The sequence below is a fragment of the Lutra lutra genome, chromosome 14, assembly GCF_902655055.1.
Source record: "Lutra lutra chromosome 14, mLutLut1.2, whole genome shotgun sequence".
Lineage (NCBI taxonomy): Eukaryota > Metazoa > Chordata > Mammalia > Carnivora > Mustelidae > Lutra > Lutra lutra.
This window is the reverse complement of record NC_062291.1, coordinates 9,575,457-10,728,889: the sequence shown is the minus strand read 5'-3', so window position 1 is coordinate 10,728,889 and position 1,153,433 is coordinate 9,575,457. Positions and strand designations below refer to the sequence as shown.

At 40.1% G+C, this 1,153,433-nt stretch overlaps 2 protein-coding genes, 2 long non-coding RNA genes, 1 other non-coding gene and 1 pseudogene across 12 annotated transcripts; 3 read left to right on the top strand and 3 right to left on the bottom strand.

Annotated features, from left to right (window-relative positions):
• Positions 1–231,041: 231,041 nt before the first annotated feature.
• Positions 231,042–234,888, top strand: LOC125084886 (uncharacterized). The gene is made up of 3 exons (XR_007122726.1): positions 231,042–231,117; positions 232,729–232,795; positions 234,680–234,888. It is a non-coding gene; the product is annotated as an uncharacterized LOC125084886 (long non-coding RNA).
• A 23,346-nt stretch (positions 234,889–258,234) lies between these two features.
• On the top strand, positions 258,235–269,121 carry ZP4 (zona pellucida glycoprotein 4). The gene is made up of 11 exons (XM_047703189.1): positions 258,235–258,406; positions 258,650–258,940; positions 259,915–260,064; positions 260,990–261,177; positions 261,726–261,823; positions 262,637–262,767; positions 262,952–263,141; positions 263,218–263,365; positions 263,668–263,746; positions 264,774–264,890; positions 269,069–269,121. The coding sequence occupies exons 1-11, from the start codon at positions 258,235–258,237 to the stop codon at positions 269,119–269,121; spliced, it is 1,617 nt and encodes a 538-aa protein (XP_047559145.1).
• A 54,856-nt stretch (positions 269,122–323,977) lies between these two features.
• RYR2 (ryanodine receptor 2) lies at positions 323,978–1,062,424 on the bottom strand. Of its 8 annotated transcripts, XM_047702071.1 has the most exons (106): positions 1,062,251–1,062,424; positions 859,768–859,887; positions 786,435–786,539; positions 763,698–763,718; positions 755,498–755,512; positions 741,348–741,422; positions 737,496–737,574; positions 734,309–734,421; positions 726,609–726,708; positions 725,796–725,892; positions 705,181–705,255; positions 699,488–699,644; positions 686,217–686,381; positions 680,763–680,884; positions 676,424–676,607; positions 673,726–673,861; positions 661,637–661,732; positions 643,535–643,653; positions 643,067–643,200; positions 641,314–641,555; positions 636,426–636,618; positions 634,500–634,716; positions 632,629–632,733; positions 629,381–629,484; positions 622,841–622,924; positions 601,773–601,932; positions 598,646–598,793; positions 585,341–585,549; positions 583,108–583,282; positions 557,681–557,889; positions 556,889–557,241; positions 555,230–555,344; positions 553,063–553,223; positions 551,087–551,246; positions 550,392–550,478; positions 545,864–546,090; positions 542,261–543,065; positions 539,981–540,181; positions 532,567–532,672; positions 526,839–526,982; positions 524,859–525,132; positions 519,167–519,281; positions 517,620–517,752; positions 517,312–517,415; positions 513,245–513,380; positions 512,290–512,476; positions 510,558–510,663; positions 508,387–508,507; positions 503,759–503,928; positions 502,370–502,590; positions 500,929–501,019; positions 498,608–498,748; positions 496,776–496,939; positions 494,494–494,572; positions 492,159–492,248; positions 491,218–491,355; positions 489,221–489,298; positions 487,355–487,430; positions 483,608–483,731; positions 483,007–483,122; positions 478,891–478,955; positions 477,963–478,084; positions 471,797–471,846; positions 461,142–461,202; positions 459,703–459,941; positions 458,128–458,209; positions 452,603–452,733; positions 449,198–449,518; positions 447,503–447,743; positions 446,992–447,079; positions 444,381–444,473; positions 437,089–437,259; positions 435,405–435,464; positions 432,441–432,575; positions 429,454–429,489; positions 428,589–428,701; positions 425,700–425,796; positions 423,754–423,857; positions 422,168–422,219; positions 416,458–416,511; positions 415,186–415,209; positions 402,885–402,984; positions 400,929–401,008; positions 397,998–398,074; positions 397,133–397,206; positions 386,944–387,024; positions 386,108–386,196; positions 384,467–384,595; positions 372,149–372,253; positions 369,509–369,590; positions 365,964–367,261; positions 365,141–365,208; positions 363,519–363,666; positions 360,182–360,268; positions 359,348–359,566; positions 357,766–357,896; positions 356,416–356,458; positions 353,530–353,663; positions 349,801–349,861; positions 343,519–343,665; positions 341,645–341,779; positions 330,496–330,652; positions 328,947–329,011; positions 327,148–327,248; positions 326,128–326,179; positions 323,978–325,402 (listed from the first exon to the last, which is right to left on the bottom strand). In XM_047702071.1, the coding sequence occupies exons 1-106, from the start codon at positions 1,062,296–1,062,298 to the stop codon at positions 325,307–325,309; spliced, it is 14,928 nt and encodes a 4,975-aa protein (XP_047558027.1). In that variant the 5' UTR covers positions 1,062,299–1,062,424; the 3' UTR covers positions 323,978–325,306. The 8 variants fall into 8 exon arrangements, with proteins under 8 accessions (XP_047558027.1, XP_047558029.1, XP_047558031.1 ...); XM_047702073.1 differs by lacking the exon at positions 415,186–415,209; XM_047702075.1 differs by lacking the exon at positions 429,454–429,489.
• LOC125085369 (small nucleolar RNA SNORA2/SNORA34 family) lies at positions 895,957–896,090 on the bottom strand. The gene has a single exon (XR_007122894.1). It is a non-coding gene; the product is annotated as a small nucleolar RNA SNORA2/SNORA34 family (small nucleolar RNA).
• On the top strand, positions 990,964–991,136 carry LOC125085304 (uncharacterized; annotated as a pseudogene).
• A 60,208-nt stretch (positions 1,062,425–1,122,632) lies between the features above and the next one.
• On the bottom strand, positions 1,122,633–1,145,399 carry LOC125084347 (uncharacterized). Its single transcript, XR_007122612.1, has 4 exons — positions 1,145,329–1,145,399; positions 1,132,698–1,132,706; positions 1,124,418–1,124,420; positions 1,122,633–1,122,644 (listed from the first exon to the last, which is right to left on the bottom strand). It is a non-coding gene; the product is annotated as an uncharacterized LOC125084347 (long non-coding RNA).
• Between the last annotated feature and the right edge of the window lie 8,034 nt (positions 1,145,400–1,153,433).

Genomic DNA, 1,153,433 nt, shown 5'->3' with positions numbered 1-1,153,433 from the left:
CGCTGGAACTAAAAATACATTATATGTTTATAAAAATTTTTTAAAAATTAATTTAAAAAATTTATGGAGATCATTAATTTTGAGGCTATCTTCTTTATAAAGTATTTAGAACTGTAATTTTCTGTATCATACCATTTTATACCTTTCCTATTGAGATAAACAGCTTTCATAGTCATTCAATTCTAAATAATGATTAAATTTATATTTTTATTTCTTCGTAGACCCATGTATTAGGAGGTTTTATTTTTGTTTCAAAATATTCAGGGTTTTTAAAGCAACTTTTTTATTATTTAATTCTAAATTGATGGTCTTGATACCAAAGATCTTGATCTGCATGAGATCTATGTTTTTAAATGTACTGTGAATTTTTTTTAAGTCCCAATAATCAATTTCTATAAATGTTCAATGTGTGATTAAATAAGTGTGTATTCTTTCATTGCTGGATGCATAAATCTCTTTTATGTTATTTTAATTCTATTTAAAACACATGGTCCATCTGTTCTAATATGTCTGCTTCTGTTCAAATCTGTAATCCTGCAGACTTCTTTTTTTTTTTTTTTAATGATTTTGCTCCACCAATGTCTTTGTGAGCTATTTTATCCCAGAAGGAGAAGTGTACCTCTTGGATGGGGAGTAATTTATTCTGCTTTTTTATCAAATGAGTCTCTGTAGCAAAGCGACCAGCAATTTTAAATTACTTTAAATATATTAAAAGAGATAAGGGAATTTGAAACAAGAAAATAGAACAGAACCTAGCCACTCTCTCAAGAATTTTGCAAGCCAGAAGGATGGGCCATGTTCTGTGGGCAGGAAACAGGTAAGCCCAAAGGTATGTCCGTTCCTAAGTACGGCTGAGCCCTATCTATCTACAGAGAACCACAGTCAATTACTCACCCTCGCTACAAACAATTCTCAGGTCTGATTCTCACCCCTATCCTAGGGCATCATGATAAAATACAGATTCCACTTTAGGAGGCCTGGATGGGGCAAGATTGCACATCTCTAACAACCTCCCAAATGATTTTATGCTGCTAATCCTAGACAACACTTCAAATACTAGGCTAGATTAAAGTTCTTCCTTTGTTAAAATTGGCAGAGCAAATCCTTCTCATCAGGAAAATGAGAGGGAAACCACATTAGAGCAGGTAAGAAAGGCTGAGACACAATCTGTCCATAAATTCCACCTCCACTGCAGTAACCCACCATTGGGGAAAACTCAAAACCCAGAGGTCCTCCCTGAGGAGCAAAGCATTCCTCCCACATTGGGTGCCCCAACATTAAGACCAGCACCTGAGATGAACCCCCCAAATGTCTTGGCTTTGAAGAGCAATGGTGCTCACGCCACAAGATCTGCAAGGCTATGACAAACTGAGGGATCACTCTTAAACTATTGTAAACAACAAGCAATCCTAAAATTTGTATGAAAACATAAATGACCCCATGTGCCAAAGCAATCTTGAGAAAGAAGAACAAAGCTAGAGACATTACACTCCCTGATTTCATACTATGTTACAAAGCTATAGTATGATATTGGCATAAACACACACAAGGATCAATGGAATAGAACAGAAAGCCTAGAAATAAACCCACACACATATGATCAATTCATTTACAACAAAGGAGCCAAGGATAGACAATGGGGAAATGACAGTCTCTTCAGTAAATGGTGTTAGAAAAACCCACATGCAAAAGAATGAAACTAAGCCACTATCTCACACCATTTACTAATGTTAATTTAAAATGGATTAAAGACTTGAACGTACGACCCCACACCATAAAGTCCTGGGAGAAAATATGGTTTAATTCTGCTGTGGTCCAAGGACACATTTTATATACCTTCAATTCTTATCAATCTATTGAGACATTTATGTCCCAAAATATGATTCTATATCAGTAAACACTCCTATGACCGCTTGAAAAGAATATACATTGCAGCAGGTGCGTGATGCAGTCGTTTAAGTGTCTGACTCTTTTTCAGCTCAGGTCATGATTTCAGGGTCATGAGATGGAGCCCCACATTGGGTTTCATGCTTAGCACAGAGTCTGCTTGAGACTCTCTCCCCCTCTCTCTCTGCCTCTCCCACCCATGCTCTCTCTCTCTCTAAAATAAGTAAATCTAAGAAAGGAAGGAAGGAAGGAAAGGAAAAGAGAAGAGAAGAGAAGAGAAGAGAAGAGAAGAGAAGAGAAGAGAAGAGAAGAGAAGAGAAGGGAAGGAAAGGGAGGGAAGGAGGGAGGGGCGCCTGAGTGGCTCAGTTAGTTAAGTGTCTGCCTTCAGCTCAGGTCATGATCCTGGTATCCTGGGATCCAGCCCTGTATCAAGATCCACACACAGCAGGGAATCTGTTTGTCTCTCTCCTCCCAACTTGTGCTCTCTGTCACTATCTCTGTCTTTCTCTCTCAAATAAACAAAATATAAAAGAAAAGAATACGAATTCTAAGGTTTTCACTATTTTGATGGAAAGTATTGTTGTCTTCTCTGCCAGTTCCCAGACCACAGGCTGATAGAAAACTAGTAGATATTTAAAAATCTTCCTTAGTTACAAAGCTGTGATAATCTGACATCAGGTTATTAAGACTGAGTATATGCTCCAACTAGGTTTGGGATCTACTGTTGCAATATACCTTTCTTATCCAATCTGATGCAAGAAACAAGGTGAGGTAGAAGGATAAGTGACCTTGGCCTATTGATATTCCCTTTAATTTTATATAGAATACAAATTGGCTAATGGTGGATGAACATAAATAAACAGAACGACTGTGTTTTCTGCGGTTGATCACTAAGCATGAGCAGTGATTTTAAAAAAGATGAAAATTTCAAGTCTTTTACAGTTGACACTGCACTGCCTTCTTTTGTCAACTGCACAGGATTTTTGTGAATCTGAAGAATTTTCTCCCAAGCTTATTTAAAGACCAAAATTTCTATGCAACCTCCTCATCTGAAGAGTTATGTTTAAAAGATGCTTCATATAACAAATTCTAGGTAGCTAGCTAAGCAAACCCTACTTCATTTTACGAGAGAGTTGCTTTGACACTGAGCCATCAGGGCAATAACCAAAAGCAATACAGTTTCTGGCTTCTGAAACTATAAAATTAGCTAGGTAATGACATACTTTTCAGCTGATTAATTTTTTTTTTCTAGCTGGGACATCTGCTGTCATTTGAAAACTGTCCAGTATGAATATCTGAAGCAGATGGGAACAGCATGGAAGATGTCAGATTGGCTTGTGGCTCTAAGTAATGTTTGCTTCTTTTGGATAAACCTTTCTACAGAAAGGCATTGCTATTTATTCTCAGTTTTAGCCTTAGGTGATGGTCAGCAATCACAGGTGAGAAGAGGCTTGGCATTCTGGGAGAAGAGCGGCCTGCCACAAAACAGAGTTTCCAGGGTGCTGCTTAACATTGCTTTGACACTCACATGTCGTGTGATTAAACACTCGGTGAGATCCTGGGGTTGCCAGCTGGACATGATTTGACACTCTTATTAATCTTGAGAAATGTTCCCATTTTCATCCAATTAGAAAAGTTTTGGAAAAGCCCTCATGCCATGTGTCTCTGTTGCTTCCAGCAGATCATGCCAGTTGGCAGTTTTCTTTTCATTACCTGGACCGAGTGCTTCAGAATAACTCCTATTTGTTTTAACTTCATGGGTAAAGTCTGTGAAGGGAAAGTGGAAGCTGCCTATGATGGGCACCTGAGAAATGTCAGAAATCTTTAAAGATCTCCAGATTCCCTCTAGCCACAATATGGCATTTGTCCTTTTGTGATTGGTTTCCCCTTGAAGCCTGGCCATGAGCCTCAATTTCTGGCATCTGGGTTGTTAGTACATGACTTTGCCAATGTCGTGGTCATTAACTGGGCTCTATGGCAGGGGAACAAGAGGATGGAGCTCTTGAGCCTAAAAATTCAGTCCTTCAAGAACAAAATTTATAGGGAGTACACATGATGATCTGGACTTTTTCTAGGTGCCCATGCACCAGTGATTAAAAGAGAATGCCTGGTCTTCAAACCCTCACAGAATACTGGGCCATCAGACATGCAAAAAATAATTAAATGTAGCATGATCATATGCATTTCTATAAGTAATCATGAAGGAAAATAGGGTAGAATCTGGAAAAACAAGCTTTTAACTGAGTCTTTAAGGATCAGAGTTGTTCCAGCTACAAAAGTGAGCTAGCATTATTCCAGGAAGGAACAAATATATGCAAGTATCAAAATGCATTTATAGGCATTAGACGTGTATCTAATGAATGAATACACAGACAAGGGACATTCAAGGTCAGGGCTGCCCAAGCACTGTGGTCTCAGAACACCTTTACACTCTTTTTTTTTTTTTTAAGATTTATTTATTTACTTGACAGACAGAGATCACAAGTAGGCAGAGAGGCAGGCAGAGAGAGAGGAAGGGAAGCAGGCTCCCTGCTGAGCAGAGAGACCGATGCAGTGCTTGATCTCAAGATCCTGGGATCATGACCTGAGCCGAAGGCAGAGGCTTAACCCATTGAGCCACCCAGGCACCCCAGAACACCTTTACACTCTAAATGTTACTGAGAATCCCAAAGAGCTTCTTGTATGTAGGCTTTATCTATCTGTACTCACGATACTTAAAATTCAAACTGAGATATTTAAAAAATGTTTATGTATTTTTGAATTTAAAAAGACACATAACATGCTAACATAAATATTTCATGAAAATAATTTTATTTCTAAACAATAAAACAACAGTAAGAAGGGTGGCTATTATTTTATATTCTTGAAAATTTCTTTAATTTCTGGGTTACTAGGTCACCATTACATTTTTTTTCTTTTTTAATTTTTTTTATTAACATATAATATATTATTTCCCCCAGGGGCACAGGTGTGTGAATCATCAGGCTTACACACTTCACAGCACTCACCATAGCACATACCCTCCCCAATGTCCATAATCCAACCACCCTCTCCCTACCCCCTTCCCCCCGACCCGGCAACCCTCAGTTTGTTTTGTGAGATTAAGAGTCTCTTATGGTTTGTCTCCCTCCCAGTTTTTATATCTACTTCCCCATTCAACCAATTGCACTATGGTGTTTTGCTTAAAGTATATGAAAAAAAATTTGGCTTTGCACAGATAGGTAACTGGAAAGAGAAAGAGATTTTTATTTTTTAATTTTTAAAAAATATTTATTTATTTGAGAGAGAGAGAGAGAGAACATGTGAGAGTGGGGCACAGGGGACAGAGGGAGAGGGAGAGAGAATCTCAAGCAGATTCCCCACTGAGCATGGAGCTAAAAGCTGGACTTGATCTTACATCCCTGAGATCATGACCTGAGTCAAAATGAAGAGTCAGAAACTCAAATGCACCACTCAGGCACCCCAAGAATGAGATTTTTAATAGCCTTTAGAGATAATTGTACATATTCTTCTTTAAGACTATACAACAATTCTACAAGTGGCACTTTCTTAAAGGTTTGTTGCCATGAGAAATCTGAAACTGTACTAACAGACTTCATACTTGGTTACATTAAAATCCGCTGATACATCTTGCACTGAGAATGACCCTCTTACCCATGGATGAGTTTGTTACAGCATACATCGGTGATCTGGAAAATATTGGTTCAATAAGTCACATAGATCTTCTAAGTGTTGTCACATTTTATTATACAATACTAAAAATCACATCCACTAATATTACCACTAATCTCATCATGATGGTCTTCTAACATTGAGAAGCTGTCACATTCACAGTGCTGGATAAAAGTTTTCCAGAATTCCAATTTTTGCTGGAAAGCTTGGATTTTTATCAGTTATGTCCTTAAGGCAATAAGCCAAATCTGAATACCTATAGTCTGTCAGTTATTCTTCCAACAAAAAGCATGTTCCAGAAAATAAGAGAAAGTTGCAACTCAATCCTACAAGTGTTTTTTCCCCAAGAAAACCACTGTACTTGAGTATGCAGCAGAAATACTCACTGTGTACTTCCTATTTCATCATCTAGAAAGTTGAAAAAGCATGACTCAAGAGCCAAGATTTAATAAAATTTGTAATTTTTGCTGCTTCATCAAGAACATTCTGACATGAAACTAGCTAACTCCTTTTTTTTTTAATTTAATTCTTTTTTCTCTTTTACCCCCTGCAAGTGTGTGGAGGAAAAGAACACAATTGTTCCTTGTGAAGTTTGGTGCTCTTGCCCTGATTTGCGCTCAGGCACCTTAAGTTTTAACCACCATTTTTTTCGAACCATCAGTACAAATGCCAACACAATAAAAAGAGCAAATAATTCTCAGTTTTGATCTTGAGCTTAAAGGGTCTTGGGTACCATATTTTGGGAACTGCTATTCTGTGTAAAATTATGAAGTAGATAGGAGAACGAAAACAGAGGAAAAAAAATAAAATGTACTGAGCAACCACTATGCATTAGGGACTAAAACATATTGGGGTTCATTTGGTTAAAAACGATCAAGAGGCACCTGGGTGGCTCAGTTGGTTAAGCGTCTGTCTTTGACTCCAGTCATGATCCCAGGGTCCTGGCACTGAGTCCCCTATTGGATTCCTTGCTCAGTGGGGAGTCTGCTTATCCCTCTCCCTCTACCTCTGCCCCTCCCCCACACTCATGTGCATGTGCTCACACACACACTCTCTCTCAAATAAATGAATAAATTTTTTTTAAAAAAAAGAGTGCCCTTAAAAAATGATCAAAAAATGAAAGCAGCTAAACAAAACTAAAACTGACAAATTAGCTAAGACAAAAAGAAATTGTATTGCTTTACATAAACAAACAGATCAGGCTAGGGAAGTCACAAGAATTCAAGAACAATCAAAATTGAAAACACACGCATCGTCAGGCCACTCCATCTCTCATCCTGGCCTTGTGGTGATGGCTTTATTCTCTGACCAATTCTTCCCATGAAGTTGGGACCCTGGCTGCCGGCAAGTACTGGCTCATCTTTCTAACTCTGTCATCACATAGAAAGAGACAGTGTTCCATTACCAGTTCTAATGTGAAAAATTTCAAGCAAAGACTGCATAATCTTGGGTAATATGCCATCTTTATGGCTAGGATTGGGGTGGAAGAGGTAGAGATGGGAATATTTTCTGGGATTGGCAGAACCCACTAGAATCTTCTGTTTGAACTAGGGAGAGGAATGGTTCCACAAAAGTGATAGGAGTTGTTGCTTTCAGGAGAAAAGAGATGTTCTTGGCAAAATAAGGATACCCATTACTACGTAGATGATGATGTGGGAAACAAAGACAGAAGAAAAATTACTAAGTATCCTTACTACTTACAGCCTATTGACAAGTCCTTGAAACAGGCAGAGTGACATTCTTCCAGGGACTCAACTGTCTCGAAGCTGATATTTTGCTAAGGGCAAAAGGCAATCTTAGCCCAACCCCTAGGACCATGTAAGTCTACTCTGACATATAAAAATACCTTTGGAAACTTCCTTGAGCTCTACTCCCCCAAGATACATGTTGGCAGTCATCCCCCAAGCATATGACCCACTGATATACATCGGAAGGGTCTCATGACAGTTTTTATTGAACAGTAATAAATGACCTTTCCTATCCATAGCTAGTCCCCTCAGGATCCTGGAAACCTTGTCCAAAATATCTGGGAGGTTTACACCATCCCTAACCCCCTCCCAACTTGAAAGTATAGAATGTGCCACTCCTCATGACCCCAGTGAAGCTCTTTCTGCCCATGGGTCCTGTTCCTGTGCTTTAATAAAACCACCTTTCTGCACCAAAGACATCTCAAGAACTCTTTCTTGGTTGCCAGCTTCGAACCCTAATGTCTTTCCTACATTAAATGATAAAGAGATTAGAACTCGATAAATATAGGGACAGATGTTATTAGTCCCTCAAAATACATTGTTAATCAGCCAAATTGTATTAGCCATTTTTTTTTTTAAATGAGGAGCCTAATGGTCAAAAGGTTTAAGTAACTTTCCAGCATCACAAAACTGTTAATTTGGGGAGCTGAATCTGAATGCCTCATCCTGAAGCTTCTAAAATCAACCTTGTCATCTGCTTTCCACAGAGAATAGGGGAATAGATGTGGATGAGTCAAAGGATAAATCCAGCCGTGAAGTGCAGAATATCTGACTTTTTTCAACAGACTGACTTACTACTGCTTTCTTAGCTAAATATTAATATTTAAAAATTTACTGATAACTTGACAGTGAACAATGATGAATTCATCTGGAAATGCATGATTAGATATATGGTATAAACTTTCTATGCTAGCTTATCCAGGAGGAGTTGCTATAATGTCAAATTGTGCCACACTGATGATGACTATTGGTTGAGAACTTAAATGTACGAAGAGCTCCATATGAAGGACTTCATACACATCGTGATAACTTAATCCTTTCACCAGTCCCAATAACCAGATAACGATCACAACTACCCTTTCCTGGGTGAGGAAGTGGGACTTTATGAGCAGTTAATATACCGCCCACCCTCCCTATCACCCACCCACACACACTATGAGTCAGGATAGGCTAGGTTACACTCAGCCGAAAAGTGTCATGGCTTAAACACCTTGTTCTTCTTTCCACTTCCAGTTTACTGCAGGGGGAAAGTGGTGCACTGCTCATTATAGTTCCTCAGGGACCTACAAGGATGAAGCAGCCAATACCTAAGAGGGACACAGAGTTCTGCAGAGTTTCCCTGGTAACTAAGTGCTCCCAATGAGAAGTGACACAGACTCTTGAATGTGCAACTCCAGAGCCAGGACAGATCAGGGCCCCTCCCTACCCCAACAGGCATAGAAAAAAATAAAGCCATGTGCTTGGAAGTACAAGAATCAAGAATACTTGACAAATATACAAAACACCAGAGGTATCTCATATCTCTTCTCATCTGCCTGAAATTATGTCTGGAATCTCAATGTTCATGTCTTCAACTGAAGGCGTTATTGCTATAAGAGAAATGTTAATGAGTTCTTAACAGCCATTCTTTTTAACCTTTAGTTTATGACATTTGCTGAAGTAGGAATAGAAGTACCTCAACAATACTCATCCCAGTCTAAACTGAAGGTTATTTTAGAGTGAAATTATATATCTTTAAGCACAGTCTTTGGTAAATAATGGAGGACTCCATAAACTGGTTACACTAATGGTTATAGTTTATCACAGCTAAAGGATATTGGTTAATGTCAGTCACAGGAAGAGGAACATGGGGCAGAGTCCAGGAAAATTCTGAATGTGGAATGTCCAGTTGTCCTGTCAGAGTGGAGTCATAGGCAGCATTATTTTTCTAGCATCATTGAGTGACAATGATCATGATACCAACTAAGTAAGCTTCACCCAGGTCTTGGTGTCCAGAGACTTTATTGGGGCTCCATTACTTAGGCATGGTTGACTATCCCCATGATTCAGCTCCATCTCCAGCCCCTCTAAAGGTCAAGTTGAAACTGTGACCCAAAGCCCCTATACCACATCACATTCCTAGACTACCTGGTATGGCCAAGCCCCACTCTCAATCATAATTGTAACACTCATCAAGGAACGACATTCCAAATGTTTAGAGATTACCTAACAGTGATCAAAGGCAAAAGCCAAAGCTCTCCATGGATAAAATTAAAGTCTTTACTATACACAGGCACACACACACACACACACACACACACACACACATACAAAGAAAGCTGTACCCAAATCTGTCATGTTGAAACCCATTCATAAGTCATACATTGTCGCCTGGCAGGAAAAAAAATTGAACAAAAGAAAAATGCTATTTATTATAGCCTCTGACAATAACTTCTATAAATACTACTTTTTATTGGGAGGATTTTGTAAAGAAACAATTATTCCAATATTTTAAATAACACATCTTGCAATCCATCCATAAAGTAAAAAATAATACTAGTATCCTTAAAATAAATGAGTTTAATTATGAGTTTTTGCTATTTTAAAGGAGCTAGAAAACTAAGCTTTACATACTCTCCTTTTTTTTGGCCTAATTAATTCATTCTCTGGAGGTCTGAATTCACTCTGAAGTTTAGGGCATGTCACTGCTGATGAATAAATTAATGATCTAGAGGAATCAAAATCAAAATTAGTATGGAATTAGTATCCTACTGCTCACTATCTTTAGGGAAAACTAAACTTATTAGGAGATCTGTTGATGAGGAACCAACTCTGACATAAATTTGTTTTTTTTTTTAGACACCTCTTGTATAACATTGTCATTAACCCCATGATATGTCAAAAGCATAATATCTGGGCCCTTACCAAATAATTATTATATGATCACTTTGATATTCATGTTCTTTAAGAAATAAAATCTTGACACAAAGGAGAGTCTAAGCTGTGAAACTGCACTGATTACCCTTTAAATTCATTTTATTTATGTTCACCTTGTGGAGAGTCTTAGAGAGGTGGGAAGCTGTTACATTTTAATGCAGCTCATGTTAGGGACTCTAAGGAAAGAATATTCATCTAAATGGGCTTCAGATAATAGTGATGGAAAGAGCCAGTGTAATAGGGAAGTCCTCATTCAGAAATAGTCAACACTGGGGCACCTGGGTGGCTCAGTGGGTTAAGCCTCTGCTTTCGGCTCAGGTCATGATCCCGGGGTCCTGGGATCGAGCCCCGCATCGGGCACTCTGCTCAGCAGGGAGCCTGCTTCCCTTCCTCTCTCTCTGCCTGCCTCTCTGCCTACTTGTGATCTTTCTCTGTCAAATAAATAAATAAAAATCTTAAAAAAAAAAAAAAGAAAGAATCAACACTTAGTCAAAATTTATATTGTCCATAGCTCTTTGGAATTTTATTATTATTGTTATTATTATTAATCACCCTAGAAGAGTATCATACCAAAAGGACGTCCCAGGGGAAAAAAAAAGAAAAGAAAAGAAAGCAGACTTGAAGAAAGGGCTATCATGGGTCAACAAAAAACTTAAATGTAAATGTTATTACAACCTGTTTCCCATCTGTCTTTCTTTCACTTTCTCCAACTCCTTTTTTAATATGTGTTCCTTATTAAAATTAAAGAAATGTTCATTTTCCATTGATTTCTTCTAAGGGTTATAAACAGGATATCCCAAAGTTGAGTTGACAGAATTACTTGAGAAAGATGAGAAAGACCGTTTAAAGTATCCAGGAATCATGTGCTTCTAGGATCAGGTGGTGAACGACACCCCCAATAATCACAAAGCAGAGGAGGTTAGCAAATTATAATCTAACACTGTAACCTGAGGCTTTATTATGTTTAAAACAAAAATCAAACAATATGCTTGCATTTCCAGCAAACCTGTTGTTGGAAATTTTGTCAACTTCAATATTTCAAATCTTTTGCATAATGTAAATAAAATATAAAGTCAATCCTTTTAGAATGTAGTGCCTAGGAAAGGTTTGCTCTTCTAAAGTGGTAGGATTTGTTTATTTTCCCAGATAAGAAAACTCTCCAGCAAGTCAAGTTTTTCTGTGTTAGTTACCAGGAAGCTTAGACCTAAAAATGTGCCATTAGGGATCTCTTGGTGGTAGTTTCTTTCCCTAAGGGGAAATGTGGCCTCCAGCAACATAAGGAAATCCACACCCTTCAGATTTTAATCTGAAAATAGGTTCCGGAGTCAGGAAGAGAAGGATGACTAGACGTTGCTGACTTCATCTTATTACCGCTGCTATTTCCTTGGTTCACCACGCTTGAGCCTGGGCATGTTGGATATTTCAGTTAGAATTAACTAGATGCTCAGAAAGAACAAAGAGAAAATAAAACATCATAGCAATTTCTCTTACAATGTGCTTGTTTCAGCTTCTACCAAAATCTATTGGCTCCTAAGGTCTTCGGACCCCTCTCCCTTGGGGAAGCCTCTTCCAAGAAGAAGATAATCCCTCACTTGGACCCCCATTTCGTGGTGAAATTTAGCGTGTCCTGGTGTTTATGTTATTACATTTTTCCTCTCCATATTTTCTTGACTTCAGTCCTCATGTTTAACTTCCATATGTGTGTTCATATTGTAAATGGTTTCAAATTACTTCTCAAAGTAAAGAGAGGCTAAAAGACAAGTAAATCAACACATAAATTGAGAGCTGGGCTAATTTATAATGCTAATGAATGCTTCCTGAGGGACTGAAGCCCTAGTTTTGGATCAGATTGGCAGAGCATGTAAATACCTTATGGGTTGCAAAATTCCACAGGCTCTAGGAAATTTGGTAGAAAAGAGGGAACCATTTACAGTCCTTCTCCATATTAAAGAATGTAAAATTGTTTTTGCGTCTCTGCGAAATAGCAATTTCAGTGTTTCTTGCTTTCCCTAATTATGACACATATTTACCGTCTGTTATAACCAGTTTTCTTGTTTTAGGTCATCTGTTTTCAAGCAGACAAAGGGAGATAGGACACACTATTAGAAAAGTGAGTCATACATGTAAATCATTCTGGTGGGGGGAAAGCGGGAGGTTTTATACTGAGACTCATGCAATGCAGCTGAAAAAAAAATATTCTATATCTCCACCATTTTTCAATATATAATAGTACTACTTCATTTTAATAACCTCCTCTGGTCCTATTTTCTCCTTGAAAAAAGCTGGGTGAGAGCATGGCATTGCTTAGTGGGAGATATCCTGTTTCTCATTGTATTAGACAATCACTACATGGTAAACTGAATGGAAAAGCAGCAAGGAGATAGACAAGGCTATAAGCTCATCTATTCCTATAGAATGTGAACCTCGCATTTGGTGTGATGCGAAAAAACAACCATCTCCTGATGTTTATTATATCAGGACTGTATTAGACCTCTGGACTGTTACTGCCATAATGGGTTATACGTTTTGTTTCAGCTTCAGTTACTTCGCTGATACATCATTATTTGCTACAAACACCGCATTTTCCAAAAAGAGGGAGAAAAGGGGGTGGGGATTAATAAATAAGTCCCATTCCCCTAATCAAGAAAAAGTGAGAATGCAGGACACCGGGAAGAATGGTCCTCAATTCCACTGTCTTCGGTGTGATTCTCTATAGAAGTGCTTAAAAGATACCATCTGAAAAGGAATAAAATGTTAAATATGTGTGTGTGTTTGTTTTACAGACTGTTATCAAAACAAATTCAATTAAAATTTTAAGATTTACATATATATATATAGTACAGGTCATATTTAATATATGAGTTCTGTCAAATCTGAATTTCCTCAATGTGTGTCACTTTAAAACTATATATGGGTTTGTGTGTAGGCCTGTATGTATTTATTTATATATAGAAACAGGTATGTGGATATATATGTATACATCCAACTACATGTATATGTATATGTGCATAGTGTATCCACCTGCACACATAGATGCAAACACACATACATACAACTACAATGCCTGATTGCATCTGAGAACCATAAACACTGGCCTTCACTAAATTCACTCAAACATTTACTCATTCACTCATCCAACAACCAATTTACTCAGCAAATATTTATTAAGTTTTTGTGTAAGCCATTAAGCTCATTGATGGATTTTAAAATGATTAAGACTAAGGGTTGCCCCAAAATAGGTTAGAATGCATTAAAGGAGCTCGGACAATTTACAAGCAATGATTATGAATGTGAGAATAATTAAGAACCCGCTGACTATACTGTTCTTTCAAATAAATGGAATTTAGAAAATTATCATGGAGGATATGGCACCCAAACTAGGTCTTAAGCAAGTACAGTTCCAAAGGTTACATGAAAATTAGAGCATTTAATTAGAGTGACAAGAAATGCAAAGAGATAGGAAAGAAATTTTAGTTGAACTTCAGAGTCCTCACATTTTGTACAACATCAACTTTATTTTTCGGAACCATTATGATGAAGCTGGAAGAGGCAATTAGATTCAGATGGTGGAGGATCCTAAATGTATGACCAAAAGGCTCAGTCGTCAATTAATAAGCAGAAGGGAGTCAGGGAAGTCTTCGGATCACTAAGTATAGCCAACAGCTGGCTTTGCTAGCTTTATCCAATGACAGCATGAGCCACAGACTGCTGTAAGAAGCCATCTAACAGTGAGCTTGGGTTGAAGGTCACGTGAAAGTGATAATAAGTTGGATAATGGTAGTGCTGAAAAGCCAAGGTCAGGCAGCCTGTGCGTGTGTGCACCAGTGCTGAACACACCCTGGCAATGTGTCTAGCATGGGGTTACCGTTACAAAGAACAGATTGCTTCTTTGATATTAGAGGTTTAAGAGAAATAAAAATTAAATTCCTTCTCAGATTCATGCCTGGGCAACTGAGAATATAGTAATGCCATTAGCAGATATTATACGGAGAAATCAAGAAGAGCACAGTTATAGAGATAGGAGAGAAGTTCTGGATTTGAGGATGGAAATTTTATTTACTTAGAAGTTCCTTTGGCTTTCTTAAAGATTTCTAGGAAGGGCACAATACCTCTTCTATGGATGAAAACTCCTATTTTCCCCTTGATGTGCTTCTCTCAACAATTCTTACCTTCACTCTGAAATTGCTGATAATTGGATCTAATTCACTTAAACTTGCTGTCTACTACTTTAAGTGTTTCCTGCCGGTTCCTTCACTGAAACCCCCAGGAAGCTCAAGTGGATGAATGTTTTATATTTTCACAAGAGGCAAGTCACTTAAAAGGATGATAAAACCAGACAGCTGGGAGAGGCCCAGAGCTGATTTCCTCCCTATCTCACCCCATTTCACAGTTGGCCCTTCTCTTACTATTTTTCCAGTAGTTTTCTTCCCTGTCATGCTGCACTGAATCAATCTACTACTAGATTGTGTAGTACTCTATCCACACTTAGACCAAGAAGAAGTGATTTGTTTTGCTTCTGTGGTAAAGAGCTAACAGTCTCTACTGCACCAGCAAATGATTATTTACATGCCTACATTTAGGTTACTTGTTGCAGCTTGTAAATAAATAAGAAACTTGCTCCAGCCCATGTAAATCTGTGTGTATATATTTCACGTGGCCCTGGACACATAAAGACATTCAGCAAATCTATTCTGATAAAATTTTTAAGAATTTAGGTCAGACTCTGGCTTCCAAAATCTTAAGGAAAAAAGAGCTTTCGAGTCTGGTCTTCAGAAACCTTATTCCCCATAGTCTCACCCCCATGCACCCCATCAACTGTCACACTACCTACTGTTCCTCGCAGAACTGCCTAAAGTCTTCTACTCCACAGAGGTCTCTAAAGTACCAGAACTGTTGAAAACAAAACCAAGACATCTCTAATTGGAAAGGGTCATTCAAGTCTACCCTGCTTCTTACTCTTCCCTTTGAGTTAGTTCCAGGTATCCTGGAGGTCTTAGTGAAGATTTAGGGACTGGAAATTAGCTTAGGGGGACTATCACATCTCAGCATTTATCCTCTGTCTAGCCTAACTGAATCGCTTGTCTCTTTATGCGCTTTTAGTTGTTTCTCCTGCCTGCTGTAACAAATTACCACCAACGTGGTGGCTTAAAACAACAGAAATTTATTCTCTCACATTTCTGGAAGACAGAAGTTTGAAATAAGTACCACTAGACAAAAATTAAAGTGTTGGCAGTGCTGCACTCTTTCCAGAAGCTCTAGGAGAAAATCTGTTCCTCATTTCTTCCAGTTCTAATGGCTTCCAGGATTACTTGTTTTATGACACATCATTTCAATCTTACAATCTCTTTGCTCTGACTTCACATAACCTTCTTTTCTTCTGTAGTCAGATCTCTCTCTGCTTCTCTGTTATGAGGACACTAACAATGGCATTTAGGACCCACCCAGGTAATCTAAGATAATCTCCCCATGTCAAGAGCCTTATCTTAACTGCATTTGCATAGACATTTTTCTAAACAGGATGACATTTACCTTCCATGGATTAGGCATTGATATTTTAAGGGGATCATTTTTCAGCCTACCAGAGTTTAGTATCTGGCTTCCAAAGATTCACATCCATTTCCCATGCAAGATGCATTCACCCTATCCCAGCATCCCTCAAAGTCATCAACTCAAGTCTAAAAGCACATCCAGTTGTCATCAGCTCCAAAGTCTCAAATGCCATCTAAATTATTAAACCAAGGATAGGTGAAAGACTGGGTATGATCCATCATGGGGTATTTTTCTGCATCTATGGACCCTTGAAGCCAGAAAAAAAGTTTTCCCATTCCAAAAATGCAATAGTGGAACGCGTATATAGTACAACAGAGCAATTCCCATTCCAAAAGGGAGAAAATGGAAGGCAGAAAGGAGTCATCAATTCCAGGTAATTTCAAAATCGAGTAAGGAAAGTTCCATAATGTTTCAAATCTTAGGAAAATCCTCTGTGGCTCACAGTGCTGCCCTCTCCATCAACAGCTCCGCCATCTGGGCTCAAGGCTTTGCCCTCAGAGTCAGTTTTCCTTTTCTTGAAGTGTGGCACTTGTCTTGTCAGTCACTCCCTCTGCCTCTACCTTCACATGAGCTTCTCTTATTCTGTCTGTAAAATCTAGCCCGCCTCTCTCTTCTAAGGACACTTGAGATGGCATTAGGGCCCATCCAAAATCCAAAGGAATTTCCCCATCTCAAGATCTTTAATTATTCATATGTGGAAAGAACCTTTTTTCCAATAAAGTAACATTTACAGATTCCAGGGATTAGGATCTGATATCTTTGGGAGTTTCATTTCCAGTCTACTACATATATACCTAATGTTGAATTCTTAATTTAGAGAAATGTGAACACAAAATGCTGGGGGTAGACTAGTTGGCATATTAAACATGTGCTATGTTTGCTAATCAAAATGTCTTCCATGCCTCCATTTTCATCTCTCCAGAGACTGGATGGAGAGTAAGAAATCTGTCTTCTTTCTCCTTTTTGCTTTTATGTCATAAAAATGAAAAACAGATAATAGTGAGAATTTCACATAGAATCAAATTATATTGGAGATTAACTTTAGTTCTACTTGAGCATTTACTCAAAAGAGTTGAGGGTCTGATTAAAGGTAAATGCCATAAGTAAGACATTTGCTCTCTGGTATAATTCACCTATTATACTCTCACATACTGGTTGGTTTTCATTATTCAGCTGAGAATCAGACTCCTACAGTCAAAAGCTTCCCTGAGATTTTTTCTTTTTTTTTTTTTTTTTTTTTAAATTTATTTGACAGAGAGAAATCACAAGTAGGCAGAGAGGCAGGCAGAGAGAGAGGAGGAAGCAGGCTCCCTGCTGAGCAGAAAGCCCGAATGTGGGGTTCGAACCCAGGACCTGGGATCATGACCCGAGCCGAAGGCAGCGGCTTAACCCACTGAGCCACCCAGGCGCCCCCATCCCTGAGATTTTTTATTCTAATTCCTTTATAAGCGAAAAAATGGGTCCAGAAGGGGTAAGTTTCTTGCCAAAGTCAAAAAGTCAGTTAGCCTGCAGAATTACTCTATTCTTCTTTTTTCCTCCTTTTAAGCATCCTGACCTTTCAGATCTATTGCTATGATTGTTTTCCTTATTATTTCACACAGTTGCAGTGTACCATTCTAATTATTGCTGATTAGAAAAGACTAGATTTTGCCCTCTAAATCCTCTATTCATATTTTGACATAGAATAATAACTCCCCCAGAATCCACTTCAAATATGGGGGGCAATGTAGACAGAGAAAATAAGGAAAAAGGAAAGAGTAATGTAAAGGAAGTCACTACCACAAGAAACAAATACCTGGCTGGTGGGCCACAATTACCTCTTTAATAAGCATAAATTTTATTTATTTATTTAGTTTAGTTTAGTTTTAAGTTTTTATTTCAACTACAGTTATTTAATTTATAGAATAATAACAGTTTCAGGAGTAGAATTTAGCAACTCGTCACTTACATATAACCCCCGTGCTCATTACAAGTACCCTCCTAATGCCCACCACCCAACTAGTCCATCCCACACTCACCTCCCTTCATCAACCCTCAGTCCGTTGTCTATCACTAAAAGTCCATTTTATGACTCTGTTTTTCCCCCATGTCCATCTGTTTCATTTCTTAAATTCCACATATAAGTGAAATCATATGGTATTTGTCTTTTTTCTGATCGACTTATTTCAAATAAGCCTAAATATTAAAGTAATGTTTAAGTAAAGAGATAAAATGACAAGTAACTCAACTTTGAAAACTAAAAAAGAGCTTAAAATATTACCTAGCATAGAAAATATAATGCCAAGTGAAATAAGTCAGTCAGAGAAAGACAAATGCTATATGATTTCACTCATATGTGGTATTTAAGAAACAAATGAACAAAAGGAAAAATGAGAGAGACAAACCAAGAAACAGACTCTTAACTACAGAGAACAAACTGATGGTCTCCAGAGGGGTGGTGGGGGTGATGGGTGAAATAGGTGATGGGGATTAAGGAGTGCACTTGTCCTGATGAGCATAGGGTAATGTATGGAATTGCTGAACCACTATATTTATACCTGAAACCAATATAGCACTGTACATTAACTGGCATTAAAATTAAAACTTTAGGGACGCCTGGGTGGCTCAGTTGGTTGAGCAGCTGCCTTCAGCTCAGGTCATGATTGCAGCGTCCTGGGATCAAGTCCCACATTGGGCTCCTTGCTTGGCAGGGAGCCTGCTTCTCCCTCTGCCTCTGCCTGCCACTCTGTCTGCCTGTGCTTGTTCTTGCTCCTCTCTCCTGACAAATAAATAAATAAAATCTTAAAAAAAAAAAATTAAAACTTTAAAAAAATAAAATAACACTCTTTAAAATCCTTTTTGTAAGCGCTTATGGAATTAAATATTTACTTATTCCATAGTTGTAATTTATTTGCATAAAACTTGGACAGAAGCATTACCTGAGGATTTCTTTGGAAAGTATTAAAGAGAATTAAGTATATATCAAATACAAAGACATAACAATCCACAACATCGTTTATCTCCTTCCCTGTTGCTTACATGCTAGCAACCTATTCAAGCATCAGAAACACTAATCAATTCAACTCAGCAGTTAAAACAAATTGAAATTATCAGCATGACTCTGGAAAATAAGTGAATGAATGATATGCCAAATTTTCTGTCTATGTGACTATGTAAGCTTTCCAAGAAAAGCAGCTCTAAACCTGGTGTGTGGCAGAGAATTTCTAAACTCGGGCTCTACATTTATTTCTGATTGTATAGTTGTTTTGTCAATTCTACAGGATTTATTTTACATTTTGGACACACCTTTATTAAATGACAAACTATTTATGGTTTCAGGCCATGAAACTGAACTTGTATATTCCCAAAGAAATAGATAGCATGAAGTCTGAAATTGTGGTAAGTGACTTTAGGCTACCTTTCCATATAGAAGGTGACAGAAACGCCACATTGGATGGGAAAGGAGAAGAGGGGGAAAGAGACGCAATTTTTGAATACCTAATATATTCTGTGCCAAGGACCATATTACATATTTATTTTATCTATATGACTACCCCCTTCTCTGTCTGCTTTCGACTCCATCAATGGAATGAACATTAGGATGTCTTCTTCTAGTCCAGCTTTTCCCACTGTAGCAGTGAGATCTGAGCACTTGAGACTTCAGTTTCTTCCTCTTGTGTGGGATTTGGACTGGGCCATTGGTAAGTCTCCTTCAGCATATATAACCTGAGTTCTTCCACCTAATAGCGGGCCCCAGCAGTTGTCCCTACTACGTCAGTCAATTCCTGCCCCAAATTAGGGAATTACAGTGTATCCATTCCTGCAAAGATGGGGCTCAGAATTATAAACCTGAATTAGAGGATTATTACTATTCAGGAGTAGCTCCTCCTAAGACACATTTTGAAAAAGATACTTTCTGTGAACTTTGTTAAATTGCTTTGGGACCCACAAGCAGACAGAACATAGCATAATTTGTATGGTGGTGATGCAGTTATTGACGCTATTATTGTATGTTCTTATCTACCATTTATTTTCTCTAAGGAAAATGCATCTGAGATACTAATAACATTATAAACAATCATGAACTAGTTATAAAAATAAAATATTACACCCAAGAATGGCAGAATACTTATTATTTTCAAGTGCACATGGAACATTTACCAAAATTCATGTACTGGGGTATGAATAATTATCTGTATGATTTCAGTCATACAGAATATGGTTTCAATTATATATGATGTAATTAAGCTGGACATAGGCAACAATAAGTCATAAGAAAATTCTGATGTTTGGAAATTAGACATCTATTTGTGTATATTTTATGAGTGAAAGATAAATCACGGAGTGATTTCAATATGACAAAACTTGTATAATGTAGCTGTCTACTCTATAATGAGAATATTTATAGCTTGAAATGTACATAATAGAAACATGAAAAGAAGTATAGGCAATGATTCAAGCATGCATTTTAAGAAGCAAGAATGTAGATCAAAGAAATAACAGATATAAAAGCAGATATCAATGATGGAAAAAAAGAAACAATAGAGAAAATCAACATAACCTAAAGGTAGTTCTTTGAAAAGACTGAAAAGGTAGATAAACCCCTGGCAAGAAAAAAAAAAAAGAAAAAAGAAAAATCACCATTATCAGAAATGAAATCATTCTGGACCATACAGGCAGAAAAAGAATAACAGGTTATTATAAATGTAGTTAACCCAAGTTTGAAAATGTGATATAATAAGCAAAGCATAATAAATCTGACACAAGGGGAATAGAAAATGTAAGTGCATGTGTTTCCGTTAATTAAATGCATATATAATTAAAAACTTTCTCTCACACACACACAAAAATCGAAACTCAGAAAGATGCACTAGATTTTGACCATTTTTTAAAAGATTTTATTTATTTATTTGGGACAGAGAGAGAGCACTAGCAGGGATGAGAGGCAGAGGGAGAAGCAGACTCCTGGCTGAGCAGGGAGCCCAATGTGAGGTTCAGTCCCAGGACCCTGGGGTCATGACCCAAGCCAAAAGCAGGTGCTTAATAAACTGAGACACCCAGACACCCCAGATTTTGACCAATTTGACAAAATCTCTTCCAGGGAATATAAAAAGTAAAAATACTAACTTGTTTTAGGAAACCAAGGAAACCTTGATTCCAAAATTTGACAAAAATGGGGCGCCTGGGTGGCTCAGTCTGTTAAGCGACTGCCTTCGGCTGGGGTCGTGGTCCCGGGGTCCTGGGATCGAGCCCCACATTGCACTTCCTGTTCAGCGGGGAGTCTGCTTCTCCCTCTGGCTACTGCTCTGCCTACTTGTAATCTCTATCTGTCAAATAAATAAATAAATTTTAAAAATTTTGACAAAAATATTAGAAAAAAGAATGATTATAGGCCAATCTCTCTCAGAAACAGCAAGGCAAAAATCCTAAACAAAATATTTGCAAATAGAATCCAATAATATATATAAAAAGGATAACATATCATCTCAAAAGGAGACTTATTCTGGGTTATTTTTATATGAAATCATTAGACAATATATTTGCGACATTTATTCACTAAAGCTAAAAATCTTATTTCTTACAGCATTGCTATTTTGCTATAAGAAAATTTTTATCAAATCCAGAAAGGGAAAAATATAAAATTTAACACATTTTTTAATATAAGCCCTTAACAAACTAGGAATAGATTAAACAAATTTCCTTAAACTAAAAAATGTATCTACAACACATAAAGCAAATTTCATATTTAATGTTATAGAACATTCCTTCAGATATCAGGAACAAGACAGAGTCCCACTATTAATACTTCTAATCAACATTAAATGAGAACCCCTACACATTTCAATAAGAAAATAAAAGTAGAAGAGTAAATGGATTGTAGAAAAGACTTGAGCTCTAAAGTGTTTTATATGTAGAAACCCCCAGAAATCATAGAGGTAAACAATAGACATAATAAATAGTTTTAGCACAATCACATGATATAACCAATGAATAAAAATCAACTGAATTTCCAAATACTAACAATAAACAAAAATTAATTTTTTAAGTTATATAATTGACAATAGAATCAAAAACATCAAATACTTAAGAACATTCTAAAGTAGCATGCAACAGAACTCTGTATGCAAAACTAGAAAAATTTAAAGTTTCAAATAAATGAGGGGCTCTTCTATATATATGGATTAGATTTAATATTGCACAAATATTGATTTTGCCCAAACTGATTTGATAACTTCTCAATTAAAAATTCTGGCAAGTTTTTAAATAGAAATTAACAAGATCATTCCAAAACTCTTACAAGAATTCAAAGGGCCAAACACAGCCAAGGAAACACTGAAAAAGAACATATTCAGAGGATTTACAATATCAGATATCAGGAATAACTGAAAGCTATAGAAATTAATAAGGTAAGATTTTAAACAACTTTACATGATTTGAGTACCTTAGAACAAACCAAACCGTATATGCACACCTGATTTATGATAAAAGTGATAATTCCAATGTGTGAGTACAGGAGTTTATATTCAATAAATGGAGCTGAGTCATTTGGATATTAATTGGATATTAATTTGATTAATTAATTGGATGTTAATTGGATATAAGGTGGAATTTTTAAAATTGATTCCTTAACTCATACCACAATCAAAAGTCAATTTCCTATAACTGTTAACCTAAATGTAAAAGGCAAAATATATGCTTCAGCAAGAAGGCATTAGGAAATATTTTCATGACCTTGGGATAGGTACAATGTCTTAAACATACCAAAAAAAAGCATTACTAAATTAATCTTATAACCTAAATAAACCTAAAAAATTAATCTATATATAAAATTAATAACCTCTGTTTATAAAAAAAAAAACAATAGAGAGAAAAGACAAGTCACTGACTGGTAAACAGTATTTGCTGTCTACCTACTTTACTAAAGATTCATATCCTGAATATATATTTTTTTAATTTAGTAAGAATGACAAGTACACAAAATATTTGAATTGACATTGTTTTTAAGAGAACGTGTGTATCCCCAAGGAGGAGAAAGGGGCAGAGGGAGAGAGAGAGAATCTCAAGCAGTCTCCAAACTCAATGAAGAGCCTGTTCCAGGGCTCAATCTCACAACGCTAAGATCATGACCTGAGACCATGACCTGATCAAGAGTCAGATGCTCAACTGGCTGAGCACCAGGTGCCCCATGAACTGACAACTTTTACAATATATACTCAAATATCCAGTAAAGATATAAAAAGATGCTTAATCTCATCAGTCACCAGAAAAAATGCATATAAAAGCATGACTTACAACTAAACGCACATCAAAATGATTAAAATTAGGTCAATTTTAATAATACCACGTCTTAGCCAGGGTGATGAAACACTGACAGACTGGTGGCAGGAGTTTATATTGTAACCTGGGAAATAGGACTCATAATACATCAACCCTAAAATGCAGCAATTCCACCCTCAGGGCCAGGGAATAAGTACACCTAGAAATGCATAAATGCGAACACCCAAAGTCAAGTGCATAAATATCTTAGTAGCGGTTTTCATGATTCCAAACTGGAAATAACCCAAACACACATCAGTAGTAAAATGGCCAAATAAATTGTCTAGAATACACTATACCAAGGAAAATGAACAAATTCTTGCTGTAGGTAATGATGCAGATGATTCCTGCAAACATAATTTTGAGTGAAGGAAGCCTTACACAAAAGATTCCTATTCTGTGATTTTAAATGGAAACAAGAGCAGGAAGAATGAATCTCTAGTGCAATGTTCTACTTCTTGATCTTTATTATGGCTACATCAGTGTGTCACCAGGTAAAAAATCATCTATCTGTCATACTTATGACTTGTGAATTTTGTTTATACATGTTATACTTTAAAAACTGAGTTTTTATATAGAGCTGAATAGCTAGCCCATAAAGTAACTCAATGGAAGAGACTACCAACCCATAAGATATGACTCGCCAAAAGGATGAAATTCTACATGATCGTAAGATGGCATCATCACACAAATACACCCATAAAAAGTGTTAATGAGATGTCATGTCATTTATAATATACATGGAGGTAGACATTTGGAGGTGTGTTTTGCTTGAGAATTAAAGAAATCTAAGTATTATTAACTCGAAAATCAATAATATATACTGTACTGTACTAAGACCCCTCTGAATCTTAATCTCAAACCCTAGTAAAAGGAATCTGCTTTCCCTGTGATTTCACGGCTTGTAGAAGTGAAAATGACCTTGGGGGACAACTCAACCTGGTGTGGTCTCTGTCCATAGATCATTAAGGACTGGACTCATTGTGGTCCAGTAACAAATTTGGTGACAGATGGGATAGCTGTCCTTCTGAGGGTCTGCCCTCCAGTCCCCTGGTTTCTAGTGGTCAGAGTAGAGGGTACCTGGGCTAGCCCGTTCAAGCTATTCTGGCAGGAGTGGGCTCCTCCAGGTAGTCTCCCTTCTTGGCACCTGGGCTGCCAGATTGGCATTGTAGCCTACTGGGAGACCCAGCACCACACCGACCTTTTGCTCAGAGGATCTCCCAAGGGAGGTATATGACACCCATCCCACCAAATGGCTGTTAAGTTGTTACCACTTTGGTTCATCTCACAAGGTCTGGGCAAGGTGGCAAAACAGTCAGAAGCAGGGCCCTTCAGTAAATACTATGGGGGACTGAATGCTCATTAGAGTGGAACCTGGATACACCCAGGGATTGGAAGAGCATGCAACTCGGCCATTCAGGGGCTTGGTTGCTCTATCCCAGTGAAATGGGGGCAATCAGACAGTGATGAGTCTAGGGAGAAATGTCTGTTCCACCTGGTCAGCATTTGGTTTGGATATCTGGTCTGTTGGGGATACCTGAAATAGCTGTCCTGCTTTCAGGAGACTGTTTGAATCTCTACCTTGTCGGCTTGACCTTTGTGTACCTTGTCGTTTCCTTCTTTTCTCTATAGAAGTGGGATCCTGAGACCAAAAAGTGTCAAGTGGTCATTAATATCTATTTCTTATCTCAAAATGCTCCAGATATCCACAGAGGACTTCAAACACTGGCTATAGGTCCTGACATTAATTCTGCTCAGCTAATACAGGTAAACTTTAGGGTGTGGTGGAGAACAGAAGAGAGGACGAGATAATGGAAAGGCAAGCTGTCCTTCTGGCAGTAGCTCTTTAGTCCATAGGAGGCAACCCAGGGGAAGAAAGGACGACATTGTGGGTGAATTTCCCTGGCCCCCACTCAAGGACCAAAAGACCTTTTAAAAGATAAGCATCTAGAAAAGCACCTGTGCTCAAAATCTACCCTGCAGCTTCTGTAAGGCTACTTGTCAAGAATAAATGCAAATCGGAGGGGGAGACAAACCAAGAGAGACTGTGGACTCTGAGAAACAAACTGAGGGTGTTGGAAGGGAGGAGGGTGCGGGGTTGGGTGAGCCTGGTGGTGGGTATTACGGAGGACACGTATTGCGTGGAGCACTGGGTGTGGTGCATAAACGATTTTGGAACACTGAAAAAATTTTTAATTAAAAAAAAGAATAAATGCAAATCTCAACTAAAAGGCTTTTGTTTGTGTCAGCCTCCATCTGGTAATTTCAACCTCGGGATGGTATTGCTGAAATTATATCATAAAAGAACTCTATTTAATAGGTTTGAAGCAAGCACTTGCAAGGATTGGACAATCTAAAACTCAAAGATCAAAAAATAAAATTTAAAAAAACCCACAAAGATCAGAATTAACCCAAATGTTTTTTAAATTAAAATGACCTGGGATAATCCCTGGTATGTTCAAGTTTGTCGAACACTGGCATGTCTTTGGGAATTATCAACATTAAATAAAATACAGATAATCAACTTCTATTCAATCTCAATTCATGGTGTACCTATTACAAACTTGTGAGCAAAAGTGACAAGATGGTAGTTGATTTTGTCTGGGTAGTTGTTAAGAACAAGTACACTGAATAGATAAAAAGGTCTATAGGTGAATTTATAAACAGCTTCCAAAATGTGTGGTGACCTAAAACTTTAAGGTTTTGCTGGGTTGGACAATAAAACAGGTTGAATTCATATTTAAGTGAATTACTGAATTACTGATAACTAAACATAGGTTTATTTACTTTTATCTCATTACAGAAAAACTAAAGATAAATTTGGGTCTGTTAGTAAATATGTTTCATGCTTTATTGAAAATGTACTGGGGTGCCTGGGTGGCTCAGTGGGTTAAGCCTCTGCCTTCGCTCAGGTTGTGATCTCAGGGTCCTGGCATTGAGCCCCGCGTCAGGCTCTCTCCTCAGCAGGGAGCCTGCTTCCCCACCCCCTCTCTCTGCCTGCCTCTCTGCCTACTTGTGATTTCTCTCTGTCAAATAAATAAATAAAATATTTTTTTAAAAAAGAGAAAAAAAAGAAAAAGAAAATGGTACTATTGAGGGGCACCTGGGTGTCTAGGAGACAATGAGATCTTCCATAAGATAGGAAAATAGCAATGTGTCAGCTAGCCTCACTAAAGACCAACAAGCAATTGTGTGGGTTTGGGGGGATTGTCTGGATTTTGCCACATCTGGATTCCTAACTTTGGGTTAATTGCAAATCCCTTTATAATAAGCTTCAGGGATGGACCCAAGAGCGACCTGTTTGAGTGGGATAAAGCATGTGATCAAGTCTACTCTAGTCACAAAGATCTAGAAAGTGAAACCCCATCCAATGAAGAGGTCTGGAGAGATAGGTTTACATTTCAGATGGATGGCGAAGGCGGGGTAGGGGTAGTGAGTATGGTGAAGGGGTAGAATTCTAGATGTATTTTGAACATAGAACTGATAATATCTGCTGAAAACAAGTTAAAAGACTAGGCCTAGTTTAAAAAGCAATCCCTTAAAAGCATCCTAGAGCCAACAGATAGTAAAGACTTACCAAGCCAAGATCAGGGAAAGGCATAAGGCTCAGAAGGAAAAACTGGAGGCACCCTGTCCTAGAAGTGACTGCAGATACTAGAACAGGCAGCTGAGAGGTACAGGGAATCTCTGAACTGGGATATTATCAGGGTCAGAGTCATGTGCTGTCAAGAATGGGCACCACTGCCCGCTCCAAACTGGTATTCTGGAAGGACAGAACAGGCTAACAGAACCCTGAAAAAGACCCTCACAAAATTGTGCCAAGAAACACAGGAAATTGGTTAGAACTATTATCAGTAATTCTCAACCAGGATAAGAGCTGCTCCAAAGAATAAACTAAAATTTAGCCCCTTCAAAATGGCTTATGGGAGGCATTTTCCTAAAGGCTCTGACTCCCTTCTCGTTGCCAGATCTGAAAGTTTGTTTGGCTACTAATCATATATATATATATTAATCATACAATTATCATATACTATCTGCAAGTAATGGAGGCACTCAACAAGTACAGGAACTTTTGCCTTCCTGCCTACTGAAATCGGGCTTCCCCCATATAAACCTGGGGGATTGAGTGAACCACAAATCTTAGGAAAGTGGTTCACCATGAGATCGACTAAGTGGAAAGGGCCCCACCTAATACCCTTAACCACACATTCTTCTCTAAAAGTAGAGAGAGCTGGGCCATGGACCCACCATCCTGGGCTGAAAAAGGCACTTAGACCAGAAACTCCGGAAGAAGTGCAGCCAGCGCCAGATAACAAACACAACTGTGAGCCACTCACTGACCTAGAGATTCTGTTCCAGCGGCACTCAAAGACGGGCAGGGGTACTTAGATTTGTCCGGTAACAATTTCAGTCTATTTAACACTAGCTCTGCTTTCTGGTTTCTTCAGTCTTATTGTTTGCTGCACCTGGGTTAAATCGTTTTCTCTGTGACGGTTCAGTATTGAATTCCACAGCTCACTGTTTGTACAGGGTAGAGTCTACGTGGCAGAATGGATAGTTTTCTGGTCCTCACCAGGTTCTGGAGGCAGGGTACAAAGATTTAGCCCTTCATATCTTAAAATGAACACTTTGCTGAGAGTAGTTTGTGTCATAGGGATGACAAAAGCTGTGGCACACTAAAGCACCACTGGGAGCTACAATCCCTAGTGAACACAGGTGATAGGTAGTATCAGAGCAGGGTGCATGGGAGGAAAAGCTGTTGGATGTGTCGTCAGCACCCACAGATCAAAAAGGGATTGTGTATATATCCTCTGGTCCAGAATGACCTTACACTAGACTGACCATGGACTACTTGTCAATAGAAGAAGTTATTGTCTGAACATTAGTTAATATTTCATGTCATACCTGGATTGATACCTCAGGTGCAGTAAAAGTACATATTAAGGAAATCTTAATCAGGCAGCTTGGCTGCATACCTTTAGCCAAAGAGGAGGACCTCCCGGTGAGGTCTGGCATGCTATCAAAAGGGCACTACATACATCATGTGGTTTCTCACCTTTCTGGGGCCACTGATAATCCTGCTACTCTTACTCCTTTTTGGACTTCATGCTTTTAACTGTTTGGTCCAACTTGTGACCAAGTGCACAGAGACCACAGAATTACGGATGGTAGTAACACAAGGGCACAAACAGCTCGGGGCTAAACCTCGGGACACACAAACATGGCTCAGCCTAGCTGGGAAGCATTTCTGCTCCTCTGCTGACCCCCAAGACAACAGCCATGTCCAGCAGGAAGTAGCTGCAGAAGACAGACCTTCACCCCATGAGGTGTGAAGGAATGAGGAGGAAGAATAAAACCAGAGGATGGGTTTTGTCACCAGCCTGACATCCCTGAACTCCGAACTGATCCCCCAACTCAGGAGACACCTAGAAGCTTGTGCTTAACCGTCAATCTTACCTTTTAGAAACGTACTAAGGAAGAAACTGCTGAAACAGAATGAAACAGTGGAGGAAGACACCCGAGCAGATGAATCATAACGTGCCTCAGCCTCATTGTAATATTAAACCCCCCCTTAAATATGCATCCCAAGCCCTAATACAAGGAGCCTGCTCTCCCTTGTTCAAGGAGTTATAGCTTGGGAACTTATTCCCCACAATATCCTTATTGGAACAGATAACTATGACTATGTGAGGCAACTCCACCTGGTGTGGTCTCTGTGTCTAACTCACCAAGGAGCAGACCCACTCTGGTCTGGTAACAAAACAGTCCAGATATCGACCAGGAAAAGGTGAAATACAAGGTAACTAATTTGGAAACAGTATAGACAAACTGATAATGTCTAGTGTACTATTATCCCTTAAAATCACCATCTAACGCTTTCTACGTATATACATTCTGACTTTGCAAAAGGAGACAAAGTATTATTTTATTGATTCTGCATATCAATGAAAACTGTGGAATGAGGGGAATAGAGGCAAATTTTGCCACCATGAAAATCTTTGCCCCTAGACATGACAAGCGATGTGAAATAGTACATAGTTTCACCTTTTTTAAAACATGCATTTTTTTAGTGGATCTGTTTAAAATATGAAACTACGCATAATAATTTCCCCTGACATTTAATTTTTTAAAGACTTTAGCTACTTTCTGCAAGTTGCATTATTTGAAGCATGAAACAAATTCACTTGAGTTTTATAATATTAAAAAATTAGAGCTTAGCTAGAACTAATTTTAAAGATTTTTTTTTTAAATTTGACAGAGAGAGAGCACAAGTAGGCAAAGAGGCAGGCAGAGGTTGTGGGGGGGGAGAAGGCTCCCTGCTGAGCAGAGAGCCCAATGCGGGGCTCCATTCCAGGACCCTGAGATCATGACCTGAGCTGAAGGCTTAGGCTTAACCCATTGAGCAACCCAGGGGCCCCTAGAACTAATTTTATTACAAGATGAAAACATAACTAATAAATAGCAAAAACATAAAAGATTTTAATAATTAAGCCACAAGTCTATATCAGTTGCATGGTAGTGAATTCAGTAGGCATTGTCTATATTTGAATATTTGAGTTTCAAAAAATATGATTGCTTAAATTTCATTGTTTTTACTAAAGAAATTAATGAATTTTTAGCAAAACACAAATTGTTTTATTAGAAAGAAAATTTTTTTACATTATGGAAAATCAGGATTCTGCATTATAACTTAAAGATAATCATTCTTCCTCATTTATTTTACCCAAAAAAAACAAATTACAAAGATACCTTATAGATATGCTCTTTTTTTAAAAGATTTTATTTATTTATTTGACAGAGAGAGAGAGAGAGATCACAAGTAGGCAGAGAAGCAGGCAGAGAAAGAGTGGGAAGCAGGCTCCCTGCTGAGCAGAGAGCCTGATGCGGGGCTCAATCCCAGGACCCTGGAATCATGACCTAAGCCGAAGGCAGAGGCTTAACCCACTGAGCCACCCAGGTGCCCCATAGATAGGCTCTTAATTTAAAAACAATCTGCCAGGCGTTTATTCTGGTTGAGTTCATTTGTGCTACATCAGTGAGGCTAGTGATCAAAACAACAAATGTTAAAAATAGGATGCATCATTTTAATTTAAGTGTTCTTTGAGCTGTGCGACAAACAGCCCCGAGTGTGCGCCCCATATTTGCATCCTGTATCATCATCCTCTTATTGAGTGTGAGTGGGACCTGTGACTTGCTTCTAACCAATACAGTTTGCCAAAGTATTGGAATATTGTTATGATTCGGTTATGCTTTATATCAAAGGTGATGAGATGTCACCCTCATGATTATACTTTTATATATAGTTGACTAGACTCCTGCGCTGGCCATGAAAGAGGAATCTGCCTCACTGAGAGGACCCAGGGAACAAAGCCACATGGCAAGGTGCTATGGAAGGTCTCTGCTGCCCAAAATCTTCCCCTTGGCCAACAACTAGCAAAAGAAAACAAACACAAAAATGGAGACAGAAGAGGGGACTTTAGTCCCACAGCCACAGGAGACAAATCCTGCCAAAAATTGGAATGAGATGAAGAGTGGACATTTGCCCAGCTGAGACCGCAGCCTCAACTGACCTGTCAATAGTAGCTGAGTGAAAAACTCACCCAGAGAGCCTCACTAAGCTTTGCCAGACTCCTCACCTACAATCGTTAAGTGAGGCAATAAATGTAAGTGTGTTTTAAGCTGATAAAGAGGCAATTTGTGATACAGCAGTGGGGAATGAATACAAACCCTAATTGTAGTGAGTTTTTATATCACTTTTAGGAGAATTGACATTTTCAGATATTGTCTTCTCACGTATGAATTTGGCATATATTTCTGTTAGTTCTTACTGTTTAATATTATTCAGCAAGAACTTACTAATGTGTATATGTTTTATATGTTATATATTTCTTCACTGAGGCTTTTATATTTTTGTTAATTTGATTTTTTAATTATATTATGATTGTTAGACTATTATGGAAAAATATTTTCATAATTTTAGTTCCAGGTGAATTGGTATTCTCGGTGAACAGAGAAAAGTTATTTAATATGTGTACTTATCTTGCATCCAGGTATCTTATCAAATTCCTTTACTAAATCTACTTGATTTTTAATAGTGTCTTCTGGATTTTTAAAGACACAACCATTTCATCAACAAAAAGTGATAATTTTATTCATTCTTTTGTAGTATTTTTTCTCTTCTATTTGATGTCTTTTGTATTCACCCAGAAATCTACCCAGTGTCTTCCAACAATGATCTTACAGTATAACCTTTTCTGAATTCACTTTCCGTTCTTTCAGTTTTCTCTGTTTTATTTTGTTACAGTAGGAGGACTGGTTTATTTCTCCAGGCAGTCTTTGTTTCTGTGTTATATCGTTATTCCTGGTGATGACTTTAAATGTAAGAAGATTTTTTCAAAGTGTGTACAAACCATGTAATATTTCTGGAATCAAAGTTATATTAGAGTATGACATTCCCTTTCCAATGGAGGTTATATATAATACGTGAATGTTGAATATAATACATAATATGGGATGGACACGCTTAGATGAAACCAGTGAATCTGGGAACAAAGATAATTTTGTTTCAAAATCCCAAACAGGAAAGTACTATGAGAACAGAAAATACTAATTTTGAATGATCAAATGTATTAAACTGGTGATGGTTCAGTGGTAGGCAACAGTATAGTGTCTGATGTGAAATCTAGTCAACTAATGACATAAAATCCATTAATGTGTTTACATATTTTTAAAGCACAGCCAACTTTCTGAAAAAATTCTTTTTCAGAATAAAATATCATTTTCTATTATAAAAGTCACAAAGTAGACATTTAACAGACAAAGATAAACCAAAAAACAAAAACACAATTTAAGGGACGCCTGGGTAGCTCAGTTGGTTAAGCGGCTGCCTTCGGCTCAGGTCATGATCCCAGCATCCTGGGATCTAGTCCCACATTGGGCTCCTTGCTCGGCAGGGAGCCTGCTTCTCTCTCTGCCTCTGCCTGCCACTCTGTCTGCCTGTGCTCGCTCACTCTCTCTCTGACAAATAAATAAATAAAATCTTTAAAAAAAAAAGTATCCAGTGCTAATTTATAAACAAACAAACAAAAAAACCCACAATTTAAATTTGCACTACTGGGGCGCCTGGGTGGCTGGGGCGCCTGGGTGGCTCAGTGGGTTAAAGCCTCTGCCTTTGGCTCAGGTCATAATCTCAGGGTCCTGGGATCAAGCCCCTCGTCAGGCTCTCTGCTTAACAAGGAGACTGCTTCCCTTCCTCTCTCTCTGCCAGCCTCTCTGCCTACTTGTGATCTCTGTCTGTCAAATAAATAAATAACATCTTTAAAATAAATAAATAAATAAATAAATAATTTTGTGCTACTTATACCAAAACAAGTATAAACCGTTTGACCACTAAGGGCTTTTAAAAAGCAACAAATTAAATGATTAATAATACTCTGGGGAGGAGGGGTGGAGAACAAAAGCTAGAACTATAAGAGCTTCTCAATGAAGCCCAAGGAAACCACTAGACAATGTAAAAAAATGAAAAAGAAAAATGAAAGAATACAGGCAGCCTCCATTTCAAGGGGTTCAAGCCTCCCTCTTAAATAAAGAAGAACTCTGAGACCTGCTTTGAGAAGAATGTAAGTAATCTACTTAAGGCATATTCCTAGGGACACTGGGTTTGAGAAAAGAAGCAGAACAGAACTGGAGGCGTTAGCCCACTCTGCTCTGGAGAAAAGCTTTTCTTGCTTTAAGTGAAAATGGGAGAAACCAGACCATGGACTAACTTCTACACCATTCAGGGTTATGGCATATTGAGGAAATTTCCACACATCTACAGAGAGCACACACCTTCCAAATGACCTTTTTTTTTTTATTGTTATCATTGTATTCCCAGTGCCTTACACAGCACTCAGCACCTAGCATTCATTGAATTGAATTAAATAAATTAGAGTTAAATGAATTAAGGGCCAGATTGTGTTCCATTACTTCAGGAAGTCTAGAAATAAAGAAGCACTGTCCCGGCACTCAACATACCTCAAAACACCTTCCTAGATTTGGTAACTTTTCCTCCATAAGAACAAAGTAAGCTTAAAATGGAACCACTCTTGAGAGCGGAATGACAACAACCTAAGTTTAAGTCTTGAAGTAAATGTTTTCTTTAAAAAGATTTGCCCCAAAGGAGAAAAATCAAGAAAAAAAATTATCAGTTAAGTGTGTTGAGATGAAGACTAATCAAAAAGGAGACATTTTATATAAAATGAAGATGAGGAGATTAAAGATTAAAATCCTCAGGTCTCCAAACAAAACTCAGACACCTTTTCTCTCAAGATAATTCCTTTGTGCTTTAAAAATCCATCGGAAAGTAAGTAAATATCAAAACATCAAGACTTCCATTTTTATTTATCTATTAAAACAATGCCACCTGGAAGCATAAGTACAGAACACTTGGTTTAAAGACTCTTAAACCAAGAAAACGTAGAGGAAATAGGAAATAATGAGAACATACACACGCACACACATACATGCCCCTAATATTTCAAAATACCATATCATCATATGACATGATATGACATATCATATCCTTAGATGAGTCCCTATTTAGAGGAAGACAGATCAAGGTGATCCCAAAACGAACCAACAGACCAGGCATCAGCACAACAGACCCAGGTTTCCCACGAGCACGATACCGTGCCCGGACCACCAACTACAACAGTTCCCGCTCTCGATTCTACAGTGGTTTTAACAGCAGGCCCCGGGGGCGCGTCTACAGGGGCCGGGCTAGAGCAACATCATGGTATTCCCCTTACAAAAAAAAAAAGTGTGTATTAGGAGGAGAGAGAGGAAAAAAAAGAGGAAAGAAGGAAAAAAAAAGAATTAAAAAAAGAAAAACAGAAGATGACCTTGATGGAAAAAAATATATATATTAAAAAAAAAAAAAAAGATATACTGTGGAAGGGGGGAGAATCCCATAACTAACTGCTGAGGAGGGACCTGCTTTGGGGAGTAGGGGAAGGCCCAGGGAGTGGGGCAGGGGGCTGCTCATTCACTCTGGGGATTCGCCATGGACACGTCTCAACTGCGCAAGCTGTTCCCCTTGTTTCCCTGTCCCACTTCACCCCCTTGGGGGCTGCTCAAGGGTAGGTGGGCATGGGTGGTAGGAGAGGTTTTTACCCAGGGCTCTGGAAGGACACCAAACTGTTCTGCTTGTTAGCTTCCCTCCGTCTTCTCCCTTTCACAGTCCCTCCACCTGCTCTTGTCCTGCCAGGTCTGCCACCCACCCCACCCCTCTTGTCCGGCTCCCTGCCCCTCCAGAATGCCTGGTGATCTCTTTTGTTTCCTTTTGTGTTTCTTTTTCTGTTTTGAGTGTCTTTCTTTGCAGGTTTCTGTAGCCGAAAGATCTCCGTTCCGCTCCCAGCGGTCCAGTGTAAATTCTCCTACCCCTTGGGGAAATGCACTACCTTGTTTTGGGGGATTTGGGGGCTTTTTTTTTGTTTTTCAGTTTTTTGTTTTGTTTTGTTTTGTTTTCCTTTGCCTTTTTTTCCCTTTTATTTGGAGGGAATGGGAGGAAGTGGGAACAGGGAGGTGGGAGGTGGATTTTGTTTATTTTTTTAGCTCATTTCCAGGGGGTGGGAGGTTTTTTTTTTTAATATGTGTCATGAATAAAGTTGTTTTTGAAAATAAAAATTTGTTTGGCCTTAAAAAAAAAAATGACAGTATGCAAGTCATTTGGAGACCAATTTTGCTGGTGGTTAGGGGACAGAGAACAAGACAGAAGTGGCATGAAGAATGTATTTGTGGTCCTGAGGAAGTTAGGATGATGTTCATGTAACTTAAAAAAAAAAAATTGGCAATAAAAGGCAGTGAGAGAAGGTTGAAGGAGTAGAGGTTATTGATAATCATATCAATAATGAGAATGTTTGGTAAGCTGATGGGGGTGGCATTTCTTATAAGATACAAGGATGAGGTTTCATATTGTGGGTTACTGACATACAGAGAGAGTATCAGAGCGGCAAAACTGTTTCAGCGTCATTCTTTAAACTTGAAAATTTAACTGTTATAACAGACCATGTGCCAAAAACAACCAAGTTGCCTGTGGGAGCTGGAGAAGGCTTAACACAAAGGTCACACTTGATGTGATTCTTGAAAAATGTTATACTAGCCCTCCTTGACTACAATATTTTGACATCAGACATCTAGAAAAATCAGGACTGATCACTCAAAAGAGTCATTCATTTTTATAGATATACACATATATGTATGTACATATGTACATATACATACACACAAATATATGTATATGTATATAGCCCAAAGACAAAAATTATATTTCACTTATTTGACAAGATACTTATTTTTTAAATTTTTTAAAAAGGTTTTATTTATTCACTTGAGAGCACAAGAGAGAGCATGCGTGGAGGCAGCAGCAGAGGGCAGGGGGCTGAGGCAGAAGGAAAGGGAGAAACAGGTTTCCCGCTAAACAGGGAGCCCAATGCTGGGCTCGATCCAGGATCCTGGGATCACAACCTGAGCCAAAGGCAGATGCTAAACTGCCTGAGCCACCCAGGCGTCCCTGACAAGATAGTTTAATCATTCTAGGTAAAACACCTTGTATGATTATATTTATTATCTTTGCCTTACTTGTCATACCTTCCCTAAAAAGTTCAAATGAAAAAAATCATAATGAAAAGGAAAAATCAATGATATAGTCCAATTTACATCATACTCATTTTCAATCATTTATCAGGATACGTATTGCCAACCATTAAAAGAGAAAGTGAGGGATTTTAAAATTTTCCATAATTTATGTGTGTACAGACACCTATTTGAATTGGGCACTGCCAAACCTGAAGTGGGTTAGGAGTCTTCTACCAGCCAGAGATAGGGGAGGTTTTTGCAGAGAGGAGGTAGAAGCAGTGCAAAGCAATTTTTGGTTGTCTGCAGCTTAAACAGTTGACTTAATTGAGAAAGCCTGGTTGGCTGTTGTGATTGGTTGTTCTTATGTTTCATTTCTCACAGATTCAAGTGCACTCACTCTGGCTTAATTCTAGTTTGCTCACGTAATCTACCAAGGCATCAGAACCATCTCCACTCTAATGACCTCTTGTTTAGTTACTTTGACATTTCTCACCCCTGATCCCACATTTAATAACTCGGCTGACAAAAATTGGCATTCATGTTTTTAATCAGGAGGGCTCAATGTTCAATTCAAATCTTCTAAAAGCTCATATCCGGAAGAGCTATAAACAGTGCTCCTTTATGTAGGCTGGAGGATTGGGTTCAGAAGTAAGCCCTGTCTAATTGCCATAAAGCAAATCACTAGTATACTCCCACCATTTCCATTGGGAAACAAAGTCAAATGAAAAAATGCGATTCAGGAATGTGGTGGTATTTATATTATCTCTCTAGAAATTACAGTAAATGTTGAGGCAGAATATTAAGGAAACGCATTATTCCAGTACCACTGGTTTAGCGGAAATGTCCCTGACTCCACTGGAAAAAATCTGCCTAAAATACATGAGCAAAAATACGAATTTTCTAGTGCCTCTAGTTTGCAAGCTCCTTGAAGGCAGCGATCTTGTCTTACTGATCTGTCTAATCGCAAAGATATTTTGCAGTCAATATGGGACCGAAGGGATATAGAATGTCTTAGGGAAGTTTTCTAAACATCCTTTCACTACCAATTCTTTACATGTTAAAGTGAAGGAGCACATTCACTGCACAGTGAGTGCCTTAAGGCAGAACTGTATACTATTAACATTTGATTCTCTAGCACACTGCTAGGTGTATATATAGCTTATCATTAAATAGATGAGTAAATGGATGAATGAAAATGTGTGGACTTCAAGAGGTCTTCCTCAAAAGTATAAATGAAACAAGATGGGATCCGGAGGGAGACAAACAATAAGAGACTCTTAATCTCACAAAACAAACAGAGGGTTGCCAGGTGAAGGTGGGTAGGGAGAGGGTGTTTGGGTTACAGATATTGGGGAAGGTATGTGTTATGGTGAGTGCTGTGAAGTGTGTAAACCTGGCGATTCACAGACTGTACCCCTGGGGCTAATAATACATTATATGTTAATTAAAAACATTTTTAAAAAAGAAGTCTTCCTCAAACTTTTTTTTTGGTATTTATTTAAAAATCTGACAATAGGAGGAGGAGTCAAGATGGCGGAGAAGTAGCAGGCTGAGACTACTTCAGGTAGCGGGAGATCAGCTAGATAGCTTATCTAAAGATTGCAAACACCTACAAATCCAACGGGAGATCGAAGAGAAGAAGAACAGCAACTCTAGAAACAGAAAATCGACCACTTTCTACAAGGTAGGACTGGCGGAGAAGTGAATCCAAAGCGACGGGAAGATAGACCGCGGGGGGAGGGGCTGGCTCCTGGCAAGCGGCGGAGCAATGGAGCACAAAATCAGGACTTTTAAAAGTCTGTTCTGCTGAGGGACATCGCTCCAGAGGCTTAACCGCAGTGAAGCCCACGCAGGGTCAGCGTGGCCTCAGGTCCCACAGGGTCACAGAAGGATCGGGGGTGTCTGAGTGTCGCAAAGCTTACAGGTATTAGAACGGGGAAGCCGGCTACAGAGACAGAGCCGAGGAGTGAGCTCTAAGCCCGGGGTTACCTTGAACCGGTCACAGGCTCGGTCAGCTCGGAGCGCGGCCGGAGGCCAGGCTGACGGGAGTCATTGGGCGCTGTCCTCTGAGGGCGCACTGAGGAGTAGGGCCCCGGGCTCTCGGCTCCTCTGGGCCGGAGACTGGGAGGCCGCCATCTTCATTCCCGCCCTCCGGAACTCTACGGAAGGCGCTCGGGGAACAAAAGCTCCCGAAAGCAAACCCGAGCGGATGACTCAGCCCAGCCCCTGGTAAGGGCGGTGCAACTCCGCCTGGGGCAAAGACACTTGAGAATCACTACAACAGGCCCCTCCCGCAGAAGATCAACGAGAAACCCAGCCAGGACCGAGTTCACCTACCAAGGAGTGCAATTTCAATAACAAGGAGAGCAGCGGAATTCCAGAGAAGGAGAAAGCAAAGCACGGAACTCATGGCTTTCTCCCCATGATTCTTTAGCCTTGCAGTTAATTTAATTTTTTTTCTTTTTCAATTTTTTTTCTCTTCTTCTAAATTTTTTTAACTTTTACCCATTTCTTTTTTAACGTTTTTTAACTAGTTTATCTAATATATATATATTTTTTTTTCCTTTTTATATTTTTTCTTTATTGGTTTTCTTTTTTTAATTGTTCCTTCTTTTTTTCTTTTTTCCTTTTTGAACATTTTTATCCCCTTTCTCCCCCCTCACGATTTGGGATCTCTTCTGATTTGGCTAAAGCATATTTTCCTGGGGTTGTTGCCACCCTTTTAGTATTTTACTTGATCCTTCATATACTCTTATCTGGACAAAATGACAAGGCGGAAATATTCACCACAAAAAAAAGAACAAGAGGCAGTACCAAAGGCAAGGGACCTAATCAATACAGACATTGGTAATATGTCAGATCTAGAGTTCAGAATGACGATTCTCAAGGTTCTAGCCGGGCTCGAAAAAGGCATGGAAGATATTAGAGAAACCCTCTCGGGAGATATAAAAGCCCTTTCTGGAGAAATAAAAGAACTAAAATCTAACCAAGTTGAAATAAAAAAAGCTATTAAGAGGTGCAATCAAAAATGGAGGCTCTCACTGCTAGGATAAATGAGGCAGAAGAAAGAATTAGCGATATAGAAGACCAAATGACAGAGAATAAAGAAACTGAGCAAAAGAGGGACAAACAGCTACTGGACCATGAGGGGAGAATTCAAGAGATAAGTGACACCATAAGATGAAAGAACATTAGAATAATTGGGATTCCAGAAGAAGAAGAAAGAGAGAGGGGAGCAGAAGGTATATTGGAGAGAATTATTGGAGAGAATTTCCCCAATATGGCAAAGGGAATAAGCATCAAAATCCAGGAGGTTCAGAGAACCCCCCTCAAAATCAATAAGAATAGGTCCACACCCCATCACCTAATAGTAAAATTGACAAGTCTTAGTGACAAAGAGAAAATCCTGAAAGCAGCCAGGGAAAAGAAGTCTGTAACATACAATGGTAAAAATATTAGATTGGCAGCAGACTTATCCACAGAGACCTGGCAGGCCAGAAAGAGCTGGCATGATATATTCAGAGCACTAAAGGAGAAAAACATGCAGCCAAGAATACTATATCCAGCTAGGCTATCATTGAAAATAGAAGGAGAGATAAAAAGCTTCCAGGACAAACAAAAACTGAAAGAATTTGCAAACACCAAACCAGCTCTACAGGAAATATTGAAAGGGGTCCTCTAAGCAAAGAGAGACCCTAAAAGTAGTAGATCAGAAAGGAACAGAAACAATATACAATAACAGTCACCTTACAGGCAATACAATGGCACTAAATTCATATCTCTCAATACTTACCCTGAATGTTAATGGGCTAAATGCCCCAATCAAAAGACACAGGGTATCAGAATGGATAAAAAAACAAAACCCATCTATATGTTGCCTACAAGAAACTCATCTTAAACCTGAAGACACCTCCAGATTTAAAGTGAGGGGGTGGAAAAGAATTTACCATGCTAATGGACATCAGAAGAAAGCAGGAGTGGCAATCCTTATATCAGATCAATTAGATTTTAAGCCAAAGACTATAATAAGAGATGAGGAAGGACACTATATCATACTCAAAGGATCTGTCCAACAAGAAGATCTAACAACTTTAAATATCTATGCCCCTAACGTGGGAGCAGCCAACTATATAAACCAATTAATAACAAAATCAAAGAAACACATAACCAATAATACAATAATAGTAGGGGACTTTAACACTCCCCTCACTGAAATGGACAGATCATCCAAGCAAAAGATCTACAAGGAAATAAAGGCCTTGAAAGACACACTGGACCAGATGGACATCACAGACATATTTAGAACATTTCATCCCAAAGCAACAGAATACACATTCTTCTCTAGTGCACATGGTACATTCTCCAGAATAGATCACATCCTCGGTCCTAAATCAGGTCTCAACCGGTATCAAAAAATTGGGATCATTCCCTGCATATTTTCAGACCACAATGCTCTGAAGCTAGAACTCAATCACAAGAGGAAATTTGGAAAGAACCCAAATACATGGAGACTAAACAGCATCCATCTAAAGAATGAATGGGTCAACCAGGAAATTAAAGAAGAATTGAAAAAAATCATGGAAACAAATGATAATGAAAACACAAAGGTTCAAAATCTGTGGGACACAACAAAGGCAGTCCTGAGAGGAAAATATATAGTGGTACAAGCCTTTTTCAAGAAACAAGAAAGGTCTCAGGTACACAACCTAACCCTACACCTAAAGGAGCTGGAGAAAGAACAAGAAAGAAAGCCTAAACCCAGCAGGAGAAGAGAAATCATAAAGATCAGAGCAAAAATCAATGAAATAGAAACCAAAAAGACAATAGAACAAATCAATGAAACTAGGAGCTGGTTCTTTGAAAGAATTAATAAGATTGCGGGCGCCTGGGTGGCTCAGTGGGTTAAGCCGCTGTCTTCGGCTCAGGTCATGATCTCAGGGTCCTGGGATCGAGTCCCGCATCGGGCTCTTTGCTCAGCAGGGAGCCTGCTTCCCTCTCTCCCTCTCTGCCTGCCTCTTTGTCTACTTGTGATCTCTCTCTGTCAAATAAATAAATAAAATCTTTAAAAAAAAACAATTATAAATAAATTGTTTAATCATTTTGTCTCGTCAACTATAAAATTCAGATTCCTAAAGAGGAGGATTGAATATCAGTATGATTATTTCTCTAGTAGTTTCTTCATGATGTATTGCCTTTGGAGATTGTTTTAGTACATACAGTAATAATAAAATATTTGTATAGTAATAATATTGTCTTCCAATGTTCAGAATGCCCTTGCATACATTTCTGTGTCACTTAATACAAACAACCCTATGAATTACTTCATATAATACTCTTGCTATGCCCATTTTGCACAGAGGAGAGAGAGGACCAGAAAGTCGGACAGCTTGCCCAAGACAAGAGGATGTGAGCCTGGGCACCCAGCTCCAAACTTGGGTGCATTTTTCCCTAACAGAACCATGTGACTCTTAAAAACAAGGATAATCGAGAGCAAAATCATCAGCAGCTGATTTGAATGTATTTTTTCTACTTGAAATGGTATAGACAGAATTTGTATTCTTGTCTTTAGAATGTATAGGATAACTGAATCAGGCTAGATATTCCCTCCCCTTTCCATGATAATTCTGATGGAACACACAATGCATCATAATGTATACAAGTAATCTCCAAGTCCAAATGGAGTATTTCAAGACTTATTTCATTTTCTTTGTATTTTTTCCTTCCATCCCCCCTCAATTTTAATCTGCTTTTAGAGGGTCGGTCAGGGTGTATGTTTATTAAGGTGGTAATTTAAATGACAATATATTAGATGGATCAAACTTCAGAGGCTGGAAAATATCTCCTGGAAAATAGGACTGGAGAAAGATGGTTACTTAGTTTTTTTCAAAAATGTTTTTACCAACTTTCTAGATCAGAGATTCGCCTTATGTGTTTAACATTTTATAAACATTGGTTTTTCAGAATAGTTCTTTACTATTTTAAACGAGGTCCATGGATTTTAATATGAGCTGACCAAAAAAACCTACAAATAATATTTAAGCTAAAAGTCTAAAAGTATGAACTGTGCTTGTCTTATGTATATAATTGTTATTTTTAGTATTTGTTACCTAAAGCAATATTTATTACAGTTTTTCTGATTCATTTTATTGCTCTTGAATTCTTTCACCAACACACAACGCTTTTTTATCACATTTAAGGTACCCAAGCTTCTGAGAAGGCGGAACGAAATCAAGTGATTGGAGGCAGCTGAAGAAGGGCCAAGAAATACTCGTCTAGAAATGATAATGTAAATTTCCAATTATAATATACACATAAATTCTAGAAAGTCGAATCTGGACACAGTTGAGAGGCCATTATTTTTTCAGAGTAAAGGGTAGTCTTTTGGATTGTTATTCGGTGGTTCACTTTCCACATTCCACTAGGCATTGATGTACCTTCTGCACTGCCTGACCTCTGGTAACTTCTATCACTGGGCAAAGAGGAAGTAAGGTGATTAATATTCATGAACACCAAGGCAAAGCTAGAAAAGCTGAGGAATAGTGCAATGCATTCATCTGTAACATTTCTCAAAGTAAACCATGGCATAAAATGAATTTCTTTAAGCATGAAACTAGATGCCTATTCCAAATAGATCTCTCATTGCATTAGGCTCCCATACCAGCAAAGATTTATCTGAAGTAATGTTTTCTGCATCGAATCATATTGCGTAAATTCTTAATTGATTCCGGTTTACCTATTTCTATGAATAAGTATGTTCCATGAAGCCTTAAATAGTTTGAATTTTGATAAATCATAACATCTTTCTAGAATTCTCTGACTCTCGTAATAATATACAGCAGACAGACACTGTGTAAAAGTACCTATGGAATGGTCTTTATAAAGAATCATGGTAAGTACATGATGACTTGCATCTGTATTCTCATAATTTGATATTTTCAAGTCAGGTGCAGCTGTTAAAATCATAGAACTTATTTGTTTAATGAAAATCTTCCGGAAGATTTTTTCTTCATGTGCTGAAATAAGAGAGCAAAAAAACTGGAAGGAAAACAAATACTGAAGGAAAATTTCTGTTCAAAAATTATTTAAAGTTGCATTACATGAAAATAGAATTACTTCTGAAGCGCAGCAGATGAGAAAAACAATTAAACCCAGGAATCTGAAGACAAAAATGACTTGAAGAAAAACACAAGTTTTTCTCTTATGGTTTTTAAGATGACTAGTGGGAAAACAGCTGTTAAGAAACACAGAATGCTAATTATAATGTTTAGCTAAGAGGAATGATTATCAGCAAAGTAAACAAAAAGAAGAAGAAGAAGAAGAAAGAAAAAAAGGAGGGGGGAATTATATTCAATTATCCATTGAATCACACAGTGTTGGCATTCAACAGAATCCATTTTATCTTATTCAGAGCAATCAAAGAGGTAAACAGAAAAAAAATTCTTCAAGAGCTTGCAAACATACAGAATTAGAAAACAAACAGTGGGAGCTCAGCTGCTGGCTTGAACAGAGGTAGGTTGCAGAGACAATGAAGATATGCGGATATGCAGAATACCTCTGCTCTGCCTTGTGTTTCCTCCTTGTTCTTTTAAGGTTTGGGGCAGAATAAAAGCCAGAACTTCCAGAAATTTTATAAAAACACATGAGAAAAAGCCCATTGAACATATTTTCATTGGGCTAATTATTATCTCTACGCCTATAGAGTTCATCATTAAAGACACTATTTTGCTTGGGATGTTAGCCCCAAGGACAAGCATTGATGATCTCAAAACTTGAAATATATAGCTGTTGCCTGGTAAAAGCAGAGACCAAATCTCTCTATCTCCTAAACTCCATTTATTTAGAGGTGGAAAAAAGCCACTTTCAGTATGTACCTACACACAGAGTACACAGATTTATGTTTGGGTCCTAATTCCCTTGAAAAAGAAAAGTGGTCCCTATAACAGCCTGCTTCCCACAGTCTTCAAAAGACATTATGAATATTAAACATTCCTATGTTCCCATTTCTTCCACCCAATTCTAGAATTTTTTTTTTTTCAACTTCTCAGGTAAGCAATCACTCTTGCAATTTTTTTTCTTTATAAAAAGGAAAAGGGCAAAATAGGTTGGTGACACCAAATGTGCTTTAATGGCCAAACCTGGGTAGCACAGGAGCTCTGGTTCTTTAAACTCCATTCCTACAGACATTACCAAATGGCCCCAACCCTCCGTCACATGGAATCCTAAAACAGATTTGCAGCCTTACATGGTGAAGAGGTTAAAATGTCCCTGAGCATCTAAATACACTAGAAATCTCCTATTTCTAAAAGCTTTAAAAAAAAAAAAGGAATGTTCTACTCTCCTTCATGATAACTCAGTCCAGAAATGAGCAGAATTCATCCAAAACAAAAAGTTTCTTTTATATCTAACCTCGATCATGTATAGTGCATTTTAATTCAACTAACACATATTGAATGCCTGCCGTGGGTTAAGCATTTGAACTAGGATGCAATGGTGTACAAAGATTAACAATGCAGGACCCTCAGTCTCGAGGATATATGGAAAGCATGGAAATAATGGTAGCTGCCATTAATCCAACACCATGTCAACCCGTCGTCCACTTTACAGCAAAACAGAAAAATCTTCGTGAGCCCTAGTAAAATTCAAACCCCGCCCTAAGCCTGGTACACACAACCTAGGCTCCCTGCCGCTGAAGTATTCCGAAAAGTATTCTGAGAGGAGAGGCTGAGACATGAGAAACTGAGAATGTAAAGACATTGGAATTATTGCTGGGAAACACAGCATTTTATTCAGGGGATTGCTGCTGCTGTCAGGGACATTTTCAAATGCAGCCTCAGGTGTCAACAATGACAAATGGTCTATATTGTTAGTTTGGGTTATAGAGCCAACAGGAAAACTCTGAACATTAGTCAAACCTTTGCCTCAACCAAAGCTCTTCAATATCCTCACCAGACATGGTAGGACATACACCACGGCAGTAATTACTCTCTGGGTCTGCCTAAAGTTTTATTTCCTACCCCACTCTTAAATGCCTTTGACATGTGGGTCACAACATCTGGGATAAAATTAGTCATGACATTCTTGAGGCAGCATATTCATTGACATTCTACTTCATTCCTTAATTACCCATGGAGAATGGGGGAAAGGCAAGTGCATAGCCAGTTGTATTATGAAATCTACAAGTATAACATATTCCTTTTCCTGCTCTAAACAACTAGGAAATATTCAGAGAATTTTCAAAGTACACCGAAGTATATGTGCAAAGATTGAACTCAAAAATATTTATCTGTTTATCTCAGCACTCAGCACTATGCCTGATTCAATAAGCTTCTGTTAAACAAATGAACCTTCCAAACTATAACTCTTTACTGCTTTATAGAAGAACTTTTTACTCTTTCAGTTTATTTACGGCAAAACTTAACATAAATTCAGAAAATTTACATCATCTTCATGATGACTCTGAAACATCCTACCGTGTTTCTAATTCTTTCATGAAATGCTATATTTCACTCAAAATGACTTCAGTGCATTTTATCATATTATCATGCTTTAAAAACCATTAACTAAGCATGGTCACTGTCACCTAGCCAGAAGGAAGAGTATCCCCACAATTTAATTACAGGTATATTAGTTTCTTAGAGCTGCTGTAAAATACCACCACAAACTTGGTGGCTTCAAACAACAGAAATTTATTTCCTGCAGTTCTGAGGGCTCAAAGTACAACATCAAGTTATTGGTGGGGCCATGGTCCCTCTGGGGACTCTGAAGGACAATCCATATCATGGATTTAGGGTCCACTCAAGTCCAGGGGGACCTCTTCTTAAGTTGATTACATCGCAGAGACCTCATTTGACCCTAAAGACTTACTGTGACTATAAGGTCACATTCACACATTGTCATTAGACATCGGATGTGAATTTGGGGGGATACCTATTCAACTCAGTATCTCAGATAAAGAGGAGGTTAGTGTACTCGGGTTAGTATCGCCACTCTAATGTCAACAGAGGATTACTTATTAATTATTGACTTATTTATCTAGTAATGAATTTGTTTATTAATACAAAGACTATGTCTGAGTTGAAGAAACTAGGTAGAAACATGCTGGTCTATAGAATGGGCAATTATAGTCTTTAATGATAGCTGAACTTTATCAAAGGAATTGTGCAAAGGGTTGGTTAAAAATCAATAGACAGCTTTATCCCATCATAGGCAACCACCCGATCACAATTCTGCGATATGAATAGCTCTGAGTAATAAATACTCTTTACCAATGATTGCAGATAAGCAAATATCTAGGTAAACATTTTTTTTTTCCCTTGAGGGTTTCATATGCTCTTTTTTGAATGAGTACCTAGTAGACCCCTCCCAGTTTCTCCTCTTATTTCTCATGCCACCATTTTGCTTTTCTCTTATTCCTCCCAAAGAGTCAGATATATCACGGGAGCAAAAATTTGAGTTTGTAAGAAGAAAACCATCTCTGCATATGTTCTTTGTGAAAGTACTAGTTTCTTTACATTGTGGTTCCCGCTGGCTAAAGCACATTTCCCCCCAAATAATGGGGTGGCTCACCTTCTCCCTTCATTCTGGTCTCTGCTCACATATGGCTTCCTCGCAGAGAGTGCCCTGACCACCTTTTCTAAAGTGGCTATCCCTCTCCAATACACTCTAAATTTATCTTATTTCTTTCCTTCAAATCATTTATCCTAACCTGATGATACATTTTATTTGTAAGGTTTGTTCATTGTCTACTGATCCCACCAGAATATAAACTCCGTAAAGGCCATGACTTTGTCTATATAGTTTGTTGCCGTGTTGCTTAGCTAACAATAGTAGTAGCCTGACCCCGGCAGATGCTGGATAAATGCTGATGGACTAAATAAGTGAATGATGCAAAATACACTGTATCTCTGGGAAAAAAAAACAACCTATACTACCAAGTGATCTAAAAAATAAATACAAACAAATGTGTGACTTAGGGTAATTCTTACTTCCTAAAATGGGTCAGATTTTCATCGGTTGCCAGGGATACATCAACAAATGGGAAGAACTGCTTTCCTCATGATGAGTTCAAAAGCACTTATGGATATATATTACCAATTTATAAATTAGCCAATTATTCATTAAGATTTCTGCTGTCTACTGGAAATTTTTTTTAATTAATTATTTTTTTAAATTTTAGGATACAATTGAGCCAAACATTTTAGTAGATAGACCAGCTGTAATAACTTATAATAATTACATGTTTAAATGACAATACATGACTACACATTATATAATTTATGGAATTCATGCAAAATACTTCTTTCCATAACAATATTGTCTGGACATGGGTTTTAGGGCATCAGTTCATCACATTATTTCTGCTCTCTCTGAGTTTGCAGCCAATTGAGAAAACACACAGGATGCCTCTGTTTTCTACTATCTCCTCACTGACGGGTAACACATAACCACAGAATCTTAGTGACCTACACAAGAAACATTTATCTGTGTTCACAAGTCTGTGGGGTGGCCAAAAGCTCTGCTTAACTTGGCTGGGCTCACCCATATAGCCAAGGCTAGCTGACTGGTCAGTCGGACGGAAGTGAGCTGGTTTAGGGTGCCCTCCACTGGGCCAAATCCTATTCCCCAGCAGCCCAGTCTGGGCTCACTTTTATCGCACAGTGAGGGTTCACAGAGAACAAAGATAACAGGGCATATTTTCACTTCTACTGCATTCTGCTAACCTAGGCAAGTCACAAAACCAGCCTACATCCAGGGAGTGGGAAAATAGACTTCACCTCTTGAGGGGAAGAGATGCAATGTTACATTGCAAGGACATGGATAGAGGGACAGGCAGAGAATTAGGTCATTTTTTTATTCAAATCACCACATTCAGACTGTACACCCTTTACAATCAGGCAGATCTAGTAAGAGTCAGAAGAAAAGACAAAGCTGATGCTGCTTATTCCCTCCTCGAATGACGAGTGAGTGAGAAACAGAAAGAAAAGCATGCTACCATCGCTGAAGCCATTCCACAAAGTTCCTGAGGCCAGGAGGAAAGATGATCTCTCACATGTATGTCTGCATGACATCACCACTCTGACCAATTTAACCCAAAATGAAATGAAAGAGTAAAGGTAAAAGTAGTATGGTATGCAGTTTAAAAAAAAATGCTGACTGTATCTTTCAAATGTTTTGCTGACATTTTATCAATTGAGCAGTCTTGTTTGCTTTTCCATATATATATATATATATATATATATATATATATATATATATTTATTTTTATATTTATATATTTATTTATTTGAAAGAGAGAGTGAGCACAAGTTGGGGGGCAGGGCAGAGGGAGAGGGAGAGAGAGAAGCAGACTCGCTGCTGAGCAGGGAGCCTCATGTGGGGCTAGATCCCAGGACCCTGAGATCATGACCTAAGCTGAAAGCAGATGCTCAACCAGGTGCCCTCCAGTGATAACTTTTTAATTGTTTTCAGATTTAATAGAACTTTTTTTTTTAAGATTTTATTTATTTATTTGACAGAGAGAGAGAGGGCATGAGCAGGGGGAGAGGCAGATGGAGAGGAAAAGGTAGACTTCCCCACTGATCAGGGAGCCTGATGTGGGGATCCATCCCAGGACCCTGGATCATGACCTGAGCCAAAGGCAACACCTAACTGACTGAGCCACCCAGGCACCTTAGTCTTTCTTTTAACAAATGATTATGGAGTGCCTATTGTGTGTTAGCTGCCCAGACATAGTACAAAAACACAAGTAACGTTATGTTTGCTTTTCTTCGAAAGACCAACCTGAAAGCTGGGGAAACAGAGGCAAACAGATAACTGCATTAGTGTCCTGGTGGTGGGGAGTACAAGTGGCTAAGAGACAGAGAAGAAGCACAAAGCCCCAGGCCTGAAAAAAACAGGGGCTGCCTTTTGAAGGAGTTGATACAAATGCTAAGCCTTAAATGTTTAATATTTGAGAATGTGACTATAGCTTGGGGCATTGTGAGCAGAGGGGAACCAGAGGAGCAAATGCTCAGAGAGAGAAAGTGCCATAGGCTGGCATGGAGTATGTTAGGGCACCAGCGATGAAGTTAGACACAAAAGAGGCTGGATGTTGTCTCGTATATAATTTTTTTAGAGGCCTCATTATCAAATTAGTAAACCTGTTAAATGTTCTGCAAATTCCTGCACTATTCCTGCAATTCGGCTGTGACTCAATGATTCACTTGCAGGAAGTGACGAGCCTGCAAGAGGGGGGCCAGGTTCCCGAGCAGTCACTAATCTCTGTAAAGTGAAATCAGAAAGGAACAGTGGTTGCATGATCTATATCATTAACACAAGGATGGATCAAAGCCCTGAAAAATAACCCAGTAAACACATTGTTGGCGGAGATGTGCCTGGTAAGATTATATAGAGTCATAATACTAAGTAAGCTCCCTATTAGCAAGGTTTTCCTAACCACATAACGTTTTCTTAACATTGGTCCTTAGGTTGTCTAAGTTTGCTTTTGGTTTATCATGTAGCAATGTATCCCAGCATGGTATTTTAAGAATGTTCTTTCGTTTTTTTCCCTTATTGAACAACACAGATTCTAAACGAATGCCTTAGATCAACGATGGTCCTTAATGTCCCCAGCTCAGGTATTACTCCGGCTGGCACTCCAACAGGTGAGGCTTCTGAAAGAAGCAATTACAATATTGACCCCCTCTGGCAAGTGGGAGCTGATGCCTAGCATTTTCATGTTCATTTGCTAGAGCCAATGTTTTGTTTTTCCAAAGCAGCTGTCTTTTCAAACTTGAAAGCCCTTTGATAACTGAAGTTCTATTGTTGCAGGGGGGAAAAAAAAGAAGAGAGATAAGAGCACAAAAAAAATCAAATCATGGATTTTCACCTCTCCTAACCTTTCATCTTGGGCCTGAGAAACAATTTTATCAAATGGCTTCTGCAGGTATCCTTCTGAGATGAGATTAAGTGCAGAGAGGTGCCAGGTAATTATTTTTCCCCACACCTGCTTTCTCTCGGTCTGACTCAGACACCTGCACATGTTTTTGGAAAATGAAAATTAATTCAGAGAAAGGCACTTCTAAAGACCCTGGTTCCTAATAAAGGATTTTCAACTGCGAGATGAAAAGTCATTTGATTTTCCTTTTGAGATGCCTGATTTCTGGTCCCCCAAAGGGGATATATAATCCTTCCATCAGGGAACTCCAATCTCTAAAGAGAGCACTGCAGATATGAAAATCCACATGAAATTATGCCTGAAACGGCCTCTTTTCATTAAATGTTGCGTTTTTCTTTACTCACTTGACCCTTCCAAATGTTTCTTCCTCTTCTAAAGGGGACACCAATAAGCACTTGGTTCTATTATTTCACAGTTTTCGTGAGCAATAACCAGCCCTATTTTACATTTGCAGCTCAGCTCAACAAAGCAATGTAAGACTTCTCTAAAGGTCAGAGGGAATGACGTCTGCACAACATCTCCCTGTGACCCCCTGTGCACACACACCAGCTGCGCCTGAACAATATGCCTTGAAGGCTGCTACTGGCTCTCACCCTATGGCTCTCAGTGAATTTTCCTAACACAGAAATCAACGTCTACACAACAAAAATGATTCTGCTCCTCCCAAACGACTGAGAGCTTCTAATGAAAAGAAGCCGCCTGTTCAAGAGGACAAAGAAGGACCCAGCTGATGCACAAGCGTCAGTGGAGAGAGTATCATTGATTTGAGTCCCATTTTGAATTTTCAGTAAAATGCATCCTATACATGATTTTTGTGAATCAAAATTGTAATTTTTGTAATGGAAATTGCCAGGGGGGCAGTGTGGCAGTGCCTACCCCTGCCATATCAAAGACATTTGTTTCACATCAGATTTCTTCAGCATTTGTTGGGCTGAGAGAAGATAATGGGGAGGGAAAGAACCCATTGGCCTCCCTCCGTAGGCGTGGTCTTTGGTTTCTTTTTGCCTCTGCTAATATTCTCAATCTGATAGTTTATACCGAGTTATTCTGTTTTCTAGAAGGAATCCACTGGATTCAGCTCTAAGAATGAAAAGAGAATAGATACATACAGATTCATGTTGCAGGGAGACAGGTTGACAAAGAAGGTGTGGGTTACCAAGGGAGGCAACCTGAACTTACAGGGTGAACTTTTTTTTTTACTATGAGTGTGTTTTTACCATACAACTAATTGTATGGATACAACTAATTGTAACCGTAACACAAAGAGCTATGCCTTTTTGTGTTGCCCACATCAGTCAACATAGCACTTTGTATTTAGTGAGTAATCAATATTTGACTTTGAATAAGAATGGTGTTCCATGTAGTTTTTAAGAATTATTGTAAATATTTAGGAAAACACCGATTTCCCCTGTCAATGCAAGATTAAATAGATTGAAGCAAATGTATTTCCACTGTAAACAAATCAGTAAACACTAAAGCATGTCTTAGAGTCACGAGAAATGACCTACAGATTAATGCCATACTTGAGTCAAATACACTGATGACAAATACTAATTTCTTCAACTTAATGGGTTAAAAGTCCTCAGAGTCTTGGTGCATAATCCATATAACCATGGCTGCCTCAGAAAGATGCTGTAGATGGGAGTAGTCAAGACCTACTGACAGGTAGCTCTTCATGAAATTATCTGAGAAGTCCAGAACAAAGATGGGGGATATTTGTGAGACTTTGGCCCATAGGAGCCACTTGCCAAGCATGGGTACCCTCTAGCACCACCAAAGGTGGGTGATGTGGAGGGCACCCAGCTGCTCTGAGTGAGATGCCCCCAAGAGAAGGTTCAAAAATTATGAGGAGGGTAATCAAACCCTCCAGGCAGGACAAACAGGAATTCAGAACCAGAGTTGTGGATTTGCACATGCAAACAAAATCTGGCCTCCCTGGCAGTACCCTAGAAAAGTCAGAAGCTAAATGCTGACAGTGAGCCTTGTGCCCACTCAGAAGAGGGAGGCCTGACGTCAATACAGACACAGTCTCGCCACTCCCCCTGAGAGCATGTACCTTGAGGCGAATGTGTTCCTTTGTGCAAGACACAGAAAAATCATTAACAATCTGAATGGGGGTTGGTTTGAGATGAGGGGGTGAGCTAAATGAAAGTGTAAGGAGGAACCCAGCAAGATGAAAAGGTTGGGAGGAGCTGGAATGTGAGGCATCCCAGCCCATGGCAGATGGGAAAAGCTACCAGAAAACACAAAACACACTTTAGAAGTTGCAGTGTCATGAGGTAGAAGCAGAGCTGAAGATTTTCCTTGGTCCTTCCTGATAGAGTGTGGGAGTTTAAGAGGAAAAACTCTCCCATGTTTCCCCTCTACTACAACTCTACACTTCTGTTCATCAAACATGTAGCAGTATGTCCACACTAAGAAATTTTCAACTCTTCAGCACTCACTGGGTATCAACAAATGTACCTCGGTTATGACACTACTTACCTGGAGTTAGCACAGATTCCACAGGTTAAAGGCTCAGTGGCACAGGACTGACCTCTCTTCCCTGCTCCCCACCCTCAACTCTGATTTCAAGCCTAGGTTGTCACTTGTTGTTTCTGACCAAACTATATAAATCAGAGGTTGCCACAACCCCCTCCTTAGGTTTGATGATTTGCTAGAATGGCTCAAAGAACTTAATTTTGTTGCTATTGTCAACTTATTACAAAAGGATATAACTCAGGAATAGCCAGATGGGAGAGATGCATAGGGCAAGGTTTGGGGAAGGGTTTGGAGGCTTGGAGCTTCCCTGCCCTCTCTGGGTGCACCACCCTCCCGGCACCTCAATGTGTTCATCATGCTGGAAGCTCTCTGAGTCCCACACTTTAGGGATTTTTAGAGAGGCTTCATTACATAGGCATGATTGATTAATTTATTGGTTATCAATGACTAAACTCAATCTCCAGCCCCCTCTTACCTCCCCAGAATTTGGGGGCTGAAAATGCCAACTATCTAATCCCCTGGTTGGTTCCCAGGGAAGCCAGCCTCCATCCAAAGTCCTCTCATTAACATAAACACAGGTGTGGTTGATAGGGATTTGTTACAAACAACAAAAGGAATCTTTACCTCTCTTATCATTTAGGAAATTCTAAGAGTTCTGGGAGCTCTGTGCCAGGACCAGGAGTGAAGACCAAATATGTATTTCTTATTATAAGTCATAACATCACAGAGTTGGAGTCCAAGATGTCCCCCGACGACCCTACCTCCTGGTATTCATGCCCTTGCCTTATCTGCTGTCCTTGACTATGACTGGGACTTGTGATTTCCTTCCAACCAATGGAATATTTAAAAGTGATGGATGTCCCTTCCATGATTAGATAACACAAAACTACCATCTCTGTCTGCTAGCAGACTCTCTATTGCCCTCTTGGCTTGCATGGTTTAATGAAGCAAGAGGTCATGTTGGAGAGGACATGTGGCAAGAAATTATTGGTAGCTTATGGCCAAAGAAATCGAGGAACAAGGACCCCATTGCAACAACTGAAAACAACAAATCCCACCAAATACCAGGTGATTGTGGAAGCAGGCCTTTCCCCAATGGGGCTCTTCAGATGAGGCCTCAGGTATGGCTGACATCTTGACTGCAGTTCTGTGGGAGACCCAGAACAGAAGATCCAGATAAACCTTGTCTGGACTCCTGACCTATAGACCATGAGATAATAAGTGTATGTTGTTTTAGGTCTCTGAGTTTTTGGTAATTTGTTACATAGCAGTGGATAATTAATAGAATCCCTATGCCTTGGTGGGTGCCACAGCCTTCAGTATATGAGAGGTACCCATAATGGAAGTGGTCCGAAAATTATCTGGTTATGTCTCTGAGGAGGCGGTCCCTTGATACTCAGGAAATAGTGTGGTAATTAATATTATGTGTCAACATGACAGGATCACAGGGTGCCCAGATATTAAATACTATTTCTGGGTGTGTCTCTGAGGGTGTTTCTAGATGAGATTAATACTGGAATCATTACATAAAGCAGATTGCCTTCCCCAGTATGGATGGACTTTATCCAATCCATTGAAGACCAGAATAGAAGACTAAGTGAGAAAGAATTCTTTCTGCCTGACTGTCTCTGAACTAGGATATCAGTCTTATCCTGATTACAGACTCAGATTAGACTGAAATTACATCATCAGCTCTTCTGAGTTCCTTTTGACAACTGCAGATCTTGGACTTCTCAGGCTTTATAATTATATGAGCCAATACTTGATAGTAAATCTCTTTATATTCTATATATGTATAATCTTTTAAATGCCCTTCCTGCAGCAAAGGAAATTGCCCTTCTCATTTGTCCCTCACCCAAAGCCATAATCTCAAGAGAATTCTACCTGTAAGTAATTATAGTTTTCATCTGAGAAGAGAGTAACATTAGAGAAAAGAACTTCACTGAAGTTCACTACCGGTCGAAGGTACCCCTTGGAACTCATGAAACATCATAAAAGACTAGATTCCTTTTGATGAGGACTGGAGGGGATGTAGTAAGGAAAGCTGAGATCCTCCTTCTGTCTTTCATCACTCCCATCCCCAGAGCCCCAAACCCACACCCTACTACATTTATTTTGGTCCCTCTATAAATGATAAACAAATATAAATGTGTATTTTTATACTAACTGTAGCTATGGCATTACATTTTAATTTATTACATAGTATTCCATTTTTTGGACAGAAGTAGTGGTAAGGGTTTGGATGTTTATTTTCGATATTGAAATTAGAAACTGAGAAGCATCTAAAAATGCCAGTTTAAATAACACATCCTCTGAAGTCTATAACTTGAGACCTATTTTTTTCCACGGTCTTAAAAATGCTTTCCCAACATTAACTTTAGGCAAACTGACATCACCTCTATTAATATAATCATATTCCCATTTGAAAGATGTAGAAAGAGTCACACAGAAAAATGTAAGAGGGAACCCAAGGTCACAGACTTCTGTGCCTGGAATATAAAATCTTTAAGAGTCGGGCATTTGGGATGTTTTCTTTTTCCCACTTGACAAGAATTAGTCATGCAAGTGACAGCCTAGGAGCGCTATCATTTGCAAGAATCCCTTCCTTGCCTTCTCCAAGCATTTTGCATAGTCATTTACATAGAGGCCCATGAATTATACATCAGTAGCATCTCTTTGTATCCTTCATGCACCTACACTTCAAATAGGTGTGCGATCTTGAACTCATAATTTTGATTTTTCCATCTGTCTTATCCTTGATTTCTGGCAAACACCGTTCCTGCTACAGACACAGGACCCCTTGCCACAGCCCTAAGAAGTTAGAGGGAGAGAAAATCCTGCCGCTTCCTTGTTAATGTTTTGTCTTCAAATTAAAGAGCACTCTGACTTCTGGTTATGGCTGAGGAAGGAGGTCAGCAAATCCTCTCCCCCAAGAGCAACTATAAAGCTGAGAAAAATTAACAGAAGCACCATTTTGGTGCTGCAGAAATGGACCAAAGACATACAGTAATCTGAAAAGAGCTTATGCTCGAGAACTGCTGGACTTCAGGTGAGATTAGTGGAAGGCTCTGGCATTCATGTCTACAGTCTCCCACCAAGCCCCCCCTTAGTTAGCATGGAGGTTCAGCCAGAGTTGAACAGACCACTGGGACCAGCGGCTTTGCTGCACTGGTCAACAGGGCCTCACCCAACAGAAGAAGATGCCTATGCTGGGCATCTTCTACCATCTGTGAAAGTGATAGTCTTGATGGTAGGTAGGAAAAAAGAGCCAATGACTCCGTTATCTTGATGTTTCAGTTATAGCTGGGGTAGGTCTATTCCTGGATAAAGCAGCCTACATAGCAGAGACCAAAAGGGAACCAAGGTGTCCACATTTTTCTGGTTTACCGTAAGATTACACAAATGTAAAGAAGAAACAAAAGAACCCAAAAGAAAGTAAAAGCTGGGCATGCTTGAAAATAGACTGAACTTTGAAAGCACTCCCTTGCCCACACATAAATCTACTGGCAGAGGACAGAAGCCTTCCCGGCTTGAGCTACCTGAACACAACCTCTGCCTAATCACTGGCCGACAACCAGCTATCCAGACATGGGGCGACCCTTAGGAAGTCAGGGTTAAAAATAAATAAAACAACTTGGTAGAAAATCAGCAAAGATCCAGATGACTTAAACCACATAACTGACATATATCGAACACTTAATCCAATGACTACATGATGAAAAATTTTTTCTAGAATATACCACATACCAGGTCATGAAACAATAAATTTCAAATAATTTAAATCATATAAAGTATGTTTTCCAGTAACAACAGAACTAAATTAGAAATCAACAACAGATGAACTAATAACTCACTAAAGGTTTGGAATATAAACAGTAGTCTTCTAGATAACCCATGGGTCCAAAAAAAAAATTATGAAATGAAGTTAAAGCAGTGATTAAATGAAAATTTTTAACTTTAAAAGCCTACTTCAGAAAATGAAGGTATTTTTGCTTGCTTTAAGATTTTATTTAGAGAGAAAGAGCTCACACCAGTAGGGGGAAGAGCAGATGGAGAGGGACAAGCAGACTCTGTGCTGAGCGTGGAACCTGATGTGGGGCTCGATCTCACGACCCCAAGATCATGACCTGCGATATGGGACAAGCTCCATATAAAGCCATTGATTTATGGAAATAGTAAGAATAACTTTATGCAAACAAATGGACAATTTAGAAGAAACACAAAAATTCATTTAAAATGAATAAAATACTCATTATAATGAATTATTATAAAATAATAAAATATTCATTAAAATGAATAAAATAAACACAGGGCACCTGCGTGGCTCAGTGGGTTAAAGCCTCTGCCTTCGACTCAGATCGTGATCCCAGGGTCCTGGGATGGAGCCCCGCATCAGGCTCTCTGCTCAGCAGGGACCCTGCTTCCTTTCTCCTCTCTCTCTGCCTGCCTCTTTGCCTATCTGTGATCGCTATCTGTCAAATTAAAAAAAAAAAAAAGAAAACCTTTAAAAAAAGACACAAATTACCAAAATAAACTCAGGAATAAATAGAATAGACTTTTAACAATTAAAGGTTTTAATTTAGTAACTAAAATTTAGTTTTTAATTTAGTAACTAAAGTTTTTAATTTAGTAACTAAAGTAACTAATTTAGTAACTAAAAATCTTCCCACAAAGAAAAGTCCAGGCCCCGATGGCTTCACTAGCAAATTCTATCAAACATGTAAGTAAGAAACAATACCAATAACTCACAAACTCTTTTAGAAAGCAGAAGAAGAAGGAATATTTTCATACTCAATATATAAACCTAGTATTATCCTGATAGCAAAGCTAGATAAAACATAACAAATAAACCAAGGATGACTATCACTCATGACATTTATAAATACCCTTAATAAAATATTAGCACGCATAAATCAGTAAAACCAAAAAGGATCATATACCATGACTTAGTGGGATTTATCCCATAAATATAAAACTGGCTTAACATGTAAAAATCAACTAATGCAATACACAGAAAATAAATACAAAAGGGACAAAAGCAATGATCATCTGACTAGATGCAGAAAACTCATTTTTAAAAATCTAACACAGGGGAGACTGGGTGGTTCAGATGGTTGAGCATCCAACTCTTGGTTTCTGCTCAGGTCATGATCTCGCGGTCATGAGACTGAGCACTGTGTCAGGCTCTGCACTTAGCAAGAAGTCAGCTTCAGATTCTTTCCCTTTTACTCTTCCTCTAGTTCTGCTCCACCTCCCCCACACCCCCCCATCAAATCAATAAATTCTGAATAAGTAAATAAAATAAATAATAAAAATCTAACATCACTGATGACTTTTTTAAAAAACTCTCAAAAATCAGGAATAGAAGGTAACTTCTTTAACCATAGGTAACTTCATACTAAATAGTAAGAGACTGAATGCTCTCTCCCAAGGCAATAATAAGGTAATGACTTCTTGTTATTTCCATTCCACTTTGTACTGGAATGTATAACCATTACAATAAGAAAAAAAATTAAAGTCATCTAGATTGAAAAGAAAGATGTAAAACTGGTTTTATGCACAGATAACATAATCCTAATGTAGAAAACACCAAGGAATCCATAAAAACCAATTGATCTAATAAATGAGTTTTGCAAGCTCACAGGATACAAGATAAATACACTAAAATATTGTATCTCTATACACTAGCATCTCAAACATCCAAAACTAATTCAAGAAAAAATTTTATTCACACTAGGACCAAAAATAATAAAGTCGTTAAATAAATTTAACAAAATGATTGTAGGATTTGTTCACTGAAAAGCACAAAATTTTGCTGAAATAATTAAGGAAACTCACAGTGAAAGAGGGGACATTCCATGTTTATGGATTGGAAGACTCATATTGTTAATATAGCAATTCTCTACAAATTGATCCATAAATTCAACACAATCCCCATCAAAATTCAACATCACTTTTTTAGAGGAATTGACAAGTTGATACAACAATTTAAAAGAAAATTCAAAGGACCTACTACAGCTAGAACAATTTTGAAAAAGAAAAAAAATCAGAGACCTTTATCTGATCTCAAATCTTACTTCAATGCTACAGTAATGAAGACAATGTCATTATTGGTACCACGAGAGGCACAGACAACAGAATTGATAGTTCTCTATATTCGTGTTGGTTAATTTATATTTAACAATGGTGTGAAGATAATGCAATGGGGGAAACAGTCTTTTCAACAAATGGTGTTGAGATGATTGGATATCCACATGTAAAAATATTTAACTCACACACACAGAGAATGATAATAGTAACAACTCAAAATGGATCACAGATTTAAATGTATGAATGAAACTACACAAGCTTTGGAAGAAACAGAGAAAATCTTTGCGACCTTGGGTTAAGCAAAGACACAGAACTAAAAGCATGACCTAGAAAGGAAAATGCTGATAACCTGGAGTTCATAAAAATCAAAACCTATTGCACTTCAAAAGATGTCATTTAAAAAATAGAAATACAAGCCACAGGCTGGAGGAAAATGTCTGCAAATCATATATTGATTGATAAAAGGCTTGTATCCTTGTTATATATAAATAACAATAAGATTACTGGATTGTAGCAAATGTTGTCTCCTAATGGGCACAAAAGGCAAGGGATGGGTTTTCAAGATATATTTGTAACACAGAATTGATATGACGTGGCAACGGATTACAGAGTTATCAAGGATGAGGAGGGAATCAGGGTGATTATCAAGTTTCTGTGTGTGGAAACTCTATTTGCCCATAGTGCCCATGCATCATGATTAAGGATTAAGAAGAATGGGGAAATGAGAAGTTTAGTTGGTGTCAAAGCAGGCATGTCTAGAGTCAGATGGATATAAGGAAATAAAAGTCAGGAGAAAGTCCTCCTGGAGAAAAAAACACATAATATAATATATGGACACTGGATTATTGAAATGGAAAAACATCAATGGAAAGGGTACACCAAGAAGGCAGAGAACAAATCCAATGAAGAACCAAATTTAATGCTTAGCAACCCAGCTTTTCTCACCTTGTATCTGTGTATTAGGAGCAAGATAATGCTCTGAACTTCAGGTTACTTATGTCTAAAATGAGTGTGATAAAGAAGGAAGGGAAATAAACTGTAACTTTTGCTGTAATGCCTAGCATAGTCTTCTAACCTCGGAAGGCTTTTGTCTACAGGAAGACTATGACCATCAAAGGCATTCCACCCTTTATGGCAGATCTCTCAGAGGCTAATACAATCCTTGATTACTTTAAGATGTGGGTCATCAATCAAAAACTATTGAATCTATAATCATTCCAAAGCATCTACTGAGTGTTTACAGTGGGCCAGGAGCCAGTTTTCATGTCATATGGCAAGATCACAATCTCCACATTTGAAAATTTATATTAGGAGGTGAAAAAGAATCAATGTTCTTGGAAAACCAGCAAGAATAAGTGCTAATTGGGGCACCTGGGTGGCTCAGTGGGTTAAAGCTTCTGCCTTCCGCTCAGGTCATGATCTCAGGGTCCTGGGACCACATCGGGCGCTCTGCTCAGTGGGAAGTCTGCTTCCTCCTCTCTCTCTGCCTGCCTTTCTGCCTACTTATGATCTCTCTGTCAAATAAATAAATAAGATCTTAAAGAAAAAAAAAAGAGTAAGTGCTAAGAAGAAACTCCCACTACTTAGACTGAGATCCAAACCTCCTCTTTATCAAAAATTTCTCCTTAAAGAAGGACATCACCCATTTAAAAATCATTTATCCCGGGCGCCTGGGTGGCTCAGTGGGTTAAGCCACTGCCTTCGGCTCAGGTCATGGTCTTGGGGTCCTGGAATCGAGTCCCACATCGGGCTCTCTGCTCAGCGGAGAGCCTGCTTCCTCCTCTCTCTCTCTCTGCCTGCCTCTCTGACTACTTGTGATCTTTCTCTGTCAAATAAATAAATTAAAAAATAAATAAATAAAAAATAAAATAAAATAAAAAATAAAAATCATTTATCCCATGGAAGGATGGGCAAATTGAATAATTCATAGTCCAGGAAACACACAAGCATAAGCAGGAGACCATTTTTTGATGTCAAAATCTCACTTTCTATGAAGCATAATCACTGGTATAAGAAAAGTTCATCTAACAATATGAGAATAATGAATCTCTAATTATTGACTAAAAACACATGTCTCTGGAAGCTTTGTTTGCAAAGGGCTATCAAACAATTTTATAAAAGATTTATTTTTCCTCCTAAAATAATAATTTGTTCGTTTGGTCTTCACATAAATACCCCAAGTTCATCATGGAAAAATTATAGAAGATGATCAAAGCAACAATACTGTCCAGCCATCCAAAAAACTTCAGTTCGGTAAGCCACTATTTTGGTGATAGTGCTGGATGTGGGCTATGTATATGTGTTTTTACAGACTGATCCTGCTATTACCGATTAGGAATATATCATAGAGATCTTACAATCTTTACATGTAAAAACACACAATCTGCATAATTACTTAAATAACTATATAACAACCCAATCTACGTATCTAGTGTTTCAACGTACAAACGTCCTAGAATTCATTTAGTCTATTTCATAGTACTAGACTATTGGTTATTCTCCCCAAATAACTATTTAGTTATTAATGGCCTGAAGTGTGTGGGTATTTTTTATGTATATTTGTATGTATATTTATGTATATTTTATGTATATTTGTTAAACTGTCCTCCATACAAACTGTAACATCTTACGTTTCCACCCAACAACAAGCAGGAGAAATCTGCTATTCATACCTTCACCAGCATTATTGTTTTAAAAATTATTACAAGTAATTTATGAGAAAATAATGGTACAAAATAAGCATGCAAATATGTAGAAAAACGGTAATATTAATTCACTGTAAAATATAGTTGATTCTTTATAAAATCACATTAAACAGAAGAGAAAAGCTATATATACAATTCTATAGTAATTTGCATGCAACCTTATAACAGTAATTTGCATCCATGTAATTCACTTTCCTGTGAGTAACATCAATTCTCCTTCAGGATTATGTCAAACAAACATGCTTTCCATGAGTCACAAGTGAAAACAGAATTGTTTACAAGATCGAACTTTCTCAAGTGTACTATTAAAATATCAATCAAATTCTTAGATTTTTACTGCTAAAGGGTACATTATTTTAAGAACAAAAGAGGTTTGTAGACTGGCACAAACACATAAAACAATCTACAACTTTATGAAGAAAAATGGTATTTCGTTGGTTTTAACAACTGTAGCTTGGCATGAAAAGTGCACAAAGCCTATTCAAATGTAGCAGATAATGAGAAAGTCTTCCAGGGTGAATCTTGTTTTAATAATGTTGGGGGCTCTCTTTAAAAATAAATTATTTTGCACTAACCTTTATCATTTAATTGTGACAACTGAATCGACATTTGATCTAAGTCATGCTTTAAAAGAATTTTATAGATTTGAAAATAAATCATTATATTTATAGAAGGACATATTGATTATGGCAGCATTTCCAAAATATGTTCCCCACATTCTGACTGACAGCTTCACTCTTCTTTGGTCATTTTCTTCTTGGCTGGTGCAAACCCTGGTGATGTGAGCTGGTCCTGTGACTGCCTCCCAGCATGTTGCAAGGGTAGGAGGCCCAGCTGCTAAATGGTGGAAGAGGACCACTTGTGGGCACCACTGGGTCCCGGGGACAGCTGGGAGCTTGGTCTGCCTCAATAGCACCAGGGTCAGCTTGCTCCTGCCTCCCTCAGTTCTTATGTAAGCTGAGAGCAGCCTCCTCTACCTCTCTCTGCTCGCCATCTGGGATTTCTGGGCTGTTTGTTTTGCTGCTTCCCTGACTTCTGTTTCATTAGGGAATTGTAGTGATAAGACAGTGCAGAAATTCTCATCTTGGCTCAGTCTCCAACTGACTTCACTAATTTAAAAACACATAAGGTGCTTACTGCATGTCAGGCACTGATCTAAATGCTTCACTAATATTAACTCATTTAATCTCCATACAACCCTATGAAATGCATGCTCCTTATCAGCCCCACACTATGAATGGGAAAACTGAAGCACAGAGAAGTTCAGTAACTCGCTAGTGATTGCTAGTGGTAGTACAGGGCTGCGTCAGGATTTGCACTCCAGTGCTTTTAGCTATGGTGCTTTTTGCTGGTTGATACTAATGTTTTTCCACATCATACTCTCTTCCTAAGGTCTGCTCACATGGCCCCATTGTGTATTCTGCGGGAACTAAATGCTCTGCCAATTTTTAAAAAGTTAGAGAACTATTCCTTTTCTTCCAAAAACATTTAATCTCCTAATTGAGCAGTTCAATCTCAACCTGTTCAGGAAATGGAGCTTTGTTAAAAAAAAACAATCTGAAGGGTTTGAAGAGGTGGGGGGGTGGGAGGTTGGGGGAACCAGGTGGTGGGTATTAGAGAGGGCACGGATTGCATGGAGCACTGGGTGTGGTTCAAAAACAATGAATACTGTTATGCTGAAAATAAATTTTAAAAATGATAAAAAAAAATTCTTTTATCTTTCTTTCCTTTCTTTCTTCTTTTCTTCCTACCATCGATGTGCTTTAAGGTTGACATAGTCATGTGTAATTCCCTTCCCTGAGCCATATTTCCTTTGTTTCTTCTAAAACAAGCAATGGTTGGGGTGTCTAGGTGGATCAGTTGGTGAAGCGTCTGCCTTTGGCTCAGGTCATGATCCCAGGGTCCTTGGATGGAGTCCTGCGTCGGGGTCCCTGCTCAGCAGGCAGCCTGCTTCTCCCTACCCCCCACCCCTTGTGCTCTCTCTCTCTCTGTCAAATAAATAAATCTTTTTTAAAAATTAAAAAAAATAAGCAATGAAAAAGACATTTTAAGTGATGTAAGAATGAGATGAATCAAAAAGATTTTTCTATTGCCCCTTTATTCTCTACCTTAGATAATGTTGAAAATAGATTCACATGATACTACAAAGATTTCAGCTCTCTGCTTATCTTCTTTTGGATTTTGAAGTGAATGTATATCTGAAAACCCCACTCTTGGCATGCCAGGAAAGTTGCCTATGGCTGGGTAACTGCTTCAGAGCAAGAAGGTGCTGCCCGAATGTTTTACTTTACTTGACGGAGAGTGCTGTCTGGACAACACAGATAGGTGGTATTGCCTTAGTGATTGGGGCTCAGGCAGCAGGTGGCAAGCAGCACAGGAATCAATGTTGGAGGCTCAAAAAAATGGTGGTCTGTGTTCTGTATTGTCAGACAGTAAAATTATCATCCATGGTACCATGGAAGATTATATGCCATAGTCCCTACTCTACTCCTGGCTGTGTTTGGCTAAGCCTTTTGAGAAAAAGTTAAGTTCAGGGAAGATTAGACAAGTTATACTCAGATGTAACATAGAATAAGAGTCCAGAATTTTGGATATTTAAAGGTTTGGAAAAGCCAACTGCTCTGAATTTCACAGTAAAAGATAGGATTTTAAAAGACTTTCAGAGGCAAAGACCTGGTGTAGAGCCTGGCTAAACTCAAGCAAAGACTGGATTAAGGATGTAGACCTTCTGTTCAGGCCTAATAGCCTTGGGGTAGCCACTGTTAGGTTTAGGGAAGAAGTAAAGGCAAGAAAACAGACAACAAAAAGGAGAGGTGGGAGATAAAAGAAAGAGGAAGGAAGGGAAAGCAGAAGACAGAGATGGAGGGAGGCGAGCCAGTTAGAAGGCTGGGTTTAGAAAATGACATAGCTGTGCTTATTAAGAATGTAACTGTCTAGAAGGGAATATATAAGAAGCCTTCTAAGTTTGCTCAGGAAATTCCATTTTAAAGGAACACTGGACCAAAACAAAACAAAACAAAAACAAAAACTTAAGACTATTCAAGAGCTAAAATATCCCATGGGCTCCAACCTTCCACAAATGGTAAATAAACTCCAAAACCTATGCAGTCCCTAAGAGGGGACACATGCCAATGCCCAGATGTGGTGGCCAGAAGACAACCGGCAAGATAAAACTTCACTCCACCCCCCAGGGCAAAGGCAGCAGCCAGGGCAAAACAACCAACCAGACAATAAGACAAGGAAGGAAGGAAGAGAAGAAGAAAGGGAGGGAGGGAGGAAGGGAGGGAGGAAGGGAGGGAAGAAAGAAAGAAAGTGTTTCTCCCTAAGAACTGAACCAGTAACCAGTAAGAACAATGTTCCCAAGACCCAAAAAGACCCATCTCTTGGATTCACAGGATTCCAGGAGTGCTGGGGACCACTGCATCTTTAGAATGAGAGTTTTTATTTATTATTATTTTTTTATTTATTATATTTATTTATTATTATTTATTTTTAATAAATAATATTTTTATTATTTTAATATTTTATAAAAATATTTTATAATTTAATATTAATATAAATTAATATTATTTATTATTATTATTATTTATTATATTTATTAATTATTATTATTATTATGAGAATATTTATCCTATACATGTGTTACCCACTATTGAAAGGATTTGAGGTGCAGAAGAGGGAATACTAGTATCTTAATTTTTTGGTTTTGTACACTCATAAAGGAGTCACATCTGTTATCTGAAGAAGCGGTCTCTGCTGTACATAGACATTGATCTGAATAAAGTTATTGATGACAGTCTACTTTGTCTTTTTTTCTTTTTTTTTAAAGATTTTATTTATTTGAGAGAGAGAGAAAATGAGGAAGAGCTGAGCAGGGAGCCCAATGTGGGATTTGATTCCAGGACTCTGGGATCATGACCCAAGTCAAAAGCAGATGCTTAAGGGACTGAGCCACCCAGGTGCCCTCTAGTTTGTCTCTCCTAAAGAGATGTTGTTGATTGTGTGGGAAGAATGAGAGATTTGGTCATTAGAAGGGCAAATGATGGCAGCACTTGGTTAAAAGTTTAAGAAACCTATTTCCTCTTCTTCAGAGCATGGTTCTACAGTCAGGCTACACGTTCAGCTTGGCTTGCAAATGGGATCACTGTGGGACTAGAGTCTAGCTAGCGGTGTGGGAGCAGAAGAGCTGGGCGCGCATCTGGATCTGGTTCATTAAAATCCTCTGTTCTTCATCCGCAGCAACCATAGAGGCCATGTGATAATGACAAAGAAACCTGCAAAGAGCAGAGCTTCCCTGCTGCTCCAACCACGTACACTGGATGAAAACTTGAGAAAACGGTAAACATTGCATTACTTTCTATTGTTAAGTCTCCGAGATATGTGAGGTGTTTGCTACTACACTTAGGCTACAGATACATGTACTAATATGGAAATTAGTCAGTGTTCAGAATCCCAAAGAGCAAGCAAGCATTGTATGTTCCCTTTGTTCTAATAAATGTACTTATTTTTCTAAAAGAGTTACAAACAGATCTTAGTATGAATTTAAGAACAAAGACAACAGTAACAATTTGCATCTGTTTTCTGCCCAAATTGCGGGTGAGGGGGATCACTTGTATAAAGAGTACTGGGATCATAAATGTTTCTGCCAGGGCACTACATCTAATGAATGTATTACACCATGACTGAGGGACCAGAGTAGTGTTCTTCTCATTCCCAGATTAGACTGATGCACTGGAAATAAGAAAGAACCACCTCAATACCTTCATCTAGTGCCCTTGTGCTGGTCACAGGCATATACATCACTTAATAATGTGATTTATCACCCGCACAACTGGATAAGTCTTCTGACGAACAGAACATTACTGTTTTGTAGAATAGAATAGAAATAGTTTTCTATTTCAGACTTAGAGGACGTTTTTCTCATGTGAGATTTTACAAATACCTAATCGCTTTTCTCTAATAAAGATACATGTTACATAAAAATAATACTTTAATATGATCTATATTGTTACATTTATATTTATTTAACAATAATATACTTGGAAGCGTTTAGAAGACATTTTTTTCCCAATAGTCCCGTTTCAAGAAAATTTTAGCCAAGAAGATAAGTGAAAATAAAAAGTCTTATTCTCATGAAATAGATCTGATTATTTCCACAGAAAATTAGAATGGGCGAATGTTAGAGATAATGTCTGCTGATCAAAATGACACACATACAGAATAAATATAATGAAAACGTAGCTAATAAAAAGCTGTCTATTTAAAGATAAATAATGTCAAGATGAAAATTTAAGCATCAAATGTTATTTAATGGTTTCTTAATAGTTTGGTGTGGTTTGGTATTGCCATGTAGACAAGATAATTGTGATGAAGTTCTAGAACCTAGGTGAGGTTCGGTGGGCTGAGGTCTGGAGCCGAAGACCAAGAAAGAATTCTTGAGACATCTTTGGTGCAAAATGGTGGTTTATTAAAGCACGGGGACAGGACCCTTGGGCTGGAAGAGGTGCTGCCCCAGGTTGTGAGAGATGGCATGTTATGTACCCTGCTGTTGGGGGAAGGTGAGGGGAAGGGAGGTTTTAACGGAACTTTCATATGCTAAAGAGGGCCTACAAGGTGCTGCAATACCGGAGGCCTTGAGGCTTGATCAATGTTGTCTTTTGGCAAGCCATTCACATTTCTGCTATCAAGAGTCTTTGTTAGTGAGATTTGGGTTTAGAAGAAATTTAACTTTATTTAGGGCTTGAGGAACTGAGTTATTTGCCTCTGGAAATTATGCTATTGATAAGGTAACTTCTTTGTTTGTAGATCTCTAGGACATTTGTAAACCAAGGGAGACTCTGTCTTGCAGGATTGTGATCTCTGCACGTTAACTATTTGTTTCTTGTTTATGGCAGTCAGGGGTGCCTGAGAAATGTCACACACATTACTGAGGGGAGTGGGTGGAGAGGGGGTGCAAGGTGCCAGCTTTTGCTTTGTCTTCAGACAGCTCCTACTCCCTCATCAATTGGAAGACTGAATTTTCATGTGGATGTTCTGATTCTAACATACCAGACCACTGGTTAAGTGTCACTTTCAGCCCTTCAAATGTAAGCAATAATTCAGACAGAATAAAATGTTTCTTAATCTAGAATGAGTAATAAATTATTAATCTCAGCATGAATAATTTATATCAGAAAACTCAGATACTCAGAGTATTTCCAACTCCGGCACATTTGAAAGGGAGGTAGAATTTTTCAATCCCAGAGATCTACATAAATTATTTTTTCAAGGACAAATACATTTTCCAGAATGTTTCAGATCAACATGAGCCATTGAGGTTGATTTCATATTTAAATTTATACCTTGCACCTGGTCTCATTCTACTTCCACTTCCTAATCACTACACTAGAACAATATCTTTTTCAAGATATTGACAATGCTGTGGATATTTTGGGAATGGTGGCTTAGGGAGGAATCAGTGAAGACAATTATTCTATCTTCGTGAATTTACAGCTTAACATTTCAAGTTGACATGTTAGCATATAATCCTGTAAATGTAATTAATGCAATAGCTCTACAATCAGAAATCTTTTATCAAAAGCTGAACCTTTTGATTTGTTAATATCTTTCTTAACTCCTTTTCCATTTTTACATATTATACCTTTCCAATTAAAGTTTAAATAAGGGTTCAAACGTTGCCCTTAGATATTCATTCACAAAATTGACCTGATTATCTGAGGGCAAAGATTAGCACATTACTTCCTGAGAGAATTACACATGTTAATTGAGGGTAGATATTAGCCCTTGATAGTAATGGAAGTTATTCATGCTCATTGTGCATATAATTTCATCATTTGCAAGTCTTGTATTAGTGCATAGAAACAAAATGCTGAGAAGCCCTGTTTTTCAACTTAAATATTCGTGTTTAGTTGAACCTGCCCTATAAAGCCAGTTTTTAAATCTGATTATTCTGTGGCTCCTCCCTTCCCTATTCTCTGTGACCTTGCTCTCCCTAGTTAGTTATTTTTACCCTAGTAAGTATTCATAACCCTTTGACTACCATCTGATTGCCCTGGCTGGTATAAAAGGAAGTGCACACAAATAAATTGTAAAGAAAGAAGGAAGGAAGGAAGGAAAGAAGGAAACAGGAAAGTAGATACAGTATAATTTTGCTAAATTAATGTGCTTTATTTCTGTATTGAAGTTTTCTTTTAAGATTTTATTTATTTTATTTTAGAGAGAGAAAGCAAACATGAGAGAGGTGAGGAGCAGAGGGAGAAGGAGAATCTCAAGCAGACTCTGCCCTGAGCGATCACACAACTGTGAGATCACGACCTGAACCCAGAGTTATCCGCTTAACTGACTGAACCATCTAGGTGCCCCCTGGGTTGAAATTTAGAACCATTTTTGTATCTAAATTCTTTTGGAATTCCACCAAGACCTGGGCATCACAATACCTGTTTGCAGACTAGGGCTGACTAATGTGAAGAATGTGATAGTTTAACACTATATCTTACAATTACAATGTTGAAAGGGATAAAATATGAATAGGGGCACAGAATATGTAGAGAAAGTAGAATTCATAACCAAAGTTAAAAGTCAGAAATTCTGAGACCTATAGCTTATTTTATTCATTCACCTGATTCTGAGACTGGAAGTGCTTTATTATCCTATGATCAGATTAACAGTCTGAGATCACATAACTTCTGAAATTCATGTGCTAACTCAAAAAAAATATGTGACTTCCCTTCCAAAGGTAGCTCTCCCTGATGACATAAGCAGAGCATGTAGGAACATGGGCAAAGCACTCAAATGCCAGCTGAGTGATAAGCTGAGAAATTCACTCAGATCACCTGTACTTACCAGTGTCATTCATTAGATGTTGCTAAGCTGAGCTCATTAGCTATGTTTGGAAACAGCTTCTATTACACAGCCATGCTATCATTTTTTAAGGACCATATTACTAGTAAAAAGAGGGGGTTATTGATAAGGGGTCCCCTACATAAATAATACATAATAGGTCACACTATCTCAACGTAAGAGAATAAAGTAAATAGCACAAGAGTTCTTTGACCCATTTCACTAAAATGGACTCATTTCACTAAAGCAACCCCCTGCCCCGATATATATTAGTTTATTTTACCTTTTTTTTTTTTTTTTCCCCAACAAGCTAAACCGTACTGTTTGTCTTTGTCATAATACTAACCCCTTCTAGAAGCAAGAACTGTTTCTTAGTTTGGGCAACAATTGTAACTGCATTATAGAGCTCTTTGTATTCCCTCCTTTGCCTCAGCGCAGCTACCAGCTGCTGGGATGGCTCCCTAGAGGGTTGGTGAGAGACAGACACACTGGGGAACATGTATTCAATTTATAAAAATCAACTCTATTTCAGTTTGAATGAGGAAGGGAAGGGTCCAGTGCAAAGACAGGAAGACTAAGCCAGGCTTGAAAAAATACATGTCCTTCCAGACTGAACAATGACTTTTTTTTTTTTTTAAGTAGGTTCCACACCTAGTGTGGAGCCCAACATGGCTTGAACTCCCCACCCTGAGATCAAGACCTGAGCTGAGATCAAGAGTCAGCTGCTTGACTGAACATCTACCCAGGCACCCCTGAACAGTGACAATATATCTGTAAAGGCATTAGTGGTCTGAAATAGTAAAGCATCATTCATTAAAATCTAGAGTACTAACTACTTAATGGTCTTTTTTTTTTTTTTTTTTTTTAAGATTTATTTCTTTATTTGAGGGAGAGAGCATGCTATGCATGGGAAGAGGGAAAGGGAGAAAGAGAATCCTTAAACAGACTGTCCACTGAGCACAGAGCCCAACTTGGGGCTTGATCCCAGGGCCCTGGGATCATGACCTGAGCTGGAATCAAGAGTTGAATGCTTAAGTTGAATGCTTAATCGATTAAGCCATCCAGGTGCCCAAATGGGACTTTTTTTTTTTTTTTAAAGGAAAAATGTTTAGACCTATTTAGGTTGCACTCTCTAGTCACTTTTGTAAATTCTATGAGCGCTTTCTGAGACAAAGAATATCTGGGGCATCTGAGCAGTGTTGCTCCTGGGGGATATGCCATAAAGCCAAGTTCTGATAGCACAGTCTTCCTCCTAACTGCCAGATAGCCTTGGCCAAAGTACTCAGCATCTCCTACATGGCAGTTTGCTCCTCTACGATGTAGGGCATCCTGATATGTCGCTCAGTGTAATGGCTAAGGGTAAAAGGAGTTAATGAGTATAAGAGCATTTTGAAAAGGATAAATCACCTTCTTAATAAAAGTGAAAATTTTCAATGCAGCCTATTTGTCCCTGCTTTACAAATGACTCTGTTTTGAATGTTAACTGTTTTGCTAAAAACATTACCTAGAAATGCACCTGTTAATCAAGAGCTCCTAAATATATTCAGATACATCTACATCTGTATTTACATTTATCCATGAAGCAACTCTTGTATATATAGAATTATCTTAATTCTGCACATATAACCTACACTCTACAGTACATATCTAAGTGACACAAAATTCCTAAATTTTGTTCAGGTCTGCACATCTACCCCTAACCATCACTGGACATTTAATCAAGGCATTTCTATATTTGGGAATTGAGGCAGGAGGAATGTAGCTAGGACTCTAGAGCACCAAGTTCACTTCCCCCATGGGTGCAAAATACGCACAGACCAAAGAGTTAAGTTTCAAGCAGGTGGTTAAAAAAAAACCAAATGAATTTCAAATTTATTAATAGGAGGTGATAAGTAGACAGTCAGGTTTAGGAACTGAAGTAATGTACAGAAATCTACATTCCAAAAAAATGAACTTTAAGAGTTTAAGATCAACACTGTAAATCCAGAAATAAACAGAACATAATAGCATTCATAAAATAAGATACCATATTCCATCAAATCGCAGATGCCATTGTTTATAAAAGAAAATAAACCAAACAAACAAAACTGATTTCAGAGAGCTACAAATTGAAAAAATGTTTTACATGCTGTGTTAGAGTTTCTGAAATATAGTATATGATTGAGAAACAGAAATGTCTCTGACCAACAGAATCATTATTTAGAAATATTTTACCTTTCTCCAGCTTTCTTGAGATACAACTGACATGTGATATTATGTAAGTTGAAAGTGTCCAAGGTGCTAATTTGCTACACTTGGATATTGAAAAATGATTAACACCATAACATTAGCTAACATCTCTATTACCTAATTATCTTCCCTGTTTTGCGGTGAGAACATTTATAATCTGCTTTCCCAGCAACTTCCAAGTATATAATACAGTATTATTAACTGTAATCACCCTAGTGTACATTAGATCCCCAGAACATATTCACCTAACTAGAAGTCAATGCCCTGTGGCTAACATCTCCCAATTTAGAAGCACTTTACCTGATTTCAAGTCCAGGAAAGCTAGCTGGCTCTCTGGGTCCCTGGTGGGAGGTGCGTTGAGATTCAGCTATGTGGAATAGGCAGTAGAAATAAATAAAAGTGCAGGTCTTGAAATATTGGTCAAAGTTGAATCAATCTAGGGATGTGAAGGAATAAAGCACTCCCTCCATAATGGTATTTGAAGGAATCATGGAAAATAATTGGCTTTCATGCTCTAGAAGGTCACTGTGAACTAAGGTAATGAAGGTTCTCATATTGGTCAGACATTGGTATTTCCTTTCCTGAAATACATTCACTTAAAATGTTTAGTTTCAAAGAATCATCAATCTAGTACTTTTTCTTCAGAGAGCAGACCAACAATGTGGCATGGGAGTAAAATGAGGCAAGTTGATAGTGTTGATGAATTTTCTTGCAGGACCCCAATCTATCATCTTTTGTCACCAAGTTGTGATGTGAACTTTAAAATCAAAGTATAGATTTATTTACTTGTGTTCACATCCATCTTTACGGATCTCTTTCCAAAAAGTGCCTAAGAATTCATAGGTAAGCCTTCCTGCTCAAAAATCTCTTCCTGGCTGTCCACTTCCCATCATGAGACTCACTTCTTTTATAAAAGTGATGCTAGTCATCATTTTCTGTGTTAAAGGGAGCCCAGAGAACACAGGTTTCATACGTACTGGGATAGAATCTTAGAGTGACAGAGATGGAACCCATTTATAGTTCCTGAAAAACAAACAAACAAACAAAACACCATTCAATCATTTTGCTTTGAGTTTGAAAGAGCCTTGCAAAAATGTCATTTTTCCAGGTAGGCAAGCCATTTCCATGAACTCTACCTGATGGTTCCTCTAGGATTGTTGTTAGCTAGGAAAGAATAAGATGTATAGAAGTGGAACCCAAGGGGCGCCTGGGTGGCTCAGTGGGTTAAGCCTCTGCCTCAGCTTAGGTCATGATCGCAGGGACCTGGGATAGAGCCCTGCATTGGGCTCTCTGCTCAGCAGGGAGCCTGCTTCCCACTCTCTGCCTGCTGCTCTGCCTACTTGTGATCTCTGTCTGTCAAATAAATAAATAAAACCTTTTAAAAAAAAAGGAAAAAGAAAAAGAAAAGAAATGGAATGCAAGAAAACAGATCTTGACAAGTCAGGGAGTTTGTTCAGAGGACTTGAAAACCAATGCATAAGGTCCAACAGCATCAAAAACAACTTTCTTCATTGTTGGGCATAAAGTTGTTGGTTCACAAACTGTCTCCCACACACAAAGAGCAAGGAGAGATGAGACGAGAAGCAGACCTCTCCAGATCCGTAGGTAGCACGTTTGATATTCAAGGGAATTTGGAGAGTAGACCTCCACACCTGCCTTCTAGAAGCCTTTTTATAGATGTTTAGTCAGCTCTGTTATCCAGATGATCTCCATAACATGTCACTTTCTCAAGGCTGTCCTTGGATCAGCTCCCACTGTGGGAATGGGGGTAAAAAGCACATTTCAAGGACAGGGGAGGGGTGAGGAGCCTTCCACTGGGTCAACTGCAGGTCATGTCCTTTCCAATTACCTCCTCCAACAAAATCAAATATTAACATTTATCTGCAGCATCAATTGGAATAATGATTTAGCACTTAATTTAGCTCATGATTTTCAATGATAGTAGGTAAATAGTTACTGATTTTAAATATCATCTCTTGGTATTTTGTAGGCCAGTTCTGAAAACTGAAATGATATTAAAATAGTAAGATGGCAACTGGGGCACCTGGGTGGCTCAGTTAATTAAGCATCCGACTCTTGGTTTTGGTTCACGACATGAGTTCAGGGTCTTGAGATGGAGCCCTGAATTGGGCTCTGTGCTCAGCACGGAGTCTGCTTAAGATTGTCTCTCCCTCTTCCTCTGCCCCTCCCCACCCATGCTTCTTTCTCTCTCTCTCTCTCAAATAAATAAATAAATCTTTAAAAAAATAGTAAGATGGCAACTGTCAAAATCTCATAAAAAAAAGGAAATTAAATAAAATGCTCTTGTTCTGAAGAATAATTTAATTCTGAAATGCTCATTAGCATTATTTTTGTTCTTTCCAAGTTAAGCCATGGTTATGTATAAATTTTGAATTTTTTCCTGAAGAGAAGCAGAATACATCACCTCAAAATATGCCATTTTGACAAACTGATTATTTTGAACTGAAGTTGTGTGTGGAATAATCTCTCACATGAAAACTACCCTCCCTGTGCCAGAAGAGGAGAGGGCATCCTTATCACCAGAAATAGGAAATTCAGGACCAGGGAGTACATATGAACAAACCTTGTTACTTCACTAATTTACTATGCAAAGCCCAAACTCCTTTGTGCTGTCAATTCTTCACAAATTTACTGTTTCTCTGTCTAAAATTTATGAAAGTTTCCTATTTTGGTCACATATTTGAGTCTAATATTTATAAAATTTTCCTATTTTGGTCACATAGTTGAGTCTAATGTTTTTGATAGGGCATCTGTATGTACAAAATTCAATTTAGTTTTCTCCTACTAATCTGTTGTATGGAAGAAAATATTCTTCCTCTGCCTTTCAAGTTCTTCCAGCTGGACCAAAAATTAAATTTACATGGCACATTAACAGGAGGAAAAAACCCAAAAGTTTATTATGTGTGCACAGAGGCCCAATAATGAAATTGAGGCCTAAAAAATGACCAAGTCAGGTAGTTTTTATTCTTCCTAGACAAAGATTATAAATTTGTGAGGAATTGACAGGATTAAAAAAAAAGGACAGATTTTTGAGACCTTTTATTAATAAGGAATTCTAAGTGGAATCTGGGCTGAGGGAGCAGATTAGTAAAGAAGTAAAAAGGTTTGTTTCCATAACTCATAGCTTTCTTGGCTTTAAAGTTTCTCTTTCTGGCGATAAGGATGTCTTTCTACCTCTTAGGGCAGAGAGGGCCCCATCCACATGGTAGGTTTATTTCATGCTTTCAGAGAGACAGGGGAGGGTCCGAGTGTCCTCGTACAGGCTATTTCCCAAGAAGCTTCAATTCAAAATAATCAATATGCCCTTGTGGTACGCTCTGGGTAGCCTGCCCTTTGCCCTGATACTGTCTTCGTCAATTTAGTTATTAGACCATCCCAAGAACCTAGCAGGAAAGAATAGAAAAGTTTTTTGTGATTTCTGAAAATCCTAAGGGATCTTTAAACTAGACTAGAAATAATTAATTTTTAAATGAAAAAAAAAAGCATTACTTAAAATCTTTTATATTCAACAGATTTTTACTTTATTCTGTAATATTTCTAAATATAATTTCAGTATATTAGTACCTCTGATAAAGGTCTCTTTGATTGTAAATGTAAAGGCGGGGTCATATGATCTACCTCCCCTTTAGGTCTTTCAGTCCACTTGCATTCAGAACTTGGCAACTACTCTCTGTCTCTATGTCTTTTTGCAATACTTCCCTCCCTATCCTCACATTAACTGGAGATGTGCCCCTAAATAGGAAAACAGAGTGTTTGGTGCCCCCCACACAGCTGAGCCACATGATACAGCACTTGAAACTCAAGTCTGATCACTTATTGAGTGTGAAAATGCTTTTAACTTTTAATGGTTTGAAAAGGCTACATTTTTCTCTCTGAATTGAATGTATTTTTAGAAATATTAATGTATTTACTCAAAAGAACTGCCTTCCTCCGTCATTCATGCAACAACTCTTTATTGAATTCCTGCTGTGTGCCAGGAATATAAGGCAGTGAAAAAAAAAATCAGGTATGGTTGCTGCCATCTTGGACCCAAATTCCGTCTTATCAACGTTTGGCTTCTGGTTCATGCCCTGCCTTTCATTTCTCCCTCTGGAATTCCCACCACACAGGCTTTTACTCAAACAACCATCCTGTGCTTGCTTGCATGATTTCTAAGTTGGAACAACTTTCTTAGATGATTTCTAGCCTCCATCCTTGCCTTTCAGAATTTCAAAGACTTATATAAGTGATTTTAATTAACATGCTCAGGAGTCCCCACATTCTTACCATGACCCGAGATGTTATTTCTCTAGCATCAGGAATGTGTTGCAATAATCTTGGATACCGTTTGGTCCTTGCTCTGTTGCAAAAGGAAATCTCATTTCACAGTTCCCGTAAGAGGCTTCCAATTTTTGTTTTATGAGAAATTATTATGAAGTATCTTTCAGAGTTTTTCAAGATGAACTTCGGTTTTCAAATTAACAATTTCCCTCAGAACACAGTGGCTTTGTTAAAATTTTAGGTTGGTTACTTTAAAATAGACCTACTCCTGTCAAAATGCAGTGAGAGGCAAAGAATAGCATTGAAGTGGGAAAGAGAGTGTTTTATAGTGACAGCTTCCCTGTTCTTCAGTGTTTTAGCAGAAATAATTAAATTGAGACTCAAGCCTACTTTATTGAGGCATATTTTTATAAAACTCACTCACAAAATTATCCCAGACCCAAAGGCCTTGTTCTAGGGAAGTAAATGCCTCCTGAGGTATGATTTGGTTGGAAAAACAAAACTCCACACTGGACTGCTAATAAATGAAATATTTTTATCTCTCTCATTCATCAAGGCAAAAGTACTGAAAAAATGGGCCTTGTGAGATAAGTACATTTAAAAGTAACATGATGTGTTGGAAATAAAAGTGGGCCAAGAATCAGAGTGATGGATATTAATGCCAGCTCTGCCACGATAAATTTTCGACCTTGGATAATTTGCTTAATTTCTCTGAGCACAGAGTTCCTACTGTCTTTAATTCCTACTTCTTATGCAAATTCTTTTGAAAGGCATCCTTGGGTCATTGTTCATCCTCGATCCAGTCACTTAGGGCCAGGAGAAAGAGGGGTCACCTGGTTCAATCAAGTTGACCTATGCCCACCCCATTTGCAAGGGCCACAGGAGCATTTATGAGGTAGCAAGGGAAGATTGGGAAGGACCAAGCATATCTATCCTACTAAGCAAGATGCCTGCCAAGTGTCACCAAGTCCTTTAGGAATAGAATATAAAAATATAGATTCTTAGTACAGGAATCCTCTATTTTGAAAAAAAAAATAACTATTTAAATTCTGTTTTTATTTTCTGTAATGGGGGGGGGTCTCCCCTTATCAGTTACTGAAGACCTGTTTGGGAGAAGTTAACTTATGACCACCATGTTTAACTGGAGCCAGGAGAGTGGTTTCGAACCGGTAGTTACCCCTGGGGTTGGGTGCAGGTAAAGGAGGAATTATAATGAAGAACCCCAGTTCTGAAATACATTTGGACTTCCTCAGAGCTTCTGTCCCACCCTAAAGGTGGTCCTTAGGAAGATAATCTCTACTAAAATTTTGAATGTTGTGCTTCCAATAGCTTCCCCCACCTCCTGTCCCTTGATACTCTTCAGAAATTTGCATACTAATCACTTTTTAAAAACATTTCTTTTCAGTGTTCCAGAATTCATTGTTTATGCACCACACCCAGTGCTCCATGCAATAAGTGTCCTCTATTAATAGCCACCACTAGGCCATTAATATGTAAATATGTTCATTGGGAAGAGTGAGCTCTTAGGTGCTATCAGGTAATAACCTCAAATCCTTATCAGCTTGTCAGATTTGCCAGCAGAAGGTGATGTTCCCAGGGAAGAGAGAGTGGGACAGGTACGTTTTGGTGGTAGAAAGGAAGGTGGAGCCCAGAGCATGAAGCATGAAGCTGGGAGGCCTCCTTAGCTGATAGCGTGTACACTGGGTGCCATGAGAAAGAACAGATCAGAGGAGCCAAGGAGAAAAAATAGAGAGGAAAAAATAAGGCTGTAACTAGAGCTAGAGGGACAGTCCTAAGACATTTATTCCAAATGTCTGTTTGAAAGCAATCCCTTAATAATGAAGAGTAATAGCTTTATGTTCAAATGAGGGCTGCACCATGGTGTGGAACTCAGAGTGGGTGCAGCTGAGGATTTGTTCCCATCTTCCCCAGAGATGGTTGTCCCATCTGGGGTTCCCCTGAGCACCTGGTCACCATAAGCAATGGAAACATGCCTTTCAAGTTGATAAACTTCAACACTGTTATCTGTCAACACTTTTCCCCCAAAAAATTGCTAGGGAATTTACAAAAGCAAAACTTAATGGGTTAAAGTCAGTGGTTGGAAGTCTACATGTTAGCAAGCTCACAGGCAGCAAGGCATTGTTGGTGAGCACAGGAGCTATTTATCAGATAAGAACACAGTTTTCAAATTTGGCTCAGGATTAGCTTTGGACCTTCATAACTAAACCCAGGGAAGATCACCTCTTTAAATTTGTGAGAACAAGGTTATTTTTAACAGAAAAAGAATTAGCTCTTCAACCATTCCCTGGCCTCAAAGAACACTACAGCCAAGTTTACCTTGATAAGCAAAGAGTGAAGACTGCCTTACTAAGCTGTCATTACTTATGAGGTAAGTAGAATGACTTCAACCAAAGTGGGCCTCTCTTGCTGCCAGGCAAGAGCGAGGCAGAGTCTCCCATGCTGCTCTCATGGTCTTCCCAGTTAAAAGGTTTTATATCTTGAGGCACCTGGGTGGCTCAATCAGTTAAGAATCTGCCTTTGGCTCAAGTCATGATCTTGGGGTACTGGGCTCCCTGCTCAGTGGGGAGTTTGCTTCTCCCTCTCCCTCTGCTCCTTCCCACAACTCATGCTCTCTCCCTCTCAAATAAATAAAATCTTAAAATAAAAGTTGTCTATCTTTAACTTACTTAAAGTGAGCAAAAAAAGATCCTCTGTCCTCCTTAAATATCAATATTTTGATATAAGTCTTTCATTTCATTTTGTTTTGAGGGGATTTATACTTTCTGCAACAAGAGTAGAAGGTAACATTTCCAATGCTCTCAAGGTTTGAGTCACAGTTATACTGAGCACACAGTGATTAAAAGCGCACATTTTAGAGTGCAATGCTTACATTCAAGTCCCCACTCCACCACCTCCTAGATGTATGACTCCATCTACATTAACCTCCACTGTAGTAAACTCTGCTAACCTCTCATGAGCTAGGATATGAGCAGCATGCACTGAGAACCATGCCTGGGTGGGTAGTAAGCTCTTATTACTGTTGGCATGTTTCATGTACTACGTCTTTTATTCTTCACAGAACCCTTATTGAAAGATCCCAAGTAGCCTTCTGAAATTGTTACAATTAAAATCCTTGTTTTATAGCTGAAGAAACAGGGCTTAAGAAGATTAAACCCAGGATTGCAGAGCTAAGAAGTAATAGAGGGGAAAACAATTGTAGGTTAGTCTGGCTCCTAAGACACAAGCCAGGTGTGTCCCAGCCCATATAGTCAATGCTAGCCATTCCTCCAAGACGTGTTGGCTATCTTAACAGTGTTTCTGAGAGACTAGATTGCCAACAGAGACAAGTGGAGCATAAATAACAAAAGGAAACCAACAAACAAAATAGTGAATTGAAGCCCTATACATTCACTAACTTGGGGCTTGTGGGGGGCGTTTTGAAGTCTACCAGCCTGCTAAACAAAAGAAAAGCTGAAGAAGCCAGAGTATGCACTGCTGGAAGGACACAAGATGTAGTCACTACTCCTGAGTAGATGATGATCTAGTTAGGAAGACTAAACATTATACTCAACATGCAAAATAATCATATAATCACCAGTGGGATGCATAATGCATGATCAGCCTAATCCAGCGCTACTCAAGCCAGAATTTTAGAGCAAATGATGAACATGGGCTCTTAAAAAAATGACATGAGTCATATGGTTCAGATATTAAATGTTATGGAGTTTAGAGTTAGGGAGAGAATGACATTATTGTAGAGCAAGAATTTGAATTGAGTCTCAAAAGAAGAGTCTTGGGTAAATGGTCAGTGATTGAAAGACATTCTAAAAAAGGTGGGAGGAAGCATGACTGATGCCATGGGGTCAGGAGCAAGTGGCGTATGTCTGGGATGGGAAAGGAGAGAAAGGGAGAGGAAGAAAGGAAGGAAGGGAAGAACAAGAGAAAGAAAAAAAGAAAGGGGGAAGGAAGGAAGGAAAAGAAAGAAAGAAAGAAAGAAAGAAAGAAAGAAAGAAAGAAAGAAAGAAAAGAAAAAAGAAAGAAAAGAAAAGAAAAGAAATGAAAAGAAAAGAAAAAAGAAAAGAAGAGGGAAGGAAGGAAGGAAGGAGGCTGGCTCATTCAAGAAGGTAAGGGATAGAGCTGTTATCTATGTGATAAAGCTTACAAAGAGTTTTCACAAATGATCAGTTACTACCTAACTCTACAGTAGAAATGTTTGGGTATTAGTATTTCTATTCAAAAAATAATCTGAAAGTTGAACATGTACACAGGTCTGCCTTCAATTAGTGTTATAGACTCTTGTTTTATTACATCATCCATTCCCTGCAATACATAGGGTATAGAATTAGACTTTTCAAAGTCAGAAAAAGAATGAAAAGAGCATTACAGAGTCAGATGCAGTGCTCATACATCACATGGAAAAGCGTCTGATACACTCAGGATGTTACTATAGGGTTCTACTTAGAAAGCTCTGTCTTCCCCTCTCTCTCTCTCTCTCCCCTCTCTCCCCCCCAACCCTGTCTCTGCAACATCTATCCATCTATCTCCATATATAAGTTGTCTACCTGAAAGTCACCTCTTAGTCTTCTTACTTTAAGTTTATTCCCTTTATCTCAAAAATGAGCTTTGTTAAAAAAAAAAAAATTCAGAACAGAATGAATTTGACTAATCGCTATGGTCCCTTTTCAATGTCTTCCCCTCCCACCTCTTAAATTTTTAACTTGAGCTATATGCTAGTGGAGAATCTTTGAAGATTCATTTTTATGAAAATACTTTTCAGAAACTGAGATGATAGGATTTCAAAAACACTCCCCTCCCACTCATAGGAGCCCACACAATAGAGAGAAATGAAGCTTATTACTTAGAAAGATTCTGGTATAAGGTAGACAATTTCACAGATTTTTAAATTTTCCTCAGGATCAGAGTCCAAATAATTTGTCCATCATGGTTTATGCCGGAAGGTAAAATGCTGCTTCACATCAGTATTTCCTGTGGAGGCTCATATGTATGTGTTTTTAAGGACTAAGGTCATTGGGACTGGGAAACTCTGGCTTATAAGAAAGTCAGATAAAGCCAGAATTTTTTAATATTAATATTGACAACAGTAAATGTTTGTTGATGACATATAATTAGTGAGGCCCTGTGCTCTGTGCTTTAAATGCATTTTTTTATCTTTGCAAGATCCCTGTGTGGTAGGATTTTTTTTCTGCTGTTTTATATGCTGGCTTAGAGGGTGTAAGCAACATGCCCAAGACCATCCAAAATATTAGGCGGCAGAACAAAAATCCACCATAAATGCCTCTAAAAAGTAAAAATGCAAGATGTACACAGTCTCGTTTCATGTTCAAGCACTATACATTTCCTAACTAGTGGATTCTATAACAACACCAAACCTCCTAATTATGAAATAATAACACTGATTGCATAATAAATGGTGGCTTTTCTGAAAAAGATGCTATCAGGAAAGGGAGATAGATACGGGGTCCACTTCTAGGGTCAAGCTGAAGGGTCTGAGGCATGCTTGAGGAAAGTAGATCAAGTCCTAGAGTGGAGAGATCAAGCAGACTGAAGCAAATCCCAAAGAGCCAACAAGACAAAGACTACGGAGGGGACACAAGTGAGAAAACCAGCATGGGGTCACAAGGGGGCAGAGTCCTAACAATAGAGTCGAAAAGAAAGCCCAAAAGCCTGCATGGGGAAGGGAGCATAGGTAGGACTTAAGACACTAATGATGTATAAAAATGGAAAACAGGGAGAGTAAGGGTGCGTGATGCATTCAGAGAGTGAGATTAAAAGTGATGGAGAAGCAGGGTGCCTGGGTGGCTCGGTCAGTTGAGCGTCTGACTCTTGGTTTCAGCTCAGGTCATGATCCTTGGGTCTTGAGATGGAGCCTCTGCACTCAGGGGGTAGTCCACTTGAATTTCTCTCTCTTTCTCTCTCAAAATAAATAAATAAATCTTAAATAGGAAAAAAAAAAGTGATGGGGAAGCAAGGTGTTTTCTGAATCTACAGCCTGCTACAATGCAGGGCTTTAGCAAAACCCCTTGATAAAGGGCTGGTTTGCTGATGTGGGAGATACAAGAAGCCCCAGACCGGAGCCAAGCAGGTTAGGGTGGCTGTGAGCCTCGGGGGCCTTGGAAGCCACAGGGATTCACATCCCAGCTCTGCCTTTCACGAACTACATCTCATGCAATCTTCCATTATCCTCCTCTGTAGAAATCACCACGTCAACAGATACAATCATAAGGTTCCATGTGGATTAAATGGCTTGTTTACTGTAAATAATGGATTTCATGCAGTGCCTAATATAGAGTAAGCCCTCAAGAAAAGCTATTATCAGGATACAAAAATATTTATAGAGTTCCTGTTTAAGGAGCAGGCCATTTGCAGGGATGATCATTTTACCTGTAATAGTTTATCTAAATATGTGAATTCCTCCAAGCAAGAAGAAAAGGAGAGATGAGATGAAATAAAGCCGAAAAGAAAAAAAAAAGGTGCAATTAAGAACCATGTCCAATAGTCCCAATATTGCTAAAATCTCTGCCAAGCACCTGGCAGGAGGGCGTCCTATCCCCCAGGGTAATGTAGTGCAGGGAAGCAGGGGCGCAGTGCAGCCAGGGGTACTGAGTCTCTCTAACCTCATCTGTCTCCTTCCATCGCATCACACAGAAACAAACGTGCACCTTCATCACAAATCATCACAAACGTCACTCCAGACTTGCAAAATTTTGAGTGTCATCGCAGGGGAACTCAACCCAGGGTCCCATCCCCAGCCACTCAGGTCTCAGATCACTTGTCCCTTTGCTTCTGCCCTTCTCCGACCGCCTCATTCCTGCCCATGCCCTGGCCTGTTGCCTTGGTGTCTTTTCTAGCCCGACCCTTCCTGATAGTCCCCTGTGCCACTCTGCCATGGAAACCTGACACTTCCCGCCCTGGGGTTACTGTGGCTTATTTAAGCTACTGCTGATGGGTGTTGCCACCAGCAAAGGCAGCCTCTCTGGAAGGAGGAGTACGAGACTGGGGAAAACCCTTTGTGGGTATTTCCATTGTATCAGTGCTAGGCAGATCTAAACAACTATGGTGCTATTGTATTTTTTTCTTTTATTTCTATATTACTATGGAGGCATTACTATTCTTATGGTTCACTAGAAGGGAAAGAGAGAAATTCCAGAAATACTCTTTTTTTATTTTTATTTTTTAAGATTTCATTTATTTATTTGTCGGAGAGAGAGCAGAAGCAGGGGGAGCAACTGGCAGAGGGAGAAGCAGGCTCCCCACTGACCAAGGAACCTTATGCAGGACTCAGTCCCAGCACCATGGGATCATGACCTGAGCCAAAGGCAGACACTTAACCAACTGAGCCACCCAAGCATCCCCAGAAATATTCTTCTCCTTTAAAAAAGATTTTATTTATTTATTTGGGAGAGAGAGAGAGAGAAAGAACATGAGCAGGGGGAGGGGCAGACAGAGAAGCCAAATCCCTGCTGAGCAGGGAGCCTGGCCCACCCCCACCCCACCAACGTGGGGCCTGATTCTAGGGTCCTGGGATCATGACCTGAGCCAAAGCAGACACTTAACCAAGTGAGCTACCCAGGCGCCCCCAGAAATAGTCTAATTCAGCTAATAATTACTTTGTATCAGTCACTGTTCATAACACCTTTCTGCCCCCTTAACCATTCATCCTCCCACTAAATCTGGGCACCTTAGCATCCTCTAGGATGAAAGACTTGCCCAAGGCCACGCAGCCAGTGGTAGAGTTTGAACTGAACTGTATCTCCCGATTCTTTGTTCTGGCTGGTTCCTTATGTTGCCAAACAGTATCTTCTCTACACAGATGGGTTTTTTTAAGATCTCTGCTCTGACAAAAGACAAGTGTGCTCCACCTCTCTCCAGGGAATTGCCATTCTATGAAAGCGCAAAGTAACTAGAGCTGGAGTTTGGGTTGTCTGGGACTGTAGTCTGTAACACTGTTTTTTATTTTGTGTAAAGTTCCCGAAGGAAAGAGAAAATACTTTCACTTTGCATTCAGTACGAGTGACCCAGGAGACCAACTCTCCAGGATCCATAGCTGTCAGAAAACGAAACAAAATGCCTTTCTTTGCAAAATAAGCACTGACGTTGGATGTTCTGAGAAGTTCACGCTGCAGTCAGCAGTCACATTGCTTCACCAGGTTCAGCCAAAGTCAATAGGCTTTTATTCCCAGAATATCTTAGCCCAAAGACACAGCATCCTTTCTGAGACAGCCTTGGAAAGCTGACTGCTTACCTGCAGCTGCTCCTTCCGGACTATAAAGCAACTTTTCTGCAACAGCAGAAGCAACTAGGCAAGTAAATTTTAAATGGTGGCTGCTTTAGAAAAACGTCACTGTGAATTTAGGATCCTTGATTATCAATTTATTTATGGAAAATCAGGAGTAATACCATGTAAGCCCTCTCAATATATTCTATGTAAAATAGAAATTAAGAATACTTAGTACTTAAATACTTAAAAATTCTATTTTAGCATTAAAAATACTATTTTTATTATTTGCAAAAAATAAAAGTAAACAAACAAAAATAATGTTGCAGTCTGGTCTAATTGTAAATCTATGCTACAACAGTTCACATTTGATTTCAGACTATGTTATCATATTCTCTGCTTTCTTCCTTGAGGGTGAGAGTATTTATTTCTCTTCTTTATAGCTTTCCCCTCACACTGTTGGGCAATAGGGGTGTTTAATAAACAAGTTGACTCAAGATTCTGATCTTCAGTTCCTTAATTGCTAAAAGTAAAGACAGCTATTTCCTTCTGACCTTAGAAGTTTGCTGTCTCTGTCTCTCTTAGCCCAAAAGACTACAGTTACATTTTGCTCTAAGTAAGATACAACACTGGATCAGTGCCCTACCCCCATCCCATCCTGGGGTTCCTGAACACTTAGGCTTCGGTTGACCCTGAAATGGTGACCAAATATTGTGTAGATGTGCTTATGTGCAGCTTTCTCAGTGTCCTTAGCTTTTATTAATTCCCAAAAGACTGTGGATGCAAGACAGAATACTCTGTGAGCCTTAGAACTTCCTTTAGAGGTTTTTTTTTTCCTGTCCTCCAATTTGTGATATTCTATATTGCAGTGATTTTATTACCCATGGTCCATTTTCTAAGTGTACCCTGGACTATAGAGCGGTCAAAGGACAAACACTGCTCAGTGTCAGCACACAATCTTCATTCTGGAATCTTGTTAAGTCAGTTAAGAATGACTAGTCACTGTTTTTGAAGAAGTAGATGTTCTGAAATTGACCCACATGGAAAATGGTACCCAGTCATCTCTCTAAAAACTTTAGGATTGATTTAAATATGACTCCTCCTTTTCCCCCACGTTATGATTTCTTTCTAGTGGCCACGACCTTCCTGAAATTATCAAGGTACCCAAAACCAATCAGGTTTGTGTAATCTTAATATGTGCTAATGATGTTGTCAGCACACACACCAAAGAAGTAAGCTTTCCACCATCAGGCATGTACTAAAGCTTCTGCTCACACATAAACAACTGTTCCAACTATCTCCGTGAAGACTCCTAAGAACACTTGCAAGAAAAAAAAAAAAAAAAGGAACCCATATGTATGATCTTTGCCCCTTATTTGGAGAACTATGCCTTCATGGGTCTCATCCAGGGATTCCAAAAAGTTCACAGAATTGACAAACTATCATTTAAAATCTTCCTTCTGGGCCAAGTGTCCTAAGTTCCTGATGCTAGATAAACTGCTCTGACTACAGTATCTTCCATGAGGATAAGCAGAGTTATGTAGATCTGTGTGTACTACATGATAATCTTTGGATATGTTGGGTTAAATTAAATACACTATTAAAATTGATTTTGCCTGTTTCTATTGACTTTTGGTGTTACGTGGTTAGCACAGAGCATAAATGTACACACTATAGGACTCACATTACATTTTTATTGGTTTGTAGAAATTACACTGCTCTAGGCCCTAAACGGCGAGATGGGGAAGGTAGATCCATGGAGCTCTTTCTAGACCCCATCCTCGACACAAATAGGAAATGAAAATCATGCTGGGATAAAAGGGAAATGACAACTGTCAGTAAGAACGCAGATGTTAGAAAGCAAATTGGAAGAGGATTATAAAACAAGCTAATGCAATGCAATGGAGAAAAAAGAACTCTCCCACTAAGGCCCCAATCCCTCAGCAATCTAAATGTAATACAGGGAACATGTATTTTTGGAAGAAAACATGAGTGAATTTCTCTACAGCCTGAGAGTGGAAGAAGGTTTTCTAATGATAACAGAAACTCCAGATATGGAAAAAAAAAAAAAAAGGAGGGAAAAATATTGATAAATTTACTATATAAAAAGTTTTAAGTACTTTATTTTGGCTAAAATATTTTTAAAAAGGACATAAGCAAGGTCAAAAGCCAAATGACAAATTGGAAGAAAATACTTGCAACACATATAACAGGTAAATGACTCATATCCTACTGCACAAAGAATGATACTTCAAAAATTAAGAAAACAGAGACCACAAAATCTAGAGAAAATTGGGAAACAGACTAAAACATTAAACAAAAACGATGTAAAAATACCTATGAGAAGGTGTTCGAACTCTTACAGAGTAATAGAAATGCAAATTAAAACTATAGTGCGATTCTCATCATCAGACTGACAAAAATTCAAAATCCCAACGATACCGTCTGCTGTCAAAGAGAGGAGAAGCACACGTTGTCACGCCTTGCTTGTGGGACTACAACCCAACACAACACAGCCTCTGTGACAAGAATTTGTCAACATGGAACAGAACTATGCTCACATTTACCCTTGGATGCTTATTTATTAGAAACTCCAACTGATCCAGATGGGGCCCGGGGGAACTCATTTGGGCTCACCTCTGGGTCTTCCTGACGTTCTTCCCTCACTCTCAGGGCACTTTCTTACTTTCTGTCACAAGATATCCAAATTATTTCAAATCTTCCCTGCTCCAAGCCCAAAGTCAGGCATTTCCCCAAGGAAACCTGGTTCTTCCTCTAAGAATTTGCACTGAAATTATATTTCCAACAATACAGAAATACCTGAGCAATAGGCGATTCACTGCAGCATTCTCTGTAATTATAAAATACTGGAAACTGCCTAAAGGGGAAAAAATGACAGTTAGAATACTGTGCACCTGTGAAAAAAGAGTAAGAAACATCTTCATGAAATGATGAGATGATGAGAGTGATTTCCAGGATATATAGGATATCATTGCGGTAACCAGAGCTAAGCGATCTTTGTTAGATGCTCTTATTAAATATGACTCACAGCCTGAAGAAAATGAAAGGGAAAATAAGAAAACATTCGTGGGTGGCGCCTAGATGGCTCAGTTGTTAAGCATCTACCTTTAGCTCACGTCATGATCCCAGAGTCCTGGGATTGGCCAGGGTCCTGGGATCAAGGTCCCATGTCGAGCTCCCTGCTCAGCGGGAAGCCTGCTTCTCCTTCTCCCACTCTCCCTGCTTGTGTTCCCTCTCTTGCTGTACTTCTCTTGCTCTAAAAATAAATAAATAAATAAATAAATAAATGCACACATAGTCTTTTTCTTTTTCACTTTTCAAAAGAAATGCAGATAAACTAGAAAATAATGCAATTGGTTTAATCTATGGTATTGGGGATAAAAAGAAAGTAGTATAAAGTCTGGAAAATGGAGAAATCCTTTTCTAAGTGCATTTTTTGGTGTGGTTTTGCTTTTTTGAATCATATTTATGTTCAACATATAAAAATAATATTAGGTCAACAAGAATGGGTGGAACTCATAACGAGATGCATTATTTCAAAGAAATAAATGACTACCCTTAGGGAAGAACCACAGATTCAATCGAAGTAACTTCTGGACATTGTGTTTTGACTCTATCTACCCTCATCTAAAGAGGAATAAAGAGCTGCAAACAAATCTTGATTGGTTTTTTTATGTTCTGGAGTAGTGTAGGAATGACAGTTCTGAAACAGTTTTGTGTGTACTAGAAGACTGAGTAAATGTATTAATGTCATTGAAAGTCAAGGTTTCACTGTGGAAGAAAAGCAGCCACACTTAGGGAAAAGGATTAGGTGAGCAAGTACACTTCCTAGTTCACAGTTCTGTGTGTGTGTGTGTGTGTGTGTGTGTGTGTGTGTGTGTGTATGTTTCTAACTGTTCTTTGTAAGGTACTAGAAGCGAAGAGTATAGTGCAGACCCTGGTTTCCAAATATCATTCTTCCTTTTTTTTTTTTTAAGATTTTATTTATTTAATCTGTCAGAGAGCGAAAGAGAGTGGCAGGCAGAGGGAGAAGCAGGCTCCCTACCAAGCAGGAAGCCCAGTGTGGGACTCGATCCCAGGACGCTGACATCATGACCTGAGCTGAAGGCAGATGCTTAACTGACTGAGCCACTCAGGCATCCCTCTAAGTATCATTCTTAATGAAAAAGAACCAGCATCCTCAGGAAACATTTTTCCCTGATTACAGGGCTGGTTCAAAGAAGGTGTAAGAAAAGAATGGAATATCTTATGCCACAAATTTAAAAAGTGCTCCCAAATTGAAAGAAATATGTCAAAAAGATACAGAAACAAGCTTGAGGCTCTTGCTGGCCAAATGTAGGGCAATTTGATCAACAAAATAAATGAGGACATTAAGAACTTATAAAATGATGATCCATGAGTCTATACTGATGATACAGATTATAGACAGACAGACAGATATATAGATGATAGATACAACAGGAAAGCTCTCCTTTGCTCTAGTATATCAACTTAGAAAAAAGATTAATGGATCAAAAAATCCCCATTTGCAACTGTCATGGTTAAAACTGATTTGAGCAAGCATCATCAATAGGTGGGAGGGTAGTTGTGATCAGAAACAGAATATTATATAATCTCAAAATAGTTCCTTGCAATACACATATTAATTACAGAAAGAAGAAGAATAATGATGTCATGGGGAAATAGCACAAAATCTTAACCATATGTTCAGAATTACCATCTCTAACAAGGGCCACATGAAAACCATGATTCTCCAGATGTGACACCCAGTAGGGCCCAATGTCACCCATGCAGGATTCTAGGCAAACACGGACAGACCATTGAATCGTGAGGGTACTTTGTAGAATCTCAGATAGAGGGACACAACTTTGTCGGATTTTTCACAAATACCCATAACATGAGAACCAAAGGAAAACTGATTAATTGTTCTAGATTAAATGGTATTAAGCATAAATGACAACCGAATGCAATACATGATCCCAGGCAAAGAAAAAAAAAGTACTATGAAGGACATAATTGGGACAATTGATGAAAATAAAATATTGACAAATCAGAATATGGACTGTAGATTGAAGTTTTGCATCAGTGTTAAAGTTCGTGAGTTTAATAGCTAAACTATGGAGATGTAAGAGAATATTCTTCTTCTTCTTCAATACACACTGAAATTGTGGGGTAAAGTGATATGATCCAAGCAACCTACTTTTAAATGATTGAAAAAATAAAAATATGTTTTTATAGAGGGAGAAAGATAAAGCAAGTGTGACAAGATATTAAAAATTAGTGAAACTGGGTAGAGTATACAGGGTACTTTGTACTACTCTTGCAATTTTTTTTTTGAAGCTTGAAATTTTTTCTAAACTAAAAAAAAAAATGTTTTTAAAGTATCTCTTAAATAGGTTTGTCAGATCAAACAGAAACAAACTATGTTCATTTCCCAGATAGACCCCAAGTGTTCCAGGCATGATTTCAAAAATAAATGGCCATACAAACTATCTGGTGAGGGACAGATTAGCTAATCTGGGAGATCTCTGTGACCAGTCTTCCAAACAGACTCAGCATAAGTGCCCTGAAGTAACTGAGAAGAGGAAGAAACAGCAGCTCAACTGATTGGTACACAGATCTTATATAAGGAGATGGTCACCTCAACTGATACCTGATTGGCCAGATGATACCAAGGACTAAGTGCACCTTCATCTCTCCCCACCTCACCCCTACTTCCAGCACTTAGTCCATACCTGGTGAAACAGAGATCTCCTGAAACTTAAAATCCAGATTAGAACCCAATCTAAGGAGATTAAAGTCAGGCATCTGGCCCAAATGGGGGCCACAAGATGAAAATGAAGTAGAATATTAAATTAAAAGCATCTAAAAAAACTCCTGAGATTTGGACTTGGTAAAATGTATTACTTACACTTAACATATAACAGCTACCTCTCAAGTTGACTCTGTAAAAACACACATTTTAGTATCCTGTGTGTTTTTTTATCTAGAGAAAATCAGCATTAAAAAATTTATCTCTTCGGGGCACCTGGGTGGCTCAGTGGGTTAAGCCTCTGCCTTCGGCTCAGGTCATGGTCTCAGGGTCCTGGGATCAAGCCCCACATCGGGCTCTCTGCTCAGCAGAGAGCCTGCTTCCCTTCCTCTCTCTCTCTGCCTGCCTCTCTGCCTACTTGTGATCTCTGTCTGTCAAATAACTAAATAAAATCTTTAAAAAAAAAAAATTTATCTCTTCAAAAGAGGAAACTAGGTCTAATTCTGAAATTAGATCTAAAACATCAGTATATATCAAAACATGTCCACCCTGACAACAACCAAAAAGTGATTCAGCTCACAGTTTACTTCAGCTGTTTTGATGCAAAAAAAGAACTATAAGAAAACACCCACGGCTTGCGATGTGCTATTGACTGAACTTCTCATTGCCACAGTCCAGTGGTGCCACATGCTGCCTCCTATGAATGGAATTTCTATTTTCTCTGCTTCTCAGAATGATCTAAAAGCCAAGAAATTTCCTATAAGATGGTGTAAACAACCACAGTGAGATGTATTTATCTCCTATGGGGTCTGTTTCTCTGGAGAACCCTAATACACATGGGAACGCAGTTTGAAAAGTTCAACCAGTCTGACAGGTAGGGCCCCCTGTTTCAGAAGTTGCAACCCCTTATTTGTGGCCTTACACACTTCTGTGATTTGTGCAGAAGAGCTAGCTTTCTGTGTCTAGCTGACGGAGGTCACTGTGCCTTATGCCATGTTCTAGAACCCTGTGCTCCACCTAGAATCAACTGCTGAGTTACATTAGGAAAGGAAAACCTTGAATATTCTCTATTTTTGCCTCTAATTTCTTGGATTATGCATTAGCCCAAGAGAATTTACGTCCATTGGAAGAAGTCATTGAGAGGACATGACCACCAGCTGACCTATGAGTTGGAGCCAAGCAATCAGAGGCTCCTCACCTGCTCTCCTGTCCTTGGAATACATACAGTCTGCTCTCCCTTCTCAGAGCCAGAGCTGATTCAAGGGTGCCGCCTTGAGACCGCCTGGAATGCATGATTGAGCTCAGTGAAGGCCTTTGTATAAAGTTCTAAGGTTTTGGAGTGTGGATATGGAATCGGCTCAGGTTGCAGCCACCCAGGACAAGCCTCCTATGTAAGTTCTCTTGCTTATTAAAACTGCCACTCCACTCAGTCTGGAGTGATCTGCCTCTTTCTTTGGTCTCTCCTTGCCCTCTGTCTATGAGGACTGGTCTGCACAAGATCACCTTGTAAAATTATTTGAACTTACACAGTAACGTTCCCTTCAAGATAGGAAAATGGCAGAACACCACATAATGGTGGAAAGAGCTACAGAGTCTGAGCAGCATAGTTTTAACACCGACCTCCTCCACTTACCAGCTATGCGAACTTGGAAAAACTCTCTAATTCAGCTTCATTGTCTTCACATGCATGATAGTGACAAATATGTCATGCCTTTCATGCAACTGCTGCAAAAATTGAATGGAATAACTAAGGCAAAAAGCCTGGCCTACAAAAGAAATAAAATTAACTTTCATTCTTTTTCCTTTTTCCATTGTAGCTTGGGTCATGTTTGAGGTAACTTCCTTGTCTTTAGAGATAGTTCATAGTCACATTTTTGAATTAAATTTTAACAGCATCTTAAGTTTGAAAATTTTAAATAAAAGAAAGCTGCCTAACAGGGTATTTTTGCCAGTGTTATTGTTTCTTGGCATACTACACTTCTGTACTGGATGCAAATTAGAAAGAATTTCGTTTTTTTTTTTTTCTTTCCCTCTACTTGTCATTAAGAGATTTTATGTTTATTGTTCCAATGTGATGCAGGTTTCAGTGGTGAACCAAGTTCAGTGAAGACTGTTTTTAATTTTCTTAGTGTATAAAACAATGGGCTCCCTTTGTATTATTAATGTTGAAATGAATTACTTGTGTTATCCTCTCCTTTACCTCCTCTTGGATCTTGGCTGGAATCAATGTGAAAAAAATTTTTTTATGAAGAGACTACATTTTATGGGGGAGAAATATAAAAAAGAGTTCACTGAATTAAAAAAACCTATAGGAGATGAATCCGTAGTTGAGTTTTTGTGCCACAGGGAAGCGATAGTGGGGTAGGTTCTCAATGGCCATGCATAATGAGGAATTATTCTTTCTCATATAATGGAATATAATTATATCCTTCACCAAATTTATCAAAGTGATGGTCTCATTTTAAATCTGTATTATTTGATCAATGCACACAGATATTCCCATTTTCCATTCTTTGCCCGATAAAAATGCCTTAGGACTTCCCGCCCCCCAAGATATTTGTGTGGAGGGGTGCTCTAAGACTGCACTTCATTATTACTGAAGCCTGGCCAGCTAGAAAGAAATGCAACTTTTATTTTTAAATGACCAGCATTTGCTTCCAAGAGTATAAGGGTGAAAATTGGATTTTACAGGGTTGGGTGTAGACTCTCCTATTCTGGGAAGGACCGCTTGGCAGAGCCTCCAGATCACTGAGAAGTAAGTCAACTGTTTAATTACTGTCCACGGGGAATCCCAAGCACTTGTGAATTAATCCAAATGCAAATGTTGTGACTTGAACAGAAGTATTCTGATTAAGTATGCAAAATTATGTAAATGACCCAATAAGGGCTTGGATGGATTTCTGCAGAAAATGCATTTGTATGTTAAGGTATTTTCAGTTCATTTCCATTCATGAGGACCAGAGAGAGAAGAGAGGGAAGAAATGAAAGGGATGGGCCTCTCTGAATAGGAACAGGTCCCAGCAACTGGGTGACACAGAGTAAGTAAGAAGCAGGGCTACAAGATTTTAGGGGTGTCTGACGTCCAAAGGAGCAACTCTCACTAATTATGTAGTTAATTCTCTAATGGTAGGCCCTAATTTCATTCAGTCTGCCTTGATCTAGCTCTGATGTGGAAATAAAACAAGGACCTCTATCTTCCTGCAAGAGACGGAGACCAAGGTAAAGTGACCCTGTGAGTATAAGTTTCCTCTTTCTTGTGAAAAAATAGTAGTAGTAGGCAATAGAGGGTTATTAGGGCAGCTCCATCTGGGGCCTAGGCTGCTTCATCTTTCTGCCATCCCTAGTTTTTGGCTTCTATTCAAGTTTGCCCCACAAGCACAGAATGTTGCTAACATTCCAGGCATCACCTCTGCATTCCAAAAAGAGGAAAGTCTCCCAGGTAAGTCAGTTGTCTTTGCATACTTCCCCACAAGTCTTATCCAAGGACTTTTCTACTTATATCTCATTGCCACCTCTACGTAGGAGTATGGAGTGGAGGAGTTAAGAAATGTAATATTCTAGCTGGATACATTGTTTTCCCAAATAAATTAGTTTTCTGTTAAAAAGAAAGAAAGGGAATGTCTACTGGGTAGGTAACAGTTTCTTCCTGGGTTGTGCCCATTCCTCCCAGCATAGAGGAATAGATAGAAGCTTCAGATAGTCTTGGAACTCATGAAGCAGAGAGGACAGACAGAGTGTTTTCCAAGAAGCTATCAAGACCCCAGACTTCCCCCAGTCCATTTAGGTGAAAGCAGAAGAAAGAAAAATGGGAAAACCAATCAGGCATCCCTTTCCACAGCCCTAAGAAGCTCAGGACATCTTAATGTTTCCTATGGAAGGGAGCACACAATGGCTATAAGTTTTGAATGCCCCCTCCCTGCTACACACCATTTCCTACCACATCAGAGTTACTGCTCCAAGTGACTTGGCACCCAACTCTACTACTGGGCTGTGTTTAATCTGGGGCTCAGAAAAATGCCACATGTGGGTACTTTGAGAAATCTCACATTGTTCACCACAGGCAGTGGACTCAAATCTCAGTCACAAATTCAGGGGTACAAGAAATCTAACTTTCTTCCTCTTTTTTTACCACCAACTCCATTCTGTCAGACAAGAAAAACATGATTACAATCCCTGCATGTTCCACAAGTCCAACTCAAGAGCCAACATAGAGACAGTATTTACAGTAATATGTGCCAAGCACTTTAATTAGGGTGATCAAAATATGCTAATAAGGACCAGGGAAAAGCATTGGACCCATCTTTGGAAGGACAGGAGGGTTCATACTCACCATGAATTTTCTTTTACATTTAATCTTCAATACTTCTTTTACCTCTAAGTGTCCAAATCTATGACCTAACAGTCCTCAGGGCATGAGGATTTTAGAAACTTGAAACAAATTCTTTATCTTTCTTCAGTTGAGTCATTTTTTCTTAGTTGAGTTGCATTACTTAAGAAAAGGTTAACATCATGGGGCACCTGGGGGCCTCAGTCGGTTAAGTGTCCGTCTCTTGATTTTGGCTCCGGTCATGATCTCAGATCATGGGATTGAGCCCTCTATCGGGCTAATCCCTACCACTGGCCAACTGTGTGACTTTAAGTCACTCAACTCCTCTGTGGTCAAATTTCCTCATGTATGAAATCAGGGCAATAGTAGTACCCCCGTCATAGGGATGGGTTATCATGAGTAAATAAATTTGTATCTTTAGAATAGTGCCTGCAATAGAGTATTATCCATATATTTGCTATCTATTATTAAATTTCATTGAAGATAATAGATTTCACTGATTCTTACTATTTCTCTGCCTCTAGAAGCATGCTAGGAAGTGGCTGGTTATAAACTATGTGCATTATTTTCTTGGCCAGCCTCTTTCAGAGTCTATGGCATAGATTTGTTCAAGACACCTTAATGTTAAATGGACTTAGTATAAGAATATTCAGGGAAGTGAGGAAACCTTCTTGTAAGTTGGGCTTGCTGGTGTTACGCATCACAGGAAAATCAGTCAGGATATAGCCAGAGCCAGGAGCCCACACACCCTGCTCCCGACCAGAGTCGCTCCTCCATCACCATGACCCAGCCTATCCCTGTGTGTCCTCTCCTAGCAGACCTGCAGCTACAACAGCTTCAACCTCACTGTGCTGAACTGCTATGTGCTCTTGGGTCTCATATTCCAAATCCCAAGGAAAGGAGACCTGACGTAGATCATCAGTCTCTTTCCAACAGAGAGCATACTGCTGGAAGGTTTCCCACACCAAACATCCCGTGCTTTATGCTTTATCTTAGCATGCCTGTGCAACGGTGGGTCCAAGTCCCGCATCAGGACAGTGGTAGCAAATGTACCCAGGTCATGTCTCAGACCCCAGCAGATTTTTGAGGAAAGAAACCATTCTATGGTAGCTATTATGAGAAGGAACCTATGTAATTGGTAGGCACATGAGATACTGTTGTTCCCATGTACTGCTAAGAGAAGTTGTGTTTTTTTTTTTCTTAATATTGGGTTTTATTTTTTGCCTATTTGTTCATCTGTTTCAATTAAAAATCTCAAATCTTTATGCCCAAACTTTGAAGGCCTATAAGGAACTTATAGTGTATCACCTACTTTCTATAGGCTTAAAATTATCCTCAAAGGTTGTTTTTTTTTTTTTTCTTTTTTTTTTTTTTTTTGGTCAAGGGAAAAGAGGTCTTTTCTTTCTGGAGTGAAAATCACTACTTATCCTAAGAACATTCATCTTAAAGTGACAGGGGTTGAAAAATATAACATTACTTGCCTTTCAGCTGTTCAAAAACTGGAACATTTTTAACATACTGGGGCTATAAAAATGCCTTTGCTTTTACTCCTAAATCTTGACCAGGAAAAATAAAAAAAATCCTAGGACTTAATAGACCCGGAGAGATTGTGTCAAAATATGAAACTTCTTTTCCGCCTGTTGTAAAATTAACTTTACATAACTTATTCTTGTTACTATTCTTAGAAACCCAAACAGCAGGGACTGAAACCCTCACCACCCCTGCTATCCTACCCACAAGACCAAAAGTTGGGCTTCCTCCAATAAGAGATGTTGGCACTATGCATCTAGAAATCTGCCCAAAGGATGCACAAATAACAAATATTGATTTTCTGAGGATTTCCAGTCATGGTACAAAAGAAACGAAGGACTCTGATTCTAAAATTCATTTACCTGTCTGAAGAGGGTTTGCCTTTGGATTAGTCAAGACTGCTACTTGCAAGTGCCAGAGCCAAGTCAACTGAAATACTGCTTTCACAAACAGGAATGTGATGGAAGGAAACTGGGTTATAACTGACAGAATAGTGTGGCCTCAATGAGGAGATGGACGGCTGTCTCAGGGTGGCTGAAACCAGTGACTTACAGGTCATAAGGATGCTTTCCACATCTTCATTTCCATCCCCACACATCTCATCCCGTGAAAAAACAGACTCTCCTACTCCCACGAAGTGTTCCTGGGGCAGTTGCCCAACATGAGCCAATGAGCTGTAGGCAAAATCAGGACAGGCATCTGCTTCTGGGCCAGTCCACTGTAGCTGGGGAATGAAGACTCAGAAGAAGATAAACCGAAGAGAGAACACATTTCCCAGAGAAGACAAGGTTTCCAGACGAAGACAATACACTGATCAGACCACAGATTTCTGCTCCAAATTAAAAAATAAAAGACCATGAATCTCAATGTGAAAACAATTTGACTCTGGATGGAAATGATTGACTACAATTAGGAAGAAGAATTTTCTCTCTACCTGGTGATACTGTAAGCATTTCTCCTTTGGGTTGCCAAGAACTAAGTGATACCCACTGACAAAACAAACATGAAAAATACATCATTAACATTAGCTAATAAATTTTAGTATTTTCTTCTGACTGAATAAAAAATGATGCCCAAAACTGACACTACAGTAGTTTTAAAATATTAACAAAATATTCAAATCCCTACCCAAAAATGGTCCTCTTGCATTTCTCAGGAATCTTCATCAGCTTAAGCAGTTACTTAAAAGATGCCTGAATTCATCCTACAGTTTACAGTCATATCAGGATTTTAATCTTTATTTTGCCCATCCCCACAATCCATATCCACTCCTTTGGAGTTAGAACCGGAAAAGTGTTTCTCAGGGGCTTTCCTTCTTTCCAAGAAACAAGTGTTAGGTTCTTCTCAAAAAAGAAGAAGAAGAAGAAGAAGGAGGAGGAGGAGGAGGAGGAGGAGGAGGAGGAGGGGGAGGGGGAGGAGGAGGAGGAGGAGGAGGAGGAGGAGGAGGAGGAGGAGGAGGAGGAGGAGGAGGAGGAGGAGGAGGAGGAGGAGGAGAAGAAGAAAGAAGAAGAAAGAAGAAAGAAGAAAGAAGAAAGAAGAAGAAGAAGAAGAAGAAGAAGAAGAAGAAGAAGAAGAAAATTTGTTAGGGTTTTAATCCTTATAATAACACACAGCATAGGGCTGCCTGGGTAGCTCAGTGGGTTAAAGCCTCTGCCTTCAGCTCAGTTCATGATCTCAGGGTCCTGGGATTGAACCCCGCATCGGGCTCTCTGCTCAGCAGGGAGCCTGCTTCCTCCTCTCTCTCTGCCTGCCTCTCTGCCTACTTGTGATCTCTGTCTGTCAGATAAATAAAATCTTTAAAAAACAAAAACAAAAGCAAAAAAACACCACACAGCATAAAAGCATAACAATGGAAGAGAAATCAATACCCTAATTATAAAAAAGCAAGATACTGCATAAAATTCAGTCCATAATGACAAGTTTTAACCTTAAATAGATAAAATTTCCACCTCTTGCATTTCAAATAGGTTTAATCTAACTCAGTTTTCATATATTGCTGCATTATTTTGTTGTTTGGAAAAAGGTAGAGAGAAATGTTTTTTATTATGGTAAAATATGCATAATATAAAATGTACCATTTTAATCATTTTTAAGTGTACAATTCAGTGATATTAAGCCTTTCACACTGTTGTACAACCATTCTGTCATCAATCCCCAGGAAGAGAAAGAAACCTCACATTTAGAAAAATTTCACCCTTTACCAAAAAACACCTTTTTCCACTATTATAGTTATTGAGAGGAAATATTAAGTTCTGGTCCCAAATATTTTAAGGCCAGGTCCAGAGAGGGTGTCCCTTCTCCTCTGTTCCAAAGTGCTTTTGGCACCGAGACCAAAAACCATTCGGGTCAGACCACTGTCCAGCCCCATCTCTATACCGGAACTCACAGTGCTTACCTCTTAAAATCTCTGAATATTTTAAGGGAAACATGCATGCACTCCCTTTTCACCAATACATGACAGTTAATTACAATTTTATGTTGGACCTGACAAGTGGCACGTGGAGCAGGTTTTCACACGAAATCTTGATGGGAAAAGAAATGAAGCAAAGGCATCAGTTATAAGGATAGATTATGCCCTCTTCACGCGGACAGAATGAACTTCTGAATCCTGAGTGGCAGTCAGTGCAGGACCACGAGGAATAACAAAGAGATAATTGATCCATCTTTCCTCTGCATTTTAAAACACACATAATTGTTTCCTGCTTGACTGGATTTAGCAATCTCCCCTGTCAAGTAAATGTCCGAGCTGTCTTTTAGAAATTAAACTGAAGAAATTAACATTCCTCCAAGCTTTTAGTACAACATATTTTACACTCAATAGCCCACAGATTCAACCTGCTTGGGTGATGACAATGTCTTGGCTGAAGGTGCTAACTGAAAATAATATATTATAATTGTTATCATGCCAAAACTCTAAAAGCCGTTGTGTGTGAACCCACTGCAGTTTGTCTGATAATCTTTATGAAAATGGTGTACTGTTTTGCCATCCTGACCTCTAGTCCCTGATACAACAGATTAATGTTCAGAATCACAAAAATAATTACAGAGATTACAGCTGAGTGAGATGGGAGAAAAAAGAAGGAATATTTTCTATGCTTGCTTTCTGGCTGGAGGTTTGCATCATTAATTTTAAGACAAAATGTTGGCTCCAGCTAAAGATGTGTGTACCCAAATACTGATTATAATCAGGATTTTAAAATTCTGGCATCATCCCAATTACTTTTGTTACTTTCACAATACAGGAGGTAAAGCTGTTATAGGCTTTGCTTTCAAGGAGGTGAATTTACAGAAACAACTGCAAACAGTCACATGATTATGCATGGATTTCCCCAGGAACACAGCACCCTATACAGAGAAGAGTACTCAGAAAATCCCCAGTTTTGTTTAAAGCTTGGGAGTTTCCTCTTTGTTACTACTAAGATATATTGGTTAGGATTACACACCCATTAGAACTGCTAAGGAAGTATAGAATATTGGAATCACAAGGATCCTGCAGGTCATCCCCTAGCCCCTCATTTACTGGTGGGGAAACTGGGAGCTCAAGGTGAAGGTGACCTGCCAAGGTGATACCTCAGAGAGATTCAGAATGAATGGGGCTCTTTGTTGTTGTTGTTGAGAGAGAGAGCACGTGCAAGTGCAGGGGGAGGAGCAGAGGGAGAGAATCTGGAGCAGACTCCTCACTGACTTTGGAGCCTGATGTGGGTCTTGATCTCAAGACCCTGAGATCATGACCTGAGCCAACACTGAGAGTGAGACGGTTAACACACTGAGCCACCCCGGGGTTCCCGAATGGAGCTCCTAACAACCCCCGCACCAACAGGTCATCCCCTTGATTTCCCCAATCTGCCCTGTCCCCTGTCAACTCCAAGGATCCAGGTGGGGTACGTGCGAAACAAGGTGTCCAGCCTGGAGGTGAAGATAAGCTACCCTTGGCAGCCAGATTCGCTGATTACAACCCATTATCCTGCCCTGATTGCGAGGCAATGTGGGACTACGTAGAGACCTGAACGGTGGGTCTGATGGCGAAAGTGAGCATTGCTTAGTTTCACTAGTCTCAGGTTCAGATAGACACATAGATAGATGATAGATAGTAACAGTTGGATAGATGGTAGATAGATAGGTAGATGGATAGATAGGTGGATGGATAGATAGATAGATAGATAGATAGATAGATAGATATAGACAGATGAAACACAGAGTGAGAGAGAACACCCTGGGTTCTGTGAAAACTAAATGAGAACATATATCAAGATCTTAGCACGGTGCTGAGAATCTTCTTTTCCTGCCCTGGGATTCTCCAGACAAACAGGCATGGACAATGAACTCTAGAATTACATGCAGGCAAAGTTTCAGAAGTGAGGGGAGAGTGTCCCACCCACCCCACCCACCACTGCACCCTTTAATTAGTGAGGAATGGAGCCATGTGGATGGACGAATGATCCCCCTTCCATCCCTCCAGCAGACACTTCATGGAGGCGTCCTAGAGGTCTCGAGGAGACATCAGAGCCGACAAACTCAGCAACAAGCCCTTACGTTGGCTCTTCCCGACCCATCCTTACTCTCCCCAATCCCTCACACCTATTCCTTGGTCTCAGTTGTTGCCCAAATAAACCACCTGTACCCATATCCTTGTCCCAGGCTCCGTTCTCTGGGAAACCCAAATGAAGGCAGTCATTTATAGCTAGCTGTGCAGTCTGGAGAGAATGACTCACAGTCTCTGGAATTCTCTTTCTCCCTCTCACAGCATTAAAAATAAGACAATCCACAGGCATGTTGAAAGAGCCCAAGAAGGTGACTCTGGGGAAGGGCCTAACCCGGGACCAGCCCTTCCAGGGGGATGTCACCTTGATTATGCCATTCCTGCGTGTGCTCAGGCCACACCTGGGAGTCATCCTTGAGTTGGCTCCTTCTCTTGGACCCCACACCCAGTTCTGCGGCAAAGCCTTGTCTCCACATTCGGAATCTCTCCACCCGCTGCCCCTTCTCTCCATCACCGGGACTTCCACCCTGGTCTAAGACGTCATCATCCTTGCCCACATCACTGCAACAGCTCCAGACTGGCTTCCCGGTTGCTGCCCCTGCTTCCCTGAAGTCTCGTTTTGTGTTCTTCAGGGCGGCAGCTACATGTGAGCCTATGCCAGATCCTTTTAACTCCTCTATCCCAAACCTTCCTCTGAGAGCTTTCCACCCCTTTCAAAATATAAGCTGAAGTCTTTCCAAGGGCAGGCAAGGCCTCATGGGAACTGGCTCCCCACCACCTAAGGCTGGCCACTGTCTTCCTCCTTCATTCTGTGCTGCCACAGGGGCTTCATCGCAGCCTCCAGAAGCACCTTTCAGACAATCCCCTGTGTACAAACTACTGCCCCCTGCAGACCCACACAGCTCACTCACTCTCGGCATCTAATCCTCTGCCCAATAGCACCCATCAAAGGGTTTTATTCTGGTCACCTCTTAGAAAACAACACACACCCTTAGGGGTCCCTGGGGGGTTCAGCCAGTTAAGCATCTGCCTTCCTGCCTTTGGCTCAGGTCCTGATATCAGGGTCTCAGGATTGAGCCCTGCCTGGGGCTTCCTGCTCAGCAGAGAATCTGCTTTTCCCTCTCCCTCTGCTCCTTTTTCATGCTTTTTTCCTCTCTCTCTCTCTCTCAAATAAATAAAATCTTTTCTTTTAAAGTTTTATTTATTTATTTATTTGAGAGAGAGAGAGAGAGAGAGACAGTGAGAGAGAGCATGAGTGAGGAGAAGGTCAGAGGGAGAAGCAGACTCCCCGTGGAGCTGGGAGCCTGATGCGGGACTCGATCCCAGGACTCCAGGATCATGACCTGAGCCGAAGGCAGTCGCTTAACCAACTGAGCCACCCAGGCACCCTCAAATAAATAAAATCTTTAAACACACACACACATACACACACCCTGACCTAGCAAACTCCCTTACCTGTTATCATCTATTTGCTAAAGAAAAATTGCACCAAACAAAATGAGCAATCAGAAGTTCATTTTATTCTGAGACGATTTCTAGAGATAGGAGAGAGAACACAGACCAAGTCTAGATGGCATCTCCTCAGAAACAGAGGTCAGGAGAGTTTCTTAGAGCTGGGTCGGGGAGATCTGAGGCCATCTGTATTTGCTAATTGGCTTCACCCAGAGGAAAAGTAAAACTTCCACTTTGCAACAGCAGGTGGGTTTTACAAGCTGGAGCAAGGCGGCCACCCCGGTGAAGCTTCTGTCCCACAGAGACTGAGATTTAGGGGTACTGTCTGCCTGGACAATCTCATTTCGAAGGATGGCTCTCAGGTCCTTGAGAAAGGAAGTTGTGGCTAGTAAAACAGGCAAGAGGCTGGTTAAAGATTTATACAACTCAAAGAGACAGTGTATAATTTACAATTATACACTTTGAAAAGTCAATGCTCCAAAACAAAGGAGGTCAGGGGCCCAGCGTCTGGAAGAAGCCTGTTTAAAGTTTAACCAAACGTAGGGAATTAACACTCCCTTCACTGGCTACCTTGGGCACATCACCACTTCACACTGTATCACCCACTTGCTCATTTGTCCCCTCTCTCTTCTCACTAGAACCTATGCTCCAGGAGAGCTGGGATTTGGTCTGCTTTGTTGACTGCTCTACCTCAGCCCTTAGAAGAGCCTTTAGAAAAGCATGGAGCATATAGTATTTGCTCAATTAATAGCAAATGCACAGCATTCTAGAATGTTGCAAACTTTACTTTTAGAATTAAATCATTTTCTTCTGAATTGTTTCAGTGGCCTTATTCATGGTACCACGTATTTTATTCAACTTTTATGCTACAGAATTATTTTGAGGTCATGCTTCCTGAGAACGACTTAAAATTTCTTCTTGGGTCATCACTCAGAGCCCTTCTGTAGGTGTGTGTAATATATGTATATTGATACAGGTAAATGTGTGTACATATATGTATGTACACACAAAAATTCAGTATGTGCAATATATATAAAATATATATATAAATATATATATAAATATAATATATATAATATATAATATATATTATATATATAAATATAATATATAAATATATATATAAATACTCACATATATATTATATATATTATTAGTATATAATATATATATAAATATAATATATAAATATATATATATATAAAAATACTCACATATATTGGATTTTCATTCCTAAGCACATTCATTTGAACAGGGTTTCAGTACAATTTACATACTAATTTTTTTTTCTTATTCATACACATTTACTACCTAATTCGATCCTCTATCCTCTCTTGGCTTCTCACTATCTGGAAGACACTCAAGAAACGGTTTGAAATAGTTTAAAAAACACCAGGTCTGAGAAGGAAGGATCCTCCCATAGAGCCAAAAGTAGACCAGAATGGTGGGCTCTGGCAGAGGGCTCACTCCATCTTGATGGTGCCCTGCCCTGGGGGCTTCCCTCTTGCCACCCCAGCCCACCCCCAAGCTGCTACAAAGAAGACCCAGCTGGTCCAGAGCAGGAAGGGGCAGGTGAACCTGGAGGGTCTCTCAAGCAGAGGATGGCCACCCTCAGTGAGAAGGTGCAGCTGATTAAGGACTATTGAAATAAAGTGTCATCATCATCTTTACTGAGATCTATCTGCACCCCATCCGGAATCCTTGGGTACTGAGTAGCCAATGCTACTAACACAGAGGAATGTCCTGCATCTAAAAGTAGGAGATTACTCCCAGTATGTAGCTGAAGTTGCATGTGGTGATGATGAAAAACAAATGACAGATAATTCCTAAGAAATTTACCAATAGGCATTTGATACAAGTCAGAAAGAGAAGCCACCCACACACCATTCTGCCTGGGGCTGTATTTTACTAGGACCTCCTTAATAACCCAGAGCTTACCTATACATGGACTAAAACAGCCTTCTAGGAGGCCTTCAGAAAACTTATACACCAAAGGATGTCATGACAAACAGCACCCTCCTCATGTAGTCTCTTAGAGACAACCCCGACAGCAGACAGAGCAGGAGAAGAATGTGACAAAGCAGAACGGGCAGAAGACTAAATGTAGGGGTGTAAGGGGCATCCTTCTCCTCCTCCAGAAACCTTTCCATACCTCTCCATGTCTTATTCCATGTGGCTCTCCTATGGTGAAGAAGCCCATTCAGTCTATGGCCATATCACCCTGAATGCGCCCGATCTCGTCTGATCTCAGAAGCTAAGCAGGGTCGGGCCTGGTTAGTACTTGGATGGGAAAAAGCCCATTCAGGCGTACGGAATTGATGTGTAAACAGACTTTCCATTCTGCAAGCTTGGGGAAACTCTATTCCTTGATTAATGTTTGTCTTGTCCTTCCTGGTGTGCAGTTACTGCTCTAGAAGAGTATTAGTGGCTTCAATTCATATAGACACAAATAACATCCAAACGTTTCATGTACGGGACTAAAAGTGCATCTGGTATTGAAGTATCATCTGAACCAGTTGGCAAGTAGCTGTGTTTTATACTGTCTTATATTGCTGTCAAGGTCTGGAAAGACAGTTAATTACATTCAAAGAGTGGTCTATAGAACTTCGCAATTTCTACATTCACTTCTTTCCTCTTCTTCAAGACTTCCCTTCAGTAAACAACTTTCCTGTGCTTTTCATGATTTTTTTTTAGTAGGAACCCAGAAGCATTAGATTGAATGGAAAAGCAGCTGACCTTCCTAGCCCGGGAGTCACAAACTGAGAAGCCTCCTGTGTATTAAGGAGGTCTTGTCTGTCTGTGACAACAGGGAGTCTCCTTAGTCACTCCTCACTGGCTGCAGTCAAAGCGGACAACCCGTCTTTGTCATTCTGGTGTCGGTATTCGCTTTACCATGCGAAAGAATTAACATGGTGCTACCAGAATACAAGCCTTGCTTTCGGCAAATGAAAGCCACGTCATTCCCTAAGACACTAGAAATGGGAAATAAGGCACACATGTCCACCTCTGAAACTTCAGTGCTTTTCCCTGCAGATGTGTACACCTGTGAGGGAGCATCTGGTTTGTCCAGCAATGGCCTTGTGGAGGGCTGGACCACTACTGCCTGTGGTTTATCATTCCCTGTCGTCTCCTTAAAGAGCCCTATGAAAACGTGATGCCCTGTGTAACAGCAGAGTTACATAAAATAAACTTACATTTTATAAACCGTTTGCTATGCCTTTGTAAAAAGGGCATGTGGGTATTTCAAGGGACAGATGAATTTACTACTTTCTGAAATTTACTAATAGTTTTGTTTTTTGTAAGGCATCGCAGGACACCCTTATTTCTTCACTGTGATACATTTGTATAGGGATGCCTGAAAATGTATAGAATTGAACTACATTTACTACAGTAAGTGGTTTATGGAAGATTTGTTTCCTGCTTTCGGGGAACAGAGTGGGGTCTGACTGTCCTTGCCCCTGCTGTTTCTTAAGTAACTTTTATTGCCCAAGTGGCCCCTGCACTCATCACTCCCTTTCTGGTATCTGGTATCTTCAATGTAAGATTATCCCTATCAATGTATCTCATGTTAGACAGAAGGAAGATTAAAAAAAAAAAAAGAATTGTTAATATATATGCAAATATATTCACAGCAAAGGGAAGGAAGAAGTATTCATACTGCTCTAGGCCTTGTTTCTGAAACCAGGCGTATGGTCATAGTATTTATAAAGTTATTGCTTTTCTCCTACCATTCCATGTTCCCTTGCTGCCAGCAGAAACTCTAGCTGGTCCTTGTCCCTCGCAGAGTAGGATGACTAAAACCTTCACTCCCGGGGGGCCTGTGTCCTTAGTTGTCATGGCTGCCACAGGACAAGGGAGTCCTCTGAAGCATGCCAGTGAACTCCCGCATTTCAGAGACTCCTCCCTGTCCCCACTGTGCCGTCTGTTCCCCTGGGTCCCTTCAACTGTAATGACCAGTTATCTCAGCCACGTCCACCATCCCCTTCATCACCTGTAGTTTCTGAAGTGAGAACGATTTCGTCCTACATCCTTTTCCGGGGATTTCTGGGATTAATTGATTTATTAAATATTCAATTAATAACCTGACCTCATTCTATATTTGACCTTATATATATTGAAAAAGTTAACACTTTCAATATAGAACTATACATTACATATTATATATAAGTATACATATAATTATATATCAGTTATCATGTACTGTTTCTTAACTATATTCTGAATTCTCTAGGTTATGTCTTCTTTTTTCCTTTCAACCAGATTGATTATAAATTCCATAAGGTTTTCTGCCTCTTTATTTCCCAGAGAGATACTTTCATTAACAATTTTTCTTGAGAAGTCTTAGGAAAGTCAATAGAATTCTCTTCTGGAATATGCTGCATTCAAAGTGCTAAATTTTAGGAAGAAAACCTGATACAAATATTTCAATCTTGATCACCTCTGAATTATTCATCCCTGGTAGATATTTTGCTCCCTGGAAGATCTGCCTGTGTCTTAGCAACCTAAGCTAACAGAGCCTTATTGAAGGAAAAGTAATCTGAAAGCACGTCATGGGTGGCAAAAATAAATAAATGCTAGATTTTTCTACTCTAGGCAATATAAATACAAAATTTTCCTATTATCTTCTCCACTGATTCCAGTCTTTAAAAGGTGGCTGTAAACCTACTAGTATATTCCAGATACTGTCTCAACATTCTTGTGACTAAGTAAGAATGGTCAAATGAAAAACATATATACACAGATAAAAGGAAATTTCAGGTTTAACAGTTGTCCAGAAATTCTCTTGTCCCAAGGTTCTCCAGGCCAAGAGCCATGTCTTACTGGTCTCTGTAATTCCGTTGTTTCATATGGAATCTGACACAAAGAAGGCACTCTATTATGAATGGAATCAATGTTGTGGTTGTGATTATTATTACTTTGCAGACTGAAGGTGGTGAGTGTTGCGTGTTGGTAAAAGGACACCATGTCATCTCAAGTGTTTGCCTTCACTGGGAAGTCCTTCTATTGCTATCTCAGTTTGGGGTCCCCGGAGAAACAGACTGCCAGAGAAAAATCAGGTGCAGGAGTTGTAATGGGGCAGGTGCTCAGGATATACGTACACCTGGGGGAGTAGAGATGGGGCAGAGGAGGAAGCTGAACTGGGCTGCCTGGCGTCCACAGAGACCTCAGCAGATCCATCCCGCAGTAAACTCTGGGCTGGGAAGGCCCCTCCCAGTTGCTCTTCCCTGAGGCCTGGGGACCTGGCCCTCAAGGACCAGGCATTTTGATGCAGGCGGATCCAGGGAGGGGCACCTCACTGGGGACAGGCAGCTCCCTCTAGCCAAGGCAAGGCCTCAAGAGGAAGGCCTGAGAGACTCTGAGCAACTGGGTTTTAACCATTCGGGTATTGGGTACTTTCTCCCTGAATACTGTTAGTAAGATTGGAATAAAGTATTCATTGTGATTTCAATAATCTCCCAGCCACAGGGAAACCAGTGTCTTTGCCCTGAAGGGGAATAAGGACAGGGCACTACATCTGCCAGCACGTTTTCTACATGAATTTTCGAAACAATTTCCTCCCCTGGTTTTCATTTTGTGCGGTTGGAGCTTGCAAGTATGTAGCCTGTGTTTTAAACTTTTCTAAACAAGCTGACGTCTGGTTTCCAGTTATTTTAATTCTGAGCTGTACGTGGACACGCTAATAAGGTAAACATACTCTTTAGATGTCATAAATGACAAATGTTAGCCAGAATTTTTAGTGAATTGGAAAATGTAACAGCACGTCCAGAATATCGGTGTATCTGCAAATGACAAAACTTATTTCTCAAGAAAAAGCTCAATGTTAGACTCACATATTTCCCTTACATGCTTCCCTTTCCCTCTCAGTAATGACTGATGGAGGATTATTTGTCGTTTCTTTTATGTGACGGAGACAGGAAGACAAGAGCAAAGGAGCAAAGACAATGAGTATATAGCACCTCCCTGTGAACTGTTCAGTAAACTGTAGAACCCCACGGGGCATGTTGGGAATCTTGCAATTCATCTCATTCTGCAAAGACTACATTCATGTGTTATTACAGAACTTTCTTTCTTCCTTTTTCTCCCATCTTCCCTCTTTCCCTCTCTCATCCTTTCTCCCCTCTGTTCTTTCTTATGACCTCAGATATGAAAGTTATAATAAAACCGATTCCTCAAGTCACTGCAGATAATCTCCGTGCATTCATGCAAGATGTGCTCCTTGCCTGAGAATATTTTTTGTCATTCATTGTTCATTTATTCATGTCTCCCAAACCTCCCTGAGAGGTACATGCCTCATATATTTAATAGGTATAAATAAATTTGTAAAATATGCGGACTTGGTATATATATTTGATTTATGCACATTTTACTATAGATCTCATTCTGATTTTTTTCTCACTCAGCACCATTTTCTGGGATGTAGGCTCTCCTCCCTACTACCACACACAATTCTGCAACTGTTTTCTTTATGGATGTGTGTGAGCGGGTCCTTGGGGACATATACCTAGAGGAGGGGTGGGTGGATTGCGGCACTTCTGCCCCCAGCTAGACCATTCCATGCTGCCTTCAGAGTGTACAACAGGTGTTCATTGATCAGATGGGTCACAACTTACAATTTCAGTCAAAACTTTGAGACCCAGAGTACACACACACACACCAGGCAAGATGTGCCTTCAAAAGATAGTGATGTCAGTGCACATAAGCCTGCCATTTTCAGAAAGAGCTAGATTTAGTTCTTAAAAAAACAAAACAAGGGGCTCCTGGGTGGCTCAGTGGGTTAAGCCACTGCCTTTGCCATCCCGAGGTCATGATCTCGGGATCCTGGGATGGAGCCCCGCATTGGGCACTCTGCTTCCCTTTCTCTCTCTGCCTGTCTCTCTGCTTACTTGCGATCTTTCTTTCTGTCAAATAAATAAATAAAATCTTAAAAAAAAAAAAAAAACAAGTGTTTGACTTCTGTTAAAAGTGGAGACATTTTCCCATCAAGGTGAACTTAATTTTCGTTTAAATTAATTTTAATTTAAACTCAATTTAAATATCTTCATCTCTTCCACATGGTTGAACAAACAGGAAACCACCATAACTAGAAGCAGGAACCTCTTTCAATCAGCCCCAGGCACTCAGCAAAAAGATGTCTGTTGGGGCGCCTGGGTGGCTCAGTGGGTTAAAGCCTCTGCCTTTGGTTCGGATCATGATCCTGGGGTCCAAGGATCGAGCCCCGCGTCAGGCTCTCTGCTCTGCAGGGAGCCTGCTTCCCCACTTCTCTCTCTCTGTGTCTGCCTCTCTGCCTACTTGTGATCGCTGTCAAGTGAATAAATAAAATCTTAAAAAAAAAGTCTGTTTTCCCACTGCAGCCACCTTTTCTCTCTATCTGTTCTCCTTCACAGTAGTTGTCCTGGAAGTTTTTTATGGTTCTAAACTATCTCTTCCACAACGTCACACCACCTTCACTCCTGGAAGAACTAGATACCTGAGTCTAGGCAGTTCACATACATATCATCTTCCTTAAACCTCGTTTTATTCTCAAATTCATGAGCTGCCTATTTGCAGCTGGGTAATATTTTCCCCATCTACTAAAATGAGATTAGACTAGAAGAATGCCAAGGGATACCCTAATTCAAAAGTTCTAGGGGTGCCTGGGTGGCTCAGTCGGGTAAGTGTCTGCCTTTGGCTCAGGTCATGATCCCAGGGTCATGGAATTGAGCCCTGAGTAGGGCTTGCTGCTCAGCAGGGAGCCTGCTCTTCCCTCTCCCTCTGCTGCTCCCCCTGTGTTCTCTGGCTCTCTTGCTCTCAAATAAATAAATAAAATTTAGAAAAATTCTATAATTTCACACATTTTTAAATAATTAGTGCTTTCTCTCTATTAAGTCACTAGTTTTGTTGCAAAAGTGTCACTTCATTTCACTGTATCCAGTAGGCCTATTCTTTTCTACAGAGGAAAAGCAAGAGAGCTGAAAAGTCACACAGTTTTCTTTATGGTATGGTCCTGTAGTTCTCACATTTAGAACATATTTGAATTGGGGCTTTGCAGAGATATAAAAATTATCTCTTATGAAGGATATAAATATATATATGCTGAACACTAGTTTCTCTTACAGCAAAGAATAAATCCATGCAAATAAAGACTGACACACTTTTCCTTATTATTATATAACCAAACCTCCACCGTGAACTAGAGAAAAATCTCTATTATAATGAACACATTCTGATACAGTAAAGGGGCAATTTTTTCTTAAATAATTTATTATATATAAAAACAAAACAAGCCTTCCTAGTGGAGGTGATATAGGGAAAAATTCCATGGACCATGGTATAGAGGAATAAATCCCTCATTGCACAAAGAATTAAGCTGGGGAGAAACCATCTTCTGGAATTATTTTTATTTATGCTAAGGAACATAAGTGAAAATGTTTAAAGCCATTAAGTTTTGTTGAAATGATGGAAAGTATCTTGGTTAAGATCAAACTCCAGGGAGACTCTTTTTTTTTTTTTTTTAAGCATTTATTTATTTGACAGAGATCACAAGTAGGCAGAGAGGCAGGCAGAGAGAGAGGAAGAAGCAGGCTCTTCACGAAGCAGAGAGCCTGATGCGGGGCTCGATCCCAGGACCCTGGGACCATGACCTGAGCCGAAGGCAGAGGCTCTAACCCACTGAGCCACCCAGGCGCCCCTCCAGGGAGACTCTTAATAATTGGGTATTTTATCTGTGAATGCTTACTGCCAGTGAGATTTCAATAAAGTGTTCATTGCAATTTAACAATAAAGACATATTTCAGTTTACAGTGCCAATATCACAGCCAAGGAAGTAGGGCAGGGATAAACTGATTTCCAGAGAATCTAGAACCTTGCAGTGTTGTAATGCAATTCAACAAACATTTCTTTAAAGCCTACCAGGTTGCGAGCATATCATTCACTCAGCAAAGATACTGAGAGGCTGCCACAGAGAATACTTTGCGCTAAGTGCTTTCGGAATATGAAGAGAAATGAACTTTTAAGGTTTTGGAGGGGTTTGGGTTTGTTTTGTTTTTAGATTTTATTTATTTACTTATTTATTTATCTAGAGAGCATGCAAGTGAGTTGCGGGGGGTCAGAGGGAGAGAGAGAAATCATCTTCAGCACACTCTCCACTGAGCGCGCAGCCCCACTCCCACCTCCATCCCATGACCCTGAGATCAAAACCTGAGCAGAAATCCAGAGTCTGACACAGGGGTGCCTGTGTGGCTCAGCTGGTTGGGCATCTGACTTCAGCTCAGGGGCTCTATTTATCTCTCTGTTCCTCCCCTCACTTGTGCACTCTCTCTCATAAATGAATAAAATCTTAAAAAAAAAAAAGTCTGACGCTTAACCAACTGAGCCACCCAGACACCCTGAAAACTTTATTGCTTCAGAGTATTTTCAACCATTTTATAGGAGGAAATAAGTAGAAAATAGTTCAGTGACAAAATACACGTATGCATCCATATATATGCTGGGTTCTCTAGATCGTTTTTAAGCACTAATAATTTTTTTTAAAGATTTTATTTATTTGACAGAGAGAGAGGCAGCAAGAGAGGGAACACAAGCAGATGGAGAGGAAGAGGGAGAAGCAGGCTCCCCGCCAAGCAGGGAGCCCGTTGCGGGGCTCGATCCCAGGATTTGGGATTATGACCTGAGCTGAAGGCAGATGCCAAGCAACTGAGCCACCCAGGTGCCCCATTTTTTTTTAAATGTATAGGAAACTTGCCTTAAATGAATGTATATTATAATATTGAACATACAGGAAATTATTAATGACATTAAGTATGTGCAACTCATTGGATTAATGGCAGGATTATAGACATAGTATGGATTGACTTACTTCCTTTCCTGATAATGTTTCCCTTTCACTTTATCTCTGCAGTCATTTCCTTGTTTATTTTCCCAGAGTGCTTACTAGGTTTTGAAGAAAGGGAGAAGTTCTCGGGAAGGAATGGGAAGAAGCAAAAACTTTGTTATAATGGCCCAGGAAAGATGAAGCCTGTCAAACAGAGCAGCACTCATGCCATCCCCAGGGGACATACAGGTGGCACCAATATTTACTCCGTAAGAGCAGGGATCATGGGTGTGTCTTTGTTGCAACCAGTCATGTTGTAGACTAGCTGATTAACAATATTGTTTGTTAATATTAATATTGTATGCATACATTTCTATTCTGGATTTACTGGAATTGCTATCTATCCATCTATCTATATCTATATCTCTATCTATATATAGATATCTAGGTATATATATTTTGTAAGTAGGCTCCATAATCAGCTTGGAGCCCAATGCAGGGCTTGAACTCAAGACTGTGAGATCAAGACCAGAGCTGAGATCAAGAGTCAGATGCATAGTCTATTGGGCCACCCAGGCATCCTGGAATTACTATAATTTCTTGAATGAAATATTAAGAATTCAAACTCCCATCTGGATATTAAAATAAAGATTAATAGACTGACTAGTTTTTCTCTTTTATTCACCCAGCATTTAATACTCTTAGCATTAAAATTAGATCCTTTTTTATAGTTCAGATGAAATAATCAGATGCCTTCACAGAAATGAAGAAAATGGTCTTTTATCCATTTTGAGTTTATCTTTTTGTATCCTAGAGGAGAACATAGGCAGTAACCTCTTCGATATCAGCCACAGCAACTTCTTTCAAGATATATCTCCAAAGGCAAAGGAGAAACAAAAGTGAAAATGAACTTTTGGGACTTCATCAAGATCAAAAGCTTCTGCATAGCAAAGGAAACAGTCAACAAAACAAAGAGGCAACCCACGGAATGGGAGAAGATATTTGCAAATGACAGTACAGACAAAAGGTTGATATCCAGGATCTATAAAGAACTCCTCAAACTCAACACACACAAAACAGACAATCATATAAAAAAATGGGCAGAAGATATGGACAGACACTTCTCCAATGACACATAGCTATCAGACACATGAAAAAATGTTCATCATCACTAGCCATCAGGGAGATTCAAATTAAAACTATATTGAGATACCACCTTATACCAGTTAGAATGGCCAAGATTAGCAAGACAGGAAACAACATGTGCTGGAGAGGATGTGGAGAAGGGGGAACCCTCTTACTCTGTTGGTGGGAATGCAAGCTGGTGCAGCCACTTTGGAAAACAGTGTGGAGATTCCTTAAGAAATTAAAAATAGAGCTTCCCTATGACCCTGCAATTGCACTACTGGGTATTTACCCCAAAGATACAGATGTAGTGAAAAGAAGGGCCATCTGTACCCCAATGTTTGTAGCAGCAATGGCTACGGTCACCAAACTATGGAAAGAACCAAGATGCCCTTCAATGGACGAATGGATAAGGAAGATGTGGTCCATATACACTATGGAGTATTATGCCTCCATCAGGAAGGATGAATACCCAACTTTTGTATCAACATGGACGGGACTGGAAGAGATTATGCTGAGTGAAATAAGTCAAGCAGAGAGAGTCAATTATCATATGGTTTCACTTATTTGTGGAGCATAACAAATAGCATGGAGGACAAGGGGAGATGGAGAAGATAAGGGAGTTGAGGGAAATTGGAAGGTGAGGTGAACCATGAGAGACTATGGACTCTGAAAAATAATCTGAGGGTTTTGAAGGGGTTGGGGGTGAGAGGTTGGGGGAACCAGGTGGTGGGTACTAGAGAGGGCATGGATTGCATGGAGCACTGGGTGTGGTGCAAAAACAATGAATACTGTTACGCTGAAAAGAAATAAAAAAATTTTTAAAAATGGAAAAAAAAAAAAGAAATGAAGAAAATGTACATAAGAATGACTTTTGCTCTCGGTATAAAATACTCCAGTGGTTGGGGACCTGGGTGGCTCAGTAGGTTAAGTGTCTGCCTTTGGCTTAGCTCATGATCCCAGAGTCCTGGGATTGTGCCCCATGTCGGGCTCCTTGCTCAGCAGGGAGTCTGCTTCTCCTTCTGGGCCCCCTTTTCCCCTGCCTGTGCTTGCTCTCTCTCTCTCTTTCTGAAATATATAAATAAAATCTTTTTAAAAAAAGTGTAAAAAGGCCTTTAAAAAACATATTCTACTGGACAAAAAAATAAGAAAGGTTTAGTGTATTTTGTTAATAAACTAATTTTCTTCAATTTATCAATGCTAAATCATACCATGACCAGAAAGTTCATATTGATCAAAGGAATTTTCCAGGAAATACTAGTGCGTGAACAATTCCTTGTATAGAAAAATAATCAGTACTCATTAAATGACATTATGAGATTTCTCTGTTTTATGAGGATGGTGGCTAAAATCATATGTATGATGATAAGTTTTTAGGAATGGGATATATATAATTTGATAAGTAATTTTAAAAGAATTTAAACTTTTCAAGTAAGTATATGTTATTTTTTAAAAGTATATAGGGACCCATAGGCTTTTTTTTCTCTCAGAAAAAAAGTAAAATAGTCGTTTAAAACTATTCAGAATTTTCTATTATGGTTTTGGTTAATTATTACACTTCCCATTGGAATAGGGACTTACTTTCATATAACATTCCTAATTAGTTCCTGTGAGCAAAGGACTCAAGTGTGTTTTTTCATTGTAACGCAACTCAGGAGCAGGGACTCTCAGGAGGGTATTAGGAAGTTTTATATTATTTTTGTTTTCATTGTCAACTGTATTTGCTTAGTATACACAGAATGTGTTGCCCCTATTCTTATGATATTTGTTCTATACATTTTGCACACACAGAATTCTTTATGGCCACGAACCTGGATAGTAGACAGAGCCCAGGTGAGTCTCACTTGGGTCTCACAAGCCCTTAGTGACATGTTAGGGGGAACATGGCAGAGGGTCCGTGTACCTGTGCAGAAGGTGGGGAGATAAAGTTCTTCCCCAGTACTAACTACTCCTGTCTCGGGGTTATTATGACCATTGTCTCTCCTATCCTATGTTTAAATAGTTCTTGGAACACACTGACAAAGGAAAAGCAAAATGCCCTGTCAGAGTTTCCTAGGTGCTAATTTTATTAATGTCCTAGGGCTGCTATCACAAATTACCACAAGTGGGTGGCTTAAGAACCAGAAATACAATGTCTAACAGTTCTAGAGTCTAGAGGCTCACATCAAGAGTTTGCCGGGACCATTCTCCCATTGAAACGTATAGAGAAATATCCAACTTTGCCTTTTCTATCCTGTGATATTTGCTGCCAATCCTAGATGGATATTTATAGAAGTATCATCACTCCAATCTCGACTTTGTCACCCAATGGATATCTTCTCCCAGTGTGGCTCTCCTCTTCTTATTAGGACAATGATGATATTAGATTAAGGACATACCCTACTCCATTATAACCTCATCTTAACCAATAGTATCTGCTTTTACTCTATTTCCAAGTCAGATCACATTCTGAGCTACAATTCAGGGAACATAATTCAACCTGTAACACTCATCAGACTCATTCCCTCTTCTTCCTCACATAGCTACACTAGAGTTTCTAGCCTCCACAGCAGACAGAGACATCCATAGAAGCCATTCTGGCTGATAGGATGAGAGCAGAAATCAATTATGATACTTCTGGCCCAGCTATAGGAACTACCATGCAGTCCTCTGATGCCTTTCTTTCTCTACGTCACCTATATCCAATGGGAGAGGCCGCTAAACATGGTAGAGCCATTGCCTGGAAGAACCTTGAACCTCACATGACTGCAGAATGCAGAATGCCACTCGCCCTGATCCACACTGGATTGTGTCATGAGCAAAAAATAAACCTTTATGGCTGAAGCCACAGAGATTTTGAGTTATCCCACTGTGCCCAAAACAGGCACCCCCAGCTTCATTCAACTATAAAATCATCATAATATAAACATTGTTAATTAAACATGGCCTGGTTTGGAATATGGCACAAAAATAGAGAAATTAAACATTCTTTTTCTGTTCTATGTAGTCTTCACATTTTTATATGACTTCTCTTCCTTTTTGATCTACATCTATAAGCTTCATCACTTCCATTATCAGAGGGAATCTTTATCAAATGGTCGTACTTTTTGTTATTATTACCATCCTTTAGCAAATCCTCCTCCTTTCAGAAGGAAGAGGTGGAAAAAGAAGGACAAATCTCAGAGGTATAGGAATGTGTACATTTCCTAATGTCAGATCCATATCCTAATGTGTAAGAGCCAAGCCTATGGTCAACCATGAGAATGGCTTCCCCTCAAGGGAGAAGCTATAGAAGATCTGCCTGACCCTTGGGGTTGTCTCCAGGGCTATAGTTCTATGTGTGTACCTCCTGGGACGAGTGAGATGAGAGTTCAATATTGGCTTAGAAGTTCTTCAGCTATAGGTTAGGAGAAGATGATAATTAAGTTAATCTGAAGGCTATATTGTCAACTAGTCTTAAAGTTCAATTCATACTCTATTTCCTTCTTAAAGCATACCTAGCTGTGTTAGTTAACATAATTCACCAAAAATGACTATAAACACAAGACAATCCAAGCACCAGATGTTTCCAAAATTAAAAAAACTATTAACTCCTGACGTTAAGTTCCTACAAATGAAAATTCAAATATGGAAGTTTCATTTTGTTTTTACAAAATGAAGAGGGAAATATCCCTAAGCAAAATAACTTACCCATTGAAGAAATTAAATTCCCCCCAAAATTAAAGTTATAAAATTTTCTCTGGCCAATTTCTCTATTTCTTCATGTGAGCCCAAACATCCTTAGTCGAATGCCTGGCTGATTTGCTTTCCTGCTTTATCACACTCAGCAGCCCATGCCATCTTCTGCTGGAAGTGATGTAGCTTTTTCAGAATCCAATTCCAAACCTCTCATGTATCTTGTATTTGCAAAATTTCAGAATCCAAAGGACACATAGAGCTTTCAAGTACAAGCTCCAATTTCATAGCCTTTATAAAACACCAGCAACTCCACTGGTAGCCTGCCCAACAGCTGTTAACTCCTTCCTTCTTGTTGGCACGTCCCTGACTTTGTTCCAGTGTCCAGCCTTCCCTGTGAAGCCAAGTGCTTTAGGGGACATGAATCCCAACCATTCATACCTGCCCCACTGTGTATTATCATGTCTGTATGTGACACCTGATTCTGAACCAGCCAACTTGCAACCACGAGGGGAGCCAATCATAACACTGATAATGGTTTTATCACTAAAGGTTCATTCAGAGAAGCAAAACTGATATGAGCTATACAGAATAAGGAACTTATAGTAGGGATTCAATCATCCACAATTCTAGGAGAGGCTAGGGGAGAAAACTATCCAGAAGGGAATGGTTAAGGGATCATTGAAAAGTAAGTGAAGAAGTGCTTGCAAGAGGTCTGTTTCCTTTGCACCTGGTCATGGGTATGAAGTCAGTGCAGGTTAACAGGGTAGGTAGTTAAGAAGAAAAGCTCAGTCAGCTAAGCATCTGCCTTTGGCTAAGGTCCTGATTTCATGATCCTGGAATAGAGCCCCACATCACATCCGGGGCCCCCTGCTCAGCCGGGAATCTGCTTACTCATGTCCCTCTGCCTCTCCTCCCCCATTCCTGCTCTCTCTCTTTCTCAAATAAATAAATAAAATATTAAAAAATAAAAATAAAAAAGATGAAAAGCTGAATGTGAAGAGAGGCTAATCAAAGACACAGCGGGATTGATGAAAACAAATTAAAATCTGTCTCTAACAGCACCGAATCCTGAGGCTGCACGCAGGTAACCTATAGAAGATGGTACCCATCACCAAATAGCCATACACATCTACCCAGAGACTCAGAAAAGCTGAAGAAGGAGACGATTCGTGCTGGAGAAGCTGCTGACTTACCTGCTTCCCTTCCCCTGAGGACTCGGGTCAGCAGATCAGAGACAACAGGTGGGATCAACCACAGCACATTCCCAGCCAAGTGGTTGCTGCCTCACCTTTCACTTGCAAAACTATAGAGGGAAGGGAATTCCCAGAAATACACTCTCAGCTTTGCTATATCATAGTACAAATCCACCACATTGGGAAACAGAAAGACGGAGGGAATTGGGGCTCTTGGTTACATCACTGAGCTGCTGTATACACCGACTTTGAGAACTATCCTGTCAGATGTCTTATTTCTGAGAAAACGTATATTTTTAAGAGACAGTGTCTGTCTCTCTGTTGAGTTGTGGTCTTTTAGTTCTAGCCAAAATTATCCTGATAAACCCATATTCCTCATAATCTAGAGACACAAACACCATAGAGAAATTTAGTGTTATCTGGAAGAACAAGGAAAAATAATGAAAGAGAAATGACTCTCACATATATCACTAGCTATCAACCACTCTATCAATGTTTGCTTTAAAATCTGACTTGGAATTGAAATGGAAAGAACCTCCCATTAGGAAATTGTGATTAAAATTTCCTATATCTGGGGCGCCTGGGTGGCTCAGTGGGTTAAGCCGCTGCCTTCGGCTCAGGTCATGATCCCAGGTCCTGGGTTCGAGCCCCACATCGGGCTTTCTGCTCAGCAGGGAGCCTGCTTCCTCCTCTCTCTCTGCCTGCCTCTCTGCCTACTTGTGACTTCTCTCTGTCAAATAAATAAATAAAATCTTTAAAAAAAAAATTTCCTATATCTTTGGGGGGGGATATCCTCCTGTACATGGTTTCTCCTTTGTCAGAGGGTGGCATTCAACATGCCCCTGCCTTTTGAAATGCAAGTGACTATAACTGCTAAATAGAAGAAGCCAGGTCACCAGAGTGACCCTGTGTTTATCACGGGACACAGCACACATATTCAAGTTACTTTTATTTCTGTGTCACCTTGACCCATGGCTCTCTAGTGTCACAAAACTGTATGGTTCAGAAGTCTACTTGAAAAGCTCTACTGTGAGAAGAGTAGCCCACTTCCTACAGCCCAGCCCTTTCTTGTGTGTTTATGTCCCAACCAGAACCCTAACAAAGGCATATTTACCCTGCAGTCCAAGCCTCTTGCTCTGGTTTCTGTAAACCTACGAAGGCTGTGTCCTAAGAGAATGTTCTCTTTGGTCCTCATGTTTGACCCTGCGGGAGAGTCACCTTCAACACACGCCTGCCATGAAGCACAGGACTTGATGCTTCAGAGGCTGGTCCCTTCTGGGGCTCAGTGCAGGGTGTTGTGTCCTCTGAAGTGTGCTCTTGTCCTGCTTCCCCTTCATCTTTTAATTTTCCAGGCTTTGGGTAATGTGGGCCATTTTAGTAATGGCAGAAACCTACACTGATGTTATTTTTCTCTATTCATGGGAGATCCCTCTGGTATCTACCTCTCTCATCCCTATATTCCCTTTAAGAGATCAGCCAAGGACCTCTTCCAACTCTACCGCAAATAAGGCCCATCTCTTCCAGTTAGGAGCATACCAGTTGCTCCTTTCTGTTTGTCAATATTCTTATTGCCTGTAAGGGTAAGACACCCTTTCTTCCTGAAATTCTGTGTTTCCTCTAAAGCTCTTTTCTTACATTAAACACCAAAGCTCTCTCAGTTTCTTACAGTAAAATTTCTTTCTGCCTAAGAGTGAATTTGATTTCAAGAGCCAAACTGAGCCAGCCACTTAGTTGGGTCATTTCAATCTCATTGGCCCTTAATTTTACAATAATTTTATTGAGATTTTTTTTCCTAAGATGAAAAATGCCTAATGGAATAAATGCCCCTATTTTTCATTATCCATAAATTGATGAAATATTTTAACCACTGCAAAGAACTTGATGTATGACTCTATATTCCAAAGCACAATTGGCATCTAACCCAAGTTCAAAACATAGAGGGGAGAAGGAGAAACATGACAATGCAGGGAATGCTTTAGGCTTGGATACAGTTCACAACGAAGTAAGGAGGAGCCTACTTTGTTACAGTCGATCTAGGAGAACAAATCAATACCTTAATCCACTTCTTTTTTTTTAAGATTTTATTTATTTATTTGAGAGAGAGAGAGAGAATAACCATGAGCGGGGGGGAGGGGCTGAAGGAAAGGGAGAAGCAGGCTCCCTGTTGAGCAGGGAGCCTTACCTCACAGGGTTCAATCCCAGCACCCCTGGATCATGACCGGAGCTGAAAGCAGATGCTTAACTGACTGAGCCACCCAGCACACCATCCACTTCGTGTTTTAAGGGAAGGAGGCTTCTCCAGCTTTAACAAAGCCATTTTCCCTTTCCATGTGTGATTCTGTCAACACAAAATATACTTAACCACAATCAAATATCCCCAGTACAGTTTCCCTGATTATCAAATCAAATGCATCCTTAGCCAATACCAGATACGTGATCACTCATTATAAGATTTCAGACAACTTAATTATCATATGGTTTCACTTATTTGTGGAGCATAACAAATAGCATGGAGGACAAGGGGAGATGGAGAGGAGAAGGGAGTTGAGGGAAATTGGAAGGGGAGGTGAACCATGAGAGACTATGGACTCTGAAAAACGATCTGAGAATTTTGAAGGGGTGGGGGGTGGGAGGTTGGGGGCACCAGGTGGTGGGTATTGTAGAGGGCACAGATTGCATGGAGCACTGGGTGTGGTGCAAAAATAATGAATACTGTTATGCTGAAAAAATAAAAAATTAAAATTAAAAAAAAAAAAGATTTCAGACAACTTATCTAGACACCAAATATAAACCCCTTTCTACTTAGAGCAGCTTCAGTCACACATAGGATTGCATACTAAAACACTGGAGGCCTCTGCCAGTCGACCAGAAACACTCATCTCTGCCAACTGTAAATCTTTTCTCCAGATGCTACAGCCCCCTAATATATTAAACACCAGATTAGGGTTATACTGAGTAGGACACTGCAGGCATCTCTGTCTTTCATGTCGCTACCACCCCAAATAAAAGCATATTAAAAGCTAAGGTGGGTTTATTGGATTTACCTAGAAAGCCCTGCCACATCCATGGACCTTTAAGCTGTGCAAATAATTCCCAGTCCTCCTTTCAGAATTTTATTAGAAATTTTTTTTATCTTGATACTTTATTATTTTTTAACATATATTATATTATTTATTTCAGGGTACAGGTCTGTGATTCATCAGTCCCACACAGCACACAGCACTCACCACAACACACACCCTCACATCCATCATTCAGCCACCTCATCCCTCCCACCCTCCTCTAGAGATGTTTTTATCTGTAGGACTCCATATCTTCACCAAGTGGAGTCAAATGGAGATACCACCACCCCACCACCCAGAGCTCATCCAGCCATTGAGAAGGTTCCTCTCCATTCTCTTGACACTTGGAGACTCTCCCACATTTTTTTTAATTTGGGGATTCCTGAGATTTATCTCCTAATGTCAATTTTGCCTGCCCCTGTCAACTACCATAGGAAAGATCCATTTCCAAATTGGGAGTGTGAGGATCTCAGTAGATCACTCTCTTACAAAAACTATGAAAATGCTGGGAAAACAACTAAAATGAACCATTTCAGAATCTGAAAATTAGTCAAACCCACAGAAAAACAAAATTATGTATGCAAGAGAAACCACTGACCCTCAGTAAGATCATGGGGTCTGCGACATTTTCACATGTGATTACTCCCTTCACTCCTCTTTGTGCTGTCCAGTGGCTCAGCAGCCTCATGAAAACCCAGTGGTCTCACAGATAGCAGAGAGCTGACCACTCCTGGAGCTCTAAGAAAAGCTGAAGTTCAGTGTCTTGTCCAACCTTCCAGACCTAGAAAATCTCTGTTCCTAGGAAACTTGGCTATTTGATTTAACTCAGAACCCAGCTCAGCAGAAATACAAAGTCCCTACCTCCATGGTGTTCACAGAGCAACTGGAATCTACTGACAACATCACAGATGCTTTTGGCTGGGATGTCATTTGGTGCAAACAAGAGCCAGGCCGTGAATTTACAAGGATATCCTAGAAAATAAAAAGAGCAGAAGGAACTTGAAGAAGCTCCAATATACTCCTGCGGACCTGAAGGCTGTTTCCATTATGCAGGCTGTGTGAATACCCAGGAAAGGCTGTAGTCACCCCTTGGCAGGCTTAAAAGTCCTGTCAAACCAGGTAGTGAGAGCTAAAACTGTCTTGTGAACTGCTTGAAATTTGAAGGTTTGCTTTCTCATATGGAACACCTTCAGATATGCTGGGAGAAACACGGGCAAGGCATTTAAGGAAATCTGCCAATCACTGGCTGATAGCAACATAACTGAACTCTCTGATGACCCCTACGAAGCCAGGCATGAAGATAAATACAAGAATTAAAAAAAAAAAAATAATGGAGAATGCATGCTATATATTGTACTACAAAAAATACAGAATCCACAGAATTAGTTTAGGGAGGTCCATAAAGAAATAAGCAGCAACAATAAAATTAAGAAAAACAAACAGCCAGCAAACAAAAACAAACTCTGGGGGAAGGCAAGGGGGATTCGCTGATAACAGAGTTGTTGCAACTTCCTATCTAAAATGTCCGGGTTTCAACAAGAAATCACGAGGCATGCACAGAACTCTGCAGTTGAAAACTACCATAAGTGAACTAATTCACTAGAGGGAAGAAGAATGGGGAGTGAGCACTAAGGGGTCCTGGATGTCTTTTGGGTGATAAAAGTGTTCTCAAATTAGATTGTGTTAGTGATTATACCATTCTGTGAATACAGGGTAGGACAAACCACTGAACTCTGTATTTTAAACGGGTAAGTGTTGTGATGAGTGATTTATATCTCAACAGTTATTTAAAAATCACCATAAAAAAAATAATAAAATAAATAAATAAATAAAAATCACCATAGAAAGCCCAGCACTCTGGAGCACCTGGGTTGCTCAGTTGGTTAAGCATCTGACTCTTGATTTCAGCTCAGGTCATAATCTCAGGGTCATGAGATTAAGCCCCATGTCAGACTCCAAGCTGGACATGGACCCTGCTTAAGATTCTCCCTCTCCCTGGGGCGCCTGGGTGGCTCAGTGGGTTAAGCCGCTGCCTTCAGCTCAGGTCATGATCTCAGGGTCCTGGGATCGAGTCCCGCATCGGGCTCTCTGCTCAGCAAGAAGCCTGCTTCCCTCTTTCTCTCTCTCTGCCTGCCTCTCCGTCTACTTGTGATCTCTCTCTCTGTCAAATAAATAAATAAAAAATCTAAAAAAAAAAAAAGAAAAAGAAAAAAACACGAAGATTCTCCCTCTCCCTCTGCCCCTTGCAGTCTCTGTCTACTTCTCTCTCTTAAAAAAGGAAGGAAGGGAGGGAGGGAAGGAAGAAGGGAGGGGTGGGGGAGAAAGGGAGAAGCCCAGCACTCCAAATTCATAATTCATTTCTTACATTATGCTCACCTTCCAACTGTATTCTTGACTTATTTTACCCCATAGTCCATCCCTCCTGTTCACTAGAAACTCCCTCATTGTGCCTCTGGAATTAGACGTAGGTGATCACAAAACCTGCTTTCTCTTCATCTTCTGCTCTCAACATTCCTGTCAATGTTCTTGCTCTAGTTAAAACCTGGCTCTCCCTGAAGACACTGCTTCCCTGCAACTTTTTCAAATGGTTGTTATTTTATCCCACATGTTTCACACTTTGGGACATGCAGGTGTCTTATTCATTTTCTTAAGTAGTTGAACAAAGAATTTTTTTAAACAGTATTACTGAAAGACTATTTCAACACACGGGACTGCTGCTAACATTTATAAGGCCTGCAGATGGATACAAGTGTGAGGGCTCCAGCTTGAAGCCAGCTTCCCACTCCAAGCTCCACCCCACAGTGTGAGAGACCTTATGTACAAATGTGTACACACCACTGCTGCACATCTAATCACAGTCTGCCTCCTGGTCCCCAGCCCCTTGGGACCAAGCATGGTCTCTACTTAGGAGGCTAGCTTCAGGTATAGGCTGATCCAGGCCCGCCCTAGTAGCTATATTCGAGATAATTTGGGCATGGACTTGAAGTGTTCCATGCATAGTCTAGAAGGGATCTGCCAGTTCTGAGAGGCTTGTCCTTCTTGCCCCATGGAATTCATACTCCAAGGAGATGGGCATGGCAGGAAGAGGGCCTACTCTGAGCCTGGAAAAATGTATGACTCAAAAACTGGGGCCTCACTTTTCTGAGTCTGAGGATGACACTGTCATTATATTACCATATGCATAAAATACATTTAAAACCAACCCTATACACTGACTTGTTTTGAAAGTGAAATTTCCTTCATCTTTGAAGTAACCAATGTTACATATGGGACTAGAGTAAAGACTAACTCAAAACCACTCTTCTTAAGCATTCCTTAAACTGTTCTTTTGAAACATGTAATTTTTGGAAAAAGATAGGAATCAATAGTTCACCACAAAAAGATATAAAACTAGCCCTCAAATATTTAAATAAAAAGGCTCAAAGTTGCTCATAATTAGAGAAATAATACATTAATACAATACTGAGATACCATTTCTTACCTACTAGTTTGGAAAAATTTACAAGTATGATAAAACATTCCACCGGACATTCTATAAAGAAGCAGGCATTCACCTTTCAATCTGTCAATCCTGGTTCTAAGAATCAATTCCTGAAGCTATACCTCCAACCGTATCAAAATATATGAACATATTTATTCATTGCAGTGTTGTTTGTAACTGCAAAATGGTGGGAACAACCTAAATGTCCACATGTAGGAGAGCAATTGAATCCAGTACAGCCCATCCCATGATGGAATACTATACACTTGTGAGAAAAGAATGAGGAAGATCTTTATGAATTGATACAGAATGATTCTGTGACATACTGTCAGGTAAAAAAAGCCAAGTCCAAAATATTACAGACTGCAGGCTATCCTTCAAGTGAGAAACAAATTGATATGAGCCCATAAACATGGATCTGTTCATTTATGCGAAGAGATACAGGAAGGATAAACCTGAAACTTCATGAAAAGAGAGGTTAGCAGAGGGTGAGAGCTAAGGGAATAGAAAGAAGGAAGGAATAAGAACAGGTAGTGACAATTCTCAGAACATATATTTTTGTACAGCTCTGACTCTTAGAACCTCACATTTCAGATACTACAAAATAGGTGAACAATTAAAACCAGCCAGAATGTTGGTATTCCCAAGTGAAATATCAGCAATAACGAATAAGCCTAAGTAAATGAATATTTTAATCACACTAAAGGGAGTGAGAGAGAAAAAGAAGTAACCTAAGTAACTTTAGAAAACAATATTTTGATTAGATATTATGAGGCTATAGACAAAAACAAGTCTATTCAAAAACTGTAATCTAATTAGAAATTTTGTTTCTCCTAGAGGTATTGGTTAGCAATTCTGAAATCATTTTATGTTTATATTAGGATTAAACCAATAAGTAAGTATATGAAATAATGAAAGCCAAGTTTCTCATGACTAAAGAAACAATGCTGGTGAACATATTTCCTGTAAACAAAGAATAAGGGAAGGCTAGAAATAAACCTGTGGTTTGGGGCTGGAATTAGAGGTATCACTACAGGGAGAACTAGGATATCTGCATAGTATCCAAGTATCTCCCTCAAGATGCTTATTACTTACAAAAGGAAAAGAGAAACTTTATAATAAAGAAATCTAGCAGACACCACTTTAACCAAATGACTCAGGTTAATATCAATGGTAATAGGACATACAGACCTCAGGTGCCCCTGATACGATGTATTAACAGTACAGCGTCATTTCTATGGCATTTGTGACAAAAATGTTTAACCTCAATCAAATTTCAAGACACCAAACAAACACAATTTGAAGGACAGTCTACAAAACAACTGACATTCTGACTTGTTGACGACAACACTCTTTAACAGTGTCAACGTCATGAAAGACAAGAAAAGACTGAGGAACTGTGTCAGACATTGGAAAAGACTAAAGACCAACGACAATGAAATTCAATGTGTTATCCTATACTGGACCCCGGAACAGAAAAAGGATATTAGTGGAAAAACTGGTGAAATTTGAATAAGGTCTATGATTGTGTTTATGCTACTGTATCCATGTTGACTTCCTGGTTTTAATCATTGTGCTACAGTGACATAAGTTATTAATTTGACAGAGAGGGGTAGTTCATGAAGAACAAATGGAAACTTCGCTATAGTTATTTTTAAAATACTATAGATATTATGCCCCCATCAGAAAGGATGAATACCCAACTTCTGTATCAACATGCATGGGACTGGAGGAGATTATGCTGAGTGAAATAAGTCAAGCAGAGAGAGTCAGTTATCATATGGTTTCACTTACTTGTGGAGCATAAGGAATAACACAGAGGACATGGGGAGATGGAGAGGAGAAGTGAGTTGGGAGAAATTGGAGGGGGAGACTAACCATAAGAGACTATGGACTCTGAGAAACAAACTGAGGGTTTTTGAGGGGAAGTGGTTAAGGGGCTGGGTGAGCCTGGTGGTGGGTAATAAGGGGGGCACGTATTGCATGGGGCACTAGGTGTGGTGCATAAACAATGAATTTTGGAACACTGGAAAAAATAGAATAAAATAAAATTTTTTTTTAAAGTTTGAAAATAATAAATGTTTTTTTGAAACTCCTTGTTTCCTTGGAAATCTGTTGGCTGCTTTAAAAAAAAAAACTATTTATTTATTTATTTGGAAGAGAGAGTGAGAGAGAGAGTGCATGAGCAGGGGGAGCAGCAGAGGAAGAGAGAGAAGCAGGATCCCCACTGAACAGGAAGCCTGATGTGGGACTCAATTCCAGGACCCTGAGATTATGACCTGAGCCAATGGTAGATGCTTAACTTACTGAGCCACCCAGGGGCCCCTGCTGGCTGTTTTTTGAATCAGTTTTAAAAGCTAATCTCATCTGAGCTCAGGAGATTTTTAAGATCCATCTCAGAGAACTGGAAATTTCCTAAAATTCTATGAGGGGTAAGGGAGGGGAGCATGTAGCAGCTAAAAAGAGGAGAAACGTGTAAGGAGAAGCAGAATTATCTGCCAAGAGTCTCTGTAATTTGAAGGAGCTAAGGCAACACAGTTCACCCAAATTAATTCACCGCACTGCTGGGAGATTGAAAGTTCATCATTAACTATTAATGTGTTAGCTATAGTAACTAGATACAGGATCTCTGGCTCTCTATGAAAAGGCATAAACAGATGACATGAAGCCATGATCAACTACTAACACTTTACTGTGCATTTATTCATGTTGCTCTTTAACACAAACACTGCACTGCCTAAACTAGAACTCCCCAGGAGTGGGACCCAAGACTTCCATGCCTCAGAAAGAGAACAGAGGGACATCGTTCAAACATCAACTCACTTGAATGCGTTCTGACCTTGTTTGGACTAAGTGGCCTTCCCAGTGATGCCCTCAGCCTCTGGGTCTTCTACACTCTAGTATATAAGGCACTATTAACCCTTTGTTTCCCTGACACCTTGGGTACAGATATTGTTATTCTATATGAAAACTTTTTGTTCCTAGAAACAATGGTGGTACTTAATGTACACAAGATAGTCCGTATTATGTTGTTGAAAGATCAAGGAAAACGTTTCGGCCCATACTTCTACTATTAAACATCCAGTAAAATTTTGTGAAGAGTTGTCTCTTGGTAGTTACTAAAACTGTGAGAGATTTTTTTAAACCATGTTTGTATTCATTACGATTAGTATATTTTTTTAGGCACATTTGTGTGGCTCATCTTCACATATCCATAGCTGATTGTCTAGTAAATAATAAAACCTAGTTACTAGGTCATTACTGCTATATACAGTGATTTATGTATGTATACAACCTAGAATATATTCATACTTTATAGATTTATGAATATATCTACACGTTATAAGATATAACATGATATAAAGAATAAATCTATTTCTCTGTAGCTTATTAGGGATCTTGGCCAATTCAGAAAAGAAATTCCTACTCCACAACTGCACTGACTCAGGTAGGTTTCCCTCGGGTGTCTAGATGAGGAAATATTCACACAGTAGCCACTCCATGGGCAAGCCAGAGATCTTTTATATCATTTGGTGTGGAGGCCTTTTTCACTGAGGAGGATGCCAGGCTCACTCACCAAGCCTTGATTGTATCAAAATATGGAGTCATAAGAGAACTGGCAAATGAGACTAAGGAACAGACACCCAGGGAAGGCATTAGGAAATAGAAACATACAGGAAGAACTTTCTAGAGTCCCTTTGGAAATGGATTTCCTACATTCTACCACAAATACTCACGTATAAATGAAGTTTGTTAGTTTCACAAATCCTCCTCTTTCCCATCAGAATTAGCCGTAAAACCACAAAAATTCAAATGTCTGCATGCTGGCCTTTAGCAAGGAATGGCGTCCTTCTCAGCCACCAGCCGATCTGTCGGCCTTGCTTATCCTGAACTAGGCTAGGCATTACAGAGGCTGCAGAGAACACTGCTGACCACAGAGCAGCAATGAGACTAGGATGCAAACCCATTTTGGAGTTAATTCCACCACAGCCAAGTAATTGGGCAAGAGTTAGAAGAAGCTACAAAAGAAGATGCTCCCAGAGGCGCCTGGGTGGCTTAGTTGGATAAGTGTCTGACATCAGCTCAGGTCATGATCCCTGGGTCCCAGGATTGAGTCCCGCATCAGGCTCCTGGCTCAGTGGGCAGCCTCCTTCTCCCTCTGCCTGCTACTCCCCCCTGCTTGTGCGCTCTCTCTCACCCTGTCTCTCTGACAAATAAAAAAATAAAATCTTTTAAAATATTAATAAAATAGGGGCTGCTTGGGTGGCTCAGTGGGTTAAAGCCTCTGCCTTTGGCTCAGGTCATGATCTCAGGGTCCTGGGATCGAGGCCCACATCGGACTCTCTGCTCAGCAAGGAGCCTGCTTGCCCCCCTCTCTCCCTGCCTGCTTCTCTGCCCACTTGCGATCCCTGTCAAATAAATAAATAAAATCACAAATAAATAAATAAATAAAATCTTAAAAAAGAGAAGCTCTCATTCTCATGTCTAAGCCTCATGCCAACCCTGTCTGAGATCTCCCCCTTACAAAGTTTGTAAGTTTGTTATAATATATATATATATAATATATAATATAAGTTATAATCATCTAGTCCAGTTTCCTTTATTGTCGGCCCTCTTCAATTTCCATCATCCCTTTATCGTTCCACATAATTATTTTATCTATGAATATTTGATGACAGTGTGCAAGAAATCCATTTTTCCAAATTCTTTTTCAAATATACCTCTGAGTGTAATAATTTTAATGGGGTAAGCCTATTTTTAAATATCTCAAAAGTCTATTTTGAGATAAGCCTGTTTTGAATATCTCAAAACCTTGTTATCAATTCAAGTACGCTTATTTATTTATTTGTAATCACAATTTTAGCAAGAAGAGTCTCTTAAAGGTCCTTCTTTTTTTTTTCTCCTGAGCTGTAGTAATTGCAATATCTCTGATTAAGTTTGAAAACTAAAATCAAGTTTTAAATGATTTTGCAACCGCAACTTTATTCCTACCATAAATTATTCTATCCTCTCCTTATAAAGAATAACCGCAAATGCTATTTCCTTATACAGGTAAAGAAATTGTTAGGTATCATATTGCTATTGTGTTTGAAAGAGCTTATTTCCAAAAATGAGATATGTTTTAGAAGGAACATTGGTTTTTGTTAAGAATGTAACAACTTTTTTAGGATGTAGTTAGTGGGACAAAGTCTGTTGTCCTGGGTACAGTGTCCTGTCCTGTGACCACTTTGTACAACACAGAGTAACAAATTCTCAGACAGACAAGGGGTAAGGATCAGGGGTGGGGGATGGGAAGATGGGGGGAGGTAGGCTCTGAAATCAAAGGTCAATTGGACCTAAATACTGACTCCTACAAGCTCTCCGAAAACTGTGAGAAACATACACGTAATCCTGAAGTAGGAGGTAGACTCTATACATACAATAGGGTACTTGGTACAGTTGAGGTGTATCACCAAAGCTGCTTCTCTTCCGCTTTTCACTTGTGTTTGTTAGGAAGAGCGAGAGCTATGACAAATTTTGCTTACTTCTCTCTCAGGATCCCACAACAAAGTTATTCTCAGTTATTTCAGCTGTATTTCTTTAGATAATTGCCCATTTTATAGCCCACTACACCACTCCAGGTCTTTGCATTTACTTGTTAGATGTCAGTTTGGAACTCTGCCACACCTAAAACCTTAATTTCAGAGCTACAAAAAAAAAAAAAAAAAAAAAATTAAGAAGGAAAAAAACAGCACAAAATAAGAAACAAAAAGCAGCATCACTAGAATTCACCTTGAGGAAATACATGATAATGAAAAAGAAACAAGCCAAGAACTTGTGGGAGATGTGGGATTGTCTTCACCCACTGTCAGGAGTTTGGTTACAGAGGACCATACTCCTTTCTTTATGGCTCCAAACTCATCGCTGAACTTTGCAATGGGCAATATTTATATCATCGTGTATCTGCAAATGTTACTTAGATTGAGTCAACTTAGATTCCAGCTGGAGGTAATAGTTGGAATACTTCATCATAGCCATAGGTCAAATGGTCAGGGAGGGAAGCTGGAATTCCACGTACAAGTGGAAGCTATTGTGCGAAGGAGGAATTCCTTCTCTGTTTTGGGGATACCTTAGCCCTCTTTGTAAGGTCTTCCAACTGGTGAAGGCAGGCCCACTTAGATTATCCAGAACCATCTCTTTTAGTTCAAGTCAGCTGATTAGAGATTTTGATTCCATCTGAAAAATCCCATCATAATAAAACCTAGATATTAGTGTTGGACTGAGAAACTGGGGACTGCAGTCTAGCCAAGCTAACACATCAAAACAATCATCACGGTCCACCCCCAATCAACTTCACATCCCCCAAAGTCCACACTAATCAGCCCCCTTCCCACTCTGCCATCACCCCTCACTCTGAAGCAAAAGAGGATTTTCTCAAGTGAACCCAGACGGTGGGGGATTTTAAGTTACTGGTGACCCTGGGAACCTGCCCAGAATCTGCCATTTTCTCAGATCGAGACAGTCAGTCCCATAGTCCCCAAAGTAAAGGCCATGAAAATGGGAAAAAAATAAATAATAAAGTAGCACTTATAATATAGTTCCATGCCCATCCCCTCATTCTGAGGACTGACAGTAAGATGTAGTAAAGGGTAACTTATCTGCCCCATTCGGTTTTATACAAATATATTGGAAAATGACCTTTAATTCTGGAATTTTCTTTTTCTTTTTAAGAATGAGACAGAGGGGGACGCCTGGGTGGCTCAGTTGGTTAAGTGACTGCCTTTGGCTCAGGTCATGATCCTGGAATCATGGGATCGAGTCCCACATCGGGCTCCCAGCTCCACGGGGAGTCTGCTTCTCCCTCTGACCTTCTCCTCACTCATGCTATCTCTCACTGTCTTTCTCTCAAATAAATAAATAAAATATTAAAAAAAAAAAAAAGAATGAGACAGAGGGATGCCTGGGTGACTCAGTCAGTTAAGCATCTGCCTTCAGCTTGGGTCATGATCTCAGGATCTTGGATCAAGCCCCACATTGGGCTCCCTGCTCAGTGGCGAGGATGTTTCTCCCTCTCCCACTGCCCCTCCCCACCAACTGTCGCTCATGCTCTCTCTTTCAAATAAATAAAATCTTTACAAAAAAAGAAAAGAAAAGAATGAGACGGAATACTTTCTTTCAAGAAAATTTCTCTGGTGTTCTGTACCAACCATCATGTGTGTTTGGACTATCCATTGCTCTTTGCTGAAACTGCTCCAGTACCAAGCTGATGGCCAAAAATAACGGCATAACTCAAAGCCAAAGCTTTCAGAAGCTATCTTTCACACTCATCAAAGGAAGTAGCCACTGAGGAGAGGAGGACTTCCATCATTCACCTCCCCTGGGGATACACTTAGTAATACCCTGATGTCCATTTTGCCAGTGGACAGGCTGCCGGACACCACGATTTCATACTGAATATTTCTGGCTGCCCAGTCCTGACCCACGCTACCTCCTGGGATATGTACTGTGGGAGGCCACGGTAAGGCTTGAGACGAGAACCAAACCAGGCCCTGACTTGTGCCTCCTTTAAAGGCTGAATAGCCTAACAAAAGGCTTAGGTCGATAAAGTCGAGTAGCACTGAGAAAGGGTCTGTGCTATGTGTTGCGCGCTCGCCTACATGACTTCCCACATGTTTGCTAGTCAGATAGAGACGATTTGGCCGGGGTTAGAAATTCTTGGCTGGTCCTTGCTGTCCTTGCACAGGCTATAGACTACATCACTGTAAGACTGTGCTGTGCTTACATAAACTATGTCTTGAGTGGCCTTGAAGTTAGTACATCTGGCGCTAGAGGGTCTGCTATTGGTGCTTGGGAAATAGATAATGGGAAAGCTTGAAGGATTTTCTGTGCATGTTACAAACTCTTTAGTAATCAGCTAAAAATACATACTTTCTTATGATTATTTCTGTTAGCTATATAATGCCTTGCTGCCTTGAATAAAATTGGCACTATTGTACATCCTCCTTGGTGCTCCTCCTGCCCCCATCTCTTTGTCTCTTAATTTCTTTTTAGCATCCTCTTACCCTCTTGACCCTGGTCGATTTGTCGCGCCGGCCGCGACAATGTACACCTTGAAAGTGAGGCATGCCTGCCAGTAAGTCAGAGAAACTCCCTCAGCCACTGGCAAAGAAAGGCAGTCAGCCTTTCTGTGCAGCTCTCACAAACTGAAATTTGAACAATGAGGCAGAAAATGAACCATGCGGCTAACTGGGGGCACAGAGGGTCATGGGGAAACCACTGAGAGCCCTCAGTGCAGCCGCTCCATAGCTGAAAAGCCAACACCTGTCATGTAGGCCAGACCCCCTGCAGCTCTATGCAGTCCACGTACTAGGGCTTCAGGGGGCAGCCCAGCATGCTGCACCAAGAGCCCCTACCGGCACCAGCGGGAGCCAGTCTCGCCATCCTTGGAACTCCCTCACACAGAGGTACACCTCCATGATAAAAGAGTAGAAAGATACTGCATCCAATCTCCTAGTCTATCTATCCCCGCAGTGAACCCCTGGGGTTGCTGTCCTCCGCATGGGCACGCTGGAACAGGGAGTCACCTGGAATGATAGTCACTTGATTTACTAAATGCCAGTGATGAAAACATCTCTTTCTTATCACTTAGAAGCCAACTTTTTACTCTCCTGATGTTAAAACTTGCCAGGGTGGTAATTCAGACCCAATTCCTACTTGTAATCACTCTGGTATTTTTGCAAATTTGCTTGGTGAACATGGTGGCAGAGATAGGCCTCTTTGTCTTCACTCAGTCAGCATACCCTGGATCACCTGCTTCCTGTGGAAGGCTGCTTCTCAAGGATGGATACCCTAGGGCAGCTTATATCCCTTCAGTGGGGCCATCTAGTAGCTGCAGCCCTGAAGACCAGGCTAGATTACAGTAGCAGTAAACAGGATTCCCTGGTCTACCCTATCTACAAGTCAGCAGCCAGGAAAGCACTGGGGCGGGATGGAAACGCAGCATGGCACAACTGGGTAGTAGGAGGCGTCTATCCAGGGTGGGCAGATCCTGCCTCTTGAAAGGCCCAGAGACAGCCACAACATCCACCACAACTGTGGCTATCCAAAGGAAGGACCCAGCTTACATAGTCACCACTGGCCTTGGTTGGCTGCATTTTCCGTCATGCCCTATCCCTAACATTTTCCCAAGCTTCCAAAGCTGTCCTCACCAGATGACACAGATAGGAACAACCCCCTTCCTGAGGGGTCATCAGCTCCATAAATGGCTCCTTCACCCTAATAGCTCAGTCCCTACCTCCCCAGCACATTCATTATGTTTTTGTAAGGCCCCACCTAACCCATGTGCATCTATTGATCCGGTTTAATAATGAGAAGTGGGGTCTGTCACCACTATTTTAGTGTTTCCATGATCCCTATTGAAACCACAAGGTCAGGGGCACCTGGGTGACTCATTTGGTTAAGTGTCTGTCATCCCTTTGGGTCATGAGCCCAGGGTCCTGGGATCAAGTCCTGCATCAGGCTCCCTGCTCCACAGGCAGCCTCCTACTTCCTCTCTCTCTCTTTGCCTGCTGCCCCCCTTGCTTGTGCTCTCTCTCTCAAATGAATACATAAAAAAATCTTAAAAAAAAAATAATAATATTGGGTGGGAGATAGGGGTGGGATAGCACCCTCAAAATCTTTCTATTACCATAAAAGAAATTTCTAGCTGCACCACAGCTGCTGTAAAAACCTCATTATTTTCAATTTTGTCTCACACTGTGTCATTGGTCCACTTAAGGATTCCTGTTATTTTTTATATTTATGAGACTTTTTTAGTGAAAAAGAGCATATAATAGAAAAATAAGTTCTTATTTGAATTTTACCCTTGAGGGACATAAGGGAACTTCCTAGGGTGATAAAAATGTGAATATCTTAAAAGAGATACTGGTTTCCACAATAAGTGTAGTTACCATCTGTCACCATACAAGGTTATTACAATATTACGGACTACATTCCCTATGGTGGACTTTTCATCCCTATGACTTATTTTATAATGGAAAGTTTATACCTCTTAATGCCCTTCATCTATTTCACCCGACCCCCACCCCTCCCCCTCTGGCCATCACTGGTTTGTTCTCTGTATTTATAAGTGCTTCCTGTTTCTTGTTTGGTGGTTGGTTTTGTCATGTAGATTAGGTGAGTATTACGTCATGTGTAGAACTGTGGAATCACTACGTTATGCACCTGAAACTAACATAACATATACGACAATAAAGAAAGATCCTGGTTTCACAGATAATGCACATTTAGCAAAACCCAACAAGTTGTACACTTCAGATCTATGCATTTCCAACAACGTGAATGTGCTTAATGCCAAAGAATCATATACCTAAAATTAGTTCCAATGGTACATCTTATGTTATGTATATTTAACTACAATATTAAAAAGATCTGGGCTTTTCACTGTATGTTAAATTTATCTTAAAAGAAGGCTATTTTAAAATTCCATCCTTGTGTTAATTGAACATTCACAGAACATAAGGATTTATATGTCATACGTGCTGCCTCCAAGCCACAAAGTCTAAACTCAGCCTGTGATACTGAGTTTTAGCCTTGGAGAGTGCATTACTTTCCAATTTTATTCAGTCAGGCACCATACTAGTTCCTTGGCACTGTTTTTCAGTGAAGAGTACTTTTGGGAACAACTTTTGATGTTCCTTTCACCACTCCTCCTAAGGATCGTATGGCTGCCCTGAAGCCCAGGCAGCAGATTCTTTCCAGAGCCACTCTCCAGAGACAGGATGGGGGCCCCACAGCATGCTGGGTAATGACTGTGGGCTCAGAAGGAACCAGGGAGCTTTTCAGCTGACAGGTGTGAGGTAACCTGACAGTGAGTTACTGAAAAGCCTGCTGCCATAAAGACTACTCACGGCAGGGCAGTCCCTGGCAAAGACTTTATGGTTTTTGTTTCTCACCTTTGGGGGAAAAAAATCAATCTCTTTTTAAAAATCTGTACAATGAATACAAAAATGCCTTTGTCGGATGAGCACGCTTTCAACAGCAGTTCAAACAGAGCTAAGCCAGCAAGTTAACAGTCTCAGAGTAAAAGAAGAAAGGGAAATGGATCTAGGAAAGAATGTCTTGGCTCTTAAATTCCTTTTCATTCAGATGCAGGGACGGTCGGTCCTGTGAAGCCCTGGATTTCCAGAAGACATTGTTTCTGAAGCCTTTAATTTCATCAACTTTGATAGTGTTGGTCACAGTTTAAAGGAAATCTGTTTTCCTCAATTAACTGGACTGATCAAGACTCCTAAAATAATTCCTTGTGTCTTATACTCAGGACCGGCATCTGGTCTATATATCCTAAAACCGACACCCTTCATTGATACCATATAAAAAATAGAAAAAGAAATCACTTCTGTGGAAAAGTAGGAAATGTACATTAAAAACAAAACAAAACTTCATCCCTTACTTGGGATAAGATAAAGTTGAAACTTCCTGGAAAACACAGAGATGCAGATCACAACAAGAGGGCTACATTTTATAAGACTGAAATGTAGAAGAATCAGTTTCAGATTTAGCACTTAGGACATCTAAAAGCAATACAGAAAACAGGATGGAGCAAAAAGGTCCTGGCAAAACTACATTTGAAAAGACTAAGGGGGTTCAGTTGACTACTCCTTCATACAAATAAATTATATTTATGTATATAATTACATATATGTATTGCAAATTATACAAAATAATGCTGCTGTAACAGATTATTATAGAGCGTTATTTGGCAGAATTTGTAGGGAAGGTCCTGGTTAGATGGTACTTGGAGAATGGCATCGATTTCTGGGACTACAAGTATGTTAAGGATGTGAACAAATGAAAGCCCATCCAGAGGAAAATAGCTAGAATGTTGAAGGCTTTAGAACCAGGTCACATGAGGAACTATTAAAGGCATGAGGCTTCTTTGCTTGATCAAGGAAAGACTCGAGTGCATTTTTTGTTATCTTCATACATCAGGGAAGATACATTATTACATTATATGTGACAATTAAAACACAACTGTCTGACACAAAAGGCTGCATCAGAAGGCCCAAAAGTCCCCTTTAGAAAAGGTGTTCTGACATATAGAAGTCCATTAACTTATGTTGTCTAAAGACTCTTTCTTCCTTTATATAAAAATTAAATGGACAGGGTTTTTGTGGTTTCTGTTTTCCATTTTAAAGATCATATTTATTTATTTGAGAGAGAGAGAGAGAGAGAGAGAGAGAGAATGAGCACAGCAGGACTCATTCCCAGGACCCTGGGATGATGACCTGAGCCGAAGGCAGACCCTTAACCCACTGAGAAACCCACGTGCCCCTCTATTTTCCACTTTATAGGTATAAAATGAATTGTCTCCCCTCTTAAATATTGTTTCTTAATATGTATCAGTCATCATTCTTTCATTGTTTTACTGTATATAATGTTTTTTTTTCCTCTAGGTAATTTTGATTTTCTTTTTATCTCTGGTTTTTAGAAATTTGACTATAATGTAACCTGGTGTGTTTGTCTTTGTATTTATCCTATCTCTGGTTAACTGAGCTTCTTAGGTGTATGAGCTTATTGTTTTCATCAAATTTAGTAATTTTTCAGAAAATTTTTCTTCAACTTTTTTTTCTGCTATAATTTCCTTCTGTCTTTTTTATGCCTGGAACCCTAATAACATGTATGTTAAACATGGTATTTGGTCAACAGTCACTGAGTCTCTGTTTTGGTTTTTTTCCCCCAGTATTTTTTTTTCCTCTCTGTGGTTTAGCTTCAGCGAGTTTCTAACATCTCGTCTTCATGTTAATTTCTTTTATTCCACTGGGTCAGATCTGCCATTAAACCCACTTAGTGAATTTTTTATTTCTAGAATTCCCATTTGTTTACTTTTTATAATTTTAATCTCTCAGCTGGGATCCCATCTGTAGTCACTATACTCGCATTGAGAATCCATACTTTCACTTAAACCCTTGAATATATTTGCAATAGCTATTTTTAAGTCCTTTCTCCTAATTCTCGCATACACAATTTTATTTTTTCATTAGATACTATATATTGTAGGTGCTACATTGTTGAAAGTCTGGATGTTTTCTTCTTCCTTTAAAAAGTATTGTGTTTTCTTCTAGAAGACAGCTCATTACCGATAGAATGGTGTATTTTGTTCAACACTTGGTTTTACACTTTGACAAGGCAGGTCTAGAGTGACCATTATTCTATCAATGATATCCAACAGAAATTTCTATGATGATGGAGATGTATCTTCACTCTTTAATAGTATAGCCACTAGTAACATGTGGCCATTGAGTGTTTTAAAATGTGGCTACTAAGACTGAATAACTATTTTTTGTTTTGTTTCATTTTACTTCATTTAAATTTAAATAACCACCTCTGACTAGAGGTGGTTATTTTGAACCAGACAGCTCTAAGACTTGAGAGTAAATCTACTACTTAGGCATAAACTTTCCGTGGTCTCAAATACATGTTTGGGATATTCAGCATGGTTTCTTTACTCTCACTGCCCTGAATTCTCATGTCCCAAGCATTGCGTGACCTCTTATATCCTGTTTAGCTCACCATCCTCCAGTAACGTTCTCACACCAATCTTCTGGAATTGCATAATACACATGAAATTAGTATTCGGTCTAAAATTCCAAAGGGGGTGCCTGGGTGGCCAGTTAAGCGTCCAAATCTTGATTTCAGCTCATGTCATGAACTCAGGGTCGTGAGACTGAACCCTGTATCGAGCCCTCCATCATGCAGACTGCTTGAGATTCTCTCTCTCCCTCTGCCTCTACTAATGTGCATGCTCTCTCTCTCTCTCTCAAAATAAATAAATGAAATCTTAAGGAAAAAAAGGAAAAAAAGGTTCCAAAGGACACTCATGTGGATTTTTGGAACTTTTACTCTGCAGAGCTCTCCCTTCTATATCTAGCGATCTCAAAAATTCTAGCAACCTGGGAATCCCTGAGCTCCAATCTATTTTTTCCTTATTCAGTGACACCCCTGGTCTCTGCTTAGGTTCTACTGCCCACTGCTGCATTATGGAAACTGCTGCAGACAGAAAGCTGGAGTGAATGTGAATCCCATCTCATGTGTCTCCCTTATCCTCCAAGATGGCAGCCATCAGCCATACTCTGTCTGTTTTTCAGTAACTGTAAGTAACTGCTTCATATATTTTCTCCACTTTTATAATTGTTTACATTGTGAAAGTAAGTATTAAATCTATTACTTCTTCAAGATCTGATCCAGAAATAAAAAGGATTCCTTTCAGGGCACCTGGGTGGCTCAGCTGGTTATGTGTCCAACTCTTGATTTTGGCCCAGGTCATGATCTCAGGGTTGTGAGATTGAGTCCCACATTGTGCTTGCACTGGGCATGGAACCTATTTGGGATTCTCTCTCTCCCTCTCTCTCCACCTGCCCTGGACATGCTCAATCTCTCCCTCCCTCTCTCAAACAAAAACAAACAAACAAACAAACAAAAACAAAAAACAAACCAAAAAATGGATCGCTTTTTTTTTTTTATTTAGGTTTGATTTGATTTTTTTTTATATAAAGCTTTCATGTAACTTCAAAGTTAAAATTATATACCAGGAACATGTACACAAATGTCATTTCCAAACTTGTCCTCTCTGTTCTGTTCCTTCTCATAGCTTAACATGTTAACTTTAGTTTTATACTTCTTTAATATGTAGGTAGGTAAATGGACAGGTGTACTTTCTTGTGTAAAAAGATGCTTTCTATAAATACTCTGCACATTGCTGTCTTTTTTTTTTTTTAAGATTTTAGTTATTTTGACAGAGAAAGAGAACACAAGTAGGAAGAGTAGCAGGCAGAGGGAGAGGGAGAAGGGATCTCCGCTGAGCAGGGAGCCCAACATGGGGCTCTATCACAGGACCCTGGGATCATGACCCGAGCTGAAGGCAGCTGCTTAATAGACTGAGCCAGCCACTGGCCCCCCTGCACATTGCTGTCTTTGCTTAAAAATAGGTCTTAGGAGTGCCTGGGTGGCTCAGTCTATTGGGCATCTATCTGACTCTTGGTTTCAGCTGGGGCCACGATCTCAGGATCGTGATATTTAGCCCCATACTGGCCTCTGTGCACAGCAGGGAGTCTGCTTGTATTTTCTCTTTTCTCCCTCCACCCCTCTTCCCTGCTCTCTCTCTTTCAAAAATAAGTAAATCTTTAAACAAAACAGATCTCAGACATCATTCATTCCCTTTTATTGCTGAATATTTCTCAATTATACAGATATGCCATTTTCTCACTCAACCAATCTGCTTTTGATCAACATTGCAGCCACTTCCAATTCTGTGCTATTAAAACAATGCTTCAGCAGATAGCTATATACATTTGTCATTGCCAGTGTATCACTGAGACAGATTTCAAGAAACGGGATCTGGCGGGGGAGGGAGACTTAAAGGAAAATCTCTTCATTTTGTATCTATATCTCTCTGCAATTATATATGCTATGCACTATGTACTCTGCATAAACCGTGTTGTTACAGTCTCCTAGAAACCATTCTTTCCTGTCCCTGGGTCTTGCTACCAGTTAGTTCCTCCATTGGAAGTCTACTATTCTATCCTCCCCTGAACTTGACTTCACTGAAATGAAGAGAGACATAGCAGCATAAATGGTAGAAATGAGAAAGCAATATGGATGAGGGGAAGGAGGAAATCACATCTCTATAAGCCCAACTGGTAACAAATGAGCTTCAGAATTGGATCAAAATGTAGACAACTGCGAAATTACCCTTGAGGGCAGAAAGAGGAAAGAAAATTTAAAGTAGTTCGTGAAGAAAAACAGCATGTAGAGTTTGATGATTAGCTATTACCTACTTTTTGGGGGGCACTGACTAATGAATCATCAACTAAAATAACAACAAAACAGGTTAAGCATTAGAAATAAATGTCCTTGATCCTATGGGTTTTCTGACATAAATCAATTTATTGGAGAGAGAACACTGAGAGAAACACTGAGAGAAACCTGGTAACACTGAGAGAAAACACTGAGAGAAAACCACCTTTGAAAATCGCATACTGATAATATAATATTGATAATAACTAAAAGAGTGAGGAACCAGCATAGAAATGGACTGAGAGAGCAATGTAACAGATTAGAAAATTCTGAACAAGATGAAAACATATATATATGAATAAGACTATAATAAAGGTACTAATTCAACCACAAATGATTTATCCAAGTAAAATAAATTAGGATGTTTGCAAATATTTAGCTGTTAAAGATATGCACAGTGTACTTCATAGAAGAGCAAAGAAAAAACAAATTTTCCAGCTACTTAAGTATATCTGAAGAATGAAACTGCTAGAATATATCAAAAGCATTACTTTGGAAACATGGTCACTGATACGGAAAATGTTCGTGCTATGCATGTGATTGGGTGAATACAATGGATTATAAAATAGCACTGACAGCAGGTTAGTATTTTGTAAATATATCTGCACCTATATACAGATAAAGTCTTCTAAACATGGGCACAGAACAACATCTGGGAGTTTATACTCTGAAATGTTACCAATCTCTCTTGGTGGTAGAATTATAGTTAATTTTTTTTCTGCTTCTTTGCTTTTTAATTTCAGGATATTAATGAATAATAGTATAAAATGCAGTAATAATACTATTTTAAATGAAATTGACTGCTTCTAGTCTAAGTGCACTGAATAATAATGAACAGTACTAATGTAAATTAGTTATTTGAAATAAAATTGAAATAAAATAAACAACTTCCAATCTTTCCAAGAGGCACAAGAAAGAAGGAAAGGATTCTTTCCTCCCACACTGAGCTTGTTTAGATGGTAAATAGACATGACCTAGCAGATAAAATAGTTTGATCTTGTAAACATCTCTTATTGTAGTTTTTAAAGGTTGTCTTGTTACTCAGAATTATTCACACCATTAAAAGCAAGTTAAAAAGATCAAAACGTTTATCATGGGGTTTCTTCTATGGAAGTTAAAAACTGTAACTGCTGGGGTTATCTGGACACCAGTTTTAATAACTTCATAGTGCCACAAAGACACATGGCAAAATTATAATACACTACTTAGGCAGAAACCTTCTCCTTCTTTTACTAATGTGGAAACAGCGTTAAGTTACTGAAGACTGAGTGACAAAACAAAGATCCTCCATCAGACACACAGACTATTATATCCTGATGATTCTCAAATTTAAGCTGAACAAAGGACTCTAACAAGCTCAGAAAGACCTACAATCCAAACAGTCCCTTCTGGAAGATGAAAAATAAGCTGTAATTGCTGTTTGGTTGAAAACTACATTGAAGGGGACACGGGAAGTCTTTCCAGGGAGGCGAAATAATGTAAATTTTTGCTCTCATTCTATTTCTTTGGTTGCTACTGTCTTATTTGAAGTTTTCATCATAAATTTCAGGCATCATTTGATAGCATTTTGGGATTACAGCTTTCATTTAACCCTTAACTGTGTTGCTGCAAAGCTTGTAAGTTATTGTTACTAAAAAACAGGTGATAACATGGCTCATATAAGTAGGAGGAAGACATTTTCTTTTCTTTTTTTTTTTTTTTAAGATTTTATTTATTTATTTGTCAGACAGAGAGGTCATGAGCAGGGGCAACAGTAGGTCGATGGAGAAGCAGGCTTCCCACTGAGCAAAGGGCCCGATGCGGGACTCGGATCCCAGGACCCCGGGATCATAACTTGAGCGGAAGGCAGATACTGGACTGACTGAGCCACCAGGTGTCCCAGGAAGACATATTTTTGATATTGGTCACTGGGCAAGCTATACTCAGCAACACCTATCTATCAAAAAAAGACCATTCGTTCACTTTACATGTCCATGTGGATGTAAACATTCCTCCAAGTATTTACTCGGATTTTACTGAAAAGTAGCATCTTTACTTCTTGACCACACCTACAGTGCTTCGCTGCACACACTGCCACACTCAACACACACATACACCGTTCTCTTCTAGCTTCATTATTCCTAGGATAGGTAATATTATTTGTCTAGGATTCCTCCTTCCCTCCCTGCCACTGTCATGCTTCTCCCGGATGTCGCATATATCCCCACCTCACTGGCTGAGAAGGGCGGGCCTGAAACAGTAGCTCCCCTTTGCCAGGACCCCAAAAGGAGAGGCAGGTGGAGGACCCCTGGACCCAACCAGCACTTTGGAACCTAGAGTTAAGTCCAGACAAGAAGAAGCTGCTGTGTGGGTCCCTGAGCATAAAAGAAAAATTTGTTGCCATAAACTACCACCAAATTCAGGGGCACCTGGGTGGCTCTGTTGGTTTCACTTATGCCTTCCTCTCAGGTCATGATCCCAGGGTCCTGGGATTGAGCCCCATGTCAGGCTGCCTGCTCAGCAGGGAGCCTGTATCTCCCTTTCCCTCTACCCCACCCCCTGGTTTACACTCTTTCTCAAAGAAATAGATAAAATTTTTAAAAATAATAATAATAACCTTAAACAAAATAAACTACCAAGTTCTGAGCTGGTTTGTTGTGCAACAAAGCTAATTTCTAAGATGATATATTCCCAGAAAAGTATAAGTAGGATACTCCTAGCCGAAGGAATTCTGAGTAGATTAAGGTAATGACATGAAGTCATTAATTCCCAGTGCATTTTCCAAAAATAAACAGTCCTTTTTGGGTGGCTGTCTCATGGCTCTTGTATGAAATAAATATCTAGTCCCCACATCTAAAGAGTTGCAATTATGTGCAAAAAATAAGAAATAAACAAGAAGGAATGGACATATGAATGAAGGAGCAAAATTCAAACACTTTGGCTAGAAAACCATCCGTTCTATGCACACCATCTGGGTGTACTTTTTTTTAAAGATACATCTGTGGGTTTGAGAGATCAAGCAGGGGGAGGGGCAAAGGGACAGAGAGAGAGAGAGAGAATCTCAAGCAGACTCTGTGCTGTATGCAGTGCCCAATGTAGGGCTCAATCCCACGACCCTGAGATCATGACCTGAGTCAGATGTTTAAATGACTGAGCCACCCAGGCACCCCTGTGTACTTTTATTTACATATAAAGATCCAATACATTGATGGATAATAACATGACTGTCCAAGAAGAGTTTATATTCACCACCATCATAACACCGTTATTCTGAAATCCTGGTGCTTGGTCAGATAACCCTCTTCTGTCTTCCATTGCACCTGTGCTCCCCTCCTGCCTGCACTCATACTGCACCATTGCCCTTGTGTTACCTGTTCGTCTCACTAGTCCCTGGAGTCAGGGAAAAGCAGGTTTTCCTCACTCTGTGCTCCAGCTGCAGCACAATCCCAGGCACATTGTAGTGTACAGTAGTAGTAGTAGGCCACTACTTGTTTTTCAGTGAGCTATTTGACTTCCCTTTGAATTGTGATACTAAGCATGGGGTATCATTCATGAAAACATTTCTATTTTTCTTTACCCTCTGATAAAAGTTGTTTTCACTTAAATCAACTGGCCCATGAAATGCAGCAGAACAAAGGGAGGACTAACCTCAAAGGAGAGAAATTAGTTGAGTAAGAAACAGTTAAGCCATATTAACATTTTCTCTTGATTCTTCCTGCCTTCAGTCTAGGGCTCTCTTCTTCCTTTATCTGACCTCCCCATGATACTAGAGCATTGAATAAAACTCACGAGCTGGGAGAGGGAAGAACAGATAAAAAATTGGAAATTGTGGGGCGCCTGGGTGGCTCAGTGGGTTAAGCCACTGCCTTCGGCTCAGGTCATGATCTCAGGGTCCTGGGATCGAGTCCCGCATCGGGCTCTCTGCTCAGCGGGGAGCCTGCTTCCCTCTCTCTCTCTCTGCCTGCCTCTCCGTCTACTTGTGATCTCTCTCTGTCAAATAAATAAATAAAATCTTTAAAAAAAAAATTGGAAATTGATGCTACAGTAAAAACTAACAGTGCAAAACTTAGTCAATGAGAAAAGGAGAACCCTGGAATCTTCAAAAATAATCACAGAATAAATGTGATGAGCTTTGGTAATTCCATTTGCTAATGCAAGGAAAATCAAATTTGAGTTACTTTCAGATGAAGTGGATGGAAGCAAGGACAGGGATTAGCATTCCTCAAAGGAACACAGCTGAAGTACTGGGATACACTCAGAGAGGGAGGTGAGAGCGGAGGAGGGGAAACCTTTGCCACAACTTGGAGTCAATTCTAACACCGAGTTTGGATAAAAGGGAAGCAAGAGACCTCAGACAGAATTCTTCATTTTAGACTCCTTGCCTGTAATGGCACACAGTTAGTGTTGTGAAACATTTTGAGTGTTTTCAACAAGTAAAACATCCGTTAGATGATCAGTTGTGGTCTGAATATGCTGTCAAAGAAAAAGAAATATACATATATATGATATATATATATATATATATATGTGTATATATCTTTATTTTTATATAATAAAATCCAAAATTTGTAAAATTATGTTCATTTTACATAGGAGATAGAAATACAGGAGACAGACTTATTAGAAGTTAGCTAATTAAATATCCAATATATAGGGAGAAAATTAAGAGGCAATAAAACTATCAAAATGTCTTGAATACACGGCAGAAACTACATGAGCTACAAACCATGGCAGCCGGGGACTGGGGCTGCTATCCTCCTGACTTGAACAACAAGGGAAACCTAGCCAGACTATAAATGCCAGGCATCTTTGAACGACCTCTGCCATTTCTCTCCTGGTGCTGTCTCTCGATATTCCCTCTGGCATCAATGTCTAGTTTCCATAATTCTTCACAATATTCAGGGTCAAATGGAATCTAGCCTCATTGCTTGCTGTAAATGACCTTTAAACTGCAGCGACAGGATATGGGTGGTGATGTCACAAATCAAGTAATGAACACCTTCCAAGGTGACTTCTAACATCTACTCTGTGCTCTTGGCCTGGGGTGAGCCTGAAGCCTCCCAAAGACTGATGGGGTCCCACACAGCTACAGGTTTACCAACGCTTCACAGAAACAGAAAGTGGAGTACGTTCACAGAAAACAAAATGGATGTCCGGCTTTGTCACTATGCTCATCGGTGGGACAAAGAAAATCTGTACATCAGAATTTATCATTTGTAAACAATGATACCACCATTGCTACAGGTGAATATGAACTCTACCAGTGACTTAACCTTGGGTCAGCAATCTAACATTTTTGAACCACTGTCATAAATGGGTAACTCACATATTTTCCTCATCGATTTAAGATGTATACCTGAAGAGATGGTTCACCAATGTTTTCCAAACTGGCTCTAAATGCCAGTCCTAAGGGGGAAGGGTTTGGCAGTCTGTCTACCCACAACTGACCCCCTCACCCCCTACTGCTACAATGAGTACTTTCAATGAGTACTAGAGACAGTACACTCCAAGGACTGGGAGCATGAGGTCTGAACCAGCCACGGACAAGTCCCAGAGCTTCTGTTTACTGAAGGGGGCAACACCACACAAAATACCAGACCTCTTTGTCTCATTTCCTCATTTGTAGAAGAGGACACTTATAATTAATGCCACATAAAGTTGTGATAATTATATGAGGTAATGTAAGTAAAGAGCTTATCACTAGCAAGAAGTGTTCATTGTCATGGTTGCTCTTCATGGCACAGTATTTCTGTAACTACCATTACTACTATGGCTGCCACTACTACTTCAACTACTCCTGTTGCCACTAATAAGTCATACTGGGTCTGAGTCTGGACTAAGTCAACTTTCAGAGGGCCCCTGCTCCATGGAACTCATCTAGTATGGAGAGGCAGGCAGACAAATGAGTGCCATAAAGCAGACGCTCTAATCAAATGTTTCCTCACAGTTCCGAGATTTGGAGTACTGAAGCACCCTAGAATATTCAGGAATCATCTGTAGCTCAGGTAGGACTCTAGGGAGCAAGCGATGGGCTGAGGATGGAAGTAGGCCAAATTAGGAAGTGCCATCAACACTGTGTTTAGGAAATAAGGGTCAACATCTCTGTCTTTTGAAAAACTCCCATGTGGAAGGAACTTTCCAGATCTTTTTCTCAGCCTTTTGTAGTACTCAGCACTAAATCAGTTTTATAGAGAGGAAACTGAGGAAGGGGGTAGAGATAGGTGTTAAATGACATGCCCAAAGTTACAGAGCTAGTAAGTAGTAGTGCTGGGGCTTGAGCCCAGAATTCACACTCCCAGTCTCTAGAACCTGCCAGCACATGACAGGTGAGCCATGTGGCTTGGAACATCCTCTGAAACAGTATGGAGAGTGACCTGGAGGGTTACTGGACTTATAACAACAGCCAACCACAGTCATATCATTTTCCCTCAAAGAAGAAAGAGAATTCCTGAAATATTCTTGTCTGTTCCATAAAGCTTGGCTCACTGAGGTCTGAGCATAGCCCCATGCTCCTATAGTACTAGATGAGGTTAGTTTTCTGTGTGAAATTCTTTAAGGCAAACCAAAGGCTGGAAATTCCTGTGGAAGGGAAAACTTGAACAGCAAGTTCTTAGGTTCATGGCTTGGCCAAAGGTCTCTACCTATTACCCATTGTGCGTTTTATACCTGAGAACAGAAAGGAATCAAACTGCAATTATTTGGAAGTTTATCCACATCACTAAGGTCTGGGAAGCTTCTTTCTTCCTTGTCACAAGGGGAAAGAGAGTTCATAAGAAGAGTTTACTTAGTATTAGCCGAACATTGTTACTGGCATTGATGGGTTTTAGCTTACAAAACTGCAGTGGACTAATTTTTCTCACTTCACAAATCTATACTCCGCATCCTGTTCTTCCCGCCCACTTTCAATTGTCATGTAAATGGGGATTTTTTTTCCCCCAGCAGGAGCTGCCCTCCATTTATAAACTGGCTGTGTTTCCCAAGTTCATTTGTAAGTCAATTGCTGAGAACTCAGAATATATTGTCTCAAACTAGCAATTAAGATGATGTTGATTAGGTCCCAGTCCAGCCCACAAGATTTAACCCAGAGTGGTGTGACTAAATCTACTACCTTAGAGCACTTCAGTCCCATAAAACCACCATTCATTCCTATTCCTGGTTCCTCAAGGTAATAGATCCTGTGTGCCTTGGAATATACTCCTCTCTCTGGCAGAGGAAGAGTTAAGAAATTCCTGAACAGTTGTCACTGGTTATCATCCAGCGTTGTACAAAAATAAGTCTCTTTCTAAGTCTACTTAAGAAAAATCCCTCTGGGGTGCCTGGGTGGGTCAGTTTGTTAAGCATCTGCCTTTGGCTGGGGCCACGACCCAAGGTCCTGGGATCAAGCCCTGTGTGGGGTTCCCTGCTCAGCAGGGAGTCTGCTTCTCCCTGTCTCTCTACCTCTCTCCCCGGCTTGTACTCTCTCTCTCAAATAAATAAAATCTTAAAAAAAAAAAATCCCTTTAGAGGTAGCCTAGGTGGCACAATCAGTTAAGCAGGGACTCTTAGTTTCAGCTCCGGTCCGGGGTCCTGAGATCAAGACGTGCGACAGCCTCTGTGGTCAGCACGCAGTAGGCTTAAGCCTCTCTCTTCTGCTCCCTCTGCCTCTCCCTGCCACACACTCTCTCTCTAAAATAAGTAAGTCTTAAAAAAGAAGTCTCTCTCCATTTCTATATATATTCATCTAAGAGAGTGTTCTGCTTTATGTCAAATACCTTTGGGACACTTTTTAGAATTTAATATTCATTTGAATTATTCCCAAAGATTCTAATTTAGTCTCTCTGGAGTGGGGCCTAAGAATCTGCATTGTAAACAAACTCTTCAATGACACCATTTTTTCAATTAAGATATAATTTACGTAGAACAATAACACGCACAGATGTTATATGTTTGGTTTGATGAGTTTTGACAGTTGGTGAAACCACCATTCTAAACAAGATATAGAACATTTTAATTCTCTCAGTAACTTCCTGATACTCTTCTCAGTTCAGTTTTCCCGCATCGAGGAGAGTGGGGAAAACCAGAGATTGGATTTTACTGTTTTAGAACTTCCTATAAATGGAATCATACAATATATTCCATCTTGTGTGTCTCACGATATTTGTGAAAGACATCCATGTAGTAGCATCTATCATTGGTATGTTTCTTTAAAAAAGAAAAAAGATTTTATTTATTTACTTGACAGAGAGGGAGAGTGCACAAGCAGGGGGAGCAGCAGGCAGAGAGAGAGAGAGAGAGAGAGACAGGCTCCCTGCTGAGCAGAGAGCCTTACAAGGGGCTCGATCCCAGGACCCTGAGATCATGACCGCATCTAAAGGTAGACACCCAACTGACTGAGCCACCCAGGCATGCTGGTATGTTTCTTTTTGTAGCTGAGTGAGATTTTGTGGCATGGATGTACTGCCAATTCATTTATTGTTCTCTAGTCATGGACATTTCCAATTTGAGGCTATTGTGAATAAGACTACTATTTGTATTTGTGTATAAGTCTTTTTGTGGACATATGTTTTTCATGTATCTTGGTTTAAACACCTAGGAGTAGAATTGTTGAGTCCTAGGTAGATGCTTTTTTTTTTTTAAACTTTATACTTTCAAATATTTTTCCTAACTAATTACATCATTTTATCCCAATAGTACTAATATACAAGACTGGTCTATATTTTCCCCAATATTCTATATTAGCAGTCTTTTTCATTTTGGCCATTGAAATATGTATAAAATGGTACTTTATTATAGTTTAATTTGTGTTTTCTGATAACCATAATTTGAGTATCTTTGCTCGTATTTATTGTCCACTATATTCTCTTCTTTTGGAAAGTGTCTGTTGAAGACTTCTGCCCATGTTTTTATTAGCTTTTTTGCCTTGTGTGTGTAGGAATTCTAAATATACCTAGATTTGATTATTATGTCATATGTGTGGATTCTGACTATGTCTTCTGGGTCTGGGACTTACTTGTCTATTGATTTTCTTAGTTAAGTCCTTGATCTAATGTGTTGAACGTATTGCAAAAGGTTGTCCATAACGTTCTCTTATTTATCCTTTCTGCATCTATGGTAGTCTTCTCAAAGTCTCTGAAAAGGTTCTATCTCAGTGCCCCTGCCTGTCTCTGGCATTTGGCATCCATACCCACTAAGTGAGGGGTAACAAGAAAGAAATAGTGTGTGCAGGTTCACTTTGTGGCTGCTTTTCCTCAGTATTCTGATTTATCTTGTCAGCCCAAACATATATATTAAAAACTTGTTCAAACTTCTACTGTTTTCTCCCTGCCCCTGTCCATGGTACATTCTTCACATTCCCAGCACTCTGCCAGGCATGAAACGAATAATATGTCTCTTAGTTCCCAGAAGACTTCATAGCTCCCTGGATTTTAGTTCATGTAAGTCCATTTTTATCCTCAGTCCTCTGATGGATTTTCTAAAACTATGATTTTATAGCTTGTTGCTAATCTGGTTTATTATTTTCAGAGCAGAAGCAATAGTCTCTCGTGGCTTCCGACAACCCAGCCAGAAAGGAAGTCTCCCCAGTTCACTGATGCAGATGCCCCATGATCAACACTTGAAAGAGCCTTTCCTATATGTTCTCAATGGGGATATAAAGAATGGCTGGTCCCATTAGGGTGGAGGTTAGGACTCCAGTTGTAAAATTCTCTGGCCCCACGGATATCCATATATCTTGTGAGGGAGTTCTTATTGCTTAGAAAATCTCAACATGGATGTACTACTTTTATTATAGAGTAAAACGGAAAGTTAGGAAGTATATATTGAGAACTTTAAATGCCAGACTTGAAAATAACTGCTTTATCATGAAAAACTCAAGCCCTCATTTCTTCTTTCTCTTAAGAATGAAACTCTAGAATTAGCAATCTTCGGTCTAACTCTTTAACAATAAAAAAGTTTTCCTTTTATTCCATACCAGAACAAACTTTATTCCAGATGGTAATGCCTAAGCTAAGGAAGCAGTACATTTAATGAATTTAAAAATTAAACCAGAGAGATGTGCCTTGACAGTTGAAACAGGAGAATATAATTCTAGATATGTACTTTTACACTAGAAGTTTTATTACTTATTTATAACTAGTATTTACCATGTCAAACTGTTCTATTTTCCAAAGGGAAAAGAAATTTTCTTTTTCTTTTTGGCGTCTTTATTGTTTCAATACTGATGATCTCTGGAGAGATTCATATGATTAATAACTTCTAAATTAATGAGATAGTCAGCATTATATATCATATCTACCACAATTTAAATTAAGGGCTCATGCCTATGAGGTCATAATTCATACCTTATATTTGAAACACACAAATTTCTATTTTTACTCTGCTCTGCAAAGCATACCTTGGTTTCTAAACAGAGTCATAAAACCCAGAGTCAAAATAACACTCTCAGGAAGGCAGACAGGATATCTTCATCTGCACTTCTATGAGGGTACCATACTTCAGAATCTGGTCCCCAACCTCTCATTTCACCACCCTGGATTTTCTTATTGTATCTTCAGGCACTTGATAACTCAGAACTAAATACTCACAGGAACTAAATATACCCCAAAATGGTACATAAAGTGAAAAGCTAATTGGCACTAGACCTATCACTTTTTCATGGTCAGTATTGCTTCAGTTCCTACTCAGGACACCCTGTCCTCAGCAAACCAAGATACCCAAATCCTCAATTATTTCTCATAACTCTGCTCTCTGGTCCTGTCATTCTAACAACAAAGGTATAATGATCTCAAGGGTATGTTTTATCTGAGCTCTGGAAAAGTACAACCATATGCTGACCCCATGAGAGGCAAGGTAAGTTGCTCACTTAGCACAAATGTACTATCTAAAAATGTTTTCCCCTTTTTTCCCAACTCTGACCCATGCATATATTGATTACGTTCCTTGTGACTATGATTCTTCTTTTTCTTAAATATGTTATTATCACTAGTAAAACTCTGTGAAGGGTTATTTTCCTGAGCCTAGGAAACATTTTGTGTTTATTATTAGGTTTGCTCATGATCCAATTAAAATGGGCTTAAACAATGGTTTTAATAGAAAAGTACTTCAATGGGGTGCCTAGGTGGCTCAGTGGGTTAAGCCTCTGCCTTTGGCTCAGGTCATGATCCCAGGGTCCTGGGATCGAGTCCTGCATTGGGCTCTCTGCTCAGCAACGAGCCTGCTTCCTCCTCTCTCTCTGCCTGCCTCTCTGCCTACTTGTTATCTCTGTCTGTCAAATAAATAAATAAATAGTCTTTTTTTTTTAAAAAAAGAAGTATTTCAATACTTATGACAGAGTTTAAATCTGGTGAGGATCCAGGCTCCCACTGTCCTTTTTTGGGTCAATGTCATTGCTTTTGGATCTCAAGTAGACTCTCTTCTTACAGTCCCTGGTGGCTGCCTATCTCCAGGGTCAGCTTTATTCATTCTTATGCACTGGGAAAAGGAAAGTCTCTTTTGATTGATTTCACAGTTAGGGGGGTTGCGGGGGAAGAGTGCCTCAGAGATTGTGTCCTAAAATCTCACTGGCTCTGGGTAGATTATGTGCCTATCTCTGACCCAGCCACTGTGATCTGGGGGTTGTGGTATCTCAATTTTCTGAAGCCAATCAAGATCTAGCCCTGAAAGAAAAAGAAAAAAAGAAGAAGAAATGAAAGAAGAAGGAGAAGGAGGAAAAGGAGAAAAGATCTAGCCCTGGAGCTTGAAGACTACTTCAAGGCCTCTCAAACCACATAATCAAATGGGATTGAGTGAATTCCTCAAGAGAAAATTAGGCAGATGATGGGGAAAGACCCAACAATACCCACTGTGGGCTCCTTAAATAATGAGTTCATTAAATTAACCAAATCTCAGTTTATCTGGGGTCTCCATGATAGTAAGCTACAGGAATTTCTCGAGGGAGGTCAGAGAAACAGGAGTGTGGACATAAAAGCAGCTCCCTATTTAAATATCTCTGCTAAGAGGAAGGTAGAAAATCCATACTTTCAGCTCACATCTGATATTTGATAATGGTTAAGATTTTTTCGAGCTTCAATCAAAATAGGATGAAAGCACAAAATGAAAACTCACAAAAGTCTTCTACATTAGACTGCCAAGTTTGACACAGCAATCACTGTCCCAGAATCATGCCCACAGTGACGAGACTGATGCAGGAGGAGTCTAGCCTTGGGCCACACAACAAGACACATATGACAGTCTAAACCTATGTCAGAGGCATGGGACAAATACAGCCATCCTTCCTGTCACACCCTCTCCATCTCAAGTGGAGTATTTGTTCTCAAGTCCCTTTTGTCCTTTCTCAACAACCAGTGTTGGATGGAGCCATTCCAATTTACTCAACATGACTCAAAGTGACTCACACTGTTGTAATAGTGCAACAATGACCCAAACTGTTCGATAACAACCATTCTCAGAAGACCCCTGGGCGCCTCTGCTATTTTTCTCATCCTTTCTCCAGCAACTACCGTGCTTAATACATCAATAGAAATGAGGATTGAAGTAACTTCAGTCTATTCACAGAACCGATGCCAAGACTCTGGGTCAATATCAATGGACAGTGTGGGACCAAAAAGAAGTAGGAGACACCCCCAAACAAAAGATGGATGCCCAAGTTAGCAGTCCAACTACTCAAAATGAAAACTGTGAATAGAAGTTATCTTTTTAACTAGATGAATGGAAAAAGATAAGAAAGGAGGGAAAAAAGAAGGGAGAAAAAAATATTATCTCCTAAGAAATCTCACTTCTACTTGTTTCAGTTATAGGAATGAAATAAAAATCACCAGCATTTTTCTGAATGACTTATTATTTATATCTAATTATAGGTAGCATGAGAAATGGTCCAAACCTGCATTGTTGCTATTTTATTTGATTAGGACATTCAATCATATTCATCTCTGTTCAGCCATCCTAGCTGGTAACATCCTAGCTGGTAACTTGGGCAAATTCTATAGGCTCACTGCTTTCTATCATACACAGAACACCACAGTTTGAGGGTCGGAAAGAATTTGAAGTGGGAGCTACAAGTAAATACTACATGATCTTAATCTCAGGTTACCAAAAAGCCAAAAATCTCACTCCTACATTGAAGTAGGCATACAAGAAAAACTTAAAAAAATACAGTATAATTATAACACATTTTGTGGACATATTAAAACAAAGATAAAAGTTTTTGGATTTGGGGGTACCTGGGTTGCTCAGTTAGTTAAGGATCTGACTCTCGGTTTCAGCTCAGGTCATGGTCTCAGGGTCAAGAGATCCATCGAGCCCCACACCAGGCTCTGCACTCAGGGCATGGTCTGCTTGAGATTCTCTCCCTCTCCTTCTGTGTCTCCCTGCCACAATGACAAAAAATCTTAAAAAAAAAAAAGTCTTTGGAGATATAGATATAAATATAGATAAATATAGATATATTTATATCTATATCTCCAAAGACTTTTTGTGTATATTATTTATTTTTTTTAAAGATTTTATTTATTTATTTGACAGAGAGAGATCACAAGTAGACGGAGAGGCAGGCAGAGAGAGAGAGAGAGGGAAGCAGGCTCCCTGCTGAGCAGAGAGCCCGACGCGGGACTCGATCCCAGGACCCCGAGATCACGACCTGAGCCAAAGGCAGTGGCTTAACCCACTGAGCCACCCAGGCGCCCCTGTACATATTATTTATTTGTATATATAGTTTTGTATATATTATACATACACACACACACACACACACACACACTTTAATGTGACTTGTAAACAAACTAAATTAGATATAAAACAAACTATCATTGTATACAAGTTTCAAAAACATGGAAGTGTCAAGGCTTCACATTTTGAGATACTTCTATTTTCAGAACTCATTACATTTCAGCTGCAGGAATTATTTATGCCAGCCTATTTAAAAAACTGGCAGTTTACAGTAGAATACTAAAGAGTAAAACAAAGAAATGTTAAGAGTTTGATCATGTGTCTTTGATTATTTGGATATAGGTGGGAATCACTGGATGAGACACAAGATAGAATTAGGAAGGGCCAAACAAGCCCAGAAGGATCTTGTGAAAATACAATAATTGGGGACGAGTCTGTACTGGGTATGTGGAAGTTGTCATGATTTTTAATGTGTGATCAAAATTGTCTAATTGTGAAGTTATGTGAATTTTTAATTGAAAACTAGGTGTTGAGTCTGCTTTCTCTTCATCAGTCTGTTCTAGAAAATACACGGAGTGGCCGGGCTCTGGCACTGGCAAGAGGAGAGCTGGAAGGAACACCGCAACGTCTTGTCATCCTCTGCCACTGACCCCTTAGTTCCGTGTGGTTTAAAAACATCAATAGCTCAAATCATCAGCAACTTTGCAATTTAGAAAAGATGTCTAAACTACAGAAAAGTGGAAAATAGAACAATAAGTTCTCTATCCATCACCTACACTTAGCTATTTTTATCATTTTACATTAATGAGCCTCACTTTCTTACTCTCTGTAAAGAGAGTATATACTTTTTTAAAAAATCAGGATATTTGTCATCTACTATTTTTTTTTATTTCACCAAACTACTAATGGTTAAAAAAAAAAAAGGAATTCATACTTAATTTTTACTCTCCTTTTCTTATCATTCACCTACCTTTACCAAGTTTGGCTCTTTTACCTCAAAGGGTTATTCATCCATTTCTTCCTATTTGCACAACCATTACCCTGGTTCAAGATTCCATTGTTTCTTAACCATGTTACAGCCACAGTCTCCCAACCGACATTCCTGTCTCTGATATTTCCTTCCTCTGACCCAACTCTGTTTGCACAGTTATACCTCTAACAGGCACCAATGTCTCACTGCCTCACCACCTACACAACAGAGCACAGACTCCTTACACATCTTGGAAACTGGCCCCAGTCTTCCTTTCCATTCTCACTGCCTACTTCTTCCCCTTGCAGCAACTTCTTTTAGCCACAGCAACTCCACTGCCATTCGCCCAAGGAACTTTCCATGTTCTCCGTCTCAAATGCCCTCTCCCCTTTGTTCATTCAGCATTCAGAATCTCACTAGCGTCGTCTTCTTTGACTCCACAGGCTGCTGGATTCCTCTTCTAGGTTCCTGAAACATTTTAACTTGTCACATTGCAAGTCACCATTTATTTTCAGATCTGTCTCCTCCCAGAGAGTACATTTCCACCCTTGCCCAATAGCTGGAACATGGGACAGTTTCCCACTGTTTTTCCTAGAGGCACTTAATATTTTGTAATTCTGAATCTTACCAACTTAGGAGGACTGGAAAGAAAATATCTTTAACACTTGAAAGAAAAGACATTAGGCCGTGATTTCATTGGTTTTCTCGGGTTCTACGTATGCTTTAATACCACTTGCTATTGCGTGCTTTCCGAGACTCACAAAGCCATTGCCTAAAGTATTTGGCCACTCACAGAGGTGGAATTTGACCAACAATTAAAGACCAGTTACTGTGCTCCATGTTAATAACAGAGGAGATCCCAAAAGAAGCCCCTCAAAATTAACTAACATATAAGGTCCAAAAATTTAATTTCAGCCAAAAGTGAGAAAAGTAAAGTTTAAGGAACAGAAAGTATAACACTTACAAGGGATGGATTTTTCATAAGCTGCTAATATGGGGACTAGCACCTACATGCTTACATACCTAAACTACGTTACACCATCCCATCTAGCTCTCCATCAGATAACATGGTCTTTTTAATTTTTTATTTTTATTTTGTTATTATTACTAATTTTTTTTACCTGAGCTTTACATTCAGACCTTCAATTTCTTCCTAGGAAAGGTTTAAAACCTAGGGCTACACATGCAAATTAAACGTAGACACAGATTAGTATATTGGTATTACCTGGAAAACGCTAAATATTGGTATTACCTGGAAAACGGCTAAGAATAGCTTCCTTTTGAGATTTTGTAGCGAATATTTTTCCTTCTATTTTTTTTCCCCACACATCTACAGGAAACTTTTCCTCCCACTCCCTCCCCTGTTCTCTATCTTTGGCTTCCTTCTTTGTCTATTATTTCCAAGAGCTTCTGCACTGTCTGCATAAAGCCAACTCTAGCCCACAAGACGTCCAACACGTAACCGTATTGGTTTTGTTAAGGGACAGCAACAGGATGCACCCAACTTCCGGTAAGTAAGAACTTCTGGGATGAGTATTCTTTGGCCTAGATATAGCCTTCTCTCCTTATCACCATCCCTCTAGAAATAGCTAATTATTAAACTTTCACCCCCTGTCCTTAATGCACATAATGCACATACACACGCACACACACCCTAATTTCAACAGAAGTCTCAAGGAATTGCTGACACAGTGCTCTTAGCTGCTACATCCCTGACAACATCAGCATTGATTCTGGCCTTTAGGGTATCCACTATGGATCACAGCACCCATAACCCTTAGTTATTCTGATTATGGAAAATTCTCAGAGTCTAGAGCTGATGTATGAGCACCATAATAAACCTTTTACTTGTCTAGTGTCTGCATCTGTGTGATAGATTGCCACTCAATGGCTGTGTTACTTAGACATTCTGCACTATTTGGGAAAATGTCAAGACAAGTTATCTACATGACTACAAGTTGAATTTGCTGTGTATAGAGACCCACAACCCCATTTAGACAGGTAGAATGCCAGAGAGGCGCTATAGGTCTCACCATAGAAGAGCAGGGTCTCCTGCCCAGTCTTCCAAACCCACAAGGAAAGTGGCTATCCCAGTCCCAGGACTCAGTGAAGAACAAAGCCTGGAGAGAACCCTGTGTTTCTTTTAGTAATTGAAGTCACCACCCTTTCTGTGCCATTCAAGTAAGGATCAAGTGGGCTTGCACCTTCTGCTCCACAATGTAATAAAGTTGCCCCCTATCATTATATTACAGAAACAACCACAACAACTGGATATCCCAGTGACCCATCTACCTCAACTGACACCCTGGAAACTGCTTGCTCACCTAACATTATCAGGACTAGGATCAAATTGCAGCTTGTGTACTTGTATTTTTGTGTGATTTCCTTGCATACATATAAAAATAAATTTTCAGGTTTGCGTGGAGAAAGGAGAAAAAGAGCTGTCAAAAAGCTAAGCTATGCTACTTGATTACTATATCAAAAAGTAATCAATTTGGCTCTGAATCCCTAAGTTGTTGTCTGTGTATAGTTTATATCTTCTTCAAAAACCTAAATTTATTGCCTTATTTCCCTTTTATCACTCTAATCCATTTGCATTCAAGATGCTGAATCAAGTTATTGTGAACATTGGAAAATGGTAATTCGGTTTAACTCAGATTACTTCACTGGAAAGAAACTATATCTTGTCTATCAGGTTGAGAGTGATTTAGGTTTAACGATTATTTTCTCTTTAAATTACATTTTCTACAGAAAATTCTTTGAAACAAATTATCAGGTGGTTTATGGACTATTTCAAAGGCTTGGAAAATCATATTTGGGTAAGGAAGGCAACTTCTGTATCATAAATAACCTACCTTATAATCCTAACTGCCTATTGGTCAGTGACAGTGAGAATATACAGTGTCTATTAAACATCTAGCTTTATTAGTCAGTGAAATGTGGACTTCTCCCTAATGACTAAATCATCTCATTTCTGACTTCTACACTACCAAAATTTAGTCTCCTGCACCAACACAAAGGATATTCTCACTGCTTTGTGTGTTAAAAAAATGATAATAAAATGAGTCCCCTGAGGCAAGTAACTTAAAATATAAAGCTTGGGTTATTAAGAATTACAATCAGGAAAAGATAAAGCCCCACACTAGCCAGCTGGTGGAGAAGCAGAAAACAGAAAAGGACTCTTTAGCTGTACAAAGACAACTGTTCATAGCCCCAGTGTGGTCACAAGGAGAACATGAGACATATCCAGCTTCCAAGTACTCTTCTAAACTGTCACAGGAGAGATAAAGGAAGACAGGGGAACTGTCACAGATTAGAGGAGACAGGAGGGCGGAGCACCCAAATCTAGAAGATAAGCCTCCTGTACCTGTGCTTCCGACTTCACATCCTTGCCAGGCTTCCTACACAATTACAGGGAGGCTCCCATCACCAGAAATCTACATTCCATGATAAGCAAACAAAAACAGCCAATGAGAAATGCCAACAGTCACTCAAATATGCCCAAACATTTGAGGAAAATCAAGACCTGCAAGAGAGGCCCCAATACCGAGGAAAAGAACTAAAAGATTCAGAGTTAACAGAGTAAACAGAAGAAAGCATAAAAATAACATTAATTTGTATTCTCAGGGAAAGTCAAGACACATCTTTATTCAAAAATCCAAAGAGGTTGATATAAAGAAAAAATATTGGTTTTGGAAATTAAATATATGATGGGCAAAATGTTTTAAGAACACAACAGATGAGCTGAATATCAGAACTGACCTACAGAAAGTTTAAATAGACAGCTAAAGTTTAAGGAAAGGTTCTTCCAGAATCTGTGTATTCATATAAATGGCTGAGATCTTTGTCTTGCATGTCTACAGAGAGAGAATAGAGGCATGCTAAATTATTTTTAATATATATATTTTTAAGTTTTATCTTAATTCCAGTTAACATATAACAAGTCTAATATATCTTTATCACCCAGCGCCCAGCACTGTCAAATAAACATAATAAATGACAACTCACATATCAGAGAAACTTAAATAAATGTTTGTGGGACAAACCTGAAATAGAAAGATGTCAAGCACTTTGAAAAGCAATGAAACATAGTGCACGAATTCAAATATATGTGGGATCCACTCTGGTTTTGCTGCTTAGGGGAACTGGGACAACGCCTTGTTTCTCTCAACTCAAATAAAAATTATGCTGGCAATGTGTATATCCTAGAGTTAGCATGAAGATTAAATAACATGAGATTAGCCAGCATAAAACCAGAGTAGCATTATAAAAGTTAAAAAAAAAAAGAACGAAAGAAAGAAATTACAGACAGAATTTAATTTATTTCATTTTTCACAACGTAACAGGAAAAAACCTGGAGATTACAAAATGCACAAATTTTGGGCCAAAAAAAATTGATTTGTTTTCAGAAAATATGCTTTCACGTAGCATGAGGAAAACAGGCTGTTAAATAGAACACCACCTAGGTTACAAGCTGTCTCTATGTTGGATGTAATAACACACACATACACACACTCACACAATTCTAGCAGTCATGACAGTAAAACAAAAACAGAATTAAATAAGGAAAAGGGACATATGGTAGGTATGTGTGCCTAGTTGGAGCACAAGATCTGGGTTTCATTCCAAATCCACATACTATAGCACAAGGTAAACAGATGTATTATTGGAAATCAAAACCTTAATCGTGACTATGTAACGGACTCACTCCTCCAACGATAATGTATTTCCTTCTCTTGACACCTGCAGACAACCTGACATGCATCTTCTTCCATTCCATTTCTCCTGTTCTCCTACTCTCTCAGTACAAGCTGAATCCCCTTGTTAAAAGCTCATCTGCTCTGACACTCTTGACTATTCCTTCCATAATTGGTTTCTAAGATACCAGCTCCTGGTTTTTCTTATACCTTGATCATCTTTTCAAAGGCTATTCTTTTCCCTTTCCTTAATGATTAGGCATTGCCCAAAGTTCTATCTTCAGTTCTCATCATTCCAATCTAAACTTTCCATAGTGTCAACTATCACTTCTAGATACATGACCACCAGTCTGTGTAAACACACAAGTATCCAACCACTGTAGACATCATGTAGAGAAACACTGTTCTATGGGGAACTGGAATTATGTTTTCCTTAGTCATATTTATCTGTAAAAGACAATGTAGCCAAACGATGTAACTTACAAAGGGGCATTGGGAGTGGCAGTGCTCTGGCATAATTAAGAGTCTGATATTCTTGGGGCATCTGGGTGGCTTAGTCAGTAAAGTGTCCGACTCTTGATCTCAGCTCAGGTCTTGATCTCAGGGTCACACGTTCGAGCCCCATGCTGGGCTCCACTCTGGGTGTGGAGCTTACTTTAAAAAAAAAAAAAAGAGTTTGATATATCAATCCTAGGATCTGTGTTTATCTCTGGATATTTACCAAATTGTTTTAAAGTTCTGTTATTTGTTGTTTTACAGTAATGACTGTTTCTAATATATCTTTATCCCCCGCACCACAAACAATCATATAAACACAATAAATGATAGCTCCCATATCATAGACATTTAATAAATGTTTGTGACACAAAACTGAGATGGAAAGGTGCGACCACACTGAAGAACAAGACAACATAGTGTTTGAATGCAGATATACATGGGATCCACTTTGGTTTTGCTGCTTATGGGTATTGGGGCAACACCTTATTTCTCACAACTCAAATAAAAATAATGCAGGACAAATAATCCTAAAATTTGTATGGAACCACAAAAGACCTTGAATAGCTAAAGCAATCATGAAAAAAAAAACTGGAGGGTATTATAATTCCATATGTCAAGTTATATTATAAAGCAGTAGTAATCAAAATAGAATGATACTGGCATAAAAACAGACACATAGATCAATGGCAAAGAATAGATAACCCAGAAATAAACCCACAATCATATGGTCAATTAATCCTTGATAAAGGAGGAATGAATACACAATGGGAAAAAGACAATCTCTTCAATAAATGGTGTTGGGAAAACTGGACAGCCACATGCAAAAGAAAGAAACTGGACCACTTTCTTTCACTACACAAAAATAAACTCAAAATGTGTTAAAGACCTAAATGCAATACCTGAAACCATAAAAATCCTATAAGAGAGCATAGGCAGTTATCCATCTGAGATCAGTTGTAGCAACATTTTTCTATACATGTCTCCTGAGGCAAGGGAAATAATAAAATAAACTATTGAGACTACATCAAAATAAAAAGCTTCTGCAAAGCAAAGGAAACAATAAATAAAACTAAAAGGCAATGTACAGAATGGGAGAAGATATTTGTAAATGACATATTTCATAAATGGTTAGTGTCCAAAATATATAAAAAACTTAGATAGTTCAACCCCACAAAACACAATCCAATTAAAAATGGGCAGAAGACATTAACAGACATTTTCCCAAAGAAGATAACCAGGTGGCCAAAAGAGACATATGAAAAGATGCTCAACATCACTGATAATCAGGGAAATGAAAATCAAAACTATAAGAAGATAGCACCTGTCAGAATGGCTACAATTAAAGACACAAGAAACAAGTGTTGGCGAGGATGTAGAGAAAAAGGAACCCTCTTGCACTGTTCATAGAAATGTAAACTGGTGCAGTCATCGTGATAAACTATACAGAGGTTTCTCCAAAAATTAAAAATAGAACTACCTTATAATCCAGTAATTACACTACTGGATATTTACCCCCAAAATACAAAAACACTAATTCAAAAGAATTCATGTACCTTTATGTTTATTGCAGCATCATTTAAAATAGCTGAACTAGAGAAGCAGCTCAAGTGTCTGTTGATGGATGAATGGATAAAGAAGATGTGATATGTGTGTGTGTGTGTGAATATTAGCCATAATAAAGAATGCAATCTTGCCATTTATAATAACATGGAGCTAGAGAGTATAGTGGTGAGTGAAATATGTCAGAGAAAGACAAATGCCATATGATCTCATGTGTATGTGGAATTTAGGAAACATAACAAATGACCAAAGGAAACAAAAAGAGAGACATTCTTTTTTTTTTTTTTTTGTTTAACAGACTCTTACCTATAGAGAACAAATTGATGGCCACCAGAAGGGAGGGAAGTGGGGAGATGGGGATTAAAGAGTACACTTATCATGATAAGATAACATAAGAGAAGAGAAGATAATAAAATAAAATTCATGATGGCATTGGTATATCTAAGAATTAGCATGAAGATTAAGTAACATGACATTAGGTAACATAAAACCAAATGAAGTAGCATTACCATAAACTCAGTATTACGTGAATTTTACCCTGGATAAAATGATGGTCAAAACCATAAGCAATCATTTTCAGTAAAAAATGAGGAAAGGGGCGCCTGGGTGGCTCAGTGGGTTAAAGCTTCTGCCTTCGGCTCAAGTCATGATCCCAGGGTCCTGGGATCGAGCCCCGAATCAGGCTCTCTGTTTGGCAAGGAGCTTGCTTCCCCCTCTCTCTCTGCCTGCCTCTCTGCCTACTTGTGATCTCTGTCTGTCAAATAAATAAATAAAATCTTTAAAAAAGAAAAAAAAAGAAATGAGGAGAGACAAAACTACTCATAACTACTTTTGATGGTGCAAAACATTGAGTCCACCCTTTGTTTAGGAGAATAAGAATCTTCTATTTCCAGAAATATGGTAGAATAGATATTCTGATAATCCTTCCTGCTGGAAAACATCAAGATGATGGATAATATTTCAACGAGTGTCCTTTAAATACATAGTTCAGCTTCCAAGAATATAAGACACAACTCAGGGACCAAAAATGAAGAGGGAGCTGAAAATCCAGTAGTGAGTTAGCAATGAACCCACAGATGTCCCAGGAGATGTGACAAAGCCAGAAGCCTGATGTGCAGACATTTACCACCACACAACCACTCAGAGCACAGAAGACAAAATCTTGGCCGCACAAATGTTCTAGGGAAGAAATTAGATCTTCACATTAAGTTTTCAATTATTACACCTACAACGAATCAGGGAGTAGAGGAGAAAAAAGTCTTAACTGCCAAAATGACAAGAAATCAAGATCATCTCCATTGAGAACAATGTTTTAGGACATGAAAGAAGTTTCAACAAATTTCAAAGAATCAGTATCTAACAGTTCACATTATCCAGCCAAAAGAAGTTCAACTGGAAATCAACAATTCAGATAAATAACTTACGAGTCATAGAAGAAATTAGAACAGCATTCGAAATACAACTTTTGTCCAAAAAATGTGTTTTCTCATATATATCTTGAAAATTAACCTGCTAATTGTGGCCTCTTTGATCTTACTATAACATATAGTAATATGAGAACTTAGAAATTATGGTAGTATATTATATGAGCATGTTTTTTTCTTTGTAAGCTGAGACATTATTTGTAAGTATGATATTTATGGAAATAAACATAAAATAAGTGAATCAAGGGACACCTGGGTGGTTCAGTCAGTTAACCTTCCAACTCTTGGTTTTAGCTCAGGTCATGATATTAGGGTCATGAGATCAAGCCCACATCAGGCTCTGAGCTCAGCATGGAGTCTGCTTGAGATTCTCTCTCTCCCTCTACCCCTCCCACAATTGTTCTCTCTCTCTCTCTCAAATAAATAAATAAATCTTTTTAAAAAATAAGTGAATCAAAGATATTAATTTTAAAACACAAAACAAATTCCATTGTTCCATATTTACAAAGCCTGTGGCACACAGTAGGTATTCAATACTCAGGTATTTTTATAAAAGGTGACATGACATTATAACAATAAATAAACTTTACCCCCAGTCATTTTTTTACCCTTCTTTATCAAGAATCCTACTGGAAACTAGCATTTTCCATAGCAGCCCATAAACCAGCTTTCATTTTTCATTTGAAATGTAATAGAGTCTACGGCCATACCATCCTGAATGTGCCCGATCTCGTCTGAAATGTAATAGAGTTCCTCAGATGGGGGAACAAGGAGGTGTGCAGACCCACTCCAGACAAAATGAATAGAAATAGCCCCAGTGAAACAAACCAACCATTCGTAGGCCAGTTCATGTCTCTTTCTAAGAATGAAAGGGAAGCCTACTTAGTGTTCTTTTTGCAGTGACATATTTATTTAACCTATTTATGTTTATTTAATGTTTAATCTGAAATGTATCCAGTTACAACTGTAACCTGCTTAAAAAGCCTATCTGATTTGTTGTGGGCGACACTTCTGGTCATTTTAAAACTGGGGAAGAAGTTTCACTATGTCCTTCCAAAGGATGGACTCCTTCTGGCAGTTTTGTTGTTAAAGGGTGAATATTTTGGTGTGGGTAAAAATGTTCACTTTTAAGTGATCTTTAAATAAATGCTCTACCACTGTGTCTTCTCTGTGGACAGTTCATTGTTTAATGGGTATGTGTTCATTGTATGATGCAATGATTTTTGTGAAGCCTAAAATCCTCTGTTTAGCTTCATATTTTATAAACTGTAAGACTGTAGAACTTTTATGTGTATTTTTAAGGCTTGATGATGTGAGGGCAATTAAGTTAAATGGCATATTTTTGTACCTCCTGTACAATCTCACAATTCTACTGATTGATGATGGCATCAAAGTCTGACCAACCATAAATAAAGGTAGTTTTAAATTTGGAAAAAGGAAAAAGAGGAAAGTTTTCATGGTTATTAGATCTTTTTGAGCTTCCCTGAAGAGCTCCTCCTGCCCCTATGGAAAACAGGATGGCAGTTCCTCAAAATACTAAAAATATAATTGCCATATGATCCAGCAATTCCACCTCTGAATTTATTACAGGGCTGGAACAGATGTTTGTATACTCATGTTTGTGGCAGTATTATTCAAGGGGCAAAGGGTAGAAACAAACTGTCCATTAACAGATGAATAAATAAAATGCCATGTACACATATAATGGAATATTACTCAGCCTTAAAAAGGAAGGACATTCTGACATAGGTTACAACATGGATGAATCTTGAGGGCATTATACTAAGGGAAATAAGCCAGTTACAAAAAGACAGATACCGTCTGATTCCACTTGTAATCATGTAATGAAGTACCAAGAAGAGTCAAATTCATAGAGACAAAAAGTAGAATGGTGGTGGCCAGAGGCTGCAGTGACAAGGGAATGGGGAGCTGTTGTTTAATGGGGACAGAGTTTCAGTTTTGCAAGATGAGAAGTGTTCTGGAGATGGACAGTGGTGATGGTCACACCACAATGTGAATGTATTTAATGCCACTGAAACGTACACTTAGAAATGGGTAAGGTGGTAAATTTTACATTATGTGTTTCTTATTATAACTCATAAAAATGGCTCTTCCCTCTTTAAACCATACAATCTGCCCAGCCTCCACTGTTGCCAACTGGTTTCTGCTCCAAGCTAAAGGGAAGTTGAGGCTACTCTTAATTTTGTGAGAATTATTTCTCTTTCTCCTACATTGGCTTTCCCTCCATTATCTAAAGCAAACCCAGCTTTTATGGATGTGTAAGGATTAACGAGATCTGACAGGAATACTGGCAAGAAACCCCATAAGAATGAAACATATGAATCCTTTTCTAAATATAGCATAAATATAGGCTATGCTTCAGCAGTAATAATAGTTAGTATTCGGATGTTAAGAGTGTTTACTTCTACTAAAGCAGGCTCTCATTATCCCACTATGATTTGTTAGGCTTCGTTATAACAGGAGTATTTCTAATATATGGTACAGCCTCACTCACTCACTCACTCACTGCGTAGACTGCCATTTGCATAGCAAAGTGTGATTGCTCAATTGTACAAGTGAGTTCTTGTTTTTTTATGAGAAAAGAAATTGTTTTACCCAACAGAAATGCCTGCAGGGCAACATCACTGCCTATGAGAAGGGAAAGAAATTTGTGTTATTAGTATGATTTCTTCTCCAACATTGATTCTTATTCTGAATTTAATAAGACTTTAAAATGCACATTAAAATACACAGGGCCTATTTGAGCAACTCCAACAAATACATTCTGGACCTTAATCTCATTTTCAGTAGCTCCTCATTAAGCAAGGATAGATGCTAGTGGGCTGCAGAGTGGCGGAAAGGAAGAAATGGGCTTATCCCATGGGTAAGCCACCAGCACACTGACGACTGCAGGGACTCTATTAAAACCATGAGTGCATTTTTCAAAAATAATCTACCCTTCAATTGCTCCAGTCCCTAAAAATAAGAGCAGTAAGCTTCACAGAGATAAGAACTATATGCCACCGACCTCTTTTTTTCCCTCCACAGCATGGAGTGCTGCGTTCACCAATTACTTCAAGGGCTTAAATATTTACAGGGCAATTAGAGTTTTCCACACACTGTTCCAGGCACTGGGAGGTCAAGGGCTAAGACAACAAAACCTGGTTCCCTGGCAATTGCATTTGAATCTGGAACATGCCACATGTTCAATAAATTGGAAAGATTTACGGAAAGGAGAAAACTTTTAATGGCTCTTTGTATCTTTTGGTAATTCAGGACTCACGTCAGTGAGAGATATTCCTTTATCTGTGATACCTATCTTCTGCACAAGCTACAGAACTTTCGTTGCTTCTCTCTGTGGTCTCCTGAAATCAAATGTCATGGACATAAGTGAATCTATGAGTTTGTGTCAACACACACATTCTCTAACACCGTGCCCAGGAAGACGGCCCCGTAGCACAGTGCTCTAAGCTGCTTGGTGAAGTGTCTTTGCTTCCATGTGGGTCTTTTTTTCACTTGTAAACAAGCCCTGTTCCTCTTCTTTCCCCAACTTAGGGAATCCTTCCTTGATGGGCCCTCATCGGTTCCTCTTCACTGACTCTCCACTGACAATGTATTAGATGAACTTCTCGATATTGTGCATGCTAAGTTTCCTTCAAATGTTTCTTTTGAGAAAGATCCTTAAGGAAAAGAAAAAATACTTTCTGTGACTTTTTTAAATGAAACACCATAAAAAAGAGATTCTGAGTTGTTGAAAAGTCATTTCCAAAATTACACTGCATCATTTTACCATTAAACGTGATCTGAGCTGGTTTCAGAAACATGCTAAAAATGTCTCTAGTTGTAAAGGCTGATTATTAGAAATGTATTTCGAGGGGCACCTGGGTGGTTCAGTGGGTTAAAGCCTCTGCCTTCGGCTCAGGTCATGATCCAAGGGTCCTGGGATCGAGCCCCGCATCGGGCTCTCTGCTCAGCAGAGCCTGCTTCCTCCTCTCTCTCTGCCTGCCTCTCTGCCTACTTATGATCTCTGTCAAATAAATAAATAAAATCTTTAAAAAAAAAAAGAAAAATGTATTTCGATGAAAGATGTCTTTCACTGTTCAGGCACATGACCTTTCTTCCTTGATGACTCAAAAAACAATTTTGTGAGATTGAAATAATGAAGATGTTGCTAGGAATGGATATGCTCTTAAAATTCCATTTAACATAATTTTCTTTAATGGTGAATTTGTTTGTTTGTTTCTCTCCCTTCCCAACTAGAAATTGGCAGTTCAGAGTAATGCACATTTAATAAAACAGACTGGTGCTTCTCACAATCTGAAACAATGTCTCAACTGCCTTTTTACAAACAATGTCAAGCTCACTTCATCTCCTATAGCCAAGTTTCTGCACACTCTCTTCTACCAACTGGAGATTAAGCTACGACCATAGATAAAAAGAATACTGCTGGACTGGTAAGATGCTGAAAAATGGCATTTACATTTAGGATTCCATTTCCTTTCAAACTTCAAGAATAAAATTTCTGAATTTTGGAAATGAGATCCACATAACTCAGCCTCCCTGGTCTCCTGGGTTTGAGGTCCACTCTGGGGTTCTTTCAGAAGAAATAAGAAACAGATGAAGCTGTTTCCACAAAGGTTGGACTCTGGACTGAACACTCAGAATTCCTGAGACTGACTTCCTTCTTTCCTTCCTTTCTCTTAAAGATTTGTTTATTTATTTGAGAGACAGAGAGAACATGTAGGAGAGGAGCAGAGGGAGAGAGAGAAAATCTCAAAAAGCCACCCTGCTAAGACTGGAGCCTGACTTGGGGTTTGATCTCAGAACCCTGAGATCATGACCTGAGCTGAAATCAAGAGTCTCAGGATGCTTAACCGACTGAGACCCTCAGGTACCCTTCCCTGAAACATTTTTTAAAAATTCAAATTCTAGGACTTCAATTCCACACTAAGAATAGGAATACCCAAGATGCTCCTGAAGGCACTGCATGTTTATATGCACCTTAGGTGATTTTTATGCACACTGAATTTGAGAGCCAAATGTACTAGAGATGAAGAAATAAGATAAGAAGTAAATCTTAATTTTTTTCCTCTTTCATATTCCAACCAATACGAAGTTATTGCTTCTTAAATATGTTGGCTCTTCTGATCCCTTAGCTGATGGCAATAATTAGTAGCTAAGAACAGAAAAGGTGGAGTAGGGAAGAAAGAAATCACCAGGGAAATGGTTCTCTCTCTCCATCTGCTTCTTTCTCTGCCTCTCTCTCTCTCTCTCTCACACACACACACACACACACACACACACACACACACACACACAATGGACCTTGGCTGCTTCTCTTATTTATTTGGATATTGCTTTTTAACAGAATTAAGTCATGCCAAATCACTGGAAAGGAAATGTTTATAATCTGATACCCAAATAAATAATATCTGAGTCTCTAATTAATACGTGTTTAATGCCTGCTTCTTTAAAAAGATTTGTTTGTTTAAGAGAGAGTGCACGCATAGGGTACAGAGCAGAGGGAGAGGGAGAGAGAGAAAAACCTAAGCAGTACCCATGCTGAACGTGAGCCCAACATAGGGCTCATCTCAGGGCTCAAGCCCTTTACCCCAAGATCATGACCTGAGCCAGAACCAGGAGTCTGATACTCAACTGACTGAGCCACCCAGATGCTCCTAATGCCTGATTCTTAAAGACACTACTACTCACACCCCAACCCATTAATGAGTCAATCAATACATTTAACGGACATAGTAGAAGGATGTCTTAACATAAGCACATAAACATCCTGAGTTAATGACAATGAAAGTAAGTTCTGGTAGAAGCAGAAATGGGAGAGTAACTTCAGAAATGCCTTTAAGGAAGATCTGAAACTTCATGGGAGTTTTCAGCACAAATGGGATTTTCACAGGAAGAAAGGATTAGAGAAGGCATGCCTGAGCGGCGCAGTTGGTTGAGTATTTTACAGATCTGTCTGTTGTTTACTGAAGTCAACATGCAAAGGTGTCTGCTTAGTTCGAAAGTATTAATAGACCAGGTTTCTTACTCCACCCAAGAAAACAATTCTGTAAGATCTCTTGCCAGAAGAAAAATTACTCATTTTCTCCTTCTCTTACCTTCTCTCTACTGTTCTTGGTTATAGATATTTTTCGAGAAAGCATTTATTAAAAGTAACATCCAAATAAAGTTTGCATTTGAGATATCAAGGGGAAAGATGAATGCCTGACACAGAATATGGACTTTTTTTTTTTTTTTCAGAATATGGACTTCTTTTTTTTTTTTTAAGAATTTTTTTTTAAAGATTTTATTTATTTATTTATTAGAAAGAGAGAGAGAGAAAGAGAGAGCACACAAGCAGGCAGCGTGGCAGGCAGAGGCGGAGAAGCAGGCTCCCTGCTGAGCAAGGAGCCTGATGCGGGACTCGATCCCAGAACCCTGGGATCATGACCTGAGCTGAAGGCAGCCGCTTAACCGACTGAGCCACCCAGGCGTCCCCAGAATATGGACTTCTTAACAAACTAATTAATCATACTCATGGGGCCCAGTTCACATATCCACACACCGACTCCTCAAGCCCAAAGGACATTTATTTTTTTTAAAGATTTTTATTTTATTTTATTTTATTTTATTTTATTTTATTTTATTTTATTTGACAGAGAGACAGATCACAAGTAGGCGGAGAGGCAGGCAGAGGGGGCGGGGGAGCAGGCTCCCTGCTGAGCAGAGAGCCCGATGCGATGCGGGGCTCGATCCCAGGACCCTGAGATCATGACCTGAGCCGAAGGCAGAGGCTTAACCCACTGAGCCGCCCAGGCGCCCCAAGCCCAAAGGACATTTAAAATTCACCCTTCAATTCCTGGGTCAAACTTCATCTCCTTTGCAAGTTATTTTGTCATCTGCCATCAGAATCACTGGCCTCACCCCTGCACTTCTTTTTTTTTTTTTTTTTAAGATTTTATTTATTTATTTGACAGAGAGAAATCACAAGTAAGCAGAGAGGCAGGCAGAGAGAGAGGAGGAAGCAGGCTCCCTGCTGAGCAGAAAGCCCGATGTGGGGCTCGAACCCAGGACCTGGGATCATGACCTGAGCCGAAGGCAGCGGCTTAACCCACTGAGCCACCCAGGCGCCCCTCACCCCTGCACTTCTGCAGCACTTTCCACCCTTTCTTACAGCACTGCTTTGAGATTATGCTTCTATTTTTGCACTAAAGTCTAATGACTAGGTTATGAACTTCTCTAGGACTGGGATCTTGACTTAAAAAAAAAAAATGTATGTTGGGGCACCTCGGTGGTTGTCAGTTAAGCATTGGAATCTTGGTTTCAGCTCTGGTCATGATCTCATGGGTAGTGAGATGGAGCCCTGCATTGGGCTTGAGGAATTCTCTGTCTCTGCCCTTCCCGTCACTCATGCACGCACACACACACACTCTCTCTCTCTCCCTCTCTCTCTCAAATAAATCTTTTTTTAAAAAGTATGCCTAAAATGACATATGACAGGTGCTTAACATGTTTGATGAATGAATAAATGGGTGAATGGATGGAGGAATGGATGAAAAATAAAAAAAAAAAAATGATATCCAGGAGACTGCTAGCTAGACCCAGCTCAGTGGGGAGAACACAGTCCTGACGCTGCCTCTATGATCCCCTCTGATCCCACAACCATTCACGTCTCATTGTTCTCTTTTCAGTTCTCATCCTCTTCTGATTCTCTTTCCTCTGGCTCCCAAGTCTCTCTGATGCCGCAATAATTAGAAGTAACAAAAGGCTCCGGCAGTCTGCACTCACTGTATCCACTTCCTGAGTTCCCAGGCAACTGCCAGCAATTCGGTTCTTGTGCACTCTGCCTTTCCACTGAAACCACTCAGACAACCATCACCAGGGACATCCCACCTGTCAAATGGTCATATCAATTCTTATTTCTTAAATTCTGTTTTTTTAAGATTTTATTTATTTATTTGACAGAGAGAGGGAGAGAGAGAGAGAGAGCACAAGCAGGGGGAGCAGCAGCAGGAGAGGGAGAGGGAGAGGGAGAAGCAGGCTCCTCACGAGCAGGGAGCCTGATGTGGGGCTAGGACCCAGGACCCTAGGATCATGACCTGAGCCAAAGCTAGACGCTTAACTGACTGAGCCACCCAGGAGCCTCTTAACTCCTCTGTTTTAAATGAGTAAGTTGAAACTTGGTATAAAATTCTCTCCTCCCTAGACCTCTGTGACATTCCTCCTTATTCTGGACTTGACTGTGCAAGTCTCCTGTCCCTTTCCCCTTTCATTTACTCATTACCTAAAGCTCATGTCCCTGAGGACTTCATGTTTTAGCCCAAAGAATGTCTACTCGATGCTTACCCAGAGTGACAGCTCCTCCTCTCATGGTGGATGCCAGCGACACCTGAAGGATCGTATGACACCCACTCAGGATCAGACTCCCTTATCCTATGACTGTCCATGTGTGTCTTAATTTGGATTCCCCAGAAGCAGGACTTGACATGGAGATTCTTTTTTCTTAAGTTTTTATTTAAATCCCAGCTATTTAACATACAGTGTAATATTAGTTTCTAGTGTACAATTCACTGATTTGATACTTGGTGCTCATCACAAGTGCCCTCCTTAACCCCCATCATCTATTTCCCACCTACCTCCCTTCTGGTAACCATCAGTTTGTTCTCTGTAGTTGAGTCTGTTTCTTGGTTTACTTCTCTCTCTTTTCCCCCATGATCATTTGTTTTGTTTTTAAAATTCCACATATGAGTGAAATCATATGGTATTCGTCCTTCTCTGGTTCACCTATTTCATTGAGCGTAATACCCTCTAGCTCCATCCATGTCATGGCAAGTGGCAAGATTTCACTCTTATTTATGGCTGAGTAGTATTCCATCGTATATGTGTCCCCTCTTCTTTATCCATTCATCAGCTGATGGACACTTGGGCTTTCTCCATCATCTGGCTATTGAGATAATGCTGCTATCAACACCGGGGTGCGTATATCCCTTCAAGTCTGTATTTTTTTTTATATCATCTGAGCAAAAACCTAGCAGTGCAATTGATGGATAAGATAATTCTATTTTTAAATTTTTGAGGAACCTCCATACTGCTTTCCAGAGGGTCTGCCCCAGTCTGCATTCTCACCAACAGTGAGAGGGGGTTCCCCTTTCTCCACATCCTTCCCAATACCTGGAGATTCTTACACAAGGGGTTTAAGGAAAGAATCTCTGCCTCTGCTTTTCCCCCTTTTGTTGAGGGGAGAACAAAAATAAACTTTTTGGATTATGAGTCTAAAGTGCCTACAGAACACCCAGGTTGAAAGAAAAGCAATGGCATAACCTCAAGTCAGTGTCCCAGTTTAAAATACTGAAATGTCCAACTCTAGAAGTTCTGTAAGCCTCATGTTTTAGTGTAGACTATTTTGTTTTTAGTTGAGAGTCTGAACTTTTCAAAATAAAATGTTTTTGATAATACCTCTGTGGTGGTATTACAGTTTTTAAATACTATCAAGGATTTCTGTTCTTGGTATTTCCTTTTACCTCTGGCTCTTTCCCCAGTGCATCTAAGCAACGCACATTCACCAACTCAAAAGATGGATGACAAAACAGAGAGGCCTAAAATCTGGTAAGACACTGTGAGCATAAACAATAGATTTCGGAGAATATCTGATGCATCTGGACAGGGCTTCCATATCCCAAGACTAAAAAAGTCCACAAGTTGGGGCACAGCAGCAGAGAGAATGGAGAGAGGAGAAGCAAGGAGAGCTTAGATCTGACTGGGGTCTGAGAAGGGGCCAACACCTGCTTCTGGAATGTAGGGTTTGGCAGAAATCCTGAAAGCTTTCAGGAATATATGAGCTTATTCCCAAGAGAAATGCTCTGGAAGAAAAATGGCAATGTGGAGAATGTAGGCATCTTAGTCCTAAGATAGCCACACTACATTTCCTGTGCCTCAGTGTGGAGGGAAACAGCATAAGGACAACTAGGTGCCCTGAGGGGGTCCCTGAAGTAGCAGAGATGCTCAGTAGAAGAGGTCTTGTGATTAGGTATAAAGGGTGACACAGATGTGACCCAGGAGAATGGCAGACCTGGGAGGATGGCAGATGTAAAGGAGGTTGCTTGGCCTGACAAAGATAGAGAAAAACCCCCTGCCTCTGATGCCCAGGACACGAGGAGCACCAGAGGAAAGTTCTCCCCTGAACTGACTCTGATCACTGACATGGACAGTCATAATAAAATTTAACTGATTTTTCAATACCAAGACAGTTCTATTCCTTACACAGATCAGGTTGTAGACTGAGATAAGCAACTAATAATTCATCTTATCTGAAAATTTAGCTGGGCCAAGAAGAAAGTATTTGTACCATATTACATTTTTCTAATGTACCAGCAAGAACATTGCACTGAGAAGGGAGCACCAAAGTGTGAGGCCAAGGATGTGAGTTAGTTTGGCTGTGTGTGAGAGGGGTTTGGGGAATGGGGGAGTGTTTGTGTGTGTGTGTGTGTGTGTGTGTGTGAGGGGGAGTGTGTATATGCATGTGTCTGTGTGTGTGAGAGGGAGTGTATTTTTGTGTGTGAGGGGGAGTATGTGTATAAGTGTGTGTATGTGAGAGGGAATATGTGTCTCTGTGAGGGGAGAGTGTGTGTGTGTGCATCTGTGTCAGTGTGTGTATATGTGTGTGTCTGGGTGTGTGAGAGGGAGTGTGTATGTGTGAGAAAGAATATGTGTCTCTATGTGAGGGTATGTGTCTGCATGTAAGGGTAGTGTGTAAATGTGTGTGTCTGTGTGTGTGAGGGGGAGAGTGTATGTGTGAGGGAAAGTGTGTATATGTATCTGTCTGTCGGGGGGAGTGTGTAAATGCATCTGTGTTTGTGAGGGGGAGTGTGTATATGTGTGTGTGCGTGTGAGGGGGAGTGTCTATGTGTGAGAGGGAGTGTGTATATGTGTGTGTCTGTGTGTGAAGAGAGAATGTATGTCTCTATGTGAAGGAGGAGTGTGTGTGTTTCTGTGTATGTGTGAGAAGGAGTGTGTATACGTGTATGTATATGTGTGTGTCTGTGTGTATGAGGGTGAGTGTGTTGGGGCTACATCTTGAGCAAGTACTTCTGGGGCAACTCATTCAGGAGGGAGGAGTTCCAAGCCTCACATAAAATTACCACTCTGTAACAAATCTTTTTTCTTTGGTCACAAAACTAATTAGATGTTAGTATTAGTATTAAATATAAAACTTGTTCCAATAACTATTATAATTTAGCAATTTGAACCAAAACACAGTGTTTAAAATCTAGGTGCATGACAAGACTTTGGCAGCATGTTTAGAAATTACTGATGAATTACTTTTCCTGGGGCAGCCTGGTCCTGAAGGTCATGCCAGGTTTAGGGAGACTCAAGACCATTCTCAAAGGAACACATAAATAGAGCCCAATCACCATTCACCCAGGACAAAATATGGTATTAAGGCTGAGCACTTACTGTTCCCTGAATGGGATGGGAAGGCCCAGATTCCCTCAGGGCCCCCTGGGTCACTTTGACAGTCTCTGTAATACTGCTATAGGCTGTGTAACCTGCCTGGAGGGTGATCACTGTGAAATTTTACTATCCTCATTAGCTAAGGACCCTCTCCTTTCTTCCCTTACAGATTTACAGAAAACACAGAAAGTGGCCTAAAGCTAGTTTGAGTTTCATCTGTAACTTCTGAGGGTGCATTTCTATGTAAAGGTCCAGTTCATTCAGATGGAGAAGAATCTGCTCAGATATAGAAAATTAGGCTTAACCAAACTCACACACAGCATGTGAGTTGAGATGAATCCATGTAATTTGCAATGGCTTAGTTTCCTCATCTGGAAGATGAATAAATGATGATTAGTCAATCCCTTAGGTCCATCTCGGCTCCAGTATTCTATAATCAAGGTTAAGCAGAAGCCTTGATTGGGAGCGGGGGTGGGGAGGTAAGGGGGGGGTGGCCAGGGGCATATATACCTTCCCAGCCCATCTGCTTCCCTAAATATTTTATTCCATCAACATGGCATTCTCCCAGTTAATTCAAATCCCATAGCTGTACTACACTGGAGAGAAATATTCTCTTCCCAAGGCATCAGAAAGCTCCTCTAAATTGGACTTGCTCTTGTTCCCACCTTTTGTGAACTTACGAAAAAGCCAGATTCTTTTAAAATCTAAATATCATGTTGAGTTCCCAGATGCATCTTGTGTGTCATACACATCTGAAATAGAATGCCATGCGTGGCATTCAGCCATTTTAGCATTTGGTTCCAAACCTCTGAGAAAAAAAATTAATCAAAGAATCCTCCATACAGTCCTGTACCTCAGCCTGTCCAGACATGGGGTTGTGTCTCTGGAGAAGGAGATATTTCAGTTTCTCCTCTTAATCCTCGTCAGCCTGTGTTCAGTGTTCTTTAGGAAAGAATGGAGTGCTCTCCACACAGGTTTCAATGACAACCGAAGCCCATCATGTTCCCCACCCTTGGCCTACAGTCTGCAAAGCGGGATCATCCCCCAGGAAGACGTTTCTAGTTCACCCCCTGACATGCCTCACTCACACATAGCTGTCAAGCTGGGCAGGCACTGAGTACCAGTACTCCCCCTCATCTTCCTTCCCTTAGAAAGCTCCTTCTTCCAAATCAGAATCTACATATAGAGACATCCATTTAGTGCTGGGCAAGGTTATATGGAAAAAATTGTATTATTTACCAGAAAACAGCACCCTCGAAGTGGATAATTTGATGTTACTTTAATAAGGGGACTATTTACAAAGAAGGAATCAAGGGTTTGGGGAAAGCATCAAGGTATGAGCCAGTACTATGGAGCTGAGAACAGGGGGAGCCATCACCACCCCCAGGCCTGAAGAGGCAAAAGGGACAAAAAGAGATTGTTGGTTAGAATGAGTGACCTGGGGGCGCCTGGGTGACTCTGGGTTAAAGCCTCTGCCTTCAGCTCGGGTTGTGATCCCGGGATCCTGGGATCAAGCCCCATATTGGGCTCTCTGCTCAGCAGGGAGCCTGCTTCCTCCTCTCTCTCTCTCTCTCTCTCTCTGCCTGCTTCTCTGCCTACTTGTGATCTCTGTCAAATAAATAAATAAATAAAATCTTTAAAAAACAAACAAAAAAAGAATGAGTGACCTGAGGAAGACTGTGACTTTCGGAAGAGGTGCTAAGACCTGGCAGAAGGAAATCAAAGAAGGAAGTGGCTCCCTCTCCTCTCAGCCAGTACATCTTCTGCTGGGGCCCCCATAGCCTAAATGGAACCAGAACTCAGAGGGCAATGGATCAGCCTAAATGGGTAGAGCAGTGTGGGAGGTAGATACGGAGAGTCAAATGGAGAGTGACAGAGGTTACATTAGGTTACAAATGGTGGAAAAGGCAGAGGAAACATGGCTCTTCTATGATGGCTCTGATTCTGAAGTTTTAGCATCCCAATTATGTCGGCTCTGTTGCCTTTTAAACCAGGAAGCAGTGTGTATTCCTTGTCTGTTGCTGCATAACAAATCACCACAAATTCTGCAGTGTCAAGCAACACACATGGACTATATCATAGTCTCCATGGGTCAGCAGTCCAGGGACAGTCCAGCTGGGTTCTCTGCAAGGCAGCAATCAGGCAGTCATCTCGTGCCTCACCTGGGAAACAGTCCACCTGCTTCTCACTCGGGTCGCTGGAGGATTTTGTTTCTTTGAAGCTACAGAACCAAGGGCTGTGGCCTATTGCAGGCTGTACTGGAGATGGCCCTCAGATCCTAGGGCCCATCCACAATTCTTTATCATCCAAAACCCCCAACATGGCTAGTTCCTTCTCCAAAGCAGGCAAGAAAGAGAGAGGCCCTAAAGTGAGTCTGTGAGCAAGAAAATTTTTTCTATTGTACATTGCAGCAACAGACGTGACATCCCTTCACCTTTGCTACACTCTATTGTTTGAAAAAAATTATCAGCCCCACCCACATTCAAGGGGAAGAAATTATACAACGGTGCGAATATCAGGAAGTGGGAATCACTGGGAGTCACTGAAACTCTGTCCACTGCCCAGTAAAAATCAATCAATTTGACCATGATATCATTCTTTTTGCACATGTGGTAAATATAATGAACCTCATTTTACAGGTTTGCTTGCCCATATCTCTAGTGATTACAGACAGCCCACCACAGCCCCAAAGACCTAATGATGTTTATGTCTGTCATCTGACCCAAGCATAGCCAAATCACAGGATGGCCAATAAACCTACCATCTGCGTGGCCAGTCTTTAAAATGTGATTTTTGCCTTTCATGTTACTCTCACAGGAATAGGGAATTGGGAACTAAAGAGATTAAGGCAGTTGGAAATCAAAGGTAAAAGGATGCCAAAGAGCAAGCTGGGACCCTCGTGAGCCAAATACATTCCCAAGGGGAAGGTATACAGAAGTTGAAAAGATGTGGACTACAGTTGAGTTAATATTCAACTGGGAGAAGAAAATGAAAGAGATACCCAGAGGGTAACAGATGGGCCAGGAGGGAAAAGCTGGTTCCTAGGGTTGCCCAAGGGCCTACATTCTCCAGGTTCCAGCTGCACACATCTTTACCAGAAGCACTAATTCTCTCCAGTTAACTGGAGCGATTCTGTTCTTCACAAAAACAATTTCCAACACCTCTTCTCTCCTGGGGCTTGATTTTCTTTCTTCTCTCATTTAACTAAACAATCTTATCTCCCTGTTCAATTTGATGATAACCTCAGGTCTTAACAACAGCAGAGTTGCTATGTTTTTGCCTTGTACAGTTAGCTGACAAGATTGAGTCCCATATTACAATTGTTTTTAGGCCACAGCAGAAAACTATGCAACGTGAACTTCAAGAGACGAACAGCTAAGGAACAGGCAATTAGATGGTATCTCGTTTCTTAAAAAGCTCTGCCAAAGATCTTACATCCCTGAATGTTGATTTTGTCCTGTTCTTGAATATCCTGCAGTTCCTTGAAGTCAGATTTAGTACTAGGAATTCAACGCAGGGACAACCATAGATTGAAAAAATACATAAATTCATTGACTTCTTTTCTACACCTTTGTCATCTACATAAGCATTTTATCATGAAATCGTATCCAGGAGATTATGAAAGTTAATCCTGTTTATTTGTGTCATATAGTATCAAACATTTTTACCAAGATGGTACAACCAATATGCCTTTGATATTAAAGGATAAGATGTTGCAAAAGCCATTTAATATTGCTTTAGACACTGCTCAAAATGACCTTGTATGTCATAGGCCCTTGAGTTCTGTTCTGTTAGTAAGCTCCTTTTCTCCCTAATTTTCAATACAGACAATTTTTTATTGTGATTAATTCTTGGGTTTTGTTTACCAATATTGTACACCAGAGACTGTTTGCCACCTATATTTCTCCTGAACTTAGCTTCTGTTTTTCAAGTTAATATTTTTCATGGGAAGAAGAGTTACAAAGAGATAGTGTAGCAACTTTAAGAAACTCCATTCAAAATATAAATACGATAAACATGAGTTAAAGTTTCTTGTGTGACACTAAATTAAAATTACAAAAGTTCACGGGCACTGGGTTGCTCAGTTGGATTAGCATCCAACTCTTGATTTTAGCTCAGATTGTGATCTCAGAGTCCTGAGTTCTACCCCCTAGTCTAGTCCAGGCTCTGTCCACAGCAGGGAGTGGGCCTGAAGACTTTCTCCCTCTGCCCTTCCCCCACTTGCTCTTTCTCCTAAATAAATCTTAAAAAAAAAAAAAAATAAATGAAATGACAAAAGCTCAAATTATACTTTTTTAATTTTTTTTATTTAATTTCTTTTCAGTGTAACAGATTTCATTGTTGGGGTGCCTGGGTGGCTTAGTGGGTTAAGCCTCTGCCTTCAGCTCAGGTCATGATCTCAGGGTCCTGGGATCAAGCCCTGCAATCGGGCTCTCTGCTCAGCGGGGAGCCTGCTTCCCCCTCTTTCTGCCTGCCTCTCTGCCTACTTGTGATCTCTCTCTCTGTCAAATAAATAAATAAAATATTAAAAAAAACAGATTTCATTGTTTATGCACCACACCCAGTGCTCCATGCAATAAGTGCCCTCTATAATAGCCACCTTAACTATTTAAAAGAACTGGATACAAGTATAACAAAATATTAACAAAGTTGTTTCTAGGAATATAATTATAGATGTTCTTTCTCCTTCTAATCATGCATATATAAATAAGATGCCCCACACTTGCTATTTTTGACAGTTGTACATGTACTGAAACGTCATTGGCCTTACACAAGCCTGAAAGAAAATCATAAATTTTAATTCCTTCTGATTTTCCTCAAAAACATGGACCTAGTCTGGAACTCCTACGTGGTTAGAATCCACTCTTTTATAATCCATTTCATAAAAATTTTATATTGTATTACTACAGAGTTTGATTTAGCCATTCACATTAAATCATATATAATGTTCACAAGATTCCAAGTTAAAGAACATCTTATAAATAATGTTACAAAATATATAGATGCCTGAATTCAGTACATCTACTATATCATAACAGTCAAGGTAAGTGGGAATCCTAAGAGAATTCTGCCTTCATTAGGCTTTTTTTTTTCTGCCTGGGCTTTGCTACTTGCTACATCAATAATTTCAATAAAACCAAAAGCTCAATGTGACTGAATAATATTGAGTGTTTTAGCCTTGTATCACCAGTAAGTTATTGAAAACAAAGAGCCAGCCTTAAATTCATGAAATTAAATTCATTCTTCTTTATCCTTAGCCATTCAGAGCTTTACCCATTGCTATTAGGCATGGTAAGTGTGATCATATTAAATCATTCTAATCTTTCATAAAGAAAGGACAATTAAGATTCTCAATATGATTTCTTATGAGCACATTCAAGTAGTAGAAAGAGAAACAAATGTGTTTGTTTTCCACATCCTGGATAGTTTTCTGATTAATTACTACCTTCTTCATGTGTAATATCTAAAATGATAAAGACTTTTATTGGTGAATAAAAAACATAAACTAAAAGGGATGAAATAAAGATGATTGCTGCTACACAATGAATAATCAATAAATATCTGCAAAAAATGAATAAATGTTTAAGAAGAATATTTTCTGCAAGTAAACTGTAACACTATGGCTACTTCAGATTTTATGTTGAAAGGAGTTCAAATGATTTTAAGATCTAAATAGGTTCTATTTCCCACCAATTATTTTTGTCTCTCCTTTTCCAATGTGTCCTATTACTTGTTCCTCCTCCACATTTCTTCTTATAATGATGGTGTATGTGTTTACAAACAATATTTATTTATTTAATTATGTGTTGTCTGGCTCTTCATTAGAATAAGGATTCATGGGGCTCCTGGGTGGCTCAGTGGATTAAAACCTCTGCCTTCAGCTCAGGTCATGATCCCAGGGTCCTGGGATCGAGTCCCGCGTCGGGCTCTCTGCTCAGCAGGGAGCCTCCTTCTCCATCTCTCTCTGCCTACCTCTCTGCCTACTTGTGATCTCTGTCTGTCCAATAAATAAATAAAATCTTAAAAAAAAAAAAGAATAAGGATTCATTAAGCCATGAATATTGCATGTCTTTCTCATCCTTATAGTCCAGCACCTACGGCAGATCATAACTGCTCAATAAATATCTGTTCTGTCTTTCCCCCCCTTATCAATATACATGTAACTGAGACTCCAAGATGCATGAATCCACGTAGGTTATAATATTATGCAACTCTCAGTTTCTTCACTGAGATCTATTTCTTAAAACTCACTTCATTCACATAGACAATGTACCTTCAACTTTCTCTTTACTCCCTTTTTGCTGGCAATAAGTCCTTTATAACCTATTTGGGACAAGATATAAGGTAGATTATTGTATAACTAGATACACAGGAGGCAAATGATCTTATTCAAAGCTTATGTCCATAAAGAGCTGAATAATCATTTAGTTTCAGCTTGAAGAAGACTGAATGGATTCCAAACCTGTCTGTACATCAAAACTAACTGATGGAAATTTATTTAAGATTATAAAGTGGAGATAAAGTAGGAACAATAAGTTATATATTGTAAGTAACATGTCATGTGTTGTATGCTCTGTTAAATAGAAATAAAGCAAATTTTAACAAGAAGAAAGAAGCAGGAAAAAGTTATTGCTTATCGTATAGACAAGAGAAGGGAGTTAAACATTGTATGAAAGACTTATAAATCATATTAGAAGATGAAATGAAAAGATATGGGACCAGGGGCATTAAAAACCGTATAAGTACAAAGATAATCACTAAAACAAAAATACAAACTCTTCTGAATATGCAAAGAATTCTTAAAATAAAATATCACAGAAAATAAATCACACAAAAAAACATACCAAATATACCATAATATCTCTAGCATAAAATATAAGACAGAACTGAGACAACATGATTCAGTCATATCAATAAATATCAACGGGCAGAACTTAACCTGTTAAAAGAAAAATATTTTCCTTTTGGTTCTCAAAGTAAGATCCAACTACATGTGATGTAAGAGGAACAGGTCCCAAACAAAGATATGCAGAAAAGCTAATACTAAAAGACAGTGCTAAAAAAGTAACAGGGGTATGCAGAGGGTCACAAATATGTCAGTGTGAACGAGCTCCCATTAACCGGTCTGGGACAGTATGAGCAGCAAAATAAGTAATGGTGACAACACAGTATTACACACTGAAGAAAACAAGAAGAAAGAAAGAGAGAGAGAGAGACAGAGAGAGAGGGAGAAAGGAAGGGAGGAAGGGAGAAAGGAAGAGAAAAATATCTTCCTTAGAATGCTAACTAATGTAGAAAGAATGGTGAAATTATAAACTCATTATCAAGCAACCAATAAATAATTATTTTAGACAAGAATCACCAATATTTGCTAAAGGTAGTAAAAAAATTCTACGATAAATAGGACATTTAGACATATCTCTTCACAATGTATTTATTAATCACCAAAGAGAAAAAGTTATTAGTGTACAGTACAGAAACCCAGCAGACTTAACCCTTACCAAGTAAAGTTAGCATTAACTGTGATGAGACAAAAACCATCATGTTCCTTCTGACAGCATCCATATACTGGAAGGACACCACGGCACTTGTATGGTACCCCTGAGTTTTGTTTAATACATAACATGCTTCAGATCATGAGGAAACATCACACACACCCAAAGTGAAGGATGTTCCACAAAATAAATGGCCTGTACTTCTCTCTCTCTCTCTTTTTTTTTTAAAGATTTTATTTATTTATTTATTTGACAGATATCACAAGTAGGCAGAGAGGCAGGCAGAGAGAGAGGGGGAAGCAGGTTCTCTGCTGAGCAGAGAGCCCCATGTGGGGCTTGATCCCAGGACCCTGAGATCGTGACCTGAGCCGAAGGCAGAGGCTTAACCCACTGAGCCACCCAGGCGCCCCTGGTCTGTACTTTTCAAAAATGTTCAGACCATGGAGGTAAGAAAACAATGAGGAATTGTCGCAGAAGAAAGAACAATACAGAGGCACGATGGAGTCAACAAGTGAACATGGGGCCAGAATGAGAATGTCCTTCTTAGGAAACAATGTGAAATACTTAGTGGTAAAGGGGCATTACATCTTGTATGGATCGGGGGGAAAATGTCTAAACGTATGTGTAGAAAGAATTCTCAAAATAACAAAGCAAAAGTGATGAGTTTCTAATATTTGAGGAATTGGGGTGAAGGATATATGGGAATTCTTTGCACTATTTTTAAATTTCTTCTGTAAGTCTAAGATTATTCCAAAATAAAAAAAGAGCCAAAGAGTTACCTTTATAAAAAAAAGCTAAAAATTAAAGACAACTCAAAACAAATGAATGTAATCATATATCTAATGGTTAATAATAGAGAGGTTTTTTAATATCTTATACATAGTGGGATGTTGTGTAGGATTGAAAAGAACGATCCAGAAATTTCAAATTTCACTGGTGTTTTACTAGAGTAAATCTTGTAGAGTTATTGTTAGTAATAATATCTTGTTATTTTGATACTATTCTTTTACATTATGAAAACAAGGAAAATAAGTAATTTGGCTAATGTCAAAAACAAGATTTTCAGCTTAGGCGAAAAGGTACAATTGAGAAATCAAAGAATTTAAATGCTATAATACTCAAATGAAACAAAATTATCAGTATGAGCTTATGATTTCCAAACTATCTCTTTTCTAACTATATTCCAGGAAATGGTACCCAAGCAATGCCACCCCAGCAGCAATGAGCTTCCTTCATGCAGATTTTTCTAGTAACATTCACACTGACAGGATGAACTTTTTCGGATAAAGGGCTGATTTTGTGCCTAAGACGGAAGACCAGAGATGACTTAGGACATCTGAGTGGGTCAGAAGGCAAAGAAACTTTTAATGCTGTGTCAGTGGGACATGGTGTCCAGCCCAAAGATGCGCCCAGGGGCTACTATAATGACAATTTGAACACGAGAAGGAAGAGGAGGATAACACATTGCATCTATGTCCACTCACAAAGGCCAGAAAAATCTACTCTTTCTCTATTCAAAAGCCTATTTATTAAATCAACCCCTCAACCTGAAAATTGGCAATTGAAGGGAAAGAAGAAGGCCGTTATTCAGTAAGAACTGAATTTCAGGATAACCAAAGGCCCCTGATAACCAGCAAAACCTCTTTAAAAGAACTCCAGTTAAATGTCTAAGAAATGATATCATTTTTCATGTTTATGCCTTTGTATTATTTCAATAATACAAAATATTCGTTGATTTATTGAATAGAACTTTACCTAAGTGTGACTGACAAAAAGTCTATATATTTAAGGTGGAAAAAAAAGAAATGGTATCTTTTTTTTTCCCAAATTCTAAGGAAATTACTGATTAAGGCAAAAATTGGTGTTAAAACCTGTAGGCGAATGGTTGATGGGCAATAAGCCCACAGCTTGATTCTGAGAGGAGAGGCAGGAAAAGAAGAAAAGAGAAACTAATGGAATTCAGCTATAATTTGAAAAAGGGATCCTGATGATAAGCCAGTAAAGATAATTCTATTAACATGGCTTAAATGAGGAACTGCTAGCTTTTAGATCTTCATAATTAGGGCTGCATTTCCTTTTGTAAGTTAAATTAACATGAAGTTCTCATCTGTGATTAGAATCCAATTAAAATCCTCCACAGACAATCTTAGGGGGCCACAATTTACTCTCTCATTGTGAAAGCCCAAAAGTCAAACTTTGTCTTTAATCTTCTTCACCTTGAACAACTGGTAGAAACTCGATGCTGGGAAACCTAGAAAGACCTACAATTTTCTGGACAACATAAGTTGATGAGTTGATGATGTTTATTGTGATTCATGTATAGCAAAGCACTGTAACTAATTACCAACTGCAGTTGGCCCTTGAACAATGTGGGGGTTAAAGGCACCAACCCACATGCTGTCAAAAATCCATCCATAACTTTTGAATCCCCCCAAATTTAACTATGAATATCTTACTGTTGACTAAACATCTTCCTGATGAATTACCAATTGATTAACACTTTTTTTGGTATGTTTTATATATTATATACTGTATTCCTACAACAAAGTAAGCTATAGAAAGGGAAATATTACTAAGAAAACCATTAGGGAGAGAAACTACATTTATAATACTGTACTGTATTTACTGAAAAGAATCCAAGTATAAGGGGACCTGTAAACTTCAAACCCATGTTGTTCAAGGGTCAACTGTTCTGTTTTGTCATTGAACAGTGATTGCGTACCAATGACTTTCCAAGAATAAATCAATCCACTTCTGTGATGCAAATGCAGTGAGATAAAAAATTAGTTATCCACACAACTCTTATAGAGGACCCTACGTGTAGGACCCCCCCCCCCCACCTTGGATGGTGAGATGCTGAGGCAGGGACAAAGGAATTTAGCAAATCAGTTCTCACTCAGGAATGCCTGTCCTTCGATCTTATGTTCTTCTAGCAAATCCTATTTATAAGAGCCAGAAAACGAGCATCATTCCCCTACAGGTTCTTGAACTAATGACACCGGAAAAAGAAAAAAAAATTAAATAATTTTCAAACTAGTACCTCCATTATAAAAATGTTGCATTAGTTGGAGTTCCAGATAATTAGCTGTATTTAATGTTAGGAAATGCTTTAAAACAGCTGCAAAATCACTATGTACAGAATTTTGCCACTGATGTCATAATGCATATATTATAAATTTAATATTTACATTTCACTCTTATTGCCTAACTACAATTAATTCCATGCTGTCACATTATTATTAGTGACATTATCTCATCATGTTGGAGCTTTCAGAAAATTTTCCCAATGGTAATATCAGTGAATAGCTTAGCATGAAGATTTTGATATCAATATTCTTTAGTAAGCTAATTTGCATTACTTGATTAGATTTATCCTCAGGATAAAGGCAGAGTTATTTTATGTAGTGCTGTTTCAATGAATTGTACATTTTCCACAAAAACTGATTAGTAACTTTATTATTGAAAAGAAAAAGTCTCAATTTCTAGCAGATTTTACACAGATTCACTCTGTAACCCTGAAAAATCTACAGGTTTGAGTGACATCAGTCCAGTAATATTCTAGATCCAACAACCAGATGCATTTCCCTGAAGAGAACACCATACACTGTTTGCTCATGATTTGTGAGCAGGTAGAAAGAGCAAACAATGAACCATAAGCATGCAGAAAGCCTACTTCCTGGGTAGACTGCCTTCCCAGAAGAAGTCAGCTTGGAGCTGTATATCCCTGGACAGAGAGTGTGTCTCTATACTGTAGGCTCTAGATGTCTGAATGAGAAGAACTTTATTTGGGGTTCATGTACCAACTTTATTCAGCTGCTCTAATTTTCCCAAGGCACATCATTGAATTTAGTAAGATAATGGAGTTCTCCAGTTATTGGTTTACAGAGCAACATGGTGGCCATGTTTCCTCACACTTCTCAGCCTCCCTGGTCTCCACCCCATCTTGACCCAGAGCCTTTCACGATTCCCTGGGCAGCTTTCTCTTTTATTCTATTCCCCATCCTGTGTGTTCTTGGCAGCAGTTTTTTTGCTTTCTCTCTTCCAACAAGCTTCCATCTGCCTCAGCCTTCCAGAACTCATTCACTTCACTACATGGGTCATTCCATTCTTAAATCATTTTATTGTTTACTTAAGAAGGAAGGAGAGTCACAGCTGTTCTTAACCTGACTTTTTTTTTTTTTTCAGTGTTCCAAGATTCATTGTTTATGTACCACACCCAGTGCTCCATGTACTACGTGCCCTCCTTAACACCCACCACCAGGCTCACCTAACCCCCCACTCGTCTCCCCTCCAAAACCCTCAGTTTGTTTCTCAGACTTTTTAAGAGTATGTGTAGGTTTACAACAAAATGGAGAGGAAGGTACAGAGAATTCTCATATACAACCTATCTCAACACATGCATAGTCTCTCCCATTATTAACAGTGTTCACAGAATGGTATTTTTTTTTTTTAAATAAAGGATGAACCTACACTGACATATGATAGTCAACCAAAGTTCATAGTTTGCCTTAGAATTCACTCTTGGTATCGTAATTCTATGGTTTTGGACAAAAGTATATTGACATAAATTCATCATTATGAGGTCATATAGAATATATTTACTACCCTAAAATTCCTCTGTGTTCTGCTGTTCATCTCTCCCCACCATATATAACAATACACACCTGCAACCGCTGAGCTCCCCCACCTTTTTAAAAAGACTTTATCTATTTATTTGAGAGACAGACAGACAGAAATATCACAGCAGTGGAGGGGCGAGGAGGGATAGGGAAAGAGAAAAGCAGACTCCCCAGTGAGCACGCAGCCTAACACCAGCTCTATCCCAAGATTCCAAAATCACCACCTGAGCCTAAGGCAGACACAACCAACTGAGCCACTAAGGCGCCCCCATCGATCTTTTTATTGACTCCATGGTTTTGCCTTTTCCCAGAGAGTCCTACAGTTGGAGTTATACACTGTGAAGCCTTTTCAGATGGGTTTCTTTCATTTAGTAATATGCATTTAAGTTTCCTCCATATCTCTTCATGGCTAGACAGCACGTTTCTTTTAGCACTGAATAATATTCCATTGTGTGCATTTATCACAGTTCATTCACCCATTCCTCTACTAAAGGACATATTCATTGCTTCTAAGATTTAACAATTAAAGCTACTACAAGTGTCCATATGCAGGCTTTTTGCGGATATAAGTTTTCATCTACTTTGTATAAATACCCAGGAGCACAACTGCTAGATCATATGGTAAGAGTTTTTCTTTAAAGACATTGTCACCATATTTCAAAATGGCTGTAACATTTCACATTGCCTCCAGCAATTAAGGAGAGTTCCTGTTGTTCCACATTCTCACCAGGGTGTGATGTTGTCAGTGTTCTAGATTTTGGCCATTCTGATGGTATCTTATTGCCTTAATTTGCATTTCGCTGATGACATAAGATGTCCATATACTTTCCATATACTTATTTGCCATCTCCATATCCTTTTTGGTAAGGTGTCTGTTGAGGTCCTCAGCCCATTTTTCAGCTGATCTGTGTATTCTCTTATTGCTGAGCTTTAAGAATTCTTTATATATTTTGGATAACAATCTTTACCAGGTGTGTCTTTTGCAAATATTTTCTCCCAGGCTATGTCTTCTCTTGATACTCTTTTTTGCAGAGCCATTTTTAATTTTAATGGAGTGCCGCTCAACCCATCTCTCTCTTGTGGATGTGTTTGGTGTTTTATCTAAAAAGGCCTACTTGGGGCACCTGAGTGGCTCAGTGAGTTGGAGCCTCTGCCTTAGGCTCAGGTCATGATCCCAGGGTCCTGGGATTGAGCCCCTCATAGGGCTCTCTGCTTGGCGGGGAGCCTGCTTCCTCCTCTTTCTGCCTGCCTCTGCCTGCTTGTGATTTCTGTCAAATAAATAAATAAAATCTTAAAAATAAAATAAAATAAAATAAAAAGGCCTACTCAATGCATCACATAAATTTTCACTTGTGTTATCTTCTAAGAATTTTATAGTTTTGCCCTTTGTATTTAGAACTATGGTCCATTTTGAGTTAGTTTTTGTGAAGGGTGTGAAGTCTGTCTATGTATTTTTTTCTTCCTGCTTGTGGATATCCAATCATTGTAGTACCATATATTAGGAAGACTGTCTTTTCTCCATTCTATTGCCTCTGTTGTTTTGTCAAAAGAAGTCTTTGACTATATTTATGTGGGTCTATTTCTAGACTCTCTATTCTGTTCCACTGGCATATCTTTTTTTTTTTTTTGCCAATACAAAACTGTCTTAATTAGTTTACAGTAACTGTATAGTAAAACCTGAAGCTCTCGTTTTGTTTTGCCCCTTCAATCTTATGTTGGTTATTTTGGGACTTTTGCCATTCCATAAAAATTTTAGAATCCATTTGTCAATATCCGTAAAGTAATTTGGGGGGGATTTTGATTAGGATTGCAATGTATCAATAGATCAAGTTGGAAAGAACTGGTATCTTGAGAATATTGAGTTTTCCTATTCACAAACATGGAGTGTCTCCCCATTTATTTTTTTTTTAGATTTCTTCCATTAGAGTTTTATTAGTTTTCCTCTTACAGATTTTGTTCATATCTCGTTAGATTTATAATTAAGTACCTCATTTTGGAAGGTTCTAATGTAAATTTTTTTAATCTTAATTCTACATGTTCATTTTTGCTATTTAGGAAGGCAATTGACTTTCATGTATTAATCCTGTATCCTACCACCTTGTTATAATTGCTTATTAATTCCAGAAGTTTTTCAGCATGTCATTTTGAACCAAAGGACTCCTGTCCCTTTTTTCTATCACTCTATTCCTTCCTTTGCCTTCTAGTTTCAATCTTTTCAGTTTCATCGTTTCCTATTATTACCAGTAAAACCAAAATATTTTACTTTTGCCTTATCTAAAACCTTTTACAGTTTTAGGGAAAAAGGGATCAAAATGAACAAAATGTAAATAAAATTACCAAGTTTGGTTTCAGGCTCAATAATTTCATATTAACATTTATTAGTATAAAATAACTGGGGCACCTGGGTGGCTCAGTGGTTTAAGCCTCTGCCTTCAGCTCAGTTCATTATCTCAGGGTCCTAGGATCCTGTCCCGCATCGGGCTCTCTCCTCAGCAGGGAGCCTCCTTCCCCACCTCTCTCTCTCTGCCTACTTGTGATCTCTCTCTGTCAAATAAATCAATAAAATATTTTTTTAAATAAAAAATAAAATAACTAAAGTACTTTCTAGAAAGAAATATACCCTTTTGTGAAAATAAGTGAAAGGCAGAGGGACTGGATGAAGGAAAGAAAAGAGGGTATGATTTTATTATTTTCAAAAATTCCTTTAAAGTTAACTACTTTTGCTACTGCAAAAAGACATATTAAGCATTACACACAGGTTTTTCCCTAAGAAGGTAATGCTGACCTTATGCATTCTATTTTAGAGTGTCCTATCAATGGGTGTACTATTACTAGCTTTCCCTTTTATACTGACCTACTAAAGAACACTTTCAAAAGAAGTTCATTGATTTAAAATACATGATGATCAATTTTATAATTATCTGGGGAAGGAAACAGCACATGTAGCATTCAAGAGAACTTTGTATACACAGTGCTAAGTGAATTGGCATGTTCCGTAGACATGTAACCTACTAGGACTTTCTTCTATCAATTTAAAAAGCTATGCTTTCACAATCAAACGATGAGTCTAAGGAATTTCGTATGCCTTCTAATGCTGGACACAGAGAACGACATCCTCATGATTACAACAGTAAGAAAGGTTTCCATTCTCACCTATGATCTATATAGAGTCAAATCCATCTCTCTGTCTCTTGCTCCTTCTTCTACCCCTCTTTCCTTCATTTTCTCTATCTCATTTTCTCTCTCCCTTCCCACTCTCTGATGTTTTACTCAAATTTAGTTGTAACTGTGAGCACCTGGGTGGCTCAGTCGATTAAGTGACTGACTCTTAGTTTTGGCTCAGGTCATGATCTCAGGGTTCTGAGATCTTGAGGTCAATCCCCACACTCAATGGGGAGTCTGCCTGAGATTCTCCTCTTCCTCTCCCCTCGGCCCTTCCCCTGCTTGCACTCTTACTCTATTTCAAATAAATAAACACATCTTTAAAAATATTTAGTTATGGGACGCCTGGGTGGCTCAGTTGGTTAAGCGGCTGCCTTCAGCTCGGGTCATGATCCCAGAGTCCTGGGATCGACTCCCACATCGGGCTCCTTGCTCGGTGTGAAGCCTGCTTCTCCCTCTGCCTCTGCCTACCACTCTGCCTGCCTGTGCTCATGCTCTCTCTCTCTCCCTCTCTCTAACAAATAAATAAATAAAATCTTTAAAAATATATTTAGTCATAACTGTCCAGTAAAAATGGTGACTCTTTTGATACATGATCTAAGGACAAAGCACATTAAATCTAAAAACATCATTTACCTTTAATATCCGATCCATTTAAGTAATAACTATTGATAAAATATAACCCAAAGTGGGGGCGCCTGGGTGGCTCAGTGGGTTAGGCCACTGCCTTCGGCTCAGGTCATGATCCCAGGTCCTGGGTTCGAGCCCCACATAGGGCTTTCTGCTCAGCAGGAAGCCTGCTTCCTCCTCTCTCTCTGCCTGCCTCTCTGCTTACTTGTGATTTCTCTCTGTCAAATAAATAAATAAAATCTTAAAAAAAAATATATAACCCAAAGTAGCTATAAAGATAAAACTTAGAAGAAAATGTTAGGAGTATATAAAACAGATCTCTATAGTCCAGGTAAAATATAAGTGATACTCCTTATCACCTCTCATGATTCAAGGTCATCAATTAAATGTCTATTTCACATCATCATCGTATTTCTTTTAAGCAAAGTCTAATTCATTTCTCCCCCAACTAATCCTTTCAGTAAGTACAAGAACAGTAATTCAGTCTTTATTCAGTAGTTGGAATTATCTGTGTCTCATGAAGAGAAAACCAGAAAATGTAATTAGACCTCTTATGGACCTCATCCTCTTCCCTTGTTGCTGCTACCATGTGATGTAATTTTGAAAATAAATGATCTTGCATTTTTATTTTTTAACATGGTGTAATGCAATTTAGAATATTTATTAACAATTTTAACACACCACCAGGGCACCTGGATGATGTAGTCAGTTAAGTCTCTGACTCTTGGTTTCCTCTCAGATTCTGATCTCAGGGTTGTGAGACAGAGCTCCACACGGGGCTCCATGCTCAGTGCACAGTCTGCTTGAGATTCTCTCTCCTCTCCCTCTCCTTCTGCCCCTCCTACTTGTGCTCTCACTCTCGCTCTAAAATAAATAAAACTTGAAAAAAATTTTAGTACACTACCTATCCTTCAGTGCTTTATCCTTGTTTATAATTCTAAAATAAATAAAATTTTAAGAAAATGAAATCACCCTGATATCAAAAGATAAAGTATTAAAAGAATTGCCATACAGCCATAATGTGTAATACTATATTTCACATTAAGAGAACTATATATATAGAAAGACAGATGGACAGATCACCATGTACACATACCAAATGTATGTGTGTTTGTGTGTGTGTGTGTGTGTGTGTATGTGTGTATATAAAGATTATCAAGAGGGGTGCCTGGGTGGCTCAGTTGGTTAAGTGTCATGATCTCAGGGTCCTGGGATTAAGTGCATCAGGCTCCCTGCTCACTGGGGAGTCTGCTTCTTCCCCTTTCTCTCCCTCTGCCTCTCCTCCCAGCTTGAGCTCTCTCTCTCTCAAATAAATAAAATCTTTTTTAAAAAAAGATCATCAAGAACAATTGGAAATATTGGATATGGAATCTATAAGCTATATTATTGAGATTGCAAAAGTCCAAAGTTCCAAAAATGGATCCAAAGATTCCAATTTTCCAATGATTATCAACACATACTTCTAAGTAATATAAGTAATTGCAAAATTAGACATGTAGAATGCGACTATGTCAAAATGAAAGAGAAGTAGGAAAAGCAAAAGTGTAACTCTTCTGGTGGGAAGCAGTAACTTAGGACAGACCAGCCTCCTACTGAGAATAAATAGAAAAGCCAGAGTTAAGAATGCAGAGTGAAAAACACATAATGTACAGAGTCCATACGTGTGAAGGCAGTAGGGAGGTGCCAGGACAAGTAGAGAGTTAAGGAAAAATGTGGACAATGGGCAGAGTTGACTCTGTAGCTGCTTCTCCTGCAAAGCAATTGCCAGTTGGGAGCACAGACACAAGGGTCAGAATCAGGGCTTGGCCCCATCAAAGGGTCTATAGTCAGGGAAGCTCTGGCAGAGCTTCTCCCCTTGCCATCTGCCATATCTAGGGGTGAGTGGGGTGGCACAATGGATTCCTTAGCAAAAACCCTTTGAAAAGCAGAATGGGGTTTTCAGTGGTTTCATGAGACCAAGATGAAATTTAGTGGCCCACGGTGGGAAAGGACTCTGGAAAATCCTTCAAGTTCTCAGATGCAAATCCTAGAGAACCAGGGTCAATCAAGTGGGAGACAGAGCCTTACTGAAGCCGTGACCCAGTCCACAACCAGTACAAGAGAGGCCACAGCAAGTCACTCTCAAATACATCTTTCTCTGCGTGTGATTACTTGAGTATTAAGGCAGGTGGATACCTATGATTCTGGGCTAGGGTGTAACAGGATGTTTTCTGGGTTGATTTACCTCCATCAGTAGAACAGTCCACTTCTCTTGCCTCATCACACCACCAGGAGGAAAGAACAACCATCCCTACAGCCTGGGAGTAAATGACCAGATTATCCTCTTTTCCAAATATGCACAAGGCATCTTAGAATGCTAACCCTATCTCAAAAACGTGGTGACCGTGACATGCCTCTAGCTTGCTGAGAGGGATGGGATTTTAGGACAAGACCTTTTGGAGCACCTTCAATGCAATATATGACTTCAGTGTCTGCTCACACTGACAGTCAGAAATAACACTAATTTAGATGAAGATGCCTGTGCACAATGAGAATGCAAAGAGGCTGCGCTTTCCAAAATAAAGGGTCTAGTCCTTAGGGGTGAAATATTGTTATCCTTATTTCATTCAGATGATGAAATTAAGTTTTAGAGAGATGAAGAAAGATGCATAAGATAATACAGCCACTGGTAGGTCTGGGAGTCAAACTCTGGTCTGATTTCAAAATCATACTTTTTCTGTTACAAAACAGCATCTCAGAAAGCTGCCAATATTGTCATCATTGCTTAAAGCATTGGAAATGATAAGAATTTTAGTCACACCCACGTTCAAAACCTAGTACCAAACCTATAAAGCAGGGTGAGTAATTAAGTCTGTGCCTGGAATATAAGTCAGTAAGAGGGAAGTGAAATTTAACACTGAGAACGAAGAGGGACATTTGCAAAGAGGAGGGAGGCTCAGAATGGGGAGGAAGGGTTTGATGTAACATAAATCATTTAGAATAGGCGGCATTATGTTGAGTAACAAATATTCCCCCAAAACTCAGAGGTTTAAAACCACAAAGGTTAATTTTTTTCCTAAATTATAGCTGAGAGTCAGCTTGGGTTTAGTCATCTTTCCAGGGACCAGGAAAATCCAGCAGCCACTACCTCGATATATTCTGGCCACCAAGACAAGGGTTAAGAGAGCTTGAGAACACATTTGCAATATGAACAAACACATCTCCCAAGCACATTCAGTTGGCTAAAATAAGTGCTCTGGACACCTCTAACTGCAAGCATGGGGGCAGGAAGGGGTGGTGGAGTGTGGTCTTCCCAGGAGCCTGCAAGGAGAGAAAGCCAGACTCTCTAGAATATCTGAGAACAGTCCTAATGGTCCCCATATAACAAAAGCTCATTTGAGTATTGCTTTTATTACCACCAAAGTGATCCAAACCACCAAAGGCACCACATACATAATAAGAAGGAAAGTTGTCATTTACTGAGTTCCTAATAAGCAGAAAGAATACCCCTGAGTCCTTTTTTAAAAAGTTCAGTATGATTTTCCCTACATCTCAGAAAGAAACGTGAGATTCTGGAAGTTTCAGTGAAGGTTTCAAGTTCAAGATTGTATACCAAGAACATGCATTTAGCTTCTGTCCCTTCTAAAGTCTTCGAAATGAAAGCAAAGAACAAAAGGGAATACATTTATAATCAGGCCATGAAAAGGAGAGAGAGATTGTGGAAGAGAGATGTGTTGCTGTTTCTCAAACAAAAGAAGAACTGATAAAGCAGAATGGAAGGGAGGGCTCCCGAGAGCCTGAATATTCAGGCATGGAAGTGGGAGTGGAAAGAATGACAGAGCAGCACGATTCATTGGAGATAAATCTAGGGAACAGCTTTGTCAGACCACCCAGAAACCTACCCACCACCATACCTGCAAATCACCTGGCACAGCTGATCACACCCAACTCCTGGGAGCCTGTCTTCTGAAGCAATTGAATGATTATCTAGGGGAGGGCTAGTGTCTCTCTTGTGAGTATCCGTTTCCCTCTCTCCTCTGCTGTGGGGCTGCTCCAGCCCACCTGCCCCTCAGCTCCGTGCTCTCAAGTGGAACCTGCATGTCATGGAAGGGGGCTAGTCCCCTGGAAGGGTGCGGTCGGCTGAGGCTGAGTCTTTCTGTGGCCATCACCACTGTAATAAAATGATAGCTAACATGTTTTATGTGTGGAGGCTGAACAAGCGCTAACCTCGGTTTCTGCCTGATTATGCAACCTCTTGGGATACAGAACATGGAGTCAGTCTGACAAGAGAGCAAAATATTAACTTTATGAATAAAAAAGCAACTGGGAAACCTGAGTTAGGTCTCCAGCACCCATGGGCCTGGCTGTACTACACCCCAGAATCAGGAAGGTCTGCCAACCTGGTTATGGCTGGACCACTCCCTGGGGCCGGCCCTTCTTCCCAGAGAGCAGAGCAAAATGCATGCTCTCTACAGGTTGGCTGGCCCCAAAGAACTAAGAGAAAGGAAGGAGATGAATGAACTATGTATCACTCTCCCTCCTCACAAAGTCACCAATCAGATTCGTCACCAGTCCCCCTTGGGGATAAGACCCCCTGAACGCTATACACGTGGAAACTTCTCCAAATGTAACAAAAACTAGAGAAGAGGCTTCTCCCTGTAACACCTTAACAGTCAGCCTCCAACTAGAGAAACAAAACCATCTGAGCTTCTTATTAACGAGGGCATTTAATACAGGGACTTGGTTTCAGAGGAGACAGATGTGTCCAAAGAGCCAACCAAGGAATAATCTGAAAACAAATTAGCAATCTCGGGAGGTCACTGCCACCCACACAAAGATGAGGTGGTGCTATTGGAACCTGCAGGTCTCCTTACCCAGAAGAATCTGAAAGCACAGATTCATCACCTTTGGGGCTGAAGCCATGGAAAGACAGAACTGTCAAAATTGCACCTGCCTTAGAAAGTGGGGAGGAGAAACACCTGGCTTCTCGCTGGCTTCTCTCTCCAGCTAGAAACCGGCAGACACACAGCTCTGGGAGCACAGACTGAAAAGGGTGACTGAGCCTCAAAGGGAGAGTGAAGATGGGCCTCAGGACAGACAGGTCATGAGTGGGCACAGCACTGATGTTTACTTGCACACTCGGGTCTGTACCGGGCACTAAATGTGCTAAATATTTACACAGATCACCTCATTTAATTCTTACAGCAAGTCTATATGGTATTTACTGCCATGATTCCATTGGATAGGCAAGAAGCTTATCAGACCAAAGAACTAATATAAATAATAAAATGAGTAACAATCAGGGAGAGAAGTTTTGTGGGGTAATCAACAGATAACATTTACAGTTGATGAACGGATACCTAAATGTATAATAATACCACTTAGGATCCTGGAGGAAACCGGAAGAACTAAACAAAGAAGTAGTTAAGAGGATCATCTCTGTGCCACGTGACAAGGATGGGGGCAGGAGATTTTTGCTGTTTTATTTTAGAATTTGCTAAGATATTTAAATTTTTGCCAAATTCCCAAACAAAAGGGGAAAAGAAAGTTAACTGGCAGAGCCAATGTCATAGAACTCTAACGTTCATGTTTTTACATCACATTGCACTGTTTGCACACCAGGATTGACCTGCAAATAATTTCTCTGCCACAGAAACCAGTCCACCTGTGACCCTGTGATACGCTTCCTGGACAATCAGTCCACATGGCTGGAAATCCTGGAGGAAGGGAAAATTGTCTGGGACCTCAAGGGCAAAACAGTGTGCTGCTTTGTGATTCAAAACACAGAACAGCCATCAAGCACTTCATCTACTGAATGTGAAGGATGCTGATTGCTACACAACCAACAGCTACAGTGCGGCAGTGTTAGCACAGACTTTGATAGTTGATTAGTTACTCTGAGTCACTGCTGGCAAAGTTTCCCTGTGATGGGCTTAAATAACTGAGCTTTTCATGTGTGAAGTGTGTACAAGATAAATAAAGTTATCAGGTGTTGTGATTGGTTTTATGGAATATCTCTAGTCAGTGATAAGGCAATTGACATTAATTATTTTATAAACCTGAAAGGTACTCTTTCTTCAGCTCAATGAACACCTGCTGCAACTCAACAACATCTCATTGTAACAGCCGAACACAACATCATCAAAGTGAACTTGACTCCTCCTCCAGGGGCTCATTTAATTACCCCCAGGAAATGGAGACTATACTGCTTAAAATCCTATGTGATCTAGCCTCCCATCTTACAGTTTTCAGCAAAACAGAATTATGACTTCACCTTAATATTTCTTCCTCCCTCAAGCCAGGTGAGGAGGTGGTTCTTTTGTTGGGAGACAGAGTCAAGCATAATAATTCAAGTGGGTCGCAGGAGGAGAGGTGGCCAGTGTTAAGGAGTTGTCTCCCACCTGGGTTGGTCTCAGAGACCGAGAGGCATGGGATGATCCTACCAGTTCTCCTCAAGGACGGAGTAGGAAAAGTGCTCAGAACCTGGAAGCAGGTCTGGCTTCTTGGGCAAGCTACCCACACAATCACACTGGGTCCCGACTCAGATGGACCCTGCGTTTGACATAAATGCCTCTGCTATCAGCAACTTGAAATTCTTACTATCTTTATTAGGGGACTTGCATTTTTGTTCTCACTGGGCTCCACAAATAATGTAGCTGGTCCTGCACTGAGGACAAAGCCAAGACCCTGGGGGCAGGATTGAGGGGGCTACAGGTAGGGATGAAAAAAAGAAGAAGAACAGAAAAAGACAAGACCCCTGGACACCCAAATTAAGGTGAATTTATTTGGACTGAAAGGAGACACAAAAGAAAAAGAAAACTGTTTTGCATTATCTCATGGACGGATATAACTCTATCCCCACAGGCTTGTTTATCCTAATATTAGATCCATAACAGTGGGTGTAGGTTTTCTTAGCTTCTATTAACTAGCCTATCAATTCTTCCTTCAATTGAAGAATTCACATTTGGTCTTCTTTAGGTGATTTTATTATTATCTTACTTCATATTATCTTTTCCTGTTTTTGTTATTTGGTTGCCTGACCTTGTTTGCCAATATATCATTTGACATAATTGGCCTAAATTTATTTGATGTTGTTGGGACAATAATCCACAAGTAACTTAGAATTTCTACCGTATTTTTTTCATTCCATTAATGATTACTTTCTCCAGCACTTAAAATCAGGTACATCAGTCCAGTTCAAAATGATAACATAAGAGGATTCTGAACTCATCTCCTTTTATGGAAACATGGCACCCCTGGTGCAGTAACCCACAACTGGAAGGGAACTCACAACCCTGAGCTTCTCCCTAAAGAGAGAGGGTTTGAATCCCATATCTGATATGCCAACTTTTAAGATCTGTAATTGAGAGATGAGACTCCAAAACACCCAGCTTTGAAAACCAATAGTGCTTCTGTCCACGAGATCCACAATGGTATACTGAAACGAGGAACAGTTCTGTGTGGGGGGTTTTGTTTTTGTTTTTGTTTTAAAGTAGGCTCCAGGCCCAGCATGGAGCCCTACCCAGGGCTTGAACTCATGACCCAAAGATCAAGATCTGAGCTGAGATCAAGAGTCAGACTAACTGACTGAGCCACCCAGGAACCCTAAGAAACAGTTCTTACAGAGTTTCCACAGACTCACCCACAAGGACTCAGCACAGAGGCAGCCAACTGAAAAGCTCCCAATTCTTCTGTGAAAGAGGCCTGCTGACTTATCTTAAAACTTGGGCTTGAGGGGCAGGCATCTAACTGAACACACATGCAGGGGTTTCCCGAGAGACTCTCACACACACAGACATGCACAAGTCCCAAAAACTTTAAAATTATTTCAAGAAAGCAGAAAATTTTGGAACTTTTTGAGCCTATGTCACACTTTAGTTAGACCTTGTTTTGTAGCTGAGAAATCTTGTGGGAGGGCTTAGTTGCCAAGGTGAAAAGGACGCTGGTCTCTGCAAGCCACAGGTTACTTACCAGAACCCTATGCGTGTCCATCAGGAAAGAGAAGGGGAGACAGTTGGGCCTTCTTGGTAACAACCGCTCATGTGACAGCCCCAGAGGGACTTTCACAGCTGCCAACATCAAGGCTCATGGATTCCGTCAAGGAATTAATACTGTCATGAAAAAATATGCTTTATAATTTTTATAGCTTGGCATCCATATCCTTTGACAGACCATCTGCCCTATCCCATTCTCTCCCCTTTTCCCTACACTCTGCTCTCTGTGACACCAGCTGCATTTAGAGACAAATTGAAGAGGAAAATGCAGACAACTGGAGTTTCTGTCTTTCTGTTTGTATGGCAACGTTTCTGAGGTGACTAAGATTTCAGTGATTTTAATGCAGATGAAAGGAAACGGGAATGATTTTATCAGAATGCAGAGAATCTTAGCAGTACTGAGATAGGGAAACAGAAGCATTCCACAAAAACCTGCTCTTTGCTCCTTTTCCTGCTTCTGTTCTTGCTAGAACGTTACCCCCACTTTATACATGCTGCATAAGGCAAATTGTGTATGTCCTCCCCATGAGGGACAAGGAGTCAGTGATTTCTCCAGAATAGAGAAAATCTAAGGAAGGACCAGGTGAGAGCCACCTGAAGAAGTTACCATATGTATATTACAGACCACCAGAGCTAGCCATCGCCACAGCAAGACCCCTGGATCCAAAGAATAACACTCATCTTTGTTCTCATGGCTCCTGGATGCCTGAGGAGACACATACACCAGACCATGACCCTCACTAAAAACCCCAGACCCCACACAAAGACTCCCTCCTTTCCTTTCTAAGTCTCCATCTGTACCTGCACTCTCTCTATACCCTGAATAAGGTGCTCTCACCTCCTGCTGGTTCACATTTGACTTCTATCCTGTGTGCAACCAGAGACCCTCTTGGCTGGTCCTATGGGACCCCCTGATCCTGCAAGCATCTGTATAAACCTCCCACACCAACCCTCACAGGACCCTCCCAGGGAATGCTGTGCCTGGAAGGGGAGTAGAACAATCTAGCTCTGACCTCCCCATCTGTCTCCCACTTCAGGTGAGATTATCAGTTGGCCTGAATTGAAGCAGCAGATATATCTCTTAGGAACTGATTCAAAACCATTTTATTTGATTCAGACTATTGCATTTTTCTAAAACCTGACAAAAGCTGTTTTCTTTTCTTTTTTTTTTTTTTTCTTTTCTTTTTCTGGGGGAAAAGAAAAGCCAATTTAAATTGGGCACTTTTGTGAAAGTGCATTTTCTCAAAAGCAACTTCTCTGATAGGACATGTGGGGAGACGACAGTCCTTGGCCTTCTGGCTGGTGGCAGGTGGGACTCAGGGTAGATGTAGAAGGTTGATAACCTGAGTTTTATCTAATTTAGCTAAGAGTGTTTTTCATAATGTTATTGAACACATGAAAACTGCTGCTATCATGAATTCTTCAGTACTATGAACATATAGGGAATGAAAGAGCTAAAAAAAAATCCAACACACACTTACACACACACACACACACACACACACACAGACACCCCACACACAATAAAAATTCCCTGACAGTTTCCAACTCTGAAAACACATCACATCGCTCAGGGCCTCCTTCTCAATCTGTTTACATTGAACATTGATCACAAGTTCTTTATGTTTCCTGAGGCAGACAAGAGTTTTGTAAATGGATACAGCTTATTTGCTATCCCCAGTGTAATGAATAAAGCATCTCTCATAACCGACTGGCTCAAATAATGATTTGGGGAAGGAAAACAGTGTTTCCAAAGACAAAGATGCAGTCTTCCTGCTGTGTATCGCTCCAAATGGAGGGCTCATCTGTGTTTAAACAGACGGTGGAGCTTCCTCAGCATGCTGATATCCATCTCTCTCTTCCCTAAAGGATCTTAATCTTAGTCTCAGCCTTCCCCTCTCCCCCACCCCAGGAGTCTCCTCAACTCTTCCCTCTCCGGTAACTTGTTTCATTTTTCCTTCTAGATAACATCTACCTCAGCCTATAAAAACTTCCCCGTCTTCAGTGCGTTTCTTCTCATCCTTATTTTCAATCTGCTCACAAGGTGCAGATTGGGGTTCCTTATCCTCTGACTGACCCTCTGCCTACCTTCTATGCTCTGTCTACACTAACACTCCTTTCTCTCCCTGCTCATCTAACACACGCATTTGTTTTATGGGTATGAGGAAAAGACTCAGATAAATGGACTTCAAGGTAGAAAAGCATAATACAAAAAACTACAAGGAAGAACTATATTTTATTTGATTCTCCAAAACCTAGAACCACCACTCGATTAAAATAAGTGCTCGGTGATTTTATATGGTGTCTTTAACAATGGGTTTCTTGTTCAGAGAATGACCTGGCCCATGACAGGCCTGGTTTATAGCTATGTCCCAACATGACCACGAATAGTTTCCCTCTCACTTTCAAAAATGAAGAGTTCCGGGAGACCTGGGTGGCTCAGTCAGTTAAGTGGTGGACTCGATTTTGGTTCAGATCATGGTCTCAGGATCCCGGGATCGAGCCACAAATTAGGGTCTGTGCTCAGTCAGAGGGGAGTCTGCTTGTGGATTCTCCCTCTCCTTCTGCCCCTCTCTCCTCTCTTTCTTTCAGATAAACAAATAAATCTTTTTTAAAAATGAAGAGTGCCCTCTCTGCTATAGGCTTGAACAATAAGTTTTTTGATCACCCTACCTATGAGTGTACCATACATAGTCCCAAAAAGGACCTAAAATCCTTAAAGAGATATGTATTTTATTTCCTGTTGGAACCATTAGAAATATAACAAAAGCATATTTGCTTTATTATAAAGCAAATAAAGGGGAAAATGGAATAATTTTTAAAAATTTGGTTAATCTAAAAATAAGGGGTGCTGGGCTGGCTCGGTAGGTAGAATGTACAACTCTTGATTTTGGAGTTGTGAGTTCGAGCCCCACATTGGATATAGAGATGAGTTAAAAATAAAGTCTTTAAAAATAAATAAATAAATAAATAAATAAAAGTCAAGAAACAATGGGGAAGAAGAATAAAAACAGATGGGACAAATAGAAAAGAAATAATATATAATAGATATAAACCCAAATGCACCAGTATGTTTTTAAATATAAAAGTTTAAGTGCCCCAATTAAAAAGAGTCTCAGACCAGATATTTTTTCAATCCCACCATATGCTGCAAGCAAGAGAGACTCAGAAAGTTTGAAAGCAGAAACAAGCCAGGGGGTATATTATGTGAACACTCACCAAAAGAAAGCTGATATGGACCCTACTAACATTCAGACCTGTGGACTTGAAAGGAAGACACCATAACTTAGGTTAAAAAAGGCACATTACAAAAAAAAGAAAAAAAAGGCACATTTCCTAAAGATAAGAGGTCAATGCTAAATAAAAATGTAACAATCTGAAATTGATACTCACCTAATAACATAGCCTAAAGATATATAAAGTCAAATATATCAAAACTCCAAGAAATGGAAAAAGCCACATTTATAGAGATGTTAACATGACTCTCTCAATGACTGATAACAATAAATCAGAAGGGACACATTAAAAACTGAACAACACAACTGACAACTTGACATGACTGGCAAACACAGGGCAGAATAGCCAATGGGTGTAAAATTCATGCTCTATTAACCTGCACATGGAACATTTGCTGAAACTAGCCACTGACTAGGACTGAAGCAAATCTCAAAAACTTTCAGAATATTGAAATCTCATAGATTATATTTTTCAGCCATAGCAGAAGAAGCTAGGAAACATTAATAAAAAGCTAGAAAATTTCCAAATACTTAGAAAGTAATGATCTCAAATAATCCATGGGTCAAAGGAAAAATCACAATGAAAATGAGAAAATATTTCCAACTAAATGCTAAGGTAAAAAAGACACATATCAAAACTGTGGCCTGCAGCTGAACCCATACTTATGGAAAAGTTGTAACCTTGAATAAATATATTTGCAAGGAAGAAAGACTGAAAAATAATGTACTCATAATCCATCTCAAAAAGCAAGTAAGGACTGTAGAATTAGGAAAACAAGAAAGAAAATAAGTTGAAATGGAAAACAAACATAAAATAGGGAAAAAATCTAAAAGTAGTTTCTTTGAAAGTATTTATAAAATGCATAAACCCCAACAGGACTAATCAAGAAAAAGAGAGAAAGCACCAATAATTAGTATCAGGAATGAGAAGGGGGGCATTAGTAACACCCAAAAGACATTTAAAAAATAAGGAAGAGTGTCTGGGTGGCTCAGTCAGTTAAGCCTGCAATGACTGATTTTGGCTCAGGTTATGATCTCATACTCATGGGGACTGAGCCCCATGTAGGGACTCTGCACTCAGCACAGAGTCTGCTTGAAGCTTCTCTCCCTCTCCCCACTACTCACTCTGTTTCACTCTCTGCATCTCTCTAAAATAAATAAATAAATATTTTTAAAAAATAAGAAAAGGGGACAACTTTTCATTATAGCAGAATTCCATATATGCAGGTAGTGTTCCCATAAAAGGTGGACTTTAATTCCTCTCCTCTTGAGTGTGAGCAGGTCTTAGTGATGCAATTCCAAAGAACATGACAATGTTCTTTCATGACATGACAATGTATGACAATGGAAAGAAGTAATTCTACACTGGAGAAGCCTGGCAGACACAAGGAGATTAGCCCATAATTACAAAAATGATTCACAGATTAACACAAATCTGTTATTTAGCAAAGAGAAGATTCAAAAACCATGCCTGTCCCTTTATGGCAAATATATTTTTGTGGATTATTAATTTGCCTCCCACCAAAAGAGTATTTGCTTTGCTTTAAAGTCCCCACTTCTTTGCTCTTCTTTTTCTTCTATCCCTTAAAATCCTATAGAATGGAAACATAAATATTTGGAAACACAGTATCTGGAAAATGATTGCAGGAGATTACAAAGATGGCCCCATGAGCTTCCCATTCTTCCATATTCTTTTCTTTGCAGTGTGATGTTTGCAGTTTCTCCCATCAAGGATTGGACTGATTGCTCTTCCCCTAAGTCTGGACTTGGTCATTATCTTGCCTCAGCCAATGGGACAATAGGAAATGCAAGCAGAGACTTGGAACTTTGAGATAGCCAAGTGAAAAGTCCAAGGTAGGCTGCAGAAGGATAAGAGTCACTTAGAACAGAGATAAACTGTCTTATCAGAGGTTCTTCCCAGATCAACCAGTCTGCCAAACATCACACATGTGGGTGAGGCCACTGCAGACCACCCAGCCCCCGCTGGGCCAGCCCACACTGGAAGAATCGCTGGAGGAATTCACAGAGTCATGAGAAATAGCAAATGTTCTTTCAAGTCACTAAGTTTTGGGATGCACTGTTATGCACTGGAAGTTAACTGATACAATTATCTTTTCTGCTTTTTATCCCTTCTGAGATAGTCACACCAAAAAAAAAAAAAAAAAAAAAAATCTATGTACTTAATGACCAGATTCCCACTGCCATTACTCTCCAAATCCTGTTAAGGGGTTCTCCACCACACATCTGGAAGTAGAGTGTACCTCAGAATCTAGGCCCAACTTTGACCCTAGTGTTGACATAGCCCTGGGTAATTATGCACATGGCCAACAGTGAGTCCCATCTGCCCCTGATACGGAACTTCTGGTTCTTGAAGCTGCCAGGTTGTGCCCCTGAAATAGTCCATGCTTGAATCCATTTAATTAAATTTCCTAAATATATACCCATGCTAAGAATGGTACCTGAGCGGTAGAGACAAAGGAGAATAAGACAAACTTGCTCTCGAGAAAGTGTAGTGCAGGGGAGACAGGCAAGCCAAGAGGAAACACGACACACTGCCACGTCTAGTAGATAGCACTAGTGAACTGGTACCTCAGTTCTCCCCTAACGCACATTTGCCTCGTTGCCTGAGACTGCCTGGCGTCTCCAAAAACCAGGCTATTATTTCTGTGAAACTGTAGTTTCTGTTTCTCAAGCTGTTCATCTGCCTGCCTGAGTGTTCACCAGTTGCTTGTTCTTCGAGTCTTTAGAGTCACAAATCTCCTCAGGTCCCAGCTTGGATAGAGGCCTTGGATAAGATTAGCCCAGCTGCTCTCCTCATCAAGATGTGATTTGTTGATCTCAGACCCACCTATTGTCACATCCCTGTCAATGCCTCCCCTCTTCTTGTCTCTGCCCCCCTGCTCCACGGTGTGACCACATCAGTATTTATGCAGCCCCATATGTCTTCCTGGACAGGTGGTTATCCCTTTCATGGACAATGCTGATACAGCCCCATCAACTCTCCTCCTGGCCCTACTTGTGCTACTTTGGATTCCCCTCCACTACCTGTTCGGTGCTCTTACTAATTTAGCATGCTTCCTACTATCCTCTGTCCTCCATTCCACCATTTTCCCCTGCTTTTGGTACCATCACTTGTCTCATATGAATCTGATTATAGTAAATGTCCAAACTAGAAAATCTAAACCCAAATGAATTGGGCAGAATAACTGAATCAGTTTACATTGATCAAAATCATCCTTTAGCATGTATTTATAAGAGAATAGACAATTTTAGTTAATACAAGATTTTTAAGTTTTCTAAATAACAAGAAGGTATGGGAGAGTCATCAACATCTCAATGACAAATTCCTTGGAAATATTTTCAAGGATACTAGCAGATAGGAAAGACATGGAATCTGGTTCCATTACTATTGCCTTTTCCCTTAGCAGTGAACCTGTGGAACAAGAGTTATTTAATTCACTGCCTTAGAATCTCCTAATCCTTCCCCTTCTCTAGGAGACCTGATTAAAACAAAGGCAGGAAACAAAGCCCAGACAACCAGCAGAATATCTCCTGCCAGAACAAGCAAACAACAATAATAAAAGGATCCAACAACTGATGAAAACCAGGGCTGTCGTTTAGTCTAAAAACAACCGTGGGTTGACATTGAACCCCTGTGTAGCACTCAGGTTATTCTGCTGGGGATCCCTGTGCCCATGAAACTCCCTCATCAGTCACCCTTAACCTGCATAACCTCGTTTTTTCTCCTAGTAGCATATGTAAGTAAAACTAAACCTTCCCTGAAGGCAAAACTAATGACTAGCCCATTAAAATGACACTGTTTGTCCTAAACAAATAGTGGACGGGGTATCTACAATTCTGCATGAAATGACAGTGATATTTTTTAAATAGCTTGGATGCTAGTAAGATCATGACTGGGCTGTATTTAATAACTCTAAATGTTAAATGTAGTCCAGACTCCCCAGAAACCAATTTAAATTGGCAAGGAAAAAAATGTCAGGGTTAGAAATGACTGGTTTGGGGATATTATGTATAAATTCTGCTGATAGTTGAATAAGAAATTTGCCAGCGCTCAAGCACTGGCTAGACCTGAAGCAAGAGAAGAAATCCATGAAAATATTGTGAAGCTCCTGGCAGAATTGGAAAACGGTAGGGGCAAGACGTGAGTTGGGTTTGTCATGTAAGCCAGAGATGTCAGCTACCCTTGAGGTAACTTCTGAGAGTTGACCTGAATTCAAAACCATTGAAGTCAAAACCACTCACCAGGAATTCCACTTGGGAGTCCATAAGCCGCCCTCCCTCTCTCCCCTCCACACCACGCACATCTGGGCTGGTGGTCACCATCACCAGGTCCACAAGAAATGTTTTAGATGTACTGATAACCTACATTCGCAGGAAGGGATGGAACTAGCCATCTATCTGGCTCCACATCCACCAATTTCTCTTTCTCTTCCAAAACGCATCCTTCCTCTGAAGCCTCAGAAGAGCAACCTCCCAGACCCACGTGCTGATCAACTCTACACACCTCCTGGGGTTCCCTCTCCTACACCAAGTATTCACTGGGGAGATTTTACAAACAGACATAGTTTCTTCTCTAAAATGAGTATTGGTGTTTTTCTTGCTCCGACTGAATTATATTGACTTTCATCTTTGGAGTGTGTTGAAGGGTGCCATTTATCTTCTCAATTTTCTTTTCTCTACTATTGCTGCTGCCGTTGCTGTCTGTAGTAGTACCTTACTTCTCTTACTTAACATTTCAACAGTCTTATTGAGTTTATGATTGATATAAAAGAACTGCACGTATTTAATGTATACAATTTGATGATCTTGGACATAATGCAAGCGCCCAGGATGCCATCATCATAATTAAGGTAATAGATATATCCAGCAGCTCCCAAAGTTTCCTTGTGGCCCTTTGTTTCTTTCTTTGTTTTGTGGCAGGAACACTTACCATGAGATATGTGGTCTGATGTTCTTCCATGATGCTGGGCAGGGGCAGCCCGCAAAGTTCCCATGCCACCATGAATCACAAGGCTGACAACCGATACACACACCACCATTTTGCACCCACAAAGCTGTTCTGTTTTTCCGTTGCAGTACAGTATTCAAGAAATTATATAAAGTAATCAACACTTTATTAAAATACACCTTCTGAGGGTGCGTGGATGGTTCAGTCTGCTGAGTGTCTGACTTTCGATTTCAGCTGGGGTTGGACTCCACACTTGGCATGGAGGCTGCTTGATGTTCTCCTTCTCACTCTCCCTCTCTCACTACCTCTCCCTTGGCTTGCACTCCCTCTCTCTCCAAATTTTTAAACAAGTACACTTTCTGTTAGATGATTTTGCCCAACTGCAGGTTATTATAAGTGTTCTGAGTACATTTAAGGTAGGCTAGGCTTAATCTATGGCATTTGGTAAGTTAGATGTATTAAATGCATTTTTGATTTATGATACTTTGAATTTAAAATGAGTTTCTTGAGATGTAACCCTACCATAAGTCAAGAAAGTCAATCTTGACTATATAGATTTGTAAAAATCTTTTAGACTCATAGGAGCACTTTTGGTTGGAGTTACTATGAATCTGTCAGCCTCCCCATGAGGCCAAAATGACCAAGCCCCAAACTACTTTCTCTAGTAGGGTGCTTCAAATCTTAGTACATAGCTATTGGATCCTTTTTTCTAAACAGGGAAGATGGATAGTGACCAGAATAACTTTTGTTCAAACAGCAACAGTAATAACAGCAGGAGAGATCTATCATGTTTACTGGCAATGTCAACTGTTTGCATTAAGTATAAATGCCCTCTCTTTAAATTGGCCTCATCAGGAAAAATCCTAGAATTTTAAATTGCTTTCCCTTGCCAAGTATAGAAGTTCTGTCCTTTTCTCAGCAAAAATGATGTGTTTTCCTAGATAGCAAAGCATTCTATTATCTCAGGAAGAAGAGAGTCCTGGAGAGGAACGTCGTGAGAACTCCATCAGACATTAGTGAGAAAAAAATTCCCAGAAACTGAGCTTTGAGACTTCCCCCTAAAGGACAGCCATTGAAGAAAAAGAAATTGTATACGCTATTGAAGAAAAGGACCAAACTAGAAATGTGGAACTGGTAAGCATTTTTTTTTCCAGAGCTCAAAAATAGTCACAAGTTCTTGAACGTTTATTTTCCCTCTTATTGCCTCCTTACTGTGTTCAATAATGAAAATCTGATGATGTTATAACCATATTATAGTTACATGCATAGATTTCCTTTACATTATAAGCTTCCTCTTTATAGGGAGAATATCATAGGGGAAAAAAACCACAATGTTGATTCTTGTACTCTGTTTCACAAAGTTTCAAAAAAAATTAGTAAAACTCTCATCAGTAGTCACAATTTCTCTAAGAGCTTCTAAACTCCAAAATCGAGAGGGCTTTTTCTTTCTTAATTTTTTTGAGATACCAGATGATTTTTGCTTTACCACAATTAAAAATCAAACCATCTCCATTAATTTCCATTGACATTTTAAACTTCACATTCTCTGGGGCAACTGGAGGGTTTTTATAATTTTCTCATTTCAAATGCAAGGAATTGGAATTGAGTTTATTAACATTTGAAAATAAGAAACTACTAGTTGTGAACCTCTTTTAAGAAAAAAAAATACAGAGTAGCAACTAAAGTCTTTAAAAATAATGTACTCTACTCTCCCTGGAACATATATAATTTCTTTGAAGTTAAATGCCTAACGAAGCTAACACAGACTAAAAGGCAAACCCTGAGGGCCAAATTAATGTTCTTCCACTTATATCTAAATGCTTACCAGGGAGCCATCCACACAAAAGGAATGACTCAAAACCAGAAGAATTTTGAGAACCAAAGTCATTAATGGTCGCTATTTACATATTTCATATTTCTCACCACAGACATGCACTTTTATATGAAGTAAGCTTTGAGACTAAATGCAAACTCAACTTACCCATTATTTAGATCCATAAGTGATTAGACTAAACTAATCATTTGAATTTTTTTAATTGATTAGCTGTTTTAGTCATTGATCAGACTACAGGGCAAAATACAGGCCATCTTTTCACTTCAAGTCTTCCATCTGATCACAATGGATCTGTCAATTCCTTTTCCCACTCTACATAGTAGGACTAAAATGCAATCTGAATGTCCCCCTGTTCCTTTTGTCTTAAACCCTAGCTATTAAAAATGGAGTAAGGACCTTCCCAGAGGGAAAAGGGCTTAGTTAACAGATTCAACTCAGAGGGGGATTTAGGGAATCAATTACATGCCAACTAGGGTTAATCACTTGTGAATATGCCCCCAGGCTATAATTCCTTTGAGAAAAGAAACCATAACTTATTCCCTTCTGTTTAGTACCTAACACCTGTAAAGACTCAAAGCCTGTTTACAGAACTGAAGGAACAGATTAATGAATGAACAGATGAACAAATGAATTCCTCAATCCTTTCCCCCCGGACATTGGTGAATTGTCCTATGCCTTCAAAGCAGAAGGGTTCAGAAAGACAAGGAAGACTGGAAAGCTATTATGTACTGGACCCTGGAGACTAACTATATACTTGTTTATATATGTTACTTCATAAGGTTCAGAGCTGTTCCATGACATTGACCAAGGTCACACAGAGCTACTACGTGGCAAGGTTGGGGTTTAAAACTTATTCTGTCTGGTAGAAAAGCTAGTAATCCTTTTGCCACCTCAATACCTGTTACTTTATACCTATTCTACAATATGTGGGGAAGGAGAGAATAGTAAGTAAAAGTTTCTCCTCCTAAAGGAGAGGCTGTATTTTGGGAAACTTGCAATTGAAACGTCTTCCAGATGACTTAGGGAAATCAGTAATCTTGGAGAAAGAAAAAGCTGGGTCTGTGGTATATTAAGGAACAGGGGAAGAAAGGTTACAATATTAAGTATTTAGTTCTTTATGACCACTCATTACCTCCGTTGAGGTTCATCAGTGTCTCAGTTCAGCAAATAAATCACCAAGGCCAATCGCTAAGATATCTGCCCCCAATTCAGAAAATACCATGTATTCACCTTCGATCTGGGTCTGGGTCACTACATATACTCCTTCGCATGAAAGATCAGTCCTCCTTGGCACCAGGAAGCCCACATGCTGACGAATGTTGGTGTAGGACATGTACTCTCTCTGACAAGTCTCCTTACCTCAGTTAATGTCCTACAAACAAAAGGTCTTAAGCAAGGTCTTAACATGGGTCCAGTACACTACTATTGGTTCATGCTTTGACTTCAGAGAAAGCACAAAGACCTGAAATTGTAGATTTGATGGCAACAATTGCCATGTATGTGGGTGTGTGCACATTTTTTTTTTTTTTTTTTTGGCAAGAAGTTCTTTAGCTATTATTAGACTCCAAAGTGGTTCAAAACTGAAAAGGTTAGAGATTTCTGGGAGAAAAAATACTCCTCATAATTATAATTCCTACTTTATGTTATATTTCTCTGATGCTAACATGTATATTCTCATTTATATTTTATGACCGGATAAAGCATGCTTTTGCTATCAACTTCCAAAAGTAAAAATTGAAAAAATACATCAGTAGATGGTTAAGTTGTGGCAGTAGAGACACTGGGAACTGCTGAAGTGAAGCTTGCTGGTGGTCGCTGGCAAGAGTTCAGGTCGATGCAAAGCCTGCTATCAGGCATAGTCATAAAGATACCAAGGTCATCGCTATTGAGAAAGCAGGTACCACCTTAGTCCAAACACAGAAGAGTGACATCATGCACTAGCATTAATTACATGGAGATCTGTCGCACCATGGGAATACGGAGCTGAAAGATGAGACACCCCTATTGTCACAAGACAGCCCGGGAAAAGGTGCATGTCATTTCAGGTCCACACATTGCTGCTTTCCTAAAGTGCATCCATCAACTGCTCGCACTCAGCAAAGTGCCTGGAAATCATTAGTACTTGTTATTACTCTGCTCACACGTACCAGGATGTTATGTGATTTCTACATACAAATTGGCAAAATAAACCCTCACTACACCCAAGGAACCAATATGGCGTGTTACATCAAGGGCATAGTGTGAGCGATTCCCTGGATAGATACTGTGAAGTCACAGTCTCATAGTTGCAATAGAGGTGCTGACTTGTATTGTGTCAACAGCTGTATGTTAAAGTCTCTCTAAATAGATAGTGACATGACACAAATAAATTAGCAGCTGTTTGCTGTGCCAATCATCTGAAGCTAATGTGATAAGATGTTGCATATAAAAACTAGAGGGAAAAATAGATTAGGTGTGTTAAAATTTAACTAAGTCTAGTTTGTAGATTATAATAACCTTGTCAAACCATTTGGTGTTTTGAATTGAGTGGTTCCACTGCACAGCCTTCCCAAAGTCTAACACTGAAGCAAGAATGAAGATCAGTGAGCTGTGCTAATTTGTACACAGAATGTTCCCACCGACTCATAAATTTCACATCAGCTATTAAATCTTTTGGTGGTACAAGATGATAATGAGTCAAGGTCAAGGTTTGACCCCACGTGTGCCACTTGGTTTCACCTACGTCTGTGACTAAAGATAAAATGCCCAAGCACCAACAGCCTTTCTGCTGGTGAGCACCAGGGTGCCATATAGGAAAGGACCAATTTCTCACTAATGCTAAGATACGTCAGGGAAGGGGGCTGAGGTCCATATTTTGCACAAGCCAAAACCAGTCACATCTCAAAGCAGGACTACAACTCTGTTCTTTTCCCTGTGCTTGCTGCAGGCTCTCTTGAAGGCAGGACATGGCACCATCTAGACAACTTAGGCCACTTTTGTATTCCTCACAGAGTGTGGAAAGGGGCACAGAGGGCACTAAAAGCTTGGGACTAGTTTGTGGAGTTAGAGTAACATGTCAATATCTGCATTTTAGTAATAATGTTCCTCATTAGAAAAAAGGCAATAATAAAATCTACATCCCATCAGTCTCATATATACATTTATGTATGCATACATATATATGTACACACATACATATACACATATACACAATACAAATATTTCCCTATACATATATGCTAATGTTCCACAAAACAGGATCACACTATATATACTATTACATTAGCTGATATTTTCCCCTTAGTGATAGGTCATAAAAATCGGCTAATTGAAGAAACAGTTCAAAAATATGCTTAATAAGATATTGTATGATGTAATCTGAAACAGGTACCTTCAGCAGAAATTCTTTCTGACCTTTTGAAAACTGAAATCTATAGCACTGCCAAAGGTTTGAGACTTTGGACCAAGCAACAATTCTATCTTGATTTTCCTTCTCAAGGCCTATCCAAACCCCTACGTTTACGGGTAAGAAGCTATAATGCTCCTTTGCTGCCAACTAGTGGTGAATTTTGACCAGTAAATTTTGATCCAGGTTCCCCCTAAAGACAAGGACTGCATATCCTTTGAAAGCCATTGCACCTAGACAAGACCCAGACTTCAGACTACAGGCCACAGCCCTCAGTGGTTGTGAAATCCATTTCATTTTTCAGGGAACCTATAAGAATAGAAAGGAATAGGAAAATAACAAGCACATCACAAAGTAAATACAGGTGCCGGATTATGAAACTCTACTTTAAGTAGAAAACAACCGATCTAGGGAGAGGAGCTTTTAGAAAAGCAGAATTCCAAAGTTCCCCTAAAATCCCTTTGCACTTTAAAAAAAAAAAAAAAAAGGAAAGAAAGAAAGAAAGTTTAATGCATAAATCCATTAAGTCTGGACTCCCTCCAACAGCTTCAGGGCTCCGAGTAGCCGGCCTCCATATTTGTTAAAAACAAACCTTTGACAGATTCTTTACTGCCTGCTGCTGGGTTCTTACAGGAAAAATGAAATGTGTGCAGCCTGACTTATTTTAATCATAAAACTAGGCATGTTTCTGGAATAATGAATCTTCTGATTAAAGACTGCAAAGTTCAAAGACTCGTTTTGGCCGCAGGAAATAAAATGATTTGGAATTAAAGACTAAGGCACTGAAGTGGGTGAAATGCGAAATGGCTCAGCCACGGCTCCAGTCTCTCCCCTTCCACGGAATCTCCACTAGAGGAGATAATCAGGGGAGACAAATGCTACTGGAACCATTCCTCAGTCCTCGCACAGCATCCATAAATTTAGGACACAATAAAAAGAAAGTTTCTGCCTTGACTCCTGATCATTAACAACTTTATGAAACAAGACACTATGATATCCACAAGAGACCACAAAATATACTACTAATTTCACTAACTCAACACAAGCTACATTTCCAAACTGTGATCACCAATTGGCAGGGTTTGAATTGAAAGGCTTAAGAGTTCACTTTGGGAATTAATTGGACAGTTCTCAGTCTGTGTCCTTTAAAATAGTCTATTTCTAGGGGCACCTGGGTGGCTCAGTTGGTTAAGTGACTGCTTTTGGCTCAGGTCATGATCCTGGAGTCATAGGATCGAGTCCCACATCGGGCTCCCTGCTCGGCAGGGAGTCTGCTTCTCCCGCTGACCTCTCCCCTCTCATGCTCTCTCTTTCTCTCTCAAATAAATAAATAAAATCTTTTAAAAAAATAGTCTATTTCTTGCGAATGTCGTGAATGATTACGTATCTGTTCAATGCAAGATCTGCATCCTTCGCAAAGCTTTCCCTGACTCTACTTTTCTTCCCTTTTAACAGTAATAACACACAGTCTGAACCATAATGAGGCATTTAAGTATATACTACAGTGGACTATTCACTATTTAATATGTAATAGTTTCTTTAACCTGGATCCTTATGGGTAAGGACAGAGTTTGGCATATCATAATCCCCAGGTTAACAGAACAATACCAAGTACAAACAGGTCCCTCAACTGGTATAGATTAAATAACAAAACAGAAACTGAGAAGGAAACCAGCATTTATTGATATCCTAAATAGCACTGACAATTGTTCCTACCTTACAAAATGAAGAAAACTGAGCTCGGTAATGTTCAACAACTCATGAATCATTCCCCAAGGTCTCCAGAAACTGGAGATCTTCCTACCATATCAGGGATGGCAAATATGTGCCAGCTGCCTGGCAGATAAGCACAGTGCTCTTCCCTGCCGAAAAAAGACATAACCTCAGAATCCTCCTCAACACAGGGCTCTGGGTAGCTTCAACCAATTGATCACAGTTCATTCAGGAGTTGAAAACAAATTTCAATCCTTGAAATTTAGCATCTTGTCTCCAAGAAAATTTCCATCTCAGTCTATAATCCCTACCCATACCTATTAAAGAGTTTTCTAATAATACATTTTAGAATAAAAATTTTAAATAAACATAAGTAAAATTATAATTTTTACATAATAAATTAGAAAACTCAAAGTCCTAGTTAAAGAATGATGCTTCAAGATGTCCCCTTATCAAGAGTCCAGCTGCCAGTAGGGGCTTCTCTGGGCCTCTAAGCACCTAGGCTCCCTCCTTCATTTACCCTCCCCAACCATCTCTGCTTCACTCTCTCTTCCTGTCTGATATGATAGCACTATCTACATGAACTAAGAGCTAGTTCTAACTGAAATGTGCTGTTAAGTATAAAATACTCTCTAGATTTTGAAGATGTGGTATGAGAGAGAGAGAAAGGAAGAAAGTATCTCATTAATAATGTTTTATGTTGGTCACATAGTAATATCATAATATTTTGGATATAACTGAGTTAAATAAAATATATTGTTGGGACACCTGGCTGGCTAAGTTGGAAGAGCATACAATTCTTGATCTCAGGATTGTGAGTTTGAGCCCCACATTGGGCATAGAGATCACTTTAAAAAAAAAAGATAAAAAAAAATATATATATACATATGTGTGTGTGTGTGTATATATATATATATATATATATATATATATATATATATATAGTTTGCATCCCCACCATGAGTATAAGAGAGTTCCCCTTTCTCTACACCATCAACAACTTCTGTTGTTTCCTGACTTGTTAATTTTAGCCATTCTGATAGGTGTAAGATGGTATCTTGTTGTGGTTTTGATTTGTATTTCCCTGATGCTGAGTGCTGTAGAGCATTTTTTCATGTGTCTGTTGGCCTCTGTATGTCTTCTTTGGAGAAATGTCTATTCATGTCATCTGCCCATTACTTGATTGGATTATTTGTTTTTTGGATGTTGAGTTTGATAAGCTCTTTATACATTTTTGGATACTATGGCTTTGTCTGGTGGGAATACAAATGGTATGGCTACTATGGGAAACAGTATGGAGGTTCCTCAAAAAGTTAAAAATAGAGCTACCCTATGACCCAGAAATTATACTAGTAGGTATTTATCCAAAGGATACAGAGTGATTCCAAGAGGCACATGCACCTTTATAGCAGCAATGACCACAAGAGCCAAACTATAGAAAAAGCTCAGATCTCCAATGATAGCTGAATGGATGAAGAAGATGTGGTATATATACATAGAATGGAATATTACTCAGCCATCAAAAAAGAATGAAATCTTACTATTTGTAACTATGCAGATGGAACCAGAGGGTATTATGCTGAGCAAAATAAGTCAAAGAAAAATACCATATGATTTCACTTATATGTGGAATTTAATAAACAAAAGAACATAGGGGAAGGGACGGAAAAATAAAATAAGACAAAATCAGAGGGAGATAAACTATAAGAGACTCTTTATTTTTTTTTTAAGATTTTATTTATTTATTTGAAAGACAGATCACAAGCAGGCGGAGAGGCAGGCAGAGAGAGAGAGGTGGAAGCAGGCTCCCTGCCAAGCAGAGAACCCAATGTGGGACCCGATCCCAGGACCCAATCCCAGGACCCCAAGACCACGACCCGAGCCGAAGGCAGAGGCTTTAACCCACTGAGCCACCCAGCAGCCCCACTATAAGAGACAATTAACCATAGGAAACAAACCGAGGGTTGCTAGAGGGGAGGTAGGTGGGGGGATGGGGTAACTGAGTGATGGGCATTAAGGAGGGTATGCGATATAATGAACTCTGAGTGTTATATGCAACTGGTGAATCACTAAACTCTACCTCTGAAACTAATAATACACTCTATGTTAATGGATTGATTTTAAATTAAAAAATAAAAAGAAACCTAATTTGTACCTATACTAAAAAAATAAATAAAATAAAATATATACATTGTTAAAATTAGTTAATGTGTTTCTTTTTACTTTTTTGTGGCATGGCTACTGGAAAATTTAAACACAAGTGCAGCTCTTATTCGTGGCTTATTCTATATTTCTATTAGATGGCACTTCCATAAAAGCTTCCATCTTCCATTTTTGATTCTTCTGTCATCCTCCCTTCTGCCCAGCTTCTTACTCCATTTTCACGTCTGGATAGTCCATCTTCCTTAGTTGCTGGCTCCTGGCTACAGTCTGGGTCTGGCTTTCCTGTAGTGGAGCTGCTGTTCCTTCTCTCAGTCGGCCATAGTCTCCCCTCACCAACAACTCTCTACTGCCAATTGTTGCTGAGAAACCTCTGACTCCTCAGCTGGATTTCAGTTCTTCTAGCCAAACCCCGTTACTTGTAGCAACCTTAGTTTCCTAAGAGTTCTTCAGAGATACACATCAAGAGATCAAATTTGGAATGGGAAAGTGGGAAGACCACAAAATTTCTCCCTCTGAATATACCAGAATATACCTTCTGTTGGAATACACCAACTCACAGAATACCATCAGTGGCCGACTGATAAAGCATCAGAAGGAGGTGATTCTTGACGAGGATGGCTTACCGTCAGGTGTGGAAAATGGAAGTGGAAGTGGAACAGTTGAGACCACAATTAGAAACAGCCAGAGCAAGGCAGATGGCTGTTAGGGGTCTAAACAAGAGATTCAGGGCAGGAACTGGCTCTTTGGGAGGCAGAGGGGAACCGTAGGAAGATTCTAAGACAAGAAATTTACCTACAGACTGTCGTAAAAGAGCAAGCCAGTCAGATACAAACCTCATTAGTCAAAAATCCAACCGCCAGGGGGCAGCAGAAAAAAAACTGTCAAATGACCAGTGTTCACAGTTCTGCTCTACTGCCTTATGCTGTCAGTCGTGTCATTAACTTTTGCATCTGAGAATGGCAGACAATGATGCTTATCTTACCTGGGATTGTGTCAGTTATATTAAACACACAGGGAAGAGGGGAAAGTTGCAGAAAGAGAAGGTAATAGAAGGGGCAGTGATCTCTCCCCCAATTTCCCAGATTGGGAAAAATGTGTAGCTACAAGGGGATGTGATACTTAACATAAAAGCACGAAATCAGGTGTATACATTATAAAACAATTTGCAGTTTAGTTGCTTCAAAACAACATAAAAATGCATTTTTAAAAATCGTGAATGAACATTAAAACAAACAAACAAAAACCGGTGATTCCCAATGGAACTTGGAGAACACTGCCTTTGGAAGACTCTCTCTTGACCACACCTACTTCTCCAAAAGTTTAGTCACAGGAATGAAATCATGAGTATGAAAATTTTCTGGAATCTTTGCTCAGGTTACACTAGCCTTCTTGCTTTTCTTCAATCATGGTAAACTTGTCTTGCTGTTCCCTGGCTAAAATGCTTTTCCCCCTGCTCACTTTCCCATTTCTCTTCTGCTCATCAGAACCTCCCCTTCTGCTATGCCCACCAGGAGACCTTTGGAAGTTAAATGAAACATGCAGTCTTAGAAGAGAGCTGAAGCCACTGTGACACCAGTTTTTTGAGAAGGCTGTGTGACAGGAACCAATTTGAGTGGGCCAAGCCATAGTCTCAGGCGTTTCTCTACATCTGTGGGCAATGTTACAGTAAGTCCCTTGTCACAGGCCACACCAGGTAGGGAGAAGAGAACCACTAGGGTAATGTGGGTGCTGACCAGGCATAAAAGCTTCCTGTCCCACAGGAGCCAATAACTCTGATAATAAATTAATGCGCGTATCTTACCGTGTCCCCGAAACCAATACACTTGGCTGTAAGACTCATGGAGTCAGAGAAGCCCAAAGCATGTCACCCCCATCAGATACTGATGCAATCTACCAATACAGCATCATTTGCATCGTAAGTTTGCTTAATAACATAGTTGGTATTTTTTACCCTTACCCAATCACCAGAGAAACAGATCTAGAGCACAGATCTAGATCCTTAGAAGAGATTCTCAGGAAGAAGATTTGATTAGCCATATAAAACAGCAATGCATTCTGTCACTGTAGGTTTTCAACCCTCTTCCTCTGCTTTTACATCTATTTATAACACGTCATTGTTTACTTATGTGTTTGTTGTCTGCTGCCCTCAATATCAGCTCCACTAGAACAAAGTTCTATCTGATATGTTCTCTGCTATACCCAGAGTCAAGAAAAATGTCTGGGATAAAGTAGGCATTTGTTAAATGAATGAATTTGTTAAATGAATCATTTGTTAAATGAATGACACCCAATAGCCAGGATTTTGTGCAAAGAGAAGGAATCCAGGCTATTCCTGGGAGTCTAACCAGCAAGCAATGAGCAGACATGCAAGTGGCAGGCAATCCCTTAGTAACCCATCAGCATACCCAGTGTCCCCTGCCCCCACCCCAGAGTCCTGGTCCCAAGAGCACAGGGGCTCAAAGAAAATAATCGTATTTCTAAAAGTATTGGGGTATCAGGGATTTTGTTACAGAGCAATAATATTGACCTAGTTCCTAGGTCCTAACGAGCTGAAAACAGTAACAACAAAGAGAAAGAACTTAATGGAGCAAGCTAACTACTGGGGCATGAGAATCTTGCCATTGGAAGATTGGCTCCTCACCAAGATGGCTCCATCAACAGTTGGGTAAACTCTACAAGCAGCCTCGGCACAAGAGATCAGATTACAATATCTTCCACCAGGATTTCCCAAAAAGTTCTGTGAGCCATCTAAATACTATTTAGAAAAGCATTCTTCCATGGTAAGTCCCAGGTTAAACACTTTTGTTTATTAAAAGACTTCTGTGAGAATTTACATTGTACATCCCAAAGGGAGAACACAAACCAAGCATTTCACCCAAGTTCTTAAACTGTAGAATCCTTCTTTCACAGAGCAGCTCACTGTCCTTGGCAACAACTTTCATAAATTTATTTTATACTATTTGGTGGAAAATCATATATTGCATATGCCATGAACAGAACTCCCTCAAATGAGGAAGCAGGAACTCAGCTGAGAGCAAAATTAACATACTCAAAACTTTTTTAAAAAGTTTTTTGTTTTTTTTTTCAGATAGTATATACACAGTTAGCAATTTAATAGTCTTTCCCTGAATACCTACCAGTTCCCCCTTGTCCCAGATCTATTCCAGTCTCCACAGAATGGGCCCTTTTATGTCTTCTAATTTTAAGAACAGTGAATGGCCACAAAACCACAGTGCTTATACAACCTGAATAATTTCAAACACTTAAACAGCTAGCTTAATACCTACCTTTGATAATAGGCAATCTAAGAAAATAGCAATTTTATGTTTAATCAGGTACCAAATAGAACATTCTTTTCCTGAAATGTACTAAAAACAAGGAGAAAAGAAAAATCTGAAAATAAATCGGCCAGCCCAATTTGTGACCCAGACCCTGCATCAGTTATTTGAAGTGAGCATCTGGGTATCTAGAGGCCACTCTCTTGTACATGTGGATGGTGTGTGAGGCAGCTGCCCCTCCCCATTTTCTTTCTCCTGGCCTCAGCCAAACACACCCAGGGAGAAAAGGAGGAATTTTGTTTGTCCCCTTCTGACACATGGGAAATTTGCAAAATTTTTCTTAGGCAGAATAATGTGCTACCATGCAGAAAGTGAGCTGCATGCAAAGAAGTCTAAATCAACCCAAAATTATATACTCTTTTATCATTGTGGCCCTCAGATGCTTCCAACAGCCAAATGAAGAGAAATAAAGAGCTTTTTTTTTTTAAATAAGAGAAATTACCAGTAACTGCTTTCCACATAAACTAAGCTAATAGCAAATCAAGAATCTCCCATTTTGCCTAAACATGTGAACAAAGGTTGTGTCCAGCATCAATATTCATCTCTGAAATACTGACATGTTTACATTTCCTATAGTTCTTCACACTTCATGACAAGCAATTTATTATACATAAAAGATTTTTAAATGTGCACTTCTGGCAGAATAATCATCATTTTTTTACAATGAATGACCAAGGAAACATCTTAATTCCAATTCCCATTGAAATGTATTTCACTGCCTCGCTCCTGGCTACAGAACCTCAAAACATTCAAGCAATCTCCGCCCCCATGTCTTACCCCTAGCGGCATAAAGGAAGTTGGGGGGGGGGCTGCTTAAAAACTTGATGTATCCTGCCGCTTTCTGGCAGTCTGCTAACATTTTAAGCAGACCATGAATCATAAAACATATTCAATCCTATCTGTCTCCAAGTTAAAAAAAAAAAAAAAAAAAAAAAGAATCGTTGATTGTAGAAAGCAGAGAACAAAGTTAAAATCATTCTTAAAACAGAAATGGCCTGCTTCCCTGTTCATGTTATGTCATTCCCAAATTTGCAAAAAGGAAAGCCTTCTCTATCCATGTGTCTTCAATGCATGTGGGAACACAGCTATACATGCATAGTAATAACAGGAGAAACACAAAATGCCCATTATGGTATTTGATTGCTATTAAATCAGGGAGCATCAGAAGGTGTCCCTGCATTCCCCTGGGCATCCCTCTATCATTCAGCTCCTGCCTGGTTACCCTACTTGTAGTATGTGTACCCTCCCACTTCTAATCTGATCTCCAACTTCAAATAAAGTTTCAGGTCATTACATTCAAACCAGCCCCTGTTTAGCAGTCTGTAATGCCAAAGTAGATGTGAAGTGCAAAGAAACCCTTCCATTGCTTATGCCCTTGTTCCCAAAGCTTTGCCAGGGCCTAACACAACACAAGAAGAGGACAAGTAAATCCTGGGTGTACTTTATGACCTGGAATCAATGCTGCCCTGCTCCTCCAGACCCCATTGCTGCTGGGGCTCTTTGTGGCCCCACGCCAGGTGCCTATTGTACTGAGACTGATACTATGTATGCTCTTTATAGAGACCACAGGATGGCAAATCCAGTGAAACCAATTTAAGCTAGCTTAAGCAAAAAAAAAAGTTTTATTATGAGGAAAAAAGGGATATTTCATGGATCCACAAAGGAAAAATTCCTCTGGGTCTCAGGCAGTCTGAAACGAGGACCAGCAAAACTCTCAAAGGTCTACATCTGCATTTTTCTCCTTGCTTCTGTCTGCACTCCCGTCCCATTTTCTTTTGGCCACTCGGGTATACTCTGTTTCGCTCCGGTACCTAGGGTAGAATACGGCCACCCCGTATCTCTATGTACTAGCTAGCTGTCAGTCCCAATTCAAATTTCTGAGGAAGAATTGAAATGGCTCAAACTGGGTTGGGTGTCCACTCCAAACCTGAACTGTGTTTTGGGAAGTTGGGTTAAGAGATGCAGAAGCAGGGTCAGAAGGCTGCCCTATAGATCAGTGGTAAAGAGGGGATTCACCTCCCTTTCCCCCTTCAAAAAAAGACAGTTATAACTCATGAACAAGCCAGACACCCAAAAGTCACATGCTCCAATGGGCAATTATGAAATGCAGGGTTTGGATTACTGCTTCAGGGATATTCTGCCTTAAAGAAACATGAAATGTTTCTTTAAACTTTATTAATTTAAAAAATATTTAGTTATTTTGAGAAGTGTGTCTACTATAAAATATCAACATTTAATTTACACTGATTCTATCAGATGAAGCTGACATGACAACTGCTTATGATTTGTAATACTTTTTAAAAGAGAACTCAGTAGCAGAACTTTGATGTGAAAAATTGATCGTATTTTATAACTATATTGCGCACACATGTATACAAGCATACTGTATTTCCCACTTGGTTATGACATCACATGGATATTTTGAGCCCCTCAAATTCATTCTTATGATGGAAAGTTATGGATTGTGAGTTCCTGCAGGCCATGGTCTGGACCCCACCTCAGTCAATAGCTTTGTAAACAGTGTCTGCACTAAGTGTTAGTTTCTCTTTTGGAAAACAGAGTTCATAACTCCCTCAATAGGCTTTTATGAGAATTTTAAAAAGATAAAATATGTAAAATATATCATGCCATTTGGCACATAGTAAGTGCTCAGCTGATATCAATTCTTTTCCTCTAGAATAAAAGGAATATTAGATAAATACAATTTTTAGAAGGGGAAAGGCTCCAAACACTTAAATCAAGAATGGTCATTGTCTTATAAATAAAAACAGATTGAGTCCAAAAGTTGCCTCGGATGGAGTACCAAGGAACGGGCTGGGCAACTCAGGCAGCTGGAGGAGACCACCAGTTTGCCAATATGCCACTCCTCCAACTAACAGTAATGAATAATTTTTTTTGCATAAACCACTTCTTTTCCTTCTGTTACAAATCACTTTCTTAGGATCAAGTTTGGTTTCCTAAAACAGAAAAACTCCAACTAAAAATGGCCTAAATAAGATAATGGTTTATTCCCCATTTCCACTTAAAAAAAAAAAAAATCCTGCATTAGGCATGCGGGCTGGTGGGGCAGCCCCAGGAGGTGACCAGAGACTGCATACCAACCCTCCTTCCTGCTCTACCATCCCCGTACCTGTCTGCCATCTGCAGGAGCCAGAGCATGCTAGGTCCAGGATGGTGGGTGGTGCTCCTGCTGTCACATGGGTCTTCTAAGCCAATGGGAGGAAGTAATAAACAGTGAGCCTGTTCCTTCCTGGACATCCGCACATACTTCTGCTTACATTTCACTGGACAGAACTCATGTATGTGCCACAGTAAACTGTGAGAAGGCTGACAAATTTATCTTAGCTCTCCTCAGGGGAAAAACAGCCTTCTGTTCCTGGGTCCTAGGCAGCAAGGGGATAATGGATGTTGGGGTGCACAAGTTAGCAACTGCCACCATACCAAACTTGTCCAGACTCATCCTAGCATTCCCCCTGCCACTCTCTCTAATCTATCATGCACACAAGTTAATCATCCTAAAAAGCTCTTCCACTTACAGAGTTCAAGATAAGACCAGACATTTCAAATCCACATCCCCTAACTTCCCAAATTCACTTCATTCCTGAGAATATTTAAGAACCACCCCTGCCAAACCATCCAAAAGCTCAGTGTCTTAAGGACCTCAATCGCCCTGTCCCAAGATGCCCCCTCCAGATTTTCACCTTCACCTTTATTAAAACAGGGCTCCAGCCAATCCATCACTCAACATCCACTGAATGCAACTAGGGTTCTTCTACCTCTGAAATCTTTCATTGTTTACACCACGGACCTAGAATTTATTCTCATTCTTGCTCTCATCTCAGGCCACACCCCCTCTACTCCTCCAGTCAAAATATTTACATCCTTTAAAAGCAAAATGAAGTCCCATCTTCTCGTTGAGGCACAGCCTAGAATTCATCAACTAGATATAATTTATCTGAATTGTATAGCCTTCATGTCTCTTCTATTTATTTAATGCTTATGATTAATCTACTCCATTCTCACCTCTCCAAGGCACAGAGCCTTTCTATTCCTTAGGGTTATCATGAAATTTAAATAGTATATTTACCTGTTCCCATATGCTACAGCTTCTAGTCTACACATAGTAAATATGCAACAAACACTTCTTGCCTGGGTTACCTCTACCAGAGTCTCACTTTGTACGACCTTAAACTTTATTTAAGATGCTATTCTGTTTTCCCCCCAAATACTATAAGGCACAAAAAGCTGCTGCTATCCTTTCCTGGGTGATACAGGGTAACCAAGCCTGTAATATTTTAACTTCTGTCCCCATACTATTTCAGGATTTCTCCTGCCAAAGCAGAAAATAAGGTCTCACATGAAGCATATAATTATCATACCTGGAAATCATCAAGGTGCTTTCCTGAAACTTCTATAGCCTAAATATCACTTTTGCAGTACTTTATCCAGTAGTGACTCTTGGGGCAAGAAGAACAGAGATTATATTTGATGCCAGAAGCTATATAAACTACTATGGAAGAGTGATTTTAACCTGATGCTTTTGGAAACACCAACTAGATAAATCAAAGCAAAGGGAACTAGAGAGAAGTTTACTTTGGATGTATCTATGGTTAAACATTCGCTTGGAATGAGTAATTTGTGCTTCTGCAGTCACTTAGAGGGTTCAAGATTAGAACAGTTCAAGATTAGCCCTGTTTCCTAATTTCCTAAACCCACTTCACTCAGCTCCCGAGAAACAACATCCAAAGTGGATCCACTGGCAGTTATTGTACAAGCACAGATTATTTGTTTTGATCCCAATTCCCTGGGAAAAATCACATTCCCTTAGCTTAAATTACCTGTCTAGAAACAATTGAGTTTGGTACATTTTTTCCTGAGCAAGTGAAGAAAAATTTACCATGTCTTTCAGAGATACAGTCTTGGATTTTCAAGAAGTCCAATACTGTATTTTTCAACCTACATTTAATAAATCTGAAAATATTTTACTCTCCTGATTCAAGAATTATATGAAACTAATTTTCTAAAATATTGGATCCTTCATGACCTCCTAAAGTAAATGCTGAAGCATTTTAATGAACTGGCTTTAGAAATCTCAATAGAATAAGTCACAATCATGATCCCACCCTACTCTGTGATCCCAGAGAAACAGAATTTTCTGTCAGCTGAAACAGGGACATGCACTAAATTCTAATCATGTATTGAGAATAAATACTAATGTTTGTGATAAATTCTAATATCTATCAATTATTTTGTAGAGGTCTGATGTGGATAATACTATCATCCCCATTCTGGGTGAAGAGACCAAGGAGCACAAGGTTAAGTGATTTGCTTGCAGTTATGTAAGTAGTAGGTGGTACAGCTGGGATTATGTCTGGCTACCTGGCCTCAGACTTTGTGATCCTCATCATGCTGCTGTTCTATAATGAGTTAAGAAAGTGATTCTCCAGATGTCAACAAAAAACATAGTTCCCCTACCATCAGGGATCAGGTACAACTTAAGATACTCACCCTGTTTCACCTATAGGAGGAAGATAAAAGAAAGAAAAGGTGTAGGGAAAATGCAGTAGGAATTTGGAAGACCAGTAATAATACTTTCCCAGTTTTCACAAACACATGCCAACAGTGTAATAGGTTTATTAGAGAACACTTTATAAATTGGAAATCCCTAGAAACCAATACTTCTGGTCCCACCAGTGTAACAGTAGGTCTAGAAACTTGCATCAACATACATATAAGTTAATCAGGCTGCAGTCTATTTGGTGGGATTACTGAGGATTTTCAGAAAGTTGTCACCTATGTTTTACTTATATTCCTTAACAATGCTGATGACTTGCCAATTAAAAAAAAAAACTTTTATTTCTGTATTTGGTGTATAAAGGACAAAAATAGATGTCATAAAGTAGTGGTCTTCTGGGGTGCCTGGGTGGCTCAGACGGTTAAGCTCTTGCCTTCAACCCAGGTCATGATCCCAGGTTCCTGGGATCAAGGCCCACATCTGGCTCCCTGCTTTGCAGAGAGCCTGCTTCTCCCTCTCCCTCTGCCTGCTGCTCCCTCTCCTTGTGCTCTCTCTCTCCCTGTCAAATAAATAAATAAAACCTTAAAAAAAAAAAAGCGGTCTTCTGAGCAATATTATTTCTTTGCAAGCCAACACAAAATTTTAAAATAAAACACATAATATTTTTTAAAACTATTGAATGCTTGTAAAGATACTTAAGTCAATGTGAAATCACATAGAATTATAAATATATAATGAGAAGGTACAAATTTGGATAATAGGATACAAAGAATAAATATAATTTTTAAAGATTTTATTTGTTTGAGAGAGAGAGGAGAGTTAGAGAGCACAAGCGGGGGAGGGGCAGAGGGAGAAGAAGCAGGCTCCCCATCGAGAAGGGAGCCTTATTTGGGGCTCGAACCCAGGACCCCAGATCCTGACTGGAGCCAATGCAGACACTTAACTGACTGACCCACCCAAGCGCCCCAAATAAACTTAATATTTCAAGTGGGTTTATCATTGAATTTTCATATTAAAGAATACCAGTTGATAACTCCCTAACTGTGGTTACTCTAGTTGTAAGAAAATCTTCTTTACTCTTTCAAAGAACAAAGATTTAGCATTAAGCTAGCTGCTTTTATTAATATAAAATATCACCCAGTAAGTGTTGATCTTAACTAGAGACTAGACATCAACACTGTTATCTTCCAAAAGGTCCATCTTTGGCAAGGTCCACATGGATTCCAGAAACATTATACAAGTCTCAGTTGGTTGAGCCACTGGAGATGGCTGATAAAAGAAGCTGTTCTAACAGCTTGCATTCTCTAGGTAATCTGAGAAACGTCACAGAAAATAACAGGAAACTTTGAAATGATGTAGCAAACTGACGACTGCTATCAGATAACAGCACATTTTAAAAAATCAATTTCAAAGGATTTGCAGAGTGCTCCCACAGCTCCAATCATTCTAAATAATAGATCTAAGCAATTATTATACAAAATTAAAGCTTCTTGAAAAGTTCTAAGTATTTTCTACTTGAAAAATCTTAGAATTTCATTTATAAGGAAAAGCTGAAGAGGTCTTTCTCAGAAAAAAACATAATTTTGGGGGCGCCTGGGTGGCTCAGTGGGTTAAGCCTCTGCCTTCGGCTCAGGTCATGATCTCAGGGTCCTGGGATCGAGTCCCGCATCGGGCTCTCTGCTCAGCAGGGAGCCTGCTCCCCTCTCTCTGTCTCTCTGCCTGCCTCTCTGTCTACTTGTGATCTCTGTCAAATAAATAAATAAAATATTAAAAAAAAACCCATAATTTTGTTATTTAAAATATCTAATGTTAACATGTGAATAACTGATATGAACTTAAGAACTTTCAGGGTCAGGTCAGAGCTCTGAAATCAGATTTGGTTAAAATTTTGACTTTTTCAATCTGTGACTGAGACCTAGGGCATTACTTACTTTGTCTATGTTTAATTTTTGTCAGAAGTGCTACATACTTCACAATGTTATCCTAAGTTTGAAATAAAATGTGCAGCAGGGTTTAGCATAGTGAGTGACATATGGTCAAGGTCTCAATTTTGATGGACTTTTAAAAAATTCAATATATATCCCTTACTGTCCCTCTTTCCTAATGGAAAGAAGGTGGCCACAGTGAATACAGGAACATCAATTCATTCAGTGCAATGTTAAAGCCATTTCTGGTAATATTATAAGAGCTCAGTAAATATTTGTTGATTGGAGAACTGATACTTCATTATTATTTGAAATGTAATATCCTACTACTCTAAAGTTCATGATTTTCATATTCTAAAATGTCTTTCCTTCTTTTATAAAATGTAAGAGGGGCTCTCACTATGGATCCCATGAACATTAAAAGGATAATAGGGGAATATTATGAATAACCTCTGCCTCCCAAGTTTGATAACTTGGATGAAATGGATCAATTCCTTGAAAGATTCAAGCTATCAAAACTCATACAGGAATAAAGAGGTAATGTGAAATTGACCTATATCTATTAAAGAAATTGAATCACTAATTCAATCATCTTCTAAAATAGAAAGGATCAGGGCCAGATGGTTTCCTTGGTGAATTCTACCAAATATTTTAGGAAGAAACAATAACAATTCTCTACAATCTCTTCCAGAAAATAAAAGCAGAATGAATATTTTATTCATTCTATGAGGCCAACATTACCTAATACCAAAAGTAGATAAAAACATTACAAGAAAGGAAAATGACAGACCAATATGTCTTCTGAACATAGATCCAAAACTCCTCAACATAATACTAGCAAATCAAATCCAACAATGTATACAGAGAATTATATACTATGATCAAATGGTAACAATTAATCACATCAACAAGCTAAAAAAAATTTACATTATCATATTAATAGAAGCAGGAAAAGCATTTGACAAAATCTAACACCAATATATGATAGAAAAAAAAAAACTCTCACAGAAAATTTGGAATAGAGGTGAACTTCCTCAACTTGATAAAGCATATCTACAGAAAAATCTATAGCTAATATCATATTTAACAGAGAGAAACTATTTTGTTTTTCCACTAAGATCAGGAAAAAGGCAATGATTTCTCTTCCCATCCCTTGTATTCAACATTGCACTGCAAGTCTTAGTTAATGTAGTAAGAGTAGAAATAAAAGGTATACAGATTGGGAAGGAAGAAATAGAACTGTCTTTGTTCTCAGATGATATAATTGTCTACGTAGAAGATCCCAAAGAATCAACAACAAAACAACAAAAAATTGGAGTAAGTGATCATATCAAGGTGGCAGGATACAACACTAATATACAAAAGTCAATCATTTTTTGTATACCAGCAATGAACAATTGGAATTTGAAATTAAAAATAAATATGCCATTTATATTAGCACCAAAAATTGAAATATTTTAAGCATAAATCTAGCAAAATAGACATAAGATCTATATGAAGATCAGATAACTCAAATAGGGTAGAGACATTTACCCTAACTCAAATAGGGTAGAGACAATAAAGTTCTTCAAGACATTTGAAGAACTTTATTGAGACAATAAAGTTCTTCAAGACATTTGAAGAACTTTATTGAACTTATAGGCAATGTCACACTTTTTATTTTCCTCACAATCCACATTTTAGAACTCAATTCATGCAGAAATCCCTATTTTTAAGGACATCACTATCCCACAATAATGACATGATGCATGTATTTTTAAAAATAGATGTATGTACTTCGATAGCTTCAGATTTCAAATAGAAGATTCCTCTTAGGTAATATCATTGTTTTCCCTGGAGAACAGCCTTGTCCATCAATTTTTCCACTTATGCAGCCACAATTTCCAAGCCACATCTTTGAAACAAACTAATTGACAACTCTAAACTTAGTTTTCCTTATTAAATGGAGATAGTTATAATATCCTCATTGACTTATTGACACTGAAATAAGATAATCTAAATCTCTCAGTTTAGTGCCTTGCACATAGTAAATACTAGCTGTTCTTGACTTGCTTTTCTATCTAATCTTCAAAGTAGAAAGGGAGAGGGAAAAGGAAACAAATTGGCATTCCATCTGTCCCAGCTGCATGGAAATCTCTGGCAGGGTTACCTTTCCACACCTTGACTAACATATATTCATGTAATCTGAAGGCCATCAGCTAAAACAAAGGCTAGAAAAATGAAATACTGAAGATGAAAGTAAACGGATGTTAGCAGATACAAAGATGGATCTTGTCAAAACTACATCTAATTGATTTTTGCCAGGGCAATTGGATAAGAAAAAGAAATAAAAGGCATCCAAATTGGAAAGGAAAAAGTAAAACTATATTTACAGATGGCATAATCTTAAATATTGATAATTCTAAGAAATGGGTTTTGAAAACTACCAGAGAAAATAAGCAAGTTCAGCAAGATTATAGACTATAAGATCAATTTACAAAAATCAATTGAATTTATATAGAATAGCATTGAAAGATCCAAAATACTAAATTAAGAAAAATAATTCCATTTACAAAAATATTCAAAAGAGTGTAATATTTAAGAATAAATTTCATGGTCTGGGAGATTCAACATTGTAAAGATCGTAGTACTCTCCAAATTGACCTATAGATTCAATACAATCTCTGTCAAAGTTTCAGCTTGTTTTTTCATATAAATTGACAAGCTAGTCCTAAAATTCATGCAGAAATGCAAGGGACTCAAGTAGCCAAAACAAACTTGAAAAAGAACAAAGTATGAGAACTCACATTTACTAGTCTGAAACCTTACTATAAAAATCATAATCAAGACCACATGGTACTGGCATAGGGTAGATATATAGATCTATGGAAAAGAATAGAGAGACCAAAATAAAAGTTCACATATGATCAACTAACTTTTGACAAGAGTACCAAGATAATTCTTTTCAATAAAGGGTACTAGGACAACTGGATATTCACATACAAAAGAATGAAGTTGGACTCCTACCTCATTATATACAAAAATTAACTCAACATATGTAGACCTAAATGTAAGAGCTAGAGCTATAAACTACTTAGAAAAAAAACACAGGCATAAATCTGTGACTGTGGATTAGGCAATGATTTTCTAGATAGGACATCAAAAGCACAAGTGACAAAAGAAAGAAATAGAGAGAGAGGATAAGGGAAGGAGGCATGAGGGAGAGAGAGAGGAAAGGGGGCAAGGAAGGAGGAAAGAAGGGAGGAAGGAAGGCCAGAAGGAGGGAGGGGGGGGGGAAGAAAGAAGGGAGGGGGAAGGGAAGGGAAAGAAAAAAAGATAAATCTGACATCATCAATACTGAAAACCTGTTTTGCTTCAAACGACAGCACCAACAAAACAGTGGAAAGAACTTACGAAGTGGGACAAAACATTTTCAAATCACATGTCACATCAGAGACTTATATCTACAATACATTTTAAAAATATCTTACTACCCCACCATAAAAAGACAAATGACACAAGTTTAAAATGGGCAAAAGGCTTGTACAGACATTTCTCCAAGTAAGACATGGAAATGATCAATAAGTCCATGAAAAGACATTCAACATCTTTAGCCATAAGGGAAATGTAAATCAGAACCATAATGAGATACCCCCTCATACTCACGAGGATGGATATAATTAAAAAAAAAATAGACAATTACCAATGCTGGTGAGATGTGAAGACATTGGAACCATCATGCATTGCTGCTGGGGGTGTAAAATGGTATGGCCACCTTAGGAAGTAATGAGTCGCTTACTCAAAATGGAATTTTCGTATGATCCATCGATTCCAGTCTGTAGTGGCTACTTTTAAGCAAGTGATTGGAGATCTCATCTTTGAGGATAGACCTCAAATCAAAGGAATGTTATGAATTCTGACATTAAAATGTCAAAGGTCACTTTTTACAAATGCGCAAAGCATACTCAGCAGAGTCCTTGTAAATACACAGACGCAAACTCTCATGAAACCTTATCAATATCAGCACTAGTGTCAGTTCTAGTTGTTGCTGGTGTTCATTTGCCTCTTCAGTTCATCCAAATATTTGATATCCTCTTATATAATCAATGTCTATTCTGACCCATGTTATAAGACTTGGACCTGCATTTTGTCATTTTAAACAATCATAGGTTTTTAGTTGTGCTATCTTTCTCTTGCCCAGCACAAAGCTCTCCTTTATTGAAGCTGAGTACCTGGACAGGAAAACAACTTTAGTGTAGACACTGAGGGAGGTCTTTGCGGATTTTTTGTTTGTTTGTTTGTTTGAGGGAAGTCTTTGTATTCTGACCTAAACTACCCAGCGGCTCAGCCCTTCCAGTCCAGCTTCTAACATATTTGCTGTTCCCTGGATAGTCAGGGCACTCTCCATTCTGGAAAGTTTCCTCTGCCTGTTATTCCTTCTCATTCCCTTCTTTTCTCTTTCTTTCTCTTTCTGTCTCATTCCCTCTCTCTCTCTTTCTTTCTCCCTCCTTCCCTCCCTGTCTTTTGTTCCATCTTCCTCCACTAATCAGAGTCCTACTATAGCTAACTTAAAAAACAACAGCAAAAACACTAAAGGAACTTTCTCATTCCCTCCATCGTAATGTATGGGTATTTTCTCTGTGTTCCAATTGCATAAAATGCGTAAAAATGGTAAATCTAACATACTGCAGGTTTACCATGTGGCAGGCTCTGGTGCTAAACACGACAGAACATTGGGGAAAGCCACAGAAAAGACATGACTGTCTAATGACCCATGAAGTGGACCCAGGCACCCAGAGATTCCTCTTCTCTTCCCCTGTCCTTGAAATGTGGGTATCTCCTGCCTTTCCCACTCACAGAGGCTGATCCAAGGACACAGCCTTGAGAAAGTGGTGTTGAGAAAACCGACATGTTATTTATGACTGAACCCAGTCAAGAACTCTTTTTACAAACTTTTAAGATTTGGCAGACGGGTATAGGGATCCATTTGTCTTGCTGCCATCCAAGACAAGCCTTATATCTAAGTTCCCTTGCTTATTAAAACTGCCACCTGGACCACCTGCCTCTTTCTTTGGTCTCTGCCTGCCCTTCATGTATAGACGGTAGTTTCAGATTTCACTCCAGCAGTTCCAGAGAGGGCCACAAACCAACACAGAGATCACCTCATTTACTCTTCCCAATATCCCACATAATGGTGGTTTTATTAATCCCAATTTTACAAGTGAGAAAAACAGGTGTGGAAATTTTAGGAAGATACCTGGTCATAAGAGGTAGAGCTGGGATTCAAACCCAGGGAGACTGACTCAAACTAGCCCCGGGCTGTTGATCCCACTGGCCAGAATCCTACCTGTATTCAGGTTACCAGTTTCTGGATGGCCTGTTCTTCTCATTTGACTGTGAATCTGGGGATAAGGGGTGGGAGCAGGGGTGGAAACCACCCTCATATTTCTACTTCTACCTTGCCAGGCCATGCACAATGCCTGGGACATAATGGTGCTCAATTCACATTTATAGAATTAAATTATAATAGTGTTCCCCTGGGAAATTACAATCAACTCAAGATAATGATTCATAATATTTGTCCAGAAATGCCTTGTGGCAAAAAGACCGGATTTCAATGATGCGTTATTCACCCACTCCTTATTACCTAGAATCATCTGCCTTATCAATACCACCCACTCTTGTTCCTTAGTACTCAGAAAGAAGCAATAACTCTGTCCAAGATGAAGAGAGATGAGGATTACAATAACTAGAATCATCATCATTATACATGTCTGTACTCTAAGTGTTTTATACCTGCATTGTTTCATACATACAACAAACCTATAAAGTATGTACTATTATCTCCATTTGAAAGATAAGAAAACTGAGACTCAGGTTAAATAACCTGTCAGAGGTCCCAGACGATCAGTCCCAGCTGTCTCTCTGCAGAACGCAGGCACATGAACAACCTCCCCACTACCACATCACTCACTGATCGTGCACTGGAACAGGGTTTGGTGCATGCATCAGGCCAGAGAGTGAGTGGCTCCCAACCAATGTCTCCTCTGCTCCCCGAAATGTCCTATGGGTCTGAAAAGTCCCACGACATTCTTCAGCCCCAGGCAACACCATTTTATACAAACAACCATCATGTATTTGTAAACACGAGCTAATATTTTGTTTCCTTGGTGGTTTCTCTCTTCGTTTTCTGTTGCTAGCCTCGACATCCCCACAAAACTGCTAGCAGGATAATTCCATTTTGAAGAACCAACTTACAATCCTTTTTTTGGGGTGTCCTAACCCAGAATACAGTCTTTCTGCTCTTCTCACATAAGTTAATGGGATTCCAGCAGTCTGCATTTTAGGCTAAAGTATGCACTCTACAACCGAAGTAGTAGTTCATTGTGTAGTGCCATGTTATGTTGTCTTGTCTCAGCTTATCTTGTGTTACTGCCACAGTAAAAATAGATTTAATGGTGGTGAAAAACATCTTCTGGGTCATTTCAAAGTAATCATTGGAAATTCCCTTTCCAACAACAGAGAGCTGCAAGGTGCTTATGTCAGAGAAAACACAACTCCTTAGTGTCACCTCCGAGCATATGAAGTGCTTCATTTCTTCTTCTTTTTTTTAATTTCTTGTTTTAATCCCAATTTTCTTCCTTGTTGGCATAGTCAGAATGGCATGGACTCATCCTATGTTAACAGGATCAGTTGCCAATATTCCCCAAAAACCTGGAAAAATAAGAAGTCTCTCTGTAACTCTTGCTTTCTGGGGCCTTCCCTCAAACTTTGAAAGAACAGATTCCACTGATACAAACAGAAAGCATTTTTGCAAAGAAAAACATCTTATGGATGTTTGTACAAAATAATCCCAAGAATGAGTTCTTAGAGGGGAGATATCCGAAAGCATTAAATTTGTGACATAAATCCTTTGACCTTTCCATTAATTTGTTTAATAATTAGTTTGGCATTTTTGCTGCTTAATTAAATGGGGGGAAAAATCTGCCCATTGTTTAATCAATTTTAACTAATGTTTACGTATATTTGCAAATCTTACTTGAGCAATTAATATTATAATAAGGATGAGTCTTAAATTAAAGCCTGTTTATCAGGGAAAAATGAGCCCGTGAGAGTGGCATGTTCATTGTTGCCAGTTTCTCTGTTTCCATTAGGATTCTGCAAATGGGCATCATTTATATATTTGGCCTAGTTTTCATTTCCCTGGTAACAAAGCTCCTAAGGACCACAAGGAGGGCTCGCTCAGGCCTCTGAAAATGTGCCTTTGATAAAGAAACAAAGCAACAAGAAACAACTGATCATAGAAATCATATTCATTATTTATATTCTGTCCCTTTGAACTCTCAGTGCTCTACCTCGTTTTCTCTTCCAAATATTTTACAGATGCGTTTCTGACTAAAAGCCAATGAAACTAAATAAGCAGACAAGTAAGGAATGAGACAGAAGCATGGTAAGCAGAAAGAGTTGTTACTCCATTTATTTTTGAACTATAGATTTGGGTAAGGGATGTCGGCATCCAGGGCTAAGCAAAGGCGAGGTGGTGAAGCAGGTGCTTAGGCCCACCTCTCTTAATGTCCACATTCAGGTCCTCACGCCCCCATCTTCCTACCTTCAAGGTCCAGGACCACTTTCCTGCATGCCTGCCTGCATGAGTGCCCACTGGGCCTGATGCCAACTGATAGAACCCTGTAGAGGCTAACTGAGCAAAGGTATTTGGGCTGAGACTTTAACAAGTTGACATTGACATCGACATCTGAAAGTTAGCCTTTAACCCTTAAACCTAAAGGAATCAATCATGTGATGTCAAAGATGGAATTTTCCCCAAAGAATTAATAAGAATTCTATTTTTTCAGAGCCATTTTTACCTGTCATCCCATTTGCTTTTGCAGAATGAAAAAACCCTGTGAGGTACTGAAAAGCAAATAATAATGGCAGTGGTTGTATTCTCTTTTTAAGGGAGGAGGATACTGAGGTTTTCTTGGGGGACAGGCAATGGCTTTCTCAAGGTCATGGGAAAAATGTATTGGCTATTAAGGCGCAAGACAGGTACATCAACTCAGAGCAGTTCCCTTTCCACTTCCAACAAGCGAGGCTGCCCTATGTACTCAGTGCTTCCTGGATCTTACTGTATCTCTGGTGGCCTATGCTATAGACACTGCCCATAACTATCATGGTCTGAACAGCGGAGTACAGCCAGCTCATGAACAGATCTGCTCCCCTGATCTGGGATAGGGGCGTTCTCTCCTCCTCAGCCTCCCCTCCCCTACACCACATTCACACACCTTACAAAAGCCCAGCTCAGAAGGAAGAACAATTTCTCTGATCTTTAATTGAAATTCATCACATCCCCTACTCTGTATGTTTTTCACTGAATTTCTTGAGACGGATTCTTAAGGTTTTAAAATATTGTAAACTTTTTGTGTTTAATTCATATTATTCTTTAATGTCATATAGAAAATAAAACTGTTACTTATAATCTCTCCCAACCAGGGGTAAAAATGGTAGGGCTCCTTGCAAAGGTCTGGCAGGTTCTCAACTTAAGCCCTCATGATCCCCACAGATAAGGGTTAATGAAAGAAAAACTTGTAACGAAAGATCCCCAAATCTTCACGGAAACAGATCTGATGGTGACAAACAACTGATAATACATTTAGAGCCTCTAGAACCATAGTCAACAAAATTATTAAATAGAGGACAGAGAGTGACCATATATGAAACATTAAATAATAAAATAATTAAAATAAAAGTGGAGGAAAGACCAAGAATGAAGAAGCTATAAAAAAATGAATAGGCAGATATAAAAAACAACTAAATATAACTATTAGAAGCAAAATATATTTTTTGAAGTTAAATCACAGTGGAGGAATTAAAAAGTACATTATGCCACAGTCAAGGAAAAAATTGGGAATTAGTGGTAAGACATGGGAAATAGTTATTTAAAAATTGAAGCTCAGAGAGACTGAAGATAAAAATATGAAAGAGGGATTTTAAAAAATATAGAAAAGTAGCATGAGAGAACTGTTATAAAGAATTTGGCTGCCATTTGTCCCCCAGATCCTGGGAGGAAGTCTCTGAATCTTTAGAAGTAACCCAGTGATGGGGATGTCTTTGTTTTTAGGGTGTGCCCTGATAACTCACGCTATCATGGAGGCTGGTGGTGGGCCCCTGGATAGTTCGTGTTAATGTGAGAGTCAGAAGGCGGGTGGCCTCAGCAGAAAGACCCACCATGTTAGGGCAGTGGGGGTTCTGAGCCATGCTTTATCAGCCCGAAATCCAGAGGGGAGGGAGGCTGGAGACTGTGTTCAGTTACACGGTCACTGATTCAATCCATCAGGCTTCAATGATGAAACTGGAGTAACAGTTCCGCAAGCTAAGCTCGGGTAAGCTTCCCTGGCTAATGATACTCTGCGCATATTCTTACCTAACAATGTGCCGGGAAGGTGATACATCCTGACTTCACAAGGAAAGGACACAGAAATTCCACATCTGGGATCCCCTCAGACCTCATCCTGGCTGGTGTTGATTTGTATCCTTTCTGCCATAATGAAACTGTAGTCATTAAGCATAGCTTTTTCCTGAGTTCTAGGAGTCATTCTAGTGAATTATGGAATCTGAGAAGGTAGTGGGAACTTCTGAACTTGCAGCCAGTTGGTTAGAAGTACAGGAGTCCTGGGGACCCCTGAGCTTGTGGCTGGAGTCTGAAGCAAGGACTGACTGTCACCTTCACTTGTGATGTTTGGCCTGTCTCTGGCTTATTGGTCCCAGAAGTCATTGCAATAACATACTTTTAAGCAGAGTCCCAGAAAGGGGGTATGGGGAAACACATGGAAATTGCAACAGTCCATTTGTTTAGAAGGAGCCTATTTGGATGTTAGGAACCACAGATCACAATGCACAGACTCAAGATCAAGGTCTGTCACCCCGGGTGGAAAGACTGCCAGTACGGATACTCAATAAATTAATGAGCCACAGAAATCCAACTCCAAGTTCAGTCAGGCCTCTGGAAGGCCTGCAATGTCAGACAGAGATCCACAAAACAAATTTTTTTCTGAAACTATCCCTGGAGTGATCTGATCCACGGTTTCAGCCCGTGTGGGCTTCACCTCCCTCCACCGCAGCTCTGCCTGCCCACGGTAGTTCTGTTTCTTCCTCCTTCTAGCTCATGGATTCTGCTTCGACATGGGCTCTCCTGACTCCTAGCGGATGTCTGCATTCTCCCTTCCTGTCTGAGTGTCTCTCTCTGAAGTGTTTACACTCGGATTCTGAGTAAGAGGAGATGTGAAGGGCTGTCACTCCACATAGAAGCGATCTCTGACAGACACGACGCTCACAGTAGGTAGGAGTTCTCACAGGCTGCTGGTCTTCCTGAAGCCCAGTCTGTAAAGTACTGACCTCCTTTGGGTCCAGAACTTACCCTCAACCCAGTCAGTTATGCCCATAACTGCTGTTTCATGTGGCATTCAACATATGTACCAGAAATCTCTTCTGGCTTCTCTGTACAGAATTAAGCTGCAGAGTAGGACAAATAGCACAAGTATTTTGGATTTCTCTCTATGGCTTCTACATGTGTGACTCTTGAAGGGTTCCTGGGTTCTGATTCCTTCTTTACTTTGATAAAATATCACTGTGCCAAAGACTTCCATCATAGCCTATACAAGACAGGGACACAGCTCCTTCATTTCACTCAATCTGCTCATCTCTTCAACACTTTCATCAAACCTGCATTAATAGCCTATTGTTCTGGGGTGCCTGGGTGTCTCCGTCAGTTAAGCATCTGATTCTTGGTTCTGGCTCAGGTTGTGATCTCAGGGTCATGAGATCGAGTCCCGCACTCAGCATGGAGTCTGCTTCAGAAGATTCTCTCCCTCTGCCCCTCCCACTTGTGCTCTCTCTCTCTCTCTCTCTAAAATAAATAAATGAATCTTTTAAAAAAAAATGAATATCATTGTCCCACTACTATATGCACCACGTAATTTCAGAACACACTGGTAAGAACATTATAGATTTGCTTTTGACTTGTTACCACTTTAGCATCAGAAAAGCTAAACAACAAGATTGATAGTAATGATATGCTGACTAGCACTTACTACGTGCCAGGCACTACTTAAGGAATTCTATTATAGCTACGAACTCATTTATCTCTTGTAAAAGTCTCCATATAACAAATAATATTATTATCCCCTTTTTGAAGGTAGGGAAACTGAGTTTAAGAGACTGGAGTCATACAGTTAGTTGCTAGAGAGACAGAGCCAGATGGCCTGACCCCTGAGTCTCTGCCCTTGCCCATCATGCTAATAACCACATATTTAGTGGCTATGCATTCAAGATCAGTCAGGAAAACTTGGACTCAAACCTAAGGTTTTTCAATTTTAGTTGTATAGCCTCAGTTTTGTTATCATCTGCAGAGTGGAGCTAATTCTCTCACAGGATTGTCAGAATAATTAAATGAGTTCATACATAAAGAGCGCTTAGCATAGTGCCTAAAAAGTAGTAAGTGGCTACAAGTTGTGGCTCATTAGTACTGTTCTGAGCCCTATTCAGAATGTTAGCCTCAAATCAATATTAAATAAATATCAACTATTGCTTATCTCATGATCACACACTGAAGGCCATACAAACAAAAACAGAAGAGCACAGCGTTCACACTCAGACACAGCTCTCAAGTTCAAAAAAAAAAAGCACAGGTAACTACCCATTGATGAAATGTATGAACTGAACAAAGGGTTGGACAAGTCCATCAATCTGAAGGGGAAACATGGTGATGGAGGAGGGAAGGTGAAGGTTGTGTATGGGCTGGTGTGGGACACACATATGAAGTTAGTACCTCATCCCACTATCCGGGGAAGACTTCAAAAAGAAGTAAGAACTAAGGGAAATTCTGGAGGTGAGGAAGAGGACTGTGCAACTTTTTAGAGAAGGAAAACAAGGAAATTTCCATATTTCCTTGTGAAGGAACAGGGGACTGAATTTCCTGAGTTTCTGCCACTCGATGATTTGCTTACCAAATTGAGCTAACATCATTTCCTGCTTTGTGTCTTCTCAAATTATCAGGATTTCATGAGCCATCTGTTCTTCCAAGCTATCTACTGGTTATCCTAGATGTTTAAAAGCAAAATACATGTTCATCTTCCCTGCCTCCAGCACAGGTCCCAGAATTCAGTATGTGCTCAATAAATGATTATTTGAAGAACCTTGGTGATCACATGTGGTGAAAGCTCTCTCATTCTAACAAGGTTCTACATGCTTAACTATGTATTACACTGTTACTAATTTCAGCACATTTCTACCACCCTCATCTTATTTGATGTAGTCCCAATTGCGAAGATTCATACTTGTTTCTCAGCATTTAAAAAAAAAAAAGCCTCTGGTAGCATGATTAACACAAATTCACACACACATATGACTGAAAGCCCCTCATAAAAGCCTCAAAAAAAAAAAAAAACCCCAAACCAAAACAAAACAAAAAACAAACAAAAACCACCAGAATGTTGGAGAAAAGAACTGGCTCACAGATCTCAGCAAACTAGTTGAAAAGTCTTTATGGAATTATTCTATTGGCCAAGAAGTAATTCTGTAATAACGTGAGTTTGCACAAGGTTAACAAAAGATTTTTTAGCCCCCAATTTAACTTCAGAGCATTCACATTAAGGCAAATGGCCATAGTAGCTTTAAAGTTTTAATATACATATTCTGCATGAATGGAAAATTGTTAAATGAGGAGGAAAAAACTATTCTGATATAATTCCTGCTTCATTTAATTCAGAGTACAAGAAAAACTAACCTTTCTGGATACTTTATTCTTATTCAATGAACAGTTCAACTTTTATTTTTCCCTCAAACATTGGTATTTATAATTACCTTTCTTTATACTTTTAAAAGAAAGACATAATTTTAAGAAAAGCTCAAAATGAGTTATATTTTGTTCATTAACATTGGTCACTCACATTCTTAATATCTCTTATGCCATTGTCAAGTTAATTCCAATTCAGTGGTTTCAGAAAAGAGTTTTTGTTGATAATAACTACTAATCAGCTTTAAGCATATAAAAGTGAAGCAAGTGAAGGCACTTTTTACACACTCATCACCTTATATAATGCAAGTAACTTTTCCAATCTAATTTTTTTACCTTTGTGACAAAATTAATTATACTTGAGGGAAATTCTTATTTTTTGTACTAGACACATTACTTATAGAAACAGACTATTTGGGTTTTTTAAATATTTTTAAAAAGCTGTTACCTATTTATTTGTCAGAGAGAGAACAGGAAAGAGAGAGCACAAGCAGGAGGAGTGGCAGGCAGAGGAAGAAGCGGGCTCCCTGCTGAGCAAGGAGCCTGATGCAGGACTCGATCCCAGAACCCTGAGATCATGACCTGAGCTGAAGGCAGAGCTGAAGACTGGCTGAGCCACCTAGGCATCCCATAGACATAGATTATTATATGCTACAATAATTGGGAGTAAGAAAACACTAATGGTGTGCATGTCTGAGAAAGTTTTACAAAAGGTGCATTTACACTGTTTCTGTTCTAATCATCCAACAAATGGACTCAACTTCGGTGTGGGTTCCAATTTATCCTTCTGATTGGATGCTCATGGTAAACACTTGGCATTCTCCTGGAAACGATACTACCCAATTGATTCATTTAGGAACCAGTACTGCCCAGTTTTGTTTCCTCTCAGTAGATGAAGAGCTTCACCTCCTACTTCAGGAGAATAGAGATCTCAGCTTTCTGATAACAGAGCTATACAGGTTTTGAAAGTGAAACATGTCTGCTTCTCCCTCTTGCTATGCCCCTTCACCAATGTAAGGTCAGTTCCTCAGCTTATGCTCTGGGCCCATTTCCTTTTCCGTTAGCTGGATTCTTCCTTCCACTATCAATGACCTCTTCTTATCCTGCATTTATTCTTTTCTTTCTAGTTAATGATTACATTCCATCAGGTTTTAAACAGTCTTAAGTCTCTTCCATCTTAAAATAAAATTTCTTCTACCTTTACCACTTACTCTTGAAGTCACTGCCCTATCTCTTCTCCTTGACACTGAAATGTCAAGATAATTCTGTGTTAACTCACTATCTCTATTTCTCACCTCTCCAAACTCAATTCTTTTCCATATATCTTTCATGTCTTTCTGTATCAAAACAACTCTCCAGAGGCTGTCAGTGACTGCAATGACAATAAACCCATTAAATTGTTCAGTCTTCATCTCACTTAACCTTTCAAGAAACACCATCAGCCTTCCTTCTTAAAATGTTCTCTTCTACCACCTCTGATGGAACTATACACTTTTAGCTTCTTCTGGCTACTCTCCAATCTCCTTGGTTAATTCATCCTTCTCTGAATACCTTTTAAATAAGAGGGGGCTCCTCCGGAATTAGACATAGGTATGCACTCTGTTTTCACTTTATACCCTTTGTTTAGGTGATCTCATGGCTTCAAACATCAACCAGATGTCAACGAGTTCCAATTTAAGTATGTAACCCAGACCTTTCCTTGGAGTTCCAATGCCAATACACCCAACTGCCTACTCAACATTACCATACAAAGCCCTAAAGGCACATTAAATTCAGCATGTCCCAAACCAAACTTAGGACCTTCCCAAAAACCCAGTCTCCCTCTAGTCTTCCATATCTTAGTGAATGGCAACTAACACCATCAGGCTATGCACATCAGAAACCTAAGAGCCAGTCTTGACACCACGTCCCCTTCTTCCAACTCTGCCAGTTACTACTTACCTAGTTTCCATATTCTTTACTCTGTCTTTACTACTACCACCCTAAACCAAACTACCATCTTATCTTACCTGGACTACAGTTCAAGCTTTCTAACTGGCCCTGCCCATATCCAAAACGGACCTTCAATCTGTTCTTCATACCACAGCCAGAGTGGTGAACAGCCAGTCTCTGGTCTAGCTGCTAAGGCTCAGCTTTTCAAACTGCAATCTGCTTATTCCATTCTCTAGCTCAGAACCTCATAATGGAACTCCCATTGTTCTCATGATAAGGAACAAAATATGTGATGTGTTCTCCAAGGCTCCATGTGATCTAACCCAGACATGTCTTCATAGCACCCTCCTCCTCTCTCTCCACACCAGCCGCCCCAACCTTCTTTAGTATTCTTGGCCAGTCTAATAGCACTCTCCAATTTTTTTCTTCATTTGCCTTTATCATAAGTTTTACGTATTTATTTTTGGAATACTTGATTATCTGTCTTCTCTAAAAAAGTTTATAAAGTTATCCCTCAGCATTTTGCTCATACATAGCTGGCATTCCCCACATATCTACTGGATGAATGTCTGAATTAGGGATGTCAGATTTATGATTAATCAATTAAAACTATGGGATCAGATGAGCTCAGCTAAAATGAAAAGAGAAGTAGATCCAAGAGAGCACCCTGAGAGAGCTGTCATTCATGGGTACCCAAGGAAGAATGTGTAGGGTAGTTAAGGTTGTAGGAAATAAGCCAATCTGGCATATTTTAAGTAGCTCTGGAAAGGTATTTTCTTAGCATAGGTTATCCACCTCCAAATTTTACTTGTTTCTCCTGAATTATTAACAGAACAGAGCATGAAATTTCTCATGGGTATACTTTCATCTTTCCCTGTGAAGTAGACTCGCCTCATAACCTAGGGTGAAAGAAGTACCAACTTCACTTGTTTTGACTGATGTGCAATAGGAAATAATCAAACTTACTCCATTGGTCCCCAAGGCAGGGTTCCCTCAGGAATTGGCAGCAAAGGTGTGTCACAAAGTTTTCAGGCGCAAAGTTTTCACTGTATGAGAGGCTGGTAGGAGTATGAGTAAAGGACCCACTTGGGTGAAGAGACTATGACAAACCTCCTCTGCTTTCTGAAAGTCACATGCCAGTCATCCATCTCCCCTCTCCTAGGAAGGATAACTTAAATCTCTCAATAACAAAGCAGCAAGAAATCCAACAGGAATACTGAACCTCATAAAAAAGATGCCAGATCAAATATAGGGCATTCACTTAAGTTTGGATTTCAGATAAACAACAAATGATTTGTAATGTAAGTATGTCCATGCAACATTTAGTTATACTTTTAAAAGTATTCATTTATTAGAAATTCAAATTTACTGGGTGCGCTGTATATTTATTTGTTGAATCTGATAACCCTAGCCAAAGTCCACTCATTGATTCATTCATTCACTCATTCATTCTTCAAACATATTTGAGCACCAACTGTGAGCCAGTCTCTGTTCTAGTTGCTAAGGCTCAGCAGTGAACAAAATAAATTCCCTCACCAAGCTTTTAGTCCATGATGAAAACCAAACCTAGGTGCTTGAAAAACCTGGCAGGCTTCCCTGACTGAGGAGTGACCCCAACCCACCACTTGGCCCAAGATGTCCCCATCAAAAGATGTAGAATTGGTCTCCCCTAAAGACTCGCAGTTTCCTTGTTAAAATATTCTTTTCTTAGGAGGACAGCCACACCAAAATTTAGACAGGGATTGTCATTGGGGTTGGGAACTTGAATGATTTTCTTTCTTTTCCTACTTCTTTGCATTTTCCACATCTTCTAAATGTGTACATATTACTTATAAAAAATATTATGAATTGTTCTATCAACTCCAGCTGCCATGGGTCATTTCTTAAAGTAATGATTCAAGCCCTGATCTGTACCATTAGCAGCATATCTATTGTCTACCACTGAAATGCCCCTCACCTCCAGAATTGTCCGGGTACTTCAGCAGTTCCAAAACTGGTGGGGGTGAGGGTTGGAGGGAGGGCAGAGATCTCATCACTGAAGCAGGGCTAGCGCCAGAGCCTACTCACCATCCCCTAAAGGTTCTACCCCTGCGGCAGGAGTGTCCTGTGCCCATAGCAACCGCAGGAACTGAGCCTCTAGGGAATGGCCGCCTGCCTAGAGGCTCTCTACAGTAGGGTCACCCTCTCCTTCAATAACCCAGTGTGCACCTGAGGCTGCAGAATTTCAGGTTTGGATCTTCCCATTGCCACACCTAGCCACCTCCCTGTAGACCAACTGGTTTTCTCTTGTGGACTCAGGGCTGGTTCTGATGTGCTCACTCACCTCTCCTCTCACTGGTCCAAAACCACAGCATGCTCCTCTTCTTCTTGGCCACAGCCCTCCCCATACTTCCTAGGGATCTACACTTTGGGGGCTCCCAGACTCTCTTTCTAAATACAAAAATACAAGGAATCAACGTACACTTACTTTTCTACACGGGCAGGGTTACTCCTCAGCAACACTCATCTAAAAGAAGCTTCTTCAATACCCCAGGAACTCCTACCCTTTCCAGGGGAGCTCTGGCAGGGATTCCAGGAGGGCCAACACCCAGGCTGGAGAAATTAACATTTTCCCTCCTGGGGTTCTAAGGCACTTTACTGGATTTTCTTTCAGAAGAGGAAAAAAAAAAAGGTACAAATGTAATTTCTAGTAGGGCATCCCCATGCATCCATAGTGAATACATAAAGCATACTGAGCCCACATCCCACCATTCACCAATGGACTTGATGTGGATTTCTTAAGCTCTTATGTCAGACAAAGCTTTTCTTTTATTACCTTTATCTTACTAGGTAACTCATAGTGGTAAAATCCCTCATTTGGACTAGTTTTTAGAATTAGAAATAAAGCTGAATGGATCAAGGTAATGTGCCCTGAAATAAATTTAATGGAAAACTGTTCATTTTTTAAATAATATTTTATTTCACTGGTCTTGGTATGATCTCCTATGCCTACCAATTCATAACTATTTACATATAATTTAAAAAAAATAGAGGTTGCCTTAAACAGAATTTTCATCATGAGCAAAATTGTTAGGAAGACTTTTCAATTCATACATTACAGGCCACAGCTAACATTTTTACCAGATGAGTCAAAATGATAATTAAATAAAATAAGCTCCAGTCTCACAAGGTCCAAGTCATAGGATTTTAGTGCAGGAAAGATGATCAACAAGGATGCATTTATTTCCCAGCAGAGGAAACTGACACCCAGACAAGCAAATGTACAAGATCCCACAACTAGCTTGTCATGCATTCAGCAATTTGTGAGCTCACAACTCTGACATGAGAACCCTCGAAAGCAAGTCCAAGGATGAAGACACTGTACATGGAATAATCTGCTGGAACTAGGACCCAGGCCAAATTTTTTCCTTCCCTAGAAGACAGGCTGTTGCAATAGCTTCTGCTCCCTTTGGGACGTTTAATTAGAATAGCATTCAATGCCTGGTCGCATTAGTGAATACCCAGCCAATATCCCACACTCTAAGATTTTTACTTACTGTCAAGGGGTCACTTGCACACCCATAGACTAATAACCTCTGTTTGGAAATAAAGAAGGTTTGGAGAATTTTTTCCAAAGTCATACAAGTAACTCTGAATCCAACGGTATTATCAAATCCCCGCATGACTTTGAATGCTTTCTCCCTCATTTCAAGCCTCTGCTAAATTATCTATGCCCCAGAGCATGAAAATGTAGTGCATAAATCAAAAACAGGTGGTTGGTTGTTGTGGGTTTTTTTTTCCCTGGGCTGTTACAGAAATGTCAATTTGCCACATCATTTAGCAGCAGAGAAGAAGGCCACAGATGCGATAGGGGAAGCATGAGCAATCACCCTGATCACTTGGGAAAAAAACTTGGAATTTCTGACCAAAGTGAATTCCTTACAGTTTCAGGGAAAGGTATTATTATTATGTAGATAAAATAGGAGGCTTGAAGAATTACCTCCCCTACCCAGACTGTCTCAGTTTTTATTTTGATAGTATTTATTCCTAATTCTCTCCCGCACACTGACCTCTTCTGGCTATCCACAACACCATCATCATCACTATCATCTTAGTGTTTCCCTTTTAAATTTCTTTTTTTTCTTCCTAATTAACTGATGGCTTCCCAAGCTGAGATAAAATCCAGATTCTTTATCTAACTTGGCAAGCAAGAAAATCCATGTTGTTTTTAATACACAGAGGAAAATGAATACGTATGCACCACCAGAGGACACAACTGGAAGAAGGTATTTGTTTCCACAGAAAAGTCCTTAGACTTAGGTTTAGGAGGGCTGGATTCTGATTCCAGGTCCGACATTCAAATATAAACATCTCAAGATCTAAATTATTCATCCTGTACATTTGCTCCCAACACAAGGCACATGAGGGGAGCTAAAGAGGCATCTCCTGTCAAATTTATCTCCTGGCATGAACCTTCACTGTCTCTCACCTCTACATCCTGTTGATTCCTTGTTCTAGTAAGTGTTCCTTCATGGCTTTAGTCATTGAATTTTCACTGGTTACTACTCATCACATCTAGACTAATCTCTTTCTTTGCCATCTACCCTTTCCTATGAGACCATCCTCAACAAGAACTCAAATTCCACCTCTGGACAGCTTCCATTCCAATGTCATTGGCCTTGCTCTGCTATGAAGTCCTCACTCCTTCTGCTAGTACTACATTTTTCCCTTGGTTATATAATGTCTTGTGTTATTGTTTTAGAATTTATCTGCATTATTTATTTATTGTTTCACTGGGTTTGCCTTGGTTCCCATCTGAGTTCTGAACTCTTACTCTATTTAATCAAAAGTCTTAGTTTCTTGTTCCAATTCTCAACTACTCCTAATGACTCTGAGTAAAACCAACGATATTCCATTTTCTTAGATAAAAATAAGATCTTTAAAATTGCTTCCAATGATATTCCATTTTCTTAGATTAAAAAATAAGATCTTTAAAATTGCTTCCAGCTCTAATAGTACGTAGGTCTGAGATTTTCTTTACTGTTTAAAAATTCAGATTTGTTCCTTTGAGTTTTTTAAATTACTATCATTCCTTTCAATTCCTAGCACAATTATAGCATATCATACAATTGTCCCTTGAACAACACAGGTTTGGGTCCACTTATGCAGGTAGACTTGTTTTTTTATAAGTACAGCACAGTACTGTATATGTATTTTCTCCTAAGATTTTCTTAACATTTTATTTTCTCTAGCTTACTTTATTTAAGAACACTGTAGGAAACATACAAGATATGTATTAATTGTTTATGTTATCAGTAAGGTTTCTGGTCAAAAATAGCCAATAGTTTAGAGGGAATCAAAATTTATACATGGATTTTCAACTTTGGAGGGGGTCAGCACTCCTAATCCCTACATTGCTGAAGGGTCAACTGCAGATGCTAAATCAAGGAGAAAGTTTAAATGAGGCCACTGAGATCATTTCCTGGCTACTCTGTGGAAGTGCTAGGATTCCAAGGGTGGAAATGAAGTGCTCCAATTCCTAAGGCTTTTCCTATTAACCTATGAGTTTCATCAAAATGTTTTCTTTTTCCCCCTTCGAAGTCCCAAACAGGATACTATATACACACAGCTCAGTACTTATTGCAAGAGAAAAGCTCCCTAAAAATCCATCTTCAAAACACGATTTTCAACTGATGAGAAGCAATTCCTTTACCTCCAAAGGCCACAAGTCTTCTGTATTTTTAAATACAGGCATGACCTGTCACACAACAAGCCAACAACATGACACAATTTAAGAAGAAAGAAACGAAATGATCAACAGTTTGAGTTCGCAATTTGGAAAGAGAGGGTGAGATCTGATAATCCTGGCATGTTCCTCGTTTTCTGCTTGAGGAAAAAATAAAGGGTATTTATGGGAACTGTTCTGTGTTATTAAAGTGAGATGATTGCTTCAACCCTTCTAAAATGTCTTATAATATTAATTTTTCACTAATGACATTTTTAATATACTCCATGATAAATCCCTGCCAGAGTCTAGCTCTCACTAGTGTGGGTGCTTGGGGCCGTAATAAGCATGACCCCAGCCTCTTACACAGATTGGAATCATTTATTACCCAATGCCGTAGCCAATTTGCATCTCTGATCCACAAGCAATCTCTCTCCAGCTGTTACCTCAATTTGTCCTTGCAACGATTTTCATCAGTTCTGGAGAAATTTTGTGATAAAGCTGTGCAAAGTATCACTAAGAGTGGGGCGAGGACGGATTGCGTGTCCTTCATCAGAGGACACCAGGTGAGTCTCAGTTTCTAGGGAAGACTCAAAGGGGCAGCCCCCTTGGCCTTCAGAACCTACGGGTCCCCCAGTCAGTGACATCAGCCCAAAAGCTAGTTGTTCATAGGCTCCTGATGAATTTGGAGGAATCTTATTTAAAATTTTATTGGCATCAAGGAAATCAGATGGTTTTGTAAAATGAGGGGTTTGAAGTTTGAGGGAAAATAAAAAAGCAATCTTGACTAGGTATTCTAGCTCAAATTCTGCCACATGAAGGAAGAAAGGAAAAGGAGGAGAGTGAGAAATACATGGAGAAGATGAATATTGGAGGCATTCTCTGCAATACTTGGCACCTTGTCAGAAAGGACAGCCCCCAGACTACATGGCCTGATAAAACCAGGGGCTGGTTGCTCTTAACTGAAATGTATAAAAACATTTGAAATTGGCTTATCCATGATTTTACAGTTTTATTCATTTATTCATTCTTCAAGTATCCATCACCAGATACTGGGCTAGGCATAAGAATCCGTGTGTGATTAACTGTTGTTCAGAAAGCATCTCATCTGTAAATTCCATGGGACCAAGTACATCCTATTTACCACTACACCCCCTGAGTCTAGCATAGTATGTGGCAGGGACTATGCCCAATGCAAGAGAGAACCAGAAAATGAGGACAGGAGAAAAATGAGTTCCATCCCCAGGATCTAGGAAAATATCTGATCCAGAATGTTAGTTATTCACATTCAGTGAATGTTAGTTGTTGTTTTTACATAGAGTGGAATTAACTTTTTTTTTTTTTTTGAGAGATAGAGAAGGAGAGAAAGAGAGACTACATGTACAAGAGAGCCAGGGAGACAGAGGCAGAGAGGGAGAGAGAATCTTAAGCAGGTTCCATACCCAGCCCAGCATGGAGCCTGACTCGGGGCTCAGTCTCACAACTCAGAGATCATGTCCTGAACTGAAACCCAGAGTTGGATGCTACCCAGGCGCCCCATGAATTAACATCATTGATTCCCAGAACATTCACTAAGTCTATGATTTGAGTTATTTGTGTTCAGGTTGGATAAAAAGATCTTTACAGAAAAATTTCATGCTTTCATTAATTATTTGCTTAGAGTGAAATGAACCCAGGTAGCACCTGCTCTTCTCCAAGATATATTTTTGAATATGCTCAAATAGATTTTGGCAAAATCATTTTAACTAGTCCCACTTCCCAGGGAAGGTTGTAAAGAAAGTAAAAAAACAAAAACAAAAACAAAAACGAACTCTGTTTAACTGAATGCAAATAGGACTGCTACTCAGCAGTGTGGAATGCAGGCCAGATGCAAGAGGGTAGGAGGGCATTCAATGGGTTAGTTAAATTTCCTTTAAGACTCATTCCCAGAACATTATCTGTCCATTCTGGAATTACCTATTGAGGCCTTGCTGTGCTGAAGGCACTAAAGTAGAAAGAACACAGCCTACACTCAAAGACCCTGTGGCCGAGAAGGCCCCAGACAGAGGAACTAAAATTAAGATGCACTGAGAAGGGCTGTAGGAGCACAAGGCAGAGAAGTGTCCCAGGATACAGTCCCCAACCTGGCCCGGGGGGCCAGTGGCCAGACAAGAATTTCCAGAGGGGGTGATACCACAGCCAGCTTTTTGAAAGAATAAGATACAATGATGAGGCGCCTGGTGGATCAGTTGCTTGAGCATCCTACTCTCGACTTCAGCTCAGGTCATGATCTCATGGTCCTGGGATTGAGCCCTGTGTTGGGGTCCACACTCAGAGGAGAGATTCTCTCTCCCTCTGCCTCTGCCCCTCCCCTCATTTGTGTTCTCCTTCTCTCTTTCAAGTAAATAAATACATATTTTTTAGATGCAATGCCATAAGTTAAAATAAGCCAAGCAGGAACAAACAAGCAGATAAGGCCAGAGAGGGTATTCCAGAAGAAAAAAACAGCACAGGCCACAGCTCAGGGTGGGAGAGGTCAGAGTAGGTTTGGAAAAACTCAGAGGAATTCCATTTGTCCAGCCACAGGCAGGAAGGAAGCTACCCTGGACCTGTGGGCAGGGGCACAGTTGGGGAGGGCTTGGGGGACATGCCAAGGAGTCTGAATCCTAGCCTGAAGATAACAGGAAGTTTTTACTCACATGCTGAGATAAGCCCCAAAATACACGTTGATGGCAATTATGAAGTAGGCCCTGCAAAACCAGCTTCCCTCAGAAACATTATGCAAATGATTTAAATATTCAGAGTTGAAATAAGTACATACAGACAGACAGACATAAATACTCAGAGTTCATTTGTCTCAAAAATACTGTCCGAGCACATGGGAAAATCATGTGGGGAATTCAAAGAGGAGTATGATACAGCCTTCAAGGACCTTACGCTCCAGGAGGGGAAATAGAATACTGGATCATAATGGTTCCAAGAGGAACACAGAGAGCACTGAAAACCAAATCAAGAGGTAATGACCTCCAGTCTGGGGACCAGGAAATGCCTCACGGAGAAGAGGAGCTGGACTCTGGTCCCACCGCAAGGTACACTACCCCAAGGCCTGCTTCCCAAACTTGAATATGCATCACAACCACCTAGGAGACTTACCCATAAAATACTGGTGCCCACACCAGAGCTTCTGATTCACCAGGTCTGGAGTTAGGCCCCGTACACTCTGATACATCCTCAACTGAAGCATACACTGTTGGTCCAGGGATGAGTCTTTGGAGAACGTTTGCTTAAAGTGAAAGTGGGGAACTGGTCCAACGGAGACGAGATCACAGTCAGCACATGAAGAGGAAACTATGTATGTAAAGGCACCGGCTAGAAAAGCAAGGTTATATCCTCGTTATAAGCTGGGGTAGAATGTAAGAAACCTGAGTATATAAGATAGCGTCAGACACAACATTTGTAAACTCCAATCAACTCCAATCATCTGAGAACAACTGCAAGGACCAAAGTGGTTTTGGCTTCCAAGTGGGCTGCACCTTTCCTCCTAAATTTTCTAACCTTCAGTTGCCCTGGCTCACCAGGTCTGCCCTGCTTTCTAAACCAAAGCAGCCAATTGGTACCAACCAACTCAGCCATGGTATGCATTACTGATCCCTTTCTTCTAAAAAAAAAAAAAAAAAAAAAAAGAACTTTAAGATCCTTTAGTTTATTTTTTTTTATTTTTTTATTTTTTCAGCATAACAATATTCATTATTTTTGCACCACACCCAGTGCTCCATGCAATCCGTGCCCTCTACAATACCTACCACCTGGTGCCCCCAACCTCCCACCCCCCACCACTTCAAAATTCTCAGATCGTTTTTCAGAGTCCATAGTCTCTCATGGTTCACCTCCCCTTCCAATTTCCCTCAACTCCCTTCTCCTCTCCATCTCCCCTTGTCCTCCATGCTATTTGTTATGCTCCACAAATAAGTGAAACCATATGATAATTGACTCTCTCTGCTTGACTTATTTCACTCAGCATAATCTCTTCCAGTCCCGTCCATGTTGCTACAAAACTTGGGTATTCATCCTTTCTTTTTCTTTTTCTTTTTTTTTTTTTTTACAGCTTTATAAACATATATTTTTATCCCCAGGGGTACAGGTCTGCGAATCGCCAGGTTTACACACTTCACAACACTCACCATAGCACATACCCTCCCCAATATCCATAAACCCACCCCCTCTCCCAACCCCCTCCCCCCATCAACCCTCAATTTGTTTTGTGAGATTAAGAGTCACTTATGGTTTGTCTCCCTCCCAATCCCATCTTGTTTCATTTACTCTTCTCCTATCCCCTCAACCCCCCATGTTGCATCTCCTCTCCCTCATATCAGGGAGATCATATGATAGTTGTCTTTCTCCGATTGACTTATTTCGCTAAGCATGATACCCTCTAGTTCCATCCACGTCGTCGCAAACGGCAAGATTTCATTTCTTTTGATGGCTGCATAGTATTCCATTGTGTATATATACCACATCTTCTTTATCCATTCGTCTGTAGATGGACATCTAGGTTCTTTCCATAGTTTGGCTATTGTAGACATTGCTGCTATAAACATTCGGGTGCACGTGCCCCTTCGGATCACTACGTTTGTATCTTTAGGGTAAATACCCAGCAGTGCAATTGCAGGGTCATAGGGTAGTTCTATGTTCAACATTTTGAGGAACCTCCATGCTGTTTTCCAGAGTGGTTGCACCAGCTTGCATTCCCACCAACAGTGTAGGAGGGTTCCCCTTTCTCCGCATCCTCGCCAGCATCTGTCATTTCCTGACTTGTTAATTTTAGCCATTCTGACTGGTGTGAGGTGATATCTCATGGTGGTTTTGATTTGTATTTCCCTGATGCCGAGTGATATGGAGCACTTTTTCATGTGTCTGTTGGCCATCTGGATGTCTTCTTTGCAGAAATGTCTGTTCATGTCCTCTGCCCATTTCTTGATTGGATTATTTGTTCTTTGGGTGTTGAGTTTGCTAAGTTCTTTATAGATTTTGGACACTAGCCCTTTATCTGATATGTCATTTGCAAATATCTTCTCCCATTCTGTCAGTTGTCTTTTGGTTTTGTTCACTGTTTCCTTTGCTGTGCAAAAGCTTTTGATCTTGATAAAATCCCAAAAGTTCATTTTTAAGATCCTTTAGTTTAGAAGGAAAACTTGCAAATTCATTCTATGAGGGCAGCATTACCCTGATACCAAAACCAGATAAAGACACCACAAAAAAAGAGAATTATGGGCCAATATCCCTGACTAACATAGATGCAAAAATCCTCAACAAAATATTACCAGTCAGAATGCAGCAATACATTAAAAAAAAAAATCATTCACCATGATCAAATGGGATTTATTCCTGGACTTCAAAGGATTCACAAATCAATCAACGTGACATATCAGATCAGTAAGAGAAAGGATAAGAACCATATGATCATCTCAGTAGATGCAGAAAAGGCATTTAACAAAGTACAAAACTATTCATGATAAAAACCCTCAACAAAGTACATTTGGAGGGAATATATCTCAATATAATAAAGGCTATTTATGAAAAATTCACAGCTAACATCATCCTTAACAGGGAAAACCTGAAAATTTTCCCCTAAGATTAAGAACAAGACGAGGATGTCCACTCTCACCACTTTTACTCAACATAGAACTAGCAGTCCTAGCCACAACAATCAGACAACAAAAAGAAATAAAAGGCATCCAAATGGTAAGAAGTATAACTTTCACTATTTGCATATGAAAAATACTATATATGTAAAACCCAAAAAGTCCACCAAAAAACTGCTAGAACTGATAACCAAATTCAGTAAAATTCCAGGACACAAAATCAATGTACAGAAATCTGTTGCATTTCTCTACACCAGTAATGAAGCAGCAGAAAGAGAAATTAAGACAACAATCCCATTTACAATAGCACAAAAAGTAATAAAATACCTAGGAATAAACCAAGCCAAAGAGGTAAAAGACCTGTACTCTGAAAACTATAAAACACTGATGGAAGAAATTGAAGATGATACGAAGAAACAGAAAGGCATTCCATGCTCATGGATGTGAAAAACAAGTATTGTTAAAATGTCCATACCGCCCAAAGCAATCTACACATTTAATGCAATCCCTATCAAAATACCAACAGATTTTTCACAGAACTAGAACAAACAACCCTAAAATTCTTATGGAACCACAAAAAAGCCCCAAATTTAGACACAGCAGTCTTGAGGAAAAAAGGAAAAATAAAAACAAACAAAGCTGGAGGCTTCATAAGTCTGGACTTCAAGTAGTATTATGAAGCTGCAGTAGTCAATACAGTATGGTACTGGCACTAAAGAAGACAGATCAATAGAACAGAATAGAAAACCCATAAATGAACCTACAACTGTATGGTCAATAAATCTTTGACAAAACAGGAAAGAATATCCAATGGGAAAAAATTCTCTTCAATAAATGGTGTTAGGAAAACTGATCAGAAACGTGCAAAAGAATGAAACTGGACCACATTCTTTCAGCATACACAAAAATAAATTCAAAATGGATTAAACACCTAATTGTGTGACCTAAAATCACTAAAATTCTAGAGGAGAACACAGATAATGCCCTCCTTGATAGCAGCCACAGCAACTTCTTACTAGCCATGCCTCCTGAGGCAAGGAAAACAAAAGCAAAAATAAACTACTGGGACTACATCAATTAAAAAGCTTTTGCACAGCAAAGGAAACAACAAAACTAAAAGGTAACCTACAGAATGGGAGAAGATATTTGCAAATGACATATCCAGTAAAGGGTTAGTAACTCAACACACAAGAAGTGAAAAACCCAACTAAAAAATGGGCAGAAGATATGAATAGACATTTTTCCAAAAAAGACATCCAGATGGCCAACAGACACATGAAAAGATGCTCAACATCACCAATCATCAGGGAAATGCAAATCAAAACCACAATGAGATAGTACCTTACAGCTACAACATTTTGGACTAAAATCAACAACATAAGACAGCTGGTGTTGTCAAGGATGTGGAGAAAGGGGAACCCTCTTGCACTGCTGGTGGGAATGTAAGCTGGTGCTACCACTCTGGAAAATAGTATGGAGGTTTCCCAAAAAGCTAAAAATGGAACTACCCTATGAACACAAAAATAGTATTTCAAAGGGATACCAGCACGCCAATGCTTACAGCAGCATTATCTATAATAATGAAATTATGGGAACAGCCCAAATGTCTATCGACTGATAAACTGATAAAGAAGAAGTGATAAATAGATGACGGAATATTACTCAATCATAAAAAGAATGAAATCTTGCCATTTGCAACAATGTGGGTGGAGCTAGAGAGTATCACGCTAAGTGAAATAAGTCAGTCAGAGAAAGATGAATACCATATGATTTCATTCATATGTGGAAGTGAGGAAACAAAGGAGCAAAGGGAGAAAAAAGAAAGACAAACCAAGATTCTTAATTATACAGAACTGATGGTTACCAGAGGGGAAGGGGGGTAGTGGGTGAATTAGGTGATAGGGAATAAAGCATCCACTTGTGGTGAGCTCCAGGTGATATATGGAATTGTTGAATCACTGTATTATACACCTCATACAGATAATTACACTATATGTTAACCAACTGAAACTAAAATTTAAAACTTTATGGGACACCTGGGTGGTTCAGTCAGTTAAGCAACCAACTCTTGATTTCAGCTCAGGTCATGATCTCAGGGTCATGAGATTTAGCCCCACAATGGGCTCCATGCTCAGCATGAAGTCTACTTCAGAGTTTTTCTCCCTCTCCCTCTGCCCCTTCCCTCCCTTCCACTCTAAAATAAATAAATAAATAAAAATAGAAACTTTAATAATAAACATTAAAAAAATCCCTTCCATTTTGCCAAAGCAAGGTTGGGAATTTTTTTTTTTAAGATTTTATTTATTTATTTGACAGAGAGAGACACAGCGAGAGAGGAAACACAAGCATAGAGGGCGTGGGAGAGGGAAAAGCAGGCTTCCTGATCTGGGGCTTGATTCCAAGACCCTGGGATCATGACCTGAGCTGAAAGCAGATGCTTAATGACTGAGCCACCTAGGCAGCCAAGTTTGCAAATAAAGGAATTTTAACAAGGAAATAAAAATTATGAAAGTGGAGAAACAAAGGCATTCACATGCACACAGTTCTCATGTCTTCCAAACATAAAGAAAAAAAAAAAAAAGGTCCAAACAAAGATTGGTTTGGCTGATGCAGCTTTACAATGTTTTGCAAGATGTTTTAAGTTGAATTATGCCTAACAAAGACATGTTAAAGATAGGGTCTTATGAGGGTCTTAAGGAGGTAATGAAGTTAAAATCAGATCATTAGTGTGGGCCTTAATCCAATATGAATGGTGCCTTTCCCTGAAGTAGATGAGCATAATTAAGGAGGGAGGGCATCATTTCAATTGACTCCCTATATGAATCAGAAACAGCAACTGTTATCTATAAATCCCTACCCCAAAGTCCTTAATTTCAGCTCTTTTTCTTTCTTTTTTTTTTTTCTGGCAACTTACTCTCCCACCTCTTTATTAAACACCCCTTCCACTTCAAAAGAGAGGAACACCAATATATATATTCTTCCCAAAGTCCAAAAAGCTACTCAGCTAGGTCTACCTGTGGGTAAAAGGGGAAGGATATTTCTCCCTAAAGGTAGCCGTTGGTCCTGGTGGCAAAGAAAGGGGTAGAGTGGAGGGGTCAGACAACCTCAGAGCAGAGTGGGCACTAGGGAGGGGTGTTGTGTGGCCCAGGATGGAGACAGGAAGTCAAAAGGAGAGACCCAGCAAGGGGACTCATCATCTCACAACTGAGTCAGGCTTACATTTCATTCTTGCTTATTGAAAAGAAAAACCACGTAAGTACTTCCAGTAAATTAAGTTTGACATCTTCCTTCAGAAGAGAAGTGTCCTAATTTCCACCGCATGCTGAGAACAGCTGGGTACTACTCCCTCACTGCTCCCTAATTACTGATTGGCACACAAAATGGTCTCATCGCTCCTCTATATTTGGGGGGTAGTTTTGATTATTGCTTTATCAGACTTGAAGAGGGTTTCCTGGGGCTTTGTTTACCCCATACTTCACCCTCCAGTGAAGAGGACACACTCCAGTCATGGCAAGGGAACCACTGTAAATGCCTATCCCAAGGAACAGCCAGAAAGCTTTATAATAACCCTGGTACTATCAAAATGCAACCATCTCTACAGAAATCACTGTGTGTGCCCGCATTCCAAAAAAGGGAACATTAGTAAACTGCATAGTGATACCCTTGTTTTCTAGTTTAAATTGAAATAGTCAAATGTGACTCAGGAAAAATATACCCTAATTGAATAAGGATTCTGGAAATCAGTTTGGCTTGTCCCAGGGGTGGAAACTACCCTGTCCTCCCCTCTTAGAGGGACCCGCAGTGGCAGACCAGTGAAAGAGGAACTGGCAGGATCTTAGTCAAGGTTCTCCATAGAAACAGAAAGATATATATATACACACACACACACACACACACACACACACACACACACACACACATGCTTATATATCTCTCTATAGAGATTTATTATGAGGAATTGGCTCACATATTTATGAAGGGCAATCTTCCCAGCCCACGGATTCAAATGCTAATGCCATCCAAAAATACCTTCTCAGACACACCCAGAAATAATATTTAACCTGGGCACTCCATGCCACGGCCAAGGTGACACATAAAATTAACCACTACAAGCAGTTTAGCCTCCTGTATGAGACTCTCCAGTACTTTGGTACTTGACACAAGGTAGATCCTTAAATATGCCTGTAAAATATGGATCAAAGGAATATTACCTTGATTACAGGGCTTTCAGTAAGTCTCCACAAGTTATGCTGATTTATATTGTGTATGGAATTCCACAAAAATTATTTTTAAGTGATCGAGTGATTCTAACATAAAACAGCATCTACCCTTCCAAATTCAAAGAGCAGAGCATTACTTTTGAGATAATAGGGGGATAGGATATCTTATCAGTTAAACTTGGGGCTCCTCAAGGTGGATCACATGCTATCAGTGCACTTTCTCTCCTGAAATTGAGTGGTGCAGTTGAATGAATATGTCTTCAGAGGATTTAGCACAGGAGTGAGGGAGCATGAGTCACCTAACCCCAGACCCCTGCTGGCAACTGGGAACTCATCCTTCATCCTCTGTGGCATCAGGGGGACTGGTATACACCTGGGTAGACCCAGGTAGCCTGGTATAGCCTGGGTAGACCTCCAGATATCTCCACCCAATTTTGTTTTTTAACTCTGTAAACACACAACCTCCCTAGAGAATGCAATCCCACCAGGATAGGCTGTTCCTCAGACTCCCCACCAATCCAAGGAGGCCACTGCTTGGCACCTGCTTCACCTTTCTGTCTCCAGTAGGTGGACTGGTCTTGTTGACATTCCTGACACTGACAAGTAGCAGTTATGCAGCAAGTTTTGTAACAGACACTGTACACACATCATCTTATTTCATCGAACAATACCTGTTGGTTATACTAATACCTTGCATGTGAGGCAGGTGTTACTATCCCCACTTCACAGATGGAAAAGTTGTACCTCACTGACAGAGGTCACAGGGCTAGGAAGTAATGACTTAGAATTTGTACCCAGCTTCATTCATTGCCAAAATCCAAATAACCACGATGCTACGCTGCCCCCAAGCATTAGCAAAAAGGGCAACTCTCCTTGATCTTTCACTGCTTTAGAGAACAGCGTCCGTAAGTCTAGTGGGGAAACTGGCCTGTAAGCTACTGAGACACAACACACTTCACCTTCTTTCTTATACCTGCAATCACATATAGAGTGACCTGAAGGACAAACAGCTAAAGGTTATGAGTTAAAGCCACATTTTCAAGGGGGGCAGACTTAGGACATGGCCACTAATGAACGCAAATTCATGGATTCATTCTTTACTCAGTGAGCAGGGAGTACACACTGTCTAAGGCATTGAGGATGCAATGAAAAGTAAGTAAAAGGCCCTTAGAATCCAACATGGTAAGTCCCCTGAGAAAGTATATGGGCTGTGTCAGGCCAGTGGCCAAATCCAGTGCAGACAAAAGATATCAGGAAACCACATCCCACCCAGGAAGGCTGAGTCCAGCGTTCCTTCAATGTTTTCTCTTACCACGTGGTTAAATGGGTCATCCAATTTCCCAGGAAGATAGATGCTTATTTGCTCACTTCTAGTAGTTGACAAGAATTAGAGATACCTGTATATACATTCTCAGTGCTTCGGCTAAAACTTTTGCTGACTTGGGATATGTTATTGTATGATAAATACTGGGCTAAATATAATCAGAAGACCATTCTGGGGAAAGACCATGGAAGCCAGTTTTCATGTTCCTGCCTCTCCAGTAAGGAGTATATCCATCCATTCCTCAGACTCTTAGAATATCTCTAGAACCTGCCTGGTCTGATGCTATGGCCCATATAGTGGCCAGAACATGTGAACCATAAACCTTGTATGAAGGAAAACAACAATGTGGAAACCAAGCAAATAAGAAACTCCCACATTTAAAAAAAAAAAAAAAAAAAGAAGAAGAAAGAAAAAGAAACTTGCACATATTTATGAAAATATGTCTAAAACAGAGGTAAGTGATGAGAGATTTTGAAATTTCCTTAAGAGGCCAAATTCCTTTAAGGAATCCATGTTATGATCCACATTTTTACTTATGTCCTATATAGGAGAACAATAGGATAACTATGGCAAATAAAAGCTTTGGAATTTGTCAAGACTCTAGTGGTGAACTCTTAGGACCAGGGAAAGGTTCTAAATCCACTTTTTTTTTTTTTTTAAATCAAGGTTAAATTTCTGTGGAATTTCAAGCCAGGCTCCAATTTTACAATTTTGCAAAGCTTAGAACCATGAAGGTAACGGGGATCCCTAAAGGCCCCAACAGTGTTTACTGAGCACTCTTTGCCTAAGTATTTGGCACACAGTTGGCCTAGAACACCTCACTTAAACCTCAAGAACACTATTAAAGGGAGATATTATTCCCATTTTACAGAAGAGAAAACTGAGTTTCCAAAAGGTTGACTTAGCCAGATTGCAGAGCTCACAGGTGACAGAGTTCACATTCCTACCCGAATGTGCAAAATCCGAGAGTATGGTCTTCTAAAGTCAATAAGCTACTAGAATAAGTGCTACCTTGAGCAACTCCGGGGAAGCCTCTTTTAGCTAAAAGGTACCACATTTTTCCTAAGGTCGGAATTGCCTGGATTGCAATGTTTAAAGTAATGCAGCTGCAGACCATGGCCCAAAGTGAATGAAGCTGGAAGAATCACCCTTCCCAAAGGAGGTCCACCTGCATATCACACACGCGTGCACCTGAAGCCAGTTCCTTTTGTATATAAAGAACCTCACGGAGCATGGGGAGCTCTGGTTCTTGGGAGTTTAGGCAGGTCTTACGGCCAGTGGGGGCTCCTAGCGGCGCTATGTGGATGCTGCAGTCCATCTTGCTCTGTTTACCCTTGTCTCTTGCTTTGAGTGGCCCCCAGAAGCCCGAGGCACCAGATTATCCTGGTGAACTACATTGTGGGCTACGAAGTCTTCAGTTCACCATAAACCTGAGCCAGGAGACAGCAGCTCCTACACTGATAGCCTGGGGTAAGTTTGATGACTCACTCAGCTTAGCCCTCTAGTTTCCCCTCCTAACACTTTCCCCTTTTGGTAAACTCTGCAGCCTCTCCTATAGACTAAATCCTCTAAAATATAACTTCCCTTCCCAGAGTCCCTCCCTCTTCTTGCTGCTGCCCCTTGAGGTCTGACAGCAAAGCGGGCTATCTTTTCCCAGCACTGAGGACTGTGGCCACTGACCCCCTGTGCTTTTCACTCCTGCCTGCCCTCCAGACAACCACGGGCTGCCACACAGGCTGCAGAATGACTCTGGCTGTGGTACCTGGCTAAGGGAGGGCCCAGGCAGCTCCATGGTGCTAGAAGCCTCTTACAGCGGCTGCTATGTCACCGAGTGGGTAAGGACGACCCAATCGCCAGGAATGCTGCGAACCCCTGCACCACCAGCAGGGGTGACTCCCCAGGATCCCCACTATATCATGCTACTTGGAGTTGAAGGAGCAGATGTGACTGGACACAGCACGGTTACAAAGACAAAGCTGCTCAAGTGTCCTGTGGATCCCCCAGGTAAGGGCTGGAAACTCTCAGGGTCTGGGTGGTGCTGAGCTGCCTGGAAGGAGCTCTTGGGCTCTTCTACCCACTCTGTGCCGTGACAGTGACATGAAGGACTGTTCTCCAGCTCCCCTGCACATGAGGTCCTTAAGATAACTACTACTTGAGTGACTAGATTATTCGGTGCCAGGCACCGCAGAGGGCAGAGCACTGTCCCCTCCCCAGTCCTAACCAGTACTGTATGTGCTATTGCTGCCCCTCACTGGGGAGCTCTTGGGGAGCTCCAGAGCTGGGATTCAAACAAGAATTAGCCCAAGACCAGGAGCTCCTCAGTCGACCAGGAGCTCCTCAGTCTTGAGAAGCGCAGGGAAGGAACTAAAGCTATTAAGGATACTTGGCAAATGTTTCCGAGAATCAACTGTGCCCTGAAAATAGGGCTAAGCCCTTTCAGCTGGAGGCTACTTGATCACTTAACTGGGGAATTAGTAGGAAGTGTGACTCAGCTTCAGCAAATCTTGTCTTGTCCTCTGCAAGCCCTACCTTCAAGTCCTAAGGGATTCAAACTTGTAGTTCACTCTTTTCCCCTGCCTTGTACCCAAAATATAATCCAAAGAGGTAGAATGTAGAATCCCAATCCCCATATCAAACCTGCTGTACCAGACCTCACATTTCAAAAAGATCACCCATTAACTCACAGTACAGGAAGATGGAGAAGCACCTCTACAGAAGGAAGAATTCTTTGCTTGAAGGAAAAAGGAGCCTCCTTGCTTCCCCTCATCTTGCTGGTATTCTCTTCTTTCAAAAAGTACTAATTTCAGGGGACTTAATATTTACTTAACTTTCTGAAACTTATTGCTAGCATGTAATACAGACCTACCCTGATCATCTGGACATCCGTGGGAATGTTAATACTTAGTAATGAAAATTTTTTTTTCCTTAAGACCCAACTTTGTTATCTAGCTTATGTTACTCTCCTCTTCAAAATGTAGCCCTAGATGCTCCAAACGCTGACCTGTGTGACTCTGTCCCAGTGTGGGACAGGCTGCAATGCGCTCCTTCACCTATCCGTCAAAGAGACTGTGAGAAGGTTGGTTGCTGCTACAATTTGGAGGCTAATTCCTGTTACTATGGAAACACAGGTGAGTTACTGCATCTCTGAAACCAGCTAAAGAAAAATACCAGTAACTTGCAATTAAATCCAGAGAAGAGTGATCTCCCCTCCTCCCTCCACCCCCAGAAGACAAATGTTAAAGATAAACAGAAGTTAGTGTATAAGCAGAGGGTATCCTAGAATATTGACCCTAACTGATCACTTTCTACAGCCTTGCCTTGTCAATTCTCCTAGAAACCAAATATTCTTTTTTTTTCTTTAAAAGATTTTATCCATTTATTTGACAGAGACTGCAAGAGGGGGAACACTAGCAGAGGGAGTGGGAGAGGGAGAAGCAGGCTTCCCGCCAAGCAGGGAGCCCAATGCAGGTCTCAATCATAGGACCTCGGGATTGTGACCTAACCGGAAGGCAGACGCTTAACCACTGAGCCACCCAGGGGCCCAGAAACCAAATATTCAATGAACTCAAGAAGCTAAGTCTACTTGCAAAAATAACTAGTTGACAGAAATTTAAGACAATCAGCCAGCTTGGAAGTAGGTTAAGTGTCTAGAGACCCCCCCCTTTCAGACTGCTTCCTGTGGGTCCCAAATCCTAGTCTAAGGTTTTCTAATGCAAAACATGTATAATCCATACTCTATTCTAAACTCTGAATACTCACCAGTAGAACAAAGCAAGTACTACTACCCCCATTTTATAAGTGAAGCTAGAGGCAGGAGGGTAGATGCTTTGCTGAAGTTTGCTCAGGAAGCAGTGGAGGCAACACTCAAATCCAGGGGCTCCGTCCAGGCGCTCGTTGAGGGCTTCAGTTAAGCTCTGGATAGCTGAACTTGCACAGAGTCCATCAGTTGGGACTGCCAGCCTCTCAGGGGAGGAATCAAAACTCTCTAAATATCTAGCTGGCTCAAAACAGGAGGTATGGCCCGTTTTCAGCACAGCCACTCTGGTTTTTCAGTGACGTCCCACTGTACCCAAGATGGCCACTTCTCCATTGCCGTATCTCGGAAGGCGACCTCACCCCCGCTGCTCTTAAATTCTGTGCGCTTGGCCTTCAGGAATGACCATGAATGCACCCCTGTGATGGCAACACATACCTTTGCCATCTTCTGGTTTCCATTCAATTCCTGTGGTACCACAAGACGGGTAAGAGCAGTTGACCTTTGGCTCTGTTCCTAGTTCTAGAAGTCAGATAGAAATACCCTAGTGACTGGAGGGAGAGGTGGAATATCTTAGTCATGAAGGAGACAGCCGACTGCGGTGTGGTACGTATGCTGGTCTTTAGGACAGAAGAATATTCACCACTGAAAAAGCCAAAACCACCCCTGGGCGTTCAGCTAAGATCCCAGCTGTGCTCAAGGGCCCAGCACTTCTACCAAGCCCTGGATGGGAAGAACAAGTAATAGGTTCTTCTTGCCACATCGCCCCAGAGAAATAAGCAGGAGGTTGGCTGACATTACCTGGTCCTGTTCCTGGCTGCCTCATTTGAGTACTACAAGCCCTATTGCCTTATCCTGAGGTAAGGTGAAGTGATCATATCCCAAGTTAGTTGTCACCTGCTTCTGCTCTGTTCAAGGAGCAAAAAATGCAGCCTAAAATAGCCTAGCACTGCTAACTCCTAGGTGAGAGCAAGTTCTGAATAAAGTGGCACCTAGCTAACAGGAATGATAATACTTCTTTCCCCATACGTCTAGATCATTGGAGACTGGGTAGTATATGAAAATGAGCTGGTCGCAGCTAGAGATGTGAGAACTTGGAGCCATGGTTCTATCACCCGGGACAGTATTTTCAGGTAAAAGTGTTAGTTAACCTGACCTTGCATAACCAGAATGCCTTCTCTTCCATAAAACAGGAGTTCTGAGCTATGCCCTGAATCCACAAGACCTCTTTTCATGACCGGAGAACCTGTCCCCTGCCTTGGTTGTCCAATCTCAGGGACCATTATTTGACCAAGTCATCCTGAATCACTGCCATCGAACTCCCCCGGACTACTATTTCAGTTACTTGGACCCTCAATTTGGCCTTCTCCCTCCATAGTCTTACTGGGACAGGAAGAATCCCCTCAATGCCCCAGAGAAAATGGCACACTTAAAGCTGCCTCATTGTCTTGTCATGGCTTAAACTTGACATGAATGGAACCTGAAGCACCTGCATGAAATACCTCCTACTTCCCTCTCCAGTGCAAACCCCTCGAATACCCTCAATCCTTCACTCACTATTCCCCAACCTCAGACTGAAGTCCCTTGAAGATTCCCTAGAAGGACAAACTCTGGTCTCCATTCTCTGTTCTGTCTGCTGTTTCTCTCCTTCCTCTTATTTCCATTACTTTTTATCTTCCTTCAAGACCACTCGCTGCAAGTTCTTCCCTGACTACCCTCTCTACAGAAAGCACCGGTTTCTCGCAGTACCACACTGACTGTGATTCTGTCTACCTGTTGGTCTCCCAACTAAGATCTAGCTCCTACGAGCTCAGGAACCACACCCCTTAGGTTTACAAACTTGTCCAGCACCTCGCATGTAATGGTTCCTAAAACCTTTAAAAACTGAAGGGCGGCCTGGCCCATCCTACTACCCACACTAGCTAACAAACCTCTTGGTGTTTTAGGCTTCGCGTCCGCTGCAGCTACTTGATCAGCAGCAGTGCCTCCCAGGTTCATGTCCAGATCTTTACACTCCCACCACCCCTTCCTGAAACACAGGCCGGACCCCTTACTCTGGAACTCAAGATTGCCAAAGGTAAGACCCACTTGGCTGGAGCATCCGGCCTACAGTCTCAAGCCGTAGCTCTTCTCTGGGCATTAAGAGAATAACCCAGTAATAAGACCTGCTGGAGGTATTCGTGTGTATATGCTAGGTCTCAGGCAATACAGAAGTTCCTAATTCTGGTTTCATTGCTTCAACTCCTTTTGGCCTCTTACAGATAACCGCTATGAATCCTACTACACTGCCAGTGACTACCCAGTGGTGAAGCTGCTTCGGGATCCCATTTACGTGGAGGTGTCTATCCGCCACAGAACAGACCCCCACCTGGGTCTGTTCCTCCAGCACTGTTGGGCCACACCCAGCACAAACCCCCTGCATCAGCCCCAGTGGCCCATGCTGGTGAAAGGGTAAGGGGCTCTTTCGCGCACCTGTGCTGGAGTCCCTCAGAGAAGCCTCTCCTCACTGTCGGATATCTTTGCTTAGGTGCCCCTATGCTGGAGACAACTATCAGACGCAGCTGATCCCTGTCCAGAAAGCCCTGGATCCTCCATTTCCATCTCACTACCAGCGTTTCAGCATTTTCACCTTCAGCTTTGTGGACTCAGTGACAAAGAAGGCACTCGGAGGACCGGTACGATGCTTCCCTCTGTGCTCCTCAGCAGGGCTCAGAACCCTCCGACTCAGAACTGTTTCCACATCCTACCACTCTTTAGCCAGGTCTGCTCCTTAATTGTGGGTGTGTATTCCCTCAGCACCATCGCTGGTCCCAATGGCATGAATGACATTTGCCTACTGGACTCCAGTTCTTTAGTGTTATCGTGGTATCTGCTTGGGATGTCAGGATATAGCAACTTTCAACTTCTTCCCGGAGAGTTAAGTTGGAAGAGTTGTGATGTGGTTCTGTACGATGATCTCTATTCTGTTGGCTCCCAGGTGTACCTACACTGTAGTGCGTCCATCTGCCAGCCTGCTGGGACACCATCCTGTACGATAACCTGTCCTGTTGCCAGGAGTGAGTAGCCAAGCTGTCCACACTGGAGGACAGACCTGAAATCCTCTTGAGTCCCTAACTTTCTTTAGCCTATAGGCAAATGAATCCAAGTAAAGAATCTTCTTATTAATGAGTCCACTTTAGGAATTTTTAGGATGCAGTAGGACAGACAAGCTTTCTAGAATTCCAGGCCTCTTAAATATAAGCTATAAATCCTCAAGTCTCAGCCTTAGTCAAAATGTATATGGAAAAAGCTAAGTGAGGAATCAGACTGGCCCAAGACCTACACATGGCTCAGTCTAACAAAACTTTTATCTGACCAGCTCACAAACAGAGCCATTGACACCTGCTTATAGGCCTGTCTAGCAACACGGCCTAAAGATCTATAGTTGGCATATGACTGCAGACAGAGTAGGTGCTCTAGCTGGTCAGACCCAGTCCTCCAATAACGTGTGTGTACTCCTACCTGGTCCACTTTTACCTGTCTAGCTCCTGAATTCATTGGGAATCATGACCCCTAAAGCTTTAAGTCCCTTGTTGGGGTGGGCAGGCCTTGTATAGTTCCACCTCAATAATAGTTATGAAACACTTTATTAAATATTTAGAACCTAACTCTGATGACTTATATTCTATACCTTTCTAAAAGAAATGTCTATGCTTCTGAAAGAAACGGATACCCTTCTAAAACTTTGACTTTTCCAAGGTCCTATAACTGGCAATAGAAATGGGATTCAAACAGCTTTGCTCTGTTACTGTCTTAGTCACCTTTGTAGCTTAGGAAAAGGTCTTGGTATTAAACTATTACTGACCAAATACCTCTTTCACAGAAGAATAGCAGTTTGGGTAAAGTCAAATATCATAATTCTATTATCAAATTCTGGTGAAAACGAGGTAGCAGTGCTAGATACAAAGTCTTGGACCTCTTTGAGTTTCTATTAACACACTTAAGACATGGAACAGAGCTGTGCCCATTGAAGGACCTAACTCTCTCCTTCCCATCCATGTACAAAGAATTCTAACTAATCCCTAGCTCTCCTTTCTCCAACAGGAAGAAGAAACTCCAACATCCATTTTCATAACCATACTGCTAGCATTTCTAGCAAGGGTCCCATGATCCTACTCCAAGCCACTAAGGACTCCTCAGAAAAGCTCCATAAAAAACCAAGTGAGTGGGCAGAGACTTAAGCAGCTATTGGAAGCCCCTTACCTGAACCAATAGTCAAGCCAAAGCTACTTATATATATATCAAGGATATAGAATCACTTGGTCTTGGCATACATTAACCTACCTTTCTACCCCACAGTAGATTCCCAAGCTCTGTGGATGGCAGGCCTTTCTGGGACCTTAATCATTGGAGCCTTGTTAGTGTCCTACTTGGCTATCAGAAAATGGAGATGAATTATTCCAGTTGTGTTAATAAAACCAGACCGAACTATCAGACTGTGCCCAGCTTCTCATTTGAAAGAAAGTAAGTAACCTGCTGTTGTCATCTCCTCTTTCCAGCTTGGGGCAGTATTTTGCATGACAATAGAAAAACAATCCTGATACCCTGGCCTCTCCTTCAGCCCTTGTAATTTCTGAATAGAACACTTCAGTAGATTCATAGTTGGTTGACAAGTTAGGTAGTAAACTAAAAACAGAGAGGGCTACAAGTTAAAGAGGGGTATAAAACAAAACTCTTCCTCAAAATCCATCAAACTAAGGTAGAACTAGCCTAGAGCTAGTCTGGTATCTTATAGACACTGGTTCTCCAACTTCAGTGTACATCAGGATCAAAGGGGGCTGATGAAATTGATTACTGGTCCCACGCCCAGAATTTAAGCAGGTCTGAGCTAAGGCTTAAAAACTTATATTTCTGGGGCGCCTGGGTGGCTCAGTGGGTTAAAGCCTCTGCCTTCAGCTCAGGTCATGATCCCAGGGTCCTGGGATCAAGCCCCGCATCGGGCTCTCTGCTCAGCAGGGAGCCTGCTTCCTCCTCTCTCTCTGCCTGCCTCTCTGACTACTTGTGATCTCTGTCTGTCAAATAATCTTTAAAAAAAAAAAAAAACTTATTTCTAACCATTTCTCAGGTGAGGATGATATTCTAAGCATCACATTGAAAACCAATGTCAAAAACAATGACTAAAAGTATCTGATCATGGATTGGTCAGCTGGAAGTGGTTTGATCAGAAGAGGCTTAGTTTTGAGCCATACCAGCAATTCCCTAGTTTAAGAGTCCTTAAGACTAATAGAAACACGTGGTGACTTAAAGTAAATATTCTGTTCAGCTCTCTAGTAACTAACACTGTTGGTCATATTTTGGTACTCTGTACTCTCATCATGGCGGAGTTCTGTAATTAATCCTGGGGAAATTTTGTTTCCCCATTTATCTTCAGGGAGTAACCTTTAGGTTGCCTTATATTTCAGCAAAGTTAAGGACATTAATCTTGGTACTTAAATACCTGCTTTGTAGGCAAGTCAACTCCACTTCATACTGCTTCTAAGCAGGGAATGAATATTTCCTTACTTAACTGACAGGGACACTATATGCCTTTTATGTGACAGGAACTATCCTAGATGCTTGATAACATAGTTGAGCTTTATGAAAACCTAAAAAGGTAAATGTTCATCCCTGATTTCCAGGATTTGGAACACCTATAAAGCCAAACTTACCCAGTATCACTTAGTCAACTAATGGCAAGACTGGACCATGAATTCAAGTCTGATTTCAGATACTGGGTTTTTAACTCCATATTCTACTGAAAAATACTCAGTTCTTCCATAGGACCAATTTCCAGTGGGACAGAGTTCAGCTTGCTTGTTTGCCTGACACTTGCTTGAGGGAGGCTGCTAAAACAGATGCCTAGAACAAAGGTCTGGGACTAATGACAGACTCCCATTTTTGCTAAAGAGGAAGAACAGTGGTCTTGGATTGCAGTGGTGATAGTGGTTAACTTGTTCAGTAACCAAATAGAACAGTAGGTTACCTGGGCAATCATGAATAGATTTATTAGGTTAAATACAATTAAAATAAATTAGGGGTGCCTGGGTGGCTCAGTGGGTTAAAGCCTCTGCCTTCGGCTCAGGTCATGATCCCAGGGTCCTGGGATCAAGCCCCACATTGGGCTCTCTGCTCAGCGGGGAGCCCTACTCCCCCCACCTCTCTGCCTACTTGTGATCTCTCTCTCTTTAATAAATCTTTAAAAAATTAAAAACTTATATGTAATTTATCACTTCAGTAAAGCAGAATTTGATATTTTTATATCCATGTATATTTGCAGCACATCTCAATTTGCAGGTTAAAAATTGGAAGTACCTTATTTTTAGGTCTAATATCTACAGGTGAAAAAACAGATTCATGTACCCAAATTGTTCCAAACATTATGTTTTCTTATAGCTGAACAAAGTAGGTGTTTCCAAATTTAATTAAAATTCTTTTTTTCTTAATTAAAATTCTTTTTTTTAAGATCTTTATTTATTTGACAGAGCAAGAGAGCACAAGCAGGCACAGCAGCAGAGGGAGAGGGAGAAGCAGGCTTCCCACTGAGCAGGGAGCCCAAAGTGGGGCTCAATCCCAGGACCTTGGGATCATGACCTGAGCCAAAGGGAGTTGCCTAACCAACTCAGCCACCCAGGCATCCCTCTTAATTAAAAATTCTTAAACTACCATACTTCATGTGTCTATAGCCACATCTGATTAGGAGCTACTTCAGCAAGGAGCTACAGCATGAGTGAAGTCACTAAATTCAAATATGTACTAGACATCCTATGTGACAGGCATTATCCTAGCATGGGAAGAAAACCAACATAAACCATGAAAGATGTCCCAGCAATGAGGGCAGACAAATCATGATGGTAAATAAGGGGGGGGCGGGAATCAAGAGAATGATGAGAAGAAATTGCCAAGTCCAGTCCTGCTCTGCCGGTGCATAAAACTAAGTGGATAAGGTCATGAGTTCTTGGCTTATCCCAGTAAAACAAAGCCAGTGTGTCAAGTACTATAGACTCAGTGCTGACTGATCTCAAGCCCAACTTGGGCTTGACACTGAGATCATGACATGAGCCAAAACCAAGAGTTGGATGCTTAACTGACTGAGCCACCCAGGTGTCCCCCACTTTTTTTCTTTTGGAAAGGTGGTAATCTCTATATTTAAACTAGTTCCAATCAAGGAACTAAATCATGGAGCTTAAGCCTTGACCTAGAACCTGCCAGGTTCTCTCCAGCCAGGCTTCTCAGATTGATTATATTAATGCATTGTTAGCCTCCAAAGGGAGCTAAAAACTATTTCCCAAACATATGTGACTGCGGAAACTTTCTTTCAGAAAATCTTACAGGAGTAGAGCTCTATAGAACATATTTCTATATATCTAGGGTGTTTCTGCTTTCCTAACCATGGAATCCTTATTGGAACTTAGACAGCTCAACAGGGAAAAAGGAATATTGCAGGGAGAAATTATTATAGTGTACCTCTGAATAGAAAAGCCGCTGGCTAAATCTACTTACCTTAAAGTTAAATCCTAGCTCTAAAGTGAAATATCAGTTGGGACCATTAACTTGAATAGCTTATTAATACAGTCTCTTAGCTAAATTGGAAACTTTATTATCCCCAGAGGAGATAATTCTTAAACATTCTCAAATTTATACTACTTTTTGGCATTTGTCTAATTTTAAGAGGCTTTTTCTGGTAACTTCTTATAAGCTTATATTGCCACCCAGACTCTTCCCTACCTTCACAATATACTCCAAACTTAATGAAACTGATTTCTAGCTCTTGTATATTTTGGGTTTTTCCTGCATAAAATAATTGCTCATTTTGTTTATTCCTTTGTGTGCCTATCACTAATTTATCTTGCAGAGTCTTCACTCTCTAGGTAGCTCCCTAGGCCTGTTACACAGCTATCAGCCTAAGATTTCCCTTTGATGGCTTCCCTTTCTCTTGGATGAATCTTAGCTCATGTTTCAGTTAGTTACTTAGCTCTGGCACCATATACTTTTTTTTTTTTTAAGATTTTCATTTATTTGGGAGAGAGACAGTGAGCATGAGTGAGGAGAAGGTCAGAGGGAGAAGCAGACTCCCCATGGAGCTGGGAGCCCGATGCGGGACTCGATCCCGGGACTCTGGGATCATGACCTGAGCCGAAGGCAGTCGTCCAACCAACTGAGCCACCCAGGCGTCCCTTTTTTTTTTTAATATCTATTTGAGAAAGAATGGCATAGAAGGCAAACTTTAAGAACCTGGATGCCTGAGAGCATCTTTCTTCTTGCCCCTCCCCCAAGCTAGCTCTGGACAGTTTAGCTAGGTACCAAATTACAGATGAGTGGCCTATTCTCTATTTTGAAGGTATTGCTCTGTTGACCTCCAGGTTATTCTGGAAGGTTATTCCAGCCCATTACTCTGACTTCTGAACTCCTGTAGTTGGCTATTCCATATGCTTTAGAACTTAGAAGGCCAGAGAATGGTGATAGAGAATATTCTATCTGTGATTTGTTGATAGAAAATTTTAATAGAGTACATGACTTATAACTCAAGGAAAAATCCTTGTTTCTGGTTTATCCCCCTTCTGTCTTGTCTTTATCCCCCTAGTTCATTTCCAGATGAAATGTTCTTAAATTGTCTATTTCCTTGATCTGTCTTTTGTTTAGGCACATATTTTGAGATTTAAAAACATTGTATATTCTGACTTTTCAAATACAAATCTGGTTTATCCTGAATTGTCTTCTCAGAGTTTTTTTTTCTTGATAGTATGTCTTCAAGTATCAATCTTGTCCATTCACATGGTATAAAAGCCAACTGGAAGCTCTGTGTAACTGAAGACCAAGAAGCACCAAATTTGACCACAAACTACGAGTGCTCACATTTCTTCCACATTTATATGGATCTACTCATTCAAAGTAGACTGGAAGAGTCTTATACTCCTAAATTCCAGGAATCCCTTGTCCGAGGTCCATCTGTTCACTGCCAGGGTGGAAGAAAGTAAATGGCCTAGTCCTATACAGAAAGATCAGGTGTTTAACAGTTCCTGGGTTTTTTTTTTCGTAACTTCTCTAGTCCTAATATACATACAATGAAGCATATAAGGCGTACCAATGTTGTAGAGACCCTGCTGAATATATTTGTCTAACCACCACCCTAATCAAAAGATAAAACAAATGAAGGAATCCCAGGAAGTTTCTTCATTTTTATTCCTGGTGAACATTTTCTAGAGGTGCTGTCTTATCACCAGAGGTTTGTTTTACTTGTTCTTGAACTTCATGTAAATGGAATCCTACATATACTTCTGTTCAGACTCTTTAGTGTCTGAGATCTACATTACATGTGTCAACTGTTCTTTTATGTACTACATTAAAAATATCAGTTTAGGAGTGCGTGGGTGGCTCAGTCAGTTGACCATTGACTTGAATTTTGGTTCAGGTCATGATCTAAGGGTCATGAGACTGAGGCCCCCATCAGGCTCTATACTCCTCACAATCTGCTCATCCCTTTCCCCATGCTCCTGCACCTGTTTGTGTTCTCTCTCTCTCCCCTCTCCCTCAAACAAGATCATTCAAAAATAGGAGCTTAGGGTACCTGGGTGCTCAGTTAAGTGTCTGCCTTTGGATCAGGTCATGATCCTGGGGTCCTGGGATTGAGTCCTGCATCATGCTCCCTGCTCAGTGAGGAGTCTGCTTTTCCCTCTACCCCCCCCCCCCCGCTCATGATCGCTTTCAAATAAAATGTTTTAATATAAAATATATTAAAAAAAACATTTTTTTTCTTATTGATGGGCATTTGAGTGGTTTCCAGTTTGGAGTTATTAAATACTGGTAACCAGCCTCCCTCCTAGTGTACAACAAACTTGTGCAATCTTTTCCTCTGAACCAAAATGGCCCTGTGACAATAGAACATAGTAAAAGTGATGATGGGCTGGGGCACAGGTTATAAAAGACTGTGCAGCTTCTGCCTTGTCTATGGAGAAGTCAGTTGTCCTGCCACAATAAGGATGCTGAAGCAGCCCTGTGGCAAGGGCCTGAGCCTCTCACCAGCCAACAGCCCTGTGAGTGCCTCCTTGGAAGAGAATCCTCCAGCCCACAGCCTTATTAAAAAGACCTTGCACTGGAACCACCCAGCTGAGCTGGTTCTGAATATCTGTTCTACAACAACCATGAAAAAGAAATTATTACTTTTACAAGACACGTTTCTGGGGTGACTTTAACACACAAGATGTAATTAATATCCCTTTTGTGGAGCTATGTGATCTTGGATGTGAAAGAGTTGAACTGCTCAGTCTTGGGGAAGTGTATACTTCATAAGCAACTGCCAAACTGTTTTCCAAAGTATTTCTCTTTTTACATTCAGGCTAGCTATTAACTATGTAAAAGAGTTCTAATTGCTCTATATCCCTTAAGGCCAGGCACCTATTTTCAGAGGTAAGATCTGCTATAGTCCGGTGTCTGCTCCTCCTCCTTAGGCTGTACCTAGTCCCAGCTACAAGGGTCCCTCCATCATCACTCTGTTTTCTGACACTATGCACCTTGGTATCGGCAGATCCTATTAGATTGCTATGTCCTCAGTGTTAGCAAGCTGGGGAGTTGTTGTTCCCTGTGTCTAATCAGCCCATAAGCAAGGGAGATTTAAAATAAGCCTATGAAATATCTTAGATTCATAATACCTATAAAATTGAGAGATAAAAAGTAACAGTTTCAGTCAAGAAGGATGGAAATCTGCTGGTCATTGACCACTTAGGGACCTAAGTGTTAAGATTCCATCATTCTGTCATATTCCAGAGAAATAAAATTTCCTCTTAGGACAAATCTAAGAAAACCCAAAGCAGTTGGCAGATGATGGGAAATAGTATCTTCATTTGAGCACTATGTATCGAAACTATATTTTTTTTTTTTGGACCTTCAAGTTCAACAAAATTCCCTTTTGTATTGGAAATTAGAGTGATCTATTACAATCACAAACAGAGAACTTAGATGGTCTGAGAACAGGAGAAACAACAGAGAACCAGAAATTGAACCTGATATCACAGTAACCATTCTAAGACATTGTCAGCCCCTGCTGCCCCCACCTTTACCCAAAATATTCAGACCAGGATACTAGCTACATGACTGTTGGTAAAACATTTAACCTCTACAGACTTGACTTTCTAATATCTGAAATAAGGACTAAATTATTTCTATCTTTCTGGATTTAAATTTTTAGCTCTTGGACTTTTCTGAATCTCCTTTGGTCATTTTTGTTGGTCTTGATTCCTGGCTATCCCTTGGAAATTCTACTTCCCTAATTCCTCACTCAGGATTTTCATGCTGTGAGCGGTCAATGTGCTTTTGTCCACACCACAGCACACTTCTGCCTTTTAAGAGCCAAAGCCTTGTTTTTCAATAAAAGTCTGAGCAAGTCTTACTGCAATAGCCATAGGCCAAGGGGAGCAGAAATTAGAAGCCACTCAACAACCTCTTCTCTTCCCACTTCTTCCAACAAGTACTCTTTTATCTTTGATGTTATGGAAGGGACTGAATACCATGACAAAGAGAAATATATCACCTTCCCCAGAACTCCCAATAGCTGAGTTAGGTGACAAGAAATGGCCAAATCCAGTGAAGTCTCCCAAATAGATTGGGAGGGGAGGAAGCAGAGGGCAGTGCTGACTGTAAAAAGATTGATGGTGGTCAAGTAAAGATTTAGGCTTTATAAAGATATAGACAAAATGAAATAGACCAGTCAAGTTTTAACTTTTAATCTCAAAATTAGAGTAAGAGCTGGATTGTAATAGCTGCTGCTGCATGTTTACCGGCTGTTCCTCCCCTGTGCCTGTCTGGTAATTCATCCCCTCATCCGTCCATAAGCAGGGCTCTCTCAGGATGCTGATTTTATTTTCCATGGGTCAAAAATACCTAGGATTTTAGTTTTCAAAGAAGAATCTGTTCTCTTACCCTCATGATTATTTGGCCTTATTGTGTTCTTCAGGATAACCCTAGGGGTGCTGGAAAGGAGGGAGTAAGGAGACAAGCACCAACCTAAGGAGAGAAACCCATTGTCTACCCGTCACTATTTCCTCACAGTGGAAAAGGGCATGCCCAGAAAGTGCCCTGAGACCGACAACATAGCTGTTGGGAGGTCTGATTCCTGTTGCCAGTTGCCTTCACAGCTGGTTGTGCTACCTAGACCTCCTCAAAGTCAGACTCTCATCCTAAATATTCCCTTGTCCTTGTCCGAAACAAAGGGACTAGCACAGCCTGGAAGCTCAGGGAACATTTGCTGAGTGAATCACACCAAACTATGACATAATTTAACCAGATTTAAGGGAGCCTAGAAAATCCACAGAGAATGGCTGAATTTATCCAGAACATAGTCATTCCCTAAGATGGGAATTCCTGACCAGGCTGGCCTTTTAAGACATGGGCACTGTCTACTTCTGTTAGCAACTACCTAACTCCCTGAGTCCTCATGGTTCACAGGAATGGAAAATGCTTCAGGATAACAAAGGATTGTCCCTTTGAACAAACTCCAGTGTCTTAATCTTTTGATGATTAGATAACCCAGACTTTGATATCCTATTAAAACACCCACAACTCACTTTTTCCCTTCAAGAAAAAGTACTTGGCCAAAGCATAAACTTGCCACAAAGAAAAATTACAAATCCAATGGCAACTATAGCCTTTTCTCTTCAGAAACCTAGTTTTTGGTTATCATATAGTTTAATAGCTTTATTGAAACACAGTTCACATTCTATACAATTTAAAATGTATACTTCCATGGTTTTTAGTATATTCAAAGTTGTGCAACCACCACTATACTCCATTTTAGAACATTTTCATCAGCCCCAAAGAAATACCATTAGCAGTCACTCCCCTGTCTCTCCTTTCCTCAGCCCCTGACGTCCACTAATCTAACTGTTTGTCTTTAGAGATTTGTCTATTTGGGAATATCTCACATAAATGAAATCATACAATATATGGCCCTATGGCCCTTTGTGACTGGCTTCTTTCATTAGAGTAACATTTTCAGGGTTGATTTATGCTGTAGCATGTGTCAATACTTCAGTTCTTTTTATGGCTAGATAACATTCTTTGTTTCATTTCCTTGTTGATGGGCATTTGGATTTTCATCTTTGACCATTAGGAATAATACTGCTATGAACATTCGTGTACAAGTTCTTGTGCATATAGACATTTTTATTTCTCTTCGATCTAGACCTAGGAGTAGATTATGGGGATCATATGGTAGCTCTGCGTTTAACATTTTAGGAGCTTCATGAGTGTTTTCCAAAGTGGCTACACCATTTTATAGTCCTACCAGGAGCATACGAGGCCCCCATTTCTCCACATCCTCACCAACATCTATTACCCATCTTTTTGTCTCGTAACTATAAGGCAACATTTGTAAATTATTTTTAAATATAACAAAGCATAAAGACAATGACAGCACCCATAATCCTACCAAAAAAAAAAAAAAAATTAAAGTGTATGATTCTAAAGAATTCAAACTTATACAAAAGCCAAATGAAAAGAACAGAACTCCCACCATCCTCTACCTCCAGTTGCTCTTCCTGAAAGCAATGGTCTTCAAACATATCCTGCATGTCAGTCCTGAAACAAGTTTCACATGCATGTGTGTTTCAGTTTTCACAATGGTGAAAACCCTCCTATACATAGTTGTCACTGTTTTTTCCTATGGTATATGTTAGCTGACTCTTGTCCAAAAGGCCTATAGTCTCCAAAAAATAAGGACATGCTGGCACAGGAAGGCCTGTATGCCTGCCGCTCAGGAGTCCTGAAGGACATCGCAGTATCTGTTCCCTCTGTTTCCTTTCACAGGCCTAATCAAGCACTCTGCATAGAGGAAAACCATTTTCACGAGATCACTTTCCCTTGACCACAGTGGGAAGAAGGCGAGTGTGTTGGCTTTTTTGCTGAGCACTCTAAAGTAAATCCTGGGTGTACGGAAGGCAGAGGCCAGGGTGAGTGGTACTTTTATGTGCTTGCTTTGTATTCTGCATTAGGCTGTTAGATAAGGCTCCATGCTCCTGCTAGTACTTTGCACATTATCTTCCTTGTCTCCTTCAAATGGTTTCTACCTACAAGCATGCTGTTTCTGGCATTTGCTGTTACCCAGGAAGCTGCAGAGACAAGTGATGGGGAAGTGTTCATAAATAAGCCTGTCCGTAATGAAGGCCAGGGAAGAAGCCCTCTGTCAAAGTCACATTTAAATTCGATGAGTCAACCCTTTTTGCAATTACCATACAGACAAGCTTAATATAATCTATTGGAGTGGCCTCCATAAGATGACACCAAAGCCCTGAGACACCTCCGGGATGACTCGGTGCCCTTGGTTTAGGGCCAACTGACTTAATGTTCTGTGTTTCCTGTGAATGAGTCCTTCCCCTCATCTCACCCCACTGTCAACATTATAATTTCCTAAATTCTCATTTTAACCTGTTCGTTCCTTCATTCTCTCTCTCTTTTTCTCTTTCAATATCTCTTACTTCAGAAACCATCTTCTGGCCACAGAAGAAAAATAAAATCTGGAATGTGGTAGCACAATGAAAGTACTCGCCCACTGAGGTCTGATAAACAATATAGTACAATATATTAATGGAGAAGTGGACAGAGCATAAAAACTGTGTGATTTAAATATGACAACTGCAATAAATGTTTATTTCATGTTAACGATGCACTGGGTAAGATTAAAAACAAAATGAGATGCAGAATTAATCATGAGTCCACCCTGATGAACTTATCCAAGTGAAAGGTTACTCTATGAAACAGATGGGAGTTGAAATGAAAATATTAATTTGTACACTTTAACCCCGGAAGCAAATGTTTAGAAAGCATAAAATAACAATTATCATTTTTTAGCATATACAACATGCCAAATACTGTGTAAGCAATTTCCACGGATGATTTTATTTAATGCTCACAATAATCTATGAAGTAGGCAATACCTTAAAACAAAAAGAGAGATTTCTGAGTTTTATAAGCTGGGGCTACATAGAAGAGCATGGTTTATAGTAGATCTGCAATGAATATTTCACGAATGAATGGCGAATTAATGTTGTCCATGGCCTACACCACAGCACCAAGCAGGCTGACCCAGGGATCAACACTCTTCCGGTTCTAAGAGGTTAGGAACTAAAGAAGGAACCAATCAAATCCCCAATTTCGCAGGGTATGCCTGTATATCCCCCCTCAAAAAGCTTTTCGAATTTCTGCTTTATTACTTTCCAGCTTCAATGCAGCTTCAGAAACTGAAACCCAGAGCACTCATTAATCTACTTGGTAATCGAAACTTGGATTTGAATTTTCCCAGTTCCAAAGGGTATGTCCTTTCTACTGTAACACTTCCCTGTAATTCTTCCTCATTCTGATAGTCCTCTTTATTTTCTCCAATTTAATTTGGAAGTATCAAATTGTAGTAATCCATGTAAGCCTTGGCTCCATACCTCTGTTTAGGTGCTTGCACAGAATTTACAAATGGAAGCCGGTGGCCTAGGTGTCTGCACTCCCCACCTTGAGGCTCAGTAAGAGAGCCTTCTCCCATCAGCCCTTCTGTTAGTAGGTGTATTTTGTTCATTAGTGTATTTGGATAGCTACTTCTGCATCCTTATCTCCATCAACAGGCTGTTCAAACAACCTGTGGCTTAAGTCACTAATATGAGATACCTTGACTTTTAATTTATCACAGTTCAACTCCTACCAAGACTTTGAGGATCTCAGTAATTGGTTTCAAAAGTACCTCTTCTTAGGGGTGCCTGAGTGGCTCAGTTCATTGAATGTCCCAATCTTGGTTTTAGCTCAGGTCATGATCTCAGGACCCTGAGATCAAGCCCCATGTCAGGCACAGTGCTCAGTGGGGAGTCTGCTTGTCCCTCTCCCTCTACTCTTCCTCCTGCTCTCCCTCTCTCCCACTCTCTCTCAGAAATAAATAAAATCTTTAAAAAAAAAAAAGTGCCTCTTCTATCAGTTCCCAGCAGGACCTTCAAGACACTCCAAATACACATAACCATCTTCATCTAACTATGCTCCTTGTCCTTCCTGGCCCCTGAGGATTCAGCTGCCTCTGTCAGATCACTTGCTGGGAACTTCACCCATGACCCCGCTCTGACTGCAGCACACTCTTCCTCTCTGCCTTCAAATCCCTGTTCAAAAATGGCTACTCGCAGGAAGCTCCAAAGTTCGCTTTGGGAAGATCAGAAAGTCAGATGACATTCATATACAGAAAATGAAGATTAAATGGATATGTTTAATCAGCTTAGCACAGTGCACATCACCCACAAAAATGGTAGAGATTCATAGTATTGACATCATCACTATATCACCATGGGATGCTTATTAAATATTACACTTTCAGTACAGAAATACAGCTGAACCTAAGAAAATGAGCAAAAGTAATGAGCTCTCCAGGACCCCACTTCCATCCCTCCTTCCTGACAGAACAGTCATTTGAATCTACCTCACCCCACACCTTCATGTTGTTAGGTGAAGCTGACCCCACCCGTGCTTGAGGAAGTGGCCTCGTTGGTTTAAGAGTCATCCCGTCTCCTTTATATATAGTAGCTGGTTCTGGAGAGAACGCATGAACATACCACGGCTCTGAAACTGGAGAATTCCTGCTGAGGGAATTTGGAAAAGAGTCCTCACTCCTAGGGGAGAGCTATCAGGGATACTCTCCTCTTCCTCCAGGTAACTTGTCTGTGCAGCTCTGACAGCTGGCACTGCTGAGGTCTGTGTGCTTTCTCTCTACTTTCACAGGCTTAGCCTAAGGAGACAGAGTGAGGTTAGGGAAAACTACCGGCATTCCTGGGGACATTACTGAGCCATGCAATCAACCTCTCTGTGGACCTGTAGTTATATGTGGTAACAGATGTCCTTTTGGTTTAAGACAAATACCCCTCAAATATACCATAGCTGTTAAATATTTAGACAAGGCAAAAATAGCAAAACCTGCTGAATATTTATAGTATGCTGCCATCCTACAGAAGATCGGATAATCATAGGAGAGCAAACTCTTAACTTATGTACCTAAAGGTCTCTTTTGACTTTATCATGGGAGGATGCCAAAGATTGTTTTGGTTTCCCACCCACCTGGTACTTTCCTTGGTGAGAATGAGGGACATACTCCTTCATGGAAGCCAAAGTAAAATTCATTGTTCAAAGACATTCTCTTAAACATTCTTTCAGTGTGTCTGGGTGGCTCAATTGGTTAATAAATAATAATAATAAATAAAAATAATAAAATCTTGAAAAAAAAAAAACACAACACTCTCTTGTCAGGCACTGTGTGAGGGAGGTACTAAGGATCAAAACTCACAGTCTAGGGAATAACTTACTGAAGTAAATGTAACACAGAGATAGAGACACGGAAGGGTACTTGCAGGGACCACATGCAGGGACCCAAAATGTAAGGGCTTAAAAAGCTGGGGGTTAAACTGGTGAATAACTGGAGTGGGAAAGACAGTGAGGGCTAAGGACTTAGAAGGAGACAAAGGAGGATATTCCAAGCAGAAGAAAAAGCATGATCAATGTCAGAGGGAGGCAACAAACAGCCCGATGTAGCCAACAGATGCCGAAGCATATGATAAAGCTATCAATCTTCAAACACTGTGAAAATGGTTCTAGAATGGTCAAACAGACCAGAGAGCTGAGAGAAAACCATTTATACCAGTGAATTTTGTATATAAAAAAAGGCACCATTTCTAATCATTGCAGAAATGCTGAGGGATTTCACTTTTCACTATATCACTATATATTGTTTGAATTCTTTACAAAATATTTATGTATTACATAGGTTTAATAAAAATAGAAATCCTTTACTCCTTTTCATGACTAAAAGTAGAGGTGTGCATTAAACATTTAGAAACATATAAAATAAAAAGATAGCAAACATTACCCTTGGGTGCATTCTCTTGCAAAATTCTTATGTATTATTTTTCTTTTTACCAAAATAGAATTATAATTCATGTTCTGTGTTTCCCTTCTATGGTCCCCACCCTCGTAGTTGGTTTAAAATATTTCTTTGACATTTCTCCCATTAAGAATAGGGGGTCAGGCTTCCCCTTCCCTTGAATGGGGGTCAGGCTTTGTGACTGGCTTCTAACCAACAGAGTATGTTGGAAAGACAGGGTATGAATTCTGAGGTCATAAAGAAGATATTGCTTCTGTCTTCTGTGCTGCTATTGTACAGCAAAATAAGAATAAGAATAAATACACAAATACATCATGGACATCTCAATGTTAATGTATGTAAGTCTGATTATATTAAATGGTGTGGCAAACCGACCTTAGCCAATCTGTTCATATATAAATCTTAGGTTCTTTTGGTAGATAATAGTAGCCACACAACATTTAGGTAATTGAGAGTTAGCTACTTCCCGCCACAAATGAAAGCAAGGCTCAGCCCAAGTTCATCTCCATACACATACATAGATGGGCAATGTCATCTGTACCATGAGCTAGGTGAAAGCCCAACTCTGTGTTTTTGTTGTTGTTGTTTTTTACCATCCTTGTCATGAGCTAGACCCCAAGACCTGACCTTTACTGCTCACCTACTTGTACCCACTAACCTTTGTGCCACTTTTCCCCGTAACCTCTTCTTTCCACATTAGCTTCTAACTCAGGCAAAGGACCCAAAGGGCATAGCATCCCATATAGTGACTGCTCAGAGGAAGACCAGCCAGACCAGTGTGTGCAAAACCCCTGACTCGTGCCTACACAGATAGACCAGGGAGTGACCCAGAGTGACCCAGTTACCCCTACCTCATTATACTACTAAAATATCCACCCAAGGAAGAGCCTCAGCCTTATTTACATTACATGCAAAGTCCGTACAAGCATCTTAAGGCCCATGTGCAGCCTTATGTGGCTCTACCTATGATGACAAGGCTCCCCTTTCTGAATATTCATTCTAACGCTAAATAAAAAGAACCTATCCACCTTTGCTGGGAACTCCCAGCTTTGGAATTTATTCCCAATGATCTCCTTATTTGGGCAAATAAAGTTTCCTTCGTATTATTTCTGTGACTCACCAAGGAGCAGACTCGTGTTGATTCAGTTAATCTTGAATGAAAGCTTCAGTCCAGCAATACAGAATGTCTTAGAATCCAGACAGCCTGGGCAACCAGAAACCAGAATCCAGACTGAAATGGAGCACTGTTGAAAGGCCAGCTTGAATCAGCTACTGGATTTTTTAGAATCAAGCTTCAATGTTTCACCCCTTTGGGTGTGGGCCACAGGCCTTGCTAAATTCTTCCACCCTCTTCAGGTGAAGTTAGGGGGTATTTGAAATAAGGAATTCAACCCATGATCATAAATACCACTGATTTCACCAATGAGGCCCATCTCTAACAATCATTAGAACAATTAGCTAAGTCTGTGGGGCTGAGGAAGCTATGGGAGCAAGGATCCCTGGCTGTGGTCACACTAAGTGGGGGCTTCCTGATTAGTAGGTTAGCTGACTATCCCTCTAGGGTTCAAATTTCTGAGGGAATAAACTATATCCTGGGAGTAGCTTTTTTTTTTTTTTAAGTTTTTGTTTGTCTGTTTGTTTTTTAAGTGATTGCTACACTCAACACAGGGCTCAAACCCACAACCCACAATCAAGAGTTGCATGCTCCTTGGGGCACCTGGGTGGTTCAGTGGGTTAAAGCCTCTGCCTTCAGCTCAGGTCATGATCCCAGGGTCCTGGGATCCAACCCGCATCGGGCTCTCTGCTCAGCAGGAAGCCTTCTTTTGGTCCTCTCTCTCTCTCTCTGCCTGCCTCTCTGCCTACTTGTGATCTGTCTGTCAAATAAATAAATAAAATCTTTAAAAAAAAAAAAAAGAGTTGCATGCTTCACTGACTTAGCCAGCAGGGCGCCCCTCTGGGGTGTAACGTTTAAAACACTGCCTATGGCAAAATATTTTAAAGCAAGTAATAGACATCGCTGTAAACAATGCCACTGTATTCCAATATATGTCTACACCAGACTTTTTTGAATCATGTTCATTTAATACATATTTATGCCATGGCCCTTTTTTTATATTATAAACAATTCAGAGATGCATGCCCTCTACATATATTTTTCGTGCCCTGTTCTAATTATTCTGTAACTGCAGTATGAGGGGCAGGAGCACCTGGCTCCGGGGGTCTCAAAAAGACCAGGTTCAGCCACCCACCACTGATAAAATCCAAAGGCCGAGATGAGTGGTAGTGACGCAAAATAGGAACTTATTGGGGCATCTGGGTGGCTCAGTCATTAAGCGTCTGCCTTCAGATCAGGTCATGATCCCAGGTCCTGGGATCAAGTCCCACATCGGGCTCGCTGCTCAGCGGGAGGCCTGCTTCTCCCTCTCTCACTCCCCCTACTTCTGCCTCTGTGAAATAAATAAATAAAATCTTTTTTAAAAAAGGGCGGAGTGGGGGTGGACTTCTTTCCATGAGGCCAACACTCGGAATAATGGGAGAAAAAGAAACAAAGTCGAGACCATATTGCAGCTCATAGGCTCCAGGCAGGATTCCTGAGGCACACAGATTATAACTCCTACTGCTCCCTCAAGGAGTTCCTTTAATGTTCTACCACTATAGCTTTGCTCTAGTGTCACTTCACTCTGATAAACATAACCTTCCTCCCCCAAAATACGTTAGCAAGTCATCTGACAAACATATGGCCCACTGACACACATCTGAAGGATCTCATAACTAAGGTTTTACTAGACAACAATAAAAGCAACCTATCCTAAAACAACTAGCCCTCCGAGGTCCCGGAGACCTTGCTTCTAATACGCACCAACTCCTTAGAGACTTTCCCTACCCCTAACCCCCACTAACTAAGAAGTACATAATCAGTAACCCCTCACAATCCCAGCGCAGCTCTTTCTGCCCACGGGTCCTGTCCTCATGCTTTAATAAAAGCACCCTCGGGGGGCGCCTGGGTGGCTCAGTGGGTTAAGCCGCTGCCTTCGGCTCAGGTCATGATCTCAGGGTCCTAGGATCCAGCCCCGCATCGGGCTCTCTGCTCAGCAGGGAGCCTACTTCCTCCCCTCTCTCTGCCTGCCTCTCTGCCTGCTTGTGATCTCTCTCTGTCAAATAAATGAATAAAATCTTTAAAAAAATTAAAAAAAAATAAAAGCACCCTTGACAATGTCTCAAAATTATTTCTTGACTTTTCGCTTGCACCCCACATCAGGAAGACACGGGACTAACGGCTCAAAGACTGTCTCCAGAGTGCTGAAAACACTTCTAGGTTTATATAAGGAGGAGGTGGGACAAAAGTCAATGGGTATGAGACAGAGCCGGGCTGGACTGGGGGTCCCCTCGATCCTGACTGGAACCCCAGAGCTCCCTGACAGAGGAAAGCGTGCCGCGGAGTAACACATCTTGCGGGAACGTGGAAGGCAAGAAGCTTACCATACGGGCCTCCACCACGAAGCCGGGCGAAGACAGAACCAAACCAGTCTGCTCCGAGGTGGACCCCAACGCTGACCCTTTGACAAGCTGTGTCCCACGTTGTAACATAAAAATCGCCCCCCACTGTGGAGATTTAACCAGCTGAGGGGACCCACAAGGTAGGGTCTATCAACTGCGCCTGCGCACAGAACTTCCGGTTCCTGCCGCTACGTACTTAGACGTCACTCCATTCCCGCCTCAGTCTCTTGAGAACTTCTCCTCGCGTTTGTTGAGGCAGTCAGCATGGAGTACTGGCGTCTTTCGCTTCCACTAAAAGGTAAGCTGGGAAGGAAAAATGACTCACCTGGAAAATACCGACTGAGAGCAAAATGGAGGCAATTGATGTTCTCGTTTAGGCCCTTGGGATGAATTTCTCCCAAGTGGAATTGCTGGGTATGTGTGCTGCCTATTTTATAAAAACAAAACAAAACAAAATGTAAGAAAGTTGGGTTTAGATGTTAAATAAAAGAGTACTTTTTAAAAAGATTTATTTAAATATGTGAGACAGCACGCGGCGGCGGGGGAGGAGGGGTAGAGCGAAAGTGAATCTCAGACCGACTTCCTGCTGAACAGGAGCATGATGAGGATGGCGGGGGTTGGGGGGCGCAGTGGCTCATCTCAGAACCCTGAGGTCATGACCTGAGCTGATACCAAGAGCGGGTGGCTCAACCCACAGAGTCACCCAGGGGCTCCCAAAGAAACGGTACTTTAAAAAAAAAAAAAAAGGTACTTTAAAATTAAAGGCGGGTAATAAAATACAAAGCTCCAAACAGAAGTAAAAGGAATCTGTTTTCAGACTGTCAATTCCCAAACTTAAGATATGAGCCCAGATTGCTTCCTTCCCAGTCTGGCTAGAACCCAGGCTCCTCGCGGACTTCCCCCCCTCCCCAGCCTCCCATTCCTGGAGGGACCAAGTACATAGTCCTAGGCGAATTAATGGAATTGTTTAGAATGAGGGTTTTCCTTTCAGCGTGCAATCCTATTATTTCCTTTTCTTTTGCCCTTAAGGGGAGGAATGGGAAATGAAATTTTAATCCTTTCTCCCATCTGCAAGTAAAGGGGACGACATAGTTTCCTGAGGGTGGATGAGCGCAGCAGGAAAAGACCGAACTCCTGGCTCCGGAGTGTCCTACCAAAAAAGGGATTAGCACTCACTTCAGTCAGTGCTCCTCAGGGGAGGCAGTTTAGGTCCAGACAGGAATAATCCAGTTCCAATTTCTGAATTGAAAAAGATTAGACTCTTTAAGTGACCAATTAAATCTTCTTTACATGACTGAAACCAATTTACATAAATATTTCCCACATTCAAACAAAAGGACAACAAACAAACTTCAGTGGAACAGAGGGGGAAAGCAGGCAGTCTCAAGGTTACCTGGGGCAGGATCTGGTACTGAGAGATAAAAGAGTCAAATCCTGGAACCCAGGCTGAGTTCCCATGGGGCAAATGCTTGTTTTATTGTCCTGTTTGAAAGTGCGAGCCAATTACTGCACTGGTTGAATCCATTTCCACTGAGGCAAAGTGAGAGAAGGAAGAAGCTGGCAGTACCGAATGACTCCTAAGCAGGATGGACAGAATGACAAGGACCGCTACCGTAGCATTGTCTTACTGTCTCAGCAGCGCAGGTCTGACCAGCACTGGTAATCGATGGACAGTTGATGACTGGAAGCATGAACGTTTGATAAGCTTGCATCACAGCGCTGATCCCGCAGCAGTTACTCATCAGGGGTCAGTGCCCCTGCTGCACTGTAAACCACCTGATGGGAATTGGGAAACAGGTGCTGTCAGTCTGTTGTAAGTGTCCAAGCACAGCTGCTGGTAAAGCAGCTTCACATAGGTGCTCGCTGACGAATGAGTGGATGCCACCAGGAGAATGCTCGTCATTAGTGATCCAGTTCCCATTGGCGTCTAGGCAGCCTTTAATCAAAATCCGATGTGTTTCAGCATTCATCACTGTAAGCACACCCTCCCTTCAGCAAACAGGAAGGTAAGCAGCCTCCTTCAGCCCAGTCATGTTCAAAACCCAGGAATGGCCTCAAAAGCATCTTGACTTATTTGACAAATAATAAGTGAAAGATAAATGTTTATGAGAAAACAAAATACTAGCACATGTTATTTTATTAAAAGCAATCTTTAATGGGGAAGAGAAGTCACAGTATGGAATCACAACTCCAGTCAAGCAAATGTCCATTAATACAAACACACAAAAAAACGCCACAAGCAATTAGACCAAAATTGCCCTGTTCTGACCCTCTTCTTTGGGTGTTTCCACTCTTGGGTGGTGGCACCAACATGCCTCCATTTCCTAAGACAGAAACCCAGGACTCTGCTATCTGACCCTCTTTATCTGGTTAGTCTCAGTATCCCATTAGTCCTGCCTTGGTTCACAGTCTATCCCTCCTGCCTGCATAACTATCCCTATGGCTGAAGTGGCATTCCCAAAACACAAATTTGATCCCTTCCTCTCCTTTTTAAGTGTTCGTTATTCGTTGCTTACAAAATATGCAACACACCCCTTCTACTACCTCCACTTTGGTCTTAGACTCTGCTCTCCCCTGCCCAGCCAAGCCTTGTCACTGGGATGCCCTGATGACCCCTGTCTCTCCAACATGGCTTTAGTTAATCAGGAACCACCAGAGGCCAGCAGTGCTTTGGAAACAGTCCCAAAACAGTGGCCTTGGCACAGAGGTCAAAACTCCCTCAGTGTGCAGACAAGGCAGTGGCAAAGCAGCTCCCCAGGTGGGTGGGAAGCAGAAGACAGGAGAAAGCATGGATCAGAAATACTTGGATAGGAGTATGATATTTTAGAAAATAGAGGCCCCACATTCATGCAGGTGCAAACGACAACAGATTTGGATTATAACTTATTGTAGGCCCCTTAAGCTGGCCAAGTCTGGAAAAAGTTAAATTAGACTTAAAAGTGATTTAATCATTCTATTTAGTTTTTGCTTTTACTACAAGTAAACAATGATAGGGTTTTTCTTTGATTTTGTTGTTGGCTTTTATTTTTAATAAACTTTCAGAAAAAATTAACACGAAATTTTGTCAGAAACAAGCCATGTGGCCTCACACAGTAGCCTTTCATGGCTTTGTTTTTCTGATGGTTATAACTGACAAGGGGCACCTGGGTGGCTTAGTTGGTTGAGTGCAGGATGCTTGGTTTCTGCTCAGGGCCTGATCTCCCAGCTGTGAGTCTGCTCCACCCTCAGCAGCAAAGTAGGCTTGAGAGCCTCTCCCTCTGCCCCTCCTCCCACTCACACGTGTGCATGTACGCACACGTTCTCTGTCTCAAATAACATAAATCTTTAAAAAAAAAAAATGACAAGATTCAACTTCATGATTCCTCAGTTTCCTTCCAGCTCAGGAATAGTGTGTTTATTTCTGGGATGCATAAGATGTTTGTTTGTTTTTAAAGATTTTATTTATTTATTTGACAGAGATCACAAGTAGGCAGACAGGCAGGCAGAGAGAGAGAGAGAGGAGGAAGCAGGCTTCCCACTGAGCAGAGAGCCAGATGAGGGGCTGGATCCCAGGACCCTGGGATCATGACCTGAGCCGAAGGCAGAGGCTTTAACCCGCTGAGCCACCCAGGCGCCCCAAGATGTTTATCTCTATATTTGACAATTTGTATTAGGATTATCATAATTCCATTAAAAGTAATTTAAAACACAGGCAACAGGATTGCACTCACACTGGCTAATGTTAAGGGGATTTGCCTGGAAAGGAGGAGTGAGGAAGGGAATATCAGGAGAAGCCAGGGACAGAAGCTGAAGTTCACTCAGGCCTCAGGGAAAGGAATGGGAGCTGTCAGGAGCTGGTGCTGCTCTCTGACGTGGCCTCCCCCCTTTCATGGGCTGTGAGCACCCCTCCTGGCTTTTGCTCCTCTGAGCACATAGGCCCCATTGTCCCCTGATGCCTATGACCACCCCCTGCCCCCGCACATTGGCCAGCTGGGATCCCTGTGTCTTCACAGCTCCTAATGCTGACTAGGACCTTGCCAGTGTTGCCGGAAATTTATGTTCAGTTCCCCAGAGCCAGTTCACTTTCTATTTCCCAATTCCAAACCCCACACAGAGAAATAGGATTGGAGCAGCTCATCTTTGGAATCAGACCTCGCTAGTCACTAGCAGCCCCTGAGTGTCTGTCCTTGAGGCAGGTAACCATCCCTGGTCCAATCATCTGTGGGGGGGGGGGGGGTCATGTGACACAAACACTGGCCACTGATGTGGTGTAGGTGGGGCGATTCCTTCATTTATTCTATCCACATTTCAGGTGTTCATGTGATTACTGGCTCCTACACTGAATTGCACAAACATAGGGAAAGTGTCCATCATTGTAGAAAGTTCTGTTGAATAGCACTGGCCTCCAGATGATAGGTAAGTCTGGTGGTTATTAAATGCAAAACAGAATCTAAATTCAAATTAATTGAGATAAAGTTAAGAAATCCAGTTCCTTGTTGAACCTAGCCACATTTCAGGAACTCAGTAACTACATGTGATTAATGGCTACTACACTGAGTCACACAGATCTAGAATATTTTCCATGATTGTAGAAAGTTCTGGCCTCTACCAAAATAGATATCTCTAGTACTTATTAAACATAAAAGACGATGGGAAAAGAAAATGTTTCATCAGCTTGTTGTCTATCTTGATGTTACAGCTTAGACTCTTAGGCTTTGGAGAAATAGAATAGGCAAAGGACATCCAATTTTCCTCATGTATTTGCTGAAAGGATCATAAGGCAGCCAAAGTGACACCCCATTAGCCATCACTTTCTTTTTTTTAAGTATTTTTTTCAAAGGTTTTATTTATTTATTTGACAGAGATCACAATTAGGCAGAGAGGTAGGTAGAGAGAGAGGAGGAAGCAGGCTCCCTGCCAAGCAGAGATCCCGACTCCGGGCTCGTCCCAGGACCCCGGGATCAGGACCCAAGCTGAAAGCAGAGGCTTTAACCCACTGAGCCACCCAAGTGCCCCTCAGCCATCACTTTCTTAACTAGGCAGAGACTATTTCCTAAGTTGTGGCCTGGTCCATGATTTTTGGGATCAGCAAGAAAAATTACAGATGCACAAGGGAAAAAATGAAAACATGGGTACTTTTTAGTTTTTTGTTTTTGATTCATTTATCTCTGTCATGGAAGCCCCAGATTTAAAACTGTGAGATTTGGTACCCATGCCAACAGGGGTTCCATTGTCTGCTCTGTTAAGATGACCCTCAAAAATGGTCTTAAAGCATTAGAAGCACAGTGTTTGGTTCCAGCACAATAAAAAAAAAAAAAAAAAATGGGTTGATGAGGGTCCTACTGCCTCTCCTCCCTTTATTCTTGTAACCAGAAGGCTACCTGGGTGGGGGGGGGAATAATCCTCACAGGGCAGAAAGGGGGGAAATGGGAGGAGGGAGAGAGAGAAAGTATAGTAAGTCAGAAGAGAGAAGCGTTAAAGTGACTTCTTTGTGTCTCTGATTCACTGGCCCCAGAAGTGACACCCTTGTAAGCAGTTAATACTTTTCCTTTCCTTGAAGGACAGCTCTTAAAAGTAAGTTGTAAGTTACTCATGGCTTTAATGTTGCATCTGTTCTCACAAGTTTAATTTAGGTTTTTGAAAGTACACTGAAGATTTGATGCCCTCTTTCTATAGCACTGTATTACTTGCTTTTTGTTCTCCCCTCCCCCCCATTAACAGGGTTCATTTTTTAAAAGATTTTATTTATTTGTCCAAGAGAAGGAGAGCAGCAGGCAGAGGGAGAAGCAGGTTCCCTACTGAGTGAGGAACCCAATACAGGACTTAATCCCAGAACGCTGGGATCATGACCTGAGCGGAAGGCAGACACTTAACTGACTGAGCCACACAGGTATTCCCAGGGTTCATTTTTTTAAGAGAAGTTTTAGGTTTATAGAAAATTGACAGGAAATATGGAGGGTTCCCCTATATTCCCACCCCCCACCCCAACAATTTCCCATTATTAACATCTTGTACTAGTATGGTATATTTATCACAATTGATGAACCAACAGTAGTACTACATTATTATTAATCACAGTCCATAGTTTACATTACAGTTCGCTCTTTGGGATATTGTACGTTCTCTACAAATGCCTCATGTTGTATATCCACCATTACAGTGTTGCACAGAATAGTTCCACTGCCCTAAAAATTCTCTGTGCTCCACCTGTTTATTTCCCTCTCTTCCCAAACCCCTAGTAACCACTGATCCGTTTACTGCCTCCATTGTTTGCTTTCTCCAGAAGGTCATTGAGTTGAAATCATACAATATGTAGGTCTTTTCAGATTGGCTTCTTTCACTTAGTAATATGCATTAAAGTTTCCTCTATAATTTCTCATGGTTTAGTAGCTCATTTCTTTTTATTGCTGAATAATATTCCATGTCTGGATGGACCACCATTTATATTTACCCATTTACCTACTGGAGGACATCTCAGTTGTTTCCAGTAATGAATGAAGCTGCTGTAGATTTTATGACCTCTTTCTTATGGCCTACCTGTCCATTTCTGAAAGCTGGTTTTCATTTTTCAAGAGCTACACTGATGTCACTGGCCTGACAACCTTCCCAGCTCCCCCAGATGGTGTAAATCATACCACAGTCTCTTCCTACCACACTTCCTGTATGTTTCTATAAGCATTATCCCATTGTTGGGTGGTTTCTTGGTCCGTGTGTTCTTTGCCACAGTGAACTCTCTCAGGATGTCTTACTCTCTTTTGAGCTACTCACCTCCCTTTGTCTTGGTTTCCTTGTCTGTAAAATGATAAGGTTATTGTGAGAAGTAAATAAATTTAGAATATATTTATATTTAGAATATGTATAGATTGTGCATATATTTAGAATATATATTTAAAGCATATATAGATTATATATGATATATATTTAGAATATATGTTTAAAATATATAGAGCATGTATAGATTATATATACTTATACATATAACATATATATAGATTATGTTATAGCATACATATTTGGAGCATATATAGATTATATAGGTTTAGATTATATATTACATAGAATATGTGTATTTAGAATACAGATGTTTAAAATACATATTTAGAATATATGTGTATATATATAGATTGCATATATATAGATCACATGTATTTAGAATATATATTTTTGTGTGTATAGATTAGAATACATATATTTAGAAGTATATATTTAGAATAGTACCTGGCACACAGTATACACTATATAAATTTTACCTGTTATTTTTTTCATTATTAATACCAATCTGCGTATATATAGCAACCAGTATATAGATACCATTTCATAAATAGTTTTTGAATAAATAGTTTCCTCATGGGTTTGTTGATATGTGACTGATGTGGACTTACAATTTAAAGTGGTGATAACTCTGTCAGAGTCCTTTCTGCTGGTTAGGGCTTCCCCACACCACTGTTCAGCTACTTTCACAGCCTTGGCTAAGCTCTGCCTGGACTCAGGGCCTGACGGGCTATGGCCAGCTGACCAGGCCTGGAATTACTGAAAGAACTGGGGCATCCCCCACTTTCAGGTCCACAAACTCAATAGATCCAAAAACTTTATATCTAGTGCTTCTGACTTGATTCATCTCACAGGAATTGACACAAACTCAAAGTAAACTCAGCAGGCTCTGGGAAGAAAACTAGAACATTAATTCTTTAGTTTTCCATAAAATCTGTGCTTGCCAGGGGAAGGTGAATGGTTGGCCAACCTTGAACAGTGCATTTATTTTCTCCCTGTAGGAAACTCAGTGCCACAATCCCACCTCAGTCTGTGGGTTTAAAGACATTTCACCCAATTTATATACAACCTATGCCATTTACACAAGAAATATAAAAAACATCGTTATCTTCATATCCTCCTTCCCTTTCAGCAAGAAATAAAGTCAAGCTATAGTCAGTGTGTACTGGGCACACCCTGGGACCCAAGTCCCGAAGTCTCAAATTTGGAGCATTCCAGTTGCCCCTCAGCTTGTTTGTGCAATAGGGTTAGGGATACTTAATTCCAAGGGTTGCTGTAGAGGGAGTTGAATAGGGAATGCACTTCAGGCATTTAGCAGAGAGCCTGCCTCAAATTCCCTTCCTCTCTTTCCCTTTTTTTGGAAATCAAGAGCTCATGATTTAGGGGGTTGGGGGGGTTTGCGCAATACAGTGCAGAAGGAGAGAGAATCCCAAGCAGCCTCCATGCCCAGCACAGAGCCTGATGCAGGGCCAGATCCCACAACCTTGAGGTACGACCTGAGTCCAAATCAAGAGTCTGATGTTCAGAGGGTCTCGCTTCTGCTGCTGAATGCCCACCTCCCAGTGCAACAGGATTTCTACATGCCTCTCTGCATTGTTCATGGCTGACTGCCTTAAGGCTTAGATATAACCAGCTTTTCAAAAGTTGAGTCAAAGATTAAAATTCCTAAAAAGTTAAATCTCTTTGGGCCACAGTAGCACTTGAGACTTAATTACATTATAAATGAGCTTTGATCTCTCAATTGTGACAGCCTTTCCATCCCCCCTCCCTCCATCCCCCTTCCTGCGCAAGGTTCAGTCAACTATGCCTAATTATCTTATCTTGCTAAGTCATTAAATATGCATTTGCTAAAGTCATTTCCCTTCTCTCCACCCTCTCTGGAGATTTTATCCTAATTACTGATTTGCTTTCCTTCAGGAGAGTATGATTAGATTGTGAATCTTTTGTTCCCTAACTTGTCTCTGTAACTGGGTGGTCTTGTGAATCCTCTGTTGATAACTAGTTGTGTCCTTCTCCCCTTTCTCTCCAAAGGAGAGACACTTGGTAGGAAGAGAAGTCCAAACTCCACAGTTGATCTAAATGAGCCATTTTTTTTTTTTAAAGATTTTTTATTTATTTATTTGACAGAGAGAGATCACAAGTAGACGGAGAGGCAGGCAGAGAGAGAGAGAGAGAGGGAAGCAGGCTCCCTGCTGAGCAGAGAGCCCGATGCGGGACTCGATCCCAGGACCCCGAGATCATGACCTGAGCCAAAGGCAGCGGCTTAACCCACTGAGCCACCCAGGCGCCCTAAATGAGCCATTTTTGAACTGGGTCAACCATTGGTGTTTTAGCCAGGGTTCTTCTGAGATGAAAACAGAGACAAAGTCTTCAGGGCAAGTAGTTTCCATGTTGGCAGGACAAAAGTGAGAGACCGAGAGGGGTTACACTTTCACTGAGGGAAGGAGTGAAAGCCAATGCAAGAGTATGTTGCCAAGTTAACCACTGTTCCAATGCACAGGGGCTCCATCCTTCTCAACCCAGATATATTTCTTCATTCCCTTAAACCTTTACTAGGCCCTCCCTCCAGTAACTTCATTTGCTGCACATGGGCGCATTTCTCTACCTCCTTGCAAGAAGTATTAACCTTGTCCTTTTGTTCTTTTTCTTGAAGTTAAGTACAGGGACCAGGGTTAGGATCCCGTTTGATAATGTCTGTCTTGCAAAACAGATTATCAGGCATGAGGTTAACATGTAACAAACCAGAAGTCCCAGATGGTGCGAGGATGCCAATAATAACTTATAACCTGGACAAGTTTTGAGGTCTGTGTGGGTCCTGCCCTGACCTCCACATGCTTTGCTGATCATATATAAACTGTTCCTAGGCTCAACAGAGCAAAGCACATTTGGGACTGATCCCTTGCCTTCTCATTAGGCTGTCCTAGTAATAAAGCTTTCTCTGCTTCCAACCCAGTAATTCAGGGATTGGTTTACTGTGCATCAGACTCACGAATCTGATTTCAGACTTTGGCAACACTGGCATTTCCTGAGGATCTTTCCCACCTGTGGCTCTGAATATCTTTCCCAGGGAAGTAGGAGGCAGCATTTACCCATTGACCCTGGTTCCCTATCAGTTATATTGATGTGGTTTTGGAATATAGGTGGGGTGAGGTTGGAGCCGACAACCAAGAAAGCATTCTTGAGGTGTCTTTGGTGCAAAATGGTAGTTTATTAAAGCAGGGGAAAAGACCCGTGGGCAAGAGAAGCTGCTGTGCCGGTGTCTTGAGCAGAGATGATATACTTAGAAGTTGGGAGAAGTAAGGAAAGGAGGTTTCAAAAGAACTTTCATATGTTAAAGAGGACCAACCTATAAGATACCAAAGGTCTTGCCATTGCCAAGTTAAGGTTGTTTTCCCCTCTAGCAAGGTATTAACGTTAAGATAGTTGGGAGATTTCTGGATGAATGTCACACGTGTCCCACCCAGGAGTGGGGGGGTGGTTTGCAGCTGTCAGCTTGTGCTTTGCCTTTAAGCAGAAGGCTCCCTCATCAATAGGACTTAACTCTTTGGGTTGTACTTCGGGGTAGCAGGTGTATCACCTATAACCTCATAGGTGATAGAAAGCTCAGGCTTGTTATGCTGCCAAAGCAGAAAAGCCCAGAGCAGGAAGCAACAGGTCTGTGGCATGATCCAGTCAAGGCGTTATAGGAAGTAGCAGTCCAGTGCCAGCAGATGCCTGGTGTGGATGCACAAGGAAGGGAGGTGTGCACTAGAGATCAGACTGGCATTTGTACCTTCAGCCCTTTTGATGTTCTACTTCCAATGTGATTTCAAATGATACAGCCCTTTTTCAAATCCTTTATCTGGTGCTCCTCATTTTGAACTGAAGTTTAGAAGGAAAATTAAGTTGATTCTCAGCATTATTTAATGACAGTCTGGGTGCTGTCAGTTATTTCAAAGAAATATTGTAAAATGCTCCAAAATGATTTGAACTTGTGTTTTAAAATACCATAGGACACATTTAAGAAGACTACTGATTTGGGGAGGGAGGAATGTCATGGAGTCAAGCAGCAATGAAATGCCCCTTCCCCCCAATAAAGCATCAGGAGTTTGCTTAAAGCATGACACCCACTTTAACACTGTCCTGTGGAAGCTAGTGTCTGCCTGGAAAGCTTCTGCCACTGACTCTGATACCATTTAGAGTAGGGAGCGAGGTGACTTCAAACCCAAGATGATGGAGGTTCGGAGAAAATGAATGCTTCCTTACCAAACAGAATGTATTTGGGAAAATATTTTCCTCTGGCAATGCAGAAAACCATTGTCTGCTTCAGAAGTGGCTCGCATGTGATTCAGATAGAGCATTTTTATATTTCTTCAGCATAACAAAAGTAATTTAGAGTCTGAATTTAAATGCAAAAGACTCTAGAGGGCAGGGAGTTGATTTATATACTTATCACATTGTGGCTAATCATGTATTTGAAAAACATGATGAATTACACTAAGTAAGACAGGCAAATATATAAAGGCCAGAGTGTCTTCAGAAATCAATTACTCCACTCTGGTTAAAAGTCACACCCGTGGTAACTGGAAGGAGGAGGTTTACATTCAAATCTATAGAGAAAACATGACCTTCACCATCTAAGTTAATGAAAGAACACGATGCGTTGCCCTGAGGAAAAACAACAATCCTCCAGCCCACAGAAAAGTGAGCTACTTAACTATATAAACTACGAGCATGTGGTTACAGTTTTCACCAGCTGTGATTTCTCATTCTGAGGATGTTTTCGGGAAGAGAGCCTGACATCAGCGCAAGATAGTAGGGTATTTACCTGAAAAGAGTCAGCCTAAAGCCTGAAGAAAACTTCCAAGTGTGTTACAATTTCTGGAGAAAACAGACCTTATGGTATTTGTCTATGCTATTTCTAACCTGAGACAATGGATAACTGAAGAAAGTCAATGACCCAGATGACACTGTGGAGAAAGAGAGTCAGAAGGGTGATCCATCCAGAGAAGGATTGAGTGAAGCAGGTGGGTAAGTGTTGGAGGCAGAATGTTGGGAGGTAAGGCAGAAACTAGGAAAGAATATCTGTGAGATTAATCATCCTTAGACAGTACAGACAGAGAAGAGAGAAGATAAAATGTTGAGAAAGGGATAGGCAAGGTCAAGACCTTAAGAAACAAAGGCAATTTAGGAAGTTTATTTTAGAAGCTGCAAGCAAGATATGGACAAGAAGGTTATGCTAAGGGCATAGTTATATGAATGAGGAATTTAGCCGTAAGCTATGGATATACATTTAGCTATTACTCAATAAAAATGATTAAGGATAAAAGAAGCCATGGTTTTACTCTCCTGCTTCAATAATAATTGAGAAATTTAACCTTTGCACTTCTGGAATTGGAGACATGGCAAAAAGCTCAGGCTAAGTTTGATAATAATAGGGTAAGTAAGATTGATCTGTGTATGTGTGTGAGAGAGCGAGAGAGAGAGAGGCTCTGGGAGGATTCTACATAAAACCAGACTGCCAACATGTTTATAAATGTAATTAATAAATTCTTATCAAGAGGATTTTTAAAATTTAAAAAATACAAAATGCTTTGTAATTGACTTGGGAATATCAAATGCAAATCATGGAAGAAGGATTCCAGTTAAGGAACACAAGAGAAGCTTTTAGAGGTTTTCAGCTTCCAGTAAGCAAATTTAAAGTAAATGAAAAGAAAGACCATAAACTTTCTCTTAACTATTGAAGAATAGTTGAAGCACACACAGTTTATTACAATGCCATTGTGAAGATTATTGTAATGTAACCAGAAACCCTAATCATGTAAGATTTTTCAGTATTCTAAACCATTCAGTCAACAAAAACAGCATGGAGAATTCAGAGCATTTGATTTACCACCTGATTGAAGCATGGATACAGATTATTAACAGATATGATAAAGACTAATACTTACTGAGCATTGTTCAGGCACATAGTAACCTTGGCATCTTAATCTCATTTAAGTCTCATGACAGTGCAGTGAGGTTAGACATTGTTCAGTCTTCATTCTATGGTGGAGAAAAGTGAGATTAAAAGGGTGAGGAAATGTGCCATATTCAGTTTCATTCACGCCTATGTTCATAGTACCATAGCAATTGTATTTAGTAACTATCTGCTGAATGAATGATGAATGAATGAATGAATGAGTGATGAAGTTGGGGGGAGGCATAAAGGGGAGGGCAATGCCTAGATTCACATCCTGGGCTACCTAATGCCAAATCTTTAAAGTTTCTGCTCTATTGCTTATAACTAATAGGACTGTGAAATACAGTTTGAAAGGAGAGTTTAGTAGTATTAATAACTTTAAGCAGCCACCAAGACAGGTTAGCTACATCCTTTCTTTGGGATTTCTGTGGCTAATCCAATGGGATATACACCACAATAATCCAAATACCTACAGAGAAAGTAGATAGAACTTGCAGTTTAGCCTCTTCTTCTCCTCATTTTCCAAGCCAAAAATTAGTACCTACATTCAAGATAGGCTTGAAAACTCATTAGAGGGGGGATGCCTGGGTTGGCTCAGTCATCAAGCATCTGCTTTCAACGGACGAATGGATAAGGAAGATGGGTCCATATACACTATGGAGTATGATGCCTCCATCAGAAAGGATGAATAACCAACTTTTGTATCAACATGGACGGGACTGGAAGAAATTATGCTGAGTGAAATAAGTCAAGCCGAGAGAGTCAGTTATCATATGGTTTCACTTATTTGTGGAGCATAAGGAATAACACGGAAGACATGGGGAGATAGAGAGGAGAAGGGAGTTGAGGGAAATTGGAGGGGGAGATGAACCATGAGAGAATGTCGACTCTGAAGAACAATCTGAGGGTTTGAAGGGGCAGGGGGTAGGAGGTTGGGGGAGCCAGGTGGTGGGTATTATGGAGGGCACATATTGCATGGAGCACTGGGTGTGGTGCATAAACAATGAATTCTGTTACACTGAAAAGAAATTTGAAAAAAAACATCTGCTTTCGGCTCAGGTCGTGATCTCAGGATCCTGGGATGGAGCCCCACATCAGGCTCCCTGCTCGGCAGGAAGCCTGCTCCTCCCTCTCCCCCAGTAGTGTTCCCTCTCTCACTATCTCTCTGTCAAATAAATAAATAAAATCTTAAAAAAAAAAAAACTCATTAGAGATGTGTATTAAAGTACCTACAAAAACCCATCCTTACACATAAATTAAACCCTAAAGTATTCAACAATCAGACAGACATCACAGTCTTTTTTTTTTTAAAGGGGTTGAGAGGGATGAAAAAGAAACCATGCTCATAGAAGGCAGAAATGAAGACCTTCAGAGAAGTTTCAAAACATCAACTGAGAAAGAATAAAATCAGAGTCATGCAAAAGAGGTGATACCTACTATGTCCACCCCAGCAAGAAGTCGTCCTGCCCCAAGTTCATTTGTGAATTTTCAGGAAGGCAGTCAGATTGTCTCTACTAGCTGCACCATAATTGGATGGCAGTTATATTAGGAGCCGAATATGGTGTCTGGAGGCCAGCAAACATGCTTTGAAGGACTGCTTTCCTGTTGCTCTTTGCTAAGCAACTCTGGCAGTGATTCCCTGGGAGACAAGCATCTGGCCTAGAACTCAGTGCTAGGAGAAGCTGCATGTTTTTAGCTCCGTTCAGTTGCCTTTTCCTGGCTCTGATTACACCTTGCCTTGTCTTTGTAGAAATGTTTCAGTGAAGTGCTAAGTGCTCGTACAGATGGGGGTGGATTTCCTATCTGGTGGTGTAAGTAGGGTACCTATCCTGATCATCTGTCCCAGGAAAAATAAAAACACTGAATAAAACACAAAAAACAACTTTGGTTTAAAGTACATTTAAAAAATATTTATGTATTTGAGAGAGAGCATGAGAGGGAGAACACAAGTAGGAGGGAGAGGGAGCAGCAGACTCCTGGCTGAGCAAGGATCCGGACACAGGACTCGTTCCCAGGACCCTGGGATCATGACCTAACCTGAAGGCAGATGCTTAACTGACTGAGCCACCCAGGTGCCCTAACTAAACATTTTTATTAAATCATGTCATGCATAGAGAAAAATACTCCAGTGATTGCATAGTTAATTAGCACAAAGTGAACACATCTATATAATAACCACCCAGATCAACAAATGTAACCCTACTTGCATTTTAAAAGCTAGCCTGTGTTCACTCTCAGTCAAAAAACTTCTCTTCCCAAGTTGATTTTAAAATCCTAGGTTATTTTTGCCTGTTGGGAATCATACAGTATTTATTGTTTCTACATCTAGCTTCTTTCAACTGAGATGCATTCATATTGTTCCATGTGTAGTAGTTCATTCATTTTCATTGAGGTATAGTATTCCATTATGCGACTATAGAACATAAATGTAGAATTGATTTGTTTATTGAATTGTCGAAGGACATTTTTCTGCAATGTTCAGCTATTACAAAAAATGCTTCTGTGAAAACTATTGTATATATTTTTTAAGTGCACATATGTACAGTTGGGTATTCTCTAGTGGAATTTCTGGTTCATGGTATGCATGCGATCACCTTTATAGATATCATTATGTAGGAAATTCATCTTATTACACAGCTTTGATGAATTGGCAAGAAAGTGAGGAATAGTTGGAAGACAAAGAACCCCCCCACCGTCCCTCCCTTCCTCCTATCTATCCTTCCTTAATAATTCAGCCTAAAAACCATTAGGTGGGGCATCTGGGGGAAGGGGGGCAGTGATAGCATCTCTGTGTGGGGTGTAGGAATTCCAAAGAAGTGAAGATGACAACTTCAAGGGAGAGTGAGAGTGAAGTTGAGGGAGGATGCGAGCAGCGAGAGAGGGCTATTGAGGAATGAGGAAGGTGTCCAGGTTGGAGAAAAGTGACCAAGCTGGTAGCAGTAGTGACTGGACATGGAGTGGCTACATAGGCATAAGCAGTCTGATGGAAATATCAGAATCTGAGTGAGGCAAGGAGAGGGACCAAATGGAGGATGATGTGGCAATGGGAAATTGGTTACATAAAGTATCCATCTAATAAATCTATTTAGAATGAAGGGACCCAGGTTTTTAACTGCTGGAGAAAAAACTTACAAATATGGAAGGTGAGATTCTAGAATGAACTCTGGTTTTGGACTGAAGTTGGAGATATTGTGTAAATTCATAGTTTTCAATATGTAGAAATACAGAAATATATGTGGATGAAGATGTAAGTGTGCGTGGGTGGAAATACACCTCTATCCCCTAGGTTTGTCTACTGTGAAGATGGACAGTTTTACTTCTTCCTTTTCAATCTGGTTGCCTTTTTTTTTTTTTTAAGATTTTATTTATTTGACAGGGAGAGAGAGATCACAAGTAGGCAGAGGGGCAGGCAGAGAGGGAGGGGGAAGCAGGCTCCCTGCTAAGCAGAGAGCCTGATGTGGGGCTCAATCCCAGGACCCTGGGATCATGACCTGAGCCAAAGGCAGAGGCTTAACCCACTAAGCCACCCAGGCACCCCTAAGATTTATTTATTTTAGAGGGAAAGTGAGAGAGCTGGGTGGGGAGCAGAGGGAGAAGAGAGAGGATCCTAAGAAGACTCCTTGCTGAGCATGGAGCCCGACTCCGGACTTGATCCCATGACCCTGAGATCACAACCTGAGTCGAAACCAGGAGTTGGACACTTAACCAACTGAGGTACCCAGGCACCCCCTGAATGCCTTTTATTACTTTTCTTGCCTACTTTCCTTGGCTAGGACCTCTAATAAAAAGTTGAATAGAAATGGTGAGAATAGACATTTCAATTTTGTTCCTGATGTTAGGGGGAAACATTCTGTCTTTCATCATTAATTATGATGTTAGTTGAGGGGTTTTTGCAGATGTTATCAAGTTGAGGAAATTCTCTATTGTTTGTTTTCATCATGAAAGGCTGTTGGATTTTGTTAAATCATTTTTCTGCATCTGTTGAGCTGATCATATACTTTTTCCTATTTTATTAGGTTTTTTTAAGATGTTATTAGAGCGCACAGTGGAGGGGGATGGGTGGTGAGGGGCAGAGGGAGGGGCAGACTCCCTGCTGAGCAGGGAACCCGAGAGGCTCCATTCCAGGGCCCTAAGATTGTGACCTAAGCCAGAGGCAGAGGCTTAACTGACTGAGCTGTCCAGGCGCCCCATGCTTTATTCATTTTTTAAGTAAAGTTTCTATTTTCGGTCTTTTTTCTCTCCACGATTTACTTTCGGTAGTGTTCATTGTGATTTAAGTTCCGCATCTTTTCTTTTGCACTCCAACTTTTGTTAATCCCCTCCCACATATCTGTCATCTCAGATGCTGTATCATTGCATTACTGTGTCTGTCCTGGTATTTGTTTTCTACTGCTATCAGAACGAATTACTACAAATTTGGCACCTTAAAACAACAATTACTTATTATCTCATAGTTCTGTAGGTCAGAAGCCCGGACACTGTGTGACTCAGCCGATTCTAAGCTTTGTGTTTTAAAGGGTTGAACTCTAGGTGTTGGCAGGGCTATGTTCCTCTCTTGAGACTCTGGGGATGAATACACTTCCAAGCTCATTCAGGGTGTTGACAGAATTTACTTCCATGCTGCTATAGGTCAGAGCTCCTGTTTCCCTGCTGGCTGTTGGCCAGGGTCATTCTCAGCTTCTAGAGGTCACCTGCATTTCCAGTCCCAGCTATTCTATCTTTAACACGGACACATCTGGTTTCTGTTCTTGTCACACTTTCAGTCTTACTCTAACAACCTCTTCTGACTTGTCTCTCTTCTGCCTTCAGCCTGAGGAAATTCTTTCAGGAGTTTTGTTGTTGTTGGTTTTTTGTTTCTTTTTCCTGGCTTTAGGTATTTTCCTTACAGGCTTCTGTTGATCATTACCCAGCTAAATACTGGAGGGGACCCTACACACATCACAGATTTCTCTATTTCCCTCTCTCTCTCTCTCTCTTTCTGCAGCTTTCCTCTCTCTCTGGTTCTCTTCCCACAGAACCCTAACTACGGTTGGCTTCCCCAGACTCCTAGCAACATCTCCTTAACATAGACAAGGTGGTAGTGTTGTTTCAAGTAAGGGAAATTAATCAGCACTGCCTTAAGTAATTGATTTATATGAAATTGGAAATATCAAAAAGTTAAGCTCATATTCATGGACACCAAAGATTATATCCTTGAACATCAGTTGGAGAAATACTAATCTGTATAAAGAAACCCAAAATCATTTCAGGACTGACAGGGATTGATTTGTGTCCTTCCAACAAAAGATATGTTGGTACCCTAACCCCCAATACCTCATAATGTGGACTTATTTAGAGATGGGGTTGTTACAGAGGTAATCAAGTTAAAATGGGATCATTATGCGGCAGGCAAGAGGGAGCAGTGCTAATCCAGTATGACAGGTGTCCTTATAAAGAAGGGAAATACAACCCAGATGCAGATCCAGGGTGAATGGCATGTGAAGGTTAGAGTTGCATTGACATAGTAAAGTTACTTCAAAGATCACTAGCGAACACTGCAAGTATGGTGTTTGCTGGGGCAGAGGCATGGGGCAGGTATGGGGCAGACTCAAGGGGAAGTGTGATTTCAGAATGAACTGAGACAATACATTTCTGTTTAAGCCACTCAGATTGAGGAGATACAAACAAACAGAGCATTGAACATGTTTCTAGTTTGACAACTAGAAGAATGTTGGTTTTCTACAAATGAGTCAATAATTGTAGCAATTAAAGCCCTGATAAGAATTTTTTGGAACTTGTGAAAATTATTTAGGTATTACCTGAAAAGAACTGAAGCATTAGAAAAATCAAGAGCTTGGGGAGGAATAATAAATGAGGATGGAGGGAGGGCTTGTTTTATTACATATTAAAACATTTTGAAGTTTTAGTGATTAAAATAGGTCCTAATATAGGTTTTGTTTGACACTTCTTGTTGCAAGTAACAAAATTAGTTAAAACCAGCTTAAGCAGTAATGAAAATGTTAGTATTTTATATAAATGAAAGGCTGTATGGTAGGCTTCTGGTGATGCTGTACGCTAGATGTTCATGAAGACATTAGGAACATAGCTCTATTTCTCTGTGCTTTCTCTTCTGCCTTCCCTTTCTGCCAGCATCATTCTTGGACTGCATTCTCTCACAGTAGCAAAACGTCTGTCTGAACTGTCAGAGCTCAATGCTTGTCATTTAGATCCATCGTGATAGATTAGGATTCGTAGTCAAGAGGATATGTCAAGTCCCCTATCAAATAAAAGTCCCAAGCTTATTTCCGATGGGTCATCTTAAGTCAACTACCTGCTGTTATAACAATCACAAGGTCAAGGACATAGTTACTTCATTGCTGACCATCTTTTGAACAATATAAAAAGGCTCTTCTTATGCAAGAATGATTGTAACTAGAAGGAAAGGACACTTGAAATAGTAGGGAAGAAACACTTGGATGGAATTTACCACCTTTTAAGGAACTTTTTTTTTAAGATTTTATTTGTTTATTTGACAGAGATCACAAGTTGGCTGAGAGGCAGAGAGAGAGAGGAGGAAGCAGGCTCACTGCTTAGAGCGGGGCTTAATCCCAGGACCCTGGGATCATGACCTGAGCCAAAGGCAGAGGCTTTAACCCACTGAGCCACCCAGGTGCCCCTTAGGGAATTTTTTTTTTTTTCTATAAAGATATTGTAGAATTTTATTTTTTTTAATTTTTTTAAATTTCTTTTCAGCGTAACAGAATTCATTGTTTATGCACCACACCCAGTGCTCCATGCAATACGTACCTTCCATAATACCCACCACCTGGCTCATCCAACCTCCCACCCCCCGCCCCTTCAAAACCCTCAGATTGTTTTTAAGAGTCCATAGTCTCTCATGGTTCATCTCCCCTTCCAATTTCCCTCAACTCCCTTCTCTCCATCTCCCTATGTCCTCCATGTTATTTGTTATGCTCCACAAATAAGTGAAACCATATGATAATTGAATCTCTCTGCTTGACTTATTTCACTCAGCATAATCTCTTCCAGTCCCATCCACGTTGATACAAAAGTTGGGTATTCATCCTTTCTGATGGAGGCATAATACTCCATAGTGTATATGGACCACATCTTCCTTATCCATTCGTCCGTTGAAGGGCATCTTGGTTCTTTCCACAGTTTGGCGACCGTGGCCATTGCTGCTATGAACATTGGGGTACAGATGACCCTTCTTTTCACTACATCTGTATCTTCGGGGTAAATACCCAGTAGTGCAATTGCAGGGTCATAGGAAAGTTCTATTTTTAATTTCTTCAGGAATCTCCACACTGTTCTCCAAAGTGGCTGTACCAACTTGCATTCCCACCAACAGTGTGAGAGGGTTCCCCTTTCTCCACATCCTTTCCCACACACGTTGTTTCCTGTCTTGCTAATTTTGGTCATTCTAACTGGTGTAAGGTGGTATCTCAATGTGGTTTTAATTTGAATCTCCCTGATGGCTAATGATGATGAACATTTTTTCATGTGTCTGATAGCCATTTGTATGTCTTCATTGGAGAAGTGTCTGTTCATATCTTCTGCCCATTTGTTGACATGATTATCTGTTTTGTGTGTGTTGAGTTTGAGAAGTTCTTTATAGATCCTGATTATCAGCTCTTTGTCTATAGTGTCATTTGCAAATATCTTCTCCCATTCCGTGGGTTGCCTCTTTGTTTTGTTGACTGTTTCCTTTGCTGTGCAGAAGCTTTTGATCTTGATGAAGTCCCAAAAGTTCATTTTTGCTTTTGTTTCCTTCGCCTTTGGAGACATATCTTGAAAGAAGTTTCTGTGGCTGATGTTGAAGAGGTTACTGCCTATGTTCTCCTCTAGGATTCTGATGGATTGCTGTCTCACGTTGAGGTCTTTTAAAGCCATTTCGAGTTTATCTTTGTGTATGGTGTAAGAGAATGGTCGAGTTTCATTCTTCTACATATAGTTGTCCAATTTTCCCAGCACCATTTATTGAAGAGACTGTCTTTTATCCACTGTATATTTTTTCCTGCTTTGTCGAAGATTATTTGACCATAGAGTTCAGGGTCCATATCTGGGCTCTCTACTCTGTTCCATTGGTCTATGTGTCTGTCTTTATGCCAGTACCACGCTATCTTGGTGATCACAGCTTTGTCGTAAAGCTTGAAATCAGGTAACGTGATGCCCCCAATTTTTTTCTTTTTCAACCTTTCCTTAGCAATTCGGGGTCTCTTCTGATTCCATACAAATTTTAGGATTATTTGCTCCAGCTCTTTGAAAAATACCGGTGGAATTTTGATCGGAATGGCATTGAAAGTATAGATTGCTCTAGGCAGTATAGACATTTTAACAATGTTTATTCTTCCAATCCAAGAGCATGGAATGGTCTTGCTTCTTTTTGTGTCTTCCTCAATTTCTTTCATGAGTGTTCTGTAGTTCCTCGAGTTCAGATCCTTTACCTCTTTGCTTAGGTTTATTCCCAGGTATTTATGGTTCTTAGTGCTATAGTAAATGGAATCGATTCTTTAATTTCCCTTTCTGTATTCTCATTGTTAATGTATAAGAAAGCAACTGATTTCTGTACATTGATTTTGTATCCTGCCACATTACTGAATTGCTGTATGAGTTCTAGTAGTTTGGGAGTAGAGTCTTTTGGGCTTTCCATATAAAGTATCATGTCATCTGTGAAGAGAGAGTTTGACGACTTCTTTGCCAATTTGGATACCTTTTATTTCTCTTTGTTGTCTGATTGATGTTGCTAGGACTCCTAATACTATGTTGAACAAGAGTGGTGAGAGTGGGTATCCTTGTCGTGTTCCTGATCTCAACAGGTAGGCTGTGAGCTTTTTCCCATTGAGGATGATATTCGCTGTGGGTTTTTCATAGATAGATTTTATGAAGTTGAGGAATGTTCCCTCTATCCCTATACTTTGAAGCGTTTTAATCAGGAACAGATACTGGATTTGTCAAATGCTTTTTCTGGATTAATTGAGGGGACCATGTATTTCTTCTCTCTTCTCTTATTGATTTGTTCTATCACATTGATTGATTTGCGAATGTTGAACCATCCTTGTAACCCAGGGATGACTATCACCTGGTCATGGTGGATAATCTTTTTAATGTGCTGTTGGATCCTGTTTGCTAGAATCTTGTTGAGAATCTCAGCATCCATATTCATCAGTGATATTGGTCTGAAATTCTCCTTTTTAGTGGGGTCTTTGTCTGGTTTGGGGATCAGGGTAATGCTGGCTTCATAAAAGGAGTCTGGAAGTTTTCTTTCTGCTTCGATTTTTTGAAACCGCTTCAGGAGAATAGGTGTTATTTCTTCTTTGAAAGTTTGGTAGAATTCCCCAGGGAATCCATCAAGTCCTGGGCTCTTGTTTTTTGGGAGGTTTTTGATCACTACTTCAATCTCGTTACTAGATATTGGTCTATCCAGGTTGTCAATTTCTTCCTGGTTCAATTTTGGGAGTTTATAGTTTTCCAGGAATGCATCCATTTCATCTAGATTGCTTAACTTATTGGCATATAACTGTTGATAATAATTTCTGATGATTGTTTCTATTTCCTTGGTATTAGTTGTGATCTCTCTCTTTTCATTCATAATTTTATTAATTTGAACTTTCTCTCTTTTCTTTTGGATTAGTGTGGCCAGTGGTTTATCAATCTTATTGATTTGTTCAAAAAACCCAGCTTCCAGTTTCATTGATACGTTCTACTCTATCTCTAGTTTCTATCTCATTGATCTCTTCTCTAATCTTGATTATTTCCCTTAAGGAACATTTTTAATGACAAATTTAATCTTGTCAGTGTAGTATAGTGTTTTTCAAGAATATATCCATTTCATTTTAGAAAAAATAAACTGTCAAGTTTATTGTCATATAGTTGTTCATAATACTTATTATCCTTTGGATACCTATGCTATCCATAGTGATATCCTTTCTTTTATTCTTGATATTAGTAAATCATGTTTTCTGTCTTTCCTTTTTTCATGTTCAGTCTTTCTTTCAAAAGACCAAATTTTGGCTTGATTAATCTCTGTTTTTTGCTTTTATTTTATTGATTTCAGCTCATGTCTTATTTCCTTCTACTAATTTAGGGTTTAATATCTTTTTTCTATTCTAACTTCTAAATATAGAAACCTACATAATTTTATTTTTTAATATAATTTTATATTTTCAGTGTTCCAAGATTTATTGTTTATGCACCATACTCGGTGCTCCATGCAATATGTGCCTTCCTTAATACCACCACCAGGCTCACCCAACCCCCTCCCCCCTCCACTCCAAAACCCTCAGTTCGTTTCTCAGAGTCCACAGTCTCTCGTGGTTCATCTCCCCCTCTGATTTCCCCCAACTCAGTTCTCTCCTTCGCCTAGGGTGCTTCATGTCATTCCTTAGGCTCCACAAGTAAGTGAAAGCATATTATAATTGACTCTCTCTGTTTGACTTACTTCACTCAGCATAATCTCCTCCAGTCCCATCCATGTTGATACAAAAATTGGGTATTCATCCTTTCTGATGGAGGATACTCCACTGTATATATGGACCGTATCTTCTTTATCCATTCATCTGTTGAAGGGCATCTTGGCTCTTTCAACAGTTTGGCAACTGTGGCCATTGCAGCTATGAACATTGGGGTACAGATGGCCTTTCTTTTCACTACATCTGTATCTTTTGGGGTAAATACTCAGTAGTGCAATTGCAGGGTCATAGGATAGCTCTGTTTTTAATTTCTTAAGGAATTTCCACACTGTTTTCCAAACTGGAAAACACTTGTTTACTGTCTTGTTGATTTTGGCCATTCTAAGTAGCGTAAGGTGGTATCTGTGTGGTTAGATTTGAATCTCCCTGATGGCTAATGAGTGATGTACATTTTTTGTGTGTCTGGCACCATTTGTATGTCTTCTTTGGAGAAGTGTCTGTTCATGTCTTCTGCCCATATTTTGATGTGATTATTTGTTTTTTGAGTGTTGAGTTTGAGGAGTTCTTTATAGATCTTGGATATCAGCACTTTGTCTGTAGTGTCATTTGCAAGTATCTTCTCCCATTCCATGGGTTGCCTCTTTGTTTTGTTAACTGTTTCTTTTTGCTGTGCAGAAGCTTTTGATTTTGGTGAAGTCCCAAAAGTTCATTTTCGCTTTTGTTTCCTTTGCCTTGGGAAACATGTCTTGAAAAAAGTTGCTGTGGCCGATGTTGAAGAGGTTACTGCCGATGTTCTCCTCCAGGATTTTGATAGATTCCTGCCTCACATTGAGGTCTTTTAAAGCCATTTCGAGTTTATCTTTGTGTATGGTGTAAGAGAATGGTCAAGTTTCATTCTTCTATAGATAGTTGTCCAATTTTCCCTGCACCATTTATTGAAGAGACTTTTTTCCACTGTATATTTTTTCCTGCTTTGTCGAAGATTATTTGACCATGGAGTTGTGGGTCTATATCTGGGCTCTCTACTCTGTTCCACTGGTCTATGTGTCTGTTTTTGTGTCAGTACCATGCTGTCTTGGTGATCACAGCTTTATAGTAAAACTTGAAATCAGGGACTCTGATGCCCCCAGTTTTGTTTTACTTTTCCAACACTTCCTTAGCAATTTAGGGTCTCTTCTGGTTCCATACAAATTTTGGGATTGTTTGTTTCAGATCTTTGAAAATGCCAGTAGAATTTTGATCACAGTGGCATTGAAAGTATAGATTGCTCTAGGCAGTATAGACATTTAACAATGTTATTCTTCCGATCCATGAGCATGGAATGATCTTCCATCTTTTTGTGTTTTCCTCAATTTCTTTCATGAGTGTTCTGTAGTTCCTTGAGTGCAGATCTTTGCTTAGGTTTATTCCCAGGTGTTTATAGTTCTTGGTGCTATAGTAAATGGAATCGATTCTCTAATTTCTTTTTCTATATTTTCATTGTTAGTGTATAAGAAAGCAGCTGATTTCTGTGCATTGATTTTGTATCCTGCCACATTCTTGAATTGCTGTATGAGATCTACTAGTTTGGGGATAGAGTCTTTTGGGTTTTCCATATAAAGTATCATGTCATCTGTGAAGAGAGAGAGTTTGACTTCTTCTTTGCCAATTTGGATACCTTTTATTTCTCTTTGTTGTCTGATTGCTGTTGCTAGGACTCCTAATACTATGTTGAACAAGAGTGGTGAGAGTGGGCATCCTTGTCGTGTTCCTGATCTCAAAGGGAAGGCTGTGAGCTTTTTCCCATTGAGGATGATATTCACTGTGGGTTTTTCATAGATAGGTTTTATGGAGTTGAGGAATGTTCCCTCTATCCCTATACTTGAATTGTTTTAATCAGGAATGGATGCTATATCTTGTCAAATGCTTTTTCTGCATCAATTGAGAGAACCATGTGTTTCTTCTCTCTTCTCTTATTGATTTGTTCTATCCCATTGATTGATTTGCAGTCCCTTGCATCCTAGGGATAAATCCCATCTCGTCAGGGTGGATAATCTTTTTAATGTACTGTTAGATCCTATTAGCCAGGATCTTGTTGAGAATCTTGGCATCCATATTCATCAGGTATATTGGTCTGAAAGTCTCTTTTTTGGTGGGGTCTTTGCCTGTTTTGGGGATCAGGGTAACGCTGGCTTCATAAAAAGAGTCTGGATGTTTTCCTTCTGTTTCTGTTTCTATTTTTTGAAACAGCTTCAGGGTAATAGGTATTATTTCTTCTTTGAATGTTTGGTGGAGTTCCGCAAGGAACCGTCAGGTCCTGGGTTCTTGTTTTTTTGGGAGGTTTTTGATCACTGCTTCAATCTCCTTACTAGGTATTGGTCCATTCAGGTTGTCAATTTCTTGCTGATTCAGTCTTGGAAGTTTATAGGTTTCCAGGAATGCATCCATTTCATCTAGGTTGCTTAACTTACTGGCATATAACTGTTGATAATAATTTCTGATGATTGTTTCTATTTCCTTGGTGTTAGTCATGATCTCTCCCCTTTCATTCATAATTTTATTAATTGGGATCCTCTCTTTTCTTTTGGATTAGTTTGGCCAATGGTTTATTGATCTTACTGATTCTTTCACAGAACCAGCTTCTAGTTTCGTTGTTGTGTTCCACTGTATCTCTAGTTTCTATCTCATTGATCTCTACTTTAATCTTATTTCACTTCTTGTGCATGGGGTTGGCTTAATTTGTTGTTGATTTTCCAGTTCTTTAAGGTGTAAAGAAAGCCAATGTATTCTGGATTTTTCAATTTTTTTTGAGGGAGGCTTGGATGCCTATGTATTTCTCCCTTAGGATTGCCTTTGCTGTACCCCATAGGTTTTGGACCAGTGGATCTTCATTCTCATTGGTTTCCATGAATTGTTTAAGGTCTTCTTGATTTCCTGGTTGATCCAAACATTCTTAAGCAGGGTGGTCTTTAGCTTCCAAGTGTTTGAATTCCTTCTAAACTTTTTCTTGTGGTTGAGTTCCGGTTTCATAGCATTGTGGTCTAAGAATATGCAGGGAATAATCTCAATCTTTTGGTATTAGTTGAGTCCTGATTTGTGACCCAGTAAATGATCTATTCTGGAGAAGGTTTCATGTGCACTCAAGAAGAATGCGTATTCTATTGTTTTAGGGTGGAATGTTCTGTATATATCTATGAGGTCCATTTGGTCCAATGTGTCATTCAAAGCTCTTGTTTCTTTCTTTTTTTTTTTTTTTCAAAGCTCTTGTTTCTTTATTGATTTTCTACTTGGATGATCTGTCTGTTACTGAGAGTGGCATGTTAAGATCCCTACTTTTAATATATTCATATCAATATGACTCTATTTTGATTAAGAGTTGGCTTATGTCGTTGGCTTCTCCCGTATTAGGGGCATAAATATTTACAGTTTTTAGATCTTCTTGGTGGATAGACCCTTTAAGAATGATGTAGTGTCTTTATCTCTGACTACAGTCTTTAGTTTAAAATCTCTTTTTATCTGATATGAGAATTGCTACCCCAGCTTTCTTTTGAGGCCCATTGGCATGAAAGCTGCTTCTCCATCCCTTCACTTTCAGTCTGGATGTATCTTTAGGTTCCAAGTGTTTCTCTTGTAGACAGCATATGCATGAGTCCTATGATTTTATCCAGTCTGCAACCCTGTGCCGTTTTTATGGGAGCATTTGGGCCATTCACCTTGAGAGTGATAATTGAAAGATACGTTTTTATTGACATCATATTGCCTGTGAAGCCCTTGTTTCTATAGATTGTCTCTGTAAATTTGTGTTCTATGTCACTCTTGGGTTCTTTCTTTTCTAAACCCCCCCCCCCCCCTTAATATTTCTTGTAGTGCCAGCTTGGTGGTCACATACTCTTTTAAACCTTGCAGGTCTTGGAAGCTCTTTATCTCTCCATCTATTTTAAATGTCATCCTTGCTGGATAAAGTATTCTTGGCTGCATGTTTTTCTCATTTAGTGCCCTGAATATGTCTTGCTAGCCCTTTCTGGTTTGCCGGATTTCTGTGGAGAGGTCTGACATTATTCTGATGGACCTTCCTTTGTATGTAAGGAATCTCTTCCCCCTAGCTCCCCTCAGGAGCTCTTGTCTAAAATTATGATTTGTCAGTCTCATGATCAAGTGCCTTGAGGTCTTTCTAGATTTGTTGATCCTGGAGGTGTTCTTTCTGCCTCTAGGACAGGAATGCTGGTTCCATTCCTCAGATTCAGAAAATGTTCATCCAGAATTTGTTCAGCTATATCTTCTAGTCTTCTCTTTTTTTTTTTTTTTTCCACCCCCTCAGGGATCCCAATAATTCTGATGGTGGAACATTTCATGGCATCATTTATTTCCCTAATTCTGTTTTCATGGCTTCTAAGCTGTTTGTTCCATGCCTCCTCCTGATGCTTTTTCTCTCTCAGTTTGTCCTCTAGATCACTAATTCTATCTTCTGCCTCAGTTACCCTAGCTGTTAGAATATTTAGATTAGATTGGATCTCATTGATAGCATTTTTAAATTTCTTCCCGAGTGGCTTTCACTTCTGCCCTTAGAGATTCTATGTTGTCACTAATAGTTTTCTGCAACTTAGCCATTGCCTGGATAATTGTTACCCTGCATTCCCTTTCCAACACACTGTTTATGTCCATATCCAATAGTTCTGTTGGAGAGGGCACAGTCTCTGAATTTTTCCTCTGTTGGGTGTTCCTCCTTTTGGTCATTTTGGTAAGAGGTGGTTGAGGGGATGTGTAGCTGAACATATCAATCATGAACCTGGCAAGGTGCACCCTGGAATGCTTCTCTTCACTGGAGTCTTCTGCCTCTGTAGAGATCCAGAAGTGTATAATCCTGCATCTCAGGCTGATTTCATGGGTGTTCAGAGTGTTCTGGTAGATAATTAGCTCACTTTAGGAGACTGGTTGAAACAGGGTCTCCTACTTCTCCCCATCTACACTGTGAAAGTAAATGTCAAGTCCCTTGCTTTAATTGTTTTTCAGTTCTTAACATTTGCATAAACTTGATCCTCAAAATTCTGCCATTAAGCATCAGATAAAGCAGTCCAGTCTTTGCCAGGTTAAATGAATTCATCAATGCAGGTTAAATAAATTTACCAAATGTATATAGCTGCTGAGAGCAAGAGCTGGGGCTGAAAACCAGGTCACCTGCTCCTATGTCAGTGCTTTAACACAACACACTGGAGGTCAGTGCCTCCTGTCCTCAGCAGATAATCATAGGATCTTAGGGACTTCAAGATCATTAATGCAACTTTCCCTTTAGCTGTAGTCAGTGAACCACTTGAACCAAATACTGTGCAGTAGGGGAAACTGGGTACTGATTTGAGATGCAGAGTCCCTGGCCTTACCAGGATTTCCAAATCAGAATATTTTGGAGTATGCCTTTGGCATATGAATTGTTTATGAATTCCCAGGGGATTTATGCTCCTTGATTGAGAATCTCTCCTAGGAATGCTGAAAAATTGCCCTATACTCTCTCCTTAAGTACTTCTCAAGGGAGTATCATCTCCCAAATTCACCTACCTCCCTGTTGGGCAGAAGTATTAAAAGGCCATTGGAAAGTTGAGAAAAAAATCTATCTATATATTACTTCTGATAAGTGTTTACACCTTTTTGGAACAAAATTATTTTTATTTTTCCTATGACATCTTCAGAAACTTGAATTTTTCAGATTTGATCAGCAGACCCTCTATGTTCTCATTCAAGCGATTAATTGAACCATTCTCCTTGTTGGAGAAAATGAAAGTAAAGTAAGTGTTAAAACTTTGTTCTCTTTAAGTGACCTATTAGCATGAGTCCATATTCCTCTAAGCTTTGAAGCTACTTTTTTCTTGTCTTCATTTTTTAAAAAATTTTTTGTAAGATTTTATTTATTTGACAGGCAAAGATCACAAGTAGGCAGAGAGGCAGGCACAGAGAGAGAGAGAGAGGAGGAAGCAGGCTCCCTGCTGAGCAGAGAGCCTGATGTGGGGCTTGATCCCAGGACCCTGGGACCATGACCTGAGCTGAAGGCAGAGGCTTTGAGCCACCCAGGTGCCCTTTCATTTTTTATTATTAAATATTTCAAGTATGTAAAAAGAAAATGAAAACTCATATGATGGATACTTGTAGCAGACCCAAATCTCATGCACTTCTGCAGATTATCTCCATGCCTCCTGCTTCTGGGGCCTCCAGTCTTTCACCCTGCCTCAGCCTCCTGCACCAGGCAACATTTTTTAAGCCCTCATGGTTCTACTGCCTGGGGCCAACCAATCTCTTGCCTTTGATGCACTGGCCTCCTCTAGGCCCTGTGTGTGCATTCAGGCTGAGTGGCTCCTCTTCCTACTTCCTGACTCGGATTCACCTGCCCCCTAGAGCATATGGATCTGACATTCAGAGTGGGCTCCTAGAGTCCAGATAATTCAGTCCAGTAGTGGATGGGGAGGGGGATCTGATAAGCCTCAGGGTGAATTTTGACCAATGGGAAACAGGAGATGGAGGAGAAATGATAGACGTACTCCCTGCCCTATGTCCTTCCCATGGACCATTCCAAGGTAGAATTTCTTTTTACAGAATGTCGTCTGAGTTCCTAGCATGCCAATTGGACAGACCTGCCAAGCAGCCTTTTCTCTTCTGGACTCAGGGTATAGTGCAGCCATTGCATGCATGCATTAGCTTGCATTGCTACACATCCTTCCTTGACTCACCCTTGCTGCTTGCTTGGCTGTCCTAATAAAGCATAATCACTTCCATCCTTGCCTCAGGCTGCATTCTGGAGAACCCAGGCTAATATAAAACCATGTAGGCACTAACTGTTTAGCTCCTTTCATGCTGTTAAGCCTAGTGTGGGGTATAAATTATTTTTACAGTTTATAAAATGTGTAGCATTTTGCCTCAGCTCATTCTAAACTTGGCCTTCATGACATTTTTATATGCAGGCAGTCCCCTCATGATTTATACTCTTCAAAACAAAATGGTAAGAGTTTCTGGCAGTTTACTGCATTGGTGAAAAATATGCTTAAATGTTTTTCTTCTGTATGTATAGAAATAAAGAATGACAGTCATCTGGCTATGAATTTTTATTAATTCGTAATATATCTTCCTAAGACTTCTGCTCTGTTCATCTTTATTTTATGTAGGATGGAAGTCCTTAGTTTGGTTATAATATTCAAAGATTAAATAGATATCTCCAATTTCTCTTTCTGCTGATAAAGAATGTAACATCTCCAGATCATTCATTACTTTTCTTCTTGATATTGTATCTTCCTATATTTCTGAATTTACACATAAAGTCTTAGGTCTACCTAAATGTTAACACAATTGTGAAAATTAGGATGAAAATTGCAGGTAATTCAAATTACAGTGAGCAGTAACTTCCAGGTTTGGTGATCCTTTAAAAAACTCATTAACTGGGGCATCTGGGTGGCTCAGTGGGTTAAAGCCTCTGCCTTCGGCTCAGGTCATGATCTCAGGGTCCTGGGATCAAGTCCCACATCGGGCTCTCTGCTAAGCGGGGAGCCTGCTTCCTCCTCTCTCTCTCTCTCTCTCTCTCCCTCCCTCCCTCCCTCCCTGCCTACTTGTGATCTCTGTCAAATAAATAAAATCTTAAAAAAACCTCATTAACTCTAGTGTTTCTATTTATATGTTAATATAGTATTGTTCATGTTAGGAACATCACATTTTATAATATTTAATAGTGTTAACCAGGTCTATAGAAAGTAAATTTTTTTCTTTACAAACAAAAATTCAAAGGCCTATTTAGCTTAGCCATGCTTAATGCAAAGGGAGGGCACGTATATCAGGTTTACAGATTTCTTGGAGGAGAATAAGGTTTATGATGTGTGGAAGGAATCAGAACATACTGTGAGTGTGTGGGAGTTGGTGGACAAGAAAGGCAAATCAGATGCTCCTTTGCCATAAAAACACCTTTGATGGGGTCCCTGGGTGGCTCAGTCAGTTAAGCATCTGCCTTCAGCTCAGGTCATGATCCTAGAGTCCTGGGATGGAGCCCTGCATTGTGTACCCTGCTCAGTGGGGAATCTGCTTCTCCCTCTGCCCCTAACCCTGCTTTCATGCGCTCTCTCTCTTTTCCACCCTCAAATAAATAAAATCTTAAAAAAAAATAAAAACCACCTTTGACATGCTAACTTGTAGGATTCTTTGATCCCCCTCAAACTTTTCGTCAATTGGTGATACCCAAAATGTTGAAGAAGGAACTAAGAACCCAAATTACTATTTTCTTTTGGGAGGAGGGGGTGCACATGCATGTCCCTGCAAGCAGGGTAGAGGGAGGAGCAGAGGGAGAGAGAGAGAGTATATCTTAGGCAGACTCCATGGCCCAGCGTGGAGCTTGATGCAGGGCTCAATCTCATGACCCTGAGATCATGACCTGAGCTGAAATCAACAGTCAGATTCTTAACCTTCTGAGCCACTCAGGTACCCCAAATCTGAATTATTTTAATCATGGTGAGTATTACAATGGGAATTGAATCTGTTAGCCACAATGAAGTACTTATGACCATTAGGAAAACCAGTGAAATATCCAACAGAACCCTATCAAGAAGTAAGGTAGATAGATACTGAAACAATCCTGAGGTGAGACTTTCCTACTATCTTGGAATAAAAATTTTGTTTTTATTATGTTCAGTTAGCCACCATATAGTACATCATTAGTTTTGGATGCAGCCTTCAGTGATTGAGTAGTTGTGTGTAACTCAGTGCTCATCACAACACGTGACTCCCTTAATACCCATCACCCGGCTACCCCATCCCCCACCTCCCTCCCCTCTGAAACTTTCTGTTTGTTTCCTGGAGTCCACAGTCTCTCATGGTTTGTCTCCGTCTCTGATTTCACCCCTTTCAGGTGAAATGGTCTTCCATGTTATCCCTTATATTCCACATATGAGTAAAATCATATGATAATTGTCTTCCTCTGCCTCACTTATTTCACTTAGCATAACCCCCTCCAGTTCCATCCATGTCGATGCAAATGGTGAGTATTCATCCTTTCTGATGGCTGAGTTATATTCCATTGTATATATGGATCACATCTTCTTCATCCATTCATCTGTTGAAAGGCATCTCTGCTCTTTCCATAGTTTGGCTATTGTGGACATTGCTGCTGTGAACATTGGGGTACATGTGTCCCTTATTTCCACTACATTTGTATCTTTGGGGTAAATACCTGGTAATGGAATTGCTGGGTGGTAGGATAGCTCTATTTTTAACTTTTTGAGGAACCTCTGTACTGTTTTCCATAGTGGCTGTACCAGCTTGCCTTCCCACCAACAGTGTAAGAGGCTTCCTCTTTCTCCACATCCTGGCCAACATTTGTTTCCTGCTTTGTTAATTTTTGCCATTCTAACTTGTGTAAAGTGGTATCTCATTGTGGTTTTGATTTGAATTTCCCTGATGGCTAGTGATGTTGAACGATTTTCATGTGTTAGCCATTTGTATGTCTTCTTTGGATAAGTGTCTGTTCATGTCTTCTGCCCATTTTTGACTGGATTACTTGTTTTGTGTGTGTTGAGTTTGAGAAGTTCTTCATAGATCTTGGATACCAGAGCTTTATCTGTATGGTCATTTGCAAATACCTTCTCCCATTCCCTGGGTTATCTCTTAGTTTTGTTGACTGTTTCCTTTGCTGTGCATAAGATTTTTATCTTGTTGAAGTCGCAGAAATTCATTTTTGCTTTTGTTTCCCTTGCCTTTGGAGACATGTCTTGAAAGAAGTTGCTGTGGGCTGATTTCAAAGAGGTTGCTGCTAGGATTTTGATGGATTCCTGTCTCACATTGAGGTCTCTCATCCATTTTGAATTTATCTTTGTATATGGTGTAAGAGAATGATCCAGTTTTGTTCTCCTATATGTAGCTGTCCAATATTCCCAGCACCATTTATTGAAGAGGCTGTCTTTTTTCCATTGGATATTTTTTTCCTGATTTGTCAAAGATTAGTTGACCATAGAGTTGAGGGTCCATCTCTAGAGTCTCTGATCTGTTCCATTGTCTATGTGTCCGTAAATGTGGCAAACAATGCTGTCTTGGTAATCACAGCTTTGTAATATAGCATGAAGTCAGGCAACATGATGTCCCAAGCTTTGTTTTTCTTTTTCAACATTCCATTGGCGATTCACAGTCTTTTCTAGTTCCATACACATTTTAGGATTGTTTGTTCTAGCTCTTTGGAAAAGGCCAATGGTATTTTAATTGGGATGGCATTGAAAGTATAGATTGCTCTAGGCAGCATGGACATTTTAACAATGTTTATTCTCCCAATCCATGAGCATGGAACATTTTTCCATCTTTTTGTGTCTTCCTCTATTTCTTTCATAAGTGTTCTATAGTTTCTAGAATATAGATCCTTTACCTTTTGGGTTAGGTTTATTCTTAGGTATCTTATGATTTTTGGTGCTGTTATGAGTGGAATCAGTTCCCTAATTTCTCTTTCTACAGTTACATTGTTAGTGTGTAGAAAAGCCACTGATTTCTGTGCATTGATTTTGTATCCTGCCACATTAATGAATTGCTGTATGAGTTCTAGTAATTTGGGGGTGGAGTCTTTTGGGTTTTCCACATAAAGTATCATGTCATCTGTGAAGAGAGACAGTTTGACTTCTTTGCCAATTTGAATACCTTTTATTTCCTTTTGTTGTCTGGTTGCTACTGCTAGGACTTCTAGTACTATGTTGAACAATAGTGGCAAGAGTGGGCATCCCTACCATGTTCTTGCTCTTAAGGGAAAAGCTCTCAGCTTTTTCTCATTGAGGATGATATTCGCTGTGGGCTTTTCATAGGTGGTTTTTATGAAATTGAGGAGTGTTCCATCTATCCCTACACTCTGAAGAGTTTTAATCAGGAAAAGATGCTGTATTTTATCAAATGCTTTTTCTGCATCAATTGTGAGGCTGGTAGGGTTCTTGTCTTTTCTTTTATTAATGTGTTCTATCACATTGATTGATTGATTGATTGATTGGTGAATGTTGAAGCACCCAGGAATAAATCCCACCTGATCATGATGTATAATCCTTTTAATGTACTGTCAGATCCTTTTGGCTAGGATCCTGTTGAGTATTTTGGCATCCATGTTCATTAGGGATATTGGTCTGTAATTCTCCTTTTTGATGGGGTCTTTGCCTGATTTTGGGATTGGGGTAATGCTGGCCTCATAGAACAAGTTTGGAGGTTTTCCTTTTGTTTCTATTTTTTGAAACAGCTTCAGTAGAATAGGTATTATCTCTTCTCTAAATGTTTGGTAGAATTCCCCTGGGAATCCATCTGTTCCTGGACTCTGGTTTCTTGGGAGGTTTTTGATTACTGCTTCAGTTTCTTTACTGGTTATTGGCCTATTCAGATTGTATATTTTTTCCTGTTCCAGTCTTGGTAATTTATAAGTTTCCAGAAGGGCATCCATTTCTTCCAGGTTGCTTATTTGTTGGCATATAGTTACTGGTAATAATTTCTAATGATTGTTTCTAATTACTTGGTGTTAGTCATAATCTCTTCTCTTTCATTCATGATTCATTTGGGTCCTTTCTCTTTTCTTTTGAATAAGTCTGGCCAGAGGTTTATCAATCTTATTAATTCTTTCAAAGAACCAGCTTCTGGTTTTGTTGATCTGTTCTGTTTTTCTGGTTTCTATTTCATCTCTGCTCTAATCTTTATTATTTATCTTCTTGTGGTTGTTTTAGGTTTCATTTGCTGTTAGTTCTCCAGCTCCTTTAGGTTTAAGTTTAGCTTGCGCATTTGGGATTTTCCTAGTTTTTTGAGAGAGGCTTCGATGACTACATAGTTAGGATCACCTTCGCAGTATCCCATAGGTTTTGGACTGATATGTTTTTCTCATTGGTTTCCATGAATTGCTTAAGTTCTAATTTGATTTCCTGGTTGACCCAATCATTCTTTAGCAAGAGGCTTTTTAACTTCCAAGTGTTTGAATTGCTTCCAACTTTTTTCTTGTGATTGAGTTCCAGTTTCAAAGCACTGTGGTCTGATAACATTCTGGGAATAATCTCGGTCTTTTGGTATCCGTTGAGACCTGAATTGTGACCCAATATGTGGTCTGTTTTGGAGAAAGTTTCACGTGCACTCGGGAAGAGTGAGTTTTCTGTTGTTTTAGTGTGGAATGTTCTGCAAATACATACAAAGTCCATCTGGTCTGATGTGTCATTCAAAGGTCTTATTCTTTTTGTTTTTATTTTTATTTTTGTTTAATTTCTTTTCAGTGTTCCAGAATTCATTGTTTATACACCACACCTAGTGCTCCATGCAATCCGTGCCCTCCACAATACCCACCACCAGGCTCACCCAACCTTCCACCCATCCCCCAAAAACCCTCAGTTAGTTTCTCAGAGTCCACAGTCTCTCATGGTTCATCTCCTCCAATTTCCTCCAACTCCCTTCTCTTCATTTCCCCATGTCCTCCGTGTTATTCCTTATGCTCCACAAATAAGTGAAACTATATGATAATTGACTCTCTCTGCTTGACTTATTTCAATCAGCATAATCTCCTCCAGTCCCGTCCATGTTGATAGAAAAGTTGGGTATTCTTTTTTTTTTTTTTAAGATTTTATTTATTTGACAGAGATCACAAGTAGGCAGAGAGGCGGGCAGAGAGAGAGGAGGAAGCAGGCTCCCTGCTAACCAAAGAGCCCAATGTGGGGCTCGATCCCAAGACCCTGGGATCATGACCTGAGCTGAAGGCAGAGACTTAAACCCACTGAGCCACCCAGGTGCCCCAGGTATTCATTCTTTCTGATGGAGGCATAATACTCCACAGTATATATGGACCACATCTTCTTTAGCCATTCATCCATTGAAGGACATCTTGGTTCTTTCCATAGTTTGGTGACTGTGGCCATTGCTGCTATGAACATTGGGGTACAGATGGCCCTTCTTTTCACTACATCTGTATCTTTGGGGGTAAATACCCAGTAGTGCAATTTCAAGTCATAGGGTAGCTCTCTTTATAATTTCTTAAGGAATTTCTACACTGTTCTCCAAAGTGGCTACACCAACTTGCTTTCTCCACATCCTCTCCAACACTTGTTGTTTACTGTCTAGTTAATTTTGGCCATTCTGACTGGTGTAAGGTGGTATCTCAATGTGGTTTTAATTTGAATCTCCCTGATGGCTAATGATGATGAACATTTTTTCATGTGTCTGATAGCTATTTGTATGTCTTCATTGGAGAAGTGTCTGTTCATGCCTTCTGCCCAGTTTTTGACATGATTATCTGTTTTGTGTGTGTTGAGTTGGAGGAGTTTTTTATAGATCTTGGATATCAGCCCTTTTTACTGTCATTTGTGAATATCTTCTCCCATTCCAGGGATTGCCTCTTTGTTTTGTTCACTGTTTCCCTTGCTGTGCAGAATCAAAGCTCTCATTTCTTTATTGGTCTTCTGCTTAGACTCTCCATTGCTGGGAGTGGCGTGTTGAGGTCTCCTGCTATTAATGTATTATTATCAGTATGATTCTTAATTTTGGTTAGCAGTTGGCTTATATAGTTGGCTGCTCCCATGTTAAGGGAATAGATATTTACAGTTGTTAGGGAAGACCCTTTAAGTATGACATATAGTGTCCCTCTGCATCTCTTACTACAGTATTTGGTTTAAAATCTAATTTGTGTGATATAAGAATTGCTACCCCTGCTTTCTTTTGAGGTCCATTGGCATGATAAATGGGTCTCCATCCTCTCACTTTCAATCTGGAGGTGTCTTTAGTTTCAAAATGAGTCTCTTGTAACCTGCGTATGGTTGGGTCCTGTCTTTTTATCCAGTCTGCAACCCTGTGCTGTTTCATGGGACCATTTAGGCCATTCACACTGAGGCTAACTATTGAAAGAGATTAATTTAGTACCATGATATTGCCTGTAAAGTCCCTGTTTCTATAGATTGTCTTTGTAAATTTCTGGTCTATGTTACTCTTGGGCTTTTCTTTATAGAGTCCCCCTTAAAATTTCTTGCAGAGCTGGCTTGCTAATCACATCTTCTTTCAGTTTCTGCCAGCCCTGGAAGTTATTTATCTCTCTGTCTATTCTGAATGACAGACAGCCTTGCTGGATAAATATTCTTGGCTATATTTTTCTTATTTAGTACCCTGAATATGTCTTGCCAGCCTTTTCTGTCTTTCTAGGTCTCTGTGGTTAGGTCTGACATTATTCTGATGTTGCCCCCTCAATATGTAAGAAATCTCTTCCCCCTAGCTGCTCTCAGGATAACTTCTTTGGTTCTGAGGTTTGTAAGTTTTACTTTTATATGCTGGGATGCTGGTCTATTTTTTATTGATCTTGGTTGGGGTCCTCTCTGCCTCTTGGACACAACTGCTTATTTCTGTACTCAAATTAGGGAAGTTCTTGGCTATAATTTGCTCAAATATACCTTCTAGGCCTTTCTCTCACTCTCTAGCCACCTCCTCAGAGATCCCAATAATTCTGACACTGGAAAGTTTCACGGTGTCCTTGATCTCTCTAAGTCTGATCTCATGGGCTTCTGGCTATTTATCCCTGTCCTCCTTGGCTTCCTTCCTTTCTGTCAATTTATCTTCGAGATCACAAATTAGTTCTTCTGTCTCATTTACCCTGGCTGTTACAATATCCAGTTTAGACTGCATCTCATTCATGCTTTTTTAAGTTTGGTCTGATTAGGTCTCATTTCTACGCTCATAGATTCTATATTGTCACCAGTAGTTTTCTCAAGCCTAGCTATTGACTTCATAATTGCTGTCCTGAAGTCTCTCTCTGACATCTTGCTTATATCCATATCCATTAGGTCTGTGGCAGAAGCCATCATCTGTAGTTCTTTTCTTTGTTGGGAGGTCCTCCTCCTTGTCATCTTGTTGAGGGATGGTTGAAGGAATGTACAGAGTCCAAAATATCAACCATGACTCAAGCAAGATGCACCCTAGGGAAATCCAGAGTGGTTGGAAGCCACTGCTGAAAAGACAGCAGAAGAAACGCACGGCACAAGAATAAAATTTATAAAATTTTTTTAAAAATTTAGAAATTAAAAATTTAAAGAAGGGGGCCTAGGGGACGGGCGGGGGGGGGGGCTATAATCTCTCAGTGTGGACAAAGTAGGGTGTTTCAGTTGTTCCTGGGTATAATTTGTTCTGTTTGTTAGAGGTCTCTACTTGCCAAATTACAGGTAAAGTAAAACTTGTGTATCTATATATAAAAGAGAAATAAATAGGGAATAGGGAAAAAAAGGAGTATAATGAAGTATATACCCAAAAAATGTAGGTGGAAAAAGTACAAGTTAAAAGCTACTATGAAGGATGATATAGTAAACATCTAGTTGAAATGACAAAAAGGTAAAAAGAAAAATCATAGAAGAAGCATAAGAGGAAGAATAAAAAGAAAACAGTTGTATCTGAAAAATAAGCCGTGAGGCAACAACTGGACCTCAATATACTATTTTCCCCTGGTGTTTACACCTTTATAGGAACCACAGGGTTGTCGTTCTCTTGTTCTTCCAGACTGTCTTCTGGGGAAAGGGCCTGCCGCACCATTTCTCAGTAACTCTGCTTAAGCAGAGTTGCCCTGCCCCGTGTGTGTTTGGTGGGGGCAGGCTGGGCTCCATGGAAACCGGTTTTTTGAGCTTTTGTTCCCTTGCAGTTTTCCACACCTCCCCCCAGGGTCTGAGCAAAAATGGCTGCACCCAAACCTCTGTCCAGAGCAGAGAAATCGCAGTCTGTTCTTGTCACTAAACCCTCCAAAACCGTCTCTGTTTCTGTTATGTGTCCCTGAAAACCACCACCTCCCATAGTGCATACCCACAGCAACTCTGTCAGAGGTCGTCCCAGGGACCCAGGCATGTCTTGGCCCTTTGTGTTTCTAAAACCGCGAGCGGCCCCAGCCCCAGGTTCACACGCACACCTGCAGCGCCTAGATCCTGCCTGAGCTGCTCTAAAGCCCTGCCCAGCTGCTACCATGCTGCGGGTTTTCACCCAGTCCCGGTATGCAGGCCATTTTTGTGCTCCTGTGTTGTATTGCTTTACCGGTGCCAGCTTATGGCAGCTCCCTTCCTGTTCTGTTTATCTTCTGATACATCCACAGAATCAGGACTCCATCATTCCTACCTTGGGACAGGTGGTGTTTTTCTGCTTGTAGAGATCCAGATATATATTCTTACATCTCAGGCTGATTTCATGGTTGTTCAGGATGGTTGGTAGATATCCAGCTAAAGTTAGGGAACCAGTTGATACTCCTCTGCCACCTTGCCTCCCTGTCTTGGATCAAAATTGATGCTAAGTTTCTTTTTCTCAGAAATGGCTGCATTTAGTGATGCATTCTGAAACCAGCTATTCGTTTGATAATCACTTCCAGAATTCTCCTTATCACAGACACAGAATGTCAGTGAGCACTGGTGACATTTCATCAATGCTTTTGTAACTAACTGCTTTCCAGTTTCATTTTTGCTGGGTCTTAAGGAACCTGTTATTTTTCAAACCATTCTGGCCACAATAGGAGAAAGATTAAATGGAAACCTGGCCCAGCTCTGCCACTAACCAGAGCTATGACATTTAACCTACCTAGATTGCTCAGCTGAAACATAATTGCTCAAATCCTTTCCGGCTCTAACATTCTAGAAAGCCTCAAATATTATACATACAAGGAAAGTGGTGCTTCCACTGCTCACTGTTTCTGTACTGAGTTGTGACATTATAAATTCTCTGTGCTTTGGGGAACATGGAACTTGAAGGACCTACTTAGCTACCTGTTTAATACTTGCATTAGCACACAATTGAATATTATGGGTCTAGATGATATGGTAAGTTCAGACCTTGTCCTATTAAGGAATGTGTTAGTATTATTTATGGCCATTAACAAACCTGGGTGCCATGCATGCACTTGGCCCAACATGGACACACTCCTTTTCCAGCTTCTGTCTTAGGTATTGCAGACTGATGGACAGAAATGTCACCAGTAAGAGGACAGGGAGGTCTTCCTTTTCACCACACAATAGATGCTGTAAAATAATTTGGAGAATGTCTGCCCAGAGCTTTCCATGTCAAGTTACACCAGGCTTAGGTAAATACATTAAACACATTTTTTTTAAAGTTCCTCTTTACTGTGTCCAGAGTAAATGAGGCACTCGCCACACTGACAGCCACCCAAAGCCCTTCCAGCAGTGGGTGGGGAGCATATTGGTATATTCACCCAGAAAATTGGAGTTTAAGAAATATGAGCATTATCCCAGTTAAGCAAAATGAAATGAAAAGCAATATGAAAAAATATCATTTTCATAGATACACTTTTACAGTCAGGAAGAAAGAATTTTCATTACAATATGTCTTTTACATGAGGTTTTGAGGGCCTAAGAACTGCTGCTTGCACGTGAGAAATTATGAGCATCAGTCCAACAACTAAGTACCATTTAGTGCATTTGGAAAACTTAAAACTGTGATTCCAAATTGTTTGATGGAGACATGTTTCTACAGGATCGAGACATGTTTCTGCAGGTGGTGGGGAGGAGGAGAAAAATAAGAATGGCAGAAAAAGGTCTGTGAGTGTTCAAATGGAAATATGCAGACATAACATCTGTTGGGAAGGTCTGAATATTTGTATAATACAGAATCTCTAAAGGGATTCTGGAGGTTGCGGTAGGCAGCCTGAGTTTAATCAGAGAAGTGGAGAGCCTCATTGATTTCTATGACATTTCCTGGGAGAATTAATAATGCTGATACAGAAAAGCTTCCTCTTCCCTTGAGGCCTTGAGAAGGGAATGGAGAGGTGACTGCCTTTCAGTGTTAGCCATGATGATGCTGGGCAGTGGGTGGCTTTCTAAAGTGGCTGGCTCTGCTCCCTTACTCTTTAACACTGATGCCTAGAGTCTGCGGGTGGAGGGAAGCTTCCTTTCCAGAGTTTGGCTTTTTCCTTGCTTCTCTTTGAGCACCATCACCTTCCCAGGCACTAAAGCCAGGAGCAAAAAATTAAGGGAGTGAACAGTTCTGCAAAATCCAGCCCAGGTGATGACTAGGGATTTGTTCACTCACCTCTCACCTGTGCTGTTGTTTTATATCAAATCTGCCTTTGCCTTATAAATAGAAGACCTGAATTTATCAGCAGATTTTATGTCCTGGAGAAATACTTACGCCTCCTTGCTGTATGCTTCCTCTGCTGTGTTTCGTGTCAAAGGGGAACGTGCTTCCTGATGTTTTATGGAACTGATCTATTTTATTCAGACTCCTCAGAATCTAAGAGCACCTCCTTAGGCAGGCTCAGGAGTTCCCATGGTGTGGCCAAACTGGTTCCATTCTTTCTCCCAAATAAAAGTGATACCAAAAGACAAATGTAAAATCTAGGTACCACAGCCCTCATGTTGTGTCAGTAAGGTGTCAAATGATAACCCACCAGTGCTTGGCACATAGTGTGTTCATTTAGTGTTTGAGTGTTTAATACACCACTTCCTAGTATACCAGTCCTTTTTCATATGAAAGCAGGAAGTGACCCCCTACTATTACAGGGAAGCAAATTTGCCCTGAGCAAGGAAGAACCTTTTAGAATGAGAGCTGTGTAAAGTTTAAAATCATTTGGGAGAGTGATTTTTCTGTCGGTGGTGTTTAAGGAACTCAGGATGGCCCCAAGTCAGGGAAATGACAGGGGTGGAGTGAAATGATTCAAACTGCCTGCTGACTCTGAGGTTCTGTAATCCTAAAGCAGGGGACTTGTCAGCCACCCGGAAATCTGCAGGTGTTAAAGGCTGTAGGGCAGGGTTTGCATTGCCCTTAGACTAAACCCACCTCAGGTTATTATAAAGCCTCCCCACTGTAAGTGAAATGGGAAAAGAAGAGAGTGAGAATGTTAGTTAAATAGTTTAATCAGAGCAGTTTTACAATTCTAAAATTAACAAGCAGACTTGTAATAAAAGAGCTCCAATGTTTGCAAAATGATCTTGCTTCCATTCTGAATCTCTTTTTTATTTGTAAAGATAAGCATTACATTTAAAAGGACTCGAAATGGAGTAATTGATAATTATCATCCGTGTTTTTTGATGCAACTGATGAAATCCCTGAATGGATATTGCTTCAGCTTTGATATTAAAAAAATGGCCTGACAAGAAGTCCTTAATCAGCAACTGATCACAGGTGGCCAAAAGAAAGAGAAAAACCCAAAACTACTGTCAAGTTCATAATGTATCACATTGTTGGTGGATGACACTGGCTCCAAATATACAAGTAAGCCCACGACACTTTATTACTATGAATATAATTATCATGAAAGTTCTCTCACGTTGATCAACTTGCTTCTGGAGGTTTTCTTTGTTCTTTTAAACTTGCATAATAAACATGCAATGAATTATTTCTTTTGAAAGTATATTTTTTTGCAGTCTTTTTGTTTTCATACAAAGATTTCATAAAGTTGCAGTGTTGCATCAGAGCATTACCAAAATAAGAGCAGGAGCACATGGGGAGGGTAAATGTGAATTTAGTGAATGAGAAGAGCCTCCTCTAGTCCTGAGACAGGCCACCCGTCTTTTTTTTTAAAGGTGCGCACAAACTGCTTTTCTTACCCTCCCCAACCAGAGAAAAGAAAAAAAAAAAAAAAACCACAAAATCAATCTAACTAAGGAAAGAAAAAAAAATCGACATAAAGAAAATAAAGATGTTTTTTCATGCACATATCTTCTGCATAGCTCAACCCACATATAGTAAGGCACTATTTCCCTTCGTAACTGGTGTCCACGGCAATTTCTTAAGTGCTACAGTGCTCTGTGACCATCAGAGAGTTCCTTTCAGGATGGTGAAATAAAGAGGCCGGATGAGTGTGGCTGTTATGCTTCTCTGTGACTGTCCCAAAGCTCAAGGGGACTTCCAGGAGTCTTGGAAGGAAATTGGTCTGTTGGCATTATGATCGAGAGTGTCCGAAACCGTGTTCTTTCCACAGTTCCTAGTTTGTCTGTGTAGGAGTTTAGGTTATTATTCAGTCTTTATTCTCAAAATACAGAAGGTGGGGGGAAAAGCCTGGTCAGGTCTTCAGAAACAGAGTTCACTGCTCCCAGAAAGAAGAGAATGCTGGCAATTCACAAATTCAGCAGGTTGTTTCCAAGAGAGCAGAGACAGAGGGAGAGAGACCGAGACAGAAAGAGTGAATGTGTATGTTTTGGTTTTCAGAGGTGATCTGAGTCTGAGTTTAATTTAGCTGGTCCTCATACTGTTTCCGGAAACAGTCTCCTGCTGGGAAAAATTCCCAGCACCTTTCTTGATACATCTTCCAGACATAAGATTCCTGAAAAAGTAAAGGAAATGTATTAACATCAGGTTTTTCCCCCCAAATCTGGGCATCACCACAAAACAGAAGATAGAAAGAAACGCAAATTTGTTGCATGTATATATCTAGGTAATTGTGTGATTATGCATAATTTACATGATTGGAAAAGCCCATATTCATTTAGAGAGTTCTTAACCATTACCAGACCTCACTTCTATTAATAATCAGTCTTCATCTGGACCATAATCTAATTATGATTAAAAGAACTCTTAAAATCATATACCACAAATAAGTTTTTTTAAAGACATTACTATTAATTGTATCCTTCAAATTCAAACTATTAACAACTGGAGGCAAATATCTACAGAGGGAGAATTTCAAATACTTTAGGAGAACCTTAGACATTTCATACAAAATTATTTTTAACTGACCCTCATAATGTGGGTTGAAGTTCATCTGAAATCATCTGCTGATTAGGCAAAGACATTATACTTAGCAAATCCCAAACTCAGCATGTTGAGCTAATAAAAGCTTAAAATTTTTATGTGAACTTACAATTTTACCCTTTCCACAAAGGTGATTTTTGCACACTCATCCAGGATAACAGGAATTTCTTTAGTAATACTACAACTAATATCTGAAAGTAATTCCAACTCTTCGTATTCCACGCACACATATGCCCACCATGTATGGATTCTCTGTCACTTCTTTCAGAAGATGGTGTGTGGTCACTGTTTACCTACCTGTCCTGTGTGCTCTGTTTCATCTTTGTTTATGAGATACATCAGAAAAAACCTACAGATACAGAGAGACTAATCAGAAATGGATGGAATGGAAATGTCAAATACACAGATAATTCTGATTGGGCTACAAGCTAACTCTTCACTCTGTCGGGAGGCCAAAGAAATGGAACAAATGGCAAGGCAAAAAAATCAAACAAACAAAAAAAAACATGCCATGGGAACCAAAAACTTAACCTTTTTTAAAAGCTTTTTTTTCAGAGGAGCTAAAATGTGTGCACAGATCATGTTATTCCTCTTGAGAGCTGCTATCTGCCACGCTTGGTGCCATATCCCACCTTCAAGGGTATCCATATTTATTCACTCAGGGGCCAGGAATCCCAGTCCCCACTTAGAGAACCAGGGATCAAAAAGTTTAAATAACTTGCCAAATGCTTCAAGGTTGTGAATTCCAAAGCCTGCTTTTTTTTTTCCCCCCCTTTTTGCTACAATGCTACTCTGCATCTCTTCTGTTGATACTAAAACTGGGTTAGAAAGTAAGAATTCTATTTTACCAAACTGCAGTTTGGGTTAGTTGTAAGCAATAGATTTCTGTGTGTGTGTTTTTTTTTTAAATGCAGCTTTTGACTCTGTTAAAATATAGTGCCTAAAGAGATAATAGTGCCTCAAGAGATCTGTAGGTTTTCAGAAAAGAAAAATGGAGATTTATAGATCTCTAGGAAGCAGCTGGAGTCTTCCTACTTGAAATGGGAAACATGGCCAATGCTCTCTGAGAGGCTAAGCATGTATTCCACTTATTCGAATTTTTCCATCTTTCCATTTCACGTTCTAGAAGGTATCATTCACATGAATGGCTGCAAGTTCTTTTCTTAGGTGTACCTCCTCTTGGGGACAAGAGAACCACTAACTGTGGGTCTTTCTCTCAAAGCCTGAGCCCAGTTGTATAAAGAAAAGGAAGCCATAGCTCTCTTCTGTTTCTGAGAGACAGGGAGAGGCTGAAGAGTCCGAGACAGGCACACTCACAGGTAATTGGCCAGATTGTGTTCCTGTAAAGTGTGAGTTTCAAAGCCGTGTGGTACTGTGTCGAAGTAATCGTTGCCTATCCCGCAGATAAAGCATTTGGTCTAGAAGACAAAGGGAAATATTAAAATGTCAGATATCAAAAAGCAAAAACAAAGGAACACACAACTCCCCAATGGGGCAGCTGTTTGGTTTACTCTGTATTGTATAAGGTCATGAGGGAAGACTGTGCTAAGCATATGAGTATTAATGTAACTGTGGCCTCAACTGTATCTTGCTGGAGGCTTAAAGGACATAGGTACCAGCGATAAGTAACAGATGGAGAAAGAAGGGTCCATAATGATGGTGGTAAAGCTCTGTCTTTTCCTTATTTTCTCTCCCCCAAGTGAGAATGCCCAAGACTTAGAGATCACTCTTGTTCATGACATTGACTGAAATTAGGTAGGCAGGATTCAGTGTGTCCTCGACGAAGACCACAAACTTGGTACCTACCTGAACAAAGTCTGATGACCCAGGGGAGAAAGGTACAGATGACTCACATTTGGGGAGGGCCAAATCAAATACCAGGCTGTGGGGTGTTCGGTCCACGCCTGAGAGGTTCTGCCGTGTGTCAGGCACCGTGCTAGATACAGAATTAACCAGTGAACAGGTACTGGGGTAACTTTCTACTCTAGAGATAGGATGCTGCTCCTTCTGCTCCCTGCTCGTTCGCACCCCATCTCTTAGAGCGGCACCTGCTTAGGTCTGCCGTCCACGGGACTGGCATGCAAGACCCCCCAAGAAGCAGGCTTTCTGTTTTATTATTAGAATTTTTTATGTATCAACTGGAGTGAATTTAATCATTGTGGCCTTCATGTGGCTCCAGATGCTCATCTTCCTTGCAAATTAGAAACTGTTTAATATCACTGAAGGCATATTTACGATGCCTTAGATTTTAGGGCCTCGACTAGAGATGATTTAAGATAATTTATTGAATTCTCTATGCCTTATTGATCAACGACTGTGGACAGCGATAGGCCACATTCAGCAGTAGGTCTTTACAGCACTCGATGGGCTCACACATGACAGCTCACCCATGGACTTGCCGTTCCTCTTTGTTACCTCTCGTAGTTACTCTGGGTGTAACTGAGCCACCATCTGTCTGGTAGCTCACGCTGGAATTCTGGGAATTGTTCCTGCTTGCTCCAAACCCCTTGTCCTCTGCATCTTGCCAATCACCCACTTGTCACACCAACTCCAAAGTACTGCTTGAATCCGTCTGGCCCCTACATCTTTGATTTCTTCAGCAGGAGCCTCATAATCTCTGCCTGAAAAAAATGCTCACAGCCCACTTCTCTGCCCCTGATCTTCCCAGTTGCTAATGTACTCCCTATGTTTTAAGCCATAGTAATCTTTGCAAAATGTAAACCCCCCCCCCCCGTAACCTGCTTAAAACCCATTTCTGGTTTTCCACAGCCTCTAAGTTCTATAAAGTTCTCTTCTGAGTTATTAGAAAGGACTCAACATAGGGCTCTGCAGTTGCCTGTTTACTTGTCAGTGAACCCATCATTTTGAATGGGTGGTTCTCCCTCTCCTTGAGGGGTTGATGGTGCCTTCTTACTTTGCACACACCTGGAGCCCCACAGTTCCCGCCTAGCAAACTGGTCGGTGGTATGCACTGCCTGGATCGGAAGCAGGCTAAGGCAGTCCCCTGTTGCTTGTCTTCCACCTACTTTCTCCCACATTTATGAATCTTGGATAAAGACAGTAGGGGAGACAAGTGCCCACAGCAACAAAGCCGAGTCAGCCACAGAAAGACTCACCTCCATGTCTTCTTTGACTTGCTCCTGTTGGTCTCTTAGTTCTCCAAAAGCATCAATAATTAAACCTAGTGTTCAATAAAAACACACTCTAATCTTTATCAACCAGAGAAGAATAATTAAATTCACAGCCCCTTGGCTAATCCTTCCAAGGACAGGGAAAATATACAGCCGTGCTGGGAGAAGTTCAGTGCGGCACAAGTTGTGAGCACACACCCGATACTCCTCCCAGGGCAGCAGCCTTCTCTCTGGGGGCAGGAAAGGGGTTTCAAAATGAAGGGACAGAGCAGGAAAAACCCTTTGTTACCTTGGCACATACAGAGGATAGGTTTCCTGCTACTTCACTGTGAGAAAGAGCACTTGTGATTTCTGGTTGGAAAGTGCCAAAAACTCCACTAATGAGATTTCCGAGTACCAATTTGGAAATCAAACATTACCATATTAACTGAGGAACGTGCCTCAAATCATTCTTTTCACAAATTCCTGACAGATAAACTCACCAGCACATTATTAACCGTGTCAGCCAGAAATTAACTGCCCTGCGCTGTTTTCCCTCAGACCCTTTTCCTTCTCGGACTCACGGGCTGCACCTCTTCCAAGGGATTTATGAGTTTGCTCTCTTATAAAACACATCATTGTTACACTCAATGAAGACAGGATGGATTATGAATCCTTTAAACTTGTTCGTGTATTTTACTGGAAAAAAATTACAGTACCGTTTTGTGCCTGTACGACCTGGAGGATAATATCATGTTCACAGACATTTAATTCAAGCCAGGATCAATGGATGAACAGAAAGAGGTAAGTAAGAGTGATTTTTCTAAGGGAGGAAAACACCACATTGCAAGCGTCCCTGGAGTGAAGGGAAGAACTGGGGGTCAGTATGGCATTCAGCTTTTAAGTGAGGGCTCTGGGTCCAGACACCCTGCCTGGGTTTGGATTCCAGCCCTGACACTTCTTAACTGTGTCCTTTGGCCAAGTTACTTACACTTGTTATGGCTCAGTTTCTGGAAATGTAAAAACCACCATTCTCACTGGGTGCGTGAGGGTAGAGTTCATACCTGTGGCAGGCACGTAACAGATACCCAACAATGGTAGCCTTAAGATTATTTAGGAAGCACAATCTTGAATTAGGTACTATCTGGATACTTGTGTATAAAAATCACTTCTTTTAAAAGAAAAAAAAAGTTTTCAATAATCTACTGTAGCTTAGAGATTTATATAATTTGCATTTGAAAGATCCAAAGGAGTTACACTGCTCACCCACCCAACACTGTGTCAGTAAGTGGCAGGGCAGAGAGTCAAACTGAGGGAAGTGCCTCTTTTATCAGGTTATAGGAAAAGACCCCCATACCCATCTTCCCCTACACCCAGGGTCCCATGCTTCTTTGATTTTCCTTCTACAGACTTTGAAGGAAGAAATCCTGAAAGGAAAAATTCTATTTGGCTTTTGCAGAGAGCACTTGACATTCCTACCCCACCTTAATGTTACTTAAACAACAGGTGGCTCAAATTCTAGATCCTCTGGTGCTTCAGTGAAGACAGTGCTTACCTTGTATTATGGCCAAGAGAATGACAATCACGAAGAAGAAGAAGGTGATGTCAAAGATGATTCGATAGATCTCATATTCATCGCCTGCTGGGTCTTCGATTTCATCACCGATCCCTCCTCCAGCACGTACCCCGACATACATGTGGAACATATAGCACTGGAAAGGAGAGAAACGGTCACTGCTTGAGGAACACTGCAAACCTAAGATTGTCCCTCTAGTTCCTAATCCTCACTCTGGAAATGGTGAGAATCTTTGCATTCTACATTGCCTCTTTTTGTTTCAGTATCTGTGATTGTGACGCAAATACTTGGCTCCTACACTCTGCTGCCTTTTAAACAAAACCCCGCACTGCACACTCTGCTTAGCACCTTCTGTCACACTTGCGGAGAATGAAAAATACCTCACTAGCATCTGGCATAAGGTGATCCTATTAAGATCACATTAAAGTCCACAAATCTATGTTTAATCACTCTGTTCATGTTTTTAGCATAATAGACACAGGAAGGAGGAAGTAAAAGTAAATGTATAATCGGATGGAATCTCAGAAATTTAAACTAGAAAAAAACCAAACTCCATAACCCTCAACATCCCCTCATCTGTCATGTATGGAATGGGATGCTGAAATTTTTCTACTCGAACATGAATAATAATGAAGAGAGGAGAGGCAGGGAGGAAATAACAGCTCATTGTTTAAAGTGTGAAACATTAAAGCAACCAGTAATAAGTACAGCTTCAAATGCCTGCTGCAGAACAGGGAGGGGTTTCTCAGCATCAGCCCCGTTGACATTCTGGGCCAGATCACTCTTTGTGTGGGCTCTGTCCTATACATCATAGGATTTTTTTTTTCATCATGGGATATTTTAAAAGGATCTCTAGCCTCCACCCACTCAATGCCAGTCGCACCCCATCCTGCAGATAACCAAAAGTGTCTGCAGACATTGCCAGGTGTCCCCTGGGGGGCAAAATCAGAACAGTTGAGAATCAGTGGCTGTAAGCATCCATGGTTGATCTTTATTCAGGATAAGTTCATACTCTCCATATTAGGGCCTCAGATACAGTGACACTTAATCCCTCTCTGGTGATCAGTCATGGGTCCCAAACACCACCCTCCACCCTAACCATGCCCCTCAGATAAACTATCCCAGATTCTAGATCTTGGTTTGCACATGCTCCTTACCTTGAATAATCATTCCACGTTTTTTTTTTTTTCCAAAGATTTTCAAAGATTTTATTTATTTGACAGATCACAAGTAGGCAGAGAGTTAGGCAGAGAGAGAGAGGAAGGGAAGCAGGCTTTCTGCTGAGCAGAGAGCCCGATGTGGGCTCCATCCCAGGACCCTGAGATCATGACCTGAGCCGAAGGCAGAGGCTTTAACCCACTGAGCGACCCAGGTGCCCCTCACTCTACATTCTTATGCATTCCTTTCATCCCTTTGACCCTCAGTGAATAACCCTTCCTCCATGAGACTTTCTTAAACTGTTCCAGACACTCTGATTTACCCAACTGATGTCACCCACCAGTGCAAGACACATTTACCCACTGTCTGCCATAATGAAGGGAGCAAAGGCCTTGAAAGTGTTCTCTTGGGAAAACATCACAATCCCCTGATTTTCTTCTACATTTCTGGCCATTCCTTCTCAGCCTCCTTGGCCACTTCTTCATCTCCCTGTCTTTTCATGAACCAGTGCCCTAGAACTGGGTTCTCTGACCTCTGTTCTTTTAGGACACTTCCTAGGGGAATGTGCCCAGGTTCATACTTAAGTTCTCATCTCTGCGCTAATCACTTAAATACATTTCTGTTTACATCATGGGTCTCCTTCCTGAATTCCATCCAGACTTGTATCTCCAATTCACCTAGTTTTGGTGCTTTATGATCTCTCTCACTCAACTAGGATTGGTTTCATTATAAGAACTATTTTGGTTACTGCTCTATTATCAGTTCCTAGAAGAAGGTCCAGCACATGCTAGGAACTTACAAATCACTTGTGGGATGAACGAGGAGTGAAAAATCATGACTGATCAGTGTTCTCATGGAGACTTCACTGCCTTAACCTATATAAACCTCAGATTCTCAGATCACCTTAAAAAGCACGAACTGCAGTCATAGAACCGGCAGCAAGGGGATACCACAATGCTCAATAGTTCAACAGCTAATAGTGATAGATATAGCTAAAAAGTTTCCTGGGTCAGATGCCTGGAATTTAATGAACAAAATTTTTAAAAAACTGGGTCACTCAGAAAGGAAGTTTGTCGGTCTGGCACACAATAAACAGAGTATATCACAAGGCAGCTCTACACCCACCCCTACCCCTGGCCAACCCAGAACTGTTCTGGAGCTCAGGTATTGGGCCGTTCTTGCAGAGAGGCCTAGAAAGCCAATCTTTAGAGCCCAATGAGACCGGTGGTGCCTAAACTAAACTACGCATCTGTATCACCTACAGGCATAAACATTGGGAATTCCTGGTACTCCCTACTGAACTAAACTCTGGAAGTAAAATTTTGAAGACCGTCTCTTAAAAAAAATCCCTCGGGACATTGCATTAATTTCCAATAACTGTCTAAAACAGTGCTTGAAACTCAGAACAGTGGATCTATAGGAAGAGGAAATTTTATTTTCACTATATACTCTTGCATACTGTTAGGATTATTTTTACCATAAGGACTTTTTATTAAGAAAAAAGATCAGGCTGTATATTTTTCTCTAAATCTATCTTCATATGTGCTTAGTTGTGGGCATGGGAAATAATTATTGCAGCTGCCTACTCTTTACTTAGTGAACTAACATAGGCCATCCTTTCCTGGCTTCACCATACTTAGCCAGGTATGTAACTCCTCTGTGGGATGGAGACTCAGTTCTGACATTCTGCCTGGCTCTGGTCTAGCACTTCTCCATATCCAGTTCTGACCCTTTGGCTCCCACACTCCTGCTATATCCGTATTGGGCCAACAGTGTAACACTGCAATGCCCATCCAGGTTCTGTAATGTCCTAGCTCTCCAAGTCCTGCTTCTTTGACAAGTAGGGGATGAAGATCATCTAGCTCCTTCCTTTTGCTAAATCTTGCTAACCAAGACTTTGGATTATAATTTGGCTTCCAATATAGAGTTTGTATTGACTTGTGGCACAAACTCTTAACAAGTAGGGTATTGATATTCTGACTCTTAGGAGCCTGGTTAATTTGAGTCTGTCCTCAAATGAATGATTCATTTTTATTTTCTAGACATGCACAGCTGGAGACAAGACCATGGAGGGATGCTAAATTACCAAAGTAAGTGTCTACTATTTACTATTCTCAGATTTTCAGACTCCCCATTTGAGCTGGGAGGTCTTTGTCTCCCTCTGCTCCTCCCCTGACTCACTCTGCTTGCTAGCATGCTCTCATTCTCTAAAATGAATAAATAAATCTTAAAAAACAAAAAAACCTAAGCTGGTTACTTAACCTAGGAGTGACTCCTTATCTCAACCACCTGGAAAGTTTTTTGGTTTTTTGTTTGTTTGGTTGGTTGCTTTTTTTTTCCCCCCAAATACACAGGTCTTGTCAACTCCCTTACAGTATCTGATTCAGGGGATCTGGGGTTTTCCCACAGACCTATGGATTTGTAAAGAGCTGCCCTGGTGAATCCTGTGTGCCTTGGAAGTTGAGAACCACCCCTTTGGAGATGAATGTCTTTATATATATGTCAAGCCAGTTTCCCTGGCTTTCTAGCTAAAATCATCTCTCTGCCCAGGACTCTGGAACTTTGGATCATTTTTCACTTTTTCCTCTAACATTCTTGGAGAGGAGGTTCAAATTCTCTCAGGATACTGCTGGCTTAATTAGATTTTCAGGCTCAAAACACCAGGCATGGCCGTGCCTTTTTCCCTGGTGAATTGTGGGTACTTACTGCAGGGTATGGGTAATATAGAGAACACAAACAAATATCGCCTTGACATATGTTTGTTGAGGCGGCTCCTAAAGGTGGGAGGAGCAACTGGAGCTTTTAAAAGTAATTAAAGAACATTACTCCTGGTTCTGTATATTACGGACGTTAGGCCTATAGACATGGGAGAAAGTAGGTCATGAATTAAAACTTTTGCATGCTAAAGGAAAACCAATCCCCATTACTATATGGTCTACTTGGACTCTTTTTTTTTTTTTTAATATTTTTTATTTATTTATTTGACAGAGAGAGAGATCACAAGCAGACAGAGAGGCAGGCAGAGAGAGAGAGAGGGAAGCAGGCTCCCCGCTGAGCAGAGAGCCCGATGCGGGACTCGATCCCAGGACCCTGAGATCATGACCTGAGCCGAAGGCAGCGGCTTAACCCACTGAGCCACCCAGGCGCCCCTACTTGGACTCTTATTCGCTTCGTTCTGGACCTTTTGCAAACCCCAGTGTCTCAGGTAAAAATTGAAAATGGGTTGGGCCCAGGTGGAACATAAATTAATATTTAAACTAAGTTATCTGCACTAAATGTAAAACTTACTCTGTAGAGGTTTGCTGAAGGTCAAATAAGCTCATATTATCTCTGTTGGAATTTGTTACAAAAAGATGACTAAACTAATAGTTGTCTTTCTCAAAGTTTTCATGAGTAATTGTTAAGATAGCTTTTGAAGTCTTCGGTAACCTGAAACTTTAGTTTTGCTTGGATGACAAACGAAATTAAATTTGTTGGACATCTAGGTCTTTTCAAAATGGGATAAAATGCTAAAGCATTGATTACTGGACATAGTTTTGTGCTTTTGACTTACTGCAAAGAACTAAGGATATTTAAATCTGTCGGTAAACATGTTTTGTGCTTAACTGATTCACAAATTTGACATCTAAAGAATTCTGGTGTAACAGTTTACAATTGGCTACTCCTTAGTCTTCACTGGAGATTAAGGTTTCTAAAGAGTGCAAAATTCTGCTAACTGTAACTAAGACTAATGGAAATAAGGGAATCAACTCTGTATGTGGAAAAGTAGGAGATACGTAAGAAAGATAAGGAATGGGAATGCTTTTTTGTTGAACATAAAAGAAGGTAATTTTGTCCTAAATGAGATGGTTGTTTGGGAAGAAATGGCTTGGGACAAAATCTGAATGCAAAGGAAAGTTATAGAAAGTTTGTGAAGGGAAATCTTTGGAAATTAATTTTAGATGTGTTCAGGATGGACTAAGATTGAAATGAATGAATTTTAAAGACACTGGTATAAGATTGAAAGTTGGCTTTCGCTCTGTTCAAAAAGACAAAGTATTCTCAACTGTTGTTCTGCTCTTGATAAAAAAATTCTGCAAATAGTTGTTTTCTTTCCTTCCTGCCTAGAAAAACCAGTTTCTGTGTCTTACCTTTATCAGGTTTTAAGGTCCCTGAACTATTTAGGCATGTGCTTTAAAACCTCCTAAGGTTTTAACAAACTTCCCCAAGATTTAAATCATGAACAAAGTCTTAATAACTAATTAAGCTTGCTTGTTTGGTATGTAATGTTCTAGTTCTGGCTATTAAAGTGTTATGTGTCACAGAATTAGACTTTCCTTGTCTAATTATATCATAGTGAATTTTCCTATCAGATCATTAACAATGTCCATTTCTGAGGGTTTTTTGTTGTTGCTGTTGTTTATAATTGTTCTTACTCTCTGGTAAAATGAGTTTCATTTCAAGGAGAGTCCCATAAAGGACTTTTAGGACAATACAGGTATTCAGTATCTCTAAGATCAGAACTGAAATATTTCCAGAGCTAACTAAAGCTGCATTCAAGCTAAACCAGAATAACTAACATGGAACTAAATAAAAAGTTTATAGTGTTGTGACTCTTGTTTGAAATGTTACTGGTTCTCTAATGTTTGCTCTTCCAAACTAAGGAAACTTTTTCTTAAGATATCTGTGACTTTTAGAAGTGTAAAAATACTCATTTGTAAACAAATCAAAGCATTCAATCTTTCTCTCTACCCATACCCTCAAATTCAAAGGTCTCAGTAAGTATTCTTTCTTCCATGATAATCCTGGTCATTTGTATAAGTTCAGTAAGAATCTGTTCTTGTAACAGGACACCACTGGAAACATGGGTCATTTTACCAAGGCTTTGACTAGAATGTCATATTTGAGAAAGACATGCATGGACTCAGATATGACCCGACAGCTTTAAGGAATTGAGGTTGGCTTTATGAAACCTGGAGCCACAAAGCGCCTAGGAACTGTTGGTCTGATACCTTGCTTACACGTTCCCAGCAGCCTCACCAAGTGAGTAAAGAATGTTACTTCCTTGCAGGTGCAGGAACCTCAGGATACTCTGGAGACCTCAGGAAGAGGAATTCCACCCAAATCCACAGGTACTGCAGGCATGTCTGATGGCAAATATTTGACTTGGCTTCTGGCCTAGAGCTACTAAAAGTTCAATCTAGAGATTCCTTATAAAGTTCTAACAAAGCAGATTCTAAAAGATCTGTATGATCACCCACTGTTCTTGCTGAGTTTATGTAAATAATTAGGCCAAGGTTGTTAAAACTGGACTTGTTTTTTAAAATAAACTAGTCCTGATTTGGCTATCTTTGAAAATGAGGGCTATTTAAGAGAAAAAAATTGTTTAAAAAACACCCACCTTCGTGATGTTAAATTCTAGATTTGATTGTCTTTAAATTTTGTAGTTTACCTAAGCTAGACAACTGGATGTAAGCTTCACAGAAATTACCACAGTAACGCCTGTATAGACTATCTTTTACTTATTATTCTGTGGGGATAATAACAGAACCCCATGGACACATAATTATTTAAACAGCTGGAAAATGGGATTAATTCCCCAACAATTGTGTAACTCAACTAGCACCCTGACCAATTCTGTGTGGTGTGGATAATGAAATTATTCCCTAAAAGCCAGAGCATATCCCACTCCACAGAATTAACTATGGACTTGTGGAAATAATGGATGGCCCCACTTCCTTTATGATTGGATTGGATGATGCACTTGGGGGAGAGCCTTATCTCCTGAGACAAACTTTCTCCCACTTGCCACTGATCCTTTGTAATTAGAATATTAACGTTTTACCTCAAACAAAGAGGTCTTGATGGTATTATTCCTTAGTCACATTTATCCTAGAAGCCACCTCTTTTGAGGTACAGTTGCAAACAAAGGCTTTAGCTAAGCATAAAACAGCCCTCTTGGTAAAAAGAGCCTCAAAGCTCACTATGGGACAGTCCCTGACTATAATGACTTCACGTGGGCAGATGATCCTGACCACACACAGAGACACTTTTTTTTTTCTCCACAGAGCGACTTCTTTACTCTCGGTGTTGGATTCAGCTGCCTCCATCTTTTGTAACTCCCCTATCCACTCCCCAACTGACCAATGTTGACCCGAGTAGGTAGGGACAAATCTATGCCCTATTCAGCAGGAAGAAGTTACAGAAGATGAGACCTTCCACCTTCAAGAACCTTAAAGATTTAAGGTAAAAAAAATTGTTCAGGGGGAACAAAAGGCAGAAGTCGGTTATTATGGTTCTACGTCAAAAATCCTCTACTACCAGTCTCTCAGCACAGAAATCAGAACTAAGGACAATAATTACACCTTAATAAATAAATAAGTAGAGAAGGAAAAAAAGAGAAAGGAAAGGAGGGAGGAAGGAAGGGGGGGAGCCAGCCAAATCTGAAGCATCACCTAGTCTGAAAAACTGCAGCTATAGCGCCACCTGCTGTTAATTTTGAAACACTGGCAGGTGATCAAGGACCCTGAGAAAACCTAAAATGTTCCTACAATACCCTACGAAACAACCAGAAATAACAAAGGCAGTGGAAGCTTAGCATGATGCCCCGAAAGTAGGGCATGAGTGAAGAAAACCTATCTCAAGCCAACAATACTAGTTCTCCCCTGTGAAGACTAAATGCTAGAGGTGGATGTAAAGGAAGGATTCTCCTTTGAGAAGCACATGAAAGAAATCAAACCTGACCACCTCCTACTCCATCCTTCAGCCTTGCTGCCTGCTTGGTTGTGCTAAGCGGTGACTTCTGATGAGCACTACCATCAGTGATCACTACCATCAGTGATCAGTTACATCTTACATGTTGTTGGCTTGTTCACGCCTCGCAGCAGGAGTATCAGTAAGAGACAGATTAAAAGGCGTTTTGAGACCTAACACTACAAGAGAAATCTAGGTCATGTGGCCTCTGGTGCGACAGTTCTTAAGCACCATCAGCTAGATGGGAGCATGTGCAAAGCTACACAGCCTCTTGTCTGGATGGTCCACTCAACAGCTGCACATAGTTATGACTGAGCTGTTTGTATCATGGCATTGAGACGTCTTTTGCAAGAACAAACATCTAAGAGGTATCCTTGTGGTGCCCCCAACCTCACCCCAGCCAAAGGCAAGACAGAAAGCTTTAGAGATATAAACACGCACACACAGCTGGTCATAGTTAGTCTCACTTGTACGGGCAGAAACCCCTTCAACCAAGCAAAATCCAGGCTCAGTCTTGAGCCCATAGTTGAAAACATCAAGAAGCCTTATTTCTCTACATTCTCTATACTTACCCCCTGCAATTGGTAAAGGCAGTTAGTTGTCTTCCTAACCGACCTCTTGTTCAAAGCACATCTGGATTTTTCTCATAATAAGTACATTGGCAAAATTCACAAAAGCAGTAGAAACACATACTGAGAGTGATATTCAAAATGTAGTCATCCAAGGATACCATTAGGATAACTGAACAGGTCAAATCTGACTCATGACATTAGAAGGAGAGACCAAGATATTGTAGGGGACCCATTGTGGTAGGAGGTAGAGGGATGAAGGCCACACTGTTTCTACTCCCTAAGACAGGTCACTCAATGCTACTCCCTGAAGTCATCCCGCCTTTCCAGCATTCTTCAGCAATGCATAAGGACCATCCCCTCTGAGAATGAATGACCTTAGTAAACCTTCTGACTTAAGGAGCATGGACTTTGAGATTTAACCACTGGGGACAGGGTGGGAGAGAAATGAATCTCCCTGGAGTCCATGGAGACACAGTGGCCTGCTGTTACTACTTACTCAGTTTCTCCTGTGCCTTGTTGCCTCCTCCAGCCTTCAGGTCCCCTCCCTGCCTCTAGCCAGCTTCTGTCCCTAGTCTTTAGGGTCATCAGGTAGAGAAGCAAAGTGGATATTAAAAGCAGCTCCCAGAAGAGGAGGTAAAGGATCTCTAAAGTACTTCCTTACTGATTGTAAAGTGTTGCACGTTAGTGACTCTGGTGGGTGTTATGCTACCAGTGACCAGTCTCTTACTATATAAGTTTATTTGCTCCCTAATCTAGTCCTGCTCCCTGTAGGAACCCTTGTTAACAGTTTCCTATGTATCCTTCCTGTATCCATATTGTAGCATATCTAATATGTACATTCTAGCGTGTGTGTGTGTGTGTGTGTGTGTGTGTGTGTGTGTAGGATGTACACACAATTAGGATTTTATGATACTACTGAAGATCTGCTCCCCCTCCACTTAAAAGCAATTTGTATGCCTTTGTATATCAACATGTAGAGATCTATCTTTTTTTATTTTTTTCCCATCTTATTTTTAAATAGCTACCTACTTTCCTGTTGTATGGATTTTCCATAAATGACTTAATCAGGACTCTATTGATAATTGTGGTAGCAGCAAGTATCCTTGGACATACAGGAGCATATTCGTAAACATTTACATCAATACTAGTAGTGGAACTGACAAGGAAAAGGGTAAGTACAATTAAAAATGTGAGAATGACATTGCAAAATTTCTCTAAAATCATTGTGTTGATTTAAATTCCCAACAAGTGTTTATGAAAGTGCCAGTTTTCCCATCAGTATCACAACTGTGGGTATTAACAGACTTTAATATTTTGCAAACCTGAAAGGTAAAAAGGGGCGGCCAGTTGTTCTGATTCACATTTCTTTAATTACAATAGAGGGTAAGCATTTTCCCAATTTATAAGCTGATTGAATTTTACCATGAGTTGTCTAGACATAGTCTGTTCATTTTTCTATTGGCTTATTTCCTAGTGATGTAATAAGGACTCAGTAAATTAAGGACACTGGCCCTTTGTTATAGTGTTGAGTATATTTTTCTCAGTTTCTCATTTGTCTTTAATATTTTGCTTATAGTTGATCCTTTTTAAAGTAAGTTTTTAGGCTTCCATGCATGTCAGGTTTTATGTCATACTCAGAAATACCATTTCCCACTTAAAAATTGTTGTTATTATTTCAAAAGTCAAATTCTAACTTTTTTTGCATTAAAATATTTGTTCTGTTCAGAATTTTTTTTTTATTTAAAGAACTAGGCTGATACCAATTTTTATCAAAATTTCCTCAAAAGCACATCCACAGTACCAACACCATTTATTGAATTCTTCAGTCATGATTTTAAAAGCCACTTTTATCATATTTTTAATTTCCCAAGTGTATCTGAATGTATTTCTAGACTCTATCCTGCCCCATAGATTTATCATAGTTTTTGTAATATTAGTTCTCTCTCACTATTCTTTTGGGATATTTATTTTTTCTAGAGTAATTTTACCATCAGTTTGTTAGTCTCTTACCCCACTAACCACATTTATGTAGCTATTTTGGGGTGATTTGATGTCATTGAAGAATTCGCCTCCTTTCAGCTAGAGGTACGTATTTCCAATCTAAGATCTCATGTTGGATAGCTTCTGATTTGTCATTTTCAGAGCAGTGGGTTATGGAACAGTGATAGACCAATATGAAAACTTTCACATCCACTGATTTTAAAATCAAGACTAAAAAGATAATTTAAGCCAGGATACTGAATATAAAAGCAAAAACCAACAGTTCTATTAAGAGATGTATATTTGACTTCAGTGATGTCAGTTAATACCATTAAAGTGAACAAGTCACTAAGGCTTCAAAATAGTCTCCAAGGAAATAATATTACTTGCTGTCCTGGACTCTCTGAACCAGTAAGCTAAAGTGCTGATAGTGAGCCTCCCAGTTCTAAGTTCTTTATGCAGGAAATCTCCTCATTATCAGGTTGCTGCAGCTAATGTGCAAAAATGGTAGAAATGGTCCTTTATATTCCATAAAAAATTGAAAACAGTTGTTTGTTTGCCACACAGCTTTTTACTGTGCATGCTGTTTTCTCTTCCACATGGCTGAAGAATAACTACACTGACCACTCAGATTGAAGGAGGAGGAGAATTTTTTCATTCATATGAGATCAAGTGTATGAACTTACCGTTAGCATATCATCACATTTCATATCTGGAGTATCACCGTCTTCACTTTTATTGTAGAATTTTCGGAAAAAATTGAATGCCACAACAGTATATAGGTATACAACAACAGCTAATAAGCCAACAGTTAATACAAGCTGGAATGCAAGGTGACAGTGAACATGCATTAGAAAATAAGACATATATGCCTGGCATATTTGACATCAGTGTGGGAGGAAAACATTCTATGAGCACATAGTTGGATCTATGGACTGGAAAGTAATGGCATCCATACCTTACTCCATACCTTTCTTACCCCCCCCCCCCCGGGGAGGATTTATTTTCATATTCTCTTTATTTTATCAAGTTTTCAGACTATTTCATGCAAAAATTGCCTACTTAATTGGCTAGTAAATGCACACTACAGCTGGAATAGGAATAAACTCTGATTTATTTTCATGTCCAAGTTGATCAGAGTATGTAAATGTTGAAAACATGACTTTCACCAGGTTGGTGAAAATGTTTCTGGTTTTATCACAGAAATTCTAAACACACCAAAATGAATTCTTTTTCTTTCTACTTCCTCTGACTACAGTGAATGCCTATGTTGTGCCCTGTGGTAGCACATCTTAAGTCGTTCAAAAATCACTTTAAAATTATCTGGAGAAAACATGTTATCTGAATAGAGGGCTTAATTCACTTCTACAAATTAAGTACAATGCCACTGTAAATTTCTGCATGTTTTACCTGTAAGTCTACGAAGCTCTCTAGATTGCTGCAAATGAAAAACTGATAGCTCAAAAAAAAAAAAAAAGGAATAATCACAGCAGAATTTTAGAAGTTAATTGAAACTAGTGTCAGAACTTTTGTGTGAAAATATACGATAGATTCAGCATCTTCAGTTTTTTAAATATATGAGGAACTCAATACTCTAAGTGAATAAACATAATATGCTTTTTTGCTAAAGTCATACATTCAGAAACTAAAGTGACATGTAAGAACAATGTGTTGAAATTTGGGAAACTAAAGATCATGAAAATTTAACTGTGAATCATGTGAAATTAACAGTGGACATGGTTCAAGTTTTTTGCAGGGGCATGGATTTAAAAATATGCTGGATTATAAAATTCGGGGAGAGGACTCTGTTAAGTCAAATAACTGACATAGAATGTGTTACCTCCCAGTGGATACTGGATAGAGAATGAATCAATTAATACATGCTTCTACAGTAAAATGACATTCCAGTTGGACTCCATTGAAACATAAATTGATTATTTGGAACTAAACCATTATTAGGTAAGTACTCTAGGTATGACCCTGTCAGATATGAAACATTATTTTTTTCCACCCAATTTAAAAGTGGAGAAAGGAATACCTAGATACCCACTTTTGAAATAGTATGTTAAAACAAGAATGTGGCATCTCGTGTTCTATTACTGTTACAACTAGTGCCTCTGGATGCTAGGACATATTTTGGTTCCCTCTGGTATCAAATGGAGTAAATATTGTATTGGGGAAAAATGAACTATTTCCTGGGGGTGTTTTGTATGTGTCGGGGCCTGTGCTAACACCCCATAATAACACTTTTATGTTTTTATTTAATTTTCCCCCAAACTCTAAAAGGCAGGTACTTTTATTGTATTCATTTTACAAAATGAGTAGTTTTAAAAATGTTAAGTAAGTTAGTTATCCAAGGTTACTCAGTGACTCAGTCAAGCCCAGACTTGAATGTGGGTTTAGGGGGACTCTTAATAACTCTCATGGTTTATAAAAGAAAAGTACAGATCCTCCATTTGCAAAAATCTGTACGTTGCCATTGGAGGTTGGGTTTATTTAGGTTAGTATATTTGTTGGGTTTTTTTGGTTTTTGCAGGAGGGAAAAAAGATCAACTTTTACCTGCTTGCCATTGTGAGTAACCGATGACAAGATGGTTCTTAGCGTCTTAAATCCCATAGCAATGTCAAGAAGATGAGCAGCAAAAAAAAAGTTATTATAGTGTCCAAGAATGGACATAGTCATATACCAGGCCAGGTAGAGGAAGGACTGAGAAGACAAAACAGGAGGGAAGCATATTAGAAGACAGAATGAGTGACTATTATCAAAAGCTACTCTGATTTCATTCTACTATAATCACTTCATTTACTCCCTTCTTAGTCTATACATTTATATCATTCTAATTAGTTACATCAGTTTGTGTATTTTATTATCCTTTAGTTTGTTCTGAGAGATTCAATGTCCCTTCTCTCCTTTATAGCAGAGATAATGTTCTAGAGAATCTTCCCACAAAGTTTTATTGACAATATTTTATAACAAGGGATCTCTACCTATGCACTACTGATTCTTTGTGTGGGTAATTCTTTATTGTGGGGACTGTCCAGGGCATTGTAGGATGGTTAGTAATAACCCTGGTCTCTACCCATCAGATGCCAGTAGCAGCTCCTCCATAGCTATGGCCACTAAAGATGTCCCTGGACATTGCCAAATGTCACTTTGGGGGACAAAACTGCCCCTGCTGGGACCCCCTTCTCTAAAGTCAACCAAAGAACCAACCAACTTACCTTCCCTATTTTTCATTTACTTAACTTAATCAGTGTTTGTTGAGACCTACTAGTTAGATTATATGTGATGTCTTTTTTTTATTAACATATAATGTTGTTATTTGCCCCAGGGGTACAGATCTGTGAATTATCAGGCTTACACACTTCACAGCACCCATATCACATACTCTCCCCAGTGTCCATCACTAAGCCACCCTATCCCTACCCCCTCACCTACCCAGCAACCCTCAATTTGTTTTTTGAGATTAAGAGTCTCTTATGGTTTGTCTCCCTCCTGATCCCATCTTGTTTCATTTTTTCCCTCCCTACCCCCCAGGATACCCCACCCTCTCTCTCAAATTCCTCAGAGAGATCATATGATAATTGTCTTTCTCTGATTTACTTATTTCCACTTAGCATAATACCTTCTAGTTTCATCCACATCATTGCAAATGGCAAGATTTCGTTTCTTTTGATGGCTGCATAGTATTTCATTGTATATATATGCCACATCTTCTTTATCCATTCATCCGTTGATGGACATCTAGGTTCTTTCCATAGTTTGGCTATTGTGGACATTTCCTGCTGTAAACACTCGGGTGCATGTGCCCCTTCAAATCACTAAATTTGTATCTTTAGGGTAAATACCCAGTAGAGCAATTGCTGGGTCATAGAATAGCTCTATTTTCAACTTTTTGAGGAACCTCCATACTGTTTTCCAGAGTGACTGCACCACCAACAGTGTAGGAGGTTCCCCCCCCCTTTTTTTAAGATTTTATTTATTTATTTGCCAGAGAGAGAGAGAGAGCACAAACAGAGGAAATGACAGGCAGAGAGAGAGGAGGAAGCAGGCTCCCGCTGAGCAGAGAGCTCGATGTGGGACTCGATCCCAGGACCCTGGGACCATGACCTGAGCTGAAGGCAGAGGCTTAACCCTTTGAGCCACTCAGGCACCCGGAGGTGCCCCTTTCTTGGCAGCCTCACCAACATCTGTCCTTTCTTGACTTGTTAATTTTAGCCATTCCGACTGTTGTGAGGTGGTATCTCACTGTGGTTTTGATTTGTATTTCACTGATGCCAAGTGATGTTGAGCACTTTTTCATGTGTCTGTTGGCCATCTGGATGTTGTCTTTGGAGAAATGTTTATGTCTTCTGCCCTTTTCTTGGTTGGATGATTTGTTCTTTGGGTGTTGAGTTTGATAAGTTCTTTATTGATTTTGGACACTAGCCCTTTATCTGATAGGTCATTAGCAAACATCTTCTCTCATTCTGTCATTTGTCTTTTGATTTTGTTGACTGTTTCCTTTGCTGTGTAAAAGCTTTTCCATTTTTGCCCTCGCTTCCCTTGCCTTTGGCTATGTTTCTAGGAAGAAGTTGCTGCGGCTGAGGTTGAAGAGGTTGCTGCCTATGTTCTCAAGGATTTTGATGGACTCCTGCCTCACACTGAGATCTTTCAACCATTTTGAGTCTGTTTTCGTGTGTGCTTTAAGGAAATGGTCCATTCATTCTTCTGCAAGTGGCTGTCCAATTTTCCCAACACCATTTGTTGAAGAGACTGTGTTTTTTCCATTGGACATTCATGCCTGCTTTGTCAAAGATTAGTTGACCATAGAGCTGAGGGTCCATTTCTGGGTTCTCTATTATGTTCCAGTGATCTATGTGTCTGTTTTTGTGCTAGTACCATACTTTTGTGATGATGACAGCTTTGTAATAGAGCTTGAAGTCTGGAATTGCAATGCCACCAACTTTGGCTTTTTCAACATTCCTCTGGCTATTCGGGGTCTTTTCTGGTTCCATATAAATTTTAGGATTATTTGTTCCATTTCTTTGGAAAAAATTGATGGTATTTTGATAGGGATTGTGTTAAATGTATAGATTGCTGTAGGTAGCATAGACATTTTCACAATATTTGTTCCTCTAGTCCATGGAACATTTTTCCATTTCTTTGTGTTTTCCTTAATTTCTTTCATGAATACTTTATAGTTTTCTGAGTACAGATTCTTTGCCTCTTTGGTTAGATTTATTTCTAGGTACCTTATGGTTTTGGGTGCATTGTAAATGGGATTGACTCCTTAATTTCTCTTTCTTCTTCTGTTGGGTATAGAAATGCAACTGATTTCTGTGCATTGATTTTATATCCTAACACTTTACTGAATTCCTGTATGAAGTCTAGCGGTTTTGGAGTGGAGTCTTGGGTTTTCCACATAAAGTATCATAACATCTGCAAAGAGTGAGAGTTTGACTTCTTTGCTGATTTGGTTGCCTTTTATTTTTGTTGTCTGATTACCAAGGCTAGGATTTCTAGTACTATGTTGAATAGCAGTGGTGATAGTGGACATCCTTGCTGTGTTCCTGACCTTACGGGAAAAGCTCTCAGTTATTCCCCTTGAGAATGATATTCACTGTAGGTTTTTCATAGAAGGCTTTGAGGATATTGAGGTATATACCCTCTATCCCTATACTGTAAAGAGTTTTGATCAAGAAAGGATGCTGTACTTTGTCAAATGCTTTCTCATCATCTACTGAGAATATCATATCATGGCATATTCTTAATCAAGCATCTCACTTTATGTGAGCCAAAACATGTCGAACAGAAAATGCAGATCTCATGATACAATTGGTACTCTCTATAGAAATTCTGATTACAATCAATGTAAGGGATTAACTTTTCAGAGGCTAGAAAATGTATATGCTTTTTGAGGGGAGGGGAATGAATAAAGTAGAGGAAAAGATACTGTGATCATGCTTACTTTTTGGATTAGAGTCTCTTGGGCAAAAGTTATCTTTTTGCCAGTAGGGTTGGGAGCTACCTATTTTGGGAAGGGGTGGAAACCTCCATTTTGACCAGAGTGTATCTTAAGCCTTAGAACAAAAACAAACGGGGCTGAGATGGTACAGAGTTTTTATGGGCAGCTTGGGGCTTACGTTAGAAATCAGGCTGAAAAAAAAAGAAAATAGTATTTGAAAACAGACGCTGAGATAAGACTATGCAGAATGTGCTCCGTTTGGTTTGGCAGCGTTTCAGAAGATGAGTCTGGAAATGTACCCCAGGGTTAGAAGGCCTTAAGCCCATGTGAGGGGTGCGGGCACATCTTTTGGCCTATGAGAGCCCCCGGAGCATTGTACAGAATAATGGTGTATGAAAAGCAGCATCTTATGAAGAACAATCCTTGAGCATCTACCAAGTGCTGGTCACTGCCCCGTATATTTGCACATACAGTCTCTCATTTTATTCTAGCAAGATCCCTGGTAAGGAGGCAGTTTTAGCTCCAAATTTACAAATGAGGAAAAGTGAGCTCACTCCGTTCAAGCCCCCTCCTAAAAGAAGGTCTAAGTGGCAAAGCCATCATGTTGGGACACCACTGGCTGACCCCACGGGTGGGTGAGGTTTTGAGAGCCATGACTAGCAGCAGAACTGGCCAGGGCAAAAGGGAGAATCACTGAGGACAGAAAAACAATACGATTATTAAAATAATTAAATGTATATGTTGGAAGGAAAAAGAGGAGCCCAAGCTGGTCATTTGAGTGTAGAAGAATAAGACACTGAGAGAAAGAGGAAATGGCAGATAGGGCACTGCATTTAGTGGAAGGGGAGAGGGGAGATACATTTTTCATGGGACATCTGGATGGACACATCTAGCAGGCTATTAAGAAATGCAAAGAGTGAGGAGCAAGGACAAATTTGTGTGCATAAGATGAGTGAGGTGCCTAATACAGGTGATAAACTGAGCCAAGGATACGTGTGTAGACTACACCTAGGCTCTGCTTAGACAGCCAGAGTTAGCAAATAAAAACACAGGCTGCCAAGGTACAGCAGAACGTCAGATAAAGAAGAACTAACTTATATTATTAATGTTCTTTAAGATTTTAGTCACTTATTTAAGAGAGAATTTTTTTTTTAAGTACTCTCCATACCCTAGTGTGGGGCTCAAACAACCCCAAGATCAGGAGTCATGTGTTCCACTGACTGGGCCAGCCAGATGCCCCAAGAATAAATAATTTTTAGTTTAAGTATGTCCCATGCAGTATTTGGGATGTCTACATTTAGTTATCTGAAATTTAAATTTAACTAGGAATCTTGTACTGCATCCAGTAACCTCAGCTGTGTTTCAGACAGATACTGCACTGTGAAGAATAAAGACATGTTGAAAGGTGACTGGCCAAAGAGAAGCCATGAATCTGCAGGAAGATGAATGATGTACCATAGTAATATATTGGGAAGAAATCTGTCCATGCCCCGATTCTCTGGACAATAACTGCATGGCAAGAGGAGTATTACACATGATGCAAGTACTGTGGCATATGAGAGGGTGAAGGAGGACAGACCTCCAGAGGCCAAGATGGCAGGGCTACTTGAATGCAAAACACCAGTGCTGGAGGTGAGTTGGTCTTTATACTCACAGGAGATGCTTCCATACTTACAAGACTTGTTTTGGGGCTCTTTGGAGAGTTCTCCAAGAGACCCAGAGTTCTAGGCCCATGGCTAGGTGGTGATAGAGGCAGGAGAATTTGGAGGGTGTCATGGGCCTTCAGGAGAATAGAACTAATGTTCACTGTAAAAGTCAATGCCAATTAGAGTGACATTTTGAGACTAAATGAGATGTCCAAGGGAGAAAGCACAGAAGCAAAAACAGTGGAAGGTCTAGGACTAAAGCCTTTGGATATGTTCGTACGTTCCCCTTCATAGGTGTGTGAGGATGGTAAGAGGATTATGAGCCAGCAGGAGGAGATGAGCTGAGACCCCATGGCAAAAGTGTAGTTGATCCATCCAGCAGAGTTTTGGGACCATCTCCAGCAACTTCCCATAGAAAGCAAATGGAAGCATAAAAACAGGTGATGGTAACAATTTTTAAACTGAAAATTCTAGGGGCGCCTGGGTGGCTCAGTGAGTTGAGTGGCTGCCTTCAGGTCAGGTCATGATCCCAGGGTCCTGGGATAGAGCCCCGCATCAGGCTCCCTGCTCGGTGGGGAGCCTGCTTCTCCCTCTCCTTCTGCCTGCCACTTTGTCTACTTGTGCTCTCTATCTCTCTGTCAAATAAATAAATAAAATCTTAAACTGAAAATCCTAAAAATCAAAAATGTTAGGCTGTGGAGCAAGCCATGGTAATAAAATGTGACTGAGCTGACAGCTAGTGGCTCTTAGTACTAGGGGATTTTTGTTCCTTATATTTGGACATACACTTGGGCCCTGTGTTTTAGTTCATAGGCTCCTAGGCTCTTTGAGAAAAGGATTGATCAAGAATAAAAAATATAATAATTTAACATACTTAATTGGAGAAAAAAATTATCAGTGTTTTTAAATTTTATTAACTTAGAACTTTCGTTTTAATATCTAGAAAACTTTGAAGTATGCCATTGTCCAACTAAAACCTAAATGAAAATACACATGAATTTGCCATCTCAGTTTCTTTTTCTTATGTAAATATATTTTCACGTTAATCTTTTGGCTATTGAAAGAAATGGGATGAGAGATCAGCTAATTAACCATGTATTTCCCTGGGTCATTGTCAAGTAATGATCTGTATTAAATGAATTGATACTTGATTAACTTTCTTAAGTAACTGTTGATCCCTCTGCAGAAGCCCAGCAGACTCCTCTAATGTGAGTGTGGTGTACTTTATGGAAATGAAGGAGGGCTTACGTTGTCAGTGAAGACCACTCCGAGTTTCCACATCTGATACTTCACGTCGATAGAGTTCAATCTGGAAAGACAAAAAAGAAGAATTTGTAGGTATGTACATGAAGTGCTTTCTTGTCCTACATTAAATATAAGGTAAACTCATTTATGCGAGAATGATCTCTGGAAACTGCTAAATTTTAAATTAAACTGCTAATGTGTATATCAAGTATCCTCACTAGCTTTCATTATACATTGGTACATACATTCCAACAAAATAATTTTTACTTACACTGATAAACACTTGCATAAAGAGGCATATTCATTTTACAACTATACTTAGTTTAGCAATGAAAGGGCTTTTTCATCTTGTTTGTGTTTCCTTTTGTTTTCAAAAGCCTCTCTACCTGAGAAGGGATTCACCTCTTCCCCTTGGTTCCCAAAGCACCTTGTAGGCTTGGACTTACTATGATTTCCCACATTGTTTTGTGATTGTGGGTATGTAGGTATCTATGTATGTACATTTATGCCTCTCTCCCTAGTCTGTGAGCTCCCTAGCCAACCAAGCACATTTATATCATACATGGAATATGTCTCAGTAAATACATGTTGAGAGAATAAATCTTAGCATAAGTATTCATGGTCTTTGCAGATTAAATACACATGTATTAAAACACACTTTCTAATTTTCATTTTTTTCAGAACTTGCCACTGATTTACGGGTTAAAAAGTATAACTTTGTTCGCCTTTCCAATATGCCAGGTATTTGATATAACGCAATATAGTATTAGCATTATTTTCTTTTTTTTATAATTTTTTTTTAAAAGATTTTATTTATTTATTTGACAGAGAGAGATCACAAGTAGGCAGAGAGGCAGGCAGAGAGAGAGGAAGGGAAGCAGGCTCCCCGCTGAGCAGAGAGCCCGATGCGGGACTCAATCCCAGGACTCTGGGATCATGACCTGAGCCGAAGGCAGCGGCTTAACCCACTGAGCCACCCAGGCGCCCCTTAGCATTATTTTCATAAAGGCTTCTCTAGACTTATTGTCTTAATCTTTGATTACTTCTTTACTCATTGAAAAATGCCAGTCTTTTATTACAAGTGGTAGGATCGATCATGGCTAATCAAAGCTGACTTCTTAGGAGACTTCACACTCAAAAGCTAAGGAATCAATTTTATTACTAAATAACATTTTTTAATAAAGATTTTTATAATGTATTTTAGAGAGAGACAGAGTGGAGGGAGGGGCAGAGGGAGACAGAATTTCCAGCAGACTCCCTGCTGTGTGTGGAGCCCTACAACGTGCTCTATCCCACAACCCTGAGATCAGGACCTGAGCCAAAACCAAGAGTCTGATGCTCAACTGACTGAGCCACCCAGGTGCCCCTGCGAAAGAATATTTTTAAGAGTTCTGTGAATATTTACAATGGGTTTCAATATAAGACTATATTTTCTTAATGCGGTAAAATGCTCAACGGCATGATTATTTCCCATGAAAGCAAAAAAAAAAAAAAAAAAAAATAGTAAGTATTTCTATCAGGATGCCTGAATGTCCTATATCAGTTTCTTACTTATTTAAAACACCATTCTCATTTTTCATCCCTATCACACATTAGGATGATAAGATTGCTATCAATATCATGAAGCAGCATATCCTTTTCATAGTGCATGACACTCTTTTCTAACCAATCGGGGGCAGTCCTGCTGTTTGGGTGGGCTGACCCCCCACACCCCCAGGGATGGGCCATACCTGATCTAGGCCAGCCAGGACATGTATTCACCTCACCACAGCACGTGGTTCAGGGGAAACTTTCAGCCAGAAGCTGAGGAGTTTTGCCAGAGAATTTTGAGATACTGGTCCCCATAAAGACACAAATGAAAAAGATGCAGGCTGCTAGCTGTCATTCTGTCCCCAGGAGGTAATCTGGCCACTTATTTGATTGACAAGCCCTATATTTTTGATTGGCAGATAAATACATCACAGATAAATGAATCAATTTAAAAGTATTAATGCCTAAGGAAAAAAAAAAATGTATTATGCCACATTAATTTCTTGGCCCTTTGCAAGGAGTCAAACTTGGAAACATTTCCTAGGTGAAACAATGGAGAATTCCCCTCATTTGAAACTATTTGTTCATAGCGGGGAAAAAAACCCGACAATAAAAAAACAGTCTGAACTTTACTTCCATTTTTTCAGACTTGTGTTCTAGGGTTATAAAGATGGCCAGGGAAAGTGTATAACACAGTGAAACTTGTTGATTCTACATTGTTTGTCAGAGATCTGAAAATACTAGTAGAAAGCTCAGCACCACTCTGACCCTTGTTTTATCTGAAATTCTAGCATAAGGGTCTTAGTTCTAAGCACATCAGTGTGCTTCATTTCCTATACAGCGACACAGTCTTTAAGTCCCACATGTGTTTTCTTAAAGCACTGAGGTGATATTTTGGATCTAAATTTACAGTTTCTGTCATATGTTTGCTTGTCTGATTTTCAACTGATTTCAAATTATTTTTAAAAACCACTAGCCCTGGGGCGCCTGGGTGGCTCAGTGCGTTAAGCCTCTGCCTTTGGCTTGGGTCATGATTTCGGGGTTCTGGGATCGAGCCCCGCATCGGACTCTCTGTTCAGCGGGGAGCCTGCTTCCCCCACTCTCTCTCTGCCTGCCTCTCTGCTACTTGTGGTCTTTCTCTCTCTCTCTGTCAAATAAATTTTTAAAATCTTAAAAAAAAAACAAAAAAACAAAACCACTAGCCCTAACAACTTTTCAGATAGATAAAAAATATATGGCTGATAAGATAGGTCAGCCAAAGTGGTTTTCTTTTTTTAAATGCTAGCTAACATATTTATCTGAGACAAAGTAATACTGCCCTACAGAGCCTCACATATCTACAGTTTCAAAGTCATCATCACATCCCTAGTTGGCTGAGACCATAAGTATACAAATGGGAAAGTCTGACTTATATTAAAGGAAAGGTAACTGTTACATTTCTTCTAAAATCATTTAAGTGGCTACAATAAGAAATTACATTTTTGTAAGCATGTATGCTTAACATTTATTCCAGAATTACAGGTGATCCAATTTGCAAAATATATTTATATGTACACTCACACTACGTGTGTGTGTGTGTGAAATTTAGTCTCAGGCAAATTCAGCTCAACTGGTTCACATCCTTCTAGTTATATAATAAATTAGTCCATTAAAAGCATGGTATTAGGAGCACCTCACTTTAAAATTAAATTTCCAAGTAACAGCATGACAGCATAGTATTTCTAGCATAGGAGTCTTTGCTATTTAAATGAAACACATTATAATAAAAGAATATGAACTTTGAACATTTCTAATGAAAGGGCTATCCAGATCCCTTTTCCAGAACAGAAGAAAGATTAACCTCTTTTCAGGAAGTAAGCATCAGAAAAGAAAGTCAAATATCATGCTTTTGCATATGTTTGACTTTGACTTAAGTGGCATTTAGGGATTAGAAAAAGCAAATTAAGAACACAAATATTTATTTTTGCTTTATGTAAATAACAAAAAGTCACCTTCCAAAATTAGTAGGAAAAAAATCCAATCATTCCATAACTGAAAACACCAGCAAGTTTAAAGCAGACCTTAGGTATATCTTCTGTTTCCCTCCTCTCTATGCCTCAGACATTGAGGGAAAGGAAATCAGTGCACTAGCAATTTCAGAAATATCTGAATTTCTTCTCCTTTCAGTCTATAGCTATAGGAAAGGGCATAAGCCGCACTCACACGGCCGACAGGGAGCTGTCTTTCTTGGGCTTCTTCTTCTCCCGGGCATCGCTGAAGTCCAGAGCGGCTTTGTCCATGCCGAGGAGCTCGCTGATTCTGTCCCGGCCATAGAACTCTCCATACTTATCCATAACCTGGGGGACAGGAATAAAAGCACTTGACCTGCCTCATGCATTAACTAACTCCTTTTATGCCTGTGTACACAAATATCTAATTATTTTTACACTTATTGTATTTTTGCTTTTGTTCAAGTTCACTTGAAATTCTTGTTTATGGCTCCTTGTCTGTGATCACACTGCTTAAGGTCACAGCAAGCTTACAGCATTTTAGATAATACCCCTCAGCGGAACAAGATTTCTTACTCAAGAGGGAGGCATGCGAAAGGAAGAGAGTAGGCCAAATATGTAAGAGAAGAAGTAGAAGAAGATGGAATGAAAGGAACTTCAAATTCCTACTTTGTGCCAGGAATCACGGTAAGAACGTTGACTTGCTCTCCCTCATAGGATTGTCACAGTATATAACTTTCCTGTTATTAGGATCCTACTCTGCAGATAAAGAAGTTGTGTCTTAGAAAACAGAACATGCTCAAGGTTGCTACGCTTGGCAAGAGATGGAGTGAGAAAGCTATCAGGCAGGCGCTGACTTGCGGCCAAGGTCTGTATAGACCACCGCTGACCAAGGGCAGGCCACTAGTGACGGCATCGGGATGCCACCATCCCCACCATTCAACACTCCCATCGTTTCCTGACTGGAGCAGCCCTTCAGTAATCCCCAGAGCCTTGTCTCTCCCGCCCTGCTGTCTTCAGTGCAGTCCTAGCATAGGTTCCGGGGCACCATTTGAATCCCTTCTGAGCAACCCCTGTCATTGCTCTGGCCCCTCTCTCCCTTGGCCACATGTACCTGGCCTGTTTTCAGACCAGTGCATAGACATGGGCCCACAGCTCACCCCTGAGCCCAGGGGGTGCCACTCCGTGACATAGCCAGTCTTGGCCCAATGCTAATGGACCACGAGAGTCCCCCACATGGTGGAAGTGGGGGCAACAAAAACAGTAAGGAGAGAAGAGCAGGAGAGAGGACCGGCTCTGAGGGGTAAAGGGGGTAGGAAAGGAGGGCAGAAGGAGAGGAGGAAATAACATGGGGAAAAGGAGGCAAGGAATGCCAGAGTGGGTGAAGCAGCACACTAATGGGAAGGAAGAAGGGACTAGCAGAAATAAAATTCAGGGACACCTGGGTGGCTCAGTCAGTTAAGGGTCTGTCTTGATTTCGGCTCAGGTTGTGGTCTCAGGGTGGTGGGATCAAGCCCATCCAGCATTCAGCTCTGCCCTCATCGGGGAGTCTGCTTGAGATGCTTTCTCTCCCTCTGCCCCTCCTCCACCTCGTTCTCTCACTCTCTAAAATAAATAATTCTTTTAAAAAAATCAGTTTTCTCTAAAGGTGTATAATGAAAGTAAATGAAAACATGAAAGAGTAAAGAATTTGTGAACACTGATTACAAAGGTTCATGAAAACACTTGTTCTGTGTTATTCTCCTGGCACTACAGATGGGCTGGGATAAGCTGAGTGGTGGTTCCCTCTGGACCGTGTTCTCACCTCATTCCCAGGAGAACAAACTGGGCAGCAAACACACACATAGCAGGAGTGCCACGAATAGTCCTGCAATTACTGCTCATCTGATCCTGAATATGCAGTTTCCTTCTGAGAAACTTGTGCTTTAACAATTTAAAGCTGCTTCTTCATTAAATAATTAAGGAGACTAAAATGATCAAATTATCTATTTAAAATTATTTAAAAATAAGTCTTTCAATGTTTGGCCTAGTTTGGATGTGCTCCTAGGCAGTAGCTCTCTGCTACTCACAATGCCAGGTCACACAAAAAACTTGCACCAAAATAAAAAACACACTACTCTCAACTAGAAAGTCTTGTTATTAAGGGGGTAAAAAAGGTCAATGGGTTTCATCATGTACCTGATTTAAACTCATGGTGCAAGCCCTCCATCTGCCCTGAGACTGGTAATAGAGAATTTGCAGCTGCTCCTGGAGAACCATCCTGAGTAACACTGAATTGGTGAAATCAAAGGGAACAAGACCACTTCGTGTGGCCGGTACTTCTGCCTGTTCACTCCACAGAGCATCCCTTGGGGCTAGAACCCATTAAGGAGCAGAGGGTGAGCTGGGTCAGTTTGGCAATTAGAAAGGTTCAAAGAATAAGTAGGAGCTAGAATGTAATCACTATAGTATTTTACGACATACAAGTAATGGTGCATATATTTCATTCAAAAATGTGATCTAACATTAAAATTCTATGTGGGAAAAGCAGAGATGATCCTTGACTCAAAATCAGAGACTTAGCAGGTGCCACAGTGGACTACTGACTCTGTATCTGTGTTCTTTCCACTACACTCTGAGGTGGTGGGCATCAGAAGGATAAAACGTGATGAAAATAAAAAGATCTTTGAAGTTTATATAAAGTAAATAAAACTCGATCCTTTGTTGTCAGGCAAGGACTTGACTTCTGTAAAGCAGGATTCCAGCCCTAGTGATTTATAGCTGTCTTATCAGAAAATGGCCATCAGCTAATTTATGTTACCCAAACAATCTCAGAAAATTCTCACCAAGTCCTGACACAGTGCAGACCAAGCACTGTTTATTCGCAGGAGTCAGAGGACAGGCAGATAAAACAGTGCTTATTTATCTTATAGCTACAGCGCATGCGTATTTTTTACATGCAGTTTTTTGAAATTCATATTCAATTCCACTGCCGCTTTGAAATGACATTGATAGATAAAGCACACCTCAATATTTCATTCTACATATGAGCCACATCAAATTCCAACCTGAAGTGTGCTCTAGGAAAGAAACTGAATGCATTCTTTTTGAGAAGTATTACCTTTCTTTTAACAAATTTGTCCCAGTAGTTGTTGGGAAATGACCTAAAAAATACAAAAGCATAAAAGTAAAATCATTTGAGAAAACAATAAGCAACAGTATATTGTTTGGACTATACAACATACTTCAAATAATATGTAAGATCTTTCCATTCACAAAAATCATAATTTATGTCCCATCTTATCCCATAATTTTTCTATATTTTACGTAGATCAAATATTATTTAAATGTTACTCTATCAGTATATAAATGCAAAATCACAAAAAGACTATGGGCTGCTATTTTAGTAGAGAAGAATATGAACGTATTTATTAATAAGCAGTCTTGTTATATTTATTTACATGTCAGTATATGTCATTTATAATGTCAAATACAGTGTTTCATCAATTGTGTTTAAAAAATTAAAGTACCTAAAAGTCTGTCATTGTTTTTCCCATGAAGTAAAAAACATCTCATTTCCCCTTAGTTACCCTCAAGGAAACTAAGCAAGGTACCAAAACACCATTCTGGCACCTTGACTAACACTGAGTTCACTTAAAGGGAAAGACTTAATTGACTTAGTAATAACAGCTAGAGTTGATAAACAGCTAGAGTTGATAAATTAAACATTTATAAGGCACAAAGAAACCATCCCTATTTGAGAACTTGGAGTTTACAGAAATGTTAACTTTTTAAGAATAAGCAAAACTGGTGAAAAAAAGTATTTCAGTCTTGAGTAGTACAAACTACTCAAAAAGTATTGCATCACTAATAGTGTTGGACAATTACACTTTTGTGATGAATTTATACCTGGAACAGCAGCTAGTAGTTTGGGTCTTGAGCTCACAAGGCTAAATATTTAGTGTACAGAAAAAGTACTCGTTTCTCTGCCTTAAGTTTTACAGGTCATACTCCTCAACTCCCTTGATACCTTGCTGCTTGATGGTACCGACAACGAGCTTACAACATAGATACGTAAAAAGTATGAAATTCAGTATTTTTGCTTTTAAGGCTACAACTCTTTCCCTAATTTCTGCCTCCTCTGTGCTTTTGGAGGAGAGAACCCTGCACTGTAGTTATGTACCTCTAACTGTGCTCTTCCCTGAACACTGAGTAATGGATGTCACGTTCCATCACTCCTGTGAAAATGGACTCAAAGCCATTTTTGATTAAGGAATTCAGAACACAGATGGGAAAAAATGGATGGCATCCATTAAGCTGACAGCGCTTAGTCTTTTGATTTTCTTGGCTGAAAATATCACTATTATTCACCTCTGCTAAACTTTTGACAAATCTGTAAGAACTCCAGCATTTTTTTTTTTTGTCTTAAAATTTTTGAACATAGAAATGTCTCATGTAATTCTTTACTCACTGTGTGTTGATTACAAGTCTATCCCACTGGCCTTTAATATCATCTTCTGAAGGTTGTTCTGTAATATAAAGCCCATCAAATTCCAGTTTTCGAGCTACTTCCTTTTCTCGCTTAAAAATAACCAATGGGACCTACGTTTGAAAAAATAAACATGTTAAAATTAGTTTAGATTTACTGGTATCTCTTGTGGTCACTATCTGTACAAAACAGCTTTTTGGAAAAAGAAATATTTCCCATGTTACTTTCTGGAACCAAAACTGAGTGAAAATGAATTGGTTATATTTAGGCAGAAAGGAACATCTAGAGGTTTAGGAAAAATAGAAATGGAACAGATACCATGTACAACCCTATGTTTCCAAACACATAGAATTTTACACATATTTGCACTAAAGAAATCATTTTTAAATATTAAAGAGAAGATACATCTTTTATTATAATATATCTTTTTATATATCTGAGACACACACAGCTACAATAAAATATAGCAATGTTACCAAGGTTTCAAAATGTATGCTCCTAACAAGTGCAGTTTTATTTGCGAAATCTGATTCTATGCTCAGTGTCCAAAATGCATTTTGAAATAAACTTTAATTTCTGCAAAAATCTTTGTCAGTTTGCCCAAATATTTCCAGAATATATTGATTCTTATCGCCTCATCTGGACAGATTTTATGCAGCGCACAGATATGAAGAGGATGCAGACATTCTGGAAGTATTCAAGAATACCTCCTCCTGCCCCAACTCATAAAACAGTAAAGAAAAGGAGAGGAATTGCTGAAGAAAATTTTACATTATAGTCTTTTACTCCAGGCTCTGGTTTTTCAAAGTCTTCTAGAAGTTTCACAATCAGAGGCAGGGGACAGTGAAATAAAGTGTTACCATGAAAAGGGATCTTGCTAGGGAAAAATAAAGAGGTTTGCAAAAGTAATGGGCAGCCCTGAGCACTCAGAGACTCTTGAGTTCTATTCACCAAATTCTATTCTCTTGGCAGGGATCTAGGGATAGAGCTCTATTATTTTCTGGGTGAAATGCAACAAACTATAAAAAGCATTTCTGCCATGAAGGTTTTAGATACATTCCTAACAAAGGACAATTCAAATGACTCAGGTTCCACATGACGTATTCTGTAACCCAGAGCATCGCTGGGACACAGGGTGGGTTACTTCTGTGGGGTCAAGTTTTGGTGAAACTGGCCATTATAGGAATGATTACCAATATGAGACAGAAAGCTACAGTAAGAAGGCCCAAAGCCACCTGCCCTTGCAGGGACAGTCTGTAGCCAATGTGGAGCCCTGGAGACAAGCCTCCAATGCCCCAACCCAAGACAACCGTGTAGGGGTATCCCACCCTCGTGGACTGAGGCCCGCGCATGTGCCCTGTCGTGTCTGAACAGTAGCCCCACTTGTCCCTCCATTGCACTCTGCTTCCTTCCCTTGCCCCACAGGTGTTGACTCATAGAACATTCCCTAATAATCTCCATGCAGGTAAATTTTCCCATCTCAGAGTCTGCTTCCCCAGAAGTCCAGCCTGCAACAGATACGTGCACACACAGACACAGGTACCTTGGTGCCTTACTATCTTACTTTCAAGCAGTAGTATCCGATGATGCAGAAGAAAGAAATGACCGTGTGGAGAACAGCTAGGATCCTCAGTGTGGGCTCCATATAGCCACTGCTCTCCTCCAGGACATAGTGAACCGCGATGATTCGGGGCGAGCCAGTGTCTAGGCTGCTGAATTTGGCGTTTTCACTCAAACTGCGTGTGGGGAGCTCCTTTCCTTCAACCACAGAAGAAGTGGAGACCTGATTCAAACCATTTAAAGTAGAGTCAGTTCGCTTCCTCTAAGATACCAGAAACCAGAAACCCAATGGAAACCCAGCAAAGAGGCAGAGATGAAGCCTGTGTCCCATGAAAAGACTAAAAGCAAGGGCTAAAAATAAGATAGCTTTTCAAAAACTGATGGCAAATAATGAGCACACTCTTTAAAATGCCTTCTAATCCAAGCAAGACTTAGGAGGATTCTAAGGCATGCCGGGGGTGGGGGGAGGGGTGGGGGGTGGGGAGTACAGATGGCTAAGCCACCTTCCCAATTATCCAAAGAATTTGACGTAATGAAGTTATGCCAGACCCGGAAGTGGTAACAAGTGAGAAATTCAGCCAAATGAGGTGAGGGACACTGGGGAGACCCTCCACTGAATTAATGCTCATCAGCTGAGGCATTTCCCACTTAGTTCCGAGGAAAAAATCTACTGCCTTACTAGACTGTCAGTGACGTGCTTGACCTCTAGGTTCCTCTTTCATCAAAACATTTTAGAATGGGTTTAGACGTGCTCATTAGTGGATTTGTGAACTCTATACATGCAATTCAGTCCATCTGTAGTTTCGTACTGGTTATTGAAAGACCAAGACGTACGTACCTTATAAAAGAGCAAGATGAAATTGATTGCAAATGCGACAAATAAGGCTAACATTCTCATGTTGTAAAAGTTGCGAGCAAAATAGTTCTGAAGGTGAAAAAAATGATTAAAAGGTCAATGAATTGAGATTGACATGTGCAGACAATTTAAACAGCATTCCTTCCTTTACCCAAAACTATTTCTCAAGAGTCTACTTTGTATCAAGTAGCGCTCTTGGTGCTGTAGACGTAACAGCAAATAAGAAAATCTGGGCCACCAGTGGAGGATAGAAATGATAAGCACATCCACAGATTAAAGATAAAATGAAACAAAACATAATCTCAAAGGATGCTAATGCTTTGAAGGAAAAGCCATCAGGTTAAGGGGTGCTATTTTATTTTTTTTTTCTTAAGATTTTATTTATTTATTTGAGAGAGAGAGCATGAGAGTAGAGAGGTCAGCAGGAGAAGCAGACTCCCTGCCGAGCAAGGAGCCCGATGCGGGACTCAATCCCAGGACTCCGGGATCATGACCTGAGCCGAAGGCAGTTGCTTAACCAACTGAGCCACCCAGGCACCCTGGGGGTGCTATTTTAGATAGATGGGTCAGGGAAGGCTTATTTTAGGAAATGACATTTGAGCACAGTCCTGAATACCATGGGAAAGCAAGGCAAGTAAGCAACTGGGGAGAGTGTATGAGAGAGAGAAAGAGAGAGCACATGGGCTGGGAGGACGAAGGTTCTGAGTTCAGAGTAACAGTGTTGTTGGGGACAGTGAGAGAGAAGAGGAGGGACGAGGAGCACATGAGGTCAGAGAGGTGAGGTGGACATAGGCTTACAGGCTTCTGGTAAAGTTTGTAATGTTCCTTCCCATGCAGTGGGTTGGTTTATGACCTCTGGAGCTACGCTGCGCACTCGCTCACTGCAAATGCAGACAAGCACTTAAGCACTCCGACAGCATCCCTTCTACCATCTGTAAAGTGGCCATAACAACAGAAGCTTCCTCAGAAGTTTGCTCTGAGGATAAGTTCATGGAGGGAAAGTTAGTTATAATCTTGTTATTATAACTGGAATTATTACTTTATTCTAGGTGGGATGGCAAGCTATCAGGGGATCTGAAGGGGGCTTGATATGACCAGATTATAATTTAGAAAGATTATTCCAGTTGCTGTGTGGGAGACAGGAGGCGAGTGGAAGCAAGGGGACTAATCAGAGCTACCACAGGAGCGCAGGAGGGGATGATGCTGGTGGTGGTGGCCTGGTCTAGGGGGAGCTGTGCAGATGGAAGAACGGAGCAGACTCTGGCTATACCTGGAAGACAGAACTGGGAAGAATTCCTGCTGGATTGGATTTGATGGAGGCAAGAAAGAAAGGATTCAGATATAGTAACTTCTGGATTTGGAGTCAGATAGCTCTAGCTATCTAGCTAGCTCTTCTAGTCCACTATGATATTCAGAATTTTAGAATAAGGGCTAGGATTTCCTGCCTTTGCCCATCCCCCATAGATGGACAATCCTGTGAAGTTCAAATCTAAAGGACATTACATGGTTGGTGCCATTTAGCGACTGGAAAAAACACCCAAAGGAGAAGTAGGTTTAAGGAAAAAGTCAATGGGGAGATATCAAGTCTCTGTTTTACTACGAAGTGGGAGATGTCAACGAGACATCCAAGAGGATATGCCAGGGGCTTTCGCATGACAGGTCCTATCAAGATGACAACGTACCCCATTATCAGTCTCCATGTACACACCCCATTTGGCTGGTGTCATCTCCCACCCAGGACCCTACCTTTACTGCCATGGCTTACAGACTAAGGCAGCCCGCCACAGACTGGTTCGCATTGGTTCTCCTTGCAAAAGGCTGGAACTGGGTCACAGAGGCTGTAGCCTTGGTTATCTGAGCTGGCAGGTCACAAAGACCTGAAGGACAGGGGGCCTCGTGTGGCCTGATGTGGCTGTGATTAGTCTTGTGTAGACAAAATGGTGGGGAGAGAAAGTCGTATTGGAAAGAGAAGCAGGAAAACAGAGAACACATGACCCTGAGGCAGATGACGTAAGAAGACCTCACTGACTGGCTCTCCGTGCCTGTAGTTAAATGCAGTCTTCAGGAACCCACTGGGGCTGTGGAGGGTTATCAGTGAGCCCTTTCAACCTCCTGCCCTACCATCTATGCCCCTGCGCCATGGCAACTATCACAACACTGAAAATCTGTGATTATCCAGGGGTATCTACAAAATGTTTACGTTTGGATACTTTGTACTAAATGATATAGGGAAAATACAAGATAATTTAAGAAGATATAGTTGAAACTATTCATTAAAATATGTTTGCATAAATGATATAAGAATGTGTAATATTTATTTACATATAAGCAGGTAGAATATATAATTACTGAGGACAATCCATTTCCTTATAGGCGAAGGGCTAGAATATACTGTGTTCCTGTCCACTTTTGATTTTGCAAAGGCTGTAAAACACTAAATATGATTTTGACTTTCAAACGGTGTTAATGCGAAGAACGTTGGCCTTGGTTTCTAGGTCTGACATTGTTGGTTAGCCCCTCCTGTAGGTTTATTCTGCACATTCATCTCCCAACATTTTCCTGCCTTAAAAAACTGTATATATTATTATATTAAAAAACAGTATATATTATTATATTAAAAGGCCTTTCAACCAAAATTTTTATGAATTCCATCTTGTATGAATATGAACAGAGAACTACACCTCCTTTCTTGGGTTTTCAAATACGAATATGCATTTTATTTGGCAAGCATTTTTACAAAATATATAGGACACTACATAAATGTCCTTTTTTTTTCATTCCCTTCTTTCCTCATTTCTATTTAAAGAGTAACTTTGAATAGGTCTTCTTATTATCAGGAGGAAGCTGGTTCACTACTATAATGTTTTTGTAACTGGGCTTTTAATAAAAAGGTGATGTTCTAGGAAAACCTGATGAACCCAGTTCTGGAATAGCAATATGAATCTACTTGTACCCTTACGGTCGTGTTTTGCTTTCATGCACCACAGACCCTCACCAATGGCCCACAGAGTTTATTTATTAATCTGCCCTAAAGTCTCTGTGGGAAGATGTTGGTTGCCCTCTGCTGGCCGTCACTATATCAGACGGTCTCAGGTAATGTGGACATGTATGCAGCTTATGGTCTGGTGACAGGGAGCAGCGGACCATAGGCATTTATTATAAAATATGAACACACTCAAGTGAGCAAATAAAACATACTTGTAGGACTGACTGGGTCCCCTGATTGCCACCCAAGGAAAGATCAACGAATATTTACTGGGCCTGAATTATTACGGTCTCACAAACTACTAATAACAATATTCACTCTAAAACATCTTACTAGAAGTTTCTGTTGATATGCTATGATTTTCTTCCAGAACGCTGACTCAGGAACTTCTGGCTCTCCATATCTGTGTGTGTGGAGCTGCCTCAACTTCTGTTTACCCTTCTCTTCTTTGGCTTTTTCTTCTTTTTCTCCATCTTCTCCCCTATAAACACAAATGAATGAAATATAAGCCAACCAGAAACTAAAGAGGTAACAAGTTTGTGCCAAATTATACAAATGAATAAGTATTTAAATCAAAGTATCACTGTTGAAAACTGGTTCCTCTTCTAGTCCACTATGATATTCAGAATTTTAGAATGAGGGCTAGGATTTCCTGCCTTTGCCCATCTCCCATAGATGGACAATCCTGTGAAGTTCAAATCTAAAGGACATTTTATAGGCTTGAAGTGTCTTTATAGCCATATGTAGTGCATAACCTTCCAGCTGTGAGATAAAAACATTTAGGTAAAAAGAGTATCAATGACATTTTTTTTTGCTGTGACTTTCAAACAACCTTCTTTTTAAATTACAACTTTAATGTTTAGTTTTAACACTGACCAGCCGTTAGGACTGAGGCATATGCATTTGGCTGTTCACATGTATAAAGCATGTCAAGATACTCATTTTGCAGACAATTATAGAGTTAGAAGCACTGAAATTTGACACCTACACCCCTTCCGGGTACAAAATACCACAATCCTTCATGAAAGTATTTTTATGGGTAGTCGCATATATATAACTCATACTTAACCTGTACGAGGTCTATCTAACATCCCTTTTAACATGGAAGATTTATCCCTGAAATGACTGTCATACTGTTTCATTTCACTAAAACAGTCATTAACGTGGCCATTTTTACAACCAAGAAGGATCTATAAATAGAGCCAACTACAAATAATAGCCAAAGAAAACAACAAAGGGAAAAATACAAGTGCTATGAGAGCACAGTGGCTCTTATGGGCACTTCAAATTTGACTTCGCAGATTTATAAAAGTATGCACATGAAACAATCTGAACTGGGGGAAAGATGTAGGTTTCAATGGTTAACAGAAAGCCAGGGTTATGAGGAAGTGATCCATTTTTATTGCTTTGCACTCAGATCTTTATTTTTTATTGCTCTGTAGCACCAGGAATGTGGGAGGGTGGACTGAAGAGTTCTGGGTCCTGCACCAGACCTGCCGTATTAGGGATCTCTGCAGTGGGGCCCAGGGATGGATCTTTGTTTTAACAAATTCACCAGGCCATTTTTATGCTTGTGGCTCTGGGGCCACGCTCTGAGGGACGTCACTGCAAGAAATGCATGCAATGGCGTTCAGAACCTTTGTCTCCTCCCCGGCTTACAAGGACAGGGGCGTCTGCATGGTTTTAGGCACAGAACGGAAGCAGTCGGTGCCTGTGGACTGCATTACACGGAATCCCCGGAGCCATCCACAAACAGAATCCTCATGGAACAAGGAGGAAGAGTTGGTGTGGCAGCCCGAGGGGTCCTCCCCAACTCCCGGGCCACAGAGCCTCTCCTCTGGGATGGCGGATTTTGTCGTGTAGCACGAGACTGACCAGCATGGCCTCAGAGGGGAGGGAGAGCGAGCAACAGAGACTGACTGAAACAAAGGGAAGTATACAGAAACGACACATACTCGGCCTTTTCGGGTTCAGATTTGTTTTCTTCTTTTTCCTCCTTTTCTTCCTCTTTCACCTTCTGTTCCTTGAATGAACCAAGGGGGAGAAGAAAGAAAAGCAGGATCACACGTCACCTATGCATGTGGCCACGAGGCAGATCATAACCCGCAGAAGAGAACCGCTTCCCACACAAGCCCTTCACTCTGCTGGTCTAAATCCTCAGCTTCCTCCGCACTCAGCCCTCCCCGCCAGCAGTGAGGACAGACCTGCTGGGCTCCTCCTCGCTTTCTTTTCGTCCCTCAGAAGTACCTTCCTCACCTCATCCCCTACTCAAAAGTTCCTCACCCTTTAAGTTTTACCGAACTACTCCCAATCAGAGTGATGTCTCTGCTTTCTCAACGTTTGTGACCCTACAGTCTGTCTACACTGTTGCGCACTTACTGGTTTCCCAGTTTTTTCGTGAATGTCAGCGATATCTTTCTAACAAACTCTCTAAGGCGGTCTGAAAGCCGTGGTCACATCTTCTGTTTCCTTGGATGCACTGTGACACCCAGGGGCATTAGGCACATGGTTAAGACTCATAAGATATGTGTGGATGGGATGATCGCTCCACTGATGGCTGTCTTCACGGTGGGAACTTAAGCTTAGACCTCAACAGTTTAAGATACTTCAGTAATTTGTAAAGGCTCCTTAACAAGGCCAGAGTTGCCGAGCGCTTCCCTTTGGAAGGTCAAGGCACGTATGTAAGAGCGCTCTGGTGCCAGCCGGAGAACGGGTGTAGGGTTCATTTTTCACACCCACCCAACAGCCAGAGGGCTACGGTGACTTAGAGCCCATTACCTGGAATTTTTCTTGCACATCGGGGATGGGGACCGGGTTGCTCATGAGGTCACTGAGGCCAGCGTTCGGGTTATGAGGAATGAGTTTGTACTGTCCTCCTTCTCTCTTCAGATCCAAGCCGAATATGTCCGAAAGGAGGTCGCTTTCCTCCGTCAGTTCCTTCAGGTCTGTGAGGTCTTCCGAGGGCAGGGCGGCCTCCATGGGCTTCCTGTCCCCCTCCTCGCCATCCCCCCTCACCTCGTCCTGGGTGGGGTCCGGCATGTTAGCTAAGAGCTCCGCCACCCTGATCTTCTTCGCTCCTTCTACCAGGCTGCCCCCCAGCAGCAGGCTGCAGACAATGCGGAAGAAGCCTCTGGAAACGCTGGCCACGAAGTGCAGGAGGCTCATGAAGACGCTCCAGTAGGATGAGAAGGCGGCTGTGACCATGTCCTTCACGGTCATTTTCTTCACCTTCTTCATCTGTTTCTTCAGGCTCTTCAGGCTAAGCATCCGCATGAGGGTCAAGACATTGTACCTGAGAGCCAGCAGGGCCGACGTGACCGTCAGGATGGAAAAGAAGCCCATCCTGGGCCCCTGCTCTTCCGGCTTCTCCTTCTCGCTCTCGTCCTTGTTCACCGACCTCTCATTCAGATCCGACTCTGAGATCTGCGCCGCCAACTGCATCTCGAAGATGGTGTCCTCGCAGAAGTTGACGAAGAGCTCCATCTTCTCCTTCTCTCCCCCTTCGTTGACCACATCGAATATGAACTGCCGTTTGGACTCCTTGACCTGGGGCTTCTCCCACTGTGTGCGGCTGGACTCGCTGATTTCGAAATAGACCCGCTCAATGCGCTTGGCGCTTCCCATGATCTCGATGCGGCCCAGGAAGGGCTGGAAGTAGTTCAGCACGCTCTCGGCCAGCTCCAGGAAGGTCTGCAGCCGGGTGTCATTGGGCATGTGTTCAGACAGGTTGGTCAGGAGAACCGCAACGTTGAAGCCGATGTCCTTCGCGGGCTCGTGGAACCGTTTCACGAACTCTTCATAGTCGAGGGTCTCGTTTTCATCGGTCTCCGCGCAGGACAAAAGAAACTCGGTTTCAGATTGCGTGTAGTGCTTATGGCTCTCCATTGCTTTATGGAAGTCCCTCTTGGAAATGACTCCCTTGCCATCAGGATCATATTCCTTAAATGTGTCAGAAGAGGTCAAATCCTTTAGTTTTAAGAACATGTCAAAAAATTTGAGAATCATCTCCACGTTGTTGGAAGATTCCACGAGCATGTCGACCATCTGCTTGCCGATGGTTCCATTGACAACATTTCCTGGTGGGCAAGAATTGGATGTGTTCAAAGGCAACATTTTTGATAAAATCAGTGTCTACAGAAAAAAAGGACAATATAAATCTTACATGACTTCTGAATCAAGGATGGCTCCTTGTTTATCTTCCACTGCATGAAGTCTCAGGAAAAGAGGGACAGTGATTTGCAAACTCTAGTTTAAAGGAGGGATTACATAAACACATGCAAAATCGTTTTTGCAAAGTGGTTAGACTAACAGGAATACAGCAATATTTGAACAAAAGCTGTTGTTTTTTTTTTTTCCCCTTCAAATCGATCAAGAAAGCAACATGTTCTCGAATAGAGAAAATGGGGAAAACATTTATATCCTAAAGCCAGAAACTGAAGTCCAGTTTCATGCTAATAATAAAGAAGAGCATCTGGACAGCTTTTTAAGATTGAAAAATCACTGAGGGAGTGCATGGGTGGCTCAGTGGGTTAAGCCTCTGCCTTCGGCTCAGGTCATGATCCCAGGGTCCTGGGATCAAAGCCCACATTGGGCTCTCTGCTCAGCGGGAAGCCTGCTTCTCCCTCTCCCACTCCCCCTGCTTGTGTTCCCTCTCTCACTGTCTCTGTCAAATAAATAAATAAAATCTTAAAAAAAAAAAGATTGAAAAATCACTACTTGAAGACAATACCCTATTTAATGTTCATAGGTCCGTAAGGCAGGTACTTTTTCATTAATTCTGATTTTACTATTGAGGAAAGTGAAGTTTAGCAAGGCAAAATCAATGTGCCCATTGCGACAGGATTAGTGGGGGCGAGTGCCAGGACTTCAAACGGATCCTCTGAAAGCAAATTATATGCTCTTTCTGGTTTACAATGTAAAGCCCTCTCCCTACATTTCTTCATGGTCCAGAATATTTATTGTCAGAAAATGGGAGATCACTGATAAGCTTGAGAAAATTAGATAGTATCCTAAATTATAGAGTCACAGAACGCTCCTATTCCTCGAACAGAATGTGCAGTGTAACATCAAGACAGAAACAGAACAAAGACACGTGGTGAGGTCTGCTGGCGTCCCCTCGTGCCGCAGTAAACACCATGGTTATGAGCATGGGCTCGGGAGCCGCACTGTTGGGTTTGAATCCAGGCTCCACCATCTTCTAGCTAAGCAACTGGGCAGATGTCGGTGCCTCAGTTTCCTCATGTGCTAAATAACGATAATGATACTATCAAACTCGTCACCCTGGCATGAGGATTAGATGAGCTGATACGTGACAGCGGGTGAATTTACGTTGTCACGGGGGCAATCACTGCTGCTCCTACTATTATTCTGCTTGTCGTTACTGTCATCCAGACTAAAATTTGATGTGACGTCATGGTAAAGCATCCTGCACTCAGAGGCTATATAATGACTGCCACCTAAGGTTTCTGCATCTTTGAAGTTCTAGCACACGGCATGCCTCCTGTAGTTATGCAAAGCACGACAGACTAAGAACCAGAGAAAAATTAGGAGGGATTCAAGAAAGAAGGATAGGCAACAAAAGCAAACGGTTTTTTAATGGCTTTGGTCCTATTCACGTGATTTCACAGACTTCTCACATTCCCTCTGTCACCACCTCCATTCACAGGGAGGAAGTGGAGAAGGAACTAGTGCAAGGGTTGCACTAGTCACTAGGAAGTAGGGAACTGGGGATTTGAACCCAAGCTCTTGACCACCATGCTTATTACTGCATGACACAGAAGAGAAATGCAGTAGCAGAGAAAGACAAGTTGGAAAGAGAAAAGACAGAGATGAGTGCTGAGGGAGGCACATGGTGGGACCACGAGACTGCCACCAGCGGCTGCTATGTGGGCCGATGGCCTCTGTCCTCCTCTTCCTGCAGGATGTGAATAACCCCCCAAGAGTCACAGTGCAGCCAGCTCAACGCAGTGCTTTACACAGTTGGGAGTTATTCAATTGCCCATAGTCCCCACTGATCACAGACTAACAAATGAATAAAATCGTTATGTACTATGTCTGGAGAGTAGTATTCTTTAGTAGAAATGTCCCTAAACATTACTACTGGTTTCATCCCACCACTATATAAACCGAGATAAGCAAGATATCTCTTTTTAAAAAGATAACTTGGAGAAAACAGTAATAAAGCCAGCGATAAATCCACGGTTATCTGTCATATCTCAGTGTTGATATTTCATTCTTTGTGGCAGGTGGACTTCACAAGCAAGCACCTATTGATCCTTGAAATAAAAGAATAATGGGTACTTGAAAATATAAATCAAGATTACCTTCTAACATGGACAGCAACATGACCACCATATCCTTCTGAAGATCCATTAATTCTTTTAAGAGCTCAATTTGACTGGAATCCTGAAAACATTAACACAGGTTATAGTAACATAGAACACATAATGCATCATATATATAAAATCATAGTATATTTCTGCATTTGAGATAATATGAGGGCATACTTATTCTCACAAAGAGTACTGCTTCACCCATCGTAAACACTTTCCGGGATCATAAAATAAAAGAAAGACCAAGTGTAAGTATGTAGCTTATTGCAAAGAGGTATACTTCAGAATTAGTATTTACTACTGATTGTATCTCATTTTATTAAGGTATGTGTGAGGACAATGAATAAGTCTAACAGAAGGATGAAAGCAGCAGCAGATTCTCCAGCAGCGTGCAAGACTCAGGTGCCTCCACACATCAGACGTCTTTCTTTTACTTGAAGACTGAATTTGTTTTTCTTTCTTCCTAACTTATTACACAAAAATGCTATGTGTTTTGTAAGAATTAACTTATTTAGGAAAAATAGGCAAAACAGTGATATGATGTAAATTTACATCAATCTAACAAAAATATAACCAAGTAACACCTATATGAACAATGTATAATGTATCTTATTTACCAATTTTATTCAACACCCTGATATTTTTCTGGTTAAGATTTTCTGGGTTTTTTTGTTTGTTTGTGTTTGCTTTTGATTTTTTTGCCACGAAAAAAATTCTTTTACAAAGATACATTGTGTCCGAACCTCAACTGCTTAGATTCCGCATCTTGAAACACAGAATGTACTTACATCAACATTATGACATTATGACTCACCAAATTTTCTTTTGATTTGAAACTATGCTTTATTTCTTTTTAAATAATTATACAAGGCAGTCATTTTATTCATTTAGATTTTGCTAAATATGAGGCTGGAAAAATGAGACTTTCTAAATAGTGTTCCCTTGGCTAGGTCTACAAACTGAACGACTACTAGGTAGCACCACATGTTAATAAAATGATGGAACTACACTAGAATGAGAACTCCCTTGAAAGTGTATAAATTTGGTTCATGTTGGTTTCCTTTATTCACTAAAATGCCACTGGTGATTAGATGAAAGAATCATGTTATTTCCTTATTTGGTGGAAGTCATCAATAATTAGATGTTGACAAAACTCAAGCCAGGCTCTTCTGAGTCCTCTTTTCAACCAGGGTGTAATCTGAGGCTCAAAGACTTGAACAAAATTCTAATAGCGTTTCTACCATCTTAAGGCTGCATCCCCTAGGGTGGCCTTAGCCCACCTTAGAGGGACTGCCTGGAGAAGCTCAAGACTGCTTAAAAAAAAAAAAAAAAAAAAAAAAAAAAAATTGCCCTGTGTGTGCCTGCTGACTCTGGGGGAACCGGTCTCATCTCCCGTCTCTGTATGAGGGTAGGAGCTGAACTTCAGTAATTGCCAGCCTGTGGACACAGCTGGCCTAATCGTATCTACACTGACCAACCCTTTGTGATCTCTCCCTTCCTACCTCTACTGCCCCCACCCGCCCATGCCTGGTGCCTCATTCTCCCTTTAAAACACCCACTCACCTCTGTACATTTCCCTACTGTGATAGTTATTACTGACGAAAACCTGTCCTCACCACTTGAACCTATGCCTGGCTTTAACAATAGGCTCCTGCTTGTAACCACTGGTGGTGGGGGGGGGGGGTGGTGGTGTGCAATTGTCCCTACTTCACAGGAGGAAAGAGAGCTGGTGCAGGCATACTGTAGGGACATGTGAATGAAAACACTGGGTAGGACTGGCAATGGTCTGGCCTTAAATCCTGCAGTCTTTCTTCTACCTGACACCGGGCAAACACCCCACACCCTGACAGGTATGTCAGATCTCAGGACCCGTCATCAAAGTTCACCGCATTAAAGAGACTTATTTACTCTTTTCTGTAAATCTGTTCTTTATGTGCTTATCCTTACGAAGTTTTTCTCTGACTTTCACAAAATTAAATGTCCTGTTGATGAGTGAATCTCATCTACTGAGATCAGCTGCTCATTTATGACTCAGTAAGGAAACTGCTTCTCTTTCACAAGGGATTTGTACATTACAAATCCTTTTTCAGTCACCTGGATGGAGGAGGAAAATTCTAGTGAATAATCACTAAGAAGTCTATATGGGTCTATGAAGGACTGTAACATGTACAATGTTTGAGGACTACACTGTGTTATTTCTCTATTAAATTCAACTCCTTAGTATCTTTTGTTCTCCAATTTGAATAATGTCTCCCACCCATTCTTAGTTTGCATAAAATGCTTGAATAAAAAACTTTTTAAAATATAGAGTAAAAGAGAGGTGCTTGGGTGGCTCAGTTGGTTAAGCATCTGAATCTTGATTACGGCTGAGGTCGTGATCTCAGGGTAATGAGATCGAGCCCCACGTTGGGCTCTGCATTCAGCACACAGCTTGCGAATCTCTCTCTCCCTCTCCCTCTGCTCCCCCTCCCGCCATACCACTCTCTCTAAAATAAATAAAATCTTTAAGAAATATGTAGAGAGTAAAAGATGTATAAAGAAGTGATCCAAGAAAGATCATATTCAAACAAAGGTAAGCATGTTGAATTTGCCAATGATTACAGTCTTTGTCATTTAGGATGGAAGATTTACCTGAGACAGCTTCATCTGCATGTGGGCAAATACGTGAAGAAAGCCCACAACTGCATCCCACAGCCTGCTGTGGGCCAAGCTCTGCTGATTCCCGGTGCAAGGACCCTGGACGGGAAACAGACGGACAGCAATCATTCTCAATGACTTAATGGCCAAAATAAGCTGTCCACTAATAAGCGGGGACAAAATCAACTTAGCGTTCACATGTAACAAATTCTAAAGACGTTTCTCAAGGATTTTCAAGTTCTTTCTGTATGCTTAATAACAACAAAAAAAAAGGACAGTGGATTACTTCATGTCTGTCTGGTTTTTAGTTTCTTTTATTTAGAGGAGGAGGGTAGGATCCAGTTTTGGTTATTAAGTCACATCAATCGGTCCTTACTCTCGGCTGTAGGATCTGAGATGAAGCTTATGATAAGAGGCAATTACTTCTCATTGCTAAATAGTAACCTAGACAAAGCATTCATATCAAGGGGAAAGTCCTCGTCAATGATTTCTTAAGCGTACAGCTGTTTTACCAATCTTACAACCAGTGAATTTTAAAAAATTATTACTTGGTGATTAACTTCATGAACCCAGAATCCAGGGCAATTGGAACCTAACTTCGCTCTCTTGGCTCACACTTCAGAAGTGATCTTTAGGTTACACCAGAGAGGACACATTGTAGCAGGCAGAGTGCTTGAAGGCAGACCGTTTCTATTTTTATTTTCCAAGGAAAAATACTAGAGTCACTAAGTTTTGCATACATACCTACATTGACCAGGGAAATAAATGACAGGGATTTTATTTAAAAAAGAAAAAATAGGGGCGCCTGGGTGGCTCAGTGGGTTAAGCCGCTGCCTTCGGCTCAGGTCATGATCTCGGGGTCCTGGGATCGAGTCCCGCATCGGGCTCTCTGCTCAGCAGGGAGCCTGCTTCCCTCTCTCTCTCTCTCTGCCTGCCTCTCCATCTACTTGTGATCTCTCTCTGTCAAATAAATAAATAAAATCTTTAAAAAAAAAAAAAGAAAAAAAAAAGAAAAAATATACATACAACACAGTTCTTAACTTCCAATTCACTCATTCCTTTCGACAAATGACTCTTAAGGAGTATAAATTTGAGAGAACATTACAAGTGACTGGAAGAGATAACCACATTGAAGATACTGAGAAGATGTTGAATTGGAACTTTGTCCTGTGTTCAGCTTCTCTTTTGTCCTAAAGCTGATGGTAAAAGACAGTAAGTACCTCCCTGCTTCAAAAGCAAGGTGCCAGACTCAGTGTGTGCAAAGGGGGAGACCAAATAGCTCTTTCCACCCCAAGGATATAAAGAAGACGAAAGTGAAAAGTGAGACTTTGGAGAGCTCCCCATGTGCTCGGCATCTCCACCTTCTACTCCTCCTGTGACGGAAGAGGGGAGACACTGAATCCTTTATACCAAGTGAGCAAGGAGCCTTCGAGAGAGCCATCCGGAGTGGTTGGCATCTGTCTCCTGAAGCTGGGTATTAGAAAGTATGAAAGGCACAGAATAACTGAAAAAGATACGTGTTTCTCATACAGGCTCCTGCAAGACTATGGAATGTGAAAGGGTGATGTGATTCCAAGGTGGATGTGATTCCAAGGTGGATAGACAGAGGCCGCAGGATGCACAGGGTCTGGGTGGGAGAAGAGGCATGGGCAGGCCAAGGCCAGTCATCAGAGAAAGAATACAATATGCCACCAGACCCAGCTCCGCTGTGCAGTCCTGAATTACATGTGCCCTGGGAGGAAGGAGACCTTCTCTACCATCAACCCCCACTCCCATCCCCAACGCTTCTTCCTGGCACTGGTCCACTCCACCCCTAAGGATACCAGGGGCTAAGGGGAAGGAGGGGGAGGAGGAGGAAGTAAAGGATCCTGTGGGCGGACAGAAGAGAAGCGTGGATCATACACCAGGCCGCCCACCCTCATGTCAGAGGCATTTCCAGCCCCAAGGCGAGGGGAGATTTCACGTAAGAGTTTAGTGTACCCCTGTGCTGGGACTGAGTGGGACTCTTCCCATGACAAAGTGTCTGAGGAATGGATTTATCTGAGAGTGGCCAGTGCACAAGACCCGTTCAAAGAGTGGTCAAGACATGGCCCACAAGGGGCACCTGGGTGGCTCAGTGGGTTAAGCCTCTGCCTTCAGCTCAGGTCATGGTCTCAGGGCCCTGAGATCGAGCCCCACATCAGGGTCTCTACTCAGCAGGGAACCTGTTTCCCCCTCTCTCTCTGCCTATCTCTGCCTACTTGAGATCTCTCTCTCTGTCAAATAAACAAAATCTTACAGAAAGAAAGAAAGATAGAAATCTTAAAGAAAGAAAAGAAAAGAAAAGAAAAGAAAAGAAAAGAAAAGAAAAGAAAAGAAAAGAAAAGAAAAGAAAAGGGAAGGGAAGGGAAGGGAAGGGAAGGGAAGGAAAGGAAAGGAAAGGAAAGGAAAGGAAAGGAAAGGAAAGGAAAGCCAAGCCCCACAGGGGGCTTCTGGGTGGCTCTGTTGTTAAGCATCCGCCTTTGACTCAGGTCGTGATTCCAGAGTCCTGGGATCCAGCCCCACATCAGGCTCCCTGCTCAGCAGGAAGCCTGCTTCTCCCTCTCCCTCTCCCCCTCCTTGTGTTCCCTCTCTCGATGTCTCTCTCTCTGTCAAATAAATAAATAAAAACTTAAAAAAAAAAAAAGGATTATAGACCTCAATGCAAAATCTAAAACCATAAACCTTAAAAAAAAAACCACCACCACCACCACAACAACCGCCCATAGAACAAGTGTGAGAGAAAGTGGTGAGGAGAGGTCAGGTTATTTTAACTTGCAGCTTGATACATTTGGGCCATTCAAGGCACCAGGCTAGGGGGACTTGATTGTACTTCTGGCCTGGTTGGCTCCTACAACGCCGGTTCCGAAGCAGTGGAGCTTCAGGATTTCCCCGGGGCTCAAGTCAAGCATCTGCACGGTGCTTCACGTTGCAAAACCCTGCGAGGGTGCCAAGTGCCAGAGGCCACTACAGGAACACTAAAAGACCATTTCAGGGGTGCTTGGCTGGCTCAGTCAGATGATCTCCGCATCGTGAGTTCGAGCCCCACCTTGCATGTAGAGATTACTTCAATAAACAAATATGTAAAAATAAAATAAAACTAAATGCCATTTCAAAGAAAATAATCTTGATTTTTCCTCAAGTCAAGAAAAAATTTCTTCATGGGGTATTCAGTATTTTAAACAAAAGTTAAAATATTGTATGGCAAGGGACTAAGGTCTTCTGCAAACTCTAGGTAACCAAGAGTTATTTTTGCAACCTGATGTGACAGAGTGGCAGACGTGAGGCCAACAGACCCGTTTTTCCTTCTAAAGTGGAAACATCCAGAATTTATACTACTTTCTAGGAGCTGCTCAACCGTGGGCCGTGTACTTCTAGGAAATGATAACGAACCCAAATCGGGCACGCACCTCACCCACTGTGGAACATTCTTATTTCTCGCATCTCCTCAGTGCCTGCCTCGTGTAAAACCTTCACTGACTGACAGAGTGGGTTGGTCTTACTTTCAGACTGAACTTCTGGCAATAACACCTAAAACTTTCTCTTTTCTCACCAATTATTTTGCTGTCTTACTCTAGGTACTCAGACAATATGATGTCCTCTCATCTAAGCAATTTTTGTGCTCCCCCCTTATTAAAACTGCAATGGAATCCTAGAGATGATTACCTTGATTTCACTGGTTTTGAATCTTCCTCTTAAGTAAGTCTCTATCGTTAGCAAAAATTTGAACCAAAAGCAATACGCAATATGGTAATCTAAAAGGCAGTCCAAAATAATGAAGCTAATGATGAGTTTTTAGTCACAGTATTAACAACTGTCAGTAAATATGGTGCTAACACAAGCTTTTTCGAAATATATTTCATTAAATTCAATGTGGTGGCTTGGACTGGTTCCTGGAACAGAAAAAGGACATTTGTGGAAAAACTGGTAACGTCTGTAATTTAGATTAGAAGATTCTATTTCTTGCTTTTGGTAAATGTGTCATAGTTACATAAAATGTTAGGGGGATCTGGGTGAACCTTACACAGAGACTTTCTCTACATTTTCTTTGCAACTTTTCTGTATACCTAAAATTGTAAATGAAATCATTTTTATTCACATATATATTTCAGAATTTTAAAAATGCCATATAAACTAGGAGTAATAAGTTAAACAATGTGTAAGCCATGGGGTGCCTGGGTGGCTCAGTCAGTTTAGTGCTGCCTTTGGCTCAGGTCATGATTCCAGGGTCTGAGGGATTCCCCCAAATTGGGCTCCCTGCTCAGTGGGGCATCTGCTTCTCCCTCCCTGCTCCTGCTCTCTTTCTCAAATAAATAAATTTTTAAAAAATCTTTTTTTTTTTTTAAGATTTATTTATTTAGTTTTTATTTGACAGAGAGGGACAGCAAGAAAGGGAACACAAGCAGGGGGAGTGGGAGAGGGAGAAGCAGCCCCCCCCCCCACTGAGCAGGAAGCCTGATGTGGGGCTTGATCCCAGGACTCTGGGATCATGACCTGAGCCAAAGGCAGATGCTTAATGGCTGAGTCACCCAGGCACCCCAATTTTTAAAATCTTTAAAAAAAAATGAACAAGTCATAATAGGCCAAGCTACTTTATCCCTTGGATGCTCATATAGAATGTTCTCTGTTACGTAGACAAGTGAGAATAAAGTTTGGGGTTCCAGTTCAAGATGATGACATAGGAGGGTCCTGAACTCACCTCCTCCCATGGAGACAACAAATCTATAGCAATATATAGAACAATTTCCTTTGGGACAAAAAAAAATCTATAATTGGTGGACTGACCCCTCCCTACTTGTCTCCAACTGAGACAGAAAGCATATGTAATCAAGCAGGAAAGGCTGAGCAGTCTCCACTCCAGGTATGATACCCCACAACTGGAAGAAAACTCAAAACCCAGAGTTTCTCTCTGAGGAGCAAAGGGCTTTGCACCATACACTAGGCACCCCAACTATAAATACCAGTACCTGAGAAATGAGCCCTCAAAACATTTGGCTTTTAAGACCAGTGGGGGTCCCACCCACAAGACCCATGGGGCTGTGGTAAACAAAGGAAAGAAAAGCTCATAAAGTACGTCTGAGTAGACTCACTCTCCCCAGGGCCCAGCATAGAAGCAGCCCTCATAAAGCACCCTGACTTCATGTAAAAGAGAATCATTTCCTAATTCCAAAGCATGGGGCCGAGGGGCAAGGGCCCACTGGGATCTCTCCAGGGAAGGAGGCTGCCATATTCCCATTTCTCCTCGGCCTCACTAACACTAGCTGCACCATCTCTATTCTCCAGTCTGTGGGGCTCGCTCATCCCTGCTCTCCCAGGGCTTGATGAAAGCCAGTTTGGGGGGAGGTTACCATCTTTTTTCTTCTTGTCCTTTTAATTTTTTCTTCTTCTTTTCCCCCCCTGGTGTGTACCATGTTTCCACTCTAGCCACTGACTGCGTCTTCGCACTGTCCCTCTGCTGTGGTCGGGAGCACCGCCGTTATCTCCAGAGAGGACCCTCCACTCACATCTGGAGGACTTGAGACCCTGGCTGCCATGAGACTGTAACGAGCAGACCGGAGCTCTTGGCAGACCGCTGCTCGCAGGATACGGCACCGAGAGCAGCTAGAAACACACCCCGGTGTTTCCAAGAAGAGGCCTGTGTGTTTGTGTAGGTGTTTTGGGCTGGGCGCAGGTTTCCCGGGTGACACACTTCCAGGGGCCTGCGGAGCTGCGCTCAGGGAAGGAAGGCCGAGGAGCACAGTCTTTGTGCTCTCCTTCCCCCTCGCTCCTGCAAACTGGTATCTTGCCGAGAGGCACTTATACTCTTCCCTGATTTTTGTGGCTGCAGACAGGGAACACCTCTACAGCGCCTGGCTCCGGTGGCCAGGGAGGCTACAACTCAGAGGCCCGCAGGATTATGACGGATGAGGTCAGAGTTCTTAAAAATGAACACCCCCCAGGCACAGCAAGCAGCATAGACCCAGGAGCTCCCGCTTTCTGTGAAAGAGGCCTATTAGCATATCAACAGAGCTGTAGCCTGAGGGGCAGGCTTCTCATTAATGAGCTAAATGCAGACTGTACCTCCCTCCTGAGACCTTGGAGCTAGCTTTATCTTCCCACCCTCCTTCTGCCAAATTACAGATTGCCACATCCGTCTGAGGGGAGATCTCATATGCGCCTCATTTCTCTGTCAGGTACCTTGGTTTGGGTGAATGCTGCCAGGGGTCACCCCTGAATCACCTGGCTCTGGGGAGCAGGATGGCTTGGGTTCCTGGTGTCGGGTCCCCAATGTTGGGTCCCCCAATAATGGGTTCACGGTCAAAGGAGTGAGACTGATACAAAGTGGTCAAGCAAAGCTTTATTTCGTGCCAAGCATCAAGAATCAGACGATGGTCAAACAGACTGGTAGGGGCCGCCCCTTACAGAGAGGACGACGACCCCTCCCTGCCTCACAGACTAACTTTTATAGAGCAAAGGCCATGTGGTTGAGCCTGGCCACACACAGGTGGCCAACTGAACTACAAATCACCCCATAGTAGACATTTGCCCTAGCCTATCACCTTGGTGAGAATTGGTGCCCAAAAGGCAGGGACCACACTCCTTGGTAGCTAGGAGACTGTATGCACCCCCACTGATTGGATGTCTCCACTTGACCTAAACCCACCCTTGTATTTGGGCTGTTACCTGGGACAGGTTTCCCAGACTTGCTTTTAAGTAAGTTCCCCTGGAGGGGGGCAGGGTCAGTTTAAGTTTTACTGCATAAACAACAAAATGGCTGTTCAACCGAAGTGGGGTCGCTCTGGCTAAACAGGCCCTTACACTGGGTCCCAGTGGACTGCAACCAAGCAGAGAAACAGCTCTCGGCAGGCTACCAACTCCAGGGCACTGCATGGGGGGCAGACAGGAACATACCCCTTGTCTTTCCATGAAAGAGGCCTCCTTGCTACTCCCAGAGCTTGTGTCACGGGGACAAGCTTCAGGTCGGGCACACCACCAGGAGCCATGAAGGTATTCTCAGGGAACACGGGCTGAGGGATGCCATCATCGTTCCCTCCACCCCTTGCCTTGCTACAGCTCCCTGCTGTCTCCCAGAAAGGAACACGCACACTCATCTGGAGCCCTGATCTTTACAACTGCTGCCCATGCGACACCCCCAGATCGTCTTGTTCTGGGGCCAACAGGGTTAATGCTTGCCATCCCACATGACTGTATATACATTTGCATTTTTGAAAAAGCTGCTGCCTGAAGATCTAGCTTTCCCAGTCAGCCTGAATCTAGGTGCTAAGCTCTTCTTCCCTTTTGGGTCACTGACTGGCCCCGCCTCCTTCAGCTACTGTCAGTCGTTAAAAATAAAATACACTGCCTGGGCAATCATGAGGGTTTGAGACACAGCCAAGAGCTAGGGCAGGCCTGACCAGTAAAGTTCATCTACAGGAGGCCACGCCTTCCAGACTGAGAGGGGTAGCTGTTTCATTTAATGCACAGAAACCCATACAGAAAGTCAAGAAGAATGAAGAAACAGAGGAATATGTTCTAAATGAAAGAACAAGATGAAACCTCAGCGAAAAAATACTAACCAAACAATATGGAGTACAAAAGAAATCATAAAAATGCTGCCCCAACTCAGGGTAAAAATGGATAAGAAAAGTGAGAAATTCAATAAAGAAAGGAAATATAAGAAAATTCCAAAGAGCTGAAAAATACAACTGAACTGAAAAAAACAGGCGAGGAGGTTTAGTAGCAGACAAGATGGAGCTGAAGAGAGGATCCATGAATTTAAAGACAGAGCAGTGGAACTCACCCAGTCACAGCAGCAAAAAATGAAAAAAAGTGAAGATAGCTTAAGGGACTTAAGGGATAATACCAAGCCAACTAACATTCACATCACAAAGGCCCCAGAAGGAGAAAAGAAAGTGACAGAAAACTTACCTCCAGAGAGGATGGATGAAAACTTCCTTAGCCTGAGGAAAGTAACCCATTAAGAAGAACCAAAAGAGACCAAAGCACACTACAGTTACAATACAAAAGTTAAAGCCAAGAAGAGACTCTTAAGAGCATCAAGAGAAAAAACAACTTGTTACATCCAAGGAAATCCCCATAAAACTAATGGCAAATTTTTTTCAGCAGAAACTTCTCCTCTAAGATCAGAAATAAGTCAAGGATGCCCACTCCTTCCAAAAGTGAATTTTGCAAAAGCAAAGACAAACAAGTGGGCCCACATTTTTATTCAATGTAGTACTGGAAGTCTTAACCAGAGCCATAAGGCAAGGGAAATAAAAGACATACAAATTGGAAAGAAAGAAGTAAAAGTATTCTTATTTGCATGAGGACAGGATACTGTATATAGAAAATCCTAAAATACACTCCACCGACAAATGGTAAGAACTAATAATTCAATAAAGCTGTAGGATACAAAATCAATATACAGAAATCTATTGTATTGCTATCAACTAATAATAACCTATCTGAAAGAGAAATTAGGGCAGCAATCCCACATACAATTGCATCAAAAGATTAAAATACCAGGGACAGATTTAATCAAGGAGGTAAAAGTCTTGTACAGTGATAACTATAAGGCCCTGTTGAAACTGAAGAAGATATAAACAAATGCAAAGATATCCCACACCTCTGCACTGAAAGAATATATATTGTTGAAATGGCCAAACGACCCAAAGCAATCTATTGATTCGATGCAATGCCTCTCAAAACTCCAATGGCATCTTTCACGAAATAGAACAAATAATCCTAAAATTTGCATGGAACCACAAAAGATCTTGAATAGCCAAAGCAATCCTGTGAAATCCGGAGGTACCATGTTCCCTGATTTCAAACTATACTACGAAGGTACAGTAATGAAAGCAGGATTGAACTGGCATAGGAAGAGACCTCCAGATCAACAGAACAGAAGAGAATCAGGAAATACATACATCCGTAGTCAATCAACTTAGGACCGAAAAACCAAGAATATGCAACGGGAAAGGGTGGTCTCTTCCATAAATTGTAATGGGAAAACAACATAAACCACATACGCAAGAATGAAACTGGACCCCTACGTTACACCATCCACAAAAATTAACTCAAAATGTATTAAAGACTTGAGGGGCGCCTGGGTGGCTCAGTGGGTTAAACCTCTTCCTTCAGCTCAGGTCATGATCTCAGGGTCCTGGGATCGAGCCCCGCGTCGGGCTCTCTGCTCAGCGGGGAGCCTGCTTCCTCCTCTCTCTCTGCCTGCCTCTCTGCCTACTTGTGATCTCTCTGTCAAATAAATAAATAAAATCTTAAAAAAAAACCAAACCAGTGTATTAAAGACTTGAATGTAAGATCTGAAAGCCATAAAGCTTTTTAAAGAAAAAACAGTGGTAAGTTCCTTGACGTAAGTCTTAGCAATAATTTTTTATTTGACACCAAAAGTAAAGGCCACAAAAGCAGAAACAAACAAGTGGGGCTGTATCAAACTAAAAGCCTGCTGCACAGCAAAGGAAACCATCAACAAAATGAAAAGGCAACCTACTGAATGAGACAAAATACAGGTAAATCATGTATCTGATAAAGAGTTAATATCCAAAATATATAAAAACTCATACAACTAAACAGCAAAAAATAACCTGATTAAAAAGTGAGCAGAGGACCTGAATAAACATTTTTCTAAAAAAGACATCCAGAATGCCAACAGGCACATGAAAAGATGTTCAACATCACTCATCATCAGAGAAATGCAAATCAAAATCATAATGGGATATCACCTCACACCTTTTAGGATGGCTATTATAAATATACATCCTTTTATATATACATATATAAATATATACATATATTTCATATACATACACATGTATATATAAAATAACGAGTATTGGCAATCATGTGGAGAAAAGGGACTCCTTGTGCACGGTTATTGGGAATGTAAATTGTTATAGTCACTGCAGAAAACAGTATGGAGGTTCTTCAAAAAAAATAAAATGAAACTACCAAATGATCCAGCCATTCCATTTACAGGTATCTGAAGAAAATGAAAACATTAAGTCAAAAAAATATACGTGATCCTACGTTCATTGCAGCTTTACTTATAGTAGCTAAGATATTATAATAACCTAAGTGTCTACTAATGAATGAATGGATGAAGAAAATGTGATACACACACATACCCCACAGGAGTATTACTCAGCCATAAAAAAAGAAACTTGACACTTGTAACATGGATGGACCTTGAGGGTATGATGCTCAGCGAAATAAGTCAGACAAAGAAAGACAATTACTGTATGATCTCACTTAAATGTAGACTCTAAACAAACAAATGAAAAAGCTCATAAACATAGAGAATAGAGTGCCAGTTGTCAGAGCTGGGGGTGAGGGGCATGAAATGGGCAAAGGGGTCAGGAGGTACAAACTTTCAGTTATAAAATAAATAAGTCTAGGGAATGTAATGTACAACATGGTGACAACAGTTAATAACACTGTATTACATAATTGAAAGTTGCTATGAGAGTAAATCCTAAATTTCCTACTCATAAGAAACTATAGCTATGCATAGTGACAGATGTTAACTAGACTTAGTTTGGTGATCATTTTGCTGTATATACAGATATCAAATCATTATGTTTATATCTAAAACTGATATAATATTTTGTCAAGTATATCTCAATAAAAAAATTGTTTTGCACATAGTGAGAGGTTAATGGATTCTCCTAGTTTTATATAAATTTAGGAATCTCACCTATTTTAAGAACCAGGAAATGCTCACTGTGCACTGAGAAAGGCATTTAAGTTCCATATGTGATACAGAAACCATTTTATCATCTTTCTATAGAATTCACTGGCTTCCTAATGTCATCAGATAATTCTATTACTTAAACAAGAGAATCCACACGGAATGCTATGGCTATACCTTGCAAGACACATGTAAGAAGACGAAGGCAGCAATGGAAGCCAGTCAAGACAAGGAAAGAGGAATGTGACTGGACCGAAACAGATTTAAATTTTCACTTTTATTTGACTTGAAGAAAAATTCTCAGAGTGATCGAGTGTGGCTTTTTCATTGTGAAATGTTGTGATAAGGATCCTCTTTCCTACCCAGGGAGAGAACACAGAAAGTGAGATCCTTCCCAGGTATGACTAGAGAGGAGAGAAGGGGCCGGAGGAGGGGAGGGGTCATTCCCTCTCACCCCCCACTTCTGCAGACCCTCCCCTGCATCACCCTCCCCTGGCCATGCATGTTCATCCTGTAAACACCTGCACCTATGCTAGGCCCTGGGGGACCTATCTGCTATTTTTACTTCCTCTTTACGTCCTCTTCCTGCCACATGATTCGTTTAAGTCTAATGAAACAAACTAAACATATCCCTCCTATTTTCACCCTGGCACATGGCACCTGACTGACTGATTCAGAGAGATACTGACCACGGAGACAGGAAACAAAGATGGTTGACAGTCCCCTAGTAAATACCAAAGCTTCAGATGTTGAAAAAAACAGAATTTTATAAAATCTTTAAAAAATCTACAGGTTGGGGCGCCTGGGTGGCTCAGTGGGTTAAGCCGCTGCCTTCGGCTCAGGTCATGATCTCAGGGTCCTGGGATCGAGCCCCGCATCGGGCTCTCTGCTCAGCAGGGAGCCTGCTTCCTCCTCTCTCTCTGCCTGCCTCTCTGCCTGCTTGTGATCTCTGTCAAATAAATAAATAAAAAAAATCTTAAAAAAAAAAATCTACAGGTTAAGTCTAGCAGTTTAGCCTAAGGAAAATATAAAACAAATTGATGTTTAAAAAAAAAAGATATTTTCCTCATGGTTATTGCAATTATAACTGAAATATACATTACTATATGATTTTATATGTATGTGAGTGTATGTGTACCCTCACACGTATGTGTTCTAACATGAAGTTTCACTATTCTCTTTTATATAAAGTTTCTATGAAACTCCTTACTTTTACTGGGACACAATAAAGAGTAATTTAGTGTTCTGTCCTTTCACTTTCCCTTCTTCTTTTTTTCTCCATCCTTTCTTTAATATTTACTGAGTGCTTAATACACATTCCAGACTCCAGAGATATAAGAGAGTCAACATTCTTGTTCATGCCTCAAAGGAATCAATAATATCTCCATCTGCCAAACAGTAAAGCAAATTCAGTCCATATAAAATCACATCTCAACCTGATATTTGTCATTGGCTAAGAATCTATATGAAATGTTCACAGGATACGTGGGCCATGGCAGGAAAGTAGGCATCTTGCATTTTCCAAAGAATTCCAAAGGAATTCAAAGGTAACCAGTTGGCTCTTTTTTATTTTTATTCATTAAAGGCAGAAATATTTAAATGTTTACCTGAATATACTCTGTGAGAGTGTTAAAGACTTGCTTTGCTACTTGAATTGCTTTGGAGAAATTCCGTTGTCCTTGTTCGTCAATAACGTCTTTCCCAGAGTAATACCAGTAGAAATCGCTAATGGATTCCTGGAAAAGAGGGGTGATAGGATTAAGATACAACCTCAAGCTACCACTGACCTGTCCTCCCTAGACAGAAATAGCAGCTGGAGAGAAGAAGCAGAAAACTTAGCTTTAAAAATGACGGTCTCTGATGATCTTGAATCTCACAGACATAAGGATTCATAACATCAACATATATTCATCTACTGAGCAAAGCTAAATGTTGACTATGTAAGCACAAAAATTAGACAAGTCATGGATGTTTTTTGGGTTACAGACATCAGGGCTTTTTCTCCAACAAAGCCCATAATGTTTCCTCATGAGAACTCCCAAATGTTCCTTGTTCCTGTAAATGCCCCTCAAGAAACTGATTAGACTATTAAAAACACTGACACAACCAGGGCGCCTGGGTATCTCAGTCAGTGGATTAAAGCCTCTGCCTTCAGCTCAGGTCATGATCTCAGGGTCTTGGGATCCAGCCCTGCGTGGGGCTCTCTGCTCAGCCGGGAGCCCGCCTCCCTCTCTCTCTCTCTCTCTCTCTGCCTGTCTCTGCCTACTTGTGATCTCTGTCTGTCAAATAAATAAAGAAAATCTTAAAAAAAATAAAAATTTTAAAAAATAAATTAAAAACAAACAAACACTGACACAACCATAAACAAGATCAACCTTTCTAAACAGGATGTTTTCAATGATAACTTATATTGGAAGGAATTTTAGTTGGCTAAAGGAGTAACACACTGTCGTCTAGCACACAGACTAGATTTGGGTTTTGAGATATGATTTTAAACATCACAAATAGGTTTTTAGCAATATATTTTTTTTTGTAATTTGCTTCCAAAATGGAAGCTTTATATATATATATAGTGCTTTTACACACTCAAAAGATTCAGGAAGAAACTGAAAGTTTGTGCAGGTTTTACACGACTCTATCTGGCCAGTTATAAATAAGACGAGGGAAATAAAATTTGTACAGGGCTCCCATTACTTAGGAGCCTATGCCTTCAGATTCAGTCTGTTAATGTGTGAAAGATTATTACAATATCAGGGAGATTTTTAAGTGGTGGAGTGTTAAGCTGAATTTTAAAATTATTTCACATTATCAGGACAGCTGAAAATAACTACCTGTTAAATTTAAGTGTATTATAGATATTTGAAAGCCTTTCCTTCTCACTTTTGAAAATGTTTCAAATACTCTTCCCCCATTTATCTATGAACTGTAGCAGAAGGAGCAGAGCATGTAAGTACTTTGCAAAACGAAAATGAATTTAAAATGCCATCAAGCTGAAAACTATGGGGGGAAAAGATTCCCACTTATAGAAAGGAAATAATAAGGCAAAGAGGAGCCAGGATCAGAGGCAAAAACAAAAGGAGCAGTTTCACTCTAGGACTTGGTGAAAGGCTGTGATCAAGGACAACATATCTCCAAAATTTCTGTCTAGTCATCCATCAGAACACATTACAACACGACAGTTTAGGAGCTCTGCCCCGTCATTTCAACTACCCTGCCCTTCCATTTCTTCCCAACAGAAGGCAACGCACCTGGACTCTCAGGAGGTAGTCTACAGTCGAGATGATTATGTTCACAGTCGTATTATTGCCAGTCTGAGTTCTCAGATAATTTTGAAAATCTACATAAGATCAAAAGATGTTACTTAAGCTTCCCCAACAGTTTAAAATGAGTTATTTGAAGAACTCCAAAACCAAATGATGTCTCCAGCAAAATCATCATGGCTAAGAACGGTGCTTGCTTTATTCGAGAAGAGTGTTTTACGTGGGCATCCCAACACATCGAGGTGCTTCACAGACTATCCATATTCAATTTTTGGTCTACAAGGTGGCTAACTCTGTTTCCTGATCCCTAAGTCTAGAGCTCTGGGCATGTGAATCGCAGGAAGGAGTTCCATCCTTTGGGATGGAGTAATTAAATTATGTATTCAGTTATCCTTTGTCCCTCAGTACTGCTCTCAGTGCTGGGAAACAAAGATAAAATTAAGATACAGTTCCTGCTTCCTACAGAGTCTGGGAGAGAGCTCGTTATATCAACTTGCGAGAAAGCAAGTTATATCAACCACAAAGGAAAATACAAATACAATGAAGTAGATTCCCCAGTTAAAGAGAAGATGTATAAAAGAAATAAAGCCCTGTATTTCTCTGTAGCTATCTATTTCATGTATCTCTTTTTTCCACCGTCTTCTTCAACAGAAGAACAACTGATGGAAATTAAGTGAAGTGGCTAGCAAAGGACTTTGAAAGTAGGAATGCAATACATCACCGTGCATGTACTGAACACACTGAAGAAGGCTCAGGGCTGACTGATGACTGGTTTCAAAATTCTGATTCCTTGGTACTATCCCATACCCTGGGGTCTCACACACCTGAGTTGTGTCCCTCACAAAGCAGTTGTAGGAAGCGAAAGAGGTCGCAAGTGAACTCGTCGTCCTGGAGAACCTTTTCTCCTGCAGAAAATCCAGAGAAATCAGACATGATTAACTACCCTGGCCTGTCCCTCCCCTTCTCCCCACCTCCATAAAACTTGCAGGTTGATCTAGCATTGTTCTGAACCAAAAACAGTCACAAATCATAGCCAATGTTCTATCTGAAGCTCATTCGCTCATGCGCTTGGCAGATAGATGTACTTTTTCTTTGTCAGAAAAGAACATTTGAATCTTAAAACTCAGGTTTCTCTCTGTTAAAAGTAGCAGCATGGGTTTGGCAACATTTTAGAAACAACCTGAAGGTTTAAACGTTTCTTCTTTTCTTTTTTGGGGGGATAAGGTGCTTCTAGGAATAATCTCTACATCTCTTAAAAACACCAAAGTTAAGTCTCCTTTGTTCCCAGAGTAAGACCAAGTGATTCAATGCAAAGGCATTCAATGCATATGGAAAACAGGACCAAGAGTTTCTTTTATTTAAAGAATAATTAACAGAAATTGTAAATAACAATAGAATTTTAAATGACTAGAAAACGTTTCTTAATTCATTTCAACTAATGGTCTCATTAGCTTGCTTATGGGTTTAAAAAAAGTAAAAGCTTCAAAAATCTGATACAGAGACGTCATTGGTTGGAGCATTACTTGCAGAGGAGAGAGAAGTGGCGAACAGACCTATTTTAAATATCAAACCAAAAGAAAGACTTTGGTGGCTCATGCTCTGTGAGTGAAACTAAGCAGGAAAGGTGAAAAGAAGGCTAGCTCAGAGCTACAGAAGCATCATTTAAAAACAAAACAAAAGTAATCTGGTTTCTCTTCAGATCGTATAAATCTTTCGCCTTTCAGAAAACAAAACAGAACAAAACAAAACAAAACAAAAAAAACCAACTCTATCTATGGGGCAAGCATGACACCTCAGAAAAGGGTTCAGATATTTTACCTACATTTCAATCAAAATCTATCTTGATCACAAGTCACTCTGAAAGCAAACACAAAAAAAGAAACAAACGGAAAAACGGCACCACACAAATGAAAGTTGATTTCAAAAGCATAGAGTGTCAGTGGAAAAATTTTCAACATTATGAGTGTACGTTCTGGCATCTAAATGTGTTGTTCAGAAATCAAAATGACACAAAAATGTTGTTTGGCAAGTGGATGGATGTACTTATGTCTTCGAAAAAAAATGATAATAACTTTTCAGACCGGAAATACTTTGGGCCAAGAAAGAAAACTATGCAATGACCATGTGTTTACTTTAACTAAAATTATGAATGATTATAAGGACAGAGAGCTGATGGACTTACCAGTCTGTAGTCTGTGACTTTCAAAGTGAGAGGCTTCATATAATGGGAGGGTTAGGAAGCAAAACCATTTTGAAAACTAATATAAACATTAAAAAAAGTACATAAAATCACTGTCCTGGTTTCCCTGCAAGATATGATATTTGGTGACCAAACTAAAATCACCATGCATACAGATAGTCGTGTGGCAAGTTCAAGTTTAAGTGAGCATTGCTGTGATTCTCAGTCCATGGCTGATAAGCCCATTCCTCAGTGTCTACATTCATGGCGGCATAGCAAAGGAAGGGAGAACAGTCTAGGCTAATAAACGGAACTCTTCCCGGATGATACTCAGTATCTTTCTGTGAACTATTTGAATCAGAAGAGTCTTTAACATAATATTTAAACCAAAATATGATGAGCTATTTACACAGACTTATTGACTCTCTCCTTGCGAGCCCATCTAAAATGGTTTTTGTTCTAGAAAACTGCATCAATAGACCAGGTACTTCCAATGTTCATATACTCAATGTGGAATAAGTAACCCTTGATAGAAAGTCCTCAGAAAAGTTAACAACGAAAAAATATATATATAGTCTACCTGTGTTCCTAGAAATGCTCTGCACCATGCACACTGATTTATGACATAAGGCTGTATTCATTGTCTGCATGCACAGTAGTTTCATGACATACCAAAACACATACAAGTAATTTCACTTACATAAGAACACGCTGAACACAGCAGAACAATGGGAAGAGGAGAGTGGGAGGGGGCGGCTAAGCCTTTATTTACCATCAGGGGATATGAGGTATAAACTGGGGTGCTCTTGCCTAATGGACACATTACTATCTGATTAAAATGCTGCCATTCCCCATGCTGCATGTAAGTGGTACAGTAACAGAGATGGATGATGGCTTTATGTCTGCAGAAGGTACAGGACCAACCGTCTACTTTGTGATGTATGCAAAAGAAATTCCATTGTAAGATGGAAACCGAGATTAGTAACATAACGAAATGGAGTAAAATGTAGTTGAAAGTGCTCTGACGTTCTTAAAATATTTTGTAATTGGTACATGACGGTCAAATGCAAATACAGTAAAGGGCATTCCTTTGGTTTCATTTTTAATTATAAGGGGCTTATGATTTCTAATACCATAATAAAGGGAGAGTAATTTCAATACTGTTGCTGCTGATGAGATGGTTTTATGTTCCCTACTGTTCTCATCTGTGAAATGAGAACATGTGCACTACCTCATTGGCTCTTTATAATTTGTGGAAGCATCTTTAGAAACTGTGGAAAGGTTACAATTATTAGTAGCAGTGGCAAGAACACTAAATAAAGATGGGAACAACATGCCTAGGTGATGAATATGGTGATTTGAACATAATTATTAAACGTGTTCAATATTTCTGAAAAGCCAATTTTAGTGGGCCAAATAGTCTCAAAAACATAAATTCTCACTTGGAAATAATATTACTAGACTTTCTTTATTCAAGCTACCAGTAAAATTAGTTCCTATTTTAAATATCTAATCACTTTCATTTTTTTTTTAAGATTTATTTTTTTATTTGAGAGGGACAGCAACTGAGGGGAGGGCCACAGGGAGAGAATCTTCAAGCAGTCTCCCCATGGAGTGCAAAGTCCAATGTGGGGCTTGATATTACAACCCATGAGATCACGACCTGAGATGAAACCAAGCGTTGGATGCTCAACCAACTGAGCCACCCAACAGCCCTCAAAAATCCATTATTTTTAAAGGTCACTGTTCCACTCACTAATTGGTTTATCTAATTAATAGAAAAGTACATAAGGGGGCGCCTGGGTGGCTCAGTGGGTTAAAGCCACTGCCTTCGGCTCGGGTCATGATCCCAGGGTCCTGGGATCAAGCCCCGCATCGGGCTCTCTGCTCAGCGGGGAGCCTGCTTCCCTTCCTCTCTCTCTCTGCCTGCCTCTCTGCCTACTTGTGATCTCTGTCTGTCAAATAAATAAATAAAATCTTTAGAAAAAAAAAAGTACATAAGGAGTTGTTTAAGTATTTGTTTTATTGGTTACCTAAAACATCCATGGACACAGCTCAATGCTGTGACCTAGAGAGGCTGGGTTTAATTGTTATTAATTGCTAAAAGTTATCAATAATTGTTAAAAAAAAATGAATGTGATGAGTGAAAAGACTACCTATATAAAAACAACTGAATTAGGATTAATAGACCAGAAGACTAAGATCCTCTTTGTTATAAGGTCTTTTCATGGCAACATCTCCAATAATAGAAAGCTAAAACGGTGAATGGCATGAAATAGAAGATTGGCTGCATCAAAGAACTCCCTACAAAAGCTTGTTAACTGGAACTCAAGAGTGCTTCCCCACTGCCCCCCACCCTGCCAAAACCATGGAAGAAATAGTTTTGATCACTGATCTTCAGAGGACTCAAATATCTATTTTGTACAATGGCAAAAGTGAAAGATTAAGATAAAAATATTTTTAAATAGTGAAAAGTCAGGTATTTGATTCCATGTGGGTGATTTTACTGTCACTGCTTAAATGGTTTAACTGGCTGCTTAAATTATACTACCACTCAACTGACAAAGGATACAGTTTTTTAAATGGATTCACAAGTAACGTTTAGTTAGTGACTACAGTGTGCTAGGCATTGTGCTAGATATAGTCTCTCATCATTTCATCTCAGGTTTGCAATAATTCTATGAAACGGGTTACACGAATCCCATCTTGTGGTTCATTAAACGAATGAGCAGTTAAGTAACTTGACAAAGGTCATATAGCTACTGGCTAGTTAAGGGTTTGAGTCCAGTAAATTTCAAAAAACATTCATTAAGTGTCATCTACACACTAGGCACCTTGTGAGGTTCTGGGCACATAAGGAGTGACAGACACAAGCCTGAACCTGAAGTTCATAGTCTAATGGAAAAGACAGGCAATGAACAGGTCATTTCAATATCATATGGTCTGAGTCCAGTATGCTCTAGTTTCTACACTTCCTAAAGCTCACATCAGTAATCGATAAGATCTTTAGCTAACAATCACTGACTACATGGATCCTACGTTAGTTAAAATTGTGAACTCCTACTTGTTTTTATCAATTTTAGAACCCAAGGAAAACCATCTTCAAGCTATATGGCCTTGGGAAAGTCAGTTCACCTTTCTGAGCCTTTGTTTCATCATTCAGATATGGCAATTAACAATCTCCAGAGCTAACTATTTTATAGGGTTGTTGGGAGAATAAAATTGGTTTGAGCAAGTACAATTGTGTTGAGATATGCAACACACAATAGGAATAAAAGTGACATTTCAATGACATAAAGTCATAGGTTCAAAAAACCTAGGTTTCTAAAACACAGACTTCCAGTGGGTTGTGGATGTGGTAAGTAATCCACATATGCCGTGCACTCGACAACAGTGCGTAAAATGTACTCCTCTTTCAGATCCCAAGACAGCAAAAACCACCACTACATGAGATAAATTAGGTATGTCCCATGGATAACAGAATTAAAGGACCTGTCAGCTACAGAGGAAGACATTCTTTTGCTTTCAAATGGGATTTGCAGATTATTTCTCTTATAACCTCTTACTGCCTTCCAGCTCCCATTCCTCTAACTGGAATCCTTACTGTTCTTCACCCATTCCATCCACGGACACCCTGACGGATCTCCCTGCCTTCAGCCTGCGGAATTCATCGTACACAGCGCTGCCCACAGCACTGGTAGGCAATCTCATTGCAACACTCTCCCACGAAACAGATGGGTTCCTATAACAGTAATTATGAAAAACAGATTCTTAAAAATTCCCTCAATCTATCATTAAACATAATAATCTCAGAGCTCCCAACTTCCATGAAGGAAATCATGCTGCTCCCTAACTTTGCAAGACTCAGGGTCTACTTAGCATGCTAGCTGAGGAACAAGTCATTTATGCACTTGAATGTCACTGGTCGGAACAGTGGATGCTAGGAACTTAATGCCACGTGGGCCATCACACAGCATGGAATACTACGGACGTGTTACTTAGATAACGACTGTCCGTGGCCTCAGAAAGAAAGCACAGAATTCCTCTGCATGGCACAAAAGGCTTTCACGGTGTCCCACGAACTATCTTTCTCTTCTAGTCTGTTTATTTCTCTCCAGCCATATTAGGTCAGTGACGTTCCTTGTTATACCTTGTACCTTAAGCCCTGCGTGTGCGGCTAACTTCCACTGAAATGTCTTCCTTTGCCTTCCTTATTTACCAGGTAAACACCTACTTCAGGCCATCTGTTACCTCTACCGAGATCCTTACTGCGTGCACCTGGTAGCTAAGTACTTCAACTCAGTCCACTCATACACACAGATCATAGGTCTCAAAATTATTTGTTTTCAAGTCTGTCTACACAACGCTGAGCCCATAAAGAACTCAGATGCCTAGGATAGCATCTAGCACATAACAGCCACTCAAATTTCGGTCAGAGCTTTACTGTTTAAAAACTGGGCAGGGATGTTAGGAAAATCTCTTTAGTGCCACGAACTAACATCACAGGCTTTTCTTGAAAAGAAACTTGACCTAGAGGATGGGTAGAGCAGTGTAGTCAGAACTCAAAGGGTAAGCTGAACTAGTGTCAGACTCTGCAAATCTGGGGTGGGAGACAACCAATAAATAATTAAAGTACTAAGTAACTGCTAACAAAAAATTAGGATAGCCAATATTGAGAGATTGTGTTGATTATTGTTTTGATTAATAATTAATGAATGAATTAATTAATTCTTTTGCTGCAACTTCATACAGACTTGATGAGGTCACTATAAACATGCCTAGTAAGAACCTCGATTCAGCACATTATCAGATACAGATGGAAATTTAGAAAGGTTAATTGGTAGTTAATGCTTTGTACACAATTTTTAAAAATCAAACAATTTCTGCGGAATGAAATCCGCTTCAAGATTTCATCTTGCTGATGAAGTCTAGGACCACTGCAAAAAGATCAAAAAATAAAGTAAGATCTCTCCTACTACATTCCAAGAAGTTTGAAAGAAGAAAAATTGCACTTTCAAGCTCATAATGACTTTGTAATGAGGTTCAATGGTTCTGAGAAAAAAAAATCCAAGGATGGAATGAAATATTAAATATTCATATAGGTTTTTGGTTTTGAACTTCCTTATATGTTAAAGGAAAACACACAGGGCTAAAAAGTATACAGAGAGGACAACACTGAGCACATCACAAGTCTACTAAACACACCTGCCATGGAAAACTGGTTTTCAGTTTTGTTTTTGTTTTGTTTTTTTAAACAAGTGGGAGGTCCAGGCTTTGTAGAAATGGGAGAAATTTAGGAAGAAGGGATATTAATAACTCGCAAACATACATGATGGTAACAGCCGTGGAAAAAGGAGTGTTAAATCATTAGACTGAAATCCTCACGTACAAACCTTAGAAAGGCACGTATTCCCCAAGGGTATCTCAATACAAAATTAGGAGAATCACGTTTAACCATAAAAAGTTCCAAAGTGACTTTACAACTTCAACATTAAGTGCAAAAATTGGCAGTAGATTAGTGTCTTTGAAGGGAGGAATGAGCAATAAGTAAAAAAGCAAAAAATAACACCTAACCAATATGGTAAGTCCAAAATAAGCCCCCGGGAGACAAAAGATGGAGGAAGGGACTGTCTCATGAAATTGGTAACAGTGGGAGGCTGAAGGTCTGCATTTCAGTCTTTACCCTGCCATTTCACTGTGTGATACTGGACAAGCCTTGTACCCTTTCCACCATTCAGCGTCCTTATCTATAAAACGGGGACAGTATCTCACTGGTGGTTGTAGGTATCAAAAAGGTACATATAAATTAAATATTTTCCAAGGCTATGCAATTTATGGTTATTTTCTCATCATCAGGAAGAGATCTGGCCTAATAGACACAGTTGGTTAGGATGGAGAAAAGTTAGAGTGACAGATTATTTTTCTCCGTGCTGAGTTTATAGTGTTTGAGCCTCAAACAGATTGAGATTTTTTCAACCTTCTCTTTGGATTCTGGGAGGAATGATCGATTTTCCTTCCTCTATGAGGGTATAAACTTTTCTTAACTTCTGTAGACCTTAAACAAAAGAATGGACATGTCACAGAAATTTTTAAAAAATGTGCCAAAAGGCAGAGTTGCTCTAAGTGTTCTCAATTTGGGAAGTAGTATATTATTCGTAGAACGACTGAATTACCATTGTTTTCTCAATCGGCCTCTTGATAAAGGCAAGACCGAGTATTCAGAGAGCACAATTTGATCTCTAAAGCCTTGCTGATGTACTAGGTACTTTTCAAAAATCTCATCCCTTGTTTATTACCATAGGATATGACGTCTTTTAGAAACTACTATCTGTGTTACTACATTAGTTTGCAACTGTTTCTACTGCTCTTAGAATTCAGTCTCAAGGATGAAAAACAGTTTTTATGTTAAGAGGGTCTTTAACGTGTGATGTTTTCAAGGGAATAGAGTAAAAACTGCAGATCTCTCAATATTTGGAAAGCAACTGGCAGAGCCCCCTGGCCAAGAGGAGACTCGGCCAGTCACAGCCCCCCACCGCCCCGATAACCGCTGATTTTCCCGTGCACCCACTGGTGCAGCCATAAAGCCACAGTATGTCCAAGACAGAAACGCCACAGGGAGACTACACATCTATGATTCATTCATTTACACAACGATCGCAAACACTGGGTCCACCAGAATTTTCTTCAAAAGGAAAGACATGGAACAAAACAAATCCAAAAAATGTAACTGAAATGCTTCTTGTCCCTCCATGTCTAATATGTTAATAACTGCACATCCTCATGGAAAGAAAAAAATAAGGAAAGCTTGGTATATGAGTTTTAAAATAAAAGGATGCATAATGATGGAAATGAAATAATCTATTCATTAAACAATCTATAAAAGGAAAAAATGCACAAAAAAACTGTCACTGTCAAGACTATACACAAAGCTAAAGACAGATGAAGGAGCAAATAAAGAAAAGGCAGATCATTTGTAATAATTACCACGCTCATGTGTGATGACTGAGGAAGGGAGGAAAGTACATTTACAGTTGAAAGAAAAGGAAATGGGGAAAAAAAAAGAAGTTGAAATGTTGGTTTTGTCTTGCTGTTTGTAAGGAAGTAAAATAGAAAAAGTGTTAATCAGTTTGGGCAATTATTTGTGTGTTGAAAAAGAATAAACCAATCAAATCAATTTCATATTGAGAGATGTGACTAATTCTCACATCAGAATGGTCATTCTCACCAAGTGATTTCTGATTTAGGACTCAGGAATGTTATTCCAATCCGAATCTGGCTGACAAAGGACAGGAGACCCAGTAAACTAAGCCTGCCGGGGGCCACTGTTTCCGCGTGGGAGCGATATGAACAATGATGAAGCGTGATTAATGGGACTGCCTCTGGAATATTAAGTAATAACTGTAGGGAAAAATGAAATTGATTTCTAATTCCAAGACAGGGAAGTCAGACTTTGGAGAGAGAATTCATTCATTTTCAGGCACTTTACAGCTAAAGGAATATGCCCAGAGCTTCCTGGAGACCCTAGAGGCAGGCAGGTAATGGGCTCTGAGATTTGTAAGAACTCTGAGTTCTCAAGATGGTGCCCTCAGGCTGGGTGTTATATAACTGTTGACACAACCCTTAATAATGAAGAGATTTGGCTGGATATTCATTTTGGAAAATTTAAGTGAGTTTAGAGGGCTGCTGGCAATTTTTCTTAAAGTTAACTAACACAATTAGGTAGCTGTAGGACTGATAGTTGATGACTGAATCCATACATTCATATGTCAAGCAGAAAACAAAGCGGCATTAGTAGTAGCAGCATTACAATATACATAAATGAAAAATTTTAAAGAATAGTAAGAAACATGCAGCTAATTGTTTTACCTATTATAAGAATAAAAATATACAGAAATAATTAGAGAGATTAGTTAATTTGAAAATATTTCAGGAAGGTAAGCAGACTGCAAGTGGCAGATGGGAGAAAATTTATTTTTTGAAACAAGATTAGTTTTATCGAAGATCCAAATGTTCCAAAACTAATACATGGATAAGATGACCACTCCAAACAAGACCAAGCAAATGAAAACAGATAAACACACAAGGCCTTACTGAAACTAAATCAACTTTAAAAAGTCAAACACAAAAGAATAAAAGCAAATCAAGACAAAAAAAATACTGAAGATTTTTTTTCTTAATAAATACTGAAATGCAAGTGCAGCAATAGTTATTTCTGCTTTGAATGTGTTAAATTTTCTAGTTTATACACACATCTATTAGAGAAAAACTCTAAGATTATGTGAGCAATTCTATTGGTGCACATGTAAATTAAGTGATCGATTATTTAAACATTAAAAATGACTTAATTTTTTTCATCAAATTTGGACTTGCAAAGACATATGGATGTATGAGATATCTGTGCTAAAAGGGAGGAGACAGTCAGAATAATGGTTAATGGAAGGGTCTCTCAAACCATCCCTATTTTAAGGAGACAGAGAATCTGAGATTTGCAATTTGCCAGATTAGCCATAAGAAGTCAAATATTCTCTGATGTGGTTCATCCATCTGCTTTATAATTTTACAGATAATTCTCTAATAACGGACCTTGATCTACTACCCAACTAGGGGAACGGCAACTTACAGTAGGTCGGGAACAAAAAGGTATTAATGGCCAACAGGGAAGGTTGAGTTTTGGGTGTGACCTGAGTGTGTAATTATGAACTTTTAAATGAACCACAGAAGCATTTGGGCCATTTAAAAATAACCTTGTATCTCTCTGTACTCAAAAGGTAATTGGTAACTGACTCATTTCAGGAAAGCGGGGGCAGGTGAAACTTAATTTAAGTGATCAATACCTGATCCTTCTTCGGTCACCATTCCAAGTCCTTCAGCTTTGTTTTGTCTCTCAAATGCATTTAGGTCGAGGACACTACAATAACAGGGAGAAAGACACTGAGAGGACTAATAGAAAACCTTCTATCTTAAGGAGAGCAAGTATCTACAAATCACGTATCATGAAACGCAAACCAAATATTAACATATGGTGAAGACATGCCCCAATTCAATGTCTACCAAACATTCTTTCCTAGTGGCAGCCCAGTTCCTCCCCAGGGTCTGCACTGAAATGATCCGTGTGAAAGGCAAACATAAGGCATTAATGGGTTTGAACTTCGGGTGTACATTACAAAGTTAAAAGGCACACTGAAATATAATAATCATGTTTTTCCAGCTAGAATAGCTTATTACATTAAGTATCTGTCAGATTCCTTGGTCAAATGCTGTCTGAATGATTTTAAATACTGTAAAAAATAGAAAATGATTATCATAAATCAGTCGGTTAAGGATCATTTATTTAGGGAAAATGAGAAATGGTCTACAAGCTCCCAAATAAAACTCATCAGACTCTTCCTTTTCCTCTTTTAAAATTCATACACTGCTCATTTTCAAGTATGCAGAATACACATTAATTCCCTAAGGTCCCTATTTAATCACAGAGAAGACTATTATAAGACATCATTAACACTGAGTAAGTTAATAATTAAGACATTACTAACAGCTAACAATAAGACAGAAAATAAGACAACCTCTATTGTCCCACTTTAGTGTGTACTTAATCATTAAAAAATATTCTCTGTATCATTAGTGTCAGCAAAGTAAAACAAAAACTTTGAAAGATACAATCCACTGAGTAGAACCAAAACAAGGGAGGTGTGTGCTTACCTACATGACTGCATCAGGCCAGCCAGACTCTGAAAGAAGCCCACATCCTTTTTCTCCTTGAGGTAGTCAAGCATTTTCTACAGTAAATATATAAACCACAGGGCCACTGAACACAAATCTTATTCTATGTTAAATAAGAAACAACAAAAACATGCTCTCTATGCTGGAATAAAGATGTAAAACACTCAGTGGGTACAAATATGACCACAACTTTAACAAGAAATAGAGATGAGCGTGTCAAGGCACGATGGCTGTAGATTTCAACGTCAATAAAAGGGTTGGCTTGGAACAAGGAGCGTAAACATCATAAGCACCATGACTGTCCAGGGAAAAATAACACTCATAACTCTCTTCTAGTCACTCTTTAAGTATGTGAAGATTCAGATTTTTAGTTCAAGCTTACTAGGAAGAAGGGCCACGCAGATGCGAGTCCTAGATTTCCACACAAAAGTGAGGTCCTTAAACCCGGGTAATGTTGGCAACTGTATGCTAATGTCATAGACAGAAATTTAGTTTCCATCATCATGGTCTCTAAACTCAAGGAATGGTAGTAATCGTTTGACAATTACATTTTTCTTCTCTGTTGTCAGAATGATGTCCAGATTCTGTGGTTAAAAATTTGATTAAACACAAAAGTAAAAAAATGCAAAAGCAGGGCATAACTCTACCTTCTTAGCTTGTTATTACATATCACAGTGAAACAGCTGCCTTGAATGTGGATGACATGTGTCGGAAGTTTCAAACGAGAAGCACATCCAAGATGATAAAATGACAGAAGGCACACCAAAGGTTTGAAGAAAAGAAAGATACTGCTTTTCTCCAAATCTTGAATGGAGGTGAATAATTCCTGTTATCAGTGCTGTCTAAAGTAGGGCTGAGCTAAAACGGTCAGCATTTTGGTAGTAATTTGGTTTCTAGAAATTTGAGTGAAAGGTAATATAAGGTACTAAATATGTAGAAGTTGTATATGTATGCACACACAAATAGTACACACACACACACATAATGTACATATACAAACACATGCAACACATGTCAACACATATATACACATACAAAAAAATACACATGTCACATGTATATACACATACACACAAATATGTACACACCACGATACACACAGACACCTGGCCATTTTGAGGGGAGTGTGGTAAGTTCCTGGTCTAATAAAACATGAAGCACTTATTAATCACGGGAAGTTTAAAACAAGGAATATGGCTCAGAGTTAAAGGGAGTTGGTAGGATATGTATCTGAAGCTTTACAGAAAAAAGAAAAGCCTGTATAGACAAGTTCCTGTATTACATGATCTCTCATGGCTCCATTTAGCGCCAAGGATTTCTGAATCTATCGGCTACCTAATTTAGGACTTTTGAAGTAAACCATAAAGGGAAATTATTTTGTGCTAAATATTATGGAGAGTAGGTAGGCTTTCTTCAGTTTTCCTTTCTTTTAATTTGAGTCGTGTAGTCATTTGCTATGGAAATCAAAAAAGGACATCTGTAAATTGGGTGGAGGAAAAAGACATCATTATTTTCGCTTAGTTCTAACAGAAACTTAGCATTCCTTTTGACTACTTATAGAAGCAACAAACACAAACTCTGATATTGTCACCAGTAGAAATTTCAGAGATCTTCATATCACATCATAGTCATTGTTGAAGTGACTTAAAAATACTTAGGCTAATCATTTCTTCTCAATAATTAGACCAAGTACTAGATCTTTCATTTAACAAGTTCATAAAGGAACACAAATTACTTTATCAAAAACCTGTTTATAATATATGAATAACAACATTTGACTAGGTGTGGTTTCTTTTGTAAACCTGTGTGATTTCCCTTTGCAATTTAAAAACATGATACCGGGGCGCCTGGGTGGCTCAGTGGGTTAAGCCGCTGCCTTCGGCTCAGGTCATGATCTCAGGGTCCTGGGATCGAGCCCTGCATCGGGCTCTCTGCTCAGCAGGGAGCCTGCTTCCTCCTTTCTCTCTCTCTGCCTGCCTCTCTGCCTACTTGTGATCTCTCTCTGTCAAATAAATAAATAAAATCTTTAAAAAAAATAAATTAAAAAAAATAAAATAAAATAAAAACATGATACCAAGAGGAGTCCAGATGCTTCACTAAACCATCAAAGGTATTAAAAAGCAAAAGTTAGGCACCCTGGCTTAGATTAGACATATGTACCCCTCCAGTCTGCAAATGTCACAATTTTATTTACAGAAAAAGAGGCACGCAATTTAAGAAAAATGTAAAGATGAGTTTTTTAGCTATTCTCGGTTGCTAACTTAACCTAGTCCAAATTTTCACCAACCCAAAGGCAACCTTCAAAAATTCTGTTTTTCTTAGAATCAAAGATCTTCTAGGAACATACTCAGGGCTTTGTCCACTGTCGTGTTTCTGGGGCTCACAGCGACCTGAAGTCAAATATCCCAAGGTTTTCACTAGCCTTCCTTTCCTCCCCTCAGGGTAGCCCTTTCCCTGCCTCGCCAAAACTTACCAAGACACAACAATTATTAGCTGCATGTTCATAAACTGTTCTCTCTCATACAGAAGGCAATACAGAAAAATATGAGAGAGATGTTGCCAAACTCGGCTCCTGAGCTAAGAACATTTACTTTTCTCCACTATTAAAGCAAACCATCTTATGCTTAGTCACATGAAATGCAAATTTCACAGGATGACACATCTGATAGGACTTCAGATTCCTCAAGAGTGTTAGTGCCCCATATGGCAGCATGCGACCTAGATGTTTGAGCCCTGGGGCAAGATGGCCACCACATAAAGTCTTTTTTTTTTTTTTTTTCACACAGAAAATGAAAAATTTTCCAACTGATAGTTCTTCCAGGAGGACTGAAACAGGAACTAAAACAAAGGGATGGCAATATGGTCCATCTGTACAAAGACTACATTACGGGGACGGCTTAAAGTCATTACCTGCTGCACTGTGGAGTTCCCCCCATTTAAGATAGCAATTCCAAGTTTCAAAGTCGCAGCTACCATTGGTCCCGTATCCCCTGAAAAATATAAAAAATAGCATTCCTTATATCATTTCACCTGTATATTAACTACCTCTGTCTCAAAAGGCACACTTTTAGAATGATCACTCCCCTGCAAATCTGCATAATGATGGAGGACAGACTGACTGACTTACCAAAAAACATTTCAAGAGTAATAATGTATATTTTGCAATCAATGTTCTTACTAAATTCTGTGTAATGTATCTAGGAATTGAAACAAAATGAGAACATTAAGAAAAAAAAAAAAAAAGAAGAGGGGTGCCTGGGTGGCTCAGCTGGTTAAAAATCCAACTCTTGGGGCACCTGGGTGGCTCAGTGGTTTAAGCCTCTGCCTTCGGCTCAGGTCATGATCCCGGGGTCCTGGGATCAAGCCCCTCATTGGGCTCTCTGCTCAGCAGGGAGCCTGCTTCCTCCTCTCTCTCTGCCTGCTCTCTGCCTACTTGTGTTCTCTCTCTGCCAAATAAATAAATAAAAATCTTTAAAAAAAAAAAAAAATCCAACTCTTGATCTCAGCTCAGATCATGATCTCAGGGTTGTGAGATGGGACTCCATGCTTGGTACAAGAGTCTGCTTCAGATTCTTTCTCTCCTTTTCCCTCTGCCCCTCCCTCTCGCTTGTGAGTGTACTCTCTAATAATGTCTTCTAAAAAATTTTTTTTAAAAAAAGCAACAATTGATTCTGCAGTCAAATGCTCTGCCCCTGAGCTATACCCCCTCAACAACTGATTCTGAAATACTGACATCTGAAGCTATAAAGATTCAAAACTAATCATGCATATTAATATAATACTTGCGTAAGAGCTACCGAAGATTTCAAGAAAATTTCTCTCCCTCTCCACTCAATATTACATTTAAATAACTTTTATCATTTTTATTCCAGCACCTTTATCTTACAATGTTTATAGTATTGCTTTATTAGGATGACTCGTCACAATTTTAAGTCATTCAAATAATAATGACAAAATTTTAAGTCTATTTATTTATTTTAGTAATTTCTACACCCAACATGGGGCTCGAACTCATGACCCTGAGATCAAGAGTTGCATGCTCTTCTGACTGAGCTCGACAGGCATCCCACTAATGACAAAATTTTAAATCTAATGAGTTACACTATATATCATTGAATATATTTTATTTTTACATTATTCACCTCTACTTATCTTAGAATATAGAAAAAATAGAAATAGAAACAATAATAGAGATAAGAATATCTTAGAAATCTGGGAGAGGGGTGCTTAATAACAGAATGTATAACTGTCATTTCTCCACCCCATTGCAAATTATAGGAAAAGTATTTCACAAAGAAGATATTGCTAATGTAAGAAAAATGATCTTGGCTGGCACTGAAAAATACAATAGTATTTTAATCGTTAAAAAGGGATCACTTAAAAAGTCTAAACTGTTACATCAAGGGTCTGAAAATTATGGACTACAGGGTCAAGTCCAGCCTGTCATACATTTTTGTAAATAAAGTTTTATTGGAACTCAGCCACACAGTTTGTTTACATATTGTCTGTAGCGGCTCCCCTGCTACCATGGCAGCATTGAAGGGTTGTGACAGAGACCCACGTCCAGCAAAGCCAAAAACATTTACTATCTGGCCTCTCACAGAAAACGTTCGCCCATCCCTGGTTTATATGGTTTGTTAGGCTTGGGTCAAGATATAATTTCCAAACCTTAAAGAACAGAAATAAATCTTTGAAGGGGGAAAAAAAAAAAACAAACAATGTTGGACTGGGTTAACAAGAGCCTGCATTTCCAAAGTCACCTGACCTCGTGATGAACAAGAAATTCAGGGACTAACTAAATCAGCAGAATTTAAATCAGGGTGCTCCCAGGGAATAAAGAAGTCTGAGGAGAGCAGCAAGCCTCACCTTTGCTGGCGCTGATGGTCTGCAGCACCATCTCAGCTGCCCCGCGGTCGTGGAGCCTGGCTTGTTGGTAGAGTAGCTTTTGCTTTTCCATTTCTTTTTCCTGAACACAAATCCCAACCGTTTATGTTGTGGCTGTCATTAAGCACGGCAGCTTTCTATAAACCATATTTTTAGTCATCTCTTCATGTATGGGCTCTATGACAACATTATGGACCATTTTAACACCAACAATGTTATTCAACAGATGTTAACAATATTCAACTCTTGGTTTTTCCCTTTATATTTTTCTTGATATGCTTTTGGTACTGGCTTATCAGGATGGATTTTCTCAATTGTAATTGTTTGATTAGTCCAAAGCCTGTATCACAGTTTCGAAGTACTGTATTTCGTCATTGAAACTTGCACTTTCTGAATTATACGTTTGTGCATGAGTTTGTTACGTTTCAATCATCTCCCATGCCATGGCCATAACTTGATACTGCTCAGCAAATGGCTCGAGTTGCAAGGTATCACTAAATGACAGAAAAACATTCACAGAGACGTGTTGGAGTTTAAGCAAAATTGAAAGCTGATATGAATCAAAAGGTAGGCTTCAACGAAGTAGTGGACTCATGACACAGATCTCCCCAGTCACCCCCCAAGAATAAAAGAAGCAATGTGCCTTTATATTTTGTATTCTCAGGTGGTAACAAACGATACTGCATGGGGCTGCCAGTGCAAATGGCTGGGGTTTGTTCTTTTCCACTTAAACTACCACTGGAAACATAAGGAAGAAAATAAAAATAAAATATAAAGGCACAGCAAGTTCAAGACTGGTAGGATCATTCACTTGAGCTATCCAGTTCACTGGAGAATTGAGACGGAACTAAGCAGTACAAGTTGCAAAATGAAAGTTGCATAGAGCCCTAGGACAGCGAGTCCATCAAATGGCGTGGTAGAGAAGCTTAGTCAATGGGACATGAAACAGTCAATTAGTATCATGTCCATAAACACAACGGCCAAAACATATATGACCTAAGAGCAGGAAGAGCGGCAGCAGAAGGAGCCAGAGGGACAGCTTTGCTGCCATAAACTTTCCATCCAAAGTACGGAAAATAGACACAGGAAGATGGAAGAGGTTTAAAAAATGAAGGCTTGCTAGTTACAGAATATGAAAAAGAAAGTAAACTAAAAGGGGGAGGGGGGAAGAAATGGGCTCAAACAAATGAAAAAAGAAACCTTCAAATCAAAAGCAACCAACACAGACATTTATGCTGTTACCAGAGAGTTCTCGCCGAGGCTGGCAAATTTGTTTCTTAAATCTTTGATAATATCGTGCTGCGAAAACAAAATTGATCAGGGTTTTTTTTCACACTATAGTTAGAGCTCCTGTGGTTAAAGTTTTATTTTTTTTTTTTCTTAAATTATGTGACAGGTCTAAATGGAAGCAGAGAAAAGAAAAAAAAAAAAGGCAGCTTTGCTTTGTGGTAGCCATGCTAACATCTAAAAGGTTTGCCTTCATGTTTAAACCTCTTCCTGCAGCGTCAAGAACAAAACGAAAACAAAACCACACGGACACACAAAACCATACTGTCATTACAACACAGTTTCAGAAAAACTGAAAGAAGACCCTTTCGCCTGCTCTTCAGGTGTGCTTTCGAACTGGTCAGCAACATTTGATCCCTCCTTTTAGACCCAACAATCTTTCACTTTCCTGCCGTGGCCAGAGCTACATACGAACTCGGCACTTCCGCTTTGTAACCAAATTCCTCTCGTGGAAAACGTTTTCAGGAAGACAGAGATTTAAAAAAAAAAAAAAAAAAAAAATTGGCTAAGGAACCGCCCTCTCATTTTCATCAACTAAAGAGGCAAGGGAGTTGGAAAGATTGATTCCTCTTTTGACCCAATAGAACATATGAAGATAGTCCTTGGGAAACCCAGAGAAGAAGACAGATGGCAGCTTGCCATATACTCATGAGGAAAAAAACAAACAGACCACAAACCCTTTGCCGTTTGTGCTTCAAAAGTAGGTGGGCCAGCTCAGAGATCTGCTAGAACAACTTGTACAGGACATTCTAGACCCCACTAACCTCTTCAGTAACTGAAATCATGCCTGATGGATGAATGTCAGGAGGATGGAGAGATACAGGGTATCAAATTGTCTCCTTTAAAAAATAAACTCCCTGGGCAAAGATCACCCTCATTTTTCTCACACAGCATCTGAATTTCAATAATAATAAATACTTCAGGGGAGATGATAAGATTCATCTGAAAAAAAATATTGAGCTAAAAAAGATAACTGATCTAGAAGCAGGATACCCATACTTCATAAAGAGGGAACAGGTTGACCTCTCAGTTAAATTTCTTCTTTGTCATACTGAGTTGGAAGCTTTCTCCTCAGAAGATAGTTAATATTATTTCCTTCCGGTATTTTGTCCTTGGAGAAGTGCTTCTGGGCATGCAATTCAATCTCACTATTGGAGATTTTATCACATTGTAATAAAATAAAACCTTGAAAGCTAAACCAGAAAGTTTACAGACAATAAAATGATGGATTATGTGGAAAGAAAGAAAATTCTTTAATTTCCAATTTACTGCAGATTAGCTTTTCTAAGAAAACTGGAGAGAGATATTTTTAAAGTATTTTACCCCGGGGAAATAGCACTTTGGAAGGACCTTTTTAAAGCATTTTAAAGCAGGGTTTCTGCCCCATCCCAGATTCTACCTAAAGTGCCAAAGGGTCTTAAATAAACATTATACCTCTACTTGAAGTTCAGTCTTTCAATGATTCTAAGGTTATAAAAAAGGTTGGGGTGGGGGAAGGAGTTCCACAATTTCAATTTTCTCTTAGGCGAAAAGTTCTGATCACCAAGAACAACCAGGAAAGATCAGCTCTTTTCCTTTTAACACTGTTACAAGTCTTTTCGAGGTCAGTGGTAGTAATAAATCAGACCTAGGATCAAATTCCAGACATTGAATAGGAGGTATTCACATCATGATTGCTTTTAGTATGACTGAAGTTAGTAATCAAATTGCTAATATTCTTTCATTTTTTTCCCCAGGGTGCCTCACGTTTAGCATTGGATAGGGGGAGGGGTGGCAAGGGAGTAGAAGACCTGAAGAAAAAAAAAAAATCAGTTCTTCAACAATTGGTTCTGTATGAGGAAAAATACTGAAATTAAAAAAAAATACAATTGTCCATCCTTGATGGAGAAAATAGTTTATCCCTACAATGGAGATGAATGATATTTTAAACAAGAGCAGCATTTTTTTTTAAAGATTTTATTTATTTACTTGACAGAGAGAGATCACAAGTAGACAGAGAGGCAGGCAGAGAGAGAGAGAGGGGAAGCAGGCTCCCTGCCGAGCAGAGAGCCCGATGCGGGACTTGATCCCAGGACCCTGAGATCATGACCTGAGCTGAAGGCAGTGGCTTAACCCACTGAGCCACCCAGGCGCCCCGAGCAGCATTTTTGACAGCAAACTTGTACCCTGTTTCTGATGGACCCTCCTCAGTGACATGGGCGTTTGGGGCAGCTGGTGCCTCACAGCTCACTCTGTGCCCAATACCGCATGAGCCCAGTGGGCTTGCTGTGTTCCCTTGAGTTTCCAAGCCTTCAGCAACTGCTGAAAAGGTTTTCATAATGTTTTTCTCTTCTGCTGCGTGTGGAAGCTACCTGTAAGTGAACAGAAATCTCCAGCAACCGAACTCTTTTTAAAAATACTTTCCATAATTTCTCAGTAAGTCAATCTTAAATATCCTTCTGATTTGGCATCTTAAATGTAGTCATTACCTACAAGGTAATGTTGAGTCTCAACATTGTAAGAAAAAAAATGGAAATGTAGGAGATTTGACTGGATAGCTAGGAAGACAAAAGCGAATGGCAGTGAAATGGTACTAATAATTTGGTCAGACTAAGGGAAAACAAAAATATAGATAAGAGTCATATTGTCCATTTCAATTAATTTTGTTCGGTATTCTAGTTTCTGATATTGTAGATTGGCCACATTCATAAAGAACTGACTAGGAGTGCTAGGAAAACTCTTAAGATTATAACTTTGTTTAAAAATGGATGGTCCCCCCTGGGGCGCCTGGGTGGCTCAGTGGGTTAGGCCGCGGCCTTCGGCTCAGGTCATGATCTCAGAGTCCTGGGATCGAGCCCGGCATTGGGCTCTCTGCTCAGCGGGGAGCCTGCTTCCTCCTCTCTCTCTGCCTGCCTCTCTGCCTGCTTGTGATCTCTCTGTCAAATAAATAAATAAAATCTTAAAAAAAAAAATGGATGGTCCCTCAAATTCATAAATTTTTTTGAAGATTAAATGAATGTATACAGAGTTTTCTACAAGTAAGTCACCATGAGGACAGGGTCTTCAGAGGTTTTGTTTGCTTGTTTTAACCACAAGTATATATCCAGTAAAGTTCCCTGCACAAAATTGGTATCCAAGAAAACTTGATAAATGAATAACAGAACTAAATAATGTGATATCATGTAGTATGTACAATTAATCTGAAATTACAAATGTTATCTTTTCATTTGAAGAGCTACAAAGCTACTAAAGTGAGAAACATCTAGTTTGTTTTTGGTACATGGTCAGAGTCAAGAATTATACACATGTGAACAAAAGTTCTCAAATTATTCACTTTTAAAGCTCAATTAGTTTACTGTCTATATCTTGATTACCCATTGTCTTTGTTGCTGAATACTGAATAGTATAATCTCCCAGAGTTCTATTTTTCAATAGGATAGGCATAGTTTCTAGTGTTCATTCTTTAACAACAACAACAACATCAAAAACCCACAAAAAAAAGCAAGAAAGAAAGAAAGAGAGAGAGAGAGAGAAGGAGGGACGGAGGGAAGTAAGGAAATGCATTTTTACCCAAAGCAAACTTTGGTTTAGTCCCGAAGTTTAACTAATAGACAATCAGGGAGGACAAAAATTCTAAAGCAGAAAAGTGCAGTCCAGTTAATGTGTTGGAGGCTCTGAAGTTTGATGTACTGTGTAGTGTGACTTTGGCTTATTTATTCATCATTTATACTTCAACGCTTGTTAACATATTGTTTCCCTTGGATTCACCATATTTAGACTAATTAGCACTATGCCGAAACAATAAAACCTAGCTGCGTTCAAACGATTTTCTATTGCAGGGTCCTGTTGACAAAACTTATACTACATCACGAAAAGCTTCGCAAACAAGCTATAAAGTAGGAGAGGGAAAATGAGCAACCATAAAATCAGAAGGTATCAAATTAGCAAAGTCACACCAAGTTATCATTGGAGGGAATGGGGTTTATTCTGAGCACAAAGGTGATTTAGAACAGCTTTCATTTACCTATTTGTTTAAGTCTTAAAAGCACTAAACACTGCCTTGAATACAGAAAGAAAATGCTACTAGCATAGCCTAACAGAAGAATAAGAACAATAAGGTTGATGAGCTCTACTAATATGAAGGTATGGTTGGATCAGGAAGGTGCCAAAATGTTGGAATAATTTACGGGAAAAAGAGCAGTTAGAATAAGTTTTACCATAGAGCGGATCATGACAAGTCATTATGTGGATTTTGAGTTCTCTCAGTACTAGCTGTTTCAGTGTTTATAATTTTAAGTGTTCACACACGATTACTGGTCCTACCCCAGAGCAACCCTCGAGAAACAGCTGCGTGAGCTCTTTAAGGACTCGATACAGTCTCCAATTCCCACCAATTCCCGGCTTGGCTCAGAGAGGGATTTTTCTGGAGACTGTCTTATGGGAACACAGTGTTTTCATTCTTCTAGATTCCTAGTACTTATCCTCTGCTCAGCCATCCTCAGATGTCACCTGGACATCTGGACTTTATTGTATAAATTCTCAATTATTACCTCTACTGAATTCTGAATTGTGGCAGGTTATAGGACATGTCCTCCTCACAGAGATCCTCAGGAATTTCTGTTTCTCCCAAACAAGAAGACTGTGTTTATTTCACTGATAGAGTAAACTGAAATTTATGTGACTTGATGCTCACTCCTAGAAAGCTTGGGATCAATAGTGCTGAAAAATTCCCACTAATTAGCAAGAGTCTAAGGCATTGGTTTCATTCTTGGAAGGCTCCAGTTGGTGTCCCCGAACCGCTCTCATCCCTCAACCTTTTTTCCTTCTATATTTTACTATATCATGTATAATTGTGTAATACTTTAAACACCAAACTACGAAAAGGTAGAGATACATATATACGTACAGAAGCTAGGCTAGTGTCTACAAAGCATTTTTACTGTGACTCTACTAGTGTAAATTGTAAGAGTGGGTTAGCATAAGTACAGCCATCTTAGCTTGGGCAGCCATCTCAGGCCCAAGGGCTGAACTTTCCCCTACTTTACTTTAGCTCCAGGGACCCCTACCCTGCTTTAGTTCCAGGGACCCCACCCTGCTTTAGTTCCAAGAAAGTACCCCACCCTGCAACACCCTGGCTGCAGCTAATCAGCTTAAACCACCAGGGCGGCTAGGCGGTTGAGCCACGGGGACCCGATGTTAGAAAAGAGCTTATCTTACTAAACCACCAGGGGGGTGCAAGCCAAAACTATGTATGGTCTCTGAAGTGATGGAAAATTACTGTGAGTTGGATGTTTTTAAAAATGCTATATAAACCCTTGGCTTTGAGTGTTCAGGGTCCTTGTAGAAACCCGCTGCACTGGGCAGATACTTGGACCCCAGCTAGTTGGAAATAAACCTCGCTGTGTGACTTGCATTATTGAGAGTGTCCTCTGTCTAATTGAGGGGTGGTCGGCTCTGTACCCTAACATAAATAAAATGAAGCTTATTTCCTTTTTCACTCTTCCACAAACGATTGGAAGAAAAAATATCCCAAATCGGCATGCTTCTATTAATATTCATGCATTTAGGAGCATTAAGAAATTGCCCTGAAAAATAAAAAGAACTTACTCGTGAACAGCAAATTAGACACTTTTAAAGGCAAGTATGACCCTTGAGAACATCTAGGTCAAAGCTTTTAGTTCAAAGAAGAAAAAAACTGAGGCACAGAGTAATTTAAATGTGACCCATTCAAGGCCACCTAGTCAGCACCCGAATGACATCCCAGGTCTCCTGTTCTGTGTAGTTGTGTTCACTCTCTCATGAAAGTTTTCCTAAGGGATTTGCTGGCTTGATTTTAGTAGGAAGGTAAAATTGATTAAAAGTAATAATAATAGTAAATACCTAGAGAGCTTGTTATATGATAGCCAATGCTCTGAGTGTATTATACATATTATCTAATCTTCACCACATGAAATAGATAACTATAATTAGCTCCATTTTATAAATAGGAAAATTGAGACTTGAGATCGCACAGGTAGGTGGTGGAGCTGGGATTCAAACACAGGTGGTTCGTTCAAACATCTATGCTCTGAATGATTCTGCTATATCCCATCTGTTATACATATAATGCAGTCAAGCATTATGGGACTAATTATTGTCAACTGAGATTATTTTATTTTTTTTTTAAAGATTTTATTTATTTATTTGACAGAGATCACAAGTAGGCAGAGAGGCAGGCAAAAAGGGGTGGGGGAAGCAGGCTCCCCACTGAGCAGAGAGCCTGATGTGGGGCTTGATCCAAGGACTCTGAAATCACGACTAAGCTGAAGCCAGAGGCTTAACCCACTGAGCCACCCAGGCGCCCGAGATTATTTTTTAAATAATAGCATACAATGTTCTACAATCATGTGCCTCAGAAATGCATAACTAGATGTTTAGGTATATGTTCTATACAGTTTGCTATTTATGTGCATGCAGCCAATATGCATGAATTACCATACATGATCTAGGGGACTGTGCTTTCTGGGAATTTTCCTCATGCCAAGACCAGGACTCCATCACACCCTACATGCCCTTTCTCTCCAACACTTGGCAACTTGCCTTTCTCAGAGTACGGTTATAAAAGTTGGCTCCTATCATCTCTACCACCCACTAAGAGACTGCAGTGCCTGAACACTGGGTAGGCTGGACCTAAGCTGCCTTTGGTTTCCCCAGGAGGTGCATGGAAAATCTGCTTAACAACAGGAAGTATGAAGAAACTAGTCCCTCTGACCAGAGAAAGAAAGGAGGTGGGACAGAACCAGTGCTCATCCTTCTTCCCTAGGAGGCACTGTTCCCCAATGCATACATGCAGTTTTTCTAGGGCCATCTGACAGGATGTTGAATAGGCACGGTCAGCTCAAGAACGCACCACCTTGTATTTGCTCTCCTTCCTTAGATAATCTGCTCTCTTTTTCCCCGTCACTCTTACTCTTCCGGGATTGTATCAGTGCCCCAACCCCAATAAAGTGTTAGCACAGAATCTCTTTGCTCTATTTTCTAAGGAACCTGGGCTAAGACATGAGGATATTACTTGAGGCCGATAATCTCAGTATATAACAATGCAGTTAGCAGCTTTCAGCAAGAGGTATGAGAACAGTGGCCATCAAAATTCCTTCTCCCTCCCCCTCTACCATTCAACAGTAGCATAACAACTCAGCACTTTCGACCCAATTTTGGATACCACAGTGTTTCTGTAAGAGAAACTAAGTAACTATTAAGTGTACCTGATGAAAGGAATCATTGCTTCAATGTTCTATATTCAAAGCTGTATCTTTTATTTATTTTTATATAAACGGGTTGTCTTTGGTAAGATTCAGGGAGCCCTTCTCATTTAAATTGCTTTGCTCCCATGAACAGAACTAAATAAACCCATTCAAAGATCAAATTACACAGCTGGTGGAGACCGTACATCTTACAGCAAATTCGTTGCCGCAGGATTGCCGAGGAATGGAGTTCTGTTCAAAACTGGACCACTAGGGGCGCCTGGGTGGCTCAGTGGGTTAGGCCGCTGCCTTGGGCTCAGGTCATGATCCCAGGTCCTGGGTTCGAGCCCCGCATCGGGCTCTCTGCTCAGCAGGGAGCCTGCTTCCTCCTCTCTCTCTGCCTGCCTCTCTGCCTACTTGTGATTTCTCTCTGTCAAATAAATAAATAAAATCTTTAAAAAAAAAAAAAAAAAAAAAAAAAAAAAAAAAAAAAAAAACTGGACCACTAGAGGGGCCAGACAAAGGTGGTTTTGTCATTGGTTTTGACCTTAACGCACTGGGGCCTAAATTGATTCTTCCATATTTGGTGATGCATATTTTGGAATACGAGCTGCGTATTGGTCTGAATACTTTAGCAGGTATGATGTCATTTTAGTTATGCCTGAGGCCCATCTGGGAGAGAATATAAGTTGGTTTCCTAAGTCTTTTATTACAGAATGTCAACACTGCCATTGGCATATTTAGTATTTAAGACACAAGTTATTCTCTTTAATCAACAGTACAGAATAACAAGACCTCAGGGACGCAGCAGAGAATTCATCTGTGAATTAGAAATTGGGCATATGCCAAAGGATGATGCAACTTGCCTAATATTTGAGAAAGATGGTCTAGAAGGCAAGTCAGTACCCCATTCCGCTGGTTTATTTAAGCTCCACTGTCATTAATTTTGGTTTTTATTAAGAAATAAATCTATATTATAGTACCATAATAGTCCACAGAAACGGTTCCATAGAATTAGCATTTAATGCCACACACTCAGATTTTAGAGAACAGCATGAAAGAGGAGGCAACTGTCTGGGGAATGTTTGTGCGTATTTTGCAAAAATCATAGTTTAAAAATGTGGTTTGTTCTGGTACCAAATCTCTTTATGAATTTAAGTGAGAAAAACCCACGCTGCTCAGTAAAGTGAAGTTTTTTGACTTGCAACATTATCAATTTGTTGTTATTATTCTTTGCTTTGGCTTATAAAAATTCAAAGCTGAACAATGCACTCAACTGTAGTAATGAACATTTTGAGTCACTGCTAAGATATTTCTTCCCTTTCAGTTACTCCTAGCCTCTTTATAAGTTTTAACAGTCCTTTTTGTAGTTTTAGTATTGACGAAGTCCCAAATCTAAAAAAGTTATATATACGTAACTAAATAAGCAATAAAGTTTTTAAATAAATAGTTGTAGAGAGAGAATATTTACATATAGTATTGATGAAGCAGGGAATTAAATTATCACATCAAATCTCTTTGCAAGTTTTAGCAGAATCCTATCAGTAAAACATAGATGTGATGGAAATAAGAAAAGTGCTGGCAAATACTCAGCATTTTAGTCCCCACATCCTGTGTTTCATGTTTCTTAAGCTTTGTTTCTTCCCTCAAGGAAATTATAATGCCCCTTTCTAAAAATGCCCCTTTAATTGTCACTGAATACTTACAGATAAAGAATTTAAGCAGAAAGTACAGCAACTATGAATAATCAGTTATTGGAATAAAATTCAATTATCACATGCTTTATGTTATCCCTAAATTTATTTAACATAATTTAAGAATTCTTGAAACTGCCAGATAGCCTCTCAGATCTATTATAACTTAGATGAAAAATTCCACTATGAGACTATCTCTAAATGATATTAAACAACCAGACACTTCAACTAAAAGATCTGGTATGTTACTCAATTTATAAAGAGAAAGTAATAATCCCGTTGTCTGGTCAAATTTTCGGCGGCTTTGTTGGTATCACAGAGTCAACCTCAGACAAGAGTATCTTCACAGAACACATATTTTGTGGAAAGTAGCATGCTACACAAATTAGGCATACATAGTAAGTCATAGTCCCAAATCACATGGAAATTCAGTAAAATATCTGGTTAAGAAGTACAAATTCCCCTTTCTCGTCTACGGTGTTATGACCGTAAGTAGCAATCATAAGAAACTTCAGACGAGATCGGGCGCGTTCAGGGTGGTATGGCCGTAGACCATAAGAAACTTCAAAATCCTGTTTCATGGGGGATGGTTATACTTGCTGGTTTCTAGTCTCCTTCCTGAGATTGATTGCCAGGCTTCACACCACTGTTTGAATGTCTTGCCCACCATTCTAAATCCGGGACATGCAGCCTGTTTTCTCAGGTCAGGCTCCATATCCTCACCTGATTTCTTGACTTCACTCTGACATGAATCCTAGATGCTAAAAGCTGATTCCATTAGCCATTCCTAGACTTCTTTCTGAATTGGGAACTTCTCTAATGTCACCAAATTTGACCCTATTTACCAAACTGGATTTGCTTTTTAGATTCCCCTGAAACTACATTTCTCTTTCCGAGGAAGATGGTTTTCTTAACCAGCAATGCCTTCTAATTCTGACCTTCCTTATCTACCCTTATCCCACAGATATCAATACATGCTTGGCGCACAAATTTTGGTGCCAGGACATCAAATCTTTGGCTACTGTTAGGAGATCCCTTCATATTTTTGACCTTCAATAATCCAAATTCTATTTGAGATAATTAGTGATAAAAGCATAAATATCAACTCAGTATCACATTCATTATTACCCATGATTTAAGCCCAGAAAATATTATTGTTATGTCTATTTTATGACATTAACTATTATACCCATCTACTAGAGCTATAAGATGATAGCTGTATGAATTCAAATTTTTAAATTTGTAAGGATCATAGTGTAAGAATAATATTTTCCTCCAAATATAAGACTAAGTTAAAATATTATCATTTGTTTCTTCTGAATAGATTCTTCATGACATTCTAAATTCAGTTTAACAGCACTTTTTTTTTTTTCTTTTTTAACTAAAGCCATGAAGGATATTTTTCTCCCCTGGGATGTTCTGGTCTATTTTCCTATGAATTAGTCTCATGAAAATAAAATGTAAGCTTAACAGGGTTCCTATCAAAGAAAAAAATTTTTGATGTTCAAAAAAATGTTTTTTTTTTCCTTTTAGCAAATGTTCCAAGCACTTAGCTATTCAAAATATATTAAGAGATAGAAATAATCATCAAGTTCTTCTGTAATGAAATGCTGACATCAACATCAACATCGTGGAATATCATCTCTAATTACTAAATGGAGATATTACTAACACACAGGGAAAGCAGACTTCTTCCCAATCTCACTAGTGATGCCATTTATCAGGTCTTTTTTCAAGTAATAAGACTTGTATTTTATAAGCGTCAAGAGGGGATGAGGCCAGAATGTGTCCCTGAAAGGTCCCAAGCTAAGAGTTAGTCAGCTAAAGGGCTGGACCCTTTTTACCTGAGCACAGCATGTGGCCCAGAGTTCACATGTAGGATGAAATTTCAAATTATGAGTCATTTAAACTCCAAGAAGAATAAACCTGTGTCAAGGAAGGGGTACTGAAGAGACCAATTGCATGGGAGCCACAAACTCGTAGAAAGATTGCAAGACCTTTTATTACAAAAGAAGCCAAGATGTTGGGTCTAACAAAGGTAAATGTCACAAGAAACCGAAACTCAGACCCGGACAAATACACACATATATATAGTTTTACCTTGCTGCGTTGGGATCCTGTGGCCTTAAGGAAGGATGAGGACAAGAAGCAAAATAGCAATAAACAATTGCTCGGAAGACAACTGGTAGACCATAAATGGTGTGCACTTCAGAAAACACAGTATTACTTGCTGCTCAGAGCTCATTCTAATTTACCTCAGTTTCTTATCAATAAAGACGGACTTGAGAATAGGACACACATACATTAGAAAAAATTATAGTGTCACATAGGAAATTAATCTTATGGCTTTTTTTTCTCAGCAATAGGCATGGGTTGTTCTCAGACTAGCTTTTGTACTTTCTATGCATTGATTTCAATGCTGCAGAGATGTCATATCAAATTGGTCCTGGAAGGGGCCCTACTCTATGTCCCCCCTCAACCTGTACCTTTCAGTGGGATCACTGTCATTAAGGACTGACTGCTGATTACTAATAGATTTCCAGACTTCTAGCTCAAAAATCCAGATACATAATAGAAAAAAAAAAGTAATCTATTTCTTTCCACTTCTTTTTGAAAATTCTAAAAAAAAAAAAAAAAAAGACAGAGAAAAAAAGAAAAAAAAAGAAATGGAGAAAAGTGGCAGTTAGCAACAACTCTTTTCTTCATAGAAAGCAAAAGTAAAATCTAAACAAATGGGGTCAAATAATAGTTCCCTTCCTTCTGGCTAATTAGCACAGAGCAGTATTTCTAATTTTCTGGATATTTAGGAGCTGAGAACATCTGTAACAATCGTACAATAGAACACAGTCCTAGAAATATATGCACTCCTACCTCATGCAAGCAAATGGCATAGTGTGACACCATCTGTACATATGTACAGGGAATGAGTGACCTATTTGGGTTGAATTCAAAAGAGGCCAGATCCTTAAGACTTCTTCAGTTCAGAAGAAAATAGCCAACCAAGGGTTAAATTAAAACTTCAATGTCATGTTGCTCTTCAATAAATATTTTCCTTATATGTCCACTGGAAATTTCAGATCACGATATGTACTGAGATGAGAACAGTTTGAAGCGCTCTCATCTCTGAGAGTTCTCAGGGACACTCATTCTGCACATATGGGTTTTATTTGATTCTTTCATTGGTCTACGTTCCTTGGTCTTAACTTTAGCAAATGTTAGGACTCAGATTTGTCCATCCAGCTTCTGACATGCAGTTCCTTGATACAATAAGCTGCGATAAGCCATGAAGCAAGAAACATAAATGTCAGTTATAAGCTATGAAACAATGTTCCAAAGTAGAAAAGAAGACAAATCTAGAAAGATCCATCTTACTTCAAAACTCTTCACTTCTTCTTCCCCATCATCATCTTCCTCATCATGACAACTCTGAGACATGGAAAACATTAAGAAAAGGATTCAAATACGTTGAGGCAGAAAGTACAAAACAATGCAGCATGAATACCAAATCATCTGTACTAAGTTGTCATTGACATCCTTTAAACAGACCTATTAGATACAGTAAATGTAGATGGAATGATCAACGAATCCAGGACCCCCCAAAAAATTATACTGCGCTTTTATAAAATCAAAATAATTAAACTGCTAATTTTAGGCACAGCACGGAGATACTGGCGAGATCTCTACCACAGTACATGTACCTCTTATTCATGCATTTATTGCCTTGTTCAAACCAAACTACAAGCCTTAAAGACAAGGATTGTTGGGGCGCCTGGGTGGCTCAGTGGGTTAAAGCCTCTGCCTTCTGCTCAGGTCATGATCCCAGGGTCCTGGGATTGAGCCAGGCTTTCTGCTCAGCGGGGAGCCTGCTTCCCTTCTTCTCTCTCTGCCTGCCTCTCTGCCTACTTGTGATCTCTGTCTGTCAAATAAATAAATAAATAAAAATCTTAAAAAAAAAAAAAGACAAGAATTCTTGTTTTCTCTTATTTTCTGTTGCCATTACAACGCACAAATATAGATGCATGCAATAACTATGAATTAAAATGAACAGAAAGCATGTCCGGTGTTTAAAGTGACTCTTGTAATCCTTTACCTTCCTTTTTCATTGTAATTGGTCCAAAGGAGGAAAATGAAATTCTAGCTGCTACTAATACTATTATTTTACAGAAAAATAACTGACTAATCCATTGAGTTATTTTCCCAGAAATGATAAAGGAGTTACATTAATTCATGCATCTATTCTTATCTAATTGCCACAGCTAAAGGTTTTGCTTCCTAAATTTAAGGGAGAGTGGTGTGGTGATTAAGAACATAGCCTGAAGACACAGGGGGCCTGCTTCAAATCCTGATGCTGCCAATTATTAGCTGTTCAGGTTAGGGCAAGTTTCTTTACCTCTCTGGGTATCCCTTTTCTCATATTTAAGGTAGAAATAAGACAAAGAGGACCAGGGCTCCTGGAAGGATTATGTGAATTAACATATGTAAGTTGGTGGCATAATTGTTTAAGTGTCTGAAAAATAATAAGCATTAGATAAATCTCAACTGCTATTATAACTATTCTGGTTGGGAATAAAAAGAATCATATTGACCAAGGGAAGGTGGCATTAACCAAAAGCCATGGCAGGAAAAAACCTATAGCTTTTTTTTTTAAAGATTATTTATTTATTTATTTATTTGACAGACAGAGATCACAAGTAAGCAGAGAGGCAGGCAGAGAGAGAGAGGAGGAAGCAGGCTCCTCACCGGGTAGAGAACCTGATGTGGGGCTCGATCCCAGGACCCTGAGATCACGACCCGAGCCGAAGGCAGAGGCTTTAACCCACTGTGCCACCCAGGTGCCCCAAAACCTATAGCTTTTAAGGTGAGATTGTTCCAACCCTTCTAAAGATTTCTTCTGGTCTGCAAGCCCTCAGCATATCAGTGAAGTGAATGTGGCAAGTAATTAAATATAAGTGACAAATCCGAAGAATAGTTTCAGTTCAATGATTCCCAGTATTTTGAGTATGGAGATGAAGTGGGGATGGGAGGGAGGGCAGAAAATATGATCCTTCTACCAGCACGATGATAGATTCTAAAGGTCTGTCATATTCTTTTGTTCCCTCAATAAATACTACCACCCTTTCCAATCTGGAGCAAGAAGACTGACAACATAGTTTGCTAAGGAAAATAAACAATTCTGCTGTTTGGAAAAGGAGTCCCATAGCACGTTTCCCTACAGAAACAACGTTGTTAATTATTTAATCAAGAGTGCGGGGAATGTTCTGCTATGTGCTAAGGTCACCTGGGCTCTCATGCCATCAGTTAACCAGAAATCTAAGAAAAAGAACCATGAAAACTTGAGCAAAACACATCTGAGAGGCAAACCTGTAGTCCTTTATAAATACTGTGCATCTCATGTTAAACACAGAGGAATTTTGGTTTATCTGTCCTTCCTCTGCTTTAGGAAATAGAAGTAAAGCACAGGCATTATATTTATATTTATATTAAATGAGCATGTTTACTATTTAAGCAAATTAGAACACTAATCTGTCTCTTGAGAATGTGAAGTTGAGGGGCACCTGGGTGGCTCCATCAGTTAAGCGTCTGCCTTGGGCTCAGGTCACGATCCCAGGGTCCGGGGATTGAATCCCATGTCAGGCTCCCTGCCCTGGGAGGACTTTGCTTCTCCCTCTCTCTCTGCCTGCCACTCCCCCTGGTGCTCTATCACATAAATAATTTTTTTTTAAAAAAATGTGAAGTTTAGGGGCGCCTCGGTGGCTCAGTGGGTTGAAGCCTCTGCCTTTGGCTCGGTCATGATCCCAGGGTCCTGGGATTGAGCCCTGCATTGGGCTCTCTGCTCATCAGGGAGCCTTCTTTCCTTCCTCTCTCTCTGCCTGCTTCTGATCTCTGTCTGTCAAATAAATAAATAAAATCTTTAAAAAAAAAAAAAAATATATATATATATATATATATATATATATATATATATATATATAAAATAAAATAAAGTATGGCTTGAAAAATACAAAGATTTAAGATGATTTTTTTCAAGATACAGCCAAAGCAAGGAGAATGAGTAATAGTAAGTACAGGGTTTAGAGCAGACACCATAATAATAATAATAATAATGGTAATAATTATAATAAAAAGAAATACATAGCTACTCATCAGCTACTCATCAAATTTTACTACCAAAGAGAGTGATTTTTATTTTTATTTATTTTTTAATTTTTATTTATTTATTTGACAGAGAGAGACACAGCAAGTGAGGGAACACAAGCAGGGGGAGTGGGAGAGTGAGAAGCAGGCTTCCCACCGAGCAGGGAGCCCGATGCGGGGCTCAATCCCAGGATCCTGGGATCATGACCTGAGCTGAAGGCAGATGCCTAACGACCGAGCCACCCAGGGGTCCCTGTTTGTTTATTTTTTGAGAAAGACTGTGGAGCACGGGGAGGGGCACACGTTGAAGGAGAATCCCACACTGAGCGTGGAGCCTGATCTTACCCTCAAACCACAAGGTTCCACCTTTGTAGCCCACTTGCTCGGTGGTTCTTCAAATGCAGAGGACAACAGTGTACACTCCTTTACTCATTTGTGAGCTCCTTACTTCTTCATGCCCTTATTTATCCTAGTTAAAAGTCCAAGATCAAGGAGGAAATATCCTTCCATCTTTTTTTTTTTTTTTAAGGATTTTATTTATTTATTTGACAGATGGAGATCAGAAGTAGGCAGAGAGGCGCTTGTGTGGCTCAGTGGTTTAAAGCCTCTGCCTTCGGCTCAGGTCATGATCTCAGGGTCCTGGGAGTGAGCCTGGGATCGAGCCCCGAATCAGGCTCTCTGCTCAGCAGGGGGCCTACTACCCACCCCCCTTCTCTGCCTGCCTCTCTGCCTCGTTATGATCTCTGTCTGTCAAATAAATTAAGTCTTTGAAAGAAGAAGATGAAAAAAGAAATAGAGGCAAGCAGAGAGGGCGGGGGGAGGGGGGAAGCAGGCTCCCCGCTGAGCAGGGAGCCCAATATGGGGTTCCATCCCAGGACCCTGAGACCATGACCTGAGCTGAAGACAGAGGCTTAACCCACTGAGCCACCCAGGCACTCCTATCCTTCCCTCTTTTATCCTTTAACTCAGTGTTTTTCTTTTTTTCTTTAAATTTTTATGAAGATTTTATTTACTTATTTTACAGAGAGCGACAGTGAGGGAGGGAACACAAGCAGGGGGAGTGGGAGAGGGAGCAGCAGGCTTCCCGCTGAGCAGAGAGCCCGAAGCAGGGCTTGAACCCAGGACCCTGGGATCATGACCTGAGCCGAAGGCAGACACTTAACAACTGAGCCATCCAGGCGTTCTAACTCAGCATTTTTCACACTATGGGTTTCAGCTCTTTTATTGGATGCAGAATCTACTTAATGAGTCAGGATCTAAAATACTTTTTTTAATTTAAATAGAATAGAAAATTCAGGCTCTACTGCTCATAGGAAGGGTATAATTTCATGAAAATGTTCTTTCAACAAACCAATTTTATGTGTCCATAAATACACTGGGTAAATATGTTTCTTACTGGGGGTTATGGTTTAAAAGAAAGCTGGAAAGCCACAGCTTTTCCTGATGCTCTGTAACCTGTCCTCTCCCCCTGCTCCCATTCACTCAAGACCTCCCACCACAAATGACCCCCTTGCCCTCTCTCTTGGTTCCTTCCCACTAGGAGAGAAGCACGTTCAAATCTCTCTCACATATAAAAGTAAACAAACAGCAAACAAACAAAAAAAGATAATCCCCATCAATGTCACAATTCCATCTGGATATTGGTCACTTCATATCGTCTCTCCCCTCTCTCAGTCTTCTAGTAAAGAAATGTCTAGGCCACATCCCCTCACAAATCTCTATTTGCTTCCCCACAGTATGGCACTGGCACCTCCGACGGCCTCTCTCCATAATGTCTTGAAACGGATCTTACCGTGGTCACATGACACACATGCACTAAATCCCAGAGAAGTCTCAGTCCTCGCCTTGATCATCCACACCCTCAGCAGCGTATGGTTCCACTGAGCACCCACTAAGACCCGCAGCTCCTATATATGCTCACACTTAAAGATTCTCTCCCTAACACTTTTTCATGGGTTCCTTTTCTTCTTATCATCTCTTATATACCCATGTCCTTACAGAAGTGGTCATGGGCCTTTCCCTCTCATGATACCTTCTCCACCTGGGGCAAGACCACCTAAGCCTACAGCTTTGATTCCCTTCGAATGCAGATAAATCCCAAATCTGTATTTGTAAGCCATCCCTGAGAGGCTGAATGTCAGACCTGAATGTGTTATCACATATCTGATCTCTCCACTGGGCTGTCTCACAGGCATTTTTAACTCACATGTCCAAAACTCAATTTGCCATCTCTCTCCTTCATTCCAGGCCCACGGTTCTTCTAGTGCTCCCCATCTCAGTATCTGGTACCAATGTGCTCCCAGTCGCCTACATCTGAGGCCTCAGAGACACCCTGACTCCTCTTTTAAACCCACCCCTCATTCACCCTCTACTGTGGGATATAAATGAAATAAAGACTCAGTACACACAAGCTGGTCCTATTGTTGTATGGTCTACCTGTCATTAGGCAGTCAAGGACTTCTTAAACCTTAGCCTAAGCAACCCTCACTACTCTCCTGTGCAACCTCTTCCCTATACCCCTGATAGCGCCTCTACCATTAATCTTAGTAGAGCTTGCTGTAACCACCTGCCAAAATTTTGCCTTCTCCATGAGACTATATACTCCAGGAAGAGTGTGTGCATTTCCTTCTTATTCACTATATTACCTCCAACACCTTGACGCCCATGAGTATTTGTTAAATGAATGAATGAATGTTTGGAAACTTAACGAACTACCCATAAATAAAATGTCAAGAGAGCAAACAATGATTACCTGTCAAGGAAGTCAGAACAGAGACTCATGCAACAAGTGGAAAATTAAGATGAATACCCCTTAGGTTTCTAGGACTTAACAGTATTTTATTTGGAACAAAAATATTTCCAAAGGATAGATTCTTTATCCCTTGTCTGATGAAAATGATTTTCCTTTATTAAAATTAAACACTAAAATCAAGATATTTTTACTTACCTTTGCCATAATATCTGCATACGCCATATATAAAAAATCTTCCTCCAGTTTGCTATGAGAAACAAGAAGAAAACGGGAATTTTTAAGTAGGAGGCTAATCAGATGCAGAACTGCCATCACTGTATAAAACAACCTTTATTTTTCAACCAGTACACCTTTTTAAAATGAAATAAACACAAAACCTAGGCAAAGTCATCATTCAAAAATATGGCAGACTCAGACAGCAAAGATCTCTGACCTAAACAGCTCACCCATCTTACCTTCCCGAAGAGGCCTTCAAGTCTCACAGAATAAATGGTCTATTGATTTACACACAAATGTTAACAGCTTTAATTTTCTTGAAACTACACAAGCTGAAACAACCAAGTTCAAAGAGGTAGGGGCTTCTGACAGCAGAAGTGTTATTTGACATTTGATGAAAAGACTCCCCAAATTATTATGCTACTATACTGTTCAGAAATACAACAGTCACAGTGATCCCTAACCATTAAGAAATGTGTTTAATATCTTCTTCTTGAGAAGTACAGAAACCATTAATTCATGAAGAAAGGTTTCCCAGAAAATGCCTAATATTTGCAAAGTTATTCTAGCAGTTTTAAGGTTCAGCCACCAGGAAAATTCACTTAGGAAAATACCTCATTACCTGACAATGCCAGACAGAGGGTTGCTCTATGCTTAGGGATGAGATGATTTGGTTAGTTAGGAAATAATAAGAGAGAGAGAGACATCGTGAGAGGAGGATGGATCACATTGGCTAAGAGGGAGAAATGTGCATTGTTATGGCATGCATAGAGGTCAAATGAACTCATCTAGACTCTCAAAAGACTCATGGGGGTGGGGCCGATCATTAAATTATCTTCCAGCTTCTGCAGGAATGAGTGAAGCCTAGGGCAAAGTAGGCTCCCTTTTGTACCATGGGGAGGCAGATAAATGTTTTATAGTCTCTGAAAGGTTTCATCACAGAATCTCTGTAGTGCTCCCCATTATGAGCAGACGCTGAGCCCATGTGGATTACCGGGCATCTGAGGACACGGAGATTTAACCACACAGAGGATCGGCCTTTGTGGCTTCAGTGAATTCACATCAATAAGACTACAGAAGCCATGGAAAATGGAGAATGCCCCAAAACAGACGTCAAAGAAACTTCCTGTTGAGAAGATGGTTCACCCGCCTCTAAGGTTTCCTAAGACCCATTGCACAATGGAGACACAGGAAGTTTGGGTCACCAGTGGCCTCCACACATTTTTTTTTCCTACTGGAATTTGCTTTGGGCTCTTTTGTTTTCTTTATAAAGGCCATCTGTGACAAAGGGAAAAAAAAATCATTTCATAAGATTTGGGATCGACTGCAACAGCTAATGACAAAATTGTTAGGAATAACTGGGACTCATGGACAGACATGAAAGCCTGAACTTGAACGAATGTTGCCCCCTGGGTGGATGGCCAACTGGTCCTAGCTTAGAACAATTCTCTCTCCTAACAAGAACAAGATGAAATTGCAACACGAATGGGTCAAACACAAGATACTCAGACATGGGGTTTCTTTATCTGTTCTTCCTATGCTCCCACGAACCCTCCCAACCATACCATTTCTCTGTTAAAGCTGTTCGACTAAACAGAAGTATGAGCTGATGGAGGGGATCAACTCTCTTCGTGCCTTCTTCTTCTTCTGGAGGGTTGGCTCCAGGTTTCTACAAAAAAGCCAAATTGATAAAATTTCACATTAAATGAAATGTGCACACAAACCCAGGTGTAATATGAAGGTCAGGAACAATAACTAAAAAGAAAGCCATCTTCTTTGGCTCTGGCGTGTGTGTGTGTGTGTGTGTGCACGTGTGCATATGTTGTTTTTTTTTAAGATTTACTTATTTATTTATCTGACAGGCATCAATAGGCAGAGAGGCAGGCAGAGAGAGAGAGAGGAGGAAGCAGGCTCCCCGCTGAGCAGAGAGCCCAATGCGGGGCCTGATCCCAGGACCCCGAGATCATGACCTGAGCTGAAGGCAGAAGCCCTAACCCACTGAGCCACCCAGGCGGCCCAGTGTGTGTTTTTTATATGCACTGTGCACACACGTGTGTTTTATATACATTGTGCATGCATGTGAGTGTTACATTAATCAGTGCAAAACTATGCAGCTTAAAAAAAAGATATTTAATAATTGGACCAAAAACCACTGTGAGCAGGGATGTCTCACAACATTTAAAAATTCTGAATGCTGTTCTTAGAAGCAGAATCACAACTGGGGGTATATTTGGTACAGAGATTTCAGCTCTAGGGAGAGCTGAATTTACAAGGAATTACAATAAAATCCTAAGTCACTCCAAGTATAAACATTTAGTTCACAGACCAGTGAAAACTGATTATTATCAAATGAAACATTTTCCTTGCCTATACAATGTCAGGTAAAGAATGATAAATGAGTTAGTGCTTAAACTACCACATATATATTTTTTTTTAATTTTCAGTTACTTTAAACTTAGAATAATTTTGTACTATTAGAACTTTTAACACAAGGAAAATTATTAAGCATTTTTACTCAGTGTAGAATTAATAAATCTTGACTCTTCATTGAATGGTTTAATGACTTTTATATATCTATTGCCTTACCCATTCAGACTGATTATCACTCTACATAAATGATCTTCTCCTGGATTTACGGCTTAACAGTATAGATAAGGGATACATTTCTATAAGATATCTAATAGTCTATGGGTTGTTTTGGTTCTAAAAACAAACTGAACTCACTTAAAATATATGGGGATAATCAAGGTCAAGCTTTCACGATTTATATCAGTTTATCCAATATTCCCTGATATCTTGTGAGTTAAAAAAAAATAACTTTTAGAGAAGAGGTCTTTAACTTGGGAGTGATGAAGCCTCTAACTAGTCTGCAAAATTCTACCAGACCACACGCTTGTAAATTTTCCTGAGACGATGGCTTCCATCACATATTTTAACAGGTCCACCACTTTGAAAAGATTTAAGACAATGGCCTCCCAGACTGCTCTGCTCTCAATACAACAGCATCCTTACCAGCACAGCATGGAAGGACCAAAAACCTACTATGCCATCTATTACATTTACCAGGGCTTCCTGTTCTTCTTGTAGCCAGTCCATCATTCTCTGCCCATGTGATTTTAAAAACCAGCTACTTTTCATTGGCTTTTGTTAACCTTCACTTATGTTTGGTGAATAACTTCATTATGGTTCAGCTTTTAAAGCTCTATTCTGGTTCTGAGGTGATTAAAGGGGCTTTGCGGAAGAATTTAAGAGAATAATGGAATCAATGTTTGGTTAATAATAAACTATCATTCAGCTTAACTTCTGAATTGCATGATGTTGGAGAGAGCTGTCCAAAGAAAGGATAAAATTTTCCCTAAACACTGAATGTAATGAGCAACAAGAATAAGTGTCCTAGGAAGAATATGCTACAATGATATTTTCTCTTTAATATGATATGATAAATGCTCACACCAACGTTATCCCACCAAACCCAAACCCTCTTTCATCTTAAAACTTCATTAAAACATACTGCTAAATCTTCTATCAGTTTATCTTCAAAATAGTGTTCTTCCGTTTCAATCCAAGACTTTTCATATCCCTGAAGAAAGAGATTGACAGCCCGGTGCCTAAAAGAAAAGCACAATTTTGAACAAAGGATTTTTTTAAATAAATTGGAAAATGAATCATTAGTGCTTTATCACTGGATTGTCTGTGCACTAAAAAAAGATAAAACAATAAACTTCCTACTCATGATTCCAGAAGCAACACATTAGAGTGAACAAGGCGAGGCTTCTCAGATCGCAGGCTGACTTACATTCTAAATTCTGGCTCTGTCATTTCAAAGCTTCACAACACTGGCCAAGTTATTCACTTGACCAACTTCCACTTTTTCCATTGATAAAACTAGGAGAACCCCAATCTGCACTTCAGTTTTGCAAGACATAAAAGGAGATAAACAATGTGAAGCACATTGGGTAGATAGATGGTCATTAGGGGGTAGCTATTATGACATAAGGTGGCTCTGAGAAACAATGTACTAAGTGTTCATAAAGGAATTATTCAGTATTTGAGTTAACATTAGATAGAGGCCCCAAGGACTATTAAACAAAATGTCTTATGTGAACTTAATAGGAGTAGGTATCCAAAGACTAAATCCTAGGATACTGAAAATAAATGGCTGCCTATGAAATAAAAGAGCCCTGCACACTAAAAGAATCAATAAACTCATCACGAAGTTGATGAGAGGTACAAAGATTCCACCATAAGAAAGGTAAAAAGAAAGTCATGACCATAAGGAAACATCCTAAGAGAATATCAGAAGTGTTAAAAGGAGAGGTGCTATCATCACAGGATGGAAAGCTGAGCCTCGCTGTGCTGACGGCGGGCTATGGAATCATGAGGCACATGGTCAGATAGGTTTATGAAGAGTCTGGAAGACCAATGGGAGGAACTGACCTGATGTACCCGGAACTGCTAGAAATTGCCATAAAGTCCCATGCATGAAACAGGCATGACAAAGGACGGCCTCAGTCTTCCTGGGACATCTGAACCAGCTGAGTGGCTTTTGTACAATATACTTGCAAAGCACTCACAGAAATGCTGACTCAATAGGTTGAGGTTTGAGTGTTTCTGCGATGAATCTGGTGTACTTCCCAAAAGTACCAGATTTGAGAGGCACCACAAAAAGGGATACAATTTTAGACAGGTTTTATCAGAGGGAGTGGATCCGAAGACTCTGTGACATCCTCGGGGAAATGAGCTCAGAACCTGCTGCCATCAACTTGGTAAGGGGCGATAAATAAGTAAGATGAAGAGGTAGCCATAAAGGAAAGAGGATCCAAGTGAAACAGATCAAGGAAATATCTGATGGAACTTGGGGTATGACTAGATAGGAGAGACCAGAAAAGGAATAAGACAATGAATTCAAGGTTGATATTCTTTTTTTTTTTAAGATTTTATTTATTTATTTGACAGAGATCACAAGTAGGCAGAAAGGCAGGTAGAGAGAGAAGGAAGCAGGCTCCCCACTGAGCAGAGAGCCCGATGCGGGGCTCGATCCCAGGACACTGAGATCCTGACCTGAGCCGAAGGCAGAGGCTTTAACCCACTGAGTCACCCAGGCACTCCCAAGGTTAATATTCTATTGACTAAGAGGTAACACCATAATGGAGTCAGAGAATTTAAAAGGCGCACAAGGTCTCAAGGAGAAATTCATGTATTTTTATACCCAGCTAAGGTACCAGAGCAAGAAATCCTGCTGTCTTAGTGAAAGGGGATTGTGTGAAGTTCGTTTGCTTTGTTGGGGGTGTTGTTTTGTTTTACTTCCTGACTCACTTATTTATTCAAACATGTACTGAAAGTCAGTGTTCTAGGTACTGAGGGTATAAAATTGAACACAACTCTAAAAGATCTCAAGCCTGGATCAGAGAGACAAATAGGCCCAACACCATGTGAACATGTTAACAGCCAGGGACCTGATAAAATCATCCTAGAAACAAAGAGGAGGAAGTGTTCCATCTGCAAGGAGTGGAAGGGCATGGTCTGGTCAGAGATGCTCCAAAAAAGAGAGGGAGCTGAGCTGAACCCTGTTTACCAGATGTGGGGATGGTATCATTGACACAAGGCTCCGAGGGGAAAGGGCAGTTTCTTGGGAAAACTACAAGGAGGCTGAACTGGTACCTGGGCCACAGAGCCAGACTCAAATGTACCAGGTGATTTTCTCTATTTTTCTCTATAATTTCTCTATTTATATAATTATAATATATAAATATATAATAAAATACATAAATATAATTATAACAATATAAATATTTCTCTATAATTTCTCTATTAACAAGTACACCTGCTGTTATGAGAAGGCGGGGAGTCTTTAAACGCATTGACATTATTTCCATAAACTAGGTCCATATCACTGCTTCTCCCCAAGATGGACAATGCCCCCAAAATAGTAAACAACAGTTAACAGGTATAGTGTTAAGTCTGGCTCTAAGCACTCCGTATACCTCAACCCATTACGTCATCTGAACAAGTCCATGAAGCAAATCTCATCATGGTACACATGAGGAAATCTGAACCATCAAGTAAGAAACTTGACAAATGTCAGGCAGCTGTCCATTGAGATGCCATGATTCAAATCAAAGCAGTCTGAGTTCCCTAATGACCCCACCCGCCTTATATATGCAAGCAGATCTTCCTCAGTATTTAAGAGCATTTAACAATTACACTGTAGACCACAGTCCTCTGGGAACACCCAATGAAGAAAAAAACAAACTCAAGTATTATACAGAAGAACCAAGGGATCTCTTCCATCTGTCTCTCAGACTATTGCACTCAGGTTAAAATTGACTCTATACTCCTACTGCTTCGTAGGGGAAAAGAAAAAAAAATTAATCTATTACAGAGACTTAAAAAGTCTGACCTCGGCAGATTGTATAAAGGAGCCATCCGGAAGCAGGCTACCACTGCCCTTTTCCTCTGCTTGGATAACAGTTTGTGCCATACAGCCTTCTTCGATCTCTGTGGATGCTCCACCTGAGGTAAAAGGATAAAAAAAAAAAAAATTAAATATTTAAACCCCAAACTATCCTCAAAAATACAGTATTAAACAGCTGTGCCTTTATTATTAAAAACTTTTGGAATTTCAATTCCAAAAGTACCCTACAATTATTATGGAAAAACCCATTTCCTAGAAGTAACGCAATGCTAAATTGGAAATAGTTTTGAATGCTACATATTTTCTTTAGTCAGAATATAGTATTTTCCCAGTAGTGTATACTTGAGAAGCTATGTCATCTCTAAAATCAAAGAAATATAAAACCATTCTACATAGAACCATGTTTTCAGAATTTGGTATGGTTCTAAAACATATTTTCTGTCTATACAAAAAATTAACACAAAAAATTATTTATGTATCCATTTAAGCCAATTTTATCCTAAGTGTCAACGTGAATAGAGACATAGAAAATTCTTCTGAAAATTCAACCCTTCCTTAATATAGTAGGATGGAGAGAAGATGACAAAGCTTCAAGAACACATCACTAGGAATGAGGTAAGGAATTTAATTTTGCAATGTTAAAATACATAATTATTTTGTTAGAGAGGGACAAATGAGAATTCAAAGTTGGAGTAAATGAGGCAAGCAAGCTATTTATTTAGCTAATGGTGTTTGGACCTCCAAGATGAAAAAGAGATTAATTATAAGTATTAGAGAGAGAGAAAAAAAAACCCCAACATGTAATTCTAAATTAATTAGTAGTCTCTAGGTAATTGAACACTGTACTTCCCAGACTGTAATATCTCCGGCGCAAACATGTAGATTTCTGGAAGAAATAAAAATGTTGCGTTAGCTAAAAAAAATAAAACTAAGTCTATTACCCTTTGCAGTAAAGGGTCAAAATATGAATGTCACAATGCCTGAAGAAAACATTAACAAAGTCTGGACTACAGTGGTTTAGAAATTTTAATGAAGCAACTTGTAAAATTGGAAAACACTTATTTCTGTGATGGTCATCCCTCCACAGGATCGATAAATACTTTCCGACAATTGTCCTCTTCTGTTTTCTTCTGGATGACCGTGTTAAGTGAATGGAAGGTAGTGTTGTTCAACTAGATCTAATGCATTCAAGTTTCATTTTGAGATTCAGGCTGCTCAGACTCACTTTCTGTAGGAATCTGCGTTCTGATTGGTGTGGGTGACAGTTAACAATCATAATAAAGTACCAAAGCACTGAAGATCCAGAAGTGAACATGGTGGAAAAGGTGTCTGCCATCATGAAGCTTACCACTTGGCAGAGCATTTTATTATACGTGAAAAGTCTCTGAATAGTGAGGCTTTGTCTCACTGTCTAAATGTGCAGAGGTGCTGATGTGTTAGCGTGCCTCAAGTTTGAGTAGTAGGAAATGGCAAGGGGACAGGTTACTCTCAGGGACCAATGACCAGATATGCAGTATGAAATACACAGTCGCAAAGGTTGCTGATACCGGAGATAAGTGAAATCAAGTCTCTACTATGCACCCACTGAGTTTAGCAAGTGAAGATATTCTTTGCAAGCTGCTCTATGACTTAGCAACAAGTTAACATTGGAATAGAGATAATGCAGGCATGAATTCCTCTTGTGGCCCATTTTCCCCTCTTTTCTAGTCTTTGGTCATTGATGATTTCTTTTTACTTGTATTCTTAACAATGTGAAGAATGGTTGACCTTAACTAAAATATGACCGCCTAGAAAATGCCTTCAAGATTATGGGGATCCCCTACTTGGCAACTAGACTAGTCTAGACTGCACATTTTGTATCCGGGCATATCTGTATCATTACAAGGTGTCCACATGCTCTGCATGGTCCTGACCTACTTGAGTAGAGATATAGCCTTCAACCCCCAGAACCTGCAGCACCTAATGCTGCCATATGGTACTGTATGCAATAAATGTTCATGAAGGGAATGGCTGCAGCATAAAATGAAACTCACTACTTTACAGATGACTTCGTTCATTACGATTGAATACAGTTACCAATATATGTCAATAGAATAAAATCAGATTTTAATAAGCTTCATTTAATGTATCTAAAAGTCATTCAAACAAATCCAGACACGTGCATGGAAACTAAAAAGGATTAGAACCTTACAGTATGGGACGCGCAGGTGGCTCAGTTGGTTGAGCCTCTGACTCTGGATTTCAGCTCAGGTCATGGTGTCAGGATCATGAGATCGAGCCCTGCATCAGGCTCTGTGCTGGGTATGGAGCCTACCTGGGATTCTCTGTTTCCCTCTCCCTTTGCCCTTCCCCCTCCCATCTTTAAAAAACAAAACAAAACAAAAAATCTTATGGTAGGGTACTGCTGCCAGAAATAATCCTCAGGTACACATTAAATAAACATTTAATAGTCTTCTTAAATATGTGTGTAATTCTGGAAAACAACTCTATGACTTTATAGGTCATTAAGATTTCATTACCTTAAATCTCATCATCTTCTGAGTGATCATTTGTACTTATTTAATATTTCATGAAAATATTATGGAAATATTTAGGGGAATATTGAGCTTTCCAAATTTGATTACATTATGTTATTAATAGTGTGGTGTTACACAATGTAAATACACAATGTAAATACATGTCAATAGCCATGTGATTTAAGTGTAGCCTAGTTAAATTTCATCAGGTGCAGTGATAACTTGCACGGCATGGGGGAGGTTTTTAATGTTTGAGGGGCACCTGAGTAAACAGGAAGGAAAGTATGAGGATACTACATTAGGTGATATCTTTACGTTATTTAACTGGTCAAGGCGGGGATGGGAGATCACCGGATAATACAAAATAGGAATCCAAGAAAAAGTTTGTTATTGCTATGTCAACATGGTCTATAAAACATTTAGGTGACAAAATTCCCGAGATGCCATATGCACTTTTATTATTTTATGTTTGTTGTAAAATGAGAGACCTTCCATGTCCAGATGAGGACTGTCATGAAGGCCCAAGGACAGATCACACTGTTGGGGTCACACTGGGCCCCCTCACTTGGTGTCATTTTGCTGAGTGGACCTCATGAGAAACAGGGACGATGTCTCGGTATTGCAGATATTTTACCTAAACCAGAAGATTCCTCACACAACAATATATCCCACAGATGGGTAATATTTCAAATATTACTGGTTTGAGAACTGTTGAATAATGAATAAGGAAATCAAACACACAGTGAACTTTGTAGTTTAAAGTAGGATACAACTAAATAATTATATAAAAATACTATTCTCACATAGTTTTAATATCAATGCACTGCTCTTCTCCAAACGTAATTTATTGCTGATCTTGGAGCAAATTAACTCAAAAATATCTCTAATGAAAGGTGAAACTAATGACCCCAAAAGAATCAAACATTAAACGAGTGAAAGCATCTCAAACATGTTGTTATGAGCAGTAATAACAACTGATTCATAGAACATGCAGTCAGGCAACTCCTGAAATTTTTGTTAGAATGATTTAAAATTAAGCATATAATCTTATTCATCTGTATAATCACAGAAATATTTTGAGAAAAGACAATAAAACAAAGGCTGTAATATCCCAAAATACATTAGCTATATATTGCTACAAAAACTCTGTGCTGGGAAATCTTGCTTATTAGATACAAGTGCTCCTCAATCATATCTTCTTCATCATGAATCTGCTGAACATCTATGTTTTTTGGCCCATACCTAACAACGAACACACACCGTCTTTAAAGTGTGCTTACATGGTTAAGGCAGACACGATGGAATCAACACAGACTCTAACCTGCTCAAGATGGAAAAGCACATTCGCTATATCTAATACTCTTTCCACAGTCTTCTCCGGATCCGACGTATCTTCGGTCCTGTTCGGTAAGTCTTTGTAAAGAGCCATTTGCCATCGAATAGCAGGATCCTCTAACTGCAGGAAAAAAGGAAGACGTCTCAAGAATAGAAGGTTATGACCTAAAGAGGAAAAGACCTACTTACTGGAGTGTTGCCTAATGTCAAAACACGGTGCAGAGACGAGAGCAGAGAATGATCTCGTACTAACAAAATTGATCATCTGGTGGAGAAGACAGAAATTAAATATGTACAATTCTGATGACGGCTACTCCAAGAGAAATATTAGGTATTGTGAACTTCAACCTAACCTGCTGGTGGTTGGTTAAGAGTCCCCTGAACAAGGGAAGTTTTGCCCAAGATGTAAAGATGAGATGGACATGGTCAAGGCAAGGAAGTAGACAAAGTAACCTTCTATCTTTCTCTTTCCCTTTCACAAACACTGAAAGATCTACGTACTTATTTTCATAGCAATGATATGGGATCACACTTACAGGCAAATACAGGGACTCTACAACTGAGCTCAGTCTCCCTGAAACAAAGATATCAATATCAACTGATGGAGGGCTAATAAAATCATACTCTATAATGAAGGGGTCTTTTTAATACCATCAAATTTCCTGAGTGGGAGATATAACTGAACTCTGTATGGTTTTGAGAAGGATTATTATAAAATCATAGAAACCAAAAAATACAAGCATCCTTACAAGGAACAGATCACATGACTTCAGAGAAATAATATAGAAATAACTATGTCATTAAAAACAGGCAAAGCAATCCCCTTATATTTCTCTTCCCCTTTCAAATTTCTATTAAAAATGGAAGACTGAGGGGTGCCTGGGTGGCTCAGCAGGTTAACCCTCTGCCTTCAGCTCAGGTCATGATCTCAGGGTCCTGGGATAGAGCCCTGCATCAGGCTTTCTGCTCAGTGGGGAGCATGCTTCCCCCTCTCTCTCTGCCTGACTCTCTGCCTACTTGTGATCTCTGTCAAATAAATTTAAAAAAAAAAATCTTAAAAAAAAAAAGAAAAAAAAATGGGAGACTGAGGGTCATGAAGCTGAAGTAAATGGACAACATCTGAAACTTTACAACTCCTAGTCAGAGAAAGAAGCATCGGTAATGTGGAAAAATAACTTTCACCAAGAGGCAAACACTCAATGACTTGTAAACACCATTTGTCCTTGGACAAAAGGAAATATTTTTCTTCCACATACTTTTTCCATCTGAGGACTGTGTTTGGTACGTCTAGATTTTAATACACATGTTTACTTGTACTTGGCAAGATAAGTAGAAATGCTATTCCTTCTAATATAAAATACTCCTTCTGGCTCCCAGGATTACCAGTCCTACAATTTCAGGACGATATATCTGAGAAGGTGTTAGGAACAAAAAAATTCATCTTTTGTAAGTCTGTATGGCTCCATAACATGTGTGCCTAACTCACAGCACAAGTATAGACTGAAATGTCAAAAAGAAAATCTATGTATTCATTACCACTTTATTTTCTGGTCTCGTTCATTTGGAGGTGAAATGTTAATTGTAAACATGTTTCCTTCTCTGCTCTCCTCTTTCTTCCTGACTCCCCAGTACACAATTTAAGTTGTCCATAGTACTCCTACAAGTAACCTCTAGAAGATAATTTCCTCTAGAAGAAGAATTTCCTTCTGCTTCTTCAAGACAACCTTCTTCATTAGATTATTTCCTGAGAGAAGCACAGAACCTTCCTTAAGAGGTACTGAACATCTCCTGACTCTGCTCAGTGGTGGTTGTCCTAGACTGTGGTTCTCTAAGTGTGGCCTTGAGTCCCCTGGGAGACCCTTTCAAGGACTACATGATCTCCCCAAACACCCATATATGTAGCATAAACCCTTCACTGGAGATGTAGTTGGAAGATTTATTAGTACATTTTAAAATGTTCAAAATCTTTTTGCTACCTGGAAAGCAATCAAGCTGTAACAGGAATTCATCTCCTATTCTGGACCAGTTTATAACTAAATGTATGACTGAGTACATACACATCAAAGTGCATATGAAATTTGTTCTAAATCAGTATTTGTTTCCTGGGAATATTGGAAAGGCACACCTCACCTATATCATAGTGTCGTCCTAAGTGTTAAAAGAAAAAGTATAGGGTTTTGATCTTGGAATGAAGCATTTTAATACTCAGGAAAGCAAACATTATACTGTAGTCACTACTTTTGACATTTGTACATTCTCATAATTGAGAAAATTCTCCAGAAGGAACACCAGAATGGAAGCAAATACCCTGAATCAAAATAATAAACTGAAAAAAAAAAAACAAAAACTGCTAGTCTTCTTACACTGCATAGCAATTTCCATAAACAAATGAGCAATTTATCTCCCAGTAGGAAACAATTTCCAAATAATAGTAAATGATTACTGAACTACAAAACGTACTTCTGCAATTTTTTTTTCTTACCCAATGTTAATAAGTAACCGTTCTCATGATTTCCGTTCATGTTTTCCTTCGCCTCCCTAGGTAAATTAATTTATTCCTATTACAGCAATTCTCAATATCTCCTATATACTAATGACTCTTAAATTCACGTATTTAGTTTCTGGTCACTAAATGTAAAAGTTCAAATTCTTATGGACACCTGTCTCCATGTCCCAAAAGTCCTCAAACACAGCTAAGGAAGGTAATTTCCAAACTTTATTTCAAATCATGGCATATTTTCTTCAAAGTGTGAGAATCTTTGATGATCTACTTTAAAAATCCATCATTCATTATCTTGATGGTCTTTAATATCAAAAGGTTTGCAAGTAGGATAAAAACTGACTAAAGCAATATGTTTCTACTTTCTTAAATGCTAAAGTAACAATATTTGTAGTATATTCTAAAGAGAGATTAATCCATAAATACTAAATGTGCTTAAATTTGGCTTACCTTGCCTTGTAAATGAATATTACTGCGGATTATATCTCGTACTTCATCTTCAGTGTCTTTCTGTCAAGAAATAAATGTTACCTAAAGGAAGTCTTACAATGCATCAATGATCACAAGTCAATGGAAATAGATCTAACCAATTCTGAAATAGTACACGTCTGAATAAACATATCTACAGGATTTAAATACATGTCACAAATTTAGGGGGGTTCTTTTTCAGATAATTTCTTGATACTGCTGTGACTAGAAACAAGATAACAACCTACTTCAATTCTACAGTAAGTGCCGTAAGACTCCATGGAACAGAATGTCCAGTTCATGAGAAGTAGGGCAGAATGATGTTCCCTTGGGTTCGAACAAATATGTCTCCATCCTTCTCTGAAATCCTTACCAAGTAGTTATGGCACTTTAGGATATCCCTCATGATCCAGTGATAAGAAGGAGCATATCTTGGTAATCAAATACTAGAGCAACCCCCAGCAGAACAGCACCCGTGCAGTCCACTCTGCTACAAATCCCCTCAACCTCCTTATCTCACGGTATCAAACCCTAATATACAGAGAAGTGCTCCATTCAGCGTGGGACCAGGCAGAGGAAAAGTATGCAATTTCCCTAAACATAACAATATGCAATTTCCCTAAGCATAATATAGTAACTCCACTGCGTAGTTTTGTAAAATTGCATCTGCATAGCCATGAAGAGAAAACACAGGGGCCATAAAGAGATCTGGAGAACTTAAATTTTGAAGCTTGCAAAGGAGAAGAGCCACTGATTTAAATAAAAGTCAATACCTTATCCAACCACCATCAGCACAGTGCAGGACTCTTCTGAAAACACTGAAAAATAACCCCTCAAAAATCTGAATATACTTCTCATAACAAATGTTATAGGGGAGTTCACAGGAAATCCTTCTTTTTTTTTTTTTTTTTTTTTTTTTTACTGCCAGGAACTTGTTTGCATTTTTTCTCTTTGGTTCCTAAAGATTCCTGGAAGGTGATTAACATAATTTAGAAATAAAAAAACAGCCACCAAAAAAAAAAAAAAAAAAAAAAGGCAGTCTTTGTATCTGAATGATAGAGCCTATGCAGTAAAACTGCTTAACAGAACATTTAATGTAAATGTAATACTGACATTGGGAGATGGAGAGAAGGGAGTTGGGGGGAATTCCAAGGCGGGGACGAACCATGAGAGAATGTGGACTCTGAGAAACAAACTGAGGGTTTTGGAGGGGAGGTGGGTAGGGGTTGGGTGCGCCTGGTGGTGGATATTAAGGAGGGCATGTGTTGCATAGATCACTGGGTGTGGTGCTTAAACAAGGAATCTTGGAACACTGAAAAAATAAAATAGAGTTTAAAAAAATAATAAAGAAAGAATACTGGGCGCCTGGGTGGCTCAGTGGGTTAAGCCGCTGCCTTCGGCTCAGGTCATGATCTCAGGGTCCTGGGATCGAGTCCCGCATCGGGCTCTCTGCTCAGCAGGGAGCCTGCTTCCCTCTCTCTCTCTCTCTCTCTGCCTGCCTCTCCGTCTACTTGTGATCTCTCTCTGTCAAATAAATAAATAAAATCTTAAAAAAAAAAAAAAAAAGAAAGAAAGAATACTGACAGAGAGCCGTGAGCAAGAGGAGCCTACACATCTGAGTGTCTGGAGGTCAAGTGATCGTCCCTGGTGTGTACAGGAAACTTACCATACTAAATCGGTTTTTGGCCAGAGCAATGAGCTCCTGGTCCCCAGGTGCACAGATGTTCAACCCAATGGGCAGCAGTCGCTTCAGAGCTGCCACAATAAGGGACGTCTGCATCGAGTATCGATCTCCTTTGCGCTTCATTTTCTTCCTCTCCTGATCAGAGACAGCTGCCTGGAGAACAGAGTTGAGTGTTGGAATCTGTGACTGCTTTTCCCATGTTCAGAACTAGGAGCCTCTTCTAACTTGACTGTGGTTCCATCTTCCTTATTTCCTGTTGCTCCCTATTTTCGCAAATCCTTCTCCTCTTTCCTTCTTAACCTCTCTTGCTAATGTCCAAGTCCTACTTTCAGATTCCCAAGTCATTACAATTTACCGGTGTGCTTTCTAAACACTTGCAGAAGGAGACCGCCCAAAGCAACTTGATAGAGCTGATGGGTATAAGAAAAATCCATGGTAATTTCAGATATTGTATGTTTTAAAGTTTCCAATGTTTAGGAGGAAAAATGTAAGAATTTATTATTTATTTTTGTTTTGACAGATGCTTGCTTTGAAATATAAACTCTCTCACACATGCACATGGCATATATAAAACTATTATAAAATGTATTAGCCTTTTATATAGTCTGCAGACTTGTCTCCTTAGGGCATTAACCCTTCTCTAGTGGAAAGAGATGTAATATACTAATTGGTATAACATAAATATTCAGGGTTATCTCTGGATGACCTATTTACACCTGAATACTGCCATGCTACTTCAGGGTTCTTTTGTTATTTTTGTTAAATTTCATGTTCATGCGTCAGGGTCACTTTAAATGCAGAGACCAATTTTCACTGGGTAATGAGTATTATTCTATGAAGAGGGCATACTCGAACATCAAAATTAAAATAACTGTCCCATATTTACTTCTTTGTGCATGTTAAATTTCTTTGTAACAATAATTCAAACATTGAAGATATTTTCAGGATAATAACATACTGTAATAATTTTGGCCTACTGAGAAAAAAAAACAGAAGAGAATTTAACATACAAATGATTTGCTTTCCCCACAGAGAGACAAAATCTATCATAACACGTAGAATTTTTTCACATTAAGTAGTAAAAGAATTGTCATCATAAAGTAATGGTAGTTTACATATTATATTAATAATATATATAATCATATATAATATTATTAATATTATATAATTATATATTAAAATAATATTATATAATATATATAATATTATATAATGGATTTACTATGATATATATTGATATATTAAACCTATATCTGAACTATAGCAATAAAAACTGTATTCAGTTTCCAAAGAGATATACTTATTGCATGGATCCTGTTCTTATCTTTAGCAATTTGTGAGAGATTATTTTCAGTAAGTTTAATAGAAAAAAAATGAATAATTATCTGTACTATTAAATTGATTAACCCATAATAAAATGAATTTGTGATCTTAAATGAGCTCTCATTAAAAGGAAATGCAACCATGGTGATAAAAATAATTACCCAAATAAGGAACCGACATCTTAAAAATTAAACAAATTAATATAAATTACACAAACATACTTCTATCCAATTCTGATAATTTCACTTCAGCAAAACAATATTATATACTATGTTAATTGGTGTTGTGGTTTTCTTTGATTTTTAACTTCTTAACTTCTTTTGGTTTTATGGTTGCATAGGCACAAGGAGCTTTTACCTGGTTTGATATTTATAAATATTTAAGTGACCATATAATAAAAATAATTAAAATCTACACTAAGGACAACTATAAATTGCTCACTTTTGAGAAACGGCATATAAATAAATTCCTACTTATGTTCAAACAATAATTTTGCATCGTATGCCACAGGAAATCTATAAACTGAAAAGTTGCTGTATCTTTGAACACTTATGGGTGATAGAGTCTGCTTCTAGTACAAAGAAAGTAAATCTACAAACAATCAAATATCCTCATGTACATCTATATCAGTTGGGTTTTTCTTTGTTTGGGGCCTGTTTCCTCCCCAGACTGTGGAGCTGGGCAGTGGCCAAATTTGTTCTGTTCCTTTCCATCTACTCAGAACCAAGCACTTTGCCTTGCCTGGGGAGCTGCTCAGTAATTTGAGCAGAACTGCTGAAACCACTGAATTTGCACGCTATTTCATTTTGACCAATTCCTAACATCTGAATCAGAGATGACTATGCCATAGCATGGTCCATATAGGGGCATACTTAAGAGGAAAGTAGGATAAACTGACCTCTGTCATCAATCAGCCTTTCTCTGTTATCTCTGTCTCTCATTCTCTCTCTCACACACACACATAGCTTTAACAATCTCACCTAAAATAATCTAAAATTTAATAGAGTCAGGGAAAAGGGGAAGTATTTTCTAATATCCCTACACTGAAACAGCCTACCAAAGCAAAACAAAACTCATAGATATTTATTTTTTTTCCACAGGTGTAATTAATGGTTTTAAAAAAGAATTTAGATATATGAATTATAAAAGTGAGCCTAATGATCAAAAAGACAAGAGATAATAAATGCTGGTGAAGATGTGAGGGAAAGGGAGCCCTTGGGCACTGTTGGTGGGAATGCAAACTGGTACAGCCACTGTGGGAAACAGGATGGAGGTTCCTCAAAAGATGAAAAATAGAACCATGTGATCCAGCAATTCCACTGCCAGGTACTCATCCAAAGGAAATGCAAACAGGGTCTCAAAGAGATAGCTGCACTCTCCTGTTCACTGCAGCATTATTCGCGACAGCCAAGACATGGAAACCACCTACGAGTTTGTGCCTGAGACACACACACAAGTAGAGTGTTACTCAACTGTGAGAAAGACAGAATTCCTGCCACTGCAACAACGTGGATGAATCTTGAGGGCATTATGCTATGTGAATAAGTCAGAGAAAGACAAATACCATATGATGTCACGTATATGTGAAATCTAAAAAAGCCAAACTGAGAAAAACAGAGAGCAGAGTGGTGGTTCCCGAGGGCTGGGGAGTGCGGCGGGGTGGGGCGGGCAGTGAATGGGGAGATGCTGATCAAAGGGTACACACCTCTGGAATATAAGGTGAATAAGTTCTGGGGATCTAACATACAGCAGAGTGATTAAATAATGATACTATATATATTATATTATATTATATTATATTATATTATATTATATTATATTAATGTAGTAATGATACTATATTATCTACTTGCAGGTTGTCAGAGTAGATCTGAAGTGTCCTCACCGCAAGAAACAAATGGTAATTATGTGGCACGATGTGGGTATTAACTAATGCTATACTGATAAATTGTAATATAGAAGCCCATCAAATCACTATGTTCACCTTACATTACATTACACAATGTTATATGCCAACTGTATTTTCATAAAGCTGGGGAAAATAGTTGCTAACACCAATTGCTATACTTCAAAAGGAACTGAAATCTTAATACAAAATAGGATACAATTCTATAATGCAATAGGCAAAACCCACTGTTTTTTTCTCACATCGACAAACTAACAGAATTTATAACAGATGCTATCTGTATATGTTTTTAAAACAAGTTATGAAATTAAAAACTGTAGCACAGCTAGCCATATAGTGACCTAGTGTCATATACTTTGTACCAATGAAACAGTGAGTCTGGAAAAACAACAGTAAAGGAAGACACACACAAATGCCCAGGTTCAGCACCAAATTTCATACTGTTTAAATTCAAATATTAATTTGATTTACCCATATTAATTAAGTAGCCATTAGGCACCAAGTGCTGCACTAAGCTTTGAAGTTACCAAGTCAATAAAACACGTTCCCTGCCTTTGTGGAATGTTTGGTCGGGAAGAAGTCCCAGAGAGGACAGGAAGCAAGGGCTCAGAGAAAGAGCAGGGGGCAGGAGGGGACAGGTTTCCCTGGAGGGAGGCCACTCACTGCCCTGCATGTTAACACCTGGGGGAAGTATGCTGAGAATCCCTTGCTGTAGTCAGCAGCGCCACTGCCCACGCTTTGGACAAAGGCATGGACTGCCACACCACATTGTGGTCACCCTCTCAGAAGAGCATTATGGCTAATTTCATATGCACTGGCCTTCCTCTGCCTTATGGGCTACATTTATAGTAGGCCGAAAAGAGGTTCCCAATTGCAGATTACCATATTCCAAGTTGGTCTGCTGGCTTCAGCTGCCTATGTCCATATTTTACCTATTGTCATCTATTTTCTGCTTCATCAAGTGTGGAAATGGTACACCATACAAATAGCAATCATCCCTGTCTGGATGCTGGCCTCAAGACTGATACATGACAATTTCTTCTGTGGTTTACATTTGGGTCTGAATCTACATTCAAAAGAGTTCCTTTTTTCCTTCTGGACTCTGGGGAATGGACTGATCAGTCGCTGTAATGCCTCGGACAGACAACTGGAGGCTTTGTCAGAGGAATCCCTGAAACCTTCCACATCATTCTAGTCTCACCATAGCATGCGGGGAACACCTCCCTGTCCATTTCAGCTTCAGAACCAGACCTACGGCCGTCTTCCTGTTACCCATTCTCAGCACTAGATCTGAACAGTACAGCCTTTTGGGAAAGATGTTACTCATCCCCTGATCACATCCTACTTTTGGATCCTTCATGCCATCTGGGCTTGGCAGAGAAACTCAATGACACTGATAAAAGCAGAGTTACGATGTTACTTTGACCAACACGGTGCCTCTCAAATTTGTCCAAATGCTGAAACACAAGGACACCATGATTCCTTTGGTGAAATGATATAACACATTAGTGTATTGGACTCCATTATTTAACCTAGAAACATTCCTTCTAGGAAAAAAGATCAAGGTACTTATGCAATATAAAATTTCAAGGACACATGCAGATAAAATCAACAAAAAAAAAAATCTTAAAAATAAGGAAAGAAAGCACGAACAGTGATTTCTAAAAACTTCGTCAAGGGCACCTGAGTGGCTCACTTGGTTAAGCAACTGCCTTTCGCTCAGGTCAGGATCTCAGGGTCCTGGGATCAAACCCCTAGGTGGGTTCCCTGCTCAGTGAGGAGCCTGGTTTTCCCTCTCCTTCTGTCCCTCCACTGTTCACCTTCTCTCTCTCTGTGTCTCAAATAAATAAATAAAATCTTGAAAACAAAAAACAAACAAACAAAACCATAGGGCACCTGCGTGACTCAATGGGTTAAGCCACAGCCTTTGGCTCAGTTCATGATCTCAGGGTCCTGGGATCGAGCCGGGCATCGGGCTCTCTGCTCAGTGGGGAGCCTGCTTCCCCCCCCCACCCACCTGCCTCTCTGCCTATTTGTGATCCCTCTCTCTCTGTCAAATAAATAAATAAAATCTTAAAAAAAAAAAACCAACAAACCATAAATGAATGAATGAATGAATACTTCATCAATGTTGCTGTTATTTACTAAGTATCCTGTCTCAGAGTGTCAGCAGTCATGTGGTAAAAAGATGGAAAGGCTGAAATTTCGTGCGTGCAGAGGCAGAGTTGGGGGGAGGATATTAAAATGCTTCTTCCCAATACTTTGCATTTTCTGCCTGCAACTAGGAGTAAATGTTACTCTGTGTCCATCGGCACAGACACCCCCGTCTGGCTTTCAGGAGGCACAGCACGATGACCCTATGTTTTGAGCTTCACTGGACTACCATGAGGAAAAAGAGGGAAGAAGATGTCTGGGTAAGAAGACGCAGACCTCTGCTCTACAGACTTTTCCCTCATCGTGAGTGTCATGATAGACCAGAATCACTATCATCCTCTCAAAGGAAACGCTGACCTCTTCTGCCCTCTCTCTGTGCCTTAGTTAACATGGTCCTAAGTTGAAACCATGTTGTCAAAGCAGAGACATTTGCTAACAGTTTTCAGTTCAAAACATCCACGAGACACGTGTTCCTAGCACAGTGTCTCAAGACAGCCTCAGCTCACTCTTCAGGCTTGCTGGCGGCCCGGAGAGAAACGTTCTCATCTTTCGTGTGCGCTTCCAGAGCCCAGCACAGAAACGGGCTCTCGGCTGGACGCTGTTCGAGGTAGGCGAACCTCCGGCGAGGGTTAGCATTTAGCTCCTGTGCAGTAGCATCAAAGACAGGACATTTAACACTCTGAAAAACATGAGGAGCTCTGAGGGATGATAGTCAACTGTCCTCGTGGCCACCAACGAAGCAGGTGACAGGTACTGGTCATGCCTATGTCCTTCCCACTGAGACTCTCTCCCCTCAGTGGCAGAGCTGGTAGAGACGGAGTTCCTCGGCCAGACCTACACTAACTCTGCATCTTTGGCCATTTGGCCGCACACTTTCTATGTTACCCCCACGTAATAGATTCATTTTCTTATTCAGTGGTAATTTGAACAAGAAAGTTGTGATTTTTAAACTGTTTTGCAAGTTCCTCCCCTCCCCAACATGAGTGACAGAGAAACAAAAATCTAGAGCCACACACCCCCATCTCATATGCGAGAACCTGGAAATCATGCATGTGGTTCTTAAACAGTGCAGCTCATTATCTGGATGTTTACATACTTGGCACATATAAATGCATATATGTAATCTTGATGAATAGACAGTATTGACTAATTACATGTGTATTACACTGACTGGCAGTGTGTGTGTGTGTGTGTGTGTGTGTGTGTGTGTGTTAAGTATGTCTTTTTATTCTAATGCTTTGGCAACTTGGGGTCTTGCTGATCTTTGTCCCTCCCAATGCTGGTCATTTCCTACAGATAATAAATTACTTTTCCACAAGCACGCTTTTCATACACAAACTAAGCAACAGAGAGTCTCATAGTCCCCAGTTATTTCTTTTCCTGGGTCTTGACCCACCTGTCCTAATCACCCTAGGGCGAGGTACCAGACACCTAGGGATGCCCACTACACCCCAAGCCCAATGAAATTATTCAAACTAGCTAATCCTAAACGTGCGTACCCTGCTTTGCCTGTCCCTTCCCATAGAAACCTCAACAAGGACTCTGCCTGTCTTCCCCCCCACCCCCGAGTTCCCTCTGCCACAAGACTGACAATAATGCTTTGCCACAGGCCCCCACCATATGCCATGCCTTCGGTTTCTCGGGAACTGTGAATAACACCTTCTTGCTTCATGAGAGTCATTTCTGTGTCCGTGTGTCTTACCATACTTCCTTAAAACAAATCCCAGGTACCCTTCAAACTGTGTGTATGTGCGTCTGTGTGTTTAACTAGTAAACATCACAAAATCTCTAAAATCTCAGTTGTACACCTTCCAAAAAATGTAGAAAAAAATCAACAATGAAAGTTACATTCAAAAACTTTCTAGAACAGTGCAACAGATTATGGAAATACCTTTGACATCTTTGATTTGGTGTCAGTAATGAGGAAAGACATATTGTTGATTTCATTCTGTACCACGAAGTTCTGCTCTTCTCTTTTGAAATTCTGAGAAGTTGCAAAGAAAAGTTCAGTTAAAACCACATAGACAAGAAGTCCATGTAATTAGAGGTTATACAGGATCCAAAAGTTCCTACAAAGATAAGTAGTAATTTGATATATAAGACTTCCCAAGAAAAGGGAACAATTTTTTTTTTTAATTTTCCAATGAGGATACTTGGCTTGAGACAACAATTCTGGGAACTAGATATAAATACGTATGCTTCAAAGGTGGGAAAACTAAGATCCGGAATATTTAAGTACCAATGTCACACACCTACCAAGGGGTAGAATGAGTACTCAAATGCAAATTTAGCTGGTGAAAGGCATAGACTGCTTGTGGGGTGGGGGGTGGGGGCGATGGGAACCCAGGGAACAAACATCTACGATATAATTTTTTAGTCTGTCAGATATTTTATCTACTTTCTCATTGTTGCCTATTATATTACTATATCTCACATTATCTACTATAACATTATTTTATTTATTTTTTATTTTGGGAACATATGAACACAGGCAAAGTCAAGTGTTTGAGCAGTAATAGCAAAGGGGACAAACACAAAATGAAAGCAGAGAGAATCAGAGTTTTAAAAGAGAAGTTAATGATCTCAGCATATGCTTTCCTCTTTGGGATGAGCAAAACCCAAATAAAATGACTTCCTAGTAAGTATCCAAATATGTTAACAACTGATGAGTAATAATAGATTGTGTACGAAGGACAGTGAAAGGACTAAGCTTTGACTTTCATTCCGCTCACATTAACATTCTGATCTTACCATCCACAATAATATGGGTACTTATAGAGTCTCACCTTTAAATATTTGGGGAGGAATATATAAGACACACACTAACAGATCTGGGTTTCAAATATACCCATGAGATCCAAAAGTACATATTCCGATTTTTTTCTTACTCTTGAAATTATCATTAGACATTCATCTAAAAATCTACTGATTGTGATAAATACCCCTCCAAGAACTTGTTCCAAAATTCTGTCTTGCATATACATTTAAAGAAGCTTTTCTGGTATTTTGGTGATTGATGAAGTTGAAGATTTTAAGTTCTTCAAGGAAAAATATGCAGTTTTTTGTTTTCTTAAGTGATTTGCTCCTGGGCTCTGGATTTCAAATATTCCTTCCAAGGCTCCCTGAACAATCTAGTGTACCTTCTCAACATAAGTTACACAGACTCAGAAATCATTTGCTTTCATCCAGAGGAACCTAATGGATCTAAAAGAATTTTGGGCATCACTGAAAATGAAAGTCATTGTGAAAAGGTAAGTGCATACATTTTGAAAACCCATTATTCCACATATTATTTCAGTGTAATTATATTTTATATACATTTTGGTACCAAGTTTGACAGACTCCTTAGGGGTAGGCATTAAATAATATTTCTTATCCTACACATTAAGTAGGAAAATTTAATTAAAAAAATATGACATTTTTAAAATAAAAGAACCTGTATAACAATCTGATAAAATAAATTGGGAAGTCACCTCAAATAATGAAGCTGAAGTTGAGGTTTTATTTTTATTTTCTTGGAGTCTCCCATTTGCAAAGTGCCATCGAGAATTATAATTGACACAAAAATTCTAAGCTTTTTAAATAATTTGGGACAACAATAAATGGTCACTTAGCCATATTCTGCTAGTTCTTTGAATATTTATAGAATACTATATCAAGTTTTTATTATTGAAATCTTTTTCAGATTTAAAAACATAGATTTCTACTTGCTACAAATAAAATGGTGAAAATTCACTAAAGATGTACTTTATAAATTCTATCAACAGAATTCCTAGAAGGAGCTCTATTTTACTCTAACATGTGAGCAAAAGCAAACTCCTGTAGAAACATTAAGTATGTTCTGATGGAACACATTTAAAGAAGTAGTGCCGTACAAGTAAACAAGAATTATTCTTGTGACTGGAAAACAAAATTTCACCTCAGCATTTCTCAAACTAGGCATGAGGGCTCCTGGGGGCTTAGCAAAACATCTACACAGAGGGAAGCCTGGATGATAAAAGGCCACATCTCTATGTTCATGTTACCCTAAAGATTTAGGGGTAAAGGAAAAAGAAAAAAAAAAAAACAAAAAACCACCATTTATGGAGTGCAACTAAAAACCCCTGTGAAATCTTCCCAAACCTGAAAGAGGGTTTATATTCCCTCAAACTACCTAGGGGAATCTGTTCTCTCTCGACACCAGCTAAGTGATACCTAGGAAGCAACTTCCAGAAACATTATCATAGGTATTTACTAAGGGGACAGGAACATTGGTTAAAAACGTGTAACTCCTCAGGGCACCTGGGTGGCTCAGTCAGTTAAGGGGCTGCCTTTGGCTTGGGTCATGATCCCAGGGTCCTGGGATTGAGCCCCGCATTAGTGGAGAGCCTGCTTCTCCCTCTCCCCCTACTTGTGCTCTGTCAAATAAATAAAATCTTAAAAAAACACACAAACACACACACAAAAATGTGTAAGCCCTTGACCTAACCAAACAGGAAGTGCTGCCATATTTTCCTACTTACATGGGATTTGGACCAGTAGATAAACACTTCGGCCACCATGCGGAAAAGGTCCTCTGCTTCGGGGTTAGGCTCTTTTAACCACTTTGCCCTAGATCACATAATAAATGAAGTGGTTTCTCAGTTATTCCTTCGAGTTAATTTTTTTTAATAAAAATCACCCACTCAATGTTAAAATTGAAACCAAGTCAGCTAAGGGTGAACCAGGATATCAGAGCTCACAAGTGGCTTCAGAGGTTGTTTGTTTAACATTGAAAACAATTTAAACATCGTAACTGTCAGACTGCTAACTTGAACCCACAAAAGGCAGCCTGCTCCGGAACGTGATTTCTGACTATAATGGAGACACTTGGTGATCTTGAGACGATGTGGAGGTGCTTGTCTCTAAGCATTTGGTTATGTCACAATCATGGACAAGCTCATCACGCAGTCAATGAAGCAAGTCCACTGGCACGTGGGAACCCAGCAAGGTCATGACCGAATCAGAGAAGTTCATCACTTTTGAACACTGTACCTGTTGTAGTCCACAAATCTAATCAGGAGTGGGTAGAAGGCATAGAGGTCTCTAGCCAGCGTGGTGAACTCATCAAGAATGAGAAGTTCTGCCTCGGACATATCCCCCCTGGCCTCTGCCTTCAGATGGTCCTCCTCAGATACCACCATCGCTGCTTTTTTCTTGAGTTTCTCCATTAATGGCAAGAAATGAGTTTTTAGGAGCTGAGGTTTCACTTTATTTATAATGGGCTGCGAAAAAACTGTTCGAAGACAGACATTAATATTCTGCCCTGCATCAACATTTGTTAAAGTGAAGACAGATTATAATTACAATTGTAATTGCACAATCTATACAACCCCTCCTCCCCTAGCACGTGGCTTCTTTCAGGATTCAGCCTGTGCCTCAGCCATTTTTTCAGTCCCAAACCTAATTGCACAGTTGCTGTTCAAAAATGATTACTGAATTGAATTTGATGTGCTTTCTTGTTTTTTGTTTTTAATTGGCAGCTAATTTGGAATAGAAAAAAAAACCAAAAAACAAAACCAGAAACATGTTCATTCACTTTAGAAATCAATTATTCTCACAAAAAGAAGAAAAAATCCCCAAATGGAAAAGGTTCCTCTGGTCCTTTCTTTACAAGGAATATGTACCACTGAATAATTATGAGAGGACATCTAGTTGTATCATTTCTGCTTTCCCATCCTGGTACCAGTGGGAGACTTACACTGCATGGGAACTGTTATTTTATTTACTAATAATAGATGTATAAAAGAGAAAACAACCTACCCAAATTAGTAAGACATTGGTGTATTACTGTGTTTTTTAAGTAAATAACTAATTTCCCGCTTTCCTTCCCTCCTTTCCTTCCCTTCCTTCCCTCTTCCTCTCTCTCTGAATTTAATTCTTTAAAATCCTTCTTTTCACCCTTGAAACTGATTCCTGGGGCACCTATATGCCTCAGTCAGTTAAGCATTTGCCTTCAGTTCAGGTCATGATCTCAGGGTCCTGGAATGGAGCCTTATGTTGGGCTCCCTGCTCAGAAGGGGCGTCTGCTTCTCCCTCTCCCTCTCCCTGTGTGTGTTCTCTCTCTCAAATAATAAATAAAATCTTAAAAAAAAAAAGAAATTGCTTCTCATTATCCAACTTAAATAGTGCAATGATAAACAAATGTAAATTTTTGACTGCATGTTTTGATTTTCTTCCCCCACTCCTAAAAAGATGAATTGCTAAAAGGGGAATGTTTCAAAATCCAGTTTTATTTTTCTGTCTACTGAATCATTAGTTTTCACCCTGCATTTACTGACTAATCTTACAGAGACTGTTCAACCAGGAAAATGTTTACTTGCTTAAAAGTTGTAACAACAACAAGAACAAAAATGTTGTAACAATATGGCAAGTTACCTGATGCTTAATTCAATCTACATTTTTTTTAAAGAACAGTATGACAGAAATAATATTTTTAATATTTTTTGACAACAGAAGAAAATATTGATAAAGACTAAGACGGGAAACTTCTAGTCTTCTGTATTTCATTTTTTTAAAGTTTGTTTATTTAGGTAATCTCTACACCCAATGTGGGGCTTGAACTCATGACTCTGAGATCAAGAGCCACATACTCTACTGACTGAGCCAGCCAGGTGCCCCTAGTGTTCTGATTTCAAATCCTTTCGGGGATAAAACAAATAAAGCAGTGCTTTCCTTTCCAATTCTCACCTGCTAACCTCTTCATCCAGGCGCCCTCATCAATTCCCAAGTTGTTATATATGATTTTCAATATATTCCCCAGGAGCGTGTTCATGTGCTCAGAGTTCAGCGCCGTGCAGCACATTTCAGCCCTTTCCGGGTTGTTTTCAGGTCCGTGCTCCCACCAACGGGACATGTAGCTGCAGAGCATGGGCAGTATGACTTCCATCACATGGGGCATTTGTGTGTAGCGAATGCCAGACTCGGCTAATTCCACAATTTCTTCCATGAGTTTCTCCAAAGACGGTATATTTGGGCAAACATCTTCCACATTAGTTGGCAAATTGAGAGCTAGAGCAACACACATAAAAATGAACTGTGTTCAGTGAAAGAACAGACAGATGATGACAGCCAGACTTCTAGAAGATGCAAGCAACCATTCCATGCTAGATTCAAAACTCAGCAAGACCGGCCATGCCTTCAGTTGGCTCCCTCTCTTTCTAGTCACAGCAGCCACCAAACTTTCATTCTTTTTCCCAAATTCCTATCCCACCACCAGCCCCTTAAGATCAGCAAACAACCATTTCTTCTACTTCAGAGAAAACCAGGATATCAAATGCCTCTGCCCACAAGTCTTCTGGAAGGTCCATCCTCTCATGTCTGCTCCCCATTTTTCAGTGCAAAGAGCTGTGCACTCCCTGTTCACGGTCTGGCCTGTGTTTTCAATGGAGAGTCCGCCACCCTGCAGGGGCCTTGCTGGGCTTCTCCAGCCCCTTGCTCTGTAAGATTTCCTATCTCCTCCCCAGCAGCCTGTACCTATACTTCCAGTCTCCCCTGGGTTAATTAGCTTTCTAGCAATGAAGTCCTCTGCTTCCCACCGCTTACCCATTCCCCTCTTTCACAGATCCATACCCCACTAACTGATATGAGGGCTTTCCCATCACTCACAGAATTTCCTCTTCCTTAACTTCAATGCGTTCATTCAGTCTTCCTGACTCCCTCCTGAACGCTGTAAGGCTCCTTTCCAGGCTGTTTGCTCCTTGATGAACTTTTAAATGTTGTGAATTCTCTTTTCTTTTTACCTTGAATTCTCTTTTCTTTTTTGCCTTCTGCGTTTGCCTGGGTGATTGTGGCCATTCCTATGGGCTTCTGCTATAAGCTAATAGCTCTCAAAGCCAGATTTCTGAAAACCTTTGCGTATAATACTGAGTGTTTTCAAAGCAGCTTAAAACACAATGGATCCAAATTTAAACTGGACCCTTCCTCTCCCGCCTACCTCTTGAGCATGTCTTGGTGAAGACAACATTAGGCAGTCAGTCTCCCAGACCAGAAACTGAGAAGAAATTTCCAGGCTGTAATGCTCTCGCGTTTCCCACACAACAGGACAAGAGCTCCAGGACCTCTCACAACCATGACATCCTCCATCCAAGAAGCCTTCCTCATGTCCCGTGTTTCCTGAATTACCACAACCATTCTCTGAATGGGTGACTCACACCCGTTTACCTTCTCAACTTCTGTCAGGATGGATTTCTACAATACTGACCTACTCATGTACTCCTTTTCCTAAAGCCAACAGAAAGATCCTGTTTGTGTGGTGTAGTGCCCACTCCTTCCCTAAAAAAGAAAGCCTACTTCACCTGGTTTTCCATTCTTTCCCTCCCTCTGAATTCTTCACCCCCCTTCCCTCAGGGCTTGAAGTCTCTCCAAATGTACCAGAGTTTCAGGGTTCCTAATTTCAAGATTCCTCTTGAACCAACTTCGTGAAGTCTTTCCTGGGGTCCCAGGCTAAACCTGCATTTTGGTGTCCTTCTTGTTCTTTATTCTGAATTCTATCGCATAAGCCTATCAGTCCCTCTCCTTCTGCAACTAAAAACTTCCTGAGAGAAAGGATCTAGTCTTGCTCATCCTTGTATCAAATCTCCTCCTTCCACCCCAATGTACACCACAATTACTTGTCCAATGACTAAAACAGGAATGAAAGGGAATCATTCACCCCAATTCCTTTACTTTGTTATGCAAAGGAGCTGTTACAGAAACAAAAGCAGGTAGATTATTTGCTCTGTGCATTTTATTATCTGTAATGAATAACAAATCGGCTTCATTCTGGGCTCACAGCGAAAGTATTAATCAGTCAAAAATCCTAAATAAGACGTAATAAGGCAGGTTTACACAGATGATTAATAGCTCAAACTCAACCATATTTGACTATTTACAAATATACTGTGGAATTTATACAGAGAAATATTGCTAAGTCACACTGCTGAATGCTGAATTTTTCTTTAACTTCCTGTTATATGAAATTAGAATTATAAAATAGGCAAATTAAATAATGATTACTTGAGTTTGTAAAAGATTTCTTACTTGATATAAGGCATTATAAAATCAATATAACCAGCAGCTTCCCTAAAAACACGAGCTCATTACACAGAGAAATAATCTTATTAACAGAGAGATACGCATTTGTTAACAGCAAACAGCTCTTGTCCAAGTTTTGAGAACTCTTTGGAGAGTTCTCTTTGGAGAGAGAGACTATTGGAGAGCAAATAAAATACAGTATACTGTATCAGACTTAGGAATTCAAATAGAAAAGTGATATGAGAGGACATCTCTGTACCATTCAGGTCTTGAGAACTGTTTGATTAGCATTAAAAGCCTCATTAGAAAAAATAACTACTTTTTAAAGTATTTCTTATCCAAGTCCATTTAAATCCTAGTAAGTAAATCCTATAATAGGTTCTTATTGACCGATCCTTGAAATCATCAGGAATGGTTTTATGAGCTTTTCAACTGGAATGGTGGAAATGAGCCTACCTAAATAGAACAATAGATTTTCCCAAATGAAAAGCAACAGGAGGCATATTATATTTATAGATGCCTAGTATACATATAGGCATAAAAATCTTAAACATATGCATGCTAAGGTTGGGTTCAAATTTAAGTCACTAATTGTGTCTCAAATTTATAATTTTTTTAATGATAGTAATTGGACTAAACTATTAGGAAAAAACACATAGAATAAAGCTGTCCCAATAAGATGGACGTATCTGGTGAACAAAAAAACCCAGAAAGGTACAAATCCATAAATGTAACAAATAAGAACACCATGTACTTACTGATTATTAGAGATAACTGAATCAGAGATCAGATTGACCTACTTTTTCAATTTCTGCTGATTATTTTGTCTTATTTTTAAGAGTGTTAATTTGTCTGTGATTCATTAACTTAGAAGAAATTAAATGAATTTTCTTTTATAGATACTATGAGAATACTATATAACATTCCAAAAAAAAATCCAAATAATATTTAAGAACAAACAGCACTGGAGATAATAAACTGAAATGGCCCATTTAAAAAAAAAAATCAATGTAGGAAAATAAAACAAATGTCATTAAGTTTCAACTTCATATCTCAAGTACGAACATGCTTCTGTGTTACCTGCTCTTTCTCGTGAGGACTTAGTATTGTAGATAGAATAAATGTTATGTTTGTCGAGATGAGTTTCCAAAAATGCTACAGGAAAGGCACCAGCAAAAGCAGCAAGACATTCTCCTAATGCAGAACGTTGCCTGCAAGTGGAAAACATTTATGGTTTTTATGTCTTCCAAGTGAATGACTTTGAAGTTAGAGTAAAATTAACCAGTTTAACCTACAAGAGGGATACTACTAGTGCTACCACTAAAATTAACTCCAAAATCCAATTTTTATATTGCAAAACAACATATGCTTTCAATAGCACAGTCCTGCCATTAAAAAAAAAAAAAAAAAAAGGTTATATTATCTGTTAAAAAAAAAAAAAAAAAAGTCCCTGTCAAATCCCTTCACAAGTTCGGACATGTCTTTTGCTTTGCTTTCTTTCTTCACATCTTTTTTAAAAACACAATGACCTAGTGGAGAATTCTTGGTAGGTGAATAAATGCATTAATAAACATTAAAAAAATAAAGGATTCACACCAATATACTAAAACAATATTTTGAAAATTTACTATGTATAAGCAGTTTCAGGTAGCTAAAAAATAGTGAGACATAATAAATGTCAAAAACTATTAATAATACTCAAAATTGACTTATCATTTTTAAGGGATGGAAAAGGTTTAAGGATTCATGCTGTGATCAGTTGATTTAGGCGAGGGTATGACCCAAAGCTGTCCCTGCCACTGACAAATATCCCCTCTTTCCCTTGGTTACCCATGGCATCCAAGGATTCACTGGCACATTGTTTATTAAATGCAGACCAATTTGAGAGTTATTTTGGTATATTATGACCTTCTTAAATTATTGTGTATAAATGTTTTATTTTCAAAGTCAATAAAATGTAATTAAGAAAAGATTACATAATTCACTTGGTAGTTCTAAATTTCTAACTGAAAAATATATGATTACTTAAAATTAACAAGGTCTGATTTTCTAATATTTTAAATTAAAATGATTAGAAATTTAGTCAGCTACGAGAAAATGTCCCTTCATAGAATGACACTGAATAACATAGAGTTTAATTCAAACATCAAATAACATTTCATTGTTAAAAATAATTTAGGATACCAAGAAATTACAAGGGCTACAGGGCTTTGGTTCAGACAGAACTGAGTCCCAAACTTATTCCTAATACTCGTATTACTACTGGAAAATTACTCATTTGCTTTCCTCACCTAAAATTAAGGATGCAGAACTGCAAAATTTCTGGCACATATTATGAGTTGAACAAATGTTTGAAAATAATGAGGATATATTTATTCAAGAATTTAATAGTCTAAAATGTTTCCTGTATGACTCCAAAATAATTTATTCCTTTACATCTGACTGGACGAGTCCTTTTATTTCATTAACAATTCATGTGACCTATTTAATAATTTACTTTAAAATTTTGATTCAACTAGTAATTCTCAGACCAACTCTGATCATTTGTGTTGGTATTCTGGAAATAGCAATTTTTTTTTAGATGACTCTTTAAAATATCTAAATTTTCCTTTTTTCTTAAGATTTTATTTATTTATTTATTTATGGGGGGGGTAGCAAGCATGAATCGGGGAGGGGCAAAGGGAGAGGGAGAGAGAGAATCTCAAGCAGATTCTATGCTGAGCACAGAGCCAGACTCGGGGCTCAGTCTCCCGACCCTGAGATCATGGCCTGAGCTGAAATCAAGAGCCAGATACTTAAGTGACTAAACCACCCAGACACCCCAATATCTACATTTTTCTCAAGTTATAGTGTTACTTCTTCATTTTCTCAAAATGACTTTATAATTGTAAACAAAGAAAAAACATGTATCTTTTTTTAGAACCTAACAAAAGGATCCCAAATTTTATCCAGCCCTCCCCTTCCCCCCAAAAAACAACCAGAAAACAAAAACAAAACAGAGGTAACAAGAGCGACAACAGCAGCCCTGCTAAGGTAATGAGAGAGTCTGGACTACCAGATATTAAAATGTATCACAAACTACTAACAATTCAGGCCACACGGTAATGATCTAATCATTTAAAAAAAATCAAATAACAGAATGGGACAGAGGTTCTAAAAATACAATCTAGTAAATGTATTACCTCAGAATATGATGGTTTCATTTTAAATCAGCAAATAAAAGAAATATTTAATAAATCACTACTTGGGGAGGGAGTTGGGGGGATAAGTGAAATAGGTTAATGAGGATTAAGAGGCACAAACGTCTAGATATAAAATAAGTCACAGAGGGGCACCTGGGTGGCTCGGTCGGTTAAGCGTCTGACTCTTAATTTTGGCTCAGGTCATGATCTCAGTGTAGTGGGACTGAGCCCCAGGTCTGGATTCCCGCTCAATGGGGAGTCTGCTTGAGGATTCTCTCCCGCTGCCTCTCCCTCCCTCTCCCTCATTATGCTCACTCTCTCTCTAAAAATAAATAAATCTTTAAAAACAATAAAATAAGTCACAGAGATGAAAAGTGCAGCATAGGGGATACAGTCAATAATATTGTAACAGTGTTGCCTGATGATACATGTAACTACATTTACGGTGGTGAACACAGAGTAATGTACACAACTGTCCAATCACTACCCTGTATACCTGAAACTAAAGTGACATTGTATGCCAGCTACATTTCAATTAAAAATCAATACTTTCCAGGTGGTGGATGATCTTAGACATTTAATTTAAATTCCACATAACACTAAAGAGAACTATGAAATTCAGATTCATTTCTAGTAAATTCCCTTCTTACTCCAGAAAGGATCACTTCAGACATTCTCTACTTGCCTACTTCTTACATTTCCTTTTTAATCCATCACTTGGCTGAGGCATACTTCTTAGAGAAAATGGAAGCTATCCGACACAGACCCATTTATACCTGATTTATCTACTAATCTACTACCTGCTTTCCACTGAATGGAGGAAAGTTCTAAAAAAATCATGTTCTCAAAAAAAAAAAAATCATGTTCTCAAACATACATTCTCAAGTACCCCATGTCATTCTCTTTATTGTCTGCTTATTCACACACGATAACGTGCCAGTATGACATTTTCTACTTTATTTGTTTTGTTTTCTGTTTCCCCATTAGGTATAAGCTCTTTAAGAATAGGCCTCTATCTTGCTTACTGATGTATCAGAGAACCTGGCATTTAATCCTTATTTATTGAATGAGCAAAGGATTAAAAAGCTAAATTTAAACAACTAAGAGAATGAAAAACCTAAGAGAATAAATATTTGAATTTCTAACTGTTATAAGTATGGTATAACCTGTCTAAAAATATTACATTAAGGGAAATAAAAACCCATGAGATAATTAATAGGTTATATAAAAATCAAAATTCCCATGTCATAAAACATTATCTGTACATGATTTTATATATAATCACTATGAAGTTATGAAAATGCTAAAAGTCACAAAGATGGTAGAAATAACAGTCAAGAGGTTAATAGTTTTAATTAATAAAATTCATTCATCAACAACACATTAATAAAAAAATGTATAACAGATATGAAAGGTAATTCACAAAATAAAGAAAAATGACAAACCACACAAAGAATGGGTAGGAACCAGGAATTAGGGAAATACCTTTGAAAAGACAACTGAACCCCATTTTTAACTGTTATATTTTTATTTATTTATTTTATTTTTTTTTTTAAGATTTTATATATTTGACAGAGAGAGATCACAAGTGGGTGGAGAGGCAGGCAGAGAGAGAGAGAGGAGGAAGCAGGCTCCCTGCAGAGCAGAGAGCCCGATGCGGGACTCGATCCCAGGACCCTGAGATCATGACCTGAGCTGAAGGCAGAGGCTCAACCACTGAGCCACCCAGATGCCCCTTAACTGTTATATTTTTAAAATAGTAAAAAGAGTAACAGAAATGAAGAAAATGTGAGGAAATAAGGATTGTTATAAAACTTGACAGTGTCTGGGGCGCCTGGGTGGCTCAGTGGGTTAAGCCGCTGCCTTTGGCTCAGGTCGTGATCTCAGGGTCCTGGGATCGAGCCCCGCATCGGGCTCTCTGCTCAGCGGGGAGCCTGCTTCCTCCTCTCTCTCTGCCTGCCTCTCTGCCTACTTGTGATTTCTCTCTGTCAGATAAATAAATAAAATCTTTAAAAAAAAAAAACAAACAAAAAAAACTTGACAGTGTCAACTGAATCAATTTTCTGAAAAGACAGTGAGATGTGTATCATAATTATGTCTACTACTCTTTAACCCACATTTCTAAATTCCAAGATTATAGCTAAAATAAATAAAAAGAAATATACGCAGAAAACTATGAACGTAGATTTAGCATTATCTATGGAAATGAGAAAAACAGCCTGCAAATCAAAAATAAAGTAACATTTCAATAAATTATAAAAATTCCTTAGTATAAAATATTTTGAAGCCATAAAAATCATATGAAAATAGAGATTAATTAAAAGGGCTGGTAAGGGGTGCCTGGGTGGCACAACTTGGGACTCCTGATTTTGGCTCAGGTCATGATCTCAGGGTCATGAGATTAAGCCCAGCATCCAGCTCTGCACTCAGCATGGGTCTGCTTGAGAGTCTTCTGCTCCCGCTGCCCCTTTCCCCACCTCTCATGCTCACTCATGCACCCACGCTCCCCAGAACAAATACATAAATCTTAAAAAAAAAAAAAAAAAAACTGGTAAAAAATATGTAGCATGAACTGAATTATCCTTTTACATCGATTTACTGTCCTATCTCTATGCACTTGCAACCATATTTTAATTATTGATACTTTATAAGTTGTCATATCTGGTAGGCCAAATGAGTACCCTTCCATCGCTTTGTCCTCTCTCAAAATTTTATTGGCTAGTCTTATGAGTTATTCTTTCAAATGAACTTTTAAATTATTTTGTCAAATTCAATAAAAAGCAAATTTCCACTTGAAAATGTATTATAGTTAACTATAGATTACTTGGGGAGAATTTACGTCTTTTCAATATTATTCCATCAGAATATCCATTCATTTATGAATTTTATTTATCAGTCTTCTCTCTGAATGTCATTTTCTTTAGTCTAACAGTTTAATAAAACTTTTTCTCTTCTCTTTTTCACAGAAATCTTTTAATGGAATCACCGGTGACCTCTTATCTTCAATGTAGTGGAGAGTCCTTATCTTGACCTGTCCACATCATCTGATAATCTCTTCCTCTTGAACGTGAGAACATGAAAAAATAAAGCTCGTTCTAATGACTGCCGCTATTCAAGCCCATTTTGCTTTTCAAACATATAATGAGAAACTGTTCCAGCGGACTCCTTCATAAAACTCATAAACACCCTCTTTAATCTTTACATTAGCTTTACCATTATTGCTTTACCTTTTTTCCCCCCACAAAATTTGGTTGAATCTTATTATATCAATTCAAATTCAGCTTAAAGATTGTTCTATTACTCCCAAGGAATTCAATATATTAATCTGGTTGTTTAGTTTATAACTAAGGAAAAACTGATAAAGCAGATTTGAAACAAATCTTGAAACAGCTTTAATACAAAGTTAAAGTTTTTAAATCTTACCTTTCCACATAAATACTTTTGCTGGTTCCTAGAGCATACAAGCTAGTCAGAATTCTGTAACATGAAACCTGTACATCTTCCACTAAGGAAAAACAGAAACAAAAACAAAAAATACTTGTTATTTATATGTTGTCCTAAAAAAGTTTAGGCTGAAGCCAAAATTCCATACGGAGGGTATGCTAATATTTCAACACTTAAAAAAAGCAAAATTAGAACAAATAGATAAGTAAAATGAAATATAAAAACTATTTCCCAAACTGAATCCTTTGCTTTAAGGAGCTGAAAGCATTCCAAAGAATATAGTATAATTATTGAGAACATCCTCAAGAACATTTTTTAATAATTTTTCTCTAGATAGAAGAAAAGAGGATTTCTTTGAGAATAAAATTAAGCATCAGACTGTCTGGGAGGAGGGGCAGATTCTGTCTCCTCTTCTGAAGGGATACAAAGACTATGTCTTTTATTTTAACCCCTAAGCAAACAATAAACAATGTTGGGGAAAGTAGGGAGTTAGTGATTATTTCTGACCCAACATTAAAGGCATAGGTAATTCAAGCCTAAAGTGATGCAAGAAAATAAAATAAAATGTTACACATGATCTATGATGCAAGAAGACATGTTTAAGAGGCAAAACCCCCTAAAAACCCTGGGGTTTTAATTCCAGTGCTTCTACCATTTCTTAAAGAGTCTACCATGATAGGAATGGAGAAATCATTCCTGTGTTCCAGAGCTGTTCCCACATCCACTCTGCACTGTAAGCAATGTTCCTGTAATGGTTTAAGGAAATGTTTAGTGAGTAGCAGTGGTGTTCCCCACAGAGTAAAGCAGTGGTTTTCACCCAGAGCTCTGCTTCACCTGGGAGACCTACAAGGCTGGGGGACTGAGTAGGTGTGTCTGCCCTGAAGACCCACGTGCCTATTTAACAAGGGCTTACATCTTCTTTCATGTTCATATCAGCAGGAGAGCAGGAAGCTGGGACAGGTCTGATATTATTTGTATTTTCACGTTGTTTTGAGCAATCTGTGGATATTTTTTAAGAATTATGGTTCCAGGCAGAAACAGCTGATTAAATCCCCCATGAAAATAGACTGAAACCTATAAACAAAAAACACATGAGCCACCCTAGTAGACCAATGATTTACACAGATTTTGTCGTCATCATCTCCCTATTCGTTGGTCACACATCTTGTGGAAACAATCAGCCCTGACTCAGAGATAATTCGAAAACATTTAATGTTGCATGTCCCATGCTTCAACTGCACTGGGAAAATTCTACGGAAGGAGAGAACACAGAAATAGTAAAAATTGGAACCTGGGCTTCAACAAGGCAGAAGTGAGAGCCCACAGCCACGACCTTACCGTTCCTTTCTGGGAATCCACATGACTCGGGGACCTAACTCTATAAAAATGGTTTCTGTAACTCAAATGCCAACCTAATAATGTTGTGCAGAAGAAAAAACAAAAAAAGAAATGTGCGTTTTAATGAGTCGGCAGGGTTTCAGTAACTAGATGGAGCTTTTATGATTTCTCATTGTACTATTAGATAATGAAACTCTAAGTAACAGATTTACATACATATTAGATCTTCTCCAAACTGATGCTGGCCAATATGCTCGAATAATGACGACAGCATCGGCAACAGAGCCACTGTGGTGTAATTGATAATCTGAGTGACACCTCGGGGTTGGTTTCGGGTGTGGGTGAACTGGCCCTGCTTGAGGTTCTCCATGGTCTTCTCCAGATCCTCCGCGGCGTTGTCCAGAAAAGCTCGGAGTGCGCTTTTAACACTCTCTAGGCCAGTCTTCATCACAGTCCTAGAGAGGAAAGAAGGGAGCAAGTGGGATACAAATCAAACACGCTTCTACCTCTATTTACCCATTACAGTCAGTCAACTAAATCTTTTTAATTCACTCCCAATTTTTCCAGTGTACTTGAACTCAGAGCAGTATGGCTCTGTAAGCCCGTCACCTTTCCTGAATGCCCTCGCAGTCCACGTAATTAGGACGCTGATCCAAAGTCAGTGATAATGCTCTGTTTTTTCTACCACCATTTTCAAATATGGAGAGTGTTTGTTTTATACTCTGACAAAAAACCACAGTTTTTGAGCCCTTTGACTTAATCCTAAATCCAAGACAACCAGAATGTTTCCTGAGGCAACGAGTGTGAGAGAAACATTGAATCCCAGCTCAACCAAGTCATCAAATGAGATAGATGTTTTTGTGCCTTAAGCGTAGCAGTCAGCTAAACGAGCCTCCAGAGGAGGAACTTTGTACGGAAGTCACCCTCTAATGCCACTATGTCTAGGAAGAAATGAAGGTATATAATAGCATCACTTTTCTTCATCTATCACACAAAATGTCTCACATAAAATTTTAAATGTGACAGTAAATAGCATCATGGCATCTCCTCTATAGGAGACATTTAGGAATTCTTAATTAGATTTATCCTGGATAATAAATGAAATACATGTATGGCTTAAAGTCTGAATCAACCCTGTGAGATACACTGGTTTTGCTCTTAGGCAACCTGTCAGGTTTCCAGTCAGTCCAGCCAGGAGGGCAGAGTAGAAAGTACACACACTTGGGTACTGGTCTACTTCCACACTTACAATGCAATCTTAAGCTTCACTTTACTCATCTATAACATAAGACTAAAACCCTGTTCCTATAAAGCTAAATGTTATCACAAATGCAGAGCACAACAGTACCAGACCCAGAAGCTACGAAGACCTCTGAAGTCAGAGCTCACCCTTTCTCTTGCACGTGATACATTCCCAATTCAACCCTCCATGACATATCTAGATGCCACTGCAATTACTTGAAAGTTGAATGACAATTTAGAGAAGATCCTAGAAATAATAAAATGCCATTGTATCTGTCATTTATGAAATATTCTTTTCACCCCCACTTAAGTCTTTATTACAATTCCAAAGAATAAAATCAAGAGACAAGGTGAGTTGTCTTATTCTCGCGTGGCACTCCTACAGCCACGTAGACAAAAATGTGTCCACTTACCTGGCATCCAAGGTCTGACCCAAAATATGAAGACAGTTGACAATTGATGTGGCATCATTTCCTATAGAGGAAACAAAAGGTTGTTTAAATTGTGCTGAGGATTTCTCACTGTTCTTTTCTAGAAAGATTTGTGTACCAAAAAATTAGTCAATGGTACAATTCCATAATAACTTGATTAAAACGAATTTCTGATACTCAAGTTTGAAATCATGCAGGTTTTCTGCTCAAAAGTGGTTATGCAAATGTAAGGAGAAAAGCAAGAAAGCATGTCTCATCAAAGAGCTGACATACTCAAGAAGCATTCAAAGCACTGTGCCAGGCTGTGGTGTTTTTACTGAATTCTTCAAATATATTCGCCTCCCCATACTGGCTTGTCTTCTCAGTCAAGTTGTGAGTCAACTTTTCAAGGGAACTCATATGTTTATAAAAGGAGGTGGGCTAAAATTCTAATAAGTTTAACTCCCTTTTAATTACCCACGTGACTCTGCTTTCTGATTCCAACCAACTGCATTAAGATGAATTAATGTGCCTGAATGTTTTTGGTCTTTGGTGGAAAAGAACCAATAAACTGTCTGGTAAATAAAAGCATCAGTGGCTGAAAAAGTTAAATCCTCTTCTTATGAGAGATTTGAAATGGGGATGACTTTTCTTGAAAGTCAGATGAAATTCACCCATTCTCATTGGCATGTTTTGTCAGAAAGTGCAAAGATATGAATTATACAATTACTATGTCTATCCTACTTTGTGATAAAGATACATGAGAGCAAATACACAAAATGATGAATCCAAAGTTACGAACTGGACCACTCACAAGACATTCTGATAAGTTACTTCCTCATTTTATACTTTCCTATTTATAATATATAGTCATTTCCTGGGTCCAGAGATTAACAACTTCCATTGGGATATAAGTTTTTGCAACATTTCTTAATGTTATACTCCTTGTGCAAAAAAAAAAATCCTAAAATGAATTAAATATACATGAAAATTAACAACTACCCTGGAATCTGGACAAGCCAGTTTAGTGATCTGATACAGATGAGGAGGAAAAAAACGGTATTCATTGCTAGACTCTGTCTTCTTAAGTGAAATGTTCCATTCATCTTGTGCCTTGAGTCTCAGAATTTCTGGTAATAATAAAGGCAAAATAAGCAGAAAGGCAGAATTTGGTATGTCCTTGTCTATTGATCATAGTGGCAGTCCTAGAGCTTCCACTGAGGTCCATAGAAGTATTACGCATTTAATGATTCATTCACTCAACAATATTTGTCAAATACTAGGCATTCTCAAAGTCCCAGTAATACATGAAAGAGAGTTCTCATGGTACTTGCATTTTAATGGGGGACAGATAATAAAATATTAAGAAAAAAATCAATTGGAAACATAGTATCAGGCTACACTAAAGAAAGTATTTCATATTTGTAGATTATGTTAATTCTGTATAATTAAATGATTTATATTATATGTTATATAATTACTATTTATCTGTATCAGGGAATAGGGATTAGAGCAACTTGACAGACTAATATGGTGAGGGGTCACAAAGCCCTTTCTAAGAAAGTGGTACCTGAGCAGAGATTTGAATGAAGGAAGGAATTGTACATAGATCTGGGAGAAGGACCCAGACAGAGGGGCCAGCATGTGCAAAGGGTCTGAGGCAGAAACTGAAGCTGGTATTCCAGGGAAGGAAGTGGAGGTGGCTGATGCATGATCAAGATTCGGGGGGAAAGAAGGGACCTTATGAAGTGGAGAGGAAGGGAGTGGCCAGGTTCTAGAGTCTTGAAACCAGTGCAAGAACTTTTTTTTTTTTTTCCCCAAGTGCAATAGGGAAAAATTCTTAAGGTTTTGAACAGGAAGGGAATCTGATTTATATTTTAAAAGGATTAATTCACCATGTGCAAAACTGTGGAAGGGCAAAAGTGAAGCCAGTTAGGAAGCTACTAGAGTCATCTAGAATCAGAGGACTGATGGATTTTAGAATTTATTATAAAGATTTGCTTATGGCCTGAACGTGAGATGAGAGGGGAAGGAGTCAAGGATATCGAACGACAAGACTGTTTGGGTGACCACCTGTATGAGCAACTGGGTGAATGGTGATAGATCTCCCGATGTGGAAAGAGCACCAAAAAGGAGCGAAGGAGAGAGAAGAGGAGTGGTGGGGGGTGGCAGGCTCTGCATTGGACAGGTTGAATGTGATGGGCCTGCTGATCTCAGGTAGAGAGGCAGAATGGGCAGTGGGTACACAAATCTGGGACGCACGGAACAGATCGGAGCTGGAGCACCACAAGCATACCAATACGCATACGGAGACTTTCAAAAATTGTGGGCCTGAATGAAATAAGCTACCATGTGCGTAAATACAAAAAACAAAAGGTCTCAGGGCCTTCGCTGTTTGCAAATAGGAAAGATAAAGAGAATATAGCACAGAAAAGGAGAAAGAGAAGGGCCCAGGAGGAAGACGGGACACAGGGCAACGTGCAACCATTATTGAGCGCCAAGTCAGAGAAGCTGGCCCCTTAATCTGGTCCTAAAATTCATGGTTCTTGGGGTGCCTGGGTGGCTCAGTGGGTTAAGCCTCTGCCTTCAGATCGGGTCATGATCTCAGGGTCCTGGGATCGAGCCCCGCGTCAGGCTCTCTGCTCAGCAGGGATCCTGCTCCCCTCTCTCTCTCTCTGCCTGCCTCTCTGCCTACTTGTGATCTCTCTCTTTCAAATAAATAAATAAAATCTTTAAAAAAAAAAAACAAACCCAAAACTCAGTTCTTTTTCCCTTTCCCTTCCAGTCTGCTGGTTCCTCGTATAGATGACCAGTGTTTGTACTTTGTCCTGAGCCTGGCCGTGCCCCTTTCCAAAAGAGTGGTTGGGGTATTTTAAACCTCCATTCGTAAGAAGGAGGAATCTCGTAAGGGCCCCACTCATGAGGTGGAACTTTTGTTCCCTGTTGTAGGCCGGCCCCTAGGATAGCGTCTGGCCCACAGTAAGCATTCACTGGAATCTTATGGGTTTTGAAGACAAGGAAACCATACCAGTGGCCAGAAAAGTTCTACAGGTCATGTGGTGAATGTGAAATTTCTGTGATTGCAGACTCACAAGCCCCAAGCTCCGCGAACTGACACACTTCCCTGTGCTCCATGGAAAGTGCCGTATAACTCTGAATGGCAGCACCTCAGTAAGAAAAATGATGGAGAAAGGACCCTAACAAACACAGGAAAGGTATTAACAGAATCTTCAACATTTTGTGGCGTAGACCAAGCAAAAGCATCTGTTCTATCAGCGGAGGAAAAAGCCCAACTAATGGGTAGTCCTGAAGAGATAAATCTTGTAGTAGTTTTTTTTTTTTTTTTTAAGATTTTATTTATGTATTTGACAGAGATCACAAGTAGGCAGAGAGGCAGGCAGAGAGAGAGTGGGGGAAGCAAGCTCCCCGCTGAGCAGAGATCCTGATGCGGGGCTTGATCCCAAGACCCTGAGACCATGACCTGAGCTGAAGGCAGAGGCTTAACCCACTGAGCCACCCAGATGCCCCAGGAGTTTTTTTTTTTTTTTTTTAAAGATTTTATTCATTTATTTGACAGACAGAGATCACAAGCAGGCAGAGAGGCAGGCAGAGAGACAGGAGGAAGCAGGCTCCCTGCTCAGCAGAGAGCCCGATGCGGGACTCGATCCCAGGACTCCAAGATCATGACCTGAGCCGAAGGCAGCGGCTCAACCCACTGAGCCACCCAGGCGCCCCGCCCCAGGAGTTTTAAATAAAATAAGAATTGTCCACATCCTTCCTTCCTTAAGGCTTCCAGGTCAACCTCACCAGAAATGTCAATCATGTTATCAGTAAGAACAGGAAAGACAAGTGAAAGTGTGGTAGGATGGTAAAATTTTAAAGTGATGATTGCATTTTCAAGTATTTAACTACATGTAATTACTTCATGGCTCAGACTAGACTAAAAAACCAAAAGTTTGATACTTTTCAGTTCATGCTCTTTCAAGGTCAAAACTACTTCCCTTGTCTTCAAGCATACCTGCATCACCCCTAAACACCTAAGGAAACACCTGTGGATGGCATGTTTGTCTTTAAGACAGGGTTTGCATCAGTGTGTAAACATAAAAGGTACATCATTAAAATTGTAACTTTTACCTGAGTCTAAGAGTGACAGATGGCAAGCATCCAGTTTTTAAAAATCATTGTACCAACTCTCACACAATACTATAACTCATAAATAAAAATAGCAAAGTTTGGGGTGCCTGGGTGGCTCAGTCATTAAGTATCTGCCTTCGGCTCAGGTCTTGATCCCAGAGTCCTGGGATTGAGCCCCACATGGGTCTCCCTACTTGGCAGGAAGCCTGCTTCTCCCTCTCCTACTCCCCCTGCTTGTGTTCCCTCTCTCACTGTCTCTCTCTGTCAAAGAAAATAAAAAATTAAAAAAAAAACTAAAAAAAAAATGAGGGGCATTGCTGAATTATTAGTAGATATTACTGAATTACTGTAACCTTAACTTGGCAAGAAGTTTCAGTTAAATGGAAAATATAATTTACATAATTACATATTCTATTTATTTACTCCAAAATCAGGACATACTCTCATAGAGATATGTCCAGGGAAAAGAAACATCTGTATTGCTCCAATACTGTTTCCTGATATGATCTTTATTATAGGGTTTTAATTCTGGTATTGCTGACTGAATGTATCTCTCTGTAAAAAATAGGTTATATTTTTTTTAGTTTTATTAAAAATAGCTTTTTTTTTAAGATTTTATTTATTTATTTGACAGACAGAGATCACAAGTAAGAGAGAGGGGGAAGCAGGCTCCCTGCCGAGCAGAGAGCCTGATGCAGAGCTCGATCCCAGGACCCCGAGATCATGACCTGAGCTGAAGGCAGAGGCTTAACCCACTGAGCCACCCAGGCGCCCCAAAATAGGTTTTTTTTTAATAAAACATATAAAACAAATTAAATCCAGGAAATTCTTGTCTTTGCCATGTATAGTGTCATCAAGCCACAGAAATGTTATGCTAGGGGAACCTCAGTGGTCCTCTAGTGATGACAGCAATAATCAGAAAGCAGCAGACTGTGCGTAACTGAACTACTAGATACCCAGCGTAATGACGGGTTCAGTTCTCAGAAATGCAGTGTCCTCAGAGACTCTGAGGACTTTAAGTAAATCTCTTTTCATTCTGTGTCCTAGGAAACAAAAGAAAGCACCATCTGAGCCTTCTTAGGGATAACACGTACATGGGCTAATTTTCTACGGTCTCTTCACAGGAGAGAGCAGTCCTTGTAAACACCTCAGTGGGTTCTGGGGGTGAGCAGAGGACAGATGAATGAACATCAACCCAACCCACTAATGTCTTAATCAGGGGGAGACATCAACTGAGAGAATTGAATCTATTAGTAACTTTACTCTTGAAACGCTTCCACACATAACAGGAAGATTTAGGCAGCAGTTCAAATCAGGCATTCCCCACCTGTTGGGAGAAAACCCAACATCTTAACAAGAACTACTGCTTCATTTAAATATAGGACAATATTTAAATGAAGCCCTGCTGTCAATACTGGAATGGAATTTATGATAGGCCATGTATGGGTCTAGGGTCCCTGAGGTCCAACCTGAAGAAATTCTGGGGTCCTATGCTTGCTATGTTACTGAGCGCTTGCTGGTGAGTCCAGGCCTTCCTAGAAGTCTCAACACCATCACATCTGGAAACTCTCCAGTAACTCTGGACACTTTGCTATCTCGCCAATAACGTTAAAAATTCACCAGAAAATGGGAAAGTAGAATAGGCCTCCAAATGACAACTGCTTTGTACCAGACTTCTCAAATGATCACTACTGGTCAGCTTCAACGGTCATGTTTGAAAAGTCATTACTTCAGTGTTACTTCTTCAGTGTAAGTGCCCTACGGGTTTTCTCAGACAGCTTAAGGAATAATTTTTTTAAAATGTAATTCTTATAAATTGTGAGATAATTGGATACTACCTTTTTCTTAATAATCTCATAAGCAAAAAAAAAAAAAAAAAAAAAGTAAAATTTCACTTACTCATGAATGTAAGAAAGTTCCAAATCAAGAGTTCATGCTGCCTTGTCCTTAGTGTCTGCTCTTCTCTATTAGACTATAGGCTTCCTGAGGGTAGGACCTAGTTGGTTCACTCATTCAGTCATCAGATATTGATAAAATACCCACTATGTGTCAGACCTCAGATACAAGAATAGGCCCTCAGTGAGCTAAGAGGTTTGTGCGAGAGAGAAAGAGAGAGAGAGAGAGATGTCAATCTGGTGACATCATCGCCGAGATGAAGGAAAGGTCCTGGGAGCTGTGAGAACGTTGTAATAGGAGGGGAGGGAGTGAAATTAGGGAGATTGGGGACGGTTTTCCTTGACAGATTAATATTTGTGTTGAGGTCAAGAATGAGCGGCTTACTCCATGGTGGGTGTGGAGGACGGGAGAGGTGGCTGCTAGACCCCATTCCAGTCAAGAATTACAGCACGTGCAAAGACCCGGTGCAGAAAGGAATATACCACTTTCAAGAAGCAGAGAGAGGCCCACTCAGGTGGAACCATCGAGAGCAAGCAAGAACGTGCCAAGAAATGAGGATGGAATGGTACGCAGGGAATACTTTGTGAAACAATATTGCGGCCAGATTGAGAACTTTTATCTTCAAGCTAAGGGAAGCCACTGAATTTGCAGGAGTGAGACAGGAGACACCGGGTTCAGGGAAGATCAGACTGTTGTGGAGCACGGTTTGGAAGAGCAAGAGGGGATGCAGACAGAATGGTCAGTTTGTTCTCAGAGGAGGACGGGTGACCGACACCTGGATTGGCCTGGCTGTAGTGGACAGATGTAGGAATCTTCATTTTCCTATCCCCACAGCCTGAAAGAGTGCCTCCCACACAGCAGAACACAGTGAGTGTTTACTGAATGAAGGTGCCAAATGAATGTCATTAAGGCATTAGATTTATTTTCGCATATAAAAATAGAGCCCTTAGGAAGCCCTGATATGCGGACACCTGTGGCATGATTGCTGTGCTGCTGGAGGCTTAGGTATGGATTCTGCTTCCTCTAAACCTGACGAAGGGCTTCAGTGAGCTGGAACAGGAAGGCTTCTGTATTTTCTAACTGCCTTGACATTAGTAATCAGAATTGCCACTTAGCAAAAGCAGGAGAAAATGACGGGATTAAAAGCAATATTCCATTAGTCAACAATGGGTCCTTGAAAATGGCCAATGGAATCCTTCCCACTTCTCAACTTGCCTGGGCATATCCATGCCCTAACCAATTTTCTGAAACACTAGAGTGCACCAACTTACAATCACTGGCAAGCATCTCAGAATCCAAACAGAAAGCCTATATATATAATGAAGATACTAATTTCTTATTTTTTTTCTGTAAAGTAGTGGAATGGACATACCAGAACTACTGTTCTGTGGGGAAAGGGGCTTGTGCCCCTTTTTAAAAAAACTTCCCTTTTTCAAATATAAAACGAAATGGTTTAAGCACCTCAAAAAGAATATATGAAGCATTAAAAACCATGACTGATCACTTTAATTCTCAGTGTGCCTCAGTGTATAGAACATATTTTAAAATAGGTAAAATATATACACAAATAGAAGTCCATATTGGGGAAATCTTCAATCAGGTAAGTTTCAACTACGGATGAAGTCTGGAGGTATAATGACAACTTGGTAGCCAGCTTGGAATAAGTAGTCCATTACTCATCAAACCCTGAACTCACCACAAGTATTTTGTTTCTCCGTTTATGTTAATGTTCTGCCTCGTGTTTCCAAACCCACCTCCCTGATACATTGAAGTTTACTGTGTATCTTTCTACATCTCCATCTTTGCTCATTGTTCATGAGACACAAAGCCCAGGTATTTCTTTGCTAGCTTCCACTTTAAACTGTCTTAATTTACCCTTAGCTGAAGTCATAAACAAATGAACTAAGTCAGTACAGGAGAAACATTCTGATCATCATTGTGTTATCCATCAGAATACAGAAAAATGATATCATGTAAAAGAAGGGAGAAAATTAAAAATTAAGAGATTAATAGGACTATAAAGGACCTCCACACCTATATCATTAGGTCTCTCTCTTTAGGGAAATCCACAAGGGCAGAACTATACATCAAAAAAAAAAAAAAAAAAAAAAAAAAGCCAAAAAAACACTTGGCATACCACTTCCATTTCATACTGGAAATGGGTAAATTATAAAGTCTTCATGGTGCAGGTACTTTAAATAGCCAAGTCCCCTAGTCTGGTTCATCTGTAGTCTGATTTATCTAAATAAAAACTGGGCAAATAAGACCAGGATCCCTTACCTTTGAAAGCTGTAAAGTTATAAGTTTCCACAGCATTTGAGCATTCATTACCCTACATTAGATCAGCTATGTGCAACGGAATTTTAAGATTAGGAGTCATTTTAACCTACATTAAAAATGAAAAAAAAAAAAAAAAAAAAAACAAGGGTTCAAGAGGCCAAGTCCCTCATCTAATCATTCAGCTGGTCTAGTTCCAAAATACAACACTTACATCTAGGTTTTCCGATTCGAAGCCCCTTATTTTTCCAGGACATTCTATTAGTGTCTAAAGTCAGGTTATCACTGTCAAGTGTGAAGATAGCATGGGTAAGCTTAAAGATTCCAATGATTTAATGCGTCTGTATTAGAAAATGTTTGATTAAGGAAGACCTCTTGAAATTTGTATTACTTTGCAGGCAAATGTCAACGCGAATTTGAAACAACGAAAACAGGAGAGACTAGAATAATATAAAGAAGACAGACAAATACACTTCTAAGGTGAAGACACATATTAGTTCTCCAGTAAATTCCTGTTAAAAATAAGAGTAACAGTATTTAAAGGCTAAGGGATTTAAAATACAATGCTTAAATGGGATATCAATGTCACATAGGGATGGAATGAATGTTAAAGTCTCAGTCTATACTGAGAGGTATGACAAGTTTTACTACGCCTTTATCTTCAATTATAGGACCCTTAAAAAAAAAAAACAGGATATTAAGGAATAGGCAAAATTAACCCACAGTAATGTAGGTCTACATATAGTTTCTTGCAGAAGTTTATAAATTGGGAAATGGCATAAGGGAGGCTTCTGGGATGCTGGAAATATTCTGTCTTGATATCTATCTATCTATATATATATCTATATGGAAAACTTCAACAAACTACATCATTAAGTTACTTGAAGATTCATGTACTTTGTTCTATATATGGAGTACCTCAAAAATTTTTAAAAGAAAATTATAGTGAAATATAGAAAAGCAAGAATTTGCAATAGGCACGAAGTTAGAAATAGCACAACAGACAGCATTACTATGCTCATTAGTGAGAAGGCAAATACTGCACCTGAGGAAAGGGGTCCCCGTCAGAATGACACAGAATAAGACAGATGGAGGACCCATGAATCCACTGTTATTACGACAAAGTTGAAGAGCACACAACAATTCTGTCTGCACGATGTTCAAAGAAATTTTTCTATGTTGAAGAGAAGTCAAACAAAGGTCAACTAGAAATTATCTTAAAGATAATCTGCCCAGTGATTTGGGATAATTGAAACATTAATGCAAAAACTTGGGCAATTTAAATGAAACAGAACTTTTAATTACTAAAAATTTAATTACTAAAGCACCATATATTGGATCTAATAAAATTAGAAACCAAATGGGGCTTTAAGGGATTATATCCAGAAACCATCATTTCTCAAAAAATAGACTGCTTGAAAGAACTTAAAAGCAATGCGTGTGTGTGTGTGTGTAAAGATATACACACACACATATTATTCCTCAGTTCATTCCCTGTGGCTTTTAAAGAAATGACATAATCCTTAGCTTTTCCTGCAAATGGAATTGAACCTGCAACATCTGTATGAGTACATTTTATGACACTCAACATTTTATGACCGAAATGACCCCAACACTGTCTCACAACCTAGAGTGCACAGCGCTGAAGTGGGCTTTTGTGGTTTATCAAAGCAGATGCAGGAAATGAATACAGAAATTCTGCCAGCTTCTCTCCTACAGCCCCACAGAGAGGAGGATCTGTGGAAAGGGAGGGACCCCCCACCCCGACCCCGCACAACTCTCCAAAAGCAGGCGCTTGAGCCTGTAGACTTCAGTTATGTGAATTCCCAGACACCAACAAAAATGGACTCGAAAAGTCCCTTTTGCCAAGTGGAGCCCTTGCCTCACTGTCTCTTCTCTGAAGCTCCCATGTCTGGAAGGCAGTCAACACGCACAATTGAAGAACTTTACAAAAATAAATAAGTGCAGTCAAAATGTTTTGATTTATGACAGCTCACTCTGTCATCTATTGGCAAGAAACAAATTCGAGGGCCTGGTTCTGCTTCACCCCTCTGAAATAAAATAGGGCAGAAGCTGCCGCTTGCATTCATTTTATTTTTCCTAATAAAAACTTTTGATTTTCAAAGGGGCTTTGGACCAGCATGAAGAAGTTACCATCTTCGATTTCACCGCAGATAATGCTACCGACGAAGAACCTCGAGGACCTTATCTTACCTTAGGACCTATGACGACCACGCATGCAGCCGTGCAAACATGCAGTCATGCAACATAGCCGCACCCGACACAGTGCAAAACTGGCAAAGAAAACCAAGTGATGGCCATGCTCGTATTCATTTCAAGGGTCTCCTTACCAAATAGTGAAATCCTATGCCTGACAAGAACTCCAAGTTTGCAGAATAGGCTGAAGACAAAAGAAAAAAACAAAAGAGAAAGAGGGGGAGAAGGGGGAGGGAAGGGAGAAAAGACAGGGAGAAATTAAAATAAAATTTTTAAAAAAAGAAGAAAAAAAAAGAAAAATAAACAGCTGATATATGAGCAGGAAAAAGCAACATGATGTCACGCAGAAAGAATCAATTCTCGGAGCGGAATGTGGAGTAAAGGTATTAAAGAAAGAATCTTTGAGTGCATATCTTTAACAAACGTGGTTAAAAAAGCACATATTATAAGTAAAGAAACAAAAAAAAAATTTGGAAGCAAAGCTAATTAATATAAAAGCCATCTATATGAACTCCACAAGAATATAACTACTCAAACACCGCAAGGAGAACAAATGTTATCTGCCCGAATGTACCACTGGAATTCTAGAATTTTTGTCATCGTTGTTATGGACATTACTTAAAACCAGAAGCACGGAGCACTGGGCGTAAAATGTTACTTGTAAGTTTCAGGATGTTTATCATTTGAACTTTTCTTCTTTTCCAGCCTTGACCACGCACCCCTTGTGCACATACCAAAGCATCCAGTGAATTTGAACACAGGGAAGGGGAGACAGGATTGGAACAACTGACGAGCATTACAGATGGGATAACTTCAAGGGATCTCAGTGCTCAGGCTTGATTTGAGCTTGTTTCTTATCTCCTCTAGACCCAGTTCAGTAGTGAGAGATTCTAAGGAAAGGTAGCTTGTATTCAGCATGATAGCACGGGCATGAACTCTCACATTAAACCCCAGAACCAGGGCAAGACCCGCCAGTGACCAGGCTTGCCACCAGGCCACAGTGTGGTAGGCTCCTTACAAGTCTTCTCGGGAATACCCTTCACTCACTTCCCTGCTACATGCCCTTCATGATCCAATACCAGACAAGTCCACTCCAACAGGCCTTTGCGAACACCTAGCTCCTTCACTACTCCCAGCCCAAGCTGAAAGAGTTCCCCTTCCAGCCTCTCCCAGGGGCCATTTGCAAATCTCTATCATGACACCTACCCTCCCGTACTCCAACTGATGATAGTTTCCCATGTCCCCACACACTCCTGAGCTCAGAGAGCACAGCCTCTGTAGAGACCTTTAGCCTTGATGATCCATTTGTACAAAGCTACCCACACCCAGCCTGACTGTCCCAATAATGATAACAGCTCTATCCTTACTGTCCCATTCCGTCTTGCCAAGCTCTCCCATGAACAGCAATGTGCGGACATACACTTGCCAGGATTGGGGAGACACGCTATGCCATGGGGGGAAAAAATGGAGTCACGTGCTCGTGGCAGGACGGGAGAAAGGAGACAGAGAATCACATTGGTGATACTGACTTTCTCAACAGGAAGTTTGGCTACCATTTCTCATTTCAGTAACTATGCCAATAAGGTAAGAATGAAAATTAATTATACAGAGCATTGATTAGCTTTTCCAAGAGAACATTCATTGACAAATGTCTAAGTGAATTTGAGGTCTCGAGAAATCTTCTAGCTGTTCCAAAAGTTTTGAAAACAATGATCTGCTCAAGTAGATACTGGAATTTAAAATGGGATATCAGCCTCCTGAGCTGCTTTATGGGCTATATATTGACAAGAAAAAAAAAGACAATAAACCAAAAACATCTTTCTCCAGGGGCCCTCAACCACCGAGCCTTATGCACGCTAACCCAACAAAGGTCTGTCTCTGTCTGAAGAGAGTGGTGACTTCTCAGAGCTGTACCCATTTTGGAGCCCTATATGTATACCAACCTATTTTAAGGGACCTCTTCTACACCTCGTACTGAGACTCTCTGGGATCTGCATGAAACATTTGGAGATAATGTTGAATCTATGACACTAGGATTATGTTTTAACCCAATTCGTCCATACCTAGGACATTTTGCTGTGATGGAAAACAGAACAGCTCTGTATCCCATTCTTTTGAGATACTGAATGTCTGACAGTCTGTCCGAGAATAATGACTTCTTATAGTAAAAACTGCTTCTTAACTTTGGTTGTTCCTTATCAGTAGCCAGCACGCTACTGGAGGGAAATAAATATATGTAGAAAGCCAAATCCACCCAGAAGACAAATTATATCTTTTTTCCCTCCTGTGCCATCCACTTTCAGAGTGTAGTTTCTATATGGACTATAAGGTTTCATTACTATAAGTTTTGGCCTATGTTTCCTCCATAAATATTTTCCATAATGCTGTTATCCCCTTTCCGTATATGCCATCATTGCTAACATTCTTAAGAATTTATAATGTATCTACACCTCCTTGGTTTTTATGCCTTGCTTTGTCATTTTGCTTTTCACTTCACTGCTCTACTGAAAAGCTCCCTAGATAGTCTCAGTACCTGCCAATCAGCAAATCTCATAACAGCTTTTCAACCTTCGTCCTGAAGAGCTCTCTGTGGTACACGGCATCATCAACAATTTCAATCTGGGAAACTCTGAATCCCGTTTTACAGCAATGCATTACCCCCCCTTCTCTAAGTAATCACTCTCAGTATTCTTCAAGAACCCGCTTCTGAAAACCCTTCACATGGAATAATTCTCCAAGTTTTGCTATTCAGACCTTTTTGCTTCTCTTTCCACACCCCCTTCCTCTGTTTTCAGGACCTGGAGCATTACATGGGTACAAACTCCCAATATGCCATTTCTTGCTCTGGTCTCTCCACCAACACCATACACTCATTTCCAACTTTCTGCTGGGCACCTCCAGCTGAATGACTTGCTACAACTTACATACCTCAATGATTCCCTAACCAAATTTAACATCTTCTTCTCAAAACCAGTTCTCCGGTCATTTCTGTTTGCTATTGCCACCTATATTGTTCCAACCACTCAGCATCGAAACTCCAGCGCCATGTTGACCTCCTTCTTCCTACCTTCCATAGGACTCATTGCCTTGTCCTGTGATTTTCTCTCCATCCATGCTTCCCACATCCAGCCCCACTCTGCATGTGTATCTCCTATATTCCTGGACTTTTGCTCTCCATGGAAGCAGGGACTCAGCTGCGCTCTGGAGTTAGGAAGCACATTGTTGTACATGCCTGTTTATCCTCAACCCAGGACAGCACCTTGCACATGGCAGGCTTTCAGAAATACGTGCTGAATGAGTCAGTGGTGGAACCACCTCTCTGAGGAAGCAGTTCTATCTCAACAGCCTGCACTGCTATCAGTGGCCTCCTAGCTAGCTGACCCTTCTCCATCCTGCTTTTGCTGCTGGACTGCCCTGTATCCCAATGGCTTCCCAGGGCTAAAGAATCATGTAAAAAAGACTAAGTATAAACATTGAAAAGAAAAAAGGAAGAAGATGCCTTGTCCTGGCAGTCAATGTCAATCACAGTATCTTGCAAGGAATCTACGTAACTCATATTGACCCTAAATTACGACATTCTACACTCTCCATGTTGTTATCTGCATGGAGAAAATAGCCCCCCTTCTGAATCTATGACCTGCATGTTCTTTAAGACCAATTGTGAATTATCATTATCCTGGCTTTTTCATATCTCTAGCCTGTCCATACCCATCCAATGTGGCCTCACCTACAATCGAATCCCACAGCACTGCATGGCTCTCTTCTAGAACTGGATCTCTACTCACATACCCAGCTATTACCAGGTACACTCCCCAAATGCAGAGGCCACACCTTACCCTTTTTCACAGACTTGATCATATAGTAAATGCTCAAATACACAATGTCTAGAGCCAAGAAGCATCTAACATCCAATGGAAACAACCCGTTCTTAAACGTGCAAGTTAACTTAGACCCATGCAGCTATACCACTACACACAACTGTTAAAATAAAAATTAAAACGATCACTTCAGGTTCAACCTGTGTATGAAGGCATGACTGCTTATCCACCATGGCAGGGCCAGTATTTTTGGTTCTATTTTGTCCTCTTTTTTTTTTTTTTTTAACCTATTATATTCACTGAAGTAATATTTAACTGAAGTGGTAAGAAATCATACATTTATAATTCTCAGTGATTTCATTTTAACACGTCAAACAAAATTTTTAGTTGGTTTTTGTTAGTTTCATGGTGATTTGGGTTGTTTTAAGACACATTTTTATGATTATAAAAGGTTTTTCATTTTAAAACCTTTAAAAATATACAAAACTAGTAAGAAAAAAAAATCTGCTATACCAGCCCCAAAGAAAACAATTATTAAAATCAAGTTTCTTCCCTCCCAGTATTTTTCTACACATACAAATTTAGGTTTTCAAAAACTCTGGATCTGTACTATTTAAATATATATTTTACTTTTTAAATACTCATTGTCATAAGTTATTACATATTTGCATGCTGAGTTTTAGTGACTGGGCAGCATTTTGCATGTGCCATAATTTATTATTACCTTAATTCATTTTTTCATTCCAGAACTTCTGAGCTTAAATTCTATGTTTGGTGCACAGGTGCTGTGATGAAATTAAGCTACTCCTATTAGTGTATGTCTCAGTCCTGTATGCTGGAATTTGAGACAGATTTCTCTTTTGGAAACAGTAATGGGAAAAGTAGAATTTGCCAACCCTTTTTCAGGAGGTGAAGAAAAACTGAAGATGACATTATAGAAAACATTCTGGTGTGGTGTTAATAATGAAAAGGGGGTATCTCAGGTCCCAAACCACGTTAACTGAGCTGGCACGGAGTAGCAATGCTCTTCCGATTTATTTTGAGGGAGAGCTGGCAAAGGAAAATTAGTTACTTCTGAGGTCAGGGAACAGTTTAAAGAAAAAAACATAATGGAGATAAAACATGATACAGGAGAGAAGAAGACTAGAGTTTGCGTAATTGTATTTTTTCCTACATTCTCTGACTGCACTGTATCTTGGTGTATGTAATTGAGTGGCATCTTTATCAACAACAACTCTGGGAACAAAGCTGCTGTTACAAAAGGTGGTGGGGGGCTGGTAGTGAGGAGACTTTGCAGTATGGGCTGCAGGGCATTTAAAGATAACTTGATGCCCTGGTACTTCTAGATCCCTAGATGCTCCCAGTCCCCTGTGGATGGTGAGCCTGTGAAATGCAGAGGGATGGGCCTCTCTCTACTGGGGCAAGAGGAAAGAAGACCCTGCCAAAGGGAGGCAGGAGAGGGGATTCACATTGGAAAGTAGCCCCTCACTCCTCTGGGTAACAAGGTGGGTGGAAACAAAGTGCGCCAAAAGATGGATTCTCTGTTTCCTTAACTATATAATCACTTTCACCAACTTCAGAGGAAGATCATTATTTGAAGATGTTTGGGGTTAATTTTAACCTAGTTGCAATCTTACATCACATGACATCACAGATCATTAAAGTCAAGTTCAAATCCAAGGAAAGCTTGTATTCTTTGTCCAGGTTACTCACTTTCATAGAAATTTGTTTTCAAACATAATCTAAAACCTGGGTGTGGACTCCTGTGCAATTTGATAATCCAGAAATAGATCTGCTGAGTAATTGACTCTCACGAGTACTAAATTTTGGCAGAATTTTGAAAAATCAGACTCGAAATACACAGCAGAACTACAAATCAATCTGCAAGGAGCACTTGGGGTTCAAAGAGAAAAGAGAAAGCCTTGCTAAGATGCCAGCTTGAGTGGTATGAGGGGAAATATTTGGCAAGTATGTATTTTCATGTCATTTTCTTCCACAAATGGTCGTTATTTTCAAACAAACATTGGAAAAGATAATTTCGGTAAATGGGGTTTTGGCCTCCAGAAAAATCCCTGTATTTTTCAAAATTTGGGCAAAAATAATAGATTCGGAGAAATTTTAAAGGAGGTAACGTGAAAAGCACCACTGATATCAAATACTAATCCAGTATTGTCTGTACTCGTGGATTCTGTACTGGGTGCCTTATTCCTTCTATTCTGCGTTCTATTTAGTAGCAAAATAGAGGAAGACTCAACATTTAGAACACACACATTAACTTGCAGAGAGCATCCTCCTCAGAGTGTTTGATTCCAAAGGGCACCAGGGGTCAGGAAGCTGGGGGCAGGAGTGGGGGGCCGTGGGGAGTGAGGGGAGTGGGGGGGAGGGCACCCCGTGTGCTCTCATTTCAAGGTCCCCTGTGGCTCTTTCCCCAACGCAAATACATTTCACTCAACAAGAGTCTTTATTTTATGGAGCTGTTTACCTAGTCACCATTTCTTTCTCCTTGTTTGATGCTTGTCCTCCAGAACAAAGAGGTCGGCTTGCTGCAGACAAGAAGTATAAACGATGGTTTTTGAAATACTGATCGATTAAAGGAAGAACAACCTGAAAGAAAGGAAAAGAGAACAGATCTACACGGTGGGCTGAGGCTCTGGAGCAGCCAGAGTTCCATCCACCCTCTGCAGGATCCCACTGTCTATAGCCACACTCGTTGTGAGTATAATCCCAGGGATGTAGTCTGACCCGTGTAAGAGAATGAACCCAAGATGGAGAACCTGCAACGCTCTGTCTCCTTCCCTTCCTGGCTGAGAGAAGGTCGATGAATGAGCCAGGCCAAGAGCAGATTATTGATACATTCTTATTAAATGGAATGAATACTAAAAATGGATATAGTTGACAGAGAAACAGTTTATCCTCTCTCATCTTCAGCTTCCCCATCTGCAAAATGAGGAAGACGAAGGTCCCAGAATAAAGATTATATAATAAAGCTTCTTATAATGTAAAGCTTTTAATTTTATAATCTATAAATGGACAAATGCTTTTCCTCTTTATAAAAGAAATGCTCATACATTTTTAAATCATTACAACCATCGCATATTAAGAAGTAGGTATTTTTCTTCTCTGTCATTTGATAAAAGCCCCCCAAAAGGGGAGCTTTGAATTAGACTCCACAGAGATGGAAGTGATCTGAGAATTATGGCAGGAAGAACAGAGAGTTAAAGTATGACCAAGTATCCTCGCAACAAATTTATCCGACATGATTCAGAAGCACTTATTTCTGTGCCAGAGAATATTTACTTGTAGAATTCACATTTGTAGACCAGTACACTCTGGAAAGAGGCAAAGATCTAGAGAGTATATTTTGTAAACAAACATACTGAAGCAAAAACAAAATGGACTGTATACTGTACTTTAGCGAAGAACTTGATTTCTTGTTCATAAGGGAAATGTTCTCCTTTGCTTCTGCTGCCACCATCTGTAGACAGTAAGAGTTGTTAGGAACATGTCTGACTTCAAACATTATAAGATACTCACCTAAAATGCAACATTTAGAACACACTGCTCCATGTGTTATCACGGTAAACTAATCACAGAAAGGCATCCAAAATATCAAGGCTAACTTCACCCAGCAGGATAATAATTTTTCAAAAGGATTTAAAAAAAATATCCAAACCCAAATCAAAAATTCATTGAGGCTAGCCCATACATGGGGTTAAAAGAGCACATATGCTGGTTTAGCGTTACAATCTTCGTGACACATGTGTAGGGGACAAGTGGAAAAAAGTAAAAATCCCACGTCTTCTCTCAGTAGGAAAGAAGCTCACGGCAGTGAGCAGAGAGAGTAGAAACTAAGGAAACAAAATTGGTGACATTTTAACCCTGGCCCCTAGTAAAGGGAGGTTACTTCTTGCTGTGACCGACACTATACCAATTAAAAAGCTACAGGAAGGGGCATCTGGGTGGCTCAGTGGGTTAAGCCTCTGCCTTCGGCTCAGGTCATGATCCCAAGGTCCTGGGATCGAGCCCCGAGTCGGGCTCTCCGCTCAGCGGAGAGCCTGCTTCCTCTTCTCTCTCTCTCTGCCTGCTTGTCTGCCTACTTGTGATTTCTGTCTGTCAAATAAATTAAAAAAAAAATCTTTAAAAAAAAAAAAAATAAAAAGCTACAGGAAGCCAGCCTGGGATGGGAGGGAGGATCACGACCATAATATTAGATGGGAAAATTAACATGCTGCTCAGAAAGAAGGAAGTTCACTTATGTCACTAGATAATTTCCATAAGCAAAGCAAAGACATCCCAGTTTTCCCCAGGGTTTAGAAAATGATTTCGAGGTTAAGAACTGATTGACCTCATGCATTTAGCTTGAAGTGGCCTTTTGCACTTTCTTCATGTATACAGAAGAGGGTTCCTGCATACAGAAGAGGTAACAACAGGTATAATAACCAAGATGATACGCAGATCACACCGGAGAGCAAAAGATTTCAAAAATTGAATATAAAGTTTTAGTAAAATTTATAAGCAGAGCTTCCTTATTTTATAAGAATCAAACTGACTTCTGCTAGAAAAAGTTATTTGGTAAATAGAAATAAAAGCAATTTGAGATATGTTTCATTAAATCTGAGACAGGAGTTGGGGAAAAGTCTTAGGAAATTTAGGTAATATTTTCTAATACCAGAATAATGCTCTTCCCATGAATAAGTAAAAGAAAACTATGCCTTTTTTATATTCACAGATTTCATTTTTGTATGCTTTTAAATTCAATCTCTCTCAAGAATATTACATAAAATGGCTGGATCCATTTAAGGGGCTTTCCCATATAAACTATGTCAAGACAGTTTTGCACATAGCTAAAGATGCTAGCATTTCAAGAACTAAGTAGGAAACATCTTTCCTTCTTATATTATACATTTTAACAAAAATGCTAATATGCAAACTCCTGATGGAGAGAATATGATCTAGATATAATACAAAAATCAGAAAAAGGGATATGTGCATTCTTACTATGGCCATTAGCCTCAGATATGTTGCAAAGGCAGTAAATTTAAAGATAAAAGAAGGCATGATAGAAGTTTCATTTGCAGTGACAATGAAAAATTAAAATTAAAATAAGTGTAAACAATCCCAACTCTGCTCTTCTAACAGAGTTCTTGGTCATAGCCAACTGTAAAAGAAACATGTGGGAAAAAAAAAAAAAAAAAGCCCTGAATTTCTTGGGATCTACATTGAGCTAGCCTCACTTTTTCCCCAGCACTAGGTTTAGGAGACCCTCTACCCTGTGGAAAGAAAGATGCACTAAGTGGGTGAATTTGCAGCCAAGGTCTCACCACTCCCTCTGCACAAACACTGGCTTATTCAGAAACTTGAATACAATGTGGATAAAGCCCAAACACATTTACCCATCACATTTTTGTTTCTGTTATCCATGCAGGGTTAAAAAAAAAAAAAAAGTTTTCCTTACTACCCTGATTTTGCTTTCCTTCTTCCCTCTTGACAAAAAGAAGACCGAATTTGAGTTGCTACTCATATCAGATACTTTTCAATGTGCTTGAGAAATTTCAGTATTTAGCTATATGCACAAAGACTTCCAAAATTCATCATGGCCTCATTTTTTAAAAAATCAAATTTCATTAATTGAGACAAATTTTCTACTTTTCAGGGTGACTCATAAATTGTATTTTTTAAAAATTATTGCATGAGCTACAGAGAGATTACATATAATAAGTTAGTTTGCACAGTTGGCTTTTGTGAAAAAGATAGTTAAGAAATCCCAAGTACAGGGGCGCCTGGGGGGCTCAGTGGGTTAAAGCCTCTGCCTTCGGCTTGGGTCATGATCCCAGGGTCCTGGGATCAAGCCCCGCATCAGGCTCTCTGCTCAGGAGGGGGCCCGCTTCCACCTCTCTCTCTCTCTACCTGCCTCTCTGCCTACTTGTGATCTCTGTCTGTCAAATAAACAAACAAAATCTTTAAAAAAAAAAAGAAAGTGGGGCGCCTGGGTGGCTCAGTGGGTTAAGCCGCTGCCTTCGGCTCAGGTCATGATCCCAGGTCCTGGGTTCGAGCCCCACATCGGGCTTTCTGCTCAGCAGGGAGCCTGCTTCCTCCTCTCTCTCTGCCTGCCTCTCTGCTTACTTGTGATTTCTCTCTGTCAAATAAATAAATAAATAAATCTTTAAAAAAAAAAAAAAAAGAAAGAAATCCAAAGTACAGCACTTGGCTACAGATAAGGAGCAGGCTGAGAAATTAGGAGGCTCTTTAAAAGAACAGTATTCGACTGGAAAATCTTTCATCCCATTAGGGATGATCAGGAGACGAGGAACAAGAAAATACCAATGCTCGAATTTCGATGAACTTTAATCTGACGTGCCAAAAACAAAGACCTAAATCCTAAGAAAACAGTAGCAAAAAGATTCCCTGGTCAGGATGGGTTTGTGGAGGATATATTTATTGCTAAAGGATCTAGGACTATGGGCCCTGAGGAGAAGTACTGAAAAGCAGAAAGAATGAGGATTAAAAAAAAAAACAAAAATAAAAATAGAAAAAAAAAAACATGAAAAATAAAATAAAAAGGTAATTACCAGAACACACTGGTTTTTCCAAAGGGGCCATCTTACTCCTTAATCCTTCTACCTTAATACCAACCAGGGGTTAGAAAGTGATCTGACATGAAGCTCAGTAATTAACAACTCAAATTTTAAGTCAGTAGTGCAGAGGACAATCCTGAAATAAGATGTGAGAGGAGGCTGCATTGAAAATCCGTTCTGAATCTAAGACAAAAACAAGGAGTTCCCAAGGTGCCTGGGTGGCTTAGTCAGTTAAGCATCTGCCTCTGGCTCAGGCCATGATCCCGGGGTTCTGGGATCAAGTGTCAGGCTCCCTGCTCGATGGGGAGTCTGCTTCTTCCTCTTCCTCTGCCCCTCCTCCCACTCATGTTCCAATCCCCTCTCTCTATAAATAAATAAACTCTTTAAAAAGATAAAAAAAATGAAACAAGGAATTCTCTTCATACTTTGGGAGCATGGGGCCACATGGGGAGGAGGCCTTCCATTTTACTTTGACAGGATAGCAAAGTGCTCTGCATCGCAGACACTCTACCATAAATGTGTGTCCCTGTAAAGGTTAACTTAAGGCCTTCACATTGCCTAGAAGGTTTGGGGATCCACAGTTTCAGTTTTTTCAAGAGCATGGCCATTAATTTCATAAGGAACGATTTAGCTGTATCTTCAATTCTGATGTCCATCCACAGTGTTTTTCAAAAATTAAAAAAAAAAACAATGCCAATAAACAGTATGAGGAGAAAAGAATGGTATGTTCATTTTGGTTTTTTTTTTTTTAAGGTTTCTAAATTTACTGATCCCTAAGAATGTGTTTGCCTACTGACTGTTAGACTCTGTTTAGTAATAGGATGGGTAGACAGCGTTTATACTGCCTGGGAACAGACCAAAAACAGTCTGGCAGTCTGCCGTCCGAGCCCCTGATGTCAACACGAAGAGTAACAGACACCTGACTGTTAGTAACGGGACGACGGTACCTACCAAACTCCAGGATATACTGATGGGCTTCATCTACATAGCGAATGAGTTGCTGAAGGAAGCTATAGGCAAATCGTTTCTCAATGGACGGTGTGTCCAATTCCAGGTCCTTGAATCCCCTAGGGTAGCAAAAATAAAATACGGAAATTAGTTCCTACAAAGACTATTGGGAGGTACCATTTTGCTTAAAATGTACATATGGAATATATAAAAAATGGAAAATGATCTAATATCCCTGCAGCTATAGAGGCAAAAGTGAGAATCAATTTATAAGGAATACTTCGCATCTGATAAAAAAAAAAAACAACTCTAGAGTATAACTATTATTATGCAAAAAAGTCGCTTTTAGAGAAACAGAGGGTCATTTTTGTCAAAAATTTGTGCCTAAAAGATGGATGGGATTTCACCTAAGCCGTGAAAGGAACCAATCATGTGGCCAAGAGCCAAGGGCATTAATGTTTCCGATGTGTTTATTGTGGAGATACTAAATAGTAGCTGTAAGGTTTAAACAGATCACAGAATCATTTCCAGCATTAAATCTGACGGGGACAGTTAAACACTCAGTCTTCGTAACAAGAACGCTTAATGATAGGTATGCTTTTACCTGGATACGGCGTAGCCATTGATCTGCAAGAACTTGAGGATGTCCTGTGCTTTTTCCCTATCCTTGGCCTTCTCTTTGGCTGTCAGTGTATCGTAGGGTACCAGCAGGGGATGGTTTCCACCTCCTGAGAGCATGCCCAGACAAGAACACATCATTGCAATTAGAAAATACTCCAAAATGTGATAGGACCAGGGTACAGGACTTCTGATATTTTCCTATTAGACACGGAGTATATACAGGTTGTATAAGGCTCTTGCCTTTCCAGTGCCTTTAATGCTCTGATTAATTTAGGAAATCCACTCAAAAAAGGACTGCACATATGCCTTCTAAGAGGCAATTAAAATATGGACACGAGGCATTTGTGATATCACGTGTTGATGACATGTGCAATCACAGGGGAAGGGAGAAGCAGCCACATTCCCCTCTCCATCCAAATGAATTCTGGATGTGGAGTGTGTAAACACACCAAAACATACATAGCGTGAGCTAGTGAAATTACAAGGCATGTTTCAAGGGATAGGCTTCATTTCCCACCCCTGAGAGACAGAACAGAAAAAAAAAATGTCTTAAATATGGAATTTTTAGTACACCTCCCCGATCAAGCAGTACTTTAAAGTCACACATTCCACACAAAACCTATACTTATCTACTAATTTTAAAGCTAATCTCTCTTAAATATCTCCCAAGAGCAGCATACACACTTGACTGATTAAAAACTCTGACAAGCATCTAGGTTTCTAGTTTACCTATTTTAGTGAAAAATACAAGAGCATTCCTTTTAGATTTAGAACATATTGAAACTTTTTAAGAATTAATAATGAAAAATGTCTCTATAAAATTACAGATTTTGTAAAAATTTTTGTAAGTTTATGAACGTTTCAGAAATCACAGGGTAATTCCAGATACAAGGATCTGATGAGCGGTGTGCCGCAGATATAACATTTATAAAACACATAAGGAAATGTATTTTCAATGGGATGCTGAAATTTCCTGAAACCAAGCTGCTAATGGGAATTCCAGAAAAAAATACTTAACTATTTGGCTTGAATTGTGGGGACAACGTAAAGCCCATTAGATCAGCGTCCAATATGATGTGGCCAGAAGCCACTTACACAATCATAAACAATGAATTTGCCCCACACATGAAAGAAGCCATCAAAAACGCAAAGGAATCACGCACTGAGCTTTCTCACCACTAGGTGGCAGTATACTATCATAAATGCAAAGGGACAGGTCTCCGCTAACCCAGGAACACTACGTATATTAAGAATCCGTCATTTATTTTATAGTTTGGTAGGAACAATATTGACTATAATGCAACTGTCAGAAAACAACAGAAACCATCATTCGGTGAACAGCAAGAAGGATATAGAATATGTTATTAAGCACACTGAGAACAGATTTGACTTCTACTGTAATCAAAGATGTAACGGGATGTTTTACAGAAAAAAAGTATAAATCAAGCGTCTAATTTAATCATCCTGTAATCATCTCCTATTTTGAACTCCACTAATTCATTTAGTCCTTTATTCCCAGAAAATTATATTAATTTGGCAACCACAATGATTTGGGGGTCAGATACCTGTACCAGATACTCAAGGAGGGAGAGGAAGAGGGTGGGAGAGAAAATAAAAAGCCCAGGATGGGTTGGAAACTAGAGTGCGCAGCTTCTGAGTGGATATTTTTAGGTGACTAGGTGTGTAACAGATTGTAAATGATCTTCTGTTTCTAGTTGCCTCCTTGTTCCTGACTTCCTGTGCTTCTCTCCTGTTCTTTCCTCCGTCCCTCCCCTCCTCCCTTTCCTCCCTCTCTCTCTCTCTCTCTCTCTCTCTCACACACACACACACACACACACACACACACACACACACACCCCACAGGCACTAAGACATAGGGACCGTGACAGGCACCTCCTCCATGCCAACCTAGATCTCAGAAGAGAAGCAGCATGGTCAGGATACAGGTTGAGGTCAAAGTCCCCAGAGGAGAGAACAAATTTGAGAAAAGACTCAAGTCATTTCTTTCCTAAAGCTGTTCACAGCCTCAGCTTATCTTCTTTCCAAGACTCATCTCTCACCTTTGTTATTCTTAACAACTTAAAGCCAAGACCTAGCACTGTATATTCCAACACCTTTTCTCCTGGTCTGCTGTTTTGGTCCTCAACCACTCACTTTCTCCTTCAAAGGGGGAAGATTACGAGGAGTAAGAAGAACGATGAAAGGTTCTGCAGACTCGTATCACCACCTTGCCCCATAGCCTGGCGCACCTAGGCTTGTCTCCCAGCCATGCAGTCTGAATCGGGACCAGTGCCAGCTGCCCGCTGCGGTCTAGGTGTCTCACTTACAGGTGGATTGCTCTTAAAACTCCACTGACTGTGGGATCTCTAAGAGCTGGCTCAGAAACTGACCAAGCCGTAGTGATTGAAAGCTACTTGGGAAAAAAAGAGAACGTATTTTTGTCATGTCATCTGCCCGCATGAAAAATAGGAATTTTGTTGACTAGTCACTTGGATGATGTCTCTTCAAGAATCCCACTAAGCAAAACTCTATGCCACTGTGAATCAGCTGTCCATCCATTCATCCGTCAGCCAACCAAACATCTGGCCACTCATTTAACAAACATTCATGGAAGGCTTCTAGAAAAACAGGTCTAGCCCTGAGTCAAATTTTGCAACAGGCAATTGTGGTATAAGGAATCCTCTCTGTTCATTTCCATGACTGATTTTAATTTGTGCTATTCTGTTTTCTACTGTTTGATGCCGGGTCCCAACCTACAACATCACTTAGTTTTAGCCCTGAAAATACCCTGCCCTTCAAAACTATCTCCCATATATTTTTAGACAGAATTTCTTGATGCCTAGAACTGTACAGTAAATATGACAAAGGTAACAGAATGTGTGGTCCTGACCTGGAGACAGTTACATTCTCAGTGAGGGAAAGAAATCCATGTGGGAAGTAATGAGAGGTGTGCACGTACACACACACAAACATGTTCATAGACCAATACAGAATAAATAACGATGAGAGAGATCATCAGTGTAGGATACACTAAATTGAAGAATTTATGCAAATAAATTAAAAAAAGACTTGAGAAAATGATTAAGAATATTTAGTCACTTTAGTATTTAAGAAAAACAGCAGAAAAGAAAAGCAAAAGCATGTAAGGGACAAGAGCATGACTGTACTGGGCCCAGCAGAGGGGGTGACTGGAAGTGGGAAGGCACGACGTGAGAAAAATATTTGAGTTAGGGATAGAAGTCAGGGAGCGAGGTCTAAGAAATGCACAGAATACCTCGAATGTTAGAATGAGAACAGGTATCTGCAAGCTAACACGGGCCTGAGAGAGCCATTGGAATTCTGAGACATGAAGAAAGGTGCACTCACAGTCAGGTAATTACGGAATTTCCACCCAAAACTGTTACAGGTGTGTTTGAACTATTTTTTTTTTAAGATTTTATTTATTTGACAGAGAGAGAGATCACAAGTAGAGAGAGAGAGAGAGGAGGAAGCAGGCTCCATGCTTAGCAGAGAGCCCGATGCGGGACTCGATCCCAGGACCCTGAGATCATGACCTGAGCCAAAGGTAGAGGCTTAACCCACTGAGCCACCCAGGCAGCCCGTGTTTGAACTATTCTAAGAAAACAAATGTATAGGAAGTTCTCATTCTAAAAAGACCGTTCCATCCATTTCAGAGACTCACAGAGTCGCACTCTGATTGTTTTTTATCAGGATTTTTAGAAAATATTACCTTTGGATTCCAGCTCCATTTTCTTTTTCTTTGCCCATATATTGTGGTAGTTTTCAGCCATCATTTCTGCCATAGCCTTAAGTGAACAAAATATTTAGCAAATAAGTTACAGTTTAAGGAGTAGAAATAGAGAAATTTGCTTGCCAATAGGTAATATTGTAACATACTTTAAATTAATAAATCATAGTGTGTCAGTGCTAAAATACCTTTAAAAGATCATCGAACACAACTCTTTTTTTAAAGATTTTTTTAAAAAGATTTTATTCATTTATTTCACAGAGAGACAGCAAGAGAGGGAATACAAGCAGGGGGAGTGGGAGAGGGAGAAGCAGGCTTCCTGCTGAGCAGGGAGCCTGATGTGGGGCTCGATCCCAGAACCCTGGGATCATGACCTGAGCCAAGAGTAGACCCTTAACGACTGAGCCACCCAGGTGCCCTGAATACAACTCCTAGCTGGAATCTGAATCCCAAATAATTCTACCAGCCTGTGAAATCATGCAACAGTAAATAGCAGAGGTGATCTGATGGGACTGATTCTTGTTATTTGTAATATTCAAGGACACAGGTTTTATTAATCAAATAATGAAATTTCAAATTAGCTGCGAACTTTAACAAAAAAAATCTATTTATTTTCATGTTCTTACTGTAATCTCCAAAGCTTTAAAAGATGATCTAAACTTTATATTAAACAGTGAATGCAAAGAACCTAGAGGGAGATTCTATATTCCACATCGTCCCAAACTTCAGGAGAGATCAGAGACCTTAGACAAACCACATTAACCTTTCTGTGGACTTTTTTTTTTTTTTTTTTTTTTTTTGAGAGAGTGAGAGAGAGAAAGAATGCGTGTGCACAGGGGGAGGGGCGTAGGAAAAGAATCTCAAGCAGACTCTCACTTGAGTGGGGAGACCAACACGGGGCTCGATCTCACAACTATGAGACCATGACCTGAGCTAAATTCAAAAGTCAGACATGTTCACTGACTAAGGAGCCACAGAGGTTCCCTGGCTGTGGCCTTTTGCTTATCAAAATCTTATCTAAAATCTTATCTCAATCTTATCAAAAGATAAGATTGCCTCTAACATTCTCTCTTCTCCTTTTGATTTTCAAGTTCACTATTTCATTTTAAGATCTCCATCCATACAGGAGCAATGACAGAGGGCAAGACAAACCATTTAACATAATTAATATGACCTACTACATAGGGTTTCTCTTTATGTATTTATTTCTCTTGGATCAATACTAACAATGCCAATACTGTTGCTTGATAATCATATGGACCTGTTGACTTCTTTTTTTTTTTTTAATTTATTCATTTGACAGATAGAGATCACAAGTAGGCAGAGAGACAGGCAGCGAGAGAGGAGGAAGCAGGCTCCCCGCTGAGCAGAGAGCCCGATGCGGGGCTTGATTCCAGGACCCTGGGACCATGACCTGAGCTGAAGGCAGAGGCTTTAACCCACTGAGCCACCCAGGCGCCCCTGGACCTGTTGACTTCTGATACAAGACAACACATTTTCTTTTACTCAAATCAGCCATTTCAAAGTACACTCCTTATCGACCAAGGAGAACAGATACAACTATGGTCAGAGCAGGCAGATTTAATTCCTGATTTATTCTCTTCTCACACACTACTTCATTATAGTGGGATTTTTTAAATAGCCATTATCTTTAAGGAAAATATGTTATCTAGAAGAAACATCCTAGAAAAAGTTATATCAACTTTAAAAGCAATTAAGGTCCGTAACTTTCAATTTCACAGACCCTTTATATGATCACCACATTCAAATAATTCATGTGGAAAATACAGGCAGGAAAGTGTCACAGTCTGCTTTTTAAAAATGCTTTTAAAAGTCCATAACACTTACGTGCAGGTCTCTGGATAGCGTGACATTGCTCATGTCAATGGCTCGGGGACTATACCCGTGTGCGGCATCCACAGAAACCTAGATGATTTATGTGACAAAAAATGGAGCCTAATTAAAAAGCCCAGTGGAGACTTAAGACAAACGTCAGAAATACAGGACAAATAAACTTCCACATGTTGTGTTGCATCAGATGAAACCGGCAAGTATCTGGACAAACTTAGTTCACAAACGTATCTAGCAAATTAAATGATGTGTGGGTGTCTGATCATTTCAATTGATGATTGAATAATATATCCCAACATCTCAGGGACTGCCAATCCCAAAAGCTAATGATTAGAATTCCACAAATTGTGAGATGAATCCGACTCTGAAACATTACCTTCGTTAAAGGATCCCTTGTATTCTTTGGTTTCTTATAGATTCAAATTAGCCGCATAAAATTTATTCTTCTTCATGCAAACAGTAATTAATCAAAGAGGGCAATATTTACAAATGTTTCAGTGGGCCAAATGTTAAGACAAAATACAGCCAACTCTTTAATTTTAAAAGTACTTCCTACAGTGGTCAATGATTAACCAAGTTATCCCCAATAACAAGGAAACTTAACTTCTGAATTTTGGTAATTTCTGAATTTTGGCATTTTAAAAATGACACATAACTTGTCATCAACTATAAGACTTCTCATACTGCCCTGTGCTTTTCTTTTTTTTTTTTTTTTTTTTTTTTAAGATTTATTTGAGATGTGGGTGGTGGTGACGGCAGAGGGAGAGGGAGAAGCAGCCTTCCTGCTGAGCAGGGAGTCCAACATGGGGCTCAATCCCAGGACCCTAGGATCATAACCTGAGCTGAAGGCAGGTGATTAACCAACTGAGCCACCCAGGTGCCCAACCCCCACCCCACACCCATCTCAAGGTCTTTAACTTTGATCATACTGGTAAAGCCCAAGTAAAGCAATGTTTTCACAGATTCCAGCAACTGGGATCATCTTTGGGAGCCATATTCTGCCCAACACAACATCTATAATCAAATTATTGTTCTGTCCTTGTCATCTCCTGGTGCTGCTGTGTTCCCTACCTTACTCAAATTAACCACCGACCTGACAGGCCAGTCTGGATCCATGGCAATCACCCTGAGTACTCCTCCTCATCCACAATCCTGTATCAGACAGTCACAGAATTCTGTCTCTTCTACTTCAAAAATATCTCCAGGATATATCCATTTCCCTCCATTCCCACTATCTTTGCTCTAATTCAGACATTTAATACTTCTGTTCTGTTTCATGGCATGTCTACAGTCTCCTTCCCAAGGAATCAGCCTTTCTTTCTTTAATCTCCCCCTTCTCTGATTCATTCCCCATTCTGCTGCCAGAACTATCTTTCTAAAATGTTTGTCATTCTTGGGGCGCCTGGGTGGCTCAGTGGGTTAAGCCGCTGCCTTCGGCTCAGGTCATGATCTCAGGGTCCTGGGATCGAGTCCCGCATCGGGCTCTCTGCTCGGCAGGGAGTCTGCTTTCCTCTCTCTCTCTCTCTCTGCCTGCCTCTCTGTCTACTTGTGATCTCTCTCTGTCAAATAAATAAAATCTTTAAAAAAAAAATAAAATAAAATGTTTGTCATTCTTTAAATTTTTTTGCTATGCGGGCATGGAGGGAGTCTTTCTTGTCTTAGTGTTCCCTGTAGCACCAAGCCCTACTTCATCTGCTCCACGATGATAAAATGATTCCTAATCTCACAGATACTGGGGCAAACGTCTATTTTTTTTTAAAGATTTTATTTATTTGACAGACAAATCACAAGTAGGCAGAGAGGCAGGCAGAAGGGAGGGGAGCAGGCTCCCCACTGAGCAGAGAGCCTGATGTGGGGCTCGATCCCAGGACCCTGAGATCATGACCTGAGCCAAAAGCAGAGGATTAACCCACTGAGCCACCCACGAGCCCCAGCAAATGTCTATCTCAAAACTTATAAAAACCAGAATTAGACACAAGCAGTATGGTTCTTACCTGACTTGTCTGAGAAATGCGACGTGTCCGATTGTAGAGGGCCATGCTGTCTCCCTCCCGCGTTCTCTCAATCCTCCAACCCCACGCCAGCATGGTTTTTAAAGACTCTTTGATTGGCCAGCGATAAATTTCTTTTTCCTAACGACAAAAACAAAGGAGGGGGAGAGGGCGTGGGCATGATGAATCCGAGTGAAAATAAAAATCTGAAATAGGCTGCCTCTCCTTAAAAATATTTTTTTAAAAAAAGAACAATTTAAATAAACATTGTTTATTTAAAAAAGAAAAGGTAAAGTAAAATTTCAGAGAAGCAGAATGTGAGTGGAGATTTACTTTGACCAAGACCGCTAAGAGGGATTGCAGCTTAGTACTGCATGGAGGTTAATTTCCTTTAATTTCCCTGCTTCTGATACTTTGTATAGAAACTAAAAAGGAGAAGCAATGCCAGATCATATGCTATGTATGTGAAGGCTTTTCTGAATAAACACCCGAATAGACAGATAAGAATAACTCTCCCTCCGTAAGCACCAAGCTACAAAGTCCTGTATTTGTCAAGATACTGACTTCCCCCACAGTAGTAAAATACATGAAAACGTATTTTATACAATCATTGTAAATTACTTCATTATCCCTCATCAAGAAACTCTTAAGCATGATAAGAATATTTTCCAGAGTCCTTAAAAATATGAGGGAAGAATAAAAATTTAAAAAGGACTGAAAAATACTAAGGAGATTAATATACTGATAGAATTAAATACTGATAGAAAATACAGTTAAATACTGATAGAAAATGAGAATAGAGAAGACAAAAGATAAAAAATGGGACCTTTAAATAAAGGGTTTTTTTTAAAGTATATACAATAAGACATTTAATAAGAAATTACATAATAAAAATTTCAAAATAAATTATAACTATATAACCACAAAAAAAAAAAAGCCCTCACCTTTTCGGATAATAGTTTATATGGCTTCATTAATGGTTGAACTTTAGACGAGTCTGAATATATTTCTCCATAAATCCATCCATTTGCCAACTTAAAAAAAATCATCAAAATTATTTTACATGATTAGTTGGGGAGAGTGTGGGTGTGCATTGTTTAAATACATTTCGTAAAATAAATCTAAATAAGCTAAGACATTAAGTTCTGAATCCCACTCAGCATAATTTAATATAAAGAGTTCCACCCTGACCAATATTATTTTTGAGTAATCACTGAGAGTAATTCTATTCACCCAGAGATTAAACATACCCAATCTTCCTTAAACAGACCCAGGTCTGTGACTGGGTCATGAGCACTCCCTCCCGAAGCAGACTACGGGGTGCCTGGCTCCCATGATATTGATTCTGCCACATTGTGGGACCCTCCACCTAAGATGTTCTTTTCATTTTTTTTTTTAAGATTTTATTTATTTATTTGACAGACAGAGATCACAAGTAGGCAGAGAGGCAGGCAGAGAGAGGGGGGAAGGAGGCTCCCTGCTGAGCAGAGAGCCCAATGCGGGGCTTGATTCCAGGACCCTGGGATCATGACCTGAGCTGAAGGCTGAGGCTTAACCCACTGAGCCACCCAGGCACTCCTTTTCATTATTTTTTTAAATGCTTTTTTGAAATGCTCATTTTTAGAGGAAAACTGGATGATTCTGCCTTATGGAGAAGTTTTTCTGAATAATGCTGCCTGTTTGTCCGCTCCAGTACTCAGCGATCTCTCAACATGTTTGTTCCGCATTATTTTGCTCACATACATATTCTGTATCCATCACCGCTTCCCTAGCTCCTCTCCTGTCCGCCTACAGACTCGGAGGAACTGAACTGGAATCCCTCAGGACAGCCTTCCTGGACACTTCCTCTCCATCACCACCAGCTCAGGACCCAACAGGGTCTTTATGGAAAACAGAACTTAACTCCTACTGACTCACCTCAGAAGTAAACCTACTGAACAAAGAGCCACATATTTATGAAACCAGAAAGAGGGTTTCTCAGGAGGAGACCGACTGGCTGAGGCAAGACATGAAACTGATAGGAGTCCAGCCGGGTAACACGGAGCTGCCAACACAAACGCCGCAGAACCCGCCCTGTTTGACCTTCGCTCTGCCAGCAGCTCGTGCTTATCTCAGATTCCTGGGTCCTCAGCTCAATTTCTCCAACAAAAATTCACAGCCATTCTCTCTCAAATGTAACCAGGCTCACCGCAGTGTGAGCACTTGGCCACAAGCTTTGAGAGAATTTCACGGTAGTGCGATATGTGTTACTTATCTCATTTGCTTGCACCAATTTTTTTTTTTTTTTTGGACAAAACAGACATGTCTTCTGGCTATGGGATTTATTCTTAGTGACCTGCAGATCTCCTCAGTAGTAAGACAGAGGAGTAGAAGCTGTAAAAAAATCACTCAATTTCAATTAGTAATTTTCAAGGTTTTAGCTAACATAAAATTATATATAAAGTTTCTTCAAAAAGATTTCTGAGCCAGAGTCACCTTTTCTGATAATAGTTTAAATGGTTTCATTAAGGGGCGCCTGGGTGGCTCAGTGGGTTAAAGCCTCTGCCTTCAGCTCAGCTCATGATCTCAAGGTCTTGGGATGGAGCCCCACATCGGGCTCTCTGCTCAGCAGGGAGCCCGCTTCCCCCCTCCCCCTGCCTGCCTCTCTGCCTACTTGTGATATTTCTCTGCCAAATAAATAAATAAAACCTTAAAAAAAATGGTTTCATTAATGTTTGAACTTCAGACGAGTCTGAATATATTTCTCCATAAATCCATCTGTCATGATTATTATTTGTACTTATGATTACTTTGTACTCCCACAAACAATATGTGTTTAGAAACTAGATTTATGACTTCATAGAACTTTAATTCCTAAAACTGTGTGTCTTATGAAAAAATTCTTTTTTAAAGATTTTGTTTATTTATTTCAGAGTGGGGGGAGGGGCAGAGGGAGAGAATCCTCAAGCAGACTCCTATCAGAGCACAGAGCCAGACTCAGGGCTCGATTCCACAACCCTGAGATCCTAATGTGAGCTGAAACCAAGAGTCTGTTGCTCAACTAACTGAGCCACCCAGGCACCCCCTTATGAACAAATATCCTTACTCATATGTGTATTACACATAGGTTAATGGCAGAACTAAATACTGTATCAGCAAATCATAATTAAATGTTCTTTCCCAATCTAGACACAGCTTTCACTTTAAAGTAGGAAACGGTCACCATCAGATATATCTGAGCGGTGACCCATCATTGGGTATACTCAGTCCTGAGTTAGAATGTGATACTCTGACTTTTACCTTGTCCATTGACCATTTGTCATGAGAATGCTCTGCATACTTGTTAATGAAGTATTCCAGCTTCTCAGGAATTGTAATACTATGAGAAAAACAAAGAAAAAAAAACTTGATTTTTTTATAGAATTTACAGGAAATCATACCAATAATTTACTCACAACTTATGACTGCATAAATCCCACTGGATGCACAACTCTTAAAAAATCATCTTAATAAGGTATTACTTTTCCATAGTGTAGGAACAAAGTTAAATTCAAGCTGTAATGTTCTATCTGCTCATCTTAAATGAATTCATACATTATTACGGCTCAACATAAGTTATATATGATAAAAATTATATATAATATAAATAAAAATAATTAAAATATATTCAAAGATAAGGACAATAGATTATACCAAAAAAAAATTTTAAACCTGAATCAAGATACGGTTAGACTTAATGAGCTTAAAGACATACTTCTCTTCCATATTCATTCTTTGACGTTATTCTCCCTTTTTGAATTAAGCCTCATCTACAACAACTGTAAGTGGGTAAAAGATGGCTGAAATCTGGTTACATTTTTTAAATGTACTAAAATTCCATATTAAGTCATACATCTAGTGATGTGTAAATGATTTTACATTTCATGGTCTACATATAACATTCTAACTGTTGTTAATACAGACTATAGTGAAAAGCTATTCACGCTTTGAGATAACACTTATTTTTGATTCCTTTCATATCTAATTAATATTTGATCTCTTGAACAGATGTTGAGTGCATGTAGGTGATAACCAAGTCTGATGGTAAATATGGGACTTCGGAAAATTAAATATACTGACGAATGGAAAATTATATACATATAATTCCATTCATTCACACACATAACTTACTAACACAATTACCATTGAGAACTGATTTCTAAAAAAAAAACCTAGCATAATGATACGGTTTATTGTTCTTTCTTAACAACTTTATCAGTCAGTAATTGAACTACAGCACACAGACATATCTAAGAAATAATATATAAAAATCACAAAGATGTAGAAATGATTGATATCAGTAAGTAAACCTAATCTGGTAAGAATTCCCCAAAGGGACAAGCCTAGGCAAATGAATACACATGCCCGATGGTTGTTAATTAATTAGAGTTAATTAATCAACACCAAGACCATGACATGCTCTGATGTTATTTTAAAATCCTGGATTATACTGCATGTTAGCAAACCACAAACTTACCCATGTAGGAACTGAACATGTGATAGTCTGATTTACTTACATCGAAGAGATACAAAGGATCAATCACATAAGCCAAATACTGGGGGGGCAGAGTCTTTTCTCACAGGACTGTCATCAAATACCAAACATGCAAATGTAAGGCATTATCCAACTAATGGCATACCACTCGGGTTGAAATTTTTATCTGTTATGGAAGCTAAACCAGCCAGGGGCTGCCCAGACCTAAAAGTTGAACTCCCAAGCAAATTCAGATGCTGTGGATGTAGCTACCAAGTGACTACCTTGCTAACCACTGATGGTGCAGGGTCACCATGGAATCGATAAGATAATGTAGCATGAAGAGTCAGCTTTCCTCCCCAATGGGAAACCATGGTCCTACTCAAAGACAGTAACAACAGAAATGCTGAGACTCCCAGACACCTGAGACATCCCACTTGCGAAGCGATTTACCCAACTAAGTACAAGTAAGAATGTTGATAATGTTAGGTAACATTTTATCTGTGGCTAAGGGTATTGCACTGCAGTCTAACTGCATGCTCAATTTTCCACCAATATTCTCAATTGTTATTCCCTGGAATCCCATACTTTGCTTTATGATGTTGAACATCAGCTTCTGCCCCTGGGCTCTGCTGAGATGTAGTGATGGTGGAGTGATGTCCCAGAGCTCACAGGAACAGCTTGGTCCTGCATGCTGGTATCACCCCCAGTCAGAGATGAGAGACAGAGGTTGGATGCAATTATTAATAAACATTTAGGGTCAATTTTCAACTCAAGATAGAGCCGATGGGCTTTCTTGATTCTCATCACTATAGGTATTACCATGTGGTTATATACAGAGAACCTGGGTTCTGATGAGTCTCCTACAAGATACATCTTGTCTACTTCTGATATTTGGGTAATCATAATTATTACGACTATCATTTTGTCAAGTAAAGGGACCCCTATCAAAAGGATACCAATTCAAAGGGGGCATGGATTAGAGAAAGTTCACTTTAGTACCTTATTCAATTTCAGACTTCACACATCATTTACAATAAAAATCTGCTGCAATAGAAAGAGTCCATACTTTGAGGTATCAACAGGTTGTGGGTTAAAGTTCCCTTCAGAATCCATTGATGACTGTTTTTCCATCATACTGACATAATTTGACTCCATGTAGTCTGGGGGCAAAGCTCCCGCAACTGCACTCAGGCAAGGCAGTGCCAGTTTGAAAAGTTCTTGTTCATATTTCTGGGAAGAAACAGAGGATCAAAACAAACCAACAAACAAAAACAAAACACACACACAAAAAAAAGCAAAAAAAAAAAAAAAAAACAAAAAAACCAAAACAAACAAAAAACTCTGTATTACTATTGAGCACAAGTTGTCAAAATGGTTGCTGTGGCTGGCAAGATATTTTATTTTATTTTTTTTAAAGATTTTATTTATTTATTTGATAGAGATCACAGTAGGCAGAGAGGCAGGCAGAGAGAGAGGGGGAAGCAGGCTTCCTGCTGAGCAGAAAGCCCGATGTGGGGCTCGATCCCAGGACCCTGAGATCATGACCTGAGCCAAAGGCAGAGCTTAACCCACTGAGCCACCCAGGCGTCCCTGGCAAGATTATTTTAAGCAAAAATCAGAATGACCCTAGGCTAACTTAACTCCCTTAGAGAATTCTTCCTCTAGCAAATGGGAAATACAGCCTGAAATCCCATCAAACAGGAGAGAGGCTGAAGTCAGACCGACTGCCATTATCATTTAAGAAGAAAATCTTGGCTTCTCCAAGAGTGGTTATCCAATACTTTATGAACAATATGAACGTTCTAAATGTATAATATGTCTTGATGACATAAACATAATTTCAATCAATTGCATAATTATAGAATATTGCTACACCATATTATAAAGACTACATAAAGGGACATTCCAGAGAGTAAAAAATTTTAACCAACCGGTATCATATTACAAAGGTCTAAAAAATAAAATGCTAAACTAAGAAAGAAATTCTATTGGGAGTATGCACAAACAAAACTTCTGGGAAGTGTTATTTATACATTAATTACATAACTGATTAAATTTATATTTACGATTTTTTGAATAAAAAATTATTATTTAAAAATTACCTCACTTTGAGTGTTCAGTTTTAAATTAATGTTCTGAATCCTTCTAAAACTGCCTTCTGGGTATTATTTTAAAAAGGACTCTCAGTTTCCAAAGGCAATTCAGTGACAAAAAATATCAAGACGTAGCTTCCAACTGTAATCACGGGTGAACTTCACTCTCGTACATAGCAAACTTCTGGATATCTTGCTCCACTTGTCTAATATCGTGTATCCAGGAATTCAAACTGATTTGGATTAACAATTTAAGCAGAAGCATATAAAGCAGGCTGCTCTGATTTTCCCTGAAGAACTATCCCCACCCCAGCCTTGTGAAAATACATCAACTATTCCTTATAAATCTGCCAACTATCACAGGATATCACATATAGAAAGCAACACAAAGTGACTTAAATCTCCATAGCAGCAAAGCAAGAAAAGCCACTAGGACCACTGGAATATTACAATTTCATGAGATTGCGTTTGTTTATATTTGATCAGATTTCTTCATGGTTTTAAGATCCGGTGACCAGGGAAGGGTTGAGTCCAGGTAAGTCCAAACACACCAGAAACTTAACCACGTGCGTAATTTCCCAAAATGCTTAGCCATTTTAAGTTCGGAAAGTGTTATGATCACAAGGAACAGGTTACCATAATGATTACTAAAATCAAATGTAAATGGCCTTCTCAACATTTGTTAGACATTGAAAAAAAAAAGAAAAGGAAAAAGAACTAAGTTTTAATAAGATAATATTTCGCTAGGAATATTTATAGCTTTTAAATGACTGCATCACACAAAGTCCATAAAATCTTAAATCACCTTTTGAGACAGGGCGTCAAAGATGCCCCAAAACAGCTTTCTTGATAAATGAAGCTCTTCTTCAGAGGCAGCTCCAAAGTTCCCCCATCCTCCAGGCAAACAGTAATACTTCCAGCATCTTTCATAATGATTTGTCAGCAGCTAGGTGAGAAAACAATTATAAATGCAATGAGTGAAAGATACCTTTTACATTTTTCCCATTTCCATTTGACATTCAAATGCCACGTAATAAGGTCAACTGAAACAAAACTGCTCAATCTCCTGTGAATTCTGGAGAACACTATTTATTACCTTATATACGATGCCTGTTTAAAATTTAACACTGAGCACAGTATGAAGACCCAATGCCCGATATAACTCCTAAGTGCATCTTGGACAGCATTCTTTATGAGGCTGGCTAGGGATGTATCCCTGAGTCCTATACTTGTTGCTATCATTTGCTTGGTTTTATGAATCATGATCCTTTGGATAAGCACATGTGTGCTTAATGAAAGGACTGATGTCAGGATGACCCAGAGGCTCAAGGGAGTATCTCTATGACGCAGCAGCTGAAATGTACATTAGAAGGGAAATCTACCTTTAAGCATTTCTGCTTCCTTTGTGCCAATCCTTAATCACCACACTTTAAGCTTTGCTCCAGAAATTCCACCTCTAAGTAAACTTCCCAAACTACTCCATTTCAGTAATGTCTTTACCTATCTTTCTTTGGTGGTTATTTACCTATATTTTATTTTATAAATAAAATATAAAATATTTATTTTATAAATAAAATATAAAATATTTATTTTATAAATAAAATATAAAATATTTATTTTATTTTACCTATATTTTATTTTACCCATATTTCTTTGGTGGTTATGCAATTTATTATCTTGCCAAATGTCTGTGTTCATCTTCCGTTTTCATGTGTGTGTGTTTGGTTTGTTTCGGACTACACTGTAAGTTTAAAGGCAAGGATAGAATCTTCTAATTTTGTAGTTCTTCAGCAATTCATTTTTGATCTTTAAACTAACAAACATGCACAACCACTTGAATTAATAAAATGATCTCTACGCATCAACTATACATTTTTGGACTCTCTTTTCTGTCATGAAGGAGGGAAACAGATCAAAAAGGACAGATGTTATTAGAACAAACTACATCTCTTACTAGAGAAGTACTTCCAGATTGGTCTTCCTCTCCATTACAAACCACACACACACACACACACACACACACACGTGCATACATACATATGATTTAGAAATCTCAAATGATGAAACAGTGAGATTGAGTGTGTTTGGATTAGCTTGGAAATATCTACAACATGAAAGAATTTATCACATAAATTAATACTATCTCTTTTTTCAGGTACCTTCCAGCTCATCTGTATGAAGAAAATTTTGTATGAGAAAGCTCTTCCAGAGGATAAAAACTGTAAAAATGGGATTTTTAGTAAGAATATCATTTATTCTGCCTCATTCATTAATCTACATTTGTTAAACCAAAATGAATTTTTCAGGGAGAAAAGCCATATCTGCCAGATGTCCAGGGGTGCTGAGAGTTAACAGCTCAAAAAATTGACTCATTTTTATCTCAAACTTCTTTTTGCCAGCACTGTTACTGGGTGGCCATGAGGAAAATGAGGTTTACCAGATGCCTGTGCAGAAAGGCTCCCCATAGAACAGTCATTACACGTTCTATGACCTCCATCCACAGACCATGCTATTAGATGTATTAGGACACACCAAATATTTTAATCCTCAATCTGCATTGTGATATTAGATGAGAGAAAAATATTCTCAGGTCAGTAAGACAGTATGAGACTCGATCATTCATGAACAGAATAATGAAGGACAGAGAAAATGGCTAATTCTTCTATACTCAGTGACAAACTATGAACAGCATAGACAGAGAGGTTATCTTTGAACTCTATGACATAATATTTGGAAACTGCCATGTGATTACCAACTCAGAAAATGGGTGTTTGGACAGCCTGCTCTTTATCCCCAGAGGCTGCTAATATTTCAGGCCACACCTACTATATGTTTTCCACCCTTAAGGATACTTTGGCTCATGTTTTCTTTGTGGCTCATTTTCCCCATTGATATCCATTTCCATTCACCTACAGGAAATCAGTCTCAGAACGTCTACGATCTTTCAGGACTTCTTTTATTGTGATGTGCACAGTTCTCAAATTTACATGCCTGCTTTCAAGACCTGGAAGAAATTTTCCAGCATCGAAAATCAAGCATGGTGTTTCTAAGAGGGGTGTGTGTTGAAGGGGAGAACAGTCAAGAGGACCCAGTAATCCTGTAACTACAGACGTTTCCCCTACTTACCTTAAGAGGCATCTTTGCATGTTCATTTAATAATGGGACGTCAAATACTAATCTTCGGAGCAAGTGCTGCATCATAGAAGGTCTCAGTTGGCTGGTGGAACAAAGTTTATTTTAATAATGAAGGGAAGTAAAAAATAAAAATAAAAACACACACACAAAAAAACAAAAACAAACAAAAAATAATGAAGGGAAATGTCTCTAAACTAAGGAAATAATTCATGAGACTATGTAAGCCAAGAACCTGTACCTACACCTCTCTTCAGAAGGGGTTACTTAGGTGCCCCCAAACCAAAGATTAGCCCACCACTACACAACTGTATAAAGTTACAATTCCAATTCGTCTTGATCCCGTAGATCTGAGGTCCACTCCCTATTTGCTACAGATGTTCCTCTTCTCCCTTCACTTCCCAACAACCCACCACCACAGACCCTACTGTTTCCTGAGACCCTTGCTCCAGTAATTATAGCAAGTGCTTCTTCCCTCATTCCACTGGCCAGGAAGGGTCTTCCATGACTGAATTAGAAGCAAACACAAGAAGGAGTGTCGAAAACAGGAGGGAGGGGAAAAAAAAGCTGAGGCAGAAATTTGGCCGAAGGAGGAAGGGAAAGAAAACTCACACAGCCCTATTGTGTCAGGTCAGCCAGAATGGTTCACCTCATTTAATAAGGAGATAGTTATTTTGGGCCCATTTTACAGAATTTTAGGGCCAGGGGAATTAGAGACATAACCCCTAATTTTACATCTCCTTCAGTCCCATCTGGTTTCTGAACCCACATACATCACTGTGAGTGAAAACATTTCTTCACCAGAGCACTGTTAGGCCACACATCTTCACCTGCTCTTGAAATTAGAAGGAAACCATCACCGAGCCAGTGGCTTAAGAAATTTCACTTTAGCTGTCAGAACTCCAACAGGAGAAGGTTATGTTCTGGCTTTCAGAGTCAGATATTTGAATACTTCTACCTATGGGAAGTGGTTTTCCAGGATGAAGGAAATAGCCTTCATGATCGCCACAATAAGTAATGCTTTAATATTATACTGTGTCATCTTTTATTTTTCATAAGTCTCTCTTTTCCTTTCTCTTCTGGAAAAGGAGTTAAAATCATCACACATCGTCAAAAGGGGAGAATCTTCCACTCTTAAACAAAAGTGGCCAGGGACTCCTCACATAGTTCCCCTACCTACCAACATTCAGAACACGGGTCCAGCACTCCGTCCAACTGCCATATACCCTAGAGAGACCTGGAGCAAGACTCCTGCACTTGACCCAAAGCAAGGGTGCTCTGATTCCAACCTTGGGTACAGGGCACTCCCTAAAATGAATTCACTTTTCGGTATGGAAATTTCTTCCAAAATCCCTAACCATTTGTCAAGGGCCATATCATACATTCTCTCTCTCTCTCAAGCAGCAGCTTGACACGGTGTGTGTCTCCCACTTACCCACAAATAGAGAGTAAACAAACTTCTATGGAATCCCGCTGAGCTTTGGTGAGAGAGCAGCCCTTAGAGAGTCTGTACACAGTGTGAAGTAAGGAGTCAATGAGAGAAGCATGGTGCTCTGTGCCCGCAAAAAGGGGGGCACATCTCGTTAACAGAGGCAGTACGGCTGTGCAAAGGTATCGATTGAGGGCCAAGGCCATGTCTGTAGCACTCAGAGCAGCCTGGAAAGGAATCGTGAGAGTAGAAAGTCATTTGTGTTTGGCAGGGGACAACTCTTAAAGGGATGAACGTGTGGACATGGGCTTTTGTTCTCTAGAAAACGACAAGTACATGAACAAAGGAGATGTTCTCCAAGGTTCTGTCTTTCAGTGTGGCCCATAGGATTTTTTACCACTAGAAACAATCAACTTTCAATCGCTCATCAATAGATAAAGATGAAGGGTATCCGTAGTGCTAGCTCCTTCCTCGAGTCTGTAGTGCTAGCTCCTTCCTCGAGAAGCCCAAGAGGCTCACCTCCTTGTCATAAGATAACAAGGGGAGGATGGATGGGAGATGAAGACACTAATCAACGATATTTAGGGATGGGAGTTATTTACATTTATATTTTAGCTCATGTCCAGCAGAATCAATAGCCAAAGGCCGATTGTCTTATTATGGTATCAGCTCTCCTGGTTAGGCTCAGAATTTCAAGTGAACACACCCAACAAAGGAAAAAAAAATTTTTTTTGCTTAATTTTAGGATTCTCCTTGCTTGACTTTCCTGAAAGAGCTATTATCAACTCAAGATCTGATTTCCTCCAGAATCAAAAAGATCCATGAGTGAGACTAAAAAGGGTATTATTATAACTACTGAAGTAACATTTAGAGTGTCAGCTTATTCTACAATGCTTCGGACAGTAGAATATTTATACCAGTAATGACAGGTTCTCCATGTGGGCCATTGGATGGACAGGAGAAATTTCAGCCTTATCTGTGCTTTAAAAATAAAGACACCAGAATGATACTGTAATTGGCACAACTCAACAATGTCCATTAAACATTCTTAATACTGTAACTGCTTTCCTTGAGAAGCATAATTCTTTAGGCCAGTTTGGAAGTTAAAAGGAGCCTCTGTGACTTCCCAAATTAGAGTTATTCACATTTATTGTCCTCCGTAGTACCCAATCAGAATTCTTATATTCCTGAGGTTGTAAGTTTTCTCCACTATTCAGTGAATTCCTTAGGACATAGTCTATTTTATTTTCTCTTTACCTACCACCTTCCTAAAAATGTAATAGGTAATCCATAACATTTAGTGACCATGAATAAATGAATGACCATATCTATGGAGACTATCACAAGCCAGAGAATGAAGAGTCAAAAGCTGATGTCAACTGTTCAGATCATTACCGTATCTAAAGAAGCTGCAGCCCGGAGATCTGGCAGAAAGCCAACCTCGAGAAGATGGAGGAGGAAATCTTGAACCTCAATCCCATAGACCCTGTCAAGGAACAAAACCATGGCTGCCTTGTGATCTGGGCAAAACCCTGCAGACATGTCAGGCTCCACCACATTCCCATCTAAAAGAGAGAAGGTGACATGTCATTGTTAATGGATAGATTACAAATGGCTTCTCTCCAGCCTTCTCAAGTTTTAAGTCAAGTTATCAGTTGAATGTTTTTGTTTTTTTTTTTTTTTTTTTTTTGTCCTTCTACTACCCACAAGCAAGTGCTGGGAATTGGCTGAAGGATTATGCCAGTGCAATTTAAATTCAAAGTCATTCAAAATATGACTTGGGCACCTGTTTATTAATCGCATGTATCATCAAAGACATAGCATTAGGTTAGATAATGAGAAGAAAACATGAAGGAATCCAAAATCTACACTGTAAAACTATCAGTAAATACCATAAAAAGCTAAACTGTAAAGTTTTCACTGTTTTCAAGAATGAGAGCCTCTTTTAAACACTAATAAAACTCACATAATCCTATGTGATAGTCATGGTTGATTTACATATTTATGACTTAGGCAATTGCAAAATGATGAAACAACCCTATGAATCACTTTGACTTTCAAATGAAATATGTCTCATTAATCATAATAGCATTTAACGACATTTGAAACATATTTGAGAGTTATAGTATTTTTCTCTATTAGTAGTCAATATTTGATGCCTTTATAATAAGTAAATCTCTTACTAGAATTCCATAGATGCACAGATTGGGAACCACCGATATGAGGAATTGGGGGATTATGTACCAATTTAAGGTACTGGAGGGCAGATTTGTTTCCTGTTTGACCATGTGATAATGATTCTGCTATTGAGGACAAATAACATTCTGCTATTGAGGACACACTGTAAGATTCTACAAACGACATCATGAAATCTTTAATACTGAGGCAGTGTGGAGTAAAGAAGGACCCGGGTAAAGATGATACACCAACATAACCATCCTGGAAAAATAAAGTTACAACATTTTTGTTTTCCTTCGTTATTAAGGAATGGATTTCGTATCTGAACCATGAAACGAAACAAGAAATAATATTTTAAGGGAAATTACATTAAGGGCTAATATGAAATAGCTTCCATCCCCTAGTAAATTATATTAACACCCAATATACCTATTACTTTTCTCCCTATAATTAAAATAATGGGAATAATAGCGCTTGTTTGTGTTGGTATCAGGCACTCTGCTAGGAATGTTACAGACGCGCTCTCACACAGTTTTCAAAACCACACTGTGAGGCTGGTGTTCTTAGCTACATTTAAAAGATGAAAGCCAACCTTCAGGGATGTGAAGTAACGTTCCCAAGGTTGTACAACTAGTAACTGGCAAAGTCGGATTTAAACCAAGGAAAATCAGATTTAAAACCCAACCAAAGCTGATTTAATCCTTACTGTGAAATCAGTGTGCTATACTTTTTCATCAAAAATCTGTATGAATTTCTAGTTTAACTCTCCTAAAAATCACATTATTAGAGAATTTACATTTAAAAGGTCCCCAGATTTTCACATACAGTTGTGCCTGCGGAAATGGTAAGCCACCCACTGATCCTGAAATGAGATTCCTTCGCACAGACATTTGTTTCCAGGCATGTTACAGCCCACAGACCTGGGACTCAGGACACATCCATCTGCTACCACCTACTGTTTTATCTTCACCGTCTCCTGAACACACTGGAGACTAAAAAGCTGGGGAACGGCCTCTCATCAGACTTCGAGCTTATGAACTGGAAGGAGGAGGGCCAGGTGCACTGGGCTTAGCCTGTGGTACCTGCAGTATTCCTCTGCCTGTAATCACGGCCTCGGACAGTCTGTCCAAACCAGCCGGGGGCTGCACACTGCAGGAACAGAACATCGACTTTGAGACCGTGTGCTTGCCCTCAGGTTTCTGAACCCCTCCTGCCTGCATTATTACTCTGGGTCACACTGCAGCTCTAACACATGATAAAAGATTTTGAGAAAGGCCTCAGCTATCACTAAGGAAGAGGCAAATTTCACCTACTTAATACAGAACATACAACAATAATTATCACTGAGGAGTGGTGATGTTTAAAGAACCAGTGGACGTGTCCCTGGAACATACAAAAAGCTACTGATTTCACTTTTAAAGTTGATTTAAATGAATGCCGCAGCAAAATTTAAACATACAGTTTTCTGTCTACATTTTCCAAAAAAGGAAAGTAGTAAGAAGAAAAATGTAGAAATTTAATAATAACCAATGGATTGGGTTTTAAGAGTCAACCTTCATCATGAGTTTGATAGTTCACACGCACACAAAAATCCTTTAATCCCAAGGTAGACAATACAGTGCATATTTATGAAGAAGAACATCACAAAATAATACAATTACAGGACAACTAAGTGGAAGAGGAAAGAAACCAACTTGGAAAATCTTAAAGGCTGGTAGAAGCAGGTAAGTGGAGCAAAATTAGGAGACATATAGAGACTTTGGGGGAATCTGAACAGGACATCTGGCTTCACTTATCGCCCATCTCTTGGTTCTTCGTTATTACTAATTTTACCTTAAAATGTAGCACTTCTCTATTCCCTAATCTGTGCACCACTGGTATCACTCTTATCTTTTTCCTGACAGTGTCAGGTCTGTGGCTCAGAATGTAGGGAAAAGAAAACACATCTTATTTAAGTAAATGAACAGTACACAAGAAGATCACTCGCATGTACAAGAAAAGAAGAAACTGCCTCAAGGGGAGAAGGCAACAAGCCATGGGACAATTTTTTTTTTTTTAGGATTTTATTTATTTATTTGATAGAGAGAGACACAGAGAGAGAGGGAACAGAAGTAGGGGAAGTGGGAGAGGGAGAAGCAGGCTTCCCACTGAGCAGGGAGCCCAATGTGGGGCTCAATCCCAGGACCCTGGGATCATGACCTGAGCTGATGGCAGACACTTAACTGACTGAGCCACCCAGGTGCCCCCTTGGGACAATTTTTCATTGCAGCTTTCCCTCACATCATGATGAATGTTTAACTATAGTGGCTGCTCATGTCACCTGGAAGAAAGGCTTGGGTTTGTGAGCTGGGCGCCTATGAAACGTTACTTTCTCCTAATGGGAAGACTGGCAAGGAGGGTAAGTCGACTTCAGTGACACAGTGGTCCCTTCTTCTAGACTTCAGGTCATAAGAGCCAATCCTCTCTGGGATTCATAACTGATGCAAGAAGAAGAGCATAACATGTGCATTCTACCTAATCACATTTTCTTCTAAAATTAGAAGTTTAGGTAAAAATGCTATGTGCAACAATATCCAATGAAGAATTGAAAAGTGAACACAACTGACGCTGGTAAAAGGGAAACTAAAGTGTAATTTGGGATCTAACTATCCACTGGGTGTCATCAGAAACTCTCAAATCTTTGTTTCTGTGGGAGGCAGAGTGTGAACCATCACCAGGGACTGGGCCTCAGGCCTGTGCCCTATGCCATTTCTCTTGTAGCTTGGGGAGCCACAGGAGAGTGGTGGGGGTGCCAACCGAGGCCCTCTGTCACCCCCACCATGGAGCATGTGTGCACTCCACTCAGTGCTGCCTGAGCCCTCTTCCTTCCCCAACCCAATCTGGGCTGCAGGGGGATGGGCCACTGTTGCTGGGACTGACATGGAGAACGGCTTACTACTTTATTCTCCATGCTTTTGAGTTACTATTAAAACCTAATCAGGGCACCTGGGTGGTTCAGTCAGTTAAGCACCCATCCATCTGACTCTGGGTGTAGGTCATGATCTCAGGGTCATGAGATCGAGCCCCGTGTTGGACTCCAGGGTCAGTGTGGAGTCGACTTGAGATTCTCTCTCTCTCCCTCTCCTCTTCCCCCACTCGCCCTCTCCCCCACTCTCAAAAATAAATAAATAAAATAAAATCTTTAAAAACAAACAAAACAAATCACAAGCAAAATGACATAATGTTAAAAAGACAATAAATATTGAATGAAAACAGTAAAAATTTTTATTTTTTAAAATCGTCTCCTTAGTCTTGAGAAGAGCCCTTTTTTCAACACACTGGGAACTTTTAAAACCTAAGTCAAAAGCTTTGATCATTTTTTTGCAGAAAAAAGCATCATAAGAAAATGATAATTAAAACTATAAAAGGGCAATTAAAAGAACTGCAGTCAAGAAAGAGAAGAATGAGAATCAAACACAGTAGGAAAGCAATTAGGTAAGACAGGGTGAGGTATGTATTTCCTCTTCTCAGGAAACTGTCAGAAATGTCAAGTAAAAAGAATTAAAATCTCACTGAAAACAGCTGTTTAAAATAATGAGAACAGAAAACACTTTATAAAAAAGCAGTATCTTTTTTTTCATTTAGATGCGTTTGTAACCATATGTGTAGAAGCACATGAGAATAGAGCTTTTCTTAATTCAATCAAAATAATGTACTTTCTAGTTCATTCCGTAAAGAAACCTAAGTCCTGTAACTATGCTGTCAGGTGGGGTCAGGGGAGGGGAATGTGGATGCTAAGGATATTATTTGAAATATCATGTCTTATCATGCTCCACTGAACTACAAAGAGTAGAAGTTGGCCTTACCTTTGGCTACTGTTGGCATCTGAAAAGCAATGCTGATTACTCCCACCAAATCTCCCAGCGGAATTAGGGATCTCAAAATGGACCGAATTCGGATGGCTTCCCCTTTACCAGCATGAATCAACTATGGGAAGAAAAATCAAGGAATGTTAGAAAAGCTTTGTGAAATCAATGTTAAAATTCCATCTGGAAAATCTCAAGTATAGGAATCCAAGTCTAAAATAACTTTCTGTTAATGTTACCTATACAGTTAGACCTCTGGCAGAAATGGTTGTCTGAGGCTTACATTACAGACAGATATTTACTTGCCCACAGCTTTACTGACATCAGCATATGCCGAACTATGCATTACAAAGAAAAAATTATATTTAGACCCAGAATATATAATGATATTTATGACTGATTTAGCCTCTTTCTTGCATGGGGATGAAAATGTAATTGTGGGCCCCTGGGTGGTTCAGTTTTTAAGTGTCTGCCTTTGGCTCAGGTCTTGATCCCTCCTTCAGGGATCAAGCCCCGCATGGGGCTTCCTGCTCAGCAGGGAGTCTGCTTCTCCCTCTCCCTCCGCCTACCGCTCCCCCTGCTTGTACTCTCACTCTCTCTGTCAAATAAACAAATAAAATCTTAAAAAAAAAAAAAAAGAAAATATCATTGTATATCCATTTATATTCCACACGCATTTCTCCTAAGGAAAGGTATATAATATGTGTGTGTGTGTGGTAGGGGAGGGATGGTGAAGAGGGATCATGACAGGTTTTTCAGACCGTCATTGGCTAACCAAACACCTGTGAGGACCATGAATCTGACCCATCGAGAATCTCTGCCAAGTTCTGGAGCAGACAGCAGGCGCCCATTGCCAGGGAGGGCGTCTGCTTCCTTCCCCATGAGGGGAGAAACACAAGGATAATTTCTCACACACAGGAGGTCCTCAACCAATAGTTACAGAAGATGGGTAAACACAGAAGTGAATGGTTAGTCCCTTACTGAATCACTTGTTTTTTTTCTCCCACGTTAATAGACTAAAAAACTACTTATTAGCTAATTTCTGATCTTTCACTTTAATGGAAACAGGACGAACGCTGTGAGAATAAAGTTTTTTGTCTGCAATCACCTCCTGCATGCAGGTTTTGATAATCTACTCCTCCCACTTCCTAGGATGAAAATCTCATTAGTGGCAGGTTAAGCTTTTACAAAAATCAGGCTCTAGGTTTGCCAACATTAGGACATCTCTCCACACTGTGATTCCTCTGTTCTCAATGAAAGGTTACATCAAGAAAACATGGAGGTTTTACCCTACAGCTGGGAGAGAAAGGGACACCCCCCCCCAACAACAACAATAACAACAACAAGGAAGAGAAAGGAAACACAACACAACTATAAACACAAACCCCACACAGATGCTAAGGGCAGGGAGAAAGATAAGCTCTGGAAGCAGAGGTCCTTCCGGCTTCATGCTCAGACCGGCTCAGAAGCCTATTTCCCTTCTACTCCAGCACCTCTCACTGTGTTTCAATCTTCACATCATTTCCCAATTCCAGCTCACAAAGCTGGTTTTATGAGCCCTAACTAGCATTTTAAAATGAATATAATAGAACGAAACAGAATAGATCAAGATAAAGTAAAAAATATCTGAGTGTGTTACACAGTAAAAGGAAGGACTAGTCCATGACACTTAATTTCTTCTTGATCAAAACATTGTAGAAAAGGCCGGCCCCTCGAGTCTGAAGAGCTGTTTCCCTCCCAGTGGATAACTCCCCCCACCCCCACTGTCCCCTCAACCAATGGCAGGCACAGAGATGAAATCATGTACACCAAGAAAATAACTTATGACAGGAGTGGTTGCTCTCTGCATGCAATAAATGAGGAGAGGAAATTTATAGGAAAAAATGGGTTCTTTTCTTCGTCAAGTGTGGGGAGGCTATCTGAGTTTTAGACATACACGAGGTAACTGGCTATTCTATTAATGACTTGTACTGAAACCTCATTACTAATTTTTACAACCAAGACATTTCCAACTAAGTAAACACTGGCTCTGCAATTAGGCTGTGGCTATTATTTTTAATGGAGCGTGGAGATTATTGACTTTGGATGCTGTTATCATCTTTGCCAGCTATGGATTTCTTGACACCGATGGGTAAGCCAGGATTGCCGCTCTTGGGCCACAGAGTACTTACATGCATTTCAGGAGCACAGCGTCCTAAGAGGTCAATCAAAGCTGCATAAAAGGTCATGATGGCATTCCCCATATGGATAGTGTCATCCTCCTCCTCTTCGGTATCACTTTCATAGATTAAAACAAACAAACAAACAAACAAAAACAGAAAGCAAAGCAAACAGGATAAATTCCATTTCAGATCTATTACAGACTTCTCAGAGAAAAGGGACCCCTAAGATAGCTTATTCTGCCTCTTCTGCTACTTTTCATATAGGTGATTAATTTGTACCTTGACATTTTTAAAGGAAAATGAGTTTAAAGACGACACCACGAACACATTTGTGGAAAATCTGATATGAAGAGTCCTTCAAAAGGGAAAAAGAGAAATTGCTAATTGGATGGATTCTACCTATTTCTAGAGGCAGACAGGCTTTATTTTAACAAAGAAAATAACTAATGGAAAGACTTGGTAAGTTTAGAATACTTTTGTAAATAGCATACATTTTGAGAAAGGGTGACAAAAATCTGTCCTGGAAGGTGACACAGATAAGGCACCCAGAACAGCGTTTTTGCCCAGAGAAAGCACTTCAGAAATGGGAGAGCATTTACTTACCTATCTCCCTGCCATCTACTCTACCTCACCCACCCACTCCCAAATAATCCATCAGTGTCTCCCTCCCACCTCTGTGAGAAAACATAAAGATTCCATTATCTGCAGATAAGAGACAGATCTAGATGCCCTTAGAAGATCCCATCATTTTTCCTCCTTTGGTAGCTCAGCTGGGCTCAGCAGCTTCAGGGTAACAGTGAGGCCTCGTTGCAAACACCATCCGGGCATGCAACCCTGCTCCCGGGGCCTCTGTGGGCACACACACAAGGCCAGAGATCCCTTGGTACATTTTCTACTACTTAGAGAACCTGAGGGCCCCCTAATCCTTCTATGGCTAATTGACCAACATGTAACAGGCTCCTGGAGGACTTCCTGGTCTGAAACCATGCTGGCCTTGGCATGGCCAGAACATCGATGCACAGTCTACGTATGGAAGAATGATGGTTTGCAGAACTGTTCTGCTTGGAAATGTGTCTCCAATCAGCCCTACATTCCATCTTCACCAATGGTATTAGTAGGACATTCGCCTCCACAATAACAACTGTGAAGTGACTGCCTGAACAGACTTACATCGGCTGCTGGGATCAAGCGTGAATAATGTATACCACGGAGAAACGTAAGAGAGTTGCCATCTGCCCTATCTGCTATAATACCTTAACCAAGCGTTTTCCTCCTCAGAAAGACAATATCCCCTTTTCTGGACTTTACCACCATTCCAGTTTAGTTAAGCCCCCCATTCTCTTGCTAAAGGTCTTACTTTCTTACTATTGTCTTGAACTCATTCCAGCCAGCTTCCCGTTAAACCCTACTACAATTTCAGAGGCTCGCCCGTCATCGTCATTCTTTGTAACCACTCACTGAGCCACAGCCTCCTGGAAAATTTCACAGAATACATCTCATCCTACAACCTGAACTTCTCCCTGCTATATCAACCCCATCTTCCTTAGTTTTCTCTTTTTCATTCAACCTATTTCCACAGCAAATTCCATCCATCTTCCAGGCCTAATTCATTTTATTTTCAAGGGCAGAAATCAGGGGGACCCGAAAATTATACTGCAGCTAACAGAATGCAAATCATGTTTTGTAAAATTTCAAGTCAATATAATTTACTCTTCAATAAGAGTGTGGACATTAGACCTACAGGGTTTTACTGGATCCACTAGTTGGGGACGGACCATCTCGTGAGGGATCCTCAGATATTTTTATGGCTTCTTCCATGGCTGCGAGCAGACCATTCCCACCTTCCCCTCTCAGAGCAGGACCGAAACACTCGGGCCTCCGGATGAGCAACCTCACCACGACGTTCGCGTTCTCTTCCACGCTCTCCCCTAAAATCGAACAAGGAACAAGAGTAAACAAACATTGGTTTTGTGGATGGATGTTCTGAGCAAATAAATGTTACACTAATTCATTTATATTTAAAGAAAAATAACTAAAACCAAAGAACAAGTTACTAATAACACTAAAATTCATTTCAAATCACTAGTTGTGTGTACTCAAGACACAGTAAGTTTCTTCTTTCATACTCAGAATTTTCAAAGTAAAGAAAAGCATTAGAGAGGCATAAAGTATTCATTTTTGTTAATTCGCTATAGGATATGAAGCCATAAGCTCACCTATTATTGGAACCCCATTATAAAAATCTATAAGAATGTGTAACTGCCTAAAAAGCTTAATTTAATAATAAAGGCAAAGTATCCCTATTGAAACAAATATTAGAAATTCAATTATTACTATGGAAAAAAGTACTGATTGTAAAATATTCAATGTCTTCATTAATATTTACTTTCTTCATGAAAATACTCGGATATACCATTTTTGATGTATCTGATTTTTTTAAAAATATTTTATTTATTTATTTGACAGAGAGAGAGAGAGAGAGAGAGCGCGCGATCACAAGTAGGCAGAAAGAGAGGGGAAAGCAGGCTCCCTGCTGAGCAGAGAGCCCTATGTGGGGCTCGATCCCAGGACCCTGAGATCATGACCTGAGCCCAAGACAGAGGATTAACCCACTGAACCACTCAGGTGCCCCTGATGTATCTAATTTTTAAGCAGTTTTAATCATGACCAAAAAAGACCCAAGCAATCAGACCTACCATTACAGAAGACAGCAAATCTGAGAAAGTCAAGATATCTCTCTCCTTCAACTGGATTCCAGCCAATGTCCGGATAACCCTTGGACACCAACATCTGGCAGCTCTGCAGTCCACAACCAGCCAAATATCGAACTACCTACAAAGAAGAGGATAAGCAAAAGTGTTATCCCATGGGTGAGGAGTCATTAGATGCTAACACTACACATGATAACTGCTATCCTCAAGGGTTGGTTTAAAATGCATATGGTTCTGCAAGTTCTTTTTAATCCCATGACAATCCTCATGAACTCCCTGCAGTAAAACCTAAGAGTTAAGAAATATTTACAAGCGGTAACAAAGTGCTATCATAATAAAAATATTTGTGAATCAATTCTGTGAAAGAAGAATAGTCCTACGTTTCAGATAATTTAATTTGAAACTTTTATCTATAAATGCATGATATTTGGGGTGCTTGGCTGGTTCTGTCGGGAAAGTATTGACTCTTGGTCTCAGGGTCATGAGATTGAACCCCATGTTGGGTGTAGAGCTTATATAAACACACACACACACACACTAATATAAATGTCACTGCTATGTGTTACACTTCAAAAAAGTTAGACCTCTGACCCAGGATAAACCCTGAATCTATCCGAGATATTAAAAGACCCATCTGAGATACAGTGATATTTCAGAGCAGTGATTTACTTCTAAAGCAATATTATGAATCTAATGTGGAGGGGGGATATATTTGAGAAAACGTGGAGAAATTAAAAAAAAAAACAAACTTAGGTTCAAACATCCTTGGGTCCACCTGTACTACTTACATGATTTCATGGTCTATAAAACTTAGGAGAGTATTAACTATGTTTCAGTATCACTGAATTTAACACACTAAGTTTTCTGCCTATTTTGGCATTTCAAATTATTGTCTTATATGACTGTTGGTCCTTGACAATATTTCATAACTGAGCCAGTTTTAAAAGAAATCCCTGTTACTATCAATGGTAGTAGATTGTCAGATAAGCAACTCTTCAGTCAAGGTAAACCAGCTTTAAAAAGAAGTAATATGGCTAAAAATATTTTGTACCAACTTTATCTAAGTATAATTTACATACAATAAATTCATCTATTTAAAGTATAAATTCGGGGCACCTGGGTTGCACCTGGGTCTTAGGTTAAACATCTGACTCTCCATTTCAGCTGAGGTCATGATCCCAGGGTCGTGAGACTGAGCCCCATAAAGGGCTCTGTGCTGAGTTGTAGAGCCTGCTTAAGATTTTCTCTCTCCCTCTGCCTCTCTTCCCCCACCCCACATGTGCGTGCATGTGCGTGCGCTCTCTAAAAAAGAAATAAAAAATTAAAATATAGATTCAGTGAACTTTGAAAGATTTATGCTTTTTTAAAAACACACCACAGTCAAGATGCAGAACATTCCCATCACCCACCAGGCCCCAACCATCCCTCCCTGCAAGTGAAGGCCTTAATAATCTGCTTTGTAACACTACAAATTAGCTTGTGTATTCTAGAACATTTATATATGCAATCATCCAGTATGTATCTTTTTATGCCTGGCTTCTTTCACTCAGAATAACAATTTTGAGATTCATTTACATTGTAGCACATGTCAGTACTTCCTTCCTTCTCACTGCATAATAAAAGAATTCCACAGCACATGGAAATAGCCCGCATTTCCTTATCCATTCATCCATTGATGGACATCTGAACTGTCCCCAGTTTTGGGTTAAGATGAAAAACATTACTAACATTCATGCACACAAATTCCTATTTCAGTTGAGTAAGTATCTACAAGTAGGAGGGCTAGGTATATGTTTATGACAGGTATATGTTTTGTTAAGAAACTTATTAAGAATTTGTTAAGTTAGGGGTGCCTGGGTGGCTCAGCCGGCAAAGCGTCTGACTCTTGATCTCGGCTCAGGTCCTGATCTCGGGGTTGTGAGATTGAACCCTGCCTGCACTGACCATGGAGTCTGCTTAAGATTCTCTCTCCTCTCCCTCTGCCTGTCCCCCACCACACTCTTTCTCTGTGAGGAGGAAGGATTTAAGTTAAAACTGCCAACCTGCTTTGCAAACTGACTCTACCATTTTTTATCTCAACAGGAATAGATGAGGGTTTTCTTTGCTCCACACTCTCCAAAATTTTTGGTATGGTCAACTTTTTAAATATCAGCCATATTTCAGTGTGCAGATAAAATGATTTTAAAATATGAAAGAAAATGCTCCTGAGGTTAGTCCAAGATGCAAAGCTTTGTGACCCATGACCAGCAGGTCAGAAGGGTTTGGGAAAGAGTTCACTTTTTCATGCCTCAATTACCTCTCCAATGCCAATGTTTTTCTCAAAGCTGGGACAAAGTGGTGAACAATAGAGAAAAAAAACATGCCCTGAATTCACTGGCCTTATGATAAGGAGTTGATTTTTTTTAAAGATTTTATTTATTTATTTGACAGAGAGAGTGAGCAGAGGCAGATAGAGTGGCAGGCAGAGGCAGAGGGAGAAGCAGGCTCCCTGCTGAGCAAGGAGCCCGATGTGGGACTCGATCCCAGGAGGCTGGGATCACGACCTGAGCCGAAGGCAGCTGCTTAACCAACTGAGCCACCCAGGCGTCCCAGGAGTTGATTTTTTTTAAATACTCAAATGTATGTTTTATATAAATAATACGAAAATGTGTCTGTCTCTAATATACAAATAATTTTTTCAACTATTGGAAAATAAAGCAGCAAAGAAGACAAGACAGGAAACGAGAGGAGGTTTCTATTTTAAATGGCATGGACATGAAGAGCTAACAAAAATGTGACTTGGGTCAATGCCTGGAAGGGCCTCAGGAAAAGAGCCAGGAAGACATCTGGCAAAGAATATTGCAGATGGAGGGAACAGCAAGCACGAAGTCCCCGAGGCAGGAGCACACCTTGCAAGTTCCTGCGAAAGCAAGGGGACCGGTGTGGCTGGTGGAGCAGATGGAAGAGACGAGGAGAATGGCTGGCAGTAAGAGGGATATGTGAAATCAGCTGAGTTAGAAGCCGTTACAATGCCTTTAGCTTTTCCTTGAAGTGAGATGGAAAGTCTCTGGAAGTGCTGTGGACGCAGGACTAATACGAACTTTCTAAGAGGCTCATTCTGGTTGCTAGGTAGGGGAGCAGGGAAGGACCAGGAAGACCACTTGAAATGCAGTCATGATGATGGTGCCGGGGAAATTTATCTATGTTCCGGCAAACATGTATGCAGCCTTAAGCACTCAGAGCTCAGGGTCTTAGTATATCAGGGATATATGTCTACATGATAGAAAATGTACTTTGAGGGGCGCTTGGGTGGCTCAGTGGGTTAAAGCCTCTGCCTTCAGCTCAGGTCATGATCCCAGCGTCCTGGGATCCAGCCCCGCATGGGGCTCTCTGCTCAGTGGGGAGCCTGCTTCCTCCTATCTCTCTCTCTCTGCCTGCCTCTCTGCCTACTTGTGATCTCTCCCTCTCTATCAAATAAATAAATAAAGTCTTAAAAAAAAAAAAGAAAATGTACTTTGACATGTTACAACAACTTCTGGAAAAATCAAAACTATGAGTAAAGCAAAAGTAACAACAGATACCATGAAAGGACAGAAACCTACAAGACAAAAAAGTTGATTCCTTTTCCAGAGAGAAATAGATGTGATCAGAGGGAACGCTTGATCTCAACTTTCTTGTTCTTTGTAATTTACAACTATAGGTTCCACATAATATAGGTAAAATGTTTTCTAAGAATTTTTGTTAAAAGATTTTATTTATTTATTTGACAGACAAAGATCACAAGTAGGCAGAGAGGCAGGCAGAGGGGGGGTGGGGAGCAGGCTTCCTGCTGAGCAGACAGCCCGATGTGGGGCTCGATGCCAGGACCTTGGGATCATGACCTGAGCCGAAGGCAGAGGTTTTAACCCACTGCGCCACCCAGGCGTCCCAGTAACATGTTTATAATATACAATGTATGCTATAATCGTGTCAATGTAAATACAACTCTATTATGATTATACTTCAATAATCTCGAGAAACAACCATAAACAAGCCTAACTCCCACAAACACAAGAGGGGAGGATGTTGTTTACCTTTTCCAGATCTGGTTCACGCAGAGCTAAGGCCAGTTCATTATTATCCATCACCGACGCGGCTGCCACATCCAACGGCGTTGAACCTCTCATAGCTGGTGAGGCTGTTAATTCAAACAAGGATGAGACAAAACCTGGTTTGTGCTACAACTACAAATTCCATATAAAAACACACTGTCCCTTAAAATTTCATTTCTAAATACAACACACACTGCATTAATCTAAAATTACTTTGCATTAAAATTTAAAATTTAATACAGTATGTATATTCTTCTTATAAGATTAAATAAAAGCCATAATTCACTTACCAAGACCGACACTGCTATTCTCCAGTAAATAGCTGAGATGATCAAACATAGCTTTTTGATTCTGCCTACTTATACGACAGAAGTAACAAAGGAAACGGCAACAGTTGGCCACCATCTTGGGAAAAGTGATTTCCTACATAAAGAACATTTAGTTAGCTGTGGGAGTAAATGGTCTTCAGAAAACTGAGTTCAGAAGCTGAGGTCCAACTACATTGTTAAACCATGCGAGCCCATGTCTGCATGGGCTACTAAAGACTAAAGACCTTCTACTGAATACTAAAGACCTTCAATTGTCTACACGTCAACTCATCTAGTCCATGAGCCACTGAAAATCAAGGCCAATATTAATGAAGAAACCTCATTACCATCAAGGTGTTGCTCTGGAACTAATCTACAGCCCTAAATCTATAGGTGGCGTAAGCCTGATTTAGCAATCAGGCAGACTTGGCTGTGATTCTGGACTAACACTATCAGCTGTGTTTCCCTGGGAGACTATTAAGTCTTATTGATTCAGTTGTGTAAAACTGGAATAAAATGGATAATAATTCTTAATTTAGGCTAAGAGAGGAAAAGTTCAATCAGACCTTTTATTAAAAATACCCTATTTCCTACTTGAAACCACATTGGGGCATCCCTATTGTAAGTGTTGCTATTTTTAAGATTCTAGGAGTCACATCTTCCCTGATTCGCACATGACTCGTCTGCTACAATGAGCACCCTGACCCAGAAGGCCCGCATGCCAGACACCTTCAAATACATCTCCCTTAAGCATCTAATCTTATTCTAGGATACCCCAGATGATCCCTGGAATCCCTCCTTATCAGAATTTTTATAAATATTTCATAAATATCTTTATAAGTCTGTCTAACTGGTAATTTAAACATGAAAAATACGAACTCTCCCATATTTGGAAAACACATCTTAAAATTTCAAAAACAGTGTAATATATTTTGCAAATCATAGTTCATAAAATTATACGGATCCATATGAAATTGTTGTATTACTCTATTCACTCAGTTGTGAAGGTTTGAAAGTCTGAAAGGTTTCACTTTATTTTAACTTTAAATCACTTAAGAAGTTCACTTTATGTCTTAAAACTCCAGAACATCATCTTCAGATTTGGGCCTGGATCAGGAATTTAGTGAAACCAACTGCCATCTAAATCAAGCGGCATGTCTGGGTCTGAAGAGCATGCTTGTGTTCTGGACTTTTAATGTGATGGACATTCACTTGTAATTAAGAATTCAAAAAACAGTATAGTATTTATGTTCAAAGTTTCTAACTAACCACTAAACAGGAAAAGTTTAGGAGACAACAAATTACACAGCATAAGACAGAAATTGTTATCAATATCAAAGGAAGAAAGAACTAGTAGCATATCCAATTCTCACTCTATAAGGTTTGCTTTGTTTTTTCAGAAGGTGTTCTTTAAAAAAAAGTCCTCCTAAGATGATTTAAGAAATCCTCATTAAGAATATGCTCCAGGAGTGTATGTACTCCATGAGTCAAGTACATTGGCAACTTAATAATCAAAGGTTTTCCTTTACCTTGGACTCTCCACCTCCAAGGACATTCACCATGACCTCCATCACTGTCTCGTGCATCCCAAGTGCCCTCATGAGATTAGGGTGTTGGTAAAATACTTTATTATTCATGATATCCCTAGAAGGGACAATATAGGTTTGGGGGATGGGGGAGAAGCACAGAGGGCAGAGAAAAACTTAAATGAAATTTATCTGAGATCCTGATGAATATTTTTGAATTAATTACTGGCATGAACAGAAAATTATGTGCAGTCATGATTAAAGTTAATAAAAACAAAAGTTAAGAAGCACAATTAATTGAATTTCCTCCAAAAATATTGATAACCTCTCAAAAATAGTATACAAGTTATCTGTTCTTTTCAGTTACAAGAAATGCACTACATATGTAAACATTCATCTATATGAAATATATTTTTGGATACATCATTCCTAATTTTATGTATATCCAAATATCTGTTCAATCTTCTTTAGCATAGAGATATGAATCACTATTATACCACATTCTATGAACATTCCTATTTAAATTATTGATATACAAGTATCTGCTTTTCATGTAGGATATTTTTAGTACTACATTCAGTATTTCTATGTTTAATAACAGTAGTGTAATTTCTTACTATATTTGTGTTACCTTTTCAGAGAATTACATGTAAAGGACTCATACTCTCAAAGAGAAACGGAATACACCTCAAATCCAGGTACAAGTAGTGCAACAAATTAAAATGGAATTTGGGGGCACCTGCGTGGCTCAGTTGTTGAGCATCTGCCTTGGGCTCAGGTCATGATCCCAGGGTCCTGGGATCAAGCCCCACATCAGGCTCCCTACTGGGTGAGAAGCCTGCTTCTCCCTCTCCCACTCCCCCTGATTGCATTCTCTGTCATGCTCTCTCCCTGTCAAATAAATAAATAAATAAATAAAATCTTTAAAATTAAAATAAAATAAAATAATAAAATGAATATTTGAGGGGCGCCTGGGTGGCTCAGTGGGTTAAAGCCTCTGCCTTCGGTTCAGGTCATAATCCCAGGGTCCTGGGATCGAGCCCTGCATCGGGCTCTCTGCTCGGCCTGCCTCTCTCTCTGCCTGCCTCTCTGCCTACTTGTGATTTCTGTCTGTCAAATAAATAAAGTCTTTAAAAAAAAAATGAACATTTGATTTGAAAAACCAGCAGATGACACCCAACATGTTTCATATTATCATTATTTCATTATGTGTTATTATATGATGTATGTAGAGGTATTCCTAAGGATGTTACTGCTCGGTAGTCATTAAAGAACTCTGCTGATTTTTATGTGAATGTAAATCAAACCAATACAGAAATTGTTTTTTTTTTTTTTTTCTACAAAAACACTTCCTGTCACAGCTTTAACAAGAAAATTTTAACACACAGCCTACAGGAAAACAAACTTTCCCTGCGGATCTCATCTCCTTAATGGACTCACCCCTTCATTTGGTCATATGCTAACTTTTAGTTATATCAAGTATATCAAGTATATCAAAACAGTGACATAGTATGATTCCTGCATAATGATTCTCTTCTCTTTTTTCAGTTTTAGTTTTTTGTTTTAATTGAGTTTAGTTTTGCTTTAATGACAAGAGTTTTTAGATAGCACAACTCAAAAAAAAAAAAAAATGACATTGGCGCTGAGGACTAAAATAGGTCTGATCTATTTTGTGAAGAACAAATGGAGTGAAGAAAGGCCTCTTGTTCCTTCACATAAGACAGTAACATATTTAGTAGGAGAACCTTCAATTTTTCAAAGCACAGTTGTAATCACAGGATTGTTCTTTTGTTACTTCAAATCCTTTTGTAGGACCCAACTTCGGACAATTTTGTTTTGAAAAGAATCTTGTTTGCCTTTCGTTCTAGATAAATTAAGTGGCTTTGTAAGTCTACCACTCGGAGGGCAAGTTGTCATTTATTAAATGTGTCCTTTAAGAAATATTCCTAATACCACAAAAACATAACTTTATATTTTGTTTTATAATCATCTTAAGTTTTTTAAGGTTTTATTTATTTATTTATTTGACAGAAAGAGATCACAAGTACGCAGAAAGGCAAGCAGAGAGAGAAATGGGGAAGCAGGCTCCCCGCCGAGCAGAGAACCCGATTTAGGGCTTGATCCCAGGACCCTGAGATCATGACCTGAGCGGAAAGCAGAGGCTTAACCCACTGAGCCACCAAGGCGACTCTAAGGTTTTTTTTTTTAAGATTTTATTTATTTATTTGACAGAGACAGAGAGAGAAGAAATTCAAGCAGGGGGAGTTGGAGAGGGAGAAGCAGGCCTTCTCTCCCAGCAGGGAGCCTGATGTGGGGCTTGATCCCAGGACCCTGGAATCATGACTCCAGCTGAAGGCAGATGCCCAACAACTGAGCCACCCAGGCACCCCCATTTTAAGGTTTATCACTACTGAGTGATTTACATGTTAACAGCACATATTACTGTTACATGTTCATTTGAGAAGAAAGTGCCCTGCATTTCCTGGAAGGCTTCCTTGCTCATTTGGTTAATGACCATCACTTAGGTGAAATCTTTTTTCGGTTTTAGATCAATTTTAGATCTAAATACAATTTTAGATCAAATACATTTTAGATCAATGTATTAGTATCCAAGAAAAAGATTCACGCTCACACAATTTTAAAGACTATCAAATTTGCTTTTGTTGTTTAAACTTTTCTGTTCTCCTTCTTTTGTTCTGTTAGTATATTTATTTTTGCTGTGCAATAATGATAACGATTTTGGAATATAACCTTCAGGCTTATTTTAATTATTTCAAACACCTGATAGATCCAAGGGCAATATACAGTATGTGTTCTGAATTTAGATAAATAATAAATAAATAATAAGACAGAAACTGAATCTTTCTATACTCTGTTTTTTACCCACAGGATTATTTTTTTACATCAAAGAAAACAGTTGTTGTTCTATTCCATTAGTTTTTTGAAGAACCATCTGTAGGGTTCTTAAACTTTTTTACTGTTTCTTTACATCCTTTTTTATACATGTCAACAGTTATTTTAATTCTCTTTCTTTCATTTTCTCTTTAACTTTTTTTGGCAGAATATGTATATTCTAACTCACTTTTCAACATTCTACATTCGATTTCTATATCCTTATGTTTCAGTATTTTTTTCTTATAGACTTCATAAAGCTTAATTTAAGCTTCCATTGTTCTTCTATTTTCACACTCCCAAACTATGCAAGCTGGTGAATGATTCCCAGATTTATGCATATATGCGCCAAGAATACACTAAAACTTCTGCTTCCCATTCTGAGTTCTATTATCTTTTCTCTAATGTACAGCCTTTAGAAGGTTGATGAACTGTAAGTAAACATTCTGAAATATGTTTGTTTTGCCCTCACTCTTAAATATGGGATATAAATCCTCATCCCCGAATTTCCATGGGGCACAAGGTTATGGTATGGCATTCTCAATTGAGTAACACCTTCTAAACTGATGGTTATTTTCCATCAGGATTTGTGAGTGTGGTATTCCATTGAGTAATGATCTCTAGTTTTGCCGTTGAGAATTCCATATACTGTTGGGCGTTGGTTTTTTGTTTTGTTTTGTTTGTTTTTTTTTGTTTTTTTGTAAGTATTCTGGCTTTTCTTTCAACTTGCCTTTAAAATAATCCAAGTATCACTGGTTTTACTGCAGTTTGACTGCCTATGCAGGGAAGATGTGTCCTTTGGGATAATCTGTGAATTCATGTTCTTCGTTGATTCTGAAAGTCTCAAGTCAGTAGCTCTTGAAATATTCCCATTCCATAAATCATCTATTCTGTCTTTTCCAGAAATCCTGTTTACCGTATCCTGGACCTTCTATCTGTTCAGTCTCATAACTGCTCTTTTGAATTTATCTTTATCTCTCAGTGCTGCAGTACTAAGTAATTTTCTCAGATCTATGATCCAACTTATTAAATTTTCTCTTCAACTGTATCTTACCAAATTTAATTAACTCACTGTTTTCAATGTCATTTATTATATTTTTCATTTCTAGAAACTCTACTTGGATCTTTTTCAAATCTTTATGGACTTTTCTCTACATCTTATTTTTAGAAAATTGGTTTATTCCCTTTGTATTTTTAACCATTTTAAATATAGTAACTTATGTCTCTTTCTGGCATTGTCTTATCTGAAATTTTTAAAACAGGTGTTCTGACCCCACTATCATTGTGTCTGCAAGAACCCTGCTGATGAAGGATTGTTTCCTTATGTGCTTTGCAATTTTGGTTGTAAGCTAACCGTTCATAGTATTTAGTTTTTTTCCTGTAAGATTTCACAGTGACTTGAGGTGAGAAAAGTATACCTCCAGGTCCAATTGTTACATTCTCAGTTTAGGAATCTGTAAACTACACATGAGATATAAACATTAATCCCTAAATTCACAGGAAGCACACTTATGATTTTGAACTAGCAAAAGAATTGTGTTGTTTTCCCCATTCTTTTTCAAGGTCCAGTTGGATACAGACAAAATACTATTTCCTGCTGGTGAGTGTTTGTCTCTGTATGGATTTTCATGTGTTTTTATTAACCTGTATTTTTATATGTGATTGTACATTACTGAAAAAATAATTTATTTTTTTAAAAGATTTTATTTATTTATTTGACAGAGAGAGACACAGTGAGAGAGGGAACACAAGCAGGGGGAGTGAGAGAAGGAGAAGCAGGCTTCCCGCTGAGCAGAGAGCCTGAGACAGGGCTGGATCCCAGGACCCTGAAATCATGACCCGAGCAGAAGACAGAGGCTTAATGACTAAGCCACCCAGGCAGCCCTGAAAAATTAATTCTAAGCACCTCTAAAATATGTGCTGCATATCATAGCCACCACAGCATCGAGTTGTAAAATCAGTCACGTTTTGCTGGTGAGCAACTTTTCTATTCAGCTTTAAAATATAATGTCTAGAAAAGCAACAATCTCACTTAATAATCATATACAGATATACCTCACAAATACAGCAGATTGGGCTCCAGCTCATGGCAAGAAAGCAAATCAAATAAATTTTTTTTTGTTTTCCAGTACATACGAAAGTTATGTTTACAATACACTGTAGTCTATTAAGGGTGTAACAGTGTTATGTTTTAAAAATCCATGTCGGGGAGCCTTGGTGGCTCAGTGGGTTAAGCCTCTGCCTTCGGCTCAGGTCATGATCCTAGGGTCCTGGGATCCAGCCCTGTCTCAGGCTCTCTGCTCAGTGGGGAATATGCTTCTCCCTCGATCTCTGCCTGCCTCTCTGTCTACTTGTGATCTCTGCCAAATAAATAAAATCTTTAAAAAAAATCCATGAACATCCCCTAATTAAAAAACACTTAATAACTAAAAATGCTAACCATCTCCTGAACTTTCAGTGGGTCCTAACCATTGATCACAGGTCACCATAACAATTATGATATAATAAAAAGTTAGAAATACTGTGAGAATTGCCAACCTGTGACACATAGAGACACAAAGTGAGCAAATGCCATTTAAAAAAATGGTGTCGATAGACTTGCTCAATGCAAGGTAGTCACGGACCTTCAATTTGTAAAAACATACTGTCCGCAAAGTGCAGTAAAGCAAGGCACAATAAAACGAGGCATGCCTGTAATCGAAATAGTGGATTTATATTAATATACCTACTGTGCAACTACTGGGATTAACAAGTAAAAAGAAGACATATGTAAGACAAAAGTTGTAATAGTTAAATGAATTACCCTAATCCACGAATCATAAGCTTCTCTTCTTCTTTGCCCATTCTTACGCTCAGCAGAGAACGAATCTGACCAAGAGACGCCAGCAGGTTGATGGTATCCTCCACGGAGACACCATTTATAGTGTAGGTCTTTGGCAGAGCCCGGACCAGACCCCCAATGCCATCGTACTGTCGATGGAGCAACACAAACATGGCCCTCACCAACTCGGGATCTTCAATGACAGACTCTTGTGCCCATCGGACCATGGTTTCAGAAATCAACTGTTGAAGAGTGGCTATAAAGTCATTATGGATGTTTTTTAAAAAGGAAAATAATAAGAGAAGACAAATTAGCTGGGCATTTCAACTCTACCTCTCACAGTCCCAAACTAATATCTGTATTTGAACCAGATTGAAAAAGCTAGGAATATTCTTGGAGGAAAATAAATTTCACTTAAACATTTTATACATATGTCAGTAAAAATGAGTTATGAACACGCAAGAATAAAAATACACAAGCTTTTCCTTAAAAACTACTCTTATTAAGGAATTTTAGCTGTTCAGAATTATACTTTTCAAAATTGCTGTTGGCAATCCATAGGGCAATCAATATGATTTGTCCTATTACTTTTACTTTTATTTTCTTTGTTCCATTATTTTCCTCCCAGAAGATGTGACATCATATTCCCTTATAAAATCAGTCATGGGCATCCAAGGGAATGATCTATTTTTTTCTCTCTTCATTTGAGCCACTTGCAAAAGTGACCTCATATATTTTTACTATAATTTGGATCCTTAATTGTCACTTAAAATGTTTTGATTGTGAAGCTGTATTAAAGTGAAAAACTATTCTATACATAGAAGATTACTTGCAATGTGTCATGCAGTATAGTATACATAAAAGCAACAGAACTTTTAAACCTCCTAAAATAAAGAGCAAAGTTATCAAAGCTAAGTGGGTTGATGTGATCAACACATACATAATAAGGTACTAATTCCTACCATTGATACACTGGCAGATTTTAAAAAGAAGCTGTTTACCTGCTTTAATCTATACATCATTTAAGGACAAACAAAAACTACCAATTTTAACCAAATCCAAAATGCAGATAAAATGCCAGTATACTTCTACATGCCTCAAAACCATGCTGACATTTTTAATAGATGAAAATCATAAACCTGATAATAATAAAAAGTGGTTCATAAGAAACCTTGAACTCTCATTTTGAAGAAGACCTCATCCAAATAAATCTGGTTGTGATACTAAAGAATAAATTTAGAGTTCACTGTATGGATAAAAGGTTTCCATTGTGAGTAAGCACCAAAAACAAAACAAAGCAAAACAAACAAACAAAAAAACTAAAATTTTCCATGAGTTGATTTTTCTTCTTTGAGTAAAAACTGTACCTAGACCAGTGGGCTGCATCACAGAATGAAGAGGGACTGAGATGTGAGGTAATTAGTAAGATAGATCTCACCAACCTACTACTTGAACCCCTTCTGATGAGTGTTGTGTCTGAGAAGCATTGCCCCAATGTGTTACTCTTCAATTAAACAGGATAAAAATGAACCAGAAATGCCTAACAGTTTAGCAAATATCTCAGAAGCAAAATACAGTTAACAGACAACTACCTATTTAAACTTTAAGAAAAGGTTTAACTTGGTACAAGAATATTCGAACGCCTTTAGCATCGTATTTAGATAGGAAAGCTAAATTACTCCCTTTGTACTTTGTCTTGACAGTCTCTGATCAAATATCCACATTTGTAGTCCTCTGGGGAGCCCACCCACCCTTATAAATACTGCTGACAATCAATCTTTTCCTACAAACATATTTTGTTGCTGCTGTCTACCTCTGGCAGCCACAGCCATCTACTTAAGAATCTGATTCTTGGAAGCTTCCAGCTCAGTTTTCTCACTGGCTCATCTAGTATGATGTTAGTTCAAAGGATGAATAAATGTCAGCAGAGTCGCTGTGCCAGTGCCCTTCCATACTGCTTACAGGACTTCTTGGAGTCACTCTCAACTGGTTTTTCAGCTTGTTTCTTCTTCAGGTATGTCACCTTTTCTACCAGGGACAGCAGGCGTCCTCTAATTGTTAAGTCACTGTTTCCATCCAAAGACCCATCTTCATCCAGCTCAATTCCTAGCATGAGAAAAGCAAAGAGAAAGAAAGAATTTTTTAAAAAATACATTTAAGAGAACTAATGCTCTGGTTTTGCAACTTTTTCTATTTATAGCTTAAAGCAATGCTGCATGTCCAAAATATTTGACAAGATTGAGTTAAGCACTCCTGCTCACTAGCACTTGGGTAAAATCCATTCACTAGCATCTTGTCCTTTCTCTTTTTCCCCTGTTCTGATGGGCCTAGGTCTATTAGTAGCCAAGACAAAATATAAAACTGAGCAGATAGCAAAAAGATGCTCTTAGGAGTCAAGATCAATTCTGCTGTTTGGTCTGACCCTCAGGCTGACCCTGAGGCATCTCTGACTTTAGGTGCTATCTGCCTAGACCTACAGTTTTACCCTGCAGAAAACCTCCTAGAAGTTCAGCCTCCTCATTTGCCTCTGACAATTACAGTGGTATGTTAATAAACTGAAAAAACAGAGAGCAGGCATAATTAGGTATCCTAGTTCAGGAAAAACTTTATGTCTGAAGCAATAATCCTACCATTTTAGAGTACCTCTTTATTTACTGTAGATAATATAACTTTCTGGCACTCGTCTAGTGTCTCTCTATTCAAAAGCTGAACAAATATGCAAGGTGATATTTATAGTCTCATCATTAAAATAAAATAGAAATAATGCATCTGGTGCTATACAACACTTAAGAAATGGCTAATTCATTTTCTTTCACTGGAACACTTTGTCCATATCACTGCTTAAAGGGAAAAGAATCACAGACTGAGAACATCAAATAAATTCCACTTTTAAAGTTCTTAGGGTAAAAGGAGGGGAAACCTACCTTAATAGATTTGGGCTACTGACATAAACTTCATAAAGGATTTCCTTAGACATTTATCATTATTCCAAAAGATACATGCTGCATCTCCTGGCCAATTCTAAAAAGTGCCCCACAACTGGTTTAAATACAACTATTTGCGATCAATTGTCTTTACACTGAATCAATCTAACAGTCATCTCTCTGCCAAAGCATTTGGTTACATGTCCTCTGCCACAGAGGAGAAACTAAATAAATTTTTGGCTATCTCCTGCTTGTTCTTAAAGCCTTTCTGGTATCTCTACCTGTCATTATTTTCCACAAAGGGTCAGTTAACTATTTTGCAATAATAAATATTCTTACATGAACTCCTAACAGGCATCATGTATACTTATGAACCTATTTACATATATATTAACTTTTGTACCAACTAAACAATATTATGAAAACAGTTCAAAACAAAACAAGAAGTTTGACAAGGAAACAGCAACCATTAAAATGAACAAACAAATTCTAGAGTTGAAAAATACAGTAACTGAACTATTCAGTTGAGAGTTTCAAAAGTAGAATTAAACATGCAGAACAAAAAATCAACAACCTGAAGAACAGGTCAATGAAAATCATGCACTCTGAAGAAAGTCTATAAGATTTATGGGATACAATGGAAAGAGTCCCACAATATTCAGATTATGGGAATTGCCAAAAGTGACAAGAAAGAAAAAGGGACAGAAAGTATATTTAAAGTAATAATAGCAGAAAACTTCCCAAACCTGGGGAGAGAAACATACAAGCAGATAGATGAGGCCAAAAAGACCCAAAATGTGTTTAACTTGAATAGAGCTACACTGAGACACATTACAAGTAAATTGTCAGAAGGAAAAGGCAAAGAAAGAATTTTAAAAAGGCACAAGAGAAAAGAGAGAAGTTACACAAAAGGGAAATCCCATAAGACCACTGGAAGATTTCTCAACAGAAACTCTTTAAGCCAGAGAGAATGTCATCACATATTTTAAAAAAAGGAAGAAAGTAACTGTCAACCAAGAATTCTATACCCAGTAAAGCTGGGTCCTTCAGAAAGTCCTTAAGAAAAGGGAGGAGAGAAAGAGACTTTCCCAAACAAACAAAAGCTGAGGAAGTTCATTACTACCAGATCTGCCTTACAACAAATGCTAGAGGAAGTTCTTTGAATGGAAGTTAAACAACACTAATTACCAGTGCAAAAACACAAAAAAGGTAGCTTAAGTCTTACTGGTAATGGTAAAGATATAATCAAAGTTAGATTCTGCAATATGGTAACCATGGTGCATAACTCACAGCTCTAGTTTTAAAAATTTTTTTTAAGAATTAAAATAGGTTCTTAAAACATTAAGATATTGTATGTAAACCTCGTGGTAACCACAAGGGAAAATCTTGTAGTAATTATACAAAAGAACCCAATAAAGGAGTAAAAGCATACTCATAACAAATATATTGACACATACATATACAACATACAGCAGGATAGGAAACAAAGAAAAACAGATCTACAACACCCCCCCCCAAATTAACAAAATAGCAATAGTAAATCCTTACATATCAATATAATTACTTCAAGTATAAATGGATAAAATTCTCCAACCAAAAGACAGAATGATTGAATTTTAAAAAAAAGAAAAAAAAAACAGGTCTAACCATATGCTGCCCCTAAGAGATTCACATTAGCTTTAAAGACACACAAAGAAAAAAGAAGAAGAAAAAAAAAAAAAAACACAAAGAGAGCAAATGGATGAAAAACAACATTTCAAGCAAATGGTAATCAAATGAAACAAAACAACAACAAAACAGGGAAGCTATACTTACATCAGACAAAATAGATTTTAAATTAAACATGGTAAGAAGAGACAATGAGGGTCATTGAATAATGGTAAATGGGTCAATATATCAAGAACATGTAACATTTATAAATATTTATTCACCCAACACCAGAGGACCTAAACATATAAAGCAAAAACAAACAAAAAAACTAGAAGGGGAAATAAGGAGTAATACAATAATAATTGGGGTATTTAGTATCCCACTCTTAACAATGAATAGTTCATACAGGAGAGAATTAATAAGGAAAGAGTGGATTTTAACAACACTGTACACCAAATGGACCTAACATACAAAAACATTCTATCAAGCAACAGCAGAATATTCTTCTCAAGTGCACATGGAACATTTTCCAGGATAGAATATGTGTTAGGCCATAAAACAAGTCTTAGTAAATTCAAGAGGGTTGAAATTATACCAGTAATCTTCTCTGACCACAATGGCATAAAACTAGAAATCAATGAAAAGGGGAAAACTGGAAAATTCATGAACATGGAGAAATTAAACAGCACTCTATTTAACAAACAATGAAGCCAATAGAAAATTTAAGGGGAAATAAAAAAAATTATTAAGGGCGCCTGGGTGGCTCAGTGGGTTAAGCCGCTGCCTTCGGCTCAGGTCATGATCCCAGGTCCTGGGTTCGAGCCCCACATCGGGCTTTCTGCTCAGCAGGGAGCCTGCTTCCTCCTCTCTCTCTGCCTGCCTCTCTGCCTATTTGTGACTTCTCTCTGTCAAATAAATAAATAAAATCTTTAAAAAAAAATTATTAAGACAAAACTGGAAATACAACATATCAGAATTAATGGGTACAGCTAAAGCACTTCTAAGAGGGAAGTTCATAGCAATAAATGCCTACATGAAAAACCAAGAAAAATCTCAAATAAACGACCTAACTCTATACCTTAAGGAACTAGAAAAAGCAGAACCAACAGAGCCTGAAGGTAGCAGAAGAAAGAGTAGAGCAGAAATTACTTAAATAGAAATAAAAAAACAACAGAAAAGATTAACCACACTAAGTTAGTTCCCTGAAAAAAAAAAAAAATTGCCAAACCTTTAGCTAGTCTAGCCATAGGGAATAAAGACAGGACTCAAATCAACAACATTATAAATGAAAAAGATATCACAGAAATTCAAAGGACTGTAAAAGGTTACTATGAACATTATAAGCAAACAAACTGGACCACCTAGAAAAATGGAAAAGTTCTTAGAAACATACAATTTGCCAAGGAAGAAATGGAAAATCTGAATAGGCCAATTAATTGTAAGGAGAGTGCATCAGTAATCAAAATCTCGCAAAGAAGCAAAGTCTTACTGGTGAATTTAACTAAACATTGAAATAAGAATTACACCAATTCTTCTCAAACTTTTCCAAAAATATCCAAGAGAAGGAAACATGCCCCAAATCATTTTATTAGGACAGCATTATCCTGTTACCAAAAATGCAAAAGGACACTACTAGAAAAGAAAATCACAGGTCACTAATCCCAAGGAACACAAATTTCTCAATAAATACCAGCAAACTGAATTTGATAGTCTTCAGTAGGGGCATCTGGGTGGCTCAGTGGGTTAAAGCCTCTGTGTTCAGCGTGGGTGGTGATCCCAGGGTCCTGGGATTGAGCCTGAGTCAGGCTCTCTGCTTGGCAGGGAGCATGCTTCCCTTTCTCTCTCTCTCTCTCTCTCTGCCTACTTGTGATCTCTGTCTGTCAAATAAATAAATAAAATCTTAAAAAAAAAAAAGTCTTCAATAAACAGTGTGGAATAATGGGATATTTACATTTAAAAGAATGAGACTGGACCCATATCTTAACCACTCATTAAAAATTAATTAGAAATAGATGGAAAGACTTAGATGTATGACCTGATATCATGAAACTCCTAGGAAAAAATGTAAAAGCAAAGCTCCTTGATATGGATTTTGGCAATGATTTTTTGGATATGACACCTAAACCACAAGCAACAATAGCAAAAATAAACAAATGGGACTACATCAAACTAAACAGCTTCCATAAAAACCAAATAAACCACTAACAAAGTGAAAAGACAACTACAGAATGAGAAAAAAATGTACGTAGACTAGTATCTGATAAGGAGTTAATATTCAAAATATATAAAAGACTCCTATAACTCAATAGCAAAAAACAAAGCAGTATAGAGGATCCTCAAAAATTTTTTTAAAAACCAAATTACCATATGATCCAGTAACTCACTTCTGGGAATATATCCAAAGGAAATTAAAACACTAACTTGAAAAAGGTATCTGCATTGCCATGTTCATAGCAGCATTATTTACGATAGCCAAGATATGGAAATAACCTGTGTCCATCGATAAATAAATGGATAAAGATGTTGTGGATATGGAATATTATTTAGCCAAAAAAAAACAAGGAAATCTTACCATCTGTGACAACAGAGCAGAACTTGAAGGAACTATGCTAAGAGAAATAAGGCAAAGTAAGGAGAAATACTGTGTGATTGCACTCATATGTGGAAAACTAAAAACAAACAAAAGACTCAGAGAAAAACTGACCATACTTGTTATCAGAGGTGGGATAGTAGGGAGAAGGGAATTGAAGGAAAGTGGTCAAAAGTTACAAACTTTAAATAAGTTGTAGGGATGCAACATACAGCATAATGACTGTAGCTAACACTGCTGTATGATATACAGGAAAGTTCTGGGACTTATTCTCCCAAGGGTATTCACCACAAGGGGGAAAAAATGCCTTTATTTCTTCTCTTCTTTTTCTTCCATCTACATGAGAAGATGGATCTTAGTGAAACCTATTATGGTAGTCATTTCACAATATAAATAAATCAAACAATCACAATGTACATCCTAAACTTACATGGTGGTGTATGTCAGTTAATTCTCAATGAACACATAAGTAAATAAATAAATATATAACACATCTAATAAGAGTTGTAAGTCAAGAAGACTTTACCACAATGTGTCATCAAATCTTCATGAAAATCTAAGAGCTGGTCACGGATTTCTTCAGGACATGGACATTCACTTTTGTCATCCTTAAAATTGAGAAGCATATTGATCTGAAAGTTTGGAAAAACAAGAAAGAGGTGAGCAAAAGAACAGTGAATTCAGGAATGACACAGAAAAAAAAAATCATAAAAACCAAAGATATTCAAATCTTTGAGTATTCACAAATTGCAGCCCAACAGATGAAAAATCATTATCACTCAATACAATGAATACCAAAAAAAATAAATAATACTATTCAAAGCCTAGCTTGCTCCAAAATCGTCCCATAATTTGCTTCCCTTTTCTCAACTCCAGAGTACATTAGACCCTTGTGTACTTAGGGCTCTTAAATCAACTAAAATCTAAATATTATTTTAAAAATATTTTTTATGCTTCTCCTAGATTTCCATTTTTGTCTTGCTAATTTCTAAACTTCCTGGAGTACTTTAAAGAATACTTTTTGAGAAGGATATAGAGTAAAGATGAAGAAAAATCCAAGTAGAAAATAAAATGGATGGCTATGCTTTTACTAACATTAATGGTTCAATTAAATAAACTTCAACAAACTCCATTTGTTTGAGCTTTAGACACAAAAATACTACATTTATGAATGAAGAAAAGAATGTTGCGGTTTCATAATTTCCCCTGAGGAAACAACTGTAAGTTTGCTTTTTAGAGTTTTTTTACGTGAATTTTTGTTTAACTTTTATTTTAAGATAATACACATATGCTATGATAAGACATAGTCAAAGAGATACCATATATCCTTTACCCAGTTTCCCCTGGGAATGGGTAACATCTTTACAAAACAGCCAGTACAATATCACAACCACAACACTGACACTGATAATCAAAATAGAAGACAATTTCATCACCTGAACAATCATTCCTCCTACCCCTTTATAATCACATCCACTACCCTCGCACATGCTCCTCATCCCTTATTCCTGTCAATCACTAATCTATTGTCCATTTCTGTACTATTGTCATTTCAAAAATGTTACATAAATGGAATCATACAGTAAATGCACACATACATTCCCACCTGATCCTTTTGATGTCTGCAGGGTCTGTAGTGATACCTCATTTCATTCCTGATATTGGTAATTTTGGTCTTCTTTCTCTTTGTTAGCCTTTTCAGTAGTTTTGTAGATTTGATATTTCTAAATAGCCAGTTTTTAGATTCATTATTTCTTTCAATTGTCCTGTTTTCAATTTCATTGATTTATGCTTTTATCTATGTTAGTGCCTTCCTTCTACTTGCTTTGGGTTTATTTTACTCTTCTTTTTCTAAATGTCTCTGACAGAAGCTTAGATTATTGATATATTTTTCTCTCTTTAAGTATTTAGTGTCATAAATTATCCTCTCAGCACTGCTTTGGCTATTCCCACAAATTTTCATATGTAAAATTTAATATAACATTAAATTATATTTAACATTAAATATAATTTAATATAAATATTTAACATATTTTCATTTTCTTTCAGTTCAATATGTTTTTAAATTTCCCCTGAGACTTCTGCCAAGAGTTATTTAAGATTGTGTTCTTTAGTTCTCTAGTAATGGGAGACTGCCTATTACCTTTCTTTTATTGATTTCTAAGTTAAACTCCATTGTGGTCAGCAAAAAGATGCTGTATGAAAAAAATCCAGTGCTTTTAAATGTGTTTAGGTTGTTTTATGGCCCAGGATAGAGTCAATCATTGAGAATGTTTCAAGGGAACTTGAAAAAAAAATATATTCTTGGGTGGAGTGTTCTACAAATATCCAAAGATCCTGTTCGGTAGTGCGATGGTTGTGTTTTCCTATATTCTTGCTGACTTCTTTCTAGCTTTTCTATCAATTATTGACAAAGGGGTGCTGAAGTCTCCCCCATAATTGTGTATTTATCTATTTCTTCTTTCAGTCCTATCTGTGTGGACCTCACATATTTTTCAGCTCTATTATTTAGTACATGTACATTTGTCTTCTTAGCGAGTTGCTCTTTTATCATTGTATAATGTCCCTGTCTGTCTCTGATAATTTCTTTGTTCTGATATACACCTACTTTTTCATAATATATCTTTTTTCACATATTTTTTTAAAAGATTTTATTTATTTGACAGACAGAGATCACAAGTAGGCAGAAAGGCAAGCGGGGGATGGGGGAAAAGGCTCCCTGCTGAGCAGAGAGCCTGATGCGGGGCTTGATCTCAGGATCCCGGGATCATGAACCAAGCCGAAGACAGAGGATTTAACCCACTGAGCCACCCAGACACCCCTTTTTTCACAGATTTGAAGGAATACATACACCCAGATGTTTACAGCAGCATTATCAACATTAGTCAACTATGGACAGAGCCCAAATGTCCACTGACTGATGAACGGATAAAGAAGATGCGGTGTGTGTGTATATATATATATATACATATACATACACACACAATGGAATGTCACTCAGCCATCAAAGAGAATAAAATATTGCCCTTTGCAATGACACGGATAGAACTAGGATATATTATGCTAAGTGAAATAAGTCGGTACCATATGATCTCACTTATATGTGGAATTTAAGAAAGACAAATGAAAATATGTGTAACCATCCCTCAAAACAATGTACTGCTTAAAATATAACCCATGAGAAATTGCACTAGTCTGGCAAGCATGCTTAAAGGTTGCCTTAAGAAAAACATGCATTAGCAACAGGTCTCTGGGGGAGAGGATGATTTACGGCTTGGAAGCCGAGCAGCCAGGAACGCCTGGCCCGCTCAGGGTGGAACGCCACCTGCTTCATTTTTTTCATTATCTCCCCTGCCTCAGAGACAGCCTGCCGTTAATCAAGATAATCCTTTTAAATGTGCTTGCTCCCCTATAAATTCCATACTGCGTGACCAAACATATCCTTCTTTGTTATCCTTGCTTATCTGTAAGATTTATAATCAATGTATAAGTGATATTCCTTCTTGTTTACCTACAAGGCATCTGGTTAATGCACAGCCTTCTTCTACTCCCTTGTTGACTGTTATCTTGTATCTAATAAATACGGGACTGAGCAGTTGTTCGGGGCAACAGTCTTCTCTACTGTCCACCCCTGCTCCCTGTCTCTCGCACCTGACTTGTTTGTGCCTCATTCTGCTCTCGTGCACCATGGGGAAGCGGCACATATGGGACGGGAGAAAAGAAAAATAGGAGAGAACGAAACAAGCCATAAGAGATTCCTAATGACAAAGAACAAACTTAGGGTTGGTGGAGGGAGGGAGGTGGGGGATAGACTAGAGGGCACTTGTGATGAGTGCTGGGTATTATATGTAAGTGATGAATCACTGAGTTCTACTCCAGAAACCAATTTTTCACTGTACGTTAACTACCTAAAATTTAAATTAAATGTATCTATCTATATCTGTGTAACTTTTTTCATCCTTTCACTTTCAACCTATCTACATCATTCTATTTGATATAAGTTTCTCCTAGAAACCTAAGACCATACGGTCAGGCCAAGTTTCAAAAGCCACTCTGCCAATCTCTGCCTTTTAATTAGTATATTTAGATTATCTATATTCATGACTTTATTGATGTGCTGTAACTTAAATCTGTAATTTTGTGTGTTTTTTGTTTGTTCTGCTTTATTTTTCCCAACTTGCTATGGGTTCCTTAAACCATTTTTAGGATCTCATGTTGAATTAACTCTGGCATTTTTAATTAATTAATTAATTAATTTTTAGTATATCTCTATCTATAGCTTTTTAAGTGGTTGCTCTGGATATTACATTATACATACATAATTCATTACAGACTACTGGCATCAATATATTATTGGTTTGAGTGAAGCACAGAAAATTTACCTCCCTTTAGACCCCTTATCCTCCTTTATTTACAATACAAAATATCTTGCAGTACCTGGGAGGCTCAGTCAGTTAAGCATCCAACTCTTGGTTTCAGCTTGGGTCATGATGTCACGGTCATGGGTGGAGTCAACTCGTCCCTCCCCCTTTACCCTTCCCCCCATGCTTGCTCTAGCTCATCCACACGTGGTCTCTTTCCAAAATAAACAGATGAATAAAATCTTTAAAAATTAAAAAATAAACTACATATGTCTTAAGTGTTTCCTATAAATACATCTAGAACACATTAGACAGCTTTATCATTTTTGCTTCAACCAACCAATATAACTTAGACAACTCAAAATGAAAAGGAAAATGCATTGTAGTTATCCATGCTTTAACATCTTCCATAGTTCTTCCTCCATTCCAGATTTTCACAATTTTCTTCTCCTGTCATTTTTCTATTTCAAGGACTTGGTTTACACTTCTTTCAGAGTCTGTCTGCTGAAGTCCAATTCCCAGTGTTTTCCTTCATTGGAGACTGTCTTGGTCTCCCCTGCATTCCTGAAGGATGTTTTTACTGCCTATAGAATTCTGGGTTTTCAGTCTTTTTCCAGTTGAAAAATGGTGTGCCTCTTCTGTCTCTGTCTGGCCTGCATTGGCCAGTGTGAATCGCAGTCACTCACATTGCTTTTCCTTCTCTGCGTGTCATTTCTTTCTCACCGCTTTCAAGATTTTCTTCTGTGTTCTTAGTTTTCAGAGGTTTGACGATGACAGTCTTGGTTTAGATTTCTTTGGGTACCTAGTTTATTCAGCTTCTTGAGTCTCTTTCCTTGTCCCTTTTCCAAACTTGAAAAGCTTCAACCATTATTTATTTATTTATTTATTTATTTCCAGTTCCCCCTCTTTCTCCCATCTCTGGGACTCTAATGTCACAAATGTCGGATCTTCTGTTATATGTGCAAGTTCCTGAGGCCTTTATGTTTTCTTCTGTTTTTCAGACTGGGTAATTCTTTTTTTAATTTTTAAAGATTATTTATTTAAAGTTATTTATCTTATTTTTAAAAGTTATTTAAATCTGCTTATTTTTTAAATAGTAAGATTTATTATTTAAAGATTATTTTATTTATTTAAGAGAGAGAGCGTGTGCACATGCCCAGGAGCAGGGACGAGGGGGAGGGAGAGAATCTCCAGCAGATTCCCAGCTGATCACAGAGCCTGAGGTGGCGCTCGACCTCATGACCCTGAAATCATGACCGGAGCTGAAATCAAAAGTCTGACACTTAACTGACTGAGCCACCCAGATGTCCCTGGACTGGGTAATTTTTTTTTTTAATTAGCATATCATGTATTATTTGCCCAGGGGTACAGGTCTGTGAATCATCAGGCTTACACACTTCACAGCACTCACCATAGCACATACCCTCGCCAGTGTCCATAACCCCACCCCCCTCCCTCCCCCCCCACCCCCACCCCAGAAACCCTCAGTTTGTTTCGCGAGATTAAGAGTCTCTAATGGTTTGTCTCCCTCCTGATCCCGTCTTGTTTCACTTTTTCCTTCCCTTCCCCCCACAATCCCCCACCCTGTCTCTCAGACTCCTCATACCAGAGAGATCATATGGTAATTTAGACTGGGTAATTCTTGCTGCTCTCTCCTCAGTTCAGTGATTCTTTTCGCTTTCTCCTTCCTTCTACTACTAAGTCCATCCACTTAAGCTTTCTTTATTCTGGTTATTTTTCAGTTCTAAAATTTCCATTTGGTTCTTATTTCTATATTTCTTTGTGATGAGTTCCCCCCCCCCGCCGCCCCATTTTGAAGCAGTTTTATGACAGCTGCTTTAAAAGCCTTGTCAGACAAATTTAACATCTTTTTCACCTCAGAGTTGGTACCTCTTGAATATCTTTTCTTTAAGTTTTTCCTGGTTCTTGGTGTGATGAGTGATTTTTTTAATTGAAACCTTGACATTTTGGTCTTATGAGACTTCTGGATCTTATTTAAATGTCTGGTTTCTTTTGACACTACCTAGCAGGAGAAGAGTTTGAGCTGCCTTGTTACTTGCTACTGCCTGGTAGGAATGGAAGCCCATTTCCTCACTCAGCTTCCATGAACAATGAGAGAGGAAGACCTTGTTCTCACTGGGCAAGGCTGGGAAATCCAATTCCCCACTAGACCTATACTCATACAACCCTGACTGGAAAGGGCAAAAGTGCCATGTACTTACTTCTCCCTCTCTGGCCTCTACTGACGCTCTGGAAGGAGCAGGCCACATTACCAGTCATCAGGGATGAAGTCCCAGCTCCCTACAGTTTTGCCTGGAGCACCTCATTGCAGCCTGGTGAGGGTGGAGATCTGGGGTCCCCACTCAGTGTCTGCTGGTTGGGGTGGCAGTAAGGCACAGTTCCATCTAGTGTTCGACTGGAGTACTACGGTTAGTCCCTACAAGTTTTTGGTTTTGCTAGAAAGACAGTTTCCATGGTCTTCTGGCTAGACATAGAAGCCCTTGGTTGGGCTTTTCTTGTTGATGCCCATTGGCATTTCTGCACTGTGGGCTCCTTTAGCCCCAAGTCTGAGATAGATGAGGCAAAAAGAAAACCCAGGGGACTCACCACCATGTTGTTCCTCAGGTCCCAATTCCACAGCCAGTCTCCTTGCTTCTACCTTTTAGAGTCTTCCTATCTAATCTTTTATGTAATTTCCAGGATTACAGTTGTACTTAGAAGGAAGAATCGAGAAGGCCCATGTACTTCATTTTTCCAGAAGCAGGAACCTCCTTGATAGCAGTTTACCAAATGGAGTTAATTTGGGAGGGCTTGGACTTGTTTTCTGCTCAAAAATGCTCTTCACGGCAATGAACAAAATTCCATGACACCTCCCTCAAAGAAACTACATTCTGGTGAGAAGACAACTTCTGCTATTAGTCCCTAAACATTTTCACTTAGAGGTATCTTGAGAGGGAAATGCTAAGGGCAAGAGACTGAAGATGAGATCTGGTGGTTATACCTTTTCACCACCATCTTGGAAATCTCCCACACCAGGCATCCCATTTTGAAGTAGATTCCAGACTAGCTCATTGTCTGGATCAGGCACGTGCCCTTGGTTCTACTGTATTGTAGGGAGAGAGGTGGGTTTGGAGTGAGCAACCAGAAGAACCATTAACAGGTGATCCATCTTTGGGCAAGCCTTGGGGCACTGACATTTGGTCTTTCAGGAGGGACCAAAGAAAAGGTATCTGACATCAATTCTTAGAAAGGAGGGGCTCCTTTTCACTGGGGTGGTGCCTTGTCAGCCAACGAAGATCTTGGACAAGACTGATGTGCCAGATTCTGAAGTTCAGTCTTGTCCAAGAGTCTAGAATACACATGATAGCTTTCAGTAAGTCTCTTGTTTGTTTAAACTAACTGGGTTATTTTTTTTTGGTGAAACTAAGAATTACTGACTAAATCAATGTGGCTTAAAGAGAACAGAAAGGGAAAAAACAACAACACACTTGTAACTTATGATATAACTTTGCAATTACTCTATCCTGGATGATGTAAAACCCAAAGTAAAAAGGAAGGATTTCCATTGCACTCTCGTACCTGCTCTTGAGGGGGCGATCTAAATTCCTTCGTTTTCCGGGCAGTGAGGGCAGCTGACATGTTTAAGGCTTGCATCACTTCATTGTAGCGGAAACGCTGGTTGTCTTGGAGCTTTGCTACAAAGTCATCGGAAAAGGCCACAATGGCTTCTATCCGGTGCCGGACTTGGCAGTCACAGAGGTACTGAAGCAGCAGGCACATCTAAAAAGATGTTGACAAAGGAGATGAGATTTAATTTCTGGATCTTTATGTGGTGAATGTGTATCAGATCAAAATCTGTGGCAGACATGCTTAGTGGCCAACTCTTCTCTACGAACAGAATTCTGATTTTGTGCAAGCTGTGGTTGTTCCCAGGGGATAAGACATAATTTTTCTAGCCAAAAGGGTAAATACACATTCTTCTGGTGGACACTTACCATCCTGGCCTCCTCTCAGCCACAGGTACTATGGCAAATAAGACATATAAGGAGAAGTTAGCCAGGGGGTCCTGTGGGAAAGATTTCTCATCAAAAATAAAAGACCAGAACACCTTTTTTTTTTCCCTCCAAAAATGGGTACAACTGGGTAATGAGTGACACGATCACTTCACTTTAGGATGAAAACCACACACTGAGGAGCACAGGAAAATATTAACGGCCAGGTTCTCGAGGACATTATTGGGCCACTATATGAATTTTAGGACTGTGTACCTCCAGACTTCTCATGTAAATTAATTAAGTGGTTCCATCGCTTACTCATGAAATGGTTAGTTGGGTATTCTTCTACCTGAATCCAAAAGGATTTTTAACCAACAGTGTATGTTGGTAGAAACATGCCTACGAGCGAATGTTCTGCCCGTGCTTAGGAAAACATTTAAATCATATAATACCAACAACCAATATTATATAATACCATATAAGGAAGGCGGTAGTTAAAGAAAATTTCACAACCACAACAGGCACATTCCTGCCAATGCCAGCTCTGACGTAGCCCTATCATCTACCCTCCTTCTCCATGCCCTTCACCCCACCCTAGTGTAAGCATCATTCCCTTGTATCTGGACCAACATGACAGCTTCTTGACTAAGTGGACTTTAGATGACCCTCCTTTTCTCTCCTTATCGATTTTCATCAGAAATTTTTTTAGAATAAAAACTTCCTGTTAAAATTCTTCAGTGATTTAAAAAAAATTCTTCAGTGATTTTATCTGAACTTAGGATAAAATTTAAAGTCTATTATATGGCTGGTTTTATCAAATGCCTAGATTCTACATGAACTGCCCTCTGCCTACTTGACCTATTCTCCTTAGCTCATTAAGCTAACTGGTCTTTTTCTGTCTCAGAATCTTTGTTGCGCTACATGCTCTGGGTGAAAATCTCCTAGAACAATCCTCCTGCTCCTTCTTCATGTCTACTGGACTCTGGCTCATCCACCTGACCTCAGCTTAAAAGCCACCATCTCAGACAGGACTCCCCCATCTTTCTTGCAGTAATCCAGTGGATATTTCCTTTTTTTCTAGTCATCCATTCTTTTCCTTCAGTTCATTTAATGCAATTAGCAATAAACTATTTTAGCATGGAGAGATAAACAAGTGCTTATTTCCCTTAGGGACTGTGAACGTCTGGAAGGTAGAGTCCATATCTGCTTCCTCCATCCAGAACCAAGTGTCTGGCTCAGAGGAAGAGCTCAATCAACGTCAACTAAGGAAGGAAGAGCAAGGGCGCTTGTCAATGATGCAAACCATCAAATGGACTCTGGTGAACTAAAGAGATGTGAAGAAACGATCCTTAGACATCTTCTTGATGAGCACAAGAAATAGGCGATGTCTTTAATTTCTTAGAAACATACATGCAGGAAGCAAACCCTTGCTGTGTGAGAATGGGCACACCTACTGGCAAACAAGTATTCGAGGGTTGGAGTGAGTGGAGGCGAGGTTAGAAAGGGAGTGAGGTGCCTTCAATTTTCAGGCATTCCAGCTGTGAATTAAGAGGGAGGAGAAAAAGGGCTGGCAGGTGGACACCTAGACCTACACACACAGACGCAAATTACTAAAGGTATCTCTGATGAATTACTGTCAATTGACTCCCTTGGAAAAATCACAAATTCCATTCTAAATGCAACAAAATTATATGGACACATCCCTAAGCACAACAGGAAGTTGGTTAATTTTATGAAAAACTATCATTATATAGGAACACCAAAGCACACACACAAGCCCCGAGAGAAAAGGAGACAAAGGTAACTATCAATACCTTCACAGTTAGTGACTCTGAAATTGACTGAAATCATTTTTTCTGATTACCTGCAATTTAACTGGCTCAGGCAGTTTCATTTGGAGCAGGCCTTCCTTGGGCCTCTTACCCCCTTTGGCTTCATCTTCGCCAGCTCCATCTGGCTTGGAGTCTTCTAGGCTGGGCTCTTTGTCCAGCGTGTCCGTCTCCTCTTCCGCAGTGGTGGCTTCCTTGAACACACTGGGCTCTATCAACCGCAAGATGTGTTTCAAGTCCTCATTGTGGAAGATCCCCATGATGAGCAGAGTATAGAAAAGCTTGATGAGAGGTACAAAGAGGAACTCAGTTGTCCCCCCAACGGGGTCCCGGGCATGAAGGCTGCCCTCCTTAACAGCTTCTGTCAACATCTGAATGGTTTTGGCCTTGAGGATGTCCAGCGGGAACTCTGGACTGTACTGGTAACATTCATTATTAATGCTTACAAAACTGGGGGAGGAAAACTGTATCCGTGGCCTGAGGGAGGTGCTGAGGCCAATTCCCGGAAGGCCGTGTTTTTTGTTCTCGTCAGGGAAAAGGGTGATGCTCTTGGTCTCCTCCGTCATGGGCACGATGAACTCACTGTTCATCATGAGCCTGGCCGTGGCGTAGGAGCTCAGGTGGATGTCAATCAGCAGGTCGTAGTAGCCCGCGCGCAGCAAGCCCGGCATGTACTTGTTCTCGATGGCGTAGAGGAGCTGAGGCTCATCGACGTGGCTGCACAAGGCGTGCGCCACCCGGTGGTTCCCGAGAGCGCAGACGGCGGAGTAAAGCCGGAGAGTGTGATAGTGGAATTTCAGCAGCTCCTCCTGCTCCGTCAGCTCTAGTATGTCAACGGACCTGTGGAAGGGGGGGCGCGGCAGCAAGGTGAAGCGTGGGACACTTTTCAAAATTCTGAATCGCAGGAGAAATCTGCGTACATCGTAAATTTCAAAAAAAGTTATGGAAACACTTTCTTTTAAAATACTTTTCTATGACAGGTTTCATGATAGTGTAGTGGTTTGTTTTTGGTTTTGCTTTTCCTTAATCAGTACTACGTATGTTACAGGTTTTCCCATGTGTACAATTTTACGTTGGAAATTTCCAACTAGCGGCACTTGGAGCTTTTCCATCTTCCATCACCCCAAGGTTTGGGGCGCCGCTTTTTGATGCGATCTCCACCTGGATGTGGGGACTCCCTTTCTTTCAAAGTGTAAGCACTCCTTGGAAAATCTAGAATGTCCCTCTCCAACTTGGCTAAACTGGCTCAGGAAATGAGGAAACTCTGCCTTGGGCTACGTTGACCTTGTCTCTGATTCATGATTAGCTACTACCCTGACAGTTAGAAGGATTGGAGGACTAATTCCTCTGACAGGAGTTACCATCTCATACATCCCACACAGCCCCTACATGTCCACCAACGCAGCCCTGGTTTCCACCAGATTTGTGCAGCTCGGGAAAACAAACACTATCTGTGACATTGCACTTGGGAAAGTTTCTACTGGGAATCTGGTTACACTGGGCTCTTAATTCAGGTCATTTTGCTTTTTATCATGCCCTTCTAACACATAAAACCTTAAAAGTGTGGCCAGAATATGCCTACAGTAAAGCCATTCCTTTCAAAATAGACTCAATTTTTTAAAGCACATAATTCTTTTAGATGTGCAAAATTTTCTATACTATTTATTAGTATATTATTAAGATGGCTTATAGGTGACACTGTAGAATTAAAAGGAGAAACCTGATACATTCACAATAAGGGGAGAGACTCATTCATTTAGGAAAACATCCCTGGTGAGACTCTAATATTAACTCATCAGAACATGGGTTATATGACTTGTGTATTAATACTTATCATGCACTTAGCCCAGTACACAGTAGGTGCTGGGTAATTCCTGTGATTATTTGTTGTTAAGCTCCATCACTGTCCTTAGGACTCTATCATTCTGCCCGTGCCCAACTGTATCTACGCTGCCTGGCTCAAAGGTATTCCACTGAAAGCCTGATGGTGCAGAATTGTTTGAGACTGCACCTCCGAAATCTCAGAACCAGAAGCTTATGCATTGGAAACTCAAAGCAAATGATTCCCCACCCTGTGTACCACCTGGGCCTCAGCTGCTAGCAGCCAATTCTTGGGAAGGTATAATTGAGTAGGCAGGGAAGGTATAACTGAGTAGGGAGACCTCACAGTATAGTGGACAATGATTCCCAGGTCTTAGCTAAGCCTCTCAGTATCTCAAGAAGACTGTCAGTCTGGCCAATGGTCAAATATACATAAACCCGTTCATGGTAGCAACAAAGAATATCCTCATTCTAGGTTCCTACTGAGGAATACAACTTTCTCTACTGTCTAATCACTCTCAAAGTGTCAGTATCTAGAAACATCTAAGGACTCTACAATTTTACACCGTTGCTGCCACCTTCCCATATACCCACCATTATTCACTTTATGGCACCCTGTCCCTTCCTTTAAAGAACCTCTCCTCCCTACAGACCATGAAATCTTTTAAGATTTAAGAGTCATGTCTATTTTGTACACCATTTACTATCCAGTGCCAGGGACACAGTGGGAACTAAGACATATTCGTGGAATGAATGAATTAGGGAAGTCTGAAGGATGTAGAGTCTACGTCTTCCAACTCTACACTTAGGTGAAGGCAAAACAAAGCACAGATGTCAATCAGTTTAATCTGTCTTCCCCCACCAACTGCTCATAGCAATATTCATACATTAATGAGCTATGGCTTTAACTGCAGGAAAAGAAAAGAAATAACTCATTGTTTTATCTGTTATAAGGACAATACTAAATATAAAATAAAACACTCGCTTAGGGGCGCCTGGGTGGCTCAGTGGGTAAGCCTCTACCTTCAGCTCAGGTCATGATCTCAGGGTCCTGGGATCAAGCCCCACATCGGGCTCTCGGCTCAGGGGGAGTCTGCTTCCCCCTTTCTCTCTGCCTGCCTCTCTGCTACTTGTGATCTCCCTGTCAAATAAATAAATGAAATCTTAAAAAAAAATAAACATAAAAAATTTTTTTTAAAAAGCCCCACTCCCACAGCCCATGATACAGATTATACTGTCCTTTCTAAACATTCTCCCTCTTCCTTCTTCCCTGTATGTGGAGAAATCTTCTCCGCCCTCTTTATTTTGGGCTTGACTATGACTGTCTTGGATCAATAAAACAGGAGTGAACAAGCAAAAAGAAGTTCTCAGAGACCTCAAGTGTCCTTGAACCCTCCTGTATACCCACGCTTAGCCATGGAAACCTTGTGTCTCAGGCTGGAGCTGCTCCATCAGCTTGGGCCTTGGGATAAGAAGGCCTGTGGACCACACATCCCCCATCCCAGCCCGGAGCAGACCTCGTGCAACCAGCGAGTCTTAAGTTCAGTTGCAGCTGCACTTGTCGGAATGCTTACCTGCTCTGGGCGCAGAGAAAACAAGAGGAAAGGAGCAATATCCCAGAGCTCCTCCAAGGGCAGTACAATAGTTTTGTTTCAGTAACGAACTGGTTGAGAAAGAGATTTCAGCATGGAATATGTGAAATAATATCTCCATCACCCCAAGAAACTGGATATTTTTAAGCTTCCTTTTGTTCCCCCAGCAACACCCACCAATTTCGAAGGGTCCCAATCAGACGGTAAAGGGCACATGGGGCTGACCTGTTCTCCTCCGGGATATGAAGAGACATGAACTGCAGAGGATCCAAACACTGCACCAGCCAGCCTTGGCGCTCACTGATTCGAGAGACATCTACCTTCAAGAACTGGTTGGGCATCCTGCTCCACAGGACGTGGGACAGAAACTGCACGTGGAGACGCGGCGGACACTGCGGCACGGGGTTTTTGTGCTCGCTCTTGAATAATCCCGCCGACAGAGGCATCACATTCTAGGGAACGGGGTTGCGGAGGGGGAGCAGAAAAAGAATTCATTTGTAACAGTCTGTGGGGTTAACAATAATGACCACGGTCCTGTGCAGGAAAGAGGTAGTGGAAGTAAGATACTCTCCGTGTCCAGCAAAGTCAATACAAGAAATAAGAGAACTTGGATTGAATCGCTCCTGGAAGGACAAGAGGAGAGAATATTATGAAAGAGTGTATCTCCAGCTGGTCTGGGGGGATGGCTGGGTGGCTCAGCCGAGCCTTCCGCTCAGGTCATGATCTCAGGGTCCTGGGATCCAGTCCCACATTGGGCTCCCTGCTCAGTGGGGAGTCTGCATCTTTCTCGGCCTGCTGCTCCCCCTGCTTGTGCTCTCTCTCTGTCTCTCTCTAATAAATAAAATCTTTAAAAAAACAAAAAACAAAACTGGTTTGGGGATATTGCTTTCATTATACTCTCTGGCTCACTGCGAACACAATGGCAACCAAGTATAACCACAGAACCTTCATATTTCTCTGCTGAGCAGGGCCCTCGGTGAAATCCCACATGCCTTCAGGCTGCTTTTGGCGCCCAACTCTGTAATGAATTGCACCCACTTGGCTCTCTCTCCTCGCCTGTCCCCTGTCACCTACCTCTTCCTTCAACCACTCATCCACCCCCTGTCGGGTTGATCAGGCTTTAGTAGCCGGTGGTACTCCAGAGACATCTCAACAGATAAATGGGACCATCACACAAGGAAACAGAATTCATCAGACATTAATACAATTTATTTGTTGTTCACCTTCCTCTACCTTCAATATGTATCATCTTCAGCCTTCCTAATTCCTTCCGTCTGGTCTCAGGGAAAGAGGTCTCTACTGGGCCACAACTTACTGCCATACTTATGACCTTGATACTACCCCCACCTATCTCTTAAGGGCCATATAAAAACAATGATGTAGTGAAAAGAAGGGCCACCTGTACCCCAATGTTTATAGCAGCAATGGCCACAGTCGCCAAACTGTGGAAAGAACCAAGATGCCCTTCAACAGACGAATGGATAAGGAAGATGTGGTCCATATACACTATGGAGTATTATGCCTCCATCAGAAAGGACGAATACCCAACTTTTGTAGCAACATGGACGGGACTGGAAGAGATTATGCTGAGTGAAATAAGTCAAGCAGAGAGAGTCAAGTATCATATGGTTTCACTTATTTGTGGAGCATAACAAATAGCATGGAGGACAAGGGGAGTTAGAGAGGAGAAGGGAGTTGGGGGAAATTGGAAGGGGAGGTGAACCATGAGAGACTATGGACTCTGAAAAACAACCTGAGGGGTTTAAAGCGGCGGGGGTGGGAGGTTGGGGGAACCAGGTGGTGGGTATTGGAGAGGGCACGGATTGCATGGAGCACTGGGTGCGGTGCAAAAACAAGGAATACTGTTACGCTGAAAATAAAAAAAATAAATAAAAATAAATATGCAAATATATAATATGAATATGTAAATACATAAGTTTGGTAACATATTTCCTCTCTGAGAAATAAAAATTAATGAAGAATAATAAAAAAAAAAAAACAATGACCTCACCTTTCCCATTACCTTCAGTGTCTCCCTCTCCCGTAAAGCCTTGTCTACTGCATACTTTTAGACAGTCTCATCCTCAGGCTACTTTCCTATTCTCCTCTTTTAATGGGGTGGTGGGGGAAAGACCCAGAACGGCTTTAGGCACCAAATGAACAGAATACACAAAATCTCTCCCCTCATCCAGCTTCCATTTTTTAAATTGAAGATAAAAAATAAAGTCAAAAGAAAAAAAAATAAAGTCAGAAAGCAGACTCAACAGTAGACTCAGGATGAAGGAAGCAGAAGGCAGGGCAGAAATAATAAACAGGTAGTCAGAAAAGGGGTCGCTGAGAAGGTGATCAAGAAAGATCCAAAGAAGAAGAAGCAGGTGGACATGCAGGGGAGGAAATTTCCATGCAGAAGGGATGGTCAATGCAAAGGACCCAAGGAGGAAGTCTGCCTGGCGAGTCTGAGGAAGACTGGAGGCCAGGGTGGCTGGAGTGGAACGAAGTGGGTGAGAGCAGCAGGAGAGGAAGTCAGGGAGGTAACAACAGAGCAGACTGTTTAGACTTGAGAACCATCATGAGACCTAGGATTTTTGTGCTCAGGGAAAGAGGGTTTGTGAGCAGTGGAATGACACAATCTGATTTCTCTTTGAGTACAGTGACAGTCACTCAGATTGTTGAGTGATGAACAGAGGGGCAAGACGGAATTCAGGAGCCCCCATCAAGAGGCCACTGGAGGAGCCTGATGGGGAATGATGGTGATGGAGATCGATGTGGTCATCAGAAGGGGCAATGGTGACAGGTCGCAGGCCGGGGATTCACTGGTGGATGGAACTGGGATGCGGAATGTCAAGGAGAGAAGTCAAGAATGACCCCGAGATTGTGGGCCTAAGCAAGTGACTCTGCTATTCACTGACATGAAGAAGACTGTAGATCGGACAGGTTAGGAGGAGGAGGTACGATGGTCCGCATTTCCTTTTTGGACATAATTGGACATATTTAATCTGAGATGTCTGTAAAACACCCAGATGGAAATGTCAAACAGACCAACACTCAGTCAGAGTTCCAGGAAAGGACCACTTTTCTGGTTAAATTATATATATATATATATACAGAGAGAAAAATATATAAAATTTATATATTCATGTTTACATAAATAGGTATAAATACATATATACACATATATACAATATACATTGTGTGTGTATATATATGTGTATCTGTGTGAAAAAATATACATGTATATATGTATATACATATACATATTTGCTGTCTTTCTCTCATTTTCTCAAATCCTGAATTTGCTATAATATAGCTTGATCCATCATTTTGCTGAAATTCTTCTGGCAAGGTCAGAGAAGCCTTCCTAATGAGTAAGAGTCATGGATTCCTTTAGTCCATATTATATTTGCCTTCCTGTGGCTGCTAAGAATCTCATTTCACAAAGGCAGAAACTGAGCTCACACAGCTGAAGGAACATGTCCAAGGTCACCGAGCCAGCCCTGGAAAACCATCTACTGCATCCATCCTGATGGGTGCCTGGCATCTCAAATCTACAATTGCAAAATTCAATTCAGTTCCTTTTCCTGCATTTCAACAAGCTCTTCTGCTTGATGTATTAACATCCCTTAGTTATCCAAACTAAAAAAAATTAAAAAATTAATTTAATCCCTGATTCTTCACTCTCCTTGAGTACCTGAATCCCATTCAGCAACAAATCCTACTGATCCAATTGTCACATTTTATCCATTCCTCCTCTACAGCATCTTCTCATTTATCATTCTCTCTACATTACAACTTCCACGACTCTCGTCACCTTGTCATGTGCAGACAGTATCAAATCGGCAGCACCTCCTTATTCCTGACATTTCTCACTCTCGAGACAGCAGACCCTCTCCACATTGCCACCGCCATGTGACTGTCAATGTATTTTTCCAAAACACGTTTAATTATACTCAGGCCCCTGCTTCACATTTCCAATGGATCAACACTGTCTACATAACAGGTGCCAAATTCTTAGCATGGCATTCAAGGCCTTTCCAGCTTGCTGGGACTTGGTCTCCCTTCTATCCACATTGATCTCCAGCCACATCCTGGAAGGCACCCTTGGTGAGAGTCCCAATGAATTCTTTAACCTCCAGCTCTCTGACTCACATAAGTTTGCTTTCTTGGGCTCTCTGTCCAGAATGGCCTCTCCTATTAAATGTATTCTGAGAGCTCTTATCCCACAGTTAAGAATCGACCTGCATGTCCTCTCTGCTTTTAGCTTTACTTGATCCACCCCTCCAACCTCCAACTTCTCTGCTCTTCCCTGTGTTCCCACAGTTCTCTATACTTGCCCTGTTCTAGCACTTACCATTAAGTAGGAGTTTCAGGTCTTTAAGCTCACTTACTAGTTCACTTCTGAATTCAATGATTATTGAATGGCATTTTATTGGGCATTTTTATTCCATTGAAGCCTAGTTTTATTGAATCTAATACTTTTGATGACCACAGAGAAACCCTTTTTTGTTCTTAACCATTTCAATGAATTAATAAATACTTTAAATTGTCGCTAAGACCTTTTCTAATTAATTTCATTGCCCCAGTGACCTGAAGGAGATTACAAAACTTTCAAACATGGCTTACCTTTCTTTTAAAGGATCATTTACATAACTAATATGAGTACTAAAAAAAAAAAAAAGTGAATTCATTTAAGAAATAACTGCTATTCCCTAATAGAAAGACCCCAAATATAATATCAGCAATGAGTCTTTCTTACCTTTATTCTTCCCAACTCAAACTGGAAAACATTGGGACTTGTTGCTTGTGCAAACACTGCAGGAAATAATTTTGTACTTGGCTCCACCTTAAATAAACAAATGAATTTGGTAAGATTAGTCAATGAAGGAATGCTAAGAAAAAATATTTTCTTTATAATGACTAGGGAACACTTTACAGAAGGGCACTGGACATCTGCATTCTCTCAGACAGATATCCTTTTTCAATAATGATTTTGGACTATTTAATGGTGTTATCATATGAACATTTTTGGAGGAATATACTGTTTCCTCTGAAAGGCACTGTTATTATTCAAACAGAGGTAGAAGGGTAGAATTAAACTCATTTCTATTTTCACTTTCTTCTAATTTCTTTTTTTTTAAGATTTAATTTATTTACTTGAGAGACAGAAAGAGAGTGATCCCATGCAAGGGGGAGGGGCAGAGGGAGAGGGAGAAAGAAAGAAACCTAGGCAGACTCCCTGCTGAGCCCAAAGTCTGAGCCAGGGCTCAACCCCACAAACCTGAGCTCATGACCTAAGCTGAAATCAAGAGTTGAGATTAACCAACTGAGCCACCCAGGGACCCCACTGTTTCCTTCTAATTTCTAATGTACTTTTTGATCTAAGATGTGTTTTCTTCTCATGTGGAGAAAGGCTTTCTTTCTGGAAGCATGCCACCATCTCTGCCCACAGACCTGGTAGTACGTGCCCAGCTCCTTGCCGTTGGCAGTGAACGTGAGCAGCCCACTGGCGGCGTCCACGACGCACCCAATCTCCAGGCCATTGTTGTTGCGTCCTTGCCCGGGGCTCATGCTCTCACCCGCACATACCATATAGCAGTTACTGCGTTTGATGCTGAATTTCAAAAAAAAAACCACATTTTCATCTTTGTACAACCACAGACATAACAGAAAGCGTGTATATCTTGCAAACTAAACCTAAATTATGCTGCGCAAGCAACAAGCTCATGCTGTAATGGGAGAGGTGCACAATGGGCCCGATTCTGTGATTCTGAGCAAAATCCCATTGACTTCGTGGACATTCTGAATCAGGTCTTACATGTCTCTGAATTTCACACCTAATGGAGACAGGTCAACAAGTTGGAACCAAGTAAAAACTGACCTGCACCTTCCCTCCAAAAACTCAAACCAAACTGAACCTTTTTCTGAGGTTCAAAAAAGTTTAACTATTTAATAATTATCCAAATTTGCAATTTTCATTCTCAAAGGGTTCTTTTTTCCTTTTTTTTTTTTAAACCACTTGTTTGGGGATGAGAAGCATTCATTTCCAAACACTATCAAAGTCCTTAGGCAAACTCTACGTGAGCCATCAATGATTCAGTATATTTAAAATTTGACTAAAGTGATGCCCCTTGTGGACAATTCCCGGTGATCTGTTATGAGAGAAAAAATTAGCTAGAATATGCATAAAATCAGCAATATTAACAACAAACCCTTGTTTCACCTTCACCGAAACCTTTAGGAGAGATGGTAATAGACCTAAGTGATTTCAGCTTTGCCTCCTTCCTTTTCTCTGCCACAGCAGAGTGGTGTGCTCATGAAACTAGCAAAAAAAGTCAAAGGCAGGCAAGTAGGAGGAAAAGAGAAAGAAGGCTGAGATGAAGTCAGTTTTGGAATAATCAAGTTGGCTCTGTTTCTTTGCACTACTTACTTAAGATCCGACAACCCTTCCCTACCCTCTATTTCTTAGGCTAAAGTCATCTCTAAGGTATCCCATTCCTCTGTTGGGTTATTTCCTTATACTGTTGCCATCTCTGAAAATCCAATGTGTCCTGCAAGAATATTCCCGGAGACAGGTGGTGTGGGACCCCCATACTGATGTAAAGCACTCTTGACTGGAGATTTTGGCTCGGCCCACTGTCTCAAGGGCTCCAGTGTAACGACCTGAAGGCAGGAGAGTGAGCTTCCAGTCACCACAAACGATGGTAGAGAAGAGAAGCAAGGTATGGAGGCCTTTTTCTATGAGACCTGTCACAGCAGATCAGAGAGGATGCATGGGCACAAAAGGTAGAAGCAAATGGTCAGATCTTCTCTTGTCTTATTCCGCAAGGAAGATAGCCTTCTTCACTTTTTTGAAGGTTTGGTTTGAGTTTGGTTTTGTCTTACAAATGAAAAAGGATGGCACAGAAAGTGTAAGTGACTTACCCAAAGCCACACAGCGAGTCAATGGCAAAGCTGAGGAAAGAACCCACCAGTCCTCAGTCTGAGTTCAAATGCGTCCACCTGGTCTCAACTACTAGCCCATATTCTCTTCACATTTTTCTCCCCACCACATCAACAGTTCCCCAGACACATTGCAGACCACAGAAGTCTCACATTCACCCGTCCCTAATCGCTAAAACAAAGGCTAAGTACAGGTAACCCAAACTGTTAGTCACATCCAGTGTCACCTGAAGGAATGTATGAGTATTACCCAAAAAGGATGCACTGCTCTTATTTTATAATGTTTTTCACTTTTAATATATTCAGATTCCTTACTGGTTTATAGGAGTAACAAAAAGGACACTGACATTAATGGTTTGATGATATTGCTTCTATAAATACAGTATTATTCTGGACACGAAATCCAAGGGGGAAAAAACAAACACCTAGGTTGATCAACATTTTCATCAGATATCATTCATGTAAAAAGAAAATTGAGAAAAACCGACCTCTCATGCACTTTTCCCTTCTCGTCTCCTAGAGTAACGGTTACTGTACGAACTCTGTCCAAGTCAAAGCCTGTATCATATTGATGAAAATCTGATGTAATCCAGCCTACCCAGACGTTAGCAGGTTCTTGGCCAGGAAAGATTCTCACTGAGTAATAGTACTGTCAAGACAGTAAAAACAAGTGTTGGCAAAGTAAGAAGAAACAAAACCTTAATATGCAGTGTCTTTAAACTCCCCTAAGGCTGTTATTTCTTTGTTTAAAATCATTTGGCCTAATTCAAATGTTATAGGTACGAAGAACTAACATTGTGAGATAGGTCTTAAATTAGAGCAAAGGGAAATTAAATCAGAAATAATGGGAAAAAGAGAAAAGATTTTGTCAGAGCAAACATTCCAAGTGATTTCAGGCTATTTATACTCATAAGTATAAAAGTTCTATACTTTCATAAACTATAAAAGTAAGTTTTATAAAGTAAGTTTATGTACATTCATAGCATATGTACAAATGTATGTGTACATATACAGTACACTTATGCAGAAAAATAATCCATTTAGGCATGTAAGCTTCATATTCTTTAAGCTTACAGAAGCACACCAATCAGTGCTGGAGTCTTTATACCTGTTACCCACTATTTGAATATGCTTCACCTTTTCTATCGATAACATAGTATTTGATACCTTAAAATCACTTTGAAATAGCTGAGAATATGTGAAAATCTAGCCCAATCATGGGGGCTTTCTATGAGGGCTAGAAGTCTATATTCTTTTTCCCACTTGTATTTTTTAGGAAAAGATGTTTTGAAAACTGTAAATAGCATCTGGCAAAACATGACCTCTGACAAAGTATATGAAATCACCTTCCTTTAGACCTATCGCTAAGATGAAGGAAATCATATGCACTTGGGAAAATTAAGTTGAATTAAAATTTTTTCAAGAAATAGGATAGCAACCCATGGAATGGGAGAAGATATTCACAATGACACTACAGACAAACAGCTGATATCCAAGATCTACAAAGAACTCCTCAAACTCAACACACACAAAACAGATAATCACATTAAAAAATGGGCAGAAGACATGAACAGACACTTCTCCAAAGAAGACATACAAAGGGCTAACAGACACATGAAAAAAGGTTCATCATCACTAGCCATCAGGGAAATTCAAATCAAAACCACATTGAGATACCACTTTACCCAGTTAGAATGGCCAAAATCAACAAGATAGTAAACAACAAGTGTTGGAGAGGATGTGGAGAAAGGGGAACCCTCTTACACTGTTGGTGGGAATGCAAGTTGGTGCAGCCACTTTGGAAAACAGTGTGGAGATTCCTTAAGAAATTAAAAATAGAGCTACCCTACGACCCTGCAATTGCACCACTGGGTATTTACCCCAAAAATACAGATGTAGTGAAAAGAAGGGCCATCTGTACCCCAATGATCATAGTAGCAGTGGCCACAGTCGCCAAACTGTGGAAAGAACCAAGATGCCCTTCAACTGACGAATGGATAAAAAAGATATGGTCCATATATATTATGGAGTATTATGCCTCCATCAGAAAGGATGAATACTCAACTTTTACATCAACGTGGACGGGACTGAAAGAGATTATGCTGTGTGAAGTAAGTCAAGCAGAGAGAGTCAATTATCTTACGGTTTCCCTTACTTGTGGAGCATAAGGAATAATACAGAGGACACTGGGAGACGGAGAGGAGAAGTAAGTTGGGGGAAACCGGAGGGGGAGACAAACCATGAGAGACTATGGACTCTGAGAAACAAACTGAGGGTTTTGGAGAGGAGGGGCATGGGGGGTTGGTAATAAGGAGGGCATGTATTTCATAGAGCACTAGGTGTGGTAGACAAACAATGAATTTTGGAACACTGAAAAATAATAAAAAATTTTTTTAAAGTAAAAAAAAAAAAAGAAACAGGACAGCAAATCAGGATTAAGCACACCATCAGGATGTTCTGTCTAAAATAGGTCTCTTAGTAGGTAACATATATCAGAACACACCTATACTTTTCAAATTTTCGATCCCCAAAATATAAGCAAATAATAATTTTAAAATAAGCTGGCTAGACAGGATGAATGAAAATGAACTCTTCAAAATGCAACACATAATAAGGGACAAAGAGGAGTACATGACAAAAGCTGTAACCTCATACCGTGGATGTTTGCATCAAGTAATCGTAATCATCTCGATCATCTGCAAGGACATCTTCCGTGAGTCTTGCAGAATGGCTCGTGCTGTAATCTGGCTTTGTTCTTCTAAGCAAAAATCTGAAATACAGTATAGGATTAAGAATAAGCAACATTCAAATGTTCTGCCTCATTGGAACATGAGCATATAATTATTCTAGTAGAGTGGTTCAAAACCAGGGTGATTTTGCTCCCAGGGGACATCTGGTACTATCTGGAGACATTTTTGTTTGACACAGCTGGGGGTGTGTGCCAATGACATCTAGTGGTTGGAGGCCAGGGATGTTACTAAATATCCTTCAATTAACAGGACAAACTCTCACAACAAGTAACTACCTAACCCAGAGCTGATCACGCCGATGTTGAGAAACTAGGATTTAGTACAAAAAAGGATGCTAAAATAACTTGCCTCCTTGTCTATAAAAAATACTACTTAGAATACTCTTTAAGTTTCAACCAAGAACATAAATATAAACATCTCATAAAACTAATTCTTAGGAGAAAATATTTGTAAATTATATATCTGATAAGGGGTTAATATCCAGAATATATAAAGAACTCCTACAATTCAACAACCAAGAAGCAAATAACCCATTTAAAAAAAAAAAAGGGCAAAGAACCTGAAAAGACATTTCTTCAAAGACTATCCACAAATGGCCTATAGGCACATGAAAAGATACTCAAGGGAAATGCAAATCAAACCCACAGCAGAAACATCATTTCACAGCCATTAGGATGGCCAGTATAAAAAAATCAGAAAGTAATAAGGGTTGCTAAGAATGTGGAGGAACGGAAACACTTGTACCCTGCTGGTGGGAATATAAAATGGTGCAACTACTGCGGAGAAGACTATGAAGGTTCCTTGAAACCTTAAAAACAGAACCAGCAGCAATTCCATTTCTGGGTGTATGTCCAGAATAATTTTGAAGTAGGGCCTTGAAAATATATTTGCACACGCATGTTCATATCAGCACTATACACAATAGCCAAGAGGCAGAATCAACCCAAATGTCCAGCAGTGGATGGATGGCTAAACACAAGGTGTCTATACTCAATGCAATAATATTCAGCCTTAGAAAGGAAGGAAGTTCTGCCATGTGCAACAACATGGATGAACCTTGAGGGCATTACGTTAAGTGAGTTAAGTCAATGACACATAGAAAAAAATACATTATGATTCCCTTCAGAAAGGGGTCAAATTCATAGAAATAAAAAGTAGAACTGTGCTTACCACAGGCTGGCGGGGAGGTGGAAAAGGAGAGTTGTTTAATGGGGACAGAGTTTCAATTTTGCAAGATGAGAAAATTCTGGAGACCTGTCTTACAACGACGCAAATCTACTTCACACTACTCAACCATACGCTTACAAAATGGCTAAAATGGCAAATTTTGTTATGTGTTTCTTACCACAATAAAGAAGTGCTTTAAATAAATAACTCTTGGCATAGATTATGTCTGTGGTAACAAACAAGATAGCAAACAGGTTACTTTCTTGTCCCCTGTCGAATCCTTTATATGTAGAAGAGGGGTAAGAAGAAATAGACACTGGGCAATCCCTTGCTCTCTCCTGTACCCCTCCCCACATAATAACGACACATTTTAAATCATGTTGCATGTATCAATGACCTTTGTTTCAGACGAGAGGGCTTTTCCTGAGCATAATCTTTGTGGTTATTAAACTCTGGTTTCGTGGCTTCCTTGTCTTTGTCCACTCGATCTGGCACCAGATGGCCGTGAGCGGTCTTCATTAGAACCTCAAAGTCAGAATCTGCATCATAATCCTCCAGATCATTCTTGGGCCCAAAGAGCCCGGCGCCTGGGAGTCCTCCTGCCACCGTCTTGGAGAAAACCTCTGCACATTCGATGGGCATGCTCAGCCGATAGAACATGATATCGGTGCTGCTGTTTTGAGAACCGAAGGACTTCTGAGTGACCTTTAAACATGGAGAACTGTCTATGGTGCCGTCTATTCTGGTCACCTAGCAAAGGAAGAAGCGGGAGTTCAGATGTGAATCCACACCGTTGACCTCCTGATTCTAAAGATGGCTAACAGACATCACGGCTTTCAAACCCCAAACACGGCCCACACGCGGCAGAGTTTTGGGAATGATGTGATGAAACACAGTCAGTACTACGTTACGGACTCAGAGCTCTGAGTCATTTCCAAAGGCAGTTTGGGAAATTCACGTTACAATTATATTTATTCAGATTGATCCTGGTGTTGCTCAGTAAAGGCCCCGTGAAGTGCCTAAATTCAGAACCTCATGCTGAGTTCGGATCCCACCATTACGTAACACTTTAGGGCCACTTTTTTAAGTAAGTGGCAATAACTGTCCAAGGGGGGAATTCCCATGTGTAAAGACATTCATTCCACCTCTGGATTTTGGCAATGGTCTGAATTTTAAAGAAAAAGCAAACCTCGATATGCTCATGATTGGATGGGACCTGGAGAAACTGAGGAAGCCTCTTGCTCAGCCACATCGTAATATCCCTGTTTGTGTTAACAGCAAACGGTTCATAGCCCTCTTGTAAGCCACAGATGGTGAAATATTTTAAGGTGCTGACGTCCTTTCCAAAGTTCATGCGGCCCACTTGAGCCACTCCAAGGCTACAGACAGGAATGAATCCTGGGAAGAAAGAAAAAAAAAAAATCAAATGTTCAGTATCATTCGTGTGACAGCCTGTTTGATTAGAATTCCCAAAAGCATTGTTCCAGAACTGTTGTCTTTGGGAGAGACATTGGTGTGAGGTAATACAGTATTTGGAGAAAAGAGACCACTGATGCTAAGTATTAAAAGTAAGGGTCAGAAGATCAGGGTTTGATCATAATTTACTAAACGTGGCCCCTAGATAAGACCTTCCTTTCACCCTGGACTTCTGTGAAATGAGAGAAGTGCTCAACAGCCCCCAGTCCTCCTGGGGTCTTCGGGTGGCCAGTAACAGAAGGATGTCCCCAACCCACAGCCTCTTAGCTCAGGAATGCATGGGACTCCCTCGCAGAGGGAAGGTAAGAAAGAATTAAATGCCAAGTGGGCTGCTCTTCAATCTAGAATAAGCACTTGAAACACGGAAGTACTGAGCACAACCTGAGCCACAGACTTCTTCATATAGAACTCAAGGAAAAAAGATGAAAGACAACATTTTTAAAAGTTTTCACTCAGTTATAGCTGCTTTTGATTTGGGGGGAAAAATTGTGCCTTTTTCTGGGGGACACTAGATCTAAGTATAGAAAACATATGTAAATAAATAAATATTCAGAAGGAGTTGCTAAAAATCCCACTGAAACTCCATCTGTCCCCTTTCCTTTGATGTCACTGCCATTATAGATTAAGTAGGGCAATTCACATCGAACCTAAATAAGTATGAAATCTAAGTATAAGTTAAAAGGAAACAAGAAACTAAATCAAAAGCAATAGAAATAAGCAACAGGAGCAAAACCAAACCATTTCATCAGCTAATCTAATGTGTGGCAGGATTAGTAAATCTTTTCACTACTGAATAAAAAGGTGAATCTATGTTAATTCTGTTCATCGTTTCTTTGAATTCTTTGTAATTGGTTGTCTTTAGCCAGGGGCTGGGATGAAATTTTTCAGTGGGGGTGGGGGGGGGATATGTGGAGGGATGTTTATGTACTCTTCATTTCCTTCTAGAATATTTTACACAGAAATTCCAGTAGTCAGCACAATAAATACAGTCTATGGAGTAGAGGATCTAATTTACAGATCAAAAAAGCAGTGGATCCTAAGAAAAAGCTAGCAATTGTCTACCATTATGATTTATATTTCTTCCCTTGTTGAAATTAGTGACAATAAACGCGATATAGAACCCTCAAAATAGCATGAGACAGCAAAAATTACATCCTATAATCCATAATGATTTCACTCAGTTTGTATTCATTGGGATATATACGCAAATAAATGGTTGTAGAACAGAGCTACCGACCAGGAAGCAAGAACACACCCAGCTGTGTTCAAGGAAGTGTGAATGATGAGTTTCTAGTTAAAACTAAAACCCACAGCTGTGTTTGCAGCTGTGACAACTCTTGAAGCAGCAGTCAAGGGAAATTGTTTGAAAGAAGTGTCCCCAAAGGAATCAAAGGAAGGGACTGGATAAATACAATGGACCTGAGACAGCCTGAGCCACATTTGCACAAATTGGCAAATCTAACACCCATTTGACATAAACTAGGGGATACCAAGATAGAAACATCTCGGATTGTAAAGACTTACTTCTTGCTAGTCACTTTATATGGAGAAGGAATTCCTACCCTATAAGGGAAGATATATACACTTGCATAGTAGCTTTTGGGGTGTTTGTTATACTAATATCCAAACTTTTCTGTATGTTTGAAATATTTTCATTAAAAAAAAACCCAAATAACTTGGGTTGCCCACAAAGATTCATATCCCAAACTGTTCACTGTGGCTATGTTTATGATCAGAGGACATTGTTAGCACAGTAAGTATATGTTTTTCCCTTGAGATGTAATACTATTTAGTTTTTGAAACTGTTTTTCAAGGATTCATTAATATATAGAAAAAATATTCATAGTAAATATTATTTTATGAAAGAAAACTATAGCATATGATTTATTTTGAAAGCTGGGAAAACATCAGAAGTTTTTTTATTAGAAAAGTATAGAATGGTAGGATTTTTTAACATGCTTTGCTCTTCCTTTTTCTGCTTCTCAGTTTAACACATTTTCTTTGCTGAATATGTATTTTGCTATGAAAACAAGTGATAGCCTTTGCAAAAAATACACTAGTCACTTAATAAACTGGAGAGCCAGAATATGCCTACACCCTTCTCATACAGAAATGTGTAAGAGTAATGCAGATATAAAATAGTCAAACAAGTTCAGCTTTTGGAAGATCAAGCTCTCAACGCTGCTGGGTGTACGGTGAGTTCAGCATCAGAAATCCTGCCAATAAAATTAAATGAGTACAAACTCATGAAGAGCAATTTCATAATATGCATCAAGACACTTTCAACCATTCATTTCCTTATCCAATAAATACTTATGAGCAGCTGCGAAATGCCAGAAACTGGGAACAAAAGTTGACTGACATGAAGGCATCAGCCTGAAGGTTCTCACAGTCTAATGAGGGGGAAAGACAGGCAAAGAAGTCATACCTCTTGAACCATCTACCGAGATGCTAAGAGCAGAGAGGAGAGAGATGAAGAGGAAGAGGAGAGAGATGAAAATCAGGTGGGTTTCTCAGAGGAGTTATCATCAAAGATGGTGGACAGGTGCAGGTCCTTTGAAATGACTAAGATTATGGAGCTTGAAGTCTGAGACCTGCACTAAAATCTCTGTTCAACCAACTCTCAGCTTTTTGACCTTGGACAAGGTACTTAAATTCTCTAAGCATTGATTCTTTTTTCTGTAACATCTACCCCACAGGATTATGGTTTTAAAAATGAGATCCTCTGTGGGTAGTGCTTAAAACATGGATGCTCAGTGAACAAAATTTAAAACTGGGGGGGAAGGTTAAAGTAACTAAACAGCCACAAGAGAAGAATGGACAAGTATGATATATGCACAAAACTGAGTATGTGCAGGCATCAAAAATCATGTTCAGGACTCATCAGATTATAAATAACAAGATTAAAACAAGTGGTGATTCCCAGTGGAAGGTAAATAGGTGTCCAATGCACTATTCTCACACTTTCCTGAAAGGCTATTTCTCAAAATAGAAAATTGGTTAAAAAAAAATCAAAGGTTAAGGGAGGACTCAAGATGGCAGAGAAGTCGCAGGCTGAGACTACTTCAGGTAGTGGGAGATCAGCTAGATAGCTTATCTAAAGATTGCAAACACCTACAAATCCAACGGGAGATCGAAGAGAAGAAGAACAGCAATTCTAGAAACAGAAAATCAACCACTTTCTGAACAGTAGGACTGGCAGAGAAGTGAATCCAAAGCGATGGGAAGATAGACCTCGGCAGGAGGGGCCAGCTCCCGGCAAGCGGCGGAGCAACGGAGCACAAAATCAGGACTTTTAAAAGTCTATTCCGCTGAGGGACATCACTCCAGAGGCTTAACCGGGGTGAAGCCCACACGGGGTCAGCGTGGCCTCAGGTCCCGCAGGATCACAGAAGGATTGGGGGTGTCTGAGTGTCGCAGAGCTTACCGGTATTAGAACGGGGAAGCCAGCTACAGAGACAGAGCTGAGGAGTGAGCTCTCAGCTCGGGGTTGCCTTGAACCGGTCGCAGGCTCGGTCAGCTCGGAGCGCGGCCAGAGGCCAGGGTGACGGGAGTAATTGGGCGCTGTTCTGTGAGAGTGCACTGAGGAGTGGGGCCCCGGGCTCTAGGCTCCTCCGGGCCAGAGACCGGGAGGCCGCCGTCTTCATTCCCGCCCTCCGGAACTCTACGGAAAGCGCTCAGGGAACAAAAGCTCCAGAAAGCAAACCCGAGCGGATTACTCAGCCCGGCCCCAAGTAAGGGTGGTGCAACTCCGCCTGGGTCAAAGACGCTTGAGAATCACTACAACAGGCCCCTCCCCCAGAAGATCAACAAGAAGACCGGCCAGGACCAAGTTCACCTACCAAGGAGTGTAGTTTCAATACCAAGGAGAGCAGCAGAATTCCAGAGGAGGAGAAAGCAAAGCACGGAACTCATGGCTTTCTCCCCATGATTCTTTAGCCGTGCAGTTAATTTAATTTTTTTTCATTTTTTTTTCTCTTCTTCTGCTAAATTTTTTTTAACTTTTACCTTTTTCTTTTTTAACGTTTTTTAACTAGTTTATCTAATATATATATATATTTTTTTTTCCTTTTTATATTTTTTCTTTATTTGTTTTCTTCTTTTAATTCTTTCATTTTCTTTTTCTTTTCTGAACCTCTTTTTATCCCCTTTCTTCCCCCTCACGATTTGGGATCTCTTCTGATTTGGTTAAAGAATATTTTCCTGGGGTTGTTGCCACCCTTTTAGTATTTCACTTGTTCCTTCATATACTCTTATCTGGACAAAATGACAAGGCGGAAAAATTCGCCACAAAAAAAAGAACAAGAGGTAGTACCAAAGGCTAGGGACCTAATCAATACAGACATTGGTAATATGTCAGATCTAGAGTTCAGAATGACGATTCTCAAGGTTCTAGCTGGGCTCGAAAAAGGCATGGAAGATATTAGAGAAACCCTCTCGGGAGATATAAAAGCCCTTTCTGGAGAAATAAAAGAACTAAAATCTAACCAAGTTGAAATAAAAATAGCTATTAATGAGGTGCAATCAAAAATGGAGGCTCTCACTGCTAGGATAAATGAGGCAGAAGAAAGAAGTAGCGATATAGAAGACCAAATGACAGAGAATAAAGAAGCTGAGCAAAAGAGGGACAAACAGCTACTGGACCACGAGGGGAGAATTCGAGAGATAAGTGACACCATAAGACGAAACAACATTAGAATAATTGGGATTCCAGAAGAAGAGGAAACAGAGAGGGGAGCAGAAGGTATGTTGGAGAGAATTATTGGAGAGAATTTCCCCAATATGGCAAAGGGAACAAGCATCAAAATCCAGGAGGTTCAGAGAACCCCCCTCAAAATCAATAAGAATAGGTCCATACCCCGTCACCTAATAGTAAAATTTACAAGTCTTAGTGACAAAGAAAAGATCCTAAAAGCAGCCCGGGGAAAAGAAGTCTGTAATGTACAATGGTAAAAATATTAGATTGGCAGCAGACTTATCCACAGAGACCTGGCAGGCCAGAAAGAGCTGGCATGATATATTCAGAGCACTAAATGAGAAAAACATGCAGCCAAGAATACTATATCCAGCTAGGCTATCATTGAAAATAGAAGGAGAGATTAAAAGCTTCCAGGACAAACAAAAACTGAAAGAATTTGCAAATACCAAACCAGCTCTACAGGAAATATTGAAAGGGGTCCTCTAAGCAAAGAGAGACCCTAAAAGTAGTAGATCAGAAAGAAACAGAGATAATATACAATAACAGTCACCTTACAGGCAATACAATGGCACTAAATTCATATCTCTCAATACTTACCCTGAATGTTAATGGGCTAAATGCCCCAATCAAAAGACACAGGGTATCAGAATGGATAAAAAAACAAAACCCATCTATATGTTGCCTACAAGAAACTCATCTTAAACCCGAAGACACCTCCAGGTTTAAAGTGAGGGGGTGGAAAAGAATTTACCATGCTAATGGACATCAGAAGAAAGCAGGAGTGGCAATCCTTATAGCAGATCAATTAGATTTTAAGCCAAAGACTACAATAAGAGATGAGGAAGGACAGTATATCATACTCAAAGGAACTGTCCAACAAGAAGATCTAACAATTTTAAATATCTATGCCCCTAACGTGGGAGCAGCCAACTATATAAACCAATTAATAACAAAATCAAAGAAACACATCGACAAGAATACAATAATAGTAGGGGATTTTAACACTCCCCTCACTGAAATGGACAGATCATCCAAGCAAAAGATCAACAAGGAAATCAAGGCCTTAAATGACACACTGGACCAGATGGACATCACAGATATATTCAGAACATTTCATCCCAAAGCAACAGAATACACATTCTTCTCTAGTGCACATGGAACATTCTCCAGAATAGATCACATTCTTGGTCCTAAATCAAGTCTCAACCGGTATCAAAAGATTGGGATCATTCCCTGCATATTTTCAGACCATAATGCTCTGAAGCTAGAACTCAATCACAAGAGGAAATTTTGAAAGAACCCAAATACATGGAGACTAAACAGCATCCTTCTAAAGAATGAATGGCTCAACCAGGAAATTAAAGAAGAATTGAAGAAATTTATGGAAACAAATGATAATGAAAACACAACGGTTCAGAATCTGTGGGACACAACAAAGGCAGTCCTGAGAGGAAAATATATAGCGGTACAAGCCTTTCTGAAGAAACAAGAAAGGTCTCAGGTACACAACCTAACCCTACACCTAAAGGAGCTGGAGAAAGAACAAGAAAGAAACCCTAAACCCCGCAGGAGAAGAGAAATCATAAAGATCAGAGCAGAAATCAATGAAATAGAAACCCAAAAAACAAAAGAACAAATCAACGAAACTAGGAGCTGGTTCTTTGAAAGAATTAATAAGATTGATAAACCCCTGGCCAGACTTATCAAAAAGAAAAGAGAAAGGACCCAAATAAATAAAATCATGAATAAAAGAGGAGAGATCACAATGAACACCAAAGAAATACAGACAATTATAAGAACGTACTATGAGCAACTCTACGCCAACAAATTTGACAATCTGGAAGAAATGGATGCATTCCTAGAGACATATAAACTACCACAACTGAACCAGGAAGAAATAGAAAGCCTCAACAGACCCATAAGCAGTAAGGAGATTGAAACAGTCATCAAAAATCTCCAAACAAAAGCCCAGGGCCAGATGGCTTCCCGGGGGAATTCTACCAAACATTTAAAGAAGAACTAATTCCTATTCTCCTGAAACTGTTCCAAAAAATAGAAATGGAAGGAAAACTTCCAAACTCATTTTATGAGGCCAGCATCACCTTGATCCCAAAACCAGACAAGGATCCCATCAAAAAAGAGAACTACAGACCAATATCCTTGATGAACACAGATGCAAAAATTCTCACCAAAATACTGGCCAATAGGATCCAACAGTACATTAAAAGGATTATTCACCACGACCAAGTGGGATTTATTCCAGGGCTGCAAGATTGGTTCAACATCCGCAAATCAATAAATGTGATACAACACATTAATAAAAGAAAGAAGAAGAACCATATGATACTCTCAATAGATGCTGAAAAAGCATTTGACAAAGTACAGCATCCCTTCCTGATCAAAACTCTTCAAAGTGTAGGGATAGAGGGCACATACCTCAATATCATCAAAGCCATCTATGAAAAACCCACCGCAAATATCATTCTCAATGGAGAAAAACTGAAAGCTTTTCTGCTAGTCAGGAACAGGGCAGGGATGTCCGTTATCAGCACTGCTATTCAAAATAGTACTAGAAGTCCTAGCCTCAGCAATCAGACAACAAAAGGAAATTAAAGGCATCCAAATCGGCAAAGAAGAAGTCAAACTATCACTCTTTGCAGATGATATGATACTATATGTGGAAAACCCAAAAGACTACACTCCAAAACTGCTAGAACGTTTACAGGAATTCAGTAAAGTGTCAGGATATAAAATCAATGCACAGAAATCAGTTGCATTTCTCTACACCAACAAGACAGAAGAAAGAGAAATTAAGGAGTCAATCCCATTTACAATAGCACCCAAAACTATAAGATACCTAGGAATAAATCTAACCAAAGAGACTAAGAATCTATACTCAGAAAACTATAAAGTACTCATGAAAGAAACTGAGGAAGACACAAAGAAATGGAAAAATGTTCCATGCTCCTGGATTGGAAGAATAAATAGTGCGAAAATGTCTATGCTACCTAAAGCAATCTACACATTTAATGCAATTCCTATCAAAGTACCATCCATTTTTTTCAAAGAAATGGAACAAATAATCCTAAAATTTATATGGAACCAGAAAAGACCTCGAATAGCCAAAGGAATATTGAAAAAGAAAGCCAAAGTTGGTGGCATCACAATTCCGGACTTCAAGCTCTATTACAAAGCTGTCATCATCAAGACAGCATGGTACTGGCACAAAAACAGACACATAGATCAATGGAACAGAATAGAGAGCGAGCCCAGAAATAGACCCTCAACTCTATGGTCAACTCATCTTCGACAAAGCAGGAAAGAATGTCCAATGGAAAAAAGACAGCCTCTTCAATAAATGGTGTTGGGAAAATTGGACAGCCACGTGCAGAAAAATGAAATTGGACCATTTCCTTACACCACACACGAAAATAGACTCAAAATGGATGAAGGACCTCAATGTGAGAAAGGAATCCATAAAAATCCTCGAGGAGAACACAGGCAGCAACCTCTTCGACCTCAGCCGCAGCAACATCTTCCTAGGAACATCGCCAAAGGCAAGGGAAGCAAGGGCAAAAATGAACTTTTGGGATTTTATCAAGATCAAAAGCTTTTGCACAGCAAAGGAAACAGTTAACAAAACCAAAAGACAACTGACAGAATGGGAGAAGATATTTGTAAATGACATATCAGATAAAGGGCTAGTGTCCAAAATCTATAAAGAACTTAGCAAACTCAACACCCAAAGAACAAATAATCCAATCAAGAAATGGGCAGAGGACATGAACAGACATTTCTGCAAAGAAGACATCCAGATGGCCAACAGACACATGAAAAAGTGCTCCATATCACTCGGCATCAGGGAAATACAAATCAAAACCACAGTGAGATATCACCTCACACCAGTCAGAATGGCTAAAATTAACATGTCAGGAAATGACAGATGCTGGCAAGGATGCGGAGAAAGGGGAACCCTCCTACACTGTTGGTGGGAATGCAAGCTGGTGCAACCACTCTGGAAAACAGCATGGAGTTTTCTCAAAATGTTGAAAATAGAGCTACCCTATGACCCAGCAATTGCACTGCTGGGTATATACCCTAAAGATACAAACGTAGTGATCCGAAGGGGCACGTGCACCCAAACGTTTATAGCAGCAACGTCTACAATAGCCAAACTATGGAAAGAACCTAGATGTCCGTCAACAGACGAATGGATAAAGAAGATGTGGTATATATACACAATGGAATACTATGCAGCCATCAAAAGAAATGAAATCTTGCCATTTGTGATGACATGGATGGAACGAGAGGGTATCATGCTTAGCGAAATAAGTCAATCGGAGAAAGACAACTATCATATGATCTCCCTGATATGAGGGAGAGGAGATGCAACATGGGGGGTTAAGGGGGTAGAAGAGTAAATGAAACAAGATGGGACTGGGAGGGAGACAAACCATAAGTGACTCTTAATCTCACAAAACAAACTGAGGGTTGATGGGGGGAGGGGGATTGGGAGGGGGTGGGTGGGGTTATGGACATTGGGGAGGGTTTGTGCTATGGTGAGTCCTGTGAAGTGTGTAAACCTGGCGATTCACAGACCTGTACCCCTGGGGATAAAAATATATGTTTATAAAAAATAAAATTAAAAAAAAAAAGAAATTAAAAATAGAGCTTCCCTATGACCCTGCAATTGTACTACCGGGTATTTACCCCAAAGATACAGATGTAGTGAAAAGAAGGACCATCTGTACCCCAATGTTTATAGCAGCAATGGCCACCGTCACCGAACTGTGGAAAGAACCAAGATGCCCTTCAACGGACGAATGGATAAGGAAGATGTGGTCCATATACACTATGGAGTATTATGCCTCCATCAGAAAGCATGAATACCGAACTTTTGTAGCAACATGAACAGGACTGGAAGAGATTATGCTGAGTGAAATAAATCAAGCAGAGAGAGTCAATTATCATATGGTTTCACTTATTTGTGGAGCATAACAAATAGCATGGAGGACAAGGGGAGTTAGAGAGGAGAAGGGAGTTGAGGGAAATTAGAAGGGGAGGTGAACCATGAGCGGCTATGGATTCTGAAGAACAATCTGAGGGTTTTAAAGGGGCGGGGAGTGGGAGGTTGGGGGAAGCAGGTGTGGGTATTGGAGAGGGTACGGATTGCATGGAGCACTTGGTGTGGTACGAAAACAGTGAATACTGTTACGCTGAAAATAAATTTTAAAAAAATTTTTAAAAAATCAAAGGTTAAGTTTAAAATGTTTTTATATCATGGAAGAGCATTTATAATATTACATTAAAAGGTGGCTGGAGAACATTATTTTAACATCTCAATGCTTCAAATGGAAGAAAAATACATTAGAATCAAATTTCTCTCGGGGTAGTAGGAATCGATATAGTTTTTAGCCATTTTCATTATACTCCCTTGTATTTTCCAAATATTCAACCAGAATTTACTACTTCTTGATAAACAAGTAAATAGATGTAATGTTTCATTAGTTTACAGCAGATAGACACTCGTACATGGTATTTTTACTGCTTTCCTGTTTTAAGGCCCTTTCAAGGCATGTATTCATGGAAAAACATCCATAAGTAGAAATGGGTATATTTTTTCCCCTTTTTAATTTAGATGGAGTTAAACTTAATAAAATTTAAATCATACTGTGACTTCTGAAGATGTGGTTTTATTTTGTTTTGTTTTGTTTGTAGAGAGTGGGAGAGAGACTACTAGCTGTGGGAGGTGGGGAGGGGTAGAGGGACAGAGAGAATCTTAAGCAGGTTCTGTGCCCAGTGCAGAGCTGGACGAAGGTCTTGATCTCACAACCCTGAGATCTCGACCTGAGATGAAATCAAGAGTCAGGTGCTTAACCTACTGAGCCATCCAGGCACCCCAGAATATGTAGCTTTTATAAAACTTCTGTGATCATAAGATGACCAATATTTCTTAAAAATTCCGTGTTTTTAAACTAGCATATGCACAGCAGGTCAACTGGATGTCCATGACGTCAGGGAAGAGAGTGCCGGGAAACTATAGTACTTTGCAGTCACGTGACAGAAAGGCCAGGTGTCAGGCCCCTGCATTTGGCCAGTACGTGGCAAAGTGCCCAGCAAATAAAGGTACAGACAATAGATAACACGCCCATCACACGAGGCTCTCTAGTAGTGGCTAATGGTCCCTGAGTGTTTTTATCTGATGTTCCTCTCACAGAACATTAACAACCGTTGATTGAGATAGGAACATTATTATCACTTTCCTGACAAGGCAACCAACATTTTAGCTTAAACTGTTTGCTCACAACCAAGTAGCCAGAGAAGAAACCCAGGCCTGCTTGATCGTAAGGGCCATGCTTTAAGTCAGGGCCATACATAACCAGGGGACAGAGTTCAGGTTTTGTGGCCCATACGGTCTGGCAAAACTACTCAAACCTGAGTGAAAGTCCAAAAGGGGCCAAATAAATAAATGAATGTGTGTGACTGTATTCCAATAAAACTTTATTTACAAAAACAGGTGGCAAGCTGGGTCTGCTTCAGGCCTTAGTATGCCAACCCCTGCTCTAAGTTACTATTCAACACTGTCTTCCTTTAGTGTCAGGTCCTGCCATTCAGTAAGAATTTAATGAACACCTACCATGTGCCAAGCACCGTTCTTGGCTGGGGATACAGCTGTGAACAGAATGTTCCCTTTCTGGAGCTCACCTTTGGGCAGGCATACTAAGTAAATAAATATAGTTATCTATATAGATATAAAATATGATGTCAGGAAATGATAAATGCTATCAGGACTTACTGAATGTTTGCCATAAATTAAGCAAGATGCGTTGATAAATGATATCATTCTCAACCACTGCCCAGAGCAAAACATGGTAACGGAGGTTCAATTCTTTATCGGTTCGAAATAAGTTGAACACACAAATACCCCAACACAAGAAAACAGATTTCCCCGGATTCAGGCATATACCTCGGCATAAGTAAAATGTTGGTCCTACCTTCCTGTGCTTTGCCTTCTCCATCTTCTGTTGCAGTTACCTTAACTGACACCCTGCAAATAACAAAGCCTGGGGATGTCTAAGGGAAGTTTTCTTCCTGGCGGTGGATCTTAAATTTAGTCCACACGAGTCCCATTGGCTTCTTGGGGTTGAGCCAGACCCACCCTAGCCATTTGTAAATCTGTTAAAACAGTAGCTACAACGTATGGTTAAACTGCTTCCTCCAACAAAAGACAGATGGCTTCAGCCAATTTTAACTTTCTCCGTGGATAAAATCCTCCCTGCTCCAGAGCAGAGGGGTGTGTGACAAGCGTGCAAGTCCAGCCAAGGAACTGGCAGTCACAGGATGTGGGGGTGTGATGCGGGTGTGAAATCTGTGGCGGGGGCTAAAAGGAAAGAAGATAAAGCAGATCCCAAGCATACCAGCTTGTTGTAGGAACACACGGTTTCAGACTTCGAAACTTCTGAACTACAGTTACGGATCCACATTTATAACCCAAGCCAAATGGCCAGAAGCAGTAAAATGGCCAATATTAGACTAAAGGGTACATCTGAATTATTTGATCCGAAGGAAGAACAACACGTAATATGTCCCAGGTAATATATATAATTTATTATAAATTATTAACCTAATTTTTCAAGATAAGGAGACAAATAAGTTAAATCATTTGTTTCAGGTCCTATAGTTGGTTAAATGGGAAGCGAGGCTTTGAATCAAGAATGCAAGAAGGAGGGGCGCCTAGGTGGCCCAGTGGGTTAAAGCCTCTGCCTTCAGCTCAGGTCATGATCCGAGGGTCCTGGGATCGAGCCTCGCATCACGCTCTCTGCTCAACAGGGAGTCTGCTTCCCTCCCTCTCTCTCTGCCTGCCTCTCTGCCTACTTGTGATCTCTGTCTGTCAAATAAATAAATAAAATCTTAAAAAAAATGCAAGAAGGAGGGTAAAACAGAGATAAGACCAACTTGCCTTAGATTTCTGGGATCTTTAGAATTGGAAGAGGCATAAAGGGGCATCATTTCCAGTTAGAACTTTTTATTTTAAGGAAATGAAAACAGAGAGGCTATTTGCCCAAAGCCATGCAGGAAGAATTATTTTCAGAATTGGGAAACAGCCATACAGGAAGTATTATTTTCAGAATTGGGTCTAGAACCAGGACTTCAGACATGAAATCTGCTGCTTCTATTCCACTTTGGCTTAGAAAACAACTTGGCAAATACACTGGGTAAGGCCTTCGGGGATTTACTTGTGTTGCAAGCACATCTTTAGTGCAAAGACTTTGTAATACCAACTTGGGCCCAAAAAGGGACATCCCCATACTTTCTTCCTGACTCTCGGTTCACTTCAGATAATCAAGATCAGTAGACAATTTTATTTTTGATCCTGAATACTACTAAGTGTCCTCTTTTCATCAATATACACAACGTAAATGTCAATTAACTAGTCAGGTTAAGCTAAGCAGAGTTCAGTTTTCACTGAACTTGTCAATCATTTCACAGTGAATTTCCCCAAATAACATGTGTAGAAAATATACAGGTAAACTCAAAAGACAGAAACTAGATAATCTGAAATTCAACTCTAAACAATAAAAATAAAAGTTTCCCTCATTTGTTAAAGTCCTATGTATTTAAGAGCTGTATTCTTGGAGAAGCCCAAAGAATTTCTAGAATATATCTTTTCTGATTCTAGACAAAACCATGAAATGGATTATGCCAGTTCCCAACATCTTCAGACTCTAGAGTTTATCTACCATTTTGTAAATAACTGTCTGTATCGTTACTCAAAATACCCAGTGTCCCAACACAATTTGCAGCTGTTTGGATGGCTCTACTGTAGTGACTCACGCTCTTGACTTCTTCTCCCAGCAAGTGCTAATTTTTAATTAGGAATATCCTTAGTAAGTTACTGTCCCAGGTGGGATACAGACCTGCCCCTGAGGTAACAATGGCAGGTTTTGCAGAGTGACAGGACAGATGTTATGGCGGAGCTGGAGGGCAGGGATCTGGGACAGTGCCCTCCTTCTACTACTCTTAAATTCATGTCGGGTCGAAAACCTTCACAATCTTCATCCATGAAGTGGTTAAACTGTTGCAATATTTCAACTGAGCATAAAAAAAGTATGTTGGTCTGAGGGTTCCATGCTCCTGTTTCCTTCTTTCTTTTTTTAAAGGTAGCTTGACAAAATCAGTAATGGAAAGTTATGTTTCCCTCTCTTTTTCCTTAGAGGGCTTTTCAGCCTGGAGCTGTGCAGTTGTTTTCATTACAACAATATTCTTCTGTTTCGCTCCCGTGGAAAGGAATTCTGTACCGTCTGAGCCCCGGGTACTCAGTTTCGCTCACTGTTCTTCCAGGTGGCAGACAGAGCGTCACAAGCATCAGTTCTGGATTTGATTATAATCTTTACAGATGCAGAACCTGAGGGCCCGGAGCTGATCTTTACTTACAGAAGAGCCAACGAGGTTGAAAAAGCTCCAGTGGGATGAGGCATTAACACAGCCCAAGATATGTACCTATAGTCGACTTCGTCAAAGGCAGGTGATCTCCAGATGAAATAACTATTCTCTCACCATATGGCGAGATTTTAAATGACTCTCTTCCTTGCTTTAAATCAAGGGTATGATTAGCTCTACAAACCGCCGGTAACAGAAGGCACCACACGTATAGATCAAGAGCGCTACTAGGTTAGCAGGGGACACGTGCAGAGGGGGAGGTGTTTCAGTTCCCTAGGGACGCCACAGACTGGGTGGGTGAGGCAACAGAAACTTGTTCTCACGTTTCCAGAGACAGAAAGTCCAAGACCAGGGTGTCCACAGGTTTGGTTTCTCCGGCAGCCTCTCTCTGTGGCTGGGGGATGGCTGCCTTCCCGTGGCCTTTCCTCTGTGCATGGGAACCTTTGGTGTCTCTTCATCTTCTTGCAAGGACCAGTCATCCCCAATTAGGGCCTGTCCCTTATGAACTCATCTAACCTGAATAATTTCTTTAAAGGCCCAAATACAGTCACTTTAGGGGGTTAGGGCTCCAACATACGAATCTGGGTGGTGTGTGCAATTGAGGCCATAACAGGTGGGTTTGAACGTGGTTGAATACAGAATGTCGTATTCCCCAGCAAACACATCTTCTCGGAAGCCATGCTTGTTTGCTGAGCCCCGAGAGACCCCTGGATTTAAAGAATCTGAACTCTAGGAAGAATTTCATTCAATATTCCCACAAGGCATTTCTTCTTCCTTTTTTTTAAAGTAAGCCTGGCTGATTTCTCATATGCTTCAGGAGGTGGCAAGTCCCAGCAGAAGTAAGGCATGCATTCGTCTTTACTGTAGTAAAAACTGGCTCATAGTACGTAGGTTCTTTTTTCAAGTAAGTGTGGGACACGAGCTATGTATTCAAGAAAATTCTGTGCACCATCAGCATGTTAGGAAATGTCATACCATTAGCACATTTCACCACTGATTCTTTGTTTCCTTTTTTGCTTTATTGTTGCTCTTTTGTTTTGCTTTTCTGACATTTATATTTAACTTTACATTTTGTGAGGGAATCTGAAATGTATGGTATGTGACAGTTAAGAAAGTGACTCAGTAGAGCTGGTCAACAAGCAAACGAAAGAACAAAGAAAGGAGGGAATGCGTTTTAAGTTAGGGTAGAACTACCATGTTTACTATTCACATAATTTTAGGGGGTTTGGTATTGCTTTAGCATAAATGAGGTTTAATTGGGAGGCTAGGGGATGCATCCATTTATTCCAGTTGAAATTGGTGATAATTAGTTTTTGACCTATAGAAATGTGTCCTTTGAGTGTGCTTTTAAGTAATAAGTTATCCTCATAAGGAAGCGAAGAAGGCACAGGGCTAATAAAAAGTATAGTTTGCAATGAGCTGGTACTTGGGACCAAGATTGTTTTTAAATTGCGGAACTGGGTTACATCATGCTTGAACCGCAAGATTTCCTTCAGTTTCTCCAGAGACATAGAGAAAAAGCCACTGGCTAGTCTTCCTGGCTTCTTTCCTCTAGGCTAATAAACCAAATCTCAGGCTTTGAGATTCTGCCATTCTGATGGTACCAAAAACAAGAGCCAACCCAAAAGCTCACCAAGGAAAAGGTCATTTCTCCCTGAGGCCTGGAGCAGCTTTGGACATTGATGAAGGGCTCTTCTCTCCCTGAGGTGGCCTCAGACTGACCCTAAGAATGGAGGGCAGGGGGGAACACCTCATTCTCACTCCCTCACCAAAATTATAGAATAGGGGAAGAGATTTCCAATGAGATAAACCTCCCCCACAGAGGAGACACATCCTTAGAATTCCTGTTCAGAAACTCTTTTGAAAAGTATTCTCTTGTGGAGACCCATGGTGGAACAAGGACAGGAGACCTCTCCCCAGGGACAGGGTTCCAGAGGGGGAAGCAACAAGAGGCACTGAGGTGACAGGTGGGACACATGGCGACCAAATATTAGGGAATTGACAAAGAGGAAGAAAAGCAAAGAAAAGAAACTTGGGACTGTGGGAAATGTGATGCATTCATTTTGGAGGGCTTGCCTGCAAACATGAGGCACTGTGCTCGTAAGACACAGGCCATTACCGTTCCTTATACCCAGACCCTTATTCTCTCTGCTGTAAAAGGAAAAATTCTTCATTATCTGTGCTGGATGGAGATCACACCCTCTTCACCTTCTCAGGAATTTCAGTGAATATCGTCTCTCAGACTTTTCTCAGACAATTTCTCCCTCTCTACTAGATTATTCCCCAAAGCTCTACAGACATGCTCACGCATCCTATTTCTTCTTTAAGAATCTCAAGTGCACAGAAGTGGAAAGTGGATTAATTACAAACTGTTGTTCCCGACACTCTTGTCATGACCTGATTTTACTTCATTCTTTAGTTGGACCTTTTTAGATCCTGTAATAAGCATCTGCTAACCCACCACCCGAAGGAAAACCTAGAGCCTTAACGATAGCCTACATCTAACCACATTATGCTGATTTTCCCATCTCCCTGCCTCCCTCCCCCTGAAGAAACCATCATCCCAAATACTAAGATCAGCACTCTCTTACTTTCTTTATCTGTACTTTTAAAAACATACTTTTAAGGTTTTGATTGTGTGTAACTTTTACAAAAATGGTAGCATCCTCTATGATTCTTGTACTCATTTCCTATTGCTTTTGTAATAAAATACACCACAAATTTAGTGGCTTAAGACAAAACCAATTTATTAGCTTGTATTTCTGAAGGCTAGAGGTCCAAAATGGATTTTACTGGGCTACAAAGCGTCCCCAGGGCTTGTGTTCCTTCTAGGGACTCTGGACTCTAGGAAGAATCTGTTCCCTCCCCTTTTTAGAGGCTTCCTACCCTCCCTGACTCCTTGACTCTTGACTCCTTCAGAACCAGCATCTTTGTATCACTCCCCTCTCCTGTGTCCTTGCTTACTCCTGCCTCCCTCTTGAAAGGACCTCTGTGATTACACTGGAACCATCCAGAAAATCCAGGAGAGCCTTACAAATGCAAGGCAGTTATCTTAATCACATCTGCTAAATCCCTTTGCCACACCGAAGGTAATCTATTGGCAGGTTTTAGGGAGTGGACACGGACTTCTCTTCGGGGCACGGTCTTCGCCTGCCCTAGTCACCTCTCAGGACTTACTTCTTTCCTTGACATATTCCTAGTCCACCTGTCACTGTAGCTTCCCACCTTACTCATCCATCCTCCAGCAAGTGTTACTGATTCGATGACTTCCTGGCTTTGGCTACTGTGAGCAGTGTTCCTATGAACATTCTTGCTCATGTCTCCTGCTATAGAGATATATGAGGGTCACTGGGGAACTGGAACAGACTTTTTGGGCCATGCGTATGTAAATATTCAAATTTTAGAGATATTGCCAAACTGTGTTTTTGGTTTTTTAAGCGAGAGCTCCATGTGCACCCCTAAGAACCATGGAAAGTGGTCCTAAGGAAAGCCGACACTCAGTATTGTCCAATATCTAAAAAAATTTTGCCAACAGAATGTATCTAAAATAGCATCTAATTATGGTTTACACTTCCCTGATCATTAATAGTAACAAATATTTCCTCAAATGCTTATTGCCAGGGTGCCTGGGTGGCTCAGTCAGTAAGGGTCTGCATTCAGCTCAGGTCATGATCCCAGGATTCTGGGACTGAGCGCCCTATCAGGCTCCCTCCTCAGCAGGAAGCCTGCTTTACTACTTTACCCTCTCCTACTCCCTCTGCTTGTGTTTCCTCTCTCATTCTCTATCCCTTTGTGTCAAATGAATGAATAAAATCTTTAAAAAATATATTTATTGCCCATCTGGATTTCTTCGATGAGATGTCTACTGATGACTTTTCATCCTTTTTCTTAGTGATTTCAGTTCTTTATGCTTTTCTTGACACTAACATTTTTTTTTCAGTTGTTTACATTGTATTTGAGTTCTCTGACCCCACTAATAAATTGTTTTTCCACTCCCTTTAAGGTTTCTTTGGTTGTTCTTTAAATGAAAGTTCTTAAGTTTGTATAGATGGATTTACCAGTCTTTTATAGTCACCGGGTTTTTGTTTTATATTTGCTTGTTCTACTCTAAGATAAAGTTTTCCTACCCCATTGTCTAAAAAGATTTACCTATATTTCCTACCAAAAATTGCAAAGTTTTGGGGCGCCTGGGTGGCTCAGTGGGTTAAGCCGCTGCCTTCGGCTCAGGTCATGATCTCAGAGTCCTGGGATCGAGCCCCGCATCGGGCTCTCTGCTCAGCAGGGAGCCTGCTTCCTCCTCTCTCTCTGCCTGCCTCTCTGCCTGCTTGTGTGATCTCTCTGTCAAATAAATAAATAAAATCTTTAAAAAAAAAAAAAAGAATTGCAAAGTTTTATTTTTGACATTTAACCCCTCAGTCCATTTGGGGCTGGCTGTTACATATACAGTGTAAGGAAATGATCCAATTCATTCAGATCCCAATCTCCCTTTCTCCAGCACCCTGGCAATGCCAGCCATCATATTACAAGGGTCTACATGTGGGCTGATGGGTTCTTCTACCCTCTCTAATTTATCTTATGGATTCCTTTGCCTATCCCTGCACTAATACTACATGTCTTAATGCTTATAGCTTCAAAATAAATCCTCACTGGGGTGCCTGGGTGGCTCAGTCAGTGAAGCATCTGACTCTTGGTTTTAGCTCAGGTCAGGATCTCAGGGTCGTGAGATGGAGCCCGGCATCCCGCGCCATGTTCAGCATGGAGTCTGTTTAAGATTCTCTCTCTTTTCTTCTGCCCCTTCACCCCCATGCATGCACACACATGCGCTCTCTCTACAATAAATCCATCTTAAAAAAAAAAAAAACCCTTATCTATCTATTTTATCTTTCAAAACCAATACAGTACAACATATACCCTATCCCTGCTCTTCTTTATCATAAGTAATCTCGAGATTTTTAGTCTTTTACTCTTCTATATACATTTTGGAAACATTATACCAAGCCCCATGAGAAACTTCTTGAGATTTTAAAAGACAAAGTATGATGTTTGGATGGGATCTATACATCAATTTTGGAAGACCTAATACCTTAAGGCTATTGTCTTCCTCCTGAACATAATATAGCTCTCATTTATTGAGCAATAAATCTCTTTTTTGAACCATTTTATTAAAGTGTGATTGACATAGCAAAGGTTGTACATACTTAATGTACACAACTTGATGACTTTGGAGATAAGTATACACCTAAAAATCATCTACACCATAAACATATCAGTTATCTCCAAAAGCTTACCCCTGCCCTCTTATTTTTATCATCATCATCATCATCATCCATAATGTGTATGGGGGGGTATAAGATAAGAACACTTAACATTTACCTTCTTTGCAAAATTTGAGGCATGTAATTCAGGCCTATAGTTAACTAAAGGCAGGAACTCTCTAGGACTTACTCTTCTTGTATCACTGAAGGTTTGTACCATTTGATTAACACTTCTCTATCCCCTGGCCCCTGGCTGCTACCATTTTACTCTCTACTTCTGAGTCTGACTGTTTTAGATTCATCATTTCTAAGTGTATCATGTAGTACCTAGTACCTGTCCTTCTGTATCTGGATTATTTCACTTAGTTTAACGTCCTCCAGCTATCCATGTTGTCACAAATTGCAGAATTTATTTCTTTCTTAAGGTAATAATATTCTGTTGTACATAAATTTCCTATTTTCTTTATTCATTTATCTGTCCATAGACACTTCAGCTGTTTCCTTACCTTGGCTGTTGTGAATAATCCTGCAGATACCAGCTGACTTCCCATGAACAGTGCATGCAAGTTTCCTTTTCTCCACACCCTCACCAACATTTCCTATCTTTAGTTTTTTGGGGGTTTTTGACCACAGCCATTCTGACAGGGGTGAAGGGATATCTCATTATGGTATTGAATTGCATTTTCCTGGTAATGAGTGATGTTGAGCACCTTTCCATACAACTGTTGGCCACTTGTATGTCTTTTCTGGAGAAAAATCTACTTGGTCCTTTGTCCATTTTTTAAATAGGCAGTTTGTTGTTTTTTTTGCCAATGAGTTACAAGACCTTATATATTTTGAAAATTATCCTTTATCAGATATATGGTTTGTAAATATTTTTTCCCACTCCACAGGTTGCCTCTTCATTGTGTTGATGGCATCCTTTCTTGTGCAAAAGGTTTTTAATTTGATATAATTCCACGTATCCATTTTTTCTTTTCTTGACTGCTTTTGGTGTCATATCCAAAAAAATCATGTCATATCCAAAAAAATCGCTGCCAAATAGCTATTCCCCTATGTTTGCTCTTGTAATTTCACTTTCAGTTCTTATGGTTAATTTCACTTTCAGTTCTTACGGTTAAGTCTTTAGTCTATTTTGAGTTGATTTTTGTATATAGTCAAAAAACATCGTATATGGTCCAAAATTGGGTAAAAGGTCCAATTGCTTTTTTTTTAATGTGTCAATATCTAATTTTTCCAACACTAGTTATTGAACAGACTATCCATTTCCCATTACATTGTCTTGGTATCTTTGTCAAAGATTGGCTGACCATGTATGATAAATTTCTTTTTTTTTTTTTTTTTTAAAGATTTTATTTATTTATTTGACAGAGAGAGATCACAAGTAGGCAGAGAGGCAGGCAGAGAGAGAGGAAGGGAAGCAGGCTTCCTGCTGAGCAGCGAGCCCGATGCGGGACTCGATCCCAGGATTCTGGGATCATGACCTGAGCTGAAGGCAGCGGCTTAACCCACTGAGCCACCCAGGCGCCCTAAATTTCTTAACAAAGTTACTCTATCAATAAAGTTTAATGATTTTCTCTGTAAACACTTTGTTCACCTTCTATTAGGGTGATAACTAGTTACTGAAAATTCCTGATGTTACTGTGAATGCTATCTTCTCTTTAATCTAGTTTCAGGTTTGCATCTAACATAGAAATGCTAACTTGCGGACGGACAGATAAGGAAGATGTGGTCCATATACACTATGGAGTATTATGCCTCCATCAGAAAGGATGAATACCCAACTTTTGTAGCAACATGGATGGGACTGGAAGAGATTATGCTGAGTGAAATAAGTCAAGCAGAGAGAGTCAATTATCACATGGTTTCACTTATTTGTGGAGCATAACAAATAGCATGGAGGACATGGGGAGTTAGGAGAAGGGAGTTGGGGGAAATTGGAAGGGGAGGTGAACAATGAGAGACTATGGACTCTGAAAAACAATCTGAAGGGTTTGAAGAGGTGGGGGGGGTGGGAGGTTGGGGGAACCAGGTGGTAGGTATTAGAGAGGGCACGGATTGCATGGAGCACTGGGTGTGGCACAAAAACAATGAATACTGTTATGCTGAAAATAAATTTTTAAAAATGATAAAAAAATGGGGCGCCTGGGTGTCTCAGTGGGTTAAGCCGCTGCCTTCGGCTCAGGTCATGATCTCAGGGTCCTGGGATCGAGTCCCACATCGGGCTCTCTGCTCAGCAAGAAGCCTGCTTCCCTCTCTCTCTCTCTCTCTGCCTGCCTCTCCGTCTACTTGTGATCTCTCTCTGTCAAATAAATAAATAAAATCTTTAAAAAAAAATGATAAAAAAAAGAAATGCTAACTTGCTAAATGCTTCAATTATTCCTAGTAAAAGCTATAGATTCTTCAGTTTTCTCTGCAAATAATTACATTATATGCAAATAATGATAGATTTGTTGTTCCCTTTATTCCAGTTCTCATCATCACTTCCAATTTCATTTCTTGTCATATCACAAGTTTGAAAAAGAATTTACGACAGACTTTTTTTTCTCTTTCTTTCTTTCTTTCCTTCTTTCTTTCTTTCGTTTTTTTTTTTCTACAACACCACACTTCCTAGCACAGGAATGTACCGTAATTGCTAAAGTACTAAAAGATTTTGTAAGTGTTCTATATTTAAATTCTTCTTACATGTTTTTATATCTGTGCCATGCTTGATTTGGCATGTGTTAATTCCTCCTTATCTCTATAGAGACAGGGAACTCAAATATATTAACACTGGTTATTAAAGCAATCAAAAGAACTATGTGGTAAGATCAATGGAAATACATATATATATTTCCATATATATATATCCAATCTCTACTAGCCCTGTTCTTGTCCCCCACCTAACATGGTAAGCATCACCTCCATGGAGCTCTTGAGGAAGTATATCAAGAAATGGTTCATATGAAAATGATTACTTAAAAAAGAAAAAAAGCTTTAGTCCCAAATTGGATTAGAGATAACCATCTCTGGCTTTACTAAGATAGACTAGGTTCAGTCAGAACTCCTTTCAGGCTCTTGCTAAGGGACAGGTGTCCTAGCTTGGCTGGCTACTAGAACTCTGTGGGTAACAATATGAATGTCAGCCACTATAGGCAACATGGTTTGTGATAGAAATGACTCCTGATTAGTTAACTGCATATGGACTGGGAGAACCATACACACATCTCAGTGACTCCTGAGGAAGTGGCATGTTTGAGGCTGAACATACTCCAGTTCTTCTTCGCTATCCCTCTGAGTAGACTGGCTCCAAGGATGGCCCTTGTGGTACTCTGGCAACAGCAGCACATCCCTGTGGCCTTTCATACTTGCTCTTTTGAGCCCCATTTGTCTTGAGGACTGTTGCTCAAGGGTGACGGGTAATTAAGGAACCCATCTCAGGGCCTCCTGTTACACCCAGAGCAGGCCCATCGAATTTCTTATTTTTCAGTAAGCTGTGTGAAGTTAATTGACAGGGAAATGGAAATTCCACTCCAAAAAGCGTTTTCAAATCATAGGCGTGGATAAATCCCATTTTATGGAAGAAAATTTAGAATTACAAGTGGCCTCTATGAAGTTAATTGTGAAGGATCATGGCTACGTGAAAATAATAACCTGCCTTGGAGACCAATATACCTCTCCAACACCTCAAACCAAAGCCCAACAATATTCACCATAAAATTTTCAAACAACTCATGAGAATGCTATATGAACTCTCTCATAGTGATACCAACTATGAGAGTCATTTTTTAAATTTTAAAAAAATTCTGTGAAGTGTAAAGTCATAAATGTTTCTAAGACTACACCAGCCAGACGAGCTCAGTCTAATTCACCTCCACAATGGTGACTGACTGGTCTTTGCAACAGCGCCAGGAGCATGAACATTTGTTATGTGCTTAAATAGTATGGATGGGCATTCCACATTGTTTAGAATTCTAACACTATTCTCTGAATCTATGTGGCATAAGTTAAGCAAACAGAGCTCACACAGGCACTTCCTTCCAACGAAGGAAGGCACAGCATACAATAATTTCTAAAAAAACGATTAAAAAATTAAAAGCTCAGGTCATACCTATCAATAAAGACAAAAAAACACAGAAAAAGCCCCTCTCCCACCTTCCCCCTGATATATTAACACTCATAAAGACAATCACACAGAAAGGGAGATGGGTAATGGGTTGGTAGAGTGCCAGTTCCACCAGAGATACAGGTGTGCAAAATAGAAATTAAGTTACACAACTATAGAATTCTGGGGCACCTGGGTGGCTCAGTTGGTTAAGTGGATACCTTCGGCTCAGGTCATGATCTTGGGGTCCTGGGACTGAACCCCACATAGAGTTCCCTGCTTAGTGGGGAGTCTGCTGCTGCTTCTCCCACTGCCCCTCCACCCTTTCAAATAAATACAATCTTTTTAAAAAATGTAGCATTCCTACCATTTTTGCAAATCTATATTTGAGAAACGATGGTCATACCTGCTTACAAGCTTACTGAATGAATGAATATAGAACTTAACGCAAATAATGAGGGAACTAACTTTTTGAGGATCAGCGACTTTAAGATTTTATTCATCCATTTGAGAGACAGTGCCCATGAGCAGCGGGGAGGGGCAGAGGGAGAAGAAGACTCCCTGCGGAGCAAGAAATCAACATGGAGGACACAGATGCGGGGCTCGTGGGGCTCAATGGACCGGGAGACCATGAACTGAGCCGACCGAAATCAACAGTTGGTTGTTTAACCAACTGAGCCACCCAGGAACCACCCACCAAAGCGATTTTGGAAAAAAAAAAAAAAAAAAAAAAAAAAAGTGTTCATTTTAAAATGACACATTTATATGTTTTGTTCATTTTTTTATATTGTATTTTTGTACTGTCTTAATTACATGCTCTGGAGTAACACCATCGAATACAACTTTCTGTGGCGCTCTCAGTGTTCGCCATCGGTGCTACGTGCTAGGGGAGGGGGTATCAGTAGCCACAGGTGGGCACTGAGTACTTGAAAAGGAATGTCTCTAGGAAACTAAATTTTAGCATTCTTTCATTTCAACTAATGTGAATTCAAATAACCCCAAGAGGCCAGTGGCCACCTTCCTGGAAGTGTAACTCCAATGAAAAAAACCTCTTCCATTCTTCATTTGTTTCACAAAGGGCTTTCACTTTCCCTTTACAACCCTGCTCAAGGTCATCTCAGAGCCCTACACTGCGTTTCCACAGAATGTTCATCAATTTAGAGCTTCTCTACTCAACAGAAAGCACTCCAGTGCTGACTTCCCTTGGTATACTGTAATCTACACAAAAATAGGACAATGTTTTATTAATCTCTGTCATCTCAGCATCCGGCAGAGGGCCTGACCCGTGATAGGTTCTCATTACATTTCTGTGAAATGAATGAACGAAAGGAGCCATCAGCCGCTGATTATACACGGAAGTTCTAAGGGAAAATTTCATGTTTGTGGAAAACTGTCCTTTTGCCTGGCATTTATTTTCTTATTCACATGCATAAAAGCCATTTCTACCTTTTTGAAATCCTAGCTAAGTAGTGGAGGTAGCGTTTCTGCTAAAGCAATTTCAAGGTTGTCTGATCAAATAAGCCATATGGCAACCTTGCAATTTACAGCGGCAACTCATCTACCACTCACCCTCAAAGATGGCTGGTTATGAAGCATGAGAGCAAATGCTCGCTCCATTCATGCTGAGAACCTGAAAGCAATGCCAAATGCAGAACACTTACCATCGCCAACATCAAAGTCCTTGAACGCCAGTTCTGAGCCCGAATCATCAAGAAGGATTTCACCATTCAGTGTGAACATCATGGTGTGCTCTGTCATGTCAACCATACATCCCACAACATCGCCAGCTTGCCAAGAGCGCCCATAGTGCTCATTACCCTGGTGCCACCGTTGGGCCTAGGGACAGAAGAGTCACCTGTCACGGGAAAAGCCAGGAGAACAGGACCCACCCACCCAACCAACACTGCAGGCATGATTCACTGCAGCTCCTTCTATGAATGCAGCAGGAGGAAGGACTGAGTTCTACTGCACACATCAGTGTGGCATGATGCCCTAGCTGGTGTGGAGGTGCCTAGCAATTCTGAATCCCTCATACTAATATCATATGTTACTGAATTTTGAGGGAAGACCAAACGTCATTTCATTATTTTGAGAAACAATTAATTTAAAAATCTAACCCAAGGGGCTCCTGGGTGGCTCAGTGGGTTAAAGCCTCTGCCTTCAGCTCAGATCATGATCCCAGGGTCCTGGAATCAAGCCCAGCATCAGCATCGGGCTCTCTGCTCAGCAGGGAGCCTGCTTCCTCCTCTCTCTCTGCCTGTTTCTCTGCCTACTTGTGATCTCCGTCTGTCAAATAAATAAATAAAATCTTAAAAAAAAAAAAAAACAACCTAACCCAACATACTTTCTATTAAAAAAAACCTCTTAGTTTTTAGAAATTAATTTTTCACACTAAAATGAATGCATCCCAGGATATGGGTTGTTTTTCTCTATTTCCCAAAATACAAAGAACTGTGAGTAGAGAACGAAGCTGAGAACTTATCAATGAAAATGACATTCTAATTTTCATCTATTTCAAAACAAAATTCCCTTCCTTGGAACCAATGGCACTGATAGATTAACAGAATAGAAATCTTGAGGCATTTCAGTATATATCAAAACCAAAAAAAGCTTCAAATCAAACCTAAAAGATATTTACCTAAATATTGACTCAAAAATTAAATATACACGCCAACGTCTTGTACACATAAGTGAAATCTCGTATTAGAAATACATCTCAAACATAGTTTTGATAATGTGACTTTTGAATCTCTAAATATAGTCCACTGACTTATGGGTACACAATTAGTTGTATATTTTGTCAAATATATCTGCTCATTTTTCCTCTTAAGAATCACCTCCACCATGAATTAACATGTAAGGGCATAGAGTCATCAATGCAAAGAAATGATATGATTATTCCCAAGCACAATACACTATACTTTTAAAAAAATCTATTCCAGTGAATTACATATCAAAAGATGTTAAATTTTCTATATGAAGTGAAAAACAGGCTCAGGAAATGTGGTATTTCAAAAACAAAGTAGGTCAGTTATTCTAGAAGACACAATATTAAATTCTAGCCTAGAAATGCTTTCCCACACATGCATACCTCAGTACATGAGACATGTATAAATCTCAAATCTCTTATAATTGCTTATTTATGCTAATTTCCTTTTTTAATTAAAAGTAACTTTTCCCCTTCATATGAGAAGGAATGCAAATTCACAAAGAAGATAAGAGAATAAAAATTAGGGGAATAAAATATAATTTTATCAATCAAAAATGGCTATCATTATCCTACTGTAGCTAGATTCATATATACATATTTTAAAATATTTTATACACATAAAATAATTTTTAAACATTTATATAATGTCTAAGTAAATAATAAAACAAGCACCTGACCAGCTTCCTTAAAAAAAACCCCTAAGACCTTAAGAAAAATTACTAATACTGAAAATGAAAACTTTTTGTGATTTTAAACAACATTGTCTCAAGCGTTCTTATGGCTATTAAATGTGTGTACCTACCATTTATTATTGCTTGAAGATAAATTCCTTCTACGGAATTGCTTGTGTCAAAGTGTATGCAATTTGTTAGCATATGCGTTTTTAACACTTAGGACAGGCAAAGAGGATTCATTTTTTTTTGGTAACAATGGAGAAGCAACGTTTTACTTCTTGAATTTCATTACAAGGATGGGGGGGAATGTTTTGAGATCACAAGGACAAGAGTTTCCCTAGGACTTTTTTTTACCGGGTTTGTGCTCCAGAAAGTCCTAATTTTGCAGTCCTCCTCAAAGGAGCAATGGTAAGGAAGGCACCCACAGGTGTATCCGCCCCAGGAGACCGCAGCCTACAGAATCAGAAATCTACGAACTTTGACGTCTGGTGCTCAGCACAGTCTGCTCACCTTGAAGCCATCAAAAGCAAAGGCACGTTCGTCGGAGCCAAGCTCTTGGTCAGGTTGACAACCTGGCCTGCTCCAGCCAACCCTCATGTCACCGGCAGTGACTGCCTCGAACTCAAAATACCACCTTCCTGCCTTGACAGCGTAGGTCTTCTCAGCTCGGAAGATTCGGAACCGCTCCCCAGTGCAGCTACACACTTCCGCTCTGGCAGCTGTGAAGGAAAAGAGATCCTGGGGGTCACTGGATGGGAAACTGAAGGAGGAGGGAGGACATCACATAGCATCTCTATTAAACTTCCAGGGATGATGGCAACCATCCAGTCTTTCTTACCCTGGCTCACATTTTGTGAAGTGTTTTCATATACCTGATCAGACACCAAATCATGGAACCAGCTTGGAGAAAGGGAAAGCACAGGGCTTCCAGTGGAGAGAAAGGTCGCCAAACCTCAGTAACGGTGCAAGGGAGGAGAGGGAACTAACTGCAGGAGAAACCTCCCGGCCTCTTGGTGGTTTGGCAGTAGGATATGAGATGAACTTGAGGGCAGGGATGGGAAGAAGCCCATGAAAGAGATCTGAACTGTTCTGCCCAAGAAATGAAGAGACATTCGGGGGCGAGGGAGAAGGAAGAAGCAGCTAGAAGGTGAGGAGGAGAGAGAAAGCAACAAGGTAAAGAGATAAATAGCAGAGAAGGGTAATCACTGACTAATTCTCCAGACAGGATGACTAAGGGCAAAGCTCTGGTAATGTCTCACACCTTCACCATAATGTGCTAAACATACAAATGTTGTGTTTAAGTTTTGGGGGAAAAAGAAAAGGGTCAACTCAACATCAAGGACTAGTGTGGTGCTAAGTGGGGGGAGAGTATACATATTTGTAAAAATAAGATGCACATGGGTTGGAAATGCCAGAAACACAAAACCTCAGACCAAGGGGCCTGGTGCCAGGACAGCCATGTGAACATAAGCCCCTAGGAAATCACAGGGCATGAGGACAAGGGCTCACTGAGCTGATACATCAAAGGATATACCGACAGCTCAGCTCAGATCTGGGTTAGACAGAAGAGAACATTTAGGTGACACTGATCAAAGTCACACAAGGAACAAATGGAAGAATTCTAAAGCTGCCTCATGCAACAGCCTGTGTCCTTTCCACTCTGCCTCCAACAGCAGGCACAGAATCAACAGGTCCTGGTTAAATATTAGTTCTCATGCGCTCTCCTTTTAGGAGCTGGGAAAGATCTTATAAATAATAGAAGTTTAATATCTGCTTAACCACTGATTTGATATGAACAAACAAGAACTATAAAAATAATTCCAATAAGCTTTCAAGGGCACCAATAAACACATAGCCAGATCATCTACTGAAGATCAGGGTGGCATTAAGAAACAAAGGACTAAAAAAAAAAAAAGAAAAAGAAAAGAGAAGAAACAAAGGACTAAGATGTTTCTGTTGATTGCAGGACATACAGGTGAACTCTAACTCTTGATAAATCTTTCAAAAGCTGGGTTAAGCTTCTGAATAAGCAACACTTTGTTGTCCCAGGTTCCCCTCCCAGTTACACACCCATGCACACCCCAACCCACAAGTCTGCTCCAAGCAATTGTGTCTCCAGCAGCGACAGCCTCAAATCCCAATGCCACCTTGCATGCGTGTACACACACACACACACACACACACACACACACACATCATGCTATACACTCAAACATCTTGCTGAAAAATAAATGCGCTAATAGTTTAAAAACAGACATTCATAATAGTATATGGAGCAGGCTGCATGTACGAAATCCTCTGAAGAGAAAAAAGTTTGCTTCTCATACATTGCAGTTGGGGGTGGATAGGAGCCTGAATGAGAAACATCTCTATGGTGAAGGACAGAAAAACTCTCATGTCTGTTACTTAGTAACAATGATTTTTGAGAGATAGGAGAGCAAACTGCTTTTTGAGGAAAAAAATATTATCACATTTTATGATACTTAGAGGTGGCTATGGCTATTAAGAAAATAGTCTAGGGGTGTGTGGGTGGCTCAGGGGGTTAAGCCTCTGCCTTCAGCTCAGGTCATGATCTCAAGGTCCTGGGATCAAGCCCCTCATCCAGCTCTCTGCTCAGCGGGGAGACTGCTTCCCCCCCTCTCTCTGCCTGCCTCTCTGCCTCTGTGTCAAATCAATCAATCAATCAATCAATCAATCATTTTTAAAAGTTCTTAAAAAAAAAGAAAAGAAAAGAAAATAGTCTAGGGGCACCTGGCTGGCTATCAGTAGAGCACATGATGCTTCATCTCAAAGTTATGAGTTCAAGCCCCACATTGGGTGTGAAGCCTACTTAAAAAAAAAAAAAAAAAGCAATTCCAAATATTACAGTAGTAAAAAAATTGAAGTCAAATTTTCCGTTGTAATATTTCCTGAAGTAATGGCATGCTGATCCATTATTTCCTTAAGTCATGGTTGCAACCTTCAATTGAATATTGAACCATGACCCACATGGACTTTTGGAAGTTACTTTTAACGAAAGATAAAAGCTCTCGTGTAGTTATCCGTAATTTTAATTATGTCAACACTTACAGATGAAAATCATACATTATATTCTAGAATGCACTAATAAATCAAACTCCCAATTTTCTAAGGATAAAATATTCTGTTCTTTAGAAAACTAAAATACTAAAAAACCCATAGGTTCTTTTTTCCCCTCTTTCTGTTCCCAGGCCAAAGGACCCCACTCACATGCATAGTGTTTTCAAGGACAGCAAACAAATTTTAATATGAGCTTAAATCAAATATGTTGGAAGGCAAATTTGGTATAAAAATGTAACAGATGACTTCCTTCAAGCCACTACAAATTTCTCTTGGTCATAAGATTTACCATGAATTATCTCTACATACAGATAATGAAAATAAGGGACAGCATATGGAAAAATGTGCGTCAATCACAGGTAACAATGCGGAATTTCTTAGACTTTGTATTTTTTTTTCCCTGACCTTAGCTGCCTCATTATTCTTACTCTCATTGATAAGACTCGACCTGAACTGGAAATGTACACATTATTCATAGACACCATTATGCAAGGGACTTGTAACCTACATGGACTTCCTCCAAATGTCTGCAGGATTCATGGTTCCCAAGTCTTTATTTTTTACATTACTTTAGAGCAGCTTACAATCATGGTTGCAAGAAGCAACAGTTTAGCATTCCGTTTTCTGATAAAATACTAATTATTATTAAATGGAAATCTGTATCTACAGAAGTCACATACACACACAAAGATCCCAGGCAATCTGTAACAATTTCTTTTGCATACCCTGTAGCATCGATCTGATGGACACAAAGGAGGTGCTCTTTAAGTACCTGTGAGAATGAAACTAGGAACAAAGGCTTTCCTGAGCCTGGATTTAGGAGCCCAGGCATATACCTAATGGGCATTATTAGTCTCAAAGGCATAGAGCTCTCCCCCAAATATGCTTTCCTTAATTTTAAACATATTCATATAAGTTTGGTAGGTGATTATAGCTCATGTAAGTATGTATAGATGATTTTCTTATATTGTTATAAAGAACATAATAATAATTGACATTTTAAAAAAAATGAACCATTAGCAGATGTATTCCTGGTGAATTTTATCAAGAATACTGGTACTCAAAGCAGAAATTCAGGAAGTGTGCCTTTAACAAACCATCCTAGATAAACAGTAAAGCCTGATAAAATCCTGTGTTCCCAGGACCCCAGGGATCCTGGCACTAAGAGGGCACACACCAAAGAAGAACCAAATGGGACCTAAAGCGTCCATACATGCTGTACTCCAAACCCTACTTTTAAAAAGATACTTACCACTAGGGGGCGGTCAAGATCCAAAAATGAAAGTTACTTATACTAAGCTATGAAGGAAAGCAGGCTAATCTTTTTTAAAAATTTTAGATATGTTTAAAATTTATAAAATTTCATAAAATAAAATAATAAAATAAAAAAGTTTATACATATCTAAAAATTTTTAAAAATATCTAAAATCCTTCAGGTGTGCTTACATAATAATTTTTAAAATTATTGATACTAACCAGTCATCTTTTCAACTTCCTGGTATTATTTCTAATCAAACAAGTCAAACCTTGATAAAGCTGTAGAGTAAGAATAACTTAGTTTTTCAAATGTTTTAAAATGTTATTTAGAACGCTACTCCAAAGATAGTACATTTCACATACTGAGTTCATATTCAAGGTGTAATATGTAAGCATTCAGGTGATAAATAGAAAATAAATTATTACCCTGATTTAAGTACACAGAGCTAGATGCAATGTTATCAAAATTGTAAGCCCTTAACATTTTTTTTAATGTCAGCAAGGACAGCACAGCCGGTTATGTTTTTAATCTTATCTCAGGGATCACCAGATGTATTTTGCTTTATTCCATAATCTCTCACATCTATCTTTTAATTTCCACATTCACCATCCTTGTTCTGAAAAATCACAAATTTTCTAAAGCCTCCCAACTGGTCTCTCTACCTCCGAGCATTCTCCCCCTCCAATCTGTTCCTTCCCACTGTTGCCATAGTTATATCGCTATTGGAAACTGTGATCACACATCAAGCTTTTGCTTTAAAACTTCCTGGAGCTAGAATTCCTTGTGCAAATTTATCCACATTTCTTAGCTGGGCTTTCAAGATATTCCATATTTTGTCCTAATCCTTCACCTTCAACCAGCAGTGTTTTCTCCCAACTTGTAGTTCATAATTTATCCCAACTAGACTACCAATCTTCCCTCAATTCTTTCTACACTTAATTACATCAGATATATTTTCCCTCTGGTGGAAATGCTCTGCCTCATCTATTTTCTACTTGTTGACATTTTGATCCCTTCAATGCCTAACTCAAATGTCATTTTCTCCCCTTACTGATTCCTTCAATTAGAAAATAATTTTTCAATGTATTTTCCATAAAGAACAGTCAAATCGCTACTATGAGGAAGGCATTCTACTGTATATGGGAACACATGGTGGACAAGAAACAGGACTCAGCCTTCACTGTGGAGTATACTACACTAGCCTGTTGCTCATGGAACTTCGGGAGACAACCTCGCCAATCAACAACCAATGGTTTTCTCTAGATTCCTAACTTTCAGAAACCATGCCATCCTCTGATCACTACTTTTCCCTCCTAGTTTCCTCATTTCCTGCACAAACACATTCACTCCTGGAATACATTAACTTCTTCCTAGGCTTCCCTTCCTTATCTAGATAGCTTTTGATTTCTTCTGCCCTATTTCTCTTCTCCTTATTTGCTGTCAACCCCAAGCTTTGTCTGATTTCAGGTTCTTCATTCTCCTCAACATCTATATTTGCTCTGCTGAGCTTGCTGGAAAGCGTAGGCACATGACAGATTGGCACCACTGCTAGACAAGCGCATGGTCTCCAACAGAAATGGGACCATTAATGTTTCTCTGCAATCTTTTTATCTGTTCGCAACTAGCTCTCTGTTATAGCCCACAAAACAGCTATTTCTAGTTTTTATTGTTGAGTGTCATCAGCAGGGTAGAGTAAAGACCTCCAAAAAGCTTCCTCTATAAAACCAATGAGAACACTGGAAAAAAATCATCAAAATCAACTTTCAGAGTTCTGGAAATTAGCCAAAGTCTGGCAACAAGCTGGGACATTATTTGATCAAAGTGGATGAACATTTGTAAGGACAGCAGGCTTACTGGGGTTTTAACTTGCTTTGGTACTATCCTCTTCTCTCTAGCTACATGACACATTGAAAACCAACAGCCTCTCCATTACAGTGAAAATCAGCCACCTAGATGCTGAGATGAGAAGAATTCCTCCAAAAACTCATTCACAGATAACTATCATTATTTTCCCTTAATGGTAGTTCTTGGAAAATCCCATTTGCAAGGCTTCTCTTTATTGGACCTTTGTTTGCCCATAGCAAACAATCACTTCCCCAAGGGCATTTGCTGACAATCATCAGAGGCAATTTTTTTTTAACATGGCAGCTACTTAGGCAGTGAGGCAAACATTAAGATGACCAAAAACTGAAAAAGAATAACTGACAAATGACATGTCCATGTGGGTTGTGAAAAGTTCCAGTGCAATCCTGGAATCCAGAATGCCACATTCATGTACAGGTGCGCGCGCGTGTGTGTGTGTGTACGTGTGTGTGTGTGTTTAGAAAGACCTGAGAAGTCCGTAAGTTCTCACCACTGGGATACCTTAAGGCTCTGAAGTAAGTGAAGGTGCCTGGTGATATGTTGGAGGCACGTCCCAACAGGCACACAAAGCCCCTCCCTTAACAAAGACTGGGAGACTTCAAGTGCCAGACATTTAAGGAAGTCTCTGCCCAATCCCTAGTTGACTATGAGGCTAAAGAAACAGAGACTCCCAGGGCCACACATAAAAAAGAAAAAATAATGTGCAAAACTAGTTAAGAAACTCATGCAAAGAGACAAAGTATGAATCCCACAGGGGAAAAAATGAAATCAGAAATTGTCCCCAATACTAAACAAAGGTTTTTAATTAGCTACTTTAAATGTGTTCAAAGAACTAAACAAATCATGTCTAAAGAACAAAAGGAAAGTATGAGAACGATGTCTCACCCAAATAGAGAATATCAATAAAGAAAATGAGATTATAGAAAAGAACTAAATAGGAGTTCTGGAAAGGTACAATAACTGAAAATAAGAGTCTACTAGAGGGGCTCACCTATAGGTTTAAGCTAACAAAGGACAGAATCAATGAAACTGAATAGATTCACTGAGATTACCAAGTATGAAAAACTGGGGGAAAAAGGAATGAAAAAATGAACAGCCTCAGCTGCCTGTGGGACACAATCAAGAGTGCCAACACATATATAATGGACATCTCAGCAGGAGAAGAAAAGAAAAGGGCAGAAAGAATATTTAGAGAAACAATGACAATTCTCCAAATTTGATGACTAACATACATTTACAGTTCCACGAAGCTCAACAAAATCCAAGTAGGGCAAACTCTAGACATATTATAACCAAATTACTGGAAGACAATCTTGAAAGGACCAAGACAGAAGCTACACATCCCATACAAGGATCTTCAATAAGAGTAACAGCCAGTGTCTCATCAGAAAACATGGGAGGCCAGAAGGCAGAGGGAGGACATGTATAGTGAAGGGAAAAGAAGAAAAGCCAACCTAGAATTCTACATTCGGCAAATCTTCATTGTTCTCTTCAAGGCTTCCAACACAGTCCAGCCCTCTCCTGCTGCTGCCCCCTTAGCAAATAAGCTCATTTTATCTTTCAACAGAAAATAGGACCCGTGTAGCAAGAATTCCCTGGGCTTCATCCTGACTTTCCATGAACACAGGTTTCTACATTCCCTTCAATCCTTACCTCTTTTACCAAACTCAGGGGAGCAGGTGTTCTCCCTATTATATTAGGCCAGTCCCTTCCTCCATGCTCTGAATTCACCCCCCACCCTCCCAGACGCTCCATTTTGTCCAGCATCTTTTCTTTATCTTCAACCTCCTACTTTCTGCTGGTTCTTTCCCTTAGCATATAAAAATGTCCAAATGTCTCCCATTTAAAAAATAAATAAATAAACAAACTCTTTAACCCTTTCTTCCTCTCTAGCAGACAGTCTCAGCTTTATATTTACCTATGGGTAGTAGGTAGCTCTGTCTAGTGTCTCGCATGCATTTCAAATCAACATGTTTATTTTACTTTTATTTTTTTAAGAGAGGAAGAGAGAGAGAGAGAGAGGGAGGAGGGGGGAAGGATAGAGGGAGAGGAAGAATCTCAAGCAGGCTCCATGTACAGCACAACTCTGAGATCATGATCTGAACCGAAATCAAGATTCGGACGTCTAACTGACAGAGTCACTCAGGCGCCCCAAACTCAACGTGTGTAAAGTCAAACTTGGCATCTCCCCAACATCCATCTCTACCTGCTCTGACTCCTGTGTTCCCTGTGAACATGGAAGTCCTTGACATCAACCAGCCCAGACACCATCCCTGATACCCCTTTGTCCTTCTGCGAATTCTACCTCTACAAGTCAAATGATTTTGTCCTGTTCTCTCTGTGCACAACATTGCCTAAGCTCAGAACTTCAACACTCCTCATCTACACTTCTTTTATTGCTGCCAAACTATTGTCCTCACTTTCACTTATGTTCACCTTCAACCCATTCTCCCAAGAGTCACTAGATTAATTTTTTTAATAGAAAAAAAAACTTAATTTTTTTTTCAACATCTGCCTCCTCTACTTCATTTTCTGCCACTTCTCAAACTCTACATTTAGCCACACCAAGCTGAAATCCCCACATGCAATGCTCCTTTGTGGCTCTAAGCATTTAGACATGTCATTCTCTTGGAATACATGGAACCTGGTTGATTCCTATTCATCCTTCTATATTTTCCCCTAGCTTTACCTATTTTAAGTAGGTAAAGTAAGTGGTTTTAAAACATGTATTCAAATATTTTGTCACATTGCTTTTCAAAAAGTGTGGGCTTGAGTGTGGGCTGCTTTACTGATTCACATGTAACAAACAGAATATGGCAGAAGTAATTGTAATGGGTACTGATGCCTCCCCCTCACACTATCTCTTATTTACCCTGGGGGAAGACAGCTGCTGTGTGAAGGCACTCAAGCATTTCTCTGAGGTGGTGTACTGGCAAGGAGCTTGGGCCTCTTACTAAGAGCCAGACAGAAACTGAATCCTTTGGCCAACAATTATGCAAATGAGCTGTCCTAGAAGCAAATCCTCCAGCCCCACTGACGTCTTTAGATAACCGATTCCCTGAGCAACTTGAGAGCAACCTCAAGAAAGACCACAGGCCAGAACTACCTAATCCACTCTCAAATTCCAAACCATGGCAATTTTGAGATAACAATGTTCATTAAGTCACTAAGTTTTAGGGGGGAAATTTATTACACAGCAATAGACAACCAACATACTTCTAGGAAGACCACTCTGACATCAGCAAGCTGAGTTAAGCCCTCTGTGCTGTGACACTTGACGATTAATGCTTACACCATAGAGTGGTGTTGACAATTTAATCTCTCTTCCTTGCATCCCCTGAAAGCTACCTGTGGGCAAAAACAGTTTTACTCATTTTTAATCTCCAGAACTAGGCATAACTATGTATTAAAGGCAAATGGAAAGGAGGATGACTTGAAATATGGAAGTAACATGAAACCCAAACAAGAATTTTATAAATATGAACTCCTTCCCTTCTTGAAATTCACATAAGCAACAAGAAAGTAGGTAACTGCAAGGTAGCAATACATTGCCTCACAAGGGTATGAAGAAGACAAAATTATACATCATACATATATAATTTTACAATACTGTAAAATTATACATCATAAAGGCAACATCTTACGTGGTATCCAGGGAATAGGGTTATCCCTAAAAGTGAAGACATCAGATGTAACTGACACAACCTATGCCTTTGACTGATAATGTCTTTAAAATATAATCATCACTATTGTTTTCTGGCATATACTGCACATGTTCTTGTACAGGGTAAAATGCACTTCCTTTTTTGGATATCAACCATAATTTTTTTTAACAGTGCATTTCTTTTGTTTGTTTGAATGGATAATGCAAATAGAGTATAAAATTTAAAAGAAATGATATGTGGCAAAATGTAAATCTTCCCTCCCACAGCTGTCTGCTGGCTATCTAGCTATGCTTCCTGGAAGCAATCACTGTTACCATTATTTTCTGTGTCTATTCCCAGTCCGTCTGTGCATGTGCAAGTGTTTACATATATTCTTTGTTATAACGAGAATAGTACCACGCTCTTTGCAGACTTCACGACTTTGCTTTTTAACCTTAATATGAAACACCTGAGAGTGTTTCCTGTCAGCATTTCATTGTACTTAACACCTTCATAATATCGTATCGTATGAATGTACCATCGTGATTTTAACCAGCTCCGATGCCAGAATGTTTTCTAATCTGACTTTTCGTTTTACTTTTTGGGGTGCTCGTGTATGTGTGTGTGTGTTCATATAAGTCTGTGTGGGAGAGGGTGTGTATGTGTATGAATATGTGTTGGGAGCTCCAACAGAGACTCCACTACTCAGTTCATTCATATTATTCTGTTGGTCTGTATAAGTCTCCTTTATTGCTTTTTTTTTTCCTTTTTCTTAATCCTTGATCACCACTGGCATCACTCTAATATGCATGATATTTTCCTTGTTCCTGGTCTTAAGGGGAAAAGTCTTGAGGTTTCACTATGAAGTGAAGGCAGGATAACCTCTCTCACCACTACTATTAAACACTCTAAGTCTTAACCAGTTCACTAAGTCAAAAGACAAAATAAGCATGATAATTATAAAGGAAAAAGTAAAATACTAGGGGGGGAGGAGAAAACATCATGGTTATATGGGTAGAAAACTGTATACACTTTGTATACAGAAAAAGAGAAAAAGAAAGAAAAAAAGTAAGATGAATTCTGCCAGACCACATGATATAATTATAATAATATGTACATACTAATAGTGTTTCTCATATTCACAGTGAACAACTGGAAGATGAAATGAAGTGAAAACTAATTTAATTTATGATATTTCCAAAATATCAGATGCCTCTATAAAATAATGGGCAAGACCTCTACTCTGAAAGTTGGAGACAAACTAAAGACGAAAAAAAAAAAAAAAGGAAAGATATGCCACGTTTGTGAACTGGTAAGACTAAATACTGTTAAGATGTCAATTCTCCCCTAGACTGACCTACAAAGCCAACTGTAAGCCCATCAAAACCAAATTTACAAGTGGGATCTAAAATGTAAGGAAATGCAAAGAAAAAAAGAAGCTGACAAAACTCTTAAAGAAGTTAGAGGACTACCCTACCTGATTTTAAGATTTGTTAAAAAGTTACAATAATAAAGACAGTAGTGTGGTATTGAGTTAAGGACAGACATATAGATCAATAGGATCCAACTGTCAATAGATAGTTGACAAAGGTACCAAGGTAATTTAATGAGGAAAGGATAATCTGTTCCAATAAATGGTGCTGAGACAGCTGGATATCCACCAGGACAAAAGTGAACCTTGACCTTAGTGTCTCATCACAAACAAAACTCAACTCAAATTAGACTACAGACCTAAACAAAAAAGTAAAATAATAAAACTTCTGAAAGAAAGCACAAGAGAGAATCTTTGTTTTTGCACAGGCAAAGATTTCTCAGGACCTAAAATATACAACCATAAAGGGAAAAAATCATAAAGGACTTCATCAAAATTAAGAATGGCGGGCTTTCTGAAAGATCTCACTGAGAAAATGAAAGCACAACCCAGAAACAACGAGGAGTTATTTCCAATATCTGACATAGCCCTTATACCCAGAAAATTTATATATATGCTTACAATTACATATACTTATAATTCAATAAAAAGATGAAAAAACCACCCAATTTTTTAATTGAATATAAATTCAGGGGGAAAAAAAAAGACTTATACCAGTGGCCAGTAAGTACAAGAAAAAAAATTCAACGTTATTACTCATGAGAAGAATGAGAATTGAAACTGCAAGATTCCATTTTGCATCTACCAGAATGGTTAAAATCAGAAAGATTAGCTACCAACTCTTGGCCAGGATGTGGGAACAACTGGCACCCTCATACACTGGTCATGGGAGTAACTTCGTAGAACCATCTGGAATCTTCCTATAAAGACTATATCTGTCCCATGATCCAGTAATTTTACTCCCTAGATATTGACCTGAACAGAAATGAAAAGTCTGAGTCTTCACAAAGAACTGTCTACAAGTGTTCATAGCAGTTTTATTCATAATTGCCAAAAACTGAACACAATTCAAATCTTCATCAACAGAAGAATGGATTAAAAAAAAAACTTATGGTTTATTCTGTTACATCTTAGATTAGAAGCTTTGTATTGTCTATTTCCATTCCAGTGGTCATGTGGACTATAGACTCTTTAAGACAGGGATCCTTCTCATACCTTTCACACCTGATAGCACCTAGTTAATAAGGGTCTACCAAATATTTGTTGCTATAAAACTGACCTCAAGAGAAAATAAGGAGGTATAATATAATTATGAACATCGCTGTTACCAAGGGAACACCTAATTTTATTGGCAGCAAATGTTAGGATTCAGTATCTACTAGAGCTCTTGAGATGTTAACTACCTACTGAATCGACTCCCCAGACTGAAATCTGGAGTCAGAATGCCTGGGGATGGGATTCTGCACCTGCAATGTAGTAGACGGAAAGGCAGAGAAGTCTCTGCATCTCAGGTTCCTAATCTGTAAAGTGAGCTTAATGCATGGACCATCCCCATAGGGTTAGTCCTGTGAGGATCACGTAATTATAAAGGTCTCAGAAGCACATGACAAGCACTGTATAAACATTAGCTATTATTACTACTGACAGTCTGGATTTCTATGCACAGACACAACACTGAAGATGTTAGTCATTAGAGAATAGTTAGGATACATTTTTAAACATGTTCTATCAAAAAAATACAGGCATTATAAGGAAACACACATTGTTTATTTCACTTTGCCGATTTTAAAATATGGATAGTCATACCAAGTCAAACTTCAGGCAAAGGATAAAGGAATTGATACTGATATTTTAAACCATATTCTTAAAAGGTATTATTTAAGGAGAAATGTGTTCTTTATAAGACCTCTGAAAACCCATTTTTTCAACACAAATTTATTGAATGCCTATTCTAATGCGCTTATCTTAAAGCAAAATGTTGCACTAATTAGTTAATATTACCTCTAGGTATGAGTATAAATAATGAAAGTTCAGAAGACACGAGCTAAACAACTAAACTCTTTTGAAGGATAACAGGTGGGGTTGGGTGGGAGCTGTACCACAGTTAAGAGAGTTCACTGTTCACATCAAACTCTTTGGGAAGGTAGCCCCGTTTCTCCCCCCAGCAGAATCACTGTGGTCCCAAGACACTCGAATGAGAGATGAGTCTAATCCCTCAAGCGTCCTTCAGGAAAAAAAAAAAAAAAGCTCTAAACCACTGTCCTAAATTACAAACTAGATGACATCCCAAAGAACTCATTGTATGCTGCCCTTTTAGTTAATTATTTGGCTCTGAAAAACTACCACACAACTTCAAGACCTGAGAAGAAGAAAGGAAAACCAGAATATCATGATCTTGGGGATGCCTGGGTGGCTCAATGGGTGGCTCATTAAGCACCTGACTTTGGCTCAGGTCAGGACCTCAGGGTCCTGAGATCCAGCCCTGCATTGGACTCCCTGCTCAGTAGGGAGCCTGCTTCTCCTTCTTCCTCTGCCCCTCCCCTGCTCATGCTCTCTCTCTCTCTTTCAAATAAATAAATAAAATCTTTAAAAAAAAATACCATGATCCTGATCTGGCGCCTCCAGGTTGTAGCCATACCCCAGCAGGGTGCGCACGGCCTCACGGAGGCTGTCCTTATTGGATTTCTTGGTGCGGTCATCTAGAAGGGCATAGGGAACCAGACGAGGGTTTCTTCTGTTCTTTACATCCTACAGGAAGAGAAAAGGTGTCCATCGTCAAAGTAGGACTAAAGCTTCCAAATATAATAGAATGTGAGGCCCCTGAGGTAAAAGCTGCCCCTCCCCCACCACCTTAGTCTCTTCAGGTAACGGAAGTTACTGAACCCCTAGCAATAGAAAAGATGGATCAGATGAGTGACTGCAGGCCCTCCCCAGGAGAAGAAGAAGTAAACAACAACAACGACAAAGCCAGCTGGAAGGATCTCTTCAACCACCTTCCATCTGCCGGGGTCACAGGGCAATGTGTGAATTTAGAAAACACGGAATTTCCTTGCAAAGTTTACAGACAAGTCTTTGTTACAAGAACAGCCAGATGATCACTGGTCACTTCTCGGTGATTTTAGTCTACAAACAACATATGGCTGCTGTCTCTTTCTCGGAAAAAACCAGCGTGTTATAGACAGCCATTCTATGAACTCAAATGGCCTGAACAGTAATGCATTAAGGTGACTCCATCAACCTGTGAAAGCTGTTAATAGCAGAAATACTGAAATACCTACAAAACTCATGAACTGTTTATGACAAAAAGAGGCTCCAGGTTTAAAATACGATGGCACTGATGTTGGCAAAGCCAGAAAGCTAGCTATCCTACTATCCTGGCAAAAGAAAGCACCTCCTTTCATCCACTGCCTGAGACTCTGCTGCAGATTTTGTTGGACTTTCCAGATCTCAAGAAGCATTCTCAATTCTCAGGTGAACCTGAGCTTGACTAAGAATGATGAGGCTGTAGATCCTTCCCAAATGTCTCAAAACAAATATGCTACATGGTGGATGGGGTTTTGTCTCGGTTGGGTAAGAGCAAGGAAAGCTTTTCTTACTGTCTTCTCCCCTCTCTCTAGCAAATTTGTACCGAACACCTGCTCCTGAATACATGAACACGGACAGACACGTTGGGGGTCAAGGTCACCTAGGTCATTTGGCGGGAAGCAACACTCCAAAGCCACACCAAATAAACTAACAGTATTAACATCACCCTGCACTCCTCTCTTTCAACGTGGTTGGCCCCCAAACTTTTCCTCCATAGAAGGTCTGAAGCATTAAATGAATCATCCTCTTCTTTGGAGATGGTGTCCTGGGACTCAGTTAAAAGGAGCTCCCCAGGGGATCCGACGCACACTCATGTTTGAAAGCAGCTGTGCTCAAGAGACAGAGAAGAAGGTAATTTGAGGAAACCACTCTCAAGGACTTTCAGTAGGTTATGTTAAGAAGAAGGTGATGGAAAATTCAAGACACTTATTCAAATAACCTGGCAAACATGGGCTATGTCAGTGGGGAATGCGGTGGAGGGATGGGGTGCGACCTGGGGTAAGGAATAGGGAAATGATTTAAATGAGAGCAACGGCAGGTTCAAACAGAGCCTTGTGCTTTTATGAGGAAACACATGCACAGGAAGGAGCGCCCCTACCCCTGAAGACAGGGACCTTAGGGAACTCCTCGTTTGTCTTACAGAGCTCCGTGGTCTTCAAGGTAAGTTAAGCCCTCCTTTTGCAGAGCCAGTGTGAACCCCTCATCCATCTGGGAATATAAGGTTCAGGTTCTCTCTCTCTCTCTCTCACACACACCCCTACACACAGACACAATACTGGAGCAGATGTAGTGTTGACATTCTCATCAGCTACAACTAGCTTAATTCAATATAAAAATATATTTTATGAGGTACATCAAGGCTCTTCCATTTTTCTTTGGCCTTCCCAATAGCAAGAAGTCACTGGCTTACAAGGGTTTTCAAAACTCATTTCTTCGAACCAATATTTAGGCTGTTGCCTGGACCATCGTCTAAGCCTGTAAGTAAGAATCCATTTTATTCCTGAAAAATTCTAAGTACAGGAAGCCTAAACTGAGCTGCCAAGAAGCACTGCAACAAGGCAGCGAAGCATCTTGGCTCTGGAGTCCGAAGGCTTGATCCCAAGCAGGGTCCGCCACCTGCTAGCCGCACAGAGCACTGGGCAAACTGCGCCCACGGAGGCTCCCCGTGCACCATATGTCAGCTGGGAATAAAAGGATTCCTCCCTCACGGAATTGTTGTCAGAGTTAAGGAGAATATGTGTAAAGCTCCAGACAGGGGGATGGCCACCTAATTGAAGAGCAAACCACCCCACGTATTTGGCCTCCCCAGGCACTGCTGTGAGCCTCTTTCCCAAGTAAGTTATAGAATGACATTAAGTTCCTTACTGCTGAGGGAAACAGTGGCTCAGAGAATTTAAGAAGCCTGCTCAGGGTGACTCGAGGACTCAGAGGTGAGGCTCAAATGCGTTCTTCGGCCCCTCAGCGATGACACCTCCGGGTGTACTCAATGACTGTTAGTCACTCCCGCCAGCGCCACCATTAATAGAGAGAGATCCACGACTCTGACATCTAGAAACCTCAGAAAACTCATCCTTGACTAAGTTTAACACAAACTCAGTTGGTGGTAGAACGTGATCTGAATTGAAGCAAGCCTGTTTATAGGCTTTATTTATCCCCTCTTGGTATGATCATGCCTACACGGTGCTGAACAAATAGTAATTTACATTCTGCTGCCCTGTGGAGGGTGCTAAGAAGCATGTAATCGATCACTGTATTGCCATTCTGGAAACTGAAAGATATCTGGGTTCTGACATTCATCTGGCCCCAGGGGTTTCAAGTGAGGAACTGCGGACTTCTTTTATTATTATTGTATATCAATCTTCTCATATTTCAGAAGTTTCTCCTAAAGACAATCTCAGAGAGAGAGAAATGCCATGAAACCACATTATAAATCACTGTTGTGGTTCATATTCCCTGTTTTTACTCAGGGTTATGGTCATCTAACTTCCTGAGTCCAGCACTGGACAGGTGTGTCACTGTATACATATATTAAGACATGTATGTGAGTTTCAAAACAATAATTATTTAATCTCCCCTGTTACGAACTACGCTGATTACCACTTAAGCAAACCTCAGCCTCCACGCTCTAAAGCCCCCACGTACCTGTTGGATGCCATAAGTCCAGCCCTGCCGGATTCGATCCCGGGCCCACACATTATGGGCATTTTCTGCCAACTTGTCCACCATCGCTTCCTGAGATGGGGTGAGTTTGATGAAACTCAGGTCCATTGGGGCAGGCTTGTACCCACTTGTCAGCTGGTAACTACAAGGCAAAACAAAAGAAATATGTAATTGGCCTTTTTGAAAAAGTTAAAGCTTAAAAATCCCTATACCAGTCTCTTTATGGCCCTACCTACTTCTAATGGTTCATTTAACCACAGTGGTTACCTGGTCAGCAAGCCTGGAACCCTTCACTTAAGCTAATAACTCATTAAATAGAAAGGCCACACAATCTTGGTCTTATTTTTATGCCAGTGAAAGTGAAATGAGACAAGTTACCTATCTCTCAAAGTTGAGAAGGATTTACTGAGTTCCTAACTCTTGAGGCTCTTCTATAGTACAAACCAAAATACTGGTTATCAATGAAAACATCTGATGGATTTCTCTTCCTATTCTCATTTTCTTCAACTATTAAGCATTGTATTAATTTGTATATTTATGTATTTAATCAATCTGTGGATCTTTACAGATACTAGCTATTTATTATTCTATAGGTAAATTTTAATGCATTTATAAGTTATTTTCCTATTGTCTTTCTTAGTTATATAATTTAGGAAGCATCTGGATAAGACAGAGAGTAGAAAATCCCAGGTATTTAACCATCTAAAAAATAATGAAGGCCTGGGTTTTAAGGAACTCTTACCTGAAACTGCTTCTATATGCTGAAATGGAGAGAAAGCACTAAAACAAGTGTAGGTTTTCATCTTTTGTAAGAGCTATAAAATTGAAAAATACAAAGTTTCCAGCATGTACTCATTAGGGCAATAATATTGCCTTGCCCCCCCACAGATACACATAGAGTCACCTCATTCTCTTTAACTACTGAGATTCCAACAAAACCTGTTTTATAGCTGCTTCTCTTCCGTTCGTCTGTCATTGTTGTATTACCTATAGTCAACTAGGCCTTGAGGTCAGATTTGTTTCTAATCCATTTTTCAAAATGCCATCATACTTGATATAGGGCATGGCAGATAATCAGCCTTCTGATTTATAGTTTTTGAAAGAATTAGTGGAAGGAAGCAAGATGCCAGAAGAGTAGGGAGCCTTGTTCATTGGGTGCCTTGAATGTAGCCAGATAACTATCAAATCATTCTGAAAACCTATGAATTCAACCTGAGATGAAAGAAAAGAATCGCTGGAATTCTACACATAGAAAAGCAACCGCTTTGGGGAAGGTAGGAGGTGTGGAGAAGTGAATCAGATGGAATATATTGGAAGATGAACAGCAGGGGAGGGAACCTCGGTAAGCAGCTCCCAGAGAGTGTTACAGCCCCAGAGCACAAAATCAGTACTTTTAAAAATCTGCTCCAGTGAGAGACACCCCTGCTGGAAAGGTGCTCGGATGGCAAAGCGGGACAAAATTCTAGGTGGGATCCTGTGGTCTCAGGATCCCCGGGGTCACAGAAAGAATGGGGATGCCTGAGCAGGCAGAGTTCCCAAGCACTGGAGCAGGAAACTGGCTATGGTCAGCAAGCCCAGGAGTGGGCTCTCAGCTCAGTTCGCCATAAACCGTGAACAGCAATGCAATCAGAAGACTGGTCTCCATGTGGGGTCCTGCAAGTGTCAGGCCTGTGAGAACCCTCCTCTCTCCCCTGGGAAGAAAAGTAGGGTGTGCTTCGAAGGAATCTGCAGAGTTCAGTGCACATAAAAGTGAAGACTGCTTTTCCCTGAAGGTTTACTGAATTTAGGGGCCCAAGATCTTTCAGCTCCAGGGCTAGAAACAGGGATACAGCCATTTTAATTTTAATTTTTTTAAAAGATTTATTTATTTATTTATTTGACAGAGAGAGAGATCACAAGCAGGCAGAGAGGCAGGCAGAGAGAGAGGAGGACGTGGGGCTAGATCCCAGGACCCCAAGACCACGACCCGAGCCAAAGGCAGCGGCTCAACCCACTGAGCCACCCAGGCGCCCCTTAATTTTCATTTTTATTTTTATCCTCTAATGGGCCACAGAAATCCTTCAGGGAACAAAAGCCACATAGAGCAACCCAAAGCAGCTTACAATGAGACTGGTCCCCTGGCAAGTGCAACTCCACCCAGGCAAAGGCATCTGAGAATCAGAGCAGCAGGCCCCTCCCCCAGAAAACCAGCTATAACATCAGTGTAACACCAAGTGTACCAAACACACAGAATTGCAAAACTCCAGTGTGAGGGGAAAATAGTATATAGAATTCGAGGGTTTTTTCTCATGATTCTTTTATCTTTCAGTTTATAATCTTTTTTCTCCCCTTTTCAACTACTTTCTTATTTTAGCAATTCTTTTTTTTAGTCTTTTTTTAAACTTTCATTTTTACATTTACATTTTATATAGTCATTTTTTGCTTCCTTTCACTGTATTCAATTTCATTTTTGTATATATATGTTTTTGCTTTCTTTGCAATTTTGGGATTTAGTGTCTTCTAAAAGAGAAAAATACACCCAGGGCCACTCTGTTTTATCCACTTGGGAAATTAAATTTTCTTTTTTCCTTTTTTTTTTTTTCCTTTTTCTTTTCATTTTTGGTTTCAGACCTCTTCAGATTTGTCTAATGGGTATTTTGCTTGAGTCATCCTTGATATTTTTTATTTTATTCCCTTGTTCATCCATTCTTCTCTGGGCAAAATAACTAGAAGGAAGAATTCACAACAAAAGAAAGAACCAGAAGTAAGTAATACTCTCTGCCACAGACCTAATCATTATGGATATAAGTAAAATGTCAGACCTAGAATTCAGGATAACAATTATAAAGTTACTAGCTGGGCTTGAAAAAAGCATAAAAGACATCAAAGAATCTCTCAATTCAGAAATAAAATCTAATCAGGCTAAAATTAAAAAATTTTTCAAGTGAGATGCATTCTAAATTGGATGCTCTAACAGCTAGGGTAAAGGAGGCAGAAGAGAGAGTCAGTGACAGAGAAGACAAGATGATTAAAGGAAGGAAGCTGAGGAAAAGAGAGAAAAACAACAAACAGATCATGAAGGGAGGCTTCAAGAAATTAGCGATACCATACACAATATTAGAATTATTGTGGTCCCAGAGAAAGAAGAGAGGCAAGGACATAAGGCATATATGAGCAAGTCACAGCTGAGAACTTCCCTACTTAAGGAAGGAAACAGACATTCAAGTCCAGGGGTAGAGAGAACGCTCCTCAAAAATCATTAAAAATAGATCAAAACCCTGACATATAACAGTGAAGCATGCAAATCTCAGAGATAAAGAGAAAATCCCAAAAGAAGCTTGAGGCAAGAACTCCTTAATCTACAATGATAGAAATATTAGACTGGCATCAGACCTATCCACAGAGACCTGGCTGGCCATAAAAGGCCAGAATGACACATTCCTGGTGCTAAATGAGAAAACATGCAGCCAAAAATGCCTTTTCCAGCTAAAGTATCATTCAAAATGTATGGAGAGATAAAGAGATTCCAGGACAAACAGAAACTAAAAGAATTTGTGATCACCAAACTAGCCCTGTAAGAAATATTAAAGGGGATCCTCTGAAGAGAGAGCCCAAAAGTAACATAGATCAGAAAGAAACAGAGACAATCAACAGGAACAGGGACTTTATAGGTAATACAATGGCACTACATCCATATCCTTCAATAGTTACTCTGAATGTAAATGGACTAAATGCTCCAATCAAAAGACAAAGGGTATAAGACTGGATAAAAGCAAGACCAATCCATATGCTACCTACAAGAGATGGACTTTAGACCTAAAAATACCTTCAGATTCAAAGTAAGGGGGTGGAGAACCATTTATCATGTCAATGGATGTCAAAAGAAAGCTGGGATAGCAATCCACATATCAGACAAATTAGATTTTATTTATTTATTTTTTAAGATTATATTTATTTGACAGGATGAAAGAGAGACAGTGAGAGAGGGACCACAAGCAGAGGGACTAGGAGAGGGAGAAGCAGGCTTTCCACTGAGCAGGGAGCCCAATTCAGGGCTTGATCCCTGGGCCCTGGGATCATGACCTGAGCCAAAAGCAGATGCTTAATTACTGAGCCACCCTGGCGCCCCAGACAAATTAGACTTTAAAGCAAAGACTGTAGTAAGGGATGAAGAGGGACACTATATCAGACTTAAGGGGTTTATCCAACAAGAACATCTAATAATTATAAGTATTAATTATATAATTATATACATATAGTTATATGTATATAATTATAACAATTATAAGTATTAAATTAATAAAGAAAACACATTGATAATAATACAATAATAGTAGGGGACTTTACCCCACTCACAGCAATGGGCAGCTCATCTAAGCATAAGATCAGCAGGGAAATAAGGGCTTTGAATGACACACATGACCAAATGGACATCACAGATATATACAGAGCATTCCATCCTAATGCAACAAAATACACATTATTTTTGAGTGCACATGGAACACTCTCCAGAATAGATCACATACTGGGTCACAAATCAGGCCTCAACTAGTATGAGGAGATTGGGAATATTTCTGCATATTTTTAAATCACAATGCACTGAAACTTGAACTAAGTCACAAGAGGAAATCTGGAAGGAACTCAAACACTTGGAATTAAAGAGCATCCTACTAAAGAATGAATGGGTCAACCAGGAAATTAAAGAAGAATTTTTATAATTCATGGAAATAAATGAAAATGAAAACACAACTGTTCAAAAGCTTTGGGATATAGCAAAGCAGGCCCTAAGAGGGAAATACATAGCAGCACAAACCTTTCTCAAAAAAATTAGAAAAGTTTCAAATATACAAGCTAGTCTTACACCAAAAGGAACTGGAGAAAGAACACAAATAAAGCCTAAACCAAGCAGGAGAAAAGCAATAAGAAAGATTAAAGCAGAAATCAATGAAATAGAAACCAAAAGAACAGTAGATCAATGAAACTAGAAGCTGGTTCTCTGAAAGAATTAATAAGATCAATAAACCACTAGCCAGATTTATCAAAAAGAAAAGAGAAAGGACCCAAAATAATAAAATCATGAATGAAAGAGGGGAGATCACAACCAACACTGAGGAAATACTAAGAATTATAAGAACATATTATGAGCAGCTATATGCCAACAAATTAGGCACTTTGGAAGAAACAGATGCATTTCCTAGAGACATATAGACTACCAAAACTGAAACAGGAAAAAATAGAAAACCTGAACAGACCCATAATCATCAAGGAAATTGAAGCAGTAATTAAAAATCTCCTAACAAATCAGAGTCCAGGGCCAGATGGCTTCCCAGGGGAAAGAATGAATACCTATTCTTCTAAAGCTGTTTCAAAAAATAGAAAGGGAAGGAAAACTTCCAAACTCATTCAATGAGTTAACAAAAGAAAGGACAAGCACCATATGATCCTCTCAGTTGATGAGAGAAAGCATTTGACAAAATATAGTATCATTTCTTAATTAAAACTCTCCACAGTGTAGGGATAGAAGGAACATACCTCAGTATCGTAAAATCCATCTACGAAAAACCCACAGAGATTATTATTCTGAATGGGGTAAAACTGAGAGCTTCTTCCCAAAAGTCAGGAACACAACAGCAATGCCTACTCTCACCACTGTTGTTCAACATAGTACTAGAAGTCCTAGCCTCAGTAATCTGATAACAAAAAGTAATAAAAGGCATGCAAAATGGCAATGAAGTCAAACTCACTCTTCACAAATAACATGATACTTTATGTGGAAAACCCAAAAGACTCCACCTCAAAATTGTAAGAACTCAACAGGAATTCAGCAATATGACAGGATATAAAATCAATGTGCAGAAATCAGTTGCATTATGTGCATTATGCACTAACAATGAGACAGAAGAAAGAGAAATTAAGGAGTTGATCCCATTTACAACTGCACCAAAAAAATGTTAGCTATCTAGGAACAAACCTAAACCAAACAGGTAAAAGATCTGTATTCTAAAAACTATAGAACACTGCTGAAAGAAATTGAGGAAGACAGAAAGAAATGGAAAAAGATTTCATGCCCATGGACTGGAAGAACAAATATTGTTAAAATCTCTACACTACCTAGGGCAATCTATACATTCAATGCAATCCTTATCAAAATACCATCAACTTTTTTTTCGCAGAGCTAAAACAAATAATCCTAAAATTTGTATGGAACCAAAAAAGACCCTGAATAGTCAGAGTAAAATTGAAAAAGAAAATCAAAGCTGGTGGCATCACACTGCCAGACTTCAAGCTCTATTACAAAGCTGAATCAAGACAGTATGGTATTGGTACAAAACCAGACACGTAGATCAATGGAACAGAAGAGAGAATCCAGAAACGGACTCTCAACTCTATGGTCAACTAACCATTGACAAGGCAGGAAAGAAGATCTAATGGAAAAAGGACAGTCTTTTCAATAAATGGTGCTGGGAAAATTGAAGAGCCACATGTAGAAGAATGAAACTGGACCACTTTCTTAAACTACACAAAGATAAACTCAAAACGGTTGGAAGACCTAAATGTGAGACAGGAATCCATCAAAATTCTAGAAGAGAACACAAGCAGCAACTTCTGTGACCTTGGCCACAGCAACTTCTTGCTAGACGAGTCTCCAAAGGAAAGGGAAACAAAAGCAAAAATGAACTATCGGAGCTTCATCAAGATAAAAAGCTTCTGCACAGCAAAGAAAACAGTCAACAAAACTAAAAGGCAACCTATGCAATAGAAGATATTTGCAAGTGACATATCAAATAAAGAGCTAGTACCCATTATCTATAAAGAACTTACCAAACTCAACACCCAAGAAAACCACAAATAATCTAGTCAAGAAATGGCAGAAGACATGAAAAGACATTTCTCCAAAGAAATACAAATGGCCAACAGACCCATGAAAAATCGTTCCACATCCCTTGGTATCAGGGAAATGCAAATCAAAACACAATGAGATACTATCTCACACCAGCCAGAATGGCAAAAATTAATAACTCAGGAAATAATAAATGTTGGTGAGGATGAAGAGAAAGGGGAATCATCTTACACTGTTGCTGGGAATGTAAGCTGGTACAGTCACTCTGGAAAACAGTATGGAGGTTCCTCAAGAAGTTAAACATAGAGCTACCCTACAACCCAGCAATTGCACTACTGGGTATTTATCCCAAAGATACAAATGTAGTGATCTGAAGGGGCACCTGCACCCAAATATTTATAGCAGCAATGTCCACAACAGCCAAATTGTGGAAAGAGCTGAGATGTCCATCAACAGATAAATGGATAAACAAGATGTGGTGTGTGTACATACAGAGTATTACTCAGCCATTAGAAATGATGACTACTTAACATTTACACTGATGTGGACAGAACTGGAGGGTATTATGCTGAGCAAAATAACTCAATCAGAGAAAGACAATTATCATATGGTTTTACTTATATGTGGAATGTGGGAAACAGCATAGTTTACCTTCAGAGAGGAAGAGAGGGTAAACTGAATGGGAAATCATCAGAGAGGGAGAAAAACCATGAGAGACTTAACTATGGGAAACAAACTGAGGGTTCCCGAAGGGGAGGTGGGTGGGGAGAATGGGGTAATTGGGTGATGGACATTAAGGAGGGCTTGTGATGTGATTAGCACTGGGTTTTATAAACAACTGATGAATTACTGAACACTACATCTGAAACTAATGATATACTATAAGTTGGCTAATTGAGTTAAAATTAAAAAAAAGAATTAACTTTATATGCCAAATTAATATAAAGGTACATGTATCTTCATCTCAAAGATTCTCCTTTATACAAAGGAAATTCACCAGCTAATTATGCCAAGTTTAAAAAAAATAGCCAGAACATGAGAAAATGCTGAGATAAAACTATGTAATCTTTTTTCTTTTAAGTATTCTGGGCTGTGGGTAGCAGAATTACCAGGTAAGCCTGGTACCATAAAGAGGCACTGCTTTGTTCCTCGCTATCCACAAAATGGAGAATAATGTTTGATCTGTGGTAGGCATTCAATAAAAAAATGTTGAATGAATCGATGTGTTACAGCAATAAATAATTTTTAAGAAGAATAAAGTTGAGACTGCCTTAGTTACTATTTTATTATAAGACATCTCGTATTTTATAAATCATTTATCTATAGACAAAAGTATCAGAAATAAACTTTGTTTTGTTTAAGTGGGTTATATTAGTGCAGCAATTGTAACAATTATGGCTAATTACAGCCTTATGTCATTCAATTTACATCACAAGCTACATTTATAGATGAGAAATTTTGTTCTGTTTTAAATCAAAACTCTGAACATTTGGGTAATTAGCAATATTTTTAAATTAAAAAAAGGTTTTATAACGAAGCCACATGGGATTTTTTTTTTTACTTATTTTTCTTTTTAAGATTTTATTTATTTGTCAGAGAGAGAGCATAAGCAGGGGAGGCAACAGGCAGAGGGAGAGGGAGAAGCAGGCTCCCCGCTGAGCAAGGAGCCTAATGTGGGACGCGATCCCAGTACCCCAAGATCATGACCTCGACAGAAGGCAAATGCTTAACCAACTGAGCTACCCAAGGCGTCCGACAGGGGATTTTTTAATTGCTCATATAAATAATTGTATGTTTGAGAATTCTGATTATAAATAGATAAATCTATAAACTGTAAGCACAGCCCATATACAAGCTCTCATTCACAAAATATTTTTTTCAATAAAGAGCTTCCAATACATTTCCAAGGCACTGACAAATGATCAAGCTGGCAGAGTCTAATTTCTAAGTTTAATGTGACTTGTTGGAAGCAACCTTAGGAGCAATGACAAAGAACTCAGTCTTCTCTACTGTCCCATCTTCCTATCTCTGCTTGACACCCTCCCCTCCTGATTTCCCCACATTCGCCCAGCACGGGGTAGCCCAAGAGCACACATTCTTTCTTCTCTCCTTTTTCAGTAGCAACTTGATGAGAGCCGAAACCATCATGAGCAACGTGTGCATTTGAAAAGAGGACAAATACTCTCTTACAACCAGTTCTAATGGTAGACATCTCAGCAATATCTCATATGGAATGGGGGGTATGTTTGAAAGGTAGAGGATGGGAAGGAGGTCCTTCCAAGTCAAACATTATAGATAAGTTCTACCAATGTGTAAAGCTGGATAATGTAGAACCCTAAGCATTTCTCTTGATTTTCTAAATTCTCCCCTTCTTACATGGAGTATCTACTAGAGCTGCTTTAATCTGTGATCACAAGGAAAACCCATGGAGGTGTATTTCCATCTGTTGATTTAACACAGCACAATAATTAATTAGTTCGTGTTCTCTGTCAGACACAGACTACAATTCATTTTACTTTTCTAAATAAGGATTTAAAGGATTTAAAGCTTCAAACGATTCTTTTAAATGGCTAATAATCCCATCCAAATCAAAGTTACTAAGTCCCATTTCACCCGAACCTTATTTCCATACTGTTGTCCTTCAAATCATCCACAGTAAAATACAAGTATCTTTGAAATTCATAGACTTCAACTTACTGCATCTGATAAAAGTGCTGACATCATGCATGCCTAACCAGTATTAATCAGTATCAACAATTTATAAAACTCTTTTTCTGTTTGTAGTATATGTTGACAAAGTAAGAATCAAACCATTGTAACCAAATGGGATTTCTTTTTTTAAAGATTTTATTTATTTGACAGACAGAGATCACAAGTAGGCAGAGAGGCAGGCAGAGAGAGAGAGGAGGAAGCAGGCCCCCCGCCGAGCAGAGAGCCCGATGTGGCGCTCGATTCCAGGACCCTGGGACCATGACCTGAGCCGAAAGCAGAGGCCTTAACCCACTAAGTCACCCAGGGGCCCCATAAAATGGGATTTTTTTAAAGAGCATAAATAAACTTTGGCCAATAATGTCCACTTCACCTTAATAATATAATCTAATTAGGTACAAAAAGATGAACCAACCAACTGCTAGTAGGAAATACTATCCTCTTATGGCTGAAAAAGAACAAAAAGCCAAGCTTTTGGAGTAAACTGTGATTGACATAATCCTTTGAAGCTAAGTGGTTTCAAGTAATGTTTCAGAATAATTTCCAGAAATGTAAAAGAAATGAAAGAAAGACTTCTATACCAGTTCTTGGGGAGTAGAATTTCATAGCCCAAATAATAGGGACAAGTCATATCAGTAGTAATTAAATTAATACAAAATACATAAAGTTCATGTTAAAGATATCCATGTGTTACATTCTACTTTCTTGAGCTTCCTGGGAAAATTCTACCAGAATCAGTCAACAGCCATCTTTCTCCTGCAATCCAGCTGTTTAGCAGGCATCCTTTTAAACTTCTTTTACATTAATATACAAAGTCCCCATTCCATCAATCATCCTGAAATTTAGATTATGAGGAATATATGGGGAATGAAATAAATATATTCAATATACTCCCTTTCCACGGTATCCAAATTCTTTTGCACTTATTAGCTCTCAATTTATTCTGATGTTGCATACAATTGAATAATTAAAATAAATCAGCAAGATTAATAAATTATATATACTGGGCTTCAGTTTCTTTTTTAAAGTACCTTTTTCCCCAGAAAAAAAATAAAACAAAACATAACTGGTAAACTGCCAGTTTCATCTGCATCAAATTGCCAAAGATGTGAACAAACAATTGATGGCACTTGGCCCCATTGATGAGTTGTCACGTTAAGTAGCAATTCAGTTTTGTATGTCATTGCCACCTGACCCACATTTTTCCTAAGCAGGTATTATAAATGAGCCTTTGAAAAAAGTGTGCAGTATAATTTCACTGAAGGGGCAATTAAAGTGGTGTACAAAAAACATAGCAGAATAAGAAACACTAAGCAGAAGAACCTTTTCCCTTTTTTTTCTAGCCTTTCCCACCTCTCAAGTTTACTTGTATAGTAGGAATCAGGCTAAATGAAGCTTGGAAGTCATCATGCTGTAAAAGATGTGCAATAAACATGAAAAGATTATGTCCAAGTTCAGTGGATGTTAGGTGTAAATTTCCAAACCAAATTAGCCCTTCAAGTACCTTAGAACCAATGGGAAAATCTCAGATGACTGCACACCAGAGATATTAAGGAAGTTTTGCTGGAAGAACATCTACTAAAAATGCATACGGGGCTGACATTTGCCCAGAAAGAAAAGAGAGATAATTCAAAAACCCTTCTCGGGAAAACAAATACTGGAGAATTAATTTCAATGTAGAGATTAGAAAGGAAACAGACAAGGGATATATTTTTTCCACTACTTCACTTCTTTGTTTTTAAGTAAATGTAATATGATGATGTGCCTGGGAGGCCTCCCTACCCCACCCCCATCCAATTCCTCTTTTATCAATTTCTTTTTACTCCAAGGCCTTCCACTGCCCCACAGGCCCTTTGAAACAAAACCACAAGGTATCCAATACCCCAAGAACGGGTCATCTCAAGAGAGAGAGACCAAAGAAAGCCATACTTGGCTTTAGGATTTTTAACACGGGCTTTGAAAATTCACTGCAGAAACATTAGTCATTCAGATAAAAGGCCTTCTGACATTAAAAGTTATGCTTTTTGGAGGACAAGGGGAGATGGAGAGGAGAAGGGAGTTGAGGGAAATTGGAAGGGGAGGTGAACCATGAGAGACTATGGACTCTGAAAAACGATCTGAGAATTTTGAAGGGGTGGGGGGTGGGAGGTTGGGGGCACCAGGTGGTGGGTATTGTAGAGGGCACGGATTGCATGGAGCACTGGGTGTGGTGCAAAAATAATGAATACTGTTATGCTGAAAAAATAAAAAATTTAAAAAAAAAAAGTTATGCTTTTGAATATCAAAAAAGCAAGCCCAGATGCCCTGAGACTTGAAGAAAACCAGATAGATTCCTTCTCCTGTCCAGACAGGTTCCAGAGCCTAGAGGACAGGGGAGCTGGAGGGAAGCCAAAACTCCCTGACACTTACCCAGGTAGAGACCAGGTAGATCCCAGCGCCAAGGTGAACTTCTGTCTTGCTTCCCAGAGCACACTGAGGAAAATGGCCAGGTCCTAGACTCTCCCACACCCAACCCTTTCCTTGCATGGCACAACTTCAGAAAAACAGACATGCAACCAACCCAATCTAGGCTAACAGGTGACGCTCCCTACCCCTCCACCCACACACTGCAATACGCAAATTGCCAGAAAGAGTATTCTTAGGTTTCTGGCACTCCCTAAAAGCCTTCCTTTAAGCCTATAAAGGAAGCTAAAAGAAGAGCTATGACCTACAGTACTCACAGAAATGAGAGTAGGCCCAAAGACCGGTGGGGAAGAGAGGCATCCCCTAAGATGCCAGCAGCGATGAATGAAGGTAATTGACAAAGACACTCCCCGCTGACCAAACCTGAGTCAGACTCCTCTGAGCCCTCTTTGAGACTGGGACTCTGACCTTGGGCTCTGTCCTTGTTCTAATTAGTTCCCTTTTAGTAAGAACCCTACTTGATCAGTTTAACAAAAATTCATCCTTGATACTGGATTGCATTCTTCTTTGCCCTTTCTTGATATCTTATCACCGAGTCTACCTTCAGCAAGAATCCTATCAAATTGGTTCTGTAGAATCCCCCTTCTCCTTGATGTTTCCTCATAGTAATCTCTCCACTGCCCATCTGCACTCCTCATGCTTCTCCTTGGCAACAAAGCCCCACTCATCCTCGTTGGATTCCAAATGGGGTTCAGTTTGATACAGAGGTCTCTTTCCCAATTGACTAGTTCCTGAATAAAATTTGCCTCTATACTTTTAACTTCTGTCCAGCTCTGGTTTGCTTTGACATTAATTCAGTCATGAGAGCAAAATCAAAGGAGATGGACCATGGATCCAATGTCCAATGTCTCCTCCCCATCGTGTGAGTGTACCAAACACAGGTAGCCCCAGTGGTAAGAGGGAGGTAGACACTGAATTCAAATTCAACAACAAATACTCATTCAGTGCTAGAATGTTTTAGGCCCAATTCTAGGAACTACTGATATTATCATTAAGTAACATGGACAAAGAAGTCTATCTTTATAGGAATTACGTTCTGATGCAGAATCAGGCAATAAACAAAGTAAGTGTAGAAAAACAGTATGTTAGAAGATGTAAGTGCCGTGGGGAAAAATAAAGGAGAAAAGGAGGGCATGGGGAAATGTAAAATTTTAAATAGGGAGCAAATTTTTTTTTTTATTAAATAGGGAATAATGTTAAAGAGGTGAAGAAAGAATACTTTGAGATGACAACATCTGAATCAAAACTAAAAGTGAAAATAAACACAGAAAACATTCATTTTAACAGAGTTTGCACTCAACAGACTAGGACTAAGTTTCTCATACTAAGCTTCATTGTGGTGCAAGGTCCATGGGGCTTAAATACGAAATTAAACCTGATCAGAGAAAATAAAGAACATTACATATTAGCACATTTTTCAATTTGTGGTTTGTGAAATTTACTCATTACACATTAAAGGAGTGTATAAAGCTGTTTTTTTTTCCTTCATGATCACAGTGCTTCATCATTAAAGAAAAAATTTAACTGTATTTGTACCACCATCTTTCACTTAGATAAATATTTACATTATCTGAATTTGGTACATGTGCTATGTCTATATAAACAGTATATCTCTATCTCTATATCTATATCATGGGCTGACACATTCAGCATCCAAGCCTTCAACTTAAGAAAGTCATCTATATAGACCTATATGCATTGAGAATATCACTCTTGCCTTTTATGTGTCCCCATATGCCTGAGATACCACTCACACCTCCCCTTCCCATCGCTAGCAGGGACTTCAAAGGATTAGTGTTAAGAAGGTGATGGTGGACAGAAGGAATTTACCACTGGATTTAAAGACCTCTAAGACAATTCTAAATACTACCAGTTCATAATTCAACATTATCTATTATTTCCCAGTGATAAACACAGGCAACCAGTTGCTGATCTACTATGCTCTGTGTTGTTTCAATAACACAGATACGTGCTAAAGAAAAGTTTTACTAAGTGGCATTGGTATTCAGACAAGGATTTGTTTCATTTATTTTTTAAAAGATTTTATTGTTTACTTGAGAGAGAGAGAGAGAGAGAGAGAGAGCACAAGCCAGGGGGAGAGGGAGAGGGAGAAGCAGACTTCCTGCTGAGCTGGATCATGACCTGAGCCGAAGGCAGATGCTTAACCCACTGAGCCACCAAGGTGCCCTGGATTTTTTTTTTTTTCATTATACCTATAATTCTGTTCTGTTCTTAAATCTCAATTACTCAGGCGTATTAGAAATTGGCAATCACCAGCTCTCAGAAGTGGATTTTTTCTACTGCATTCTTCTTTGTCCCTATAGTAAATGGATTCTATGTTCATCAAACTGTGCAGTGGGTCAAGAGCTTCATTTTACAATAAATGCAGGAAGATTTATGAATTTAGGAACTGATGATATGTTACACTCTTCAAATGCCTGCTTATTTGTTTTGAGGAGGAATAAGAAGGGAGAAAAGAACTACAATGAAGCACACACTATACAAACGCCCTTAAGGATTTTTAATGAAATGTGTTTATACATATAAAAAAAAAAAAACCCTAATACATAAATAGCCTATTCTCAAATAGGAAATGCAGCATATAATTCAAGTGACATTTTGAGTCCATGTTAATCCTTAAATCTGAAATAGGTCTCTTATGGGCAGCATGTAGTTGAACATTTTTTCCATCCAGCCACTCTGTGCCTTTTGATTGGGAAATTCAAACCACATACATTTAGAGTAATTGTTGATATGTAAGAACTTAGTAACTGCGCTGAGCAGGGAACCCAACCTGGAGCTCGATCTCACGACCCTGAGATCATGACTGAGCTGAAATCAAGAGCTGGACACAACTGAGCCACCCAGGCACCCAAGTGGCTTTAGTTCTCTTTACTCTTCTACTTTAAATTCCATACTACAGTTGCATGGTTAACACACCATCGGAATGTAGTGTTAGAGTTCTCTAAGTCTGACTGATTTCTCCCCATTGCCAGTGCGCCGTTAGCTTTGACACGCTGCTATATTCCTGGGTTAGCGTCTTCCCATTTCAGCATGAAGAATTCCTTTCAGCATTTCTTGCATGGCAGGTCTAGAGGCAGTGAACCCCCCTCAGCTTTTGTCTGGGGAAGCCTTTATTTCCCTTTCATATCTAAAGAATAAGTTTGCCAGATAGAATATTCTTGGCTGGCAATTTTTAATCTTTCAACACATTGAATACATCATTCCACTCTTTCCTGGCCTGTCAGAGTTTCTGTTGAGAAATCTGCTCAGGCCTAATGGGGGTTCCTTTGTCAGGGACTTTCTTCTCTCCCTAGCTTTGAGATTCTTTATGGTTGATTTTTGACAGTTTCACTAAAATGTGTCTTGGAGAAGGTCTTTTAACACTGAGATAAAAGGGTATGTCATTAGCTTCATGGACTTGTACATCCAAGTCTTTCCCAGGGTTTGGGAAGTTCCTGGCTATTATTTCTTAAAACAAACTCTGCCCCTTCTCCTTTTAGAGCCTGATCATCAGATATTTGCTTTTCTGACAGAATCGGAGGGCTTTTTTAGGCTTTTTTCACTCATTTTAAACTTAGCTCCTGCTCTTCTTCTAACTGTACTAATTCTATATTCGTAACCTCCAAGCCATTATTCTTCCTCCCTCTGATCTGCTGAGATGGATCTTCTTCTCTATATTCCTCACCTCATTCACTGAATTCTTCAGGTCCAGTATTTCCATTTGGTTCTTTTTTAGAATCTCAATTGCTTTGGTAAAGAGCTCCTTGTGTTCATTGACTTTACTCCTGATTTCATTGGATTGTCTTTCTGAGTTTTCTTGGAGCTTGTTGAATTTCTTCACAACAGCTATTTTGAATTCATCATATTGTAATATTCTATGCCTTTGAGCTTGGTTGCTGGAAAATATTTTTTTTTAGTGATGCCCTATTTCCTTGATTTTTCATATTTCTTGTAGCTATGCATCTTTGCTTTTGCATTTGAAGTAGCCAAGACCCTCTTAATTAGCTCTGTGTCTTCTCGGGTGCTTACAGTTTGCTAGACAGGTTATTAGAAACTTTTTTTTTTTTTTTTTAATTTCCAGAGGGGTGAGCTATATCTCAAGTTTGTAGATTCTCCCTTGCCCACCAAGTGTGGCCTATGTTCTGAGCATGCTCCCCATCTCTTGAAGCTTGCTTTTCTGGACATACTCTGGAGCACACACACAGCTGGCAGAGTTGGGGGAAGTATGGATTTAACACTTGGTGAGTTGGGGGTGCCCATGGACCTGGTAGGGAGACGAGGTAGTTCATGTCACTCCCAAAGGCTTGCGGGTGGACTTTGTGCTAAGCAGATACAAGACCATTTGAAATTCTTATCTACTTCTTTCCCAAAGTCCTCCCGAAGCTCTCATGACTAAGCTCCCACCACAGTACTCTGGGTGCTGACGGACCAAAATACATTTCTCTGGCTGCATCCTGCCACCTCACTTGTTTTCGTTCTTAAATTCCACATGAGTGAAATCATACAGTATTTGTCTTTCTTTGGCTGACTTATTTCACTTAGGATAATACTCTCCAGTTCTATCTATGCTGTGGCAAATGACAAGATTTCATTCTTTTTTTTTTTTGGCTGAGTAATATCCCATTGCATATACACACTGCATTTTCTTTATCCATTCATCATTTGATGGACACTTGAGTTGTTTCTATAATTTGACTATTGTAGATAACGGTACTATAAATCAGGGTGCATGTATTTTTTGAATTAGCACTTCTGTATTCTTTGGGTAAATACCTAGTAGTGCAATTGCTGGATCACAGAATAGTTCCATTTTTCTAAATTTACTGATTCTAAAATACCTATAGCTTCGTATTATTTTTGTGGGGTGTGTAAAACATGAGTTATCTTTTTTAATCCAATCTGACAATCTCTGTATCTTACCTGAAAAAATGAATCCATTTGCATTTATTGTGATTACTGATGTACTTGGATTTGTCTCTGTCATATTTTTATTTTTTTAAATAACTATTCTTGACAAAAACAAAAGAATATGCTTTATTTAAAGCATTATAATAAAGTGAATTCCATTAATCCACCACCTTGTTAAGAATATTATTAAAACCACTGTATCTATCTGTGTGCTCCTCACATAGATACACACACACACACACACACACACACACACACATATTATATAAGTATGTTTTGCTTGTTTTTTAGTCTTAAAGACAGTATTATAGTTTATATAGCCATGTGGGGTAAATTTTATCCATCCACAACATTATTTTTTAGGTTCATCTATGTTGCCATTTATGACTATAATTCATTAATTTTATTATGTGACTATATCTAACTTAATCCATCTTCCTACCAAATAGTATTTCTCCTACTCTTCTCCCTTATTTTTATGCTATTACAGATAATATTTCTAAAACAACGGCTTTCATGTTTGATGGTGTGCACTTTCTCTACAGCATATCTCTAGGAGTGACTCTGTACCAAGATGTGCAAATGCTTAATTTTATACAATTATGCCACACTGCTTTAAAAATGATTGTAAACACACTCCAACCTTTAAGACTTGTGTGGCTCTACATCCACATCAATCTTTGCTATTACCAAATTTCTTAATTTTTGCCAACAAATGAGATGGTATCTCACGAAAAATTGAGACGTAGGATAGATTTCCAGCAGGTGTGAATAGTTTTCATTTAACGACATCACTGTGTCCATTTCCCCACCTATGTTCAAGTAATGCAGAACTACCAAAAGCTACACAAATAAAAGGCATCAGTAAAAAATTACAAAGGCAGAGGACTTTAATCCATCCCTCAATAAGACTAATTTATTGCAAACTCTATGCTCTGTGTATCCACTGATCAATCATTTGGTTTCTATTTATCTCAGATTTCGATATCAGAATTGAGGTGGCTATCATAGGAATAAACATTAACCCATTTACCTCAACAGAATAAAGAAGACTGACATTTTCCAACCAACGATAATTCTATTTAAACTGATGGCTTTCACAGAGAAAACTGGTTTTACCAATAAGATTTTATGGCAAATAAATTCCATAAACTGAATAAGCTAAATTCTGGCCTTGGGTGCGGGGGGGGGGGGGGGGGGGCTTGATTATTTTTTGGACTATTTTTGGGAACAGTTTTATGTTCACAGCAGAATTGAGATGAAGATACAGTGCTATTCTCTGCCTCCACACACACAGCTTTCCCCATTATCAACAGTCTCCAAACAAAGTGGTACATTTGTTACAATTCATGAACCTACACTGGGACATCATTACCATCCGAAGACCCTGGCTTATATCAGCCGTTGTACATTTAATGGGTTTAGATAAATGTATAATGACACTATCTAGTCATTATAGTGTCATACACAATATTTTCTTTGTCCTAAAAATCCTCTGTGCTCTGACCATCCATCTCTTCCACCTTCTCAACCCCTGGCAACCACTGATACTTTCAATGACTCTATAGTGTTGCCTCTTCCAGAATGTCATATAGATGGAATCCTTCAGTATGTTTTCATACTTTTCAGACTGACTTTTCAGACTGACTACTTTGCCCCCAAATTTTGAAAAGATACACTCACGCAGCACATGATATAATAGTTTCTTAAATATATCATGCTGTCAAAGGTAATCTGAAATTAATAGTTCTATCTTTTTATCTTTACATACATCAAATTAAGTAAGGTATCTTCTAAGTAAATAAGTAACAGATATAACTACTAGCTTTTGTTGTTCTTTTTCATTTTAATAATGCCTTTATGATATAATTACCAAAAAACCGAGATAATAAGTGATTTTATTTTTTTTTTAAAGATTTATTTATTTGACAGAGAGAGAGAGAGAGAGAGAAAGCACAAACAGGGAGAGTGGCAGGCAGAGGGAGAAGGTCGTCCCACTGAGCAGGGAGCCTGATGTGGGGCTCGATCCCAGGACCCCGGTATCATGACCTGAGCTGAAGGCAGGTGCTTCACTGATTTAAGCCACCAGGCATCACAGTAAGTGACTTTAATAAAAAGCTAAAAAATTCTTTCCTAAATAAAGGTAGTTTCTAATTTTTTGCTTTAAAAAAACTGAACAAGGAAGGATATGACTAAGTCATCAAGTGATAGGTCATCAAACACAATTTCTGAGGATGGACCACTATTAAGTTTCAGTTCACTGAACTGAATTTTTTTTCTTTCATTCTTTCAACAGATTTTTTTTTCTTTAAATGATGTTTTTTAAGAAAACTTATTTATTTATATAAACAAAGAATGCAAATGACCCAGAACTTGTCTCTTTTTATCACTAAATGTTAATAGATGGGTATACGATATAAATGGAAAAAAGAATAGCTGAATCCATTTCATCATGAGCTATTTTCCATAAAATCTTATTTCTACATTTTTTTATCAAAAATGAATTTATGTTGAACACTTGTTTACCAAATTAATTGTAATACCTCAGAAGAAAAATATCAATGTTTACTGACTGTGATCACAGAAAACAAAGCAAAACAAAAAACCAATTTAGATTTAGGTATAAAGACGTATGACAGAGTGATCAATCAAAACATATTTTAATAGGGTAACACTGTGTGAAGGAAATGGATTGGAAATACAATTCAAAGAGAAAAACAAAATGATGGAAAAAACATATTATCAATGTTTATATGTAGTTTTAAATAGATGATAGTACATATCTCATCACTGTGGATCTACTTTTATTCGTGACACTGAAAATTGACATAGAAGTGTCATTCCAAAATGTAAATACGTGAAAATGCCATAAAACAGCATCCAATGGGGGCGCCTGGGTGACTCAGTGGGTTAAAGCCTCTGCCTTCGGCTCAGGTCATGATCCCAGGGTCCTGGGATCGAGCCCCGAATCGGGCCCTCTGCTCAGCGGGGAGCCTGCTTCCTTCTCTCTCTCTCTCTCTGACTGCCTCTCAGCCTATCTCTATCTGTCAAATAAATAAATAAAATCTTTAAAAAAAAAAAACAGCATCCAATGGATGTGCTTAAACTTTTGAGGAAAACTTTTAGAACCTAAAAATGTGCTAGGTAATATCATAGCTCTCAGACATTTTTTTAACGGACTACCTGAATAACAGTGTTTGCTGAACTAGAGGACTTGCCTGAATTGGCATCTGCAGGGCAAGCTCACGATTTCTATTTTGATTTTATGTTCACCAGGGGTAACTTGAGGCCAGGGTGACCGACGGAGAGAATGGAGTGGCTCTTTTGCTTTATGCTCATGATATAACTTAACACATGGCCAGACCTGCCATCTATAAGGCATAGGCCTTGGAAATTAAAACAAAACAAAAATAATAACATGAAACAACAATCATTCATTGAGAACTTACTCATTTAATACCTGTTAGCCGCTAAGAAACCTGAAGTTTTGAGAAGTTCAACAGGATCACAGACAGAGGCTATAGCCCAGTAGGCAAAATCACCCCTATAGCATTCATGGCCTCAGTTTACACAACTTAAAATGGGGATAATAATACCAACTTTATAACTCTTCCTAAAATTTGCTTTTTGGTAAAAAACAAATGAAATTAGGGGTGCCTGGGTGGTGCAGTCAGTTAAGTATCTGACTCAGTTTTAGCTCAGGTCGTGATCTCAGGGTTGTGAGATCAAGCCCCACGTGAGGCTCTGTGATGGGCATGGCGCCTACTTAAGGTTCTCTCTTTCCCTCTCCTTTGTCCCTCACCCCCACTGCATTCTCTCTCTCTCTCTCAAATAAACAGATCTTTAAAAAATCAAATTAAATTATAAAAACATCTTTTGGTGCAAAGTGGAAAACCAGACATAAGCACTTAGGGATACGGGCACCGAAGTGTTCACACATACCTACATGCAAGGAAAATAACACACTTTTTATAACATACTCCCAAGATTTTCTGAGTTTCGTTTCCTCTCTGGGCAAGTCATATACGTATCCATCAAGAGTTCTTTGGGTGCAAAGAGACTGGAAAATCCATTTGCACCCAAGTAATTGAATATATGATTGAATCAATGCAGAGACTAGTTAATATTGCTTAGACATTCAACTTACTTCTTAGGCAGCTTCATTTTTTTCACCTTTTCTTCAGCATGTTCGTCTGATATACCCACATGACATCCTAACGCCAGCAAAGTCCTGGAAAACAAAACCAGAACTCGTTTTTGCAAGAACTCGTTTTCCATCTCCAGAATAACCCGACATAATGGCAGATGGGAATCAAGGGCAACATTCCACCTTGAAAGGAGAGCAGAAAATGCCTTTAAAGCAAAGGAAAAACATTTATTTCTAAATCATTTACTTTTGAGTAATGTGTAAATCATGTGATATTTCAATTACTACCAAAAGCAATATATTGCATAGTAAGTCCTTCTCCAATTCCCTCCATGCAGTCCCATTTCTTTCCCTAAAGACACTGACTGCTACTGATTCTTGAATGTTCTGCTACAGTCTGTGCAAATACTAACACAGACTGGTTTGTGTGTGTGTGCATGTGTCTGTGTGCACACAGGAAAGCGTATTGTTTCTTTTGCCCCCTTTTACGTGACGGGTACATACAAAAGACAGCTCTCTGCCATTTTCTATCTTGACCTTACACCGAAACTCTGATATACTGTTCTTCCACATAGAGCCGGTTTATTTTTCAACAGCTCTGAAGTACTCCATTAGTTGGGTGTGTCATGTTTTCACCCAGTTCTTTGTTCAGAGTCTTTTGTTATTACAAACAACGCTATAATGAATAACCTCATACATTTAATACATCTACTGTGCCCTTCATGTATAGGTTAAAAATTCCTAGACATGGAATTACTGGCTTACATTTTAAAGATTCACAAGTATTCCCGAATGTCTATAGAGTTGGTAGTAATTTACATTCCTACCAGACATGTATGACATTGCCTCCTTCCCAGACAGATCTCTGCTTAAACTTTGTCAACTGGTATGTTAAAAAGGTATCTCCTTAAGGGTTGCCTGAGTGGCTCAGTCAGTTAGGTGTCTGCCTTCAGCTCAGGTCCTGATCCCAGAGTTCTGGGATCAAGTCCTGCACCGGGCTCCTTGCTCACCTAGGAGCCTGCTTCTCCCTCTGCCTGCCACTCCCCCTGCTTGTGCTCACTCTCACTCTTTCTCTAACAAATAAAACCTTAAAAAAAAAAAAAAAGAGGGAGAAAAAGGTATCTCATTATCATTTTAATTTGTATTTTTTTAAGATTTTATTTTTAAGTAATCTTCACATGCAACATGGAGCTTGAATTTATAATCCCAAGATTAAGAGTTGCACACTCAGCTGACTGAGCCAGCCAGGCACCCCCGTATTTTTCTTAAAATAAGTGTATTTGAGCACCTTTATCATATGCTCGATATCTGTACTTACTTTTTGTCTGTGAAAATATTCTTTGCTCAACTTTCCTTTAGTTATAGGGTTTTAATTGCATTTTAGAAGCTCTTCCTGTGTCTGGGATATGAGTTGCAAATGTTTTTCTCTAGTTCGTCTTTTTATTTTCTTTGTATTGTTATTTCTAAGCAGAATTTCAAATCTGTTTTTATATAACTGAAAATTTTCCATCTTTTCTTATGGCTTTATGGTTTATATGGCACTCAGAAATTCCCCATTTGTAAAATCATTTAAAGGAAAATGTCCGTGCTTTCCTGTGTGGGGGTGATGGTGAGGGGATTCTATTAGCTTAAGGTATAGCTTAACTTTATTTTTTTCCCCAGATGGGTATCTAATTCTCCATAAAATATTTACTAAATAATTCATCTTTTACCCCTGGTTTGAAACACAACCTTTATTAGATACAAATTCCCCAGATATTGTTAATCCTGTAAGGGACTTTGTAGTCTAGAAACAAATTTCATTTTCAAATGACACATCAGGGTCCCTGTTTGCCAGGAACTGTTCGCCCATTTTTTTTTTAAGATACTCTGTATTTTTTTTCTTCCCCTGAATGACTTCCATTGATTTTCCCAAGAAAGATCCTTACAATTCACTTGTAGAACTCATCCTTTAGAGTCCTCTAGGTTTATATGGAACAACGTGACTTCACTATCCAAGACAATAATGGTTTCTCCTATCCCAGCAGAATAAGATACAATGGCTTATCCTTCTGGATTACAGAATTTCTAGGGCCTAGTCACAGTCGGCATGTGGCAAGTATCTACAATTCACTCATACTTTCCTCCACAACATCTGAAAAATGAAAATCTGGAGACAGAAAGACAGATGGTATAGGTAAATGGAGCTGTGTGTATTACACACACACACACACACACACACACACACACCCACTGTTATCACATTAAATTTTCGGTAACATTTTTTTTAAAAAAGGCAGGTATAGGATGGGGAGTTTAAAAAAATAAAATCATGTAGAAAAATCATGTAAGAAAATCATTATCTTCATGTAGCTTAGTCTAGTAAGAAAGGCAAAGAGTAAATAACCCCAGAGAATAATATTAAAAATGGTAGTGAGAGAGATTAAAAAAAATATATTACAAGGTGTTAGAAGAGAAGAGGAGAGGGGAGTGGGGAAGGTCTCATCCAGGAAGTACACTTAAGCAGAAACAGGAAGTAAAAGTAGGAAGGGGCCCATCTAAGCATCAGATAAAGAATTTTCAGGCTAAAGGAACAGCACAGATGAGGCAGTAAAAAATCTGAGTCCCTGGAGGGAAGAGACCACAGGGGCTGGACCACAGTGAACAAGGACAGGAGTTGGGCAGATGCGCTGAGAAGTTGTCGGTGTAGATCCCAAGGACTTGTGCAGACTCCTGCAGTGAGTGCAAAAGGAAGGCCGTGAACAGTTCCAAGCACCATGTGTATGAGTGTGCTCAGGTACAGGTGCATGAACTCTGGCTGTGCACAGAATGAACTGGAAGAAAGTAAGTGGGGGGAACAGTGAGGAGATTCTCAGGGCAGTCAAGGGGACTTGTGACGGTGGCTCAGACCAAGAGGAGTGCTGTGGAAATGGGGGGAGGGGACAGACTGGAGATGCGCTGGGGAGGATCTGGTGATGGGCTGGGCCCACTGATTGGCTGGATGCAGGGATCAAACATAAGGAAGAGTCCAGGATAAGCCCCAGGTGTCTGGCCTGTGCAGCAGATGAACAGAGATGCGATTCACAGGGGACATAATGCTGTGGGTCAAGCTGCCTCAGATCCAGGGAAAATACCGCTGAGGAACAGGATACACACAGAACAGGTGTCTGGGGTAACGATGCACATTTAGGAAGCTGTCAGCAATTGTGTGGGTTTGGGTGTGTGATGGGTGTGATAAGAAGTTATGGGTGTGGATAAGAATGCCTAGAGACTGTGCAACAGAGAAAGGAGTGAGCCCAGGACTCAACATCAAGAATCACAACAGAGATCGGGAAAACTGCTGCTAGCATGAGACTGAAAAAGTAAAAAAACAAACAACAAACAAAAAGAAAGTTCAAAGTTAGGAGGAAAACCTGCTCTTTTAGAAAAAATCATGTCTCTTCCTTAACTACTTTTCTCCCTTTCCTATGCTCTCCTTGGTGTCCCCGTGTCCCTATGCTTCTCATACCTCCCTACATATGTATACATATACATCGCATTTCCTACAAACAATTTTAGGGGAAAAACTACTTGATCAAGGACGCCTGGGTGGCTCAGTCAATTAAGCATCCGCCTTTCGCTTAGGTCATGATCCCAGAGTCCTGGGATCAAGAGTCCTTCATCAGGGTCCTTGCTCAGTGGGGACCCTACTTCTCCCTCTGACTGCAGCTCCCCCTACTCATTCTCTCTGACAAATAAATAAATAAAATCTAAAAAAACAAAAACAAAAACGAAACGACCTACTGACCAGAAGAAAAATATTGTTCTAGTCTTGCTCTGTTTTTGCTAACTTACAAAGAAAGATTCTATGAAAATATAAGATGTTGATTAAAAAATTACTGTATCATTCATTCCCTAAACATGAGTCATTTATTCCAAAATTAAGATACGAAATTCAGGAACTACTGTTAAGTAGAACAGAATTTAAACCTTTAGTGACACAGCCTAAATCGGGCACAGGGCTAACAGGCCTGCTGGAAGCACTAGGTTGTCCCGAGAGAGGGAGCCGGAAGTCTGCAAGACTCTGCAGCACACATATAACCGGCCAGTCTAAATCACAGACAGAGCATCTAACATTCACATCCATGTGAAATCACCCTTCAGCCCAAAATAAGGGATATTCTGTAGTAATCTTCTGCTAATTTGTTACTTCGGCACTCTTCAGAATTCAAAGGAATAAAGTTTTGACCCTTCCCATGATACCTTTGTGGAGTGTCTCAGACATATGGTGCTCCAAGCTTGATCACTATTATATGATTTAGTCCCCACCACAATTCCATTCTATTCCATTCCATTCCACTATGACCCCATTTCACTGATGGAAGAAAATCTAAGGTTTGGAAAATCTAAGATTCCCTTTGGAGCAGCAAGTCCTTAACCCCGTACCATCTAACACCAGAGTCTGTGTTCTCACCTACTCTGCTCTGGGAGCTACCAACTAAACAAGGTTCTAATGGAAACACAGAAAGAAACCACCAACTACTGAGATTGGGCTAAGTGTGAATTTTGGAGAGGTAGGGATTCTTCCTGTTCTAATTTTAAAGAAATACTTTAAATCAGCTCATTGTAAAGTATTGAGGATTAGCTCAGGGACAAGGTCATTAGCATTCATGATGGGCAACAGCACCTCAGTACATGCACTGTGATGATTAATCAAATCAGCCACCAGTCCCTCTTTAGGAATGAGGTCAGATTACAGGCAGTCAGACTCCACACACTATGCAAATAAGGAGGTTTCCCCACTTCCCTGCTTCCTGGGATTTGTCCTTTGCAATATCTGGCTTAGTTGTCAATCACTACAATTACAGGGAATGTACTACAAATTTAACTGAATTATCTTAGACCTTGACCTTTCAATAAAACATTTTGTTGTAAAAGATGGGCAAATGGTGAGCTGCTGTGAATCACTTACTGAAATGTACAAGCCACTAACCAAGACTACAAAGGGAGTCAGGAGACCCTAAACACGGGGTCCACAGGTCAGAGTCACGCATCATGCATTCGTCATCGCAGGCAAGCTCTGTCCATTTTTATCTCTGGGAGGTTCTCAACTTACTTGATTTGTATATATTTCCCTGTCCTTTCAAATTACTAGTAGAACCTAAACTCACTTGATGCTCAGTATGTTAACATCCATAAAGATTATTAGAACCACATCTTTGAGGAAAGAAACCTGAACCCAAAACCCAAAGTTTGAAACAGTGGTGAAATTTTATGTTCTGAATCCTTGGTAAAATCACTTTGAGGGAAACAACTCCTTACTCTTAACAAAACTGAAACAAACAAAAATAGACACAAGGATATAAGCCTAATATAAACATGCATTAGAGTAAGTGACCTATTTGAATAAATCTAGTTCTAGAGGCCACCAAGGACAGAAAAGGAATTAAGAAAAGGTATGGTCTTCTCAAAAATATTTTCTGGACTTTTTTCTTTTCTTTTGAGAGAGAGAGAGAGAGAGAGAAAGAGAGGAGGGACGGAGGGAAAGGGAGAGAATTTTATGCAGGCTCCATGCCCAGCATGGAGCCAGACACAGGCCTCGATCTCATGACACTGAGATCACAACCTGAGCAGAAAATCAAGAGTCGGATGCTTATCTGACTGAGCCACCCAGATGCCCCTTTTCTAAACTGTTTATATTAAAATTTAAAATTATTTTCCTTCCTTCATTTTACTCCATGTTATTCTTTCATTTGCAATGATAATGCAACTGGCAGGGTCACTGCAAAGTGAATCTGCCTTTAAAGACGACATGTAAATTGTCTAAGGTTGCTTTTCTCGAAGTGTGTTCCTCAGGGAAATGGTCCCGAGGCACCCTCTGACAAAAAAAGATGGTATGGTTAAATAAGTCGGGGAAATAACATAAACGGATTCCATACCATATTAGAGATGCACAGCACTGAAAAGTCCATCAGCAAAATAAATTATTTTAACTCAGCATCTTTAAAATATTTTAAAGCAGTGTTTCTCAAACTATCTGTGATAAAAGGCCAATTTCTTTTTAATTTCTAGCCTATCGTGGTCTGATTCTCTGATAAGACACAAATAAAACTTGTTAGAAAAAATTAAAATTTTTAAATGAAGACATATAAAATATAAGCCTACATTTTATAAATTATGAGATTCAGTAAGACATATCATTGTTCCCTTAATTTGGCATAAAAGTTTCTCAACACTTACTATTAGTATCTTTACTTATGTTGTCACAAATCAAAAACAGTTTGTGACAGACCTGGTCCTTGGCCCACACTGTGAGCAGCAATGTATCTGATCAGAGAACCCTCGTGTTCTGTAATGCCCAAAATATCCATAGAAGGCTCTTCACTAAATACTTTATAAAGCATAAAGACACAAAATAGCAGGGTCAAAAGTCTAATTCCCAACAAATGCTGATCCAATCCACCTGGGCATTATGAAAAGTTCTGAGTTAATTAATTTAATTCTAACTGAATTAAACTGTATTGATACCTTGTTTGTTTCAGGTCAGGCAGATCAGAAAACAGGAAAAGGTAAGAAACTCACTTCAGGGTCTCCAGCGACATCTGCAAGTTGTAATTGCGTTCTTGCTCAGGCAGCTTGGAGAACTCCACCAGACACGGGTGCTGTCTCTTATTGTCATCTCTAACCTGAAATGGGACGGAAAATCCTCATGATAATCATCTCCAATCCAGACACCAGCCACGGCAATCCAACTGCATGGCAGGTAAATGAAGGGGAAAAGCAAGAAGGAAGGCTCAGCGCAGCTCATCATCCCAGCAAAGCTGTCCCCATAAGCCCCCAGACACGCTAATGTTTATGATCAGTGGTAAAACCTGGCCTAACCTCGGCCCCCTGTTCTGTTCAGTGTAGTTCCTGGCCCCAAGGGCCCAAGCCAGCTCTACTTTGGCACCCACATGTTCCCCACCTCAGCCTCCTCCAACATTTGCTTAAATCTTACTTTCCCAATCAGGGTCATCCTGTTCTTCCCAATATGACCATCTGCCCACTCACCCTACACTTTCATTTTCTTCCGTAACAAATTCCACCTGCTGGCAGAACCACACACACACTTGCCGGTTTACGGTCTACCTCCTAGCACTAGAATGTACAACCAAAGAAAGAGAAATTTTGTTCTTTTTTCTTCTTTGATGTACTCCCATCACCCAGAACATGCCTGGCGCATGGTAGGCACCCAACAAATGTTTCATACATTGAAATGAAGTCTATGTAAGAAAGGGTAGTGTTGACTTAGTTTTAATGTGTAGTACTTTTATGTGTTTAGAGCCAGACTAGAGACATCAATCGACAAGATGACTGACTGATCTAAAGTCTTCACAGTGATTCCAGCGGATCATCTCACCCACTGTGAGTAACCTACAGATACAGCAAATCATATCTTCACCTTAACGAAATCAGTTAGCCTATGGGCACTTTTCATATTTACTCTTGCAAGTGTCTATCAGCCATCAGCGTGAACAAAATTCAAGATTTTAGGAATGTATTAATGAGAAAGATGTCTTAGATCCTTGCACCTGTAAATAGATTATCTTCTCAGAAACCTAGACGACATAGGCATCACTATGCTTTAGCCCCAAGATGACAGCTGGGGAACAAAAATTACTCCATGCGAATAACTATCAGGTTCTAGAATGCCACCTAGGAAGGACACAACCTAAGCAAGAACTTTTTCTAATTCTTCAGGCATCACTAAGTTAAAAATAACATTTTTTTTCTTCCTGGTGATCTTTACAAATGAACAGGACTTACACAAAAGCATATTACTTGATTCAATGCATAGGTCCAGAAATGAAATCTACGTTTAGAAAATTTCACTCTGAATTCTAAACATCAAAGTAGAAATGATGGTGTCTAAGTCCTGAAATAATCTGCTCCCCATTTATGTAATGTTCACTTCACCTCTATTCTGTACACAGGAGAATCACGGACACCAATGTCCTCTCAGGTGTCCAAGCTAAAACCAGAAATTTTCCCAGACTTCCCTCTCTCTTTTGCCCATACCCTCAATGTGAACTCTAAAACACGTCTTGCAATCATGTCTCTCCTCCCCCTGCACACAACAGTGAAACTCGCCACCTCCCACCTCGGCCACCCATAAGAGCATTGGCAAGTCTTACAGTGACAACAGTCCTAGAGAGAAAGCTAGAAAATCTGGACCCCAGTCCGAGCTCCTCAAGAGCACTGCGCGCACTCTCAAGGCCCAACTCTCAGGGATGCCATCGCCAGCAAAACTGAAAGAACAGCCCTGTGTGCTGTTAGGAAAATTTAACCCAATAACCTGTGAGAGTTTATGTGAAAATGGGAAGTTCTAAACAGATACATAAAAGTGAGGGAGTGGCGTGGGGTATCATACGGTAGTCACCACCAGCATTAATAAAAAATATTCTTGTGCGCCTGGGTGGCTCAGTGGGTTAAGCTGCTGCCTTCGGCTCAGGTCATGATCTCAGGGTCCTGGGATCGAGTCCCGCATCGGGCTCTCTGCTCAGCAGGGAGCCTGCTTCCCCTTCTCTCTCTCTCTGCCTGCCTCTCCGTCTACTTGTGATCTCTCTCTGTCAAATAAATAAATAAATAAAAAAATCTAAAAAAAAAAAAAATATATTCTTTATTCAAAGCTCAATGCCATGAGCTATGACAAGGTGAAACACTCCTTTCTATAGTCAGTCAAATGTATAAGACAGCGTTATAATCTTTGGGATACTTAGACTAATAATATTATAAAAAAATTTTTTTTTAAGATTTTATTTATTTATTTGACAGACAGAGATCACAAGTAGGCAGAGAGAGAGAGAGAGAGAGAGAGAGAGAGGAGGAAGCAGGCTCCCTGAGGAGCAGAGAGCCCGACGCGGGGCCCGATCCCAGGACCCTGGGATCATGACCTGAGCTGAAGGCAGAGGCTTTAACCCACTGAGCCACCCAGGTGCCCCAATATTATAAAAATTTAAGTGTTGCCACAGTCCTGCCAAAAATAAGGTATATGATACACTGGAATTACACAGAAAATTATTAAAAAATAAATTTTATTGACAAACCATAAAGATCTTCATTTTCTTAAAATATTTAATTTCCTTGAGAGAGAGAGCGAGAACAAGCATGGGGGGAGGGGCAGAGAGAGAGGGAAAGAGAAAATGGCAAGCAGACTCCCTGCTGAACATGGAGCCCGACATGGGGTTCAATCCCACAACCCTGAGATCATGACCTGAGCCAAAATCAAGAGTCAGATGCTTACCCAACTGAGCCACCCAGGCACCCCACTATGATCTTTAAATAATAATTTGGAAATACATATAATCATTATATCTCAGCCTGCCTTCCACCTCTGAAACCAACTGTGGCCCTCTGCCCACAGGCCTGGTACTGACTGCTACACACAGTTAAGACTAAAAGAAGCAAAGCACCAGATAAAGGAAACGGAAAATGACTAATTTCTTTCATTTTCAACTTTCACTTTCAATTTCAATGAGATTTTTTTTTTTCCCCCCTCAGAGGCTTAGAAATCAATCCCTATTGTCTGTATGTTAACCTTGATTTAAAAATATAACTTTCGGCCTCAAGAATGATGACTTTTCAATTGTCTAGGCAACTGGGCCATTCTTCAATGAACACACCAATAATGTCATTCTCTCTTGTACAGAAAAACTGAACAAAAACTAATGTGTAGGGGGGAAAAATCAATCTAATCGATTCATGTCACCATGTAGCAGGATGAGTGAGAAAAAGTTATGTTTTTAGAAGAAGTATTAACAAATCGGAAAATAAATTTCAAAATTACATACCGGACCATACTGCCAGCCAAGTTCAATTTTATTCATAACCCAGAGTTCATGGATATTCTCTGCCAGTTTTTCTCTTATTCTCTCTAGGTGAGGAGGCAACACAATCTAAAATAATAAAGAAAACACACATCAGAAGCAAATGCAATAAAACCACGCCAATTGTCCTCACTGTGAACTGAAACAAGTAAAACCACTGTAAACCATGAAGACGTTAATCACATAACTAGATTCCAACCCTTCTAATATAGTTATAAAAATATAACAAGGTATATCTGAAAATTGTTGAGGTAATTTGAGGATGTTTTAGTGGGACGAGTGAATTCATGAACAAAAGTGGGGAAGAAGGAAGACAGGGGTATTGGTGGGGACAAGTCACCACTAAGAACAACTGCTTCATGGATGTGGGATGTAAGCATCAGCGCGGGCATCACTTAAAAAGAGACATCACCTCAAGTTTCCTCAGCTAAACTGGCCATTACACACAGGCCAGAACGAAGGCAATTCAGTGACCAAAGGATGACCCACTGGCTCTCTGAGCCTGTAAATATTTGCAGTGATTTATGTCTTTCCCTGGATCTGCTCTGTTCCTTCTAGTGGTTTCCAAGAATAAGCTTCTAAGGAAAACAATCTTTACGTGTTCTCATTCAAAGACGTTTAATGACCTCTTCATAAAGAACACGAATGGTTCTCAGGGTAAGGGGTTGGTTGTTGCTGTTTGGCGAGGCACTTAGGTGTCACCCCACAGCCAGTCCCTCCACAGACAGCAGGTGACTGCCTACAATGTTTCACTGATGAGACAGTTTCCTGAGGGAGCAGGCTATCACTGCTCCCTTTCCCCACAACGCTGGAGACTATCTGTGTCATGAGAAATCCTCCATGTGCTCCTACTGCATAATCCAATTGTCCCTTCCAGTCCATTTCTAGCCTCCTGATCGTGTTTGCTACTGAAATTTGGTAGCATCACACATATCCTGCCATCTTGCAGCAAGGAACAACACGCTGAATTTCAGCCATGGACAAAGCTTGCTTCTCTCACTCAATAATATAAAAGGCCAGCATGACGAGGCAGAAAACAGGATTCAGGAGCTAAATAAGGATTTGCTCAACAACCGAACCTTCTGAGTTAGCCTGGTGTTAACTCCACGTTAGACTTTGGAGGCAATCTCTTGGATTTTCAAAAACTTTGCATAACTGACCTTACTAAAGTTATGTCAGCATCAAGATAAAGCAATTATTTATTTAATTCACTGTCATTGTCCAGATGCGTTCACATCTATGAGACAGAAAAGAATAAGGACTCACACTTCCCGGGTGCCTGTTTACGAAGTATTGTGCTAATCTGTTATTTATGTACTCTGTCCAGCATACTCTTGGCAACCCAAATGACAAGGAGAGGGACTTCCTCAGGGTCCCCAAGTAAACAACTGACCCCAGGAGCTCTGACTCCAGAGCCCAGGATCTCAATCTCTACGTAAGAAAAAGGTCAGTTAACACGCTTCAAAGTTACAGTGTATCTGGATGGTTGAAGAAATAAACTTCATGCCCACCATATATAAAAAGTGCACCCTCGAAAAAGCATGCATTACCTCCAGTTGTGACCCACATTAGTGCATCGTGAAATCCATGTAATGGCTTGAGATCACTCTTTAAAACTACAGAATAGAATCTGAATACCAAATAGGTGAGTGGATCTGATAAAGGTAAGCATTACTTTAGGAGACTTTCTTTGATTCTGCATATAAACTGTGGGGTTGGAAGATGTGTTTCTGTGGGCTGCGGTTAAGAGTGTCCACCGAAAGCCACTGCACATCAGAACAACAGCACAAGAGGACAACGGTACAAACAGCCACCATTACAGGTGCTCTGGGTACCTGGCTGGTATCCACAGGGATGGGCGTGAAGGCGGCCTGCGTCAGGGAGACCGTGGGCCCCAGGAGGTCCCGTGTGTAAGTCCTTTCTTGCTTGTACTCTCGACTGTGCTCCACTTTCAACTTTTCTTTTGGCAGAACGGCTTCATAACAAGGAGCGTACCCAGGTGGCGGGAGGAATTTAAATTCTCCGTGTCTCCCCCCAAGCAGAAAGCGTACCCTACAAAGGATGCATGTCAGGGTCAGGTATAGCTCTGGTGTATGGAAAGCTCCCTAACCAACAAAACACATGGAATAAATGATTAGTACAAAACTAACTTTATCAGAAGCCACACCTTCCCCCGAGGGCCATCATAGTGGGGGCACCTTGGAGTCTAAGGGCCTCTGAGCACAAAAGGTAAAGCACGGTGAGAGGAAAAGCTGATTACATTACATTGATGGATCCGAGAAAACTTATCACTCACTGGAGAATTTGCAAAAGCGCGTGCATCATACTCCTATAGGAGAAATATCTGTGCACGGTAATTGGTCATTTAATGTCTCCAGGGGCCCAAAGAATCATCAGAGAAAGAGGAGACATTATCTAAACATCTAGATACTTAAAATTACAGGACTGCATGAGGTTTGATAAAAAAAAGTAACAGTCACTTCCCACTGTCCAACTTCCCAGGGAAATTCCTTAAAGGGAACTCAAATAATATTTGCTTTGCGGAAGAAAGTCACCTTATTCCTTCTTTGATGACAAAAAAAAAAACAAAAAATGAGAAACAAACAAAAAAACAAAACTGTACTAAAATCTTTCATACATCAAAGTCCTTTAATTAAAAATAATTTAAAACAAGTTCCATTGAACAACATGTTTTGAAACACAGCTAAACAATACTGATTCCACAGGCCCTCAGCTTACAAAAATAAAACCAAATTTTCGTTTTCCTTGCAATTCTTTTTCTAATTTGTGGTTCACTTCCAGGCCAAAAATAATCACAATAATTATAAAGCAAATAAAATAAAAAAGCAAAGGGCTAAAAATGAAGAAAACAAAGGTTTTGAAACACTCCAGAAGGTTATAGAAAGAAATGTAATTTGTATAAACACACCAGAAAAGGTCATTGGTGCATGGGTACATAGTATTTCATGCTTTTTCTGTCCCCTCTTCAATATGGTGCTTCTATAACCATGACTTATTCATATGTATAGAATCCTAATAGGAAGAATACCCAGAGTGACTTGATGGTCAGTCATAATAAGGAGCCACTCTTGTGAGGGAGCCACACACACACATTAACAGGTGACAGGGTAGCACCTTATCACGACAGACCATCGCTTGTTCTCTTTGTAGAACTCCAAAGAATTATCATTTATCTCTTTCCATGTGGTAACAGCAAGACAGCAACAAGTTAGAGGAAACCATCTTGACCCAACTGATCGCAGCAGACAATTTACAAGTACAACACATAGCGGATAACACAGAGAGAATGAACAACAACAACAACAACAAAATCCATTTAGTTTCTGTAGAAATGGGGGTTTGGAGTGGGGTGGGGAATATGAGATGAGAAAAGGAAAATTAATGAAACATAAGGAAATAAGTGGTATTTTCTTACACAATGTTGTTTATTTCCCCTTATTAAAAAAACAAGTAAACTTAAATGGGCTTGAACTATTTCAGGACATGGATTCGGGGGAGGGTTAGCAAACTTCCCCGTCTAAATGGTAGGACAGGTGGACAAAGCATTCGGCCTCCCAAGACGCCTCTCTTGGGTGAATCTTACCTCTTTCTCCAAGGAACAAAAAAAATGCCCTGGGGACAGACAGGTGCCCAGGAGCAGGCAGAAGGTTAGCGGAGTGTGGGGCATGGCAGTGCAGTGTCTTCTGTGAAAGTAGGAGAAGTCAGAAGGGACACAAACCAAAACACATAGAAATACTAACTTTATTCCTGCAGAGAAACTAACAACTGGAAAGAAGAGGCCATCAATGTTGAAATTCTCAAACATTCCTTGAACAGGTTGTCCGTTGATTCGGAATGAGATGCTAGGGGCACTCAGATCTAGACAGCAACTGATGACGTCATCCGTTCTCAGCAGATGCTGGTTTGGTGAGCTTACAGTACGAGCAATGCAGCCTATAGAGGAGAAACAGTAAGGACGGTGATTTCTTTTCCTCACAGAATCGTCTTCCGAGGCAAAGATTTGAGTGGTACTGACAAATCAATGCACAATACTGGAAGAGAATAAATTTTGAATGCAAATTAATACTACATGTTAAATCCTTTGTCCAAAAACTGTTGCTGTCCCCCTCCCCCGGGGCCATGCTGCTCTCTTTATTGTAAATTGGACCTTCTGATATGCAGAGAAACTTCTGCTTGGAGCAGGACGGCATCTGATGCACAAATCAGCTTAAGCTGAGAACAGAATGATGTCAGAGAGAAATCTCCAGGGAGAGACCTGAGTTCCAACAGATGCTTTACCACCTCCTACTTGTATGACCATCAGCAAATTACATAATCTCTCTAAACCTTGACTTCCTAGAAGCCAAATGCCATCACCTTGCAGAGTTGTTATGATGATTAAACTAATGGTTTAAAAGAACACAGCGTCTCAGACATAGCAGGGCTCGCATGTCAGGACCCTTTCCAAATATTCAGTCCCTTTTGTTTTATAAAATAAAAATAACAGGGATAAGGAAAGCAGAAAATGTGTTCATTCGTGCATTGTTTGCTGAGACGCAAACGCATGCCAACTGATTTGTTTTACAGTTTATTTCACACAAGATCTTGGTTGGCTTCCTGAGAACAGCAGGATACGAGTTGAGGCGTGACAATGATTATTTGATAAATGTCATTTCTTGCCCCGGCCAACCTGTAGCCTACGCTCATTCTTGATTATGTCAAAACTCCTTTGCTAATTAGTCTCTGTGGACACACTGAAAGACATGAAGGTAAGGCTCTCTCAAACACATGCTCACAAATGCATACAAAATTTCTCAATTTGAGCAAAGGCAAAGATGGATTTCATGATACAAGATCTGCATTTTTATAAGACCTTTTCAAAATTTCCAGCATGCCAAACTTTTTACCAATAGCATATCTGAAATGCCAGCGGTAGAGCGTATCTACTTTTTAAAATGTGTCAATGTTTTATTTTACCAGTATTCAAATCGGTAAGCAATAAATTCATTATCAAGTAGTACTCCTAAAATTCCCCGAGTATAATAAAGATGGCTCTTGAAAAAAATCATATAAAAGCAATGCAACTCACAAAAAAAGGTTAACACCCTTGTTTAGCTCAAGATCAATAGCTAATAAAAGAGTTAATTATACAGATATCTACATACACCAAATATATTGGTCTGTCTGAGGGATATTATTATGCTATTGCTAAGGACTAAAAACCACCATGGCACACTCTCTTGTGATGCCGGAAACAAGCAGATAAGATGGAAGGATCACTACTGAACAACCTCAGGTCTATAATTTCAATGGCACTCACACCACTGAATCCACTCAGAAGCATTTTCAGGTGACATTTATGCAAACCTATCACACCCGATGACAACTACATTCCCATTCTCTGCATTAGCCACAAAGACAGTAGCAGTCTGATTTATCACTCTTGGATTAGAAATTTCTACCCATCTTTCTCTTCTACTGTTCTAGGACATTCCTCCACACTTCCATATTTAAATGTTCCCAAAGCACCAAGATTTCTCATACTTTTGGCCATCCCTTACAAACATTTGGAACTTGGATGCCCAAAAATCCAGTTCTGCCTTCCCAGAGGGGAGAATGTAACAACACGGTGTATAGTTGAAATTGGAAAGAGTAAGTGAAGACAAAGTTCAACACTTCTGCTCATGAGCCTAATTCTCGTTCGAAAAAACGTCAGCACCCTTAAATTACAGCAAGTTAAGTGGTAAAGAATGTGCTCTACACCAGAAGTCACAGATCTGAATTCTACTTTAATAAAAAGAAAAAGAACAGGAGAATGACCCCAAGAAAATTAATCCGAATTACTAGGACTCTGACGTTGGTAAATCAGTCAGAAGCCAAATGATTCAGCTTTGTCTTTGTTGACTATGAATCTAAAACTAGGAAGCATTTAATATGGCCAATGTCAAAGAAATTACTGCCTGTCCTCTCTTCCAATATTTTTATGGTTTCGGGTCTCACATTTAGGTATTTAATCCATTTTGAATTTATTTTGTGTATGGTAAAAGAAAGTGGTCCAGTTTCATTCTTTTCCATGTTGCTGTCCAATTTTCCCAACACTATCTGTTAAAAAGACTGTCTTTTTCCCATTAAGTATTCTTTCCTGCTTTGTTGAAGATTAATTGACCGTATAATTGTGTGTTTATTTCTGGTTTTTTGTTTTATTCCATGCTATTGATCTGATCTATGTGTCTATTTTTGTGTCAGCACCATACTGTCTTGATGACTATAGCTTTGTAATGTCACTTGAAGTTCAGAACTGTGATACCTCCAGTTTTACTTTACTTTTTTCAAAATTGTTTTGACAATATGGAGACTTTTCTGGTTCCATGTAAATTTTCAGGATTTTTTTGTTCTAGTGCTGTTGGCATTTCCTAAGAATTGTATTAAATAGGTAGCTTGTTTTGGATAGTACAGACATTTTAACAATATTTGCTCCTCCAATCCATGAACATGGAATGCCTTTCCATTTCTTCATGTCATCTTCAGTTTCTTTCATCAGCGTTTTAGACTTTCCAGAGTACAGGTCTTTCACCTCTTTGGTTAGGTTTATTCCCAAGTATGTTATAGTTCTGGTGCTGCTGTACATGGGAGTGTTTTATTACTCTTTCTGATGCTTCATTATTGGTGTATAGAAATGCAACAGATTTCTGCACATCGATTTTGATTCCTGCTACTTTATTGAATTCCTGCGTCAGTTCTGGCAGCTTTTTGGGGGAGTCTTTCAAGTTTTCTATATATAGTATCATGTCAACTGCAAACAGGGAAAGTTTTACTTCTTTCTTACCAAAAAATTTGGATGTCACTTATTTCTTTTTGTTGTGTGACTGAATAACCCCAGTAGCTTGAGAGACCACACATCTCAACTATAGGCAAGGCATGGTACATACTTTCTTGCCATTAAAAAGAAAAAAAAAGAAAAAGTTGAATTTTTTCCCGATAGAAAGTTTCAAGTGATTTTTCTCCTGAATTCCCCAACCTATCCTCCTCTCTGAGATATATTCACAGATCCACTGAAAACTTTTGTTGTTATTCTTACTGTTTTCTTTAATAGATACCCTATAATAAAAAGTGTAATGCATACAGGTTAACTCTGTGAGTGCTGGGTTCTCTTTGTGAGTTGAAAGAAAAAGCTTCAAAGCTTGCAAAAATGAAAATGAAGTGGCATTGTGTGGTTAAAACATTTAGAAGCAACTCCGCATTATTTTATCAGAGTACTCTTCCCCCACCCACCCCCCATCTCTGTGTAATGGGAAATGGGAAAACAAGTTAACATGTTTCCTTCATTTACCTGAGTAGCCATGGCACTTGGAGCCATTGTAGGAGTAAAGAGAGAAGAGAGTAAAATCTGAAGTGTGAGAATTCACACGTATTATAAACAAGACATTACCTCTACTTTCTGTTTGTTGGACCTTCTGATGTTAGTGCTCTTTGCCTTCTTTCTGTCAGTAGGAAAAGTGTACTGTGGGAACAGGCTCTCTGACTTGCCTGGCCAGAACAGCACGGTGTGTAAGACACGCCACCCTCCTACCTGGGCCCCAACCACATGCCCCTGGGGCTAGATGAAACATCCAAAATGAAGCCCCATCTCTTCCTGACTACTGAATACAGGCACTGAATAAAGGAGAAATTCAGTAAATACTCAGGATAAAACACAACGACACGAAATGTTTCTATCTCTAAACCCGTTACTGTAAACTTTTAGATTTAATTCGATTTTTTTTTAAATGCTCATAAGCTACCATTCCTCTAAAACATTGATAAATATCACTTGTGCCCCCGAGGAGACAGATTTCAGCTTTTTATATGTAAAAATACACATATCTTCCATATTTTGTCTATGATTACTATGTTACAAAATAGGAGACCAGTATTCTAAATGCAGCTTTATGAGCACAAGCACATGTCTGCAGAATTCACATGAATTCCAGTTTCTTAGAAACAGCTACATCATTAAGAATTGAACTTTTGAATGGAGCCGACTAAAATGTACCTTCTAATAGAAAAAAAGGATACAATTTTTTTTTACCTATCATTCATTCTTATTATGCACTCACTATCAAAGTTCAGGCTGACGGCTGGTGAAATGAAATATAAGCTTTTTAAAAAACAGTTCCACACAAAGTGTCACATCTGATTATTAGACACCTCACAATATGCGTCACAAATGACCAATTCCCAATATTACGTTATCTATGAGGAGATGAGACTCTATCTATTTCTTCCAATTATTTTCCAGGATCTATTTTTGGTGGAAGCTAGACCTTCACACACACCTGTTAAAGTAAGTAGGAAACACACAAATGTGGTGTGTTGTTTTCTTTCTTTTTTTTTTTTTTTGCAGTTGATTATGAATCAAGACGCCGTTTTTCACACATACTGTTCATCAACAATACAGTCTTTGAAAATGTACCATCATTGTAAGAGTTTTGTTTCTTCCCTAGTGAAATTCTGCTTTTTACTTAACATTCTCTCTCATCGTTTCCATGGTAAATTTCTGAAGAAAAAAACACATTTAAATACACGCAGCACAGATGGCTTTCGGAAACCCAAGAGCAAGGGCAACAGATCTCCTTTGCGCACACAGAGGAAGACGTGGATGGTGCTGACCTGACCAGAGATGAAGGCCATCGAATCCGTAGGAGAAGAGGTCGTCTCCGACGCCGTTTCCACCCCACTCCTCACCGCCTCCTGGGTAGGGCGAGTACCCTTCGGTGGACGCCCAGCCCACCCGCAGGTGCGTAGCTTCGGCAGTCACGAACGGCTCCGTGTGGTCCACCATCAGCTCATAGTACCACTTCTTATACTGAGCGGACCCTTCACTGACGCCCAGAAAAATGTTGGGTCTCATGCTTCAAAGAAATAGGAGAGCACATGAGCAACTCTGGATAAACCTCTGTTGTGTTCATTTATGTCTATTTCGAACATTCATCCCGTTTCTCCAAAATGCAATATATTAAATCTATGTTTTCCTTCAGTCCTGCAAAATTACTAAGTCACTGAGGCAGTAGGTGGGGATAGCCAGCCTACAGTTAACATTCAGTGATGGGTATATGCTTTTTGGATTACCTGACAACGTCCCTCAGGGATCTAAGATTATTTTTTCTGAATTGCTTTTCAGCACATTTTATACCATTGATCATGTTTAAGGTGAAATACTCAGTGTAACAGGCCAGTAGAATTTATGCAGTTATTATTAATTCGGGAGATGCAGACATTTTCCTAACTAAGCCATGGGTCAGGTAAGGTACAAGCTGAAAAGCCATGTTATTGGCAAAGGAACCAGGGGGATGAGCAGCTTTGTTGTTCTCAATGCCTCTCTGAGGGCAGAAGAATTTCTAGGTAGTTGTATTTAATTCTGTTTCTAAGAGACTTAGACCCTATGTTAAATGCTCAGGATTAGTGAAGGTCTCAGGAAATATCAGTCAACAACAGCACATATGCTATACAAAGAGCCACTCGAGAAGTCTTAAATAATCAACCCTGTTTAAAAAAAAAAAAAAAAGAAAGAAAAGAAAAGAAAAAAACACAATATAGAAATACACACCAAACCCTACATTTTTGTTTAAAACAGGGTAAGGCAGTGATTACTTTCTGGACAGCTCTTAGATATAGTATAACAAAATTATTACTATCAAGCAAAATATTTTCTTACTTGAAAGCTGTATCATTATTTTTATTATACTATTTGGTATAAGGAAGGCAGCCATGGCTTGGTATTTAAGGGCTCAGTCTTTGGCATTAGACTTGAGTTCTATTTACAAACCAACATTTTAATCTATAAAGTGTGTATATTAGTACCTAGTTGGACTAGTTGAACCCAGTGCAAACACAGTGGAAGATACATGGAAAGCATAGAGAATAGTGACTGACTCACAGTGCTGAAGGAACATCTGATACCTTGGAAGGGACATCTAACGAATATAGTTTTATTATATTTTTTAATGGAATTTATTATATCTTAGACATTCCAATTCATCTTTTTTATTATACATAGTAGCCACTTTGAAGTTGGCATTGAAGGGTAGCATTTTTACTTATCTTCTAAGAAAGCACAAAACATAATTACATATAACTGTAAGCCTGTAGAATTGTCAGCCTGTTCCTGAGATGTCAGGGATAAATCAGCCTCCCAGGATGTAACTAGGGAAGCTTACAGTCTTGTGATAAATGCATATTCTGCTTGGTTCACCTATTGTTATTATTACCCCATCCAACTGACAGGACAACTACACTATTCCTTGGGCTAGTACGTAAACTATCCGAATAAAACAAGCAGACCTCTGGATGCTTTAACGACAGAGCTAGAACGTGAATTCCTTGTTAGGCCACCTGTTCGGTGACCGTGTCCGTCTGAGTCTACCTGCTGACATGGTTCACAAGACGTGTCTGCAACAGTAGATCTCTTCCTGGCAGCAGATTGTCACAGATGAGATGCTGGTTGGAACGGACCGCTACTCCATGGCAGACACAGAGAGAACACAAGACGTCCAGAACCTGAAGAGAAAAAGCACTTCCAGCCGACTAATTCCCTTATTCAGATTTGAGTATCCCAGCATGTCTCGTGAATGTGAACACGCTCCCTCTGACCCAGCCACGTGAACACGACAGCCACGAGGTCACGTATCTTCTAAGTTTCTCTTAAATGCAAGCTGAGAACTGCTCAGTGTCTCAATGGTGCTACAAATAAGCACTAAACAGCAATACATGATTATAATTAAGGAACAAAAAATATGCCACAGCTGACACACCTTTTAAAAGTTACCTTATTTTAAAAATACATTTAACATTATTCCAGAATTCATCCATGGCAATAAATTCGTTCCCTTACCTTGTGGTTTCTCCCATGCTTGTCTAAAAGGGAGATTATGGATTTAATGTGTCCTTCCTTAATAATATTTAGAGCTTCTGGACTTTCTACTAACACACAGTGTAAAACTTCAAGAATACCTAAAGATAAAGAAAAAAAATATGATTAAAGGGTCTGTGATGATCAGTGCCTTTCCTTCTCTCTAGGTGTTCCTTCAGATCAACATGTAATTATTATGGGCTCAATGTGTTTGTCACAGGGCACTGGGTGAGAGGGGACAAGTGATGTTTGTGATGGGACTGATAACTAGACATGATGAAGTAGTTGAGTGAGGAACAGGCAGTGTTAGCAGAGTAAGCAGGTACCTCTGCCCAGGAAGGTATGAAAGAAAGAACCTCAGAGAACACATTCATGACCATTCTCCTGACAGGAAAGTTAGGGTGGTATGAGGTTGAGTGAAGTCTTGAATGGAATGCATACCTGTGGTGCTTGGCGTATAGGGCAAATAGGGGACAAGACAGGTAGGTAGTAGGTTAGGACCAGCTTATGAAGCTTCTCAGCTTGAGAGTATAACCTTATAACAATGCTTCCTAACCCACAAAGATCATTACATTCTTGTGGAGGTAAATGGTAGAAAATGTTTTAGTTTACAAAACAAGAGAAATATAGAGAATACTACAAAATTACATAAAAATATACAACATACAAAACCTGATTAAGAATGGGGGTATTTTTTTTCAAAGATTTTATTTACTTATTTGAGAGGGAGAAAGAGCACACACACGAGCAGGGGAAGGAGCAGGCTGAGGGAGAAGGAAAAGTAGACTTCCCACTGACGAGGGAACCCAGTGCAGGGCTCCATCCCAGGACCCTTGAGATCATGACCTGAGCTGAAGGCAGACACTTAACTGACTGAGCTACCCAGGTCCCCCACAAACGGGGGTATTTTAAAGTATTAACTATCCGAGAAGATAAAAGGGAATATACCCTTTCTTTTATTAGGGCTTAAGAGAGATAAAATAGTTTTCATTATCAAAATTTTTAGTGTGAACTTGGAAAGCTGAATATATATACATATGTATTCACTGTTTCTGAGAAAGTTTGCTCTGTCACTAATGAAAGCACAGACAACTTGTAGCAATTAAATAGAACATTCAGAAAATGGGATCTCTGAGAGTTACAAAGTATCATGAAGGGTCACAGAGAAATCCACAGAAAGGTCTGTACATCTGCAATGGAGTTCACTTTCTTGGAAAAGTGCTCAGGTTTACAAATGGCAGAATACAGAAGTTAACAGTAGACTATGGCTGCCACAATATATGCTTGATCCAAATCCCAATCCATTATAGGACAGGGGCCACTTATGTTAATTTCTTTACTGATGACTTATTTTGGTGAAGTATGATATGAATGTACACGCAATTAAAAAAAATACCCAAAAAGATGCGTCAATTTTTGGTATAGCTCAAAGTCAACTGCTGTGCTAAAAATCCAAGACAGTGGGGCGCCTGCGTGGCTCAGTGGGTTAAGCTTCTGCCTTCGGCTCAGGTCATGATCTCAGGGTCCTGGGATCGAGCCCTGCATCGGGCTCTCTGCTCAGCAGGGAGCCTGCTTCCTCCCCTCTCTCTCCTGCCTCTCTGCCTATTTGGGATCTCTGTCAAATGAATAAATAAAATCTTAAAAAAAAAAAAATCCAAGACAGCAGAAAAATAATACAACAGGCTAATGGATAAAGATGTTTATATAAGGGTACTTAAACTGAATCCTTTTGCTATTAAAAATGGAGTAATAAACACATTCATTCTTAGCTAAAATAAACTAAACTAATAGAAAAGGAAAAGAATTTTTAATAGATTACTCATATTTTATCCTGATGTCTTTGTTTTCTTCCTGTTACCTATGACTGCAGAACACAAATACAGCTGCCTGTGTTTGTAAATGAAAATTATACTACGTATCATCCATACTCATTTGTTCACATTTCATCTGTGGTTGCCTTTGCACCAAAGAGGCAGAGCTGAGTGGTTGCAACAATAGAGCCCTATGGTCTACAGAACATAAGACCTTTACTATCTGGTCTTTTACAGAAAAAGTTCACCAATCTCTACTTGCAGGGTTAATATAACCATTAAGACAAAAGACCAAGAAGTAGAAGAACACAAGAAAAATAAATTCTCTTTGTAAATAAATATACACAAAAATCAATAGCATTCAAAAGCTAGAATATACCAGAAATGATTTAAGACAGGACCGTGAAAATGAATAGCAGAGATCACAAAACGCAAGAATGGCAATATGAACTATGAAAATAAATCTTATTTTTCCTGTATTCAGCTTACTTTAATAAAAGGCTTGCAGAGTTTGGGACTTAACATTAAAACATTTTTTTTTTAATGCTGCTACATCAGATGCAACGAATAAACATTTAGTTGAAAAGCACTGACTGACTAAGTCTGATGGTAAAAAGTCAGAGAGAGCTATTTTTATTGTCAAGTGTTGGGATAAACAGCAAATAAACTTTTATTTCTTGTGTGTGGTTAGAAATTCCTGAAAGAAAATAAACTGGAAATACCAAAAGCCTAATTAAAAAAAAAAAAAAAAAAAGACTAGCTAGACTGACTATATTTTTTTTTAAAGATTTTATTTGTTTATTTGACAGAGAGATCACAAGTAGACAGAGAGGCAGGCAGAGAGAGAGAGAGAGAGAAGCAGGCTCCCCACTGAGCAGAGAGCCCGATGTGGGACTCGATCCCAGGACCCTGAGATCATGACCTGAGCTGAAGGCAGCGGCTTAACCCACTGAGCCACCCAGGCGCCCCTAGACTGACTATATTAAATGCATATGTAAATTATACCAATATATGCCTCAAACTCTGGTGAAAAAAGAAAGAGGTACAGGGCCTAAAAAATATTACAATGGCTACATTTAACTAAAGATGATTTGACAACTAAATTCTAAATGCACTGAATAAGACCCAGAAATGGGAATAGTGCCTAACACTATTGCCAGATTCTCAAGAGATACATGCAAACCTTGGCAGATCATAACAGTATTACCAGAATGATTTATGAACATAAAGTAAATATTCAAAAACACATACACACACACAAACTAATAAGACAGAACAAGATCTTATAATTTGTATACACAACCTGATTTGTAAGTTTTAATAAATTTACAGAAATTTTGGTGGAAATCTTAATAACACGAAGAACACATAATGTAGAATATAAACTTCCATGAGTAGATGCACGACTGGATATATATTATGTTTGCAACTATGTAAAATATATTTATATGTATAAAACATGTACTTCAAAAAACACCAGGAGTTAGTATGCCAGAATGTTGGTGCTGGTTATTGCTGGATTAGTACATCTTCCTTCCAATACTTGATGAATTCCAGGAAATGTGTACACATTACTTTTACAGTAAGAAATATTTTTAGAAAGGACAACAAAATAGGTAGTGAGATCTATTTCCATTTTTTTTTTTTTAATTTCTTTGCTTTAGGGAGAGAAAGCGTACAGGTGAGCTGGGGGAGGGGCAGAGGGAGACAGTGAGCGTCTCCTGAAGCAGACTTTGCACTGAGCATGGAACCCAACGCGGGCCTGGGTCCCAGGATCCTGAGATCATGACAAAGCAGCAGCCACTCAACCGAATGGGCCACCCAGGCATCACAACTAAAGCACACATTGAATTGACGTCACTCTGTGCTTAAAAGCTCCCATGGCTTTCAGGGACATCCAAGTTCAAAGTCCATTCCCCAGAGCATGGGACATCAGCTCCTTGACAGATGATGCACCCTAACCCACCTTAGCTCCCACCAACTCCTTTGACAAAGAATGGGTAGTGTATACTTTTACTTCAAAGTACATGTTATAAATACACTTAGGAGCTAATGCATTTACAACACACTGATACATTTATTAAATGCCTAACAGGCACTGTTCTAGGCATCGGGACCATCAGCAATCAAGGCCTGCCACAGCCCAGTGGGAGCTTGTCAGCTCTGTCCCACCTTCCATGTTTTGCACATGTTATTCTTAGACTGAAATACACTTCCCTCTTTAGAAACTTCAGAATCTGAATCAGTCTGCAAAGGCAGAAAGTCATCTCATTTGGTAGCTTTTTACTGACACTCTAGAATGAATTATTCTTTCTTGGTAGTACTGATCACTTTGTGTTAAAATCCTTTACGCTCATTTCAATCTCCTATTAGAGAGTGAGTCCTTAAAAGCAGAGATGTGTTGAATTCAGCACACTTGGGCCCAGGGAGGCCCATCTCATGTTTGCCAACTGAGTAAGTGAATGAATATAAATGGACACTTTCAGTTTAAAACAACATAGGGGCACCTGGGTGGCTCAGTGGGTTAAAGCCTCTGCCTTCGGCTCAGGTCATGGTCCCAGTGTCCTGGGATCGAGCCCCACATCGGGCTCTGTGCTCTGCAGGGAGCCTGCTTCCCCCTCTCTATCTGTCTGCCTCTCTGCCTACTTGTGATCTCTGTCTGTCAAATAAATAAAATCTTAAAAAAAATAAAAAAATAAAAAATAAATAAAACAACATAAATGAGAGTCATTACTGTGAAGAGTATATATATTAGCTACATCGGCATATTTTCTATCTGGAGATTTTAACATTAAGATACTTATTTTTTCTAAAGGTAGAGAAGAGGGGTGCCTGGGTGACTCAGTGGGTCAAAGCCTCTGCCTTCGGCTGAGGTCATGATCTCAGGGTCCTGGGATCGAGCCCCGCATCGGGCTCTCTGCTCAGCAGGGAGCCTGCTTCCCGCCACCCCCTGCCCCGGCCTGCCTCTCTGCCTCCTTGTGATCTCTGTCAAATAAATAAATAAAATCTTAAAAAAAAAAAAAAAGGTAGAGAAGACATGATAGAACACGAATAGAGAATTTATATTTCGTAGTTCCAGTATTTCCTCACTGAATGACAGGAATTTCTGCAGGCTTTAGTCTGTGGGGGTCATGCACAAAATTCAAAAGTGATGGAATAAACCCTTTATATGTAAGATACATGAACTATTTATTTAGCTCTTTGCCTTAAAACTTTTATGGCTGTAACTTTCTGAATTATTTCTAGGGCTCATGACAAGAAAAATCTCTGAGGGTGTAACAAAATGTCTGGAAATAACCTAATGGTATTGGAAACATCCAAGTGCTGTGGTGGGACGTGCCCTGGGCTGTCCAAGGTTGAGGGTTTACATGGAAAAACTGAAAGCAAGCCATAGAACAGAAGTCCTGGAAAGAATCTAGCCTAGGGATTCTGCCCCACACAAGAGCAGGCACAAGGTCACAGTGAGTCTTGCTCGTTCAAGTGAAGTGAACAGAACCAGGCAGGGAGCCACTCAGGCATAGGTGGAGACAGCTGTAATTATTGTCTCAGGAAAACAAGGAAAACCAATGGACTTGGAAGACAATGCCAACATCCTCTTTCCAGAAATTGTTTTCTCACCTGCAATTACAAGTGTGTACCAAAAATCAAACAAAAATTAAAATCATCTCAGAACACTGAGGTGTATGTGGGCTTAGACGGACCGTGGTTCTCACCACAAGAGGGTCACACAGGTGTTATTCGGCTTTGGAAAGGGACTCCATTCCTACATCTCTGTTCTGAGAGTGGGTAATGATCCTAGAAAATTCCTGATGGAGCACATGGCCTTAGCTGACAATTTCAACATGGAAGCCTCTTGGGTCTAACTGGCAAGCGAACAGAAGGCTTCAACACAGGGGCTAACTGGTATGAATCAGACTGTGCCCCAGTGACAGAAACACTGGAGTCTCAGCACAGAAAACACACAGAACTGCCCTACCCACTTGCTGGGTCAGCAACAATCACAGTTAGAGAAACTGTGAACTCCAAATCACTCAAATCACAGGTTATGTGTCTACTTCTTCCCCTACCTAGGAGTTAAAATCCTTCTTAACCTTTCGGTCAGACGGGAAGCAAATGGAAATGAGGAAAGTTATATTTTTTGCCATGTGTAATTAATGTAAACAAAGGAACTTAAGTAAAAAGACTGGGAGAAAGGGACTGAGAAATAACATGACAACAAAGAACACAAAACACGCAGGCCTAGCTGTCTATATCATGGACTGTCATCCTTTCAGAAGGAGGAATGACATCCTGGATATTTACTAGGCTTAAATGAGGAACTAGAATAGTAAGAGGTATTATCATTATCCTCTTGTCTTATGTAGTGGTTATAACCAGGGACATAAGTCAACAGGCCCCACTTGAGTCCTGGCAGATTTTAGGCAAGTTACTTAACTTCTCTGTGCTCCAGTGTCCCCATTTCTAAAATCAAATTCTAATAATGGTTCCCACCCCAAGGGGAGATGTTGTGAGGAATTAACACATATATAGCTTTTAGGAATCTAAGCCTGAATCCAAGCAGTGCGATGTAAGCATCTGTTCTTATTTGATGGTTGTAACAAAATAATATAAATGACAAATGAAATGAAACAAAAAAGGATCAACTGGGAAATCTGACAACTAGGCTTATTTTTATACAGAGATTAAAACTGTTAACATCAGAGAATGGTAGAGAAATGCTGAAGGACAACACTGATCGGAAGGAAAATCCAGGGAAAATATTTATTGATCACTATGGAGAAAGGAAATTGAAGTTAGATATCAAAATAGTTAAATTAGTAAATCCAGGAGAAATTACACCAGAGTGTTAGAAATTGAGGGAAAGACAAAGAGACACAAGTAGGGCAACAGACAGAACTGTAGGAAGCTCTACATTCTAGAGAGAACAGGATTGTTGAGCCAAAAATACCATGAAATGTTACACCAAGCAGATTTACTGGCTCATAAATGCTTAAAAAGACATAATGTGCTCCTTTGACAAGAACCCCTTCTCTCCCCATTAAAACAAACAAACATGCAAATGAAGTGGGCAGCAGTTAGAAAAAGCAGAAGAAAGGTCCAGCTAGCTCCATGTTGACAAAAAGGTTTGAAGTGTTTGGGAGGGATTTTTGGCTACACACCAAAGGGGAGGCCAAGAGAGAAAGAATCTGAGTTACATACAAATGCGTTAATTTGTTCCTGGGCCTGTGCATCTGAGAAGGCTCTGTAGAGACACATCTCTGCTTTTTGTTCCACTAATCTGAATGGAACCGACATGGAGTGATAAACGATGGGTCGCATCCAAGTTGTCCTTCTTTGGTGGTGGGGCATGAATGTGGAACTTCTAGAAGTAGCGGAAACTTCTAGTTTGAGCTAGCGGAGGGCTGGTGGAGAGCCTGACCAAACAGCATTGGGCCCATCCAGAACAAACAGGAGGTGAAAACCCATCGCTATACGGCATAATTACGACACATCTTACCATTTAGAGAATTCTGCATGCCACAGACTGAAGCACTGAGGGAACCAGGAATGAATATCTGTGGTTTGTTCACAATGGGTATAAGTTTGAAGTCAAGGAAGTATTTGGGTTTCAGTGTGAGATAAACTGATGAATTTATTTTTTAACTTTTTTAAGCAGAAAGGGACAAAAGATAACAGAAGCAATGTACGTTTTGTTTCCTTTCTTTAACACAGGGCTTACTTGTAAAATAAACACTAAGTAGGGTTTCCATATCACACACAAATAGAGAGGAAAAGGGGACTAAGTTGAAATCAATATTAAAATATAGAGAGGCTTTAGAGAAACAACCTCAAGAGGTAGGGGTTCGAGTCAAATGGGGGAACACATCATCATGTATCCTTCCATTTTTTTACAATGGTTTTGAGGCATGAGAAGAAAATAAGCTCATGAAATCTTGAGCTAACATAAGGTTGAGAAGAGAGAGAAAAAGTGACAAAGGTAAGATTAAAATATAACAAAATGTGACAGAATTAGGAACATTAATAAAATCAGAAGTTAGTGAAGATAAAGGTCTGTATTACATTTTTATTCATATATAGAGAGGTACGACATCATGAATGCATTAGCAAAATAAATAAAAAAGATGGACTTAGGGTATTTTATTGGAAGATGAGATGAACATGAGTCAAAAATTTCCTGGGCTACATTATCCAAAATAAATAAAATAAATAACACATAAAATAAGCAATGTAATTAGAGTGTAAGGAATAGTACACTCTAAGGCTAAACAGTATTCAGGCTTAACTAGGCTTCTGATGGTTTGCTGCTTTCAATTTAGGGAGTAGTATTTTATAAAAGACAAATTACAGGAGTAAAAGACAATTAAAAAAAGAAAATGTCAATCAAAGGCAGTTCATGATACAACAGTTAAATAATAATGTTAGAAATGTTATGCCAAATATTTATTTGTATAAATTGCCATATCTCAAAATCCACAGAGGACTAGGTGCCATACAAGATATTCTTATCTGGCTATTTACTCTTCGGTGATTTCTCCCCATTCACGTGTTCAATTATCTTTTTTTTTTTTTTTAAGATTTTATTTATTTATTTGTCAGAGAGAGAGAGTGAGCACAGGCAGACAGAGGCAGAGGGAGAAGCAGGCTCCCTGCTGAACAAGGAGCCAGATGTGGGACTCGATCCCATGACGCTGGGACCATGACCTGAACCGAAGGCAGCCGCTTAACCAACAGAGCCACCCAGGCATCCCTCAATTATCTTTTAATCCATAAAATGGGCCATTTGATGTGTTAGGTTCTGGGTATAAGTAAAATGGGGAGTGGAAATTGGTATCATTCCTGCTTTTGTGACTTTACAGGCCGTATAAATTCAGTCCTAGCTCCGTTACTTCCATTTGACCTTGAAAAGGTTACCCCTCTTGGCTTCTCAGCTTCCAAGTCTTCATTTGTAAAATGGAAATGATAATGCAACCTACCTTACAGAGTCCTGTAGGATCCAGTGAATACATATGACATCTTAGCACAGTGCCCTAAATTCACTTAAGATTTCCCTGGCCCCACAATGTGCTCATTAATGTGCTCAGAAAAACAACAATGTGTGCCTCTCTGTGAAATATGAGAACTTATAAAAATGTTGGCAGATGCAACTAATTGCTGAAAAGGCCTTTAAATAAAATTTTCGAAGACCAATGCGTCTGAGTACTTTTAAGATGGATCTTTCAGGGCAAGAGAAACACAGATTAAGCAGCTCTCCAAAAAGATACTTAGCTCAAAGCAGCAAATATTTATTGAGAACTATTCTTTTGGGCAGGAATGTAAAATGATCACAGCATCTGACTGAGCTTTGAGTCAATTTTAAATGTTATCTTGAAAAAGGCAGTCTCTTCAGTAAATGGCACTGGGAAGACTGGATAGTCACATGTAAAAGAATGAGACCACACCCCTATCCTATACCACTTACTAAATGAACTCAAAATGTATTATAAGATATAAATATGTAGACCTGAAACCATGAAATTCCTGGAAGAAAGAGGAAAAACCTCCTTGATACATGAATCAGCAATGATCTTTCAGTTAGGACCCTAAAGCACAAACAACAAAATAAAAAAATAAGTGGGACTGAGTCAGGGGCACCTGGGTGGTTCAGTGGGTTAAGCATCTGCCTTTGACTCCGGTAATGATCCCCGCGTCCTCAGATTGAGCCCGGCATCAGGCTCCCTGCTCAGCTGGGAGTCTGCTTCTCCCACTCCCTTTGCCTTCCCCCCTGCTCGTGTACTCTCTCTCTCTCTCTTTCTCCTTCTCATGAATAATTAAAATCTTAAAAAAAATTAAGTGGGACCACACCAAACTGAAAAGCTTCTGCACAACAAGAGAAACCATCAATAAAGGAAAAAGAGAACCTACTGAATGGGGCGGGGGGGGGGGAGTGCAGATCAAATTATCTGATGAAGGGTTAATGTCCAAAATATATAAGAACTCATCAGAAAAAATAATCCAATTAAAATGGGCAAAAGACCCAAGCAGACATTTTCCTGAGGAAGATAAACGGATGGCCAAAAGATATGTGAAAAGACGGTCAACATCACTAGTCATCAGGAGAAGTAAATCCAAACCACAGTGAGACATCGCTGCACAGCTGTCAGAATGGCCATGCTCAGAAAAAAAAATGAGGTAACAGATGCTGTTGTGGATGTAAAGAAAAGGGAACCCTCATGCCCTGTTGGTGAGAATGCCAACTGGTGTAGCCACGATGGAAAACAATACAGAGGATCCCCCAAAATTAAAAATGGAACTACAATATGATCCAACAATTCCACTTCTGGGAATACAACCAAAGAAAACAAAAACATGGGGGTGCCTGGGAGGTTCAGTTGGTTAAGTGTCTGACACTTGATTTCACCTCAGGTCATGATCTCAGGGTCATGGGATCGAGCCCTGCATCAGGCTTCACACTCAGCAAGGAGTCTGCTTGAGATTCTCTCTTACCCTTTGCCATCCACCCACCCTCCTGCTCTCTCTCTCTCAAATAAATAAATCTTTAGAAAACAAAAACACTACCTTGAGAAGATAGCTGCACCTCCAGGTTCATACCAGCATTATTTACTACTAAAAACAGCCAGAAAGACAAGATATAAACCAAAAATGCTAAAAACAAACAAGCAAACAAACAAAAACCCAAAAACAAAACCCTCAGAGAAAAAGAGATCAGATATGTATTCTGGAGGCAGGGAGTCGTGACAAAGGAAAAAAATCACTAAGTACTAGGGCTATAAGATACAATATGATGAGGACAGCTAACGCTGCTCTATGATACACAGGAAAGTTGGTAAGAGGATAAGTCCTAAGAGTTTTCATCACAAGGGAAGTTCTTTTTTGTTTTACCTTCTTTTTTTTTAAGATTTTACTTTTTTTTTTTTTTTAAGATTTTACTTATTTGAGAGAGAAAGAGAGCACCAGCAGGGGGTGAGGCAGGGGGAGAAGGAGAATCTGAAGCAGGCTCCATGCTGAGCGCAAACCCCGACACGGGGCTCAATCCCCCAACCCTGAGATCACAACCTGAGCTGGAACCGGTAGTCAGATGCTTAACTGACTGAGCCATCCAGGTGCCCCTGTTTTTTTTTACTTTCTTAAAAAATTTATATATATGAGATGATGGATGCAAACTAAATCTGTTAGAGTAATAATTTCATAATATATGTAAGCCAAACCATTATGCTGTACACTTTAAGCATATACAGTGATGTGTGTCAACTGGGTCTCAGTAAAATCGGGCAGAGAGAGTTCTGCAGTATGAAGACAGTCCAGAGGCCTCATTTCCAAAAGCACAAAAGAAAAAAAAATGAAAGTGCATAAAATAATTTACTTCTGATACTTGGCAAGTGTGGAATAAGGGAAAGAGAAAAGTTATACAACACACTGTTTAACAAAACACAAAATTTTTTAAAGATTTTTTAAAGTAATCTTTACACCCAATGTGGTGTAAAGATCAAGATCTTTAAAAAAAAAATCACCACACCCCCAAGATCAAGAGTCACATGCTCTACTGAGCCAGCCAGGTATCCCGAAACCCACAAATTTTAGATTGATAGGGCATTATGTGCAGAAGGATGTGTGGTCCTGAGATGAACATTACATACAGAGCAAAGTACAACTTAAATGTTTTTAAAAATTGACATAATTTTACTATATATTTATTATATATATTTTGTTATATAATATTTTTAAAATATTCTATTTATTTATTTGAGAGAGAGCGAGCATGAACTGACCTGGGGGGGGGGGCAGAGGAAAGAGGGAGCAGAAAGACTCCCCTCTGATCAGGAAGCCCGATGTGGGGCTCGATCCCCAGACGCTAAAATCACGACCTGAGCTGGTCAAATGCTTACCGACTGAGCCACCCAGGCACCCCCAAGTTTGTTTGTTTTTAAGTTTTTGACTAAAGGTCTTTGTACTGTGCCCAGAGTACAAGTGTGCACCTCCACATTCACACACAGATCTGGCAGCCAGTATCTAACGGTCCCCACCCCACCCCCACCGGGCGCTGAAGGCACACTGTTCATCTGAGCTCTCAGTGGTCTTCACTATCTTTATAGTAGAAGACAGAACACCTGTCTAGTCCATTTCTACAGTGCCCTTTGAAGAAAATAAAAATGACCTTGTAGTTAAAACAACTCCTAATTACAAATGAAAAAGGTGAAACACTTACTGTGACATTTGTATTCGTTTAGCATTATAAAGACATCCATAGTGTTGACTAACAATCCTTGTGGGGCAGGAATTATTACAATCCCTGTTTTATAAACGTATATCAAATAGGAGGTACAAAAGGGTTAAGATCATGCAGCTATCAAGGATGATCCTGGAATTAGAACTTAACCAGTCCAACTCAGAATCCATACTTGTAATCAATCCTGAGTTCTGCTTCTCCTTAACACAGTATAAAAGTAGGTAAAAACCAGAGAAACAAACAGGGTTTTGGAGGGGAGGGAGGATGAGCGGTTGGGTGAGCCTGGTGGTGGGTATGAAGGAGGGCACGTATTACATGGAGCACTGGGTGTGGTGGGTAAACAATAAATCTTGGAACACTGAAAAAATGAAATAAAAATGATAAGAAAATGATAAGAAAAAATGATAAGAAAAAAAAAAACAAGAGATGATTAAATACGGAGCTTTCTGATGAGGCAGTCTTGGCAGAGCTCCACCCTATTTTTGATGATGAAATGGTAGGAAACCCAATGGTAGGTCAACCCTCAGGGAAGGCACCTGAAGAGTGTGCGTCCTGCCTTGGGTAGTGATCGACTTCCTTCTTTTGACTACTGGGTCCCAGTAAATAGAATCCACATTAAAAGCCTAGGTACTTAAAAGACTTGATGTGATCAAGAGGCAAGTCAGCTTGACAAAACTGGGATAAGGGATACACACTGCAAAGAGACTTTAATGAACTCAGTTCGAGACAAAGTCCTCAAGCCAGTATAATGTACCCAAGGGAGGCCACAGTCACTTAACTTTAAGCATGACTGAAAGCGAGTGACACAGCACAATTATTTCACCAAAGATGATGATGAAAGTATTTAATATCCAGTGTGGGACGAGCAAAACCCAGTCAGACCAGACACTGGCATCTGTCCAAAGCAGCACATAAGAGCTCAGGTCTCCGTTCTGTCCATAATCCTCGAAGAGGAAAAGACAAAGTCTAGGTCAAAGGTAGCAATCACTGTCTGTGATTTTGTTTTTAGTAAGTTTTCCTCAAGCGAGCCCTTCCACAGTTTCTCTGAGACCAGACTTCCTCCTCTCTTCCTCCAGCTAGCCAGACGATTATAGGACGCCTCCCTAACTCACTGTGGGGAGAAATAAAATCAGCAAAAGGGGCCAATGTTCCAACTTCCAACCCAACCCTGGGAAATCTAAAGAAATGGGATGGGAACATGGATTCCAGGAAGCACCCAAGAAGACCTCGGGGAAACAAAGGCTCTCCTGAATTGGCAGGAGGTCAGAGGTGGGTGGCTGCAGGCTGGATGGGGAGCACGTCCACAGGACAGGTGGGGGCAGGTGTCACTTCAGGGGTAAACTCCTCTCATCTCTGCCCTAGGACGATCGCCTGCCCTTTGCTGGCCACTGTGGCCAGTATGGAATAATGTCAAGAGGACACGAGACCCCACCTGGGACCAGGAGGTGACTAAAAAGGGGCCCAATAACCTTGGGCTTTCAATCTTTCACACCTTCCTCACCTAAATCCTTAAGAGCCTGGCGAATTAGAGCCTAGGGAGACTGTCTCCGTCAAGGAACGTGTCTCTCTGAAGTAGAGAGCCCTGACGAGCATCCCCGCCATGTTGGCAGAAACCGAGTGAGCAGCACTATGGCACCTGTGACTCTCAGCCTAGGGCTCGCTTTCTCCTTGCTCCTTAAAAAGACTGGATGACAAGACTGAGCCTGGCTTTGGCCCTCCTGCCATCAAACCTATCCAAGAAACTGGGGCCCCCCAGGCCAGCACAAGTTCACTGACCACTGAGGCAGAAGTGTCAAGCAGACCACGAATATAAAACAAAGATGAGAAACAGATGCGAGAATTAAACACTGGCTGTGAATATCAACTTCCTATTGCATATCAAAAAGACAGGAAAAGAACCAAAAAACCACTGCATAATTCAGAGAGCCACCATCACGGGAACAAGACCAGCAGACCCCACCAGTCTCTGAAACCCAGGGACACCCTTCGCCCCCCCATCACTCCCGGTCTCCTTCAAACTTTAACACCCAGGGCCAGGCATGGATGTTATACAAGTTACTGTGGGAAATGCTTATAAAACCAATCAACTATGTCACAAAGCAGGATAGTTCTCTTCTCCAGTGTGAGACAGTTGAAGTTTTTTTTTTTTTTCTCATCTCAAAAGAACCATTTCTGAAAACACAATTTGCCACCTATCCCACACACAGGCTTTCAGAAGAGAATTCTGAAAAGCATGGCGACTCCAGACAAGGCAACCCTGATCACTTTTTTCATTCAGAAAAGAACATTCTGCTTCATTTGGATTTTACTTGGAGGGACTTTTTTTTTTCTTTTCCTACTTTTGACATTGCTGGTAAGGAATATTTTTCCAAAAAGGCCTCCAAACATAGATTCTCCATTCCCTGTTCTCTTTTGCTTTCCAGTTACTTAATGCTTCACTGGGAAAGGAAGGAGTACGGCTGTACTCGGGAGTTTGCTGGCATCGTTCAAAAATGAGTAATTTTTGACAAGGGACGTCACTAAATATTCAATTAGTAACCTTTAATCGTTAATATATTATTTCAAACACTGAGTGATTGCCTTTGAAATATGTACATGAGGTTTCCCTGTCGTAAGTGATCCATCAGCTCGAACATAACTTATCATCGTGAGGACCCAGATCATTATTAAAAACCCCAGTCACTGTAATGTTCTCTGAATGAAGCAACAGAGGCAGATGGATGATTACGTTACAGTGCGGTGGTAGGGTCAAACAGGTACAGACCCGATGACGATCATGAAAGGTTTTCTTTACAAAGTCTGCAACATCACCATGATTCTGATTTTATGTTTCTCCTAAGGGTCAGATGCACAGTCTCCTGGCTATAACCAGAACTGGCTTTCTGCACAGCCAAAAGACTGGGTGACTCAGTAGATTAAGTATCTGTTCAGGTCATGATCTCAGGGTCATGGGATCTAGAGCCCTGCATCAGGCTCCCCGCTCAGCAGGGAATCTGCTTCTCCTTCTCCCTCTGCTCCTCTTCCTGCTCATGCTCTCCTTCTCAAAAAAATAAATAAAATCTTAAAAAAAAAAAAGATTTAAATCAACCAACAACTGAAGTTTCCCTTTTTCAAAGTTACTTCCTAGAAAACTGTCCTTTCTATGTCATCATGTGTTGCCTAAACTGCTGATATCACTCCAAAAGATTAGCTAGGATTTCTGAATCACCAGCAGCAGGTCTCATACAATATCCCATGGGCTCCTGCTTTTTCTAATGCAGATGTTCGTACCTAAGTACATATCAAGGAAGAAGATCCTGGCAAACAATATTCTGGGGCAGAGTATTCACACCTAATGAATTTTTCCCTTTAAAAATGATGAGCTTATGCTCTCTAAGAAATAGTTGTGACATCTTCTGAAGCTTTAAACTATTGTATGTGAGCACATGCTCAGATAGTTCAAGCCCCCGGAAAGCTTCCTTCTGCTTGAACCCAGAGGGAACATCCTTCACAGCACGTAACTAGGAGCAGGGAGGAACTGGCACGAATCCCCAAGTAAGCCACTTGAATCAATGCAAAACTATCTGCAGAAAAGACTGTACAAAAGTTAGACTCAGAAGAGATGCAGCCCCCTGACCAGCAGACTATGCTCAGTCAGCTGTTTCTTAAATGCCCAAACAGCATTTCAAGTGTGGAGAACATCTTAAAGAAAACTCAGCCTTCAGAAATCCATCAGTTTGATTAACTGGACTTGCTCATACAAATCTTCTCTTTTCCATTAAATTTGGCCTAGAGACACAGTCACAGAGGAAGCCTGGGAATAGGTCTAATTTTTCCTCCCAAGAAATTCACAGTGGCTCTTCTCATAGACTGATCAGGTACCCTACTAAACCTTTATGCACTAGTGATACTAGTCAGCCTTCAATGAAGCAGAACATGCGTAAGAAAATAAATCTGCTCACTCCTCTTTCTGAGCCCCACAATCAGAGAAGGCAATAAAGAGGAGCTGGGGGGTACCAGATACTGCCAGGACCCTGGTCAAATTCTCATCCTCTGTGTTCAGAGCTGGGGTTTCATCTCTCCTGTAACAATTAATTCTAGCATCTCCAATCAGTCATTCAAATGTCCTATTCCTTGATTTCCTTTCCTCTAAAGTGAGATGTCAGGTTCAGGGTTCTCCAATGGTCCTTCCTACTCCTGATGTTCCCTGTGCTTTCTGAGCACACAGGACATCTACTTGACACATAAGTACCTGTGACCAACAGCTGAACCGGACAAAGATCATAGCAAATGGCAATTTGTATCCAGTGGAACTGTGCCTACAACCAACCAAACTGAAGACTGTAGAGCCAGGACTCTTCTTGGCTGAGTTTAAAGGATGCTCCACTCTGTTCTTTCCTTCTCTCTTTCCTCTCTGCTCTGAGCACTGTGTGTGTGTGTGTGTGTGTGTGTGTGTGTGTGTGTGTGTATCTTCAGAGAAGCAACTGATTCATCTAACATTAACACTGTCCTGAAGGTAGCTCTGCCCATCTCTCTGGAGATTCCCTGTGGCCAGAAAAGGGGATCAGCATACTTTTTTGTATCTACTGGAGATTGCCAACAGTTCTGGATACTCTGACCCAAGAATTTATCCATTCTTGCAATCTTGCCATCATTTTTTTACCACTAACTTGACCACCTCCTCCCAGCATTTATTCAGTTTTCTCCTTATTCAGCAAGTTCTGTGATGGTCCACAGCCCCCCTGTTTGTGGTGCGATACCCTGAAAACCCTCATCTTACAATCCTTGTGTCTTTTTAAGCTAAACAATCTCCCTCTTTATATCCGCCATCCAACAATCCAACAATGTCTTAAAACTCAGCGTGTGACTCAAACTTCTCTACCTCCTCCTCCTAAATCTTAAACACTAAAATTTTACTCTGTGACTTAAAATTTCCCTCTTGGACCACAACTGTCTGTTCTTCTACTCATTCAATTCCAAACAACCTATCCTTGAGTAAGTCTTTCTCATGCAAAAGTCATGAAATTTTATCTGTATTGACTGGCATTTTCTTAAGGGAATTCAGCCATTCATTCATCCATTCATTTATTCATCCTACTTGATGCCAGATGATACAGTAGACCCAGAGATGAACGAGATCATGTCCCTGGCTTCAAGGAGTTCATTGCTAGTTAGGAGATTGAGAGGAAAAATAAGTAACATAAAGGGGCATTAGTGGCACAGAATGGCAACTAATGAGATACTGTGCAAAAGGAGGGAGGAGCAATCCACTTTGGTTTGGGGGGTCGCTGATACAATCTATGTTGCTAGACAAGCTCAGGTTATCAGTTTTAAGTTTCCACAACACCAAAATAAGAATAACACACATGTTAGAGAGCAAGAGAGACCATGTTCATTGCCTGTAACTATTTGACTATCATATAGACTCATAATATTAATATGTATTCAATCACTTTAAAATAGTGTGCTGTACGATTTGGAAACAAATCCGATTTTTGGCTATTATTGTCCAAATAATCTTTTGAACACAAGTTAAAAGTAGACGTTCCAAACCAGTTTTTTTGTTTATATAATACATTTGGAGTAACTAATCTGAAAAACAATGGGGATTCTGGCTCCATGGTAGACTAAGGGACTTCATTTTTTTTAATGTAAATGAACTATAAAATTGCTTTTCAGAAATACTAAAATACCGGGACGCCTGGGTGGCTCAGTTGGTTAAGCAACTGCCTTCAGCTCAGGTCATGATCCCGGTGCCCTGGGATCGAGTCCCACATCGGGCTCCTTGCTCAGCGGGAAGCCTGCTTCTCCCTCAGCCTCTGCCTGCCATTCTGTCTGCCTGTGCTCATTCTCTCTCTGACAAATAAATAAAATCTTTAAAAAAAAAAAAAAAAAAAAGAAATACTAAAATACCAATGAGTTTAACAATAAGTAAAAATTTCAACTTATTCAAAGGAAAATATTTAAATGGCACTGATGCTCAAAATTTGTTTTTATACCTTAAGGAATGTAAAGTAGAAGAAAATGGGAGTTAATGTATAAGGACAAGGAAATAACCAGAAAACATACCAGAAGAAGCTTCTAGTCTTTCCAATCGGCTGATCAACCAGTCAAGGGAGCCAGAAAATTGAGCACAGTTTTTACGATTTCCTCTAATTAGAGCCGCTGCAGAAGAAAAAAGCAGACATCACAGTTATATGATTCTCCAGTTTAAAATGCAAGGTAAGCTGGTAGTAAGCCCTAAAATGCTGGAACAAGAACAAAATACTCTGACTTTACCTCTCAGATCTATACAAATACACAGACACATCTACATATATAAAATTGAGATTTTATTTAAAGTCTATTAACATATAATGTATTATTAGTTTCAAAGGTAGAGCTCATTGATTCAGGGGTTTTATATAACACCAGTGCTCATCATTACATCCTTAATGCCTGTCACCCAGTTACCCCATCCCCCAGCCACCTCCCCTCCAGCAACCCTCAGTTTGTCTCCCTCTACGGTTTTATCTTGTTTTATTTCTTCCTCTCCTCCCCTATGATCCTCTGCTCTGTTTCTTAAGTTCCACATATGAATGAAATCACCTGGTATTTGTCTTTCTCTGACTGGCTTATTTCACTTAGCAGAACACCCTCTACTTCCATCTTCACCATTGCAAATGGCACGGGTTTCCTTCTTTTTGATGGCTGAGTAGTATTCCAGTGTGTGTGTGTGTGTGTGTGTGTGTGTGTGTGTGTGTGTGTGTATCATATCATCTTCATCCATTCATCTCTCAATGCACATCTGGACTCTTTCCATAGTTTGGCTACTGTGGACATTGCTGCTATAAACATTTGGGTGCACGTGCCCCTTCAGATTACTACCTTTTTATCTTTAGGGTAAATACCCAGTAGTGCAATTGCTGGGTCATAGGGTAGCTCTATTTTCAACTTTTTACACTTGATCTTAGCCAAAAGGCCGAGAAGCGATATATTTTCAACTTTTTGAGGAACCTCCATACTGTTTTCCAGAGTAGCTGCACCAGCTTGCATTCCCACAAACAGTGTAGGAGGGTTCCCCTTCTCCGCATCCTTGCAAACATCTGTCATTTTCTGAGTTCTTAATCTTAACCATTCTGACTGGTGTGAGGTAGTACTCATTATTTTTCTTTTTAAAGAATTGATATTTGTTAATAGGGACCAGAAAACCATACTGCTCATTAGAAGGAATATATTTTGAGAAAGTAGTATTTCATATTGGGAGGAAATGATGAAGGATAATGGAAAAACCAGTGTCCTGGGAGTCTCCTCACTTGGGTTCTGATACTCATTGCTTTTAATTAGCCATGAGACTAAGTGATTTAATTTCCCTAGAGCTCAACTTTCTCATGTCTATAATGAAAAGTTAAGAGCACATCAGTTTTCCTGAAAATGTAGCACAAAATACTAGGAGATATAGTTAGTAACTGTAACAGGCACACAGAGAGATATAATTAATTGTTACCTGGAAAAAAGGGTGGGAAGGCAGATGGCTAATAAGTTTGAAAATGTTTCACTTTCCTCCTGTATCTCTACTTCTCTTTAAAGTTCACAATGCACTTGAAGGACTCAGAACTCCTGTAGTCAAGTCACCTAACTTTGTTTCACCTAGTGTTTTTGATTGGTCTTTGATGAAAGAAACCATCTTATATGAAATTCCTACATAACCTTTATGATCTCCTTCAACCCAATTTATAGAATCCATTTAAAACTTCTAATGTCTCACAATCATGCGATTCTTTCAAAGTAAATCTTGTCAATATTTTATGAAAATTCTACTCTTAATGCCCATGAAATTGTCCCAAAACAGTACGACTATTTACAAAGGGTTGGTGTGATGTTGACACAGTAGGATATTTAATGGGAAAAAGATGTTGCCATAAGAAAACAATCACTATTTAAAATCTGGTAGTGCTAGGAAGCAGTTCAAAGGAACTGAAGTTCAAGGGCACTGCCTATTTATCCCCTTGGTAAGAATAAGATGGAGGAGTTCCTATAGTAGCAGAGTGCAATTAATCTTAAAGACTTTATTTAGTCTGCCTGATGATTAAACAATGATGCACTTGATTACTTAAACTCCCTGGGACCAGAGCCCCAGCAAGAATCAGCAACCAGCTAGACACACACACACACACACACACACACAAAGTGACAAGTGTCAAGGATGAAGTACAGTAGAATGATAAGGAGTCCTATGTGCTCCATGGGATTTCTAATTTTAATCCATAAGAATTCTGTTCATGACTTACAACAGCAGCCATTGAGGGAGAGTATAAAACCTCTGAATCTTTAGAGTCTCATTTGCTGAAAGTTTAACTCACACTTATTTTCTAAGATTTTGTTTATTTGAAAGAGAGAGAGAGAGTGAGCGAAAGCATGAGCAGGGTGGTAGGGAGAGGGACAAGCAGACTCCTGGCAGAGCAGGGAGCCAGATGTGGAGCTTGATCCCAGGACCTTGGGATCATGACCTGAGCTGAGGGCAGATGTTTAACTCACTGAGCCACCCAGGTGCCCTTATCTCACTCTTCTAATTTTACCTCTGGTTTTTAAAATGAAAGAGATTAAATGTTTTCTAGAGGTCAGATGTTAGAGATAAGGTGCTTCTTGAAGTAACAAACAATGTAAGAATGGACCCTTTCAATAAGCCATGACACATTTAAGAAAGTCACATAATAAGCCACAAAAAAGAAGACTTCATTAAATTTACTGCAAACAGAAATGGTATACCTGGCCTAGCCCACTGACAACAATGTAATGAAACTAGAAATTAGTAAGAAAAGTAGAAACTAAAAGTTCAAGCACTTAATAATTTAAATTCACTCACTAATAATTTTTGAGTCAGTAGGGAATCAATACCACAATTGTAGACTGACTAGTAAATAACAAATATAGAAATGTTATTTAATACAATCAGTGGTAGATAGTCAAAACTACTCAGAGGAAAATTAAACACTTTCTTTCACCAGATGAAAAGTGTTACCCTAACATCCTTTCAAGATTTAAGAAATAACATCAAACACATATAAGTAAAATAGGATAAAGAAATAAATAACAAAAAAGGAAAACATTAGAGATAAGAAAATGATCTATGTAATAAATTTAAATGGTAGGATTGATCAATAAAGTCAAGAATTTTTTTAAACATGTTAAATAACAACTCTCTAATCATGAAGGAAAAAGACAAAATTAAGAATAAATAGGAATTAGGGGCGCCTGGGTGGCTCAGTGGGTTAAGCCGCTGCCTTCGGCTCAGGTCATGATCCCAGGTCCTGGGTTCGAGCCCCACATCGGGCTTTCTGCTCAGCAGGGAGCCTGCTTCCTCCTCTCTCTCTGCCTGCCTCTCTGCCTACTTGTGATTTCTCTCTGTCAAATAAATAAATAAAATCTTAAAAAAAAAAGAATAAACAGGAATTATAAATACAGACACTTCAGAGGTCTCGGCACTAGAATTTTTAAACATATAGGGAAAAAATGGTTTCCATTTATGCATATATATATATACATACACACACACACACACACACACACACACACACACACATTTTTTTCACCAAAACTAACCCAAAGGAAAAAAATTTAAAGGGAAAAATCTAAAAAGTACAATCAACCATGATTAATATCAAGTAAAGACCAAAACCCTTTTTCTATACTAAAGAAGTAAGGTATTTCTAAACTATTTCAAAGTAAAGAAACTAAGGAAATCTCCCTAATTATTTTACATAAGACAGTATAACACTGACATCAGTACCTAGCAAAGTATGCATATGAGAAAACCAGAGGGAACTCTTACTTATGAATATCAATCCAAAAATCTTATACAAGAATGGTATTTAGAAATTATATTCAACAATATATTAGCAACATTAACTCAAGTAGGGTTCCATTCCTCCAATGAGACAGAAAGGTAATAATAAATCTGTTAATAAGTCACAGACAAAATGTGATCATCTCAATAGACTGTGACAAAATATATACTTCTAATGAAAGAAAAATTAAGCTCCATAAAGAATGCCTTCTGAACCTTATCCATGTGTGTGTAGATGTATGTGTGTGCAGGTACATACCCTCCTTTGCAGATAAATGGAGTGTGCAAAACATTACAATCAGCAAGTTAGTTAAGAAGACATCAGTCAAGTGAGTTTCTAAAGTAATTGAAACCTACACAGAGAATTATAGGGAAGTTCATCACAATACAGTTGATAATAGCAAAATCCTGGACACAGCCTGACTATGGGCTAAGTCAATGGCACATTCCTTCAGCAGGCTAGTGTACATCCACTAAAACCATCATTTACTGCCAAGAAGATATGCCCGCAATACAGAAGACCATTCAAACAAATGCTATAAAGGAATATTGATCATACAATCCCATTTTTGTGAAGTAAATACACATTCATTTATCCCAGGACCCCGGGATCATGACCTGAGCCAAAGGCAGAGGTTTTAACCCAATGAGCCACCCAGGTGCCCCCAAAACTCTCACTTTTAAAATTTATTTATCAAATACGAATTACCTGCTTTGCATCTGGCACTACTCCAGGTCTAAGAGATACAGCAGAAAATCAAATGAGCTTCTCTCCTTTGGAGCTTATATGCGAAGTCTGGGAATACTAATCATTCTAGCACAGACAAATGAGGGACCAAAGAACTAGAATCCACAAAGATATATTTTTTTAAATTTTCAGATTAACAAGTTGTTGTTCCTAAGTCCTGAAAACCCACAACATCAAACATAAACAAGCAAAAACTCCAGAATGTTGTTGAAAAATTTAAGAGTGCTGTGCCATGGAAACTTCTTGGGAAGCATGAGGAAGGGTCCCTGTTATTTGGGAATTTTGTGAACTCAGGTTTGATGATCCCGCCCAGGAAGTGGACAGAGTAAGAGAAGCAATGAAAAACTTCTTTGCATGCACTGGCCTCATGACTGCGTTGGGCCAAGAATACATGAGCATTTCTCATGGATCCTGGGGGAGAGCATCTCTGTGGACTCATCCTGAGTAGAGCCATCAGGAGAGCCATCAGGAGCAGCAGGTTGACTTTAGGAAAAAGACGCTGGAGGTCGACTACTAGCTGTACATGGCCAAGCAAGGAGCTACCAACAGCCATCCAGAACCAAGCTGCAGGTATCCTGTCCCATGAGCAGGAACTCAGCTGAAGACCTCTAACAAGCGAGCCGGAAAAAGTCAACTCCTTGCCAGTCCCTCCAATCCCCCCACCACCAGAGATGAGAGCTTTCACCTTCTGGCTAGAGCCAGAGAAGAGGCAGCCACACAACCAAGTAAAAACTGTGCTATCTTCTCCCCTCCCTCTCTACCGTCATCAGGAGGCAATCAGCTGGCTAGTGCAGGGGAAGGTAAGTAGAGACCACAGTGTGTTCCTGCTTGTGGGGCTCACAGGGGAGCCAAGACTTTAAAGCCAGGCAATTCTAATTCCAGAGTTCATACCCAGGTCCAGTCTGTGCTACTCCAGCCCCTCCCCCCACCGCCATCAGTCTCTTCCTGCTGGAACCCCTGACCTAGAAGAGATTACCAGGGGTGGGCTCCTGGCCGTGTCTATCAACAGATTAAGAAGACATCTCACAAAATAGGTTACAAAGTGCATTTCCATTAAAAAAGGATTAGTAACTGTCATGGTCATTTTGTAGAAAAGTGATTATTACCAGGTTAAAAGGAAAAAATGTGTTTTGTTTATAAAATGTCTTGCAGGATTTCCTGAAGGATAATACAGAAACATCTGTATGTGCAGATGCCAAAGCAATCCCTGGTATGAGCAAGTTTGAAGCAATGCCCTCCTCTAACATCTCCTGGCTACCTCCCCCAGTGTTTTACAGCATTTCGGAAGATCTGCCTCCTTAGGACCCCAGGAGAATGTCCCAGATGTGCTCAAATCCTTCATCATGGTTCCCTATCCAAGTGTTAACATATTCAATAAAAGGTAACTTCCACCTTCCTGAGAGGGCCAGGGTTTTTGCTGTTTGTTCTATCCTTTGAATCTTCATGAGTATTCATAGACAGAGTTTGCCAAAGGGCCATTTCTCAGACATCTTTAGAAAACCATCCTGCCTTGCAAGCCTCCTACAGATTAATTGTGTGGATTTCACAAAAGACACATGGAAGGAAGCCACAGCAATGCTTTCAAACTATGAATGCTGGCGTCTCTGAGATTCCTCCACATGGCAGGCTCATAAATCTACTTTTATCATTCTCCACCTAAAACACATATTAAATATATCCATGTCAAATTTTAAAATTGTTATAGATTATCATTGCCACCTGCTCTCTCCATGCTAAATACATGTACTGAAGAAAAAAGAAGGTGGCGTATTTCCACACAGGAAGCCAAGACAGGTTCAACTGTCTACCTGGTTGGAAGCATGGGAAGGAGGCTTAATAAATTTGGAGTGAATGAAACTTGAACCCAACTTCCGATAGTTGGGTAAGGAAGGACTGTGGGGTATAAATGTGTTATGAACTCCAAATATCACTGCAGATCTGATACTTTTGTAGACAGACTGAAATATATCCTCGTGTAGAGATGGTTACTTATAATCACACCAACTTTAATAAAAATCACTGGCAGCAAATGATTCTCAAATCAACCTAAAAATGTATTCATTTTTTTCTAATCATGAAATCAGTGTTCACTACAATAAATAGAGAAAATCAAGAGTAGCCAAAGAAATATTTAAGCCACAAAATCTCTCATCGTTCTATTTACCTCAAATGACCACGAGTGAACCTACCATGTATATATTGAAAGAGATCCTCTTTACATGTATGCACTGAATTATAAACATTCGACTTCTTCAGTCAACTGGAATTCATGTACTAACTTTCCCTTCCATCCTCAGTTGTGTAACATTACACATTTATGTTAATGACTTTTTCAATTATAAAAGTAATGTGTGTAAACACAGTAAGAATGCATAATAGAACATACAAAAAAAGTAAAAGATCTGTCCCCCAAAAAGTAGCCACCTAGCAGTTTTCTGTGCATCCTTCCAGAAATATCCAGGGTGTATACGAATGTATCTTTTTCTGCATAATTCTAATACAATGCAACTGGAATCTCCATGGGCATACAATGTTCCTCTTGCTTTTTTTTTTTTTCTTTTTTCCACTTAATACCATATCCTAGATGGCCATGCTAGAAAAGGACAGCAATCTGGCCTGTCTTATACAATTTCCCCAATGATGCATTTATCTCAATTTTCAATGATAACACAGTACTACACTATTACTTTTGTAACCAATCCCCTGTTGATAGAAAAATAGTTTTCAATTTTATGTACTCTATAAATAATTTTGCAGTGGACAACCTTCCCACACCTGTGCCAATATATCTCTAGAATACATATCTTAAAGTAGGATTTCTAGAGTAAAAGGAAACACATTTCAAGTGTGATGTGTAATGCCAACCAAAGTTTGTTTTAAATTCCACCAATTTACACTCCCACCAAAAACATATTACCAAGTTTTTCCCCAATAACAGGTGTTACCAAATTTTTTATCTCTGCTAAGCTAATAAATGAAAAATGATCCTTACTCATCATCTTAATTTACAGTTATTGGTCATGTTGAGAATCTTTTGTTATTTGTTTTTCTGGAAACTACTGTCTCATCTTTTGTCCATTTTTCCATCAGGTAATAGTTCCTTTTCTTATGGATTTATGAAAACTCCATATATTAGAGAAACTGAGCCTTTGTCTTTGATATAGATGACATATTTTACAAAATTCCCACCTGTTTTTTATTTTTAATATCATTTATCATAAATATTTTAATTTTTATGTAGTCAAATTTATCAATTTTGTATTAATCACTTACTAACATCATTTAACAATAACTTGCAGCAAGATAGTCAAGGTAGTAATGTCAGTAACTGCACAACATCATGGCTAGCTTTGTTATATGCATTGTGTGTCTCTTACTGGACCATTAATTCCATGGCATCAGGGACTGTATCCTGGTCACAGCTGACCCTCACTGCCCAGATTAGGGCATCTTGGACAGCAAGCCCTTTTGAACAGATTGGACTCCTATTTAAATCCAGATTGACTGGACTCCAAGTCCACGTTCTCCCAACATGGCGCGGTTTCTGTTACAGAGGATACCCTTTGAGAGGACGGTAAGAGGAACAGAGATTCAAGACACTTGGGAAATAATGAACAAAATGGAAAAAGAAGCTTCCTGAAGAGAGATATTAAGAGAGAGAGAGACAGAGACAAAGAGGTATGTGTGGGGGATTAACAAAATCTCTTACTATATTTAAGCCATCAACATCATCATTAAGGGAGAATTATAGTCATGTACAGGTAATATGTATAACACAGGTATCACTCACTATGCGCCTGGTGTTCTCAGTACGTCACATCACCTTGGGGGATTGCATGATAAACCTCCGGAGCAGGCACTCTAGTTGCAGTTCAGTGTTGCAGATGAAGAAATGAACTGTAAGTTTAGTCATCTGTTCAAGGTCATACAAGTAGGAGAGCTTTAATTTTGAGACCTTGTGGCTTAAAGAAGGGTCATTTTCTCAGACGGTTGCCTATGGATTAAAGATTAAGCCTTTTTTTTTTTTTTTTTTCCAAGAATAAGACACAATGGTGGGGGAGTAGCAGGTGCTCTGGTGTGTAACACAGTGACGCAATGACCACGTCTAAGCTATTATAGGAAAATCTAACCTCCCTGGGAATCTCTAATACACTTATTGAATAATTCAAACAAATATTTATTGAGTGCCAACTCTGTTTACACATGGTGCTACGTGGCAGACAAAAACACTCAGATTAGAATTTAGTCCATAAAACCTTTTGGATGAGTCAAGTATCTAAGTTAACATTTGAGTCGGACACTTCAGCATCTTCCCCAGAATTTTCTGCAATGTTCACCTCTGTATGGCAGCCAAGCAATCCAAGGGCTTGGCCCCAGTCCCAGGAGTGAGTCCTTGATCAGTCAGAGCCAGTGTTAGTGAAATTCGTATCCTCCCTAGTGTTAGTGAAATTCGTATCCTCCCTTGCAAGAGTGATGAGCTCAGGAAAGACAACAGATACAGTCTGGGCTAATGAGATGAAAGAGGTAAGATTTGCTAGGGGTTTTAGGAAACAGCATGCTCTTCCCTAAGAGGTAATTTCCAGGAGCAGCCTCTTTCGTGTTTTGCCTGTCAGAGAGGAAATCTGCAGCAGTGGGAGCTGAGGGCAGCCCACTGAGGGCACACAAGGGAAGCGGGTATTGGAGGAAACTGCCCTTTGTGAAAGGCAGAACAAATATAAAGAAGCGGCTTCTGGATACCATGATGAAGCCGTTGAGTACACCCACTGGCCGGCGTCCAGCTCTACAACCCAATAAATGCCCTCCACCAAGTGAGCCATTTTGAGCTGAGGCTGTAATCTGCAAGTGGACATATCCTAAGAGATCCGTCATCATTCCACCTGCAACAACTGCTTCTTCCCCTCCACACTCTGAATAAACCATTTAAAAATCCTATCTTTATCCATGGTCTCATTAAAAATAAAGCCATGAAACCGATTCTGATGAGGAGTGGTGTTCCCACTCTCCACGTCTCCAGCATTTTGTAGAATTCATTACTACTACTCCATTAGGTTCTAAAACAATGAGATTTAATCCCCAAAGAAGTCGTGAAGGTAAAAGGAGTATAAGCTTGAGGAAACATAGCCCCAAATGATAAAACGGAGATGCTGGCTTTGCTGGATTAAACTTTTTCTGTGATTTTAGAAAAATCATTAGAGTTGTCTCTGTACATTTTTATTCTTATGGATACATGAACACACGGACCTGTTGAAATGAAAAACGTACCAGACTACGGAAAAAACTGATACGAAGTTGTCAGTAAGATGTGCATTGTCTAGATATTTCCAAAACAACACTGTCTGCACATGATCCTTCCTGCCCTCAAACACACACAGATGAAGCACCTCTTGACCTTGAGCATCTAGAATGTCACAGAAAGAATCCCATGTCATAGCAAGTGAAGATGTTAAATTGTGGTGTTAAAACACAACCAAACGCCAGCCTCTACCAAATACAGAAACTCACCGCTGTAATTTCTTCACTGGAAAAGACATGCAGCCTCTAGAATGTGGCATCATAAAATCTTTGTCCTAATGATTTCATGGGTAAAATAATAAATCCAGATTCCTAGAAAGCCTCTGTGGCCTAGTCATGCTCAAAGAAATGCTAGTCAGTGTCACCCCTCATTCTCAAAGTATCAAAATACCTGTGTTTAATTTCATTAGCAGATCAAATAGCCCACCTAAAGGGAGCATATTAGAAATGCTAGCAGGCACAGGAGTTCTATTTGCTAAATAGTATTATTAAGTTTTTTTTTTTTTAAGATTTTATTTATTTACCTGACAGACAGAGATCACAAGTAGACGGAGAGGCAGGCAGAGAGAGAGAGAGAGAGGGAAGCAGGCTTCTCGCTGAGCAGAGAGCCCGACTTGGGACTCGATCCCAGGACCCTGAGACCACGACCCAAGCCGAAGGCAGCGGCCCAACCCACTGAGCCACCCAGGCGCCCAGTATTATTAAGTTTTAATGAGTTTCAATTAGATTATAGAGAATTTCCAAATATTTTGATACCTTTCATTCTTCACACACACACACACTAATACCTCGAGACTTCTTTTCTCTACTTAGGGATATACTTTCCTACTCTATCAGAACTCAATTTATTTAATTAGTCAACCTTTACTGAGTATCTGCCATGTGCCAGACATGGAGTTAAAGGACAGAGATACAAAAATCAGAGAAGCTGCCATTCTTGTCCTGGAGATCGTAGGCACCTGTGTAATTAAAAAATAGGTAAGTGTTAAAACACAAGTAAATACTAAGTGCCAAGAAAGCAGAGAGAGAGAGAGAGAGGAGGAGGAGGAGGGACTGTTCAATCATGCTACAGAGTTAGAAAAAATGTCAACACTAACTTCAAAAAAGTCACGCATGAACTGAGCCTCGAAGCATATACAGGAATTTTGGAAAAGAGGGGAGTAGGAAAATGTTACCGAAGCATGGACAGGGCACTCAGAAATGGGTACAGCTAGAGAAAAGGGAAAGAGAGTGGCAAAGATCAGGCTGGAAGCGTTCACCAGGACCTCACATACCAGGCAAAGCACGTTAAACTTCACCTTCTGGAATGATGGGAAAAGGTAAGAAATTTCTAAATGGAAGAGATGTGCAGTCACAGTGTATCAGATGAGTCTGGGATTTTGTAACTGAGGGTGAGTGAAGACAGAGGTCATTCTCCATTGGTCTCTTGTTTTTGCATGTTTTGTAAAGGAGTCACTGAAAGCCTTTCTTATAGGCTTTATTTTCAAGGATATTTGTAGCAAGCAGCCTTAGATGATGATGAGGTCTCCATCCAAAGCAAAAGGGTGGGCAGGTGTATTTCCAGTGTAACTGAATTGGACTCCCTAAGCTCACAATTCTTTTCCTGTGACTCAATCCACTGCATGTCAACTGTCCCCTTCATACTGTCCTACGAGAAGTGGGATTTGAAGAATTGCTGATATTTTGGCTTCATCCACTGCTTTGAGAAATAAACTATTTTTCTTTAACCTCATTGGAGGTCAGCTCACTAGCTTGCAAGTTCATAGTTCCTAACAGGAGACAAGTGAAAGCTAGTTGAATAGCCCAGGCCAAAAATACTAAGGACATAGGTTTGCATACAGTCAATAGGAATGCAGCACCAAACACCACAAGCATTTCTTCATTTACCTCAAGCACACCTAGAAGGTGCAAATGCAAATCTCAAAAAGACTACAGAAGGTGAAGGGGAAGGCTCCTGACAAGATTCTTGTGAGAGAGAAAGAGGGGTCTTGTGGGACTAACCTGAGAATCGGAGAGGAAATATTTGATGCATATTCACACAGAGGTCCTTCACCCACAAACTCACACCCTCGAAGACTCCCCTCCATAAATCAGAGATCAATTTATTGCTCTGGCCACATCCCACACTCCAAGATGGATGTAAGTACAACAAACATCACTTGGCTTTAAGCGCAACAACAATAAACACCAAAAGCCTCGATGAAGAAGCTTATCGTGAAACTACATTACCTGCTATGTGATCATTTGAAATAGATGTGAGTCAGCTGCCTTGAAAACCGTCATATTTCTTACCTAGCAACTCATAGAGAGAATTCAGGATCGACTTCCAGGACTCGCCGGCTTCTCTCCCAGCGACATCAGCAAAGTGGGCCGCGCTGCTGTACACGTGCAGCCTGTCTATACACTCGAGCACGAGGTTGATCATTCCCTGGAAGGTTAATACGAATTACCATAAGAAACTGTGATTCTGTTCACAGACCAAAAAAATGCTAGGTTGATTCATTAAAAAAAGTCTGGCTTAAAGTAAGACTGTTAATCATGAAGAAAATTGAGGTCCTATTATTTAAATGTCAGGAAGAAAAACACTTGTATGTGAAATAAAATATTCTTGACATAATTCAAGTGGTTTTTAAATCCTGAGGGCTATTATCGAATAGAAGCAGAAGAACAATACAAAGGTACGTGCTTTCTACTTCGATTTGCAAGGTTTACGAATAGATTAATGGATCAGTCACAACTGTATTGTACCATGAGTAAATGAAGAGGTTCAGAGAAGGCCACCACAAGATATGACACTTTGGCACAAGGATTATTTGGAGCTGAAGGCAGTTGAGAAAAATTCTCTGCCCTTTTTCCTCCTCCAAGGACAGAAGATGTTAATCATAAGAAACAAGGCCCAACATCTATCAGCCCAGAATCTTCACAGATGAAGCTACATAACTTTACTAACTCACCCTTAACTTCCACTAAGTTCCCCCAGGTATTCACCTTCCCACAATTTACTGCCCCTAGAAGCTCAAAACTCCTTTCCTTTATCTCTTTCCTTTTCTACAAACTTACTGTCCTTCTGTTAAGATGCTGTATAAGCCCGAGCTCTAACCATTCCTTTGAGTTGCTCATCGCTGAGTGCTCCCATGGGTATGTATAATTCACATGTTAATACAACTTGTTTTCTCTTAAATATCTGTCTTTCGTCACTCTAATCTGCAGGACCCCAACCAATGAACCTAAGAGAAGTAGAGGAAAATGACTTCCTTTCCTCTATTAGAAAAGCATAAGACTTAAGAAACTTTGTTCTTAGGACAGGCATCATTATGATCATAATCATTATCATTATTTTTAATATTAAATGAAAGATCTAATAAATGAAGGAAAGCTCATGACAAGAGATCTTTAAAGCAGGTCAAAAATACATTATAGAGCTTTGTAAGATGCTGTCTACATTTGAACTGTTTTTATTATTATTGCTAGATCAAGGTTGCCAAAATGAGGCAAAGCATATAAAAGGAGGAGCTAGTTCAAGTTGACTGATCAAGGGAACCTCTTTCTCACAGAGTTGTAAGAGGCACTAGGAACCTGTGCCCATTTCTAGGTCCCCATCTATGCCGTCTTCCATGAGAAATTGAAAAAAAAAAATCCAAATCAATACTTCAAAATTTCACACCCTAGTATTTCATTTTAGTTTTTCAGGATAATAAATGAACATAGCATAGTCTAACATTTTGGCACACACCAAATGTAAAGGGCCCACCAAACTACTCCATGTTGTTACTGCTCACGCTGACCTGCCCTGTGCTTTCATACCACTATGGTCTTTAAGCACATCGGTTTTGCATACAGTAAAAGTCCTCAAAAATTAATGTGAATTTCAAAGACCTTTGATGGAAAATCAGGAAACGGTTTTAAAGCTAGAAGAATGTAGAGTTAGGGCTTATGGACCTTTAGCAATATTCGCTAACCTGTTTTCTTTTTTTTTTTTTTTAAAGATTTTATTTATTTATTTGACAGAGAGATCACAAGCAGGCAGAGAGGCAGGCAGAGAAAGAGGAGGAAGCAGGCTCCCCGCTGAGCAGAGAGCCCGATGCCGGGCTCGATCCCAGGACTCTGAGATCATGACCTGAGCCGAAGGCAGCGGCTTAACCCACTGAGCCACCCAGGCGCCCCAACTAACCTGTTTTCTTAAATGCTTTTGCAGAGACGGTTTTCCTCAGACACATTTATTATTCCACATACAGGGAGCACTGAGAAGAATTCGAGCGCCTGCTGAGCTGGCCTGATTTGCCGGCTCACCTCTGACATCCTCCCACTGAAGCTCGTGAATATACGGTACTAATTCCAACACTCATTTCAGGATCGGTAGACCTATCCCTCAGTCCTTCTGTTATTCTGTCTAAGAAATATGGCACTTGAGCTCTTTTTAACTGGAATGCGCATGAAATAAAATCACACAAAAACTGAACACACACAGAAGTAGTAAGTGGAGTTGCTCTAAGCAGAGAGCCCTGAGCTCTGCCTCCCCAGGTGGCCTGCCCTCTCCTGGACAGACTCCCTCCCCGTACAAAGGATCCTGTGGATCCTCAGGCATGTCCAAGTAGCCTCAAGAACTTCTGGAATAGTCTAAAAACCCTCTTGTTTTTCAAAGCTCGTATTCGTTTAGACACTTCAAGATACTGCGTTTCTATAACGAACACGAAGTAAACTGCAGTGCAATGAATGATGGGCATATACGGCTGAGCAGACGGCAAACTCAAATGTCTTTAGCCAGGGGAGGGAAGTGTTCCATTTTTTTTTTTTTTTTTTTTTTTTAAGTGAGCACTCTCTGACAGAGAAACAAAACTAATTGCAGGATTCCTCCAAGGCCTGGTTCCCTTATGCCACAGTTGACCTGCTCATCCAACTCAAAATGCAAACCTGTCAGAGAAATTCCCCACAGAGAAATTGTTTTCCTGAGACAGCAGCATAGAAGAGACGAATGTCGGTAGAAACTCACCTCTTCCTGGAAGAGATTCTGCCGGTTCTTCAGAGCTCGCAATCTGTTCTGCTTGTCTTCGTGCTCTAAATGCTCGTCTGGGGGGTGAAAGTAACCAATCAGGTCCTGCAGACTTAGACTCACAGATTCTATAGGAAGGTCCACCGTGGAAGACTTCACTTTCTTGCTGAGTGCATCAAGGCCCCTAAAATAAATAACAAACATTTGTCTGTATCAGCGATCTGCAATCTTTTTTATTTTTTAGACAACAGAGGATGTTATGCTTTATTCTCTGTCCCTACACCTCTGTAAAAGGAACCCATAAGCAAGGTCCTAGTTTTCCTCAAACAGCAGTAACCAATATATTCAAATAAAAAATTCTAAACTTGGTCAAGTGTATATGATGCTGTACTAGAACCACCAGCATCAAGAGAAACTCATCTAGACAAAAACCTAAAGGGCCTCAAGAACCAATTCCTACAAAGCCCATGGTCTCAATATTTAGAAACCAGTTGAATTGCATTTTAAAATCACTACGTACACTTCAAGGTTTAAGATGCAGCTTTCCCAGCTTCAGAATTCTGACTGTACTTGTTCTGTTTTTTGTTTGTGGAGAAGGAACTGTTAACTGCTAATGATCAGGGACCCCCACTGCCATTCAGAAAATTCCTGCCTGTTTAAAAAATACATTTTGATGTTAATTTTTAAAATTTTCTCAATAAGAAAATAATATATTAAAATGCTTTTCTCTTATCTGACAAAAAAGTATTTAAAATTGGATTAAGAAATATCGTGTTGCATTTTCTTCAAAGAAAAACATATTACTGGCATGTCAATGTGTTAAGTTGGTAAGCTTTCTGAGATTCTGAGTTTTGAAATTCACAGCTTTGAATGTATCTGGAAAGAACTTTAAAATATGGTATCTGTAAATAAAAATTCTTTCAAGATAAGGGATGCCTGTGTGGCTCAGTTAGTGAAGCATCTGCCTTTGGCTCAGGTCATGATCCCAGGATCCTGGGATCGAGCCCCACCTCGGGCTCTCTGCTCAGCAGGGAGCCTGCTTCTCCCTCTCTGTCTGCCTGCCACTCCACCTGCTTATGCTCTTTCTCTCTGCCAAATATATAAATAAAATCTTCAAAATCATTTCAAATAAGAAGTTTATTTAAAAAAACATACAACAGACACCATAAAATAATGGGAGAAAGCATCTACAATAGTTGATAAAGCGATACTCACATTAGGCATGACAAAATTTAATGCATAAAATATTATACTTCCTTTCCTGTTCTCTGCAACAGCAAAATTATATGGCAATATTTTATTCCAAGGAAATGTTTCTGGCTAATTATCTGTTTTAGAATTTATAATTTAAAAACAATAAGGGCCTCATAAATGAAAATTGGCTTATCTTTGAATTTACAATGCTCACAAATATTTAAGCTGCATCATCAATTACATAAAGATTACAAATAATTTTCAAATAGTTGATTTCAGCTTTTTAAGGAGTAGAAATAGGAAAACTGTACTTTTCTGAAGTTTTTGTCTGCAATTTCATTACAATCCATTACATGGAACTTATCTACTGCCTAGTTTTATCATCTCTTTAAGTCTTTCTATGCTCAAAAAGTAAAATAAATGACTTTTCAGAAGAAAACTATTTCTCCCCTTCTACAATGAAATTTATATACAATGATATACTTCTGTTTTAAACATTTTATCCTATTACACTTTAGTTGAATCATAAATATATTTATAAAGAAGTCAAAGTCAACTCTCACACTAAAGTGAATGAAATTCAAAAGTTATTCATATATAGTATTTGCATTTTTTAAAAAATTTTTTTCATTTGAGAGAGAGAGAGAGAGAGAGCAAGTGTGTGGGCCAAGAACCCATGTGTGTGGCAGGGGGGTGGTGGGGGAGGGGAGATGGACAAGCAGACTCCCTATTCAGTGTGAGCCAGACAGGAACCTCAATCCCATAACCTGAGATCATGACCCAAGCCAAAAGAACAGCTGGAAACTCAATCGACTAAGCCACCCAGGTGCCCCATCAAATTTAATATCTAAATTTTTAAATGTAAAAGGAAATAATAAATGTCAGTTTTTAGGTTATTAAGTTGAATATATCTGCTATCTGTAATGTAACCATTAAATTAGTTTCTAGAAGCCTCTGTCAGACAAATACTATCCAAGACTCCTAAAATTGTTATTTAAGTTTTACAACATCTGTTTCCTATGAAGATATTCATCATCTTAATTTATCAAGAACAAAAATATGAAGAGAAAAAAACAATTAAGGTAACCAAAGGTAGTAAAATCATACTATATCAGAGCAAAAGTTAAAGTCATGAATTTCGTCTCTACATTTTGTACTTTGAGAATCAAAAATATTACTACTGAATACAGATTCCTCCCTAATATAATTACTTCAAGAATACATTCATTAATATACCTAAAGGAAAAGAAGGTTTTATATGTTTTTCTTGCAGTTGAGAAAAATAGAATCACTTCTCACAACACAAATGCAAACACACACACACACACACCATTCTGCCACCATCACTACCCTGACCTGGAACACAGAGACCAGAAGGGTGACAAAAAATAAACTGAGGGGCGCCTGTGTGGGTCAGTCAGTTAAGCGTCTGACTCTTGGTTTCAGCTCAGGTCATGATCGCAGGGTTGTGAGATCAAGCCCCATGTCAGGGTCCATGCTCAGTGTGGAGTCTGCATAGAATTCTCTTCCTCTCCCTCTACTCTTTCTCCCATTTGAGCATGCACTCCTGTACTCTCTCTCTCTAAAATAAATGAAATCTTAAAAAGAAAAGAAACTACATAAGAAATCACAAATGAAGAAAAACTAAATGACCTTGACTCTCACTCTAAGAAGTAAAGACAGAAGTCTGCCTCTGCATTTTTAAAAATTAGGCTCTTTATAGTAAATAAACCTACATTAATAAAATGGACACTTAAAAAATTACTTTAAAAAATATATAGGTGCCAATATTATAAAGACATGGAGATTTTTAAGAATCCTGGTGCTTTCATGAATATTATGGAAGGATCAAATTATTTTACTTAAAATAACATACCCTTTAAAATATTCTGTAATTATGTAAAATGTTTTAACATTTCTAAGATACGTTAAAGAGCTGTATAAATTCAGGAAGTCCAATAGCTCAGTAAATACTAACGAGCATATAAGTAAAACTCACATGTATAAAAAACATATGAACATAGTGATTTACATGAACATAGTGTTCACTACGAACATAGTGAACATGTGATTTACACAGGTAAATCACAAAGAAAAATAAAGAAAACTGATCAACAAACATGAAATACCTATTTTCACAATTCTTAAACAAATTCAACTTAAAAATTATTATAAATACATACAAATATATATATATCTGTATATATACACACACACGTAAATTTTTTTCTCATCAAATTGGCAAGTTTAAAGAGACATATGATACAACCATCACAAGTCAGAATGTATATTGGTATAATGAAACCAGGAAACACCTTGACCATGAGCTTGATTTAGTTTGTCGATATGTAACTGTTTCTATTAGGAAGTAGGAAAAATTATTTATTACATGAATCATTTTTAAATACCATTCAAGGAGTGCCTGGGTGATTTAGTTGGTTAAGAGTCCAACTTTTGATTTCAGCTGAGGTCATGATCTCAGGGTTGTGAGATGGAGCCTTGCATTCGACTCCACACTGGCCATGAAGCCTGCTTAAGATTCTCTTTCCCTCTCTCCCTCTCCCCCTCTCCGCACCCTTTAAAATCAATACATACATATACATATTCATACAGTTCAAAACTCACAAGTATCTAGGCTTCATTACCCTCAGTATGAAAGGAAATTTAAATAGTTCCAACAAAAGGGTATATTATAGAATAATCCTGAGCTATAGCTACAAATTATAAGTTACACACACAATTTGTAAAAATCACATCCCCTTTTTTGAAAGTTTATTTATAAGAAAGACATAAAATCATCTGTCTTTTTTTTTTTAAAGATTTTATTTATTTATTTGACAGACAGAGATCACAAGTAGGCAGAGAAGCAGGCAGAGACAGAGGAGGAAGCAGGCTCCCAGCCGAGCAGAGAGCCTGATGCGGGGCTTGATCCCAGGACACCGGGATCATGACCTGAGCCAGAGGCAGAGGCTTTAACCCATTGAGCCACCCAGGTGCCCCTCATCTGTCATTTTCTAAAATGTACTGCCATCCTACCAATTTATAGGTTTACCACCATTGTATATCTTAGACTTATATATTTGTAGACCCGATAAGGAAACTGAAATAAAATGTCAAACAACTACTATGACAAAAGAAAATGTACCTTATAAATCTATTGAAAAGGAAGACTGTACTCCGGATGACTCGTGCAGTCCGTGATTCTTCATGCTGAGATCTAGATAAATTCAAGCCATCGTCCATGTGACCTTCGTGATGCATAATAGCCTGTAGAAATGCAGAAATAACACCATTACTCCCATCTCCTTTCTAAATGGGTGTTAAGAAGATGTGCACTCCAAAGGTAAGCTCTAACAATAAATAGAATCAAAAAGGAGGTACAAGGGGCGGTAAGCTGATATGTCCATTTAAAATAATGAGCGCAGGTCTCTTACAAACCACTCACTCAATATATTGAGTTTTTCATTTAAAGATGAGACAGTAAATGGGTTGAACAAGAGAGACGCCAGAATGTTCTCATGTATCTATGTTCAGTGACTGAACTACAATCTAAGCAAACTCAGAACAAAGCAGTAAAGGAAAACATTGCATTGGTATACTAGTTAGATGGCAGTTCTGAACACAGACTGAGTAATAAGTACTGATCATTGTTTCTAAGGCATTTAAGTTCTTTTAAAAATGCAATTTTACTAGTTTTGTTAGGCTTTATGTTTTTGAGCTTTCTATGAAAGTAATAACATAAATGTAGAAATCTTAGATGAACGGCTGAATAAAGGCTCCGTGCAGCCAACACTCCAACCAAGAAAGAGAACATTATAGTACCTTAAAGTCTCCCCTAGTGCTCCCTTACTGTCCCCATCCTCCACACTGCTCTCCACCTTCCCAACTCTTCATAGCAAAGGTCAATCGTGTGCTACACATAAATGGGACTATGTGTATCTAGCGTCCTTCACTCAGTGCTTGTTGCAAGACATTTCAGCACATCTAAACATGTGTACTGAACTAAAATTAATAACTAGAATTAAAATTATACACTATCTAGAAAGTAAAGAGGAACTCCTTAGACCAAAATCAATGAGACAGAGATATGTCTGTATTCAAAGTCAACTCTGTAGCCTTAAATGTCTTCATTGACAAAGGAAAAAAATGATTAAAATGAGGGAACATAATAACTGTTGTTAAGATCAAACAAAAACAAAGTGGAAAAGTGGAATTAAGGAACATAAAAAGAGGAATTAATGAACTAGAAACCAAATAAAGTGCTAAAAAGGATGAATAACCCAAAATTCGATTCTTTGAGAAGATAAATAGATAAACCTTTCACAACCCAGGGTAAAGATAAAATTTTTTTTTAAGATTTTATTTATTTATTTGACAGACAAGAGATCACAAGTAGGCAGAGCAGCAGGCAGAGAGAGAGAGATAGGAGGAAGCAGGCTCTCCACTGAGCAGAGAGCCTGATGCGGGGCTCGATCCCAGGACCCTGAGATGATGACCTGAGCCGAAAGCAGAGGCTGTAACCCACTGAGCCACCCAGGTGCCCCTAAAGATAAAAATTTTAAGAAGAAGAAAAAACACAAAATAAGATACAAGATGCAAAAAGACATTAAAATTGTAGCACTGTCATAAGTCAATACTATTTACAACTCAATGGTGAAAAAGTAAATATCCCAGAGGAAACAGATGGTTTCCCAGCAGATTAAGAATCAAATCAAGTAGGAAAGTTCATGAGATCAATTTACTTAAAAGAGACTAGAAAGGAAATTTAGGAGTTGATATTTAAAAGATCCCAGGTTTACAAGCAAACGCTAATGAATCTTCAAAGAACAGAAAATTTTCACAGTAAACTGGTCCTGACCAGGGGTCAGGAAACTATGGCCTGTTGCCTTTTTTAGTACAGCCTGTGAGTGTTAAATGAATTTTACATTTTTGTATGGTTGAAAAAGACCAAAAAAGAATATTGTGTGACATATGAAAATTCCATGAAATTCAACTTTCAGTATCCCTAACAAAGAAAAGTTAATTTTAACTCTGAATATATATGTAATAATTCTAAATAAAATATAAATAAGATCTAATAATATTTAAAAAGCATAATAAACAATGGCCAAATAGGGTTTCATTTATGCCTTTACGGATTCTTCAATATCGTAACGTCTATTACATTATTTACCAACAAATTGAAGGACACTAAAACATGATTTATAATTCCTTTAATTGATAAAATTCAGCAATAATTCCTAAGTTTTTAAAAAGCCAGAAAAACAGGAATAGCAGGATATCATTTACATATAAACTATGTCAATTCTCTGTAGGATCTAAGAATGTATAACTTCTGTGAAACAGGAGTGAAGATTCACAATAAGAAAGCACAAGAGATGAGCATCCGGAAGAGATGAAAAACAGAAAGCTGACATAAAAAGTGACTGGGGGCGAGACCATGAAATATTATAAGAAAAGTGAAATTTCAAAGGCTCTGAAAGAATTTAAGGATACAAGCACCAAACACAACAAAATGAGTGATTTGGAAGACACAACTGAGAAGCCAGATCTAGAAACTAGGAAGAAAGGTAAGAATACAGAAAGAGAAGATGGCCAACATGGAGAAGAGGAACAAGCCCATTTTCTGAGAAAGAAACTAACAAACAGAAGGGAAACAGAAACCAAAGATATACTTGTACAATTCTCCCAATTTTAAAAAGACCTACATGTGTGAATTAAAAATTCTTGGTAACAGATGTTTTCAGATTTTCTTAAAAAGGTAATACATTATATAAACTGTATACTATTTGTAATATTCTAGTGTCATCTGTACATTACTCTACAACCAATGAGTTTATATTTCAGCAGCAAAACATGAATATTCACATAATATGGGATATATTAAAGCTATGAATTGTGATTCAAACATCTTTTTTAACTAAGCAAGTTTTTATTTATATAAAGCAACAGAAAGACAGTTTCAAATATATAAAAGTCTGGCAAATATATGACCAACATGCTTTTCTTGAAAATTAAAATGATTTAAGCCACTAGCTAACTGGGAAGTATATAAAACTTAGGAAATCTGGACTGAGAGGTTCTCATATATCATGACCACAATGAAGTCTTCCCCTAAGGATTTAATATGGTAGATGGTTCTCCAAGTGGTAATAAGTCTACCATAGAGACTTTACTGGATTATCTCATCTTTGGCCTATAAAGTCTGTCTTCTCTAACTTAAGACTGGTTAGCTTCTCAACACCCTTAGCTTTCTAAAAGGAAAGTTCTATTCTAGCCGATGACGGTGAGTATAAGTCCCACTTTGACTTTAACCCATGGTTAAGTAATAAGACAGCAGAGTAATTATTAAGAACCCCAGCATAACTGCAATGGACGGAAGACAGAGAAAGGACTGATTAAGCAATGATCTTGTGGAATTATCACAGGAAGTAAAGCTCATCCATGATGGGCTTTGAACATGGCAGTCATAAAGCCTGATTAGATTGGAGAGAAGTAAGACTGAAGGCAAGCAGACACACTGGTTAAGAGGCTCTAGAAATAGTGCACACAAGGGATGAGAAAGGCTGAACTAGATCTGCAGGGATGTGGTGGAGGGAATTACTTTGAGGTCCACTTAGAAGAAAAAATTTCCAGGGCTTGGCAGTTTCATTGAAGTTAGCAGAAGGGGGAAAGGTAATTGTGGGAACTCTTGGTATTTAATTCCCAGACAACATATTTAAAAGACATATGTAGAGTTTGGTTTAAAATGTTCCTATTTAAAATAAGCCAGAAATCATTTTATTTGCAACTATTTTAATTTATAATAAAAACTATGCCATGAGGCGTGTGGTTTTAAAAAATTCATTCAGGTGGTACTTGGGCAAAAAAGGACTGAAGAAAATTGTTTAAGCCATATATATATATATATATTTAAGTATTGTGAATATATATATATGTATGTATGTATGTGTATGTATGTGTATATATATACATATATATATGTATATATATATATTTTTTGCATTTACCACTTAAGTAGAGAGAATGGGGAAATGGCACCTGAAGTTTCTAGTGATCTTCTGATCAAAACTTATTTCTATCTTTGCAAAAATATGACAGAGCCCCTGGGTGGCTCAGCAGGTTAAATGTCCCACTCTTGCTTTCAGCTCAGGTCATGGTCTTTGAGGTCCTGAGATGGAGCCCTGCATCAGGTTCTACACTCAGTGGGGAGTCTGCTTGAGATTCTTCCTCCCTGCACCCCCCCCAACTCTCTGTCTCTGTCTCTCTCTCTCAAATAAATACATCTCTAAAAAATGTGCCTATATGTTACCATTTCTACCTATATTTTTCCTGTAACCATTTATCATATTCAACTCTTTTTAAAAAAATATTTTATTTATTTGTTTGACAGAGAGATCACAAGTAGGCAGAGAGGCAGCCAGAGAGAGAGAGGGAAGCAGGCTCCCTGCTGAGCAGAGAGCCCGACATGCGGCTCAATCCCAGGACCCTGAGATCATGACCCGAGCTGAAGGCAGAGGCTTAATAAACCAAGCCACCCAGGCACCCCTATCATATTCAACTCTTTAAAAAAAAAAAGCTATAATGAAAATGTGGTGCTAGAAAAGAGCTCAAAGAAAGTCATATCTAAGTTAAAAATTTTGCTTTGTTTCCTCTCTCTGTTCCTTGTGATTTACGCAATCATACTTTGAATGTTTACTTTTCTGGTAAATATCAGTGTATAACATTGATACTGCATAGAGTATGCAGTAGGACAAATCCAATAAAATCTCCATCCATAAAATGAAATAAAAAGCCTTGTACAGAACTCATCCCCACTATGACAAGCAATGACAGTATTTATCCTTTGATGTGGTAGTAATCAGAAGGAAGCATGGGGTGGGTGAGAAGGGGTGGCTGAAAGTGTTTCTAAAATATGTAAATTTTTCTAGAGCACACATCAAAGAAAGGTTTTTTTAAAGGTAAAATTTTAATTATATATTTGATTTTCCCTAATATATCCAAAATATTATTATTTCAACAAATAAACAGAACAAAGCTGTTAACGAAGTATTTAGCATTCCCTTTTTGTTGTTCTTTGCCTTCAAAATCCAGTGTATTTATTTTTTATACTTACTTATTTTTCACACTTATAGAATTATCTTGATTTGGATACCAAATTATTGGTGAAAATACTTATTTTAGAATTGATATTTATAGTTGGAAAAGGACGTTCACTTACCGAAGTTGTCCCAAAATGCACAAAAATCTAATAACTTAATCAAGTGTACACCTTTAAATTTAAATCAATTAATTACTTAGCGTGCATGAGCTCTCCTGCATTTTAGAGACATAACCCTGGCAGGAGCACGGAGAACAAAGTGAAGGAAGCTGTAGACTGCTAGAATCCAGAAAAGAATGTATTTCTTAGCTTAGTATTTCAAGCCATGATGTGACATCCGGCATTGCTACCTCACAAAAACCAAAGAGATGATTATGGCGGGATTTGACCGTTTTGCGTGTTTAGCAGGTGGCTCAAAGTGTTAGCTACCTCTGCTCTTTTTGCATATTTTTGTCATACAAAATGGCGGCCATAAACTGCGTGTTTACATAATCTTACCTTACGTTGTATGGATCCCATCCTCACTGATTTCACATCCACAGACTGGTAAGTAAGCCACAGGCCTGTATTTATATGTTGTATATAGCATACTGAGTCTCCATATTTTATTTCAGATGTGCCCATGCCATCAACTTCTTTTCTCACTCCTACATCCAATTTTTCCTAAGAAGAGAAAAGAAAAAAAAAAAAAGAAGAACAGGATAAGCAAAAGTCCTGAAAATACCAGTATGACTTATGTGTGAGTGTGTGTATACATACATATATATACATTTAATACATATATATTTTTAAAAGATTTTATTTTTTCCTGAGCACAGACAGACAGAGACAGAAGCAAAGGCAGAAGCAGGCTCGCTGCTGAGCAGGGAGCCCAACGTCGAACTCGATCCTAGGACCCTGGGGTCATGCTCTGAGCCAAAGGCAGACACTTAACTGACTGGCTCACCCAGGTGCCCAAGGTACTAGTTCATATTGAAAGAACTTTGCCTTTTTATAGCTATGTTCCTTGAAAAATTCAGCAGTCTGACATCCTTCAAAATAATAATGTCAAATACTCTATTCCAGCAATTCAACTGATACTGAAAATCAAAGTGGGAAATTATTAAGATAAATAAACATACCTTGAATTATTCACACTGGTAGGATATTATTTTGGCCCTAACATAAAATTTTACATTGCTTAAAGGCAAACTCCAAACCAGAGATCTTAATATTAGTAGCTTATGCTTCATATTGTTTCCAGATTTTTTTTAAAAGATCTTATTTATTTATTTGACAGACTGAGATCACAAGTAGGCAGAGAGGCAGGCAGAGGGAGAGGAAGCAGGCTCCCTGCTGAGCAGAGAGCCCAATGCGGAGCTCCATCCCAGGACCCTATCATGACCTGAGCCGAAAGCAGAGGCTTTAACCCACTGAGCCATCCAGGCACCCCCAGATTTTTTTTTCATTATTGGCAATTAAGGGCATAGGTTTAAGGGAACAGAAAATCCAGTTCTGAGTTCAATCTCTGCCACTGATTATCTCTGTGACCTTAAGACAATTTAAGTAAACTTTTTCAGCCTCAAGTTTCTCATCTGTAAATAAAGCTAAGGAAAGTACCTCGCCCATAGTATCAGAAAAAAATGAGATAAGGCACGTAAAGGGTACAGCCTGGTGGCTGGGGCAAAATAAACGCTTACCTAAATTTTAATGATTCTGACTATGAAAATGGTGTCGATAATGTTGATGGTGAGTTACTAAGGATGTTAATAACACTGAGGATTTCTTTTGAACTGATCAAAGCTATAATTCAGTTTCTGCAACTGCAACTTCCAAGGGGGACTACAGAACGATTCGCCCCTAGAGGGCTACTAGGGCAAGTTCCCTGTGTTATGAAGAAACAACCAATCCTCTGATTCCAAATAAACATGGAAATCCCTCCTTATTTTAATGTTTCCTCCTTCAACACACTCTTTCAGTTTTTCCTCCCACACTTACTTCTGGTCTTCAGGCACACATGTCTTTAAGTTCTATACAGTCCTTAAAATAACAGCAAAAAAAAAAAAAAATCTAATGTTCTTTTGGTTACTGTACCTCCTTTTGTGTTTTTTTTTTATTCTTCTCCTTGTTCTAAGTTGTATAGTTAAATTTACTTTAAATTTCATCTGAGTCTTTCTTTGTTTGGCCTTCATAATAATTACACAAATGTTTTAAAGATTAGTTTGGAGTAAACTTTACGGCTGTTACACAAAAAGGAATAATTCATGGAAAACATAATTTTGATAGATTTTGTTTTGCACATTATACTAATAACTCTAAAATGGTTACAAACACTCCAACATTTGAAAATTAAAATGAATTGAAATATTCTTAACACAATCAGTCAAGGTCATATAAGAAAATGAATACAATTATAAGTTGGTTTAACCATCATGCAAATAACTTAAAACACTATTCTAAGAATCTGCAATAAAACAGATTATTAAGCCATTCCAACTTCATTCTGTCAAAGAAGATAAACTACTAATCCATTTACACCAAACCCATCGATGGGAAAATTAAATTCTAGGGGAAAATATAACAATGTAATTATCTCCTCAGGATAAAAACAATGAGCCTCTAACATTCTAACTTTTTGTTTTCCTTTTATCCAAGGGAATTAGTTGCTGGTCTATTTATGGACTGTGGATTGTGTTTTGAGAAGTCACAATTACTAACTGCAAACCTATGTTTTGTTTGGTTTTTATTAAGCAGTTCACTTTACTCTCTGGGTGCAAAGTTTTAATCATGACATTTCAGGAAAACTGGGTAGTAACTCTCTCTGGTCCTCAGGTGAGGGAAGAACTGCTGAAGTCACATTAGCAAAAAGTAACATGTGATTATTCGCTGTATAAAAGAACAAAGGCCATTCATGCTCTTTCTCTTTTATTTCCTGTCATTTTCTCTAAGTCAGGTTTAAGAGAAGGAGAAATCCAGGTGAGAATAACCTAGATGCTTTGAACAACTCTAAGCATGAGTCAAGAATGTGACAGCTACTAAAAGCCTCTAACATAAAATTGGGCTGTATTACTAGAAGTACAGTGTCCAGATTAGGCAAGGATTCATTTTACTAATACTCTGTATTAGCGATACTGTATCAAAAATGCAGCTTTTGGTCTTGGCATCACTTTTTTATTCTTTTTTTCCCCCCCTTATTTTAAATACTTTTATCTCTGCTTTTGTTTCCTTTACTCTGGCTTTAGGAAATGACAGGGTACTTAAGTTGGACTAATCCTACCCATAGATGACAATTATAAAATTTAGGAAAAAAAAATACTTCCCAGAACCTATCCGAAGATCTTTGAAAGGGACAAAAGGCGGGGAGAAATTGGAGAACATTTTTCTCCCTAGAGGAAAACAGGACCCAGGTGATTTTTTTAAAAGCTGCTTTTTGCCCAGGGGTATGCCTTGCCCATCCGCCTGCAGTTCAGGTGGAAGAAATCTGCTGCTTTCCTGACTTGAGATATCAGAGAACACACTTTAGGGTTCACAAGCCACCAGAAAATTAGATGAGCTAAATCCTAGACCAAAAAAGTATCTGCCAAGTTTGCTTATAAAATGCATCTGAATTCTTGCTGACCACTAAACTATGCCCTACAAAAATGACAGTGGATGAGAGCTGAACAAGCCACTGACCCCTGCAAAAGAGAGAACAAAACTGGAGATTCAGTCCAACAGGGTTAAATGCCTGCTAAAACTTCAATCACTCTTACACAAAACAAAAACAAAAAACCTACAGCAAAAAATATAACCCTAACAAAACTGAAGGTCTCTATAACCTATCATTTCTAATATCCAGTATATACTATCAAAAATAAGTAAATGTGAAAAACAAGAAAGGGTGGTCTATACTAAATTAAGAAAACAAAACCAAATGTGGCTCATACAAGAAAGAATAATGACAAGTAACAGAAATGATGCAAAGATGGCCCTTAAAATGAGCAGACAGGGACTTTAAAGCAACTATTATAAATATAAAATACATTCAAGGACATAAAGGAAAACATTCACATAATGAATAAACTGATGGGATTCTCAGTTGAGAAACAGAAATGATATAAAATGAAATGTATTAGCAAAATGGAAGCAATAATTGAAATATAAAATTAATTGGATCAGCTTAACATCAGATTGGAATTACAGACTAAGGAGTCAATGCAGCTGAAAGTAGATCAATAGAAATTTTCCAGTCTCAAGATCAGACTGCTTTTTGGGTTTTTAAAAAGATTTATTTAGAGAGAGAGAGAGAGAATGTACACATGTGCATGGGGGGAGAGGGGAGTGCGCAGAGGGAGAGGGAGAGAGATAGTCCCAGACAGACTCTAGCCTGAATGTGGAACCCGATGTGGGGCTTGATCCCAAGACCCCGAGATCATGACCTGAGCCAAAAACCAAGAGTTAGGCACTTAACCAATGGCACCAACCAGGAACCCCCAAGATCAGATTGCCTTTAAAAGCACTCTGACATAATAGGCATTTTGTCATTAAATAGAAACTTTTCTCCAAAGACTACCTAATATTTAATTCCCATACCTCCTGCATTTAACTTAGGAAATGTTTAGATCCTCACTGTTATCTTAGCATTCACTAACATTCATAAAATTTTAAATAGTCTAATTGTCCATCCTATAAGAATAATCTTGAGATTTGAGAACCATAAAGATGTTCAAAAAGGAAACTCTTTTTGACACAGTCTCGAGTTACTGAAAAAACTTACTTTTCTTTTTAATTTTATTTTTTATAAACAGGGGTACAGGTCTGCGAATCGCCAGGTTTACACACTTCACAGCACTCACCATAGCACATACCCTCCCCAATGTCCATAATCCCACCCCCCCTCTCCCAACCCCCCTCCCCCCATCAACCCTCAGTTTGTTTTGTGAGATTAAGAGTCACTTATGGTTTGTCTCCCTCCCAATCCCATCTTGTTTCATTTACTCTTCTCCTACCCCCTTAACCCCCCATGTTGCAAGAACTTACATTTTTACTATTAGATGATTTTTTGGACAGACATTTCCCCATTTGCTTCACAGACAACCACAGCACACTATACTTCAACTATGAGAGAAATGTCATTCTACTGAAATTGCTTCTTGACTGCCTTCTTTCCCACTTGACTATTAATTAGTTTTTCAAAGGCAGGAATCATATGTCTGGTTCCTTCATCTCAATGGCCCATATCCCCAGGAGCAGAACGGTGCCTGCAAATCCTAGATTCTTGATAAAGATTTATTAGATGAATAAATTTTTAGAGGAAAATCATATACCCCATCAGATTTCCCACAAAAAATATACTTGTAAACTACTTCCAATCCTAACATTCAAATAATTCCACTTATGAATGCTTAGAAAATCTAATTTCCTAATGAATAGCAAAATGGTTTGAGAATTAGAAAAGATCAGTGTGAAAAATACTAAGTGATATTTTGGCTTTGGGCATACCAAACTGGCTCATTAAGCCAAAAGTATTTCTGACAACTGTCCATATTAAGTGATATACAGGCATTGGATAAACCAAATGAAGCTCAATAAGATATTTTTTAGAGGGGCATAGGGCCAGGGGTAGAGGGAGAAGGAGAATCATAAGCAGTCTCCACACCCAGTATGGAGCCTATATGGGGCTCGTGGGGTTCATGACTTGATCCTAAATCAAGAGTTGGACACTTAACCAATTGAGCTATCAGGCACCCCGAGGCTCATTAAAATTTTTGAATTAGTCATGTAGGATTATATTCCTATTATAATGGACAAGGTAGTTCAGAGAAATTCTTCTAGCCTTAATTTAAATCATCCTTAAATCCTTCTAAATTATTCTGTCAGGTGGCTGACAGACAGGAAGTGGGGGGGGGGGAAGGCCTTTATCCTTAAAGGATGGGAGTGTTTGTTTTTGTCCTAGCCAGTTCTCCTTAAGACAAACAATGGTTAAAGTTAGGAAAATTAAAAGGTCAAAATTTTTTGGCTTCTTTATGGTGCCACACTTAAACACAAAATAGTCACTGAGAACTCAGAGTCTAAAAATGCAGAAGGTTTAGAGAAATTATTGGAATGGACAGACCAGGCCAACCTTTGCCTATCCAAGCAGGGTTATAAAATACATAGCTTTTTTTTTTTATTATTCCTGGTGTTCAGAAATCTCACGAGGAGACACTCTGGTGGGTGGGTTTGTGGAGAGAAGGGCTTTAAAAAATTTCTTGTTCTGGAAGCATCTTTGAGCAGCAATGAAACAGGATCACAATACCTTAGGAAAAGCTCTCTGATACCTTGTGTAATCCCTACTTCCTGAGTGTGGTTTTGGCCAATAAAAATGATGGGACAGCACTCATGATTAGATTACATTACATAGCAAAAGTGAAAAGATCTTGCTGATGTACTTAAGATCCCTATTTTAGTTGACAGTGAGCAGATACCCTGGGTTGAGTGACAGTTAATCAGGTGGGTCCTTTACGGAGGTCTTGGGCTTTCCCTGAGCTCAGAGACTGCAAGCAGCTCGCCCCGTGGGGTTCCCTCCTAATCATGATCTTCCTTTCCAGCCATTTGCAGAATAGACTCCAGAATTGCTTAACCAGTCCTCACAATCTCATAAATTGTGATAATTTACATAATAAAAATCCCTTAGTGTACACATATCTCATGCTTCTCTGGTTGAACTTTCATATACTTCATCTTAACTACAGAAGGTTTCCCTGAGCTCATTCTTGAGCTGACTGCCACTAAAAAGGATCAGCATAAAAATTCTAACTGAATTTCTATGTCTTCTATGAAACGATAATTGGCATTATTTTTATTATGCCATCAATATCCCTTGAAAAAGGGTGACTGAAAAAATTCATTTTGAATTTAATCCTGATTTAATCCTGATTAAATGCAAAATCCATCTCCACTGATGATTTTGTGTAACTATTTTGATAAGAAAAAAACAAATTCACTCTGCTTTTATTTTTTCAGCTATTTAATCAATCAAAAGCCATAACAGATGATCACAGGTGAGCAATGCACCTTTTCTAACTGACATTATTATTATTATTATTATTATTATTATTATTATTATTATTAAATCTTTAATTGACTGTGGACTCTGAGAGACAAATTGAGGGTTTGGGGGGGTGGGTGGAGGTGAACCTGGTGGTGGGTATTATGGAGGGCACGTATTGCATGGAGCACTGGGTGTGGTGCATAAACAATGAATTTTGGAACACTGAAAAAGAATAAAATAAAATTTTAAAAAAGAAAAAAGTGAAACAGGAAGAAATACTAAAAAATAATAATAATAAAAGGGGTTTTCGTTTTAGTATTTAAGTCTGGAGTCTGAAATTGCCACATAACCCATCCAAGCCTCAGTTTCTCAACTGCATAATGAAGATTAAAAATATTATCTAAGCTTCATATCTATGATTAAATAAGATAATGGAGGCAAGGTGCTTAGCACATTACTTGGCATATGATAAACTGTTACCCGTTACACTTATTTTCACTGTGTGTGTATATTTTAAAACATCTTAAACATTTTTCAAACCAAAAATTTTAAAAATCCCTAAATAAAAATGATATACTAAAAACTACATCTTGAAAAGTTTTGTTCTTTCTATTTCTGCCATGCAATCCATAAGTCCTGTCATCTCAATGGCAGCCTTTTCGAGGTAGGTATTCCATCATTTCAGCAGCAAAAGGTTTTTGTTCAGGGTGTGTGGAAAAGAGAAAACTGGAGAAAATCACCCACTGGGGAATATTTTAGTGACATATTAAGTTACAGAAAAATTACTTCTTGGGGGGGGGAGCATAATACATTTGTAATTGGCAAGACCTACCTGTGATTAAAACTGACATTTCAACACACTTGAAAGTGATGGTTCAAGTTCTAAGAGTAGAGAAACTGAGGAATACTTAGTCTAAAAAATTTACTTAAATAAAATTGAATCCTTCATTAAGTAAAATATTGTCTTTAAAGGAAAACCAACATAATCACTTTGTAATTTATACATGTATCAAATCATCACATTGTGTAGCTTAAACTTACACATTGTTACATGTCAACTGTATCTCAAGCTGGAAAAAAGAGAACATAGGTTATAAAATAGTGGAAAATAGCTTTATTCTGAGTATTCTGAAAATATATACTTATCAACAATTGTTGAGTCTTCTCTCAAATCATGAATTTGAGACTGGGCACTGAGTGCTCATATTAGTGTCAAAGACATCCCAATGACAATTAAAAAAAAAAAAAAACCCAACTGCTCCTTATATTAACTAGTAGAATAGTTTTCTAAAGCCACTTTCACTTAAAGTTTTAAGAATAATCTTAATGATTTGCTAAACTTTAAGAATATATTTTCAAAGGGGTCTCAATAGTTACAGAGAAGGGACTGCTAATTAAGAACAAAGTATCATGAGAGATGATTTTTACTTCTAGAATTTCCGAAATCATATCCTAAATCCAAGATAAAAGTTGACATTTTCAACTGATGTAGAAAAGTTCAATTTTTCATCAATAATGAAGACTTGAGTTGCAACACAGTAGTTACAACAATCAACAGTCATTATTAATTGTGTACTCAAAACATACTAAGAATAGAAGAAATGCTATATAAAAAAGGTCTCCACCTTCCCGAAATTGAAGTACTCATTATTTTTATTGGAAATAGTATAATAAAAACATATAAAGATATAACAAGCATTTTTAACCTGTCAATAGGACTGAAGAGGGGTGCCTCAGTGGCTCAGTGGGTTAAGCCTCTGCCTTTGGCTCAGGTCATGATCTCAGAGTCCTGGGATTGAGCCCCACATTGGGCTCTCTGCTCAGCGGGGAGCCTGCTTCCCTCTCTCTCTCTGCATGCCCCTCTGCCTACTTGTGATCTCAGTCTGTCAAATAAATAAATAAAATCTAAAAAAAAAAAAAGACTGAAGAAGAAAAAAAGCAAAAAATATACTTTTAAGTGAAAAAAAAATATATATATACACCTTTAAGTGAACCCTATATTTATTTCAAAGACCAGAGGCCATGATCAAATGTGATAATTAATATAGCAATGAGAGAATTTATTTATAATATTTTCTCTAAAATCTTGATAATATGAAAAATGTTTTGTTTTAAAAATAGATAATTTCATGTATAATTAAAGACTATTTTTATTCTGTTTCAGTTGGTTCTAAGTTCAATGCTTCTTTATTGTGTAACTGCAGAAAACAACTTTCCTCAAATAGTTTTCAATTTTAATTATTAGCTTAAATATCCAAATATGTGTCTATTTGCTAATAAGTAAAATACATATATGATACAGTTGTTTCTGAGTAAGGGAATGTAATTTTCCCTACTATATTTCTTTATTCCCTTTAAAAATTTTCTGTGATTATTATACATAATAAAAAAGTAATTTTAGAAAGAAATGATGGAGTTTCTATTTCTATATCATGGGAAAGAACTACCTAATTTGCCAGTGATTTTAGATGAAAATTCTGTGATTGGAGAAATAAAATGTCTTCCTGGCTTTCGCCTCTACCTCACTACTCTCAACCATGTTATCACATATAATTATCATGGTGAATTTAAAAAGTGGGAGTTTAGGACAGTGAATTATCAACTACCTTCATATTAGAGTGATTTAATAGGATATTAGTTTTAGAGAAATCTAATAGTTCATTATGAAGTACCATTGGGATCCGTGTTCTCTATGTCCAGTGTAAGCTATGACATTACACAGTTGCCAAAATCCAGACACAGAACCCCCAAGCAGAGAGGATGAGAAAGATCTAGCCAATAAAAATTCTTCAAATGCCAGCTACACTCTAACAATGACAGACTATTAGCAGAGATATTTGGAGGAAAAGGTTTCAAAATCTACTATTTTGGGCTAGAACTTCTATCCAGAGCTTCTGAAAATATTCATAGTTTTTGAGTAGTTCCATTTCTAGGCATCCAGCAACAAAAAATGTACATAAAACTTAATGTCCAAGAATGTCAGTGCAATGGTTGTTTTCTACTTTAACTTATGTTTTGTTGTTGCAAAAGAAATATGGCTATTGTTAACAAGCAAAATAATCCAGAGATTGTTTTTTAAAAAGTTAAAAAATTTCCCCATACTTAGTCTCGTATACCTTCCATTCTAATGTTTCTAAAGTACTCAAAATTAAAAGATTAGTATAGATCCTTCTGCATCTATCACATAATCAATACCTACACACATACAAGAATATCTTTTTTAAGTGAAAATAAAATAAATTTTTTTAATTACATTATGATTTTCTTTTTAGGATGTATTAGGTACTAGGATGGATATTTTTCTAGGTCAGTATATTCTGAAAGCTAATACCACTTAGCTATCAACTGTATTTGTTGAATATTGGAGTCTTTTCCAATTTTTTTGTCATGACAAAGAATGACGAAGTTAACCTGCACAGGTTTTATAGCAGTTAGACAATCTCCCCATATTAGGAAAAATTACATTGCTATGTGTATGTTCATACACGTTCATGTGTTCATGTATGAACATGTATGTGTTCATGTATGTATAATAGGTGTATGTGTGTTTGGTGGCTCTATGTATACAACAAAGTTTAAAAAATACGTCAATATGCATTTCTCTTTTGTATTTCCAATATCCATGTGAATAACCTATCCCCATTTTGCACAGGCATCCAATTACCTCCTGGAGAATCAGGAATGCTATAGAAAGAACAAAAGGAAAATGGCAGTTTCAGTATTCAGATTTCTACAGAAACAGGAATTTTAGAGACCACTGGAATATGGTTGTTACAGAAATAACAAAAACAGAAAAGATGAACTCAGTATTCAGATTTCTACACCAAAATACTGACTTTTTGCCTGGGAGCCTGTGGAGGGCTGGGGTGGTGCGTCAGCTGTGTGGGGCCCTGCAGGGTGAAAGGCACACCTCCAGACTCCGGGGGCAGCCAGGCAAGGGGATACGTGCGGATGAGTGAACTAGTCAGTTCAGGGTTCCAAGCCTGGAGCTCAGGTGTGGTTATTTAAATCCATGCTGGACAGGCGGTTTAGCGCAGAGATAACTTCCTGTCCATGGTTCTCCCACACTCCCAGCCCAGTGACTTGGACAAGTGATTCATCCCTCCTGCCCTTGGTTCTCCCACCTGTAAAATGGGTGTCTTGATACTCAGTGAGATCAGTTACAGTTGGCAGACCTATAAGAGGTCACAGAAATGTAGCAATTATTGTCTTTAAAAAACCAAGGAGTGTGGAAAGAAAGGGTCCCGGTGAGTTCCCAAGCCAGGTCGAGGCAATCCTTAAATGTTCTGAAGTGAATGAATGTCCATGGAGGGGCAGGGTCCCTGGGTAGGCTCCCCAGGCTCGGACACCCTAAAATTCCTCAGTGGTGTGGAATACATATTCATATATTCCTTATTACATGGCATTTACATCTTCTGTATGTTATCTATCATGAACTGAGAAACAGTGACTTCATGTCTCCTGCCACTAGTTTTTCTGTTTATTTCCTCTTGTATCTCCTATAGGTTTGGTTTAATGAATATGAATACTAAGTCATTTTATTTGCTACATAGATTTGGTTAACTGTTACATCCTCAGGGAACTGCACTGATACTATGATACAAGTATCCTTTGTCTCATTCAATACTTTCTTTTACGTGAATTTCTCCTTATCTGATATTAAATCAGACACTTCTTTGTTCTTATTTGTATTTTCCTGGTATTCCATGAGCCATCTTTTAATTTACAAACTTTCCAAATAAAACTGCTTTGGAGGTATCTCTTAAAGTCAGCATCATTTATACATCACGATCCAATATGAAATTTTTATTTTAAATTGTGATGTTAGCCCATTTTTATGTGTTGATAAGGCAAATACATGAGATGTCCACTCTGTCACATTTTAGGTTTTCTGTTGTTACATTTTTCTGTTTTCTAGTCATTTGCTATGTGGCCTCTTGTCCCTGTTGACTGTGGGTTTCCGTGGCTGTTCTTTTGGCCTTGTCCTCTTTCTACTGGATTGGATTATGGATGATGACAGCAGTAATATTTTTCTCTTTTTTTCACCAAATCCCCTCTCCTTCACCACCTTTTTCATTATACTTTAGTGTTTGCCTTTTTACTGTTAAATCATATACTTCATTACCTGACTTTTCAGTTTTAAAAAATATTACTTGCCTTCTGGTAAGGCAATCAGAGCACTTACTGCCCCTTTGACCTTTTCCCTTTCACCTCCAATTTTGGCTAGATTTTGCCCCTGTAAATGCTTCAGCTTGAAAAACTTTTCCAACATCTTTCATTGTCACATGCCTGTTCAGGTTCTTCTTCTCTGGGATTTTGTTTTGCTAAATTATATTTTGCCCTTAGAAGGTCATGCATTTCCTTTAGTTTTTCTAATTTTCTGCCTTAAAGCTCTGTGTCACTTTAATTGGTACCATCTTTTTTTTTTTTTTTAAACTTAAAAAGGGCTTCTACCATCAGATAACTAATTCCTCTTTGCTGAGCTGAATGTTTGTTTCCCTTTTTGGACTGAGGTAATGGATAATGGATAATGGATAAACTAACAAACTCCCACCCTTGTGCTTAGTTAGGCTTGAGGAAAAAGCCCTCAGCACTAAACTCATTCACAATAAGACCAATTGTCCTTTCCATCTACAGAGACGAAGCGCAATTGACCACCAGACGTCCATGAAATACAGCATTCAGAGCTCTCTATGGGTCCACACAAGAAACAGAAACATGTGAGCCCTGTCTGAGCTCCAGCTCTCTAATCCCACCGTACAGAATAGGTATCTATACTGCCATCTCTCCCAGAGATCTCTGGGGAACTCAAGAGTGTGGACCATCTACCACCACTCTGCATACTGCAAAGCAGGAGAACTAACAGAAAGGCACTAGGGACGTGTACTCAGGCTACTGTCTTTTCACAGTTACTTCTGGACTCATCCAAGCTTCCTTTAGCTACAACAGGGACATCAGCTTTTGCAGCTCTGCGACAAAAGCTAATCAGTAATCCAGCTTCATTCCTACCATTCTACTCAAGTTCACATTCCTCATGAGATTAAGGACACAAGTATATAATTATGACCAAAATTAATACAATAGATGCTTGGCATCTGTCAATTCAACATGTGATTTTCGACTACTCCACAGACACCTCACTGTTCGAGACGTTTATTATTTTACTGAAGCCTGAGTGGGAATCCATTGCATCGTGGGGTTGGTAGGCTGGGCACCACGCAAGAGGTCCTGAGGGGACGAGCTGGGCTGGAGAACCAGTATTCCAACTTGACTTTGATGCATGTGTTTTTTCCTATTCTATTCATCATCTGGTTCAGAGGAATTCTAATTAGAGATCTAAAGGGTTTTTCTTAGAGGTTTTTTCCCCTACAAATGATTCAAAAGACCTAAGAAGAAAGGTCTGCATGTAAGAGGAGATATGTAAATGGGCCTCTGAGGTTCCGACATGCTTTACCAACATATCGTTATAGGACAACAGCATGAAGTTTGTGCTAAGTGTACCTGTCAAAGCCTAAGTAAACAGAAACGAGCTCGATGAATGTCTTATACGTAAGCAACCAAAGAACTATAAAGCAGGTGAGAACCTGGGCAGGTTTTAGTGGTTTAGGAAATGAGTTTTAAAGGAATGGATGGAAGAGATACTGGAAATTTAGAAATACATGTCAAAAAATGCCAAGAGCAATGATAGTCACATCCTTTCTCTTTCCATTTCTAACATCAAAAGAAATGTGGTGGGGACATAATTACAGGTAATCCAAAATTATATTTTCTGTCTTACCTTGGAAGACCGGAAGGTAAATGCCGTTGATTTTACATCAGCCTTTTCTTTGTCCATGAGCAGAAGGCTTTTGTCTTCCATGAGACTCAAGTATTTTCCTGTTGTGACATGGCGTAGTCGGAAAGGCTGTCCCCATCTTATGTGGCTTCCACTCCACCTAACAAACACAGTTAAGACCTGATCCAATAGCATCCACAATCACAGGAGAAAAAGCAATTAAGACGTACGTGTTGGGACAAGGAACTTTGCTTATCATAGATTGTCTCATTTAAAGTTCTCAAATACCTTGTGATGTTGGTGGTACGAATTTCACTCCACAAACAACAAAATGGTTATCCAGAATGACTAATAGTCTTACACAGCTAATAGTAAATTGAAGCAAAATTTAACTCAAAGACCTTGATTTTAAATATAATGCCACCCATACTATTTACTGTCCATGAAAAGATGACTAAGGACTTGTGGTCCAAGTTAACATCTAATCACTAGTCACAGATATGGAAATTATAAGGTTAAAGAACACTTTAGAATTTACTAGTAAAAACTCCTGTTGAATTTGCAGCCTTGAAAAACAGTGGTAATTCAGTCAATGCCAAATTATGATTGATTGGAACTCTATATATAAAGTATACATTTGCTTGAAACCTATTCTTATGCATTGAAATTTAATAATGTGGAACAATTGTATCATTCAAAACTGAACAACAAAAAGGACAAACCAAGAAAATGAGAATTCTAAAACAGTCAAGAGAGAAAAAAAGGAAAAAAATAAAATGCAAAAAACAACAAACAAATTAAGGTTGCAGGAAAAAGATAAAAAGACAAGTCATGATCATTAAAATCTGCTTTTTAAAATGACTTCCAGATAGGGGAGAAGAGAAAAATCAAGATACAGACCATCCTTGTTTTGTGCAGTGCTGTGTAAACTGAAAGTCACATGTGTATGAACCTTGTATGCACTATGGTACTGAAACATGGCTCTGATATCCACACCTTTCAGTTAGATCAGTTATGTGCAAAAGAAGGATGGCCTCTTAACACTGATAAGAATTATGCTGAAAATCAAATAAGTTTTTCAAAAGCTAAAAATGAATGAATAAAAAAAAATTTATCAGGCATATAAATTCAAAAGGAAATAGTGATGGTAAAGTTGATATTAAACAAATTAGAATTTAAGGTAAAAAGCATAAAAAGGATACAGTCAGGTATTTTATAAAGAGAAAAAACATACTCTAAAAAGAAGGCATGTCATGAAGCTTCACAGGGCAATGGAAAAGAGAAAATGAGACAAAAGAAAAAGATAATTAAATATAAAAACAATTCCAGTGGAAGCATTTATCACTATGTAATGAATCAAATAGACAAAAAAAATGAAAGTATGGAGAACTTTAGCATGATTTTATTAATTTGTAAGCTTGTTTTAATATAAGATGATTAAAAAGGTCATCAAAAAATATAGGGCCTTTTGTAGTCTACAAATTGAGAATACTTTTTTCAAATTCACCAATTTTAGTAAACTGTAAGTCATTTTATGCTGATTTCCTAACTTGGATTTTTCACTTTGAATATTAGCAGGGAAAACAAAGTGATACTGTAATGAGATCTTTATTACATGGATATGTTTATAGAGGCAATTAATTTGGACAAGTCCCCCAACTAAAGTAATAACTATGTGCCAATAAACCCTACTAATAAGACAGTATTGTTAAAAATGAAATTAAAATTTGCTTACCAGCAAGAGTATATTAAATCATTTCTAGTCTGGTAAAGGAAAAATCTTTGTTTATTCCCCTCTTATAAAATAAGTGTATTCTTTGCAGATGCTATGAAAAACACAATTATTTTTAATATTCACATTCATTATTTGAAGAACCATCTAAATATTTTTTTTTCTAAGTAATGACTCATCTTAATCATCATAAAAACAACTTCATTTTCAAAATAGTTCCAAATTTGGACCAAGCAATACTTTGTACCAGATTTTCTAGAGGGTATTCTGCATATGATGTACAAATCTACTTAATAGGGTGCATATTTACAAGCACACCTATCAAATCACCAAGAGAATCTGGCCAATTATCAGCAAAACACTGAAAAGTCTAAGTACATTTTCTTTAGTGTATAGCCATTCACATTAGCTAGCCACCAATGCTCATGGCCCAGAAGAAAAGAGGACAAGCCTAGGAGAATCAGAAGGCCGCAAATATTTAGTCAAAGCTGAAAACAGTACCAGTAACACAGAAATAGAAAGTAATTTCCTATGGTAACACAACAGAAAACTATTCCCTATGTATTACCTATATTCACTTGAAATGACCTCAAAGGATCAGGAAGTAATTTGGTCAGTTGTCATGATACATCCACTTTTGATTTTGTGGGTTCTTTGTAACATATAAGAAAGCGGAACTTGAAGCATACATAATGCATATTTTTACTTGCAATTATTATTCCTACTACAGAAACCAACATGTATTTTACTTACAATGTTCTAATAGCTTTACAATACTGGAATGTGTTTCCTATTATATTTAACTCCCAAAGTTAAAACTTACCTTATTAAAATGTTCATGATACTGAAAAATTTTTGACAGTATTAATTTTATTTGTAGGAGTATTTGATATAAAATACATAATTACTAGGCTGCATAAACTATATCAAATATATAGTTTGAGACCTGGTTGGAGGGAAAAAAAAAAACGAATATCCCAAATATTAAAGTATAAATATTGACCTTCGGGTATAAAATTCTGTTATAAACATAAGCAGAATGTTAGACTATCATCTCCTAAGTACAAAGAAAAACACGAGTATTTACATGGCCAATGCAAGTAAGAAGCTGTGTAAAGTCAATGTATTCTAATGTGTACATTTACAATGAAGTCAAAGTAGTTCAAAAATTCAACAGAACCTGAACCTGAAAAAACACTTAACATAATTACACTCATTACAAGTGAAACTCCTGCTTTTCTAGCACAGACAGGAAGATGAAATGGTGCAAATCAAGGGTCACGGAGTCCAACAGAAACATCTCTCTTTCCTCTGTTAGATGGTTGAAAAACTACGTGCTTTGCGAGCTGCTCTAAGTCCCCTGCTGTCATTTGGATTCTGAGGCAATCAGCAGACATGCCCCCTTTCACCTCTGACTGACCTGGAGATCAGTTTCTTTCTATATTCTCAGTACCCCCCCCCCCCCATTCAAGTGAAAACAGACCCCACAGTTGCCATTTCAAACTTCAAACAATAGGCAACAGTAGAGAAAAAGAATCCAGATCGCATCATGGAAGGATACGCAGAAGACCTAGATTTATGTAATTACAGTTCATCAAAAACAACGTTGACAACAAAAAGGAAGCCCTGCCTGGTTTTCAGGAGTTTGCATCCTTCTGGTTTTATTTTTTTTTTTTAAGATTTTATTTATATATTTGACAGACAGAGATCACAAGTAGGCAGAGAGGCAGGCAGAGAGAGAGAGGGAAGCAGGCTCCCCGCTAAGCAGAGAGCCTGATGAGGGGCTCGATCCCAGCACCTTGGGATCATGACCTGAGTTGAAGGCAGAGACTTTAACCCACTAAGCCACCAAGGGGCCCCAGGTTTTTTAATCCACAAAGTGAGACGTATTTAGGGCCTCCTTTGCTCAAAACAAACAAACAAATAAAAAAAAAAAAACCATTTCTTTAAGCACATAATCACGAAGGGGAGGGATATTTATAAATTTGAAAACACATCTGGAGTCTGTTTTCCAATGGTGGCAACATCTATCTCAGCTTCACTTTAACTATTTCTCTTTTTAAGCTGTCATTTTTATAAAACACAAGGTAAAGGAAATACCTGTACGTCTTTAAAATCCCTTTCCCTCAATTCTCTGAATCATTTATGAAGCACACAAAAGCTCTGAGTTCCCCTTACTTCATTTTATGAGGCCACCACTTCTTTTTCTACCTTCAGAGATGCATTTCCAGTAAAATTTTTCTTTCAAGTTCAATGTTTACCAAAAATTTTAGTACTTAGGTAATTTCATCAGTTATGTATTTAGAAGGAAGAATTTATTATCAGCTAATTAACAATTAATGGGGTTAAAATAGAAGAACTTTTTAAAGTTACAGACTTACTATCGCCAGAAATGTAAAAATATTTACATACATATTTTTGTTGCTTAAGTGTATGCTAGAGTGAGCAAAAACAGTCTTTCAATCATAAAAAAAAATGATTTGGAATAAAGAACTCAGTCATGGGAGAGTAACAAATATCATGACAATGAGAAAGAGTATATAATTTCTACTGTTAAGGTAGACTATGTTCAAGTATTTTTAAATAAAGATGGGTATTAAATCATAGCAGTATTTAGAGTTAATGAGATACTTTTAAAAGAGTGGTATGCTATTTCATTTTAAAATATCATTTCCAGGACACCTGGGTGGCCCAGTTGGTTAAGCGACTGCCTTCCACTCAGGTCATGATCCTGGATTCCTGGAATCAAGTCCCGCATCAGGCTCCCAGCTCCATGGGGAGTCTAATTCTCCCTCTGACCTTCTCCCCTCACATGCTCTCTCTTTCTCTCTCTCAAATAAATAAAATCTTTTAAAAAAAATCACTTCCAATAATACCCCATAAATTATATTCTATGCATCTATTTAAACTGATAATGAAAAAAAAAACTATAATGAAAAATGTAAATGTCAAAACCTTACAATGTTCAAGGATGCACCTTTCAAATTGTTTCAAAACTAATGTATGGGATATATAAGCAAGAACAACTAAACTACTTTAATCATCATTAAATAAGAATTAATCTCAAAATAGTAGGCCTTACAAAGATAACTATTCTATACTAAGATAGTTCCCTATAGCCATTCATGGAAACTATAACTTTAAATCATTAATTTCCTAAAAGTGTAATGTAATTGGGAACAAATACACTAAAAAGTTATTGCTCTGTAGGCAAAGGAATGAACCTTCCAATCAACAACAAAAAAATCTGACTAATATTTTAATTCTAATGAAAATAATTCAAAATGACACCTTTATCATCATTGCATTTATCTACAGGAACTAAAAGTCAACCTCTGAACAACTTTTTGAAGCCACCAAAAAGGGGAAAAAAAAGAATATGAATATATATGTATTTGTTTGTATAATGAACAAATACACAGTGACTTTGTATTGCAATCCAGATTTCTTACTCAGCTATCAAGGTATTCGTAAATAAGGATAGTGACTGCCAGTAACGACCCTTGTACTCTTTCTTGTTCATGTTCAACTTTCTTGTTTACATGGCCCTTTAGACTGTTAAACCCAGACAATGTCACACCTGAAATGTAAAACAGACTTGCAAACCATTTGTCCTGTTTCCAAACCTTACATCACTTTGTCCTAGAAGCACCTTCTGCTAGGAGATGCACAGACAGGGATGAGAGGACGTCACCCAAACAAATCAGGCTAAAGACAAGAGCAGATCATATAGAATTATAGAATTACTACATACCGCCTGGTGAATTTAGGCTAAAGAAAGCAAAATAAATGTAGGAAGAAGGGCAAGAGGAGAGAAACTCTCCAGCACTTTCTCATTTGCTTGTTCCATTTGCTTGTTTGCTGTAGTTGTTCGCATGAGCTTTCGCATAAAAGCTCAAGTCCACAGCACTGGAAGTATTTTGTACACTTGAAGCACTCAGCTCTATTCACAAATTCTACTTACGCAACTCTTAGTGTCTCCAGTCTCCACAGGGAACGTGCATGAACAGATACAGCACCACCTTCATAGTGAACAGTTCTGGTTAAAAAAAAGAAAAAAAATAAGCCCGATTTTAACACGCGTCATTCTTGGACTCTATTTTCTCAAGCCAATTACAAGAGAAAAGCAAATGGAAAGCCTTTAGATAAAGTTATACTTTCTGGCATGAGACAGTATAGCTGGAAATAAAAATAACAGAAATAATGGTAACAGTGATCAATGTAAGTTTGTCCTGAATAAACTCTTAATTTAAATGTATTCTCTCATCATTTTCTCCCTCCACTTCCATTCATTCCCTATGCCTCTCTGCTGCCCACCTCTTTCCCTGTCTGCCTCTCCCTCCCTCTCTCCCACTAAATACATTCAATTGACTTATTTAAATTAGGTCCATTAAAGTACTCAGCTATGAATTTACATATAGTTTAATACCTTATTACTTCAACGTACACATATAATTATTTGTGGTTCTAAATTCTGTTCTAGATATATGAACACTAAAGAAATATAAGAACATATTAATTTTAGTGCTTTATTATAACAATCTGCAAAATGATGGCAGAAAAGTATAAGGACCACCCAAAATATAAACATCAACAAAATAAGGTACACAAGAAGAGAAATAACTTTGAATGAGCATCACACATACACAAATTCCAAAGCTCTCATTATGATAATTTGTTAATACGGTAGAAGTAATGCTAAGTAATTTATACAGATTATCCAAACTCAACTCTATGCCAACCCACTGAGATGGTTTTAAGAAAACCAATGCTTGTGCATACTCCCTGTTTCCTCCCTGAGACTCACTGTCTCTGCCTCTACTGGATCTCTTTCATCATGCAAACACACATAACCTTATCCTAACTCAAACATAATTAACACACTTGACCATATTCTCCTTTCCTGCTCACCCCCTTAATGTTCCTCATGATCACACTCTCTTCTCTGTGCATTCCAGTCTTGCTTTCAGACCCACTTCTCCAATGAAACGTATTTGCTAATGCCATCAAATGACATTCGTGTTCCAAATTCAATGGACTGTTGTTGGTTTTTTTGTTTTACACTGTGGAAACACCTATTGTCCTGACAGTTTTTCTAACACCATTCTCCCTCACCTGCTTTTCCTCTCACATGCTTAGATATTCCTTCTCATTGTTTTTATTATGGAATTTTTCAAAGATAAACAAAAGTATAGAGATTATTATAATAAAACTTCATATACCCAGCACACAGTGTCAACAACGATCAACACAGGGCCAATTTTGTTCTACCTATAACCTCCAGTTACCCCTCCACATACAATTCCAAAAAAATACATACACATAAAATTCACTTCTGTGAAATATCATATTTTACATTCAAATTTTCCATTTTCTCAAAACTATTTTGTTTTTCTGTTGCTCTTTCAAATCAAGATCCAAACAAGATACACAAATCTGCTAAGTAGCTTAAATTTCTTTTAAGAAAAGTTCTCCCGTCTCTTTTCCTTGTTGGCATTATTTCTTGATAAAAATCTGTATCATTGGTCTTGGAGTTTCCACATTCTGGATTTTGCTAATGACATCCTCATAGTCGTTTTTAGAATGTACCTCTACATGGTATTTAGACTTCTAGATCTAGTGTTTTACACTCCTTACTACATCACATCCAAAGGTAATAATGACACTTCTCCATTTTTTTATATTAAAATTGATCAGTAGGTTCAGAATCTCTGTGACCCATCCATTATAAGAGTTTTATGTGTACCAACGAACAACGCCATAGTGGTGGTTTTCAGTCACATCTGCAGATGTAATTACATGGGTAGATTTTTAGAATGTGATGCCATGCCCTCACCAATGGCCAATTAAGCTACATCTGAGGTCAGATTTTTTTTTAAAAGCTCTCCAAATGGTGGTTGTGAGAAAGTCATGTTGAGAAATCACAGTTCAGATCAATTTCTAAAAGCAGCACTATTGGTATTTTGGGCCAGATAATTCTTTGCTTTGGGTGACTGTCCAGTGCCCTGATCCCTGGGCCCTACCAACCAAATGCCAGCAGCAGCTGTGTCCTCCACCACCACCCCCCCCAGTTGTGATAACAAGAACTGTTCCAAGATGTTACCAGATGTCTTCTTGGGGAGAAAACCAACCCTGGTACAGATTAGTGGCTTTCAGTCTTTAGTGAGTATCAGAATTATCTTACAGGCTTTTAAAAATATGTATTGCTGGATACCCCCTGCCCCCAAGTTCCTAATTCAGTAGATCTAGAGTAAGGCTAAAAATCTATATTCCTAATAAGTTCCCAAGTGACCTTGGTGCAACTGGTCCACATTCTGAGAACCACTGGACTAGAATGTTATTTTATTAGGACACTGATTCTTAAGACATGGTTGTATATTAGAATCGCCTGGAAAGCTTTGAAAACTCCAATGCACAAATAATTCTTAGACAAATTAAATTAGAATCTCTGGGTATATACTTAAAAAAATGACAAAATATAGAGGTATATGTGTGTGCATACAGACATAGATAGATACATAGATTTTTAAATCAATCAGACTTTCATAAAGATCTTGTATGGGGCCACAAAGAAAATTTCATCAGATACTTTTAAACCTAAAGCTATTTACTCATATTTTCTAATTATAACCAATAACACCTAGAAATAAATACTAAAAAGGGTTTTATAATTTAAGAATTTGGAAAACTCAGAAACTCTTGTAAATAATTCATGGGTCAAAGAGGAAATAGAAACCATACCATATCTAAAAGTAACGAGGACAAGAATATTTCATATCAAATCTAGGATTCACAGGAAAACTTTGAAAAATTTAGGACTGAAATCCCTTAATTATTAAAGAAGTAATGAAAACAAAACTTGAAGTTGTCTGAAGAGAATAAACAGAGAACGAAATAAACCACAGAAAAGAAAAAGAAGGAATTCTATGATGTATTAAGGTAAGTAAAGTCCAAGACTGTAAATGATACACATTTTATGTACAATATAAATAAACCTATGGCATATATGTATGTAGACACACAGACATATTCTCTATATGAACATGGAGAAAGCTGGTGAATAATGAACACCAAGCTGGTAATACTAATTACATAATAAAAGTTCTGTAGGAGCTAAGCTTGGGAATTAAATGGACTCAAAGATACAAACAGCATGAAAAATGTTTACATAATATTTATGTAATATTTCTTTTATTTTCAATTACCCTTCAAATGTTTTATTCTTCCACTACTTTTCTTTTATTAGCTGAATTTAACAATGCTCTTGAATTTTTTTGTTTATGTAGAAATCTAATGATATTTTAACTTAGGAGGAAACTAGTATTTAAAACACAAATATAAAGTCAAGGGAAATTGGATCCTCCTTCCTACCTGACATATTTTTAGCTTTATCTGGTTGGCTTCTTCAATATTTGCCTCCTCAATGCACTTCCTGCCTTGAATTATTTGATTATTTCTTTTTATTCTCTTAAATGTTCCACTGGCGGTGTAGAAAATCTGACGACTTACTCATCTTTGTTGCCAACTGAGAAAAGCTTTCCCATTACACAGAGCCCCCCCAGATAATGGCATGACACTGGTTGTCTAATCAATTATGCATAGGCGATTTCAGACCGAAAACTGGCCTCCTGATATCCAGATCCTAAATACGATAAAAATCAGTCCATCATAAGCGACACTAAGGGCATTTAAACTTATTTAGAAATTGGTCCCCCCTGGACAGATACACCTGCTCTCTGAAGGGATCATCCCTTTTCCCTGCAATGTGCCCAAAGTATCCAATCAGAATCCAGGAAAACAACAGTTTTAAAGACCCCCAAATTTACCAAATGGCTTTAGAGGCCCTATTTAAACCCATATAACTAAATGATCAACATCATAGCAAGTGCTTTTGTCAACAGAAGACGAAGGGAGAAAGATTCTCTAAGGAATCGAACAGACCCAGAGCAACAACTCCTTTGGAGCTCAGCATCCCAGGAGATTTCAGTGCAAACTGTAGCAATGTCGTCAAAATTTAAGGCAACGTCAAGGTTATGAAACACAAGGGTACTATGCAGCTCTCTGTTCACTCCAAGATTACTTTTGCCATGAACCACAACGACATTATCACTACTAAGAAAAAGATGTGTTAAGATAACTGGCCATTGATATCATTGATAGAATTTTTTTTCAAAGAATTTCCCACTTCATGAATTAGAAAAACTCAAAATCACTGTAATTTCACTATGAATTTTTTAAGTACACGCACCTAATAACCAACAGTGTGTGTCTTATTCAACAATACTTAGAAAAATTCCAGGCTTCAGGTTCTAAGTTATGCCTACATAACACATTATCTCCCCATATAATACGCTTCATTAAGGTGCCCCTATTTCAGGCTGATCACATTGAATGGCCCGAAGAGGCCCTTTCAGGTTATTCTTTTTAATAAGTATAATTTCTAGGGCGCCTGGGTGGCTCAGTGGGTTAAGCCGCTGCCTTCGGCTCAGGTCATGATCTCAGGGTCCTGGGATCGAGGCCCACATCGGGCTCTCTGCTCAGCAGGGAGCCTGCTTTCCTCTCTCTCTCTCTCTCTCTCTCTGCCTGCCTCTCTGTCTACTTGTGATCTCTCTCTGTCAAATAAATAAATAAAATCTTTAAAAAATAAAAAAAAAAATAAAAAAATAAGTATAATTTCTTCCTATTATGTCATCAATTCCACTTCTCCTAAGTATTATAATGTTGTCCACTGAAATAGTAGTGAGCTACTTCTGCATTTTTGGTTTATAAAATACAATTTCGATCTAATCTCAATTGTCGAACCACTTATTTTTCAGTAGAAAGCAGGCATTTTGACAGCCAGGATAGGTCATCTTCAGAATCCGAGGCCCGGAAGAAACAAGATTAGTATAGTAATAAAAGCACAGTCATGAGAAGCTCTTCAGAGCATGACAGTTGGCATCCATTGGTATGTATTTTTAAGAATTTTATAAGATACACAATTCCCATTAGTGGACTTCCACACAGAATCATAAAACATGGTTAATGAAAGACTCACCCTGGAGAAAACTACTTCTGTTCACTTTATGAATGTTGTCACAGGCCGCTGTCATTAGATGGCCTCACAATTCTTAGCTCACACCCAGGACAAGGCACCAAGAAGTGGACAAATCACCCTCAAAGCTTGATTGTGACTAGCTTTCGGAACATGTCACTTTGTCATATGAATTTGTGCGAATTAACTGAATTCCTCCAGGCCTCATTTTTTTCACACACATAAAATGAAGCTGATGGTCACAGGGTTACTGTGAGGAAGAAATGGAAGCTATAACCCATGGAGACCTCTCAAAAATGTCCTCACACAGCAAATGGGGCTCTGAGGGTGTGGAGGAGGAGGAGGAACAGGAGGAGGAGGAAGAGGGGCAGGAGGATGGTGACACGCTCAATCTTCCCAAATACAGAGTTAAAGACCCAAAACTGTGTGTTGAATTGAACAGATGGTAGGTAGTACCGTATACCTGTTTACATACAAAGATAGAGGAAGTCCTAAATTATAAAATTGCTTAGGACAACCTAAGAAGGAAATAAAGCCATAATTTACATGACCTCCTTGCTAGATTCTTCTACTGCACAATCGTGTGGTTCTAGCATTCTTTTACAGCCATGATCTACATAACTCCTTTTGCTTCTGCTAGTTCTATGCATCAAATAAAGTGATTCTTCATTTTGTACCTTTGGGGTCTCAAAATTCACATAAAAGTCAATCTGACTTTTCTTGGCATCTACTGCAGGACACTAGAGGAAACTCAAATTCTGAAAAGAATATACACATAGATTAAAAGGATAATTTTTTTTATCCTAGCCACCTTCTCCCTCTCACAAAGACCTACTTCTGAAGGCACCCTGGGTGCTTTCGGCTCCTAGCAGAGAACTGCCCCATGTCTCCAGGACTGTTGGGGCTGACAGGGCACCCAAGACTTTCACTGCCACTATGAAAAGGAGTTCTAGAACATGACCTGGCAAACTCTTCTCTAAAGGTCTAGTAAATACTTTACTTTAGGTTGAATGGGCCATATATATTTTTTCATACTACTTAACTCTGAAAACATATTAATGGACAGTATGTGAAGAAATATGCATGTCTGTGTTCCAATAAAACTTTATTTAGAAAAACAGGCAGTAGGCTGGATTTGACCCACACACCACAGTTTGCAAATCCTGGTCTAAAAGATCCTGCCCACATTACTGGTAATTTAAATCTCAGAATCAGCTAGATGAAATCTGAGGTCTAGACTTTTTCATAACTATATTAGTCAGGGCTCTTCAGAGAAAGAGAACTAACAGGATATAGACAACTTTTTTTTCTTTTTTAAGATTTTATTTATTTGGAAAAGAGAGAGCACAAGTTGGTGGGGGGCAGAGGGAAAGAGAAAAGCAGACTCCCCGCTGAGCAGGGAGCCCAACATGGGGCTCAATCCCAGGACCCCAGGATCATGACCTGAGTTGAAGGCAGATGTCTACCCACTGAGCCACCCAGGTGCCCTGAGCATTTTCAATATCTACTTGTTTCTTTCCTCTTGCTATCCTCATTCCTAAAGAGGTATCACCCAGGAATTATTCATTTTCTATTATGTAACAACTGACCATTGACTTATTAGTTGGAAACAATACCCATTTATCATCCTATAACCTGTAGGTTAGAAGTCTGGTTGTGGCATAGTTGGGTTTCCTGATCGGATCTCACAGGCTGAAATCAAAATGTTGCTTGGGGCTGTGTTCTTCCTGGAGCCCAGAGTATTCTCTTAAATTCAGTGATGGCTGGCAGAAGTCAGTTGTTTGCAGCCATATGGTCCCTGTTTTCTTGCCAGCTGTCACATAGGGACCTCTTTCAACAACTAAAGGTTGCCCTCAGATCCTGGCCACGTGGGCCCCTCCATAGACTCTCTCACAACATGGCAGCTTACCACTTCAAGGTTCACAGGAGAATTTTTTTCACACTTTGAATCTCTGAATTCAGCAGGCTCAGTCTCTTCCATTAATGGCTCACCTGATTATGTCAAGCCTACAAAGGAAAATCTTCCTTTTGATTAACTCAAGGTCAGCAGACTGGAAAACTTAATTGCAACAACTTTCCAACTTTGTTATATAATGTTACCTAATTGTGGGAGTAAAATCCACCATAATCATAATCCCATCACACACAAAAAAGAGGGAATTATACAGACCTTGTAGAGTAGGAGGCAAGAATCTTGGGGGCTCAAGTCAATCTTCTACTCTCTATTTGTCCTACTCCTTCTAAACTTTCCTTTCTTCTGAATTAAGTATTTTTTCATATTATCTTTCTGCTTTCCTCTTTAATATTTTATATCCTTTTACTATATTTTAACTGATTAATATAAAGATTATGTGTGCTTGGTTATTAAAATATGATGTAATTACTAATTTTACCACTTCTCAGGCAACACAGAACTGTCATTCAGTTCAACTTATTCTCCTCCTGACTCATGTGCTGCTCTTAAAATGAATTTTGTTCTCCATAGTTTTTATTTTTCTATAGTTTTTAAAAACCAAGATTTACAACTGCTATCATCATTTTACTTAATCAAGTCTTTACAAGTTCTCCTCATATTTGCCTTCCTCCTGCTCTTTTCTCCCCTTTATCTCCAAAAATTATAACTGAGAACATTTTCTTCTACTTGAAGAACACTCTTTAATATTTCCACAATTTGCTACAAGATTGCTGGTAATAAAATTCCTCAGCTTTGTCTTTGGAAAATTGCCATTTTAAGGGGAGCCTGGGTGGCTCAGTCAGTTAGGCGTCTGCCTTTCACTCAGGTCATGATCCCAGGTCCTGGGATTGAGCCCCATGTTGGGCTCCCCATTCAACAAGGAGTCTGCTTCTCCCTCCATCCCTCCCATTCCTGCTCATGATCTCTCAATCTCTAGATCTCTCTCTCTCAAATAAATAAAATCTGTTTTTTTTTTTAAGTCATTTCAGTAGACAAAATGGTCATCAGGCTGGCAGTTATTTTCTTTAAGCACTTTAAAGTTTATATCTCATGTCTCCAATTGTTTCTTAGACAAAGTAAGATGTAAATCTTACTATTGTCACTTTTAAGGTTCTATACGTTTGTTTTTTTGCTATGTTTTACTATATATTCTTTTGCTATATTTTTAAGTGTTCTGTTTTGTGTTTTGTGTTTGTAGTTTTACTCTCATGGTCTTAAGTATCCTTTCTGTCCATCTTAGGATTCACAGTCCTTAAATCTGTATCTTTTTTTTTTAAGATTTTATTTATTTATTTGACAGACAGAGATCACAAGTAGGCAGAGAGGCAGGCAGAGAGAGGTGGAGGCAGGCTCTCCGCTGAGCAGAGAGCCCTATGTGGGGCTCGATTCCAGGACCCTGGGATCATGACCTGAGCTGAAGGCAGAGGCTTAACCCTCTGAGCCACCCAGGCGCCCCAAATCTGTATCTTAATACACCTAGTCAATTGTGCAGAATCCTTAAGCAGTTGTATTAAACATTGCCTGTGTTCTGGTGTATTTGCAAGCTTTCTTGTTTTTGCTCTCTCTCCTTCTCTCACTGCTCCCTTCCCTTCTTCATCTTTTTATTTGGGAGCTCCAATTACATGTGTGATGAAACATTCATCATTCCCCATATATCTTCTTATTCTCTCTTCTATATTTTCCAATCTCTCTTTTTTTTTTTTTAAAGATTTTATTTATTTATTTGACAGACAGATCACAAGTAGGCAGAGAGGCAGGCAGAGAGAAAGGAAGGGAAGCAGGCTCCCCGCTGAGCAGACAGCCCGATGTGGGGCTCGATCCCAGGACCCTGGGATCATGACCTGAGCCGAAGGCAGTGGCTTTAACCCACTGAGCCACCCAGGCGCCCCTCCAATCTCTCTCTTTTTTTTTTAAGATTTTATTTATTTGACAGGGACAGATCACAAGTAGGCAGAGAGACAGGCAGAGAGAGAGAGAGAGAGGGAAGCAGGCTCCCTGCTGAGCAGAGAGCCTGATGCGGGACCCGATCCCAGGACCCTGAGATCATGACCTGAGCCGAAGGCAGCGGCTTAACCCACTGAGTCACCCAGGTGTCTCTTAACCAGCAGTGTTGCAGTCTGAATTCTTCTGACCTAATCTCCAGTTCACTAATTCTCTTTTCAGCTACTTCTAAGCTGATGTTGAATTAACTGAGTTTCTAATATCAGTTATTTTAATCTTCAGTTTCATTTTAGGAATGCCTACAAGATCCCTTTTTATAGCTTTCAATTCACTACTAAATTCTCTACTAAATTTCTCTACTAAATTTCTTCATCTTCTAACTCTTAGGTCATAATAATCACAAGTATTTTAAATTCTATTTGTGGTAATTCTATTATCTGTGTATCCATGACCTGTGTGACTTCTTCTATCATGTGTTTGCTGTTGCTCCTTGGTCAACTCCTATCTTACATGCCTGTGTTGTATAACAAACAAATTGGCTGACCAATGTCCCTGCTTCTTGGGAGGGAGACTCAAGTTTCCACATGAAAGCAGGGGCTTTGGTTTTCAGGAACCCCCTGGATCACAACTCAATTTCAACTAATGAGTTCACTCATGTCAGCCCAAGATGGCTTCAACATGGGGGTTGGCCATGCTAGAAAGACCAGTGATGACTAGAAGGTTGGAAGTTTGATGCAGCCTGACCTCCGGGGAGGGGCAAGTGCTGAGACTAAGTTCAGTCATGCAGTTGAATATGTAATCAATCATTCCTACATAATAAAACCACAATAAAAACACTGTAAAACCAAAGCCCAGCTGAGTTCCCTGAATGGTGGACACAGCGATTTAATGTATCCTGGTCCACAGGGAGAGGGTAGAGAAGCTCTGTATTCATTCCCTCCCAGAATTCACCTGATACAACTCTTCATCTGACTGGTCTGATTTGTAAGCTTTATAATAAAACTGAAATCATAATTATAGCACTGTCCTGAGCTCCTGAATCCAAAGAGATTGGGGAACACCCAAATTTGTAGCCAGTTGGTAAGAAGCACAGATGGTCTGAGAATCCCACACCCAACTTGAAGCTAGAGTCTGAGATAAGGGCAGTTTTGTAGAGACTTAAGTCCTTAACTTGTATAATCTGGTAACTCTGGGTAGTTAGTGCCAGAATTTCACTCTCCTATACCAATTGGGGTTGAAACAGAAGAGCTCATTTAATCTTGACTATCACACATCATATATAGAAAATTATAGAGATCATTTGAGTTCTAGGTCCTATTTTCTCCCAAAAGATATACTTTTTTGCTTCTGGCAGGTACAGTGGCCAAAGGTCACAAGCAATCTCACATCATCTTAACCCAAACAGCTACTAGTATTATTTAAGGCCGAGTCTGAATACTTGTGAGGGCTGGTTTATTTCTGGCTCACCATTGCTTCAAGGGAAAAGCTCTTGGAAAGTGCCTTTCCTCTGGGGGGTCCTGTATCAGCTTTGATCCACTTCCACTCTGATTCTTACCACAGCCCTGCCCACTTCCCTGCTCCTCGGCCACCGCAACCCCTTAGAGAGAAAAGGCTGCTCCAAATGTTAAACTCAATTCTCTGGTCTCCTTGTATTTTGGGAAATTGGCCCCATGTATTTTCACTGTTTGTTTGTTTGTTTTGATTTTGGTTTTTTGGGGTTTTTTTTTTTTGCTCCCCATTATCTTCAAACAGATTTTAGGGGGTGGTTTACCTATTTTAGTTTTTCTCAGGGGTACAATGGTTTGAAATAACCTATCTACTATTATTATCAAAATCACTTTTTAGAATTATCTTTAAGGTGATCATCATCAGCTTAGAAGTAGCTGGAAAGAGAATTAGTGAACTGGAGATTAGGTCAGAAGAATTCAGACAAATACTGGTGGTTAAGAGATTGGGAAATATAATATAGAAGAGAGAATAAGAAAATATAGGGGGAATGATGAATATTCTATCACACATGATAGATGTGTGATCTATCACACAAGATAGATAACTGGGTAGCTCAGTTGGTTGGGCATCCAACTCTTGGCTCCGACTCAGGTCATGACCTCAGGGTTGTGAGATCACACCCTGCTTTGGGCTCCGAGCTCAGCTGTTTTTTGGTTTTTGATTCTTTTTTTTTTTTAAAGATTTTATTTATTTATTTGAGAGAGAGACAGTGAGAGAGAGCATGAGCGAGGAGAAGGTCAGAGAGAGAAGCAGACCCCCCACGTAGCCGGGAGCCCGATGCGGGACTCGATCCCGGGACTCCAGGATCATGACCTGAGCCGAAGGCAGTCGTCCAACCAACTGAGCCACCCAGGCGTCCCGGTTTTTGATGTTTTTTTGTACTTTTGTTTTGTTTTGTTTATTTGTGTTTGCCTATGGGCATCCATTTGTTCCACCCAAAAGTCTTTTAAGTTGAAAAGTCCCTTCTTTTCTTCTTTTTCTTTCGGAGACAATCTGTCTCTCTCCCTTCTAAGACACTAGACAGAACAACCTCCTCAAATTTAGTCTTTAGGGAATAATAGTCAGGAAGAGAAGTATTCTGTACAAAACTTAAGCTTTCTGTGAAGTCACACCTCCCCTTTGGGGGTGAAAAACACAGGCACCACTAACCACTTAAATGAGGAGAAATAGTGGAAAATTCAGTGAGAAATCCTACATTAACAACACGGAAACAATTTTCCATGTTGGCAAGTAGGTGAATTTTCTAGGAATGTGTAACATACATCAGGTTGTCAAAGATACCCACAACCACCCTCTTATTTTTTTGAAAACCACTGTTTTTCAAGGCTCAGCTTCCTGCTACAAGAATAGGGATTCTTTCCTGTGGAGTTTTGTCAAGGTGCTTCTAATAGAGAAGGCTCTGAGCCCAGGATGTGGGACTCATGAGCCCCAAAGCAGTTTTCTATCACTCAGGTTGGTGTGCAGATTTAGTAAGACATCTTTTCTTCCCCTCCCTGAAGTACAAGCAGATGACAATCTTTCAGAAGTCACCAAAATAATACAAAGTGGGAGACCTCCGATCTTGCGGAGTGAGCCAGAGTGGCCGTCAATGCAAGTATCACTCTCCTTAACACTGTTCTCCTTAAACAACCTACACTAAAGTGCATGACTTGTTTTCTCTACTTATTTCTTTTGCAAATATGAAAGAATGAGCATTTGTGTGCAGATTCCCATATATGTGTCCCTGTGTTAAAGATTAACAAGAATGAATAATGTGGTCCTGGCTGAAAACTGAATAGATGGTCAAGAGAAGATAATGACCACCAATAAAGATAATAAATGGTAGTTGGTGACAAGTGCCATTATTTGTGACAAGTGCCATTATTTTTATGGGGCAGTTAAAGACAGTCCTACCACCAACATGGCCCCAACCAAATTAAGTTCAGCTGTGCTGATATGTTACCAGACCCTAGATATTCAAGCTTCATCTATGAATATAATAAGGAAAATAATTAGGTTCACAGAAAAATGACCCACAGACAATTTCTATTTACAGTTGATAGTGAATAGAAGATTCAAACCAATTAGTGGAAATAAAAGCTTATTTTACTAACTCATATAGGCTAATAAACTTACTGCTTCAAAATCAAAGATCGACAAAGATCTCCGCCTTGCTAATCTTCCTCAAAGGGTAGAATGGTAAGAGATGTTGTCTCAGATCTAATTTGTAAAAAGACTGAGATTGGCCATTCTCAGATTATTATTTGCTTCTTCTTGAACGTAATATCAAGATCTTACTAGAACGTAAGCTCCTTAAACACAGGGGCTGGCGAAGTCGAGTGTCAGATGCTTAAGCAATTGTGCTATCCAGGTGTCCCATAAACCAACATGTTTTTTTTTAAAAAGTGTATTTACTTTTTCAGAAGTATTTAAAGAAATGGCCTCTGTCATATTGATTCTTGCCAGAAGCTGGAAGGGAAGCATTCGCAGGCGAACTATATGCAGAAATTAAATAATTCATTTTGTAGATAGATTAGCAAATTTCAGGCATTTCTCTGTACTTCTTTTGTTATTTTAGGGCTTTTGGTAATATATTGCTTGCATGTTCCAGGCTTGCATCAGTCATGCTGCAAGATTCAACTAACAATACCAAAAATGCTAAAGTGTGGTCCTGCCTTCAAAGAGTTCCCAGGTTCCTGAGGCCAAAAAAATACATGTAACACCTTGCAATTAAAAAAAATTCAGGTTATGGGGGTGTGTGGGTGGCTCTGGTTGGGTGTCTGCCTCTGGCTTGGGTCATGATCCAGGGGTCCTGGGCCCCATCTGCTCAGCGGGGAGTCTGCTTCTCCCTCTGCCCCTCCCGCTGCTCATGCTCTCTCTCTCTTTCTCTCCAATAAAAAAAATCTTTTTTTAAAAATTTCAAGTTATCTCTTGCTATGCAATAAACTACCACCAAACTTAAAAAAGAAAAAAAAAAAAAAAGACAGAGGCTGGCTCTCACTCACTACATGGAGCACACACCAAGATGCCTACACCATACTAGTTCCTCAATAAGCATTAAAGGAACGGAGTTGAAGTGACAGAAAAGTAGGCCCAGGATTCAAAGGTTATTTTGGAGTGAAATTTTAAGTGTTTGAGTTGACACATTTGTCACAGTAGAATTTGTGCTTCTGCAACACTCCTCTCTGTGCCTATGAGGGTGTTTGGCTGAGCAGCTGAGCCACGGGCAAGTGCTAAAGCAAACTGTCAGAGGACTGTCTTCATAGCAACAGCGAAACCAAGAAGTAGAGGCCTACCCAGCACTGAACGAAACATGTATTCATTCAGGGGCTGAGCCTGTGAGGATATTTCTATTCAAACTGCTGCACAAGAGAAAACAGGTAGGTTTGGGGACGACACGTCCAAATAAATGTAAATGAATCATCGCAGATTAAAAACAGGATCCTTCTACTCCAAATCATTATTATAAAGAATGACGTGAATAGCACTAGAGCAGAAAAACAGCAAAAGAGATGTTGCTGCTTTGCTTTTCCTGCCAACCAGAATATAACCACAACGGCATTTGGAAATTAAAAAGAAGAGGAAGCTCTTCTTTTTTTTTTTTTCCCTGAAAGATATTGCTTATACATCTAGATTAAGTGAATAAACGAGACATGGACAAGTAAAAAATGGTACTGAATTTCATTGAGGGGGCACCTGGGTGGCTCAGTTGGTTAGGCTTCCACCTCTTGGTTTGGCTCAGGTCAGGATCTCAGGGTCCTGGGACTGAGCCCTGCATCGGGCTCCATGCTCAGTGGGGAGTCTTCCTCTGCTCAGTGGGGAGTCTCCCTCTGTTCCCCGTCGTCCCCCCATGTGTGTGGGCGCTTGGCTCTCATTCCCTCTTATTCTCTCTCGAATAAATAAATAAATCTTAAAAAAAAATTTTAATTGCACTGAGAAAATAACTGGAAGATTTCTTCTTTTTTAATGTTGATGTTTTCATTCTTTTGTCTCTTTTTCAATGTCCTCAACTTTAAGAGCATCCAACATTTCAGGTTCTTCTCCCCCCCCCCATTTTTACTGAAATCCAATGTCTCCAATTCCTGTGAATATTTTTAATCTTTGGACTTTGAGGCTCGTGTTTTTTAAAACAGTGCATTCCAGGCCAGTGCTTCCTTGAGAGGGTGGCTGAAGACCAAGCCAGTCTGCTTAACGAGAACACGCTGAAATAAAGTGCTGAGTTCTCTGCAATCAGCAGGGAGTTTAAGTTTGGGGAGAAGAGTGCACCTGTCTCAAGGGACAAGGGGCAGAGAATAGAAAATAGTTCTCTGCTATGTACTTACTCTTCATCCAAACTGCCTAGCAAAGCCATGCTGCTCCCAGACCCAGGCTGCACAGGTACACACAGGTCATGAAGCGGGGGGAGGAAAGAGAAGCCCTCACTGGATAACCCTATCTCCTTGACCACTCAGGAGCCCAGAAGGTGGCTTTATGAGCTTCCTCCTAGGTGGTGACTGAGGGCATACAAATTCTGTAACCGTATTAGTCATCTGATTGTGTACACAGATAGAAACCATGCATCTCTTCCAAAGCCAGAATGAGAGACATTCCATCCCTGGTACCAAACCCATATCACGCCTTATCAATTATTTACAACTAAAGCTCATTAAATCGTCAGAATATCACGAAAGGGGCAAGGAGGCAAAAAAAAAAAAAAATACTGTCATGCATACATATGGCCCAGCTTCTGCCCACTGACTCATGCTCTGGAAAGCAAACGGAGCATTTTTTTCCAGATATTGTCAGAAACAATAACTCAATTGTCTTGCATTTCAAAGTAGCAAAACAGAGCAAATATGTGCCAACAGTAATGCTTGATAAGACAGAGCTACAACCTCTCTCCGCTGATCACTCCCTCACTCGAACTCTCTCTTCTTCCCTCTTCCCTCTCTCCCTCCCCCCAACACACACACAAACATGGACCCTCTCCATTCCGTTGTCACCTTTTTTTTTTCCCCCCAAAAGCCTTTATCATCACATTGTAGATTACCAGGGGTTTATCCATATGTGTGGGCATTTACAAATAAGAGCATTTATGTTTTTGCTGTCCTATATCCCTGTTAGAATGAAAACTCCTTGAGAAAAGAGACATTGTATCTTTTTTATATCCTACTATAACCCCAGCGCCCAGAACATGATGGTCATTCCACAAATTGTTATTGATTGAATAAAACTACCCGTGCACTGCGTAGCATTACCTGTTTTAACTTACAAATGATGCTTTTGCGGGGGGCGGGAGGGGGTGCCTGGGTGGCTCAGTCATTTAGGCTTCCAACTCAGTGTTGGCTCATGTCATGATCTCAGAGTCATGAGATTGAGACCACACTGGGCTCCATGCTCAGCAGGGCTCAGCAGGGAGCCTGCTTGAGATTCTCTCTGTCCCTCCCCCTGCTCTCTCTCTCTCTCTCTCTAAAATAAATAAAATCTTAAAAAAAACCCATACAAATGATGCTATTAAAAAAATATTTCCCTAATACTGTAATTCCCAGTAATATTCCCCTAATCTATCCATTTTAAAACACACTAACTTAGAAGTATGGCATGCTTCATTTAGATAGTGCATATTTAATGCAAAAGTAAGTGTGTGTGCACATAAAGGGAATGCTTTGCTGATATTTTATTATGCTTCACATAAAAACAGACAAAAGTAATAAGATGCAATCCAGAGACAAAACCTAGGGCAGAAAATACTCCCTACATAAAATATGTCATGCTCGAAATGAAAATTGGTAATCAAATTTCCAGCCTCCAGAATGAAAGCTTATTTTTACGTCAATAATTAAAACACTATGTTGCATCTGACAAATCCATTTCTCCTTAATGTATTCTCACTATCTGAAGAGCTTGAGTAAGAACTAAGAAATTACAATTTAAAGCTAACACTTAAAGTATCTCTCCCTTTTACCCAAATGCTCACAACCCATACAGATTATATGTTTACTGTTATGTAGACAAATTGTAAACCATAAGTAGTTTTAGAGCCATAGCTCTTCCCGGAAAAAAAATCTCAAGAAACTTAAAATAAATCTATAGTGCTGCTAGATTTCACAAGAAATGTCAGAATTCAAACTATACACGTAAGATGAGCAAGAAGAGTGGAGAAGACCATGAATTTAGTTTAACTTGGGGAGGGCCTCATTTGTCCACTCAATTCCACTTAATTGAATGGGACACCATATGCTCTTCATTCCAAGAGTTTTTATTAATTGTATTTAATGTTATTTAATTAATTTTATTAATTTATTTAATTTAAATTTAAATTTATTTTTTTATTAATTTATTGATTTATTAATTAATCCTCTCATGAGAATGCCTACGTGATCACACCCACGTACAAATCTAAATGCAAAGGGAAATTAAAGGTAACTCCATTGGTCTCTAGAATAATAGAACCCATCCCTGAACTGCATTTTCCATTGCTACAATTACAATTGTTGTGTCAGTGGAAAGAGGCATGGACGGACTGACCGAGCCAGTCAGGAAGAGAGCATTTAGGACCAAAACGTTCCTAACTTACTCAGAAGTAACGGTTACTTCTGGCCATCTGCCCATTTCCACTGCTTCCTATGACAAATCTGGTTTGACCTCAGCTCTTTGACGTTAATAATATGACACAATTAATGAGCAGAAGCAGATCACAAAGATGGCAAAGGGCTGTGAGGCAAAAGAAATTTTTACATATTTCCCTGGAACTAATCCAGCTTTCAAGTTGCTGTCCAAAGGTCAAATTATTTTCACTTCTTTGTTTTTAATGAATCAAGATATATATATATTCCCAGCTTATCATGCTATTTTTCTCCCCCAGTATGGATTCATATCAATTAAAGAACTGCCTTCAGGCTGAGCTGCCCTTTGCCTCCCCAAGTCACCTAAGGCATCAAAATGACTCCAGATAAGAGCAGAAAGATAAAGAAATTTCTACACCAAGACTTGAAATAATAGTGTGCTTAGTGAATGTAAAATTGAAGAAATTATTGTTATCATTCTGTGCAAATCAATGCCCAATATCGCCATTTAATCAAGGCAAATATAACTCTCCTTTTGGAAGCAACAGCCTTTGGGCTGCCGCTGCCTATTTCTGATTCATTTTCTCCCTCGAGTCATGATCTGACATCTACTGAAATCTAATTTAGTCCATGTAAACATGCTATACAAAGGGCGCAAATGGATGTGTTCTTACTGACATCACTTCCTAGAAAGACCTGTGATGTGCTGAACTGAATACACAATGAGATTAATTTGATACAAAAATTAACATTAAATCAAGAAGGATACGCGAAAGGACAGACTTTCACATGTGTGCGAAGGGAAAGTGGGTCCAGAACAATAGGAAAAATATCTCTGAAATGGCCCCTGCAGTAATAACCAGCTATGTAGAGAATCAGGAGAAAAATCCATTCAATAAGAAAACACCTACTGAACATACAGTCTCTAATGTCCAGGAGATATGGAAAACGGTACTTATTGCCACGGAGCTTAGATGAGGAAATCCAGGGTCTTTCAGACACTGAATAGTCTCATTTGAGAAAGAAAACCTTCAACTGTTACAACGAAAACTTTGCTCATTCATTCCTGACTTCAGAACCTTAGTAACAATGAGGAGCCCTTCCTCACCCCACACCCATGCCATTCAATACAAAGAAGAGAGGATTTTCTTTGCTAGAGTTTAGCTTCTCTTCCTCCAAAGTAGATGCTCTACTAAGCTTTCATCCACATGCCTGGGGTCCCTCAAATTTTTCCCTATCTGACTAAATGCTGCTTTTCTGTTAAATAATAATGCCAGTGATGACAAAATCTGTTGACCTCTTAATCTGCATTGAGTACTCTACCTGCTTTTCTTCTGAATCTTCACAACAATCCCACAGAGCAGCAGCTAATATTTAAGCTGCATTTTATAGAGGAGCAAAGCAATGGTTCAAAAAATTCAGGGCCTGCAGTAGGAAGTGGCAGAGCTAAGGCCCAAAGCCAGGGCTGTCTAGCTCCAGAGACCATTCATTTAACTACAACTCTCTCTAGTGTCTGTAGAAAGAATAAAGTCTCTAAGAATAAAGTCTCTTCTTTCTTAAAGAAGTCTCTAAGAATCATTTAAGTGTTTGATTTCACAAATCAGGGAATAAAGACCCCCAAAACCAAAACACAACCTGTTTTTGCTCCTACGTCTATATAAACATAACACAGCATTTAACACTTCTGGCCCTCAAACCTCCTTTGGCTTCCATGACTAATCTCCCTGGTTCTCCACTCAACCATCATGTCAACACTCTCTGGCCCATGCACATCTTAAATGGCAGCATTCTGAGACTCCACCCTTGGGCTCCTCTCTCATTCATCTATTCCAAGGTTTTATAGACTTTTTTAAAGCAATGCCCAGACGGACAAGCACATCCCCTTAATCCCAGCTCTGCCCTCCCTACCTAGGACTCCCATTTCTTCAACTATCCCCTTTGTGCTTGGGATTTACATCCCAGCCAAACTTTGTCTAAGTGAAAGACTCAAAAATTCTAATTTCCTGCCTGATGTCCCACAGACCCTCTGTACTCACCACTGCCCAAACTTTAACTCAATCCTTGTACAAAATATGTCTCCTACATCCTTAATACTGTGTCTCTTCACTCAAATCACAAACATCAGGACACCTGTGGATCAGATACATTCCCTCACAGTCCATAGAAGTTCATCCCTAAACCAGTCAATATGACCTAACATGTCACTGGTCTGGGTAGACGTCTCCATTCTGATGGCCACTCTCCAGGGCAACTTTTTCCCCTCCTCCCACACTAATGCCTAAAAACAGCCCTGTTCTAGTTGGCTACCCTGATCTGGACTCTCCTCATCTTTGACTGAAGCTCCTCCTGCCCATCAGATCTATTTCTTTACAATAGACCTGACCAATTCACCATCGTGCCACAATCCTTCCTAACTCCCTCAGAATAAAAAGCCCATCCAGGGGAATGGCACCAAGGATCCTCCAAAGCTGACCACACTGGTCCCTCTTGTCTAGTTTCCACCTCTGATTCTATCCTTCCTGTGGTCACTCTGGGGAAGGATGCTACTCCCAAAACACGCTGTCATCCCTGTGAGTTTTATGTTTATTCTTCTGTTTGGAATTAAGTCCTCAAAACAACTGCCTTTTGAATTCCCTTTTGTCTTTTATTCAAACCCTATCAACACCATCAACATCCTCTTCCTAACCTAGCATAAGGAGCATTGTTTTGTTGACAGAGTTTTCCAGGCTCTGCATTTCACTGGTCACTATAAGCCAGATCTGTCTGGTCAGAGAGGCATGACTAACACCCAGGTCCCCAAGGGACTTTCCCCAAGGTCCAACAACTAGTTAAATGAGTATTAACTTTCCAAATGTTCTTTAAGTTACCAAAAATAAATATGTGTAATAGTTACCTCTCTATGTATGTTAGTATTATGAGCAATGTCCATTAAAAGAATTAAAAGCCTGTAATAAAACATCCAGACAATGCCTTCTCTTGCAGTAATCCCTTGTGTGTTCAACTCACAATTCACCCACTAATTCCTCAAGCAAAGCAGAACATTCAAATCATCCTAAACATTTTAGAGCTTTGCACTATTTGTGCACTTTTCCCAGTAATTCCATTAACTTCAGTCTCCACCCAATGCCACCAAATATTAATGTGAGAGAGGTATTATAATCACGTAACTTATTAGGGAGAGTGATCCATTTTATTATGTATGTATATAAGTGGGAGGTAATAGAAAAAGGTCCTGAACTTCTGTGCCGCTTGAAAACTCTGATTTTGAAACTGAATTTGAGATGAAATATGCTAAAAAGAAAAATTAATCAAAACTAATGAACATTTAAGGAAGTTGTAAGTAGTTTAATGTGTTCACTCCTTCTGCTCTGTATATTTTAGTCAATACTTCTGACCATGTTTTATTTTTACAAAAATTTTCAGCAATTCTATCAAGTAATAAAAATAGAACATAAGAGAAAACTTCTAAAGAGGCCAACACATGGATCCCTTCAGTGGACAGAGGAAGTGTTAGAGGCCCACTTTCTATTATGTGGATGACCTGAACAGACATATCCTTCAACGACCATACCAAGGCAAGGAAGTGCAAGGCTCAAGGCGCAGGGCTTGGTACCAACCTCCGCTGCTCTTCCCCATGTTCTCCTGAAGGGACAGTGAGGCATTCATCCATGTGTCCGTGCAGCAACCTGAGGACGTCACCACCAATTAGATACCCTGTAAAGATTGAATCAGTCACATTTGAACAGTCATGGTCAGATGCTGAAAGCTGGACAGATCATCTAGTCCCATCTTCTATTTTCACAGACAGAGAAACAAAAGCTTAGTGAGGCTTCAGTGCCTGGCCCAAATCACAGAGAAGAATGGTGCCACCTGCTTGCCACCTCTGAACTCATGGTTCCTGAGTCCCATGGGTAGTGATGTCCCCACTAGAAAACACAACCTCAACCCCATAAAATCCTCCCTTTCACATACAAGTATGGGTAGGATCAGATTGAACCTGCATAAGTGAGAATAATCAGAACATAAATGCAGACATTTCCTGAGAAATCCTGATGCATAAACACTACTGTGATCTGGCTCTAAGTCACCCAACCGTGGATGATGAGAAACCTCGATCTTAGCCTAACTCAGTAACACCCTGAGGCCAAAACACTGGAGTGAATAACATCTAGAAAGCTCACACATAAAGCACACACAAATAAGCAAAAGCTGCAGCAGTAGCAGAAGAATAGAAAAAAAAAGATCAATGTTCACACAAACTTCACTTTTAAATAGCGATTTAACTGAGATTCTTAGATGTCACGTATCTGCATTCTGGAAGGGTCTAACACAAAATGCTCTAATTAACAATCTGCTCATTATCACAATTCCAGAGATGACTGTCAACTGTGCAGCTGGGATGAGCCCTCTCAAAGAAGTAGAGTTTTTACCTTGGGCGGCTTCACTTCCCGAGCTGATGGGGGCCACGCTCCAGAGAGTCTGCTGGAAAGCAGCGTCCACATGTAAGCTTCCATTGCCGTAAGACAAATGCTGCAGGAGAGGCAAAAGGAGACATCTCTTCAGGTACTCGGAAGGCTCACTATGTGAGTGCTCCTATCAGCTGGAAACTAACACTGCAGATTGGGAAATGTCCACAAACAGCATCTATTTCAGTCCTATCACTGAGTCATTGAGAGACCAGCAGAAGGAAAATAACTGCAGGTATTTTTCAACCTCACTCTAAGCCACTCATCGGGAAATGCAAACAAGACTAGGAAAAATATAACATGTGTTAAAACAGACTAATTTGTTTTAAGGTTCACTGATGGACAAAAATGTTCAGGTAGTGGGCACTTATCATTAAAACTGTAATTAAGTGTCCTACATCTGACACTGTGACAGTTTTTTGATGGTGAGGTAGGTAAAATCTACTTAGTTTTATCAGGTCCTCTGGGAACTTTTATCTGCAATTTGATATAATAGCCATTAGGTGGCAATGTTTCCTAATATGCATCTCAAACCGGGGCACTGAATTGCCTCCAAAATTCAGATTATTACAAATTTCAGATTTTCCTTCTTAAAAATAGAAATGTGCTAAAATAATAACATATTTCCTATCTCTGAACACCATCATATATGAGTTATCAAATGATTAGTAAAGAAAAACAAAATTATGAGTACAGCCAAATACGTGTTGCTCATTTTACTAATCACTGCTTCGCTGCCTCTAGAGTTTCAAATAGACACAGAACAAACACATTTTCCTTTGAGTCATCTCAGTAAACACCACCAATATTCCTGTAATGTTTCTGTAACACCTCTCTAAAGCTGATGACAGCCCAAGCTTTTAAAGTCTTTAACTGTACTCGATATTCCCCTGAAATCTGACCCTCCGGGTTAGATGAAGAGCGATTACAGTCACACTTACATGCTCCACAGGTTGTTCAAGACCCTAACATTCTCTTGCCTAAGCATACCATTCTCAAGTCACTAGCAAAAATAGGTATTTCACCATCTTTCTCTTAGGAACAAAAACAAAGGAAGTTTTGACCTTTCACACATATACATCCATCTTATCAATAATCTTTCTCATCAATAAAATTAAAAGTTTACCAGTTGATGCATCAGATTTAGCAATCACTTGCTCTGACCCCCCTTCTCCTCTCAAGGAGATGGGCCTTTTTACAACCCCTTAGCCTGAGCCTGTCCCACTGCCACAAAATCCCAGCTGAGATTTGGTTATTCAATTCTTCCCCAGTATTAATATTATTTAACTATTTATAAATAAGTTGTATGCGCTCTGCTTCCGCAACCAAGAAAAATACAAGCTCCTTCAAAGCAATCATTACACGATGTAATTGTTCTGTGTATATTTCTTCCCCATTTCATAAGCTATTAGAAACAAGTTCACGACTGTATACCCACATTGAGCAGCATTGTTCACTAAGCAAGTACGTGGAGAAGCCAACCAAACCTTTAGAATCTAAGTAGTACAAACCAAAAAAATTTCTGAAGTTATTCTATAAATATTCCTATTTCAATGATCTGAGTTAAAATAACAGCACACACACACACACACATCTACAGGGATTTTCCCAAACCATTACAAGACAATTCAAAACAACAATGATTATATTTTTACTTTTAAATTTGAGTGAAAGCTCATACCCCATGATGATAAATAGCTTGCCATCATTTGTTAATTCACCATATTTCACTAATATGTTGTGTATGAAGCCTGTGTTAAATAGTAAGGGAGCACCTTCTCTGGACCCTGAGGGTGCTTATCATAGGGAAGGGAAGGGAAAATATATAGGCAAAATGCTACGAGGCAGCATTTTTTAAAACTGTTAGATGAATTGTAATCAAAGTGCTATAGGAATGGAGAAAAGAGGACACTTTAGCCAACCTAACGTGAACATGGTTCGTCACACAGAACCTTGAGGACAGGCAACATCTGCACCAGGGATGTATTTCGGGTAGGATGAGGGCTTTGAGGGGTCAGTAGAACTGTGTGGTTTGGTATTTAGAGATATCATCCCCAAGTAAGTTTGTACATACACTGGATTTGGGAATGTGTATTAATAATGAATGATAAGGCACTAAGTAGAAATGTTTAAAACGTGCCAAAATTTTTACGAGACAATTTACATTTTGTCAACAAGCTTGGAAATTTTCATTTTTAATATACCAGAAACATCATAATGGACCTCTCTAGCCCTCCAAGATACTCTGATGGGGGAGAGATATGGGAACATCAAGTAGAGAGCTTCACCTGTGGGGCTTAGAGCATATGCTCAGAACACAGTGAGAGATGGATCTGCAGAGAAGTCAGGTACAAGGACCTGTACTTCACAAAATAAGGAGCCACTGCTGTGGGAAAATAATGGGGGTGTGGAGGTGAGTTAAGATGCAATTTTCAAATCCTACCTAAGCCAAGATATCAATACTACCTATGAGAGGATCATAAAAATATGAAAATTTCAGTCAGAAAAAGTCCAAAAAAATTTCAAGTTCATATCACACTGTATAAACTTATCTAGATAATGCTCACTCTTCTCAAGAAAATATTCTCCAGGCCTTATTATTTTGGACGCTTCTAATTAATTTTGCTGCTTAAACAGTAAAGAGAAGTCTGAGGAAGAACAACATTGGGTCAGGACTGTCGCATTAAATACTCAGGATGCAGTAACAATTTCAGTTACTAAAAGGAAGTCCTCCTTAAAGCAAAAGAGATGTTGGCCGAGGTTGAAAGCAAAGTGGACCTTAGGCTGAAACATGTAACTACTCTAGAATTTACATACCATGGTACCATCAACCCATCAGCAAAGGTCACCTTGACCTTTCTGTTAGTGACTCTCAAGATCTAATACCCACAGGAATCGGTAGAGGATCTGTCAACAAACACAGATTTGAACTCAGAAGTGGAGGCAACCAAGGCTGCTGCGGCCCCAGAATGGTGTTTCGAGGAACAGGACATTCTATGATCAGAGCACAAAATCTCAGAAACGGGATATTCTAAATAATCAGAACTCCACTTCAGTAACTTTTAGTTTTCTTTGTAACCCTGTGCATGTATTTTGTGCATTTTAAAACCTTACAATCTTGGAACACTGCATCAAAAACTAATGATGTAAAAAAACAAAAGCAAAAATAAAAACTAATGATGTATTATTGTATGGTGACTGACATAACACAATAAAAAATTTAAAAAAATAAAATAAAATAAAACCTTACGAAGACAAGCAGTCAATAGGCTTTCTCAGGTTGCCCATGGAGTCTTCGGCACAAAAATTTTTTAAGACTATCTGAATTCAGCCCTTATCAGATGCATTTGTTCAACACATCTATTTCGCTAAGAGTCAGGCACTTGGGCCCCGGTGAGCAACATTCTGGATAAATTACCATCCAGTGACAGGGAACACAAGTAAGCAAGACCTATCACCCCACGGGCTTCATTTGTTTTCTTCTGAGAAAAAAATGAGGGGCACAGAACAGAAACTCTTTCCATGTGTAATATCCTACACTCCATCACCTGAGCCCCAGAGAGAAAAAAAAAGGAAAGGCTCACAGTAAATAAATAAATAAATAATGCACTGGTTGACACCATCATTAGCTTGGAAATATTTATGGTCACGGTCCTTCTTAGCTATCGATATTTTTATGCAACTTGAGGCAATTCAGCAACTTATTCTACCATCAAAACACCTAGCATCTCTTATCAGAAATTCAGAGATGGGGTGGGGAAGAGATAGGGAAATTCTTAGGAAGCCCGAAAGAGTCTTCTTCAAGCATCTGTCATCACTCTTTAGATTGTGGGGCTCTGTTCTTCCTAACTTACTTTCAGACATTTGTTTGGCAATGTTCTCATGGATCTTAAAAACAAATTAAAAAACCCTATTTCTATAAGTGATCTAATTAAGAAAAAATTAGTCAAAACTCAACATTTCCAAGCAGGCAATCTAATCCATGGACTGAAGACTTCTGTGCATACCAGGCTGACTTTACATCTTTCTAAATCAGTAAAGCTTGTTTTGTATTCTTTACCTTGTTTTGTTTAGTTTGAAATAGATTCACAGTCAGCAATACCATGTTTTCTCTATTTTAAATTGTCTATTTCTTTTATATTTAAGCTGCTTTGCCCAAGTCTTCTTGAAAAAAACAAGTAGTCCAATAGGAACAAAGGAATTTCTTTTTCCTTTTGGGTAGTCCTACAAAGGAGATTAAGATATCATTCCATATTAGAATACGAAATAGCCAGATGAGAAAGGACAGTATTTGGATGAGTGGTTTACAACTATCTCTAGGAAAAAGACCCTTTATTCCTGGGAAATCATGCAGAGAGGTCCAACTTGTAAAGCAGAGGAGGACGGAGCCTGGGGGCTCCCAGTGCCCAACATAGCACCCTCTCCCATCCATTAGGCACCTCTGCAGAGCACAGGCTGCAAATCAGTCGCTTACAGTAAGTCCATTTTAACCCAGTTAGCACCCCAACAGTTATGAGCTATAGTAGAGTACCAAATGCACATTTCCATTTTTTAACCTCAGGTTAACCTTTTAACCTTAAAACACCTTAGATTTTTCAACCTTTTAACCTTTTGATGTTTAACCTCAGCTCATCACTGTTCATGGGTGAAAAACAGATCAAGGTCAATGGATACCAATGACAAAAAGTCATAAAATCAATGACTAGAAATGTTTATTTAGAGTAGTTGGTTATAAGTTGTGTTTTTCAGCCAAAGTTCTTAACTTGTTTCCTTTGAAAGACATCAGCGACTTCTCAGAATGTGAACCTGGCTTTCCAGGACAAGCCTTTATTTAAAATCAGCTACCCTACTCCCTTCATGCTCCCTTTCTGATTTTCTCTTCTGGTTAAGTATCTGCCTTTTCCTTAACCTTTCTCAATAAGTACAAACCTTCCAGGTAAACAGTGGCGGTAACTCATAAGTAATTCCTACATGTACCATTCACAGAGCTACAAGTCTTGCTTGGATCAAAGCATTTAATCCTCAACACCTCTGTGAGCTAGATTTATCATCACCTTACTGCAGATGAAGAAACTGAGGGTTTTGCAAAGTTATGTGATTGGCCCAGGCTCATATTTACACCAACAAACAAAATAAATAGACACAGAGCCCATTTTTAGTTATCCAGTTGTATGTGGATTATTCCAACTGCCACATTCCAAAGACCTTTTACTCTGGCACTTCTTGTCTGTATGTACTTTCTCTAGATCCTTCTAATCAACCACAGTGGCAACATGAGATTATAATTAACCATCTCTGTATCTTATACCCTAAACAGTAACACATACTTACTGCCTTTGTAGTATTCTCAAACATTGCCCTAGGTGCTTGGTTCATTTCTTCCACTAATTCTTTGACGGTAGTAACCACACACAATGTGCCCTTGGTCCTTCCCGTGCTTTCTACGACATGCTAGGTGCTCAGAGATGAGCACTATAAGCACTGAGTCTGTTACCCAATGAAAGAGAAATCTTAACAGTCTGGTTGGCCACCGTGTGTAGCTCTCAAAGAGGTTACCAGAAGAGGAACTTGCATAAAGGGGCTAAAAGGGGGGCACCTGAGTGGCTCAGTGGGTTAAAGCCTCTGCCTTCAGCTCAGGTCATGATCTCAGGGTCCTGGGATCGAGCCCCACATCGGGCTCTCTGCTAGGCAGAAGCCTGCTTCTCCCCCCCCAACCCCCGCCTGCCTCTCTGCCTACTTGTGATCTCTGTCAAATAAATAAATAAATAATCTTTAAAAAGAAAAAAAAGGGGGCTAAAAGGTATCTCGAACATAACTTGTGAATTTCATTAATCATGAGGTTTATTGATTTCTAAAGGCAAGAGAAGGTGAGCCTCATGCATTAGGATTATTGGTCTTATTTGTATAGTGCTTCTTCAATCAAACCATATTCAAATTCATTATCTCATTGCTTCATCCCAGGAAGCTTGTGTTAAGTATAATCATCATCATGTTGCAAGCGAGAAAGCTAGAATTCAGGCAATTACACGCCTCTCTCCAAAAAGCGGTAGCAGAATTGATTCGAGAAGCCGCAGCCCAGGCGAGATTGCCCATTTTCTACTCCTTCAGTGGAAAGTACAAGTCATACAGCAAAAAACATGCATGGTTATGCCAAAATCAAAATAAGATCTGTAGATCTTTAAAAGTATTCATGGACTATTTTTAGCTGTTATTGGTTTCCATATAAAACTACAACTCAAAATGTCTTTCTCCTGATCAAGACATACAGCACCTTAATGCACAGCATATACACACAACAAGGGCTTAATAAATGCTTATTTGACAAGCTGACACACTTGTCCTAGAAATGTGGAGTATGCCTGTTTCCACCTCCATTGGTTTAGAGACAAAAGGAGAGAAATGCTCCAGGTCTCCCTTTAGCGAGGCAATGTTAGCTGTTCCATTTAATTTAATACTCCCTGTCAGTTACAAGAACACTGTTTCATCATTTCCCTGTCTTATTACCTCTTTCCACAAAGCAAGTAAAACAAAACTGTTCTTCTCTCAAAATTGGGACTAAAAGCGAAAGTGACTTCCAATACCCCCAAACCCAATCGAACTCCCATATTCATGGAGCAGGGGGTACCAACTACCTACTTAATCCTAAATTCATTACACACATAATATTCTGATTTATGCCAGTTGGAATACACTTTCTATAAATCAGTCTGTGCTTAACTGAAACAATGTTTTACTTCTGATTTTTATTTCAATTATCATCCACTATGGTGTTTGGAATTTTTTTATAGAAATAACCATGTAAAGTTTATAACACCCCCATTTATACCTGTTCACTTTCTTTTCTTTTTTTTTTAAAGATTTAACTAATCTCTATACCCAAAGTGGGGTTTGAACTCACAACCCCAAGATCAAGAGTCATATGCTCTACTGACTGAGCCAGTCAAGCGCTCCTTTTTGTCTAATTACTTTTTCAACCTTAAAATAAAAAGAATATTTTGCACTGGCATCCTTCATACTCCCATTGACTTCACCCTTCTGCAAACTTTGGTACAGGATTATCCTTTAGCAAAAATACAGTTCACTAAATAACTTAAGTCAAATATATCATGGCCTTGCCACAGAAATAAAATACACTTCCAAAGTTGAAATATGACCTTCTTTTTCCCTTCTCCCATTGCTAACCCCTGCCCTCTGAAACAATGTCGTGTGGATGAGAGAGGGGAACTCATTTTCATTGTGTCCATTTCTCCTTTCTCAACAGGCACAAGCTTCTCGAACAACAACCTGCTTTCATAGATGTCAAAATTGGTACTCACAACCTCATTAATATAGCCTTCTTCCCTGGGCACAAAATAAGGTCCACGGAATTTTGAATTCCTGATTAGACCGCATTTCCATGCCATTAGTACAATAATCTAAGAACAGGTGCTCTCAGGCTCATGAACACACAAGCTAACGGTACCAGAGAAGCCTAAACCTGGGAAACCACACTTCCACAAAGGTCCCATTATTCTCCTACTTAGGGAGTTATTTGTCACTCGTCAAGAAGAGATATGGACTTATTTCTAAGTAACTTCCCTAGATCATTTGCAGTCTACAGAGAAAGCTGGATTGGCCTGCCCTTGATCCCAGGGCCAAACACATGACCGCGTGGGCCCACTTACCAGGTACCGCTCAGAGGACACACTGACCAAGATGAGATCATCTCCGACTCGAACCTTTTCTCCTTCCGACCGCTGCTTGGAGGCGGGATGAATGGTCCACCAGCAAGCCTCCCCTGCAGGATAAACACAGAGGCACCTCTCACTATAAAATCGATCTTTCTTGCCAGCAGCTCCAAAATGAAAGAGGAAAATAAAACGAGGCTTCCAAATCAGTCTCCTGACAAATAAATAAAACTGTCCTTCCCACAGCTTCCCGAAGTTCGAAATGGACTGTAAGTTCGTCTTGCAGACCACAAAAATCAAAAGACTTAGGCCAAATTAACTCAGGATAAAGACATACTGAAATGCAAAGATTCTTCTCATGGAACCCCGCTGTGGCATTTTGCAAAGTGAGGTTTGGTGTCTCCCCCCTCTACTAAGAATTGCTTAAAAAGCTGTATTTATGCTACCATAAGGCCGAATTTACCAGTCATGCTGACCTTCCTGCATTCTTTACATAATCCCATGTTCATTGCTCTCTGTACAAATATCTAGTTTTCTGGCACATGATTTTCAAAAGGACTTGGGGTGTTGTAATGCAACAGTTGTGTTATATCAATTTTAAAACTCTGTACTTGTGGGGGATACAGATTAAAAATAGACGCAGTGTTGTCCCTGATATTCTACTATTCTGTGCCTTGTTTTTATTCTTTATTTTAATAGGTGGTAGTTTCCACTAAACTAAGAGTAAAATTATATAAAAGATCCTACTATAGAAGGATACATTATAAAAATAACTGGGTACACATTAAATCAAATCATTTTTTCTAGAATTAGTGAAGCATAAGCCTCATGAGCCACATAACAATTCATTCTCCAGGCCCATTAGCTACAGTATAAATTTATATAAACAATTCTTCAACCTGTTTATAGTTCCTTTTAGAATCTAAATGCAAGCTCTATCCAAAAATGAGAATAGTTTTTCGGTGGTATCTGTTATCTAATACTTACTCCATCCCTTTCACCAGCTTTATTGTTTTTCCCTAATACTTGTTTTTTTCTTCTTTGCTAATTCCCCAATGCCAGAATATAAGTTCCGTAACAGCAGGAACTTTAAGTGTTTTATTCATTGGGGTTTCCCCAGCTCCTACTAGCATACTACAGGCACTAAATAAAAATTCAATTTGCATAAATGGGTAAATTAATCATCCAGTAACATTTCTCAAGCATTCTTACAGCCAGTCTGTAATGAGCCCTGAGATGCTTTTCATAGACAAACCATAGTCCTACCTGAACATCACCTTACAGGACTCATTATTCATTCAATTCACATTTTTAGAGTTGCAGGGAGTTTTCATTCATTCACTCAATTATAAAGCACCCGCTATTTGTCAATCATCGCTTTAGTAGCTGGGGATGCATCGATAAACAAGGAAGAAAAAATCATCTGCCTTAGGAGTTTAATTCTGATCAAAGCACATAAGAAATAATAAATAATAACACAGCAATTCAGATGAAGTAAAAAGCTATGGGAAAAATAGTATTATAAGGGGATCAGACGTAGGCAGAGGGACTACCTCATTTTGTTGTTTTGACTTATATAATCATCTCAAGTGTATGAAAACAAATTCTAGATCATGCATGTTCTTTACTCCTTTTGAGAAAGAGAACTGAAGACTTTTTCATGTAACTACTGCTGAAGGATATCAAAAGAGAAAATTTTTTAACAACTATCAAAGACACAGAGGAATGACTGAGCTTCTATAAAAGGAAATAAAAATCAAAAACAGTATTTTATCTTGGGGAGCCTGGGTGGCTCAGTTGGTTAAGTGGCTGACTCTTGGGTTCACTCAGGTCATGATCTCAAGGTCCTAGGATGAGCCCCATGAGGGACTCTGCACTCAGTGGGGAGTCTGCTTCTCCCTTGCCCTCTGCCCCTCCGCCACTCTCCCTCCCTCTAAAATAAATAAATAAAATCTTTAAAAAAGAGAAAAAGAAAATAATATTTATCTTTTTGGTGTCTAGAATTCTGGAATTTTCATGCATAGTGGATGTACTGGTCTCTTAAGAGTTAATTGGGTTGGTGACTATTACTTTATTTTTATCCATTTGTTGTCTCAAAACTTTAGAGTACAAGAAAGTATTTTTTAAAGATTTTATTTACTTGAGAGAGAGAGAGAGAAAGAGAAAGCACGAGTTGGGGTGGGGGAGGCAGAGGGAGAGGGAGAAGCAGGCTCCCAACTGAGAAGGGAGCCCAACGTAGGACTTGATCCCAGGACTGCTCTATCACAACCTGAACCAAAGGCAGACCTGAGCCAAAGGTAGATCCTTAACTGACTGAACCACCCAGGTTCCCCTGGAAAAGTATTTTTTAAAATACGAATAGGAAAAATAAATAAATAAATAAATAAAATAATATTTATAAAATAAAATAAAATAAAATAAAATATGAATAGGGGGTAGATGTGGGGGCAAAGCTTGATCCCACCTCTGAAAGGAACTACTTAATAGGAGTTGGTCTACTGCCCTCCTTTTATTTCTACTCGGTCTTTTACTTATTTTTAATTCTAAAAGTCATGCATGCTCATTGTAAAAGATTAAATAATCACATTGAACATAGCTGTATAAAATGTAACAGAATAAAAAATAGGGCCTCTGTCCTATTTCAATTTTCTGAAAAGATAAATGTGTTTATGTATACATTTTGGTTCAAAATATAAAAATACATGTGTATTCAGACAGATCTGTAGCCCTCTGGACACAGAAATGAAGCACTTTCATTTTCTATCTTTTTTGTTTCAAAGCTGATATAAAGTATGTTTCATTTTTTAGACAAACTATTTTTAAGATAAAAGATAAAAGAGATTTGCAGGCTATTTCATGAACAGATCAGTGCACATTAATACAGTTAACAGCCAGTAAATCAGGTAATAAGTATGGTTTTTCTAGCCAAATCCCTAAAAAGAATAAGGTCTGAAATACAGTTTAAACATCCAGCTAAATTACATGGCAATGACAAACTAACAGGAACAACATACACTTCCTCCTTCTACTAAAAACTTTCCTTAGAAAGGCATTCATTCTTGTTTTCCTGACTCCAACCATAAGAACATTTATCTACCGTATCTCTATGTCTTAGGACTTCTTCCAGTCCCATCCCTGCCGCGTTCTCTTGGAACGCAGCCTCTTCCAGGAACAAGGTGCTCACCTGTTGTGTCCTCTTGCAAGCCAACATCAAAGGCCAGTTTATCAGTTGAAGACCGGGAGGTGGACAGGCAGCACAGATACTAGAAGATACAGAATCAGTCGTTGTCACTGAGCATTTTTAGTCCTGCAGGTGTCTAATTCTGAGTTTGCTACCAGTAAATCTCTGCTCTATCAGTCTTCTCCTTCACATCTGGACGCTTCTGTGCAAAACCCAGGTTCTTCATCGGGAGGTGGAACAACATTTACACAACATTCAGTAGGAGATGCATGTTTTTTCCCCCCATTCATGAACAACTGAGGAAATGTGTTCTGTCGGTAGAAGATGACACCTAACTGGGGATATGTCTGTACATCTCTCGCTGTATGAGATATTCATGATCCTAAGCAGAAATACAACCTGATCTGACAGTTGGAAATCTTCCTTCCCACCAGAAATCTGAAAACAATTCACTCTCATCTTCTAGTTTCATTTTCATTTTTAAAATCTTAACTCTCTGCAAACCATCTGGAATTTATTTTGTTGTGCAGCATGTGACCTCACTGCAGTGAGGTTCTCTCCCGTGTGCCTGTGTGTGGGTTTCCCCAAGAACAATCCAGTTCTTGCAACACCATCGTCTCCTTACATCTCCCCCTCCTCCTCCAGTTTCCTTAACTGTATATTGTTGGACATGAAGTTTAGGATAAGTCAGTCCAACTCCCTTAACCCCATTCCAACCTCAAAAAGCTTGTTAACTGGTATAAGAATAAGGACACAAGCTGGTAAGGAAATGGAGAAAGGGAAACCCTCTTAAACTGTTGGTGGGAATGTAGGCTGGAGCAGCCACTCTGGAAAACAGTATGGAGGTTCCTCAAGATGTTAAATATAGAGCTACCCTATGACCCAGCAATTGCACTACTAGGTATTTACCCCAAAGATACAGATATAATGAAAAGAAGCAGCAATGTCCACAACAACCAAACTGAGGAGCCAAGATGCCCTTCAATGGATAAAACAGATAAAAAATGATGTGATATCACACACACACACACACACACAAAAGCATATGGTGGAATACTATACAGCCATCAAAAAAGAACTCTTGCCATTTGCAATGACGTGGATGGAACTAGAGGGTATTAGGCTAAGTGAAGTAAGTCAATAAGAAAAAGACAATTATTAGATGATCTCACTGAAATGTGGAATTTAAGAAACAAGGCAGGGGGAAGAGGGGAAAAACTGAAATAAGATGAAACCAGAGAGGGAGACAAACCATGAGAGACTCTTAATCTCAGGAAACAAACTGAGGGTTGCTGAAGGGGAGGGCAGTGAGGACAGGGTGGCTCGGTGATGGACACTGGGGAGTGTATGTGTTGTGGTAAGTGCTGTGTGTTGTGTAAAACTGATGAGTAACAGACATGTACCCCTGAAACAAATAATACATGTTAATAAAAAAATTTTAATTAAAAAAATAAGACTAGGCAATGAAGGAAGAAAAAAAAAAAAGAATGAGGACACAAGAATGAACAGAGCATGAGCTCAAGATACACTACCATCCACAGCAAACGAGTGCCTGTCAGCAAGAACAGGAGCCCTGCAAAGAGTAGTCAGAGCCAATTCCAGGCACCAAGCAAGCCCAGATCTCCCAGAGTCACTGGACAAATAAGGCAAAGTCTAAAAAAGTCTTACTGGGAAACTGGTCCATTCACCTCAGTGGGTGTCTAAGTGTGAGGAGGGAGATGAACCAATCAGGGGACAGATGTGCTGACATATTAAATGGAAGTCAGTGCCATTGGGATATAAATCAAATTCACCTGGAAATTCCAATTTCTGTCCCTTGATGGAAAACACTGGCTCTTAAGGTTATAGAAAAGATACTTTGAGGGTCCCCAAACATGTTCTTAGCCAGTGTAGGAATGTGAGTCGGACCTTGAGAAAGGCTGCCTGAGATTTACAGACTTTAGATGTAAACATATTAAATGTCTGCTTTTATCCTATTAAAGTCTTCTATGATATTTTGCAATAATATTACAGTTCTAGGTACTGTGACTACGAACACATTTTCTCGTCCAATAATGTTCACAACAACTATGAGGTAAGTACCGTAATTATTCCACTAAACGTTCATTAAGTTCCACAAGGACAAGGACATGATCTTCTTCACAACAATAGACAGCATGTTTAACAGTGCCTAGCACACAGTAGGTGCTAAATAATATTTAAATGAATAAAATAATAAAATGCAATGACAGACTTAAAGAAGTTCAGCATGGTCTCCAAGGCTGAACAGCATATAGGAAAGTGAGCCTAAACCTAGATCTACTGACCAAGTCCAGGCTTCTAACCCAATACGTAAAGAGGGTACTTTTCTTAAAACAGTCCCTTATGTTTATTATTTCATGTTTTTTTTGTGTGTGTGTTTTGACTGGTATTAGAAACAGAATTCTTTCCATGAATTTTTAATGCATGATTGCTCTATGCAACTGTATTTACATATTTATCTAGTATCCAGCCACTTTACTAGAGTACATGCCTTAATTTTATTTTGTATCCTGCTGTGTCAGCCAAGATTTCTGGAACAATGTTGAAGAGATATTTTTGGTTTTGTTTATTTTTTTGAGTTAGTTTTGTCAAGAATCACTTTGGTGTTTGACAATTAAAATTGATGTTGGTTACTGATTTGATACTTATATTTTCTTTATCACTGAGAAATTAATCAATGCTTAGTTTTATTAGAAATGGATGTTGAGTTTTAATAAATCCTTTTTCAGTGCCTATTAAGATGATTGTTATTTTTCTTATTTGATTCTATTTATATGATGAAGCATACTAATAGAAATGATATTATTAAGGCATCATTAAAATCATATCTATACTTTTCCTATACTTCTCTTCCTATACTTTTGAATTAACTAGAACTTTAAGTCAGATGTTCACACTGGTATTTGTGATTAATACTGATAATTTTTTATGTTTTCAGTATTGATAGTGAGGTTATGCTTAGTCACCTGTTCTGATTTAAATAATATCAGAATTATCTCCTTCCCAAAAGGAATAATCAATTATATTTTACTTCCAAAGGTTGGACCCTCATGTATTCACAAAAATTATACTAATGAAAAGTTTAAATGATGTAGAAAATGCTTATGCTAAAACAATATGTTTTAAAAATCAGGATTTAAGTTGGTTATGCAGTAAGATCTCAATTACATAAAATTCTTATAAGAGAAAAGATTACAATTTATTAGAAGTCCCCACACTTTCTCTCATTAAGATGAACGTGAAGAACTGTCTTCTGTAATTTCCAAATTTCATAAAATGAGTATGTGCTGTTTTTATAAATTAATAAAGCTTTTAAAAGAATAGAATGAAACTTTTATATATATTATAAAATAAATGAAATGTATCATTTTACATAACATAAAAATATACAGAACTGCACAAACATATACCTACACAGACAGATGGAAATGTGTATGGGTATCCATACGTATAAGGATAACCGATGTGGATATAGCTTTTTTAATCATATCTGTTTCTTTAATCATATGAGTTAATTTTCTAATAAATGAACCATTTAAAAATGATCAGAACTGAGAAATACTTCTTGACTCTTATGCCTCCCTCCTCCTAAAACCAGTCTATTAAGAGACTAAAAAACAGGAGTCACAAATGATAGAAATGAAGGACTTTACAGGTCATCAAAGCTAATTCTTATTTTATAAATGAGAAAATTAAACCAGGTACAAAGATATTAAAGAACACATACAATTACAGAACTCATTAATATATCCCTAGAAAAGCTATTACCAATGTCTCCTGATGATTTATGTCTAAATGGACCATCTGAGAGAGGATACCAACATGCCTACTCACCATGCCACTGTAGGAATGGCGAAGCAATATGGCATGTCCATAGAGGAGTGTCCGATGACCACCACCTTGAGCAGTCTGTGGGAAAAAAAAGAGGGGTCGACAAGGAAAAAAAAAAAAAAAGAGTAATCGTAACCAAGTCATTAAGATACTCTCTTGTTATCAAGGAAAAGTTTAATAGGAAAGAACTAAGTAAAACTAAGCAAAGTTCTATCAAAGAATATTTAAATGGGAATAAGGCTACCAAGAAAATCTCTACTGTGGGTAGGCAGTTGATCCAGTCCTCAAAGAATGAACTTGACTTGGCATAATTTGTAATTATTTATTCATAGTTATTTATTATCTCTATTTCCCATCATATTGTGATCTGCATTGGGTAGGGACTATGGTACTTTATTCACCATCCTCCCCCAACCAGGTTCCTAGCAAAATGTCTGCCATACAATAAGGATAAATATCTGTTCAATGAACGACTCTTCCTAAAACACAGTTTTGATCAAATCATCTATTGGTTTAAAATTTTTTCACGCCCTTCAACTGTTTTTTAAAAAGAGTTCACATTTTTTATATGAAATTGAGGAAGGCTTCTCAATTTTAGCATGCTTATAAATCACCAGGAGAGCTTAGCATAAAGAGTGAGGATACTAAGCTGTGTATACTTTAAGAAGTGAAGAAAACACATTAATATCTAATACTACTATACCTCTTTTCACTCAAGATATCTCCCTCCCTATTGTTCCATACAATTTCTAAAAATAACTTTATTTTCATGTTATGTTTAAAAGACCTCAAAACCATTCTTACAACAGGTATGGAAAGGTATTCCAATAAGAAAAACTGTTTAAAAAAAAAAAACAACAGAGAAAAAAGAGTAAAAGAGAAAAATCTACTTTGCAAAATCACATTCCTCCTCAGAACAAGGCCCTCTTTTTTTTTTTTTTTTTTAATTTTTTTATTTTTTTCAAGAACAAGGCCCTCTTTAAAAAGTACTTTCAGGGCGCCTGGGTGGCTCAGTGGGTTAAGCCTCTGCCTTCGGCTCAGGTCATGATCTCAGGGTCCTGGGATCGAGTCCCGCATTGGGCTCTCTGCTAGGCAGGGAGCCTGCTTCCTTCTCTCTCTCTCTCTCTCTCTGCCTGCCTCTCTGCCTACTTGTGATCTCTCTCTGTCAAATGAATAAATAAATTCTTAAAAAAAAAAAAAAAGTACTTTCATTTTTTTTTTTTAAATAACATGTTCTATTTACTGTGGCTAAGGATAATTTTATTCACTTAGTCTGATTTGGATCACTTTGATAGGAGTTTACCTTTTCATACCAGATGTGGGCTCCAAAGCCTTAAAATACTGATGAATTTGAACAATACTGGACAGTCAGACCAATCAAAGCAAAATTTTTCAGAAATGCAGGATAAGGCCTTAGATTTAACCCAAAAGTGGCAAGTGCTCCTTTCACTCTAAAGATTGCCCACAGAGTTCACATACATACACTGTGTATGTATGTGTGTACACAAACACACGTGCACCCGTACACATGCACACACAAATGTAAATGTTCAAACTGGTTAAGCTAAAACAGATATGCAGTGTCATGGTGTCTGAATTTTCTTTCAACTATAGATGTTACACAATTAGACAATTACAGATATTTACACTATCAATTTCCTCACTACTTAAATACAAATCAACACCACAGACTTAGTTTTAACAGAACTCCCGTAAAAGTATGCAGATAATCCATACTAAATCAACTTTGTTACTTAAGAGAGCACTATTAACACAAAGTGAATGCAATTTCTGTCACAGGGTCTGCACCACTCTTCCTCCAACTTGTCATTTTAAAAGATATTGTTCTAACTGGTTCTGAATCAGAAAAAATGTGTAATTTCCACTCGAGCAGATTGGATAACCGGTTCATTCAACAAACATTTCTCAAAAAAAAAAAAAAAAAAAAATGTGTATGTGCGAATCATCCCAAGAGTCACCTTGGTTCTTTTCTGTGATTTTTATTTCGTCATGTTAATTTTTTTGTTAAATTTGGTCTGCTCCTGGCTTTATTTTAAGTGAGCAAATATTTAGGGACTTCTCCTGCTATAGGGAACTTCTGGTAGCCACTTTTAGGGTTATTCCTTCAAGATTCTACAATATTGTGCCTTATGTGGACTGTTGGACTCCCCTAGACCAATTTCAATAAGAAAAAGATCATCACTGCTGGGTGGTGTATCACAAGCACTTGTAATTCTGGATCCTGGAACAAAGGTCCATTTTCCCTTTAGTCCCCCAAAACTACACCTGAAAGCACTCGGCTATACGACCATATTACACTATGAGAACCGTGCTAGGACCAGCTAGATAGGAGTCAATCAAGCTCATGGAGCAGGAAGCTCAAGGTTGGCCTGCCTTTCAAGATCACACACAGGAAAAGACAATCTTGGCTTTTTTTTTTTTTTTCCTTTTTGAAATTAACGTGTTAACTGCTAACACATGGGTAAAGTAAGGAGGGCTTTCAAATGTATCAACTGAAAAAAAGAATTAAATTTTACATAAGGTGAACACACACTTTCATTTCACACTAAAGCCATCTATACTTTAACTAGTCCTGCTTTTTCTAGTAAGTATTATAAGAAAGAAACACTCTGTCCTAATCATTCAGAAGTATTGATTGGAAGGTTACTGTCTGAGAAGTAGGATAACCTGATGCCAAGGGTATCATGCATAACAAGCTCACATTATATTTTCTTCTGCACTGAGGATCAACGTTTTCCCCAGAAAACTTAACTTATTCACTCAACAATTACATACTGGATCTCATGTAGTTTCCTTCCAATATCTGCACACTAACAGCAAAGAGAATTTTAAGCGTTAATGAATAATGGTATGTTTCTTAATGCCTCCAACTATGTGATGGATTATCAGATCCTTTCCATCGAAGTAGTACCTGAAATTGACATGTCCCTCAGGTACATTTCCAAGTGTGACTTAGACCCTACCTGTCCCTGAAAATGCAGCTGTCAATCCACTGCCCCCAGCCCTGCCCATAGGATTCCTAGAGCCTGTATTATGGTTGTGAGTTGGTCCCAGGCGGAACCATGACCCAGAAGTCAGCCTTTGTGAGACGACGGGCATCTCCTGTAGATGATGGGGTCCATGTAAAGGAGCTGCAGCCCTCTTAGGGAAAACAACAACAACAAAAAAACATTACCAACCGTCATCTCCAAACTCTCCGTACTTCTGATGTTGGGGAGCTAAGCAACAGTTATCAAAAGGCAGAATTTGACTTTTTTGAAAATAACAGTGAAAAACGTGCTTTCGATTCTGTGTGTCGGTTTGGTCCCCTTACCCCCTGAAATGACTGGCAGGGTTAGGGATGCACAATGGTGTAAAAACCAACAGCTCAGCAGCTGTAAATGGATAAAAGAGTCCAGAGCACACTCAAACAACACTGCTCTATGTATTCTAAACCAGCCTCAAGCTTTACACCAATTATCTTAACAGCAATTTAGTATTGATAGGCATTCCTATGCCTCTAGCTTGCCAAAGATGTCCAATTAGGGGACCCATATTATAAGTAAAAGCTTTGATGTAAATGCATCTACATTTACGTTTATTTAGAACAATATGCAGTCAATGGGCGTAATGTATTCATCTGTTATCCTCTGTGGGAAGGGGGACAAATGGGATCCCTGTAACGCCATCTGAAGTATTACTATTAGAAGGTTAAAATGTAAGAGCAGAAAAGCATAAAACATAAAACTGTAACAGCAATGACTAAGATAAACTTAAGGGGTTTATATGCACATAAAAATCATTGATACTGTGCTTCTGTTGTTTGGATTTTGTTTTCTTTTTCTGTTCTGTATTCTTTAAACATGTGTTTGTGCTATATATTGGCTTATTAACATGTCACTTGTATGGCTGCTGTTTAAAACTAATTTACTAACCATATACTATCTAAACATTTTACGTTTTCTGTTTTTCTCATTTTTTTCTGTACAGAAATGCTATGTTAACAAATGGAGGACATTTCTCATAATTCCAGGCCCTTATTATGCAAACATTGTTTTTGTTTTGTTTTGTTTTGTTTTTTAATAAGCCCAACTACAGAACTCCACAGCCCTTGACGGATAAGACATAACATGCTGTTGGAAGAAAAACAATGAAATCATAACAGGAATTTATTACTACAGGTAATACTTAGCTAAGCCGCTGAAATTTAAAACAACAGACAGCAAGGATAAGAAATTTGCATTACAGAACTTTGTTCACCGTGTTCAGCTATTTAAGTAGAATACTGTTTACCTTGAAATACTAATAGTAAAACTTGAGAAATTAGTTGTTCCAAGGAGAAAAACAGAAAAATATTTCCACACTTAAGCTCTCAAATCATCTGAGAAACACAAACGGGAACGGCTCGAGATAAACCAGAGCCACACAGAACTATGAAGCTGCGGGTTCTGGTCAACCTAGGGGTCCCCCAGCAGCTGGAGATACTCACAGGGCTGCCATCTTTAATAGTGAATCACATAACAGATTCATAGAATGACTGTAATAATGAGAAATCTGGCATCAGTGCAAAATAAACATATCTGACAGAGCCAGCTGAACATTGTCAAGACAGTCATTGGCACTGGATGGCTTAGTTCTGATTCGGGCTTAACCAAAAGCCTCTGAAGAGGGGGGCAGATTTAAGGTCGATGGCAATAGTGACCAACCATTGTGCCAAGAGCACAAATGGGCTCCTGCCATCAGAAAGCATCTGTCTACTTCTAGGGGGTCAGATGATGCCTGTTCAGGTACAAAACCCAAAGCAAACCATGCCTGAAAGATGACAGCTTAAGAAAATTCAGCATTTTTCCCTTTTAAGTGGCTTAAAATACTATAATTTCACGCATAGCCCCTCTGCTCAAGATTCTAACCTTCCCAGATCATTCACTGCAGGTAAGAAAATAAGCCACTGGGCTTCTGGCTTTGCAATTAAAAAGAATTAGAACCTAATTAAGTTATTTTAGATATGCTGCCTGGTTTAAATTGATTCTGCACATCATCTTGCTGTTTGCATTGATTTTTATATGAACCTGCTCTCATGAAAGAGCTTGGAACAGAAGTTTCAGGTAACTATTCCACTCACCTTCTTCCAAGGGGATGAAACACTGGATGAGGGATTGATAGGGTAAAATGGCAAGATGATAACAGGAGTATACTAACGGCAGATGTGGCAAGAAAAATGGAGTTTTTCAAACAAAATTTCACTAGCTATGTATTAATAGGTGCAAGGATAGATAGGGCATACTCAGGTTTTGCTACTATTTATACCATTTTCCCAGCTAAAATGCTTGTTTCATGATGTTTAACTAAGTGGTTAATGTCCTCTACCCAGTGTTATAATTAGTATCTTCTACTGAAAACTAATAGCTACAGTTATGTGAAATTTTGAAAAATGTCTCATGTCCTTTTTGACAGATGTCTTTGAAGAAGAGTTCTGCTCTGTCATCCCATACTAACTGTCAAATTCCTAATGTTGACTAAAGGTACCGTGGTTGGGACCCCACAAAGCTCCCAGATCAGAGTTTCTGAAAATAGTAATGACAGACATAGCTAAGTGGACTAACATGGACTAACATGAACACTTGGCGTCCTTTATTACGTGGCACCTTTTAATTTTTCTTAATGGCTAAATTTATTTATTTCAGTCCCCCTTTTTAATCTACATCCAGAATTTTGATTTAGCAGGTCTCATAGTTTATACCTCTTTAAATGATATGCCTTTGAATTTTTAAATTATATTAAGCCTTTACTAAGTGAATACAGTAAGTTTCTCTATTGTTTCCTCACTTCTAGGATAAAAAAATTAAATTTCATAAATGGCATATGAGAAACAGGACAGGTACGTAAAAATGAAACAAATGAAACAAAAAAAAAAATTCTAGTTTATGTCTCAAAATGATGACATTCTGCTCTTCCCCTTCTTCTGCATATTTGCTTCAATAACATGACCGTGTACTTTACTCTCCTCTTTGAGTTTGTCTCCTTTGAAAACCTTTCCATTTTTCTAATTTGGTTAAGAAATGAAAAGAAGTTAAGTTATTTTCACTTCTCCTGGACTAGGTAATTCAATAGAACCTTCTTGGTGCCTCTTCAATTTCCCACAGTATAAATTCCTACTGTATTCATGCAACACAGCTTAAAAAAAAATAGTCAATATAATCCAGAGTGAAAATTCTTTTTTTTTCTTTTTTTTTTTTTTTTTAAGTAGGCTCCACACCCAGCACAGAGCCAAAGGTGGGGCTTGATCTCACTACCCTAAGAACAAGACCCAAGCTGAGATCAAGAGTTGGATCCCTAAGCAATTAGCCACCCAGGCATCCCCTTATCCAGAGTGAAAACGCTAAAGGAAACTGTTGAAAAAATATTTTTTTCCTTTTTAACAAATTAACATATATTATTTGTTTTAGGGGTATAGATCTGCTGTTCATCAGTGCTCACCAAAGCACACACCCTCCCTAAAGTCCATCACCCACCCACCCTATCCCTCCAACTCCCATCCCCTCCTCTCCAGAAACCCTCAGTTTGTTTCCTGAGATTAAGAGTCTCTTATGGTTTATCTTCCTTTATGGTTTCATCGTCCTTCCTTTTTTCCTCCCTTCCCCTATCATCCTCTGTCTTGTTTCTTAAATCCCTCATATCAGAGAGATCATATGATAATTGTCTTTTTCTGATTGACTTATTCCACTTAGCACAGTAATACCCTCTAGTACCATGCATGTTGCTGCAAATGACAAGATTTCATTTTTTTTGGTGGCTGCATAATATTCCACTGTGTGGAATATATATATATCTTATGTTTTTTATCCAATCATATGTTGATGGACATCTAGGTTCTTTCCATTGTTTGGCTATTGAGGACATTGTTGCTATAGACATTGGGGTTCATGTGCCCCTTCAGGTAACTACATTTGTACCATTGGGATAAATACCCAGTAATGTGATTGCTGGGTCATAGGGTAGCTCTATTTTCAACTTTTTGAGGAACCTCCGTACTGTTTTCCAGAGTGACTGTACCAGCTTGCATTCCCACCAACAGTGTAGGAGGGTTCTCCTTTCTCCACATCCTTGCCAACATCTGTCATTCCTGACTTGTTAGTTTCAACCATTCTGACTGGTGTGAGGTAGTATCTCATTGAGGTTTTGATTTGTACTTCCCTGATGCCGAGGGATGCTGAGCACTTTTTCATGTATCCGTTGGCAATTTGGGTATCTTCTTTGCAGAAAAGTCTGCTCATGTCTTCTGCCTATTTCTTGATTGGATTCTCTGTTCTTTGGGTGTTGAGTTTGAAAAGTTCTTTATAGATTTTGGATACTAACCTTTTATCTGATAGGACATTTGCAAATATCTTCTCCCATTCTGTCAGTTGTCTTTTGGTTTTGTTGACTGTGTCATTTGCTGTGCAAAAGCTTTTGACCTTGATGGAGTCCCAATAGTTCATTTTTGCTGTTGCTTCCCTTGCCCTTGGCGATGTTCCTGGGAGGAAGTTGCTGTGGCTGAGGTCAAAGACATTGCTGCCTGTGTTCTTTTTCTCCTCAAAGATTCTGATGGATTCCTGTCTCACATTGAGGTCTTTCATCCATTCTGGGTCTATTTTTTGGTGTGTGGTGTCAGGAAATGGTACCGTTTCATTCTTCTGCATGTGGATGTCCAATTTTCCCAGCACCATTTGTTGAAGAGACTAGCTTTTTTCCATTGGACATTCCTTCCTGTTTTGTCAAAGATTAGTTGACCATAGACTTAAGGGTCCATTTCTGGGCTCTCTATTCTGTTCCTTTGTTTTATGTGTCTGTTTTTGTCCCAGTACCATGCTGTCTTGATGATGACAGCTTTGTAATAGAGCTTGAAGTCTGGAATTGTGATGCTACCAACTTTGGTTTTCTTTTTTAACATTTCTCTGGCTATTTGGAGTCTTTTCTGGTTCCATATAAGTTTTAGGATTATTTGTTCCATTTCTTTGAAAAAAAGTTGATAGTATATTGATAGGGATTACATGCAATGTGTAGATTGCTTTAGGTAGCACAGACATTTTCACAATATTTGTTCTTCTAAACCATGAGCATGAAAAATATTTCCATTTCTTTGTGTCTTCCTCAATTTCTTTCATGAGTAGTCTATAGCTTTCTGAGTACAGATTCTTTGCATCTTCAGTTAGATTTATTCCTACTTATAGTTTTGGGTGTAATTATAAATGGGATAGACTCCTTAATCTCTTTCTTCTGTCTTGCTGTTGGTGTATAGAAATGCAACTGATTTCTGTGCATTGATTTTATATCCTGACACTTTACTGAATTCCTGTATGAGTTCTAGCAGTTTTGGAGTGAAGTCCTTTGGGTTTTTCACAAAAAGTATCATATCATCTACAAAGAGTGAGAGTTTGACTTCTTTGCCAATTCAGATGCCTTTTATTTCTTTTTGTTGTCTGACTGCTGAGTCTAGGACTTCTAATACTACATTGAATAGCAGTGGTGATAGTGAGCATCCCTGCTGTGTTCCTGACCTTAGGGGAAAAGCTCTCAGTTTTTCCCCATTGTGAATGATATTCACTGTGGGTTTTTCATAGATGGCTTTGATGACATTATGGGATGTACCCTCCAAACTCTTCACAGTGTTGGGATCAAGAATGGAAGCTATACTTTGTCAAATGCTTTTTCAGCATCTACTGAGAGTATCCTATGGTTGTCGTTCTTTCTTTTATTAATATATTGTATCACACTGGTTGATTTGCGGATGTTGAACCAACCTTGCAGCCCAGGAATAAATCCCACTTGGTCATTTGAATAATCCTTTTAATGGACTGTTAGAGATCATACTGGCTAGTATTTTGGGGAGAATTTTGGCATCCATGTTCATCAGGGATATTGGTCTGTAATTCTCCTTTCTGATGAGGTCTTTGGTTTTGGGATCAAGGCCTCATAAAATGAGTTTGGAAGTTTTCTTTCCATTTCTATTTTCTGAAACAGTTTCAGGAGGATATGTATTAATTCTTCTTTAAACGTTTGGTAGAATTCCCCTGGGAAGCCATCTGGCCCTAGACTGTTATTTGTTGGGAGATTTTTGATTACTGCTTCAATTTCATTACTGGTTATGGGTCTGTTCAGATTATCTATTTCTTGCTGGTTCAGTTTTGGTAGTTTATATGTTTCTAAGAATTTATCCATTTCTTCCAGATTCTCTAATTTGCTGGCATACAGTTGCTCGTAATATGTTCTTATAACTGTATTTCTTTGGTGTTGGTTGTGTTCTTTCCTCTTTCATTCATGATTTTATTAATCTGGGTCCTTTCTCTTTTCTTTTTGTTAAGTCTGGCCAGGAGTTTATCAATCTTATTAATTCTTTTGAAGAATGAGTTTTTAGTTTCACTGATATGTTCTACTGTTCTTTTGGCTTCTACTTCACTGATTTATGTTCTGATCTTTATTATGTCTCTTCTCCCGCTGCATTTAAGCTTTATTTGCTGTTCTTTCTCCAGCTCTGCATGTGTAGGCTTAGGTTGTGTATTTGAGACCTTTCTTGTTTCTTGAGAAAGGCTTGTATTCCTAAATACTTTCCTTTTAGGAACATCTTTGCTGTATCCCAAACATTTTGAACAGTTGTGTTTTCATTTTCATTTGTTTCCATGAATTTTCTCAATTCTTCTTTAATTTCCTGGTTGACCATTCATTCTTTAGTAGGATGCTCTTTAGCCTCCACGTATTTGAGTTCATTCCAAATTTCCTCTTGTAATTGAATTCTAGTTTCAGAGCATTGTGGTCCAAAAACATGCAGGGAATGATCCCAATCTTTTGGTACCAGTTGAGACCTGATTTGTGACCCAAGATGTGAACTTTTCTGGAGAATTGTCCATGTGCACTAAAGAAGAATGTATGTCCTGTTGCTCTGTTGCTTTGGGATGAAATGTTCTGAATATATCTGTGATGTCCATCTGGTTCAAGGTATCATTTAAAGTCCTTATTTCCTTGTTGATCTTTTGCTTAGATGATGATCTGTCCATTTCAGTGAGGGGGTGTTAAAGTCCCCTAATACTATTGTATTATTGTCAATGTGTTTCTTTGATTTTATTATTCATTGGCTTATATAATTGGCTCCTCCCATTTCAGTGAGGGGGTGTTAAAGTCCCCTAATACTATTGTATTATTGTCAATGTGTTTCTTTGATTTTATTATTCATTGGCTTATATAATTGGCTTATATAATTGGCACTCCCATGTGAGGGGCATAGATATTTAAAATTGTTAGATCTTCTTGTAGGATAGACCCTTTAAGTATGATATAGTGTCCTTCCTCATCTCTTATTATAGTCTTTAGTTTAAAACCTAATTTGTCTGCTAGAAGGATTACCACCCCAGCTCTCTTAAGTCTATTAGCATGGTAAATGGTTTTCCACCACCTCACTTTAAATCTGGAGGTATCTTTGGGTCTGAAATTAATCTCTGGCAGACAGAAAATCAATGGGTCTTGTTTTTTGTTTTTAATCCCATCTGATACCCTATATCTTTGATTGGAAGCATTTAGCTCATTCACATTCAGGCTAACTATTGAAAGATATGAATTTAGTGCCATTGTATTGTCTGTAAGGTGACGGTACTCTATTTTGTCTCTGTTCCTTTCTGGTCTGTTACTTTTAGGTTCTCTCTTTGCTTAGAGGACCCCTTTCAATATTTCCTGTAGGGCTAGTCTGGTATTTGCAAATTCTTTTAGTTCTTGTTTGTCTTGGAAGCTTTTTATTTCTCCTTCTATTTTGAATGACAGCTTGGATGGGTATAATATTCTTGACTGCATATTTTTCTCATCTAGTGCTCTGAATATATCATGCCAGACCTTTCTGGCCTGCCAGGACTCTGTGGATAGGTCTCCTATCAATCTAATGTTTCTACTATTGTAGGTTATAAACCTCTTGCCCTGAGTTGCTTTCAGAACTTTTTCTTTGTCCAGAGACTTTTAAGTTTTACTATTAGAAAACAGGATGTTGACCTGTTTTTATTGATTTTGAGGGGGGTTCTCTGTGCCTCCTGCATTTTGATGCCTGTTTTCTTCCCCAAATTAGGGAAGTTCTCAGCTAAAATTAGCTCCAATATACCCCTGCCCCCTCTCCCTTTCTTCTTCTTCTGGGGTCCCAATTACTAAATATTGTTCCATCTTACAGTATCACTTAGCTCTCAAAATTCTCCCCTCCTGATCCAATAGTTGTTTATCTCTCCTTTTCTCAGCTTTATTCTCCATCATTTGGTCTTCACTAATTTCCTCTTCTGCCTCATTTATCCTAGCAGTTAGAGCCTCCATTTTTTATTCCATCTCATTAATAGTCTTTTTCATTTTGACTTGGTTAGATTTTCTTTTATTTCTCCAGAAAGGGATTATCTAGTATCTTCTATGATTTTTTTCAAGCCCAGCTAGTATCTTTATAATCGTCATTCTGAACTCTACTTTCAACATCTTACTAATATCCATATTGATTAGGTCCCTGGCAGTTGGTACTGCCTCTTATTTTTTTTTTTTTTTTGATGTGAGTTTTTCCATTTTGCCATTTTGTCCAGAGAAAAATTGATGAATGAGAGAACAAAATGCTAAAAGGGTAACATGGACCCCCCAAAAATATACACTAAGCAAATCAGAAACTGGGGGGAAAAGAAAGGAAAAAATAAGAATATGATCAAGCTGGTGACTATAACAGAGCCATACACTAGATTTTGGGTATATTTTGATCCATTAGAAGAAACTGCCTTCCAAATGTTAAAGAAAGAAAAACATATATATATATACAAAAATAAGGGTAAATACAATGAAGGGATGGAATATGACTATAAGGGTGAAAATGGAAAAATATTTTTAAAAATGAATTGATAAGAAGTTGGTTTGAAAAAGAAAAACAATAAAAAGGAGATGAGAACGTGATCAGGCCGGAGACTAGAACAAAGCCATACACTAGATTTAGGGTATATTTTGGTCTGTTAGACGATACTGTGTCCCAAAATTTTAAGAAAGAAAATCTCCTCTGTGTGTGTGTGTGTATACACACACAAAAAAAGGTTAAATACAATGAAGGGCTAGAATAGGACTTTAAAAATGAAAATTAAACAAGATTTTTTAAAAAGGAATTGACATGAAGTTGGTTGAAAAAGGAAAAAAGAAAACTTCAACAAAAAAAAATAAAAAGAAAAAGAAAAGAAATTTTTTTTTAATTTTTTTATTTTTTCAGCATAACAATATTCATTATTTTTGCACCACACCCAGTGCTCCATGCAATCCGTGCCCTCTACAATACCCACCACCTGGTGCCCCCAACCTCCCACCCCCCACCCCTTCAAAATTCTCAGATCGTTTTTCAGAGTCCATAGTCTCTCATGGTTCACCTCCCCTTCCAATTTCCCTCAACTCCCTTCTCCTCTCCATCTCCCCTTGTCCTCCATGCTATTTGTTATGCTCCACAAATAAGTGAAACCATATGATAATTGACTCTCTCTGCTTGACTTATTTCACTCAGCATAATCTCTTCCAGTCCCGTCCATGTTGCTACAAAACTTGGGTATTCATCCAAAAGAAAATTTTTAATTAACTTTGAAATACTAAAGAATCATGGGGGGAATGCCATGAATTTTATATGCTCTATTCTCCTAGTGCTGGAGTCTTGCAATTCTCACTGATTGGTAAACTTGGTCTTGGCTGGATGTTCTTGCTGATCTTGTCGGGGAGGGGCCTGTTGCAGTGATTCTTAAATGTGTTTGCCGTAGACAGAATTGCACTGCTCTTGCTAAGGGCCAGGCTAAGTAATCTGCTCAGGTTTGCTCTTGGTAGCTTTTGTTCCCTGAATGCTTTTCATACAGCTTTGGAGGACAAGAATGGAGAAGGCCTTCAGCCCTGGAGGAGCCAAGAGCTCGGGCCCCACTCCTCAGTGCACCCTCAGAAAAAAGCAATCACTCCCATCTCTCTGGTCTCTGGCTGCACTCAGTGCTCACCCAGCATATTACCGAGCATTTCTATCTCTGTACACAACCCCATCTGGAATCTCCAGACCCAGCAGAGTCCTCCAGCACACTCTTGCTCCACTCCTCCTGGGGGAAGAAAGGGGAGTCTCCCTGGATCTGCCACTTGTGGGGACCATGCTCAAAAAGCAGTGGCCCAGCTGTGTGCCTTAGATCACGGTTTATGGCAACCCCGAGCTGAGAGCCCACTCCATGGTCTGCTTTGCAGCTGGCTTCCCTGGTACTTGGGAACTCTGCCTCACTCAGACATCCCTGGTCTTTCTGTGACCCGAGGGTCCTCAGACCACACTGTCCCAGTGAGGGCTCTATCTCCTGCTTAGCCTCTGGAGCAATGTCCCTCAGTAAAGCAGACTTCTAAAAGTTCCAATTTTGTGCTCTACTGGTCTACCACTTGCCAGGAGCCAGCTTTTTCCCCCACAGTCTATCTTCTCATAAGTAGCCTCAGATTCACTTCTCCGCACATCCCACCTTCCAGAAAGTGGTCGCTTTTCTGTTTCTAGAACTGCTGCTCTTCTATCTCCTGTTGAGTTTGTAGATGTTCAGAATAGTTTGATAACTATCTAGCTGAATTCCTGGGACCAGATGAAATTTAGGTCTGCTATTCCTTAGCCATCTTGCTCCTCCCCTCCCAAAAATATATGTTTGAACAGGAGAAATTCCTAGCATTGGCTAAATAAAACAACATATTACAATATAACCCAAGATGTCAAATGTTGTTCATTAAGCTGTCAAATCTAAATGCATGATTTAGGGGCGCCTGGGTGGCTCAGTGGGCTAAAGCCTCTGCCTTCGGCTCAGGTCATGGTCTCAGGGTCCTGGGATCAAGCCCCGCATCGGGCTCTCTGCTCAGCGGGAAGCCTGCTTCCCTCTGTCTCTCTGTCTGCCTCTCTGCCTATTTGTAATCTCTCTCTCTCTCTCTCTGTCAAATAAATAAATAAATAAATAAATAAATCTTTAAAAAAATAAAATAAAATAAATGCATGATTTATTTATTTAATTTACAAGTTCCAAAGTTTGATTTACATTTAAAAAACTTGAAAATGTGACATGCCATGAATTTGAAAATTAGTAAAGGTAAACCAAACTTAAAATGCACAAAGTATTACATACATAACAGATGATCCAATGTCTTACCTTCATCATGAATTTCTGTAAGGGCATAAAGAAAAGAGAGAAAATATTAAATAGATATTATTTCAAAGACTTGTTTTTAAATATCTCTTATTTACAAAGATTCCACCATTCAAAATGAAGTTATGTGAACAATAAGCATAAAAAACCACACTTGCTGTGGTGTCAAAGGGAATTAATATCAACTACATGCTAGAGAAAAGCTGTAGCACGCAAAACTTTTGTAGCTCTCTTCAAAAACGTCTTTACATTAGTTTTTCCTATTCCTGTGAAAACATGCTCCTCTACTTTAATGCGTGACTCAATTCACAACATAGCTAAGCACCCAAAACAAAACAAAAAACAAAGGTAAAATTTCAAAAACTATACTCTGAAAATGCTTTACATTTTTTTATTTCATCTTTTGCATAAAAATGCCATGTTATAAACAGCAATGCAACAGAGTTTTGTAAAAACTGTGGATTAGAAACAGGTAAGGTGGATTATAAAATAAAATGCTGTGATAAACGGCTCCCATTTCATGCAAAATAACAATAAGCAAGTCCTACACACTACATATTGTGAGACGTGATTTTCAAAGAAAAATCACAAAAACTTCTTTTTCCTTTAAAATGACACAGCCTCTTCTCACAATTTACATTTATTATAATAGCTCTTTTTTGCTTCTAAAAACATAGTAAGTACATGGCATAGCCTCATTTTCTTTTAGACCCATAGAGTTTGACCCCCTCTTCTTAGGAGAAGTACACAGATGAAAAAGAGCTATGAAAGAAAAATAATATTATATTTCCAAACTTAGGATTAAATTTCATTGTCACAGCATGTAAGCCCTACATATTTATATTCATTTTGGAGAAAACAGCAAGGGGAATTTTTCTAACATAGATATTTGTAAATACTACAGTAGTGTTCCTGAAACATATGTGCATAGTAATTTATATATAACTAAATGGCAACTCTATTGTGACTCGATTTTTTTTCTGTGTTTAATATTATAATTTGGTTACAGTTTTGTTTAAATAATCTCTACACTCAAGGGGTGGGCTCAAACTCACAACCCCAAGATCAAGAGTTGCATGCTCTTCTGACTGAGCCAGCCAGGCACCCCCGTGCTATTACAATTTTAAGGAAAAAGTGTAAAGAACCATTTCATTCCTAGCTTTAAAGACATAGGCTGTTTGGTTACATTTTTGTAAGTGATAATGGTAAATGACAACAGAAAACTTATTTTCCATGATGAAATGGACCAATCACCTCCTAAATGTGACCTCTGGTGATACATATAGCTATCACTACATGAGCAATTAGGAAAAATCATTTTTTAAGGCTTAATTCAGAGAAAAACAAAAATCCAAACTTTTGTTACAGACCATGGTTTATGACAGATACTTTATTCATGAGGGTTTTTTTTTTTTTTTTAATTGATCTAGGTTTTGGAGATTTATCCTTGGGAAATGTTCTCAACCAATATTATCAGTTATCTAAGGTTAAACTAGTTCAGGTCTGCAGTAAATAGGAAAAAAAGAATGGTCAGGGGAGTCTGAGGTCTGCTATTCACAGATTCTAAATTGTGTCTAACTATAAGAAGGGCACGTCACAGGGGACAATAATTTGGATATAGAGCAAATGAGAATGAAAACTAAAAATTAGCAAAGGCTAAAATATCCATCTATAAAATGAGAAACAACAGCAGATGTAGTAGACTCACATTATCGAAAGACAATCAAAAACTTAAAAGATTACTATGGCATTACTGACAATAGCTATTTGTACAAATCATCTGTTGGTCCATTTAGCTTAAGGGCTAGTGATAACAAAGTAGTAACATTGTGAGAAATGGATCATTCAAGGTAAAAAATGCAAGATACATTAAAATAAAAAGGATAAATATGTTATTTTAATCTCAGTGCAAATGCTATATAGGTATGATAAAAAGCAACAAAAAAGTAAAAAAAATCCTTTAAGCATTGCTGACTTAATTAAAAACAAACAAACAAAGGAACCCATGCGTAAAGATAAATACTAGAGAACAGGCTTGATGTAGGTTGGATAATATCACCTTATGCTTACAAGTTTACACTTATTTATTTCCCTCACGGAAAGATAATTAGGTAAAAGCTAAAATTCTATTAGATGAGATACAGAAATGCAAGATTATAAACACAGTTAGAGTCCAGACACCACCATGAATTGATTTACTGCTTTCTGTCTTGCAAGAGACTGGTGAAGGATGAAACCCAAAGGGGAGATTTTAGCTCTTGAGGGTGAAATTACAAGTAGCTGTACCTCAGTGTCCTGGATTTAGTGTAATTACTTCAGAATTGGTAGTGAGATGAAGCTTCGGACGTGAGCAAGGGTTGGAGGCACACCGTGCATTATGCAAAATGAACACGAACCAGCAAGAGAAAAAGCACTTCTTATGCTTTAACTCCAACAAAGATGGCCCTGGGGTCTAATGGGTGGCAAACTCGAGCAGAACAGTCTTTGGTCTAGAAGAGTATGTCATTTGATCTAGCACATCAGAAAGACCTTAGGGATTTTCTCAGCATATGCAAATGATCATGAGTAGAAAAACAAATTGAATAGCAATACTCCACTCTGAAAACTGTAATCAAACACCGGACATCATGAGAATGCATAATTACATTCAATCTACTGCTGGCATAAAGAAACAGTGATTCGGGTGCGGTAAAAAGCTCCCCTACCATAACTATGCCTTTCAGTTCAACCTTGAGTTTTCTAAGCTGTTATTTCAGCTTTGTGAAATGACAGTTGATTAAAAAAAAATTAATATTTCTGCCTATGGACCTGTTTTAGAGTTTTAAAAGAATCTTTCTGAAACGGCTTTTTAAAAATCATATAGATACAGAATTAGCACAAAATAAAATTTGGTGGCTTGTCACTAAGAAGAATTATCCAATACAACAGTCTAAGGGACTAAGGCAAACGTTTGACTCAGGAGTCCTTTTAAAATGAAGTTCCCATTAGGGGGATGAAATGTCCTACCCTGTAAACAACCTATCCATCGAATTTCATCTCATGGGTCACCTTTTCTTTCCATGTCTCAAGATGCTAGGATCTCTCCATGATCTTCCAACTGGTCACCTCTCCTTTTGAGTGAGGATCCATCTGGTAAACTTCAGTAGGTCAAGGAAAGAAAAAGGTATTTCACCACCAAAGACGTGGGGTTATTGGTGGCTTTTTTTTTTTTTTTAACTAAAGTCTAACTGACATGCAATGTTCTATTAGTTTCAGGTGTACAACCTATTCATTTGGCAATCTATACATTACTGGATGCCCCACAGTACGTGTAATCACCATACCTTACTACAGTATCACCGACTATATTCCCTATGCTGTGCTTTTCATCCCTGTGACTTATTTTATAACTGGAAGTCTGAACTTAATCCCCTTCACCCATTTTGCCCATACACCGCCCCTCCCATCTCCCCTCTGACCACTACTAGTTTGTTCTCTGCATTTATGAGTCTATTTCTGTTTTTTGTTATTGTTGTTTTTCATTATTTTTGTTTGTTTGTTAGATTCCACATATAAATGAAATGATACAGTACGTATCTTTCTCTGTCTGACTTACTTCACGTATCATAAATACCCTCTAGGCCCATCCATGCTGGTGGCTGTTTTAAGTTAATAATGTTCCCAACATATTTCAGGGAAAGAAAGAAGTTTAAGATTAACTCCAAGTTCCAAGTGTGTATCAATATAGACTATCAACTAGGATATATGGATATACACTTGTAAAAACAAAACCCTCAACTATTTCTCCTATGATGACATCATATGTGAATGCTTAAATTTCCAGGGACACCCCACTGAAAATATCCAAGACTGAATTGGTGGACAGACGTTGATTAGAGGCCCAGAAAGCATTTAAAAGAGGCACAGCTTCCAGCCCATGAAAGAATAATGGTACCTTAATGATAAAGCCCAGGGCTATGCTCTCGCATTGTTCATATTAATGACGATCCCTGGCATCTAGTGATATGTGCATGCTCGTACTTTTAAAAAATTCATTATATTCTGGGGGGCAGATCGGTAGTAATGTTGTCATTTTCAAACTATCAATAACTCGGTCCAGGCAAAGTTTAAATGGACTGCCTTTTCTTTTGAGTGGAATGGATTTGACATATATGCAGAATTCTCTAGTTCTTCTTTAGAAGGGTAAAAAGAAATTAATAAAAAAATAAATTATTCTTATAATTTATTTCTTTTTTATATATCTATACACATAGATATATAATTTATATCTAGTTCTTCTTTAGAAGGGTAAAAAAAAAATAAATTATTCTTATAAGTTACTATAAACCTCCCATTTTATCTCTCAGACAGATGTTTGTAAATCACTGAGCTACAGGAACATCCACAACATGAAGCAGAAGAACTATTTAGGGCTTTCCTCTTTGGGTAGCTTGTCTGGTGAAAAAGAGCTCTTAAATCAAAAACAATGAATTGATCTCCACACAGACTATACAGATCATACTGACCTGAAGATACATAAAGCCTCACCTACGCTCAGACTACACTCTACATAGAGAAAATTGTGTAGATCAAGATGCAGAAGATTCCATTTTTTAAAACCATTTCAAACATGAATGAAACTTGATAACATGAAAACATTTCACGGACCCTCACATAATAGTACTTGCATAAGAAAACACATCATCTTCTTAAAAACTGCTCTGAGATAGGAACATTTGAAAGAACTTTGTATCATCTTAACAATTACAATGGCATCAATGTATTCTTAAAAAGAGCAAGTAAATATACAAGACCTCATTTGGTCTATAGACAACCCCTCATGTATAAAAATATCACAACCCTTCCCATTCCTTCTCCCCAACTCCACCTGTGACCTGCAATCCCAGGCCCCACGTTAGAGACCAGTGCTATGGATTAGGGGTGCCAGAAGGCTGGGGTCGAGCAGAGGAAAATAACAGGCAATCAATCACTTATTATCCAGAACTCACCAATGTTATTCTCCTTTGGTGCCTGAAGAGCAGCATTTGATTACTCAATGGGCTCATGATTACATGCAAAATACTCAGAGATGCTCAAAGAGACACTGGGAAACAAGTGGAGAGAGGGAAGGAGGGAGGGAGGAAGACATTGATTAAGACTGATTGATCGGCCTTGGATGAAGATATCCAGAATCATGTTATCAGAAAATGGATAAAGAAGCCATCTTAATTTCCACATATATGTAAGTTTTAGAATGCTCCTAAAGGTCTTCGTCTGGGGTTGTTAAATGTACTACATAGATAAATATAAGAGCGTTTAAAGTAGAACACCTGTCTCAGAACGAAGTGATGGCAAATACTACCACATTCTAAACCACCTAAGCAGGGATACCAAAGGGGGTGGCTGAAGATCCACTTGCTGTCTTTGGCTGATCCCCAGTTCTGGTCTTCCAGAAACAGATGGAGAGCAAAGAGATGGTTTCTTGGAGGTAGGTTTTGCTCTCCCCCCACCCAAGCTTGCCTTTACCTCAAGCCTAGCAAGTGTGGCTTCAGGGACACCTGTGTCCTCAGGAAGCAGGACACTAGAGACCAGCATCTGACTGTGCCTGAAGATCAAGGGGAAGAGACACGCTCGCTAAGCAGGCTGTGTCCACAGAGTGCAGGGCTGCCACTGGGAAGTGGCTTGCTGCCAACAAGCAGACTGGCCGTCCTAGGAAGAGCCAGCCTAAGGAGGTCTGTAATGCCCCCAAGAGAACTTAGGACAAGGCAGTCATCACCACCGACCAGTTGGGGGACCATTGGTGGTAGCAAGAGAGCCACAGGTCAAATTTCTAGTGATGGGCATGCCCCCAGAAAACCTTCCCAGGTGCCCCCGAAGTCAGCTTTAACACCGGGCAAAACTGATGAATGGCACTGCCATCAATAAAGACACCCTGCCAACTCTCCTCTTCTCCCATGTTTCCGCTGCACCCTGAGAGGGGCAGGAGCTCTGGACAAGGGGCAGAAGTATGAGGACCCACCAGCAAAGTGAGACACAGCTCCCCACAGCCCTTTCCCCTGCAGGCCTCCCACCACCAAGACAAGTAACTTCAGATTTCACCTATTACACAGGATTGGGAGATTTAATTACCAAAATGAGACTTATAACTTAAAATGACTGAGGGATGTCTTATGGTCTGAATATAAGAAAGGCCATAGGACCCATCTTAATTTAACTAATGGGATGGAGGAGAACAAGCCCCACCAGAGCAGGTAGGTAGGTAGGCAGTTAATATGTTTTTGGTTACCCTTCAAGGTACCTGTTAACAGTAGAATTTCAAACTTCTAATGACAAATGCATAAGATTTGAATTATACAAGTCTTCAAAGAAAGAAAGAGCTCAAATCTAAAATTTACTGAGTCCTATGCTCACAGTGATTATCAGTTTTCTCAAATGAATCCAGCAAGGTATTTTAATTATATGATACCTAAATGGCAGTATATTCCACCACCCATGTTTTATTATTAATATAATGGTAATATTTTAGAACAAGAAGAACTAGTACAGATACTAACCCTATAGACAAGATTATAATCTACAGAGAACCCACATAAGGTGAGGAACTGCCTGATTTTCAGCTCAATATTACTTCCATTACTTTCTCAGGATCAAAAAAGAAATCTCCATTGCAAAGATTTACAAATAAACTTAATTTTGAGATGTGAAATTGTTACAAAAGTAAAAGAGAGAAAAGCCACATAGTGAGGCAGATCAAAAGTAACCAGCTACGTAGAGGAAGAAAGGGAAATACAGACAACGGCAAAGGGGGTTTCTATCTCTGTGAGCATCCTACTCCCGGGAGATTTGAAAGTGGCTTGAATAGCTGGTTCAAGAAAAAGTGATCTAGGTATGGCACAGAAACAGTGTAATGGAAGTGATGGGGTACAAAGATAAGAAAACACAAAAAGACTTGTTTCAGGATGGCTGATACTGCCAGGGGACCCCAAAAGGTGACAAACGTGTTCTTAGAAACAGGCTTTCATTCCCAAAACCAGAACAATGTAAAGCTTGGGTCAGAACTTTAGCTACAGGCATAGAAGATACGAAATTTCAAAACAAAAACAAATTGAACAAAATTAGGAATAGTTTAGCTATGAATAGATAGATAATGAATTTACATTGTTGCCAGAAATATAATATAAAAGTAGTTCTCAAAATCAATATATATGTGTCATCATCATGGAAATGGCCACTTATTTAAAAAAATTAAAAAAAGGTTTCCATGAATATAAAAGGACCAAGATTCACAAAAAAAAGAGGTGAACTTGCACTCATCTGGGAAACCACTGAAAGGCTCCCAAAAAAGTAGCAAAATATTCACAATATGGAGAATATTGAGATCTGAATTCATGATCAGGAAAAATAATAAAGATAAAAATGAAACCCACCAGTTAAGCCACTCTTTAAAAGGTCATCCTATTAAGTCACAGAGCAAATCAACACAAAATAACACAACTATGAAAATAATGCAATATGCCTCACTGTTCTGCATGCTCTGAAAAAAAGTAGATGGGGAACATCAGTGTTGGTAAGACTCTAATCTCCATTCCGAATTATTTGGGATAATCATGGTTTTCAGGACTGGAAGGATCCTTCTCTCTCCCTCTCTTGTTAGCAGAAGAGGAAAGTGACACCAATGTAGTCATTTGGCTACTTCACAGTGTGTCACAATGTTGGTCCAGTTAATCTCCAGAATCCTGCCATGGCACCTTACCTCATGCTACTGCCATTCACCTTAGCTTTTTAAGATTACATTCATACAGATAACAAACCGTTTCTATAGTTACCTGGAAAAATAAAGGAACCAGGAAATAGGACTTGAAAGAGTCTAGATTTTTCTGATAAGAGATACACAATATTCATTCCTTTGAATTGATTAACATTAATTCAAAGCCTTCCTTTGATCAGAAGTATATCCTAATTACAAAGCCACTGATAGAGAAAGCCTATGCTTCTAAGGTGTGGGGAGGATGTCAATCTACCTCATTTCAGATGAAGAAAAAACGAACATTGGTAAGGTTCTAACTAGAGATCAGTACAAGATGGGTTCATTACAAGATAGCAGTTATTTTGAAGACTCAAGAGTCCAAGCCACACTGGGAAGCAAAGCAGAATGATTAGAGGCAACAGCAAACATGCACTCACTTAGATCACGATTTCTTTGTAAATACATGGAAACACATACCCATTTTTCCACATCAACTTGCTGTGGAAAGAAAAAGCCAAAATAAATAACAAGCAAACAAATACAGACCTGGCAACGTTTCAGTTAATCTCACGTAAATAAACAGTTATTGAGATCCCTGCACCAAAATCTACTACTAACTCTAACAGATAATAAAAATATTCAAAATTCTCATTAATAACATTTTAATCTCCTGAAACAAAAAGAAAACTCAATTAATTTAGTGACTGAAACTTCTAAAGTTAACAGGCTAGAAAAGCACCAGGTACATGAAATAATACTAATCCAACATATTCAGAATCAAACATGAACCTTTCTTTACCTTATTCTCAAACCTAATAGGCCTCCTGATTTAGGGAGGACTGTTCTCCACTAAGTATCTATTTAATGAAAAAGGTCACTTTAGAAATACAACATCTAACTCTAAAAACCTTTCATGTAATACAAGTAAAACTTCTCTTACTCCAATCTTAATATTGTATAAAATGTCACAATATAACAAAAGGCATGCCTTGCTGAATAATTCTGAAATTATATCAGCATCAAATTATCTTTAAAATTGCATTTATTAATGAATGTATGTTAGCCTCATAATCATTATGTGATTCTTTAAAAAACTCAGTGAATATAATTCTATTCCAAAGCGTAAAATAGAATTAAAAACCATACATCAACAAGGACCGTCTTCTACAAAGCCTTAGGACTCCCAGCCAATCAATCAGAACAACAGGAACAAAAAAATTTGACACTGAGGAGAATACTCTGTGTCAGAGTTAAATTTCCATGACCTACCTCCCTTCTATAATACCTATGATCAGTGTCCTGTGACACTGGAGGTTTCCTTCAGATTCTTCGTCCATTTAAGTTTATTTGTAACCTTTTTTCTTAGAAAATCCATTAATCAGGGAAGACGCTAACGCTATTTGGGCAGTAATCTTGGGTCCTAGGTAAGAATCTGCTTCCCTTGGTAAGCAAGCTTCTAGGAGGAAATGTGCATAAAATATAATATATGGAGTGGTTATCTTTAAGATATAATAAAGTGATATAAAAATATCAACCTAAATATACAGATAGAATTGTTTTGAAGCCCCAGTGAATTTCTATTCACTTAGATTTCTTGTAATGGAGCACTTTGATTTACTTAAAAATTTGTCTAGTCCCCTGGAAAATCTGTACTAAACCTCTTCCCAAACTATGCGTTTTAAAAACACAAAATTGCTAATAAGAAAGAAAAATTTACTAAATGCAAAGGCCCAGTTTTCACTATACATTTTTAAGGTATTTAGCTATGATACAAAGCACAAGTCCTCATTTTAAACATTAACCTATTAGAGTAATGGATTTATTTCTCTGGATTCTGGGGCAAAGGGAAGTTAGTTAAATTTAGTCAGTTATAAAATAGTTACCATTTATTTTTCTACCTCCAAAAGGACAAATTCTTGTATTTATTGTCTTTCAAGAACAACAATTCAAGGAAATGTACAATGACTTCCTTTAAATATTTGCCAGGAAAACAAAATACACCATTTCAGTAACTTCAATGATTAGCAAAGACATTATATTAGCCCATCACTATTTTCATTTCTAAATGTTAAATGTTCCCTCTCATGCACACACATTTGCATCAGTGCAAAGACAGAGGATTGCAGGATTTTTCTAGAAGAAAGAGAACTTATAATTAAGAATCAAAACTGTTAAAAAAAGAATCAAAACTGTTATTAGTAATAGAAGTTCTTTAATGATGTATATTATCAAAGAGAAACAGTTCTTAAGCAGCAAGAATTAGTAGCAATATACCAAATTCTGTATCCCAATACCCAAAGAAAGGCTTAGCAACAGCATGTGCTAGGGATGAATTATCAGATCAACACATAAGACAAGACAAATAGCCCACAGATTTACAAGACGAAAGTGCAATGAAGTTGTAATTATGTATAAGCGATGCAGAAAGATTTCATGACACGTCTCTTATTAATGTTAACAAGAATCATTTCATTAAATGCCTGCAAATGGTGAAGAGGAGAATGATTTCTTGGAGCTAATGAAGAAGGGGAATATAAAGTCCACAATAACCTTGATTAATTTTAGAGTTTAAATAATTATCAAATCCATAAAGCATGTAAGACAAATGAACATTCATTCCAATCATGTATTACCCAAACATGTGGCATTTAAAAAAAAAATACAGAGATTTCATTAATTTAGAGAAAATAAATATTTTAATATCACAAGGAAATTACATCAAATATTCTATCATAATATGACTAAAAAAAGGGCAACCTCATTTTTCAAATAAAACAAAACTTCCATTAAGAAAAACAAAATTTAAATACCAACCTCATTTAACAGAGAGAACAGGAGTTAAAAATATAATACAAAAGTAATTATCTGAATATATCATTATATGAAAGATGGAATGTTCATAGGACATCTTTTATATTCATATTTTATGAATATATTCATATTTTAATTAATACATTTTGGCATATAAACATGAACTATTCCACAACCTAAAAAAAAAATTGGTTGCTTCTTCCAAATTGCTTAACTCATTTTACTGTGTAAGCTGAAAAATTTTATTTTTTATTAAATCTATAAGCCACCCATTAAGCAGTTACTAAGTGCTCTGCTTTGAACTAAATACTTTACATGTAATCTTACTGTCTGCATTTTACAATATGAAGAAACAAAGGAAATATAAAGGTGTTAAGAACACAAAGAAAAAAAATGTTAGTTACAAAACAACGGAACTTGACCTGAAATTGGGTCTCTGACTTCAAAGGCCGTAATCCCTTACCACTACTACGTACACCATACCCAAGTTATATCATTTTTTTTCTTTTTTTTTTTTCAAGATTTTTATTTATTTATTTAAGTAATAGAGAGACAGAGAGAGAGAGCATGCATGAGCAGAGGGGAGGGGCAGGGGGAAAGGGAGAAGCAGACTCCCCACTGAGCAGGGAGCATGATGCCAGGCACCATCCCAGGTCCCTGGGATCATGACCTGAACCAAAGGCAGATGCCCACCTGACTGAGCCACCCAGGCTCTTTTGTTTCAAAATTTTATTCTGCATTTAATTTGAAATTGCTCTATAGCCTATTTCTTCTGGTAAGTGCCACCCAATACAATGTGTTAACATCTAAGTAAGAAAAAGTAAAAGGCACCTCAAGATTTTTTTTAAGTAGGCTCCATGCCCAATGTGAGCCTCGAACTCACAACCCTGCAATCAAGACTCGGATGCTGTAGAGACTGAGCCCGCCAGGTGTCCCAAATTCTTGTAACATCAAAGATGTTAAATTTCAGTTGTTCAAGGAATGTTTGGTTTTCTGCATAGATACATTTCTAAATAATTAAACTGCAACAATAAAACATTCATCATGAATATACAGTTTTTAATATCAAGGCATAACACAAAAAAAGTAATTAAAATATTGAATGCAAGCCTACAATCTACTACCGTGTTGTTAAATTTTTTTTAAGTAATAAATTACAGAAAAATGAGAAGAAAAAAACTGTTCTACCCTATAAATAATTCTCCACCACACAGGCTGTTTATTATTAAGACTGCAAGGGAGGGGGTGGGGACATGACAATTTGCACACTGTGTTCCAGGCTTCAAAATATGATGAAGTCATCTAGATTTTTTTTAAAGTAAATTATGATCTGGAGAGGCCATGTTTTTAATGAACATAATCAGTTCAGAAAAATATGTAAGTCATGAATATACAGTTTGCTGAAATTTTACTGAGTAAACAAACCCATGTAATCAGCACCCAGATCTAAATAGAGGACACTACTATGACCTCGAGGCTACCTTCACATCCACCCTGAAGGTAACCATTATTCTATCACTATTAATTAGTGTTGCCTTTTCTTATTTTGAAAATACAGACTATGTCCTCTTTTTATCTAGCTCCTTTAGCTGACATTAGTTTATAAAATTCATCATGTTATTGTATGTGGTAGTAATTAATTCACTTTCCCAGCTTTATAAGATTCCATTGCATGAATACATCACAATTTACTTATCCATTCAACAGCTGGAGTAGTGAGTGATCTATTGCAACTTGGAAATGGAACTACTAAAATTTTTCCCCAGTTTTTCAAACAAGTCTGGCCCAAACAGTAAAACTCCAAAATAAATTAAAACTACTTTGTTTTTCATCACTCAGCATCAGGGAAATACAAATCAAAACCACAATGAGAAAGCACCTCACTCACACCAGTCACAATGGCTAAAATCATCAAGTCAGGAAACAACAAATGCTGGCAAGGATTCAGTGAAAGGGATCCCTCTCACGCTGTTGGTGGGAATGAAAGCTGGTGCAGCCACTCTGGAGAAGAGCAGGGAGGTTCCCCAAGAAAGGAGAAATAGAGCTACCCTACCACCCAGCAATTGTGCTACTGGGTATTTAACCCAATGATACATATGTAGCGATCTGAAGGGGCACATGCACCCCAATGTTTACAGCAGCAATGTCCACAATAGCCAAACTATAGAAAGAGCCCAGATGTCCATCAACAGATGAATGGATAAAAATGTGGTGTGTGTGACACACACACACACACACACACGTTGAAATACTACTCAGCCATAAAAAACAAACAAACAAACAAATAGAAATCTTGTCATTTGCAATGTATTATGCTAAGTGAAATAAGTCCATCAGAGAAAGACAATTATCATGTTGTTTCACTCATATGTGGAATATAAGAAATAGCACAGAGGATCATGGGGTACAAGAGGAAGAACTGAATGGGGAAAAATCAGAGAGGGAGACAAACCATGAGAGAATCTTCACACTAGGAAACAAACAGGTTGTGGAGGGGAGGTGGGAGTGGGGACGGGGTAACTGGGTGATGGGCATTAAGGAGGATACATCATGTAATGAGCACTGGGTATTTACATAATGGATGGATTACTGAAGTCTACATCTGAAACTAATGATGTATGTTGGCTAATTAGATTTAAATTAAAAAAAAAAAAACAAACCCTACTTTGTTTTGGCTTACATGTTTCCTTTCTCCCACCTCCGCAAAACAAAACAGATTCCTTGGTGCCTAGATATTTGTTGAATGAGTTACCCAACTGCCATTGAATAAGGAATTAAAATCACATTATATACTTTTATTAAAATACTGGCATGTAGATAGGTTAATTACATCTCAACAAGCAGTGAGTTTATTCCTTGGCAACAGAAAGAAACTAATACTTATTACGAATCTACTACTACAGATACTGTGCTGGGTATTTTTATACTCACTTTCTCCCTTGTAACCATTAGTTTTCACAGTAACAAGGATATATTTTTTCTTTATTTCTGCTTTCTTTTTGATTTTCATATATATTTACAAATAACAGAATTAAAGATTCACCGGATCTCAAACTGAGGTATTTACCTAAATGCTCTCTGGAGTGAGCCACATAATATTAAAATGGAAAATACGAAGTATTAAATTAGAATGGAGAAATGTGGTGTTAATGCTGAGGAAATTATAATTTTAAAAAAGGCATATCTCCATAATTCAATATTGAACATGGTTTGTATTTTAAACCACGTGAGACCTCAAAGTCCTCTCTGTCATCAGTTAAAGGAAAAAAAAAAAAAGCTCATCATAAACTTAATTAAGCAAATGAAGTCACAAAAGGGAAGTCCAGAAAAATTCATTGAATTACACTTTGGCCCAATTTCTTGGCTTTATTCAGACTTTTTTATTAATCAGGCAGAAACCTTCATATTTTGGGGAGTATATGAAACAATGAAACAGCTTTAACACAATACAGTAAACTTGACAATCTCCCACACCAGCATATTTAACTCAATTATAGGAAAGAGTTTAGAAAATCTACATGAAAGTATTTTTTTCCGTCTAAAAGTTAAACTAAGTGATAGAAGACTAAGATCGACCATTCCTAAATTATTCCCATTTTAGAAAAGGAACAGTTCCTGTAATACTGCTTAAATTGCTTTCTGAATTTGTTCAAAGCCTCAGGAACACCCATTTTCTCTTTAAGCACAGAATATGTCAAAATGGCTCTTGCATAAACTTTAATGTTAACAAATTCAAATAGATAGGTGCTAACGAATAATATAGTAGGTCTCTTCCAGGTAGGATCTCAAGAGAATTACTATGTTCAATTAAATACCACAAGTAAATTCATTTGGGAAAATTAATCATCAAGAAAAGTATTAATAATCAGTGAGGGGGGAAAAGTAATGAGGTGGAACTTGCCCTACTAAATATTAAAACATTTCCAAAATACAATGATCAAATCAGTGCTGTTTGGGTATAATAATGAACAAACATGTATGACAGAATGTTTCATTTAGAGTAACATATTTGGGAATGTATGAATTTTAACGTATGACTAAAAAGTATCACAATAAGAAATGGAATAATCAGTCATGAACAAGGATGGAACTTTTGCTTAGCTATTGGGGAAAATAATTAACTGAAATACTACCCTTAAATGAACTCTAAATGAATCTACTATGAGAAATAATAATCTCCATATAATAACAAACTATAAATTTCAGATTCATTTACTATAAAAAGGTGAGGGATGCAGGACACCTGCATGGCTCAGTTGGTGAAGCATCTGCCTTTGGCTCAGGTCAGGATCCCAGGGCTCTGGAACACAGCCCCAAGTGAGGCTCCATGCTCAGTGCAGAGCCTGCTTCTCCCCCTGCCTCTCCCCGCAACTCATGCTCTCTGATAAATAAATAAATTCTTTAAAAAAAAAAAAAAAAGGTGAGGGATTCAAAGATGGATACACTGATTCTAACGGAACAATTCAATGCAATTCCAGTGAAAATCCCAGCAAGCTATTTTGTGGATACTGACAAACTGATTCTAAAGCTTATACAGGAATGCAAAAAAAAAAAAAAAAAAAAAATCGGAAGAACCAACACAACACTGAAGGAGAAAAATTAAGAAGACGGACACTCTGCCAACATCGAGACTTAATCTAAAGCTACAGTCATCAAGACAGCGTGGGACTGGGAAAAGAACAAAGAGATCCCTAGAACAGAAGAAAAAGCCCAGAAACAGACCCACATAAATACAGTCAACTGATCTTTGGCCAACGGTCAAAGGTAATGCAATGAAAAAAGGATGGTCTGGAATAACTGGACATCCTCATGAAAAAGAAAAAAAATAATAATCTAGATATAGTCCTTAAACCCTTTCTAAAAATTAATTAGAAATGGATCACATACTTAAATGTAACATATCAAACAGTAAAACCCCTGGAAGGTAACACAGGCAAAAATCTGCATGACCCTAGGTTTTGCAAGGACATTTTAGATAGCACCACCAAAGCATGATCCATGAGAAAAACATTTCACAAGCTAGGCTTCGTTAAAATTAAATCCTCTATTCTGTTAAAGATCGTGTTAGCCAAATGGAAAGACAAACCATAAATGGGAGAAAATCTTTGCAAAATACATATATGATAAAGGACTGGCATCCAGAATATACTAAGTACTCTTAAAACACAGCAACAGGAACAGAAACAGCCCAGTTAAAAAAAGATCTCATGGGCACCTCACCAAAGAAGACATCAGAGAGCAAATAAGCATATGAAAAATGCTCAACATAGTATGTCATCAGGGAATTGCAAACTAAAGTCACAATAAGATACCACTACACATCTGTAAGAATGGCTAAAATCCAAAGACTGAAAACAGCAAATGCTGAGGGCGATGTGGAGGAACAGAAACTCTAGTTCATTGTTAGCAGGAATGCAACACGACATAGCGACTTTGGAAGAGAGTGTCTTACAAAAATAAGCATACTGTTAATGCTGTCATCCTGCAGTCACATTCCTTAGTGTTCACACAAAGGAATTTAAAGTTTATGTCTACATGAAACCTGCATGTGAGTTCACAGAAATTTTATTCACAATTTCCAAAATTTGTAAGCATCCAAGATGCTTACAGGTGAATGGGTAAACTGCTGGGGCCCCATACAATGGAACACTCTTCAGCAATAAAAAGAAATGAGCTATCAAGCTAGGCAAAGACACAGAGGAGTATCAAATACACACTGCTATGTGAAAGAAACTAGTGTGAAAAGAGTATGTACTGTATGACTCCAACTACATGAAACTATGAAAAAGGCAAAACTATGGAAACAGTAATAGATCAGTGGTTTCCAGTGGTTGGGGAAGGGAGGAATAATATGGGGAGCACAGGGGATTTTTAGGGTGGTGAAACCATTCTGTAGGACACAATCATCATGGATACAGGACATCAAACCTTTGTCAAAACTCACAGAACATGTAGCACGAAGAGTGAACCCCAATGTAAACTTTGTGCCCTTCTGCAATCAGGATGCCATCAAAATGGGCTCACCAGTTGTAACAAGTGTACCATGAAGGCAAGACCATAATTACAGGGAAACTGAGTGCAGGGGGTATGGGAATGTTCTCAATAATGTTCTGTAAACCTAAAACTGCTCTACAAAAAAAACAAGTGAAATAAAAAGCTTTTCAGATATAAAAGGCATTTTCATATAAAAAGTGGGTATAATACATACCAAATAGTTGTTATGTAATATAAAACGAGAGAAGCGTAAGCAACCGTCAAAACCCAGTGACAGGGGCTCTGTGAGTGGAAATACTACTGCTGGCCAGGAGATTTACGAAACTGGTCAAGGAAGAGGACACTTGGAACACGTGCACAGAACAAGGGAGTGAACTTCTGAAAGACCTAGGAATCTAAGCGGAGGCATGAGTGTGGTAAGCTTACAAGACATGCTATCTGCCGAAAACAGAGCATATTCAGGGAGTGAGTGAGTCCAGACTGGATGGCGGATGGACAGAAGAAGGGAGAAAGAAAGAGAAACCAGCGCCTACATTCCCTCACAAACACTGAAGTCGCAGAGCAACAATTAAATCAGAAACAGTCTGCACAGGGAACAGACACAGAGGGTGATCTGATGATTGGCTCGACCCGTCAAGGTGCACAGATTCTTCCCTAATCCATACTTGAGTGGCTCTCAGAAGCAGCAGCAACTCCTTATGGGGAAAAACTACAAACCAATCAACCAAATTTATGTATCCAGGCAGGATCCTCCTCAAATCCATCCTGCTGGTTTAGCAACTAGAGCTCATGACTAAGTCAATGAGAGAATTCATTTCTCTCCTCCTATAATTGTTATACACACTAACACTTCTATTCTGTAAACCACTAGAAACAAATCAAAATTTCCAGGCCACAGATGTGTACAGACAAATCCCCTTTTTTTATCTCTGACCCCGAAACCTTATTTTTATTCCTTCACTCACCAGAAAAGCATTTTCCTAGTGTTTTCAAGGCACACATTCCTCTTACACCCTGTGGGCCTGTCTGGGAAGCAACCATCCTGGCTTTCAGACTCTCTCTCACCATCTCCTCTGCAGAGACCACGCACTGTGGTTACTCATCTGTAGGTTACTAACTCAGCCTACGAAGTGCTAAATCTTCCTGGCTCACTGTTGCTTCTCTCATGTCATGTAATGCAATGCTTTCGATATGTCCTTCCCCGTCTCACGTTCGCCAGAATTATGAGAATTGGTACACTACGATATGAAGCCCATTCCATGCACCCTTGGGTGCTGCTTTCTGCACTCTGTGAAAGGTCTAGGGGCAGTCCTGAAGTTTCCCAGTCCAGCAGAGAACGGGCCCACGGCGCCACGCACTCTTAGAGCTACTGACCTCACCATGACCTCAGAAGCCACAGGAACATAATCTGGTTGTAATTACCAGTCCTGCCTTAAATGTTCCATCTGGTCTCCTGCATCCCCAGGTTATGCAGATCACCCTGGTCTTTGTCTTTCTCTTACAGCTCTGAGATTCGTTGTATAAAACAGGACAGCTTCTATGCGTGTGTGTCTGCAACTCCGAGGAACTGCGTGGCCTCCTTTTAAATTGTCACATCTGAAATCACGTGACAGATTTTGTACGTGTGCGTATTATCTATGTTTTCTTCTGGGGAAAGGTACTAGAACTTTTATCTGGTTCACAAAGGCACCATGCCTGAGGATGGCCAAAAAAATTCTCACCCAGATGAGACCCCATGGACAGTAAAAAAGGGAACTTGCAAGAATTAAGCTGTGACAACAGGGCTTCACCTGGATTGTCCAACAAGGATGGGTGTCCAACCTGGATTTTCCAGGCCAACAAGGATGGTGGGTACCTGACCCCAAAGTTTAACTTCCCATGTTCCCTTCTGAAAATACCCCTTTTCTTCCACAACAGCAAGTGGCAATGTGAAAAAGAGCTGCACTTCATAGGCAAAAGTTCTACCTTCCATTCAAAGCTGTTACAAGAGTAGCAGAAACACAATTTTTAGCACTTTTCCGCCCTCTGATTTTGGGTTCGTAGGGTCTACCTTGCGGTTCTGCCAGTGGCAATATTTACTGAAATCTGGTTCATAACCTGCATCCCATGTGGTAGTGGTTAGAGTGAGTGGTCACCACAGACTGAAAGCCCAGCCCTCATGGGGTTTACACCCTAGTGGGGACAAGTGGTCTTGAAAAACAATAGAAAGAAAAATAAAAACAGACATGCATACTTTGTCGAAAGGCAACAGTGCTCTGGGGAAAACTCAAGCAGGCTAAGGAGAAAGATGAGTTAGGGGAGGAGGGGCGTATGGGTGATAAGATCTGCTGAACAGACATGAAAGAAAGAAGAAAGACTAGGATAAGACTAGAATGTTTTGGGCGCCCAGGTGGCTCAGTGAGTTAAAGCCTCTGCCTTTGGCTCAGGTCATGATCCCAGGGTCCTGGGATCGAGCCCCATATCGGGCTCTCTGCTTGGCGGGGAGCCTGCTTCCCTTCCTCTCTCTCTGCCTACTTGTGATCTCTGTCTGTCAAATAAATAAAATCTTTAAAAAAAAAAAAGATTTTTTTTTCTTTTTTTCTTTTTTTTTTTTTTTGCAGGTTGAAAAAATTATTTTATCTTTTTTTTTTTTAAAGATTTTATGAGAGGCAGACAGAGAGAGAGGAGGAAGCAGGCTCCCTACTGAGCAGAGAGCCCCATGTGGGGCTCGATCCCAGGACCCTGGGATCATGACCTGAGCCAAAGGCAGAGGCTTTAACCCACTGAGCCACCCAGGCGCTCCAAAGACTAGGATGTTTTACGAGAATAAGGTAGAACATTAAGAGAATAAAAATTAGGGGACGGTTGGCTAGACAGGTTATGAATCTCTTTAAATCACTAGTAAATTCTGGAATAGTTTATCACATGAATTTACCATCTGATTCATTCACTATCAAAGATTTCCATATGTAAGATTTTTTTTTAAATCTTAAACACACACACACACACACAAATTCTGAGGAAGATGCCCAAATTGAATGAGAGTAATCAAATAAAATAATCTATACATTCAAGATTCATCATCTAAAACAGTGCATAACAGCACCACAACGATTAAATTATGTGTGAATTAAATTGGCCTCCTTATTGAGTTCGATGCTGGCATCTCGGAAAATCACTTCATTCAAATACACAGAAATATGGAGTATCCTTAGCTTCGGAGTGGAAAGTAGTCTTTCTGGCTTCAGAAAGACCATAAAAGAGGCAACGTCTACTAAAAGAAGATGTGCATTTTAACCGCAGACAAATAGCCACATTCACGTAAGCGGTGGATAAATAACGGTCGCTCAGTGAACACTTTGAGCTATATGCCCTTCAGGAGATTACAATCATATTCATCTTCTAAATCACCTCTCCAAGTTCACAGATGGAAGACGGGTACAAGGCTATGTACAGAGGCTTTACACAAGATGCTGTTAGATGATCCCATCAAGCTAGTAATTTGTTAATTTATTTGCATTATAACTCCACTCCCAAAGCAGTATTTGTGCTTTATGAAGAATGTTCCTGAACAGTAAGATAAATAGAAATCAGCCTCTGGAAAGAAAATGTTAAGTTTCAGTAGGTATTTGGGAATTGCTCCTTCGATATAAATAATAACATTAAATTGTCTGCAATATAAACAGACTAATCCATTAAGCCTTGCACAGCTCTTCCCTATTGAGGACATCAGTCACTTATGATGTGATGTAGGACGAGATACAAGGGGAATAACGCTGGGTGAGTTATCAGAAGCTCCTTCCTCTCTGTACTCTCATTGAGGGAAGTTTCTCTTCACAATTCCATCACTAAATTTCTCAGGAGGAAAGATTCATTCTTATTTACCTCTGGCAGCTCCAGCCCAGAATTCACAACAGCAACTCCATAGACTTTGGTGGAACGAATGCTACTTGAACCAGTAAGGCAGGAAAAAGATGTGGCTTTTCCATTTCTCAGCTATGGAGACAACTGAAGCATAGACTTGCAATCTCTTTTTCTAGATAAGGATTTAACTTGTTAGACCTAGTTTGGCTCAAGAACCTGGAGAATCTCAAATATAAATAAATAGTTCCAATTAAGGCATAAGAATGCCAACTCTGGGTCTGCCATGTACTGGAGCAAACAAGGACAGAAATGATCCAATGCTCACTTACAACACAACTGTCTTCCTTCTTCCAAAAAAAAAGAACCTAATTTTATAGATGTACCATTCTTCTCTCCCTCCCCGTGCTCTCAGCCAATTGTGCTGACCACATTTCTCTCCATAAGTAACAATCATAATCATACAACAGTGTGCATGAGGGAAATTCTACCAGGTTTCTTTATTCCCTTAAACAAATAAACAACAACAATAACAACAACAACAAACACAGAAACTCAGCTCCTTTTCGTGCCTGTGGAAGATACTGAATTTAGAGATGGTTCCTGAACCTAGCCTAAGAACTAGGCAAACAGAGAGAACAGAGTGAAGAGAACTATACAAAATGTGAGCCAGAGCCCTGATCGATTAAGACGGTACTATCTGTCTTTGGACACTTTGTGTCATTTTTTTTAAAACCACATATGATTCAGTTGTAAAAGAGGACACAACAGTCAGTAATATGATGCCGTGGATGTAAAAGTATTTCTGTACATGACTTTCTAGATGGATACAGACCAATCTTTTAGCAATGGTTATCTTCAGGGAAAAGGAGGATATGAAGCAAATATTTGCATTCAGTACTCTGCAATATTACTGTTATGAGGATAAAAGATTGTGAAATGGTTCTGGAATTTAAATTTTAATGGAAATTTAAGCGTATGTTTATATCGCACGCATGGCAGGCACTAATTATGTGTTTTCCCCCAGCTTTATTGAGATATAATTGATACACATGACTGTAATATAAGCTTAAATGTTCAGCATAATGGTTTGATTTACACACATTATGAAATGATTATTGCAATAAGTTTAGTTAGCATCCATCATCTCAATAGAGACACAATGAAAAAATTTTAAGAAAAAAAAAATTTCATGGTGATGAGCACCCTTGGGATTTACTCTCTTGACAACTCTCCTACACACCCCACAGCAAAGGTAACTATGGGCACCATGCTAGACATGACAGCACCAGAACTCGTTCATCCTGTAACTGGAAGCTGTTCTCTTGACACGCACCCCCCTCCTTCTTCCAATCCTCCCTCATCCCACCTCTGGTAGCCACAAATCTGATCTCTTTCTCTACGAGTTTGTTTTTATTTTGTTTTTGTAGATTCCACATAGGAGTTAAGTCATACAGTATTTGTCTTCCTCTATCTGACTTATTTCACTCAGCATAATGTTCTTAAGGTCCAGGCATGTTGCTGCAAACGGCAAGATTTCATTCTTTTTTATGCCTGAATAATATTCGATCACACATAGACACACAAACACGCTTTTTCACCTATTTATCCATCAGTGGATGCTTAATATTGTTTCTGTGTCTTGGCTGTTGCAAACAAAGCTGCAGGGAACACGGGTTGCAGATATCTTTCCGAGTTACTGCTTTTGATTCCTTTGGATATAGTCCCAGAAAGAGAATGGCCGAATCATAAAGTAGTTCTATTTTTATTTTATTGAGGACTTCCCATATTTTTTCCACAATGGCTGCACCAAGTTACAATCCCATCAACGGTACACAAGTTTCCTTTTCTCCACATCTTCTCCAGTGTTTGTTATCTCTTGTCTTTTTTATGGTGGACAACCTAATGGGTGTGCAATGGTATCTCATTGGGATTTTGATTTGTATTTCCTTAGTGACTAGCGATATTGAGCATTTTTCCATGTACATGTTGGCCATCTGTGTATCTTCTTATTTTGCTCTAGCACTATCCCTGCCATTGTAAATGGCAAGATTTCATTCTTTTTTTTATAGCTGAGTAATATTCCACTGCATACATACACTACATCTTCTTTATCAATTCATCTATCAGTGGACATTTGGGCTGTTTCCAAATCTTGGCTTTTGTAAATAATGCTGCTATAAACATAGGGGTGCATGTATACTTTTAGAATTAGTGTTTTTGTATTCTTTAAGTAAATACCCAGTAGTTTGACTGCTGGATCATCAGGTAGCTCTAATTTTAACTTTTTGAGAAATATCCGTGCTGTCTCCCACAGTGGCTGCACCAGTGTGCATTCCCACCAACAGTGCAAGAGGTTCCTTTTTCTCCACATTTTTGCCAACACTGGTTTCCTCCTGTGTTGTTGATTTTAGCCATTTGACAGGTGTGAGGTGATATCTCATTCTAGTTTTGATTTGCATTTCCCTGATAAGTGATGGTGAGCATCTTTTCATGTGTCTGTTGCCCATTGGTATGTTTTCTTTGTAGAAATGTTCATGTTTTCTGCCCATTTTTAATTGGATTATTTGGCTTTTGAATGTTGAGTAAATTCTTTATATATTTTGGACACTAGCCCTTTATCAGAAATGTCATTTGCAAACATCTTTTCCCATTCTGTCTGTTGCCTTTTAGTTTCGTTGATTGCTGTTTGTTGATTTGCAGAAGCTTTTTATTTTGATGTGGTCCCAAAAGTTTATTTTTGTTTCTGTTCCCCTTGCCTCAGGAGACCTATCTAGAAAGAAGTTGCTATGGCTAATGGCAAAGAAGTTACTTTTAACATACCATTAATCAAGCAAATAAATAAGCAAATGAGGACATTGATATGTATCTATATTTATATTTCTAAAGTTTATTTATTCCCAACCATATTCCAACCAGGCATCTTGGTGAAGCAAAAATAAAAACTGAGTATGGTATTATTTTTATTAAAAAGTATCCCTAGTTCAGTCTTTGGCTCTGGTCTCCTCAGAGTCAGGTGTCTACTACCACGATATTTAAAAGTATAATACTAATAATTTGATTCTGTATTTTAACAGAGACTTAGGACATGCAGATCAGTAACATATTTAAAAATAGATGAACAACATCAAGTGTTTAAGTTAACTTCACTTTTTTCTAGTGAGTCATTAGCTCAGCCATCTGAGAAACTAACTTTCAATAATGTATACAGAACACAATATATATTACATGAATCACAAGCAAGGTCTGTGAACCCTTCATCCTCCCACACTATCCCAATTCACTTTAAAGAGAAGGAAAGCAAATGAAAAAAAAAAATCAACATGGAAATAAAACTCAACCGGGTTGGACAGAAAATTAACTCTTTTAATTTCTGATCTCCCCAAGAGCTCGAACAAATAGGTCCTTAACATGCAGTACCACTGGGCATATAACAAAATACCAGAAGAATAAGGATATAAAAGAAACATCAAGATCCACTTTTGGAATGCCCAATCAATACTGAAAACTCCAAAAACTCTTAAGAGAATAAAGTCTTTTAAATACGTGTGTATCTATGAATTGATACATGTACACTTTTCAGATCTTATTCAACTAGATTACTCTGCTTTTCATCGGATCTTGTCAACATCTTCCGCCTACTTCCCAAAAGTAGTCGCCTAGATAATGGTACCCCACATACATCCACATCCCAATCCCCAGAATTTCTGAATATGTTACAGGGTAGTATGTAGTTCATTTTGAAGATAGAGGATGGGCCACAAACCAGGAGTGCAAACTAGAAAAGACAAGGAAACAGAATCTTCCCCAGAGCCTCCATAAGGAATATCATTCTGCTAATACCTTCATTGCAGCTCACTGAGATTAATTTTACACTTCTGAACTCAAGAACTGTAAGATAATAAATTTATAGTGTCTTAAGCCATCTGGTTTGTGGTAATTTTTTTTACAGCAGCCATAGAAACTAAGGCATGTGGCTTCTGTGACCCTTTTTTCCTGGTTCTCCTCATCTCTCAGCCGGTATCTTCCTAGAGCCTTCCAAAGGATCCTTCTCCTCTTCCTCCCAAGGCTTTAATAATGATATCCCCTCAGGTTCTTCCATCGCTTTTATTGTACAGACACTCTGAGTAAAGAGTTTAAAAGCAAAGACTTTAGAGTCCAGAGGACATGGATTTGTACCCCACTTACACCACATGCTAGCTCTGTGATCTTTCAGATATTGCAGTTTTCAGGTCTAGAAATTCCATTTTCTTTCTTTAATTCTTCTATGTTAAGTATTTGAATCTTTTATTTCATTGAACATAGTTACAATAAGCTGCTTTATGCTTTTGTCTGGTAAGATCATCTCAGGGTTCCTGTTGGTTGTTTCTTCTCTTGAGCTGGATCACATTTCCATGTTTCTTCACGTCAACCAATTGCGGATTGTATCCTGTCTTTTTATGCTGTTAAGATCCTGAATTCCGGGCACCTGGGTGGCTCAGTGGGGTAAGCGTCTGCCTTCAGCTCAGCTCAGGATCCCAGGGTCCTGGGATCGAGTCCCACATCGGACTCCCAGCTCAGCGGGGAGTCTGCTTCTCCCTCTACCCTTTCCCCACTGCTGATGATCTCTCTCTCACTCTCTCTCTCTCAAATAAATAAATAAAATCTTAAAAAAAAAAAAAGGCTCTGGATTCTAATTCTAATATATACCTCTGGAGACTGTTGAGGGATTTGTTGCAACAGTTAATTAAGTCAGTGAAACTCATACTGCAAGATGCTGGGCAATCCAGTATAGTCCTTAGCACTGGCAACTGCACGGACATCTGCCCCCCACACATGGTTTAAGCACCAGCGAGAGGCTAGGCAGTTTATACACAGAATTTGGGGCTCCCCACCTCTGGATTTGTCTTTTTCAGTATTATTCCCGGACTTTCTCAAGGCCCCAAGTTCCATCTCCAGAGAGACTAGAGTCATTCTCCTGGAGTCTGAGCTGCCGCACAGCACGGACTTGAGTCCACGTTCAGGCTAAAAGCCTTAGAAAAGAGGAAATTCATCCACGTTGATCCCATTTTCCAAGTCCAGCTCTTCTCTAGAATCTGCCTGCTTTGGCCCAACTCTCCAGAGCCTTCTGGTGTTTGGGAGGTTTGTGGTTATTTGTACTGATTTTTAAGATTTGGTTCTCTCTAGTTCTTCTTCCAGAGGATTGAGGTCTGCAGGGGCTCTGGTAGGAAGGCAGAGCCAGACAAAAGTCCTGAGAATAAGGACCATGGCTGTGGCATCTCCTGTGTGCAGGGACTGGCTGGCACATGTTCGTTGCATTAACTTATTAGAGTCTCTCATCAACACTATCAGGGAGATATAACGATTTCTCTTTATAAATGAAAAAAAAACTGAGGGAGAAAAAGATTAAGCAGCTTTCCTAAGATTACTAAGAACTGAACTCTGTGAGTTTGTGTCAGATCCACGAGCTTCACACCACTGTGAAGTCTGTACGGGTCTTCTTGACCTTCATCTGCTGCTCTTGCATTTACATAAACTGATCTTAACGAAATCACGTGCCTGAAATTGGTGCTTCGCTGTCTGGTAAAGGTACTTTTTAGAAACTCATTTATGGTGCTTCAGTGTTAAAAAAAAAAAATGTATTTTTCAAAGACTCACTTACCAGTAAATTTAGCTAGCTGCATTCTTGATGCATTTTTTATATTCTGCATACATGCCTCAAAAAGGCAGAGGTTTTATTAGAAGAATGACACAGCTATATTAATAATACTCTGCATTCTAGAACTTCATTTCTCAAAAAAACTAGACATGTCAGAGTCTGATGTATATTTGCATTGATAATCACTGCAGTATCTTGTATCTTTAATTACAAATAGTGTATAATTTTAAAATATGAAAAAGTCATATAAAATAACAAACCATTTTAGTAAATTGAGACATAAAAATCATTTTAAGAATATCTCTGGATATGTTAAGGCATTGTCCTCCTGGCAAGGGTGGTTTTCTATTAGAATTATAAAAAATAGGGATGCCTGGGTGGCTCAGTTGGTTAAGCAGCTGCCTTCGGCTCAGGTCATGATCCCAGCATCCTGGGATCGAGTCCCACATCGGGCTCCTTGCTTGGTGGGGATTCTGCTTCTCCCTCTGCCTCTGCCTGCCATTCTGTCTGCCTGTGCTCGCTCTCTCTCTGACAAATAAATAAAACCTTAAAAAAAAAAAAGAATTATAAAAAATAGCCTAATGAAATCAAATTATTCCTTGGAGAAAAATTTAAAGTATATTAATACTTTGAGAATTATCCCAACTTGTCTTAGAAATGGAAAAAGTCCAAAGAAAATTCAAGGGAATGACAAGTTCCACATACCTAATCCCTTCATTGTGCTTACACTATGAGTGTATATACTAAAACAGTAACACACAAACTGTAATTGTTTTTCTATACCTGGGTTAGACTGTGGACCCACTGATGACAAAAATCACTTATTATTCATCTTTCTATCCAAAGAGTCTTCTAATGTATATCTTATAAATGTTCAAAAAGTTTACATTAAATGATGAGAACTGAATGATTTTTATTCCTATTAATTAATGATACCAATCATAATCACCTAAATTATAAATTTCAACCTACTTCCCCAAAGAGCAGGCTATAAGGGGCAAACACTGGTTTCATTTTAGGTAATTTTTCTTGGTTCAAGTTATAAAATTCAAAGAAGGAACCAATAGAGTCAAGTGGACATGAGGCAAATTCAAGAGGTAATTTCTTATAATTCTTTCAGAAACAACTAAACCAAAAGACAGAAAAGCCAGTCAATGTTACAAATTTAAAACATAGTCTCCTAAACACAATATACAAGTAAGCCACTAGATACACTCATGGCATTATTTAAAAAAAAAAAAGGCCTTTTCAACAAATGATAATTATTAAAATTATCTGAAAAAGTAAGACTTTTCAATAAAGTGCACAGACTTCAAAAACAAAGCTCTTTCCACCACACTATATGCCCTCTCACTTCCTATCTGTGCTCCTGTGAAACAGAATCCTTAAACTAGACCTTAAAAAAAATACAATCAGGGGCGCCTGGGTGGCTCAGTAGGTTAAAGCCTCTGCCTTCAGCTCAGATCATGATCCCAGGGTCCTGGGATCAAGCCCCGCATTGGGCTCTATGCTCAGTAGGGAGCCTGCTTCCTCCTCTCTCTCTCTGCCTGCCTCTCTGCCTACTTGTGATCTCTGTCAAATAAAATTCTAAAAAAAAAAAAAAAAAAAGGACAAGTCTTTGTAAGTAAAGTTGATTATGAACGAGGAATCAGATAATACATGAAGTTGTGTTTGATACACTGGCAATTTGTAAGGGAGAAAAATGATTTCATGAAAATCAGCATTACTTGGTTGATATATACCCTCCTCGTAAAAGTGGATCTTTCTTTTTTTTTTTAAAGATTTTATTTATTTATTTAACAGAGCACAAGTAGGCAGAGAGGCAGGCAGAGGGAGAGGGAGAAGCAGTCTCCTGCTGAGCAGGAGCTCCATCCCAGGCTCCATCCCAGGACCCTGGGATCATGACCTGAGCCAAAGGCAGAGGCTTTAACCCACTGAGCCACCCTGGTGCCCCAAGTGGAGCTTTCTTTAAGCAAATCTACTGTCTACAGTTTAAGCTGGAGATGACAATTTGCTTGACATAGGTCAAGGTTGCCATAGATTCCTGTAATGAATTCAAAGCACAGCTAGGTAGGTTACGGATATGTATAAACTCCAAAACACTTGACTCCTACAAATGCCAAAAACATCCACTATAGCATATAATTAGACACGCTATTAAGCCAGCTTGCGCTAGTACAAGTAAGATGGCTGCTAGCGGGGAGACCTTCTCTCCTTGGTAAATACTCATGGCACCAAATCTGGTGTTCCCTAGCTAAGACCACCCCAGGGATACCCCAGGATACCCTCAAATCACTGGGACCACCCTCACATCTCTCCAGGACTTCTCCTCCAGCATTATAGCTGAGGTCCACGCTCATTAATTGATGCCTGTTCCAAAGTTGTTAAGTATTTGGGGTATCATTTCAGGGTATAATTCAAACTACTCTGTGATTTAGGAGCACTTCTTTCTCCAAGACATAGAATCCCCTTAAGCTAATGGACAGTGGCTTCCTCCTAAAAATTAGTCATCTAAAAGTGACATTCAGATCAAAGAAAGATGTCCTTTCCTTGCAGCAGATTCTTCTCAACTTACATTTTCTAATGAAATGAATGTCTTATGGTAGCTACACTGGGCTTTGAAACATGCTGTTCCACACATCACATAAATTCCACCTTAGAAACTGACAGAAACCTGTAGATGGGGAATAATTCAAAATAAAATACAGCTAGATAAGAATATTAGGGAGAGGATGCAGAAATCCTAATAAATATCTGAAAAACATAACTTCCAGTATTTCCATCACCCCAACACACAGAAAATTTAGAGCTTGCCTAACCCAACCTCATGATTTTAGGGGGATAAAACATTTTTTCAAAGATGTTAAATTTAGAAAATTTAGCTTAGCAATATAAAAATAAAATTTATGACCATTTCATCCATAAGCTGGTATCTACAGTGTAAGTAAAATGATAATACATACTTTCCTAGATGCTTAGGCAAAAGAAAAATGATTTTTCTTTTTAAAAATAGATTTGCGGTGCCTGGGAGGCTCAATGGGTTAAAGCCTCTGTTTTCAGCTTGGGTCATGATCCCAGGGTCCTGGGACTGAGCCCCACATCGGGCTTTCCGCTCAGCAGGGAGCCTGCTTCCCCCTCTCTCTCTGCCTGCCTGTCTGCCTACTTGTGATCTCTGTCTGCCAAATAAATAAATAAAATCTTTTAAAAAAATAGATTTGGGGGCACCTGGGTGGCTCAGTGGGTTAAGCCTCTGCCTTCAGCTCAGGTCATGATCTTAGGGTCCTGGGATCGAGCCCCGCATTGGGCTCTCTGCTTAGCAGGGAGCCTGCTTCCTCCTCTTTCTCTCTGCCTGCCTCTCTGCCTACTTGTGATCTCTGTCAAATAAATAAAATTAAAAAAAAATATATTTGAATTTCAAAGCTGACATGCCTCAGTGATGTTTAAAAATCAAAAGAAGTGGGGCGCCTGGGTGGCTCAGAGGGTTAAAGCCTCTGCCTTCGGCTCAGGTCATGATCCCAGGGTCCTGGGATCGAGCCCCACATCGGGCTCTTTCCTTGGTGGGGAGCCTGCTTCCTCCTCTCTCTCTCTGCCTGCCTCTCTGCCTACTTGTGATCTCTCTCTGTCCAATAAACAAATAAAATCTTAAAAAAAAAAAAACAGTTAAAAAAATAATAAAATAAAAATCAAAATCAAAAGAAGTTATTCCAGGTACAGACAAAACTAGTTGAATTGAGAAATATTTTACTCCTATGTAAGCCTATTCTAAAAGCTTCATGTTGAAGAACGGAAATTTTAAAAACATTTTATATAGTTTAACACAGTAATTTCAAACTTCTTTGTAACCAAAAATGAACTTGAAAAGTTAAAACACATATATTTGGATCTTCTGTAAACTAAGTTGTTATTCTAATATCAAATAAAAATCCCTAAAGTTTCTCCTCAATACTTACTAGTGTACTATTAACATTTAAAATGAATTAGAAATAATGTACAAACCAATTAAGTTTTGTGTGCATCTAAATCTCTCAAAATTATGAGGCTAATGAAAATATCTTACATCCTAATTGATCACTCATTTTATGTGGAACTATGTGTTATTATTCAATGCTCTCACTTATCAAAACTGGAATAAGGATTAAAAACCGTAACAGTAACATAGACCAATAATGGCAAGGGAAAATTTTAAGTTTCATTTAAACCATACACTGCAGTAATTATAGTGCAAAAAATAAAACAAAACAAAAAAACAACAAGAAACCAAAATTTGGCCATCTATCCTCTGCTTAATTCTAAACTTTAATGAATTGGTTAAGAATGAAAGTAGCCCAGAAATCAGTCATATCAAGTTATAGCATAGAAAAAATTTAAATTAGCAAATCAGATTTCACAGAAAAATGTCTTCATAGGGGACAGAGTAAGAATTTCAATTTTTAGAAGAAAATTCTTAGATGTTTACAAAACTATAATTGATTAAAGACATATTGTCATAATTTTATTACTTAAAATATACGAGTGCCATGAAATTTTACTTGCCATAAAGAAGCTTAGAACATAGGCACATGGTTAGAGGCATTTGAAAATGAAATAAAGGTTAACGACAAATATCCAGGCATAAAGCAATTAATTAAGACAGTAACAATAACAGGCTCTGAAAATGTAAGAAAACACACAAATTGCTCAAAGAAAAATTCTGTTTTAAGCCACAGACATAAGCATGAGGTTCAATGACACACATCACCTGGAGGCTGGATTTTTTTTTTTAAGTTCTTTAAGATATCACAGGTCTGCTGGACAAAGTAGAAAGTCAAACTTAAGGAAATTACAAGTAAAATTCATTGACTTATTTCAGCACAAAGAAAACCTCCAAGACCTATGAACAAAATCATTCATACAATCAAAATACTACAAGTATACATAAATTAAGTACTTGCCCCTTCTGACTTCTCCACGGTGTTAGCCAGCATCTCCTGCAGGGCCCGGACAGAGAGAGACTGTTCCAGCACAAAGGTGCAGATGGAGAGGTCTGGGGGAACATTCTGTGTGGAAAGAGGAAAAGATACCATCATCGCTGCTGTCGCCATCACCATCATCATCATCATCAAGCAATCAGACCCAATTTACCTTATTATGTATCAGTTTCCTTCATTAAAAAAAAAGAGTACTCGTCAATTCTCTAGTATCAGTTCCAAAATCATCAAAATATATTATCTTTGCTCACACTTAATCCATTTTTGAATTTATAGATAATGATAGCCAACATTTTATTGAGTGCCTGCTTACTCTCTTAGGCATTGCACTCAAAGCTTTATCAGTAACTCCTCTATGATTGTCTGTAAGGATTATTACTATCATTGTGTGTACAAGAAAACAGAAGTTAGGTGAATTTTCCAAAGTCACAATAACTAAATTCTTCAAGGTAGTATTGAAAGGCCAGATTTCCTTGGACTCCCAAGAATTCTATTCTAATCTACCACACAGTCAGCTGATTAAAAAATATAAGGAACAGAAAAATTCTTGCATTGAACTAATATTGAAGTTAAGAAAATAGAAAACTGAATTGGTACAATAGAGCCTTTGTTACATAAGCTTCTCTTCATCCAGAAAGACACAATTACTTTGTTTTACTCAAGTTGGATACATATTTGAGATGTGGCAATGTGATTTTCTGCTCTGTACTGGGATGGATAGATGGATGGGTGGGTGGGTGGGTGAATGTATGTAAGTGTTGTTTTTCTCATTCATACTTTTCCCCTTCTCTTTCCTTCCTTTGAAACTCCCACTCCAAACAATAACCCCATCAATTCTGAAAAACCCAAAAGGTAACTATCAAGGTGGTAAAGGAAATAGGTAAGTGAATTAGAACCATCCCAATCAGGAACAAGTATATTATCATTCATGACGGGTTTTGCTTTAGATAACCAGGCCCCAGGAGGCAGTCCAACTGGGTCTGGGAAGATCCTCAAAGTAGGATTCTCTTAACAGAGTAACATTATAAACACATTCAACACGAAACGCAAGAGGGACAATGTCTCCTTCATAAAAAGAACATTAAGAGGATAAATTTGATAACCTGCTACAATGTATCAAAATTACAATTTTCAATTTTTAAGTATTTATTAAAATGAACCACTACCATTAGAATGATTCCTATCAGCAGAGAATGATACATTATCATTTTAAGGCAAGATAAAGAGCTAGGGCTCCAGAATTAAAAATCTTTTGTGGATGAAAAGGAACACGTCATCTTGGCCACTGGGGTTTCTTATATCCCACAAACTTCTCTGGCACCCATGTTTTGTTCTGCTTGGTTTTATTTCTTTAATGAACTTTCCTTCGCTGGAATCCTCCATTTTCCTGTCATGGGCACAGCCAAATGTCTCTCCATTCCTCCTCAGACCACCTCAGCTAGTGGTCAAAATCAATTCCCAGATCTGGGCATAGCTACTGCCTTCTTAATCTGCAGTCAGCCGAACAAGAGCTTTCTCTCCAAAATCCTCAGATAAAAGACTGGATAAAAGATAAAAGCTAGGGAAGAACTTCTCTCTTCCTTTCACATTTAGGAATAAATTCTTTTAAATTTAATTATCTCAGTTCTAGCTATGTTAATTATAATTTATCAGACGAAGACAAATGCTATGGGGCAAAAAATCTGATACTCAAAGCATTTATTCCATTCTTATCCATTTTAAATGTTTAGGTTTGCAAGCTATACTCTGACAAACACTGCTGGTAGAATCTTATGTTATTAAATGGTGTGCTAGTGAACCAATTTGTCAAAAAAAATGCCTTGATTTGTAGCATTTGCCCATTTCTATGACATAGAAACTGCTGATTTCAAAGTCAAAGTTGATATATCAGCTTACAAAATTCCTAAATATGTAACACACAGCTCTCAGAAATCTATGAGAACTTTTCCCAGGGCACCACTGGACTGATTTCAGACCCCTACCCATTAATTGCTTGAGAATGACTATAAAGTAACAGTTAAGAGCTTGGATTCTATAAATAGTTCCCGACACAATAATCCTGGCCTCACTACTTAATACCTGCTAACTTCTCTAATCTTTGGTTCCTTCCCTGGAAAATGATATAGTAATTATAATAACTCTATCATCCCCATAGACTTGCTGTGAAATATAAATGAGATAATGTAAGTGAAGAGCTTTTCACAGTGTCAAGAACATAACAAGAAATCAAAATAAGGGAGCCACTATCCTTATTTTTGCATATTATCCTTTCTCTCTGTGGCACTAATGGAGTACCACTCATTTCTTAAAACGGATTCTTAAATGGACTCTACTTTGAAGAAACAGTGTTTGAAAACACAAATCAATAATCATGCACTGGTTCATAATATCCAAATGTTCTACTATTTTCAAGAAAAGGTCATTTTTGGCCAAGTTCATATACTGAACATACTTAAATTTTTTCATGCTTCACTTTGCTCAAAATGTTAAAATATGGATCACGATACCAGCTTGCATTTATTTTAAAGATCCTTGAAAAACACATGGATTTGGAATGAATTAATCCCACCACACGAATTTCATGTTGCCATAGACGGACATGCCCATTACAAGATATTTTTCTAGATAGTGGGAGTCAGCAAGAATAAATAGACAATCCATCGAGGCAACTGCCTCTCAAAGTCTCAACCCACTTTCTTCTGACCCATCTTCCTGTCCTCCCTCTCTCTTTGCCCTTCTCCTCCTCAAAATACGCACAGATGTCAGAGAAAAGCTGAGCGGGAATAAAATTTTGTTTACGCCTTTTAGGAAAATGTGAAACAATGAATCAGAGCTCTAGAGTATTACCTTTTTGTTTCGCTCTAAAGAAAAATGTTCTGGTTGTTTTAGGCAACAGAATCATTACCCTAACTCGTGACCTTTCAAAGTGAACTACCAAAAGTATTCCTTAATTTAGATGAGGGTTTCTTCAAATAACCTTGAATGCTTTATAGTTAAACTATACTATGGCATTTATGTTAAGCCTCAGTTCCCACTCTCCAGAAATAAAATTAAGTCAGGGGAAAATAAAGGGTGTCATTCATTCATTAATGACCAACTAAATGGCCAGAAATCAAAATGACTCCTAACACCAGGCACAAGAAATACAGTGTAACATTCTATAAACTTCTGGAACGAGAGGTCCGACTCACAAACATTTGCAAGCTTTCACCTTGTCCTTCACCTTTTATTTTTTGAATCAACTCTTCCTGTAACTGAGAAATTGAAGTTTTCCAACTTCAATGTGAAAGAGCGTTGCTTATCCTTACAATGAATGTATTCCTAAATTGTAAAAAGCAACGCTTAGGCTGTATGCTTTTACATTATTAAGTGCTTCGAAACAGACCACGTAAGAATGTTAAAGAAATACAACACAGCAGGTATGCCTGTCTGCATCTTAAACGTTATCCATAACATTTATCTTCCTGCAAAATTAAGTCAGAGAAAGTGCTTCCAAGAACAGTACCCAAAGCAAGCAGCAAAAGGTTAGTACTACTCTTCATGTGGGACAACCCCAATTTTATCGAGACATGTACTTCCCCCAAGAATATCAAACCTGAAGCTAGCAACCTGGCTATGGAACTTTTCTTCCTTTTAAAACACAACAGTTGTCATCTTTCTCCTCTGCCTGACAGTTCCCTAGATTTAAGGGGAGAAAATTCTCAAGAAGAACCTCACACAGCAATTGGCTTTGTTGGCATTGGAGAGTCTGAATGAAATCAATTAGGTTTCCAACTGAGGTATCCATCAAACCATTTGGCTTCCAAGGATATAACTGCCTAACCCATTTAAAATCCTATTGAAACATGCCATCACCTTAACTGAACTGCAACAGGTAATTTGGTGCTACAGAAGTCACAGATCATCTCTTTCGTTATCACTGTATAAAAATTGCATAGTAACTAACCACTCTATTTTAGCATCCCCATACCTTTGCTCATGCTTTTCCTCCTTTAGCCTACAATATCCATTTCCAAGTCTCCAACTATGGAAAATCCTTCATGTTTTTGAAACACATGTAAATAAAATCACATAACAAAACATTTTCCTTATTGAAAATTCAAATAATACCAAAGGACAGAAAACTCTCTTTCCAAATTTATATTCATTATCCCTTATCCTCCCTCCCAGGCATCACCAATTGGAGTTTGATGACCCGTTGGATGTGCACCTTTTCAGGTCTTTTTCTAGCATTTACATGCATATGTGCATATACAAGTATATGGAATGGCTTTTCCCATTAATGGGCTCACCTTGTACAAATTACATATATTGTAAATTACTAATATGTTCTAGAGATCATTGTCTATTAGCAGATCTTTATCTACCTCATTATTCATGACTGCTAGAAGATCTAGATATACTATATTCCTCCTGAAGATTGGTTCAAGTTCTCTGCCATGTAACACTGTTATTTAACTTGAATCCTCACCCTCCCAACAAAAGAAGGTGCTCACTGTTTCCTTGAGTTGACCTCAAGCTCTGAGTCCATCTATATCTGGAAAATTAAGCAAATCTGCCTAAAGGGATACGGGTAGGTACAGCTCTAATGATCTCTAACAGATCTCTACTTATTCCTAGACTCCTAATACAAAGACAAGTTAACTTACCTTTTGCAGTATCTTTCTTTCTTTTTTATTTAATTTTTTTTCAGTGTTCCAAGATTGTTTATGCACCACACCCAGTGCTCCATGGAATATGTGCCCTCCTTAACACCCACCACCAGGCTCACCCAACACCCAAACCCCCTGCCCTCCAAAACCCTCAGTTTGTTTCTCAGTATTCACAGTCTCTACTGAGTATTTACCCCAAAGATACAGATGTAGTGAAAAGAAGGGCCACCTGTACCCCAATGTTCCTAGCAGCAATGGCCACAGTTGCCAAACTGTGGAAAGAGCCAAGATGCACTTCAACGGACAAATGGATAAAGAAGATACAGTACCTATATATTATGGAGTGTGATGCCTCCATCAGAAAGGATGAATACCCAACTTTTGTATCAACGTGGACGGATTGGAGGAGATTTTGCTGAGTGAAGTAAGACAAACCACCAAAACTGCAGTGTCTTTCAAATGTGCTCCATATAACCTGTAGGGTAACTCAGATATCTCAAAATGTATTTTTAAAATTAATGGGGGTATTAAATCTTCACAATTTGACAGCACAGGAAAATGAGTAAGTCACCACATCTGAGGACATGGGATTCAGGTCCAGCATGTAACTACCCAAGGAATTTCAGGTAAATCAGTCTGAACTTTCCCATCTATTAAGTGGCAAAATATTTAACACATTTCGAAGAATTGTTTCTGACGTTCAAATAAGAAAATCAATGCATTATCAACCAGAAATTGCCAATAAAATATAATTTTATCTGCCTAATTTAAGAAAAACCTAAATCGGGTAGAATGCTCAGAATCAACAAGATGTAAATTAAGAGAGGAGCTACTCTTCTATGAAGAAATATGAAGACAGTATATTTTAGAGTACAGCAGATGGTCTGAGGTTGAGACAGATTTGTTTGTGCTCAGCCACACATCTGCTGAGTGGCCTTTGGCAAGGCACTGTAACCATGGAAGGTCAACTTCTCCATGAATCGTGGAGGTACCAAACTGGATCTTCTCCAAAAGATAAAACTTGTTTGATTGTTTTTTCAAGTTGCCAAGTATGAGCATGAACCAGACAAAATTTCACCTACCACATGGGGAATAATGTTCTTTAAAATATTTATGTATTTGGTCACCTGGGTGGCTCAGTAGGTTAAGCCTCTGCCTTCAGCTCAGGTCCTGATCTCAGGGTCCTGGGATTGAGCCCGCATCGGGTTCTCTGCTCAGCAGGGAGCCTGCTCCCCGCCCACCTCTCTGCCTGCCTCTCTGCCTACTTGTGATCTCTCTCTGCCAAATAAATAAGTAAAATCTTTAAAAAAATTTTCTATATTCTACCATTCCAATAAAATTATGCTTTTGTATCCCATTCACTTATATAAAATACTGTGAGAAGAAGTATCAAGTAGAATATAAGGAAAATCTTAGTTGACTTTTTCCTCTTTATAGATCTTTAAAACTCCAATGCAAACACTTCACCCTATTTCCAGCCGGACAATATGGTTATTACAAGACCATCATGCTTTCCCATGGGACTTCACAGTACTGAGTTTGTTTGTTTTTATGTTTGTTTTGTCATGTTCTTCTCCCCTTCATCCCACTTTGCACCACAGGTTAACAAGAAACGGTCTTAGGGAAAGAAATACTTATCCTATGTAAATGAATTCTTTTAGAGGAGGTTTTTTTGTTTTTTTTTTGTTTTTTTTTTTTTTTTAACCAAGCTTAATGTAATTGTAATGGATGAAACCAGTATGTCTGGGTTTCCCAAGGTCTAAAGCCTTCAAATCTCTTCAGAAAAACTCAAGTCATTCCACTTGGTATTCTTGAAACAGAGGTCCAGGTGGGGAAGGATCTATTAGCAGGTTTAAATGACTAGTAATTAGTGTAAATCACCACTACCTACAGCCATAATTCTGGCAATTCAGCAGTTCATTAGGACAATCCCAAGTGAATTAGAAGGGTTTCCCAGGATTTGCACAGTGTTCATTTTGCCCACTGGCACACATCTTTTTATACAATGTATAAACATAATACTGAATATAATATTAGGTAGATTCACCAACCTATCTCATTTTTACAATTATTTTCACATTGACATGACTCAGATGTGTCAGTGCAAATCAGAGGTACACTAGTTTGACATTCCATCATGCATCACCTCTCCCATTCTAATATCACCACAGGAGTATTGTCTCAGGTCAAATCTGGTCACACACCTTGAATGGAAGCCACTATTAGTGACAACATAAGTACATGATTTTTTTTTTTAATTTAAATCAGATCACATCTAAGTATTTTTTTTTTTTTTATTTCACAGAGAGAGATCACAAGTAGACAGAGAGGCAGGCAGAGAGAGAGAGAGAGAGGGAAGCAGGCACCCTGCTGAGCAGAGAGCCTGATGTGGGACTCGATCCCAGGACCCTGAGATCATGACCTGAGCCGAAGGCAGCGGCTCAATCCACTGAGCCACCCAGGTGCCCCAGTACATGATATTTTGAAAACAAAACCCTCAAAAGAAAACCAGAGGAGAGACTTCTGCTATGAATTAAGCCTTAATATGAAGGTATCTTAAAGATCACACATGCTACTCATAGTTCTCTGGCTCTAGCCCCCTGCTTCTAAAATTTCCTAAGTCAAATGGTCTTATCAGTCACAATCTTGATAACGACCTAATTCTCTAGACTCTAGGTAATGGCCCAGTTATGTAATTTGCATTTAAAACACATCATTTCTAGTCCAGTAAGTACATCATGATGATGTTCTAGGAATGTGGGCTCCAAATTTAAAAAAATCTATTTTGAAAATGATTTATTTATTTGTCAGAGAGCGAGAGAGCATGCAAGCAGGGGGACAGGCAGGCAGAGGGAGAGGCAGGCTCCCTGCTAAGCAGCGAGCCTGAGGCGGAACTCAATCCCAGGACCCCAAGATCATAACGTGAGCTGAAGGCAGACACTTAACCAACTGCGCCACCCAGGTGTCCCTTAAAAAAAATCTATTTAAAAGACCATGATCTCACCACTAAATTCAGAGAGTTTAGAGCTGCTTGCAAATATATAGGTAAACCACAAGAATAAATAAATTAGCACAAATCCTGGAGGCACTGCTCTAGTGCAAGTCACCACAGATCATTCTGGAGCAGTTTCCCTCTACTCAAAAGAGATTTTTTTAAAGAATTAGCAAAATACATACATGCTCATTACATATGCACTAAGGAAGTGGCATTGTTGTGACAGTAAGTACACAATAATAACTTAGACAAAACTACTGTGAGGTCCAAGTATTTGTTGAATGTTAGAATCAGTGACATCTCAGCCTTGCTCCATGTTAAAATCCCCGTGATGCAAAGACAGACAAATACCATATGACTTCACTCATATGTGGAAGCTAAGAAACAAAACAAATGATCGTATGGGGGGGAAATGAGGTAATCCAAGAAACAGGCTCTTTTTTTTATTGGAAACAGACTCCTAACTATAGAGAACAAACTGATGGTTACTAGAGGGGACATGAGGTGGGAGATGGGTTATACAGGTGATGGGAATTAAGGAGGGCACTTGTGGTGAGCATTGGGCATTGTAAAAGTTGAATCCCTAAATTCTACTACACTTGATACTAATGTTATACTGTATTTACCTAATATACAGTGAATTTAAATAAAAACTAAAAAAAAAATAAAAAAATTTTTTTAAAAGTGCTCAAACCTGGTAGATCCTCCAGTGAAAATTTCTTTTTATTTTTATTATGTTATGTTAGTCACCATAAAATACATCATTAATTTTTGATGCTGTGTTCCAAGATTCATTGTTTATATCCAGTGAAAATTTCTGATGATTAACAGTACTGTCTCCTGGAAGTACTTACAGGCTCACTGCTTGTAAGTACTTGGGGAAAAAACAAATTTTATCATAACTAGGTCAACGTAATTATCTGTCATATGACCTTTTGCTACAATAATCACAGACCCTGGTCTCATAATCTGCTAAAAGAAGAGGAAAGAATGCACACAAACTTGTGAAAAGGGTAATCAACAGATTCTGAAATTACTCAGAGCTCCACAGTAAGAAAGGAAATAAAAACCGAAAAGGAGACTTACGGCTTCCACATCAAGCTATGTAGGCAATAAGATGATGTCTGCACATTTAATTAATTATGTAACAGTACAGATTTATTCAGGCATAATCATACAAATACCAACCATCTCACCCGTAGGTATCTCATTCCATGAAAATGTGCTGGATGATTTTATCTAAATTAATTTAAAATGGCAAGAGCTAAATTAATTGCTCAGTATCAGTCTGAACAAATCAAGCTAGAATGAACTCCGTAACATCACCTGGAATCTCAAAACTAGAACTCCAAGCAGACACAAACAGAGACATTCAGCACCAGGAAATTCTTCCTAGGAATTCTGCTAGCATGGAATTTCTCTACAGTTTCAAGAATGTAAAATAAATAAAACCATGTAGAAACAATTATGTAAATGATAATACATTATTTTTGAGAGTTGTCTGCATGCTAGGTCCTAATTGTCATCAAGACCCTACAAGGGAAGCAGTATTATCCCCGCTACATAACTGCGTAAAGGGTGAACCAGGAAAGTCAATAATTTGATCTAAGCCAGAAACTATTGACAGGAATATCTCCTTAGTCTAAAACCCATACCACGTTGCCACTCTCAAGGTAACATCAGCCTGGTTCTTGGCTATTTGGTTTTTCCACCCATGTGTGATGGCAATTATTGCTGATAAATTAAACCTAACATGACCATGTTCACACTCTAAAGAATTACACACAGAAGCAGAGTCAGGAGTGACCCAAACTCTAGGACTTGGGCTTGTGGGATATTTTAAAAGCTCGAAACCTGGTATAAGCCCCTCTGGGAACATGTTAGCAGGAGTAAAATTGTAGTAAGACCTTAAAATAATGATCCTCTCTAGATGGATGCCTTGTGGGTATATTTGGACACAGGGATCTTTTCCTTGTCTGAAGAAGACAGGACTTCTAACCACTTTGGTAAGAGATACCGTATTTTCTAGCTGATGAGAGGAGTATATAGCGGAATTAAAAAAGCTAAGTCAGGGTAGATACTTCAGGTAAGTAACACAAAATTGAAACTGAAGCTGTTTTGGTGAAATTTAACCCTGACATGATGTTAAGTGATCTGGACATACTTCAGAGATCAATTAATCCATATACACTATAAACATCCAGCGGAAGATAAAAGAGTACAGATACAGTCTGGATAACCAAAAATTCCCTCTTGCTTAACACGTATTTTGGCTCAGAAGGGGTGGGTAACACAAAGAAATTAGAGGATATTTTAGGAAGATGACTCTAGCAGCTGGGTACTTGATAAATTAGAGCCACAGTGTGATACTTTTTGATATTCAAGAATCAATTCAAAGAAGATAAAATGGTTGATGAGCTACATTAAGAACAAAAATGATGGGGACTTCCTCATGTGGCTGAGTGTGGAGGTTGGCTAATCTCTCTGAAAAGCAAGGTGGATAAAATTTAAACAAACTTTCAGAGCTGTGGGACTTAACCAAAGGCATTAAAAATATATGTGACAAACTCCCATACTTGAAAACTGCTGAACTTCAGGTAAAAACAGTCAGAGTCCATGGGTGTTATGTCTCCAGGCTTCTATCATCTCCCCTCAGCTCAGCCACTGTTGGGATTCTGCCAGACTGTGGCATGGGGTGATTTGTGAGGACCAAAAGCTGTACCGCACCATGGAGGGGAGCTCACCTGATTCGGAGTAGATGTCATGCATGCTACTTGTCTGTGAAGTTACACTTTCCAGCAAGACCTGACAGGTTTTCTAGCCTGACTCAGAGTGTACAAGATGCAGGTGGAGAGGGACAGAGGGAGATAACCCTAAGATCATGACCTGAGCAGAAATCAAGAGTTGGACACTTAACCGAACACTTAATCCTTAACTGACTGAGAACCCCCAAGACGCCCCCAACTCAGTATATTTCTGAATGAAATAACAAGCACGCAAAATAGACCCAAGCTATTCAGAGACTCCAGGTTAACCTGGAGTGGTGTGTGCCCAAAGAGACACCAAAAACCCAGCACAAAGCAAATCCAAAGCAGAGCTCAAATGACCCAAACTTACTCACTTCTCTACCCACACACAGGTCCATCTGCAGAGGACAGAACCCTTACTGCTCAAAGTATCTGGGTGCAACCTCTGTGCAGTCATTGCCCTAACTCTAAGACATTGCATGAACAGGGCAACTTATAGGAATCAGGGTTTAAACAAAAAGAAGAAAAAAAAAAAAATGGGAGAAGTGACATCAGTGTCAAAACATCACATGTGAGACGGATTTCACAGATTCAGCCCAGGCAAATCGCTGAAAAAAAGAAAAGACAAATAAAACTAACACCGCCACTACCTTGAATTGGGGAAATGTCAAAATGTATTCTTCCTAAAATATTGTATCTTTAACCCCCCCAAAAATGTGCCATAGGGGGGGAAAATGACACCAGAAAAATGTACCAATACTGAGGGGGAAAAAAAAAATAAGTCAAGACAAACTGTCCCTGAGTGTTTCCAGATGTTACAGTTAGCAGAGAAAGTCTTCAAAGCAACATTAAAACATAAATATATTTAAAGAATTAAAGGAAGCCATGTTTAAACAAATAAAGGAAAGTGCTTTAATAATGAAACAACAAATAAAAATTCTCAATAAGGATACAGGAATTACACAAAGAGAATCATGTGGAAATTCTGGATCTGAGCATACTAAACTCTAATAAACATACTAGAGGGTCTCAACACCAGATTTGAGCTAAAAGGAGAATCAGTGAACTTAAAGTTATCAATCAATAGAAATTATTCAATCATTTGTAAACAAAGAAAAAAATGGTAAAAAAAATTAACAAATTAACAAAATTAACAAACCTCAAAAATCTCTCAAAATGCATCAATATACATGTAATGAGTGTCCCAGAAGAACAGGATAAAAGGAAAAGACCAGAAGATAGATAGATAGATAGACAGACAGACAGATTATATTAGTTAACATACAGTGTAATATTAGGTTCAGGTGAACTGCACCTACTCTGGAAAACAGTACAGAGGTTCCTCAAAAAGTTAAAAATAGAATTACTTTAGCATCTAGCAATTGCACTATTACGTATTTACTCAAAGGTTACAAAAATCCTGATTCAAAAGGTTACATGCACCCTGATGTTTGTAACAACATTATATACAATAGCCAAATCATGGAAATAACACAAAGGTCTATCAACTGATGAATGGATAAAGATGATGCAGCGTATACACACACATACACACAGAGGAATATTACTCAGCGTAAAAAGAATGAAATCTTGCAATTTGCAATGATGTGGATGGAGCTAGACAGTGTGATGTTGAGCAAAATGAGTCAGAAAAAGGCAAATACCATGATTTCACTCATATATGGAATTTCAGGAACAAGATGTAGTTGAAGAAACAATGGCCAAAAACTGCTAAAATTCTAGGGGAAAAAACTAGTTGACATAGCCACACATTCAAGAATCACAAAAAATCCCAAGTGGGATAAATACAAAGAAATTCATACCTAGACACAACATAATCAAACTGTAAAGGAAGGAAGGAAGGAAGGAAGGAAGAGGGGAGGGGTGGGGGAGGGAGGAAGGGAGGAAGAAAGAGGGAGGGAGGAAAGAAAGAAAAAGAAAGAAAGAAAAAGAATGAGTGAGGGAGGCAAGGGAGGAAGGGAGGGAGAGAGAAAAAAAGAGGGAGGGAGGGAGGAGGAAGGAAGCAAAGAGGAAGGAGGGAGGGAAGGAAGGAAGGGAGAGAGAGAGAAAGAAAGAGGGAGGGAGGAGAAGGAAGGAAGAAAGGAAGAAAAAGGGAGAAAGAAAACATCTAAAGCAGCAAGAAAAAAATTACTCATCACATACAATGTAGAATCAATATGATTAACTTCTGACTTATCATTTGAAATGAGGTCAGAAGACAGTGGACATATTCATACAGCTGAAAAAAATGTAAATTCAGAAGTCAATATCCAGCTAAATTACTTTGCAAATATGAAGTAAAATAAAGACATTCCAAGATAAACAAGGATGGAGAATGTGTTGCTACCACAGCTGACTTATACAGAATGATAGAGGAAGTCCTTCAGGAACTTTCATAAAATCTGAAGAAAGAAATGAAAAGCACCAGAAAGGGGTGCCTGGGTGGCTCAGTGGGTTAAGCCTCTGCCTTTGGCTCAGGTCCTGATCCCAGGGTCCTGGGATGGAGCCCCGCATTGGGCTTTCTGCTCAGCAGGGAGCCTGCTTCCCTTCCTCTCTCTCTGCCTGCCTCTCTGCCTACCTGTGATCTCTGTCAAATAAATAAATAAAATCTTAAAAAAAAATTTAAAAAAAGAAAAGCACCAGAAATAAAAATATATATATACATATTTATCTTACATAAATATATATATGTATATAGCCCATATATATATGGGCTAATGTAAAAGAGTCTAGAAATACTGTTCTCATTTTATCAAGTAACTTCTTTAAGGACTGTAGGAACAAGAAGAAAAAAAATCTAAGCCCATAGTTAGAATGAAGAAAATAGTAAAGATCAGAGCAGAAATAAATGACAGACTAAAAAGACATAGTAATAATCAATGAAACTAATGTATGAAAGGATAAGCAAAATAAGCCAAACTTTCAAGCCAAATATCCCACCAAAATAAAATTATAAATGGAAGAGGAATTATTACAACTGACATTAGAAATACTACCAAAATAAAATTAGAGGTTACTATTAACCATTATAAGCCAACAAATTGGATAGCTAAGAAGAAATGGTTGAATGCATAGAAACATACAACCTATCAAGAATGAGTCATAAAGAAATAAAAAATCATACCAACCCTGCCATATATATGGCATATAAACAATGAATATTGGAACATGAAAAAAATAAAAATTGAGATGTTAAAAAAAAAAACAACTCATACCAACCCAATTTCTATAGAAAGCAGGATTTTGTGTGTGCTTGAATAAGCTTTTAATTTTTTAAAATCTTGGTATATTTAATACATAAGCTCAATTTCAATATTTACTACATTAGTCTTTATTTCAAAAAAGCTAAAGATAGAGTTTACTGTAAGAGATATTAGATATGAATCTAAATTTCATAAACCTGTCTTGATCATTTTTGGCCAAAAAGTCTTCTTCATTAGCTTTTTTTTTTTCTTTTAACCAGTAACATGGTTGAAGGACTCCTATCTTGGAATAAAAGAAGTGTTAACTCTACATTTTCTTGCTACTGTTAGCTTCACACACTTTTTAAAAAAACTTTTGACTCCAGTGTGGTTAGCATATAGTGGCATATTAGTTTCAGGTGTTCAACAGAGTGATTCAAGAGTTGCATGTATCACTCAGTGCCCATCAAGTGTACTCTAAATCCCCTTAACTACTTCACCCATCTCCCCCCACCCCCCACCTACCTCCCCTGTGGTAACCATGTGCTTGTCATCTATAGTTAGGAGTCTGTCGCTTAGTTTATCTCTCTTTTCCCCTTTGTTCATTCGTTTGGTTCCTTAATTTCACCTATGAGTGAAATCATACAGTACTTATCTTTTCTGACAGGCTTACTTTGATTAGCATCATATACTCTCTAGATCCACCCATGTTGTTGCAAATGGCAAGATTCCATTCTTTTTTATGGCTGAACAATACTCATTTTTGTTTCCATAGTTTGGGGCTTCGGCAAATAATGCTGCAATAAACATAAGAGTGCATGTATCCCTTCAAATTAGTGTTTTCATATTCTTTGAGTAAGTATCCAATAGTGTGATTATGGGATCATATGGTAGTTCTATTTTTAATTTTTTGAGGAACAGCCATACTATCTTCCACAGTTGCTGCACCAGTCTGCATTCCTGCCAACAGTGCACAAGCGTTCCTTTTTCTCCACATCCTCACCAACACTTGCTGTTTCTTGGGGTTTTGATTTTAGCCATTCTGGAGGAGATGATACCTCATTGTGGTTTTGATTTGAAAATTCGTCTTGATGAGTGCTGTTGAGTATCTTTTCATGTGTCCGACGTCTGTAAGTCTTCTTTGGAGAAACGTCTGCTCATTTTTTAATTATATTATTTGGGGGCCTTTTGGTATTGAGTTGTTCAAGTTCTTTATTCTGGATACAAATCCTACATTCTGGATACAAATCCTTTATCAGATATGTCATTTGCAAAATATCTTCTCCCATTCAGCAGGTTGTCTTTTAGTTGTGTTGTTTGTTCTTTTTGCCGTGCAGGAGCTTTTGTATTTTGACTTAGTCTCAATAGTTTATTTCTGCTTTTGTTTCCCTTGCCTCAAGGACACAGATCTACAAAGATGTTGCTGTGATGGATGTCAGAGAGGTTATTGGCTGTGCTCCCTTCTAGGATTTTCATGGTTTCAGGTCTCACATTTAAGTCCTTAATCCATTTGGAGTTTATTTTTGTGTCTGGTGTCAGAAGGTGATCCAGTTTCATTCTTTTGCACGTAGCTTATCCAGTCTTTGCAACATCCTTTACTAAAGAGACTTTCCTTTTCCCATTGAATATTCTTCTTCTTTGTCAAAGATTAACTGACCATATAATTGTGGGTTTATTTCTGGGCTCTCTATTCCGTTCCACTGATCTCTATGTCTATTGGCATGCCAGTACCACAATGCTTTGATGACTATAGTTTTGCATTACAACCTGAAGTCTGGAATTGTAATACCTCCATTTTGTTTTCTTTTTCATAATTGCTTTGGCTATGCAGGGTCTTTCATGGTTCCACTGCAAATTTTAGGATTATTTGTAGTTCTGTGAAAAAAATCTATTGGTATTTTGATAAGGATAGCATTAAACGTGTAGACTGCTTTTGGGTAGTATAGACATATAAACAGTATTTGTTCTCCTAAACCATGAGAGTGGAATGACTTTCCATTTCTTTATACCCTCTTCCATGTCTTTCAACAGTGTTTTATGGTTTTCATAGTCCAGGTCTTTCACCTCTTTGTTAGGCTTATTCCTAGGTATCATTATTTTTGGTGCAACTGTAAATGGGATTGATTTATTTTCTCTTTCTGGTGCTTCATTATTGGTATATGGGAATGCAACAGATGTCTGGACATTGATTTTGTACACTGAAATCTTACTGAATTCGTTCAGTCATTTTTTGTTGGGAGTTTTTAGGGTTTTCTATATAGAGTACTAGGTCATCTGTAAATAAAACTTTTACTTCTTCCTTACTAATTTGGATGCCTTTGGATGTTGTCTAAGCACTGTAGCAAGAACTTCCAGAACTATGTTAAATAACAGTAGTGAGAGTAGACACTCTTGTCTTGTTCCTGACCTTAGGGGGGAAAGATGTCAGTTTTTCCACACTGAGTATAACAACGTTGGCTTGTGGGTTTTTCATACATAGTCTTTATTATGTTGAAATATGGTCTCTCTAAACCTATTTTGTGGAGGGTTTTTATCATGAATAATGTTCTACTTTGCCAAATGCTTCTTCTGCATCTATTGACATGATCATATGGTTTTTATCCTTTCTTTTTGGGTGTGATAGATCATGTTGAAAGATTTGCAAATATTGAGCCATGTTTGCAATCCAAGACTAAACCCCACTTCATCATAGTGAATGATTTTATTAATGTATTGTTGGATTGGGTTTGCCACTATTTAATTAAGAAGTTTTGCTTCCATGTTCATCAGGGATATTGGCTGATAGTTCCACATTTTTGGTGGTGTCCTTATCTGGTTTGGGGGCAGGGCAATGCTGGCCTCATAGAATGAATGCGAAGTTTTCCTTCCTTTTGTTTTGGAGTAGTTTGAATAGTTATTAATTCTTGAGATGTTTGGTAGAATTCACCTGTGAAGCCTGGATTTGTTTATCAGGAGTTTTTTGATTACTAATTCAATGTCATTTTCTATTTCTTCTTGCTTCATTTTTGGTAGGTTTTATGTTTCTAGAATTTGTCCATTTCTTCTAGGTTGTCCAATTTGTTGGCATATAATTTTTCATAAAATTCTCTTACAACTCTTTGTTTCTCTGTGGTGCCCATTGTTATTTCTCTTCTTTGATTTTGTGTCCTTCGTTTTTTTCCTTCTTCTTGTTGAGTGTGACTAGAGGTTTACCAATTTTGTTGATCTTGTCAAAGAACCAGCTCCTAATTTCATTGATCTGGTTTTTGTTTGTTTGTTTGTTTGTTTTTAGTTTCTATATCATTTATTTCTGCTCTAATCTTTACTAGTTACTTCCTTCTGGGGGTTTTAATGGTTTTTGCTGTTCTTTTTCTAGCTCCGTTAGGTGTAAGGTTAGGTTGTTTGAGATTTTTCTTGCTTCTTGTGGTAAGCCTGCATTACTATAAACTTCCCCCTTTTATTTTTTTTTTAAAGATTTTATTTATTTATTTGACAGATAGAGATCACAAGTAGGCAGAGAGGCAGGCAGAGAGAGAGGAGGAAGCAGGTTCCCTGCTGAGCAGAGAGCCCGATGCGGGGCTCTATCCTAGGACCCCAGGACCATGACCTGAGCCGAAGACAGAGGCTTTAACCCACTGAGCCACCCAGGCGCCCCAATCAGCAAGGCACTTACTTTTTTCTAAAGATTTACTCATTTATTTTAGAGAGTGAGCACAAGCCAGGGGAGGGACCCAGGGAGAGAGAGGGAGAGAGAGAGAGAGAGAGAGAGACCCTCAAGCGGACTCCCTTCTCAGTGCAGAGCCCAACGCAGGGCTTGATCCCAGGACCCTGAGATCAGGAGTCAGACGCTTAACCAACTGAGCCACACAGGTGCCCCCTATAAACTTCCCTCTTAAAACTGCTTTTACCACATCCCAAAGATTTTGTACCATTGTGTATTCATTGCCGTTTCTCTCCATGTAATTTTTGGTTTCTCCTTTCATTTCTTGGTTGACCCACTCATTATTTAGTAGCATGTATTTAACCTCAGTGTATTTCTGGCCTTTCCAGATTTTTCCCTGTGACTGGTTTCTAGTTTCATAGTGTTGTGGTCAGAAAAGATACATGGTATGACTTCAATCTCTTTTCCATTTGTTGAGACTTCTTTCGTAGCCTAATATGATGCTTTCTGGAGAATGCTCCACATGCACTTTTTTTTTTTTTAAATCTCAGAGTTCTGAGATTTTTTTTTTTTAAAGATTTTATTTATTTATTTGACAGAGATCACAAGCAGGCAGAGAGGCAGGCAGAGAGAGAGAGAGAAAGCAGGCTCCCTGCTGAGCAGAGAGCCCGATGTGGGGCTCGATCCCAGGACCCTGGGATCATGATCTGAGCCGAAGGCAGAGGCTTTAACCCTCTGAGCCACCCAGGCGCCCCTCCGCATGCACTTTTAAAGAATGTGTATTCTGCTGCTTTAGGGTGGAATGTTTTTTGCACCAGTTTTCCAGAGGAAGAGACCCAAAGACCTGGGACTGAGGCAAGTATGACTGGAAAAGGTAGACCCACGGGTTGGAGTGGGGGTGGCAGGGCGCGGTGTAAGGAAATTATATAGTGGATGTTGGTGCTGCTGGTTCCCACGGGTGGCCACGTGTTTATGCTGAGAGGCAGGGCAGGGAGATGGCACCTGCCAGCTCTTTTATTCCTAGAGGAGTCTCCCTGCAAACAAACCCTGCATCTTTGGGACAAACTCAGATGAGTAGGTAAGTCTCCCTCCTGTATGCCCTAGGCAGTTTTCAAACTGGAGCTTCTAAGTGAATCTCTGTGCATTGTACATTGTCCTGGCTCTGAGGGCAGTGACTCCACTTCCTAGAGTCTACCCCAGCTCTCCCAGAATAGAGCCCTCTGATATTTACCATTCCAGGTTTTAAATCCCACCAGTCGTAACACCTCATGAAATCTGGCCCCTCTTGCTTTTGAAGTCAGATGTTATGGGGGACTTGTCTTCCCTGAGTGGGCTCTCTGATATGATAACCTGTTTCTTGCCTTTCTCTGTGTCTGTGGCTCCCTCCCCATCATGGACAGCTGTGATCCCTTTTGCTCCCCACCATATCTCCGTCTTTCCTACCTTCGTCGATGTGGACTCTTTTCTACCTTTAGCTGTGGAATTTGTTCTGTCAGTTTTGGGGTTGTTTTCCAGGCTATTTATGCTGAAGTGAATGTTATCTAGTTGTATCCATGGCAGGAGGTGAGCTTAAGTTCTCCTACTGCATCATTTTCCTAGCCTCCACTAGGAAGCAGAGTTAATCAGTAATCAAAACCCTCCTAATAAAAAATTCCAGGATGAGATGGCTTCACAGGTGAGTTCTACCAAACGTTTAAGGAAGAAGTAAGTATCAATTCCCTCAAACTCTTCCAACAAAATAGAAGATGAAGGATCATCTCCATACTAATTTTTTGAAGTCAGAATTACCCTGATACCAAAGCCAGACAAGGATGCCGTAAGAAAATTATAGGCTAATATCCGTGATGAACATAGATGCAAAAATCCTCAACAAAATACTATATAATCAAACTCAATGATACACTAAAAGTATCAAACATTGGGGTGCCTGGCTGGTTCAGTCAGTAGGATGTGATTTTTGATCCCAGAGTCAGATTGTAAGTACAAGCCACACCCACATTGCATGCGGATTCTACCCAGGGAAAGGAAAAGAAAAAAAAAAAAAAAGAGGGGCACCTGGATGGCTCAGTCAGTTAAGCAAAGGACAGGAGCTGAGGTCATGATCTCAGAATCCAGGAACAGGAGCTTCTGGCTCCTGCTGAACAAGGAGTCTGTCTGTCTCTCTTCCTCCACCACTCCCCGGCACATACTCCCTTTCTCTATGTCTCTAATAAGCAAAATCTTGAAAGAAAGGGAAGGAAGACAGACAGTAAGTTAGTTGCTAAGATCTTAAAAGTACTTACCATAATCTTAAAAGTACTTATCACAATCTAAAAGTACCTATCACAAAAAAATAATGATAAACGGACAGTACATCATGATCAAATGGGATTATTCAGAGATGTAAGGATAGTTCAACATCCACAAATCAATTAGTACAATGCATCTCATTAAGGAAATGTAGGCTAAAAATTATATGACCATCTCAATAGATGCAGAAAAAGTTTTTGACAAAAAACATCCTTTCATGTATAAAAATTTTCAATAAACTGAATATAAAGGAAAAGTACTTCAACATAATAAACTGAGAAACACTGAAAGCATTTCCTTTAAGATCAGAAACAAGGCCAGAATACCCACTCTAAAGAATTTTCAACATAGTACCAGAAGTCCTAACCAAAGCAATTAGGCAAGAACAAGAAACAAAAGGCATCCTAATTGGAAAAGAAAATGTAAAATGGTCTCTATTGGCAGGATAACATTATATACAGAAAACCCTACAACTGCACCAAAAATCTCTTAGAATAACTATCGGATAAGATTTCAAAATGCAAATTTCAATACCAGTTGTTTCTATACACTAAACAAAAACTATCAGAGAAATTAAGAAAAAAAATCCCATTTACAATTTCATCAAAAAGAATACTAAAGAATAAATTTCACCAAGAAGATAAAGATCTATACTGAAAACTATAGGATATTGGCAAAATAAATAGAATAAGACCCCCCCAAAAAAGGAAAGATATTCTGTGCTAACAGAATGGGAGAAATACTAAAATGTCTACACAATCTAAAGTGATCTACAGATTAAATGCAATCCTTATCAAAATTCTAATGGCATTTTTCATAGAAATAAATAATCCTAAATTCTGTATGGAACCACAAAAGACCCCAAATAGCCAAAACAATCTAGAGAAATAAGAACAAAACTGGAGGCATCAAGCTCCCTGTTTTCAAACTAGATTACAAAGCTACAGTTATCAAACAATATGGTACTGGCATAAAAGAGACACACACATCTGTAGAATAGAGACCCAGAAATAAGTCTATGCATATGCAGCCAATTAATTTACAGCAATGAAGCAAGAACATACAATGGGGAAATAATAAAACACTGTTGGGAAAACTGGATGGGCACACATAAAAGAATGAAACTGGACCACTCTCTCTTGTACCATACACAAAAATTAATGTGAAATACATTAAAGGTCAGACCTGAAGCCATAATACTTCTAACAAAAAAATTTGACATCAATTTTGGCAATGACCAAGAGCAAAGGCAACAGAAGTGAAAATAAACAGACAGGACTACATCAAACTAAAAAGCTTCTGCACAGTAAAGGAAATCATCAACAAAATGAAAGAGCAAAAAAAAAAAAAAAAAAAAAAAAAAAAGATCTGATGAAGGATTAAAATCCTAAATGTACAAAGAATGCATATAACTCAAGAGCAAACATCTAATTTAAAAATTTGCAAAAGAACCTGAATTGATATTTTTCCAAAGACCACATTCAAATTGCCAAAAGGTACATAAAGGTGCTCTACATCACTAATTATCAGGAAAATGCAAATAAAAACCACAATGAGATATCACCTCACACCTATTAGAACGGTTACTACGAAAAAAAACAAGAAACAACCAATATTGGCCTGGATGTGGAGAAAAGGAAGCCCTTTTTACACTTGATGGAAAGGTAATTTGGTAGAGCCACTATGAAAAAAAGTATAGAAGTTTCTCAAAAAATTAAAAATAGCAATACCATAGAATCCAGGAATTCCACTTCTGGGTGCAAAACCAAAGGAAATGAAAGCAGTATCTCAAAGAGATATCTGCATTCCCATGTTCATTACAGCATTTTTGAAAATATTTAAGATATGGAAACAACCTCAGTGTTGATGACTATATGGATAAAGAAGAGGAGGGATATAAACAATGGAGTATTATCCAGCCGTGATTAAGAAGAAATCCCCACCATCTGCAACAGCAGGGATTGAACTTGATGGCTCTAAGTGAGCTAAGTCAGACAGACAAAGACAAATATTGTGTATCACTTATGTGGAATTTTAAAAACCCACACTCAGAAACTAGAATGGTGGTTACCAAGGACCGCAGGGAGGGGGAGATAGGAAGATGTTGGTCAACAAGTACAAACTTCTAAACGAAGGATCTAATTAAAACATAGTGATTATACTTAATAATGCTGTATTATATACTTGGACGTTGCTAAGAGAGTAGATCTTAAATGTGCTCACCACAAAAAAGGAATGGTAACTGACGTGATAAGGAAGTTACATAATTCTATGGCCACAATCCATTTGCAATATATGTGTATCAAATCAATATGCTATACACCTTAAACTTACACAACAGTATGTCTATTATACCTCAAAAAAGCTGGGGAAAAGACAAGATTATATAAAGAAATAATTATAATACTATGTTATTGGGTTTACAATACATTTAAAAATAGTGCATAAAGAATGGAGCTATATGGAGTAAATCTTCTTTATTTTACTGGAATTAAATTAGTATTACTCTGAAATATGTTGTGAAGTTATAAGGATGGGTTAAAGTAAAATAACGTATCTTGTCATTCCTAGAGTAACTATTAAGAATACAACTCAAAAAATTTTAGTAAAATAATTGGAAGTTTTCAAAATGGAACACTAACCATTTTACACAAAAGGACAAAAGCAAAGAGGAGGCATAAACAAAAACCATAAGGGCAAATTTAAGCCAACTATTCCCTACATGTTTTTAAAAAAGAAAATATGAAAAAAGGACAAAAAGAAAACACAATGTCTATACAGACACACATAACAGATTATTATTGGAATGATATTATTGGAATGAATATTAATTATACTTGAATAAAAAATAAATTACACATTACACACAGAGGAATATTATTCATCCTTTAAAGAAAAAAGAAAAAGGAAATCCTGTCATTTACAGCATCAATGAACCTGGCAATAGGCTAAGTGAAATCAGTTGACTCAGACAAATACTGTATGATTTCACTTTCAAGTAGAATCTCTAATAGTCAAATTCACAGAAGCAGAAAGTAGACTAGAATGGTTATGGTTAGGGGCAGGGGAAATGGGGAGACGTTAGTCAAGGGGCACCACGTTTCAGTTTTGCAGAATTAATGATTCTACAGATCTAAGGTACAGCATGGTAACTGCAGTTAATAATACTGTATTGTAGGGCGCCTGGGTGGCTCAGTTGGTTAAGTGACTGCCTTCGGCTCAGGTCATGATCCTGGAGTCCCTGGATCGAGTCCCGTATCAGGCTTCCAGCTCCATGGGGAGTCTGCTTCTCCCTCTGACCTTCTCCTCGCTCATGCTCTCTCTCACTGTCTCTCTCTCAAATAAATAAATAAAATGTTTAAAAAAAATAATAATAATACTGCATTGTATATTATGAAATTTGTTGAGAGTTAGTCCTAAGGGTTCGCTCTACATACAAAGCAATCGTAACTGTGTGTGCTGAGGGACATGTTAATTGGCTTGACTGTGGTAATTATTTCACCATATATATACAAAATCACATTTTATGCCTTAAATATATACAATTTTAATTTTTCAATGACAACCTCAATAAAGCTGGGCTGGGGGGGAGCCGGGGAAATCCCATTACCTAATAAATCAAGTCCAAGCTCCCTACATGGTGTCCATATTCTAGATCCAACCCAATTTTCCAGCCTACATTTAACGCCTACTACAATTAGGCTAAATTGGACAATCCTCTATGTTTCATGAACACATCTCCTTTCCCCATCTTTATCCTTTGTCCAATTTCTACTCATCCTTCAACTCCAAGTTCAAACTCCATTAAAGAAGAATATTGTGACATGATACATACACCATCTCACTGCAAATAGAACACTGAAAAAGTATTTGTAAACAAGCCCTAAAAGTATTTTTAAATCAAATTACTTTTAAAAATTTAAGTGATGAATTTTAAATAATGTAGATATGATTTTTCAAAGGTAAGCATGTTAAAACAACACAAAAGCTAGTATTTTCATGACAGTCTCAAAATTCTAACTTATGCTGATTTTGAAAATAAATGTTTATAAGATTGGATATTTAAAAAATCAAATGTATCAGGGCTCATGGGTGGCTCAGGCAGTTAAGCATCTGGCTTTGGCTCAGGTCATGATCTCAGGGTCCAGGGATCAAGCCCCAGGTTGGGCTCCCTGCTCAACAGGGGTCTGCTTCTCCCTCTCCCTCTGCCTCCTCCCTCCTGCTCATGCTAATTCTGTCTATCTCTCTCTCCTTCAAATAAATAAATAAAATCTTAAAAAAAAAAATTGTTTAAAAAAAATCAAGTTTACCTACACAGAATTTAATTACATTATTTCAGGATCCTCGATTGCAGGAAATAGGATGCATTCATACACATCTAATCCATTCACATGTAGGCTACTAACTGAAAGAGTCATTGAATCTTTATAGAGGTAAATTATTTAGTGATAAAATTACACACTTTTAAATCTTTTATTTGGCAAATACCATGTAATAGAATTGAATGACTAACGCCAGGCTTAATCCTAGGGAAAAGATTCAATGTAAAAACACCCATTAAAATAACCATTCATCTATTTTCTACAAGCTAATTCCAGTTTATATTAATTTCATCCACATTAACCACAGTTTATGTTTATATCCCTAAGTGCTTAAAGAATGATCTGGTTAAGTTTTCGCTGTCTGCTGAAATGCATCTTCGTTAGAACTGATCTCATTTCCTACAGAAACCAATTTCATTTCCTTTATCACAGAGCACCAGGCCATAATCACCAGGAAAAAGCAAGCACATAATTTATCAGGGACTTCAGGAAAGCTTCCCTCTGTGTTGGACAGAACAGGCTCATCTTTAAGCACGTAACTGTTCAAAACTTTCGCAGTTTACAATATGCCTGTACCACTAACTTGAACAGCTCCCACCAAATTGATACATGCTCAACAGAGCTAACAATTTATTTTTCATATCCAAATGGGCAATCTGACACCTGGAAAGCTAGTACCACTTTTTCACCTACAGAACTTCAAAACTTTAGCTACAAATACAATTAAAAACATAGTATTAAAAACTCTGCTCTTAAACCGAGCATTATTTTTCCAGCATGCATAACTGATATAGTTTTGCCTTTGAAAATTCATGCTTTCTGAATTTGATTTTTAAACATGATTTTCCTACTAAGTAATTCAGATCATTTTCCAAAAGATCTTCTGAAATTCTTTTTGAAGTGGAGTAACTTATGGAAATCAGCAACATGATGGTCGACAGCTATCGAAAGAAGAAAAATGAAGCAAAACACAGTGCTATAAAACACCTAAGGTTGATTTCAAGCAGGAGTAGTTCATCAAGTTTGAAATGGGAATAGAGATGACTGGTCTCCAAACTTCTCACCGTACACCGTGTACGACTTTCCTAATGCTAATTAACCAATTACCATGAATTTAGCGGCAACACAAATTTATTCTCTTCCAGTTCTAAGAGGTCAGAAGCCTGAAATCAGTTTCATTAGATTAACATCAAGATAGGAGCAAGGTTGTTCTCCCTGGCTCTGAAGGGAGGCTCTGCTTTCCTGCCTTTTTCAGGGACTAGGGACCCCCTGTATTCCTTGACTTGTACCCCTCTCCCACTGTCAAAGCACATCCCTCCAATTACACAGTCACCATATTCCCCTTCTCCCCTTCCACAGTCAAATCTTTCCAGCCTCCCTCTTAGAAGGACACTTGTGATTACAAGCAGAACTTAACCCAACCTAGGACAATGTCAAGGTGCTTAACTTAGCCATACCAGCAAATCCTCTTTGCCATGTAACTCATTCACAGGTTACAGAGATTAGGATTCAAGCACCTGTGACATCAATTCAGCCTACCACACACTCCCTAAGCAAGTACTTTGAACATACATTTGCAAAACTAAGCATATTAAAATGTTGTTTTAACCAAATATCTGTATTCCAGTACTAATACCAATAAATTACAGAATATTAAAATGACACTAAAATATATTCTATACCATGGTATTTGAACAAATAATTTTTAACTTGGTTATAAATGGAATAGACTGAATATGCTGTATGATTTTTTAAATCACAGATTAAAATCTGTGATACAATAATATGAAGTGCTGGTTTTGAGTGAAGTTTAATCTCAAAAATAATTTGTTTTAATGGCTTTTAAAGCTGAAAAAAGAAAGGTCACAAATATGTCCAGATCCACATGGGAAAGGATTCTTATTTTTCATTTCAATCCACCAATTAAAATTATAGTTTCTTAAAATTCACCTAGTAACTTCCTATTTTCCCTATTTTCAATCCATCCTTACAAATATATCACGCAATTTTTCATTTTCAGCATCTTTAATAAATGGATTCACATTTCACTTTCTCTCTTTATTTGGAGAATTAGAAAATTCTCCATTCGAGTTTTTAAAGTCTGCTTATGTTAGAGGTTTTTTATGTGACACACTTAGATCATTCTTAGCAACACATTCATGTAATGAGGAATTGTACATATTCATTTTTAAAATGTTCTTTCCACAATAAGATCACCTGGAAAGCAAGCACTTTTGCATTGCACAAAAGTGTCATCTTCACCTTGGAAATATCTGAGGGAATATGCTAAAAAAAGAAGAAAAAAAAAACACTCCTGATTCTCATTGAAAGTCTGGAACACTTAAATTTTTGTAAAATTAAGCACTTTAAGTATTTTGCCACAAGATTATAAGAAGACTGTTCATGATATAGTCATTGCATATTTCATTATAAAGTACTATTAATATCTTATATTCTGGCTCCAACTTTTTTGCTACAACAGCTTGCCTATGAAAGCAGCTGTGAATTCCACATAAGGAGCTATTTCTGTGACCTCACCCCAGGATTTTTATTTTATTTACAGTCAAGCAGCCCCACTCCACTAGTGATTCTACCTGCCCATTTCCCTACATGAATACCAGCCTCATCTCCAAAAACTCCTTGCTTTTACAAGAGACTCTCAATACTATTGAGAATATGTCTTTCTCCATGTTTCCATTTTTTAATTTTTTTTTTTTTTTTTAACAAACTAGCTCTTCATGATTTTCATTGTTGAAACAGAATCGATGCAGTTCTACAGCGGATCTCCCTGCTAAGTAATATTCCAGACGCTTCTTCCACTCATTCAGTAACGTTTTCCACACATCTTCCAATCATATTTCCTAGCATAAGAATGCATCTTAGCATGTGACAATACGGTTTCCTAGTCCTACTTCAGCCTGTTTTAGGACTCCCAAGGGAATGTGACATTTAGAGAAGACAGTAAGAATTTCTAAATATTTTTCAGCAACACACAATCCTAGGATACCCAAATTTATAATCTAAATATTTAGTTCTAAAATATCTTACTAATGCAACGACCACATGCTCTTATTAGATTAATATATACAGCTCTCAAGGAACTACTGAACCATAAGATATGTAGTTAAAATGGGGCGCCTGGGTGGCTCAGTGAGTTAAAGCCTCTGCCTTAGGCTCAGGTCATGATCCCAGGGTCCTGGGATTGAGCCCCACAAAGGGCTCTCTGCTCAGCAAGGGAGCCTGCTTCCTCCCCTCTCTCTGCCTGCCTCTCTGCTTACTTGTGCTCTCTGTCAAATAAATAAAATCTTACTGCTCAGCGGGGAGCCTGCTTCCTCCTCTCTCTCTGCCTGCCTCTCTGCCTACTTGTGCTCTCTCTCTCTCTCTCTGTCAAATAAATAAATAAAATCTTAAAAAAAAACATATGTAGTTAAAATACTCTAAGTCCATATATACCTTCTGATAGATTTGAGTGTTTTTTACCATTTTCTTATCAGCTCTAATTACTGTCATTGTTTGACCTTGTAATACACCTGGCAAAGAGTTTGTGAAAGAAATGAAAATACCAACTCTTTAATTTTCCTTTTTCATTTGCGCTTATACTGCTAGGATAGTTTTCAATTTGTGTGTCTACACAGAATATCTTAATGCCAATTGTTCACTTTTTGAGCTAATTTAGATAGAACTAGAATTTCTGATAGTAATAATCATTATCATAATGGCTAACACTCAGCTGATGCCTACTCTGAGCCTGTTAACTGTTGTAAGCACTTGATATTTATTAACTCAATTCATCTAGAAACTTACAGAAGATAGGTATCTACTACACTGTGTTATGATATACTAAAATCAAACAAACCCTAATTGTGGAACTCCTGATCATCTACATGATATTTCGTATACTTTTGGTAACTAATAATGGTGATGTGTAACCAAATGTCATTCAAACCAAGAAAGAAAGAGACTGTCAATTTGTGTCACGATTGTTAAAGAAGTCTGGTTTCTTGTTTTTTAATAAAAATAATATAAAGAGCTACTATAATATCTTCCCACAGCCACTGAATGGTCTGTATATCACCTAGAGGCAAGACTTTAGACTGGAGACCATTACTAGAGATAGTGGTAGAAGTCTATTATGCTATAGACTACAATAAGTGAGTAATAATACTGAACAGATAGTACAGTTGACTGAAGGCTCATACTTTAAGGTAGCTATTAATAGTTCAAATATAAATTACAAATATATATATTTATAGTCCACTTATATATATTATAAATATATCCATTATATACATGATATATATATATATATCATGTATATATATATAATGTGGTATCAAACTGTATTTAGTACTAGAAGCAACAGTTCCCAGGATCTATATAAGTATCAGAAGGAATAAAGCAGACTCTAAGATCAAAGCACTGAATATTTCAGGGGCCATGAAATTTGACAGAATGCTAACAAATATGAAAAACAGGAACAAAGTTTAAATGAGCTTAATAAATAAATGACAAAGTTCAGTAAACAAACTAATAAATATAAACAGAGGCTAAAATCATATTGAACATATTCATGATTGCAATTTCAGAATTACTGTAGAAGTTCACATCTGTTCATGTGACCTTGTCACCATTATACTATGAAAACCTAGACCAGCATTTCCTGTTGCTTTTCAATTTAAGAACACCTATGCATTCACCACTGTGTCAAACATTTATTTCCTGCTAAAGACAATTCATCATGTTGTAGTTTGAAAGACATGGGTTAGAATTCTGGCTCTGCAACTCAACTACTGTGTGCTCTTGGGGCAAACACCTAAACTCTCTGACCTTTGGATTTTTCTTGTGATGTAGAAAGTGAAAGAACACAGAATCCCTGATACACCATGGGCATGCAACAGGTGATAATAAGATGATTATTCTAAAGCTTTTAAGGCAGGAAAGAAAATACCAGCTGGGTTCAAGTACAGCAGACAAATGGCATCGTATCACAACAAACACACTATAGAGAAAATAAACTCAGTATCACTCCCAACATATTGCTAATTTCTCAGGTACAAGTTAATGAAAGTGTTGGAGTATAATTGTGTACCTCATAAAAGTTAAAATTATCATTCATTAAAACATATGTTTTTATTATAATGAGTCATCATATTAAGGCATGACGGGTACAGAAGAAATGATGTACAAGAACTTAGCCCAAATTTTCGTCTTGATAGATGTAAACAGATGATCAGAAAATTATTAAAATGGCATTTAATCTGATATGCTACTGTAGGTGGGTATGACTGATTCTTCAATAGTCCAGTCTTAGAAATATTTTAAGTTTCTCTCCTCAGTTTGTAACTCATTTCTTTAACCATGTACTTGTTCTTCTGCTTATTAGAGTGACATTGGTAAAATAGCAGTTAAGAGAAAATTCATTTACTATTAACATTTTCTCTACAGCCAAAGTTTGCAGACTGGGCTCCAACCAATACATTCTAGCCCCCCACAGTTTAATTGAGTTACTACTGTATTCTGAAAAGAATGTATATAAAGAAGTATATGTTTTAAATAAAGTGAACACCCAACCTATGAATCCATGAAGCAGGTTAAAACACACATTACAAGTGATTTGGGAGGTCCTTGTGTACCTCTAACCAACAGCATTCCCTCGCTTTTCTTTTAAGATTATCACAAACTTATTTTTGTTGACCTATACAAGATATTGTTTAAATTTGCTGGGGTTTGCCCTTTAAATAATGAGAAACAAAGTATATATTCTTTCCTAGTTTTTTTTTGGTGGTGCAATACTACATTATCGAGATTCAACCATAGTGAGGTGACTACCTGTAGTTCACTTTTTTATTGCTCTAGAGTAATCCACTTAGAACCGTAGCTCAATTTATTTACTCAGATTCTGTTTCCAATTCTTTCTGCATCAAGAGTACTACAACATTTTTAAAAGGTTTCCTTGTGCACACATGCAAACATTTTCCTAAGATATGTACCTAGAATGAAAAACCTAAGTTATAGGGTACCCACATCCTTGAGTTTACTAGTTATGGTTTTCCAGTATACATTCCTGCCAGGAGTGGGCCCAAAATCCTATCACTCAGTGTTCTTGCCCACGATAGTGCCAATCTGTGAAACACCACCTCACTGTGCTCTAAGTCATTAATGAGGCTGATAATGTTTTCATAGTATCATGGCCCATCTGTATTTCCTCTTGAAATTCCTCTTCCTGCGTATCTCTCCAGGTTTTTTGGTTTTGTTTTGTTTTGTTCCCTATTAGGATATTTGTCATTCTGTACTGATTGACAGCAATAGTCAATGTATTCTGGACACTTCTAGATCTTGAATTTTATGTTTGGACATGCAGCAAATCAAATAATAAAATTGGGTTTTGCTTTAATAGTTTATTCTGTTTACTTTCTTGTTAAAATACATTTTCATAAAATACATGGCTTTTTTTTCAGATTGTTATCTTTATTTATTTGAGAGAGAGAGAGAGCGCAAGCAGGGGAGAGGCAGAGGGAGAGAGAAAGGGAGAAAGAGACTCCCTGCAGAGCAGGGAGCCTGATGCAGGGGTCCATCCAAGAACTCTGAGATAATGACTTGAGCTGAAAGCAGATTCTTAACTGAGCCACCCAGGCACCTGAAAATACATGGCTCTTTAGCATTTGAAATTATTTCCCATTCTGGATACACATACACACACATACAACTAATATACACATAAATAAAGAGAACACCTTCATCACCTGTATTTTGAAAACTTGATCCCAAGTTCCCCACACCTAGAAATGGAAGAAGGCATAAGATAACAGTCAAGGGACCTCAGGATGCAAAGAAAGATCTATTAATAAACAGGCTTTGGAACAGACAGCCCAAATGGTGGAGCACACATGCAGCTTCTGGGAATGGGGCTTACAGACAGAGATTAAGAATAACCAGAGTGGAGTTTCTCCTCTTTCACCCCTAATAGCAATTTCCATTCCTATAGGACTTTACATATTTTCAATGTACATTACATACTTCATATGATGCTCAAAACAATTATAATGGATGAGGAAAAATCAATGATCATTGACACTTCAGAAATAAGAAAATAAAATGATGAGGGATTTGCCCAAAATGGGAAGAGGCTGGAGAAAAGCCCAGGTCTCCTCCCATCCAGTCCAGGATACCTTCCTCAACATCATACTGCCTTCTCAAGTAAGAAACCAATACTGCCAAAGCACAAGAGATGGTGTTTTTTTTTTTAAGTCTGATTCATGGATGAATATACAGTATAATCCTTTTATGAGCAGTAGATACTAGTGCTCATAAAAGGATTATATCATACTTGGAAGAATTCTATGGTAAAGTGAGGTCCATTAGAGTTGCTGAGATAGAATTAGCGTACAGTAACACATATCCCTCCCACACCACTCACCCTCTATGAGGTCACGATCTCCCCTAACCACAGATCTCTTACCCCTCACAGAAGATTTACACCAAAAAATAAAACATGGCTATGGTGGTGTGAATTAGTAAATTATCTGATAATCTGTAGGACTACAAAGCTGGATAAAAGATACTTGGATGTGGGGTGCCTGGGTGGGTCAGTGGGTTAAAGCCTCTGTCTTCGGCTCAGGTCATGATCCCAGGGTCCTGGGATCGAGCCTCGCATCGGGCTCTCTGCTTGGCAGGAAACCTGCTTCCTCCTCTCTCGCTCTGCCTGCCTCTCTGCCTACTTGTGATCTCTGTCTGTCAAATAAATAAATAAAATCTTTAAAAAAAAAAAAAGATATTTGGATTTGGTCTTGTGATTCTCCAGCAATATGACAGCCACATACTTTCTCCAATAGATTTATCACAACCTTCTGTCTTCAATTCTTTAGCAAATAGTAGACAATATTTAGAACCCTCTTAAAACAAGAAATTAGCAATTCTAGTACTAAATATTTGCAATCTTGAGGTTTACAGGGATGAGAGGTATGTATTCAATTGAGGAGGACTTCAGATGAGTACAAGCTAGAGAATAGTAAAGGTTTATTTTTTAAGCTCCAAGCAGAATTTTAATTGAGATTATAGTTTTGTTTCGTTTTGTTTTTTAAATTTCCTAATTATTTGGTTTACTGGTGTTTAAGGAGTGTAACACAATTGACTGGTTATTACCAAGTTGGCATATGTTTAAATCAAAGCCATATGTCACAACATTCACAACATAATGACTCCCTTCCCCTTGGGGAACAGGAGTCCTTATCAACTCAATTCTAAAAACACTTAATCAGTACCTAGTATATGGCAAGAACTCTGCTTTTCCATTACATTTATTTCAAGTATCATAAAACAGTTACAAAGACTCAGTTACACCTAGGACTGACTGGCCGAAAACTCAACAGACTTCACAAATGCCAGGATGTCCTCCTCTCAGCACCAAGGCAAAAAGGATGGGACTCAAGAACAAGTTTCTAAGTATTTTCTTAAAAAGTGGAGAAGTAACTTATATCCCTACTGGCACCAACTAATTCCATCATAAGAGCCATCTGATGACAAATTGTAGGAGCACTATCTGGAAAATCAGGATGGAAGCTCTTTGCCTAAGTCAACATCGAAGATCTTTGTTTTGTGAGTTGCCAACAAATCATGACAGTCAGTGGATGTACATGACCACTGCAAAGTTTGCAGCAGAGCAGAGCTACTCAATATGCTAGCCACAGCGGTGATGCTTGGTCCTCTGCAATTTTTAGAATAAAGACATTAGAAAAATACCGAAATTACATATTCCTACACACCAACTTGGATGCAGAGTCCAGCTCACCACCCCAAGAGCTATGCTTAACAGACTAAGGGAAAATGAGAGAGCCAGAACAGCAATTGGAAGGAGAAAATATTAACAAAAGTAACCACATTCCCAACCAGGCAGAGAACTCCTAGCGGCTCTGTTAGTTATGACCTAAACCCCCTTCAACAGAACAATAGGTAAGAGCCCACTCAATGTTTCATTGTTTGTCCAGGTATCAGCTTACTGGATTCTATCAATATCCTCTGTAAGCCCCTATATTATATCTCTTAGGTATGTTCTAGCTAAGGCTTAATGAAGTGCTTCATGTCAGATAACCTGTTCAAATACTGACAGAGAGGAAGTGAAAACCATTGCCCTAAATCAGCCTCCCAAATTCAAGAGCAGCCCTTTCTCTCCTCTGCCATGGAGACGAGAATGCTGCATGAGTCAACCATATTCTTCAACTCGAGAAATCAAAATGATAGGTGGCATCTCACAAAGGAACTTATTTTCCAAATATTATTCCAGGTTAAATCTTTGTGCTTTCCATCATAGCAATTTAAAACACATTGCGAATTTGTCAGCAGCTCCAGGATCTACAGCCTTGGCATAATTAAAACCCATTAGTTTGGTTCACAGTATTATGGCATCACATGTGCTGTGAAAACATATTCTCCTAAAAGCCCTTAGGAGGACATTAAACATTCACAACCCACAATAAAAACTTAGCAGAACATGTCAAAGAGTAAAACTTTTTATTAGCAGATGGTGTAACTCACCACTGGGATACTATACTTAGATCCAGCCAGTCCTGTTTATGACTTTGAAATAATGGAAGTGGGAAAATGATTGCAGGGGCCTCAGAAAATGTCTTCTGGCCCAGAATTCCACCACGCCAAAGTGTCATCATGGGGCTGAGAATTTTCCACTGCACTTCTGAGAGAAGCTGCATGTTCAAAGACCCCCCCCCCCAAAACCTAATGACTTTTTTTTTTAAGAGAGCGTGTTGACAACCTAACACTACACCTAAAGGAGCTGGAGAAAGAACAAGAAAGAAACTCTAAACCCAGCAGGAGAAGAGAAATCAGAAAGATCAGAGAAGAAACCAATGAAATAGAAACCAAAAAAACAAAAGAACAAATCAACGAAACTAGGAGCTGGTTCTTTGAAAGAATTAATAAGATTGATAAACCCCTGGCCAGACTTATCAAAAAGAAAAGAGAAAGGACCCAAATCAATAAAATCATGAATGAAAGAGGAGAGATCACAACGAACACCAAAGAAATACAGACAATTATAAGAACATACTATAAGCAACTCTACGCCAACAAATTTGACAATCTGGAAGAAATGGATGCATTCCTAGAGACATATAAACTACCACAACTGAACCAGGAAGAAAGAGAAAACCTGAACAGACCCATAACCAATAAGGAGATTGAAACAGTCATCAAAAATCTCCAAACAAACAAAAGCCCAGGGCCAGATGGCTTCCCGGGGGAATTCTACCAAACATTTAAAGAAGAACTAATTCCTATTCTCCTGAAACTGTTCCAAAAAATAGAAATAGAAGGAAAACTTCCAAACTCATTTTATGAGGCGAGCATCACCTTGATCCCAAAACCAGACAAGGATCCCATCAAAAAAGAGAACTACAGACCAATATCCTTGATGAACACAGATGCAAAAATTCTCACCAAAATACTGGCCAATAGGATCCAACAGTACATTAAAAGGATTATTCACCACGACCAAGTGGGATTTATTCCAGGGCTGCAAGATTGGTTCAACATCTGCAAATCAATCAATGTGATACAACACATTAATAAAAGAAAGAACAAGAACCATATGATACTCTCCATAGATGCTGAAAAAGCATTTGACAATGTACAGCATCCCTTCCTGATCAAAACTCTTCAAAGTGTAGGGATAGAGGGCACATACCTCAATAGTATCAAAGCCATCTATGAAAAACCCACCACAAATATCATTCTCAATGGAGAAAAACTGAAAGCTTTTCTGCTAAGGTCAGGAACATGGCAGGGATGTCCGTTATCACCACTGCTATTCAACATAGTACTAGAAGTCCTAGCCTCAGCAATCAGACAACAAAAGGAAATTAAAGGCATCCAAATCGGCAAAGAAGAAGTCAAACTATCACTCTTCGCAGATGATATGATACTCTATGTGGAAAACCCAAAAGCCTCCACTCCAAAACTGCTAGAACTTGTACAGGAATTCAGTAAAGTGTCAGGATATAAAGTCAATGCACAGAAATCAGTTGCATTTCTCTACACCAACAACAAGACAGAAAAAAGAGAAATTAAGGAGTCCATCGCATTTACAATTGCACCCAAAACTATAAGATACCTAGGAATAAACCTAACCAAAGAGGCTAAGAATCATACTCAGAAAACTATAAAGTACTCATGAAAGAAATTGAGGAAGACACAAAGAAATGGAAAAATGTTCCATGCTCCTGGATTGGAAAAATAAATATTGCAAAAATGTCTACGCTACCTAAAGCAATCTACACATTTAATGCAATTCCTATCAAAATACCATCCATTTTTTTCAAAGAAATGGAACAAATAATCCTAAAATTTATATGGAACCAGAAAAGACCTCGAATAGCCAAAGGAATATTGAAAAAGAAAGCCAAAGTTGGTGGCATCACAATTCCGGACTTCAAGCTCTATTACAAAGCTGTCATTATCAAGACAGCATGGTACTGGCACAAAAACAGACACATAGATCAATGGAACAGAATAGAGAGCCCAGAAATAGACCCTCAACTCTATGGTCAACGAATCTTCGACAAAGCAGGAAAGAATGTCCAATGGAAAAAAGACAGCCTCTTCAACAAATGGTGTTGGGAAAATTGAACAGCCACATGCAGAAAAATGAAATTGGATCATTTCCTTACACCACACACGAAAATAGACTCAGAATGGATGAAGGACCTCAATGTGAGAAAGGAATCCATCAAAATCCTTGAGGAGAACACAGGCAGCAACCTCTTCGACCTCAGCCGCAGCAACATCTTCCTAGGAACATCGCCAAAGGCAAGGGAAGCAAGGGCAAAAATGAACTATTGGGATTTCATCAAGATTGAAAGCTTTTGCACAGCCAAGTAAACAGTTAACAAAACCAAAAGACAACTGACAGAATGGGAGAAGATATTTGCAAATGACATATCAGATAAAGGGCTAGTGTCCAAAATCTATAAAGAACTTAGCAAACTCAACACCCAAAGAACAAATAATCCAATCAAGAAATGGGCAGAGGACATGAACAGACATTTCTGCAAAGAAGACATCCAGATGGCCAACAGACACATGAAAAAGTGCTCCACATCACTCGGCATCAGGGAAATACAAATCAAAACCACAATGAGATATCACCTCACACCAGTCAGAATGGCTAAAATTAACAAGTCAGGAAATGACAGATGCTGGCGAGGATGCGGAGAAAGGGGAACCCTCCTACACTGTTGGTGGGAATGCAAGCTGGTGCAACCACTCTGGAAAACAGCATGGAGGTTCCTCAAAATGTTGAAAATAGAACTACCCTATGACCCTGCAATTGCACTGCTGGGTATTTACCCTAAAGATACAAACGTAGTGATCCGAAGGGGCACGTGCACCCGAATGTTTATAGCAGCAATGTCTACAATAGCCAAACTATGGAAAGAACCTAGATGTCCATCAACAGACGAATGGATAAAGAAGATGTGGTATATATACACAATGGAATACTATGCAGCCATCAAAAGAAATGAAATCTTGCCATTTGCAATGACGTGGATGGAACTAGAGGATATCATGCTTAGCGAAGTAAGTCAATTGGAGAAAGACAACTATCATATGATCTCCCTGATATGAGGAAGTGGAGATGCAACATGGGGGGTTAAGGGGGTAGGAGAAGAATAAATGAAACAAGATGGGATTGGGAGGGAGACAAACCATAAGTGACTCTTAATCTCACAAAACAAATTGAGGGTTGATGGGGGGAGGGGGTTGGGAGAGGGGGATGGGGTTATGGACATTGGGGAGGGTAAGTGCTGGGGTGAGTGCTATGAAGTGTGTAAACCTGGCGATTCACAGACCTGTACCCCTGGGGATAAAAATATATGTTTATAAAAAATAAAAATAAAAAATAAATTTAAAAAAAAAAAAAGAGAGAGAGAGAGAGCATGTTGAGGGGTAGGTGGGTAGGGGGCAGTATCTTAAGCAGGCTCCACACCCAACAAAGAGCTTGATGCAGAGGTGACCTCAGAACACGGACATCATGACCTGAGTGGAAATCAAGAGTCAGACGCTTAACCTACTGAGCCACCCAAGCACCTCCCAATGACCTAATTTTGTATCATTCCTTCTCTTTATTAGTAACTCTCTACAACTCAGATCTTACACTTTCCTTCTCCTATACTGAAATTTCCTCAAGTTTCATCACCCCAGCCCCTTTCTCTCTAGCAGAAGGTCACCTTCTGGGAATCACATTAGAATAAAAACACTCTGGCCAATGAGATCTCTCAGTTCTTATCGAATAAAGAGGGGGAATTAAGAGGAGGAAACAGCAAAGTTGGTAGCATTTTAAGAATTTAAGCTAAGACTAAGAGTTTAGAGCAAAATCTATGTAGATCTAGGCAATAAAAAACAAAACTCTAAAAATTGTACTTTAAGCATTCATCATTTTAAGAAAAATACCTCTAAACACATTCATATAAATGATAAATAGTTTACAACCATGACAGGCACATGTATGGTACAAAAACAAAGGAACACTGACTCTCACAAAAATATCTTTTTTATATATATATATAAAAATTTATATATATATATAAAAATCATTCACCCTGTTATGTTGCTGCAGTGGCCCCAAAGGAAACAGAAAGAAGTGAATGACGTCAAGGTTAAGGATTTCAATTCCCTAAGAAGATTAGGAGAATTTGAAAACCAACACAAAAACAACACTACATCTTCCAGATACACAATATATTTTTAGAGCCTGGGCCAGTGGTTATTAGTTTTTGTTTTTGTTTTTTTTTCCTTTTTGATCACAGTCCTCACAAGCCATCCTTGAGCCATTAGAGACAGTCGCTGTAGGAAACCATGAGCTCCTGAGGTCAGGATTCTCATCTTCATCCTTATGATGTCAGCACCAAGCACTGAAACCTATGTCCAGACAGGGGCAGAGCTGATGGACCAGAATGGGTGACCACGGTCAATGATCATTGAATAATCACCACAAAGAAGAATCTGATGGGTTAAGGGAACAGTAAACCTTACTCACTGAAGAAATGAATGATTCAAATGCATCAGTAAGCATCATTATAATATATAAAAAATATATGACAAAAAAACTTAGTCTTTTGAAAAGAAACGATTACTTAATTTATACATGCGTGGTCCCCATATATGATGGGGTGAATTTCCGCAGTGAAATTCTCAACACGCGTTCAGGGTACTTTTTTAAAACTAAGAACTTTGAAATTAAAATTGTTGGAATTGAAGAGTGGCTGCATTGTTCTCAACTTATTCTTAACCAAGACCACTTTATACTCCCAATGGAATCGATTCTACTACAAATGCTGGGGCACCTGGGTGGCTCAGAGGGTTAAGCCTCTGCCTTCAGCTCAGAGGTCATGGTCTCAGGGTCCTGGGATTGAGCCCGGAGTTGGGCTCTCTGCTTGGCCGGGAGCCTACTTCCCCCTCTCTCTCTGTCTGCCTCTCTGCCTGCTTGTGATCTCTCTCTCTGTGTCAAATAAATAAAAATCTTAAAAATAAATAAATAAAATAAACTCTACTGCAAATGTTTTAAAACTACTTGTAATAATTGTTCTTCCTGGGTTTTAGAAGCGCACTGAAGAATTTAACCCCGAACACCCACCTTTACCTTACCTTCTGTAGGTAGGCTATTGAACAAATGGAGGATGGTGGTTTTAATCTTTATGTAAGTCATCACCCTGTGTTAAAACACACTAAAGAGCTTATGCCTTACCTGTTCCTGCAGCTTGCTAGAGCACAGCAGAAAGATTACCTTCAGCCCCTCCCTCTAATTATTTAAATCCATGCATGAGCCTCATGGCTTTGTCTTCCTTTGTTCTTTCCCTTCCTTTTCTTTACAAATCAATCTTCTCCCTCTCAAGAATTTCTATTCCTGGGATGGGGTTTTCCATTACCTTCACTTTTCTTTCCTCTCCCACATAAGAAGTATGACTATAATTACATCTTTGCTTTCATCATTTGTATTTTTGACAACTATTTTGTTCCTTTTATATTCCTTACTTTTTCCAAATACATTCACCTATTAAAAGTTTCCAAAAGTGGGATTTTATTTTTTAAAGATTTATTTATTTATGGGGGTGGGAGGGAACAGAGAGATATCCAAGCACTGAGAATGGAGTCCTACACGGGGCTTGATCATACAATGCCGGATCACACCCTGAGCTCACAAAGCCAAGGTCACAACCAAGAGTCAGATGTCCAACTGACTGCACCACCCACGCACCCCAAAAAGTATGATTTTTTTTTTTTTTGCGCTCATCATGCACTTTTATCTTTTAACACTACAATTCAACTGAAGTATTTACATTTAACTCACCATCCATTCTTTCAATTTTTTGGACAATAAGTATTCCAAGAAAGAGTCCGATAATCTTAGAAGATAAAAAACAAAACAAAAAACTGTCACTTTTGCTGAGTCATGATGCCCTGAGTTACCGAAAAATGCTGGAAGTGCTTGACCTGAGGCCCCTTCTCTGGCACTGATGAAGTTCTAGAACATAGGTGAGGTTCGGTGGGATGAGGTCCAGATCCAATGACCAAGAAAGAATTCTTGAGACATCTTTGGTGCAAAATGGTGGTTTATTACAGCACGGGGACAGGACCCGTGGGCAGAAGAGCTGCTGCCCTAGGGATGTGAGGAGTGGTCTATTATATATTTGTAAGTTGGGAGGGGGTTAGGGATGGTGTAAGTCTCTAAGGAATTTTGGAAGCAAGGTTTCTAGGACCTTGAGGGGCTAGCTATTGTCTGGGGAAAAGGTTATTCATTACCAGTAATAAAACCTTCTTGTGAGACCCTTTAGATGTATATCAGTGGGCCATATGCTTTGGAATGATTGTGGACACTATCTTGGAGGTTTAGATAAAGTTTCCTAAAGGAATTGTTAAAGTAGACTTATAGGATCCTGGTTGGGGGTAGGGGGTTGGTCAGGCTAGGACTGTCCTTTGCCTTCAGCAAAGCCTTAAGGTGGAGGTCACTCTGCCTGTTTTAAGGACTTGTCAGTAGGTAAGGAAATTTAATAATTATTCTTCTGCCTCTGTGTCCCACATTAGCATGACTGCTAATTCTCCTGGTGATTCTGACCCAAACCTGTGACTCTCAAGTCTATGTCGCTGAACCGGACCGCTCTTTCATACTCCAGACTACCACTAAGCTGCTTATTTGACAATCTCTACTCAGATATCAGAAACCTGCCATAGTCAAAACAGAACTGAATATTAATGTCTTCCTTTCTCTGTGCTTTCCTCCACTGTTGCTCATCTCAACAATATGCTCAAATCCAAAAAGCTTGGATTCCTCCTTTTCCTTTAATCTAACAAAGATTCTGAATTCAACCACTTTTAGAGCCTTTGCTATTCCCCAGTTCAAGCTACTATCATCCTTGGTCTTCTCCAAACCCCTCTCTTTGCAGCAACTAGCACGAAAATTAGAAACATAAATCATGTAACACATTTGCTCACAACTACCCAATGGCTTTCTACTAAAATTACAATAATGATATGAGGGAGAGGAGATGCAACATGGGGGGTTGAGGGGGTAGGAGAAGAGTAAATGAAACAAGATGGGATTGGGAGGGAGACAAACCATAAGTGACTCTTAATCTCACAAAACAAACTGAGGGTTGATGGGGGGAGGGGGTTGGGAGAGGGGGTGGGGTTATGGATATCGGGGAGGGTATGTGCTATGGTGAGTGTTGTGAAGTGTGTAAACCTGGCGATTCGCAGACCTGTACCCCTGGGGATAAAAATATATGTTTATAAAGCTGTAAAAAAAAAAAAAAAAAAAAAAAAGAAAGGATGAATCCCCAAGTTTTGTAGCAACATGGACGGGACTGGAAGAGATTATGCTGAGTGAAATAAGTCAAGCAGAGAGAGTCAATTATCATATGGTTTCACTTATTTGTGGAGCATAACAAATAGCATGGAGGACAAGGGGAGATGGAGAGGAGAAGGGAGTTGAGGGTAATTGGAAGGGGAGGTGAACCATGAGAGACTATGGACTCTGAAAAATGATCTGAGAATTTTGAAGGGGTGGGGGGTGGGAGGTTGGGGGCACCAGGTGGTGGGTATTGTAGAGGGCACGGATTGCATGGAGCACTGGGTGTGGTGCAAAAATAATGAATACTGTTATGCTGAAAAAAAATAAAAAAAATTATAAAAAAAAATAAATAAATAAAATTACAATAAAAAACAAATTTCTAAGTTTAGTTTGCAAAGTACCTGATGACCTGGCCCCTGCCAAACTCTCTGACATCATCCCATCTCATCCTTTCCCATGCTAGACGCCAACCATGGCAGCCATTTTCTGTGCTTTGAACTGTCCACACTCCCCCTCAGCTTAAGAGTCTTCACACCATGTCTCCAACTGCCTACACCACTCCTTCCTCTATACCTCCAGTGACTCCCTCCTTCTAGTGATTCAGCCCTCAGAAAGGCCTCTACAACCAAGCCAATCTAATGGAGCTATCCCATCATTTCACTACCACCTTATTTATTTTAACATTCTCTATGGCATATATCACCAACATGACAAAACTGTTCTTTTTATCCACTCAAATGAACTCTGTCCCAATAACTGCTCTATACCCCAGGATTTCAGACACTGCTCTATACACAGTAGGTAGATATTCAGTGTTTACTGAATGAATGAGTTTTAAGAATTTATTTTAAACACCAACCAAACTCTATGAATGGCATGGCATTGATTTTCCCCCTTTTTATACAAAGTTATCACATATACTAAAAGATCTCAATCAAACTTACCTATTTTAGACCATTTTCATGGATATTTTAGCCAGGAGAGAAGATTCAAATATCACATTACAATGTTCAAAATATTCCAGAAACTATAGTACCTCCAAACCCTACATGATATTAATTACACATTCTAAATTATTATATTTTCAATAATTAACAGAAATACAGATAGTCCAAACCTCAATGTCTAAATTATCCAAAATATCCTGTTTGTCCTAGGATTAAGGAATTTAATCTCAATGCTGCGTGACTTTTATTGGCAATGTGAAATGTATCACCGAGGCCTCGTATGGTTTTTTCCTCCAAATTTTTTGGACCACTTTCCTTCTGTACCAACACAAATTAGATTTTTTACTATCTTACACACAATGCTGCAAGAATTATTCTACCTTCTTCCGGCTTCCCTCACTCCATTTTTGTTCAAATGCTCTAAGTACAATTTATAAAGGATTTCATTTAGGCCACTCCCTTGTCCAAAAAGAAAAACACACCCATGTTCATCAATGTGATATTTCACTGACTCTTCCCAGAGAGACTTTATGCTCCAGGTTAAACAATGCTTCCTGAAATCCTTATAATTCATAATTCACTGGGTACTTATCTGAGATTAGGGATTATGAGATTAGGGATTAAGGATTACAAAAAGGAATCAGGGAAACCACCATACATTCCAGAAGCACTGTCTGTATACTGAATAATTTATACATATTAAAATGTATGTGCGGGGGCACCTGGGTGGCTCAGTGGGTTAAAGCCTCTGCCTTCAGCTCAGGTCATGATCCCAAGACTCTGGGATCGAGCCCCATATCAGGCTCTCTGCTCAGCTCTCTCTCTCTCTGTCTGCCTGCCTCTCTGCCTAATTGTGATCTCTGTCAAATAAATAAATAAAATCTTAAAAAAAAAAAGTATGTGCAGGTATGTGTAAATACATACAACATACTTGCATCTGCATTTACTATTTAAAAATGTATTTAATTAATCAAATAAGACATTTTATTTAAACAAGCAGCAGTTACCAAAAAGAGCATTTTCAGTCATGCCTCATTTCCTCAAAAAATGGACATCAAATATATAACTAAAATGACATTAAAGTCCTAAAAGCTTTCTGACATTCAAAACGGGTTCCTATTTTTAAGAAGCGCTCTCACATTCTCTATCTTTAATTGAACTCACAATGCAAACACTGTGCTTCCGATCCATGTGCCTCCCACGCCAAAGCAATGAACACACCATAGCTTAGAAATCTTCCTTAATAAAGTATGGCTATCTAACCATCAGCCCATTACGCACTTTAATCATTACTGAGCCAATGTGATCCAATTCAGAGAAATAATTTTTATATTTTAACTAGACTCCCATTTTACTCATCAAATATTCAGCGAGTAAGAAAAAGTATTAAAGATATTCCTAAAAACCTCTAACACTTTACTCTGTCAAGTCTGGAAACTGCTAATACTACTCTCGTCAACACTGATGGAAAATTACTTGACAGGGTCTCTAAACCAAAAATGAACAAAAAAATTTAAACATCAACTGAAACAATTTTTTTCAAACAGAGGGCTCACTGTTTTTAACCTTTAGATATGTAAGAAAAGCCATCAACAGACCGTAACATCTCACAGTAGTAAATATATCAACTTATTCATTTTAAACTTAACTTATTGCTTATTAACTTAATACCAATTTCACCTTATTCATCAGAAATAAAAATAGGAGACACTCAATATGAGCAGTCAAATCCCTGAAAAAAAAGTAATAATGAAATGTAATATATTCAATGGATATAAAATGTCAACAGTTTAAAACAGTATCTCTTAAAGTTGACTCCAGAGAGTGCCTGGGTGGGTTCAGTCAGTTCAGCATCTGCCTTTGGCTCAGGTCATGATCCCAGGGTCCTGGGATTGAGCCCCACATTGGGCTCCCTGCTCAGTGGGGAGGCTGCTTCTCCCTCTCACTCTCCCTCTGTATTCTTCCTCTCTTTCTCTCTCTCTCTCTCTCTCAAATAAATAAATAAAATCTATTTTTAAAAAATAAATTAGGGATGCCTGCGTGGCTTAGTCAGTTAACCGGCTGCCTTCGGCTCAGGTCATGATCCTAGCGTCCTGGGATCGAGTCCCACATCAGGCTCCTTGCTCTGCAGAGAGCCTGCTTCTCCCTCTGCCTCTGCCTCTGCCTGCCACTCTGCCTGCCTGTACTCTCTCTATCTCTCTGACAAATAAATAAAATCTTTAAAAAAATAAAAATTTTTTTTAAAAATAAAAAATAAATTAATTAAATTAAATTAAGAATTGACTGCCTTCAAAAATCCTTCCGAACAACTACCCTTTAAAAGTTGATTTAAACCTTAAAAGTGCGGTAAGCTCTCCATTTATGAAAAGGGAGTCTATTACTGTATTTCTGTGTTTGTCCAAAGAGTGTACACCCAAAGATAAAACTAAGTTGTATTCCCTTCTGAGGGACTTATCTACCCTCTGTGTAGCTATAATAAATAGGCTTTCTATACAGACATGGTCCACTAATCTATAGGTTTTTCCCCAAAATAAGGATATATATTCTTCAAGGCGTGACTTAGGCATTTATTGAAAATGCTAAGATTGGGCAAGATGACTTTCCTGTAGGTTCCATTAGCATCTTATACTGGACTCTGGACAGCACTTATCATCTGTAAATAAATATTTCCTTCCTGTCCCCAAACCAGGCATAAAAGCTAACCACAGTAAGGATCATGTTGTTTTCACGATAAAGGGATGTTATTTTCATATTAAGGGATTCACAACTTTTCCTTGGAGTCTAAAACTTACTAAATGCTCAATACTTGTTGAATTAATTAAACAGTTCCAAAATTCACAGAACACAATGGAAATTTTCAAGGGGGAGAATACCCTCCTTTCTAATTGAAAATCAGAAACTTCCACACTATCCAAGATATATTCTGCTACTTCTGAAAATAGAGAATCTGTTTATAAACAAAACTGTTTATAGGGGTTATTTTTACTCTTAACTACCTTTAAGGCAAAGTCTTCAGGAAAACTATCCAAACTATTTTTTAGAATATATGCACATTTAACTTTCTATAACAATGGAAAACAGTTAGAAATAATAACAAGCAGTTCAAAGAAACAATAATGAGCAGTAGAAAACACTGCTAACATTTACTGTACACTTTAAAAAGCACTGTTCAAAGCACTTTTAATTTATTTCATTCAATCATTATAGTGATAGCATAAGGTAAGGACAATTATACCTCATACATTCTACAGTGCGGGATATGGAGAAACAGGCATTATGCTAATAATCGTCTACAGCCACATACTTTGTAAGCGCCACACAGGTATAAATCCTACTCTGGTATTCGTAATGTTAGTAAATTAATTTTCTTGGAAAAACAAGGCAAACTCAAAATTTTTACTGTTTTTCTATGGAACGTATTAACAGAATCTATTTTCTTTCCTTTTTTTTTTTTTAAGACTTTATTCATTTGAGAGAGAAGAGAGAGCGTGTGTGTGTGTGTGTGTGTGTGTGTGCAGGAGCAGGGGGAGGGGCAGGGGGTGAAGCCGACTTCCTGTTGAACAGGGAACCAACCGGATGCAGAACTTGATCCCAGGACCCTGGGATCATGACCTGAGTGAAAGGCAGACGCTTAACCAACTGAGCCACCCAGGCACCTGAATCTATTTTCTTTTAATCACTTTAATATCCTTTAGTGTTTTGTGATAGATATAATGCTCTCAGAGACTACAGAGAAAGGATTATGCAGTTCTTAACCACTATATTTAGTTTAACACATCCTAAAAGGTTGTTTCCTTTCTCAAAATACTAGCCTAACAGTGACAATATATATTCAGTGATGAGGCAACCTTTCTCTATAAATCTCCCACATGTTTTATGTATAAGTTTTGTTACAATTTCTATTATATATCTGTTTGCCCAAAGAATACATTGTCTTTCATTCTGTTCTTCCCTCATGTCTGTCAGTAAGACTGACATTTTCACCAGAGGTCTCAAATATCCTTTTAACACCTGGTTTCATATGTCTGATCATTTCTGGTGTTACTGTGAATAACTTTTCTAGTACATTTTCTCTTTGGTTATTGCTAGAGTACAGTAATATTACTACATATGAATCCTATATACATGAACTTTGCAGAATGATCTTATTAATCCTAATAATTCATCTGCATATTCTCTTATATTTTCCCTGTAGATAATCATATTGTCTCTACGTATTGACAATTTGATTTCTTTTTCAATTTAGACCCAATGCTGCCACTGTCTGAATGACCTTACGTTACTAGGATTCACTTTGTTCATTTATAAATTAAATGACTGAGTCGGGTCATTTTTTTAAATGTTCTTTTATTCTAAATTTCCTAAATTATATTATATATACATAAAACACCAGGTTATAGCCTGTCCTGCCCTTCACCCAACACAGTTCCTTTGGACTGTACCCTTCCAAAGAGTAGGAAGCCTACTGCTCTATGAGTATGCCCAAGGGGCAGAAGCACATACTGTTTACTAAACAGACATGAGATCCCCCCAATTTCCCAGCTTCCTTGCAGTTCTGTCAGACCATGAGCCAATAGCTCTAGCATTGGCTATAAGACAAAGACAACATGTATCTTCCTTGGGACCAAAACACCAAAACACATATACACAAAGTTGGTTCTCCATACTCTTTTCTTCCCCTGCCTTGATAACTGAAGCCATTCTAGATGTGGCATGTTAGTCACCTGGGGTTCCTGAGTAACCATCTGCAGCAGAGCCCCCGAACCGGTGTTGGATAAGTAACATGTATGTGAATTAAACCTTCCCTGTATAGAAAGCCACTGAGATTTCGGGGCTCATGATTTCTTTCTTATTAAGCATAACTTAGCCCATTCTGATTAACCCAGGATGGCAAATCAGTTTCATTTCAAGTACAACGGATTGGTACTAGCTACCTGAAACAATATTTGTTAAATATCCTGAGAGGTTATGTCTAGGAAAATGAGAAAGGAAGCCAACATCTCCACAAGTACGGGGGACTGGATGAAACCTGGGAGCCTGATTAAGGTCCTACATTTTATGCAAATTGAAGCTTACAAACTAAAAGACTGGTGGTAAACTTTAGTTAACTAGTGGTGTGAGGACTACTTCCAACCAGTAATCTACTAATACTAACAGGTGCACCACAGTCTCTAGAGCAAACATCCTTAGCTCTTGTCCATTCCCATACTCCCATTCACCAAGATGACTATCTTACCCCAATACTAAACTTCCAGCTAGAATTAATTTCCAGTGAATCAATTTGTTCTGCAGGATCCTAAGACATAATCTTGAAAATGTAAATATAAAAAGGCAAAAAATTATTATTCATAACATCAAAACCTCCTAGAAAGAGTGTTTGCTCTTCACTGAAAAAATGTTCCAATAATCTGATTAAAAAATGGGGAGAGGGGTGCCTGGGTGGCTCAGTGGGTTAGAGCCTCTGCCTTCGGCTCAGGTCATGATCTCAGGGTCCTGGGATCGAGCCCCGCATCGGGCTCTCTGCTCAGCGGGAAACCTGCTTCCTCCTCTCTCTGCCTGCCTCTCTGCCTACTTGTGATCTCTTTCTGTCAAATAAATAAATAAAATCTTTAAAAAAAAAAAAATGGGGAGAAAACATGGAGACATTTTTCCAAAGATGACATCCAGATGGCCAACAAACACATGAAAAGCTCACCATCGCTTATCATCAGGGAAATACAAATCAAAACCACAATGAGATACCACTCACACCTTTCAGAATGGCTAAAATAAACAACACAAGAAACAACAGGTGTTGGCGAGGGTACAGAGAAAGGGGAGCCCTCTTGCACTGTGGGTGAGAATGCAAACTGGTGCAGACACTCTAGAAAACAGTATGGAGGTTTCTCAGAAAGTTAAAAATAGAACTACCCTATGATCCAGCAATCACACTACTGTGTATTTACCCAAAGAATACAAAAATACTAATTCAAAGGGGTACATGCACCTCAAAGATTATAGCAGCATTATCTATAATAGCCAAATTATGGAAACAGCCCAAATGTTCATTGATTGATGAATGGATAAAGACGATACACACTCACACACACACACACACACACACACACACACACACACACAGAGAGAGAGAGAGAAAGAGAGAGAGAGAGAATATTACTTAGGCATAAAAAAGAATGAAACCTTGCCATTTGCACTTACATGGGAGGAGCTACAGAGTATTATGCTAAGGGTAATAAGTCAGTCAGAGAAAGATAAATATCATATAATTACACTCATATATAGACTTTAAGAAACAAAACAAATGAGCAAAGGGTCTGGGAAAAAAAGAAAGATGGGGGCAAACCAAGAAAAGACTCTTAACTACAGAGAATGAACTGATGGCTCCCAAAGGGGAGGTGGGTGGGGGTTTAGGTAAAGTAGGAAATGAGGATGAAGGCATGCACCTGTCGTGATGAGCACTGGGTGATGTGTGGAACTACTGAATCACTGTGCTATACATCAGAAACTATTATCATGCTGTATGTTAACTAACATAACTGGAATTTAAATAAAAAATTTTTAAAAAGGTTCTAGCTACAAATCATTATTTTCCATGAGCTATTTTCAAATGGAGAACTTCGGAAATACAAAATAGTAAAAAAAAAAAAAAAGGACCATAATAAATACCGATGGGCCACCTGGGTGGCACAGTCAGAGAAGCATTGGCCTTTGGCTCAGGTCACGATCTCATGGTCCTTGGATCAAGTCCCGCATGGGGATCCCTGCTCAGCAAAGAGTTTGCTTCTCCCTCTCCCATTCCCCCTGCTTGTGCTCTCTGGCTTTCTCTCAAATAAATAAGTAAAATCTTAAAAAAAAAAATAAATGAATAAATACCCAAGTGTCAAAATAAATGAATAAACACCCAGCTTAAAAAAAAAAATCACATAACCAGCTGAAGACATCCAGGTACCCAGCTGTTATTTTATTCTGCTTGTTCCCCTGAAAAAGCAATTATCATTCAGCTGAACTTAATGTTTATTATTCAAATCCTTTTTTTTTTTAGAGTTTTACTATATATGTCTATATTCTAACACTACCTATAGACTTGTTTTTAATATTGTAACATGACATAAATAAACAGTATCATACTGTGTGTCCATCTGTAATTCGATTTTTCAGTTCTTATCAACATTACGTTTTTGGGATTTATTTTTTTGGTATGTTTATAGTTTCACTGTGTATATTTAACATTGTTTAAATATACTACAACTTAATTATCAATTTCCCTTTGGAGAATTTCCCTACTGAGCTCTTTTGTATGTAGGTTCCAAAAATAAAATGTCTTTGAGCTGTTTCAGGTTCAGAGCAAAATGGAGCAGCAAATACTAAAGATTCCCATATATCCCTCCCATCGCACACAATCTCCCCACAGCAGAGTTGTCCCTTTGCTACAACTGGTAAATCGACACTGACACACCATTATCACTGAAAGTACATAGTTTACATTTGAGTTCTCCCTCAGTGTAGTAGGTTCTACGGGCTTTGAAAAACACACAATGCCGTGTCTCCACCAATACAACCTCATACAGAGTATTTTCACGGCTCTAAAAATCCCCTGAGCTCCACCTGTTCATCCTCGCCTCCCCCGAACCCCTGGTGACCACTGATCCTTTCACTATCACCACAGTTTTGCCTTTTCGAGAATGTCAGTTAGTTGCAATCCTACAGTATGTAACCTTTCCAGGTTTGCTTCTTTCCTCTTAGTAATATGTCATTAAGTTTCCTCCATGTTTTTTCATGGCTTGGTAGCTCATTTCTTTTTAGTGCTGATTAATATTCCATTGTCTGGATGAACCATGGTCTGTATCTCTACTCCTCTACTGAAGAACACATTAGTTGCTTCCAGGTTTGTTTGTTGTTGTTGTTTTTTAAAAGATTTTATTTATTTATTTGACAGACAGAGATCACAAGTAGGCAGAGAGGCAGGCAGAGAGAGAGGAAGGGAAGCAGGCTCCCTGCCGAGCAGAGAGCCCGATGCAGGGCTCGATCCCAGGACCCTGGGATCATGACCTGAGCCGAAGGCAGAGGCTTTAATCCACTGAGCCACCCAGGCGCCCCTTGACAAGTGCATACAAATAAAGCCGCTATAAACATCTGCATGCAGGGGCGCCAGGGTGAATCAATTAGGCGGCTGACTCTTGATTTGTACTCAGGTCATGATCTCAAGGTCCTGGGATCAAGTCCCGTGTTGGGCTCCACATTCAGCGTGGAGTCTGCATGAGATTCTCTCTCACCCTCTGCCCCTGCCCCTCTCCCCACTCCCATGCTCTCTCTCAAATAAATAAATCTTTTAAAAAATTAAATGCTTATTTTAAAAAACCTGTGTGCAGACTCCACATGAATATAAATTTTCAACTCATTTGGGTAAATACCACAGAGCACAATTTCTGGGTCATATGGTAAGAGTTTAGTTTTGCAAGAACCTGACACATTGCCCTCCAAAAGTGCCTCTTCCATTTTGCGCTTTTTTTTTAAAGATTTTATTTATTGGGGCGCCTGGGTGGCTCAGTGGGTTAAGCCGCTGCCTTCGGCTCAGGTCATGATCTCGGGATCCTGGGATCGAGTCCCGCATCGGGTTCTCTGCTCGGCAGAGATCCTGCTTCCCTCTCTCTCTCTCTGCCTGCCTCTCCATCTACTTGTGATCTCTCTCTGTCAAATAAATAAATAAAATCTTAAAAAAAAAAAAAAAGATTTTATTTATTTACTTACTTGAGAGTGAGTGAGTGAGTGAGAGAACACAGCCAGGGCAGAGGGAGAGTGACTCCTGCTAAGCAGGGAGCCCAACACGGGGCTTGATTCCAGGACGCTGAAATCATGACTGTTATGCCCGAGTTTTCACGTCTGAGAGACCACCAAGGAGCCAAGCACCGATGCAATCACACGAGGGTTTATTTGACAAGCTTAAGCTTGGGCCCAAGTATACCCGACGCAGCGGAATAGGGACTTGGACCCCGAACCAGATTACAGTCAGAGTTTTTAAAGGCAGAGTAGGGGTGGACTCCTCCGTGGGTGAGGACAAAGGGGATTTTGGATGATGCAAGTCTCCAAGGATTTTTGGAAGCAAGGTCTCCAGGACCTTGAGGGGCTAACTATTGTTGGGAGAAAGGTTATTTATTACCAATAATAAAAATCTTCTTGTGAGACCCTTTAGATGTATATCAGTGGGCCTTATACTTGGGAATGATTCTCGACACTATCTTGGAGGCTTAGAGATAAAGTAATTGTTAAAGTAGACTTACAGGATCCTGGTCAGACCAGTTGGGGTAGGGGGTTGGTCGGGCTAGGATTGTCCTTAGCAAAACCTCAAGGTGAGGGCAGTTAAGTCCCCAGGGGAGAGCCACGCTGTCTGTTTCAAGGGCTTGTCAGTAGGTGAGGAATTTTAATGATTTTCTTCTGCCTCTGTTTCCCACATCAGCTAAACTTCAGGTGGGATGGCCTTAATTTTCTTGGCCTCCACAATGACCTGAGCTGAAGGCGGAGGCTTAACCCACTGAGCCAGGCAGGCGCTCCCCATTTTCATTTTCACCAATAATGAATAAGAATTCCTGTTGCTTCACATTCTTGCCAGCATTTGGGATTGTCAGTGTTTTGGATTTTACCATTCTAATTGGTGAGTAAGGGGTTTTTTGACTGCTTTTGTTACTACAAAAAATATTGAAATGAACGTATATGTACATAATTTCATGAGCCCATGTGCAAGAGTTGGTCTAAGCCAGACATATTTCTTGGAGTATATTTGCTAAGTTCCAGATATTACCATCTTAAACATTTAAGTATAATATTGGTATAATTATTTTTAATTGATACCAAGAGATACAAAATAATCAGGTATAATTTTGTTCTCCCTAGTAGTTGTATCAACTTATACTCCTAACAGGAATCTGTGAATACTTCCACGGACCCATATCTTTTCCACCATTTGACACTGCTGGACTCACTAACTGTTGCCAATTTCAGGCATGAGAAATAGAATGTGATCTTAATTTGCACATCCCTTGTTACTAAGGATCTTGAGCATGTTTTTAAATATTTGGAAGCCATCTGAGTTTTCTATTCTGTGGACTACTTCTTCAAAGGTTTCGTTGAACATTTTTGTACTTGGATATTCTTCCTTCTTTATTAATTGGTACATGCTCTTTATATATTCTGGATAATAACATTTTACCAGTTTTAAATACACATGTTAAAAATACCTTCTCCCAACCCGAGAATTTTTTTGTTTAAATGGTTTCTGTTGCTATCCAGAAGTCTTTAATTTTTATGTAATCAGGTATGTATTTATTTTGCTTTGTGGTTTATGCTTTTGTGGATTTTTAAAGCATCAACTTTGTTGAGCCATAACTTAGCCCATTAAAATTTTCCATTTAGAGGTATACAACTTAATGAGCTTTACCATGTGTCTATAGCCACGTAAACCATCACCACAAGCATTAAAAAAAAAAAAATCATTTCCATGTTTTATAGAATAAAAGCCACTGTGTGTCTCTGCAGTAAATTCCCACCTCCTTCCTCCAGGCCTTGCCAACCACTGATCTGCTTTTTGTCACTGTGGCTTTGTTGTCCTACTTTCATAGGAACAGAATGGCACAATATGTAGTCCTTACTGTCTTGCCTCTGTCACTTGACTTAAAGCTCTTGAGTTGCATCTACGTTGTTGCACAGTTAAATGGTTCATTCTTTTTATTGCTAAATGGTATCCCTTTCTAAGTCGGTGGAAATTTGGGTTTATAAATAAAGCTGCTCCAAACATAGAAGGCTTTGAGCAGAAACATGGATACGGAACCCAGATAAGCAAACTTGGGCTTAAAACCTGCCAAACTGGTTCCTAAATGTGCCATTCTGCATTGCCATCCACACTGGGAGAGCTGTAGTTGCTCTTGGTATTGTCAGCTCCTGGTAATACGCATCTCAGCCTTTGCAGTGGTCAGGCAGTGGTTTACCACTGTGGTTTTCATATGCCCTGCCCTGACAACCATCTTTTCATAGGCTTACTCACCTCCCTCAGGAATGTGTTTTTCAGCTGCAGTGCAACATTTAAAGGACTCCATTCTCCGAAGGCATTTAATGGATCTATATCCATTGGACTTTTCTCGTATCCCCTCAGCTATAGTTAATACTACTGATCCCTTGGTTCCCACCAGAAATGCTCTCCTCCCTTGACTTTTTGACTCTGATCTAGCCTGTCCTCTTCTTTGTGCTCTCCTTGTTTTCATCTTGAGTCCCTTTCTTGGTCACTGTCAAGTTCATTCATGACTCACTCTTCTTCCTTTTCTGCACTGGACACAAAGACATTCCTCACCAATCCAACTAGACCTTGCCTCTAGCAAATCTCAGTTCCAAAATCTTTGCTGACTACCCAGTTCATAGTGGTCCTTCCTGTAAGGACCTATTTTATATTTTTATATTTGAGCAAGAGGCTTTCACTGAGATTAAACAAAAACTTGTTGTTTAACCCTTAAACTGTCCCTGCTCCCCTTCTCCCAGGGGATTCACTTAAAAACAAGTCCCAGAAACCAGCTCTGGGTAACAAAGCCCAGATACAAGGGTGGGTCAGGCTAGGTGGAGATATCAATCAGTGGGGGGTTGCATACTGTCTCCCTAGCTACCAAGGAGTATGCCCCCCACCCCCGCCCTTTGGGAGGCTTTTTGGCACCTATCCTAATCAAGGTGTAATAGGCTGGGTCAAATGTCTGCTAGGGTAAATTGTAACTCAATTGGTCACCTAGCATCACTGTGGAGTTTCCACAGTGTGTGTGTTACAATCTCTTTGGTCACCTGTGCGTGGCTAGGCCCGGCCGCATGGCCTTTGCCCTTAAAAGCTAGTCTGTGAAACAGAGAAGAGTCCCCTCTCTTGTAAGAGGTGCGTCCCCGAACGTTTGGTTAGATTCTTGATGCTTGGCGTGAAATAAAGCTTTGGTTGACCTTTGCTTTATAATCAGTCTCTCTCCTTTAATCACGGACCCATTTTTGGGGCATAACACTTCTCGTATTTGATATTCTACAGACTGTGCTTAGATCAGATTACTAACTGATCCACCAGTACATCTGATTAAATAAATCTCTTATGTTCTTCACTGGCTATTTTAGGTCTTTTTTTTTTTTCCCTCCCATATGAGCCTAAGTTTTGCAAGAAAGAGGATATTTTAATAGTAAAACACATGTTAAGCATTTTATAAGTAATGTTGCCTGTTGCATAATTTAAGCAAAGTAAAAAATATAATCGCAAGTTCTTTATCACTTACAATAAAATGTATGAAATTAAAAACTTTCTATGCCACAAGAGTTATGGAAGCAAAAAAAAAAATCCTACCATTTCCTTCTGTAGCAACTTTGTCAACTATTTATAATTTTTAATCATGGATGAGCATGCTGAAAATGATTCCTTCTTTACATAAAGTAGAAAATTAATTATTCCTGCAATGGACTATACCAAATCTATTATCAATCTGTACTAGATTTAAGCACTATTAGAGTCACAAATACGAATATTTACCCAGGTAAATCCAAAATCATTAAACTCCTTAAATCATGAAGACAGTGTCGGTGCATTCTTTGGAAGACGGAATAGGATTTAAAAAGCCACACAAACTGGTAAACTGTCAGAATAGATACATCACTATTAATCAAGTCATCGGCCCCAAGGAAAGGACAAAATTAGTAAGAAATCAACTACCGTTCATGCATCATCTACTTCCTTCAGAAATGTGCGACGTCCCAGAGACAGGAGATGAATGAGATATTCCCTGCCTGAAGGTGTTTTTGTGATTATTATTTCATAATAATTTCAAAAAGTAAATGTCAAGGGACAGGTGATTTAGCAGCAGGAGGTGCAGTAGAAGGAGGAAATCACTTTGCTTCATGGAGAGAGGAGGAGGGAGAAGGTGTGTGAGAACCAGAGAGAGAGAGTCACCCACGAGAAGGCTTCCTTCAGGGGAGGCACTCACTGCACAAGGGCATTCCCGGAGGAGAGAGAACTGAGCATACACAAAGGCAAGTCTTCTTCCAGTAAACTCAGCCAGGCAGGGTTGTTTTCAACTCCAGGGAAGGTTATCCATGTCGGAATAAACAAATCAGTGAGCAGCGACAATGATTAGCTCCTTGACCAAACTCCTCCCGGGCCCTCAGAACCCTCTTTTTGACTAGGCCTCAACCCTGGCCTATTAAAAACTAGACACTCTCAACAAACATGATTTTGTCTATACCCCTCCCCTACACATTAAAAGACTTCATCAGTAACAGTTTCAAACAGCTTAAGGTCATACCCCTAGGATGACCCCAAGCCACCCTTCGCGGCCTGAGAAAGCTCGAGGCTGCCAAGAGATTTTACAGTTTGTTCTAGCCAACACCTGGCAACAGGCCCTACGCCCTTTCTTAGAGCATTTACTAAAAAGGCTTTACAACTGAATTCTTCCTCTGTCCCTTTGGGATATACCTAGATCTCTTCCAACTCAAGAGTGTCTCTCTGGAAAATCTGAAAGCCATTCCTTGGAAATGGCATCATCAGGAAGGACAGGACCTCTGTTCCCCAGTCTTGAGAGAACAGAATCCTAGCTTCAGTAGCTCTCAGCTAGCAGACACAGCTGGCCTAAACGGCATTTACCGGGACTATTCCTTCTAATTTCTCACTTCTCTTACTCTACTAAGCCCTCACCTTCCCCCGCTCCTGGCTCTCCTCCCTTCTGTCTGTTAACATTCCCAGACACCTTCATACACATCAAAATTGAGTTCAGTTCCCCCTGGACTCCCTTCCCCATTGCAAGAGGATACTGCAGATTAAAATCTGTCCTTACCAGGATAACCAGCCTCTGGCTTTGGTGGTCTCAGATAGAGGAGCCAGAAATACTGCAGTCCATTGTTCTCAAGCTTTCAGTAGCTCTCTTTATCTTTCAAATACAGTTGTAAGGGTTACCTGGCATTTGAAGCCCAGCCCCACCCCTAACAGAGCACTTAGGAATTCCTATTCACAGACAAATGCCTCTCCTCTGTTCCTTTGTCCTTGCTCTCCTTATGCCAGGCTTCTTTCCACAACCAATTCTATTTATCTCTATTCATTTTTCACTCCTTTATTCCCTCATTCATATGCCAAACATATTCATCAACTAATTCCACTAGTCAAGAAGCCCACTCTCTAACCTTCATAAAACCTCCAACAGTTCCAGCCAGAAGCACTCTCTTTCCAAACTTTAGGAGAGCCTGAGGACCTTCAACCTGCAGACAGAACATTTTTCTTACATCTGTAATTGTTGCTCCTATTGCATTTCTTCTAGCATCTCCTTTAAGAATATAAAATTTTCTGTATGTTCTATCAGGTATAAACACACTACAGTCTATGGACCAAATGTGGCCCACTCTCTGCTTCTGTACAGCACAGAAGCAAAGAGTGGCTTTGACATTTTGATAGTCAAAAAAAAAAAAAAAATCCCACAAATACTTTAATTTTTTAGAAAAAAATTAATACAAATTTCTAATAGAAATTTAGAAATGTTCTAAAAAATAGAAATTTTTAAATTTCAATTAAAAAATTAATAGAAACTTAAGTGCCCATTAATATATATAGTTTTTAATGGAACACCAGGATGCTCATTTGTTTACATATGGTCTGTGGCTGTTCTCCTGCTACAAGGTCAGAGGTGAGCAGTTGCAGCAAATTCATAGAACCCACAGAGCCCAATTTATTATCTCGCCTTTTTACAGGAAAAGCGTGTCAACCCCTATGTGAGATCATTTGCTACAGTTGTGTTCACTCCAGTGATGGGTAAACCATACTTTCAGATCCAGAAAATACAACAGTGTGTAAGACCCTCCTGCAGTTTTCAGGTTTTTACTGGCTTTCATTTACTTCAGCCCTGATCTTCGAAGTTGGCAGCTTCTCCTTCCCTTCTCTTGGTTCCGTTCTCTACTATAATACTCAATATGCCATCATCAAAGCCGTAAGTCCTAGCTGGGCTTCTGCCAACGCTGGTCCTCTCTCTACATATGCCTCAGGTACTTCATTTGTGAGGACCAAAGCTTCCAGAATGCAACAGGTCATCTACTTGTGATCTCTGTCAAATAATAAATAAAATCTTTAAAAAAAAAAAAAAGAATTCTTTAAAATCTTTAAAAGATTCTAAGAATGAATCTATAACTCATAAGACAGTCTATCATTGTGGTATTATTCAAATACCCCACAGAATGCTTCCTACTTGGGGGATATCAATGATGTCATCTTCGTCCTTTTGTATCACCACCATTTCCTAACTGGGGAGCAGCATCGACGTGTATGTAAGACACTAAGAATAACCATTTCCACACAGCTTACACAGTTACACAGTACAAGTTAACGAATAGTTCTCCTCTGCCCATAAATAATCAGTTAAAAACTGTTAGGCATTTCCTCATGATGCTTCCATTCCAGCAGAACTTTGTGTAAGAATGCAATCATTAATTCTTCGTCAACAACAAAACACCGACATTAAGAGGGTTCCTTTCTGCCACACCTACCATCACTTTTGTTTTCCTCTTAAAGTATTGGCAAAGAAATAATTATATAACTAAAACACAAAGATTTTGAGAATCAAATAAGGCTACTGGTCATTTATTTTCTTTCCCAACCATCTTGGCCTTTTTCCTCCCTTTTGCTCAAAGCAAAATTCTGGGAAAAATCACAAGTAAGTAGAACAAAACAACAATAATGTTAATATTTATTTTCCTATCCTTGTCTTTTATTACTTCAATTAATTTTTAGAGGAAACACATTGAGAAACTACCATCTCTTGCTTAAAATGTTTCCTAAACTTTATTTTTAAGTGGATCTTCCTTACATCATCCAGCACTTATTTTATACTGACATTTTTATTATTCAAAAATTTTCACTTGAAAAAGAAGAACAGTTCATTTGCAATATCACAACTATTATGCATCATTAATATCCTAATGCATTATTTATAGTGGTGAATAATATCCTGAATGAGAAGTCACTGAAGATAAAATATTGCTCTATCATGTTCCATTAAGGGAAAAAATACTTTTAATTAAAGTGATGCCATAGAAATTAGAAGAAACGGATAGAGCTCTTGAGATTGTTCTATCAACAAGGCTCAACTTCCTTTTTGGAAGCCTGATAAAAATCAACAGTGTTGTCTCATACATGTGGTGGATATGGACCAGTCTTAGAATTCCAGTAGCACTAAAGTGTTAAGTCTAAGACAGATCTTAAAAATTCTTCTTATCTCTGTCCTGAGTCCACAAAGACTAACACCAGAAAACTATGCTTGTAGCAATAAGATCATTCAACAAGAATTTTTTTTTAATAAATTTTCTCCTTTAAGAGACTTCATGACGACTGATAAACGACTGACCTAAGACTATTACTGATTCTCTTTATAACTTAATGTACACTTAAATTCGTACACACATATGTGTGTGGGCACGCCAAGTATCATTCCATACATGTATATGTTTTGATATCCTCTTGAACCGAGCAACATATGTGAAGGCTATTGATACCTTCATTTTTTAAGCAGCTGTTTTATGGATTTCTCTCATAAATCCATTTTGCCATAGCTTTTCCACTGATCTTCTTGGGACTTTTAGACATGTCATCAAATTATCTGCAACTGTCTCTTCATATCCAAACTTAAATCTCTAGGTCTAATTACACTGGCTCAAGCCTCCCACACAAACAGGGTCAACACAGAGATAATGAATATCCCTAACTTGTGCCTAATTCTGATCATGAGTTCCCCTATAGATAAAGCAATGACCTAATTGAAGTTGTGTTTGTAAAATAATGTGAGTTATTCATCGACTCCTAGTTTTATTAACTTCTGAAACATACACTCTGAATTTTATCAAGTGACCTTTTCCTTATCTTCAGAGATGTCCAAAGGATTTTTCTCCTTAGCGCTACTAATATGAAGATTATTAATTATCTTTTTTTCTTGGTACCAAGCCACTCTTGGATTCCTAGAATAAATTACTTGGTCAGGATGTATGTTTTAATGCAACACTGGTTTCTTTAAAAACATATATTTTACTCAGATTTTGGTATCAATATTATTAAGTGAAACTGACCAAAAATTTCTCAATGTGATTTGAGATTTTTAGAATCCATTTTATAGCTTACTTGATGAAATAAATTTGGAAGTTTTCTTTCTTTTCTTAGGCTTTGGAATAATTTGAATAACATACATAAGTAGGGATAATGTGACTGGTGTTTCTTGTCAGAAAATTCTTTTACTGCTTTATTTATCTGATAATTAGCCTATTTAGATTTTCTGTGGTAAATTTAATTTTTTCTAGAAAATGATTCATTTTGTGAAGATCTTCAAATCCACTTGTACATAATTGAACAACTGGTCTCTTATGATTTAATTTCTTCTGTTTCTATCATTATCTTCCTCCTACATTTATGAAACTTTTAATGTTTGAATATTTGTGCTTTCTTTTTTTTTTACTTGATTAGTGGTTTTCCTATTTTTTTTTCAAAGAACCAATCTTTAAATTAACTCACCCATTTCCTTTTTACTTAATTCCCTCCTCTTGCTTTCTTTTGCTATTTTTTCTAGTTTTTAATGTGATTGATTCATTTTTTAATTTTTTTTTCAAAGATTTTATTTGTTTATTTGACAGAGAGAGATCACAAGTAGACAGAGAGGCAGGCAGAGAGAGAATGAGAGAGAGAGAGAGAAGCAGGCTCCCTGCTGAGCAGAGAGCCCGATGCGGGATATTTTTTAATTTTTATTGATATATACATTTAATGCTAAAATCTCTATTCTCATGACTTCCATAGCTGTGTCCCACATATTCTACACCACGTTTTCATTCTCACTAAGTGCAAGAAATCCTTCAATTTTATTTGATACTTCTACGTTCACTCAACACTTATTTAATAGTGTGACTTCTTAATTCTTAGGTAGAAGGGACTTTTGTGGGGTTTTGGCTTTTTTTTTTTAAGATTTTATTTATTTGACAGAGATCACAAGTAGGCAGAGAGGCTGGCAGAGAGAGGGGGAAGCAGGCTCCCCGACGAGCAGAGAACCTAATGCGGGGCTCGATCCCAGGACGAGACCATGACCCGAGCCAAAGGCAGAGGCTTAACCCACTGAGCCACCCAGGTACCTGTGGCTTTTTTTTTTTTTTTTAATTAATTTTTAGTTTTATTTCTTTAGACTTATGTTTATATTATTGCTGCTCTTTGGAATTTACTCTGTGTGTGTGTGTGTGTGTGTGTGTGACCTAAAATGTGGTCAATATTCTTTAATGTTTTATATGAACCTTTTAAAAATATATACTCTGAGGTTTAGGTCTTGACATGTCTTTATAAGGTCAATCTCACTGAGTTTTTATACTAAGCATTTTACTCATTTTTTTCTACCTGAAGTATGTTAGATTGCCTATTTTATTTATACTCTGTTCTCTTGGTGTCTGTAATTTTTGGCTTAAGGAAGTGGTTTCTGTTATTGGGTGCATATACCTATGTAATCTTTACTGAGAAGTATACCCCTTAAAATTATTAAATGTCCTGCTTTGTCTCTTTTCAAGGTTTCTGGTCTGGATTATGCCTTACCCAATAATGAGTTTGAGAAACCCACTCTATTTTTACTTGTGTTTCTTAGTATACCCTCGTCCATCCTTTTATTTGTACGTTCTGTATCTGTTTCAGTAGATATAACATCATATTTGGCTTTGTTAATTCAAAATCTTAAGTTGTCTTTAACAGGTCAGTCAAGTACACTTACAGTTATTTATATGAACACTTAATATAATTTTTTAAACTCTTCCCACTCTTCTCCCATTTTTGGTAATTTACCAACTTCACAGTGTTGGGCATAGACCCACTCTGCATCATGCTCTCTCCTTCAAAATCATCATGAGTCTCAACAACATAAATAAATGTGCATTGCTTGGTTCCAACCAGTCCTCCTGCCAGAGTCTCTACTGAAGCTCACTGTCCAGTAAATTCCTAAAGAAGGGCTCACGGAAACAATATCCCTAAATTGTTTCACATTCATAATTGTTTCTGGCTTTTACATGAAAAGTCAGTTTGGCTGGGATACTTGACTCAGAATTCCTTTGAGTTTCTTAATATATTACTCCATTTTCACTTGGCATAAAGCATCGGGTTATAAAATCTAATGACAACACGACCTCCTTTCCTTTAAAAGTGATTTGCCTTTTGGCCCGGATTCAACAGATTTTTTTTTTCCTTTACCTTTAATGAATATACTTTACTAGATTATCTGTCTTGGCCAGCTAAGAAGTTGGTTTTCCAATTTTCAATGTGTAGTTTCAAGCAAGTGTTCCTGAGCTTTCGTATTCCTCCCACGGTCTTTTATTATAAATACATCAGATGTTCTTCTAATACATTCTGTTGTTCTCCTTTATAGGAAAAAAGAAAAAAAGACTTTTTTTTTTAAACTTTTATCTATAAAGGAGAACAACAGAACATGTTAGATAAAAGTAAAAAAAAAAGTCTTTTTTTTTTTTCCCCTTTAAGTAGGCTCCACGCACAGCACGGAGCCCAACACAAGGCTTGAACTCAAAACCCTGAGGATCAAGAGTCAGATGCTCAACCAGCTGAGCCACCCAAGCACCCCTGTAAATAGATTATCTTTTACTAATTTAGGTTCACAGCAAAACTGCATGGAAGGCACAGAGATTTTCCCATACATTCTCTGCCTGTACATCTGCATAGCCGTCCCCATTATGAATGTTCCCCACCATCGTGGTACATTTGTTAGGACACATGAACATACACTGACACATCTAAATTGCCCAAAGTCCATACAGCTATGGTTTTACTCTTAGTGCTGTATATCTTTCTGACAAATATATAATGGCAGGCATCCATCATTATATCATCATACAGAAGAGATCTGCTGGTCTAAAAATCCTCCAAGTTCCACCTTTTCATCCTTCCTGTCCTCCCTAACCCTTGGCAACCACTGATTTTGTTCATGGTCTCTAGAGTTCTTTCAGTTCCAGAATGTCATATAGCAAGAATCACACGGTTCATAGCCTTTTCAGACTGGCCTCTTTCATTCATTAGTACATATTTAAATTTTCTCCATATCCTTTTATGGCTTGACAGCTCACTTTTTTTTTTTTTTAAATGATAAATAATACTCCATCATCTGTATAGACCACAATTTATCCATTCTTTTTTTTTTTAAGATTTTATTTATTTATTTGAGAGAGAGAGAGAGAGACAGTGAGAGAGAGCATGAGCGAGGAGAAGGTCAGAGAGAGAAGCAGACTCCCCGTGGAGCTGGGAGCCCGATGCGGGACTCAATCCTAGCACTCCGGGATCATGACCTGAGCCAAAGGCAGTGGTTTAACCCATTGAGCCACCTAGGCGCCCAAGTCTGGCCATTCTAATAGGTCTAGTGGTATCCATTTCTATTTGCGTTGCCCTGATGACGTATCACACGCATTTTTTCATGTGCTGATTTGTCATGTAGATACCTTCTTTGGCAAGGTGCTTTCTAAGGTTTTTGGTCCATTTGTTAATCAGTTTGTTTTCTTTCTTTTGATTTTTAAGAGTTCTTTCGATGTTGTAGCTAAAGGCCCTTTACCAGATGTGTCTTTTGTGAGTTTCTTCTCCCAGTCTGAGGCTCATCTTCTCATTCATTTAACATTGTCTTCCCCAGAGCACAGGTTTCTAATTTGAATGAGCTTTCATGGGTTTTATCTAAAACATCTTCACCATACAACATTATCTAGATTTTCTATTTTCCAGGATTTTACAATTTTGCATTTTAAAGTCTGTGATCCATTTTCAATTAATTTTTGTGAAGGGCATAATGTCTCTCTAGATTCTTTTTTTCCTTTTTTTTTTTTTTTGCATTAAAATGTCCAATTATTCCTGTACCACTTGTTGGAAAGCTTACTTTTGTTGCCTTGTCTTCCTTTTGTTCATTTGACAAAAATCAGTTGACTATTTGTGAGTCTATTTCTGGACTCTATTCTGTTTCACTAATCAACTGGTATATTTTTTCACTAATACCACACTGTCCTTAGTACTGTAGCTTTTTAAGAAAACGTTGTTTTCTCCTTCAATATTATGTTGTCTATTCTGGGTCTTTGGATGCTCCAAATAAACTTCATAAACAGTCTGTCAATATCTGCTAAATAACTTGCTGAGATTTTGTCAGGCATTGCGTTATCTACAGATCGAGTCTGACAGAACATTTTGCTAATACTGAGTCTTCCTATTCATGAACATAGAATATCTCTCCATCTAGCTAGTTCTGCTTTGTATCTTTCACCTAATTTTCATAGTTTTTATCTTATAGATCTTGTAATATTTTCTTAGGTTTACAAGTAAGTTATTTTTTTTCCATTCTAAGATAAATGGTATTGTGTGTATTTTTTAAAGATTTATTTGAAAGAGAGACCAAGCTACGGAGCACAAGCAGGGGGAGGGGCAGAGGGACAGAGAGAGAGGGAGAAGCTGGTTTCCCTGCTGAGCAAGGAGCCCAAGACAGGGCTTGATCCCAGACCCTGGGATCATGACCTAAGCCAAAGGCAGACACTTAACTGACCAAGTCACCCAGGTGCCCCTTCTCTTATCTTATTGCATTTGCTAAGTCTTTCAGCAAAATGATGAACATCAGTGGTGAAAGCTAACATCTTTGGCTTATTTCTGATCTTAGTGTGAAAACTGAAAGCTTCTCAATACTAAGATGCTAGCTGTAGATTTTCTGTAGTCTTCATGAAGTTGAGAAAGTTCCTCCCATTCCTAGTTTACTGAGAGTTTTTATCATGAATGGATGTTGGGTTTTGTTAAATGCTATTTCTGTACTTAATAATATGATCCTATGATTTTTTCCTTTCTCAGTTGATGTGATAGATTATAGTAGTTGAATTTTTAATTTGAACGAGCCTTGCTTACCTAGGATAATAAATTCTATGTGGTCATGATGTGTGATTCTTTTTATATACTGTTGGATTTCATTTGCAAATAATTTTATTTACATTAATGTTTATAAGAGGTATTGGTCTGTATTTCTTTGTTATTTTGTTTTTGGTGGGTTTTTGTTTTTTTTTTTTTTTGGTCTTGTATTTCCAGGTTTTGATTTAAGAGTAATCTTGGTCTCAGAGAATAAGTAAAGAAGTATTTCTTTTGCTTGTATCTTCTGAAAGATTATAGCTAACCTATATAATTTCTTCTTTAAATGTTTGATAGCATTCACAAGTGAATCCATCTGGGCCTGCCACCTTTAGTATAGAAAGTTATTAACTGCTGTTTCAATTTAATATCTAAAAGCCTATTCGAATTGTTAGTATCTTGTGTGCATTTTGGCAGATTGTGTCTTTCAAAGAATTCGTCCATTTCACCTAGTTTAAAAAATCGTGGGTACAGAATTATTTCTAGTATTGCTTTATTAACTACTTAATGTTTGTGGGATCTATAGTGATGTCTCTTATTTCTGATGTAATTTATTTTTTTCTTAACTAGACTGGCTAGAAGCTTATGAATTTTATTGATCTTTTCAAAGAAATAGTTTTTTTTTTTTTATCGATTTTGGTTTTCTGTTTTCAATTTCATTGAATTCTGCCATAATTCTTTTTCTTTTCTTCTGTTTACTTTGGATTTAATTTGTTCTTCTCTTTCTAGTTTCATAAGGTAGAAGTTTAGATTATTGATTTTAGACCTTCCTCATTTTTAATAGATGCACTCTGTACTTTTCATTCCCCCACTCCCCACAAGCATTGCTTTTGCTGCATCTCAAATTTTGATAAGTTGTGTTTTTATTTTCATATAGTTCAAAGTATTTTTCTAGTTAATCTTAGATTTATTAACCATGTTAATCTCCAAGTACTTAAACATTTTCCATCTTTCTATTTAAATTCAGTCGTTGTCTGAGATCAGATATTTTATGATTTCTGTCCTTTTAAATTTGTTAAGTTATATGTTATGGCCCAGAATATGGTCTATCTTGGTGAATGTGTCCATATGAGCTTGAGAAAAATGTGTATTCTGTTATTGCTGGATGAAGTAAACCACACTTGCCCATTATATCCAGTTGATTGAAAATGTTGCATAGTTCAACTATTCCCTTGCTAATATTCTGCCTTTTAGATTTCCCCATTTCTCATAAATGGGTGTTGAAGTCTCCAATTGAGACCATGGATTCATTTATTTTTCCTTTGATGCTGTTGTTAGGCCCATACATGTTAAGGATTGTTATGAGAGCTGATTCCTTTGTAATCGTGTAATGCCCGTCTTTATCCCTGATAACTTTCCTGCTATTCCTACTTTTTAAAAATTATTATTAGCATGATATATCTTTCTCTATCCATTTGCTTTTAACCTATGTGTCTTTATATTTGAGGTGAGTTTCTTATAGGCAAGAAATAGTTAGGTGTCATTTTTGATCCAGTCTGACAGTCTCTTAATTGGTGCATTTAAACCACTAAGGTTCAAAGTAATTATTGTTATAAGTGAATTAAGATGTACCATATTCATTTCTGTTTTCTATTTGTTGCCCCCTTATTCTTTGTTTCCACTTATGTCTTCCACTCTTTTCCTGCCTTTAGTGGCTTCAGGTGAACATTTCATATGATTTTATTTTCTCTCCTTCACATATAGGTTATACATTTTTTTAAGTGGTTTTTTTAGCATCTGTAATATACATTTACAACTAATCTAAATCCACTTTCAAATAACATTACACTCACATGCCATGGAGAGTGGACATACCCTATAACAAAATAATCCTAATTCATCCCTCTCATCCTTTGTAGCACTGCTGTTATTCATTTCACTTATACCTAAGCATACATAGGCAAAGAGAGTGTTGCTGTTGGTACTCTGAGCAAACTTTTGACTGTTATATCAATTAAGAAAAAGAAAAACCTTTAATTTTACCTTCACCAATGCTTCCTTCCTTCCTTTATGTAAACGCAAGTTTCTGAGCTTTCCTTCTTGCTCAAAAGCTTTTTTTTAACACTTCCTATAAGCCAGGTCTACTGGCAATAAATTTCTTTAATTTTTGTTTGTCTGAGAAAGTCATTTCACCTCTACTCCTAAAGGACAGTTTTACAGGATACAGAATTCTAACTTGGTAGCTTTTCCCTCCCAACATTTTAAGTATTTTACTCTCTTCTTGCTTGCAGGATTTCTAAAAAATTGGATATAATTCTTTTCTTTGCTCTTTATAGGTAAGATTTTTTTTTCTCCAGCTTCTTTCAAGGTTTTTTGTTTAATTTTCTGTACCTAGAAAATGATATACCTACATGTAGTGGGGATTTGCATTCATTCTTCTTGGTATTGTCTTAACTTCCTGGATCTGTGGTTAGACGTTGGACATCAACTTGCAGAAATTATCGGTCATTATTGTTTCAACTATTTCTTCTATTCCTTTCTTCATGTTTCTAGAGCTCTTTGGTAGTTGTCCTACAGTTCCTGAATATTCTGTCTTTTTTTTTTTTTTTTTTTTGTTATTCCAATCCTTTGTGTTTTTTTCCCTTTACTTTTCAGTTTTGGAGGTTTCTATGGAGATATCCTCAAACTCAGATTCTTTGTTCTGCCAAGTCCAGTCTAATAATAAGCCATCAAAGGCATTCTTAATTTCTGTCAGTGTTTTTGTTCTCTACCATTTGTTTCTTTCTCTGAATTCCACCGCTGCTTACATTGCCCATCTGTTCTTGCGGGCTGCCTGTTTTATGGAGTCTTTAGCATATTAATCCTAGTTGTTTTAAATTCCTGGTTTGATAATTCCCACACTGCTGCCATATCTGAGTCTGATTCTAATCCCTGCTCTGTCTCTTCCAACTGTGTTTCTTTCCTTCTCCTTGATAGCCACACAAGATGTTTTGGGTAAAGGGAATTGCCGTACACAAGCCTTTAGTAAAATGATGGTAAGGTGTGGGAGGAGGAAGTGTTTGATGGTTCTATTAAGTCTCAGTCTCCCAGTGAGCCTGTGCCTCTGGACTGCGAACTTCAGACATTTCTCAGTGTCCTCCCCTTAGGTGGGACAGGATGACAAGAGTTGGCTGGAGTTGGCTATTTCCCTTCCCCGGGTTAGGTTAGTTACTGATACAAGCCCAGCACGTTGAGTTCTGGCAAAATAATGTCTCTGGAGGGCAGACCTTGTTAAGAACATAATACTCTGGATTATTTCAAAGTGATTCTTCTTCCCTCTCCCTGACAGAAGCACAAGGGAATTTTTCTCCAGTATTCACCTGGTAGAACCCCAAGAGGTAAAAACCCCAGAAGCGTGGAGCCCCTGCATAACTGGATCCCCGTGGAATTTCTAAGTCTTTTTTTTTTTTAAAGACTTTATTTATTTATTTGAAACAGAGAGAGAGATCACAAGTATGCAGAGAGGCAGGCATAGAGAGAGAGAGGAGAAAGCAGGCTCCCCGCTGAGCAGAGAGCCCGATGCGGGCCTCGATCCCAGGACCCTGAGATCATGACCTGAGCCGAAGGCAGAGGCTTAACCCACTGAGCCACCCAGGCGCCCGGAATTTCTAAGTCTTAAGAGTTGTCCACACTGAGCCTCCAGCAACTCGTCAGTTCCAGTTCAGGTTTTCCCACCCAGCATGGGTTCCTGCTCACAGGAGCTGGAATTCTCTGCGCCCGCCTGTCAGTCTCTCTGATTTGGGGGTACAAGTGTGTCTTGTGACGTGGTTGTCTCATGGATCTAAGAAGGGCTGTTCATTTCTCACTTTGCCCAACTTTTTACTTGTTAGGACAGAGTGGTGACCTCCAAGCATCTTACATTCTGGATAGGAACTTGGAAGTCTCCCACATGGTTTTATCTCTTCATTTCCTTTGGAGATATTATATTATATATATATATATATTTTTTTAAACAGGTTTTCACTTTTCCATTTTCTTTCTTTTTTTTTTTAAAGATTTTATTTATTTATTTGACAGAGAGAGATCACAAGTAGATGGAGAGGCAGGCAGAGAGAGAGAGAGGGAAGCAGGCTCCCTGCCGAGCAGAGAGCCCGATGCAGGACTCGATCCCAGGACCCCGAGATCATGACCTCAACTGAAGGCAGCGGCTTAACCCACTGAGCCACCCAGGCGCCCCATTTTCTTTCATTCTTAAGGCATTACCCATGGTTTATATGTTCTCATGTCCTTTCTAGTTTAGTCTCCATTTCTAAAGTTAGTTTCTCTGCGACTTAAAATTTCATCCTAGCATCTTTCAGTTCTTTTCAAATCTTTCTCTTCTCCACTCACCTTATTTCTGAGTTTATAATCTATGCTGTTCCCTCAAAGCACCTCTCTTCACTGAATTTTAGTTCATTCTGGAACATCATGTAACAGTTTTAAGTCTGGTGGACCTGTAGTCCCTATAACATTATTATGCTCCTTATTGTCTCTTTGACATATAAAATTCTATATACATATATAAATTATATGTAAAAGATAACTTGAAATAATTATGTAGATAAATATAAATTAGATTACTTCATTATTACACATAAGTTACACACAATTACATATAATTATATATGTATACATAATGGTTTTATACATAGTATAATTAAACGTCTACATGTATAGTACCATTATATGTAGTATGTAAAATATATATTACACATAATTTATGTAATTATATATGTATATATAATGGTTTTATATATTGTATAATTATGTATAGAACATGGTATAATTATGTATATATAATATATATGTGCAGTATACATAGGTATATATTTATATAAAATAAAAAGACACCGAGCAGGAACAGAATTCTATCTACAGGCAATAAAGACATAGTAGATAAACTGAAAGGAGCTTTCTCATAGAAAAGGAGGGTGGGTCAACATAGCTTCTGTAGCTACGTGGCTATAGAGTAACTTCTTCTTTTGTTTTCACCCAGTATTCAAAACACAATGATTCTTTTATGAGATCCGTTGGCCCTATTTCCTTTCCCCTGTTTTACCTGGTACTTCTCTATCCTTTGCCCCTACTCAATCCATACTTGATTCTCAATCTTTTCTCCTCAAATCCAGGCCTATCTATATTTTTTTAAATTATTTATTTCTTTTCAGTGTAACAGAATTCATTGTTTATGCACCACACCCAGTGCTCCATACAATACGTACCCTCCATAATACCCACCACCTGGATCCCCCAACCTCCCACCCCCCGCCCCTTCAAAACCCTCAGATTGTTTTTCAGAGTCCATAGTCTCTCATGGTTCATCTCCCCTTCCAATTTCCCTCAACTCCCTTCTCCTCTCCATCTCCCCATGTCCTCCATGTTATTTGTTATGCTCCACAAATAAGTGAAACCATATGATACTTGACTCTCTCTGCTTGACTTATTTCACTCAGCATAATCTCTTCCAGTCCCCTCCATGTTGATACAAAAGTTGGGTATTCATCCTTTCGGATGGAGGCATCATACTCCATAGTGTATATGGACCACATCTTCCTTATCCATTCGTCCATTGAAGGGCATCTTGGTTCCTTCCACAGTTTGGTGACCGTGGCCATTGCTGCTATGAACATTGGGGTATAGATGGCCCTTCTTTTCACCACATCTGTATCTTTGGGGTAAATACCCAGTAGTGCAATTGCAGAGTCAGAGGGAAGCTCTATTTTTAATTTCTTTTTTTTTTTTTAAGATTTTATTTATTTATTTGTCAGAGAGAGAGAGGGAGAGAGAGCGAGCACAGGCAGACAGAATGGCAGGCAGAGGCAGAGGGAGAAGCAGGCTCCCTGACGAGCAAGGAGCCCGATGTGGGATTCGATCCCAGGACGCTGGGATCATGACCTGAGCCGAAGGCAGCTGCTTAACCAACTGAGCCACCCAGGTGTCCCTCTATTTTTAATTTCTTAAGGAATCTCCACACTGTTTCCCAAAGTGGCTGCACCAACTTGCATTCCCACCAACAGTGTAAGAGGGCTCCCCTTTCTCCACATCCTCTCCAACACACGTTGTTTCCTGTCTTGCTAATTTTGCAGGCATATCTACATTTGAATCTAGATACAATCTAGATTTAAAAGGTTCGTTTCCAAAGTTGTAGGCCGAGACTGCTCCAGAAATATTGGTTCATCTTTACCATGTCTCCCTCATCCCCTTCTCATTTCAGCTGCTTTTTCCGCACTGGCCCACCATGTCCCCCAGGAGTCCGTGTAGCAAGTTTCTGGACACAAAAGAAACCAGGCTGCCTTTCCTCCACTTCCTTCAGTATACATCTATACACCCTGTGTGGGAATAACATGTCATCTACTTTATTCTAGATCATATGTTGTCTGTGTGTGTGTTGGGGGGGGGGGGGGGGGGGGTTCTGCTATCTTCCGAGCTCTGCCTGCTTTTATGTCAAGATTGGTGGAGATGAAAATCTATGCCTCTATATGATAACTTCTCATTTTCTCTCAAACATTTAGTGATAACAAGTCACTACGTTTCTAAAAGCAAAAGCCCTAAATCTCAATTGTAAAAGACAGAAAATGAAAAGGCATTCATATAAAGAATGTGAAGTATCCACAATTATAATTTACAAATGACTAACTGAAAGATATCATCAGATTTGATGTTTACACGTTCTGCAGGAAAACCTATGCTGGAGTTATGAACCATCCTCTTTCAGGCAGAAATCAGCATGAAGAGATGTCCAGGAACATGAAACCGTCTTCTAAGAAAGTTAGTCCTGCCTTCGATTAAAAGATTCTATAGTTGGGGCGCCTGGGTGGCTCAGTGGGTTAAGCCGCTGCCTTCTGCTCTGGTCATGATCTCAGGATCCTGGGATCGAGTCCCGCATCGGGCTCTCTGCTCAGCAGGGAGCCTGCTTCCTCCTCTCTCTCTGCCTGCCTCTCTGCCTGCTTGTGATCTCTGTCAGATAGATACATAAAATCTTTAAAAAAAAAAAAAAAAAAGATTCTGTAGCTTAAGACGTGTCTTAATGTCTTAAGACCACTCACCACCAACAACAATTTTATTTCTCTCCATCTTTTTAATAAATGCAGGAGACAACAAAATTGAGAGGCAGGAAAAGAAGGACCATCTCCCATTTTCCACCAATGGAAATCGAATCCACATGTATCTGTCCAAAACACAGCTGGACCTCGGTTTACATATTTTAAACATGAATGAGATCGAGTTTTGACACTGTAATTATAAAACAATTAAAAGTCTATAAAAGATATAATTGGGCCAAGAGTAGTGGTCCCCTTTCAAACCTAAGGTTCTCCTTAATTTTGGGGATGACTTACTGGGTTCAAGGCACTGTGCCCAGTACTAAGCAGTAAGAGAGAAGAAAATAAGTGAGCTATGCTCTGCTCCTCAGGGAATTCAGAAGCTGGTGTAGCTATCTGAGAGCAGGTGAGAAGCTGGTGTGGATTATACAGAATTAAGCCCACCTGGCAACATAACAGAAGTATTAACAAAGTACACAACAAACAACACAGAGAACAGAACACAGGGACCTTGGACAGAAGCAATCCAGAAGAAGGACTATTTGAAATAGGCTTTGAAAGACAAGCAGCATTTCAGCCAGCTGAGAAGTACAGGAAGGACATAACAAAGGCAAGCGGAAATACCGGGGGTGGGGGGGTGGGGTCACACAATGACACAGTAGGGGGTTTTCAAGTAAGAGTGTATTTATGTTGTAAGTACTTACCAAAAAAAAAAGTTCCAATAGGCTTACTGGACATCAACTGCTATTCATTCTATGTTTGATAAAAACAATCCCCGTGGAGCATAACAAATAACATGGAGGACATGGGGAGATGGAGAGGAGAAGGGAGTTGAGGGAAATTGGAAGGGGAGGTGAACCACGAGAGACTATGGACTCTGAAAAACAATCTGAGGGTTTTGAAGGGGCGGGGGGTGGGAGGTTGGGGGATCCAGGTGGTGGGTATTAAGGAGGGCACGGATTGCATGGAGCACTGGGTGTGGTGCAAAAATAATGAATACTGTTACGCTGAAAAAATAAAAAATTAAAAATTAAAAACCAAAAAAAAACCAATCCCTGTATCTCATTCCACATGCACATTTTCAAAGACGCCAAAAAAGAATACAAGAGGATGACAACAAAAATGGTCCAAATGGTTGGTTCACTAGCTCATCATGAGTTAACAATGAGAGTGTCAAGTATTCCTCCCAGGAAGGAACCAGCTTAAATGGATGCCTAGCCCTCGTCAGTGCCTTCAGTACCACATGAAATGCCTACCACAAATCAGGAGCATTCATTTTTAACACGGAGACCCCCTCTTACAGTACAGGAACGAGAGAATAATAGCCAACACAGCATTCACCATAATGTGAAAACCCAACACCAGCTAGCTAAACAGTGTGCCTGGTTCTACGCACCACAGAATCTCAGGAACCACGGGGGATGTGCTCTATGTTAAAATGCTTAATATTGTCCTCTTAAGAATACTTTTCACAACTAACACCTAATATCATAATTTGTACAAAGAGAACGCTCAATCAACACTTGTTGAATCAAAAATAAATCTAAGCAGGGCTAAAAAACACATAATGTTTTGCCACCCACTATTATAAGGTGAATCATGTTACTTGGCATGGAATTATTATAATAAATGAATCCTATGTATATATTGCTCAGCATAGTTTCACAGAATAACCGAAGAGGTACTGTGGTATCAAGGAAAGAGTGAGGGATTTGCAGCCAGCAGGCCGAGATGTAAGCATGGAAAACCAATGCTAACACTGTGGCTTCGAGTCCCATTAACCATATTAGGCACAGCACCTGACCTCTATTTGCTTCCTACATCCCCATGTGTACAGTGGATGTGACAGTTCTTACTGTCACACTCTTACTGCAGCAGCTGAATGAGATTGGCTGTCCAAGGACTCCGGAGACCAGAAAGTACTGCACAAAGGATGACTACACGGACTGATTTCTGGTTGACTCCCCACCCATCAGACATCTTCCTCTTTCCCTTCGTCCACATGGTCTGATCCTTCAGCACATCGGCAAGGCATGTTGTCAATACCCCCCAGGCCCCCCACCATCACTGTAGTCTGAAAAACCAGCAGCTCCCATCCGGATCTCCATCTCCCTGCTTCCAGGCTTGTTCTCTCAACATCCTCCAGTCACAAAGCAATGGCTAAATCAAATTGCACTGTTCACCGGTTCCAATGGCCTCCCTTCATCCTAGAGCGATACCTCCACTCCTGGCCATGGCCTGGAAGGCCTCCATGACCAGTTCCAGTTGAGGGAAACTAACTGAGAACCCCTGCATTATGTGGCTCCTCTTTCTGGAATGTTCCAAGAAACTAGGGACAGCTCACTCTCTCTCACATCATTCCAGATGGCTCATGTAGCACTGCCTCAGAAAACCTTTCCCAAATACCTTTTGGGAAAGGGGAAGCCTTTGCCCCATCACTCTATACCCCATTATTCTGCTTTCTCCATAGCCCTGAGTTCTGAAATCATACCACTCATTTATTTGTTTACTTTTCCACTAGGACATAAACACCATGGGGATAAGAGCTCAGTCTCATTCTTGTCAACAAACTTACCTGACTTGCGTGCGAAAAGGAAGGGCTCGACAAAAAATTTGCTTAATGGGTAATAAGCACATTTTTCAAATCCCCTTCAGTTTATCCGTTCCACAGACAATAACAGAGTGCCCATACATAACTTCAGTACCACTAGTAAAACCCGAATATTTGGAAGACCTCGAAAGGCTTTATCCCACCTTGGAATTTGAAGTGGACTCCAAGAAACAAAGCCGGTTGCCAAACCCTTCTGCAGCCAAACACAGCTTCTGTTGCTCTTTCTGGATGGTCGTGGTACACTGCAGAACCACCTCGTCGTCCTGCAGAGGGGGAGGCAAAGAGAAAGGGGAAGTGAGGTTTGACATGCCTAGACAGTCTAAATCAGACCTAGAAGACTAGGATTTTAGCGCCTATTAAAAATTAAAAATTTTAGCACCTATTAAAAATGTAACAACAACTTCCCCAGAATCAATCCCTAGAGAATTTTTCCTTGTTTAAAAAAAAAGGTAACTGGATGGAAGGTGGAGAAAGAGGTGATTACTACTCAGGAGTCAACGGTTTCCTCACTAGCATTACTGATCCTCACACACAACCTACAGGAGGAGCGATAAACTATAGAATCTCCACGTTAGCACTCTCGCTCATGGTTTTAATCATCAAAATGACCAAGCAATCATCTGACATCAAGCGTCATCAGGACCAGCCCCGGTTCCAACAGCAGGCACACACAGCGCTCCAAAACCAGCTCAGGCGGCCGGGTCAAGAACAGAACACCTGGGTTCACATTGACCTGAAAAGTCGTCTCGGCTCATCTACATGTTGGCCCCTTGTCTGCATTCGAAATGAGCCTCAGTTGTTTAAAAATGTGCCGAGAGGGTCTCCCAGTTCAGTCCTGTGAAATCCCCACGGGTTTCCAACTAACTACGCAGCGGTACGGGACGAGTTATACAAGGGAAGAGATGACAAATGGACAACTCCGTGTAGGCAGCATGAGGACCGCAAGAAGCATGGCCTTGAGACTCAGCAACAGCTGGACCGGCCATCCGGGCTCTGCCATCTGCAGATCAAAGATCCTAGACCAAGCACTGAATCTCTAAGATGACAAGGTAAAGGACCCACACAGGGACGGACACACAGAAGGCGCCAAGCAGACAATTAAGTGGGAGCTATCATGGTCCTTTTTAAACAAAATATGTGGGGTGCCTGGGTGGCTCAGTGGGTTAAGCGTCTGCCTCAGGCTCGGGTCATGATCTCAGGGTCCTGGGATCGAGACCCACATCAGGCTCTGTTCAGCAGGGAGCCTGCTTCTCCCTCTCCCCACTGCTCCTGTTCTCACTCTTTCTCATGCTCTCTTGCCAATAAAATAAAAATAAGTAAATAAAATCTTACAGAGGGCACCTGGGTGGCTCAGTTGGTTAAGCGACTGCCTTCAGCTCAGGTCATGATCCCAGAGTTCTGGGATGGAGTCCTGCATCAGGCTCCCTGCTCCATGGGGAGTCTGAGTCTCCCTCTGACCATCTCATCTCTCAGGCTCTCTCTCACTGTCTCTCTCTCTCAAATAAATAAATAAAATCTTAAAAAAAAAAATTTTACAGAAAATTCAAAAGCTGAAAACAAGCCTTTCAGGTTAACCCAAAGAATTTGCTGTCTGCAGTGGAAAAGTACAACTCCAGTCTGCATTTAAAACCTTTATCATGCTATGTACTTGCTTCATTTCCTATACGGTGCAGCAATACCTAATAACTGACTTACAGCACCAGTCACAGGCAAAGTCCGATCTCTTAATAATCCCCTCCCCACTCTCCCTCCAGGTGCTCATTAATTTCCAGTGAACACTTGACTGCTACACTTAAGAAGTCATCCGCTTAAAAAAAAAAAAAAGCATTATTTTCATATAACGAGTACATCTGAATATTAATTCATGCTCGGCATGGCTATAATAAAAATAATGAAGGGTTTTTGTTGCTTATGTAATCTGCAACATCGAAGATATATTTTGTTTTCCAAATACGCAGCCTAATAACCAAGAACCGAATTGTGCTGATGTGCTCCATGGCTTACCAAATCCCCCCAGTCCTTTACTACCTTGTCTCATTCCCCCTCTGGAACTAACTCGAGCATGCAAACTGCACTCTTGGGTAAGATGGGCTCCTCTGGATGCTGGAGACCATCTAAATTCCACTTAGTAAATAATTACTTTCATGCACTCATTAAAGACAGTCTGGGAATGAGAATTAAGAGAAAATAAAAAGATATAGGACAGGCGACAACAACAGTGCTACTGAGGAAACCCCCAAGAGAAGAGGGGGCACATCATATTGGTCAAGAAGTGTAGTGTGTATTGGTCCTGGCACTAACGGATTTACTCTTCCCCACATCCCGAGATGAAGAGATCTTATCCACACTCATACAGATGAGGACAAGGAGACTCAAGGTAACTTGATGCTCACAGAGCCAGCTGATTATACATATCTCTAGGCACTGATCATTCAACCTAATTTATCTGAATCTAAGAGTCCTTGGCCCCACGATGCTTCTAGATGGCTCAGCTTTTTTTTTTTTTTTTTTACTATGTTTGCTGGCTAGAAAAGTACTTCTCAGTTTTTAATGTGGATCCTATCACCTGTGGGAAATGCAGATTCTGTTTCTGTTGGGCTTCGGTGGGGCTGATCCTGGATTTTGAACCAGTGATCTGAGAGGCTAAGATCCCCAGTGGGTCCCAGAAAGGGGAGAGATGTCAGGAGACATGTGAGCAGTCTCTTGTAAGAGCTTGGAGGCCATCAGTAGTAGCTGCGTGTTAAAATAAGTCCATATACTTTGGACAGAACCAGAAAGAAGAGCACACGTGGAGATGGTCCTTGATATGTGGTCCATCCCAGCCATATTAGGGAAGGGAACTGATATAAGTAACACACTGAACTACCCTACCAGGTTTATAAAACCAACTCACTTGTGCAAAGTGTCGCTTCAATCCAGTGCATCAACACTGTGTGATGGAGTGCCTGGCCACGAAGCAACATTAAGTTCAAGAGCGTTCTGCCCCACCACCAAGGAGAGAGGCTCTAACTACAATGTGCAATATCATGATTCCACTTGGAATGACAGCACCGAGCCTGATGCACTTATCACGCTTTTTCCAGTTTACCTGGGAGCTATTGTGATTGTATATTCCAGAGCAGAGGGTTCCTTTCTGACAGAAAGTAAAATATACTGAGCATTGGATGGACCAAACACCACTCATAAAAACCTGCCAGGTCCCTTTAATTAACTCATCATTCATCTTGAAGCATCATTTTTCTCCAGAACCATGCTGGCTTGAGAGCCTACTACTATGCATTGGAGAAGTCATGATGAGCAGTTTTTTAATTTATTATAACCCATGTGCAGTAAATCTGGTTTTTGCCAACATATACATGTGTGCATATGGATACAGGTACGCGCACGTGCGTGCGCGCGCACACACACACACACACACGAAATCTCTTTTCTATTCCAAGAGCAAAGACTAATAAGCACAGCCTCATCCTGTTGGGACTCCAGAGAGTTAATTCTATTAAGGTAACAGAATAGTAAGGCTATACATTGTATCTCTTGGGTCATAAAGCTTCTGAATTAGTCTCTGCCACCCTACCTGAGGTCCAGGCTCCTCTCATTTCCCACTTTAATTGTGCGCACTGTTGGTGCACCTGAGTGCCAAAATGCACACAATGGCCCTCACTTTTCCAGACTTAGCCCGTAAAAACTAAAATCTTCCTTAAATATTTACCTTTCAGTATTCTTGGTTTTTTGAGTCCATGTCTTAGGTCTATTACCTAGGGCGACAAATTTTGATTCAACTCAAGATATCATATTCCATAGCCAAAATGCTACAAAAGTCTATTCTGCCTACATTCTATTATTTCATTATTTTTTTTTTAAATTTCAAAGTCTGTTCATCAACTGGGAATGACTAGCATAAGAAGATACCAGAACTTTCCTCGAAACACTGGAACTTATACCATTGTCCATTTCATATAAAACAAACTGGAAGAAATGGAAGTACTTGTTTTGTTGTTGTTGTTGTTTGTTTTTTACAAATTTTGAATGAAATTAATTGTGAAAAAATACTCTAGGAGAAACTTTATGAACTTTGTGAAAATAAATAGCACTTCAGAGAGAATGCTCTCTGGCTTACAATTCCCCAAAGTCCTGTGAATCCTATGCCAAATCCATCAACTTCTCATCATACCAGCTACTGTCATCTCTTGGTTATTATCTTCAAAACCCACTGAGTAGTCTTCCACACTGCACATTCCCTTCCCGTGGTGCTTCACCTCAAGGCCACCCCATAAACCTGACCATAATGTCAGGTTTTAATGGCTTCCCATTACTCTAAGGGAAAGGACCAAAAAACTCCTCTAGTCTACAAGGACCCACTCTGCATAGACAGTACCACCCCAACATTTCCTCCAACCAACCTTCCTTCGTCCCTCTGCGCCTACCAGAGTTTGCACATACTATTAAACCCTTTCTCCCTCCTCTAGTTAAAGACATATTCATCTTTCAAATCTTAACTCAAGCATCCATTCTTGAGGTGGGCCTTCCCGGACCCACAAGGCTTTTTCAGTTCCTTTGTTTTGAGCTCCTATACCACTATATTCCTCTATATTCCTTCACTTTACATAACAATACATAATGACATTATTGAGTTACAGCACCTAACACTGCGCTGGGCACATGTAACATACTCAGTAAATGACTACCTTAATCCACTTCTGGATTACTCATAAATGTGCTGCCACACTGACAAAATTGAGTTGCTTTTTAGAATTGCCAAAGTAAGACCCTACCTTTCCAATTAAAGTTAGCATGGTATGATCCCATTACGTGATTTTTCTGGTCATATTCAGCCAGGAAATAGGGCAGTATTTGAGGACAACTGCTGATCTTATTATATTTGTGACAAATTTTAATGAATTGTAAGCACCTGTAGCATCAATGAGATTACTGGCGGGAGGGGGCACTAGTCTAGTCCCTCATTTCCCCATAAACGTAATAAAACTTTGGTTACAACTCTTTCCATACGCCATCTAAGCAAATCAAACATACCGTCCTCTTGGTAAGTCAAGAAATGTTCTTCCTCACTCAGGTCATTAGGAAGTCCCTCAAATCACAGCAGGGATTCTTCTTAGACCCTTATGATGATTGTCTTTTGAAATGTTTATCCACGTCTACACCTTCCATAACTTGTCTTCTCCCTTGGTTAGGTAATAATTTTTCCACAACTAACTCCAATTTAAAAAGCTCACTATATGTATTGCATCCTATGGCTATTGGTGAAGCGGGTCAGATTGAATTCTATGGAAACCAGGGGTCCACTGAAAATAACTGTTTTGGGGATGCCTGTGTGGCTCAGTCGGTTAGGTGTCCAACTTTTGGTTTTGGTTCAGGTCGTGACCTCATGGTCATGGGATTGAGCCCCTCCTCTGCACTAAACATGGAGCCCGCTTGGGATTCTTTCTCTTGTGCTCCTCTCTCTCTCTGCCCCTCCCCACCCCGTGCATACACAAGCATACACATACACATCACTCTCTCTAAAAAGAAAAAGAAAAAAGTGCTTCAGTTAAAATCCAAGGCAATCACATCATCCAACTCAGATATAGTAAATGCTCCATAAATATATGCTGGATGGAATTCCTTTTGTTAAATGCTCTTGTACTCTTCCTGTGACCTGACAACGCTTTAGAACAGAGATTAATGCTGCATTCCAGGCAATTCTGTGATGAGTAAATAAGACATGATTTCTAGAACAAATGCTGCCAAGTCTGCTGGAATAGTACATGGGAAATAACTATCAAACAACAGCAGTAGCTTCTTTCAGACATTCATTTATCTTTTAATAAATATTTACTGAGGATCTAGTATGTAATAGGATAGATCCTAAGCACTTGAGATAAATCACTTTAGAGATCAAAGATCCCTGAATTCATTATGCCTACATTCTGGTAGGGGAAGAGGGACAATAAACAAAAACACAACAGATCTGTAAATTAGGTTAAAGTTCTGTGAAAAATAATGGAACTGTGTGAGAGGCATCAAGAGTGCTGCTGTGGTAGGAAGGTTGAAATTATGAATAGAATGGCCAGGCCTCATTGAGGGGATGAGTTCCAAGCAAGACTTGAAACAGGGAAGGAGAACAGACACTTCAGGTTGAGGAATGGCCAAAGCAAGTCCCCAAGGCAGGAAGGCATCCAGCATGGTCAAGGAAACAGAGGATGTCCCTGTGGCTGGAACAGAGCCGTCAGAGACAGGAGGGTGGAAGCTAATGGGTAGGGCCAGACCATGAAAGGCCTTGAGCCCAGAGTCAGATCTTTGGCTTCTGCTGAGGAAATGGGGGGCCACTGGGTGCTGTACTAAACCCAGGGAGGCAGCACAATGACCTGAAGTGAGCAACTTCAGCCATTCAGGGGAGAGGAAGATATTCAGAAGAGGGTATAGCATTGGAGGTGGACTGAAGTGAGCCAATTCCAGACACATGCTGCATTTATCGAGTGCCTCCTATATTCCAGGAACTGTGGTAAGTGGTCACAAATTTGTATCCTTTACATCATCATCGCATCTGGCTTTTCTGGCAAATGGCCCAATAAAATGTTATCTCTATTATATGTTTTTCTTACAGCAAACATGTGGTTATCAGAGCAAATGAGTTAACACAATTTAAAAAAAAAAAAGCCCCTATTTTTGGTCTTGCACTGAATTTATATTCATTCATTTAAAAAATATGGATTATTCTCAGTTTGCTCATTAGCACAACCATAAAAATGACCATGCCTAGCAATGTTTGGAAATATTGCTTATGACAGTTCCATGATCTTTAAAAAATTTTTGTCCAAACATTAAAAACTCTATCAGTTATAAAAGTACCAAAAAAATGAAAAAAAAAGTCAAATATTTAGTCTCCTATAACCTAAAACATTAAAAACACAGAGATTAAGGTGTTTTGTTCTTTGTAAAACCCTTATCCAGAGCAGTCTGAACAGGGCCTGCCTTATCCTTCTCATTATGTAACTCTCCTTCTGGAAGGAGCATCTCCTCAGTGTGTTGGCAAATGGTCTTACTCCTACATTTAGATCACTCTCCAGCATTTTCAGAGTTTAATGTGAATTTCTTAACTGGTGTCACTTCCTCTGGGACATCTCCAACCTCTTTCTCACAACCATATTCCTCATTTACGTCAACGAGGTGGCCTTCACCCGGGCCCTCTGGCTGCACGTCTATGCTTTTGCAAGGGCTAACCTTGTCCATACTCCCACTCCCACTGCTTCTATGACTCCACTAATGTTCCATCAGAATTTCATTTCCAGCATTCCTACTTTTTCTCTACTGCACTTTCATCTTTGTTGGCCAATCCCACTTACCCATGCTTGGGAAATACCGGAAGCCTTGATCACAGGGAGATGAGGAGATAACTAATGCAACAGCGCAGGTGTTGTCTGTGTGGGACATGGAGCCCAGAGGTGCAGTGACCAATCACCATAGACTCTGAAAGCAGCACTCTGCTGGGTCACTGATCATGATGTCCATCTGGTATGTATTTGACCGCGATTCATAAAATAAAGAGCTAGCAGGGAAATCTGTGCTTTATGCGGTTCCTCACAGTTGATATATCTTGGTAAATGAAATATGAACCTTGATGTTGGGGTGCTGATGCCATTTAATCAAACGCGCCAACTGAAATTATGCCAATGATAAGCATGCAAATTGCAGGTCATCACCTATGTTTGCCGAGACGCTACTACAGACGCAACAATTTGAACATAGTATATTATTAAGGTAGAAGTAGCAGGAGTTGCTGACAAATTATATGAAAAAAATCCAGACAGCTCCTATTTCAGAAATGGTGGTTGTACAACTGGACCAAAATAAAATTGTCACACTAGAGAGAAACCCTATAAATAAAATGAAGACAGAATAGCCTCCAACTACGGATTTAACCTTTATGCCCACCCGGAAACTCAGACAAGGAGATACTCTATGACTATATTCTTGGTATAAAAGCCTTCAGTCCTCATTCAGCCCTAAAAAGTACATTTTTAAATTCACCCAGTAAAAATACATTGAAATGTCTGTGGCACAGCCTGTAATGTATACTCTGTCCCTAGATAACATCAGAGACTTCACAGTGGAGAGAAATCCTATAAATGTGATGAAAACAGAAGAGCGCTGGGCCTCAGCACACCCCTATAGAGACACCAGAGAACCCACACAGGGGGGAAAGACTCTATAAAGATTATGGGGAAGACATCAGCCAGAAGGCTAACACTTATTCACACTAAAAAATCTGTATGACAGAGAAACTCTGTGCTTTCAATCAGTGTGGAAAGGCCTTCACTGATAAATGAAAAACATGAGCAAATTTGCACAAGAGAGGAGGTCCATCTCTGTCATTACTGTAGAGGGGTTTGGGGTGAGCTCCAGCTCCCATATGTAGAAGAAAAGGGCAAAAAGTCATCATCTTTAAGGAAGAAGGCAAGGGGACATTTACCAGGAGGTATAACCATCTGGGAGGATTCCAGAGAATTTCTGCTCTGAGAACAGATCAGTGAAGAAAGCACCCAAGATCTCCTCATAGAGCAACATCTGTAAGACAGATACAGACTCGAAACGCACAACACACTCTCAGCTCTGGGAATGAAGAGCTCTCCTCCATAATCACTCATTCCTTAATCAACATTAAAGACTTCACCTGAGGAGGCACTTATCCAGTCAAGTCAAGCTTCAGTTGGAGCTTCCAACAGAAAAACCACGCTGGGAAGACACTCCCTGAAGAACCCAATGCTAGGGGCGCCTGGGTGGCTCAGTGGGTTAAGCTGCTGCCTTCGGCTCAGGTCATGATCTCAGAGTCCTGGGTTCGAGTCCCACATCGGGCTCTCTGCTCAGCAGGGAGCCTGCTTCCCTCTCTCTCTCTCTCTGCCTGCCTCTCTGCCTACTTGTGATCTCTGTCTGTCAAAGAAATAAATAAAATCAAAAAGAAAAAAAAAAAAGAACCCAATGCTAGTAACAACGGTCGAATGACCTCTGACTGAAGAGATGTAAGATAAAGAGATAATACTGTGAGAAACGGTGAGTGCAGAATTTGGTAAGAAGTTGTAACAAAATTATAGTGATATCAGTTAAATAATATTAATTAATTAAAAACATGCTCCTCAATAAATTTGTACTTGTGAATATGAATGCAGTAAAAATTGTTGAAAATCTAGTATGTTGCTATTTCTCTGGACATAACCATGAAAATACGCGGAGTGAGAATGGGCCCTTTTCTCCATTAATAGTCCTTCCCTGACGATCAGTTAGATGGCTCCTGCCATATACGCTGCACTAAACATAATTATAAATACTTAGGTTAATGAGAAAATAACTCAATGCAACTAAAAAATGTAGAATATAAGATAGCATACCTTTACTATAGAGTGTTAAGTTTGTATTAACATAAGAGTGAAGAAAATCCCAAATTCATAATTTATTAAAAATAAATAAAATTGGATTCCTATATCCTATCATACCTAAAAAATAATTCTAAGAATTAAAGATCTGGGGACCTGGGTGGCTCAGCTGGCTAAGCATCTGCCTTCGGCTCAGGTCATGATCTCGGCGTCCTGGGATCAAGCCCCATGTCAGGCTCCATGGGCTCATTGAGAACTGTGCTTCTCCCTCTACCCTCCTCCCTGCTCATCCTCTTTCTCTAATAAATAAAAATTAAAATTAAAAAAAAGAATATTTAATTGCAAAGGCAAACTATTTGACTTTTAGAAGAAAATACAGGTAAATATTGGTATAAGTTTGTAATAAAAGAGGACTTCTCAAGCAAGACATAAAGAACACAAAGAGATTGAGAAATTCAACTTTACTAAAATTAAGAACCGGTAGTCAATAAAAGGCACCATAAAGTAAAACAATAAATCAAAATATATGGGAAGAAATTTGAAATTCATACTAAAAACAAAAACATACATGAAGGATATATAGAGTAACTGAGGAAAAAAAAACAAAAATAGGCAGAAGCATCAATAGCATTTCAGCAGAAAATGAAATACAAATGGTGAATAATAAGAAAGAAGTTTGATCTCATTAGTAATTAGAAAAATACAGACTAACGAGGAAATAAAATCCACTCCATATTCTCCAGACTGCGGGGGGGAGGGGGTTCTGACAATACCAAGTGTTGGCACCAATGTGGAAAAATGCAAACTCTTGTACATGTCTGATGGGAGAATAAATGGTTAAAAACCATGTTAGGTAACAATGTGGCATCGTTGAAAATGCATGCCTTGTAAGCTGGCACTTCCATTCCTAAATAAATTCCCCAGAGAGAAATCTTGTTTATTTGTATGAGAAAGCATGTGTACTGATGTTCCTAACAGCACCAAAATCATGAATGAGAAATGGACCTAACTATCAACTTTGACAGCGGCAGCAAGAAGAGTGACAGAGTCAGCCATAAGACTGGAAACCAAGGAATGGGTTGAGGTGAGCATTTTGGAAGGGAGGCCATGAATAGTCTGCATGTGCCCGAAGAACTCTCTTTTGTGGCTTCCTATCACGTGATTTGGGGGCAGACATAGCAATCTCAAGGGTCCAGCCTGAGCTGGACATCAATAAAACGGTCACAAGTCTTGGAAAAAGAGAGAAACCGGGACATGGAAGTCTAGAGGCACACCAGATTCCACAGGTGACTAGTTCAGGACTCCTGGCCAAAAGACATACGCTTTGCAATAAAACTAAAGGCACTGAAGCAAAACTGAAGACTCCTAATCTCTCTCTCTCTCTCTCTCTCTCTCTCTCTCACACACACACACACACACACACCCCCCAGAGAGAGAACCGGAGGGTATGTCAAAGCCCACTGAAGCATGGACAGCACCAATGAATCAACCCTGCAGAAGCCTGGGGGGAAAAAAATCTATTTTCCTCCTGAGTAATATTATTCTTCACAGGGCTAGGGTCCCGCTTACACTCAGTGTGACCACTCAGTTCTCAGCTCCTCACCAGTAAATGAACGGACTATCCTTCCAGGTCCCTTCCAGGACTTGCATTTTATGGTTCTGTGGGAAAGACAAAAGGAGGAGGATGGAATTCCCTTCTGGTAGAAATTCAAACATCGCAATTACCTTTCACACTTTTACTCTGTAAACTATCTCTAGCTTCCTCCTTTTTTTTTTTTCCTCTTTTTTTGGTAGAGGCAACTAAAGGATATCTCATTAACATCCCTGACTATTCATACTATGTATGTGGTTTTATGCAAGAGGATAGTAGCACTTTTTTTTTTAATCTCTTCTCCCCAATACAGCAGTAATCTGGGGCTCGGTGCTGTGGACAGTCAGGCTGAAATACATACACAAAATGGCATATGCAAGCTGATGAACCGCGAGGACAACATCAGCATGTGCCTGGGTAAAGTGAGCTGAAGGGGAGCTGGATAGAAACACCCAAATATCAGAGACAATCAAGACATAAGACCGGTTTTTAATTTCCAAGTTGTAAGTGGCAGCTATCCAAACTTAAGGCACAAGGCAGAATGTTTCCTCTGAATCTATAAACATTTCATCAGTGCCTTTCTAGTCCCAGTCTGGTAGAAATAAACACTTCCATTACAGGGGAGATTCACCTTTTTCATCTTGATACACTTTATCGGGAAATCTATCAGCAAGCAGTAAATTTAGTGCACTAATAGGCTCTAAGGAAAGCTTTGGGTTCTCCAGGATCTGCACTGTTCTGACCAACAGAGCTAGAGTTCCACCCTGCTCTTCTCATGGGCCAGCAGCAAGTTCTACTGATATGGAATTTTAGCTTCCTACCAACTAAGACTTGACAAGAAACAAAAGCTGGAATCATCTACAGAGGTGCTGAATGTCTTTCTTAAATGCTGCAGAAACCAACAAAGACATCAAACAAGGTATAGAGAAGCCTTTATCTTATGAAGAGTCACAGATAATGATCATATTTTAATAGGTCTATATTCCTCTTGGAATTTGTCATACCCAAATGTCAATCTTCCTTAAATTCCCCCCAATTTTGCCATGTCCCAATGTTCCTTATCTCCATAAGCAGCACTGTCAATCAATGTAATTAAAACAGGACACCTTTGGGTGCCTGGGTGGCTCAGTCAATGAAACGTCTGAGTCTTGACTTTGGTTCAGGTCATGATCTCAGGGTCCTAGGATCAAGCTCCACATTGGTCTCCAGTGTTAGCACAGAGTCTGCTTGGGATTCTCTCTTTCTCCCTCTGCCCTTCTCCTGCTCACATTCTCTAAAATAAATAAAATCTTCAAAAAAAAAAAAAAAAAAAAGACACCTAACTTCCTGCTTCTAATGCCTGCATTCCTTTCACGGGCTCTCCCACCATCCCAGGCTTCGTGCATGTCTCATGAGACTCATTCTCATGGTCTATCAGACCCCACATGCTCTATTTTCTCCAGTTCTACAACTATCTCTCCTGCCCTTCCCCATGTCGCTCATTACAATCCGGCCATACACATCTCCTGTCTATTCCTCAAACGTGGAAAGCCCTTTTCTGACTTGCTTGCCTTTCCCTTTGCAGAAATGTTCTTCCTCTGGACCTCTGTCAGGCCTGTTCCTTCCCATTATTGACAGCTCACCATATAGTCCTCTCTGTTACTTACCACTCTACCCCAGTCTCATCACTCTCACTCCTTTATACCATGGGTCCTGCTCAGCAACTGTCTTCTTTACTTAACTGTTTTCTTGCTCATCCTCTTCTCCCCTAAAATTACATACATACCATGAACAAAGAGCTCTTGCCTACCTTGTTTATACTGATACCTAGTGCCCAGCACACAGGAGACATTCATAAAGGATATCTGGAAAATAAAAGAATGGATTCTTTCTGTGCCTGTAAAGGGGAAAGGAACTGCCATTTATTATTTGCTAGAACTACCTCCTCCAAATACCAGGAACAGCTAACCACCACAGGACACCTATGTCCCAAGTACTGTGCATTTCCTCAATGACACACTGAGGGAAGTCCTAGATCAGTTCTACTTAGCAACTTCTACTCATCACAGAGCACATCTGGCCCAGAACACCGTCACTGGGTGAGTAAATGAAGAGCTCTAGGAGGTAAGTATTATATTGTGCTTATGAGGACAAGCAGGTGCTATTACTACAGCTACTTTACGGATGAGGAAAAAGCCATCCTGACAGTAAACTGCTTGTCTGTGGCTACCCAGCTGGGTGTGATGGGATGGGGTGGGAAGTCTATCCTCGAACCTCTAGGCTGCACAGTTCTACACATACTGACATAAAATCATTGCACCAAGAGTCTGCCTGGGGAAATTAAGGAATCGACCCAGAAACTGAACTTAATCCTCCAATTTCCTTTTATCAAATATGTTTGATCATGTGGCTACAGGCAAGTGAACAAAGTTACCATATGCAGGTTGAACTGGGTTATAAACAAATCAAGAGCGGGGCGGCTGGGTAGCACAGTCAGCTGAGTGTCCGGCTGACTCTGGGTTTCGGCTCAGGGTTGTGAGATCGAGCCCTGCCTTGGGCTCCGTGCTCAGCCTGGAGTCTCCTTGAGATTCTCTCTCACTCTGCCCCTTCCTCCTCACTAAAATTAAATAATATTTTTAAAATCAAGTGAAAAAATATAATGAAATAAGCAAATTAGTTTGAAGGGAGGAGTAGAAGGAAGTGGTGAGATGAGAAAGAAGGTTGGATGTATCATTAATATATAATGACAACTTAGTCAACAAACGGTAGGCCAAGAAAGGACAGTCTGAAGTAATGATGCTCGATTGCTTTTTCTTCGGTCTTTTCTTAAAATCTAAGTAGAGACAGAGGGACAGAAGAGGAAAACGGACCTTCTTAACTTTCACAACTGAGATGGAATAATACTAGCTTAAAACTTTTTCTGGACTGCTGTAGAACGAATTAATACGTTGACACTTGCCATATCCTTTGGGACTCATCAAAATACTTGACAAAATAACACTGTACGCTTAGAACTCAGCAAAGCATCCTCCCCTTCCATCACTGCTTTCCTACGTTTCCACACTACCCTGAACCCCAGGGGCAGGGATAAGATAGAAGAGCGGTGGCAAAGGAAAGAAGATGGAGGAAGGTCAAGGGCACAGGTCTGCCCCAGGGGCAGACAAGAAGGCAGTACTCTCCGCAGGGAGCTTCGAAAGGGTAATAAAACCCAGCAAAAGTTATCCTGATTTTTCCTTTCACTGTGCACAGGCAATTCTCAACAGTTAGGGAATACACTCCTTCCTGCCTGGTTAACTGTCCCCTCCACCAGATGTTCCTGACAAGGTAAATCACCTAACATTAGAGCTGCTGAATTACTAAAGGAAACCTACACATACACACACACGCTACTATACTAAGAAGCACAACACCTCACCAATAATTTATGGATGCAGGTACAATCATCAATCGATCAGATCTCAACTACAGAAGAACTGAGATAGGTCGGGACTGATACACCCAATAAGACTACATGAAAAATACATTCCGCTATCCTGATAGGACATATCCCATCTATTTTTTAAATTAACATATAATGTCTTATTTGCCCCAGGGGTACAAGTCTGTGATTCATCAGTCTTACACAATTCACAGTTCTCACCATAGCACATATCCTCCCCAATGTCCATCCCCAGCCACCCCATCCCTCTCACCCCCTCCCCTCCAGCAACCCTCAGTTTGTTTCCTGAGATTAATATCCCATCTATTCTTTAATGAAATTTTATTTCAAAATGGGGGGGGGGTGAAACTACCCTCACAAATACCACCCAGAAGATTAAAAGTTTCACAGAAACCATAAGGTAAATGAAATTTCTTTGTTCCTATCATAAATCTTTAGAAAATAAATTTCTGAAATATGTTCAGAGCTGTGATAGAACAAAATTTGGAATTAAAAAAAAAAAAGATAAAGGGAATTCAAGAGCCAAAAATGGCTTGGATAATATGTGAGTTCATATATGTAGAACTGTAAGTGGAAAGAGCTTGCAAAAATTAAGCATTTAACTTGACCTTGATCACAAGAAAACTGACTTGCAAGTAAAAAATCAGATCTAGAAAGACCAAACATATTTAAGACATTCTCAGTGTCTGTTTCATGCCAGACAGAGATTAAGTTTGACAGATACATGCACCAACAGTCACATCAACAGAAATTTATCGGTTTCTCTTTTCCACTTAGAAAATATCATGCATAGATGCGAAGCCTATGTTCCCAGCTCTGAAATGATCTGAAACTCCTTCTGGGCACTAAAGACTGCCACAGATAGAAAAGTCCTGTTAAAAATGCACTTCGTGTATGTGCTGGGTTTAAGAGTATTAGTCTGGCTCTCTCACACCTCTACATGGAACACAACCCAAGGAACAGCTCTTCAAGGAAAGGAGTGCTCCTCTCTGCACATAAAGCATTAAGTCCGAACACAGAGACAGAGTCATTTAGGACTAAATAATGTCTCCCTGTCACCTGGCTGATGTTCAAGCAGAAAGTATTAAGAGACCAAAGACAACACCAGATGGGATGACCCCTTAGGATTCATTCTGCAATTAGACCACAGTGTTACCTACTGTACAAACCATTTATGAGATATTATACTTCTATGAAAAATTAACTATGTTTAATCATACTCCTCTGAAATATTTAGTATCTGTGCAGAGCAGATAAGACCCACATGTAAGTATAAATATAGGTACATATCATGCATAATAGATTGCTAATATTTTAAAATATGCATGCAATCTCAACCAATCTGCCTTCTCCTGAGGAAAGGCAGAGGCCACAGTGAGTGAGTGGCACAGTTTCTCAGAAATCCATACTAGACTCACATTGTACAAACCACATTAAAATCCTAAAGAGAAAACTACTATGTACTAATTATCCCAGCACTGAGGAAGAATACCAAAAAGATCACATTTTAAGTAAGATTATGGAAAAGAAAGAGAAGTAATTTTAGAGGCAATTTTTAACATCTGAATATATATATATATATATATATATATATATACACACACATACACACACACCCATATATATGTATATGTATATGTATATGTATATGTATAATTTCAAGATAAGGCAATTTCAGACATTATGGATTCTTGCACACACTTTCTCTGTCTCTCCCATCCTTCCTCCCTCCCCCTTTAGGTGTTACATATACAATTCCATGATCTCTAGTAAGTATATTTTTCTGACATTGCATAACACAAGGACAAACTTTCAAAACTGATCCAAAAAACTACATAACAAAACTGCGTAACAGCAGTCAGATACATAGTAATATATACCACCCACAGGAAAATAAACACCACAGTTTTCAGCAAAAACATGCCAACATGGAATAATGAAATTCATAGAAACTACTTTAATCTTGCTTCTGGGATAGGTTTCGATACAGATCTCCCCACCTGCACATTTATACAAAGGTTCATCACACAAAATGTATAGATAAAACAAATGTCTGAATTTCTAGATTTGCTTTTGGAAAACACTGAAATATCAGTATATAGCCTCAGGCTCCAGTTAATCTCTGTAATTGACAAACCTATTAAATTCGGGTCTTGCTAAACATAAAAGTCTATAATACAAAGGGAGATTACTATCCGGTGTGCCAGGTGCCAAAACCTCTCTATTTTCATAGGCTTCCAGTAATTTACCTCATTTCTGTTGCAATCAGTGAGTATCTCAGCTGAGTGCTTTTCTCTGACATGAGAATGAATCAATGAACCAGCCAGTTCTACCTGAGCATGGAACTCCTCATTAGAATTGGGTACATTTATGCTGTAGACAGTGAATCCAAGCGAAGCAGCAAATTTCAGCTCTTATGTTATTTTCACTCAGCCTACACAAGTATTATAGAGACGAGCAAAATGTTAATTTGTCCATGAAGCAAATTCATGATGTAAATTTTAGGGCTAGATTTTGGAAAGCTCAGCACTGAATTCACAAATGCAAGCTTACAGGGGGGCAAAGATAATGGACGGCAACCCAATGCCACCCAGATAAAGGGAGACACACAGATGCCTGTTCCAGAAACCCCGAGGTTGCAGGGAAGGAGCCCAATCAGAACCCAGGATCAGAAGCTCGTGTTCAGCCCTTCCTGGCTGCATGACCCCAGGCAATTGTCAAGCACTTGCTCCTCAGTCCTTTTCATCTATTAGGTGGAAATAATAACATTACCTAACAGTAAATTGTCATAAATTGTCCAAAACACATTAACCTGCAATAATAAGTAATGTAAGTTAAGGGGGAAAAGCCTTATTTTTGGACTAAAATCAGAGTTTGAATGCCAGCTACCCAGCTCTCTGTCCTAGTCACTGTGATCGTCAGTATTTTCATCCATGAAGTGAACACCTCCCTCAGAGGGTCACGCGAGAGATTAATTAAAAAATACATTCACAAACTACCCAGGACAGGCTGCTCAGAATATAAAAGATGAATAATTGTTGCTGCATCATTCCTATTTCTGTAAGGATTAAATTCACTAACTCAAGACACACTAGCATCAACAAGAGAGAGCAAGTTCCCACACCCACGAAGCTCACACTCCTGCAGGAAGAGAGAAATGCCCAGCAAATGAACGGTTGTGAAAGCGAACACCGGAGAGTGGTTAGAGCCTACCATTCAGAAGGACAGGGTAGAGTAACGAAGCGGGGGTTATGTCACCCGCTGGTCAGAATCAGCCTCTGGGCTGAGGGGACACACAATCACCATCACATCAAGTTACGAGTGAGCATGTTGAATATTCCAGGGCAACAAATACCATTCTGCAAATGGGAAAGGGTTTCGTGAGCTCCAGAAAGAGCGAGGGAGCTGGTGGGTCAAGAGGAGGGAACAAGGACAGAGACCAGGTGGGGCAGGACCCTTGCAGGCCATGGGAAGGACTTTCAGAGTTTAGTCCAATTAGGACAGAACTGTGAAGGGTTGTAAGGAGGGGAGTAACAGGACTCATTTTACTTCAAAGGACTCATTCTGGCTTCTACATTGGGAGCAGCAATGCTAGTGGAGAGGGTATTACTGTAACTGAAGCAAAAGATGATGGCAACTTCTGCTGGGATGCTGCCTGTGGGGAAGTGGCCACAGTCTGAATGTAATTTAAAATATGGGACGCCTGGGTGGCTCAGTTGGTTAAGTGTCCGACTCTTGATCTCAGCTCAGGTCTTGATCTCAGGGTCCTGAGTTAGGCTCCATGCTGGGTACGGGGCCTGACAGGAAAGGAGATGCAGATAGAGAAAAGGAACAATTACAAGTTTTAGGGCTGAACACCCAGATTAACGACAGTGCCATGTACGAAAATGGGAACACTGGGAAAGCAGTCTGAAGCAGGGAAGGGGGGGTGAGGTCAGTTTGGGACACATTAGGTTTGGGATAACTTTTATCCAAATGAGACATCAAGCAGGCAGCTGGAAACAAGACTCCGAAAGTCAGGTCAAATGTCACTGCTGAAGATAAATACTTAGGAGTCAACCTATACCAATTGTATAGGTACAATAAGGTTGCAAAGGGGAAGTCAAGCTCTGAGCGGGAGAAGGTGAAGATGACCATCTCTTCTGGCAACATGTTATTCATTGGTGGCCTCCTCAAGCGTCATTTCAGTAGAGTGGGGAGGATGAGATCCAGAATGGAAGGGACTTATAAGAGAATGGAAGAAGAGGAAGAAGAGATGAAGGTATGGAAAATTCTTGAACTGTGCTATAAAAGGGGAACAGAAAAATGTTACAGCAGCAGGAAGAGAATATGGAATTATAGAAGGAAATATTCTGGGGTCCTCTAATATTTCTAATATTCCTCTAATATTCTTCTGGACATCATGGAGGGAGGTGATCAAAAGAGTCAAAATTCCTGCTCTCAATCAATTACGTCAGGACAAGGATATGAAAAAAAATAAAGCAAGCTAGGACAAAGATATAATGGGAGTTGATATTTTAAATGGCTGTATAGGGAAGAGCTCTCTGATAAGATGAAATTTGTGTGAATGATGTGGGAGAGTCAGCCATGAAGAGATTCAAGAAAAGGTTCTAAGAAAGGTATTACTAGGGGCGCCTGGGTGGCTCGGTGGGTTGAGCCTCTGCCTTTGGCTCGGGTCATGATCTCAGGGTCCTGGGATCAAGCTCCGCATCAGGCTCTCTGCTCAGCATGGAGCCTGCTCCCCGCCCACCCTCTCTGCCTGCCTCATGCTTACTTGTGATCTTTTCAAATAAATAAATAAAAGAAAAAAAAGAAAGGTATTACTGGTATGTTTGAGAAATATATTATCAGATGTTTATATGTTGGTGGGAATAATCCTACAGAAACCCAGTAGAGAGGGAAAAGCTTGTGAGGGAGAGAGAGATAGGACAGGTGTATCTCTACCTGTCATGAGTTCAGGAGAAGGCAGTGGCCACAGGTAGGAGCAAAGATAGAACTCCTGGTAGGTTGGTTGATTCCGTAGAGGGAAGATGTGGAAGTTTGCTTCCAGCGACATCTGTTTTCTCAATGAAATAAGAAGTAAGTTATCAGCTAAGAGTGAGAAGGAAGAAGAGGTTTGAGAAATACAATATGGGGCAGTGAACCGCCTAAGGAAACACACAAGGACAGAATGTCAAGACCCACTTGAGGTTAGGGATCCTAAACATTCACTGATACGCACGGTAATGCAAGATCTTTAAACTCTAAAATACTGTGAAATAAATGATACTGTAAGTTTAAAAAAAAAAAAGGGAAGAAAAAAGATAATGGCCAAGCAGAGAAAATAAAATGTCCTACTCATGTGGACACAGGTTGGACATGATGAGTTAATATCCTGAAAACTGTTTGCAACAAGCATCTTCAGAGCACTTAGGGTCCACCGGGGAGACAGAAGAGGGAGATAACCAATGACACTGGAGCATACACATGATACAGTATCGGGACAGAAGGAAGAAGAGGACAGGGGAGGAGCAGGAAGGGACAGGCAGTCCCAGGAAGAGCAGTCCCAGCCTCCTGCACGTGTAATAGACATCGTAGAGCCCCTTCCTACCTACTATCTAGTTCAATTCATCCCAATGCTATTTGAGACCTATTAGAAAGGCTATTACAGTTGCCTAAAAAAATATATATATATAACTCCACAAAGTCAAAATATCAACTAACTCTATAAATCTTGAAGTAGACTGATGGATTTCTCCATTGGGACCCTGGTTCACAGCATCCATCACACCTTTAGCCCAGGCCTCTCTCTTCCCGGACCATACTCTTCAGGGACAAGGATGATGCCTTCTTGTTACCGCAGCCGTGCTGTCTAGCCTCATACCTGGATTATTACAGATTTTCAATAAATGTTGGATGATCAACAAATGAATAAAAAGGTGTAAATAAAAAAAATAATAATCAACCAAAGTCTCGCCAAGAGGAATTAAAATACCAAGTCTCTCACTTTCTAACTACTTACCCTTGGAATAATCCCCTTCAGGAAAGTCAATGATCTTATTCACACACAAAATAAACCCCCCCTTATCATATTGCATTGATCACTATAAAGATTAAATTAAACAGATGAAGCCCTTTGGAAACTGAAGTGCTAGATTACTAACATCCACACATGGATAGCTCAAATAAGCCACGGAGGTCACGAGCAAGGTCATGCACAGTTTCAGCAGCACGGCAAACAGCTAATGGTGAGACCTGATCACCCATAAGAACTCAGTCTGGGTCAATATTATCCATGAAAGACTGCAGTCTTTTTTTTTTTTTTTTAATTTTTTTTATTTTTTCAGCATAACAGTATTCATTATTTTTACACCACACCCAGTGCTCCATGCAATCTGTGCCCTCTACAATACCCACCACATGGTGCCCCCAACCTCCCACCCCCCACCCCTTCAAAATTCTCAGATCGTTTTTCAGAGTCCATAGTCTCTCATGGTTCACCTCCCCTTCCAATTTCCCTCAACTCCCTTCTCCTCTCCATCTCCCCTTGTCCTCCATGCTATTTGTTATGCTCCACAAATAAGTGAAACCATATGATAATTGACTCTCTCTGCTTGACTTATTTCACTCAGCATAATCTCTTCCAGTCCCGTCCATGTTGCTACAAAACTTGGGTATTCATCCTTTCTTTCTTTCTTTCTTTTTTTTTTTTTTCAAGGCCTTAAATGACACACTGGACCAGATGGACATCACAGATATATTCAGAACATTTCATCCCAAAGCAACAGAATACACATTCTTCTCTAGTGCACATGGAACATTCTCCAGAATAGAAAACATTCTTGGTCCTAAATCAAGTCTCAACCGGTATCAAAAGATTGGGATCATTCCCTGCATATTTTCAGACCACAATGCTCTAAAGCTAGAACTCAATCACAAGAGGAAATTTGGAAAGAACCCAAATACATGGAGACTAAACAGCATCCTTCTAAAGAATGAATGGGTCAACCAGGAAATTAAAGAAGAACTGAAAAAATTTATGGAAACAAATGATAATGAAAACACAACGGTTCAGAATTTGTGGGACACAACAAAGGCAGTCCTGAGAGGAAAATATATAGCGGTACAAGCCTTTCTCAAGAAACAAGAAAGATCTCAGGTACACAACCTAACCCTACACCTAAAGGAGCTGGAGAAAGAACAAGAAAGAAACCCTAAACCCAGCAGGAGAAGAGAAATCATAAAGATCAGAGCAGAAATCAATGAAATAGAAACCAAAAAAACAATAGAACAAATCAACGAAACTAGGAGCTGGTTCTTTGAAAGAATTAATAAGATTGATAAACCCCTGGCCAGACTTATCAAAAAGAAAAGAGAAAGGACCCAAATCAATAAAATCATGAATGAAAGAGGAGAGATCACAACGAACACCGAAGAAATACAGACAATTACAAGAACATACTATGAGCAACTCTACGCCAACAAATTTGACAATCTGGAAGAAATGGATGCATTCCTAGAGACATATAAACTACCACAACTGAACCAGGAAGAAATAGAAAGCCTGAACAGACCCATAACCAGTAAGGAGATTGAAACAGTCATCAAAAATCTCCAAACAAACAAAAGCCCAGGGCCAGACGGCTTCCCGGGGGAATTCTACCAAACATTTAAAGAAGAACTAATTCCTATTCTCCTGAAACTGTTCCAAAAAATAGAAATAGAAGGAAAACTTCCAAACTCATTTTATGAGGCCAGCATCACCTTGATCCCAAAACCAGACAAGGATCCCAACAAAAAAGAGAACTACAGACCAATATCCTTGATGAACACAGATGCAAAAATTCTCACCAAAATACTAGCCAATAGGATTCAACAGTACATTAAAAGGATTATTCACCACGACCAAGTGGGATTTATTCCAGGGCTGCAAGGTTGGTTCAACATCCGCAAATCAATCAATGTGATACAACACATTAATAAAAGAAAGAACAAGAACCATATGATACTCTCCATAGATGCTGAAAAAGCATTTGACAAAGTACAGCATCCCTTCCTGATCAAAACTCTTCAAAGTGTAGGGATAGACGGCACATACCTCAATATTATCAAAGCCATCTATGAAAAACCCACCGCAAATATCATTCTCAATGGAGAAAAACTGAAAGCTTTTCCGCTAAGGTCAGGAACACGGCAGGGATGTCCGTTATCACCACTGCTATTCAACATAGTACTAGAAGTCCTAGCCTCAGCAATCAGACAACAAAAGGAAATTAAAGGCATCCAAATCGGCAAAGAAGAAGTCAAACTATCACTCTTCGCAGATGATATGATACTCTATGTGGAAAACCCAAAAGACTCCACTCCAAAACTGCTAGAACTTGTACAGGAATTCAGTAAAGTGTCAGGATATAAAATCAATGCACAGAAATCAGTTGCATTTCTCTACACCAACAACAAGACAGAAGAAAGAGAAATTAAGGAGTCCATCCCATTTACAATTGCACCCAAAACTATAAGATACCTAGGAATAAACCTAACCAAAGAGACTAAGAATCTATACTCAGAAAACTATAAAGTACTCATGAAAGAAATTGAGGAAGACACAAAGAAATGGAAAAATGTTCCATGCTCCTGGATTGGAAGAATAAATATTGTGAAAATGTCTATGCTACCTAAAGCAATCTACACATTTAATGCAATTCCTATCAAAGTAACATCCATTTTTTTCAAAGAAATGGAACAAATAATCCTAAAATTTATATGGGACCAGAAAAGACCTCGAATAGCCAAAGGAATATTGAAAAAGAAAGCCAAAGTTGGTGGCATCACAATTCCGGACTTCAAGCTCTATTACAAAGCTGTCATTATCAAGACAGCATGGTACTGGCACAAAAACAGACACATAGATCAATGGAACAGAATAGAGAGCCCAGAAATGGACCCTCAACTCTATGGTCAACTCATCTTCGACAAAGCAGGAAAGAATGTCCAATGGAACAAAGACAGCCTCTTCAATAAATGGTGTTGGGAAAATTGGACAGCCACATGCAGAAAAATGAAATTGGATCATTTCCTTACACCACACACAAAAATAGACTCAAAATGGATGAAGGATCTCAATGTGAGAAAGGAATCCATCAAAATCCTTGAGGAGAACACAGGCAGCAACCTCTTCGACCTCAGCCGCAGCAACATCTTCCTAGGAACATCACCAAAGGCAAGGGAAGCAAGAGCAAAAATGAACTTTTGGGATTTTATCAAGATCAAAAGCTTTTGCACAGCAAAGGAAACAGTGAACAAAACCAAAAGACAACTGACAGAATGGGAGAAGATATTTGCAAATGACATATCAGATAAAGGGCTAGTGTCCAAAATCTATAAAGAACTTAGCAAACTCAACACCCAAAGAACAAATAATCCAATCAAGAAATGGGCAGAGGACATGAACAGACATTTCTGCAAAGAAGACATCCGGATGGCCAACAGACACATGAAAAAGTGCTCCATATCACTCGGCATCAGGGAAATACAAATCATGAGATATCATGAGATATCACCTCACACCAGTCAGAATGGCTAAAATTAACAAGTCAGGAAATGACAGATGCTGGCGAGGATGCGGAGAAAGGGGAACCCTCCTACACTGTTGGTGGGAATGCAAGCTGGTGCAACCACTCTGGAAAACAGCATGGAGGTTCCTCAAAATGTTGAAAATAGAACTACCCTATGACCCTGCAATTGCACTGCTGGGTATTTACCCTAAAGATACAAACGTAGTGATCCGAAGGGGCACGTCACCCGAATGTTTATAGCAGCAATGTCTACAATAGCCAAACTATGGAAAGAACCTAGATGTCCATCTACAGACGAGTGGATAAAGAAGATGTGGTATATATACACAATGGAATACTATGCAGCCATCAAAAGAAATGAAATCTTGCCATTTGCGACGACGTGGATGGAACTAGAGGGTATCATGCTTAGCGAAATAAGTCAATCGGAGAAAGACAACTATCATATGATCTCCCTGATATGAGGGAGAGGAGATGCAACATGGGGGGTTGAGGGGGTAGGAGAAGAGTAAATGAAACAAGATGGGATTGGGAGGGAGACAAACCATAAGTGACTCTTAATCTCACAAAACAAGCTAAGGGTTGATGGGGGGAGGGGGTTGGGAGAGGGGGTGGGTTTATGGATATTGGGGAGGGTATGTGCTATGGTGAGTGTTGTGAAGTGTGTAAACCTGGCGATTCGCAGACCTGTACCCCTGGGGATAAAAATATATGTTTATAAAGCTGTAAAAAAAAGAAAGACTGCAGTCTTAAGTAAAACAAAGCTTAACAGAAAATGTAAAAAGGCGTCCATTATGAGTGACGTGAAAACCAGACTTGGTCTAGAAAGAGAAGTCACTAGCCTGCCAAAGGTACTCACCCAAACTTTCATCTAAAGGAAATGGGCACGGGGTGCCTGGGTAGCTCAGAGGGTTAAGCCTCTGCCTTCGGCACAGGTCATGATCTCAGGGTCCTGGGATCGAGCCCCGCATCGTGCTCTCTGCTCAGCGGGGAGCATGCATGCCTGCCTCTCTGCCTGCTTGTGATCTCTGTCTAATAAATAAATAAAAACAAATCTTTAAAGGAAATGGGCGCTTTAAACTTCCCTGGTTTCTAATATCCTGTCCACGATGCTCGACCAAAAAACTGTCAAAAATGCTCAATTCAACAACTTTAATTTTTGGATTAAAAAATTGCCTAAGAGGCCATTTAATGTCTACCATTTTTGTATGTCTTTTAAAAATTCAAATTGGACTTTTTAGAAATCTCTCAGAGGTAAGATGCTGTCACAACGAGTTTAAGTCTCTTTATCATGAAAATTGGGTTCATTCTTTGTTTTACACATTCCTTAGAGAAAAGACAGTTATATTACAACATCCTTTTCTATCCTTTCTAGCAATCAAAAGGTATCGAGGCCGTATTATGAGCAAAAAAATAAACTTCATATGAATAGAGAAAAAGAATTTCCTGCCTGGGATTCTTTGGATTAGTAATGACAAGGAAAAATAAAAACCAAGAAAATACCCCTCAGTTCATGTTGGGGTATCTTGGAGAGGTCTTCCGTCTTGAAGATGATTTAGTCAAATTATAACTGAAACAGAACCCAAAGCAGTATTTCTCTTCTTAAATAAATGGATTTTCCAAATTAAGTATCCTCTTTGTATTAATCTAATCAGATCATGCAAAATCACCAAAGTTCATGATTTATAGGTGAGATTTCAACATTATAGAAACATCTGACTCCTTTGCTCAGCCACTCCAGATGTCAAATACAGTATAAGTTTTCACCTTTAAGACCAACCTAAGATAGCTTGGACTCTGTTTTTCACCTGTGTTGCCAGCATAACCAGGCTCTCTCCAAACTATCATTTTTCCCTTCCATCCCCACAATGCTCTAGCCACCTTTCTCCAGTTACCCAAATACCCTGTGGCATGGTCTTTGTTCTACAAAGTGTTTCTCCTTTGTGTGTTCTTCCCATGATGCAGTACACTCATGAATTATCTACAATGGCCAGCAAGGGATAGCTTATTAAGCTGTCATGAGCCCCTTTTCGTAATCAACTCTGGAAAGAGGAAGTCTCTTGTGCAGTCAAACATAATGAAGTTTCCAACCCACTAGCACCTCAAAGGTCGGCCACATCTCAGTGGGCTCCGTTTTTCTAATGTTTCTTTTACCCAGTAGTTACTGTAACTACCTCTCTCTTATTTTTTTTAATCAAAGATTGCCCCTCACTGGGGTCCTTCCACAGTAAATGGGCAGGATAGGGAGAGGGGGCACTCTCAATATGAAAGTCTATGTAATTTAAATTCCACAGCAAACGAAAGAACAAGAAAAGTAGAGCTGTAACTAGAAAGCTCATTTTAAAGAAAAAATTTTTTTTTCCAGGAGCTCAAAATGCTTCCTCTTCCTGCACTATTTAATAGTTTTGAGGGCTTTTTCCTTTCACTTCTCATGCAATCTCACAGAAAAATCAGGAAAAAGGCTTGTCAAGCTCTTTGTGATTAAACTGTGAATCATTTAAAGATCTCTTTCAAATTAAAAGTAAGTAAAAGCAACATTTATACAAGTGCCAGTCTTCAACAAAATAAAATAGAAAAGAGGTCTTTTAATTAGGACCAAGAATCACTTACAAAATAATATACAGGACCACAAGAAATAAGGTTGTCATTAGGACAAAAAGTTTTATCAATCTCCCATTGAAATTGGCAATCGAGTATTTTAACTTCTCCATTGCTTGGCTGAACTACCAAATTAAGTCAGTGGTCATTAAATCATGGAAACAGATAAACAAACAAATAAATATAAAAACAAAAACAAACCCACAAACTGGAAAAAAGAAATTTAAAAATAACCAAAAATTTTTTAAAACCATGGAAACCATTAAAAACAAAGTAAAAATGATCACATGTAATCCTATTTCTGAGCAAAAACCAAATCTAATACGTAAGATGTCGTATTACAACCAAGCCATAAACAACAAACAAGCCATAAACGGCCAAGCCAGAAAACCATGAGGAGGTAGGTTCCATTACTTTCAAACTGAGTACAAATTGTTCACGTTGTACTCGACGATTCCAATATCTCATAAACAAAACTGATGTGCAGAAAATGAACGTAACTGCCTGAAAACAAATAGCACTGACAAGCTCCAGATAATTCCATTATGCTGCTGGCACAGAGGGAGGTCAACCAGTGACAGACCAGCAGGGCCAAGAAAGAGAACAGACTTCAACACTTAGGGTGTCATATGACTTTGGATTAAAGCTGCTTCTACAATGAAAACAAATGTTCCACCGCTGTTGAGGGACAAACCTGTTGGAATTCCATGAAGAGAGAGAACAGAGGTTTCCCAGTGCAGAATTAGCGGACGGATCTTCACGCTCAACACAGTGCTTTCTCAATATTTCTTTGTTGAGGTTTCCCTCCCACTCTGAAACAGTATTTAAAACTCCTCAATTTATAGGGCACCTGGGTGGCTCAGTGGGTGGGCCTCTGCCTGCGGCTCAGGTCATGATCTTAGGGTCCTAGGATCGAGCCCTACATTGGGCTCTCTGCTCAGCGGGGAGCCTGCTTCCCCCACCCCCCCGTCTGTCTCTCTGCCTACTTGCGCTCTCTGTCAAATAAATAGATAAAATCTTAAAAAAAAAAAAAAAAAAAAAAAAAAAAAAAACCTCTTCAATTTATATCAAACCCCAGACACAGAGATCACAAGGCAGAGAGGCAGGCAGCAGGGAGGAGGGAGAGCAGGCTCCCTGCTGAGCAGAGATCCCGATGTCCCGATAGGGGGCTCGATCCCAGGACCCTGAGATCATGACCTGAGCCAGAGACAGGGGCTTAACCCATTGAGCCACCCAGGTGCCCCAGAACTCTTGGTTTTGACAATCTGTGTCCTCCATCTACTTCTGTTTTAATGGGAATGAACTTCTCCCTGCACGTTCTAACCGACCCTACAACCTTACTGTTTCTCGAGCCTGACCAGTATGGAAAGAGAGCTGAATTGTATTTCTACCTTAACAGGTACCTGTTTGCCTTTTGGGCTGCTCAGTACATGGTGAGCTGTGTCCTGCCCAAGCTCCAGAGTTCAGAGAGGCATTCCAACAGAAAAACAAAGGGGTGCCCAAAGGGTCCAATCATAAGGCACACAAAAATTACCTTGAACAAGTACTAATAAAACATCAAAACCATGAATTATTAAAAATTATGTTTAAAATAAAACAACCCCTTGTTTTTTCTAAGGAAGCGAACATAATTTAAAGCTTCACTATACATGGCTTTCAAGGAAAAGCCCCCACTTGAACTAGTGGCATCAGACCAGAAGCACTAAGTGTGGAAAGGTTCCTTTTGTTTTCTAAATTTTGAAATACCACCTTGTGCATGAATGTAAATGGACAGGAACATTTAAAACAGAAGGGAGCAGCAGTCTCTTGTGTGGATAGCCTAGTAGTCGCTGCCCCTTCTGGTGAGATAAACCTTAATTTTCCTCTTTGGAATGAGCTTCACCTCCCAGACTTTCAGTCTAATTGATCTGAGTGAAACAGATCATGCACTCCCATTCTTCTAGGGGGCACACTCATGACCAGTAGTTTCCATCCTGGTGACATGACCCATGTCGGAGCAATGAGACTTAATCCCAGCAATGGAATTACTAGGAGGGCAAAGTGCTCTTTCTCTCCCAGTTTCAGAGGTAGTAGAATGTAGGTCTGGAGCTGGTTGTGACCATTTGGCCATATCAGAGGAAAAACCCATCTGCATCTGAAGCCAACACTGAGGAAAGCATAGCCAAGAACCAAGGGGACCAGTCATAATGTCATCATCTGAATCCCTGGAAATGCCCATCCATGAACTGAGACCTTCTGTGGCCCTTTCAATCATAGGAGTCAATAACACTTTATTTTGGCTTAAACCACTGTGAGTTGGGTTTCTGCACATCCCAAAGAGTGCCACCAATAACTTGAGTGAATCATTGTAGCATTGGCAACATCAGAAATACAAAAATCCTTTTCAATGAAAGGAGGTCACTTTCCCTAGGAAAAGTCCATGGGGACCTGGGAGTGAGGTGATTTCCATAAGGTCACTGCTCTTCTGCAAGAATTTGTGTTATGTATTTTCTTAATCCCTTTACACTCCAGAGTAATATGACAATGGTGACCTCCTACCAGCTGGAGAACTCCTAACGTTGAAAAAAAAAAAAAAAATCCAGAATTCAATGATTTTGTGATACCAGAGAATTAAACACCAGATGAAAACAACTACATATGGCAAAAGCATGTGAGGTTTTTTTTGTGCTTAAACATTAATGGCAGTCTTAATGAGCAAGCCAAATGAACTCTTCTCATGATCAAATCCTAAAAGAGAAAGGGAAAGGTACTCTTTTATCCAAGCTCCTTCCCTCCCTGCTGGGAATATTTAAATCTCAATTATTCCTCAGAGTCTTTGCAACCATGCAGAGTAAATTCCTGATGAAAAAAAAAAAGAGAGAGAGAGAGAGAGACCCTTTCTGGGTATATTCACTCCATAGTGTAGCAACTGCTAAGAAAGAAAATATTAACAGCCTTGTTCAAGTGCACTGCAGTATGACGGCTGGAAGCTGGGGACACCCCCCCTCCCCCACTGCCTGGGTTGAGAAGCATTTTTCCAAAGAAAAACAATAGCAAAAATATACATATTTCCATGTACAGGCAAAAGTTCACCCGTCTTTTACACTTTAGTATTTTTAAGTTTCTATGTGTCTACTGAAAAGTGAAGTCAAGAAGAAAGTCTGATGGGGAAAAGTGCTGATGTTGACCCAGGTAGCAGGATCATTCGCCTGGATGCTTCCAAATCACCTAATTGGTTTAGTACCCCTTTCTGTGGTTTTTCATACTCACCTTCTCAATGCTCATAAATATGCTAGAGAACAGGTCATTATTCAATTCAAGACAAAGTCAAACCATAACTGCAAAGGTCAACTGCAACTCTAGTCTAGATCTGAGGTGAATCACAGGTTCATTACTAACCTGGACACACCCAGCAGCTACAGACCAAAAGAACAGAATGCCGGTACAGCTGGTCTGGCAGGTGGTTCCACAGAACTCATCATGGCTCCTCACAGTGGAGGCGGCAGCCAAGACCATGGGCCAAGGGAGAGGTTAGGATATCAATATCCAATGATCGGTATTTTCCTTCTCTAAACTATGGGACCCTCCTAGCATACCACAGTAAATAATTAAAGGATACTGACACAGTCTCCAATCATTCCCCAGCCCCATTTTCCAATTCAGGAAAGGATCATACAAAAAACACTTTCTCTTGTAGTATCTTGAAGTACCACATGCCATTAGTAAAAGCTTCTACTATTAAACGTTCTATATTACATTACCTAAATTCAATGTAACCTTTTTTCTCTGGTTTACCACTCCAAAGATGAAGAGTTTACTGCCTGCTATCTTCAGGACTTTTTGGTACTTATCCTTAATTCTAAAAAGAACTTCAGCTGATCTTTCTTTACCAGTAACCATCTTTATCATCTTGGAGAAACCATTTAATTTTCCTAGACCTAAATTTCGTCCTCTACAAAATAAAGTATCAGAACAAATTTGTGGACACTTAAGACTTTTACTAAGTCAATGTTCATCCCAACACTCTAGGTTGGTTCCTTAGACTCTGTTCTAGCTCTTTAAATATGTGCCCCATGTACATTTTTTCCTACATTCCTAATTCTTTCCTGGTACTTCCCAAGAAAAAAAAGTAATAAAGATACAGATAAAAAAAAATCCAATACAAAATTTCAATGCTCTTCACTGACCTCCTATCTCACAATACCCACTACAGGTGAATGGGAGCTAATATGGCAACCACTGTGTCTGAAACATGGAAGGCATACCCTTTCTTCTCTTCCTTGTATCAGAGCTAATAAAAGCCATCAGCTGGTAATTAGAAATAAACCTTTCCAATTTGTAAGTCAGGTTTTTAGTGTTTTACTGTTATTTTGAAAAACTGATGGATGATAGAACACTATGGAGGGGAAGAGAAGTTTGTGTTCAGGGACTCCCCAAATACTCTCATATGGAGATATGGGTATCCCCATGTACCCCATATACTCTCAGGATATGCTGGAATGAAGACAGGCTTGGGAAATTCCTACTCATAATGCAAAACAACACTGGGATAAAGGTAAGTATGTGATGAACACCAATGCCTGCTTCTCATGCTTTCCTCAAATATACACACACATGACATGCTATAAGTTAGCATGCGTCTGTTTAAATGATAGCACATCTGTATCCTACCCTTGCTCTAAAAACTATTTTAACAACCACGGTGTCTAGCCTTAAGGGATATGGGAAAGCATCTCAGTGATCTATGCTCCTCTTAGACCCCTGTTACTTAATGATGTGAATGAACATAGCTGTGGGATCTTCACACATGCGTAGGGAGCAAATCAATGTTGCAATTGCAGTAGTCAAACCCAAACTTTTCCAAATTTTTGATAAACTAAGGAACAAATAGTTCACTCCACAATCTCTACTTTGCTTATTAGTGATGAGGAACTGTGCCGTGAATTCAGATGAACTGGTGTTAATATCCAGAAACCATTTTGAGAAGCAGCCCTATAATTTATAGAAATCATAAAACCACTCATGATAAAGAATCTGATAAGGAAACCAGAAGTGATATGGATCCCCACTGGTCTTGCTAGCTGAATACCCACTCCCGATTTCAAGAACAACTGTGCATCAATGACCAGGGGAAGGCAAGTCAGGAAGGCTCACACAGCACTGGGACCTTCCTACATGGAGATGGGCCTTTGGCAAAAAGTAGGAAAACACCTCTTGTTTAAAGGACAGCTCTCTAGAATCCTTTTCTCTACTTTTCATAAATACTATACAATAAGAAAAAATCAATGTATACGGACTAGAGTCGAGAGAAAAGATCAAATAGTAAAACCTAATTTTTTTTAACATTTAGTCAGAATTTTGGAGAGGATGCCTGGGCTTCTGAATCAAGATGCTTCCAAAATAGACCCCAAATCCCAAAGAGAGCTACACTAGTGGTTTTAAGCACCTTTGTCAGTAAGAGTAGAGGACACATCTTTCACAGCATCCATAAGCTTCTTAAAAAATGAACTAGATTTTGGGGCTGCCTGGGTGGCTCAGTGGGTTAAGCCTCTGCCTTCAGCTCAGGTCATGATCTCAGGGTCCTGGGATCGAGTCCTGCATCAGGCTCTCTCCTAGGCAGGGAGCCTGCTTCCTCCTCTCTCTCTCTCTCTCTGCCTGCCTCTCTGCCTACTTGTGATCTCTGTCAAATAAATAAGATCTTAAAAAAAAATTGAACTAGATTTTGGGGTCCCTGGGTGGCTCCAGTCAGCTGAGCATCTGACTCTTGGTTTTGGCTCAGGTCACCATCCCAGGATCGAGCCCTATGTCAGGCTCCATGCTCAGTGCACAGTCTGCTTGGGATTCTTCCCTTTTTCTTCTCCCCCCCTCTGCCCGTTCCCCCAACCGCATGCCCAAGAGCACACATATGCTTTAAATCTTTTTTTAAAAAACTAAATATAAAAAATAAAAATTAGATTTTTGACCATAAAAAAATAATCACAAAATTTTGAGTTCCCTGGGGGCCACGTACATCATCTGTGAGTCCCCTACACTTACTGCAAATGTAAGAAATTAGTAGGTACCACTAAAATTTACTGAATGAAAAAAAATGTGACTGAAAAAAGTATTTTCTACTTCCATACATCTAATAAGATTAGGCTATCTAGAAATGTTTTCTATTTCCTAGAATATTAATCATCAGTCTATCCCTGTTTAATATTCACAAAAAGAAAATTTATAATCATGAGTATGTTTACAACTTTCAATTTACATATATTTTTTTAAGATTTTCTTTATTTATTTGGCAGAGAGAGAGAGAGAGAGACAGCGAGAGAGGGAACACAAGCAGGGGGTATGGGAGAGGGAGAAGCAGGCTTCCCACCAAGGAGGGAGCCTGATGACAGGCTTGATTCCAGGACCTTGGGATCATGACCTGAGCCAAAGGCGGATGCCTAACTACTGAACCACCCAGGAGCCCCTCAATTTACATATTTTAATTTATCCCCACAGTTAGGAAATTTGCCATCATTCCAACATAGAGCATGTAAAAACATTTTAACACCTGAGATTTGATGACAAGCCAATTCCCACTGAACAGATACTGCAGACGTAAACTTCTGAATATTCCACAGGCTCTGTGTGGGAAGGAATTCATGAAGGAATTAAATACCACAATTTACTAACAACCAAAACTACTTTATGTTAAGTATTGTGAATTCTGTCTAGACATAGAGGGTTGATGAACGAAGGGTGGGAATGACACAGGAAGGGTCAAAGGTCACTTTGAGGGGTCCCATCCAACTCCTATGGTTCCCTAACCTTCCTATATAAGAAGCTGTATCTTTAGGAGGAAAGGCACAGAAGCAAGGAAGAGACTTGATTCTTACTGAAAAAGAAAGGGTTTTACTCCAAGGTTAAGGTTCCTTCAGGATATTCTAGAAACAAAATGTCGGCAGCTCTCACAATCAAGGACAATGCACACTAAGTGCAATCCTTACGAGTTCCTTGAAGTCAGTTACTTAGTATTTCATGTATGAATGCCTAGTACTGACCAGTAGGCCCAGTATCTTGTATGTCCTCAATAAACGTTTACTGACTAAATTCAAGACTCTCTCACTCTCAGCAAATGTAATAATTTATAAAGTAATTTAAATAAACACCAAAGCTTCTGCATACAAAATAACAAAACTGGCAAAGACAGAGTTGAAGCGTAACCCATTATCATCAATTAAGAAAAACATGGAAGCTGTGTCTTTTTCAATTTAAATTATTTGTTTGCCATAGCTGGTAGGGCTGGGGTTATTTAATGTCTTGAAAAACAAACAAAGAATTTTGGAGATTATAGGATCAGCTTCATCAGAGGGCAGGAAGTAGGTCTTCCTATTCAAAGAAGGCAGGGCAAAATTTCAGTAGATGGGACCATCTTCCGCCTGGAAACTAAGAAGTCTCTGGGGATCTTGAAGGTAGGAACAGAAAGTTATTGTTCCTACAAAGACCAGACAGTTTACCTAGAACTTCTAAAAGAAACTTCAGAAAGTTTCTCATCTTTTCGTACTTTGCTAGTTATTGGCTAAGTGGGAGAACCACACAGAACTGTCCAGTAAAACATATGACCCAGGGTTCTAGCTAGGGGAGTAAAGCACAGAACGTGTAGAGCATTCCTAATACCTTAGAAAGAGTTGAATACTGAACTCTGATTGGTAGATAACATGCTTACGGACGTACGTTCCTACAGTTGGTATTATTAACAGTTAGGAGAGCTGTTAAATGGGAGTTTTGATTTGCAGGATTTCTAAACAAGTTACATTCAAAGGGCATATCCTTCCTAACAGACACTCCAAGGAATGCATAAACAACAAAACTAACAAGTACACAACCACCAAGCTGGGAAAGGCAAGACTAATAGCCATTATACTTGAATGATGCATAGTCTAGTCATGACACATGCATAAAAATAGAGAACATCAGAAAGTCACCCAATAGAAACTGAGTATTAAAAAGTCACCCAAAAAGGTGTTAATAATAACAAATTAATAACTAATTAGTTAATAACTAATAACAAATTACCAGATAAGACCAAGAGGAAAAAAAAAAAAAACTAAATACCTAATGTGATCATTTATACCATAAACTTCTCTCTCTAGAACAAAAAATTCTTGGGTTTAGGAGTTGCACAAGGAGGAATTTCAAAACGGATAAAGCAATCTGTGAACTTCTGAAAACACTTTAAGTTTCATCTTGGTCACATGTTCTAACAGCAGAATTAAAAACTTTTGCAGCATTGAAACAAACTGGAGACCCTTACCAAAGCGTAATTTACCATTTTCATGGGAATATAGGAATTATCTCAGGGTATTTCCTCTTAATAAATATGCCCCAACTACAAACTGATGTTTCTTTAATCTTCACATTCTTTCTCCATAGCTTTCCATATTTTTCCTCAATATATTTTTTACTATGCAAAGCTGATAAAAGTATCAGTTATGTATACCATAGGTAAGCAATGAACAAAAATGTCTTCAGTGCTCAAGCATAATTTCCTGTCACTCTAGCATCTGCAACTTTCTCTCCTCTGTTCACATTTTCTAATGTGCTATGGTCTAAATGCTTGGGTCCCCCCAAAATTCACATGTTGGAATCCTAATGCCCATGTGATGCTGTTAGAAGGTGGGGCCTTTGGGAGGTGTTTAGGTCATGAACATGAAGCCCTCATGAATGGGATTAATGTCCTTAGGAAAGAGAGCCCACAAGGCTCCCTAGACCTTCCATGACATTAGGACAGAGTGCGAAGTCTGTGACCTAGAAGACCGCCTTCACCCAACATGCTGTACCCTGACCTCAGACTTCCAGCCTCCAGAACTGTAGGAAATACACTGGGTGGCTTAAGCCACCCAGTCTGTGGTGTTTTGTGATAGCACCCCAAACGGATAAGATACCATGTAGACCCCAGAAGTTGCTACCTAAAATTAGAAAAACATTAGAGGGCACTTGGGTGGCTCAGTTGGTCAGGTGAATGCCTTCAGCTCAGGTCTGATCCTGGAGTCCTGGGATCAAATTCCACATTGGGTTCCCAGCTCCACGGGGATTCTGCTTCTCCCTCTGACCATCTCCCCTCCCATGCTCTCTCTCACTCTCAGTCTCAAATAAATAAGTAAAATCTTTTTTTTTAAATGTTAAAAAGAAAGGAAGGAAGGAAGGAAGGAAGGAAGGAAGAGAGAAAGAAAGAAAGAGAAAGAAAGAAAGAAAGAAAGAAAGAAAGAAAGAAAGAAAGAAAGAAAGAAAGAAAGAAAAGAGGAGAGGAGAGAAAAGAAAAAAGAGTTACAGGACACTGGGTTAATAGTGAAAAGACCTCATGTTATTCAGCATCTAGTTGTGAGGCGCAGAGATGCTGAGTGATTTGTCCATTGCCACCCTGATCCATGGCAAAGAAAATCAGTACTCATCGTGACTCCTTTAAAAACCAAAGTAGAGTAGGATTGGGTGGGAGGACATGGGGAAGGCAGAAAAGACCAGACAACACATTATGACCTGCTTAGGCCATGGACATAAGCCTCCCGACAAGGCCATCAGGTCCCCAGTGCCTAACGCCGCACACATCTCCCTTCGCTGGGGAACATGAAAAAGCATCTTCTGTAGTCATACCCATGTACTACATTGTGGAGAGATTAACTAAATTTCAGCTCGGAGGGGAATTTATGTGGCTTAAACAAAATACAGGAAAGGTATGGTAAGTATTTTAATAAACCGTATGCGCTGCTAATGCTACCACTGGGCTCTCCGTTATAGATTCACATACATATAATCAACATGAACTACATTCCTTGACAAAGTTCCCCGCCCCTCATAAAATATGTTCTTCCAATCGAATGAGCCATTCCCCCCCGGGTGTTGAACGGTTAACAGACCACAGAAACACATCACTCTTGGTTCCTGTTTGAAACCAGCAGCGAGAGCAAACCATGGGTCCTGAACTCAGGGCCTACGTCAGTGAAGTTTTAAGAAGCTCTAATTCACTTGACATACCTCTGTGCAGCAAGGCATTTACCTGGTTGAATAAGTAAACATGAAAAAATGATGCAAAAAATAAAAATGTCCAGTTCTTTGATTGTCATGATACAAAGCTACTCACAGACCAAACAATCACTACATAAACAAATCTCATGATCCTCACTCATTTTGCTAAAATCATGGTCTTCTTAAAATGACCACAGACTTAACTTCTATACAAGGAAAAATGCACTTCAAATTACAACTAGTCACAGTTTTAGGAGTATCCTTTTAAAAACGAAAACAGGCCAATATACAACTAACTTTTCTATTAAGCCATCTATCATGTTAACAGATAAACATGTTATTTAAAAACTTATGTCTCTACTGTCAAGGAAGATTCCTCAAAATACCTCCATTTGGAGGAAAAAAGTAACATAATGTTGAGAGAGTTATTCATTTCAAGTGATTGTTGGCTGTTGTTTTTCATTTTTCTAAAGCTATCTGGCATTAAAGGACTTGGTAACAAGTCTGAAACTCCAGTAACTAACATGTAGAAGAGAGATTAAAGTCAACATTCTCTTTTAAATAAATCAAATAGCCTTAGGGATAATATTAGAAATATTTATTTTTAAAAGTATTGGAATGATCACTAGGGGGACATTTGCCCTCTCTATTTATGTTAGCCACAATTTAAGAGCTTTTTTTTTTTCCCACTCAGTGTTTCCTCCAGGATAGATAAGATAGTTGCTTTTCATAATTAATTTTAGTTACTTTCCTCAGGGTAATGTAATAGTTCAACATTTTATTCACCTTTCAGCCTAACAACAATTTATGATGACATAAAAAAGGCATCTAGATGGCAGTGTCCAGGCAGAAGGCAGAGTTCCTTAAAAAAAAAAAAAAAAAAACAAGGAAAATGGTCTTCCCAGGCTAGTGTTTTTCTAGATGGGCCAACAGGGCTGGTGCTGGGGGGGGCACCTATTCTGTACAATACCCCACATGGTCTTCCCCTTCCCCGGGAGCAGTGGCAAGGCTGGTGGGGGATCTTGCTACATCTAGAACCCACCAAGATAACGCTGGGCCACTTCAGTCTCTATTAGGAGCCTGGTAAATTTTAGTCCAAAGCCTTCTAGTGGGAACCAAAACGTCTGAGGGTATGAATCTTAAGAAGTGAACTAACTGGCTTAAATTGCCATTTCCCCAGCCCCAGGCAAGCATGCTGGGCACAGCGTGCGTGAGTGCAAGGATACAAGCACATTCAACACCCTTGAGGATGTCCTAGTGTGCTCACAAGCAAGCCTGGGGTACAACTTTACCCCCAATCATCTGCACAACCTCGGGGAACCAGCATCACTCCTGAAAGCCTGAGACTCTGCATCTGTAGAGGTTAAGACCTGGAGTTACAGGACGCCATGATTAAAGTGACTGGCACAGTCCAAGGCACACTGCCAAATGCAATACGTGTTATCTAACTCTGCTCTCTCTTCCCCTACTCCCTTCATGTCACTGCACGGTCCTCATTCAAGCTCTCTTTCGAAAGTCAAAGAGCTTTCGAAAACCATGAAAAGGAAGAGAACGTGTCCTGTGTTTTAGAAAACAGTTTATATAAATTTTGGACAGCCCTCATCTTTACCACTTACCCATAATTATTATTAAACAGTATGTGACATACATGCCACTACATTCCAGAGGGCTCCCTACAAATGAACATCTGGCCTCTTACACTCTGTCACTCTTATGAACCACACATTTTGGGGCACTTGGACGGCTTGGTCAGTTAAGCTTCTGCCTTCATCTCAGAGTCCTGGGATGGAGCCCCACATAGGGCTTCCTGCTCAGTGGGGAGCCTGCTTCTCCTTCTCTCTCTGCTGCTCCCCTGCTTGTGCTCTCTCTCTCAAATAAAATCTTCAAACACACACACACACACACACACACACATTTCACCACTAATCCCTTCTTGTCTATACTGCAAAGTAGCACTGGAATTTTTTTTTAAATTTTATTTCTTTATTTCAGAGAGGGAGAGAGAGAGCAAGCATAAGTGGAGGCTGGGGGAAAGGGAGAAGGAGACCTCCCCGCTGAGTGGAGAGCCCGATGCGGGGCTCGATCCCAGGATTGTGGGATCATGACCAGAGCTGAAGGCAGATGCGTAACCAACTGAGCCACCCATGTGCGCCAGCCCTGAAGTTTTAAACACTCCTAAATGTTATTACAATAGAGAACAAGGTAAAGTCTAACTACCTACTAAGTTATCTCTCCCAGCCACCTAGTTAGATACTGTTGCTGAGCTCTTCACACTGCTTGGAGACCTGAGGTGCTTTTCTAAGTGAATAGAATTACTATTTATATCACAAAACATTCACTAAGACAACCATGCCTTCTGACGGGTCACACCGTCAGAAAGGAAAAAAAAAAAAAACAGGTAAGCAATGGCTTTGGAAATAGAAGGGAAAGACAAAGCACTTCAAGGACACAGAAAGGAAACAGAAGTACATGGATCCAGAGGGATCCACTTTAGTTCCAGAAATCATGGGGAAGGAAAGATGCAGCAATTTAATATGATCTCAGGAGGAATCCTAGCCTATTTACAGCATCATGCGGTTTTTCCAACGAACCACCCAAGTATTAGTGAACATCATCATGGCAACCCCTGTAACAAGACTGCTAACTTTCAGCTAGATACCACGCTGGATCAACTCCTGACTCTGAAGTGAGCAGGGGGCTCCCTCCCTTTCTCCATCCCCAGTTTCCATTAGGAAGGATTCTCTTAGGCTTCTGTCTCTTCCTCCTCTGCACCCCCAGGAGATGGCTTAACCTAGCGGATTGGCCCTTTTCTCTTCTTGGGAACACACCGCCCACAAGAATGGGCTACCCAATCAGTAATAAATGTGATGTCATAACCTCTCACTTGCTCTAATCTTTTATTTCCCACGTTCTTCAGAACCCAAGCAAGAAAATGGATGTTATTGCCTGGGCCCACTCCGACAAAGAAGTGACCACCTCCCATGATGACTCAAACAAATCTAACCTTTGGAAACACAGTTCAGGGGTTAAGAGTAGAGAATCTAAAATTGGGATGCAAGGGGCACCCGAGTGGTCAGTCAGTTAAGCACCCAACTCTTGGTTTTGGTTCAGGTCATGATCTCAGGGTTGTGAGATCGAGTCCTGTGTTGGGCTCTGAGCTCAGCAGGGAGTTGACTCAATATTCTAATTCGCTCTCCTCCTCTCTCTCTGTCTCTCTCTCTCTCTCTACCCCGCCCCCTGTTCCTGCTTGCTTTTTAAATAAATAAAAACTATTTAAAAAAAAACTTGGGATGTAATGTTCTGCCCTTCATCCTCTCTGTGGACTATAAAGGCGTGGGTAGCTGTGCCTGGGTGGCTCAGTCGTTAAGTGCCTGCCTTCGGCTCAGGTGGTGATCCCAGGTCATGGGATAGAGCCCTGCATAGGGAAGCCTGCTTCTCCCTCTCTCTGTCAAATAAATAAAAATCTTAAAAAAAAAAAAAAGTGTAGGTAAAATTCTTCACTTTGCTGGGTCTCAGTTTCCTCACCTGTAAAATGGGGATAATAATAGTAACTCATAGGATTATTACATATGTAAAGACCTTAGCACAGTGCCTGAACATAATTAAGTAAATTTCAGGATCACTACATAGAGTACCATTTTTCTCATTATTACTGGTAAGATAAGACTTGAAAGAAAGTACTCCACCATGCTAGGTTAGGGTCTGTTTTAGGAGTTCACGTCTACACAGGACACCAAGAATGATGAGCGAACTATAATGGAGAAATTGTAGAAGAATGAGTCCGTTGGCTCACCGTGAGCAAGGTCCTTTGAAAAAGTTTCACCTCACAAGAAAAGGAAACTCCCTCAGTGCACACCATCTGGCACACACACCAAAACCTCTGGGTCTGTTGTTGTTCCTTATGTCTGTAATTGCTCACCTCCCGGCCTCTGGATTGTAGGTGTGCGTATATCTGCCGGAGGACAGCATGACTGAGGCCAACTTTAGGCGTGCTCCAATGTTTCTGGGTGATGGCAGAAAACCTATGCATCCTTTCTGCTCAGGGTTTTCTATGACCCACGCCCGGTTATTTTTCTCCGTCTACCATGTACTTAAAAAAAAAAAAAAAAAAAAAAGGAAAAAGAAATTTGTTACTTCATGCGCCAGAGTGCATTTTAACTGACCAAAATATGCCTACGGCTAAAATGCTAACAGAGTTGTCAAAAACCTTTCATCTCGTCAGTGACTGAAATGGAGATCCTGCCTTACCTGGGCAAAACAGGGGCCTCCCTGCAGATCACAAAGCCACACAGAACACAGGTAATTGGCTCCAGTGAGTCACCAGCACTGGTGTTTAGGCCACACATTATCTTTCGGGGCCAGCTTGCTCTAGCAGCAGGCACCAGATCCACTGCTCTGACGGAAGCTTGGGGAAGCACCTTGTGTTTAGAAAAGCACAGTGTGCCTGAATTAACTCAGGGCAAGCCGGCTCTCATGTGTATCCTTAGAACAACAGTAAGACAAAGGAGAAACAGGAGTTCGGGGTTGGAAAATGCCGTTGCTTCTGGACAATTATAAATTTTTTCCCCAACCCGCATCTACCCACATCACAGGTATCGCCAAAACCTTCAATACAGACTGAAAACCTCAAGGGAAAGAGGGGATATTTCTTTCCAGTATACAAGCAAAAATCCAAGGAAAGCGAGAGCAGTAACAGCAAAAAGATAGGACTCTGGCTGGCCCAACACAAGACGTTTACAGTATGTCTGAAGATGTAACACGGAGAGCTTCTCTCTGGCCCATTTGTTATGCACCAAATTATTATGCACAAAAATATCTCCCAACACGGGCCCCGAGCCTCCATTTTCATACGTATGAAAGAGGATACAAAACATCACACAAACGCAGTATTCCCAGTATAAAACAGGCACACAAGTCCTCCCGGAGCCCACTGGCTTCCCTCCATGGTACCTGCCAATGGTTATTCTCACACCTCACACACCGTCTGCTCTGCCAAAGCTGTTCCTTAACTTTCCAAATGTGTGCCTTCCAAAAATAAAAATAAAAATAAAAATAAGCAGGGTCTGTAACCATTCCACCGAAAGATTATGATACTGGGATGCCTGGGGGCTCAGTGGGTTAAGTATCTGCCTTCGCTCAGGTCATGATCCCAGGCTCCTGTGATGGAGTCCTGCGTCAGGCTCCCTGCTCAGCAGTGAATCTGTTTCTCCCTCTCCCTTTGGCCCTCCGCCTGCTTGTGCATGCACGCTCTCTCGCTCTTTTTCTCTGGCCAATAAATAAATAAAAATCTTAAAACTCTCCAAGGGTTTTCCAGCCTCTTAGGATAAACCCATCTTCCTTACTATCGCCCAGAGGGCTCTGTCTGCTCTGGTACCTTGTACCTGCTCTGAATTCACTTTTCAAAAAAGAAAAGAAAGAAAAAAGGATTATGATACCATTGATAAAATGAAAAATGTCAACACACCATTCCCCCTAGGTGACCCTCTGCCAGGGGCGGTGGGGAGGGGGGGGCAAAAACAAAACCAAAACAAAATGTCTATGCTGACAACTGCCCAGAAAATGTCACTTCAGTAAGACACTGGATGAAGTGATAAAAACACATCCTTTCTTGTTAAATCACACAGATGCTTTAAATGTGTTTTAAATCCAGAAACAGATAAGAACCCAATTACTAATTTGACTTCTGAATATGTATCTAATAAGGAAAACAGTAAAATAATTTTCTTCTTCGAAAACTGGCAGTACATGGGACTAAATCAGATATCGACATTACTAGCCAAATGTTTGAGATGTCCTGAAATTTCCCAGTATTTTCATGCCCTTCACTTTTTTTTTTTTTTTTTTTTTAGATTTTATTTATTTGAGAGAGAGACAGTGAGAGAGAGCATGAGAGGCGAGAAGGTCAGAGGGAGAAACAGACTTCCCATGGAGCTGGGAGCCCGATGTGGGACTCGATCCCGGGACTCCGGGACTGTGACCCAAGCTGAAGACAGTTGCCCAACCAAATGAGCCACCCAGGCGCCCTGCCCTTCACTTTTTAAAATCAAATCTCCCCCTATGATCTTATTTCCTAGGAAGTATGCTGTGTTAGAAAGGTCATGCCTGTGACCCAAACAAAGTTAATCAAATCGTTATTTCTAACATTATTATTTCTAACATTGACTGCTAACATTGACTGCTTTCCTCAGAAAAGTCACGCTGCTTCTGGTACATTTCATAAACTAAATCTAATGTCTTCAATAAACATAGATTAGCTACATATATATGCATAGATTAGATATAAACACACACACGTATGCATAGATTAGCTAGCTGTGTGTGTGTGTATATATATATATATTTTTTTTTTTTTCTGGAGCCATGTTTATTGGGAGATAAGTGGGTGTCACAACCACTAAGTGTGTCCGTTGGGGATGGGGGCGCAGGGCGTGTGTGTGTGTGTGTGTCTGTGTGTGTGTATATATATATATATATATATATAAAAGCTATATTAGGTGTTTCATCAAATCAGTGTTTTCATTCAACTCTATCACTAACCACAATGCAAAATTAACATTAACAGAGAAGTTACAGATTTTAAAGACTATAAATGCATGAGATAATTTAGCTACCAACTTTCAAGGTAAGCAGACGTATCTCCAGTGTCTATTAGTGAAAGAGACAAGCGGACTTTGACCTGCAGGAGGACTCCTTCAGACGGAGTTTTAACCACAACCAGCATTTGGTAATATTCCCTTAACAATCCTACATACATTTTCTCAACAGGAAAACACTTGCTCTGAGACACTGTGGCAAGCAGCATGGATAATACACACAGTGCACAGATAATAGAGGGTAGGACACAACAGGTGTTCACTAATCCATTATCTGTTCTACGAAACATGTAGTCCTAGCCGCTAGTACGCACACACACATCCATACATACGGGGCAGGTAAGTCCTGTGTGGTTCTGAGCACAGAGCCCACCATATGGCAGCCTCTCAAAAGATAGCTGGTGAAAAATTTAAAAAGGAGAGCCCAGTATTTCTTCAAATTGCACAACTTTCAGTACATAAGCCTAATTAGAGGCTAGAACATGTGGCCCTGGTCTCCTGCACCTTCAAATGCACGGTAACCCCCTGTTCTGAGGCTGGTCTTTGTGCCCATCTCACCGGACTAGCATGTGAGCTAAGTGTCAGCCTCCCTCATTTACACATGAGGGGATCAAGACTTGGAGAGGAGATTAGCATCCTTTCCCTCCTTCCTGTCTAATGGGATCTCAGCACTGTACAGTTCCCCATCCCTCCCCCACAAAGCCATGTGCTCCAAGAGGAGGTTATTTCCACTTTGTTAGCAATTGTTTCAGAAATGGGCATTTGACCAAAGTCTGGTTACTGAGACACAAAAGAAGCCTGGCTTCTGGAAAAAAATGTTCCTTTCTACTAGGAAACGGCCCCCAGAAGAAACAGTCTGGTTTCCTCCTCTGGACAGTGCCACATCTGCATATGAGGACTAGACTTTTTTTTTTTTTTTTTTTTTGAGATTTTATTTATTTATTTGAGGGATCACAAGTAGGCGGAAAGGCAGGCGGCCAATCCCAGGCAGCCTCTACCTCTAGACTGAAGAAAAATCCCTTTGGTAGAAGGCAATTAAAAATAAGAGTCTCTTGTTTGCAACCAAAATCACCCAAAGTGGTCTGCAATCCAAAGTCAGAGAATGCCATATTCATACCCAGGCCTGTTTGACAATCCACCTTGCTCTCTCAGCTGCTATATTCCAGCAGACCTTAAAAGGTTTAACAGGAGCCCCACCCAATGCTAGAGACCAAGGTGAAGGTAAAACACTGACTATATGGCAGGTCCCCCACTAGATACTTTATACACATTATCCAACTTAACCCACCATAGCTCAATATTGGACTCTCGGACTCAAAAGCCAAATTGGCCACAGTGAATGGATTCCTACAAAAGGTTAGATTTTACTAAAGTTAAGGACAATTTTTTTTGGAGGGGGGAGTGGTCGGTTGTATCAAGAGCCTTGATTTGCAAAGTATGGAAGAAAGAAAACGAGCTTAGGAGTTGAAACCCATATAACATCTTGGGTCAGCTGGTCAAGGTCTCCTAGCCTGCATTTCCTCAACTATAAAACACCTCTCCTGAGAAGCTCATGTGGGATAGTAGATGCTCAAAAATCAGTACATAATCATGGTTAATAGTATTCCTGGATCCAGCTACCGTAACACTAGAAAAGAATCTATGAGCATTCCAGGATTTGAGCGGGCTTTTTAATCCTGTGATCATCATCGATAAGTCGGTCTCCATTCAGCAAGGATGCCTCTTAACGTTTATCCACCATCAACATGAAAAATAACCCTTAATAATCTATAATCTGATTTATCTTTCCAGAAATGACAAAGAATTATGAAACCTTACTGATATTTCCTGAATGGAAGAGCAGAGATGAAAAATGAATGTGCATCCAGCCGAATTCTCAACAGCTTAGAAATGTTAATAGGAGAGCCGCCCTGCATATCAAGATACAGATTTCACAGGCCACTAAGGTATTCGTCACTAAGTGATTTTAAATTTTACCATTAATCCTCTTGTCCCCATTAACGATTATTTCATATTCTGAATGCCACAGCCATAAGCCCTTAAAGCAAACAAATACAGCAAAGCCCACGTATGGAGACCACAAATCCTACATATGAATCAGTGCTCTCTCTCACTGGGGACTCGGGATGCATGGGAAAGAATTGGCGGGCCCCTTCGGAGGGCAGGAAGGGGCAGCAGTCATGGCTCCCATTGAATCACAGAACATGGCTACCCAAGGACACCGGTAGAATACCTCACAATCTACACCCACAGGGTCCTCATCACCCTTAACTCTTACTGAGCTGGCTCTTAGTCTGTCCCAGCCACGTAAGTACTATGCAATCCAGCAAACCAGATGCTATTATCCCGGCGGGGTGAGGAGAAAATGGAGGCATGGCCAAGTTCAAGCCCAGGGTCACAGGGATAGTATGTGGGATGTAGCCAGGACTCAAAGCCAGGACCACTGACAGCAGAATCTCTGCTTCTAGCCACCACCTATAAAGCTCTCGGTAATGACTAGTTGCTATCCAAACTAAACCTTCCCAAATATTCCTATGGTCACTTTAGGTACATCTCACATCCCATCCACAATCTTTTAAAGAAAGTCTTTTTGACTCTAACATCAAGAGGACAGGTAGATCAACGAGTCCTCTGAAGCCTGAGTCACCGAGAAGTTATTATAATAATGTCACCAGGCACTAGCGTTACACAGAGCAGACGAAGAGAACAAGTATCACAAAGGACTGCTTTGAAAGAAAAGCCAAGTAAATCCCATGTATCAAAACTGTTACAGCTGAGCCAACCTCCTCTCCCTTTTGGAGGCCCGTTTTTCACCCAGGAAGTTCAGGGACCTGGAGGTTGAGGTCCCCATAGGAGAAGCCTTGCCCAGGGAAAGCGGTCTCCTCCGGCAGGGGTCCAAAAGGCCTCTTCTCACCAGCCGCGCACCCACTGTGTGTGAATCCTACTTTCTGTCAGAGACCAAAGACTACAACGTTCAGTAGTTGGAATTCTAGGAATTCTAGACAATCTTTCACATAAACATTAACTGAATACCTCTATGAGGGGGACACTCACTGTGCTACCCATTCACTGAGCATGTGGTACACTGGGCTGTGTACCGAATGCTTTCCTCACTGCATTATCTATATAAACACGCTGAATATGTTATAGTTTTTGAAAGATACCATCAATTAACACCCGACATGAGAAGAATCTTCATTTTTCCAGATTTTATTTTAGGTCCCTAAAATGTGATTTTACTGGTTTTTTTTTAAGTATAGAAACTTTGGATCCAATATTCAAGGCTGGGTGTGGCTGGCAGGCAGTGTGCCCGCTGAAACAGTTAAACAGGTGGGATACACCAAATGCAGAGATCTGGAGGGCTTATGGAACCTAAAATTCACCTACAAACCAGAGAAGTCTTTAAAACTCATAACTAAGGCTAATCTGAAGGCAAGAGGCCCTAATACCGTACATCATTGGACAAATATTTTTCATTCCGTATGTCATTAACAGGATTTAAATTGGGAATGGTAACATGTTCTTTCCCTACGTATTTTTTTATTTAGACTTCTCTAAACTTCAAATATTAACTAAACTTCAAATATTTATTAACTTGCACAAACTGGGCTATTGGTTAGACTAGTATGAGATGACACTATACAGTTCTGTATTTGTAATTCCTTAAACTGTGTGACCTAACCCAATTTTAAGGATAGAACTTCTAGATTATAATTGAAAATAATCTGGAGAGCTTTCAACAAATAATCTGTGAGGTTCAGTCCATTCTTTCACAAAAATGTTCACCTATTAAAACAGGAAACTCTGTCAACACAGGTCTGCAGTAGACAGAGGAGAATATAACCATTTCCCGAGGCTAGAAGACTAGCAAACCGCTGTCTATTGGTCTTCCCTTCATTTGTGTGTGAATACAATAAAAGTATTTTAATATGTTTACAATGATTATCACTGAGCCAGAAACCCGAGTTAGAAGGAGAACAGAAAGAAATGGGAAATAATACAGGGAAATTTGTAGGTATAACTACATAAAGACAAATATTCTCTATGCCTCCAGGACTACCAACGAACAAGAATCCTCACTTAGAGCATCTCAGTTTTAGAAAAGGAGGAGGATAACTAATAAAGATACGCCCCCGAAAAAGGCTGTAATAACCCAGAGTCATACCACCACTAATCAGTATTTTAAAAGCTTAGAACCTGCAAATAGAGCATTCTGCAAGATTCTGAAATACATCTTGGCTTTCTGTACTAAATATATGCTTCTGACTTGTACCCTTATGAATTATCAAAAATCACTGTGAGGCTGGGGTTGAGGTGAGCCTTGGGTATTTCATTTCCCAAATTTAAAATCTGGGGATGCCTAGATGGCTCAGCGGGTAAAGCATCTGCCTTTGGCTCAGGTCATGATCCCAGGGTCCTGGAGCAAGCCCCACTAGCGGCTCCCTGCTCAGCGGGGAGTCTGCTTCTCCCTCTTCCTCTGTCCCTCGCTCAGCTCATGTGCACTTTCTCAAATAAATAAAATCTTTAAAAATAAATAAGATGTAGCATATATTCTCTCTCCAGTTTTGACTTTATACACATGAAAAAGATTTAAAATGGCAACAATATAGTAACTCTAAAGGAAAAAGAATGACAAGGAGAAATAGCCATCTATTAACTTCGGGTTACCTTTTTATACAATGCATGCAGAAACACATAGAAGATATCTTTAAACTAAGAAATGTTAAATACCATCAGGGCAACTAAAAAATACTAAAGGATTAATAATGATCTGACCAACGGTGAGACCTAAGACAAGGTTAAAGAAAGTGCAGGTGGGAAGACCTGACAAGATAGTAACTTACTAGAGAAGTCAGCTTGATTTTAATGACTTAGACCGTATTTTAAGAGTGCTGTTCTTTGTTAAGCACGGACTTATGAGTGCCTAGGAAACCACTCAGACCTCAGGCACTCAAAGGTGATGAAGGACAGACACTACCTTTTAATGTGCACTTACACAAGGAGAAGGAAGGAGATCATTCAGATCCTGCAAATGCTACAGATCTTCCTCCCGGGAAGATTTGCAAATGACTAGGGGAAAAAAAACTCAAGATTGCTTTACCCCGGGATTGCTGGTTCAATTCTTGGGTCAAATGAAGGTAGCATGGGTGTCTGATTTAAGTTGCCATTTCTTGTTTACAGAACAGAAAGAATTTAAACTACCATCCTCACCTTCTCCAGGCTGAGATCATCTTATGAGATGAGCACACTCCTGGGCCATGTTCTTTTTCCTGCTCAAGAACCACAAACCTTGCAAATTTCTAAGATCAGTGTCAAATTCCTAGCTAGACATGGAGCTCCGAGAGCTCCATGTCCTCTTCTATGAGGATACAATCTAGTTCCTAGTTCTCATACTGATATTGCCAAATAATAATAATAATAATAATAATACTTGTATTCTTAAAGTTCATCTGGAAGAATAAATTAATAAGAAAGCAAAATAAAAATACTGGAAAAAAGAACTGTATTGAATGAAGCTAGCTCTACTACATATTAAAACAATATAAAGTTATAGTAATTAAAGAAATATAAAAAAAGTTTATAATTTTGTGTATGTACATTAAAGCATCTAAAATCAATGAAATGAGGATTTGGACAATCAACTACCTAACGATTTGGAAAAAAAATAAAGCTCTACCTCAAGCTTTGCCCAAATAAATTTCAGATGGATTAAAGATTTAAGTCCTAAAAACCGGGGAAAAGACAAAATATTTTAATAAAGCATAGACAAGAAGAGAAATATAGGACTATATAGTAATGTGAAAGTACTTCACCACAAGCCCATTTAAAGGCAAATTACAAACTTGAAAGCTTCACATATAAATCACTGAGGATAAATGTTCATATCATACAATGAAAAGAAGCACTTCCCAACAGAAAAAATAGGCAAAGAATATTAAGGAGAAAATTCACAAAAGAAGCTATGCTTGTAACTACAGAGAGAGTTCAACCTCACTACTGAAATGAAAAACCATGAAAACAAGCCAACCAAGTTCTGGGTTCTTTTTTTTAACCTATCAGGTTGCCAAGGGAAAAGGATTAATAATAGCCAATGAGGGTTAACACACAGGGAAATGAGCATTATTTTACAGGGCTGGAAATGCACATTAATGTTATTTTGGCAAAATATTTCAGAAGACTTTAAAATGTGTGTACCTTTGGTCCAACAACGCTATTTCTAGACATCTTTCTTAGGAATTTAGTAAGTTCACAAAGGTAAGTGCATGTAACAGGATATTCCCTGCAACATTATCAATAAAGGTGAAAACGGGGCCCCTTCTGCCTTATGAGGACACAGCATGAAGAAGTCAGCCCTCACTAGACACTAAATCTACTGGCACCTTGATCTTGGAATTCCCAGCCTCCAGAACTGTAAAAAATAAATGTTTGTTCCTTACCACTCCCCACAAAAAAAAAAAAAAAGAAAAAAAAAGTGAAAACTGGGAAAGCTTAAATGTTCATTAATGAGAGGGCAGATACAATAAAATACCATGAAGCCACTAAAGATGGGCGTGGATAAATGATGTTATTAATGTCAAGCCAGGAAACATGTCCACAATAGTTTTAACGGGGCGGGGGGGAGGGGAGGGGAGTGTTACATATAGTATTAAAAAAAAGAAACATGGGGGGGTACTTCTCTCTGGATTATAGGATTAAGAGTGAGCTTAGTTTTTTCTGCATCATTTTTAACATTTTCTGAACTTTTTTCAAAGAATATTCTTTGTAAACAAGAAAAAAAAACACTGCAAGAAACAGTCAGAAACAAGACAGATGTCTGCAATTGTTTTTAATGCTTGGTCACCTACCAAACCAACTTAAAATGGCACGATCATAAAATCTGTAGATATCCTCATAGCTCTGTGCAAATCTGACTCCAAATACCTTATTTATCTATTTAATTTCCCTCACCTAATTAACTTCATTTGTTTCAATCATCAATTTTATCTAAGTACACCCCACGTAAAAGGTGACACTTCCCTCAAGTGGGTATCCTACTTATCAACCATCCTCAGGAGTAATAAATCATACTAACTGAAGTGAAATTAAGGGGGTTGGGGGGTCGCTAATAATCCTTAAACACATACCACAATTCTTCAATACACATGAAAGCACTTTGGCATTCAGGTAAATCAAGCATGACACTGTTGATATTTCTTAAGAGTGGGGCAATCATGGTTCAGAGACCTGTCAAAGGGATAAATGATAAAGCAAAGAATAAATCCACGCCAATGAAATGGCCTTCCAGAAAGCAAATGATTCCGTGGTTTGGTTGAAACATTTGCACAATGGTAGACAGAGCACCAGACTTGGTACAGGGAAAACCAGCTTCGCATCCCAACTGCACCCCTTACACTAGCTATGAGAACTCGGACAAGCCTCAGCGAAGGCCTCATTTCCTTGCCTGAAAGACTATGAACCCGGAAAAAATACCAGGATTATTTGGAGTACAAATGAAAAATGATCATGCCATAAAGGATGACTCCAAGAGCATAAATGACTGTAGCACCTCTACATCATTGCCAAGTAAACTGATTAGTTGTACAGATATGGTCAAAGCAAGGTATGGGCATGGCTGAGGCTCCCGAGTCCATGTCCTGGGACTGTACCACACACTAGAAATGGTGGGGTTTCTGTGGTGAGCCTAGAACTGTGTGATCTACAGGAAAAAGCTTCAAGTTTCTATGCCCTATTCCAACAGGGAAGAAATGCACTCATCCCAATCCGTGCCTTCATCCAGGAAGGCCATCTGAGACCCTCGCCAGTAACCAGGGCCAAGGCTGAGAGGGAACACTGAGCTGAGTTAGACCAACCCCCCAGCATGTACACCTCTGTTGCGATGAGAGCCAACTCACTCGGCCCTTTTGTTCTCCCACAGTTTCCAACAGAAATATCCATGACAACACATAAAGGCTGCCCAGTCTAACAGCACAGCAAATGAGGAAAATCAATTAAGTAGTTACCATTATCTATGGAATGATCACCACCTTTGGCCCCAGGTGGCCCCATCCTGCCTCCCTGAGGGATTGACCTGGACTGCTGGCTCCAGAGCCGGCTTTCAGAAATGGTGGGACCGGGAGCACCTGGGTGGTTCAGTCTGTTCAGCATCTGACTCTTGGTTTCAGCCCAGGTTGTGATCTTAGGGTCATGAGATCAAGCCCCATGTTGGGCTCTTCACTTAGTGGGGAGTCTGCTTGAGTGGTGAGAACACCTCCCTCCTTCCACACAGCTCTAGGCTGGGAGTGGAACCTCTTTGCACCAGGGACTGCAAACCTAGGACTGCAAATCCAGAGACTGTCCTTTTGCCTCAAGACACAAGGCCAGCAGAAAACCATGGTTACAGGGTCCTACATTCACAGGAGGATCAAAAGGAAATGCTGATTCAATCCAAGATCAACCCCAGAGCCAAACATGCTTAACCTCAAAAAGCAGCCAGGGGTGGGCATATTAATTTGACCTCCAGACCTGAGGGGAGATTTTAGGAGTATTCAAGCACAAAGAGATAGTCGTTAAAAGTTAAGCTCTTTTTACTCAAGAATGGGCACACAGGGAAAAACCTACCTAAGAAGCAACTAATGTGAAACAAAATACTCAGCGTTCAAAAGGAAACCATAAGCAGCCTCAAGACACAGGCCAGCAGAAGATGAAGACGGTGATACAGCCACATGAAAAGTTATTTTTACAAAGAGTTTATTAGTGAAGAGATAATAATGATATAAAAAGTGAAGGAAAAAAAAACAACAAAGCATGCATTATATAGATAAGATGACTCCCCATCTATTTTTTTAATAAAGAAAGGACGATGAGGGGCACTTGGGGGTGGCTCAGTGGGTTAGGCCCCTGCCTTTGGCTCAGGTCATGATCCCAGGGTCCTGGGATGGAGTCCTGCGTCAGGCTCCCTGCCCAGCAGGGAGTCTGCTTCTCCCTCTGCCTGCTCTTGTGCTCTGGCTCACTCTCTCTCTCCCACCCACCTCAAATAAGTAAAGAAAATCTTTTTTAAGAAGAAAAAAAAAAAGATGCAAAGAAATGGAAAGACACCCCATGCTCATGGATTGGAAGAACAAATATGGTTAAACTGTCCATCCTACCTACCCAGGCACCTGAGTGGCTCAGTGGGTTGGGCCGCTGCCTTTTGCTCGGGTCATGATCCCAGGGTCCTGGGATCGAGTCCCACATCGGGCTCTCTGCTTTGGCGGGGAACCTGCTTCCCCCCACCCCCACGTCTGCCTCTCTGCCTACTTGTGCTGTCAGATAAATAAATAAAATCTTAAAAAAAAAAAAGAAATAAAAAAAAAGTCCATCCTACCCAAAGCAATCTATACTTTAAATGCAATTCCTATCAAGATACCAACAGCATTTTTCACAGAGGTAGGACAAATAATCCTGAAATTTGTATGAACTACACAAGACCCCAAATAGCTAAAGCAACTTAGACAAAGAAAAAGCTAGAGGCATCGTAATTCCAGATTTCAAGTTAGGTTACAAAGCAGTAGTAATTAAAACAGTATGGTACTGGCATAAAAACAGACAAAAAGATCAATGAAACGGAACAGAAAACCCAGAAATACATCCATAGTTACACAGTCATTTCATCTTCAACAAAGGAGACAAGAACGTGCCTTCTGAAAGACCATTTCTTGAAATGGTTTTGGGAAAACTGGACAGCTACATGCAAAAAAATGAAACTGGACCACTATCTGACACCATACATAAAAATAAACTCAAGGGTCACCTGGGTGGTTCAGTCCGTTAAGCATCTGCCTTGGGCTCATGTCATGATCCCAAGGTCCTGGGATCCAGCCCATGTTGGGCTCCCTGCTCAGCGAGAAGTCTGCTTCTCCCTCTGCTTCCGCCTATTATTTCCCCTGCTTGTACTTTCTCTCTGCCAAATAAATAAAATATATAAAAATAAAATAAACTCAGAACGGATTAAGGACCTATAAATGAGACCTGAAATCATAAGACTCCTAGAGGAAAACACAGCCAGTAATCTCCCTGACATCAGCCACAGCAACATTCTTCTATGTAGGTCTTCTGAGGGAAGGGAAATAAAAGCAAAAAAAAACTATTGGGATTACGTCAGAATGAAAAGCTTCTGCACAGTGAAGAGAACAATCAACAAAGCTACAATGCAACCTACTGAATGCGAGAAGTGATTTGCAAATGATGTATCTGATGGGGGTTAATATTCAAAATATATACAGAACTGATACAACTCAATACCCCAGAAAACAAATAATCCAATTAAAATGTGGGCAGAAAACATGAAAACAGACATTTCTCCAAAGATGACATACCGATGGCCAACAAACATAGGAAAAGATGCTCAACATCATGACTCATCATCAGGGAGATGCAAATCAGAAGTAGAAGGAAATACTGCCTCACACCTGTCAGAATAACTAATCAAAGAAACAACAGGTGTTGAAGATTTGGAGAAAAAGGAACCCTCATGCACTGCTGGTGGGAATGAGAACTGGTGCAGCCACTGGGAAAGACAGTATGGAGATTCCTCAAAAAATTAAAATTAGAGGGGGCTTTGGGGTGGCTCAGTCAATTAAGCATCTGACTCTTGGTTTTGGCTCAGGTCATGATCTCATAATGGAGTCAGCTTGAGATTCTCTATCTCTCCTTCTGCCTTTGCCCTTCCCCCTGCTTGCACTTTCTCTCTAAACTAAACAAAATCTAGGGCACCTGAGTGGCTCAGATGGTTGGACTTCCAACCTCACCCAACCTTCCTGACTGTCTTCAGCTCAGGTCATGATACCGGGGTCCTGGGATCAAACCCCACACAGGACTCCTAGCTAAGCAGGGAGTCTGCTTCTCCCCCTGCTTGTGTTCACTCTCTATGACTAATAAATAAAATCCTTAAAAAAAAACAAACAAACCTAAAACTACCCTAATCACACTATCGTTATCTAACAAAAAATACAAAAGCCCTAATTCAAAGGGATACATGCACCCTTATGTTTAATGCAGCATTATTTACAATACCCAAATGGCAGAAGCAGCCCAAGCATCCATCAGCAGATGAACAGAGAAAGACATGGTGTGTGTGTGTATATATATATATACACACACACACACAATGGATTATTCAAAGTAAGTAAAAAAAAAAAATAGCACATGATTTCACTCATGTATGGAATTTAAGAAACAAATGAGCAAAGGAAAATAGAAAAAGAAATAGGCTTTTAACTATAAAGAACACACTGGCTGTCACTAGAGGTAACTGTGGGGTCAGGGGATGGGGCAAAAAAGGGATGGGGATAAAAAAGTACACTTATCATGATGAAAAAAATGAAGTGATATTTATTAAAAGGAAAGAAGAAGAATATAAACATAGACCTATAGAAAAAGAATAGTATAAAACTTACTAAATATATCAACAAAGGTTTATCTCCGGGTAGCGAGATTTCAAGCAGTTTTTATCTTATTCTGTGCATGTTTGTATTTTCCAAATTTTCTACATGTTAAGTTTCTGATTTTAAAAATACCATTATGAATTGAGAGATGGAAAGAGAAATTGAATCCTTCTGAAATCCCAAGGATGTTTCAGGTGTATCACCCTTCCCATTTCTAATACTTTTAATTCATTGGATTCATACTTCCCAAAGGAATATAATATAGATACTGATTTTATACTACAGTAAAACTAGAGTATCAGAACAAAGCTATCCTATATGTAAACATATGTGCACATATATTATATGCAACTATTCAAAAGACTCCTCTCGTTTATCACATAAAATAAAAATTTAAGATGATGGCATTTTCCAAAATCTTATCTGCCCAGCAAAATGCTAGAAAAAATTACATACATATGAATATATATGTGCTGAACAAATTATATATATAATAAATTATATATATATAGGTATCCTATATAAATGCTATATAATATGTACTTCTTATATATTATATATATGGCATCTCAAGAAGCACACACAATTTCTGGTTCAAGGACGGTATTATTCCAGCATTTTTCAAAAGAAACCACATGACATACGCATTCAACATCTTATGTGATTGAGTACAGAGTGCTTCAAGGGAGGAAAACACACACGCCCCCACACAAAAGGAAATAACTCAGCTCCTCATTTGAGCATGGTCTTGGACACTCAGAGGTGTCATCGTTGTGAACAAACTGTGCAGTCGGCGAGCTCCGAACCTGTTTGTGTCACTGATGCGATGGCTATTAGAATACAAAGGTTTCACTCCTCTACACATATCTTAGTTGACAGGGACATTCAACATCATTCCAAAATGCCCACATATGGTGCACTGGGTCTTGGCTGTAACAGACCCAATGTGCCCTCATGTGTGACCTTTTCCCCCACGATTCTCACTGGTCAACCTAACGTCTGCCCATCCCAGGTGGTACGGTTGGCTAGGACCACAAGGGCCTCACCAAGCAAATCTGAGTCCTGAAGTCTTTCTAGAACCTCATAGACCCCAGCTAGTTTCAAAGATCCTGAGTTGAAAAATAAAAAAACAATTAATATGCTACTAGAGTTTTGTAATTATGTACAAAGTCAAAAAGGATGGAAACCTTATACAGTGTTGGATCCTACCAGCAGATAAACAAAATTTTTTTTTCCAAAGTTCTTAGGGAAATTTAGAAAAGACAAGTATCTTATGGAGGTGGGTAAACAAAGGATTTCACAAAATTACTTTTCCCTTAAGAGTTATTCCCACAGAATTCATCACCACTGGTCTTTCAAACATCTGGCTTTTACAATACGATGCTCGGGGAAGTGTCCAACAGTGGATTGATGACCGTTTGAACAAAGGTTTTCTGAATAAGCTAATGTGTATTGTTTCAAATAGCTACAGAGTGGACAGGACCTAAATTGCTCACAATATGGGAATTATCTCATAAATTAAGGTATACCTAACTTGGTATTAATATTAGAGGATTTAAATCATGGGATAAATAGTAAGACACAATATTAAGTGTACAAGTCGGGAAATTGGAGGGAGAGACAAACCAAGAGAGACTGTGGACTCTGAGAAACAAACTGAGGGTTTTGGAGGGGAGGAGGGTGGGAGTTGGGTGAGCCTGGTGGTGGGTATTAAGGAGGGCATGGATTGCATGGAGCACTGAGTGTGCTTGCTGCATAAACAATGAATTCTGGAACACTGAAAAGAAATAAAATTAAAAAAAGAAAATACATCTATCCTATTATCTATGTGGACTATAATTCAACACACATGCAAATATAGTTGGTGTATTAGCGTGAAAGGGTCATAAACTTTTTTTAAATTTTATTTATTTGACAGATCACAAGTAGGCAGAGAGGCAGGCAGAGAGAGAGAGAGGAGGAAGCAGGCTCCCCGAGGAGCAGAGAGCCTGATGTGGGGCTCGATCCCAGGACCCCGGGATCATGACCTGAGCCAAAGGCAGAGGCTTTAACCCACTGAGCCACCCAGGTGCCCCATAAAAAACTCTTTAAAGAGAACTTTCGGGGTGCCTGGGTAGCTCAGTGGGTTAAAGCCTCTGCCTTCAGCTCGGGTCATGATCCCGGAGTCCTGGAATCGAGCCCCGCATCTGGCTCTCTGCTCAGCGGGGAGCCTGCTTCCTCCTCTCTCTCTCTGCCTGCCTCTCTGCCTACTTGTGATCTCTGTCTGTCAAATAAAAATAAAAATAAAAAAAATATTTAGAAAACTTTCATCAGGCACCTGGTTGCTCAGTGGGTTAAGCGTCTGCCTTGGGCTCATGGTCCTGGGACTGAGTCCCATTTTGGGCCTCCTGCTCAGTGGGGAGTCTGCTTTTCTGTCTCCCTCTGCTGCTACTTGTGCTTTCTCTCTGTCCAATAAGTAAATCTTAAAAAAGAAAAAAGAAAACTTTCATTATCTTACTTTAGAAAGTTGTTCCTATAGTAGACACTTTCTCAAGGAGGGTTGAGCACTTACAACACAGCCCTCCTAGTCTGCCTGCCGTCCTCCTGCCTTCTCCACATTTCAGAGAGAAAAATCTGAGCAGAAACAATACTTGAAAGATGCAGACAGCCATCTTCAAAATTTCTGAATGAATACTGTTCAGAACCAGTGTTCAGTCAACAAGTTCTTTTTCAAAGAAACCTCTTTTTCAAAAGAAACTCCATGCATCATTTGCAAAGGAAATAATGGGACTACGGGAAAATGGAAGTCATGCTAAGGGACCATCAAATCTCTTCCTGACGTAGAAGTCCTGGGAATCGAAGTCAGGTAGAAGAAAGGCTTGGAAGCAGAAATGAGTGACAAAGAAATGAGATGTGAATGCGAGACACAAAAATCTATCCATCACATTGCACACACATCTATGTTGAGGAAAATGTTATAATGCAGTTTATTTATAAGGGATTCCAGGATTTTGATGATGTTAAGATGAAAAGCTTTCCTCATGTAAAATAAGATTCACCATAACCAACAGCATCTTTTGGGACTTACACTATGGTTTTTGTCTATGTCAGTCTTATTTCTCTAACTTTTGTATTAACAATGTTTTATAGTTTCTGCTCAAATTCATTACAAGCCACCCTCTTTGAGAAAATCCAGCCAAATCCTGATTGCCTGTCTTTCGTCGTCTGGCAGGTAGGGCAGCAAACCAGTAGACATGATGAAAAACCTTGAGAAGAACCACACGGTGCTTATCAAACTCACGCTGAATATACTCTCTCAATCCATCACCTGCCAGACTATGTTAGCACACCATAGGCCTGTCCTAAAGCTTCCCACCATCCAATGGCAGAGTCATCACGCAGCCGAGAGAGGAAAGACGTCAGCAGCTCTGAGGGCCGGTTATCCAGTGACCATTCCACATGCAAAAGTGGACCTTCTCTGAAACCTCGGTGAAAAAAGAGGCTGATGGAGGGGGAGGAGTACAGGATAGGTAAGGAGGAAACGGATGCTGGTTTATGGAAGGGGCCTCCCTGACTTACTGTAAACACCGCACCTATCAACTAACCATTAATTTCACACTTAGCGCAATCAAGCTTTTAAGACAAGAAGATCCTACCCATGTCTGCTTGCCATTTTCCTAGAATAGTCAGAAAAACACAAATGAGATTGCACAGCACCATCACAAAGCTATTTTTTCTAAGCTGCCGAGTGTGCCTGCATCTCATCTGATGCTACAAAGTATCAGTCTAGAACCATTAAAGGGGAGGGAGGGAGAGAGCCGTCAAGTCCAAGTTTTGCCAGCAAGGGCAGCATCAGGACCTCGAAATGACACTCATAGAGTGCAGGAGTCCACAGGCATCAAGTCAAGTTGATTTCTTTTATTCAATCGCTAGCAAGGAAGGCAATGACAGGCTCAGGTCAAACACGTCTTGGGCCAGTCATTTTCAATTCTCGGCTGAAATACTTTAAAAAAATGTAACTCAAGAAAATGATACTCTGATGTTTCTTATCATTAAAATTACTCTCTTCCCACAAATGTTATCCTATATCATTAAAACCCATGTGGGAAGGCCTGGATTTGGGAAGTTGGCATGGATTACTCTCACAGGAGCAACCTGCTGAGACAGAGCCAGAAATTCCAGCCCCGTTACCACATTCCTTACTGGAGGAAACCCGTAAGTGATCCATTCAGGGAGTAAAAACTGTAAGAGATAGTCTTAGAATGTATATCTTTAGCAACTGATGGGGGGGTCGGGGACCGAAATCAAGGTTCCTCTGAACCAAATTCAGAGAAATAAGCACTCCAAATGAGATTATCATTATGTAACTGTTGTTTTCCATGGTTTCTTTCTCTGTTTTTGCTAGGGGTAGAAGGGTTATAAAACCCAAGTGTCAACATACTGCCAACTATTAAAAAGATGCCCAGAAGGGCAAAAGTAATGCCCCCCACATCCCCCCTCCCCGCAAATTTTCAAATTTCCTATTTCTTTTCTGAGGAGTATCTACTTCATTCACTCCAAGATAATACCAAGAATAGGTGAAAGGAATAAAACAGAAGACACCAAAAACAAAGAGGCACAGTGAATGGAGCTCGGCTACCAGAATTCAAATCCTGGCTCTACTACACATGCATTAGCTGTGTGACTCTGGGCAAATTACTTAACCTCTCTGGTTTCCTTATCTCTAAAAGAGAGAGGATAGTAACAGACCTAGCTCACAGGGTTCCTAGGACAAGTTTAATGAGTTACCAGTTGTAAAAGCACTTAGTACAGACACAGAACAAGGGCTATAGAAATATTTATGGTAATAAACAAAAAGCTCACTAATGTACGTTTCTGAAAGAAATCCCAATTAGCATAATTTTGAATTTAATATAATGGAGATATAGATATATCATTTAATTTTTAGTGGGAAATTTTTATATTCGTTTTTTCCCCCTGCATCAGACATATTTTTCATAGATCCACAGAGTCCAAGAGTTCTCAAAATTGGTGTCACGATCCTATGCTGATCGGTGGCTACATTTTCAATCCAGTTTTCTAAATTTATTTTATTTTATTTGACAGAGATAGACACAGCGAGAGAGGGAACACAAGCAGGGGGAGTGGGAGAGGGAGAAGCAGGCTTCCTACCGAGCAGAGAGCCCGATGCGGGGCTCCATCCCAGGACCCTGGGATCATGACCTGAGCCAAAGGCAGATGCCCACCACTGAGCCAACCCGGCACCCCTCAATCCATTTTTCTATCATGACGGCAAAATGGCCTTAAGGACAAAAGCTGTGTCAGACTTTCACTTCATATGCTCTGAAGGACCTTGCAAACTACCTGGCATGAGGTTGACACTCATCAAATTAACTGGATTAATCCTAATTGGATTAATCTAACAATTATTGTGGCATTAGCCTGGAATCAAGTTTATTAAATCGTTACTGTAAATATAGAGAACCTGGTCAGTTTGGTTAAACTAGAATCCAACAACTTGTTGAAAACCTTCCTTAAGTCACACATGGACTATCATTTCTCGGGGCAGGGGGGCACAGGGGGAAGAGAATATACTTCAAAAAACAAAAACAAAAAACATTCCTTCCACTGTGATCTTCTGAATCCTTTTCCAATTTTTCAATAGCCTAAAAATTGTGGACAAAATAAATTCTGGACATGGGTCCTTTCCAGAACACCAGGAACGAACAAGTCCATCCTCCAAGTTGAAAACCTACTCTTCACATTTTTCAACACTTCTCAGAGTGGAAGGCAATTTGAGAAAATGCAATCTTCAAAACTGTTGCTCATTCTTATTTATAAATGTGAAAGTGATACAAACTAGCACAAAACGAACTTTAAGAAAAAGACCACCCCTCCCAAAAAAGTAAGTCAACAATACTTAATAAGGACAATTACAAATCTTAGTACTTTAAAATGCAAAGATTAAACAGTCTGACACCACATTCCATGTCAGGAAAATGCAGCTTAGTTCAGGTGGTAACACATCTGAGTTATGACAAAACCAGCTCAACACTTGGGTAGATTCAACAGAAACTCAACAGACCAATGGTAATAAAAGGGCATTGATTTCAGATAGGAACAAGTGGGCCATTCCATCCACAGACAACCCGTATGACTTACTCATCCACAGTGCTAAACCACTGTATCCCAAGCTCTGAAATGCACCGCCAGCCCTAGACTTCATCAATAGCTGCAAATACTTCTCTTTTAAATCACAGACCTTCATTTCCCTATCAGATAGCCACCTCCCTCCTTCTATCTTTCCCACTGCCTCATTACCAAAAGTTTGTCCAGGAGGATCAACCCTGTTCCTGACTTCTCTTCCTTCTTAAAGGAATCCCATCCATCCATAGTTGGATCAGATCAACTACTCTTTTGAATCATTCCCTCCTTAATTCCCTATTTGCCTTGCCATTATGTTACAACCACCTTGCACACTTACATCTTTAGATCAATCCAGCTACCTGAATTCCTATACTCTGCTCCCAGATTCCAGTCACGCACAGGGCACTATCATATTAAACTCTGAAAAACTGCTAAGCAGTGCTACTAAAAATGTAATTTTAACCTTAGCTGTGTGTGTGCTAGTATTCATTTTACTTCTCGTTCCCCCAAATAACAACTCCAAAAGTTCATCACCCCTTGCAGCCCTCCACACTCAGACCCTACTCCCTCCATTTCCACAAGATGACCCTGTCTCCTATCGACATCAGTTCTGTGACGTGTCCACACCTACATAAACACATCTTTCAGAAACTTGCTTGGTTTACTATGTTTGTCCTTTTCATCCAGAAGTTTTTGCCTCAGTGTTATTAGAGGATTATATAATTAGGAAATATATAGTTAAGAGATTAACAGACAGAAAAGTCTGGCCAATCAATAAAAGTAGAAAAGCAGTTTAAAAAATTCAGCACCAGTTTAGAAGTAGCTCTTGGTGAAATTGGGATGAACGGGAACTTTCTCAACTTGAGAAAATGTTATCAAAACTCTATAGCAAACACCATAGTTAATGCCCACTTTATACCACTTCTACTGAATGCTCTGCTAAAAATCTAAGGTATACAATGAGATAAGAAAAAATTACATACATGAGGATACAAATGATATTGTTCAGTTTAATTGGCTATAGAATCTTCAAACTATTGGAATAAGAGTTCAGCGAAGTAGCTATTATCACATCAGTTTACCAAAAAAAAAAAAAAAAAATTTACTTCATACACACCAGGAACCAACAGAATATGTAAATGGAATCTTTTTAAAAATTACAACAGTGAGAAAAATATAAGAAGTATCTAAAAGTAAATGCAACAAAAGATAGAGGAGAGGATTATGCAACCTGATAGATACACATTAAAGGGAACCAAAATAAATGGAGAGAGAGGATTTTCATTAAAAAGCCAGGATTTTGAAGATATAACTGTTCCCATGTTGACCCATCAATTCAATGTAATTCTTTTTTTTTTTTAATTAATTTTATTTTTTATAAACATATTTTTATCCCCAGGGGTACAGGTCTGTGAATCACCAGGTTTACACACTTCACAGCACTCACCATAGCACATACCCTCCCCAGTGTCCATAATCCCACCCCCCTCCCAACCCCCCTCCCCCCATCAACCCTCAGTTTGTTTTGTGAGATTAAGAGTCACTTATGGTTTGCCTCCCTCCCAATCCCATCTTGTTTCATTTACTCTTCTCCTACCCCCTCAACCCCCCATGTTGCATCTCCTCTCCCTCATATCAGGGAGATCATATGATAGTTGTCTTTCTCCGATTGACTTATTTCGCTAAGCATGATACCCTCTAGTTCCATCCACGTCGTCGCAAATGGCAAGATTTCATTTCTTTTGATGGCTGCATAGTATTCCATTGTGTATATATACCACATCTTCTTTATCCATTCATCTGTTGATGGACATCTAGGTTCTTTCCATAGTTTGGCTGGATGTCCGTTATCACCACTGCTATTCAACATAGTACTAGAAGTCCTAGCCTCAGCAATCAGACAACAAAAGGAAATTAAAGGCATCCAAATCGGCAAAGAAGAAGTCAAACTATCACTCTTCGCAGATGATATGATACTCTATGTGGAAAACCCAAAAGACTCCACTCCAAAACTGCTAGAACTTGTACAGGAATTCAGTAAAGTGTCAGGATATAAAATCAATGCACAGAAATCAGTTGCATTTCTCTACACCAACAACAAGACAGAAGAAAGAGAAATTAAGGAGTCAATCCCATTTACAATTGCACCCAAAACTATAAGATACCTAGGAATAAACCTAACCAAAGAGACTAAGAATCTATACTCAGAAAACTATAAAGTACTCATGAAAGAAATTGAGGAAGACACAAAGAAATGGAAAAATGTTCCATGCTCCTGGATTGGAAGAATAAATATTGTGAAAATGTCTATGCTACCTAAAGCAATCTACACATTTAATGCAATTCCTATCAAAGTACCATCCATTTTTTTCAAAGAAATTCAATGTAATTCTAATTAAATCACCTTCAGCGTATTTCACAAACCTTGACAAGCGGATTCTTATATCTACATCAAAATGCAAAGTGCCCAGAATAGTTAAGAACATGTTAAAAATAACAGAGGGTTTATTATTAAGACTTATTATAAAGCCACAACGTAATAATGGCACAGAACTGGAACAGACTTGGAAGGACCAAATGAGACCTGTAGGTACACAAACTTGAAAAATGTCCAAGCTAAATTATAAATAATTGGGATAAAGATCAATAGCGATATATCATTAATATGGAAAAAATAAACTTCCAAGAGAAAGTCCAGATGAATTCAATGAGTAATTGTGAAAAGCAACAACTAGAAACTTGCAAAAAAATTTTTTTTCATAACTTCAAGCATAAAAAGAGTGTTCTCAGATAAAAACACAAAACCATAAAAAGGCTGAGAATTCTGACTTTGTTAAAACTGTAAAATTCTGTGTATCAAAAGATACCATGTTAAAAAGATAAAACAACTGAGAAAAAAAATCACAATATGGAAGAAAAAATATTTATATCCACAGCATAAAATAAACCAAGGAAAACAACCCAATGGTAAATGGACAAAGACTAGAAATAGGAAATTCACAGAAGGAACCCAAATGTCGAATAACTATACAGAAAGATGTTTCAAACTCACTAAGAGGGAGGAAAATGTAAATTTACAACTTCAAGATAACCATCATAATCCCTCAGATTGGCAAAATAATTAAAAGTCTGATAATACCAATTTTGGGCAAAGATAGGAAGAGTCAGGAACTCTTTCTTCTTCACCATAGATGGAAGAGTAATTGGCACAACCTTTCAGGATAACAATTTGTCAATAGCTAGAAAAGCCAAAAATGCCCAAGGCCCTCAGATTTGGCAATTCTGGCCCTGGGCTTATGCCTAAGAGAATCTCTGTACATCTGTCCAAGTAAACAATGTTCACTGGAGCAGTGTCTCAAAGAAGAAAAAAAAAAAAGAAAAAAACCCACAAAGACACGTGAAAACAATTTAAATACCCAAAGACAGGAGAAGAGATGAATAAATTATGGTATATGCAGTATGTTAACAATGCAGCAGCAGTTTGCAATGGCAAATCAGTGACCTGGAGGACCTAGATCAATCTGGAAAAAAAAAAAATTTTTCAAAACATTGAAGAAATAAAGCAAGTTACAAAAGAATACAAAAAATATTTTATTATGTTTTAAAAGACACTATTGCTTATGCATGGATGCATAAGGAAAACATGCACATCAGTGATAAACATCAAATTTAGGAGAATCAGTTCCTCTGGGAAGTCTGGGAGGGAATGGGAGCTGGGTGGAGGACATGGGAAATTTCACTAGTATCTTTTCCTTCATCTGAGTAGTGGGTACATGGGTGTTTGTTAAAATAGTCTTCATACTTCTTTGTAGAACTAAAATACTTCATTACTTTTTAAGAGCTTTAAAAAAAAAAAAAAAAAAAAAGGAAAAAGAAATCTGAAGGTAGAAGACATTAAGTGGGGACTATAGTAACCAGGAAAGACTTCACCAAGAAAATCCAGATTAGACCAAAGGCCAGCAATCTACCTTTCACCCTCCAAATTGGAATCAGATTCAAACTTGTGTAAACATCTCCATGAGAGCAGATGTAAACATCTCCATGAAAGCAGAATCAGGTGGAAAGGATGTTTAATTATCCCTCACTGAAGTTTAATCAGAGTGGTTCATGAGTTTCCTTTTCCCTTCCCTCCACCCCACTCTGAGATTTCTGTCTTCCAACTCACAGTATTTGTCACTGCCATAGTTTAAGCTTTGTCACATCATATGTAGTCTAATCTAGAATATTCTCTAACTTTTTTGCAGAGAGTGTGACAATTCAAATACTTTTTGCATGAATGAACTTTATTGAATAAATTCAGTCTTAGGGACCACAAGCAACATTTTTTTTAAAGACTTTATTTATTTGACAGAGATCACAAGTAGGCAGAGAGGCAGGCAGAGAGAGGGAGGGGGAGGCAGGCTCCCTGCTGAGCAGAAAGCCCTATGCAGGGCTCAATCCCAGGACCCTGAGATCACGACCTGAGCCAAAGGCAGAGGCTCAACCCATTGAGCCACCCAGGCGCCCCCACAAGCAACATTTTTAAGAAATACGTGATATATATTAAGAACCCCTATTTATTTCTATAAATTTTTTTAAATAGTATATTAGTTAAAAGAAAACTATTTAGTAAAAAACTAATTAGAAAAAAAAATCCTTCCTCCTTTCACTCATTGCTAAAGGATCTTCTCCCAGGAAGAGGTAGAATGAAATTTTAGGGACACCACTCAAGTTCAGATGTTTGAACCACAGTTTCAAACTATGGGAATATGGACTAAAATATCTAAATTATCTCTCATCATCCCAAAACTACAATTCTGTAAAATATCACTATCCCCTTTCCACTAGAAAGATAGTATACAAGAACAGTTAAGAACACAAACTCTGAAGCGCTACCACCTACCAGTGAGGTGGTGTCCTTGGTCATGTCTCTTGAACTTCCCATGGATCAGTTTTCTCATCTGTTAACCCAGGATAATAATAGTACATGGGGTGTTGTTGTTGCTATTCTAGTTAATGGACCTATTTAGTTTTTGTAAACTATCACACAATAAACAGAGATGGCACACACTCTCATTAAAATCTTGGCTACCACCAGAAATCTTTTCCTTAAAGTACCATTTTAGTACACTCCACATGGAAAAGGTTTTAAAAATTACTAATATCTTTAACTTATTTAATACTACATACAAAGATGGGTCAGCCCTACAAACTTTTTAATTTCCGCAGTATGCTCACTTTATATTCCTTGTTTTTCTACCCCTTTGGCCCTCAACCAGGGTGGTTTTGCCCCATCCCCATCCTTTGGGGCTATCTGGCAGTCTGAGATGTGGCGACCACTGTGGAAATGGAGGGGGTCAGTGACATCTAGTACGTAGAGGTCAGGGACTCGGCCAAGAATCCTACAAGGCACAGGACAGACCCTCCACGGGAAGGAATTATCTGGTCCCAAATATCAAAAGCACCAAACCTGAGAAACTTTGATATAAACAATTAGGATTTTCCCTCCCTACTATTTGCAAAAATATTACTCAAAAGATTTTACAAGTTTTAAAGAGATACAAGAATATTCCCTGAAAGGACTGTCAATGTTCTATTAACTGACCATGGAGGCAGTTACCCTGGTGTACGTTTCCCAAAACTTACGGAAATTAACACCTAAAAACGGATGCATTTAATTGTACATAAATTATACCACAGTAGAGGTTTGGTTTGTTTTTGTTTTTTTTTTTAACAAATTACAACCTGTATTTAAGGAAGTGTTTTATATTATCAATCCAGTTCTAGTCTGTGTTTCTAAAGATAGAGCCTAAGCCAGCTATGGGTAAAATCTTTTAAAATACTAATAATAAACAATGAATAATTTGTAAAACAGAATGCATGAGTTCATTTCAAAGTCTAGAATTAATCTTAACTGCATTTCAAATTTTTATAAATTTAACTTGGAAAGTTTTTTTATTAACTCATTAATACAGTATCAAAAATATTCATTTGTTTTTAAAGCCGAAAGATTTTTCTCCATGTAGAAAAATCCTAGAAGGCATTCACAGACATCCTACCCTCCATAACCAATATATAATGGTTTCATCAAAGGATGACTGAATTAGAGAAGGCTTTAGTTCCAATCTACCTAGCTATTAGAACTTTGTAGAAAATCTAACACAATGATACATAAGAAAACATTTTGAAAGTCTTCACAAAGTATATCACAAATACATAAGAGGCAATATTATAAGTATTATAAAGCCAGGCAAGTATGTTTCCATGTGTAATTATTCTATCCAAGTTACCCAACTCAAGTAACATTTTTAAATTTTCCTTATTTCAATATATTTATTTAATATGGTTAAAATGCCACTAAAAATAACTCATTTTTAGAACATTAAAAGCCTACCAAAAGTCCATTTCCATAAGTATCCTTAAAACATAGTATATTCAGTTGTTCCTTAAGCTGCCATTTATTTGACACTTGTAATTAATGATTTCTTAGCTTGTCCTTTGCATTATGAAAAAAGAAAGCACTTCTAGGATGCCCTTGAAAGGTGAGTCTTGAAACTGGAAAAAAAAAAAATTACTTTCAGTACCCAAGGATTTCAACAACCTGGAAGACAAAGTGTACTATTCAATGGTGAGGTACTGGAAGAATAAAATTATAAAGGACTTCTCCCAAAGAATTGCCCTATTTCCCCGTCAATATTCACCATTCAATAAAAAGCAGCACAGTTAATATTAACTGATGGCTTACTGTTTCCTGGGTATCATGCTATGCCCTTCACATACCTGAGCTCATTTATTCCTCGTATCTACATGACGAATATTGGGTCTCTTAACAGGTGAGGACAAACAGCTAACCGGAGATTATGCAATCACTCATAGCAGACGTGGACCAGAATGTGGGTCCTGTTTGGTACCAAGTCTGGTATTTTTAGTCACTATTCAGCACTGCCTCATTACATGGATACGTGTGCATGAAAGACGGAACGGAGCACACTCCAATTACAAAACAGAAAACATGGAAGAGAAACAATAAAGGAGGTTGAAATTCTAACCCTGGTTCTTCTAAGTGCCAGAATGATGGGTGATTTCATTTTCATTTCAAATTAACTTTAATAATTGTGGAGATTTTAATGGATTTTTTCTGTGGTTTCCAAAATCTATACAGTGAACATATTCCAATTTTACAGTTAGAGCAAACATATTGGAAAAATAACCAGAAAATATACCTACATGCATGAAGCTAACAGCCTGAATAACAGCTTAAGAGTTCAAAGAGTTTGGGTAACTATTGCAATATCTATTCACAGATCAGAGTCAGTGAATGTTTCCCGATCACCTAAAAGGAGCCAGGCACATGCAAGGCCCTTGTGCAAAAGTCATCTCATTCCATTTGCTTGCGGAGAAGAATCCCTCTATCCCCCATGAAGAAACTGGTGTTCAGGGGATTCTCAGAGAGAGCAGGATTCTGGCCCAGTGCCCCTCCCACTAGTCGGCCGCTGCCTTTCATCAAGGAAAGCTTCCCCTGAGGACAACCACGATGTTTGCCAACTGGCAACTGAAACAGCTCCCAACACCTGGCTTTCAGAATCAAGGAGCAAAGATGCTTTGTCATCCTTCTCTCCAGCAACAGCTCGTTTCTGTGGGCCCTGCTCGCTCCCTAAATCAATCCAGAAGATGAGTGCAAAGTGGGGGTGAGAGGATCTGCATCAGTGATCACTATGGATTTCCTTAACTCTCTGACCTACGCACCTGTCTGCCTAATGCCATGGGCCCTAGAGGGACCCCTTCTTCCCCCAGACTTGCCATCAGCACCCAACGCTTCCAGAGGTACCTCTCTTGCATAACAATCTCAGGGACTGGGCAATTAGCACTTGAAGGTGTGTCTCATTCAGGTACAGACACACTGAGTTCAACAAAGGGCTTCAGAATAATTCATTAATGATCTTAACTTTCGCCCAGACACAACTGTGATGATAGCCCTAAGATCTCTGTTCTTCTCTGGATCTCCATTGCAGGTCCCTCCGCCCTGCCAGTGTGTCTAGGAGAAGAAAAGAAAATCAGTGAATGCCAAGGAACTAGAAAATCAGATCTGTATGCTGCCAGCAAACCACACCAAGGTCAAGAGAAGAAGAAATTAAATGCATTTATGCAAAGGAAATGCTTGAGAATGCAGAAGAAAGACATTTCCAAGCAGAATTTCTTTTCAAGTGCTCCCTGCTATCAATGGCAAGTGCTCAAAGGCATCAAAAGGATCCTGCTTCCTCAAAGTCTGGAGGGGAAAAAAGGGAAGGTAGAGATGGCATGGCAGTGAGGAGGCGATGTTTGATTCAAGAGAAAGACAATCTCCCCTTCGAGTTTTTTTATTAAACGACTAGAAATGCAGTGAGGAAAAACAACAAATATATTCTTGAATTTGGTCAAAGTCCTGATGCCTACAATTTTGTTGTAGAGCATTTTATCATAAGTCTCTTTGTAAGGACTTCTAAGTTTTGACATTAGTAGAAAATGTGCATCTTATTCCCACAAAGTCCTCAGAGTTTATAAAAAATAAGAAATGTGAATTACATGAAAATGAGATCCAAATTAATCTGTAATTGACAATAGCACCTTCCCTAAAAAGCAATATGGAGCATCTAGTGTTGGCTTGGGGTGGGGGTGGGGGGCGATGCACAGCAGGGGGAAGGAGGGAAGGGGTAGTTAAGGATGCCTGTCTGTGGAGGTCAATGAATTCCCCCTGGATTAATCATTTTACTTTGTCACAGTGATGATGGTAACCAGTTAGAAGCCTCTAAAAAAAATTCAAGCTATCTTTCAAAGGCAGAAAAAAGTAATTTTCAGAGAAACTCCAAACAGGTGTCATGGGACCCACAGTGTTTGAATTGGAGAGGGCACTCAACGGTATGCCTGCTTTATCTGTGTCATCGTGTTTGGCTTCTACGTAGTATCGACTAAGCTAACGACATATAATATCTAGAGCACTATCATGGATAACACATGACCGATAACTACTCAGTTATTCTCAACCTGAAGAAGCACATTTAAGAGGAGTAAAATAAAAATCAAGAAAATTGGCTTTTAGAAAGTGATATTTAACAGTCACATGTCGCTGGTTACAAAGTTGTAAGCTGAACATACATGGCTCCTTCCCTTCCTTAAATTTTAAAATGAATAATATCACCCATGATCTTTTGACCACCATGTAAAGGCACTGTCCAAAGGCTAATTAACTGGCCTAGCAGCTGAATGCAGGGTCTCTGTTAGGTAATCGATAGCACCAAATTTCAGACTACTACTAAATTGGCCAAATCCCATCTGGAATTATTTTGTTAGGAGCAGAACAGCCATGGTGTCACAGAGCACGGAGTCAAGTCTCCCTCTACCCCTAGGGGCCATCAGGTCTTGGACATGTGACCTGATGCCTCTGAGCATTATCTCCCTCCTCACGCTGAGTATTTTCTAGAAACTCCTGCTTTGTCCATCGCTCCATAGGTGTTGGGATGGGGCTGTGGAAGGAATAAACAACATGTTCAAAGAGGTAGGACTCAAATACTTAAAAGCCACCTCTACTCCCTTAAAGGATATGACCCAAACATGTGACAAGTGACAGTGACAATGACAGCAACAAAAGAAAACTATCACCTATATCTTCCTCTGTAAAGCACTTCCATGAGTCATTTGTTATTTTCAATAGTTAATTGACAGGCACCTGGGTGGCTCAGTGGGTTAAGCATCAACTTTTGATTTCATCAAATGAGATTGAGTCCACTGTCCAGCTCTGAGCTCACACGGAGTATGCTCAAATTCTCTCTCTCGGGACACCTAGGTGGCTCAGTCGGTTAACTACCTGCCTTCAGCTCAGGTCATGATCCCAGGGTCTCAGGACTGAGTCCCTGTTGGGCTCCTTGCTCAGCTTCTCCCTCTGCCTCCTGCTTCCCCTGCCCGTGCTCCCTCTCTCCCTCTCTCTCTCCCCTGACAAGTAAATAAAATCTTAAAAAAAAAGATTCTCTCTCCCTCTCCTTCTGCCCCTCCCTATACGCACACACATGCTCATATCTGTGCATGCTCTAAAATAAATCTTTAAAAATATAAAAACAATTCAGAGTCTTTCAACATAAAACATATTTGTCAGCAAGAATAATAAATGTTCATTGCTCTTACCATTAATTCAAAAATTACTAAAACCGTCTCTTCACCATTTAGAAGGAGAGAATATTTGTCTACAGATTGGCCTACACGCTTTGGGGATGCTGTTCTTTTCTTTCATCTGGCCTCTGACACACATACACAGACCACCTTAGAGCGACAGAAATGTTCTGTAGCCGACAGCTCCCTTTTCTTGCAAGTCTGATGAACAGTTTTGTCTGATAAAATCTAAGGGGGTCAAGATTCAGCACAATCTCTGTCAATATTCCAATAATATTCTTTGCAAAGTAGAAAAAAAAATCCTAAAATTCACACAGAATCTCACAGGACTTACTTGACATTGTTTCAGGACAAGCTTGCAAAAAGGAAGACTGAAATCGGAGGCCTCGCACTTCCTGATTTCAAGACATACCACAGTGCAACGGTAATCAAGATGGTGCGGTACCGGTATCGAGAGAGATATGTAGGTCAGCGAAACAGAATGGAGTCCAAAAGAAAACCTTTGTGCATACAGCTGAATGACTATCAACAAGGGTGCCAAGACCACATTATGGGGAAAAGACAACAAATGATGTTGGGGAAACTGGAGATACACCCATGCAGAAGAATGAAGCTGGACCCTCACCCTACACCAAATACAGAATTAACTGAAAACAGATGAAAGACCTAAACTTAAGACCTAAAACTAAAAAATCTCCTAGAAGAAAACAGGAGAAAAGCTTAAAAAAAGAAAAAAAAAAAAAGCTTCAGGACATTGGATTTAGCCATGATTTCTTGGCTAGGACATCAAAAGCACAGGCAACAAAAGAAAAAAAATAATAGATAAAAGGGACTACTTCAAACTTGAAACTCCATGAAGGAAACATTCAACAGATGAAAAGTCAACCTATATAATGGGGTAAAGAATGTAGAAATCCTCTATCTTTTAATACCTAGAATATATAAGTAGCCTCCACATTTCAACATGAAAAAAATAATCGTCCAATTTAAAAATGGGCTAAAGACTTGAACAGGCAGTTCTCCACAGAGATATACAAATGGTCAACAAGCAAATGAAAAGATGCTTAAATACCATTAGCCATAAGAGAAATTCCAATGAAAACCACAAAGAAACACCACTTCCCAGAAGAGAAAAGAACAAATGTTAGTAAGAATGCAGAGTAAGTGGAACCTTGGGCAGCACTGGTGGGAAAATGGTGCAGCCATTATGGGAAAAACAGCATGGAGGGGCCTCCAAAGATGTAAAAAGAGAATTACGATACAACCCAGCAATTCCACAGATAGGTTTCACCACCCTCCCCCCCCAAAAAAAAAATCGAAGCAGGATTTTGAAGAGTTATTTGCACAGATATCCACTGCAGCATTATTCATTATACAAGCATGGAAGCAACCCAAATATCCATCAACAGAGAAACAGATAAAGAAAATGTGGTTTCTACATACAATGGAATATTATGCAGCCTTAAATAAAGAAAATCCTGTCACATTCTACAACATATATAAGCCTAGAGGACATTATCCTAAGCAAAATAAGCCAGTCACAAAAGGGTGAATACTACATTACTCCACTCCTGTGCTCTCTACTGCCATTAAAATCATAGCATCAGGAAGTATACGTGTGGTTACCAAGGGCTGGGGGAAGAGGAGGAAAAAAGGAATTAGGGCTTAATAGGTATCGAGTTTCAGTTTTGCAAGTTGACGTTCTGTAGACTTCTCTGAACAACGACGGGAATATATTAATGAACCATACACTCTGAAGATGGAAATTTTAATGTTCTGTGTTTATTACTGAAATTTAAAGAAAGACACAAAACAAAAAGCCTGTTAAAATAATTTAAGGATGTTAATACTGAGACTACAAAACAATACTGCAACATTAGACTCTAGACGGTCACAGCGAAGAATCCATTCTAAGTCACGTAACAATGCTAATATGTAGTGAACGTACGTGCGAGACACCGTGCTAAGAGCTTTACATGCCTTTTCTCAATTTACAATCCCAATAGTGAGATCAGAATTATCATCCCCAATTTATACAAATATTGAGGCTTAGAGAGGTCACACTCCAGTAAGAGCTGCAGGACTCCCAGCTCCTCCTGATGAGAGTGGTGATGCAGGCTGCCAGATCCTACCTTCCCCGATTAAACACTTATGGGGCCAGAGAATGAAACCCACCACTGATGCCCTCTTTTCACTAATTAAACAGATCAATAGCCAACAAGCAATTCTGGGCTTGGGAAAATGGAATAGAAGTACTCACGTCAATTTCCCTTTTTTATCATAGAGCCTCCAATAGCTAACTGCACAGAAGTCCCTCACTCTGCTCCTTTCTTTTTGACCTAAATTTACAAATAATGCCAGGAAACCTCCGAGGGCCAGTATATCGACAGCTGAAGTACGCTCATGCACCACCCATGCACAGCAAAACCACAGCACGGCATAGATTACCACATTCCTTCATGGAGAGCAGAGTCCATGAGACCAGATCAATTTCAGTTTTCTCATCTCAAACAAGGCCTGGGGACTGAGAGATGCAGCTAGGGCTGCTGGCTGGGTCACACACGGCTTTAGTGACCTGGGCAAAGAGAACAAGTTAAATCCAACTACGAAATGAGGGGATGGTTTAGCAATATGCGTAACATGATGGACAGTAAGGGGCTTAAAGATTTTTCACGGACATACCCGCCAAGATGCAAACTGCAACTCAAAAATCAAGGAAAAGAAATCCCTGCTCTGACAGAGGGAGCTTGGGGTTGAACTCCAGTTCTTAAAATAATCCCGTCTGTGGGTCCCCAGAAGACTGCGCCATTCTGCCACCTTGCCTTGGCCAAGAGAGCAATGTCACTGTTAGTCTAGATGCCATACTTAACCACTACATTTCTAGTAGAACGCGAACGTGAATTCAGGGGTTGGGGCTGCAAAGGGTCCCATGGATGTACTTCGTGAACTTAGCCAAGAGTCAGGCTTCATTCAGCAAGGCTGCAGTGAGCTCTGCCTCCGGCTTGTGCACATGGCAGGAAGCTGGTCTTGTTCCTTGGGTCGCCTTTGCCAGCGGAGCGGACCCCAGAGCTCGTCCTCAACATGCTGCAGTGGAAGGAGGCACAGCCCTCAGACCAAGGCTGCCTGGAGGACACGCGATGCGGGCTGAATCCTCTGCAGCCATTTGACATAAATCCGTCAGATGCTGAAAACACACTGCAGGCTTCAGTGACACCACCACAGGGAAAAGCAAATAATTATCCTTTTCAAAGGCCTTCTCTACTTTCCACAGTAAATCAAGACAATGGGATTTCAGGGAACATACGGGAAAGGACAGCCTGTACTTTCAGGCACAGGGATATGGGCTGTTACACAACTAGATTTTATTCTGTTTGTCTTGTTCCATTAGAAGGAATGCCCAGAATCATCCTCCAGAATCCACCTTCCAATCCTGGTCACCAAAGCGGAGAAAAGACCAACGTAAATCAAAGTATCAAACCAAAAATTCAGGATCACGGACACCTTAGTCAAAAAGAAAAACAAACAAACAAAACAAAATAAAACAAAAAAACAAAAAAACTGAAGCAACATCAGTACTCAGATTCACACGTTCAGTTTGGTCCAGCTAAGCTGAAACCAGACGCCACCACAACAGCCTGTGGTGGAAACCAGGCATCTCCCTAGACTAAGCATCTCACAGAACCATGCATTTGTTCTTGCATATGCAACTGTGTATTACGAAAGAGGCAAACATAGCCAGAATGCTTGCATTAAAATAGCACCAAATGTACTATCTGTACTAATGGGGAGACTTTGCCACAGGCAGTAATTATGTTGGGAATTTGCAAACCGGGAAAGAGAAAGAGAGAGAAAAGTGTCTTCCTAGTTCACAACTAGAAAGCCACACAGCACAAGATCTCATCTCTCATGAATCAAGATGCATCATTTACCTAAAGAGGTCTTGAGATTTCATGGGGGAGGAGAAAGAGGCATTGGGCAGCTCCCAAGTTGCAGACCTCCAGGTCTGCAACCTGGGAGGTTGCAGGAGGTCCTGGAGCCGCAGCCCTCAGACCCCTGAAACCCAAGAAATCAAGGGCCTACGACCCAGAGATAGATGGTGCCAGTATGAGGCTGGCAACACAACCCTTTCGTTAGGCTCTTAAGGGAACGAGCTCTATGGTTTCCAAGCTGTACAAGTTCAGGTACACTGGGAATTGTCACCAGAAGGTCTGGACGCTGTGTTGTGTTCTGACTGTGGTGCACAGAGCCACCAAAAGAGAGGCAAATGTTTGTACTTCAGGACTTTTGGTGGCCTTGGTGTCACGTGTTAACCACGCAAGCCTAATGGCCCCAGAGAGACGAATCCTGACTACTGCCCAGGAACCTCCACTCCCCTTCTCCTGAGCATGCCCAGCCACGTGCTTCCCTGACCTTCCCAAATGGACCATGAGGCTATGGAGCAAGGGACTGGTCCTCTCCTTAGTCCTATCCCTGCTGTACACAACAAGTAAGCGCTCAGAGGTTTTCTCTTAGGTATTAGACCGACAGCACAAAGACAGGGAGACACTCAAACCCAAGGGGTCCCAACCTATAGAGCACAGGTGAAGGGGCTGGTATTCGGCCATCTGTGGGTTCCCCAGTTCTGAGCAAAGATGATGAGCTCTGCTTTCGATATAGGGGGCATCGCTTAGTCTGTTTGGGCTGCTATACCAACATACCACACAAGGGTGGCTTGCAGACAACAGACTTTTCACAGGTCTAGAAGAGGCCAAAGGTGCCAGAGACCGCACCGTCGGGGTCTGGTGAAAGCCCTCTTCCAGGCTGCAGACCACTGACCTCACTGTCCTTGCACAGCGACAGGGAGCACAGGGAGCAATCCAGGAGCTCATCCATAAGGGCACGAATCCTATTCAGGAGGGCCCCACCCTCATGACCTAATCACCTCCCAGAAACCCTAACCTCTAAACACCATCAGCTTAGGAGCAAAGTTTCTGCACTCAGTCCATAACAGAGCACAAACCTAACTCAAGTAAACTGGACAAAACATGCCAAAGTCTAAAAATGTTATGCTAACTATATCCATAAAACAGTGATGCTTGGGACTTTTTTTTTTTAATATAAAGACACCTTCAGATGGGACAGAGATCCTTCAACCCAAATGAAGAAACTGGCTTTCAGTGAGACTATAGGCGGTTTCACAAACTTTTAATAAAAAAAAATTAAAACAAAAACCCAGAAATTCATTTACAAATAAGAGTCCGTGAACATCCCAGATCATTTACGGACAACCAACACACCCCACACGGCACTTCAGTAGTAGCTATAGTTAATCACGATCTAATTTTTTAAGTAAAAGCACACCACATAACTATTATCTTGGTCAAAGACTATTCTGTCAAGAACTTAGAAGTCATACAATTATGCCTATTATTTAACAGAAAATAAATTATGTAAGCCTCTGAAAGATACACTCTGGATTAAATTAATGGTTCCTGAAAGGTAGTTCTTTTCTTGTAAATCATATTCCATAATTTGAGAAAACTTGTTTCATCGTGAGCAGATAACGCTGAGTCAGCATCTTCCCATCCCGGAATTGGGAGAAAGGGCGGGAGACATAACCTCCTCCTGGGACTGCAGTGAGAGAATTCATTTTTCAGTCTCCTCCCTACTCTGCCCCCGCCCTGCTTTGCACCCAACCTCCTACAGCCTCCCTAGGGGTCTGAAAAATAAGGTCTTCCGGAGGAGGCAGAGTGCCCCCCAGAAAACCCATGCACCACACCAGCCCCTTCTACTCCAGGGACCCGGACATTCTGCGCCCTCGATCCGAGCACACCCCATTCAAAGGTTACACATCAACAGCAGCACAGGTCCTTCCAGAAGGGGCCGGGGACACAGGCGGCTTCCTAAAGCAGTAAAAGATGTGGAAAGACTGGGTCATAAATTCTGATCAACTCACTCCAAGACCTTCCAGTGTAAGGAGCCTCTTTCCCCTAACTAAATGGGGTTTCAGACTTCTGATGACCGACTTACCCAGAAAAGTGATAAGGAATAGGAAGCTGGGTCTTCAGTCATCAGATGAGCACAAAGGGGTCATGGAAAAATCGAATTACTAGCAGCTACCCTCACTTACAGAGAAAAGCCCTCCTACTCTCCCACCCTTGCCCCACGCACATCCCTGGTATTTTAGTCTCTAAAATGCAGCAAACAGGAGACATAACATGGTGTCAAACTGGGAAAGGAATGAAAATTCCCCTAGTCTGTCCCTGTATTTCTCCATTAGCATAAACTTTAACTGTAACATTTCACTTTTTTCCCCCCCAAGGTGACCTTAGAAGAGTCCCCCAAAACTCATTTCTATGTATATTCCTTATCTTTACTACTGGAAATTCTTTCTCCTAACCTGAATGGGTCATATTAACATTTAAATACACTTTCCTTTACTAGGTACTCTCTGGCTTCTCCCCCTCATCTTTCCTGAAACTGCTATGGAAAGGTCACCCATGGCCCCCCAACTGGTTGATCCACAGACTGCAGGATGTTTCTACCCTACGAGACTTCATTTGATCCTGCTGTCAGGGCCTCCTTTATACACAGAGGTGCCTTTAACTCCATTCAGATCTGCAATCCCGGGACAGCCCACTCCTTAGTCCAGAAGAACTCGAGTCTGGGTCTTGAACTGCAGTCTGGCTGACCCACTCAGGTGTCTGCTTACCACACTACACCAGAGTGCTGTTGTCGTCGTCGTTTCCTCAGAGAAGTGGCATATTCTAAAATAGAAATACAATGTTGTTCCTTATCAGTTCTGTCATATTCAGGTCCCTACTTAGAACACCTTGATGGACTCTCACTATATTTAGAATAAAATCTACATTCCTTATGCTGGTCTGCAATGCCTAATGGTTTGGTCCCTGCCTACCTTTGGAATCTTCCTGACCTCCTTTATGAGTCCCTCAAAGACACCCTCCTGGATCCAATGTCCAGAACCAGGAAAATGAGCATGTGTAGGTTCACACGGAAGAGGATCCGTTCAATCCCTCAAGAACATATGGGACGGTACGTGATGCCACCTCTAGAAAATTCAAAAGCAAGCAAATCTAGAATTGTATTATTTAGGAATACCTTCTGATTCTTGTGGGGAAAAAATAACAGAATGCAAGAGAAAGAGAAACTCGGGATTGGACGGCAGCAGTTTCCAGGAGAGGGAGGTGAGCCCTGGGATGGGACCAGGAAGAAACTCCAGGGAGCTACATTTTCTGTCTAAGCCACATATCCTATATTTACACAGAACATGCATTCTTTCATATGTACCCAGTGTCGCATAATTTTAAAAGATAGTTAAGACCAAGTTTGCTGGGCCACACCAGGGCTGACTGCAACAAAACCAATTCAATTCACCCTGTCCCAGCTCTGGTGACAGCAAGACCCTGCTCTCTGTTGCCAAGAACCTAGTCCTCCCAGATTAACCACCCCACAAGTCGGCTGTTACAGGAATTGCAGATTGGAATAAAATTATGTCCCCACTAATCTTTCCCTTTTTCAAAACTCTATCATGCAGTGTCTTAACCCTTCCTACACAGTCCCTAATTGGCACCCATTCGGCATGTTTAGGAGACCTGCAATTCCCTTTCACAGCCCCCGTGCAGTGGCAATTTTTCCAGAAGCCAGAGGCTGATGGCTTGGCTGGTTCTCTGCCCTTCCTACTGCTTTATTTCTAGTGGAGGCACACGTGAGCCTCAGCCCAGAGCCAACTGCGTGACCTTGTGTCCCGGGAGTCCCCAGCTCTGTCCCACCACCTGACATGTCCTGAGCAGTTCTGAGATCTCCCGCCTGTCTCTTGAGGGATCCTTCCATGTCAAAGAGCTCCCTGAGTTCCAGTGTGCTTCTCCCTCTCACCCACAAGCTTGACCTTGAGCAAAGGACTTAAAATGCAAATAATCATTGGAACTTCTCACTTGGGTGGTCCTCAAGATTAGATAATGCACCTAGAGCAGCAGCTGACGGGGCAGCTCAGAGTCATTATCCAAGCAAACCAGAGGTAACATTAATTACCTGAGCTGACCAGAAAGAGGAAGCATAAAACCAGAGGTCGCACTGAATGATCAAAAGTCAGCGAAGTCTCGGAGAGACACCAAGTGATACTTTGTATTAGAAATGAAGCGGCCAGAGGGTCAGGAACAAACAAGAGAGAAACCAAAGTCCAAAATGAGAAGCATGTGAAACACAGGCCATGCCGCACGCAGCCGGGGTCTCCCACGGAAAGGGGAGGGAGGACAGACTAAGCTGGGGATGGGCAGCCTGGAATGGTCACTGGCTACCAGTGGCCCCAGCACCTCCCGACTGAGGCCTCCCTCTCCACCAAAATGCAGCACTCATGGTGCAGCCACAGTCCCAGACTGTTACCACATGACAACCTGACCTGCCCTCGCGCTGCAGGACACCCACAGCAGACGACAAGGACGCAGTTCAGAAAGTTGGCCCTCCCATTAACCACACACCCAGGATCGCTCAGTGCCACAGACCTGCAGTGTGGTCAGAAAGCCAGCGTCACTTTGGCACCTTGCTCTACCTGCCAGGCTCACGGGGGCACATGCCAACCCATGTGACTCTTTGCTTCCTCTTGGTCAGTCAAGCAGCACCCGATCCCAGAATGCCTCTGCAAGGACAGTCACAGAATGCAGACCAAATCTGGACAGCTGCCCCCACCCCTCCCTGCATCCCTGGGTCTGGTCCCAGAACCAAGTCGGCAGTGCACAGGTGCCACTGGGCAGCAGGTGTGAGTGAGACCACACAGGTTCTGGGTGGGGACAGAAGGGGCATGGAGCCCTCATCAGACACCTGTGGGCTGTGTGACTTGCCCCAGTCCCTCCACACGTTCCAAGTCCCTTTTCTCAGCCAGAGGACAAGAGGCATGATCCCACCGCAAAGATGCGGGGAAGGTAATTGAAATAATGCAGACAAAGGGCTCAACGGAGTAGCTGAAGGCCAAGGTTCCGATGTGTATTAGGCTCTTCCTTTCTACTTCCTCCTTCTTTCCCACCCCTGCTTCCTGAGAACGGTCACACAACAATCTGCAGGCATTCCTAGTCTCCAAAAAGACTTTCCTGGGGGTTTTAGAATATAATACCAGCATCTCAATTTCTCATAAAATCGTCAAGCCTGTTTGAAAAAAAAAAAAAAAAAAAGAAAGAAAATTATATATGCAAAAGGCTGAGTTATGGTGTGATTAACCTTATCAACAGATGGTAGTTTTAGTGACTGTCTCTACGAGGAGGTCTCCCAACCATTTGAAGTATTTCTGAAAATGAGTGAAAGCAATGTAGACATTCTATTTCTGTGTCATTGTGACCTGTCACATGTGGAGATAAAACTTGCTAATCAGGACAGTCTGGAAGAAAAGCAAGACTGCCCTTAAAGATATCAAACTTATTATAGTAGCTATTGTAATTCAGGCAGGAGAGTGTTGGCAGAAGGACAGCAAATCTATAGAACAGAGAACTCAAATGCACTTATGACAAAAGGTGGCAATGGACAAAGATGGCCTATTCAATAAATAGTACTAGGACCATCATTTACACAGATTTTTAAAAACAGCACTGGATATATACCTCACACCATACACATTTTTTAAATGGTTAAGAACCTAAAGGTTAGCAAGTAAAACATGGAGATTTTTTAGAAGGAAGTTTTTTTTTTAAAAACTATGACCTTGGAGGAGAGAAGGATTTCTTTAAACACAGAAGAGTCCTAAGTACAAAGAAAAACAGACATTCTCCTACTGTAGGAATTAAGAATGTCTGTTCACCAAAAAAAAAAAAAAAAAAAAAGAATGTCTGTTCACCATAAAACTTGAGAGTGTGGAAAAAACAAGCCAATAATTGGAGGAAGAGAGATGTTCGTGGTACATGTCAACTGACAAAGAACTGAACATACAAACAAGAAAAATGACAACTGAAAAGACAAATAGTATTTCCAGAAGAAGAAAGATCAACAGCCAACAGCCATGTGAAAAGATATTCAAGCACGTGAGGAATCCGAGAAATGTAATTAAAGCTAGAGCGAGATTTTATGTTACATCCCTCATCTTGGCAAAATAATTAATGTCTGACAATGTCAAGTACAACAAAGACATCGAGGAGGCAGAATTCTTACATAGCACTGGTGAGAGAATATGCTGGAAAACAGTTTAGCATTATCTTGTGAACATGATCATGTCCATACCCTACAACCCAGTAAGTTCCTCTCTAAGTATAAATCCTAAAGAAATTCTTACACCTGTACCTAAGATGACATTTACGAAACTGTTCATAGCAGCTACTTTAAAAAAAAAAAATGAACAGTCTAATGACAGACAATAGCTTACATATTTACATACATATATACAATAGTTTGCATAACAAATTGTTATTTGTTTACAAAATGAAGTACTATACACTTGTGCAAATAAATGACCTATAGTAACCAGCACTGATGTCAACCAATGAGAAACAATGTTCAGTGAAATTAACAAGTTGCAAAAGAATGTTTATAGCATGAGGAAACATTTTTAAAACTCAGAAACAAGCAAGTAACACTAAAAGATGGGAAAAGAGGGGCGCCTGGGTGGCTCAGTGGGTTAAGCCTCTGCCTTCGACTCAGGTCATGGGCTCAGGGTCCTGGGACCGAGCCCCGCATTGGGGTCTCTGCTCAGCAGGGAGCCTGCTTCCCTTCCTCTCTCTGTCTGCCTGCCTCTCTGCCCACTTGTGATCTCTCTCTGTCAAATAAATAAATAAAATCTTTAAAAAAAAAAAAAAAAAGATGGGAAAAGAAAATGAGAAAAAAAATTTCATCAGGAAACAGCTCCCAGGGGTGACTACTGAAGCTGGCAATGCTTCTTAAATTGGGGGGCATGCTCACACATTTTCAACTTATTGCTAGCTTTTAAAATTTACAGATCTGTGGCATTATTTTGAATATCTAAAGCTTAATAATTCTGAAAAGAATTTTAAGACCCAAATTGCTATCCGTATCATGTCCCCAAATCACAGAGCAATTCAAATCAGACGGTGGACTTTATTGTGTAGTACCCCATCAGAAGGACTGGGGCAAAGATACGGTCAAAAGGAGAGCAAGGAAATACTCTAATAGTCACCCAAACCAGGCTCCATGCTTCAAGGCTGATGAGGAGGTACTGTTTTGAAGGATAGCAGAACATATACTGAAGCCTATCTTTTTACTGACAAAGAGATCTAGTTAGTTTCTCCGCAAAAAGCTCAGGTAATCTCAATAAATATCAAAATATTTTTTCTTCCCCTATAATTAAACATCTGACACACATCTATTCCCAGGATTAGCTTGCGTCAGACACAGTTTTCCTGAAACACTGTGTGTTCTTGAACCTTCTACTATGCTCTCATACAAATTTCAAGAACATCTTCACCAGACACAAAGCAGTCACATGCAAAATAAGGATTTGCTACCAACTCTAACAACTGTCAGCATTTTCCCTGGGATCCCAAGCAAAAAGTTAACACACTGCAGCATTAAAGATTTCTACTCTTTTAAAAATCCATTTCCCCAGATACAGAAAGCATTAACACCTTGATCAGGAATGGGACAAACTGGATAGTTAATGGAAATTATAAAATAATAATCTTAAAAAAACCTGTGATATTAAAGTTTGTTTCTTAAATAGCAAGACTTGCATGTCTCAAAATCTACAGTTTATTTATTTCAAACAATACTCAGTCCAACTAAGTGACAGAATCCAATAAAATCACCCTATGAACATGTCTGTGATTTTTGTAAAAGGAAAACCATAAATATTTATATATGATAGTGTATTTTTAAGATTCTACTTATTTGAGATAGAGCAAGAGGTAAAGAGAGAGAGATAGAGAGAAAGCATGGGGAGCAGGAGGCAGAGGGAAAAGCAGGTTCTCCACTGAACAGGAAGCCCAAAACGGGGCTCCATCTCAGGACTCCAGGATCATGACCTGAGCTAAAGACACTTAACCGACTGAGCCACCCAGGCACCCCCAGAACAGTATTTTTTTTTTAAATATTTATTTGAGACAGAGTGATAGTGAGTGAGAGAGACGGAGAAAAGGAGCAGGAGAAGGGGCAGAGGGAGAGGGAGAAGCAGACTCCCTGCTGAGCAGGGAGCCAAAAGTAGGGCTCAATCCTGGGTCTCCAGGATCACTACCTGCTTAACTGACTGAGCCACCTGGGCACTCCCAGGATAGTATATTTTAAAGTAGGAACCACTGTCAATTGTAATTAGACAAAACAATCTGAGAAAATTTTACAACCTGAATAGGAGTGAAATAACACTTGCTATTTGTCTGAGTCAACAGGAAATCAATATAATTTAAAATTAACTTCCCAAACTATAATATCTACAACGTGTCTAATACTGACAGTGCTAATGCTACAGAGCAAAAAAGAAGACCCACAATGGGTTTTTCAAATCACAGTATAGCAAACAGGTCTTATTAAGAAGCCCTTTTGTCTATAAATGAGGACCACATGATCAAGACCAGGATAAACCTGGAACCCAACCAAGGCTGTGCTGGCTGGAACTGTCTTAGCAGGGCACTCTGCTTGGAATCAGGAGTATTCTTAGCTTTAGAATATTTATTCTGGGGCATCTGGGTGGCTCAGTGCGTTAAAGCCTCTGCCTTCAGCTCAGGTCATGATCCCAGGGTCCTGGGATCTAGCCCCACATCAGGCTCTCTGCTCAGCAGGGAGCCTGCTTCCTCCTCTCTCTGCCGCCTCTCTACCTACTTGTGATCTCTGTCAAATAAATAAATAAAAATCTTAAAAAAAAAAAATATTTATTCTGGGGTGCCTAGGTAGCTCAGTCATTAAGCATCTGCCTTTGGCTCAGGTTGTGATCCCAGGGTCCTGGGATTGAGCCCCACATCAGGCTCCCTGCTCGACAGGAAGCCTGCTTCTCCCTCTCCTGCTCCCCCTGCTTGTGGTCCCTCTCTGTCTTTCTCTGTCAGATAAGTAAATAAAATCTTTTGAAAAAATAAATAATAAAAATTTATTCTGGTTTTGATGACTGCTGGAGTAGATTGCTCTGCTCTCTCACTGGCAAGATCTTTGCCCAGGTCCTTCCGAATTGGCTATTACACCAGAAAGTCAGCTGTCTGCTTCAATTGTTCTACGGTTCAGGACATGATGTAACAGCAAATCTGATCTTAAAGCTCTGTTCAAAGTCATTCGAAAATATACAGAAGCTAGATCATAGACATTAAGACTGCTGCTTTCTATTCCAAAAGAATTCACATCAACAGTTCCATCATCTCTACTAGAACAAGGAGAACACAACCAGTTCCAATATACTACAGAAGCACATGCGAGCATGTGTACAAAAGTAGGCAGGTATAGAGAGACAGATACAAAGCAAAGAAAATCATACATCGGTTATGGGCAGGACTCTAAATACTGAATGTTCCCGAGGCCAAATGAGAAAATAAACCTGGAACACTTCCAGTAGGCTGGCATGTATGAGAGCAGGCTCCAGAGGAACCACATTTGCTATTTTAAGTTCCACCATAAGGAAAATAAAGAAAAAATTATTTCTGAAAAATACATAAATTCAAGAACGATAGCATATAATTAAGGTGCCCCCAGGGACACTATCTAGATTGAATGTGATACACAGACATTATATGGGAGATACTATATCTATAAAAGGTAATGCAAATGAGACATAACATTTTTTAAATACACAGAGAAATAGGAGCCCTCAGATTAGGAGTATTACAAGACTTCATGTTTAAATGCTATGCAGAAGCATATGATACATGTAGAAGTGATACATTATTAATAAGACTAAGGCTTTGCAATCATCAAGGTTGACTCATGATCATACACTTAAAATCTGAAGAAAAGTGTTCAGGTTTTCTGTTTCCAACATTCCTTGCCTACCAGTTTTGTTAACCTTCAGTGATTAACTTCCGTTAAGTCGGTGACTTGGTTCTTTTTAAGTGGAGGCCTTTTTAAGTGCAGGCTACCCTTTCCCTTACTAGTCATTCGAAGATTTTACAAATGTGGGGCACCTGGGGGGCCCAGTCGGTGCAATGTTCAACTCTTGGTTGAGGCTCAGATCATGATCTCACTGTTGTGGGATCTAGTCCTGCCCTAGGCTCTGTGCTCAATGCAGATTCTGCTTCAGATTCTCTCTCCCCGCCCCCTCAAATAAATCAATAAAATGTTTAAGAAAAAAAAAAAACAACAACAGATTTTACAAATGCTACTTAATCCTCAGCCTGTATAACCATTAGAGTATTTCTAACAGCATGGTCTAAAAGAGCTCCATTGGGCGCCTGAGTAGCTCAGTGGGTTAAGCCTCTGCCTTCAGCTCGGGTCATGATCCCAGGGTCCTGGGATCAAGCCCTGCATAGGTTCCCTGCTCAGCAGGGGGCCTGCTTCCCTCTCACTCTGCCTGCCTCTCTACCTACTTGTGGTCTCTTTCCCTCTGTCAAATAAATAAAATCTAAAAAAAAAAAAAAAAGCTCCATTATGTGATTACCTAACTATTTAGCACAAATTAAATGCATCCTCCCCATTCTGCTGACTGCTGAAAGCAGCAGGTATATTAGAGCATGATATCGGTAAATTTCAGATCGCGTCTCATGTTAAAATAAAGAACTCAGAGGTAACTGCAGTTCGTTCTCTGGAGAGCTAGCAAAGGGAAACCCCATAGCCCTGGGAGGGAGGTGAACCCAAGTAAAGTCAGCACAGGCTGGGAGCAGGGGTAAGCGTAGCAGGTGAGCTCAGGGTGAAGGGAAGTTCCTAAGCATCAAAGACCAACATCAAGAGAGCAGGTGCATTTGAACTCCAAGTTCAGTTTAAAAGGAACGTTTAGAAGCAAGGAATTAAAGGTGATGCCTTAGAGCTAGACGGAAAACAGATCACAAACAGCATTACGAGCCAGCTCAACATTAGCAAGAATATACTGGCTGTTTGCAAATTTTTAATACTACCACTAACCTGAGGCCAGATTAAAACTCAAAACACTTGGGGGCGCCTGGGTGGCTCAGTGGATTAAGCCGCTGCCTTCGGCTCAGGTCATGATCTCAGGGTCCTGGGATCGAGTCCCGCATCAGGCTCTCTGCTCAGCAGGGTGCCTGCTTCCCTCTCTCTCTCTCTCTCTCTCTCTCTCTCTCTCTCTCTCGCTCTGCCTGCCTCTCCATCTACTTGTGATCTCTCTCTGTCAAATAAATAAATAAAATCTTAAAAATAAATAAATAAATAAATAAATAAATAACTCAAAACACTTGAGGAAAACTTGGAGCCACGCTGCTTTATTATGAGGGCGCCGTTCATGGTTATAAACTTTCTGCTTAAAGATTAAACTACATTGAATGAAGAAAAATGACACATTTTTGTTTAATTCTCATAATGCTAAACACTCTACCATTATCAAGAATCCTTGGAATGATCCCTTAAATTATGTTACTCTTTTATCACTAAGGTAGACTCTCTTTTAATCTCTGCCCGATTCTCTAATGCCTATACAGCAGTTAAGACTCACGCATATTGGGGCGCCTGGGTGGCTCACTGGGTTAAGGGTCTGCCTACGGCTCAGGTCATGATCCTAGGGTCCTGAGATGGAGTCCTGCCTTGGGCTCCCTGCTTGGCAGGGTATCTGCTTCTCTCTGCCTCCCCCACCCTGCCCCCAGCTGCACCCCTGCTCATGGCTCATGCACTGTCTTTCAAATAAACTCTTAGCAAATAAAATAATACCTTAGAGGTAAAAATAACCTTATGAGAGTTACGGTGAGGATTAGGTGGGCAAGAGGATTACTCTGATGCCCAAAACCGGCTTATAGCCCCAGGAAGCAGGTCTAGGACACTGGAGATGCCAGGACCTTGCATACAGTGAGGAATCTGACCTAGGACATAAGCTTACCTAGCATTCTGTGTATTCAGTATGGCATGCTGCAAGTGACAATCCCAGAAAGGGGAAATGGGGATTCCTCAGGAACCTCCCTGGGGCCCCAAAGTCACATTTATACCTAGTTGACGGGGCAGTACCTCTTGCTCCAACATTCTACAGTGAGCACTGAAATCAGTAAAACTGGTCTTCCCAGAAACATCCAGCACAAAAGAAGATTTGGTGAACTTCTGGGAAAAAAAATTTTTTTTTTTTTTTTTTTTTGGCTTTTCATATCTCTTTTTACCACTCCTAATCAAAGTATTCTATTCTGGCTTCACTGGTTTTTAGGAGGATGTTGTATTCATTGGAGCACTGGTTTTCCTTTCAAAAGAGAAATCAGAATAGGTATTTAAGATGAAAGCAGTTTTAAAAATCATCTCTTTTGTTTCCTGTGCACACTGGCCTATGAACCTCTAGATCTCACTCACGTAGGACCTCAAATAATGCTTCTCACAGGGGCTAACCAGTTTTCACCTTGATCCACCAGTGGAGTCTAGAATAACATAAGAAACCTATGTCTGGGTTCACACCAGAAAAGCAAAAGGAGTTTCACTTAGCCAACAGTGAACAGAATCCAAAGTCTAGTGAAAGAGCCCACTGACTAAATGCATCTTTTATAGCTATACTTGAAGAACTTAAGGAGGAATGAGATCTGTTTCAACAGAAGAAACAACAGTGCTTTCATGATGTCCAAACACATGTGGTCAACATGGAGATCAATGAAGCCAGACTCTGATGAACTTGCTATGCTCTTCTCAAAGGTCCCCACACTTGCAAGGGGACAGACTAGCCAACCTGCTGCTTAGCAGACACTGAGGACAAAGTCAATAGAGCCAAGGCCCAGCGCACACAGTGCTGAGAAGAATGGAAAGTATCTTTAACCTCATGGGAGCAAAACACATGGGAGCAAAGCAGAGAACCCCAAAAGTGAAAGCCTGGATATTTTAATGACAAAACAAATTCTGTTTGCCTTGAGCTCTGTGATCTTCAACTTGGGAAACAAAAGCACAGCACTATGGACTGTGCAAAATAAAACTCTGAAGCCATGAGGGGAAGTACAAATGAACCTACCACAGCCTTTTTCTAAACCACTGCTCCACATCATTAGAGAAACTCTGATGAAAGCAGGCTTCAAATAATAAGTTCCAGATGAATCAGATTTTTGCTGGTCCCTAGATAATATCTGATAATATTTTGGTAGTACAAGAGGCTAAACGCCAAAATATCAACAGGCGGGTTACCTAGGACACCAAGCTACAAAGGTTTCTAATGCCTGGAAAGGAAATGAGTACATGGAAGGGAGATAAAAATCAGTCATAGGCATCCTGATCCAGATGTTATTATCACTCCCGTGTTTCCTCTGGAGATGGTCGTCAATAGGACGGACTCAGTGATTTGTAAACATGTGGGGAATTGTGTGCTTAAAAATAAGGAAAGTCCTCTATGTCCGTAAACATTATTCTGTTTCACTCCTATGGCACTTACTTCTTGCCAAAGATGGACATTCTAGAGCAGATAATTTAAAAATTTTTTCTTAACAGGAGGACCCATTTTCAAGGAAAGTCCAACTATAGTGGACTAAATCCTCTACCGTAACCAATATCCCTCCAGGAACCTCCAAGAAATCCCACAACTACTTTACAGATGAAAATCACTGGTGACACACATACACCTCGCCTCCTCCCCGGACACCCACATCTGTGCCCACACCCACGCCCACATCTACGTCTACACCTTCAGTTACACCCGCTCCTATGCACATACTGTCACGAACCACTTTCAAGTTCAGGCAGGTTTTGGGTGTTCCATCAACTGTATCTTCATCTAGCTTTGCAACACAGGAACTCAACGTTGAACTCGAAGTTGTACTCACTGCTTTTTTGAAAGATTATCTCTATCCAGAAGATAATAACCTCTTTGGCTTCCTAATGTCTTTCTTATCTCCTTACTTTAAGCACTTTAACAAGTATGTAAAGATTAAAAAAAAAAAAAAACACACAGGCTTGTTAGGAGGGTGAAATGAAATAAAATATATACTTTTATTACCTACAAAGTTATTTCTCTTCAGTCACATTTTATCATTAGCCCCAGTCTTCTGGGGGCCATTGACAACCCCCAGACCATCTGCCAAGGCTGAGGAGAGTCACTGCTCTACGTGCTGTAACAGTTCAAGTCTTTACTGCAGCCCTGCCCCCCACCCCCACCTTACACACCAGATCTACTTCCACCACAACACCCTCGGACCTGCCAAGCTTCTTCCCACCTAGGAGCTAGGCCTGCGCTGCTTCTGTGTGGAAGGCTCTTCCCCTAGGTATTTCAGGCTGGCTCTTCTTCATCACTCATGGCTCAACTCCAATAGTACATGCATAGAAATGAACAAACAGATCAACCTGCCTAAAACACCCTCCTCTTACCCCCAAACTCATGTTGCTCTTTCTCTCATTACTCTGTTGTTGTTCTTCAAAACAGTAGCCCCACCCTCAATTCTCTTGTTCACTTATTTTGTTCACGGTCAGAATCTTCCCAGCTTCCAAGGTAGGCCTCGCAGGGAGAAGAGCGTTTGTCTCTTTCACTAAATCTAAACCCAGCACCTAGAATAAGGACTTGGCCCAACAAGGGCTCAACAAAAATGAATAAAGCTTGGGGTGGGGGGGAGTGGGGAGTCCAAACTATAGCTAAATCAATCTCTCTTTTTTTTTTCTTTAAGATTTATTTATTTGACAGACAAATCACAAGTAGGCAGAGAGACAGGCAGAGAGAGGGGGGAAAGCAGGCCCCCAGCTGAGCAGAAATCCCAATGCGGGGCTCGATCCCAAGACCCTGAGATCATGACCTGAGCCGAAGGCAGAAGCTTAACCCGCTGAGCCACCCAGCCACCCCTAGCTAAAGCTAAATCAATCTTAAACAGCTAATTTTAGAGGAATTTTTAGATCCAAAGTTTTATGTGGTGTCTAACAGTTCACAGAAGGTACAATGCTAAGTAGTATTCAGTCTAACAATTTTCACTAAAAAGCATATTCATGCCTCTAGTACATGAATTATCCTTATAATAAAAATCTACCTAGATACAAATGGTACAATTATTTCTAAGGTTCCAAGCAGAGAAGCTTACTTCATCATTTTGTGCTTAATATATTTCAATTACGTTATGCATTCAGAAATGCGAAAGTAAAACTCCATTCATATTTACTTTAAAAACCCAGCAAGAAATTAGAAATATATTTCAGCTGGTAAAAAAGGAATCACACACAGAAGCCCATTTGTATCGCAAGCAGCCAAGACAAAACAAAATGATCTTTTGGTGTGTGGGGGGAAATTAAATTAGAAATCTGATTAGATGACATTTAGAAAGTGATGAATGCATGTTCATCCTAACTATAATTTAATAACAATTTAATATTTTATGCAATAACAGAAAGCTCAGTCTATCATTATCAAAAGAAAAAAGAAATCACCATGGCATATCAAAGGTACTTAAAATTTCCATTATTACAGAGTACCCAAAGATGAAAAAAAAAAAAAAAAAAGAGTAAAACACCTCATATGAAACATCTAATCAACTCTGCTCTTTTTGGAGGACTAAAGAAGAAAACAAAAACAGAATAATCAATAGCCAATTTTTTTCCAATGTTCTGGGCACCATGGGGAGGAGAGAACTGGATAGACTTAGATAACGGATACTTATGTCCCAGTATATGTAAATTAGCATCCTAAAATATCAAAAGGCAAAACTGCTTTTAACTATCAAATTAAATCTAGAGCTAGTACAGACAGAGCCTTTAACATCGGCAAACAGGACAAATCGAATGGCGGACAGCTCTGCTGTTCCTTGCACTGGCCAGCAAAATTAGCAAAGACAGATCACTGAAACCTAGAAATTTCAGATTACCCCATTTAAGTTTTCCCCGTAACTATGTTCAGGTCTTATGCACTACACTGTCATCCTCAGAAGGCACTGACAGTCCTCTCACAGAAAGGCTGCAGAAAGAGAGGTGATGTCGAGGAGAAGTCTCTGGAAATCTATCAAGATCAGACCCATTTTCCGGAAACCTTCATCCCTAATGAAGTATTTCATGAGTCCATGGCCAGGAACCTGAGAAGGACAGCACTGGCCCAGAGTGGAACCAACATCCACCCTCTCCTGGGCAGCTCGCCAGGTTCCCCTCCCAGGCAGGATGCACACAGACCGCCTACAGGTGAGCTAAGTGCACACAAGCCTCTTCTAAGACACACTGTGACAGCCATCGGCTCCAGCCCACCCCCGTCCCCAGGACTCCTGGTCTCCTGAGGTCAGTATCCCAATGAAATCAGTTTCCCATTAGCTGAGTGGGTATCCAGGAAAAGAAGGAACTATTCCTGTGTTTTATGGTTTTAAGAGAAAGAAAGTCAGCCGGTACCTAGAATCACAGCTTTCAAAAAAAAAAAACAAAAACAAAAAAAAAAAAAAAAACACAACAACAACAACAACAAAAAACCCACAGCATTCAGGAAGAAATCACCATGCTTTCCCTGTATGCAAACCAAGAGCTCCAAAGATGCCCTGATTGGAAAAAACAACTATTGACAGCCTGCACTGCTTGTTCTGGGTCTTCCAGGCAAGAAGGATCCAGCTATCACAATTCATCAAATTAAACGAAGTTAGAGCACACCAAAGGATCCTCACCATCGTGCCCAGAGATATTACTCAGCACAACTGTCCTCATTGAAGACCAACTGCTAATGGAGGCTGTGTTCCTCTAGGAAAAGGTGGACCACGGTTCTGTTCGATGGGAGGCCCCTCCTCGAGCCAGATGTTGACTTTTTACTGGAAGATGGGGCATTCCGAGTGTTCACTCCCTGTTCTGGTGCTCTCACGGGTGATGGTTAACAATCAGGCTTCTCCAGACTGAGAGGCAACCCCTGGAAATCTCCAGAAGGACAGACTCCTGAAGTTGCCAGCAGGGATTCACCGGAACACCCCTGCAGATACCTGCAGTCTGTTTCATCAAATATTCAACAAAGCAAAGCTTCGGAAATCAAATAAGAAAGCGTTGGTTATAGCTTCTTGGGACCATCTTAGAACGCTCAGTGTTAAAAGCCAGTCCTCGGTGACGAGGATAGTTTCCTTCCCAGTGTATTTGTCGCTTCATTACATTTTAGTGTGTTTCTTATTCAAACCCAAATAAAGACATTTAGCTCCCTGGTGTGTCCTTTACCGCCAAGCACAGGCTCTAGTGACTCTGGTTTTCCTGTCAAGGCCATGCTCTGCAGAGACTGAACCCAGGGCTCCAGAACCTAACCAGCACACTCTGCTGGTTTTCCCTCCTCATCTCAACAGATACAGGAGGCTGAGGCAGCAAATGCACTAAGCTCACCAGAACTTCTGCGCTGCAGTGCAATTTGTAACTCGAGTCACAGGGCCTCTCTTCTGCCCAACTGGCCACAGGAAATTGAGGGGTGCCACAGAACTACTGTGTTTTTTGTAAACACTCGTTAACATGACTCAATAATGTAACTGCTCTAAAACAGATACATCAATGCTAGATTTTGCCTGCCTCTCAACAGGCCTGTTCACTCATCTTAGAATACAGGGCTAATTTCATTTAGAGTTTTGCACACAAAAAAAAAAAAAAAAAAAAAAAAAAGTCTTCCAAGTAATTTAAAAACCTGAGCTCCATCCAAGTGTACAAATGCTTCATATGCATCAGAAAACAAAATGCTTAATTGGCTCATCTTTCTGCCTCCAAAAAACGTTCATGTAGAAAGTATCTGTTTTCTTGCTGGTGTCGTCTAATACAGTTTCCAAAAGAGTGCTCAAAAATGATATCAGATAATCGAGAGGAAGATGGCAAAATACCCAGGTGTTCTAAGTGAGGTGACCAGAACCTGACCCGGGAAGCGAAGCTCCCAGCCCCATAAAAAACGGTCAGACCCATAAAAACCTATGCTGATGACACGCCAACTGGGGCGCACAAGGGATACCTTTACTCCTGTGGGGGGTAAGGCACGAAGATCACCCTCACACAGTTGTCCATTTTGAAGTTTTAATAATAAATGAAAGAATATTATTTAAAATATATGAACAGTATTGGGTAATTTGGGGATAGGCAGTTTGTAACAGCCCAGAGCCCTATTTTTGACAGTCAAAAAATTTTTAATTCACAAATCTGTTTCTATGGTGCTTTCAAATGAAGCCAGTCAGAAGTAAAGAAATGTTGAACCATTTTGAGCAGTTTCATCTCCATTCAGCAGGCATTTGTACATGACTCTGTTAGTACTTAAGATTTTTCTCCTGAACACAAATTCATTCCTATCATATTACTGATTTTCAACCATCTAGCACTTCCCCTCACAGTCCTGCCTTCCCCATCAGTATGCTCAATTCCAGGAATAAAAAGCAAAATGAATAATAAGTAACATGAGACCTGAAAGCAGTAACATGGCAAATAATTTTCTGAAACATATTCTGACACAGGGCAAGATTATTTCATGATTTTCAATCTAACCCAACAGGCACATGGGGATATGGACAGGAGCTCAACAGAGCTCTGCAGATTCTAGGGGAAAAAAGGGGAGTGTGGGGAACTGCCCTTTGAGAGTTAGCATACAGAGTAGAAGAAAATTATGAAAGAAAGAAAGAAAAGAAAAGATAAAAATCAACTTAGAGCACTTTGGCCTGAACTAGATTGTATTTATAAACCTAACTACAGAAAGCCTATCTATCAAAAAGGGAAGGAGTCCCGGGAGCTCTTGATCCCAACCCCACCAAGTATCCTTTGGCTTAATGGCCAGAAAGGATTCGGCAGACCAGTGCAATGTAGGCCAGCAATCCAGCCAACTTGATGTCCCAGGCTCCGACGGTCACCTTCCACGTGGCACACATCATTATCTGATAGTTCTCTTTTATTTTTGTATGGTCCATCTCCGCTCCCTCACCCGGCCTCCCTCTTGGCACAGCCTCCAATGTAGATCTTGTTCACATTGTACCCAAAGAGCCCAAAATTATTGTTCGGCGAACAAAGAATCATGTGGCTCACCGAGTCCACAGCTGGGTGGCTGCAAACCTCCAGTCCAGCTGATGGTAACATTTCTCCGTGACCATTAGCAAGTCAATGCTCTGACGGTATTCCTCTGTTCTGTGAGCTTTCTGAATGTGGGGCCATCAATCTGATTCACTCCAGGACACTCCTACAAAATTATTTTTCAGATCCTGAAAGAGGCAAAGACAGACCTCTCTGCCTACCTGCCTCCATCAGCAACCTGGTGGGCGACTGACTCGCTAAGACAGCCCCGCCCCCCTTAGCCAGCCTCCTCTGTCTTTGAACCTATCAACGTGCACACAGACAAATGGTTATACTTACATTCAGGGGCTGAAGCAGATACCCAATTCCTGAGCTATCAAATGTATATCCAATCTTTGTGGTAAGCTAACAAAAACTCAGGCATTCACAAGAAAAGAGTTGGTACTCCAGCCCCCTGTTTTGTCTGGTTTCCAAATGGAAAGACCAATTCGCCAACCACCACTAACCAGCCTGACTTTGAGCTTCCTTGAATAAGCGGTGCTTTAAAAAGAAAGGCAACAGCCTTCAAGAGAATTACTTACTTACACACAAAGCGATGGAGGCACCAATGTGTGCACGGATATAATCCAAGTACGGTCCTAAAACCTGCAGTGTTTGCATTGGTAACTCCCAGGGGAGCCCCCAGGAGTCCGGAGGTTACCCATGCACATCTTGTGCTTTCTAGAAAACACTTGACAGGGGCAGGGGTGGGGGGCGCTTTGCCCAATCTCTTCTGTAACTTCTAAGGAAAGTTATGGACGGAAATGAGGGACAGCATAGCCCTTAGGTGGATAAAAAGAAGGAACCACGGGTTAACTCTGAGTGCAGGTGTGGGGTTGAAGGTATTTAGAAGTCTCTGCGGATTCCCAACATTGGCAGCTGGTGGAGAGCTTGGTATGTGTGCTTGTGTGTTTCCACTGAAAAGCTGAAAGAGGAACCTATCTCAGGCCAGAGTCTATGGTTGCTCCATCCCTGCCTTGGTCAAGTACAATGCTAATATCACATACCACTGGGTTTACCAGTGGATAAAGGAGATGGAGCATTTCTGACCTATCCCCATTGAAATAAGTAATTCACACCAGATGCAGCCTCACTCCCTGGAGGTTCTAGAACTACTTCTTAGCCACATCCTTGTAACAGCCCGATTAGACTCCTGGAGAACACCGGTCACTCTACCTACAGACCAAGTTAAGATAATGAGATGTTCACTGCACTTTATTTTTCCAACTGGCATAATTATCCTACTGAAACACTGCTCCACTACACAACAGGGTAAGTACCCTTGTGCTTTACAATAGCCCCGTTTCCCTCATTTAAAAATACCCCAAGTTACACTAAACATACAACTAAACTCCCTTCTTACTATACCAGTGGAGGGGGGAAAAAAAAAGGAACATTCTGAAGCTGTAGCCTATGCTACCTCAATACCTACTAAATATTAAATCGATTCAAGTCATGATATTCTGTGGATATACAAAGCCTGGGGCCTTTATGGGTGGCAACCTTTGGTCAAATAAGTACCACAGATGATAAAAACTCAGCAACTTACAGAGGAGAATCATGGTTTCCCAACACATGACGTGAGGACCTCAAGGGACCCCAAGTCTCCACACATCTCTTTTCCCACCACATATTTATGTGAGGCTCTATTTTCTTCAAATACTTCAACCAAGTACCTTAAGTAGCATACAACAGACTGAATACAAAAAGCAGATGTACGAATCCAGTTGTCCTCTCTAAAGCCAAACATTAAAATTAACCAAATTCTAAAATGTTATTCCTCTAATTTTTTCATTAAGAAATACATTACTTATGTTAATACGATTATAACTGTTTTAAATGATTAATCCATGTCTAATTTTCTAATATAGTAAATACTGATAACTAATTCACATAAACAAAAGCTCTTTAAAGCCTTCAATAATTTCTTAGCATAAAAAAGAACCACTGGGGGTGACTGGGTGGCTCAGTGGGTTAAAGCTGCTGCCTTTGGCTCAGGTCATGATTCCAGGGTTCTGGGATCGAGCCCCGCATCAGGCTCTCTGCTCAGTGGGGAGCCTGCTTCCCTTCCTCTCTCTCTCTCTGCCTGCCTCTCTGCCTACTTGTGATCCCTGTCAAATAAATAAAATCATAAAAAAAAAAAAAAAAACAAAACAACAAAAAAAAAAACAGCACTGACTTGGAACAGAGCCAGCTAGGTGAAGCCTGCTCATTGGCATAACCTGGTCCAAAAATTTAGGCTTACTGGCATTTCTACATTTTTAGGACCAAGTGTGTCTGTGAAAGAGAGGCATCAAAGGCTGGTTCTCTTCCTTCCTTATCTTCCTTCCTTTTCTTTCTTTTCAGGGGAAAAAAAAAGATTTTTAAAGAATTATATCTTAATGAGGTTCTATTTTTGAAACAGCAATGTGACTTTTATACCATACTTACATAATATGAGTACCAAATACAGCTAAAAGGATTAAGTATGGGACCAACTACACTTAAGACCTTTTATAATAAAAGCAACTAATGACACCACTGATTTAAATGTGAAAAAGATCAAGTCAGCCATGTCAAGAGTCCCTCAGATGGCTAGGATACTCAGGGACATTCATTTCGGTGCTGGAGCATTTCAAACGTTTGAGGACGGTTATGCTGGCATTTTCCTGCAGCGTGTGATTTCATTTCCTATCAAGTTTCTACTACTCCAACATTTGTTCCTATAATCTAAATAGTTTATTGAAGGAAAACAAGAGCACCTTAGAATTAGAACCTGCTGGCTAATGTTCATTCAGTCTAAGTATGCTTTTGGTCATCAGATATTCTTAAGTTTAAATTAACTATGTTGTTCAGTTTAAGGAGGGCTTTGGTTCTCACATCCCTAATTATCTCTCCTTAGCCTTTTTTTTTTTTTTTTTTAAGTGCCTTGATGACAGACTTTAAGGTTATTCTTGGCAGTGGGAGAGGGGGACTATTACATGACACAGAAGCTCCGTAAAGATTTCATGGATGAATTACATCATTATGTAATGGCATGATTATTCTGCATCAACATACCATGTTTAGTTACAAATGCCAGTCTCATAAGTGATCCACACAAGCAGTAAGCTGGGTAACCTGCTTCCTCACCCCATCTCCCAGAAGTAGCTGTATACCAGTTTAGAAAACCAATTCAAACACAGTAGGATACTGTGCTTGCAAAACAGCCAACGCACCTCCACAAGCCCAGAAGATGCCTCAAATTCATCTGGTTTGTAACAGTAAGTTAAATCCTAAACAAACACATAGTATAACCATCAATCCATCTCATCCCACCTGGTTTTCAAATGCTAGCCTCTTTATCTCAAACATCTGCATGCACACTCCACAGCTCCAACAAATGATTCCTTCTCTATAAAAATCAGACTCTCCTAATATAGCACTCCATTTGATGTGTAACTTAGTTATCTACTAAGCACATTTAAATTAGAGGATTTCATAAATGCCTCTCAAGAAAACAACTGCACTGGGCAATAAAACTCTAAATAAAAATCCGATTCCATCCCATCCCATCCACATCCAGGAATGTGCCAAAGCTCGCTGGAATCTTACTATCTTTCTACATGCACAAATAATTCATAACTTATAAAATGTAATGGTCTAGAATTAAATTACAAAGAATAATTCTTTTATCAGTTTTCAGTATCAATTCTTTGTTTTGCTTTATTGTTGTGGTGGGGAGGGGCAGCACATGGAAATACCTAGTTTAGACTAGTCACCTTGAGCTTCCCAGAAAAGAACTATAAAGATCAAGGACAGGTTGTCAGTAGACATTAGTAAAATGGACAAATCCATTCACAAGAGGATGAAGATAGGTTGAGACACTCCAACATCCCTTCCATTTAAAGAAAAAAAAAATCACAAACGCTGGTTTCAAGTTCAAAACAAGGACTTGGGGAGAGGAGGAAGCAAGATGGCATAGAAGCAGGAGACTGAAATATCATTAGGTCCCAGGGGTTCAGCTACACAGTTATCAAACCATTCCAAACACCTACAAACTTGACAGGAAATAGAAGAGAAGAAGAGCACAATTCTAGGAAAAGAAAATCGACTTTCTGGAAGGTAGGATGTTGGAAGAAGTGCATCCGAGGCAATATATGGGAAGCTAGACCACAGAGGGAGGGATCAGCTCCCAGCAAGCAGTGGACCAGGGGAGCACAAAATCGGAACTTTTAGAACTCGGCTCCACTGAGGGATGTTACTCCAGAGATAAGCAGGGCGTGAAGTCTTTGCGGGGACAGTGTGGTCTCAGGACCCACTGAGTCACAGAAAGACCAGGGGTGCCTGAGTGTGGCAGAGCTCCCAGGTATCAGAGCAGGGAAACTGGCTGCAGGGATGGAGCCGAGGAGGGGCTCTTAGCTCAGGGCTACCTTAAACCATGATTCAAGGTGCAGTCAAGCCACTATTCTTCGAGCAAGGACCCCACAAGTGGCAGATCCAGGGAGACTCACCTTCCTCCCCTCAGGGGAGTTGCACAGGAGTGCATCAGGAAACTGCTGGGTTTGGAGACTCCAAATGGGGCTGTGCACCACAGATAGAAATGTGTGGTCACAGGCCGGGTGAGCAAGGAGCACAGCCAGAGACCAAGGAGACAGGAGGAATTGACTGCCTTTCTCTGAGGGTGCACAGAGAAGCAGCCCTGAGCTCGAGGCTCCTACAGCTGGAGATTGGGAGGCCACCATTTTTATTCCCATCCTCTGAAGCTCTATGGAAAGCGTTCAGGGAACAAAAGCTCCGAAGCGCAAACTCGAGCAGATGACCTAGCCTGGCCCCTGGCAAGGGCGGGGCAACTCCACCTCGGGCAAAAACATTTCAGAATCACAGCAACAGGCCCCTCCCATAGAAGATTGGCAAGAACATCCAGCCAAGAACAAATTCACTGATCAAGGAGAACTACAGAACTCCAGAGCTAGGGGAAAGCAATGCATAGAATTCATGGTATTCTTCCCATGATCCTTTATTCTTGCAAAGTTAAATTTTTTTAATTTTATTTTTTTCTTATTCTATTTTTTTAACTATTAACTTTTCCTCTTTCAAAGTTTTTTTTAACTATCTTAACAATGCCTTCTTAGAAAATTTTTTAAAATTTTCATTGTAATATTTTATCCCTTCATTGTATTCAACCTTATTTTTTGTACACGTAAAGGGTTTTTTTCTTTAAAATTTTGGGATACAATTTCTTCTAATAGATCAAATTATACCCTAAATCTAGCACATGGCTTTGTTCTAGTCTCCAGCCTAATCACATTCTTTTTTTTTTCCTTTTTCCAACCAACTTACCAATTCCTTTTTTAGAATATTTTTTAAATTTTCATCTTTACATTCATATTCCATCCCTTCATTGTGTTTAATCTTATTTTTGTATATAAGTAGTCTTTCCTTCTTTAAATTTTTGGGAGGTAGTTTCTTCTAAGAGACCATAATACACCCGAAATCAAGTAGGTGGCTCTACTCTATTCAACAGTCTAATACATATACATTTTTTTATTTTTTATTTATTTTTATTTTTCCCATTTTTCTCCCCCCAGTTTTGGGTCTCTTCTCATTTGGTTAGCATATATTATTCTGGGGTCTTTTAGTATGTTATTCTCTCGTTCATATATTCTTATTTGGACAAAAGGACAAGGCTGATAAAAGGAAAATCTCACCATAAAAAAAAAAAGAACATGAGGCAGTACCAACTGCTAGGGAACCTAATCAATACAGACATTGGTAACATGTGAGAACTAGAGTTCAGAATGACGATTATCAAGGTACTAGCTGGGCTTGAAAAAGGCATAGAAGATATTAGAGAATCCCCTTCTGGAAAAATAAAATCCCTTTCTGGAGGAAAAAAAAGAACTAAGATCTAACCAAGTTGAAATCAAAAAAGCTACTAACAAGGTACAACAACAACAACAAAATGGAGGCTCTTACTGTTTCAACAACAACAACAACAAAATGGAGGCTCTTACTGCTAGGATAAATGAGGCAGAAGAGAAAATTAGTGATACAGAAGACCAAATGATGGGGAATAAAGAAGCTGAGCAAAAGAGAGACGTACAACTACTGGACAACAAGGGGAGAACACGAGAGAAAAGTGATACTGTAAGATGAAACAGTATTAGAATAATTGGGATTCCACAAGAAGAGAGAGAGGGGCAGAAGGTATATTGGAGCAAATAATAGTAGAGAATTTCCCTAATATGGCAAAGGGAACAAGCATCAAAATCCAGGAGGCACAGAGAATCCCCCTCAAAAATAAAAATTGATTTAAATTTGACCTAATTGATTTAAATTGACCTAAAAATAGGTCCACACTCCATCATCTAATAGCAAAACTTACAGGTCTGAGTGACAAAGAGAATCCTGAAAGCAGCTGGGGACAAGAAGTCTGTAACATACAATAGTAGAAATACTAGACTGGCAGCAGACTTATCCACAGAGACCTGGCAGGCCAGAAAGAACTGGCATGATATATTCAGAGCACTAAACGAGAAAAATATGCATCCAAGAACACTATATCCAGCTAGACTGTTATTAAAAATAGGAGAGATAAAAAGCTTCCAGTACAAACAAAAATTAAAAGAATTTCAAAACACTAAACCAACCCTACAGCAAATACTGAAAAGGTCTTCTAAGTAAAGAGAGCCTAAAAGTAGTAGACCAGAAAGGAACAGAGAGAATATACAGTAAGAGTCACCTTACATGCAATACAATGGCACTAAATTCATATCTTTCAATAGTTACCCTGAATGTAAATAGACTAAATGCCCCCAATCAAAAGACACAGGGTATCAGAATGGATAAAAAACAAAACAAAACCCATCAATATGCTGTCTACAAGAAACTCATTTTAGACTCAAAGACACCTCCAGATTTAAAGTGAGGGAGTTAAAAACAATTTACCATGCTAATGGACATCAAAAGAAAGCTGGGGTGGCATCCTTCAATCAGATAAATTAGATTTTAAGTCAAAGACTATAATAAGAGATGAGGAAGGAAGGACACTATATCATAAATAAAGGGTCTGTCCAACAAGAAGGGCTAACAATTTTAAATATCTATGTCCCTAACATGGGAGCAGCAAGTTATATAAACCAATTAATAACAAAATCAAAGAAACACACAGAAAACAATACAATAACAGTAGGGGACTTTAACACCCCCCCTCGCTGAAATGGACAGATCATCCAAGCAAAAGATCAATAAGGAAATAAAGGCTTTAAATGACACACTGGACCAAATGGACATCACAGATATATTCAGAACATTCCATCCCAAAGCAACAGAATACACATTCTTCGAGTGTATATGGAACATTCTCCAGAATAGATCACATCCTGGGTCACACATCAGGTCTCAACCACTACCAAGAGACTGAGATCACTCCCTTCATATTTTCAGACCACAGCACTTTGAAACTAGGACTCAACCACAAGAGTAAAGTTGGAAAGAACTCAAATACATGGAGGCTAAAAAGCATCCTACTAAAGAATGAATGAGTCAACCAGGAAATTGAAGAATTGAGAAAATTCATGGAAACAAATGAAAATGAAAACACAACTGTTCAAAACTTTGGGACACACCGAAGGCGGTCCTGAGAGGAAATTATATAGCAATACAAGCCTTTCTCAAGAAACAAGAAAGGTCTCAAGTACACAACCTAACCCTACACCTAAAGGAGCTAGAAAAAGAACAGCAAAGAAAGCCTAAACCCATCAGGAAAAGAGAAATAATAAAGACCGGAGCAGAAATCAATAAAATGGAAACCAAAAGAACATTAGAACAGATCAACAAAACTAGGAGCTGGTTCTTTGAAAGAATTAATAAGATTGATAAACCCCTGGCCAGACTTATCAAAAAGAAAAGAGAAAGGACCCAAATAAATAAAACCATAAATGAAAGAGGAGAGTTCACAACCAACACCAAGGAATACAATTATAAGAACATATTATGAGCAACTATATGCCAGCAACTTTTACAATCTGGAAGAAATGGATGTATTCCTAGAGACATATAAACTACCAAAACTGAACCGGCAAGAAATAGAAAACCTGAATAGATCCATAACCAGAAAGGAGATTGAAGCAGTCATCAAAAACCTCCCAACAAGTAAGAGCCCAGGGCCAGACGGCCTCCCAGGGGAATTCTACCAAACAGTTAAAGAAGAATTAATACTTATTTTCCTGAAACTGTTCCAAAACATAGAAATGGAAGGAAAAATTCCAAACTCCATTTGATGATGCCAGCATTACTTTGATCCCAAAACCAGACAAAGACCCCATCAAAAAGGAGAATTATAGACCAATATCCTTGATGAACACGGATGTGAAAATTCTCACCAAAATACTAGCCAATAGGACCCAACAGTACATTAAAAGGATTATTCACCACCACCAAGTGGGATTTACTTCTGGGCTGCAAGGTTGGTTCAACATCCCAATCAGTGTGATACAACACATTAATAAAAGAAAGAACAAGAACCATATAATACTCTCAATAGACAATGAAAAAGCATTTGACAAAGTACAGCATCCTTTCTTGATCAAAACTCTTCAAAGTGCAGAGATAGAGGGTACATACCTCAATATCATCAAAGCCATCTATGAAAAACCCACAGTGAATATCATTCCCAATGGGGAAAAACAGCTTTTCCACTAAGGTCAGGAACACGGCAGGGATGTCTGCTATCACCACCGTTTTTCAACATAGTACTAGAAGTCCTAGTCTCGGCAATCAGACAACAAAAAGAAATAAAAGGCATCTGAATCAGCAAAGAAGTAGTCAAACTCTCACTCTTTACAGATGATATGCTACCTTATGTGGAAAACCCAAAAAACTCTACTCCAAAACTGCTAGAACTCATACAGGAAATCTGTAAAGTGTCAGGATATAAAATCAATGCACAAAAATCAGTTGCATTTCTGCACACCAACAGTAAGACAGAAGAAAGAAATTAAGAGTTGATCCCATTTACAATTGTACCCAAAACCATCAGATACCTAGGAATAAACCTAACCAAAGAGGCAAAGAATCTCTACTCAGAAAACTATAAAGTACTCATGAAAGAAACTGAGGAAGACACAGAGAAATGGAAAAATGTCCCATGCTCATGGATTGGAAGAACAAATATTGTGAAAATGTCCATGCCACCTAAAGCAGTCTACACATTTAATGCAATCCTTATCAAAATACCATCAATTCTTTTTCAAGGAAATGGAACAAATAATCCTAAAATTTATATGGGACCAGAAAAGATCCCTAATAGCCAGAGGAATGTTGAAAAAGAAAGCCAAAGTTGGTGGCATCACAATTCCGGACTTCAAGCTCTATTACAAAGCTGTCCTCATCAAGACAATATGGTACTGGCCCAAAAACAGACACATAGATCAGTGAGATCGATGGAACAGAATAGAGCGTCCAGAAATAGACCCTCAACTGATCTATGGTTAACTAATCTTTGACAAAGCAGGAAAGAATGTCCAATAGAAAAAAGACAGTCTCTTCAACAAATGCTGCTGGGAAAATTGGAGAGCCACATGCAGAAGAATGAGACTGGACCATTTCCTTACACCACACACAAAAATAGACTCAAAATGGATGAAAGACCTCAATTTGAGAAAGGAATCCATCAAAATTCATGAGGAGAACACAGGGAGCAACCTCTTTAACCTCAGCTGCAGCAACTTCTTCCTAGAAACATCAACAAAGGCAAGGGAAGCAAGGGCAAAAATGAACTATTGGGACTACATCAAGATCAAAAGCTTTTGCACAGCAAAGGAAACAGTCAACGAAACCAAAAGACAACTGAGAGACGGGGAGAAGATATTTGCAAATGACATATCAGATAAAGGGCTAGTGTCCAAAATCGATAAAGAACTTATCAAACTCAACACCCAAAGAACAAATAATCCAATCAAGAAATCGGCAGAAGACATGAACAGACATTTATGCAAAGACAACATCCAGATGGCAACAGACACATGAAAAAGTGCTCCACATCCCTTGGCATCAAAACCTCAAGGAGATACCACCTCACAACAGTCAGAATGCTTAAAATTAACAATTCAGGCAGGAAAAGATGTTGGCAAGGATGTGGAGAAAGGGGAACCCTCCTACACCGTTGGTGGGAATGCAAGCTGATGCAGCCACTCTGGAAAACAGCATGGAGGTTCCTCAAAGAGTTGAAAATAGAGCTACCCTATGACCCAGCAATCATACTACTAGGTATTTATCCTAAAGATACAAATGTAGTGATCCAAAGGGGCACGTGCAACCGAATGTTTATAGCAGCAATGTCCAAAATAGCCAAACTATGGAAAGAACCTAGATGTCCATCAACAGATGAATGGATAAAGAAGATGTGGCATATATATACAACGGAATACTATGCAGCCATCAAAAGAAATGAAATCTTGCCATTTGCAATGACATGGATGGAACTAGAGGGTATTATGCTGAGCGAAAGAAGTCAATCAGAGAAAGGCAATTATCACATGATCTCCCTGATATGAGGAATTTTTTTTTTCTGATAGGAGGAATTTGAGAGGCAAAGTGGGGGGTCTGGGAGGGCAGGGAAGGAGGAAATGAAATAAGATGGGATCGGGAGGGAGACAAACCATAAGACTCTTAATCTCACAAACAAACTAGAAGTTGCTGGGGGTGGGAGGGTAGCAAGAGGGTGGTTGGGTTATGGACATTGGGGAGGATACGTGCTGTGAAATGTGTAAGCCTGATGATTCACAGCCCTGTACATCTGGGGCGAATAATACATTATATGTTAAAAAAAATAATAATAAATTTTTAAAAGACTAGATTAGGAAAAGAATTAGATTTCAGTTTTCAAGATGGCAAAATCTAGAGAACCAAATAGAAAAGAGCATCACTTCACCTTCACATCACTTCACATTACTGATTACTCTCTAAAATTTAAGAATTACAAACAATATTTCAGAAACGAGTAAAATGAAATTGAAGATCATGATAAAACTATTGAAATATATAGGTGTTTGGTGTAAAAACTGACCATCTTTTGTTTCTAAAATATGATTAATGTGTACACTCCAGACTCTAATGCAATTCATATGAACAGTGTACAGAAACTTGTTTTATAAACTGAATGACTTTACCCCAATATTAAGGTATTCTTTAGTGTTAATACAGAGATTCCACTACTATTATAGTATGTGTTTATCAAATATTGATTGTTCGAGACTGTAGCAATCATATACGATTATTTTATTAACATGTCATATTCTTTAATCCATTAGTAACTCATGGTCCCTGACCTCCAGTATTCAATCTGGAGGAAAAAAATAAAACTAATAACCACATAGGAAGCAATTAGTAAATAATAAATAATATGAAAAAAAAAGTTTCCCACTGCACAGTAGTAATTTCATAGGATTCTGAGTTCACTGGGGATGTTATGGATGAGATGGTGATGTGGGCCTTAAAAGCTAGCTCAAAACTTGTATGTATTCTCTATAAAATTGAGTATTTCCCAAAGGACCAATCTACCACAAGGTCTTCATATCCTTTGGATTCCCAGCTCCTTGCTGAGTACACATTTAAATCAAGCATTTAATGAGCTGAATCACAAGTGCCACAGAAATATAAGTGTATTTGTCATCAAAGCAATTCTCACATTTAACAGGACTCTCCTGTCCACTCAACCACTGTTCCTCCCTAGATGCACTCCCCATAGACCATACCCCTTCCTGGACCTAACATGACAACGAATCTGTTTCCATTTCTCTTCTTGCTTTGTCTCAGGCCTTTCTAACATCAGTGGATAACCTCGACTCCAGTTTGTATCACTGCTCAAGTGCTTGTGATACAAACTTGTTTGTATCACGAACAAAGGACTTGTTTCCTAATACTGGCTACCTTCACATCAACTCCTGAGAGATCCTTAGCCTCAATCTTAGATACACAGAGCTCAATCTATTCTTTATTCATTCATTCATTCATTCGGGTGGCCATTATTTCGTATGTAACTACTCTGGGTTGAGTACAATATTAAGCACTGAAGGAATGAAAATGAATGGGATTCTTGCCTTCAAATAGCTCAAAGCCTATTAGTTCAGGTGTTAATCAGAGTAAGAAGATATTGGAAAACGGCACAGCACACCAAAATGCTAATAGCTGAAGATGAGGAAGCCACCAAGGCACTTGTACGAGCAGGAGGAAAAGAAAAAGGGAGAGAAAGGAAAATAAAGCAGAACTGTCCGATCTTGATAGATAAAAGTGTAAAAAGAGCAACATTACCCACTTTCCGCTGAAGAGTCAGGGAGAAATGGTATGTCAGAGGAATACCATGTGGAAGTGACCCATTTTTCTCCAGCGTCCATGAGTATGCTCTTCTTGTGGCTGCAGACATTCATTATCTTGTCCTCGCTCATGTCTTCTCCCTTTATGTGCATCATCCAAAACCCATCAATCCCCGAATGCCTCCACAGCACAACCTCCCTGGATTCCCACAGCTTCAGGAAATCTCACCCTGAACACCCAGATCACTTCATCTATCAACAGTTTGATAATTTAGTTTTCCACCGGAAGAGAAAGCAACTAGCATTTGTTTACTTTCTAGGCCAAGATACTTCAACCGCATTAACGTTTTTAATCCTCATAAGGTGTTTTCAATGTGCCTTTACTAGACCAACACATCAGAGGTCAGAGGTCAAGTAGTCACCAGAAGCCACAGGGTAAGCCAGTCAGTGCTCTGGGTCTCCACCTTCTGCTCACTGTCATCTACAGGTTGGTACACAGACTTAACTGTGTCATTCATCATAGATTTACAAGGCTTATTCTGACCCCTATTATAGGACTACAAAAGTGGGCCTGTCCGTACCCTCAAGAAGATCTCCATGTAGTGTGGAAGAGACATAATTAAGCAGGCAATTGCAACTTAATGTCCTAGAGAATATTAGTTACCTGGACGTTAATAGGTAACTGTGGGTTTTTTTAGAAAATATCTCAGCCCTGGGAACACTAAGTCAAAGTTAAAAAAACAAAAAACAAAAAACAAAACTCTTTAAGATTTCTCAGATTACTTTAATGTAAAATCTCCAGGAAGTGAGTGTAAGTATTTTGCAGGCTTTCTTTTTTGTTCGGGAAAATTAAGCATTTTAACATTTTTCTGTACAATTTACTGGATTTATGTACACTGACAATGATGTGCAACTATCATTAGCATCCATTCCAGAACTTTCTGACCACATATTCTGTGGAGAGCACCAGTAGTGAGGGGGTCCCAAAGAACACATCCTGATGTATTTGTGAGATGATGGCCAGGGTCACGGCAGGGGAATGCCTGGGATGCTGGGAGCACGCAGGGCCCCACCCACTGAATAAGGGACCAGGGAAGGTCTCTCCAACATAGAGTCCTGTCTAACCAGACACCCACAGATCAAGAGTTAGGCAGAAAAGAGAGATGTGAGGTTGCACAGAATGAACAGTAATGTAAAGGCCCAGCTTTGAGCATCAAAGTACACCATCAAGGCTATGACACAGAGTCACACCATGGAAGCAAGTGGTTGGTCACGTGGGAAGGACACTAGACAGTGAGAGGACCAGTCGATGCCATGTTACTTTCATGAATGGCATGACAATGGTAAATGCTGTAATTTCTGGAGGCTCACAATTCAACTTCCATTCTTAGTGGGGAAGAGCAGCGAAAGGTCAAACCGTTCCAAGCACTCCCCATCAGATCCAAAACAGCATGAAGGATCTCAAAATAGTTGGCCACGCCTACATTCCTCAAGGACAACGTCATTTAGAAATAAACCACAGGAATACTCAGGTGAATGCTTAGATTCCTCAGTCAAAACTTAGTAAGCTCTCTTCCCATACAGAACTAGCAACACCCCCTATTTCCAATGGAGCCATCTACTCTTTCCCCTAAAGAAAATTACAATATCAAACCAAAGCTCTTTCTCTACTTTGAGATACCGCTGCCTGCCTGTCCTGTGGGTTTCAGGTCTTAATTTATTTCACTTCCCTTCTTTTAATCAGGGAGCTTAATTTGAGAAATGAACAGACAGCCTCCATCCGAAGTAAATCCCAAAAGACCTAAGACCCCTGAGATGAGAAATGCAATGAGCCCGGGTGCCATCAAAGACTTTTGTATTTTCCCAGCACCATTTATTGAAGAGGCGGTCTATTTTCCACTGGATATTTTTTCCTGCTTTGTTGACGATTAGTTGACCATAGAGTTGAGGGTCCATATCCGGGCTCTCTACTCCGTTCTGTTGATCTATGTGTCTGTTTTTGCGCCAGTACCACGCTTTCTTGATGATCACAGCTTTGTAGTAAAGCTTGAAATCAGGTAACGTGATGCCCTCAGCTTGGATTTTCTTTTTCAACATTTCCTTAGTGATTCAGGGTCTTTTCTGGTTCCATAAAAATTTTAAGATAAATTGTTACAGCACTCTGAAAAATGCCAGTGGAATTTTGATCAGGATGGCATTGAAAGTATAGATTGCTCTGCACAGCACAGACATTTTGTTTATTCTTCTGATCCATGAGCATGGAATGCTTTTCCATCTTTTTGCGTCTTCAATTTCTTTCATGAGCGTTCTATAGTTCCTCGAGTACAGATCCTCCAAAAGATACAGATGCAGTGAACAAAAGGGCTATCTATACCCCAATGTTCACAGCAGCAATGGCCACAATAGCCAAACTGTGGGAAGAGCCAAGATGCCCTTCAACAGATTAATGGATAAAGAAGATGTGGTCCATATATACAATGGAATATTATGCCTCCATCAGAAACGATGAATACCCAACTTTTGTATGAACATGGGTGGGAGTGAAGGAGATTAGGCTGAATGAAAACAGCCAAGCAGAGAGAGTCAATTATCCTATGGTTTCACTTACTTGTGGAGCATAAGGAATAAAATGGAGGACATTGGGAGATGGAAAGGAGAAGGGAGTTGGGGGAAATCAGGGGGGAAAACCATGTGAGACTGTGGACTCTGAGAAACAAACTTAGGGTTTTGGAGGGGAGGAGGATGGGGGGTTTGGTGAGCCTGGTGGTGGGAATTAAGGGGGGGCACATATTGCATGGATCACTGGGCGTGGTGCGTAAACAGTGAATCTTAGAACACTGAAAAAAATATAATCAAATTTAAAAAAAGACTAGTAAAAGCAGGAAGAATACGAACAGTGAGGAGCTGCTCTTCTACTCATTCTCAGGAGCAGGACATGCTTCGTCTTCACTACAGACAAGGATGGTAGCTTGCCACAGAGGTACATACACATGTTTAAAAATCCTATTTCACTCTTCACACCAACAGGAAGAGAGTAAAAGGAAAAACATACAGGTATAATCTACTTTAAACCATGTATGTTATGCACACTGCAGTCTATAAAACCTCTAAGAAAGAGAAAGAAGGTCCAAATCCACTAAGGTCATTCCTGAATTTCTCAGCTTAAATCCTACCTCATCATCAGAAAGCTGGGTTTAATGCTGTTTAATGCTGTTTCACTGGCCAATAAGAAATGGAAAATAACTTCTGTATGGAATCTAAGAACCAACCAACCAACCAACCAGCTCACAGAACTAGAATACAGAGGTGTTCTTATCAGAGATGGAGGGGCAAGGGAGTATAATGCATGAAGGGGGTCAAAAGGTACAAACTTCCAATTACAAAATTAATACTGGGAATGTAACATACAGTATGACCTAACACTGTGTGGCATATTTGAAAGGTGCTAAGAAAGTAGATCCTAGAAGTTCTCATCCCAAGAAAAAAAAAATTTTTCCCCCCAAGATCTTATTTGACAGAGACACAGTGAAAGAGGGAACACAAGCAGGGGGAGTGGGAGAGAGAGAAGCAGACTCTCCACTGAGCAGAGAGTCTGACAAAGGGCTCAATCCCAGGACCCTGGGATCATGACCTGAGCCAAAGGCAGATGTGTAACAACTGAGCCACCCCGGCACCCCAAGAAAAAAAAATTCTATAATGGTGTGTAGTGGTGGATGCTGACCAGACCTATCATGGTGATCACTGCAAAATCAGTGCAAATATCCAATCATCATGTTGTACACCTGAAACTAATCTAATGTTGCATGTCAATACCTCCATTAAAAACAAAAACTAAAAATCCTGAATCTAAAAAAAAAAAGTAAAAGTCAAACAATGTTATACAAAGGCCATATACTATATTTCCCAGTTGCAGATTCACCCTGTATACTGAGAACTTCTGCAATACAGAAACTTGTACATCTTTGTCTAAACACACACAGAGACACACACAAAATAAAATCTGAAAATTGGCTGCAACTAACTTTCCTTAGCCCACAGATCCTCCGTGGTACCCAGAGACAGCAGCATCATAAAAAGCTGGAAAGCTTCATCATCCGATCATTGCAGATCTCCATAGATCTCAGACTGCCCCACCAGGAACACCCTGTGCAGAGTAGCAATGAATCACTCAGCTACCAGGGGGTGGGCACCCTTCTTTGTGTCCTTGTAAAGTAACAATGAACCAGTAAGCTAGCCCCAGTAGGAGGGCTTAGAACCTGGAAGTGCAGAGAAGCCCAGCATCTTATTTGCAGAGAAAAACTGCACAATCCCTAATCCACACCTCCCATGACTACTTCCCTTCAGGGCTATAACTGGAGGTTAGCAATGTTATCTGGTAACAGCCATGCGGCCTGAAGTCCCTCTCCCAGGTTGTAGTTTTTATTCCTATTGTCTTCCCCTAAAATTGCATTTATCCATTTATGACAAAGCTGCTTCCCAAGGTCATCCACTTGTTAGACTTACAGCCCTCTAGGATGAAAATTTTTGAAAGCATTAAGTACCAACCCAGAAAATTTTAAGAGACACGTCATTTTAATCTATCCTTTCGAGAATCCAAAAGCAATCTTTGCCCACTGGTGAAACAGAATTTCTACAGAAGAAGACTACTTTTTTATTTCTAACACAAACAAAGCCTTAGGGGGATTTAAGTGAAAAATATGTAACAACTCAAAGAAGCATCATCTAAATTTATGATATTCACCAGCTACCTGTGGCCTAAAAATGGTTTTCCAGGTTGCATGCAAACTTACTGGAAAAACTAAAAGATACCCATATATTATGTATACATATAATTTTTTTTAAAGGAGAAAGAGGGAGAGAGAATCTTAAGCAGATTCCATGCCCAGCATGGAGCCCTGCACAGTGCTTGATCCCACAGACCTGAGATTGTGACCTGAGCTGAAACTGAGAGTCAGACATTTAACCCACTGAGCCATCCAGGAGCCCCTAAAAGATACTGAGTTGTGATTTATAACCCTCAATAACCTATCCAAAAATATGCTCTTCATACATCTTCCTCATACTATCTATAACTGTTCAGTGCCAGCAGACTCAACGTCAAATTCGTTATTTCTTATGTATTACACCAGCACATCAGAATTATTTAATAGAAATATTATGACCTAATCTGAACTCTCAGAGTAATGATGGGCAATAAATGCCCATGATTATCCAAAAAATAAATAAACAAATAAACAAACAAAACAAAACAATTCAGCTTTCAATGAAGACAGTCCTAGGAAAGACAATGGTTTATTTTCCTTTATCTTACCAACTTGTTCCTATTCTCCCATAGATCCCCTCTTCTACATTAATAAAGTCATCATTTACTCAAACACCAACACTAGAAATCTTTTATCATTCATAATTCATTCTTCTCCCTTCCCAGTGTTTCCTCAGTCCAATTCATCTGCCTTCTATCCATTCCTACTCCAGTCTCTGTGCTCATCTAGTTTTTGTCTAGACCTTCATTATCTTCCATGGGTCCATACAAGAACATCCATTCTCCCTATTTCCAGTCTCTCTGTATCTACATCTTCAATCATCTTTTTAGTTATATTTAAGGACGGAGAGGGGCAAAGAGAGAATCTCAAGCAGACTCTGTTGGTCACTTAACGGACTGAGCCATCCAGGTGCCCCCGAGTCACCTTTTTAAATCACAGATATGGGGGCACCCGGGTAACTCAGTTGGTTAAGCATCTGCCTTTTGGCTCAGGTTATGATCTTGGGTTCTGAGGATCAAACCCTGAGTCTGGCTCCCTGCTCAGTGGGGAGCCTGTTTCTCTGTCTCCCTCTGTTGCTCTCCCTGCTTGTGCTCTCTTGCTTGTACTCTCTCTCAAATAAACAAGATCTTAAAAAACAAAAAAAAAAGAAAATGTCATGGGTGCTTAGGTTCATGTAGCCACCCAGGTACCCCAATTAGTCACCTTTTTTAAAAGTAAATGTGATGGGCCCTGGGTGGCTCAGTCAGTTGTGCATCCAACTCTTGATTTTGGCTCAGGGATCAAGCCCTACATCAGACTCCCTGCCCAGCAAGGAGCCTGCTTGAGATTCTCCCTCTCCCCCAGGCCCCTTCTCTCCACTCATACATGCATGTACTTGCATGATCTCAATAAAATCTTTAAAAAAAAAAATGTAAATGTGATCCAACACCTATCACAGTGACTACCATAAAGGACCTAAGTCAGTATTTGCTGGATCAATAGAGGTTGTGTCCCACTGCTTAAAAACCTTTGACTCCACACTTTGCCGACCTCCCTTTATCAAAGGGCATCAACTATAAGGTCCTTTCCCCCCCTCCATCAACAGTCATCTTGACATTTTCATTATTATAAGCAACAACAGCAACAGTAATAATAGCCTCACCCCAAGCTAAATATCACACATCTTGACATGTTTTTTTTTTTTTTAACTATGAAATCCTTGCTTAGCAGATATAAGAAAATTGGGAGTACAAGGAAACACAGAAAGATTGCAAATAGCAAAACCCTAACTCAGGACTTTCGAAATGAACTCTACAGACATCTACTACCCTGCCTAAAGCTCCATTATAGCAGTAAATACCATTTGTTACTTGAAAGTAACATTTAGAAGTAACCATTCGCAGAGCACTTTGAGAGGTGCCTTATGCATTACAGACAGTCATTTCCTTTAGAGTCAAAATAACAAAGCTTTGAGTGGCTCCCTCTGTTAAGGTAATTCCTCCACTCTAAAGAGCCGAGATGCCCTTCAACAGACGAATGGATAAAGATGTAGTTCATGTACACAATGGACTATTACTCAGCCATCAGAAGGGATGAATACCCAACTTTTGCATCAACATGGACGGGGACTGGAGGAGATTATGCTGAGTGAAATAAGTCAAGCAGAGAAAGTCAATTACATGGTTTCACTCACTTGTGGAACATAAGGAGTAGCACGGAGGACATTAGTAGAAGGAAAGGAAAGGTGAAGGGGGGGTGAATCAGAGGGGTAGAAGAAATATGGGAGACTGTGGACTCAGAGAAACAAACAGGGTTTTAGAGGGGAGGGGAGTAGAGGGATGGGTGAGCCCACTGATGGGTATTAAGGAGGGCACAGACTGCACGGAGCACTGGGTGTTATACACAAACAATGAATCATGGAACAGGACATCAAAAACTAATGATGTACTGTACGGTGACTAACATAACACGATTAAAAAAAAAAAAAAGCTCTGGCATATTCACTCTGACATATCCATCACTACAGCAGACAGACACCCAGTTGTTCTTTTAAGTAACAACATCTTTAGGAAGAAGTACACTTTTGTCTCTGGACGGTTCTGGCAATTGCAGAAATAGCATCTGAATACTAATGTCTAGATACTAAATTTTAAATTAAAAATCAGGCACAGTCCCATCCTGACACAAAATTAAATGGCCCCTAAAACTATTTTCCTGAGAGCATCATCATTATCCCTAGATCTAAAATTAATCAGAAGTCAAAAAATCAAGATGAAAACTAATCAACTCGACCTATTTTCTCCTGTGATTCCCATTTATTTAATTTCACCTTCAAAATCGGGACCCTGAGATCTAAAGAGTCATCCAAGTAGAACTAAAAGCAGTGACTTAAACCCTTGCCCCTCATGTCAGCAAATCAGCATTCTCTTCCTCCAGCCATACAAGAAGTAGACCCCTGACGACCAAAAGCAAAGTCAAAGCCTTTGAAGCCAAAATCTGGGGATTTTCTATTAATTCCTTCAGACATGAAATCCAGAAGGATTTCCAGAATCCTCCAAATGAAACACTCCAGAGCTTCCTCCCTGTATTTTCAAATTCCCCAAATACATTACCGAAAATCAGTAAAGTGTACTGTAGGTTCAATATTTCCATTAGTCTAATTCCTACCTGTAGTGTTTTCTTTCATAGAGTAAAAAAGATAGTTGTGCAGACCATGCCAACTAAACACTACAAAACACACACACACACACGAAAAAACTTTTCAACTGCTCGTCAGAAAAAAGTACCCACCTTACCTATTTTCAGGGGCTTTCTACATGCAAGTGTTGTGTTCAGTGCTTGAGGACACAAAAATGAAAGGCCTGTTCTCAGCCCTATCCAAAGGCTTGCGTTCAAAGAACCTTCCATCTTATGACCTCACTTCATCATAAAACTGCTCCCTGAGGGCCAAACCAACATGAAATCAAATGCTCTCTGTCTTTATGTTTTTAAGTCTGAACACGTCTCGAAGGAGAGAGAGGAACGATGACGAGCACAGGCTCTGAAGTAAGACAGATCCTGTTCAAGTTCCAGCTCGGTTACTTACCCTTGCATGTCCTTGGGAAAGCGATCTGAGGTCTCCAAGCCTAGGGAGAGGAGAGGAACAAAGGAAAATACAAACATAGCTCACAAGGTCCTCACAAGCAATGATGTACAGAGAATACTTAGCGCGGGCCCCGACATATGTAGGTCCTCAGAACCCCACTAATGAGCTTTCCTGAGTGGAAAATAGGGCAGCATGGAATCATAATGGCAATGTCTCTTATATTTGAAAATACTGGTTTCTATCTCTGCTCCCCCAACCCCACCTGCAAGATTTTCCAGAAGGGCACTTTCTCAAGGAATTTTTGAAGTAAATGGTGTGGGTTTCATCTCACAAGAAAACAAGGTAGTAGGATAACCCAAGGCCAGTTATGTAAGGTCTTGATGCTCCAGTTTAATTCATGGGGAAGTCAAAATAAAAGTTAAATTAAAACATTATAATCGTGGTGGTCTATAACAGATATGGGACGGGGGCGGGGGGAGGGGGAACTTCTTTGCATTCCAGAGGAGAAAAAGCAATCCCTCATCGTGGTTTTAAAGAGATCCAACAATACTCTGATACTGTCTTACACTCTTCTCAGAGAGCTGCCTAGGGTTAATTTTATTAAGTGAATCTGTTATTTTGCTTACAGCACTTCATTAACAAGTATGTTTTGGGGACCTAACTGCAAATCTCACTAAAACATCCCTATAAACCAACTAGCCATATCAAGTACTTCATATGTGCCCTATTCTAGCTCCTTTAATTTTTTTTTTTATTTTTCAGGTATTTCAAGGAAAGATACAGGCATGGAATTTAACGTAAAAAGCAGCTTTTGAACAAACTCCCCCAGATCTAACAATGTGTCCTCAACCATGTTTGGTATCAATTATTGCCTTAGTTTTTGAGGTACTATCTCCCAGTACATTTGACTCTCAATGTACATTGAATGTACATCATTTCACTGAGGCTTTGAAGGGTCTCCTATTTTATTTGCTTGCTCTAAAGAGAAAGCTAATCCAGAAGCAGCTGGGGCCTGGCATCAGCAGTAAACACACAAATATAAGAACGTGAAAAATTCACGTTTTGGGTAGGACACTACTCTGAAAAATGAGGGTCAAAGCCAATCTTATCTAGATCTTCATGAGTAGGGCAACTCCAGTGACAACACAAGTAACTACTACCATTTCATACCTACTGTGTACCAGGCAGCTTTATTCATCATCCCTCATCAGGGTAACAATCCTACGAGACAGATATAATTATCACTGTTTTTATATGAGAAATTGGAAGCTCAGAGTGACTGGTCCAAGGATGACACAGCCAAAAGCCAGAACTTGGATTCAAACCCAAGCCCACAGGGCTTCTGAACCCATATTCTTCCCACTCTGCCACGTTGCCCTTTCTTACAAACTTCTGCTTACCCACAGTCATTCACAAATGCAGACTGAGGAGAAACTCCAGGAAACTGATATTAGGAAAGAACGGTATGTGTTGCTGGGGTTTTTTTTGTTTTTTTGTTTTTTTTTTTTTTAAAGGGGTAAGATGTGTTTTTTTTATTTTATTTTATTTTATTTATTTATTTGACACAGAGAGAGAGATCACAAGTAGGCAGAAAGGCAGGCAGAGAGAGAGAGAGAGAGAAGTAGGCTCCCTGCTGAGCAGATGACCTGAGCTGAAGGCAGAGGCTTTAACCCACTGAGCCACCCAGGTGCCCCGTGTTGCTGGTTTTTTGATTAACTGTTTATCCCACCATCTGATGTTTATCAGACCCTGGACATTTCAGCCAGTGCCCCTTTACACGCCCCTGTGACCTCCCCAGCTTGTGGTGGAACACAGTTTGCTAGAGAACTATTGTACCATCCAATTTTCAGATAATTACAGTCAGCAAGTCCCACTAGCTGGGTTAAGTCTGGCCTAAATAAAACCAGACAGGGGTGCCACAAGGAGACCAAGGTCAAGTCAAGGCAGCAGAAGTCTAAGAAAACAGCTCTGAAACTGGCCACATGACTTGCTTGGTCCTTAACCCAACCTAAGAAGCCTTTGCAATAACTGACTTCATATTTGGTCTTTGCTATGTGCAGTTAGAACTGTTTCTCCGACAGCCAGAGCTCCAGGATTCCAGAACATTCTGCTCAACAAACAGTCAGGGCGCAAGGACTATGTGCCAGATACACCAGAGGAGAAGGTACAAGCAGTTACGAAATGGCCTCCTCTTCCCAGGGAGGTTATTTTTACATAGTGCATCAAGGAAGAGGCTGTCACCTCTTACAGAGAAGTTACAATAAAATTTTACAATGGGATCACCAATAAAATCTCCCAATTACATGGCTGCCCCCAGACAAATTCAAGTTGCTGAAGGGGTACGATGCTCATCATTTGTGCAAGAGGAAGATGAATCAGCGAGGAGGTAAAGTTTAAGGGAAAAGATGGAGGGAAGTTTACCTGAGGCAGGTCACTGTGTGTCTATCCCATCCCTGCTACTCTCTGGAAATGCCCTATTTCACTGGCCATCGCTAAGGTTACCATACCAACCACAGACCCTTTCCCTTTTATAAGAATGATAAGGAAATTTATCGAAGTTAGTAATACTAACAAGGAGCTGGCTTGCTTCATTTTTAACCTAGAATAAAAATGCTCTAAAAGTCCGTTTAGCTTTTAATCAAAAACAAAGATTTCCCAGTCCCTCTTACGTAAATCTAGAGCCCAGCCTGGTATCCTCTACCTTTTCTGGCACTCAATAAGTTCAGGTAAAAAGTTTCCTGTTACTTCCAATCCATATTTTCAAGTTCTCTGGTTGACCACCTCCTCAAGAAGACTCGTACTAAGAGTTTTGTTTAGGCATTCATCATTCCCAGTCCAGAGTTAAAGGGAATTTACAGCCCCTCCCCCAAATTTTAAAAGCTGGCATAAAATTAAGGGCAAATTAGATTTTGAAAGGTATTATGTTTAATGCTAAATGAATTATAAATGGGTGATTATTCTAGATTTTAAGTTGGGGGGCAGGACCCTCCAACAGAAGCTTTGTCTCCCAACTACAGTCTCTTTGTTCGATGATTCAACAGGAGGATGAATCTGGGAGTTCAAAATTCAAACCACTAGAATAAATGAGGGCAATACTTAAAATGCATTCTGGAAATAGATTAACACATTCGCCAAGTCAAAGAAAAAAGCTGGCAAAAAGACAGCTCACAAGAGCCCAACTCCCAGTGGGGCAAAGTATTTTTACTAGTGGACAGAAACTAGTAAAAAAAGAAAATGAATTTTAAAAAGATTTAAATTGCCACAAATGAACTAGTCAGGGTAAACTGCAGGCAATACAGCAAAGGGCTAGGAGAAGAAAGCTAGCCTACACAGGGTGGCAACAGTTTCCTCCCGGAACACGGGCCACCATGTTCTCTGCATAGTTGAAGCGGGTTCCCAGGAGAGCCAGGTCAGTGACCCTCGGAACGGTTTTCTCAGGCATTCCTCTCCATGTCAACTGAACAACTTTCTCAAACACAAACCACACAGTGAATTCAGCAGCACCTCTTTTCCAATTCTGGCGTGTTCTGCAGACAGTTTTCTCACAGCCCCTAGATACCACACACTGAATTAGAATGTGGGATTAAAAATAGGGAAATCAATGAAGTCAGATTTTAAATCATACTTGGACATCTCCCTAAGTTTCCAAACCCTGCCATCTGATAAAGTTTTTCCACTCCTTCTAAAAAAAAATTGGCTTTTTAAGAGAAATTCAACAGCTCGTTCTGTTTTCAGGATACCAAAGAACGCCACCTATCAAATTTCTTATCCAAGTGGATGTTAATCCAGAATCCCTCTTCAGTCAGTATCTATTAACAGCATACCTACCTCTTGGCAACATTTACCCTAACATTCTTATTAATACCTACATTATTACTGTATTTACTGAGACTTCAATGCTTTAGACATGATTGTTTATTCCAACAGAGGGGCAGCTGGAAGAGAAAACCCTTTCAACTTTAATAATAGATCTTGACAGTCAGAAACCCCTACATTTAAAGATACAGCCAAGGCATATAATTTCTCCCTTAAAACTTCTATTTTCGGGCTAGCAACCATCAGTTTCCTAGTGTTCATTTTTTTTCTTCACTGCCTTCCCCAGAATGGAGAGTTGGTATTCTCTGGAGAGAATATTTAGAAAAAGCCATCATTAGGATTTGACTCGGTCACTGGTGCTCATGTGGAGATGTGTATACACAGCGGACTGAGTATACTGTGTATACTGTACACTGTGTATACACAGTGGACATAGGCCCACTCAAACAGAGAGCAGGAGGGCAGGAGACAGACAGTAAGCAAGGAAACAAAAACATGAACAAGGCGTCTTCAGAGGTATCAGTGCTAGAAGGAAAACGAACCAGGTGCCTCACCATCCCACCCCTAGTACCCATCCGTAACCTCTGCATATGGTACCAGGAGATACCAGGAGAATGTTCCTAGAGTCTCACAGAAGAGGCAAGCAACCCAGTTGTCAACAGACAGGAAAATGGATAAATGCTTGTCTATGCACATCATGGAGGTTCAGAGACTGGCAAAAATGTACCCAGCGGCAGGCAGTAATAAAGTGAGTCTTAGAAACATAATGTAATTGAGAAAGGCTAGTACCCAAAGACCACCTACAGTGTATTTTTTTTTAAGTGCAAACCTAAGCAGACTTAACTACTGGGTTAGTGTAGAACTAGTGGTTAGGGAAACACACAACAGGTGGTACAAACAAGGAAATATAAACATAAAATTCAGGTTAAGAAGTCTCTGGAAGGGAGTCCAGAAAGGTCAAACAGAGGATTCCCAAGGCTTAGTTCTTAAGCCGGGTACTAGGTTGACAAGTATTCACTTTATTACTAGGCTTTCTACTTTAGCTAGGTGTTACATCTTAAATATCAAATATTACATTCAGTAAGCTGCAAAGAAAGTAAAAGGAGGGATAGGATGGAGTCTCCAGGGCAGCTAGGACCGAAACATGGTATAAGGGCAAATATGCATTTAAAATAAGCTTAATTCCCACTGCTGAAAATAGGGAAGGGATGTCCTAGCTCCCTTTTGAGTATTTGCTTTAGAAAATTTGTAATTATAGATTTTTTCTTATCTCTTTGAAATATATGTAAATTATTTTGCAGCTAAATAAGGCTCTACCAGCTTTATGACCCAGTTAGGTCTTTCTCAAGGACCAGAGAACCAGCTTTTTGGAATGTTAGCATCCAAGGGAGGAAGCACCCCCATCTCCCAGTCTCTGTGAGAGGAGAGGAGCCCCACTGTGTGGGCTGTGCCTAGCTCCAGCTGCAAAATTACCTCCTGTCCTAAAGATAGGAAAAATAAACTTTTTCTTTGTATAAAGCCGATTAATACTGGTGGCCACCCCAATGGCCAGGTGAATTTGGAATGAACTATGGGTGATAAATGGTGCCATCAAGTCATCTTCCCTGGGGACTAGTTATTGTCTGACTTGAGAACATGCATGCCGTGGGCTGTGTCTGCTTCATTGTACAGAGAGGTGAGATTTCTGTCTGCTCTCTCAGCAGATGGCCCATGTGCCCATCACATTTTGATTTAATGCTTATTCAATAATAGAACTATTTTTTTTCTCTACTAATTCTGTAGAGAGGATTTCTGGGTTGGAAGGACATTTCTTTATTTTTTTGAAGATTTAGTTTTTAATTCCATTTCCCCAAGAGTGGTTGGAGAGGGGCTACTGAAACTGGGTCTTCAATTGGACTCCCATGAGGCAGACCCTAGAAGGAAGAGTTGTGTGCGGGACAGTTAGCAGGGAAAGGCTCCCAGGAAGGTAGTAAGGGCTTAGGGATGGAGTATGGGGGTGGTGAGGTCAGGATGGGGGCAAAGACAAGCAAAGAAACTATGGTGGCTGAGGTTCCTGATTCCACAGGGGGAATTCTGGAGTGTAAGTTGTGCCTCAGCAGGAAGCCCCGGTAATGAACAGACAGGGAGAGTGAAAGGATGGCCAGGAACATAAATTCATGAGTACTGGCTGCTGTAAGCAAAGCAACTAGGTACAACAGGTAAAGCAATCTCTTCCAAGGAAAAACTGGGGCAGTGAGGGGTGGGGGTACACTGAGAACCAAAACGGTCCAAAATGAGGTTTTATAGAAAGGTCGTGAGCTGGGCAGGACTCGGAGGCTGGAGGTATGTTAACCCACGTGAGGGAGCCTGGCGTTTATCCTGAATGCACTGGGAAGCTACTAGGGAACTGGAAAGGAACGGCTTGCTTTAATTTAGGTTTGGTGCTGTGATTTCCAGTTCTGCACCATCAAACACCAGGGAAATAGGAGTACTTTTTTGCCTCGACAAATTTACAAATGTCCTGTCACAAACCTTAGTAAGAGTAACTCACCAAACTGCTAACATTAAATTTAAAAACACCGAGGAACGAATGAACCTTCCTTCCCTAAGGAAGAAGGAATCTGGAAGATAGTCTCACACTCCTCGAAGCTGATGGGCGTCTCCGCCAGCAGGGAGCAGTGTGACATATAGCTGGAGAGGCAGAGATCACTTGCAGAACTGCTCTCTGTCTGTAAGAAGCCATGAGAAGACCACCCTCCCACCTTCACAGCTTCCAGCAAAACAGGGAGAGGATAAATCAAAATAAACTGTCAATAGGGAGCAACGTGCTGTGCTCTGGCAATTTGAGCACCCTCTGTGCACCTGACCTTGAGCTCACTTAGCAGAGGGAATCAAAGATCCCCAGCATGGAAAATCTCTTTAGTCCAAGACATCCGTAGGCTCCTCTCTGCTGACCTGTCTCACAGGGCAGCAGGACCTCTAGCAGTGCTGCTAGGAAATGCTGTTCCACTCCCTTTTCCTCCTCGCCTCTGTGGAATGCTTCCCATTACCAAGTGTCTGCCTTCATCCTACCAGATGGCTTCCCTCCCCAGGGTCCATGCCCAGAATTATTATTTACCTAAGCTAAATGGAACATGGTCATTTTCTTAACTCACAGCCCCAGCTTCCAGTCTTGTTGGACTTTTCTTTAGAGCCAGCAGGACATGCAACAGAAGCATAAAATGTTATGAAATATACAGCATTTCCCTTTTTGTCCCTGAGTGAGAGACTCACACTTCGGTTTCATATAAGCACCTGATAAATCCTCCGACTGACAGTTTCACAAATAGAAGGGTGGGGCGCTCAGACCTCTTAGGTTTCTCCAGTGAGAAGCTTTTTAAGAATATATCTGCCTGGGCAACCTGGGTGGCTCATTTGGTTAAGCAACTGTCTTCAGCTCAGGTCATGATCCTGGAGTCCAGGGATAGAGTCCCACATCGGGCTCCCTGCTTGGTGGGGAGTCTGTTTCTCCCTCTGACCCTCCCCCTCTCATGCATACTCTCTCTCTCTCTCTCTCATTCACTCTCTCTCAAATACATAAAATCTTTCAAAAAAAAAAAAAAAAAAAAGAATATATCTGCCTGGCTGGTTTCCACAAATGTTGAGAAATCCCACAAATGCTCTAGGGCAATGGGGGCAGGGGGTCCCAGTAGGCTATGGCTAAATGAAAATTATGGGACTCCTACCCAAGATATGAAGGCTAAACTTAAGTGACTGAGGGCTCCCAGACTACCCCATAAAAAGAGACATTAGGATATTGGAAGGATGCCCCATTTGAAGTTTGAAGACTAGATTCAAACAAAGTTGCCTAAAACACATTTGATAAAATTCAGCCACCACCTATAGTTAAAAAAAAAAAAATCTTCCTGGGACACCTGGCTCAGTCAGTTAAGTGTCTGCCTCTGGCTCGGGTCATGATCTCAGAGTCCTGGGATCAAGTCCCGCGCTGGGCTCCCTGCTCGGTAAGTACAGTTATCCAACTCTTCTCTGCTTGCTGCTCTGCTTGTTCTCTCCACCCCCAACCCAAATAAGTAAAAATAAATGAAGTATTAAAAAAAAATCTTTCTCAACAAGGAATAAGAATTTCTTTAATGACCTGAGTGGTCTACCAAAAACCTACAGCAAACATCTTAATGGTAAAACATCAGTAATCCCCTTCAAAGTCAGGAACAAGACAAGGACACCCACTAACACCATTTTATTCCCCGATGGTGCTAGAAATTCTAGAAAGCACAGATAATAAAAAGAAATAAAATAGGCATATGCTCTATCACTCAGCCATCCATTCCTAAGTATGTCTGGAAGACATTCTCATACTGCACACAAGGAGACATGTACAAGATTATGCCCTGCAGAATTGTTTTGCAAGCAGAAATTGTTAAAAGGATAACAATCTAAACATTCACCAATAGGAAAATATGTTTAAGAACTACAGTATGTTCCTCCAAGGGACCAGAACAGACCAGAAGCACTGCTTAACCCACTGGTCCAAATAAAGAAAACACAGATCTAGGGGACACAGAGAGGCAGGGAAAGGGGAGGCTGAGTCCTGGTACTATACCTACTTTTATGCAGATAATCCAAAGACATCCTATGGTCCAAAGTGAGCCAACTCACCTGTCATAGTTCAAAGCCACCTGATAATAATGAATCCACTTCTAATAAGCACAAACATGGTCTGGACCCAGAAATTCCACATGTTTCCAGAGCTTTTCTATGCAGAGATTTTTAGTGTACCTTAAAGTCAAATCTCTAATATTATCCCACAGACTTCACCAGGAAATGCCACCAACTGAAACTGCCTAATTTCAAACTGTTTGTTTGGAAACAGAAAGTTGGACAAGATCATCTCTAACAGCCTCTCCTCTCTCATAATAATATGAAGAAAGCTACACATCAACAGCTTTTGTCCTGGGGTTTTTCAGGCACCCTCAGATAGTTCATCAGTGTTTAAGTTTTTTGAAAGAAAATTCAGTTTAACAGGGTAGTGTGTAGAACAATTCATCACAATCTAACTTGTGATAACTAGCTTAATAATAAATTTGTGTGTGCTTATTTTTTGAAAAGTTTGTTATGCAATACCACTAAAAATAATTTTAAAGTCTACCATGCAAATAATCCAGCACAAAGGATTATTCTACTCACTTAGAAAGGTCAACCATCAAGTCCTTTGGAAGGAGGTAAATAGATATTCATGTGTAAACTAAATAACCATGAAAACTGCAAAATAGTAACTAATTTCGTGGTTTACAAACTATGTTATACAATGGTGCTTCAGGGTTCTCTGAACATTTGATTCTGATTTCTTTTCCTGATAGATTTCAAACTTAAAGAAAACTATATGGGGTACCCTGGGTGGCTCAGTCGGTTAAGCATCTACCTTCGGCTCAGGTCATCATCTCAGGTCCTGGGATCAAGCCCCGCATCAGGCTCCCTCATCAGCAGTAAATCTGAGTCTGCTTCTCCCTCTCCCTCTGTGATCTCTCTGTGTCTCTCAAATGAGTGAACTAAAAGCTTTAAAGAAAAAAAAAAAGAAAGAAAAAGAAAGCTATATATTCAAATGTAAATTATACTTCATCAACTTCATGTTCCGATTCTGAACAAACCTCACTTAAATATAAACATCACCACCTCATCCTTGAGTCTGAACTTGCATGCATCTTTGTACACACATTTTAGGCAATCCCATCACCAGCGCCTGCCAGTCAGTAATTCCATTCTGTTAATATCCCCCTACTGATGAAACAAAGTATCACAATGTTAGGGAAATTATCTGAAACTGTTCCTGCATCTTGCCCTTTATAAAAACATAAATGTAAGTATAAATATTTTGAAAAATGCAAGGTCTAGTGATAATGGAGGCAAAGCAAGTCATTAGGCGCTAGGCATGCCAGACGAGAGGTCTCTAGGTCATGGTTAGTGTGGAAAGGTGGACCTGTTGGATACAGATCATAGCTGCTCACAGGGATTTTACCACAGTGGTTTTTCTCAGAGTCCTTTTCCTACCTCCTGCTGTGTAACGTGAAGATCATGATCTCAGTTTAACACTTCCAACTTTTTCATGATGATCCCATTGAGCTCGGATTCATTTGCCATACAATTCATCCATTTACAATGGGCAGCAAGGTACTTTTCAGTTTGTCCCCAGAGTTGTACAACCATCACCATGATCTGTTTTAGAATATGGTCACCACCCCGAGAAGAAACTCTGCACCCTTAGCGGCCACCTCCCAAATCTTCCCAGCATTCTCAAAGCCCCTACAAGCACTAATCTACTTTCTGTCTCTAAAGATATGCATATTCTGGACATTTCATATAAATTAAATCACCTGACAGGGGGTCCCGTGCGTCTGGTTTCTTTCTTTCTCGTGTTTTCAAGAATCATTCATGTTGCAGCAACCAAACAATACTCTACTGCATACATATATATTTGTTTACCCATACGTGAGCTGATGGCTATTTGCCTTGTTCCTATTTTTTGTGCATTGTTATGAATGATGCCACTATTATCATTTGTGTACAAGTTTTTATGCAGGTATAGCTATATGTCCATGCCAAAGGAAAACCCAAGAGTACAACTACTGGGTCTTCTGACAAGGGTGTTTGCCCAGTTAAGGAATGCCGGGCTGTACCACCTTCCACCATCACCAGCAGCACATGACGGTCCCAATTTCTTGACATGTTCACCAATACCTGTTTTTATTACAGTCCTCCTAGGGAGTGTGCAGTGTCTCGCTGTGGTTTTGATTTGCCTTTCCTAAATAACTCATGATGTTAAGCATCTTTCCATGTGCTTACTGGATACTGCACATTCAACTTTTACACCCCTTGAAAATGGGATGACTCCAAATCTGGGGACCCCCCCCCCAGATGACAAAGGTTAACACGCTGAATACTGCCAAGTGCTAATGTGTTCTCGTTGACTCATCTTATAATGACTAAGTTTTAGAAATCTGAACTTACATAAGACTAATGTATTTGCTTTTATATTAAGAGGTTCATACATAACATCTTACCAAACACAAAACAAAACAACAAAAAATAACAACAACAACAAAAAAAACTAACCATATGAAACCACTGATCTAACCAAATTCTTTTGCTTTTTCCACATTTAAGAAAGTAATTCCAGGGGGCCTGGGTGGTTCAATGGGTTAAGCCTCTGCCTTCAGCTCAGGTCATGATCTCAGGGTCCTGGGATCACATCCCGCATCGGGCTCTCTGCTCAGCGGGGAGCCAGCTTCCCCCTCTCTCTCTCTGCCTGCCTCTGTCTACTTGTGATCTCTCTGTCAAATACATAAAATAAAGTCTTTAGAGGGAAAAAAAAAAAAGAAAGAAAAAAAAAAAAGAGAAGAATCCCAGAGACTCTAAATGAAAAAAGTAAATAGGGTTGGAGGGGAAAAGGAAAGGGGAAATAAGAAGCAAGCAATGATATAAACAGGTATATAAACAATAAAAAGTAAGTTCAGCTCTAACAGAAGACAAACAAGAACAAAATTAGTAAAAAAAACCTTAAACATATATTGTATAATATGCCCAGCTTAAAAGGAGTGAGACTAGAAAGCAAAACAAAGAAGTGATTATCAAAAAGTCAGGATAATCACCAGATTATTCCAGAAGAACACACACGTTTTTAAGTTTCCTGGTGCTGACAATGTGATATGTTGGGTCGTGCTTAAACAAAGTAATCACTTCTTATTTAACGGTTTGTAGATATATGGACACATTAAAACACTTTAAAAAAATAAATTCTTACTCATGCAAACTTATAGCTAAGTGGGAGATTTTGCTTTACAAAAGAAACTGCTTAAAATCCATCCAAAGCTAACAATTAAGAAGAGAGAATTCTCTCCCATCCATCTCTCATCTTATTTGAATGGAGACCCCACTGCACATCTCCATTTATTCTCTACAGATAAATGGAAGCCTCGCCTTCAAAGGGAACCCGTTTTACAAAGTGACTCCCCTTTAATAAACATCATTTGCTGTCAATTTACTGACAATTACACTGACTGCAACATCATAAAATCCCTGACAGGCTTGACAACTCTCAACCAAGCACAACCCAAGGGTCACACCTGCTCTTCCTCCTCACCAGGAAATTATTAACAGCAGCAAGGACATCTCACATTAGATACTAAAAGCCTTAATATTTACACTGCTTGGCAGCCCCGAGCCTGCTCTCTAGCAAATTATTTTAGAGCTGGGGAATTTGAGGTCAGCCCAGCAGAACAAACACATGCAACAAGGTGCTAGAGACAATGACAGGGTAAGTAATGCTCCCCCACTCTTGCTGACTCAGACTCCTACCACCGGCAAAGAATCTTTCATTAAAGGAAGTGAAATTAATGGTTGCAGTGGGATACGTGCACATACACACCAGTTATATTACTTAGTGATTCATGAAGCAAAGTAAAATTTTGTAAGGTCCCTAGTATAGGCCATTAAGTGTGAGGCCACTGGCTAGAGGGATCTACAATATTTTCTTCAGTTTTTCTTAACCACCAATCTGTAACCTCTGATGTACCAAGAACGGTAACTTTGCTTTCACATTGCCAAATATTTGAACAAGCAACCCTCTGCCTGCCCCCTCCAGTACTTGTCCCTCCCACACACAGTCTGCTCTAGAAAGATCCAATGCATTGAGCACACAACCTCAATAATCATTACTATGCAAGATGGCAAGCCTGCCTGGGACCTGCTGGAGGAAGCAGGGTGTGCTATCTATGAGTGTGTTGGGAGTCTGACAACCATAGGGTGGAGAAAGGCAAGAGAGAAAGGTTGGATGTGGCCCTTTATCATTTGGAGCCTTCAGAAGCCCTCCTACCCAGCGTGCATGCTGTCAGGTGACTGCAGGAAAGAGGGGATGGGACCATGGTTGTTTAGCACCTTACATCCTTCTCCTCTGCACTAGGTATTTTTCCAAGAACCTCTGTTTTATAGCAATATCGTACTCCCCGTGACTTTCCTTATATGGCAAGTGCATTATGAGCATGTATCAGAGGACTACGCCTACTTTGTTGGGACATTAAATAACATTCGTGAAATTCAATTGGCAAAGCAGACGGTTTGGGTCAGGGTAAGAGAGCAGTTGGTCATGGACACTGGGGTTATGGTAGTAAGTTAATTATACTCATCTTTCTTTCCCAAGAACTAATAAAGAGCACAGCAACATCAACTGAGTGGGGATTCTGCCTGCTACCGCTTGAGCTGGGGCAGCTTTTGCTTCTTCTCAAGGACCCCCAACCAAGTGCAGATGTGGTCATCACAAGCTGATACACCTGCATGCCCACCCCCACGGGGAAGCTCTGCCCTTTCTCTCTGTTGCATGTTATCAACTTGAAAGACTTCATTCATCACTGGAAAGACCCTCCCATGGGATCCACATAGATCAGATATAAGAAATGAGAGGTTGTACAAGAGACAAATCTCTCAAAATTAAGGACGCCCAGTAAGCTATATAATCATAACTTGGTGTAAAACACAAGCAGTATGAAGAAGCTGGGAGAAGTTGGAGTGTGAGAGTAGGATTTCTACTACAAGAGTATTGAGAAACCTCTTCTCCCCACGAGATTTTATTACGGGAACTTACTTCACTTGCCTCATGGTATTCTATGGCAAAGATAAATGAAGAGTGAGGCTAAACCATGTTAGTTGCTATTACTAAGATCTTGAAGACATGTGAAAATAAATGAAATGGAACTCAAGGCGTGAGTCATGCAGCCCTGAGAACTCACATACTAAGCATATGACATACTATCGGCTGACTTGCTCACTAGAAGGGATCCCAGTGTTTGGGTTTCTGGTCTCAGCCTCCACGTCCAAGTTGCTGGCTTGGTTGTGCTCCATCACCTTCCTGTTTCCTGCCATCACGAGATCACAGGATAGCCAGAAGATCGAGTAGGACAACAAGTTTAAGAGCCCAACAAGCTGGCTTTGAAGCCCAGCCCTGCCACTTACAAGCTCTAGGACTCGGTTTTCCCACCTATAGAATGGACGTGATACTAACAACAAGTGTTCCAAGGATGAAAGGAGCTAATAAACCGAGCATTTACAACAGTCTCTGGCACCTTCTATAGCTATTTAGGACTCTAGCATTATTACAGAATCAAAAATGCTGACAGTACCTTGACCACTTGCCTTGAAAGGAAATACTAAATTCTCTTTTACACATACGTTATACTTAAGGAGAACATCAGATAACCCAGTTGAAAAATAACTTAACACCAAAAGTCAGTTGTTGCTCTTTCAGGGGGAGCCCCCCGCAGGGCTGGACTGGTTCGGATTCCACCAACCCAGGGTGGGCTGTGATGGTGTCCAGGTAGTACTCGGAGCTAGGAATGTAACAGGCCTCCCCCACCATGGTGCCCCAGAAGCCGCCCAACACGTTTCATGCACCCCAAATGCTGACTCAATCCCATCAGAGGATGAATCATGCAAAAGTCCTCCCAGTAAGCACAGAACTGCAAATCCAAGGAAGCACCTCTAGCAGCTGCTAACAGAAAATGCGGGCAACCAACGGAACATGTGCCTTCTTGCTTTTCCTAACTAAGGGATGATCACCACCTTCACAGGGGCTCCCCCACCAACTCACCCCCTACGAACAACTGGGGAAGATCTACTTGCCCTCTGAGAGGCAGTCCAGCCCTGAACATCCAGTATTAAAAGGCTGAGACACCCACCACTCAACATACTTTCTTCTTGGGCCCACATTCTAATAAAGGCATTCGGAATGGGCGTGAACATTAGGCCGTTCCATGTCCATAAGAGGGTTCAACCTACCTCCTGTTTCGACTGGCTGCAAGCAAAATATTCTGGTCTTTATCGCCAGAGACAAATGGTTTACTAACTCCTACCAAATCCCAAGTAAGACAAGAAGTCAGGATGCACATTCTAAACCATTGGTCTAATCCCAATTCCAAGCAAGTAGCCTCATACTTCTTCTCTTCCAATGATCTTGTTCTCCATCGGACCCCCACCCAGCGTATTTAAGATCATGGCCCAGACCTCACCAAGGGTAATCCCTCCAGCAGCTCCCTTTCAAGCATCTGACTTACATTCTTGCTAGTCGTTTGTCTGCAAGATTCATCTGACACCCTGGACCCCACAATCCCTAATCCTGCCACCAGCCACCAGCCTCCAAGCCCCATCCCCACTCCTCCAAAGTCCTCCATTCCCTCCTCACTCAGCCTAAGTACAAACCACTGTAGCATCACTCCCTGACACGCACCCCACTCCTACCTCCTGGGAGGCTCAGTCAGTTGAGTGTCTGCCTTGCATTCAGTTCGTGATCTCAAGGTCCTGGAATGGAGCCCAGCATCAGGCTCCCTGCTTGGTGGAGAGTCTGTTTTTCTCCTCTCCCTCTGCCCCTCTCCCTCCCCCCATGCTTGATCTCAAATAAAACCTTTTAAAAATAAAAGTGTTTACATAGTACAGCTCTCTCCAGGTTTTCACTATTTCCATGTCCTTATGTTGTGAATGTGTCCCTTGTAAATAGTATATATTGGAGTCTCATTCATTTATCCAGGCTGACAATCCTTGTCTTTCAACTGGCAGTTTTAGATGATTTTCATTTAATGCAATTACTGATATATTCGGGTTTAAATATACTATCTTTTCATTTCCTTTTTATTTCCCAACTCCACTTCCCTCCTTTGTGGCCCTTTTTTGAAAGGATTTAGAAGACTTATTATTAGAAAATATTTTTAACTGAATAAAGATTTAATCTCCCCTGTCATTTCTTTAGTCCATGGGTTTTTAAAAGTGTTAATTCAAAATACTTGGATATTTTATAGATATTTTGTATTGATTTATAGTTCAATTCTATTTTGAACAGAAGAACATACTTTGGGATTTTAGTCTTCTTAAATTGGAGGTTTTATTGTTTGTTTTGTTCTGTTTTTAAGGTTGCAGAATATGGCCAGCCTTGATGAATATCCATGAGTATCTGAACATTACTACTGAGTGGCACTGATTGTTCTAGAATTGTTGTTGATGGATAATGCTGTTGAAATCTTCTATATCCTTAACACTTTCCTATTTCTTCTATTCACTGAGATAAGAGTATTGAAGTATCCAACTCTAATTGTGAATTTGTTGATTTATCTTTTCAATTCTATCAGTTTTTCTTTTATGTAATTGTGAAGTGCTGTTATTAGATGAATGTACACCTAAAATTATGTCTTCTTGATGAACTGATGCCTTTATCATATAATATTCTTTATTCCTTATAATATTTCTTCATCTAGAATCCAAAAAAGGATTTATCTAGAAATCCAATTTTCTTTTAGTGTTTGAATATCTTTTTCAATACTTATCTTTATCTTTGAAGTGGGTTTCCTATGGAAAGCACATAGTTGGTTCTTGCTTTATTATCCAAGCTAACGACCTCTACCTTTTAAGTATTTAAGTTAGTTACATTAAATATAATTATCAATATGCTCAATGTGTATTTATCATTTTGCTTTTATTTGTTATACATTTTCCCTTTTGAGAATTCTTATGTATCTCTATGAACTGGCTGTTAAGTACAGCCCTTCATTTGTTTGTTTATTTCTCCAGAGTTTGTAATACACATTAGCATCACTGTCTACCTCACATAAGGTACAGTCTACTTGTGTTTGCTACCTCCTGTCCTTTGTGCTATTGTTGTCACATGTTCATAGGTTATGAACTCCACAATACACTTTTCTTTAGACAGCCAATTATCAAAGGAGATAAAAAGTTAGAGCAAAGGGTCTGTTTTTGTTTGTTGACATTGTAACCATTTCTAGCACTCTTCACTCCTCCACATAGATCTTCCATCTGTTATTTTCCAATTGCCTGATCAATTTCATTTAGAAGTTCATATACTCTTAGTCTGTTGGCAATGAATTTGCTCAGATTTTACTTCTCTGAAAAGGTCTTTATCTTCATTTTTGAAACCTAGTTTGTCTAGGTAAAACCTCTAGCTGGACTTTTTTCTTTTGGCACTTTAAAGATAGCAAGCCATTGTCCTCTGACTTTGATAGTTTATAGACAGACATCACCATTACCTTGATTCCTCTGTAGTAGTTCTGTTTTCTGTTATGTTCAAAATTTTCTCTTTAGTTCTCAACAGTTTGACTACTACTATGTGCCTAGATAGGTTTTTCTATTTATTTATCCTGCTTGGAGATCTCTAAATTCTTGGATCTGAAGTTTGTGGTCTTTCATTAACTTTAAAAATAATGGGTAAAAGCTTTGCGCAGTGGCAGTATCGTAGCCAATGAGGTTTATCCGAGGCGCGATTATTGCTAATTGAAAAATAATGGGTAAGGACTTTTCAAACACATTTCTCCTATACCTTTATCTTTTTTCCTTCTGGGAACCCATTTGCATGTATTGTATTTTTGCCCCACATCTCATATGTACTGTCCTTTTGTTTTGTTCTGTTTTTCCATTCTTCTCAATTTTGTGTGTTCTGATTTAACTTTTATTGACCCATTTTCAAGTTCACAGACTCTGTCCTCTGAAGTATCCAGCCCATTTATAAGCCCATCTATATTAGTTATCCATTATTATGTAATAAATTAACCCAAAACTAAGTGGCTTAAAACACAGTTTCTGTGGATCAGGAACTAAAAATACCTTGGTTGATGGTTCTGACTCATGGCCTCTCATGAGACTGTATTAAACGTCATCCAATGCTGGGGTCATCTGAAGGATTGGATGAAGCTGGGGGATCTGCTCCCAAGAGGACTTACTCATAGTGCTGGTTGTGGGTAGAAGATCATGGTTCCTCTTCACCTGGCTCATCTACGGATCACTTGAGTGTCTTCATCCCACAAAAGGATGGCTTTCCTCAGAACATGTGACCAAGCAGAAGGCAAGTCCTGGTTATCTGGCTTGCTCCCAGCTCTTTTCCTAAATGGAACTGTCTCAATGAGGCCTTCCCCAGGGATCTTCCCCACCGAAAACTCCCTTCCCTACTTTACTTTTTTCCACAGCACTTTTTGCCATCTCATATACAATTTATTAGTTAACTTATTCATGCCTAGCTGCCCCCACCAGGATATAGGCTCCACATAAGAAACCATATTCATTCGCATATCTCCAGTACTGTGACCAGAATCCAATAAATAAATATTTGTTGAATGAATGAATGTGGTGGTCTTTAAAATTCCCTATCTTTGATCCTGCGCTCCATAAATCATCCTCTCAAAGTTCTGGGTCTCATGCATTGATAGAAATGAAAGGCCCATTTCTACCTAAAACAGGTATTGATCTATTTTTAATTCTTCCATCATTGTCATTCATGGTAAATTTCAAGGATATCAGCTAGGTATATTTAGTAGGAACAAACTTTGAGCCTGTTTCTTCATCTCTGAGAGCTACTTTTCTAAGGTATGAGACCATCTATGCTTCTACTCCTGGATTCAGAAGATTTTTCTCTAGATAACTCTAGAAGAGAACACCCTGTATTTGCATTTCATTAGTTAAGAACCTCATAAAATCAACACTGCCAAGACACATCTACATACCACACTCTTGGTTTTCATCAATCATCAAAAGAAAACATTTGATTTTACTGGAGAACTACTGCCAATGACAACATTTATAATGACAATATTTATGCTACTTATTGTTCCCCATATGAAGTCCCATGTAGGAAATTCCTTTGAAAATTTAATGCCAAGAGCAATCTCTTCGACCTCATCTGCAGCAACTTCTTCCTAGGAACATCACCAAAGGCAAGGGAAGCAAGGGCAAAAATGAATTATTGGGATTTCATCAAGATCAAAAGCTTTTGCACAGCAAAGGAAACAGTTAACAAAACCAAAAGACAACTGACAGAATGGGAGAAGATATTTGCCAACGACATATCAGATTAAGGGCTAGTGTCCAAAACCTATAAGGAGCTTAGTAAACTCAATACCCAAAGAACAAATAATCCAATCAAGAAATGGGCAGAGGACATGAACAGACATTTCTGCAAAGAAGACATCCAGATGGCCAACAGACACATGAAAAAGTGCTCCACATCACTCGGCATCAGGGAAATACAAATCAAAACCACAATGAGATATCACCTCACACCAGTCAGAATGGCTAAAATTAACAAGTCAGGAAATGACAGATGCTGGCAAGGATGTGGAGAAAGGGGAACCCTCCTACCCTGTTGGTGGGAATGCAAGCTGGTGCAACCACTCTGGAAAACAGCATGGAGGTTCCTCAAAAAGTTGAAAATAGAGCTACCCTATGACCCAGCAATTGCACTACTGGGTATTTACCCTAAAGATACAAACGTAGTGATCCGAAGGGGCACGTGAACCCGAATGTTTATAGCAGCAATGTCCACAATAGCCAAACTATGAAAAGAACCTAGATGTCCATCAACAGATGAATGGATAAAGAAGATATGGTACACACACACACACACACACACACAGGAATATTATGCAGCCATAAAAAGAAATGAAATCTTGCCACTTGCGATGACGTGGATGGAACTAGAGGGTATTATGCTTAGCGAAATAAGTCAATCAGAGAAAGACAACTACAATATGCTCTTCCTGATATGAGGAAGTAGAGATGTAACATGGGGGGTTTGGGGGTAGGAAAAGAATAAATGAAACAAGGTGGGATTGGGAGGGAGACAAACCACAAGAGACTCTTAAAGTCACAAAACAAACTGAGGGGGGGGCAGGGAGAGGGTGGTTTGGTTATGGACACTGGGGAGGGTATGTGCTATGGTGAGTGCTGTGAAGTGTATAAACCTGGAGATTCACAGACCTATACCCCTGGGGCTAATAATACAGTATATGTTTATAAAAAAAATTTTTTTTAATGAAAAACAAAAACAAAAAAATTTAATGCCAAGAAAAACAGTGTTTCCCCCAAATAGAATAATGCTTATGGTAAGCATATTTGCTTCCTCCTTTGTTCAATCCTGATTCTATAAATGTTTTAACATTAACTTATCTAAGTCCTTGATTGAGAGCTACTCCAAACCCTTTGGGGAAAAAAAAACTGAAAATGTCAATCAACAGACACATCTGCAATTACCACAGCTGGGGTGGACAGTTATCACAGCTTACCCAGGAGAAGGTTCACATAACACAGGACTTTCAGTGCTAAAACCCAGAAGGTCTCAGGCAGAACTGAAGCAGTTGGGTCAACTGTATCCCAAGCTTGGTAAAGCTATAGTCCACAATATCCTGAAGCCATCTTAAAATTCATTCAATGATTGGGAGCACCTGGGTGGCTCAGTAGGTTAAACATCTGCCTGCGGCTCAGGTTATGGTCATGGAGTCCTGGCATCAAGCCCCATACTGGGCTCCCTGCTCAGCAGGGAATCTAGTTCTCCTTCTGCCCCTCACCTCACTCATGCGATCTCTCTCAAACAAAATCTTTAAAAATAATTTTTTAAGTCACTCCAGGATTCTCTAACTCTTCGGGTGCTCCAAAGATCTGACACCAAAGAAGATGTAGACATGCAAGCAATTTTCTGTGGAGACACCCATGAAAGACAAAGCGCAAACACAGCCGAAGTAGGCAGAGAGAACACGCAGACCCAGATGCAGATCTGACATCTGCGAAATGGGTGGAAGAAGGAAGGAGCACCAGGAAGCTAAGGCCTGCAAGTCCTGGCAAGGCCAGTTAGGGGTAGAGGAAGGGAGAGCAAAGACTGCCCACCAGAAGAGTCCTGTGTGGGGCGGGAACAGCCCAGCTCTCGTCTGCCAGGTTCCGTCCTTGGGTGGAAGGAGACCAGGGAGAGAGTGGACTGGGCATGACCCACAGCACATCTCAAGGTCCAGTAGCAGAAGGCTGTCTGTCACCCACTATTCCTTCACAGCTCGTTCCAGAAAGGAGGGGGGATGAGGGGGAGACAAGGTGTGGCGGCAGACGTCCATGGCTACCATGTACTTTCTGCCAACACTTTATTTTGTTCATTAGAGAAAATAACATTTTAAAAAGAGAGGTTTTCACTTATAAGAAACCAAGGTCTCTTCTTGCCCATGCTAAATTAAAAGCGAAATCCAAGAAAAAAGTAGAATTCTGTTTATTACATGTTTATTTGGCTTGTCACAAAGGACCTTCATTTGAAAAAAAAAAAAAAAAACCTGTCTAAACTGATTTTTCATTGTTTGATAACTTTCTAAATGCCACTTGAGGCACTTAATATAACAGTGTTCCTAACACTTTTATATCCCTTAATTTATCAGTTTTCAGCCTGTAATTCAATTTTAATCTCTCCAAAATGAAGCCATTCCCAGAGTAGAATACCTTTAAGGGTTACTCAGCTGTTGTAGTTTCAGTGTTAACAGAATGAAGCAGTAAATCACACGGTGTGTTTTTGCTTTTTGTTTCTTTACGAAGTCATCACTTTGCATAGTTTTTTCCCTCTGTGGCCAAGAGTCGCCAACAGCAGACCAAGCTCCCCTGGCTCAGCGATCAGAATCTCTAACAATGTCAGAGCTGCTCAAGAATCTTCCACAAGCATTCACAATCCACCGACCCCTGGGCCTTGGGGCAGCCATCTTGAAAAGGACTTTCCAACCGCAGCCGAGTACAACCTCAGCAAAGACAACAGCGACCAGCCCAGTGCCTTACAGATTCATCTGGGCTCTTTATTCAAGACTCATAGATTCTCCTCTTTCCGGTAAACACCAAGCAAATACCGATCGCTTCAAAAGACAGTCTGTGGAGAGAGACCATACTTCCTAGAAACTGGGTTCTGCCACAGTCTTTCCTCCCTCTCAGCACTCAACACTGCTGGTTTTCAAGTTGAAGATCCCCAAATTTCCTTCTTCTACTTCTACAAACTCACCTGTTACACGTCCTTGTCCTAAGTTAACCTATACGTGTTTCCCAACATTAGAATCCACAGACTATACAGACTAGCTCAGAAGACTGTGAGTGTGGCAGGCACAGTAATGGCCCCCAAAGATGCCCAGGGTGTCATCCGCAGAGCCGGCGAATACATTACCTTACCTGGCAACGGAAAATTAAGATTGCAGGTAGAATTACAGTTGCTAATCAGACCTTAAAATAAAGAAATTATCTGCATCAATCTAATGTAATCACAAGGGTCCTATAAAAGTGGAAGCCGGAAGCAGATCAAAGAGTCAGAATCTTGGGATGGGAGACTCAGCTGCCCATTGCTGGACTTGAAGATGGAACGAGACCAATGAATGCAGGCAGCCTATAGAAGCTGGAAAGGCATGAAAACAGATTCTTTCCCAGGATCTGCAGAAAGACTGCAGCCCTGCCACGGCCTTGATTTTAGTCCAGTGAGACCCATTTCAGACCTCTGAATCACCTACCAGCAAGATAATAAATTTGTGTTTTGTAAGCCACTGAATTTGTGGTAATAACAATAGCAACAGAAAACTAATGCAGTGAGATGCCCATTTCTAAAGGTAATCAAGCAGATGCTGGTCAACAGGACAACACAGAAGTGTCCTCTGAATTGAACAACAAGTTATAACAGACTTCTACAACTCCTTCCAATTTTAACAATCTATAAGTTAATATTTTATCCTAATTTCCTGACAGGAGGAAGCTGACAGGTTTGAGGCAAGTCATCCCCAAACAGGCCATAAACCAAAGACAAGACTCCACTTTGTTTACTGACTATGATCAGGAAACTGATCCCTGGAACTGCCCTCATCTGTAAGACAGAAATTCCCAGCTATCTAGAAGCATTTCACTTGACATCCCAAAATATATAGTGTAATAAATACATAAAATACTATATATTTTATACATGATATTCTAAAAGTTTCTCCTCAGAATGAAGTAACTACAGCTTTTAAAGATGTACTGAGGCTCTGTTGGAGTAGTACTTTTAGAATAGTGAGATTTTTTTAAGTTTTTATTTATTTGACAGAGTGAGAGCACAAGCAGGGGGAGCAGCAGAGAGAGAGGGTCCCATCCCAATGCGGGGCTCTATCCCAAGACCCTGGGATCATGACCTGAGTCAAAGGCAGACACTTAACCAACTGAGCCACCCAGGTGCCCCAAAACAGTGAGATAAAAAAAGAAAAAAGAAAAAAGTCAATAAAGGAAGTCTTCACCAGAATAGGACAGATTCAAATAAAGCAGAAAATATTGGAAAGTTTCCAAGAGCTTGTATTTTGTGATTTTGTGTATCAGCTCTGCATGAAGTGTGTGAGTGACTCTGTGTGTATATGTGTGTTTGTGTGTGTGTGTGTGTGTGTGTGTGTATACACATTGATAACCATGCAAAATATAGTTCTTACAATAGGGCACGGCCCAGAAAGTTTAAAACCCACTGTAGTGGAAAAGACAGGAACACATCATTTAGACTAAAAGACAAACATGGTCTTGCACGTGCGCACGCATGCGTGCGTGTGTATAAGAGTTGCATCATTCGTTCACTACTGCTAGAACACTGACACTTGTTCATTAATTAACTTCAAGGAAGGTATAAATGTCTCTCCATCTCAGCATCTCTGGAAAATTCATTTTGGCCCTTAGAGAAGGCTTTCATCTGAAAAATTTTTTTTTGAGACAAAACATGTTAACTTTCCATAAAAACTATTTGCGGAGGGTGACGGCACGTTTGCACATGGCTTACCCTTGTACCCATTCACACAATGAGTCCTTCTGCAATCCCTAACAGAAACCAGGCAGATGCCTAAAAGTGCCCTAACTGCTCCTCCAATCTCTGAATGAGGATCCGAGAATTTGCTGACTAAACCTTTATTCACCCTACACATGCCATCATTGCTGTGCACGTTCCTTTCAGCTTTTGAAGAGAAGTCATTAATCCTGTTAAGTCTTTCCTTACTTAGAAGCTCAGTTTTTCATTTCAAACCAGTGACGTTTACGGGAAGGTACCTCCCTGCTAGAACAGGACCCTCACCTCTGAATCCCTTCCCTCTTGACTGGATCATGTCCATGAGCATCCCGCACCTTCAACTGAAAGCCCATTTTTTTTGGCAGCTCACATGACTGAACACTCAATGTTCCACAAACTTGTTAAGCCTGCATCATTGACGGCAGTGGCCAAGAGCCAAAGTCAAAGCTGCCAGGCAGGCTTCCCCTCAGGGGAGATCCCAACCCACCAATGAGTACTTTGAGAAAACAATTGAATTAGTTTTGTCTCCACACAAGTGAACCATCATCCATTATACTTCCCCTTAAGACCTCAACTCCGTTTTCCACAAGGATACCAAGAGAGACTTTACCAAGGGCACCATGTCTGAATCTATACATCCCCACAGTTAAACAGTCAGCTACAGTGTCCAATGTGGTGATACTATTTAGGAATCCACCATGGTCGTTCAAGTGAACCCATGATGGGCTCTGTTGGTCACCGCTTCCCCTTCTCACCCAACATAGATGTGACAAGCAGGCCAGAACGTTGTCATCTGAGATGAACACCAATACGCCCAATCTCAAGTTTAGAAGATTCCTTTCTCGGTCTTGCCCACCTTGCCTTCTACACCTCAATGACCAACGGCAGTGGTTCAGCAACTTCACTACAAATTCTGGGAAAATCCTAGGAGGGAACTGGTCTATCAGGAAACCAACTTATCTGGAGTTTACCCTTCCTGGGCTTCAGTTCTCTTACAAGGAACTTTTGTTTTGTTTTTCCAGCTTTCTCCTTGACCAAGGAAACAGAAGCGAAGAAAAGGAGGTAAGTGTTCTCTCTCCAGTAACTGTTTAGCCGAAGCAGAAAGTTTTTGTACAACGCCAGCCACAATGTTTGGCACTAAGGTGGTACTCAAAACCGTCGGCCATTTTCCCTCCCCAATCTCCCCAGGAGCCAAAGTAATCCTTTCCCATTTTTCTCCTTGACCTAAATACAACTCCAAAAAGAAGGCTTCGACTGGTGTGTCTGCATTCTGCAAACCACGTGAGCCTCACTGGAGATATTCATCCTTTCTGTTGACCCTTGCAAGTCCGTACCATGCCTGCCATGCAACACCTGGGTCAGATGTCGGACTAAAAACGTGTGCACACACACAGCCCATGCTTCCACCTGCAGTTCTAACAGATCTGTGGGTTCTGATAGGAGAAGGAAACTCCTTCTTTGCCTGCAGAGCTGCCTTCTTGCCTAGAAAGGTCATCTTCTTGGATGCAGCCCACAGCCTCCAGAGGGATGCACATGGCATGAAGAGAGAAAATGCCTCACAGATCTCCAGATCACCTGGCAACCAGCAGGGGCCAGGTGCACCACACAGACTGCTGTCACGGCCGCTCGGAACTCCGTTTTCAAAGGCCCTCCCCCCGCATTAGCTGTAATATATTTAAGACAGCAGGGAGATCAGGGAAAACATCGACAACAGTAGCAAAAACACAAAGCTCCATGAAGCACATTTAGCCTCAAATCAACCTAATAAGGTAGCTTCTACTGTTGAACCTTTACCAATGAGGAGACCAACGAGGCTCTAAGGCACTAAGAGACTTGCCTGTCACAAAGCCACTTCATGGAAGAGCGGGACCCAACCTAAGCCCAGACCCACTGTGACTCAACTCTGTACACGTTGAGCTGCCATTTGTCCAGCACTTACAAGATCCCAGGAACGTGTGAAGCACTTGCAGATGGCGTCCCTTTCCAGACTCGTAACAACTCTATCTTAGAGAGGAGTTGACTACAGCACATCTATGATATTTTTTTAAAAAAAGATTTACTTGACACAGAGAGAGAGAGAGAGAGAGAGCGAGTGAGCACAAGCAGGGGGAAGTGGGAGAAGCAGGCTCCCCACTGAGCAAGGAGGCCGATACAGGACTCAATCCCAGGATCCTAAAATCATGACCGGAGCTGAAGGCATACGCTTCACCCAGGTACCCCAATTCTCCTATATTTCTGACACAAATTTAAGTGGAGTTAAGTAATCCACAGTTGTTGGAACTCAAAGATCATTTCCCAACCACGGCAACTCTTAATGTATTTTCTGATGCGATGTTTAAATACCAGGATAATAGTAACAAGCATTCAGCGGGGAGCCTGCTTCCCCCTCTCTCTCTGCCTGCCTCTCTGCCTACATGTGATCTCTGTCAAATAAATAAATAAAATCTTAAAAAAAAAATAGTAACAAGCATTTACCAGCTCTTACTATGTGTCAGGCAATGTAACACGACCACAAATAAATTACCTCATTAATTGTCCCAAAGCCCCTGGGATTAAAAAGGCTACTGGTAAACCATTTTATAGATCTGGAGACTGAGGGTCAGAGAAGCTAATCGATTTGCTGCAGGATACAAACTGAACAGGGGAGACAGGAGTCAAAACCAAGTGGTCAGACTCCAAAGACCAGGGGGGAAAAAAAATCTCACACTCTGGGGCGCCCGGGGGGCTCAGTCGGCTAAGCGTCTGCCTTCAGCTTGGGTTATGATCTCAAGGTCCTAGGATCGAGTCCCACATGGGGCTCCCTGCTCAGTGGGGAGTCTGCTTCTCCCGCTGTTCCTTCCTCCCCTGCTCGTTCTCACTCTCTTGCTCTCACAAAAACAAAAAACAAAAACAAACAAGAAAAACACCTTGCAGTACATTAACTCTGCTTTTAAGAACAAGCACCTGAATAATTGGCCTCAAGTATTTGTACGCAGGGAAAGGGGACTGCTGAATCCTTTAATAACCCACGTTAGGATAAATGATTTAATCACTGAACGGCATACATGATATGAAAAAAGCCCAAAACCATGAAGAATAGTCAACGCAGATGAGATCCACGAAGATGTGGTTCCAACAGACCACCTTTAAGAGACCCAGTGGAATGGGCCTTTCCTCCAGGTGTTGCAGGTACTGAAAGCAACAGACCACAGGCCCTTCCCTTCCCACGGTCCGTTTTTCTAGCCCCGACTTCCATCCATCAGACACAAACAGCAGAGCAGCCCCAGGCCCACTGAGGTCAAGCTAGCCCTTCCTTCCACTCCTCAAACATGTGTGTGTCCCACAGACAAATGGACCACCACACACAGAGGGACCCACTGGAGCCGGGAGGGCCCATCTGGCATGGCACCTGCAGCTGTCTCTGCACACCTGGAGTCTGGTCTGTCCCCACCAGCCAGCGCCCAGTGCTCACTGCGGGGCATGAAGAGGGGAGCCGTGGCACCCGTGGGAGGTTAGCAAAGACCTGCCATCTTAATCGGTGAGGCCTGCTGTCATGGAGTACGATGCGTAGCTAGCTTCAAAAGGAGAAATTCTGTAAGGCCTGGGGACGAGAAGCCAGAAATCAAAGGCCTCAACAGGGTTGACTTCTTCTGAGGCCTCTTCTCCTTGGCTTACAGATGGCCATCTTCGCCCTGTGCCTTCACCTGGTCCCCTGTGTCCGATCTTCATCTCTTCCTAAGTGGACACCAGTCATACTGGATTAGGACCCACTCAAATGACCTCATTCTAACTCAACTGCCTCTTTAAAGGCCCTGTGTCCAAACAGGCACATTCTGAGGTACTGGGCATTAAAACTCCAACGTATGAATTTCAGGGCCCCCTAATTCAGTCCATTACACCCACATTAAAAACAAACTTCTTTACAAATAGTCAAAACTGCATTCCATGTTCATTTCTTTCCTTTTTCACATAAATTAGTTCACATAAATTAGGTTCCTTTAAATACTTGGCCATAACTACTTGAGTAATGTTAATAAGTAGAGAGGGAAAAAAAATCCTCAAAAATGTATCAACCTTTGACCCAACAACTCCACTTATCTGGAAGAACTCCAAACATTAATATATAAGCTCATCCTACCATGCTTTATTCTAGCAACCTATAGAAACCTCCTAAAATATCCAACATTTGAATAATTGATTTAACAGTTTTATGGAATCTTATACAGCCATTAAAAATCATGCAGCAGAAGAATGTTTAGGACCAAGAAGAAATTGATAACATACTAAGCAAAAAATGTGAGTTACGAAACTCTATGTTAAAAATGAGGCCACTTTTTAAAATAAGGTATATTCATATAAAGGATAAGCATAGGGATGTAAGCCAAAGTTATCCCCAGAAAGACAAGGGAATCTTTTTGCTTTTGGTAGCTGGTTTTTTTTTTTTTTTTTTAAGATTTATTTATTTGACAGATTGAGAGAGAGATAGAGAGAAATAGTAATAGAAATATAGGGAACACAAGCAGGGAGAGTGGGAGAGGAAGAAGCTCGCTTCCCACTGAGCAGAGAGCCCCATGTGGGGCTCGATCCCAGGATCCGGAGATCATAACCTGAGATGAAGGCAGACATTTAATGACTGAGCCACCCAGGCACCCCTTTGATAGCTTTTTAAGAATTTTTTATGAGAGAAAAAAATGTCAATCTTGTCTCTTTTTACTTGGCCATGTGACTGTGGTGTAGGCACTCGAAGGCTCTGAGACAAAGTCTTTTCATCTGAGAAGTGAAGATGTTAAGTCCTTCTGAAGCACTTACAACCAATGTATTCAAAACTGCTTTGAAAATAATTAAGCTACTGGGAGGCCTGGATGGTTGAGTAGGTTAAGCATCTGCCTTCAGGTTTTGATCCCAGGGTCCTGGGATCAAGCCCTGAGCTGGGCTCCCTGATCTGTGGGGAGTCTGCTTCTCCTTCTCCTTCTGCCCGCCCACCCCTTGCTTGTGCTCACACACATGCATGTACTCTAATAAAGTCTTTAAAAAGTAATAATTAAGTTACATGTATACATATATACACAAAGCTTCTAACTGTGGTTAAAATCCACACCATATAAATTTACCACCTTAACCACTTCTAAGTGTGCAGTGTTCAGTACGTTCATGCCCCTCTACCCCCAACTCCAGCACTCTCAGCTCATCTTGCAAAACTGGAACTCCACCATCACACAGGAACCCGTCTTCTCCTCCCCCAGCCCGTGACAACCACCGTTCTACTTTCCATCTCTATTAATTTGACTAAGAGTACATCTTTTTGACTAATGAGCCTGTCCCTTGGAGGCAGTGACCACGAATAATTTTATTTTTGTTTCCCCAGGGACAAGCACAGCCCCCAGTACGTAGTTGAAACAAATTACTGCATGATGAAAACAGCAGCTGCTTTGCCACATCTGGAAAGGTCTGTGGCTTCCATTATGTGGCCTCCCTGACGTAGAAAAGCACTTTGTGTTAGATCAGTGGGAAGGACTATCCCCTTCCATGGTGGCAGTTCCCAGATAGAGTTTCAGAGGTAGTGGGGAGTCTATTTCAAGAAATTTCTTTAGGGGCACCTGGGGGCTCAGTTGGTTAAGCACCTGACTCCTGATCTTTGCTCAGGTCTTTATCTCAGGGTTGTGAGTTCAAGTCCCATGTTAAAATTTCTTAAAAAAAAAAAAAAAAAAAGTAAATAAATTCCAGTCAACTCCCATTTAGAATGTACCTACCTATGTGCCTATCCCTGCAAGTTCTTTTGAAATGGGAGAAGGGGTATTTGCAGGTCCTCATGTATATGCTATAAGTTCATAAAGGCTGAAAACAGATTAGAATAGCCAAACAGTCACAGACTCCAGCTCTTCCTAAGGACAACTGACGTCCCAGCCCTGGCATGAGGCCTTCCTAAACTACATCAAGGGAATCCAAGAATACCCAATTTAGGTAGAAGATCAGACAGAAAAAGGAGTCCCTCCACCCAAACTGTCCATTCTCCACAGTGCTACCCTGTTCATCTTCCAAATAACCAGGTGAGGTTTCTCCTCCTTTCCAAACCTCCACTAACCTCCACTGCCAGGAGAAACAGGTCAGAAGCCCTCAGGGTGACAAAGAAAGTCTCCTGTGATGTGAACCAGACCTAACCCCTCTATCCTGCCCCAGCAGTGCTTAACATTCCAGTGCTACTCTTCTTGAAAATTCTCTCAGAACTTCTCTCTCCACTTTTGTATTTGATTTTCTTTCTTCCCTCCTCACCACCTTCTTTATTTGAGCAGCTCTCATTTACGCTTCCAGACGCAGCCTCCCATGATCTGGGTCTTCCTTGACTCACATGCATGGAGGGACGCCCCTGTGATCTGGGAGCGCAGACCATCTGCTCACACCCTGCTAGACCAGTGTCTCCCAGGACGTCTGCCTGCTCCCTGAGTGCAGGCGACGTGCCTTGGCCAGCGGCCAGTCTCCAAGGTCTGGCCATGTTTCTGACATAGAACAGGTCCCCCACAGAGAAAGGGCAGGAACAAATCTCCCACCTGCTTCTTCTCTCCCTCGGGGCTAAGTCCATGCAAGCTGGTGGGGGGGTTGGGGCAGGTCACTTAGCCTGGCTCACTTTCCCTTTTAAAGATTTTATTTTATTTATTTGACAGAGAGAGATATCACAAGTAAGCGGAGAGGCAGACAGAGAGAGAGGAGGAAGCAGGCTCTCCGCTGAGCAGAGAACCCGATGCGGGGCTCGATCCCAGGACCCTGGGATCATGACCTGAGCCGAAGGCAGAGGCTTTAACCCACTGAGCCACCCAGGCGCCCCTCACTTTCCCTTTTAAAACAAGGACTGTGACCATACACAGCTTTCCTTTATAGGATCCTTACAAGGATCAACACGGAAGGCTTACAGAATCACTCTGAAAGAATTCTAGTTCAACAGAAGGTTTTCAGATTCTGATATCCTAATTGCAGACTTTAAGATCAACTGAAATCCTCTCTTGACCCTATTAAACGGTCCTCAATCTTATTTTTTTAGGGAGAGAGACAGAAAGAGAAGAAGTGAGTGGGGGAAGCGGCAGGAGGAAAAAAGGAATCCTAAGCAGACTCCATGCTCAGTGCAGAGCCTGACATGGGGCTTGATCCCAAGACCCTGAGATCATAGCCTGAGCTGAAGGCAGATGCTCAACCAACTGAGCCACCCAGGTGTCCCTCTTCTCTTTTTTTACAGGCCCACACGCTCTTTCACTTTTTAGGCACAGACAAGAATAGACATGGTGTTGATCAAAGTACAGAACTATAGGATTCACCAAAACCAAAACGGACAAAATGCTCGCATCAATATCACATTCAACCTTCCGATCTAAATTTGAATTAAAAAAAAAAAAGAGAGAGAGAAAAGAGAAAAAGAACTTGGAGCAAAGTTTCACTTTATTAAGTTAGCTTTACTGCTTTTGAGGAATAACATTTCACACCTTTGAAAAATACTACAACCCACAAGTTTGTTTCCACCCAGAGGCACAGGCACCTTAGCACCTGTTTCGGTCATCAAAGCTCAGTTCTAGTATTTGGGGCTTCACATTTTCGGGCAGGGGGTGAGGGGGTGGAGTGTGGAATCAACCTTTGTGTTTAGGAGTCCTAACTAAAAAAATCAACTTCATTTCCAAACAGGACACTTTCATCTCCACAAGGAAAATCATTCTATCACATTTTCTAAAGAAAGGCTTAACAAAACGTATTCTTTTTTTAACCACCCTGAGTATTCCTTTGTGCTACGGTCAAGCTGAGCTGGGGGCTCTTGTTTCCAGGGATTAGCCTTGTGGAGTAGGGGCTGCTGTCATCCAGGGGACTGGAGGGGGATTCCCTGCCACATCGGTCGGAGACAAGGGACAGGGCCAGGCAAGTAGACCGGGTGACTCCCAGGAGCAGGGTGCTGCCAGCTGGCCCTGAGTGCTCACCTCACCTGCCCTCCTTCCCTCCCCTACCCGTTTGAATTTGATCTCCAAGACTGGGAACCCTCCCCAGGTCCACACTTAGTAAGGCCTACCTTACCCTTTCTGGTTTCCTGCATAAGCTTTACCAAGAGCCCACAGTTCAATACACATTCAGTCATCACATTCTCCTTGCCCATACCTTTACCTGCATTAACTCAAGGAATCCCCCCAACAGCCCTCAAGAGTAAATACCATTCCTACTCCCACTTTACAGAGGAAGAAGCCAGGAGGCTCAGAGGCTGAGTGACAGGCCCAAGGTCACTCTATGAGTTGCAAGGTGGTGGGACTTGAAGCCAGGCTGTCTGGCTCCAGAGCACTGGCTTCTACCCTCTAGAGTAGACCAGCCTTCACCCCAACTACTTTCCTAAACTAACACGTCTCAGTAGAGTCATGCTCCATCCACCCAGGTCTTTCTCCCTTAAAAGCAGAAGTTTCTAGAAAGATTTCCCAGGAACTTCTATAATTCACTATCACTTGCTGAAAGGCGCAGACGTGTTCAATTTCATTATTTTTGAAAACTTAAAGACAAGGTAAAGTCTTCTGTTTATCTGAGACTTTTTACATAAAAAGTTATCTGTGCTGGTCAGAATTTTAAAGAGAAAACATTCTTACATACCAAATTTAACAAGATTTTTGATCAATAAGAAAATGTAAACAAAATTAAAAGAGTGGTCAGCACCAAGGTCAGTCTTTGGCATAGTGAACAGACCAGGTCTGTTTTGGGGGGGGTGGGGGGGCCTGGCCTCTTGACCTTTCCCCTCTCTCTGCACCCCTGTGAAAATGTCTAACCAAAAAGAATCCCTTCTATACAATTCAGATAGGAATTTAGCTGGATGGTTCTGTTTCCCCAGGACAGTTTAAAAAATATTCTATCTGTGAACTAAAAGCCTCTGCTCCCTTCACGAAGAAGTGCCCAGTTAACCTTGTGTTAGTTGGGCCAACAGCTGAGAGGACAAAGAAGCAAGTTGCATGCCTGTTTGGAACAAGAAAGACACCAAGCAGGTGTCCTGCCAAAGCCACCTGCTCTGCCCGAGCCTAGGGCCCTCCTGAGATTTTTCATTTCCCCCATTTCAACAAAGCAGTGTGAGCCAGCCTGTCCATCCTATAGTTTGGAGGAGTATTTATTCTCCTGTGATCTTTAAAAAGAATGCCCTCAGATACTGAAAGGGAAGTGAAATTCACCTCTCTACCACCCAATAGGCATTGCCTACGGAATTCCACCTTCTCGTTCTCTCTAGTCCTCTGCCAGCAAAACTCTGGTCCTCTCCCTTCCGCTCATGTGTGCTGCACGCTTCTCCATCCCAGCCTGTGGCGGCTGCAGTTCCACTCCACAGACATCTACGAAGGGCCCTCTCCAGGCCAGGAGCGACGCCAGTGCTGGTACACGAGGAGGACCGCATGTCCCTGACCTCCAAGGATCAGACACATCCTTAAATGACCGTGGGACAGGGTCCTAGAAGAGAGGAACCGACACGGTCCTGCTGCCAGTCAGAGGGGAAAGCTGAACCTCCGACATTCTCCAGACCCAAAGGGCAGGGGTGGATTCTCTATCCTACAGGGTATTGGGTCTAGGATGCAAAGTGCCAAGCCCATGTGAGAAGGAGCACGCTGTGGAGATCTGTGAACACAACCCTGGAAAGAGTCTAGGAAACTTACATAGTAAATGTTTCTACAACGCTGAGGCTCTAGGAAGTAGGGCACTTAAGGATTAATACCAAAAAAAAAAGCAAACCACCAAGACCAGGATTAAGGATAAACCAGCTAAACACAAAAATGACAGCAAATTACACAGTAAGGCATTAACTAGATAGGAGCCAGAAACTCTACTGTTCTTTGAAAAGTCAGCCATGTGTCACGAAAGCATCGTGGGCCCCCTTCCTAAGAGGCTTACATCCTCACAGGGAGAAAAATCAAACACACATGGACCCCAGAAATGTAAAACTATAATGATTACTACTTGTAGGGCTGGAAAGGGGAGCGCTTGTGTCCGAGGAAGAAAACATTAAGCCCCTGAATCCTAGAAGTTTGCCTGGAAGGGGTGAGCCATTAACTAGTTTTTTAAAATGGTGTAGTTGAGGAAAAATAAAAGGTTGGGTTGGACTTCTCCTTGGCGAAGGCATACGAGAGACAAAAAAGCATTAGTGGAGTGGCGCGTGGGCGGCTCGGTGGGTGAAGCAGCTAGTTGACTCTTGATTTCGGCTCAGGTCATGATCTCAGGGTTGTGGGATCAAGCCCTACCTCAGGCTCCGTGCTCAGCGTGGGGGCCTGCTTAAAACTCTCTCCCCCCTTCCTCAGCCCATCCCTCCTGGGTGTTCACTCACTAAAACAATTTAAAAACATTTTTTTTAAATTAGTGGAAAAGTAAACAAATTTTTAAAAGGAGCCAAAGAGTAGAGATGGAAAAGAGGAGGAAAGAACTAGGGACAGGGACACCTCCTTCCCTCCATTACACCCATTACCTCACTCACCCCTCCTGACCAAGTAGGACCAGTAAAGGCCAGCCTCTATCCTTCACCCACGGGTGGAATCACCTACCAGGTGTCGGACCCATGGCTGCTGGGTGGGATGAGGCACACCCCTAGGGTACGGGGTTGGGGGAGGGGGACATTGCCTGCCCCCACGGAGCTTATGTGCATGATTTGTACTTTATCATCCCAGTTTTACAGGCTAAGACCTGAGAGCCGATGGTAGAGCTCTCGTGGGGCAGAATCAGGGCACAGACCACACAGTTTGTAGGACCTCAAATTCATGCACTTTCTGTGACCCTCTATGGTCACTGACCAGAGAAGCAAAAATGAGCAAAAACTCAAAAGAATCCCAAAGGCAGCAGAGATTTTCACTTGTTATCTTCCATTTCTGTTTCCAGGCCCTCTCCTGAGGCTCACCTCACACTCAGGACTTCAAATTTTTACTTTCCCCTCAAGAACTACCTGAAAAGCCACATCCTCACAGCAGAGGCCACTGCCTAGCACCACAGAAATTCTCAGTCACACAGGGAACGTACTATGGGAAGTCGACAGCAGGAAGGAGTAAAGTATAATCATTTCCTCCCGGAAACAAATACAGTAACTTCCCCTCCATCTTCTGCTGCTTTTGAGAGGAAGGACAGCAAAACAGTTGGGATGGATAATCCCACAACTAATTCAACAAGGAAAGAGCCATGAACATCCCTCTAACCGAGTTTGTTCCCTACAGCAGCCTGACATAGCAGTGTCAGAAATGTCACCAGACACACATACAAAATAAATATTCATCATACATACTTAGTCTCAGAACTCCACCCTCCAATTCCTCATCCAGGATGCAAATATCCAGAGGAAGATTCACGGTGTTGAAAAGAAAACCCAGGCCCAAAATGGCGTCCTTTAGGCCAAATCCCCAAATCAGGATTTAACAGCTCATCTAACTGCAGTTTCAACCTCCCCCAGGTAGGTCTTAAGGTTGGTCAGGAAATTTCTACGGAGCGCCAAAGTGTCTGCCACAGGGGCCCTTTCCAATCCACCCCTCCACCCCACCCCACCCCAAGGGATGAGGAGGTGATCTGCTTAACAAGACCCCCAGATGGGAAGCTGCCAGACTCAGGAATCATTTGGTAAAGCCAGTTACATCTTTAAAAATATTCGGTGGGATTTTTTTTAAATAACAGCTACAGGGACGACAGCGAGCCGGCTCTGTCCACAGAGGCTGGGAGTTTGAGACCCGTCACAGTCGCTGGACCTTGAGAAAGACACAGAACAGTGGTCTCAGGGGAGGGAGACTCAACAGGAGTTACCTCAGAAGGGGTGGGAGCCCCGACTCAGGTACCGTGCGCACAGATACACCGACGCCCAATCCAAGGTTTAGTTTGCACTAGTCACACGAGAAGTTGGATTCCACACGGGGACATTCCCGAGCACCGGAGGAAGGAAGCAGAGAATCAGAGAGACAGCAATGCTTACCTGGGCAGGTGGGAGGTGTGCGCCCAAGACCAACAGAGTTTGCCAGCTCTGCCTATGGCCGCCCTTCTTAAAGGGTGGTGGTCCACGGACCAGAAGCAATTGGCATCACCTGCGAACTTGTTAGAAATGCGCCCCAGGCCCTCCTAATCTGGAACTCTGCTGTCAAGAGCCCTCCAGGAGATCCTGATATACAGCTTGAGTCTGAGAACCCCTAGGGAGGAAACTCGGGAGCACAGAACATTTAGGGCTGGGCCTCTGCATTTCTAGAAGGAAAGTTAATACCGGATGTGGGGTCTCCACCATCCCTACCCTTGGAAAGCAGAGCAGGGGGATGAGACTTCCTCGGCTTAGCAAAGAGGGTGCCCCTGGCCATGTGTGTATCTTAGGGTGAAACTTCGGAACCTATAATATTGGGCAGTTTTCTTGGAGCTCAAAACTGGGTCCCATGGCCCAGAAACTCCGTTGACTACCCTGAGATGGCATCTGAGGCCAAAAGCCCCCTTGGAGGACGCTTCGTTGGAAAACAGCAGGAGGCCAGCGGTCATCAAACTTTTCCCATCCCCCCACCTGGACTAAGGCATATGTTTTATGTTTCCCAAATCAATGGAGTCACACCCTTGCCCCGGGATAAGATGCTGCCTGCCGCCCCGCTGACCAGGCCCACCATGGAGGCTGGTCTGGAGAAGGAGCAGGCGTGATGGCGGCTGGAGGGATGTGAAGGCCAGATACCCAAGATACTGCTTTTAGATTTTCCAAAACATTCAGCTAACATCACAGATGAAAATCAATGCAGAAATGTCTTCCTTTTCAAATCCCTTTTCTGAGTAACTCCCTGCCTGGATTTCACTGCATATTCCTTTCCCGGCTTTAAAAAAAAATTATTCTCACTTTTAAAAAGTTAAATTAGGGGCACCTGGTTGGCTCCGATGGTTAAGCATCTGCCTTCAACTCAGGTCATGATCTCAGGGATCCTGGGATCGAGCCCCGTGTCGGGCTTCCTGCTCAGCGGGGAGTCTACTTGTCCCTCTCCCTCTGCCCCTTCCCTGTTTCATTCTCAATCTCACACGCTCTCTCTCAAATAAATAAAATCTTAAAAAAATAAAAATAATTTTTAAAAAAATTAAATTGGAGGGGCATATGGCACTTTCCTGCACATTTTCTTGCAACCTCTGTGAATCCATAATTATTTCAAAGTAAAGTTTATATATAAAGTTGAGACAGTTAGGTTTCCCCCTGATTATTCTGTTACCTACACATGGGCAAGCACTCACAAGCCAAAATTTTGGGGCTGGTTTCAAAACTAAACCCACTTGCTCGGGTCTGTGCGGTGCAGTGGCCTCGCCAGCAAGGCCACCCAGGAATAACCCAGCGAGGGAGGTCCCTGTGTAAGCACCATCGGGTGCACGCCCTAGCTGCCCTGGGGATCCAGCGCCCCAAACACAGAAGCTGGCTTACCTCAGAGATCCTGAAAGTGTAAGAGTGAAGGATTCTAGTGAAAAATCACAGAGACAAGAGACAACACTGTAGGAATCCTAGAACCCGCTTCCCAGATTTTCCTGATGATGCAAATCACCTGGGGTTTGGAGGGAGAAGGCTTTTCCCACTCCTGACTGCCAGGATCTGGGGGTGAGGAGGAGTGTGCCCCAAGCATGCTCCTGGACTGTCTCTCCCCTCCCTCTGCTCCTGCAGGGAAAAGGAACTTCTTGGACTGACAGATCTGAGTGACTGGCCTACCCTGCTCAGCTTAACTCAGCTCCCGCTCAGGCCCCTTAACCACTTTGGAAGTGAGCTTCTGCAGCCTGGAGAGGGTCTCCAGGCTCTCCTGCTGTTCCAGAGCCTCTGCCCCCAGGGAGGGTCCACTCAGGACTCCAGGCAAACAAGCCTCATTCCTGGAATTCAATCAGCAGGCCTCTGAGGCGAGCTAATGACTTAACACAACACCCTCCAGCCAACCCTCTCTCAGGGAAGAAAGGACATTTTTACCTCCCTTTTGTCCTAGTCATTGTTTTTCTCCTTGGGGCAGGAAAGAGGACTCCTAGACCTTGGGCCTCTCAAATACCTTCCCCACCCAGGTATGGTCTAATGATGCAGACTCTCCAGCCCCCAACTCCCCCTCTCCATGAGGGCTGCCTGGCTAAGGCTGAATTCGAACCTGACACTTTCAGAAGAGCCCAGGAGATTCCAGTTATCTGGGAAGTTGGGGAAATACTGTCCAAAAGAACATTCTAGTACTGAGTTTCCCTGTAATGCAACATTTGGGTCTATATGAGCCAGTGTCACCAAGGTTTACAGAATACTGAGGAGCTCAGCCCGAGCCACCCCAATGGGAATTTTTGCCAGGAGGTAAAGCTGACCAGCACAGGAGGAGAGGTTTTCCAATGACTGCTCCAAGGATGCAAGGGGAAGTCAAGTTCAGCCTTTAGAGTGTCCAGGGCCATAGAGAAGTCGGGGTGAGCTGTGCTGTGAGGACAGGGACTCCCCGAAGCGCCATCCACTCCAAGCCCACAGCTCTCTCCATCTCTGTGGCCATGTCAAACCCCAAGTGTGCTCGGGGGCAGGACATCAGGGATGGAAGTCACCAGTGCTGAGCCAGAAATCAGAAGCGTGATACCCATTACCCGTAATAGGGCAAGGTGTGGTTTGCTGTTGTTTTTTAAGATTTTATTTATTAATTTGGGGGTGAGAAAGCAAGAAAGCATGAGAGCACAAGCCAGGGTAAGAGGGAGAAAGAGAAGCAGGCTTCCCACTGAGCAGGGACGCCCCCCGCCCCCCGACATGGGGCTCGACCCCAGGACCCTGGGATCATGACCTGAGCCTAAGGCGGACACTTAACCTACTGAGCCACTCAGGTGCCCCACAAGTTGTATTTATAAGCATCTCAGAAAAACTACAATCACAGGGAATGTTTTCTACTAAGCAAGGAATCATAATTGGGGATTCACAGCATAGCACCCATGACCTCTAAGTTAAGGACAGAGCACCATGCCATCAGGTCCCATTGTCACTGACATCCTGAGATCATTCTATAACGCGCCAGTCTGTTTTCAGAAACCTAATAAGGTTTATTAGAGACTTCACTGGTCCACTCCTGACTCGAGTCCTCCAACCCTACTTATCCCACATGGTCTTGGATTTCTTATTCTGACTTAACCTCTGCACATTTGGGGAAGTTACTGTATGTACAGTACACCACACCAAGAAATCCACATCCCCAAGGGCAAGTTTTATCTCCAGACCCTTCTCCTAAACCCTCTAACCCTCTCCTAACCACCTCCCCCCCGACTCCCCAGCAGCTGTGGAACACGTCCATGTGTCCAAAACCAGCCTCCCAGCGCACTCCTGCCAGCCCCTCTCAGATGACCACCAGGAAATCCGGCCTCCTCAAGGACCCCAAGGTACCCCAAGTCCTGCTACTTTGTACCATTTCCACCTGCTGCCCCAGGGAAGCTGGTCTCCCTAGCCCCCTCCCCACCACCTCTCTCCACTCTCTCTTCTCATCACAGCAGCCAGGCTAGTCCTTCTAGAATGGACAGGAACGAGTCATGCCTCTGCTCAAAGCCCTCAGGCATTCCCTGGTTGCTGCTAGCAAGAAGGCGGTCCTCTCTCCTGCTCTCCTGCTCCTACGTATACTCTCTGGGCACAATCCCACCTGGGTCTTTGTGTTTGGCCATCCCTTCCTCCAGGACGGCCCCGGACTAATGGCCTCCCTCAGCTACTCCAAGTCTGCTTGGGTGGCACCATTTAAAGAAGACCCATCCTGATCACCAAGTATTTAAAATCATGGTCGTTCCCTTCTTCAGGCCCCTTATCCTTATCCTGTTCTCCTTCTCATTCTTCTCCCACAGTACCTGCTAACATACCGTGCAACTCACTTCATAGGTTTCTTTTGTGTTCTGTGTCCCCCAGCAGAATCTGAGCTCTACGGGGGCACAGCATTTACTCAACCATATATCTCGGTCACCGAGAACATAGCAGGTGCTCAATAAACCCCAGCATCTTCCCCTCGTACAGCCTGAAGGAAGTGGCCGAGCCACCACGGGGCTTAGCTCCACATGGCCCAAACATGTTTGCCCGATGGGGAACCTTCTCTCAGGACCCACATGCAGGGAGCAGCAGCCCCTCTCTGAGATCTTACTTGCAAGGTTCCAGAAGGCCCTTCTGTACCAAAGCTTCTCTCCCAACAGTCTGCCAGAGTGCCTGAAATGCTCAGCATACCAATGAGACCATCGATGGGGCCTCTACGGGGGAGACAATGTGCTAAGACCTTCATGGTCATTACCACCTGAGCACTCATCAGTTGGCTGGAGCATCTGTCCCACAGTAGTGAGCACATACAGAGGGACTGACATGCCAGCTGTGCTTGGACACTCCGTGTCTAACTTCACAGGACACTCAGTCCCTACTTTCAAAGATGTTGGGGTCTCGGCAGGGAGACAAGGACATAAAGTCATAAAGTCAAGCACAGCCCCCTCAAGTATCAGAGAAGAGAGACAGCGGACAAACACCAGAATTTGCCACACAAAGAAAGGAGGAGGAGGGAAGAGTCCCTGCCCAGCCACAACGTTTGTGAAAGGCATGGCGCATTTAAACCCCAGCGGCAACAAGCTCAGTGCGCTAGAATGTCACCCGAAGCAGAGTAAGATGAGGCTGAAGGGGGAGAGTGCCGGATTCGTCATGTAGGCTAGGGAAGGCAGTGGGGTGTGTGAACCGGGCAGATGTAGGGGGAGGCAGGGGCAGGCAGGAGCGGGTGTTGGAGGGAACAGACCTCACTGGCAGGGCCTGAATGAAAAGGCTGTCCTAGGAGTCCCATGAGAAGGCAGGCATGCTGGAAGAGAGGCAGGAGCAACGAGGTGGGACTTATGAGCTAGAATTTTCTAGCCAATCACCAAGGAAGACTCAGGGAAGTGGGGAAAAGGCACACACTTTAGTGGAAGAGAAGAGCCCAGAGCATGACGCAAAGCTCCTGCAGGGCTGGGACAGCTGGGAACCACAGAGAGGAGCTCCTGAGCACCGAACGGAATGCGGGAGGGACACAAATCCCACCCCCCAGTCCAAGCCTCCAGAAGGCACCTGCCTGGAATGAGAGCCTCCTGAGGCCCCTCGCAGTCCTACTACAAACAAAAAGGGGAGGAGATGGGCTTGAGATGGGGAGCCTTGTCTTGTCCAGGTGAGAAATGATGGGAGGATGGCCTACGGCATTGCCCATGAAGATAGAGCTACAGCCACACGAGATGGGGACCCCCCCTGAGACGCTCCAGCCTGGGATGATGTAGATCAGGAAAGGCCTGGACAACCAAACAGAGACAAACAGACCAGAGAGAGCCAGAGCCCCTGGTTGCAAATGAGAAAACAGTTAACCAAGCCAGAATGCTGAGGGGTGCTCATGGGTTGATGGGGGGAATGGAATAGCCAGCTTGGAAGGAACCCAACCAAGGAAGCTGGTGGCCAGAACAAGGCCCACTGCCAAGAGCCACATGGGGGCGGGGAGGGTTCCCCAGCGCCCACCCTGAAGTGGGCTCACATCCATCCCCAGAGCCCTCACATCACTGACTTCAGGCTCCGAGTCGCAGGCCAGAGTCTGGTGGGCTGTGTGAGGCCAGGTCCTCACCCTGGGCAGCCCCTCTCACTGGAAGGGGACGACTTTACTAAGTGAGCAGTACATGGACTTGGAGGGAAGAGGCACCGACTGAGGAAGGGCTGTTGGTGTGTACACGTGTGTGTGTGTGTGTGCACACGGGGCTGGGGCTGGAGAACATAAGTCTGCTCTTGACCTTTCTGGGTGTTTCCACAGGCAGAAAGGCACCACCTCTCCCCTAAATGAACCCTCGACTCGGGGTAGACAGATGTGTTCCTGCTCCCATTCCTTGTCCTCTCTGGGGGTTCTCCCCACCCGCTGACCTGTTCCCCATCTACCTGCCAACATCCCATCTACACTCTGAGGGCTCACCTCGGCCCCCTTCTATTTAAAAAGTGAAAAACCGGGGCGCCTGGGTGGCTCAGTGGGTTAACCCTCTGCCTTCGGCTCAGGTCATGATCTCAGGGTCCTGGGATCGAGCCCCACATCGGGCTTTCTGCTCAGCGGGGGAGCCTGCTTCCTCCTCTCTCTCTGCCTGCCTCTCTGCCTACTTGTGATCTCTCTCTGTCAAATAAATAAATAAAAATCTTTAAAAATAAAAAAAATTTTTAAAAATTTAAAAAGTGAAAAACCAAAGTAGCGAAAAAAAGATACAAAGTGCCTTCTGTGTGATTCTTTAAGAGCTCCCTGGGCTGTGAAGGGCAGTAACTCCTCCCTTAACCACAGAGGGCGCTTGCTCTTGCTCTTGTACAAATAAAGGTTTGTGTGGTATTTATATACCTGTCTGGACGCCGTCTCAGCACCCACCTTATACTATTAATTATCCTTTTCTGTGTACATGTGCTTTATTTTTTTTTTTTTAGATTTTATTTGTTTATTTGACAGACAGAGATCACAAGTAGACAGAGAGGCAGGCAGAGAGAGAGAGAGAGGGAAGCAGGCTCCCTGCCGAGCAGAGAGCCCGATGCGGGACCCGATCCCAGGACCTGATCCCAGGACCCTGAGATCACGACCCGAGCCGAAGGCAGTGGCTTAACCCACTGAGCCACCCAGGCGCCCCCTGTGTACATGTGCTTTAAAGAAGATCAGAAACATTACAGGAGCAGGAATCTCCTCTCTCTCTCTCTCTTTCTCTCTGTGGGATGTGTGTGTGTTTGACCTCTACAGAACCTAGTAAGTGCTCAATAAATAGGTAACTATCTGATTAGCTAAAAGAACAGAAGTGAGCTTGCTTCCCTAACGGGGAGACCACACATGGTTGCCTCTCCCCTACAGAAAAAGAGTATGGTTGGTGAGGTTTTATTTAGAGTTGAATCTGGCATGTTATTTGCCCAGGAGGCGACAAAGAGATGAGTCTAAGAGAATAAAACGGCCAGAGCCAAGTGTCTGAACTTGCTTATTCACTGAGCTGTGGACCTAGAAATCATGCCAGCTCCACCAGGGAGATGAAGGGGAGAGCTGTCCCTCAGACAGACAACAGGGTCATTAGGCAGTGGGCCAGACACCCAAAGGGAAGCTTCTGGATGCGGCAAGGAAGCACCGTCATGCAGCCCTGAGTTAGCAGCCACTATGGGACCCCTCTGTCAGCTTAGGAGGGGCAGGGGCAAACACAGGCTGTGCCAACAATTCCCTTTGGAAGGACCAAGCAGGGCGGAGAATGGGTCTGGGGTAAGGGGAGACTCTGGGGCTTAGATGGATAGGACGGAAGGGGTGACCAACAGGTCAGAGAAGCAGGGAGGCAAGAGTGGGACAGTGCCACGACAGGAAGTATCGTCCATCCTCAGGGGCCAGGATAACTTCAGAGGGACCCCAAAGGGCCACACGAAAAGGTAAGTGTCATCTGCTGCCTCAAGAACCCCAAGAATTCCAGGAACACAATGCCTTTCTCACCCTGTTGCTCCGAGCAGCTGTCCATTTATGCTGTAGCTGGGGAAGTCCTTGAAAGGCAGGACAGGAGGGAGAGCCTCCATGCAGGAGGTGAGGAGGAGGGAAAGAAGTTCATTCTCTTTCATCTCATCTCTTTCTCTGCTTTCGCATTGTCTTCTCTCTCCTGACACACCCTCTCCCTGCCCCTTATATTGTCCATACATGTTCCTTAAAAAGCTCCAAACTGGCCCCGGTGGGGACCCCAGAGAAAGGAAAACGACCCAATTTCTAACCTAAGCTGTTCACGAGGGCAGGTGGGACAGCCCAAGGCGGGAGGGATATAGGTGGCAGCTCCTTTCACCCCAGGAACTGGGGGAAACTGCACTTGAACTTGAGAGCAAGGATCCGAGGCCAGCTCTGCTTTGGAACGGCTGCTGACCCTGAGGAATGTTACAAAAAGTCCTCTCTGCCTCAGTTTCCAAATTTGTAAAACAGAAAAGAAAAAGAGTGTTTACTTGATTGTATTTTTGGAAAAATCAAATAAGTACTTAGAACAATGACTGGTCCTAAATACCTCTTCCTTCCTTCATGACATCTCACCAAATAAATGCCTACATATTTGTTTCAAAATGCAATGTTTATCAGAGCAAAAGTTCTACTGGTCCACCACGGGGTATGCAAAACAGAGAAGGAGTATTAACTTAGAATTTGTCCTTACCTGTATGCCCCGTCCCTGGATTCATCCTGTAACTGGTGGCACAGAGTTGCAGAAGAAGCCACTGAGGCTGGCGGGCCACCTGTGGTTCTGGAATTGGTGAGAACAGCACTCTCGGCTGACCAGCTGGGCTGAATTGACCCAAATACTGTCTTTACATTAATACCGCATTTTCTGAGTTGTTGTTTTTTTCCCCCCTTAATGTTCACACTATGTTCTCATTTATAAAAGATGATTGTTAAGACCATTCATCTATCAGACAGGTAGTGGGAGCTGGAGTCCATGCACACAAGGAACCCAGGGGGCTATTGGATTCCTTCCGGATCACACATAGTGGACAAGGGCCTGTGACTGCAGCAAAGATGCAGGTGGAGAGGTGGGGTGGGGGGGGCGGGGGGGGAGACGTGGTGTGGCGAGGAAGATGCTGGGGGAGACGTGGTGGCAGTGGGGGGGTGCGTGTCAAGCCCTGCTGACGAGTTAGCAGGGGCCACTCCAGGTCTCCTGGACCGCTCCTGTGGTCAAGGATGCACCACGGGCTTTTCTTCTCTGTTCAGAAATCTTATGGCACAAGTGACTTTCCCTTCCAACTAGTCTCCATTTTCAAGGTCTTAAATGCCATTTTGCTACATGAATAATTAAATGTTTACCATTCCTATGGGAGATGAACAGGGAGCCAAAGAGACCATCAGAGCTGATCTCGGTTTTTATCTGAAGTACAAAAAGTTTAATGCATACCTTTTAAGAAAGAAACTGGTAAAGGGAATTCAGTTGGAAATTCAAATCATGGCCTAATATATTTATCTAAAATAGAAACGTGGACCAACGAAACCATGACAACACAAACGCCAGAGGGACTTGCCAAGACATCACAGAATGCAAGGCTTGGTTTCTCCAGGTCTCCAGCCCAACTGACCACCACTGACGTCACTGTTAATGGATGAACACGGAGCACATTCTTGGTTAAAAGAAAATAAATCCCCAGAAGGAGTGAAATGAAGTCTTTTACATAAGCCCCACCTCCTCCCTGCCAAAAGAAATTTAAGTTGCTTTCACTGTATTATAAAAGATAGTTTCCTTCTGTCTTATCCTTTCAATCTCTATAGTAGAGGGTATGGTCACGTGGTTCCCTGAGAAACAGAGACAGGCAGCAAGTAGAAATCCCTCCAAACATACCAGAGACCCAGAGGCCGGGCTTATTACCCAAACACAATTCTTTCTTACTTAACCTGATTTGAGCAACGGAATAGATCTCAACAGTCACCCAACAAGAGAAAATCGTTCTGTCATCTAGGGTTCACTTCCTTATTAAAAATTAGCAGCCAGTTATCATCACCGAGTGGCACCTACCACCGCTGGAAATGCTCACGAACCAGCTGGTCGGGGGGGCGGCGGGGGGGGGGCTCTGCTAGGGACCCTGCGACGCTATGGGCGTGGCTTCCCAGGGTCCTAACAGGTCTTGTGTTTGACGCTAATAAACGTGCCCACTGAGCAGAAGAAGACTTAATTAATACGTGAGCATGAAGAACCCAACAGAATAGTGTTCTGGATTCCTTAAGTCAAATAGCTCAGTCTCTTCCCCCTTTTAACTCCAGGCTTTAAATCTCTGTACGGTTCTTCAGAGTTTAGCGGGGATGGAAAAGGTCAGTCTGACGGCTCTGAAAGAATTCCACTCTCTATTTATTTATCTACCTAAGGGACACAGTTTGGATCCTTCACTGAACTGGAATGCTTGAATCATACCAGTTGGAATATGAGCCATCCAGAAGTTGAGAAAGAAAAGAAAATATATATTCAAGCTAAAAATCAATCCAATTTTAAAAGAAGGCCATTAGTCAATTCCAATTTTAGTAAGGTTTGGAACAAACAGGCTGGACAAAAATAGACTAAAATCACAAGTGCGACTGAACCGCTTTCATTGGGGACTCTAGTGCCACAGCCGCCTGGGGGGCAGGACTTCCACCCCAGCGCCTCATTCAATACAAGTTAGGGGAAAGGCTTTCTGGAACACACCCCCACCCCCACCCCCGACACACTGAAAGGGGGCATGAGCTACTGCCCTCTGGCGGCCAGGTCCCAGAAGACACGTTCCAAACACGCGGGAGAGCTCACTGCGTACTCTTCTGGAACTTTCATCTCTTGTCTGAGTAATTTTACAGTTACTTAATTTTATAGTGAAGGATCTTCAGATTTTTTTTTTCTGAAGCAGGTCACCAATGACAGAATAACCAACATAAAGTCAACGTTACTCCTAGATACCATTACTGCGGGTAGGAAAATAAGATACCAAGGTCTATTCCCTTGCCAAAAGGCAAAGCTAATCAGGGAAATGAGACCTGAAAAGGACTTTAGATTTTAAGTCTTGTTATCTTCCACATGGTCCTGTAAAGAAAGGATTTCTCCTAGGAATCATGAACTAGAAGTGCTAATTTCTGGTTAAAAAAAAAAAAAATCACATAGGGAGGAAAGAGGAGTATCTCAAGTACAATGGTAAGAGATGGAGAGGAGTTGCATGTGATTTAATCCCTAACAAAACAAGTCCAGGGAGAGATTTCCCAGACCAGTAGTCGAACAGCGAAGGGCAACTTTTTCTTCCGTGGAAGGTATTTGAAACAGGGCATTGTTTAATATCATAAACTCAAAGGCATGTCCCTTCTGTTGAAGGAAGAGACTGTCAAATCCAGTTTTTATTCCTCCTTCCCATAAATCCAGGGCTGTGAAAGTCTATGAAAACACAAAATAATTTTCAGGATCCTAGGGGCCACGACTTTCACCATCTTCCTGCGACACTTTATAAGTCCAACTTGTCACAATAATTTATTGGAAGACTCAGACCTCTGCATGAAAAAAGGGAAAACTATTCTAGTAGAACAATTCAAGCAAAACCTAGTTTTCTCAGGGCTCCTGCCTGTGATGTCTGGAGTTCAAGGTCAACCGTAAGTCTACTTCCCTGGATAACCAGCGGAGAGCCTTATCACTTGCTGTTTCCTCTTATCTGAGTCATTGCCTGAGCCAAGCTGAGCCAGGAGTAAGTAGTTCATACCATGCCTATTCCAGACCATCTCGTTTTCTGACTGATTTCCTTTGCAATGAACTACTCCCCAGCTGGGAGCACTGTGTGGCGATGGCTGGTGGATCATCCTTCCCAAAGCAAATCCCCCTCACAGATGTGGCACACTAGCAGTTAGCTCGCTGATCTCCAGTGACCAGGTGAGGGGGAGTCACTACAGTTTGCCAAGAGAGCATTTCCCTTTAGTGAGAAAGCCTTGCAGTCAGCTAAAATGATGGTGTAGCAGGTTTTGGCTACAGAGTGGTTTCAGACAAGGTCCCGGGAAAATGTCACACTTTTCCTACCCACACAGCAGGATGGTCGTCCTGGAACTTCGGGATCATGGTGGTTGGAAGAGTGCTGCACAGCCCCACAGACGAAGAAGTATGCTGTACGTACTCAGGAGTATTTACAGTGTTCTAGTTGAAGACCAAATTCTAGAAACATGCAGTGCCCAGCTCTGGCTTATATAACCCAAGTTTCGAAGTCAAAGCCAAGGCTTCTGTTTGCCAGGCAAAGTGATTAAGTTTACAAATTTTGTCTCAGATACCCCTGACATGCCCTGTGCCCGTTGTTATCTCTAAAAATTTTAAGGGAAAACTGCTAAAGGAAGAAAAGATTGCCATGCGCAGGATGTTATTTTTAAGACTGCAATTTCCTAGAGGCATGTGGTCTAGTGGCAACCCCAGCTAACTCGCCAGTCTGTGCAGAGCCCCAGTCTCATGGTGGGGTCTCTCCTGCACCACCCCCCCAACATCATCTCTTACCCAACGCCATCAGCGGGTCCCCAGCAGGCAGGCCCCTAACCCACTCCATTCTGCCACTCTCCAACCTAAGGAGAGATGAACCATCATTCTGCTTCCTTTTCTCCTGCCCCACCAGCCACAAAAAATGCCACTCAGTCCACGAATCCACAAGGTGGAAGGAAAAATAAGGACTGTGGAGTTAGGCAGGCATGGGTGAACCCCAACTCAACAACCTACAACTTTCTACCCATCTTATTCTTCCTCTAGAATTTGGGGGAGAAATTAGCGAAGGGCTAAATCTAATAATATTTCCAACATTTTCATTGGCAGCTAGGGCCTGAAGATGGTACTCAACCTCCCTGAGCCTCGGAAGTCCCCTCTATAAAATGAGGATAACACTTACCCATGAGGCTGTACGAGGTTCATGTGACATAAGCCATAGAATGCACTTAGCACACAAGGCACCTGAGAAGTACTCAAAACACAATGTGTAGGTTATTTGCCACTACTGTTTAGAAAGATGAAACAAATGTCCACATTTGCAAAACTGCAGGATGCTTGGTAAGATTGTCACTCTGCCAACCGGTGTTTACTGAGCCCCTTCACTGGTCTGAATATTCGTGCTCCCCCCAAATTTGGACGTGGCCATCCCAGCCCCCAAAGGTGATAGTGTTGGGAGGTGGGGACTTTGAGAGGTGAATAGGGCATAAGCAGAGGCCCTAGAACGTTCCCTCACCCCCATGACAACACAGCAAGTGAGTAGGCTCCATCTGTGAACCAGAAAGCAGGTCCTCACCGGACACCCAACCTGCTGGGGCCTTGATCTTGGACTTCCCGGCCCCAGAACTATGAGAAATAAACGTCTGCTGTTTTTAAGCCACCTGGTCCGTGGTGTTCTGTTATTACAGCCAGAACGGACTAAGACTCTCACGTTCTAGAAGTCCATCAAGAAACAGTACCCCCAACCTTCCACCAAAAAGAAAAAAAGATACCTATGTCCCTTACTTGGAAGGATTTTATTCCCTAGCTGGTGGGTGATGCATGGAATACACGTAAAAAGCACATGAGAGCATCTGGAGATCGTGTATGGAGAGGAAGTTAAAGGACCAACAGTAGAGCACAAACAATACGAGGTGGCAATTCGTTGCAAGAAAAAAAAGAATTTTTCAGCGTTGTTGTATGTAACAGGACTTCCCCAAGTGCATTTAAGCTGTACGCAGACTTCCTTTTATCATTCGGCTCGGCATTTCAGGGAACACCCCGATCTATAAAGCCAGAGGCATCCATGCAAAACACAGAGGTGGGAATGGAGAAGGGCGGCTCAGCTCCCCTGCCCCACCGGCCCCTCCAAACTGAGGCCCCCCAGCCTGCCCTCCCTGCAGCCTACCAGACCCCTTCCGTTGTCCCTGCCCGGAGTTCACAGACCCGCCCTCCACGTATCCAGGATTCCTGCTTCCCCTGCAGCATCCCTGCCCACACCCTGAACCCACCCTACTTTGATATAAAGTGCTGGTCCACTGTTTCATGGGACCTACTGTGCTGCGGTGTGCAGAGAACCTCAGGAGACATGCTCCATACACAAACGGTCTCACTTAAAGGGAAATCAGCACCATCAATGGCACCGGATGGCAGAATCTATTCATTTCTTTGCCATTGAGATTCCACACCTTCCAATGCTCCAGCTGCCCTTGAAGCTCCAATCTCCAAGAGTCAGGCCGTCCCTCCTCCTCCCTGCTGTGGCCCCAACACTCATTCCCACCTCCACAGCTGCGGGCAATTCCCCAGAGCCTACAGTCCCAGCAAAACAGAGGGGTTTCTCTATGAGCCCATGTCCTCGGGGCTGGCACTGCTCTCCACCGGTGTCATCCTGGACCCCTCCAGAAGCTCTCTTGAGTTCCCACTCTTACCACCATCCCTGTGAGCTACCTGATCTCCCGTATCCTTCATCTCTTTCCTGGTTGAATGCCCAGACAGCTCATGTCATGAATGAATCACCCACCCTCTTTTATAATTCAGGGTTTCCTTAAAGTCTCAGTTTCTTCTTAGCTCTTCCCCCCAGAACACCATCATCCTGGGCTCCATCCGAACGTCCAGTCCCAAATCCCTACACACTCCTCTAGAGCCTCCCATCTAGGCTCTTAGCTCCTGGCCATTCTCTCTACTCAAATGATCATATAGAGCAGTGCTGTCCAACATGGTAGCCCTTAGCCTCGCATGGCTGCTTACATTCAAACGAATTCAAATTAAATAAAATGAGAGACTCCGTTCCTCAGCGGCACCAGCCATACATCAAGGACTTAATGGCCACGTGCACCCAGGCTACAGCACTGGATCGTGAAGATAAGCTCTCTGGGTGAGAGCTCTCTGGGACAGAGCTCCGACAGGGCTCTGATTTAGACCCCGTACGTGCTGCTCCGGCCACAGGCCGGCAAGGTCCGGCCCACAGAAAGGATTTAGCCAAGCAAGGTCATGAAGCCACTTTTGAACTAGGTTTTGAAATCGTGATGATGCTATCTCATAATCTACAGTATTTTGCATGTACAAGGAATATAAAACAGACATTCCGTGTATTTTAAATGACACGGATTCAAATGGGGTAATGTTTCATGGGACAGAATGACATATGCAGAGACACACAGGAGAAAAGACAAAGCCTGGAAAGTAAGCAGCCATGGCCTCTCAAGCAAACAGACCTTCTTTAATTTGAGGGGATTTAAAAAGTATCCCAAAAAGCCGTTTAGATTCTGTCTACGCATATTCTGACCGGTTTTTACATTCCTTTATTTATCTTAACAACTCTCTACACTGCTACCAGGTAACACTGACCCGTTATTAACCCAGATGCGGACAGACTACATCCTATCATACAACAAATTCTCTGTGAAGACTCCCATCCTCTGAGAGGGGTATTGTAAAGGGGCTCCGGGGCGTGCCAATCAAGCAACTCTCCTTCCAGCTGTACTCATGTTGAATCAAGACCAGAGAGGGTTGGGGAAGAAAGGACCAAATAAAGGATAAAAGAACGTATCATAGGGTGCCTGGGTGGCTCAGTGGGTTGAGCCTCTGCCTTCAGCTCGGGTCATGATCTCAGGGTCCTGGGATCGAGTCCTGCATCGGGCTCTCTGCTAGGCAGGGAGCCTGCTTCCTCCTCCCTCTCTCTTTCTCTCTCTCTCTCTGCTTGCCTCTCTGCCTACTTGTGATCTCTCTCTGTCAAATAAATAAAATCTTTAAAAAAAAGGAAAAAAAGAAAGAACATATCATATCAAAAACGTATTTAAAACCCATCCCCTGTTGACTCTCTTCTCCTCTCTCCATATTCTCCTCTTTGGAGCCAAGAACCCTGGGGTTAAAGCTGTGCCTTCTGCTTCCTGAGCACCATTCACGTAACTGCTCTGGCGTGGGTCCAGAATTTCAAGGGCAAGGGTGGGACTCAGAGGAAGCAAATGTAGGAGCTCAGGTTCAGCCACAGTTTGGGACTTGAAGAACGGGTCTTAAAATAACAGCATATCAATCATCTTGTAGCCGCTACCCACTTTTTCTAGATGTTCCTAGAGCCCCCCAGCAGTTAACAGGAGTGGTGATCAGTCCATTTGCCAAGACACATTTTCAAACTCAATATTACTATCTTCCTCCAGAATGAGAACCCTCCTTCACCAACCAAAATTCTTAGGCTATACAAATACGTGAAGATTTTTTCAAGAATAAATGTCTTAAGACCAAAGGCAAGTACACAATCTGTTTAGCTCAAAGTTGTAATGCACATGTGGTGACGTTCTGGAGGCTGGAGGTCTAAAATGGGTTGGCCAGGCTGCGTTCCTTCTCAAAACTCTGAGGGCCAATCAGTTGGCTTGTCACCCCTTCCCCTTCAGCTCCAAAGCCTGCACTGCAGCATCTTCTAATCTCTCTGTCTCCCTTCCACGCCCTCCATCACATCTGGTCTACCTCTGGCCCTCCTTTCTGCCCCCCTCTTCTCAGAACCCTGTAATTATGTGGGATCCACTCAAATAATCCAGGATAATCTTCCCATCTCAAGAAAGACCCTCAATTTAATACAACTGCAAAATCCCTGTGGCCTTGTAAGATAATGTTCACGGGTTCCATAGATTAACACATGGATTTGGAGGGGGGATGGTAAGGGGGCATTATTCTGTCTGGCACAGCAGTCTTTTAAACTTATCTCCATGAACTACCTGATTAAGAATAATCTTCTAAAGTGCCATGGATTAAATGAAAATTCGTTATATGGAGTCTCACCACCTGAAGTTTTGTATCTGCGCTACGTACTTCACTATCACATGGGACACACTGGGAACAGCTAAGCAATAGGAATTATTTTTCTAAACTCTAGACTATTTTTACCTTTCTATATTTCTTAAACTATTATGTAATTTTCATTTGCCAAAACCACTGGGGATTCTGTTGAATCCTTGGAGGAGATTTTGGTGATAAAATGTGAGGTCACGTATAAACCCAACACGATACACTGTAGTAGCTTATTTCCTTAAAATCATGTGGCTTTTGGGATGCCTGGGTGGCTCAGTCGGCTAGGTGTCTCACTTCAGCTCAGGTCAGGATCCCAGGGTCCTGGGATCGAGTCCCGCATCAGGCTCCCTACTCAGCAGGGAGCCTGCTTCTCCCTCTGATGCTGCCCTACATGCTTGTGCTCTCCATCACTCTCTCTCTCTGACAAATAAAATCTTTTTAAAAAACTTTTTTAAAAAAATCATGTGGCTTTTGGTTACTTCTTATTGATTCACCACCTCTTAGTGACAAATCTGAACTAGTCCTAGGTGGAACAAAAAAATGATTTCCTATCCTAAAAGCCTTTGAGAAAAAGAGATGGTTATTCTTTTGAACTCTGCTATCTTATTTGGAAACACATCTAAAAATCTGACAAAGGAATGGGAAGAATGAGCCCTGCTTATTCTCAGACGTGCCTACCAAGATGTCAGCTTTCTTCATTTACACCTCAGAAAAACTGGTCTGAGATCAATGAGGGAATAAAGCCACTCCATTAGGAACAGATTAATATGGAGGTAGATGAAAGGGATGGGCTGAGCAGACATCTGAGAGGTCTGAAATACTTAAAAGGTAGCACTCTGCAGCAAAAAGGTCAAGAAACAGCAGGGTGCCTCTCCGCAAGTCTGAAGCACTTTTGAACCCAAGGACACAAGGTGGCCCGTGTAAATTTGGTTACTATTTAGGAGCAAAAGCATTTTTCCTGTTAGAGTAAAAACTCTGTCAAGAAAGGGTTATTCTGGGGGCGCCTGAGTGGCTCAGTGGGTTAAAGCCTCTGCCTTCGGCTCAGGTCATGATCCCAGGGTCCTGGGATTGAGTCCCGCATCCGGCTCTCTGCTCAGCATGGAGCCTGTTTCCCGCTCTCTCCCACTCTCTCTGCCTGCCTCTCTGCCTACTTGTGATCTCTGTCGGTCAAATAAATAAATAAAATCTTAAAAAAAAAAAAAAAAAAAGGAAAAGAAAAAGAAAGGGTTATTCTGGCTTTATAAATAATACAAACACTCACTGAAATTCAATAAAATGCTATGTCTCAGAATACTGACCTGTCGCCTCTTTGGAAGGCGACCCCACTATAAGCCACAGTTTGTATCCTTCACGTGACAGCTTCCTCTACACCGGTTAAGACCCACAGAAAAAATACCACCTACCACAGAAACAAGGCGGGAAAGAATTAACCCGATGGGTAGAAAACTTACTTTACTCCCTGAACATTTCCTCAAAAACATAAAACCAACACAGGCTAATATTGTGAGTCCCTAGCTTAATCTTTTACACAGTAACAGAACCCAAAACGTGGAATGATAAACCATAGGTGAACAACCTGAGAGAAGTCAGGGACAAACACCAATGGCCCCGGCTTGGTTCTGGCTCGGGTTTTGTCTCATACGGCATAGGAGTCTGGGCGGACAGGTCATGAAAAGCATTTATTTACTCTGTCGCCCAACACCGAGCAGACGCCCAACATACATTCGCACATTTGTTGAACAGAACCCACTCTTGCGAGGAGAGGACAAGCAGGAAAGCACAGGACAAGATCTTGCTTCCCATCGCTCCTGACCAGCCACTGAAACTTTGGAGTCACGGTCATAGAGTGTGGTGGTCACTCGGACGACCTCACTCACCACCTGCATTTTGCCCAAACTCCAAAGACTGCGCATCTGTGAATGCACACATGGCCGGCACGTCTTCGGGTAGGGAGCTACTCCCAAGCAATTGGGAATTGGGGGGCAGGGGAGGTAAACTCAGTGAGTATCATGTCTTCCATCTATTTACGTCAACTTCCAGCACTCTCTGAAAGACAGAAATAGCACGCGTAGACATCATTCCACGTCTAGATTTGAAGGTGTTGCTGGACACGGGTCTTGGCTGATGTTGGCAGATACCAAACGGGAGGTGACCTCCAGTGGGGACTTCTGCCAACATTCACAGAGAAATCATGGCAGTGACCACTGTCTTTCAAAAGCAGTCCAGAATGTTTTCTTTATTCTCAATAGCGAGAAGGGTTTCGGAGATGAAAACCACAGAAGCTGAAGAGAGATCTCAAGTTTTTATTAAGGCTCATTTTGGAAACACATCCAAGCCCATGGTGGCAGGAGGAATGTGACAAGAGAAACTGAAGACAGCCACCCAGACGCAAAGTGGGACATCAATTCTGTCAACAGCTCAAGTCCAAGAATGTGGTGAGATCCAGTCGGTTTCAGTCCTACGGCCTCTGAAAGAAAATGCATGAACGCCATTTTCTGCCTCTTGACATCTCTGTGGGCCGAAGAGGGAAAAAAAAAAAAAAAAATGTGTCCCAGTGCATCTGGTATTAGGAATAAATCTACATCCACACACGGTCCTCGAAAAGTGAATCACTATGCATGACCATTCTCACGCTCTCCATCTCCATTTAAACAAAAACATTTACATTTTTTATCCTGACTTTGCTAGACTCTAAAACCAGATGATTCCTCACAGGCAGGTAACCAGGTTAGTAAAATTTTAAAAATACTAAAAAAAAAAAAAAAAAAAAGTGGGGGAGGAGGGAGAGAGGGGAGGGAGGGGAGAGAAGGAAGGGGAGGAGCAAAGCCAAAAACAGCAGTGTATCTTAAGCCTAGGATCACGCCTAAAAGCAAAACAGTGCTGAACACAGCACACCCCGCTGCAAGTACACTCTGTAAAAACCCAGCCCAGTGAAGGACAACAGGGTAATAAGTACATTCTTCTCTCGGCCCTGATGCTCGTTTGAGGTGCTGCTGGAAAAATCCACAGCAACCAATTGGTGATTTGTAAGTTCCCCCTAAAGCAGTCCTTCCTACGGGGGAATTAAAGCTTTCGTGTGAAAGCCACCCTACTATTTTTCACGCGTGCAAGTGGAGATGTTTCCTCGTGGCCTCGGGCCAAGAAAACACACGGTCCCGGCTGCAAAGAGAGGAAGTCGCGCCACTGCGATTTGAGAGGTGTGGGTCTGCAGACACACAAATACGGACACATCCTACCCCTTCAGGCTTAGCACAAACCTGCCTGTTGCCATCAAATCTAACTAAAAAGTGTAATTTTTACTGCAGGGGCAGGGGGACAGTCTGCTGCAGCAAGAGGAGGAAGGCCCTGTGTCTTTGCACACTAAAACCCTAGCACTGCCTGGGACCTGTCTTCCCAGGGCCCCACAGCTCCCAGCCTCCTAGAGCAAGGCGATGGACCCCGATCGGGGCTCCCTGCCCCACCACGGCCCCCCAGTACCAATGATGTTGGAGAAATCAGATTCCCCTGAGCAAGCTCTGGCCTTTATTATCAACCCCTTGAGGTCAGCTCCCCTCCTTTCTTTCCTACCGGGACACCTCAGTAAAAGAGGTAACAGAAGGGGATGGAGGAAAGGGTGAATGTGGAACACAGAAGAGTTAAAAAAAAATAACCTTGATCGCTAAGATGGGAAGTGATAGGGACTGATGTGCTCCCCCAAAATGTGTATGTGGGAGCCCTGACAACCAGTAGCTCAGAATGTGACCACATTTGGATATCGACTCTGTGAAGAGGTAATTAAGGGAAAATGAGGCCATGAGGGTGGCCCTAATCCAGTCTGACGGTGTCCTTAGAAGAAGAGAAAACGAGGCCGCGGAGAGACAGTGTGGAGCAGCAGTGGGAAGACATCCCTGTGTAAGCCGCGGAAAGGAGCCTCCCGGGAAGCCAATCCCCCCAAGGCCTTGCTCCTGGCCTTACTCCAGAACCCTGAGAAAACAAACATCTCGTTCAGGCCCCAAGCCTGTGATGATTCCTTACGGCCGCCCCAGCTGACCACCACAGGAAAGAACGGGCTGGGCCTGATTAGTGGCCGAAGTTGCCTGGTGCTCTTCCTGCCCCCGTCTACACAGCAGTCTGCCCCTGATGCTCCCTTGAGTCTTCATATGCACCCCCCACACCCAAAATCAGGTGACAGAGCATTTCAGCCCAATCACTCCTGGCTCTTGATACAAGAAAAGCAAGCTGACTGGGTTGCGTGGGTGGCTCAGGTCACAATCTCCGGGCCCTGGGATCAAGCACCTCGGCTGGCTCCCTGCTCGGCAGGGAGTCTCCTCCCCCCTCTCCCGTTCCCCCTACTTGTGCTCGGGCTCTCTCTCTCATATAAATAAATAAAATGCTAAAAAAAAAAAAAAAAAAGGAAAGCAATCTGATTAAACACACACACATGCATACCTTACAGAATTGTTGAGTCACTATGTTGTATACCTGAAATTAGGGAACATTGTGTGTCAACTGCATTTCAATTTTTAAAAATCCAAGAAAGAAACAAAACAACAAAAAACAAACAACACACACACACACACACTATTACAGTGTTTCCAAAGTACAGCTGCTGTGTACCCAGTGGCTTCCTTCTGCCCCCTCCAGCTTCCAGAACAGCAGAGATGACATCAACATTTACTGAGCAAATGAAGAATTTCATCTTATGAGGCAGATTTTATTTCATGCAAAAGGAAAGGGACTTGGAGAGATTAAAGTAACTTTTGCAAAGGGGTGGAATGGAACTGAATCCAGATATTTCTGACGGCAAAGTCCTTGTTTCCCCCCCCCCCGCCCCCCCAATGCCATAGGTTCCTTCCTGCAGCTGAGATGGCCCAATGCTTATAGAACAGTTCTGTTGGGGGGCGCGGCGGGGAGGGGGAAATGTCCCTGTAAGCAGTATTCTAATATCTCTACAGATCCATGTTAGGTTGGTATTAACTAGATGCTCTCTACTATGTAAGCCTGCAGAGAAACTAAATGTTCACCTCAAATTCTATAAATCACACTAAAATATGATGCCAGCGCCCTTGAAGAGTTTTCACTGAAAGATAACTCAACGAAAGATGGAATAATAAGAAGGCACCGTGAACCCCGTGCCGTCCTGTCATTCATTATTCAGCCTTTGGGGGCTACAGCTCAGGAGACGAGGGCTCTCAGAGGCCAGGGTCCGTGACAGAGCCGGCCCCCACCTCCTGCAGGGGTGCAGCAGGTGAAATCAGCAGTTCACTTCACCTTATGAGACCCGGGTCAGCTCTTAATTTAATTTTCTTTCCTGAGAAGTGACGAGGGACGAGGCTGTCCGGGAAATGCCTGACTAAAAGCAAAGCACTGGTCCCTAAGCAGTAAAACTGCAAAAGCGAGGGCACCAAAAGCTGCAAGGCCAGCTCCCTCCTGGGACTCGAACTGATGAAAACAGAGCCTCCACCCCCTCCTGGCAGCAGGGAGGGGAAGGAGGGTCACACGGCACTCCCTCCTCCACTTTCCCATCTGCTCCCCAAAATGCTTGCTCTGCCCATGAAAAAAAGCAATCATCACCTTAATATTCATACGTACATTTACAAGCTCTATACAGCTTGTCACCTCACTGCCTGTAAGAATTACGCACATCATTAAGTATGTTGGGCTTTCTTCTAAGTGCCATTCAATTTCCACCATACCCTCAGCTCCTGGGTTCTCAGTATTCACAGCTTTTTGCTTAGATGGCCTGATAGTTCTCTTACTGCTTTATAAATCAGAGGCAACATTAGAAGTCAGGAACATAAAAGAAGCACAGACATAAGCAGAGAGGCCAGCTTTGTACAAGTGCACTTGATTTGGGGCAAACTTAATTGGAGGTAACAATGGGGCACCTGGTAAAATGGAGACAAGGCCTGGGGGTGGCATTCTTGCCCCAGGGCGCTGGCAGCTAGCAGAGAATGAGAGTGTCAAAGTGGAGAAAGCGTGTGCCGATGAGGGAAGACCCAGGGCCAGACTGTGAAGGCATTCACCTCGGGCCATCGGAGAACCATGGGAAGCTGAGGGAAACCAGGCTTGGTGGAAAAATGCTTGTTTACACAGCTTAGAGTAGCGCTATCCCAAGGGCTTGTCACGTGTGACCACTGGACACACTGAAATGTGGCCAGTCCACACTGAGATGTGCTCTAAGTATACAATTCACACTGGATCTTGAGGCCTAAATGGGCATTCCCATCTCTACTAGAAAAGTCCAAGGTGACTAACGCTGAGGGAAAGCATTTGATGGTCCACAAATAATGTTTCAGACAGCCATTCTGGAAAGTGGTGAGCCGTACTCCATCAGGCACAGTGAGCAAATAAAGCCTTGCTGTATCCAGACATTCCTGACAGGGAAACAGCACAGTGCAGTTAAGGGACATTTTGTTGTCGTATATGAAAAGGAAGACGTGCGTTTTGTTTTTTTTTTAAAGATTTTCTCTATTTATTTGACAGAGATCACAAGTAGGCAGAGAGGCAGGCGGGGGGTGGGGGAGGAGATTCCTTGCTGAGCAGAGAGACCAATCTGAGGCTCAATCCCAGGACCCTAAATTCACGACCTGAGCCAAAGGCAGAAGCTTAACCCACTGAGCCAGCCAGGCACCCCTTGACCTGCAAATTTTTATGAACAGCATGCCAGCTCCCTTTCTTCCCAGTGAGACACAGACATGCCGTCTCCCAAATTCAAGTTCTCATCCCCACGAAAAGTTACAAACACACGGGAAAAAAAAGAGAATGGGCAAGTGCTTACAGAAGGTAAGTCATAGGGTAACTTGTTGAAACATCTGGCCTTCATTTCATAAACAACTAGACTTTAGTCATGTTTCTGTGATTTCTCTAGTGTTTTTCAAGAACAGCAAAGAGACACAAGCATTAAGTTCCCCTGACACTCCAGGTGTGAATAGAAACATCCCTTTCACACATAAATTGTGCAAATTACAAACTTCCCCTTTATTTCCCTTATTATTGACATCCTCAAATGATGATCTGTGACAATAGCAGGGTCCAATTTGATGCTTTCTACATATAGAAGAAACTCACAGAGCAGCCCACACACATCTGCTTCTCTGAGCACCTGGGGGTTAACCTCACGGTACTAAGAACTTGGTATCAGTACAGAATTGCTGGGGAGTCAGCAAGAAGAGGCAATCATCTCTCTGGTACAATATATCTATCATTTTCTTCCTAGTTGAAGAACCATAAAACCAGGGTTTTCAGGGGACCTGGGTGGCTCACATGGTTAAGCATCTGCCTTCAGTTCAGGTCATGATCTCCAGGTCCTGGGATCCAGCCCCAGTTCAGCGGGGAGTCTGCTTCTCCCTCTCCCTCTGCCTCTCTCCCTGCTTGTGCTCTGTCTCTGTCTCTGTATCTTTCTCAAATGAATTAAAAAAAAAAAAATCTTAAAAAAAAGAAGCCAGGGTTTTCATCCCACAACATAAGGGGACACTGCATAAAAGCAGCACCAACAAATTAACACAAAGGTGCCCCGACAAGAACATTTTTAACACGTCACTTCCAGACCACTAGAAAGGGTTCGCATTTTAGCTCATTGATGGCCCCCACCAAATGCCTTGACTTGAAGCTGTCTAGGACACTTGCCCGCACGCAGCTCTAGCACAGGTCTTGAGCACTGGCTCGAAATGATGAACAGTGTGGTTTAACCTCCCCGTGCATCAGTTAAAATGGAATTCATAATATGGTGCTCTATGTCAGCCGGCACGTTAATCTATTAAAGCGTATGAGAACCTCACTGGAACAAGCCAGGATTCCGGCTGGTGACCTCACAGACACAACCACACGTGACAGGGCTGAAAAGCTTCACCTCTAAGGAAGTTTCTGCCCCCCACTTCTTCCTCTCCCCATCAAACATTCAGTGATTTTTGGAACTGCTCGTTTTCTTCTTCATGATGGTCCCAATAATGCCTGCCCTCCAGGAAGCATTTTAAAGAGGAAAAAAAAAAAGAGTCCAGTGATGGAAGCCAGAAGAAGAACAGCTGTACTGGGAGAGGAAACGGATGATTTCTCAGGTGCAAAGGTCTAGTGTCTTCAGCTCTTAGGTGGTTGTTTCCTACCGACAAAAGCAAGGGAAGCCAATGGGAAGTGCAAGTTTCTAGATAATCGCCAATAAAACCATCTTTCAATCTGGAAGGGTCACTGAGGGTACAATACTATGGCAAGAGATGTGTGACATAGGTAACATATCTTATGAATCAAGAAATTTCCAAATTGTCATGAGGAATTTGACCGGGTAACTGACTTCAAGCACATATATACAGACTGACATGTGTATGTTTGTACATAGATACATAGACATAAGGAGACACATATGCATGTGTATGTGTCTACGTATATGTACAAAGGGAGAGAGCTCTCATAGCTGCAGGTTGTCCCTTTGTAACTTACAGTCCCTCCCTGAAATGTGGGTGCTGGGTGTCCACGCACAGGGACTAAGGAACGAACCCAGGCACCCTGACCCAAAGCCAATGTACATATATCACGTCTGTGGCTCAGAACTTTTTTGACATCCTTTTCCACAAACTTGCTTCCCACATTCTTATACTCTTCTGAAGGTAAGAAAAAATACAAGGGCAGAAAAGGTGTAAAACCCTGAAGAAGGAGAACTATGAAACAGGTTTTCCAAAATTTTGCTTAGAGCCTCTGATTTTAAAATCACACCAATGACCTCTAAGCATGCAACCTAATTTAGGGTGGGTTCAGTTCTTGGGTCTCGAGCTACACGGATAATTTTAAGTTTTCTCAAAGACATGTTTAAAAAAAAAAAAAAGATGAAAAGGAAAAGGCGAAGCTAATTTTAACCATATACTTTATATAATATATGTCCAAAGCATTATTTCAACGCTCAATCCCTATTGAAAAAATATTAATGAGATATTTTACATTTTTTTCCACACTAAGTCTTTGACAACTGGTGTGTGTTTTACCCATGACAGCTCATCTCAGTTCCTTCTTGCCACATTTCAAGTGTCAACAGCCACATATGACAAATGGCTACCACATAGACACCAAACATGCTAATGATTATTTTGAATACAGATCATGTTGTAAGTTGTTCTTACAAGTTCTTTCTCTCTGGCCCGGGCCCACTCGCAACACCCATGTTCCACGTTGCCACTGGATTAATCCACCAAACATGCCCTGACTCACTTGCTCAAGGCAGGTGTCCACCCAAAGTAGGAGCCATATTGGTACTGTCAACACCTACCACAAATTAGACATCCAGTAAGTGTTTATTAAATTATTTTAATTAAGTATTCCAAAAAATTAAGTACTCAAGATGAAATACAAATTCCTTAAAATGGCATTCAGGTTTCGCCTTTAACTCCCCACATTCCTATCTATAAAGCCTCTACTCGAGACCCCAGATGTCTATTCCAGCATGCAAGGGGGTGAAGGTCGTAAAAGGTCACAGAGTGAACATATGCTACATCTTCCTGGAGCACAAGTAAAACTGCCTGATGAGTATTTTTTTTTTTTTAAGATTTTATTTATTTGCAAGAGAATGAGTGAGAGAGAGCATGAGAGAGAAAGTCAGAGGGAGAAGCAGACTCCCCAAGGAGCTGGGAGCCCGATGCGGGACTCGATCCTGGAAGTCCGGGATCATGACCTGAGCCAAAGGCAGTCGCTCAACCAACTGAGCCACCCAGGTGCCCGCCTGCGGAGTATTTTAAAATATTTTTTATATTGGGGCACCTGGGTGGCTCAGTGGATTAAAGCCTCTGCCTTGGGCTCAGGTCATGACCTCATGACCTCATGACCTTGATCATGGGAGCAAGCCCCACATCAGGCTCTCTGCTCAGTGGGAAGCCTGCTTCCTGCACCCACCCTCTGCCTGCCTTTCTGCCTACTTGTGCTCTCTGTCTGTCAAATAAATAAATAAAAATCTTTAAAATATAGATATACATATTTTTATATTAAAATGTTCTGATATGTCCAAAAAGAGAAGCTGAAGACCCCAATCACTTGTTAATGATTAAACACAAGTCTCCAAATATATTCTGTGCTTAGCGAGCAGCTTTCAAACGGACATGAGCAAACTTCCAGCCACTCCCATCAGCGGGAGCTCCCCTCTTGCTGGCTGGCACACAGATGAAAATACTCTGAGCAGCGCTGGCCAAGGGCTGCCAAGTGGCAGCTGGTCACTTCTTGCGGCTAGTAGTACCCCCTCCCTGTCTCTCCCTCACCCGATCTGCTCATCCACAATGCCAGGAAGCCCGTCCTGACTGGTGGGAAGGAGAACCTCCCAAACTCCACCTGACCTCCAAAGCTGCACCATTTTCTTAGCATCGATCATCTGCACAAGGTCAGATAGCCAGCTTTCCCTCAGTTCCCACACTGGAGGATCCCTGAGCGCAGGGCCAGTATATCCTCCTGCTTCCAATTCCCTGGAGTGACTTGCTGTTGGCTGAGTAGATGAACAGAAAGTGCAGCTAATTCTGCTTCAGGTCAGGAAGCAACATAAAAAAGCAGAAAAGGAAAAAGTTGAGACACACATAAGCATGTCAAACCACTCCGCAACAGCTTCCCTGGGCAAACACATCCTTCTTAACAGTGGGGGATAAGTTTAAGATAATATGATGAACCACAGAAAATAATTAAAAATTTAGGGTGAGGAGAATAAAGGAAAATGTTTGTTAACACCAGGCCACACTCTATGTGGATTTCAATTTCAAAGAGAAGTTTAAAAAAAAAATCCTGATAAAAGCAATGGCTAGGGAGAAACCAGTACTGAAGTGGAAAATAATCACGCAGAACATATTCCTTAAGAAATGGCCTCATAAAAATGAGCTGGAGTAAATAACTTTGAAAATAAAACCTCTAAAAAAAAAAAAAAGAAGTCCAAAACTCAGCTAACGTTATTAACAAGAGAAAAAATGGACTTTGTCAAAATAGTGAAGGAAATTATTTGGTACCAATAATAATTCAGTACTTCTCTTAAGTTTAAAAAAAAAAAAACTGTGAGAAACAATAGCACTGGCTGATAAAAAGCATCATCAAGGATTTTCCTTCAGAAATATTTCTCTCTTAAGCTAAATGTTATATAAACATTCCTGATTTCTTTGGACTACTTTTAGCTATCCAGATGACAGACATTAATAATTAAGTCCAGTACTTTAAAGTCTGCTCTGTGCCCATCACACAAGCTATAAATGTCCAACATGCTGTACCCACTCTGAAATGTATCACTTATACTAGGCACAAATAATTTTTAAACTATTAAATCCCATAAGAAGCAAGCTTGTGTATCAACACACAAGAGAAAATTATCCTCTTAAAATCACTCCCTTTAGGGCGCCTGTGGCTCAGTGGGTTAAGCCGCTGCCTTCGGCTCGGGTCATGATCTCAGGGTCCTGGGATCGAGTCCCGCATCGGGCTCTCTGCTCAGCAGGGAGCCTGCTTCCCTCTCTCTCTCTCTGCCTGCCTCTCTGTCTACTTGTGATCTCTCTCTGTCAAAATCAGTAAATAAAATCTTAAAAAAAAAAAAATCACTCCCTTTAAATTCTAGTGCTAAACATCTGAGTGGTTTTCTGGATATTTCACTCACTTTCTCTTAGCCCGAGACAGCCAGATTATCAGGAAATGATGCGTAACTGGGTAAGCTGCAAATGTATCCCATCGGTGCTTCTTGGGCCTACAAGATATTCACCAACACTCCTCCAGAGAAACCTCTGAAGAGAAGCCTTAATTCGATTTATAAAATATCAGCAACTCAAGATCATACTGTCCTGAAGAGCCGTTTTCTCCCCATGCATCATTAAACTTTTCTTACTCTAACAAGCTCTTTTCAGAAAAAGGCAGTTACCTGGAGTTACTACTATCTTGCCCAATTTTAAGAGATACAAGAGATGCTACCCCAGTACAATGTCTCCATTGCATGTATCTTTTCTCACCAGGTTCACCTAAGAGCTGGTTGGAAGACATTGTCGGTTAAGGGCCACAGTAGAGGGAGAGTCTAAAACCAGTAAAAGAAGTTCATAGTATACATCAAAAGCCAGAAGAGAGTGTGGGTGAAAATACTTAAGCTCAACGTAAAAATGGATTTCGGTGAAGAATTCATCTCAATACTCGCTTCCATCATAACAGAGAAGAACTTTCTTAAAAGAAATTTCCCATATCCAGGGACGCCTGAGTGGCTCAGTCAGTGAAGCATCTGCCTTTGGCTCAACTCTTGATCCCGGGGTCCTGGGATTGAGTCCCACATTGGGCTCCTCGCTCAGTGGGGAGCCTGCTTCTCCCTTTCCCTCTGCTGCTCCTCCTGCTTGTGTTTCCTCTATCTGGCAAATAAATAAGTAAAATCTTAAAAAAGAAGAAGAGGAGGAGGAGGGAAAGAAAAGAAATTCTCATACCCAAACCCATTTTGCAAAAGTCAGGACAAATGTAATCACAATAAGAATCTATATTCCTATGAATGACGTTAAAATAACAAATGGGAAGCTGTTGTGTTTTAACTCCTAAGTATAGAGAACATCCATCCACGTACAAAATATGGAACTGCAGAATTTATTTACACAAATGTGAAACAGAGAATTTATTCACACAAATGGCCACAATGCAAAGGGACAGTGGACAGCAAACACAGTCTTATCAATCATAGTAAGCCTCAACGGCACATACGAAACAATAGCACTCTCTACTCGTCATAAGCCATGGCCAGGGTTCATGACCTATAAAACTACTATTTTGGCCATGGCACAGACTTTGCCTATCAATAAGTGAGACCCCAGCCATTAGCCCGGTGTCTGCAAGCATGTAGTTAAGACTGTGGAAGAGGTATGGCTCCATACGGGCTGTCTAGAAACAAATCAACCTCAGATTAATGTGCATACTCTACCTGCCTGCCAGATATTAACTAACATCTGTGAGAGAATATGGAATATTCTGAAGAATATTGAAAAAGGGAACATCACCTACACGTCTACAATTTTCCTTAAATAATATCCTTATATAACGTTTTTCAATTAAAAAAAGACCATGGGTGCCAGAAAATGAGACCAAATGACTGAAACCCAAAAGGAAAAACAACAGACAATAAAAATAAATCTGCATGTGACACAAACGTTGGAATTATCTATTACAAAATGCTATAATAAATATCTTTGCAAATAGATAAAAAGATAAAGACTAGCACAAGAAAGCATGCATGTAGGAAATGGATCAAGGCAAATCTTATTATTAAAAAATAAGATAAATGAAAATTTAACAAGCCAATACATGGGTTCACCAGCTTGATAAAGCAAAAAAGACTTAGGAATGGATAGAAAGGTCAGAAGACAAAATCCAGTTTAAGTACAAAGAGGGGGAAAAAAGTAAAAACAGAGAAAAGAATGTAAAACAGACATAGGGAAAAGGAACCAAATATATATAATTGGAGTACCAAAAAAAGAGGGAAGAGAGAAATTGAGGCAGAAGCAATATTTGAAGAAATACTAGTCAAGAGATGGATGAAATATATTAAGCCACAAATTAAAGATATTCCACAAATCCCAAAGTGGATAAACAGAATGAAAATATCACCTTTAAAAATTAAAATAATAAGGCTTACAGGTGACCTTCCAAATAGAAACGGCAGAAGCTAGAAGTGCTGGGGGGGAAAAGTCACCAACAACTGCCAACTGTATACTCAGACCAGGAGAAATACAGAAATTTTCAAACCAAAAAAAAAAAAAAAGAGAGAGAGAGAGAGAGAATTTTTTTTCTGTAAATTACATTATGTTTGGTCATTTTTTTAATATATATAATTTTTTTTATTATGTTATGTTAGCCACTTGGGAAAACAGTGTGGAGGTTCCTCAAAAAGTTAAAAATAGAGCTACCCTATGACCCAGCAATTGCACTACTGATGTAGTGATAGAAGGGCCATCTGTACCCCAATGCTCATAACAGCAATGTCCACAACAGCCAAACTGTAGAAGGAGCCGAGATGCCTTTCAACTGACGAATGGATAAAGAATTTATTTTAAGTAGACCCATGATTTAAAAAAAAAAATCCTAAGGGAGTTCTTTAGCAGAAGAATGATCCCAGATGTAAGCATGGTAATGCCAGGAGGAAGAAAAGATACGAGCCAGCCTACCATACAGATAAATCTAAATGAGTACTCACTGTTAAAAGAACAATAATAATGTCTTGTGGAGTTTAAATATATATATATAGAATTAAAATACATGACCACTCTAAGACAAAAAAGCAGGAGGGGGGGGGTCAATGAAGTTAAAATGTTGTGCGATCCTTGCAACAACACATTTTTTGTCCAGAAAAAAGGAAAAGTTCTAATCTAAGGTAGACACTAGTAAATTCAGGATATATGCTGTAATTTCAATCATAAACACTGAAAAAGCAATAAAAGAACATATAACTCGCAAGCTCATGTTAGTAAATACCTGATTACAGCTAATTTGAGATGGACGCCCCCTGCTGCCCCCACTGGAACTGCGGACATCTGACCTTTGCAAACACACAAGGGGACAGTCACTGCCCTGCCACCATACCCTCCACTCTGCCCGGCCTTCTCTGAATGGTCCCACTCCAGATGACCCTCAACTGATAGATATTCACCATGGATTTCTATATTTCAAAGACTGTGCTTCACCTGCTGAAAATTAAATACGATTTTAATACACCAAGAGAATGACCAATCAATCGCAATTAATCTAAAAGAAGGATAATGTGAAAAAATAAAGAGGTACAGAGAACAGAGCAAAAAGTAAGATAACAGGGGCGCCTGGGTGGCTGAGTGGGTTAAAGCCTCTGCCTTCAGCTCAGGTCATGATCCCAGAGTCCTGGGATGGAGCCCTGCATGGGGCTCTCTGCTCAGCGGGGAGCCTGCTTCCTCCTCTCTCTCTGCCTGCCTCTCTGCCTACTTGTGATCGCCATCTGTCAAATGAATGAATAAAATCTTAAAAAAAAAAAGTAAGATAACAGATATAAACCGATGTATTTAGCAGCTTAAAACAACAATAAAACAAACCTCTTAGCAAACCATAGCAAACATACTTGATGAAATTCTCTAAGTTTTCCCTGAAATTGAGGGAAGCGGTCAAAGATCTGCTATCACACCTTCCAGTCATCATTTACTGAGTGCAATGGGTCAAGAGCAAGAAATAAAACTGAGAATAGGCAAAATATAAAATGATCCTTATGCATAGAGGACATAACTGGGTACACAGAAAAATCCAAAAGAATCAACAGATAATCTATTAGAATTAATAAGTGAACTTGGCAAGGTTGCTGGTCATTAGGTAAAGCCAACAATATTTTTACATTCTAGAAAATAATTTTTTAAAGATTTTATTTATTTTTTATTAGAGAAAGAAAGAGAGAGAGCCCACACATGCACATGTACATGAGTTGGGGGAGGGACAGAGGAAGAGGCAGAGAAAGAATCACAAGCAGACCTCCCCCCCTGAGCACAGAGCCCAGCGCAGGGCTCTATCTCATGACCCTGAGATCATGCCCCAAGCCAAAATTAAGAGTCGGACATTTAACCGACTGAGCCACCCAGGTGCCCCACTAGAAAATAATTTTTATTTTTTATTTTTTTTAAAGATTTTATTTATTTATTTGACAGAAGGAAATCACAAGTAGGCAGAGAAGCAGGCAGAGAAAGAGGAGGAAGCAGGCTCCCTGCTGAGCAGAGAGCCAGATGCAGGGCTCGATCCCAGGACCCTGGGATCATGACCTGAGCCAAAGGCAGAGGCTTTAACCCACTGAGCCACCCGGGTGCCCCAGAAAATAATTTTTAAATGATAATATTTACATTAATGTCTGTAAGTATCAAGTGCCATGGAATAAATCTGATTCAAAAAATATGCAAAATGCCTCATAGCACTCTAAATGTAATTCCTGAGAGAAATTTAAGAATAGCTAAATTTAAACAGAAGAATTTGTGTTCCTAGACCGGAAGACTTAATACTGTGAGGATGCCAGTTTTTCCCAAATTAGTCTATAGATTTAATGCCATCTCATTAAAAATCCCAGCAGTTTGGGGGCCTGAGGGGCCCAGTTGGTGAAACGTCTGCCTTCTGCTCAGGTCATGATCCCAGAATCCTGGGATAAAGTCCTGCATCGGACTCCCTGCTCCGCGTGGAGTCTGCTTCTCCCTCCGACACTCTCCCCTCTCATGCTCTCTCTCTCTCTCTCTCACTCTTTCTCAAACAAATTTTAAAAAATCATTTTAAAAAATCCCAGCAGTTTATTTTATTGGAATTTACAAGCTAATTCTAAAATTTAAGCTGAAATGAAAGGAACCAAGAGTGGCAAAGAAATTTGTGAAGAATGAGAGCAGCCTCAGAGGATTAGCACCAACATATAACAAGTCAATGCAAAACTAGAGCAGTTAAACAGTCATAAGATTAGAGCAAAAAATGGGGGGTGGTCCTTTCATAACTGCTGCTGGATCGAGTGGACATCCATGGGAGTGCAGGGGGGATACTGAACTCTAACAGACTACAATGGAAAATCAATTCCAAATGGATTGTAGACATCAAGGTCAACATTAAATAGTATAGGGGCACTTGGGTGGCTCAGTGGGTTAAGCCTCTACCTTCGGATCAGGTCACGATTTCAGGGTCCCAAGATCGAGACCCGCATCAGACTCTCTACTCAGCAGGGATCCTGCTTTCCTCTCTCTCTCTGCCTGCCTCTCTGCCTACTTGTGATCTCTCTGTGTTACATAATTAAAAATCTTTAAAAAAAATAGTATAAGCTCTAGAAGAAAACATGGAAGAAAATCTTCATGGCCTTTGGATAGGCAAAAATTTCTTTTTTTTTTTTAAGATTTTATTTATTTGACAGAGAAAGATTGCAAGTAGTCAGAGAGGCAGGCAGAGAGAGAGGGGGAAGCAGGCTCCCTGCTGAGCAGAGAGCCCGATGTGGGCCTTGATCCCAGGACCCTGAGATCATGACCTGAGCCCAAGGCAGAGGCTTAACCCACTGAGCCACCCAGGCACCCCATTCAGTATATTCTTAAGATCACCATTCAGTGAGAACAGCAGCCTAAAAAATGGCCAATCCAGGGGTGCCTGGGTGGCTCAGTGGGTTAAAGCCTCTGCCTTCGGCTCAGGTCATGATCCCAGGGTCCTGGGATCGAGCCCTGCATCAGGCTCTCTGCTCAGCAGGGAGCCTGCTTCCCTTCCTCTCTCTCTCTGCCTGCCTCTCTGCCTACTTGTGATCTCTGTCAAATAAATAAATAAATTCTTAAAAAATGGCCAATCCAATGTTTATGGCATTCATAATTAACTGGAGCCTCCACAAAGCCAATCGTGTAGTTAAATATGAATGCCCCAAAACATACTAATTCAGTGCCTAAATATAAACAAAGCCTTATTTCTCCTATCAGTTACAGTAGTTTTTCTTCCCTCTCCCACACTCATGTGAAAAACTGTTATGCTCTCAGTAGTTCCGTTTATGGCATCAAAGAATCTTATCAAAAACACGTCAGCGATAATTTTCCCCTGCCCATAAAAATAGGCTGAATTTATCTAACCTTAAAAATAGACTCCATTTATCCACAATATTGTCCCTATCTTAGAAGCTGAACTATTAAATTATGTTGACTCCTGATGGCCTGAACAAGCAAAAGAGGGGGCCATTACTCATTTTCTCTCTTAGGCAAAGATGTGCAAGTCCTTCTCCATGATTTATTTACCAGACTCCACTTGGGTCAGGTTTTACTTTGCCATTATTCACAGCAGAGGGCAACAGCAGCATCACTGTTAAGGCTAAGATTTTAAAGCCCATTTCCACACCCTGAGTCATCGGGTTATCTACAGACATGTCCCCCTTACAGAGCTCTGGGCCACACGCTGCCCATCTGTAGAGTCAGTGAAGAAAGGGTCTCTCTGGTCCACCCCTACTGTGTGACTGCATGACACCGGTGTTATGTATGGGGTCACGGGTACCTCCCTCCACTGACATTCAGGTCCTTGCTTGAGGCCCTTCCGGAGCAATATTTTTGTTTGATACAACTCGGGCCATGTTTCATGCTCAGCCAGTTGTGTGAAATACTCAAAATTTTGTTCTGTAGAGAATGTCCTTGGCAGGACCGAAATGAGAAAATGTTCTACTAACAGCAGCTAGGGTGCTTTCTTATCACATTATAATGAAAGTGAAGGGTAGCTATCTCCCACCTTCTAATTTGTGTTTGAGTGTTACCATCCTCCTACTCATCCCCCTTCTCTGGATCAGCATCTGTAAGCGCTGTAACCAGGTGAAAAGACAGTAGAGTTCCAGGAATGGGCTGGAAGAAGCTTCTAGATCATCTGGTCCAGGCCCTGTTTTTCTCCCTGTGGCATGCCCAAACCCTCTTTTACATTTGCACAAGAGTGATTTCATTTTCTAAGAAAGGAGTGAGAAGTGGATATGTGTCGTTGGGTAAGTCTAAGTCTGAGGCTCAACACACAGAAAGGTAGAGTGACCTTTGATGAAAGGTAGACTCTGACCTTTGATCTGTGAGGACCTCTGCTTATGTAGGTAATGCTGGCATCCCCAGGTACGTCCCTGCAAGACCCAAAGGACAGATGATACATCTGAACACTTCTAGTACCTTACTGGTTGAAGAAAATTCTTAAACTGTTACAAAGCAGGGGTGCTTGGGTGGCTCTGGCGGTTAAGCATCTGACTCTTGATTTTCGGCTCAGGGCACAATCTCAGGGTCCTGAGATCGAGCCCTACGTCAGGCTCCACGCTCAGTGTGGAGTCGGCGTGAGATTCTTTCCTCCCTCTCTGTTCCACCCCCTGCTCCCTTTCCCTCTCCTTCCAATAAATAAAATGTTACAGACTATATAAATTTGTTTGACATCTGGCATACACATATACATATATATCTGTATATTACACGTACATGACATACCTATATACATTAGACAAGGAAAGACATACTGTATCTAATTTAATAGGGTCAAAAGGTAACATACTTTTATCTTAATGTTGTTTTGTTGCATGGTGAGCAGCATGTGGTTGGGCTAGGTTTGGGCAGATCCTATAATCATCATCATCCCAAAAGCAGTTTCCTTTGAAGAAAGTGTTGCAGGCAGTGATGGAGGACAGTAAAGAGATTAAGATACATTCTTTTGTACAGACGTTGGCTGAAAGCTTTTACTTTGTAATCACTGGTGTGAAATAGAAGACAAACTGGGGTGGGCATACTTAGATGCTATATGCATTTACTACTCCGATTTAAAAAAAAAAAATTTTGCAAGCTATACATTCTAACTGCAGTATCGTGCCAATGACATAAAAATGTAATTTTGTGGAATTTAAAATATCTCAGAAAATGTAAATTGCTTAATTTTCTGAAAAATCACTGGTTTAGCCAGCTAAGCTATTTATCCTAGTCGGAGAGCCAAGGGCAGTTTTTACCAACACGACCACTTGGTTTCCTAAGATACTTCGACGTGTTCCCCGGATCAGAACTGTCAGAGAATTGTTCGAATATATTCCTACGCTTTCCTTGGGCTAAAAATTATTTGTGAATACCTCTACAAACCCTGTCATCTTTCTGAGCGAGTAGCTAAGGGAAAAAGAAATTTTAAAAACCCCCACCAATATAAACTCCCACACATCATCATGAGAGATACGCTTGCTTCAAGCCTAGCGGGATTATTCAATCACCAACACCAGGCAACATCCAAACAAAACATGCCCAGGGTAGAACCAATGAAGCTCTAACTTTAACTGCTCCCCAAAAGGTCCCCAGCAGAAAATGAAATTATGCAAAGCTAACCTAAAGCCAAATGAAAATAAGTGTGTGCTCTTGAATTAGGTAAAGCGCCAATTACAGCTCAACAAATGGGCAGGTCGGTGTCTCTGTGAGCCCAGCCACAGAGACGGGTGGAGGGCTGTCTCTGTCTCTCTCCTGTCCTGTACCGTGACCCTTGCTCCATCCATAACTTAGATGATGGTCTCTCTCATGTGAAAAAAAAAGGTAATCAATAACACTGTCAAGCTCACTTCCCCCTCAAGCTAACACCACCCCTCCCTCCCTCCCTCCCTCCCTTCTCCTTATCCCAGTGTCTGGGATGATAAGGTCATTTCTGTCATCTACCTCTGTCTACCTCGGCTTCGCGCCACTCTCACCTCTTTCCTGCAGCCTGCCATCTGCCTTCACCTTCCTCTTTGAGACCATGTCAAAGGCACTTTTGGTCACCTCCCTCTCTGCCTTTGCTCCAAAGTGCTATGTGCTCAAGTTCACGGCTTCACTATCACACCAATGGTGTGATGTCTACCTCCTGAGGCCCACCCTCTCCAAAAGGCCGAATGCACATTTCCAATAATGCACCCCTAGTAGCTTCCTCGGAACTGCCATAACAAAGAACCACAACTGGGTGCTTCAGGAATTTGTTGTCTCTCCGCTCCAGACACCCAATGTCTGAGATCAAAGGGCCAGCAGGGTTGGGTCCCTCGGAGGGCCATGAGGTCTCTCTCCTGGCTCTGGTGGTCTCAGGCATTCCTTGGTTCACAGGTGCATGGCCCCAATCCTGTCTTCACGTGGCGTTCTCCCTGTGTGTCTTCACATCATCTTTACTCTGCATGACTCTGACTCCAAATGTCCCTTGTGGAACGACACCATCATCTTGGATTAGGGCAAACCCTGATGACCTCATTTTAACTTGATCACCTCCTTAAAGACCCTATCTCCAAATAAGGTCACATCTGAAGGAACTGGGGGTTAGGACTCCAATGTATTGTTTTGGAGAGGCCACAAGCCAGTCTGTAACGTACCTCACATTCATTATGTCCAAAACTAACCCCACTGCCCTCCGCTGAAACCTTCACTTGGGCCACATTTCTTGGAGTCTCCTAAACTCATTTTTGTCTTATTCTTCTCCCTATCAATTACCCATCCTCCTTCCACAGCATCTCCGAAACGTCCCCCCTCATCTTCATTCTCACAACCACCACGCCAATTGAGGCCGAATTATCTTGCACCGACTGCATGGCGACTGTCCCCTAACGGGCTCCCGACCTGCAGTCTCTGTCTGATCTCTCTCTCTCCCAATTCATCTTATAAACTGCTGCTACATTAATCTTCCTAACAGACAGCTCTGACCCACTTCCCTCCCCAGAGAGCAGGAAAAAAAGAAAAAGAAAACAGACTAATAACTCCAAAAGCCCTTCTTACCTTATGAATTCAGAATAAACCCCTGCCCCTGCTAGTCTCAAGGCTCCCCATCCTCGCAGGACTACCGCAGCTCATGCCCTCAACCGCCCCTTTCCCAGGGGTCTTTCCCATGGCCCAGGGGTCTCCTGGCTGGGGTGTCAGCTGGGATCATTCCGAGAAAAGAGACACTCACAGAGAATTCTTCACTGCAAGGTGCTTAATGAAGGGAGCGAGGAGTGGGTAGGAGGGTAGCGAGGAGGAGGGTGACGGGGTCCAGCAGAGAGGGAACAGCAACAACGGGGAGCTCTTATCAGCCCTGTGTCTTGGGCAGCAAGGGGAGTAAACTCTCCTGAGGTCTCAGGGAGAACAGGTGCCTCCTGGAGGACAGAGCAAGGCACACATGACGGGGAAATGCATCAGGGATGGGAAAACAGAGAACACGAACATCATCCTGCCTCCACTCACGTTCCCTTTCTCCTGGGATCCTGTCTGCCCACCCTCCCCCATTCATCAAAACCTGCCCTTTTTTGAAAGGCAGGTTGGTGACATTGAAGATTTCTTTTAAAAAGGTAAAAACACAACTTAAATAAATATAAAATGAACTTAAATAAATAGAAAATGAAATATAAAACATAAAACACAAAATATAAAAAAAAATGTAGAAGGTCTGAGATTTTCCTGAATTTTTAAGAAATAAAAGAACTGATATAATGTTACAACAGGTGCAAAGGAGCACCCAGAGGCACGTGGGTGGCCCGGTCGGTTGATTTTGGCTCAGGTCATGATCTCAGGGTCAGGAGATGGAGACCTGCTTTAGGCTCCCTGCTGAGCTGGGATCCTGCTTGGGATTCTCTCCCTCTCCCCCTCCACCTTGTGTGCTCTGGCATTTGCTCTCAAAGAAAAACAAAAGTTCAAAAGAGAATCCAAAGAATGTGCACATGTGAAAGTCCATCAGGAAACCTGACACGAATTTGCTTGTCGAGTGCAAAACGGCTGAGCATCGGCAAGAGCATCCCACCAGACACCTGTGTGTTTCTGTGAACAAGAACCACAGAATCATTGCTACATTGTTTCCCACAACCTACAGAATTGCAAAATAGCTCAAAGACAAATGAAAGGCAGCAATAACCCAAATGAGCAAGGTGGGCGGGACACCCACAGTTGTCTTCTTACTGGCCACGTTCGCCGTCTTCCACAACCTTTCCTGACCATTGCAAGGAAGGAAGGAAGGAAAGGATGGAAGGAAGGAAAGAGGGAAGGATAAAAAAAGGGTTTTGGCACCAGAAGGATGTCGGGTTTACCATCAACATCACATAGTCCCTCGCTGTCCTTGAGCAAGTCACATCACGTTTCTGCCAAACGGCTTCCCGATCTGCCCAAAAGCAATCAACAGCCCTATGGACTAAATGAACTGCTGCAGGAAGCAAGTGAATGGCGGCCATCCTGTCTGAGCTAAATGAATGGTCGCCAGAACACTGGACGAATTCTTTTCCCTTCACTGTTAACATCCTGGAGTTAGACCTGACGTTCCTTTTGAGCCCCAAAATTCTAGGACTCTACATGTTGCCTCCTCCAGGAAGGCTTGGACAACTGTAATTACCAGACACGGATCCCTCCCTCCTCAAAATCCTCTCCCATAGTAGTTATCTGTGGTAGGACATTTGTTTTTTCCTTACTCCCCATCCCGCCCACCAGAGACAGAATAAACTCCATCAAGGAGGACACAGCACCCAGCGTGGTAGGTAGTCAATGGATATTTCAAAATGAACTAAAAGAAAAGACTCATCAAAACCACAATGAGCTATCACCTCACACCTGTTAGAATGGCTATTATCAAAAAGACAAAAAAATAGCAGGTGTCCAGGAAAAAGGGAGCTCTTGGGCCTTGTTGATAAGAATGGAAATTAATGCGGCCACTTTGGAAAACAGTATGGAGGTTCCTCAAGAAATTAAAAATAGATCCACCATGAGATCCAGCAAAATCGCTTCTAGGTATTCAACTGAATGGAACAAAAACACTAACTGAAGAAGATATCTGCACCCCACGCTCACTTCGGCATTATTTACAACAGTGAAGATACGGATGTAACCTAAGTGTCCATCGATGGATGAATGGAGGAAGATGATGTGGTGTATAAAATCGAATATTATTCAGCCACAGGAAAAGAATGAAATCTTGTCATTTGTGACAATATAGTGCACCTCGAAGGCATTACACCAAGGGAAATAAATCAGACAAAAACAAATACTCTAAGATCTCACTCATATGTGGAATCAAAAAATGAAAGCAAAACCAAAAAACCAAACTCACAGATAGATACAGGGAACAGATGGCTGGTGACCAACAGTGGGGGAGGGGAGGGTGGTTGAAATGGGTGAAGGGCATCAAAAAAGGGACAAACTTCCAGTAAGAAAATGAGTCAGTCCTGGGAATGTAATGTGCAGAACGGTAATGATAGATAAGAATACTGTATTGTCTATTTGAAAGCTGCTAAGGCAGTAGATCTTAAAATTTCTCATCTTGAGAAAAAACTATTCTGTAGCTCTGCATGGTGATGGATGTTAACGAGACCTGTTACCTGTTATGGTGATCATTTCACAACGTGTACAAATACCGAATCATCGTGTCATACGCCCAAAATTCACATAATGATATACGTCAACTTGATCTCAAATAAATAAAATACACAAACACACATACATACAAAGCAGTCCTGTGCAGGAAGAAAAGACAAGACAGGGCACGGGAGACAGAAGGGATAAAACCACAATCCTATCGGGGCATCTGGGTGGCTCAGTGGGTTAAGCCTCTGCCTTCGCCTCAGGTCATGATCTCAGGGTCCTGGGATCAAGCCCCACATCAGGCTCTCTGCTCAGCGGGAAGCCTGCTTCCCCCTCTCTCTCTGCCTGCCTCTTTGCCTACTTGTGATCTCTCTCTCTCTCTCTGTGTCAAATAAATAAATTTAAAAAAAAAACCCACAATCCTCTCTTCTCCTTTACCAATTTCTGTATCGTCTTTTGCATAAATAGGACTTAAGTCAGGCCAGCTCTGCAGGCTTTCCTGAGGGACACTGGTCTCCGCATCAGCAGCAGTGAGACCTTTCCACTCGACAGTGACACCTCTTCTCCAGGAGATGATGGCCCCCTTTATTGTCACAAAGAGGACAGCAGTCGAACGGGATGCTCTCAGCTGCCTTGACAGCTGCCCATCAGAAAGTATTCATCTCAGCTGTTCATTTGTCTGTGACTCGGGAGAAAATGCTCTCCTGATGTTTCTACTGAACCTACAAGTCAGAACTTGTAAGATGATCAAAACGCCCAACCACCGGCACTGTCCCCAAAGACAAATCGTGGCAGATGTGTCCAGGACCTGAGGGGATGGAAGGGATATTCTATAAGAGGATAAGGAAGAAAGAAAAATGGCATCAGGGATTAAAGCCAGTAAGTGTGTGTGTGCATATGTGTACATGCATATGTCTGTGTGTGAGTGCGTGCGTGAGTGTATGTGTGTGTGTGCGCGTGCTAAATTTTTCACGTGTGTCAATCATCTTTCAGTATGCTGCTATTCTCTGAAAGAAAGAAATCATGTTCTGCCCTATAGGCTCATAACTATACATGTCCCTGAAGTACGATTCTTTAAAACACTGTCGTCTTCCCTTTCAAAAAGGCACTTTGAGGGGCGCCTGGGTGGCTCAGTGGGTGAAGCGTCTGCCTTTCGCTCAGGTTGTGATCCCAGGGTCCTGGGATCAAGCCCCAAACTGGGCTCCCAGCTCAGCAGCGAGTCTGCTTCTCCCTCTGCCTCTCACTTTTTCCCCTTCTCTCTCTCTCAAATAAATGAAATCCTTAAAAATAAATAAATAACCCCAAAGGGCACTTGGATGTGTATTTTCACCCCTTAACCTATCCCCCTCCAAATTTCCACTGTTCCAAAAATAAAATGAATCAAAATTTTTTCAGAAACTCTCAGGAGTGGAATTTGGCGGCATTTTCAGAGATCTATGTGCCACTTTATTGAAGTCGCACTTCCCGTCTGAAGCGTTGTTCTGGATTGTGGATGCGGTCTTTTGTGCTGTTTTCACATCTTATGTAAAATCTAAATCTGTTTTTACGGCCACGTAGCCCACCTCATGGAGGTGGAGTCTTTGAGCCCCCTATAATGGACATGTTTCTTGTCTCTTCACCTGTCATCCCCTCTGACTTTACACAGAGCACAGGCCTCCGGGACCATGAGCAGACTGCTCCCGAGCTGATGGGAGCAGCGCCCCGCTCTTCTGACACCTCAGCTGTCGGCGATCGTCTTCTGCCTCCCAAGCATCTCCCACATACCTGGTATTATGCTGTGAACAAACTGAGCTCCCGACGTGTGCATCTTGAATTAGGAAAACCTAGTCAACCTGGCACACAATTGCTCTATTCTGTATTTATTATCAAAATGCTGGCTCACTGAATCCATTCCGTTCAATTCCACAAACATTTAATGAGAGCTTGTCATGTAGTACGTATCCTGCGAGGCACTGGTAGTTTAAGAAATTCACACTCGGTATTATAAAGTACATCCCCACAGAGAAAAGCATGGCATCGAGTTTCCCTCCTGTGTGAAAATATATTCATCTACAGCAGAAAGGGGCCCCAGAGAATGTCTGTTGGGTTCCAGAGCCACCTGCCTGGGCCTGAAACCTAGCGCCTCAGCCTGGACCTGCCAACAGGGGGCAGGTGACTGAACTTCTTCGTCCCTGCCTCCGAGGGATTTTTGTTAGGATTTCATGAGAAAATACATGGAAGATAGTTAAGAGCAGACATTCTGGACATGGCATATACATGAAGCTGCTGAAAATTAACAAGACAGTAAACAACATGTGTTGGAGAGGATGTGGAGAAAGGGGAACCTTCTTATACTGTTGGTGGGAATGCAGGCTGGTGCAGTCCCTTTGGAAAACAGTGTGGAGATTCCTTAAGAAATTAAATATAGAGCTTCCCTATGACCCTGCAATTGCACTATTGGGTATTTACCCCAAAGATAAAGATGTAGTGAACAGAAGGGCCATCTGTACCCCAATGTTTATAGCAGCAATGGCCACAACAGCCAAACTATGAAAGGAGCCGAGATGCCTTTCAACAGATGAATGGATAAAGAAGATGTGGTCCATAGATACAATGGAATATTACTCAGCCATCAGAAAGGATGAATACCTATGATTTGCATCGACATTAATGGAACTGGAGGAGATGATGATGAATGAAATAAGTTAATCAGAGAAAGACAATTATCATATGGTTTCACTTAAATGTGGAATATAATGAATAGCGCAGAGGATCCTAGGGACAGGAAGGGAAAACTGAATGGGAAGAAATCAGAGAGGGAGACAAACCACGAGAGACTGTTGACTCCAGGAAACAAACTGAGGGTTACAGAGGGGAAGGGGATAGGGGAATGTGGTAACTGGGTGATGGGTATTAAGGAGGGCACAGTGGTGATGAGCACTGGGGGTTATATGAACTAATGAATCACTGGCCACTACATCAAAAAGTAACATAGTACTATCTGCTGGTTAACCGAACATAGTAATAATAATAATAGTAGTAGTAGTAGTAGTAGTAATAATAATAATAAAAGAAGAAGAAGAAAAAGAACCTTCCAGAAATAAAGTCACCAACAGTGGGTAGCTATCTAAAATAGCTCTGACCTCCCAACCACACCAGAGAGAAGGTAACCCACCAGGGACTGCCGCCATACTTCAGATGACTTCTGTCAGCCTCTAGAACTATTTGGATGACCTTAAGAAGTCTCCCAGACGATCTCCGAAAGACACGTGGGATGGTGCGGGTGTGTCTCTGGTCCTGCCACCATCAGAATGGCATCTCTCACAGCCCGTGCCCCCACGGGCCCTGTTGCTTACTCCCTTCAAAAAACAAAAACAAGACCTTCAAAGGACTAGAAGCAGCACCAGAAACTGACATCTCATTGCCACCCATGAACTAATCTACTAGAATTTCATTTTAAGGTCAAAATTGAGTAAAAAAGAAATATGGAATACTATCTTTCTCTCAGGAGAGTGAATGTGTTTTGTGTGTGTATGTGAGAGACCAAAATTTCTTAAGGAAAATTTCTTTGAATGTGAAAGAAATATAAACTCCAGCGAAATCTCACAGATGTGAAATCATAATTCCATTTAGTGCGATAACCAGAAACCTGCTGTGGAAAACAAGTGAGGAGAACTTTTAATGGTTATGAAGTCAGTGTGACAGTTAGTACTGACTTTAACAATGTCCCAATGCACTCAACTCTCAAGGATAAGAAAAAAAATTATAGGAAAAATCAAAATTTTTCCTATAATTTTTTTCTTATCTTTTTTTTTTGCCCTCTAAAACCGTACCTTTTACTGCGTATCTTTTTTTTTTAAGATTTTATTCATTTATTTGACAGAGAGAGAAAGATCACAAGTAGGCAGAGAGGCAGGCAGAGAGAGAGGAGGAAGCAGGCTCCCTGCTGAGCAGAGAGCCCGATGCAGGGCTCCATCCCAGGACCCTGAGATCATGACCTGAGCCAAAGGCAGAGGCTTAACCCTCTGAGCCACCCAGGCACCCTTGTATCTTTGGTTGTGTATTAAAATATGAATGAAATCCATGGGTTCATGTAAACATTAGGAGTCAGATTCTAAACTCAGAGGGAAATAAAATATTTTAAAGTTTCGTTAGAAGTGGAACAAGTATGCAAAAAGATTTTTAAATCGTAAACTTTTGTAAGGAAAAAAACAGAGTGCTCACTGTAGCAGACAAAATAAACTGACTACAGTGAGTTGTCGCTCCGGCCGTCCTGATGGGGGTGTGTGAGCCTGTGTCCCTTACTCACTGATCTCACACGAATTCCCCACGCACGCACTAAGTAGTGTGTGTCCGTGCAAATGAGAGTGTGCTCACAGCGCCTGCAGGAAACGCCTGCCTCAGCCCTCCTCAGACCCAGCAAGGCACCATTGCCCTGTGGGCTCCTATAGCACATTCTCCTGTTCTGGTCACTTGGCCCCACATCTGGGTGGCTCCCCAGCTAGATTTAAGGTTTTTTTCTGGTAAACTGACAAATACTCATCATCAGGTGGTCACTGCGCAGCCATCTAGAGAAGGTCTCACCCCGGGCAGCCAGTGGCTCCCGCTCTCTTGGTCGCTCACTCTGGTGGGAGCCCTGCTTGGTTAGTGAGCGTGGTGGCAATGACAGGCAGGTGTCCCGGACCCTCCAAGTTAGTGGCAGGGAAAACTTGCCAATTTCTGTTTCATGGCAAAAAAAAAACATCAGTACAGAACTTTTACTGGGCCGTAGGAACCAGGAAGTACATCTCCCATCTGGGCTTTGAGGCCAACTGTCATGTTTTAGGAAACCCCAGAAATATGGGTCCCTTGTTCACTGACCCAAGTAATAGGAAGCCAGAGAAGCCCTTTGAAGCTGAGACAGTAGAGAAGACAAGCAAAGAAGTTCATGAGAAGTTCAGTGACTGACAAACCCTGTGATCTACCAGGATGAAAATTTCCAGGGATCCCTAAATCATTGAAAGTATGCATTTCCAGCACAAGGGAAGGTTCTTCTTTTATTATTATAGTCATCCTTCTAAACGATTTGAGTTTGGCTGACCCCCAGGAACTCAACAGGGAATGTGAAACAACCTCAGAGGGCCCCTCAGAGCCAAGTCCCCACTTGATTTCTACAGAAGCATTTTCATAGGACAACTCCAACCCCAAAGTCACAAAACCCCTCATGTTCCGATGTTCTTGCCGTGATTAACAGAGATGAAAATAAGTGGATGAAGCCATTCCATAGGACACCCCCACGGTGTCCTGGAAGTCACTTCATCATCTAGAAGCTTCTCACTTATACAAATTCTGACAGGGACCCAGGGTCTCTCTTGGGCAGTCCCGATCACTCAGACCTACTTAAGTCTTCATTTATTCTTTCTCTCCTTAGGTCACCTGTCTCCATAACTTCCTTTTCTCAAATGCTCCTCACACGCCTGGTGCCAGCATGCCCTCCCCTGCTGGCCCAGGAGGCTCTGCAGCCCTCCCACATCCAACCAAGCCAACCATCATGCCTGTCTCACCATCCACCTCCTCTCTCCTCCTCTCAAGACCTAACCGCCTCCCTCCTACACTTCTGCCTCTAGGAGGGATCTTACTAACGCTCTCCCACCCTCACTGTTTGCCTACTTCCCTCATCACAGATCCCTTCTTTCTGCACTTGAACACATTCACATGGTTTTTCACATTTAATTGGGGGACAAGAGAGGGAGGAACTTTTCTCTTGTCCTGGTCTTCCATCACCATACGATTCCTCTCAAACCTGGCCTTGTAGGTAACCCTGTGCTAAGCATCATGGGAAACGAATGCCCCCCCCCCCCGCCAATCCCTCACCAACACAGTTGCAACCCTCCCACAGAGCATCAGGGGACCCAAACTTGGGCCACAAGTGATAAAATGTGTGGAACTGAGACGCTCAAGAGTTGGTTCAAAAAAGGTACAGTCAGAACTGGTTGGAGCAATCCAAAAGCTCCAGCAGGATGGGGAACCCAAGTAAGGTGTCAAAAATGAGATCATTGAGGGTCATGAGCCAAGGAGAGTAGTTACACTGGATGCGACAGGAATCTGAAATTGGGCAGGGGTGGCGTGAACAAGGGGTTTTAGGAGGATTCAGTTGGAAAGAGAGTTCAGGGTGGGTGACTAGTAGCTGGTGGGGACAGAGGCCCATGAAGGTCAGAACAAGTATTGGGGTATGAAAGAAATCTAAGTCTGAGCGAGGTGCCAAGGAAAACACCACAGGAGATGATGCCAGATGAGATACGAGGGGAGGAAAAAAGAGTTCAATCAATGCATGGAGTGCCTACCGTGAGCCAGGCACCGGAATAGGTTTTTCCACAAGAATCCTATCACGTGATCTTCAAAAATCCCTCTGAGGTGCCTAATATGACCTTCATGGTGTAAGAAAAAATTTTAAATTTTTCTCAGGTATGTAAGCTAGGTGTTGGTGGAGAAAAGCCTCAGACCCAGGTCTTCTGCAGTTAGGATCAACCTGCTGTTTCTGAGCCAGAGCTTAAAACAGCAGTGCCACTGGCCAACACAGGGCCACCGGGAGGAAGAGCCACTCAGGGGACCGAATACACCTGGGCTCAGGACCATGTGTCCGGAGGTCGAAGGACAGTCAAAACAGAGAGCTAGAGGGACACCTGGGTGGCTCAGTGGGTTAAAGCCTCTGCCTTCAGCTCAGGTCATGATCTCAGGGTCCTGGGATCGAGCCCCGCATTGGCCTCTCTGCTCAGCAGGGAGCCTGCTTCCTACTCTCTCTCTCTCTCTCTCTCTCTCTCTGCCTACTGGTAATCTCTGTCTGTCAAATAAAAAAATAAAATCTTAAAAAAAAAAACAAAAACAGAGACCTAGAAATAAGGGGCGGAGAACTCTCAGATCAGTAGTCATCTTCTCCTACAGGGAGGAATGACCTTGAGAAAGTTCCTAGAAGTTCTCTGGCTCTCCGAGTTGGATGAGGTCATTGTTAAGTCCTTTCAAACTCTCATTCCTAGGATCCCAGACTCCCTGGCACAGATAAGCTCATGAAGGCAGAAGAGACAGAACAAGAAACGGGAAAGAATCTTTGGAGAAAATCACAGACTTGGAGTTCAAGAGGCTAAAAGAGCCCCCAAAAGCATGAACTGATATGTATAAAAATGACTCGAAATGTGCCACGTGTCCCAAGGCAAACAGAGGAGCTTCCGAAGGGAGGGCGAAGTTAGCAGAGTGTGAGGGGTTCAGAAGGCACAGGGGTGGAGGGGAACATTTGTATCTGGCATGGAGGAGGGGACTGGAAACATCCAGCAGAGTGGTTGCAACGGGTACAAGAAGCTACACAGCAATTACCAGCAGGGGAAGAGACAGGCGGTGGGTGGAGACCACACTGGGACGCGCTGAGCAGCTAAATGAGGCACGGGGGTCAAACCAGACACTGTGAGGTGGGAGAAATGACCGGAAAAAAAAAAAAAGAAAGAAAGAAAAGAGAAATGACTGTGCTTCCACATCCACTGGAAGGAACAGTGGTGAGGGAGGCAAGGAAAGGATGGAAACTGTGTGCTTGAGTCCCGTCCCAGACCAGGAGGCAAGTACTGGGCTCTCGGACACGTGAAGACTACAACTTTATTTTTTTTTTTAAAGATTTTTATTTATTTGACAGATCACAAGTAGGCACAGAGGCAGGCAGAGAGAGAGAGGAGGAGGAGGCAGGCTCCCTGCTGAGCAGAGAGCCCGATGTGAGGCTCGATCCCAGGACCCTGGGATCACGACCCGAGCCGAATGCAGAGGCCTTAACCACTGAGCCACCCAGGCGCCCCAAGACTACAACTTTAGAGAGAAGGAAAGAGCTTCCTCTTCTGTGGCCGGAAGGACGGAAGCAGATGTGGACAGTGAACCCTGCCTGGGAAGGGGAAGAGAAGAATCAAATGGGACATTGGTTTAAATCTACTCTGTAAAGAAGAACAGTGCTCTGGGGATGACCTTTCCGACCGTTCTGCAGAGATGCTCACACCTTCTGTGTTACTCCACGCCACTGACTGAAAGTCTGCACCTCCCTAAAAGTCACACATGGAAATGCCAAGTCCCAGAGGGAGCTAGTAGGATGTGGGGCTTGGAGGAGGTCAGGAAGCTGGGAGCCTTATGAATGGAATTTGTACCCTTAGAATAAGAAACACAGGAGAGATGATTTTTCTCCCTCAGCCATATGAGGATATGACAAGATGACCATTGGCAAACCAGCAAAAGGTCACACACTGCACCTGCCAGCACCTTAATCTTTGATTCCCCGACCTCAGAACCATGACAAAAATAAATGTTTGCTGCTGAAGCCACCAAGTCTATGATATTGTTACAGCTGCGTGACCAAGGCAGCCCCCAATATGGAGACTGACACTGAGCCAGAGAACATCTCCAGCTTTCCATGCTATAGCTTCCTTATCTGCAAAATGTTGGGTGGGGAGGTGCAGAGGTAGACCAGGGGACATTTTCTAAAGGTCTCCTCCTACCCTAATATCCTAGAATTTTTACATATGTTTTTTCTTCCTGATTGTTCCATGCCAGCCGCTAAACCTTTTCTTAGTGACTGTCATTGCAAACATGTCTCCTTATTTTGGACGCTTCCTTTTTTTTTTTTTTTTAAAGATTTTATTTATTTATTTGACAGAGAGAGATCACAAGTAGACAGAGAGGCAGGCAGAGAGAGAGAGAGGGAAGCAGGCTCCCTGCTGAGCAGAGAGCCCGATGCGGGACTCGATCCCAGGACCCCGAGATCATGACCTGAGCCGAAGGCAGCGGCTTAACCCACTGAGCCACCCAGGCGCCCCTTTTGGACGCTTCCTTAACACCAACTATCACACCGTGCATACAGAAGGTGTTCAACAGATGTTTCTCTGAGTTAACAAAATGTCCAGAATGTCACAGTTTCGCGAGACAAATGCGTGCTTCGGTGTCTCTCCCTCTCCCCAAGGGCTCTATCTGCAGGAGCACAGTCCCCGGAAGTAGCAATCTTTTCTCAGTGAATTCAGCCTTGATAAAAACACTTATCTGAAGCCCAAGCACAAATAAGACTGAAGGCCAAATAAATTAGTGGCCTAATTGTTTGAGTCTGTCCTTCCTGCAAAGGTGTACACACCAATATTTGAGGGAAAAAAAAAAAAAGTCTGATTATGTAAACCTGGATGTGCTTTCCAGCAGATCCTTAAAAAAAAAAAAAAAAAGTCAATATCTATCTAAAGCTCCTCATGCCTTCATTATCAAAGAAGCAAAAGGTGCAAATTCTCACGGCTCACTCAGAGTCTTCTCCTTTGTACTCTATGACATTCCTACAGCAGACAAAAGTGATTAGGTATCCTGTTTGCTGCAAAGCTAAAACAGACTTGAACAGGGCACTGATAAGTAGCCATTCTCTCCTGGAAAGGACACGAGCCTAAGATCTGAGTTTTAGTCTTAGTTCCGCACCGATGAGTCCCTGAGTTTGTACAATTAACCTTCCTGTACCTCGACAAATGGGGCTAAACATTCCAGCCCAATCTCTGTTACACCATCGGGCACTGGCGTTTACACTTTATGATTCTGACTACTAATTGCTGAGTACTTTCTAAAATGCTTCTTATCATTATCAGCAAGATGGACAAGCGCTGTGAAGAAACTCATAGTGAAACGGTTCATTCTGCAAAGGAAGGCCGGAGGGCCAATGTAATTTCTGCAGCCCCAATTCTGTTTTCAATCTCAGTCCAGGCCTAAGTACAAAAGTAGACGCCTCAGTGTACACCAACGGTCACTCAACTGGTCTACGCAAATAAAAGGTGAAGTACTTGGAAAAATCAACCCTTGACCAAGGTCATTTCACATCATGGGTTTTCTTCAAGTCCAGGATTCCTTGTATAAAATTTTGTAAGATGGCTTGAAAAAGAGAGGAGCATCACTTCGGAGACCCGTGGTTTTAAATATCAAATTACAGCTCATGGACACACAAGAAAGTTAGTGAAAATTTTACAACAAAATAAACCACACGTTCCAAATCCCGGGCATGTTGGGATATGACAGTGGATAGATAGGTCTGTTATGGGGTGAGGGCTCATTTTAGGGTGGGATTCTGCTCCAGCACACCCAATGGACCTACATCCACATTCTCAATTTCCCTCAAAGATAAACGCATCAGGGAGGGCATGCTTCCAGCAGGTGGGGCAGCCGCTGAATCAAAGCTGATCGTTCATCCACAGAAGCGCTTGAAAGGAATGTTAGCAAACTCACAATTGCGTAATGGAAAGGAGATGGGAGAGTGGCTGGCAAGGCTAACCGGTGACAAAACTCCCCTTCACAGATGAAGAATTAACTCACAGCCATGGCCATAACTCATGGACACAGTTCATTCCAGGTTTCACCTTTGGTTCCCTTAACAGCGATCACAAACCTCCTCTAGAAAAAGAAGAAGGAAAAAAAGCTTTCTGTAGACAGAAGGATGCCAAGGGGGCATCACCGAGCTACAGTGCTTGGGGAAAAAAAAAAAACCCAAAGATAATGCTTAAGGTGTTCTAATCAGATATAGGAAATGATCAGTCAGCTTCACCATTAAGGACTCCTAATGACTGTTTCCTTTTTTAAAAAACACAATAGCTTTGTCCTTAATTCCTAACTATTTTAGCCAATATATAAATTGTTAGTACTCCCTGGATCATTAGCTTAAGAAAGAAAGAACGAACTCACAATAACACTATTGCAAGACAGCACACTACAAAGAAATACCCAGGAAAAAAAAATTTAAAAAGAGAAGAATTTACTGTAAGAACAACATTCTCTCCATTAGTAACTCCATTTACCATTTCTGAGCCATTCACCTACTCAGGTTAAGGGAATAAGATGGAAAGGAGCCACGGCAGAAGGCAGAGGAGCTGGTAAAGGGTTTGCATATTTCCCTTGAAATTGTAAAACTTAGAGGAAAAGACACGTTTTCCTTTTAGATGTTAAGTACACCAAAAAAAAAAAAAAAAAAAAATTCCCCTGCTCCACTGTGCCACCTCCTTCAAGGTCATTTATCATCAGCACAACCTACGGATGTTTTATTAAAAGAAAAATCCCAGCTTAGGCCTGCCAGATCTCTACACAGGACCCACTTATCAGAGGTGTTGCTGGGGCTGACAGGCAGCCTTTCAGTGGTGCAGAGTTAACATTACTTTATATGCGCAGAACCCCATCAGCAAGCACATTACCCGGGTCTCTATTAAGCATTCTGATAACCACCTCCAACCAGCTTGGCTTAACATTTAAGCCTGCAGGAAGCCCTTGAGTGCAAGAAGCCTTCCAAAATTTTCTAGCTGATTTTAACCCTATAGAGTTTGAAGGGGGGGAAAAAAAAAAAACTGAATTTAAAAATGACCCAGCAACTAAATATTTTGTCCACCTGAACAAAAGATCTCGTGGTTTGGAGAAATGTATTTTCATGTGCCTCTTATTTTTTTCAAACCTTATAGACAGTTTTTCACTTAAAAAAATAATAATAACCTGTATGACTAGTAGGCTTAAAACACTCCCCATGAGCAAGGTTTTAGCATACAGGCTCCGGTTCGTCAGAGCTGGATTTGGGGCCAGTAGCACTTCTAAAGCATACGTAATGGTGCATAACATACAGCCATTCCTTCAGATCATTCTCCATCTCATGAAGAACCTGGATTTTATCCTTTCCAAAGGCTTTCTGCCCCCACCCCAAATAGTAAGCAAAAATGAATGCCTTAAAACTATTAGAAGAGCAAAAGGAAAAAAAGAAAACCGGTCACTTAAAACGTTCTCGGACAAATTCACCCTTTTCACTTGTTCAGTTCCCAAATACATCACCTGCACTATTTTCACCCCTCAAAGTTACTGTCTGGTTAATATTTCAAGATTTCAGCGTCTCTATGATTTGCCTAACTCTGGAGGTAATTGGGAAGTGATCTCTTTTGCTCTGTTGAGGAAAGAAGTGACAGCAGAAGCTGCAGTCCTCGGGCGGGGGGTGGGGGAATCCTGGAAGGGACGATCTTCCCGAGCGAGACAAGTGCAGGAAAAGCATGGAAGGGGTGCTGCAAATGCTAACGAGGTTATTCTTAACGCGAAGTTACGGCATTTTCTTTCGCCAAGAGGCTCTCCAGTCCCAGCTTTGAGGTGAGCAATGCCTCGGCCTGGGAAGTATCTGCAGCGTTAGAACAAATCAGCGAGAGGAAGGAGCAGTGCCAAGAGGTACTTAAGGAGAAAAAAACTGTATTAGTGTGGAGCCAGCCTTTCCCTGCTGCCACCCAGTGTGGAAATTCCGGGCAGCCACCCTGCCCTTACACACACGCACACATACACGCACACACACTTTGCTGCACTAGGCATTCAGTAAGCCAGCATTTGGAGAACGACACGTTCACAATGTCCCCACCACCCCCGCGCGCGCGCGCGCGCGCGCACACACACACACACAGACACGCACACACACACACACACACACATACACACAAGCGCGCGCGCGCACTCTCTCGTCTTCCATCCCTTCCACGTTCTGCAAGCGGTCGCATCACCACGGCCCCGGCGCCGGGGAACCGCGGTGACCACGGGGGAGACTCCCCTCCCCTCCGCAGCACCCGGACTTGGGGGAGCTCTGGGGGCCGCGTCCCGCACCCCCTCCGGGACCAGTCGTCCGCGGCGCGCTCTACGCCAAGTAGGCGAGTCCCCGGGTTGCGCGACAGCGCGCGGGTCCAGCCCGCAAGCCAGAGAAACCACGCCGCGGCGGAATTCCTGGCGACAGCCCGCGCGACCCCGTCGGCCCCGAGCCCCGCGGGGGCCGCCCGGTCCGCACCCTCCCCCGCGGCGCTCGGGAAGGCGCCGGCCCCGCCACAGGTCAGGCCAGACGGCCCCCTCCTCCCGGACTCCCGCGGCTCCCAGGCGCCGCTCCTCAGCGCCCCGGGACCCAGGCTGCGCGCCTCCCGCCCGCTCGCAGCGCTCCAGCCGCTCTCCGGCCCCGGCTTCCCCCACGCGCGCACCGACACGCACCCTTCCCTCCCGTCGCCCCCACACGGCTCCTCCGGAGCCCGCGGGGCACCCCGCCCCGCCCGCGCGCCCCCGCTGCAGCCGTCGCTCTGCCCAGCCCCGGCCGGTGCATGGCGCCCCCGTCCCCGGGGGAAACACGGGACGCGCGCCGCTTACAGTTCGCAGGAACTGGATCTCGTCCTCGCCCTCGCCCCCATCGGCCATGGCTCCGCGCCTTCTCGCCGGGGCTGCCTCCCGAGCCCCGCGGAGCCCGGCGGCGCTGGCGGCGGCCCCTCGCGCTGCCTCCTGCCGCTGCTGCCGCCGCTGTGCTGCCGCTGCTGCCGCGGCGCTGTCCGGAGCCGGGGGCGGAGGGGGCCGCGGCGGCCGGGTGTGAGCGCCGGGCGGTCCCCGCCTGCAGAGCGGGGGAGGAGGCGCGGGCGGGGGCGACCGAGGCGGGAGCCTCCCTGCGCCGCACTGTGCGGGAGGAGGGCGACCCCGCAGCCCAGCCGCGCCGGTCCCGCGCTCCCTGACTGCCGCCGCAGACTACTCGGCCCCGGCTCCGGCGAGCGAGTGCGCCGAGCCCGCGGAGCCCGGGCTGGTGCCGCGGTGGGGGCGGGGAGTGGGGGCGGCGGGCGGGGAGGAGCTCGCCGGCTCCCCTCTGCTGCAGGTAATCCGCAGCCCGCTGCTCGGGCCCGCCAAACCCGAGGCCCAGCGCCGCTTACTGGCTGTGCTGGGTATCGGGGCTCTAGAGCGCCGAAGAGCGCACAGCCTTCCACCCGGCGCGGGCCTGAGCCTCTGGGGCTCTCGCACCCAGCCCCTCTGACCTTCGGCGAAACCCAGGGCTCAGCAGTCCTTCCTCCCCGAGGGGCTTCAGCGCTAAGTGCCGCTAAGTGCTTCGGACGGCACGCCAAGAATCCTCTTTCTCTGGGATGCACGGAGTGGGTATTAAGTTACCCAACACAGGGTATTTTAAAACTCGAATCTCTCTATTCCTAACCCACAAGAGAATTCTGCAGTATCCAGTCTCCGTGGACCGCGCTTTTTACTGGTCATGTATACAAAGTGCACGGTGCACAGAACTTTAACAGATTCTTCCAGCAAATATATGGTGAGTGCTTGCGCCAGACACCTGTGGTACAAGGCAGACATGAGTTAGAAGACTAAACTTTAAATCAACGACGAATTGCAATACAGGAGGGGAGAAAATAAATTTGAATCATTGATGAGCTAAAGAGAACTTGGAACCCATTATCATCACCAGGAAGCCATTTATTTCCAAAAAATTTTGAGCGTAAATAACAATATCTACCTCGGGCAAATCCATGCAATAGCTCACCACGTTGCATTTGACAAACGGCTGTGACTAACAAAATGCAGGGTCTGATTTGGGCAATTTGGACAAGCACTAATGTCTTGTTCCTGGTATTTCACTTAAGATACTCAGCAATGGGGCACCTGGGTGGCTCAATCGGTTAAGCATCGGCCTTTGGCTCAGGTCATGATCCCAGGACCCTGGGGTTGAGTCCTGCATCAGGCTCCCTGCTGAATGCGGAGTCTCTCCTTCTCCCTCTAAACTCCTCTCCCCCATGATCTCTAAGATCTTTTATAAAAAAAAAACAAAAAACAAAAAACATACTCAACAATGAGTATATGCAAAGCAAAGTTACCACATGTCAGTCCAACAAAGTTGAAGAAACTCTAAAGTGAAGGTCTAGCATCAGCATACCTACCTTACACAAATTGCTCTGCATCTAATTAGTTTCTAAAATCTACCAGTAAATTCTATGCAGCATACATTTTATTTGCAGCTTTCGTCAACTTTATACTTGCTGAGATAGTTTTGCATATTTCCAGTAGAATGAATACCAGTAAGAATATGTGTTATAAATACTTCCATCCCTGGTAAGGCTAGTAATGCTCTCTTCTATTTAATGGTACTAGTCATCTTATCTAAGTACTTGAAATATTCTTGGATCGTGATCCATGACAACTAATTCTTAAATTATTACAATTTATGTGAATTTTTACTCCTAGGAGCTTCTAAGTGAGCAATCAGAGTTCTCGCAAAAGATAAAAGTCCTCCAGGAGGGATGACTATATTCTGAAATGGGCTCATAATTTTATGTTAAATAATCTGATCCTCCAAATTTATGACATATCAAATTGAACTTTTCTATGTTTTATGCAGAATGATGCATACATAGACCATTTCTTTTTTTTTTTTAATTAACATTTAATGTATTACTTTTTTCAGGGGTATGGGTCCATGATTCATCAGGTTATATACTTATCCAGTGCTCATTACAACACATATCGTCCCCAATGTCTATCAGTCTATTCCACCATCCCTTCCACCCCCCTCCACTCCAGCAACCCTCAGTTTGTTTCCTAAGTGGCTCAGTGGGTTAAGCCGCTGCCTTCGGCTCAGGTCATGATCTCAGGGTCCTGGGATCGAGTTCCGCATCGGGCTCTCTGCTCAGCAGGGAGCCTGCTTCCCTTCCTCTCTCTGCCTGCCTCTCTGCCTACTTGTGATCTCTGTCTGTCAAATAAATAAATAAAATCTTAAAAAAAAAAAAAAGAGTCTCCTATGATTTATCTCCCTCTCCGTTTTCATCTTGTTTCATTTTTTTCCTCTCTTCCCCTATGATCCTCTGCCTTGTTTCTCAAATTCCTCATATCACTGATATGATCATTGCCTTATTTCACTTAGCATAATACCCGCCAGTTCCATCCACATCGTTATAAATGGCAAATTTCATTTTTGACGGTTGCATAATATTCCGACTGTGTGTGTGTGTGTGTGTGTGTATACACACATATATATACACATATATATGTGTGTATATACACATATGTATATACCACATCTTCTTCATCTGTCAATGGACATTGGGCTCTTTCCATAGTTTGTCTTTGTGGACATTGCTGCTAAAGCAAACATACACACTGTATGTTTGGGAATTACTCCATTCTCCCCATACAGTAGGTAAAATATAAAATATTTTATATATGTATATAAAATATAAAATCTAACTCACTAGCTTTTCCTTTTGGCATATTAAGCTAAGCTACACATTTTTCTAACAAGTGTTTTAGTTATGATTTCTTTAATTCTCTCAACATAAGTGATACAATGCTCAATGGCCTGAGTACTCAATATTCACCATATAATAAGTTTTCAACAGCAAACAGGATTTTTGTAAAACCACTTATGTGCACTTTAACACAAAAATACAGTACTATGAGGTTTATGGATCTCTAATCTGTACTAAAAGTATAAAAACATGTTCAAGAATCACTCATCATGGGGCGCCTGGGTGGCTCAGTGGGTTAAGCTGCTGCCTTCAGCTCAGGTCATGATCTCAGGGTCCTGGGATCGAGTCCCGCATCGGGCTCTCTGCTCAGCAGGGAGCCTGCTTCTCTCTCTCTCTCTCTCTCTCTCTCTCTCTGCCTGCCTCTCTGTCTACTTGTGATCTCTCTCTGTCAAATAAATAAAATCTTTAAAAAAAAAAAAGAATCACTCATCATATTTATTTTTAAAAGAATTGACGGAAATACAGCAAGTGGTTTATTATTGGTGGTGAGTATATGGGTGTAATATTATTTTTGGTACTCTGATATGTTTTCTATATTTCATAATTATAAAAATTGAGATAGTTTTTATTTAAAAAAAAACTACTAAAGTTACTAAAAGCTATGGGAATTTTCCCCATATTTTCCCATATTTTTAAAAAGCGGCTGTTTCGACACATGAAAAGTTGCTCAACATCACTCATCATCAGGGAAATACAAATCAAAACTACAATGAGATACCACCTCACACCTGTCAGAATGGCTAAAATTAACAAGTCAGGAAACGACAGATGCTGGCGAGCAGGTGGAGAAAGGGGAACCTCCTTGCACTTTTAGTGGGAATGTAATCTGCTGCAACCACTCTGAAAAACAGTATGGAGTCTCCTCAAAAAGTGAAAAATAGAGCTATTAGGTATTAGCTAATAGTATAAAATACTATTAGGTATTTACTGAAAGAATACAAAAATACTAATTCAAAGGAATACATGCTTCCCAATGTTTATAGCAGCACTATCTACAATAGCCACCTTATGGAAAGAGACCAAAGAAGATGTGGTATGTACACACACACACACACACACACACACACGATGGAGTATTAGCTATAAAAAAAGAATGGAATCTTGCCTTTGCAATGATGTGGATGGAGCTAGAGGGTGTTATGCTAGGGAAAATCAGTCAGAGAAAGACAAATACCACATGATTTCACGCATATGTGGAATTTAAGAAACAAAAAAATGATCATAGGGAAAAAGAGGGCGGCAAACCAAGAAACAGACTCTTAACTACAGAGAACACACTGATGGTTACCAGGGCGGAGGTGGGTGGGGGGATGGGAGAAATAGGTGATGGGGATTAAGGAGTTCACTTGTGATGATGAGCACTGGGTAAAGTATGGAAGTGATGAGTCACTATATTGTACACCTGAAACTAATATTACACTGTATGTTAACTAACTGGAATTTAAATAAAAACTTTCCAGAAAATCTGTTTCACTTTCTTAAGTTCACATATGATTTCCTAGTTTGTTCTGCTGAGATACCACGGTAAGAAAAATTGGTTTTGACTGGAAAAATCATAGAATGATAGGATGAAAACTAATCTCCATTTTAAATATAATTTTAATTGAGGAAAAAGAAATAATTCCGGTTACAGCTTAAAGTTTATGTTCAATGTTTTTTGTTTTTTGTTTGTTTTTTTGGAGAGAGTGAGCACACATGAGGGGTGGGGTGCATGGTGAGGGAGAGAGAAAGAAGGAGAGAGTCTTTAAGCAGGCTCCAAGCTCAGCTCAGAGTCTGATGCAGGGTTTGATCTGGAGACACTGAGATCATGACCTGAGTCAAAATCAAGAGTCGGATGCTTAACTGACTAAGCCACCCAGGTGCCCCTCAGTGTCTTTAATTCTTATTGTAGATTTAAGATATAAGGAGTTGGCAAGTACCTATTTTCACACGTACAAAACTACAGTTCATGAAATAGAAAAAAGATTTTATTTAGAATTTTCATAAGCATCCAATCTTATTATCTCTGTTTTTTGTAGTTCTTATAAAAATGTTTCTTTTTTTCTATATACATATTACATATAATAGTTTATTTTGCTTTTTGTTGCTGAAATTGGTTATCTTAATATTGCTTTATTGGAATCTTTGTACTCTATAGCAATATATGTGTTTCCTATAACACTCTTTGAGGACTTCACTAATTATAAAATAATTTAGAAGATGATATTTCCATACATCTTAGTGCGAACCTGAAAAATGTTTTACTTTATGACCAATGTTATATCCTGCAACTGATGGGGAAAAACCATATTTCCTCTTTTGTTTTCAATTAGAATTTTTCTAGAGTCATTTAATTCAAAGTGAGGCAATGTGGACCACTGTTCACTCGGCAGGGCCCTAGACATCCTTAAAGAACAAAAAATTAAGACAGATATAAGGTTTTTCATTTATGATTATAATTTACTAATCCCACCAATGATGTATATGGGCATTAGAAAAAATAACTTCTTGCTGAAGATCTCTACAGAAAATGAGTTAAAATACTCAGTGTTATCATTTTAATTCAGCTTCTTTTGGTTAAGATCACATTAATTAATCACCCTCAGGCTGAGGTGAAAGCCTCTGGAATGGTCATTAGATCATTATAAAATTACAGTTGTAAAGGCCCCAATATCTGGAGATTGAGCCCATTGCTTATCAACTCAGGATTCCAATTCCAAAACCTAAGGAATTTTTCACAGCATTTCTTCCAATTGTATTTCAGAAGTTAACAAACCAGTATTTTAGGAAATGTCCATTGTATTTCCATCTTTATCACATGTGTCCTAAAATAGTACAGTTCTGAAGTGGACCTAAACTAAAAATAAACTCCAGTAGATCCTTGGAGGGCAGAGCCTGAATCTCTGGGTCTGCATTAATGCAAGGTGGTCAGGAATGATGTTGGAATGATGGTGGTGATTACCATAGTGATGGTGATGGTGATGATGGTTGTGATGATGGTAGTGATAATGGTGATGGTTGTGATGATGGTGGTGATAATGGTGATGGCGATGATGATTGTGATAATGGTGATGCTAATGGTTATGGTGATGATGGTGTTGATGGTGATGGTGATTTTGATGGTGATAATAAAGGTTCATTCCCTGAGCATTTACTGTGCTCCAGGCACTTAATTTTTATCGCTTTTTCCATCTTTACAGCACTGCCATTTTAAAGAAAAGGAGACCAAGGCTTAGAGAAGTGAAATGAAGACTGAGATTACACAGCTGCTGAGTGGTGAGGCCAGGGTCAGAGGTCTCCAGACTGGAGCAATCTGTCACTGTTTCCTGCGATTGGCCCTCCCCCATTCCAGCATGAAAGCACAAGAAGAGTCTGGACTAACACAAACTAAAACAAAGGCTCCGACAACCCCAGGAGATTTATTCCTGATTTCAAGCCAACCCTAGGGGTCCTGTTAGCTCATGGAATGCCAAGTGAGTTCTGGAGAAGGAAACAGGGATTATTATGTGATCAGAAATACAATCTAACTTGTGCCTTCCTCTGTAGCTTGGGTTCTTAGGGGAAATCAGCTTTTCAGGACGTGAAAGTTTTTCATCGCTATCTTATCAGTTCCCTAAATTGAGCTAAAAATTGTGAAACCCCAGACTATAATTAGTATTCGGGTATCTGAGGTCAGGACAGAACTGCATATAGATGATAAAAATGAACATGATCTATCTCTTGGGGTGAGCAGAGCCCTTGACATCACAAAAAGGATTGACCCTACTCAACTAAAATTTTGCTAATTAACCACCTTCTCTACTGAGAAAGGTGTTTCTGAGGAGGTATGGGCTCCCCAAAGACACTGCCACCCCAAACTGCTTCATAATTGATCATTATGGCTGCCATATACTCCGCTAGGTAGCTCTTCCTCCTGGTTTTGCCCATACCTACTATACCACAACTAGGATCCAAAAGCTAATCACCCTCTTTGATTCTTCCCTATTATAGACTGAACGTTTGTGGACCCCCAAAATCCATACACTAAAGCTTAGCCTCCAATGTGATGGTATTAAAGGTGGGGCCTTTGGGAGGTGATTAAATTAGGATCAGCTCGAGAGACTGGGGCCGCCATGATGGGATTAATGTCCTTATAAGAAGAGGAAGAGACAAAAAAGAGGTTCTATGAGCACACAGTGAGATGGCAGCTGCTTGTAAGCCAAAAGAGGCCCCAGAATGAAAACCTACCTTGGGAACATCACCAGAACCTCAAGAAATAAAATTCTCTTGCTTAAGCTGCCTGCCCAGTTAGTGGGATCTTGTTAAGGCAGCCGGAGCAGACTAAGACATCCCTGACCTTCCCTTTAATGGGTAAAAAGATATCTTCCTGATTCTTGTCTTTACGTCCCTAATCATTTCACTAACTTTGTAACCAGTCTTCCTGGGTTTTGCTCTTTTCTACTGTGAGCCATCTTCCAGACTCCACCAAAATAACCTCCTACAACAATATTTCCAATGAGTTACTTCCCTGCACAATAAGAATTGGAGCCATTGAAGAATGACTCCCACTTACCATATTACATTCAAACCCCTCCTTCTGGCATTTGAGACCCTCCATAATAAAGCCTTTCACATTCCTTTCAATATTTACCTTCAAGTACTCTCTTGTGTTGGCTCCAAACCAAGCTACTGTTCCTCAGATAAAATGTGGGCATTAGCCAACCCTTTTCTTTTGCTGTTTTTATATATCAGATGCATTCAATGCTGTGAAGAAATATAAAGCAAGACAAAGAGATAGACAGCAACAGAAGGGACCATTTTGCAGATAACATGGTCAGGGAAGGCTGGTGCAGTCACATAGCGGTGACTTGAATTATGTAAAGAAATGAGCCGCAAGGCTATCGAGAAGGAGAGCATTCCAGGCAGAGGGACTGATGTGTGTAAAAGCTTTGAGGTGAGCGGGCATGTTTGTAGGACGGCAAGGAGGGCAGTGCAGTGCACAGAGCAAGGGAGAGGGAGGTGGTGGGCCATGAGGCCAGGATGGCAGTGAAGACGGTCCATATCCTGCCCCATTCCAAGTGGGAACACCCGCCATTTTTATTTGTTTGGTTTTTGTTGTTTTTGTTTGTTTGTTTGTTTTCAGGAAAAGGCCCTAGTATGCTCAGTCTGGTTTTAATTACGCCCAGTTGGCTACATACTTTAACATCTACCCAGAATCTCCATGCTCTATGCACGTCAAATTCCTGGGTATTAGGAATCATCCATCTGAATACAAACTCTCTTCATCTGTTAAATTTTGCTAGCAGGTACAACTTGATGGATTATATGTACTTATTGTTATACAAATCACCCTACATTCCACCACCCTTGCTGTTGACTTGATGAATGATGAAAACACAGGGGCTCATGCTCATCTGTCCATGTCCCAGGAACTAGGACAAGGTAGTGATCATCAATGTTGGCTTTGAGGCTAAACAAACTCAGTTCTAGGCCTTTCTTTGCCACTTAATATGAAGATACTTACTTGTCTCAACCTCGGTGTCCCCATGTACAAGATGAGCATAAGAATAATACCTCACAGGCTTGCTGTGAACATTAAATGAGATAAGTTGAACATAACTTGTGGAGTATAGTGCCTGGAATATGGACACAGTCACTTAAGTGTGTGTGTGTGTGTGTGTGTTTGTGTGTGTGTAATTTAACTTTAGAACCAAAAGTATTTATATTTCCTCTGAAATAAAATCAATCAGATGGTATGTTCAGTGCAACAACTTCAAAAAGAAAAATGTTTCTAATTTTTTCATGATGATTAATATGAAAAGAGTTTCTTCGGTGAGTTCTCAAGCAAGACACACATGAACTTACCTTCCCATAAACACACCGTCGTCTTTTAGAATATTTTTGGTTACAGGCAACAAAGACAGGGGCCTAAACAACATAAGATATCATTTCTCTCATCTAACATGGCTGAAACTGACAAATCCAAAACCAGGCAACCCAAACTGGCACAGAGTCTCCACAATGTTTTCAATGTGCCATTGTCCTTATATCTTTCAGCTCCATCATCCTTAGGTCATGGAATCAAGCCTCATTGTCACAAATGGCTGCTGTAGCTCCAGGTGTCAGGTCCAAGTTCCAGATGGGAATAAGGTGTGTATGGTGGGAGAAAATGGCACATGCCATATGAGTTAACCCACCATGTAAGGAGCTTTCCTAGAATTCCCCAATAATGTTCACCTCTATCTCATTGGCCAGAATTTAGTCTTATCTCTTTATATGAGATGGTACAAAATAGAGGTTTTAGCTGGTTACATTAAAGCCTCAAGACAACCAGGGCTCTGTTGGTAAAAAAAAAAAAAAAAAGAACATGAACGTTGGGTAGACAACCAGCAGATTTGACCTCAACCTTCTTACTGCCTCTTTTCATAGGAGGTATGTACATAATTTTACAAGTTTATGGTTAAGAGGGTGGTTTCAAGAACATCTGCAATCCCTTAAGAAAAGAAATATATTTTATGTCATCAAATCAGGACATCCATTTGCTTAATTCCCAAATGGAAATACTTTAGGCATTTTCTAAAACCTAAGAAAATGAGTTATGTAATTTACTAAAATAGATTCCTGCCTGTTTTCATCTTCAGTTTGATCAGATGCTCCTGCCACACATACTAAACTTCTTCTCCATATAATATATTGAATTTCCTTTTAACCACGAGTTCTTACCATATTCTAGCTTTAACTTGATTCGACGATAAAAGATCCATTTTTCTGGTGCTGGGAAAAAGACATGGTGACACACATCCAACATTGTAATACTTTTGGAAGAGTAAAATGTCTAGGTGAATTTTTAAAAATTTTTTATCTGAGAGATAGAGAGAGAGAAAGAAAGAGCATGTGTACTGTGAGTGGGGGGAGGGACAGAAAGAAAGGGAGAGAGGGAATTCTTAAGCAGGCTCCCTGCTGAGCACAGATCCTGGCACAGGGCTCAATCCCAGGACCCTGAAATCATGACCCCAGCCAAAATCAAGAGTCAGCCACTTAACCGACTGAGCTACCCAGGTGCACTAGTCCAGGAGAATTTTAACACTGATTTCTACAATGCACACCTGCATATGAACTGAATAACAGTGCTAGGATATGAACAGAATTATGTTTCTTAATTTGTCATTTCATGTCACAGTCCCAGTGATATTTCTAAAGATGGTGGACTAAAGAATGTGAGTTTGAGAAAAGGAGCTATAAACCTTAAGATGAAAATAATTGATCAAACTCTGTGATGTGATATGGTTCTTGGGCATGAGTCTATACATATATATATGTATGTGTGTGTGTGTGTGTACACACACACACACACATATATATATACACATATCTACACTTCAGTTAGCAGGTGCACTGAGCCACCAATGAGAACCGTAAAGGAAGAGATTACCCAAACCAGAATCCTCCCTTTGATACAGGCTGGGCTCTAATAAAAGCTGAAGGCCATAGGCCAGGACAGATCCACCCCTGAAACCCAGCCTATGAGGTTTTACAACTGATACTTTCCTGGCAATCCACTCATTCATTCATTCACTCACTCATGCATTATTACTTACTGCCTGGTTCTCTTCTTGGAATACAGAGTGAATGATCTAATGCTGGTCTTCCTGGAGCTTCCAGGGGTACACAATGCAGAAAGATAAGGGGTGTGACAGGTGTGTGGGGACAGGCTGATGAGGACGATAACGAGGAAGTGTAAGCTGAATGGTAAGGAGGTATCATTCAGATTTGGGGATGGGTGGACACAGGAAGAGCAATGGTCCTCATGATTGAGGAGCACAGGAAAAGCCAAGGCAGAAGACGAGATCGTAGGGATGAGTGCAAACAGCTCAAAAATGGCAGTGCCCTCCCAACAGCCTCCACTTGAACTCAAGACCAACACATCACATGAGAGCCTGTTACTGATGTTCTTTCTTTTTTTTTTTTTTTTAAAGATTTTATTTATTTATTTGTCATAGAGAGAGAAGCGAGAGTGAGCACAGGCAGACAGAGTGGCAGGCAGAGGCAGAGGGAGAAGCAGGCTCGCTGCCAAGCAAGGAGCCCGATGCGGGACTCGATCCCAGGACGCCGGGATCATGACCTGAGCCGAAGGCAGCCGCTTAACCAACTGAGCCACCCAGGCGTCCCTGATGTTCTTTCATACCATGCTTCGGGGAGTCAGGAGTTGAGCAGACACTGAATTCCCTCAAGTCCTGTTTCACTTCAGCTGTAAATTTTCGGGGTTCAGGGAAATACCTCATGTGTGCTAGACTAATGGATTATCAGGATTGTGAATTGACAACCTCCTTTCCTAACTGTAGTTTCTTATTGATAATTAGTCGGTTCAAAAAACAGTTATTGGGTGTCCACTAGACTCCAGGCACCAAGCTAAGGGCTGAAAAATACAAATATAACAAGAGATGATAAGATGGTAGTCTTTTGCCTCAACTGCAGCTAAGGCACCAAAGCCAAAATTGGCAAAATAAGAGGAAAAGACTCCCACATTCCGAAGAGAAATTCCAGAACGCCCATGTAGGACTTGCAGAGAAGGTGCTGGAAACTGACTTTGAAGCCCTTAGTCCTTAGGGATATTAAAGGGTAGAGTTTGAAGTGGCTGAGAAAGCTGATTTCTTTGGAGAAGGTTGGAGTGCTGCCACATTCCTGGACCTACCACTCCATCTGGGGGAGGAGAGGAGGGTGTGTCCCCTCACTCAAAGCCAGGGAGGGGACAAAGAAAGGGTGATGTGGGTCCTCTGGAGATTCATATCTGATTCATGCCTGAGAAAAGCAAATAGTGAGAGGCATTTGGGGAAATGCCTGGGGAAGACACACGGCCATACCAGCAGCCAGCTGCATTTAGAAGAAGTAGAGGTATTTTCCTACAATTTAGGATTGTTTGTTTGTTTGTTTGTTTGTTTTAAAGTCACCCTACCCAAGAGGGCTTCCTGTCAGGGGGAGGACAACCTCAGCACAGAGGCTGGAGATGGATGCAGCAGCTGGGAGGAGAGGGGGGCAGTGGGGAGACATATCATTGCTTATGGGGAACAGAAGTGTGGAGGGGGGGCCCTCTGAAAACCCCCTGAAGACTTCCGGGAAAGAATCACCTTGAAGATCTGCCAAGTGGGAGTAACTTCACTCACTCTTCCTCCAGTTGTTCCTCCCTCTCAGTAACCCCGAACAGGTCTGGAGATATCGAGGGGATAGGAGAAGAGGATCAAAGTAGGGAAATAAGAGGGAAGTGGACCCCACGGTCCCCTGGCTTTAGGATCTCCTGTCAGATGCTCCCAGGCTCCAAGAAAGGACAAAGTTTCTATATGAAGGTTAAAGTCAGGACTATGAAACTGGACTAAACATCCTATTATTGAACCAAGACTATGCTTGTGACTAAAAGTGACTGGAGTGTCCTCTAAATGAGGGGCCTGAGATTTCATTCGTGGAACAGGGAAAACAAACAAAAAAGGCCTTTAAATGGTTTTAAAGGGGCAGTGAGAGGAAAGAATAAAGTTTCTTTCTGAATGTCTCTACTCAGCTCTGGTTTTTCAATGTAATGGTTGGACAAGGTTGTAGAAGGAAGCATACAAACTCTAAGAGGGAGAAGAGATTCACAACCATTGTAACCCAATGTACTAAAAAGTAGAACTACAATGGTGGGACGTTGGGATGGAGAGAGAGGAAGATAAACAGAACACTTCAAACTCTTGTAGATGTCCAACAAGGGTTGCTAAATGAAATGCAGAACATCCACATACATTTTAATTTCAGATAAATAATGAATAAATTTGTTCAGTATGGGACTGTCTCATGCGATGTTTTTATTTGTTAAATCTGGTAAAGCTATGTTCATGGGACAGAAATTTGCCCTGGAATCCCTCTTATGGATGTAGTCTGTCCTTGTTGCTCTTGTTCTTCCTGGATTTTGGTTTCCACAGACACGCCTGGTCACACCTGGACAGCCACACACCTGCCGCTCACCTACCATTATTTGTAACTACCACAGAGAAACCGTGAGGATCCACACAAGGTCATCTCAATATCATCTCTATGCTGTGACTTATAAATTGTGTATCTCTAGCGCTAACCTTTCTGCCTGAGCTCCAGAGCAGTTGGTCGAATTGTCCCACCACCTACTCAACAAATGGGACCAACAATACAAATAGCAAGATGGTGATTTAAGACCAACTTGTTACTAATTACGTTAAATGTAAATGGTCTAAATATTTCAAGAAAAGGCAGATTGGACAAAATAACCTCTCTCTCTACCCCCTTTCCCTCTCTCTTTTCCCGACCCAACCCCCTTTCTCCCTTCCTCCCCAATCTCCCACATCCCCTGCCCCCTGAGGATTTCCTTCTCTCTCCTCCCTTCTCTCACCTTCCTCTCTCCTTCCTTCCCCTCCATTTCTCTCTACTCACCTCTTCCCTGTCTTCACCTCACCTTTTCCCCCACTGTCTCTCCCTTCACATCTTTATATGTCACCTTTTCTTTGTTTTTTCAAGCTCCCCTCTCTCTTTCTTTGAGGCCAATTAAAAGAATTAAAAGTTCTTCTCACTTTCTCATGCCAAGGAATTTAACTCTTCTTTAAAAAAAATTGATAATCTAGACTAGGCTCCAGAGGCCTCACCTTCATGACCCATAAGATCCTCTCCCTTATGATTCCACCATCCTCCTTAGCCAGACAGCCCAAACTTCCCGTTGTTTTTATTCCTGTAACAACTGTACCACCGAGCAACTGTAAATGTGTGGGGAAAGAAAGATGTGCCAAAGAACTGAAAATAGGCAGAAAAGAGATTATCTTTCTTTACCATGACCACTATAATAAGTTCACTTTTCCACATACCTTGGGAGGTCATGATATGCTGACTACTAAGTAAATAGGGAAACATCAGTATTAACCTCAACTGTCCCCACTGTATTAGTTTCTAAGGGCTGTCAGCAAACTATCACAAACTGGGTGTGTTAAACAACAGAAATTTATTCCCTCACAGTTCTGGGGGCCAGAAGTGTGAAGTCAAGCTGTCAGCAGGGCAATGCTCCTGCCCAAGACCCTAGAAGAGAATCCATTCTTTTGTTTTCCAGTTCCTGTTGGTTTCTGGTGTTCCTTGGCTCATGGTAGCAAAGCTCAGATCTCTGCCTCTCTTCACATGGTGTTCGTATGGCCTTCCTCTCTGTCTGTAGCTATCTCTGTGTCCTCTCCTCTTCACTAGGATTTAGGGTCCACCTTAAATCCAGAATATTCTATGATGAGATCTCTAATTACATCTGTGAAGATTCTAAGTCCAAATAAAGACACATTCTAAGGTTCTGAGTGGACATCAATTTTGGGGGGATGCCACTCAACTCACTTTACCTAACATCCTGAAATTTATAATAGCCAGGGATTAACTTTAAAAGTCAGTATTTTTCCCTAAATTTTTCAGCAAAGCCTGTCACATTTTTCACTCATTCATTCACTCACCAAACATGCATTAATTGCACATTGACCACTGTGCTCCACACAAGAGTTTGGGTCCTTTCAATAAGCCTAAGTATTGCTGCCACTCCTGAGTTCTTCATGCTGATTTTGTATCTCTTCTTTCCAAAGGGAGTTGCCTGCCAGAAAGGGAATTTCTTCTAGGCTGGAGTTATTTTCACACTTCAGTTTTTAAATTAAAACAATAGTAAAGTGCACTGACATTTTGTTCCTAGAGCATGTGGAGTAATATTTTTATGGTTACTCTGGCAACCACAGAGGCAAGAGTGGGCAGGAGGAAAGGAGCAGAAGGGCTGGCGTTAGTAGCAGAGGGTGGAAGGAGCCCCTCTCTGTGGTGTGCTGGCTCAGATCCTAACAGGACAAGGCCAGAAGTCTAGCTACTTGCTGCCCAGAAAATGGGCCAGATCCCTGGCCTGAATCATCATCCTGTGACTGGACAGATGAATTTCTCAAGAAACCAGTGATAAACTGAGGGGCATAGGAATTAAGAACTCATTCTAAAAAAGAAATATTTATACAGGGCTAGACAGCAGCCCATGAAGGACAGTCATTGGTTGCACCACTACTTGTAGACAACAGGTACAGGCATTGCCAAGTCCACAGCAGCTAACTAATGCGTTTTCAAAGACAACGTATCAGATTGAAACAAAGCCTGAGCTGGGTCCTACTATCTCTAGGGTCTCTACATTTAGGAAACATAGGTCCACCATTAATTAGTCAGTTTCTAGCCACTCTGCACCAGGTACATCCACAGCACTGAACCAATATTTGGGGAATAAAAAAAAAAAAAAAAAAAGACCCGCATTACTCTGGTCAAAGATCTAATGCAAGTGAGACAATAAATTCATGCTTGTGTGACTCGCACATTTTACCTTATAAGTCTTAAAAAAAAATAAAGTTGCCGGAAGTAAAGAAAATCCAAAATCCTGCTGACAGTCTACACTTAGTTAAGCATATGAGCTTGACTTCATATGGCCCTGGATTTGAATTCCAACTTTCACTTTCGTTATATATCCTTGCAAGTTACCTACACTTACTGACTCTGTTTCCTCAGTCACAAAAAGAAGGGGGAAATTCTTACCTCATGGGCTTGCTATGAGGATGAAGCAAGAAAATGTCTGATGAGCACTAATAGCATGTCTTGGTGTATCACTGATACTCTACTCAACACATGGAATTGTCACAATTGTAATCTTTCATAGGTTCAGTCCCACCCTTGTCATAACTTGGGACATGCACACAGACATGGTACCTTACTGCTAGCAGTATGGAGCTGGCATGGATAACAAGGGCTGGGACCACTGAGAGACTATGGAAGCTAACTTCTAAGACCCAGCCTTCTGGAACAGAGAATGCACAATGATCTGATCATTAAGATCAGGGACAGCCTAAACACTCAAGTCATCAGCTCGAACCTATTCAGTAAGGTTCTTGGCTCCAGCCACTTAACCTGGAATTTACTGGGTTTCTACTAGTGTGCTAGACACCTTGTCAGAGGGTGGAGAGCATGGTCTGGGTGGGATCAGTCAAAACCTACTCCATAGAATGTTCCAACATTGGGAGAAAAAGTGATGAGTGCAGGAGGAGTTGCCATGCATGGAAATGGCTGGTTTCTTCTAGGGACTCCGGTGTTGCTCAGGACCCCACCTCGAAGCCTTCATTATGAATCCTGATAGAGGCGGGGCAGAACAATCCACGTGAGTTAGTAAGGAAACAGAAGCTAGGTTGGGTCTTCAAAAGAACTGTCCAGGGCCCTGATGTGGAACACTGGGCAAAAGAAAAGAAGCATGACCAGCAAAAACGCGGGTGAGGAAGTCGCCCTTGGCTGTTGCTCCTGTAACTCAGAGAAATCAACTTGGATGAACAAGAAGTCATTCCACCTCTCTGTTAGATTAGTCACCAAATTAAAATTATTTTTAAGATATGTCCTATTTATATACCAAAGAGCTAAGTATGGAACAGTGTGACTCCACGAGTATTCAAAAATATTCCACATGTGCTACAATGAAAACATAAATTATAAAATAAAGCCAGACCAGATTACCTCAACTTTCAGATTATCATATCTAGAAAGTAGACATTAACATTCAAATGTGTTTTAATCATAGAAGGAGAGAAAATTGTTTCCATTTGTCAATTTCTTAAAAACAAAAACAAAAACTCCAATCTCTGTAAGTACACTAAGTGATTTTGAATATAAATAATCACTTTTTGCAAATATGGTCAAATTGGTTATAAGAACTACTAAAGGCAAGTAGTTTCATTTAGTTTTCAGTGAGATGATCTAATTCGGACGTTCCTAGTAGAACTGTCTTCCACGTTGTCTGGCAAAACATAGAAAATATCAGGGTTAGGACATAAGTGCTGTAACTTCCAGAACAATGGGCTTGTGGAAAGAGAATTGGAGACCTGAGTCCCAGGCCCCTGGCCCTGGACAAGTCACTCAACAAGAAGTTGAGCAGCACAGTTCAGAATAAATAAGGATTCTGGGAGAAGACATGGTTGGTCCTTTGTCTCAAGTAATTTAACATCTAATTGGTGTCACAAAATGGAAACCAAAGGTACGGTGCTACCGGTAAGAGAGTTTGCAAGGAGATCTGACAGTGATGTACCATTCAGAAGAATGAGGAAAAAGGAGAGCCCGTGGGATCTGGAGGCAGAAGTCAGGTTGGCCCTGCACTGTGAGGGAAGCTGCAGGTAGGGAAAGGGGAGAGTAGACAGAGCACCTTTTGGATTAGGAGTCCCACAAAGGAGCATGGGTGGAAGCCAGTGTGGGGTAGGAGCCCATGGGGCTCTGGGGGGCCCTGGGAATGGACTGTGCTCAGAGAACTGGTGAGTCAGACTGGAGAAGTCTTGATACAGTGTGAAAGGAGTCTGACCCATGCCAGATCCTGCAGGGACACCGGGAAAGGACACTGACATCAAGAGGCGTGATGGCAGTGTGACACTGAGGTGGGGTTGGGGGAAGCCAATAAGAAGTGAGAGGCCTCAGCTAGGAGATTCTGACTATACCAGTGAGGACCCAGAGAGAATGCAGAAGAAAAGTGGGTATCTTGAAAGAAGTGGGAGATGTTCCCTGCCCCAGGAATGGATGACACAAACTTTAAATGATTCAGAGTCACTGGGTGAGTGGGTGATTGTTGGTCCCAAAGATAGAACCAGCTGTCAGGTGACCAGGGCAGGGCCCATCAGCCAATCCACTGGTCAAATAAGGGTGTGAGTAATTTCCTTCCTACTTTATAGGATTGTTTTAAGAGTGAGAGACTGTTTTTTTGGTTTAGGGTTTGGGTTTTTTTTTTTTTTTTTTTTAGATTTTTATTTATTTGACAGAAAGAGATACAGGGAGAAAAGGAAGACAAGCAGGGAAGTGGGAGAGGGAGAGGAAGGTTCCCCATGGAGCAGGAAGCCCGATGTGGGGCTCAGTCCCAGGACCCTGAGATCATGACCTGAGCCGAGGCAGACGCTTAATGACTGAGCCACCCAGGCACCCTGAGAAACTGTTTTAAAAATCATTTAAAATCTATAGCCCACAAAGAATTAGAAAATGCTCCACTTAGTATGCGGATCAGTGAGGCTGTCACCCCGTTGGTAGTGACTTCATTTCTTTATTATTCATTTCAGATGCACACCGTTGTTTTCTGACTCTAGATTATAACATTTTTAGAAATATTAACAATAAATGCCCAACATGTAAGGCACAGCCCCACCGCTTATGTGCAAAGGCCACAGTTACTGTGTGTGAAGCATGTTCTATTTGCAATTTTATCTCTTTGCCTTGGGTTCCTAATCTCAGAAGGGCTTCTCATGCCCTGATTGGCTAGGTCAAGTTGTTGTGTCAAATTCTGCTGCTTACCATCGGGACAAGGATGGCCACGTGATGAATACTGGATGTCGGTGCAGCCCTTTGGCATTTCCACTTTTTCTGCTCATCATCCTCACAGGGTTAGAGACTGAGCAACCACTTTACCTTATATACCTGGTTTGCATAGACAAATTGACTTTCAGTAACATGATTTTTTTTTTAAGCAACTAGATTTTTAATGCTGTATTAATAAGCCTCTGTGGTGGGATGCCTGGCTGGCTCCACCAGTAGAGCAGCTGACTCTTGATCTCGGGGTTGTGAGTTCAAGCCCCATGTTGGGTGTAGGGCTTACTAAAAGATAAATAAATAAACTTAGGGGAAAAAAAAGAGTGGCTGTGGCTGTATGTGCAAAGACTGGCAGTGTGGGAAAACAAATTGGACCAGTAAAAGCGGCAGAGAGAGAAGAAACTGAGTAGTTGGGAGTAAGAAAAAAGCCCTCCCCTTCTTTCCCCCCTTTTTTTTGGTTCTCAATGCTCACCAGTACTTTTTTCCTGCCTTCCCTTTCTGCAGCTAGTATAGAGCCTGTAAAGAGAGAGGCGATGATGGGAAGGAGTAAGAAGGTATAGAGGTAAGACGCTATGAAGTTATAAGGAAACTAAAGAGGTCAGTGGCACCCCAACTCCTTCATTCTCATCCAACTCTTGCCCCCTCCCATATCATTTCTAATTAAGTTTTATTTTTTTGCTCTTTGCTTAAGCCTTTAGAAGCCCCTTTGGCATTAAAGTAGGAATTTAAGGATGGAACTCACTTCTACCTTGCCCTCTTTTCTCTTGGTGTTCAGGGAGTGCCCGGCCCGGAGTTGAAAACCGAGTGTGGGCATCCTGTCCTCAAGGACACTGGGACTCACTGCCTGAAGGGAAAAAAAGGTCTAGCTCCCCCTTGTCTTGAGAGAAAAGCTAAAATCATAGAAAAGATATAGCATGGTTGCCAGCAAAATGGACTGGGCAGAATTTCAGGTATTTTTGGAGCAATTCATAATATTTGTACCATGATCTCCCATCTTCTTGAATTTTTAGCCTTTCCCTTCAGTGGCAAGTCGGTTAATATCTGAGACATTTGTTGCCTTCAAGCCACAATATTTAGCTCTCAGGAATGTTACGAGGATTAGTCACATGTATGCCTTAAAGGAATGACCTAAAGGGAAGGAACATAATTAATTATAAAATATTTAACAAATAATGGTGCTGCATACAAACTGGTATTACCAACACCCATAATTATTGCATTAAAACACATTCTAAAACATTTGCATAACTTTCCGTATTCTGCCTAAATAATAATCGTTAAATTGCTGTGAGGATCCTAGACCATTAAAGACTGCACAAGGAAATTTCAGTGATTTTCTACTTTATATACTCAAAACATAGTCATCAACATCCTTAAAATTTATCTCCCAACCTGCTCATAAAATTGAAAGTATGCACACAGGGTAGAAAGGGAGAATTAACTTGGATGATAAAACAGTCTAGAAATGAAGACAACCTTCCAAAGAATGAGCAGAAATGCCATTTACAACAGTACACAATTATGGTTTGGCAAGAAGAAGGAAGGCCTATCAAGAGCTCAATGTTCTAATAGATTTAAGGTTCTATACATTTGATGCTTTTTGTCAACAAGCCAGAAGCAGCGATGGATGTGTGTGTGTGTGTGTGTGTGTGTGTGTGTGTGTGTGTGTTTCATTCATTCATTCACCTGATTAGTGTTGACTGAGCTCCTAATTCATAACAGGCACTGGAGTTAGAATAATGAATAAAACAGACTAAAATCCCTACCTCCATAAACTTACATACTAGAAGGTAGCAATAAGTACCTGCTTAGTTATATAGAGACTCAAAGTTCTATGGTGTACATAGGTGTATGTATTCTATTAGAATATTTATTTCCTTCCTATCTGCAATACTACCTCAATAGTACAATAATTATAATTTATAGTTACTGATTGTTTTCTGCTTCCATGAACCTTTTCAACTTCTCCTTGGTGGGGACCTGAATAATGCTGAATGGATACCCCAAACCCAGAATAAACAGCTCTAATATGCTGATCCCTGAGCTAAACCAAGACATCATTCAAAAGTAAACTGCTTGCTCTGGGTTCAAGACAGTGAACAAACAGAACATACATGACTACAACTCTTTTCTTTCCAGATCCCATTCACTTATGGGGGAAAAAAGATACACATGGAATGAAACCCAAAATAGTACCAGAAATGGGAAAAGTTAGCTATCAAGGAAGAAAATTTTTTGGCAAATTCTAGAATATGGTACATGTAAGGAATATTTTAATAGTTAAAAGAAAAAAGAGAGTGGAGGAATCTACCATCCAGAACTTGTATTAGGGAAGAGTGAAGGAGATGCCAGTAGGGGAGCTCTTTCCATGGAGGCTTCAAAGCGCAAGAGCAGATGGGGGAGAGTGATGTCACCAGGATGATGGAGTTGGAGTCCCCAGCCTCTGATCCCTAGCAAAGATCAACAATTACACAGTCACCCATGAGTGAAGACAATTCCGAGACAGCTCTGGAGCTCACTTAAGAAACTCCAGCAACACAATGGAGCAAAAAGAATGACCACATAAGAATAACCATGCAGGAAGAGAAGACAGCCTTTTTGCCTGCATCATCCCCTCCCCAAAGCCAGCATTGCAAGGCACCAAGATGGCACTCTAGCTAGAATGAATTCCTCTCACCAGGAAAGGAGGATGGGGTGATTGACTAGCTTCCCCCAGCTTTTCAAGGCCACAACTCAAAATTCCTGCTTTGATTTCATCCCATCCAGACAAGCAAAGCTCACATATATAGAGTTGGGTAGGAACAAGGAAGAAAACCAGGGACAAGTAATAGCAGCCACACAATGGAAGCAATGGAGGATCCCAGTGACACCAAACACTGGCCTCCACTGCCATGTGCACACGCATGGGGAGAGCTTTCAGGCACAGGAGAGCACACCAACAGCCAGGGCCCCTGTAGCTACTTGTGGGCCTCTCATTGGACCTTGAAAACTCTCTCTACAAGGGGGAAAAATTAACTATGTATGGTGATGGATGTTGACTAGAGTTACCATGGTGATCATTTTGCAAGATTTACAAATATCAAATCATTACATTATGCATCTGAAACAAACAAAAAATTATAACTACAATAATTTGCTAATAGATACACAATACAAAAAGATGTAAATTTTGATATAAAAAAGAGTGTGGGGATGAGGGAGTAAAAAGATAGAGTTTTTGTATGTTATCAAAGTTAAGATGTGATCAGCTTAAAATGGACTGTTAATGTCTACAAGATGTTTCAAGTCAGCCACAGGATAACCACAAAACAAGTAGTAGTAGATATACACAGGACAGAGAGGAATCAAAGTCTACCACTACAGGAAAATTATCAGTTCACAAATAGAAGTAGCAAATGAGAAAGAAAGGAACAAAAGAACTACAAACAATTAACAAGATGGCAATAGTAAGTCTTTTCCTGTCAATAACTACTTTAGGTATAAATGGTTGAAATTCTCTAACCAAAAGGCACAGAGTGAGGGGTGCTTAGGTGGCTCAGTCTGTTAAGCATCTGCCTTCAGCTCACGTTATGATCCCAGGGGTCCTGGGATCAAACCCCACGTTGGGTTTCCTGATCTGTGGGGAGCCTGCTTCTCCCTCTCCTCCCCAATCATCTCTCCTAAATAAATAAAAAATCTTTTAAAATTTTTAATTTTTTTTAAAAAGGCACAGAATGGATAGGTAGATTTTTTTTTAAAATAACAAAGAGAAAACACACACCACAAGACCCAACTATATGCTGCCTATAAGAGGCACACTTAACTTCAAAGACACACACAGGCTCAAAGAGAAAAGATAGAAAGAAATATTCCAGGCAAATGGAGACCAAAAGAGAACAGAGGTAGCTATCCTTCTATCAGACAAATTGACTTTAAGTCAAAAACTATAGTAAGAGAAAAGGTAATTGTGATGATAAAGGGGCTGATTCATCAAGAGGCTATAACAATTATAAAAACATGTGAAACCAACATTGAAGCACCTACCTATAGTAAACAAATATTAACAGACCTGAAGAGAAAAATAGACAGCAATACAACAATAACAGTGGCTTTGATACTCCCCCTTTCAAGAATGTATAGAATATCCAGACCGAAAACCAATAAGGAAACACTGGACTTGAACTACACGTTAGACTAAATGGACCAAACAGACATATATAGAACATTCCATATAACAGTAACAGAGTATATATTCATCGTAAGTGCACATGAAACATTCTCCAGGATAGAAGAAAGTTCAGTTACATTCATGCATAGACTATACTCATACATACATTCATATGTTAGGTTACACAAACAGTCAGCAAATTTAAAAATACTGAAATCATTTCAAGTATCTTTTCTGACTATAATGGTATGACACTAGGAATTAAAAATAGGAGGAAGACTGGAAAGTTCACAAATATGTGGAGATTAAACAACACACTTCTGAATAAGTAATCGGTCAAAGATGAAATTCTAAAAGATCCTAAAACAAAAGTGGAAACATAGCATACCAAAATGTATGAGATAAAGAAACAGCAATGCTAAGAAGGCAGCACATAGCAATAAATGTTTATGTTAAGAAAAAGTCAAACAAACCACCCAACTTTACAACTCAAGGAACTAGAAAAACAAGAACAGGGACACCTGGGTGGCTCAGTGGGTTAAATGTCTGCCTTCAGCTCTGGTCATGATCCCAGGGTCCTGGGATGGGGTCCCACATCAGGTTCCTTGCTTGGTGGGGAGCCTGGTTTTCCCTCTGCCTTCTCTGCCTGCTCTGCCTGAAGCTCTCCATGCTTCTGCTCTCTCTATCTGACAAATAGATAAAAATCTTTAACATGATCTCAGGGTCCTGGGATCGGGCCCATGTCGGGCTCTCTGCTCAGCAGGGAGCCAGCTTCCCTTCCTCTCTCTCTGCCTGCCTCTCTGCCTACTTGTGATCTCTGTCTATCAAATAAATAAATAAAATCTTTAAAAACAAACAAACAAACAAAAAACAAGAACAAATTAAGTGCAAAGTTAGCAGAAGGGAGGAGGTTAGAGAAGAAATAAATGAAAGAGAGAATAGAAAAACAATTGTCAAATCAACAAAACTAAAGATGGTTTTTTGAAAACAAAATTTATGAACCTTTAGCTAAACTTACTAAGAAAAAGAACAGGGGACTCAAAGTTATAAATGAAAGAGAAGACATAACTGATACTACCAAAGTACAAAGTATTATAAGAGACAAGAAAGTTATATGCCAGCCGATTGGATAATCTAGAAAAAAATGGGTAAATATCTAGAAACATAGAACCTACCAAGACTGAATCATGAAGAAATACAAAATCTGAACAGACAAATAACAAGTACGAGACTGAGTCAGTCATGAAGAACCTCCCAACAAAGAAAAGTTGGGGATCTGATGGCTTCACAGATGAATTCTACCAAACATTTAAAGAAGAATTAACACCAATTCTTCTCAAACTCTTCCCAAAAACTGAAAAGGAGGGAACACTCCTCAATTCACCTTATAAGACCAGCATTACCTTGATACCAAAGACAGACAAGGACACTTCAAGAAAGCAAGCTATGGGCCAATATCCCTAACGAACATATATGAGAATATTCCCAACAAAATACTAACAAACTGAATTCAACAGCACATTAAAAGGATCATTTGGTATGATCAAGTGGGATTTCTCCCTGGGAAGCAACGATGATTGGACCTAGGGAAATCAACAAAGGTGATACAGCCATTAGCAGAATGCAAGACAAAAATCATATAACCAGCTGAAAGGATGCAGAAAAAGCACTTGACAAAATTCAATATCCTTTCACGATAAAAATTCTCAAAAAATTGGGCATAGAAGGAGCACATCTCAATGACAAAGACATATACAACAAAGCCACGGCTAACACCATATTCAAAGGAAGAGGGTTGTCTAAGATCAGGAACGAGACTGGGGTGCCCACTCTCACCACTCCTACTCTGATTAAAAACAAAAACAGAACAACAACAAGAAAACAACGGTTCAGGGTCTTCATTTTTTTTTTTTTTTTTTAAGATACAATAGGAATTCTATTTATTTTGGTTTTTTCTGTTCCATTCATTTTCTTGCTCAGGTCACCAGCAGCAAAGGCGCAGTCCAGCATCGGTAGGCTATGATCAGCTCAAATGCATGAACAGGAGCTGCAGAAAGGGTGGGGTTTTGGAATCATCCAGGAAAATGCAATGGTGCTCAGTTGGCTTGGCTGGAGGAAATGTAGCCACACAGAGATTTTTCAAGACTCAGGGCAGCTTTGCAGGACAATCTCCCTCGTTAATGGCCCCTCATTAGCTAAAACAACAGCAGATAATCTCCGAAAGCCAAACGGCTCTGAGTGGCAAAGCTGGTACCTACCGCAACATAATTGCCCAAACCTCGTGGCCTAATACAACCACCATTTTCCTACAGTATCTCACAGTCACGTGGCTCGGGAATTCAGGAAGGGCTGGCCAGGCAATTCTCTTGGTCCACGTGGTCTCTCAGTGGAACTCACTTACAGGGGGCCTGATCTGGAGATCCCAGGATGGTTTCCACCTTTTGGTGGGGACAGCTGGAAAACTGGGCTCCTCTGGGATCATGGACTAAACTCTCAGTATGTAGGCTCTCCCGGAAGCCACATTCAGGGTTGTCGGTCTTTTTATGTGACATCTCAGGACTCCCTGAGAACATGCCACTCAAATCCGAGATAAAACAGGCTGAGTCTTTTAGGCAGGCTGAGGTTCGGGACTGGAGATTTATCCGGAAATGGGACCTCAAACCAAGGATAAGGTAAGAGTGGTGAGCTGAACCGCTGAGCCAAGTAGACAGAAATGAGTGTGAGTTCTTTCCTATTGCAGTAAAATACATGTAGCCAAGAAATTGCCATTTTAACCATTTGCAAGGGTACAGTTAGTTCTGGGGCACGGAGGACATCCACATCACTGTGCAACTGTTCCCAATATCCGCCTCCAGAACCGCTTAATCTTTCTAAACATTTCAGGGTCAGAATGTATCCATGGAACACTAACTCCCCATTCCCTCTCCCCTAGCCCCTGGCAACCACCATGCTACTTTGTTCTGTATCAATTTGATGACTCTGGAGATCTCATAATAGTAGATTCGTACAATATTTATGCTTTTGTGACTGGCTTATTTCACTCAGCATTGTTTTCAGGGTTCATCCATATTATGGCATTGTCAGAATTCCCTTCCTTTTTTTTTTTTAGGATTTTATTTATTTGAGAGAGAGAGAGAGAATGAGCAGGGGCAGGCAGGGGCAGAGGGACAAGCAGACCCCCCACTGAGCAAGAACCCCCCCCCCCAAGGTGGGGCTCGATCCCAGGACCCTGAGACCATGACCTGAGCTGAAGGCAGATGCTTAACTGAGCCACCCAGGTGCCCCTTCCTTCCTTTTTAAGGCTGAATAGTAGTCACTGTACGGATGTGCACCACACTGGACACTGTCATTTATCCATTCATCCATCGATGGATGCCTGGGTTGCTCCCAACTTTTGGCTACTGTGAATAATGCTGTTATGAACACGGGTGTATAAGTATCCAGTGGAGTGCCTGCAGTCAACCAGAAGTGATTGTTTTAAGGACTCAGAAAGTGAAAAATCACAGCTGAGAAACTGTAAAGCAAAGAGTTCCTAAAAATAAACAAACCCACACTGAGGTCTGCAGCTGCCTTCCAGGCATTCTGAGCCAGGGCTCCTGTGGGCAGATGACATTTGTGCAACAGGACCAGGAACAGCTCTGATCAGGAACCTGCTCTGATCCTTTAACACATCGGAAATACTTCTCCCAATTCCCTTTGTGACCAAAGATAAACATTTAAGAGCCATCTGGCTGAGATGAGAGAGTGTAGCCTGTGGCTATAGCCTCGGACACACTAACTTGTTCAAGAAACATTTACTGAGTACCTTCTGTGTCCCAGACACAGTCCTCGGTGCTTGGGATATACCTGTGAACAAATCAAACCGAAGTCTGGCCTCATCCTGGTGAGGGCAGATGGACAGATACTTAAAGATATGCTTCATAATTAAGTGATTTATCTAATATATATTAGTGTCACTGAATTGATTCACTCATTCGTTTATTTAATCACCTAACAAATATTCACTGAATACCTTTTAATTCTTAAATAAAAAGGCATTTTAAAAAATACAGCTAGCGGGGGAGCCAAGGTGGCTCAGTGAATAGAATGACCCACTCTTGATTTCAGCTCAGTCCTGATCTTGGCTCAGGTCATGATCTCAGAGTCCTGTGATCAAGCCCCAAGTGGGGTTCCACACTCAGTGAGGAGTTGGCTTGAGATTTTCTCTCTCCCTTTGCCTCTGCCCTTCCTCCACTCATGCATGTGCTTGCGTGCACGCCCTCTCCCTCTCTCAAATAAGTCTTTAAAAAAAAATAAAATAGAGCTGGGACAGAACTGTGCATTGGACGACATACTAATGGCTCTTCAGAGCTCAACTTACCAGCATCCTGTGTGTGAAATACTGTGCATTGTGTCCTCTTTTCTAGCACTGGTATTTATATTAAGGAAGACATGAAACAAAGATTTGAACTAAAAAGAAGACCAGAGATTATGTTCAGTTGCTGGAGACTCAATTGTAAAATAAATTAGAATCTCTATGATTGTATTAATGGCATGAAATAAATTAGAATCTCTAAGTTGTATTAATGGCATGAAAAACGAGGACGAAATAAACACGGCCTTACTTGAGGCAAGCTTCCATAATTTCAGACCTATTATTCACTTCTGTTGTAATTAGAAAGCAACAAGCCAGACTTCCCAAAAGCCTGGAAAAAATCTCTAGACACTAAAAATGTGTTTATGCATATTTAGCTTCTCAACGGCAACAACTCTCTTTTAGCTTTTCACTTAAGACTATTAACTAATATCTGGTCAGAAAGCATAGCCATAAAATTACACGGAAGAGCTTATGGGTATCAGAATGGTGAGAAATATTCCATTGTGTGCTGGTTCGATTTGACATTCCTTACAGAATGGCATGTCATTTCAGGGCTGCAAAAGAGAAAAGGACATTTAGAAACTATCAAGAAATTAAAAGGTAGAAGCAAAGACCCATCATCCAGTTTGGCTAAAAAACGAGTTTCTTCCTCCAGCGCGGGGGTCCGTCGTGGGTGGGAGGCTCTTCTTTGCAGTTCTGCCTGGAGGCGAGTGGGAGGTTCCCCTCTGGAGCTCAGGTTGTCCCCAGGAGAGAGCGCAGCAGAGCCGGACCGGCAGGAGACCACCCGTCCACCTCTTCCCCACCCAAGCCCCTCTCCCGCATCTACTTTCTCCATCAGCAAAAAATCCACCTTAGGTGCTGCCTGTGTGTTGGGACTCTTGGTGAACACGCCTCTGCATCTTTTTGTATTTGATGAAAATGCATGTAGTGAAAGCACGTGACATTAAGCTTTACGATTATAATGTAGGTGCCCAACATTAGGTTTTTGCTCACCAAAACATTCCTGCAAAAAACATCCGTCTCCAATCAGCACATCACCAGCTGTAAGACACAGCTCTTGGCAAATCAGCCAGATAAGGGATCAGGCCGCCCCAACCCAGGAAGTTCCCTCTTTCAGAAAGTTCTAGGTAAGCAACATAATGACAGTTTGAGTGACCTCGCTTCTCCCGCCTGTTGCCTTAATTCTCACTCTTACGCCTTAAATGAGCCAGTGACGGGTGAACTCAAGAAACCCTGTCAGACACCCTGCCCTCAATCCTTAATAAAGGCAGAACTTCAGGTCTATCTTCGCTCCCTGCTTGGGCCTGGCTGTACCATGCACCTGGAAGGACCTGTGAATAGCACATCTTGTTCTCATAGTTTCCTGATGGTTCTTGCTCAAGTGCATCCTATAACCAAAATAAGAACCAGAGGGCTGGTCCAGCCCCAACACTGGCTCTGGTTGGGGCATGTCTGCAGGGGCTCGCTATGACTAATGCGGGCCCAGGCACTCCTGGAGGATAGCATCACTGTCAACAGACCAACACAGCACAATGGCTCGATGGGGTTAAGGAGCCTCAGTCTCTCCCTGAAGGAAACAGCTCCAGCCTCCTGTCCATATCACTTGTTGCTAAAACAATGTGGCTGGCCGAAAGAGGGAGGCTTTGAGGAGGAATCATGAGAGGCACTAGTGAGCAGGCCAGTTCTGGCCGGGGAGGGAGACAACGGCAGGGTGGGATCCACCAGACAGCAGCCATGAGAACTAACCCCCTTATCATGGGGGGCCAGCCCTGCGTCCCAGCGAATGGTGTGACAGGAAGAACGCCCCATCAGATGTGCCAGCGGTGTGGACTTTGCCTCAGTTTCCTTGTTTGTGAAGGAGGGGTGTGGTGGGGATTGAAGGGCTAATAAAGGAAAGGATTCAGTGTGTGTCAGCTTTCATCCCGGCGGGAATCATCACGGCAGAGTTGGATCCCCCAGTCCCCTGAGGGCTCATCCGTCAAGTTCTCCTGGATTCTGAATGCCTGAACCAAGAGGAGCTACGCAGCTGCTTTGAGGGTGCCGTCTCCAGACACGGGGCCAGGACAAAGCTTCCCCGCGTCCTTCACAGGAGGAGGAAAAAGAGGGCATGCTGGTGGGTCTCTAGAAAGTAGTCCACTGTCCCTTCCCTTATTGGGAAAGAATGTCCTTTGTTCCAGGATTATTCACTTCAGGGCTGCCAGTAGAATGTGGCTGTTCCCGCGCCCGGACCTCCAGAGGGCTCCGTCCATGATCACCGCAATGGCAGTGACAGCCTGGCCCGCTCATTTGCTGACATGAATGGTGGCCGGTTTTCTTGTCTTTCCCCGTGTCCTCTTCCTCATCTCTCCTCTTCATCCTCCTCGGTTTCCTCACCGGCAGTCAGAGGAAGAAGGGACGCCCCCCGAGAACGTAGCTGCGGGGGCACCGGGGCGGCTCCGCTGGCTGGGCGTCTGCCTTCGGCTCAGGAGCCCGCTCCTCCCTCACCCTCTGCCCACTCGCCTGGCATGTGCTCTCTCTCTCTCTCTCTCTCAAATAAATAAATAAAATTAAACAAACACACAAAAAGAATGTAGCTCCAGAGCCAGTGTTCACGTGGGAATCAAGGGCCAGCCCTGGTATGAAAGGAGAAAAGGGAGATGGGAACAGTTTATGTTCAAGGTTTCTAAACGGACATAGCAAACCTAATAAACCATCCAAACAAAACTCACCAGGAAACCATAAGTGTAAGAGAAAGAAAGGGGGGGGGATTTTAGGATACAGACCTATGCCTCCTTCGTCCTATCTAGACAAATACATCTGCAAGTCCCTGGTGGATAGCCAATGAACAAGAGAAAAATACGAAGATCTTGGGGCACCTGGGTGGCTCAGAGGGTTAAGCCTCTGCCTTCAACTCGGGTCATGATCTCAAGGTCCTGGGATCGAGCCCCATATCGGGCTCTCTGCTCAGCAGGGAGCCTGCTTCCCCTCTGCTCTCTCTGCCTGCCTCTCTGCCTACTTGTGTCTCTCTCTGTCAAATAAACAAATAAAAAATCATAATAAAAAAATGTGAAGATCTGCATTCTGAAGCAAGCCCCCTAAACATTCACCTTACTATTTACTACGTCAGCTTTCCAATTTCTGTTCTTTAAAATTCCATGCAATTTCTATTCTTAGAAGAAGTGAGTGAACAGGGGTTTGGGGTAATATGGTCAAAAGATGATAAAGCAGGATTCCTAATGGGCAGTTAGTAGGGGCACTTACCAAGGAAGAACTTGGTAAATTTTCTCCAAAACTCCTTCTTCGAGAAAATGAGGGAATTTTATGAGATGATCTCTAAGGAGATCATTTTGAAATTCAATGTACATTTTTCCAGCTACACCTGGAAATGAAGCCAGGGCATTTAATACACTGAGGGCTTTAATTCGGCTGACCAACCCCCCCCCCCGCCCCCGCTTTTCCTGTGCTCAGATGCCATAGTTCGCAGAACCAGCTTCCATAAGCTGTAACCATTCGGTCTTAATGCCAGAGCCTGGGACTCCCAGGGAAGATACAGGCCAGGGTCATGTTTATTTCCCAGCCACTGGACAACTAGCTGATGGGCATCTCCTGTGTGCTTGGCTTGGGACAAGATCTCAGGAACCTGACAAAGAAGGCAGACTTCCTCTCTTTAGAGCTTTCAGAATCTAGGGGTGGGGGAATTCAGCATGAGCAATTCCCAACACTGATACATGCTTTAAGAAAGTTGGAAGAGGGTGCTCTGATCATTAACGCTGGTGTGCCCTGCACCAACCAGGTCTCCCTAGCTCTCTAGAACATGACTCACAGGACTTCCCTGATAAGAGAAAGCAAACGGTGACACACACAGTATCTTCAGTGACAATTTGGGAAGGTCAAAAATACCTTTGTGACAGAAGCCAGCTCTGCCTCAGGGAAGGGAACTAACAGGGATTCAAGTTGCAACGGTGCCATGCATTACTCGGAGGAAGCCACTGGCCATCCTGGGCTCCAGCGACTCTCAGCTGGGAAATGACCACCGCACTCTGGGCCCAGGGAGGGCAGAAGTGGCTTCATCCTGAGGAGGGCAGCTGCAACTAAATTATTTAACCCTTCCCCCTCACCCCGTCCTGCCTCTCCCCTGTCTCTCTGTCACCTTCCCCTGTTCCTCTCAGCCACGCTATCTCTGAGAGGACAGAAGGGACGGCGTTGTGTTCTCCACCCCCTCCCCCCCAGACACCTGCTGGGACTCAGTGACCAGTACGTGAGGGAGCACCATTTATATCTGACGCTAGAAAGCATCCGAGGGTCCATGGCTCAGTCTCCCCGGTGGGAGGAGGAATAGCTGCTCATGGAACATGAAACATTAATGAGGAGAAGATAAGAACCTGGCTTCCTTTCTCCTCAGGCCAAACCAAATCAATAAAAGTCCCAGCTCCTGCCAGCAAAGGGCAAAACAGAAGCACACATTACCCATGGGACGGCCAGATTGCCAGCCGAACTACAGACTATTCAGAGCAGCAAGACTCTGGAAGCTTCCCACAACTGGACAGGAGAGGAAAACAGATGTCCGGAATTTTGGAGGTTTAGCCAAATTTTGGTGGCAGGGTCTTGGTTCGGACCCATCTCTGAACAGGCTTCGCTGACACAAGTGACAATCAGGAATTTCACTGGTGTCACAAAGTAATAGGGAGACAGGTCAAGGGGCAACATGTCAGAGGAACCCCAACTCCCTTGCTTTCAAAAGGAACCCCCAGGTGGAAATGGAAAGAGAAAAAAGCATACCCGGGTTCACCCACTGCCTTCACCCTGCCTGGCCCCCTGGGCACACTGGTTTCCTCTGCGCCTTGGGAGTAACGACAGAGATGACAAGAACTGGAATCCTGCTCAGTGTCCATCTGGTGTCTGCGGAGAGCCTGGGAGGAACCGGAGCCAGTGTGCTCCAGCCTGCACTAAACCCAGAGTCCGCACACGTTCTGGGCAGCAAGGCACATCCTCGACCTCCCCAGGCTAATTGGCTTGCAAATGAGATAATAATAACAAAGCTCTTCCGAGCCAGTCTCATTTTCTAAGCTCAGAGTCAGATAACCCTATTCATCCCATAATTTACACCTTTTTAAAAAAATCCTGTGTTGGGAATTTACAGTGCTTTCATTTTTTTTAAGACTGCATCTTTTTAGAGCAGTTGAGGTTCACCAAAAAAATGGAAAGGGAGGGACAGAGAGTCCCTGTCCCCACACATGCACAGCTTCCCCCATGGGGACTATCCCCACTGGAGTGGTACAGGTTACAATGAACAAACCTACATTGACACATCATTATTGCCCAGAGTCCACAGTTTACCACATTAGAGTCTACTCTTAGTGTTGTATTTGGAGCTTTCTGAGACTTTTTATTTAACTGGTAGTGTTTTCCTCCTTTCTTCCCCAGCTGTGAGTCTGAGGAAAAGCCCGTCCTTCCACAAAGTGCTCTGGGGGCAAAAGGGCAACCCCAACATAAGAGAAAATCTACCACGCCTGACCCCATTCCCCTTCTTGTGAACTCACTGAGGGACACAGAATGTCAGCAACCCTCAGATTCATGGGGGAAATGAGGACACCGATCTATCAAAAGGGCCACAGTCAAGAAGGAGACAAAAGGCCACCCCACATAGGTGTTACCTCAACAGTCGAGTGGCAAGAAGCTATTCTTGGTCGGCTTTGCCAAAACTTGTGAGCGCAGTCCTGTCAGCAAGCAGCAGGGGTGGGGAAGGGTGACAAGGGACATAGAGCAGGGTGACAGCCACAGGAGAAGCTGGCCGGGCACGCCTGACTCGCACAGCTCTCTGCATCTCCATTCAAGGAAGTTGGGCAAGAGAACATCTAACTAGTGTGACCGACTTGGCCAGGGCCAGAAAGACAATCACGGAGGACAGAAGGACACCAAGGGTCACAGATGGCTTTCTGTGGAATTTTTATAATATTATACCCCAAACCTCTGCCTAGCAAAGACCTTATCGCCAATCATAATGAATAATGAGTACCCCACCATGCTCCCACACACACATTCATCAGAGCACCTCAAGGAAGTTGGTGTGGCTCTATATGTTCACTCTGGGGACATCTCTGTCCCCTGAGAGTCCCCACCTGAGGACTCCAGTGGAGTGGCTGACCCCAGAACACCTGTCTGCTCTGGGAATCTGGGGAGCTCCTCCTACAAGAGAGAATGTATAACATCCAAACAAACTGGGGTGTGGTGCCGATATCTGCCTCACCTTCCAGTAAAAATGTCGGCAGAACTACTCCATCAGGCCCTTCCCTCTGCTCACCTCAGACACCACAAGAAGCTCAAACCTCCAGTTCAGCATGGCCCGCCTCCTCTTGCTGCATTACTCATACCTCCCTCACATAAGCTGGTCCTCAGTTCTTCTCCCCCACCCAAGCCCTCCCACTGGGCCTTTGGAAGGAAATTGTGTTCTGTCATCAAAATGCTCCTCCATAGCTTCAAACCCTTCTCTCAGTTATCCGTTTGCCTCTTGGCTCTGAGGACCCTGATTACTTTGCACTTTTGCAAATTGAGAGTGAGTTCACCACCTTAGAAAAGATGTGTTAGACCCATTATAAAAGGGTCTTACCACTGCCACCCCAGTCTCTATTTGTTACCCATTTTATTTTCTTCACAACACTTACCATTACTTGAAATTGTCGTGTTTGCATGTTTACCTGCGTATTTGTTTGTTTCAAGCTCCAAGACAGCTGTGTACTTTAGTCATTGCTGTTACCCTAGTGCCCTCATGGGCCCATAGTAGGTGCTCAATAAATATTGACCAAATGGATGAATGAAAGAGCTACCTGCAGAGAGCACTGTGATGTCATGTAAGCACATATGAAGAATTCTGGAACTAGGTGACTCGGAATGGCAGAGAAGGGACAAAGGAGAAGGATCAGAGAAGGCTCAATGGAAGGACTAATGGAAGTTACCCAGGTAAAAAGGTGTTTGGAGCCCTCTGCATAAAGACGGCAGCTTGGATCTATACATTTATTTTTGTTCCTATCTAAAATGACAGTAAAAGAAAAATGTTTTAAAGGCAAAAATTCTCAGGAGAATAAGACAATGGGAGAAAACAGGTAGCTGGCAAGCTATTTGAAGTGATAACTAAATGGAAGATCCAAGAAAACTGAATCCTAAGCCAGTATTGGGGAAGGCCAAAACTTGATCTACTTTACATCACAGAATGGCCAAAGGCTCAGGAACTGGTGGGACTGGTTAGCTCTGGAAGTCAAGTATGTATGGTGGTGGGGGTGGGGGATATCATGAATCTGTTCTCCACCAAAACAATGAAATAAACCAAAAAAGAAAAAGACCGGCATGGGACACAGGAAATACAGCAGGTTGATTGATAGAGAAGCATGACCAAGTAGAACGGTGCTAACCTGTTTACAAAGAAGGGCCTGAGATCCATCCACTCCCTAACTTCCACCATACAAATGGGTGGATATCCCTTCCCATCCCAGTGAGAAAACAGAAGCTTATTCTGAAAAGGATCTCTACTCCAGTGATTGCAGGCCAGCTGGAGGTGAGAGTGCCATACTGAAAGCAAGGGATTAAGTGAACATTTATTTACAGATGGCAAGATCCCTAGCCTCCTTCCCCAACTCTGCTCCCAGCATGCTGGGAAGTGGGAGATTAGAAGATACTTGGAGAATTCTTCTGAAAGAAGAATTAACACTATTGACAGAGTTTTCCAATGCAACGCCCAGCTATGTTCCCCACAGTCTCACAAGCCCCATCAAAAACTCATAGCTTCCAATAGTCTTCTTAATTTCCTACACTGAAATATGAGCACACAACTAAGCACCACAAAACATTTGAGAAAAGCCCCTAAAAATAGGTGGAAGAACAATAGCCAAACTATGGAAAGAACCTAGATGTCCATCAACAGATGAATGGATAAAGAAGATGTGGTATATATACACAATGGAATACTATGCAGCCATCAAAAGAAATGAAATCTTCCCATTTGTGATGACATGGATGGAACTAGAGGGTATTATGCTTAGCGAAATAAGTCAATCAGAGAAAGACAACTATCATATGATCTCCCTGATATGAGGAAGTGGAGATGCAACATGGAGGGCTTGGGGGGGTAGGAAAAGAATAAATGAAACAACATGGGATCGGGAGGGAGACAAACCATAAGAGACTCTTGATGTCACAAAACAAACTGAGGGTGCGGGGGCGGGGTAGGGGGGTAGGGACGGTGGTGAGGTTATGGATATTGGGGAGGGTATGTGCTATGGTGAGTGCTGTGAAGTGTGTAAACCTGGCGATTCACAGACCTGTATCCCTGGGGCTAATAATACATTATATGTTTATTAAAAAATAAAAAAAAAATTAAAAAGTAATTAAAAGAATAGGTGGAAGAATCCAAAAATGTTTTGTAAAACAGTTAAAAAAAAAAAAAGAACTTGAAGGGAATATATAAGAAGAAAATTCAGGGGTGCCTGGGTGGCTCAGTCGTTAAGCAGCTGCCTTTGGCTCAGGTCATGATCTCAGAGTCCTGGGATCAAGCCCCACATTGGGCTCCCTGCTTGGCTGGGAAGAAAACTTCTCCCTCTCCCACTCCCCCTGCTTGTGTTCCCTCTCTTGCAATCTCTCTCTCTGTCAAATAAATAAATAAATAAAACTTTTTTAAAAAAGGAAAACCCAAAAAGTTTCTTTAATATCACCAGAGATAGAAGATATTACTTCCACAAAACAAAAACAAGATGCTTTTTCAAAAAAGAATATTCATGTAAAAATGGGCAGAAGACATGAACAGACACTTCTTCAAAGAAGACATACGAATGGCTAACAGACACATGAAAAAATGTTCATCATCATTAGCCAATTAGGGAGATTCAAATCAAAACCACATTGAGATACCACCTTACACCAGTTAGAATGGTCAAAATTAACAAGACAGTAAACAACAAGTGTTGGAGAGGATGTGAAGAAAGGGGAACCCTCTTACACTGTTGGTGGGGATGCAAATTGGTGCAGCCACTTTGGAAAACAGTGTGGAGATTACTCAAAATATTAAAAATAGAGCTACCCTATGACCCTGCAATTACATTACTGGATATTTATCCCAAAGATACAGATGTAGTGAAAAGAAGGGCCATCTGTATCCCAATGTTCATAGCAGCAATGTCCACAACAGCCAAACTATGTAAGGAGTCAAGATGCCCTTCAACAGATGAATGGATAAAGAAGATATGGTCGATATATACAATGGAGTATTATACCTCCGTCACAAAGGATGAATATCCAACCTTTGTATTAACATGGACAGGACTGGAAGAAATTATGCTGAGGGAAATAAGTCAAGCAGAGTGAGTCAATTATCATATGGGTTCACTTACTTGTGGAGCATAAGGAATAACATGGAAGACATAGGGAGATGGAGAAGAGAAGTGAGTTGGGGGAAATCAGAGGGGGAGACAAACCATGAGAAACTGTGGACTCTGAGAAACAAACTGAGGGTTTTGGAGGGGGTGGTAGTGGGGTTAGGGTGAGCCTGGTGGTGGGTATAATGGAGGGCACGTTTTGCATGGAGCACTGGGTGTGGTGCATAAACAATTTGGAACACTGAAAAAATTTTAATTTAAAAAAAGAATATGCAGAGAATTAAAAAACACTTGGAAATTAAAAACAGGACCCTCTCTATTATGCTAAGCAAAATAAGTCAATCAGAGAAAGACAATTATCATTTGATCTCTCTGATATGAGGAATTTGAGAGGCAGAGTTGGGGGTTCGTTGGGGGAAGGGAGGGAAAAATGAAACAAGGTGTGACCAGGGAGGAAGACAATCCATAAGAGACTCTTAATCTCAGGAAAAAAAAACTGAGGGCTGCTGGGGGGTTGGGGAGGGATAGGGTGGCTAGGTGATGGACACTGGGGAGGGTATATGCTATGGTGATTGCTGTGAATTGTGTAAGACTGATGATTCACAGACCTGTATCCCTGAAGCAAATAATACATTATATGTTAACTTTAAAAAATGACCCCCTCAAAATCAATAAAAATAGGTCAACACCCTGGCATATAATAGTGAAACTTGCAACTCTCAGAGACAAAGAGAAAATCCTTAAAGCAGCTAGGACAGGTGGTCCATAACCTATAAGGGTAGAAACGTTAGACTGGCAGAAGACCCATCCATAGAGACCTGGAAGGCCAGAAAAGACTGGCATGATACATTCAGGGTGCTAAATGAGAAAAAAATCCAGCCAAGAATACTTTATTCAGCTAAGCTGTCATTCAAAATAGAAGGAGTGATAAAAAGCTTCCAGGACAAACAGAAAGTAAAAGAATGTGTGATCACTTAACCAGCCCTGCAAGAAATATTAAAAAGGATCCTTTAAGCAAAGGGAGAGCCCAAAAGTAACATAGACCAGAAAGGAACAGAGACAATACATAAACAGTGACTTTACAGGTAACACAATGGCAATGAATTCATATCTTTCAATAGTTACTCTGAATGTAAACGGGCTAAGTGCCCCCAATAAGAACACACAGTATCAGACAGGATAAAAAAAAAAAAGCAAGACCCATCAATATGCTGTCTGCAGGAGACTCATTTTAGACACAAAGACACCTCCAGATTGAAAGTGAGGGGGTGGAAAACCATTTGTCATGCTGACGGACATCAAAAGAAAGTTGGGGTAGGAATCCTTGTATCAGACAAATTAGATTTTCAACCAAAGACAGTAATAAAAGATGAGGAAAGACACTATATCATAATTAAAGGGTCTATCCAACAAGATCTAACAAAATAAATATTCATGCCCCTAACATGGAAGCATCCAATTATATACACCAATAACAAAGTTAAAGAAACACATTAGTAATAATACAATAATAGTAGGGGAGTTTAACAATCCCCACCCTGTCACTGCAATGGACAGATCATCTAAGCAGAAGATCAACAAGGAGACAAGGGCTTTGAATGACACCCTGGACCAGAAGGACTTCACAGACATATTCAGAGCATGCAACAGAATACACATTCTTCTTGAGTGCACATGGAACATTCTGCAAAATAGATCATGTACTGGGTCTCAACCCAAATGAGGTCTCAATTGGTACAATGATTGAGATCATTCCCTGCATATTTTCAGACCACAATGCTTTGAAACTTGAACTCAAATCACAAAAGGAAATTTGGAAAGAATTAAAATACATTGAGGCTAAAGAGCATCCTACAGAAGAATGAGTGGGCCAACCAGGAAATGAAAGAATTTTAAAACATCAGGAGAACAAATGAAAATGAAAACACAACTGTTCAAAACCTTTGGGATGCAGCAAAGGTAGAACTGAGAGAGAAGTATAGAGCATACAAGGCTTTCTCAAGAAACAAGAAAGGTCTCAAATACATAACCTAATCTTACACCTAAAGGAGCTGGAGAAAGAACAGCAAATAAAGCCTAAATCCAGCAGGACAAAAGAATTAATAAAAATTAGAGCATAAATCAATGAACTAGAAACCAAAAGAACGGTAGAACAGATCAATGAAACTAGGAAATTTTTTGAAATAATTAACAAGATCAATAAAGCCCTGGCCAAACTTTCAAAAAGAAAAGAGAAAGGACACAAATAAATAAAACCATGAATGAAAGAGGAGAGATTACAACCAACACCAAAGAAAAAACAAACAATTATTAGAACACATTATGAGCAACTATATGCCAACAAATTACGCAACCTGGAAGAAATGGATACATTCCTAAAGATGTATAAATTACCAAAACTGAACAGGAAAACATAGAAAACCTGAACAGACACATAACCAGCAAGGCACAAAGAAATAAAAACATTTCATGCTCATAGATTAGAAAAACAAATATTGTTAAGATACCTATGCTACCTAGAGCAATCTATACATTCAATGCACTCCCTATCAAAATATCATCAACTTTTTTCACAGGGCTGGAACAAATAATTCTAAAATTTATATGGAACCAGAAAATATCCCAAATAGCCAAAGAAATGTTGAAAAACAAAACCAAAATTGGTGGCATCACAATTCCGGAGTTCAAGCTCTATTACAAAGCTGTAATCACCAAGACAGTATGGTAATGGCACAAAAACAGACACATAGATCAGTGGAACAGAATACAGAGTGCAGAAATAGACCCTCAATTCTACAGTCAACTAATCTTTGACAAAGCAGGAAAGAAGATCCAATGGAAAAATGACCATCTCTTAAACAAATTGTGTTGGGAAAACTGGACAGCCACATGCAGAAGAATGAAACTGGACCATTTTCTTACACCATACACAAAAATAGACTCAAAATGGATGAAAGACCTAAGTGTGAAAGAGGAATCCAACAAAATCTTAGAGGAGAACACAGGCAGCAACCTCTGTGACCTCAGCCTCAGCAAGGTGGCTTTACTTTCTAGACAAATCTCCAAGGGCAAGGGAAACAAAGGCAAAAATGTCCTATTGGGATCTTCATCAAAATAAAAAGCTTTTGCACAGCAAAATACCAAAAGACAATACCAAAAGACAACCAACAGAGTGGGAAAAGATATTTGCAAATGTTTTATCAGATAAAGAGTTAGTACCCCAAAATCTACAAAGACCTTATCAAACTCAACACCCAAAGAACAAATAATCCAATCAAGAAATGGGCAGAAGACACAAACAGACATTTCTCCAAAGAAGACATGCAAATGATCAACTGACACATGAAAAAATGTTCAACATCACTGGATATCAGAAAAATACAAATCAAGACCACAATGAGATATCACCTCACACCAGTCAAAATGGCTAACATTACAAGTCAGGAAATGACAGATGACAATATTTCCTCAAAAAAATTGAAAACAGAGCTACCCCAGGACCCAGCAATTGCACTATTGGGTATCTACCCCAAAGATACAAATGTACTGATCAGAAGGGGCATGTGCACTTGAATGTTTATGGCAGCAATGTCAACAATAGCCAAACTATGGAAAGAACACAGATGTCCATCAACAGATGAATGGATAAAAAAGATGTGATATAGGGGCACCTGGGTGTTTCAGTGGGTTAAGCCTCTGCCTTCAGCTCAGTTCATGATCTCAGGGTCCCGGATCAAGCCCTTCATCTGGCTCTCTGCTCAGTGGGGAGCCTGCTTCCCTTTCTCTCTCTGCCTGCCTCTCTGCCTACTTGTGTTCTCTCTCTCTCTCTCTGTCAAATAAATAAATAAAATCTTAAAAAAAAGAAGATGTGGTGTATATATATGTACACTGGAATACTACTCAGCCATCAACAAAATGAAATCTTGCCATTTGCAATCATGTGGATGGAACTAGGGGGTATTATGCTAAAAGAAACTTATTTCAATCAGAGAAAGACAAGTATCATATGATCTCACTCATATGTGGAACTTAAGAAACAAAATGAGAATCATAGGAGAAGAGAGGAAAACATAAACCAAGATGAAATCAGAGAGGGAGACAAACCATAAGAGACTCTTAATCATAGGAAACTAAGGGTTTCTGGAAGGCAGGTTGAGTGGGGGAGTGGAGTAACTGGGTGATGGACATTAAGAAGTGCACAGGATAACTACTGGGTATTTACCCCAAAGATACAGGTGTAGTGAAAAGAAGGGCCATCTGTACCCCAATGTTTATAGCAGCAATGGCCACGGTCGCCAAACTGTGGAAAGAACTAAAATGCTCTTCAACAGACGAATGGATAAGGAAGATGTGGTCCATATACACTATGGAGTATTATGCCTCCATCAGAAAGGATGAATACCCAACTTTTGTAGCAACATGGATGGGACTGGAAGAGATTATGCTGAGTGAAGTAAGTCAAGCAGAGAGAGTCAATTATCATACAGTTTCACTTACTTGTGGAGCATAACAAATAGCATGGAGGACAAGGGGAGTTAGAGAGGAGAAGGGAGTTGGGGGAAATTGGAAGGGGAGGTGAACCATGAGAGACTATGGACTCTGAAAAACAATCTGAGGGGTTTGAAGCGGCGGAGGGTGGGAGGTTGGGGGAACCAGGTGGTGGGTATTGGAGAGGGCACGGATTGCATGGAGCACTGGGTGTGGTGCAAAAACAAGGAATACTGTTATGCTGAAAATAAAAAAAAATTAAAAAAAAAAAAAGAAGTGCACAAGATATAATGAGCACTGGGTATTATATACGACTGATGAATCACTGACCTTTACCTCTGAAACTAGTAGTACATTACATGTTAATTAATTGGATTTAAATTTAAAAAATTTTATAAAAAACATGAGAGCAAAAATGATAAATTAAGCAGAAACAATGAAAAATAAAATTGAGGCATTCTCTTGGAAATTGAAACAGAAAGAGAAATGAATTATAGGAGAGAAATGTTAAGACATTTGAAGTACCAATGCAGGCGGTCTAACACTCAAATAGTAATTCAGACAGAAGATAGACAAGGAAAGAAATTATCAACAAAATAATATAATTTCTTAGAATCAAATGACATGAGGTTCTGTTTGAAATGGACCAGGAAGTGCCCAGGATAATGTCATAAAATTTCAGAATACCAATGATAAACAATAAAGCAGGAGTCAAAATGGCACCAGAAACTAAGGACAACATCAAAATGTGTTAAAGTTTTGAAATGAGCATTATTGACAATATAGAGCACTATATCCAATCAAATGATCACTCTGATAAAATAAAGGTAGGTTTAGATGTGCAAAGCATTATAAATTTACATGACAAAAACCTTAGAAACTATAGTTACCTGCGGAAGCTATTCGAGTATATTCTCATCAAAACAATGAAATAAGCCAAATAAGAAAAGTATGGCACAGGAAATGAGGAACCCAACAGGTTAACTGACGGAGAGGCAAGATTCAAGCACGACCACTGAGGCACTAGGCATACGGCACAGCCAGTCAGTCCAGACTGAACGACATCAGAAAGAAGATAAAATTGATAGACTACCTGTTGCATCTAAGGGTACCGAGAAGAAATTGAGACATTAACACAGAGTTTGGGGTTGAATTAATGATTGGTATTGGATTATTGACAGAAACTAAGCAAATAAGCAAATAATACACTGCTTTAGAGGAAACAAAATATTTTTCAGGGAAGTTAAAATAACTATAGTTTACTTCATGGCTTAGCTTTGAATAGTGTTTGAAAGGTCATATTAAGGTAAACTTATAATATTGTTCTTACCAAAATTATGATATAAGCAAATACTTTTGGAAATTGGTAGACGGAGACCAAACAGGTGGATGCAGTGGGGGAAAAGATGAAAGAGAGACAAATACTCATTTTCCATAACGGACTACAAATTGGTATTATCTAAAGCTAAAAAATCTAGAAATAACCATTGAAAAGTTTAGCGTGTTTAACATGTTGCCTTTGGGAAAGGGGCTCAAAGGAGAGAGAAGGAGCAGGGGGTGTTGCCTTCATTAGCAAGCCTTTTAAAATATTTGCTATTCAACTGTATTGTTTAAAAAAAGGAATAAAGCAATAACAAAAATAAAAACAAAAGGTAAAGATAGAACAAGACCTTCTTGGCAGAGGAAATGGTAAGGCCTTGCATCAACATCCCAGAATGTTCTGCTTACATAAGGCTTGGAGAAGAGGCAGAGATGCAAAGATGAGAAAACAAAAGGAGATGAGTCTGGTAGTTCTTCTCTCACCTATGTCGTGGGAAGCTCCAGGAGAAGGTTGCTCCTATCCTAACAATGCGAAAAAGCAGGACAATTCACAGAATCCTAACTGACCTTGAACCCAACAGAGAGCTGAGGTTTCAGGACAATCAAGGGAGCTGAATTCCAAAGAGTGACAAGCCCCTCCAAGGACAAAGGGATATAGTAACTCTTTCACCATTGGAAGAACATGGGAGGAAAAAGAGGCTGTGGTAGAAGTGAGTTAAGATGAAATCAGCTAAAAAGTGAACCAACTCCTAAATGCCACATGTGGCTAGCCCATTAATTTAATGGGCTGTGTTAATTTAATTTAATTAACACAGAAAGTTTGCACTCATCCCAAGACTTTTCCAAGTACCTCTACCTGGTGCTCACAAGAAAGATTGGAGGTGGCAGGGCAGGGGACCTGAGAGAGCTCCTCTTATTGACACAGATGTGTGGGGGGTGAATGCCGCCCTTGGGGCCAAGCACAGAACATCATCTGCTACCCCACACGTTCTTTGCACATGAACCAAAAACCTGAAGCCATGGAAAGCAGCAGCAAATCTTTCTTTCCTTAAGACTGCTGAGGAAGAGGAATGAAACCTGTTTTCTTCTAGGGGAGAGGTAGAAACTCCCCTTCTTGCCCCAGGAATGAGCCAAAGATTTACTGTGTCTGGAGGAAGGGTAGAATCCTCAAACTTCTATCCCTAGAGGAGGGGCAGGAAAACTTTCACTGACTGCAGGATCCTGCACAAATACACAGCAGTAATCTTGCTATTGTGGGAGAGGGGCAGGACTCTTTCCTTCCCAAGACTTTCTATAGATACAAGCAAAGTTTTCCTGTGATGCGAAGAGAGATAGGAATTCCAAGAAAGCTCACACTTGAGGCACACAAGTCCTGCCTAAAAGTGCAGCTGGACCAATAGGACCATGAGAACCTCCCTATCCCTTCTTAATAAATTCAGTACTGAGATATCAACAATAACAGTTTACCATTGCAGAAGAGTAAAGAGTATATAGAGAGAACCCCTGTCTGCTCAGATGTACAAAGATGGCTGAAAGCTGAAAGTGGAGTGAGTACACGGAGTCAAACCCACTAGCAGCCCAACCCTGAAGGAATATGAAGCCATATATACTGAGGATAACAAACAGCAAGAAAACTCAACTTTTCTCAACTAGACTGACTCATTCCCACCACACACACCCTACCAAACAAAGTAGAGTTTCTATTTCCAGATGTAAATACTGCTTACCTAAGTCTCTTCTGTTCTATGAATGATGCCCATCATTCAGTAACAAATTACAGCACACATAGAAAAGCAAAAAACAAAACAAAACAAAAAAAAACAAAAAACCAAACAACAACAACAAACAACAAAACAAAAACCCATCGTCAAGAGATAAAGCAATAAGTAGAATCAGATTCAGAGATGACTCAGATGTGTAACTCTTAGACAAGACTGGAAAATAACTGTGTTATATGGTATAGGATCTAGTAAAAAAGATGGACCAAAGCATGAACTTAATTTAGGCAGAGAGATGGACACCATTTTAAAAAAGTCAAACAGAAATGCCATAAATGAAAGCATGATATCAGATATGAATAATTTTTGGTGGGTTTATTAGACACAGTAGAAGGAGGAAAATCAGTACACCTGAATTTATATTTTTAAAAATGATGCAGAATAATACAGGTATAAATACTGGGGATGTAATGCATGGTGACTAGTTAATAATGGGTTGTATATTTGAGAGTTGCTAAGACAGATCTTAAAAGTTCTCATCACTTTTTTGATGAAAAAAATTGTAACTATGTGTGGTAATGGATGTTAATTAGACTTATCATGGTGATCACTTCATTATATATGCAAATAACAAAATCATTTCATTCTATACTTGAAGCTAATGTAATGTTAAATGTCAATTATGTCTCTGTAAAAAAGAATATCTAGGAAAAATAAAACAAAGATTTTACTCTAAAAAAAAACAGTTAAGGGAAAAACAGATAAACAATTTGAATAGATATTACCCCAAAGAAGATATCTTTAAAAAGCCAATGATCATATGAAAACATACTCAATATCATTAGTCATTAGGGAAATGCAAATGCAAATCAAAACCCGAGTAAGATATCACTTCACACCCTCTAGGATGGCTAGAATTAAACAGACCCTAGCAAGTGTTGGCAGAACTTAGAGAAATTGGAGACCTCAGGACTGATCATAGGAATGTAAAATGGTACAGCCAGTTTGGTAAACAGTTGGAAGTTGCTAAGAAAGTTGAACATAGATTTAGCAATTCTGTTCCTATTTTAGGTATCTATACAAGAGAATTGAAAACAAGTATTCAGACAAATATTTCTAGCAGCATCATTCTTATTAATCAAAAGATGGAAACAACCTAAATGTCCATCAACAAACACATGGATAAGCAAGATGTGGTATATCCACACAATGGAATATTATTCATCCATAAAATAGAAACGATGTCCTGAACTTCATTCTATTGCTCTATAGAGGGATGCTACAACAGGGATGAACCTTGACAACATTATGTAAAGTCGAGAAGCCACTCACAAGGGCCACTCACAATATATCACAGATCATATTAATGCATTTATATGAAATGTCCAGAATGGGCATAGAGACGGGAAGCAGCTGAGTGTTTGCCAGGAGCTGGGGAAAAGAAAGAAAGTGACTACTGAAGGGTTGGTTCATGGTTTCTTTTTGGGTTGATGAAAACGCTTTGGAATTGGACAGGGATGATGGTTCTACAACCTTGTGAATGTACCACAAACTGCTGAATTGTACACTTTAAGCAGGTGAATTTCATGGTATGTGAATTATATTTCAATTAAGAAAAATTAATGGGAGGAAGATGTTGAGAAAGAGAGTATAGACAACTCTTTTTTTCATAAACTTGAAGGATGCTACCATACTGATAAAAGGTAAAGTTTGAAGACAGAAGAGGGAAGAAAACAGATGGAGGAAGGGATGGAGAGGAGTTCCTGAAGAAGCTGATAGGACAGAACCTAGAGCAGCTTCGCAGAAACCAGCCACAGAAAGAACAAAGCTTTCCATCTATGGGCATGAGAAAAGAAGGATGACAGCGGTGGGTATACAGCTACGTGGGTATGTAGAAGGTCCTGAACTTGAGAGCCCCGCCAAGACACTGTGGAGGCTAAACTGAATGGGGGCGTGAGGGGAAGGGAGGCATCAAGGGGAACCGATGGATGCCTCTCGAATTTGGACTGATTTGGGGACATGGATGAAGTCTATTCTGAATGTGTTGACTTCAACACATTGGTAGGACATCTGGATAAAATGTTTAGCAAGCGGCTAGAAATTGAAAATTCCACAAAGTGGTCAGAGGTACAGATGGGTTGTGGAAGAGAGATACAAGAAGATAATAGCTGAAATTGTAGGAGTGGATATTCTCACCTATAGAGACAACAGAGAAAGGAGAAAAGGTGGCCAAGGGCTGAAGTCTGAGATATGTCTGCTTCCAGAGATAGGAGAACACAGAGGATCCCATAGAGACAGCAAGAGAGTGGCCCAGAATAAGTAGCATAATAGGAGGGGAAAAGCATCAGAAGGCCACAGTATGGGAGAGCTTCATGGACAAAAAAGGGTGTGATGATCTAACAGATTGCCATAGAGATGATAACTACTAAAAAGCTATCGAATGTTATGAAATCTGCAGTAACTCTGAAGGGGAACAGTTCTCTAAAAAGAGTGCTAGTACAAATGGGAACCAGAGTCCTCTCCATGATCAAAGTCTGAGAAAGCTTAGTGCTGGGACTACAAGACAATTCACTGCTCTTGACTTCCCATAAGAACAAAACCAGAGAGTCCCTTCTGGGCACATAATGCTCAACATAGTCTTTTTTCTTTTTAACTTTCTTTTATTTTTTTAAATTAAAAATTTTTTTTTATAAACATATAATGTATTATTAGCCCCAGGGGTACAGGTCTGTGAATTGCCAGGTTTACACACTTCACAGCACTCACCATAGCACATACCCTCCCCAATGTCCATAACCCAACCACCCTCTCCACACCCCCCCACACCCTCAGTTTGTTTTGTGACATTAAGAGTCTCTTATAGTTTGTCTCCCTCCCAATCCCATCTTGTTTCATTTATTCTTTTCCTACCCCCCAACCCCCCCATGTTGCATCTCCACTTCCTCATATCAGGGAGATCATATGATAGTTGTCTTTCTCCGATTGACTTATTTCCCTAAGCATAATACCTTCTAGTTCCATCCACATTGTCGCAAATGGCAAGATTTCATTTCTTTTGATGGCTGCATAGTATTCCATTGTATGTATGTATATATACACATACCACATCTTCTTTATCCATTCATCTGTTGATGGACATCTAGGTTCTTTCCATACTTTGGCTATTGTGGACATTGCTGCTATAAACATTCGGGTGCATGTGCCCCTTCGGATCACTACGTTTGTATCTTTAGGGTAAATACCCAGTAGTTCAATTGCTTGGTCGTAAGTAAATTGCTCAACACAGTCTTACAGTATGACTTTCCACCACAGAATAGAGCGCTGGGCATGAATATTCCAGCCTGAAAGCCAGATTCAGACCGAAAGGCTCTCTGGAACTCCATAAATTGGCATGGCGTGTCCTTGTTAAAACAGGCTAGGTGCCATGTGGTCTCACCCTCTCAATTTTTAGATGAGGCGAATCCAAATTTTCCACATTGGACTAAATTAATTTTCCCAAGGAAATTCCTTTGGTTGGAAGAGCCAGTTCTATAACTAAGGATCTCCGTCTTCTCTACCGCCATCTGTCTCCCTCCAAAATATCACTCACCTTTGTGAAATCACCTCCAGTGCTCCTCAGGAAGGGACAGAGTAAACAGCAGATACAGAGAGCCTAGAAAAATCCGCTCCTTAGCCTATCCTGTTGGAAATCTGCTCAGACTGTGTTGTAGTGGTCCTCCAGCTGCAAAAGCAGATGCTCGTTCATTTGTCATTGATTTGGTAAATCTTGTAGAACATTCCCTTCCTTTCTTTCTTATGATGATTCTTGTTGCAGGGTGTCAACTGGGATGCCAGTGGGTGACAGCATTTCTCCCACAGGGACAGCAGTCCCCCTTAATGTCAGCCACACAGAAGCCACTTACTAAATACTATTTGATGGCCGTAAGGGTGCAGCAACCGTCCTCGGCACATATTCCCTTGCCACTTTTTCCTCGCTTCTCATAGTCACTAAGAAGCATTGCATATCCACATGCACATGTATATTTTTAGCCTCCTGTCTCAAAGCATTTGGCAAGCTGAAAAGTCATGCACCAGGCACCTGCTAGGACCATCTTGCACTCATGGAAATGCAGCCTGCTCTGAGCCAGCATCTACTCTGCGGTGCAGGGCAATGGCACGGAGGAGCTCAGGGCAGGGCCCAAAGACAAATGACAGCAAGTGCAGCAGCAGGTGGAATTCTATGTGGCCGCAACATAAGGAGCAGATGGTCAACACTGAGCAGCCAGAAAGGGCTTCTTTACCCCAAGTGATCTAGATCCCTTCGTGACCTCAAATGCTGAAACCTGGAACAGATGACTGTTGGGTCTAGAAAACAAGGGGGAAAAAAAGATATCTGGAAAAAAAATTACACATCACAGCCAACCAATACCAACAGCAAAGTCTACCTGAAGTCATCTGTGTCGAGAGGGCTGGGAGCCTGGGACATAGGCAACAGACTCTCATGAGAGCACAGTTTCCATATTTAGAATCAAACCAACTTTGGCTACAGGTAGTCACCAAATGCTTGCTGGCTTTACTGTTTTTCAGAGAATGTGTCTTTACTGGATTTCACTAGTCTACTGCGGAGAGGACAGCATAAAGGTTCTTATTTGCCCAAACAAATCAGAATTTAAGTCAGAAGGACATACTAGATCTTTCACCTGCTTGTCATGGGCCTGGGATCTCTAGAGAAGAGTATGAACAAAAGGGGGTCTTTCTAAAGCCAGAAATAGACACAAACAATGCCTCTGTTCTCTCCCCCCCTCCTCTGCCCCGTTCCTCCTCCCCTCCTTTTCCTTTCCTTCCCTCCTTCCTCAAGTGTTTATTATAGTTTCCCTTTGGCTTCTACACAATTGGATAAACACACTTCTTTTGAAATAGGAATAAATGCTAAAAATATCAGATCATTCCTGTCCCCCTTAGATTTTATTTTTGCAATGTTGCATTAAAAGCATGGGAACAATAGAGGAAAGAATTTGTCCATAATCACATCACACCATCAGCTGTGTATTTTCCCTTGTTTCCTTCTGGTCCTTGTTCGCAGAATTGGTACAGGCATTGCACAGAAGTGGATTGTATTTATGATATTTCTTTTCCCTATTCTCCCCTGAGTTCCGAACCCTCATTCTTTCCCTGCCGCCTCTGTCCGTCTGTGCCATGTGTACCAGAGTACCACTAGCACAAGCAGGGACTCGGTGGGCTGGGCTCACCGTTTTGGGGTCTAGCGTACTGGAGGCATCTGATACCTATTTTTTGAATAAATCTAATCTTTACAATGATACTTTTTAAAGGCTACGTGGATTCCATTGAGTAGATCATATGGTTATTTCCAACTGTGGAGTGTTTGCTTCCAGATTTCCACTTGCCCACGTACAAAAGTGTATGTATGACCAAATACGTGCCCTCAGAGTATCTACGGCGTTCCCCCTCCCCTTCAGTTATTTCCTTAATACAAAGGTCTCAAGAGGTAGTCCGTGGTTTAAGTGGACTTAACATTCTTACACTTCTTGATACGGATTTCCAAATTGTTCCTCCCGCGGAGACGGTCCTCCCCACCGCTGAGCGCGCTTCCTCCCCGAAACTTCCAGCAGCTTCCTAGGGGCGGAGCCAGGACCCTGGGAGATCGCGCTGCTTTCGGTCCTCGGTTTTAAAGAGTAACCAGATGCTTTCCTCGTCCTCTGTGCATGTCCCCCAGTGCTTCCTGAGAGCCATCGCCTCTACCTTTCTTGGTTTAAATCACTAAGAGTAGGCTCGGAGCTGGAGCCCCTTCGGGAGCAGACGCTGACAGCGAGTAGGAGCGCAGGGACGCCTCTTGGAGCTCTTGGCCACCACGTGGGTTGAAGGCAGCCTTCACACATCTGCTCCTCGGCTGCGGGACCTCATCCTCTGCTCCAGCATCGCTTACTTTGCACAATATGTGTCTGGGTAAAAATTTTGTTTTCCCGCCCACTCCTTCTCTGCAGGTGCCCCTGCCCAAACGGCACCTGTGGGGCTACGTCTGTTGGGAGCACGTGGGGCATCGGCTCCTAGACGAAATTCACACGGAACTTACAGTCCAACCACAGCCAGGCATTGCAGGTTACCCTACCACGTGTCGGTTGAGAGGATAGTAGAAGACCGTGGATGCTAGTGTCGGAAGCCCTTGTTCTATCTCTAGCAGCTGCAAGATCAGGGGTGAATCACTTACCACCTACAATCTTAGGTCCTCCCTCTCTATGAAAGAGAGGGTAACAGCCCTCCTGTCTCTCCGGGTCGTGGTGAGAATCAGTGAAACCATGCAGGTGAACACTTTGCAAACTGGGAAGTGTTATTGGATGTGCGGAGCATTGTTTTTACCCCTGCAGCACTGACTACGAGGTACAGGAGAGACCAGTGGGGCGGGGGGCAGACGCCCTTGTTTACCTTGACAGCCGTTCCCTGCAAGGTCCTTACTCGCTGAACCCCAGCTGTGCTCAGGTGGCTGGTGGCTTTGCAGCTAGTGCGCAGGCATGGATCACAATTGATCTACAGGAGTCGTGACTATCCCATGCACTCTTTGCTGCTTTGAAGTAAGCATGTGATGTGATTCAGACTCGTGACACCTGCAGGAAAGCAAAGCAGTGAGGTGTGGCTGGCGCAGTGGGAAAGACAGCCCTCCCTGACATAAGGAGAAAGCCATGTGAGAAGAACCCCTCCTCCTTCTTGGTGTTACCAAGAAGGTGACACCCTCCTCCTCCTTGGTGTCACCACGTGAGCCCTGGGGCTTGGTGCCACTGGTGCTGGGCACGACAGCTGCCTGCTGGCACCCAGCAAGGGACAGCCAAGAGCAGCTCGGGTACTGATCCAGGGTCCCGACTTGGTTGAATCAGCGCATCGACACCTTCCAGAACCACCAATCTCCGGATTCCTTGTTTTGTGCGATTTGCTAGGAAAACCAGTTATTCTTGGAAAGGCACAAAGGGGACACCTGTGGAGGTGATGCAGTGGTCAGACTGAGCACATTGTGGCGGGCATGCTTGATTCCGCCTTCCACCCACTCTGCTTTATTGTGGTTCACTCTTAAAATTACAGTCATTAGTAAACCTCTGAGGCAAAAGCAAAATCACCTATGAATTTAGGAGTGGAAATAAAATAAAAATATGGGAACTATGGATGAGGGGAACAGTGGGCACTGGGGACTGGCAATGGGCTGATAGGTCTACCCCCAAGGACACAGGGAGGCTAGGAGAGAGAACGGGGCAGGCCATGGGGTCGTATGGGCATGGCTCTGGGTGCGGACTAAATACAGGGATTCTGGGGCTTGAGGAGAAACTCTGAGGAGGAGTATTTCCCTTGGAATACTGCCCCCTACCATCTGTCTGGCTTTCCCCAGACGAAGCTCTTAATCCCATGATTAGGCTCGCTGTTTTGCCTTTATTATCATAAAAGTTTTTGTTTAGGTTTTGTTTGTTTCTAAGTAGGCTCCATGCCCAGCACGGAGCCCAACACAGGGCTTGAACTCATAGCCCTGAGATCAAGACCTGAGCCGAGATCAAGAGCCCGGCACTTAACCAACTGAGCCACATAGGCGTCCCCTAGTTTTGCACCTTAAGTGCATGGAACTTTACCAAGTGCAATGCTTGGCTCATGACGCATAATCCTCGCTGGGCCTTATATAACCCCTCTTCCTTTCATGATTTATTTTTATTACATAACAAACACTGCTAAGCCATCCTCACCCGAGACTTAAAAATTTCCCAATGACACACACCCACCTCTGTGCTCATCTACTATCCCACTTCCCCGCCTGCTTCCTGCAGCAAGTTAACACCTTGGATCTTGTGTTTATCATTCTTATCCTTTTTCCTCTTTTTGTGTGTTTTACCCCATGTGTATGTATGACTGCCAATATACGGTTTGATTCTGCTTGCTGTTTAACGAGTGCAGTTAAGATTCATCCAAGTTGTCTCACGTGGCTGGCGCGGATCTATTTTCACGGGGGTGTGGTAGTCCGTTGTGTGGATATACCACAGTGTATCTGTTCTCTTGTCAAAGGGCATCAGGCTGTTTTCAGTGTCTTACTGTTTGGAATAAGAATTCATGAAAAGTCTGGCACATGTGTCTTAATGCACATGTGCTGAAGATTCTCTTGGGCATTTACCTAGAAGTGGAATTGCAAATAGGCAAATGTTGAAATAGACACGATAATGTCAAGTTATTTCATAAAGTGGTCTCTACGTTATTTTCCCACTGGCAATACAGAGGAGATCCAATGACGATTTTCTCGCTAATACTTCGTGTTGTCAGATTTCTTAACTTTTATAATCATGTGGGTATAAAATAGGGTCTACTTGTGCACATGCTGTACAATCCCCCAAGGCTTACCATCTTTTTATGTATTTATCGGCCACGTGTGGTTTGTCTTAAATACATTTTTATGTTTTTTGCTCATTTATCTATATGGGGTTATTTTCTTTTTCCTATTGATATGTAGGAATTCTCTCTTATTCTTGAGTAATCTTACTGGTTATTTTCGTGGTGCAAATATCCTCTCTCTCATCTCGTGCAAGGATAGATCATACAATTATTCTCCGAAACAATATATTCTCAATTCACATTAAGAGAGACTTCCATATTTGGTATTGTCAGCTTTTTGGAGTTTGGCCATTTTAGTAAGTGTGCAATAGTATCTTCTTTTAATCTGCAATTCCCTAATGACAAATAATGTTGAGCAGCTTTTCATATGCTTATTTGCCATCTGTGTATCTTCTTTGGTGAGGTGGCCAGATATTTTGCCCAGTTTTTTTCAGTTGGGTTCTTTCTTTTCTTATTATTGGGTTTTAAGATTTCTTTGTATATTTTGTGTACAAGTCATTTTTGCAAGACTTTTCTCCCAGCCTGAGTTTTCTCTTTTCATTCCCTTAGCAGTGGCTCTTACAGAAAAGTGTTTTTTAATTTGAATGAAGTCCCAACTTACTTTGTGTTCTGTAGATCATGTTTTTGGTGTATCTAAAAACTCATCACCAAACTCAAGCTCACTAGATTTTTTTCCCTGTGTTTTCTTCTTGAACTTCTTTTTTTTTTTTTAAGATTTTATTTATTTATTTGACAGACAGAGATCACAAGTAGGCAGAGAGGCAGGCAGGGAGAGAGAGGAGGAAGCAGGCTCTCCATGGAGCAGAGAGCCCAATGTGAGGTTCGATCCCAGGACCCTGGGATCATGACCTGAGCCGAAGGCAGAGGCTTTAACCCACTGAGCCACCCAGAAGCCCCTCTTCTTGAACTTCTTTAGTTTGCATTTTGTATTTAGGTCCAAGATATGTTCTGAGTTCATTTGTATGGAAGTTGTACAGTCTGTGTCTAGACTTCTGTCCTTTGGGGTGTGTGTGTGTGTGTGTGTTTTCGCATATGGTCATACATTTGTTCCAGCACTGGTTATTGAAAAGAATATCTTTTTTCATTGTTTGCCCTTGCTCCTACGTCAAAGATAAGTTGACTCCATTTGTGTGGGTCTATTTCTGGGCGCTCTATTCTGTTCCTCTAATGCAGTGGTCTATTCCGTCACCAGTACCACGTTGTCTGAATTACTGTGTCCTTATAGTATGCCTTGACATCCAGAAGTCAGCCTCCATTTTCAGGAGTGTGTTCGTGGTTCAGGATCTTTTGTCTTTTCATGTAAACAGTAGAATCAATCTGTCAATATCTGCAGAAGAACTTGCTGGGATGTTGATTAAAACTGCATGGAGCCAAGGGAGAAGAAGTGACATCTTAACAATACTGTCTTCCCATTGGTGAACATAAAATATCCCTCCGGTTCATTTTTTTAGTATTTTATATTTTGTTTTTGTCTTGAATTAAAGGAATTGAGCAAGAAGTGGAAAGGATTAGCCAATAAGGGGGAGGGACAATCACTTAAGCGTCTGACTCTTGGTTTCGGTTCAGGTCCTAATCTCAGAATCCTGAGACTGAGCCCCATGTCGGGATCTGAGCTCAGTGGAGAGTCTGCTCAGGATTCCCTCTCCCCTCCCCATCCCCTGCTCATGTGCTCTCTCTGTGTCAAATAAATATATAAAATCTTAAAAAAATATAATAGCCACTAAAGAGGTGACTCAGGTGGGACATGAGAAAAACCTCTTCTTTTTAAATACAATTGAGAAAAAATACCTTCAAATTAGGGAAGAGGCAGACCTTGGGTCACGTACACAACAAATAAGCAATGATCAGGAGCTCTGCTGATATTTAGACAAAGTGTAGAGCGTAGAAATAGGATTATTCCAGCCCTAAAACAAGCTCTCTGTCGAAACACTCCGGAGCACATAAACAGTTGTCTGTTTGCAGTACCTGAAGAGCTCTGAGTGTAAATTGTAGTCTTAACTCTAAAAAATTGGTAAGTTGGACTCATTTTAAAAAGAAATAAAGTGGAAGCTTCCTTTACTTATCATTAGTTAGGCCAGTGATCCATGACTGCTTTGGGCCAAATCTAATTTATCTTAGCAAACTAGGGTGTGGCCGTCACTGACAAAATGAGGAAATAATTTGAAGCAGTTCTTGTTCTATTTGGGTCAAAATATAGTTTGATCTCAATTATCTAGGTCATGTAAGTAAAAGTTGTCCCTGGGACTGGAAAAATCAGTAATTGCTTCATTTCTCTGTTTTCGACAGTCGGATGATTACACACTGGTTATTTCTCTGAAGAAAACATAAGCACAATCTGGATCCAGCTTAGTGGTGAGAGTGAATATATGTTAATTATTCATTCACTTTATTCAACAAGATTGTATTGAGCATGGCGTGCTGGGCTCTGTTCTAGACCTAGAAGAGAGGCGTCCTCCGAAGAAATGGAGAGCAAAGAAGGGAGACAGAGCTTGGAGGTCTGGTTTCCTATGGGGTCAGAGAGAGCTCCTCTTACAAGGTGACCCTGGAGCATGCAGACCTACAAGATGAAAGAAGGGGCACCACGTATGTACCTGGAGGCAAACCCTTCTAGGTAGAAAAAGACAAGTGCAAACCCATGAGCACCCCTGGGGTCTCTGAGGAGCAGTGAGGAGACCAGAGTGAGGAGACAATCAAGTCAGAGTGGATGCTGGGGCCAACAGGGCCATGCAGGGCCTTGTAGGTCTTGGTGAGGACCTCTGGAGGCCTTTGAGCAAGAGAGTGAAATGCCTTGGTTTCCATTTTTAATCTCTTTCTCTTTTTTTAAGAGCAGGGAGTAGGAGCTGAGGGAGAAGAAGAGAAATCTTAAGCAGGCTCCATGCCCAGCACAGAACTGGAAGTGGAGCTCCATCTCATGAATCTGAGATCATGACCCAAGCTGAAATCAAGAGTCGGACACGCAACCAACTGAGCCACCTGGAGCCCCCTGATTTCCATTTTTAAAGGCTCACTCCTCCCGTTACTCTTTAATAGAAGCATTTTCTAACAACTAAAGCTAAAATAGGAGCTCAAAGCTCAGCTCTGTCACACGATCTTTTATAGGAGCAGGTCAGAGGCAGAGTTGGAGACAAAACTACAGAATGTTCTGGTATATTCCAGAACCTCAGCCATAGGACACTAGTGAGTAATTTCCCAATAAATGTATTTCTCTATTAGTATTAGGTTAACAGTATTATTTAATTTTTCCATAAGAATACTTTCATACTCTCTTACTGATAGGGAAAGGGATGCTCACAGAGCCAACACCATTTTCTAGAAGCTCTGTAGGAGTGGGCTTCTCCTCTCCTTGGTGATTTGGGGATTTGATAGTTTGCCCACAGGAGCTTGAACTCTCAGGACATAAAAGCAGTAAGTTCAGGGCTTCAGTGAGGATAGCAGATGAATTGTGTCCATATCACATCATTACAGGGCTTCCTAGGTCCTTACAGTCTACCAAGACAATAAGGAAAGTACTTGGATTGGTCAGTTATATGTTCTAAACAAAGCAATGGCTTTCACAGGAAAGCAGTCTTCTTTAACCTGAATCAAAAACAGGCCATGGAATTACACAGACCTAAGTTCTGCCTTATTAACTGGGGGACCTCGACTAAATTACCCGGTCTTGTTGAGTCTTAGTTTTCTCTTCTGAAAAATGGGAAGTTTTGATGACAAACTGAGAACATGCCTATAAAGTGCTTAGCATAGTGTATAGTAATAATTGAAAGTGCACACCTGGTTGAGTGCTGTAATTATAATTATTGTGATCATTATTAGCTTCCTGCCATCATTCCCATCTATCCATCCATCCATCCATCCATCCAAGCATCCTAAGCAACTACTATCCATGCTGGCTTGTTTTCCACACCTTCAAGGACCCATAGGCCAATACACCACTACTATGTCTTTTAGTTTTTCCATAACCTACCCTTTTCTGTCACTTCCTAGTTCATGTCTTTCTTGGTTGACCCCAGTAATCCCCAAAGGGCTCTAGGTTGTGCCTCTGTGGCCAGACAATAGTTAACCTGTTTAGGAGTCTGTTCTTTTTGGGGGAGGGTGGAGACTGGGCTTGCAAGGAACATATCTAAGGTCTGCAGAAAGATCTTTGAGACTGAGTGTGGGGAGAGAGTAGAGTGTGTTCTTGTCTGGAAGAGACCTGAGATGACAGGGTACCAAACACCCAGTCAGGAGCCCTCCTAGGAGGGCTCTGCACCCTAGCTTTGGAAAGAACCATGTGCTCTGGGGCAATGTTGCGTTTCAATAATATGAAAGCACACTGAAATCAGAAATCAGGAGTCAGATGGATGCTTGACTGACTGTGCCACCCCAGCTCCCCAGGGTACGTAAGGCTTTCCTGCCGAGCTACTGTGGGCATACCCATCAGGAGGGCACCTTCATCTCCTCTGAGCTCTGAAGTCTCAAAATAATCCCACAAACACTTCTCTCTAACCCAGTATGGTCTAGAGAAAGTTCTAGGAGTTTAGGTGCTTGAGCTGTGATGCCAAGTGTATGCAAACCCTCCTAACTTACTAATTTATCACCACCCTGCCCACACCCCTCCCCAGTGACCTTTTAAGCATGAATGCATTCCATACAGAATTTACAATCAGATTTATTTTTGTGGCTTTCTCCTCTCTTGGTATTCACTGGCCACTGACCACCAAACAGCCCAATTTTCAGCAGGCAGTCCTTGATGTCCCTAGTGGTGGGGCCCTCCTGAATCTAGTACTGCTTATATCCACTCTGCTGCAGATTCTCATCTCAGATATTTTTTCCTTAAAACGTCAAGTTAGCCTAGACCTAGAGCCAACTTTAGGCAGCAGCCTTGTTAAACTCAGCTCAAAATCCCTTTCTCATTTTCATTCTTTTGAACCAAGGGGCGGCCCCCACCCCAACTTCTCCCGTCTGACTGGCTTTTTCATGACTTAAAATCATCACTAATGTCTAAGTCCTTCTCCCTTCCTGGGGCTCCTCAGGGTCAGTAGACCCTACTCTGAGAGCAGAAATCTTACTGATTTTATACTCATTGACAAAGCTTTAACTCTTCCCTTACCAAGTGATATAAAAAATAATGACAACCTGAACTGCCATGCTTTCCTCCCATAAGCACAAAGCTCTAAAAATTAATAGGGGACAAAGTTCCATGGCAGTGAGAGAATGGAGGGCACAATACATATCAATGCACCCAACTTCCTTGTCTTTCTCAGGACCAGGAAAATAGTGGGTGGAGAAATTTACAGAGGAAGCAGAGAGCAAAAGCAGCCCCTTTCCTTAGTTTGAAACCAACACCGCTGACACATGACATGGTAGACTTCGCTGAGGATTCTGGGAGTTAGGGCAGAGGTTTACATCGTAAGCCAGTTCCGTGGATAATTTAGAGTGTATTAGACACCCTTGTCTTTTGGAGCTCCTCAGCTGTCCCTACCTGAGTGGCCCCATCTCTCCTGGTGCCAGGATTCTGCATGGTTCTTGCCTCTTCTCTCCCCCCATTCGCCCCCTATCTCCCTCCCACTGGCTCCCTAAAACCCTTGCTCAGGGACATTCAAATATCTTGCCGCTCCCTTAGCTTACTAAAGCCACATCTGACAGCTGTCATTTCACAGGCCAAAAGGTTTTTCATGCTGCTGTGCTGGAAAATATTTCCCCCTGAAAGGAATTCTGCTCCTAGGTTTTGCATATTTTCTCATCATTTCATGTTGAGGAGAGATATTTTTATGTTTTTATATTTGTGGAACACAGGGTGTCCTTCTCTCAGCTTTTCACTGCCTCCCCCTCTTCTACCAGAAAGAGGGAGAAGAGAGCCCTAAATGTTTGTGATTGACAAAGGCCAGGAAAGCAAAGTATGCCACTGATGTAAGCTGTGAGATGGGGGATGATACTAGAAAATGAAATTCTTCCTAGCGTCACCATGACCTCTCCTCACCAGTGTGCCATGGTGGGCCCTGTCTGCCAGTCCCAATCAAGGTGATGCAGCTAGGTGGGCAACTGAGTGGCTGGGCACTTGCTCGTGCTCACCCACAATGGCAGATGGCAGAGAGAATCCCACTGAGTGTGAATCCCAGGAAGGAAGGAAGAAAGGAAGGGAGGGAGGGAGGGAAGGATAGGAGGGAAGGAGGGAAAGGTATTCAGCATCCCAGGGAGGCACTGGGCACAGAAAAGAATAGTGCACAGTAGAATAACACCTCTACTTGGTGTTGGCATGTTGGTGCCACCAACCAGAGAGTCCTGATGATTCATGATAAGAAACATTTCCTTTTGGGGCTCCTGGGTGGCTCAGTGGGTTGAGCCTCTGCCTTCGGCTTGGGTCATGATCCCGGGGTCCTGGGATCGAGCCCCACATTGGGCTCTCTGCTTGGTGGGGAGCCTGCTTCCCCCGTCTCTCTCTCTGCCTGCCTCTCTGCCTACTTGTGATCTCTCTCTCACTCTGTCGAATAAATAAATTTAAAAAAAAAAAGAAAGAAACATTTCCTTTTCTGAAACCTTGGTCTCTTGGGGCTGTAGGAAGAGAGTTCTGACAACAAAGTCCCTGAGTATGGCAGGTGAGGTAGATGCTACTGAGGGATGTGCCCCTTCCTGCTGGAAATTTGGGCAAAGGAAAAATCAGTGGGAGAAGGTAGTTTGGTTCTCTACCTACAAATCCTGACCTGTGCTTAGTGGGGTCCATGAGGGGAAAGCTGGCCTGGACACCAGCGGAGAGCATACAGGACTCCCTACTGCCCTTTCAACTCCTCTATGAACCTGAAATTATTGCAGAATTTCATTAAAAAATCAAAAGTTATTATTTTACTGCTCAAAATCCCCACTGGAGTCACTTCACACCCGGGAAATCCTTATCATGGCCTCCTGGGTCCCACAGGATGTGGCCAATCTCTTTGTGATCTTGTCTCCTCCTTCTCTCTGTCTTTCTAACTCCTCCTGTTTAGACCGGCCTTCTTGCTGTTTCTCAAACCTCAGAGCCGCCACCCTGCAGGTTCCCTCCACCTGGCATAGTCACATTTTCACATGTCTTGTCCCAGTGCTATATCCTAGGGTCATTCTATTTTTAATTATTTTGAGGACCCTCCCTACTGTTTTCCACAGTGGCTGCACTAATTCACCTTCTTACCAACAGTGCACAGGATTCCCTTTTGCCCATACCCTTCCCAACACTGGCCATCTCCTGTCTTCTGCTTTTCTTTTTTGCTTTCTTTCTTTTGAGAGAGAGAGAGTGAGCAGGGAGGGGAGAGGCAGAGGGAGAGAGAGAATCTCAAGCAGACTCCACACCCAGTGTGAAGCCCAACGCAGGGCTCAATCTCAGGACCCCGAGATCACAACCTGAGCCAAAATTGAGAGTCGGACACCTAACCGATTGAGCCACCCAGACACCCCTACCTCCTGTCTTTTCAGGGTGATCGTGCTCACTGGTGTACTGGTGATCACCTCACTGTGGTTTTGAACCATGTTTCCCTGGTGATTACTGATGTTGAGCACCTTTGCACATACCTGTTGGCCATTTGTTGTATGTTTTCTTTTGAAAAACATCTATTCAGTTCCTCTGCTCATTTTTTAATTGGATTGTTTGGTTTTTCGGCAATTGGGTTGTATGGGACTTTGTATATTTTGAGTATTAACCCCCGACTGGATTTGTGGTTTGCAGATATTTTCTCCTGTTGCATAGATGCCTTCCCACCGCATCTACAGGAAACAAACACACCCCATGGGCCTCTCTTCCCCCATAAGACATTTAAACTCGGAAGAGTTAAAGGTTCACATCTGCTTTCTAGTTACGTTTTCTTCCCTGGTAGTCTGGTTTATTCCAATTTCCTAAAAAAAGTTTATATCTTGATGAATCGCAAGTTCTTAACTTCAACCCCGACAACGCCTCTCATGCCAGATGTATCCATTCAATAGCTTGCTTTACCTCTCCATTTGGAGAGAAAGTGTGAAGCAGAACTCTGCTTCCCTGTCCTGCAAACCAGTTCCTCCCCTCGTCTTCTCCACTGCAAGAGGGGCATCTTGCTGAGGGTGGGTTCTATCTTTCAACTCAGCTAGCTGCTAAAGCCAAGAATCTAGGTAACATTCTAGGCTCCTCCGTCCTCTCATTCTACCCACCCCAACATCCCACCATTTGTATGTCCTGCCAATTCTACACCCAAAATATAACGAGATCTGCCCACTCCTGCCACCCCATGGCCACCACCTGGTCCACGCCCCCATAATCTCCCGGTGATGCAGTAAGTTCCTCTTGCCACTCTGGCTCCTCAAAGTCCAAGTTGCCATATGTATCCAGACTGATCTTTTTAAAAATACAATCAGGGGCGCCTGGGTGGCTCAGTCGTTAGGAGTCTGCCTTCAGTTCAGGGTCCTGGGATCAAGTCCCACATCAGGCTCCCTGCTCAGCAGGGAGCCTGCTTCTCCCTCTGCCCCTCCCCCTGCTTTTATTCTGTCTCTTTCTATCAAATAAACACATAAAATCTTTATAAAAAATCAGTAAATAAAAGTACAATCAAACTGTGGCCACGCCTGCTTGGAAAGCTTCCCCAGCTGCACTTGGTGCTCAGAGTAAAGTTCAAGTCCCTAACCTAAGAGAGTTCAGCCCAGCCTCACAGCTCCCTTGTCTCTCTTCATCTTTTGCCACTCTGCCCTTTGCTTACCGCACTGCCAGACTTGCTGATAATATGATAGTTTGTAGAACATGTCACACTGTTCCCCCAGTTTTCACCCCCACGCTCTCCCACCTATGCTCAGCTGGCTCTGGCTCTTCCTTTGATCTTGGTGTCCTGAATTTTCCCGTCTCTGAGGCACCTCCCTGACCACCCTCGGAAACTTCCCGAGTGTTATCCTGTGTGGTTCCTTCATAGTGTTGTTGTTTGTTTGTTTGTAATTGTCTGCCTTTCCCTCTAGAATGAAGGTTCTGTGATGACAGTAGGGCCACACCAGCTTGTCGGCAGCTGTGAGAAATGCCCCACCCCCCTTCCTCCCATAATCATCAAGTGCATCAATGAATACTTGGTCCCCGGACCCTTCACGCAGGCTGACAGCGGGCTTCCGTATCTTGAGCTTGGGGAACAGGAAGTTAGGTTCTCTCAAGAAAATCTGGCACTGATTAGTGATCTTGAGTAAATCATTTCATGTCTCTTATTGCTCACTTCTTCCCCATGAGACGCTTCTTACCTAACTCTGCTCAGACAGATGGGCCCTGTGCCAACGAAGCAGGTCAGGCGGGAAACAGAGCCTCATCCTCATGGATGCAAGACATTTGTTCACAGGCAATGTTCCTGTGCAATGACTGTATTTATTCTAGAATCAGATTTAAGAATGCTCCCGGGGGTCCCTCTGTTCCAGGGCCATCTGTGATCCTAACTGCCTGAGTTGAAGCTATGGGGCAGGAAAATAGCACCATTTCTGGGCCCCAGAGCTGTTGTTCTTGAAGATTTCTGCCACTGAATTCTCTCATCAAAGAGCGCAGGATTGAGCCACATTCCTGGTATGACACGATCAGAACACTGCTCAGCTCGTTGAACATGTCACAGGACACAACAGAACAAGGGGACATGTCTTCTATGAAGGAAGGCTCCAGACAGCAAGTGAGCCAGTACTTCCACAAAGGACAGCAGATTGTACACACAGCTGTATCAAGCACACGTCATCAGCCAGAGAGGGGAGGAAAGAAACACTGAGCTGAGCCTGACCAGGGATGCTGTACCCCTTAAATGGAATGGATTGAATTTCCTGCCCAAGACACATTTGCAAGCCCAGAAAATCTTCACTATGGATGAGAGGCGCCTGAAGCACACAGTATAAGATGCCATTAGAGAAAATGTTCATATAGAGAAAGGTATTTTCCTTCTCCTTTTTCCTCTCTCTTTCAGAGATATCTCTTGGTGGAATAATCTTGCAGCTGTTCATTCCTACATTCAGACCAATCATATGACTGTAGGAAATTAAGATCCTCAAGCACAGAGAAGATGATCGGCCCTGGATAAGGTCTTCGATCTCCAAGTAGGACTTTGAATCATTGATATCAAGTTCCTATGAATGGAATGCGATGTGTGAGTCCCTTGCATTCATGGACACATGGTTTCCGGTTCTGAATGTCTTAGTACCTACCTCCCCACTCCAAAGCTTTTCCCCATAAGCAGTAACTTCTGTTCCCTGAGTTTCGTGATGTGCTGAGCCACTTCCAAATAGTGAGAGACAACCTGAGACAACAGATCAGGGTTTTGTGCTGAGATGAGGCATTCTATTCCCTGGAATAGGTTTCCTGAGAAAAGAAAACTACTTTGAAATTCTGCTCAAAATTAGCTCCAAGATGTCACCTAGGGATAATACATTCAGTTAGGTAAACACATTCTCCCCAGAGGGAGTCAGGTATAGTAGACCTTTTTTTGTACGACTTTGCCTAGACACTCAGTCACACATTTATTCAGTGCATATCTATTACCTTCCAAGGCAGAGATCCATAAGTAAAAGGAATCCTAAAGCTCAGGGAATGGGAGGCGTGGCTTGAGCTTCCTGGAAGACCTGGATGTTGTGGGGGCTTTGGCTGGCTCACTGGATGGCCTGAAAGCAACAGTCATGGAGAAGACGAAGGAGGAAGAAGGAAAAGAAAAAAAGGGGGGGAGGGAAAGCATCCAGTCAACTGGCCATTTTTATGGAGCCCCAGCAACTACGTGTGCCAATGAATGGCATTTCCAAGTTTGTTCCTATTTGCTCTCCACATCTACATGCTCTGATGTAGGGAAACTGCCTGGCTTATGGATAAACCAAAAACTTAGGATGTTTGGTTAGTTTTCGAGTCTACAAGTAGGCTCTCTGGATCATTTATTTCAAGTTCCTGTGAACAGAACACCCTCCATGAACCATTCTACAGTAATGACTGTGCCATGATGGCGGCAGATGATGCTACAAACATATGGAGCGCTGTGTCCACATCCCTCTGAATCTTCCTTAGGGAAGACCTATGTTGCCTTCCGTGGCCTCCAGCACCCATAAAATCTGGCCCCTGCTACCTGGCTGGCCTTTTGCCATACCATTCTCCTCCTCGCTCACCAATCCCCACCCACAATGGCCTCTTACTCCTTGAACATAGCCACATTTTGAACTCACTGCAAACGATCATTCTTGATATATCTCCCGGCCTTGGCACTCTTCCCCGGATCCCAATGATGCCAGCTCTTTCTCACTCAGGTCTCAGTCCAAATGTCACTTCCCGAATTTCCACTTCTGGAAGTGGTTCTCCCTGCTGAGAACAGCTAGGAAGACTGGTGTAGCTGTAGGTGACATCTGTTTGGAGGCATCAGAGAGCTACCAAAGCAGTGAGGAATTGAAGTTCTAATTAAGAAAAGGAGGTCCAGAGGTGAGACTGATGCCTGGGACTGCTTGTCCTCAGAGGCATATGCAAATCCTGAATGTGGAAGCTGAGAGCCTGAAGAACTGAGCAGAGTTCTCTACACAGCAAGAGACCATGGGTTTCATCATGACATTTATATGTGGAGTCTAAAAAGTGAACCAAATGAAAAATAAACAAAAAGCAGAATCAGACTAAGAAATACAGAGAAGAAGCTGATGGTTGCCTGAGGGAGGAGAGGTAGAGAATGGGGGATGGGAGGTGGTCAGGTGAAATGGGTGAAAGGGAGTGGGAGATACAGGCTTCCGGTTATAGAATGAATAAATCATGGGAATAAAAGGTACAGCATAAGGAATATGGTCGATGATACTGTAATAGTGTTGTATGGTGACAGATGGTATCTTCACTCGTAAGAGTAAAGCATAACCTATAGAGTTGTCAAATCACTATGTTGTACACCTGAAACTAGTGCAACATTGTGCATCAACTATACTTCAATACAAAAGAGAGAGAGACAGAGAAAGACAGACACCATGGGTTTCAGAGACAGTGGAGGAGGGAAGACCAGGAAAATATCCGAGGCTATCAGTTGCCTTGGAGATAAGTGTGGACCAACAGACCAGCCCTCTCTGGGTCTGTAGCTCAATTTCAAATAATCTAAATCCTTGACTGAATTCAGGCAATCTGGAATTAAGAGTGTTTGTAGCCTAGATGCCTGCCAGAAGCAAAGTGGCATTAGAAAAATATCTAGAAAAATCTCTAGAAAAATATCACAGCATTAAAAGCCTCAAATGATCTCTGCAGATGTTTGTACACAATACCTGTCACTCATTAAGATGTAATGAGGCACGGAGAATATGAAACATGACCAAAAATGAATACAAAAACAGACGATAGAAACAGACCCACAGCAGGTCCAGATAATAAAGCAGACACAAACTTTCAAAATAACCATGACAAACATGTTTAAGAAATAAAAGACAGGATGAAGGATTTCGATGGATGACTGGAAATTTCTGTTAAAAACTATAAAACTATAAAAGATGAGCCAAATGGAAATTCTGGTGTGGAAAAAAATCATGTCTGAAATGAAGACCACAATGGATAGGTTCAATATCAGATTAGATACAGCAGAAAAAAAAATACATAAACTGGAAGCTAGGCCAGAAAAAAATAAAGAGATGAAAGAGAGACCCAAAGATGGAGAAAGAAAACAAGAGACAAAAGACATTATGAAGAGTTCTGATGTTGTTGAACCTGTGTCCGAGATTGGGGCAAAAATGATACTACTTGACTGACGAGAATTGATGGCTTCATGTGTGCACACGTCATGTCCTCATCGTAATGCAGCAGCTTGGGGAGCAAGGCTGTACTGAACTCAAGATTTTATATGAAGGAACATGGTGGTGACATTACTTCCTTGCCAGATTTACACCCTCCTGGATACATTCAGGGATCCCCACCCGGTGCCTCCCCCAGCTCCTCTGATGTATGTGATCCTGGTTACTACTCCTTGTGTCTTTCTCCATTCTTTTCTCACTCAGTGACACTTGCTATGGTAATCATTAAGACTGGAAGTTAGGTAGGAGCTAACTGAAGTTAGCTGGTTGCCTTGCTAGTGACACATGACAATCGCATCTGTTTTGAGTGGGAGCTTGAAGACCGAGTGCTCAATTGAAACTTAATATATGTTCTTGTCTTCTCACTGCTCACATGGGCCCAGTTCCCGGATGTTGACAAGAGGCCGAGCAACAGAATCTCAATTTCCCCTTAGTTTTTCTGTATCTATTCTCACTCCTCATTTATCTTGGCTGAAGGTGGTGACTTTATCTCTGAGAAGGCACCTTTTATCCCGACAGCTACAGCTCCACACAGCAAGGGAAGTTTCTCAGCAAACGACTACACATCACATCCTAGGGAAAGAGCTACCTCCCTCACCTCTCTAACAGCCTGAGGCCCCCAACCTGCCCTGAAGTTGGGCCATTCTGCCAGCGCAGCTCTGGTTCCCACTGCAGACAGATGGAGAAGCTTCCCCAGGTCTTGTCTGACCTGGGAATTCAGCAGGTGACTCCTACCGGCAAAGGCTGTAGCTCTTTCCGGATTCTGGGCCATCCCTTAGCAGGCTGCCGGCGGGCTGCAAATCAAGCAAACAACAGGCTTTGGATTATAGCTTGAGAGCTGCATGAAAACGAAGAAGAAAGCAATGCTTATGATGGTGGCCTGGATGTAGTGAGCCTCGTTTCTGCCAACGAGGACAGACAGCTTGGAGTAAAAGACTTCATCTATTTGATTGATTGATTGACTGACTGTAGTATACCATTTTATTTTTTTATTTTATTTATTTTTTAATGAATATATAATTTTTTTACTGCACAAAATGAGCTGTGAGTGAGTGAGTGTGTGTGTGTGTGTGTGTTTAGATATGAAAGACCCCTCCTCTCAGATTAGCAAGGGATATGGAAATCCCTCCTGATTCGCAAGATAAAATTATTTTTCATCTGTGGAGTACTTTGTTTCTAAAAGCTCTGACAGATCTCTGAATTCAAAGGCTGCTGTGGTGAAGGTGTTTGCGTGCACACGCACACACACATACATGCACATTTTCTCCAAGCAGAGTGATAAAGGTTTCTATCCCTCCCAGGCACAGAAGGATGAGTCGGAAATATCATTTGAAGAATCCCTGTCTCCTCAGGGGACAGATAGAGTCCTGACACTCTCATCTGAAGGACACTGGTCGCTGCTGGGCTCGGCTGGCTGTTTTCTGCCAACAATGTAGCCAGATTCTAACACTGAGTCTCTGAGTGACCTAAGGCAAGAGCCGGTCTCTTGCCTTTTCTCTTTCTTCGCCCCCCAAACCACAGCATGCAGTTTATCTCCCCAACTCGCTGCCGCTGGAGCGGGTCTAGCTTAACGACTGGAAGAAGTGGCGGCTGGTTCAGGGCTGTGCCCTTCTGCTGAACACTTTGGAGTTCTTCCTTTTCAGACTCACATAATGCCTCTCCCTGTAGTACTCAACTGTTGGCAAGGCTGGCGGCTCAATTCTCCAGACAGGGCTGAAACAGCTGCTGTTCAAGGAACTATTTAAAAAATACTGGTGTTCCTTAGAGGCAGGGAGGTGAGAGTATGTTATTTCTTTGGAATCCAGGAAGAAAATGAAATGCAGTCCATCTACCCAGCGCCAGCCGTGTTTCATGGGCAGAGCAGGTGGCTGCCTATATGTTGGTCTGTGAAGGATGCCAAGAAAATTCCCAGCCAAAAATCCACCCCCCTACACCCAACTGGTCATGAGATGCTAGAGTCTACCATCCTGCATCCAGCTCTCCTTTCCTCTACCATTCTTCCTTCAGCATCCTCCTCAAGGGTACAAGCAAGCAAGGTGGAGATCGTTGATCCTTAACTCCTTGTTACGGACTGCACTGTGTTTCCCAAAAGTCTTATGTTGAAGCTCTAATCCATGGAGGCCCAAAATGTGGCTATGTTTAGGGAATGGACTTTTAAAGAAGTAATTAAATTTCAGTGACATTTTATGTTGGATCCAATCTGACTGGCATCTTCATGAGAAGAGGATACCTGGACACCCAAGAGACACCAGGGGAGCATGAACACAGAGAAAACACTGTGGGACATGCCATCTGCGTGCCAGGGAGAGGAAGGGGCCTCAGAGGAAACCAACCCCACCAGCACCTTGATCTTGGATTTCCAGCCTCCAGAACTGTGAAAAAATAAGGTGCTGTTGTTTAAGCTACCTGGTCTGCAGTATTTTGTTACAGCAGCTCTAGTAGACTCATATACACCTTAATGTAAATTAGTTTATCCGATCCTCTGTTCTTTGTCAGAGGAGGTTTGGAGTAGAAATGAGAAATAGGTTCTTCCCCAAAAGGGAAAGATCTGGAGAAGATTCCCAAAGAATTATGGGTGCTGAGTGCATGGGAAGAATGGTGTGTTGGACTGGGAGGAAGAGCTCGGGAATGGGAAGGAGGAAGGTCATTATACCACTTCTATCTGCTACTTGTATAGGATTATGTGATTCCAAAGTGCTTTCACGTTCTGCATTTTATCCTGACGACTGTGTAAGGGAGATACATTCTCCATGTCATGGATGAAGAACCAGAATCTCAGAAAAGATGTGTGAATTGCTCCAAGTCAGTAGCAGAACCCAGACTCAAACCTGATCCCCTTGAGACGAACTGAAGACAATGTCTTTGGCTTCCCAAGTTTGCTGCAGTCAACCCTGTGCACTCGCTCACTCCATCACCATGCAGCCTCCTCCAGCTGGTACAAGCTGGAATTCTCCAGGAACAAAGGGCCAAACCACCCCTTAGCCCCCCAATTTACACAGCAACCTCTCCCACAACTGGGAACCCCTTTGGGGCCAGAACCGTGTCTTAGTCCCCTTTGAAGCCCTCATCACACCTGAGGGAGAGACTTACCTAGGAGCAGAACATCTGCTGACTGAACCAATATGAACCCTCTTTCTTTTTTGCAAAAGCCAAGTCTGGATTAATCCAAGGCACATACGAGGACTTATTCCAAAGATCCTTCAAAACAAGGTAGAAGGCACTAACCTGAACACAGAGGGCCGCTTTGTCAAGCAGGGAGGCCAGTTGCCATCACTGAATCCAAGAGCAGTAGCAAACCTAAAATCACACCCAGGGCTGCTGTTGACACCCAGACCTGCCCTACCAGGCCTTTGGGAAGAGGTATAGGGCATGGCCAAGGGGTCTTGGTGCCACAGAAGAACAAAGGTCGGAAGCCAGAAAGTTCTGTCCATACACTACTATAAGGAACGCTGGGAGCAGGGCTCAGACCCCATAGAGAAGCAGCAGGCAAAACCTGGCCGAGGAGTTCAGTGACCCAACCCTCTAGACTGGGGTGAGGGGCCAGATCCCCGCCCAGCTGGGAAATGGGCTGGAAGCTAGTAGCCAGAACTATCCCAGCAGATACAGAGGAAGGAAAGGAGGGAGGAGGGAAGCTGCTGTTCTCCCTCCTGTGGCCCGGAGGGATCTGCTGACTGAGGACCTCCCCTCCTCGTGTCCCCTCTGGCTCCCAGGAGCAGAGGAGCTGAACCTGCTCTGATAGATGCATTAGAATGGCTGACAGCAGCGAAAGTCCAGCAAGTAGAGCCTTACTACCAGGAGAGGTCTTCAAGCTAAATCTAGAATTTTCTTTCTTTCTTTTCTTTCTTTCTTTCTTTCTTTCTTTCTTTCTTTCTTTCTTTCTAAGATTTTACTTATTTATTTGACAGAGAGAGACACAGTGAGAAAGGGAACACAAGCAGGGGAAGTGTGAGGGGGGAGCCCGATGTGGGGCTCGATCCCAGGACCCTGAGATCATGACCTGAGCCGAAGGCAGACGTTTAATGACTGAGCCACCCAGGCGCCCCTAAATCTAGAATTTTCCTCACCACAATCTCCATAGTTCTGGCGAGCTCTGCTCCGATGTGCGGCTACTGAGCAGCACATTTTTGTCTAAATCCTAGAATGTAAGAAGGCATGGCTCACCGTCAATGTTTGTACTGCAGACTTATCTCTGCTAGGGGAGTATAAGATCTCTCCTTCTCTCCAACGCTCCCACCCCCTCTCTCTCCCTCTCCTGCCCTAGATCTCCCCGGGAATAAACAGTCGCCTGCATGTTACTGAAAAGGCTCCCCATGACTCAGAAGGCCTGTGCCCCACGGAGCCTCCCGTGCCTTCCACCACCACCCACCCTGAAGGCTGCCCACCTGCTGCCTGGGCGGGACTCGCTGTTGCCTGATTTCTGTGTGTGTCACGCACTGACTCCTAGTGGGGAGGCTCTGCTCCGTGTAGGAAATACAAGTGGAAACACACACACTATACTCTGAATTCTTTCTGGAGGTGAGGTAAATGACTTCCAAGATTCCTGCCCGAATCTACCGCAAAGGAACCAAAGTCTAAGGGATGAAGATTCCACCTGAAATCGTCGGAGCTCTGAAGCAGCCATCTCTGCGGACGCCGCAGACTTGCGGATGAGTCCGACGCGAAGATGACCGTAGCTCACGCTTACTGAGCCCTGATTAGTGCTCTGAGGAGTGGCCCCTAATATCCCCCTGTTCCAGATGAAGAGATCGAGGTTCGCAGGGCTTGAATGGTGCCCAAGTCACACAGCAGGGAAGTAAGGGCACAAGAAAGCCCTGCCCGTGTCACACCCATGTGACCACCACGGCAGGTTGGTGTTCCGAGGAAACCAGTCCCAGGGCCGAACCTGTTCCTAGGCCCCGGTTGTGGTTTCCCACGACAAGAATTGAGTTCAGTGTGGTGACTGGGCTGGGGCTGCTGAGCCCATAGGTTTTCTCTGCTCCTGTTGTAGATTCTGACCATTTTTCACAGCGCCTTTATCCCTACACTGGCTCACTGCTTCCTGGCCTCGACTGTGTGTTCGGATAGGATCTTTCCCCCCAATGCTTTGGAAATGTGCTGTTTGAGGTCAACAACTCTGGGATCAGAGGCAAGAGTCTGCACCTTCTAGAAGGGCTACCTGGTTAGCATGACCCTCTTGCTTTGTTCCTGCGTGTATCTACCTACCTTTACATACTGTCTCCATTACTCGATAACTGCAAGGTCGTATACGGTTGGATCCATTTCTGTTTAGTAAATCCGATGAACTACTACATTGTGGAGTCAGATCTCATTGCCCTAAAGCATATTTCAGTGAGTCATTGAATGATTTGGTGAACAGTGTCAGACCGGGACAGAGAAATGTGCATGTGTGTGTGTGTCCCATCTTCTCCATCACCCAGACCTCAAACAGCAGCCTTCAGTTAGCCCACCCACACCCGGCTCCCCTACAAGTTTGCATCATTCCCCCAGTCCCGTAGACACCTTGGGGTCTCCTCCTTTCCTCTGACACAAACTCTACCAGCCTCCTGTGCTATCTGCCCCCATCACATTAACACCCGAATTATCACCCTTCAGTGACGTCAGCCAGTCCTACAGGAGTGGTGCCACCAACCTTACTGCCCCTGGCATGTACCTTATGATTTATCCCACCAACCAGTATAGAACCAACATCATTGAGCTTCTGCTTGGCCCAGGAACTCTGCCCCTGCTCAGGAATGTTGGTGGTGAATAGGATATGAGAGCGTGGTCAGTCGGGAGCACTTGGAGCTCACCAGGCCCTTCTGTGACTCCCCCAAAGCTGGTTCGGTTCCCTGGAAGACCCTAGTCTCTTGCCTATTAAAATCATTCTTACCTCCCAAGGCAGGGGTCCACCCTCCGTAACGGTGAGCCGAACCTCCTTAGAATCCCCACCCAGAGCCTGAGCACCTGAATTTTAATCCTGGCTGGCTACTGACTAGTTGTGTGACCGTAGAGAATTTTCTTAATGTCCCTGGGTCTCAGTTTCCTCATCCTGAAAAAGAGAGACAAAATACATCCTGGAATAGCTGGGGAGAGGACTAAGCCAGATTTTATACTTAAGACATTCAGAACAGGGGACGACATCATTTCCCACGTTTGCTAAAAGTGCTATTCATGCCTTCCCATTCTATCTACTTCCTCTAGTCGATGTTTCATCTCTCGCGGCCAGGGACTGTCATTTATCTTTGCATTCCACTGTCACCTAGCAGAGAGTTTTGATCCCAGTAGATGTTTAATAGATGTTGGCTTAGTTGACTTCAATGGCTACAGGATCATAGATACCTTGGGGAATTTTAAGGTCATTTTAGCCATTCCCTTTCCTTCCAGTAGGACTTTCCTAAATCTAGGTAGACGAGAGTCTGGCCAACTGACAACCTATTCCACTTTCTGACATTTCAAACAGACTGCCTTCCCAGACCTAACACATCATTTCAGGCAAGGATGGCAAACAGATGCCCTTTTCTGTGCTGATCAATTAATCATTATGTAGCCAGTCGTGTTATCATTCATTAGCGATGTCTGCTCCTCGCATGAGTTGGGCGGCTGGTCACAGGCGGGTGGCGTATTTGCTATTCTCGTATTAGTCCCTTGCTCTCATTCACACATAAGGAAACTGATGTCTAGGGAAGTTGAGTGACATCCTCAGGGCCACACAGTTAGAAGCAGGGTACAAACTAGAAGTCAGGTGTTCTGAATACTAGTTCCATGTTTTTTTTTTCTTTTAGAGAGAATGGAGTATGTAAAAGAAGAAGAAAGAGATCCAACTGAGTCTACACCTCACTTACCCACGGTTGTAAGTGTTCATGCTTGTCACTCTGTGGCCTGGGGATCGTCTCTCTGAAGCATAACACGTGAGCAGGAATAATGTAGGGAAGGAGCGGCCCCTTCAAGCCTCGGGCATGTCCTTCTCTCAGACAGCCTGTCCCAACCTGGGACTGCCCGACGGACCCTGCCCCAACCATGGGATAGCAAGGCTGAATCCTGGCTACTTCTGAAACAGAGACCTCTCAAACAAATGCCCTTGGATTTTTTTTTTAAGATTTTATTTATTTGACAGAGAGAGATCACAAGTAGAGAGAGAGAGAGGAGGAAGCAGGCTCACTGCCTAGCAGAGAGCCCGATGTGGGACTCGATCCCAGGACCCTGAGATCATGACCTGAGCTAAAGGCAGAGGCTTAACCCAGTGAGCCACCCAGGCAGCCCCAACACCCTTGGATTTTAGACTCTTAGAGAATAAGACAAGATGCCTGGTATTCCTCTCTTGGAGAAAAATACTCTCTACTTCATAATGCTGAATTTGTGATTTCAAATTAAAAACTGACAAGATTTTTGGGGAGGGAGGGAAATGATTCTGCAAGACCCAAAAGAAAAAAAAAAAAGTGTAACCTTCAGAAGCTCCCAATAAGCTGAAAATTAATTTCTGAAGAATTCAAAATTCTAGTAGAATCTAGACTCTGGTTATGTACAGACTAAAAGAAGTTAGGGAGCGGAGGGGGCATCAATACATAAGAAAAGAGCACTAAGAAGCAAAATTCATGAAAAACCAGGCATTTGCTCTCAGGAATGACTGACATCCCAGCTGCAAGCTATTCAGCCCCATGGCTGAGTCATGCCACATTGTAAATTACCTAAACACAGCTTGACACCAAGTATAAAAATGACACACCTTGTTGTACATCTTAGCAGGCAAACACTGGTGTGTAGAATCGTGGGACATTACAGCTGAAAAGGAAATTAAGACCGAGGCCCAAACCCCTCACTTTACAGAGGTACACCCCCCCGCCAAAAGTGGCTTAGCTGAGACCACACTGCCAGTTACGGGCAAAGCTCACCTACCAACCTGGCAGTCTCCACTCGTTCTCTCTGCTGTCCAGGGTACACATCCCATGGAAACGCAGACCATTGCAAAGAAAGCATCCAAAGAAATTGTATCGTCCCCAAAGACCAGCATTTCTGTCACCTGAGTCAACAATTCCATTTGTTATCTTTTGCTTTGAAACAGCCAAATTATGTTCATGTACCCCGCCCTGGGCCCCTGAGAGCTCCCCTATTCTTGTCTCACACAAGTGGAGAAGCCAGTATTGGCTGATTGCTATTATGTGCCAGGGCCCACCCACGTTATCTCACTAGAGCCTCTCAATTTATGTTCAAGAACCTGATTCTTGGAGAGGTTTGCTTACTTAAGACTATCTAACGATTGTTAAATGATGCAGCATTGATCGAAAGCCAGGTGTGACAGCCTTCAAATCCCATGGACTTTGCACACCACCAAACTACCTCCTCAGAACGACAGGGTTAGAGGACATTTACAGTGTTATTTCAGAAAAGGCAGGGAGGGAGGGAGAGAAGGGGCAGAGCCGTGTGCCCTGCGTATTCGTGTCAGGGCCCAGGCTATCCTTTTCCCACCAAGCAGGCCCCACCTGTCAAGTATGGTTCATTTTATGTATGGACCAGGCTAGGCCACAGCATGCAGATACTGGGTCAAACCAGAGTCTGGATGTCAGCAGGAAGGTATCTTTTAGGTGAGGTTAACAGTGAAATGCACGGAAGGTGGGCCATTCAATCAGTCCAAGAAGGCCTCAAGAGAAAAAGACAGGTTTTGCCTCCAGCCAGCCTTTAGCCTCTAGCTGCCGCACGAACTCTTCCCTGGGTCTCCACACTGCAGACGGTGGACATCCCCACTCCAGAGTCATGTAGGCCAATTCCTTAGAGTCTCAGACTCTCTCTCCTCACCTCTGCATGTCCTCTTGCTTCTGTTCTCTGGAGAGCCCCAGCTAATGCACTTGGGGTGAGCCCCTTGAGCCCCTTTTGGTCCAGAGCAGAAGCCTCCTCAACAGCACCCAGGCCACTTTGTTCTGGACCCCACTCTGACCTCCATTTGGCCTTCCGTGGTTGGGCTGGCCATGGGGGCTGGAGGGCTCCCTCCTCCCAAACCAGAGCCTGGCCCTCCCTGTTCAGAGCACTGGCCTGAGAGCCCAGGACAGAGGCTAACCATCCCTCACCTCCTCCAACCCAAAGTCCCACCTGTTGTACGGGGGTGGGGTGGGGAGCTGGGGGTAGAAGTGGGCCAGGGGTCCTGTGGTCGCAGATTCCATTTCATACCTAACATGGGCTTGAGTTTTTGTTCCTGGGAGAGCAGAGAGTTGAGAAGTAGAAGGTCCCCTAGAGGCTAGAATGTGTATCAGCTTCTCAATCCGGACTCTTCATGCATTTCTGGTGGGAAGGTTCAGCATCCAGCCTGGACTCCTAGGGTGGGCATCCGGCACCAGAGGGGTCGCTCCAGTGAAGTCACGGATCCTGACATCAGCCAGGCCAGGGCTCCAACCCAAGGCAGCCTCAACATCCCTGCTTCCTTACCTGTGAAACACCCCCCTTCCCCCTCCGTTGATCTGAACATCTATTCCATTGCTACTCTTTTCGCAGATACTTTTATAGAGTAAATAAGTACTGCTTTGGTTGAACTATGTGAATATTATGTGAATATCGCCAATATTAGGTCATTTCTTATTGACAGAAGGTGGTAATTCTGGGTGGCTCAACCAGCTTCCCAGGCTGAGCTCTCCCAGGATCTTTAACACTCTTTTGATCTCCCTCACAGAGACATGCATGTACTTCACCTCTACACACCACATGGATGTTATCTGTAAATCGATGCTGATATTTCTTTTTTTTTTTAAAGATTTCATTTATTTATTTGACAGAGAGATCACAAGTAGACAGAGAGGCAGGCAGAGAGAGGGAGGGAAGCAGGCTCCCTGCTGAGCAGAGAGCCCGATGCGGGACTCGATCCCAGGACCCTGAGATCATGACCTGAGCCGAAGGCAGCGGCTTAACCCACTGAGCCACCCAGGCGCCCCATGCTGATATTTCTAATAGAAGAATGTTTTCTAAGCAAAAGTACATTTTGCTTACTTTCCCTCACTATTACACCTTGAATAGTACTTCTTGCTGCCAGAGTCTCATTGCTGCTAACGGAATACAACCTCTGGTCATTTTTCAGGCAAAACCTGTGGGTGACAACCTTTTAAAGACCTTAGATGACTTCAAATGTCTTTATTTCACTCCCACTATTAAGTAATTATTTGGCTTGATACAGAATTACGGTTCACATTCTTCCCCTCAGCACTTTGTAGATACTCCTCCCTCATGTTCTGACTTCCAGTGCTGGCTGAAGAAATATATGTAGCTTTTCCAAACATGTGCTTTGTCTTCAAGGTCGCCAAATAGCCTTTCTTCAAAGTCCTGTGTTCTCACTTCAGGATTCACAGCTTTATGGATGTGATACCTTCTTCATCTGAGAAGCTTAAGTTGCTTTTTTTTTTTTTTTAGCTTTTTTGTGACAGCTTTATTGACGTATACTTTGGATTCCATAGAAATGTACTCACTATAATGGCACATAACAATTTTTTAAAAATTTATTATCAAAGTATGGCTGGCATACAATGTTATATTAGTTTTAGGTGTACAATATGGTGATTCAACAAGCCTAGACATTTTGCGGTGCTCAACACAGTAAGTGTGGTGACCATCTGTCACCATATGTTATACAATTATTGACTATATTCTGTATGCTATACTTTTAATCTCTGTTACTTAATTATTTTATAACTGGAAGTTTGTTTTCTCCCACTCCCCCACCACCACCCCTACGGCCACCACCAGCTTGTTCTTTGTACTCCAGAGTCTGTTTTGTTTTGTTTGCTTGTTCATTTTTTTGTTTTGTTTCTAGAGTCCACATATAAGTGAAATCATACAGTATTTGCCTTTTTCTGTCTGGCTTTTCTCACTTAGCATTACATGCTCTAGATCCATCTATGTCATTGCATATGGCAAGATTTCATTCTTTTTCACAGCTGAGTAATATTCCATTGAATATCTATACCACATCTTCTTTATCCATTCATCCGTTGATGGACACTTGGGCTGCTTCCATATCTTGGCTATTGTAGATAATGCTGCAGTAAACATCAGGATACATATATCTTTTCAGATAGTACTACAATTATTCTTTTTTTTTTTTAAGATTTTATTTATTTATTTGACAGAGAGAGATCACAAGTAGACAGAGAGGCAGGCAGAGAGAGAGAGGGAAGCAGGCTCCCCACTGAGCAGAGAGCCCGATGTGGGACTCGATCCCAGGACCCTGAGATCATGACCCGAGCCAAAGGCAGCAGCTTAATCCACTGAGCCACCCAGGCGCCCAGTACTACAATTATTCTTAATAAATGTATAGAGTTGTGCAACATCACCGCCCTCCAGTTCTAGAATATTTCCATCACCTGAAAAAGTACTGTTGTGACCATTTGTATTCAATCTTCCCACCCCAGCCTGAGGTCATCATTGATAGACTTTTCATCTCTATTTTTTCCTTTTCTTTTTTAGAAATCTCATATAGCATGTGGTCTTTCCTAGCTTTTTTTTCCCTCTTAGCATAATGTTTTGAAGGTTTCTCCATTTGGCAGCATGTCTTAGTAGTTTATTATTTCTATTGTTGAACTGTATTCCATTGTGCCTCATTGTTATCAAGTGCTTCCTGTGATCATTGTTCTATGCCTATTTCAATATGGCTTACAATGTACACAGGGGATTTGGCCATCCCCTTCCAACTTGGAACCACTTCCAGAATAAGACATTGTTGCTTCCTTAATAGAGCCAAGCCCAGCCTCATTACCTATCACTTCAAGATGAACAACAGCATCCTCCTTCCACGGCTAATTAGAAAGCACGTATCATACTGTGAGTCCAAGATCCTGCCTTCATCACTTGCTGGCCTCATGCTGGCTTCCAGGTTAAGTTAATCTTAACTGTTAAAGGCTGGGAGAGAGAGCGTGAGTAGCTGCCGGCACCCAGCGCTGGGGAGGGGCCTGGAAGCCGGAACATTCTCAAGGCTCCTTATAGAGCGACATACCTTGTTCTAAAGTGTGCAGCACAGAGTTGGCTCTTCCCATAAAGAAAACTGTTCTGAGTTTTCTAATGCTTAAAAAAAGAAAAAGATAAAATAGAAAGTAAAGGAAGGAAGGGAGGTAGGGAAGGAGGAGGGAGGCAGGCAAAGAAGAGCCATTTCTATCTTCCGTCTCTTTCAAATCCATCTCTGGACACGTTTGTTGGCAGCCCTGCCAGCTGTTGAAAGTATCTGAGAGTTGGCAGTAGGCTGCAGTGAGAAAACCAAACCTCTGTTCTTCCAGAGAACTCCATTAGAGAGATATTTGGACTGTGGCTTCGTCTGAAAGAGGAAAGACAGCAGCCCACAAGGAAACCTCCCGTCTCCTCAGAGAGCTCTGAGAAGCAGCTGGGTCCTGTTTCTCAGGCCTTGACAACACTACCTACTCCTTCCGCCCACAGAAATATTCTGGAAAAAGACATTAGTACACTAGCGGCACCACCTCTCCTCCCATGCTCCACCTCACACAGGCAGGATCCAGCTACATGCACTTGTCAGCGCTCCTGGATGGCTAAGAATGTCCCTGGGACTGAAAGGGAGCAGAGGTGCTGCAGAAATCCTGCCCTCAAGCATACTCCTGTAGTTCTCCAAAGCTAAGAACACACTATTTGTCAGAAGACTGACAAATTTGGCATACGTGTACTCAGAAGCCTAGATTTATATAGTATGAGTATAATTCAGAATAGCTCATTTTCAATTTCAAAACCAGCAACGTCGTACAATTTTATCTGAGTGACAGTTTCTTTGGAAAACTCAGTATTCATTTTCCAATTAAATTAATTATTGGGGGCCATGGAAGTGTTTATAATTATTGACCCCGGAATCCCACTGCCAGGAACGTATCCTAGCCCACCAGTTCAACGTAGGGAAGCAGCCAAGATGTTCAAGGACTGTTCTTGTCATTAAACTGCAGAACTAGGTACTATCAAATTGTGCCACAAAGAAAAATGGTTAAGTAAATTAGGAGAAATCAGTGTGTTGTGACATTATGCAAATACCAGAAGTGATTATGATGTCAATTATGTTGTCTCATGGGATATCTTTGTGACATAATGAATCAGAAGATATATCTGGTATGTGGCCCGAGCTTACAGTTTCATGGAAACACTTATGTATATGGGTCTGCCAAGAGCATGTTACAGAAAAATGAAATTTGTTGCAGTAAAGTCAGAATAAAAGGGATACTAATAGGAGCAAAAGTTTTCTTTTGATAGCGCAGTATCATATTTTTTTAAGATTTTATTTTTAAGTAATCTCCACACTCAACATGGGGCTCAGACTTACAACCCTGAGATCAAGAGTCGCACACTTCACCGACTGAGCCAGACTGGCATCCCCGATTGGTGCAATAATATTTTTTAAATAAAAATGGAAACCAAAAGCAACACAAATTTTAGTTAGCTCCAATGCGTCAGATCCCTTCCAGTTCACATGCTGTTAATCCAAGTACTAATTGTTCCATCCTCGGTTGTAGGGCCTGTAGACAGGCTCTGCAGAAGGAAAATTAAAGAGAGAGAAGGGGCGGGTAGAAGAGAGTCAAGGAAGGAGGGGGAGGCAGAAGAGAAGTTGGATCAGGACTTACAACCACCTCTCTTCAATCTGTGTTTAACGTTTTGTCTTAAGTTGAACTTACTTCTTGAGCTTCTGGAGTCAATTTCTCCCCTGAATTATAGTTTTTGTTTTCTGATTTCATGTCTATTTCTCTCAAACTAACACCAGATTCTCTCTTCAGTCAGTATTACGGTAATTCAAGATCTATGGGTTTCAATAAATACTTGAATAAAAATCAGCTTGGCAAATGAGAGAGCAAGAGGGTGTCTTCCTTCCAAAGGTTACTGGCTTCATCCATCAATTTATTGTAATGGGCATAGTATTTTAAAACATAGGAATATTTGATTTTTTTACCTTTCTTATTGCATGACCTTCTTCCTAGTTGGTCCAGAGCATCCATCTTCCTAGGGGCAGGCATAAATTGGGAGGAGGGGATGTTTATGGAGAAGATTAAACGTGTCACAGAAAAAGTATAAAGATAAATACAATTAATATTCAGCTTTTGACATGTAAAGTAGGATTAACTACAAAGGCAATAATAGTCTTGCAATAAGGCTGCAGGTTTAATAAAAGATTAAACATCTTTCTTCCTCCGCTGGCATTTTAACTACCAAGCCTGGATGGTTTGGGTCATACAGTCATCCATATAATGAAGAAGAGGTAACCCACTGGCCCATGACAACCACATCGTGGAGATAATTCCATGACCTGAGTTCCTCTACAGTAGAAGCAGAATGTGACTGTGTGAGTTGAACTGCCTCCCCTCTCAAATTCATATGTTGAAGTCCTAAACCCCTAGTTCCTCAGAATATGACCTTATTTGAAGATAAGGGCTTTGCCATGGTAATTAAGTTAAAATGAAGCCATTAGGTAGGCCCTAATTCAACATGACTGGCTTCCTTATGAAAAGGGGAAACTTGGACACAGCGATATGGGCAGAATGCCATACGAACATAAAGATGGCCATCGACAAGCCAAGAAGAGAGGTCTGGGACAGAGCCTTCCTTCACTGCCCTCACAAGGAACCAAGCCTGCCGATACATGTGATCTCAGACTCCAGCCCCCAAAACTGAGAGACAAAACATTTCTGTTCTTTAGGCCACCAGTTTATGGTCCTTTGTTATGGCAGCCCAGGCAACTAACACAGTGACCAAGGGAAGACAAGAACCTCCTGTTCACTCTGAGGGGCTATCGGAAGAAGAGGAAAGGTGTGTCTCCCTCTCTCACTTGAGGGTCTGGAAGAAAACCACAGGAATAGGCTTCCCTGTACCAAACCAGGATGCTGCCATGTCAAGGTAAACTTGGCCACAGAGGATAGTCAGGTGAGCAGGCTTTGGGCACATCTTGGCTGGGCTTTCCTAAGTTCAAGTGGGGAATACTGTGGGGGAGGAAAAAGAATTTTCCCTCTACCCTTCTAGGTTCTAGGCTGTGACACCATCACTGCCTCTGCTCCCCAAATAAAAAGGCAGATTAGCAGGAGAAAAGCAAAGAGAAGTTTAATAGCATGTATACCTGAGTAACTCTCCATAATGGCCCAAGCCACCACCTTATATACCATCTCCAGCTGAAGACAAAAGAAGTTGTTAGGGAAGAAGGCAGGCCAGTTATGGGAGGTGACCAGGCAAAGCACGGTGAACAAGGGTATGGTTGTTACACAGATTTAAGTACCTTCTCCACTGATAAGAGTTCCCAAAGATTTAGTTATTCTCTTCTTCCTGACACAGAGAGAAAGACAACTTTATAAAGGAAGGTTTCCTTTATAAATGCTAATATCTCTCACAAAACGTTAACTTCTACTCAATTTTCAGAGATTTTCCTATGTCTGCTGTTTCTTAAAAATAATAACCAACTCAAGATAGTCCTTATGCCAAAGAGGCATATTTGGGGGTTTATGTTTTGCTCCTCTTCTATATACAAGACCAAGTCTGCAGGGTGGGAGCTGACCAAACGAGGTCACAGTAACAGGGATGTAGCCTCTGAAGGGCTACTGTGGAGGTCCAGCCCAGTGGAAGTCACAATCCAGCTTCAGAAAAGATAAGGTCCAGTCTGGGCCCTGGGCAGACGGAGACATCAGCTGAAGCCCTAGCAGGGTGAGTAGCTTCTGATGGACATAAGTCGTCACCTCCAAGATCAAAGCACTGGTAAGCATCCCAACAACTTCCCACCATGCAGGGCATATGTAAGCCTCACTCCATTCCATACACCATCTCAGGGAGGAAAAGTGCGAGAAACCACCTGAGAGACTGAGCATTTTTAGTCAACAGAAGCTGGCCACAAGCAAATGATCAGATCAAACTGAATTTCTAAACCAGGATGGATGTTATCTTTTCCCTCACGGTACCAAGTCATTTTGTGAGTTTACATTCTACAACATATACACAGAATGCTTCATTTATCACAGAATTTGGGGGCTGGGGGGAAGAAGTGGGACCACTCATCATCAATTTCTCCCCCCACCCACAAGACACGAGTCTCTTGATTTTCTGTTATCACTCATGTCAGTGTTCACAGGGAACAACAGCGAGCCATGAAGCTTCCTTCCATTTCCAAAACAAACCTTTAACTTAGGAATGAAGATGAAAGGATATTTTCTTCTAAACCAACAGTGTAAACGAGCTGGACTGTTTTGTAAAAATATCACACCCTCATGACACTTCAGTGGCTGATTTGCATGGTGCCAGATGATTTCCTTTTTCCCTCTCTCAATCAACTCAAGTAAATACACAACACTCAGCCAAATTACATCCTCTAGCGGGAGGAGAGGTTCTGAAATGTTTTCTTGTTAATTGTTCACCTTAATCCGTTTGTTCACAATTTCTGAGACAGGAACGACGGAGCATCAGAACAAAGTGTCCACAAGGATTTTCAAGGGATGGGCTGTAGCTGGAGGTTTGTTATACAACTTCCGTTATATGGCTCTTTCCATTTTCAAGGTGCTCGGCAGACACTGGCTAATTAAGAGAGGAATTGACTTCTGCGCTTGACCACTCCAGCTAGCTGCGACAAGCGTTTCACACTCGGTACTGGAAAACATTCTCGTTGCTTCTTTGGTAATGCTGAGCCCTGGTTAGAGGGTAATGACACCTCCCTGTTGTCACTCCGTGAATGCTGGAGTAAATAAGTTCACGGTCCACAGAACCTCAGGGATCATGCAACCCTCCCACTGAAGGGACTCCAGCTCCCCAGCTTCTACACATCCCAGATTCCCCCTGAACATGGCCAGTGACAGATATTTGCTGTGGTTCTGATGGGTATGAGTCAAAGGGACTTGTTCACACAAGTATTGTCCCCTTTGTGGGGTCGGGTGGGGTCCCAGAAGGAACCATGTGACTCCAAGGGGCACCTGGAAGATGTCCATCCAAGTCAACTCTCATCCAAGGTCAGAATTCTCCTACCAGCACTTGCTCCTCTGAGTTTAAAAGACCATCACCATAACTTTCTATTATTAATTAAGCAACAATATTGTGCCAGATACTGTGTGAGCCTCCAGGATGCAATTTAAATAAGACCTACTCTTTATCCACCAGGAGCTGACCATCTTGTTAAGTTTTAATTCCTTTCAAATTGGCCAAATAGAATTCATCATTTTTATAAGTTTCATCAAATAGACATTAATTTATTCGATAAAAATGTACTGATTAGAAGTTACAGTCTGGTAGGGAGGGAATCCTAAATAAGTCATTGCAAGTGCCACATACAAGTTACAGGTGGCTTAATAAAGCACAGTTCACTTACTTGACCCTTCCTAAGGTAACTGGGTCAGGGAAAGCTTTCAGAGGTGTTAAAGCAGAAAACCTATGGGCAATGAACGCATGTAGGAGTGGACTCTGGAAGAAGGACGCTGCCAGAAAAATCACCTACTTTCTGATTCTGTTCAAGGGCAGCTCAGCCGTATGCCAGCTGACTGACTCCAGGAGTCCTTGGCCAACACCTAAAATCATTCTTACCCGCTAAGGTGGTGTGACTAATGAGAGGTCTTGTGGTCGTGGCTTAATGAGGTGAAATGATTAAACTGTAATTAGCACATTTATTACCTTAATATGAATCAATGCTTCTAAAGCTCCTGAAATGAATTTAATCTCCAAAATAAATTAAGTCCTTCCTACAAGCTCCTTCATACTATTAACATGCCGATTTTTTTCTTCTGGGTATAAATCACAAATTTCATCCCCCAGATAGTCTCAGTCATGCAAGCAGCCAGGCTAAAAAGGTTATTAAGTTTGATTGTAAATTATTCTGTGGGTTTTTCTGCAAGTCCCAACAAAAGGCGAGGACAAGCAGACCTCCAGCTAGGATTGAATCCTGATTGAAAACGATGAGGGCAAAGCCAAAAATGGTGCTTTCCGGCCAGAGGGCCTGCCAGGAGTCGGCCGGCAGCCAGAGCTGGGCTTTCTGCAATCACTTGTTGCCTTCACGCATTCATCCATCAGGCCGAACACAGAATCAGTAACTAGGATTGCTTACAGTCCTTCATCTGATGGGTGCTTCATGTCGATCATATCGCCCGAGAGTTGAAAAGTAGCCTTCTGATGCAGGTTTGATAAGTGCCCGTTTGCTGCCAGATAAAGAAGTTTCTACAAAAGAAGAAAGATTTCTTTCCTGGACCCCGCTCTTGCTCTGTAGGAACAGAAATGTAGCTAAGAGGCTTAAAGTAGAAACACTTGACAATTCAGGCTTCACCAAGGATGATGGCAACTTTTGAGACGAAATTCCTTGTGTTCTGCACATATATTAGTCAACGCTTGGACGATGCAGAGGTTAGGGGCGCAGGACTCCTGCCTCTGTGCGGAGAACTTCTGACTCCCCTAAAAACTTTACCAACAGCCTACTCTTGGCCAGAAGACTTGCTGATAACACACAGTCAATGAGCACATATTCTGTATATGTCTTACACACTGTATTCTTACATTAAAGTGAGCTAGAGAAAAGCAAATGTTAAGAAAATCATAAGGAAGAGGAAATACATTTATAGGACTGTACTGTGTTTATTGAAAAATGCAGGTATTAAAGTGGACCCATCCAGTTCAAACCCCTGTCGTTCAAGGGTCAATTGCATTTTTAAAAATCACTGTATCTTTTTGCAAGGAAGAGGTTTGTTTGTTTGTTTGTTTGTTTTTTAAACGGGAAATAATATTTAAAAGGAATTTCCTTTGGAAACTCCAAAGCAAAGCAAAATCTATTAGATATCTCAGATGTGGTCTTAGAATAATTCCATTTCCAAGTAACATGTATCAAAAACCTGTAACTATCAAGTTACATTTATTTCCATTTATCCAAAATGTTTCCAAATACTGGGACATTTTTATTTATATTTATTTTTTAAAGATTTTATTTATTTATTTATTTGATAGAGAGAGAGAGACAGAGAGAATGAGTAGGGGGGGGGAGAGGGAGAAGCAGGCTCCCCGCTAAGCAGGAAGCCCAACTTGGGGCTCAATCCCAGGACCCCATGATCACAACCTGAGCTGAAAGCAGATGCTTAACCCACTGAGCCACTTAATGACCCCTGGGATATTTTCTAAAATTCAGATTAGAAAAGACATACCAGAGTGCTGGTCTTGGCAATGGACTTTCCTTCTTTCCACATTTGTGACTGCTTTCTCCAGCAGGGAGAAAAATGGCTTCTATTAAAAGAAGTAGTTTTCTTTCGGCTTTTTTTTGGTATAACAGACAGAGCAGCAATACATTAAAAGTGTACACATGATCATTTGATAGACATATACACTGTCAAAAAATTCCCACAATCGTGTTAATTAACACATCTGTCACCTCACATATTTGCCTTTTTTTTTTTTTTGGTGAGAACTGTTAAGTTTTACCCTTACTAGATTTCAATTATATAATATACTATTATCAAATATAGTCACCATGTTGTAGATTAGATCCTCAGACCCTACTTGTGTTGTAACCAAGAGTTTGTACCCTTTTGGCAACCTCTCCCCATTTCCCCCACTCCCCACCATTCCACTCCATGTTTCTAGAAATTTGACTTTTTTTTTTTTTTAAGATTCCACATATAAGTGATACCATGCAGAAATTGTCTTTCTCAGAATTTGTCTTATTTCACCTAGTAATCTCACCAATATTTACAATCTCTTATCTTTTTGCTAACAGACATCCTCACAGGTCCGAAGAGATACTTTATTGTGGCTTTTAATCAGCATTTCCCTGATGGTTAGTGTTACTGACTAGGTTTCATGTACCTCTTGACTATCTGTATGTTTTCTTTGGAAATTTGTCTATTCAGATCTGGTGCCCATTTTTAAAAATTGGGTTATTTAGTTTTTTTGCTAGTGAGGTACATGAATTCCTTGTCTATTCTAGATATTTACCCCTTATCAAATAGGTGGCCTGCAAATATTTTTTCCCATTCTGTTGGTTGCCTTTCCATTTTGTTGGCTACCTTTGCTGAGAATAAAAGTAGTTTTGTTAGCCCAGGGCACCTTGGTAACAGTCGGTACAACATCTGCCTTCGGCCCAGGTCATGATCCCCGAGTCCTGGGATCAAGCCTGAAGTTGGGCTCCCTGCTCAGTGGAGTCTGCTTCTCCCTCTCCCCCTGCTCCTTCTCTCTCTCTCAAATAAATAAACAAAATCTTCAAAAAGAAAAGGAATTGTTAGACCCAACCACTGCAAAAAGCAAGCCTACTAAGTAGAGTTCAATATTTGTTAAATTTATTTTCCCTTGAGGTAAAATTTGCATGAAGTGCAATGCAGACTCTTAGACATACACTTCACTAAGGTTTGATTAAACCTGTCCTCCAACCAGAATATAAAGAATCATTGCTCCAACCAAGACCTAAAGAACACATGTGTTATCCAAGAAACCACCCTTGTGGCCTCTTCCAGTCAATCCCAGCCCCCATAGACACCACTGCTCTCAAGCCTATGACCGAAGATTACTTTAGCCTATTCCTGAATGTCATCTAGATGAAATCATCAAACTATGTGCTCATCTATGCCTGGATTCTTCTGCTCAACAGAATGTCCGCTTTTGCCATCAAGATTAAGCTAGGGTCGGAGGAGGAGTCAAGATGGCGGAGAAGTAGCAGCTGAGACTACTTCGGGTAGCGGGAGATCAGCTAAATAGCTTATCTAAAGATTGCAAACACCTACAAATCCAACGGGAGATTGAAGAGAAGAAGAACAGCAATTCCAGAAACAGAAAATCAACCACTTTCTGCAAGGTAGGACTGGCGGAGAAGTGAATCCAAAGCGATGGGAAGATAGACCGCGGGGGGAGGGGCCGGCTCCCGGCGAGCGGCGGAGCAACGGAGCAAAATCAGGACTTTTAAAAGGCTGTTCCGCTGAGGGACATCGCTCCAGAGGCTTAACTGGGGTGAAGCCCAGGCGGGGTAAGCGCGGCCTCAGGTCCCGCAGGGTCGCAGAAGGATCGGGGGTGTCTCAGTGTCGCAGAGCTTACCGGTATTAGAACGGGGAAGCCGGCTGCAGAGACAGAGCCGAGGAGTGACTCTCAGCTCAGGGTTGCCTTGAACCGGTCGCAGGCTCGGTCAGCTCGGAGCGCGGCCGGAGGCCAGGGTGGCGGGAGTCATTTGGCGCTGTTCTCTGAGGGCGCACTGAGGAGTGGGGCCCCGGGCTCTCGGCTCCTCCGGGCCGGAGACCGGGAGGCCGCCATCTTTATTCCCGTCCTCCGGACTCTACGGAAAGCGCTCAGGGAACAAAAGCTCCCGAAAGCGAACCCGAGCGGATGACTCAGCGCGACCCCGGGTAAGGGCGGTGCAACTCCGCCTGGGGCAAAGACGCTTGAGAATCACTACAACGGGCCCCTCCCCCAGAAGATCTACGGGAAACCCAGCCAGGACCAAGTTCACCTACCAAGGAGAACGGCGGAATTCCAGAGGAGAAGAAAGCAAAGCACGGAACTCATGGCTTTCTCCCCATGATTTTTTAGCCTTGCAGTTAATTTAATTTTTTTTTCTTTTTCAATTTTTTTTTCTTTTTCTCTTCTTCTGCTAAATTTTTTTTAACTTTTACCGTTTTCTTTTTTTAACGTTTTTTAAATAGTTTATCTAATATATATATATTTTTTCCTCTTTTTATATTTTTTCTTTATCGGCTTTCTTTTTTTTAATAGTTTTTTTTTTCTTTCTTTCTTTCTGAACCCCTTTTTATCCCCTTTCTCCCCCCTCACAATTCAGGATCTCTTCTGATTTGGCTAAAGCATATTTTCCTGGGGTTGTTGCCACCCTTTTAGTATTTTACTTGCTCCTTCATAAACTCTTATCTGGACAAAATGACAAGGCGGAAAAATTCACAACAAAAAAAAGAACAAGAGGCAATACCAAAGGCTAGGGACCTAATCAATACAGACATTGGTAATATATCAGATATAGAGTTCAGAATGATGATTCTCAAGGTTCTAGCCGGGCTTGAAAAAGGCATGGAAGATATTAAAGCAACCCTCTCGGGAGATATAAAAGCCCTTTCTGGAGAAATAAAAGAACTAAAATCTAACCAAGTTGAAATCAAAAAAGCTATTAATGAGGTGCAATCAAAAATGGAGGCTCTCACTGCTAGGATAAATGAGGCAGAAGAAAGAATTAGTGATATAGAAGACCAAATGACAGAGAATAAAGAAGCTGAGCAAAAGAGGGACAAACAGCTACTGGACCACGAGGGGAGAATTCGAGAGATAAGTGACACCATAAGACGAAACAACATTAGAATAATTGGGATTCCAGAAGAAGAGGAAACAGAGAGGGGAGCAGAAGGTATATTGGAGAGAATTTCCCCAATATGGCAAAGGGAACAAGCATCAAAATCCAGGAGGTTCAGAGAACCCCCCTCAAAATCAATAAGAATAGGTCCACACCCCGTCACCTAATAGTAAAATTGACAAGTCTTAGTGACAAAGAAAAGATCCTGAAAGCAGCCAGGGAAAAGAAGTCTGTAACGTACAATGGTAAAAATATTAGATTGGCAGCAGACTTATCCACAGAGACCTGGCAGGCCAGAAAGAGCTGGCATGATATATTCAGAGTACTAAATGAGAAAAACATGCAGCCAAGAATACTATATCCAGCTAGGCTATCATTGAAAATAGACGGAGAGATTAAAAGCTTCCAGGACAAACAAAAACTGAAAGAATTTGCAAATACCAAACCAGCTCTACAGGAAATATTGAAAGGGGTCCTCTAAGCAAAGAGAGACCCTCAAAGTAGTAGATCAGAAAGAAACAGAGACAACATACAATAACAGTCACCTTACAGGCAATACAATGGCACTAAATTCATATCTCTCAATACTTACCCTGAATGTTAATGGGCTAAATGCCCCAATCAAAAGACACAGGGTATCAGAATGGATAAAAAAACAAAACCCATCTATATGTTGCCTACAAGAAACTCATCTTACACCCGAAGACACCTCCAGGTTTAAAGTGAGGGGGTGGAAAAGAATTTACCATGCTAATGGACATCAGAAGAAAGCAGGAGTGGCAATCCTTATATCAGATCAATTAGATTTTAAGCCAAAGATTATAATAAGAGATGAGGAGGGACACTATATCATACTCAAAGGAACTGTCCAACAAGAAGATCTAACAATTTTAAATATCTATGCCCCTAACGTGGGAGCAGCCAACTATATAAACCAATTAATAACAAAATCAAAGAAACACATCGACAAGAATACAATAATAGTAGGGGATTTTAACACTCCCCTCACTGAAATGGACAGATCATCCAAGCAAAAGATCAACAAGGAAATCAAGGCCTTAAATGACACACTGGACCAGATGGACATCACAGATATATTCAGAACATTTCATCCCAAAGCAACAGAATACACATTCTTCTCTAGTGCACATGGAACATTCTCCAGAATAGATCACATTCTTGGTCCTAAATCAAGTCTCAACTGGTATCAAAAGATTGGGATCATTCCCTGCATATTTTCAGACCACAATGCTCTAAAGCTAGAACTCAATAACAAGAGGAAATTTGGAAAGAACCCAAATACATGGAGACTAAACAGCATCCTTCTAAAGAATGAATGGGTCAACCAGGAAATCAAAGAAGAATTGAAAAAAATTATGGAAACAAATGATAATGAAAACACAACAGTTCAGAATCTGTGGGACACAACAAAGGCAGTCCTGAGAGGAAAATATATAGCGGTACAAGCCTTTCTCAAGAAACAAGAAAGGTCTCAGGTACACAACCTAACCCTACACCTAAAGGAGCTGGAGAAAGAACAAGAAAGAAACCCTAAACCCAGCAGGAGAAGAGAAATCATAAAGATCAGAGCAGAAATCAATGAAATAGAAACCAAAAAAACAATAGAACAAATCAACGAAACTAGGAGCTGGTTCTTTGAAAGAATTAATAAGATTGATAAACCCCTGGCCAGACTTATCAAAAAGAAAAGAGAGAGGACCCAAATAAATAAAATCATGAATGAAAGAGGAGAGATCACAACGAACACCAAAGAAATACAGACAATTATAAGAACATACTATGAGCAACTCTACGCCAACAAATTTGACAATCTGGAAGAAATGGATGCATTCCTAGAGACATATAAACTACCACAACTGAACCAGGAAGAAATAGAAAGCCTGAACAGACCCATAACCAGTAAGGAGATTGAAACAGTCATCAAAAATCTCCAAACAAACAAAAGCCCAGGGCCAGACGGCTTCCCGGGGGAATTCTACCAAACATTTAAAGAAGAACTAATTCCTATTCTCCTGAAACTGTTCCAAAAAATAGCAATAGAAGGAAAACTTCCAAACTCATTTTATGAGGCCAGCATCACCTTGATCCCAAAACCAGACAAGGATCCCAACAAAAAGAGAACTACAGACCAATATCCTTGATGAACACAGATGCAAAAATTCTCGCCAAAATACTAGCCAATAGGATTCAACAGTACGTTAAAAGGATTATTCACCACGACCAAGTGGGATTTATTCCAGGGCTGCAAGGCTGGTTCAACATCCGCAAATCAATCAATGTGATACAACACATTAATAAAAGAAACAACAAGAACCATATGATACTCTCCATAGATGCTGAAAAAGCATTTGACAAAGTACAGCATCCCTTCCTGATCAAAACTCTTCAAAGTGTAGGGATAGACGGCACATACCTCAATATTATCAAAGCCATCTATGAAAAACCCACCGCAAATATCATTCTCAATGGAGAAAAACTGAAAGCTTTTCCGCTAAGGTCAGGAACACGGCAGGGATGTCCGTTATCACCACTGCTATTCAACATAGTACTAGAAGTCCTAGCCTCAGCAATCAGACAACAAAAGGAAATTAAAGGCATCCAAATCGGCAAAGAAGAAGTCAAACTATCACTCTTCGCAGATGATATGATACTCTATGTGGAAAACCCAAAAGACTCCACTCCAAAACTGCTAGAACTTGTACAGGAATTCAGTAAAGTGTCAGGATATAAAATCAATGCACAGAAATCAGTTGCATTTCTCTACACCAACAACAAGACAGAAGAAAGAGAAATTAAGGAGTCCATCCCATTTACAATTGCACCCAAAACTATAAGATACCTAGGAATAAACCTAACCAAAGAGACTAAGAATCTATACTCAGAAAACTATAAAGTACTCATGAAAGAAATTGAGGAAGACACAAAGAAATGGAAAAAATGTTCCATGCTCCTGGATTGGAAGAATAAATATTGTGAAAATGTCTATGCTACCTAAAGCAATCTACACATTTAATGCAATTCCTATCAAAGTACCATCCATTTTTTTCAAAGAAATGGAACAAATAATCCTAAAATTTATATGGAACCAGAAAAGACCTCGAATAGCCAAAGCAACATTGAAAAAGAAAGCCAAAGTTGGTGGCATCACAATTCCGGACTTCAAGCTCTATTACAAAGCTGTCATCATCAAGACAGCATGGTACTGGCACAAAAACAGACACATAGATCAATGGAACAGAATAGAGAGCCCAGAAATGGACCCTCAACTCTATGGTCAACTCATCTTCGACAAAGCAGGAAAGAATGTCCAATGGAAAAAAGACAGCCTCTTCAATAAATGGTGTTGGGAAAATTGGACAGCCACATGCAGAAAAATGAAATTGGATCATTTCCTTACACCACACATGAAAATAGACTCAAAATGGATGAAGGATCTCAATGTGAGAAAGGAATCCATCAAAATCCTCGAGGAGAACACAGGCAGCAACCTCTTCGACGTCAGCCGCAGCAACATCTTCCTAGGAACATCACCAAAGGCAAGGGAAGCAAGGGCAAAAATGAACTTTTGGGATTTTATCAAGATCAAAAGCTTTTGCACAGCAAAGGAAACAGTGAACAAAACCAAAAGACAACTGACAGAATGGGAGAAGATATTTGCAAATGACATATCAGATAAAGGGCTAGTGTCCAAAATCTATAAAGAACTTAGCAAACTCAACACCCAAAGAACAAATAATCCAATCAAGAAATGGGCAGAGGACATGAACAGACATTTCTGCAAAGAAGACATCCAGATGGCCAACAGACACATGAAAAAGTGCTCCATATCACTCGGCATCAGGGAAATACAAATCAAAACCACCATGAGATATCACCTCACACCAGTCAGAATGGCTAAAATGAACAAGTCAGGAAATGACAGATGCTGGCAAGGATGCGGAGAAAGGGGAACCCTCCTACACTGTTGGTGGGAATGCAAGCTGGTGCAACCACTCTGGAAAACAGCATGGAGGTTCCTCAAAATGTTGAAAATAGAACTACCCTATGACCCTGCAATTGCACTGCTGGGTATTTACCCTAAAGATACAAACGTAGTGATCCGAAGGGGCACGTGCACCCGAATGTTTATAGCAGCAATGTCTACAATAGCCAAACTATGGAAAGAACCTAGATGTCCATCTACAGACGAATGGATAAAGAAGATGTGGTATATATACACAATGGAATACTATGCAGCCATCAAAAGAAATGAAATCTTGCCATTTGCGACGACGTGGATGGAACTAGAGGGTATCATGCT

Excerpts from the sequence above, each read along its gene's own strand:
- ZP4 (XM_047703189.1), top strand. The coding sequence starts at position 258,235 with ATGTGGATGCTGCAGTCCATCTTGCTCTGTTTACCCTTGTCTCTTGCT. Across the intron at positions 260,065-260,989 it reads CTGTTACTATGGAAACACAG|TGACGTCCCACTGTACCCAA; the intron begins GTGAGTTACTGC and ends CTGGTTTTTCAG. Across the intron at positions 261,178-261,725 it reads CCTGTGGTACCACAAGACGG|ATCATTGGAGACTGGGTAGT; the intron begins GTAAGAGCAGTT and ends CCATACGTCTAG.
- RYR2 (XM_047702071.1), bottom strand. The coding sequence starts at position 1,062,298 with ATGGCCGATGGGGGCGAGGGCGAGGACGAGATCCAGTTCCTGCGAACT. Across the intron at positions 501,020-502,369 it reads TGTTTACTCTCTATTTGTGG|CCAACTGAGACCTTCTATGA; the intron begins GTAAGTGGGAGA and ends TTGTTCCACCAG. Across the intron at positions 341,780-343,518 it reads TTACTCACAATGGCAAGCAG|CTTGTATTAACTGTTGGCTT; the intron begins GTAAAAGTTGAT and ends CTTGCATTCCAG.